The 1,153,433-nt window shown below is 39.7% G+C and overlaps 11 protein-coding genes, 3 long non-coding RNA genes, 1 other non-coding gene and 2 pseudogenes across 41 annotated transcripts; 8 read left to right on the top strand and 9 right to left on the bottom strand.

The window, feature by feature from the left end:
* Positions 1 to 63,125: 63,125 nt before the first annotated feature.
* ZBED5 (zinc finger BED-type containing 5) lies at positions 63,126 to 69,158 on the top strand. Of its 2 annotated transcripts, none has more exons than XM_042905968.1 (3): positions 63,126 to 64,078; positions 65,651 to 65,765; positions 66,866 to 69,158. In XM_042905968.1, exon 3 carries the CDS (start codon positions 67,007 to 67,009, stop codon positions 69,089 to 69,091), a length of 2,085 nt encoding a protein of 694 aa, XP_042761902.1. In that variant the 5' UTR covers positions 63,126 to 64,078; positions 65,651 to 65,765; positions 66,866 to 67,006; the 3' UTR covers positions 69,092 to 69,158. The 2 variants fall into 2 exon arrangements, with proteins under 2 accessions (XP_042761902.1, XP_042761903.1); XM_042905969.1 differs by having other exon boundaries at positions 66,835 to 69,158.
* Positions 69,159 to 100,333: 31,175 nt separating this feature from the next.
* EIF4G2 (eukaryotic translation initiation factor 4 gamma 2) lies at positions 100,334 to 111,134 on the top strand (the record flags this gene model as incomplete). The annotated part of the gene is made up of 22 exons (XM_042907162.1): positions 100,334 to 100,618; positions 101,554 to 101,618; positions 101,964 to 102,029; positions 102,679 to 102,819; positions 103,357 to 103,459; positions 104,201 to 104,332; positions 104,421 to 104,487; positions 104,575 to 104,726; positions 104,978 to 105,088; positions 105,269 to 105,352; positions 105,443 to 105,541; positions 105,800 to 105,941; positions 106,044 to 106,204; positions 106,558 to 106,671; positions 107,229 to 107,354; positions 107,504 to 107,608; positions 107,697 to 107,912; positions 108,001 to 108,259; positions 108,580 to 108,784; positions 108,920 to 109,131; positions 109,226 to 109,347; positions 110,308 to 111,134. Coding segments are annotated over 22 exons (3,033 nt in total), but the record flags the coding sequence as incomplete, so codon positions are not given.
* LOC122201558 lies at positions 106,724 to 106,862 on the top strand. Its single transcript, XR_006194254.1, has one exon. It is a non-coding gene; the product is annotated as a small nucleolar RNA SNORD97 (small nucleolar RNA).
* An 18,114-nt stretch (positions 111,135 to 129,248) lies between the features above and the next one.
* CTR9 (CTR9 homolog, Paf1/RNA polymerase II complex component) lies at positions 129,249 to 157,281 on the bottom strand. The gene is made up of 25 exons (XM_042905161.1): positions 157,038 to 157,281; positions 155,655 to 155,753; positions 153,390 to 153,629; positions 152,510 to 152,627; positions 151,617 to 151,706; positions 149,149 to 149,297; positions 146,901 to 147,008; positions 143,336 to 143,443; positions 142,956 to 143,192; positions 142,634 to 142,723; positions 142,391 to 142,519; positions 142,099 to 142,282; positions 140,850 to 140,938; positions 140,171 to 140,356; positions 139,975 to 140,062; positions 139,204 to 139,352; positions 137,339 to 137,455; positions 137,038 to 137,183; positions 135,779 to 135,850; positions 135,175 to 135,310; positions 134,878 to 135,024; positions 134,374 to 134,531; positions 133,245 to 133,341; positions 132,901 to 133,013; positions 129,249 to 130,335 (listed from the first exon to the last, which is right to left on the bottom strand). The coding sequence occupies exons 1-25, from the start codon at positions 157,080 to 157,082 to the stop codon at positions 129,909 to 129,911; spliced, it is 3,522 nt and encodes a 1,173-aa protein (XP_042761095.1). The 5' UTR covers positions 157,083 to 157,281; the 3' UTR covers positions 129,249 to 129,908.
* Positions 157,282 to 163,121: 5,840 nt separating this feature from the next.
* On the bottom strand, positions 163,122 to 165,625 carry LOC122201121. The gene is made up of 3 exons (XR_006194089.1): positions 165,587 to 165,625; positions 164,076 to 164,104; positions 163,122 to 163,264 (listed from the first exon to the last, which is right to left on the bottom strand). It is a non-coding gene; the product is annotated as an uncharacterized LOC122201121 (long non-coding RNA).
* Positions 165,626 to 188,428: 22,803 nt separating this feature from the next.
* Positions 188,429 to 363,382, bottom strand: LOC122201037. 3 transcript variants are annotated; one of them, XR_006194048.1, is made up of 5 exons: positions 363,238 to 363,382; positions 347,591 to 347,795; positions 303,539 to 303,669; positions 257,917 to 258,062; positions 188,429 to 188,586 (listed from the first exon to the last, which is right to left on the bottom strand). It is a non-coding gene; the product is annotated as an uncharacterized LOC122201037 (long non-coding RNA). The 3 variants fall into 3 exon arrangements; XR_006194049.1 differs by lacking the exon at positions 303,539 to 303,669; XR_006194050.1 differs by lacking the exons at positions 188,429 to 188,586; positions 257,917 to 258,062 and adding an exon at positions 289,931 to 290,032.
* Positions 200,359 to 320,268, top strand: IRAG1 (inositol 1,4,5-triphosphate receptor associated 1). 12 transcript variants are annotated; one of them, XM_042906910.1, is made up of 21 exons: positions 200,359 to 200,440; positions 244,580 to 244,737; positions 261,943 to 262,043; positions 263,130 to 263,200; positions 265,360 to 265,533; positions 266,098 to 266,175; positions 266,944 to 266,996; positions 267,200 to 267,247; positions 268,424 to 269,044; positions 270,851 to 270,929; positions 281,032 to 281,155; positions 286,808 to 286,838; positions 289,221 to 289,361; positions 289,848 to 289,979; positions 292,156 to 292,297; positions 298,078 to 298,127; positions 298,658 to 298,765; positions 301,155 to 301,219; positions 309,989 to 310,105; positions 311,513 to 311,647; positions 316,848 to 320,268. In XM_042906910.1, exons 1-21 carry the CDS (start codon positions 200,374 to 200,376, stop codon positions 317,089 to 317,091), a joined length of 2,739 nt encoding a protein of 912 aa, XP_042762844.1. In that variant the 5' UTR covers positions 200,359 to 200,373; the 3' UTR covers positions 317,092 to 320,268. The 12 variants fall into 12 exon arrangements, with proteins under 12 accessions (XP_042762844.1, XP_042762838.1, XP_042762840.1 ...); XM_042906904.1 differs by having other exon boundaries at positions 200,430 to 200,513; XM_042906906.1 differs by lacking the exon at positions 266,098 to 266,175 and having other exon boundaries at positions 200,430 to 200,513; positions 267,203 to 267,247.
* LOC122201036 (60S ribosomal protein L30-like) lies at positions 207,135 to 207,496 on the bottom strand. The gene has a single exon (XM_042906920.1). The coding sequence runs from the start codon at positions 207,480 to 207,482 to the stop codon at positions 207,135 to 207,137; it is 348 nt and encodes a 115-aa protein (XP_042762854.1). The 5' UTR covers positions 207,483 to 207,496.
* LOC122201583 lies at positions 235,052 to 235,205 on the bottom strand (annotated as a pseudogene).
* On the top strand, positions 329,559 to 343,675 carry LYVE1 (lymphatic vessel endothelial hyaluronan receptor 1). The gene is made up of 6 exons (XM_042906914.1): positions 329,559 to 329,829; positions 333,746 to 333,917; positions 334,026 to 334,165; positions 341,041 to 341,349; positions 342,002 to 342,080; positions 342,620 to 343,675. The coding sequence occupies exons 1-6, from the start codon at positions 329,745 to 329,747 to the stop codon at positions 342,804 to 342,806; spliced, it is 972 nt and encodes a 323-aa protein (XP_042762848.1). The 5' UTR covers positions 329,559 to 329,744; the 3' UTR covers positions 342,807 to 343,675.
* A 108-nt stretch (positions 363,383 to 363,490) lies between the features above and the next one.
* Positions 363,491 to 396,048, top strand: RNF141 (ring finger protein 141). 5 transcript variants are annotated; one of them, XM_042906917.1, is made up of 7 exons: positions 363,661 to 363,744; positions 365,529 to 365,570; positions 374,853 to 375,047; positions 377,937 to 378,045; positions 380,000 to 380,181; positions 381,846 to 381,953; positions 387,136 to 387,496. In XM_042906917.1, exons 3-7 carry the CDS (start codon positions 374,905 to 374,907, stop codon positions 387,284 to 387,286), a joined length of 693 nt encoding a protein of 230 aa, XP_042762851.1. In that variant the 5' UTR covers positions 363,661 to 363,744; positions 365,529 to 365,570; positions 374,853 to 374,904; the 3' UTR covers positions 387,287 to 387,496. The 5 variants fall into 5 exon arrangements, with proteins under 5 accessions (XP_042762850.1, XP_042762852.1, XP_042762853.1 ...); XM_042906916.1 differs by lacking the exons at positions 363,661 to 363,744; positions 365,529 to 365,570 and adding an exon at positions 363,491 to 363,579; XM_042906918.1 differs by lacking the exons at positions 365,529 to 365,570; positions 387,136 to 387,496 and adding an exon at positions 395,848 to 396,048 and having other exon boundaries at positions 363,638 to 363,744.
* AMPD3 (adenosine monophosphate deaminase 3) lies at positions 391,620 to 438,535 on the bottom strand. 3 transcript variants are annotated; one of them, XM_042906913.1, is made up of 15 exons: positions 433,756 to 433,825; positions 429,644 to 429,869; positions 418,419 to 418,623; positions 414,638 to 414,800; positions 412,310 to 412,529; positions 410,210 to 410,339; positions 405,873 to 406,067; positions 404,439 to 404,570; positions 403,743 to 403,906; positions 402,860 to 402,986; positions 399,994 to 400,157; positions 398,741 to 398,861; positions 397,385 to 397,558; positions 395,538 to 395,648; positions 391,620 to 391,910 (listed from the first exon to the last, which is right to left on the bottom strand). In XM_042906913.1, the coding sequence occupies exons 1-15, from the start codon at positions 433,778 to 433,780 to the stop codon at positions 391,884 to 391,886; spliced, it is 2,184 nt and encodes a 727-aa protein (XP_042762847.1). In that variant the 5' UTR covers positions 433,781 to 433,825; the 3' UTR covers positions 391,620 to 391,883. The 3 variants fall into 3 exon arrangements, with proteins under 3 accessions (XP_042762847.1, XP_042762846.1, XP_042762845.1); XM_042906912.1 differs by lacking the exons at positions 391,620 to 391,910; positions 433,756 to 433,825 and adding exons at positions 392,742 to 394,502; positions 438,471 to 438,535; XM_042906911.1 differs by lacking the exon at positions 391,620 to 391,910 and adding an exon at positions 392,742 to 394,502.
* A 52,726-nt stretch (positions 438,536 to 491,261) lies between these two features.
* Positions 491,262 to 492,575, top strand: LOC122201072. The gene is made up of 2 exons (XR_006194067.1): positions 491,262 to 491,531; positions 492,257 to 492,575. It is a non-coding gene; the product is annotated as an uncharacterized LOC122201072 (long non-coding RNA).
* A 71,944-nt stretch (positions 492,576 to 564,519) lies between these two features.
* On the bottom strand, positions 564,520 to 566,412 carry ADM (adrenomedullin). 2 transcript variants are annotated; one of them, XM_042905167.1, is made up of 4 exons: positions 566,255 to 566,412; positions 565,671 to 565,789; positions 565,370 to 565,519; positions 564,520 to 565,161 (listed from the first exon to the last, which is right to left on the bottom strand). In XM_042905167.1, the coding sequence occupies exons 2-4, from the start codon at positions 565,766 to 565,768 to the stop codon at positions 564,843 to 564,845; spliced, it is 567 nt and encodes a 188-aa protein (XP_042761101.1). In that variant the 5' UTR covers positions 565,769 to 565,789; positions 566,255 to 566,412; the 3' UTR covers positions 564,520 to 564,842. The 2 variants fall into 2 exon arrangements, with proteins under 2 accessions (XP_042761101.1, XP_042761102.1); XM_042905168.1 differs by having other exon boundaries at positions 564,520 to 565,158.
* A 9,103-nt stretch (positions 566,413 to 575,515) lies between these two features.
* SBF2 (SET binding factor 2) lies at positions 575,516 to 1,050,502 on the top strand. Of its 5 annotated transcripts, none has more exons than XM_042906591.1 (41): positions 575,516 to 575,763; positions 674,281 to 674,366; positions 786,733 to 786,870; positions 803,249 to 803,371; positions 805,121 to 805,231; positions 807,511 to 807,616; positions 839,609 to 839,741; positions 841,006 to 841,114; positions 843,247 to 843,360; positions 845,257 to 845,334; positions 846,455 to 846,568; positions 847,028 to 847,156; positions 850,497 to 850,595; positions 862,066 to 862,270; positions 869,453 to 869,562; positions 871,236 to 871,385; positions 924,536 to 924,604; positions 966,604 to 966,774; positions 974,718 to 974,980; positions 977,387 to 977,559; positions 978,386 to 978,459; positions 979,923 to 980,118; positions 989,751 to 989,878; positions 991,559 to 991,734; positions 993,695 to 993,840; positions 996,372 to 996,570; positions 1,004,191 to 1,004,387; positions 1,006,710 to 1,006,850; positions 1,007,734 to 1,007,829; positions 1,016,223 to 1,016,407; positions 1,019,974 to 1,020,150; positions 1,022,192 to 1,022,293; positions 1,022,991 to 1,023,176; positions 1,037,788 to 1,037,914; positions 1,040,611 to 1,040,738; positions 1,042,010 to 1,042,243; positions 1,043,312 to 1,043,416; positions 1,045,582 to 1,045,775; positions 1,046,470 to 1,046,557; positions 1,049,208 to 1,049,339; positions 1,050,328 to 1,050,502. In XM_042906591.1, the coding sequence occupies exons 1-41, from the start codon at positions 575,709 to 575,711 to the stop codon at positions 1,050,424 to 1,050,426; spliced, it is 5,646 nt and encodes a 1,881-aa protein (XP_042762525.1). In that variant the 5' UTR covers positions 575,516 to 575,708; the 3' UTR covers positions 1,050,427 to 1,050,502. The 5 variants fall into 5 exon arrangements, with proteins under 5 accessions (XP_042762525.1, XP_042762526.1, XP_042762527.1 ...); XM_042906589.1 differs by lacking the exon at positions 575,516 to 575,763 and adding an exon at positions 617,962 to 618,156; XM_042906592.1 differs by lacking the exon at positions 1,007,734 to 1,007,829.
* Positions 1,050,503 to 1,058,112: 7,610 nt separating this feature from the next.
* Positions 1,058,113 to 1,058,449, bottom strand: LOC122199280 (annotated as a pseudogene).
* Positions 1,058,450 to 1,072,130: 13,681 nt separating this feature from the next.
* Positions 1,072,131 to 1,149,738, bottom strand: SWAP70 (switching B cell complex subunit SWAP70). 2 transcript variants are annotated; one of them, XM_042904178.1, is made up of 12 exons: positions 1,149,556 to 1,149,738; positions 1,123,813 to 1,123,953; positions 1,109,238 to 1,109,411; positions 1,094,220 to 1,094,447; positions 1,091,901 to 1,092,047; positions 1,090,663 to 1,090,771; positions 1,088,318 to 1,088,499; positions 1,081,886 to 1,081,993; positions 1,080,120 to 1,080,286; positions 1,074,075 to 1,074,273; positions 1,073,000 to 1,073,096; positions 1,072,131 to 1,072,674 (listed from the first exon to the last, which is right to left on the bottom strand). In XM_042904178.1, the coding sequence occupies exons 1-12, from the start codon at positions 1,149,652 to 1,149,654 to the stop codon at positions 1,072,568 to 1,072,570; spliced, it is 1,758 nt and encodes a 585-aa protein (XP_042760112.1). In that variant the 5' UTR covers positions 1,149,655 to 1,149,738; the 3' UTR covers positions 1,072,131 to 1,072,567. The 2 variants fall into 2 exon arrangements, with proteins under 2 accessions (XP_042760112.1, XP_042760113.1); XM_042904179.1 differs by lacking the exons at positions 1,072,131 to 1,072,674; positions 1,073,000 to 1,073,096 and adding an exon at positions 1,073,106 to 1,073,818.
* Positions 1,149,739 to 1,153,433: the final 3,695 nt, after the last annotated feature.

The following is a 1,153,433-nucleotide window of genomic DNA, read 5'->3' as shown; positions in this document are numbered from 1 at the left end:
AGAAAATCAGGACACAGACATGTGGGGTCAGGGCTCCCAGCCCAGCCTGGAAGTCCACACCCAGCAAAGAATTTAATGGGATGAATGTTGATTGAATGAGGGTTGTGGGGGAAGAATTCAATGCAAGTCCTGTGTCAGGGGGAAGAGAACCTTTGACTTGGTGGCTCTGGAGACTCAGAACTCCCCCAACCATGTGAAATACCAGGTCCCTGAGTAGTGATTCCAAACCCACCCACTGGGCCTCTGGGCCAAGTAGGCTGGGTCCAGACAGGGCTGGAGGGCAGAGACAGGCACTGCACCCATTCGACCTGTTCTTCTGGGACCCAGAGACAGGGCATTCCTGCTCCACCACCTCCAACCAATCTTCATTACACCCCATCTGTTGCTAAAAAGCAGTGTAGACAGAGAATAAGAACTGGAATCAGACGACAGGACTTGAATCCCGACCCTGCCATTCATCGGCTTTGAAATGCTGGGCAAATTATGGAACCAAACTAAGTCATTACATCTTCATCTGTGAAAGGGAAAATAATAGTACCTGCTTCCCAGGATTGTTGTGAGGAATCTGCGAGATAATACACGTAAGTAGTGTAAGCGGTTACCATAGTGCCCGACACACAATATGCACTAAATATGTATATATTCCCTCTCTCTTATGTAAAAATGTGTAGGGCTTGTGGGTAAGGTGAGGATTGTCTGCAGGACAGAATCCAGAGACAGGCTAAAAATCCCTTGATTTGATAGTTAAAATTCTATGCAGCCAATGGCACTTGGATTCCCCGAGACAGTTTCGTGTCTAGAAATAAGAAAACCAGAAAACAGGAGGCCTCTTTTCCCAGGTCAAAAGAAGTTTTGCTCGTCCTGGTAACAGTAGTTCCAGGGAAAGTTGCCCTCTCCATAGCTCACCTGCTAATTAACGACTAATTAACAACTGATCTCACTGCTGCCCCAAGAGACTGACTAGGGTCCCTCCTCCACCCTGAGAGATGGGAGGGGAGCATGCCTCAGGGAGGCTGTTTGTATCCCCTTACCACCCATCCCTCCTGCTGAAAACAGAAGATGCCAAAGGATGTGCATTCCCCTTGTGGACCCCCCACAGCTCCAAAAACATGCTGCTCGAAGACATGGCCTGGCATTATGGGGAGCCCAACAGTGTAAATGAGTATTATGGTAGACTCCCCGAAGATGTCCATGTCCTAATCCCCAGAACCTATAAATACATTACCTTACAGGATAAAGGGAACTTTGCAGATGTAATTAAGGATCCAGGTGAGGAGAGTAGCCTGGGTTATGCAGGTGGTCCCAATATAATCACAAGAGTCTTTATAAAAGACTCATGAGGGTCAGAGTCAGGTAGGTGAGGTGTGACGATGGAAGCAGAAATCAGGGTGATGTCCCAGGAGCCAAGGAATGCACTCAGTCTCTAAAAGCTGAAAAAGGCAAAGAGTGAATTCTTCCGTAGAACTTAGAAGGAATGCAGCCTTTGATTTTTTTTTTTTAATATTCATTTATTTATTTTGAGAGAAAGAGAGAGCATGAGCAGGGGAGGGGCAGGGAGAGATGGAGAGACAAAGTCCCAAACAGACTTCATGCTTTCAGTGTAGAGACCGACGATGATGATGGACTACGTGGGGCTCGGTCTCACCATGAGATCATGACCTGAGCCATAATCAAGAATTGAATGCTTAACCGACTGAGCCACCCAGGTGCCCCTCACAGCCTTTGATTTTAGCACGCTAAGACTCGTTGTGGAGCTCTGACCTCCAAAACGGTAAGATAATAAGCTTGCATTGTTTTAAGCAATGGAGTTTGTAGTGTTTTGTTAAGGAATAATTGGAAACTGCTGAAAGACCCAGAGAGGTAAAACCCAAAGTCACACAGCTGATACTGGAGGGGCTGTGACCAGAGCTCATTCTCCTCCCAACAGCCCTGCCCAAAGAAAGAAGGGACAGCTCCTCTTTGTGTGTGCACCCCTCCAGGGCTGTGGGCTGGTTATACTGCTGCCAGTCCTTGCTATCGAACTACCTCCTTTCCCTCCACAGCCCCCTTCCTAGGGATGGCAGGGTGGCAGACTGGGATGAGTAGAGGGACCAACAGGAATCAAAGAGCATTTTCCTTTGGGATCCTCTGCCCTCCCGCCACCTGTATCTTTATAGCAGATCACTGTCCACAGCAACAAGGTCTGATATCCTAAAACAGTAAAATGTTCACAAACAATATCTAAAGTGTGAGTTCTACCATCTTTAAACCTGTCTACAAGGGCTTAAAGGGCTGAATCTTGTTGTTGTTTTTAAGAGAAACATAACTCATGCAAGGATAGCATTCTAGTACTGTGGACTTTGAGTACCTACTGCTTGCCTATATTTATATTTGGATGTCCTACCATATTTCAGGAAGACTTAGTACACATATACTGCAAATGCCTTTCTGAGCAGGGCTGTGTATGTGGAGGGAAGAGCCCACTGCCCAGGAGACAGGAACTCAGAAGTCCAGTTCTTGGCTCTGTGAACTTGAGTGTGATCTGAGTTCACACTCTTCCCTCCATGCTGCTGCAGTGGGAGACAGCACAAAGGACAGGCTGAGTCAGAGATGTTGGCTGTAAACAACAGAAGGGACTCTGGTTACCTTAAGTAAGAAGGAAGTTTGCTGTAAGGGTATGGAAGGATCAGAATCAAGGGAGGCTGGAATACCTGGCTTGGTCTGGACCCAGTAGAACCCAAAGTAACCCAGTCACTGGAGATCCAGGCAACCCACCGATAGCTATGGCCCAATCAGTTGGAAGCTGCTATTGCCCCGAAAAACCTCCCACCAGTCCAACTTAGCCTTGAAACATGTGCTCCAGACTCTCTGAAAAACTCTGCTCCATTGACCAAGCTCAGGTCACAGCCCATCCCTGCCTATACCTGGGCACCCAGTGGAAAGATTTGGAGTCTTCGGCTTTTGTCTTTAAAAATGGAGGGTACAAGGGCACCTGGGTGGCTCAGTCCGTTAAGCATCCGACTCTTGATTTTGGTCACGTCACGATCTCGTGGTTTGTGAGATCAAGCCCCGTATTGGGCTCTCTGCTGACAGTGTGGAGCCTGCTTGGGATTCTCTCTCTCTCTCTCTCTCTCTCTCTCTCTCTCTGCCTCTCTCTCTGCCTCTCTCTCTGCCTCTCCTCTCTGCCCCTCCCCCACTTGTGTGCTCTGTTTCTCTCTCAAAATCAATAAATAAACCTATAAATAAATAAAATGGAGGGTACAATGGCAGACCATGTGAGGAAAGTAATTCCTTTATAGTGGTGGTTCTCAAACTGTGGTCTCAGACCAGCAGCATCAGTATCTGAGAACTTTTTAGAAATGCACCTTCTTAGGCCCCCCCAGACCTACTGAATCAGAAATGGGGTGGGGCCCAGCAATCTGTTGCAACAAGCACTGCCGGTGATAGTGATCCACACCAGTTTGAGAACCACTGCCCTCCAGGAATGCCAAATGCATGTGCAGCGTTGGTGGTATAGTGGTAAGCATAGTTGCTTTCCAAATGCTACTAAAAAGGTTGGATTTTGGCCATCAAATCAAAACTTAACAACTGCCCAGTATGTAGGTTAAATGTCAGAGCTTGAAGCCAGACTGGCAAGAAAACTAAATAAAATGTTGGGAGAAAGGGCACCTATATTTTCCTTAGTGATGTGTGATACACTATGCTTGCTGTGAGCTCTCCTACAAACACTCTGTCCTTTCCTGTTTCTCAGCCCCCACTTCAGCCTCCTTCTGCTCCCCCTCAAATTGTTCAACCCTCAGGAAGTGGCCCTCCTACTCTGTAAATCTAAAACCTTCCGTTGCCTTCCTTCAGACAATCCCAGAGTCGTCTTCAGAGTGAAACTTTGTTATCAGAACTGTCCATGGAGAGCCTTGCAAGCAAACAAATCATTAGCCTCCAGCCTGAGAAATAGTCCTCGGTCCCCTCTGGCCATAGTGCCCTTCGGGCCTCAGCAGTTAGAAGTTGATTCAATGGCTTAGGGTCCTCTCCACTCTAACTAGCCCTTGCCACTCAGCCAGGCAAAGACTGCTGGAAGTAGAGTCTGGAAGTCTTAGACTGAGCTGGGAGGACACCATGTGGCCATTCCCAGTATGACACATCAAACCAGGGTTCGTTCTTTATGTGGTGGTATTTTGTTAAAGACTACGAAGCAATAATGATAAAGATATTTTTGAGACTTAAAGTTCACCCACAATTATGCCAACAGGATTATTTTTATTCCTACTGTTAAATATTTTCTTACCAGGGGTACCTGGGTGGCTCAGTTGGGTAAGCATCCGACTTTGACTCAGGTCAAGATCTCACAGCTAATGAGTTCAAGCCCCACATTGGGTTCTGTGCTTTGGATTTGGAACCTGCTTTGGATTCTGTGTCTCCCTCTCTCTGCCCCTCCCGCACTCACACTCTGTCTCTCTCTCTCTCTAAAAAATAAACATTTTTAAAAATTTTTTGATAAATATTTTCTGACCAATGCAGTGAGCCTTCCTTTCTTTGCTATGGAAATTGGATCATCAACATTTTCTATGCTCATTCAAGGTTCCTGCAATCATTCTTTTCAATGATTATCAATAACAGACCCTCTAATGTTCATGCAATGAAATGGAATGAAAAGGCAATGAATTTGGGAGAGCCATGTGGTTAAGAGCTCCATTTCTGGAGTGACCCAGGCAGGGGTTCAAAATCCAGCTCTGCTACTTACTGGCTGTGTGATCTTGGGTATGTTTCTTACCCCTTCTGTATCAAGAAGAAGAATATTACCTACTGTATAGGGTTGTTATGAGAACAGTGTGTGAGAAGACAGTTAACCCAGAGCCTGGCCACAGCCCTAGCATGAGCACCTTACTATCAGTTTAAATGCATCCCCATTGGAACCATCACCACTGATGCCAGCTGAAGACCTTTCTCAGATGGGACCCCTGAATCTGTAAACCTATGAGTTGACTCATAGCTGGGGAAAAAAAAAACAGAAAATCGGCAGCCTAGACTTTAGCAACTAGGACCTTTGGAACAGACAAACAGGATTCCAGGTCACGTGCCCCTTGTCCCACTCCTTAGTGTCACTACCAAGCTATATGTCCCTGATCCAGGTTCCTCATCTATAAAGAAGGGAAGAGAATAACTATTATTACCTTCATCTAAAATACAGAAAAGTGGAAAGAAGCATAGGATTCTCTCCAGGACACATTACCCTACAAGGTACTTAAGATTCGTTCCAGGGCAACTTGACATATCTGCCTGAGATCTGCTGTGTACTCTGCCCAGAAATTTATTTCTACAGGAATTATCTTGCTACTAATTAAGGCACCCCAAAACGAAAGAAAACAGAGGGAAGAAAAACCCAGAGACCCCTAGAACAGCATGTAAGGGGATTCTCGCTCCCTGGCATCTTCCAGAGAGCTAGACAGCCACTTGGTGAACAGGTCTTCATGACATGACCCACAGGTGTCAGACCAGGGGATAAAAGATCCATCAGGCCCTGCCTCCGTCCTCAAGATTTCATCTTTTTGTAGAGGACAGGCATAAGAGAGACATAGTCATGTATACCAACAACTCTGATCATTTCATGAGTACTGGAATACAGAGATGTTCAAAGTGCAACAGGAATGGAGACGTGGGCCATTAATTCCCCCCTGAACAGTCAGGAGAGGCTTCACAGAGGAGATATCCTTTGAAAGATGGTCAGATTACAGGTGGAGAGGCTAAAGCAGGGCTGGATCCACCACAAAGCTGTTTAGTCAACTGAACACCATAAGGCCTGAACCAGGACAGGGCCCTGGTCTAGAGTGAAGGGAAGGGGTGCAGCAGAAATGTCTGGGAGTGCAAGTTAAAATTCAGATTCCAAGGCCCTGCCCAGCAACCCAGATCTAGTAGGTCTGAGGGGCCCAAGAACCTGAAGTTTGCAAGTCCCTCCCTCTGGGTGATGTTACTACAGGGAATCCACGTACCTACTGTGCTCATTAATCCTACAGGCATCCTAGCCATCCCTCCTATGGTCTCTGCCTGAAAGGTTCTTCCCATTCCGCTCTCACTTGGCAAATGCCTTCTCCTTCAAGACCCAGCAGCTCAAGCACTGATAGACCCTTTTAGAGTATATCATTTTGTGCCAGGCACCAAATTACTACTTTCTATGGATCATTTCATTTAATCCTCAAAACAATCCTATAGGGTAGGTCTCCTAATAAGCCCCATTTTACAGATGAGGAAACTGAGGCACAGCACAGTTCAGTAACTTAGTCACCCCGCTGGGATATGCGTTTTGTCTCATAATATGAGGCTGAAGTTCTGTTTCTGTGGCCCCAGAGCCTGGGGTCATGCCCAGCACACTGTAGTCGTTTAGTAAATACCTGTCAACAAACACTACCTCCTTCCATATGTGCCCCTCAGCCAGTGATCAGGCAACAATTCTGCCTTCTCCTTCTGTTCTCCTTCCTATCCTCCCCACTGCCTTCTCTTCTTGTTTTGTTTTTGGTTTTTTTTTTTGGGGGGGGGGAGGTGGGGGAGGGCAGGGGGGAGCACAACAGAGACTGGGACACCCTCTCCTCCAGTCCTGGCACCTCCAGGAAGCATTCAGCAGCCTCTGAGCACAGCTCCGCCTTGTTGACTAAGTGACTGAGGAAGGTGCTTTCCCTGTTGAACCCTTCTATTTGGTAATACCAGAGCAGGAGCTCTCTCTCAGCTGCCAGACTGGCTCCTCAAAGTCTCCTCCCCCTGGGGGCTTCTGGCCAAGCCTCTCCCAGGCAGCTGCTCCTGCTCTCTTAGGGCCTCTCTTCTGCTCCCCTCCCAGTATTCTTTCTATCTTCGCTTCCTTTTCTCCTTCCCACTTCTCTCTAGGTTTTTCTTTCTCTTTCCTTCTCTCCCTCCTTTCTCTGCCTGCCCCCACCCCAACTCCTTCCTTCTGTCTTTCCTCCGCACCTTCCTCCCTTTTCTCTTGTTCTCTCTCTCTCTCTCTCCCCTCCCCCTCTCTGCTGACCTCTGTGTGTGTCTGTCTTTGTCTCTCTCCACTTCTCTGGCTCTTTCTGTTGATCTGTGTGGTTTGGGGGTGTCTCTGTCTCTTTCTGCCGATCTGTGTGTGTCTCTCTCACTGTCTCTTTCTCTCTGCTCCTCTCTCCTCCCCTTACTTCCCTTCCTCTTCCATCTCCCCTCCTCCTTCTCCCCTTCCCTTCAGCAACCTCCCCCCCAAATTCGGCACTATGTCCTTCCTGGCCTCTCCCACACTCCCTAGAGGTCGGTTGGCCACCCTGGCTCCTGCCTCTCTGCGTCAGAGCCTCCAGGTCCACGGGGACTCTGGGCCCTTCCCTCCAGCATTCTGGACCTGTGTCCCCTTGGCCCCTTTCTCCTGTGAGTCCTCATTACTGCCTTCACACCTCAAACTCTACCCCACCCCGCTCCCCAGGGCTGCCTCCTCTGCCCTGCTGGGGACCTTCTCCCCACAACTCTGCCTCCCCAGCTCCCTCCAGTTGGCCAAAAAAAAAAAAAAAAAAAAAAAGGTATTATTACTGCGCCAGGCCAGGGGCTCCCACCCACCCCTTCTGCTGTCCTCAGACAAACTGCACAAGTCCTGGAGGGGAGCCGAAGGGGCCAGGTGGCATCTGGAAGGCACCCAAGTGAGAGGCAGAGGGGCCTCCTGTTCCCACCCCGCCAGCTGCAGAACAGTTCCTAAACACCCTCATCTTTTCCCTGCGGCCTCACCCAGTCCTCGGGGGTCTAACTGGCTTGCAGAGGTGGGGGGATTTCCTGCTGCCCCTGGCCAGGCCCCTCTCTGACGGTTGGAGGCTGGAGGGGTGCACCCAGCTCCTGACTCAGACCTGGAGTCCCCCCCACCCCCACCCGGGAGCACTGCAGATGCTCACTGAAAGGCTCAGAAGTTCATTGAATTCATGACTGTTCCTGCCCTGGCCTCCTCCCTGCCTGCAGCCAGCTGCCTTGGAATCTTTGCTCCAGAGGCAGAAGCTGTCAGGGGGATTCCAAACTGGCTTAGGGTGATGGTGGGGCCCAGGGCTGGGCTAGGGAGTGATCCAGCTGTGGGGGAAGAGGAGAGCCCTTAGAGCAGGTACCCCAAAACCTTCAAGCAGTTCACCTGGTTCCTTTCTTCAATAAAAACTTAACTGAGAGCCTGAGATCTGCCACCTCCTGGGTATCAGAGATAAGAAAACATTGCCTCTGCCCTTTAGGGCTGGTGGGAGAGAAAAACAAGTAAGCAGCAAATAAATTGCAATCATTGAAACGGATAATTATGGAAGGAGCCATTTATTGAGCACATATTAAATGTTGTAAACTGGTCTAAGCATCTTATTTTATTTCAATCCTCATCTGTTCAAAAGCTATTATTATCCTCATTTTATGGAGGAGGAATCAGGATCAGTTAACTACACAGCTAAGGAGTAGTTCAGCTAGGAGAAGTAAACTGCCAAATTGACTCCAAATTACTGCCTCCTACTGAAAAAGTTAACACGGGTAAACAGTCACCTTTGGGTAAACTCATTGTGGGTGGGGCACAAGTGGGCAAAACAGAACGGAAGGCTTCAAAGAGAAGATGAAGCCTGCTTGGTGTTTGAAGGATGATTAGGATCCCCCCTGATAACCAGAAACAAAGGCAGTCCAAGCCAAGGAATGGTATATGCAATCTCCTTTGACTTGTGTAAATTTTTTCTTTGATGAAATTTTTAAAATGTGAAATAATTTCTGGTCACTCACTACAAATTGTAAATAACTTACTTAATATTTAATTCAGAAATTCTCTTAGGATCCCAACATGGTTGAGATCCTTAAAAAAATGCCAATTAGTATTTAACAGTAATATTAAAGTCAACTTAAAATTTTTTTAACGTTTGTTTATTTTTGAGAGAGAGAGACAGACAGACAGACAGACAGTGAGAGTAGGGGAGGGGCAGAGAGAGAAGAAGACACAGAATCTGAAGCAGGCTCCAGGCTCTGAGCTGTCAGCACAGAGCCCAACGAGGGGCTTGAACTCATGAACTGAGATCGTGGCCTGAGTCAAAGTCAAATGCTTAACCAACTGAGCCACCCAGGCATCTATTTTTATTTTTTTAATTTTTTTAATGTTCATTTATTTTTGAGAGAGACAGTAAAGTCAACTCTAAAGAGGAAAAAACAAAACATCCATCCTAACGTGGCTTTTTAGTTGCTTTTGTTTCCTGCCAATTCTTATCAGTAAATACATGAACACTTTGCAGTATGGACGCTCTATTAGTTTGCTCCATTCGTGTGGCCAACCCAGTGTTAGAGTCCTTGAGGAGATTTATAAATGTTCTCTAAGTGGCAGTTTTAGCATTGGTAAAACTTCTCTAGTCACTTTTTTAATGTAAGAGTATCTAATATCTCTATGGAAGTCATTCATTTCTTGCTTTACAAAGAAGACCCGTGCAGCATATGTGTATCTGCTTCGGGGAACTGTCCTCACAGTGGATGCTGAGTCCTTAGCTGGTGACCAAGGCCCAGGCCTCCTTCCCAAATGAATCTTTCTGTGTGTGTGTGTGTGTGTGTGTGTGTGTGTGTGTGTGTGTGTGTGAAAGTTTATTTATTTATTGGGGGGGGGGGGGCAGGGAGAGAGGGAGAAAGAATACCCCAAGCAGGCTCTGCACCATCAGCACAGAGCCCAATGCGGGGTTAGAACCCACAAACTGTGAGATCATGACCCAAGTGGAAACCAAAAGTTGGATGCTCAACTGACTGAGACCCCCAAGTGCCCCCCAAATGAATCTTTTGCTCCCCAAACTTCTAGTGTCAAGCGGCCACGCCAACCCAACATTCTTAAAACGTGCCAAGTACACGGTCATCTCCAGGTCTTTGCTCTTCCCCTTCCCCTTGCTTCCAGCATCTCTCTTCTTCTTTCTGCTTTCCTCAGATTCTGTAGGATCCAAATGAAGTCCCATGTTGTCAATAAAGCTTTTTCTGAATCCTCGGAGATTTTTCCTGCCTCTGAACTCCTCCAGTTCTAACAATCAATACCACTCCTTGCTTTATACTGCTGTATCACATACAGACATGCTCCATCTCCTAGATTTGAGGATCTCAAAGTCAAGGACTACATCCTATTTCTCCTCCTCAGCCTTCTGCTCACAGCTGACACTTAGCCAGTGTGTGTGGATTATAATGACACTAGTCACATGTGATACAAAACACTAGCATTTCTGGCCATAAGAGAAGAGCATGGACTCAGAAGTCAGACTGAGCCAGATTTGAATCCTAGTGCTTCCATTGACAAATGATGTGACCTTGGAAAAATCCTCTGAATCTCTCTGAGCCTTAGTTTCCTCATCTGTAAAATGGGAGCAATAAAAGAGTTATTGGGAGAGTCTAATAAGGTAAGGCTTAATGCAACATAAAAAGTGCTTACTGCATGGGAATGCAAGCTGGTGCAGCCACTCTGGAAAACAGTATGGAGGTTCCTCAAAAGCTAAAAATAGAACTACCCTACGACCCGGTAATTGCACTACTAGGCATTTATCCATGGGATACAGGTGTGCTATTTCGAAGGGACGCATGCACCCCCATGTTTATAGCAGCACTATCAACAATAGCTAAAGTACGGAAAGAGCCTAAATGTCCATGGATGTCCAATGGATAAAGAAGATGTGGTATATTTATATACAATGAAGTATAACTAGGCAATCAAAAAGAATGAAATCTTGCCATTTGCAACTACATGGATGGAACTAGAGGGTATTATGCTAAGTGAAATTAGTCAGAGAAAGACAAAAACCATGACTTCACTTATATGAGGACTTTAAGAGACAAAACAGGTGAACATAAGGGAAGGGAATATATATATTCCCAAAAATAATATAAAAACAGGGAGGGGGACAAAACAGAAGAAACTCTTAAATATGGAGGACAAACTGAGGGTTACGGGAGGGGTCGTGGGAGGGGGGATGGGCTAAATGGGTAAAGGGGCACTAAGGAATCTACTCCTGAAATCATTGTTGCACTATATGCTAACTAATTTGGATGTAAATTTTAAAAAATAAAAAATAAAACAAGTTAAAAAAAGTGCTTACTGCATAATAAGAACTGAATACATAGTTGATGCTATTATCTTTTCGGTATTACTAACAAGGAAAAATAACAGGAGATTTCAGTTTGCCATAGATCTAAAAGAGCATTAGTTTAATAAAAGTGATAATCTACCAACATAATAAAGTTACCCATGAAAGAATTTCACATTCAAAACGAGTGACCGCTGAATGGCTCTGGGGACTTTGCTGCTGAGTGGAATTCCATAGCTCTGGGACGTCACTACCCAGGGCCTGATGTCTGTGACCCCTGCTCAGAGTTACCGAGGACATACTAATTTTTTTTATTCTGTTTAGTTTTGAGAGAAGGAGAGAGCCAGGGAGGGGCAGAGAAAGGGAGATACAGAATCCGAAGCAGGCTCTAGGCTCTGAGCTGTCCACACAGAGCCCGATGCAGGGCTCGAACCCACGAACCGTGAGACCATGACCCAAGCCGAAGTCAGACTCTTTCCCAACTGAGCCACACAGGCGCCCCAAGGATATACTAATTGTAACAGTCATGACATTGTTTCCAGATTTCTGAATGACCTGCCAGGCTAGCTCATTCTCCTAGAATGTTGGAAGGCAGAGCAATTCTGTGGCTGGCCCACCTGCCCTCCTTCTATGCACAAGGAAGCAGCAGCCCTCAGGGAGTCACCTGGCAGATGAGCGGCAGAGCCAGAATTCTGAACCCCAATATCCCAACCTCCAGCTGAGAGTCCAGGGTTCTCCACATCATGCTGATGCCTTGGAGAAAGAGCCACTCTGGGATCACCAGGGGCACGGGGATTTGATCTCAAAGTGTGTTGACTCCCATGAGCTCCCCTGAGTGGCTGTGATTATAGACTACAGGTAAGAGTGTGACTTGTTCAGAAGCTTTTAAATGTAAAACAATTCTGTTGCTCAAAGTTTTGATCTCCTCCAGTGAGTGCTACCTAAATTCCCATTTTCTGATAGTGAGATTAATTCATGCACAAAGATGCTAAACAGCAATTGTAACATACATCTTCTCAAGTGCTCGTGCTGTTGGAATCCAGCCTCTGTGCTGTAACCCCACTGCCTTAAAAGGCAGCTCTGGGGAATATCTGAGTCCCCAAACTTCCTGGGGTTATATGTGGAGACACTTCTGTGTGTGGAAGCAAAGAGCAGGAGAGAGCCTGTATAGAAGGACGAGCTGCCAGCACACTGTGGGTCCAGATACATGACCTCTCATTACTGCGGATTCTCCTAGGAGGAAAGCAAAGAAGAAAAATGAATGTTTGTTGAGTGAATGACTGATTACCAAAGATGGAATTCAGTAATTACCCACAGCCCCATCAGTCATTTCTGAGCAAGTAAAATTTCACAGGTGGAGTCTTCACCCACCTGGCTTCTAGGGCAGCGCTTGGCTCCTGTGTCAATGTTCTGGGGCTTTCTCAGATGACAGACTGTAGGAGTTCCTGGCATGTAGAACTTGTAATAAAATTTGCCCAGTGGTGCATCTTGCCTGAATCAAATTTAACGGTCACAAAGTTTCCATAAAGGCACTTGGCAGGGAGGGTCTAACCCTGCTGAGCAGAAACATGCCTTGATTGATGAAGAAGCCCCGTCAAATTTGAGACCCAGACTAGACCCAGCTGAAGCTCCCTTCTGTCTCTCATCGTCTATGAAATCAGCCATCACTCATTCTGAGAATCAAGCAGATCTGCCTCCAGCTCTCTGTCACTTTACCACAAGCTCAGCCCTGACCTCATCCCCACACATGTGACCTCACAGCCTCTCTCTCATGATTCATGGCCCCCATACGTGACAGAATAATCCTGAATGCTATCCCCAGCTGACACAGCAGCGTTCAGAATCCACAATGCCACCTCCTTTAGAAACAGTGATCTGTACTGTTCCTCCCAAGCTAACTCTCTGAGTCTATTGCTTTACATCTATAGATGCATAGAATCCCAGCTGGGTCCATTTGTTGAACACTTACTATGTGCCAAGGGTTTAGCTAAACATTTTACAGGCATTATCTTATTTTCCTGATAGCCAAATGAGGGAGATTTTATTATACCTCTTTTATATGTGTGGAAACGGAAGCTCCAAGATCATATAACTGGTCTGAGGTCATGCAACTAACAGGTGGCAGAGCTAGGATGAGTGCCCTGATGTGTCTGGCTCCAAATCCCAAGCTTGAACCCTCTGTGCTCTACAGTGGCCTCTGTCACATCGTCTTTCATTGCTCAAGTACAGCATTGTGCACCCATGCATGAAGACTAGGCAGGCAGAACTGGAGGCAGCTGGAACTGGTCCTAGCCTAGCCTCATCCATCCATCTGTTCATCTATCCAGCAGATGTTGGTAACCACTGTGTGTGTGGGGGGGGGGGGGGGCAGGTGCTGCAGCAAAAATAAATAGCACAGAGGTCTTGCCCTTAGATGAGGACTTCAAAGACAAACAAGGACTTCTTTTGGACATTGCTCAGCCTGTGGCCCATGTGTGTTCACTTTTATCTCCAGAGGTCATCTTTACCAGGAGCTATAGGGTTGGGTCAAGTTGGCTCTTGAGATCTTGATCACGTGAAGTACAGAGCACAGGGCCAAGTGTCACTGTTGTTGATCCCATGCTAGATCTTTATCTCAGGGGAACTCAAATAGTGGAGTCATCCAAAACCTCTCCTTTCCACCTGTCTGGAATTGCTTTTTGGCTACACCCTTGAATGACTCACTAGTAGCAATATTTCTGGAGCCCTTACAACTCAAGTGAAAGTATTTGGTGTTTCCTCAGTTACTGGCTTTACCTGACACAGAAGGACTGGAAAGCCCTGGAGAAGTTCTGCTCAATGCACCCTAACAGACCCTAACACTCACATACTGTTTTTTTTTTTTTTTCTTCAAGTTTATTTATTTATTTTGAGAGGGGGTAGGGACAGAGAGAGAGGGAGAGAGAGAATCCAAGCAGGCTCCATGCTGTCAGCACAGAGCCTGATGCAGGCTTGATCTCACAAACTGCGAGATAATGACCTGAGCCAAGACCAAGAATTGGTTAACCTAGTTAGCCACCCAAGTGCCCCAACATTCCCGTACTGTTGATATTTCCTTCCTTCTCATGGCAAACCAATAAGATTAGACAATTGTGATTCATTCTTACGCTTAAGTCACATCAAGTCTGTGTGCACCCTTCCAGAAGACTGTACTTCTTACAACAAATGGAACATGAAATGGGTTTAAGTTTTCTGTAATAATTTCTCTGTGTCCAGAAATTATATTCACTTGTACTTTAGTTACTCTTGCTAAGGATAGAGAAAGCTTGCACATTGGGACTGTCTTCCTCAAACAGAGGAACACTCCAGTTTCTTCCCCGGGGGAGGTAACCCAAGAAGCTTGATGGAACTCTCAGGATTTGGCCAAGAGCTGCAGACAAATGACTTCTGTCTTCACCCACTCAGACCAAGTGGGCCATTCCAACTACAGGGTGCAAAACCATTGTGTTCTTGTGCAAAGTAGCAATATACTACTGATATTTCCTTCACTCATCTAGCAGCTATGAAAAGAAAATTGCATGTGGTAATACCATCTTTTTGGCGAACAAATCTAAAAGTTATCCTAAGGAATTAACTGAAGCTATATACAGAGATGTCCATCACTATATTTATACAAAAGGGGAAAAAAAAGTAGGGAATGTGTATAAGTAAATCATGGTACATCCATTGGAGGAATACCAAGCAGTCATTAAAAACCATGTAAAATGATATGTAGGGGCACCTGTCTGGCTCAAAAGATCATTAGATTCTTGATCTTGGGGTTGTGAGTTCAAGCCCCATGTGGGGTGTAGAGATTACTTAAATAAATTAAAACTTAAGAAAATATGTATAATTATATCTATGGTAAAATGTTTATTATATATTGTTAAATGTAAAAGGTTCCATAGTATGCATGGCATTATCCCAATTTTGCACATGAGGGAGGTTTGTGGCATATATACGAGGGAAAAAAAGATGACAAGATTATTTCTGGGTTTTTCTTTATTCTCCAATTTTTCTGCCAGAATATGTATTTTTTTCTTGTCATTTTAAGTAAAAAAAAAAAGTTCCTATTTTAAAAAAAGATAAATAGTAAGAACTTGGGAAGACAGAGTCTTTATAATTGAATACTAATAGAGCTTTAGGCTTGCTAATGGTTAAGAAATGGAAAGTTTTCATGTTTCATGGTAATTATTAGATAAATGTTTATCTTCTAAAGAACACTTTTCTTTATACTTGCAGGGACCTTGTCAGTTGAGCCTCTATAGCACGAAGAAAATATTTTTATACTGTAAACCATTCTAAGGGGTAAAAAGAGGGAGGATGATTTGGAAGTACTGTTTGTACTGAGTTCCAGTTGTTTTCACTACACAGGGTACATTTAACTTCTGGCAACTACACCCTGATTTTCCTCTCTGGAACCATCCCCACCCTCACTCTCATGAGGTCCATGTACAAAGGGCATGGTGACATATCTCTAATTCCAGAGATGGGCATTAACTCAGGCTCCATCAGTTACAGCATCACAGTCCCCAGACCATAGTGATTGCTAAGGGACAGACTTTAACCTAATCACACCCTATGAAATGCAATTAGATTTTTGTGGGGCTGCTAAGAGAGAAAAACACATGATCTTTTCCACTGTATTTAAATCTGGGAGGACAAAAAGCCGACACTGCCAGAGCCTTCTTTTTACCACTTAGAGCCTGAAGATGAAGCCAATATAGGAAAAATGAGTAACAAGAAATATAGTAAAATTTAGAACTGACATTGAACTCCTGGATCAAACTATACCTGAAGTTCTGTCTATCTTTATACTTTTTAGTTGTGTAAATCAGTAAATCCGCCCCCTCGCTTCTTTTCACTTAAGCCAGGTTGGGTTTAGTTTTCTATTAATTGCATCCAAAAGAGTCCTAAATGATATGCCCTCAAGTTCTAAATCTCACAGGGATGCAGGATGGTCAAACACACCTTGGAGAAATTACAAATCTCCTACAGAGGCTGAAAAACACCCCATGAGAGTAATTAAGGGAAGCCATGATAAAGAAAGTCTTATTACCCTTATACATAAATCTCAAACCAGAAATCTTCTCTTTTTTTTACTTTAATCATCCTCTTTGACTGGATAATTACACTACCAAATAATAACTCCTCCCTCAGAGTGTCATTATGAAAAATAAATGAGGATAAAAATATATTAAAATGCTTAGCACCATGTCTGACAGCCAGAGGGGTCCCAACAAATTTTAGTTTCCTTCCAATATTATTGTCAAGAAACAAAATGCATGCAGACAAGATGCCTATAAATTATCAAGACCTCCTCAGCTGTCCAAAATAATGTTCTTTGGGCCTCCTTTGAATTGAAAGATAGATATATTTGCAAGAAAACCTTCCCAGAGCAATGATACTGCTGTATTTACAAACGATGGATCAAAGTGTATGCCTTATGAGAAGCACCTCATGGTGGGTACTTTTGGGGGACGGTTGTGGCAATAGGAGAACTGACTCTGGACAGTCTGTCACATGGAAAGCAGGAAGGGCCTACTAAGGACTACGCACAGTGATGTGTTTGATATGCTGACTGAGAACACAAGGAGCATGAAAATAGGAGTTTTTTCCCTCCAAGTCTTCCAGTCATTAGGGAAGCTCACAGTCCTGTTCTCATGCCAGGTTTATGGTAAGGCTGCCCTCCCATATCCCCTTGAAAGCAGGGTGTGTTCTTCTGATTTGCTTTGAAAAATGAAATATGAACAGAAGTGGCTTGTATCTGTTGAGATGGAAGCTTAAGAACCACGGTTTGCTAGGTCCCCTTCTACCTGATGAGATGATTCTAAAAGCAAGTTTTGAGATTGTACCTCTGTCAGCCTGAGTCACCTTGTGTCTATAATGAACAAAACTCCCCTGCTGACCTGCACTGGATATGGATCATGAGTTAGAAATAGATTTTTAGGGGGGGACCTGGGTGGCTCAGTCAGTTAAGCATCTGACTTCGGCTCAGGTCACGATCTCACAGTTTGTGGGTTTGAGCCCTGTGTCGGGCTCTCTGCTGTCAGTGTAGAGCCTGCTTTAGATTCTCTGTCTCCCTCTCTCTCTCTGCCCCTCCTCTGCTCACACGCTCTCTCTCTCTCTCTTTCTCAAAAATAAACATTTTTTTTTTTTAAAGGGATGTTCGTTGATGTACTATTTACTCCAGGGGTAAAAAATTGGAAATGATATAAATGCCCTACAATAGGAAGCTAGTTATATAAAACATGGTAAATGCATATATGGACTGCTGTGCAGCCATGAAGAACAATGAAGTCAATCCACATTTTTTAATACAAATATATCCATGATGCATTATTTGTAAAAAGCAGGGTAAAATAGCATATAGTGTATTTCTGTTTTCATAAATATATATATTTGCAATACTGAACAAGCTGCTAAGTGTGACTAATGACTATCATTCTATAATAGGCTACAGTTGATTTTCACTTTCTTTTTTTCCGAGTGCCTGATTCTTTTCTTTTTTTTTTTTTCACAATAAACATACGCTATTACTTTTGTAATCAGAAAAGGTAATGAAGCCGTTTATTCTAAAACTGGAGGGAGATAAGTGAGAAGTAAGAGGTAGAGGCAGAAAGAGTCTGAGAGACAGAGGGACCAAGAGACTCATCAGGCATCCACAGTGGAGGTTGTAAATCATGGCCGAGGAGCCTGGGAAACACCCCAAGTTCTGCCGAGGAGAGTTATGTTTAAAATGATTGTAACCAAGCAATGCCAAAAGCTGATCAACTGTATTAGGCCCCGAGAAAAGACATTTTGTAAAGGTTGTTCAGCATGGAGTGCAGAAAAATAAAAGTCAAGCAGCCAAAATGTGTCACTGTGTCTAGAACTGCTCTATCCAATAGGACAGGCTATCCTATAGCCACATGTAGCTATTGAGTATCTGGAGTGAAGTTAATCCAAACTGAGATGCACTGTAGGTATAATATAAACACTGGACTTCAAAGACTCAGTATGAAAAAAAGAATGTAAACTCTCTCAATAATTTTAACATAGGTTTTGTGTTGAAATAATATTTCAGACATATTGGGTTAAACAAAACAGATTATTGGATTAGCCTCACCTGTTGCTTTTTATTTTTTTAACGTAGCTACTAGAAAACTTAAAAGTCTGTATGTGGCTCACATTTCATTTTCATTGGACTGTGCTAGTCTAATTTATTGTCCAGAGGAAACATTGTCAGCTCTTGTTTATTTCACCCAGACCAATTCATCTACAATTCATATTTATCAAATGTACAATGTTGGACATCTGACAGAGTGGTTTTCAAAACTTTTTTAAAAGCTGGACTTTTTTTTTTTTTCTATTTGCCCAATTTGGAGCACCTTCAGTGTATTTGAGCAAATTTATGTAAGGCTACTTCTGTCTCAATTTTAAGCTAAAATACTAATGAGAAGGTGAGACTATTTGGAGAAAGTTAGCTATATTCAGAAAAAGGGAAACTTATTCCCTGTGATTAGGGAAACAACATAGCATTTCACAGCTTTCTGTCACCTCTTTTATTTTTTTTCAGTGAAGAGGGAAAAAAAGGCAGGTGGTTCAGTGCAGAGAATTCAGAAGTGCAAATCAGGCCCTTCCTCTGGGTAAAATTTAAACAGGTAGTCAGAGCCTATCCATAGATTTCATACCAACATAAATTCCAGATGGATTAAAGAGATACTCTTTAAACTATAAGAAAAACTAGAAGGATATTAAATGTACTATGTAGTTAACCATTGAGACGAGAGGATTTTTTAAAAAGCAAAGAAGGAAAAAAGGAATGTATAGATTAGACCATGTACAAATTTAAAACCTCTGGACATAAAGTATAGAAATAAGAGACAAGAGAAAATATTTAGAACAAATATCACAAACATTAAATAAATGTTTTAAATGTATAAATATTAGACAAATGGGTTAAAAATACTTTGAACCCCAAAAGTAAAAGGCCTGAATCAATAATTCATCCATCAACAAAGAATTATAACCAGTAACTAAGCCCATGAAAAATTATTCACTCTCTCTTCTAAACAAATGAATGAAAATTAAAACAAAAGTAAGTTATCTATTCCACCTATCTGACTGGCAAAGATATTATCGTGGTTGTTGTTTTGTTTGGTGTGGTGAGAATGTAGTGAAATGGCTACTCACATTGATCTGATGGTTCTGAAAATTTGTGTAAACCTTTGAAAAATATTTGCTGTAAGAAGACTGATAAAGTAATTCCACATCTGGGAATCTATTCCAAGGAAGAACAAAAATACTTGTCATAGAGTTGTTTGTAATATTTAAATAAATTTTTTAAAAAAGCTTAGTTTCCAAAAAACAAGGAAAGGCTTAAGTAAAATGAGATATTTGCTCAATAAAATATTATATAGTCAATAAAAATATTTGCTCAGACTATGCACTAACATGGAAAATAGGCTATGATACAATGTTTAGTGAAAAACAGAATTTCAAATTATATACACAGTAGGGCTAGAACTGTAAAAACTGTTCATTTTAATTTTTTTTATTTTTATTTTTAATTTTTAAAAGTTCTATTTATTTTTGAGACAGAGAGAGACAGAGCACGAGCAGGGGAGGGGCAGAGAGAGAGGAGACACAGAATCCGAAGCAGGCTCCAGGCTCCGAGCCGTTAGCAGAGACCCCGATGCGGGGCTCGAACTCACGAACGGTGAGATCATGACCTGAGCTGAAGTCGGCCACTTAACCGACTGAGCCACCCAGGCGCCCCGAAACTGTTCATTTTTAAAAAGATAGAAGGAAATGTTCATTGTGTTTACCTTCCAGCAGGCAAACCATGAGTTGTATTTTTCTCTGTTCTGTTTTCCTGTATTTATTAATGCCTTATGAATGGGTATTATTAGGCTGAATAGTGTGAGTATTGTAGACTCTCCAAAGATGTCCATGTCCTAATCCCTAGAACCTGCGAATATGTATCTTGCATGATAAAAGGGACTTTGCAGATGTGATTAAAGATCTCAAGACATGGGGAGTATGCTGGATGATCTGGCCCAATGTACCCACAAGGGTCCCTCTAAGAGGAAGGCAGGAGGGTCAGAGGAAGGAGGCAATGTGATGACAGAAGCAGTAGCGGGCACAGAGAGAGATTTGAAGAGTCTGCATTCAAAGATGGAGGAAGCGGCCATGAGTCAGAGACAGCAGGCAGCCTCTAGATCCTGGAAAAGGCAAGGAAACTGATTTTCCCCTGGAGTCTCCAGAAGAAACACAGAGGGGCTAACACCTTGATTTTAGGACTTCTGATCTCCAGAACTGTAAGATAATAAATTTGTGTTGTCTTGAGTTGCAGCAGTTAGTTACAGCAGCAACGGGAAATGAACACAAATATATACTTCTTTTTAATGCTTATTTATTTTTGAGAAAGAGAGACAGACAGAGCGTGAGTAGGGGAGAGGCAGAGAGAGACTGAAACAGAATGGGAAGCAGGCTCTAGGCTCTGAGCTGTCAGCACAGAGCCCGATGCAGGGCTCAAACCCATGACCTGAGCCGAAGTCAGATGTTTAACGAACTGAGCCACCCAGGTGCCCCATACCATTTTTACAGTGGAAACAAACTTCTTTGGCTACAAGAAGCTTTAAAAATAATGTGTGGGTTAATATTTGTAGTGCAGTATGAGTTCATCATTTAGATGTCACAAAATCTAAAAGCAATCAAGCTTAATATGTTTCTGATGAATGTGTCTCCTCTCTTCATTCTCCCTGTCAACACAGAAATGCCTCACTACAGAGCAATAAACAGTGGATTTGGGGTAATTTGCTCAATAACGAAACCTAGTATACAAATATCTGAGAGGCAGACAACCAGCAGCAGGAAAGAGGAGCTTTAAAAAAAAAGGATAAAGCCGATGAATCATAAAGAAAACACCCCCTGAGTTGAGCAACTCCAGACTTATGCAAATTCAAGATTGCACAAAATTTTCCAAAAGGCACATACTACAGTTTTAAAGAAATAGCAAAGTATAAGATAGCCACAGGGCAATGGAAATATAGTGCAACTATTACTATATCATCACTTGCTTTCAGCCCATTCAGTCCAGTCTCTCATCCCATTCTGGGCTCCTGGTCTGATTTCAGCCCTGCTCCTGCTGCTTTGGTCTTAGTGTTTTAATCACCTGGACCCTTCTGGCTCCTGGCCGTCAGCTCTCCCTCCAACATCCCTTCTCTCTGTCACTCTATATTTACTCTACCCATTTTCTCCATTGGGCACTATTTCTGGTCTTAACTAGCTCACGTCTGAAGACCCAGCCTCCAGTCTTGGGCTCTAGGAGATGAAGGTGTGAGGAGGTAGACAACCTTAGACCAGTGGGCAAAATATCTTTGAAATGAAGGTAGAAGAGAAAGAAGGAAGGAGAGGAGGAGGGAGGGTGGGGAGCGTGGGAGGGAGAGAGAAGAAAGAGAAAAGAGAGGGGACAGAATTGTACAACACAAAACAGTCTCTGGTCACCTTAGGGAAAAAATATTCAGAAAGCTGCGAAAACCATTCCATCGTACATGAGATGGTTTGACAAATATTAATTTTAGGTAAATGGCCCCTTAGCTGACTCGGCTTATGGGTGAACTGGTTTTAGTGAGTTGGCCTATTTTCCAAGCATACCCGAGCCCACGCTCATGTGTATACCACATGGAAGGTGTAGCATATCCTGAAAGTGGAGAAAAGTGCCTCTGGCCATCGTAGTGTGGAGACAGTCTGCTCAGATCCCCTAATTATCTGGTTCTGTCTGCACTCATCAGGCAGCCTTCTCATTATAATTTGGCTTCCCATGTAGATTTTCCTACTGGGAGAGAACAGGCTGACCTGTAAGCGGGAGTATTCCGGTCCCACTGGCAGTTACTCTGCATGGAAATTTAATCAATCAGCATTATCTTGGGACTTTGATTTGCATGTGCATTCTCCAGAGTCTAAAAAATCTTACTGCACTTAAAGTTATGTTAGTGTCTTAGTTAAGGCCTTTTGGGTTGCAATTCAGTGAAACCCACTCTACCTAGCATTAACACAATGTGGGGATTTGTTATAAGCTGGTAGCGATGTGTCCCAGAACTCAAGGACAGAAAGGGCAGTTAGGACTAGGACCAGAGAGCAATCAGGACAGATGCTTCTGCCCTCGCCCTGGGCGTACATCTCACACTCCCACGATTGTTCCCCTTCCTTCTCACACTCTGTGGTGGCACGGACACTCATTTCTATTTCTCTCTTCACACCTGCCTCATTTTCCTCTCTCTGCATATAGATCAGCTATCTCTGCTTCTCAGCCATGCAGCTGAAGTAGGCTACTTCTCACCTGCTTCAGTGCCAGCAGCCAAGAGAGACACACATCTGTGAACCCCAATTCTAAATTCCCACAAGGAGAATATGGTTTGCCCAGTTTGGGTCAGGTATCCACCCTGATCAAATTCACTCTCGTTGTGGATTGGGAGACTGCTGGGAGCGGGAAGCCAGGATCATGCCCAACTCCATGAAATTGAGAACCATTTTCTGAAGGAGAAGGAAGATTAGGGAGGGGGCAAGCATCCCCCAAATTGCCACCGGTCTGCATACTCTGAGAGAGTCAGAAGTGTTTCAGGATTCGGAGTTTTTTATATTCTAGAATATGCTTCTGTACGTCACATACCACATCCCCTGCAGAGTCAAAAGCAGCTTCCTATAATCAAGTACATCAATATTTTTATAATGAAAACATGAATATTCATACAAAATAAGAAATAAGGATTGGGGCGCCTGGGTGGCTCAGTCGATCGAGTGTCCGACTCTCGGTTTTGGCTCAGGTTGTGATCTCATAGCGAGGGATCGAGGCCTGAGCCGGGAACTGTGCTGACAGCGAGGAGCCTGTTTGGGATTCTCTCTCACTCCCTCTCTACTCCTCCCCTGCCACCACGTGCACTCTCTCTCTCTCTCTCGATAAATAAAAATATATTTCTTAAAAAAAAGAAATAAGGATTATAAATAGCCTCTCATGAGTTCAAACCAGGTTTTGCCTCAAAAGGAACTATAAAAATGCTTTTGGTTTTCAGAGCTTCTGGATTTCAAAATTGCAGATGATAGATTTAGATTGCACTACTTTGGGCTTAACAAGCTGAGAAGCAGACTGTGAGGTATCCAGGCACTTCCTCCAAGAGGTTCCCTAGGTCACTGCTCCTCCAACCTGGGACCTTTTGGAAATGCTCTTTCTTAGGCCCCATCTCAGATATACAGAATCAGCATTTGCATTTTAAAGAGATGCGCAGGGTCTTAATCTGTTCAGGCTGCTATCACAAAATATTATAGACTAGGCAACTTAAAAACAACAGAAATTTATTTCTCACCATTCCGGAGGCTTGGGAATCCAGGATGAAGGCACCAGCAGATCAGGTGTTTGGTAAGGGCCCGCTTCCTGGCTCCTAGTCTTTTCAGTGTCCTCACTGCCAAAAAAGAGTTAATGGAGTTCTGCGAGGTCTTTTGGATAAGGTCATCACTCTCATTCATGAGGACTCCATCCTCATGGCCTATGCACCTCCCACAGGCCCCACTTCCTAATACCATCATGTTGGAGGTTAGAATTTCAACATATGGATTGGGGGGGGGGTGCTCAACATTCAGTCTATATATAGCACCCAGGTACTTTGTGTGCATAGTGAAGTTTGAGAAGCTTTGCTCTACTTGGCAGTCAGCCTCCCCAAATCCCCAGTCTGCATTTGTGCACGTGAACTGCAACACACATTTGTATAATCATCCCTTCTTATGTGTGTGTGTGTGTTTCTGACAAGAGCTCCATAGACAAATGTGGATTCATTTTCACAGTTAACAAACCATAACTTTTATAATAACAAAGAGCTCCAAGTCTGTGCCATACCACTCACCACTCTGCTCGACAGATGCACGGTCTCTCTTGCATCACTTAATGAACACTTCTTCCTGAACTCATATTTAAGCTTGTGCACCTGGGTAGAGGCTTCTTTTTATGAAACTATATCAGAGAATATTTGTATAATCCTTCATGAAAGTGGATCCAATATGCTAGAAAGCAGCTAGAGCTATAATTAAGAAATTATTCAATAAAGAACACAAGCAAGTGAAACACAGAGCAGTAGCCACAGTATTAGTTCTTTTTCCCTCTTGCATAAAGAATAGAATTTTCTAGATGGACATACAATACACAGCCCACACCCAGAATGCTCTTGCAATATGGCAATGGCCTTTTGACTTAACACATTTTACCGTGCACCCTGTTGTTTTGGAATTCATAAGGACAGTAAGAAAGGAGTAAATAGAGTTTTCTTAAACAATAAGACGTATTCATTGAATTCACTTTTAGGTTCTTTGGGAGTAGAAGAAACCTCCAAATTCCAAAGAAAATATAAAAGTTATGAGCACAGAAGAACCTCTCAGGCTATAACTGCTTCCTGACTGCCAGAAACACCAAGAAGAAAATCATTCAAAGAACCAACTTGTGATATTGGGAGCTTTTAGGAAAACTCAATCGTAGTAGAGAACACTCTGAGAATCTGCTAAAAGTAAGTGATCCTTTAGCAAACTACTATCAATAAGGGGTAACTGACTGGGCAACAAAAGCAGAAGTATTCCACAGGATGCTTGTCTACCCTGAGTCTCCCACTGTACAGTGTGTTTTTGCCCACCACATGTCTGTCACGGCTTCCATTAGTTTTTTCAAGGGAGTCTGTGACCCCATAAAGGGTAAGCATTAGTCTTCTGGTAATTCTGAACTATTTATATTCCCCACACCTTTTTTGTGCTTATACCACTTCCTCTGCTGAGCTTGCTGTCTCTCTCTCTCTCTCTCTCTCTCTCTCTCTCTCTTTTAAAGTAATCTCTATACCCAACACGGGGCTCAAACTCACAACCCTGAGATCAGGAGTCACGTGCTCTACCAACTGAGCCAGCCAGGTGCCCCGAGATTTCTTTGATAAATTCACATCTCCCATGTGCCAGATGGTGGGAAAACCACACTGCACAAGCTGAGAGGGCTCCCTCCTCTCACTGTTTGGCATCCGGCTTTTGCTCACCCTTCAAGTCTTTGCTCAGGCCTCAGCTCCTCCTGGAAAACTAAGATATGCCCTTCATTTTTGACCTCTTGACACCTACTTCTTATCTCTGCAATTTTATAGTGAAAGTATCTGTTTATGTGTCTTCTTTCCCACTGTAAGCAACACGTGGGCTCAAGCTAACTTTGTGCTCTCTGATGCACAGCTCCTGGTGCACAATATGGGTTCAATAAGCATTTGTTGAACTGAAAAAAGAAAGAAAGAAAGAAAGAAAGAAAGAAAGAAAGAAAGAAAGAAAGAAAGAAGGTTTAAGATTGATTTTCTTTCCATGAAATGGAAACAAATGGTCCATTCCCTACTGATTTCCTGAGACTACTAGAGAAGACGCCATAGGATAGAGATTATTATGAGACTTTGTTCAGAATCAAAATGAATTTCATAGATAATTTATCCTTCTAATCTCTAAGACCTGAGTCAACAGGAAAAATGCTAAGGATGATGGCACTGCTAAATAAATATGAGCAGCTGCAAAATAAGTCTTATTCTTGGGACCTGGTTTTGGAAAAGGACCCAAATTGCATATTTTCACATGATACAGATCAGGAGTGGAGGCTTGGATTCTGCAGAATGTGTCCCTCCAGCTCTGTGGAGCAAGACTTTTGGGGGCATGACCTCTACTTCCCTTTACTTCTAACCTCCAGAACATGATCCTTCACAGCAGATGGCAATGTTCTTTGAAGGCATGATGCGGTAAGCCTTCAAACATAATCAAGGTGCTTTTCCGTTTTGCATTGTCTTGTACTCCATTTCTTCCCAGTGACAATTGTGCATCGCCACAGGAAGATTAGGGATGTCACAGCTTAAATACAAAGAGAAGACTCCAAAATGGGTTGATAAAATACTTCCGTAGCAATAGCTATGAAAAAAAGTACTGTGCCAAAGCTAAGCCTTTTGACAGAAAAAGGGAGAAAGAGAAATGGCTGAAATTCAAAGGACAAACCTATAAGAGAATAGGGCACAATGCCTGTCCGTTAAAAAAAAAAAAAAAAAAAAAATTGGCCACCCTACCAAAATTGTTAACCAAATACAATGAAGCCTTTAAAATTAATTTCCAGTTTACGAAAAATGTAAGAGCTCTGTTAAAAGAAATTAAATGACACCACAAGAAAGTGATCAGGTAAGTCAGAAGGTGAGACATACTACATGACAACTGGCCTGGCTCCCCAAGTGTCAATGTGATTTTTAAAAAATGGGGAGGATTATTTTAGAATAAGAGATTAAAACCCATAACAACTAAATGCAATGCACAAACTCTGATTGGATCCTGGATCTAAAGTATCAATTCAAAAATTCATAATGGAGGGGTGTCTAGGTGGCTCAGTCGGTTAAGTGTCTAACTCAACTTCAGCTCAGGTCATGATCTCATGGTTCATGAGTTCAAGCCCTGCATTGGGCTCTGTGCTGACAGCATGGAGCCTGCTTGGGATTCTCTCTTTCCCAATCTCTCTCTCTCTCTCTGCCCCACCTCTGCTCACACTTTCACTCTTTCTCAAAATAAATAAGTAAACACTTTTTTTAAAATCCATATTGGGGACAATGGGGAAAATTAAATATGTAATTCAAATTAGATTATATTAGCAAATTATTAATTTCTTAGATGTGATCATGGTATTTTATGTAGAAGAATATCCTTATTCTTAGGAGATGCAAACTAAATACTGAAGTGTTAGGAGGGAAAAGTCTACAATTTACTTTGAAGTATTTCATATATAAGATGTTCTATATAAGTAAATATGACAAATGTTACAATTGCTTTAATTCAAGATAGAGTGCATGCAAGTGTCACAGTTCTGTTCTTTCAACTCTTCTGTATGTTTGAAGATTTATGTAATAAGCAGTTCTTAAAAATAACTTGAAAAGAGGACAGATGAAGATCACCAGATTCCCTTAACATTGTACTTGCCATGGGTGGGAGGGCAGGGGCCTGAGAAGGGAAGTCAGTAAAGCTTCCAGAACTGAAGGGGCCACTGGAAGATGAGAGTCAGCCTCAAGAGACTGCCTCACCTGGGCCCGAGAGAGCACTGTCAGTGGGAGCTCAGCCAATGCCCAGAATTTAGCCAATATTTGTCTATGCTGATGAGCCCCTTCTGCTGCCGACATTGTCCCCAAGTGAAGGCATCCCATCACCAGTTACCTCCATGTAGCCATGCATGGTCCAACAGCAACAATGCCCACCCATGTCTCAACGTTTTTCTTAGCACAAGAGACCTACCTAATGAGAAAAATCCTATTTACAATGGTTCGGGACACCCATAAGCCCTACCAAAGGGAAGATGGGGATCTGAATAGGTCCTAGCCTCCAGTGCCTGTACTTGAATAGGATTGAATGGAACCATTTCAACAAGAATAGTTAATGTTGGCAAGGATGCAGAGAAGGAGGAACCCTTTTACATTGCTAGTGGAAATGCTAACTGGTACAGCCACTCTGAAAAACAGTATGGAAGTTCCTCAAAAAATTAAAAATAGAACTATTCTGCGATCCAGCAATTGCACCAGTAGGTATTTATCCAAAGGATACAGGTGAGCTGTTTCAAAGGGGCACGCGCACCCCAATGTTTATAGCAGCACTATTAACAACAGCCAAAGTATGGAAAGAGCCCAAATGTCCATTGACAGATGAATGAATAAAGAAGATATGGTATATAAATGCAGTGGAGGATTACTCAGCAATCAAAAAGACTGAAATCTTGCCATTTGCAACAATATGGATGGAACTAGAGTGTATTCTAAGTGAAATTAGTCAGAGAAAGACAAATATCATATGACTTCACTCATATGAGGAATTTAGGATACAGAACAGAAGGGAAGGGAAGGGAAGCAAAACTAATATGAAAACAGGGAGGGGGACAAAACCTAACAGACTCTTAAATATGGAGAACAAACTGAGGGTTGCTGGAGAGGTTGTTGGGGTGGAGGGATGGACTAAATGGGCAAGGGGCATTAAGGAGGACACTTGTTGGGATGAGCATTGGGTGTTATATGCAGAGGATGAATCGCTAGAATCTACTCTTGATATCATTATTGCAGTATATGCTAACTAACTCGGATGTAAATTTAAAAAAATAAATATTAAAAAAAAAGAGTAGTTAATACCCACCTGCATGACATGTAGAAATACCCAAACATGTTCCTGCAGGAAACTAACAGAGAATGGCTCAAAACAAAACAAAAACTTGTCATTTCTGAGCAAACACCCCTTCAGATCCTAGCATTCCAGAACAATGATAAATGACGCATTGGAAGAAATAGAAATTGCTGATAGGGCAGCCACTCAGAAACAGAGATTGGTTTAGCAAACTTCGTCGCAGAAAAGTTGTATCCCATAGGCTTCACGGCTCGCTTGCCTCCTGTTTTCTCAATGTGTTCTTGTGTTCTGAAAATGTGACTAAATCCAAAAAACAGACTATAATAGTGATGATTTCATCTATTCTCAAAGTCCCTGAGTTTCATAAACAAGCCAAAAGCAAGAGGTGTACCTTCCCTATGTATTGGCAATTTGTAAGTTCTGCTTGAAACATTTTAAATGAAATGACATTAACAAATTAGTAATCAGAATAAACCACATTATAGTTGTGTCATTAAATCAAAACATATAGGGCCACCTGGGTGGCTCAGTCGGTTAAGCATCCAACTTCAGCTCAGGTCATGATCCCACAGTTTGTGAGTTTGACCCCTGCATTGGACTCTGTGCTGACAGCTCGAGGTCTGGAGCCTGCGTCAGATTCTTTGTCTCCTTCTCTCTCTGCCCCTCCCCTGCTCACACTCTGTCTGTCTCTCACACAAAAATAAATAGATATTTAAAAAATAATAATAAATAAGTAAATCAAAACATATATAACCCGCAGGTTGCTGACGCACACCAGCTAATAGGTATGACTACCATCACGATCAGATTAATAGCTGAATCTCATTGGCCTGGCCTCTAATCCAGCGTGTCAAGAATTACAGCCTCTTACAAAATTCTCCTCCAGGACTTTACAGGAGTCTCCAAGGGACTTGACATCTGAACGTGAATCAGCTCAGGCTTCCCCATGCTGCTGGCCTCTATCCATACAAACCAAGCTGTTGATGTGCCCTCTACATCAACAAGCCTGAGATGTGGGATTCCTGCTTGCTTCACATCATCTCAGTGACTAAAAAGCCCACCACTGTCACTGCGCTGACTCTGCTGAGCTGGATGGAGACCCTCTCCCCGACACCAGATTCCTGAGCCACTGATGCTCATGACGGTGCTACTCTAGTCACCAGTCACTGTCATACGGAAGAGGAGAATGGCCCCCCGTCATCCTGCTATAACTTTCTTGGCAGGTTTGCATTGGACCCCAAAGTATTACAGAGTTTAATGGTTTTCTAATTTGTATATGTGGCCTTTCCTCCTGGGGTGCTCAGAGGTCTCAATGCTTCTCCCCTCAGGTGCTAGGTGTGGCTCACCATGCCAGCCTACCTGTTCCCTTTCAGTGAATTTTCCCCAAAGGGTCCAAATCCCTTTCCTAAAAACTGGCTTTGGTCAGAACCCTCAGACCATCAGCTGTGACACTGATGTTTGACCCCCATTTGTGGACAGGGTTTAAGTCTTCTTCCTCAGGACTCCTCCAGTTCCCAGGTAAGTCATCAGTTACAAATAAACACTCGGGGAAGAAGAGTGTTGCCCAACAACACATACCAAATATTGCACACTCGCTCAGCTGCTGGCCAACTGAGATTGATACAGATACACAAAGTATTTTATTTCTTATTTACAAACATGACTTTCCAGTTATAAACAGCATCTACAAACTTTGTACAGTTACAACAGCACAAACAAAGAAGTGGATATATCCATTCAGACTCCCTCCCCCCAATTTATAATAAGTTCTGGCAAAATTGTTGGGTTTAAAAAAAAAAAAAACCCGATTGCTTAAAACTTTCTGGGAATTGTATCTCTGAAAAGAAGCAGACGTGGATGATCCTTGAAAGAGATGCTAAGTGAAACAAGCCAAACACAAGCTTGGAACGCTGAAAAAAGTTCTGGAGATGGATGGTAGCAGCAGCTGACAAGGACTTAATGCCACTACACTGTACCCCTAAAGCACTTATGGAGCACTTTAGAAAAAAAAAGGCAGGAGGTGGGTGGGGGGGCACTACAAAGGTGTTGTGAATGGTGTTAAGGAGTTGGTCCAGCTTGGGGAAGCCAGAGAGAAAAGGTTTGCCTGGGATCCTAAACGAGCACCACCTGCTGACAAGACTAGGTTGAGTGTGAAGAAAACTGGAGAGAAGAGACACTTCATGGAGGGGTGGGAGGGACATGGTATACAGGAATAATGACCTCTCTCAGAAATGTAGCACTTTAGTTTTCAAAGCATTTCCACACATGATCTAACTTAATGTCATAACAGGCCTGGGAAGTGGAGGGTTGGGGTTCAGATGCCAGGGCTCCCGAGGGGGAAGCCAGCCTGCCCCATGGACGCTCCCAGCTTCCTCAGGGAACTGGCACCCCATTTGCCAACGAAGAAACTGAAGCTCAGAGAGGTGAACTGACTTGCCCCAAATCCATTCCTTGGGAGCAGAGCAGAGACTTGACCCTCAGTCTCTTGACTCCCTACTTAGTGTTCTTCCCACAAGTATGAATTAAAACAGAATGAAACTGGAAAAGTAAAAAATAATTCCTGACTGTGTCAAAGAATGAAAGAATTCCTAGTCTACATTAAAACTCAGGAGAAAAAAAAAGATATAATTTAGGGATATATTTTCAGCTTTATAAAATCCTCCCACCCCTGCCTCTGAGTAGGAAAGTGGGTAAAAACAGAATCTGGGGTGAGAAGTCATCTGATTCATCCATGATGTGGTGGAGAAGAATCTGTAAGCAAACACCCTGCATTTATTTCAAGTACTGTGTCTCATTCTGCCAGCCTTGGCAGCCAGCCCACTGCGTTTGCTTCAGGGGCCCTTCTTTGCAGACATGGTCAGAGCGCTATTTTGGGATGATAAAAGTGGCCTAAAACACGTGGCCGTTAAGCTGGAATTTAAAAGGACAGACACGTTCAAAGGACAGATGAAGCCATCTGGCTGCCATTGTATGCTGGGGTTTAAGCATCCAGATGTGCGTCTGGGCCTCGCCTGGCACAGCACAGCCTTATCCGTGGAACATCATCCCTGTGTCCTGGCCCGTTCCAGGAAGCAGCTGAAGTCGCCTGCAAGAGAAAGCACGTGGTCTCAGAGGTGAACCAGGGACAGCCTCTGAGGTGCCAGGGATTTCTCCGAGCAGCCAAATGTACACTGACAGACAGGTCTGTGTGTGCTAGAGAAGCTGGTTCCACAGCTCAGATGAACGACTCATTGCAGAATTCCCCCACCAGGGGAAGTGAGTTAATGACTGGGGCGTTTCACCTTCTGCCTAGATGCGTCATAAAATCAGCTTGTAAAGCCTGGCTCTGAGAACACATTTGCTCACCCAATGTGGTTCTGTGGGACTACAAAACACTTCCAAGAGGGAAAGCTCACAGAGAAGAAAGTTCTTAGGATTTCTCTGTGCTAGGAACAGGGCCAGTGGCCTGAGCCTGACAGCTGGCCCAGGCGTGGTCAAATCTGCTGACAAGAAGCCCAAAGCTGCCTACAGCATCTGCTCCACATCTGGGACTTGTGACTCATCAGCCACTCTCTCCCGCAGCCCTACATTCTCACACAGGCCTGAGCAGGCAGGCCTCCCCGCCCCCCCCCCCCGCCCCCCACCAGTGGTGCCGTGCTGAGGCCCCAGTGCTCAGACTTGTTCCTCCACCTGAGGGCCCATCAGGCTTTGTTTGTCCTTATCTCCAACGATGCCTTCCCCTGTGATTTGGCCTGGTCGACTAGCCCCAGGTCCAGGGCAAACTGTGCCCAGACTGTCTCAGACTCAGCCCTGGCTGTCATAACAGGCTCCCAGGCTGAGTCCTGGCCCTTTAAATTTAGCAGACCCATACCCCACCATACCCAGCTGGCCCACCAGAGTGAGCCACAAGCTGCACCTGTTCCAGGCCAATCCTGTTTACCCTGGACCTACTATTTTTGCTCTCACCTCCCCAGTTCTCAGATTCCTGGCTCCATATCCCAGCTGCCATAGCTGCTTCTGGCCCCTTCACTTTGGTGACCCTTTGGACTTCCCTTTTTAGACCACAGCTTCTCACTTGTTTCTGACTCTGCAGTGCTGTCTTCCTTCCTAGTCTCAGGTGAAGACTCCATGATTCAGCCCCAGCCCCTGGGTACTCTTTCAGCCGGGATCATTCCTAGGACAGGCAGAGGGTGAGGATTTGTCCCTATGGTCCCTGTCTGCTTCTGACCCTCAGCCTGACTTTGCTCTCTAATTCCAGCAGCTGGGGGTTCCCTGATCAAGCCCCTGGGCCCCAATTCCTGGAATCCCTCCATCACTTAGGACAGCTCTGCCCCAGGCTCAGTTTCTGATTTCATGCTGGCCTTGCCCTGGTTATACCAGGCCCACTCCCACCCCCCACTGTCTCATTGCAGTCAGAGTGGGAAGGTTCTCAGGCCTTTCAGAGAGTGGAGGTCTGAGAGAAGAGGGCAACACTGCTTCAGGCAGAGCCCTGACAGGGCACAGAGACTGGAGAGAGTCTCACACCTGTCTGTGAACATTTCTGTCTACAGGTTTGGGGTTACTTATGAGGAGAAACATAATGAGGCACAAGAAGGCAAGGCACTTGCCATCTCAAGGCTTGCTTCCTACTCTGTAAGTTGTGTGGGGGAGCGTGTTGTTTCAGATATCTCAAACAAGCATCCAGTTCTAAGTCCCTGGAAGTTAAGAGTGGCCCCATAGGTTCAGACCCTTTTATTTGTCCGACTCCAGGTCTGAATTGAGCAACATGTCTGTCATGGACGTTCTCCACCAACGAATGTGTGAATCCTGGGTCGCCCTACTCCCAACCTCTCCATTCCCTCCACTCCAGAAGATGCAGAGACAAGAGCCAGAGCCAGCCCCTGTTCCTTTTTCCCCCCTCTCCAGACCCTCATCATTCCCTTCCCTAGAGGCCTAGCGACCCAAAGACCAAATTCCCCTAAAAGCTCAGCCGGCCATTTCGTTTTCTATAAGCCAGCTTTCCTTCATGAGCATGTACTGTGATGGAACAGTGAGGAGCAAGATTCTGCCCCTTACTGGTGATGTGACCCTAAACAAGCAATTTAACTTCTCTATGCCTGTTTCCCCATCTTTAAAACTGGGATACTGACAGCCTCTCCCTCACTGCATTGTCATGAGGATTATTGGAGTCCATTCATGGAAGAGTAATACCTCTTATGTAATAAATGGTGATGCTACAAGCTCTTATTTATTGTTCACTCTATGTCCGATCTTATTCTAAATGCTTAATATCCAATAATTCATTTTCCCTAAGCACCGTAAAACAGGAATGGGAGGATTATTCCATAATTCTAATGTACATTATTGTTAATTAAACATTATTAATAGTAATAAAATACATTTCATTTAATATTAATTTAAAATATTGTTAATTAAACATTGTGTCCATCAGCAGGAATTAAAATGCATTATCAAACTCACCACAATTCCTGTTACCCCAAAGAATCAAATTGTTTCTGTTTTTTAGTCTCTCTTTACTGGCCTTGGTAAGTTTTATGGATAAAAAATATTCACACCTGATCAAAAAATAAACAAAGTTTTAAAAAAAGAGAATTTAGTGGGGGTGCCTGGGTGTCTCAGTCTGTTAAGCCTCCAACTTTGACCCAGGTCATGATTCCGTGGTCCATGAGTTCAAGCTCTGCATCAGTGCTGAAGGCTTGGAGCCTGCTTTAGATTCTGTGTCTCCCTCTCTCTCCACCCCTCCCCTGCTCATGCTCTGTCTCTCTCACTCTTAGAAATGAACGAATGTTAAAAATTTTTCTTTTTAATAAAAAAAATAAAAATAAAAAGAGACTTTAGAGAATCTCCCCATCTGAATACAAACCCGGTGTGGAAAGACGAAGAAAACGAACACTTAGAGAACAGAGACTCCAGTAGGGCCCTGATATAGACACAAGCCCGTGTCGTAGTATAAACACAATTCTGTGTGTATCTTTGATTTACCTGGATTATAATTTAATAAATTATATTAAATAATATATTAATGTTACTGTATAGTCTTTGAAGTTATCATTTCATTGACTGCAGAATAACCCATTTAGTTAATTACCATAATTGAACTGACCTCATTATTGCATATTGACAAGTTTTTTTACTATTAAAAATAATCCTGTAGTAGGGATACTTGGGTGGCTCAGTCAGTTGAGCGACCGACCTGGGCTCAGGTCACGATCTCACGGTTCATGGGTTCAAGCCTGGCGTGGGGCTCCCTACTGTCAGCACAGAGCAGGCTTCAGATCTTCTGTCTCCCTCTCGCTGCCCCTCCCCCACTTGTGCTCTCTCTCAAAACTAAATTAAAACCCGTTTAAATAAATAATTCTGTAGTAAACATCTTGGCACAAGGTACATTTTCTTCCTTTTAGATTGTTTCTTAGGCTAATTCTCAGAATTATTATGGGGTTATGGGGGGTTGTGGGGCCAAAGAGGCAGACTGAGGCTATTTAAAACTAGAATTGCTTCCATCATCTCATGCGTGCCCACTCAGTTAGTGGAGGATTGCATGGGAGGGATGGAACACTCCTGGGGAAAGCAGGAAGAAGGAGATAGGAATTAGCGTCTGCTGTTAAACGCCAGGCATCATGCTGGCTTCAAACTGAATCTTTGATGTGCTGCAATCCGACCTGCCCAGACTTTCCTCACTGATGTTGTTTTGGCTGCTTATGAAGACAACTGCCAAGCAGTACATTAGAAGTTTTGTTCATTCAATCTCATTTAATCCTTGCAACCATGCTCTGAGGAAGATCTTATTATTGCCATTTTACAGAAGGGGAAACGGGAACTCAGGGAGATTAAGCCAAGTTTGCACAGCTAACGAATGGAAGAATCTGGGTCCAAGTTTATGCTCTTTCTGCTCTGCCACTCTGTGCTCCAGCCTTCCTCCGCCCACCCCACCCCTCAGCCCTGTATTTACAGATGAGATTTTTCACTCTGCACTGTATGGATGGAGAGAATGCTGGAGATGGAGGCAGGAGGACTGCAAGCTGCCAGACTGCTCTGAAGAGGACTGTATCCTCCTGGCACTCTGCCCACAAACTATTTCCCTTTCTTTTCTTGCTGGTGAAAAGTATAATATTAAAGGACACACCCATTGTTCCAAAGAGAGGGTTTCCTGTAAACAGACCACCTATCAAAGATGCAGACTTATCAAATATCTTTTGAGACTATCTCTCAGAACAGGTGTTTCTGAACCCTGAGCACACGAAGCAGGCCTATCCTTATGTTAAAATCATTCTCCCATGGAATTATTTGATCTGGCCCAGCATTTATAAACATTGCACACATTTTAATATCTCAGTTAAATCATCTAACCTCAGGGGTGCCTGGCTGGCTCAGATGGTAGAGCATACAACTCTTAATCTTGAGGTTGTAAGTTCAAGCCCCATGTTGGATGTGAAGATTGCTTAAACATAAAATCTTTAAAAAATTAAAAATAAAAAAATCATCTAACCCCAGTCTATATTCATTCTAACCTTTTTTTCCCTACTAAGGAAGACTTGCATTATTTTTCCTTCATATTTTGAAATACTGTCTCTCACATACTGAATACTGTCATGAACACATGGGGATTTGTAAAATTCCAGATGTTGTTCCATGTTGCATCTGGGTCAGGGATACCCTGGCTATCTCAGGGCTACCGAGGAACAAGCTACAGCTAGCAAGGGTTATGGAAAGACAGGGGCTGGCACCTGCACAGTCAAGAAGACCAGATTTAGTGAAATGAATAGGTTAGAAGCCACTGCTGGGTGTGGCGAGAGAGATCATCTCAATAGTTCCAGGAGCTAAGTTTTGCAGTACACTGAGCATGACCGTGTATTCATCAGGCCTCCTTCAGATGCAAGTGTGGAAATCTGACTGGCTCAAGCAGAGGGAAAATGTATTGGCCCCTAGCTGAAAATGCTAAGGGTAGTCATCAAGTGTAACTGGATCCAAGTGTGTCATCACATTTTTAAAAAGTGATGCATCACTTAATGGTGTCATAGGGAATTTGTCCCCATCTCTCTGCTCTGCTTTCCTCTCTCCAGAGTGATGACAAGAGGACCACCAGTAGCTCCAAGCTTCTTTTCCACAGAAATTCCAGTGGAAATAGAGTACCTATTTCCTAATCGTTCCATCAAAAAGTCCCAGGACTGACTGTCAATTGGCCTGAGTTGGCTCATGTGCTGAGCATTTCATCTTGCCCTTCAAATCTACTCTCCACCTTTCTCCCTGTTCTGTAGCTGAGAGGCTGTCCTGTGTGGATGCATCAATAGCTTCTTTCCCCTCCTCTTTCCTTTGGGGATTGTCAGTAGGAAGACAGCAGGAGACTGGGGGAAGAGGAAAGAATGAGATGAGATATTCATTACCCCCAGTTCCCTTGGCAAGAGTCTGCGTCGATTAGCTATGTCTCATGGTCAATAGTCATGGGTCCTGCCTCAATTCTCTCTACTCATCTCTCTCTCTCTTTGAGTTTGAGTAATGGCTCTCAGTCTTGCCTCTACAACCCATGTGTGGTAACAATGCCCCGCTATGAGTAACCCCAGGAACTGCACTTTCACTTAGGGTTTTCTTTACTCTGCCCACATCTCTGTGGGAAGCTTATTTGATAACCCAATTTGAGAGTTTCATCTGTTTCCAGAACTCTAATACAGCTAACATGCCCAGCCCTATATCAAATCCATGTTTCTCGTTGGACAGGCCTGAGTCACATGCCTACCTGTGAACCAAAGATCTGAAATCAGCTGCATTCACACCACAGGGACTGAGGAGGGGTAGTCCCCCAAAGGGACAGGCAAGAACAACCTGTGATCACTTTTAGCAAAGTGGATAAAAAGGAATTCTACTCATTAGCAAGTGTTAAGGCTACCCCAGTTTCTTCAGAAGCAGAACCCACATATAAATAAGGATGAGTTTCAGAGAGTAAATGCGTGCTGAAATAGCAATAAGCATGCCTTTCTTCCACATATACTCAAACCAATGCCTCCAAAAGACCTGGCCACTCATTTTCTGAGCTCTGGGCCTGTTGACAACTCTCTTCTGAAACAAATTGAAATTTCTATCATTGATTCATTTTGAAATGTCATAAAACAGCATAGGCCTTGGCTGGCTGAGCAATAAAGCAGGTCCTCTTGGCAGCTTAAATGAGCTGCCCCTGACAGCAGGACAGGGGACAAGGCATTAAACATTGCCAAGAATGGGCAATTTGGAAGCTGCCTAGTGACAGAAATGACAAGGCCAAAATCATAACCACTTTGAAAAAAATGGTATCTGTTGAAGGACAAGCATAAAGCGAGCATAAAGCAACCTCATCACAGAGCTGTAAATGCTTACATGAACATGTAGCCAGACAACCCATGAAACCCCTATATCATAGCAGGGAATTATTTTTATATTGGTTAACCCCCATTATAAAGACTGGCTCTGCCATAGATGAGTTGCCTTACAGGTAAAACCATGGACCACTACCCCAGTGAAACTCAGTCCTTAACCACAACCCAGAAAACTACTAGTACAGATGTTAGTTACCTCATTCCCCAACTCCATGTTTTGATGGAGACTCCACTGTGCTTTTTCAATGGGCAAGTTGACATTTATTGAAATGTGAAGGATATTTGGCTTTCCTGGTCAGTTTTCTCAATAAAACCCCAGATGCTGCTTTGGTTGGAGTTCAAGAAGATGCATTTTCCAGGAAGACAGACCTCCTGAGCCAGTTGTGTGCCTCTCCTAGTCCCACTAATAATTCCTTTGTGATACTATTCTGTCACAGTTCTCTACATCTATAAGGACACTTGGATATCAGCTCTCTGGGGGAAAGGGGATCTAAAGAATCAATTTGTTTTGGGGCACCTGGGTGGCTCAGTCGGTTAAGCGGCCGACTTCAGCTCAGGTCATGATCTCGCGGTCCGTGAGTTCGAGCCCCACGTCGGGCTCTGTGCTGACAGCTCAGAGCCCGGAGCCTGTTTCAGATTCTGTGTTTCCCTCTCTCTGACCCTCCCCCATTCATGCTCTGTCTCTCCCTGTCTCAAAAATAAATAAACGTTTAAAAAAAATTTTAAAAAAAAAAGAATCAATTTGTTTCAATGCCTCTGGAGTCCAGTAAATGAAGAGTTTGGGGCCCAGAGAGAGAAGAAATCAAAAGACTCTAGCCAGTGGAATCCCTTAGCCACACTTGGGCCCTATGGGTATTATGGGAAGATCATGGCATTAGAAGAAAACAGACCGGGGGCACCTGGGTGGCTCAGTCAGTTAAGCATCTGACTTCAGCTCAGATCATGATCTCATGGTTTAGGAGTTGGAGCTCTGTGTTGGGCTCTGTACTGACAGCTTGGAGCCTAGAGCCTGCCTCAGATTCTGTGTCTCCCTCTCTCTCTGCCCCTCTCCTGCTCTCTCTCTCTCTCTCTTTCTCTCTCTCTCTCTCTGTCTCTCAATTGAACACTAAAAAAAATTGAGAAGTTGTAAAATGCTAAAATATCTTATGAATATTGGGATTCCCTTAGGAGGGAGCAAGCTGATACCTGGAAAGAGGAAGGCACCTATGCTGATGGAAGTAGGAGGAGGGGAAAATATGCACAACACTGGGAGCTCTTCAGAGAATATGTGAGTTTAAAGGAGGAGATAGCAAGGGAACTAAGTACATGACAACTAGATCCATAAGGGAAGTGCTAGAAAGCCAATAACAGTAAGTTGATAAGCAAGTGGAGTGGTGTCCACTGGGATAAGCAGATTAACTCAAAACCTGCCGAAGGCACAGAGTTCTCAGAAAATGGAAGTAATTACTTCCATTGAATTACTTCCATTGAAGTAATGAATGAATGTTAATGATGTCTGGAAGACAAGGACTATAGAATACTGGTTAAAAAAAAAATACAGGGGCGCCTGGGTGGCTCAGTCAGTTAAGCGGCCGACTTCGGCTCAGGTCATGATCTCGCGGTCCGTGAGTTCGAGCCCCGTGTCGGGCTCTGTGCTGACAGCTCAGAGCCTGGAGCCTGTTTCGGATTCTGTGTCTCCCTCTCTCTCTGACCCTCCCCCGTTCATGCTCTGTCTCTCTCTGTCTCAAAAATAAATAAACGTTAAAAAATATCAAAAAAAAAAAAAATACAGGTGTTGGGCGTGCCTGGGTGGCTCAGCCTGCTCTTGATTTCAGCTCAGGTCGTTATCTCACGGTTTGTGAGATCAAGCCCCATGTTGGGCTCCATGTTGGACTGCTGGACATGAGCCTCTTGGGATTTTCTCTTTCCCTGTCTCTCTGCCCCTCCCCCACTCGTTCTCTCTCTCTCTCTCTCTCTCTCTCTCTCTCTCTCTCTCTCTCAAAATAAATAAAATAGGGGCGCCTGGGTGGCGCAGTCGGTTAAGCGTCCGACTTCAGCCAGGTCACGATCTCGCGGTCTGTGAGTTCGAGCCCCGCGTCAGGCTCTGAGCTGATGGCTCGGAGCCTGGAGCCTGCTTCCGATTCTGTGTCTCCCTCTCTCTCTGCCCCTCCCCCGTTCATGCTCTGTCTCTCTCTGTCCCAAAAATAAATAAAAATCGTTGAAAAATAAATAAATAAAATAACTATTTAAAAAAAACACCTCCTTTAAACCTCACAACCTCCACCAACTATTACCAACTACTTCTCAAATCCTCGACAGAAAAACTTCCTGATAGAGTTATCTCTGTATGCTGTCTCCACTCCTTCATCTCACAATCTCTGGCCATCCACTCCAATCACATTTCTGGCCCCACCGCTTTCCAGAGACTGTGCTTTTTCAGAATTATCAATGATTCCCACATTGCCAATCCAGTGATCACTTCTTGGTCCTCATCTTGTTTGATGTCACACAGCATTTGACCCACCTTACTACCTAAAATGGGTATCTCTAGCAAGAGCAAACAGAACACTCTTGATTTATTCTTCACCCTAAGCAAATAACCAGCCAACAAAACAAACAAAAAAAGACCTGCTACTACTCTTTCTTTTGTCTCAGGAAAGACTATCCAGATATTCAAGCCCCCCCCAAAAAAATGTAAGCTATTTTTGGGTCCTCTCTACTATTCCCTACCTAAATCCATCAGCAAGCCCTATCCATTCTGTGTCTAAGATACACCTCCAAAGTCTATTCTTCTCTCCATCACTATTGCCCCACTAGTCCAAGCCATTGACATCTCATCTGGACTTTAGAGAAAGCCTCACCACTTTCCCTGTCTTCTACTTGTGCCTGTCTATGATCCATTCTTCATCAGCTGCCAAAGTGAACTTTTAAAATGTAACTCCCATGCTTGAAACCCTCCACTAAAATTTCATTTCATTAAGAAAGTTCTATACTCCTTCTCTATTTACAAAGCCCTATGTGATCTGACCCTTGTCCACCTTTCTGATTCCACTTGATACTAATATGTCAGCCACACTGACCTTATTTCCATCCTTGAAATATCCATCTCATTCATACCTTTTTGTGCAGCAAATGTTAAGGATTTATTGCATAATGCAACTATGCTTAGAGCAGATGTTAGTGGGCAGTGATGTAGGTTGTATATCCAGTTTACCACTCTAGATCAGAAAATGCCTCTGATCATAAAGAAAGAATGATATTACATATTGATAAAGGAGTCAATTCATCAAGAAGATATAACAGATATAAACCCATACATACCCAACAGAATCCTAAAATATTATGAAGCAAAACCAAAAGAATTAAAGGGAGAAGTAGACAGTTCTACAATAATAGTTGGAGACTTCACACCCCACTTTCAATAATGGATAGAACAGGCGCACCTGTGTGGCTCAGTTGGTTAAGCGTCCGACTTGGGCTCAGGTCACGATCTCACAGTTTGTGAGTTCAAGCCCCACATTGGGCTCTGTGCTGACAGCTCAGAGCCTGGAACCTGCTTTGGATTCTGTGTCTCCCTCTCTTTCGCCCCCTTCCCTGTTTGCTCTCTGTCTCTGTCTGTCTCTTTCTCTCTCAAAAATAAATAATAAAAAAAATTTTTTTAAATAATGGATAGAACAATTAGAATACCAACAAGGAAATAGAGGACTTGAACACCATAAACCCACTAGACCTAACAGACATATGTAGAACACTTCACCCAATAACAGTAGAAAACACATGTTCTCAAATACACATGGAACATTTTCCAGGATACACCATTTTCCAGGATACACCATTTGTGCTAGGCCACAAAACAAGCTTCAATAAATTTAAAAGAATTTAAATCATAAAATATCTTCTTCAACCACCATGAAGTGAAACTAGAAGTAAATAACAGAAGCTAGTCTGGAGAATTCACAAATACATGGAAATGAAATATGCTTTAAGAATCAATGGGTCAGGGGCGCCTGGGTGGCGCAGTCGGTTAAGCGTCCGACTTCAGCCAGGTCACATCTCGCGGTCCGTGAGTTCGAGCCCCGCGTCAGGCTCTGGGCTGATGGCTCGGAGCCTGGAGCCTGTTTCCGATTCTGTGTCTCCCTCTCTCTCTGCCCCTCCCCCGTTCATGCTCTGTCTCTCTCTGTCCCAAAAATAAATAAAAAACGTTGAAAAAAAAAAAAAAAGAATCAATGGGTCAAAGAAGAAGTTCCTGGCAAAATTTAGAAAATTCTGTCTCACCTAGTAACCCAGTAATTATAGTATCTACTTACTACCTTAATATCCTAGAGGAAGCAGTTGTATGATGTTGAGGCAATGCTATGAATCCCTCTGTAAATCAGCTTTTGCTGCATGACAAACCACCACAAGACTGTCATGCAACAACAAGCATTTATTCTCATGTTCACAGGCCTTCAGATTGGCTGAGACAGGCTACATTAGGCTGTATATTTGCAGGATAACCAGGATAGTCTGGCTAAAGGAGCAACAGCTACCAGGGGGCATTTTCTTCTCATGGCAAAGGACAAAAGTTCCCAGAGCAATGTAAGGATGCACACAATTCCTCTTAAGACCTAGGCTCACATGTTGTATGTTATCACTTCTGCCCATATACCTTTTGCTTTAGCCCAAGCAAACCATACAGCCAAGTCTGACATCAATGAGAAATAGAATACTTGCCCCTACCGTAAGGGTTGGGAGGGAGGTAATGAAAATTCACTGAATAACAATCTACTCTTCCACAGCCCCCTCTGGAGAAGAGCTTTAAAAAACGGTGCTGTTAAAATAATACAAAAACAGGGAGGGGGGACAACACACAAGAGACTCTTAAATATAGAGATCAAACAGAGGGTTGCTGGAGAGTTTGTGGGAGGGGAGATGGGCCAAATGGGTAAGGGGCATTTAGGAATCTACTCCTGAAATCATTGTTGCACTATATGCAAACTAACTTGGATGTAAATTAAAAATTAATTAATTAATTAATTTAAAACTATGTTGTTATTACTACTTATGGGTAATGAGCAATAATGTCTTCTTACTAACCACATTGGATGTATTATGAATGAATAATACTCATATTCTTGCTATATGTGTTACTGCTAAAAGCCATATAGAAATATTAACTTCTTCAAAGCAATTTTACCCAGATTCAGTCAACAAGCGTTGACTTACTACTTTATTCTTAGCTGAGCGGTGTTATCACCTCAAGAAGAACTTTTACTTCCACACAATTTCTTTTCTAGTACTGAATGAGAACTTTTTAAGATGCCCATGTGATATATCAAAGCACTAAAAGTGAATCTGACACTATCAATAAGAACAGAATTAATATACCTTTTTTGAAAATCTTCCTAAAAGAAAAATCCTTTTGACATCTGAATTCTTGACTTGTGGAAAACTTCAAGTTTCTGAAGGAATCTTAATGAACGCTATCTCTGCTCAAGTAAAAAAATATCCGGTGTACATACAATATAGAGCCTAACCTTCCTTGGCCTTGAAGACCTTGAAGACCTTGATATGCTGCTAATATTTTCACATGTGAAATAAGTCAATGGTGAATGATGACATTATGCTGGATTCTGCATTGTTCAATTGAGGATACATAGCCTCCATTTATGCTATAACCTCCCTTCTAATAAACAACTCTCCCACAAGATTTTCATCCTATTTGTTTGATCTAGATCTTGGTGGAAAGACATGTTTATCTTAATTTCATGCCAGAAAATATGAAGTCATGAAAACATACTGAAAAGGATAGACATTTTTTAAACGGGATCTTAAGAGCCAGGCCCAAAGACTGTTGCCAAATTCAATGAAGAATTGTTTGGAGTAAGAACAGAACATTGCTCTGAGATTGAGCCAACTAGAAAGGCTGATACACTATGATATCTCTGGCATGTATAACCTCCCTGCCCTTGAAATGAACTCTGGAGGGAGGCAGCACAGCGAAAGTCAACAATGAGGTGACAAGTGCACCTCCGAGGCACAAAGTATCCAAAACCTCGTTCTGCAAGCCAATCTAATTGGGGGAAAGATCCATCTAAATTGGTGAAAAGTCAGAATTCCCATTATCTCCAAACACAAGGAAAACTTCTGGGTTTAAGATATTGACAAATGTAATCAAAGTTCTTTCCACTCCTTCCAAAATACCATTGAAATAACAAAGACATAAAAAGAAAAACAAATAGCAGTACTAGAAAAATTGAGAGGAATGCAATCACCACCAAAGAAATCTTGATGAATTTCTGAAAGATATGAAGCAGATAGGGTACAAGAACTCGGTGTATATTTTTGTAATGTTTGTTTATTTTGAGAGAGAGAGAGACAGAGACAGTGGGAGAGGGAGAGAGAGAATCCAAGCAGGCCCCACACTGTCAGCACAGAGCCCTACGCAGGGCTCGAAACCACAAATTGCAAGATCACGCCCTGAGCCAAAACCAAGAGTCGAATTCTTATGCAGCTGAGCCATCCAGGCACCCCAACTTGGTATATGTTTTTTAAATTATGTCTATGTATAAATATTTGACTTACTGATCAAACTGATAAAAAGGCAATTAATGTCTGAGTTGAGCACCCAACAGAGGCAGAAGACAGGAATGAAGATTTCCCCCAAAAGTATCATGGGGAAAAAGTCAACATAGCAAGGACATGAAGAAGAGTAGGCTGGGGAAACCTCAAGATATTAACACTAAAAGACTTAAATTTTAGAATTTTGTCGGTGTCTCATATGCTGGTCATATAGACCCACTGTTCTCATTGTGTGAGGACTGTGAGATTAAAACACTAGGATGGTGTTTGCCTTTCTCACTGTGTTGACATTTGTACTGATGGAACAAAAATAATTGTGGGTAAGCTGCTGATTCCTTAAGCACCTAACTGGTACTAGTAGCCATTTTGTTCTTCATTACCAGACACTCACAGGAAATAAAAATAAATAAATAAATAAAGCCCATCTCATACAATGCCTTTGATGAAGCAGTAAAAAAGTATTAATATTATGGAAATGTCAACCCTTGGGTCTAATATTCTGTGTGACAAAAATGGGAGGTATATATAAAACACCTCTGTTGAATACCAAAATATAATGGCTGCCTCCAGAAAAAGTACTTGTACAATCATTGGAGTCACAAGCTGACTTAGCTGCTTTTTTTGTGGAACTCCATTATTTCTTGAAACAACAGACAAGCTATAGTAAATCAGACTTAGATGTCTGGCAGAAATTTTCTCAAAAATGAACGAAATGAGTCTGTCAATACAAGGAAAACAGCTGGCAGTATTTGTTGCCAGTGATAACATTCTAGCTTTCAAGAGAACATTAGAATTTTGGAAACCTTGTATACAATGCCATAAGCTTGACATCATCCCCATATAACTTAAGACTTTTTGATGAGATCAGTGGTAATACTATTGAATTATTTTTTGATGTTTTATAATTAAATGCATCAACATGTGAAAGATCTGCGTAATTCAGCAAGTCAATATTTTCCAAGTGACCAATGTATAATGTTACAAAATTATGCATGGGTAATTAAAAAGTTCAAGGTACAAAACAGACCTCTGGATTGTAATGTAATAGAATACAAAACATTCACTGCTACAGTTCCAGATTCCACATTTGATTCCACCATTCTTTTAAGAAACTTGCACTTGTCGAGTTCTGGGGTAATTTCAAATAAGATTGTCCACATTTATCTAAAAATATCTTTTTAAATTTTTTTTAACATTTATTTATTTTTGAGAGACAAAGCATGAGCAGGGAAGGGGCAGAGAAAGGGAGACACAGAATCTGAAGCAGGCTGCAGGCTCTGAGTGGTCAGCACAGAGCCCGACTCAGGGCTCGAACTCACAAATCGCAAGATCATGACCTAGGCCGAAGTCAGATGCTCAACCAACTGAGCCACCGAGGCACCCCTTATCTAAAAATATCTTAAAATACTCCTCCCTTTTCCAATTACACATATGTGTGATTTATACAGGATTTTCTTTATATACTTCAACTAAAACAACATATTTTAATAGATTGACTGTAAAAGCCGATGTGGAAATCCAACTATCTTCTATTAAGTAGCTGTTAAAGAAATTTGTTAAAATGTAAAACAATGCTACTATTCTAAAAATTTTATTTTGGAAAACAGAATCATTTTTCATAAAATGTTATTTACATTCACGTGTAATGAGCTTAGAGACATCTGGCTGGCTCAGTCAGTAGAGTGTATGACTCTTGATCACAGGGTTGTGCATTCAAACCCAACGTTGGGTGTAGAGATTACTTAAAATAAAATCTTAAAAATATATATATAATAAACTTATTATTGTTACTTAAAAATAAATATTTCAAAAATGTCTCTAATTTTAATTTCTAACATAGGAGCTATCAATAGATAGATCCCAAACACTCTTTGGGATCCTCAGTAATTTTTAAAGGTGTAAAGTGGTCCCAACACCAAACTTGGAGAATCAGTGCTGTGTTCTCTCTCATGCCTGCCGTCGATTTCTACCTTCTGGGTTAAAAAAAAGATGGAGGGGTGGAAAACTGAACATTGATAATGTCCTAGCTGCCAAGAAAGTGAGAAGGAGGATGACACATCATAGCAGTGATGTTCCTTAACTGTATCTCCTCATATCTTTCATGAGTCTAGAGTCCTGAGGAACACAGAGACTCAATGATCCATCAGTAGATTCTGGAAAAGTTACAGTTTGAAAGTAGGCCTGGGGAAACGGAAAGGTTTCCATACAATCTATTCATATGTGGAACTGCTGGCCTGGCTCCATACAAATTTGAGAAAAAGTGGTGGAGGGAGGGGCATTAAATAAATAACCTATAAAGAAAAGGAAAAAAAAATCACCTGAATATCAGTTTATGACTCTCCATCCTTAAGCAAACATCCTAGGAGTTTGTATAGTGTGGCAGTCACTTCCTTCCTTTAGGAATTGTAAGGTCAGGCCTGGCTATAAAGATGAGGTATGGTGATACGCAGGGTTTGGAGGCACAGGCAGGGGTGCCTGGGTCACTCAGTTAGTTAAGCATCAGACTCCAGCTCAGGTCATGGTTTCACAGCTCATGGGTTTGAGCCCCGCATCCAGCTGTCTGCCTTCCAGCTTCAGATCCTCTGTCCCCCTCTCTCTCTGCCCCTCGTTTGCTCGCTTTCTCTCTCAACAATAAATAAACACTTGAAGGCATAGGCAAACTCTCAGTACAAGCACTCAGATTCTCACAGACGATTATGGTTAAGCATTTTGTCATCTATTTATTCAGCAAAAATTAAATGTATTAACCAAGACTTCATGCATTTTGGACCAGGAAAAGGTTGGTATGGATTTTTTAAAAGTTTAGGTATATATGGATCTGCTACAAGATACACTGTCCTTCACCTACTGCAAATTTTCTTTTCCTTTTAGAAGTGACTTGTTATTCTCAGTCTAGTGAACAAATTATTACTAGGTCGGTGATAAGGTAAAGCATTTCAATAAGTCAATAATGCTCAATAATTCCAAAAACACATAAATCACTCTACTAAAATTTTCAGTGAAATGACTTCACTTACTGAATATCCAACGTAGTTCCTTTGATGAGTGATAAAATTAACTATTTTCTCCATTTCAATTCTGGTGACTGAACTCGAAATTTTAAAAAGCACATTATTGATAGAGGCTCCTGAGTGGCTCAGTTGATTAAGCGTTCGACTTCAGATCGGGTCATGATCTCACGGTTGTGAGGTCAAGCCCCCACATCTGGCTCTCTGCTATCAGTTGGAGCCCGCTTGGCATCCTCTGTCTCCCTCTCTCTGCCCCTTCCCCCACCCTAAAATAAGTAAACATTAAAAAATAACTTTTCTGTTTTTTTAACGTTTATTTATTATTGAGAGACAGAGCATGAGCATGGGAGGGGCAGAGAGACAGGGAGACACAGAATCTGAAGCAGGCTCCAGGCTCTGAGCTATCAGCACAGAGCCCAATGGGCGCTCAAACTCACAAACTGCAAGATCATGACCTGAGCCAAAGTCCAACGCTCAATCGACTGAGCCACCCAGGCGCCCCAACATTAAAAAATTTTTAAAGCACATTATTGATAGAGTTGTTAAGTCCTAGGAAAACTAGAAAAATGGCTAATGGCCCTCACTGATAACACACTATCTTAGTTTCTTACACAATTTCCCCCCATTTCTCATTTTTATATTTGGTAACTAGGAGTTAGGGTTTGAGAACACCTGGCCCTGGTCTGCAATCTTTGAAATTCCCACCTCCCTAAAGTGATTCATCAGTTATACAGCAGCCAGGGATAAAAAATATTAGAGATATGAAATGCAAATGCTTCTCACTTCCTATGGTAATCCCAGCAAAGTAAGACTCCATATGTGTTTATGAGAGAAAAAGAAGCAGAGGGACATGATGAGAAGGTGAATGAAGGGCAGTATTATGTCCATCTCAGTGCTGATACCTGCCACTATCATTTTGGGGCTGATACCTGCCACTATCATTTTGGGGACACACCACACAGCATGTCACAGATCCTAATGTATTTCTTTCTTTTTCTTCTTTTGTTTTTTTTAGGATTTTATTTTTAAGTAATCTCTACACCCAACATGAGACTCGAACTCATGACCCTGAGATCAAGAGTCACATGCTTTACCAACTGATCCAGGCTTGCACCTGCTAATGTATTTCTTAATACTTCCGGGGAGGAAATCCCAACTGGGACTACTTCAGGAGATATAAGAGGAAGATGCCACAAACTGAGTAGGAAAAACTCACTTTTCTGTGTCTCCTTCTCTCTTACACCACTACCACCCTCACAACACTTCTGATGCCAGATGTGAGGGGTTATTCCCACAACAAGCAAGTCTGTGACAGTAGCTGGGTGTCCTACACTTTAACTCAATTCTAATACTATCTACTTAACTCAATTCTGATATTATCTACTTGGATATAGTATCAGATCCCACAGGTTAAGGGCTCAGTCCCACATGACTGTCCCCCACTTCAGATGACAATCATAAGTAGTAGGTCCCCCAAGTTACCCACAACTTCTGTCTACTTGACTAGAAATCATACATTCCCATGGTTTCCTCCCCCTTACATTTAATTATTTACTAGAACAGCTTACAGAACTCAGGGAAACATGTTTACCACTTTATCATAAAGGATACAGATGGACAGTCAGATGAAGAGGCACATAGGGCAGGGTCTGAGAGGGTCCAGGGCACAGGAGCTTCGGTCCTTGTAGATCACCTTCACAGTACATAGATGTGTTTGCCAACCTAGAAGCTCTCTGAACCGTTCCTTTTGCATTTTTATGGAGGCTTTATTACATAGGCATGGCTGATTAAATCATTGGCAGTTGGTGACTGAGCTCATTCTCCAGCCCTTCTCCCTTCCCTGGAAGTAGAGGGGTGGGACCAAGCGTCCCAACCCTCTAATCACACCATTGATTCCCTTGGCAACCAGTCCCCTTCCTTAGGTGCTTTCCAAAAGTCACCTCATTAACATAAATTCAGGTGTGGTTGAAAGGGATTTGTTACAGATATCAAGACACCTTTATCACTCTTTGGGGCACTTGGAGTCCTTCCATATATTATGTTAAGGAAGATGTGGTGCCAAATTTCAATGAATGTGCACCATCATAGAGTCTAAAATTTAATTATCCAAGCAAACTATTAGAGCCATTTCCAGCTTTAGCTAACCCACATTAAACCTAGAATATCGGGCAAATGTACCTATATCAATATATTAATCCTGATACAAAACTATATTCTGTTCCTTTTGGCTTAACATCCTTAGAATCTATTCTCACACATATCTCTTGGGTTTCTACCAATATGAATTATCAAACTCCTGCATTTATTTTGTACTCTAAGCAATTTCCTCCCAAATCAGAATCTTCATTTGTTCTGCTTGAGCATTCTGAGATCTAACTCTAGTCTAGGTCTAGAATAGGAATAATGGACAGTTGAGGATGGGCCTTGAGGAGAATAAGCATCTCCTTGCAAGGCAACTGCCTCAAATAAGGTGATTTTAGAGTCCAAGAAGGAAAGGGCAGTGTTCTCAGTCATAAGAAGAGGGACTGCGGCTGCTTGCTCAGAAAGACCTGGGCATTTAACTTCATCCAAGTGCAATCCAAGCCTGAGAATCCCACTTGTTCCCAAAGCTCTGATTGTCACATAAACAATTTGATGGCTCAGTGAACTCAATTTCCTTTAAAATTCTGCAACCACCTGATCACATTTTTAATATAGTTGGTCTTACAGTTATAAGAAATAGGCTTTTTTAGGATTGCCATAAAAGTTCTCTGTGTGAATGCAACCTTAAAGCCTTGATTTTGTCTTTTTCTGTCATTTTTCTAGTGCAGCCATAAGGTATCATCCCACCCCATAGTCCTCAGTGTCATCATTACTACCATAATGGTTAAGTGCAACAATCTGCTTGATCTGGAAGGCAACTACTTCAAGAGGTACTTCTTCCCAAATAACTGTAGGTGATACTTTAATTAATCATGATCCTACTGCATGTTACAAACGATCAGTATCCTGTTTTCCATTGACAAGTAACTGAACATCTCATTCAAGGCCAAGGACATCCACATACATTCCAAGACCCCTAGTAGATGCCATGGTACCCAACCGTACATATACTGTTTTTCCCTATACAGCATACCTATGATAAAGTTTAAGTTATAAATGAGGCACGGAGAGACACAACAATAACTAATAATAAAATAGGACAATTATAACAACACACTGTAACGAGAGTAATATGAATGTGGTTTCTTTCTGTATCTCTCTCCCTCTAAATATCTTATTGTTCTGTTACTCACCCTTCTTTGTATGATGACGTGAGGTGATAAAATGCCTACATGGTGAGATGAAGCTAGGTGAAGGATGTAGGCATTATGACTTAACGATAGGCTACTATTGACCTTCTGACAACATCAGAAGGCAGATCTTCTGCCTAAATAATGGTTCTAAATAAATGGAAAACACAAAATGCTCCAGAATGTGAAGACCCAATAATATAAAGATGCTAACTCTCCTACATTTAACCTATAAATTAAGTCTAATCCCAACCGAATCCTAACATTGTTATTTATCGAATCTGAAAAGCTTATTCTAATGTTATTATTGAAAAAAAAATGCATGGGGTGCCTGGGTGGCTCCATCAGTTAAGCCTCCAACTCTTGATTTTGGCTTAAGTCGTGATCTCATGGTTCATGAGATTAAGCCCCGAACTGGGCTCTGTGCTGGACTGCTGGACGTGGAGCCTGCTTGGGATTCTCTCTTTCCCTCCTTCTCTCTCTGCCCCTCCCCTGTGCACACACATGCTCTCTCCCTCTCTCAAAACAAATAAATAAACATTTTAAAAAAGAAAAAAGAAAAAATGCACAAGATATAGCTCTATGATGTGGGAGTGGGGGAAATAATGAGGGGAAACTTTCTATACCAGATATTAAGATAGATTATAAAGCTGTGTAAATAATAAAAATAAAATAATACAATATTGATATAGAAATAGACAAATAGCTGTATCTAGAAAGAGAGTCAAGAACTGTAAATGTTTGATAGTTCTAGAATGGCATCTCAGTCCATTGGGATGAAAATGAAATAGCTAGCTTATGACTTGAAACAATTGGCTAAATATTTGGAAAAACATTGAAGTAAATCCCTTTCTCACAGCTATTCAGAATACACTCCACAGGAATTAAACAACACGTGGTGCTTTAAAAAAATAATAGAATTTTTTTTCATTTTTTTTATAATCTTGGGTCAAAGTGGTGGAAGAATTTCCTTTTTAAGCAAGACCACAGAAGTCATCAATGAAAACCCTGATTTCATAAAAATTCAAAACTTCTCTTCAGCAAAAAACATTAACAATGTCTTAAAAGATAATCAGTAAGCTGGGGAAAACCTACTTAATACAGATTCATAATCATAATATTTCAACAGATTTTACATATCAGTAAGAAAGAGAAAACCACCCGATAGGGAAAATGGGAAAGCTTCTGAACAGCAGTTCACAGAAGAGTAAATATGGTGGATAAACTTATGAAAAGATGCTTAACCTCATTAAGTAAAAGTGAACTAAAAATCAAGGTTTTTAATCTATAAAATGGCAACGTTTAGAAAGATTGATAATATATAAAACAGAGTTGGCATAGGGATGGAGATAGGTACTCTCATGTGCTACTTATGGAAGTGTAAATTGGTACAGACTTTTGGTGGCACAATTTAACACGTAGCTTTCAGGCTTAAAGTTTAAGCCAATGATTCCACGTTAGGAATCTAACCCACAGAAGTACACACATAGATGCACAAAGATGTATAAACAAGGAAATTTATTGTAGCATTGTTTCTAATGCTGAAGGATTGGAAAGAATTTAAAAATCTTCCCATAAGGGAACAATTAAATAGATTAAGTAGAACACTCTGCAGCTGTTAAAAGTAAAGAAATAAAGGGGTGCCTGGGTGGTTCAGTTAGTTGAGCGTCCAACTCTTAGAGGTTTCCTCCGGGGTCATGATCTCACGGTTTCATGGGTTTGGGCCCTGCATCAGGCTCTGCGCAGAACCTGCTTGGGATTCCCTTTCTCTCTTTGTCCGTCCCCTGCTCGTGCTCTCTCTTTCAAAATAAATAAACAAACGAACCTTAAAAAAAAAAAAAGAAAGAAATAGAGTTATATATGCTGACATGAAAATGTCTTCAAGGCATATTGACAAGACCAAAACATGTTGCAGAGTAATTTGTAAAATAATGTATATCAAACAGTCATATGCATCTGTATGTATACACATATATCTGTGTAGACAACGAACTGTTAATTGTGATTACCTGTGGTGAGTGAGGGGACTAAAGGGAGGGCTGGGAGCAGATAAAATAAGATCATACTTGTATTTTTCTTTATTAATTCTGCACTTAAAAATTATAATAATTTTGGGGTGCCTGACTGGCTCAGTCCGTGGAGCAGGTGACTCTTGATCTCGGGATCGAAAGTGTGAGTCCCACGTTGGATGTAGAGATCACTTAAAAATCTTTAAAAAAAAAAAAGGTGTAATTTCTTGTGAAGTATTTGTAATCACAGTTTTTTAAGAAATACATGCTGATGGGAAGCACTCAAAGCTTTTCAGAACATTGGTATTGCATAAATTCAAGACACTGATATCATCGTTATTATCAATGTCCTTACCCTTCACAACTATCAACATTGATATGCCTTTTGTCAGAGAAATTTAAACGAGACTTACAAATAGAGGCTCATTTATTCACAGAGCACACCTTTGAAGCAAGGCTATAATTCCAAAATACAGACATAATAAATGACTTGCCTAGATTTTCAAACAAGTCAGGAAATGATCCAGAGCCAGGATTCCACTCTGGTACGAGTAAATATATATACTGGCTCTTAGCACAGCACCATAAATAACCCTATCCCCTGGCATTTCAGTCTCTCCCCAAGTAATTGAGTGTTTAAATGACTTGCAAACCTTCACTTTGGCTTTAAAAATTGCCCATGTCTGGCATCCTTTTTAAAGGGATGGCTTTTAACAATTTAACATCAACCTTCCAGAGAAAGTAAGATTAGTTTTCACCTTCTATAAGAGGACAATCCTAGAAGAACATGGTGTTTTTCCAAATGACAGCTCTGATCATACTATTTAGCCTAAGATCAATAACTTAGCAAGAGTATTCTATAACTGCATTATCCTAATTCTGAAAACTTTCTAAAGAAAAGGAAGCCTGAAATACACCGATCTGAGTCAGGAAAACTGATCCAGGCACTGCCTCGGCCAACAACCATAGGTACGACCAAGTGCAACTCCATCCACTTCTCTAAACCTCAGATTCCTCATTTGTAAAATGGTAATAAGAGTATCTTCCTGCTTAACTAAATGGGTTGTCCTGATGCTCAAAGAAGAAAGATTGTAAAGGTGCTCTGTCAGGTATGAAGTTCCAGGTAAATTATTAATGTATGAAACCTGAGATCTCAATATATTTCCTGCCTCACTCCCTTCAACTCCAGAACATGAGAAGACGTTGGATTTGCCATATTCCATCCTCTCCATTCGGGGCTGAATAATCTGTTCTTTCTAGACCAACAGGTCTCCACTGCAGTTATCTAGAAAAGGAGAGTGTTACATTTATTTGTAAGGTATGTCACAATTTAAAATGACAAAGTGACTTAAGCCTTTTAAAGTAAATTAAATTGGATTATACTAGAGATGTTGTTCACTGCAATATCTGCCACATTCCTTTTCTGAGTGAACTGCCTCCCTCTTCAGCTTCTGCCGCTCACACAATCCTTCCTCAAAACACAGCCAGAGTTGGACTAAAAGGTGGACGGTTGGGCCCAAGTCATTATTCTATAAGGGGCACTGAAAAATCACAAGAATAATTGGTAACTACTGATACAACAAGGTTTCCACAGGCGAATTCTTGCACAAGTAAAGGAATAGAAATTTGCCCCTGCTTGAAATACAGTACAGGGTAGCAGAAACTAAAAACAGTAGTATTATCTAACGTTTATTGAATGCTTATTACATACCAGGCATATTATCAAGTGCTTTACATGTATGATTCCACTTCAACCCAAATATTTGTTGTTGGTATGTTATTGTTTTTAAACTTATTTCTCAGGGTGCCTGGGTGGCTCAGTCGGTTGAGTGTCTCACTGTCTCAGGTCATGATCTCACAGTTCGTGAGTTCAAGCCCCACATGGGGCTTGCTGCTGTTAGCACAGAGTCTGCTTCAGATGCTCTGTACCCACCCCCCTCTCTCTGCCCCTCCCCCACTCACGCTCTCTCTCACAAAAATAAAAATAAACATTTAAAAAATATATGGGGGCATCTGGGTGGTTCAGTCGATTAAACGTCCGACTTTGGCTCAGGTCATGATCTCACAGTTCATGAGTTCCAGCCCGGCGTTGGGCTCTGTGCTGACGGCTTGGAGCCGGGAGCCTGCTTCAGATTCTCTCTCTGCCCCTCCTCTACTCGCTGTCTCTCTCTCTCTCACATATAAAAAATAAACAAAATTATTTTTTAATATGTAAACCTATTTCTCAGATGAGGAAATTGAGATGTGCCCAAGACTGTGCAGGTAGCAGACAGACACCAGTCTTCCTCTAGGACCTATACTCACTATGCGTCGACAAGTCTAGCCAAGTCTGTCATATGCTTTTGTGTCTTGCATTTATGAAGGAACAATTAAATTAAATTTATCAGGCAGACTAAATCTGAAACCAAATAGTTCATGGATAGTGCTGTTGTCCAGGAACCAGTGATCAATTTTAGAATACAAATTTCAAACCTTTTAATATGTCTTCAGAGATGTGTCTGGTTCGGAAAAATTGCAAAAGTGAAAAGAGAATAAAAACTATTAAAAAACATGAAATATATTGCCAGATTGCTTCAAAATACTGACACTGCTTAGGGACGTGTTTATCATTTTAATTGAAAATGAAGTTTCTGGTTGCCTCGTCGAACTGAACAAATATTTAAAGAATACTTTTGAAAGGTGCATCACTTAGAATTCAATTGTAAATCACAGATATCACTACAGCTAATTTAAACAGAAAGTTATTTTCCAAGAGAAATTAGAGATTTATGAAATCACTGGAAGGGCTAGCAGAACAGACTTGAAACTCTGCTTTCAGGAACAACTTCCAGAACACGATTACAAAACTGGCCCAACACAGTGCCATGCTTCTGACACACTTAAAGAGTTGGGAAATTAGGAAGCCATCTCCACAGCTGTTGACTCTGACATAATCTGAATCAGCAAAGTGGACACCCTGCTCCCTGTCTCTCATCACCTATGAAATTTAGGGGCTGGACATTGGGGCCTCTGCTAAAGCTGGCTCAGAAAAACCAACATCTGCCCATGGAAATAACAGAAGTGGCAGAAATAAAGCCTCCACCTCAGAATGTTCACTTTTAACTTGCATATCTCACTAAAGTATATCTGTTTTATGGAAACTAGGTTTCATGGTCTAGGAAAAACTAGATTTCAGTCCAAGCTGTAAGGACTTCTGGAAAATACAGTTTCTAGGTTTCCAGTCTCAAGCATTAAGACTTGTGTCATAATTGGGAGTCATAATTGAGTTTAGGGCATCAATGTGTGATGTCTGCTACAATCAAATGCCAAATTATTAGAGCCAGCCCAGAGCACCCACCCATCTTGTTCCACCCCTGGCAACAGTAGGGACTCAACTTAAAGGCAGCTCACCCAAAGGCTGGCCAGTGGCAGGTGGCTTGATAAAAAAACACTAACTTGGGACCAGATTCCACTCTCAGGATTTTGGGACTGGGACACTGAAGGATTGAGCCAATGAACTGAGGGCTTTAATGATTTTAGATAAGTAGATTCAGAATCAGAATAATGATGGATCATATGTGAGCAATGCACATATTCATTAAGAAATATAGAGGTAGGGGTGCCTGGGTGGCTTAGTCAGTTGAGCATCTGAATCTTGATTTCGGCTCAGCTCATGATCTCATGGTTCGTGAACTTGAGCCCTGCGCGGGCTCCATGCTGACAGTATAGAGCCTGCTTGGGATTCTCTCTCTCCCTCTCTCTGACCCTCCCTTGCTCATGCTCTCCCTGTCAAAATAAATAAATAAAACTGTAAAAAAAAAAAAAAAAAGAAAGAAATATGGAGGTAAATATGAAAAGGTATGGCATAAAATGTTACAAGTGGTTGCATCAGAAAAAATAGCCAAGGAATAATTGTTGTTGTTGTTGTTTATAATCCTTTCAGTGCTATTTGAATTTTTAAACTTTATGCTTGGGATAAAACTTAAAATTAAAAATAAAACAGGGACACCTGGGTGACTCAGTCAGCTAAGTGTCCGACTTTGGCTCAGGTCATGATCTCATGGTCCATGAGTTCGAGACCTGTGTTGGGGCTCTGTGATGACAGCTCAGAGCCTGGAGACTGCTTCGGATTCTGTGCCTCCCTCTCTTTCTGCCCCTCCCCTGCTCACGCTTTGTCTCTCTGTCTCTCTCTCTCTCTCTCTCTCTCTCTCTCGCTCTCTCTCTAAAAAATAAAACATTAAAAAAAACTTTTAATAATAAAAAAAATTAAAAATAAAACAACAAAACGAATAACTCAAACTTGGGCCTTTAAGCCAGAACAACTGACCTACATATTATATGATCACTGACTGAAGAGAGGGAGCCCCAGACAATCCAGTCCTTACTTGCCTCACTTCCTACCTAGCAGTAAAATTTCTTAAAAGTTGAAAAATTGAAATCAGTTTTGTGAGAACCTTGAATGCCAAGCCAAGGAGTTTATTGCCCCAGTAATGGGGATAGCTTTGAGTAAGGGAATGATTTTAATGTGTGTAAAGTGCTTACCTGCATGCAAGATAAATTTGATAAGAGATTGATGATAACCAGGAGATTAGTTAGGAGATTAATAATATGATCCTGGACTAAACTGATGGCAGTAGAATTAGAGAGAAAAGGTTGGACCAAGATATATAACAGTGGAGGACTTCTTGGCAGCTGATCAGATATGAGGGGCAAAGAGAGTAAATTTAGTAAGTATCTACTTTTCCAGAATCTTTTCCTTCAAGAGACTGCCTGTCAATCATTTCTTGAGATTCTGGTGGTGAATCAGAGTAAACTTATGTTCTCAAAATTCAAGGAGATATGTGTCCCAAGTTGACCACTTAAGTACTCCTTCCCTTGAAGGGAAGGGCATAACACAAACAGAAGGAAAGATCTTTCTGGAAACCTTTCTCCCTGTGCTATTAGGGAAGATGCTCTCTTTCATCATAAGTTTAGGGATGCCAAAGGCAATTAATTACACTACCATTCAGAGAGGGCCTATAAAGACAGACTCAAACAGAGCTCTAACAACATCATTTGGGCCATTGAACTCATCCATACCTGTACCAATGGGCTTTTTAGTAATGTAAGCCAAAAAATTAACTTTTTTGCTTATGGGTTAGATATCTATCATTGCAAGAGAAAGATAATTTTTAACAGAGAATAAAAATGGCTAAATTTACATATCAACCAATATTTAACAGTGTATCTGCCAAATGAACAGTTTATGTCTAATACAATGGAAGATAAAAAGGAATTCTAAGACATGCCCCATACCAGTGGGGCATGTGACATCAAAATCATGTGATAGGTCTGGGATTGATTCTTCTCTTTTATAAAACTAAGGGAAAGGGGGGTTGATTGCATTGTAATATTTTCTAAAGATTTTCTTTAGCTCTAAAGTTTTATGATTCTATAACATAAAAGAATTAGTGAGTCACTGAGATATTAAAATATGGAAGATTGGTTTACAAAGCCAATTAAATGGAAAGAGACTGGAAGCCAGCAAGACTGTAGCAATAATTTAGAAGAAACATTTCTTGAGGCTGGTCTAGGGAACATGCAAGAGCCATAGAGGTAAGGGAATGAACCTAAGCAACATTTGAAAAAAGTAACAACTTGATGCCTTTATATATGGAATATAAAGTTTAGTCAAGACTGACTACTGACTCCAAGTTTGCTTGGAATATTAAAAGAATAATAAAATCTTTAACATAAATGAGGTTATGTATTGGAATATTAAAAGAATAATAAAATCTTTAACATAAATGAGTACAAGTATTATTAGAGAGAATTTGTAAAGTTTTAAATATGCTTAATCTGAGCTGTTGGTATATATTCAAAGAGAAAGTCTACAGACTTGAAAATCTGGAACTGAGGTTCAAGTGGGAAGTCAGTTATGTAAGTGTTATATTTTGAGAATCATTGAACATGGAGTGGATAGAGAAAGTCCTAGGAGTGAATAAAAGCAATAACCAATAAATTGATAATTGGCATGATGAGTTTATCAATAGGCACAATATGTTAAAATTGCAAACTCGTATTTCTTAAGCCTTTAAACTCAATTTATAAATGTTGTTAGTCTATTTATAATCTCCTAATCTTAGCATAAAAATATGGGCAATCACTTTCACTTATGCTCTATGATTTAATTAATTCACAAGCTTAACAGACTCCATGCCTCCTAAACATGTAACATAATTTGCATATTCAAATAGTCAGCTTTTCTTAGCTATTTTCTGGGGGCTCCTGGGTGGCTCAGTCAGTTGAGCTTCCGACTCTTGGCTTCAGCTCAGGTCGTGATCTCATGGTTCGTGGGTTCAAGCCTGCATGGGACTCCACCCTTACAGTGCAGAGCCCGCTTGGGATTCTCTCTCTCTCCCTCTCTCTGTCCTTCCCTAACTTGCACATGCTCGCTCTCTCTCTCTCTCTCTCTCTCTCTCTCAAAATAAAGTAAATAAACTTTTTTTAAAAAACCCAAATTTAAAAAATTTAAAAAAGAAATATATCCAACATTCAGCCAATGAAATCTTTATAAGCACTTATGTAACTCTTGTAAATCTAATACCAATAATTCAATCTCATACACGTGGTCACAAAACACTTAAGTATTTCATACATCTCAAAAGTTGACAAAATATAGGGGTGCCTGGGTAGCTCAGTCGGTTGAGCGTCCAACTTCAGCTCAGGTCATGATCTCATGGCTCGTGAGTTCAAGTCCTGCATCGGGCTCTGTGCTTACAGCTCGGAGCCTGGAGCCTGCTTCAGATTCTGTGCCTCCATCTCTCTTTGCCCCAACCCACTCGCATTCTGCCTCTCTCTCTCTCTCTCAAAAATAAATAAACATTAAAAAAAAATTTTTTTAAGTTGACAAAATACACAACACCACGATGATGTGAACTTTCACAAAAGTAATGAAAACTATACTGATTTATCATATTTATGTTAAAGGTTACATGCTGTGTATAACCTCTGCTCTTCAAGACATGGAGATGAGCCACTCAGATCCTTTTTCAAGAAAGGACTTGCTGTCCTGCTCAAGGGCAGGTGCAAGATCAGCAAATGGCCCCCCAGCTGTCAGCTCACTCAGGGCCTGCCTCAGCTGTAGTCTTCCCAGGCCAGCCCACGTATACTGAAAAACAGAGGTGCCAGAGTCCAGCTCCAGCAGGTCCAGGGGTTCCTGAAGGATGAACGGCATCGGCAAAAATAACAAATGGACACAGACAACAGTGTGTTAGACTGGCCGCTTTATTGGGGCAAACGTGGCATTATATTTGTTAGCAATTTCCTTGTAGCTTGTGTCATCTATGTTTCTCAGCATTACCTAATTCTAAAAATGTTCCTTTGTGTAATCACCCATTAAGGAACATCTTGGTTATTTCTTTGTAATGTTCCCTCCTGCCCTTTGCTTATTGATTAATTTCTTCATACTACTTTCATTATGTATCTATGCTTACTTATAGTTTATAAAGTATTTGTGTTGCTATTTTCATGAAAGGTCATCTGGCTCTCAACACCTCAAGTGGAACATTCACAGGGACATGACTTCTTAATTGTTCCTTTGAACCATTTGCGGTACAAGGAACAAAAGTATTCGCTTTGGTCTGGGGTGCCGGGAGGGAGCCAAGAGGGCCCTGGGAACCCATGCCTTATGCGCTCCCAGAGAGACGATGTATACCTAGGAACTAATGAACCATTCTACACCTTAACCCACCAGGTCCAATTATCATCTGGAATGCCTCCTGGGGGCCAAGTGGGCCTAGGGGCTGGAGTAACTTGTATCCATGGATACATTCCTTTGTTGCCAGAGAGGGGATTTTGAACCCATTTGTCCCCCTCCTTGGCTGGGAAATATATGGGGCTATCCTTCCTTTAGGTAGAGGACAGGCAGGCGGGGGTGGCACCTGCTGGATATAAGGTTTCTTTTTTGTCCTGGGGGTCATCCCCAGAAAATATCCCCGAGTTTGCCCCCATGGGTTTATCTTGAATCATCAGTGCCAATTGGACCATAGGGATGGCCATGATGAGTAACAGAAGGGACACCAGTAGCTTCCCATTCGGAGGGTCGCTGTGTGTTGCCCTTCCACCAACCACCCGGGCTGTGCCATCAGGAAGCCTGGATGGATCAGCTCCCGGCACAGAGGAGTATAAAGGGTTGGGATGCGGGGGACACTCTGAACTACAATACTGGCTCCAGAGCTCCCTGTCTCATCACATGCTTCTGGCCAACCTAACTGCAATGCAAATTAACTCATGCAACCAACGTGAACAGAATTGCTATCTTAGACCTCTTACAGCAACTGAGGCTGCAAATTTGGGTGATCAGTTGAAATTCTTGTCACTGCTTCCAGTGATGATTTTACTTAAGCCCCCGTAACACACAGAGTTCCTTTTTTAATGATAAGTCTCTACCTACATACCCCATGTATTAATATAATCTTATTTACAATAGTTATCTGTCTAATACGAGTTTGCAAGTGCATGTGCACACACATACACATACACCATCTAGACCCACCTGGCTTGTAATTCCCACAACCAGAACCTAACCTAAGCTCTGCCACCAATTAGCTTTGGGAACTTAGGCAGTTATTACCAAACTGCTCAATTTCTTTATCTTTAAAATAGGAACAATCATCTGATAGGGTTGTTGTGAAGAATAAATGAGTTAACACCTTAAAAAGTGTGTAGAATAGCCCCTGGATTCTACTACATACTCAATAAATGTTAGCTATTGTCATTATTGGTCTGAATTCTACATTGTCTATATATTTTCTAATCTGTCTCATCAGCCAACATTACCTAATAATTTATTGACTAAGCAATTACAGTATAAGTTCTTATGTTTCAAGTCCTTGATTATCAGACTCTTCAGATGTTTAAGATGTAGGTGAAGTCCTAGACTTCAGCTGAACTTGTTTAAACACTATTTCTCCCATTAACCAAATGTTTCAGATTTTCTCAATTCATAAAGATGCAAACCAGATGTGTGAAGAGTAAATTGGGAGCTTATATGTAACAGTTTATTGTGAAATATAAAATCTATGAAAATATGGGATATCATTCCAATGTTATTATCAAGCTAGACAACTCTTGCAATGAAGAAAGGAAATTCTTTGCTCTTCAAGTAAAACTGCATCGGCCCCTTCCCAAAAATGATTCCCACCTTTGTGGTCAAGTTCAAATGAAACCTAAAATTTTGATGATTTGATTTCACAGGGAAAATTTGTTTTAAATAATTAAGACATATGGATAGCCTACTTACTATAGGGCAAAGATCTGAAGATGTTGAATTAGCTTAAAAATATTTAGGACCAAATGTTGTCTTCTATGAACATTCCAAGGAAATCATTTATGCAGGCCTCCTGAAAATTGTGTCAAGGGGTAGTGCCAAGGTCCAGCCCCAGCAGGTCTAGGGGTTCCCGAAGGATGAATGGCGTCAGCGAAAAATAACAACAACAAAATGGACACAGACAACAGCAGTGTGTTAGACTGGCCGCTTTATTGTGGCAAGTTAGACTGGCCGCTTTATTGTGGCAAGTGTGGCATTACATTCGTTAGCAATTTTCTTGTAGCGTGTGTTATCTACGTTTCTCGGCATTACCTAATTCTAAAAATGTTTCTTTGTATAATCACCCATTAAGGAACAACATAGTTATTTTCTTGTAACATTCCCTCCTGCCCTTTCAAGGTCATCTAGCTCTCAACACCTCAAGTGGAATGTTTATAAGAACATGACTTCTTAATTGTTCCTTTGAACCATTTGCGGTACAAGGAACAAAAGTATTCGCTTTGGTCTGGGGTGCCGGGAGGGAGCCAAGAGGGCCCTGGGAACCCACGCCTTATGCGCTCCCAGAGACATGTATACCTAGGAATTAATGAACCATTCTGTACCTTAACCCACCAGGTCCAGTTATCATCTGGAATGCCTCCTGGGGGCCAAGTGGGCCTAGGGGTTAGAGTAACTTGTATCCATAGATAAATTCCTTTGTTGCTGAGTTGGGACTTTGAACCCATTTGTCTCCCTCCTTGGGTGGGAAATATATGGAGCTATCCTTCCTTTAGGTAGAGGAGAGTGGCAAGGGCTGGACGTAGGGCCGCATAATTTCCCTGCGGAATCTTCTTTCTTTCCCCAATGGTTCTTTTCCTGGGGGGGTCTGTCATGGGCAATTCCCCAACCGACAAATCCCCAGGTACTTTCATTGGTAGGGGAGCTGCCCTGACCAACGCTAAGGCCACGTTACATAAAAGCAGGAGTACAAGAACCTTCACTGTCAGTGGGCCGCCATGCAGTCCCGATCCGTCCACCACCCGGGCCCTGCCCCATCAGGCTGGTTGGATATCTTGGCTACCGGCAGGGTAGGCTTCTTTCTACGCCTAAGAGATCTGTTCACATATGTAGGAAGCATTTTTAAGAAAAACAGAAGCTGCCCTTGTTTTTGACCACAAGATGGGAATTTTGTCATTGGTGCAGTGCCTGAAAACACGATCCAGCGTCCATTTAGCTATTTCCACGGGACCTCGAAAGGCTGAAATATTACAAACAATGGGACCTACTGTTTAGTTCTACTGGTACTTTAACAAACTATCCCTAGACGTGTATATATTTTAAGGAAACAGTTTGGAAAAACCGACTCCTGGTCTCCGCGACGGACCGCCAAAGGGGAAATACCCAGCCGGTACCCTCTGCTGGGCTGTTTTTAATAGGCGGGAGGGGCGTGGGAGAGGACCACGCTTAAAGCACCCGAATGCGGCAGCTAGCCAACGGAGTATTCCAGAGGGCCGGCCAGCCGGTGCAGGCGGCCGGGTGTTCCCCTCGGGGAGGGTGCCACTTGTGAGAGGTGCCAAGACGGAGCGAGCGGACTCTTCCTGTGACACAGCGGAGAGGCCGCTATCCCTACACGGCGGCCCGCACTGCGTCTGGGGTCACTCGAGACCTCTAGCGGGAGGCTCAGCTCCCGACCGAGCCCCCACGAGCCCCTGGCACAGCAGCGTCGGGAGGGGCGAGGAAAGGAAGGGGTGTTGTGCCCCCACTCCTTTGGGAAAACAAGAGAAAGAGGAGGCGGTTGCGTAACCTGAGCCTGGGGTGCGGCTCGGGGAACAAAGAGGTCGTGAAAGCAGCCGCAGCCAGGCTCTGAGCGCTCCTTAGGGTAACTGCGAACCACACAAATCACCGCCGCCTGGGCACCACGCCAGAGCTTGGGAGCATGCAGATTCCAAGAGTCATGTGCAGCCCCACAGGACCACCGACTTTGTCAGGCAGCACCCAGGAACCTGCATTCTAAACAAGCCCCCGGACTATCTGGAGCCCAGGGAAGTTTGAAAACAATCGCTTCACGTCTAGCACCAGCCGAAGCTTCCCATCGCCCCGGTCCAACGCGGCGGCGGCAGCAGCTGGGTCGCGCCTCAACCGAGCTTGGTCCTTTGCTTTGGTCCCGCCCTGCTGCTCAGCGCGGATTGGTGGCGGGGAGCAGCTCTGGAGCTGATTGGGCGGCGGCGGAGCCGCTCGTGGAGACTGTAAGTTCGGGTGCTCCAGAGTGCTAAATTTATCTTCAGAGGAGCGACCGCGCCAGCCGCGAACTGGATCTCTATGGAGGTGGCATAGGCGATATCCCTGAGCTGAGAGCATCTCCCTGTCCCCGAATCCTTCCCTCTGTTTTGTTTTTCATTCCTTCCTCCCTTCCTCCCCCTTCCAGTCCGCGACGACTGGCTCTTGACCCCGTTCAGGCCTCGGTGAAGGTGAGGACCAGAGCCGCCACGGCGGCTGAGCGGTGCGCTCTGAAATGGCCGCTGCCTTGAGCTGTGTAAAATGGCGGCCGCAGGCTCAGCTGGGGACCGCGGCGCTGCTCTGCAGCCCAGCCGCAGCGAAGACCGGTCTCCATCACTGATGGAGGTGACGTAGAGAGACAGTGTTGGGTGCTGAGGAGACTTCCCGGGAACGCGAGAGAAGAGTTCTGGAGGCGAGGGTGGGCGAGTCCCCAGATGTGGCGGTCTGCTGGCAGCCTGCACCTGTGACAAGGAGGGATAGCTGGCCTGGGCAGCACATCGAGGTGGCCGCTTAAAAGGTGCAGGAAGGGGTGACCGCACCCACCTTTGCTCAGGCTTTCTGAGTGGACTGCGCTCTTAACCTGGCCCTCCTGCGCCTGAGGGTATTGTTCACAGCTGGAACCGCCTGAGGCGGGGGAGGGGGGGTTGGTTGGTGAATGGATGGTATTACCTGTCAGTTAACTCAGAAGAGACAAAAGAACCGGGTTTCTCACCCGCCCCCGCCCTGCCAGCCTTTTCGGGGAATGGAATAGAAACTTTACTCTCTAGGGAGTCCAGACTCTTTGTCCTCGAGAGATTCGGGAAGCACCTCTAAAAGAGGTGGGGTTGAGGCCTTACTTAGGAAAACAAAGCTTCCTACTCCGTTGTGTCCTCTGGTACCAATGGTGAGGGATCCTAATCCTAACCAGCAGCTCCACGAAGTTCTCTGTTGCTAACTTCAAATCGGGATTGTAGAAACGAGAATCTATTGCTCTTTTGCTCCCAATGATAAGAGTAGGGTTTTCTGTTGCTGCACTTTGAGACCCTCGACTTTCTGGCAGTCGTAATCCATTGTAATCCATTTCCCTCTGTTGCCCGTTAAGTGCTTGGGAAATTAGAATACAAGGTACACACAAGGAATGGTTAGCCTCATGAGCTCTGCAGTCCCAACCTTTTGGGTTCTGCTCTTAGTTCTTCATTTGCAAGATGTGTTAAATTAGCAGATGACTTAACTTCTCTGTGTCTGTTACTTCATCTCTAAAGTGGGGTTGTTGATAGTCCCTGACTCAAGTTTGTTTTGAGGATTAAATAATCTGTATGAGGGATCTAGCAGTTTCAAGCATAATAAAAAATGATCACTCACTAAACGTTAATAACCTAAGTTAGGAGCTTGGTTAGGGGACAAAAGTGGTTGTAGCAAAAATGCATGTTTCAAATAACACTTCCCTGTATGATTCTATTTTAGATAACTTTTAATGTTTAGACATTAAAATGTGGCTGTACTTTTAAAAGTTAGGTTTCGTTTTTGAAAGTTTTTTACATGTGTTTCTATGAAGTCAGTGGTTGGGAGACTGTCTCAAAACGATGAAATAACGAGGGTATTAAATGAAACAAAGATACTAGCATTTTTACTATGCTAGCCATCTTCTATTTCAGTTCACTGCATTGCAGTGAAGAATCTCTTGCACTGCCTGGGTCTAAAATAAATTGTAATGAAAGGTCTTCTTAGAGGTTTGTAGTTAGTTCTGCTTTTGCAGTGTCTAATTTTAATTTTTCTCATTCTAGGCTTTTGGTTACTCCCTTTCCACCCCATCCCTTAATTTTATTCTTTTGAAGAGTCTGCATTTCAAGCTGCCAAGGTGGAGAGTGTGATTGCAGAAGGGAGTACTACTCATTTCAGGTATCTTACCATCTATTAAAAATGGTTAATAGGAGAACCATTTTTGCTTTAGGATGTAACATAAGAATTCAAAGCTTACTCTGTAGCCAAATCATGAAGTTTAAATCAAAAGCAGATATATTTGGATAGACACTGAATATGTTTTCCTTAACTTGCAAAGTTAGTAGTCTTCTTCAGAGGTCTTAAAGTTTGCATTACTCTCCCTTCTAATTATGCTTTTAAAAATTATATGAGGAATAAACCTATTAAAATTATATGAGGAATAAACCTATTAAAATCAGAGTTTATGTTTTCTTTAGATCCTGGTTAAATCTTCACCTATAGCATAATGGAATGCAGAGTACTCAGTAAAATGTACATTACTTTGAATGGGTTTTAATTTGGATAATATAAATATTTATGTGATTTTGATTCCAGAGAAATAGTAGGTAACTTTTGGTCATCAGTTTATTTTTCATTGTTAGCACAGTATTTAGGATACAGAATTCTGTGTTTTGCAAAACTTTGAACTGTGTGTATTTTTAATACAGCTCATCACAATTGTTGCTAGCCCTGGTAGGAGGCTTCATATGTATAATAGTATCAACAGTGAAAATATGTAATGGCAGTAGGCATCAGAAAGTTAAAAGGGATTCCAAGACACTATTTGCCATGAGAAAGGGTTGGTAAATTATGGCCCAAGCTGTTTTTGTAATAGAGGTTTATTGGAACGCAGCCATATCCGTTCTGTTAGTATTGTCTGTGTCTGCTGCCATGCTGCAACTATAGAGTTGAGTAGTTGAAACAGAGACTATATGGCCTGTAAAGTCAAAAATATTTACTAGATTGCTCTTTACAGAAAAAGTTTGCCAACCCCTGCCATGGGACATATTCTTCAAGGTCCCTTCCTTAAAAACACACTTATCAGCTCTTCATTATTTCTCAGCCCACTGGTTCCCACATTATATTTTATAGAACATTAATATTCTCTAAGTTAATAAGTGTTCTGAGAAAAAGATCAATGCTAACAATTTTTCTTTATAGTTTATTTTAAAATATAAGTTTAAGAATACTAAACTCATTTCTATAGCTTTATTTTTATGTGATAATCTACCTTTAAGAAAAGGTGTGCCAAACCTGAGAGCAGCAGGAAGTCGCATGAGAGATCACCTGATACACGAACGTGTGATGTTCCATCTGCGCATTGATGCATAGGCAGCATTTACAAATTAACTGATGTATTGCTCTGTATCATCTCTTTGATGATTGCTCATCTTCTATGTATCCTGTCATATAATTTCAACATATTTGTGATACTCAATGTTTATTCTAAACTAACCATGTTTTGTGCCACAAACACGTTACCTATGGATCTCTTGCTGAAACAAGGAAGTCTTAAACAAGAAGTAGAATCTTTTTGTTATCAAATTGTGTCTGAATCAAATGATCAAAAGGTTGGAATATTACAAAGTGAGGATGAACAATTGCAGCCTTCAGTTTCTAAAAAATCAGAAGGTGAGCTTTCCAGGGTCAAATTTATGTCCAATTCCAACAAAATAACAACATTTAGTAAGAAACCAAAAAGAAGAAAATATGATGAAAGTTACTTGTCTTTTGGATTTACTTACTTTGGAAATAGAGATGCACCTCATGCTCAGTGTGTGTTATGTAAGAAAATTTTATCAAATAGTTCTTTGGCCCCTAGTAAGCTTCGAAGACATTTGGAAACTAAACATGCTGCATATAAAGACAAAGACATAAGCTTTTTCAAGCAACATCTTGATTCACCTGAAAATAATAAACCCCCAACACCTAAAATTGTCAATACAGATAATGAAAGTGCTACAGAGGCATCATACAATGTAAGTTACCATATAGCCCTGAGTGGAGAGGCTCATACTATTGGAGAATTACTCATCAAGCCTTGTGCTAAAGATGTCGTGATGCGGATGTTTGATGAACAATATAGTAAAAAAATAGATGCAGTACAACTATCAAATAGTACTGTTGCACGTCGAATTAAAGATCTTGCTGCTGACATTGAAGAAGAGCTTGTTTGTAGACTGAAAATTTGTGATGGGTTTTCACTGCAACTAGATGAATCAGCTGATGTTTCAGGACTTGCTGTGCTGCTTGTTTTTGTTCGTTACAGGTTTAATAAATCTATTGAGGAAGACCTACTCTTATGTGAATCTTTGCAAAGTAATGCTACTGGTGAAGAAATTTTCAACTGCATCAACAGTTTTATGCAGAAACATGAAATTGAATGGGAAAAATGTGTTGATGTTTGTAGTGATGCTTCTAGGGCAATGGACGGGAAAATTGCTGAGGCTGTCACCTTGATAAAATATGTGGCTCCCGAAAGCACCAGTAGTCACTGCCTATTATATAGACATGCACTAGCAGTTAAAATAATGCCTACATCTCTGAAAAATGTGCTAGATCAGGCAGTACAGATCATCAATTACATTAAAGCTCGACCACATCAATCTAGGCTACTAAAAATTTTATGTGAGGAAATGGGTGCCCAGCACACAGCACTTCTTCTGAATACAGAGGTGAGGTGGCTTTCCCGAGGTAAAGTTCTTGTAAGACTTTTTGAGCTCCGTCGTGAACTATTGGTTTTCATGGATTCTGCTTTTCGACTGTCTGATTGTTTAACAAATTCATCTTGGCTGCTAAGACTTGCATATCTTGCAGATATTTTTACTAAATTAAATGAGGTAAATCTATCAATGCAAGGAAAAAATGTGACAGTTTTTACAGTATTTGATAAAATGTCATCATTGCTAAGAAAATTGGAATTTTGGGCTTCATCCGTAGAAGAAGAAAACTTTGATTGTTTTCCTACTCTCAGTGACTTTTTGACCGAAATTAATTCTACAGTTGATAAAGATATTTGTAGTGCCATTGTGCAGCACCTAAGGGGTTTGCGCTCTACTCTGTTAAAATATTTTCCTGTAACAAATGACAATAACACTTGGGTTAGAAATCCATTTACAGTAACTGTTAAACCAGCTTCATTAGTAGCACGGGACTATGAGAGCCTGATTGATTTAACATCTGATTCTCAAGTGAAACAAAATTTCAGCGAACTTTCACTAAATGATTTTTGGAGTAGCCTAATTCAAGAGTACCCAAGCATTGCAAGGCGTGCAGTTCGTGTACTTCTTCCTTTTGCTACAATGCACCTGTGTGAAACAGGATTTTCATATTATGCTGCAACAAAAACAAAATACAGGAAAAGACTTGATGCCGCACCTCATATGCGGATTCGACTTAGCAACATTACACCTAATATTAAGCGGATATGTGATAAAAAGACACAAAAACACTGTTCTCATTAAAATTAGAGGGTTTTGCATGTCTCTTGATAACCAAGTATAAGATGAAAATAAAAGATGATTTACTTCATCTCTGGTATTTTGGGGTTTTAAATAAAATGTTTCATATTTTTTATACTTTAGATTTTAGGAAAGCTAAAGAATCAGAAGCTTTCAGTGTGTATTTATTGTTGGTATTTCTTCTTCACATTGTAATTTCAAGAGTTTCATGGTCCTAACTGTGGAAGATGTTGATCCACAAGGTAAAATCCCAGTTTCTTAGCATAATTTATCTCTTTAGGATCTAATCACTACGAATCTTTCTGGTCCTGCCTACCATGCAGCCCTCCAGTCACATGGAACTTCTTGCCGTTCCCTAAACACATCACACTGTCTCATGCTTTCAGGTCTCAATATTCCTTCCCCTTGCTTCCTGACAAACTCTTACTTGCTTTCAATACTTTGACTTAACTTATCTTTGGTACTTTGATTCTCTGTTATCTTTCTCTTTTGGTCCTGGTTTTTGTGTCTGTCTCTACTGGGAACTACTTGGTGGCCTCGTGATTCCCATTGTTACTGGACTGAGCTCCTGTAAGGTCTTATTCAGCACTGTCTCCGTTACCCAGCAAAAGGCCTTACTAAAGTAAAATTCTCAGTAAAGGAAAATGTTGGTGAATCAACAAAAAACGGAATAGGGTATGGTGGCTCATATTTGTATATCTGCGTGTGTACTGAATGTTAGTTACCCTTTGTGTTTTTGGCTTAATTATTCTGTTACCCAGAATTCATGAGGCAGAAGTCACTAAATGATGTCACAGCTTTTATCCAAGCTGAAATATTGGAGAGGGGAGGAAGAATGAGGAATGCTTTCAGATATTTTTATTGTTTCTCGGTTCCTATATAGAGTATTGTAAATTACATATACTGTAGACTAATGAGGTTTTACTAATCACTTACTAATGATTAGACTTGAAACCCCTATCAATTTATTTTTAGAATTCTTTGAAAGAGTTCTGACTTTCCATAGGCTCTCTTCCCGTATCACCTCACATGTACAGGTCACTAGCTCAGTGTTAAATATTTTGTGTTCCTGTTATATGGGTAGCCATTATTTTATTTAATCTCACTTACTCAAACTGAGTTCACATTTTGGGGAGTAGAAGTACCTCCCCTCACTAAGGCAGAATGTGGCAGCATGACTAGGTTGGAGGACTTGCTCCACTGCTTAATTAGCTATTTAATATTGGGCACTTTGAGCCTTCCCACACCACAGTTTTCTCATGTGTAAAAGTACACCTTATTTGAGGGTTGTTAATACAATCAAATGAGTATGTATCTAAAATTCCTAACAGTAGATGATAGGAATAGGTGTACAGCATATATTAGTTCTCTGTCATATCCAACCATGTCCCATTTAAACTTCACTTCCACCCTCACTTGTATTTATTTTTTTAAATGTTTATTTATTTTTGAGAGAGAGAGGGAGACAGAGAATCCCAAGTAGGCTCTTTGCTGTCAGCACAGATCATGAAGCGGGGCTCAAACTCATGAATTGTGAGATCATGACCTGAGCTGAAATTAAGAGTCAGACACTTAACCACCTAAGCCACTCAGGCGCCCCGCCACACTCACTTCTAGTCTAGGTTTTTATTCTCTGACAACTCAATAGCCTTCTAGTCCGTAGGACCTTACCTAACCTAAGGCAGCAAGATTAAGTATGTCTAGCCCAGGTTTTGTCAGATAATATTAAGCACCTATTTTATCTTACTAGATGCTTGTATGTTAACAATCTTTACAGCAATCTTATGGGATTAAGTGAGTTTTTAATTTGTCCAAGGTTACACAATAAAGATGTAATTTAAACAGATGGTTGGGGTGCCTGGCTGGGTAAGTCAGTAGAGCATGAGACTCTCAATCTCGAAGTCATAAGTTCAAGCCCCACATTGGGTGTAGAGCTTACTTTAAAAAACATAAATAAAATATAGCAGGTCTTTTCCATAGATGGTACTTTTTGTGGTCCACTGCCTTTCAGACTTTTCTTAAGAGCATCAAACAGTGACTTGGGAGTATAGCTAAAATTCCCTACTAAAATGTGGACATTCTTTAAAATCCTGTGTTTTCTTCTCTAGATTAATCAAAAATTAGCTTTCTACTTCAAAGTATGACTGCTTAATATAAAACTATGTAAAAATAGGGAGTAAATTGCCATCAGGGAAAATTAATTCTCCAAAAAGATACATCATAATTTCTCATATATGCAGGTTTTTTGTCAACTAATCCTAGAATTAAATCTACCCTAATTTGAGAAGTGTATACAATGCCATAATGTCCATGTCTGGCTGATACCTCAAGTCTGTAACTGGACTCTTGTGATCACTGAACCTGAGCCCTTGATTCAGTTCTTTGTTCAGAGTATCATTCTCTTGTGATAGTCCTTTTTTTTTTTTTTTTCTTTTTTTTTTTTTTAAGTCTTTATTTTAAGAGAGAGAGGGAGAGAGAGAGTATCCCAAGCAGGCTCAGCAGTGTCCATGCAGAGCCTGTTGTGGGGCTCAAACTCATGATCCCATGAAATCATGATCTGAACCAAAATCAAGAGTTGGATGCTTAACCAACTGAGCCACCCAGGCACCCTTTGAGATATCTTTCTTTACCTGTAACTTACTCCTCTGAGAGTCTAGATTCTGGCATTAAACCCAGGTCCTTTGACTGGGACCCTGCTGTCTCGTAATAGACCACTTTAATGCTACCACTATCCCAACATGATTCTTGATGCCAACTTCTCATCTGTTCTGTAACATATCAGGACTAACCTAGGGATAGTGTGTGTGGCTAGTGAGAGTAGACTTTTAGCACCTGAAGGTGGGCCTGGGACCTGCTGGATGATAGGCAAATCTAGTTCCAGACAGCAACTTCTGTGTTACCCTAACCTACTGTAGGTACCATGGCTGAATCCTAAGACAGAAGATGTTTTTTTCCTTGGATGTTTAAACCCTACATACTCTTCAGACTTTGCCTTTCTTAAATTAAAGCAAAGCAAACAAAGTTTTGAACACGGCCATACTCCAAACCCTTTCACACAAAAGAGAAAACAACTCTTAAAGGAAGAAATGGGTGGCATGCTTCATACTGGAAGAGATATTTGGGAACTAAAAAATATCCTTATGGCATCCTCAAATGATAGTTACCTTTCCTGTGCATTAAACAAAATTTGATGTATCTAACCCAAAAGGCCTTTTTCACTGTGAATCTCTATATTTAAAGTAATTAAAATTGCGAGGTGCCTGGCTGGCTTAGTGGGTAGAGCATGCAACTCTTCATCTCTGAGCCATGAGTTTGAGCTCCATGTTGGGCACAGAGTTTACTTAAGAAATAATGGTAGGCACCTGGGTGGCTCAGTCCGTTAAACATCTGACTTTGGCTCAGGTCATGATCTCACGGTTCATGGGTTTGTGCCCCATATCAGGCTCTGTGCTGACAGCTCAGATCCTGGAGCCTGCTTTGGATTCTGTGTCCCCCTCTGTGCCCCACCCCTGCTTGTGCTCTGTCTCTCTCTGTCTTTCAAAAATGAATAAACATTAAAAAATAACATTAAAAAAAAAGAAATGGTAATAAAAAATAAGTAATTGAAACTGCTTTTATTTCTTAATGAGGATTATTTCCTAGTACCACACATACATAAATACTCATTGTAATTTCTAGTATCTGGGACTTCTTTAGGATCATTCATAGATCTTAGTAAATTTCTAATCATACAAAGGGGCACCTGGGTGGCTCAGTTGGTCAAGCATCCGGCTTCAGCTCAGGTCATGATCTCATGGTTCGTGAGTTTGAGCCCTGCATAGGGCTCTCTGCTGTCAGCACAGACCCCGCTTTGGATCCTCTGTCCCCCTCTCTTTGCCCCTCCCCTGTGCACACACTTGCATGCTCTCTACTATCTCAAAAATAAATACACATTAAAAAAATCTCAGTGAATTGAATTCCCTGCCTTAAAAGGTAAAGTATTAAGATGAAATACAATTTATACTGTAACATTATAAAAATTAGCTTTAAAATTCTTAGCCTTAAAAGTATAAAGTAGTGACTTTTTTGCCTCTCAAAGACTTCAAAGGTGGCATTTTGTAAATAAGCTCCCATGTTGCCTTAAAAAATGCAGTTTTTCTCCCCCAAATATAATTTACCTACACCTCTTAAAAGAATCCATCAGCAGTGTAAAACTAGGTGCGTCTGGAATTTACTCATGTTCATTACTTTCATTTTTTTAAAGTTGGTGTAACTGTACTGTTAATTAGTACAGTGGAAAGAATTCTGAAGCAGGTGTCAAGAGACTTGTGTTCTACAACTAATTAACTGCCTTAGATAAGTTCATCCTCCTCTGTAGGCCTTAGTTTCTTGACTTAGTTAAACTAAAATCAGCTCTAAAGTTATTGTCAAATAAGATCCACATTTAAACCTAAAGATTAGGATGATGATAAAGATGTGCTCAGTTATTTGAAATATGGGTTTTTTCCCTAGAAGCCAAGCTTTTCAATGAGTCTTTTACCATAATACTTTCCACCAACCAAATGATGAAATTTATAAATTGCCCCATCATGGATACTTACTGGATGGAAGGAAAGAAATGCTTTGGAAGAGAGGTATACTTTGAGAAAACATTGCAAAAATGTAAAAATGCTTGGTTATGACTGTATTGGAATCCAGTATAGATTAAATAGTAAAGTGTCCAGCAAGCTGCAGTAGGAATTGTTGACTATCCCAGCATCTATTTTCTTCTCCCAAATTGTATCTATTTTCTTTCAGGGATCCATTTTTCCCTTACATAATCCATGTACTTAAGCAACAACTGACCCCACTCCAGTTTGGGGAGTGAACCTGCTTTGCATACGATAGTAGTTTTCAAACTCTTTTTGACCTCAGTTTACAATAAGAAACAGATTTTATACTATAATCCAGGTGTGTGTATGCATAAGCACCAAAGTTTCATAAAATACTACTAACTTCATATATGCAACACAATCTCAAATCTGTTTAATTTTTTAAATGAAGACTAGGTCCTGAAGATTAATTTCATGATGCATTCTTGGGTCGTGATCCACCATTTGAAAAATACTGGTGAGTGCAATGCCATTGCACTTACAACAATTGTTCAGGAACCTGGATCCAAGTTTATTAAGGCATGGTATTACTCTGACCACAAGAATTTGTCCAGAGTAGCATGTGACCCAGTGTAGGCTAGAGAAAAGCAAGGGTGGATTATTATAGGGGCTTTGAGAAAAGATGTTTCCTCACTTTAAAGAAATCAAGGTCCTGGGGCATCTGGGTGGCTCAGTCGGTCAAGTGTCCAACTCCGTCTCAGGTCATGATCTCGTGGTTTAGGAGTTTGAGCCCCCTGTCAGGCTCTGTGCTGACAGCTCAGAGCCTGGAGTCTGCTTCAGATTCTGTCTGTCTGTCTGTCTGTCTCTCTTTCTGCCTGTCTCCTGCTAGAACTCTGTCTCTCTCAAAAATAAACCTTAATTTTTTTTTTTTTTTTTAAAGAAGAAATCAAGGTCCTGTGTACTTGGGAGAACTGGAATTACTTCATCTCTCTAGCCTGGGGATAAAGCCAACACATAGAGGAGGGCAGAGCCAGAAACTTAGTGAGAAATTAAATCAGAGCCCTAACTGAATCAGAGCACTTGATTACTATCCTGCCTGTAATTTGTTACCTAGACCAATAAATGCCTTTATTAAGATGGTTTACATTGGAGGGGTGCCTGGGTGGTTCAGTTGGTTAAGTGTCCGACTTCGGCTCAGGTCATGATCTTGCAGTTCGTGGGTTCTAGCCCCATGTCCGGCTCTGTGCTGACAGCCCAGAGCCTGGAGCCTGCTTCGGATCCTGTATTCTCCCTCTTTATCTGCCCCTCCCCTGCTCACACTCTGTCTCTCTCTCTCTCTCAAAAAAAAAATGAATAAACATTAAAAAAAAAATTTTAAATAAAAAGATAGTTTACATTGGCAAAATCCTCATAACATAGTCCAAAGGGAAAACAATATAAAGCTAGAATTTATTGGTAAACTTAGTTTCAATGTTGAGATGAGTGCCATCCCAAACTAAGATAGCCTGATCTCTTTACTTAGTCATCTACCATAGTTTTATCATTCAAAATTATGCCACTGGTAATATTTTATAGACCAGAAACTAAATCAGTGCATGTTGATATTATTAGGTATCATCAAGTGCCATTTATTTCTCCTGGGAGGACAACTTGATAAATGTATTTTATTTATTAGCTTAGGCTTTTATTTATTAGCTTAGGCTACATTAATAAGATAAATGTATTTTATTTATTAGCTTAGCTGTGAATCAGGTGTATAAAATTCAAATTAGAAATTAACCTTGAAAACAAACTTGTTTATTTTTCCTTTAATTTGTTGAAGACCTAGATAAATACAGTGTGATATATATATTTTTTAATTTAATAACTCATATGCCTTGTTGGGACAGTAATCAGCCAGAAGTAGTTTGAGTAGTCCTCTTTCTTAAAAGTTGCTTTCTGTCGAAATTGTAAACAAGTTCCCTAAAGGATTGTTTTAACTTCTCAGAAGAATTAGATATTGACAGGGTAAAATCCCATCACATAACGGTTAGCATGGCTTTCTTAACAAATCCCTTTGAGCAAAATAAACCTTTCCCCAAACAAGTGAGACTTCAGGCTTAAGGTGGTGACCTAAGTGCCTACCTTTGACTCTACCTTCCTAAAATTCCATAGACCTGCTGAAAGAAATATCAAACTCAGACTAAATGAGTAGTAACACAAAAGGGCATAAACATGTCACTTACTCTCAAAGAATTTACATTCTAGTGGGAAAGACAAGTTCTGTGAAGAAAATAAAACAGTAATGAAGCAGAGTGTTAACAGATAATCTGAGAAGGTCTTCAAGAAAGTGACATTTGAGCTGAAGCCTGAGTGATAAGGAGCCACTCAAATGAGATTGGGAAAAGAATATTCCAGATGGAGAGAAGGCAAATGCAAGCATCCTGATACAGAAAGAGCTTGGTGTGTTTAAAGAATAGAAAGATGAGTATATATGGAATAAACTAATATGAGCATGATAGAAGTTGCCAAAGGTACAGGAATGAACCAGATTTTGGATTTTTTTTCAAGTACAATGAGAAGCCATTGTGGTTCTCAAACAGGAAAAGGGGTTTGGGGTTAGGTTACCATCTCCAGGGGTATCTTATTTGTAAAAATGTGTGAAGGCACGGAGGAAAGAGCTATTGTTAACTGTAGCTATTCTAACCATTAGTACAGACATAATATCTACCATATAGAATCCTTTCTTTTGAAGAGCTCAAAATTAGGATGATACTGGGCTCTTGATATACTTCTGAGGAGACCCAGAACTGTGGAGACCCCTTTAGAAAATGTACACATTAGTTGAAAGATTCTCCATCTCCATTCTTAAGAGCAGGGAACGTATGTTATACTTCTTTTCATCCCATATAGCTTGATGCTAGACTTTTTGTGGCACAAATTTGACAACTATCTAAATTTGGGAGCATTCAAAATTTAATGGTGATTGTCGTTATCATAAGTAAATGCAGTATATTAATCAAAGGTCCATGATGTATAAAAGATTTGGCCTTCATTATGTTTTTATTGAGTGAAAAGATGATGTTGGGTTTCCAAGCCTCATCTAGTAACTGTTGAAGTACCTATACTCTTCTAGTAACTCTACATGCTACCACCATGTCCTTTTTGCTGTCACCTTTCCCCTGTCCCTCAAGGAAGAGAATTCCAGAATTTTTGGTAGAGGAGCAAAAGGGGCTCACCCATAGGAATTTCACTGTTGGAATTATTTTTTAACTTAGTTTTAAATTCCTTCTACTAGATGATTTCAAGGTTTCTTATAAAGAAGCAGCCCCTACTTCCCTGCCCAAAATATGTAAGGTAAATTCTGGTCTGAATATAAGAGTGCTGGTTTGGCTTATTCTGGGATGACAGAATAAGATTTTTTGTTCCAAGATTTTGTTTCACCATGCTACAAAAACAATAGATTTTTAAAAAAATTTTTACATTTTATTTATTTATGTAATTTCTGCACCCAACGTGGGGCTCAAACTCACGACCCCAAGGTCAAGAGTCACATGCTCTTTGACTGAGCCAGCCAGACACCCCCAAAAACAGTATTTTAAAAATCACTCAATGTCAATTTCCAGAGCACTTCACAGGTGTTAGGCAATTCTGTGGTAGGTTATATAACCATGATATGGAAGAATTAATTGCCTAACGTGAAGTACTTTTGGTTTAAACAAGGGCATTTAAAATGCAAAATGTTATTTTTAATTATTCTTTATGTATAAATGAAAAGGCTAGACATGTCTTATAAGAAGTAGGAGGTCATGACATATTGTCAACGCCTCAAATACTTTCGGAAGCTCCCAGATTCACTCAGCAACATTCATTCACCATCTTTTCCCTCTACCAAGCACCTATTTCAGGAGGCAGCAGTGAAAATCACTCTAGAATACATCTACCTTAATAACAATTCGCTTTTCAAATACCCATACCAGCTTTTAAATATAAATATGGTCCATCAAAGCACCATAGATTGACCAGACACTTGGCATCAGGAACTAAGCCAACATCCCTTTTCAGGAAGGCTTGGGAAAGTTTTCTTCTGACAAACTGTGTACTTATTCTAGGAAACAAGGTACTCTCAAGGCTTCATTGTCAAGTCAGACACAATATAGATAATCTCTAGTCTTGTGAGCTTGAAGTGAGTCTTACTAATTTCACAATAAATTGACTATCAGTAAGTTCTCAGTGTTCCTGCAAACATCATCAAATAAGTCTAGCACTCCTTAAATAGTGCAACACCAATAAACTATCTGTGTATCTATTCTACTTAATTTTGTACTCAAAGCATACCTTCATCAACTAAACTCTGTGCCACAATATGAGAGATGAGTAAAACTTAGGAAACAAAGGCCTGAAGTTCAAAATTTATTTTTATAAACGCTATTATGAAAATCACTGAAGGAGGTTCCTGCATGGCTCAGTTAAGTGTCTGACTCTTGATCTCAGCTCAGGTCTTGATCCCAGGGTTGTGAGTTCAAGCCCTGTGTTGAGCTCTACATAGGCATCAAGACTACCTTAAAAAAAAAAATCACTGAAGAAATTGTTTGATGTATGTATGGAGCATTTATCTAGTATTTAGCCAAATACAGAAACACCACCGTGGTTCTGCTTTGTATTACATCATTCCTAGTGAAATTTACTCACATTAGGACAAAGTTGATGGTAAAGTAAATGTTGCATTTCCAAGTCATAAAATATTGAAAATCAATCCAAAATAAACAGAAAAGATTTAATGAATGAAAAGTTAATTATTTTTTTTCCAATTTTATAGTATAAAAAGAAATAGAAGCTCCTTGAGGACATAGGCATTGATTTTCTTATCTGCTTCTGTATTCTCAGGGCCTAGAATAATGATTGACACCTAATAATTGTTCACTGAGTAAGTGTTGAATGTTAACATGGTAATGAAGAGAAAAGACTAGGTGTGAATCTCAGCTCTGACACTTTCTACTTGTGAAAACTTGGACAAATCACTTAAGTTCTCTGACCTTCAGTTTCTTCATCTGTAAAATAGGAATAATATTTTATTCTCTTTTTCCAATACGTGGTTTTTTCAACAACACCAAGCAACTCTTCAATTTTCAGCAGACACTGACCAGTATCCTGCAATTTTTTGTGTAAGATTTTATTTTTAAGTTATCTATACACCTAGTGAGTGTCTCAAACTCATGACCTGAGATCAGGAGTCACATGTTCTACTGACTGAGCCAGCCAGGCGCTCCAGATTTCCCATAATTTAATTCAGTTTTGACACTACATAGAGATAGTGTCAGATCCCACAGTTAAGAGTTCAGTACTATAAGACTGCACTGCCCCCCCCCCCACCCCACTTCAGACACCAGTAGCAAGTCCAGGTTGTCACCCTAGCAGCTGGCTAAAGATTCAAGGTTCCCATGACCCTCTCCTCCTGTTTAATTAATTTGCTAGAGCTACTCATAGAACTCAGAGAAACATTGACATACCTTTACCAGTTTATTATAAAAAGATATAACTAAGGAACAGCTCGATGGAAGAGATGCATAGGGCAAGGTATATAGGAGGGGGTGAGGAGCTTCCACACTCTCTTGGGCTAGCCATTCTCCTCACATCTCCACTAGTTTACCAATCCAGAAGCTCATCAACTCTTGTTGTTCAGTAGTTTTTATATAATCTAGCCTTTCCCTATTTTTTCCTTCCCAGAGGTCAGTGGGTGGGTCTGAAAGTTCCAAGCCTCTGACCACTAGATCTTTCTGGTAACTAGCCCCATCCCAAGGCTATCTAGGCGCCCTACCTAAGTCACCTCATTAGCATAAACTCAGATGTGCTCAAAAGGGACCCCTAATGAGGGACAAAAGACATTCCTATCAGGAAATTCCAAGAGTTGGGAACTCTGTGGCAGAACCCCAGGATTAAAACCATGTATATTATTATGCCACATGTTCTTGCTCTGAGAATCAAACAAGATAATGTATGTAAAATCACTGTAAAATGCTACAGCACTATTTAGGAGTGCCTGGGTGGCTCAGTCAGTTAAGCGTCTGACTCTTGATTTCTGCTCGGGTCATGATCTCACAGTTTGTGAGTTCGAGCCCCACATAGGGCTCTGCACTGTCTGCGCAGAGCCTGCTTGGGATTCTGTCTTTCCTATCTCTGCCCTTCCCCCGCTTGTGCATACACGTGCTCTCTCTCTCAAAATAAATAAACTTATAAAAATAAAAAATGGTATAGCATTAAAAATCATTTTTTTATTAAACATTTTTTTTTTTAATTTTGAAAGAGAGAGACAGTGTGAGCAGGGGAGGGGCAGAGAGGGAGACACAGAATCTGAAGCAGGCTCCAGGCTCTGAGCCGTCAGCACAGAGCCTGACACAGGGCTTGAACCCACAAGCGAGATCATGTCCTGAGCCAAAGTCATCCAGATGCTCAACCGACTGAGCCACCCAGGTGCCCCCAAAATCATTATTTTAATGTCATAAGTGTTTTGATAAAACATACCTGGTAGAGGTCTTTTATGGACTTGAGTTAATAGGTACCTTTCAAAAAATGTATATATTGAATGGCAAATGCTTTATATACATTATTTCATTTAATTATTGTAACTGTGAAGCTATCAACCCCAGTTTTAGAGAGGAGAAAGCTAAGGCTTTGCATTATCTGCTGCATAACAAATTAACTTAGTGGATTAAAACATTACCTCACAGTTTCTATTAAGTCATGAATCCAGGTACAGCTTAGGTTCAGACTCTGCTTCAGAGTCTCCTATAGGCCGCAGTGAAGGTATTGGCCAGGGCTATAGTCATGTCAAGTTTCCTTTTGGGAAGGATCCACTTCCAAACTCCCTTATGTTGGCAGGGTTCAGTTTCTCACAGAGTGTTGGACTGAGTGGGAGGCTGCCTTCAGCTCTTTAACACATAGACCTTTCTATAGGGCTGCTTACAATATGCCAGCTGGCTTTATCAAAGTGAGCAAGTGAGAGAGTGCCAGCCAGTAAGACAGAAGTCATAAACTTCTACATTTTAACGTTTTTAAATTTTGGAAGTGTTTGCTTTGTCTTCTTTTCATTAAAAGCAAGCCACTACATGACCAAAAATGCAGGCTCTCACCAGACACCAAACCCGTTAGCACCTTGATCTTGGATTTCCCGGCTTCCAGAAGAACTGTAAGAAATAAATTTCTATGGGCACCCGGGTGGCTTAGTTGATTGAGCATCCTACTCTTGATTTCAGCTCAGGTCATGATCCCAAGGTCGCGGGATTGATCTCCAGGTTGGGCTCTGTGCTGAGTGTGGAGCCTGCTTAAGATTCTCTCTCTCCCTCTGCCCCTCTCTCCCGCGCGCTCTCTCTCTCTGTCTCTAAAATCAAAAAAAAAAAATTTTAATTTCTATTGATTATTTAAAAACAAAACAAAAACAAGTTACTAGATCCAGCCCACATTCAAGAGGAGAGAGTATTACAATAGAAATGGACTCATAAATACAGAGAACAAACTGGTGGTTGCCCAAGAAGAGGGGCTTGGGGGGGGGGGAGGGATGGGAAAAACAGGTGAAGGGGATTAAGATATACAAACTTCCAATTATGAAATATTATGTCACAGGGATGAAAAGAGAGCATAGGGAATATAGCCCCCTGTCCCCTCAAAAAACAGGAGAGAATATTACACAAAGGCATGAATATCAGGAGGCAGAGAGCACTGTGAGCCACTTTAGAAGATTGCCCTCCCGCAGGCTTAGAGTGTTCCAGTTGCTTGATAAAGTAGCAAACCTGAGATTCCGAATTACGTCTGCCTGACAAAGCCACGGTGTTCCCTCTATTACTCTTCTCCCATTGAATGCATAGTAATAACGTAAGGTTAGCATAAACTTGTCTAGAAATGAATCATTCTAAAGTGTTAAAAATCTGTTCTCTAAGAGTAAGCCATTTCCATCCTAATTGTTTTTCCTAGTATTGTTCATCCTAATCATTTTCTTCATAGATAGGGCAAGTTCAACTTTTTTCATTCTCAGTCCATGGTACCATAAATTTCAAATTTTAGTAATATCAGAAGGTTCATTTTCTAAGAAGCACATAAAATGTAAGTTACTTCTCAACAAGACCACATAAAAGAAGCTGGTGGACACACAGTGTCACCCATAGACCTTTAGAGAACGTATCTTTCATTTGTTGATTATTCACAGTTTTAGTGGGAAAGGATACAGACATTTGTAAATAGCAATAAAGGTGTATACAAGGAGCTATGTAAGTTCACTGAAGAAATATGATTAAAGAATTATGAATTGAAGAAGAAAAATTACTTTGAGTCTTAAAGCATGAATCTGATTCTGCCAGGTGACAAAGGCACAGAATTGTAAAAACAAACCAAAAAACCTGATCAAGATTTTTAAAGATTTTTGGAGTCCAGGATTGCCAGCAGATTTGGAATTTTGAGGACTCCCTGAAAGTCAGAGGGCATATGAAATCAGATTTGCAGAGCAAAAATCAGGCTTCAAGCTCAAAGGCAATGGATAACTGGGAGTTGAGGGGTAATGGGAAGGGTACATTGTCCTAGAGCAACCATAAAAGAATGGAATTTGAAACCTCTGGTTGAGTTGGTTTTTCCCTTCATTCATTCTTTAAAGCTTAGGGTACTCTGGAATGGTATTTGCCCCTAGGCTAGCTCAATGACTCTGGAAACTTGTGGCAGATAAGCCAGACAATACCCCAGGAGGCTATATCCAGGAAAGGAAGCCTCATTTCACACCCAGAATATTAGCTACTATACCCTCCCTCACAATCATCAAAGCAAACTATGGTAAACAGAAACAGCATCATGCACAGAGAATAAGGAATACCAAGATGAAGAACCGCCTAATACCCAAGGAAAATGAATACAAAATCAAGAACCACCAAATACCAAGGAAAACCAACACTATGAAAGGTTGACACCAATCAACAAAAGAACTAACACCCAAGCAAATAGTGATTAAACAGAGGAGGGTCTTGGAAATGACAATTAATTATTTACTGTATAATAGGTGTGGTGTCAGGCATTGTTCTAAGCACCTTACATGTATTTTAAGATTTTAATCCTTATACAGAATATCCCCAGAGGAATATGAGAGACTGAGAGAATATTGCATCTAAATTTGTGAAAAAGAACTGATTAAAGATTGTTAAAAATTAGGGGTGCCTGCATGGGTCAGTTGGTCAGTTAAGCATCTAAATCTTGGTTTTGGCTCAGGTCATGATCTCACAGTACATAAGATGGAGCCCTGCGTTGACAGTGCAGAGCCTACTTGGGTGTCTCTCACTCTCTTTCTCTCTCTCCCTCTCTCTCTCCTTCCCTCCCTCCCTCCCTCCCTCTCTGTCTCTCTCAAAATAAATAATTATTTTTTTAAAAATAATTGTTAAAATTTTATTTTTATTTATTTATTTTTAAATTTTATTTTAAATGTTTATTTTTGAGAAAGAGAGAGCACAAGTAGGGGAGGGGCAGAGAGAGAGGGAGACACAGAATCTGAAGCAGGCTTCAGGCTCTGAGCTGTCAGCACAGAGCCCCACGTGGGGCTCAAACTCACGCACTGAGAGATCATGACCTGAGCTGAAGTCAGATGCTTAACCGACTAAGTCACCCAGACACCCCTAAAAATTTTTAAATTAAAGCATGGTCTAAGCAGCAAATGGACTTTGATGATGAACAAATAAACAAAACTGGAAGACTAAGGTGAAAAATTATTCCAAAATAACAAAGATACTGGAGAAGAGGTGGTTTAAGATGTAAGAAAAATCCAGAGATTTCAACATCTCTCTCATAGTTCCAAGAAAGAGATGAGAGAGAATTTTAAGGCAGCATTAACTGAAGAAATAATAGAAGAAAAACTATTGTGTGACTAGTGTAATTTAGAAGAAATATTTAATGCCATTTGTATTTTTACAAAGATCAAACTTTATATAAGTGCATTTTTTATTGCCAGCTTGCATCTAAAATTTCATCACCTTATTATATGTATTTCTAAATTATAATATATTTTGTTTTTATAATTGTGCTTTTAACTTTTTATTTTGAAATAAATTTAGATTTACAGAAAAATTGCATAGTACAAATGCCCTTCACCTAGCTTCTTACAATGTTAACATCTTATATCACCATATCATAATCACACAAATTAAAAAATTAATATTAGTATAATACCATTAATTAAACTACAAATATACCTTATATCAAGTAGGAAGAAAACAAGTCAATGGGTAGGATTAACATACATAGATGTATATAAAACAGAACACAGGAGATGGATAGCTACTACATCCTCATTTTATAACTGGTCTGAGGTTTTTTTCATCCATCATGTATTTTATATCCATTTTGCCAGCATCTACATCTGGTTAGGTTTTCACATGATGTGGTAATCTTCATTCTTCAGGAATGAAGCACCTTAATGCTTCTGCTTGAATTCAATTGCTATAGTTTTCTATTTTCCACTGTACATAGCAATACTAGGAGGTAACCCAGAGTACCTCCTGAGTTTCAAGACATTCTCATCCTTTCTCCTATTATGTAACAGCAATCGGATTTTCACTTGATATCAAAGATAAATTATCCCAGCCTATGCTGTAACTTGTTTTCCCCCCCTATTGTTCCAGTCTCATGAAGAGCCCAAAATAGTCAACTATCAGTTTAAACTTCCAGTTAAGTGGAACCATTGTTGACTTTTTCACGGAGCATATTCCTCCCTTGGATACTAAGATCTTTAAATGGCAAACCTCAAAGTTATGGGAATAGAAAGCAAAACATTTTATGGGTAGATCAACAGGTATGATAGTGGGAGGTGTCTATCTCACTCCTGGATCCCCAGCTTATGTACTGTAGATAAGGGAAAAACAGCACTCTATGTTAGTTGCTAGTTCACAACACATAATACTATAGAACAGGAGTTAGCAAACTTTTTCCTATAAAGGACCATGAAGGATAGTAAATATTCTAAGATTTAAGGACCATATATGCTGTCTGTCACATATTTGCTTTTGTTTACAACCCTTAAAAAGTGTAAAAGCCATTCTTAAAGAGTGTACAAAAACAGGATGTGGGCCAGGTTTAGCCCTCAGACTCTATAATTTGCTAATCCCTGCGATAGGACAACCCCTAACTTTGCAAATTGTTCCCTCCCTGCCGACACTGGAACTGAGTCTTCAGAAGGCCACTCAAGAGTTCTAAAGGCTCGCTGCTACTGGGTGGTGAGGATATACAATAAGACCAGTGAGTCTTGTGTGCATAATATTCTGGGTCACCAGGGATTAACACCATTGTCCATATCTTCTCCCTTCCCCCCCACCTGTGTACAGTTTTATCCTAGGATATAGCTGTATGTCCCTTTAGGGAAAGGCTGAGAGAAAGATTTACACATGATACATTTGATATTATCACAAGATCCTTTTTCACAGGTACCTAGCACACTCTGTACTCAAGTAGTTCTGAGTCTGTGAACTTTCCAGAACTAGGAAATGGGTAAAAGGTATTACATTACTCTTGGTGGTATCTCTAGTCAGGCCTCTGTTTTCCCAACCTAGGGTTTGTTCAATTACACAAATATTTAAGACCTTAGCTATTTTAGTACTGGAAACTCTGAAGAGTTAACCAGCACCAAAGGTCTCTGTAGATCAAACCTTTCAATTACTACTATAATACTACTTTATATCGGTAATTGTGCCCACTGTGTCTACAGCAGTTACGTTCTGCTACCTGACCTCTGCCACCTCAGGATCTCTCACCATCATTAAAATTAGAAAACCCATTTGAATGGCAACACATGGCAACCTTTATCCCCAGAGGACAGCTATTACAGTAGTGTTCCAGGATGCTTGTGCTGTCCTCATCAATCTATTTGTTCATGTTTAGGCAAACTTTTTAAATGAAAAATTGAGTGCTTATAAAATCTTCGAAAGTACCAAAGGAGAAACTTTTAGGCCCAACTCTTCAGAATAACCTTCAGTGCTTACCACCATCCATTTCTACCATGGTTAGAAATATTCCCACTATCATTGCTGTAGGAAGCCGCTGCCATTGTTGTTCACCACAGAACTGCATTACTTTTGCTGCTGCTGCTGCTGCTGCTGCTGCTGCTGCTGCTGCTGCTGCTATGTTATAGGAAACTGCTAGCTCCAGAATCACATATATTACCTCTGCCAAATCCACACAAGCGAATTAGATTCCATGTATCTTTCCATGGCTCAGTTCTGAATTCATTTCTTGCAAGATCCATTGAACTGAATCACATTTAGAATCCTAATGAAAAGGAGTCTGGGAAATGTCACTACTTTTCCAGCTTTTTTGGATTAGAAAGAGGTTGAGCATCAACCCACAGCTTCCATGGAATTTTGTTCACATAAAGTATTATTGTTATTATACTGTAGAATTGTTAGTTGTATGTGTTATATTAGATTGAGGATTCTTTAAGAACAAGCATAAAATTATATTTTAGATATCCAGCATTCATCAGTGCCTCCCTTAAACATAATCCCTTAATTAAACATGATACTATTTTACAAACTGTCTTTAAATATTTTCTAAGAACCTCTGTATGTATGAGTAAACACTCATCCTTACACAATTCCTCTTTCAGCCAGAGCCTATTCATTTCCCATACACCTACCCCTTACTGAAACCGAAATTTCCTTCACATCACTTTCTTATTACACCTTGGAGGACAGCATGGTGCTTGGAAAGATCAAAGTTTTGGGGGTCAGACAAATCTGGGTTTGAATTTTGGCTTATCTACATACTAGCTGTTAATAAACTAGCAAGTTATTAACTCCTCTAAACCTTGGCTAAACTATGAGGATAGTAATACTTCACTAAGTTGTTTTAAGGACTAAGTGAGATACTGTTTTTAAAGTATTGGCACATAGTAGACACTTAATGAGTAATATATAATATTATTAAAATGTCTTCCCTTTGTTGAAAGAGTATCTAGTTCAGCTCCCATGAGTAAGCCCAAACCTAAAGGAAGTGGTTTCACATCTGTTTCCACCTGTTCCAGCTCTTCATGGCTCAACCTGCTCATCTCCTATATGTTGACATAATTGTACTGTAGATCCCTAATAGATACTTGTTTGAGTAGATTTTTATCTTCCCTTTGAGTGAGACAGTATGGAATTATCTTCCCTGTTCATTTGGCCCAGAAATAGCTGTCTAGTCCTGATCATTGGATAGTCTCAATAACAATTGAACCCATAATGTCTCATACTGAAAGGGAAGTTTTTGCCTGGCATTCCGGAGTCCAAGACCCCCCTCCTAGATACCAGAATGTGTAATCTTGATGTCAAGTATTTATCTCATCATAACTACAGACCAACCCATCTTTGGCTACTCCCCTGTAATGCTGAACCTCCTTCCGTATGCCATTTTGAGCAACGCTCAATATGGTATCAGGGTCTAATGCAATGGTTCTCAACTGGTGGGTGATTTACCTCCCAGGGGACATTTGATAATGCTAGGAGACATTTTTCGTTGTCACAACTGAGGGGAATGTTGCTACTGATGTGATGGGTAGAGGCCAGGATTGCTGCTAAAAATCCTCCAATACACTGGACAGCCTCCGATAAGAATTATCTGCCTCAAAATATCAATAGTTATAGAGATTGATAAATCCTGGTCAATTTTAAAACCCAGGTTTGTACGCTAAGCCCTGTCTTGGGGTATCATAACTCACCAGTAAGTTCTAAAATAGGACATCTCCATCATGACATCATGTCTTATCATTCCTGCCCGTAGCGATTTCTTCCTCTGCCTTTTATAAGGCTTTATTCATTTATACCTCCTGACAAACTGCTTCTATTTCTTTCATTTTTATACATCGTCTCTCCAGGCTATCAGCTCTTCTGGACAATAGCCCTATCTCCCACATTCTGTAGCTCTGTTGTGTATAACAGTTTTAATTAATCCATAAAAATAATGAAAGAGCCTGGATTCAGACCAGATCTTTCAGAGTGCTCCCACTCTCTGGACAAAGGCCCAAAAAGAAAAAGAAAAAAAAAATAGCGGGGGGGGGGGGGGGGGGGGCGGTCCTTACCTAATTGAAATATTCAACCCATTTGATGTCAAATGAATAAAATCTTAACTTCATGGATGTCCACCTATTCCCACTTATTCTTGAGAGTTCTTGGTTTTTATCTTGGCTTTTCTTTCCACTGAGAATTTCTCTTCTGCTTATGTCTGATTGCTCTCTCCGCTAATGCCCTTAGCAACTTGTACTTCCTCTTTCATAACAACACATCACATTTGAATTTCTTTTTCAGTGTCTTTCTTCCCCCAAAAGACTTTTAGCTACATGAAGGCTAAGACTTTTAGCTGCATGAAGGTAAAGCCTTCTTCATTATCATATCCCTAGCACCCTTAGCACAATGCCTGGCATATAGTAGGTAATTTCCTTATTAGTGCATTTAAGGTTGTTTTTTTTTTTTTTCCAAAATGAGTTTTATTAAAACATAATGGATTCCAAAAGGAAGTTCAGCAAAGAGACTACAAAAAGGAAAATTCCAATTTAGAAAGCATAGCCTTTTGTTCTAACACAGGTTAATTGATGACCAGGCTCATGAGATCTTTTCAATAGCCTACTTGAGGGTGCCCCTCATGTCCTTTGTCCCCTTCTTTCCTTGAGGTCTCAGACATGTAGGCCCTGGGGAAAATTGCATATGAATTGGATTTCAGGCCATTTTTTAATAAACTGTTGTCCTTATTCTTCACCTGGTGCCTATCAGCAGTTTATCTGTGCATCTACCTGTATATTCTGTGGATTTACATGTAGCACTTGGACCAAAGATGATTGCAGGCCTCTTCAGTCAGTGAGGGGAAAAAAATCACATGCTATTCTTGTCTACCCAGGACCATTTCTGACAGTGTCCTTTAGATGTTATGCCACAGAAAATTAAAAACTCCAAGCTAAATTTTATATACCCCTTCCCCTTCTAGTCTTTCTCTTGTAAGATTGATTTTTTAAAAACCATGTTCATTATTACTTGTTGGTATTTATATTGTTCCTCTGATCAAAAGGAACAAGACCTTTTAGCAGAATTTGAGGGGTGGAGGTAAGAGGAAACTTTTGAAACTCAATTCAATCATACTACCACCATAATGGATTTATCAACTTCTGAGTCTTGGCTGTCTGACTCCATCTCCCCATTTCCCCATGCCAGTTTTTGTTCTTGGCTTTTAATCCCTATTTCTCTCTCCCTCTTGACCCCCTAACCTCTCTCCTTTTCCAATTTCTGTACAACATAAAGGTGACCAGAAAAGTGGTCTAAAAGACCTGCTGAAGAATTGAAATCTGTTTCACTTTCCACTAACCAAACTGTGGGTATGAGTGAGTGTGTTTGCCCCACTCCATAAACTAGCAGAGGCCCTTCCTGATTCCCAGGGCTTACTATCAGCCAACACCTCATATCTATGCTAATTCCCCAGCCTAGTGGCACACTTCCTCTTCTTGGTTCTTAGGTCAGGCAGGTATCCAGCTTTGCTTAAATTTAGCATGGAGTTACTGTGGGGCTCTCTTGACTGACCCAAGGCAGTGTAAGTGGGGTATAGCTTTTGGAATCTAGAACCCATGCTACCTAGTCTCAAATTCTGGTTCTGTCACATACTCATTTCTCTGCGCCTCAGCTTCCTTGTCTTTGAAAGAAGAGTATCAACTACCTACTAGGGTTGGTGTACACATATAAAATATTTAGAACTATATTTGCAACATAGTACGCACAGTGTTTGTTAATTATTATTATGAGTTGACCCATGATGTTACTGGTGAAAGATCTATGTTACTTCAGTCACACTAACAATTCAGCAAATGTTTATTGAATGACCACAATGTGCCAGACACTGTGCTAGGCAGAACATAGAGATGAAGCAGAAGCTAATACTGCATTTGTTTTTCAATGAGCTGCATTTGGTCTATAGGCAAACAAGTAGCTGTTTATTTAGGTAGATTCTCAAGATTTTCCCCATTGACTCTTAAATGCAAGAAAGAATGTTTACCCTTGGGGGCACCTGGGTTTCTCAGTCTGTTCAGCATCCAATTTCGGCTCAGATCATGATCTTGTGGTACACGAGTTAAAGCCCCACGTCAGGTTCTGTGCTGACAGCTCAGAGCCTGGAGTCTGCTTCCGATTCTGTGTCTCCATCTCTCTCTGCCCCTCCCCTGCTCACACTCTGTCTCTGTCTCTGTCTCTCTCTCAAAAATAAATACACATTTAAAAAAAAGAATGTTTACCCTTTGACTTCTAACATTATATTATGTTTTGTTTGAGAGCTTAGAAGTGCATCTTGTAATCATAAATCTTGATCTCCCTTGTTTCTTTCTTAAACTTACCAGGGATTGTCAAAATTACATTTTTTCCTGACTTTCCTTTAAATTCCTTTAATTAAAAATAAACAATACTTTCTCTTTCCCAAGTCATCAGCTCTCCAAGTTCTCAAAAGTCATTACTTTGGACTTTGAAATGTCTCCGGTCCTTTTTTTACCCCTCTGACTTTGATTTGGTGGTTTGTCAGTATATGTGTGTTTGCTCTTTGGCTCCAGTCAGATATGGAAAGGTGAGCTGAATCAGAAAGGTGTGAGTGAATTTACCATTGAATAAATGTATTTAAGTGTCTTTCTCACCAGTTGTTTCCCCGAACAGCTGGATTTTGTCTCTGCCTTGTAATCACAGTGAATGAATGCAGAAAGCAGGCAAACGTGTAAAATGTTCTGTCCAGAAGAGAATAAAAATCCTTTCTAAAACAAATATAAAGTTCTAAGTTAAATGATAGTTGAGAGGGGGAAAAGAGGATCTGAAACAGGATACAGTGAATTAACTAAAAATAAGGACAATCCTTTGTTCTGGTTTGTCATTCTGCATCCCAAGCCAAGATTTTTGTTGATTTGTGTACCCCAAGAGGTACTGTCTCTTTTAAGGGAGGGGAGGAGTCATGGACAGGCTCTGAGTTGAGCTGCAGGACATAAAAATGAAGATGTGCAGTGCTGTGGGAGAAAAAGTAAAGTCTTTAAGACAGACTTTTATAACTATGGATCAGTATCGGTTCACTATGATACTTTGCTTTCTGTTTTTAGTTCCTTGATTCACAAATGTTCTCTCTCTCCACTTATTATTTAATCAACCACAACAAAATGTAACTGTCAATCGGAGAACAGTGTATTTATAGCCAAGGAAAGGTAGGTATTTGGTGCACTAGCAACCAGAATTCACTTTGTTACACATAGGTCTGCCACACTATTTTCAAATTTCTTTCCCTTTTATAATTGGCTCTCTATTCTTTTTCTATAGAGCAAACATTATTCAATCATTGTATGTTATTTTTAGTAAGTTATTTAGGTATTATAAGTAATATAAGTTATTATTTTTAGGAGCACAAAAATTATCCTACCAAAATTATTGATAGAATGACTACTACACTTGGAGCAATATTTACATGAACCAGAGCAATCACATTTAATGAATTTATAATTTTATGGGTAAAAATGAACATTCTTCTACATTTGAGTTTCATTGCCAAAATTTAAGATTCAAAAAAGCACATAGCTGGTTATGCTGTAAAAACTCCTTCACCTGGGGTGCCTGGGTGGCTCAGTCAGTTGAACATCTGACTCTTGATTTTGGCTCAGGTCATGATCTCACAGTTCGTGAGTTTGAACCCCACATAGGGCTCCTTGCTGAGAGTGGGGAGCCTGCCTGGGATTCTCTCCCTTTTCTCCCTGCCCCTCCTGTGCTTGCGCTCTCTCTCTCTCTCTCTCTCTCTCTCTCTCAATGGATGAATAAACCTAGGAAAAAGAAATTCCTTTAATTGGTATCACAAAACTTTCCCATTTCTCATTTTCTCATATCTTTCCCATGTTCACTAATATTTTTAGTCTAAAATTGCAAGCCATGATGAATACTAGAGTACTCAAGTCCAAATGTGCTGGAATTCCCAACAGTATTCACAAATCCTTGAAATTCTCCATCATTGTAGTGGTCCTTCAGGGTTATACCACAGTCTGTGGCAAAATTACTAGAAATACAGGATATCTAAACACACAACAAACACAGCTCTAGTTTACCTCCTAAATCTGAAGAAGGATCAGGGATCCTGAATTCCCAGCCCAGGAAACAAATGAGGCAAACAACTTTAAAAGAAGGAAGAATATTTGGCACAGAACTGGGTATCCTGGTTTCTAGACCCTGTCTTGGGCAACTTCAGGAGCAAGACCCTAGATATAGATCGTAGAGTACCTCAGTTGCATCATCTGTAGAATTATAGAACTGTAATACTACCTACGTCTTACCATCCACCCTAAAAGATAGCATGATGTGACATGAGAAAATGCTTTGGACTACTTAGAAAAATACTGCTGCACAGCTTTGAAGTATTATTATTATGATTATTGTCATCATCCTTAAGCTCAGTACTTATCATGATTGGTCTTCTTTCATTAGAGAAACTTAAAAATTTATAAAGAGAAACATGTATTCATATAGCATATCTCTAATTCTCATTATACAAATTAAGTTTTCAAACAAGTTAGTAGATGAATTCCACTCCAGCACATATATATACTAGTTCCTAAAGCAACAGCATAAATAACCCATCTTCTGGCATTTAAAACTCACCCCGTAGTAATTGCATGTTTGAATGTCTTGCATATCTGTACTTGCACTTTAAAAACTACCTAAGACCAGGTCTTTTTAAATGACCTGCTTTTTAAGTTAACCATCAACCTTCCAGAGAAAGTAAGAAAATGAGATTAATTTCAACTTCTCCAAAAAGACAACTCTACCTGGCCACAGTAGTTTTCCAAGTAGCTGCTATATTAGTCAGGGTTCTCCAGACAAACAGAACCAGCAGGATTTGTATTTATATATAGAGAGAGATTTATTTTAAGGAATTGGCTCATGTGATTGTTGAGGCTTGGTGAGTCCAAAATCTAATGGGGCAGGCTGGCAGGCTGGAAACTCAGGAAAGAGTTACGGTTTGAGTCCAAAGACCATCTTTTGGCAGAATTCCTTGTTTGAAAGAGGTTATTCCTTTTTCTATTAAGGCTTTCAACTGATTGGATGAGGCCCACCCACATCATGTATGGTGATCTGCTTTACTCAAAATCTACCAATTGAAATGTCAATTTCATCCAAAAAACACCTTGACAGAAATATCCAGAATGTTTGATCAAGTATTTGGGCACTGAGGCTTTGGCAAGTTGACACATAAATTAACTATCATAGTTAAATAGAATTCTAAGAAGTTAGTTATGGATAAAATGCTATGAGCAATTTAATGGACTGAATAGTGACACCTCCCCACCAAGACATATGTCCATATCCTAAACTGGAACTTGTGAATATTACCTTAAGTGGCAAAAAGATAAGATTAAGTTGAGGATCTTGAGAAGAGTTTATTCTCAATTATCTGAGTGCAATCATATGTATCATGAGAGAACATCAGAGAAAGTTTTTGTGACACAGGAAAAGACAATGTGAAGACAGGGGAGAGAGAGAGATGCAACCTGAAGCCAACAGCCACCAGAAGCTGGAAAAGGCAAGAGATGGGTTCTCTAGAGCCTCTATAGGGAGTACAGCCCTACCAACACCTTGATTTTGGACTTTAGGCCTCCAGAAGTGTGAGAAAATTAATTTATGTTGTCTTAAACCACCCACGTTGGGACAAATTGTTATAGCAGCCACAGGAAACTAAGCACCTTACACATCACATGCAAAAGTGACCAAAAAGAAAAAAAAAAAGGAATATCCCCATTGTAGTTAGTCATGTTGCTGTAGAAAATAGCTTGGTGCGCTTGGAAAAGTATGAGATTCTGCTATAGTCTAACTGAATTACATTAGAAAAGCCACCTTTCAATTTCCCTATCTCTAAAATGGGGGAAATGACCCTTCCCTACTTATCCACATGATTTGTACTGACACTCAAATGAGAGAATGTATATTCTTATACTTAATAAATATTCACTGATATTTTCTATATGCCAGAAACTCTTCTAAAAGCACTGTATCTAGGGATATAACAGTGAAAATGACAAAGTCCATGCTGTCATTGAGCTTACATACTAATGCAGTAAGCAGACAATATACAAGAAAGAATGCAAAATCATTTCATATAGTGATAAGGACTATGAAAAAAAATTAAGTCAACTAATAAGATAGAGTGGTTGGAAGGGAGATATTACATAGGGTGATCGACTTTTCTAAAAAGGTGACCATAAGTTGATAAAGCTGAGTCCTAAATTATGAAAAAGAGCCAGCCACATAAAAAAACAACAACAGGAATAAGAGCTTTTTGGACAGTAGCACTTGAAAAAGCAGCAGCCTCAGCCTTTGCATGTTTGAGGAATAGAAAGCTGTGCATGAACTTAAAATGTTTGAAGAAAAGAAAAAGACCAGTGTGACTGAACTATCAAGGACAAGGAGGAACATGGTAGGAGATGAAGCCAGAGTGATATTCAAGGGCTGGATCATGGAAAGCTACGTAGGCCACAATGAGAAGCTTGAATTTTACTATGGATATAACGTATATCCATGATCAAAAGGGTTTTAAACATGGAAGTGGTGTTATCTGATTTTCGTTTTAAAAAGATGACTGGCTTCTGGGTAGAGAATGTATTAGAGAGCAAGAGATGAAGTTGAGAGACCAGTTAGGAGGCTATTGCAGTAATCCAGGCTAGAGATAATGGTGGTTAGATTAAAGTGACAGTGATGTAGATCAAGAGAAATGGACTGATTTAAGATATACTTTGGAGATAGAGCCAGCAGAACTTTGATGCATTGGATATGGGAGAAGAAAGACAGGAATTAAGAGTGATTCATAGGGTTTTGGCTTTAGCAACCAGCATATAATGAACAATGGGGGAAAAAACTATTCTGAACATGTTAAATTTGAAATGCCTATTAGACACCCAAGGGGGAATTTCAGTAGGCAATTTGACATATATCTATAGTTTGCATGGGGGAAGGGATGAATCAGATGGAGTTATGAATTTAGAAATCATCATCATATAAATGGTATTTAAAATCATAGGATAGGTGAATTACCTAGGGGGAAAGTAGTCAGAGGGAAGAGAAGAAGGTCCAAAATAAATCCTTGGGTACTTTAATATTTAGAGGTCAAGCAGAGGAGGAGAAGCCAGCAAAGACAGCTGAATTGGTAATGGAGACAATGAGGTAGGAGGAAATCCTGGAAACTGTAAAGTCATGGAAGCCAAGAGAAAAATGAACGAATAAATGTCAACAAGATAATATGCATAAATATTTTCTCAGCTCCTGCTGTGTACAAAGAACTCTACTGGAAATGCAAAAGAAATGTTCTCCATCTCAAGGACCTTATGATTTTGAAAGGGAAATAAAAATAAGCCCCATAAAAATAATACAGTACATAGCCTTCTAACTGATTTCCCTATCTTCAGGTTTGCCTTTCAATCCATTCTAGTCCAAGCACAAGGTTAATTTCCCTAAAACAGCACTCTAATCAATTAAAACTGATTAGCTTTAAACTAAAAGTCATCCGCGTTCTGATCAACTCAAAAACTTTCTTTGCCCATTTAGACCATCCCAAATCATCATTTTGGTACTCAAGGAAGGATGGCTACAGCTTCATGAAACCTTATAGCACTTTTGCTTGGCAGCGCAGTTTAGCATTGATTCTACCCTTCCCTGCCCTTGTATGTAATTGGCTAGATTACATATCTTTTGTCTAGATTGTGAGCTCCTTAAAAACAGAGATTAAGCCGAAATTCCATGTCTAGCCATTAGTATATTAACTCACTGGCTTTATTTTTTTCTGCCAAGTAGACAAAGACCTCCAAATTTTAGCCATATGGTATAGAACACTGGAATAATAATGAAGCAGAATTTGAGTACTATAGAAAGAGAATATGGATAATTAGGAATAGAAGAGGGATGTGCCTAGGAACAGGGAAGTAGTCTAAAACAAGATTGCAAAGTGCCTTTTATGCCAAACTAAGGAGATCAGATGTTATTCCGCTGTGGTAGACCTTACTGAGGTTTTTGAGCAAGGCAATTATACACTCATATCTGTGCTTCAGGAATGAATTGGAGGCAATAAATGAGGATGGCCTCAAAATTCGAAGTGATGGAGAATCACTGGGAGTGAATTTTTTTTTTTTAACGTTTATTTATTTTTGAGACAGAGAGAGACAGAGCATGAACGGGGGAGGGTCAGAGAGAGGGAGACATAGAATCTGAAACAGGCTCCAGGCTCTGAGCTGTCAGCACAGAGCCCGATGCGGGGCTCGAACTCACGGACCGTGAGATCATGACCTGAGCCGAAGTCGGCCGCTTAACCGACTGAGCCACCCAGGCGCCCCTGGGAGTGAATTTTTTTGAGGCAGCAATACCAGCTTAACTGGCTCTATGACAGAAGATTGGGTGTCTGGGAGTGGTGAAAAATAAGGCCAACAGAAGAGGTATGGTAGGGCCAGAACATGAAGGGCTTGAAAGCCAGACAAAAGCGTTAAGAACTGGAATTCCTGACTTCTAACGCCTGTTTCCCTACTTGGGGAAAGTTCTTTGTCTTTTCTAGAACGCAGTTTCCTTTTCCTAGGGTTTTCTCCAACTGTAAAATGTATCATTTTCTGTAATACTCTGACCTGCTACAGTAGTTCTCAAACCTTAACTGTACATTGGAATCACACGGAGAGCTTTGAAAGTGGTTGATGCCTGGATCCCACTCTGAGAGATCCAAATTTATCTAGAACTGGATCCAGCCCGGACATTGTTTTAAAGTCCTGATCCTCAGCGGGGTGCCTCACTAGAGTGTGTGACTCTTGATCTCAGGTTCATGAGTTCGTACCCCACGTTGGGTATTGAGATTACTTAAAAATAAAATCTTAAAATAAATAAAAGGTCCTCAGGTGATTCTACTGTGCAGCCAAGGTTGAGATCACCTGATGTAGAAAACAATGAAGCACTAATATTCTTGAGCATGGATAATATGTTGTGGGGGAAAAAAGTGTTTTAAGGAGGACTAATGTGTATACAGAGTAGAGGGAAAAGACTAGGAGACCAACTGGAATTTTTCAATAATTTAGGAGAAAAAGATACTAAGGCCTAGATTAGCATGTATGCAATGACACTGTAGGGAAAAAGATGATTTAGAGGGAAGTAACACTAGGACTTAGTAACTGACTGAATATTAAACCTGATCAAAAGGAAGGAGAAAATGTAGAGTCAAATTTCTAGTATAAATTCTAGTAGAATCCTTAGCAAAACTAGAGCAGTTGTCAAACAGTTGATCAACATTATTGATACTATGGTAACAGAAATTAATTGTCAGGGTCTAGGCTATGTGCTTTACAAACATTATGTCATTTAATCTGTACAACTCTATAACTACTATTATTCCCGTTTTACAGATTTAAAAACTAAAAAAAAGAGAGCAGTTAAATAATTTGGCCAACATTATACAGTAAGAGAAGATAGTTGAACTAACCGGTCTGACTCCTTTTCTTTATAATAGGAAAATAATCAGTTAGTTACATACTGAATTGTTTGAGTTTGAACAAATAACTCAAAAAAGTAAAATGGCATAGAGGCCAGGCAGAAATATAAATGAGTAGATCAAATCAGATTTAACTGTAGTGAAATGAAGAGAAAACATAAATGAGGCAGTGGCTACTCAGCTATACTTAAATGTTGCCCTGTTGGAAATTCAATCCCAGTATTGCCATGTTTTAAGATTTTTCATAAAAAGATAGAAATCTAGATTTCTGTGTAAAAATCTCCAAAAATGTAAATGTCAACTAATTCAAATGTTTAAAATTACTGTGTGGCCCAAACACAATATGGCTGCAAGTTTGCATCTCTGATTAATAATAGGCTGTTGGAAATTCAGAACTGAAGTTAGAGATTTGAGCTGGAGATGTATGATTAGGGAATCTGGAAGCACAAAGAGGGTAGCAGATGCTCCAGGAGTTGTATGTGTTAGAATAATAACCAGCATTTGACATGGCTAGTTAAAAGAATGCAAAAATATATTAGTTAACAAGTCAGGACTCTGTTTTTCAATCTTACAGAAAACTGACATAAAATGGAAATGTGAAAACTAGCATATTGAAGTGGGTGTATTTAAAATTCAATTTTCTATAAACTAAAAGTTAAAATCCAGATAATGACTTGAATTTTCATACATCCATGATGTGATGGAAACATTTCAAAATTGTGAATCTATCTCTCCTACTGATTGAAAGGTAATTATGATCATGTTTTATCCATATTTTCACCTTCTTAGTTGCGTTACTTTCTCCCAGCCAAGTTTCTCACATACATTCATACCTGCAAAGTCCATAGCAGAGGAGTTCACAATTACTAAAGATTAAGTAAAACCTTTTTTTATTTTTAATTATTGAGTTTCAGTTTCCTCAAAAGACCATCCGGGTGTTAGGGCTCAGTAAATACTCTCTTTGAAATCTAAACTAGAATAGTGTTTTTGAACACTATTCCATTAGATTAATGTATTATCAGTCATGAAGAATGTAAACCAGTTATGTAAAAAAGTACCACAAATATGAAAAGCCCTTTTGCAAACCTATAAAGCCCTATAACAATATTATAAAGAAATATTGTTCTGGTGTTATTTTGAAGCTACAGGGTCCTGAAATTACAAAGTATTTGAAACATAATTTCTTGTATTTGATACACAATTTTCCTCCTTTCCCAAAATGTTTTTTTTTTTTTTCACACGTAACTAACTCCAAGAGTGAGATCTTTTCCAACTGTTAAAGATAAAGGTCAAGTGAAATTGACTTAATAACAAATAACTAGTAAAAGAATGAGGGATAATGATCAGCCTCATATATGTCAAAGATCTAAAGATGCTGGACTTGTGTTAGAAATCTTCAGAGCCACACCACACCCTTCTATTAGCAGGTTTAAACGTCCTAGGACAAACTGCAACTTTCGTGAAGACTATATTACGGACTAGGTGCTTTCAACACCAAGAGCTGTTTTGACCTGTCAAACATGTCTGGTGTGTGAAAATCCAGTCCTTTATTGGACACTTTCTTTAAAAGACATGCATGTTAAAACACAGTTTCTTGCTCTTGATATACATTGTATCGAGAACTGCATGTTCAAAATGAAGATGGGGAAATTTATTCTAAGTACATGGAAACATGACTCCATTTTTGCATAGCCAGGACTCCATTTTTTTTGTAGCTGAAATGTCGCAAACGATGGAACACTTCATTTTCCGGTAGCCCTCCTTAAAAATATTACCTGAGAAGTATAAATAGTTCATCCTGCTGCTTTGAAAAGCCTAATCCTATTTGTTATGGTGAACCTTACATAAAATGGAAATACACGGCTGACAATCTTCAACGTGCTTAAAAAACAAGTAAACAAAACCAAAAAAACAAAAATCAGGAACTAGCAATTAAAATCCTCCAAACGCCCGCGCTCCGCAAATACTTCTTCCAAAGAAGTCTGGTATAGTCTGGGTATTCCTGTGACCGCTGGCCGGACATTCCTTCGGGAAAAGCTGCTTCTCGTGTGAGGTACAAAGACAGTAAACCCCGTCTTTTTATCCCTCATTCACTCTGCAGGGGGTAGAATAAAAGAGAGGCTGAATGAAGTCTTCTTTACGCATCTGGGTGCATCCTCTTGTCTCCTGAACCCATCCTCCCGCCTCCCCGACCTAAGGAGGCCGTAGCTGAGCACCTGGAGACCAATAGTTATTCCAGGCACTGCGCCCCGGGGCGCCAGGCCTCAACCCTATAGGCCGGTCCCGGAGAAGCCGGGGCTGCGGGAGGGAAATCAAGGCTCCTTGGGGGCGCCAGTTTAGATCAGTGCTCTGACTCGCCACGGACCGGAATCGGGTAGGGTAGGGGAGAAGTGAGTTCCACCCCCATATTCCCGGTGAGAAAACGAGGTAGAGGGGAAGAGGGCTACACAACTCGAGCAAGGGTAGAGTCAGGGAACAAAGAGGAGGAAGATGAGACAGCCACACCAACGCAGACGCAGAAGGGCTCTCCGACTTTACGCAAGTGGCCCGCATCTCCACGGTACTCAGCTCCCCTTACGCCACTGGCTTGGTCTCAGAGCCTTCGCGAATATGGCTTTGCGCACTGCGGCGGGGCTGCGCCGCAACCGAGCTTGGCCCTGTGACTCCTCCCCACCGCTCTACGCGGATTGGTGGTAGACTGCAACCAGACTGCTGATTGGGTGGCGAAGGAGCCATTCGGGGCGGCTCTGGTGGGTTCGGCTGCTCCAGAGTGATAAGTTCGGCTTCAGACACGCCTCAGCGCCAGCAGCGAGTCGGAGCTCTATGGAGGTGGCGGCGAGTACCGGGTGGTGGCTGCGGCAGCGACTCCTCTGAGCTGAGAGTTTCAAGTCGTTCCCGACTCCTTCCTCCCCCTTCCCTCCCCCTTTTTTGTTTTCCGTTCCCCTTCCCCCTCCCTTCCCTGTCCCCGACGACCGGATCCTGAGGAGGCAGCTGCGGCGGCAGCTGCTGAGTTCTCGGTGAAGGTGAGTGGAGCCGCCGCCGAGTAGAGCGCTCTAAAATGGCCGCCGTCCCCTGGCCGCTTCTTCTCGAGCGGTACAAAATGGCGGCCGCAGGCGGAGCCGGGCGGGGCGGCCCTTGTTAGCGTGTTTTCCGCGCTCCGGGCACCTAGAAATTCTTCTCCTTTGTTCTCCTTTCCCGTTGCTGATGGAGTAGAAGGAAACCGGGAGCCGTGGCGTCCCCCGGCCGTCATCGTGGCTGTCGGTGGCCGGGGTCAGGGCGGGCCGAGGCGCTCGTGTGTTCGGAGGGAGAGAGCGTGGCGGGGCCGCGCGCGCCCCGGCGGGGAGCGACGTGCAGGCCGGCGGGGAGGGCCCGGCCGTTGGCGCGGGACCAGCCGAGGCGTAGGAGTCCCGGAGTCCGTCCTCCCGGCTGGGAGGCGGTATGTGAGGCCCCGGTGCCGGCGGGGAGCGGGCCCTGCCTGGGACCGGCGAGGGTAGAGAAAACTAGGATTTGCGTCCTTTTGTCAGCAGGGAAGGGAACGGAGAAGCGGCTGTCAGTCCCTCGGGGATTTATGCGGAGGGAGGGGGCCCGCTCGGAGGCGGCGGGTGGGAAGGAGGCCGCCTTCCTGCCTGGAGAACAAAGGGCCGGGCGCTGGGCCGGCGGGGGCGGCCTCCGCTCCTCCCCGCCGAGGCTTGCCCCCAGCGGCTTCGAGGGGAGGCTGTCGGAAGCACTTCCCTAACTTCAGCCTGGGTGGGAGGAATCCACTGCTCTTTTGTTCCCAGGAAGGGAAAAAATGGGGCGGAGGTTCCTGCTGCCATGTTGTTGCCGGTGTCTTCCGCCTGCTGAGTGCCAGCCACCGTACACCCATGTCCCTCTCGCATCTTCCTGGATGCCCTGTGTGCGGAGGGGTTAAAAGAACGGACAGTGAAGGAAAACTGCTGAACAGCCTTTAGTCAGGTCTTATTCGGCCCGCTGGGCTCGTCGTCGAGGCAGTGCAAACTTAGGATATTTTCCACATAATGTGCCCATGCGGATAAGTTAGGTTTTCTGTTCTTGATATCGGTGCTCAGCTTTCAAGAAAGTAGAATGTGGCTTTTTCAAAGATTCGTTGTTCACAGTTGAAATGCTGTCTCTTGTATTTGTGAAGGTTCTTTGCATCTTTGAACATAAGGGAATTTCCAGGTGGCTAAGCAAAATTATTGTCCACTTGTGTTTGAGTACTTTCTATTTTAGTCTTAGGAGATCTGCAATGCAGTCAAAGTTCAGTTAACTGCAGTGCCAGGATCTGAAATAAATTCTAATTGAAGGAAACTTCATAGATTTGTATGTTAGCAGTGTCTAATTTTGGTACTCTTTTTCATTCTAGGTTTTTCATTTCTCCCATCCTCTTCCCTCCCCACCCCATCCATTAATATTATTCTTTTGAAGATTCTTCGTTGTCAAGCCGCCAAAGTGGAGAGTGCGATCGCAGAAGGGGGTGCTTCTCGTTTCAGGTATGTGGAGATTTATTTTTGGCAATTGTTACCAAGAGACCAATCACAAAATCAAAAGAATCCCCACGCTAAGTAATTCTGACTTAATATGCTGCAAGTTCAATGTATAATGTGCCACGTACATTTTTTTATTTTTTATTTTTTATTTTTTTTAAGTTCTTCACTTCTCATTATCTTTTTGTCCTCTGAAGAGTAGTCGTCAGTGATTTGACTTTCCTTTAGGCCCAGTTTCCTCTTCGTCTGTAGTGTAATTTCTGAAATACAGAATATTTGAAGACACCCTTTAGCCCTTTTAAGTGAGACAGGTGGCATATGGATTTTTAAAGAAGTTTTTCTTTTAAATAGTGCTTCTTCGGGCGGAGGAGGAAGTAGGGGTGCACCTCAGCACTATCCCAAGACTGCTGGCAACAGGTATAGTAAGTGTGTAGAAGCCATGAGTTGCCATAGAACAGATTTAGTTTAATAGTATTTCACACATATAACAATGTAGTTCTAGATATCGAGAATCTTAATCATACTGGGCATGGTTTCTGCTACGTATCTTAGAATATCAGCTCTTAATTATCCTTTTTGCTAAATTACCTGAATTAGGGCTCTCGAACTGCTCTTTATCCTTAGCTCTTTGGATTGTTTTCATTAATATTCAGAAATCAACAATTACTATTATCAGCAGTTACCTGTACTAATTAGTGGTAGAGCTGTATGCATGCAAGGAACATGGTCACACAACATTAGAAAATGTTGGTTCTCAAGGTGTGATTCCTAGAACCACCAGCATTGGCATCACCTGGGAGTTTATTAAAAATGCAAATTATCTAGTCCTACCCCAGACCCACTAAAACAGAAACTGCGGGTGGGCCCAGCAATCTCTCTTAACGAGCCCTTCAGGTGATTCTGAATTTGAGAAGCATTGATTGTGAGTTGCTTAGTTGTAAGGGAAACTGAAAACATGTAAACTGCTTATTCTATTTAGAAAGATATCCGAGTGGGATGACGTTTGATAAGTGACCGTGCTAGGTTTTAAATCATCTTAATTAGGAATCTTATAAATTTTTACTAGCGAGTTCCTGGGGAAAACCCCAGGGCAAAACGCTCAGAAATGGATTCCTGCACGAAGCACTAGACGAGATGACAACTCCGCAGCAAACAACTCCGCAAATGAAAAAGAACGACATGATGCAATCTTCAGGAAAGTAAGAGGGTAAGTTTATAGATCTGCTTTTTTCTTTCACTAAAACGAGGGAAAAAGAATGAGTTGGCTGGGTTTGTCTCGTGTGTAGGCTGTATTACTTAGAAGGCAATGTTCACGTCCAAAGTGTGTATTTTAACGAATGCCAGTGTTGGCAGTTATCTTAAACTGAAGAGCAGCATGTTGGCTATTTTGAGGCTTAAGGGTTGCTTGTGGTCATTGAGTTAAAATACATAAGCCTTTTTGTCCTGATATTTCCCATGCCTGATGTGTAACCCACTGAAGAAGCATGGAACACATTGGTCTTAGTTCCTGGATTTTAGCCTTAAGATTCTTGCTCTCTGACTTTTGAGGTAGTGAGAAAGATTTGTCAAACAGCTGGGGACCCCAAAGCAGGTACAGATATTACCTGAATAACAGCTTTATTTTAACATACCTTTGGTTATATGGGTAAGATGGGTCTTGAAGAAAAAATTAATTTCAAAGTTGTTTTTCAACTCTAATTTTTTGTGTGTTGCCTGACACTTAGTATGATTCCTTTCTCCCCAGCATACTAAATAAGCTTACTCCTGAAAAGTTTGACAAGCTATGCCTTGAGCTCCTCAATGTGGGTGTAGAGTCTAAACTCATCCTTAAAGGGGTCATACTGCTGGTAAGTTAAAAATTGGCTTAGCTGAAAGGGAGAGTAAAATAGTTAACAGACCCAAGTTTTCTGTACATTGTTGCTTAAAACTTGGAGGCGTGAGCTACGTGTTTATTGAATTGTGATGGTGATTTTAAAAATAACCGACTTTTAATGGCATCAGATTTAAGAGGTGGGTTTTTATTTTTTGTGTTGAAATATAGTGTGACAATTTCATATTAGTTTCACATATACAACAGAGATTTGCTAATTTCATACATCACATAGTGCTTACCCCAAGTGTGGTTGTCCTTTGTCCTGAAAGGTGAATTTGTAAATTGTTCATACAATGTTTGGAGAGTTAAATGGGCTAAGCACAGGCTATTCACATTTTTTGTGTTTTTCTTTCTGTGGAAAACCTATTTTGGTCTTGGAAATGAATTGTATGATAGTCGATAATAAGATTTCAGTGTCTGTTTATAGTTTCAGTATCCAAGATATTTTTAACTCTTGGAGGGGGTGGGGGGGCTTTACTTGTATGAGATCTGTATAGTTGGACTTTTTTGGTACCGTGTTGCAGCTAGTGTTTAAGTGCTTGTATTTTTCAGGCTGTGTGCTAATAATCATTTTATATGCATAAGGTAAATGAGGCAGAGTTTGTCAGTAAAGTTAGGAGGTTTAAGATCCTTAAGGCTTATAAGGAAGTATTAAAGGAAGGGTACTTTCAGAAGGTTGTCCTATTTAAAAAAAAGAAAATGCCATTTTCTGTAGATTGTGGACAAAGCCCTAGAAGAGCCAAAGTATAGCTCACTGTATGCTCAGCTATGTCTGCGATTGGCAGAAGATGCACCAAACTTTGATGGCCCAGCAGCAGAGGGTCAACCAGGACAGAAGCAAAGCACAGTAAGTGGTAGTGTTTGCTTGCTTATTTCAAAGTTGATTTGAAAGATTTCATTTAACAAAACCTGCCAAATGTCTTTGTTTCCAATAGACATTCAGACGCCTCCTAATTTCCAAATTACAAGATGAATTTGAAAACCGAACCAGAAATGTTGATGGTGAGAGTTTATGTTTGATACCTAAGTACTATTGGGGATATTGAATTTCATTCTGAATGTTGACTTTTTTCTGTTGTGTATTTTCAGTCTATGATAAGCGTGAAAATCCCCTCCTCCCCGAGGAGGAGGAACAGAGAGCCATTGCTAAGATCAAGATGTTGGGGAACATCAAATTCATTGGAGAACTTGGAAAGCTTGATCTTATTCATGAATCTATCCTTCATAAGTGCATCAAAACAGTAAGTATGTGAATGTAGGCTTAGATTTATCACTGGTTACATGATTATTTGTGGGAGGGGGTCAATTATAATTACTTTGTACTATCTGAGAATGTTGGTAGGTTAGTTTAATATTTCAGAATGGTCAGCAAAACTGCTAGTTAAATGTTGTAAATAGTGACTTGAAGTATGCAGTGTGTTTTGTAAAATACAGGTAGAAAAGTGTTACAACTTAAATAAGATTTTGTCAACACATTGGCATTTTTTGGTAGCTTTTGGAAAAGAAGAAGAGAGTCCAACTCAAAGATATGGGAGAGGATTTGGAGTGCCTCTGTCAGATAATGAGGACAGTGGGACCTAGATTAGACCATGAACGAGCCAAGGTATGTTATTAATAAGTAGCTTGTGTTAATTTTCTTCAAATCAAAGGACTTGTTTTTGTGATATAGGGGATTATCATATTAGCCCATCAACTTTGATTATAACGTGAGAAGTCTTAAAAGCCTTAAATACTACACTTTTGTCATAACATGTTTTAGCGAAGTATTTTTCTCTTCTATTAGTCCTTAATGGATCAGTACTTTGCCCGAATGTGCTCCTTGATGCTAAGTAAGGAATTGCCAGCGAGGATTCGTTTCCTGCTGCAGGTAAAACTGGTTTAACTGTGTTGATAAGCTGATTTCTTTTCTTTGGAAATACTAAAATTAAAACTTACCAGAACTACTTTTAAATTAAAGGATACCGTAGAGTTGCGAGAACACCATTGGGTTCCTCGCAAGGCTTTTCTTGACAATGGACCAAAGACGATCAATCAAATCCGTCAAGATGCAGTAAAAGTAAGATACTGATGTTTTTTTAATCCAGTTGGTTTTAAGTTTATTGAACCACAAGGATCCTATTAACACTTGAGACTCCTCTTACTGGTGGAGCTTATTAATGTTTTTAGTTTCTTGTTTACCATTTGGGGAAGAAATTATATACAGAAATTGCATAATTAGCCCTCCAGTAGTCTGAAAGGGTTTTTTTCCCCCCAAATGAGAATTATTTATGTAAAATAGTGTCTAGAATCAGGTGTTTATTCACTATTTCTAAAGGATCTAGGAGTCTTTATTCCTGCTCCTATGGCTCAAGGGATGAGAAGTGACTTCTTTCTGGAGGGACCGTTCATGCCACCCAGGATGAAAATGGATAGGGACCCACTTGGAGGACTTGCTGATATGTTTGGACAAATGCCAGGTGATTTTGAACAAAACCGTGGTTTTGTTAAAATAAAAAATCAACTTTAAATGTTTTAACAGTAGCAGAGTTGTAAAGAGTTGTTCCTGTATGTATTTTAAGGTAGCGGAATTGGTACTGGTCCAGGAGTTATCCAGGATAGATTTTCACCCACCATGGGGCGTCATCGTTCTAATCAACTCTTCAATGGCCATGGGGGACACATCATGCCTCCCACACAATCGCAGTTTGGAGAGATGGGAGGCAAGTTTATGAAAAGCCAGGTAAGGAAATGTAAGAATGCTTAGGCAACAAATATTAAATCCTGCAATACATAGGATTTATTTTTTGCTTTCTTAAAAGTGATATTTTAGGGTCATGTTTGTTTTTCTAAACCAAAGCATCTGTGTGACCAGTTACTTAAAACTGGGTAAGATGCTTATCCTTAAAATTAGTAAAATCACAGCGTTTTTATTTGATAGGACTAGATTTTTATTCTTCCCTTGTTGCATCTTTACTTTCTCTGGGCATATTCAGTTTAGCTTTCCTTATGGCTTGGCTCATCCCTTTGGTAGTTGATTACCATAATTTGTGGACCCCTTTTTATCTAGACTTTCTTTCTCCCTTTCTAAAATAGGGGCTAAGCCAGCTCTACCATAACCAGAGTCAGGGACTCTTATCCCAGCTGCAAGGACAGTCGAAGGATATGCCACCTCGGTTTTCTAAGAAAGGACAGCTTAATGCAGATGAGGTACATTTGCCTATGTTACTTCTATACCATAGTTTGTCAATTCAGAAATCTATTGCCCGATGATTATAAATAAGACGCGTTATTAAGAGGACTTAATGCTGGAGTTCTTTAATTCTTTCTTTTCTGTACTTCTTTTTCTTTCTTTGGATGTCCAGCGTCCTATGAGCGAAGATTATGAGATATGAGGGCAAGTCTGTTAAAATCTTCAATTAAAGCAAAGAAAATGGTTGTCAGGATTGTAATTGTCTTTTTCTGTATATAGAATGACTTAACTATAAGAATAAAACAAGACATTTTCTAGTTAATATTTTAGTGATGCTTATTCTAGGAGAATCCTAGTACAAATATAAGATTTTTGTAACTGTATTATTTTCATGTGGATCAGATCTTTAGTTTTCTTGCCAGAAGTTACGTTAACACGGAGCTTACTTTTCAGCGGTCCATTCTCTAACTTCTGCCCTAGATTCTAGGATGTCTGTATATACTGAATTAATCTTAGGATGTTGGATCTAATGTTTACCAACTGCATGTTAACTTTGTTTTGTTTTCAATTCTAGATTAGCCTGAGGCCTGCTCAGTCGTTCTTAATGAATAAAAATCAAGTGCCAAAGCTTCAGCCCCAGATAACTATGATTCCTCCTAGTGCACAACCACCACGCACTCAAACACCACCTCTGGGACAGGTATGGACTGTAGTAGGATAGTATTTTCTATGGTTATGGTATTTTATGAAGATGTCTGAAGATTTTTTTTAGGGTCTTTCTTATAACTTCACACACTTTTAAAAAAATTAAATCATACTTATCATGTTGCTGTGTTTGTTTGTTTTTAGACACCTCAGCTTGGTCTCAAAACTAATCCTCCACTTATCCAGGAAAAGCCTGCCAAGACTAGTAAAAAGCCACCACCATCAAAGGAAGAACTGCTTAAACTAACAGTAAGTTTCAAATAATCCCATAGTCTGATTCATGGAGTATATTTGAGATAGGAAAACACTGAAGAGATTTGGATTGTGTTCTTTTCAGGAAACTGTTGTGACTGAATATCTGAATAGTGGGAACGCGAATGAAGCGGTCAGTGGTGTGAGAGAGATGAGGGCTCCTAAACACTTTCTTCCTGAGATGTTAAGCAAAGTAATTATCCTGTCACTAGATAGAAGTGATGAAGATAAAGAAAAAGCAAGTTCTTTGATCAGTTTGCTCAAACAGGAAGGGATAGCCACCAGTGACAACTTCATGCAGGTGAGCATGCTGCTCTGATTCTGGGAGAACTTTTTTGCATTCACGTTTGAGAACTGCTAAGTTGATGGTGTTGTGTATTCCTTCTAAGGCTTTCCTGAACGTATTGGACCAGTGCCCCAAACTGGAGGTTGACATCCCCTTGGTGAAATCATATTTAGCACAGTTTGCAGCTCGTGCCATCATTTCAGAGCTGGTGAGCATTTCAGAACTAGCTCAACCACTGGAAAGTGGCACCCATTTTCCTCTCTTCTTACTTTGTCTTCAGCAATTAGCTAAATTACAAGATCGAGAATGGTTAACAGAACTTTTTCAACAAAGCAAGGTCAATATGCAGAAAATGCTCCCAGGTAAGAGAATTTTGGGGATTTTTTTTCTTAATACAAAATCTGAAGAGTCTTTAGTATCTTGAGTGGATCTATACAAATCAGACTGGATTATCTTGTCCAGATAATAGATAATGATAAGCATTACCATAGGTTAGATTTCACCTTTATGAAAAGTGATAATGATTTAACTGCTCTCATTTGATCCAGATACTAAGTGTTTGCTTTGCTGGGTTATTATAAATCTTGTACATTTGGGAAATCATTTGTAAAGCCATTTTCTAGACAGGCCAACTGGCTAAAATCAACTACCTGCTGATGTGTAGATGGTTTTGTCTCTTCAGAAATTGATCAGAATAAGGACCGCATGTTGGAGATTTTGGAAGGAAAGGGACTGAGTTTCTTATTCCCACTCCTCAAATTGGAGAAGGAATTGTTGAAGCAAATAAAGTTGGATCCATCCCCTCAAACCATATATAAATGGATTAAAGATAACATCTCCCCCAAACTTCATGTAGATAAAGGATTTGTGAACATCTTAATGACTAGGTAAGGTAAAGTCCAGGGTTACATTAACACTTGTTTTATTTATTAGAAAAAAGTATAAGGCAAGGGACTAAGGATTGTCTTTCTTGGGCTAGAAAATTTTGCTTTGGGGTTCTGACAAGATCTCTTTCTGTGCAGCTTCTTACAGTATATTTCTAGTGAAGTAAACCCACCCAGTGATGAGACAGATTCTTCCTCTGCTCCTTCCAAAGAACAGTTAGAGCAGGAAAAACAACTGCTGCTTTCTTTCAAGCCAGTAATGCAGAAATTCCTTCATGATCACGTTGATCTGCAAGTCAGTGCCCTGTATGCTCTGCAGGTGCACTGCTACAACAGCAACTTCCCCAAAGGTGAGTGGCCGAGGACAGTAGCCGGACAGTGGCGAGCGTGGGGCAGTTTTTTCCACATCACACTAGATCATGGGGTTTGTGTGTTATCTTTTAGGCATGTTGCTCCGCTTTTTTGTTCACTTTTATGACATGGAAATTATTGAAGAAGAAGCTTTTTTGGCTTGGAAAGAAGATATAACCCAAGAATTTCCTGGGAAAGGCAAGGCTTTGTTCCAGGTAAATCTTTTGTTGGAGGCATTTAGTGTGCTTTTTTCAGTTTACTTAGTATTTAGTGAAGTACAGGAGGCAAAATAGTTGTAGTTTTATCTGTATGTGTCTTTCTGCATGTTTACAAGCTTTGGTAAAAATAGTACAGTGAGGGAAAGCTGTGAAGTGGTGAAAGGCTTCTATCCTAGTGATACATATGTAAGATGTTGGCGGCTAACATTTTTTAGAAGTAAAGCTACTCCCAAAGGTTGAATGGTTGAGTGATTGCACAAGATTGGATTTAAGCTTTTAAAAAAATGTTAGTAAAGAAGAGATTGCTTCTCATTTCTCACATCTTCATTTTCTATGAGTGGAATTCTAGTCCTAGGGGAAGACCTTTATATCTCTGGGGATTCTAAAATCACAGTACATTAATCACCTACAGAGTAGTTGAAAAACCAGTTTCAGAGAATCAGATTTAGCGGGTCTGTGGTACACAACACAGTCCAGGCGATTCTCGTGCTGATTTCATAGGGGATCAGGCTTTGAGAAGCACTGGTCTCTACAGTATTTTCTTCCTAAGGTTCACAGGTGAGCTTTGTGAGCTAATCATTCTCCCTGCCCTTGGGGAATCTGCTAGCAATTCTGGGGTAGGGCTAGAAATCTTTTTAGGGATCTTTCTCTCCTCTCTCTCCCCAGTATTGCTAACATAATTCAGGTTTGGGAGGAGCCCCTGTCCCATACTAAAATGAGCCTATGATGTGATTGGAAGCAGTGTCAAAAAGTCAACAGCTTCCCAAATATAAAGAATAAATTCTCTTTAATAGCCAAGTACTATTTACAGTATGTTCTGAGGCTTTTGTTATAAAGGGTGTACCACCTAAAACTCAGGATCAAGCTAGCAAACCCACTAAAGGAGCTAAGTCAAAACTGGATTTGAGTTTCTCTTTCAGAAGTATGGCTTAATTCTGTTAACTTACATATTTACAGGTGAATCAGTGGCTAACCTGGCTAGAAACTGCTGAAGAAGAAGAATCTGAGGAAGAAGCTGACTAAAGAACCAGCCAAAGCCTTAAATTGTGCAAAACATACTGTTGCTATGACGTAACTGCATTTGACCTAACCACTGCGAAAATTCATTCCGCTGTAATGTTTTCACAATATTTAAAGCAGAAGCACGTCAGTTAGGATTTCCTTCTGCATAAGGTTTTTTTGTAGTGTAATGTCTTAATCATAGTCTACCATCAAATATTTTAGGAGTATCTTTAATGTTTAGATAGTATATTAGCAGCATGCAATAATTACATCATAAGTTCTCAAGCAGAGGCAGTCTATTGCAAGGACCTTCTTTGCTGCCAGTTATCATAGGCTGTTTTAAGTTAGAAAACTGAATAGCAACACTGAATACTGTAGAAATGCACTTTGCTCAGTAATACTTGAGTTGTTGCAATATTTGATTATCCATTTGGTTGTTACAGAAAAATTCTTAACTGTAATTGATGGTTGTTGCCGTAATAGTATATTGCCTGTATTTCTACCTCTAGTAATGGGCTTTATGTGCTAGATTTTAATATCCTTGAGCCTGGGCAAGTGCACAAGTCTTTTTAAAAGAAACATGGTTTACTTGCACAAAACTGATCAGTTTTGAGAGATCATTAATGCCCTTGAAGTGGTTTTGTGGGTGTGAAACAAATGGTGAGAATTTGAATTGGTCCCTCTTATTATAGTATTGAAATTAAGTCTACTTAATTTATCAAGTCATGTTCATGCCCTGATTTTATATACTTGTATCTATCAATAAACATTGTGATACTTGATAAAGTTGTGTGTGACTTAAGTAGCAACTACAGGTTTAGGAATTACGGTTTAGGAGCACCTGGGTGGCTCAGTGAATTAAGCGTCCACCTCTCGATTCACTATGATCTCATGGGTCGTGATATGGAGCCCCACGTCCAGCTCTGTGCTGACAGTGCAGAGCTTGCTTGGGATTCTCTCTCTGACCCTCCCCTGCTCCTGTACACACACTGTTGCTCTCTCAAACCTTTAAAAAAAAAGATGAGAAAATTCAAGGGGAAGTCTCACAAATTTAGAGAACCCTTACTAATGCATAGCAACAAACTTGGTGACATTTCTTTTCATTGTCCTGTGAAATACATGGTAACTTGAGACGCTAACCATACATGGATGGCCGGACAACACAAAAATAACGACTGTGGTGTAGTATCAGTGGTATATCTTAATACCGTTCCATAGTATAGTGGGTTTTAAGTCAAGATAGTACTTGGGTCTGCACAACCCTACATCTGATCTAGTCTGCTGTCCTGTCCTTTTCCCAACACCCTATTTCTCTAATTTCCTGCAACTTGGCCCTCATTCATTCTCCTGCCACGCTGGCCTATTTCCTGGGACATGCCAAGCATAAGAGGCTTTTTCCCATTTCTCCCCTCACCCCCATAACTAGATGACTGGCTCCCCAAGTCGTGGCTCAAATGCTGGGTTAATTAGGACACCACTGTCTACCCTATTTAAAAAATGTAACTCAGGGCTACCTGGCTGGCTCAGTGGGAAGAGCATGTGACTATTGACTTCAGGATTTGGAGTTCGAGTGCCATGGGTGTGTAGAGCTTACTTTAATAACAAAAAACGCACATAATTTGCTCTCTTCCTTTTTAGATCGTGCCATGACCACCATTACTGCATATTTAGGTCTAACTCCCTCCAGAATGTGAGGAGATGGAGTTTTTTGTTCTGTTTGGCTGTATCTATCCCCAGCACCTAGAACAGAGCCTAGCACACAGAATATTTACTGAACCAAATCACAAATTAATAAAATTACTCTACCTGACAGGATCTGGACCTAAAAGGAAAAAGTGGAAAGAACGGACTTGAGTAACAAGATAGGGTTCATTCCTACCACTTAGTAGCAGTGTGATCTTAGGCAAGGTACTTTGTTCCTCTGAGCTGATTGGAAAATGGGAATAATGCCACGAGAACTAAAAGTAATGTGAATGTCACTAGCAAGAGAGCCTCCTACGGAAGTAGGCCTTTGATGTATGTGAATTCACATTTTACCTTCGCTGCTTCCGTCCCGAGCTTCCAATCAGCAGATCAATCCAATGGGCATTTCTCAGTTGACCTATGAAAAGCATTCAGCAATTTTTATCTCTGCCTTCAGGCTTCTCGGTGTCCTTTTAAAGCTCTTTTCTAGCCTGGCTTATAAACGTTACTGTTATGCTTTGCTCAACACTCAACTTCTATTGCTCCGATTACCATCTACATCCTGAAGGCGTCTGTGTCTTGGAAGAGCATCAAATTGCACATCCAACCAGCTCCTGGACACTTTATCTGAATGTGCCCCAAGCACTTCAAACTCCGTGTGTCCATCACTAAACTCCCTCAAACTAACATTTCCTCCTTTTCTGGCTCTAAATGATACTCCCATCTGAGCCCAAAAGGAGTCACCCTTGACTTCGCTTCCTTCCCAACCACATTCTGTCCATCTTCCTTCCATGATAGCTACTGAAGCCCTTGCCTTCTTCCCATCTCTCCACTGCACTGCCCCGCACCAGGCCCCACTGTCTCACGCCTGAATCACTGCAATTGACTTCCGAACAGTTGCCCTTCCGTTCATCTTGCTCTTCTTCCAGTCCATTCTCTGCATCACAGAGTGTTAAAACTCTGCCCTTTAGTGGCTCCAAGTTTTCTTCAGAAGAAAATCCAAATTCTTTTAACAATGGAGCGATGGAGTTACCCTGCTGATTGCCCCTTTAAGTGTTTTGGGTTTTGTTTGTTTGGTTTTTTCATCTATCTCTGGGTCTCTCACAGGCTGCTCCCTGTGCCTGGACCATTGTTCTCCTTACTATTCCCACTTTTCCATCTCCCTTCATCTAGCTTATTCTCACTCATCCTTCAGAGATAAGCATAAATGTTCCACATTTGGAAAGCTTGCCTTCCTCTGCCAAGACTAGGTGAGGAGTTTGTACCAATCAAGAGCTCTTGGATGCAAAGAAGAGAAACTTACGCTGGACAAACTGAGTAGAAAGGAACTTTATCGGAACTCCCTTCAAGGGAGCCCTGAGACCAGACTTAGAAATGAAGAGGGACTAAGGGAAGCTGGGTAGCCTGAACCACAGAAACCGCCTGACCACAGCAATGTTTCCAGCACCCCCATCACACCCCAGAGCCTCCTGTGCCGGTATCTGAATCCCCCAGTGACATCGGTCCAGGTTCAGAGCCCCAGGCAGAAGCCCACAACTGACTAGGCTTGGATACACGTGTTCTCCCCTTGCGAAGCCTGGATCTTCAGGGCCACTGCTGTGTCAAGCAGGCCCTGGTGCCTGCAAAGACTTACAGTGTGGAGGGAAAGAAGAATTTTGGAAGGGAACTTGGGTAGACAGCCAAAACATAATTGTCTGCTAGGTGGCCTCTCTATACTCCAACTCCCCTTCTAGCACTCACCACACTGCGCTCTGACCACCTGCTTGCTGCCGGGCTTTCCACTGTGCTGAGAGCTCCCAGATGGCAGGGAGTGTCGCGTTCATTGCTCTATTCCCAGGGCTTGGCACAGGGCTAGACACATATTAAGGACCAATAATGGAATGCATTCTATGGAATGCAACAATGAATCCAGGTTTTGTGGAACACGAATTTTATATAACTGGGGCATGAGGGAAAAGGTGTGTCTCTTCAAGAACACAAACTTGGGGTCAGGGTCCAGATAGAGTCCTGTGTAAGAGTCTGGCCTTGAAACAAGCTCATTGACTTCCTGGCAATCCGAGCGAGTGACTATACTTGATACCCAACGGCATGATCATTCTTGTCCTGATCTGTACCAGATCTGCTTCGAATCCAATTACAAAACACTCAGCTCCCCACGTTAATTTATTCATTCGTACATTCAAAGGTGAGCGTCTCATCACTCACTGCCAGCCTTGTGCTAGGGCTGCGACACGGTAGCAGTGAGACACCATGTCTTCCCAGGCAAGAGCCCCCTCCTCTACAGTGGGGGAGGTAGATGGGACTGCAGGTAGATGACAGCCGGTGATAGGCCATCCGAGCCAAGAGGAGGAAACACCCTGGAGAAGCTGTGACTTCAAGGAAGAATCACTCTCCTGACAAGCGTTTGATGCGGGGGGCTCTCTAGGCAGTGGTAGGGAAGCCGGCTTCACCTTTCTCCTGGCTCCACAGAGCCCCCATCTACCCGCCCACCCCCTCCACCCCAGAGGCGCTCCACCAACACTTCTGATTGAGGGGACATCTTTCATCTTCAGCCAGAGGTGGCAGTGCAGGGCAGCTTCAGGTACCAGCTCCTCAGTGGGGCCAGGAGGACAGGGACTTACAAAGCTCCTTCCTCGTACCTCACTAGATTTAGAGTCAGCCTTCCAACGGGGGTCCAAGGAAACCCCGGGCTCTGGTCAAGAAGACGCCTGAGCACACAGCAGAGCGGAGCAGACACAGGACCCTGGAGCCACATGCCACCCAGACCCACAGACTGTCCTGTCAGCCCACCTCACCCGGAGTCAGTCCCTGAGGATGGGATAGAGCCAAGCTTACTGTCTCCACCGCGCCCTCTGCTGGGCTCCGAGGAGAAGACACCCGCCCCTCTCGGGAGGAGGATACCAGGGAACTCCTCTGGTAGAGCCCAAGGGAAAGAGGACCAAACCTATTGGACATGCTCGTCAAGGGGGGGAGGGGAGAGGGAGAATTTACTTTGGTTTGGTCTGGTCCCCCTGTCAACCCTGGATGTCAACAGTGTGACTGATTATCAGTGAATCCCTGAGGGCCACTCAGGTCTGCGTGAGACCCACAGCGTCACAGACTGGAGCCTGAATCCCAGCTTCCCAAGGAATTAGTTCTAAGAGCCTGAATCCCAGTAATTACTAATTCCCAAGTAATTAGTTCCAAGAGCTTAGGCAAATTGCTTCACCTCTCTGGGCTTCATATGCCTTATCAATGGATCATGACCTGAGCTGAAGTCAGGCTCAGGTCAAGTTAACTAACTTGAGCCACCCAGGCGCCCCATCCTTATCTACGGAAATAATCCTTGGTTTGGCCACCTCCTAGGGTCATTGCAAGGAGCAGGATAGACAGGTAATGAGAAACAGTGTTTGACAGGTGTGGGGATTGCTCTACAAGTCCCTTCATCTTAGAAATACTTACTGAGTACCAGCTACATGCTGGGCCCTGTTCCAGTGCTAGGGATGAAACAGTGAATGAGGCAAAGGCTTCTTTTGGAGCGCACATTCTGGCTGACAGGAGAGAGAGAAGAAACAAGTGGCTGGTGTCTGATGGAAAGTGCTATACATAGCAAAATAAAACAGAGGAGCAGGGAGTGATGCAGGTGCTAGCTGAAATAGGGCGTTCAGGGAAGGCTTTGTGAGGAAGGGGCCCTGGAGCAAAGATCTAAATAAAGTGAGGGAGTGAATGATGCAAATGTCTGGAGGAAGAACTTTCCAGGCACAGGGGAAGCACAGCCAAAGGCCTTGAGATGGGAACACACATGGGGTGTCTGAGGAACAATGAGGCAGCCAGTGTGGCTGAGCAGAGAGCAGGGTCCTGCGGCTGGAGAGCGGCAAGGGGGCATGTGAAAGAGCAGGACATCATGAGGACTGTGGCTTTTGTTCTAAGTGGAACAGACTGCCTTTGGAGGATTACTATTATTATTTACTAATAATATTAATTATTCATTAATATTATCCAACCTTTGCTATGGCATATTAGCGTGCTTATTCTAGCTAACATTGCTTGAGCATTTCGTACATGCGGGGTTGGATTAGGCACATTAATCATCCCATTTAATCTTCCCAACCTCTTGGAGATCAGTACTTTATTATCTTTATCTTATTGATAAGGAAGCTGGCACCTTGCCCAGGGTCTTTCATTTATTCAACAAGAAGTCATGGGCACCTTTTGTGTGCGTTTTTGATGTACTAGGACACAGCGTTGTCATGGGGTCATCATTCAAACCCTGCCCTGCATTTCAGGAGCCACAACTCATCTCTGCTAGACCTGTTGGGGGAACAGAAGGAAAGGAAAGAAAGAGACTCACCCAGGGGCAGTGAGCTCCTCCTTCCTGGAAGGGTGCAATCAGAGCTGGGTGAGCACCTGATGGTGCAGGTGCCTCTCAAGGTCCGGCCAAAGGACCGAGGTGAGGAATAATCAGCCTCCACATCCCCCTGTTATGAATTGAGTTGTGTCTCACCCAAAAGATATGTGGAAGTCCTAACTTCAGGGACCTGTGAATGTAACCTTATTTGGAAATCGTCTCTTTGCAGACGTAATCAAGATGAGGTCATAAGGATGGGTCCTCATCCAATATGGATTGTGTCCGTATGAGAAAAAAGAGACACACAATCACACACAGGGAGAATGCCATATGATGAAAGAGGTGGAGACTGGAGTGAGGTTTCTTCTACAAGCCAAGGGATGCCGAGGATTGCCAGCAACGCCAGAGGCTGAGAGAACAGCATGGACCACATGCTCCCCTACGGCCTTCAGGTGTCCTGCCAATATCTCAATTTCAGACTTCCAGAATCCAGGACTAGAGAGAGTCCATTTCTGTTGTTCTGAGGCACTCAATTTCAGCCCTAGGAACCGGAAACTAGCACACCTGCCCCTGCTCTACTAGCATCCCCATTGCCACCATGACGAAGCCTTCCAGGCCACCCCTGCCTGTCCCCTCCCCAGAACCCACCTCACTACCCAGTTGGGTGCAGAAGGTGAGAGAAGAGCCTGGATGAATGAATGAATGGATGGTAGAGCTCTATTTTGTTCTGAGAAAAATCAACTCTGAAAAAAATTACCACACTAGTAATCCCTGTTAGCGCTGAAAACTTAGAAAATAAAAATAAGTGAAAAGATATAAAACTAATCATATTAAAGAGTTTCATAATTTGGGGCAAGGTGACTTTTCAGAGCATATCATTGGTGACAGCCCCAGATTTTGTGAGGCCCGAAGATGAAATCATTTGAGGAGCCATTTTAGGAAAAATAATACAAAATTACAAATACAAAATTAGGTACAGGGCCCAAGGAGGTGGGGGACCCTGAAGCATAAGCTTCTTCAACTTCACAGAAAATCCACCTCTGCGTAGAAACAAACAAACAAGATCCAGAAACCACAAAGGAACATATTGATGGATTTGTCTATTAACGTGTTTGGCTCAAAATAAACAAAGGACAAACTAAGAAAAATATTTGCCATATTTACAATTAAGAGTTGGCCACAGGGGCACCTGGGTGGCTCAGTTGGTCAAATGTTCGGCTCAGGCATGATCTCATGGTTTCGTGAGTTGGAGCCCCACGTTGGGCCCCGTGCCGACAGTATGGAACCTGCTTGGGATTCTCCCTCTCTCCCTCCCCCTCCCCCACTCATGCTGTCTCTGTCTCTCTCTAAATAAATAAATAAACTTAAAAAAAAAAGCCACAAAAAGCTCTTAGAAATCAGTAAGAAAAAGGCTGGTTTCTGGGAGCCCCAACTATGTGCCTGGCCCATGGCATACATTATTGCATTGGAATCTCAGAACAGTACTGGGGTGCAGACATTGTTATCCCAATTGAACCCATAGGAAATCAGGGCTGAGGGACATGAGGCCACCATTCAAATGAAGCCACTGTCCAAAGTCACATAGTTTGTTGTTGGAAGAACTAGGATTTACAGTATGAATAACTCTAAAGCTTATATGTTTTCCGTTAGATACAGTCAACATTGGAGCTGGTTTCCAAAGGTGGGGAATATGGCAACCCACACCATAGATACCTGCAGTTTTCCATCCCCAAATGGCCCAACATTTTAGCATTAACAGTTTGTTTCAAATGACAGGAGACCCTCTCAATTACTTTTTGTGCACAAGGATGTATTATTTGAGGATGACACACTCATGAGGGACCATAAGGCAAGCTGAGGGCCAAGCGTAAGCTAGCACAAACCCCCACCCCACCTTCCCGACCCCTCCAGCTGGGTGGGATCAGTGTGGTATTCCTCAGGCACCCTTGGCTGCCCAAGAACAAAGGACAGAAAATGGTTAAAGTGATAGAGTCTCCATCAGTTTACAAATATCTTAGTAATATTACAAGAAAAGGGCGATCTTATCAATAACCTAATCTCCAGCAACTCCCTACTATCTTAATGGTAATGCTTTGCTAGAGGGAAAAACAACCTTAGTTTGACAACAGCTAGGCCTCCAGTAATTCGTAAGTCCTCTTTAGCATATGGCAATCCCTTTAAGAAACTTCCTCTTGAGAGACTCCTGGGTGGCTGAGTCAGTTAAGCATCTGACTTCATGATCTCACGGTTTGTGAGTTTGAGCCCCACATCAGGCTCTGTGCTGACAGCTCAGAACCTGGAGCCTGCTTTGAATTCTATGTCTCCCTCTCTCTCTCCACTCCTCCCCTGCTCACGCTCTGTCTCTGTCTCTCAAAGATGAATAAACATTAAAAAAAAAAAAACTTCTTCTTGACTTAACTCCCCCAACTCCACAGTATGTAAGCAGTCACTCTTCACAACCCCAGGGCAGTGGGTCCAGTCCTGATGCTTTAATAAAATCACCTTTTTTTTGCACCAAAGACGTTTCTAGAATTCTTTCTTGGCTGTCAGCTCTGAACCCCCACCACCACTCCAAAACCCCATCAACATGAACCTGAAATGGCCTAATCAATGCTAGTTTTCAATGTGTATGGAGATATCCCCCCGACAGGCTTGGTGTAAAAAACCAAACCAGACCAAAAAAGCACAGAGAAATTTAACACAGATTTAATCGTTATTCCTGGGGATGTAATCACACAATCTAAAGAGTTAGCAAAAATTACAAATAAGCATTTTAAGGATCAACTTAAAAATCAGTATGCTCCATGGAGGTGCACAAGACGCACTTACTAGACAAAAGGAAAGGCCCAAAGTCTTACTGTGATGCGAATGAGCACATGTAGCTCAGGATGTGTCTCCAGCCAATCATAGACAGATTGTCAGGCCTGGATCACAAACAATGCCCGGGGAGGGAAGGATACCTCCTCTCAAAAGCCACATAGTTTGGAACGTGGCTGGAGACCAAGGCCCTGGTCAAAGATTTTATGATGAATTTGAGTAAAATTATTTTATGAAATGTGGAGAAAAACACTAGTTCTTAACCAATGTTTTGTTTTATATGTGGTTTTAAGTGTATGTTTGTAAATTAATTAATACCTGTGATTAACAGACATTGAACTATTTCACCTGCATCCCAAAGTCTATAAACTTCAGTTAAATCAAGCACCTTTTGAGCAGCGAGAGACGCTTTACCGCGGGAAAAGGATCACACTGTAATTCCAGGCCACCTTCCATTTGGGCATATATGGTACATGGGACGCAAAACACAATTTCTGTTTTATCTTTGGAAATGCTGAGCAGGGAGTCCTGTCACCAGAGCAATGTGGACGCTGCACTGCCTAACCACACTGCTTTAACAAAACCCACGTCAGTAACAACGTGCCACGGAAAGACAAGGTCACAACCACATCCCTCCCTACTCCAGTGCCACAACGCAACAGGCCCTGGGGAAGAGGTACCCAGCCTGCGGGGCCAGGAGTGACACCGTTCTGTTGTTCTTATGCCCCTGCCCTCCCCTCCGCCCCCTCCCTCAGTAGGGACCCCTGCGTTACTGGAGTCGTAGGAGACTGTACCCCCACTCTAAGCACCTTTCTTCCCATCATGCCTCACTCCCTCCCCACCCCACCAGAAGCCCGAGGGCCCCTGGTCCTCCACCCTAGACCCTCACCCCGAACTTTTCTGTATATATGCTACTCTGTCCCAATTCCCCACCCCTGCTCTCTCAAACCCTTTCTTCATGTCCCCTAGGTCCCCCAGTCTGTCACCAGCAAATGTTCCCATATATGCAATCTTGCTCTGAACATCACTGTCATCTTCTTTCTCTGAAGGAAATCTGGCTGTTGCCTGAGCCCGTGACTTCCCCTGCTCTCTTTCCTCTCGTGCCAGTGGCCTTGGATGGGCCCCTGACCACCTTGCTTCCCATCAGCACTTTCCAACCACTTCTGTCCTCTTTTCTTCCAAGGACTCAGACCCTTTGAAGTTTACACCATCTGACTTTACTGCCTCTCAGGTATGCCCACTTTCCTGCTCTTCAAAATAACGGTTTCATATCTTCTCCTGTTTCCCTAAGCCTTCTCTGACCCTTTCCTCCCCCTTCCTGTCTCTCCACACCAAGCCCCTTCTAGCCCCAATGAAAAAAAACTGTGGGTGTTCCCACAGTTCCCAGTTTGTTTTTTCTTAAATGTTTATTTGAGAGAGAGACAGAGAGCAGGGGAGGAGCAGAGAGAGAGGGGAGAGAGAGAATACCAAGCAGGCCCTGTACTGTCAGCATAGAGCCCAACATGGGGCTTGATCTCATGAACTGAGAGAGCATGACCTGAGCCAAAATCAAGAGTCAAATGCTTAACAGACTGAGTCACCCACGTGCCCCAGGGGTACACTTGTCATGAGGTACAACCTCACTACTCAAATTGTAGTCTTTGGATTCGTATCATCTGGGAGTTTGTTAGAATTGTAAAATATTTGGACTCACTCCGGACCTACTGGATCAGAATCTTTAGGTGATTTCTGAGCCCATTAAAGTTTGACAACCCTGATGCACAACATAATACAGGCTCCCCTGCTGACCACCAAGGATTATACTACATCTCCAGGAGCGGGGGCCTGGGAGTCAGCTTCTACTGCATGGAGAAGCAAGTCTGTGCCCCCAGGTCTTCTTACGATCCAAACAACTGATTTTCCAACTTTTTCTATGGGTGGAGTCCCAGCTCTTTTCAAAGGGGCCAAAGCCTCTCCCCATTCTCGGACCCTGTTCCCTTGGGCCAAATAACTGTAAAGCACTTGCCATCCTCATGATAGGGCATAGGGGCCAGTGGCCACAGCACAAATGTCACTGGGAGTCAATGCCAGCTCATATGACAACTGAGAGCCTCGAATCTGCCTTGAATAGAGGTTTCTGACGAAGCCAACTGTTTGCAGTGTGAGATTCCAGCAGGAAGAGTCCCTGAGTCTTCTTGGAGGATCAGAGGGGTGGAAACCTGAGTTCTGTGATTTCTGTGAACCATGGACAGGAAGGAGGTGTATGATTCTGAGGCCAGAGTGTTCAGGGTGGACTGATAAGACAGCTGCAGGTGCTGAAGCAAGGTTTGAACGTTCTTTAAACCAACACCAAGGGTGCCTGGGTGGCTCAGTCAGTTAAGCATCCAGCTTTGGCTCAGGTCATGACCTCACGGCTCATGGGTTTGAGCCCCACGTTGAGCTCTGTGTTTATAGCTCGCAGCCTGGAGCCTGCTTTGGATTCTGTCTGTCTCTGTCACTCTCTCTCTCTGCTCATCCCTTGCTTGTGCTCACTCTCTCTCTCTCAAAAATAAACATTAAAAAAATAATAAAAAATAAACCCCAGCATTCATCCCTCACTTAATAGGTCAGGGAATATGGTGATGCTCCCTTCTCACCCCTCCTTGGCCCAAGAGGGCTCCTTCACATCGCTTCTGCTGCCACTTTGAGTTGGAAGTAGCAGGAGGAGAGAGACGGAAGAACGCGTCTACACACAAGCTGGGGCCAGGACAGTCCAGCAGCGGGCTGAGGCAGGAAATGAAGTCTCCACTTCTTTCCCTGCTAAGGAACTTGGAGCACCAGCTCCCAAAAGAGAATCAAAACAGTATTGTTCCAAAGAACAAAACAGTCCAGGAGAGAACAAAGGATTTGGCTTTGATCCCTCTCAGGGAGAAGATGCTATCATAGACACTCCACCCTGCTTAGATGAACTAGCCCGTCTGGGTCTATAGATCAACTTCCGGGTTTGTTTATTAGGATCAGGCTCAGGAGTAATGATCTTTCAGTAGTTTGCCCAATACGCAGTACCTTCACAATTATAAAAATGAGAACAAAATCTGCTGAGCAATCAGAATGGTTTCTAACAAACAACCACCTAACCCTTTACAGCCACGTGGAGAGTGTGGCAGTGCACTTGTGGGTGGTCACCTTGTCTGTCTGTGATGGGGCACTTGGACTCTGACCAAATGTTTGCCACTCACAGGTCAAATGTAAACACGACTCCGGCAAAATGAATTTGCTAAAACTCTTGTAGGAGAGAAGAATGGAGTTACCAGAGACCTCCGAGTCCGATTCTTTCTGGCAGCATCCATTTTTAGATTAGAGATTCAGTTGTGAGAACAAAATATAAATTAGTACCTACGTCTTGCCAAGTCCTATGCTCGGCTCTTAGCAAATAGATGAAAAGGACAGAATCCCTGTCCTCGAGTTCGCTCACTGGTGGGGACATAGGAATAGATTATTTCAATCAAGAGTCTGAGGTCGTTCAGGTCAGAGGTGGGGAGCCTGACATACCTCACTTTCTGTAGGAGCACACAACAATAACCACTGTTTGAATTATGACCCTGGATCATCAAAAGAGGGTTAAATACTTCACTGAGGAGAATCATATGTGGGAATGGAGAGGGGTGCCGTTGAGAACAGGTATACAAGCAATCTCTGGTAGGGGCAGAGGTATTGAATTATGTTCGTACTTACTACATTATACCATCTTCTGCATATGCATGATAAACAGAATGACTGAACTGTCCTTTCCTCCCCCCTCACCCCAGATGTCCAGCACAGGACAAAATAATCTTTATTTTTTCTTTAAGTTTATTTATTTATTTGAGGGGGGCGGGGAGGAATGGAGAGAGAGAATCCCAAGCAGGCTCCGTGCTGTCCGTGTGGAGCCCGATGCCGGGCTCAATCTCATGAAACGTGAGATCATGACCTGAGCCAAAATCAACAGTTGGACACTTAACCAACTGAGCCACCCAAGTGCCCCAATAATTTATTTTTAAATCAGTTTGAAACAGCATTTTCTGTGGTTTATCACCAAAAGCATCTTACCTGCAAAGGACTCTAGAATTCAACGTTTTTCTAGCTTATCTGGTTATGGAATTCTTTTTTAAGGAGTATCTTTTGGGACTAGTGTTTCAGGGAAAACGTGCGGCAAACAGACTGGATTAGAGATTTAGGGGACAGAACGGACAAGAAGGTGAATTCACTAATTTACTGACTTCTGGATAAGACACTTCAAAATCTAGCCCCGATGTCTTGCACCAGGTAAGTGTTCTCTTCACTACTGAGCTGTGGACCACATGACCAAGTACAGATTTGCCCCTGGAGTGCTGCAACAGTGGCAATCTAGAATAGATCAACCACGTCAAGGAAAATGCAGAAAAAAGTTGAGATATTTAAAACTCAGTATTTTCAGAATGACAAATGTTACAAAAACATTTTGGCTCTAGTAAATGGAATAAACAAAAAAATCAAGAGCTAATATACATATTTTGTATGCAAAACATATCATTTATCTGAATCTGTGGAAAAATTAAGCTTGAAATAGCAGACATGATTTCCAATTGCTTGGAACAGAAAGACCTCAGGTTACTCAGGCTGTTGAAGTAGACTAGATGGTCTGTTCAAAATTCTCTGCAATGACCCTGGAATGTTTAACTTGAAAGGCTGTCAAACCACCTTATTTGATAGATAGGGATACAGAGGCTGAAAAGTAAAGTGCTTTGTCACATCAATGTGAGTGTCAGAGTCGGGCTAGAAGCCAGGGCCTGATGCCAAGTGAGGCCCTGATGACAGGCTACAGTCTGTTGATTTGAGCCTCCCAAATCAGTGGGCACACTGAGGTCTAGATGAACTTGATTTGCCTGTAGCATATACCCTTTTCTGTGTTCCTGATGCTACATGATAAGCATTATATGCAGTGCTAACACTCCCCAAATACCAAAGCATCAGGAACTATCTTTAGGAAAAAACTGTACTGGCCCATGCTCCAAATTCTGGTTTTGGGAGCTGATACGAGGTCTATCTTTATTTTAATGCTTATTTATTTTTGAGAGAGTGCAGGCAGGGCGGGGGAAGAGAGAGGGGGGAAGAGAGAGGGGGGAAGAGAGAGGGGGGAAGAGAGAGGGGGGAAGAGAGAGGATCCAAAGTGGGCTCTGCTCTGATGGCAGAGAGCCCAACCTGGGGCTTGAACAGACGAACCCTGTTCGTCTAGATCACGACCTGAGCCGAAGCTGGATGCTCAACTGACTGAGCCACCCAGGTGCCCCTTTAAGATGTCTATCTTGATTCTATTGGCTACTTAATCTCCCAGGGAAGAAATTGTTTGTTAGTAGAATCAAAACAAGGGATACTTAGAAAGCTCCAGGAAGGCCACATTTCCTGGAGATTAAAAATATTTTTCTCCAGAGGAACTAGGCAGAAGCAAGAGTTTTTTAAAAGGAAAGAGTAATGCCCTGGTCCCCACTCAGTCTAAACAAGGATTGCTGAGTTTGGTCAATAGTGCCAGACATTCAGAGCCGATTCAGTCGCAGGGAGGACTTTACTGGGAGTTCATCACAGGCTCACCATCGAACCTGCCTTCATAATCTTCACAACAATCCTATGAATTAAGTATAGTCTTCCACTATAATGGAAGAGTCGCCTGCTTAAGAAAACTCATGCTATGAAATAGTAATTTCAGCAGAGGAAGTGATTTTCAGTCAGATTAACAACGTGGGTTTTCTTGCCTAAATTTAAGCAAAATTTATTTTAAAGTTTAATAGCTCCAATAGTTGTGATACTTGGACTAGTTTGGAATTAACGTGAAAGCCAACGTAAATCACATTCTCTAATTGTGACAGACCCATGCGAGTCTCTCAAAACTTACAGTGTAGGAGAAATGGCTCCTAGTTAGGAGAGGGGCTCAACTAGGGAAGTACCTTGCTCAAGGTCACATGGCTTGTCAGCATCACAAAGCAAGATTCGATTCCAGGACACCTAGATTCCAGTATCTCTGCTCATAACCAACTATTTCCTGCTGCCTTCTGCTGACGTTGACCTCACTAAGAAAGGGAAGCTGAGGTTCGTGTTCAAGATGGCGACATGGAGGATCCTGAACTCACCTCCTCCCATGGACACACTGAATCTACAGTTACCCATGGAAAAATTTGCTCTGAAAAAAAACCCAAAACTAGCAGAATGACCCCTTCACATCCAGCAAATGAGAGGGAAAAAATCACATCAAAGCAGGTAGGAAAAGCTGAAAAACAACCTCACCATTAACCCAACTCCCCACCCTCTTACCCCCTACCCATTCACCTCCCTACCCCTCACCCTCTCAACCCTTTACCCCCTCACTTCCTTGCCCCCTACCGCTGCACCCTTAACCCCCCACCCCCCAGCAGCAACCCACAATTGGGAGGGGACTCAAAACCCAGAGCTTCTCCCCTGAGGAGTTGGTACCCATATTAGTCACCCCAGCTTTTGAGACCTGCTCCTGAAAGACAAGCCCCCAAAACAGCTAGCTTTGAAAAACAAGCAGGCCCAAGCCCAAAAGACCCGTGGGGCTGCGGCAAACTGAGAAACAGCTCTGAAAGAACTCACACGTGGACTTACTCACCGTGTAACTCACGGGCTTCTGGCCCGATGCAGAAGCAGCCTTTGAAAAGTGCTCAGACTTTATGTGACAGAAGGTCATTTGCTAATTTTAAAGCGTTGGACTCGAGGGCAGGGGCCTGCTGGGATACTCTCTGGACAAAAACCGATGGACGCCATCTTTCTGCTCCCTCCTGGCGGGTGCCATCTTTGAGCCCCCTCTCTGCCGTGCTTCTCAGCTCCAGTTTCTCCCAGAGAGGAGCTTCTATATGCAGCTGATGCCCTGGTTTTGCCATGACCCAGTTTTTGTGGCTGTAGCCCAGGGGATGCCCCTTGATCACCTGGCTCTGAGCGCCTGGAGGCTTGTATTCCCGGGTCCCATGGGACAGTAATCATCAGAGATGTTCTGGCCACTGTATAGAGAGCACACTGAAATACAGCCCTAGTCTTTCTGGGAAGGAGGCCTATTTGCTTGTTGAGGAGCTTTGGCCTGCCCACTATTTGGGGCCTACACAGCTGCAATCAAGGAATGGAGGCCTGTGGAAGCAATCTCTGTGCTTTCTGCCTTGCTCCAGCTGTCCCATATATTAAATAGCCACCACCCTCAGGGCACAGCAACAGGAACTCAGTCTTCCTGTGAAAGGGACCTATTGGGCCTGAGGGTCTGGTTTCCAATCAGCCTGGATCTAGGCGTTGTCTGAGGTCCTTTACGACACTGACAGGTCCTGGCATACCCTCAACTACTGGGAGCTATGAAAAATAAAATAGGCTGCTTGGACAATCATAAAGGTTTGAGAGACCACGAAGAACTAGAGCAGAGGGTTGAATGATAGGTTTCACTGTACATAGTTACATTTTTTTTCTTGTGATTATAACTTTTAAGATGTACTCTCTTAGGGGTGCCTGGGTGCCTCAGTCTGTTAAGCGTCTTTTTTTTTTAATAGTTTTTTCTTTTTTTAATGTTTATCTTTGAGAGAGAGCACAAGCAGGGGAGGGGCAGAAAGAGGGGGACAGAGGATCCGAAGTGGGCTCTGTGCTGACAATGGCAAGCTCAATATGGGGCTTGAACTGCGAGATCATGACCTGAGCTGAAGTCAGATGCTCAACCACTGAGGCACCATGCATCTGACTCTTGATCTCAGCTCAGGTCTTGATCTCAGGGTCATGAGTTCAAGTCCCACCCTGGGCTCCATGCCCTGCATGGTGTCTACTTAAAAAAAAAAAAAAGATGTACTCTTAGCAGCTTTTAAATATGCATTACAGTATGATTAACTATAGTTGCCAAGCTGTACATTGCATTCCCGTGATTTCATGATTTGTAACTGCAAGTCTGTACCTTTTGACCCCCCTTAGCCCATTCCCCACAAACCTCTAACCTCTAGCAACCACCAATCTGTTCTCTTTATTTATGAGCCTCATTTCATTTTTTAGATTCCACAGATAGGTGAGATCATACAATATTTATCTTTTTTTCTCTGGCTTATTTCACTTAGCAATAATGCACTCAAGGTCCATCCATGTTGTCACCAATGGCAAGATTCCATTCTTTTTTATGGCCGAATAATATTCCATTGTGTGTATGGAATGGAAAATATCCCACATTTTCTTCATCCATTCATCTATCCAGGGACACTTAGATGATCTGTTTCTACATCTTGGCTAGTATAAATAATGCTGCAGTGAACATGGGGGTACATATACCTTTCTAAGTGTTTCCATTTTCTTCTGATAAATAAACAGAACTGGGATTGCTGGATCATATGGTAGTTCCATTTTTCTTTTTTTTTTTCATTGTTTTTACATTTATTTATTTTTGAGAGACAGAGTGAGACAGAGCACAAGTGGGGGAGGGGTAGAGAGAGAAGGGGACAAAGAATCTGAAGCAGGCTCCAGGCTCTGAGCAAGCATTCAGCACAGAGCCCGATGCGGGGCTCGAACCCACGAACTGCGAGATCACGACCTGAGTCGAAGTTCGTCACCCAACCGACTGAGCCACCCAGGCGCTCCCATTTTTCATTTTTTGAGGAACTTCCATACTGTTTTCCATTTTTGTCACTATGTGTGGTGATGGATGTTAACTAGATTACATTAATGTAATTATTTTGCAATACATACAAATGCCAGACCATTATGTTGTGTATCTGAAAGTCATAAAATGTTGTCAATCATGCCTGGGGGAAAAAAGAAAAAAAAAAAAAAAAAAAAAAGGAAAGAAATGGAAGGCTGATCCTGACATGCAGGCCCCAGGACAGGCAGTGGCCACAGAGCAAAGGCTTCCTTTGTCAGGAAGACCTTCCCCTTCCTCAGTGGGGGCAGTCCCCACTTCTTGGTCATTTCAGTCACCTCCAGGCTCCGAATTATGGCCAGAGGGGAGTTCTGCCAGAAGAAACCTCACAGTGGCTTCTGGTGTGGGCACCATGGTCAGGGGGGCATGTCACTGCCCTAATCTGAGGGCACACCTGGAAGAAATACCCATATTGAGGTGGAATGCATTCCAAGATTACAAATCAGGGCATATACTAAAAAGCACCTTTGTAGCCAAAACCTCAAACAGCGAGATAGCATTGTGTTAAATCCCTCCAAAAATTGCTTTCCACAGGATTTTCTACCAACATACGTTTGTTTAGTTACTCCTTGATGTCGAGTTATCAGTCGGGAAATGCTTTTTTAACTTAGATGGATTTTTGTCACTTGGGGATTGGCTAGTTCACTTATATGTGACATATTGGAAAAAGGAGAAAGTGAAGACCTGGATTCTAGTTCGAATCTCACCTTTACCAGCTGCATGAACTTTTGAATCTCAGGCTCCTCACCTTTCAAAGGCAGAAATTCATTGCCTCTCTTACATTCGAATTCCCGGAGCTGCACACACGCCCCCCACAGCCTAGAACACACTCCAATACTTCACTTGGCCGGTCACTTGAGTCATCACAGGTCTCCTATCCTTCAGGAAACCTTGTCTTGACTTCATCCTCCATTCTGCACCCGCAACCTGTGCAAACATTCCCCTTTTCACACCATAGGGACAATGAACTGATCTCCATTAGACTTTTGGCAGGAAAGACAGTTTATCTCTGCATTCTCAATGCCTAATACTTACTAAGTTAATTACAGCTTTTCTACAAACTATACAGTGCAACATAAAAAATGTTAGTCAAACTGTTAATCACTGAATTATTGAAAATACAAATACATATGAGTACCTTAGTTTGCTTGCATCTTAAAAAAAAGTCCACAATCTATAAAGAATTATAAAAGTTTCGGGGCACCTGGGTGGCTCAGTCGGTAGACCATGAGACTCTTGATCTTGTGAGTTTGAGCCCCAAGTTGGGTCGAGAGATTACTTAAAAATAAAATCTTTTAAAAAAAATTTGTAAAGTTTTGAGTAAACAACCTTCAGCCTAGTTCAGGTTCTTCCAAATATTTGCATAGTTTATTTACTGCTAAATTTTCATACACAAACATACTGAGCAAATAAAAATGACACGATGTCCCATAAAAGTTGGTAAGAGAATTTTATTGTGTGACGTATGTAGGTCTTTGCATTCTACTAACAGAAAAGCATTTGTCCACATCTTAGTCAACCTAACAAATTACGTATCTGTGGTTTTTATCTACACGGCTGCAGTGTTACACTATTGGAGAAAACCTTCCTTTCACTTGTACTTTGGTGCCATTATACAGTAGATACTTCCTCCTCCAGAAAATAAAAATATTCTCAATCTAAACTTAAAATGGAACAAAGACATGAACACCAAGTTGCCTGCACCACTTGGTCAAAGACTGCAATAAAAACCAAAACAGTATGCTGCTTAACGTACGAAGATGAGGAGACGTCTCTGCCAGTTTCAGCCAAACCTCTGTAGGAATGATTTAGCATCTGGGTTTATTCTTCCTGTGGTTTTCACACATGACAGGTAGAACTGTACCGCAACGAGGAACAGTCACATTCTTCACTTGCTCAAGAGACTCAGATACTGGACTTTAGCGCAGGAAATACCTCTTGGGGCTTAGTAATATACAAATGGGTAGAAAAAAAAACTGCCTTAGGAAAAATTTCACAATTGTTTGACTAAACATCTGAAGCGTTTCTGTCACAGCTTTCATATATTAAAAAAGTTTCCTCCAGAGATGAAGCTTATTTATGAAATAAAACCTAGTCGCTATCATCTGATCCATGTTCTGAGCCCCGATCCGAGGCCTCATTGTTGGATCCCTCTGGTTCTGATTCATTTCCAGAGCCTTGGCCAGAGCCCTCGTTATCAGATCCTCTCTCGGAATCGTGGTCTGACTCGGCACTTGGAGAAGCCGGGCGAGAGTCCATCTCAGAACCTCCAGAGCGGCTTCTCCCAGACTGCACAGATTCGTTGTCAGACTGTTCAGAACCCGAGCGCCTTCTCTTTCTGGCTGGCTGGTCACTGTCTGAATCCTCATCTGACTGCTGTCTTCGGGGCCTCCGGGGACTGCCGGCCTCGCTGCCAGACTTGTTCTGGTTCTCATCAGAATCGCTGTCCGAAGAGGCACGTTTCTTCCGCCGTTCACCCTCGTCGGAGTCGCTGTTGCTGTTGCTGTTGCGGTGATGTCTGGCAAAGACAAGCACTGGTTAGACACCAGGATTTGGGCTAACGGGAGCCTTGACAAGTGGAGAATGTTTTCTAAACAAATAAGGGCATTTAATATTCTATCTCTTGATGTGGAGGGTGTTAACTCCGGTGTTCACTTTGTGATATTTGTTTTGTGTTCTGTTTTGTAAATTTGATAGATTTCACAATCAAAAAGGATTAAAAAGAAAAAATAAGGCACTTTAGTTATGACACAGCATTTAAATAGTAAAGGAGGACTCTCACTGGGTTCTATCAGGCACCTTTCATCAGAATGAAGCACTTCTCAAGTTCATACATAAAATTATGAAAAGGAAGGGCTACATTTATCTTTATAAGCAAATTCATAGCAGAAGTGAAACCTAGGATTTTGCTTGGCTGTAGGGACTCTGAAGAATTAACCATCTCCCAAGGCTGGATGACTGGGACTCTTCCCTGTCCTATCAGATACCTGAAGAGCAAAGGCACCATTTCTATCCAGGATTTGCTGCTGCACTCGTGCCCTCCACCAGGCTGAGTCTTACTCAAGATAAGAAGCCAGGGCTGAAAGGCTTCTGTAGCTCACTTACTTTTGCCCTGAGTTCCCCTCTACTTATCAGTTGATGGGTTAAAGGGAATGGGACTTGTACCTATGCTTGATATGGTGGTGGCACCCAGGAAATCTTGGCTTCCTGGAGGCTCTGGAGGAAAGAACATTCCCATAACTGTGGTGACAGCTGCTCACCCCCCAGAGCTCTGGACAGGAGAACATACTTCCCCTGTGGCATATTCCTCAGTTTTGGATTCCATGGAAAGGAATATGAAATGGCACAGGGTTCAGTCTAAAAAGGGCGAAGGAGACATAATACATTCTTCTGTTCAGAAATGAAATCATCTTCACATGACTGAAGGAAGGCTCTTGGTGCTTAAATCTGAGAATGTAACATATTGTAACAAATCTGAGAATCTGTAACATATTGTTACACATACAATATGTAACTCCGGTCACCCTGAGTGGGTATGAAGAGTAAGAGGAAGACACTACATTCATTCCCTATATATACTAAAGGCCAGTGGGCCTCCTGGGTCCAATTCCCACCATTCCACCTGGCCAAATAAGCAAACACTTCGTGACACTCAGGATCAAGTTTAACTGATGCAAATGGCTCAAATCAACTTGGCCTTGACCTCATAGTTTGACAGCAGCTCAGCCTCTCACATGGACCTTTCTGCCTACACATTTTAACAATGCTCATTCTAAAACCATACATTTCACTGCTCTGCTCATGCTGGCCTTTTACCACTGACCAGGGTAACACTGTGGGCAAGGGCAAAGCAACCCCAATGTGTGTCAGCCAGTGTCTTCAGAGAAAAAAGGAACTGCAAGTCTTTACAGATGCCTCCCTAGAGATCGTTACCTATGGGGCCAGCAGCCCCACTGTCACCCTTAGTTCTCTCAACTTGCTAACTGCTCACCTCTAACCAACCAGCACTCCATTCTTCTTCCAAGATTCAACTCAAACAGCCTTTCTTTTACAAAACAAGTCTCTTACAACCCTCCCCTCAACTCCAGATTAGGTATGGACCCTGGAGAGCAATATACAAAACCATAAGTGACAGTACCTATCCCACTATAATGTGGCTTTTTGTTTATGTTACACTTCACTGCTTCTAAAGCACACATTCTCTGAAGCCAGAGTCTAGGACTTTTTCCTCTGCATCCCCAAGCACTCAGCACACTATCTCATGGAATTCTTAATGGACATTCAAATGACTGTTGAACAAATGAATGAAATGATAGCCATCAGGAGAAATACATGGGATGGGATAGCATTATCCCAAGCTGGGGAACCTCCAGCTTGAGGAACAAGTTTAGGACAAGTAAAATCAATACTGCTTCTCCAGGTGTGCCATAAGCTAAAGGAGAGTAGTGGCCAAGCAGTCTAGGAGAAGTCCCTCATGGAGCAGGCACAGCTGAGTCAGCACTGCCCTACAAGGGAGGAAATGGTCAAGAAAGTCCCATTTCCACATGACCAGGATCAGGCTACTCATAACAGTTTTAGCCAGTTTGGTAAGTGTAGGAAAGTGAGACAATTCATTTAGAAGGATACCATCCAGGAAATTTTACCTAATATCCATGGAGAAATGAGATTTCAAAATAGGTTTTCTTCTCTGAGGGAAAAACATGTGACAGGACAAAACGACAGGGTTAGATTAAGAGGTGTGCTAAGGTTTCTTCCACCTCAGAGATTCTAAGAAGCTGGAGGGAAGACATTTTGGCACAGTGACCATTCTTATCTTTCATTAAAAGAACGCACTAAGGGAGGGGTGCCTGGGTGGTTCAGTCAGTTAAGCGTCCGACTCTTGGTTTTGGCTTGGGTCATGATCTCACAGTTTGGTTCAGGAGTTCAAGCCGTGCGTCTGGCTCTGTGCTGATAGTGCTGAACCTGCCTGGGATTCTCTCTCTCTCACCCTCTCCCGCTTGCATCCTCTCTCTCTCTCTCAAAATAAATAAATAAACATAAAAAAAAAAAAAAAAAAAGAATGCGCTAAGGGAAAAATTCATACCCTTCATCAGCAATTTTAAGTTTATCTTCATCTGAAGAATCATCGCTTGATGATATTATAGCTTTGGATTTTATTTTTCCCTTCATTGAAGGAGGCAGACGCTCTGGCTTGGGCTACAGAAAGAAGATCAGACATAGCAGATTAATCACGATTCCTAGGTTGCATTACGTTAGGACATCTTGTTAAACTTAGTCTGCAGTGTGATGATAACAAATAGCAACCAACACACTTCAAAAAGAAGCATTTGTGTTTGAAGAAACTGCAGGGGAAGAATACATGCTTGTGTAGGGCAAGCCTTTGTGCCTACAGCAGTACATAAAAACCACACAGTATTATAAACTTACAGCCTTCTTCTTCTCTGCTTTTGGCGGACGTCGCTTTTTTGGTTTGGGGCCATTTTCTGTTTCCTCGTCATCAGATCCTTCTTCTCCCTTTGGAGGTCTTCAAGAGTGAACAACAAGAGAAAGTCTGTCAAGATTCACTCATGCCTAGAAGGTCTAAGACTACTTTGTCATCAAAATATTATTCATTCTGAATGCTATTCTCTATTGGGCTATCCTCAACCATACTGAACATTCGTCAAGGGCAGAGGCCATAATTTACAACTGCTGCACACAGCTCAGGAGTCTGCAAGAACCATGTATTTATGCAATGTCCACCAAATAATTTAGTCTCTGTTGAGTCCTCTTATTCATCTAAGATAAGCCTGAATCTTGTACTTGGTGGAGGGACAGAGGATGGGAGAAAAGACCCAGGCTCCTGATCTCACATCTTTCCTCTCTTCTTCCTTCCTTGCCAGCTACTCATTCCAGGCCTGCTGATGTCCAATCATAGCTTCCATTTAACAGGTCCATGTCAGAACGAATTCATTAGGTTCTTCCCCAAGTAGAGTCAGCCAGGGGTGGGAAGAACAGGCCTTGCTAACAGAGCCAACTGGAGGTTCCCGGACAGGGAAGCACCACAAGTGAGGAACGGGACAGCTCAGGGGCACCTCCGGTGAGAGATGGGCGGGGCACCATTTATCTTAATAGCAAATGGCACCAAGAAGATTAGAAGGTCCTTCTCTCAGGGGCGCCTGGGTGGCTTAGTTGGTTGAATGTCTGACTTCCAATTTTGGCTCAGATCATGATCCTGTGGTTTGTGAGTTCGAGCCCCAAGTTGGGCTCTGTACAGACAGCACAGAGCCTGCTCGGGATTCTTTCCTCTCTCTCAGCACCTTCCCTGTTTGCACGTGCAGGCAAACAAACAAACTTAAAACAAAAATAAAATAAAAAAATAAAAGGCCATTCTTTCACATTAATTCACACATCTAGCAAAACTTGAGGTGGGCATCACTATTACATTTTACACAAAGGAAACTGAGGCTTGGTGACTTTTCTAAGATTGCACATGGATAGCATGGGCACCGCAGGTTTTCTCATTCTGAATTGCACACATTTTCCAATAAATATATTCACAACACATTGATAATACCTTCTCCTCTTTTTCTTCTTTCTTTCACCACCTTCCTCATCTTCCCCTTCTTGTTCACTACCACTGCCCTTTCTTCTCTTCTTCTTCTTGGATATAGGCAGGTCATCGTCAGTATCGTCGTTGACAAATTCATCAAACTCTCCTCCCTTTTTAGAACGCTGCAATCCAAACAAGACTATAATCAGTTCTCGCCTGGCTGGTGGAATGAGGTCAGATCCTATCAGCCATTTGACAAACGAAGGATCTTTTATCAAGTTGCATGGGAGGGGTGGTGGGTGAGACCCATATTTTGAAGACTTCTAATTAGGGTGAATGGCTCAAGTGGCTTAGGTCACCACCAGGTCCAAGTACGGAGCTAACACTGGAATGCATTTCCAAATAATACCATATAAAGCACTGTGTTGGAAGACTGCCTCTTAGCAAAGGAGGAGGTCAAAGCTAAGGACTAAGCACTGAGTAACCAGAGCCAATTATATTCACTTCTGAAATATAGTCACATCTTACCCGTCCACCACCACCTCCTCTTTTCTTTTCTTTTGTTGCTTCGGTCTCTCCAGTAAACATAAGAATATTTTTGGTCTTCTCAACATACTGGGCCCGCTGTTCTAAAAGTTTCTTTTGCTCTTCTTTTTCTCTGAGACGTTTCTCTTCCTATGAGGAAAAAAAGAGTAGGAAGAAACTGCATCAAAATGTTGAAAAAATATCACGAATACCAGCAGAAGGACTTCTTTAACATGCAAGGCGTATGTGTGTGTGCACACCATTCTTGAATTCTAGTATAACTGAAAACACAATAAATACCTGTTCTTTAAGAAGTTTCTGCCTTAACAGTTCCTTTTCTTGCTCTTGTTTGGCCCGTAACTCCCTTTCTTCTTCATCTTGTTTACGTGCCCGGGCGACATGGTACTGGGCCTGGCTCAGTAAGTCAGAGCACTGCCTACAACATTCCAGATTTAGAGAAACATGAATGTAGCTAGTACATTTTTTGCTTAAAAACTCAGAGGATCTGTTTTCCTTACACAAGCTAGAGAGCCAGATAATTAGCAGATATTTATGGGATATTTTAATTAGCAAAATTAACTTAGTTTCTCATAAGTCAATACTGTCAACTTTGGTAATTTTCCAAATTATAAGTGTCCTCTCCAATCACAGATACATTTTCAACATTATCTTCAGATGTGAATCAAAGAGTGAAAACAGATAGAAAGTATTTTCCCCACACAATTTTAGTACTTGTACTAAATTGATTTTGTCATATTTCCTGAAAGGACCCTTGGAAAAAAGACTTTGTCCAGGCTGGGGAGTCTCACAGACAAGTGGGAAAGACCGACCCCTGGAAGGCCACCCAGTGTACATCAACATCACTGCTTTACCTGAAGTCACCTTCCATAAGTAGTAACATTACCTGGCTTCTGTAGCAGCAAGGGCCAAATCGAATCTCATTTTATCTCCCACTTTACTCAAGTAACTGAAGTATCTAAATGGAATGAGAAAATAAAATACTTCACTGAGAAAATAAAATACTTCACTGAAAAAAAATTATAATGAAACAGGCCCTTTAGATTTTTATTTTGTTACTTTTTAAATGTTTATTTATTTTGAGAGAGGGGGAGAGAGAATGCATGAGCAAGGGAGGGACAGAGAGAGAGAGAGGGAGACGGAAAATGCCAAGCAGCCTCTGCACTCTCAGCACAGAGCCTGACGTGGGACTCAGTCCCACAAACCACAAGGACCATGACCTGAGCCGAGATCACTTTGGATGTTCAACCGACTGAGCCACCCAGGTGCCCTGGCTCTTTAGATTTTTAATCTGCTCTACAAAAATAGTCTGAGAAAAGGTTTATGTATTGATTGGCTTACATGAACCTATTTGATACATGAAAGGCTATCTCAATAAGAAAATTATATATGAGACCTACTTAAAAAGACTCTCATCAAAGTAGCACTCAATATGTTTAATAAAAAACAAGTTCATGAAGATAAGTAGTCATATTTAATATCATCAGTAAATTCACAAATAACCCAAAATCAGTTCATGCAGCCAATATGTAACTAAACACTGTATTTACTAAATACGTCCACATGTGGGTTAGGAGGTGTATGCCATAAAGGCACTTAGTCTACCAGGTGAGGCAAGAAATGCTTTTATAAGAATTTAAATAAGGTTAGACAAAACCTGAAGAGATATCAAGTTTTGATTTTACCACGCACAGAATTACAAATAAATCCCGTAAAAAGTACATAAATTTTGAGCTCAGTGCAGAAACCCATTCAATATTTAAGAGGACAGGCCTTAATCTTAGCTCAATGAAAATTAATATTCCATGAAAAGACACAGCAGTATAAGTAGTAAAACCAACATAAGTGGAGTCTAAAAGTTTCAAGTGTGCAAAATTCTGGGTAATATTACTGTCAGATTAATGAAAATTTAGGGCAAGCTTGCAAAACTAGCCAGCCAGTTCTAGGGGACACTACACCACCCAAGTCTGGCAGGGTCCTGGTCACAGTTTGGCGCCACCTGGTGGCAGCCACCTGCTTTGGCTTAAAAACCACTGGACTGCTTCTAGTAGAGATGGCTTCAGGGAAGTGATTTTCAGTACTGTATGAGACAAACGAATTTAAAGAAACAAAGCATTTCAAAAGTTGTTTCTACAAAATCTTTACCTATGTGCAAGCTCCAGTTCTTTCACAGCATTAAGTACTTCCTTCAGATTACTCTTTTCATCTTTCAGAACAGAGGTAGCTAGTCTCTGCAGGACCAAGGCCACATTAAACATAAGTACTGTATCACTGGGCGCCACATGTCTAGCCTGTAGGTAAAAAACAGCAAATATTTCATATAATCTAATGACAAGAAAAGAAGTTTATTCAAATATAATGTTAGGTATACAAACATGCATAAAATAGAATAAAAGTATGTAACGCAGCATAGAATTAAGTGAGAATAAGGAGTTCTCCTTTTCACCTTTAGCAAAGTCTGTTTGCATTCCTGTAACTTGCCACACTTGAAGAGTGCCCGAGCCAAATACAGTACAACTTCAGTGTTCTGGTGCTTATAGAACTTTCTGAGGCAGTTTTCATACTATAACAAAAGAAAAAGTTAATTAAAATACAACAAGGATTAAATGATATTGTCATTGTGTAACAAGATTTCAAGCAATTTTAAAGCTACGTGAAAAGGTGTTTTAACCCTTTGAATGGTTAATTTCAAAGAATAATTTGAGAATGATTTTAGACATTCACCAGGATAGGTTTTCACAACACAAAAAGCTGATAAAAACAACAACAACAACAACTAGATACTCAAAATAGTTTTTCCATTTGAAACTTGGACCAATACTGAAAGGATAGATTGGATGGCTTTTTTCATATCTCTGGCAATAAAAGCTATGGACAAGCTTACTGACAACTTATTAAAAGTTACATACCCTGTTCCTTTGGGCTATACTCTCTACCACCTTTCTTTAGGATTGATGGGACCTACTGGCAATGAGCATGAGAAGTTTCACAGTTCTGGCTGTTAAAATTTTCTTATAAAACCAATATATGGCAATACTGGTGTCAATTTTGTCATGAACACTTCACTTTTTGACCATGGATCATATCTTGTCATAAGTAAGCTCTTTTTCACGGAAGATGGTTAAAGACTTTCCCCCTGAATATCCCTAGTAATTAACTTGCATTTTTAAAAGGCAACTTTATCATTCTGCAGAACAGGAAGGCCCACCTCCAAAACCACAACCTCTGAGACTACCATATGCAGTCTGGGTCCTATAAATCCTTGTGGCTAGTACCTTTCAAATATTCTGAATTTGATAATAATATCCACTCTCCTTAGAAAAAAGGTTAACCACTGCAAGGAGCCTGGCCTGCCCTTGTCATCTACCTCTGATAAGAACCTTTTTGTTTTTTTATCATAGTATTTCCCATAGATCCTAAGGACGTTTTTACTTTTGAATATGCTATAGATGCTAAGTATTTGTTTTAAGATTTTATTTTTAAGTAACCTCCACATCCAACATAGGGCTTGAACTCATTACCTCGAGATCAAGGGTCATATGCTTTACCGACTGAGCCAGCCAGGCACCGCTAGATGCTAAATATGACTCTTTAAGTTCAAGCACTCCATAAATATGAAAGGCCTAACAAAATTCTATAGTGATAAAAACTAATCCCCATGGAGTTTTTTTCTTTTTAAAATGTCATTTAACTTTTCTGAAACTCAGTTTTCCCAACTGAGAAAGAAGAATGTAAAACAAGCAAATATTAAATCCTACTTTTTGGGTATTTACTGATATACTAGTACGTTAGTGCCAAGTATGGTGTCTAGTACTTTTCGTACTGGATGTTTACACAATTCTGTGAATTTAAGGTACCTGATCTCCACTTCATAAATGGGAAACTGGCTCAGAGAGAATGTCCTTTGCCCAAGGCATGAAATTAGGGGTGGAACCAGGACTCGTATCTCTGTCTAGACACCAAAGACTGGCCTTAACATTATATGATGATAAGCCTGTGAATAGACACAGTATCACAAGAAATAGCATGCAGCTCCATGAGAGGGCCAGAAAGGTTAAGAAAACATCTGCTCAATAATGAACACAATAGGGGCGCCTGGGTGGCTCAGTCAGTTGAATGTCTGACTCCAGATTTTAGCTCAGGTCATGATCTCACGGTTCATGAGTTCGAGGCCTACAATGGGCTCTGCACTGGCAGTGTGGAGACTGCCTGGGATTCTCTCTCTCTCTCTGCCCCTCCCCAGCTTGTTCTAAGTAAATAAACTTAAACAATGAACACAATACAAAAATATCTTGAACGATAAGACATTACCATCTGAACGGCACTAATATATTGCTTCTGTTCCACATAGATGTGTGCTAGGTTCAACCACACATCACTGATATCTGCTGTTGCTTCTCTTACTTGGGCAAATACATCACGAGCTTCGCGAAAATATCCTTTGTGGGCCAAAACAGCTCCTAAAATTATAAAAAGGTTCACATTTAAGAATTTTCTAACTGTAAGGGCGCTTGCATGGCTCAGTTAAGCATCCAACTTCGGCTCAGGTCATGAACTCATGGTTCATGGGTTTAAGCCCCATGTTGGGCTCTGTGCCGACAGCTTAGACCTGGAGCCTGCTTCGAGTTCTGTGTCTCCGTCTATCTCTGTCCCTCCCCAACTCACACTCTGTTTCTCTCTCCAAAATAAATAAACATTAAAAAAAAATTAAGGGGCGCCTGGGAGGCTCAGTCAATTAAGCATCCAACTTTGGCTTGGGTCATGATCTCATGGTTCATGGGTTCCAGCCCTGTGTCGGGCTCTGTGCTGACACCTCAGAGCCTGGAGCCTGCTTTGGATTCTGTGTCTCCCTCTCTCTGTTCCTCTCCCATTCATACTCTCTCAAAAATAAATAAAAAACAAAATTTTTTTTAAATTAAAAAAAAAAAAAAGAATTTTCTAGTTGTAGCCAGAAAAGCCACTAAAAGCCCTATTTTAATACAACTTCATTTATTACATTTAGGGAGAAATTATGATCTACAAACATTCCTCTGAAAGCATTCATTTCACAAATCACTACAGATGCCCGTGTCTTATAATCACCTATGCCATTAGCAGCATACAGATTCTTCGCGTCATTTCTGAGCACTTGTTTGTAGATGGCCAGGGCACGATCTTGGTGACGCTTTTCCTATAAAAAGAAACATACATTATAAAACAAAATTCAAACAGGAATCAAGTGTCAGTTTTGTTTTAAAGATACAAAGAGAAAAAAAAATAAGGGACAAAAACAAATTACCTTTTCTCGATCTCGGGTGGGCTGATGCAAAGTCTGGAGCCAGACGTTGCCAAGGGCCAGCATAGAGTAAGTGTCACTCTGTGTAGATGGTTGTTTTAATATTCTCTCAAATTTCTTCTGTCCCGGACCCCATTCTTGTTTTGCTAAATGAAGATTGCCAATCAAAGACCAAGCATCTGGATGGTCCTGAAACACACATATAAAAAGAAACAAAATCTGTAATTTGGATTCAGAGACATTAATCACCTTTCCACAATAGCTGATTACCAAAGAGGTTTACAAGCCACATTTACAAATTGAGAGTGGGGATGGATTAATGAATTGTAAAATCACTTTAGCGTGTAGTTATCAGCATAAGAAATGCAACAGAATGGAATATAGATGGAATGGAATATAGAATAATGCCAGTGTACTGCACATGGCAACGGTACATAAAGATTTGCAAAACCTTCATTTTAGTTGTTGCATACACACGTGTGTATACTCAACTATGATGTAAAAACTATTTCTGTGGCTAACAATCAAAAAGTTTACATAACTTCTACACTATAGTATCTTCAACAAGTAAATAAAATAGGGTGATGTCAAGATATTAGAGAAATGATAGCCATTAAAATGAAAATCTAGGAAGAAAAGGTGAAATAATTGTTTTTCAAACCTAAGAGTTAATATGACCAACCTGATTAATCTGAAGAGCTTCCTTAAACCAATCTGAAGCCTCATAAAAATTTCCTTTATCTCTAGCCATGGCTCCAAGGCGCAGATAGCCTAAAAATATACATTTAAAAGTTTTTACGTTTAAAATATTATCTATAAAAGACCATAATTTTAAAGCCATACTTTTGAAATGATTGATTTTTGTTAATACATTCACACAATGAACAGAAAAATCCCACAGGTAAAGAAAATTGAGCACCAATAAAACTAATTAATAATCTCACAAGTTAAAGAGCAATTCTGTTCCCATCAAGTCACTGTTTGAAATCTCGGATTTATTTCTTCCACTCTATTCATGTTCACATCCTGGTCTAAGCCCTTATCTCCAGCGAAGTTATTTCAAAACTCAGGGCTGTTCTGTTTCCAGTTTCTCTCTGATGCACAGTACTGTCACTTTTTCTTAAAAAGCTGCTTGTCATAAGGCAAAGTAGTGAAAGCATGGACTACTAGGGATTACTAGTTAGAAAACCTGGGCTCTAATTGTGGGCTTCCACTTAAAGAACAGTAAAAAGGTGCCGCACAAATGTAAGTTGTTATTTTCTCCAGAAACTAATAATGGTTTACTACTACCCATCAAACCAAATTCAGCCTGGAATTGAACTAAATCTGATTTATTTTAAATCACTTTTGTATCCATAGCAGCATGACAGGGGCCAAGTTAATAGCTCCTGATTTAACCAGAGTCAAAATATCATAGCTTTAGGTACTTTTAAGGGAAATACAGTATTGCAAATCATTTTCAATTAAAAACTGTCTGAATTTTACAACGTCTAGGATGTAAGAACTCAAAGTAGGACATTTTAGTAATAATTATTTTGAGGCAAAACAGTGCTTTTTCTCACTATTATAAACATTGCAAAAATGCGAATATGAAATTAGAGCAGGAACATCAGAAAAGTATATCTAGCACCAAATATGCCAAGGAATTGTTCAAAGTCTAATAAAGGTAGCTGGCACACTGAAGATCGCCCACTTTATGAAATATGGTTCAACTCATTTTTAGTTGTTTCTTTTAGTTTCTAGCATAAATTTAAGTGAAGCTGCATCTTTTTTATTTTTTTAAGGCCACAAATTTGCCTTGACGAAAAGGGGACATGATAACCTTCATATTTTTTTACTATTGGTTCTAAGAAAGATTTTTTTTTTTCAGGTTAAATTTTTGCTGCTGTTGTGGGAATTTTAATTCATAAAAAAAAGTTTACAATTCTTACAGTCAACATAATTAGGATGTTCCCGTAAGATGTTTTTATATAGTTTTTCAGCTTCGTGGAATTCACACATTGCCTCATACAGCCTGGCTAAATTGTACGATGTTGTAACAGAAATGGCATTATAATAATGTTCATCATGCTCAGCTTCTGCCTTTGCACGATCCAATGATGCCAAAAAATATTTCTATGAAAAAAAAAAGAAAATTACATTGTTAAGACTTAGTTGGTACATCTAAAAAGGTGTGCATTCCACCTGACAGTATGTAAGAAGTGAATATTTCTATTTTCCTACCTTTGCCTCCCCTAGATTTCCAAGTCTAAAATGGAGGGCACCCACATTATTCAGAATCTCTGGTGGGACATCGGCCTGCACTTTCTCCTGAAGGATCCGTGTAGCTGTTCCATAGGCTGAAAGGGCACCCTGTTATTTTCAAGGTGGAGAGAATTCGGTGTAAGTGAAAACGAAAGGGAGAAACACTATACCATGCTTTCAAAAAACACGTTATGTAGGAGACAAAAAGCACTGCTAAAATACCTGTATATCAGTCTGTTCTAAGATTTGCGCCAATTCAATCCAAGCTTCAACGTCATCAGGATACTGTTCTGTGACCTTCTTCAAATGGCCCTGGGATAAAAGAGATCATTAAGCTAAAGCAGGCTTAATTAAGCAACTACAGGCCGTCAAAGTAAAAAGTGGTAGCTACTCTACCTTGTTTAATACGTCAACTGTTCGTTATTTCAACTGGAACAAGCTCGGCTAACAAAACTGCTTCCATCATATCTCTACTAGCAATAACAAGAATGAGGAATGACAGTCTAGTGATAATGGAGAATAGCTAAGATTTTTTAAAATGTACCTTAGCGATATCTCGTTTTTCTTGATCTTCTGAGGCAGCATATAGAGAGCCAAGAATTTTCATAGTTTCATAATTATTAGGATAAGCTTTCAAAACTTTCTCAAAGCACTGAGATGCATTTTCTTTGTCACCTCGATATATATACATTTGTCCCAAGCCAAAAAATGGCAGCACAAAAGAGGATGAGGCAAATTGTGTGGCTTGATAGTAGTACTGGAAAGCTTGGTCATAATCTTCCTAAAAAATGAAAATAAAACAAGACCAACGGTATGTACGAAAGATTCTCTGCCTTCTTTTTAATGTACAAAAATTTTGGAAAGACTTGAAAAACTATAAAACAAAAGAATTAGCTATTTGGAGAAGGTTGGAAATGACCTTACCTGAACGTGGAATGATCTAGCCAGCTGATAGCAACTTTCTGCTTGCATAGCCTCCACTTCTGTATTATGGAATGCATGGAGAGCCAAGTGCTGGACTTTACTATAATCCTGAACAAGGAGATCCAGAAACCAAATGAGTAAATTCAAACAACTCAAACAGTCTCAATCATAAGGCTTCCTCAAATTTCATTTTTAAAATGTGTTCACTGAATGAACAATAACAGCACAATACGTAGAATTACAAATCATTTTTCTCATTCCCCTTGCTGATAACTTCAGGGAAGATGGGAACTAACATTATTTACCCAGAACTTAGTATCTACCCATGATATCTCTTACTTCATTTAATCCTGCAACAATCCTTTGAGGTATCCGCTGTATTTTTGTGATGAGAAACCCTAAGAGAGGTTAAGTCCCTTATTACTAGTAAAGGGAACAATTACAATTTATTGAGAACTATTATATACCAAGCACTGTGGTAGGTATGATATTTACATTAGTTCTAGGCTCAGTCAAAAATCTTGCAAAGACTGTCATTATTATCATTTTATTGATGGGGAAATGGAGGCTTAAAGAAATAAAGTGTATTGTCTAAGGTGGAAAAGCTAGAATCTGAATACAATTTTTTTTTCCCGACACCAAAGAAATGTTCTAACACATGAGGGTAGCAAGCTTAAGTGACCAGATGTGAATTCAGCTCTATTTGAATACATGGGTCATGACTTTCCCATGGGTCATGACTTAATTTGGATTACCGAGCTAATCTCCTGAGAATCTCAAAGTCAGAGTTTATACATCAGGGATAGGAAACAACTTTCTGGTTTTAATAAGGATATGTTTTACCCATTTGGCTATAAATCTGGTCTGGAGAGCCTCTGTTTGGTCAATGGACAGTTTCAACTTTGTTTTTTTTAATATTAGGAATAATAATGTAATTGTAGTTTTAACAGTAACTCTTTCCCATTAGATTAAGTATTTAATATGCACATTACATTTAATTCTAAATGCCACTCCTCAAATCCTATAAAGTAGGTAGTTATTACTGTTTTACAAGTAAGGAAATTAAAGTTTAGGGAAATTATCTGCCCAAAGCAACATAACTATATAGTGGTGATACCTGAATTTGAACTAAATAATTCAAACTCTACACTCTGAATTATTTTGCACAGCCTTTTAGCTAAATTTATGTATTGGTCCCTGGGATGAGGGTAAAGGTCAAATGTTGGGTTTGGAATATACTTTAATTTTTCTATTTTTGTTACTCCTTGACTCATGACATATCTCTTAGGGAATAAAATGATTCTACTTTGAAATTCAACATAAAAAGTATTGAAGATTACATTCCATCTTAAAGTCCTCATTCACATCTCTTTGATTTCCCCTCACGCCCCAATTTTTGTCCTTAATCCACTCTGCATTCTAGCTACTTCTCTTTCCAATCAAACAACCAAGCTCAGTTCTCAGTTCTTTCTGGAGGTCTGTGGTAATTGCTCCAGGAGTCATCATGGCTCCTCCCATTTCTAAACCTACTTTACTAGTTAATTACTGAGTGTCTGGGATATTAATTAATAATACCTTTCCCCCATCTGGTTAAATGATTCCTCTACAGGGGAGGCAATGCAGTGTAGTGGGCAGAGAATTGAAATACTACATCTCAACTGTACTATTTGCTAGATGAGTGAATTTTGGCAAGTGGTGTTACTTAACTTTCTTTTTAAAAAAATTTCTTTTAACGTTTATTCATTTTTGAGAGACAGAGAGAGACAGAGTGCGAGCGGGGGAGGGCAGAGAGAGAGAGAAGGAGACACAGAATCCAAAGCAGGCTCCAGGCTGAGCTGTCAGCACAGAGCCCGACAGAGGGAGCTTGAACTCACGAACTGCTAGATCATGACTTGAGCTGAAGTCAGACACTTAACCGAATGAACCACCCAGGTGTCCCCCAAATTTAAAATAGAATACTTTTCATTCGGTTCAAGAATGCTGTCCTAACAGCTGTGAGCAATGACTATTAAATATATATTCAAATATTTAGAATTATCAGTCCTTTGTTTTTTTCAGTAAAAACCAAAGTTACTGTAACTGTTTTATCTGAAACAGTAACACTTTAAGTACTTATAAGATACATTTCCATCTTCTCCCTAAATAATTGCCTTTTCATACTATAAAAGTTACAGCATAAAGCTTAAATAATTAATTCATTATGAACAGCAAGTATGCTTTCCATAGCCAGAGGAAGTACAGCATTATGGTTAATAGCTGTATGACCTTAGGCTATAACCTCTGCCTCAATTATTCATCCACAAAATGGGGATAATATTAACTATCTCATAGGAATGTTGTGACTATTATACAAATTCATGGAATGCATTTTTTGAAAAATCTTATTTAAGTAATCTATACACCCCACGTGGGGCTCACAGTCACAACCCTGAGATCAAGAGTCACACGTTCTTCTGACTGAGCCAGCCAGGTACTCCCACAGAATGCATATTTAATAGTACTTGGGGGGTACCTGCATGGCTCAGTTGGCTAAGTGTCTAATTCTTGATTTTGGCTCAGGTCATTATCTCACAGTTCATAACACTGAGCCCCATATTGGGCTCTGTGCTGACAGGGTAGACACTACTTGGGATTCATTCTCTCTCTCAAAATAAATAAACATTTTAAAAAGATAACAGTACTTGCATATTAGTGGCAATAATCACGGTGATATAGTATCTATTATTAATAAGGATTAATACAGTTTAGTGAACTTTTACCTAACTTGCTATTTAAAGTTCTTAGTAAGTTTAGTACCTGGTTTCCATATGGCAGATAAAACTTTCATACTTACTGTATAATAACTTTGCCAATGAAATACCGAATTTTAACATTCAAAAAAATCTAAAATACCATTGCTTCTACAGAATTAGTGGCAACTTTAAAAAATACATCTTGATCAATATGCAAAAACAAACAAAAACTTCAATGACTCATTGGCTGCCTAGAGAAGTATGTCCAAACACCTTATATCACACCAGTGTCCCACCATCTGGATCCAATGCATTGTCTATCATGAGCCCACCATATGCCATGCTTTTACTAAACTACTGAGAATATTTCATACATCTGTACCTTTCCCTTTTCAACTACCTAAAGATTTCCTCCTAAAAACCTAGTTCAAGGGCTTCTCTTTCTTGGTGAAAACCTCCTTAACCACTTGATCACTTCCTCTTTCGTTTTTCTACCACAGCAGGGTAGAGACCTTTATTTCTATATTTACATTTGTTTACATGTCTGCATTTTCTATGAAACTGAACTCCTGAGTACAGAAACTCTATCTTATTGGTCTCCACATCCCTATCACAGTGTTAGGTATAGTATAAAGGGTCAATAAATATAAAATGAGTGAATGAATGAACAAACATACCCACCCCCAATTAACTAATACAAACTCTAATTTGAAAAAACCTCCTGAGATTTTTAATTTTTTTTTTCCAAGTTAAAAAGTAGAGTATCAACTGCAGAACAGAAAAACAAATCAGGATTTAAAAGCAAACAACTTTAATAAATTGAGTTCTCTTACCTTTTTGAAGAAAAAGTGATTTGCCAAATGGTTCAATACCATGGGGTTGCTAGGATCAATAGTATAGGCTCTGGAAAGAAGCTGGACACCATTTTTGATGGAATCAGCCTAAAAGAAAAATGATGACAACAGGGCCATTATTTAATCAGCATTTTTTTTTGAAATTTAAATTTTTTTTTTTTTACTTTTTTTTTTTTTTAACGTTTTCATTTTTGAGACAGAGAGAGACAGAGCATGAACGGGGGAGGGGCAGAGAAAGAGGGAGACACAGAATCGGAAGCAGGCTCCAGGCTCCGAGCCACCAGCCCAGAGCCCGACGCGGGGCTCGAACTCACGGACCGCGAGATCGTGACCTGAGCCGAAGTCGGACGCCCAACTGACTGCGCCACCCAGGCGCCCCGAAATTTAAATTTTTTTAATGTTTATTTATTTTTGACAGAGAGAGAGATAGAGCATGAGTTGGGGAGAGGCAGATAAAGAGGGAGACACAGAATCTGAAGCAGGCTCCAGGCTCTGAGCTGTCAGCACAGAGCCCAACGCAGTGCTCGAACTCAAGGACCTTGAGATCATGACCTGAGCCAAAGTCAGACGCTCAACTGACTGAGCCACCCAGGCACTCCTAGCATCTCTGGAATTTAAGAGAGCAAGCTGAGGACGAGGTGTTTTGGAGGTGGATTCCTTCATTTAAACCAGAGGGATCAGGGCGCCTGGCTGGCTCAGTTGTTAAGTATCTGACTCTGCCTCAGGTCAGGACCTCATGGTTCGTTTAATCAGCATTTTTTGAAAATTTTCTTTATAGTCTGAAAAATAGGTTACATAAATCTAAGTTCAGACACCAAACATAGCTCTTATTTAGTTAACATTCAGCAGGGATAAAAAAAAATTTCAAATACTGAGTTAAATTGTTAGAACCTCCCTCACAAAAAGCCCCCTTCTAGTTTTATAGATTTTAGCTATCTTCTTGGTGTGGCAGATGTTTGTGGATTACCCAACAGCTTGTACACCCTTCTTACCCTGTTAACAGAGGCCAGACTTTACAGCCTGTGGAGATTTTTTAATTTCAGGAAGGAAAGTTCCCTTTTCCTCTTTGCAAACCTCAGGGGATGAATGATGACTAATCCAAAACAGTTAAGATAATCTATTTCCCTTCTCTGGGGATTGGCCCAGGCACTTCTAAACCGGGGGTAATGTCATTTTTTTCATTATCACAACAGGACGGATGTGCTGGCATGTAGTGGGCAGAAGCCAGGGATTCTGCTGATCAGCCTACCAACGGGTAGGATAATTTCCCACGACAAAAAACTATCTAGCCCCATATGTCAATAGTGCTGAGAAACCCTGATAATCCTGTCTAGACAATTATACACAAGGGGAAGCATGATGGAGACAGAACTGCTCTAACAGAAAGCCGTTTATCCTTTCCCTTTCCTCCCTCCATATCAGGCTGATGAAATGATGAGATGCCTGGAGATGCAGCAGCTATCTTGCAACTATGAGGTGACAGACATGAGAAGAAAAATCCACATACTAAGGACAGAAAGATGTAAAACTTTGGGTTTAATGATACTGAGGTGCCAAATCCAAGACCTTAGATAGCTGGTTTAGTGGATGATAAAACCCCTCATGTTTAAGTCACTGTAGTATGCTTTTTGTTACTTGCAACTGAAAGCATGCCAAACTGATATACAACCTACCAACTCCTCACCTGAAATTCTGAAATCCAAAAACTTCTTAAAACACAAGCTATTTTGTAATCTTGGAGTAAGCTCACTTGGTGGCAAAACTTTACCTGAATTGTGAGGTTACCCTATTAGTATGAACAGTCACTCACTCTGACACAGAAATACATGTTTGCATTTGGGGTGGTGTCCTAATACCTGGGTATTATATATTATGCAGTCCAGGCATCATATTATAGTTCTATTACATGAAATCTTATTAAATGCTTATTTACTTAATTTGAGAGAGAAAGGGGGGATGGAAGAACAGAAAGAGGAGACAGAGAATCCCAAGCAGGCTCCACACCGTCAGCACAAAGCCTAATAATGCAGAGCTTGAACTCACAAACTGTGAGATCATGACTTGAGCCAAAACCAAGCATCAGATGCTTAACCAACTGAACCACCCAGGCATCCCAATAACCTATTACCTGCAGTCTTGACCTCTAAAACACTTTGGCCTCAAGAATTTTAGATAAGTAACAGTAAGTCTGACAAATCAGTCAGGAAATTTTTTTTCACTCACATACCTCTTTATTGTTGAGTTCTAGTACAGCCAGTCCAACCAATGCTCCCACACATTTGGAGTTGAGTTCCAGGGCTCTGCTGAATGCCAGACGAGCTTTTTCCAGTTTGTTAAGTTTCACAAAGCAATGGCCCATTCCTAAACGAACTTCCGCTAAAAAAAACAGTCATTCAGTCTGTGAAACTAGGACATTTTTAGGGTTCAAATTAAACAAAATACTTAAACATTGAGTCTCAAAATCTTGAAATTAACCTCAGTATATTTACACTACAAAATCTTTTGGTAGACCACAAACTTGCTTTCAGTGGATAGTATACCATACTGCTCTCCTTTCTCATCATAAACAGAACACCTTCAATTCTGGTACTTCTCTTGTCTTCCAACACTCCTGGTTACACTCTACCTTCAGTGTCTTAATTTTTGAAGAGAAATTTTTAAACAGAGAGCAAAAAGCTTCAGTAAGGTCTTCAATATCGTGCCTGACTACATGCACATACTGTCATTCTCTTCAGAGCTATGCTTATACATGCTCCCCAATTTTAAGGCCATGCCAAAACTCTACCATGTTCCCATGAAGGGTCAGCCTCTCCACTGGTTGGTCATGAGATCTCACCCCTTCTCATTTATTTAAGGACATTGCTTCAGCAACCCTCTCCTCTTTTTCCTGCATTATCAAATTTTCTGTATCAGATCATTCTCATCCATATACATTCTCCCATCTTAAAAAGATCTTCTCTTGATTCCATTTTCCTTTCCATTTGTCAACCCACTCCTATTCTTCCCCTGAGAACAAAACTCCTTGACATATCTATCTACAGGTGGGTGCTGCCTCTAATAACTTTCCTTTTCCATTATCTTCTTAAATGCATTCCAACAAGGATCTCACCCCCACCATTCCAGTAAAACTGCTTTTATCAAGGTCACTAATGCTTAGTATGCTGCTGAATTCAATGATTGATTCTCGGTCCCTACTTTACTTGACCTAACAATAGAATGTGATACTGTCTGATGTCTTGTCCTGGAAACATTTTACATTGGATTTCAAGGACATTGCACTTACTCTCTTTTCCTCCTACATCTGGCTGCTCCTTCTCAGGCTCCTTGGCTGCATCTTCCTCATTTCCCTAACCTCTACAATGCCAGAATGCCCTAGAACTCCATCTTTGGGCCTCTTTTCTACCTACACTCACTCCCCTGGCGACCTCATAGTTTCATGGCTTTATACACCATCTATATGTTGATGACTTCCAAATTAATTACTTCAGCTCAGACCTCTTTCCTGAACTACAGCCCTCCTGACCTCTCCAGTTGTACACCTAAAAGGTATTTTAAAATTTTCATGTTGAAAAATAATTCTTCTTGAACTATTTTCCAGATATACTAAAATGTAACTCTACTCTTACAGTCGCTTATGCAAAGGAGTTACCTTTGATCCCTCCTTTGGCCCATACATCACACCTACTCTGTCAGTTGCTCATATATCACATCTACTCTGTCAGTTCGTCCTTCAAAGTATACATAGAATCTGATCACTTATACCTCCACTACTGCCACCCTAGTGCAAGCCACAATCATCTCTGACCCACATGACCGCAACAGCTTTCTGCCTGGTCTCCCTACTTCTATCTTTGCCCCCCTGCCCCACTCTAGTCTCAGCCCAGAAGCTCAAAATGATCCTTTCAATATGAGTCAGATCATGTTACTTACTCCTTTGCCCAAAGCCCTCCAATGGCTTCCTATGTCTGTCAGAGTAAAAGCTAAAGTCCTTATACTAATCTATTATGCCTTACATGACTGGTCCTTGGTTATATCTTTGACTCAGTTCTTACTACTTTTCCTCCTCATTTTCCCTCTTGATTCCAGACACACTAGCTTCCTCACTGTTCTTGAAACCTGCTAGGCCCACTCTTTCTTCAGAGCCTTTGTACCTCCTATTCCCCCTCTCTGAGAATAATCTTCTCCCATTTAATCTACATGCTTATTATTTTAAGGTTTTTACTCAAATGTTACTGTTTCACTGACATATTTTCCTGATTTTTTCTAAGCAAACCCCCAGTTCTTCTCATATACCTTTTCTGCTTTACTTTCCTTTTACCACTATCTTGCATAGTTTATATTTTACTCATTTTATCTTCTCCACTGGAAAATGGATTCCATGGGAGCAAAGATTTTTGTCTCTTTGGTTCATTGCTGCATTCCTTGGGTCTAGAACAATGCCTGGCACATAGTTGATACTCAATAAGATTTGCTAAATCACTAGAGTGATTTTCAATAGAAAAATAGTATAAGAACAAAAAGAGTATAAGATGATCTGCTATTCAGCTTTCGGATCAAACATAACATTTTTAAAAAATTTCAATTCTTTCAACAACCCTATATCATCTTTTCACAACTAACTTCATAGGCAACTGTCAAATCCTCAATATTTTCACTTGGATCATACACAGCTTAGACTTAAAGTTTTTCTCTTACCTGGACATCCTGGGTTAGTACGCAATGCTTTCTTATAGTAAGCAAGAGCTCCTCTGTAATCCTTCTTGTTGAATGAAATGCAAGCTTTCCCTAAATGATTTTTAAAGATAAACATGAGTTGTTTAAAAAACACAAGTCTCATACACTCTACATGAACTCACCTATATCAAATACATCTCTGAATAAGAAATACTTGAATACGGTAAAAATGATTTCATATCAAAACCCGTTTTCCATAAGAATATATTAATGTATGCTTATAAATAAAAGTCATATTAAATATTATACAACAATAAGTAAAAGAGCTGACCGTTGTCCAAATAGAAATTGCTTATTGACTCTTTAGAAGTGGATTACAGATTATTCTTAACTGGTATAGCTTCTATTTATGTAGCTTAAAAAGAAACAATGATCATAGATCACTGTAGATCTTATTTATTTATGTATTTATTTATTTACGTGACAAGGAGGGCACAAATGAACAAGGTATGGGGGGGAGAGGGGGAGAGGGGGAGAGGGAGGGAGGGAGGAGGGGGGGAGGGAGGGAGGGAGAGAGGGAGACAGAGGGAGACAGAGAGACAGAGAGAGAGAGAGAGAAGTGGGGCTTGCCAACGTGGGGACTGCTTTTTTTTTTTTTAACCCAAAGCAGGGCTCGTGTTCACCGGAAGTGGGGCTTGAGCTTACTGGATGCGGAACTCAAACTCAGTAACCCACTAACCGTGAGGTCATGACCTGAGCCGTAGTCAGATGCTTAACCGACTGAGCCACCTAGGTGCCCTGCAGATCATTTTTATAAGGTAAAGCTCTTCTATGCTGCTGTCTAGGCCAAAGAAATATATTCCAGGCATATGATGAAAAACAGTTTCCTAAAATGGCTGCCAAAAATGACTTACCAAGAAGGGCTGGAATATTATTTGGAGACTGGTTGAGTACAAAATGAAACTGTGCATCAGCCTGATCCATTTTGTCACCTTCCAGTAGGCAGAAGCAGGCTCTTCCTAACAAGTGGTTCTGAAAAAGTAATACATCATCTTAGACTTGACTTTACCAAAGACTAACCATAATTTACCATGAATATACAACAATAAAATGAAAACTATATAGGAAGGAGGTGGAATATCACACAAATTCTTCTATTGACTATAATGTGTTTGAACTACCAATAGGTAATTCTTAATTACAAATCAAGAAATTATCCAGAAATGCAAGTCGTCTGTGCCAGGAACAATGACGAAAAGAAAAGTTAGACTCCTTAAAATATGCCTGAAATTCACCTGGAGATGAAAGAATTATTGACTCAATATGTGGATAAGTTTTATGTATGCTAAATTTGCCCACATTACTTCAACAGTACAATAACCAAAGAAATTTCCATTTTAACAAGGAATTCCTTCTTTTGACTATTTATTATCAACCACATTATTTTAAGAAAAATTCTTTTAAAAAAAAAATCTGTTGCCTATCACACACATTTTATTTTATTTTATTTTTTATTTATTTTTTTTAACGTTTATTTATTTTTGAGACAGAGAGAGACAGAGCGTGAACAGGGGAGGGGCAGAGAGGGAGACACAGAATCCGAAACAGGCTCCAGGCTCCGAGCAGTCAGCACAGAGCCTGACGCAGGGCTCGAACTCACAGACCGTGAGATCATGACCTGAGCCGAAGTCGGACGCCTAACTGACCGAGCCACCCAGGCGCCCCTATCACACACATTTTATTTCATGTGGTATTTTTTTTCCCTTTCATAAATTCAAAGAATTCTTATTTTACCTGATCATACATAATAATTTTATCGGCCATGGTATACAACAGGGTTGCCTGTGTAATAAGATCTTTCTTATTATCCTTATTCTTTTCCTTCCGAGCCTGTTGTACATAATAGGCTGCCAATGTATCCAAGCAGGTCATCTGGTCTTTCTCATGGTCTCTATAGTCCAAATTGCCATCTATACGTGCTGCTTCCAACAACTTTACAAACTCTTCTGTTTTTCCTTGCTTGTAATATTCCAGCTAAAAGGTAAAGAATCAGATTAGGATTATTAAAGCATATGTCCATACAAAAAGATGCATACAAACATTTACAGCAGCTCTGTCTGTAATAGCCAAAAACTGGAAACAACTCGATTGTTGATCAACAGGTGAATGGATAAACAAGCAGTGGTAATCTGCTTGTGGTATAATAGCTGCTGCTCAGTAGAAAAAAGTAAAGAACTACTCATACATACTACAATGTGGATAAATCTCAAGATGATTACGCTGAGAGAAGACAGACCAAAAAGAGTACATATTGAAATGATTCCACTTGTATAAAACTCTAGAATATGCAATCTTTAGCAACAAAAGCAGATCAGGTGTAGGCTAAGTACCATGGGGGGGTGGGAAAGAGTCTGGAAGAAGGTTTTAGGGAGTGATGGATATATTAATCTTGATTGTGGTGGTGATTTCACAGGGGTGAAATATGGTAAAACATCTCAAATGGTACATGTCAAATATGTGCAGTTTATTATAGGTGAATTATGCCTTAATAAAGCTGTTAAAAAAGTGATAATCACTATCAATGTTTCCAAATTACTACTTAGCTAGCAATAGTTGATTTCAAACTAAATCAGAGCCCAAGAGAAAAAGCAATAAGGAGAGGGATAGGGATACAGAATTCTAAACAGAAAACTTAGGCTCTGGTTCTAGATCTATCGAAATTATCCATGACTTTGGGCCTGCTGAATAACTTCTTTGGGCATTTGTTTCATTTATTAATACTAAAAAGAATATTCATCATTTATTAACTACTATGAGCCACAGACTGCACCAGGAGATTTACATACTTATCTTTAATCTACACAATCTACTACAATCTAATCTACTACAATCACTCTTAAAGTGAATACTAACATCACATTGTAGATGAGAAAACAGGCTCAGAAGGTAGATCATTTGTCTAAGGTCACACAGCTAGTTAGCAGCCAAGTAGGAATTTGAACAAAGGTCTCTCTGATCCCAAAGCCTACACTCTTTTCTTTGTAACATACTACAGCCCACAATGTTTCATCAATTTTACCGCAGGTACCATGCTAATACTTCAATATTCCATTTTTTCTGTAAGTGCTGTTAAAGAAGGCATTACACTACAGAAAATCTAAATTCCCTCTGGCTTTAAAAACTATGTGACAAGCATCAATGGCTTGTTCTCCACAGACTAGGAAAACAACACTTCAGAAAGGCACTATTGTCACTACAAGTATTTCTCTGTAAATCTATATCTAAGAAATTCTTTACAGTTAAGTTTGAGCACTGGATATAAGTTCAATTTTAGATCTACTTCTACCTTTCAAGATAATATAAGGTACCTCCTATGTATCTTTACATGAAAGTGACCTGTGGCACACTTGCTTTGCAAAAATGATTGCAGTATATGTTGTATTATATTACCAGAATAATCTACTAGGATGTTCTCACAAAAAGGAAACATTAGGCAGTCAGTTCTGGGGAGAGTGAAGGATGTTAGAATTTTAGGCTCTCTGAAGTGATTCTCCTGAGAATCTCCAGGAGGGTTTATGTTGTGGAAGGGATCAAAGAGGACAAAAAACAAGACTGAGATAAACCTCACCCCAAAGAGCTTTTATGAGCGAGCCTGGAATGTAATCACTTTCTAGAGTATTTTATGGGAAATGTTTTATTGTTACGGACAACAACACTAAGTAATGTTTACATGGTGGTATCTTGTTTTTTCTCAGATTATCTACAAACCATAAGCCAGTCTTTACTGAGTAATTAATAAATAATCAAATACTCAGCATGGAATACTGTTTAATGTAAATGAATTTTGCCTTTACCAACCCATACTAATTTACCAGTGGACTAGCACATCACTTGGGAAACTGGTCTTCTTGTTCTATAAATGGTAATACAATTAACTTCCATACACATGGTACAATTTACTTATCATGCTCCCAAGCTGGCTATGACTGTATCTGGAAATAGAAATCATAGGTTTTTCCCAGTCAACATATAAAAAATATTTGTTACATGAACACTGACCGCCAAAGCAATCCATATGTGCAGTTGTGTGTGTTCCTGTTTCAGAATACTGATCACTTCGTCTCCCTCCGGTAACTGATCGAAGTCAAGTTCAATGACCTAAAACACAAAATGTAGGTTTTAACTTTTATTTCTTCCTTAAATTCACATTTCTTCTTTGCTGCTTTTCAGAATATACATCAATATGGATACACAGAGGGTTTGTGTTCACTTTCAATAGGGATGAGCAAATACATGTTAAGAAATGTTTAAGGCACACATGTCAAATAGGTCATATGGTAATATTAAGATAAAAGCACACAGAAGCCAACAAATATCGCTAGTTGTCTTCAAATCACTAGAACTATAAAATGTTCCAAAAGCTTTGCTTGCTCAAAAATAACAAAACCAAACCCTGCTTAACACATAATGCAGGTAGAGTGCAGAAAAGCACCCCAGACACTCTGAGACTATAGGTCTGACAACTTGAGAGGCATAATCCAGAGGCAATGCAAAGTTGAATGCCCCTGTACACATTAATCAGGGAGACAGCATTTGCGCGTCACCGACACTCCTGAAAGTGGGCACAAAAATTAACAGTAGGTGAATGTTCTGGAATTAGATAGTGGTTATGGTTACACAACTTTGCAAATACTACTGAAAACCAGTGGATTTGACGCTAAGTGAATTATATCTCAGTATCTTATCTCAACCCAACAAAAGTACAAGTATGAGATATATATATTATATATATATATATATATATATATATATATATATATATATATATATATATATATATATTGGATATAAACATCACTGCTGAGAGCTTTACTCAGACAAGCCCCAGACTACCCATGATGAGGCGTGGGAAGGGAGAGAGGGTTAAATTCTATCTGTGCACAGTGGAGGCTATATCTCTGGGTCTCTATTTCGCTGATGGAGCCGTGTGTGGAGGACACAGTGCACCATGACAGACGCGAGTTTCTAAGGGATAAAGGGCGACTCCTATGTACTCTCTGGGAAAGATAGTTTGAGCAGCAGAGAGACCACGGTGACATCAGCGCCCACCTCTTTTATCTGAGGTGCCTTACAATTTATCGGCACTCTCACATCCTGCGCCCGTGAATTAGGAAGAGAGCAGAGTACTGTAACAGACGAACAGGTAGGAAAGGAACTTTCAAGTACTCCTCGGGGTGGCTCCGAGGCTGCGGGGACGTGATGTTCCCAGCCTGGGAAGGTGCAGGAGCTGGGGAAGGAGGTGACTGGGATTTCGGCGGGGGATTTCGACCTGGGCTCCTGGGGGAGAAGGTGCTCTCGCTTAGGAGACGAAGTCGAGAGAAGGGGAGAGGAAGAGATCGTCCAAGTTCACGGCCCCCACCCTCCCCCATACGCGACACTTACCTCGTCAGTGTCCCGGAGGGGAATCTCGATGGAGCCCCGCGACATGATGAGATCAGAAGGCGAGCGGGCGTCTCGCCCCTCCGCTCCGCAGCCGGTACTCCTGGCTTCTGGCTCGTCCAGAGGCTAGCGGCCGCCCGGGATCAGGTCGTGACTGCCGCCCCGCGGCGCCGCCGGGGCTTCGGCTTCTCCTTCCCGTCAGCCGCTTAAACAACGAACAGCAGACGGCGTCCGGCCACTTCCGGCAGCCCCGCCCCCTGCCCCGGAAGCATTCCTCGCGGGAGGGCCTGTCGGAAGGCAGGCTCAGCCTGTGTCTCTGATGTTTCCTTGACGATGTTTCCTTGACTCTGAAATGACGGCGCCGAGGTTTTCGTTAGCGTGCCAGCTCCTCGGTGGGTCTGCGGCTTCCGAATCAGAGCCGCACTGGCGCGGCGTGAATAAAAGCGCCGAAGGCGTAGCCGTCCCGCCCCGTGGTGGGCGGACGACGAATGAGGCTCGAGTTCGGGGCCTGGCCACTGACTGACGTGGCACCTCCGGCCAATTCTGGCAATAGTGTCCGAGCCGGACTCCGCCTCTGTGCCCCGATCTTTTCTTCTGTTGGAGTTGGCCGATCTTTTCTTCTGTAGATTGCCGTGAATAATTCAATCATGCATTCCTCAGCCCTGTCAGGGGCTCCTCCTTTAGCAGATATTAGGTGCAAGTCATACCTGTGCTACCTTTGTGATCAGTTTAAATGTAAATGTTCCAGTGAATTCTGTAATCATTATGACAGTTCTGTATTTTATGTGTGCGCGTGTGTTGTGTGTGTGTGTGTGTGTGTGTGTGTGCGCGCGCGCGCGCGTTTTCGGTTCTTGGAAGCATATGAGAATCTGCTGGATTTGTGATTTTAATAAAGTTGTTGAAGAATGTGATTAAACCTGTAATCTGTTTTGATTACATTATAGACTTCGATTAAATACGTTTTAATTACTGTTTTCAGTGTAGAATATGATTAATAGTCTGTAATCAATGTTTTCATTCAATCAGATAAGAATCTAAGTTTTTAAACCACGTCAGTTTTACCTCCTAAATGCCTCTCAGGTGTATCTTCTCTTCATCTCACCGCCTCCATTCTAGCCGGGAACCAATATCATCATTTTGATGCCTGGATTACTGCAGTGGCCTCCCGGTTTACCTAATACTCCATCCACTCCCCCTAAAAGCCCTAAATTCCAATCCAGCATCAGCATGTTATACACTTACCTTTTAAAAGCACCAACTCGACATTTGTATTTCCTCCTAACTCCCTCAAAAACTTTAAGTGGAAACTTTGTAAGCCTTTTTATGTGGAAACTTTGTTAAATTTGTTTTGGTTAGTTGAGTAAACTATTTCAACATTAAGGGCTGTGCTGTCCTAACATAATGCTAACTCTGTAATTAGTCATGTAATTTTAAATAAGCTAGGTGATTTACAGTTTTCTAGTAGCCACACTTAAAAAGCAAAAGCAAGTAGATGAAATTGATTTTAGTGACATATTTTATTTAACCCAATATATCCAAAATATAATTTCAACAGGTAATCAATATAAAAACTGAGATAATTTACATTTTTATACAAATCTTAGAAATCCATTATGTACTTTACACTTACATGCTTTATTCTTAATTGCTTAATTTCAATTGGAAATTGATTTCATAAAATATAGATTTCTTAAAATTTGCAGTTGCAAAAATAGATTCACATATCTGAGTTCTTCCAAGCATGCTTAAGTTTTCCAAAAACTGAAGCAATTATCAGTTTTAAATGTTAATTAAAAATAAATGAAATTAAAAATTCAATTCCTCAGTTGCATTAGCCATATTTCCAGCGCTCAATAGCCACATATGCTTAGTAAATACTGTTTGGGACAAAACAAGACAACATTTCCAGGAAATACTGCTTACTACATATTAATGTTTATAAGGTGAGCTTTGTACAAAAGTACACATATTGGTGAATGTTCTTCTCCATGCTCAAAACCTCCCTGGCCTTGAAGACCCTAGCAATATGTTTGAATTTGTCGTTGAGTTACTGACAACCAAAGGCATCCTAACTGATAATGCAGACATTATGACTGATTGAATAATAGGAGAATAGATTTAGATTGGGATTTGGAGGAAGTGATACTTAAGTTGTAACTGGGAAGATGAGTAAGATTTGGCTCCATAAAGGCTACAAGAGAGTGTGTACCAGACAGGGAACAGTGTGCTGGGGGAAGAGTTGGTGAACCTGAAAGAAGGCCATGTGGCTGGAACATAGATATGGGGAGCATAACATAAGTTGAGGGCAAAGACATAAGAAGCAGCCACATCATGCCCAGATTTATCCACATAAAGCAAAATTAGCACCTTTCCCTGCTTCCAATATGAGAAAGTATGTATGTCACATACCACAGTTAGGAAAAACAAAATACTTTGTGCTCTGAGGTAAGCCAAAAAAGGACAGTGTCATACTATCTATAGTCTCCAAAGTGAATAAAACCTTTAGCCTTTCTCGCATGTTACTGATTCCCTAACAAAAATAATTTAATTGCTGACTTTTGTAATGCTGATTTTTCTAAGTCTGATGATATGCAATAATTTGGGGGAGTATGGCAAACATGTGAGAAAGTTGCTTTTTCCGTTATGAACCATATAACCTTGGTGACCGTGTTTTGTGAACCAGTCCTTCTAAAGTTGAACTCACTTGTAAACTTTTGCAAGTGTTTTTCTAAGAAATCTTTTTTTTTTTTTTCTAAATGCTTTTGTCTCTGAGACTTCTTTTGGCAAAGGATATGTTATGGAGTTGGGATTTTACCTTAGGTGCAATGTAACTGGAAGTTTTAAGTGATGTGTATATGTTTCAATCAGCATGTGCCTGTGATAAAGAATTGGTTTTGTCATTTTAAAAGATTGTTCTGGTTACATTGTGTAGAATAGATTAGAGTGTTTGCGAGGATGTGGGCAGACCACTTAGGAAACTAGTCCTGGTGACTGGCCAGGTAACACATGATAAACAGCTAGGAATAGGTTTAAGGTAGTGGACATAGTATATCTCCATTTCTCTCTACCTCCACAATAATCAATCAATCAATCAATCAATCTTAATCACTAGGTCTTGGTAATGCATTATATATACAGGTCATTGAAAAAGTAGTGTCAGGAAGAACTTCCAGAGTTCTGCCATCAATTACTGGGTGATTGAAGTGTCATTTTCCAAGATAGAAATGATTATAGAGGAGTACATTAGGGCAAGACTACATCACTACTTGGGTATCAGAGATATGTCTGGGACAGATATCGGACAGGTTGGATATATGGATTTGGAGCTCAAAAGATGGTTTCTGGGCTAGAGAAAGAAGTCTGTGAGCTGCTGACATATAAATGAAATTTAAAACTATGGAATTGTGTAAGATAATCTAGGGAGAGGATGTAGAATGACAAGAGAAGGCCCGGACCAAGCTCGAGGCATTCTAGCATATAGCGGGCACGGAGGGGTAGAGGGTCTGCAGGGATCAGAATACTGGATAGAGAGAAAAATCACCTGACAACAATTGGGACCAAAATTGCGACTCTTTACTCTGGTACTTACAGGCAGCTTCTTATTTTTCCCTAAGCATAGCAGATATGGACGATATAGGCATTTTAAACTATATAGATCTAGTTTTGGAATGAGTACAGAGATTTTATTTCAACTGGCGTGATTGTGCGGTGTTGCTTCACGAAATGCCATTCACCACGTTGGGCCTGAGTGCACCAGATGAAGGTAAAGCAATTAGTGTATTTGGTCAGTGTGGACTTTGTTGAGTACATACTCAAGAGAGACAGCTAAGAGTCTTTAGTTTTCTGTTGTTGGTACTGTGGTTGGTTGCAGTGTTGGTAAATACATATGTTTACGCAATCCAAAGAGTGAGCTATTTTATAGGCTGATACAATATGCTAATTATTAAAAAGAGATAAAGAATAGTTGATCTTAAAGAATGTTTGACATCTTAAATCAGATCTCTTGTATTTATTATTTATAACGTTCTTAAGCTTTTTTTTTTAATGTTTATTTATTTTCTAGAGAGACACAGAGTGCAAGCATGGGAGGGGCAGAGTGGGAGACACAGAATCTGAAGCAGACTCCAGGCTCTGAGATAACAGCACAGAGCCTGACGGGGGGCTCAAACTCACGAACCGTGAGATCATGACCTGAGCCAAAGTCGGACACAACCTACTGAGCCACCCAGGTGCCCCTGGGCAGTTGTTTTATAATCTACACCATAATTTCCTCTGGGTTTTCAATAAACATTCATCTCTAAAACATGAGCTTATTTTTAGGAATTTAAAACTACATGAAATGCTCCCTTAGGTAAGCGCTGAGAACATAAAGGTAAACAGCTCTAATTTGATTGTCAGTGAAAAACTGTGATGGGAATCTTAGTTCTGGAAAATTAGAATAACCAGAAAATCCTCCAGTCGTAAAACACCTAGATATGCTGGATTAAAAACCCAACAAGAACAACATAGTAAATGTCCTTGTAAATGCATAGCTGAGAGATCTAATGATCTGAATAACAGGAATTTAAGCCTATAAGGGTGCCTGGGTGGCTCAGTCGGTTAAGTGTTGGACTCTTGATTTGGGCTCAGGTCATGATCTCATGGTTTGTGAGATGAAGCCCCCAGTTCATCTCTGTGCTGACAGAGCAGAGCCTGCTTAGGATTCTCTCTTTCCCTCCCTCTCTCAAAATAAATAAACATTAAAAAAATATTTTGAAAAGCAAAGGAATTTGAGCCTATACTAAGACTGCCCAGATAGCGGTGGATGCAAGAAGGATGTTGTTTTCCATTACTTCCAGGATTTGAGTTTTAATGCTCACAGAGACAGAATTAGAGGCTTTGGGCCCATGCTGCAAGCCCTTAAAACTACACCCTCAGCACAAGGGGCAGTGGGTAGGGTGGAACTAAAGAAAAAAATCCTACCAAGACAGATGACAGTCTGGTATCTGGATTTACAAGTTGCAAATGGTGGTGGTAGTGTGACAGAGGTGGTTGGGAGAGGGGTGTGAGAGTTTCACGTGAGAATTTGCAACCATGGATCTGTATGCCAGGTAGGTTTGATGTTTGATATTACATACTTGATCTGGGAATTCCCAAGGCAAGAAATTAATATAGGAAATATCCCTAAGTGTGTGGTATCTCTGGGATGCCTGAGCAACTTAATTAATCTTTTTGATTGATATGAATTAAGTCATAGTAATAAACAGGCATTGAATGTTTACTGTGTCAGCACTCTGCATGCTGAAACTCATTTAATCCTCGGAACAACCCTATGGCATGCGTACAGTAATCTGTCAACGGTGCGGAGCAATGAGGAGTGGCATCTGTCTCCTAGGATTCATGTGGAAATAAGATGAGGTGTAATGGGATGTCAATGCTGATGTGACTCTTCTTTGGAAACTGTGACCATATGCTTTATCCCTTAGGTTTTCTCACTTCAAGTAGGACACAGACTCTCAAACTCTTCTCTTCCCCTCTTTCTGGTCGTCCCTAAAGATAAGGAGCACAAGACCCCTTCTTGTTGTAAGGATTTTATTATTGATTCTTGTTGAAGGAAGGAAAGAATTTGAGGTGGCCTTAAAAATGGGAAGAATTTGAATAGGCTGAATGTGGGAAGAATGTTTCAAGCAGAAAGGATATTGAGCAAAATCTTAACAGCAGGAATAATACTTTTTAGAAAAAAATTTAATGTTTTTTTAAAAATTCATTTTTGAGAGAGAGAGAGCATGAGCAGCGAGGGGTAGAGAGAGAGGGGGACAGAGGATCTTAAGTAGGCTCTGTGCTGACAGCAGAGAGCCCAATGCAGGGCTCGAACTCACAAATCACGAGATCATGACCTGAGCTGCAGTTGGATGCTCAGCCAACTGAGCCACCCCGGCATCCCAGGATTAATACACTTTAAAGGCCAGTGACAAGTAAACACATCACGACATTAAAAGTTGATAATTCCTAAAAATAAAAAACAAAAACAAAACAAAAGAAACCAAAAGCCAAAAACCAAAACCAAACCAAACCAAACCAAACCAAACCAAAAAACAACCCACAAAAAACAAAACCGTTGATAATTCCTTGATATCCGTCATGTATCCCATCTCCTCCAGGAAGCCTTCCTCATTAACATCCTTCAAGATACTGTCCTCCTCTGCTTCCTATTGTCTCCAGAAACAGCTTGGTATTGAACTACATTCAGTCTGGAAGAAAGGTATATGCCATGTGTCTATCACAGTTTATTTAAATACAGTTTTTGAATGTAGTCTTTTCTCCCCTCTGACTTTGCCCTTCCTGAAGGTTGGAAGACTTTTGGAATGCTCCCTTTTCCTAGTGTAAGGAACCTAGAAGGTGCTCAGAACATAAATAGATTTGGAACTGCTTTATAAAAGTCTCAGAAGCACAGCAAGGGATATTGTTTCCCAAAGCAAACGTACTCATGGAATTTGCATGTTACTGCTTTGTGTAGACAAAGCTTTCTGCTTAAGTGTTTAAATAAATATTTTGAAGATATTTTCAGAACCTCGAAAAGCGAAGGTTGCTCTTCACATTCATTCCTAAAAGTTGCGAGAAGCATTACAAATTCGAGAAAAGATGGATTACTTTGACTGAATTATCTTAGGTTTTGTATATTAAACGGTCTTTATTTATAAAATGAGTTTAGAACTGTTTAAAAATACTTTTACCTGATTCTTTGTCTATCTTTATGCATGTTATAAACACATCACTGTGCTCTGGGACTTGTTAGGGCAAAGAAAAAATTAATGTGCTCTGGAGTGCAAATTCTTTTTATTTAACCCTGTGTGACTTTCTGCCTCAACAAGTATGTTACAACTTAAGAAATTCTTTCCCAACTATCCTACCCACTTAACTCATTCTATGAGTGTGTAAAATCAACTTGACTGTGTAGTTTATGATGATCAAGTAGTGGCTTAAACAGTATAACCAAACTTAGACAATCTATCAGTGCTTTTGGCTGATGACATGAAGGGCAGGTCATACTGACATATTTACCCACAGTAGATAACTCCTGCTTGTGAGGCCTGTTTACAAAGACAGTTGTAAAAAAAAAAAAAAGCACATTAGGATCAACATTTCAGTACTATTTTCGTTTTAAAATAACTTCATTTTGTGGGGGAATAAAGGGAGAGTGTTTCAAGTTTGGGAGAGATTTTCCATTTTCATATTTTGGAGACAGGACTGTCCCTGGGATCAGTGCTTTTTAAACTTCTGAGTGTTAACGAGCATCACCTAGAGAGTTAATTGAAACTTAGATTTCTGGACTCCACCCGTTTCTGATTTAGTGGGGGTGGGGTGGGGTGGGGTGGAACATTTACTTCTCCAATGAGTTCTCAGGTGGTACTGATGCCCTTGGTCCAGGGGCCGCACTTTGAGAACCACAGTTTGGGGAGCCGTGGATTAGAGAGTCCTAGATTCAGAACTCCACAAGCAAAGTTTTGCTTTCTTGAATGCTCACATTGTGGGAGGCACTGTGCAAGTCACTTTGCATATGGTCTGTCTGACTCACACAGCAGCCTTACAAGCTGGGAATGATTGTCCCTATTTTACAGATCAAGGAGTTGAAGCTCAGGACATTAATTAAGTAATCCACGATCACACAGCTAGTAAGTGGCAGAGCCAGAGTTTGAACCTGGGCTTCTGCTAAAGTCTGCTTTTTCATCTGGACCAAAGTGCTTCTATTTCCAGCTCCTTCCTCATGCAGGAATGACTTCTCTAACATCCCTGAACCATGGTTCTTTGGCTTCTGCTCAAAACCGTCACAGAGACGCACTCACTACTTCGGGAAGCAGGCCTTGTTGGGGGATAGAGACCAATTGTCTGGTTTGCCTGGGACATAGCCGTTTCCCTGGGTGGGACTTTCAGTTTTGAAACCCAGACAGCATGGGAATAATGGGTCTCTCCGGGATGGCTCAAACCATTTCAAACACATGATAATGAGCCCACCCTTCTTTCCTATAATTTTGCACTTCTGTTGTGGTTTTGTCTAACAGGGTCTTATCCATCACAGTCCTTCAGATATTTGAAGATGATGATCTTTCCACCAGTCTTCAGACTGTCTTTATTCCCCCTGATCTTTCCTCACATAACATAGTTTACATGGCATATACTGTGTGTCTGGAATCATTCCTAGGGCTTTACGCATATTAACTAATTAAATCCTCACAAAAGTCCTATGAGGTAGGAATGATTATTACCCCATTTTATAGATGGGGAAACTGAGGCACAGGTAAGTACCCTGGCCAAGGTCACATAGTTATCAAGAGGCTAAGTCGGGATTTCAGCCTACAGAGTATGGCTCCAGAATCTGAATTCTTAGTCACTATACTTTACTGCTTTCCACTCAGTCAATAAGGCTTTACTGAGCACCTATTATGCTCAGTGAAAAGATGCAGAAGAGAGATGTGGTCCTACAGTTTTTCAGGAAACACATTGGCAAAAAGTAAACAAAAGAATAAAGTAATTACAAATGAGAATACGAGTTATGAAAGAAAAAGGTGTGGCACCTGGGTGGCTCAGTTGGTTGAGCATCCGATTCCTGATTTTGGCTCAGGTTGTGATCTCCTGGTTGATGAATTCAAGGCCCAAGTTGGGCTCTGCGCTGACAGTATGGAGCCTGCTTGGGATTCTCTCTCTTCCCCTCTCTCTCTGCTCCTCCCTCGCTTGCATTCTCTCTCTCAAAATAAAGAAACTTAAAAACAAAACAAAACAAAAAAGGAAAAAAGGTTAATGATAGAAAATACTGGGGAAGGAGTTTGAGTCCAGTCAGGAGATAGAAAATACACAGCAGCTTTAATGGGGGCAGTTTAATATAAAGAATTATTAACTGTGATAAAAGAGTAACTATAAACTGTAAGAAAACTATTACAGGGACCTTAGAGCTGAAGGAGTGTACTTAAAAAAGGGAAAACTTGGAAGGGATTCAGCTTCATTAGAGAAGGTGAGGGTATTAGCTCAGGCCGCCATAACAGAATACCATAGACTTGATGGCTTGAACAAAAGGCATTTATTTCTCACAATTCTGGAGGCTGGAAGTCCAAGATCCAAGTGCCAGTCAATTAGGTTTCCTAGTGAGGGCTTCCTTCCTGGTTTGCAGATAATGACTTTTGGCTACATCCTCACAGAGAGGGAAAAGAGGGAGAAAGGGAGAGAGATAGTGTTCTCTAGAGTTTCTTCTTCTAAGGCAATAATTCCATCATGAGAGCCCCACCCTCATGACCTCATCTAAATGTAATTATCTTCCAAATGCCCCACCTCCAGATATCATCCCATGGGGGTTAGGGTTTAATTTATAAATCTTGGGGGACACAATTCAGTCCATAGCAATGTGGGTCAGCCATTTGATAGCAGAGAAGTTGGGTGATTTGGCCAAGCTGGAGCTGGTCTGGAGTCACTGGATAAACAGTAGGCCACCTTCTGGATTGCAGGAGGGGATGCAGGCTATCAACCTAGGTGGTGTGGGTGGTGTGGGTGGTGTGGGTAGTGTGGGTGATGTGTGGCCCTGGCACGTGCAGGAGGCCTTTAGGACATATGGAGCATATGGGGGCTTGAGTGCTTGTGGAGAGGGCTGTGGAAAGGTTGTCTGTCCGCTGAGACTGCAGAGTTACAGACGGATGGTGCTCTGGGCCCACGGCTGGGGTAAGCTTCAGCAGGCATCCTCATATCCACCCCTCTGCCCCGGAAAAGGGAAGGCCAGCCTCTTCCTCCAGAAATGTCCCTCCATTGCCTTCAACTGAGAAAGTTTGCATCTTACTCACTCTAAAGGAGAAATGCTTGAAGAATCCCATTGTTAAGGGGCGACTGGGTGGCTCAGTCGGTTAAGCATCTGACTTCACTGCAAGCCATGATCTCAGGGTTCATGAGTTCGAGCCCCACATTGAGCTCTGCACTGACAGTGCAGAGTCTGCTTGAGATTCTCTCTTCCTTCCTATCTCTCTGCTCCTCCCCTGCACTCTCTCTCAAAATAAATACATAAAATTAAAAAAAACTCCTGTTGTTTAGCACAGAACATATTTTGAAAGGTGCAATCAGAGCTGAGAGGCCATAATTTGATAATGAACAATTTAGTGCCAAATTTTTAAAAACTGTTAATAATATAGATCCAAAGTAAAACTTTCCAAGGTCTTCAACTTTACTCCAGAAAGATACAAAATGAAAAGAGAGAATCTCACTCCTTCCCTTTATGTATGTATGTATGTATGTATGTATGTATGTATGTATGTATGTATTTGTGAGAGAGAGTGAGAGAGAGCAAGCTCAAGCAGGGGAGGGGCAAAGAGAAAGGGAGAAAGAGAATCCTAAGTAGGCTCCACTCTGTCAGCACAGAGCCTGACGTGGGACTCGATCCCATGAACCATTAGATCATGACCTGAGCTGAAATCAAGAGTTAGACGCTCAACGTACTGAGCTACCCATGTGCCCCTCAGTCTTTCCCTTTATATCCCATTTTATCTCCTCAAAAGTAAAAAGCATAGTTTCCCAGGTTTCTTCTAGAAAAAAACAATGCATTTACTCACATATGTGTCAATGTTATAATTTATACAAAAGGGATCATTTTCTTCTACACTATGCTTTTTTCTTTTAATATGTCTTAAAAATCTCCCCCCATTAGTGAACCTGGCTTTGTTCTTATCTCCGTAGATATTGACTATCATGACATCATCATCTATTTACTCATCTTTCTTTTCCCCAGTGATTTGAAATCTCACCTTTACACCTTTATAGTATACTAAATTCCCTTGTGCATTACGGTCTCATTTTGATTTTTCTTTGGTTACATTAATTTCTTAGCACATTAACATATCCAGATCTCCTTTTTCTTTTTAATCACAGCAAAGTATTGTGTCATATGGATGACATATAATTTATTTACTTTTAATAGACGCTTTGGGCTTTACTTTTTTAAAAAAAATGTTTGTTTATTTTGAGAGAGAGAGAGGGAGAGAGAGAATCCCAAGCAGGCTCCTCACTGTCAGTGCAGAGCCTGACACAGGGCTTGAGCTTACAAACCGTGAGACCATGACGTGAGCCAAAATCAAGAGTTAGATGCTCAACTGATTGAGGCACCCAGGTGCCCCTGGGTTTTACTTTTCTAAAAAGTCCACCAAAAAGATTCCTGTACCTATATATGGTTGCATTTTTGTACATACAACCATATGTAAATTCTTTGCTATGTGAAAGGACATGCACCTGTAAAATTTTGGAATTTATCACATTAACCTGCAGTAAGACCTCATCGGTTTATAACCTCCTCCCATCACAGGTGGATGAGGGTACTGATTCCCACAGTCCTGGCAGCAGCAGAGAAGCCTTGCACCAGCCTGACGAGTGAAGAAAAAATGTTTTCTTACTCTTTAGATTTGCGTTTTTAAATTTATACGTGAAGTAGAGCACCCTTCCACATGTTTATCATCTTTTGAACCTTTTTTTCTACAAACTATTTCTATCCTTTGCATAATTTTCTATTGAGCTGTTCTTTTTTTTTTAAATTTTTTAATGTTTATTTCTTTTTAAGAGAGAGAGAGAGAGCACAAGTGAGGGAGGAGCAGAGAGAGAGGGAGACACAGAATCAGAAACAGGCTCCAGGCTCCGACTGTCAGCACAGAGCCTGATGTGGGGCTCGAACTCACAAACTGCAGGATCATGACCCGAGCCGAAGTTGGACGCTCAACCGATTAAGCCGCCCGGGCGCCCCGTTTTTGTTTTTGTTTTTTTTAAATATTCATTTATATCAATTCCATTTAAGCTAAGGAAAAGAGGTCTTTGACAAATATGTTATAAATATACTTTCCCTATTTTGGAACTTAGTCTTTTGATTTAAGTTTTTGGTGGTTTTTTTTTTTTCCATTCTTTTTTCATACCAAAGTTAGATTGCTACTTAGATGAATTCATCAACTATTCCCTTTATAGCTCCTAGATTTTATAGCCTTCTTAGAAAACCCTTTTCTTAGATTAGCACTTCTAAGGTAATCTACATTTTTAGATGTTTATTTTGATATTAAATATTTGATCCATCTGAAATTGATTTGGGCAGGAGTGGGATAGGTACCCGGCTTTGTTCTTATCTCAGTAAATATTGACTATCATGACATCATCATTTGTTTACTCATCTTTCTTTTCCCCAGTGATTTGAAATCTCACCTTTACACCTTTATAGTACACTAAATTCCCTTGTGCATTACAGTCTCATTTTGATTTTTCTTTGGTTACATTAATTTCTTCTCTTGTATCAAACTGTTTTATTGATTGATGTTTTGCTATTGGGGAGACCTATAAGTGGACATGCTTTGAACAGAGTGGACAGATAGGATTTTGTTAAGAGGTGATATTTAGGCTGAATTTTTTTTAATGTTTATTTATTTTTGAAGGAGAGAGAGAGAGAGACAGAGCATGAGTGGGGGAAGGGCAGAGAGAGAGGGATACACAGAATCTGAGGAGGCTCCAGGTTCTGAGCTGTCAGTACAGAGCCTGACGTGGGGCTCGAACTCACGAACAAGGAGATAATGACCTGAGCCGAAGTTGGACACTTAACTGACTGAGCCACCCAGGTGCCCCTTCAGGCTGACATTTGAAGAATAAATAATCAGCTCATGGAGATGGAGGCAGGAACGTTCCAGGTAAAGGCTATGTATCCAATGGTTGATGGGCAGAAATCAGCTTGGTGGTTTTGAAAGGCACTAAAAAAAGACTAGTGTGGTGAGCACAGTAAACACAGGAGAGAAAGAGGGGAGACGGGGTTGGAAGATAGGCCAGATTTTGTGGGGAAAGCTTGGTTTTGTCCTGAACCCAAAGGGAAGACATAAATGGATTTGGAGGAGGAAGGTGCCATGCTCCAACTTCCCAGAGTATAACATCATCACTCTGGCTGTTATGCGGAGATGGGAAGAGGGGGAGAGAACAAAAACTGCAGTGAGGAGGTCAGTTAGAGGGTCACTGCAGTGTTCTTGGCCAGAGATGGTGGTGCTCAGGCTACAGAGAGACAGTGCAGATGGGGACAAATGGGCAACTCTGAGACACATTCAGGAAGTAGAATCAACAAGTTTGTTGATAGCTTGGGTGTAGACAAGTCACAGGGAGGAATCATAGCTGATTCCCAGGGGCCTTCTTTTCATTTTGTACTTTTCTGGACCAAAGGGGAACTCTGAAAAGGGCCCTTGGGGAAGGGGACGAGGGCCTTTGTCCCCGTGTCTGGACTCCAGGGCTGTGACAGAAAAGCGCCAGCAGAGGGGAGCAGAGGGCTGTGGTTCTGCTTCTTGGGGAGTGTGGGGGTGGTGAGGGGAGGGTCTGGGTAGCAGGCCAGGCAGCTAAAACTGATCCTTCAAATTTACCCACCTTATGCATGTTGTCATTTTAAAATGGAAAAATAGCAATGACTGGGAAGAAGGTGAGGGACCTGTAAAATATATCCAGGCTTGTTTACATTATAGAGTCCCAGCGAGTGGTGCCATTTGCTGAGATGGGGAATATGTAGAGGGGAAATGGGTTTGGGAGCAAAGGTGATTGGGCTGGAGTTATATCAAGAGTGCAAGGCTAAGATGTTCGGTGGCAGATGTCTGAGGAATCTAAAGCAGACAGCAAGGAGGCTATTCAATAGGTGGATCTGGAGCCAGAAGGAGAGGTCGAGGTGGAGACACCAACCTGTGTATGAATGTTGTTGAGAATTGTAAAAGAGGGCGACGTGATGGAGGGAGAAGAGAGTGTGGAAAGAGACAAGAGAGGTAGGACCAACTTGACGAACACTAGCATTTAGAGGTGGGAGGATGAGAGGGGGCCAGAGAGAGACTGCAGAGCAGCTGGGGTATGGCTGGATGAGTGGGGGGACTCCAAAGCCACTTCCCAACTCTTAGATGACTTCCACTGCGTTGAGAATGATGTCCAGACTTTTTCCTGGCCTGTGTCCTGTACCCGCACTACAGCTCTGGCTACTTCCAACCTCAGTCACCTTCTTTGGGCTTCTCAATGGTCTTCTTGCCTCTCTGCTGGGGACACTCTGGCCCAGACCATGTATCCTGTCCTTGGTGTGCTGCTTCTTCCTCATCCAAGTAGCTTCCCCTTGTTATATTCTCTTCCAGCACCTTTTTATTTCCTTTAAGGGATAGTTTCATTTTTTATTTCTTTTTGTATCTTTAGTGACAGCACAGTGTCTAGCAAATAGTTGGTGTGTAATAAACATTTGACTCACGAGTCAATGAATAAGTCACTGTGGCCCTTGAGGCCCTTGAGGCCTTTGAGGTGAGAGTTTTAAATCCCTTCCACCTCTTTTTTTATTCTTATATTTTATAATTGAGCATCTGGCTAGCGATGGGTGGGTTAAAATATTACTAGCTGTGTTCCAGTGATTGGAGTCTGAAGTCTGAAGGGAAGTCTGTTAAGACTTGGGGAAAAGACCCCTGGTTCCTGTTGCAGAACCCCAGGGCTGTGTAAGCAAGGTTCCACCAGAGGGCAGCAGAGGCCTGTGGTTCTGCTTAATTGTGCGGTGGGTGTGGTGGGGTGGTGGTGAGGGGAGGGGCTGTGCAGCAGGCCACACAGCCAGAACCCGAATTGGACTAGGGTTTGGGGAGAAGGGACCGTCTAGGCCTTTGTAGGAATCTAAAATGCACTGATGGAGAGTGTGAGGCAACCTTTCTATTTGTGTTTATTATTTATTTATTTGTTGTTATTATTATTATTATTTTATTTTATTTTTTTATTTTAGAGAGAGAGTCTGAGCAGGGGAGAGGGGCAGAAGGAGAGAGAGAATCTCACGTAGGCTCCATGCTGAGGCTCAGACCAGGACTAGGTCCCATGACCCTAGGATCATGACGGGCCAAAATCAAGAGTCGATGGTTCAACCAACAGAGCCACCCAGTCTCTCCACCTCCCGCCCCATTTGTGTTTAGATGGTGCTGATTCTTACTATATAAAGTGTAATGAAGCTGTTATACTGTGGGCCCCTTGCTGTTGGGAAGGCCAAAGGGTGTCCTGGAACAGTGATGGGGGAGGAGGAAGGGCCCTGAATGAAATGGTGAGTACAGATGGGATTTTTGGCCTTGGCTACAAGGGGACAGGTCTCCAGGAGACTGTTCTGCAAAGCAGGGAATAACGTTGTGCTGGTCAGTTAGAGCGAGGCAGGAACTGGGAAGGCTCAAAGGCAGATAGCACTTTGGGGAAAGAAAGAGGTAGTTATTGGCTCAGCAATGTACATTGTCAGAAATAACTGTATGTTTCTTATGCTCTTTGAACTGATTTCCTTTCTGTTCTCCTTTTTTGGTAGTGAAGATATTTTTAAAGTTTTTAACCTATCATTTGTGCTTAGGCAAAAAGGGATTTTGCACAAACTTTGACCATGGGGTCAAAAGGCAAGCACAGTGCCCCCTAGGGACCAGCAAGGTGGTAGCAGTAGAGGTCAGAGTGAAAGGCCCCAAATGGAAGGGATGCTTATTCTGGGCACATGGATTTCTGACACAAACACACAATCACACACACACTTGTAGACACACATTTCACACACATGCTCACACAGACACATTACATACACAGAACACACCCTCATACACACAAATACGCATCTCACACACACTGACACCTCACTCATACACTGACACACACAACACAACACACCCATACCCATACTGATAAATGGTAGCCATCCCATTGTGTGTAGCAACAATGTAGTTTAAGTCTAGGATCAAATCAGCTCTTGATTTCAGATATAGGTTCTAATTAGCCTAATCATCAACATAATCCCTACCGCCTTGGGATGCTCTTGATTTTTGGAGTTGTTTTAAGAGTAGACATACAGCCACATCGATCCATTAGATGTGAATGAATTAGCATGTAGTCCTGGAAGCTGCCAGCAGCCCCTCCAGAAAAGGCCGGTTTAGAAAAAAATTGACAGGGGGTGGGTGGACGTGAGAAACTCACAGGCAGAGTTGTAGCCCCCAAAACATTGGGATTCTCTGAACAACCTATGCCAGAAGCCCACACTACCTCTGAACTTAAGATTTCTTGAATCAGTAAGTTGCATTGGTTGTTTAAGACCTGTAGGTTGGGTTTCTGATATCAGAACACCTCAGAATGGATCAACTCCTCACAAAACTCTTCTGTAGGAAGACTGGGAGGGGTCAAGCCTCTGCTTTAATAAGGAAGACTGTTCCTTGCTAGCCCTCCATTGGCCTCTTGGTCCTCAAAGTGACCACAATGGAGCTGGCACAGTTCTTGGAGCTTTCCACATATAATAGAGAAGAAGAAAATAATATATTTTTTAAAAGTTTATTTTGAGAGAGAGAGAGAGAGAGAGAGAGAGAGGAGAGAGATGTGGGAAGGGCAGTGAAAGAGAGAGAGAGGGAGGGAGAGAGAGAGAATTCTAAGCAGGCTCCACATTGTCAGCATGGAGCCCAACTTGGGTCTTGAACCCATGAACCATGAGATCGTGACCTGAGCTGAAACCAAGAGTTGGATGCTTAACCAACTGAGCTACCAACCAGGTGCCCCAAGAAGGAAATAATATTTAAAACCAGTCGTAGCCACTTTGCCTTCTAAGGAAAATGACACAATTCTAATCTATGGAGGAAGAAGTCTCTAAATGGATCTTGTCCCTTGCAGAGGCTAAGATGAGATTCAAGTCAATGGATTTGAATTTCAAAGTGTATATATATATATGTTATATATATATACACTTTGAAGTTCAAAGTATATATTGAATATATATATATATATATATATATATATATATATATATATATATATAACCTCCCCAAGAGGGGAGCATTCCTTACCCATTTTATAGATGATGAAGGATGCTCAGAGAGAGTGTCACATGCTCAGTGTCAAACATCTACAAAGGGGTGGATTGGGCTTCCAACCCAGAGCTCTTTGGCTCTAAAGTTCATGGTCTCCCTTCTGGGGTAGCACACCACCTACCACACTCATGACTGCGTCCTGTGTATGGGCCTAGGTGAGCCTTTTGGGGAAGAGGGTGAGGAAGAGGTATGAAGTTATCCTTGTACATTTCTTAACATTTCTTGGGGATAGGGTTGGTGGGAATGGAGAAGACAGAAAACGCCCTTACCAGAATTCTAATCATGGTAGGAAGGAGAAGCAAAGTGGATGTTGCAAAGTCAACTTGTGCTGAGGAGGCAGTGGATAATGGGTGGGCATGAAGCCTCAGAGCCCACTAGTCCTGAGTTCAGGCCCCAGGGCCATACTGTATTAGCTCTGTGACCTCAAGCAAGTTACTTACTCTGGTGAAGCCTGAGTTTCATCTCTAATAATGAGACCTAATTCCTAGGGTTTTCATGTGGGTTAAATAAGAGATCACAAGTAAAGCACTTCTCACAGTTACAGGCACCCCTGCCCCCTAAATGGTAGCTGTTATCACACTACATTAAAGTACACAGTGCTCTGCAGACTCAGGGGAGACATTCTATAGGCCCCTTCTGGTCCAAATTGCAAAGCTCAAACACTGTATGGAAGGCAGTTCACATACAATGCTTTTCTTTTTGTAAATTTTTTAAAAATTTATTTTCAAGTTAGTTAATATACCATGTAGTCTTGGCTTCAGGTCTTTTTTGTAAAATTTTTAATTGTGGTAACATACATATAACGTCAACATCTATCATCTTCACTACAGTAGAGTTAAGTACATTTGCATTGTTGTGCAACCAACCTTTAGAATTCTTTTCATCTTGCAAAACTAAAACTCTACACTCATTACAATCACCACTCTTTCCTACCCCAGCTCCTGGCAACCACCATTCTACTTTCTGTCTCTATGAATTTGACTACTCTAAGTAAGTGGAACCAAACAGTATTTGTCTTTTGTTGACTGGTTTATTTCACTTAGCATGATGTCCTCAGGGTTCATCCATGTTGTGGTATGTGTCTGAATTTCCTTCCTTTTTGAGGCTGAATAATATTTCATTGTACATATATGCTACATTTTGTTTACCCATTCATCTATCAATAGACATTTGGATTGCTTCCATTTTTTGGCTATTGTGAGTAATGTTGCTATGAACATGGGTGTACAAATATCTCTTTGAAACCTTGCTCTCAGTTCTTTTGGGTATATACCCAGAAGTGCAATTGTTGGATCTTATGGGAATTATTTTTTTAATTTTTGGAGAAACCATCATATTGTTTTCCACAGTAGCTGCACCATTGTACAAAAGTTCTAATTTCTCCACATCCTCATCAACACTTCCTTTCTCCCTCCCTTCCTTCCTTCCTTCCTTCCTTCCTTCCTTCCTTCCTTCCGGACCCCCCTTTTTTATTGCTGTTCAAAAAAAAGTCATCTTTCAGACATCAAATTCATCTCATCCTCATGTTTGTCTTCCATCGAGGGTGTGCCCCCATGGAGATCCAAAGCTCGTGGGCTACGCAGGAAATCTAGAATAGGTTTCTGGTTTCAAGATGGTGTCCATTAGGGGCTCAGCCAAGCAATATGTGTTTATAGCCACTTCCCCAGGACGCCTTGCCCTTCACTCAGAGAGGTTTACAAGCCAGACTGACCAGGCAAGTCTTACTGAGGGTGGGATCCATGGTTGTTGTGTGCTTTTCAGCCTGTTGTTCCTTAAGCTATAAATATTTACCTAGTGAGTGTGGAGATGTCAGTTTCCAAAGAGTGTCTGGGTTGATATGTATGTAGGGGGTGGTGCTGGGCTAGCGAGGGACCATAGAGGCTGCCATGTGATGTTGATGCATTAAAGACTGAAGATAAGCAGTTAAAGCCCTGCCCAAGTCAGTGTCTCTGGGCTGAAGGCAGATGATTCTGCACAACCTGCACATCTCAGCCCCGAAACTACAGGCAAACATTGGTGAAACAAAGCTGGCTTCCCAGTACTGCTGAGTTTATAAATGTTCTCAAATTCCCATATTTATCTCTTAAAAATGAATCCAGTGACACCTCCATATGGCTGACAGCTTTGCCTGTGGGTATGTGGATGCTTTCAGTAAGGGAAACAGTAAAAGTCTGGAGAGGGCCATATTAATTTTTGTTGTTGTTGGCATTTTATGGATTTGAAACTGGAGTAATTGGCTATTAAAATGAAATAGCTTCCCTCTCGGCTTCAGTGAAGGCTTCAAGATCCTGGCCCTTTCCGAAGTAAGATCATTTCCGAGCACTTGCAAAGGGGTGGCTCCTCACTTGTCTAAGGACAGAAAAGAGTTGAAATTGAGGCGGCCAGGAGGAGGAGGCGCTGGAAGGTAAGTCTGAGGAAGCTCTCCGTGTGCTCTGAGTCCTTGTATCCCAGCTCTAGAAGAGGCTCTGGGAGGCCTGAGCATTTTCTACCCTCAGGAAGCCACCCACCAACTGACATAGCCACTACCCCAGAATCTCGCCACACCAGCCACAATCTCACTGGCACAAGGATGTCCCACTTTTTCTCTGGGCATCCATGAGCCAGTGTCTGAATGCTGGGGCCATGGCCATGGGTGTCTCAGAAAAGGCAAACATGTCCATGGTAAATGTGTCAGCAGAAATGACAGAAGCAATGGGAGCTTGGTCCATGCCTGACTTCTGTCCTTCAAATCTTGCTTTTGTGTATCTTGCTGGGAAATGTAGTTTTATCTTTTCAGCTTCTGAAATACAGGAAGGAGTCTGGAATGGGGGGTTCACATTATCTAACACATTCTTACTCACAATCCAAGGCCCACATCAAATGCTATTCCTCTCAGAGGCTCCTCTCCCACTGGCTCCCTTCCCCCAGTAGAAAGATTCCTCCTCTGTGTTCCCACAGCTTACATAACAGGTCAGTCTCCTTTGATAAGCTGAAAAGCTTCTTGAGGGCAGGGATTTTGTATGTCTCATTTCTATGTCTTTCACACCTACACAAGGCTTGATAGGTAATAGCTGTGGTGGTTTTAAAATGTACCCATAACTTGTTTGATAGCTTTCTCTTCAAAAAGTGGAGCCCAATTCCCTTCCTTTTGAGTCTGGACTTAACTGACTTGCTCCTAATGAATAGAATGTGGCAGAAGCAATGTGTGACTTCTAACACCAGGTCATAAAAGATGCAGCTTGATCGTGTTAGGATCCCTGGCCCCTAGGAAAGCTGGCTGCCATGACATAAGGACATTCAAGCAGCCCTAAGGAGAGGTACACATGGCAGGGATCAGAGGCCTCCTGCCTCTGATCAACCAGCACTAACTTGCCAGGTGTTTTCTTCTCTCATGAGGGAAACTCCTGTCTGACCTGGGAAGACATTCAAGGTCATGCCTCCCTGGTCCATTGAAGTGGTTAACAACCACAGTTTGTTGATTCATCCTCTGTTTCCTGTGAGTTGAGGCATGGTGGACAGAAGAAGGCGCTGATGGAGACAGGATACAAGTGAGGCTGGGAGGTCCCTGTTTTCACTCAGGGCTACTGGTTGGTTGGCTTTGGCTAAGACTGACCGATCCTGCCGAGAAAGGTAAGGAAAGGCACCAGCAACTCAGGGCCCCCTCACCACTCCTCATCAAAGAGGAACGTGTGGTTCTGGTGAACCCCAGGTTTCTAGCACAGTTCTTGCCAAAGGAAGGAGAACCATCCAAGGAGGGGTCTTCCAGGCCCTCCAGACTACCTTGGTGCCCTGCATGCAGGTGAGTGGTCTGGAGTGTCTGCTCTGCACAATGGAGAGAGAAGGACTGTTAACCAGCAGTAATAGAAGAGCATTAAGCCAGCTCTACAGGCAATGCTTCCAGCAGGGGGGTCCACGTCTCAGCTTCTTGAAGCAGTTGGAGATAAGTGAGCAGCTGGTCTCAAGCAAACCCGCTGAGGGTAAAAATTGGCTTCTCCAAGAAGGTAGGCCCTTGGCAATGCTTGGTGTGGTTTTCCCATACTGGAATCCTACATCTTTTTTTCTTTTTACTTACATAATTAATACATTTCGTTGTAAAGTTCAAACAACTCCAGTTATGTGGAGTAACAAAGAGAATGCTCTCTTTTTCCACCCCCCAACCCTCCGCCACATCCCGTTTCCTCCCCACAGGTTACTGCTACCAGCTAGACATGTAGCCTGCTAAACCTCATGTGGATGTCATACTTTATATATATTGCCCTGCAACTGGTTTGTTTTTTGCATTTGCTGATAAATCACCAACATCTTGGATCATATCAGGATGTACAGATCAAACTCACTGTTTTTCTAGCTGTCTAATATTCTGTGGTATATGAGAGGGGAATAATGAAAGTAGGCTAAGAATGACCATTTTGTACTGCCTCCCATGGAGCAAGGAGTGAGGGTGTTGGGGGAGCACCTGGCAGGTTGGGGGGTGGGGTTGGGAGGGAGTTGTGGAGAGCTGAACTTCTCCTTATCATAGTAAGGGAAGCATGTGGAGCCTGAGGGCACCTCAGGTGGAGAGGTGGGAAGGGGAGAGGGAGGGTGGGGAAGTAAGGAGATGCCAACCGGGTGGAATATGAGGGCCTGCAGAGTGACCCCCCTCTATGCAGCCCTCCCATCTTTAGCCCATTTATGAAGTTCATGAATGGAGATGTTCTCCATCTCTTTAAGTGTTTCTGTAGCACAACTTCACAAGGATGCTATTACTGGGTCAAAGGGTAGGAATTTCTTTGTGGCTCTTGTGACATTGTTAAATTGTTATCACAAAGGGCTATAAGAACTATGTTGTTACTTATAGTGTTTGCCTGTGTGTGGAGGAGGTTGAAAGGAACCCCAGCTTAGGATGCACATTTCTAGAATCTGCCAGTTGAGAAGCTCTTCACAAAGCCTGACAGATCAACACGTAAGTATGCCTGCTATGTGCCAGTCCCTGTGCTGCATTCTGATGCTAAGGAGGCTGAACTGGCTCAGGTATCTACCTCGGCTCCCAGCTCCATGGTGCTGACAAGCGTGGGGATGAGGGCATGCGTACAGAGGGTAGCCACAAACACTAGGGAACCCACAGGCCAGAACTAGCAAATGTGTGGCATCCATATCTTTGTCCAGTGATTGATCATGGAACTCTTTCTTGCTGGTGCCAGCTGCTTCTTCAGAATCCTCAACACAGAATCCAGGCAGCCACTAATCAATCAGAAGTGGACTAAATAGAACATATGTTCCCTGCCTTCCATAGGCTCAACCTAAAATGAGATTCTGAAGTTTTGTTCTTGCAAAGTATGTATTTGATTAGAATATATAACCAATGACATTTAAAATGCTTATCCATGTCCCATCAAAGGTAGGTATACACACTTAAAATCCTAGAATGGTATAAAGATGGGTGAGCAGAGGAGCAGCAAGTGCCCTGCCACCACCTTCCTGAAGGCCAGCCTTGGTCCCATCTGGTGAGCCCATAAGCTCGTATCTGAGACCCCAGACACTTGGGGAGGCAATTGTGGCTGGCTGATAGTGGCTAGGAAGTACTCAGGAAGTGGCTGGGCTGGTTGGTACACTATCTGGTAGGAAGTCAGGGCCTGGAATCAGAAGAGAAATGAGGAGGGTATGTTCTGTCCAGAGCTGTTAAAGGCCTTTCATGACCCTTGAAGAATGAGACACAATAGGGGCAGAAAAAGCCCCAAATGAAATCCAGGATGGCTCTAAGTTTACAACTGGGTGAGCTGCCTTGCACGAGATGCTTCCCATTCGTTTAATTTGCACGAAGGTAGTTATTTTCCTGGTGGTTGGGCAAGAAGCCTCTTCTCTTCTCTACCTTGTTCCCACCAAAGTCAGACCCACGAGAATCAGCCTCAGAGACCAGTTACTTCTGATCTTGGGAAGAATCTTCCCTGAGGGGCTCCTGTGGCCTCTCCCCAGCCCACCTTCTGGCCAGCCCTGGGGTCCCTTTGACCTTGAATTGCAGCCTTCTTGGTCTTTATGGGTTTTAGATCCTGCATTTCTATCCCTGTCTTGTCCTTATTCCTCTCCAGGCTCAGTTTCACATAACTGCCCATCTGTTTCCTGCCTACCCTGGATCCTCATGGGCTTCTCTTAGTGTCCTGTGCCACTCACTCTGTAGAACTGTGACAGAGCCTGTCAGGTCTATGAATATTGCCCTCACCCTCTGGTCTCCTCCTGCCAACTAGGCTTCAACTGTCAGCCCTTACTGGCCTGTTGGCCACCCTTGCTCCTCAGTGGTCACCTGGGAGCTGCCAGGTGTTGTCTATCCTGAGTAACATGTCAGAAAGCCCACTGTGTTGGCAATAGTAAGTTGAGCGTGTCCACACAGTAAAATTACCAGACATAAGTTCACACAAGCCTGGCACATACGGTAGCATTATTCATAAGGACATCCCCTCTGTCTGAGGCAGTGATGGATGGTGTCGAAAGGAACAGGGGTTTCAGTCAGGCAGCAGAGGTCAAATTTTGGCTCTGCAACTTAATAATCTGAGCAAGTTTTTTAACCTTTTATAGCCTGAGAGTCCTCATTTGAAAAATGAAGACAAATGAAAGTAACTTTGGGTTGTTTTAAGGAATAACTGAAGTTAGTGACCATGATTTATAGTGAGAATTTTTAGATGATAAATGTATTCATTTATTAGGGTTACCATAATGAAGTGTCACAGAGTGAGCAGCTTAACCAACAGAAATATTTTGTCTTATAGTTCTGGAGGCTAGAAGTCCAAAATCAAGGTATCTGTGGGATTAGTTCTTTCTGTGGTCTGGGAGGGAAGGATATGTCCAGATCTCTCTCTTTGGCTTGTAGATGGCCGTCTTCTCCCTGTGTCTCTACATGTTGCTCTCCCTGTGTGTGTCTCTGTATCCAAATTTCCTTATTTTATAAGGATACCAGTCATTGGATGAGGGCCCACCCTAATGACCTCATCTTAACTAATTGCATCTGTAACAACCCTATTTCCAAATATGGTCACATTCTGCAGTACTTGGGGGTTAGGACTTCAACCTTTTGGGATGGTGCAATTCAACCCATAATAGTAAGCTATAATTATTTGTGGGAAGCTCTTATAAAGCTTTGATTATTGACGGGATTTTAGTGGAATTAAATGGTAACTATTCAACCTTATGCAGTGAATGGCATTTTCCTTGAGATACCGTTGTATCAGTCACTGATAATGGTAGGTCTGAGGGTTACCGCACAAGCCTCCAAGTTCATGCGTAGGAGCTGACTGTTGAAAGATTTTTGTTTTTCCTTTTCCCTAACCAGTGTTAGCAGTGGTCATGGGGGTAGTGATGGTGGTGGTGATGGTAAACTCCCAAGTGTCAGACAGGGTATACTTGAGCCTGGTGTCCATGTTGGATCCCTATTGCCAGGAACTGGGGACAAATCCCGACTCTTTTCACTTCCTCTCATCTTACTTCCAACCCAAGTCAATATGAAGAAGCTTCATGCCTCACAGCAAATTCCAACATTGCTGAGAATTCATTCCCTACGAAATGGAGGGGAGGGCAGCCCACCACCCTCCCTGTTCTCTAGAAAAGCTGGGTTCCTGTGGAGGCAGGAGTACAAGAAGTACCCAGCAGCTGACAACTGGGCCTTCTTTATGCTGCACTAATAGCAGTAGGGAAGCTGAAAGCCAAAGGGATGTTGGGTATGTTCAGAGTGGGATGGAAGATCATGACCTCTACAACTTCCGCATACCCAAATCCATTTTGGTGTTGGTCACTGGATCCCAGTGTCGTGGCTGATTCTTCCTATCCCCCTCCAAGGAGAGCCATCTCAGGAAGGCTCTGCCCTGAGCATGAGGCATGAGAATGGGGAGTTGAGTTGATGCCCGTTTCTCACATTAACACCTCAGTCTCTCAACACCCAGTGACCTGTAGTTTGGACAGTTGTTATGTCTGCTTCTCATCAGGTCAAGGCTATGCCTCTGAATATTATGGCTAGAGATAGTAGTGAGCCCTTGGGGTGTGACCAAGCCTGGGGACATTGTAACTTCCTTTTTGGCATTATCTTTGAGGGAAGACTGGCTTTGCAGGGAACACAAAGACAGTCTCCTTATTCTTTCTCTCTTCTATTAACTACCCCAGAATTCCATTTATTTTTCTTTTAATTTTTTAATTTTGAGAGAGAGAGAGAGAGAAAATTCAAATAGGGGAGGGGCACAGAGAGAAGGAGAGAGAGGATCCCAAGCAGGCTCCACGCTATTAGTGCAGAGCACAATGCAGGGCTTAAACTCATGAACCATGAGATCATGATCTGAGCTGAAACCAAGAGTTGGTCCCTTAACCCACTGAGCTACCCAGGCACCCTCAGAATTCCATTTCTAATTTCATCTTCTAGTTCAGCTCAGATTCAGAAAATATTTATTAAATATACACACCATGCTAGCAATTTAATACCTAGTACTGCCCTCAAGGAGTTTACATTCAAATAAGATTAAAAAGACAAGGAAAAATTCACTGGAACATAGGCAGAGAGAGACAGGGATGGCTATTTATATTATAACAAGTGCTAAGAGGCAGAAAGAAATTAGAATTTACTTCCAGCTAGAAAGACTTCATGGAGGAAATGGTATTTCTCTTGAGCTTTGAAGAATGGCTAGAATTTTGACGGGTGCAGAGAGGAAGGAGGGCTTCAGAGTAGAAAGAACAGACTGAGAAAAGATAGGAAATTCAGGACATGCAGAGCATCATGAGAGAATAAGTATTTAGGTGTGGCTTAACAATGGGTGGTGGGTTTATATGGGAATAGAACAGGAAATGAAACTAGAAAGTGCCCAGACTGTAGGATTCTGGATATCCCACTGAGGGACTTAGCTTTTATTCTATAAGTGCTGAGGATGGCATTGAAGATGTTCAGACCAAGTCAACAACTTGATCCAAATTGTGTCTTAAGAAAATTGATCATGATCAAGTAGCTTTCTGTAGCTATGGATTTGTGTGGCAGAGGTTGGGGGCAGGGAATGGGGGACAAACTGGAGGCTGCTGCAGTGGTCCAGGAGAGAGATGGCTGGGTGGGTTTCATAGGTTAGGAGTCAGAGTGTATGAATGGCTACTTAGAGCAGGATGATCAGGAGAGGCTGGGGACCAAGACTGTCCCTCCTACCCCCAGCCTGGGCAGGTGCTGGAGGAAGTGACATACAGAGGATTCTGACCGGCATATGTATTGACCAAGGAGTAAGTAAGCAGCAATTGTTTCATGTCCTTCAACAGCATGGGTCTAAAGTAAGTCGGTGGTGAGCATGAAGACAGGGAAGCCCAAGTCTGCAACAGCTGGAATTCTAGGTAAGTGCCCTGGAGCCAAGAGTTCTGTTATGGATTCTGCCTTGTGCATTTTGACTGGGCACTTTCTCCATTCTGTTCTATATTCAGATAATTCAGTCAGATAAGCAAGTATCTGGGTAGGATTGTCTTCCATGTTTGGTCTTATTTAGGTACTAGAGTCTAAGAATTGCAAATTCCACCCTGGCCTGATCCCTGTAGCCAGAGCTTCTTCCCTGAAGTCTCTTGTGTTTTCCAAGACCTGGCCTTCAGTTGTAAGGAAGATATGAAAGTACTCGTCCTGAGCCCTTGGTGGTCTTCGGGCATCCCCAGAGATGCTTCTTGGGTCTCTTCTAATTATTCCACTGTTCTTCCCATGAGATAGCAAGAATAGGGAGTGGGGGGCAGGTTTAGACAGCCTCAGCAGACCCCTTATTACATCCCAGATGCAACGTCTAGGCAAATGGCCCAGGCCAGGGCACAGCAAGAGGACAACAACGTTTTCTCCCAGAGCCAGTGGCAGCTGGGCCCACACTCCCACACTTACTAGTCAAATCATTGCTGGTTCTGCAGGAATGACCCCATACTTTTTAGTAGCTTCAGCAACTCCACCTTGCAGAGATACTCCACTCCTTTGATGCTGGACATTGGATCAGGTTTTACTCTTGTTTCCCTTTCTATGCTGTCTAGGATTTTTGCACCTCTACTGTCAAGCTGCAATATAGAGAAGTCTTGATTGAGCCTTTGGCCTTCTCCTGAAACAGGATTTCCTGAGTCCTTGTAACCCAGTTGTCAGCTGGGGCCTCCTTCATCTTTGAACTCTGGAAGAGATTGGTCCCAATCCCCATTTCCACAGTCCAGGGAAGTCCAAAGCAAGTCTGCTGTGAATTTTCCTGGTGCTTCTGCTTCTGGGCTCTTGCAACTGTGTAAGCCATCATGATTCAAAGGCCCCATGTCAACCTCCATATACAATTCAGCCCTTCACTGGTGTCCACAAGAGATCCACTCAAGTGAATATCTGTGAACATAGCAGAGGGAGAAGGGTCATATCACACATTCTGAAGCCTTCTTGTTGGCTTCTTTTATTTCTGTCACATCTTCCTCCAGAGTTTCTGAAAGTCTCCATTCTCCTTCACTGTGCAGAGCTGTCCCCATCTGACTCCTTTTCCCGCCAACACTCAAATCTTTGACACTCCTCATCCTACCCCGACAATTTTCTACATGTTTTTTCCCTTGCAGTTCTCACCCTTGAAGGAATTGTAGTGCCACCTCTTAACAACCATAAAAAATTTTCTGTCTGATTTCACACGTATCACACTCAGAGTTGGGGTTTTAAAAAGTTCCCTCTAGCAATTAGGATGCTGTCGGTGCAATTTAATAGGAACTGAATTGAAAGTGTCCTAAATGATAAAGACAATTATTATCTCACAAAATTGGAAGCCCAGAGACAGGCTGGCTCTAAGTTCCAGGACCCCAGCTCTACCTCTTGGTTCTGCTCCAAGCTTGGCCTGGTAGCAAGAAGGCTGCTACAGTCTCAGACATCGCAGCGGGACCCTGTAATGTGAAGAACAAGTAGGGGTGGACTCCTCCCACATCTCTTCCTGTGTAGGGAGGACACCTTTCCAGAAGCCCCTCAGCAGAAGTTGCCTTCCCATCTCATTGGCTGGGTTTGGTCACATGCCTAAACCCAAAGGTAAAAACGGGAATGGGGTCTGTGACTGGCTTAAATTAAGTAGAACTGTCCCCTGATGATGCAGTGTGGTGAGCCTCCACTGATGTATGAAGCTGTGTGGAGGAGGATGAATACCGGAACAAAAGTGGGGTGCCTCCCACACAGAGCACTCCTGTGGCTCTGCTTCCAGGCCCAGAATCCTGGCTAGTTACTGGCTCCTCCCCCAGCTTCAGTCTGCTCCTATTGCTGCTGGCTAGAGAGGGCACCCGGTAAAACTGAACGTCTCTGCCTCAAAGCTCTTTCCGCACTTCTGCACAAGGACAACCCATTTCCTAAGATCTTGGAATAGATTGTTCTTATGTTTCGGGGAATTATTCTCATCTTTGTTTCCCTGTTTAGAACATACTAGCAATCTTTTGCAAGTAATTGCATGGACTGTTTTTTAAGAGAAGTTATAGGCATTTGGGGGATTCTAAAACTTCCATTTCACATGAGCTTGTTAGAATTGCTTGGTTTTTGTATTTCCATGTTGGGGGGTTTGGTTTTTTTTTATTTTATTGGGTTTTTTTCCTTTTACTAGGAAAGGACAGTGGTTAGGACAGTGGTTCTCAAATTTCAGTGGGAATTTCTTAGAAAGCTCGTTAGAAATGACAGAATTCTGCATTCTACTGCCTCCAATCTGGAGCAGAATCCAGGAACCTATATTTAAAGTATGCACAATAGGTGATCACATGCTGAGATTCACTCCTTTAGAAGCAGGTACCCAGATCTAAGCCTACTTTGACGAGGTAGTTGGAGGGAAGCACAATTTCAATTTCATGTAATTCTATTTTTATTTATAGAAGAGATTTTATTGAATGAAAACCAAATGTAGTATAAATTACAGACCCTTGGGAGACTTTTCCTTTAAGTGCATTCACAAATCAGAAAAGAACCTCTCTCTTGGCCAAGTGTCTTCCCAGTTTTTAGTTCAGAGAATATGATCACTCTTCTAAGGCTGAACTTCAGGATGCCATTTGTTCAGATGAAATGGTAATTGCTGGTTCCAATGCCACGTGTGGAGCTGCTTAAGGCCTTGAGTAGTCTGGGCATGGCACTTGGAGTATTTTCAGGGTTTAAAAAACTCCTGAGTTGTGTTCCTCACTGACCAGGTTTGCTGCTTCTAAAACTGGAGACCTCTCCTTGTGAGTTAGGATGAGGTAGCCTTGTTTTGAGCAGTTGCTTCAGGGTCGCCCACTCCATTTCTAGCAGAGCTGGAAGCTCCCGTGGGAGATGGACTTGAGGTAGGGAGGTGGTCTCTCTTGGCAGATGAGGGAGGGACACAGAATCCAAGACACTCCAGAGAAACCTTGACCTTTAGATCTGGGCCTGTGCAGATTTATGTTTCAACTTTTGGGATATGGAGATAGGGAATGGGGGTCCTTCACTGGGAAGGCTCCTAGCACTGCAGTAACAGAAGGAGTGTCTTAAGAGAAAAACAGGCAAACTTACAAAACAGAAAATGGAGTTAAATTAGAAGAAAAAAAAGAGATTGAAGAGGTGGGTATCAGATCTAAGGCCCCAGAGGGAGGCAAGAGAGAATTCTGGAGTTACACAGGTTTGGGTTTGAGTCAGAACTCTGCCACCTGCTAGCCGTGTATCCTTAGAGGAGATACTTCAGATTTTTTTAAATGTTTGTTTATTTTTGAGAGAGACAGACAGAGTGCAAATGGGGGAGGCACAGAGAGAGAGGGAGACACAAAATCTCAAGCAGGATCCAGGCTCTGAGCTCTCAGTACAGAGCCTGACACAGGGCTTGAACTTGTGAATGGCAACATCATGACCTGAGCTGAAATTGAACGCTTAACCAACTGAACCACCCAGGCGCCCCAAGGATACTTCATCTGTTGAACTCTTAGTTTCTGTAGTAAGAGGGGTAATAATACTAACTACTTAAAAATTCTTGTGTGGATTAAAGGAATTCATATGAGGGCTTACCAGTGCCTGTCTGACATAGTTGCCATTGATTGACTGCATACTGTTATAATCATAGGCTACTTTCTTGATTTAGTTTATAATTGGTATGAACTTTCTCCCCAACTTGGAATACAACTACAATTATCTCCCTTAAATTTTCCAAGCATCTACATGCTTGTCTGTTAGCAGGAAGTCCAGTATTTTCCACTTGAGGTATCTTCTCCCTTGAATTTTCTAATAACCCCAGTGGGTCATTCAGTCCAAAGGGATGGTATTAACAGCCAAATGCTAGGCAGAGAGAACTCTAGAATCTTACTGGTCCAATGATGATGTTATCACTGTTTCTGTTGCCATCTTATGGTGTCATAGTTGAAAACAGGTCCCATGTAGTTGTGGATCATTGCTATGGTGATGCCCTCATTGGTCTAGAACTCTCTGTAATAGATTGTCCCTACTGGGCCTTTTTCATGTATGGACTGTATTTTTTACTCCACTGCTGTCCAGTGAGGCTCTATGACTTGTTTGGCCAATGAGGTGGAAGTAACATGTACTACTTCCAATCAGAAGCTTTAAACTCCATCATAATCTATCTTTTCCTCTATCACAAAAATGGCACTGTTCCATGCAGGAATTGCTCTTTCAGTTTGAGGCCTGGAGTGAAGAGTTCACGGAGCAGAGCTATGGCCAAACCATAGCCAGCATGTAACATGACTAAGACATAAAACTTTACTGTTGTAAGCCGCTGAGATTTTGGAGCTGTTTGTTACTGTAGTATAACCTTCTCTACCTGACAGATATACATACTTGGGTCACAGGAGAGACTCATATTTAGGTTACAGTTATAGCTGTTTTAGTTCATACATTCAACTTAGGCATTACACCCAAAGCATACCACCATGCCAAAGTAGCTTAGTAGAGAGGGACTTACAGCCTCACTTCATGCTCTACCATAAATGTACTCTTTCATTAGTACTTAAGCTGTTATTAACAGCTGGATCACAAGACTGGACTCTTATGGTATATTCCCCACTGGGGCATTTGCTGTCCCTTCCTGCTTGTAGATCCCAATCAGGACCCTCCCGATACATCAGTGAGGTTCTAACAATTATGTTTCTGCAAAAGGAATGGATCAGGGGTTCAAGGCCTTGGTCTCCTGTGGAGATTTACCCCACTAGACAATTTTGCATATCACAGACATTTGGGAGAGGTGGTTTTTGTCAGGCTACAGGAATTTCTGTTTTATCTCTTTCGTGTATAAGTGCCTATTTGCCTTATATTTGTTAGGGGAAGTCACTCAGTTGATTTTTTTTCTCATAGTAAGTGCAATCTACCCCAATGAGATTTGCAACTCCCACCTCTAGCCATAGCAAAGATTGTAATTTATTTTTGAAGTTTATAATAGCAGTCCCTCTGTTACATGTAGATGTTATATGGAGGCATCATTGAGAAGGTCTGGGGGAAAAAAGAAATGGTAGTTGGGGACCCCAGTGAGTATCATTGATTCTACCCCACTCTCCTTTTTCTTCTCTAAAAACACAAAGAATAAGATTGAACCCCAAGAGCTAAAAGAATTATTCCAATACAAAATGAAAGGTGGCATTGCTCAGGCTTTTGTGATGGGATTTTATATTAACACAAGTAGAGAAGGTATGTGAGGGCCCAAGGTCAGCAGTGGATCATGTAAGCAGGAAGGAGGAGGGAAGGCTTGGGAGGGCTCAGGGAGGTCTCTTGATGCAGGGAGTAGAATGCTTTCAGTCACTGGCATCTGGTCTTCTTCTGATGTAAACAACAGAGCAATACTTTAGAAGTATCTTTCTGGCTGCTATGGGGGGATTAGAGACAGAGGAGTAGAGACAAGGAGATTAGTTAGGGGGAAGTAGAAAAGATACATGTTTATTGAATGAATGAACATACAAATGAATATTAAGCTGTGGATATTAAGCCGTGGCTTTGGGTCCCTGCTCTGCCACATGTGCCAACTTCCTTAAGGCTCTGGTGGGTCTTCAGACTTATGGAAGAATAAAACATTTTCCTTCCTGCTCTCCTCCACTGACCCTACAGATCCCCCTTCTCTCCCTTCATGGTAGGTCCCTTTGACTGTATCCACTGAGATCCTATCCTGTTTTTCTCTGAGTTTTTTTGGATTTTAAAGGTTGGTCACAATCTGGTATTAAGTCTGGTCTTGTGCTTTGGTGCCTTCCACTTCTTCACCTCTTGTTGTGCAAGCTGTGTCTTGTTTAATATCAGATACTGTCTTTTCTCAGGGCCAATATGGTTCACATCACATTTGTATTTCACCATAATCCCCAACGTCCTACATCCACACTCAAAGCACAAGCAGGTTCCTTGTGGGCCATGGGATGACAGCTTGGCTGCCAAAGGTGTTGCACGTTTTAGAGGTTACCCATTCCACTTAAGCCCTTGCTATTCTTGGGGAACCCATCACCCACCCCCAGGGTCTATACACCCACAACCATGGGTCTGCCTTGCAGTTTTCCATTCTCAGAATGTTTCAACATTTAGAAAATAAAATCAGGCAACATTCCTACCCAAGAAAGATGAGGGAAGTCCCTAACATCCCTAAAAAGTAGCTTTTGGAGAATCCAAAACAGGGCTATATGCTTTAAGAAGATGTCTTTGGCTTTTAATCTAGAAAAAGGAAGGAAGAATACAAAGGAAGGCTGAGATCCAAAGTGAATTCTTTTGTCTAGTACATGGTTTATTTTAAATGTGAAAGTTCAAGTTTACAAAAACAAATGGGTTGGATGGGGCATTTGTGAGCTCTGAAGCATAGACATTTCTCCATGTTTGGAGGATGTTTTCAGATATTTGTGCAATTTTTGTCATTGTTGAAATAAAAGAGGTACTGAGGCTGTGCAACACTGTACCCAGAATGAGGTACAAAATAAATAAATGATAGTAAAGGGCCCAGAATCCCAAGAAAGGGAAGGAGAGAAAATATGGCCTTGGTTGTTATTATCCTCATGTGGCCCCAGACACTTGGTTGAAAAACCTCTTTTATTTTTATTTTTTGAGAGAGAGAGAAAGAGAGAGAGAGCAAGAGAGCATGAGCAAGGGAGAAGTAAAAGGAGAGGGAAGGAGAGAATCTTTTTTTAAAAATTTTTTTAACGTTTTTTAAAATTTATTTTTGAGACAGAGAGAGACAGAGCATGAACGGGGCAGGGGCAGAGAGAGAGGGAGACACAGAATCTGAGGCAGGTTCCAGGCTCTGAGCCATCAGCCCAGAGCCTGATGTGGGGCTCAAACTCATGGACTGCGAGATCATGACCTGAGTTGAAGTCGGACGCTTAACTGACTGAGCCACCCAGGTGCCCCAAGAATCTTAAGCAGGTTCCACACTGAGTGGAGCCTGACATGGGGCTCAATCTCATGACTGTGAGATCATGACCTGAGCCGAAATCAAGAGTAGGATGTTAACTGACTAGGCCACCCAGGCATCCCCAAAACTTCTGTATGACATATCGGCCCATAAATTGGATTGATTCACTGATGGAATTCCATCATTGGATGGAATAAATTGAGCAAGTAAACTGCTATCAAGAAGACTGACGTCTTCCACAGAAGTGTTATTCCTGCATTTCTCCCATCCTTACCTACTTGCTTTTGTTAAAATATTTTTTATGAACTCAACTTGATCAGGCCGCTTTGAGAAAGGGATTTTCCTAGAGGTGGGGGAGAATGGAATTCTTCAGCAATTGGATTCAAGGAAAAAGCATGGTCTTAGGACACCAGGTCTAGCTCATTCATGGAGCAGCTGTGTGATCATGGATGAAATACTTTGTCTCTCTAGGCTTTGTTGTCTTACTGGAAAATACAGACTGGACATTTTTGGAGAGTACGTTTTGAGAATGAGTGATGTAGAGAAATTGCTCTGTATGGTATGTGATACAAATTAAGTCTTGTTAGACATGATCTAATTCATAATTGGAAAGAATCACTCTGCCTGATCTGTGGGGGGCAGGAGAGCTGTTAGGAGTCAACAGCATTGACATCATGGTGAGAAGTCATGACCACATAGACCAGGGTGGTAGTGATAAAAGTAGTAAGAAATGGTTAGATTCTGGATGTATTTTTTTAATGTTTATTTCTGAGAGAGAGTGAGAGTTCAAGCAGCGGAGGGACAGAGAGAGGGGGACAGAGGTTGCAAAGCAGGCTCTGTGCTGACAGCAGAGAGTCTGATGTGGGGCTTGAACTTACAAACCATGAGATTATAACATGAGCCAAAGTCAGATGCTTAACTGACTGAGCCACCCAGGTGTCCTTGGTTGCATTTTGAAGGTAGAGCTGAGATAATTTTCTGATGGATTCCCTATGGGATGTGTGGGGAGCTGCAAGTGGGGGGCCGTGAATGATTCACATTTTGAGCTTGAGCAACTTGAAGGATGGACTTGCCATTTACCAAGATGGAAAATGCTGAGGGGAGAGCAGGTATTGGGGGCTGCATGGAGTAAACTGGAGAAGTGTATCAGACGCCCAAGAAGAGGTGCTCAGCCAGCAGTTGGATACATGACTTTGGGGTTTGGAGGAGAGGTCTAGACTAGACCCAAACATTTGAGAGTCTTCAGACAGCATTTAAAATCATGAGCTCGGAGAAGATCCTCTTGGGAGTGAGTGCAGGGAGAAGAGAATTGAGGTCTGAGAAGTAAGCCCTGGAGCAGTCCAGCATATTAAGCATCAGGGAGATGAGGGGGAACAAATGCATCCCCCCACCTTTCTTTCTTCTTCTTTTATGGTTATGAAAGGGAACTGTTCTATTTAATTCAGTTAGCCTTCATTTGAACAAAGCTGCTTACAAAACTTATTTTGGGTTTGCTCTTAAAAAGCGATATATGCTCTCTGCAACTTCAAAGTCCTTTAAAAAGGAAAAACACCCGGCTCTGAGCTGTGGAAGAAGGTCTCACTCATGGTGTAGTCATCGAACCAGCGAGTCCAATGCATCTGGAGATCAAGTTCCTCTCAGGATTAGTGAAATCAAGCTTTTGTTAGCATTAATTTAATGGTGGAATGTCAACTTGAAAACCTCAAAAATCTTTTTCTGCTTCACATCTCTTCCCCTTTTTCATCCAAAAGAGAAACTATGTAAGGCCAGAAGGGATAATATAAGAAAGGTTTGACCCTTCCTTTGGTGAGATAAACAATCTGTTGTGTCATGGCACCAGCACAGAAGTCCTGAGACTACAGACTGAGACTACAGTGTAACTCAGGGTTGTTTAGGGGAGGGCAAGGTAAGGATAGATCAATTTTGTGATATAGATCTGGGGTCTCAGTGGACCATGCGTTTTTTATGAGTCAAGTAATGACATCATTGTTACAGGAGCCAATACAATTGTAGGTTGAATTCAAAGCAATCTGGTGTTCTGGCCATATGAAAATAGAATCCCCTGAATAAAGAGACTAGTGGCTGGATGACAACTAGCAGTCCCCTACACTGTTCTGGACTTTATAATGTGAGACAGACTTTGGCAAAGTTTGTGTTGTTTAGTGATGAGAGGGACCAGCATGGGACAAGAGTTTAAACAAATGACAAGCTTGTGGCCTCAGCTGTCACTGTCTTCAGATATTGAAGGACTGCCAGGGTATGAGAGAGATTGGCTCTGCATTTCACCATTGGGCACAAGAGAAGTAAAGGAGAAAAAGTTACAGAGACCTTTCTATTGTTGGCATGGGTTGCCACATAGGGCTATAAACTCTCTCTCCTTTGAGGAATTCAAGTAGGGGGTGAATAATCAATAGTCAGGGATGTTTTAGAGAAAAGGCTCTTAGGTGGAGGCCTATGGATGAGCCTTAGGAGGTATGTAAATCCCATGAAAGTACATGTCAAATTGTATGGGCATGTTCCATTGCTTTTATTAGGCCCTCAGACCTAATAAAGGGACCCTAAAATGTTAAGAAGGTCTGCCATAGCAAATATCTTTAAGCAGGGTGGCCTATAAGACTGGTTGACCTCTGTGGTGTTCTTAGAGTAAGTTCAATGGTTCTAACTAGCTCCCCATTCCCTGGCAGAGTGATCCTATGGAAAGAGTATTGATTTCAGAGTTGGATAGAACTTGGTTTAACTCCTGGCTTAGTTACCCTGTACCTTTATGACCATAGGCCTGTTGCTTAATTTTTCTTAACCTCAGTTTCTTCGTTTGAAAAATAAGAATAATGAAAGCTATCTTACAGGACCATTGAATAAGGTAATACAGGTCACCTAGCACGACTCTGGCTCATAATGGGAGCTTGGTAAATGTGTGGTCTTTTCCTCACTCTTTGTCCATGACATCTTTTATCACCTGTCCCACCACAGTCTCTGAACAAGGACACCATATTTATCACATGGCCTCAGCTATGACTACTAGATTAGAGCAGGATACCTGCCCCTAGGGTAGTTAATGACTTATGATACTTGGCTTAAACAGACAAGCGAGGCCAATCAGATGCTTTTGAGAATCTGAAACAAGACAGTTGTCAGGTGGTTGTGGGGAGAACAGGGCTGGAGTTGAGAGGCCAATATGAGCCATAGCAAGGAGAGTGTGCACAAAAAGGAGAGAGGAGAAGGAGGAGGAAGCAGATGTGTAGAGAAAGGGAGGAAGAGGGAGAGAGGGAATCACATGGTTTGTGGGAGACAAGGATACAGACATTAAGATAGGGTAGAGGCCTCAAGTTCTGATGGCTCTCTCCTCCCTTGAGGTCTGGGTGTACTTCCTTTCCTGTCCTCATGTTCTGTGGGGCTCAGTTATCATTGGCATGAGCCCCCTTTACGTTTGAGCCAGCCAGAGTGGGTTTCTGTTCTTTGCAACTTTAAGAATCCTGCATTTTACCCATCTGTCCTGCCATTAGGTCTGCTTGCACGTCAGCCTAGCTTGGAATTCTTTCTTTCTCCTTGACTTTCCCTGCTCTACTCAGCACTTGATGCCCCGCTGAATTTCCTCCTTCTCCCACAAAGCCCTTCCTGAGCAGCCCAGCACCACAGGCCTCTCTTCCCCCTAAGCTGCTTCTTTTTTTTTTTTTTTTTGCTTTTTAAAACTTTATTTCAACATAACTATGCTTACAGAAATACACTCATATTGGTTAATAGAATGCAATTTAAGTTTAACTTATCCTACACAATTTGGAGCAAAAACTTGGTACATGGTTTAAGTGTAAAAAAAAAGATTTGCAATCTGGTTTATTTTTCATCTATCATAACTGTATATAAAAGATCCTCCCATCAAATGATGCTAAAGCAGGCAGCAAGAACCTTGAGAAATTAACCTTTGGTTTGTCTCGGAAAAATAACATGTATTGCACTGTAAAAGTTTATAAAATTGGTGCAACAAAACATTGTTGTAATGTTTCAATGTAAGCTACTTCTTTGATGGATATGTGTGAACTTGGGATGCAGGGGAACTCAGAGGAGGGGACAGACTCATCTAGACTTCTCCAAAGAGCAGTACTGCCTTCTCTGAAATCCTTTCCTGACCATCTCCCCTTTATGGGACTTCTAAGGTCACCCTGGTATCTCAGTCCATCCTTACCCACATCCTCCCTCCCTCTTCCCACACACTCATGTTATCACATGGTTGCTGAATGAAGAACTGAGCATTACCTTCACATCAAAACCCTGTCAGCAACCCCTGCAAATTGGCTTCTGATCCCATCAGTCTGTAGACATGACTCTTTCAAAGTCCAAAATCTTGTTTACAATCTTCATCTGTGACTTCAGGCTCTCTAGAGACCCCTATTTTTAAGATTTATGCCATCAGTTGAGATCTCTCTCAAGCAACAATCTGGCAAGCCTGCGTTTCTACCATCTTCGGGGCGTCTCCACCTGCACATCCCAACGGTATCTCAAACTGAACTCATGTCTGGGGTGCGTTGGTGGCTCAGTCAGTCAAGCATTGATTTCAGCTCAGGTTATGATCTCACGGTTTATGAGTTCAAGCCCCATGCCAGGCTCTGTGCTGATAGCATGGAGACTGCTTGGGATTCTCTCTCCCTCTCTCTCTGACCCTCCCCTGCTTGCACTCTGCCTTTCTCAAAAATAAGTAACAAACAAACAAATAAAAAAAACTGAACTCATGTCTTCTTTAAGCAGTGTGCTCCTGCTCCTGGCTTCCCTGTGGCATTAACATTCTCCCTACCCATCGCAGGATCAAAACATTTGAGGACACTATCCCTGCTTAGAACCCCCGTGGGGCTCCCGGCTATCATGCAGGTAGACCCAAACTCTGAAGCCAAGGCTCCTTCACAGTATGACCTACTCAGCCAGCCCCGTGACAGAACCCCTGCCGCCACATTCCCGAGTGCTTTTCCACTGCCATACTTAGGCTCACCCTACTTCTTCCTTTAGGAACAGTTTCCCTAACCCGCTTGCCTCTTGAAACTTTGATCTCTTGAAACCTTGACCTTGCCTCAAATGCCAACTCCTCTAGAAAGCAAACCTTCCTAAAGTCCCACTTCTTCCTTGGAATTCCTGCAACACTTGGTTCAAGTTCAATGACCCCATCCTAGCCCACCCGTGTTCTTCCTTATAGAAGAGTTTTACTAGTGACATCTCATGTAAGCACACCGACAGATAGTTTGCAAATCACTTTCACATGCCTTAGATCACAAGTGTTCCTTCCTTTCTTGAGCCTCATACCATAAGCCCCTGGAGGGCAGGAGTCATGTTTTGTTTATCTCTGTAACCTCACTGCCTAGCAGAGGCCAGGAACAGGATATGTGCGCAGTGTGCTTCCTTGAGACAAACGGGTAAGTCATGCTCTTGAGGAAGAGTGGGGAAAGCAGATGATGAATTTTCCAGCATCATTCCCTCTAGAACTGGCCCAAAGCAAAGTCAGGGTACCAGGACGCTTTTTCTCCCCAGCCCATTCCAGGACCACTTGATTCATGGGTTATCATTTTACTGTCATTAGTTACCTGATGCTCATATTGTTTTAGGTTTGGCCAGTAAGAGCCCCTTCCTCTGTTCTTTGATGTCACCATCATTTCTGAGGCAGTTCCTTACTATTTGGCACAGTCAGATGTTCCAGGCTCTTCTCATACCTTCCCTATCCCAGCCCTCGAGGTACTCGTTTCTCCAAGGAATCCTAGATCCTTTCGTTGGAGAATGGTATTTACAAATCCAAATCTGTGTACAAAGTGTGTTCATTGTAACTGGAGCATGCTATTTCCAGACCTTCTCAGTGGGCAGAGCTAGGAAACAGATGTATGTTTCTGCACACACACATCTGTCTGTATGTATATAAATATGTTTATATACACATTCCCACCTGTTTATCTCTCTATCCCTTCCTTCTCTCTCCCCTTCTATCTACCTACCTGCCAATCTAGTCCATGCCAGTACCTACAGTTCCAACCCAGCACTGCATGGCTTATTCAATTTTCCCTCCTTTCTGTGTTTGTATCTCCCTCTTCTTATAATGAGAAACTTGATTCTCCTTATTAACATGTTTACTAATTTACTCAGCCCAGGGATGCACAGAAAGTACTTTCAAAATCGCTAATCCATATGGAAAAGAAATCTACTCAATATTTGTTTATAGTTCTTGTCTTCAATTCGCCTGAAGGCATTTGGTCTAAACGCTGTGTACAAAAGTTAGCCGAGGTAGTTCCTTTCCAGCCCCTTCTCTCCATAGACTGAATCATCTGCTTGGCTGTGTATCTCATTTCTGCCCTTGTCACAGCTGGCTTTTCAGGTGCAGAACAGCAGAGCCCCTTCTCCATGGGTCACAGCCCCCTCCTGCCTCTATTAGGCATCCTTCCTGCATCCTCCCTCCTGTTGCCAGTTCCAGAAACGTCCTCACTAATGCCCCCTCCTATTCTCTTTGTGGCGTTTATTTCTTTTTAAGGAGTCCTTTGCTATTATTTCAATGGAATCCTGGGAGAGAGAGGAGACACCTTATGTTCCCATTCTGTTGTCTTGAACCCAACACCTGGGGACTCTAGAGTCAGGAAGATCTGGCTTTACAAACCAAGAGACATGGGCATGCTTGTTGACCTCTCTGTGTCTTGCATTCCTCATCTAGGACATGGGTGTGAGAAGCCCTACATCACATGGATTTGGTGAGGACTGAACTAGACCTCACATGTATAGTAGCTAACACAGTGCCTGGCACCATGTGCGGTAAATGACACCTGTCATTGTCATCTGATTGACACCTAGGTGTCATTCCCACTGACTTGGCCACTTATTTATTTGCTTACTCATCCCAGGCCTACTAAGTGCTAGGCATAGCACAGAGTCTCTGAGCATACAAGGGGCAGGGAAATCTCAGTGTGGTCATCCCAGCTGTCAGTCCCTGAGCTGGCAGTGTTTTTGGCAAGATGCTGCTTCTCCAAGCTGGCTTCCTTCAGTCCCAGGATGAGCTTTTGGCCTGGGACTTTCAGACTTCTTCCCTGGCTCTGAGTCAAATGGTCTGTTGGGAGAACTTCCCCCAGCTGTGTGCCAGTGTATCTCTGCTGGGCCACTGCTTTAATGCTGAGGACACATGATTGTCTCTGATGGGAATGAGTGATGAGCTGAAGACTTTGGTAGAGTGAGGCCAAATCCCTGTGTGGCTCCAGGAACAAGGATAAAAATAGCCAAGTAATTGCTCATGCTCTTTTAAGGATTAAAAGTCAGCTTTCAGGCAAGCTGTGAAGCTCCATGACCAGGACAGCAAGGGACACGGTTCCTTTTTTAGAGCTTTGGTCAGCACTCCCTGTGCACTGCTGGCTTCTGGGCTTCTGCGATGCTATTCCCACTTGATTAAGGGGGTCACCTTCACTAGTCTATACCCCACACGGGCAGAGATGGGTCTAAGTTGTCCCTACCACATCTCGTCATCCAACACCAGGTCTGGCACTCTAAAGGTGCTCAATAAACATTTTTAAATGAATATATGAGCTGTGAGAGGCTATACTGTATTTTAAAAATAACCTTTAGAATACGATCTATAGTCTAGTAAAAGTAATGCACCAATGCTAACTTCCAGGTTTTCATATTGTACAACAGCCAAGAAAGATGTTACCACTGGGGGGAAGCTGGGGGAAGCATACATGAGACTCTTTGTACTGTTTTTGCAACTTCCTGTGTGTCTGTAATTATTCCAAAATAGAAAACAAAAGCAATGAAAATTATTTTTGGTTAGGTTCGTGTCAATACGCTTTGACACTTGGGGGAGGCAGTGCTGGAAGATGATTTGATTAAATCCCTATTCACTGCAATGCATTTGTTTCATTATTATTTTTGAATATAAACATATGATTTATTCATATGATTCAAAACTTTGAATACATACATAAGGTATATAGTGGATACTTTCTGCCCCAGCCACTCAGTTTCTCTCCCCATTGGCCACTATTGTTAATGTTATTTGTTTCGTATGCTGTTTTAGTGAGATTGTGTGCACACATACACACATGAACTTGTGACTTGTGTATGTGTGAACATAAGTATATTTGTGCATGTTTGTGTGTCTATCTATCTATCTATCTATCTATCTATCTATCTATCTATCCATATACTGTTCTGTTATCTTACTTTTCCCACTTAATCATATCTTGGAGGCTTTTCATATCACTACACAGAGTTTCCTTATCCTTTGTTATGGCTGGACCCCATCATCTTTTTATGGCCCCCAGTTGATACACATTTGTGTCGTTTCCAATCCTTTTGCTTTTATAGACAAAGCTGCAGTGAATAATCTTGTTCATTTGTCATCTCCCAAGTGTGGGAGTGTGTTTGTAGAAAAAAATTCCTAGAAGTGAAACTGGGCCAAAGGAGATGAACCTTATAATCTTGATAAGGCTAAATTGTCTTCTATAGAACTTGTTCCATATTACATGCCCACTAGTAATGTGTTTTATGAAATTCTTGTACTAATTCAGTGATTTTAGAAGTTATTTGATGATTCCTTGTGAGTCTGGTGAAAGCTATGGGCCTGGACCCAAGAGAAACACAAATCACACAGTGTTTCACATACAATTTCAGTGGGCTCAGAAGCTCCCGAAGGCTATCTATGAACTCTAGTTTAAGACACTCTGGCTGAAGGGGAAAGGGCTTTTTAAGTTTATTTATTTGAGAGAGAGAGAGACAGACAGAGAGAGAGAGAAAAAGCATATGGGCAGGGCAGGGGCAGAGAGAGAGGAAGACTGAGAATCCCAAGCAGGCTCTGTACCTGTCAGCACAGAGCCTGACGTGGGGCTTGAACTCATGAACCCGTGAGATCATGACCTGGGCCGAAATCAAGAGTTGGACGCTTAACTGACTGAGCCACCCAGGTGCCCCAAGGGGAAAGAGCTTTAAGGCCAATCCACCTAAGTTCACCTCTTAGCTCTACCATTTCCCATCTGTGGAATGTCAGGAGAATGGTTTCACTTCTTCATGTCTCAATTTCCTTTTGGAAGGGAAGGTACAATAACTCCATTTTGTAGGGCACTACATGCTTTTACGTAGAGCATCTATTATAGAGGTTGGAATACAGCAGGTGTTCAATATATGGTTTGTATACACACCCACACTTTGCACCCTCATCACACACCCTCGCATGCACACAAGTATATATATATATATATATATATATATATATATATATATATATATATAGGACATACTTAAAACTACACTGTATAATGTTGTTTTGGATATACTTATACTACAAAAGTTATGTGTTGTTTATCTGAAATTCAGAGTTAAGTGGGTGTTTTGTATTTTATCTGGCAACTCTATCCAGGGCTTCTCTGAGCTGCCTCTGGCCTCAGAAGAAGGCTGGAGTCCCCATGTGACTTGCACAGAGTCTGGAGCTCCATGACTTTGGCCCTACGTGGGCACTGCATCCAAGGTGGGTGAGGAGCAAGTAAGGTCAGCATGTGGGCTCCGGGAGAGAGACAACCCGTCCTTGCCTGCATCTGGGCAGGGGAAGGAAACAAATTTGTGCTTGTCAGCACTGTGACATGCTGACACTGTGCTAAGCCTTCCCTATGGTCTCCTTTATCCCTCCTGCAACTCTGTGAGTGAGGTGTTATCACTGTTATCCCTGTCTTAGAGATGAGGAGACTGGGGCTCCACAATGCAAAGTCCATGGGTCCGCTTAATGCAGGAACAGGGATTGAAGCCCCTGGGGCTGCTGCCAGGTCTGGAATTAGCTGAACCTACTAGGCCTTTCTCTCTGATAATCCCAAGGGTTTAAGGTGGGAGCAGCACCCCCCCCCCCCTATGAATCTTTGGGACAGGAAGTGTTCCCAGTTTCTCCTGGCCCTGAGCCAGGGTCTTGTCCAGCTTCACATGCTTGCTGGGGATTCCAGGCTAGGAGGCAGATCTGCAGAGTTCTTTTGGTCCCTGTCTGGCCAGGACAGTGCCCAGCAGCACGAGCCGCCCATGGGCACTGCCCTCTGCTGTGTGGGTGCCCATGCGAGGCACTCAGGGCAAGCAGCTGCCTTGCAGGCCCAGTCTGCCCTGAGCCCTGGGGCTGGCTTGGTCAGCTTCCCCTGCCATTAGCCCCCTCAGTGGGGACACAGGGGGCTCCCTGAGGAGCTCCAGGCTCCAAGTCCCAGCCCCTCTAGGAGGAGGCGGTGGCCAAGGCTCAGCAGCCAGAGGCTTCTCAGCTCGGAGCTCCAGAGCCAGATGTAACATTGACCTTAAATGGTAAAAGCTCCCCAGAGTGAAGAGAGGCTGGCCAGAAGAGGAAAGGGGAATAACTCAGTTTTAGGTAAGTCATTGCTATATCCAAGAATAACCTGCTCTTCAGCTGGGACGCGAGGGAACCCTTCTCCTCCTTAAAGGTACAAGGTGCTGGGATGGGGGCGCTTGACTTTAACTTTCAGGGGAGTTGGCTTTTTTGGGTGCCATTTCAGCTGAGTATTTTTATTGTTGCTGTCATGATTTTTAAATAAGAAGTGAATCTTGCCAGTCCTCTAACTTAACTAAACCATGCTCCGTCTGCTGCTGTTGGAAAGGGTACACAGGCTGGGGTAAAAATGTGGGTTCTGAGTGGAGAGCCCACCCCCAGATTTCCTGTGGGCCCCTCTGGGGAAATAGCGGGTCCCCAGGTTATGCAAGTCTTCTGGGCAGGGCTTTCCCCCCACTGCCTGCTATCCCTTTCCCAGCTCAGCTCTGTGCTTACTCCCTCTGTCCTCCACCTCGACCTTGTGCTGCACCCCCGTCCACGTAGGACCCTGTGCTGGCCCAGCCCTGTCTCCATCCTTGACCCTGCCCCTGTTTCTGTGCCTGCCCCTCCTGTCCTGTGTTCTGGTTGCAGCTTCTGTTTTTATCTCTGTCTCCATGTTTCCTTCTGTGCCCAGCTTTGCCCCCTGTGCCCTTTCCCTCCTCTCTGGAGTGGGTACATGTGCCCAACCTGTTTCCCTAGCCTGGCTCACCTCCAAGAGCTTGGTGTCAAAGCTATCGTATAGCACTCAGGCTGACTTCCCCCAAAGGAAAGGCCAGTGGACAGAGGGCAGAGAGGGGCCTAGCTGTCTTGTTTCCTCCTGCCCAGGAAACGGCTGTGAAAGCCTGGAGATTCTCTGCAGTTTGAGTCAACAGAGTGCAGGGTCTGGGGCCCCTGGCTAGTACTCCTGCCTCCCAGAGCTCGGCAGCTGGTGTTCTCTTAACACTCTTCAGGCTGCCTTTTGGGGGCCTCTCAGGGGGAAGTAAAGAAGCCACGGGCTTGTCGGGGCTGGGTCTCCTGCAGGGAGAAGGAGGAAGCTTCCCAGGACTGTTAGGCTGGAAGCACTAGGGAGTCAGAGTCTGCTAAGGATTCTGTCATCCCCACCAGGGGGCGAGGACACCCTCGTGGGACAGGTGGGGTTAATTCCCCTACAGCCTCCTGGGGCACTTTTCTGGGGAGGAAAGCCAGGTTAAGTGACTTGCCTAAGGTCAGACTGCTAAGGAAGAGCAGTGCTAGGACTTGAACCCAAGTCTGAGTCTAACAGCAGACAAGGCGTGAGTGACAGGGTACTCCCACCTTCAATAGTTTCTTGTGATTTCTGACCAAGTGAACGATACAGTTGTCACCGTCATGTTTGGTCATCCTTGATACAGTGGTGTGTGTGTGTGTGTGTGTGTGTGTGTGTGTGTGTGTGTGTGTATGTGTGTGTTGAGGGTGACTATATTCACAGCTGATGTACCTTTCTCTATGCTTGGTGGTAAAGTGGGACATTCCTGCATACCCTCAAAGGTTGCCTGGGATGTATAATCATGTACTAATTGCTACAACATAATCACTGCTCCCATAAACAATGTTTTTTGGAAGAAGAAGCGGAAAAAAAGCAAACACACTATTTTTAATACATCTAACACTGTTCTAAGCACATCCCATATAGTAATTTAGCTTCCACAGCCCTACGGGGCAGGGATTATTGTTACTACCCTCATCTTGTAGGTGGGGACATTTTAGCATAGAGAGGTCACACAGCTGGTGAGAGGTGGAACTGGCATTTGACCCCAGTCAGCCTGTCTCCGGAGGCTCTGCTGTTAACCACCATGCTCTATTCATCTCCACTTGGTACCGCTTCTGAGAGGGCAGTGGGGAAGCCCCGACTGTCTCCTGATGCTCTGCCTCAGGCTTTCTGCACATGATTTCTTGTGCTCTCCTCAGTAACGCTATGAGGGATGTTATCTTTGCCCAACTTTACAGGGAGGACACTATGAGTAGGGGATGTTAAATGACTTGTCCAAAGTCACCCAGCCACCCAGTGCCAGAGCAGGCAATTTAGTATCTTGAATGAGGGTAGTCAGTGCCATGTAATACCTTCTTCTTGGCACTGATTCTCAGGTGGACCAGTGGGCTCATGGCTTCAGGGTGAGGGTTCTAAGTCTCCATGTGAGGAAGCTGGATGATGCCTGATGGGCTGAACCATAAGTACAGTTCCCAACTTCTCCAATGGCCCTGCCTCTTTCCTTCACGTCTTGGTAATGAAGGTGGGTGGATGTAGCCCACACCTCCAGCAGAAGAGACAGCCCTGTGAGGGCTGAGACCTTGTCTCATCTCCACTGTGTGCCTGCACCCAGAATGATGCTGGGAAGGACTGAATGTTCAAGGATCAATTTGTTTTCCTTATGAAGAAATGGACATAATGCTCACAAATTGTGTTCCAGTTAAACAGGGCCCTGGTTTATTGTGTATGCATACCTGATGATCAGATTATTTTAGCCTGGTAAGGTGGGGGTCTCAAGTTAGCCACCTCCTCCCACCCTGGCCACCTCTCCACGGAGCCACCGGCCTGCCACTCAGACATCAGCTGAGGGGTTGTGACCCAGGAGGAGCAGAGTCCTGGATGGGTGGGAAGGAGAAATTTTGGAGGTCAGATGTTGCCCCTGCCACTTGGGAAGCTCTCTGAATCGATGGGAGGGGGATAGAGAACTGAGTTCTTGTGTGGTAAATGTAAAAGGAAGGAGAGAGAAAATTGATATAAATGAAGCCCCTCATGAGATGCTTGTGCCAGGATCTGTGCTAGAACGTTATTTCATTTAATCCTCACAATAGACACGAGGCCGCTGTGGTAGAAAGAGATGGAGTAATGTGCCCAAGGCTACACAGCCCGTAGTGGTGAGCAGGGATGTCAGCTCAGGCCACTTGGGTCTAAAGTGCAGACTTCCTGTGTTAGATCCACCCTGCTTCTAGTTAGTAACACGCGACTTGGGGAAGTTATCAAGTGCCACAGTCCACACGATGCCAAAATCAAGAAAAGAGGGAAAGAGATATTGTGTTTGCCCTATAGACCCTGGAGGCTGGAGCCTGAGGTTCAGGGGACAGCTCAGGGCAGCCTCACTGGATGGAATGCAGAGGCAACATGAGCCCATGACCTTGTACAAGCCCTGCCTTCTCTGCAAGGGCTTTCTCCAGAGAAGAAGGAAAGCAGATGATGGTCAGCGAGGAAACCTCCTTCCCAGTGGGCCACAGCTGTAAAAAACAGTTTTCAAAGTCTGGGCTTAATCGGTTCTGGTTACTTTCCTCCTAGTACTATTTTATGTATAATTCTTATTCATTTTTTCCCTTATAATAAAAGAAATATATGTTCCATGCTAAAATTTCTTGGGAAATATACAAATAAGTATAAACAAGAAATACAGGGGCATCTGGGTGGCTCAGTCGGTTAAGCGTTGACTCCTGATTTTGGCTTAGGTCGTGATCTTATGGTTCATGAGTTCAAGCCCCACAGTGGGCTCTGTGATGATGGCGCAGAGCTTGCTTGGGATTCTGTTGGTCCCTCTCTCTGCCCCTTCCCTGTGCGTGCACTCTCTCTCAAAATAAATAAATTAAAAAAAAGAAATACAGAAGTAAATATGAAGAAATAAAAAATCCCCCAGAATCCTGTCACTCAGATATAAATATTGTTAATACGACGGTGTGTTTCTTTGCAATTTATAAAACTAAGGTCTTACTATATGTGGTTTTAAAATTAATATGTGCTTTAAAATTTTTTTTAAAGATTTAAGTTTTCTAGAGCAGTTTCGGTTCACAGCAAAATTGAGAGGAAGGTACAGAGATTTCCCATATACCTACGGCCTCACACATGCACAGCCTCCCCCATTATCAACAACCCCCACCAGAGTGGTTCATTTGTTACAATTCATGAGCCTACACTGACATATCATCATTACCCAAAGTCCATAGTTTACCTTAGGGTTCACTCTTGGTGTTATTCATTCTGTGGGTTTAGGCAAATGTATAAGGGCATGTATCCACCATTATAATATCATGCAGAGTAGTGTCACTGCCCTGAAGATCCCCTGTGCTCCACCTACTTACCCTTCTTCCCAACTCCAACCCCTAGCAATCACTGACGTTTTTACTGTCTCCATATTTTCACTTTTTCCAGAATGTCATCTAGTTGGAAGCATATAGTATGTAGGCTTTTTAGACTGGCTTCTGTCATTTAGTAATATGCATTTAAGTTTCCTCCATATCTTTTCTTTTTTTTTTTTTTAAGTTTTTAAAAAAACTTATTTTGAGGGGTGCCTGGGTGGTTCAGTTGGTTAAGTGTCCGACTTTGGTTCAGGTCATGATCTCGCCATTCACGAGTTTGGAGCCTACTTCAGATTCTGTATCTCCCACTCTTTCTGCCCCTCCCCTGCTTGCACTCTATCTCTCTCTCTCTCTCAAAGATAAATAAACATTATAAATAAAATAAAATAAAATTCATTTTGAGATAGAGAGAGTGACTAGAGGAGGGGCGCAGAGAGAGGGAGAAAGAGAGAATCCCAAGCAGGCTCCACACTGTCAGTGCAGAGCCTGATGTGGGGCTCAAACTCATGAACCATGAGATCATGACCTGAGCCGAAGTCAGATGCTTAACTGACTTAGCCACCCAGGTGCCCCGCTCCGTGTCTTTTCATGGCTTGATAGCTCATTCTTTTTAGCACCAGATAATATTCTACTGTCTTGATGTACCACAGTTTATTTATCCACTCACTGAAGGACATCTTAATCTGCTTTTTAAAAATTGAACATTCTATTGTCATCATTTTAAAAATATAATTTATTGTCAAATTGGCTTACATACAACACCCAGTGCTCATCCCCACAGGTGCCCTCCTCAATGCCCATCACCCATTTTCCCCTCTCTCCCAACCCCCCATCCACCCTCAGTTTGTTCTCTGTATTTAAGAGTCTCTTGTGGTTTCCTTCCCTCCCCCTCTGTTTGTAACTATTTTTCCCCCTTCCCCTTCCTGATGGTCTTCTGTTAAGTTTCTCAAGATCCACATATGAATGAAAACATATGATATCTGTCTTTCTCTGACTGACTTATTTCACTTAGCATAACACCCTCCAGTTCCACCCACGTTGCTGCAAATGGCGTGATTCCATTCTTTCTCATTGCCAAGTAGTATTTCATTGTATATATAAACCACATCTTCTTTATCCATTCACCAGTTGATAGACATTTAGACTCTTTCCATGATTTGGCTATTGTTGAAAGTGCTGCTATAAACATTGGGGTACATGTGCCCCTATGCATCATTTTCCATGCCATTAAAGATACTTCAAAACATGATTTTTCAATGGTTGTATAATATAGAGTAATTTTAGCTGTGCCATGGTTTGATCACTGTTCCTTTTCTTGGGCCCTTATGAATGTGATTTTTCTTTGGGGACTGCTTCAGTGGTACACACATGATGGCTTTTCTGTACATGTATGATATTTGAAAACCCAGCTCTCAGAGGTAGGCTTGTGTGGTGTGGCCCAAGGTGTGACTTATTCTGCAAGATAATAAGTGAGATACTGACTCAGCCCTAAACACACGAACTCACATCACAAGAATGTTATTCCCTTGTGAGTTATTTTTAGTCCTGCTGTGAAGAAGAAAGCCTCCATCTGATGTAGCCTGGGAATGAGAGGGGCTACAGGACTTTCAGCACTAAAATCAGAAGTCCCAGGCAATTCAGGACAAGTTGTTCACCTTGGCTTGAACTGTCTGTGCCTTCAACATCTTTCAGACCCTGGCTTGTCTCCCTTCTTGGCCAAAATGAGAGCGAGCCTTGAGCCTGGAGCCTTTGTCAGGCAATAGCTAGTATTTAATAAGTGTTTTCATTTATTTGTATAACTCCTCTCACCTTGAGGTATAAGCCGTACTGCTTTTTCCATTTATGGTAGAGTTATAAAGTTTGCTTATTGGATAGAAGTAATAACAAGGGTAGCTAACACTTATTGAGTACTTACTGTGTGCTAGGTGCTGTTCTAAGGTTTTATTGGCAGTACCTCATTTAGTCCACACAGCAACCCCCTGAAGTAGTTACTGTGATTATCTCTGTTATGTAGATCAGGAAACTGAGGCACAGAGAGGGCCAGGAACTTGTCCAACAACACAAAGCCAGTAAATGGCATCCTCACCAACACTTGTTGTTTCTTGTGCTTTTTTTTTTCTTTCAGGTTTTAAAACAAGCTCTAGCCAATTTTATTAAAGAAAACTTTTATTTGTTTAAAAAATTTTTTTTTACGTTTATTTATTTATTTTTTTTTTTAATTTTTTTTTTTTCAGCGTTTTTTATTTATTTTTGGGACAGAGAGAGACAGACAGAGCATGAACGGGGGAGGGGCAGAGAGAGGGAGACACAGAATCGGAAACAGGCTCCAGGCTCTGAGCCATCAGCCCAGAGCCCGATGCGGGGCTCGAACTCACGGACCGCGAGATCGTGACCTGGCTGAAGTCGGACGCTTAACCGACTGCGCCACCCAGGCGCCCCACGTTTATTTATTTTTGAGACAGAGAGAGACAGAGCATGAATGGGGGTAGGGTCAGAGAGAGGGAGACACAGAATCTGAAACAGGCTCCAGGCTCTGAGCAGTCAGCACAGAGCCCGACGCGGGGCTCAAACTCACGGACCGCGAGATCATGACCTGAGCCGAAGTCGGCCGCTTAACCGACTGAGCCACCCAGGCGCCCCAAGAAAACTTTTATTTGATTTACTTTTCACCAGTCTGTTCTGGCATGCTTCGAATGATATCAGAATCACCTGGATCAATAATAGTCAGTGTGCACACTCTGTAGTATTTCCCACATGCTGTGCCCAATTCAATATTATTGCCACTGTAGTGATGGCCACCAGTTTTGGCCAACATGGCATAGTATTCTATTTCAGATTTCCTCAAGGCTGGGCAGTTGTTGGCGAGGATGACCAGTTTCACTTTGCCATGTCTGATCATTTCCAGAGTCTGCTTGTACCCCAACACATACTTCCCACTTTTCATAATGAGTTGGAGCCTAGAGCTGTTGGGCTCCAGTGACTTTTTCATCTTCTTTGCGGCCACCATCTTCCTGCCTTAGGTGCGGGACGGACCCAACCAAAAGCAACCTCCAAGATGGCCGGGAGAGAGAAAGGCTCTTGTGCTTTTGATTGTAGCCATTCTGACAGGTGTGAGATGATATCTCATTGTGGTTTTGATTTGCATTTCCCTCTTGATAAGTGATGTTGAGCATCTTTTCATGTCTGTTCCTCATCTGTATGTCCTCTTTGGAGAATGTCTGTTCATGTCTTCTGCTAACTTTTTAATTGGATTATTTGGGGGTTTTTTGGTGTTGAGTTGTATAATTTCTTTATATATTTTGGATACTAACTCTTTATTGGATATGTCATTTGCAAATATCTTCTCCCATTTGGTAGTTGTCTTGTAGTTTTGTTGATTGTTTCCTTCAGTGTTCACAAGCTTTTTATTTTGATATAGTCCCAATAGTTTATTTTTGCTTTCATTTCCCTTGCCTCAGGAGACATATCTAGAAAAAATACTGCTACAGCCAATGTCAGAGAAATTATTGCCTGTACTCTCTTCAGGTTTCACGTTTTGGTCTTTAATCCATTTTGAGTTTATCTTTGTGTATGGTGTTAGAAAGTGGTCCAGTTTCATTCTTTTGCATCTGAGTGTCCAGTTTTCCCAACACCATTTGTTGAAGACACTGCCTTTTTCCCATTGCATAGTCTTGCTTCCTTTGTTGGAAATTAATTGACAAGCAGGCTTTCTAAAGCCTACTTACCCCAGCCCTCTGGAGTGCCCTCTAGTGGAGGCAGGTCCCCTTAAATCATAAAGCAAGGAAATGCAGAGCAGAATGAGTGTCCCCTACAGGGAGAACATTCCCAAGAGAAAGGGAAGAGGAAAGGGCTAAGCCAGTCAGGTTGACCATTGTCAGAACCCACCATCTGACAGCGATTCCCCTGGAGAGTGAGGCAAACTATAAGAGACTTTTTTTTTTCAGAGTTTTTCCGCCATATATTTCAAGGCTATATATATTTTTTTTCACTCACACACCCTCTGAGATTTTATTTTTTAATTATTTTTTAAAATATGAAATTTATTGGCAAATTTGTTTCCATACAACATCCAGTGCTCATCCTAACAGGTGCCCTCCTCAATGCCCATCACCCACTTTCCCCGCCCTCCCACCCCCCATCAACCCTCAGTTTATTCTCAGTTTTTAAGAGTCTCATGGTTTGCCGCCTTCCCTCTCTGTAACTTTTTCCCCCTTCCCCTCCCCCATGGTCTTCTGTTAAGTTTCTCAGGATCCACATAAGAGTGAAAACATATGGTATCTGTCTTTCTCTGTATGACTTACTTCACTTAGCGTAACATTCTCCAGTTCCATCCACATTGCTACAAAAGGCCATATTTCATTCTTTCTCATTGCCAAGTAGTATTCCATTGTATATATAAACCACAACTTCTTTATCCATTTATCAGTTGATGGACATTTAGGCTCTTTCCATAATTTGGCTATTGTTGAAAGTGCTGCTGTAAACATTGGGGTACAAGTGTCCCTATGCATCAGCACTCCTGTATCCCTTGGGTAAATTCCTAGTAGTGCTATTGCTGGGTCATAGGGTAGATCTATTTTTAATTTTTTGAGGAACCTACACACTGTTTTCCAGAGCGGCTGCACCAGTTTGCATTCCCACCAACAGTGCAAGAGGGTTCCCGTTTCTCCACATCCTCTCCAGCATCTAAAGTCTCCTGATTTGTTCATTTTAGCCACTCTGACTGGCATGAGGTGGTATCTGAGTGTGGTTTTGATTTGTATTTCCCTGATGAGGAGTGATGTTGAGCATCTTTTCATGTGCCTGTTGGCTATCTGGATGTCTTCTTTAGAAAAGTGTCTATTCATGTCTTCTTCCCATTTCTTCACTGGATTATTTGTTTTTCGGGTGTGGAGTTTGGTGAGTTCTTTACAGATTTTGGATACTAGCCCTTTGTCCGATATGTCATTTACAAATATATTTTCCCATTCCATCGGTTGCCTTTTAGTTTTGTTGATTGTTTCCTTTGCAGTGCAGAAGCTTTTTATTTTGATGAGGTCCCAATAATTCATTTTTGCTTTTAATTCCCTTGCCTTTGGAGATGTGTCAAGTAAGAAACTGCTGCGGCTGAGGTCAGAGAGGTTTTTTTCCTGCTTTCTCCTGTAGGGTTTTGATGGTTTCCTGTCTCACATTCAGGTCCTTCATCCATTTTGAGTTTATTTTTGTGAATGGTGTAAGAAAGTGGTCTAGTTTCATTCTTCTGCATGTTGCTCTCCAGTTCTCCCAGCACCATTTGTTAAAGAGACTGTCTTTTTTCCATTGGATATTCTTTCCTGCTTTGTCAAAGATTAGTTTGCCATACATTTTGGGGTCCAATTCTGGAGTCTCTATTCTATTCCATTGGTCTATGTGTCTGTTTTTGTGCCAATACCATGCTGTCTTGAAGATTACAGCTTTGTAGTAGAGGCTAAAGTCTGGGATTGTGATGCCTCCCGCTTTGGTTTTCTCCTTCAACTGAGGGTTGATGGGAAGGGGATGGGGGAGAGGGGAAAATGGATGATGGGCATTGAGGAGGGCACTTGTTGGGACGAGCACTGGGTGTTGTATGTAAGCAATGAACCATGGGAATCTGCTCCCAAAGCCAAGAGCACACTGTATACACTGTATGTTAGCTAATGTGACAATAAGTTATATTAAAAAAAAGAAAGATAGCCATTCCCCTGGGGGGCGGGGGGGGAGTCGGGAGTCTTTCATTCTGTGGCTCCTCCCACACCAATGAAACAATCATGTAGGAGAAGAAGCATGATGCCCCTAATGGTGCCTCAGTGAGGGCTGACCCAAGCCCTGTTGCAAAGCTGGCCTCTGAGGTGATGTACACCAGCAGATGTGCCACACCCTAGTGACAGGTAGGGAGCATTCAGGCTGCAGAGGCTGCCATGTAGTACGAGGAGGTGAGCACCCCCAGCTCCTCTCTCTCCTGCCTGATGGAACTTCACCCTTTCTCTTCCTGACATGCCTAGTGGGCACCTGTTTGAGGAGCAGTCCTTCTGTGGACAAGACAAGCATCCAACTAGAAGTATCTGGTGTGGATTTTTTTTCATGCAAGTTCCATTTAGGCAGCTCCAGTCAAGGAGCAAATGGCCTCCTAACTACCTCTTCCTCTGGGATCCTTCATGTAGATGGACAATGAAAGGAGGGGATGGGAACTACCATTGTTTGAGCATGCTGTTTGTGCCAGGTGTTTTATATATATAATATGTTGTTAAAATCAGACCATAGCCATCTAAGGGAGATATTTGTGAGCAACTGACACAGTCCACTTACTCAAAACAACTAATATTAACTAGTAAGTAAAGAAAGGGGACTCAAATAAAAAACCATCAGACGCCTAATCTGTGGCAACTTCCATCTGTCTGTGGCACATACACCCAGGCCATAGAGGAGAGTGAGAATGTCCATCCTCTGTGTCTGCTCCTGTAGTTTGAGCCTAGGGGGTCCTGGCACTGCTTCTCAGAACAAAAATGCCCTGAGCTTTGGGGCAGGATGCTGGACAACTCTACTCTGTATCTCTCTTTGTCTTCTTTCAATATGTGACAATCTTTATCATGTTTCATAACCTTGTCTATGAACAAGCCCCTTCCTCTGGTAGGAAAATACAGTACAAGTCTAGAATCTCTATCATAAGAAATGCCATGTTGTACACTTTGAGTCTTGAGACACTCTCTGTCTCACCAAGTCTTGTGCCCTAAAAGGTCATAGACCCTGCCATAGTCACCCAGTCTGCCTCAGAGGCAGCATGGAGTAGTGGTTGAGACCCCAGCTTCTCAAGTCAAATGACCTGAACCAAGTCTCAGCCTTGCAACATATTGCGTGACCTTGGGCAAAATGATCTAACCTCTGCTGCCTTACTTTCCTGACATATAAAATAGGCTGGTCATGATGTGTCTTGTTCAAAGAATTGTTATGAAGATGAAATGGATTAGTGTATTTAAAGAACTTATTTGTGTATAAGTATTCAACAAATAATAACTATTATTCAAGCCCAGGTTAACATCGAGCACATGGGACTCCTCTATTTTGTGGCTCCAAATTGTCAGGTTTTTCAAAGGGCTGTCTCATCGTGATATTTTCAACCTGGGCTTGATTCACTGGTAGAAAGAATATAATGTCTTTCTGGGCTTCTCACCTAAGACGTCTTTCCTGTTTCCCAGCTGTGGTCCAACTAGTCCCTAATGTAGGTTGGAAGGTAGTGGTGATGAGGTTAAGTGTTGTTAGGAGGAACCTAGATGGCTGAATGCCAAGAGAACTCCCTAAAAAGCATCATCTTGGGGGATGTTCCAAGGTCCTAGCCCTATTCCTAAGCCTGGTCAGTGGCCTGGAGTTGATTGTTCACATGGAGACTGACTCATGATAATCAAACTCATAAGAGACTGAAGTATATAATTCTGAATGTCTGTGTGCTAATGTATGGTGGGAGATAATCCTTTCCAGTGACCAAAATGCCTGGAAGATGAAAATTTTTCTCAGAAGGTAGAACGTTCTGAGGGGATGTTTCACCTAGGCTAGAGCCTGATAGTAATTTCTGCCTACAACAGAGAGACTTCCCCAGAGCACAAGAGGGGTCTCTCCCCTGGAAGCCTTAAATCAGCCTTTGTCTTTGGAGTCCCGTTTTATTCTGGAGAAAGATGGGGTTTGCTGGAAGGTAGTTCAGAGAATCAAAGGAAAAAGTAGACAGGCAGGTATTGGGAAGGCAATCCCCAGGGCAGTGCTGGGTGCTGGGGACATGACAGCAGGAACTTACCTTTTTTTTTTTTTTTTTTCTTCTAGAGCAGAGGTCTTCTCTAGGGCAAAGGTTTTTTGATGGTTCATCTCATCAGTTAAAAAAATTGTTTTAGTATGCACCTCCAATTTATGTGCATTTCTTTAAGTCATATTCATGAGCTACATTAATAAGCCAGTTATTTTATAAAACACATAAAAATAGAAATTTTGAAGGGTTGAGAAAGATGAAATAATATATGAAAATCATGCTTTATTTTTTTTAAACAGTGCCACCGGCTTTTTTTTTTCTTTCCTTAAGAGTATTCCTTACTGAGAGAGCTCATTATGTTTTAAAATCTCAGCTCTTTGGATAACCCCTCAGTTTAATGACTGTCATGGTAAATGAGATACTGTAACAATCAGTCTTCTGGCAAGGAACCAAATCCAACTCAACTGGCTCAAGAGACTTTAACAGAAGGACTACTTACAAAAGATGGTGCCCAGGCACCCCAGAATGAGCAGCAGCAGGAGGCTGTTACTAGCCCTAGCTGGAAGGGGCAGGAGAAAGAAATAGTGAGGCCATAATCCAGTGACATGGGGATCCAGGGAAGAAGGTCCCTCCAGAATGAGCTGTAGTTAAGAAGGGATACATTCATGCCAGAGATGTAGTGCTGCAGCAAGTGGGAACAGAGAAGAAAATCCCCCAACCTCTCTCTCCTCCCACCTCCTCCTGGACCATTGGCCAATCTCAGGAAACAAGCATGGGAGCCCAAGTGATACATCTGGTAGATGTCATCTGGAAACATGGGCACAGAATAGATCAGGGGGAAGGCAGGGAGAGAGGGAGAGCAGGAAGAGGATAACGAGCTCAAATAGCTGATGTAGAAGAAGGGCATCTTTACTTACTGAATTGTAAGTAAAATTTTCAGTTTGATTCACCAGTTTGCAAAAAATGTTTGAGAGTTGTTGTGGTGTTTGTAGTATCTTAGTAGTATCTTCATTCCACATTTTTTTTTTTTTTTGCAGGAGACTTTTGTTTTATTTTATTTTATTTTATTTTATTTTATTTTATTTTATTTTATTTTTAGGAGACTTTTAAGCCCATTTTATGATGGTTGGTTTGGTTAAACCTAGATAAATATATTTCACTAATCCACTTACTTGGGCACATACAAACTGTGTCATTCATACTTCACTAAAGCAAATGAATACATGAGGGTGCTGTTATGTCAATCCCTTAGCATTGTAGAATTTCCCCTGTTCCTTCAGGACATCTCACAAACTGGATGTGACAGTGGCCTTTCAACATAGAGACTGAATGAAGGCCCCATTGTCAATCTGCTTATATAATACAAAGAAAGTAGAACTTAATAACAGTTTCCAGTTGTCTTCCCATGTTCCCCTGGATCATCTTGCGTATTCCATGAGCACTCATTCCTCACTCTGAAGACCACTACTCTAGGGCAGAGCCCTGGCTCAACCAGGGTCCAGGGACTCTTAGTCTCTGTCCAAGGTCTTGGGAGAGAGAACATGATGGGCCCATCGTGGGTCAGTATTAATCAGCTGAGGACAGGCAATAGGATCACGGGGAACCATTCCTTATATACAGGGGTCCTTCCTAAAGAAGGGCAAATTGCTGAAAGCAGAAGTCTTTCCAAAGGATGTTGTTCTCTGTAAACTCATAATCATCCTCCTGTTCTGTCATCTGGAGATCCCTCCTCACCCTTCAGCCACATTTACAGACAATTTCTTGAGTCACTTCCTTAGATAACTAATCATATCCCTTGCATGTGGGTTTTCCACGTGGTTGTATTGGAAGGTAGCTTTATTTCTTTGTTGTTGTCACCATGTACAGACAATTTCAACAGGTCTGAGGATCACAGGGCCTTACACTGATAGAAGCAGATGGTTTTTCAGCTCAGCAGAGAAAGAGTGGTGTGGGGATGGACCTCAAGGATCTGGCAAATTAGACCCAGAAACACTTGGCAAGTTGTCCCTGTCTCATGACTCCTACAGTCTATAAGAAGTTTCTCAGACACAAAAAGAAAGTAAGCCTGCCTTTTTAGAGTCCTGGAGGGGAAGATTCCACTTGCTGAACTCTTCAGGAGCCTTCTTGTTTTGCTTGACAATAACAGGAGTGATAATAGTGTACTTCTTATCATTACTACAACAGCTATCATTTGTTGAACACCAGCTATATACCATGTTAAGTGCTTTACATATATTATCATATTTTTGATAGGTGAGATAGGTAAAAATATTATCTTTCTTTTGCTGATTATCTTTCTTTTGCTTGAAGCTCAAGGCTTTCTGAGGTTCATTAGTTAACTCAGGAAAGAGGCAAGGTCAAGGCTTGATTGCCCTTGGTTCAAAGTGCATGCAGCCTATCAGCAGACAGAATCTCACACTTGAAGCTCTCAGGCTAGGAGGAGGTAGTGGCTGGGCTGGTAAGACTTTTTTTATTTTAAGTTGATTTATTTATTTTAGAGAGAGATTGTGAGCAGGGTTGGGGCAGAGAGAGAGAGTCAGGGGAGAGAGAGAATCCCAAGCAGGCTCCACACCACCAGCACAGAGCCTGATGCAGGGCTTGAACTTATGAATTGTGAGATCATGACCTAAGCCGAAATCAAGATTCAGATGCTTACCCAACTGAGCCACCCAGGTGCCCCAAGGCAGGTAAGACTGTTAAAAAGGTTAGGTCTTCATGGATTTATAGAGAGGTATTAAGGTAAGCTAGAACCATGGCAAGTTTGTAGCAGGTTATTGGTGGATATTGAGTGAGTCAATGAATGAACAGACACTCCTAGGTTTGAAGATAGAGTGTATCTTCCAGTATTCATCCCTGGTGCTGAAATGAAGACAACATTATAAGTAGGGGTCCCAGGTTCTAGGCTTGGCTCTGCTTCCAAATCATTCTGTGACCTTAAGCAAATCACTTCTGCCTTCTGAGGCCTTAGTTTCCTCATCTGTGCACTATTCATGCCCAAGGCCCAGTGATTCACCCCAATGGTCATATGACTGAGGTCCTCCTGGAGTATTGACATTGTCAGTTGCTGCATATGTGATAAGGAGGATTGCAGGTGGGTTAGAAGAATCAGCTATTATCCATTGTCTAAAAGCCCACACAGTGCCTTTCTGGGCAGTCAGAACTGGCACTGGGTCCAGAGTAAAGTGGAAGGGTGTGTATATGAGAAAACATTTACTGCTGAAGGGAATGCCTATTCTTTCTCTTTCCTGTTAACAAGGCATTTGACTCATGCTTTGGACATTTGTTGTTCAGATCAGAGATGTGTTGTGTTTGTCACTAACAAAAGCAGCCTCTGGAGCCTGGTTCCTCTTCCCTCACACTACAGGGTCAGCTGCTTTAAGTCCTTGGGCTCTGGGAGCAGATGGATGTGAACAATGGAATGGGGTCCTAGGCAAAAAAGACTGGAAGTCCCTTGGAAGAAATTTGGGACACCAGAATTTGGGGACCTCCATGAGGCCCTGCATACCTCTTCAGAGCTTCCTAAGTGGGAGAGATCTGGAGAACCTGAGGAGACCCCCTAAAATGATTTGAGCAGCTAGCTACCCTCTGCAAAGCATGTTCTCTGATTGTATCTCATGTGATCCTCCCAGACAACCACACAGCCATATACTCTGTATAACCTCGCATGGATTCTCTGGATTTCATGGTTTTATGCATTATATGTAGCCTAACACCACCTCCTGTGCCCCTGCCCTGTCCCAAAGCCACATTGGATTTTTGTGGGCCTTAGGCACTTTTGTCTCCATGGGTCCCTTCTTCCTTAAGAAATTTATTTTATAACTGTTGATATAAATACATTAATGTTATCTATCAGGACATTTTTTTGGCCTGAAAGTTTACTTTTTTCCCCTTCTGATTTTAAAAGAAACTAAGACATTTTCATGGGCACTATGCATGGTTCCCACCATAGTTAGTGAATAAGTCAGCCCTGCCCCATCACCTTGCTTTTCAGAGCACAGTCTAGGACCAACAACGTCAGTATCACCTGGGAGCTTGTTGGAAATGCAGACTCCTGAGTGTGGCCTCAAACCTACTGAGTCAGCATCTGCACCTTAATGAGACCTCTAGGTGATTTGTGTGCACATTATAGTCTGAGACATGCCACCTGGCACACTGTTCATGGTAGTATTGGGAGTATCTGAATCACAGGTCATGATACTTCAAATTACAGAAAGAAGTTTAATAACAGAAAACCCCATATGGAAGCTGTATCTAGCATTAAATGGCTGTATAAATGCCAAGAATTCCTGGATGGTCCTGTCTGCCAACCACAACTGGAGAAATGACACTTAGGGTGAGGGGGCACATATGTTGCTGAATTGGTTCTTTCAGCCTTCCTATGAAACACAGAGCCATCTCAATGGAGGAAGAGAGGGATGCAGGAGGCATGGCTCTCAGTGCCTCAACCCAGAGGTGACATACAATCTTTTGGCCAGAATTAGTGGCTGGGCCCCAACCAACAGCAAGAGAGGCTGGGAATGAAGAGGAACACAGGAATACTCAGAGAATGCTAACCATCTCTGCCAGAGGCTGGGGACTGGTGAGGCCTGATGCTCCCAGAGGTGAGAAATTAAAACACTATAATGCAGTCAACCAGGCAACCAGAGACTCCTGAGCTTGTAGAGCCCTAGAGAAGCTGGGAGAATTAACTCAGCGGGCAAATACGTCTTGCTTCTCCAAAAAGGGGAGGGGAACACAACTGGGCAACAGAGGAGCACAGTTTTGGTAGCCAGGGTCATCCAGGAATGCTTGGCATCCACACACCCACTTATATATTCCACATGGGATTTTCTGTTATAGAACTTCTTGCCAGAAGATAGAGGTGGGTATCCCAACTTGCATTAGACTTAGCTCAGCAAGGTGTACATTCAAAGGCACTGAGATTTGGGGCCTGTTGCAGAAGCTACTGTCAATTATCCTAATTCACTACCCAAGCACCTTTGTCATAGGTACCCTCTCCCATTTCCTCAAAAGGAGAATATACTTACCACCTGTCACTGGTGCTGTCCTGCTATCCAGCCCCTCTGCCTGCTTAGTGCTCTAACTCCACCCTTCTCTGTGGAGAAGGCCCTGGATTAGAGCCTTGTTATGTTCTATGTTATAGGGGAGGAAACTCAAGATCCCACTGGAAAATGAGGAAGTTGGGTGTAAAATCTGGGTCTTCTGAATCTTATGTGCCTGTCTGTAACGGGCTGGCCTTCCCAGACATCAAGTTTAAGAAGGGCTACTCCTACGGAACCTTGGCTGGCTTTTATGGGGCTTCCTGCCGTCTTGGTTAAGAGGTTTTATAAACTGAGAGGATGCTGTTGGCCTATGGGCAGAGAGTGCCATGTGCAGACTGCTAGTTCTGAGGAAATATGTGAGGAATCCCTTTTTGCAAGGCTTGTGAAGGACTGAAAATGCCAACTAACAGTGAGCACTGACTATGTGCCAAATACTGTTCTAAGAAGTTTACCTGTATTATATAATCTACATAGTTATCACCATCTGTGTTTCACATATGGGGAAACTGAGGCAGGGACAGATGGAGTAATTTGCCCAAGGTCACCCAGCTACTGTGCAGCAGGGCTGGGCAATGATCCCAGGCAGCCTGGCCCCAGAGTCCATGTGCACAACCGCTCTGCTTCTCACCTCTGGCTCCCCACCAGCCTGAGAGGGCCTGGGGCATCTGTGATTAGGCTTTGAGGAAAACACATTGAGATACTCCTTGAGAAAACATTCATGGTCAAATAAGTTTGGGAAACATTCTATACTTTCTTTCTTTCTTTTTTTAATTTTTAAGTTTATTTATTTATTTTGAGAGAGAGTACAAGCAGGAGAGGGTCAGAGAGAAGGAAAGACAGAATCCCAAGTCAGCTCCATATCATCAGCACAGAGCCCAATGTGGGGCTTGAACTCATGAACCATGAGATCATGACCCAAACTGAGATCAAGAGTCGGATGCCCAACCAATGGCACTGCCCAAGTGCCCCTGTACTTCCCTCTTGAAGATTTATCCTGCATATTGGCTTCCTAAAGGCTGAGAAGCCCTACAGTACAGAAATCTGTCCAATGCTGATGTTCCCAAATGTACTTAAACACAGAAACCTTTATTTTCACAGCTACTAACAAAATCACCCAGAAAAAGGGTTGCAGAGAATACTCTTTGGAAACAGCTAGCAAGAGACATTCTTGCTTGAGTGCACACAAGGTGGGTCATGTGGCATCTAGAAAGCCCTTGCTGCTTGTAGAACTGCCAGGGCAGGCTCTAAGTGGGCCAAGTCAGCCCAAAAAGCTTCTCCTTGGGAGGCAGACAGTGTCTAGAGTGGGTACAGGATGGGCTCTGCTAGTTTCTAGTCCTGCTTGGCCACCCTTAGATCTCCCTATGGACAAGTCACAGCACCACACTGAGCTTCACTTTCCTTATCTGCAAAATAACATTTGCCTCCTTCTGCAGTCAGGGGATTGAGTGAGCAAATATACCTAAAGTATCAGACACATGGTATGCCTTTGATGAATGGTGATTGTTCCATTCTTGCCTTGTTCCTTATAGTCTTCTAGTCCTGTTTGGACATAGGACACTAGGATGGGAAGTTCCAAGGAGCAGGCTGGAGGTCATTGTGCCTTTGTTTTATGCTCCAAAGAGGTCAGGTGACTCTAGTCCAAGAGACAGCTTCATCCTGAGTAGGGGAGGAGATACTCTCGGGTGGAACAACTTTTTGAGAACTGAGGTTGAGCTTATGGGACATGCTCAGAGTTAGTGTCATATCAACATCAAAAGGGAGCATTAACTCAGGATTCCAGAAGACTCTTGAAGACCCAGAAAAGGCAAAAGTTCATCTCCTTGGTATAGGCAAAAATGTTTAAATATAATTATAAATGAAGTGCCAACTGGCAGAGTGTAGCAGAAATCTGTGCCAGCATTGATTGGTCACCTAGCAAGGGGCATTTCTAAACAAAGGTGGATCTGAGAATAAATTTAGAAGGTAATTATTTTTTAAAAAGACCTTGGACAGAGAGGCTGATAGAGAGAGAGCCACTGTGGTGGTACACAAAGGGCACTGGAGTGGGAGTCAGTTTTATCTGGGACCCTAATGGCTGTGACCTTGTCAAGTCCCTTCACCCCACTGAATCTCAGCCTTCTCATCTGAAAAACAGATATAATAGAATCTACTCTGTAGTGATGTTGTGAGGAACAAACTAAACAGTGGATTTGAAATAGTTAGACAATAGGAAACTCTAAATAGTAAGAGGTTGATATTAAAGACTAGGAATGCCCTGTAAGGATTGCCATCAGGAGACAACAATCAAGATGAAATAGCTCCCTTATAAAAAGCTGATGGACTCTTCCAAGATGAAGTCAGCCAAGCAGATCCAGGATGTAGATGAGGGCTGGAGATGGGAAGTGTAGGAGGCTTCCTGGTAAACATAGAGTTCCCATATGACCCAGCCATTGCACTCCTAGGTATATACCCCAGAAAACTGAAAACAGGTGTTCAAATAAAACTTGTACAAAAATGTTCATAGCAGCACTATTCACAATGGTCAAAAAGTGGCAATGACCCAAATGTCCATCAACTGATGAATATGCATGAACAACATGAGAGATATCCTTGCCATGGGATATTATTCAGTCATAAGAAGGAATGAAGTACTGATATGTTCTACAACATAAATGAATCTTGTAAACATTATGCTACGTGAAAGACTCAAAAGACCACATATTGTATGATTCCATTTATATGAAATGTCCAGAACAAGCAAATCCATGGAGACAAAAGGCAAACTAGTGATTTCCAGGGCCTGGGTGGGTGCAGAGCAGGGGTGGGGGGCGGTGTGGGGAGGAGGCATGGGAAGCAGCTGCTTGATGGATATGATGTTTCCTTTTGGGGTGAAGAAAACATTCTGGAGCTAGATAGTGGTAATAGGTGTACAACAATGTGAATGTATTTAATGCCACTGAATTGTACACTTTAAGATGCTTAAAATTATAAATTTTATGTTATGTATATTTTACCACAATTAAAAAAGTTTCCTGGTGAAGAGTAAATGTGATTCAAACATTAGGATCCTTTCTCCTAGAGTAGAGTGAAGGAGAGGGTGGAGGATTCAGAGTTTGTGAGGCGGGAGCTGGGGTCTTGTGTCAATAGATTCACCAAGGGCCTATGCTAGGCAAACCTTGTGTGAGGGCCCCAGGGAGATCCAGAATCAACTACAACATGCCCCCTGCTCTCAAGATGTATATACATTATTCTTAAGTAAGGATAGGCTGACAGGTAGTATATATAACAAGGGAGTAAATTCAGGGGAGTGAGACATTAATTCTGCCTTGGCCATATGTGAAGACTTCTTGGAAAAGAAGATAATTGAGTAGGTGGGATTTTGGCAGGTAGGTAAGAAGTGGAAGGTTTTCTGGGGAAAGGCACAGGGTCAGAGAGTAGGGAAGCATTGCAGAGTAGGGGATGGGGTTGATGTAAATCAGGCACAGTATGCACAGAGCCATTGGAGATGGTTGTGAGAGGTAAGCTCGAAAGGAATTAGGGTTGCTAAGAAAGTAGATCTTAAAAGTTCTCATTGCAAGAAAAAAAAATTTGTAACTACATATGGTGACAGATATTAACTAGAACTATAGTAGAGACCTTTTTGGCAATATATACAAATATTGAATCATTATGTTGCACACCTGAAACTAATTTAATGTTATATGTCAATTACACCTCAGTTAAAAAAGAAACACAAGAGGAATTGGGGTCAGGTTGTGGAGGGTTTTGAAGGTAGAGCTGAGGAAGCCAGGACTTGCTCTCCAGACACTGGCGAGTCAAGGAGTCCTGTAAACTGAGGGGTAACATGACTAAGCCTGTGCAGAGAATGATCAGTGTGATGGAAGAAGGACTGAAGGGAAAGAGACTGAGGATGGGGATATGAGCCCTGGCAAAGTCTCTACGAATCAAGAAAGGCCCCTCCAGACCAATGGCAGTGGGAAAGGGGAAGGGTAAGCCAAATCCAGTGAGTTTTGCATTAGCCAAGATTCTTGTCTGCATGGAACAGAAACTTATTCAGATTAGATTAGGCAATAGCCAGGATTTTCTGGGGTACATAACTGACAGGTCTAGGGCAGGTTCAGATGCAGTTGGATGCATGGGGCTCATCCCCTCTACTTCTCAATTGTCCTTGGTATTGGATCTCTTCTCAGGTGGCCTCTGCCTCATGATGGCAACCTGGCACTTACAGTTCCCAGCTTATATCCTATCCTCTCAGAAACCCCAGCGGCAAGAAGTCTCCCAATTGTTCCAATGAAAGTCACCGAGATGACTTTACTGCTCAGTCAGGGTCATGTGTCCATCCCTTGATCACCAGGGCTAGGGTCATGGGGTGTTCTGATTGGCCAGGCCTGTGTTACAGCCCCACTCCCATAGTGGAGTCAGCTATCCCCACCCCAAGCACAGGCGTGATGAAGATGCTGCTGCTGTTACCAGAAGAAGGGGGACTGGGCCACCAAATGGGCCCAAACTGCGGATGTCTCTCCAAGGCACTGACTCTGCGCCAAGGCATTTACACATCTCATTTCATCCTGTCAACAATCCCGAGATAGAAGTGATTATGTCCATTTTACAGGGGAGGAAACTGTGGCATAGCCCACCTTGTCCCCCCTTCCCCCCTATAAACACTTTTTCTGTTCTGTGCTGCATGGGCATCTCTTAGAGAGGTAAAGTGGGACCACTCGAGAGTCAGCACAAGGGTCACAGCCAAGAACATGAGAGCAAAAGTGCATGATCTATAAGTGGAGAGACACTCAAACTGCATTTCAATCTCAAAGTGCAGTGGTTATAGATCTTAACCTTTTAATTGTTAGGAGACTGGAGGTCAGTCTCCATGATGTGGGAGAGATGCTTATGCCCTGTGTTGCTCTTGTTCCATGGTCAAGGATCAGGGAATCAGGGTTGATCGGGAGTGGGGGGCTGGTGTGTGTTTGTGTGTGACTCTCCAGACATGGATATAACCTGGTGGTCACTTATTGCAGACACTGTACAAGGAACAGAATTACTTTCCCTGTTGAGCTGAGATTCCCTCTCATGCTGTCAGCATGTCATACCGTCAGCAGTAGAGGAGCCACAAGACAGGGGAAATAGGCAACACATGATGTCTTTATTGGGTCAGGTCTGGATGGGATGGAAGCAGAATAGAACAGAATGTGTTTTGGAACTTTCCAGCTGAAAGCCCAGAGGAGTAGGGCTGGTGTGCTTGTAATAGTCACATTCCTCTCTGTTTCCAAAGCCAGTCCTTCCTGATAAAGGAGAAAGGGTAGGGGGAATCTCCAAACTGAGGGATGAATCCTTTCCTTGAGCCTCATTTCAGAGAGACTTCAGAGTGAGAATAAAAGATGTCATTCCCATTTGTGCCCATCCTTGTAAAAACACAACATGTATTTGAATTTGAAATGCCTCAGGTGAGACATGGTGCACCCTGCAAAACTGATTTGACTTTTGGGAATGTTGCGTGTGTTGAGTGTGGTGCAGTGTGAATGTGTGTATGCATGTGTGCACACGTGCATGCATGCAGCCTGTGTACTTCCAGAGCACCTTGAACTACAGCATCCCAGCTCTCACTACCCATGTTTATCGTTGCCTGATTACTGCTGTGCTTCTAATTGCTGAGCTCAGTGGCTCAGTCTGCCTGGTTTACTACTGAATACAGAGTTTGGCTTCCTAGGTCCTCAGTAAATTTTGCTAAATGGAAGAATGGATGACTGATCTGCACATGCATTTGGTGAATTTCTCCTTCTTTTTGAGTATAGTTTTGCCTCTGTGTCTCTTATGTGTCTGTCTCTCTGAGCTCACATCCCTTGTCCCTGCATCTCTATCTCTTTTAGTCTTTTTGTTGTCCCCCTCCTTCTTCATTTCTCTCCAAATGACCCCATCCTAGACACATACACCCAGATACCATCTCTTTTCCTCAACCCATTTTCTTAAATTACATACATTTGGGAATTTTAGATATGGAAGAAAACTTGGAAATCGTGTGGCTTAATTTCCACCTTTTTTGTTTCAGGAAACTGGATCCAGAAAGATTGCTATGTAGTAAGGGCCAAAGGTAGTTTCCTTATTGTTTTTTTTTTTTGCAGAAAGTTTTATTTTTAAACAGCCTTATTAAGATATAGTTCACATACAATATCATACAATTAACCTACTTAAAATGTATAATTCAATGATTGTTAGCACATTCAGAGAACTGTGCTGCCATCCAGAAAATTTTAATTATGTAAAAAGAAACCCTATACCTATTAATCATCATTCCCCATTTCTCCCATCCTTCCAGCCCTAAGCAACCATTAATCTACTTTCTGTCTCTACAGATTTCTCTATCTATTCTTGACATTTCATATAAAGGCAATCATGCAATCAAACAATATATTGTGTTTTGTGACTGGCTTCTTTCACTTAGCATAAAGTTTTCAAGTTTTATCCATATTTTAGCATGTGTCAGTACTTCATTCCTTTTATGGCTGAATAATATTCCACTGCATTAATATACCACATTTTATTCATCTGTTAATTAGTTGGACATTTCATTTGTTTTCACTTTTTGACTATGGATCTATGTTTAACATTATGAGAACTGCCAGTGTATTTTACAAAGTGGCTGTATGATTTTACATTTCCACCAGCAATGCATAAGGATCCCAAGTTTTCCACATCCTTACCAATATTTGTTCTTATCTGTCTTTTTTATTGTATCCATTTTAATGGGTGTGAAGTGGTATCTCATTGTTGTTTTTAATTTATACTTCCCTTATGGCTAATGATATTGGGCATCTTTTCATATATTTATTGGGCATTTGTATATCTTTTTTGGAGAAATGTCTATTTGATTCTTTTGGCCATTTAAAAAGTATCTGTCTTTTTATTATTGATTTGTAAGAGTTCTTTATATATTCTGGATTCAAGTCTCTTATTAGATATATCATTTGTAAATATTTTATTATATTCTATGGGTTGTATTTTAACTTCTCAATGGTATTTTTCACCGTGCAAAAGTTTTTAATTTTGGTGAAGTTCAATTTATTTCTTTTTTCTTTTGTTCCCTGTGCTTTTGGTATTGTATCTAAGAAGGTATTGCCTAACTCAAGAACACAAAGATTTACTCCTATGTTTTCATCTAAGAGCTTTACAGTTTTACCTTTTCCATTTAGGCATTTGATCCATTTTGAGCTAATTTTTGTGTATGGTATAAGGGAGGTGTCCAATTTTATTCTTTTGAATGTGGATATCCAGTTGTTCCAGAACTATTTGTTGAGGACTATTCTTTACCCATTGAATTATCATGGTACCCTTGTTAAAATCAACTGACTATAAATGTAAGGATTTACTTATGAACTCTCAATTTTCTTCCATTAATCTGTATGTTTATCCTTGTATAGTATCCAGTGTCACACTGTCCTACTGTAATTTTATATATTAGCTTTTGAAATTGAGAGATATGAATTATTCTTTTTTTCCTTCTTTTTTCAAGATTGTTTTGGTTATTCTTAGTCCATTGCATTTCCATATGAAATTGAGGATCTGTTTGTCAATTTTTGAAAAAAAAAAAAAAGGCAGCTAGGATTTTAAAGGGTATTGTGTTGAATCTGTACATCAATTTGGAGAATATTTCTGCCTTAGCAATATTAAGTCTTCTGACCCATGAACATGGGATGGTGTTCCATCTATTGAGGTCTTCTTTAATTTCCTTCAACAATGTTTTGTCGTTTTCAGAGTATATGTTTTTAATTTCTTTTGTTGAATGCGTCCCTAAGTATATTAAGCTTTTTGATGTTATTATTATGTTTCTTTAATTTCATTTTCAAATTGTTCATTGCTAGTGTATAGAAATATAGTTGGTTTTTATATACCAATCTTGTATTCTGCAACTTTGTTGCATGCATTTATTAGTTTAAATATATTCTTAGTGGATTCCTTAGGATTTTATATATACAATATTATTCCATTTGCAAGTAATGGTAGTTTTACTTCTTTGAAACTAGAATTCTTGGGTCCTTGTCCAGGGCATGTTTATTTCATTAGAGGGTCCTAAAAGGAGCTTTGTGTTTGACTTGAGAAATACTAAAGCTGTTATTCCTCCAAATTCATTGACCCCAATTCCTAAGGTTAGGTGTTTGAAAGAGATTTGAATTTAAACCTGATACAGCCAAGAAATTAATAGCTGCATTAGGGGCAACTGGGTGGCTCAGTCAGTAAAATGTCCTACTTTGGCTAAGGCACGATCTCACGGCCTGTGAGTTTGAGCCCTGCATCAAGCCTGCTTCAGATTCTGTGTCTCCATCTCTCTCTGCCCCTTCCCCTGCTCATTCTCTCTCTCTCTCTCTCTCTCTCTCTCTCTCTTAAAAATAAACAAACATTAAAAGTTTAAAAATAGCTGCATTAGTTTGTTAGGGATTCCATAAAAAATACTATAGACTGGGTGGCTTAACCAACAGAAATCAATTTTCTCAGAGTTCTGGAGATGTCCAAGATCAAGGTGTTGGTAGATTTGGTCTCCCTCTTCAGCTTGCAAATGGCCACCTTCTTTCTGTGTCATTACAGGGCCTTTCCTCTGTGTGTGTACATCCCTGGTGTCTTTCTGTGTGTCCAAATTTTCTCTTCTTATAAGAGTACCAGTAAGATTGGATCAGGGCTCACCTTAACAGCCTCATTTTAACTTAATCACCCCTTTTAAGACCAATATCCAGATACAGTCACATTCTGAGGTTCTGGGGATTAGGGCTTCAATATATGAATTTTAGGCACAGTTCAGCCCCAGTCAATAGTCTTATGGATTTTCTTCTGAGAGAGCTGATCTCTGGTTAGTTGCAACTAGTGAAGCCAGAATTTGTTTAAATAACACATTCATATGACCACTAAATGATACTGGCCTGCAGTCTGAATTAAAAGGCACTGCCTATATAGTCCCTGAGATAAAGGATCCTTATGTGTGGTTTTGCGTGTTCCTTGAGTTCAATTAGTCAATCTTCTCCACAGCCACATCAGGGAAGGTCAGTAACCAGCCATAGACATGCATGTAACATCTAGAACCTCTATAGTGACTGCTTTTTAAAAAAAAGCAGAAGCAATTCCAAATCCTGATGTGTAAACAGGAGGGTAATGAACTTGCATGAGGTGTCCTTCCGTGAAGTGAAATTTCAAGTTCTTAAATGGAAAGACTCCTGTGAAGTGAACTTTAAACTTCTTAAAAAGCTTACTCTAATTTTGTTCTCTTTTGAGTGAAGAATCAGTTTGGAAGCTCAAGATGTAACAATTCTTTGCTCTGTACTTCTTATAGTAGCCAAAGTCCAATCTCGCTTATATCAGTGGGAACTCAAAATCAAGATTTTCCTCCAGGTCATCTGAGCTGAGGCATCATCCCACGTTGGCTAGTGGACTTATCTCCCTCTTTGCACAGTTTCTGCTCCCCTTTTCAGCATTATTTTTAACTCTCTTGCCTTTTGAGTGTTTTTATTGACATCTGGCCACAAACCCTTTTAGGAAGAACGCAGTTATAAATCACCCACAGAGAAATCAATAAAAAACAGTTCAATCCACAGTGACACTGATTTGTCCCCAGATAACCAGCGTCCTGCAGGCTCAACAGTAATACCCATGGGGGTATCTACAAGAAGGGTGAAGGGCAAGGGGGCACTACATTCTGAGAGAGGGGGTGAGCTGCCAGCTCCCAGAAGCTCAAGGAAAGGATGGACTTGGCTTCCATCCACACACTTCTCATCCAGCCTCAGGGGAGAGCTCTGTGTTTCCATTTCATCCAGCTCAGATTTTTCCAACCACATCAGTGGCATTTTCTTATCTTCTGAGAATCTGCTTCAGAGCTAAAGTATCTTCTTCAAACCTCAAGAAAGGGCAGTAGGAATGAATTGTTGTATTTGTGGGGGATGGGGGAAGGCAGGAGAGTATGTTACTGTGGCACAGAGGCATGGAAGAAGAAACTCTATCAAGCTGTCTGTTGTCAGGCCACTGCTCTTGGTCACCATGAGTTGGGAGAGACCATCCCTCTGGCCAGAACTCCAGGGAGTCAAAAGTCTGAAAGTCATTGTACAGAAGCTAAAAGCTAGGCCCAGAGAGAGACGCCACTGGCCCAAGCTCACAGAATGGTTTCATAACCAGCTCATGAAGAAATGGCCCCATTGCTTTGAAATCCTAGTTCTATTCCAAGAGGAGCTTTGCTCAGAAAATGCAAATTCATGAGGAGTCAAAGCTAAAAAAAAAAAGGAAATCTACAGAGAAAAAATATCAGTTAGTTCACTTTTTAAAAATGAGTACATCAAATTGCCCATTGTAAGGACTGTGAGTGTCATAAGACCATTTGCACCAATCATTCATGCCCTCTTGGAAAATGGGACTATACTAACCTTTGGAAGAGAATTTCCTAGAAGGGGCTTTTCCTGTTTTTTCCATTAGTGAAAATATTCCAACTGCAAGGCCCAGGGTGCTGGGGTCAGGTGGTAGGAGGTAGAGAGGCTGTGTGTGGCACACTGAGGGCAGGGCCTCCCTGAACCAGGAACTCAGAATCAGGGCTGCAGTGAAAACCTCAGATCCCATCAATGCCTGATTTTACTTCTCAGTTGTCCCTAGTTTCTCCAAGTTGTGTATCTCTATTAGCTCAGCCCTTGTCCTATAAGAAGTCTTACCCCTTTTCCCCTTAAGGGCTTTTCTGGAGATATGTGCATTTAAACTGCGTTAAGGAATTATTTGGTTCAGTTCAACATTTGTCAAAAACTAATTATGTACCAAGTGCTGGGGATACAAAGATGAGAAAGGCTGGGTTTAAAAAAAATTTTTTTTTAAATTTTTATTTATTTTTGAGAGAGACAGAGACAGAATGTGAGTGGGTTAGGGGCAGAGAGAGAGGGAGACACAGAAGCAGAAGTAGGCTCCAGGCTCTGAGCTGTCAGCACAGACCCTGATGCAGGGCTCAAACTTATGAGCTGTGAGATTATGACCTGAGCCGAAGTCGGATGCTCAACCAACTGAGCCACCCAGGCTCAGGGCCCCTGAGGGTTTTGAAGGATAAATAAGAGTCTGCCGTGAAAACCACTGAACTACTGTCAACCAAGTGGGAAAGATCAACTTGCAAACAAATAACTCCAATTATGTTAGGGCAGGGGATTGGCAAACCTTTTCTTTAAAAAGCCAAATAGTAAATATTTTAGGCTTTTTAAGTCAGATAGAGTCTGTCTCAGCTACTCAACTCTGCCTTTGCAGTGCAAAAACACAAAAATATACACTATACATAAATAAATGATTGTGGCTATGTTCCAATAAAACTTTATTTATATAAAAACAGTCAGTTGGTCAGATTTGGTTCACAGGTCATTGTTTGCTGAACCTTATGTTAGAGGAATGTCATAATAATATGCAAAACAAACAATAATGACAGTAATAATAAAAGCTACCACTCTGATAGCTTACTCTGCTACAGACCCTATACCAGGCACTGTCTATACAATTCACATATATTTGCATACTTCTTTTTCACAACAATTTGTGAGGACACTGAGATTCAACAGCCAAAGTCATAGAGTTAGGAAGTGACAAATGCAAGGTAAAACCCAACCCTGTTTGGTTCTACAGTCTATGTTCCCCAAAAAGCGACTTAAAACTCTGAAAAGAAATGGGCAGAAGGAGTTAATCTGGTGGGGATTGTAAGGTGGTTCCTAAAGGATGAGTAGAGTCTTCCATGGAGGTAGATGGGAGAGACAGGCCTTTGAGGCAAAGAGTAGCACAGAGGTTTGAAAGCACATGGAAGATTGTGGAAACAGTGGTTATTAGGTGATGCTGGGGTGTGGGATACCTTGGAGGTAGTGGCTAGAGAAGAAACAAGAGAAGTTGATAGCTGAGAAGAGGAAGTCTGGCATGCATGCCAAAAACCCTGTACTTTATCTATGAACCATGCCTTTTCCAGCTCTAGTCTTCTGGATCTTCTGGATATGCTGCATCAGACTCTCTTGAGACTGTTTGCCATACAGATTCCTGGGCTCTGTCCCCAGATATTTTGATTCAGTAGATCTAGGATGGAACCAGGAGTATGCATTTTATCAAACACCTCAGATGATTCTAGTGAGCATTCTTAGATTTGGGAATCCATGCATGGAGAGCCACTGAAATGTTTTAATCAAGGGAGAAATGTAACCAAAATTGCTTTCGAAAGGCCACTTCCATTTAGAAGATGGATTATTTATCAGGAGAATAAACTTTCCCAGAGGTCCATTTCTGGTTAGTTATCAGCTTCTCTCATCTGGAAATGCAGATGAGAAATTCCAGAAGTTTCTACATTTCCACAGGCTATTAAAGAGTGACTCAGCTTAAACCCCAGATTGAACTCTATGATGTTGACCAAACAGTTAATTTAAGGAGAGGTAGTATACAAATAACAAATTGCAATTTAACAAACCTTTTTGAATCTGATGTTGAGGACAGTATCTTCTCCATGATGAATCAGCTGGTGAATCGTTAGCCAGAAAAACGTCTTCTGGTCTTCTGGTCCTGTGTCAGTGTTTCCTTTGTGGTGGTGGTGGTGGTTGACAACACTGATGCTGGGTTCTGTATTGCCTTAGAAGCCTCATCATGGTGTAATGAACAGACCCCTGGGTTTGCAGTCCAACTACCCTGAGTTCAAATCCTGTTTACAGTGCTTAGTAATTGTGATGCCTGGAGCAAATCACTTGTCCTTTCTGAGTTTCAGTTTTCTCACCTGTAGAATGGGAATAATAATTCCCAGTCCTCATTGTAAGGACTGAATAAGATGAAGGATATAAAGAGTCAGATAAAGCACCTGGTGCAATAAATATTGGTTCTCTTCTGTGGATGCCTCAGAATTGTTTTTATGCACTTCCCATCTTTCCATTGTGGATAACAACTCCCTGGAGAGAAATCCTCTATGGTTACTTCCTGTTTCATATTATTATGCAGCCACTGTTGCACAAGCCTGTTTAAAGAGGAACGCTTAAATTCACGTGCCTCGAGCCACCAGAGTTTGCTGTTGAGAGAGCCATTCCCAGGCTCCTGCCTTTGCCTTCCTCACCACCATTTCACATCACTGTTTACCATAGTTTGTTCTCAAGTGGTGTCTAAAGACTCAAATCCTATGGTTATTGGCATAGATTTGGATGCCAAGAGAACTGCTCCCTTTACATTACTTTAGCACATGGCTTCTTGTGGCCACAGTCTCTGTCCAAGTTCTGAGTTGACCAAACTGCAAATGCATTTCAGTTCAGATGCCCTTAATGACAAAAAGACCCTGTCCCAGATCCACAACTGTCTCCCACCTCCTATACTCATCTCAGTGGGCAAGGTGTGAGCTTCTTCCTCGTCTTACAAACTGGAGTTCTCACCCCAAAATGTGGGGCTGAGGTTCAGGGTGGCAAGCCTGTGCACATGGCCTCACATTGCAGGTCTTGGGGCCTGCTTTCCTGGGGACAGTCAGCAGCGAGATCCCACCCAACTCTGAACTGAGGAATAGGTGGAGTGAGTTCCTGATGATCTGGAAGGAAGCAACAATGCTTGAAAATCATTTGAAGGTTGAAATTTGACTCAATAAACATGTTTATATTTATTAGGTTATCTTTTAGGCAGGAACAAGGAGGTTGGCCAAACCCAGTTTCTCCTCTGAAGCCTGAGTATATATTTAAAATGTACAGGTGTATAGTGGAAGGAAGGGTAGGAGCAGGCATTGTGGGGGTAGGGATTCAGAAGTTTGGGCTGGGATTTCTTGGAGAATGCCGATTCCATCAATATGGGCAGGGAATGCGAAAGGAGAAGCAGGTTCTGAGTAAAGGGGCATGGTGATACATTTAGTTAGGGAATAACTTAGGGCAAGCTCATTTGCTCTAGAACTGAGTATTTCAACTCAGACTCTCATGTAGGCAGCAGAGCAGTGAGGTGAGAGAAGCTTTGGTGTCCAGAAACACCCTGTACAGCCCAATTTACAAAGGCTTAGCTGTTTGTACCAAAAGGAGTTCTTTGTTGCAAGTGCCAAAAAAGCCAGCACAAGGCAGACTAAGCAAAAAGAGGTATTCATTGGTTCTTGAAACATAAAAGGCCAGGGATATCAGGCATAGCTTGATCAGGCCCTTAGATAACAGCCTCAGGACCTACTTTCTAGCTCCTTGCTATCCTCTCACATTGATTCCATTTTTAGACAATAAGGATTCTGTTTTCACCATCTTACATTTAAGATCTGCAGTTTACAATCTCTTTCCCAGCAACATCTTATTGGTCTCATTGGCTCTGGGTAGGTCACATGCTCACCCTTAAGCCAATCACTGTAACTGAGGGGATGTGATGCAAAGATGCCCAAAGGCAGCCTCTGGCCCTGGGGTTGTCAATTAGACCCCTTACCTCTGATTGATGACTTCTCTGCATAGGCAACATAGACTCCAAACTCATGGGGTAGAAACTGGGGCTCAGGCTGGCAAATTAGCCTAATCCTCTACCAGAGAGATGGGAAGACTGAAGCCTGAGTGGTAAAGGAATCCACTGTCACACAGGTGGATGGCATCACTGTCTGCCCTTCCCTTCCCCAGAAAGCCCCTGTCACTGAGCCTCTGCAATCCTTTCTTTGGCCTCCTGAAGCACATATTAGGCCAGACTGTGCCCTAAAGCCCAGCACCAGAGCAGGAGTCAGAGCAGGAGTTGAGCCAGGTTTGGCTTCAGAGACTATGGCCACTTTGCAAATCTTCATGGCTCAATTCTCTTGGTGGGGGTGGGGGAGATGGTTCCAGGAGTGCAGACACTAGGGTGATGGCACATTTGAGCATGTGCCACCACTGGCCATTTGGGGAATGCTTTGGCTAGTTTTCAAAGTGGAGTTGGAAGGGCCAGTGGGGATGCTCTGTGGCTCCCTGATGGATTCAAGTTAAAGCTGTAAGTCCCATTGATAAGACACTTTGCAAAGTATTCATGGATGGTCAAACAGAGACATGTAGGTGGCAGAGGAGGAGGCTTTTTGTGAGGTTTTAGTTGATAGAATCCTATGGGGAAAATCTGCACACCTGTGTGTCAGAGAAGACAGGAAACCCACTTACATCACTGAGAGAAAAACTCTGCTGTTAACCTGGGCAAGCTCAGTAGGGTGGGGCAGGTGAAGCCATCCACCTTATGCAGCAGCCCAGATGACATGTGCTAATGTCATTTAAAAGGAAAACAGGGCCTTGTCTTCCCCACTTCTCACAAGAGGAACTCCGAGGCCATGATAGGACCACAAGTGAAGTCAGTCCTGGAGGGGTCACTTGGCTTCCCAAGGCTCTCTCAAAAACCAGGGATCAAACTCTTCACCTCCCTGTTTCATAGAGTCTGTGACATATTTTCATCTACTCTCTCACTTACTCGCTCATTCATTTCTTCATCTATTCAAGAAATCCTGAGAGATGAATTATACACTGGCCCTGTCATCAAGGAGCCCACCGTTTAGGACATGATTCTTAATGCAGTGTGGCTGAGAAAGGGGGAGAAAGGGGTTGGAGGGGAACAGTGTGCCCAATAGGTGGGCCTCATTAGAGTTCACTGGAGGACAATTCATGATTCTACCATCCTGAACATTTGTGCTCTATTAGTTAATAGAAATTTGTCATATGTCTTAGGGGGGATGGGTAGCAAAAAGGCTGAGAATTACTGGTGCAGTAAACAAATGATTACAAGGCAAAGCAATGAGCCACAAGGCAAGGGAGAACACAGGACTGTCAGAGCCCAGAGGGAGTCAGGGCAGGCTTCCTAGTGGAAGTGATATTTGAACTTAGTATTAAAGGATGAACAGGAGTTAGCCAGGGAATTCTAGACAGGAAAGTCCACAGGAAGGCTCAGAGCCTCAACTAGCACATGCTGTAATGAGGACCAATAATGCCTAAGTAGTCCATGATCCTTAGCCATAAACTGTCCTTTCTAAGTAATTTTTCAGGACACCAAAAAGACTCTTCCTTTAACAATTCCATCATTTATGATGCAAGTAAGTCTCATGCTCATTGTGGGAAAATATACAGATATAAATATTTTAAAAGTGTTCAATTAATTTTATTCATAATTCCATTTTAAAATAACCACTTTTAACATTTGAGTTTTTAACTTCTGGACTTCCCTCCCTAAAGGATGACCATAATCAATCAACTTCTATTTCACATAAAAATATATATAATTTAAAAATGAAAGTAGAATCAAACCACTTGTTTTTCCCCTCAATCAATATATTGTGAACAAAAATGATTATGTCTAAAGTGTCAGACTGTATGCATTATAACCATTGTGGATAGAAGTGTTCTGAAACAGCATTTGCTCTCCTGTCTTTTCCAGGGAGCCAACACAGAGCTTTGCTTCTTTCATGCCCACCAGCTTTGGGCTGGGCTGTCAACCAAGGCTGAATTCAGTTGACTAGGAAGGTGTCTAGGAAAACATGCCTGGGCTGACGAGCTCCAGGTTCTGTGCCAAGCTGAGGGCTTATATCCACTTTTTGAATGTGGCTGCTTCCTTCCTGCAGTGTGTTGTCCATTCTCGCTGCTTTTGATCTATTGTGGGCTGGCAAAGCAGAAAACCAAGCCCATGAAGTAGATGGGAAGGAGCATACCTAGGTTGTAAGTGAAGGCCTGTGTTGCATGAAAGCACAAGTGACTTGTGTTAATCAATACTCTCTCTCAGAGGTGAGTAAAGGAATACTTCCTAAGTATCTACGGTGTGCTGGATACATGCCTTACTTTATTTAAATCTCATAACACCCCTTTGAGAGAAGTATCTTAGCCCCATCTTCCAAACGACAGCCTGATCCCAGAGAACAGTCATTGCTTTGTCAAGGGTCACTGAGCTGTAAGGGCCAGAGCTACATTGGAACCTGGTCTATTTCACTTCCAAATCCCTGCTGTTTTCACTGTACTACATCTTGTGCTTGCCACCAAATCTCATGCTGGGTTTGGATTGATGACTTTGTCAAAGGCATGTCCACTGGACTGGTGAGATGCTTCTGTGTGGAGCAGGGCTAGGTCTCCTACATAATTTTTCATGACCTCAGAACTGAATAGGAACTGCCCTCATTAGATGGTGCCTGTACTCTCTGGCCTGCCACAATCTGTCTTCCATAAGAAGAGGCAGAATAATCCAACCTGTGTGTTAGAGAGATTTCTCTGGCACGTTGCACAGGGTGGTCAGAAGGGGCCAGAGTGGAGGTAAAAAGAACAATGAGGTTGTTGTAGTGATGCCGGTCACACAGATCCATGGCAGGGGTGGTGGCCAGAAGAAGGAGGGAAGCAATCAAAGACATGTCTGAACTAGGACTGACAGGACTCAGAGTCTAATTGATTGTGGGATTGATGGAGAGGGAGGAATCAGGATGACTTCTGGGTTTTTAGTCTGAGTGCCATTCACTAGGGCACAGAAGGAGTGGGCTTGGGAGAAGGCAGGGCTGGGGATGGGAAGAAATAATGGATCTTGTTTGCAACATGATACACCTAAGAAGCATTGTGCAAAGGTAACTGGTAATTGAATCTCCATAACTCTGCTACCATGGGGTGATATTAAAGTCATCTGCATTCCTTCTGCACCCTGGTAGGGGTAAGGAGTGGAGCCCAGGACTGAGAGGCTCAGTGGTGACCTTGCAAATGTTTAACAGCCAGATCTCTCAGAAAAAAAAGGCCTTGATATGTAGCATTTGCTGATTTGCTGATTTATGTGCCATCATGACCGATTTCAGGCTACTAACTGGACATCAGTGAATGTGAAGTTGTAAAGAGATGAACAGTAAGTAGCACATCATTATATAATGTTCCCCCACAGTAGAACTAAATCATCTCAACAGTATAGATAACAATAAAATGTAGTAAAATAATTAGGATGTGATTATTGTGGGTGTTGATTTCCTGTGTTTTTAGTGTAATTTAATTGTAACTTAATTCTGTCCTAGCAATAATCACGCCTTGGATAAACCTCATTGGCTATGATACTGCCACTGCAAAAAGCTATTATTCAATTTTTAATGATGTCTGTGTTTAACAACCAGCTCACAAAATTCTTGACAATTAGCATACCACTGGAGAAACTCCAAGAAAGTACAAGCTGGAAGAGCTACAAATTTACCTCCTTGTCAGACAGGCTGAGGGACTCCCCAAGGTCACACATCTGGGAAGGCAGAGCCAGGCCCAGTACCTAGGAGAAGGCTCTTGTCCTCCATTCTTCCTGATGGCCCCTCAGTACCCCAGCCAGCCACATGGACCTGGGGAAAACCGTGTGGTCCTTAACCCCAGGATGATGATTCATGTCACCCTAGAGTGAGTGACTCAGGGAAGAGGCTGCTGGGCGGCCCGGAACAAAGAGAACAGGGCAATATTTATTTCTGCTAGGAGCTAAATGGGAGGCTCAGATACTTTTCTGCTGTTCCCATTGCCTTTGAACTGCCTCTGATTGAGCAATTGTACATATTTCCAAGAAGAGAGAATTTTTTTCAAGTGGACTTATTTTTAAAAAAGAATTGCTGAAGTGAACAAGCTGGAGAGGAAACCTGGGGAGATGTTTTGGCTTACTTCCTGTCATAACTGGGGGATGGGGTGGGATGGAGGGAGTTCTGGCCCTGGCTTAACTATTTTTCCAGGGACCTAAAATTTGGATCCCAGGCATTTCAGGGTTTCTCCAACCCTCTTCTTCCAAAGTGGCATCCAAGGTCCAAGAAGCTTCCCGAGTGTCAGGGAGTTAGGGTGAGGAGGGTGCCCTGGTGCCTGATATCATCCGTCCTGGACCATTTGACAAGAGGTCTACGGTACTTTCTGCAAGTCCTTGGTTAGTAGGTGACCTCTGAATCAGCCTTCTCAAGGCACCTTCAAGTCTGGCAACTTTTTGCTGCTGGCTGCACAGAAATGATTATGCCATGTGCTCCCTACCTCACCTACGCACCCCCTGGGATGATAGAAGTCTTGGGAGGATGTCTGAAGTTCTTGTCTATTAAGTCATTCCAGATAGCCATTTCCTCTCTTTGGGATCTTTTCCCCAGGGTTCTGTCTGGGAAATGGGGCCTAAGACCTTTCTGCTCTTAGAGTTCAGGACTTTTCCCCCAGACCTCTCCAAGGAAGCAGGGCACAGGTTCTTTTCTAGTGACTCACCAGAATCTATACTCTCATTGCTTCTACTTGGTCTCTCCTGTCTCTCCCTTGCTCCATAACCTTTTACTAGTCCTGGGTGTGTGTGTGTGTGTGTGTGTGTGTGTGTGTGTGTGTGTGTGTGTGTGGTGGGGGCGGGGGGTGGTGGTGACTTACCCTTATTTAGGATGCTTTTCCCAAATCTCTTTTCTATACCCTAAGCCCTCTCTGTTTCCCCAACGGCTAGCCCTTCCCCACAATAAGGCAGAGACAGACTCCCTTTTCTCTACCCCCTGATGCTACACCTCTCTCTAAGGCAATGAGCACCTAATGGCCTCCATGGTTGTATGAAGGGAAGGGTAATGGGGAAAAAGGAGCTGTGAGGGGATGTGAGGGGTTAGTTACTATTTGTAGCTATCTTGTGTGTCCCCCCACTGGAGCCCCTGGCTGAGCACAGTGAGTGCTGACTCTTGCTCTCTTCTTATTGGGACTGAGCCAGCCTCTTCTCCTAGATGTGGCCCCTGGCACTGGTCTGAGCAGAAGCTGGCTCATTCTCAGGGCTGGAATGGGGTCTGAATCAGGGGAAGAAGGCAGCCCCAGACAATAGAACCTGTAAGAGATCCTCAAGCCTGGAGAGCATGGCCAGAGAGTATAGATCCCAGGGGGTGTGGGAAGTGCTCAGGACCAGCCTCCCCAAAGCACCACCAGGCTACAGCCTCTGTGGTCCCAGCCTCTGGGCCAGAGGAATTGTGTTGGGGGCAAGAAGTCATTTGGAAGTCCCTTCCAGTCTCTCATCTTTCCCTCGCTGTTGCTTCTTCCTTCTGCCCTTCTATATTCCACCCTTGCTCCCCTGGGACTGACCACAACACCGATCTAGGGTTGACCACAGCACAGACATGGGATGGACACAGAACAGATTAGGTATGACCACAGCACAGATCAATGGATGACCATAATGTAGACCTGGGAATGACTATAGCATAGACCTGCAACTGACCACGGCACAGACCTGGGTGGCCACAGTACTGTACCCTCTCTCTCTAACCCTACTGTCTGCAGCCACTGGCTGCCCAACAGCAGAGTAAATGTCAGCAAGAGTAAATGTCAGAGTGCATAGCCCCTGATGGGTTTAATTCCAATTATGTCAGATGATCTTTTATCTACTTGTTTGTACAGAGAAACCCTGGCCAGGCCAGGCCAGGCCAAGAATATGTCTCCTTTACCCACAAGAGACAAAGCTGGAACTCAGATATCCAGGTTGAACAGCAGACTATCTGGGCCTGGTTGGATTTTGATGATGCCATGGCCAGAGAACTCAGCTGCCCTATTCAGGGAAAGGAACCTATGAGTACATACTATGTGCCTCATCTTGCTTGTATTTCCTAATTTAATCCTTACAAAACCCTAAAAGGGTCTCCATTTTACAGATGAAGAAACAGAGGTCAGAGGAGACTAATCCAGCAAGGAAGAGGCAGAAGGGAATTAGAACCCAATCTGCCAAGTTCCAAAGCCCTCTTGCAACATCCCAAGGTTGGGAAGCAGGATGGTGTTCTCCTGAATTGAGCCTCACTCAGGCTTGCCTGTGGGATCCAGGACACAGCTCTGCAGTTGGCCAGGCCCAGGGACCCACAGAAGTGCCTCTCAGCAGTTTGAGCTGATCTCTGATGCCCCAGATTTCCCAAGTATGTCTAGGACTGCCCTGGGGTGAGAGCAGGGACCAGGGAACACCCTTTCTCTCCCATGAGAGTGACCACAACAAGGATACATTTTCTTATCATTTACCAAAAGCAAGCCCTTCAAAATTAGAGGCAGAAAGCTGATGTCTGTAGCAGAATCTGAGGAATAGGGGTTCTGGGACCTTCTCTGACTATCTCTCACCCATAAGTATGGCTTTGATTAAGTCCTTGCCCCTATCTGGGCCTGTAAGATGGGATCAGGAGACAGGACTGGCTGATCTCCAGTGGCCCTCCCTGTCATCCTCTGAATTTGCAGAGGGACTGAGAGACATGCATGTGCAGTCACCCCAAACAATTCACTTCATCAAATTCTTCATCTAGAGATAGACCAGTGGTATTAATAGCAACCTAATCTCTTTCAAATTCTTTGTGTTGCTAAAATGAAAGCAAAAATTCAAAGCTGGAAGAACAAAAAACTCCCTTCTGAGAATTCTGAGTCACTCCAGAAAGGTCAGTGGAGTTTGGGTTAACCCGTTTTTTCCCAGAAGGGCCTCTGGCTCTTCCCTGGACACCCAAAGATTAACAGAGAAAATGTGAGAGCCGCTCAGCTTGTAGATTTGTGCTCCTGGGACACTGTGATTAAGAGAGAGGCTTGGTTTCTTCTGGGCTGGTCGCAAAGCTTTGGGAGAGGCATCCATGGAGCCATAGTAAGAGGCCACAGCTTGCCAAGACCACCACCCATGAGCCAGTGGGCTTGACAAGCTGGGGACTGGGGAGTCAGACAGACCAGTGGCTGGCTTCTGGCACTGCTGTTCATGGGTTTACTGACTTTGGGTAAGTCTTCAGGGCCCCGTTTTCCTCATTTGTAAAATGGGACTAATCATAATGTTAATAGTAATGGAACTTCTGTGGTTTCTGTAAAGGCTCTTGCTAAATCATGATTCCTGATGATGCTTGCAGGGACATGGGCAGCCCCTCCCACTGGCTGGGGGGTACAGGATGGAGGTATTCTGCCAGCTGTGGATGGGCATGCTATGTTTGTATGGCCACTCTGTCAGAGCAGTGCTCTCCTGCCATCTCCCCATAACCCATGGGGTCCTACAGTGGCTTTTCTAGGGGCAGAGGCTGTGCAGTTAATGTAACAAGGGTGAGACTTCCTGGGGTGAAAAGTTAAAAGGACAAACTAATGGACAGGTGTATGAATGGAAAAGTCAGAAGGAGTGTGGGTGAATGGATGGCCTGACAGACAGATGGATGGGGGGAATGGGTGGATTTGTCATCCTACAGTGGGGGTCTGCAACCTCTAACTGTGAGCCCACACTTTTGCCCTCATAAGACCTCTGGTCTGATGAGCAGCTGCTTGCCCTGCCCTGCCCCACCACTGGTGGCCCTGCTGGGAACGCACACTCCAATTCTCTGTAGGGCAGCTTCCTATGCTGGGTTCTGCTGCACTTCAGCAGAACTCCCAGCTAAGGAGGAGAGAGATGATGGGCTTTGGGGTCAGACTAGTTGCATTACAATCCTCGGCCTGACGCTTATTAGCTGTGGGATCTCGAACAAGTTACTGAACCCCTCTAATCCTTTGTTCCTTAATATGTAAAATGGAAATAATAAAACCCATCTCACAGGGTTTAGGCAAGATAGCACTTGAAATGCACCTAGCATGGTAATCAACACTCAGTAGGCAAACTAGAAATATCTAATGAATGAGAGAATGAAGGAAAGTATGCCAGTTTGCTTTCTTTCATGAGCATGGCCAGGGGCAGATAAAAATATTTAAATATGGATTAGACACTTCTGGCCTTTTCAATTCCACAAATGATTAGATAGTTATCCCAGCAGAGGCTTAGATAATTGGCACCAGGTACAAAGGTTACTGGACCCAATTAAGTTGTTTCCCTTCTTTGTACCTAAGTTTCCCTTCCTGTAAAATGGGCCAAGCTATATACTTAAGCACTGGCTGGGAACAGAATGAGTAGAATCCAAAGAATTGACTGGCTCTTGACAATGACCTACCTAACCCTTTACAGACTAGGCTAAAGAAGTAGTTAGAAGGGCCCTGAAAATGGGTTAAAGAAGGAGCAGCTCAGAGACTAAACATAACTAAATGTTTTTTCCTTTTATGGGTCGGTGCTCTAGATCACCATTTCCTGCAGATTATATCCTTAACTTTGCTGTGATGGATGTAAGGTCTGTGTGCCCACAAGCTCCAGCAGAACCCAGATGTCACCCTGGGGGAGGGACTCTGCTTTTACCTTGCTATTTTAAGCAGTAAGTTTATAATAATGGATGGGAGAGAAAGCGAACAGGGCAGGAGCAGCGTGGGAATGGCCTCAGCAGGCAGGGTTGCTGGGGCTCCCCCTGAGGACCTCGGGGTTCTGTCTTGTCAAGTGTGGGGCCACAGCCAGCCTCCACTCTGCTTTGTCCTGCTGCAGCTGACATCTCTTAGTGCTTGTCTGACTTAATTTGTTTTTGTTTTGCTTTGTTGTCTGATCCAGAGACTGACTTAAGGTCTTTCTTGAGGAGAAGAGGGAGGAAAGAAAATGGAGGGTCAGAAAATGAGATATTTTTTTATGTGACTTTGGGATACCATGATCTCATAATCCTATGGGATGGGACTCCCAGGATTTCAGGGACTCCTAGAGTTGAAAATGGCCCCTGAAGTGGGAATCATGTGACCATTGGCCCAGGCTTTGCTGGAACTCTCCCAGGAATGGGGAGTTCATTACCTTAAAGAGTAGCCTGTTTCATCTTAGGTGGTTCCAACCACTAGAAAGGTTTCCCTTGCCTTGATTTGACCTTTATTTCATTCACTGGCCATGCATTTATCCTATGGGGACAAAAAGAACTACAGGAATGATTTTCAAAAATCTGAGAAGCAATTTTATTTTTCCCTGCATTGTCTCTTCTCCAGGCTAAAGGTCTTTAGTTCTTTAAAGACAAACTCTTGTTTCCTGCATACTGCTTCCTGTTTTCTGAACATGCCCCGATTTGTCTGAATCCTTCTTACTTACAGAGTGCAATACACTTTGTGTAGATTAAGGCAAAGAGGAAAGTAGAACTGTCACCTCACATGGTTTGGGAACTACATTACTATTAAGACAGGCTGGACTTACACATAAATAATACATCACTTAAGGGGGTTCTTGGGAAGTGCAGCCAACTTACTTGGTAGAATTGGGTTTGTGGATATCTTTTGCTACTGTCAACACCTGTTACCATATACTTTGCCCAGCACCACTGATGTCACTGCTGTTGAAGTCCAAGTAAAAGTGATAGAAATTAATCATGGAGCAGACCTTTGGGTAAATCTGATGCTCATTTGATCCATAAACTGACTATTTAGAATGGGAGACACAGCATGCTCTGGTCCTATAGCTCTCATTCTCAAGAGCCAGGTTTAGTATGTCTAGTAGGGTTTCTCCCTTCTTGTCTCACCTTTCCCTCTACCTATTCTATTCAGAGAAATTCCCCTCACCATTTCAGTATTCATGACTCAGTTCAAATACCATTTCTAACATGGAATCTAGGTTAAAACTATATCTCACCTGTCCCAATTTCCATAGTTTAGGGATCCTTTCCTGGGATCCTAAACTTGTCATTTTCGAAGTCCTAACAGTTATACTGTTTTCCTACAGCCTCCCACTACTGTACTCCTTGAGGGCCAAGACCACATCTTTATTATCTTTAAGTCACCAGCACATAGTACAGGACCTGGCAGAGTCTGCATAAAGTCAGTGTGGTGAATGAATGAATAATTCAGTTCATGGATCCCCTACTTGAGATGAAACTGCTTGAGTTGACCAGCAGAAGTCACCCCAACTGTTTCAGAGCTGAATGGGATTACCTTTCCACCATACAGACTGACAAAAGTCAAGATGGTGGTCACATTGACCAACCCTGTGGCTAAAGTTCTCTAGTTCTTTAAATAAAAACCAATAAGCATTTTTTGATAAAAAAAAAAATTCTAGTTAGCAGTGATGAGTCAGACTCCTTGCCTTCCTTGGGGAGCTCATTCAAAGGCATGTGTGTTGGGGTGGGGGGAATCTGTCAGAGTTGTGGCTGAGGTCAGATCTGACCCTGCCTGCAGCCCTCTGGCTTCAGGCCCTCAGGAGAGTCTTTCCTATGGGACCTGATGAATATCTAGTATCATGGGAGGTGGTGGGGCTTTCTGACTTCCTCCTGCAGCCTCCTTCAGTCAGCACCTTGGGCCCAGGACATAGTAGGTACTCAGTAAATGACAATATCCTTTGTTTCTCCTTTGTGTGTTCTAGTAACCCCTGAGCTGTGGCTGAGGGCAAGGTCTGCATCTGGTGGTTTTCATTTGTGCATCAGCAAAGCAGCAACTTCAGGGAAACTCTGAAGTTATTGAACCAGGCTGGTTTCTGGTTCTGAAGTTCCCTGAAGGCTTCTCCCACCCCATTAAGAGAAGGGGACCTGGAGGAGCTGAGGAAGAGGCCAGGTCGAGGCCTTTGGACTCTGGCTGAGCTTCCTGGACTTCAGACTTCTATGCAGATGGCTTCTGTGAGCACCTACTCTGTGCTGAGTGCTCTATCTCATTTCAGACTTAGAACATTCCTGCATGGGAGACATTCTTATCTCTGTTCCTCTGACAAGGAAAGTGAGGCTCAGAAGTGAAGCCAACATAGGGGCATCTGGATGGCTCAGTCATTTGAATATCCTACCCTTGATTTTGGCTCATGTCATGATCCCAGGGTTGTGGGGTCGAGCCCTGTGTCTAGCTCCATGCTGAGTGTGGAGTCTGTTTAAGATTCTCTCTCTCTCTCTCTCTCTCTCTCTGTCTTTCTTTCAGGGCATCTGGGTGGCTCAGTAGGTTAAGTGTCCAACTCATGGTTTCAGGTCATGATCTCACAGTTTCGTGAGTTTGAGCCCCACATCGGGCTCTGCACTGGCAGCATGGAGCCTGCTTGGGATTCTCTCTCTCCTCCTCTCTCCCTGCCCCTCTCCCCCCAAAGTAAATTTTGAAAAAAAAAAAAAAAGATTCTCTCTTTCTCTCTGCCTCTGCTCCTCTCCCCTGTTTGTGCTCTCTCTCTCTTTAAAAATTAAAAAAAAAAAAAAAAAGTGAAGCCAACACTTAAGGCCACACAGCCAGTGAGTGGCAGAGTGGGGACTCAAATCCAGGTATCAGGTTCCAAGGCTTGTGTTCTTTCTACCTTACTATCCTGCCTCTCCATATTGAGACCTGACATTACTGACCTTTTCTAAGAGGAAGCAGAGGAGCCAGGCCCATTGGCTCCAGTCTATTGGAGAGATCATTCATGGTCCTAGGCCTCTTGAATGGTGAGAAACACAAAAGAATAATTAGTAGTTATAAGTACCAGTAGTTAGTAGTTATAAGTTAGTACAGTGGTTACAAATTCATAGTTATAAGTAAACCCAAGTCAAACTGAGTAAAACACTAAGAAATTTAATTGTTTGTGCAGCTGGCTAGTCCAGAAAGAGTTCAGTTTTCAGGTGAATTTGATCAGGGATCCAGCTTCTTTTTTATGCAAGAATCTTAGCTCTACCACCTCCTGAGTGTCTGTCAGTTTTATCCTCAGTCTGGACTTCCAAATAGAAACAAAATGGCATCAATAGCACCAGGTCTTACATCTGCACACTCTACCACCCAGAGCAAGTTCAAGCACCTGGATCCCAGAACACTGTAATGTGCTCATTGGCTTACACCAGATCTATTTTCTATCCCTAAGCCAATCACTGTGGTGGGATAAATAAGATTACGCTGACTGGGCCAATCCTAGCTGGGTCTCAAGGTTGCTAGACCATGAGATGGGATAAGTCTGGCTTGTGGCAAAACAATTAAAGGTTGCTCAGGATTGGCGCTGCACAAAGTACACAAGATGCACCCTGGCTGAGCCTCCAGAATTGCAGGCCTGGTGAGGGCTGTCCTCAAGTGAGACAGCCCCATACTGAGGATCAGAAAAGCTGTTGAAGGAAATGAAGTCAGCCATGGGGTAGAAAGTCAGGGAACATCATCTCCTCCTCTTCCTCAACCCAGACAAGGAAGGTTGTGTGGTATAGTAAAAAGAGTCCTGGCTTAAAATCAGGAAGATCTGGATTCAAATTGTTGGTTCTTTGTGTGATTCTGGCAAATGGCTGACATTCCATGATGCTGTTCTCTCTTCTATAAAATGTGAATATTAATGCCTGCATCAGAGGTCATCATGAGGATTAAATTAGGTGATGTTGTAAATGTTTCTAGGATAGTGCCTGGCACTTAGTAGGTGCTCAATAAATGGTACATAAGTACAGGTCTGGTCCCAGTGGAGCGTCCTCCATTAGCTATGGTTTTGAGGAGTTTGAAGCACTTTTTTCCCTTCTGGGATAGCTGTGTTTACTGTAAGGACCAAATTAGTTGCAAAATCTCTAAGGTCATCTCTAGCTTTGTAAACAGAGCAAATGAACAGGAGGAAATGCAATTCCAAATGCCCTCTCCTGGCCTAGTCCAACCTTTGCTGTTGATACAAACCCAACCAAGCTTTTTCTGCGGCTCATGGCTCCTAGAAATGGAACCCAACTTGGGTCAGGGATGGGAGTGGATTTGACTTGTCCTTTTGGCGTCTCCTCAGCCTGCGGAGCCCAGGCCTCTTGGAGCATCTTTGGGGCTGACGCCGCGGAGGTTCCGGGCACACGGGGCCACTCCTGCCAGGAGGCTGCCATGCCCCACATTCCCGAGGACGAGGAGCCCCCTGGAGAGCCACAGGCAGCCCAGAGCCCCGCCGGCCAAGTAAGTGCCCCCTCCTTGCCTGCAGCTAGCCTGGCCGGGGCCAAGTCAAGGGTCCTGAGCTGGGGCCACATTGCCTGGCCTGGCCTGGCCAGAGGGTCTGCTTACAGCCTGTGCAGGCTGCAGTGGGCACCTGGGGAAGGTGTGTGGCTGCAACACTGAGGAATAAATACCCAGAGTTCGTTTGAATTGGCTGAGGCCCCCATAGATGAACCTAGATGTTCATCTCCTAGATGAACCTCCTAGGCTGTGTCTGACTGAGGTTTCCTGGGAGGTCCAGCCACCCTAACTCTGCAGGCACCCTCCTAGAATGGAGAAAGACTTGGAGGAGAACCGTCAGCACAGGGGGCCTCATCATGTCACGGGTGTGATCACCAGAAAAAGACCACCTAAACTGAGTCCACTTAAAATGAAGACCAAAACTTCATAGTAAATAGTGAAAATGATTTTCAGTAAAATTGTATGGTAAGAAAGAGAAATGATGACAATAAATTAAAGGGTCTCATTGAGATTGTTTCGTACAAACAAAATTATGAAAATAAATTATTTTTAGTTATACATATAACAAAGTATAGATTATATGCTACTTTTTTAGAAGGAACAAAGAATTGGGGTGCCTGGGTAGCTCAGTCGGTTGAACCACTCTCGTGGTTCATGAGTTCGAGCTCTACGTCAGGCTCTGTGCTGACAGTTCAGAGCTCAGAGCCTAAAGTCTGCTTTGGATTCTGTGTCTCCCTCTCTCTCTGCCCCTCCCCAACTCACGCTCTCCATCTTTCTCTCTGTCTCTCAAAAATGAATACACGTTAAAAAGAAGTATAAAACAGAAGGAATAAAGAATTAATTGTGTCGATTTTGGCATTGGTGTATTTATTCTTTATAGCAACAGGATGAACCACATCCTTCACATTTTACTTTACAACACCTCTGTTAAGAGATTGTTTAAAATTTAAGGGCTTCATTCATTTTCCCAAGGACTTCTATCAATCCTTCAATATGCAAATCATTTTCTCATAAAGAACCTATCTTGCTTCATCATGATTTTTTCTTTGTTAACTGCTCTAGCTCCATCTGCTCTCTGCTGGTCCAAGACGTTGCATGTGAAGTGTTCCAACACTGTCTTCTTTGATTTCATGAACTTTGCACTTGGTTTGCCCTTGTACCACCCACATTATATCTGACGGTTGCCTGAACTGACCTCAGCCAGAAGGGACAGACATTTGTTAAGTGAGGGAAGAGAATGGATGAGTGAGCATTAATTTGGTAAGCGGGCAGACTCCGTGAACATTTTCATGTCAGGATGACATTTGTTTTTTTGCACATGATAACTGTGGGAACTCAGATAATAAATACTTAGAAAAGAATGGCTTCTTGTATCTCGCTATCCCAAACTCATGGGATTGAGATGTTGCAGAACTTGGCAGACTTGGGGAGCCCTTGAATTTCTAAATGGCAGTGAGCCAAGCCCCCATGCATTTGACCACAGGCAGCTGGCTCAGGGTTTTATTGAACCTCCCTCCCAGGAATGTCGTGGGCTTGGTGAGTGCTGCTGGTCAGTTACTTTCCATGGCTCCAGATTGCTCCTCTGCTCCTTTATGGGTGATGTCTGGTCTTCCCCAAACTGAGTGCTCTGCTGCTGTACCTTTCCAACTGCTACTCCTAACCAAGTGTGGAAAATTCCCTTAAAACACTGGTAATAGTGGGCTATAAGGTTTAGCCACCAAAAAAATTTGTTAATCTCCTAAAGTCTGAAGATTAAAGAAGGGAATGACAGCATAAAGGAAAACATCTACAACTGGAATCAAATGTGACTATTCCCTTTTCTCAGTCATGACTTTCCCAAGTTCTGTCCCCTTAGCGTCCCTTCTCCCTAGTCCTGGGCTCCTTCTTGCCATGGCCATTCTTGACCCCTTCCACTATACTAACATTGATCATGTGCTTAAGCCAGATTCTGATGCAATCTGGCTCCCAGATCCCAGCCAGCTCCTCCAAACAGCTGTCATGCCATGCTCCCCAAGAATATCAGTGTTCCTTAAAAAATTAAAACATTGTCAGGGTGCCTGGATGGCTCAGTTGGTTAAGTGTCTGACTTTGGCTCAGGTCATGATCTCACCGTTCATGAGTTTGAGCCCCGAGTCAGGCTCTGTGCTGATGGCTCAGAGCCTGGAGCCTGCCTCGGATTCTGTGCCTCCCTCTCTCTCTGCTCCTCCCCTGCTCATGCTCCATCTCTCTGTGTCTCTCAAAAATAAATAAACACTGAAATTTTTTTTTTTAAATTAAAAGATTGCCAAAGCTGCAACTCCACCATTAGTGAAGAGATCCTTTCACAGTGAGTTTAGTTTATCTTTAGCTCATTGTCTCACCTCTCTAAATAAAAGAACCTTTAAGCCTTCTCCTCAGGAGATGTAAGACAAGACAGCACAAAAGTCTGCTGGCCCTTCTGACCATCATGACTTCAAACCACACATAGGTGCAGCTCCATTGGGTTAGAGGTGAGTGTGAGTTTCTAGTCGCAGCCAAGCAGGGGGAGGGTTCCATGAACTAACCACACAGTTGAGGGGCAGAGAGGACTAGCTGAATAGCAGGAGCTCCAAATTCCAGGTCTCTACAAGTTCACTCTCCTTGTGACCTTGTACCAGAACCAGACTTCTATAACATGAGGTGGTGGGCCCCCATGGTCTCTGAAGGTGTATCAAATGCTGTGTTTCTATCTCTGTACTTGTGGGAAGTCTGTTTGTGGTACCAATAGCCTCTGCATTGCTGGAGCCAGCAGGAGAAGGACCCATGAGGACTTCAGGTGAGCTGGACTCAGGATGCCCAGGTCCTGTAATGGAGGATTATTAGCACATAGTTTAAGAATATGGACTCTGGTGTCAGACCAAGCTGGGCTCCTACACATCACAGTCAGAAGACCTTGTATGAATCTGTTAACTTTCCTGTGCCTCTGGTTCCTCATCTCTTCCCCAGGGCAAGTATCAGTGGCTGCCTCCTAGACTCTGGTCAGCCCAGTCCTTGAGTACCTTCTTTGGCCTGAGGGACCATGTGGCTGGGGCAGATTAGACCCCAGACTGAGGCTACATCAGATTTAGTATTCTTTTATTCTCTGCCCTTACTGAGAAGCACTAGGCCTCCCTGATTCTCCAGAGGCCCATGGGCATCGTCAGTGCAGAGCACCTCCCTCTTTGCACCCATCAGACAACCTACATTGGGCTTCTCAGGCAGCCACAGCCTCAAGGGAGGATCAGGCCTTATGAGCAGGGCTAGAGCCTCCAGGGGCTAGAGCCCAAGTCCCTGGGAGCAGCGGAAGCCAGGCAGCCAGGAAAGCAGGGTTGGCCAGGAGTATTTGGCTGAAATTCCCAGTACCGTGTGAATTCCCACTCTGTGAAGCAGGCAAAGAATCAGAGCATCCTTCTGAGTTTACAGTTCCCCCGGGTCCAGCCCTACTTCTGGTTCCTCAAGCCCCAGCCCCCATTTCCCATCACTGACACGAGCACTAGCTGAGGCCTTCTCACACAAAAACACAAAAGCTGTAGGCCTAGATCCTGTTTTTCTTTCTGCGCGCGCACGCGCGCGCGCACACACACACACACACACACACATTTTCTCTCTCTCTCTCACACACACACATAGACACACACACATTTACTCTCTCTCTCTCTCTCTCTCACACACACATGGACACACACACACACTCACACATCTTTGAGGTCCCTAATCAGAAACTGTAATCAAAACCTGCAAAGAAATAAAGCTTCTGGACAATGCACTCTATGAGATTGTGTCCTGAATGTGTTTTCTGGGTTAGCCCTTGAACAGGGAGGGGCTCAAAGGAATGAGCTTGTAGCCAAGAGGTTCTGGCGGGAATAAAAGCTGTCAGGACACAAGCCTGGAAACTTGAGGGACCACAGAATGACAGATCATCAGAGCTAAGAGCTAGACGTGACACTAGATCTTATCTAAGACCCTCCCAGGCAAGCAAAGTTCTGCATAGCGTGAACCCCCAGTTACCTGGAAGCTTGTTAAACCCGGATTCCTTTGCCAACCTAGGCCTGTTGAACCAGAGTCTTCTGGGGTGGGTCTGGGGAGTTTGCAGGAGTAGTTCCATAGTGGAGCTCCCCACCTCACAAGGAAGTCTGCTGTGGTTGGCCAGCTCTACTTGCTGGTCAAGCTGGAACTTGCCTCCCTGTGACTATACCTCAGTCCTGTCCTCCACACCTGCCTATAGTGGTGTGAAAACCTACAGATGCAGGAAGGCAGTTTCTGCATCTTCCCAGAGTTGCCTTTCCTCTATTTCTCCAGGCTTTGCTCTCAGAGCCTACCCAGACCCCTCCTCTGGGCACATACCAACCTGTCTCCCCCTAATCAGGGGCACCAGACCTGGCCCCAGGTCCCAGAGGCAGCAAGACCAGGACATTAATCATTTCCTGGCCTGTGACCAGCAGCCACATTAAAAACCTCACTCATTAGAACAGCATGGCTTCCTCAGAAGTGCCTTGCAAAGATGAGGGTGCAAAGAGGCTCATGTTAGCTCTAACAGCCCAATTTTCACTGGCTCTACTTTCCACCTGGACAACGCTTATCCTCTTCCAGGGGCTTCTGGAAGCCCCCAGGCATAGGCCAACGTGAGCTCATAAGCTCATAAGACCTCACATCTTTCACATCACCTGTTCCAGTATCCCCCTCCCACCACCCCCGATTCTCACCCCCATCTCCATTGTCCACAAAACCACTTAATAATAATACCAGGCACTATTTTACTGTATTAACTTATTTAACTTTCAGTCAACCTTATGAGGTAGATATTATCATCTCTATTTTACTGCTGAGGAAACTGAGGCACAGAGAAGTTAAGTATCTTCTTCCAAGATCATATAGCTCATAAGTAGCAGTCCCAAGATTTGAACCCAGGCAGCCTGGCCCCAGAGTGCATGCTCTTAGTCTTTCTCCTGCACTAAATACTAATGGCTTTGCCTCGAGGGCCCTCTGTGAGAACTCTTGGTGCCTGGTTAAAGGGAACATTGTCCTGCATTTCCAAAGCCCTTGTCTGGGACAACCAACCAGGGCCTCTGCAAATACGCTGCCATGCACACTCCAATGCACCACAGCTTGTGGTGCTTGGACTTAATTCTGCTTGCCATCTTCTCAGATGCCTGAGCCCGTGGGGCCAGGAAATACAGTTCCATGTCACACATCCTGCTGAGACACTATGCTGCCTATGCTTCTTCATTCTTTTTCAGCCATCAGACAATAAAACAGCCCACCTTGATGCACACTGACTCCTAGAAACACAGACCACCATGCTATTCCTGGCTCATGCAACACATGGAGTCACTCTACACCTCCCAGTGTGCCTACTTTGTACTGCACTTTCTGATCCTCTAGACAAACTGATGCTTAACTCTGTTATACGGCAGCATCCCGTTGACTTAAGATCACCTCAGCACTCAAGTACCCAGTGGCATCCCTGCTCCCACTTCCAATTTTTTATGAACTGAAAATTAGGTTGGAATGTGCTCTGGCCCTCACAGCAAAGGATCTGCTTGTGGAGCTCCTAAAACCTCTGACCATGAAGCTGCTGGGCCTCCTCTTTTGGCTCACAATTGGAGATCATGGTGGCTGCTGCCATGACAAATCTGGACTTCCTGTTTGTGTCAGCATAGTGAGAGACCCATCCTGGCTTTTCAGTGGGCTGGCCCAGAGTGGAGCCTGTTCAGCTGCCCTTTCAGAAAAGTACCATGCAGGCTTTCCCAAGCAGCCAGGGAGTTCTGGAAGGCACAGGAAATGCTTCCATTTCATTGGGACACAACGTGTAAGTAGTGTGGCAATGTGGAAAGAGCTGGGCTGCACAACCCTGAGCGGGACCCTGGGTGAGTTACTCATTTTGCCTCAATTTCCTTATCTGTAAGCCAAGCCTTACAGTAATAGCTGCTAACAACAACAAACCTTTAAGGAACCTTTACTATGTTCCAGGTACTGTGCTAGGTTTGTTGTATACTTTATCTCATTTAATTTTCAAAATATCTCTGTGGGGTAGGTACTATTGTTATTCCCATTTAGAGATAAAGACTTCAAGCATAGAAAAGTAATGTGTTCTTGCTAATACAGTCATTGAGCCTGAGGTCAAACCCCAGGCAGCTTGACTTTAATTACCAGAATAATCTATATAAAGTGCCATGCAAGGTTCTCAGCTCATAACAGGTGCTCAGTCCCTAATGCAGCACAAAACAGTTTTTGAAAAGTTTTTACATATATTACTGCAATTGATGCCCTAACCTCACTGTGAGGACAGTGATCAACATCCCCAGGGAACTGAAAGTTCAGAGCAGTTAGGTATTATATCCAAATGCAGGAAAAGAAACTAAACATGGGGCTCAGTTCTAGGCTAAACTCTTTACATTCATTATCTCAGATAGCCTTCATAATGCTCTATAAGTTAGCAATGACTATACCTAGTTTATAGATTAGGAAACTAAGGCTTGGAAGGTTAAGTCATTTGTCCAAAGGACATAACAAGGAAGCAGCAAGACCTGGATTCCACTGCCTCATGGCTGTAAGCGGAGGAAATGGGGCTAGAATTATTTTTTTCTTCTTCCTAGTCCAGAAAACACCCCACTTTAACTGCAACAGAGTTTGAGCACACAGGAAAGGGTAACTCTTCTCTTACACATGATAGATACCCAATAAATATGGAATCATGTTGAATTTACTCAATATAGTTGACCCTTGAACAGTGCAGGAGTTAGAGGCACCAACCCCATGCACAGCTGAAAATACATGTATAACTTTGGCTCTCCAAAAACTTAACTACTGATAGACTGCTGTGGACTGGAAGCCTTCCTGATAACATAATCAGTCATTAAGACATATTTTGTATGTTATATGTATTATATACTGTATTCTTACAATAAAGTTAGCTAGAAAAACGGAAGTGTTATTAAGAAAATCATAAGGAAGAGAGAATACTTTTACAGTATGATACTATTAAAAAAAATCCACCACTGCTGTTCTGACCCATGTTGTTCAAGAGTTAACTGTAAATGTTTATTGAATTCATTCAACAAATGTTTATTGAGCACCAAATAACCAAGACCCCACTCTCAGAGACTTCACCTCCTAGTGGAATTACAATTGAATGACAATTCCTTTCTGATCTGATTTGCTTTGTGTTCCCTTACAAGCTTCTCTGGTCAGGAATTGGGGGATCCTTGGTCTATGCTGTCCTTGGGAATATCTAGAGCTTAACAACATCCTTTACCATGTAAGGTAGATTGCCAGCTTTTCTCTTCATTTTACCCTCCCTTGGCTGTTCAGGACCTGTCTTCACTAGCCAGGAGACTGGGGTTCTCTCTACCTCCCTGGAGACCCTTCAGGAAATGTGTGCCTAAGAAAAAGCAGGCAGTGTTCTGGAAGTATTGATTGTTATAGGAGGTCAGAAGTGTATATTAAAATTATTTTGCTTTAGTTCCTACAGTGAGCAAAGAAGTAGCCTATCATTTTTTGTTTCTCTAATTCCTGTCAGACTGCATATAAATTACTTAGGATAGGGGCTGTGTCTTTTGTATGTGTATCTCCAACTCTCAGCATAGGCTCTAATATGTGGTGGGAACTCAAGGTGGGATTGATGGATGGACAGATGAGCAGGTGAATGAGCAGGTGGATGGATGGATGGATGGATGGATGGATAGGTGGATGGATAGGTGGGTGAATGGATGGATGGATGTTTTTGTGAAAGGTTGGGTGGATAATTGGCTGGCTGAATGATTAAATGCCTGAATTGAAGGGAGGAAGAAACGAAGGGAGAAACAGGAGGAAAATGAGGGAGGAGGAAAGGATAGAAGATGATAATGAATGAATGCCTGGCTGGGTGATAGATACACTCTCCACTGAGTATGACTAATAGACATTGCATGTACTTCCACACTCCTGATGTTTTTTGGCATGAGAGTGAAAACAGTGATGAAGAAGGTAGGATAATCTAGTGGTTGTTGATCCTTGGGTTCTAGGAATAGAGTGGACAATGGTAGGAAAGAGTATCCAGGGGTGCCTGGGTGGCTCAGTTGGTTAAGCGGCTGACTTCGGCTCAGGTCATGATTTCACAGTCCGTGAGTTCGAGCCCCGCGTCGGGCTCTGTGCTGACAGCTCAGAGCCTGGAGCCTGTTTCAGATTCTGTGTCTCCCTCTCTCTGACCCTCCCCCGTTCATGCTCTGTCTCTTTCTGTCTCAAAAATAAATAAACGTTAAAAAAAAAACATTAAAAAAAAAAGAGTATCCACCAAAGGCAAGCAGGCCCTGGGCACACAGTGGGATCCACAGGGTGGGCACTGAGGAGCTTTAGGGGAGCCAGGATCTGGTACTCAGTTCTTGGCAGGGAGAGCCCAATATCCAGCAGACTTCAGCAGAGGCATTTCTGCTCTCTCCCATGCTCTTAGGACTTGCTGCTAGAATAATAATTTTCTCCCAAGTCCCCAGAGTCCTTTTATCCTATCACAAGAGCACCAATTCCTCTTTGTGGCCAGGGCCCCTCTCTACAGAGACAGTCCGTGTTTGCCCTCCATGTGATGAGAAAGGGACCTAAGGATACAGCCACCACAAGGCCCAACCTCTACTACCATTCTCACCAATATCATCACTATTAATATTGCTTTATCTTGTCTAATCCTTCAAACAAGGCTGGAAAATGGGGATTATTAGCCCACATAATGTTTGAGAATATGAAACTCAGAAAAGTTAAGTAAAGTGCCCAAGGTCATCCAGGTGGGATTTCCACTAGGGCTCCCCAACTGCATTACCCTACACTGGCTTCCAGTTGGGTCCTTCTCTCCCAGGCAACCTGCCCAGGGCCCAAGTGCAGGAGCTGAACTCCCCACTCCCACCAGGGCTGGGACTGGGGCTGTTTCTTAGAGCTGCCTACCCAGGCCTAGTCATGTGATGTTGGGGAAGGGAAGATAATATTCCCGTCTATGACACAGGCCTATATTTATCTCTGCATACAAGCAGTTAGGAAACTGTTGCGCATTCCTGGGAATTTATGAGTGAAATAAACATTTAAATGTTTCTATAAGGTTTATTTAAGGAGAACAAAATGTGACCTGCTGGCTTATTATAGGGTGAGCTTGTGGGGAGACAGCCTGGGCCTCCATGCTTGGCTGATTTCAGGGAAGGGAAATGGACCCTTGGTGAGACTGGGCCTGTGGAAAGGTAAGGGGGTGCCCCTGCCATCTTTCCTCCAACTACGTGTTCAAATTTGTGCTGGCTGGAGGGCCTCCTGAAGGAAAGTGTTTGTGAAGGCGGGAGCAGCCTGGAAGAATAACAGGAGTGTCAGAGTATCATGCACACACCGGGAACCACGAGAGGTGAGACCAAAGACCAGGAGAAAAAACTATAAGAGTAGCATGGTGAAGTGGGAAGGCCAACAGGCCTAATATTTAGTCCTTTCCACTATTTGCCAGCTGCACAGCCCTGGACAAGTCCTTTCTTTCACTGGTAAAGTGGGGGCTGATGGGGAAAAAGCAGGGAGAAAGGAAATGCATCCATTGTCTATTCCATGCTCAGGGCCTTCACTTTCCTCTTTATGATTCTATGGCATTAGGAGGCATTACCATCCGCAATTTGTAGATGGATATCCTGAGATTCAGTGGCAGAATTGCTGGGAGGATGAAGTGAGGAAACACACCAGAAGTGTCTGGGATCGGGCCTCGCACTTAGAAGTCCAAGAAAGTGTCACCCCCTTCTACCCACATTTGTTCCTTTGTTGTTCATGTCTGTAACCTTGCAAAGGACATCTCTACATGGTCTCAGAGGCAGATGTTAAGAGAGGGAGTGGAGCCAAGTGAAGGTGGTCTTGGAGGTGGGCTTCTCTGGGAGTCACTGATTACTAGACCACTTGGGCTTTTGTGGTCAGATAGATGCCCAGGGAAGATGCTCTATGGCTCCATGACCAGAAGAGTGAGGCCCTCCTAATTTAACTCCAAATGATTGATCAGACTCAAAACTAAGAACAACAATCTCTTCAAAACCAAACTCCAAAGTAATTGATTCAGCCCCAAAGTTAACAATAACAGAATATAACATCTGACACTTACTGAGCATTTGCTAAGTGCCAGGTGCTTTCCATCTGGAGCTGCAGATTTAGCAAATGAAAATACAGCTATATCCATACAATTTTGGAACACACTTATACTAAAAAATTATTTGTTGTTTATTCGAAGTTCAAATATAACTGGACATCCTGTATTTTAGCTGGCAATCTTATTTCCATATCAATCTGTTTAATTTTTGTAACTACCCTGTGGGATAGTTATTTGACAGATGAGGTAACCAAGGAACAGAGAGGCGAGGTAACTTGCTCAAGGTCACACAGCTAGTAAGTGAGAACCTGTACTATGGATGAATTACTGTGGTTCCCAAGCTCAAGGCCCTTGAAGTCCTGAAGCCAGTAACTTCACTGGCAAGCTCCATATTTGGACATGCTGCACCACAAGTTTTCTTGAGGGCCTGTCTTATGTTTAGCAGCTCAGGTTGGGAGCAGGGTTGAGTATTCACACTCATCACACACACTACAACCTGGCAGAATTCACTCCAGAGGGTCTCTGGAATCTTCCCACACTTTCCTGGATTCCTGTCTCTTCAGTGACTACTGAACTGAAACAGCCCACAGGAGACTGAATGTTCCCCCACAAAAACAGTTTTTCACAGAGCTTGTTCATCCATTCTATGTACTGATTAGGGAAAGAACACTTTGATTTTATTATTGTATATTTTGCACGCACTGAAAAGAGAGAGTGAGGAGCATTCCAGGACATTCCATCAGGGGATTAGAGGATTTCTCCCTGATTGCTTTGTGCCTCCTGGTTTTTAAGCTGCTTTGAATTGCATGTGTTTGTGGTTACATGCTTGGCACTTGCCACCTATGGCTTGTTTCTGCCTTTCTATGAGCATGTCTGCCCCTACCCTCCTCTGACTGAGGGTGCATACAACCCCGTGCATGACAGCCACCTTAGGAGAGCTTTGCTGCAAGTTGTCTTCAGCCAGGAGGCAGAGAAAACTTCCACCAGAAGGCAGCTCCTTAGTGCGTTGCAGACATTTACCTCGCAGGTCAACAGTAAGGGCACCAGGCCCTGGGCACTACCTGGGGTGGGGGTGAGGGGTGCTTTCACCCACTCCTCATCCCATTGTGCTAACTGAGAAGCACTTCAGAGGTCTGCCTATTTCAATTTTCTCTTCCTGTGCTCTAGCATAGACTGTAGCACATGATAGGCATTCGGTAAGTTTGCTGGAGAGAATAAAGCATAACAATGTGTGGATGTTTATACACTGACTTCTTAGACTAGAAGGCTTTTGAAAACTTCAGTGAGCCAACCATAAAAAGAAAGGCTAGACAATCTGTACAGTAAGTAATTGGATGAAGCTGGAGGAGTAAGTTGAGGAGGGAGGGAAAGGAAGAGAGGCTTTTCATGCGGAGTGAAAAGTCAAAGGGCAGAGGAGAGGTGAGGATGGTTAAGCATTATCTCCTTCCATGTCCTTTGAGAGCTGAGAGTGAAGAATGAGGCTCTTTTTGTATTATTTTTGTCTGCTGAATAATTCTTTAAAGCAATCTTTCTCAGAGCCTGGGCCAAATGGATCACAGATTCATTTGGTTTCAGGTCAAATAGTTTAACTTCAGAGTCAAACCATGGATGGTTAGGAGAAGCATGCATTTCTCCTTATCTGCTAGGGATGTTTGTATTTATCAAATTGTCTCCCCATTTTTATAGCCTCATGTTTTTATATCTTAGATTTTATTGCTGGTTATTTCAAATTGCTTTGGGAAATAGGTAGTGTGTCAATAAAATAAAATAAATAAATGAATTGTATTCTACTTACTTAGCAGAGTGAAGGTATTAGACTCTTGGAAATGGGTATATATTATAATCCCCGCAGCACTACACAAGGTTTTTTTCAGGATGTAACATGAAGAAAGTAATGTTTGGCTCTCCCACCCCTTTTATGTAGACTTACCTCATCCTCATTAATGTCTGCTGGGAATTCATAAAAGCCCATCCCAAGAGATGGCAGAAACCATATGATATAATGAGCATGAAAATAATATTTTAGCCAAAGTGCATTTCTTCCTGTTCACCAGAGGATTCTTACAAGAAAGAAATTCTCTATATATGAAAATCATGAAAAAGGTAATTTTTAGAGCACAAACTGTTGCAGTTGAAATAAACTCCACCCAGGGAAAGAATTTCAAACATACCATAAGAAAAATCAGCGTTTCAATTGGAATTCCCATGGTAGCAGTCACCCATTGGACTGTATGGAAAGAAATCCCACCAAGGCGATGTGGGAGTTACACAAAATGAAATATATTGTACAGCTTAGTGCTTAGACTTAACCATATTGTGTTGTATACCTAAAAGTTTTCTAACGGGGTAGATCTTATAAGCATTCTTATCACAACAGCAACAACAATAACAATAATAAATAAATAAGAAGGCAAAAGGAAGAAATGTTGAGAAGTGATAGATAGACTTATGGCATAAATTGTGATAAGAGTTTCATAAGTGTATACTTATCTCTAAACTCATCAAGGTATATACATAAAATATGGATAGATTTTCATATGTCAATCATACCTTAATAAAGTGGTTTAAAAAAAAAGGTGTCATGAGTCAAGGAGGCTTTAAGCACAAACCTCCTGTGTTTCAGAAAACACAGGTTTTCAGGCTAAGAATCATGTGCCACAGGGGCAGTAACTCGGATGCTTTCAGGGCCAGTCAGGGAGTACAAATGATTGAAGCAAGCTACAGAAGCAGACCAACAGTTACTCTCTCTGCAGAAATGCAGACCCAAGATGGCTTGGTCTCTTGGTTTTTCAGGAAAAGCAGGAAATCCAGACCTTTATGGGAATTCTTCCAATTATAAATGTTGACAACTAATATAAAAATTTATAAACATTATTTAGCAAATGGCCCTCCAGGTCTCTAATTTGTACCTCAGAGAATAGCTAATTCTTTCATTGAGATCCAAGAAACCACAACAAGAAACCCTGGTAATGACATGAAGAAAAGCCTCTGGAAAAACTTCAGCCCTTCTTTCTGCTCACTGGAGGATCCATCCCCTTTCCGCCCTTTTTACTGGCTCTCCCATTTAGCTTGGCAACTGCCCCTGGTCCTGTCTGCTCCAGTTTCAGCCCATGACCTACCATTTTGATTCCCCTTTTTGACCTCAGCAGCTCTTCTGGATGCTGTTCCACTGTGTGTCATCAGGTCCCACATCATGACCCAAGATCCTCCTGCTTCCTTTCTGGCCCCTTGGAAGGCCCCAGCTTCTCTGCCTCTTGCTGGCCTCCTACCAGGGGACAAAAGGTGGGGAGAACTGAATACAGCCATTGTTCATTTTATGATAATCATGATCAATAGATATTTGTAGACCATATGACACTTATCAAAGTGCATACACATTCATCATTTCATTTTATTCACATAAACTTCTGAGACAGAGCAGGCCTTTAACCATTTTATAGTTATGGGAATTGACAGGGTAACAAGAGGACAAAGCAAGTAACCAGCTCATCACTAGCCCATCAAGCTTATACTATCTATAGAAGGAGCTATTGTTTTTTTTGGGAAACTTCTTGAGCATGTCTTACAAGAGTCTTTGACAGAATTATGGATACCTGTGTTCTCGGAGGGACTGGAGTTCTGGAGTTGTGAGGATTGGTTGGCCAGTCTTGGTTCCAGTAACAAGCATCATACTAACTCCCTGTCACTGTACATTGGCCAAATGGAGAGTAACACGGCTCCAATTTACTGGAAGCTTCTCAAAATTCCTAAGCGGTAGATGGATACTATAATAACAGGGCTTCTTCCATCATCTCAACCAATGTGCATCATGATGATCCATTCATGGATCTGCTGTCAACATTTCTATGTTTTCTCTTTGGGTGGTCAAGTGATTCCCAAACCTGACCTTCAGTGTTCTCCATGTGTGAAACCACAAAAATCAAATTCACTGGAATAACACCCAATGTCCTTCAGAAGCTGGCTCATCCTTTTATTCTATTTCCATTATTTGCCTCTAAATTAGGTTCCTGCATCCAAGTCCAGTGTGTGTGTTTGTGTTGTAGTCTTCCCCCTACAAATAAGCAATTATTTGACACCAGCAGGGTGTCAAGGAATTCAACTAAATTCTGACACTACCTACCTGGAGACAGAATCAGAACCACAGGTAAAGAACTCAGTCCTACAAGACTACCCTCACTTCAGACACCAATCACAAGTTCAGGTTGTCACCTGTGCTTCTGATAGACTGGTTAGAAATCAGAGGTTCCCATGATCCTCTCCTCAGGTTTGATAATTTGCTAGAGTGACTCACAGAACTCAGGAAAACCCATTTACTCACTAGATTAATGATTTATTACAAAGTATATTAAAGGATACAAATCAACAGTCAGATGAAGAGATACACAAGGTGAGATTCTGAATAAAGGAGCTTCTGTCCTCATGGAGCTTGGGATGTAGCATAGTGGCATGTGGAAATGTTCTGGTTTCCCAACATGGAAACTGTCTGAACCTCCTCCTTTTAGAGGCTTCATTATGTAGGCATGATTGATTAACTCATTGGCCATCAGGGATTGATTCAACCTCTAGCCCCTCTCCCATCCCCAGAAATCAGGGGGCGGGACTGAAAGTTCCCACCCTCTATTCATAGTTGTTTCCCTGGCAACCAACTTCCATGCATAGATGTCTTGCAAAAGTCACCTTCATTAACATAAACTCAGCTGTGGTGAAAAGGGCTTGTTATAAATAAAAGACACCCATTTCACCTTTATGGCTCTGAAGGGAGTTCAGAACTGAGGACAAATATTATAAGATACCAAATATTATAAGAAGAGATTTTTCCATTGCTCTTATTGCTCAGGAAATTCCAAGGGTCTTGGGAGCCATGAGCTAGAAACTGTGGATGAAGACCAAATATATATGAGAAATATACTTTGGTCATCTGAATGACTATATATATATATATTTTTCTTATAAACCACAATATTGCAGTTCCATTCTTGACTTTTCTATCTTACATACCCCATAATCCACACTCCAGTTACACTGATAAATCCCTAATGCCCAGTTATGTCTTTTACTAATGCTGTTCCCTTTGCCCAAAACCTCTTCCCTACTATCTTTGCCTTACAAGCTCCCATCCATCCCTCAAAACCTAGCTCAAATGTCCTCTCTTCTGGAGAGTCGTCAACTCCCCTGATGAGTTTTCCTTCTTTTCCTTTGAACTTTCACAGAATGTGGTCCATTTTTTTTCAGCTTAAATTTATTATGAGTATTCATTACTTCTCTGTATCCCTTGCTTGTGAGGTCTTGAGGGTCTTTGTTTTTCAAGCTGTTCCTGGCACATGATGGATAACTAAAGTGTCTTTGTTGAAGGAGAGAGAAAAGTTATATGACAGTAATAAAACTATTTATTGAAAATGCCAGTCATGTGCTAGGTGCTTTTTCAGCATTATTTTTAAAACTTACATCAACCTTGTGAGTTAGATTTTATGATCATGGGGTATAGAGAGGTTAAATAACTTGCTCAAGGACACACAGCTAGTGGATGGTGAGCATAAATTTGAGCACAGGTCTGTATGATTCTTCCAATAGGCAATACTGTTTTCTACTCCTCCTATCTAGCCAAAGTCCCTGCCCAAACTTTCCTTCCATGTGCTCAGAGATTCTGAGTGCTTCCACCTCCTCCAATCCCTGCACCTCTCTCCAGCTGAAGAGGTCTTGGAACACAGGGATCTGGCATTCCCTGGCCTGACTCTGAGACAACTCTCTATCTCGTCCAGTCTTTATGTTTGAAGCCAAGGGAGGGGAGGAGATACAAATGAAAATGGGAAGTGCTGGTTTCACTAAAAATTGTGGGATTTAAGAAGTACAGATAGCACCATATGGAACCCACTTAACAACAAGTAATAATGAGAAAAGGAGAGAAGGCCTCCCCACCAACCTTGCAAAGAGTCAATACGTATACACTAAGGGCTCAAGAACACAGCTCAGCCCTGGGTCTGTGAGGGCAGCCCCCAGGCAATGGATTCAGGAGGACCATTAGCTCCAGAAGGACACAGTCCTCAAAGTGGCAATGGCGACCCACTGCTCTGAAGCTCCAGGAAGCCACACCAACAGTGGGAGGTGGTGTAATGTGACATGCTTAAGAGTGTTGGGAGACAGGTCTTGGCAGGGACTGTGTGGTGTTCACAGAGAGCCCTGGCAGCACACATCAGTAAGGGGGTTGGGGATCAGGGAAGAAGAGAAGGAAAACGATAAGGGTACATATGAGAGGACCCCTAGAGAGATGCCCAGACATAACTGGGAATGATTCTGAGATGGAAATACAGCAACAGTAGGTGGCAAAAGAACCAGAGAGACACTGTGTGTTACTGTTATCTAGTCCTATTTTTATCCCCAGTACACTTAGGTGTGGGAAAGTGCAAGTTGACATGCATCTTTATGGACCTTATTGTATACCCTATAGTGCTTTATTCGATTCACTTATTCACTCACTCAACCAATATTTATTATAGTCCAGATATGGTATTACCATTCACACAACCATCACAGTGTAACCGTATACTGATTTCACTACAGCCTCACCAACCCAGAATGGAATATCTCTCATGTTTACTGTTAGTAGTTTTATTTAATGGTTTTGAAATACCTAAAAAATCTAAGTACTGGCTAATAACTTTTGTCCTAATTTCAGAAATGTGTAATTAGATAAACATTTTTCAAGGTTATACAAATTAAATGTCACAAATTAAATTATCAAAATGTCACAACTATCCCAATATGGGCTCTCAGTGAATATCGGGAATGTGTGGATGCATCCTTCCCCAGTCTGGCTGGCTGCAGCCTAAGGCCTCTGCACCATTCTTTTTCTAGATTCTTAGTGAGGACTAACCAGGGGTGGCTTAGAGGTTCCCAAAACTTGGTGCATGAAAAGTAGAACATGTTAAAGCTCAGTGAATTCTTGCTGGGGAATGAAGGAGAAATGGCGTTTTTACTTTCTTGCTTTCCTTTTTTCCCCCCTTGAATAATCCAAATAAACTGCATTCAACCTTTATCAAGATGGTTCTGAGTGTCATAATACTGGAATAAATGCTCTAGCTCCACCTCCTGGGAGCTTCCATCATCCTAAGTCTAACTCCATCTGTGTTTTTGTTCTGAACCACCAGGGCCCTCACACTGCAGAAATATCCTGCAGTCCACCTACCATCATCCTGACTGGGGAGGCCAGTTCACCAGAAGGAGAAACTGATAAAAACCTAGTCAACAGGTACATTCCATGTGCCTAATCTTTGTGCTGTATAGAACAATATTCCCTACAATATGAGGATTAAACAGATAAATAGATAGATAGATAGATCTTCTTCATTGATCATTTTATTGATGAAATACAATCAAGCACTTTTTCCAAATGTGAGAAAGAGCTTGGGATTTTTTCCATTATCTTCCCCACCCCCAAATTATTTTTCTTCTCCTGGATCTGGCTCTTTGCACTTTAAGAAAAGCACAAATCATGCAGGCAGTTTTGTATAATAACTGCCCAGATATTTACAAACAGACCTGAGAGATATGAGTCTTTGACTGGAGAATGCTGCCCCTGGCCAAAGTGTGTCCTGTGTGGAAGATGAGCCAAGGACATTGGCTCATATGCACAGGGATGTCACTGCCTCAGTTTGGCACAGCACTAGTACATGCATTGGTTTAACTGGAATAAGATTGTGTAAGTATAGTTTCCAAAAAGCTACAAGGATCATTCTCATACAGATATATAATGAGCATGTGTCAAAGATTTCTTGAACTCATTGACAAGGGAACCATGAGGATAACAAAGCCAGTTCAAAAGAGGATATAAGAGATGGAAATATGTATATAATCAGTGAGGAGGAAAAGAATGCTGGAATAAGATCGCTAAGTTAGACATAAAATAGGTTAATATTCCACAAGACAATGAAACCTTGTTTTTTATCTTTCTTCTCCAGAAATCATCTACATCTCTTCCAGACAATTATTCACATTTTATGAGTTTTCTACAGTTAGATGTTCACTCAGTCTGGGCCCTAATGAACAGTAAATAGTCAAAGTTACATTTCCTTAGGGAAGTGTTTCAAAAACCTTAGCAAGCATCAGAATCACCTAGGGGGCATGTTCAATCAAGATGTCTGGGTCCCACCCCCAGAATTTCTGATCCATTTGGTCTGGGGTGGAACCTGAGAATTTGCATTTCTAACAAGTTCTCAAGCTTAGACAAGCTTGAAGGATGATGCTGTAGGACGACTTTGAAAGAATATACAGGTATCTGTGTGTTTACCAGTTGTGGACAAATTGCTTAACAAGATGACTCTGTTCTGTCTTTCAGAGCTCACAGTCCCCATAGGAGGCTTTCTCACCGAAACTTGAAGGTTTCCACTGTTTCACTGACTTCTGTGGGTAAGGGCTAGTCCAATTTATCTTATTTCTGTAGAGACAAGGGTCCGGCTGAAGTTGTGTTTGAGCAGGAAGGCTAAGATCTGGCAGCTTAGCCAGGCTCAGCCCCTTCCCCTCTCTTAATTCTCAGGCAGGTCCATAACTATGAGCCCAAGAGGGCAAAGTCAGTCTGCCCCTCTGTGTTTGTGCCCAGAAGAAGTATGATATCTAATTATAATTTATTTGGTAAAAAGACAAGGCCAGGGGGTAAAGAAAAAGATGAGGAAGTCAAAGAGAATACAGCTGGGTGAGGCTCAATTCTGGGGTTCAGGGGGCAGAGGCCTCCACCTCCTGCTAGAAAGGCCCACATCCAGGTAGGTACGTGCCTGAATGCAAGCATGGCTGCCCCAACCACCAGTTAATTCTCCAAGTGGTTTCTCAGGGTCTGTTCTGGACCATTGGAACAGAGATGTCATACAGATTTGGTCTCTGCTTTCATGTTGCTCATAGTCTATGAGCAGACTAAGACGTGAACAGATATAATCAAGACACTGTATTTTAAGGCCCTTCACAGAAGTGTTAGGGAAACTAAGGCAAGAAGGGGACCAATTCTGTCTGGGGAGGGGGAAGGCTGGATAGGGATTCCAGATGAAAGAGTATTTGAGTTGTACCTCAGAGAGTTGGACAGACAGACAAGAGGAAGAAAAAGCATTCAAGGTGGAAGAAACAACATGGTGGAGATGCAGGAACCATAACAGAGTAACAGAGTGACTGAATGTTCTGATGTGTGTATTAGGGTCAGGGCTCTTTCAAATGCTGGAAACCTAACTTAAACTCTTACACCAAAAATACATACATACATACATACATACATACATTCATACATAAAAATAAATAAAAGCCAGGTTTTGTGGTTTCAAAGAGTGCTGAATCCAGGTGCTCAAGTTGGGTCATTAGTAATTGGTTTATCCCATCTCTACAGTTTCATGTGTTTGCTTCTTTTTTGTTTGTTCATTTGTTTTTTTGTTTGTTTGTTTGTTTGTTTGCAAATGGCTACCAGCAACTCCAGGCTTATGTTGCATCAGTGGAAATAGAGTGCCTCTTCCTGTACACTCAACACAATTCTAAGACTTGCCTCTTCCTGGCCTCCCATGGGCATCCCTGAGTCAATCACTATGGCCAGGGAGATTGAACTCATTGACTGGCCAAGGCTGGGGTGAGGTGGGGGATAGGATTTATCTTCTTCCTAACTAACATAATTGAGACTCAGAGGGGTTTCATACAAAGCAAAATGGGGAACTACAACCAGAAGAAGGGGAAAGGGAGGCTGTAGAGGCACAATGAGAGCTATTCATCACCAAGGGGGATGGGAGGGAGCTTAGGAGAAATATATGGGATGGGCAAAAGTGCTGGGCCAAGTTTGGCTTTTGCACATGACTAGGGACCATGAGGAATCCTGACGAGGTAAGGCAGGAGGATTGCAAGGTCAGATATGGCTCTTAGGAAAATCACTCTGATAGGCAGTGGAAGATGGGATGAAGGGGAGAGCCTGAAGGTAAAGGACCTAGGAAGTGACTGTTGTAATTGTGCAGGTGAGATCTAAGAAACAAGAATGGAGAGGAGGCACAATTTCCAGAGATATTTATGAGGTAAATGATGATCAGGACTTGATGATCAGTAGATGGGACGTGAAGAGACTGAGGAAAGAGTGTGGAGTGACTTCCATGTTTCTGAGCAGCTGGGGAAAGTGGTGTCATTCACCCAGAGAAGACCTGCTGGAGAAGAGGCAGTTTTGGAGAAGGATGGGGGTAGACAATGTGAGTAGAGGAAAGAAGGGAGGGAAGGTGGCCATGATCTTTGGAGTGTTCCCTTTATCCACACATCTTAAACTCACTAGCTTGTTGAAGAAACAGAGACCTGAAGGATGAACACACTAGGGAAACAGCACAGAGGTGGAGCTCCTGATGGCTTTCCCTAATGGCAGAGTTTAGGACAGTACTGGGAACCTGTTGCAGAGGACTTGCCACAGCCACAGACTACAGGCAGCCCTATCTGTCTCCCTAGGCCAGCATTAGGGCCAATGTTTGGCTGGCTGAGTCCACTCTGGACAGCTTCCCTGGGCTGGGGTGTTGGGGGACCAAGGATCCTATGGCTCTTGCCCCATGTTCACCCTCCCACTGCAGACCCTGCAGGGCACATTATTGACCTAGTACATGACCAGCTGCCAGATATCAGCATCTCAGAGGAGGACAAAAAGAAAAACCTGGCGCTGCTGGAAGAAGCCAAGTTGGTGAGTGAACGATTCCTGACTCGCCGCGGGAGGAAGTCCAAGAGCTGCCCCGGAGACTCCCAGTCAGGTAGGATACACAGGTGGCTGCCCTGAGCACGTCCAAGGTGGGGTGGGGGATAGGGAGGTCCAGGCTCCAGTTGTGGGAGCTCTGCTTCCAAGAGGTGGCCTTTGACTTGCCTGCCCCCAGGCCTCTAGACCCTAGGAGGACTGAGTCCTGTGGAAGGAATCTTGTGAGAAGAAGACATCTTACTCTGTTTCAGAAGCTCTAAAAATACTGATCCCACTTTAGTTCAGAAAACTCTGCTTTTCATTTTTTAGGCCTATTGTGTTTTTGTTTCACCAAGAAATGTTAGCCCATATGATACCCATGAATTTAGCATGGGTTTCCCCTCCCTGAATCCTGCATAGAGAGAAATCCCTGTGTGATGCCCGTGTGCACAGGCTCCTGGACCACTCTGCATGGATGGAGTCATCCTGCGGTAGGAGCCTTATCTGGCAGTCCAGAATCAGTCCCTGTCCCTGACGAAACGATCCTAGTTCCCAGGGATCAGATATACCTGAAAGGATGTCTTTGTTTAGCTGAAGTTGTAAACCTTCACAAATGCTGGCCAGTTTGTGTCTGTTTCCACAGCTGTTGCCTTGAACCTCAGCCCCGGAGCTTCTCCCGCATCCTCTCAAAGCAACTCGCTTACTGTTCCCACGCCGCCTGGTGAGGTCCAGTGTCCCTGGCTTCTCCCTTTGGGTGGCAGCTGAGCCCCTCCCATGGCCTGAGCAGGAGGCCTCCTATCTTGCAGGCTTTCTAGTCAGGACCCCTGTTTGGTCTTCTCCTCAGAGGGCTCCCAGCTAGGCCTAGCTGGGCTGGCTCTGAGGAGGTGGATGTACTTTCTATTGGGGTTCTGAGCTCATGTGGGGAGACAGGCCTAGCCCAGGATGAGGCCAGGTAGGAGAGGATGGAGGCAAGGTTGTGGGAAGGAGGCTAAAACCGGTGCTTTCTCTGCTAAGAGAGGACTTGCAGAGAGATCACCTCAGAGCTTATTTAGAAAGGCTTCTATTTGGACCACTCTTTTATTTTTTGGTTTCTTCCCTTTCATTAGGCTGTGTATGGGGCCACACCCTCAAACCAGCTCAGAAAGGGGCATGGTGCCAGGAAGAGCAGCATGCCCTTGTCAGAGTTGTGGGGCAAGCTCAGGCTCCAGCCAGGCAGCCTAGGTTCAATTCCCAGTGCTGATACTTCCTGGATACATGGCCTTGATTTCCCTCTGCCTCAGTTTCCTCATGTGGTTTTTATGTTGATTAAATGAGGGCTCACCACAGAACCTGACATGTGGGAGACACTCAACAAATGGTGATGTTACTGGCAACCAGGCCTGAGGGAACTGGGGGAGGACATTCTGGGGAAGTAGATGTGTTTTTGCTAAAGAATCAGCTGACAGTCTGGAGTGCTGGACATCACTCACCAGTGTCTGGACCATTCCAGGTTTGGATGCATGCAGTGGCCCAGAGTCTTCTTTGCTTGGAGCACCACCACAGGTAACAGGGGCCCAGTTTGGGGTTTCTATGCCACCTGGTCTCTCTTCTTATCACTTAACCCCTGTAAGACCCTCCATGGTGTATTGAGATGAGGGTTCTGGGAGGGGGAGACATCTATTACCTCTAGAGGCCTCTTTGAGGGTATTTCAAGAGGAGATATGATTTCTTCACATTGCTATCTGACTTGTGTTTACTTTCTCCAGCAGAAGGGGGATGAGGCCGAAGTCTCTTCACCTCATCTTGGCGAGCCTGTGAGTGTGAACTCTGCCCAATCTGCATGATTCGGGTGGGGGATACACTGTTCCAAAAGCCTAGGCTGGCCCTGGGCAGCCTGCAAGTGGGTGTACATGAGTGGAGGGTCAAGACTGGGGAGCTGGAAGGTTCCTCTGCCTATCATGATGGGAATTCTGAAGTGGAGGGGGGTAAGGAGGCAGGATTCAGTGGGGATCACCTCCATGGTGGCCCTGCTTATATCCCTGCACCCTCACTCAGTCCACTAGCCAGAAACCAGGGGGATTACTAGGCCCAGCAGCAGTCAGGCAAGACTGCTGCTTTTTCAGCTCTAGTGAAAATTGCAGTAAAGTTCCAGCCCAGGTAGGATTCTTCCTGGGGGCAGCCTGGAAAATCTCACCTTTGCTGATGAGCACTAGAAGGATCCCACCCCTACTCAGAGCAAAGTGCTCAAGGTGGTGTTGAGGGCAGCATAAAATATAATATCATCTAGAACTGGGGCTGGAATAGAGTTCTCTTGGAGAGTTTCAGTACTCACACAAGATAGCCACACAAATACCCCAACATAGACCTCTAGGCTCCTCACAAAGCAGGTTTCCTTCAGGAAATAAAATAAGAATGCAGAAAGATATCACTTTTGCAAGAATCACCTGATTCAATGGTCTTTAACCTCTTTTGGATCATGAAACTTTCTGAGGAAGTATTGAAAGCTGTGGATTCTCTTCCCAGAAAAACATAACACGTACACATAAACACACATATACATTTTCCATAATTCCAGAGGTTACCAAATCTGATGAGAAATTGAGTCCCTAAGAGTTAAAGTCCTTGCCGAGAAGAGTCAGGACTAGAAACCAGAGCCACTGAGTCAAGGCCAAAACTTGTGGCTGCCCCCAAGCTGCCCTCTATTCACTGTCCTCCACAGATCCTAGCCCTTGGGAAGTTCCTGGCAAATTGTGTATGGCAGGTCCCCTTGTCCTGTCTATTTTATAGACCTCAGGCTTGTCTGTGGATCCCTTTTACTGGTTCAGACTTGACTGAGAAGCCCTCCCCTAGCACTTAGTGCACACACAGGCACACATACACACAGGCACCTTAGCAGGTCTGTGGGGGCAGAGGCCTCACAGTGGAAGCGGCCACACCTCTTTCCTCTCTAGCCTGCCTCTATAGTCCTAGCTCTACCTTGTCTCTTTCAGAAGAATGTCTCCAAAGGGCTAGCTGACCGGAAGCAGAATGACCAGAGGAAAGTGTCTCAGGGCAGGCTGACTCCTCGTTCTCCCACAACTGAGAAGTCCAAAGAAATTGCAATTGAACAAAAGGAAAACTGTGATCCCCTCCAGTGCTCTGAGGCCACACACAAGGGCTCAGCTTCCAGCATAGGCAGTGGTGGGAAAATGGCCTTGAATAGCCCTCAGCCTGGTCCTGCTGAAAATGACCTGGGAAAGGTGCTTCTGAAGACAGCCAGGGAGGGCAACCCTCTGCCTAGAGGTCCAACCCAGGGTTCTGGAGGGGCAGCTCCCCTGGCCCCCCAGGAAAAAGGTACAGCTGGAGAGCCGACAGGGTCAAAGTTTGGCTCCAAAGCTGAGCTGCGGTCTCCTGCTTCTCGGCCACCCCTATTGAGGGGGGTCTCCTGGGACAGTGGTCCTGAAGAACCTGGCCCCCGGCTGCAGAAAGTGCTTGCCAAGCTGCCTCTGGCAGAGGAAGAGAAGCGTTTTTCGGGCAAAGCTGGCAGCAAGCTGGCCAAGGCACCTGGACTCAAAGACTTTCAGATACAAGTGCAGCCAGTGAGGATGCAGAAACTGACTAAGCTCCGAGAGGTGGGTTCCTGAGGGCCAGCTGGGCAGGGTGTACACTCCAGGTCCTTCCTGAGGTTCAGATCTCTGGGCCAAGCTGGACTTGGGGCAAGGTAGCTCTGGCCTGGACTTGGGCCTTATAGGGCCCTAAACTTCCCTACCCTGATAAATCAGACCCACTCTATAGCCTCTTCTTCCTAAATGCCAGTTTCAGGTGAGTGAGTGTGGGATATAGTTGCCACACAAAGCCACATTTTAAGCCACATTTTAAGGCAGTTATATGGAGGGGCACATGGGCCCTCAGGACTGGGCTGTGTTTTCCTCTCCAGCCAGAGCTGGAAGCTCATAAACAGGAAGCCCTTGATGGAGCACCTTGTCATGCCTAGGCCTGGGATAGGCAAGGACGGAATAGCTTTTCCCTTTGCCAGGCCCCCCAGCTTTCCTTCCTGATGCCTGTTAACAAAGGGCCTCAAATCCATCTTCAAGGATAATGATGGCCATGAGGGACTGCTCCCCCTGTGGTGAATTTCTTCCAATGTCTGTGACGTCCCCAACTTTCACTGGCCACCAAACTAGGCACAGTAGTCTCTCATGGGGCTGTCACCCTGTGCAGGGGGATATTGGGAGTGTCCAGCGATGTAGGGGACAGAAACAGGGTGTGGGGGCAAGAAGAGGTTAAGGGCCAACCCGGGCCTCAGGTCAAGGCAACTGGGATTCCACGGGGTGGGACCTGGCACCCTCATGGCCGGAACTGGACAAGGCTCTCCTGGCTCCCCTGCAGAATGGGTGTGAGATGGGGAAGGAAAAGAGGTATCTGATAGTGGTCAAGCACAAGAGAGGAGGTTTCTGTGCTAGCAGGGACACATTGCAACATGTCCTATTCAGAAATCTTCATTGCTATTCAGAAACTTTCCACAAGGCTCTGAATTGAATGTTCTGGGGAGCTGCTAAGGAAACAGGTAAAGGGCCCTGGCCAATTACTTTCATTTGGGCTATGAGCACCCTCTGCTGGCCCCTTCCCTTCCTTCTTTACGCAGGGGCTAAACCACTCAAGTGGCCCCTGCTATACGTGAGACTGAAGATCCCTTTGTAAGCACAATAAGGGGCGAGGAAATCTGTCAGACATTGGAAGTGCTGGTCTGGTGCTGATTGACTTGGAGCAGGTGTGAGCCTACCTGTGCCATATACATGTGGTTGGCATCCCCATCTCTCCTGGACTTTGACTGCTGTGGCCCCAGGCAGTATAGTGGGGTGGCAATTCTCAGGCCTCATTTGTCTGGAGAGTTTAACAACTCAAGGGATGGCATAACAGGCCACTGGGGAACTGGGAGAGAAGTTGTAATTCCTGGGAGTGGGCATTCACTGCCCTAAACAGCAGGGCTAGAGGCTCTAGCCAGCTCAAAGCACAGTCATGAGCTCAAGAAAGATCATTTCCAGCGGGAGCTTCATACACATCTAGGGGACAATCCTGTCCCCAGAGTCCTGGGATCTGCTTCTGTTTGTTGTATAGCTCTCAGCCACAGTGTGGCTGGAGCATTTGCCCAGAGGCCCACAGGCTTATTTAAAAGTCAGACCATGTCAAGGACAATTCTTAACTCAAGGAATGTGGTGCTAATGGTGGGTTTTCAGGCACCTTTATAGGCTGGGAGAGGAGCAGTCTTCCAGGTGCCTTTCATATGTCACCACTTTATGACTGTCCAACCACCTTTGAGGCTGCCCTTACTACCTCCCACATGAAGCTGAGTGAACACAGGCCCAAAGACAGAACCGAGAGATGAGTTCAGCCTGATGTTATCATCCAAAATGTTGTTTTCTTCTTTTCTTAAAAAGGAGCACATCCTGATGAGAAATCAGAACTTAGTGGGGCTCAAGCTTCCAGACCTTAGCGAAGCAGCTGAGCAGGAAAAAGGTAGGTGTGGTCGGGGCAGATGCTCTTCTCAGGCCAGTGCTGGATTCATTTTCACCAGATCAAAGAAGGTGAATGTGTAAATACTAGACTTCCTGTCAGGGCCTTTGTCCCATTGGCAAGTGTGGGCCAAACAGAGAGCAGGCCCTCAGTAAATACTTGCAGATAAATGAATGAATCAGATTATGTTTCCTGCCTACTCAGGAAACTTCTAAACTTGTCTCCTTCCAACCAACCCCCTGCTTCCGGACCCCGCCAGTCCTCTCTGAGCCTTGTTAGCACTTAGTGGGCCTGGAAGGGTGACCCAGGCCTGAACTTTTGACACTTCCTTTTCCTCTCACACCCAGGAAGCTACCCAAATAGAACGGTTCCTCTTTTCAATACATCAGAGTCATCTCTTGCTTTCTAATTTACTGTCACCATAAAGTACAGACCCCAACCCTTTCCTCCCTGGCCCTTCAAGTCCCCACCTACCTACTCTGCCAGACTCATTTTCAGAAAATAAGACTTTGGGTCTCTTGCCTCCCTCCCATCCCCCTTTCTCCTGGCTCACCTCTTCTATGGGTTTTGCTACCTGTGGTTAGTCTCAGCACAGAAGCTTTCTGCCTAAGGATTGTTGTGTGAGCATGTCCAGGGTGCCACAACCATGTTGGAGGCCCTGATCTGAAATATAGTTAACTAACACCAACCTATTCAACATTAACAAGATTCTCAGAAGTAAAATTTCCAACAATTTTTTAAAGTACTATATTCAAAAAATTAACCATCTGTAGAGGAAATCTCTGGAAAAGTATACTTTTCTACTTTTAGTTTTTAATTTGCTTATTAAAGAAGATTCAAAACACTAGGAAAAGATTCAAAACCCCATAAATTCTGAAAAAAGCAATTTTTATTCTTTCCAGTATTTACAATTTTTTCACAATTGGTTTGATTGTGTAGATATAATTGCCTATTTCTACTTTTAAAACTTATTTCATAACCAATTCCATATATTTTGGCTTGTCCTTTTATTTATCATTTGATGGGTGTATTATTGGGTATTTTAGATGTTTATAGTTCTTGTAACTATGATTAACCACCCTACTTTAAACAACTTGGTACCTGTAGTTTTTTCTTTCTTCCTTCAAGTTACTCTCTTGGGATAAATTCTCAGGCTTGAGATTCATTGGGTCAAAGCATAGAAACATTTGCATTTACTAAATTGCTTCCAATGTGGAATGCTACCTGCAAAGACTGAGTGAGGACTCTTCCTCCTAAGAACTACCAGCAATTGACTTTGCTTTGCTTTTATTCCTTATGCGCCAGAATATAGTAAGAACCAGATACTCAATAAATGCCACTTTGCTATCACTTCAATTAATTTGCCAGCAAGCAAGTTCAAATTTAAACATTTTAAATATTTATTTACTCTGTTTTTTCTTATTGGGTAGGTTAGCTTTTCATCTCTTTATCCAAGTGTCCATTTGGGCCTTAGGTTTTTTGTTGGTTTGTTTCTTTTTTGTTGGTAATATATGTAAACTTTATAGATATTAACCTTTCATTGACTATATTTTTTTTCTTGTAATTGATTTCTAGTTTCATACCATTATTATTGGAAAATATGCTTGATATAATTTCAGTCTTCTTAAATTTGAGACTCGTTTTGTGCCCTAACATATGATCTATCCTGGAGAATGCTCTATGTGCACACGAGGAGAATATATATTCTATTGCTTTTGAGTGGAATGTTCTGTGTATATCTGTTAGGTCCAACTGGTCTAACGTGTCATGTAAGGCCAATGTTTCCTTATTGATTTTCAGAAAATAAGACTTTTTTAGATTGATCATCTAACCATTGATGAAAGCGAGGGTATTAAAGTCCCTTACTATTATTGAAGTGCTGAAAATTTCTCCCTTTAGGTCTGCTAATATTTGTCTTATGTTGGGTGCATAAATATTTACAAATCTTATATCTTCTTGTCGGATTTGTATTTTTCTCAATACTTTTTCATTCTAACATTTTTCATTTAACGAGTTTTGTTATTGCAGAGAAATTATAAAGTTCTCATAATCATCTTTGCCTGTCTTTTCCTTTGAGAAGTCTTCCATTATTAAAATCATTATAAAAAATTATTTCTCCTTGGGGCGCCTGGGTGGCTCAGTCGGTTGAGCGTCTGACTTCGGCTCAGGTCATGATCTTGTGGTCTGTGAGTTCAAGCCCCGTGTCGGGCTCTGTGCTGACAGCTCAGAGCCTGGAGCCCGTTTCAGATTCTGTGTCTCCCTCTCTCTCTGCCCCTCCCCCGCTCATACTCTGTCTCTCTCTCTCTGTTGAAAATAAATAAACATAAAAATTTTTTTAAATTATTTCTTCTTAATTGGGATAGCAAATCCATTTTCTAATAGTTTACAGTTTGATCTATTTTTTGCTAATACCTGTGAAACTTATTTTAAGATATTAGGTATTTGGAGATTTAAGATCCTATTACCTCAATAATATTTTGATAGTATGTATATTTCTTGTTGTTTTGTGGCTTAGACCATCATATACTATATTCTTTGTGTATATATATACCAAATACTAGTGCTGGGCCCTTGATTCTGTTTTATTCTGATCAGTACTGTACCATTTTACTTACTGCTGCCATATAATATGTTCTAGTATGTAGTGAGGTTACTTTTCTCTCATTGATCTTCTTTCTCAGAATATTCATTATATTCTAGATATAAAGATTCAGTGTGAAATAATGGAAAGAACAACCGGACAAAAAGTCAGGAGATCTGAGTTAATGTCCCACTCCAGGAACCAGCTGATGGGTCTTTAAATATGTTCTTCTGGGGCGCCTGAGTGGCTCAGTCGGTTAAGTGTCCAACTTCAGCTCAGGTCATGATCTCACAGTCCATAGTTCGAACCCTGCATCAGGTTCTATGCTGACAGCTCAGAGCCTGGAGCCTGCTTTGGATTCTGTGTCTCCCTCTCTCTGCCCCTCCCCTGCTCATGCTCTGTCTCTGTCTCAAAAATAAATAAAAATATTTAAAAAATTTTTAAAAAAACAAATATGTTCTTCAACCTCTGTTCCCTCTTGGACTAGAGAGGACCTCAGAAGGCTCTTAACTTTAATCTAAGATTCAAGGATTACAAGTCTTTTCTAGTTTTGCCTATACCTATTTCTTACCTACCTTACCTCTTCTTACCTACCTATTTCTCTAAGTGAAATTTATACCATTTTATACCTACCTACCTATTTCTTTAAGTGAAATTTATGCCATTTTATACAAGATTTTAATTGTGATTGCTCTAATGCTACACATTGGATTCAGAAGAACTGTCCTAGTTTTGTTTGTTTTTACAGTTTATAGACTTTTAAATTACTTACTTTGAAAACATTTACTTCTCACTCAAATATATGGTTTGTCCCTCTATTGAGTATTCCTTTATTTTTCCTCTAAAAGATTTGATGTTCTTGTACAGGTCTCCCATTTCTCTTATTGGGACACATTCTATGTGATTTATAATTTTGCTTGTTTATGAAGAAGACTCTTTTCTTCATGATATTTTCCTAGCTGATAATTAGTGGCATAAATGAATGCTGCTTGCTACTATACATGTTCCTTGTATATTAACAAATGGTAGAGGGATTACTACAGTGACTAACTGGCACAATTACTATAACTAGGGTAATTATTACATCTCAGGTACTAGGCTAGGCATTTGATAATATTGTCCTGATCACTTGCAGGTCATTTCAAGCCAAAGATGTGAGGCTGACTGTTGGCTAGTTCCCAGGCTGCATGCTGGGAATGCAGAGGTGAAAAAGGCTCAGGCCCTGCTGTCCACAAGAGGGCCTTTTCCTGGCTGTCATTATTAATCCCCTCAGCTACCTCAACAACCTCCTATCCCTTCGACATTCCTGACCTCCTCACCCAGCTCAATCCACTGTCCACACTCAGCCAGAGGAATCTCTAAAATGCAAATCCAGTCTAGCATCTTCAGAGGCCTTCATTATGCTCTTAGAATGAGCACTGGAATCCTTAGTAGGATCTACAAGGACCATTGTCATTAACCCTGTTCCCCTCCCCCACATCTTTGAGGGCCACTCTCCTTTTCACTCTCAACGTCTTGGACTTTCTTCAGCAACTCATTCCCCCTTCTTCTTAGGCTTGGCACAGGCTGTCCCCTCTACCTGGAATGTTCTTCCTCTCACCTTCTTTGCCTAATAAACTCCCATTCTTTAGATTTAGACTCTTAGATTTCTGCTCAAATGTCACTTTTCTAGAGAAGACTTTTCCAGCACCCCCAGATCCTTCTCTCTTATAAAACCTACCATAGTATGAAATGTAGTGTTTTAGTATTTCTCTAATTAATCTCTGTCCCACTAGGTAACAAGCTCCCAGAGAACAGTGACCTGTCTGTTTTGCTCAGCATTATATCCCTAGCTACAAGCCCATTGCCTGGAACACAGTAAGCACTCAATAAATGTTGAAAAAATGAATGAGCCTACTCTCACCTTCCAGGAGAGGAAATGCAAAGATAGACAATGTAACTATAATACATTGTGTTAAGATTTCAACAACACAAAGTATCTAGGAACACAGAGGAAGAAGCAGCCAACTTAGTAGGGGTAAGTGAGTCAGGGTTGGATTCCAGGAGGAGCAGCTTTGAGCTGAGGAAAAGAGGGGCCTCCCAGGCAGAGGGAACAGCAGGAGCAAAGGCACACAGGCATTTTCTAGTGCTTGGTATGTTCTGGGAACAGAAGGAATCGCATGTGAACCAAATGTGGGTCATGTGTCCTAGTGAGATGGGCAGCAAGGGTGGAGGGTGAGGGCTTTAAGGGACAATTAATGAGTTTAAACTTTATTCAGGACCCCAGAGAAACCTGCAGATAAGGAAGCATCAGGATCAAAGTTGAGCTTGAGAATAATTCTTCTAGACAGATTGTGAAAGCTGGCTTGAAATGGGAGAGACTGAAGGCAGGGAGACTGGTAAGAGGGTATGGAAACAGTGTGGTGAGAGGTGACAAGACTGTAGACTGAGATGGACAGGAGGGAACATGGGAGGGACAGGTTTGAGAGCTATTTGGAGGTCAGTGTGGCAGGACTGGTGAGGATGGGCAAAGGGGGAGACCAGAAAGACCACCAGGTATGTGTCTGCATGGCCAAGGGGGTGATGATGTCATTAATCAGGATGGGAGCGCAGGAGGAAGAGCTCACTTGAGGAGGAAGACAGCAAGTTTGGATTCGGATGTCCCCATGAAGAGCAATTTGGATGCCACAGTCTGACAGACCTAGTTTTGCATCCCAGTTCTACCACTAATTAGCTGGAACACTAGGGAATCTACTTAACTTAGTTGAGCCTGAGTTTCCTAGGTTGCAGTTTCCCCAGAAAATTAGCTTAGCAATATTTATTTTGCAAGGCTGTTATAAGGAATGAATGAGAAAGTACATCTAATGCAAGCTGATGTTTGATTAATTGTGGCTGTTGAAATCATTTTCATTATCCTGATCCAAGTGGCAACGTCTAGGAGGTGGTTGGATCTCTGGACCTGGAGGTTGAGAGAGATGTGGGAAGTCGCTCTAAGACCTCCCCTCCCCCCAGTCTGAGCTCAGAGCTGTCAGATCTCAGTCAGAGAAAAGGCCAACCTGAGAAGATCAATCTGAGGAAAGTTTATCCCCAACCAGTAGCTTTGGCCCTTTGGGAATCTTCCTGGGTCTCAGAGCATCTTTAATCAGAAGCCTTTTCTAAGGCCTGGAGATTGCCAGAAACAAATGCTTTCACTGGAATGAACTAATATAGGCAGATATTTTAAAAATAATTTTACTGCTAAAATACCCCATGTCCATTATCAAAATATTCAACTAATAGTGAAAAATATAAAGAGAATAAAAATAGTTTTTACTAAGTGCCCTCTTCCCCCAAAATGAGGAAGGAAGAAAGATGGAAGATTATGCTAGATTGCTAGATGTACTTATTTTAGATAAAAAGTTTGAAAATTTAATTGAACTTGAATTAAAGTGGAGTGAAACCATAGGACTTGCTGAATTTTGGTAATTTCTTCCTCCAGAAAATAGAGATTAGTTTTTAAAAGTTTAAAATACACGTTATGAAATGCATCAAGAGCTTGGAGTCATTGAGGTACTTCTCTCACATTACGTGTTTCAAAATGGGATTATTGATTTCCTGCAGGGAAAGAAGAAAATGACAGCACTACTTCCCACCTTCATATTTCTTCCTATCTTTCCATCTCCACGTGATAAATTATTATTTTTATACTGTCAAGGTTGTAACAATTACTTGCATTCTGTAACCATAATTTCCATAGTTGTTTAGTCCTAAACTTACATGTAAAAGGATTTAATGCTTACCATCAATCCCTTTACTATGGCTCGCCATTCCCAAGCTTATGATTTTGTTTTATGTCTTGTTTAGCTGGATTTTATTGTCAATATTTTTCCTAGCAGGGCTCAGAGATGCTGTTTTCTGAATTCTAGCATGTTTGAAACTGTTGTCTTTATTCTTGAAGGACAGCTTGGATGGTTTTAAATTCTGGGTCATTCTTTCCTTCAGAACTTTGTAGATGCTACACTGTGTTTAATGTTGTTGAGAAGTCTGAGGTCAGCTAATTTCTAGTACCCCTCAACCTCCACCTATCTCTGTAGATGGCTTACTCTTTCTGTGAGGGTAGCTGGAGAAGCACTTCTTCATCCGTATATATATTTTTCCCCCTTACATGGCATGTTCTTTCAATCTGCAAGTTCAGCTTTTCCTTCAATTGAGGAAATTTTTTCTTATATCTTTGAATATGTCCTTTGTTCCTTTTGTTTTGTTCACTAGTTCAGAGACATCTCTGTAAATTTCTCAACAATATCTCAACTACAGGTCCACTATTTCATCTCTAAATACTTCATTCTTTCTTTCTTTGTGTTCCTTGTATTCATCTCAATCTCCCCCACCCTCCTTACTAATTCAGTTTGAGGCCATATCTGTTTAATTCCTTCATATTTCCAGCATATTGATTAGTTCTATATTTTTATAATTTTCCTTAGTTCTGTTATTTTAGTCTTTGATTTATTTCTTCAAATTGTAATCTTCCGTCTTTGGGTGATCCTCTTATCTCACTTTTGATTTCCTATTTTCATTTTTCTTCAGGTTCTAACTTCTCCTGAGTCAAAGAATTTTTCACAAAAATGCATTTTTGATGTGTTTCTTAACTCTATGCTTCCACAGGAGACATCTGTCTCCTTCCTACGTGTTTTCTGTCTTCTTTCCTTTATACCTTCCTCTCTTCTTTCCTTCCTCTTTTGACTATAGTATTTGTGGATGTGTGCCATGCCATTTGTTTTCATTTTATTTCTTTTTGAAATTAATATTTTCACCTGGATTTTCTCTTTACCTAGAGAAATATTGTGTAGGTCAATTTTCATGGACTCCTTCCTACCTTATTTAAGATCTCTGTTCTCCCGCAGTGTTTAGCTGAGGACTGGGTATTTTGTGTCTGCTTTGTTACTACTTAGGTGGTAGGGTAAAGGGGAAGTTCAGATGGAGTTGTGGGTAGTGGTGTTCGTGGGATTGGTTTCTGCTCTTTTATTATAACTTTGTTCATAGTTCAACGTGTGAGTTTATTATACCACTCTATCAGTATATCTTATTCTTTTGGGTGGGTAGTGGTAGATATTTCCCCAATTCAGGGTAGAACTGTAGAGACAATCTGCCCAGGTGTTTATTTTCCAGACTTGATGCAACTATTCCCAGCAGCCACTCTAACTCCCTTGCCAGAGGAAGGAAAAAACAGACAAAATCCAAGGAGTGTGGCCACTATGCTATTTCTCAGAAGTGGTGATCAGGGATGGAGGGCAGCTTCAACTGGGGCTTTCCATATGTCTCCTGCCCTCACTTTAGTGAATGGGCTTGTTTTATTTATTTTTTCTTTTGTCTTACTTTCTGGTAAATCCCTCCACATTGTTTGAGATAATCAGCTCTGGTAGAATGCTGTGCAATCATTCTGCCTTTCCTCTCCCTTCCTACTCAGTAAGAAAAGCAAACAGCAGCACAGGCAGATTTTTCTCTTGTTGGAGTATTGTTGTAGTGGTATTGAGATCCTTCCACTCTGAAGAAACTTTCTGACTCTCCTATGGAGGCTGCCTGCTCAGCCCCCTCAGTCCACTTCCCTTCTCATTCTGTGGTATTACACTGTCAGAATTTTCCTTCATACATCTTCCTCTCAGTAATGGTTCTTTGAGGGAAGAAAAAAGGGCTATCAAGGGTGGGAGTTCTACATTTACTCCTAGTAAGTTTTGTTTGCTCAAACCATTATTTTAAAAGATTATTAACTTTTCTTATATTTGAGAGTTGCTGGTATATTTATGGTTGGTTTTAAAATTTTTTGTTATTGTCACTTTTGTTGAGTTCAGGAGGAGGGTGGCTGGTTCTAGGACCTACCAGTTCTGGGATCACCCTTCAGACAGCCATCTTAGCAGGGCTAGAAGGCCGTAGCTAGTTACTTTTTTTGGTAGGGGAGGAGAGGCTCAACATAGGAGACTTCTCTAGTCACAATCATATAGATTTCTCAGGAGTCCAGTGCTTAAATATTGCTCTGCTGGGTACAGTGTGGATACATCAAGGTACAGTGAGGCCAGAGGTACCACAGGGTTTACCGTCTGTTACATGAAAATGTCAGAAAGCAGTAAGTGCCGGGACATAACCCAAGAGATGACAGGTAACTAAAATAACATCTAGTCCAATCTTTTATCCAAAGAAGAATCACTAACTACCCCATTTCTGACAGATGGCCCTTCAGACAGTGCTGGGATATCTGAAGTGTCAGAAAACTCCTGAACACTGTTCTGTTATCGGAAAGCTCAAAATACTTAAATATTCTTTACTTTGAGCCAAACTATAACTCCTCTTCTCTCTGCATGGTCTCCTTTGGAGAAGCTTCTAATTCACATGACTCCTAATCTAAGCTCCATTTAGATGGCTACCACAAGTATGCCTATAGTCCTGATCTCTAGCCTGGCCTACAATTCTGGAAAATTACTGAGCAGGTTGAAAACTTATTGCATCAAAACCCATGAGAGATGGTAGAACATGGATAACTATAAAGTCCTGCATGCGAATAAAAAGTAACTATTGTGTGGGATGAAGATACCTGATTTGGCTCTAGTAAAAGAGATTTGAGGCTTGTAATCCTAAATGTACTGTGAGCCCATAATAAGGCACAGCGAGTCTATGCTGCCTGAATAACAAATGTCAATACCAGGGACATTTGCCAATATCTTTCTGAGCTAAGAGCTTGTTAGGACACATCTGGGCCTCTGGTACAGCAACAACCAGAATGTGTGCAGGCAGGGGATGATATCTAGGAACCGTGGTCCATAGTCCATGAGCAGTTGGGAAATAAGGCTACAGCCTGGAGAAGGGAAGTTTTAGAGAGGTACAAAAGCTGTCTTCAAACAGGAGAAAGATTTATGGGAAAGAGAATACTTGGTTTCTTCTTTCTGCTTTCAGAGCACAGCCCCAGGATAGTTTTATGAGATAACAAAAGGCTGTTCATTGGTTCTGTTGACTACGAGGCATCAATTTCTGAGGTCTGCAAAAGATCTAACTAACTTACCCTGGAAAAACCCTGTTTCTATTTCTGTCTATGGGGATATGGAACCAGATTTCTAGGTGGGACACAGATGAGTGAACCATTGAATTCACTTGAGGAAGAATAGTTGGGCAACAAACCTCCTGAGAAGCCTGCCAAAGAGAGGGGATTTTTCCAAACATTATAGCCAAAGAGCAACCAGCTTCCAGTTGTCAGAAACCAACCTTGAAACCCAGACATGAGAGCCTGCTTGGTACTGTGGATAGCAATGGGAAGAACTAGAATTTAAAGCAGATGAAATTGGTTTAAAATCTGACTACACCATTTACTAGTTTTGTGACATTAATTACTAAACTTGCTGAGTCTTGGCTTACCTACCTATAAAATGAAATGATTAAGTTCTAGCTCATTGGATCATTGTGCAAATAAAATAACAATTACAAAGCCCCTGCCATATAACTAGTTCTTATAAACTGAAGCAAGTTGCCAACAGTGCTACTGTGATTTCAGACATTTTATAAGTTAAACACTTTTTTTTTCAGGGCTCCCTTCTGAACACTCCTCAGGTATTGAGGAAGATGAGTCAAAGAGTGGCTTGGATGTCATGCCCAATATTTCTGACATGCTGCTGCGCAAACTGCGGGTCCACAGATCTCTTCCTGGAAGGTAAAATCAGGGCATAAGTTGCATAAGACCCTGTATTGAGTGGGCCCTGTGTTAGTCTCTGGATGGGACATAGTGGAGCACCAGCCTTGATTTTTGACTCGAGAAAGGTCAAAGTCTCATGGTCTAGACAGGGCTAATTCATCCAAAATAAAAAGAATAATAAAAAGCTATGTAAGGTGGTTCTAACTCAAAGAGCAGGTGGGTTTCATAGGTGGGGGCATGAGGTATCACCAGAGGCTAATGGCAGCAGTGGGTGGTGGACTTTGGGCCAGGAGACATAGTTTCAATTCGAGATCTACCATTTACCCATAACTGAAAGATTCTAGGTCTGATATCTGCATAGATAGAGATGTAGAACATTTGGAACCACACAAGGGTTGCTTGGGGAACCTACCAGGTTCTTCCACATGTGGGGAGAAAGTGACTTCACTTGCCAAGCCTCAACCTTCTCACCTATACAACAGAGGTCATAAGTGCTCTGTCATTGGTAGGGTGCTGCACTAGCTAAAGGAGAAAGTGTTCAAGCTGGGACCTAAAACCATGTCAGCACATGACAGACTCTTGATAACTAGATTGAAAAGCAAATAGTTTGGAGCATGAAGGAGAAAAGAGAGGGTACCACTAAGCAGTAAGAATTGGGTGGGTGTCTGCAATTGAGGCATCCTGCCAAGCCCAAGCAACCTGGAGACTAAACTGTTGTGGGAGTGCACTGGGGGGAAAGCCTATTAGGAGGACCATTCAGACATAACAGAACCCCCTGATTTGGGGGTAAATATGAAAGGAAAACAAGTTTTACCCAGGGAGTGTGATGTGTTCAAACTGCAAACCATCATCACCTAAAACACAGAGTCATCAGGGCAATACTCAGAGGACCTAGCGACTAAGCCAGCATCAGGAAAAGTGCCAGAAACAAGTCAGAAGCAGGCTGCATCCACAGCTGGAGGAGGGCGTGGCTTGGGCCAGTTCATCTCATAGAAGGCAGAGAGGGGCTGTCCAGAGGAAGGAAACTAAAGGAGAAGCACTCTGAGCGCACTGCAGGTTACAGAGCATGTTTATATGCTGGGTGTCTTTTGGTGTTTATGACAACCCAGTGAAGCAGAAAAGGAAGATTTTATTCATCTTCAGTGAGGAAAAAGAGGCAAAGAAACATGCTAGCAAGTGACAGAGTCAGGAATTGAACTCAGCATGGGCTGACTGCAGACTCAATGCCTTTCCATCTATACCAGGGGCCTGTCACAATTACCAAAACAACCATTGATACTCTTGTCTGTAGTGAACAAGGCTGGTCAGTGGTGTGATTGGCTTCCTTTTCCTCAGGAAAGTTGAAAATAATTAGTATCATTAGAACACACCTCCAGCTAATTAAATTCCCTCAGCTTCCCCAGGAGAAGAAGACTGAGCACTTCTATTTTCCTTGAGTAAGTCAACAGCTACTAGCTACCAACAATGAGGCCAGACAGAGCCTGCATGGGCCTGCACAGTCAGTGAATAAGATCAGCTTCTGAGCATGTGGTCCAGACTCTCAGATTGAGGTCAGTGGCTCTCATGCATTGTGCCAATAGCCATATTGCCCATCCCCAAACTTCCTGCTCCAACCACCAAATCAGGCTCCCTGCTCCTGGCCTTCATAGAGGCTGTGCAACTTAGTCCACTGGCTGGGCCCAGAACTCTCTATCCCTGGTTTGGAGGATGGAATAGATGGGCAAATAGTCATGTGAGACATTGACCAACAGGGGGAAGACAGAGGTTTAAGAATCCTTCCTCCAGAAGAAATATGGGGAAATTACACTTGAGTTTTAATATGAAAGAGTTAGTTTCATGATCTATGTGGGCTATGTGAGTTGGGACTGGACCATACAAAGAAGGAGCTCATGGAGTCAGCAAGTTGAATGAATTCAGTAGAAAAACCAGGGACCGAACACAAACTAGGGACACAGTCAATGGTTGATTAACAAGAGTGTGAAGAGAACATGTTACTGGGTCAAAAACCAATAGGAGCAATAAATAGGAATTTAATCAATAAATATTCATTGCCTATTTTATTCCAGACATTATAATGGAGAACAAGCAGACACAGTCCCTGTTCTCATGGCACTTACATCCTAGGTGGGGAGACAAATAATATTTAAGTAACTAAATGAATGAGTTCAGATAGCAAAGCTGCTAAGAAGACCATGATATAGGCACATACAGAGATGACAAAGGAATGGAACATTCAAGGGTCAAGGACGGCCCCAGTGATACAGTAACCATTAACCTAAGACATGCAGATGACAAAATGAAGCCATCCATGCAAAGATTTCCAGACAAAAAGCACAGTGATTTTAACAAATGATGCTGGGATGACAGGATAGCCACATGCAAAAAAGTAAAGTTAGAATAACTTTACCTCACACAATACACAAAAATGAGCTCAAAATGAACCATAGGCCAAAATTTAAAAGCTAATGCTATCAAACAATTAGAAGAAAACATATGAAGAAATCTTCAATACGTTGGTTAGTCCATCGTTTCTTAGATATGACACAAAAACACAAGCAACAAGAGAAAAAATAGATGAATAGTATTTCATAAAATTAAAAACTTTTATGATGAAAATAATATCATTAAGAAAATGAAAAGACAACCCACAGAATGTAAAAAAATATTTGCAAATCATGTATTTGATGAGGGATTTGTTTCCAGAATATATAAAGAATGCTCATAACTCAATAAAAAAGATAACTATTTTTTTATGTTTATTTATTTTTGAGAGAGAGACAGAGAGACAGAGAGTGAGCAGGGGAGGGACAAGAGAGGGGGAGACACAGAATCTGAAGCAGGCTCCAGGCTCTGAGCTGTCAGCACACAGCCTGATGTGGGGTTAAACTCATGAACTGTGAAATGATGACTTGAGCTGAAATTGCATGCTTAACTGATTGAGCCACCCAGGTGCCCCGAAAAGATACTATTTTTTTTTAAATGCAAAGGATTTAAGTAGACACTTCTTCAAAAAATAAGCACATGGAAAGATGCTCAGTGTCATTAATCTTTAGGGAAGATTAGGGAAATGCAAATCAAAATATTAATGAGATACCATTTCACATCTACTAGAATGGCTATAATAAAAAAGATGGACAATAACAAGTGTTGGTGAGGACATGAAGAAATTAGAGTCCTTAGTAAAATGATGCAGCCCCTTTGGAATAACAGTTTGTCAGTTCTTCAAAAAGTTAAAAATGTATTTCCATGTGGCCTAGCAATTCCACTCCTGGGTATATAAGAAAAATAAATAAATAAAAATATGCCTCTACACAAAAACTTATAAATGTTCAATAACAGCATTTTCGTATTGGCCTGAGAGTGGAAATAACCCAAATATCCAGTAACTGATGAATGAATAAATAAAATGTGATATACCCATTCAATGAGATATTATTCAGCCACAAAAATGAAGTACTGATATATACTACCACGAGAATAAACCTTGAAAATATTAAGCTAAGTGAAAGAAGCCAATCACAAAAATCCACATGTTGTATGATTCCATTTATATGAAATTTCCAGAATAGGGAAATCCATAGAGTAAGGAAATAGATTAGTAATTGCCTAGGGGTGGGAATGGGGGTTGGAGAAGATAGAGATTTGATTGCAAATGGATACAGGGTTTCTTTTTGGAATGATGAAGTTCCAAAATTGACTATAGTGATTGATGGTTGTACAATTCTGGGAATATATTAAAAATTACTGAATTTTAAATTTTAAAGGGTAAATTTTATGATACATGGATTATATTTCAATAAAGCTATTACGAAAGAGAGTGGGGAGAAAAAGGAAAGAATAGTAAATGCTAAGTCCTGGGGCCACAGTGAGTGTGTCTGAGGAACAGAATGGCCAATGGGTCTGGAAAATGGGAAGATGAAAGTTTGGTAGGGACTGGTTCACAGAAAACCTTGATTTTATTTTAAGGTCTATTAAGGGAGTTTGAATTCTGAGGCAGACAATGTCACCCCAGTCTCCTTGTATGTCATCTGCTGGGCTTCCGTCTTTTTTGGAAACCCATGGCTCTGTCCCCTAGCTGTCTATACCAGTTCATAAGACATAGCTCTCTGCAGCAGGAGCTGGCCATGTCTTGTGGCTTTTTAAATTTGAATCACACTTCCCTGAGTCCTCAGGGCTTTATACATTTTAAACAATTGTGTTCTATAGCAAAAAAAAGCAGAAAGTAAATTATCAAAATAGATGAGTTTGGTTAATAACGAAAATATGTATATTTTATATACTATCCAAATAAAGCCAGGAGTCAAAGGCAAGCTCAGTGAGTTTTGATAAATTTGTGTAAGCAATATGTGCTCTATATGACAATCAAGATTATGTTGGCTGGCCCTCAGAGGAAAGGGCTTGATGGGTGGGGTTGTGACAAGCATTGTAAGCATCAAACATCTTTGCAGTTGTTTGTCCCATGTTCTGTACTCTGCTGACTTGATGGCGATGGGGTCTTGTTGCCTCATCCTCACAGGAAGGCTCTCATAGTCCTTTGTCAGGGGTGAGAACCAGCCCCTTGCAGAGATAACTGACCCCTACCTTTGCTCTTGGGGTCCCTCCACACCCGTCAAAAGGAGGAAGCTGTGTTTCCTGAGAATCTTATCGATGGCATGCTCTGTTGCCAAGTTCTGTGACGCTGGTAGGACCCCTCCCAGTGCTCCCACCCCAGCACAGGAAAGGGCCTGTGCATTATTTACGTTGTCTGGGTTTCAGAACAGGACTAGCTTTAGTCACCAGCAAGAGAAGCAGCAGCAGAGTGAGTGTGCAGACAAAAGGATGGCTAACTGTGGGAACCACACACGAAGAGGAACCTCACAGAAAGACACCTCTGTGCTGGCTGGGACTTTCTTGCCTCGTCTCTAATTCCACCCAGTAGAGACGGTTCTCACTGTAGAGAGGAACTCTGGCCACTCTTTCCTACCTTGTATTCTCTGGCCCACCTGCACTCTTGTCACAACCCTCAGAGACAGGAGGAGGGCCTGGCTTTGCAGACCTGAGTAGCCCCCCCACAAAACTATAAAGGCTATTCAGATGTGTGCAGTTTATAAAGTACATAGCATATGCATTTTCTTACTGAGTCTTTACAACAAGCCTGTGAGTTAGTCATAATAATAGCTAAATCTTCTGAGTGACTACTCAGTGTGGATGTCATGTATATACAAACATGTATACATGCACACATATACACATTTATACATATACATGTGTGGATGTCATATATATGTGAATATATACACACATACATTTATACACACATACATACATACATACATATGTATGTATATACATTTATTCCTTAGAATACTCCTGCAAGGTAGATATTATTCCCATTTTACAAACGAGCAAACTTAAGTAACTTGTCCAAAGTCCCAGACAGTTGAGGCGCTGATGGAGGACTGACCCCAGGATCTAATATTTTCCACCACACTTCCTCTGTAGGAGTCAATGTCTGGGCAAATATCTCATCACTACAGAGCTCACACAAAGGGTACCCTGCATCTTTTCCATCTCACCAATTCTTCTTACTACATTTCTGGGCATACATAGTCTGCTGGTTGTTCAAAGTCACTTTCTGGTTTATTTCATAGGTTGGACACAGTTCATTTGCATGTCTTTTCTTTTTCACAGTGCCCCTCCGCTCACTGAAAAGGAAGTTGAGGTAAGTGATTCCAGTGCTTTATGAAATTTAGTGCTGGAGCTTTATGGAGTTTATAGAAAACATTCCCTTCTCTAGCCCCTGTCCCTGACAATTGTATACAAAAATGAGAATACATGACTGTTAGGTAATATGGACATTGAGATCAGCCCTACTGAACTGCTGAGACTCCCACCCCAGGTAAAGGAAGATTTTGGCAAATTTGGTCAGAGATAAGAATGTGCCCGGAAATTCCACATTTCTTCAAGGATGGTTTATGCTTTTTAAAAGGATGACTTAGATACACAAAGTTAGCTGGGAGGCAGCAGAACTCAATCAAATTTATTTCAAAATTATTAACAGCTGGTCAGATTTCAAGTTTTAAACTTTGGTCCAAAGGAAAAAGTTATTTCCCTTTTGAGGATTCCAGGCGTAAGGAAACTTGCTCAGCCAAGGTGAGAGGCTGTGCTGTCAGCTCTCCAGCCTTCCCTGATTCCTCCAATACTCCCCTTAGGGCCTCCTTGTCTCTGTAGAGATGCTATCCCTATGGGTTGGTGAGTGAGCTGAGAGGAACTTGTCTTCATTTCATTGTGGTGAAGGGGTAAATGGACAAAGAGAACACGTCCCAGGTGAGGTGGTGAGGACCTATGATGCCAGCACTAGTTTCCAAGACAATTATATTGGAATAGATAGAAGGAAGGGAAGAAGAACATGGATGAGTTCAGAATGTCTTTACACACAGGTTAGGAGGATAGAAGGTTTTATAGTCTTTATAGAATGGTTTGCCACTGATAATAAGAAAATTAAAATACCCCTCCTGAGACCCAGTGGGCTGGATAAGTAGAGGAAGACAGACAATGTGAAATATCTGCCACAGATAGTAATATCTCTCACAGATAGTAACAATTACCTTGCACACAGACATTGTTCATCACACATTCCTATCCATCCTTTCAGCTGATCCTCCAGTCAGCTCAGAGTAACAGATAGAGCAGGAATTAGAACAAAGGAGGAAACCAAGTGATGAAATAACTTACCCAAGGCCCCAGACCCAGCACTTAGCAGAACCAACCCTGGGACCCAAATATTCTGTCTGAATTCAGGACTCTTTATATCACACTTCCATGAAGGTGATAACCCAGGTATAGAAAACTAAACGGTAAGCATTATTGATAAACTGACTGGACTGAGGTTTGGGTAGCACAGAGACCACTAAACCAGTGACATTGGTGAAGACGGTCTGTGGGTGGTTTGTTTAATGGCTGGCTTCTGTCCTCATATGTATGCTGACACAATCAGTGCTCAGCATGATGAAAGTAGCACAGGTGTTGAATAGTCTAAGGTGTCAAATAGTCTAAGGTTCAATCCTGGCTCTGTTACTTGCGTCACCTTAAACAAGTTAATGACCTCTCTGGTCTCAGTCTCTTTACCCATAGGGTGGACATAACAGTTCCTATTGCAGAGGCTTTTTGTGGGGTTAAATGAGCCAAGGTGTGCAAAACTCACAGCACTGCTAGAATATAGTAGATGCTCAATGAGGAGTAGCTTCCTATAGTGCCATCATTGTTGTTATTGGGTCAGTTCAAGGCCTTAAATTCTCTGTCTGGAGATGTCTACCTACCATGGGCCATATCACATGAATTTCAGAAGCTCAGACAGAGTTAGCTTACCCCAAGGGTGTAAATCTGCTATCTCTTGACTCAGGGCAAATGAAGGCCATGGTTTCCTGCGTAGAGACCATCTGCCTATTTCTCCTCCTCAGTAGTTTCCTATTATACCAGGAATTTCATGTTTGCTCAAACCACCTTGCAAAGTTTCATTCATGCATCCTGCATTTTTGGCATGAAATATTTGTTCCAGGACACTTTTCCTAACAGAATCATACCTGGCCTTATTTAATCTCCTGACACCTTATTAAAGCTGCTTTCCACATAGGATTTGTAATACTCAGGTAAGATGCTGGTTGAAGTTTGCTTTAAGACAACACGTCTTACATTTTAAATGGAGTTTCTTTAAATACAGTGGTTCTATGCAAAACCTCCAAAACATACATCCAATGAATCCTAGCATGAATCTAAACTGCTTACACAATGAGCTGAGTTTACCTAAACCTAAATACAGGATATTTTCTTAAAATTCAGGTAAAAGTAAAGTGTTATTCTCTTATTATTTTCAGTAAAATGCATTTGGTCTTCTGGTCCTGAAAAGAACCTAGCACGAACCTTAGGTTATTATTTCACCATCTTTTGTGCAGTTTACTATGAAGGAGAGTTTCACTTGTACATGGCTGCTTTGGTGACTGGTTCCAGGAGCTGCTGTAAAATGCTCGTGCAAGAAACATACCTGCGACCTTATTCCCTGTAATAACTCCTCCTAGCACCTCTCCCACACTCTTGTTCCCAACAGAACGTGTTTGTACAACTGTCCTTGGCCTTTAGAAATGACAGCTACACTCTGGAATCTAGAATTAACCAGGCTGAAAGGGAACGTAACCTGACAGAAGAGAACACAGAGAAGGAACTGGAAAACTTCAAAGCTTCCATTACGGTAATTGTAGAGCCTGATTGGAGAATCCCTAGAGGAGGGAGTGTCTCCTAGGGCTATGCCAGGGGTCCTGCTTTCTCAGTCACCAACTAGAGTATTCTGACATGAGAAATCAGGTGAAGGTCCTGAACCAGACAGAGTCTTCCTCAGAGAGCTGAGAGGAAATGAGGCAGAGGCCTAAAGGCCTGGTTACCTCAGGGCTGTGGGTAAGGCCTCCAAACCCTCAGCAGCTTCTCAGGCGGAGTCTAGGTGACCTGGGATGACAAAGGGAGCACCTTGGGGACCAAAGACCTGGATGTGATTCCCTTCTTTCAGGCCAGCCATGTATAGAGTGTCCACGTTGGGATTCTCCAATCCCCAGAGGAAGGTGTAGCCCAGGCCTTGCAGAGGCCGCTCCTTTCAGCCAGGATGGGGCAGGGCTCATTGTGACAGCCCAAGTCATGTCTTGGTATGTGAGGACCCCAAGTGACGTTCCTTGTCACTTCCCAGTCCTCAGCTTCACTATGGCACCACTGTGAGCACCGGGAGACTTACCAGAAACTGCTGGAGGACATTGCTGTCCTGCACCGCTTGGCTGCCCGCCTCTCCAGCCGAGCTGAGATGGTAGGGGCCGTCCGCCAGGTAAGCCTCTCCAGCTTCCAGCCCTCTGACCAGCTCTGCTCTGTCCACAGTAACTAGAGCAATAATGTAAGCAGTGACAACTATAGACACCAGTTATCGATGGCTTCCTTTGTGCCAGACATCTGTATATTATTGTGTTTTATTTACTAAGAGTATTTTTGGTGGACCACTAAACCTTTGAGGTGTTCCTTGGATAAAGCTTTCTGTGGACATGCAAGTTTGGGAACTGCTGCATACTATCATCCTTTCTTGGGTATTTCTAATACATATTGGCACCATCAAGGCTTTGAGAAATCCTATACTGAAAAAGCCTGTTTAATTTTTACCTGTGTGTTTCCCTAATGTATTTGACTGAAGAACCATAAAATACCTATTTTCTCATAAAATACCTATTTAACTCCCATGGAACTAGTATTTGGCAAACATGCTTTAGGAAAAACTGCTTTGTTTCATTTAAGCCTCCCAGCAATCCTGTAAATATCCTTTCCCCCTGATGAAGACATGAAGCTTCAGAAAGGTAACAGCAAAAGTAGTGGCAGAGCTGGGGTGCAGGCCCAGATCTGGCTCCCTTTCAGCCACTTTGAAGTCCTAAAGCTCATAGGGCACTGCCCTGGTCCAGGATGGTGTCATGGGATCAGACTGCCTGAGGCCTTATCTTGGCTCCACTAGGATTCACTGTGTGACCTCAGGCCAGATACTGAACTCTCCATGTTCCAACTTCTCCAACCAATGAAGATGATGTAGTATCTGCCATAGAGGGTTACTATAATACTTGCAAAGCACCTAGATGTTATTATCACTGTTGCTAGTACCGTGCTCACCTATCCTGCCGCACTGGTTGCATTAGTAGGGTGTTCCTAGAGTAGAGCCTAGAGCAGTCCTTGTAGAATGAAGGAAGGACAAGCCAGTGGGCTGCCCCACCCCTGTGTTCTTCCGGGGAAAGGGCACCTGACTCAGCAGCTCGCCCAGGAAGTCACTCTGGCTGGGGGAAGCAACAAAGGGACAGCTCAAGGGAAGTGTCTGGTCCCAGCTCCTGGCTGCAGGGAACTTTTCTAGGGAATACTCATTGAGTATGTCCCGCTGTGGCCAGCAGGCCCTGGGCTAGGCTCACCGAGGGATCCAATGAGGATAAGCAAGGGAAACTCTTCCTCATTCTGTATGGCCCTCCCAAATGTGTTTCTTGGCCCATGCACTGTTCATAGAAGTCTTCAGCCTTCTCCACATGGCTTTCCCACCCCTAACTTCCATGTCTTCCATGTTGGTCCTCATCTTTCTCTCTGGTCCCACCAGACTGGTCCTGGCACTTGTCTTCTCTTTCCTAGTTGCACTCACTGCCACCAGTCTCACCCCTTCAGTCTAGTCTCCACTGGTGGCCTATGTCACTTCCTTACCTTAAGATATTTGATGGCTCTTTTCCTTCAGAAAAAGTCCAACTTCCTTAGTGTTCCACTCAAGGTCCTTTACAACTCAGCCCTAACTACCCTTTCTTGTTGGAAACAAACCCAACTGCTTACAGATTTCTACGTAAGTAGGATGACCTGTACTCTACTGGTTTTCCAGGCAATCCTGACATGTGCCTACTGTCCCAGCATAATTCTTTAAATTTTTTTAAAAGTAGGCTCCATGCCTAACATGGAACTTGAACTCACAATCTCGAGATCGAGAATTGCATACTCTACTGACTGAGCCCAGCATAATTCTTAATAGCACCCCTTTAACTCTTCAAAGACTCCTGTCTGAAGGATAGATCCTCACCTAGGTACAAGCCCTGTGATGTTCTGCTTCTGGACGCTTATTCTTGGAGTCCACTGGCCTGAATCTTTTTGTCTCTCCTACCTATATCTTCATGCCCAGATGCTGCCCATACCCCACATCCACTTCACTCTACCTCCAGGAAGCCTCCCTGACCCACTCTCTCTGCAGAGAGGACTTTTCCACCTCTCATCTCCTCAGGCATTGTGGCTGTGCTTGTTCTTGTCCTCCCTGAGTGCAAGTGCCTAAATCCCCCTCTCAGCTCACATCACAGACAGCAAAATCTTAGAGGGCAGAGTTACACCTAAGATTGGTCCCTGTATCCTTTTGATTGTCCCATCCCAGAGCCTAGCTCAGAGCAAGCAAGTGCCAACAAGCCTTTCCTCCAACTTCCCTGTGTGCTCAATGCTCTCCTTTCCTTCAGGAAAAGCGTATGTCAAAGGCAACAGAGGTAATGATGCAGTATGTGGAGAATCTGAAGAGGACGTATGAGAAGGACCATGCAGAGCTCATGGAGTTTAAAAAACTTGCAAATCAGAATTCAAGCCGCAGCTGCGGCCCCTCTGGTAAGGAACTGGGCTCCTGCCCTCATCTTGACCTTGCAATGTGGGTCTCTGATAGCTCTAGGCCAGGATCACATCTATTAGTACAGCCCAAGGACATGCTTTTAGTTGAGCAAGGCTCACTGCCCCTGCCCAGTGCTGCCTATGGGGGCCTCACAGCAGCTGCTTCAGTGAGCCTAGAGGCCTGGAACCAGAAAATATGAACAGTCCCAAAGCAACTCCTGACACAATTAACCACAGCGGTTGACCACTGATGTGAAGCCCACAGGCTGCAAGAGCTCACTCTACTTGATGAGAATGACAGACCTCAGACTTTGTAGTCTTTGTGCTTTGGGACCAACACATACTAAGGAATTTGAGCTTTATCCTAGAAAGCAATAGATTTTAGTCAGGGAAATGACATGATCATTTATGGAATTCAGAACATTCCTTCTGATTACAGTGTGGCAGTTACATTACTGGGGTAGAGCCAAATACAGGGAAACCCACAAAACTGCTATTACAACAGTCCAGGTAAGGGATGAGTCTGGGCAGTGGGGGTGGCATGAGGGCCTGGCTAAAGGAGATACTGCTGAGATAAATAGCAGATTCATGGGAAAGACACATGTTTCAAAGAAATAATCTTTTAAAAAAATGTTCTATACAATTGCTATAGGAGCACAGAGGTGATTCTGCTTGAAGGAATCAAGGGAAGTTTTACACAGGGACAGCATCTGGGCAGTGTTTCAAAGTAAAAATAGTAGTTCTCTAGGCAAGAAGGGGAGGTATCTCCTGGGTAGAGGAAACAGCGTATACAAAGATGTAGGGTTTGGATGGGAAGACCATGAAACAAAAGAGATGTGGTTGAAGTGTGATGATGACAGGTTGAAGGTAAGACTTGGTAGGCCAGGGCCACATGCCAGGCCATGCTAATAATTTGGGCCTTTGTCCTTAAGGCAATGAGGAGGCACTGGTGAGTTTACACCACATAACATGGTCAGATTCTATTTTTAGAAGATTTCTCCCACTTCAGAGTGGGCAACACATTAGGAGCGTGTAGACACTGATGTCTAGAAAGACAAGTTAGGAGGCACTTGCAGCAGTCCAGGACGAAGAGGACAGTGACCTGGATGAGGATCTCTGCTTGGGAGCTGTCAGGGTCTGGGCTCTGGCTGATGAGGATAGGACTAGCAGAAGAAAACAAACCTTTTAGTGACAGGAATCCCTGTGGAATGCAAACATCCGGGTTACCAAGAGCAGGAGGAGGGAAAGTATAACAGATGGAGAAACCTTTATAAACAGGAGGTTTCACAAGTTTCCTGGGGAATATCAGTGACACTTCCCAGAGTCAAAAGGCAGTGTACACATGCTCCAGACTGTCTGCTTTCGATCTTGACAGCAAACTCCTGATCCACAAGCATCTGGGCTTCTAGCAAACTGCTCTCTGTCAGTGTTAGGAGTTGGGGAAGTTGCCACCAAAGAAATCCTAATACATGGGTTCTTGCATTATTGTCCTGGAAGGTACAAGGTCTCCTATAAACTGCCTTATCCAAGATTTATGGAATGAGCAGTTACCCATTCATTCATTCTAAAGACATTTACTGAGCACCTTTGATGTGCCCCCACATGATACTGAAATATAGAAATAAAGGACACACAGTCACTGAGATCCAAAGGAACTTCCAGCCTGTGGGGAAAGGCAGAGCAGTAGAACCATCCCCGTGACAGCAGTAAGCAAGTTCCTATGGGGAGCACATTGCAGAGTCCCACATTCAGCCTGGGGATATGAAAATGTGCTTACAGTAAGAAGGGAGATGGTAGCTGAATCTCAAATGGTGAATAAGTGTTTTTCAGATATTTGTTCCCACTGCATTGTTTTTCAGCCTGGGCTGGTGTAGAGGAGCCAGCATCCACCTAACAGGTGTGTCCGTTGGATACTCTAAGACCATTCCCTAATAATGTTTGTTTTTAAGCCTTTACATGACTACTGGCAATCTTTGTCTATGCCTGAGACTCTGAAGACTACAGTGAAGTAAAAATATCTCTTATTTAAGGAAAGGTGCTACATATTTAAAAAATAACATCAGTTATTTTTTTCTGAATATGAAACATACTAATTACCTACATTTTGGATTATTTCCTTAAGATGGATTTCTGGAAGTGTAAATACTAGCCTGGGGGAAAGCAAATTTTATAAGGCTCTTCAAGAAAACTCTTTTCAAATAACGCATTGATATTTCCATGTAATGGGTAACAATAATGCTCAGTTCATTGTGCTATTGATATTCTTGTCCTTTCCTTTAAAAATATTTTTGACTTTGATGGGTCAAGATTATATCTCATCTCATAGTTTGAATTTGTATTTTTGGCCTTTTCAAATGTTTTTTGGACATTTGTATTTCTACTTTTGTAAATTCTCTAATTATATCTTTTGCCTACTTGTAAGATTAGTATTTGGTTAATTTGTATGAATGCTTCAATATATAAAAAATATTTTCTGGTTCTGCTATTTTGGCTGACTGAAAAACTTGAAACTCCTTGACCACAAGTGCTTAGATGTTTCTGCTAGATAAAATAAAGCAAACATTAGTTTAAAAGAATAGCTGAATCCACAGGAAAAGAAATTGAAATACTCAGATACAAGAAAAGAAAAGAGAACTGAAACCTGCAGCTTCCTTGGGTACAAGAGTCAGCTTCAATCATCTCAGTGCTGGGCTTTTGCACTTGCATGCAATCTGAGATGAGGTCTTGGACACCCATGACTGAGAGTTGACTATGAGACTCCTACAGAAAGTTAAGATTTTGCAAGACTGCATCTTTAGACAGAACTTGAACAAGAAAAAAACACTCCTCAAACAGCAGAGACACAAATCAAGGAAGTCTGTTTCACCCTGTAGTAGGAAAAAATACTTTCTCCTTTCTCGTAGGAAAAGTGTATGCCATGACAGAAGTTGTGATGCAATATGCAGAGAATCTGAAAAGAACATCACAATGATGCCTGTAGGGACTCTGTCAGAAACAAACATAAAGCCACCCTGGAGAGGCACACCCTTCACTCAGGACACACAAGATTCTGCTCACTGAAACCTCACTGAAGATTATTTTACAGTATAGAATTATAAAATACATAAGAAAACAATCCACCTTGAACAAGAATCATCCACTAAACAATAGGATTATATCCTAAGGATTGCAGAAAATGAAAAAACCTGATAATTTTTAAAAGATGTTTAAAATTATTAGAGGCATCAAAGAATGAATAAAAAACATGAGAATAAACTAAAATTATCAAAAAAGAATAAAATAATAAAAATAAAAAAGGAAAGAACTCCTAGAAATGAGGATATGAGGAATGGAAATTAAAAACTCAGTATATTAGGTATAGTAGGTACTATAGTGGAGGTAGTTACTATAGTGGAGATTCTAGATCTTCTCCTTTCGGGCACACTTCTCCCAAGTTAGGTGATGCCATGTTAGGTGAATGCTGTGTGATTTGGCAAATAAAATGTGAGCAGAAGGATATATGTCACCTTTGAGCTGAGGTCTTTAAGAAACTAGTGTGTAATTTGCCTTATATTTCTTCTTCCTCACATGACAACCATCACTGCTCCAGAATAGTAGAAGCTCCGTTAGTCTGAGGAAATGCAGAGTGAGGAAATGCAGAGCAGAGCCTTCTGCCAACTCAGAAGCAAATGAACATAAACAAATAAATTTTTATTGTTATAAGCCACTAAGACTTTGGGGTTGTTTATTATGGTAGCATAACCTAGTTTATTGGTACAACATTTAAATCAGACTGGGCACAGTTGAGGACAAAGATTAGTTAACTGAAGATAGATTTGAAGAAGTTACCCAAGTGCAGTTCAGAGGGATAAATTAATCAAAAATATAAAAGAAGGCAGACAGCCTCTCCTCTGTTGTCCTGTCCACAACTCCTTTGTGGTATATTCAATAAACTTACATTTCCTTTTAAAAATACTAAAGAAATGTTATAAGATATTATAAAATATGGGATACAGAGTATAAAATGAGAAAGTTCCAAATACGTTTATTAGCAGATCCACAAGAGGAGAATGGGAGAGAGAAAGTATGCAAAAAGGTTTTCCAGAATCTGAGAGTTTTTTGGAACTAAAGAAAGACATGAACCATTGGATTAAGAAAGCACAGTGAATTCCAAGCAGAAGAGATAAAAACACATAGAAGATGAAGTAAAAATTTTAAAAGTAACCAGAGAGAGAAGACAGAGGATTTACAAAAGACAGATAATTCTGAATAGCAATGGTGGTACCAAAAGACAATGAAGTAAAAGTCTTCAAGGAGCTGAGAGAAACAACTGTCCACCTAGAGAAAACAGGGCCAGCTAAACTGTGATGCAAGCCTACAGTCCTGGTGAAGATATTTTGAGACAACAACTCAGAAAGTTTACCTATTACAGACCCTTGTCAAAAGAATAACTAAAGGGTGTGCTTAGGAAAGAATAAAATCGAGATCAAAAGAAAGGAGGAGGATGCAAGAGGTAATGGTGATCAGACATTTGTAAATGGGGGTAAATCTAAACAAGCATTCAGTATTTAAAACAATAATCATAATAATATGGGATTACAAAAACAAAGTAAACAAAACTACTGAAAAGCAACATAATTTGAAATTTGAGGGAGTTATTGTTTTAAGGTCTAATTAGGAAAAGAATAGAAATCATGATTAATTTAAAAATTTAAAGTCATGTAATATGAGGGCGCCTGGGTGGCTCAGTCAGTGATGCATCTGAGTCTTGATTTTGGCTCAGGTCATGAGCTCAGGGTCATGGGATTGAGCCCCTCATCAGGCTCTGTGCTATGCATCGAGTCTGCTTAAGATTCTCTTTCTCTCTCCCTCTGCCCCTCTCCCCTGCTTGTACTCGCTCATAAATAAATAAATAAATAAATAAATAAATAAATAAATAAATAAAAGTCACATAATATGTTACAAATTTAAGTGGGTACATTAAAGATTAGAACTAAAATGCATAACTTCTACACCAATGTGCAGGCTGGAAGGGGTGGTAAGTAAAAAAAAAAATTAATGAAGTGAGGTAAATAGAAAAACAAGGGGGGGAAATGTGCTTTTTAAGAGACATACCTAAAATACATGGATATGAGGGACAAACAGATATACAAGCTAGATAATATTGGTCAAACTGACACTGAATTGAGCTTTCAAAAACATTTCTCTGCACATATTAGTGTTTTCTGGTGGCAGTATTATCCAGATGTGGTAGAAAACATTTTATATAAAATACATCATTTAATATATGTACTAAGGAGATGAAAATACAGGGTGCCGGTTTCCTTTGTTCCAAATTGTTTATAGATGACTTATTAAAACCACTTTGTCAACAATTTTCCATTATTTACTGATACCACACCTTCCCTGCTCATAATTTCACTGACTGCATGTCCCTTAAATGAGCAAGAAATAACCCAAAAGCCTTGGTATCACTATGAGGAGTTTTTCACATACTCATCAGGGCATTACCAGAGACTGTGCAGCGGTGTCAGGTGGATATCAGGGGTCCAAGATGGGCTTCTCATAGTGCCCAGAGGAGTTAGGATAAAAATTCTGTCCAGAAAAGTCCCACTCTACAGATAATTGTCTCAGGGGGTAGTGTCAAACTCAGTGTTCCCATCACTTAGGCTCTTAAACTATTCCTTGAGGGACAGTTCTGACAAACTGATATCTCAGCTTAGTTTCTGGCTACCCATTTTCTGCTGGAGCCTACTCTGAAGACTTACCTGACTTCTCTTCTCTGTTCCCTCTTGCTGCAGAAGATGGGGTCCCTCGAACAGCGCGGTCCATGTCCCTCACACTGGGAAAGGTATGCATGTTCAAGGAATACCAGGGCTCCCAAGGGGATTACAAGAGACGTTGCCACAGTCACCCAGAAAGTCATTCATGCTTGGATCTACAGGTGCCAGAGAACCTCTGGACAGGGTCTCTAATTCAGCTTACCACACTTGCTAGTTCATCCTTCAACTTCTCTTGCTCATGGTTTCTCTGACTGTACCATCCCCCAAATGAATACGAAATGATGCATAAACCTTGGTATTCCTAGACTTTTCATACACTATCCGGGATGTTATCCAGACTGGGGGTCATTTCTTTTCCATTTCTTAGGATATAATGTAAAATAAGAACATGTTGAGAAATCAATCACCACTAACAGAAAACTTGGGTCAACTTTGGCCACTCTTTCCACACCAAGCCCCAACACCATCACCACCCCAAAGCCAAATGTCCAGTGAATGTAATTACAGCATTAGGAACTAGTAGGAATTTTCCAGGCCTTTTGAACTGTGGATGCTGTTCCCTCCATGACAGTGGGCCTGGTCACTTCTCTTCCCACAGAACATGCCCCGTCGGAGGGTCAGTGTTGCAGTGGTTCCCAAGTTTAATGCCCTGAACATGCCTGGCCAATCTTCCAGCTCATCACCCATCCCCTCCTTACCAGCCCTGGTGAGTATAATGATGCCCGCCTCCCAACCCTCTTTAACCTCTCCCTCAGGGTCACTACTATGGGGAGTGGCCTACGTGGCAGCAGGATCAAAAAGGAGAGGAAATTCCCAGCACAGATTCTAGAGTATGGGCTAAAAAGCTCAATATAGACCACGTCCCATGTCTTCCACTGCCCTGAGTAGAAGACTCGGTATCCTTGAGCAAGATGCTGGCAGCTCAAAGAGTATTCTTTGTAAATCATATTTCTTTCCATGTTTAAGCCACAATCCTCTAAAGTGGGCATGATGTTTTTCTTCCATTCTGCAATGGGTTTAAATACCTGAAGGTTTCATTGTGTAATAAGTGTTAGAGCTGAGCTTTTAACCCTAGGCTTTCTAATTCCAGGGTCTGAGTTCTTAAACCCAATGTTATCCTACATCAATTCTTTGCAGCATTAAGAAATGAAACTACTGAGGGGAAGGGGCAAAAAAAAAAAAAAAAAGTTACAGAGAGGGAGGGAAGGAGGCAAACCATAAAAGACTCTTAAATACTGAGAACAAACTGAGGGTTGAAGGGGGGTGGGGGAGAGGAGAAAGTGGGTGACGGGCATTGAGGCATCTGTTGGGGTGAGCACTGGGTGTTGCATGGAAACCAATTTGACAATAAATTATATTTAATATAAAAAAAAGAAATGAAACTACTGGAATGCCCATTTAATAAGAGATTGATTAAATATACTTGGCCCTAAAAGGGGTTCCTATGCAGTCAAAAATGACATGAAAAATGTCCATAATTTATTATTAATAAAAAGGAATTTAAAAACAGTATATACAGTACAATTCTGTTTTGTAGGGGTTTTTTAAAGAAGTATATTTTCTATGTGTAGAGATAGTGAATTCTGTAAGACTATTAATACTTGTTATCTCTGGGCAATGATAAAACCACAAGTGATTTTTATTTTCTTCTCAATGCCTTTTTATACCTCTATAATAAGAATATATTGCTACTAATCAGGAAAAAATTCATTTCAGTTGTTTTAAACATACACAGTTCCTATATAAAAAATTATTTTCTACATCCCAGGCTTTTGTGGATCTGGCTAATATTATGTCAAACTCTTCTAATTCTTTCTTCAGTTGCTTCTCTATTCTGTGTCCATGCCTAGCACTACTCTATAAGGAAACAATCTGATTGTGTAAGCAATAGATAAAATAGATTCGAGCTCTTTTGAGCCAATAGGTAGCAGTAGCTTCTTTCACCTCTTTTTCAATCATCTGTGAAACTAACCTAAACTCCCAAATCATCCATTAAAACAAAGCAACCTAAAAAAAAATTTTTTTAAAGGAGCTTAGGGAGGGCCAGTTAGTGTGTTTAATAGACCTATTTCTGGTACTATACTAAATGTAAGAATATGTTTTCTAAATATACAGTTGACCCTTGAAAAATGCAGGGGTTAGGGACACCCACCCCCATGTATATAACTTTTATATGCATATAAAACCCGCATATAACTTTTGATCCCCACAAAACTACTGATGATCCGAAGCCATAATTACCAATAACATAAAAGTCAATTAACACATATTTTGCACGTTATATGTATTATATACTGTATTCTTATAACAAAGTGAGCTAGAGAAAAGAAAATGTTAAGAAAATCATAAGGAAGAGCAAACACATTTATAGTACTGTACTGTATCTGTAGAAAAAAAAAATCTGTGTAAGTGGGCCTGAGTAGTTCAAACCCGTGTTTTTTTAAAGGTCAACTGTGTATTCCTTTAGGCTAAAAGTTGGCAACCAGGGATGTGTGTTAAAATCACAGAAGGTACTTCTAAAACATTGCCCAGGCCTCACCCCAAGATTCTGAATTGGATCAGTACTTTAAAAAAAATCTCCCCAGGTGATTCTAAGGTGCAGCCATATTTGAAAACCATTTCTTAACCCAAATCCATTACAAGAAAACAATGTGGTAGTCCTATGGAATTTATTATAAAGACATTTCTGATGGCTTGGGGTTTTAGGAATGACAGGGATCTCCTGAGGGTTGTGCTTGGAGCTACATCTCCAGGGCAGTGATGGGCCTGTGTTTGGTAGGAGACCTGCTGATATTCAGTCCAAGTCAGTAAACAACCGTCTAAGAACTGGATGGCTCCCCTCCAGAAGGGAGCCTCAAGATGTAAATTCTTCACTCATGAAAACTTGGAAGAGGGGAAGTAAAAGGTGCATATTGCATGGGCCTCAAGGGGCACTAAGGAATGGAGCCCCCAATGGTTGGGCTTGATGCAGATTAGAAAGCAGGGGAAGAGGTGGGACGGCAGCAACCCCTTCCCAGCATTATCAGAGACCTAGCAGCTCTGGCTTCTTCCTTCCTAGCTGATCTTCAATTGCCTGTCTCCTATTTTTCATTCAGTCAGAATCACCCAATGGAAAAGGCAACCTACCTGCCACCTCAGCACTGCCTGCACTTTTGGAAAAGTAAGTTTGTTGATTTTCCTGTTAACTTTGGGGATCTCTGAGGAAATTTTCCCTAACTCACCTTTCCTCCCATACTTTACTCTTAAAAAGTGATGGAAAGCAAATTAAGTTCTAAGGGAACCGAGTGGGACTCTGAGACTCACAAAGATTTCAGAGTCAGTTTGCAATCTGGACCAGGAACATGCTATAGCTGAGTCCAAGTGTATCTCGATCTCAGAAGAGCCCAGAGGAGATGGAAACCTTCTCTGTTGGTTAGAATTCTTTGGGCTACGGATACAAGAAAGTCCCAACTCAAAGAGGCTTAAAAAGTTAAGTCCAGAGGTAGATCATTTCCAGGTGTAGTACAGCAGGACCCCAGCTCGGCCTCTACAATTTCCTTGCTTCTGCTCACTTTGTATGTTGACTTCATCAGCAGGCTTGTGGCAAATGGCTACTATTTTCAGGTATTCCATCCAGACATGAAAAGAATAACAGGACTATCTCTTCTCATGCTTCTTTTTTATGGACAAACCCAGAAACATTTTTAAAGTCTTCCTTAGTAAATTTGGAACATGGTTCCTTCCTAAACCAAACACAGGCTTTGGGAATGGGATTGTCATCATGGGCTTAAATGGTGCCCTGGAGATGGGGACAGAGGGTCAGTTTCCCAAGAAGCAAGATGGCTCTGTGAAGAACAGTAAATTCCTGAGCAAAATCACATGGCTGTTAGGAAGCAGATAGGAGAGTGAGTTCTGGATTGGCAATGAATAGTGTCTGCTCTGCTTAATTTTTCTAGGCATCTATGCAATTTTCAGGTCTTTTCATCCTCAGCCAGAGCAAGGCAGGCTGTTTCTACACACTCAGAAGAGTTTATAACTTGCTTTTCAAATTCTTTCATTTGCTTGCTAGAAAACATCTGGATCACAGCTGTCACCTCTCAGAATTTTCCCTCGTGTCTTTTCTCACTTGGTAGAACATACACCTTTATTCTTCCTTCTTCTTTGCCTTAAGACAGGTTTAGTCCTTCATTTTTCATTGCTGTTAGAATAGTTTTGCTTGACTTGGCAAGGAAAGTCTATGTTGGGCCCTTTTTCATTATAGATAACCTCCCAAGCTCCCCACTCCCAGAATCAGTGTATTCTGCTCACCTCTCAGTATATGCAACCACCAACCTATCACTCCATAATGACTCATCCCACTTTAGTCTTGAAGTTTGTCTAGGAACTCCTCACTTTGATACCTCACCCTGTATAAGCTCACCGTTCCTTCATGTTGCATAGGGTACTTTTGTTTCTTTCTTTGTTTCCTTGGCTTCTTGATAATTACAAAGAAATTAAAAAGGGGTGACAAACTAACAACCATGTGGAAGTAACCAAGGTTACAGAAACTTATCAAGTCCGTAGAGTCATAATGTCTACTCCATGATCTCTGAATCTCTCCCAAAATGGTCACTTGATTCCCTGAGTGAAAAGCACACTAAAATTCTCCCTTCCAATCCTGCCTTTGGATACACAAACCCCTTCTCCAGAAGAGCCACCAATAAGGCTCTCCATTCTTAGCCTACAGAATCAACCAAGGCAAAAGATCTATGTCCTAACTCTTTGAAACAGACTTTAATCATGATGGATCAGGACCTGGACTCTGTAGAACTATTGCTCAGGCCAGCTGAGAGCTTTGGTCTGAGGCAGTGGGGATCATCAAGAATCTGAGCTATCCTTGGTAGGAGAAAGTGAGATGGAAATTAAGGACAGCAAAGCATCAGCCCCAAATCAGAAATGACAACAGGATGGGGATCAGTAGTGGCATCATCATTCCAAGGGTGAGGATAGAGACAAGTCAAGCAATAAGCTCAGGAAGGTATCTACAGTTCACCCTTTTCTATCCAAAGAGACCACCATGATATATTACCCATGCTGTGGCTATTGGGGATATACCCAGCCTATAAGGATGGCTGCAAAAAGGGGAGGACATATTCAAAGAGGAGGGATTCAAGACTAACAATAGCTTTTCTGCTCTAGATTTATAAAAGGTGCTAAGTGGTTTCCATCTGAATTCATGAAACTAGAAACATTAATAGATTGCCAACAGGCTAACAATGAGGCAATCTGTGACTGAAAATAAGTTCATATCTTCTATTCTAACACAAGTACAGTCAATTCTAGCTACCTTCTCCATAGTGTTAAAGAGAAAAAAAATACATTATAAGTTAATATACATTGTTTTCTAGATTGTTACAATGAGCTTGATTTAAAGTGATTTCACATTTCCCTAAGTATATAGTAACTAACTAAGCAGGAAGGGAAGTGACTAAGCATGTGAAAAATGGTAAGATGAAATTACCTGTGGCTGCTTCTCAAGCAAATATCTGAGAGCTGATTGCACTGACCAATGTGATTTGAGAGAATTCTGAGTGTTGTTTTTGTAGGTCACCTCATAGTAAATTGTTCTTCACTCAACAAAAGTCTAGAGACCTGTGGAATTAGAGGAAGATATAGAGAGCAATATTTAAAGTTAATCTTAAAGATTAAAACAGAAAACAGAATAAAGCTCACAATGAGTTCCCCAAGTAGGAAGAGCTATTTATTCATAGACTTTTATTCTGTCATCCTCAACAATTAATCACCAAGGTCTAAGCATCTAGAATGCACTCAGAAGCTCACAGTCTAACGGGAAAGGCATATGGGAAACAGCCCAGTATAATACAATGTGATACCATAAGGAAGTACAGGTTGATAAGGCAACAACACACAATGAGTGCCTTAACCCAGATTTCCTATAGGTGGGGGGAGGTGAGCCTCAGAAAATGTTTCCTCTAGGAATGTACTTTTAAAGTGAAGGCCTTTTGTTTCAAAGGGGCACATGCACCCCAATGTTTATAGCAGCACTATCAATAATAGCCAAAGTATGGAAAAAGCCCAAATGTCCATTAATGGATGAATGGATAAAGAAGATGTGGTATATATATACAATGGAGTGTTACTCGGCAATCAAAAAGAATGAAATCTTGCTATTCACAACTATGTGGATGGAACTAGAGGGTATTATGCTAAGCAAAATTGGTCAGTCAGAGAAAGACAAATATCATATGACTTCACTCATATGAGGACTCTGAGACACAGATCGGATGAACACAAGGGAAGGGAAGCAAAAATAACATAAAAACAGCGAGGGGGACAAAACAGAAGAGACTCATAAATATGGAGAACAAACAGAGAGTTACAGGAGGGGGTGTGGGAGGGGGGGTGGGCTAAATGAGTAAGGAGCACTAAGGAATCTGCTCCTGAAATCATTGTTGCACTATATGCTAACTAACTTGGATGTAAATTAAAAAACAAATTTAATTAAAAATTTAAAAATAAATAAATTAATTAATTAATTAAAAAAATAAAGTAAAAGCCTTTAAACCTGAAGGCTATGTAGTTTAACCAAGTGAACTAGAGTTTAACAATGTTCCAGGCTCTGAGGCAAGAAATGGAGTAGTCAAGGAATTATAATAATGATGGTGGTGATAATTACTATTATTATTTACAGCATGCTTACTTTATGCCAAGTCCTATTCTAGTTGCTTTACATTAATGATCTCATTTAATCTTTACAATACACCCCTGAGGTAGATATACTATCAATATTCCTATTTTACAGATGTGGCAACTGAAACAGAGAAATCACTTGCCTGAGTAGATAGCAGAACTCATGCTTTTAACCTCTTAATAGACCCTCCAACTAGAAGAATGGAAAGAAGTTCAGTATGACTGGAGACAACAGGATGCATTTAAAGGCTATTTTTATAAGAAGCCTTGTGAGCTACTGTGAATGACCTGATGACTGGCTGGCCATGGAGTAGTGTGGGGTGAGAACAGAGAGTGTACACAGAGCAGTTCACTGAGGGATTAGAAAAATCATGGATGTGAATGATATATGGCATTAGTTTCATAAAAAGAGTCATTATAATGATATATTACAGAGAAATATTCACTATAATCTCTAAAATAAATACTTTTCTACATTTTTGAAGCAGCCAGGGTAAATTGCTTAAAGGCTCTATATGACATCAAATATGTATAGTAAACAACTCCCCTTTGCTGACAGTATTCTGGAATGAACTGGCCCTCCATCAACTAGTATTGTACCCCAGGAATCCGGGACTGAGTAACAGGAATAAGGAAGGTCTTCTAGCTTAGTTCCCCTGGCTGAGCTTGTCTGAGAGGGTCATGGCAATGGGAGTGGCTTAGAGACATCACTGAACCCAAAAAGGTAAGATCTGTCCACTGGAAAGAATTGCAGTCACTTTCAAATATTGTTTACCACATACCTCCCAGTTAAACAATACATTTTGACTAAAGAGGCCCTCGCATTACTGAGAACTGAGCACAATGACAAACATTTTTGACCCAGTGGACATGAGAAAACAATGAGCCTCATTTTAATGAATCATCCCAGAGAGAAAGCATGCAAGAATTCAGGCTGGGAATAGATGCCAAGATCCATGAGTGTTTGGCCCAGAAATCTCTAGGGTGGGCACAGGCTGTGCTCAGCTCCAAGTTGACAGCCATGAATAGAGATTCCTTCGGCTCAATCCAAACACTGGGTTCTCAGGAAATAGCCATTTACAGAAAGTACCTGCCCATTTTACAAGATTAATAGGCAGATTGGATAAGCCACAGTGAAGCCAGTGTAACTCAACAAACACTTAAAGGCACTTACTGTATGCTAAGCACCATTATAATTCAAGTGCAGTCTCTCTCCCTGTGATCCCAGTCATATGGAGGACGGACATGTATATAAAACATAAAAATGCCCTCTTTCTGAGTTATGCTGTAACAGAAGTACCATGAGGACATAGAGGAAAGGAGAGATCACCTTTAAACAGAAGATACAGGAGGGGTGAAAACACTGGCAAAGCTTCCACAGAGGAGACGGTATTTGATCTGAGTCTTAAAGATACACAGCAAGAAACCTCCAGGTAGTTAGAGAAGATATGTAAGGAATGATTAGCTCAGTCTAAGAGTCTAGAGATAATAACAAACATTTTACATATTGTGTGTTTCCCCTACTTCCCACTCAATGTCCATTATTAAAACAAAGGCTCTCCCAACCCATCTCACATTCTAAACAAGCACCCTTTAAAAGAAGGGCAGTGTCTTAAGCCATGGCCCAGTGTAAGGGCAAGAATAGCTTCACTCAGCAGGGACCGTGGAACCTCACACACCACTCAGAGCCCCAGAAAAATACTTCTATTGAAAGGGAGAGCTCAAGAAGTTGTGGAAAATGCAGCTTGACATGAATTTAGAAGACCAAAGTGAGATTCCCAGCCAGGCCCACTAACCACCAATAATGTGAACTTACACAAGTCATTTGCCAGGTGTCAGGCTGCACAGGGTCAAATTCAAGCTTTACCACACACTGGTTGTGTAATCTTGGGCTGGTGATTTAACCTCTCTGAGCCTTGGTTTCCTCACCTGTCAAACTGAGAACCATAGTATTACCTATCTCATGGGTCATTCATGAATCTTAAGTGAAATCTTACCACAGAGCCTGATACATAAGATAAATGTTAGCTCTTATCATTGAGAGGGTCAAGTGAGAGGATGTATGTAAAAGCATGTTAAGAACTAAAGCCCCAGAGGTGAGCTGAGTCAGACAGGGTGATCAACTCAACCTGGGTCAGTTGAACTCTGGACAGAAGACCCATATGTTTAAAGGGTCACTGAAATGGGTTTCCTGGATCTACCAGGGAAAAGATTTAGTCTCCAGAGAGCAGTGACCTGAGGACAGTGAAAGTTTGAATTCCTTTGATTCTGAAATGTCAGAGTAATATAAATCAAGCTCTCCATTAAAGATGTAAATAATCACCTGGTTATTTATCAGCTTGGATATTTTTATGGATCAGGTTTGAAAGAACCTCAGATCGCTCCCAAAATTTACCAATAAATTTGTTACATAACTAATTGTGATGATGATGATGATGATGATGATGATAATAAATATCAGTTGAGTAACATATTCCAAAAAATTTACTTATATTTCTTTTTTTTTAATGTTTATTTATTTTTGAGACAGAGAGACAGAGTGAGTGGGGGAAGGGCAGAGAGAGAGGGAGAGGGAATCCCAAGCAGGCTCCACAGTGTCAGTGTAGAGTCCAATGCAGGGCCTGAACTCGTGAGTGGTGAGATCATGACCTGAGCCAAAACCAAGAGTCAGACACTTAATTCACTAAGCCAGGTGCCCCCTTTCATTTCTTCACTAATTCCTATCCTACTATCATCAGGTACATATAATATTATCCTCATTTTACAGTTGAAGAATCTAAAGTTCAGTAAGAGTTAAGAATTTGCATATATTGGAGCTGGAATTTGAACCCATGTTTGCCTCATGTAGGTTCTTTTCCTCTACACTCCACTATCCTCCTTCATGCATGTTTGTCACTAACCTCTTAGGTTGTCAGCAGCAGGTAAAAGAAATTAAAAGCCTGATATCGCTATTTCATTTCTAACATATAAATATATTTCATAAAAGAATTGCTTTCCCTGCCCTTGGCTGTAACTATGTTTTTCTTCTCTGTTCCAATCATTTGCACAAATAGGAAACTGCACATTAGGCAAAGGTCACATGGAAGGGAGTGGATAATGTAATTTGCAAAAGGAGAAATGTTATGAATAGCTGATATTTTTAGAGTGTTATCTTTCTTGTTCACAATGGGTTTTGGTTTCCATCCTGATGAAATGTAAATTTTACAAGGTCTGAGGAAAACTATGAGGCGGGAAACTGATGCCAAGAATGAGAAAATATTAAGGCTCACTCGTAAAGCCTATCTGAGAGGTGCGGGCAGATAGCAGCTGCGGTCTTTCAGAGTCCTGGCTGAAAAGCTCAGCTCACTGTTTTGTCTTGTTTGAGGGCTCCTCCAAGACATGACTCCCATTGGGATTTCAGACATGTAGGTGGGCTGCAGGATTTATAGGGGAGGCATGGCCATCAGGATACTTCCTTTAAACTCATGCTCCCATACTTCAAATGGACTCCTAGCACTGCCAGCCATCCTACTATGATTTTCTAGCATATTTGTTTTCCTCCTTCTCACATGACTCATTCATACCTTCTCCTCTCTTCTCAAACGTTCTTAGGCCTCTCTGCCACTCACTCTCAGCATATGACCTTGTCTTACTTACATTTTATAGAGAAAATTTAAGCTATTAGATAGGAGCCCTCTCCTCTTCCTTCACCAGATCCCCAGCCCAGCATCTTCATCTCTTTCCTCCCTTTGGAGGAGAGTTTATCTACCTTTCTAAGGTAGGTCTTTCCTACCTCTTTTTTCAAATAATTTGTTCCTTTGGTCATCCCCTTTCTCTCATCCCTTCGACTGGAACATTTATATCCAAATTCAAATGTGCTTTCATCCCTTGACCCACTTCTTCAGCTATGTATCGTCACAACACACTCTTTTACTCTCCTTTCCAATCAAATTATTGTGTCTAGATCTTCCTCTTTCTCATCATTTCAATCTGTCTTTGGCTCCTATCATTTCACTAAAGCTCCTCTTGACCTCCATATTATCAAATCTAATAATCACTTTTTCTGGACTCATCTGACGTGGACTCTCAGAAGTGAATGTGTGACACACTTAACTCTTCCTCCTTGACATGCTCTCCTCTCTTGGTTCCCAGGACTTCACAACTCTTCTGGTTTCCTCTTACCTCTCTGGCTGCTACTCCTCAGTCTCCTCTGTAGGTTCTTTCTCCACCTGAGCTAACAGCAGAGCTGCTCAGAGCTTGGTTCTGGGTCCTCTTCTCATGTTTCCTCATACTGTCTCCCTAGACAATCTTATCCATTCCCCTGGCTTTAAATGTCATCTATATTCTGATGACACCAAACGGTATCTCTAGCCTCTAGAGCTCTTCTCCAACTCACTTTGGTATATCCAACTACCTACTTGACATCTCCACCTGGATACTTCACTGGCATGGAAAATTTATCTTGTCCAAAAGGTAACTCCTGCCTCATTGCCTCTTTTTAGTTCTTCAAATATCTTTGCATCTATTGTGTCTCAGGGTCTGCACATATCCTGCAACCTCCCCCGAGGATGATCTCCCCTCTGCTACAGATATGGCTGACTTTTCACCTTTCAGGTCTGTGTTTCAGTTACTCCACCTCAGAGAGGTCTTTTATGAGCACTCAATCTAAGAATATCCTCCCCTTATTGCTTTCTGCACCAAAGAGTTTGTTTCTTTCATAAAAGTTATCACAATCTATAATTAACTACATATTTTTTTCCTTCCTCTTTTGGGGCATTCTCTCCCGCTAACCTCATGTTGAAAAATGCTTTTTTTTTTTTTAATCATCTGATGTATCCCTAGCACATTGCAAGGTGCCTGTGACTTAGTCAGTACTCAGTAGATATTTAAATGAATGAAGCAAAAGATGGACTACAGGAATGGAATAACTCTGAACATTTTGGTCCACCTCCACATTCCTAATCTAAGTTCTGTGGAGCTCCCAAAAACCATCTGTCCACTTATAGCATCTCCTGGAGTAAGAATAAAGGTGGATTTCGGAGCATGAAGAAAAAGGGACCTGGGATAATACCCAAACATTATTTGATGTTTGGATGTCTAGGGAGGGTTCTTGGGCGAGGACCTTTATAAAATCTTGTCTCAAAGTAGAAGGATTGAAATGAACTCAATCAAGAATGAGTTTCCTCACTTCTGATCAGGAATCAGGCCAAAGACATGGTTTGGTTTTCAGACACTGAGTCTTTCCCTGAAAGGACACCCTGTACTTCCCTCTTCTCACTAGTGGAAAGACAAATGCAGACCCAGATTGTGAAGCCTCTGCTCCCATGCCAACTTTGAGCTGCGTGGAGATTAGCCAGGAGACCACGGCCAGGATGGAGGAAGAAGCTTACAACAAGGGGTGAGTCAGACTTTGTCCACCCAGAGGTCACCTGGTAGGTCTCAGAAGATACCTTCCCATGTGCTTTTCCTGTTTCTTAGAGGATTTAGGGAAGCAACCAGTGGCCCTAGGACCTCCTTGCTTCAGTAAGGAACTACTGAAAAGAGCAGTACTGTTCCACAGGAAGGACAGGAGGAAGCAGGGTGAGAGGGTGTGGTTAGGCAATAATTAGACTGCCCTCTTTTTAGGCAGAAAGCCACCAGGATGCCACTGCTCAGAATGGTCTGGAACTAAGGCCCCTGGGTGGGTTCCTCTTGGTGGTGCCTGAGGCTTCCTGACACGTGCTCAGAGGAGTCATATTGCTACCAACAATCTCAGGAGCAGCTGTAACTCTACTTCTTAGAACTTCCCCTGCCATCTCTTCTTCCTGTAAACTGGAGTCCCCTCAACTTCCAACTGTCCCCTATTGAGCTTCAATAACACTGTGGCCCATTGTCAGTCACTGAGGGGACGGAGTACTGAGGAGGGCCCAAGTCCAGCCAGGTAGAGAATTATCTCTAACATAATTCTGGCATAGCATCCTTTTCTTCACATCCATTTCTACACATCCATTTCTTCACATTTCTGTGAAGAAAGTCTTCACAGCTTCTGAGAGAGACATAGCTTCCCACTTACATGGAACTTGTGGGCATCTATATGGCAGTCATATACAATGTGGTGGGGTTTCCCTAGCCAAACTGAGCTTGCCTTAAACATTCAGCTGTAGGACAATCAAAAAGAATATGTTCAGGGTAATACTGATCCTAGAAGAATAACATCAGAAGGATGTCTCTTGGGAAGCCATCTTTTTACCCACAACTATCCTCTATACTAAGCATGTATGGGGGTAAATACCTCCTTTGACTTTGTAAACATTTACTGAGTACCTCCCTAGGCCTAGTATGTGCTTATCACTTCCATAAAACTTCCCAACAAGCTATTGTGATGGGTGTCACCTTCCCTAGGTCAAGCTATATGCCTGGCACTGCCTCAAAACATTCCCATAGCCATGAAATGGGGGCCACCCTGTCCATTTTATAGGTGAAAAGCTGAAGCACCCAGGTTACACAGAAAGCAAACACACTGTTCTCCCTGCTGAATATTTTGTAGGATAAGAACCCAATCAGGAGACTCTGCACCTCCATTTTTCCCTGTCAATTTTGCCACATATTCACATATAAACAGGAAAGATGAGTGAGGAATGAGGGGAAATTGCACTGACATGAGCCACCTTGGGATTCAGTGGAGCTTCCCAGCTTTTTCCTGTTGTGTAGAACTACAGGAAGTGTATAATTATTGGAGGTGTTCAAGTTCCCACCTCTAGGAACTCAGGAAAGGATGCTCTGTGCCTCGCCTTTCCAGACTCCATTATTCCTTTTCACCCTGCAGATACCAGGAAGGTCTAAAGAAGACCAAAGAGCTTCAAGACCTGAAGGAAGAGGAAGAAGAACAGAAAGGTGAGAGTCTTGAGGAAGCTGAAGAGGCAGAAGAAACTGAGGAAGAGGAAAAGAACCAAAGAAGCAGGTTGGAGCCCTTGCCATTGCTGAAATGGGTCACAATTTATTTAACTGCACAGCATCCTGAGAGGTGCTACTCTAGGGCAACAGTGGGTCTAGGGCCCAAGTGAGCAGCCAATAGAAACCAAGAAGGGCACTTATTTTGGGAAAGAAGCAGAGGAAGGAGCCAAAATAGTTAAAAAAGAAATGTTTTCAAGAGCTGAGGGGTCAGAGGTGGTCAAGAGTGAGGCCAACAGCAATCAAGAACTTAGGACTAAGAAACTGACTGGAGTCCCCCCTAGCCCAACCACAGTTAGCTCATTTCTCAGATATTCCCATGAAAGAGCCAAGGTTAAGGGAGCTGTCATGAAGCCTTAGAGGTGGTTTCTTACAGGAACAGAAGCAGAGAGAACACATAGGGGTAGGAGACCCACTCAACTTGGCAAAGGTGAGTGTCCAACAGGTTCCACTTGGATTGGAAATACTTGGGCTTTCTTTTTTGATATACTTTATACTTCGAGTGTCTGTTTCCCTAAATCAGGGGAAAACATTAAACATGTAAACAAATATAGTATAGATCCTGCATCTTGTCCTAATTGTGCCCTCCTGAGGGTCCTGGGTTTTAAGCATAGCCCCAATTTCATACATTCTGCCTTACTGTTTCTATTAGTCTTCAGTTTTGATTTTTAGAAATGTGGTTATAGAAAACCTGGAACACTTCATTAAAATCTTTGTTTTTAGACGCCCCCCCCCCCCAGGCTATCTTGGAGTCCAGGGTGGCTCCTGCCAAAATGATAATTATCTATTCAGCTGCTAAAATTCAAACAGGGTATGTGTCTGTGCCTCATTGCTTGACCAGTTAGTTTGAAATCACATGTGTGCAGTGAGTAAGTTAATAGAATGAAGATTAGAAGTGAGACAGATATGCTTCAAAGCACATAGGAACAGTCAATAGAGCCCATTTGGTGGAAGATTCAGCCAGAGTGAGAGGTCTCAGCCTGCATGGGTCAAGCCTAGTGTTCAAGGGAAGAGCAGTCTAGGAGAGCTGGAGAAAATCCTTCCCTGTTGAAAGCAAACCTATGCTAGGATGCACCATCTCCCCTAATGAAAGAACCCCCAAGTTTTGACAGTGAAAGCACAGTCCCTACTCCAAGCAACTAGATTCTAGTCTCCTTAAATCTCTCCCTCTTGGGGGTCCCCTGCTCTTATTTATTTTATTTTATTTTTTTAAATTTACATCCAAATTGGTTAGCATATAGTGCAACAATGATTTCAGGAGTAGATTCCTTAAGGAATCTACCTCTGCTCTTATTTTTTAGAGATCACTACATTTTTTTAGAGGTCACTTTAATGTAGTCAAGCCCAGGCCTGGACAACAGCCCTTTCTTTGGCTTCTTTGAATATAGCTAAGACAGGTTAGAACTTCTAACACTTCCACATACCAAGAAAGAACAAAAGAAAATTAAATAGGGTACATAGGATATAAACAGTTTGGTTTACAAAGCACAGGACTGGAATCCTTATCTAGCTAATTTGATCTCAGCCAATGAGTAGCTCTGTCCCATTTTGTGAAACCGCAGGGGAAGTAAGTCTGGGCCTGAGTCCCTCTCTGTCTATCTCCTGGTCAGCAGCACATGGCAATGGCTGTCTTTCACATCCATCATCCAAAAGTGTCCTTTTGGTCCTGCCAATCCTGAGAGGACTTGTTCTCTCTCCTAACCTTTTCTCCCTCCTCGATTTACTTTTTGATCTTGAGAACATGCTTGTATCTTAAATGATGAATACCAGACATCAGCACAGCCTTCAAAAGTGTCCTTGTCCTTCATTACAGGGGTGTAGCTTCCCCTTTTCAGGCCCAGGGTGTGGCATCATCTTCTCTGTAACAACTAACACTGCTAGCATATGAACTGCCTGCTCATAGTTATATAGAGCTCCTTCCTCACCTGTCACCAAAGGAGACTGGCTCTGAGAGCCTGTTGTCTTCAATGCCAGGCAATCATTCCTGAGTCCTGTAGACATATGGTTGCCTGCAGGCACCTGCACTCAAACATGATTTTCCCCATGAAATTTTGGCATTGCATTAATAAGGAAGGTCTAAAGTTATTAAAAGTTCCACATCCTACTTAATGTATTTTAAAAATACTGGGCTAACCCCAGCAGTGAACCTTGTTTAAGAGATTCCACATCAAACACTAGAGTCTTTTTTGTCTGAATTTCTCCTCTGTTATAATAATATACAGTTGACCCTTGAACAATGTGAGGGTTAGGGGTATCCATCCTCCACACAGTAAAAAACCCAAGTATAACATTTGATTCCTCAAAAACTTACTACTAATTGCATACTGTTGACCTAAAGCCTTACCAATAATAGTTAACACATATTTTGTATGTTATACATATTGTACAGTGTATTTTTACAATAAAGTAAGCTTGAGAAAGGAAAATGTTATTAAGAAAATTGTAAGGAAGAGAAAATACATTTACAGTACTATATTGTATTTATTTTTTTAAATGTTGCATAAAAGTGGGCCCATACAGTTAAAATTTGTTCAAGCATTAATTGTATAATAATGTAATCTGTTATAAATAGTATTTTCTGGAGTATCAGCTTAAATGAACATAGGGTGAATCAACCCAATATCTTAACTATATTAAAATAGAGAATACAGTCTTCTGACATATTTATAATACATTAAACAAGAGAAACAAAGTGCAATAGAAAATGTTAGCCTTTTCTGCCTATTCAAATCTGCTCCATGGGGTTAAGATAATGTTAGGCAGATTCCTTTACTTTTCCAGTAACTCTCAGAAAGCAGAACTCCTCTTGTCAAGTTTAAGTTCCAAGAATAATCTCATTTCATTAATTAAAATAGCCAGTTCCCTAAAATAGTCAAAAGCCTGAACTTAAAAAATTGAACCTCTTTTCTCCCCCAACTTGTCTGCTTCAAGAGGGAAGCCTATATAGCAGGCAGGGGAGCATGATTTCTTTGTCTCTACCCTCCCCCCTGCCTAAGCTTCACCAAATGCAGCACCTGACTCTCTAGAATCAATGCTTGGAAAGGGAATTGAGATGAAGGGGTAGGAAAGGTATTACTTGAATGGTACTGTGAGCAGGCTCCAGGGCTTGGCAGGGGTTTAAAGCTGACTTGCTGACTTTGATTAGTGCATTGCTTTATGGGACCTCTAGAGAAAACTACTCCTCCCACCTCCCAGCATACACACACATTCACACCGTGGCTGAGATCCGCTCAGCTGCTGGTCCCTCTATGAGGTTGAATGCATGTCTTTTAGCTAGCTGGCCACTTAAAATCCCTCTCAGTCCTCAGGCAGCTGGAAGTATATCTTCACTGTTCAGCTTTTAGGTAGAAATTTTGGGCAGGATCTGTGATGCCCCAAGCCATCTCTCCTTATCCTGACTATATCCAGTCAAGGTGAAACATGTACCTTTGGCCCATTATGGGTAGGATAGTTTTCTCTATCATGGCCCACTATTCTGATGCCATCAAGCACATCAGAAAGATTTTTGCTCTTCTAATTGCTCATGTGTGAGGCACACACCATTCCACTGTGTCCCCCAGACCTCAACATGTTGAATTCTCCAGCAGTGTCTCTGAAGCCCCTCTCCCTAGGCCCAGGTGAAGGGAAAGCCACCCCTCCCTAGAGGAGATAAAAAAAAAATTGATTTCCACAGGGATTCCATTTCTAATCTAATTCTATTTCTTATTCTTTTATAAGCTAGAAATTGGGGACCAGCTAAGGGTCACAAAGCTAGATCTTGGCATTCTCCTCTGAAGTCCCACTTAAGAGTAGGGTTACAGTGGGATTCTCCCAACCCTAGATGCTTGTTTTGGAGCATGGAATATGGCCCAAAAGAAGGACTGCATTTTAGCATCCAATTATATCTAAGTAGAAACTAAGGAATCTAAATAGGGATGAAAGAAAAAAATCTTCCATTTCCAAGCTATCCCTTCCCAACAGTTGTGAAAATGGCCAGTGAGTTTCACCTCAGCTAATGTGCGCTGTTTGGCTTTGCTTAACTCTTCCTGAAACAATCATTGAATAGTTTCCACGTGGAAGAGAAACCAATCAGTACCTTAGCATCCAAGGCAGGCACTCAGAGCCTCTGGTGTCTTTCCAAGGAAGGTATTTGTTGAGTTTTTTCCATGGGTCATTAGGCATATTTTTTCTACAAACTATATTAGAGCTGTCTACTTCTCAGCAAATGGCCCACATATTTCGGTATCTATGTGAGCCTTCAGAAAGCCTTCTTGTCACCTTTCTCACCTCCTCCATTTGGTGATCCTCAGTAATCTTATTTTTTACATTATTATAAAACATAGATCAGGGATTGGAAACAGGAAAAAATTCTAGCCTAATGAATGTGTGCAGGATTCTGTAAAGCAGGCCATATGACCAAGTGTCTTTTCACTAGGCTACAAAGAGAGAGGGGAAGTTGAAAGGCAATTGGGAAGAGAGGAAGAAGGAAAGGGGGAATGAGGCAGCCAGAAAATGGAGAGGGAGACAGATGAAAGGGAAGGGGGAAAGAGAAAAAAGAGAGTGGAGAAGGGAGAAGGAGAAGGAGAAGGAGAAGGAGAAGGAGAAGGAGAAGGAGAAGGAGAAGAAGAAGAAGAAGAAGAAGAAGAAGAAGAGATTAATGAAGAGAATGAAGACTAATGGTGCTGAGAAAACATCTGGAATAAGCCACTGAGAGGTTGCTGGAGGCTACTAGTCTTCTGGTTGCCCCTGGGATGATTTGAAGTGAACTCTTGAGGTTGATCTGGTTCCTTGTCATTTATCATTGAACATGGAGGGTCTTCTAAGGGTTTAGCACAGTTCTTCTATTCTGAACACAGTCAGATGTGGAACAAAATATGCACTGGAGCACGGAGGCAGGGGACAGAGTAGAACTTGAAACTGATCACTAAATAACACTAAGTGCAGAAAAGATGCTGGTCCCATCTGCATGCAAGGGAGTGTGGGTCAGCTAACCTTGTATCCTGGGGGTTGGGAGAGTTCAGACATTAATGATCATCTCATGAATAGATCAGGGTATGTATGTATGTATGTATGTATGTATGTATGTATGTATGATCAAACAAGTAAATGGAGTATTCTAGCCCAGGAGCTCCCAACATCAAGGCTATGGACTGGTGGCATCAGAATCACCTGGGGAAAATTTTTAATGTGCCCAATATACTAAGCCCTTCTCCTATTTTTTCATTTGACAGCAAACTTGAAGAATTGGTTCATTTCTTACAAGTCATGTATCCCAAACTGTGTCAGCACTGGCAAGTCATCTGGATGATGGCCACAGTGATGCTGGTCTTGACTGTTGTGTTGGGACTCTACAGTTCCTATAACTCTTGTGTGGAGCAGGCTGATGGGCCCCATGGGAGATCAACTTGCTCGGCAGCCCAGAGGGACTCGTGGTGGAGCTCAGGACTCCAGCATGAGCAACCTGCAGAGCAGTAGGAAACCTGACACCCAGTCAGTGCCCTGCTCCAGCACATAGCTGACTGCTCTTTTCCCAAGCATATGTTTTAGGCCAGTTGTGGGCATGCTGGCACCAGCCTATCAGGAAATAAGCAGGGTTCTTTCATACTCAGCAACCGTGTGGGAGCTATGCATACACAGTAACTGATGTTTTTGGAGGATCAACAAAACTGCCCTGGGAACACTTCTGGCGGATGAAGTCACCTTCACCAAGGAACTCTAACAGAAGGGAAAGTCATCTGCCCCTAGCTCAGATGGCAGGGGGAAATAAAACACCTTCACTGCAGAAAACAGTAAGAAGTTCACTCTCCCTCCCCTTTTTCCTCTCTGTAGTCAGAAATCAAGAAGAATTATGCCCAAAGGCTAACTCTGACCTTGAGGATCAGACCTAGAATTTGGAGTCAACATGAATATCATCCCATTTCCCATCTCATTCTCACTGACTCTTCTTCAGCCTCCCTGCCTCCCCTTTGGAACCAGAGTTTCTCTTTACAGAAGTAGGGAGGGTTTCTCAGAAAAATATTTAGGCTGAATTTAGATCAGTGCTTGAAATGAAATGGGAAGATGTGAGTTAACATATATGCATCTGTATGCACACACAGCACACACATACACACAGCATGCATGTGCATGAAGCCAACAACCCTCCAAACGTGTGCTCTAGGTGTGTGTTCTGGATAAAACAACCCACAGATTTTTCACTAGGTGTGGGGCAGTCACCAGGCACCTGTTCAATGAGTTCTCCACATTGATTTAAGATGTTTGAAGACACTGAAAACTCATGGCTGCAACAGTGAACTTGCTGGTCGCCATTTCAAGTGCTAATTCTAAGCTGTTGTACAACAGTCTATTCCCTATTTGTCCTCTACCATTGAGAACCCACCTCTCATGTGTGATTTCAGCCCTCGTGTGCCCACAACCACATGTGCAGTTGCACCTTAGGGGTTCAGTTCAAATGGGTTTTCCAACCCAAGTACACATTTCAGAGCATTCCAATTGTTCAGCATACAACTGAGGGAGCACATCCCATTTCTAATTTGACTTCTTGCTCCACCTTTACAGCCACTGCCTTCATTCATCCCTTATCAGTTTTGAGGGGTGTTGGTTTCTTGTGGGTTTTATTGTTCTGCTCTTGTTTTTGTTTTGTTGTTGATGTTGTTTGTTTTTTTGCTAACACTCATATAGAACTTACTATGAGCCAAACACTGTTCTATATATTATATAGGTATTAATTCATTTAATCCTCAAAAAAAAAAAAAAAAAAGAAAGAAGAAAAGAAAAGAAAAAACAATGAGGTGGGTACCACCCTCCCCATTTTCAGATAAGGAAACTGAAGCACAAAAAAACACAACTAACTTGCCAAGGACATCCAGTTAGTAAATTATGGGCCTGGAACTCATATCCAGGCAGACTGGCCCCTGCACAAAATTACCTTTTCCAATGGTCTCCTAACTGCATGCCTTATGTTTCACTCCCACTTCCCCAAGTAGCCCTCCAACCACTCCAAACTATTTCTGGTTCCCAGACTAAACTGTTTTCTCATAGTTCTGTTCCTCCACTCACTAGTTTTTCTTTTGCCATTCTCCTCTTTTCTGCTGGTCACCCTTCAGGACCAAGTGCAAAAATTATCCCTGACGCACAGGCTTTGATGACTTCCCTCCAACTTCCTACCATACCCCACATAATAGGTCACATCCTCCTCTGCTGACACCTTTTAAACATCTTCATTATTTACTGTTGTGACAGTATATCACAATGACTTATTTAAGTGTCTGTCTCCCTATTTTTCCTCAAAGACAAGAACCATATCTTACCCATTCTCTGGGGTAAGTACCTAGCATGATGGCTGCTGATGCATGGGAGGGTGTTATTAAATGTTGATCAAAAGAACAAGTGAGCATTCAAGGTTGTGGAGAGTAGCCTGGGGAAGCTGACATTTTGCATACCTCCCAGTTCTAGCACCATCATTGCCACTATCTCAGTGAGAAAAATAACATCTTTATTAGCTTCAATTTATTCTAATATTTTTCAGTCTACTCTGTGAGAGAGCAGAAATGAGACCTAACTAGCAACACAATTTCCAAGCTCAAGGACTGGGCTTGATGCAACCACTCCTTTCAGAAAGACCCACCTAGATCAGCCCTACTATAAAACAGCATGCTGTTGTTGCGGAGGTGGGGGGGGTGGGGAGCAGGGGCAGGGAGTGTAATGGCATCCTTTACAGTGACTAAAAAACCACTGTGAGAGAAGCCCAAGCCAGGGTTGACCAAGAAAGTGCCATTAAGGTAAAGAGGTGTAGATCAAAGCAGAGGGACTTTGGGGATTTGGATGGATGGTTTTCCTTGCCTATTCCAGGGGGACTGGACACACTGAAAAATCTTTTAGGCCCTCAGAGCCACAGACACGATGCAAATGGAGCTCCAGAGACAGTAGCTGTGGGGCAGGACTCTATACTGGCAATGTCCAGTCTTAGCCTCCCTTAAAGAAGGACCAGGCTGAACTGGCCCATTGTCCACTTGGCCACAGGATTCCAACCTTTGTTACCAATTAAAACAAAGGTCAGGAGAACAGCTACAGTGAGCTCTTGAACCTCCAGCTGCTCCACAGAAAAACCTTCAAGAGTACTTCCAGACATAGGCCCTCACCCAAAGTGCTCTATGAGTAAGAGAGGTTGAAGAAAAGAACTGTAAGAGTAACCACATTTCCAAGGGCATTCCTGAAAAAGTACTCACTGGCATTTCTTTTTTGAAAAGCAAAGATCGATCTGAAGCAGTTGGAATGTTTCCAAAGCAGCAATGAAATGGAGAGAAATGGCCCCTGTATTTCCAATGGTGATATTGATCTAAAATAAAAGTTCCCCTCAAAATGTCTCTGAAGTCTGACATTTCTGCTTAGCCCTAGGACTCTGGGTGCCTACCTTGAGTTTCAGAGTGATGTGTTGTTTATGTCATTTTTGTTATCACTTCTTAAAAGGGCCTTCACTTTCTGGCTACCACAAAATCCTGTGTACAGCCTGGAAGAGTAAATGGAGAGGGAGATGCTGGATTTATGTATAACTGACTGTCAGTTCCTAATGTTAAACCTCACACAGGTGTGCTAGCATTAAACTACAGAGTGTCACATACCTGAGTTTGAAAATAAAAGCACCTTTCCAAACCTTTTGCAGTAGCCAAATGCCTCCTCATTTTCTGGAGCTAAGCCACAGTCTTACCCCAACCCTGAGTCAGATCCTCTTGGATATTAGTGCCTCCCAGAACCAAGCCAAAAGTCCCCAGCCCTTGGGTCACTATACTATAGGTTACCTCTTAGGGGCTGAATTGGTTCTTTTCTCTCTCCACTTCCTCATTCCTGATACTAGTTTCCTATACCTTCCTGGTTCATGATTTCTTTTCCGGGTATACAATACAATGATTCAACAATTCCATAGATTTCTCAGTGCTCATTGAAATAGTGTACTCTTAATCCCCTTTATTTCACCCATCCCCCTTCCACCTCCCCTTTGGCCACAACTAGTTTGTCCTCTGTACTTAAGAATCTGTTTTGTGTGTATGTCTCTTTTAATTTTTTAAATTAATACATTTTGCTGTGCTAGAGACTGCTAAATTTTCACCAACATGATTTCCACAGCTAGACTACATTTTTCAGTTTTTCTTGCAGCCAGATGTAAGGGAATATAGACCCTCCAGATATAATTTCCTAAAAACAGACTCTCCTACCCAATATTTCACATTGCCTTTATTCCCCCTCTGCCTACTAAATTCAGAGGATTTAGTTGGGGACCTGAGGTCTAAGAAGATGTCAGGACCACTAGATGGAAGCTGGATCTTTGAATGGGCACTCACAGAATTCAACTGTGACATAAGCAAAAAATCAAATAGTGTATTAAGCCACTGAAATTCAGGAATATTTGTTCTAGTAGTTAGCCTACTCTGACTAATGTATAGATTTGAGCCAGAAATGGGGTGCTTCAATGGCAAATTTGCAAAATATGAGGCATTGGTTTAGCAGTCAAGTAGCAAAAAAACAAGAAAACTAATATCAGGAGCTAGAATTATGGTGACGCATGTAGTGAATAAAACAAAAATACTTGGCAAGTGGTTACCCATGATAACTTGAAAGACAGTCCATGGGCAGTCTATAGCCCTAGGAGAAATGGTCAGAATAAGCCCAAGTATTGAAGTATGTGATCCTTTATTGGCTGCCTTTGGCAAGGTATTGTAAAAAAAAAAAAAAATGCACTCAGGAAAAAATTGGCTATTTGGAAGTGGAAAAGAAAAAAGAATACATATTTTTAGATTGAAGGGTTAGAAAGCCTGTTTCTAAACTCCAAACAGTAAGGATAAAAATAGCTTCCAGTGGGAAAGAACCAATAAAATTTTTCAGTTGAACTCAAATCAACTCAGCCTATGGCAAAGGCCAGATTAAAGATGTGTCCCTTCCACCTGTAATTTCAAATGAACTCAGTGTAGGAACCATTAAATTAAAGAAAGAGTGGGATGGAGCTGAGAAAATAAGGAAATACATCTTGAGAATTATGACTGAGAAAGGATTTGGGGTATGATTATTAGCACATGGAATCAAATGAAAGCAAAAGATCAGAAATCTAGGTTTGTGAGGGAATTGTACTTTCAAAGAAACACAAGCCAAGATGGAAAAGTTCAATTGTTCAAATTAGAAAACAACTTTTGCCATCTTCAGCTTACAACAACAGAAGGTAGACTACTACCTCCCACCCCCGCTACAGGAGGGCATACTGCTTGATCTAGCTCAAATGTGGCCAAGGATGATTATATACAATGAAGGGCTATAGAGGTCAGTGGACATGGGACGTAGGAGTTTCTCCCAGAGAGCAGAATCAAGATCTAATCAAAGGTTAAGTAATTGTAGTAGAAAGAATTTGTAGAACTTCCCCCTCCCCAAAATGTCCCATCCTAATCCCTGAAACCTTTGCATATGAAATATCACTCCTGTAATGTAATATGGTAAAGTTGACCTTAAAATAGGGAAATCACCTCAGGGGGCTCAATGTAATCACATCAGCCCTTAAAAGCAGAGAGCTTTCTTTGGCTAATGGTAGAAATGAAGGTCAGAGAGATTAAAGGTATGGGAAAAACCCAAAGAGTCATTGCTGCTTTGAAAATGGAATAAGTCAGATGAGAAGAAAAGCAGGCAGCTTCTTGAGCAAAGAATGGACCCCAGTTGACAGCAAGCAAGCAAATAGGGACCTCATTTCTATATCATCAAGGAAATGAATTCTGCCACCAACCTGAATGAGCATGAAAGTGGATTCTTCTCCAAGGCCTCCAGGTAAGAGCACACCACAACCTACACCTTGATTTTAATCTTGTGAGACCCAGCGCAGAGAACCCAATTGAGCCCACCCAAACTTCTGACCTGTGGAACTCTAAGATAGTATAAAAGTGTTGTTTTAAGTTGCTAAGTGTATAGTAATTTCTTACATGACAATAGAAAATTAATATAGTGGCTTTTATACTGACTCTTCATTAGTATTCCAGGGTGAAGTCATGTATCTCCCATTCTTTTCCTTTACACATGAGATTTTTTTTTGGTATTATCTATTTAATAGTTACTACATTCCACTAACAAAAGTTCTGGAAAATTGAATTGAAATCCTTGGGGTGCTTAAGGCCAGAAAAAAAAAGAGCTTCACATTATTCTGGTTTTTATATTACAGAAGATATTGAAATCTTTGGAAAGACCTTAAAATTTAAAGATAGAATAGTTTAATGCAGTTAAGTGTCCAACTCTGGATCTCAGCTCAGGTCTTGACCTCAGGGTTGTGAGTTCAAGTTCCATGTTGGGCTCCACACTGGGTGTAAAACTTACTAAAAAAAAATGTTTCAGGTAAGCTTTTTTTCTATATTATTTTTTGCAAATTTTACTTCCAATGTAGTTAACATACTTTATATTAGTTTCAGGTGTACAATACAGTGGTTATTCAGTTCCATATATTACTCAGGTGTTCATCAAGATAGTCCCCTTCACCTGTTTCATCCATCCCCCCCACTTATGTCCCCTCTGGTAACCATCTGTTTAATCTCTATAGTTAAAAGTCTTTTTTTTTTGGTTTGTCTCTTTTGTGGGATCTACACCCTTGGTACAGGCTCCTTTTTACTCTCTGCAGATCCTGGGTTGATCTTTCTTTAATATATATCATTTTTTTTTCTTTTCCTACAGTCTGGTAAAATAGTAGGAAAGTTTTATTACTGTTCAATCCTCTCATATTTTTTATAATGTTTTTTTCCCAATTCACAAACACATGGGATATTTTTTATTGAGGTCATCCAGATCCTGCTTGATCATTACATTTAGGGGGAAGAATCTAACATTTTTTAGCTCATAGGTCACCAAACCCCAAGTGCCACAGGTGAACCTGATAGGGAAGACTGGGCATAATTCAGAAATCAAAGACTTTGAGCTAGATGGAATTCTGCATTGGTTCCCTTGAGAACAGTGATTATATTCTATGTGTGGGAGGCATAGCAAACCCTATATTAGGTAGATAAGAAGGGTAACTGCTATGTGTTCACCAGATCACTTTTCCATTTTTCCCTTGGCACACAGATAGATTACATTTTCCAGACTCCCTTGCACTTAGATGGGAAGATGGGACAGAGTTCTGGCCAATGGGAAGTGATACAGCTACTTCCAGGCCTGGTCCCTAAAGTAATTTCCAGCACAATTCTCCACACTTTCTTTCTTTATTGCTGGCTCAACCAAGAAGATCTTGGGGGAGGGCTCTAAGGTAGTAAGTAGGTAATGGTAGAGCTACAACATCTCTGAATAACTGTGTGTACAAAGTCTCCTCAACACAGTCTCCACCACTACCACCACCACCACTGTCAGCCATTGGATTATGACATAAGACAAATGAACTTTTAATTTCTAAGGCACAGAGATTTGGGGTTAGTTATAGCAGTTAGACTACACTGACTAATTTATTTGCTTATCTACATATTTTAGAAAACAACTAATCCATATAATATCAGGTACCATAGAATTATATTGTTATGTAACTTTTAAGTTCAGATAATTCAACTCTCTTATTTGACAGATGATAAAACTGAGGCCCAGAGAAGTTTAAGTCACTTGCTCAAACTCACACAGAAAATCAGTGTAAGAACTTAAAGCAAAATTTAGATATTACCCCTCAGTCTAGTACTCTGGGTTGTACTGTATTTCCATCTTTCATGCAATATTTCAAAATTTCTACTCTATTTAAACTTTTATTTGCATGTATCAGATTAAATATAACTTGCACTCTTATGTGCCATATCTAGGGAATAAGAAAATGGGTTGGTTTTAATGCCACATTGGCCCAAATGGATCTAACAGATATATTCAGAATATTCCATTCTAAAAGAGCAGAATACACATTATTTTCAGGTGTACATAGAACATTCTCCAGAATAGACTACATGTTAGGCCACAAAATGAGTCTCAACAAATTCAAAATGATTGAAGTCATACCATGCATCTTTTCCAACCACAATGATATCAAACTAGAAATCAACCACAAGAAAAAATCTGGAAAGAACACAAATACATGGAGGTTAAATAACATACTATTAAATAATGGTCAACTAAAAAATCAAAGAGGAAATAAAAAAATACATGGAGACAAATGAAAATGGTCTAAAATCTTTGGGATGCAGCAAGTGTGGTTCTAAGAGGGAAGTTTATAGCAATACAGACCTACTTCAAGAAGCAAGAAAAATCTCAAACGGCCTAACCTTACACCTAAGGAGCTAGAAAAAAGAAGAACAAACAAAACCAAAACCAGTATAAGGAAGGAAATAATAAAGATTAGAGAAGAAATAAATGAAATAGGGACTAAAAAACAACAACAACAACAACAACAACAAAATAGAACAGATCAATGAAACCAGGATGTGGTTCTCTGAAAAGATCAACAAAATTAATCAGTAGCCAGAGTCATCAAAAGAGAAAGAGAACTCAAAAAAAAAAAAAAAAAGCAGAAATTAGAGAAATAACAATCAACACCTCGGAAATACAGAGGATTATAAGAGAATATTATGAAAAATTATATGCCAATTAATTGGACAAACTAGAAGAAATGGATAAATTCCTAGAAACATATAACCTACCAAAACTGAGGCAGGAAGACATAGAAAATTTGAACATATCAAATACCAGCAATGAAATTGAATTAGTAATAAAAAAACTCCCAACAAACAGAAGTCCAAGACTAGATGGCTTTAAGGGAAAATTCTACCAAACATTTTAAGTGGAGTTATTATCTATTCTTCTCCAACTACTCAAAAATATAGGAGAGGAAGAAAACCTTCCAAATTCATTCCATGAGGCCAGCATTACCCTGATACCAAAACCACACACACAAAAAAGAGAACTGCAGGCCAATATCTCTGATGAACATAAATGCAAAAATCCTCAACAAAATATTAGCAAACCAAATCCAACAATACAGTAACAAAACCATTCACCACCATCAGGTAGGATTTATTCCCAGGATGCAAGGTGGCTCAACATTTGCAAATGAATCAATGTGATACATCACATCAACAAAAGAAAGGATACAAGCCATATAATGATTTCAGTAGATGCAAAAAAAAGCATTTGACAAAGTACAACATCCATCCCTGATAAAAACCCTCAACAAAGTAGGTTTAGAGGGAATGTACCTCAACATAATAAAGGCCATTAATGAAAACCCACAGCTAACATCATACTCAATGGTGAAAAACTGAAAGCTTTCCCCCCAAGATCAGGAACAAGATGAGGATGTCCTCTCTCACCACTTTTATTCAACACAGTACTGGAAATCCTAACCACAGCAATCAGAAAACAAGAAATAAAAGTCATCCAAATCAGGAAGGAAAAAGTAAACCTTTCACTATTTGCAGATGACATACTATATATAGAAAACCCTAAAGACTCCACCAAAAAACTACCAGAACTAATAAATGAATTAACTAAAGTTGCAGGATACAACAGATAGAAATTTGTTGCATTTCCATACACTAATAATGAAGCAGCAGAAAGAGAAATTAAGAAAACAGTACCATTTACAATTGCACCAAAAATAATAAAACACCTAGGAATAAGAATAACCAAGGAGGTGAAAGACTTGTAGTTTGAAAATCATAAAATATTGATGAAGGAAATTGAGGATAACACAAAGAAATAGAAAGACATTCCATGTTCATGGACTGACAGAACAAATATTGTTAAAATGTCCATACTACCTAAAGCAATCTACAGATTTAATGTAACCCCTATCAAAACACCAACAGCATTTCTCATAGAACTAAAACAAATAATCCTAAAACTTGTATAGAACCCCAAAAGACGCCCAATAGCCAAAGCAATCTTGAAAAAGAAGAACAAAACTGGAAGTATCACAATCCATATCCTACAAAGCTGTAGTAATCAAAACAGTATAGTACTGGCACAAAAAGAGACACTTAGATCAGTAGAACAGAACAGAGAATCCAGAAATAAACCCACAATTATATGGTCAATTAATCTATGACAAAGGAGGCAAGAATGTGCAAAGGGGAAAAAGACAGTCTTCAATAAATGGTGTTGGGAAAGTAGACAGCTACATGCTAAAGAATGAAAATGGACCACTCTCTTACATGCTAAAGAATGAAAATGGACCACTTTCTTACACTATATGCAAAAATAAACTCAAAATGGATTAAAGACCTAAATATGAGACTGAAATGACAAAAATCCTGGAAAAGAACACAGGTAATAATTTCTTTGACATTGGCAGTAGACATTTTTCTAGATATGTCTCCTGAGGCAAAAGCAAAAATAAACTATCAGGACTACATCAAAATGAAAAGCTTCTACACACCAAAGGAAACAATTAACAAAACTAAAAAGGCAACCTACCAAATGGAAGAAGATATTTACAAATGACAGATCTAATAAAGGATTAGTATCCAAAATATATAAAGAACTGATACAACTTAACACCAAAAGAACTGATACAACTTAACACCAAAAAAACCCAAATAATCCAATTTAAAAATAGACAGAAGACATGAACAGAAATTTGTCCAAAGAAGACATGCAGATGGCCAATAAACACATGAAAAGATGCTAAACATCACTCATCATCAGGGAAATGCAAATCAAAACTACAATGAGATATCACTACACAACTGTCAGAATGGCTAAACTCAAAAACACAAGAAACAAGTGTTGGTGAAGATGGGGAGAAAAACAAATCCTCACATACTGTTAGGGGGAACGCAAAGTGGTACAGCCACTATGGAAGACAGTATGGAGGTTCTTCAAAAAATTAAAAATTTTAGAACTACCCTAAAATCCAATAATTGCACTACTGACTATTTACCCAAAGACTACAAAAACACTAATTCAAAAGGATATATGCATCCCTATGTTTATTGCAGCATTATTTACAATAGCCAAATTATGGAAGCAGCCTGTGTCCATCAATAGATGAATGGATAAAGAGGAGGTGGGTGAAACAGGTGATGGAGATTAAGAGTACACTTATCATTATGAGCACTGAGTAATGTATGGAAGTGTTGAATCAGTATATTGTACACCTGAAACTAATATAATATTGTACATTATACTGGAATTTAAAAAACAAATTAAAAAAAAGAAAATGGGTCTGGATATTGTTTCCTACTCTCCTTTGCAATTTGATTGCTATTCTCTTCATTTTCATTTAGCTTTTCAAATTTCCCTTCTAATTCTACAAGTTTTTCTTTGTTGATTCTCCTTGATTATAGCATGAGCTGTTATTTTAGAAGAGGACAGTACTGCTGGTTCTTTTTCCATATCCTAAACACTGTTCCTCAAAACAATAAAGAGAAATTAACTGGCAATATTTTCTTTATAGCTCTCCAGTTTAGCTTTTCACTCCTGTCAACTAACTTTTCAGAAACCTGCCTTGAGTGAGAAGCCTAGAACTGAAGACTGAGCATACTCACATTTAGCGAGAGAGGCAACAAGTTCCCATCAATCATTCTCAATCACATTCCAATAGTGGCTTAACTTCTCTCAATATAGATATCCAAAAAATTAAGATTGTTTCCTGTTTCAGAAACTCATTCTTAAGCACCAGCACCATCATGCAGACTCCCTTTATCTAATAACTCCCCTTCTAGAAGTTTGTTCCCAAAATTTAGGTCATTCTTTTCTTTTCTCATAAGTTATTTCTCCCATCCAAATCCTTGCCTTCTACAGTTTGTTTTTCCCTTCCTGTCTTCTTTCCTTCTTTCTTTTTGAAATACTTTAGAAAAATGCTTGAAGGCTACCTCTCCTTTGGGCATGGTGCTAGGTTTTAAGGATAATGATGAAAAAGACCTGATTCCTTCCTCCTTGTCTACCTAGTTCCGTGGTGATAGAGTCACATATGTTTCCAAGTTAACTATACCTTGGGACTTGTGCTCACCCAAGTAATGAGGTGTACAGATATTTAAATATTAGAGACATTTAAGGGCTATCCCCTGGTCTCTTACAAGTCACCTATGTGCAGAACAGATTCTCCTTTCATTGCTGGTATTTTCTGTATGGATATCTAATTTTATGACCAATACCATTTGTAAGAAAATAAATCATTATCCAAAAACTCCTGTAAATGACATTCATTTTGAAGAAAACTCATAAACCATTGCTCAAGGCATTATTCACAAGTCAGAATTCCATAATTCCCATGGAAGACAAACCATTGAATATCCATCTGGGAAAACAGAGAGTGCAGTCTACTTATACACAGTACATATAAACCTCACATTTATCAAGCAAGAAAGGGGAACTCTAAATTGAATTTTGGTCTACCAGAATAAAAGAGAAGTTATTAAAGAGAGAGTTATTATATAAAGGATGCTTGTGGTAATTACTATTATAACCTCAAAAATCCTTTTGTAAAGTGAAAAATGACTAAAATTTTGTGAATTGTCCCCCAGTTGTGTTTTCTAAATATGAATTGTGTGTGTCTTGTTTCTTTGAAGAAAGAATCACTTGCCATGGTGTATGAGAAAAGATAGGCATATACACCCTGTTCTCAGTATGTAAGTGTGCATTTGCTTTCATGAGCTTCTGCATCATCCCCTGCCCCACAACCGCCGCCTTCACAAAGATAAGCAGCTGGAGAAAAAAAAAATCACTGACTGTGGGAGGAAAAGAAGCACAATCCATGCTCAATCTCCTTTAGAGACAGACATTCCTAAGAGTATATAAATGAATGGGCTCCACAGGTAATAACAATGAACCATGTCAGAACTGGGCTGGTTGGGGAGGTAGGGGATGGCAGGGAATATGGGAATTGGGGAAACCTCTAGCAGTTTATGCTGTGCTATCTGTCTTCCTCATTTGTGTGTTTTCTGAGTCAGCATTAGCTAAATTTTCCAGAAAGCAATCCACAAAGTACAGCCTGGGCATTTAAGGGACGTCACTCATTTCCCCCAGTGACCTTGACAAGTCAGAAGCTTGAAAGCAGGGAAATCCGGATGTCTCAGTTATGAAATGAAGCAGTGGGGCTCCAATATATTTCCAGAAGACTCCATCTAGACTGGTGATTGCCTGCTTCTATTACTACCAGTGACCACCCAGGGTGCTTCTCTGGCTCATAAGGGATTTGCATAATGGCCAAGTGCTTCAGCCTGATGTTGCTTCTTGCCTCCATCTGGACCACAAAGCTCCTGGTCCATGGCTCTCTCCGTGTAGAAGGTAGGTTTCTTACCAGATTTCCAACCTGAGGCAAAGCAAGATCTTGCAAACTGTCCTAAGCCTACCAAATTCTTAACTATGGATTGCTGGGAGTAGGGGTGACCCTCAATATCCACAGATCTAGTTCATAGTGTTGCTCTGCCAGAAATGTTTTTACCATATTGTTGACTTCACCAGAATGATTCACATTTACCTTTATGTTATTTTCACTTTTATTTTTGGTTATCGAATCTTTTTAATGAGAATATTTTGAAACAAAATATTGAGGAGAGATCATTTGTTTTTAAAAGTATTTCATTGAAGAAATAAACCATGATTGTAATGAATTTTAAGCAAGCACTATAAGCTGGGAAAAATGGCCAACTTTCACTAAATATTGACCTGTTTTATATTTTTGGAAGTGTCAATATAATTATTTTAATTTCAATTTTGCTGTATTACAATTGAATGCATATGTTTTTAATATGAAATAAATAGCAAATTAACTGAAAAAATGTGAAAATATAGGTTTGATAATTAGTCATTATCTCCCTACCAAAAAGGAATGGCTTTAAGGGATTTCCAGGCTTTTGAGATGCCTAAGTGGTAACCTCACTCTGCAATGTAGGCAAAAAAATTGTAACCACAAATCACTTATTATAGCTCCAGGCAAATGAAAATTTGAGCACTTTAAAAACAAAATTGTGTGTTCCTATGCTGGAATAGGCTCTGTGATATAAAGTATGTAGGAATCAGATATCCTGAGTTGATTCATATATTGTTATATTTATTATGAGAGCCTAGAGTAATATTTTTTTTTCAAAATTCCAGAATTGTTATTCTCAAATAAGTTTGGTCCTCTTTGAAATTCCCCTGGGAGACTTTTCCCCACAATGCTGCCATGACTCAAATATTTTGGAAATTGTTCTTTAACAATAATTCCATTGCACTCTGGACTATCTTTAATGATGGCAAAAATTTCCTAAGGAAATTAAATTATATATATCATATTTTATATTATATATAACCTGTATGTATGTAATATATGAAATTTCATTTAATCTTCTCAAGAAGGGGCACCTAGGTGGCTCAGTTGGTTAAGCGTCTGACTTTTGATTTTGGCTCAGGTCATGATCTTACATTTTTTGAGATCTTCATGGACAGTAGGGAACTTGCTTGGGATTCTCTCTCTCTCTCCCTCTCCCTCTCTCTCTCTCTCTCTCTCTCTCTGCCCCTCCCCACTCTTGTGCTCTCACTTTATCTCTCAAAATTAATAAATCAACTTAAAAAAATCTTCTCAAGTAGACATTTTATAGATGAAACAGCAGGCTCAAATGAAGCCAAGTGACTTCCTAATGCCGTATAGATGGTAAAAAAAAGCTTGGGTTTTAATTCAACTCTATCTGATCCAAACATACAGTATTTCTACTATGCCTGCTGTTTCCTAAAAATTCTTAAGGAAGAGGTTAGTGGAGTAGCGCTTGGATTCCAACTCCCTACTTTTGTCTTTAAAAAAACTAGGAAAGCGGGGCGCCTGGGTGGCGCAGTCGGTTAAGCGTCCGACTTCAGCCAGGTCACGATCTCGCGGTCCGTGAGTTCGAGCCCCGCGTCAGGCTCTGGGCTGATGGCTCGGAGCCTGGAGCCTGTTTCCGATTCTGTGTCTCCCTCTCTCTCTGCCCCTCCCCTGTTCATGCTCTGTCTCTCTCTGTCCCAAAAATAAATTAAAAACGTTGAAAAAAAAATTAAAAAAAAAAAAAAACTAGGAAAGCATAAAAATGACTAATATTTGTTGACTATCTCTTATGGACCCAGTCCCTGCTAGGCACAAGTTATCTAACTTAATTCTGACAAAAATTTTGTGAAGAAGATAGAACCAACCATTTTCATCTTACAAATGAGAACAATAACTTGCCAGAGTCCCAGAGCCTATTAATAACAGGTGAATAATCAAAGCTAGGTCCATTGTCCAGAATAGGTCCTTCATTACTCTAAATAATAACTTTTAAGGTAAAAATGAGTTATGATGGAAGAGTAGCAATACCACTTTATAGTGTAATTAATAAACCTTCTCTGTAGGTATTCCTAAAGAAACAGCCATGAGATTTGAGCAATAGCAAGCTCATGGGCTAAGCCAAATTCCAGGACAAATGGTGTGTTTGGAGAGTTTAGCTCTAATTGTAGAGTGTGTGTGTGTGTTCATTTTCTCCTCCACAACACAGTGGGAAGCAAAATAGTGGGGTTTTAGAGTTTGTGGGGTTTGTGCACCCAATCTGTCCTATATCCATGCTTTATATCCTTGGGTTTGGGAAAGTTACTTAATCTCCCTGAGCCTCAACTTTCTATTAAAGGAGACAGGGTTTGGCACAGAGTAGCATAAACAGATGATAGATGTTAGAATTAGTATTAGTATTTTTTAAAGTTTATTTATTTATTTTGAAAGAGAGAGAGCAGGGGAGGGGCAGAGAGAGAGGGAGAGAAAGAGAATCCCAAGCAGGCTCCACACTGTCAGTGCCATCCAGGTATCCCTAGTATTAGTATTAATATCAGTATTGCTATAGGTATTAGTATTAGTACATATAGTCATAAGAGGCTGTTTTGTCATTAACCCTCAGGTTGGGGTGTTGACTCTCTGGTTTCTCATCGTGAGGGCAATGTCTGGAAGCAAATAAGGCCATCCACAAATATTGTGTATCATATACATATTACCTCTTCTAGCTTCTTGCTCCAGAGCATAGCAAGGCCACATGGAGGACTTAGAAATGCTCCTTCTATGTTTGCAAGAAACTTATTTTAAATACCAACCTAGAAAGTGATCAAAGCATTTGACTGGGTATCCAACACACAGATCTGTGTACAAGCAACCTCTTGGAAGATTGTAATGCCCTCTTATGGATTTTTGTGGACAAAGCCCAATAGGAATAATGCACCTGAATGCAGTACAATTTTGCAATTTTATACAGGTCTATAAATCCCAGATCCAAGAAAGTGATCTAAAGAACTTTTGGATTCATGAATTTTTGAGTAAAATATATTCACGACATATCTATTCAACTGCCTCACCTTCCCTTGAGAGATCAGTCATTAGAGAACTAAAACCAAAAAGCTTTGAAGATAACATAATGATGTTACTTATGATTTACTGAGCACCTACTTTGTGACAGGCACTATGCTAAGCATTTTTATTTTAACTAATTCATTCAACTGTCACTACCCTACACAATAGATACTGTTACTCTCTCAATTTTATGAATAAGGAAACTGAGGCTCAAAAAGATTAAATAGCCTAAGATCTCAGAACTAGCAAGTGACATAGGCCAGACTCTAAAACTCAACTTTATTTAGTTTCTCTGTCATGCCAGGTTTACTGCCTGATTTCTTTAGGAACTTCTGAGTAAGCCTGCCCCCCAATGGTCAGAGAACACCTGGGAATGAGAAAGCTCACATTGTGTTATACCAAGTGCAACATTTTTCAGCCCATCTTAGAAATACTGGTGTTCCCAAGCCATATTGGTTTGGTGTATTGTTAGCTATTCTATTAACCAGAGCCCTGAATTCTATTTTTCTCAAAATCTCAGACCTTTCATTTTATAGACTCTAAAAAGGTTTGCAGCAACTGTATCACCTAGACTCAACCCAAGGAACTGGTGGCAAAAGTCTCTATGTAAAGAACAAGTCTCTATGTAAAAAACCCCTTAATGTAGTGGTGTAGGATAGGCTCAAATCTGATGAGAGGTACAGCTGGGACAAGAGCAAAGACCCACCCTAACCCAGCAGGATTTCCTTGTGGGAAATGTCTGGCCTGTTATAGCTAACCATTAATCCCAGCCACAAGGACCTCACTGCTCTAACAAGACAATAATACTTTGCTAGGAAGAATAGCTTACAGGCTGGGAACAAGGACAGCGGCAAATTGAGGACCTCTGTGATTCCTTTGCAGAACTTTCCATCTCAGCACCATGCAGAATTGTAGGGGTCACCCTTGTGAACAAAAAGACAACCCAGCAGCTGAATTTCACAGAAGCCCAGGAGGCCTGTAGGCTGATGGGACTAACTTTGGCCAGCAAAGACCAGATTGAAGCAGCGTGGAGGTCTGGCTTTGAGACTTGCAGGTGAGAAACAACTGTATTCACAATACTGCTGGACCTCTTCCAGCTCTGTGTTCTTGTTCAGCAGTAGAGATAAATGTATCCATTCAACTAATGTGTATTCTGTTATAGCTATGGATGGGTTGCAGATAAGTTTCTGGTCATCCCTCGGATTCTCCCGAACCCCAAGTGTGGGAAGAATGGGATGGGTGTCCTGGTTTGGAGAAATTCACTCAGCAAAAAGTTCTTGGCCTACTGTTACAACTCATCTGGTGAGTCATATCTGTAGCCTCTCCATGTTTTCTCTAGCTCTATGACCTGTCTGAATAGCCCTGAGTAGCAGCAGAAGGAATCTTGGTGATGGTCATTTAATACTCCCAATACTGCCTCTATGTAGGACCAGGCCAGAGTTGGTCATGTGCCCCTCAGAGGAAAAAGTTAGGGAAAATATGACTAAATGGCAACATAGGAAGAGGGCAACCCAGGAGGTTCCATTACCCACATTCCTCCATCTTATAAGATAAATAAGAAGAAGGTAAGGAAATATTCACTATAGACAAAGCAATGTATCGAGTTATCATACTGAACCTTGACAATCTCTTTATAAGGTATACTTTGCCACTCCCATTTAGCAGAGGAGAAAATTTAACCCAAAGGACATAAGTATATTTGTCTAAGTTCTCACTTACAACAAAGATTTTAACATAGGTCTAACTCTGAAAGCATGCTCTTTACCTTACCCTACATTCCTTTAAAGGAGAGGAAATTCAGATGCTACATTTTTTCTTTTTTTTAAGTAGGCTTCACACCCAGCATGGATCCCAGTGCAGGGCTTGAACTCATGACCCTGAGATCAAGACCTGAGCTGGATCAAGAGTCAAATGCTTAACTAACTGAGTCACCCAGGGGCCTCACTACACTTGACATTTTTAAGAATAAGATCATTTTATGAAGGAAGGAGTTGAAGTTAGGAAATAGAATTGGTTTGCTCATGGTCACACAGTCCTATCCTATCCTATTAACTTTGCTTGGAGACCACATCCACCTATCCCAAGTGCTCTACCTAAGGAACTTCCCAGAAAGTTTTTCTTTCACTAAATACTTATTCTCTGCTGATTTATTACACTTCACACATACTCATAAATCTGACCTTCTAAAGGTCAGACAGCTGAGTGGTCATATAAAAGGGCAGATTCCAAAGTCATTCTCTAAGATCCAAGAGATAAGTATGCACCAGCAACATTATGTTGCCCAAAGGCAACATAGGATCCAAGCGGTTCTCTGAATCAGGAGGCTTTGACCTAGAAAGAGCCCTGAAAGACGCTTTGTCCTCTTCCCTCATTTCATGGATGAAACGATAGCTCAGAATGAAGGTTTGACTTGTTCTGTTGGTGGCAGAGTCAAAAGTGGAATAAAGCTTTTTTTGTTTGTTTCACCATCCTCCTTCTCTCTTCTGCCTCTTATGCCTACCACTTTTGGTTGGGGAATTGGTGGTTCACAAACCTGTTTATCTCATAGCCAGCCCATGCCTGTCAAGTGACCTGGCCTTTCAACTTCCTGGCCTTCCTCCTAGCTGTCAGTGTGATGATATGATACCCAGCCCTCTGGACTTCACAAAATGGAGTCAGAGGAAGAGGACTTGGATTTGTGTATTTCCTCATGGTTTCATTTAACTCATACTTCCAACCCCTATATTTCCTGTATGCTTAAAGTTAGATCTAAAGGCTTGATTAGACTCTTGTTCAACATTTTGAGAATAATATTTCATAGATGATATTGTGCACTTTAAATCACATCCCAACTTAATGTCAGTATGTCCCACTATTAATATGCTAACTTTGATCATTTGAATAATATGGTGACTGCCAGACCTCTCTAAAGGAACTCATAAAGATATGCTTTTCCCCTTGCAATGAGTAAGTAATCCATAATGTGATATTTTGGCACCATGCATATATTCTGACCCCAACTATCTAGTACCTAGAGTTTAAGCAGCCATTGGTTATTCTTACTGGAATCAGTTATTATATGTGGGGTTACAAAATGGTGATGTTTCTAAATCTTCCTTTTACATTTATTAAATTTTACATTATTAGCTGGAATTCTTTGATGCAGAAGAATCTCTCTCTTCTCCAATCCCGCCCACCACACACATTTCTTCCCCCCCCCCCTTATACTACTATGAATACATTATATTTTACTTATTCTGTGTGTTCAATATGTTGTAATCAATTTTACAATTATTATTCTTTTATTCTTTTTGATGCTCAAATTGTCCCAAATTTGGTGAGTAGGAGCCCCTTCTAGTTGACTTTTGTGTTCTTTATTCCATTAATATTTGAGTAATTCCTTGCTTTCTGACATAATAGCATGTCCCACACTTACGTTGTACTTTCTCTGCCCCTGATATGGAACCAGCCATTTATTTCTCCAAGAAGCCATGTTCTTTTTAATGGAGAATGTTAATTTGAAACCAAGATCTGGATGCAAGTAGTTTTCATTACTACTGGAGTTTTCACTGCTTCTTCAGTATTTTTAGTGGATAGCTCTATACATATATAGCTCTCTCTCTGTCTCTCTCTCTCTCTCTCTATATATATATATATACATGTATATATATATACATGTATATATATGTATACATATACATGTATATATATATACATGTATATATATATATATATATATATATATATATATATATATATATATATACGCACACACACACACACAGAGCTATCCACTAAAAATACAGACTTATATCTAAACATTATGAATTTGGGGGCACCTGGGTGGCTCAGTCAGTTAAGTATCTGACTTCAGCTCAGGTCATGATCCGGTGGTTCATGAGTTAGAGCCCTGAGTCAGGCTCTGTGCTGACAGCCCAGAGCCTGGAGCCTGCTTCCGATTCTGTGTCTCCCTTTCTCTCTGCCCCTCCCCCACTCATGCTCTGTCTCTCTTTGTCTCTCAAAAATGAATAAATTTTAAAAAATTTTAATAAAAAATAAAAATTATGAATTTGTATTGATATTTCCAGCTCAAATATAACAGGTCAAGCTTTTTCTTAGTTTACTTTGTTTTACACTTATATTTTTCTCTTACACAGAAAATCACAGTTCCCAATAAATAATATTACTATACTTTCTCATCCTATGATAGTTTCAAAATTATAAAATCAACATTATTAGGAATAATGAACCCATTGAGTGAAATTTGAGATTTCTTTGCATTTCTTTTAGTCCCCACAATATAGCCCTCTAAGGGTGTACTGTCAATGAAGTATGTGCAAAAGGGACTTGAAAAATTCACAACTCTGTGTAGTTATACTATCAGTTTGAAATAAATTAGGTTCATCTGCTTTTGTTTGCCATCTTTGTGAGGATCAGAGATAATCTAACCTTTATCCAAATGCTAATCCTAAACATATGCCATTTGTTTTTATAACTTTCTTTTTTATGGTTATCTTGTGAAGTCTATCAGAGTAACTTAAACCTGACCCTACACTTTATCCTAATTGTCTTTTTTATTGCTATCTTTGTGAGCTTTGGGGGACCAGATCAAGGTGCTTTGAATGCTCTGCATGCACCATCTGTTTCATGCTGTTCCCTCCATCACAATGCCCATCTTCCTATTTAGTTAACTGCTACTCTTTATTCAATTCTCGAGTGCCATCATCTTCAAGAAGCCTTCCCATACCCTTTACTCCTATCTTTCCTCTTGGACTCCAACTACACTCTGTGTTTAATATCAGTACACTTGGCACATTCTAAAGAAATCATATTCATAGTTTGAGGTATGCCCTCAACCCAGTAGGAATTATGGGACCAGACTGCTGTTGCTCCCTCACACTGTGGCCCTGTTGGCTATATTTAATGAACAGAGAGGCAAAGGAAAGTAATTGTTAGGTAGATCCTGTCTATCATGCTCATACATTATGATAGGCCCTACACATTTATTATCTCATTAACCCTCAGTAAAATGACAGAAGGGTATCATTTCTATTTTCCAGGAGAAATAACTGATGTTTAGAGTATATTTTGCTATGATCCTAGTCAATAAGGGAAAGAGCCAGGATTTAAATCTTGAGCCACTACTCCCATGTAGCACCTTCCATGGTGATGACTACACATCAATAATATACCAGGCCCCGGTTGGGTTCTGGGCATCAATATTTTTTAAAAGCTCCCCAGATGATTCTAACCTATAGCCAGCGTTCAAAAAATCACTTTTCCCTAGGAGATCTCTAAAATATAACTTTTAGGATTCCAGATACTTCTGGATTCCCCTATTTCTTTGCAATTGCAATAATCTCCTTCCTTATTCCTGGATTGTACTCTCTCCCCATTGCATTTCATCCTCCACACACCTCCACTGATAATTATGTTACTCCTCTGCTCCGTAGCCCTTGGTGACTTCCTATTAGAGAATATGATGTAAACTATGAAGCCTTTTACGCATTGAAGTGAGCATGTCTGAGAACTCCTGTATATCAGTTGGGAGGTTTGTGGACCCAGTTGAAAATTCCACTTCCTACAAAATACATTCCAAATGCTTTAACAAGGCAATTACGAATCTCAATACTCTGGCTCTAGTCAATCTACCCAGTTTCATCTCCTGCTTGCAGTCTTTCATGCTACCAATCATATATACACTCTACTCTCCAGCCACCCTGCACTCCTTATCATTTTTCTGTAACTACATTTTCAAACTTCTGGTTTCTTGGATCATGCTATTCCTATTGACTGGAATATTCTATTCCTTCCTGCATACTAGATGAGCTTCTGCTGTGTTCCAAACATACTGGCCTTTTATTCATCAAACATACTGAGTTCATTCAGCTTTGGGCTCTTGAACTTCCTGTTCTCTTTTCTTGGAATGATTTTGCCCTAGATTTTCAATGACTGGCTACTTTTTATCATTTAGGCCTCAGCTTAAGTATCACCTCACTTTCTCCTATCATCCTATTCAAAGTATCTTCTTGGGATGCCTGGTGGCTCAGTCGATTAAGAATCTGACTTTGGCTCAGGTCATCATCTCATGGTTTGTGAGTTCAATCCCCATGTCAGGATCTGTGCTGACAGCTCAGAGCCTAGAGCTTGCTTTGGATTCTGTGTCTCCTGCTCTCACTGCCCCTCCTCCTCCCCAGCTCATGCTCTGTCTCTCTCTCTCTCTCTCTCAAAAATAAACATTAAAAAAGATTTTTTTAATAGTTAAAAGCAGAGAAGGAGGGAGGCAAACCATAAAAGACTCTTAAATACAGAGAACAAACTGAGGGTTAATTGGGGGGAACAGGGGGAGAGGGAAAAATGGGTGACGGGCATTGAGGAGGGCACTTGTTGGGATGAGCAATGGGTATTATATGTAAGTGATGAATCATGGGAATCTGCCCCCAAAACCAAGAGCACACTGTACACACTGTATGTTAGCCAATTTGACAATAAATTATATTAAAATTAAAGAAAAATTTTTTTAATTCTAAGTATCTATCTCCCATCCCCCACCGCTACCAGTTTAATCCTTATTCTCTTTAATTTTCTTCTTAACATTTATCATACTCTGAAATTTCTGGCTTTAAAAAAAATCGTATCCTTCCATTAGCATATAAGGCCCTTAAAAGTAAGGACTCTGTTTTCTTTGTATCATGACCTTAACACCTAGAACAGTGTTTTGCACAGAGTTGGAACTCAATAAATATTTGTTGAACAAACACATACCTTGCTCAAATGCCATCTCCTCTGTGAATCTCTTTATCAAAATACTTCTGTCCTGGAAACTGGAACTAGACCTAATTGTATCTGTATTTTCAGTTCCCAACATATAATGTGCTCATATGTTTTTTCCCTGATATTGAAAATTTTTCATTTTTTGAAGAAAAACTTAGCATGTGCTCAAGAATGAGAAATCTAACTAAAAGTTCAAGGCAGAGGTCAAGGATGATGTGTGTTTCAATAGAGATATTTTATAAGTATAATAAATAGTATAAAATTCTGACTGAATGTGTGTGTAGTCAAAATGTTTTATCAATAGTATCAATGACCTTGATTGGTAATTTATGGTATTTTTCAAAAATGAATAAAATAACTTTTTCTTCCTAGCTAACATTCCAGCTGATGGTACCCACTGCCAGAAATAAGTAGGAATTTGAAATAGATGCAAACTCATATTATATCTATTATATTATACTATATATTATAATATGTCCTATTATAATATATCATATGGCTCTGCCATTTATTAGCTATGTGACTTTGGGCAAGTTATTTAATTTCACTGAACTTCAGTTTCCCCCTATAAAATGAGAGTTTAATAAAATTGCTAAATAAAGTGTCATGATTGACTCAGAGTTAGCTGCTCAAAGATGTTGAGTTTCTTCTCCACCAGAGCTAACAGATAGGAAACAGATAAACCTATATCCAGCCCCTGCTCCCCTCCTTAAAATTTTTTTTATTTTGAAGAGCACAGAGAAAGCTGGTTTTAGATCTTTGTCCTGAAGTGGTGTCATCTGTATATATGTCTCCCCAGCTACTCCTTCCATCCTGTCACTTTTCTTTCCTTTCTTTATTCATCAAATATTTATTGAGCATGTATTATGTGCTAGGCACAGGGAATGATAAGACAGGGGTCCTGCTTCCAAGGAGCTCAGTCTAGTGTAGAGCAGTGCAATGAGAACCTCGACAAGGGAAGTATAAGGAGGTACAAAAACATATGCCTCGGAACCCAATCTAGTCATCAAGTCTGCCTAATAAAGAGATGTTCAATCTGAGACTTGAAGAGTAAGTAATAGCTAAGTAAAGAGGGGACAAAGAGTCTTACAGGTGAAGAAAGCATCATGGTCAAGGCTTGGATATGAGAGAAAGCACATCAAAGAAACTGAAGAAATCTGAGTAGGCAAGAGGAAGGAGAGACACACTGGTCAGATAAGGCTAGCCATGTCAGCAGGAGACAGATCACAAAGGGCCTTATGGGCCACTGAGTAGAGGCAGTCACTGAAAGATTCTAAGGAAGTGATATGATTAGATTTGCATTTTTCTAAGACCATTCTGGCTGCAGTATAAGGGGACTGGAAAGGAGTAAGACTAGAGGCAGGAAGAACATTAGGAGGTGTTACAATACTTACTTGTTACTTTATTTTTCCCTCCCCCAACAGATACTCGGATTAACTCATGCTCTCCAGAAATTATCACCACCAAAGATCCCATATTCAACACTCATGAGGCAACATACACAACAGAAATGATCACCAGTGACAGTGCATACTCGGCTTCATCTACTGTTGCACCTTACCCTACTACACCTACTCTTGCTCCTACTTCTGCTTTGGCTTCCACTTCTCGACGGAAAAGAAAGTTGATTTGTGTAACAGAAGCTTTTGTGGAAACTAGCACCATATCTACAGAAACAGAATCTTACACTGAAAATAAAGCAGCATTCAAGAATGAAGTTGTTGGGTTTGGAGGTAAAAGCTTTCTGTGTTTGCAGTATATTTGTGTGTGTTTGTGTGTTTATGCATAACAGAAAATACATAAAAAACTAGGCTGTCTCCAGATTGGCCATACAAGTAAAACCTTAATGCAAACTCAACTTTCATAAAGTCAGAGAACTTGAGGGCTCTAAAGAACCTTAATGATTAAACTAAAAATCATAGTATATGAGTATAAAATAGCTTCACTTTTAAAACTCAAAGACTTTAAAAATAAGACACTATTAATATATCAGAGTTTAATATATATATATATATATATATATATATATATATATATATATACCTTTAAATGCCTATGATTAGAAAGTTTGTCTTCCTATTTAAAAGGAAGGGTTTACACCTAACTAGCTCCAAACCTATCATCCCACAGCCACAGAGAGGAAATGGACTCCATGATATTGCAATTTATAGAATAGAGCTTGAGAAGCAAGGCCTGGGATTCTATAGGAAAAGAAGCAAAGAAGCAGATGTGGGCCCAACATTCTAAATAGCCCCATTGTGGTCACAGAGAAGGCTTTTCTCCTGCATTATCTGTTGTCTTCATGCGTGTAAAGAATCATTAGAAGAGCAGCACACAACACTGTATAAGCAAAGGACCCACAGACGATGTCTCTGTTTCCTCCAGGTGTCCCCACGGCTCTGCTAGTGCTTGCGCTCCTCTTCTTTGCTGCTGCAGCTGGTCTCGCAGTTTGCTACATCAAAAGGTGGGGTTGTTGGCACATTGTTAGTCTTGTAATGTTTGTCACATTCCTATCTTGTGTTTTTTCCAGGGTTGTTGTTAGCATTGCCTCAGTCAAAACAGAGACAGTAGACTTCTCACATCGTAAATTTTCTCCCTCTTCTCACCTCTCCTCCCTAACACCCAATCTTTCCTACTATTTCAGCACATGCATGTCACCCAGCCTTTAGAAACAGGTCAATGGGTGTCCCTTTGAAAATCAAGAGATAAAAAGAAAAGACTGAAATCTAGGGGGGAAGTATATGCTTTATTTTGATTCGGAATTCTCTGTTGTTGGTGGGAGGGTTGTGAGGTCAGCCTTAAGTGTGGCCTGCAAATTTACTGTCTCATCTAAATGAATCCACTAAGGTAGGGATGCAATGTCTTTGAGAATGCACATGTTAGCATCTGACATAAAGGTACCTGCATACTGTGCTAATATGTGCCAACACAGACAAAGTGTTATCTATTGTCATATGTGTTACATAGAAGTGTCTCACTTTGATTTTATGTTTATGCCTATAGGTATGTGAAGACCTTCCCTTTTACAAACAAGAATCAGCAGAAGGAAATGATTGAAACCAAAGTAGTAAAGGAAGAGAAAGTTGATGATAGCAATCCTAATGGGGAATCAAAGAAAGCTGATAAAAATTCAGAAGAGCCCAAGAGTCTGCCCAAAACTACAGTGCGATGCCTGGAGGCTGAAGTTTAGAAGAGAAAGAAATGAGAGGACACACCTGAGGCTAATTTCTTTCCTGATTCATATCCTGGCCCTAGATGGGGAAACTTAAAGGGCCAAAGAACCAAACAAGAAAGTTCACCCTTGGTTCCTAAATGGAATCAACTCAGGGCCACTTTTGGATTATGGAGTTCACCAAACGGAATTCCCTTCTTCTTACTGCAATCCTTTCTGGATCCTCCTACCTCCAAAGCTTCCCACAGCCTTTCTAGCCTGGCTATGTCCTAATAATATCTCTGTGGGAGAAAGGAGATTTACAAACCACAAGAACCTAAAACAGCTAATCAGAACGCATTTATAAAGAGGCTTCTCAGCTGGCTGACAAGAGGTGCGTTGAGAACCAAGAGATTATTGAGACCAAGCTTTTCTCTATTGATTCCACAGGCCAGATCCTTTCTTCAGCGCTGAGAAAGTAACATGCATCACCTGGCATGCCCTTCTGAGCCAGGCAAGAACAAAAGAAGGAAGGAAAAGTTCAGCAACTGAAGGTCATGGACATTCCCATGACTTGAGACCTGATCTCTGTAAAGCCAAAATAAGTAGAGAAAAAGAATGAGGCCAAGGATGTTGCCAGCATATTGTCAGCAGGGACTATAAGTACAAACAGGGTCAAAGTAGTCATCTCTGAATAATCTGAGTTGGAATCACTTTTTAGAACACCCTTCCTTTCTCTCTCTCTCTCTTGCTGCTGCCATTTTTTCTAGAAGTACATAATTTTATAAAGGAACCCCCCCAATCTCTTACAAATTTTTATTTTTATCGGAGCTGTATCTGGGAAATTAGTACTGAAGAAAATTACTGTATTAAAAGGCAGTAGAATTTAACAAACATTTATTGAATTCCTACTATATGTCAGGTGCTGGGTAAGGTATTATATTCTATAATAGAATATTATTTATCAAAAACTTACAAACAATAAAATGTATGAAGCTAATTTTTTCAGTTTTGATATCCTTAGCTTATCTACTTGCAAAACTAATTTTTTGCTAAGACTAATCCATTCACTATTTTCTCTAATATGGCAGCCACTATAACCTTAATTTATTATTAACATACCTAAAAAGTACATTATTACCTCTATACACCAAAGCACATTTTGAAAGTGTCATTAACAAATGTATTGCCAGTTCTTTTATCAGCAAGAAGGGCTCAAGAGGTGCAGAAATATTTGTGTCAAAAAAAAAAAAATAAAAGCATTTAGAAAATTTTGTTGCTCCCTTATTTACATAGATGTGTTATAACTTTCATGGAAAACTGAAGTAATCTGTTTTTGCAAAAGTAAGAGGGACAACTTTGGTTGTTGAAAAACAAATATTTGTAAACCCAGCGGTACATACATCACCATGTGGGGTTATGCTTGCTTCAGGGGGTCTTATTTTAAGTTGGTCAAGTACTCACCTATAAAACAGTCCTTTACTTAGGATACATTACAATCCATTTCAGAATTCACAGAGAGCTGAAGATTCAGGATTGTTCCCCTGTCCTGTTTTTCTAGCTTTCTCTCTCCCTCTCTCTGGTCTTCCCTTTTGGACTAGTATCTTCTTTCCCTTACCAGTGACTGCACAGCTAGCTAGCACCATGGTCCTTTCAGCTCAGAGACCATAAACTGCTGGCACAGTCTTTGGTAGTTGGCCCAGAGTATTATCTTAAATTTTGGGTTAATTGCCAGGAATTAAAACTTGAGGGGTGCCTGGCTAGCTCAATCAGTAGAGTATGTGACTCTTGATCCAGGAGTTGTGAGTTTGAGCCCCATGCTGGGTGTAGAGATTACTTAAAAATAAAATCCTTAAAGAAATCAAGAGTTTTCACATATTTATATTTCTGGGTTCCCTTGAAAAGGGAAGATCTGGGGGCACCTGGGTGGCTCAGTTGGTTAAACGTCTGACTTCGGCTCAGGTCATGATCTCGCGGTCTGGTCCCTGAGTTTGAGCCCCACGTTAGGCTCTGTGCTGACAGCTCAGAGCCCGGAGCCTGCTTCAGATTTTGTGTCTCCCTCTCTCTCTGCTCCTCCCCAACTCACGCTCTGTCTCTCTCTCTCTCTCAAAAATGAATACACGTTTTAAAAAACTTTTTTAAAAATAAAAATGGGAAGATCTGGAAATCAAGAACCCATATTCCTACACAACAATAACTATCTCAGACTGAGTAGTGGCTGTTCCCTTTAAAAGGTCGCTGCTTAACAGAAGAGGGAGAGGGGAGAATGGGGAAGGGGAAGGGAAAAAAAAAAGAGAGGGAGGGAGCCAAACCATAAGAGACTCTTAAAAAATGAGAATAAACTGAGGGTTGATGGGGGTGGGAGGGAGGGGAAAGTAGGTGATGGGCATTGAGGAGGGTACCTGTTGGGACGAGCACTGGGTGTTGTATAGAAACCAATCTGACAATAAATTTCATATTAAAATTCATTCATTCATTCATTCATTTAAAAAAAAGGTCTCTTCTTGCTTCATGCCACCACAGTGTTCACTCTCTATTGCATTTTCATGCCAAAATAAAGGTGCCATGTCCTATGGATCTTGTAATACTATTGCCTTTTCTTTCACACTCAGCTCATTTCACTCATTTACAATCTTCCAGGTGCTGAGGTCTATGAGTTTGAAATTCTGGTTTGTCAGTCCTTAAGTTTTATTAGCCTCATCTAGTTCTCAAGTAGTGAAGAAGAAACAGCAAAAAAGAGCCTAAGTAATGGTCTTCCTTTTGTGTGTTAGCTGAAAAATAATCAGATCTTCCACACTAGATCTCTCATCTTGAAGACATCTACTATATATTAAGACACTATCATCTATTAATTTAGACAGGTGTGTGTCCTCCTCAGGAGGAAGGGGGAAGGAGAAAAACCCCACCCATCCACATATAATCACTAGATAGCCCAGATGCCAACTGCAAACATATTGATGAAATAGGTAACGTTCATTGTTAAGGAAGAAAGGAAAGGAAGGAAGGGAGGGAGAGAGGAAAGGAGTAACACTGAGTACCTACTAAGTGGCAGTCATTTTCACATGTCCTATTTAATCACTATGTTTTCTCTGAGAAGAATTATTACTGTCATTTTTTATTATTAGAAAATTTGATTTTTAGAGGAGTTAAATCACTTTTCTATGGTCACACGTCTACTTATGTGCTAAAGGTAGGATTCAATCCCATGTCAGAATGACTGCAGAGCCCATATTCTTTTCCCTACACCACCAGACTCCTTTTGCAAATGACAAGAGAGTGATATAAACTATTCCAGTATGTAAGCTTGAAATCAGGCACTTGCCAAAAAACAATAGTGGGGAGATAAGAAAAACAACTTAGGATTCCTGTCCCAACTTCAGGGAATTTTTCCTAAGTCCACTTGCAATAACAAAGAAAAAAGAGAACCACTAAAAACCTTTGAGAACTGTTCCCTCATTCATGCAGACACCAACCTCTGCAAAGACTTACCTGGTCCAGCTCATGTGGTCAGAAAATGCAAGGCTCACAAGGATCCAAGATAAGCTCCTCTAAATTCTTCCTTCACAAAGTTAAAAAAATGAAGCCAAATGTCGCTGATAGCTAGAAGTGAAGTAGAGCCAGGTCTACAAGTCTCCTTCTTCCTAGCCAAATTCTCTTTATTCTCCGTTGAGCAAAGAGAAATTAGAAGAATGCAAGATATGACCCCAATTCACACCTACAATCTGGCCCTTGTGGAACTAACTGCTTTTTATAAAAACTAGGCCAACTATCAAGTATAAACATGCTAATGTGCGTCCAATAAAAACAAGCAGATTTCTAAGGGTGGAAAGCTGGAGTAAAGCAGAGGACTTGACGCCCAGCACATGTATGCACAAAGTGGGAATTCATAAATGCCCACTGGCTTGAACAAGATTGAATCATGTTGATTTCCAGAGCAAAGAATCCTGCATGTTACTGCCCTTCTGTAGACTTTTAGCTGGTTACCAAAGCAAAATCAAACTAGGGAAGAGCAGGTTTCTAAGGACAATAATAATAACACTCAAGTAAATAAATTCTTACCAAGGAATGAGAGAGTTACTCACACTCACACACACACACACACACACACACACACACACACACACACACAGGTTTAAGTTTCCAAACAGGAAGAAAAGCAATTATTTGTCAATTCAATCTCCTAGTTAAATGTAAATAAGACTTAGTTGTTTATCATAATAGTCTATATGTAAGGTCAGGTTTGACCTAAGAGCATTTTTAATAATATTAAAACCAGCTCAGAGCACTCTCCTCTCTGTTTGTTCTCCAGGAAATGCCCAAATTTCCAGACAGTGCTGATGTGAGTTAGGATGTCCTCCTTTAGTATCTAGGCCATTTACTTTTTATTTAAAAAAATTTTTAATGTTTATTTATTTTTGAGAGAGAGAGAAAGAGAAAGAGAGAGTGTGAGCAGAGAAAGAAAGACACAGAACGTGAAGCAGGCTCCAGGTTCTGTGCTGGCAGCCCAGAGTCCAATGTGGGGCTCAAACTCACAAACTGTGAGATCAAGACCTGAGCCAAAGCCGGATGCTTAACCGACTAAGCCACCCAGGCGCCCCAAGTCCATTTACTTTTTAAAAAATATATTTTTTTAGAATAGTTTTAAATTTACTTAGAAAAAAAGTGAAGATAGTAACAAAGAGTTCTCATATACCCCACAGCCAGTTTCCCCTATTATTAACATCTTATATTAGTATGGTACATTTGCCAGGCTTAATGAACCAATATTGATACATTATTATCAACTAAAATGTATACTTTATTCTGACTTCCTTAGTTTTTACCTAATATCTTTTCTTCTTTTCCAGGATCCCATCCAAGATATCATATTACAGTTAGTTGTAATGTCTCCATAGGCTTCTCTTGGCTTGACAGTTTCTAAGACTTTCCTTGTTCTTGATAACCACAATCAATTTTGAGGAGTACTGGTCAGGTACTGTGCATAATATCCTTCAACTGGGGTTTCTCTGATGTTTTCTTATGATTACACTGGAGAAGGGGAGAAAGAACACAAAGGTAAAGTGCTATTTTTATCACAGCATATCAAAGATACATACTATCAACATGACCTATCACTGTTGATATTAACCTTGCCTACCTGGCTGAGGTAGTGTTCATCAGGTTTCTCCAATGTAAAGTTACTCTTTTTCCCTCTTTCCATACTGTAGTCTTTGGAAAGAAGTCACTATGCATAGCCCATACATAAATCGAGGGCAGTTATGCTCTGCCTCCTTGGAAGCAGAATATCTACATAAATTATTTGGAATTCTCCTGTGAGGAGATTCATCTATTTTCCCTCATTAATTTATTCAATCCTTTATTTACATCAGTGTGGATGAATATTTATTTTCTACTTTATGTTATAATCCAATGCTATTTAATTTATTTTTTGCTCAAATTGTTCCTGCTTTGATCATTGGGAATCTTTTCAGTTTGCTCTTGTGTCCCTTTGACTTAAGTTTGCTCCAGTGTCCCTTTGACCTACCCCCATCATGGTGTTTTTATTGTGTACTTCCTTACTTTCTGGCACTGTATGATAACCCAGGCTCATCTTATATATTTCCTGCCCCACTCCTAAAATCAGCCATTTCTCCAAGGATCCCTTGGGGTTTTTTTGTTTGATTGGTTGGATGTTTTTGAGAATGGTCATGGAAATAAAGATCTAGGTGCACTCAGTGCGCCTGGGTGGTTCAGTTGGTTAAGCATCCAACTCTTGGTTTCAGCTCAGGTCATGATCTCACACTTTTGTGGATTTGAGCCCTGCATCAGGCTCTGCACTAGCAGTGTGGAGCCTGCTTGGGATTATCTCTCTCTCCGTCTCTCTCTGACCCTCTCCAACCTGTGCTGTCCCTATCTCTCTCAAAATAAACTTAAAAAAAAAATCTAGATGTGCTCATTGCTGTTGGAATGTCATTTCTTCCAGGCCCTTTCCCAGATATCCAGGCAATAGGAGCCCCAGTAGTCCTAATTTCATAGACCAATGATTCTTTTTTAAATTTGGGGGTCAAAATAGGGCTTTTAACTTTTTCATATTTTCAGACAAAAACATCTAAAATTTATACTTCTAACATTGCTATCATTTTACAAAAGATAGCAAAGGAGAAAGTTATAAAAATCAGAATAAAGAAGAGTCACTAAATAAGTCTAGTTTTATGAAAAACTGACTACATGGACCTTATTTTCCTCATTTTACCAGTGACAACTAACTCACTGATAAGTACCAATCAAAGGATTGGCCTTTACCAATCAACTAGAAGAAATAATTTTCTGAACTGTACTTAAGATAACCCTTTAGGATAATGCGGACATGCTGAGAGCAAGTAAACAAGTCCTATGATTGGGATCTAACTCCTTCTACCTTCCCAGTGGTCTCTCCTTCCACATTCCTTCCCCTACCACAGCCTGGGCCACTACATACACATACCATTACCATTAAGCAAAAAGAGAGCTCAGTATGTGGAAGGAGAGACAATTTACAATTCACAGTACTTTGAACCTAACTGTACTAAATGCTATAATTTCAGCACAGACTATGGGAACTCAGAGGAGAAACAACTTCTGATTTATCTGGAAAGGCTTCATGAAAGTTATGTTATTTAGGTTAGGCTCTTAAGGATCCATAAGATTTTTTATAAGAAATGATGGAAAAAAGTGACAACCTGAGCTTTACAGTCTTGCAAAGGCCCAGAGATATGAAAAAGGGAGCAATGTTCCCTAGGTAACCAGTTGTATATCGTGGCTACAGCATATGGTATCATGCCAATAGGGAAGAGATGGAAAAAAATGAAACTGGAGGGGGGTTATGCAAGGAGCCAATTCTGTGGTGTCTTAATTCCTAGGCTAAATACTCTCTGATTGGCACAGGAAAGCATCATTGGGTTATGATCATCACAGGGATATAATAAGATTTTGAGAACTCTAAAAAATGATGCTAGTGGTGGTGATGTAAAATATGGACTTAAGAAATTGTTAAACCAACTCTAGCTGATCACTGGACCCATCAAAGGAGATTTATAAAAGCTCAAAATCATGGGCCCCTAACCCAGCCCAAAAGAATCAAAATGTTTTTTCATGTTTAGGACCTAGAGAGATGTATTGAAGCAAACACATAAACAAAAGCAAAATAAATCCCAGAGAATCTGATCCAACTGATCCCAGGATCAGTGAATGGGAATTGCTGAACTACAGAAAAGAGGGATTAGAGACAGTAAGACAAAGAGTACCAGTACAAAATGATAAGGGCTTGGACTCTGGCAGTGCAGATAGGACAGAAAATGGATTCCAGAGAGATTTCTGAGACTAAAATCAGAAATAGTGGCTAAGTGATGAGATATGAAAGTAACTCAACAAGGACAGTGAAATTTTCAACTTGGGCAACTACATGAATGGTTCTTTCACTAGCCAAGTTAGGGTACAAAGAAAAATTAAGCATATTTGAGATAGAAGATAATGAGTTTGGCTTGAGTATGTGGTGTTTCTGGTATGGAAACAATATGTGAGTGGAAGTATCTATAAAGCAGGTAAATTTTTTGCTATGGGGGAAAGGTAGGACTAAAGATCAGGATTTTTAAGCCATTAACATGCAAGTGTCTTGGGAGGGAATAAGGAGAAATTAGTTTGGAAATAAAATCAAAGAAATATACCTAATAGTTGACAGTGAAAACTGTGGCAGGACAAACATTACTATGCAAACTTTACTTCTCTAATTGCCAGTCTAATTTTCCTCAAAATAAACCCCAAACCAGAAGGGTTTACTTTGCTGGAGAGAGTCTAAGTCAACCTATACAATCAAGGAATGAGAAGGAGGCAGGGATGGAAGAGGAATGAGGAAAAGAAAAAATTGCAGGGGGTTAGGTGTCAAGAGAGAGTTAGGGGTTTTATGGGAGGAGATGCCCCAGAGTACTTGGAGGCTGTGATGGAAGTCAATAGGATTGGAAGGAAATGTTTTACCAACTTTGCTGTGGCATATGTATGGTCATAGTTTTTGAGAAATGTAAAAATAAATAAAACAGTATTATTTTGAAGTGAATTTTGGTTGTTGTGCTGTGTTTCTTTCACTTCAGCACCACTCTAAGCCTGAATCATACAGACCTAAGCTTAATAAAGAATAAAGAATTCTTAGATTTGATAATACAGTAAGAAAGTACAGTTCCTGGAGTACTATTGTTACATTCAGAAAATACAGCCCCCAGAGAAGTGTCATTCAGGGTACATGAATTAAGGGACACAGAGTTTGAATGGTGGCATTAAATATTAACTGAATTGGAATGAACTCAATTTACTTTGTCTTACACATCCTCTGACCTCTCCTTGGTATTTCCTAGACCCTTGTTCAAGCTCTTTATCATTTTTCTTCTATACCACTGCACTGTTTCCAATCTCAGCAAACTCTGTCACACCTACAGTCCCTCCTTTTCTCCTACATAAATGTATTTTCTCTGATACAGAGCTTATTATGTCATTCCTCCACACTTTGAGGACTCACCATTTTTTTTTAATTTTTTTTTAATGTTTATTTATTTTTGAGACAGAGAGAGACAGAGCATGAATGGGGGAGGGTCAGAGAGAGGGAGACACAGAATCTGAAACAGGCTCCAGGCTCTGAGCTGTCAGCACAGAGCCTGACGCGGGGCTCGAACTCACGGGGCCGTGAGATCATGACCTGAGCCGAAGTCGGCCGCTCAACCGACTGAGCCACCCAGGCGCCCCAAGGACTCACCATTTTTTTTCAGAAGGAAGCCCAAACACGTTACTATACTAAGTGGATATGGTGAGTTGGCGCCAATTCAGCATCCATTTTGAGTGTGTGCTTTCTTAAACTGTAGAGGATGAAAAATGAAAACTACTTTTCCCAGACTGTCTACAGCTGGACCTCTGGAATCCAACAAGTTCTACCAATTAATGCATATCCACATGAGTTAGAAGGCAGTAAGGAGAGACGAACTTTATGTTACTTCAGCTACTGCTACAGGCAAGCATGATCATGGAAATACTGGTTTTTTTCTGCAGCAAAGTTCCAGAATCTAGCCTAGCTTCTTGGGTGTTGAGAGGCAATTATAGTCATAGCAATGATCAGACTTTGTTTTAAGCACTTCTAATGGTTTCATAAGCAACTAATTCCCCATATTAAACTTTTTCTGTTTAAAATATTTGGAGAGGTTTCTGCTTCTCTTGAGGGAGCCCTGATTGATACAAATGCCATTAAACACATTTTACTATTTGGCCTCCAATCCTCATCTCAAATCTTATGTTAAGTCATTCTTACAAGGATATTTCACAGTATAACCACACAAGATCATTTGCCATTCCAGAATTTAATCTATCCTATACACTCTCATCTCTACAAATGCTATTCCTTCTATTCTCATTACCCTTGATTTTCTTCCTAATTGTATTAGTTATTTGTTGCTGTATAACAAATTACCCCAAAACTTACTAGGTTGTAACAATATTTATTATCTTGTGTTGCTGTGGGTCAGGAATGGGGTCCTCTGCTTCAGGGCTTTCACAGAGTTGCAATCAAAGTGTTGGCCAGGGTTGTATTCATCTCAAGGCTCTATTGGAAAGGTATCAATTCCAGGTTCATTCATACTATTGTTGGCAAGATTTAGTTCCTTGTTTGCTATTGGCCAAAGTTTGCCCTCAGTACCTTCCCATGTGAAACTATCCATTGGGGCAGCTCATAAAATGGCAATTTACTTCATTAGAGCAAGCAAGAGAAAAAGCCAAAGACAGAGGGTAATAGCAAGATGGAAATAATAATCTTTTAGACCAAATCTTGGATGTGACATCCCATTACTTTTGCTATTATTCTATCCATTATAAGCATCACTATGTCCAGACCACACTTAAGGGGAGGGAATTATGCAAGAGCATAAATACCAGAAGGCAGGGAGCCATTTTAGAAGGCTACCTCCTACATTAATGAATCCTTCTCATTCCTTCTATTTGCAATTTGTTTATATATCACTACCTTGTACTATTGTTAGTTGTATACAATATTTTATTTTTCCTTTTATCTTTAGCACTTATGTAGTACATGCTAACCTAGCACATACTTAGTTGACTTTCAGTAAATGTTGTTGAATGAATGAATGCATATATTCTTTGGGATTTCACAAGTTCCAAGTCTTACCTTTATCCAGCTGTCTATACTAAGTGTTAAGATCATTCACTATAGGACCAAGTGTTCCTGTCCACCTAAATATTGTTCATTTTGATGTCCTACTTTTAGTATAGAATGCAGTTGTTAACAAACCAGAAGAATGAATAGAGACTATTGTGTTTGAACTTTACTCTCTGAGTTGGCTATTGACTCACCGCTATTGTGAGCAATCTCACAGTAATATTTATTTTAACAAGGAAACTGCAGTGTGTTTTGAACTGTGGTCAAGTCAAAGAAAGTTGAGGGCCCCTAGGAAACCACATAGCCAATAAATATTGACAAAAATTTGGTTCCTTGGTCTCTAGATTTTTACTTTAGTCTTTGAAGTCTAGGATGCTTTCTTGGCAATCTGGAATTCTGCCTAACAAATACTATCATTTTCTAGAAATTAGATTCCTTTTGAAACATTTCCAGAGTTTTAATTTTACTACTCCAACTGTGTTGTTGTTATTTTCTTTGGGTTTAGTCTTCAGCTAAGTTGAAGACATTCTTTGTGATCAAAAAAAAATAAAAATCAATTAAAAGTAAAATATCTATGAATAAAAAAAAGATCTGATAGAATACTCCATGTACAGATTCTTTTATCTATGAAGATAATAATTTCAGCAAAAGTCAATATTATAAATATTAATTGTAATAGCAAAGACTTAGATGCTACAAAACTGCATAAACTGCTGTATCATAGAGGTGCCTGGGTGGCTCAGTTGGTTAAGCATCCAAGTTCAGCTCAGGTCATGATCTCACAGTTCATGGGTTTGAGCTCCACATTGGGCTCCCTGCTGTCAGCGTGGAGCCCACTTTAGATCCTCTGTCTCCCTCTCTCTCTGCCCCTCCTGCACACATGTGGTCTCTCTTTCTCTCTCAAAAATAAATAAACATGAAAAAAAGTGCTGTATCATAGCAAAATATCTTAAAATCATATTATGTTTTCTCCATTAGTAGGTTTTTGAAAATAATCTATTAAAAAGCAGCAAGAGAAAAGAAGACAGTTACGTGCAAGGGGAAACCCCTATAAGGCTATCAGCAGATTTTTCAGCAGAAACTTTGAAGGTCAGAAGGGAGTGGCATGATATATTCCAAGTGCTGAAAGGGGGAAATGTGCAGCCAAGAATACTCTATCCAGCAAAGCTATCATTCAAAATAGAAGGACAAATAAAGAGTTTCCTAGATAAACAAAAGCTAAAGGAGTTCATGACCACTAAGCCAGCCCTATAAGAAATTAATTAAAGAGGACTCTGAGTGCAAAGGAAAGACCATAAGTGAGAGTATGAAAAGTAAAAAACACAAAAGCAGTAAAAATAAGTATTTCTGTAAAAATCAGTCAAGGGATTTGTAAAATAAAAAGATGCAAAATATGACACCATATACCTAAAATGTGGGAAAAATGGACAAAAGATAAGAATGGACCATTCACAACAAAATTGAAAATGGCTCTTAAATATAAGAAATAAGCTGACTACTACTCAAAATAAGAAACAATGAAAATTATCCTTGCTACACCACTTCTATCAGGTTGGCACAAATTCAAAAATGTGACAGAATATTCTTCTGATCCAGGTGCAGAGTAATGAGCACCCTCATATGTTCCTGCTGAGAATTCTTCCCATAGAGAGAACTTAGGTAATACCTGGTTAAAACAAACAAAAAAAAAAAGTGAAATTACTTACATAAAAGATCATTGACTGTTGAATTCTGTGGATAACAACAACCCAAATGTCCATCAAAAGGGGTCTGGTTAAAGAAATTATGATAAATCCATATGTTTGAATTCTATGTAGTTATCCAAAAATGAAGTAAATCTCTATTTTTTCATTACTCTAATATGAAATGATCTTCAGGATATATTATTAAGTGAAAAAAAAGGAGTTACAGAACACTATACATTGTGTAATAATGGGGTGGAAAACACAAACACGTTTCTACTTTTATTTATGTTTGTGTATGTATTTGCTTACATTTGCAAAAATCCTGGAAAAAACACAAAAATGCTTAAAAGTAGGAGTAAAGAGGTAACAGGGTAGAGGACTGGGAATGGGCATGACACTTCTCCAAATATGCCTTGTTATATAGTTCCAACTTGGGAAATGTAGAAAAATTTTACATTTCAAAAGTAAAATTAAAAATAAATTTCTAAAAGTAAGAAAACAAACTGAGGAACTACTAGAAAAAGGAGAATTATTTCAAGGGACTAGAACACAGCTATTTTGACTCTGCGTCACTAGTGATACATAGTCTAAGGACAAATAGAACAGTAAGAACATGTAAAGTCATTCAGTAACCAGTCAGTATATTGGGATTTTTATTTTGTATCTATTTTCTATATTTTATAATATAAATAATTACTTAATTAGGTAATATGATTTTCAATGTAAGATTAAAGAGAGACAACTATTAAAATAGTGTTATATTTAAAGTCTTGTAATATTAAATTTAAATTAGGAATATCAGTACAAACTCTAAATTGTTATTTTCTTTTCAAACATATATATTCCCTAGCTCTGTCCTCCAAAAAGGACTAGAAATAATCATAATCCAATAGCTATGAATACATCTAGCAACCAGATTGTCGTCTCTAAAATACCATTCCCCATTGAAAGGATCCAGAACTCCTTGGAGGGATAGCTGGTTCCAGATCTGAAGCCGGAATTAAAGAAGATAAGCCAGGGAGAGACCAGGATGCAAGAAAGTTGTCTTGTCAAAAAGACAATATGAGGTGCTTACCATTGGCCAAAGATGGGACTAAACAACAAAAGAAATACTAAATGCAACTGATCAAGTATATAAAACCCATAAATTTGTAGTTATACTAAAAATGTTATATTCTACACGTTGGACATGATTGCAAGTAACTAGGTACCAACTCCTTAAAAGGAAAGAATTTGACATTTTTCTTGCCTTTCCTGTATGAACAGTATTTCAAGGTAGCCCCAGTTCATAAGAAAAAGGTTTTTTTTACAGAAACATACTAATAAATAATCATCATTTTTTAATCCGTAATAAAATGGATTCAGACTACCATCCTAATAGATAAAATCATTAGATAAACTATTGATGAAAACCCCAATGATCAGTCTAAAAGTGGACAAGCAGATATTGTGGACTTCCTGATGTAACATGAAGCACACAGCACCAACTATTTTCTTGCCAGAACAGTCTGATGGAGCCTGAATCTCTCTAAAGCCAAACTGTCTTTATAGGAAATATGGAAAGAAAACAAAATAAATGACACTACAAGGAAGAAAACAGATAAATCCAGAATGTAGGAATAATCTACACAATTGACCCAACGTGGTAGTCTTTGTATGTCAATATAGCTAGACTTTTAGTCACTATTCAATCAAACACTAAACTAAGTGTTGCTGTGAAGGTATTTTGTATAGTAATTAAGTCCATAATCAATTGACTTTAAGTAAAAGAGATTATCCTAGATAATCTTGAAGAGTCTGATTCAATCAGTTGAAACAATTTAAGAGCAGGAACTGAGGATGCCCAGAAGAAATTCTACCTGGGCCTAGCAGTTTCAGCTCATGCCCATAAGTTCCACTCTGCCCATCCTGACAGTTTACCTTATGCATTTCTAACTTGTCTTATCAGCTCTCCCAACTGAGTAAGCCAATTCTTTGCAATAAATCTCTTAGTATATATCTCCTACTTGTTCTGTTTCTCTGGTTGAACCCCAATACACCCAGTTTCTGATATAATTTAATAGTACGAAGAAAGGAGGGGAGGAGTACTGCTCTCAATTAAAAGAAATTTCAAATATAACAATCAAAATGTAATGAGATGATCTTGTTTGGATCCCAATTCAAAACAAATTAGTACAAATTTACCATCTGTAAAGGACATATTTTAGATAATCTGGGAAATATAATTATGAACTGGCTGTTTCTAGTCCTTGTTTTCCATGTAGCAGAGTGATAAACTGACCTGGGATTGCTCTCTGGGAGTAAACTGTGTCATCTCACATTGGTCTGTCTTTGGTAACAAGGACCCAAAGGACCAAGTTGGATAGCTCCCAGGACTGGAGCAAGTATTCTCTATATTGTTCTTGAACTTTCTGACTTCATTTCCCCTGGCTTGATCATTCCTTGCATTGTACATGATAACGGAAAGATTTTAGTTTTGCATTTGCATAAGAAGAAACATGATTTCTTTGATCTGCAGTTATTAGGCCTAGTTAGCTTAGAAAACAACAACAACAACAACAACAACAACAACAACAACAACAAACAGACTTCCAGATGGAAAAGTTTAAAGAAGAGAGATGGCTGGTTGATAGTATTAAAACACTGATGTGAAAGGATGTGACAGCTAGGGAAGAGAATGTTAACTGTCTCCCAGCCAAAAAGGTTGTCATGGAAGCAGATTCCTTTGATTTCAGTAAGGTAGAAATTGTTTGAAGGAAAGGCAGATAATGGCAGAGGAGTTGTTGGCAGGAGAATGGAAATTCCTGAGGTCAAACTGACATAGCTAAGGCAGAGAGGAAGCTAGCATGAGGTGAGTGAAGAGGTATGCCAAAGGAAAGTGGGTCGTAAAGAACTGCAAAGATCAGTGATCATAGAACATAGCAATGAAGGATTGTGGGGAGAGTGTTGGGAGGTGGTTTGGAATGACATAACAATGGGGGTAGGTAGTATATTAGACTTTTCCCAAGATCCAGATAGATCTCTGGGGCAATGGGATTGTAAAATCATCCATTTAAAATGAGTTCTCAAACACTGGGGTCCATTTTGTTGATATGTTCTGACCTAATACTGAGCACCAGCACCTTTATGGCATAGACTTAATAATGTTTTAAGTTGGTTGGTCTGGCAGCAAGATACAAGATGGATTGAATAAATATGTTTCAGGATAAGTTGATTGGCTAGGATGTTGTTATACAAATTCATCTGTGAGACAAGGGACTTGTATTGAGATGATAGTATGGAATGGACAAGAATGGGTTAAGCCCAATAGTAGAAATATAACTCAGTAGCTAAAACTTGAGGTTCTAAAATCAGACAGTGGATTTGAATCCCTGCTCTACCATTTATGAATTATGTAACCTTGGGCAATTTATTTAACCTCTCCAGGACTGTTTACCCTTCTGTAAAATTGAGATGATATTGATATCTATCTTTAGGACTGTTGTGAGGCTTACATGAGATAATACATATAGAATACTTTTGGTACTTGGCAAACACTAAGAACTCAAAAAAAAAAAAAAGAATAAAAAAATAAAGCAAAGAGAAATTTTAAAGAAAATATAGGATACCATGACAGAATGCTTTAGGAGACAGAAAGAAATCTCTTCATATGATTTAACCTGGGAGACCAGAAGGAATACTGAAGCTACTTTGATAAGGAAATTGTTGAATTCAGGAGCCCATCACTGTAGTACATTCATCCCTCTGGGAGATAGTCTATGTAAATACGGAAATACAGGATTGGAACACTAATGAAAGATAACAATTGGCAATGTTGATTTGGAAATCATCTGAATATGGATGATAATTGAAGCTACAAGTGCCTGAGCTCCCCAAATGTTCAAAAATAAAAGCAGAAAACTGAGGGCAGAGCTTGAGAAGAAACAGCCAGAAAGGAGGGATCAATAAGACATAAAAACCTCAAAATGCATCATTCTAGAAGATGATGAAGCTTTAATCTTAATTATAGGTGGCCAGTTGTTCCTCTGTATTCTACACTAATATAATTAAAAGCAGTAATGTACTGTGAGGAAAAGCACTAGACTGGTAGTCAGCATATCTGGATTCTAACACAGTTTAGTTAACTTGCTCTGTGGTCCTTAGGTGAAGGACCTCGTCATCTTTGGATCTCAGTTTCCTCACCTATAAATGAAGAATGTTGGGCCAAATGATTTATTAGTTCTTTTAACTTCATAATTTTATGGATTAATATAGGAAGTTAAAAGTTTTTACAATCCAAAACCACTCAGAGCCTTCCTCATATATTCCCACAGTCCTATCACAGATGTTTAGTGACCTAACAAAAAGCAGGAGGCATTGGACATATTTTCTTACAAAAAAGTTTTAAAAGTCTCTCAAATTTTCCTGGTCTTCACTACAGGACTGTGTTTACTACAATTTCATTGAAGCCTCTGTATTTGGATGGGCAAATACCTACCTAAACTATGAAAATCTGAATACGCATTACAAATTATAAGATTCATTACAAAAGGATCAATTCTTCTCCTCCTCCTTTCCCTCCTCCTCCCCCTCCCCCTTTAGAGAGAGAGCATGAGAGCTGGAAGAGGGGCAGAAGGAGAGACAGAATCCTAAGCTGAGCGCAGCTTAGGTCCATGCTGAGCGCAGAGCCTCACACAGGATTTGATCACCATGACCCTGGGATCATGACCTGAGCGGAAATTAAGAGTTGGTTGCTCAACTGACTGAGCCACCCAGGCACACCCCACTCTTCTTCTTATAAAAGGGTTAACTTAGTAGTTTCTCTTTCCTTAACTCTTGCTATTTATACTTGTGGTTTCCTACAAACATTTTCCTGCACCTTTTTTTATATAAGAAAAATAAAGGTTTCCTTTGCCTGCTACAAAATAACTTCATAACTCCTATTTCAGAATTTCTAATCTCTTCTATTACAGCTTTTAAGATAATCTTTATTAATGTCTTATGGTTTTATATTTTAATCATTACACTTGTGGAAAGTTAAGAAAAACACTGTAGTGCTTAAAAGAAATTATCTAGAGATGTCAATATTAATTTTAAAATATTTTAATCTTGTAGTCTCTCCTATAGTTGCAATCTTCACTACACTCTCTCTGAAGTATAAAAAAGGACTACTTCAATTTTATAAATTGAAAGCAATTTGCACTGATTTTCTGACTCCCAGGCTCAGATTAGGCTGTAATATAAAGCCTTCTAAAATTTAAATAGATATGTTTTCCATCCCAACTTTATTGAGGCAAAATTTGCATATAGTAAACTGCACATGATAAAAGTAGACAATTTGAGAACTTCTGACCAAGTATACTTCTGTGAAACCATCACTACAATCAAGAAAAATAACATGTCTATCACTACAAAAAGTTTTCTCCTTTGTGATACCACCTTCCCACCAATCTCCAGTCCCCATTTTTCATCCTCTTCATCCCACTGATCGCAACCACTGATCTTTTTATCACTATAGTTTGGATTTTCTAGAATTCTATATCAAAGGAATCATACAGTATGTGTTCCTTTTTTGGTCTGGCTTCTTTCACTCAGAATAATTATTCTGAGATTCATTCATGTTGTTGAGTCTATCAATTGTCCATTCCTTCTCATTGTCAAGCAGTATTCCATTGTGTGAATATACCACAATGTGTTTTCCTTTCACCTGCTGGTGGTCATTTGGGTTGTTTCTAGTTTGGGCCTATCACAAATAATGCTGCAATGAATATTCATAGTCTTAGTGGGTAAATACCTAGGAATGCAATGGGAATCATATGGTAGGTATATGTTTAGCTTTTTAAGAAATGGCCAAATTGTTTTCCAAATTAGTTATATCATTTTATATTCCCAAAATGCACTATATGAAAATTCCAATTGTTCCATATCCTTGCCAATAATTTGTATGATCAGTCTTTTTAATTTTAGCCATTCTGTGACTAGGGTATGCAGTGATACCTCATTGTACTTCTAATTTGCATTTCCCTAATGTCTAATGATGTTAAGCATCTTCTCATATATTTATTTTGTCATCAATATAACTTCTTTGGTGAAGTGTCTATCTAAATTTGTTGCCCAGGGGCGCCTGGGTGGCTCAGTTGGTTAAGCATCCGACTTTGGCTCAGGTCATGGTCTTGCAGTTTGTGGGTTCAGGCCCCACGTGAGGCTCTGTGCTGACAGCTCAGGGCATGGAGCCTGCTTCAGATTCTGTCTCCCTCTCTCTCTGCTCCTCCCATGCTCATGCTCTATCTCTCACTGTCTCTCAATAAAAAATAAACGTTTAAAAAAATTTTTAAAAATTTGTTGCCCAGTTTTAAAAATTAGGTTGTCTTCTGAGTTGTAAGAGTTCTTTATATATTGTAGTTAGAAGTCCTTTATTAAATATATGCTTTCCAAACAGTTTCTCCCAGTCTATGGCTTATCTTTTTACTTTCTTAAGTATGTTTTGAAAAAATGTTTTAATTTTGAGAAGGTAAAATTTATCAATTCTTTTCCCTTTTAAGATGCTTTTTGTGCCATGTTTAAAAAATTTTTGCCAAATCCAAGGTAACGTATTTTTTTTCCTTATATTCTCATCTATGAGTTTTATACTTTTAGCTCTTACATTTAGATTTATGATCCATTTTTTAATTTTTTTATATGGTATGAGGAAAGGATTGAGATTCTTTTCATTTTTTTGGCATAACTATTCAATTGTTCTAGCACCATTTCTTGAAAAGATTATCCTTTCCCCATTGAATTGCCTTGGCATATTTGTTGAAAATCAATTGACTCTGTGTGTGTAGGTCTATCCCTGGGCTCTCAATTCTGTTACATTGCTCTATTTATATCTATCTTCACATCAATACCACACTGTGTTGATTACTGTAACTCTTATAATGTCTTTTTTTTTTTTTTTTTTTTTGAGAGAGAGAGAGAGAGGATCTTAAGGATGTGGGGCTCAATCTCACGACCCTGGGATCAAGACCTGAGCTGAATCAAGAGTCAGAAGCTCAATGAACTCGGACACCCAGGCGCCCTTCTTATAATGTCTTGAAATCAAGTATTGTAAGTCCCTCAACTTTGTTTTTCTTGGTCAAAGTTTTGGCTACTCTAGTTCCTTTGCATTTCCATATAAAATTATAAAATTTAGAATCAGGTTGATAATTTCTATAAAAAGAATCTGCTATGATTTTTATTGGGCTTGCCTTAAATCTGTAGATCCATTCAGACAGAAATGACATCTTAAAAACATTGAATCTTCTGATCCATGAACATGATATATCTCTGTATTTAGATCATTAATTTCTCTTGCAATGTTTTACAGTTTTCATTTTATGTCTTTCACATCTTTGGTCACATTTATCTCTAGGTTTTTGTGTTTTTGTTTTTGCTGCTAAATGATATTTTAAAAATTTCAACATCCAATTGTTAATTGCTAGTATACAGAAATACAGCTGATTTTTTGTATATTAACTTTGTATCCTGCAGCTTTGCTAAACTAATTAGTTCCAGTAGCTTTTTTTTTTGGTACTATTCCATGGTATTTTTATCTGCAAATACAGTGTTATTCTTCCTTTCCAATCTCTATGCCTTTTATTTCTTTGCCTGGTTTTATTGCACTAAGTAGAACCTCCAATACTATTTTAATTGAAGGAAAATTTTACAGAGAAATATTCCAGACTCCCAGGCCCAGATAAGGCTAAACTACAGAATCTTGCTGAATTTAATTAGATTTTTTTTTTTATTTAATAAATCATTACTTATAGGCTTAGTTTAGGCTTATCATTATTAGGCTTAGTTTTTCCAAGGTTCATATATTCATCACATGTTCAAATACTGAACAACTATTGCAGGCCAGGTTGTGTGCTAGTTGTCAGGCAGAGAATGCTCGGCACATTCTCCGTAATGTATAAAAGGGGAGTACACGGACAACATGAGCCTGGCCCTGATGAAGTCTTAGTGAGGCAGTTTACAAGAGTTAAAAGCGCAAGCTCATGGTTCAGTCAGTTAGGGTTTGAATACAGCTCTGTTCCTTACTGGTTGGTTGACCCTTGGAAAATTTAACATACTTTCCTGTTTCTTCAACTGTAAAATGAAGGTATTAATAATACCTACCTAACAGGATTGCTGTGAGGATTAAATTAATACCTTTAAAGTACTTGGAACAGGGCTTCTTCTATGGTCAATAGCTATTATTAGAGGGCAGGATTAATTCTTCACAGTTTAAATCTACAAATAACTGATACACAAGTGTCCAAACATTAAGAATCGTAAGTAGTTTAATTTACCTGCTAAGTAGTTTAATTTAGTTTAATCTATCGTAAGTAATTTAAACCTGGGTTTAAGTCCTTGCTCTGCTGTTCACTGGCTGTGTGACTTTGAACAAACCACTTAAACAAGAGCAATGCCTGTAAGGTGACTTGTATAGTATTTTGCACACAACAGATGCTTAATGGGCAGCAATAATATCACAGCATGTGTTCATAAGAATTGCTGCCATTTATTAGGGCTTACCATGTGGGACCCAGGGCTAATTACTTTCCATATAGTTTCTTTTTGCTTCTCAACCTAGCTAGGTGAGTATAATTGGCCCCATCGCATGGTAAAGTAACAAGATTACCTTTGTGTAGCTATGACCAGTGGGAGGCCTAACAAGTGGTGGCTTGGAATCCAACCCTTCACCAAACCCGGGTTCTACAGTGCGGCCTTTGTCAACAGCTGGGCGGGCCCCCGACAGCCGCTCAGGAGGTGGCGTCAGGAGGCGGCAGTCGGCCAGGCGGGAGCAAAGGCCACCTCACCTCACCGAGCCTCTAGGAGCCCGCCAGGCGAGGCTTCTCCTGCCTCCTCTCCGGCTCGGCCCCCTCCTGGGGCGTCACCCTCTCAGATGGCCTCCGGGGCTCGAACGTCAAAGATCCTCAAGCTGAGCGGCACGCCGCAGCCGGAACAGGAGCGGAGGGCTGGGGTCAGTGACTGCGCACTGTTTCCAAAAACACTCTGGGGGCGGGGCTTCTGCGTCACTGAGGTGCGACCCGGTCGCAGGCCCGGCCCGCGTCGCTGCCGCTGTGGGTCTGAGCTGCGGGCTGAGGTGGAGCTGCTGCCGCCGGTAGCGCGTTGCCTTGAGCCAGGGGTGAGCTGCATCGTGCTGTCCTTTCTCCGTTTCCCTTCCTTGTTGCCCCAAGACCCCGGGGCTGGGAGAAGAAACACCGGCCGGTCCTCCACTGTCAAGCCGGGCTTCAGTGGGGCGACAGGCCCGGCCCCGCCATCCTTCTAGGCCTCGGTTTAGGGCGCAGGGCTGGTTTGGGAGGCCCTTCTGCGGACGCTGCGTACCCAACCCGGCAGTTTCCATTGGCCAGAGGTGCAGATGGTTGTCCAGTGGGAGGGGTGGTTCTGGACAACTAGGAGAGGGTTTGTCCTTCTCGAGCCGGCCGGAAACTGCTTTTGAATATTGCCGCCGGCGCAGTCAAGTGGGCCAGCGGAAATAGCTGTTGGTTAAACGTGCAGGTGCGCTTGAGGAGGGGCCGAGGCAGCTAGGATGGCCAGAGGGTGGTGGGTGCGTTTAGTAAACACACCGGTGCTGCAGAAACCTTGTGTGCCCCTGCCGCATTGGGCACCTCAGGTTAGAAACCCTTGCCTGGGGCGATAGTTCAGAAAAGGCCAAGTCGATCTGCTTAGCCGGCCTTCTATTGCTAAATTAGCTTACACTGTCCATCTTCCCAAAAGGCTTGCCTTGTCGAACCAGCTACCTTGACCCCGTCTGAGACAAAAAGTTTCCTTTCTAATAACTGTAATAACTACTCCTGGAAAGAAAGCCTTCTGTGTTAGCTTTTGCAGTGACTTCTGTTATTTGTATCGTGGTTACAAATGTGGATTTACTGCTATTATTCAAATTTATCCCTAGCCCCTTTATTAAATATCAGTGTACATTCATATTCCGACCCTGTCCTAGTTCATGCTGCCAAATGATTTATTTAGTTCTTTCCTCTGGCGTATTTATAAAGCTGCCTTAACACTTCCTATGGTTTGTAAGTCTTAGATCTTCTGCATAAAGTTATTTTTCACCTCTCTTCCGCCCATTTTTTGCTATAAGATGAGCTCCATCCATTCAGAATTTCATGCGGGGTATGGGGTTCCATGGATCAACGATCCTAAATCAGTAACCTGTGTATTGAAGTCACTCCTAAGAAGTGATGCTTTCTGAATTCAGAACTCAAAAGAAGTATGGGTTTTTCTCCTTTCCTTTGATTCTGACTGCAGTTTCTTTATTTTTCTTGTTTTTTATTTTTTATTTTTATTTTTTAACTTGTATTTATTTTTTGAGACACAAAGAGCATGAGCGGAGGAAGGGCAGAGAGAGAGGGAGACACAGAATCCGAAACAGGCTCCAGGCTCTGAGCGGGAGCACAGAGCCCAATGCGGGGCTAAAACTCAGGAACTGTGAGATCATGACCTGGGCCGAAGTCAGACTTTAACTGATTGAGCTACCCCTGCCTGACTGCAGTTTCTAAATAGTTTCCTCTAGAATATGATTGTATGTCTCCAAAATGTGCTGTCATTTGGTGTAAGTGAACTTTATATTTAATGTGTGTAGCCTGATCCTTCTTAGTTCATGTCTAAACGCTTCACAGACTTCCCTTCCCTTCTCCCAAAAAGGCAGGGAAAGCCCAGAGAGAATGCTTACAAGTCTAGTTAGTGTATTTTTCCAAATATGAAATGTATTTAGTAAACACAACAGTGCTATCAAAAATCCAGTCTTAATCTCAAGTACTCTCTTTTTGTAGTTTTTCTTTCTATATATATTTTTTTCTAATTAAGATCTTTGAGCCCAGAACAAGCATTCCAGCTTCTATAGTAACTAGTATAATTGTTTCCTTATGTATCCATCATAGCTACTGTTAATTTCTTATCTTGCAGAACAGCTGATATCTGCTTATAGATGTAGAGTTTGAGTAAGCGGTGAGTAACAAAGTAAATAGTGTCTTTAGGGATCTAGTTTTTAGAACTTAGTTTTTATCACTGATCTTAAAGCTGACTTAATGAAAGTAGTTGATGATTATTATTTTTGTAAGTAAGGAAGTTGATACAAAAATTCATGGAGAATAGGCTTCAGAGAGGTTTTCTAAATACTACAGTACTTGTCAACTAGTCATTTTACTGTACTTTCAGGCTTTTAAACTTTGCTTTAATCCTTTTATTAATGGATATAGTTTAAATGTTCATGGAGGTTTTCCTTTGTTTTGGTTTTTGTTTTGCCAGGTGCACATGATGTGATTTTTATATCTTTGTAATGCATATTTGAACTACAACAATTCGTTTGTTAGAAAAAGAAGTGATCAAGTGTATGTTACCACCCACTAGAGAATGTGGCATTTTTGGAATCCTTGATATTCTTATGAGTTTCAAAATAACATTTGTTCTTTATTTAGAAAATCCTTGAATGTTTTTTTGAAAGCACATTACAGGCATACCTTGGAGATATTGCAGGTTCAGTAACAGACCACCATAGTAAAGCAAATATTGCAGTAAAGTGAGTCAAGTGAATGTTTTGGTTTCCCAGTGCATATAAAAGTTATGTTTACACTATACTGTAGTCTATTAAGTGTGAAACAGTATTATGCCTAAAAAAACAATATACATACCTTAATTTTAAAAAATACTTTATTTTGGGAGTGAAGTTTGCTTCATCAATTTACTCTTTCATGAGTGATTTCTTTCTGGCATGTAGTGTTATTTGGTAGCATTTTACGCACAGTGGAACTTCTTTCAAAATTGGAGTCAATTTTCAAATTTACTTTCAAATTGACTTCTCAAATCCTTCCTGCTTTACCAACTAAATTTATATAATATTCTAAATCCTTTGTTTTCATTTAAGCAATCTTCACAACATCTTCACCAGAGATGGATTTTATCTCAAGAAACCAATGTCTTTGCTCATCCATAAGAAGCAACTCCTCATCCTTTAAAGTTTTATCATGAGATTGCAGTGATTCAGTCATATCTTCAGGCTCCACTTCTAATTTTCATTCTCTTGCTCTTTCTACCACATCTGCAGTTCTTTCCTCCACTGAAGTCTTGAACCCCTCAAAGTCATCCGTGAGAGTTGGAATCAACTTCTTAAAAATTTCTGTTCATATTGATATTTTCATCTCTTGTCATGAATCATGAATGTTCTTAATGGCATCTAGAATGGTGAATCATTTCCAGAAGATTTTCAGTTGGCTTTGCCCAAATCCATCAGAGGAATCACTCTGTGATAGCTATAGCCTTACAAAATGTTAACTAATTAGACTTGAAATTACCCCTTGATCCATGGGCTGCAGAATGGATGTTGTGTTAGCAGACATGAAAACAACATTAATCTCATTGTACATCTCTAACAGTGCTCTTGGGTGACCAGGTGCATTGTCAGTGAGCAGTAATAATTTGAAAGTAATCTTTTTTTTCTGAGCAGTATGTCTCAACTGTGGGCTTAAAATATTCGGTAAGCCATGTTGTAAACAGATGTGCTATTATCCAGGCTTGAGCACACGCAGAGTAGATTTAGCATAATTCTTAGGGGCCCTGGGTTAATCCGAACGGTAAATGAGCATTGGCTTCAGTGTAAAGTCACCAGCTGCATTAGCCCCTAAAAAGAGAGTCAGCCTGTCCTTTGAAGCTTTGAAGCCAGGTTTTGACTTCTCCTTTCTATCCATGAAAAAATCCTAATGATGTCTTCTCCCAATAGAAGACTGTTTCATCTACATTGAAGATCTGTTGTTTAGGGGCACCTGGGTGGCTCAGTCAGTTGAGCATCCAACTCTTGATTTCAGCTCAGGTCATGATCCCAGGGTCATGGGATTGAGCCCTGCATCGGGCTCCATGCTGAGTATGGAGCCTGCTTAGGATTCTCCCCACCCCCCTCCTCAATCTCCCTCTCTTCATCTCTCCCTCTCTCCCCCTCTACCCCCTCCCTCCCTCTTCCCCCCCACTCCCTCCCCTCCTCTCCCCAGCTGATGTTCGCTCTTTCTAAAATAAAACAATTAAAGAAAAAAAAAAGAAAAAATCTGTTGTTTAGTGTAGCCACCTTCATTATTAATCTTAGCTAGATCTTCTGGACAACTCACTGCAACTTCTATATAAGCATTTGCTGCTTTACCTTGCACTTTTATGTTACAGAGATGGCTTCTTTCCTTAAACCTCATGAACCAACCTCTGCTAGCTTCAAACTTTCTTCTGCAGCTTCCTCACCACATTCAGCCTTCACAGAATTGAAGTGAGTTAGATCCGTGCTCTGGATTAGGTTTTGGCTTAAGAGAACGGTGTGCCTGGTTTGGTCCTCTATCCAGACCACTAAAACTTTCTCTATATCTGCAATATGGCTTTAAAAAAAATTTTTTTTTTTAATGTTTATTTATTTTTGAGACAGAGACAGAGCATGAGCAGGGGAGGAGCAGAGAGAGAGGGAGACACAGAGTCCGAGGCAGGCTCCAGGCTCTGAGCTGTCAGCACAGAACCCGATGCGGGGCTTGAACTTATAAGCTGTGAGATCATGACCTGAGCCGAAGTTGGATGCTTAACCGACTGAGCCACCCAGGTGCCCCTCTGCAATATGGCTTTTTAATTTTCTTATTGTTTGTGTTTTCACTGGAATAGCACTTTTTAACTTCTTTCAAGAACTTTTCTTTTGCATTCACAATTTGGCTAACTGGTGCAAGCAGCCTAGCTTTTGGACCATTTCAGCTTTCAACATGCCTTCCTTACTAAGCTAATCAGTTCAAACTTTTGACTTAAAGTGAGAGATGTGTGACTCTTCCTTTCACTTAAACACTTTGAGGCCATTGTAGGGTTAGTAATTGGCCTAATTTCAATATTGTTGTGTCTCAGGGACTAGGGAAGCTTTTGGAGAAGGAAAGAGATAGGAACTGCTTGTCAATGGAGCAGTCTGAATATACACAACATTTATCAGTTAAGTTTGCTATCTCATATGGGTGCAGTTCATAGCACCCCAAAACAATTACAATAGTAACATCAAAGATCACTGATCACAGATTACCATAACAAATATAATAAGAAGAAAGTTTGAAAAATTGCAAGAATTACTAAAATGTTACATGAAAAAATGAAGTCAGCAAATGCTATTGGAAACATGGCACCCATAGACTTGCTCCATGCAGGGTTACCACAAACCTTCAACTTGGGAAAGAAAAAAAAGAGGCAATATTTGTGAAGCACAATAAAGGTGTATACAATAAAAATAAAACAAGGTGTGCCTTTATTATCCTGCTAGAAAGGCAGGTGGCATTAAATTATAGATGGCATAATAGTATGAGAACTGATAGTTCCTTAAGAACTTAAAAAAAAATATTTTTTTAATGTTTATTTTTGAGAGAAAGACAGAGAATGAGCGGGGGAAGGGCAGAGAGATAGAGGGAAACAGAATTTGAAGCAGGCTCCAGGCTCTGAGTGGTCAGAACAGAGCCCGAAGCAGGGCTTGAACTCATGAACCATGAGATCATGACCTGAGCCAAAATCAGACACTCAACCGACTGAGCCACCCAGGCGCCCCTCTTTAAGAACATTTGATGGGAGATTTATCTTGTACTGAGTTCTATGCCAGTGGTTTGTACAAATTATGTTCCTATGCTATACTACTGTGCCCTGTCTAGAGGGAATTATTTGCTACTATCAAATAATGAATATTTTTCAATTCATGTACACATTAAATTAGTGATGAATTTTTATAATTTTTTTTTCATGTATTTTAAAAATTTCAACTTCTTTCCAAGTTATTACTAGATGAATGAACAAGTTAGGAGTCAAAAGAATACTAAGTGAACAATAATTTTTAAAAGATCTGTCAACAATATTTACTGTATCTGTTCATAAACATTTATTGTATGCTTATGTATCTACCAGAAGAGAGAACACAGCCTCTATCCTCAGGAAGCTCACAGAGGGGGATGGTCAAGTGACCTAACTGATGATGTGTGCTATTTTATAAAAGAATGTGCAGAGTCACCGAAGAGGGACACTGAAAAACCTATGGCGGGTGACTCGAGGATGGCCACAACAGACTGTTTTTGTGAATATCTGTCCTTGGTTTTGGTTTTATAATGCATATAGATCACAGAATCATATTTATGTTAGTGATGGACATTAATATTTATCATTATTATCCTTATTTTATGGTATTCAAAATGAACTGTAAATTCTAGGCCCTATCCACTGAACCAGGGTGAGAATCACTGCCCAGACTCTCTTAGTATCTAGTGTTGCCTTTTAATCAGAGGAGTTAGTGAGGCACCTGGATGGCTCAGTTGGTTAAGCATCCAACTTCAGCTCAGATCATGATCTCACAGCTCATGAGTTTGAGCCCCAAGTGGAGCTCAGTGCTGACAGCTCAGAGCCTGGAGCCTGCTTCAGATTCTGTGTCTCCCTCTCTCTCTGGCCCTCCCCCGCTGGTTAGTTTTCTCTCTCTCTCTCATTCTCTCTCTCTCTCTCTCAGAAATAAACATTAAAAAAATTAATCAGAGGAGTTAGTGATTAGGTTTTCCAGATACCAAGTGCAATTACAGGATAACAAGTTAATATGCTGCATCAAATTAAAAACCTTATTCAGAGTTAGGGCATCAGATCAAAACTATTCAGAAACAAAAGGGACCATTTTCTAACTCAATAAATAAGTGACTAAAGCTTCTTTTTAAATATCTGGTTGGTGGGCACATTGGTTAAATTATCATTAAATGTTTTATACTAAATATTAAGATCGTGTATTTCAAAAGTTTAATTTTTTCTTTGTTAAGTAATATAGGTGTAATTTAAAGTTTTCAGTCCAGTTGGTTAGAATTTTTTATTGCATTTTGATTGGATTGGTACAGGAAAGCTAGAGGGAATTTAAGCTTCACTTTAGGAATGAAATATTAGGTTAGGAGTCACCTACTCTATTTCTCACCCAAGCAAACATCTTCTCTAAAACACTCATTAGATGAACTTCTAATCTTTATTTAAACACTTCCACACTTCCAATGAAAACAAGCTCGCATACATTACAAGACAGCCCTTAATACTTCTGGATAATTGTGGATGATAGAAATTTCTTATTTGACCTGAAGTTTGCCTAATTCACACTTATAGGCCAGTATTTTCACTGTAATTATATAAAATAAATCTTACTCTTGTACATGAAATCTCTTTAAATGTTTGAACAAACCTATTGGTTGTTACTGAATTATGCTTATCTAGAATAAATCACTTTGTTTCCTTTGCTAGATCCATAACATCTTGTATACTGTCTCAGGTATGTTCAAATGATTAATGCCCTTTAAAAATGTGTGCTTAGAGCTGATTACAGAACTACAATGTGGTGGACCCATTACAGAGAACAATAGGACTAGGGTCTTGCTTTGGACATCTGCTTCTAGCAAGAGTTTGGGATTATCTTAATATCCTTTTTGTCCTTATTTACTGTTGGCTTATTTTGACTGAAACCCTCAGACTTTTTATATTTTTTTAACTGCTTTTAAGCACATCTTAGCTTTGTGTTTTTGTGCAATTGGATTTTCAAAAAATATTAAGGATTTAACTTTGTCATATTTGACATAATTTATTCCATTTCAGAAAATCATTATCTATTTCAGTCTTAATCCTAGTCTTCAGTGGACATTATTCATTCATACCAATTTTAGCCATCCGCAGGTTGGACAGGCATGCAGGCTTGTCTTCAGGTCGTCTCTTGATACCAGTCTCCCTTGTGATACCAGCCCAGCTCTTGATACCAGTCTCCCTCTCCCTCTGCCTCTGCTTTAGTCACTCTAGCCTTTTTTTTATTGACTCAAACGTACAATGTTCCTTCCTCCATTACACACTTTCTATAACTTCTGCCTGGAATGGCCTTTCCTTTCCATTGCTCTATCCCTCTTCTCAAATCAAATGTTGTTTGTGCATGACTTCCCTGACACAATACTACATCAAGCCTCCCTTTTATAGGCTTTTGTAGCACCCTGTACTTGTTTGGCTTAGTTCTTCTCATTTTATAATTATGTATTTATTGGTGTGATTGTTGTCTCTTCCCCACTGTATCAAATGCTCCATCATGGCAAGAAACATGTTTCTTTCACTCACTGTTGTATCTCCATGGCCTTAAAAAGACCGTGGTAACACAGTGGCTTCCTAACACCTGTTTACAACCATTGGCTCCTAATGATATTTCACATGTTTGAATTAGAACAGGAAAAATAAGGACAGTAGTGCACATGTATATATGTAGTGTACATCAGTGTGAAGTTACTGCCTTCTTGGGAAGGACTTTTATTTACTTAGTTATTTAAATTTTTTTTAACGTTTTTATTTATTATTGAGAAACAGAGGATGAGCATGGGAGGGGCAGAGAGAGGAGGAGACACAGAATCCGAAGCAGGCTCCAGGCTCTGAGCTGTCAGCACAGAGCCCGACGCGGGCCTCAAATTCGTAAATGGCGAGATCATGACCTGAGCCAAAGTCGACGCTTAACCAACTGAGCCACCTAGGCGCCCCTGTTCTTCTAACTTTATATTACAAAACAAACAAACAAACAAAACAACCCTGTAAGCTATGTGACTTTGTTACTTTAACCTCTCTTTATTTGTTTCCATAACTATTCTATTTCTTCATCTATAAAATGGTTATTATGGGAATTTGAATGACTGAAGTCCTTTTTTTTCTTTTTAAGTTTATTTATTTTGAGAGAGAGAGAAGGGGAACCAGCGGGGGAGGGGCACAGGGAGAGGGGGACAGAGGATCTGAAGCAGGCTCTTTGCTGTGAGCAAGCAAAGAGCCAGATGTGGGGCTTAAACTCACAAACTGTGAGATCATGACCCGAGTCGAAGTCAGGAGCCACCCAGGTCCCCCTGACTGAATTCCTGAATATATGTAGAGTGCTCAGAAGATTGTGTTACACAATGCAAGTGATCAAAAGTATTAGCTGCTTTTACTATTAGTAGTAGTAGTATTTGTGTTGAATAGGGATTTTCATATTAAGTGACAGAGTAAGTCAGCATAGACAGAAATACTAAAACTTTATTTTCTGTTTCAACCATATTCTCAATACTTGATATTCTGATTAATCATTATTTACCAAAGAAAAAAACTTTGCAGAATAAACACATTCAACTCTTCTTTAGCCACAATTCACAGAATTACATATTTCAAGACTTTAGAGTAATTATTAAATGTTTTGTGATTACAGGGGTGCCTGGGTGGCCCAGTCGGTTGGGTGTCCAACTTCGGCTCAGGTCATGATCTCACGGTTTATGGGTTCGAGCCCCGCGTCAGGCTCTGTGCTGACAGCTCAGAGCCTGAGGCCTGCTTCGGATTCTGCGTCTCCCTCTCTCTCGGACCCTCCCTCGCTTGCATTTGGTCTCTGTCTATCTCTCTCAAAAATAAATAAACATTAAAAAAAATGTTATAAATGTTTTGTGATTACATTTTTAAGTCATTTCAATAACTTATTGATATATACTGCTAGTAGATTATTAAAGGAGTGATCCAGCCTTTCAACTAAAATATCACCTTCATACTTAGAAAACAAGTTATATAAACTTTAAGTTTAAAACACCTGGTAGGCACCTGCATGGCTCAGTTGGTTGAGCATCTGACTTGAGCTCAGGTTATGATCTCATGGTTCTTGAGTTCGAGCCCCATGTTGGGCTCTGTGCAGACAGCTCATAGCCTGGAGCCTGCTTTGGATTCTGTGTCTTCCTCTCTCTGCCCATCCCCTGCTCGTGCTCTCTCTCTCTCAAAAATAAATTTAAAAAAAAAATTTTTTTTAAACATTAAAACACCTGGAGAAGTTAGATAGCAAAAGTGCTATCTTTTCTAAGCAGAAAATGTGAGGTGGTTAAATTATCTAATATTTGAATTTTCTTAGGCTTTCAAACCAAAAAAAGTGTTTAATTTGCATATATTTTATAATTAAAAATTAAGTTGCACGTTTACAAATAAAGTATTTCAACAAACGTTATTTGGCTGATATAATTGTATCATGATTATGTATCTTGGTATATCAGTGATTAAAAATATGAGTACTAGAAAGTGAAATAAGAGAAGGATAAATATATGATTTCACTCACATGTGGAATTTAAGAAACAAAACAGATGAACATTGGGGAAGGGAAGGAAAAATAAGATAAAAACAGAGAGGGAAGCAAACTATAAGAAATTCTTAAATACAGAGAACTGAAGGTTGCTGGAGGGGAGCTGGGTAGGGGGATGAGCTAAATATGTGATGGGCATTGAGGAGGGCAGTTATTGGGATGAGCATTGGTTGTTATACGTAAGTGATGAATCACTAAATTCTACTCCTGAAACTGTTATTACACTATATGTTAACCTGGATTTAAATAAAATTTAAAAAAATAACTATGTTAGTATTTTACACTTATGTGCTGAGCACTGGTGATGTATGGAAGTGTTGAATCACTATTTTGTACACCTGAAACTAATATTACACTGTATGTTAACTAGAATTTACATAAAAACTTAAAAAAATATATGAGCACTAGAATCTGAAAAACATGAGTTCAAAGTTCACTTTGGTCACTTACCATTTAATTTTAGATAAGTTACTTAGCTCTACTTCCTTATCTGTAAAAATAAGAATATAATAATGCCTCGCCCTTAAGGTTGTTGTAAGAAATAAATGAGGTAATATATGGGAAGCTCTTAGGTAAGAGTCTGACATGTGGTAAGTAGTCAGTAAATGTCCTTTGAAAATTATGCGTATAAACAAGCTTCCTATTATATACAAGCACTTAAATGCCTCTGTGTGTGTGTGTGTGTGTAATGTTTTTTTTTTTTTAATTTTATTGTTTATTTACTTATTTTGAGAGAGAGAGAGCACAGTCATGCACTCCCATCAGTCAGGGCTCAATCTCACAAATCATGAGATCATGACCTGAGCCAAAATCAAGAGTTGGAAACTTAACCAACTGAGCCACTCAGTTGTGATGGTTTTTGAGTTGCCAAAATTATAGGAATTAGAAGTTCACCACCCTACCAGTAACATAAGTGAATCCTGTTTTTTCATTTAGTTATATGATCTTAAAAATAAAAACATAAATCTTTACTTTAAAAATATTATTGTTTAAATAAATTCCACCTTAGACTTAAGTTTACTGAACCCTCACTTAAAGGTATTCCTAGTTTTTCTTATTTTCTTGAAGGGATGGGTATATTGCTGTTTTTATAGTATATATGAAAGTAACTTTTATATATATTTGACAGATAACTATGTGAAGCAACACTGTTTCTGGATTTCAAAAGACATCATTTCATCATGGGACAGCAAATTTCGGATCAGACACAGTTGGTTCTTAGCAAGTTACCAGAAAAAGTAGCAAAACATGTCATATTGGTTCGAGAAAGTGGCTCCTTAACTTATGAAGAATTTCTTGGGAGAGTAGCTGAACTTAATGATATGTAAGGCTTGTTCTTTTTCATTTTATTTTTCCTCCCTGATGTATGCCCCATATGCCATGACTGAGAAGTAACCAGAAATATTGATTGGTAAGACTGAATGTTTTCAGCTGCAGCAGTTAGCAAATATTTATTGAGTGCCTACTACAAGATTTTCTATGTGGCTATTTTAAAATATGTAACAGGAACAAAAGAGACCAAAGGAACTTAAAACTGGATTTTGAACATAGGCTTATAAATCAATTCTTGTTTGAAAGACCTAAAGGTTTACATAAACAGAAGAGAGTAAGAATAAGCCAATTAGTCACTCTAGAGAAAGGTTCCTAGGATAGTCAAAGGGCAGTCAGGTTTCTATACATCAGCCAATTCATCTGGTTAATAAATAAATAAATCTGTGTTCACTGAGCATTATTTTTGCCATAGAAATACATAATAGTAATAATTCATTTGTCACCACTGAAGGACAAGGTATTTCGTTTGTTAATATTTTCTAATTAGCTAACATTTTTAAATCTCTTTAACTCTTGAATAGATTTCTGAGATGGAATTTAAATTTCTCTGCCTTTTTAAAGAGCACATCTAATAGAACTTTGCCTTTTTTGTGTGAATTTATTCTTTAAAAAAATTTTTTTTAATGTTTTTTTATTTTTGAGAGAAAGCGAGAGAGACAGTGCAAGCAGGGGAGGAGCAGAGAGAGAGTGAGACACAGAATCCCAAGCAGACTCCAGGCTCTGAACTGCCAACACGGAGCCCAATGCAGGGCTAGAACTCACGAACTGTGAGATCATGACCTGAGCCAAAGTCAGATGCTTAACCAACAAGCCACCCAGGCGCCCAGAGTTTATTCTTTATTGTATCAATTTTTATACTGATCTGTGTAGAAGCTATTAAAATACAGAGTCTACTGTTACCCAGTCATGAAGAATAAAGAATGTCTTAAACATTAAAGTTATCTTAGAAGATAACATCTTTTTGAAACATTGGATTTCATTCATTTAATAAAAAAAAAATTCTGTATAGATATATGGATGGATCCTATATGAATATACATATAAATGCATAGAAAATGAACTGTAAGTATGTATACAATGTTTCTGGGGAATTGCTGGAAAAGGGGGGCAGTGAAGGGAGATTGTACATTTTACTGGGTATATTTACATATTGTCTGATCTTTTATAATAAAAATATAGTCATAAAATTTTAGCCTTTTTCTTTTTTCCTTTTTCCTTTTTTAGATTATACAGATGGTAGTATTTGAGGCATTACTTCTGGGACTGTATTTTTAAGGAGTAAAAATAGATTAAATTTAATAGAATAATGAATGGAATGCTTTTTTTTTTTTTTTTTTTAACTTTTTGACAGCAAGAGCATCGGGGAGGGGGGGGGAAGGAAGGGAGGGAGAGAGGGAGAATTCCAAGCGGGCTCCACGCCCAGTACAGAGCCCAACGTGAGGCTCAATCTCACAACCATGAGATCATGACCTGAGCTGAAACCAAGAGTCGAATGCTTAATTGACTGAGTCATCGAGGTGCCTGAGTGGAATGCTTTTTGGTGTTTATTGTTTTGACTCTTATGAAGAGTAATCATTGACATCTGCCATCCCTTTAGAGTCTCGGAATTTATATACATAAGCCATCTGTTCTATAAAATTTTACTTTTTGGTCTAAAGATACCAGATAAAATATGTCTTGTGAAAGCATCCACAGCTAAGCTTATTGTGTAATATAGAGGTGATAGTAAAGAATATCTTCCTTTTATTTACTTAGCACAGGATGTTCTGACTGGATTTGGTTCCTAAAACTAATTTATATGGGTCAGAGTTGGGCATTTCACAAGTGCAATGCTGTGTGAGAATTATAAAGTTAAACCTATACAAAAAGCGTGGCTTAATAGCTAGAAAACAGCTGAGAACTGGCACAGATGAATTTCACTAGCAGACTTTGTTACCTAGAGCTAGTTGCTTTATTTTTGGTGGCTTCTATTTACCTCTACATCCTTTGGTTCTGAGTATGATATCCCCACTGGTGCTCAGAGAGAAATGTGACTAATGATAATACTTAGTGTATCTTTGATCTGATATAATTTGGCATTAATGGGAAGATACTGAATTATCCTCTAAAGGTGTTATATTTTTATGTTAGAATCCTGTGGCCCTCAAAATTACTCTGCTAAAGGAAGATAGCAAAGCTGTATTTAAGGTGTCTCAAATCGTTTGCTTGATCCAGTCCCAAATTTTAAAAAAAAATTTTTTTTTTTTTCAAAGAGCTGTGTGTTGCTTAAATTAGGGCTCAACCAAGAGCAAGATTTTTTTCTCACACTTTATACATCTGAGGCAGTAGTCAAAATGCAGGTGGCTCATTCAGTTAAGCATCCAACTCTTGGTTTTGGCTCAGGTCATGACCTCACAGTTCATGAGATAGAGCCCTGCATTCTGCTCCACGCTGACAGCATAGAGCCTGCTTGGGATTCATATTCTCTCTCTCTCTCTCTCTCTCTCTCTCTCTCTCCCAAAATACATAAATAAACATAAGGAAAAATAATGTGGCTAAATGAAACCAGCTAAACTTTTTCTTTAAGTACCTGATTTCTTAGATGTGTTTTTTTCTAGACATCTTTGTTAGACATTAAAAAACCATTGAGATATGACATAAAAAGATCTATTATTCTGTCAGCGATGCTGTTGACGTTAAAAACTTAGTTGTATGTTTATAATCAAAACATTCTCTGTCCCTGTGTTTTAAGAATCTAATTATTACAATCATTATTGTTACTTGTCTCTGTATTTTCTTCAGATTTTCTTCTGTTTTAAAGGGTTTCTTGAATCTGGTTTCATAGCTCCATTATTTTATAAGACTTTTCATAAAATTAACAAATGTGTTTGTCTCTTTTCAGAACTGCTAAAATGGTTTCTGGCCAGGGAAAACATCTTGTTTTTGAGGTACTCCCTCGGTCTGATTCCTCTGCCTTATGGAAAATGGTTGTACGGGTGATCTGTACCAAGGTGAGGACAACAGAGACTTCAAGCTCTGAACTTAAATTCTTTTGGTGGTTAGAGCCACGCTTAATCATGTAATACAGTATAGTAGAATTACATATTAATAACTTGCTAATTTTTTTTGGTTAAAATTACAAGGTTTTATTTTAAGGCAACTCATTTTCATCAAAGCAGTTTGCAATTTTTTTATTTTTTTTTTAATTTTCTAGTTCTCTTTGCTGAGGCATAATAGAAACCTTGCCATTTTTTTAACTTTTTTTTAAATTTAAATTTTATTAACATACAGTGCAGTATTGGTTTCAGGAATAGAGTTTAGTGATTCATGACTTACATACGACCCCCAGTGCTCATCACAACAAGTGCCCTCCTTAAACTTTTTTTTTTTTTAAGATTTATTTATTTTTGAGAGGGAAGGAGAGAGAGAGAGAGAGAAAAGAGAGAGGAGGGGCAGAGAGAGAGGGAGACACAGAATCTGAATTAGACTCCAGGCTCTGGGTTGTCAGCAGAGTCTAACGCGGGGCTTGAACTCACAAACCATGAGATCATGGCCTGAGCCGAAGCCGGATGCTCAACCGACTGAGCCACCCAGGCACTCCTCATATTTCTTAATCTTAAGCGACTGAAACACAATTGTGCTATAACCTTTGTATTTACAAAAAGACCTTGTCTTGACTGTTACTACCATGATTATCCTCAAATAACATTTAATTCATTATAAAAGCTAATCTAAATGATGTTTAAATGAAATATTTTATGGAAATAATATTAGAAAAATTAATGGGTTAATTAAAATTATGGACTACAATGGCTATTAAGAAACTTCATGAGGGGCACCTGGGGGCTCAGTCAGTTAAGTATCTGACTATTGGTTTTGGCTCAGGTCATGATCTCACAGTTTGTAAGTTCTGGCCCTGCCTCAGGCTCTGTGCTGTCAGTACAGAGCCGTCTTGGGATTCTCTTTCTCTCCCTCTCTCTCTCTGGCCCTCCCCTGCTTGTACTCTCGGTCTTTCTCTGTCTCTTTCAAAATAAATAAATAAACTTTAAAAAAGGAACTTCATGAATTGTATTGTTTTTATCCATCCGAGCCTGCTTGGGATTCTCTTTCTTTTCATCTGCCCCCCTCTGTCTCTCTCAAAATAAATAAATAAACTTTAAAATAATAATAATAAAAGAATGTAAGCGAGGGTGGGGAGAGGTACAATCTGTAGGCCACTGGTTCCACTTTATACTAAATGAGTTTTTTTGCCAAAACAAAATAGCCTTCTGGGAAGAATTCAACCACTTTTTCTTAGGATTTACTTTAGTGTAATTTTCTTTCTTTAGTTTGGAAGTTTTAGTGTAAAATAGAACTTAAGATATTCAAGAAAGCAGTTGGTTGTTTCAGTTATAGTAGAATGGCATGTGGTTGTTGGATTCAAATAAATCTTTTAGTTAAGAAATTCGTTAAGAAGTTAAAAAGAATTGTCAATACTGGTCTCTGAAATTCATTTTTTAGGTCTGGGAAAGTCATCTGACATCATCAACTCTAAACAGGGTGATGCCTACAGGGTTATTTTGAGTATCAAATGAGATACATGTGTGCAAGTACTTTGACTTCCATAAATGTAGGAGACATGACATTTATTATTCATTTGCTCAGACATTCTTTTTCTCTCTTGTTAGGTAGTTTCCAAACCTTGAAAAATTTTACTTCCTAGGATTTTTGACTAAATATCTGTTCCCCCCTCTTTTGGGAAAAATGATTAGAGAAGGGGGATGGATTGAATAGGTGATGAGGATTAAGGAGGGCACTTGCTGTGATGAGTACCAGGTGTTGTATGTAAGTGATGAATCACTAAATTCTACACCTGAAACTAATATTACACTGCATGTTAACTAACTGGAATTTAAATAAAAACTTGAAAAAAAAATTGGTCAAAGAAATTATGAACTTTTTTTTTCATTTTCTTTGTATTTGTAGATTAACAAAAGCACTGGCATTGTGGAAGCATCACGGATCATGAATTTGTACCAGTTTATTCAGCTTTATAAAGACATCACAAGTCAAGCATCAGGAGTATTGGCAATGAGCTCCACCTCTGAAGACCCTGATGAAAACTCATCATCTGTAACATCGTGTCAGGCTAGTCTTTGGATGGGAAGGTATACAGTGCATAAGTACCATGTTTCTCTTCTTTTCCAATATGCAAGCTGCTGAAATCTCAGTAATATTTGCTGGTGCTCTTTGTGATATCTTAAATCACATTACTTCTTATCTCAGCTGATCAGTTTTTGGATGTCTGTGCTTCAGGACATTGTTAAGTGCCAAATTATAGAAAAATTAAAGTGACTCACACCAGGTAATGCTTCTATCAACCCAGTTTCCATGAATGCACTCTCCACTCTATATGCTTGCATTTAATGACAAAGGATATTAATATCTCTCTTATAACAGGAAGAAATGAAGTCAGCCAGAGTTTTCTTTGATGGAATTTGTTTACTCAGGCCTAATATATTATTGTTCTATTTAAACTTTCTTTTCCTTCTCTATAATGCTTTTTGCATGTGAACACTCCCACCTGTTGCCATTTGACAACCATGACCATAATTTAAATTTGTAAATGCCTCATTGGAAAAAGTCTTTGGTGGATCCAGACATGTTGACATCCTGTCTTATTGTCATACTGAATAGACAGTGAAAATCTGTATTGACAGTGTCTTTTACCTTAAATTAAGAGTATGTTTAGCAAGAATTTCTCTTTTATTGGTTCTTTTACAGTTGCATTTTCTGGTCTATTCTTAACCAACTGGTTTCCAAATACTATATTGTAGTAAAATTGTTATTTCCTTTTATCATTTGTTGTTTATAGGATTGTTTGGTTTTCTAGATTTGGGCTGTACAAATATTACTGAAATGCCAAGTGAATTTTAGAGCATGACTGGCAATGTTTAGGCTTTTCTTTTCTGTATTTTGTTGTTGCTGTTGTTTTAATGTTTATTCATTTTGGGAGAGACAGACACAAAATGAGTGAGCAGGGAAGAGGCAAAGACAAGGGGAGAGAGAGAATCCCAAGCAGGTTCTGAGCTGGCAGGAGCCTGACACGGGGCTCAATCCCATGAACTGTGAGATCATGACCTGAGCTGAAATAGTCAGATACTTAACTGACTGAGCCACCCAGGCATCCCAACAAGGTCCATAATTTAAAGAGCTTTGTATCCTACATGGCAAATAAATCTTCTATCGGTCGAATTCATTTATGTAAATGTGATATAATTGAAAGGACCTAATATGGGGGCCCCTGTATGGCCCAGTCCAACCTTGACTCAGGTCACGATCTTCCGGTTCATGAGTTTGAGCCCTACCCCCACATAGGGCTCTGAGCTGACAGCGTGGAACCTGGAGACTGCTTCAGATTCTGTGTCTCCCTCTCTCTATGCCCCTCCCCCCCTCGTGCACAAGCGCGCGCACGCTCGCTCTCTCTCTCTCAAAAATAAACATTAAAAAAAAATTTAAAAACAAAAGGGCCTATTATTTTCAGAAAGACCTGAGTATTTCCAGTTTTAGTTTATGTATTCTTTTTGATCATCACAGTGTTCATCTATTATCCAGTCTTTCTTTATGAAATTTGTCCCTCTTAGTACTTCTTCCCTAATGTTTGCTGTCCCTAAAAGTGATGTTAATTTAGTCTTATTTTGCCTGAGTCATGTTTTGCTTCATGCTGAGGGCACACAGATGCTGATAATGCGTTCTAAGGCACTGGAGACAAAGTTTAAAGCACAATGACAGCAGAGAATATTGTTGCTCTAGCTCCGTTTTCACACTGCAGGGTGAAGCAGCTGACTGACGAGGAGGAGTGTTGTATCTGTATGGATGGTCGAGCTGACCTCATCCTGCCTTGTGCTCACAGCTTTTGTCAGAAGTGCATTGATAAATGGTAAGTTATCTGCTGCCTTCAAGGGATGGGCACAGATAAATGGAAAAGTACATGAATAAACTTCAAAGGATACAATAATAGTGTAGTTAAGTGTAAAAGATTTTGTTCTTTAGTACTTTGGATTGTATAACATGCTTCCTCTTCTGGTTAAAAACATTTTTATACTTTAACTTTATGAAATGTGGCAGTGTATCTTAATTTTGGCATTTTACTTTTGCTGTAAGATTTGTGCCTGACTTGAGTCTAGAATCACAAGCTTCCCTTTTTCTTCATTTTTGTCCTCATTTCTGTATTTTGCCTCTATATATGATTAAAAGGAATAATATGAATCCTTGAATATTAGATTATTGGACCTGGAGAGAACTTTAGAGATCAGCTAGTCAAGCACGTTATTTTACAAAATAAAAATCAAGCATTTAGGTGACTTTATAACTGACATACAATAAACTACATATATTTAAAGTACAGTTTGGTGTTTTGACATATATACACCCATAAAAAATGTCATCACAATGAACAAATTTATCCTCCCCAAATCACCCCAAAAGTTATTTTGTGCCCCACTGTAAAGTCTCTTTCCCAACACTTCCAGTCCCCAGACAACCACTAATCTGCTTTTAGTCATTATAAAATAATTTGGATTTTCTAGAATCTTTTTAAATGAAATTATATAACATGCACTCTTTTTTTCTTCATTCAATAGAATTATTTTCAGATTTATCCATGTTATAGCATGCTATCAGTAGTCCCCCCCCCCAACTTTTTTTCTGAGTAGTGTTCATTGTATGGTATACCACAGTTTACTTATCTCTTCACCCATTATGGACATTGGATTGCTTCCAATTTTTAGGTATTGCAAATGAAGCTGCTATATGTATTTGTAGACAAGTCTTTTTATGGACATGTATTTTGGGTGTCTCTTGGTTAAATACCTAGAAGTAGAATAGCTAGATCATATGGTGGGTATATGTTTAACCTTTTAAAGAAACTGCCTCCTGTTTCCCAAAAGTGGTTGTACCATTTTGCACTGCCACCAGCAGTGTATGACAATTCTAGTTGCTCCACAACATTGCCAGTACTTAGTATGGTCAGTTTTGTTTTTGTTTTTGTTTTTCGTTTTTTTGTTTTTTTAATTCCAGTGTTGTTAACATCAGTGTTATGTTAGTTTCAGCTGTATAATATAGTGATTCAGCAGTTCCATATATTAGTGCTCATCAAAAGAAGTGTATTTTTAATCCCCTTCACCTGTTTTACCCATCCCCCTACTCTCCTCCCCTCTGGTAAGTATGGTCAGTCCTTTTATTTTAGCCATTCTAACAGATGTGTAGTGGTATCTCATTGCAGTTTTAGTTTGCGTTTCCCTACTGATTGATGATGTTGAGCATCTTTTTATATGTTAATTTACCACCTGTCTGTCTTTGGTGAAGTGCCCACACACATCTTTTGCCTATTTCTTTATTGGGTTGTTTTGGTATTAAGTTTTAGAGTTCTTTCTATATTATGAATACATATCAGATATTTGACTTGAAAATATTTTCTCCCACTTTGTGATTTGCCTTTTCATTCTCTTAAGAATGTCTTTGATAGAGTAGAAGTTTTTAATTTTGATGAGGTCCAATTATCAGTTTGTTATTTAAGCATAGTGATTTTAGTGTCATATCTAAGAAATCTGTCTAACCTAAAGTGACAAGGATTTTCCTCTGTTCTTTTGGAAGCTCTATAATTTTAGGTTTTACATTTATATCTATGATCCGTTTTGAGTTAATTTTTTGTATATGATGTGAGGTATTGATCAAAATTCTTTTCTTGCCTATGGCTATCTAGTTGCTTCAGCACATTTTACTGAAAAGACTATCTTTCCTTCACTAATTGCCCCTTCACCTTTATTGTAAATCATTTGTTTAAATACACATGGGTCTATTTCTGGATTCTCTTCTGTTCCATTGATCTGTTTATTTCATAACAATACCACACTACCTTGATTAATGTAGCTTTGAGTCTTAAAATCAGGGAATGTTAGTCCTCCAACTTTGTTCTTCTTTGTCAAAGTTGTTTTGCCTATTCTAGTTCTTTTGCATTTCAAAATGAGTTTTAGAGTCAACTGTCAATTTCTTCAAAACAGCTATAAGGATTTTGGTTAAAATTGCATTAAATAAATAGACTGATTTGGCAAGTGTTGACTTCTTAACAACATTAAGTCTTCTAGTCCACAATCACAGTGTATTTCTCCATTTATTCAGCTCTTTCACTTGTCTCATCAATTTTTGTAGTTTTCAGTATTATAAATCTTTGATAGATTTATCTCTAATTATTTTGTATTTTAGGCTATTTTAAGAGTATTTTTTATTTCAATTTCTGATCATTTGTTGCTAGTATATAAAACTGCAATAGATTTTTGTGTATTAATCCTTTATCCTACAACCTTACTAAACCCATTTATTAGTTCTGATAGCTTTTTTGTAGATTCCATAGAACGTTCTTGAGTGTCTGAACATCGTTTTTCAAAGATATTTTTTCTGGGTATAGAATTCTAGACTAATACTATTTTTTCTTTCAGGACTTTAATGATGTTGCTCTCGCTCCACCCTCATTTTTCTTGCATTGTTTCCTATGAGAAATATGCTATCATTCTTATCTTTTTTTCCTCTGTAGATAATATGCCTTTTTTTCCTCTGGCTGCTTTTAAGTGTTTTTTTTTTTTTATCATTGATTTGAGAAGTTTGATTATGATATGCCTTCTAGTAGTTTTCTTCACGTTCCTTGTGCTTAGTGTTCACTGAATTCCTTGGATTTGTAGGTTTATTGCATCATCAATTTTGGAAAATTTTCAGCCATTATTTTCTTAAATATATTTTTGTTCTCACTCTTCTCCTAGGACTCAAGTTACACATATATTAGACCACTTAAAGTTGTCCCACAGCTCACTGTTGCTCTTTTCCTTTTAAAAATCATTTTCTCTATGTTTTCATTTTGGAGAGTTAACATTGCTAGATCTTTTCAAATTTGTCAATCTTTTTTTTTGGCAATGTCTAATTTGTCAGTAATCCCATCCAGTGTATTTTTTATTGCAGACATTATAGTTTTCATGTCAAGAAGTTTGAGTTTTTAAAATATCTTCCATATCTTGGGGCGCCTGGGTGGCACAGTCAGTTGAGCGTCCAACTTCGGCTCAGGTCATGATCTCACTCTCCGTGATGTCGGGCCCCACATCGGGTTCTGTGCTGACAGCTCAGAATTCTGGGTCTCCCTCTCTCTTTCCACACCACCCCCCCCCCCCCACCTTGCTCATGCTCTGTCTCTCTCTCTCTGTCAAAAATAAATAAACATTAAAAAAATGTTTTTAATATCTTCTATATCTCTACTTCAAATGTTTGGTCTTTCCTCTAGTGTTTTTAATACATAGAATATGATTGTTATAACCATTAATTTTCTTTCCCTGCTAATTCTAACATCTGTGTCTGCTCTGGATTGGTTTTGATTGATTTTTCCTCTTCATTTGGGCTTGTATTTTTCTGCTTCTTTTTATGCCTGGTAGTTCTTGACTGGGTGCCAGACACTGTGATTTTTACCTTTTTGGGTACTGGATATTTTTGTATTCCTATAAATATCCTTGAGCTTTGTTCTGGAATATAGTTACTTAGAACAGTTTGATCCTTTTGGGTCTTGCTTTTATGATTTGTTAGGCAGGACCAGAGCAGTGTTTAGTTGAGAGCTAATTATGTCCCACTAATGAGGCCTTCAGGGGACCCTTCAGAGTACTCTGCTCAATGCTCCATGAGTTACGAGGTTTTCCAGTCTGTCTGGTGAAAGCAGGCAATATCCCAGGCCCTGTGTGAGTTTTGGGTAGTGTTCCTTCACATTCTTTTGGGTGATTCCTGAGCCTCACATGCACACACTGATCATAACTCTGCTGAATATATCCTAAGGAGACCTTCAGTAGATTCCAGAATTCTCCCTTTGTGTAACTTTCTGCAGTTAAGTACTTCAGTACTCTGCCCTGTGAACTCTAGCTGCCTTGGCCTCCCAAGAGTCTCAGCTGTGTCTCTTCAACTCAGAGAGTCTGCCAGGCTCCATCTGGGTTTCTCCTGCTTGCTCTACAGCCTGAAGGCTCTCAAGACAATAAGCTGGGGCAATTATAGGGCTCACCTTCTTTGCTTCTCATCCCCAGGGATTATTGTCCTGTGTTATCTGATGATGTCCAGTGTTGAAAGCCTTGTTTCATGTATTTTTCCAGTGTTTTCATTGTTTTAAGTGGGAAGATAAATCTGGTCCCTATTGGCCAGAAACAGAAGTTGACTCTTAAAATTGAGACTTTTGTGCACAGAAGAGAACACATTATTATCTTATAAAATATCTCTGAGGAACCAGAAATGAATTTGAATAATATATGCCAGCTCTAGCTTTCACATAGTTTTTGGAACAGATTTCTAAATTTTTGCACAAAAGCCAAAGAGCAATTGATATAATTTAATTACTTTGGTCTCAGATTTCACTGAGAAATGAGGAGAAAAACATTTTCCCTGCATGACATGTTTCTGGCTCAAATGTGGTATTTTTGAAATTTCCAAAATAATATTTGTCAAGGCAGAAAAATCCCTGTGGAAAACATAATCTCATTTAAGTGATCATATATGTTTTTTCCCTGTCAGAAAAATTATTCTACATGTAAGTTTCATCTTGTGTTTTAAACCTTGAATGCTTCCATCCCCCTAACTGTATCTTTTACAGTTTGTAGCTGTAAAAGATAGGGGAAAACTTAAATGTCCTTCTGTGGGAGATGAGTTAAGTGAATTATGGCCTGTCCACACAGTGTATGTTTAAAAAGAACAGACAGCTCTAACATGTACTAACACATAATGGCCTATAAGATATATTGACAAGTAAAAAAAAAAAAAAAAAAAAGATATATTGACAAGTAAAAAAAGCAGTAATGTATATATACACACAAGCTTAATCATGTGTAGTCTATCTCTAGAAGAATATATAAGAAACTGGTAACAGTAGTTGCCCCTGAGGATAAGAATTAAAGATTGGAGTGGGAAGGAGAGATTTATTTTTTACTGTATACTTTTATGCTGTTTACTTTTTTTTTAAACCATGTACATGGATTACTTTTCAAACACACCTATTTTTTTTTTAAAGAATTAAAAACAAACTGTTCTTTATTTGACTTCTCTGATAGGAGTGATCGACACAGGAATTGCCCTATTTGTCGCCTACAGATGACTGGAGCAAATGAATCTTGGGTGGTGTCAGATGCACCCACTGAAGATGATATGGCTAACTATATTCTTAACATGGCTGATGAGGCAGGCCAGCCCCTTATACCATGACCTTGGGGTGAAGGTCTTCTGTTGCTATTACAAGCTGCAAACACTTTGGTCATGGGGGAAGAATGCAGGGATATTGTGGCACAGACGCAGAGATATCAATTTTCCCTACCCTCTTATTTTCGCTGTTCTGACAGTTTGTCCCATTTCTTTTGATAAACTTGCTATGTCTTCCATTTATAGTAAACTAAAATTTGCTACTGTTTTAGACCATATTTTTCTATTATTTATCTGTTCTAATATATATTAGAACTAATTGCTCTTGAATCCTTTGCTGAAGTAACAGCAACATTTCCAGAGACTTCTGAAACACTATTTTTCAGGGCAGGAGTATTCTGGGATCTATTTAGTTAGGTTTAAAATAAACTTTGAATGTTAAAAAGTGTAGCCATCTGAGAGAAAATTTGAAGTGACTGAAAATGTAGAGTATATCAAAGTGCAGGTTACTACTTTAGTCTTTCTGCTGGAATCTAAGGAGTGTGTATGCCCCCTTGTGGTTAATTATTGCTCCTTTAATAATTTTTACTTGAAACGATCCACAATTATTTCATAACTGTAGCAATGTGTTTTGGAACTACATGTTTTTTACTTAAAAGTCTTTTTTTTTTTCCATGCTGTGTAATTTGGGTGAGGACTATAAAGCTGGGCGTGACTTCGCCTTGTAAATGGATTTCTGCTGGGGAATCTTCTTGGCTGATCTGGAAATGCTTTCCCATAGTTGGAAAACTGTTCTAAATAGCTTTTGATAATGCTCTTGCATCTTGGAGTTTCAGAAGGAAATTTTTCTTCTTCACAGATCCTGAATTTTGTATTTCCAAATTATGGTAAATCATTCAATATTGGTTCATGGTGCCTTTATTTTCTTAACTTGAAGGCATCTTTCTGAAGTCTCAAAGTCTTTAAATTTCTTATGTCATTAAGTGAGAAGAACATAGGGTACAGCCTTTTAAACGTGTACCATGAACACCTCTGAAAATCAGGAGATAATTTGGCTTTCTACTGTTTCACTGTACTTCCTTTGAAATACTCAGAGAGTATAGTCATAATGGAATTATGATTTTTAGTGACACTTCATTTTTCAAAAATTTTGCTTATAAAGTAAACTTTTTGTTTTATGTTAAGCATTAACATATTAGCATATAATAAAACTAGAACCTGATGTCTCCTTTAAAAGATACATTAACATTCCATGTAACTTTTTTGACTTATTATGCATAATTGCAAATATTACTATTTTCCAAAATACCAAAGTACACAATTTAAGTTGCTGCTTAATGATGGCAGAATTTTTGGATTTTGGGATTTTTTAAACTATTTTTTAAAGTTTATTTATTTACTTTGAGAGAGAGAGCAAGCAGGGGAGGGGCAGAGAGACAGAGAGAGAGAGAAAATCCCAAACAGGCTCTGTGCTGTCAGTACAGAGCCTGACACAGGCCCAAACCCACAAACTGCGAGATCATGACCTGAGCCAAGATCAAGAGTCAGACACTTAACCAACTGAACCACCTGGGTGCCCCTGGATATCAGGATTTTAATAGGCATGCAAATTAAATAATTCATTTCCCTCCCAAAAATGTCTGACCAAAGATAGCTTGATTTTACCCCCAAAATATTGATAACTAATTGGTTGACATTCATGATGGAGACAGCCCAGGACCAAATAGCTAAACACCACTGTGGAGCACGAGGGGCTCTATCATATCCACCTGGCAATGTGCTTGATGGTTTGTGTGACCTTGAGAAAGTCCCTGCTGCTGGTTTGTAGGTTCCTACGTTAGAAACGGAGATGTTATCTGTGCTTTTTACACTTTATTTTAGCAGTAGAACTTTTTTTTCCCCCCAGGTAAAATCTTACTCAGAACCCCTACACATACATGCTATATACCCACACACACTACCCCTCTATATAAAAGTCATATTTTATTAATACAAATTTCCTTATATAACTATATACCACAATAAATATTATAAAGTCAACCAATAAAAACATGTATTAATGCATTGGTGGTATCCAGGATATTCGAATTTATTTAGTAATGTAGTTGTATGATGGGAGTTATTTTTTAAATGAATTTTTTTTAATGTTTGTTTATTTTTGAGGGAGAGAGAGACAATGCGAGCAGGGGAGGGGCAGAGAGAGAGGGAGACACAGAATCTGAAGCAGGCTCCAGGCTTTGAGCTGTCAGCACAGAACCTGACGTGGGGCTCAAACTCACAAACCACGAGATCATGACCTGAGCCAAAATCAGACACTTAACCGACTGAGCCACCCAGGACCCCCCCGCCCCCACCAAAAATTTTTTAATTCAAGTCAGATTTGTAGAACCCTGAATCTCCTCCCCAAAGTCTTAGTATCCCATGGGACAGATTTTGAAAACCTTGGGATAGATGATCTCTGAGATCTTTTCCAGCTCTGAGATTTTAAATTGTCCTTTTGGATTAGACTTGCTGAGTCTAACTCAGATTGCCTAATTGAAGAATGTTTCTGAAAATGAACAAAGTTGCTTTACATGTTTTTGGAACTTTCCAGGTATAGCCAATGATCTTATCCCCCAGAATCCTTCACCTTTCAAGGAATTATTTAACAGTAAGCCCAACGACCTGATATTGCCCAAACCTTTTTACTTTCCAATATGAGCTCCAAGACACTAACTGATCTACTGTGAAGTAGAAAGTTCTTAGTTTTTGTTAGTCTTATTAAATCAATGAGCACAGGTTTTTGCCTACTGCATTAACTGGGTGATAATTCTTTAGATGTGAATGTTAGGTAGGTTCTACTATTATAACTAATCATAAAAGTTGTAAATTTGTTTCATGGATAAAATGTACACTTTTTGTATTCTGTACAGCTTTGTCTTTTTTAAATATGAAGTACTTAAATGCACTTACTATGATAGGAAATAAATGTGTGCCTTCTAGGATTTGTGAAATGTTTTCATGAACTCTAAGGAATTTGTTTTAGAAGTTAAAATGTTTTCCCTATCCTAACTCAGTAACAAAGAGTTTACTCATATTGTGATGCTGTAGAACTTTAGTTTGAGAAAATGTATTTGACTACGTACTGAATTTAGAAGTTGAGAATAATAGTATCTGCTTTATTCTTAGGACAAACTGATATATTGTGCAATAAATAATCTTTAGCAAGTAAATTTTAGTTAAGTGAAGAGACTCTTTTCTTACGTAGTTTCACATTCTTCTATACTAAATGTTTATATTCCTTAGAGGACTATTTTGTATTGTGCTCTGGGGAGTTGTGATGTTTGCGTCCTATGTTTTAAAATTCATTTCAAATTGAACTCAACTTCCTTATACCTAATCTATATCTGGGTAATAAGGCTGCTTGAAATTATCTTTTGTTTCTGTGATTAACAGTGGAAAGTTGGATTCATTAAAAGGCAGTCCAAAGAATTTGCATTTTTAACTGTTTTTTTTTTTTTTTTTTCTTTCTTAAGTCAAGCTTACTTTGTCTATTGAGGAATAAGAAAACTGCTTGGAGGGCGCCTGGGTGGCTCAGTCGGTTAAGCGTCCGACTTCGGCTCAGGTCACGATCTCACGGTATGTGAGTTCGAGCCCCGCGTCGGGCTCTGTGCTGACTGCTCAGAGCCTGGAGCCTGTTTCAGATTCTGTGTCTCCCTCTCTCTCTGACCCTCCCCCGTTCATGCTCTGTCTCTCTCTGTCTCAAAAATAAATAAATGTTAAAAAAAAAAAAATTAAAAAAAAAAAAAAAAAAAGAAAACTGCTTGGAGATTAGGGAAGTCAGCTGATCACTCCCATTTATGATGGGCAGCACGATGACAATATAATATACATATCAGACAACAGATTTTCATTTGTTCTCATGTCTTATTTACCCTGTTGGACAGGAAAAAGATAAAATACTCCACCCTACAGTGGTTTTTTGTGGTTCTTGTAAAATCATTTCCAAAGTTAAAGAGTATAATTAGAAAAGCATGTTAGAATCTTAGTGCTGAGAAGAGGAAAGCCATTTATAAGAAGGAATGGCAGTTTATATTTCAATTTACTGATGTACAACATCCTGGAGAAGTACACATTTTGGTACCAAAAGACATAAGCCTCCTCAGAGATACATTTTGATAATCTTGCAACTGTTTATAGTCTTACTCTCTGGCATCCTCGATCTTTCTGATAAAATACTTATTTAAAGGTTGAGGATTTTTAAATTTCCAAGCAACTATGTTTTTCTGATTAGTATTCCTTTCATTGTAGTTAGTTACCCTTGTTCTTTATAACAGTCATAGTTCAGGTATTGTGTGCTTAGGTGTATTACCAATCTATCTCCTTCAATCGTGTGTATAAATCCAAAAAAAGATGAATATTCCAGTGGAGGACTCAGAAACAAGTAAAGAGAAAGCCAGAGAGATGTGCTTTCAACTCTGCTTTAATTCAAGATAAAAGGAAGTAAAGGCCCAGGACTCACCTTGGTACATACCAACCCAGGAGCTGTGATTGGTTTTCATGTGGCAAAGAGCAATGTTATTGATCATCTCAACAATGCAGTTTGGAGTGACACATACATGAACTTGAGGCTTTTATAGCAAGGGATAACCTGCTTCGAAATTTGTTCTTTTACAAACATGGGCTAGTATACAATAGCCTTTGATTCCACCTGTGAACACAAAAGAAAGTAGGGATTCATCCCCCACCCACCCCACGCCCCTGCAAAAGGCCAAAGCCAATTAGGTACAGTGATGAGATAAAAGAGCAAAGCGCTACCGAAAAAGGTGTCTGAAAAGTTTGCAGGACAGGTAAAATCGAATACATGGTGGCTGAACAGATTAAAGTAATATCCAGGGAAAGGGAACACGTGTGGTTTTACTCAGGAACTGTAACAGGCCAGAAATTAGAGAAAAAAGGTAGCAAAGGTCCACCTTCTGGGTCTAGTGAGCTTCAGTTTAAAATTTTTGAGTATTCATTATAAACGTCATCTATGTCTGAGTCTTAGTAAAAGATAAATTGGTAGTTGTTACTTATAACTTTTCATGATGCCCAATCTTTTTTAAAAATTGTTTTTATTTCAGTATAGTTGACACACAAGGCTACATTAGTTTTGGGTGTACAACATCGTGATTCAACTTCTCTGTATGTTATGCTATGCTCACCACACGTGTAGCTACCATCTGTTACCATACAGTGCTATTACAATATCATTGACTAATTTCCGATGTTGTGCATTTTATTCCTGTGACTTATTCCATAACTGGAAGCTTGTGTCTACCACTCCCCTTCCTGTGTTACCCATGCTCCCACCCCATTCCCTCTGGCAACCATCAGTTCTCTATTTATAGGTCTGATTCTGCTTTTTGTTTCTTCATTTGTTTTGCTTTAAATAGTATTAACTTGAAATAGTTTTAAATTATTGAGACATTTATTTAATAATTAAAAACAAATACTTGGTACAGATAAAATGACAATTAAAAACTGTACAATAATTGCTGAGTTAGGACAAATGTATACAAATGGGGCCTTTTCAAAAATAATGAATGTGTAAGATAAATACTGGGTTTTCAGTTAGTTTCATCATTAGCTGGAAGATAGCATACATGTCTGCCTAATAAAAAGACTACATTTATTGTTCCATATGCTGAGTTAATCGGTAGAGGGGATAAGCATTATAAAGTCACAGGACAAGACCATCTAAAGTCAAATAAGCATCTTCACAGGCAAAAATAGAGTTCTTCTAAGTCTATAATAATTTAGAAAGGCTTGTCATAATCTGCATTTGCCCACAGAAATAGAAAGGTCCTTGAGCAGCTTGTTGCATACTTGGAGCACATATCCTTAAAAAAATTGCCAAAAGAGAAATTCATTCAGTTATTCAATGTACATTTATTGAGCACCTACTATGTACCAGGCACTAGTAACACAGATGAAGAGTACATTGGTAAAGCTTAAATTCAGTTTGGTCTTAAAAATAATTTCTACCTGGCCCCTGGGACCACTTATATCTTCTAAAGAAGTCTGCATGTTAGGTAAGGGAGAAATTTCACCTTAAAAAAATGCACAGGTTACACTGGTAAAATTTAACATCTGTGAGGCCTAATGGAACAGTGGGGAAAAGGACTGGATTAGGAGGAGTAGGGAAAGTAGTTCTGGTCCTATTACTTATTAGCTATGTGACCTTAAGCAAATTTCACCTCTCTGGCCCTAACTTTTCATAAGTAAAATGGTAATTGGGCTATAGTCAAAATATTAGAACCAAAAGGAACAGGGATCATCTAATCCTATGTTTTCCAAAGTCCGTAGTTCAAATGAAAATATGTAGAAGCCCCAGTGTAAAAGTGATGAAAGAGTTGCTTTGAAGAAAGTGGCATCCAGAACCTCACTCCCCCTGCCCTCCCCCTCCTCCTGAAGTGGTCCAGGATGGGGGGCATTCACAGAACATTTGAGAACTACTCATCTAGTCCAAACCCGTACTTTTCAGATGAGAAAACCAAGACACAGAACAGAAGCGATAGGTTCAATGTGCGTATGTGGCTTCCTAAATAGGAGGGCTAAGTAAAACATTTTAAGAAATACATAAAAAATGCAAATTGTCAAGAAGGAAATTTTCTATTTTAATTCTCTCAAAGTAGTTCCTTTATGAAAGGGAGCTTTGAAATTGATTTTGTTTAAGGCAGCCAGCCAGAGGCTGAAATGAACAACTACCAACTAGCCTGCAGGGTCTATAGAGGATTTTGGCAGAAAACCACACAGACCTCATGTCAGTAGGCACTGGACCTTGCAAGATCCTGGCCCCAACAATGCAAGCACTAGCTGTTTCAAGAGACATATTTGGAAAATTAGGAATGAGTACAGACAAGTGTCCAGCTCCCAGATCCCCAAGGAGGAGTCACCATCTACTACTCAGAAATACTAACAGAAGTGGGCATGTTAGATCTTAAAGTGAACAGTACAACCGAAATCACTAGTCAGAGGCATCCTCTACATGGAGGACAGTCCTAGTTTGGTATCTTGACCACTGTTAATCGCAGCAAACTTGAAATTAAACCAGAAAGTTAAAATGCATTGTCCACTGCTGGACCTATTTGGTCAGAGCTGTGATCTCTTCTGATTTCATGGCATCAGACAGGAAGCTGAGCTCATTGCATAAGGTCTCGTATCGGAACGCCATCCGAATCTGAGCAACATTTGTCTTTCGGATATCATTTCCTTCAGGTCCTTCTTTATAATAATTTTGTCCCAGAAACTTTTGCTTCTCCTGTGGAACCAGAGAAGTACAAATGAAACCATATACCTTAGGTTTATTTTCTATATCCCTACGGCAGCTTTGACATTAGCCACACCAAATCAAACCAGTCCCCTGAAGCTGGTCCTTCACCAGGACATCGTTCCCCACAGGGTTCTTAAAAATTCCTGCTGGCCCATGTGCTCGAGCATGTCACCCTGATGCCCACACTCATTCCCTTCATTTCTGACTATGCTTTCCTTGACCACAAGAAAAAGATAAGACCTCCAGGAGCTGCTGGCAATGAAGAAGGCAAGATGAAGGCAAGAAGACTCTCAGTCCCTCCTGAGAGCTGACAGGGACAGTCTTAGGAAGCGGGTCTGTACAATTGAATCATGAACGTTTAGCTCTTCTCTGCATCAGCATCCAATAAGAGCAGCACCGATGCGGCTTCTTACTGTACCAGTGACACCACCCCAGGGAGGTACCCAGGAGCCTAAGACACCACGTAGAGAAATGGTTCTCAACCCTGGCTCCACATCAGAATCACCTAGGGAACTATAAAAAAAATTACCGATGTCCAGGTCCCATCCCTACAATGTTTTACTCAGTGTAGGTACTATTCACTATCGAAAAAATACCGAGTGCCTACTATGTGCCAGGGACTATTCTATGCCCTAGGGGTATAATGCTGAACAAAACCGTCTAATGGAACTTACATTCTGGAAGGAAAGACGGGAAAACACATAACTACATATTACAATGTCAGTTGTAATAAATGTTATGAAGAAAAACAGATTAAAGGGCTGGAGAATGATGGCAAGTGTGTGGCTGTGGTAGAATGGTGATCAGGGAGGGTCTCTCGGAGGAGGTCATGTTTGAGGTGTGAAAGGGTGAAAGAGCAGCCTTGAAAATTCAGGGGTCTCCCCTAGAGAGTTTCAGCGTTCACCCTGCTTGTCATCCTCACGGATCTCAGAGCCTAGAAAGTGCCTAACATGCAGCAGGCACCCATTGTATGTGTGTTGAAGGGACAAGAGGGACAGAAGGCAGTGCCATCACACACCATACCTGATGGGAGAGGCCACTCTGCAGCACGCTGTTCCTGGCGATTTCACACAGGTCACACGTGCTCAGCTTCCACACTTGAGCGGCAATTGCATATTCTTCCATAAGTGCTTCCTAGATCCACCCCCCCAAAAAGCAAATATATGAGATGGTAGGATATCCATTTCAATCCTTCACATATTCCCAAAGCTAGAAACATCAGACAGACATTGCAGATCTAATTTTTCTTTAATGTCTGCCACCTGGAAAACCAAACAACATTCCCACCCCCTTAAATTATGAACTCGTAAGATCATCTTTGGTGAATTCTCAGGTTTCCAAAGAGATATGTCAAAGAACCCCTACACGTTGATTTGTTGGCCAGCACATGTTTGAAGCCCTGTGAAGTCATGCGGATGCCAGCCTCTGTTCCACTGCGACAATCACCCTGGGCGTGTACATGTTTAGTACCTGCTTTGTAGCTTTTCTTTTTATTTAACATCACTTTCTTAAGATTGCCCCAAAATAAAAGTGAATCTGAATAAAGTATTAAGAGCAAAGCTGGAACGTTAAATAAGAATGAGAAATTACCAAGTAGTGAGACAGTAATCCCAAAAGGATTTGGGTTTGAGCTGTGCTTTCTGCCTTACCTCCTAGGATGTGAAATGTCTACCATCGATCATAAGCTCTCCCATTACTGCTCGGACACCCCCACTGCCTCTGTAACCTAGAGCAGCAGTTCTCAAAATGTGATCCAAGGTCCTGAAGGCCTTTTGAAAGGTCATCCCTCTTCCAACTATGTACCTTTGTGAGGCAAGATTTTCTTCATATACTTTGATAAAAAACAAGGCATCACAACCGATTGCTTTTGGACAATATGACTAGTTTCCATAAAAATTGCTATTTATGTTAACATTTGGTAGGTTTGTTAATGTTACTTTTTAAGTTTATGTATTTATTTTGGGAGACGGAGAATGAGCAGGGGAGGGGCAGAGAGAGAGAGAGAGAGAGAGAGAGAGAATCCCAAGCAGGCTCTACACTGTCTGTGCAGAGCCCAATGCAGGGCTCAATCCCACGAATGGTGAGACCATGGTCTGAGCTGAAATCAAGAGTTAGATGCTTAACCAATTGAGCCACCCCCAGACACACACAACCTTGTTAATGTTAGTTTTAAATGAGTTAATATTTTTCAATTTCAAATTAGTTTCTAACACACTTAAATATCACTAGATATAGCTTATGTAATCAACAGCTTTCCGAGGGCCTTTAATTCTTAAAGCTTATAAAGGGGTCCTGTGACCAAAAGCTTGGAGAGCCTGTCCTAGACGACTCGGGCACTTCTGTTTTTACTAATCAATGGCTGGTCCCCATGCATGATATTGCCTTTCCCTTCCTCTTTCCTGGCCCTACAGATCCAGAGTAGAATAATAATAATTAATAATAATAATAATAGTATTAAAATGTTAACTAACATTTTGAATACATGCTATATTCAGACACTCTGTTAGACTCTGGTTCATTATCTTAATGGATCCTCACAATAAAGCAGAGGTAGACATAGAGACAATTTCATCCCTATTTTACAGATGAAGAGGAATAAGATAGAGATCAAGTAACTTTACCAACATCATGGAGATAGTAAATGCCAAAGAAAGGGAAAATGGAGAAGGCAAAAAAATAAAATTGTGCCTTCATGGGTTCAAGGACTCCAAAGACAGGGCTCCTGGAAGAAACACTTTTTGCTCCCCAGGAGCTTATCTCTTGCCTTCACTGGGCACCAACCCCACCCCAAAAGCAGAACTGAGTGTGTGCTCCAGTGTGTGCAGTTGGGAGGGCAGACCAGGGCTGGCTGGGGCACCTAACATCCTCACCTTTGTATAGTGGAACTGCATGGGGTCGTCAGTGGAGAGAGAAACATGGAGTCCCTTGTGCAGGAATTCCCTCAGAGGGTTTTTGGAATATTCAAGGAACAGACTGTTGTTGCTAAGAGGAGACATGGCAATGGGGATCTGAGCAAGGTAGTAGAGATACTGCAACACCGGACTCTGCAAAAGAACCACCAAACTCAGGTGACAAGCGCCAGAGAAGGGAGGGAAGGAGCATTCATCAGTGGAAACCAGGTCCGGCTAGTGTCTGTGTAACAGAGCTCCCTGAAGCCAACAGACCCAGATCCCCACCTCCCCGTCCCCACCTCTATGTTCATCTGATACATCACATGCCCCTCTCCTCCTGGGCTGCCCTCCACCTACTGTTGGGAGCTCGCCCTCTTGGCTCCAGACAAGGCACAGCTCAGGGCAAGAAGGCAGCTGCAAGGCTCCAAACTGACCCCAGGCTACATACTCTGCTCCCCTCCTCCAGGTACTGCCCCCAGTGGGTCAGCCCAGGAGATGCTGGGCTTTTGTTATGTTGCTTTGACCACAAACACCCAGGATGAGTCTGTAAACACTCTGGCTCCTCGGAGATGGGAAGGGGCAGACCTGACTGGGCTAGAGTGGTTTTCTGATGTAACACCCTCCGCCCACGGAATTGTGACACACAATTAGACCTCCCCAGGACACAAGAGGCACCAGAGGAGCTTGAGCAAACATCTTTCTTATGGAAGTGATCCAAAATATGGAGAAGACCAAATGGGCAGAGTTCGTGGTTGTATTATTTACACAAGCAAAAATTTGATAGACTCTGTCGAATAATCAGAGACTAGCTGAATCAATTATAGACCATCCAAGTGGTGGGCCATCCTTCCAACAGCCTTTAGGATGAGGAGCATAAATGTTGCAGCACAGAAAAATGCTTGTTATATAAAGTTAAAGGACAAAGTAGAACCAAAACAAAACAAAATCTGTGCTCATAATAAGCACATTCGAAATCTGCTCTGGTAAAAAAAAAAAAAAAAAAAAAAAAAGATGAGAATTAGAAATCCCAAAAAGCTAATAATGGCTATTTCTTTTAAAGTAATTGCAATAATGTTTGTTTTTTCCATTTCTCCATCTTTTGGAAGATCCAAATTGCAATATGTTTGATTATATTCTTTTCATAATTAAATATGATAAATATGAAACCAAGATGACTACAGACAGCCCAACCCAGAAAAAGGCGCCAGCCTTTTAACGTCACTGGCCAGAGCCTCCCAGAGGGCAGACAGGAGCCCAATCGATCCCACTCCTCCCCAGGGGAGCCCATGGCAGGACCATCATTGCAGGGCAGGTTTCCGTGAGTGGTCTGGTTACCTTCTTGAGGAGTAGCCCATGGGAAATGTTGTCAGCAGTCAGGAACGCAGACACCAGGTGGGTGATGGAGCCAGACTCTCCACAGTGAGGCCGGAACAAGAAAGTGCTCAGGCCTCGTTCCCTGCAGAAGTGAGGCCCTTAGTCAGTAAGGACCCCTGGTCCACTGTACGTAGGGCCGCACAGGCCTGGGGCATGTACTCCTAGCTCAGGACCTACTCCAGGGAAGACAGTCACCCGTGGGAGAGTCAACACAGCTGACACAGGGCACTCTGGAAACTACCACCCCACCCTCCAAAATACAGAGAGCCAGGTCCAGTGATCTTCAGAACCAAAAGATGCCATCTCTGGGGAACAGAAAGGGGACCTAGTGGTAGAAAGAGAACTTGCTGTGTCCCCGTCCACTACTGACCTTCCCCTCTTTACCAGGTCTTGTAGCCTAGATTCACAGACCTTCAAAGCAGCAAAGGCCATGTGAAACCATGGAGTCCAACCACTTTGTCATAAAAATGGGCAAACCCAGAGGGCGGAGTCAGGCATTCAAAACCCCTGGGCAGGTCAGCTAGAGCTAGAACTTAAGCCCCTCCCTCCAGCAGCTCAGCCTGGACTGCCCCACCCCAACACCAGGCCATCTCCTCTCAATCATGGTCCATCCGAAACCTCCACAGGCTGCACTGGCTTAGGCTGAGCTAGAGAGGCCCCATGGCCCAGCAGGGGCAGGAGGGAGGCTAGACTTGCAAGGGGGTGGGGATGAACAGCTCAGTGTCTGCTGCTCTGGGCACCCAACTCCCGCCTTACGTGCCCTGGGTGTGTGAGCACTGGTGGGAGCCTGTGCAGATAGGATAGTGATGTGAGCTCCACGAGGGCGTGGATTTAGTCTACTTTGTTCTCTGTTAGATGTCTAGTGCCTGGGACAGTGCCTGTCACATACAATAATTGGTTGCATGGATAGATGCATGTGTGCACACTATTGGTGCGGTGGAAAGAACATGCGTGTGTGTTGGCATGTCCCATGTCTGTATCATATCAGGGATGAACAGATACACGCATAGCTCTTGGTGGGTATATGTATGCACACGTGTGTGTACGGGCATAAAGTCTGGCTGTGTTGTACGATCATGTCTGCGGCATAGCAGCATGCCTGCATGTGTGCACGGCTCTGTGAATACTGTGACCTGTGTTGTGTGCTGGGGCATGGCCCCGGGTGTGAGGTGTGAGGGCACACAGACGTGTGTGCAGGGGCTGGGCTCACCCACCTGCGGAGGTTGTTGAGCACCATGATGTTGGCATACATGTAGTACAGGTAGTAGCTGTAGGGCGGGTTCTGCTCACTGGTCCAGATGTCTGGGTTGGGGCTCTTGTCTGAGAACATGTGGTCGCTGTGCTTGGATTCATCATCCACGCTGTCAAACCCTGTCACCTGGGCAGGAGGAGGGGTCCTGCATCAAGCTGAGGCAGATGAGCTGCCAAAGGCCTTGGGGGCCAAGCCTCCCAGGTTCATCCATCAGCTGGGGACCCCATAGCCTAACTGAGGCCACATTCCTCCCAGGGATCGGAAGTGGGGACGATGCCATAACCTGTCCCTCTGTGGCTTCTAAAAGTAGCCAGAAGGCCAGACTGGAGAGTGCGAAGCCCTAGTGTGGTAGTGGTGATGGTAAGAGGGGAAGCTCAGACTGGACCAGCCACACCCACCACCCATCCCTCTGCTGTGCCAAGGAGAAGGCCAACACTGCAGGGTAGCTAGCAGAAATTGCCATCAGCAGCAGTGACAACAGCTGTGAGGGGGAATGGGACAGGCCAACTATACAGCAGACCCTATGCACTTACCACACATCAGCTAATATAACACTCAGATCCACCCTGTGAGGGAAGGCTTGACTATGAACAAACCAGACCCAAAATGCTTAGGGAGCTTGCCTACGCAAGACAACCAGTCTCTGAACCTAAATGGACTCTGGGTCTGGTCTCTGGGGCTGTGAGTGGAGGATGCCCCTGGGATGTACCAGGTGAGGCCACAGGAAACCAGTCTCAGTGCCTCACAAACAGGTCAAGGTGGGCCCCATCCAGGAGGGCCCCTTGGAGGGTGAGCTGTGGTTCCCAGGAGGGAGGTGCTCTGTCCCCCAACTCCTCCCTGGGAACTTCCCTCTGAGCTTCCTGTCTTTCCACAGTAGCTGCACCTCAGCTGAGACCCAAATTTTGCCCCTGGGGGCACCACCCTGGTCACTGGCTGCCTGGTCACCTGCTCCCAGCCCCTAACCAAACATGTACCTACAGAAGATACAGCCTCTCGGCCAGCACAAAGGAGCAGTTCTGCTAACGCATCTCCCCCACTTTTACTCAGCCGCAACAGCACTTTGGAAGGAGCCTCTGAATGACTCCACCTTGCTCCACAACTGACCCAAACTGGGGAGTCCTGGCCAGGTCTGCCAGCCTCTGCCATTCCTATATGGGCAGTAGGTGCCCAGAGGAGCAAGGGACCATGAGGGTCTTTGCGGAATCTTCCCTGTCATAGAAACACGTGTCAAAAGCAATGACATGGCTGCCACCACAGCTCCCAGCATGGTCTGGATGGGTCTGGGGGCCAGGGAGGCCCTTGAGCCCTGCTCTGTACTCACTAGCCCTGTGCCTTACCTGAACTCTCCAGGGCCTGACATGGAGGTAACAACAGTCCCTCTTCTCAGCTTTGTATTCAACAGATGGAGGGCCTCAAGCACAAAATATGTCCAATCCCCAACTTCTCCTCCTCCCCAAGCGTGCTTTTCCCCCACTTCTAGTGACCTCTGAAGGCACAGGGTCCACTCTCCCACAAAGCCGGGCACTGGGGAGGCACCCTAGATTCTTCCCTCGGGCTCACCTTCAGGCTTTGCCCAGGTCCTGTCGATGCTGTAACCATGCCCACTGCATATGGGCCTGGCCTGCCATCTGCATATGCCTCACTTTTCCTACTTGGGAGGCACTACAGCATGAGGGTAATAACACCTGCTGGGGAATCAGACACCTGGATATGAATTCCAGTTCTACCACTTTTGAGCCTCATGTGATTTCCTCATATGTAGATTGGAGCAAGTAGCTTCACTGGGCTGAATTAAATGAGACAGTCCGTGGAAGCATTAACAGTGCTTCATACAGCAAGCATGTAATAATTCTGCCCAGCATGAACACCAACAAAATGACATGGAGTCAGGTAATCATGAAGCTGAAGCAAAACCATGTCATGGTGTGGATCACTGGGCAGGCAGCAAACACTCAATAACTGTGAGCTGTTCTGCTAGTGCAAGTCCCCGGCATCTGTCTCTACTGCTGGAGCAGGCCCCCTGGCTCTCATCTTGTCCCTTTCCCCCCACCTTTAGCTACCGTCTGTTCCCGGCCTTTCTCCATACAACAGTCAGCATGGTGTTTGTCTAAAACATAAATTCAATGACGTCCTTCAGCCTGCCCAAACATTTCCTAGCAGCCCCCTACACACACACACACACAGAGACTCCATCACCCCTTCCCATGCCCCCAGCTCTCCAGAACCTTCCCTGCCTCCCTCCCTGTCAGACCCCCAGAACCTCCATGGGGTACTGAACTTGCTTCTCACTGTCTACAGCCATCTCCATTCTGGGAACCCAGAGGGAGGGATCAGGTCCTGCCCCACTTATACCCTTTCTGGTTAACTTCTCCTCTATCCCTTCTTCCCCTCTCCCATAACTAGCCAGATAAATGCATGTTGTCGGGCTTGTGTACTCAACCAGACAAGACGTGAGGACCATTGTTATGAGGTAAAAGCAAGAGCACTGATTGTCTGCATTTCTAAAGACCTGGGGGTGCTGCTGGGCACTTCTGGGGACAGAATCCAGTCTTTCCAGAACCACCCAGCCAGGAACCGACTCTTCAGTCTTTCCCCACTGCTGTCTTCCTGGCACCCTATCCACATCCCAGGGCTGCCCCTGAGGAGAAGGGGACTTCCGCTACCTGGAGCAAACTCATTATTTTGGAAATTCAGTTTCTTGGGATCGGCCACCCCTGCCTGGGGCACAGAGTGACAGGATCTGAGAAGGGAAGCCTGACCCAACCCACTTGGAATTTTCTCTTCCCTTTACCACTGGGCACATCACCTGAAGCACCACCCACACTTACATATTTGAGGAAAAGATGAAGCTCTCGGTGATCCTGGGGGTTGATTGTGGCCTCAAAAAGGGGCAGGAAGATATTCTCCAGCATCTTCCCAAAGCTTGGCAGCAGATTCTTTGACCTAAATATGTCACTGGGGGGAAGCAGAGACTTGCTGATTAAAGTGAACCTACCAGCCCTGTTGGTCTGTGGGAGAGCAACCCCATCGCTTCCTCAGGCCACTTGTGTTTCCATCTAAACACCCGGAGTAGAGTCAGAGATGTGGCTTGAACACAGGTCCTTCCCCTCCTCTCCAACTCCCAGCAAGTTCTGCAATGCTAGGCATTGGTCAACGCCCACCCATGCCCATCAGAGAGCTTTTCCAAGCTAGAGGCCATGCTGGAGTGGGGTGCTGGGACTCAGGCTGACCAAAGGTCTGAGAGATGAGTTCTCAAATTTCTTGGTTCTCAAATTTCTCCTCCACTGAGTTGAGTTCCCTTAAACCATATATCCCGGCCCACGCAGGGACCATGAGCCCCACATTGGCCAGATGGAAGAGGACAGTGGTCATCTGAGTCCTAGCCATGGAAATCCAGTGCCAGCAACGCCACCATCAAGTTACTCATACCCAGGGGCTCATGCAAAAGGATAATCCACCCCCAAACCCCATTGAGAAGATGGGTAGTAGTTCCTGCTAGGTTTTGCATGGGCTTGTTCTTCAAAGAATGAGTTTAAGTGTCACAAGGACAACTTTGCCAACCACCCCCGCACTATGGGAAAATCCCTAGGGAGGAGAGGCCCAAGCTGGCACCAGAACCGGCCCCACCAGCAATAGTACAGACTCAGCAGCCCATGAGGGATAGGCTGTGTCCCCAGAGGGCATGGGCAGACAGCAGGCCACCTCACTTACTAGATCCGGGGCACCTGGATGATCCAGCGCATGTTGGGTGAGTAGACCTTGTGCTGGATGAACCAGCGGGCCAGTTTGGGCCACTCCTTGGGATTGCGGCCATAGATGGACAGCCGTGGCTCTGAGTACTGGTACTTGCTCTCCTCCAGCTCCCTGGCCACCTCCTAGCACCAAGAAGAGCTCAGGTCAGCCCAAGAGCACCCCAGCTGCCGGATCCTGCAGCTCCCTCACCACCTGCTCCCAGGCTGGGAAGGCCTGATCTACATCCTCTTGCTGCCATGTAACTACTCCTCCACCTCAGTAGAGGCTCCTGCCTGGGGGAGGGGAAGGCTGTGGTCTACACAGTCACATGTCTAACCAGGCCAGGCAGCAGAAGCCCCTCCAAATGGAGCTACGCTGCCCCAAATCCAGACTGCAGACAGGGCAGTGAGCCTGGCTGCTGTGAGCACTGGTGGATACCCTCCCTTCCTCTGGCGTGCATTCAGCACCTGCAGCACCAGTGTGCCCATGCTCGGGAGCTGGCAGCCTGGGCCACCGCACAGGGCTCCTGCATGCCTGTGCCTTGCCTGAGCTGGATGGTGGACTGATGGGGATTCGGGGAGGGGAAAACAGGAGGCTATGCAGCGCCCCCACCCTCTGCAGGTAGATGCTGTCAGGTATCGGAAGAGGGCTTGGAGAGGCCTAGGGCTCACTCGCCTTGACCATCCGAGCAAAGTACTCTCCTCCCAGGTAGTTTTCAGTTTTCAAATATAGGTCGCGCAGCTCACTGGCCCCCACAGGGTTGTATTTGGAGTTGAACTTGTCAAAGCGATGGAATGTCTGCCGGCCCTGGAGAGAGGAGACCACCAGACAGATCACCACATTGTTCTGTAGCCACCATACACATTTCTCTCTCCAGGCCTTTACAAGGGGGTCTTATGTGCAGCCATGCTGATGGCTATCTTCTATGTCAGCTCTTGCATGAAATCTTGGAAAGTCCTGGGGCCATGATGTGTCTCCTCACTCAGTCAGCCCCAGGGTCCTGTACTGAGGCCCTCTGTGAAGGATCAAGGCATCTTGTGCTCCAAGAAACCACAGCTAGGAGCAACACTGGCTGAGTGAGCAGAAAACACCAGACTACTAACCAATCAGTAATAAAGGGTGTCTATTACTGCCTTGACTTCATCAGGCACTTTCTCCACATTACTTTATTCAGTGTTTTATTTGTTTTACTAAGATTTTTTTATTGTGGTAAAATATATATAACACAAAACTTATCATCTTAACCGTTTTTTAAGTGTGCAGTTAAACACTCTATCTTGTAAAACTAAAACTTTATACCCATTAAACAATAACTCCCCATGACCCCTTCCTCCTGGTTGCCCCTGGTAACCACCCCTCTCTCTCTATGAATTTGCCTATTCCACGTACCTCATATGAATAAATCATATACCCACTGTCCTTTTGTGTCTGGCTTTTCTGACTTAGCATGTTTTCGAGGTTCACCCATGTTGTAGCAGGTATCAGTACTTCATTCCTTTTTAGGACTGCAGAATATTCCATTGTGTGTATCTACCACATCTTGTTTATCCATTCATCTACTGATGGACACTTGGGTCATTTCCACCTACTGGTTGTTGTGAATAGTGCTGCTATATAAGCTCTGGTGTGCAAGTATCTGTTTTAGTCCCTGCTTTCAATTCTTCTGGGTATATTCCTGGAAGTGGAATTGCTGGAATATAATAGTAATTCTGCATTTAACTTTTTGAGGAAACTCCACACTGTCTTCTATAGCAGCTGCACCATCATTTAGAATTTTAATAACTTCGTAATATCAACAAGGCACATGGCATTCACCATTTCATAAACAAGGAAATGAAAGCTTAAGTGACCTGCTTAAGGGCACCCAACTCCTAACTGGCAGAAGGAGAATTAGAAGGGGGACCTGTCTGACTCCAAGTCACACTCTTTTTTCCGACCGCATGGCCCTGCTATTCCCTGAGGCCAAACTACCTCTTATATCTCCTATGGCTAGAAGAGAAAGAGCTGCTTACACCGCCAGCCTCTCTCCAGGCACAACCATGGCTTCCTTCCAGCAGGTTGAGTCCCCAACCAGGATGGCTTGAGGCACTAGGGCAGAACCTCACTCACCGCATGGACATCCAGTGAATCGACAGTGAGATCATATGGGTCCATGTGCAGGCTGTCGAACACCTGCCGCAGGGTGATCTTCCGGCCCCGCTTCTCGGCCACAGTCCTGTCAGGCTCTGTCTTGTACGTGTGCTTGATAAAGCGCAGCAAGTGCTTCTGGTTCATGCAGGCAGCTGCGTGGATGTGTGTGTCCACCTGCAACATGGTGCCCACAAGCCATGAGCCAGGCTACCTCCCCCGGCCACAAGAATTGGGGTGTCCAACCCTCAAAGTGGATGGCAAAACCTCAGTATCCATGGCCCTACCAATGCCTGAATCTACACCCCTCCCCCCAGTTTCTCCTCTAGGCTTTGAAACTGGTCCTCCCTCTAGTTTTGCTGCTCAATTCACCTCATTATAGCATCCAGAGATCTTTTTAAAATGTGTCTGGCCATTCCCCAGCTAACAAAACCATCAATGGCCCCCAAGTCTCCAAGATAAAGCTCAAACTCCTTAGCCTGGGATTCAAGGCTTACTTCCACCCTTAATTCCCACCTTACCACTGCCTGCTCTATGCTCCAGCCATGACATACCACTTACAGGTACCCGAGGCATTGTGCTATTCTGCACCACATCACTTTGCCCATGTGTCTCCTCTGCCTGGCATGTCTTCCTTCCTCCTCACCAATCTCATCCACCTACAGGGAATTTCTAACAACCTCCTCCTCCTGGAAGCCAATCCTGATCCCCTCAGCACACTGACCAGTTTTTCCCTTGCCCGACCAGGAAAGCTAGCATGGACACTCCCATTAGTGTACATGTCTCTGCTGTTCACTCTACAAATTCCCCATCTACTCTGTCACTAGACTGGAAGCACAGTCCTCAAGGACAGACACCTCATCTTATGCATCTAAGTCTCCAGTGCCCACCCAGAGCCTAATATGATGCATTTGTTGAGTCAATGGATGGATGGATGAACAAATGATGATATCCACATCCTCAAATAACCCTAAGGGCCCGTCAAATGCCCCACAAGGTACCATTCTTCCCACTGACTTCTCTTGGAATATTCCCATCAGCCACCAGCCCTGAGGAAACAGAGACCTGGCTAATCCAGGGGATGGCTGAAGTCACAGTGGGCATCCTAATGCCCCTTGCACGAGCCCAAGGGGCCTCAGGGAGGTCCCCAGGGAGAGAGGCAGCAGTCTCATGGGCTCTGCAGTTACTGCTGTAGCCGGCTGGGTACTCTGCCAGGGCCAGGATGAGGAGGCGGCTGACCTCTGGCCAGGGAATGCTGTCCACAGCTGGCCAGGCATCTCCAAGTCAGGCCAAACCAGACATTTGATCTGTTGAATCTCTGTGAATATTGTCTGAGCCAGCCCATGTCACTGACAGCATCACTGACTCATCCGGGCCCTTCTTGCCATTAATCTTGCCACTTCCAACCAGAAAGACCACTAGACATCAAAGAAATAAAACAATTCAAAGCACCAAAAGCTAAAACATCGCCCAAAGCACACTGTAAAGGCTCAGTCACCTCAGGGATAGGCTGGGCTCATGTGGGATGCACAAGAGGTCAGCCTGGCTTAGCTCAGCAGGACGCAGCTAGACTCCACTACCTCAGCATGACAGAGCACATTCTGGGCTTTCTGCTTGTGTCCTCTAGCATACCAATGACACACTGCAGGGGGTGCAGTCTGTCCTTATCCCCACGAGTCACAAGATGAAGGAAGAAAACAACTGGACAATCCAGGAAGCATCCAATCCAAACTTTGGAATGTCCAAGGTGATTATTTTAGAAACAAGTAAAAGAGCCTGTCATTGGATGTCAGTGTTTTCAATTCACGAGGAGACACCAGCATGTTCCTTGTTTTCACCTAAGATCCAGGTGTAAGCAAACAGTACAGTTTACACACAGGGCTGGCCAACACTGGCCATTTCCACATGCATATCAGACATCACTAATTGATTGCAGCATTGAGGACTAATCTTACCCAACTCCTAAGCAGTAAACACACTCGGCCCTGGTTCTTAACTCTGAGCAAACAACAAATGTCTCAGTTACACAGTCTTGCTGGTTGGGCCCCGTGGTGTCATGACACATGACCTGTTGTGATGTTGCAGATACTTTCACAAACACCACCCACACAGACCCAATGGCCACGCACAGCTTCTGCCTCAGAGCACAGCCCTGGTTTGCCCTCACAACACTGATAGCTACCCTAGAAATATGGAGGCCACCCTCCCAGGCCACCCTGGGTTTCAGAAAGCCGGTTCTCTCACAGAAGAGGTTTCCAAGGTAAGATAGAGCAGTCAGCACCCAGGAGGCAGGGAGGGGCAAGCAGAGGCCTGACTTGGAGCAGATCTGGGCCCATGTTTATGGACTGCTGTGGTGCCAGAAAACAGGCCACTGCATTACGGCACAGGGGTTAAGGCCATCTCTATCCAGAGAGCACGTTTAGCCTCAGACTGAGAGGGGGACCCCTAGGGTTAGGTAACCACGGCCCCCTCCAGGACCTCTTCCACATCACAGCCAGAGAGCAGCTGGTTGGCTCAGGAGCACCCATTGGGGCCCTACCTCAGAAGCAGTGTCCCAGCCAGTAAAATCACCAAGGACACCTTAGCCCCAGGCAGCAGGAAGTAGGCCCAGAGCACTCATGTGGAGGGTAGAACTGCACTGGGCTGGGCAAGAAGCTTCCTCAGACACCCATCTGGGTACGTGTAGTGCATTTAGGCAGGGCTGAGAGGGGCTGGCATGGTGCCTGAGCATCTACCTGTCTGAGCACCTGAGGCTCTTAGAGAAGGAGCAAATAGTGCTCAAAGGTAAGGGTACCAGGTAGGTGATTTCTCACATATGCTGTCACCTCTACCTGGAACCCCCTGAGACACTTCCATAAGCCTCACAGCTCATGAGCTGAAGTCACCTCTCATTCTCAAGGCTCTTCCTTGAGAAGAGCCTTGGATGGATGGTCCCATCCAAGGGGAGTCCATGCCAGACCACAAGAAGTGACCTTAGAACCCCCTAGAGGAGGCCCCCAGGGATGGGAACTCACTTAACAGAAGTGACCTTGGGACCTCTCTGGAGGCCTTCCAACCATCACAGCTGAGTGTTCCCAATCAGGTCAGGGAGGCCTGAGCTCCACAGAGGAGCCACATCCTCCCTGTACCCCCAGTCAAGGTTCCCTTATCAAAGCTTGCCCCAGAGAGGGGCAGTCCTCAGGGGTCACATCTAGGACAGAGGCCCCTATGGAGACGAGGACCCCACTGTGACTCAGCTCAGGTTTGGCCATGAGGCAAAGCCTAATCCCCACCCTTCCCCTATGAGCTCCTGTCCCAGAATACTACCATGCCCCCTCCCCCTTCCCAGCTTCCTCTGTGAACCCCAGGGGCCCTGCATGGTCCAGAACCTCATACACCTCTGCCAACACACTCTCCCCACAGCCCAGCACCACGCTCTCCCCCAGCACCTGAGCGCCTGTCACACCACACCACCTGCTGTTGTGGCATACACTGGTCGTAGTCTCTTCTCTCATAGCACCCTCTCCCTCTTGGTCTTTGCATATGCTGTGCCCTCTGCCTAGAACGCCATCCCTTTCATTCCTTTGCCCCCCACCCCACCCCCCTCCAGGCTGACTCCTACTCACTCTTTAAGTCAGCTCAGTTCTGGCCTCTTCCTGAAAGCCACCCCTGCCACAACACCACACTGAGAGGACTAGGCTAGGAACTTCTTGGGGATGGGCAGCGACTGCTGCTCAACATCAAACACCCCGTGCTTAGCACTGATATTCATGAATGGAAGAAAGTGGAAAAGCTGGAATCCATGATCATTTAACATACACACCTGCCCCAGCTGCAGCCCCTGCAGGCCACAGGAACCTGAGCCCAGGCTAAGCCTCCCCCTCCACCCTAGGGGAGTGGCAGAGACAGGAGCACATCAGATCTTTTCCATAAATACACCTGATCCAGAAGGAAGCAAAACCACAAACTCCCAAGCCCAAAGAGTTCATAACAGCCTTTTCTCTCTGTGATGAATGTAATACATCCTCTACCTTAAAAGTAGCCTGACCTCAAGTCTTATGACAATTAACAGACCATACCCCATTTTCTAAGGAAGAGGGCACATTCCAAGAGATACATGATATGGACAGATTTCCACCTAGAATCATACCCAGCATGATCTGAGGCATGGCCTGAGAGAAGGAAGGCAACTCACCAGTCTTCCTTCTGCATGTACACATCACACTCCTCTGGCCAAGGAAGACCACACAGGGGTCCAGCCCCAGACTCACCCAGGGTATCCCAGTGGTTTGGAAAGGGGACTGGGAGGGGTGGCTCTCAACAGTGGCCCACTGACGCACCTTTCTCACATTATAGAAGTCTCGGTGAGGGTTACTCTTCAACTCTTTGAACTCAGACATTTCATTTAACATCTCATGAAGACTGAACTTGGATTCCAGAAAGTTTAGTCGCCGGTGACAGTATGTTTTCCTGCAAGTGGGGAGAAACCACAGTTGAGGAGAAGTGGCATCGAGCTCTCCAGTTTGGAGACCTCCAGTGGCTGTGGGGACCAACCCTCAGGTGCAAGGTCAGGATGCAGCAGGGAGGGATGTGGTGGTCCCAGCTTTCTGCAGACCCAGCTGACCTGTGTAACCACCTCCACATATTCCACGAAATGAGCAGAGAGTCAGTTCAGGGCAGTGGAAAGCTGACTTTGCAAACTCACACAGGTGCTCTGACTTCTAGCTTTATGTGCTTAAGTAATTCATCCCAAGCCTCTGTTTCCCATGAGCAACTACAGAGATGGCAATGCCCAGGACTGAACTGGCGGTTAAATTGGCTCATGTGTGTGAAGGGCCTAACTCTGAGCCGAGCGGATGCTCAATAAAAGTCTCCCTCCTCACCCCTTCCTTCCTTCCTTATGTCTTCCCATTGATCCTCAGCCACCTTTACTTCTTTAAAGAGTTTCACTTCTCCCCAGAAGATCAGGAGTACAGTCAAACTATAAGGCAAGACCTGCCTACCTTTGGCATAGAGAGGAAGCATCCTGTAATCTAATGACATTCCCCAAACCCCAAGACCTGAAGACCCTTCAACTCTAAGGTCTCAAGACAAGCAGAGGATGTTTTGTATCATGGGCAGATTAGGAATGTAGGGATGTTTAGTAGCACAGAAATTTCTGCATGGACTGATGCTCCCACCAGCCAGCAAAGGCCCCCAGGGGTGGGAACTCACTGCTCCTGGCCAACCACCAGCCCACAACCAACCCAGGGGTTTGGCCATGTGCCTGTGCTCAAGCCACACGGAAACTTCAACCACAAGTCACGCCACCCTACTTCCTTGTGGCCCCCAAATAAACAGCAGCTCTCATGGCATGCAATCACTCGGACGTTCTTAAGGACCAGCTGTCGACCCTGGAACGTCACCATGTCAGCCGAGGCAAGCCCCAGAGCGGCACAGAGGATGCATGAAGAGTCTGAGTCACGAGGGATTTCAAAAGCCATCTCCACCCAATCCTTTCCCCAGCAGGTCTCACCTGGATAGCCTCCTGGACAGGACAGCTACTGTTTACATACCTCCCGGAACAGCCAGGGTCCTCCCCCTCCCCCCCTCCCAAGGCTCCCCCTCAAAGTTCCTCCTCACAAGGCAGAGGCAAGCCTGCTGGGAACTGCCTTTCCCCCCTCCCAGATCTGTCCTCAGATCAGTGAGGACAGAGAACTACTCTGCCCACCCCCCAGGGGCCCACTCCCTCTCTTGGGAACTGGCATCACACCATTCCCAGAAAAAACCTAAAGGCAGTGCAAGAGAGGTCCCTCGGCAATGACCAGCACCCTTTCCCTCCCCCAGCTTTCCAGTCCTGGCTGGACAGTCACAGCACAGGGGTCCAGCCACTTGAGGGTTCAGGGACCGGCCCTCCTCTGCTGATGAGCTGCAGTGCTCACCAAGGAGGGAGGGGCCCAATGCAGGGAGATAGATGACTGACCGCCTGACAGGTTAGCTCAGCCAAGCCCATGAGCATCCTGGAGGTCATGGCACAAAGTCCCCAGGCTCCCTGCACTCTCCCCTCCAGAAACATGGGAAACCCAATGCCTGTGGCAACAGCCTTCACCTCTCCCCTACCACCTGTGGTAATGCCCTGGGCACTATCTCCACAAGGCCACTGCCCTGCCTGGGGAGAGAGAGCAGCTGCTCTCAGGTACACAGGTGGCCACCAGCAAACAGAAGCTCCACATCTAGGATGCAGAAGGGACAGGTAGTACCACTCTAAGAACATGCCAGCCTATGATGGAAAATCATTGCAGGAACCCACAAAGCACTGGGGAAGGGGACAAGTACTCTCTTTCTGGTATGACTGAAGTGCAGGCAAGCCCAGAGTTAAAGGGTGAGCTGACCTTTCTCAGCCCCTTCCTACAGAACAACCCCCATGCAAAGAGAGGCAGACCCGGGGAAAGCTGGCTTACGTGGGACCATCCGTGATAAGAGCCAAGATGTGGCTCATGTCCACTGTGTAGGTCTCCAGGTCGGGGTAGGGTAGGCTGTGGGGCTCCTGGCGCTCCAGCATCTTCTTATTATCATACACGAAGAGGATGCCCCCCTGCATGCAGACCAGGTAGCCCAGGTTTGGGGGAGCATCATCCAGACAGTAAGGGTCTTCCTGGGGTGGAGGGGGAGGGTGGAAGTCTGCAAAACAGGATTGAGTGATGGTAAAGTGCCCTTGACCTCTTGAGCTCACAGGAGCTCAAAAGTCACATTCCTTAGCCCTCTAATAAGGGATATCCCCATCATCTTATCTAAAACCTAACCACCCCACCCACCCCCACCTACCCTGACATCATATATCTCCTTCTCTGCTTTATTTTGTTTCCTTAGCATTTGCCACTATGTAAAATAATATCACTTACTTATCCTAGGTAGTATATGTTTGGTTTGTTTACTACTGTATCCCCATTTCCTAGAACAGACCCTGGCACATGGCTAGCACTTCATTAAATATTTTTAATTTAACTGAAATGAACCCCAGCCTCCTGGGCATGACAGGGATGCCAGGCACATTAAAAAGGGCAGCTGTGTCCTCTCCTAATAAAAGAACAGGCAGCACTTGGGACTGCCCAATGGGAATAATTGTCCCTGTCCTCCCACATCTTCCTGAGCCGAGGGCAGCCAAGAAGCTGCATGGAAAAGCCTCCTCCTCCCCAAAGTGAGCACAGAATAGGCAGCTTATCTCCCACAGAGCAGGGAATGGCAACGACAGAGCTATCTGTCCCCACAGCTGTTAGCCCACAGGAGGCAGAAAACACCTCTTGGCTATTTCCCAGCTATGGGACCGAACAAACCACTTCAGCTCTCTGATCCTGTCTGCTCATCTGAGAATAACACAACCTGCCTTAACAGGCTGTGGTGAAGGCTGCAAAAGTGGGCATAAGAAATGCTTTGTAACAGTAACGCCTAACCCATAAATTAGAGGACATTATTCTCATTACTCTTATAATGAGTATTCCTAACTCTTGATAAGCTCTGTCTCTGGCCAGGGAACGGGTTCTACTAAATAGCAGTAAAACTGGGGGCTTCAACTCTGCACATCAACCAACCCACATAGAGCCCACCTTCTCAGATGCCAGCGAGAGCTAGAGACACTCCCTGGAATCTTCATCAAAGAAAGCAACCAAGGCAGTGTCCCCCACTCAGTGCTCAGAACAGACTGTCCCAGAGCAGGAGTGAGACATCACAGGGGCTGAAGCAGCACAGCCCCAGGCTAGCTCAGGAATCCCTAAAGTGTGCCAGGGGCCTGTGAGATGCAGGCAGGACCAAGGCCTGCAAGAAGCCACAGCCTCTGTCTCACCATGCTCATTTCCAGCCCCCGGGGTACTCTGCTTTGTATACAGTACATATTTGACAGTCATTCCTGTCTGCCCTTGCCCAAACTGGGGCAGATGGCATCAAATTGCCTCAGACAGATAGGGAAATGGGCCCCGAAGTGTTGAGATACACCCAGGGTCCCAGGTAGCAACAGATGTCCAAAGCCCAGGTCTCAGAGCTTCAAGGAAAACCCAGACAGGAGAAGACCTGTCGACAGCAGTTACACCCAGCAGGCAGCCAGGTCCTTGGGCACTGGCAGACCACCAGGCCCTCATCTGATCCCCCACCACCACCTTCACAGATAGTGGTTTCTTGTTGTATTCATTCACGTTACCTAACTTACTGCTCCTATGTCCTTCACAGGCCAGTCTCCACCAGAAACCATCCTCCCATCTCTGACCTCCTCTTCCCCAAACGCTGCAGAACAGGCCCAAGGCATAGGTATTATTCCCATTTTACAGATTGAGAAACTGAGGTCTGGCGAAACACCTTGCCCAAGAACGTGGTGGAGCTGAGACTAGAATGCAGGTGTGTTTGACGTCAAAGCCTACTTTCCCTACCCCCAGAACATGCACTCTGCATCTATCCCCACACTACCCCACCCCACCAGCAATTCAACATTTACTGTCTGATGGTGTTGTGTTAAACACCCAGAATGAGATTGCCTATGTCTCTGGAGGATTCTCTAGCTCAGGGACTATCTTTTGCCTCTCTCTTAACTTCTATAGCTCAGCTCTGCCCAGAGTCGGGTACACAGTGCACACAGAATCAGACATTGGGGAAACCAGCAAACGTGGGTGCAGGAAGCCAATACCAGAGCCTTGCCCTTAAAACACCATGTGGGAGAAATACATCCAGCCAGAACAAAGAGAATACATCTAGCCAGTACCAATTCTTGGGCCGTGCCCCACTTGGGACCCACATGCACCCACCTGGGAGGCCCTCCTCTGGAGGTACACTGTCTACCCTCTGGTCACCCAGGTACCGGGCCGTGGTCCGTGGGAAGCGATGGTAGGCAAGTCTGGCATACTTCTCCCGTATCATCAGGGCCTTGGCTAGGCTTTTGGCAGCCTGCTCATAGTCCTCCACGGTGATCTGCAGAAGGAGGTGTGCAGAGAAGAGTCCGCATCACAGGCCTGAGACCACTGTCCTTAACAAGATCTACTGTAAAGTTGGCTTTCGGCTGGTGGCTGGGAACTTGGGCTTCAGGGGGCATTCCTACCACTGACTCACACGAGCAGCTCACCCAGCCTAAACTGTACAGTTTATGCTCGGTTTATGTCGAACACCTGATTTCCTCAGGGAGTCTGGGAGACAACGTTTTTATTAACCTTAGGTGCTGAGTCTCTAATGAGCTTCCATGATAGACGACACTTCAAACTTGTCATAAATCAATGCTGATGGAATTAAGTACGTTCTGGTGACTCCATGGGGAGAGGAGTCTGGCCTCTCCATACTCCACCCCCTGTACCTTTTCCTGGTGCTGACTTCGCTCTGCATCCATTTGCTGTAATAAATCCTAGTCCTGAGTAAACTGTGTGCTCGGTCCTAGACGTCCTCTTAGTGAATCACTGAGCCCAGGGGTGGTCTTGGGGACCCTTGGCACAGGAGGAGAGTTATGGCTGCCAGAGACTAGGGAAGAGGCAGGTACTCTAGCCTGCACCCCCAAGGCCAGCCCCAAGTCCTGCTGATTAAACCACAAGCCTGCTGTTGCATCCTGAACATGAAGAGGCAAGGCCAGAACATATGTCTGATCAGAGGGTATCATCGCTTTCACGTGAGGGACTCACCTGAGTCCCTCAGAGGGAAAAATAAAAACTCTGCACGCTCTGTCTGCTGCTTTGCTTTGGCTTCTGATTCGTCTGTTAATCATTCAATTCACCCAGGCAACAAGCACTTGTTGACAAGTGTTAGATTTCATTTTGGTCCTTACGGCAACCCATTTTACAAATGGGGAAACCACGGCCCAGAGATGCCCAGAAATTACAAAGTCAAACTTCGGATTCTGATCTGACTGGGTCCCAAAGCCTAAGCATGTTCTGCTTTCCCAGAGCTGTCTCGTACTCAAAGACAGACAAGATAAATTCCCACCTTCCATTGGGCTCATTTACCTCTGTGCGTTTGGCAAGGATGTGTGTGGCAGAAACATGCATGTGTCTGGGGAGACAAGCCACTAACCAGACAGTCGTAACAGGAGGTAAGTGACACAGCAGAGGGAGGTACAAGATGCTGGTGGAGCATGGGGCGCCAGGGTGGGGAGGGTGGCAGGGGTGTTCCCGGAAGTTTTCCTCTCTGCTTTAATTAAAAATCATTTTTAGTTTTGGTGCACCTGGGTGGCTCAGTCGGTTAAGCGTCTGACTCTTGATTTCGGCTCAGGTCATGATCTCATGGTTCATGAGTTCAAGCCCTGCATCAGGCTCTGTGCTGACAGTGTAGAGCCTGCTTGGGATTCTCTCTCTCCCTTTCTCTCTGCCCCCCCACCCCCGACTCACTCTCCTTCACTCTCTCTCAAAATAAATAAACATTAAAATTTTTTTAAATCATTTTTAGTTTTAAAATACTTTAAACATAAAGACAGCACTGAAGATAATATGACAGACACTCATGTGTTTACCTTCCAGAGCTAAACTTTTAATGTTTTTCATTACTGTTCCAGATCTCTTATATACATGAATAAATAAATCACCATAGATATAGCTAAAACTCTACCCTCCTTGTTCCTTCACCCTACTCCAGCCTCAGAGGAAGGAAGTTGGTATATACCTTTTCCATGCATGTTTTTATACTTTCACTAAATGTTGCTCCTCACTTTGGTTAAGAAAGTAACTTCTCCTTTCCTGATTCCAAATGTCCCCATAAGAGTGTGTTAATTCCATTTTACACCTTCCAGTGGATGGCTTCTGAGAGTAGCAGGAATAGGTGAGAAGACACAAACACCTTAGAACCTTAGACAAAAATACGTCCCTGCCAATGACAAAGCCAAACACCTTGCAGAGCCAATGGACTCAGCCTGGCAAGGGGCTCAGGCCATGGCTAGAGAGGGTACTTGGGATTCCAGGGAACGACCAGCCATCGGCCCACTTATAGATACTGCAGGCCCCATGCCGACAGTGGGCCTACTGGGGGCCAAGGTGATCTGCAAGGTCAGCCTGTTTCTCATGGACTCATAGTTCTCTGGGGACCAACCGCCCAGCTCAGGGGCTCTGTGCCAAGAAATCAATGGAAAGAAGCTAGCTACTGAACCAGGCCAACATCCTCCCATTCAGCTGGCTTTCAATCTACTTCAACTCCCCCTTTTCCTGTTCTGCCCACATGTCAGAGGCCAGGTAGACACCAAGGACTCCTAGTCAGGATACTGCTTCTTTGGGGAAGGACTGCATTGTTTCCAATCCAACAAAATTCCCATCTATAAGAACTTAAAGTGTGGTACATCCACACAGTGGAATATTATGCACTTATATATATTTAAAAAAAAAAAGAACAAGGAAGTTCTTTATCTATTGAGATGGCATTATCTCTAAGATGTACCGTAAAGTGAAAAAAGCTAGACTCAGTATAATGTGTAAACTACCATTTGTGTAAAAATAAACAAATTATATGTGCCTAGTTAATTGTAGGTACATAGGTTATTTGTGTGAAAACACACAAGGGTTGCCTCAAACAAATAACATATTTTTTAAAACTACAGGGTAATGTATAAGAAGAGTAGTAGCTACTTTGCTTTCTCAGATATATCATATATTCTAAAACCACTGTTAAAAAGAAGAGAGAACAACAAGGTCAATTGAGGTCAACAGGTAGCTGGTTGAGGGCCAGGGAGATAGAACCAAACTTAACCCTGGCACTAACTGATATTTCTCTTCAAGAAGTAGGGGCATCTGGGTGGCTCAGTCGGTTGAGCATCCTACTTCAGCTCAGGTCATGATCTCTCAGTCCGTGGGTTTGAGCCCCACGTCAGGCTCTGTGCTGACAGCTCAGAGCCTGGAGCCTGCTTCAGATTCTGTCTCCTTCTCTCTGTCCCTCACCTGCTTGTGCTCTGTCTCTCTCTGTCTCTCAAAAATAAATAAACATTAAAAAATTGGAAAAAAAAAAAAAAGAAAGAAGTAAGCAATAAAAATGCATCATCCAACCAGGAAAATCAGCACATTTTTGGTGACTGTGTTAACCGACTTGGTGTAAACCAAGCTTGTTCATTTTCTCCTCAAACCCCCTCTTCCTGGTTGGGAGAGGTTCGCCTGTATTTAAGGATACTGAGCCTAATCACATAGGAGAAGCTGAACAAGCAATAACTGATTTCACGCAAACCTGGACTTCAAGTCCACTCAACACTTGGAAACACTGAGGGGTCTGAGCTAGCATCTTCCTTAGTGGGCTGCAGGGACAGAGAGAAGCATTCTGGACCCAGGGAATGCATGGAACTTGCAGGCCACAGCCACAGCCCACTGTGCTAGCCTGCAACCCTAGGACTCCCTCACAGGGATGAGCAGCACCCTAGACATACCCATACCCCACAACCTCTACTAAGACCCTCCTTCTCTTCAGACTTCTGTGCCTCCTGCCGGCCACCTCCTAGATACCCACAGACGAGACCAGGCTTCAGGGCTGGGCATAGTCCCCAGTGGCCCAGGGGACCCTGGCCTCTGCACAAGGCCATCAGCCTTCATACAACCCCCAGGGGAGTGGGTAGAGAATGGGGAGTGGGAGACACCTTACCCCGGCACAGTAATCTCCACTGATGATGACCCGCTGGAACTCGGGAATGGCATAGGGCCCTGGCGTGGGCTGGAAAGTGGCTCCAGGGAACACAGGGGTAGTGGGAGACAGGACCGGACTGGCTGTCGGGGCGCCCTTCCAATCTTGCTGCGTAGGCATTTGCAGAGACAGGGACTGGGACCGAATCATCTTGAAACTTTTCTTTCTAAAAGCCAAGGACAAGGAAAAGTGGGAAGCATCAGTCACTAATTGGGGCAAGTGATAAAGAGTCTTTGTTATGTACATGGCAGGAGAATTTCCCTCTGATTAATCACTGGTACTGGCCCTACCATTAAGAAGTAGCCAATTATTCGCGCCTGGGTGGCTCAGTCAGTTAAGCTTCTGACCGCAGCTCAGGTCATGATATCGTGGTCCATAAGTTTGAGCCCCGCACTGGGCTCTGTGCTGACAGCTCAGAGCCTGGAGCCTGCTTCAGATTCTGTGTCTCCGTCTATCTCTGCCCCTCCCCGCCCCCTCCCCCCCCCCCCCCCCCCCCCCCCCCCCCCCCGGTCTCTGTCTCTCTCTTTCTCTCTCAAAAATAAACATTTAAAAAATTAAAAAAAAAAGAAGTTGCCAATTATGCCTTCCTCTTGCACACATCTCTCTGCCTGAGGTACAGAACAGCCCTCAGATACCCCTCCCTGTGGTCACTAAGAATGGTTGTGGCCTGTGCAGGGCACACAGAACATTAGAGAAGGCAACTGTCTTGGGAGACAGAGAGCAGACCATACTGCAGGGGTCTAACACCAAGGGCAGGAGTGAGGACCATATTAAGTCACCCAAACTCCGAGTCCCAGCATCTGAGCAGCCTCAGGAAGGACAATGAACAGAGTCACACACACATAACCACCTTGTATTTCAAAGCATCCAAAATTTGGGGCACTGGAGCCAGAAGAGCTCATGATGACTAACTAGTCCCACCTCTTTTTTTCATGAAGGAGTCAGGGGCCCAGAGATGGAAGAGGGCTTGTACAAAGTCACAGGGCAGGGTGGCAGTTAGCCCATAGCCTACCGCCTCTCTGGGAACTTATCCACCCCGTCACCCCCTCTGCTCCTTCCTGTGCCTAATCTGTGCCATCCTGGCTGCTGCTACTGCTGGGCAGGTGCAGATCTGTATCTCTGTTACGAGAAAGAGATCAGTCAGCATCAATCTCAGGTCCCTTTGGTCACTTAGCACCAAAAGATGATTTTACAAACTCTCGGGGAAGTGGGCATAGGTTGGTTTTAAAATGCCACAAGCTCATGCTTATTTACAGTGATTTGTGAACACTCACCACCCCAAGTCCTAGGATCTCCAGGAAGGGAGTTAACCAGTAATGAGGTAAAGCCATGAGCACTCCCCTCTCCTGGGAGGAGTTCTGACTTTAATGACCCCAGGCCCCCAGCATAGCCACCCAGCAGTGCCCAATGCCAGAAACCAGCTGAGGACTCAGCAGGATATCCAAGGCCTACAGTCACCAGTAAAGGCCTCAGTGGCCCACAGACCCACAGAACCCCTCTCTCCTCTAGGTGCCATGATACCTAGAAGGGGTGGAAAAATTGGTTGATCTCCAAACAGGCCTTATGTGTCACCTGGAAGAGGTTACCTTCCTCCTGACACTTGACCCGGTCTCCTTACAGGCCCGTTGCTAATTTTTCAGGAACCACATTTACCTCTTCTGTCTATACACCCAACGCTTGCCATGGCTCTCAGGTCTTTATCTGCCCACTTGTGTTATCACCTCTTTGGGGCAAGGCTGTTTACACCTGGAAAGTAGAGGCAGCCCCTTTTCAAGAGTTTGACTTTGCCCTGACCTTGGGCCTTGCATAACAGATGCACTGAGTTGTTCAGGAAAGGCAGCCTGAACTCCAGGAGCCTACAACCCAGGCTCTCTCCAGCCTGCCATCCATCCTTTCCACAGAGCTAAGCTAAGCAACATGCCCCCAAGGAAGATGTCAACTCATGCCAGTCAATCATTCCTCAAAGGCAGATTTACCTTGACCAATACAGTTCTCACTTTGGCATCTTTTGGTTATTCACACCTACAGGAAGAGCTATTACTTTGGGCTCCCTCTAACATTTTGACCGGTTCAGCTGGGTCCCATAAGACTCTGGCATTTGTGTCATTCACATGCCTGCCAGCTCACTGTTTTGTCTCTTTGCCAACTTCACCCCCATGCTTCAGCCAATGCTGCCTGAGGGCCAGTCTCACCAGGGAGAAGCAAGGTAACATCTAAGGTGAGCAACAGGTAAGAAAGGTAACGGAGCCCAGCATAATCAGGAAACTGGAAGGCTGCCTAAGCCAAGAACCCACCAGGCTTGTCCTAGGAATGTCCATATTCCTCTGCCTCAGTGAGGAAGCCAGTACCCATCAGCAGGTGCCCAAAGAGTTCTTCTTGAAGACATTATGGCTCCTGTCTTGGTCTTCAAGTGAGCGCCAGACTGTCACATGTGAACATCTGTGGGCTAGGAGCTCAGATTTTGCAGGCACAGGGATAGGTTAAACAACAGATGGGGCAACTCCTCAGGGCTTGCTCGCCTTGGGCCAGGGCTTGGAGTAACAAGAGCTAACCATTAAGCTTATATCTCAGAACATTGGAAAAGCTAACTAGAGCCCAAGGAGAGGGCCCTGTATTGTTTCTATTGGGGCACAAAACATATTGCCACAAGCTTGGTGGCTTAAAAACCACACCCATTTATTGGCTCACAGTTCTGTAGGTGAGAAGTCTGGGTAGGCTTGGCTGGGCTCTATGCTCCAGGTATCAAAAGGCCAAAATCAAGATGCTGGCTTCACTGAGCTCTTATCTGGAGACTCTGGGAAAAAATCCATTTCCATGCTCATCCAGGCTGTTGGCGGAATCCAGTTCCACATGGCCATAAGACTAAGGTTCCTGTTCCTGGTTGGCTACTGGGCAGGGGTTGCTCTCTGATTCTTGCACACAGCCCCCTCCATCTTCAAAGCCAGGCATAGCTGCCTCTGTGCTCCAAACCTCTCTGACTTCCCTTCTCCTACCAGCCAGAGAGAGCCCCCTACTCTTTATATGTATGTCATTAGATCAAGTCCACCTCTGTAGCCTCCTTATCTTCAAGTCTGCTACTGTGCTACATATGACAGTATAATCGCTGAGTGATGTCTCATCATATCAGAAAGTCTGGAGATTAGGGAGGGCCATCTTTGGGGAGGGCATTTTAGAAATTCTGTCTACTGTAGGCGCATATCTAGTATCCATTCTATTCAACCAAGGCTCAGCCAACAAAGGTGGAAAGCAGCAACTGAGTGACTGAATATGTGCATGTGTCCACACACCTGTCTTTCTTTCCCTCTCAAGGCTGTCTGAAGCCCCGCATGTGTAACAGCAATAAAAGAAGTTGTCTTTTAATAAGCTTAAAGTAAGCTTTATCTGGATTATAGAACAAGGGAGTGTCCTAGCTGGAAAGGATTTTAAACACTACACACACCAGTCCTCTCATTAACACTGCCTCTGCTTGAATACCTCTACTGATAGACAGCTCATTACATTTCTGGATAAGACATCAGCAATCAATCATTTGTTCAAGAAACACTTACCAAGCACTTACTCTGGGCCAGGCCAGTGCTAAGCACACAAACAAGGTGAACAAAACATGATCTGTTGCCACTGTTAGAAAGCATTTCCTTATGATGGGCCAAGATCTGTCTGTCCACAGTCCCACCTGTTCTACCTCGTGCTAGCCCTTGGGCCATCAGAGTAAGCCAGCTCTCTCTGCCACAGCTGGCACGCCCCCTCTTTCCCCCACCCACACATCCACCTGGCAGAAACTCACTCCTACCAAAGAGCTGGCAGGGTGTGGGGCTGTGAGGACACCAGCTCCAGGCCAAGCCTAAGGGCCCAAGGGGCCAGGAGCATCTTTGACCTCTCTGAAATGGATGGCACTTCTGGGTCACAAGAACCTTCTTGCCCAAACAGGTCCTCTATACAAGGACACAAACTGGTCACATGGGCTGTTATTGTGGTATCTCTTAGCACCTGTCTGGTGCCCCTCCCCCCAGCTCTATGGCCCTCAGCTGCCCCTGCCATTCACTGTGTCCCCATCATTACCCTGCTCCATTTCCCAACCCTCCTCAACATCTGGGCACCCCAAAGCCTTCCTGTAATAACATTTGATTCATGTGTTAAACCCAAGTTAAGAACCCCAAGACCCTCTTCAATCTTCTAGAGAATAGCCAGCATCTTCCCAGGGACCTTCACAAGCCCATTGCCCCTATGTAGTCTGTCCAGAGGACTTGAAGGCTGGGAAAGTCACCAGACCAAACCTTTCACCAGATGCTCTCAACTGTGTACAACAAGTCACTTTATTCAATAAAGTACCAAGTGCCAGCCCCCAGGGCTAGACAGATAGAAAATATACCTTGGACTCCAGGGACTGACTGACCGATGATGGCATAGATGGCCACACAACTCAGCAGAATGTCACCACAATGTCGTTGGTGTGTGAGAGGCTCTGGATATTTTGGGATCCCAGAGGAGACACCTAATCACACTGAGGGTGGGAGCAGTGAAGCAGCGGGATCAGAGATGTCTCCCTGCATCATTCTCAAAGGGAGAGGAGAACACTTCAGAATGAGCAGGCTTGTTTGAAAACCTCCCTCTCACATACTCAGATCATTCTGGTAGCCTCTACCCTTCCAGATGAGAACTACCACTTTAAAGGTTTGGGGCAAGAGGGGCGGCTGTGTGGCTCAGTCAGTTAAGCATCTGACTTCGGCTCAGGTCATGATCTCACAGCTTGTGGGTTCAAGCTTTGTGGGTTCAAGCCCCGCATCAGGCTGTCTGCTGTCAGTGCAGAGCCCGCTTCTGTCAGATCTGTCCCCTCTCTCTCTCTTCCCCTCTCCCTCACTCTCTCTCTCTCTCAAAGATAAATAAATAAACATTAAAAAAAAATTTTTTTTAAATAAAGGTTTGGGGCAAGAGCCACAAACCAGCATAGAGATTTATTCACAGTTTTAATTGGAATGCCATTAGGTGGGGCAGGCATTCCCCACCTCCAGAGGCTCAGCTGTTGCTCTTGCTTCCACTGTCACTGCAGTGATTCATGTGAGAGTAGGGAGCAGTGACTGAAACCAAAGGTCCCAGCCGATCCAGAAGGGAGAAAGCAGATACAGCTGACTCTGGTGCACTTCCGTGATGGGCAGACACTAGGAGAAGGAATGCCAGGCACTTGGGCCCCATGGAGAGCACTTACTCCATGTGCCCACCAAGTGACCATGGCCTGCTCGGGGGGTGTGGCTTTGAATTGCACACTTGAAGCCTATCAGGTGTAAAAATTCACAATCTCAACCCCTGTTTCTTCCTTCACTTCCCTCTGATAACCTACCCTCCCTTGTCACTATCCCCCTCTGCTCTCTCTTGACCAAGCGTAGGACTCCATTGCCCACCAACTCCCTTCCCATTGCCCTTCCTCCCCAAAGGCCCCAGCTTTTTGTTCTTAACTTTAAAAGCAGATGAATCAAACAGGTTTAAATGAAGCTGCTTTGTTAATGGCCCTGAATTTTAAAAGTTGCATAGCCCTAATTTAAGAAATTTTATTAAACAGGGGTATCTGGATGGCTCAGTTGGTTGAGTGTCCAACTTTGGCTCAGGTCATGATCTCACAGTTCCTGAGTTCCAGTCCCACATCGGGCTCATGGCTGTCAGCCTTGTCAGCCTGTCAGCTTCTCAGTGCAGAGCCCGCTTCAGATCCTCTGTCCCCCTGTCTCTGCCCTTCCCCCACTTGTGCTCTCCCAAAAAATACTTAAAAAAAAAAAGAAATTTCATTAAACAAAATGATTTAATAACATTGTAGCTGTACTATGCTCAACTCATAACAACTATCTATTTATCTGTTTTACTTGGGAAAGCAGCTATTCTAGAAAGCTACATTTTTCAAAGTCTGTCCCCTTTATACCCTAATTTAAAAAACAACAACAACAACTATGACGTGGCTTTTTAAAATGAAATTCATAATTCCTATATCTTAATCAGAGCGTGCTGAACATAATTGCAAGTTCTCTCGATGACTCAGAGTCATCACCGTGTTACCCAGTCATGAGCTTAAAGGCATTTTGTCCCAAGACTTCAAATTCTTGTGTCTGCTTTTCATAGTTTCCTCCCTCACTGGTGACTGTCAAATAATAATGACAGAAACAAGAACACTAATGATGTTCCAAGTGTTGTCCTAAGTAGTCATGCATATTAGCTCACTTAGTTCTCCCAAGGTAGGTGTTTTATTACCCTCATTGTGCAGATCAGGAAATAGGCTCCTGCAGTGAAGACCTCGCCCAAGTGCACTCAGTACTAACACATGGGTGTCATTTGAACCCAGTGGCCTTGACTCCCACGCCTGAGCTTACAGTCACCACAATGACCCTGCCTGTAGAAATTCCTCTCCCCACTTCTAGTCTCCTTCCTTAAATCTGTCACAGGATAAGAAACAAGATCACCAAGCTTATTACATGAAGTAAGAATAAATAGGAGATGGGACGAGAGTACTGGGGACACGACAGCTGAAAGCTACTAGGGTTTCTTTGGGGAATGATAAAAATGTTCTAAAACTGATTGTGGTGATGGTTGCATAACTTTGCAAGTATAATAAAAACCACTGACTTGTACAGGTTAAATGGGTGGGCTGTATGGTATGCAGATTGTATCTCAATAAAGCTGCTCAAAAAGAAGAAATGGGAGAGCTGGGGAGCACTAATGTACATTTTGGTTGCACAGACATTTTTCATGTCACCATCAGTGTTGGCTAAGTTCCAACTTTGTACTTTAGTAGGGTAGATGCGCTCTGGCTAGGTAGGATGATAAATTCAAAGTGAGCAAAGGCAAAAAAAAGGAGGAGTGAACAAAAGAGAGCTTCTGGGTACTTCTCAGGTTTTCCTGTCTTCTTTTCTCTGCCCCCTAACTTTGATTCCATAGATCGTCCACCCCTCTTGGACCCACCCCCTGACTCACCCCCACGTCCCAACAGAGTCTTAGCTAATGCCATCTTCCTAAGGAAGTAGAGCCCAGTAGCAAGCTGTCCCTGCTGGCCTCCTCACCCAGCCTGGGGGAGCAGTGATGGAGACCAGAGGTCCCAGCCTCTGCAAAACAAGTGCTTCTCTGAGCAGGCTGAATCACTGGCTCCCTGGAAAGAGCCCCCAATCCTAGAAGGGCTGTGTCTGAACCCAGCTCAGCTCTTACAGCTGCTGGCTTCCTGGAGCCAGCCTCCATGTTTTAGGTGCTCATCTTTCTTATTCACAATCTAGTTTTTCTTCTTTTTGGAAGAAACTGTTTTATTTCCTGATTTTAGTTTGTGCCTTTACATTAGACCTCCAATAGTCTTTGCTTGCTTGCTTGCTTGCTTGCTTCATAAAAGAGAAAAAGGCAATGGTTGTAAAGAAAGGCTTTCTCCAAGTGCCAGGAATATTCAGGCTTCTCAGAAGAGCCAGGGTGAGAAAGGGCTTTTTCCAAACGATGTCCCTTCTCATGTCACAGTTTGAAACACAAACCCACAGACTCTGGGTATCTGGAGATGTGCTGCAGGCTCTAGGCCTGGGGGCTCCTTGCAGGATGTCTCCACATCACCACTTACATTCCAGAGTGTCAAGGAGGAGCCAGAGACAAAGAGGAAGCTGGGGAGAGGGTTCCTCCAGGGACTGTCCACGTCTGAATGTTTGCATAATGGTGCCTCTACTGAGCAGTGAGGCTGAAAGAAAATTAGGGATGTACCCCTCTGGAGAACACTGGGACTTCTGATAGGTAGTCTGGGGATCAGTCCATCCTTTGGCAGAAAAGCAGCTTTTCTTTTGGGGAGCTCTGGCCCAGCTTCCTTCATTTCTTTCAAAAGCCGGCAATAATACCCTGGGGAGCAGCACCCAGTGTCATTCCAGCATCTACGGGTGGAACCAAAGACTCCACCCCTGGCTGGAGATGGAATAGCCTCATGATCAAGGTGTGGGGTTCTAGATTCAAAAGACATGGGTTCTTTGGGGCACCTGAGTGGCTCAGTCAAACGTCCGACTTGGTTAAGTGTCTGACTTCTGCTTAGGTCATGATCTCACAGTCTGTGGGTTCAGGCCCCACATGGGACTCTGTGCTGTTAACACAGAGCTTGCTTCGGATACTCCATCCCCATCTCTGTCTGCCCCTCCCCACACACGTGTTCTCTCTCTCTCTCAAAAATGAACATTAAAAAAAAAAAAAGTCGTGGATTCTACTCCCTGCTCTGTCACTTACTCACTCTGCATTCTCATGCAAGTTAATTTAACCTCTCTGTGCCTTAGTTTCCTCATCTGCAAAATGAAGTCCATAAGAATATCCAATTAATAAGCTTGATGTGGGGATTAAAGAATGAAAGCAAACCACACAGCCCAGCACTGAGCCCACAGTAAGCAGTAGCTGATGCTGTCTCCCCAGGAGGAAGTTGGGCAAACAGTGAACATTTAACAGAGGGCTTATTGTGACACTGTTCTAGGCCCTTTCCATGTCAATTCCCTCATTCCTCACAACACCCCACAAAAGTAGCTACTGTTACCATCCCCCCTTTATAGATGAGGAAGAAACTAGGGCACAGAGACGTTTCCTAATTTTCTAAGGTCATAGAACATACTAGAGAGTGACAGAACACAATGGTCCAGAGAGCTGTAGCCACCCTGAAGTGCTATCTGTGAAGATACTACAGCTTTTCTCTGTCACACATCCACTGCTCACCAACATGGCCTAAGTCCTAGGCTAGACCCTGGGGATCCAGATACAGAACTCAGGAAGCTTCCAGTGTTAGGGAGCAGATAGATGCGAACCAAGACCACCACATCCTAACGAGCAGGGACAGAACATAATTCCTGGAGAGGAGCCAGCCTATGGAAGAATTTCTGGAAATCATGAGGCACCATTTGGACTTAGAGTAAGAAAGTTTCCATTTTGCTGTTAGCCTGGGCATTGATAAGAAGAGTACACTCTCTTTTTGCAGATGTGAGGCCCGGTGTCACCCTGTAATGAAACTGGCCTCAGAACCCCACTATTCCCGATAATAAAAAATACCAGGACTTCTTCTCTTCCAATTATTAAGGGTCGAAAATGCTCAATTCATAAGACACAGCGGGTTCTGCACACCATTCAGTCCACAAAGCCAGCCCTCTGTTAAGCCAGTGCAGTGTGGATGAGGGGCCTCTACAGTCATGCTCTTCTTTTTTTTTTAAATTTTTTTTAACATTTATTTATTTTTGAGACAGAGAGAGACAGAGCACGAACGGGGGAGGGGCAGAGAGAGAGGGAGACACAGAATCGGAAGCAGGCTCCAGGCTCTGAGCCATCAGCCCAGAGCCCGACGCAGGGCTCGAACTCACAGACCGCGAGATTGTGACTTGAGCTGAAGTCGGACGCTTAACCAACTGAACTACCCAGGCGCCCCTCTTCTTGACCCTCCAGGGGTGAACACACTGTTGGACCTCCAGCCACCCCACCTCACCTAACACAGGCTGGCACTCACAGCCGGCTAACGGCACTCACTAGCCCTTCCCTCCATGGGCCCAGAGCCCCTCACTTATTTTATGGATGGCGAAGCCTTTATACCAGTACTTGCCTTTTTACTTCTTTCCCAAAAAGTGAAGGAAATACTGAAATTCTATACTACCAAGAAAGCAGAGGGCGTGCCTTTAAAAATAAGGAGATATCTTAGGAAGGACCTGATTGCTGACCAGGTCACAGTTAGGGCTCACGTTCCACCATGTTAGCTCTGAGGTCTGCAGTATGCTGGTGGTCCAAGCACCCAGCTAAAGCCCCACTAGACTTTTTCTCAAAGTTCTTTTATTCTTTAATTCCGCTCTCCTGGGTGAGATCAACTGAAAGGAGGAGGGCTTCACATTGTACTTGGACTTAAGATCCAAACTTCTCATCAGGGAGCACAAGACCAGTCTGACCTGAGCCCTGACTATCCCTCCAGCCTGAGGTCTCTCTCTCTCTCTCTCCTTCAACCCTTTATTCATCTACTTCATAGCACCCATGCTAGGCCTGCTTGTCCTCAGATCCACTTCTCAACCTCCCCCCTGCCCCCCTGTGTTTCCTGCTTTGTGTTAGCTGGCTTCTGGCTAGGTTTGGCCAATGGCAACCACTGGGAGAAACTGGAAGGTGCCAGAAGGATTGCAGCTAGGTATCTCCTGCTTCCAACTCTGCCTTGGAAGCATCTCTGCAGCTGCTGCCTCTCCTCCTTGGCTCCTTTTCCATCGAAAAGGCCACCACAGTTCCAACTTCTTCCCCCTGGGCTCCAGCAGCACCGTCTCCTTCCATCATCCCTGCGGCCTCAAGTGGTAGCTGCTTCCTACTGCTTTGAGTCTCCGGCCTGCCTCCCTGCCCTCTGCTTGTCTTCTCAGGTCTCCGCCACCTCAGCAACCATTCCCTGCATTAAAATCCTCCTTCCAGGGCTGCCTGGGTGGCTCAGTCAGTTAAGCGTCCGACTGCAGCTCAGGTCATGATCTCATGGCTCATGGGTTCAGCCCCATGTCAGGCTCTGCGCTGACAGCTCAGAGCCTGGAACCTGCTTTGCATTCTGTGTCTCCCTCTCTCTGCCCCTCCCTCCCCTGCCACACTCACGCTCTGTCTCTCTCTCAAAAATAAATAAGCTTTAAAAAAAGAAGAATTTTAAATCCTCCTTCCAGTATTTAAGTGATTTCTGTTTTTTCTGGTTAGACCCTCACTGATACAGCACTTATCATTACTTGTCATTTTTTAAATTTAATTTGTCCCATTACTTAATTGTTGTCTAGACCAACTACCTGTAAGCTCAACAGGGCAGGGACTAGAAATATCTTGTTCATTAGTGCATCCTCTGTGCCCAGTATAGCACCTGGCACATAGTGAACTGACTTATTTAATAATGCAAAGTAATTGCCAAGTGATGAAAAGAAGTAAAATTGATGTTTCCCAAGAAATCTTCAAATTTCCAAAAGGATCATAGAACTGTCATTTGCAAATGGCGTGTATTTATGCACATGATTTGTTGTTCAAACAGCAGCAGAGAAAAAGTGTTTTTTTACCTTTTCTGCCAAACACAGGCCTGGAAACGGCCTTCAAGAAAGAAGTGGTGAATTAAGGGGTCTTGGTTAAGGAATGAACTCAGCTCCCAGGGACAGGCCCCCTATCTCAGACACATGCCCACAGCCTGCCTGGGTCTGCACCACTGTGCACATGTGCTCTGGCTTGTGGGGACAAACCTTTTTGCCGTCTCCACGGACTTCTGCTCCGCCAGCTCCTTCTGCAGCTCCCTCTCCTTGGCCTCCTTCTGCCCAATGGGGCAGTCCTCAGGGACAGTGAAGAGGGACAGGGCATCTTTGCTGTCTTCTTCTCGGAGCACTTTAGCAAACACTTTCTCTGCCAGGAGCCGGACTTGCTCGTCCACCTCGGAGATGTTCAGCTTGGGAAACTGGCGCGGCATCTCGGCTAGCAGAAAAAGAGCAAGCGTTAGCCTCTGGAATTCCCAGATGGCCCGAGTCAGTGGGGTGGGGGAGGAGAAGCTACTAAAACAAGGGTCCTTGGGGTCAGCTGTCTTACTCCGGAATTCCCCAGACCAAACCCAGTGCACCAGCTTCAGAAACTAGCTCCATAAGTCATTGGATGTGAAGGGTATAGCACCACTCACCTTTCATGAGAAAGCAAATGTTCAGAAGTCAAAGAATGACCTAACTACGTGTGTTTCTATTGTCCCGAACACAGGGGACCCACAGCGTGCTGGCAGTCCTACCTCTCCTGGCTTTGTTTCCATGACGGGGGAGGGATAGGAGAGTTCAGACCCCTCTCCTGCAGACTATCAGGGGGCCATCTGGGTACAGCAATGACCAAACCTCACTCCCCACTGCATACAGGGAAGATGAGAGCCCAAAGGTCTTAATGATTAGCCTAAGGTCCCATGAGATGGCCGCAGTGCTCTGGGCGATCCAAAGCCACATTCTTCATCACACAAAACACGCTCTTTTGCTGAAAAGAAAGAATCTACCATGATGGTTCTACCATCTCCCAAGTTTTCTGGAACTCTGAACAAGACACAGCAAATAAAATAAAGGTTTAGAGACAGGGATACTCTACCTTTCACAGCCTGCTGAAAACTTACTTCCTCAAAGCTTGGCCTATCTCTCTTCACACTGGCTCCTTATTATCCCTAGCTGGCCTAAATTACCTGGTTTGTTCCTTTCTTTTCTTTCTTTCTGCCTGTCTGTCTTTCTTTTAACATTTATATAGGACTTATTAATAGGTACACTCTGCCAAGCCCTTTCTACTTATTAACTCAGTGAATCCTATTATTCACATTTTACAGATGAGAAAATGAAGGCACAGAGAGCTAACTTGCCCGGGGTCACACTTTTACTAAATGAGCAGAGACTTGCGCTATTCTCAGCCTTTGGCCCTCTGCCCCTTTCCTCTCTGAGCCTCTGTTCAGAGGTTTGAACCCAGGCACCTGGTCCCCATGCCTGTCTTCTTAACCACTACATTGTAGTGCTTCTCTTTGTCCAGCTAGGTGTCAGGGTAGGTTCCCTGGCTGTGCCCAGCATCACTCCTACCGAATGGATGAATACTGCATCCTATCAACAAGCTACCTTCACTAGAGCAGCTCTGGAAGAAGGGTGTCCTGTCTACCTATTACCACAGTTTCTTTGAGCAAGGTTTAAAGAGAGAGGTGGTTTAGTCAGCCGGGAGACGAGGATGAAGGTAAGACAGGAGCCCCGTTTCCGTGTGGCCAGGAAAGGAAACAATTACAGGGGAGGAGAGGTTCACTGAGCAGCCTTGGGACAGTCACTCTCTGTGCCTCACAGTTTTCTCCTCTGTGAGATAAAGGGATGAGACTAGGCAGTCTCCAAGGTGCTCTCAGTTCTAAGTGCTGTAATTTCTAGATACCAGAGAGCTTTCCAGTGCCCAGGGAGGCTTGCTGCTCTGGTGTTCTCATGGGCCTAATTCATGACACAGACAGGAAGGAAGAAAGCAGGTCAAACACCAGTCAAAGTACATCTGTGAGCCCCCTGACTGTGAATCCAATTTCCTCCTTCCCTCCACACCCAGGACGATAGCTTTCCTGGGCCTCTCCCCTCCAAGTGATTGAGTGGGAGGGAGCTGCTGTGGAGGGAGGAAGCTGGCACGTAACTGTGCTGATCTGTAGCAGCAGAGAGCAAGACAGTGAAGGCCAGACCTGCAAAGAGGAAGAGACAGAGCTGTCTGTGGAGATGTCCACATCCTGATAGCACACAGAAGGGAAAGCTGGAAATCATCAGAATGGGATTTGGGGAAAAAGGTGACAGAGAGAGAAATGGAGAGGAAGACACAGAACTAGAGCCAGGGGGAGCTGTTAGGTGAAAAGGAAGCTGGACCCCATCAACCCCTCTCCCCACTCTAAGGCTGCGGGTCAAGTGCAGCATTCTACAACCTCACAGGGCATCTCAGAAGTAGACATCAAACAGGGCCCAGGCAAGGGGCAGCAAATGCCATAAAGCATCCATACCATTTGACAGAATAAACCCAGTTCCAGAAATTGCTTCTAAGAAAAGAATCTGAAGGAAAAAGCACAAAGATGTTTACCTGCACTATTTATATAAAAAGCTTCAAAGTGTCCAAATGAGAGCACATTCACTTGAAGAAAAAGTCAAGCAACCAAAATTATAATTATGAGGACAGTGCAATCACATAAAAAATATTGTGAAATAACAGTGAATGAAAAATTAATACATAAAACTGTACCCATGCTTTTGTTGCAGTGAGATGAAAATGCATTCCCTTAAAGACAAGGGCTGGAAGAGAGACACATACTCGGATGACCAGATAACAGGACTGCATGTGTGAAGCAGTATCTGACTTTGATCACTGATGCTGTTATAATGTCATTTTAACAAACACAAAGAAGATAGAAAGAACATAAATATTTTTTAATGTTTATTCATCTTTGAGAGAGAGAGAGAGAGACAAAGTGTGAGCAGGCGAAGGGCAGAGAGAGGGAGACACAGAATCCGAAGCAGGCTCTAGGCTCTGAGCTGTTAAGCACAGAGCCCAATGTGGGGCTCGAACCCACCAAACGCGAGATCATGACCTGAACCGAAGTTGGACACTCAACCAACTGAGCCACCTAAGTGCCCCAGAAAATAAATAGACTGAAGAGGTTTTTTTAATGAAAGGAAACTAGGAAGAAAATCAAACTTCTACATCCCAGGTTTTGGTAATTAGGGTCGTCTCCCACCTAATCCACATCAGACACTGGCCAGCTAAGGGAATTAACACCATTGAGATCCATCTCTGCATTAGCTCTTGCCCTGGACAGAAACTGCCCCCCACCACCTTCCTACCCCATAGCCCTTTCCCCTACAAACACACCCAGGCCTGACACAGCCCACCAGGCCTCCTCAGAAGTGGGCATGGGATAGAGGGTCCTTTGTGCCCGAGGGCTCTTATGACAGACTGCCGTGTCTTTCCATGAAGCATTTTCACCTCGCTGAAGTCAACTAAACATACATTTTGGGATGCATCTTTCTACAAAAGATCTTCTTTTCTCTTTAAATAGTTTAAACCAGCCTTTTCCCACCATGGTTCCATGAAAGGTCAACACTTGTTGCTGGTGAAACAGGTCCTGTGGTCAGTTATCAGGAAGATGCTATATCCCACAGTTCCTCACCCCAGATTCCCAAGGCACATCAATGACCCGAGGATAGGATCATATAGCAACATTTCCCCATAGAGATAGATTCCTTTCATTGCAGAAGCCATATCAATCTCTTGCAGAATTATTACCAGTGTCTTCAATAAGTGGTGAAGACTTCACTCCATACCTTAGTATAGATCAAGTAACCCAGCTGGGGTGCTGGGCTAAGTCAGTGAGCCTTAGGAGCCCATTATACATCTGTCTTCCGGACAGCTCCCTCCTGCCAACCCTCCCTCCACAGCCCGGCTCTCTTCTGAGACCTAGAGACACCTGGCAGGGCAGGCTTATGCAAGGAAAGTCTGCTCTGTAGATGCCAAGCAGTTTCAGCTCCAGCTGCTTCTTCAAGCCTGGCTTTTACCCGTTTGTCAACCGTTTGTCAGCTGAAGCCGGCAGGCTTGGGAGGCTTAACCATAAATTCAATCAGCTAGGGATACAGCTTATCTCACTGTTACAAACGACACCCTGTGATGAGCTTAAAGAAGTGTCACAAAGTTAGAAAGCTATAAAATGCCACCATTTCAACAGTTACTTTTCATGGCACCATAGCCCCTCCAGAAAAGAAGCACAGTACCACTCAAACCCCCTCCTTACATAAATGAAGCTGTTTCTTGCTCTTGCCAGGCTCCCACTGTCAGAACCCATGACACAGACCTGAGCCTGGGGCTGGAGTCTCCATGGCTGATCCTGAGCATGCCACACAGGCGAGGCCCTCAGGCCATGGACCGTGTATGCCCGGGAGGCTGAGCTGAGTCCGTGTGAGTGCAGCTGGCTGGGTCCTGTCTGCTGCTGCTGAGGTGGGAGGTCTCTGTTTTGCATATCTGTGAGCTGCCGTGAGCAAGAGCAGGAAGTGTCTGGGCTGGAAATTCTTCCATGAATATGAAATGTAAGTGGAAAATTTCCAAGACTCCTAAAGGGCCCAGGTAATGCCAGCTATCCATAGCTGCTGCGTGCTGAACGCGGTGTCCTGGCCCTGTTCTCAGCCCTCTCCAGAGCAAGACACAAAGCCGATGCCCCAACACAACAGTTCATTCAGCCTTCCTGACCTGACAGAGCACAGAAGACAAGCCACGGCCTCCCTCTAATGCCCAGACCTCTGAAAGCCAAGCAGGAACGTGCCACACCGTCACCCTTGCTGCTTCCTCGGGCCTGGCCTGGTGACCAGGTTCATTCTACCAAGGGGATTGTCTACGGCACAACCTGGCCTGCCTTCCCTCACAAGGCCCCCCAGAGCAACCTCCCTGAAGGCACCCCAGCACTGACAGGAGAGGCGCTGAGCCCAGTTATCAATAGAGCTCCTCCTCTCCCTCCTCCTCTAAAAGAGCAAGGGCTTTGAACAGCTCCCTCCTTTCCCAGGAAAGGGACAGTGACTCTAGGAGAGGAGACTCCTTAGTACAGGAGCAGGCTAGGATGAAAAGCTGCCATGCCTTGTCCCACTCCTTCCTTTCTTCCCTGAAGGAATCTGACATCACAGGTGACTGGGCAGCCTGGACAGGCTCTACCAGATCCTGAGTACATGAGCACATGCATGCGCATGCACACACACACACACACACACACACGGAAAAGAAGCATGTCCCTCTTGACCCCCCTGAGCCCACCTGCCCTGTCCTCCCCTCTTACTGCCGCTGTCTGCTCCCACGAGGGCCTCCAGCTCTGACTAGCCTCCTGGGCACTGGCTGCACTCGGCCACCCTGCCACCAGCAGCTGCTGCTCTCCCTGGGGATGGTGGAGCTGCCTCAAGTGACCCACAGGATCAGTTCTCTAAAAGCAAGCCTCAGAACCCACACAGTGACTTAGACAAATGGTACGGGTCTGGGAAATAACCGTGAGCAAAATGGCTATTTCTGTGGTGCTGTTGAAATCCTGGGGACAAGAGCCCAGAAAGGATGGGTCAGTTGTTTACCAGGAGGCTAGCTCCAGCCCTGACTTGGGCCTGAGTCACCTCCTCATGTCCAATTGTGAGATTGTGCCTTCCTAAGCCCACATAATGATTCCTGTGTGTGCAGAGCAGGATTACAGGGTTGACACATGATCCTCGGGCTATTGCTGGGCTTTAGCTACCCAGAGATTATGACCCACCTGTCCTCACAGCTGTTTCATAAACAGTGCGATCAGCAAGCTACAAGCAACCTAGGGGGAGGGGGATATTTATTCATTAAATAATTGAATGAACTTAAAGTATAGGGGGAAAAGGTCCAAGCCTTTAGTACTGTTCTGTCAGAGGGGAGGTGGGGCAAGTGATTCCTTCCTTTTGGGGGAGGAGGAGGTTCAATTGGGGCTGTAGTGGGAGCATCCTAGCCCATGCATCTGAGAACCTACCTGGATCCAGTTCAGGGAATTCTATTCTGCACCTGTAACCAGACCATAGATAGCTTCAGTCTAAACAAGCATTTTCCAAAGTGTAGTCTATAGAACATAAAAGGACAGAAGATGGGGTGCCTGGGTGGCTGAGTCGTTTAAGCATCTGCCTTCAGCTCAGGTCATGATCTCATGGTTTGTGGGTTTGAGTCCCACGTCCGGCTCTGTGCTGATAGCTCAGAGCCTGGAGCCTGCTTCAGATTCTGTGTCTCTTCTCTCTCTCTCTCTTTCTTGATGCCCCTCCCCCACTCATGCTCTGTCTCTCTCTCTCAAAAACAAATAAACATTAAAAACAATTAAAAAAAAAAAAGGACAGGAGGCTTGGAAAATGCTGCACACAATAATCCCTTACGGGCATTCATGCACAATCTCTATTAGCAGAAAGTCCCATAGTAAAGAAAGCTGTTTGACTTTGTTTAGCCCAACACGTTTATTTGACCCTCTGACCATAACCACCATAGGAAAAAACACCTATTAATATCCGTGGCATAGGCTTTGGAAAATGCCTTCCACTTTGAGCCTTCATTTTCCAACATAGAGAAAACTGCCTTCCTGAGGCCCAGGTAGGGGTGTGAGACTCACTCCATTAGGTCTGGACAGAGATGGGCAGCAGCCCAGCGAAGGTAACGTACGTGGGGACAATGGCCAAGGGTCCTGCTAGTGCCAAAGAGATAGAGGACCCTCCAGAACAGTGGCAGTTTACGAGGAAAATGTGGCTTGTCTTGGGAGGGCAAACTTTGCTCATGACCTCACAAATCCATCTTGAGCTTAATATGTCACTGCTCCTTGTGGCCCAGAAGTCTCCCTGGACTAAGGAGTACTGGTCTCAAGCTCAAAGACTTATTTCCTTTTTGAATAAAAATTAAGACAATCTATGACAACCAGGCCCAGGGCCTGTATCTCCTTCCCAGGAGACCTGACTGCATCACTTTTATCACTTAAGTGCCCCTCACAAACTCCAAGACAGGAAAGGCTAGAATCAAATTATGTCTCACCAAGGAATATATTACTCTCCCTTTTTCTGAAATGATGCTTTGAGCTTTCTGATAGGAGTTGATTTTCCTTCTTTGTCTTCCTGAGGTGTGCATGACTCACACAGCAGTTGGACAAAAGGGTTCCACCTGCTAAAAATCAGCTCCATGACAGATCTTGCCCATCTCATTCACTATTGTATCCCCATGCCTAGAATATAGTGGGTATCAATAAATATTCCTTGAATGAATGCATGCATGCATAAAATAATGAATGAGTGAATAAGCTAAGTGATTAATCCATCTATGGCGATGTCAAGAGTCAGTACAGTATATGGTTAAGTATATGGACTCAAGCCAGACTACCTAGGGTTTGAATCCTGTTCCACAACTTAATTGCATGACCTTGAGCAAGTTACTCAATTTCTCTGGCTTAGTTTTATTCCCTATGAGCACCAACCTCATAGGTTGTCATGGCAATTAACTTAGTTAGCATATGTAAATACGCTAGAATAGGCTTAGAATAGTGCCTGGCACATAGTATGTGCTTTGTATCATAAAGTTATTTATCAACATCATCGTCATCATGGTATCCGGTACAAGACAGAGTCCAACTGGTGAAACAAAACATGAAATTTCATCCAGACACTGAGTCCTTTTATTCAACATTATTTATTGAGCACTGTTGTGTGCCAGGCACTCTCTCAAGCTCCTATATGGGAGCAATGAGAAGGAAACCACGTTTAAATGTGAAACCAGATCAGGAGAAATAGCTTCCTCCTCTAGGATTGATACTTCTTGCTGACTTTGTATGGCTAGTGCTCCAGCCATGAGCCCATCTTCCTATGCCTTAGCCCCTTGTATATCAAAGCCCAAAGATATGGTCTGCTCTCCTTGATACACAGCCAGCACTCAGAAGATCTAAGAGATTAATATATTCAAGGAAAGAACCAGGACGGCCATGAGTAGCTTTAGGAGAGTATAGGTGTCTCCTTGCTTAATCCTAAGGCTATATTTTATCTGCCCATGATATTTTCAATATCTGGGATTGGTTTTGAGGCCATTTGAAGAGTGATTCGCCTAGTGTAAGGACAAGTAAAATAGGCCTCATCTCTAAAAGAACTTTTTGACCTAGCTGAAAGCTACTCATCTTTTATCTAGGATCTCAGAAGGATTGAGGGTATGCTGAGGAAGGGGCTAAGAGGTCCAAGAGTCTCCTAGCAACCCATTGATGCAAACTCCATGATTCTTAGGGCAGCGGGGTACCATCAACTTCACAGAAAGCCAGACCCTCAGAGTTTCACCCAGAATTATAACCAGCCCAAGCTCATTACTCCAAACCTGCTGTCAACACTTGGAGAGGTGAGAGCTGATAGGGGCTCTGTCTGACTGGCTCAGTAGCTCAACTACCACTCAGCATTGATGCTTCACAGCCAGGGGAGGAATTTCTCCCATGAGAGCTCCAGCTGCTGACAGCTCTTCCCCGAAGCTGGCCAATTGTTAGCCACCACGTCAAGGGGGATAGCCAACATGGGCTCAGGACCACGCTAAAATTCCTTCCTCGCAGCTTTCACCTGGCTTCTTTGCTAATTTGTCACCCCTAAGCTTCCAGATACACACAGAGACCTAAAAATTTGGGGAAATGACACTGTAGTTAGCAAGCCTCTTCTATTCCACAGTCCCTCGAAACTCACCCCAGAGGCCTCTGCCAGCCAAGAAGAGCGTGGGAGCTCCACTGGCAAAGCAGCTACCAGGAAGTGCAAGGGCAGAAAGCAGACTTTCAGAGGCCAGTGCATGTCCCATGGTGGGAGAGAGCCAAAAGAGGTAAGGATGAAGGCCTCAACTGAACCCATCACCCTGCCATTCTGTCCATTCCCCTGCCTTTAGGTGGAAGTCCACCCCAGCAGTGGGCATCTGGCCAGTCCTCAAGCACCTAGAAACTTGTCCGGGAGCTTAAGTGGCGGCATGTCCCTTAATGTCTCTAAACCTTGCGAATCGAATGTAGGCCGCCAGGCAGCTGAGATGAGGCTGGCTCACCTGAGGTCTCTGGAGCCCAGGCCACTGCAGAGACAGAGGCAGGAATACAGGCAAGAACCCAGGCAGGGCTGAGTCCGGGGTCAGCGCCGTCGCCAGAGTAGGCTGGGAAGCCCAGAGCCGAGATTCCGACCTCGGGGCACTCCGACTCGCGTCCTGGGCAGCAGGGGCCTTGGGCCCAAGGTCAGCAGCGCAGCATCGCGCGCACTCATCCGGTTCGGGTGTCAGGGCCCTGCCGTGGGCCCGCAGGGGGGCGGCCCGCAGGGCTGGAGCGCAGGTGGCGGCACTGAGCAGGGCATACGGCGAGCGCCGCGGAGGGGCTGCCCGGCACCGCAGCGGGCTGGGGCCGGGCCGGGGCCAGGCCGCGCCCCCCGCCTGCTCACCGGGAGCCCGCGGTGCAGCCCCGCGGCAGGGGTGTGGACCGAGCGTTCTGCGGCCGCGGCGCCGCGGAGCTCAAGCGCCCGCGCTCCCGTACCTCCGAGCCCCCGCGCCGGCCGGGCGGGAGAAGGAGAGCCGCCTCCTCGCGGAAGAAGCCCGCCAGCCGCGCGCCGCCCCAGTCGGTGCCCTACCTGGGCGCGGAGCGGAGAGGCGACGAGCGGGCAGCAGAGGGGCAAGGGGCGAGCCGCCGCCGCCGCGCAGGTCCGCCTGCCCGCCGCCTGCCAACCAGGCCTGCCCCCCGCTACCTGAGGCGCCGGGTTGGCGCTGCCAACAGGAAACTTGAGAGCGCCAGGGGCGCAGCGGCCGCCCTGTCCGCCGGCCGGAAACGCGCCCGCCGCAGCCCGGGGTCAGGCTCCAGCCGGGCTCCTCCGACCTCGCCTCCCCTGCCACCCGCCGGGCCCCGAGAGCGCTCCCCGCAGTGTTCGGACTCGCCCGAACCTCCTTCCCGGCCAGGACGTTTCTCAAGGTAAGAGTCTGGGGCCACGGCCCCCAGACAGGTGACTTACTCCCTGTAGCTGAGCGGACCTGAAAGCATCGGCTTTCCGTCTGGTCCCTTGATCACCTTCCTGCCCCTCCCAGCACGCGCACACACACACGCGCGCACACACACACACACACACACACACACACACACACGTACGCACACACACACTCACATACTCCTCCAACACTTTCCAGCTTACACACCCGCCCTTCCAAGTCCCGACCGACCTCCTAGTTGCTAAATCCAATGAGTGCCGTGTAGCCCCTTCTTCCCCCCTCCCCTGCATTTGAACCTGCTGACCACACCTTCCTCCCTGGAGCGCTAGGCGTACAAAAGTTTCCAGAGTTGGCGCTTGCCGCTTTCTCTCCAAATTTTCTACTTAGCTTGGTGACTGCAGCTTCTTGGCCTCCAAGGCTTGGCTTTTCCTTGTGGTGTCCCCCCCCCCCCCACCCCCCGGTCCCACAGCTGCCTGTCTCCTCTGTCCTTCTGCGGGCCCATCCAGTCCTCCGGTTTTAACAACCTCCCGACTGCTAACGACTTTTGAACCTCATCTCCAGCCCAGGAAGTCCTAGAGCTGCGGATGGCACATCAGCTTCCTGGGGTCCATCTCCGCTAGAGGTTTGTAGGCCCAAACTCAAACTCCTAATTTCCTCCCAAGAACATGGCAGAACCTGCCTCTGCTCCCGTGTTTCCTGTCTTAGTGAATGATAGCACCACCTCCCACTCCCCAGGCTGTACTGCGGGGGCCATCCTTGACTCTCCTTTTCATCTCGCACATCAAATTTGTCACCAAAGGAGGAAATGGAACTAGTCATTAGTGAGCACCCACTGTGTCCTCACTGTGCCAACTGTTGTCACATGGTTGCCTCATTTAAGTACCAGGTTTTATTCCTTCTAACTGGCAGCCTGATATTTACAATTTACTTATTTATAAATGATACAAACATGCAACTGTATTAATATATTATGTGTTATAAAGCACACCTAAAACTGCCAAAGGATGTGGTAAAGATGAAGATACTTCATTTTTTAAACATAAAGTTTATTTTTTTTTGAGACAGAAAGGGAGAAAGTATGAGTGGGGAAGGGGCACAGAAAGAGGGAGACAGAAGATCCCAAGCATTCAATGCTGTCAGCACAGAGACCTATGGTGAGGGTTGGGGGGAGGGGTGGGGCTTCAACTCAGGAACTATGAGATCACGACCTGAGCCCAAGTGGGATGCTTAACGGACTGTGCCCCCCAGGTGCCCCAAAGATACTTAATTTTTAATGAATGGTGAAATATATCTTTTTCCTTTCACTTTAAAGTTATTTGTGGGGTGCCTGGGTGGCTCAGTTGATTAAATGTCTGACTCTTGATATCAGCTCAGGTCATGGTCTCACGATTGGTGAGTTAAAGCACGAGTGGAGTTCTGCACCAGCACTGTGGAGTCTGCTTTGGATATTCTCTCTCTCTCTCTCTCTCTCTCTCTCTCTCTCTCTCTGTCCGTCTGTCTCTCTGTCTCTCTCCCCCCCTCCCCCTGCTTGCACAATCTCTCAATATAAATAAGCGTTAAAAAATTTTAAATAAAGTTATTTGCAAAAACCTGTTTAGGGAGAGTAACAGGATTAAAAATGGTTTTAATAAATCTTAGTTTAGTATTTTATGAGACTACAAAGTATGCTTTTTAAGTTCAGTTAGTGTCAATACTTAGTCCTAATGGTTGTTGTTGCCCCCTGCCAAAAAGATATCTCACAAAGATAAATAGACCCAAATAGAAAAATTCTTTGACTACACTTACTAAATCACAATTCTCTGTTTAAATCCATCTACCAATTTCGCAAATGTGAAATTCCACCAGAAGATTCTTCTTTCTCCATGAAGCCCACATTCTCTATGATGTTGTCATCAGTTATTTGTGTGAATATTTTTAACAACTCTTCATCTGGAAGATTGTAAAATGTATTTAAAAGTGTATTTCTTAATTTTGAAGACTATGGTTAGCACAGTCCATATACATGACAATGACATTTCATTTTGGCATTGAAATCACATGAAAATGGAAACAGTTCCAAACATCAGTTTTCAAAAGTCTTTCCCTTTAACGTGGTTCTTTTAAAACACAATTATATTCATTGGAAAATATCACCTTTATCTGAAGGGATACATTGTATGTGTGTGTGTGTGTGTGTGTGTGTGTGTGTGTGTGCACGTGCACGTATGTATGCAGGCATCTGTGACAATCACAAGCCAGCACATCAGAGGTCAGCAAATTTGGAATATTTGTCCTTTTGTTAAACTCATCTTTAAATTCCACAGCTTTTAAATTCTCTGCCTTGAGATAATCAGTAAACAAAGATTTCACAGTCTCATTCCACATTTCATTACAAAGTATTGTAAAGATTCTACTGTATTTTAAGACTTTTTTTCAAGTCATACTATGGGCATCATATAGTGTTTTGTGCTCTTCTAACTTCAATTACAATAAAGAAATTGTAATTTGTAAATGAATGATACAATTGATGAGTTTCACCCCTCCCTGCTCCCAACTCCCAGTTTTGTATTCCAGTCAGGGCAGCCATTCCATCAGTGGTTACTTTTACACATAAAAACTGCAGCATGTTATAAGCCATTCACATTGTAAACAATGTCTCTCCTTTAGTAGGTCACAAGAAGCATTTCTTTATGAATGCCATCGTTGAAAATTATGGCAAAGATGTAAAGGAAAACATGTCTGCAACTTGCATCCAACCATATAGCCAACCTCCAAACACCCCCAGCAGCATCAACCAGCCTCTTCTCCATGCTTTTGCCACCAGTGGCAGACATCCTGAATCCTCTCCTCTCATCTGCCCCATGCTCCAGTCATTCAGACTTGAACATCCTGGAGAGCACTGGGATCAGAGCTGTGGGTTACCTCCAGCAGTGCTCTGACTCCTAATACCACTGGGTGTGGGTGTTATTTGAACATTTCTGGCAGCCCAGAAGTGTTTGGGATCTTTACTCCACCCTCCACCCCCACTAATGCTCTCCTCTGGGTGACATTGTACACATACATCAAAGATGGGTATGGCAGCCTCCAAATACCCAACTTCTCTTTCTCCTTTTACAGTCTCCGGGGCTATAGAAGCCAAAATCTTCCTCCCAGGAGACAATAAGAAAGGGGCTCTGCTTCTGAGTGCTTTAGCAGAACCTTATCAAATACATCTAGTTTTCAAACCAAAGTGCCCTAGAGCCTTCTACTAATTGAGTGGACTGAAATCATGGCATATGGTCTGACAACAGGCAGAAATACGTCTCTCAGAAGAGTACATGGTGGCTGGAAGAAGATTGCCCAGGGCAGTGCTCCTGGCTCTGGACACGGAAGGGCATTGTGGCCCCTGCCGATGCTGTGGCATAATGGGAGGACACCTTCCCCCCCCACCTGCCTCTCACTCCAATTTGAGGTTCAAATCCTTCCCCCAGGAATTTATGTCTCAGGTCATCAATCAGCCCTCAGCAAGCTGGAGATGGGCAGTGGGCAGAAAAGTACCCTTACAGTTAATAGCTGTTTCCTTCTTTCTGAAATGGGTTTCTAAAAAGGAGGGAGACGACCCTGAGCAATTTGCAAATTAGTGTGAATTAGAGCTGGGACCTAGACCCACAGCATATGCACTTGGGGCCAGAAATCACGCTGTTGTGACAGGAAGCAGAGGGAGAGGGGAGAGCTGAGGAGTAGGACTGCATTGAGTGTTGGGGTGGCTAGAGACCTTGGGCTCAAAGCCCCTCAGTCATTCCTGTCTGCATAGTGCAGGAGGGTCAGTGAGTGAGTATTTGAACCTTGGGCCAGCAGCATATGAGCACAGAACACTCTCTCTTTCAGTAGGCAGGAGGGTGACATTCCCCGGGACATGCCCGTGTGCTCATAGGCACATGGTCTCTGTAGTTAACTTGAAGTTTAGCAATTAGCAGTCCCCTTCCCCATCTAAGAATGGCCTGTTGTCTCTGCCTTTCCTCTAGGACTCTGCACAAGATTATTCTAGGCTATTTCTCTAGTTTACCACTAGCTCATTCCCATGTCTGTGTGTCTTTCATACTCTCCAAAACTCCACCATCAGCCATTACACCATTCTTGCGAGACTGTGCAGCTGGACTTGTACAATGGAAGTCACAGCCTCAGACAGCCTTGCTCATTCAACCCATTGTCTGAACTCCCCAAATCATCTGCCTTCAACTCCCTTCATATTTTACGTTATAACTTGAAATTCAGATGTCAAATTCTAGCATGACTATGGCCCTCTAGAATTGGGAGGGGGGAGAAAGTGGTGGGCAGAGTAGAGCTCACAGATGAGGCTGTGATTTCCATCTCCCAGATATGCAACCCCATTGCATAGCACACACATACACACACACACACACACGTTCCCCTTAGGTCATACTCATTCCCAAGATCCCTCCTGGCTGAAGCTTCTAGCATTCCTCCAACCCAGGTTGTCCTCTTCCTGATCCCTGTTAGTTCAGAACTGCCTGCCCAACCATTCAGTGAGTGATAGGGTTAAAGACTGAGCCAGGAGCAAGAGTATATAGCTGTCCTATCCCTCAGTATCTGCTTCCCAGTTGAGTATTAGACTCCCGACTGTACCATCAACACCCAATCCATCCTCAGCTCAGTGGGTTCTACCAGGGACATCTGGAGAAATGGGAACAGCTTAAATTGTATCAGAGGGAAGTATAGGGATTTTTCTAGTTCCTGAATTCCTGTTATTTGAATGAGCCTAACTCTGATCTCACTAAGGATAATAACACCTCTGGCTGAGGGAGGATGACTCTGCATAAGAATTTGATTTGGAAAATCAATATTTTAAAAATTGTGATGGCTGCACAACATTGTGAACATAATTAATGCCACTGAATTGTACATGTAAAATGTGCATGTAAAATTGTACACATTAAAATGGCAAGTATTATGTTCTATATGTTTTACTACAATAAAAAAATTGTTGAAAAAACAAAAAATATCAAAAATTGAATTTTTAAAAACCTGTTACTTCACAGCTCCACTGTTTCTTTGCATCATTAAGTGCAAACAGGGAAAATGGCTCTTTATCAGCTATCCAAGTATCCATAAACCTTCAGGAAAAGTGGTTTAAAAGATGGTCTGAAGGACCAAAGAAAGAAGAGTCATGTTCCATGCTGAAAGGACCCAGGAAAAAAAAGGAAGGGCAGTTCCCAAAAAAAAAAAGAGGAAAGAGTACCCAAAGGTTACTATGACACAGAAGTTCCTCCCAGGAATCTTCAGAAATCTTGGAGAGAAGGCTGGATAAGCCCCAAACAGCTCAAGGTGGACAGAAGTTCCCATCGCTCACGATTTTTCTAAAGACTGAGCCTTTGAGAAAGAGAAGTAAACCGCTTGCATGTCACTAGTATCTATTATCTGTCAACTGTTCCCAAAAGGTAAGCCCCAGTCACTGGTCCATCTGCATATTTCATGTCTACATCACATTCCAGATAATCCCCATTTGAGCCAATCAATTCCCATGACCTATGGCAAAGCTCAAATCCTTTCTAAATAAACATAGCCAAAGCTTGTGGCTTACCAATAATTTAGTATTCTCAAATTAATTGGAATTAGGTTCAGCTGAGGGTAAGGGTAACAGATTCCTAAACTAGAAATGAGATAAATAAAAGTTTCTTTCTTTCACTAAATAGCTCAGAGTTGGGAATTATGGACACTTCACGAATCCTTGGACTTCTTCCAGCCACCACCCTACCATCCCTCAAGTGTGGCCCTCATCCTTGTGGGAATTAACCATCCCCCTTCCTTTGCTAAGAGCCTATAGCTATATCTTCAGCCGTTACATACATGTTTCATGGAGCAATAAATGAGGAAGGATCATATGGTAATTCTATTTTTAGTTTTTGATCAACCTTCATACTGTTTTCCATAGTGGTGCATCATTTTGCGTTCCCACAACAGTGCGCAAGGGTTTTAACTTCTCCACATCCCCACCAACCCTTGTTGTCTTTTGTTTTCTTGAGACTAGCCATCCTGACATGTGTAAGTTGATATTGTGATTTTGATTTGTATTTCCCTGATGATTAGTGATGTTGAACATCTTCATACACCTGTTGACCTTTGACAACAATGCTACAATTAACTTGATTACAAGAGACCTAAACATTCTCTTCTTTGGAGAAATGTCTATTCAAGTCTTTAGCCCTTTTTAAAATCAGGTTATTAGGGTTTTGTGGGTTTTTGGGTTTGTTTTTGTTTTTTTTTTTTTTTTGCTATTGAGTTGTATTGCCATATGGTCCAACAATCTCACTTCTGCATATTTATCCAAAATAATTGAAATCAGGATCTCAAGAGATATTGGCACTCCCATGTTCATTGCAGCAGTATTCACAATAGCCAACATGTGGGTAAAACCTAAATGCCCATTGATGAATGAATGGATAAAGAAGATGTGAAATATATATAGCATGGAATGTTATTCAGCCTTTAAAATGAAGGAAATTCTGCAATATGTGGCAAAATGAATGAATCTTAGGGAATTATGCTAAGTAAAATAAGCCAGTCACAGAAGGACAAATGCTTCATAATTCCACTTATAAGAGTTATCTAAAATAGTCAAACTCATAGAAGCAAAGAATATAATGGTGGTTGCCAGGGGCTGGGGGAGGAGGAAATGGGAAGTTGCTAATCAACATGTATAAAATTTCAGTTATGCATGATAGAAGAACTCTAGAGATCTTGCTGTTCAACATGATGCCTATAGATAACAATACTGTGGTGTAGACTTAAAAATCTGTTAAGACAGTAGATCTCATGTTGAATGTTCTGAATGGAAGGAAGGAAGAAGGAAGGAAGGAAGGAAGGAAGGAAGGGAAGAAGGAAATGGAAGGAATGAAAACTAAAAGTCAGAGGGTATGTAGCAAATATCTTTTAATGAAGCCACCATATCACACTTCCACTTATCCCCCATTGACCACACTGAGCAACCCTGTAGCATCACTGACCAATGACATTGGTATTTCTTTTCTCATATATAACTCTGCCAAGGCATAGCCTTCCTTTCCAAATACAACTGCCATTGATTTTCATGCTTAACTTGATTATAACAGGCTTAAAGCCTCACATCAAAGAAAGCAGAGAAAAATATCAACACAGCGCAGTTAGATATCCTCACCACCTCAGAACTTCTCCAGATCAATCTCCGTGCACCATGACATTTGCATAGTTGTAGGAGTCACTCCAAGATCCAAGACCTCTGAGTTAAGTGAGATCCTTTTGGCAATTTTGGGGGAATCAAAGGAGTTATTTTTCTCTCATGCTATGAGGGCAGGATTCTACCTGATTAAAGTCTTCACTACCCTTCCTTATCAAGAATTGATGTCAGCAGTTACCATGCTGGTGTTTCATGCTCCCACTCCATTAGTGTGGTGTCAGAAGAATGTCTTTACACAGAGAAATGCAGGAAATATAGGCCCAAGGTTACCAGAATTATGTTATGCTTCACTTCCTCTTCCTTGGGAAGCGAGTCTTAACATGGCGTGCTTTAAAAGTTCTTCAGGCAGTCACCTATGAAATACCTGTTGAGCATCTGGCAGGTGTCAGGCACTGGGTTTTAGAGAAACAATGGTGATCAGAACACAGCCCTTGCCTTCATGGAGGTTATCAGCTAAGAAGCAAGACAGGACATTGATCAAATGACCACATGAAAGCACGACTTACATGCTTATACTATCTGTGAAGGAACAGTACAAGAGTTATATCAGAGCATAACAAGAAAACCTGACCTTCTTCCAGGTATGAGGAAGGAGAAGAAGTTTCCAGACATTGGAAACAGCATGTGCAAAGGCCCTAGAGAATTTAGGGGAACAATACCTAAGCCATTTCCCCTCCACTTTATTTCTGTCCTGTATTCATGATTGCACATTCTAAATTTACACAGTAAAAACTCAATTTCCAATGTCCATAAATTCCTTAGTTTACTAAGGGAAGTACCACATGACCTGGGTAAATAAAACCAGATTTAGTGTTCTAGGGTGGTGTTTTGTTTAATCAACTTTCCTAACCCCTGTCACTTTTCCAGTATTTATTAAATTTATAACAAACCTGTTATAAAATTCCTCATGCTCACCCTCCCCAACTCTTTGTGTTTTCTGAATAATTCCAGTACTGCCTCTCTCAAACATTCCTTCCATGTGAGTATATTCTGAAAGTCAGTGGAGAAGAATGTCCTCCCTATGCTGTTTTGTAAGCATATTCATTTCTTCCACCAAATTTGTAGAGGGGCTCACTGGTGTTAGACCCTGTGCAGGCACTCCAGCCAGGTACGCACCCTACTCCTTCCTCATGGGCTCAAAACTTAATACTCATCCTCCCTGAGTCTGCCCTCCTGATTCTGCTCCACAGAGCAAGTGGAATTAGATCTGGGTGATTCATGGTCCTGGGCTATGGTCTTTATTTACCCTTTCTGCCTCCTAGTAGAGCCACCCCACCCTGCATGGAATCAGATCTATCTAATCTCTATCCATCCCAACATTTCAGGCCTAAATGCATGGCCAGATTCCATTCCCACCAGGGACCTCTGAAGTAGGACAATGAAATCACAGTCTCTGTCCTTACCTGTTGTGCCTTCCTCACACACCTCCCTTCAGGGGTCCACCATTTAAACCTCATCCTCATGCTCTATCTCCAGAGCTGGTTGCTGAGAGCCAGGGTCCCAGGGGGCTTCCCCAGAGCCATCAACAGAATAGCACTGTGTTGGTAATGTCCTAGCAGCAAACGGATGGTATATTCATATCGAGATAATTGATATAACAGATAATTTGAAGAAGGGCAATTTATGAAGATATGAGGTGTATGTAGATATGAGGATTTGTACAACATTCAAGTACTCATAACATCAAGGTGTTATCTTCCTGGGCCTGAAAGGGCAAGTTGAAAGAGCAGCAGCACTATTTACATGGCAGGCTTCCAATAAAGCCAGACTCTTGGTGATCTTAATTGTCTCATTACAAGGTCAACTTCTTTAGTCCTGCCAGTCCTCTTCCTCACAGCCTTATCTATGTATGCAGACCCCTCACTAAGCCCCTATGTAGGGGTTACTCTTCAGCATAGGGTTTCCTGTCTCTAACCTGGCCTGAAGGCCTTCCTATGAACCTGATGGCTGCAGACACCTGGCTGAGCCCACCTGCCCGAGCCCACCTGCCCCTGTAGGCTCTGCTCTGAAACCACGGATCTGGAAACAGTGCTGAGTTACCACTTTGGCCCTCTGACCTCTCTTGCATTTTGGTTAGCTGGTGACTGGTACTTGATCAGGCTAACACTGAAGTCATGGCCAGTTCTTATGGCAACTCTTTAGACCCTCCTTTTCCAGACAAACATAGTTTGGTTCAGCTGCCCGGTTCAGTTACTCAGGCAACTGTGTCCAATCTGTTTCCAGGGTTATCCACCATTGGGAGGAGGGAGGGAAGATCTTTCCACCATCCCTTCCCTGTCCTCTGTGGGCCACTGTTGCAGAGAACACAAAGGAAGATGGCTTGATACTCCCACAGAAATTTCAGTGAACTTGCCATGCTTTTACCCCCTTTCCATTATAGCCCATCCCTCTGAGGTGGGGCCAGGATGATGTGAGCCACATTCATAGGCTGGACCCTTTCCCATAAGTTCCTACATCCTTCTGCCAACAGACTGCTGCCTGCCCCCCTCCCTACAACTGCTCCAGACATACCCAGATGCATCTGAATCTGGCAGTCCTGGTTCTCAGGACACCAGGCTGTCCCACCAGAACCATGGCTCTGTTACAGTTTGGTTAAGTGACAGGTTTGTCCAAGCAGTGACTCCGCAGATTTTCTGAATATCCTCCTTTCTGTTCAGCTGTCAGTGCTGAAGTCATGCAGCCCGATTTGTTCAATGTTTTCTGTCTGGTGCTTGGGATTTCAGGAATTTGCGTGTCCTTCTTATACCCCTTAGGACTGATCATTGAGTTTTTAAAGAGAAAAAAAATGTGAATGTACAATAATGTTTACCAAGATCATATATGAATATAGTAAATACTCATGATAGAAAATTAAGTCATAAAAGGAGGGTGCAGAGCAGGATTTCAACTATGTGAAAAATAAAACAAATGAAATAAAAGAAGCAAAAATGTGGACATATAAAGAAAGTAGTAAGAAGACTTTTTTAAAATACAACTCTAGGTCCTGGGGGGAAAATCTTCTCCACTCAGAGTCCCTACTCTGACCATCCATCAGGCTGCACACAGCCACCTCTCTGCCACAGACTTCTGGATGTGCTCTGATCAGTAGAAAAGACACTATGACCAGGAATTTTGTTTTATCCAAAGTAAGGAAAAGCTGTATGTAGAAGTTGGAGAGTTTGGGGTGCTCTGGAATAAAAGGTATGTGAAGAAGAGAGAATGTGAACCAGGAGAGAAGAGTCTAAACAGAGAAGAGAACCCCAAATCTTGGCAACAGGGCAACGCCAGACTGCAAAGACAATGAAAAATTCCCTATGGGAGGGAGGGGAAGGCATATTACATTTAATGTTGTTTCTGATTGTCTTCTGTGCTGTAATACCCCTTCACAATCTCCCCACATCTTCAGTGAAAATGTTTTATAACAATAATCTCATAATATTGATATTTGGGAGTATAAAAGAATAGAGATCATAGCAAACTGTCATGCAAACCAACACAGGAGCTGATATAAGACAAGTCCTCCTGTATCAGACAAGATAGGCTAGGCTATAGCAAACATATATAAAACAAACAAATAAACAAACCATATAGAAAACCCAGTAGCTAAACACATCAAAGCTAGGCTTCTTGCTTATATCACAAGCCAGTGCAGGCCAGGTAGCTCTCCTGCATGGCTTTCCTCCAAACAATGACTCAGAGATTCAGGTAGGTTCAATCCTACATTTCCGCCATTAGGAGTCTCTCACTACTTGATGTGTGGGAGAAGGGAGGTGGTGTGGCCAGAAACATTACTAAAGCAGTACCTAGAAGAAAAGATATACCTTTACATTTTTATATTAAAAAATAAGAAAGGTTGAAAACCAATGATCTAAGATTCCAACTCAAAAGCTAGAAAAAGAACAGCAAATTAAACCCCTGCAAAAAGGAGAACAGAGGCAAAAAGATAGGAGCAGAAATCATTTTTTTTTAAAACACACAACAGTAAATCAACAGTCAAAATCTTAATCTTTAACAGATTAATATAATTAATAACCCCCTAGCAAAAAAAAAAAATCTAGGTGGGGGAAAAAGAGGCAAAGAGAGAATACAGATACCAAAATCAAATATTTAAAATGGGATATCATGGGGCATCTGTGTGGCTCAGTTGGTTGAGCATCCAACTTTGGATCAGGTCATGATCTCACTGTTTCGTGGGTTCAAGCCCCGCATCAGGCTCTCTACTGTCAGCACAGAGCCTGCTTCAGATCCTCTGCCCCTACTCTGTCCCCCCCCCACTCACACTCCTTTGCTCACTCTCTCTCTCAAAAATAAATAAACATTAAAAACATTTAAAAAATTAGCAGTAAAATGGGATATCACTATGGATCTTATATACATTAATAGGATAATGAGAGGATATAATAAACAACTTACGTAAACAAATTGGCACTCTATGTGCCCACATTTATGCCAATAAATTGGTAGATTAAAGTGAAATATACAGGTTCCCTAGAATACAATTTACCAAAAGAAGAAATTTTAAAATACCAATACCAATATCAAAGAAAGTGAATCTGAAATTAAAACTCTTCCCACAGAGAAAACTACAGCCCAAAATAGCTTCACAAAAATTTAAAGTACAAATAATGCTGATCTAAATAAGTGCATCCAGAGAATAGAGGAAGAGAAACAACCAAACTCATTTTTATAAAGTTTGCAAAACTTGATACCTTGATATTGGAAAGACATTAAGAAGAGAAAATTACTGACCAACACTGCAAGCTGGGAAATTTAGAGGAGTCCATGGTGGGGCGCCTGGGTGACTCAGTCAGCTAAGCATCCGACTTCAGCTCAGGTCATGATCTCATGGTTTGTGAGTCTGAGCCCCAAGTTGGGCTCTGTGCTGACAGCTCGGAGCCTGGAGCCTGCTTCAGATTCTGTCTCTCTCTCTCTCTCTCTCTCTCTCTCTCTCTCTGCCCTTCTCCTGCTCCCACTCTACCCCCCCCTCTCAAAAAAATAAACAAACATTAAAAAAATTTTTTAGAGGAGTCCCTGGTGAGCCCATATGGTGAGCAGTAACAATCTCCGCCAAAGTATACTCTTCTGGTCATTAAACACTTGTTTGTTCCCTCTTCCCACAAGAAAACGCCTTCAACTGATCCTCAAGGAAGACAATGCAAAGTCCAATCTACCATTGCATTGGTGAAATCCCTGAAATCCCAACCACCGGACAGAAAACATTTAACAAATCGGGCTGCATGACTTCGGCACTGACAGCTGAACAGAAAGGAGGATATTCAGAAAATCTGCGGAGTCACTGCTTGGACAAACCTGTCACTTAACCAAACTGTAACAGAGCCATGGTTCTGGTGGGACAGCCTGGTGTCCTGAGAACCAGGACTGCCAGATTCAGATGCATCTGGGTATGTCTGGAGCAGTTGTAGGGAGGGGGGCAGGCAGCAGTCTGTTGGCAGAAGGATGTAGGAACTTATGGGAAAGGGTCCAGCCTGTGAATGTGGTTCAATCTATCATTGTATTGCATAGTCCTCTCCATCAAGAACAGATAAAACTTCTCTTAGACTTGAAGACCTGTGAACTAAAAAAGCAAGTTGTCCATCTCATGCCCATGCCAACCTACAAATGTGCAAAGTGGATCAGGCAAAAGATAACTTCAGTAAACAAATAAGCACACCCTTTCAGAAAGCCAAGACTGAGAGACCCCCCCATAGTCACCATTCCACAGATACACTGGTATTACAATGCTGAAATACCAATGCTTCGACATCAGGGTTGCCTAGCCTGGAGCAGCGACTCTCTCACCATTATTATCCTTTGTGATCCTCTGCATCATCCTCTGGAGGGCTTCTTTCTGGACCCTTATTCTCCTTGGCTACATATAAAGAGGGAGCTGGGGAGACTGCTCTTCCTAGGGTCAATGCAACTTCCTGCCAGAGGTTGTTTTATGGCTTAACTAACGAACTTAGGCTTTTTACACAAGCTTCTGGTTTCTTTGACAATAGTTTCCTCAAAACATTGGTAAACTCTAATCTATTGGCACCCAGACTGTTTCATTTGCCAGTATTCCTACTCAGTGTTCTTTTGTAAGACAGTCTTCGAATTTTCTTGTAAGATACAGTCTTACAATTGCTTTTGTAAGACATAATCTTCTGCCTCCTTGCCCCCATGCTCTCTCTTTCAATGTGATAGTGGTTTCCTTGAAGCTGACTGGAACAAAGGAACACACATTTAATCAGATATTTTCCATGATTCACTATAATCAACTGAAACATCTTGAGTGTTTGTCACGCAGTGTTTTAAATTTCCATCTCTTACTGTTTAGGAGCTAAAAGCAGTCAGCTTTTCTAAGTCTGCTGGCCTCAGTATTCCAGGCTTTTGTCTATACCATTTAATTTCTACTGACAAAACAACCAAATATATTCTTTTTTAAATTTTATTCTTTTAATCTATTTTCAAGTTAGTTAACATATAGTGCACTCTTGGCTTCAGTAGAACCCAGTGATTCATCTCTTACATATGATACGCAGTGCTCATCCCTCCTTAATGCCCATCATCCATTTAACCTACCCTCCCCCCAAGCACCCCCTTCCAAAAACCCTCAGTTTGTTCTCTGTATTTAAGAGTCTTTTATGGTTTGTCTCCCTCTCTGTTTTTATCTTATTTTTCCTCCTCTTCCCCTATGTTCATCTGTTGGGTTTCTCAAACTCCACATACAAGTGAAATCATATGGTGTCTGTCTTTCTCTGATTGGCTCATTTCAGCTAGCATAATACCCTCCAGTTCATCCACGTTGTTGCAAATGGCAAGATTTCATTCTTTTTCATCACCAAGTAGTATTCCATTGTATGTTATACCACATCTTCTTAATCCATTCATCAGTTGGTGGATATTTGAGCTCTCTGTATAATTTGGCTATTGTTTATAGCACTGCTATAAACATTGGGGTTCATGTGCCCCTTTGAATCAGCATTTTTTGGATACTTTGGATAAATTCCTAGTAGTGCAATTGCTGGGTTGTAGGGTAGCTCTATTTTTAATTTTTTGAAGAACCTCCACCATACTGTTTTCCAGAGTGGCTGCACCAGTTTGCATTCCTACCAACAGTGCAAAAGGGTTCCCCTTTCTCCACATCCTCGCCAACATCTGTTGTTTGCTGAGTTGTTAATATTAGCCATTCTGACAGGTGTGAGGTGGTATCTCATTGTCGTTTTGATTTGTATTTCCCTGATGATGAGTGATGTTGAGCATCTTTTCATGTGTTTGTTTGTTTGTCATCTGGATGTCTTCTTTGGAAAAGTGTCTATTCATGTCTTCTGCCCATTTCTTCACTGGATTATTTGGTTTTTGGGTGTTGAGTTTGGTAAGTTCTCTATAGCTTTTGGATACTAACCCTTTATCCGATGTCATTTGCAAATGTCTTCTCCCATTCCATCAGTTGCCTTTTAGTTTTGTTCATTGTTTCCTTTGCTGTACAGAAGCTTTTTATCTTTATGAGGTCCCAGTAGTTCATTTTTGTTTTTATTTCCCTTGCCTCCACTTGACGTGGAGACACGTCAAGTAAGAAGTTGCTGCAGCTGAGGTCAAAGAGGTTGCTGCCTGTTTTCTCCTCTAGGATTTTGATGGTTTCCTGTCCCACACTTAAGTCTTTCATCCATTTTGAATTCATTTTTGTGTATGGTATAAGAAAGTGGTCCAGTTTATTTCTGCTGCATGTTGCTGTCCAGTTCTCCCAGCACCATTTGCTAAAGAGACTGTCTTTTTTCCATTGAATACTCCTTCCTGCTTTGTCAAAGCTTATTTGGCCATACACTTGTGGTTCCATTTCTGGGTTCTCTATTCTATTACATTGATCTATGTGTCTGCTTTTGTGCCAATACCATACTGTCTTGATGATTACAGTTTTGTAATACAGGTTAAAGTCCAGAATTGTGATGCCTCCAGCTTTGATTTTCTTTTTCAACATTACTTTGGCTATTCAGGGTCTTTTGTGGTTCCATACAAATTTTAGGATTGTTTGTTCTAGTTCTGTGAAGAATGCTGGTGTTATTTTGATAAGGATTTCATTGAATGTGTAGACTGTTTTGGGTAGTATTGACATTTTAACAATATTTCTTCTTCCAATCCATGAGAATGGAATGTTGTTTTTCCATTTCTTTGTGTCTTCGATTTCTTTCACAAGCTTTCTATAGTTTTCAGTGTACAGATCTTTTACCTCTTTGGGTAGGTTATTCCTAGGTATTTTATGGGTTTTGGTGCAATTGTAAATGAATAGATTACTTGATATCTCTTTCTGTTGCTTCATTATTGGTGTATAGAAATGCAACCGATTTCTGTACATTGATTTTATATCCTGTGATTTTGCTGAATTCATGTATGAGTTCTAGAAGGTTTTTGGTGGAGTCTTTCAGGTTTTCCATGTAGAGTATCATGTCATCTGAGAAAAGTAAGAGTTTGTCTTCTTTGCCAATTTGGATGTCTTTTATTTCATTTTGTCCATTTCATTTTGTTTATTTCATTTTGCTGAAGCTAGGACTTCCAATACTATGGCGAACAACAGTGGTGAGAGTGAATATCTCTTTTGTGTTCCTGATCTTAAGGGAAAAGTTCTCAGTTTTTCCCCATTGAGAATGATATTAGCTGTGGGCCTTTCATATATGGCTTTTATGATGCTAAGGTATGTTTCTTCTATCCCGACTTCTTTGAGGGTTTTTATTAAGAAAGGATGTTGTATTATGTCAAATGTTTTTTCTGCATCAATTGACAGGAACATATGGTTCTTTTCCTTTCTTCTATTAATGTGGTATACCACATTGATTGATTTGCAAATATTGACCAGCTCTGCAGCCCAGGAATGAATCCCACTTGATCATGGTGAATAATTTTTTAATGACTGTTGAATTCGATTTGCTAGTATCTTGTTGAGAATTTTTGCATCATGTTCATCAGGAATATTGGCCTGTAATTCTCCTTTTTCGTGGGATCTTTGTCTGGTTTTGGAATCAAGGTAATTCTGCCTTAATATAATTGATTTGGAATCTTTCCTTCCATTTCTCTTTTTGGAACAGTTTGAGAAGAATAGGTATTAACTCTGCTTTAAATGTCTGGTAGACATTCCATTTCTTTGCTGGTTATGGGTCTGTTCAAATTTTCTATTTTTTCCCATTTGAGTTTTGGTAGTGTGTGAGTGTCTAGGAATTTGTCCATTTCTTCCAGATTGTCCAGTTTGTTGGCATATGATATTTTCATAGTATTCTCTAATAATTATTTGTATTTCTGTGGTGTTGGTTGTGATCTCTCCTCTTTCATTTGTGATTTTATCTATTTGGGTCCTCTCTCTTTTCTCTTTGAGAAGTCTGGCTAGAGGGTTATCAATTTTGTAAGCCAGCTCTTAGATTCACTGATTTGTTCTACTGTTGTTGTTGTGGGTTTTTTTCTTTTTTTGGATTCTATATTGTTTATTTCTGCTCTAATCTTTATTATTTCTATTCTTCTGTTGGCTTTGGGTTTTCTTCACTGCTGCCTTTCTATTTCCTTTAAGTGTGAGGTTAGGTTGTATATTTGGGACCTTTCTTGCTTCTTAAGATAGGCCTGAATTGCAATGTATTTTCCTGTTAGTACTGCCTTTGCTGCATCCCAAAGGGTTTGGACTATCATGGTTTCATTTTCATTTGCTTCCATATATTTTTAAATATCTTCTTTAATTTCCTGGTTAACCCATTCATTCTTTAGTAGGATGTTCTTTAGCCTCCATGTATTTGGGAGCTTTCCAAATTTTTTCTTGTATTTGATTTCAAGTTTCATAGTGTTGTGATTCTGAAAATATGCATGGTATGATCTCAATCCTTTTATATTTGTTATTCTAAAAGAAAAAAAAAAGGAGAGAGTGGTGAGACACAGAGAAGAGAAGAACAAATAGGAAAAACTGGCAGACAGATAGACAAACAGACTAACAGACAAAAACAACAGTGCCTGAGACCCGTGGCTGTGCTGGTTTGGAGGAGAGGCCATCTGGTTCGTTCACTGTCAATCTCACTCCTGTAGATAAGCAGTTGCCAGGGGCACAGGGCAGGGTTTGTTGTAAGCGGGTTCCGCCTCCACTAGGGACCACAGTTCTGTTCCCTGAAACCCCACCTTGTTCATGTTGGAGGGGGAAAATCGCAACACCTCAATCTCTCCTCCCCCAACCAGTGTCTCAAACCACTGTTAGGCAGCCCTCACAGAGTAGCACGGGCAGGCTGGCTTGGACTGCTCCACAGTCTCTGGCGCCTCCTAGGCACTGGGCTGAGATTCAAAACCCAATATCTTAAAGGATCCCACACCCTGGGGACCTGGTTCTGGAAAAGGGACACTCCGCCCAGGTGATAAAAGGCCTTGAGCTGGCACCCTTGGGGTGGGGCAATACACCTTCTTCCTACAGTACTCAAGGGAGGAGACTGTTCTCTCCCAGTGCATCCCTGAGATTGCTACATCCACCCTAAGGCTGGCTCCCCTACCCACCAGGTGCTGCGTACCCAGAAGCAGCTCTGGTCAGAGAAAGTCGCGCACTTTTGAAAACCTGGAGTTTCAGCACCTAAGGCTGTTTGCAAGATAGAAACTGGCACTCTCCATATTTCTCATTCCCCAGTCCATTGTCAGGAGAGGTTTTCCTCTTATGCTAACTCAATACCGCAATCTCACAGCCCCTCTTTCTCTCCCTTTTGTCTCTCCACAGAAGGGGTTCCTTCCCTCTATGCCTACACCTTTTTATCTCCCCCAACTGGCATACACACACCTTGATCCTACCAAGCTGTCTCCCTCCACCCGTGGAGATCCTTGTGCCACTCCGCACATTGATTTCCTGAGTGTTCCAAGTGATCTGACCTCAATATAGCTGTGTTTGAGGGACACGAGAAATCCCAGGCCCCCTATTTCTCTGCCATCTTAACTCCCCCTAGCCTCCTATCATATTTTTTGGAAGTATTTGTGAAGTATTGAGGTTAACTCTTCTTTAAACATTTGGTAGAATTTAACATTGAAGCCACCTGTTCTGTTTTTCTTTGAGGAAAGTTTTTGATTACTAATCCAATCTATTTGTTTGAGGTCTGTTATAGTTTTCTATTTCTTCTTGAGTCAGTTTCCATGTTTTATGTCTTTCTAGAAATCTGTTCATTTCATCTAGGCTATTTAATTTTTTGGCATATCAGTGTTCATAGCATTCCCTTATATTCCTTTTTATTTTGGTAAGATCAGTAGTTATGTCTTCTCTTTTATTCCTGACTTTAGTAATTTGAGTCTTCTCTTTTTTTTTTCTTGGTCATTCCAGGTAAAGGTTTGTCAGTGTAATTGATCTTTAAAAACAACAACAGCAACAACAACAACAACAAATACAGAGAACAAGCTGAGGGCTGCTGAAGGGGAAGTGGGTAGGGGATGGATTAAGTGGATGGTGGGCATTAAGGAGGGCACCTTTTTTAAAAAATATATAATTTATTGTCAAGTTGGCTAATGTACAGTGTATACAGTGTGCGCTTGGTTTTGGGGGTAGATTCCCATGATTCATCACTTACATATAACAAACACCCAGTGCTGATAGGAGGGCGCTTTTTGGTATGAGCACTGGGTGTGATATGCCAAGTGATGAATCACTGGGTTCTACTCCCGAAACAAGGCTACACTGCATGTTAACTAACTTGAATTTAAATGAAAAAATAAAAATAAAAATAAGAAAAAAACCTTCTAGTTCTGTTGATTTTCTCTATTGTTTTTCTATTTGTATTTTATTTATTTCTGACCCAATCTTTATTATTTCCTTCCTTCTGCTTGCTTTGGGTTTAGCTTGCTCTTCTTTTTCTAGTTCCTAAAGATGAAAGTTTAGGTTATTGATTTGACATCTTTTTTTCTCTTTCAATACAGGTGTTTACAGCTATAAATTTCCCTTGCACTGCTTTATTATATCCCATAAGCTTTAGTATATTATGTTTTCATTTTGATTCACCTCAAAGTATTTTCTAATTTCCCTTGTGAATTCTTCTTTGGCCCATTCAGAAGAAATATGTTTCATTTCCACATGTTTGTGAATTTCCTTCTGTTACTTATTTCTAATCTCATTCTATTGTGGTCACAGAACTACATTATTTTAAACCTTTTAAATTTATTGAAACTTGTTTTGGGTTTGACATATGGTCCATTATAGAGAATGTTCCATGAACACTTGAAAAGAAAATATATTCTGTTGTTGAGTGGAAGGTTTTATTGGTATCTATCAGGTCTAGTTTGTTTATATTGTTGTTTAAGTCTCTATATTCTTCTTGATCTTGTAAGTCCACCTAGTTATTCTATCCATTATTGAAAGTGGGGTATTGAAGTCTTCAACTCTTATTGTAGAACTGTCTCTTTATCTCTCAATTCTGTTAGTTTTTGTTTTGTATATTTTGGGGCTCTGTTTTTAGATGCACATATGTTTAAAATTTTTACATCTTCTTGATGGATTGATTCTTTTGTAATTAAAAAAAGACAAGCTATTCTTCTTTGTCTCTAGCAACAATTTTTGTCTTACAGGTTTTTGTTTTTTTCTGGTATTAGTATAGTCATTCCAATTTTTTTTTTCTTAGCTACTATATGCATGGTATATATTTTTCCATCCTTTTGCTTTCAACCTATTTCTGTCTTTAAATCTAATATACATGTCTCATAGATGGTATATAGTGTATCATGGGCATTTATTTGTTTGCTTGCTTGCTTGCTTTTTACCCATTCTGTCAGTCTCTGGCCAATTTTATTCTGAGCTCATCTTTTTCTTGTGACACCTTGTCAGTTGCAACCAATAGTAGCCAATGTGCACTACTAATGTTCTGTTATTCCACTTCTCCTCCTACAGATGTCATATAAGTAAACATCAGTTCTGCCCGCAAAGTTAGATCAATTGATAAAGTCTCAGCACCACAGAACATGCATTGAGACATTTCCAGTCTCCAACATTAGTTTTCCTCTCAGCATGCCACCAGACCATTAAGCTGTTAGAGCAGTGCCCTACTTCAAGATAGCAATTTGCATATTTGTACAGATCTTCCTCAACTTATAATGGGACTATGTACCAATAAACCCATTATAGGTTGAAAACATCAACAGTCAAAAATGCTTGCACTACACCTAACCTACTGAACATCATAGCTTAGCCTATCCTACCTTCAGTGTGCTCAGAACACTTACATTAGCATACAGTTGGACAAAATCATCTAATGCAAAGCCTATTTTATAATTAAGTATTGCATATCTCATATAGTTTATTCAGCACTATACTGAAAGTGAAAAACAGAATGGTTGTATAGGTGCAGAATGGTTATAAGTGTATCAGTTGTTTACCCTTCTGATTTCATGGCTGACTGGGAGCTACAGTTCATTGCCACTGCCCAGCATCACAAGAGAGTACTATACAATGTATTGCTACACTGGGAAAAGATCAAAATTCAAAGCATGGTATCACTTTTGCACCATCATAAAGTCAAAAAATTGTAAGTCGAACCATTGTAAGACAGGAATCCCTGGTATAATATTTATATCAGTCAAGAGTATGAAAATGATATAGTATGATAATAAATAAACTCAAAAATCTAACTGGTCTAACCTAACAAGGTTTATTTCTCACTCATGTTACCATCCAATGCAGGTCAGGTAACTATCCACATGGCTGTCTCTAAGCAGCAGCATACCACTTACGTGTAGCTATTTTGCCATCTCTGAGTTCTTCACTTTCTGAAATCATAGACAGGAGAGACAGAGAGTGGCTGATAGCGCACGGGGGTTATTGCCAGGCTCGAAAATAGCACATATCACTTTGGCTCACACCTAATGGGCCAGATATACTCACATTTAACTGCATGTGACTCAACTGCAACAGAGATGAAAATCTTCAGAAACACATTAATATTTGATGATCACTAGTAGTCTCCACCATACCCCTATTCCCTAAATATATCAGAATTTCACCTTTGAAAGAGGAGAAGGGTGGTCAGAGTCCACTAGTTTATAAATACAAGCCATCCAGAACTGGAAGAGGTATCATGGTTAAGTGGTATGGGCTCCAGAGTCAGGCTGTCTGTGTTCAAATCTTAAGTCTACTATTTAATAATTATGTCAACTAAGACACCAAATTAACCTCTATAGGCTTTAGTTTGCTTGTCTGTAAAGTGGGGATTAAATCGTACCTACCTTTTAGATGCGTTGTCAAGGTGAAATGAGCCAATCTCTGTAAAACAGAGAAAATACCTTGCACATAGTAAGTATGTAATAGATGTTACCTATTATTAGTTAAAAAGCTGGAAAATAGTGAGACAGGAAATAAAACCATACAGTGAATGTTATTGCTGTAAATATTTTCCTCTGCGTGCCTGATTGGAAATGTGTTTGTCTGGGGGCTCCAAGCAGTGGCAGGAAAGTAAGTGGCCAGACAGATGAGGCGCTAATGGGCTTATTTATATGAGATGAACAGGCGTCTGATAATGGCATTAGCTCTTACAAGTGCAGTGGTCCAACCTTAAGAATGCTCCCTGAGAACTTAAAGAGGAGAGGCTTAATTGGAGTGCAGTTTAAATCTCATCACAACCCTACACAAAGAACAAAGTCGCCGGCACAGTGGCAAGAAGCTTGGACTTGACTTTGACTGCTTCTGATATTCCAAACAATATGGCTCTGCCAAGCTCAGGATGAAGGATCAAGAGGAGCCCAGCAAGTGTGAATCTATCAGCTTTCACTCTGAGGGGGCTGAGCAGGCTCTTGTTCCTGCTACAGTTAAGAGATGAATTTGCAAGGAGCCCAGAGAAATAAAGTACTCATCTGAGCTGAGTGTGGTCAATCCAGTTTTTGAATTCAGGGTCTTTATCTGAGAGGTGATAGGGCACAGTGGCTAAAAGCACAGATTCTGGAGTCAAACTGTGTTCAAACCCCAACTCTGACCCTGAATTAACTGTGTGAATCTAAGCTAGTCATTAACTCCTCCAAACCTACCAGTTTTTATCCATTAGCTGGGATTTATATTACTGTGTTTGTTGTCCTCTATTTGCCCTTCCATATCCACTTTTCCTCTCTCCGTGCACACCCTGATTTATGTCCCAGGATACTGGCCTATAAGAACGGAATCAAGGGACTCCATTGCTCTCTGGCATCTGGTTGTGTCCAAGAATTTAGCACATGGGACGAGAGTGAAATCTTGGTATTTATTTCCCTAGATCCCACTCTGCTGGGTTGCTGCAGTTTGGTTGTGACCCTCTCCCAAAGACCACAGCTACTTTTCATTATAGCTTTTTTCCACAGGTTCCTAAAACCACTACCTCCTCTTTCCTTTTCAGGCCTGGCATAGTAACGGTTCCCCACTATCACTAGCTCCAACATACTCTAACATCCCTTGTTTCTTTCCCTAAACTCTTCCCACTTAATCCCCTCATTAAGTGCTCTTCAATTACCCACTTTTGAGTGCCAGGACCTTGACTAATACAACTACATGCTTACAGTAGATACACCTTTGGGTGGCTAACTGGTTCACAGTGACTCCTTTTCTCTGAGAACCATCCTTATACAAAGGTGGCCATCCCTGTACTACATGTCCCTTCAACCTGATTGGTTCAAGGATAGATACCTGACCCAAGGTAGGCCAATCAGATTCTCCCTCATAGAAATGTGATATTTGGAACAAAGAGAAGCCAGTAGGACTGCACCAGGTTTATCTCCAAATCCACCTTGTAAACAGTCTACAAAAGCAGGCAAGAGTGGGTTCCTATATTTCCAAGTTTTGATTATTCAACCCTTCCTCCTGTTCCATGAGATACCCTATTATCCTTTCAATACATTTCTTCTTCTTTAACTAGCCAGAGTTGGTTTCTGCTGCTTACATTCCAAAGAATGTCAATGAATACAGTACCTCATAGAATTTTATGAGATAATATATACAGGGTAGTTAGCACAATGTTTGATGTATGGTAAGCTCCCAATAATTTGTAGCATTTATTGTTTATAACAGTGGAACTAATAAGAGAATGAGAAGACAAGCCACAAACTGGGAGAAAATATTCACAAAGACACATCTGAGAAGAACTGTTATCCAAATTATACAAAGAACTCTTAAAATTCAACAATAAGAAAATTAACCCAATTAAAGGATTAAAAGTCCAATACAACAGGAGACTTAACTTCAAAATGGAAGGGTCCATATGGGGTCATATTATGTACTCCCACTGCAGTAAATTTAGAAGGGCACTCTTCATGGGCTCCTATATATAAAATAAAATCTACTCCCTTCACAGGAAACCAAAGGGCCTTCTCATTCCTGTGAACCTGTAGAAGACCTCAAACTTCTTATGATGGTTGTACATTTTTCATTCTCCTTTCCCCAATTTATACTAACAATTCCTCCTTACAGTGGGCCATTCAAGAGGATCACCACAGACATTTTAAATACAAAGCAGAAAACCCATCTATTCCTGCTGTCTGTTCCCATTCCCATCTGAGGATGCTTCAAGCCTGATATCTAAAAATCTTCTCACTGGCAGCACTGGCAGACACTGGGTTTGTAATTTGCTCTAACCATTAACCTGTATTTTTCTTGTGTCTATAAAAGTACCTCTTATTAATTACCTAATTGCTTACTAAGCAGAACAGAGTCTATATGATGGCTAAACACCACCTGTTACACAGTTATGGCCTCAATAACTCTCAAAATAAGATTATATTATTAAATACTAAAATAACTCAAATGCATAAAGCAGTTCTACAAAATAGAATGGCATTAAATGTTTTAACTGTTGCACAAGGTGGAACTTGTGCTCTCAAAAACAGTGCTGTGTGTGCATTCCAGATTACCACAAAAATATTTTTGGATTTCTAGCTGACATGAATATTCAAATTGGCGCTTTTAAACAATCCCTCTCTTTCCTTTAATGATTAGTTAAACATCTAGACTGGAGGATTTCAATCACCTATTAAGGGTCTCTCTGTTGGACTTCTCATAGTTCTAGCCATGCTAATCCTAATATGTTGCCTTTTTCAATGTCTCTCTGCTTGGTGCTGAGACTCCATCACCATGGCAGATGATCCTTACCCACAGAGGTACCACCTTACCATCCATATTGGATTCAGCTGCTTCTGCCTTTTGTAATTCCCTTGTATGTTCCCTGACTGACCAATGTTGACCATTAGGTAGGTACATCACACCCCTACTCAGCGGGAAGAAGCTACAGAGATGAGATCTAACACCTTCAACAACCTTAAAGATTTAAGGGTCAACATTGTTCAGGGAGGATATGATGAGGGACCTTATGACAAGCTGATGGTCAAGCACAAGCTAGCACACTGCCCCTCCCCCCCCCCAGGTGGGATATGTGTGGTATTCCTCAGGCACTCCTAGCTGTTCACAGACAAAGGAAAGGGAAAGAAAACCAAAGGTTAAACTGATAGAGTCTTCATCAGTTTACAAATATTTCATCAATAGCCTAATCTCCAGAAACTCCCTACTATCTTAATGATAGTTTTGCTAAAGAGGAAAACATCCTTAGCTTCACAATAGCTAGGTCTCCAGTAATCAGTGAGTCTTCTTTAGCATATGGAAATCCCTTTAAGAAATTTGACTTTCTCTCCCCCAACTCTACTGTATATAACCACTCTTCACAACCCCAGTGCAGCTCTTTCTGCCTATGGGTCCTGTCCCATTGTTTAATAAAATCACCTTTTTGCACCTAAATGAATAAATAAATAAATAGTAAAAGACAATAACAAATACCTCACCAAATACAGATGGCAAAAAGCATATAAAAAATGTTCAACATCACATTTCATTAGGGAATTATAAATTAAAACAATGAGATACCACTACACATCTATTAGAATGGCCAAAACCCAAACACTGACAACAGTAAATGCTGACAACGATGTGGAGCAACTGGAACTCTCATTCATTGCTGGTGAGAATGCAAAATGGTACCGCCACTTTGGAAGACAGTTTGCAGTTTTTTACAAAATTAAACATGCTTGTATTATACAATCCAGTAGTTGTGGGTATTTTCCCACATGAGTTGAAAACATATGTTTACACAAAAACCTACACAAAAACCTGAACATTTATAGCAGCTTTGTTCATAATTGCCAAAACTAGAAAGCAACGAAGGTCTCCTTCAGAAGGTGGACATAGAAATAAACTGTGGCAAACCCAGAGAATGGAATATTATTCAACTCTAAAAAGAAATGAGCTATTGAGCCGTAAAAAGCCATGAAGGAAAAAAATGCATATTTTTTCAAATGCATATTATTAAATGAAGATGCCAGTCTAAAAAAGCTATATATATACTATATGATTCCAACTACCTGACATTCTGGAAAAGACAAAAATGTGGGGACAAAAAGATTAGTGGTTGCCAAGGGGTGGGAAGAGGGAGGTATGGACAGTCAGAACATAGAGGAATTTTAGGGCAGTGAAGCTACTCTGCATGATACTATAATGCTGAATACATGTCATTTATACATTTGTCAAAACCCATAGAAAGAACAACACCAAGAGTGAACCCTAAACTATGGACTTTGGGTGATGAGGATGTGTCAGTGTAGGTTCATCAATTGTAACAAATGAACCACTCTGCTGGTGGTGGGGGTGGGTGGGGTTGATAGGGGAAGAAATGGGGGTGGGGGTAGGAGGTATAAGAATTCTCTATGGTTTCCACTCATTTTGCTGTGAACCTAAAACTTCTCTAAAAAATGAAGTTTACTAATTTTTTTTTAAGCGGAAAAAAGGTGGAGCTAATAATTACCTCACATATTTTGTGAAAATTAATGAATCCATGTGGTCTCTACTAAACTCTGATGAGCTCCCATAGGACTCAGTTCTGGAGAGTTAATCTAGGCAAATCTCAATTAGTTCTAATGTCCTACAAGAGAGATAATATTAACAATGCCACAAGATGTCCACTGACTGATGAATGGATAAAGAAGATGTGGTGTGTGTGTACACACACACACACACACACACACACACACACACACCAGAATACTACTCGGCAATCAAAAAGAATGAAATCTTGCCATTTGCAACAACGTGAATGCAGCTAGAGTGTATTATGCTAAGCAAAATAAGGCAGGCAGAGATAGACAAGTATCAAATTATTTCACTCATCTGTGGAATTTAAGAAACACAACAGATGAACATAGGGGAAGAGAAGGAAAAATAAAATAAAAACAGAAAGGAAAGCAAACTCTAAGAGACTCTTAAATACAGAGAACAAACTGAGGGTTGCTAGGGGGTAGGTGGATGGGGGGATGGGCTACATGGGTGATGGGCATTAAGGAGGGCACTTGTTGGGATGAGCACTGGGTGCTATATGTAAGTGATGAGCCACAGGGTTGCACTCCTAAAACCAATACTACACTGTATGTTAACTAACTTGAATTTTAAAAAATAAATACAAAAAAAAAAAACAATGCCACAGACTGACACAGTCCAGCAGTGGACATGTTATTTGGTCTGTTTGAGTTTCCTCATTTGTAAACTGTTCTCTCCCTCTCCCAAAGGAGTCTTGTGAGATGGTCAATCAATCAAGTCCTGGGGAGGCAAATGATTAAGTGGGCCAAAGAGAACACTCCAGCTCCTACACACAGGGAAACTGAGACACCTAAACAACGACCAATTAGAGTTTTTCTGTGAAATTAGTTGAATTACTAGGAGTTGTCTCTCTTCTTTTAAGATCACAAACTTAAGGATAATTAAATCCTGAAGTCTCTGAGATTGTTTCAACATATGGGAACAGTGTGCTAGAAAAGAACTCCAACATAGAAGGAAGCCATCCCAAAAGATAGAGGAAAATAGAGAAATGGATTCCTGGCAAATTTGGGGGTTCCTTGATCCGGCTATGCCTGAAGCTAAAACCTGGAGTTTTCCTTTATGAAAACCAATACATTCTCTTTTTGCCTATGCTGATTAGAGATGGATACCTGTTATTTGCAGCTGAGACAGTCCTATCATTATATAAACCTTTCTTCTAAAAATGTTAGATACTTTCAGAATTATTTCCTTTGTCTTAAAAAATTAAAAATATGGGGTGCCTGGGTGGCTCAGTCAGTTGAGCGTCTGACTTCGGCTCAGGTCATGATTTCATGGTTCATGAGTTTGAGCTCTACATCGGGCTCTTTGCTATCGGCACAGAGCCCACTTCAAATCTCAATCTCCTTCTCTCTCTGCCCCTCCCCTGCTTGCACTCTATCTCTCTCAAAATAAATAAATAAACTTTAAATAAATAAATAATAAAAACACAATTATTTCCTTTGTCTTAATAAAAGTCCTGGGAAATAATGGGTACAGAAATTTTTCTTTTCATTTTTCTGGGGGGAAAAAACTAATATGTTAAGAAATATTTTCAAATTTACATAGCAAATATTTACAAATCTACATGGTTCCAAGTGTAGAATACCAGTCCCACTAGGGCCACATTATGACCTTTCATGAGTTCCAGACACTTTTGTCTTCATGAGCAACTTCTTCCATAAAATGATATTTGAAATTGCATTTTATGAATGCACTGGTATAACACAATCCAGACTGGCTTCATTTTTATATATTATTTTTATTTTTTTGTTCTTTTTTTTTTAAGATTTTATTTTTAAGTAATCTCTACACCAATGTGGGGCTCAAACTCACAACCCTGAGAGCAAGAGTCCCATGCTCCACCAACTGAGCCAGCCAGGCACGCTTTTTTTGTTCTTTTTAAAAGAAACCAAAACATTTGGCCCTAATGAGCCAAATGGGTAAGACGACCCTAAGCCTTGTTTGCAAAAGAAAATAAAAAGAAGTATGAGATAATATATGTGAATATACTAGGTACTCTGTTGACCATAAGTCACTGAACAAATGTAAGAACTATTAATTATAAAAGGGTGCTCTCAGGAGGGTAATGCAAATGTGTAGCCCACATATATGATCATGAAATGGTTAAACACCAAAACCCCAAGTGGCTACAAATAGGAGAGGCTTAATGGTAAGAGACCGAAGGATGGGGAATCAATGGCTTTTGACAGTAAGGAGCCTTTTGCAAGTCACTGGGCTCTGTCACTGGGCCCTGTGTTCATGGCATGGACCAGCATGAGGCACTGCCAAGGAGAAGCAATCTTGGGCACAGAGGAAAGCTGACATACACTCAGTTGAGTCTAGTCCTGCTCTTCAACTGGACAAGGCTGGCAGAACTCATGAAGAGACATGTGGGCCAGGGAGTAGTTTTGGGACAAGGCTGAAAGAGAGTTTTTACCCAGGTGGCCATAGGCAGGGTGGACCCAAAAGCATAGATCAAATGTCAAGTGCAAAAAGGTAAAGTGAGGTCAAAGACAAAGAAATGACAGGTCAGGAACAGGAGGGATCAGGAACACTATGTGGTGGGGCGCCTGGGTGGCTCAGTTGGTTAACCACCTGACTTCAGCTCAAGTCAAGCTCCGTGTAGGGCTCTGTGCTGACAGCTTGGAGTCTGGAGCCTGCTTTGGATTCTGTGTCTCCTCCTTTCTCTGCCCCTCCACAATTTACAATCTGTCTCTCTCTCTCTCTCTCAAAATAAATAAACATTAAAAAAAAAAAAAAAAAAAGAACACACTGTGTGGAGCTGTCAGAAGAGGATCACACAAAAAGCCATGAACTAGAAGCCATGTTTTAGGGGCCTGTTATAATGTGCTGACCCCATGGCCCAAAGGCAGTCCCTGGTATCTGTAAGATTTTGTGCAGAGTCAGACATACTGGATGAAATTAAACCCTCTCAAAAACGTAGTCACTGAAGATTTACTCCTTTACTGTAAACTTTGAACAACTGTTGTTGGAGAGACTGGGAATTCTCCACTGTTGATATTAAGACCCCACTTTAAGGAAGTAAATCGGTTCAATGTAGAAATGTAGTATTCAGACAGCTTGAGGTACAGAAGAGGATTAAGAAATAAAACCAGGCTAGGGGCACCTGGGTGGCTAAGTCTTTTAAGCGTCTGACTTTTGATCCCAGCTCAGGTCATGATCTCATGGTTCATGAGTTTGAGCCCCCAAGTCAGGCTCTGCACTGTCAGCATGGTGCCTGCTTGGCTCTCTCCCTCTCTCTCTGCCCCTCTCCTGCTCTCTCTCTCTCTCTCAAAAATAAATAAACAGAAAGAAAGAAAGAAAGAAAGAAAGAAAGAAAGAAAGAAAGCCAGACTAAGATAAGACAACAATGAAGAGGATGCCAACCAAAGCAGGACACAGATGATGTCCTCTGCCACACCTGGCTGGAGTTGTCACAGTCCCCTAGCAAAAAGTGAATTGCATCAAGAAACAAACAACATTTTATCTTCATTTGTGGTTACTTGTATAAGTGCATTTGATTCAGTCTGCTTGTATAGTTTTCATCCCCCACTGTGAGCTCAGCCATTCTAGACTAGACTTTGAGTTCTCATTGCCTTTATAGAGTTCTGAGAGCAAGATGTCTCTTATGGTAATAGGAGACACCTGTCTTTATGGAAAGACACCTTGGAGAAGTAGGTTCCAACAGTCACTGCTTAGATCCTAGTGCCCAAATTGAGAAGATGAGGTAACCACTCTCCCCCTCACCTCCTTTGAAACTACAGAACACGCCAGAACATTAGAGAACAAGGCGTCAACAGGCCTAGTACTATGCGGGTGTGCCACATATTACATAAGCACATGGATTAATTAAGAAGCAAGGTCTGAACTGGGTCAGACATGAAGGGGTCCAAGAAACAACAAGTACTCAGATAACTGAGAACATGACACAAGAACTTGCCAGGCAGCTGTGCTGTTAAGTCAATAAGAACGTGTTGCTGGGAGATGCCCGGTCTCTGCAATATGACTGAGACTTTTGTCATGCTGCCTCTTGCTGCTTTTTGCTGCATTGCTGAAGGAATGACCTTCACAGCACAGGCCTGCGGGCACGGTGAGAGGGGAGGTGGAAGTCCTCACACGGGGCGGAGATTGGGAAGCCATGATGGGCAGTGCCCTCCGAGGTAGCCAAGGCTCCTTCAATTCACCTTCACGGACAGCCTGGCCTGGGTTGAGAGCAGTGGGGGAGGATGTCAAAGTTTCAAAAACGTGGCCCACTCCAGCCTTCCCTGGTTCTGTAAAAATTCTGTAGGAGCGCTGGGTCCCTTCTAGAGCTTCAATAACTCATAAAGTCAATGCGCTCAGGTGCCCGGTTTCTCTCTTTGCCTCCTTCAAACAAGTAAAATTTTATCTCTCCCTCTCTCCCTCGCTCTCTCCCTCTCTCTTTTTTAAATAAGTGTGTTTCTATTTTTATTCTTGTTTTTCTTCAAACCAAAAACTTCAATAACCACTAGAAACACAAAGAAGAGGAAATTGTGATATATAGTCACTTCCTAGACTACAGCTCAAACTCCTGGAAAGAGTCTGTGTTTTAGCATCTGCCCTGAGCTGCAGACCACAGATCTCAGTTTTAAATTGGAGGCAGGGACGCCTGGTGGCTCAGTTGGTTAAGCACCCAACTCGTGTTCTCTGCTCAGGTCATGATCTCACAGGTCCTGAGTTCCAGCTCCGTAACAGGCTCTGTGCTGATGGCAGGGATCCTGCTTGGGATTCTGTCTCTCCTTCTCTCTGCCCCTCCCCCACTTGTGCAAGTGCACGTGTGTGGGTGTGTGCGCTCTGTCTCTCTCTCTCTCTCAAAATAAATAAACTTTAAAAATAAAAACAAATAAATTGGAAGCAGAATGGGCTTCTTTTAACCATTCTGTTTAAAAAGAGCTACAGAGGAGCATCCTGCATGCAACACTCCAGGACTCTTCTACAGAAAAGAGAGCTAGGAATCCGTACCAGGTGCAAACAACACATCTTCTGCTACCTCTGACAGACTCAGAGCCTTCCAGTCATTCTCAACGCCACTCCTCGCCATTGCACTTGATGGAGCTGACTGACCACGTGGAAAATTACCCCAAAAAAATCTGTGAAAGAAACTTGCAAGGAAAGTTACAGAACATCACAGTGGAAAACTCCTGTTTAGCAGGGCAGAGGGCCAGAGCAAAATCTTTGCAGAGCCATGCCACTGAGCTTCCCCCACCTCCATCTTCACCTTTACTCTTCCATCTTGGCTCACTGACCCTTTATAATTGCTGGCATCATGTAATACACTGGCCTACAATGAGGAAGGGAAACAAAATTTCAAGAGACACAGTTAGAGGTACCTGTTCTGCCTACCTCCCTGTCTCTTGGAACTGTCCCTGCTCCTAGTCCCTTCAGTCTAGCTGGTCATTCATTCATTTATTGCATAGATATTTATTGACCACTTACTATATCCCAAGAGTGTGGTAAGTGGAGATACAAAAAATGAGCAAAACAGACAGGCCCAACCTTACAGAGTTAACTTTTTAGTAGGGAGAGTTAGGTGATATGCAAGTAAATAAATAAATGAAGAACATAATTTGGGGTAAAAATGCTTGCTATGAATTTTTAAAACACAAAATGATGTGATGTTCTAGAGAGTGATTTGGAGAAGGGCTGCCTACTCTAGATAAAATAGACTAGGAAAACCTCTCTGAAGAGTTAAATATGAGCTTACACATGAGTCAGGAAGAGTTTTGGCCACAGTGAAAATTGTGGACAAAAGAAAGAACAGGTGTAAAGGTCCTGGGGTAGAAATGGGAGAGCAACAGAAAAGCCAATGTGGCTGAAGCCTATATAAGAAAGGAGGGTGGTAAAGAGAGTTTGCAGAAGAACAGAGGCTTTGGTAAGAAGACTGAGTTTTACTTTATTTTTTTAATTTATTTTTTTAATTTACATCCAAGTTAGTTAGCATATAGTGCAACAATGATTTCAGGAGTAGATTCCTTAATGCTCCTTACCCATTTAGCTCATTCCCCCTCCACAACCCCTCCAGTAACCTTATGTTTGCTCTCCATATTTAAGAGTCTGTAATGTTTTGTCCCCTTCCTTGTTTTTATATTATTTTTGCTTCCCTTCCCTTATGTTCATCTTTTCTGTGTCTTAAAGTCCTCATATGCGTGAAGTCATATGATATTTGTCTTTCTCTGACTAACTAATTTCGCTTAGCATAATACCCTCTAGTTCTATCCACGTAGTTGCAAATGGCAAAATTTCGTTCTTTTTGATTGCTGAGTAATACTCCATTGTGTGTGTGTGTGTGTGTGTGTGTGTGTGTGTGTGTATCACATCTTCTTTATCCATTCATCCATCAGTGGACATTTGGGCTCTTTCCATACTTTGGCTATTGTTGGGGTGCATCTGTCCCTTCAAAACAGCATACCTGTATCCCTTGGATAAATACCTAGTAGTAAAATTGCTGGGTCATAGGGTAGTTCTATTTTTAATTTTTTGGGGAACATCCATACTATTTTCCAAAGTGGCTACACCAGCTTGCATTCCCACCAACAATGCAAAAGAGATCCTCTCTCTCTGCATCCTTGCCAACATCTGTTGTTGCCTGAGTTGTTAACGTTAGCCATTCTGACAGGTGTAAGGTGGTATCTCATTGTGGTTTTGATTTGTATTTCCCTGATGATGAGTGATGTTGAGCATTTTTCATGTGTTGGTTGGCCATCTGGATGTCTTCTTTGGAGAAGTATCTATTCATGTCTTTTGCCCATTTCATCACTGGATTATTTGTTTTCTGGGTGTTGAGTTTGATAAGTTCTTTATAGATTTTGGATACTAACTCTTTATCTGATATGTCGTTTGCAAATATCTTCTCCCATTCCGTCAGTTGTCTTTTAGTTTTGCTGATTGTTTCCTTCACCGTGCAGAAGTTTTTTATCTTGATGAGGTCCCAATAGTTCATTTTTGCTTTTGTTTCCCTTGCCTCTGGAGATGTGTAGAGTAAGAAGTTGCTGTGGCCAAGATCAAAGAGATTTTTGCCTGCTTTCTCCTCAAGAATTTTGACGGCTTCCTGTCTTACCTTTAGGTCTTTCATCCATTTTGAGTTTATTTTTGTGTACGGCGTAAGAAAGTGGTCCAGGTTCATTCTTCTGCATGTTGCTGTCCAGTTTTCCCAGCACCACTTGCTGAAGAGACTCTCTTTATCCCATTGGATATTCTTTCCTGCTTCATCTAAGACTATTTGTGAGTCCATTTCTGGGTTCTCTATTCTGTTCCATTGATCTGAGTGTCTGTTTTTGTGCCAGTACCATACTGTCTTGATGATTACAGCTTTGTAGTATAGCTTGAAGTCCAGGATTGTGATGCCTCCTGCTTTGGTTTTCTTTTTCAAGATTGCTTTTGCTACTTGGGGTCTTTTCTGGTTCCATACAAATTTTAAGATTATTTGTTCTAGCTCTATGAAGAATGTTGGTGTTATTTTGATAGGGATTGCATTAAATATGTATCTTGCTTTGGGTAATATCGGCATTATAACAATATTTGTTCTTCCTATCCAGGAGCATGGAATCTTTTTCCATTTTTTTGTGTCTTCTTCAATTTCTTTCATAAGCTTTCTATATTTTTCAGTGTATAGATTTTTCACCTCTTTGGTTAGATTTATTCCTAGGTATTTTATGGGGTTTTGTGCAACTGTAAATGGGATTGATTCTTTGATTTCTCTTTCTGTTGCTTCATTGTTGGTGTATAGGAATGCAACCAATTTCTGTGCATTGATTTTATATCCTGCAACTTTGCTGAATTCATGAATCAATTCTAGAAGTTTTTTGGTAGAATCTTTTGGGTTTTCCATATAGAGTATCATGTCATCTGCGAAGAGTGAGAATTTGACTTCCTCCTGGACAATCTGGATGCCTTTTATTTCTTCGTGCTGTCTGATTGCAGAAGCTAAGACTTCCAATACTATGTTGAATAACAGTGGTGAGAGTGGACATCCCTGTCTTGTTCCTGACCTTAGGGGGAAAGCTCTCAGTTTTTCCCCATTGAGGATGATATTAGCGTTGGGTGTTTCATACATGGCTTTTATGATCTCGAGGTATGATCCTTATGTCCCTACTTTCTTAGGGGTTTTTATCAAGAAAGGATGCTGTATTTTGTCAAATGCTTTCTCTGTATCTATTGAGAGGATCATATGGTTCTTGTCCTTTCTTTTATTGATGTGATGAATCACATTGATTATTTTGCGGATATTGAACCAGCCCTGCGTCCCAGGTATAAATCCCACTTGGTTGTGGTGAATAATTTTTTTAATGTATTATTGGATCCGGTTGGCCAATATATTGTTGAGGATTTTTGCATCCATGTCCATCAGGGAAATTGGTCTATAGTTCTCCTTTTTAGTGTGGTCTCTGTCTGGTTTTGGAATCAAGGTAATGCTGGCTTCATAGAAAGAGTTTGGAAGTTTTCCTTCCATTTCTATTTTTTGGAACAGTTTCAAGAGAATAGGTGTTAACTCTTACTTAAATGTTGGGTAGAATTCCCCTGGAAAGCGATTTGGCCCTGGACTCTTGCTTTTTAGGAGATTTTTTATTACTAATTTGATTTTTTACTGGTTATGGGCCTGTTCAAATTTTCTATTTCTTCCTGTTTCAGTTTTGGTAGTGTATATGTTTCTAGGAATTTGTCCATTTCTTCCAGATTGCCCATTTTATTGGTCATAATATTGGTCAAATATTGCTTATAATATTCTCTTATTATTGTTTTTATTTCTGCTGTGTTGGTTGTGATCTCTCCTCTTTCATTCCTGATTTTATTTATTTGGGTCCTTTCCTTTTTCTTTATGATCAAACTGGCTTGTGGTTTATCAATTTTGTTAATTCTTTCAAAGAACCAGCTTCTGGTTTCATTGATCTGTTCTACTGGTTTTTTGGGGGAAGGTTTCAATAGCATTAATTTCTGCTCTAATCTTTATTATTTCCTGTCTTCTGCTAGTTTGGGGTTTTATTTGTTATTCTTTTTCCAGCTCTTTAAGGTGTAAGGTTAGGTTGTGTATCTGAGATCTTTTTTCCTTCTTTATGAAGGCCTGGATTGCTATATACTTTCCTCTTATGACCGCCTTTCCTGCATCCCAGAGATTTGGGGTTGTGGTGTTATCATTTTCATTGGCTTCCATGAACTTTTTAATTTCCTCTTTAACTTCTTGGTTAGCCCATTCATTCTTGAGTAGGATGTTCTTTAGTCTCCAAGTATTTGTTACCTTTCCGCATTTTTTCTTGTGGTTGATTTTGAGTTTTATAGCATTGTGGTCTGAAAATATGCACAGTGTAATCTCAATCTTTTTGTACTTGTTGAGGGCTGATTTGTGTCCCAGTATATGGCCTATTCTGGAGAATGTTCCATTTGCACTGGAGAAGAATGTATATTCTGCTGCTTTAGGATGAAATGTTCTGAATATATCTGCTAAGTCCATCTGGTCCAGTGTGTCATTCAAAGCCATTGCTTTCTTGTTGATTTTTTGATTAGATGATCTATCCATTGTTGTAAGTGGGGTGTTGAAGTCCCCTACTGTTATGGTATTACTATCAATGAGTTTCTTTATGTTTGTGATTAATTGATTTATATATTTGGGTGCTTTCACATTTGGCGCATAAATGTTTACAATTGTTAGGTCTTCTTGGTGGATAGACCCCTTAATTATGATATAATGCCCTTCTGCATCTCTTGATACAGTCTTTATTTTAAAGTCTAGATTTTCTGATATAAGTATGGCTACTCTGGCTTTCTTTTGTTGACCATTAGCATGATAGATGGTTCTCCACCCGCTTACTTTCAATCTGAAGCTGTCTTTAGGTCTAAAGTGGATCTCTCGTAAACAGCATATAGATGGATCTTATTTTCTTATCCATTCTGTTACCCAATGTCTTTTGATTGGAGCATTAAGTCCATTGACCTTTAGAGTGAGTACTGAAAGATATGAATTTATTGCCATTATGTTGCTTGTAGAGTTGGAGTTTCCAGTGGTGTTCTCTGGTCCTTTCTAGTCTTTGTTGCTTTTGGTCTTTATTTATTTGTTTATTTTTTCCATCTTTTCTCCCCTCAGTGAGTTCCCCTTAAAATTTCTTGCAGCTCTGGTTTAGTGGTCACAAACTCCTTTAATTTTTGTTTGTCTGGGAAACTTTTTATCTCTCCTTCTATTTTGAATGACCGCCTGCTGGATAAAGAATTCTTGGCTACATATTTTTCTGATTCAGCACATTGAGTATATCCTGCCACTCTTTTCTGGCCTGCCAAGTTTCTGTGGATAGGTCTGTCTTCTCTTGTAGGTTAAGGGCTTTTTTTTCCCTTGCTGCTTTCATGATTCTCTCCTTGCCTGAATATTTTGTGAATTTGACTATGATATGCCTTGTTGATGGTCAGGTTTTGTTGAATCTAATGGGAGTCCTCTGTGCTTCCTGAATTTTGATGTCTGTGTCTTTCCCCAGGTTAGGAAATTTTTCCACTATGATTTGCTCACATAACCCTGTAGCCCTATTTCTCTCTCTTCTTCTTCTGGGACCCCTATGATTCTGATGTTGTTCCTTTTTAATGAGTCACTGATTTCTCTAATTCTTAAATCATGCTCTTTGCCTTAATCTCCCTCTTTTTTTCTGCTTCATTATTCTCCATAAGTTTGTCCTCTATATCACTGATTCTCTGTTCTGCCTCATCCATCCTTGCCGCCATGGCCTCCATTTGAGATTGCAGCTCAGCTATAACATTTTTTCATTTCATCCTGGCTAGCTTTTACATCTTTTATCTCTGCAGAAAGGATTCTAATCTATTTTTGACTCCAGCTAGTATTCTTATTATCATGATTCTAAATTCTGGTTCAGACATCTTGCTTGTATCTGTGTTGCTTAAGTCCCTGGCTGTCGTTTCTTCCTGCTCTTTCTTTTGGGGTGTATTCCTTTGTTTTGTCATTTTGAAGGGAGAAAAGGAATTAATGAGGTAAAAAAATAAAATTAAAAAATATTAAAATCAAAAAATTAAAAACAAACACACAAACACAAAAATGAATAAATGATGCTAGATCCTAGGTGTGTTTTTGTCTGGGTGTTGAATGGGGCTTGATAGATTAGAGAAAAAAAGGGAAAGAAAAAATAAGGAAATTGTTTGAAAATTTGAAAAAATGAATACACCAAAGTAGACTAAAATGAAATAATGGAAGTAAAATAGAATTTGAAAAAATTTACACAAAAGTAAAAAATACGGTAGAAAAAATTAAAGAAAAATGTTTTTAATAAAAATTGAAAACAAAAATGATTTTTTTCTCTTTCTGTATTCAAGAAAAAGAAATTAAAAATAGAAAAAAGAAAAAAAGAGAGAGAGAAAATTGAATAGATGGGCCAATGAACAGACTGTAATACGACTGAAATTACTTCGTTTTCCCCTAGAAGTCAAACTATGAAGTACTTTATAGTCCATAAACTAAGTAGGCTGTGAGACTTGTGTTCCTGAAGAGCAAGGTTGGCCCAGGTGGGCGGGGCTCAGAGTAACGGCTCCATTCTCCACTAGATGGCACTGCTTAGCTTACTGGGGTGGATTGTTGTGGTGCTTGTAGGTGCATATGCACATGCACAGGAGTGGTGAAAATGGCGTCAGCCAGCTACTCAGTGTCTAGTATCTGGACTCTGTTTTCCCCAATCAGCAATTGTGCACCTGTCCTTTGTCTTCGGCTTCTGTCCACTCCCCACTTTTACACAGCCCATGACCAAGTCCCATGCAGCACCTCCCTCCTGAGTTTCATCTCAGATGTGGCTGTTTTCCCCAGCCCCTTACTTCTGAGGGACTGTGGCTTTGACCTGTTCTGCCCCTCTGCAGGAGGGTCTCACTGAGCAATGGCCAGGTGCCAGCCATACCTAGTAACATTTGCGGGACCGTGCTGCTGCTGATGCCCAGAGACTGTGGCCAGGTGCCAGCCCACCCTAGAAAAAGTTTGCGAGATAGTGTAGCAGCAGGGTTTCAGGGATTTTGGAAAATCACAACACAATCTGGCACCAGGCTTCACCTCCAGCGCCCTTGTTCCAGCATCAGTGAATATGGTTGTTCTCTTGGGTCCACTGGGGTCTTTGCCTTTGGGGAGCCCTCACAGCTTCTACCACATGTCCTCCCAGCAGGGGAACTGCCTCTCTCCATGTGACCTGAAGACCCTGGACTTCACACTGCTCCTGGAGATTTGCCCTTCCCACCAGAGCACTGTCAGGTATCAAGCTGCAGAGTTTCAGACTCTATGCTCCTGTTTATAGTCTTAATGGAATTTAAACCCTCTCCTTTCTCCTTTCTCCCTTTTTAGTTCAGTCCCTGCAGCTGTTTCCACTTTTCCACTTTCTCTCCAGCTGCTTTTTGGGGGGGTGCTCTTCCCATATTCGCCACCCACCCCTCCCCCCCCACCCCAACTCCATCCTCTCTGCACACAAAAGCGCTCCCTGCCCTCCACGGCTTCTCTCTCCCCCAGTTCACCTCTCCATGCCATGTACCTGCTGAATTCTATGGTTCAGGTTGTGCAGATTGCCGTGTTAACCCTCATATCAGTTTTCTAGGTGTGCAGGATGGTTTAGTGTTGGTCTGGCTGTATTTCATGGATGTGAGACACACAAAAAACTTCCATGAAGTTCCGCCATCTTGGCTCCTAAAAGCGATTGAGTTTTAACTTTAAAGGCAACAGGAAATCACTGGAGAATTTTAAAAAAGGGAATGGCATAACCCAATATACATTTTTAATACAAATTCTCATATTTTATTTGCTAATCTACACATATTTCTAAATTAAGAAGATGCTCACAAGAAAGGTTAGGGTTACTCACTCTAATCCATTAGTAAGTCTGGGTTTGACTGAACTTTTAAATTACTTTTGATAATTCATGCATCCTGGCTCTTAGACTTCACTGAGATAAAAGAACCTGTTTTCTTTTTTTATTTAGAACGATGGTAGACTTAGCCCCAGTCTAGAGTTTCTCCCAGTGAGACAAACATTTTGGAGGATTCCTTAATTCTCATAAGGAAAATACATGCTAACCATATACTCCTGTCACCAAACTTTAAATAATCATAGTGTTGAGCAATATTTGTGATTAGGTCAGGGGTCAATAAAGATCTAGATAGTAAATATTTCAGACTTTGAGGCTATATGCTCTCTGTCAACCTCTTAACTCTGCCATTGTAGTGTGAAAGCAGCCATAAGCAATACATAAACAATTGCTTATACTTGTATTTTGATACAACTTTATTTATAAACACTGAAATTTGAATTTAATATGATTTTCATGTGACAAGAAATATTCTTCTTCTTTTATTTTTTTTTCCAAAATGTAAACACCATTCTTGGCTTATGGTTAATATAACAACAGGTAGCAGGCCAGATTTAGCCAGGGGGCTGTGGTTTCCTGACTTCTGTTTTAAGTGAATTGGTAGATGCCTGGTGAATTGGTAGGTTGGTAAATGCCTGCTAGACATTTTTAATGGGATTATTTTGGTTATAGTGTGGAAAGTGGATCATGGGATATGTGGAGTAATGGTGGAAGCGGGGAAGTCAATCAGGAGGTGACTGGCATAGTCTAAGCAAGACCTGATGGTAGCCTGATATGGTAAATGGGAACAGAGAAGGACAGAATAGAGAGAAGCATGATTTTGGGTTTGGTCTTGAACAACTGCATATATAGGCATGTCATTTATTTTGATGTCAAAAACTAGGAAGGAAGAGGTTCAGGGGAAAATCAAGAGTTCTGGTTTATCTGTGTTAAGTTTGAGATGTTTTTCAGGTATCCAAATGGAGATACCCAGTAAGTGGGAATTCAGGGAAAATATCAGGGCTGGATATGTGGGGGTCATAGGCATTTAGGAGGTAGTTAAAGCCCCAGCACTAATTCAGATCAACTGTGGTGTATAGATAGAGAAGATAAGAGGCCCAAGAAAGGAGCCCACAGGAATTTCCACGATTAGCAAAAGAGGGTGAAGAAAGGAGCCTACAGGAACTTCCAGAATTAGCCAACAGATGAAGTAGACAAATCAGAAGAATGGGTTACCATAAAGGTCAAAGAAGCAAGTTGCTGAAGAAGGCCATGATCGAGTATGAAAAGAGACAGTATTGTGAGGAGTGATATAATCTTTAGATTTGGTGACATGAAAATAATGTATGTCCTTGACAAGAAGAGCTTCAAAGAACTGATGGAGAGGAAATTAGAATGGTGACTGGGACTTCCAATTAAGCATGGAGGTTTAAGCACAGGTGTACCTCCATTCCCTCCCAGCACTCATTAAAGTCAAGGTGATGAAATACAAAAGAATGAGACCACAAGAACAATGAGAATGACATAAAGGTGACAGAGGTCAAGAGAAGTTAATAAATGCTTGGAAGAGGTGAGAAGCTGGATAATGGTAACTAACTTAGCAAAGCAGAGAACGCTGGAAACAAAGATCCTGCAAAAGGAAGGAAGGTGCCAATAAGAGGCAAGCTGGTTCCAATCACTGAAGTCCAGAAAGGCTCGTGGCTTTGAGCCAAGGTAAAAAATGGGGTTGAAAACAGGAGGATAGATAGAAAGTATTTATAAGGAAGTGTTGACTCCTCCAGAGCTCCTCTCTATTCTTGCACTGCCAGGGAACTATCCTGGTGGGAAATAAATGGAAATAGTCTCTGCAGAAATTAATCCAGAGAGACTTCAAAATAAGACATACCTGGGCGCCTGGGTGGCTCAGTCAGTTAAGTGTTCAGCTCTCAATTTCAGCTCAGTTCATGATCTCATGGTTTCATGAGTTGGAGCCCCACATTGGGCTCTGTGCTGGCAGTGCAGAATCTGCTTGGGATTCTCTCTCTCTCCCTCTCTCTCCCTCTCTCTTCGTGCCCTTCCCCCACTCGTGCTCTCACTCATTTTCTCTCTCTTTCTCTCTGTCTCTCAAAATACATCAATAAACTTAAAAAAAAAAAAGAATAAGAGATACCTAGCACAGGGGATGTAGGGGTGAGGCACTATACTGAAAGCACGGAAAGTAAGTAAAATTTACATACTAAGTGGTGAGACTCCTATCACCCTCCCCAGCTCACCAGCCAGCCGAGCTCATAGCTCTCTCTCTCTCTCTCTCTCTCTCTGTAGCCAGCTAAGCAGCTGTGGGCTACACCCACTCCAGGCTGGTAGTCAGGTTGGCTGTGTGCAAGCAGAAGAAGCTGGTCAAGATGAGAGAAGAAATCAGCAGAGATGAAAGATGTCCCTGGGAAATGCAGACAGTTTTGAGTTTCAGCCTCAGGCCGGGACCAGGCAGTTCTTACTATCCCAGGCTGTGAGATCCCCCAGTGTATCCTCCCAACAAACACCTTTACTGGAACAACTTGAGTGGCTCTGTCCTCCACCTTGTAGCCAGATGATCCCCAACCAGGGCAAGAGGCAACCTATGAAAGGCTGATCTTCCCCACCCTGTGCAAGCCCCATTTGCAGTCTTCCTATAATAGTCTAACTATTATGCAGAGATGGCACACTAAGCTCCAGGTGCCCTTCGCTCAGGGACTTATGGCCAGGAGCCGCCCAACGCAGGTCTAGAGATTCTGGGAGGGCAAGCAGTGTTTCCACTTCATAAAAGGCCAAGTTTGTAAACAATATTTGTGTAATCACCACATTTTATAGACAACGAAGGTAAAGCACGGGGGAGTTAAACAATTTGCCTGAAGTCCTAGAGTTTAATTATTGAAAGAAGTGCTTGGGGACAAAACGTAGTCTCCTGACCTTCAGGCCCTGACTCTTTGTACTGCCCCACTTCTTTCCCTCTCATCATGCTCAAAGACTACTTTGACAGGTGGATTTTCCTTACTTCCATGACACTCCTAAAACCAAATCCCTAAAACATGAAACTTCAGGTTCACCGTTGTGTAGTAGACAACATGCTGCATGCGGAGTCCAGTGATGTGGGTTCTAGTCTCACCCCTGCCTCTTATTCTGTGCTATCACTTAGGCAGGTCTCTGAACATATTTCTTCATGTGTAAAATGTGGAGAGAGTGGCAGTCCTAGGAGCAGAGGAAAGAATGCAAATCCGAAGGGCCTGAGAGGATAGCCTGAATATGCCTCTGACACTCGAGATTTCTGTCAGGGTTCCCAATTCACTTAAACATTGATGCGAATTTTGGATTCTGTTTCTATACGTCTTTTTTTAAAACATAAATATGGGTGGGAGTGGTGTTCCCCATAAATAATTCACATCAAATTGATGCTTCAGGAAGATAGTCCATATCTTCATGGCATAGCATTACTTATTCCAATTTGAAAAGTCCAGGATAAGAATGCTAAGAGAATCGTCAGCTCTTAAAGTTCTTTAAAATGTTGTGAACTTCAACAAGTGCAATCTCCATTCTGCCACCGTGGGAGCCAACATCCTCAAGCCATCCATTCCTAGAACAGAAGTCAAGCCTTGATGCTATTAAGCTCCTTCAACACCGGAGCTGTGGCCAGGAAGCTGTACTGCCTTCTTAGAAGCTGTGAGACCAGAGCAGACACAGGTGTTAAATGGAAGCTGGCCCCATATTCCTTCAGACTGATCTGTACCCAAGCGACGACCACAATCTAATATTGGTGACAGCCATTACCATGACTGTCATACCCAGGAGCCTTGTTTTGAGCTTCTCGTACTTCAAGGCTTTGTCCAGGGTGTGCAGCCGGGGTGGAGGAGTTGTAGAGGTGGGGGAAGGGAATGCAGAGTCCCCCTGGACTGCAATGCCCAGGGCATGACAGACAGCCAACAATCTCCTTTCCTGGAGGCTCCAGCAGAAGTCATAGTATTTAACATTTTCAGACTCCCCAACAATGCTGACCCTACCCCACATGGTGGGCCCCTTGGGAATTCTTAAACAGAGGTATGCATATGTCCGTGTGTGTGCGCATGCGCGCGCGCGTGTCTGTTGGGAGGGAGTTCAGCCTGGGTTACTTTCCCAAACACTGGTGTCAAAGCTTCCTGACTGCCCAAAGGGATGGACCAGAACTCTCTCTCACCTCCATGCCTTTACAAATGCGGTTTCCTTTACTCGAAATTACCATCTTCCTGCCTCCCCATGCTGCATCTGCAAAAGTGCTGTTTGCTCTGGGGTAGTGTCCTCAAGAGCCTCACCTCCAGGCAGAATTGGACACTCCCTCCCAAGCCCCTCCCTGTTGAAGCATAAGTCACCTAACAAGTCATCTGCTTTCTTGCCCATCCCCTCCACTCTCTCTAGACTGAGCTTTCTATATGTGCCTGACACAGTTCTGATTCTAGAAGATCTCCCCTGCATGGCCCTTGTGAAGGAAGGAACACACATGTCAAAGAGGGAAGCAGCAGCAATGACTCAGGCCAGAGACACGGAAGGCCAAGCTGTATGGTTCCACCACCAATTTTCCAAGGCCTCACAGGTGCTTCCCTCAAGCCACAGAATACTAGGCCTTAGAGAAACCCCCTTCTTGCCACCCAAAATTGCCCTTTCCCACTGCAGTTATCCTCTGGAGCCCCAGCAGGAAACCCCTGGGAGCTGAACTGTCTTCTCTCTTCTCAGGCCCCAGGGGAGGGAGAGCCTGGGTTTCTGGGCCTCTGTAATTAGGCCCCAGGGATGCTGAAGGAGCTCGCACATTCCTGCTGGCTAAGCATGTTGTCCTAGGAGAGGCAGCTAGCTTCTCTCCCTGACAGGGCAGGTCTCTGGCAGGAAGCCCAGGGCCAAAGCTGGGAAGCCCAGGGCCAAAGCTGGGGCACAGATCTCATTCCCCCTTCACTCTGCTTCCTGCTCTTTCTGTCCCTATCCTATGTCAGTGTTTCTGCCAAAGTCCCTTTCTGTAACCCTAACTGTCCTTGTCTCTGCCTCCATCCTTCTCTTCCCCGGGCTGTTACAGGGCTCGCTCCTTGATCCCCATGCCTCCCCACCCCTGAATGTCCTGTTAGTAAGCACCATAGAGTGTTGTAGAGTACAGTGACCTGCAGGCATCCTCAGTGGCCAAGGGCCCTTGAGGATGTAGCAGCAGGGGCTGGCTAGAACTCCCAGTTTCCAGCCAGGCTGCACGTCCCACTAGTGAACTGTTAACTTGATTCCAGCCAACAGACATTATCAAGGCCCACTCAGGGCCCAGCCCTGTTCTAGGTCCTGGAGGGACACACATAGCCCAGCCCAGCCCCTGAGGAGAGACAGGCCTAAGAAACCCCAGTTACAATCTGTTGACTAGACAGAGAAGACACCTAATGAGTGGGAAGGGCATAGGAAGCAAGGGAAGGGAGCAAGGAAGAAATCAGGGTTGACACCCCATCCCAGGATCAGGACTCTAAAGGCTGGTTGCCAACAGGGGGGCAAATGAAGGGAGCCAGGGAGATTATGCAGGTTCACTATTCCCATGCGAAACTGCCATTTTCCTGGCTCAGTTTGCAAATGGTAGGCCCAGGAGAGTCCCCCAAGTCCCAGGGAGGAGGGGGGAGGGCAAAAAGCTATGCAACAGTTCCATCCTGAAGCACCAATTCCTGATTTCAGCCAACCCCCTGGGAGCAAAACCAAAAGACTATGCATTGTGACAAGGAGGAGGAAAAAGAGAACAGGGAAAGGATGCAGGGTTGCAGAGGGTGAGAGATGGGCAGGAAGCAAAAGGCAGAGTTGGCTGTGGGTTTCTGTGAACGCAGTCTCAGCTACAGGTATGCAGGTGCTAAGCATCACACAGGCCCAGAAAGAGGCTTGCTCAGCCCTGCCCATGGGGATGCTGCTTACCTGGCCAGCCTGCTCTGTGTACCATGGGAATGGCTGCAATGGACTTCCGATCTGGAGTCAAATTAGCTCCCTACAATGGCATCCAAAGGGGCTCCCACCCTGGACTTTCCTCAGGCAGTCACTTCACACACACCTTTTTATAGACCTTAAAAACATAGAATTTGGTTACTCATAACCTCTGGCTCTTATTACCACATTTTTTAAATCAACGTGTGACCTTCATTCATTATTTTATTTGATGTCATGCTGAATGATGGCTGAAACCTTATTTTAAAGTCAAATTCAAGTGACGGAAAGTCAAATAATACATTTGTATATTATGGATGAGGGTTGTACTCAGAAAGTTAAAATATATTAGCTCCTTCAGGGACTGGGGGTACTTCTGGTTGCATGTAAAACAAACAGAAACTAAGAACATCTCAGTAAAGCTAAAGGTCATGGCTTCTTTAATTATGTGGGAACTCAGAAACCCACAGGGCATCCCTTTCCAGAAGTCGTGCATCCTCAGGATCCCTCATACTAAACACCCATCTCTAGAACAGCAGCCAAGCTATGCCCAGCCAGCCAAATCCAGCCCTGTTTTGTAAGGCCTGTGAGCTAAGAGTGGTTTTTACATTTTAAGTTGTTAGGAAAAAAGCAAAAACAAAAGAACTATATTTTCTGACACTTACAAATTACATGAGTTCAAATTCCAGCATCTATGAATAAAATTGTATCAGAATACAACCACATTCATTCATTTGTGTTTTCCATGGCCCTTGTCACACTACAGTGCAGAGTTAAGTAGTTGCAATAGAGAGAGACAACCTGAAAGCCTAAAATGTTTCTTCTCTGGCCCTTTACAGAAAGATGTGCCAATACTCCTGCAGACCGAAGTCCAGGAAAGAAATTTACGACCCCTGTGTCTGAATGTTCTCACTTCTCTCCCCCTCTCCTCCCTCCCCTCCTCATTTCCCCTCTCCCTCTCCCTCTCCTTCCTCCTACAACTGGGTGGGCCCAGAGAAGTGGATGCTATCCATTTCCTTTATGTAAGATCTTCTGCCTTTCTGACTCCAGCCTCATGAGTAAGCTCTGGGGACAGGCATAGGAACCTTCCCAAGGCCAGAGCTTTCTTGTGGGTATGCCTCCAATGGGCCACACCTATGCAGCAATGTGGGCTGGTCACTCCTGTGGAAGAACCTCACCTACATCTCCTTGGAAGGTGGCCCTCTCAAGCGGGCCCCCTCAGGCAGCAAGGACAATAATCTTCCCCCAGCAGCCAGCTGTGCTGCTTCCCATTGTGGACAAAGGCGTGTGTGTCCTGTGTGCCCAGGGAGCGCAGAGCACGGGCCACGAGGGGTTAAGCAGGGCAAGGAGAGCAGGAGGGAGCTCCTGGTGGACACAGCATCAGATGGCAGACCTGAATCGCTCCCTTCGTGCACATGGACAGAACCATTTAATCTATTGTCCAAATCAGTACATTTTCTTCTTTTCAGATCAACTTTAATAGAGTAAAATGTACCCATTTTAAATGTATGGTACTATGAGTGACTGATCTACCAGTGTAGCTACTGCTACAACCAAGACAGAAAGCCTTGCCATTACCCCCCAAAGTTACTATGTACCCTTTTGTAGTCACCCCCCACCCTTACTCCCACTTCTGTCCCAGACAACTACTCATCTGCTTTCCATAACTACAAATTAGTTGTGTCTGTTCTAGAATTTCAAATAAATGAAATCAATCACACAGCATGTACTCTTTGTGTCTGGCTTCTTTCACTCAGGATAATGTTTTTCAGATTCATCCATGTTATATGTCAACACCAAACTGATGTCCTTTTTTTTTTCTTTTTTTTTTTTTTTTTTTTGAGTGAAAGATGCTATGAATAGTTATGTCAGGTCATAAGTGGGTGTAAGTCAGAACCTTCAGGACAAATCAGGACAATGGTCGCTCTATGCATGTGGGCAGTTTGTATCTTTTGGAGAAGCTGGGCTTTTTTAGTCAAGTTAAGCTGACTGCAGGGCGACTGTTCTAAAAATCCATGTGTATTCCGCAGATTAAAGCTTCATCATTATTTCAGTATAGTCAAATCAAAAAGGTCTAATGGATGTTAAATCCAGTGCCTTATCACAAGAGACTTCAGCACTGCTGGTGTCGATGGAAAAAAAGACAAAGCTTATATTCTTTACATATATGATCTTCAACTACTATAAATGTTTGAGTGGTCATAAAGTTTTCTTTTTTAATTTTCATCACCAACTTGTACAAACAAAATTTCTTGTCAATGATGATTATCAAGAATTTGAAGAAATCATTAAAAATCTTGACCAAAAGTTTATTGTTGCCACTTCAGCATGAAATTGGATATAAAAACGTACATTAATGAAATCAAGTTCATGTTTAACAATAAAATGTTTGAAATGATATTATTTAGACTTTTATACAAATTTAATATTAATATTTTCCTTTACTTTGTATCTTAGTATAATTATATAACATGAAGAAATGTTATAACTTCACTAAGCCCCACATACGTGTCCCCAAGTCCCCTTAAGTTTACCCCAGTATGCCATACACATACTCTTATTTTCTATGTGTGCTGTGACAGGGAAAGATTTGACAGCACAACCAACCCCTGACTAGGGGAGAAGCAGTGGCCTGGGCCGGAAGCCTGTTGTTTTGCTAAAGAAGTCTCTCCTGCCCTCTAGTGATGATCTTTGTGGCTGGGTCTCCACAGGAAAACAGTGATGTAAGGGGTTATTAAATATATCAGTTTTACATTTGCAAAAATATCTTCCCTATTATGTAGGCGTTATGCCTGCTCTGGGTCCTGGCAGGTGAAAGCCTTCGTGGGCGTTCCCCTGTTGCTCCATGGGGCCTGGAGAAGTCAAGACTGTGGCTCATATGCCATGATTCCGCCACTCCCTTCTGCCTTCATCTTCTCCACTACCATAGCATGGGGAAAATCTCTACCACCCCTGGCCAGAAGACCCCACTTACCATCACCTAAAACCACCCGCATCTGAACCCCTTCCCCAACCCCCAGATGCAAAGACCACAGGAAAAGAGAGAGACGAAAGCACCTGTTCTGTCCAGCCATCGCACATCAACGAGCAAGCTCCAGGCCTCAGGTATCCAGGGGATTCGCAGCCCGCCCCACCCTGCCTGGCACATTGAGGGAAAAGGGGCCAGTTCCACTATAAACACTTCCTGTACACCCACCCGATCACCTAGGTGGAGACCTAGCCTTTTATCAACTAGCAGCAGCGGGTACCAAGAGACCACCAAGAGAAAACACAAAATCATCATCCGTCAACTGATAAAGTACCAGTTTTAAAATATCAATGTATAGTTACATAAAAGTTATATGAAATTAGAACATATAAAAGTTGAGGCTAACTTATGCGGGCAGCAAAAACTTTGGTGGGGGTTTTTTTGCATGTTTTTATTTTATTTTTGAGAGAAAGAGAGAGCATCCATGCAGGGGAGGGGCAGAGAGAGAAGGAGACAGAGGATCTGAAGCGGCTCTGTGCTGACAGCAAAAAGCCCGGATGTGGGGCTCGCACTCACGAACTGGGAACTCACAAATCCCGAAATCATGCTCAACAGACTGAGCCACCCAGGCGCTCCTAGCAGAAACTTTGTTGAGGACAATGGAGTTCATCCGAAATGAGAACTACCATTTACTCCTGAGGTAATTTCAGTTATGTTCTGAGTACAAATCCAGCAAAGTACAAATTCTATATAACACATACTGGTTGGTATTCAGTTCTATCCCATCTTCATCTTTGGAGCTATCTCTAGCCTCTCATCCATTTAGAGACCTCTGAAGGCCAGAGGCCCTGACCCCTTGTCTGGACCCCATTTTACCAGGCTGAGACCCAGGAGTCCGTTTTGGGAAGAATTGTCAGAAGGTTGTCATAATGGCGAAGTGATAATTTCGTGACTGCTGTGAAGGGTATCAGAAGGACATAGGATTTCTCTCCCAGCCTTTGCTTCTAAGTGGGACCTTGAGAAGCACACACCTCCTACCCGAGTGCACCTGCCATGAGATTAAGTCCAAATTTAGGTGTCTAATAATTCCCTTTGCCCTAGACTTTGTGACAGGACTTACCTTGGGCTGCAGAAGTTGATGGTAATCAACCCAACCTCTTCCTAGTCACAGAGACAGATGGCACAAGGCAGGTACAGTGGTGTCCAGGTGGGCAGGCTCTGGGCATGCCTCACTTGAAGCCATAAAGCAGCTCTCCGGAGCCCCCCAGGCAGCCAGTATCTGATCAGCCAGGGCCCCACTAGACCTTGCACAGGATGGCAGTGATCAGCAGATGGGTCCCACTGAGTCACCTTGGGACTGAATTCTGATGATCTCTTGAGGAATCTTCCCATCACATTGTTCTTTCTGAACACAAATTTTATCACAGGCTCTATATTGGATAGGACTTTTTTGCCAATGATTAAACACACAAACACACACACACACACACACACACACACACACACACCTTTCTGAAAAGTCTCAGGGATGGCTAACTTCAGGCAAAGCATTTTATGGGGCTCAAATGATGACATTTTCCAGTCTACCTCTGCCTCTACTCTGTTCTCCTCCTTGCTGACTTCAATCTCAGATTTCACATCTAAGGGAGAATGACTACAAGCAACTTCAGGCCTTCATCTTCCTGGGTAAAAGGCCGGTGAGAAAAGAAGCGTCTTCTCCAAAATTCCTGCTCCATTCCTGGAATTCACTCTGCTAGACAGCTCTTGAGCCATGCACCAATCCCTGAACTGAGTTCTGTAGTCGAATGATTGAACAGAGCACATGCTCAGTATGTCCAGACTGTGTCCCCCTCCCCCTAAAGTCTGGCTCCCAAGGCAGCAGCAAACTCAAGTCCTCATTCCTGAGTCAAGACAACCTGCCCATGACCACTTCCATGGGTCAAAACCTCATTTCTACAGAATTCTTTGTCCTCCTATCTTTCCTTCTCTTCCCCGGGCTATCCACTGAGAGGCCTACCCCACTGAGCCTCTCCAGGTCAGCTGGTTCTCATAACCTACTTCTCTGTGCCCCCTCCACCACCCCCAAGTTTAGGCCTGAACTTAGGGACTGGGAGTTCCAAAACACTTGGGTCTTTTAGCAGCAGGCATCCAGAATTCCCAGGAAATTTGGGGGAAAACAGAGCTTCTCCATACTCAGGTGCCCTGAGTATGCCCCTGCCAGCCTGCCTGGCACAGAAGACCAGCCGCAGCTCCAGGTGTGGTACGTGAAGGACTGGGAAGTCAGAACAAAGTAAGACCAGTTCAGGAAGCATCCAGCTCCCTCCTGGATGGCTCAGACTGTGAAGGGTTTCAAACGCCATGCTGAGGAGCTGAGACTTTATCCAACAGTCCTAGCAGATGGAGAATAGTCAAAAGGCTTATTGAATGGATAAATGGATAGATGGACAAACAAGTAACCTGGACCCAGAGATGTAAAGTGACTTGCCCTACATCACACAGCAAACAAGTAGGAGCAGCAAGACCAAACTCCAGGCCTCCCTTTGCCTGTCCTAGGGCCCACACTGCCTCCACCCCAACTGGACTTTTGGGGAACCTGAAGATTATCAGCCATTAGTTTTATTTCTGGACTTGGGATCCTGAGCTTTGAGAGAAAGCAAGTGTCTAGGGATTAGAAACCTAAACACAGTTGGTGAGAACCAGCAACCAGGAAGCTTCAGGAAGATCCAAGCTGGCACCTGATGCTGAGGCTAGAGAATCTGAGTGAGTGAATTCTCTGGGAGTGAAGTAGAGGAAGGATGGAGAACTGGCCCAAAGCCCAGCTGCATTTTGTTCTGGGTGAGTCCAGCCAGACTCTGAGAATAGTGCATGCTGAGGAAACCCAGACTTCACCACCCCTTATGGAGGTGCAACTTCTGAGGAAGCTTCAGGAGACATGGGGGCAGGCACTTCTCCTGCTGAGCCTGGCCTTTTGCACCAGGCACAGAGCTCTGCCCAAGCTGTTGTTCACAGAGGCCAGGGACAGGAATTGAAGATGGAGGGGAAGAGCCTTCTGCCCCTGGTTTACCAGAGCCTGAAACTAAGGCAAGATAAATCAGGATTCCAAAGGTGAAAAAAGGTCCAGAATTTCCATATGTGCAAGAACTTTGCATCTGGCTCACCATGGTATTCCCCAGTGCCTGGAATAGAGCCTGGAACACATAATAGATGCTCAATAAATATTTGGTGACTAAATCATGGACTCAGTAAGGTTTGGGGGAAGCAAATTTGCACTCTGCTTATGTCCACAATCCCCTCTCTACTGTGCCCCCACCAGGTAATAAAAATTCCGGCAGGAATCAAGTCTACAGCATTTACAGTGGTTAAGTGAGAACTTACCCTCCTCAGAGTGGTAGCCCACCCCAAGTAGAACACATCACCTTAGCTCTGCCAAACATGTTTGATGGATACAAAAGGTACTAGACTGGAAATCAGGAAATTTAAGTCCCAGGGACAGCACAGACTCTATCAGTGACAGATGTGAAAAACCACTTTCAGAACATTTTCACATTCAATCACCCTATTATTATCCCCATTTTATAGATGTGACCGCACAGCCAAGAAGTGGCAGCGCAAGGCCGCGGGGGGTTCTTCTCAGCCCGTGTACTGGCTTCGCGACCACAGGCAGCTTTGTTTGCCTTCTGGGGTCTGTTTCCCATCTGCGGTGCTGCGGTCTCTAAACACAGTCCCGGACCTCCTGGGGTGGAGGCGCCCCCTGCTGTCCCTTGGGCCACGGTGCCCAGTGCCGCAGTGCCCGCTCTCCACCGCCTCCTCCCGAGCTCCGCGCGCCTCCTGGAGGAGGCTCTGTGCCCTCGCTACGGGCCGGTCCAGCTTGAACGTGCCACAGTGCTGGGTGTCGGGGACTGCTCGGGCCCTGGCAAGGCTGAGGCCACCATCTGGTCTGGATGTTTCTGTCAACTTCCCCTAGAACGGAGAGTGGAAGAGCCAGACCAGGAAGGCAGGAAGGAAAGAAAAGGGAGAACAGACGGCAAGGAAGAGACACCCAACCCTCACATGTCCCCTCCCCTCAGCCTCAGTCGGTCAGGGAGCCCTAGGCCTTGACAGGGCCCCTTTGAATATCGACTGTCACAAAGCCCCATTTCTGGGCATAGTTACTTAGCATCCACAATGGGCTGTGTGGGACCAGCTGTGCAGGCTCAGGAGCCCCACAGATGAGCAAGACCCAAGCCTGTCCCCCAAGAACTCACAATCTCATGGATTGAAGGCATGAGGAATAGGAGGAGTAGACAGACAGGGTCACCTTCCATCCAGCCTGAAACGTGCCCTGAAGAGGCAAGTCCATTCGACTGGAGGCACAGAGGAGATGATGTCTCCACTTGAGAGTTTAGGGAAGAAGGGGAGCCTGGCGTTGCCACTGCCAGGATATGCCAGAGGCAGGGCTGTTTTAACCCCAGGAAAGAGCACATACAAGGTATGGGGACACAGTTACCATGAGGAAACCTGCCATCTCCTTTAGCTCTGAGGTCCCCCTTTAAGAGCACAGCCTCCAGCCTTACTTCCCTGTCTCTACCTAGCTTCCTCTCGAGTCTCCGGATTGACTTCTCACAGTTCTCCAGGTGCAGGTCATCCATGCATACTCTGGCCTCCTGACTTCTGGTCCCCTCTTCCCTAATCCCCAGACCCTTTGCCAGTGAGGAGTGAGGACCACAAGAGGGTCACTTACAAAGGTTTGGCCCCACTACAGAGTCATGATCTCCATCTACCAGGGAACCTTCCTGAAGACCCTCATTCAACCCAGGGGTCTCTCCACTTTTCTAGCCAATAAGTTGCCCTTCTCTTCTCCCCTCAAAACCCCAAAGCAACCTTTGCCAACCTCAGTATTTTCAGAATAGCCTCTCCATCTACTCTACTGACCCAGTCATCATTCCGCTGACACTCCCTCAATTTCTCTTCCTCCAAATCTGTACCTCTCTCATCTCCCATTCTTTCCTCCTGACTCCCCCTCTCCAGTCTTACCTATGTCCTGTCCACACTTCACCCAGCTTTCTGATATAGATGGACAGATGATAGATAGATAGATAGATAGACTCATAAGGATGTGTGTGTGTGTGTGTGTGTGTGTGTGTATCCTATTGGTTCTATTTTCTCTCTAGAACCTATTCTATTCTATTTCCCTAATAGAACCCTTCTCTCCAGTTCATCCACAGAGACATAGCCCAGGCTTCTTTCTGGGGGAATTCAAATAAGTTTGAGATCATTGTGGAAGTCCTGACAATGCCGTGGCCCTCTTCTCAGGAATCAAGGATCCAACTTGAGCATCACCCGGCTGGACTGTCCTGTTCTTGCAATCCTTCCAGGAATAGATTGGCTCATGACCCAACACTGAGGAGGTCCCTTGTACTGATGAGACAAGATTATGAGAAAATGGGTTTAATTTAAAGAAAATGTTGATAAGCGTAACAAACATTCACTCTGCAGATTACATATCAATGTTAAAGAGTCACCAAAACCTCTATTCTCATCAGATTTAGTCACTCATTCACTCACTCAACAAATATTTATTAAATCTCTACACATTCCAGACACTATTTTAGGCTTTGGGAATGCAGTAGTGAGCAAAAAAAAAAAAAAAAAAAAAAAAAAAAAAAAAAAAGATTCAAGCATAGAAACAGACAAGAAACAGATATAATATTTTATAGAATGGTAAAGAACTAAGAAGAAAAATTAAGCGTGGCAAGGGGATGGATAGTGGAGAAGCAAAGAAGTGAGGTGTCTTATTTATGTAGAATGCCTGGAGAAAGTCTTTTTGTTAGGGTAGCATTTGAACAGATGGCTGAAGGAAGTGAGAGAGTGAGCCACTCAGGTCTTTGAGAGAAGAGGTTTCAAGCAGAGGGAGCAGCAAATGAGAAGACCTTGAGGCCTGATGTGCCAGCATGTTTGAACAGTAAGAAGGCCAGTATGGCTGCAGTAAAGTGAACAATAGAGAGTATAGGAGAAATAGTGAGAGACCAAATCAGAAGCCTTTTACTATTTTACTGTGAGAAAGATGAAGCAGCCTGGACTCTGTCCAGGGTTGATGTATCGGCTCCATAAAACTCATAAGAGGTGGAGAATAAAGGAAAGGGGGTGGGTGGTTTTACCATCCAGAACTTCTGTGCCAGCATCTCCTGGACATCTTTGTGACTGAATTCTCAACAGCCATTGCTTTACCTCCGGTTACATTGTCTTACCTCAGAGATGGGACAGGGTTTAACCACAGGGAAAATCACCTGCCAATTGGAGAAGTGTAGTGAGGGAGAAGGACCACCAGGTGGCCACACTTTGACTACCATCTTTACAAGTTTATGTTTATGCTTTCAACATTGCTTCCACTAACTTTCTTCATTATCATCTTAGCTTTTGTGTCAACATTCCACCTTGAAGACTGCCTTCTAGCAAATGTGCTCATGGATACAGCTGCTCCCCTTCTCCTTACCCACTAGAGTGTTCATCCCCACCCTGCACTTCCTCCTTGATTACTGAGTATCACAGACTTGTGGCTTGAAGAAGTACCTTCTGGGGTCAGGGAACACAGAAACTTCTCTGTTCCTTCCTCACTTTCTGTTCCCACCATCAGTATTCTACAGCTGTGGCCAACCCTATCACCCCCTACACGCTACTTCATTCCATTATGAAGTGGAGAGTCAGAAAATAAAGATATGAGAAGGGACAAGAAACAGAGAGAAGGGGAGAAATAAATCAAAGAAATTAGGAGCAAGAGCATCAGGGTAGAGTTAAGGCACTTCACTCCTGAAGAGGTAGCTCAGGAACCTCTGCATGTGGGGAGTAGGGAAAAGACTTTGCTTTCCCAAATGTGCTCTCTATTCTTTTTTAAACTTATTTATTTTGAGAGAAAGAGTGAGCATGAGTGGGTAAGGAGAAGGGAGAGGAATAGACAGAATCCTAAGCAGGCTCTGCACTGTCAGCATGGAGCCCAACATGGGGCTCGATCTCACAAACCATGAGAACATGACCTGAGCTGAAATCAGGAGTTGGAAGCTTAACCGACTGAGCCATCCAGGTGCCCCACAAATGTGTCCTCTAAAGTTAAGAATGATGGCATCAGGCACTTCTACTGGAGAGTCTCTGAGGTCCAGGCATAGTCTTCTAACCCAGAGGGCTCAGCCATAGGGATAGACCAGAGCCCCAGGCAATAAACATTCCTCCTGGAAGCCAGAGTAGAACACCATGTCCTTCTGTCTCACAGAAATGACATTCTCTCCTCCCTTTCCAATTCTTTCCTTTCTGACTTCAATATCAGACATGTCCAAGGCCCCCCTTCCCCACCCCCCATCCACGTTGTGTGAATCTATGCATGGGTTTATCAGGGGTGAAGAATTGCAGTGACTCAGCCTGACCACCTGCATCCATTTCCCAGCTCTTTTGCCTGTGGTGCATCCTCGGGATGTCCTCCACACCACAAAGCAAGATGTGCAATCTCTGCCTTTGCTGAATCCAAATTCAAGAGAATGTTTCCATGATTTGTTATGTTCTGGGAGGGCTTACATAAAAAGTAGTTGTTTCCAGGGCAAAGCAAAAAATAGTCAATGGAATTTAGAACAATCCTAGGAAAGCCTGGTCCCAGTGGAGAAGAGAAAATTCTCCTGCCACAATTGAATCCTTATTCTTGCATAGTCCTGGCCCTGCAGGAACCCAAGATCTCTCACTTCTATTAGAAGGGTGTTTTGGGACCCCCACCCCTGACCTCTTTCCTCAAGACAGCATGAAAGATATTAGCTCTGATGCAAAGCTTCCAGGGCAACAGATGATGTCTTGTCTATTTTCTGTGTGCTGACATGTCCGATCTATTTAACTCCTGCCCAAACCTCTTCTCTGAGTGAAGTCTCATTTATCCAACTACCTACTTGACCCACTTGGATGTCTAATGGAGATCTTAACATGCCCAAGTCTGAACTCTGGATTTCCTCCCCCAAACTCTGAAGCTTCTCTCCTTGCTGTCTCCATCTCTCCCAGTTAATGGCACCACTATTCACCCAGTTTCTGAAACCAGATACATGGGAGCCATATGTGGAGTCTCCCTCACCTAACACATATGATCTTCTTGTTCTACATCTGAAATGTTTCTTCCATGCCATGACATCGGATCAAGCAACCATCACCTCTCAGCTCAAAGACTGCAGTTGTTTGTACTTAGTCTCTTGCATCCATGTGGCCCCTTTCCAATCATTTTCCACGTAGCAGTTAGAATAATTTATATTAAAATTTTATATTTTAGTGTATATAATTTATATTTTATATTCATATTTTGTAATTTTATATATAAAATTTTATATAAAAATATAAACCAGATCACACCAATCCTTGTTTAAGCCATTCCCTTTCCACCTTGCTCATCGTGGCCAAAAAGTTGTGCATGAATATGTCTCCTGCCTGCCTCCCTGATCTCATTTCATGCCACTTTCTCATTTGCTGCACTACTTAAGCCACACTGCCTTTCCATTCCTGAAACACATTTTCTTTCCCACCTCAGGGCCCTAACATTTTTTATTTCCCGCTGCCTGTGCATTTTTATCCCTCTACTGTATCCTTCAGATCTCAGCTTAAAGGTCACTTCCTCAGAAAGCCTGTCCCCAACATCCTTTCTAAATAGGTCTTCCCTCTAGTTCCTTGGTATTCTCTTTGGCTGTCCCATTTATTTCCTATATAACATTTCACCAATTAGCAGTTAATTATATGTTTACGTGCTTATCATCAGTCTCCCCCACTTTTGTCTATCATCCCCACAATAATGAGCCCAGGCCTAAAGGAAGACACACCAGCGTCTCAAGCTGAGAAGTGGTGGGGAGACAGAGGCGGACACGAAGATTCTTGAGAGAAGAAACCATGGATTGTTTATTGCTGTGTTCTCATTGCCTAGCACAGAATCTGGCAGAAGCACTTATTGAACGACTGGATGAATGGATTGTTGGGCGGGTAGGTAGGTAGGTGAATGAGGGAATTTCAGCCTTGGGCAAAAGCTATAGAAACCATGTTTAAGGAAGGGGAGGTGATTAAACAGAACAGACTCTGCACCTACAGGAAACTTAAATAGACCCAATTTCAAAGATGTAAACAATGTCATTTCAGTACATGGATTAAGAAAAAGGCTAGGAAAGTACACACAACCTTGCGTGTACTCAGGTGATACCTGCATGAATCAAGGCAAAAAGAATTAAAATCAAAAGAATAAAGAATATAGTCTGCTTTTCTCCTTCACCTTGGGCAGAGCTGCTTGTATTAAGGTTAATCCTATTGGTTGTAGGATGATCCATGATACTCTGGGACATTTACATGACAGTCTTGATTCTTGGTGCACTAGGAGATCTGTCTCTTAGGGGAAGACCTGTTGTCCATTGACTCCCAACAACCACTGCAACCAACAGAAGAGACACAAATGGAAAGGAGAGAAGACTCCAGTGCAGGATCCAGAGGGAGAGGAAGCATACCAAGTGTCACTAGAATGGGCACACAGGAGAAGTATGCAGGGCCGGTGGGAGGAACAAGAGAAAAGAGAGAGAACCTCCTCATTAACACTGAGCTAGGGATTCCAACCCAGCTGCAAAATGGGCAGGTGTAAAGTTCAGAGGGCATTTCTGCTTTGCATTATTATTAAAGAAAGCCTGTCCAGTAGGCAGAAATGTCAGAGATGGGAGGCAATGTAGAACCAGGTACAGCTGCATCATGGTGTGCAGAGTTCCATTCATCAGTGGTTGGAGGAATGGACAGCAAGTTCAAAGTTTGTAACTGGGTATAGAGCCCCAGACATTTTTGGCTCAGGAAAGTATAACCAAAGAAGGGACCAAGGTGGGAGCCCAGTCTATGGATATACCAACACAGTAAGGCTGGAAGAGCCCAACCAGGGGCCAAGCCTGGTGTTTTCCGGACCAAGTCTACTGATAGGAAAATGATTTCAAGCTCCAGAGAATGAGGACTGAGGCAATCATCGATATTGGCTTAGGCTCTGGGATGAACTCAGGCCTGGAAATGGTAATATCAATCGTTGCAACCATGATGTAGTAGAGAGACCGAAGCAGGAACAGCAAAGTGTATGCAAAACTGACAGCATCCTTGAGAACCTTAGCATTGCTTCTCACACCAAGAGGTAGAATGAAAGAAAGATGTCATTGCCAGGAAGTTTGAAGGATGACCAGGAGACACCAAATTTCCTTCCCCTTGGAGTCCTTTAGGAGGAGCTAGCTTTCTGGCTTGACATGAGGACTCTCCTCTGAAGCCTCAGGAAAAGGCTTCTCCACCAAAGGCCATTTTGTAACTCTCTGATTCTCTAGTTTGAGCCAGGACTCAGGAGGAAGAGGCATCTCATTCTTGCCTTGCCCTGGCCTTTCCTACATTCTGTCTTAAGAAGTAGTCTCCAGGTAAAGAAGATAAGAGTAAGGAACCATCCTTCCCCCAGGATCCTCATACCCCTGTGTGAGGTCACCCTATCAGGAACCTATGACACACACCTTCTGGGTCACAACAAGCCACACCACTGGTATTTGGCTCCCAGCTCCCTCCAAAGCCCGCCAACAAAATTCTCTCTAATCAACACTGTTCACTCTGCTGTTGTTCCCGAGGGGAAACTGCATAGGGAGAGTGTATTTCACAATTGCTGGCTTCACGTCAGGACCAAAGGAACAGTGTGTAGTGGAAAGAGCACTGGGCTGGGAGTTAGGAGCTCTGGGTCCACCCCTGTTTCTGAAACTAACAGGCAAGCTTTGATTTCCCTGCCCTGTCTCCCTCACAGAGGTAGAGTTGGGGTCAAAGGAGAAACTATTTGTGATTTGCATCTTACTGTAAATACTTTGACATGAAAAAGAGCCTTGGGCATGGGATCTCAGGGTAGACTCCCCTTAGCAACATTTACAAATGTAACTCTGATCCCTAGCCATAGCTGATTTTACCAAGAATGAGCCTGTCACCACCAGGGCCAATTAAAACTTTTTCCCAAGGAATTTGAAACTGGGGAAGGAAGAGAGATCAAGAGAGCAAGAGGCTCATGGGAACTCAGAAACTATGGGGAAATCGTGTTTTCTTGCCATACAGTCTGGAGAGCAGAGAAACCCAGTCTACAATGAAAGAGGAGAATGAAACAAATATGCAAGATGGCAGACATGAGGTAAAAGGAGGGCCCGTGGACGTTTTGTTGTGGATTCCAGGTGTCTCTGAAACCTGGCTGTATCTTTTCTTAAACTGGCTTTTAAAAATGGGTTCCTCTCTGATCCCAAGCCTCCTGACAGCTTCAAAGAGGTGAGTGCTGATGGAGGCTGTTATCAGATCTGCTCATCAGTCAGCTTGTTTGGTCAGGGATCTCCACCACTGGTCTGTGCTCCAGCAGACTAGAGACAGGCTCGGGCTCACATCTGCATCTCACCCCCACCGCACCACCCAGCCCATTTCATTGGCCACAGTAGGTGCTCGGTCAACTTTTGTCGGGTTGAGACAGATAGAATCCAAAAACACCCATTCCTGCACGAGGCGTGTTCCTCAGGACTGGTCCAGGCAGCTCTCCCTCCCTGTGCAAGATTGTCTTTGGTGCCGGCCTCATGGCCAGCCCACAATGAATCCATGACCTGCCCAAGCCCTTCCGGCCCTGCAATCTGTGACCCTGCGTGAGCCCAGGACTCAACCCCTGATGTATCCAGCCCACAACTTCCCAAGTTTTATTTTCATTAACCCAACTGGAAAATTGGACTTCATTCAGGATTGTGCTGAAAACCAGATGCTGGAGCTGGGCTCTGGTTTCCTAGATAAACACATTGCAATAATATGCATCTACCCGTGAAATGCTCTCTGTGGCGGCACGTGGCAGCTCTCCAGAAGAAAGAAAAACAGTGTCAAAGCTACATTTGAAGCTTCTCACTCCCCTTCATGGCCTAGCCAAGTTTTTTGCTGGCCCCATTGCAGGCCAGCTCCCTCTCTGCTGGCTCCCCTCGCCCTCTCCCCATCTCTGGCCAGGATCTTAGCTTCTAGAAAGAATTTCAAGCCTTCCCCAATTCCCCCATCTGGAAGGATGCCCTTCCTCTGAGCTCCCACCATGTCTCTCATGTCAACCCCAGTCCTAGTAATAAAAAGATAGTGCTATGATTGTTTGGCTTGCCTGGTTCCTCCAGAATAGCTTGGAAGTTCCTTGAGGTGAGGAATGGAGCCTTTTTCTCTCTGCCCAAGAGCTGGCAAAGATAGTTGTTAATGTCGCTGAATGGATGTGGAGGCGGTGTGGGTTTCTGGAATGCTGTTGGGGTCTGCTTCTCTTAGCCTGGTGTTTTCAGTCATCCAATGTTCATTGACCTTTTTACTTTGAAGAAGACTCTGTGCTTAGCGCAGAGTAGGAGGGATTGTGGCACACCCCTGCCTTCAAGGAGCCCACCAGGTGGTAAGGAGACGAACCCAGGAGATATAGTAACAGCATGAGGTTTTCTTTCCCCATCATCCGCTTCTTACCTACACATAACCCCACCATCTTCTGTAGGGAAGTTTTGTGTCTAGGTAGTCATAGTAAAGTGACAGAAACTGTTAGCATAAAAACCCCAGGCTATGGAAGACAATCAATATTAGAAAGAGGATTACTTGTCTTATGGATGCTCTATCTGATGATTTTGAAAGACATTAAAACCTGAAGATCCCAGGGTATGATTCCAAAAGTTCTAGAATGGAGGGTGGACCCTGGGAGGAGGCTAAGAAGTGGAATATCTAAGGCTATTTCTGTATGGACCCATGAATTATTTGAAGAAAAAATTAATAAATCTTTTGCTATGTCCTCTGGACTTTACAGGTGTGCATGAACCCCTGACAGTAAGAAGTATGTCTGATGGTAGATTGTAACCACCTCATATCTACCCATGTGTTATAGGATAGTCCAAAAGTTACGAGATACTTTCAATCTGAAATAACTGGGAATGTACAAGGGCCTTTGGGAGGAAGGGAGGACTTTTTAGGGGAGCCATGCCCTCGTTTAGGAATATGTGTAGTCTGACATTTGGGTTCAAGCCCCCCCGTTGTCCTCTTTGCTGATACTCTTGGCCTTCTGGAACTCAACTGCTCAAGGTGGGCTGTAAACATCCTATCACATTGCAATTTGGGGAAGGCCGTGTGGGAGGATGAGCACATGAATTCGAAGAGCTGCCAGAGGAATCACAATTACAACCCCAGCTGTTGTTGTTGTCAGGGACACTTCCCTTTGACCAACTCACATAACTGCAGTTCCGCTCCAGACTACATGGTGCTTCTGTGTTCTGAGGACAGTCAGATCCCAGAGAAGCATTCAGCCGCTGCCCCCTCTCCTGACCCTCAGGTACAGATGGGTATGACAGCAGGGTGACCAGGACAGAGGTCAGATCTTCCAAGAGAATAGGGAAGGCAGGGCAGATTTCCCAGTAACCTCACAGACTGAAATAAAAGCAAGAAAATACCAAAACAGGCTAGATTTAGACAATAAAATGTAATCCACATAAAGTCAAATTAGGTCCTTCACATTTTTCTATTGGAAGAGAATTAAATCCTTAAATTAAAAAGGCTGAAGTTACGTTTAGGAAATCAATAATTATGGTGGCAGTTGTGAAGGCCACTTTTATTTATAAATGACAGGCAACGACACCATTTTTAGTGTATGTCAGACTTTTGTGTGACTGCTTTCTTAGGAACCACAGAATTTCTTTTTGTTCTAAACAAATAACAATTCCTGTAGAGGACCTCAGTTCATGAGGCGCTGAGACTCCTGGAAGTGGGGAGCTGGGTGACCCACTCTGAAGGAGGGGATCAGTAGTGCATCAGAGCATCCACTAAGCCACTTAAATTTTAACATCTTTGAGTTGTGTGTGTAGATCCTTTATTTTTTAATATATTTTTTAAAGTTTATTTATTTATTTTGAGAGAGAGAGAGAGAGAGAGAGAGCATACACAAGCAGGGGAGGGGTAGAGAGAGAAGGAGCAAGAGAAAATCCCAAGCAGGCTCTGCTGTCAGAACAGAGTCCAGTGTGGGGCTTGAACCCACGAACTGTGGGATCATGACCTGAGCCAGAATCAAGAGTCAGACACTCAACAGACTGAGCCACCCAGGTACGCCAAGAAATACTTTCTTTTTTTAAAGTAGGCTCCGTGCCCAGCGTGGAACCCAACATGGGACTTGAACCCATAACCCCGAGATCAAGACCTACGCTGAGACCAGGAGTCGGATGCTTAACCAACTGAGCCACCCAGGTGCCCCAATCCTTTATTTTATATGTGAATTTTCTAATAACAACTTAGCCTTTTTAATAGACTTATTGTTACCATATATACCTTGTGAATCTTAATATTTTGTTATATATATTTGTTACATATTTACTGCAAATCTTTCCTCTCACCCTATTTTTTTTCTTATTGCTTCCTCGGTCTGTGCTTTACTGTTTGTCTGTCTGGCACCTGTTGGTTTTTCTCTCAAGGAGACAGACTGTAAGACAAACTCAGAGACCAGAGGGGGGAAATCCAAAGAAAAAGAATCAGAGACTCGGACAGGGAGAGCGAGGGGCTTAGAAGTGGCTAGGGACTGGGAAGAGTAGAAAGACAAGAACTAGAGAGAGGGAGACAGAATTTCAGAGAGCTTCTTTTGTGTTTGTAACTCACTGATGATGCTTTAGTTTGCACAAAAGTATTGGGTAGTCAAATCTGCCTCTTCCAGACTTCTAGATTTTTGTCTTACTTAAAATGCCCTTTCCCCTACAAGATTAAAAAATACTCTCATATATTTTATTCTAAAATGTTTTTAGTTTGTTGTTTACTATTATATCCATTTGAGCTTTATTTTTGTATATGTGTGGAATAAGAATCTGGCTTAATTCTTTTCCAAATGGATATCGAATAATGCCATTTTATAATGCATGCTTATTCCCTTCTCTTTACCCTCTCATGTGAAATACCATATTCATCATATACTAAACTCCCACATAGAGATGACTCTGTTTCTGGACTCTGTTCTGTTCCACTGAATTGTATATTCCTGTGCCCAAACCACAATGTTTTGTTGGTGGTGGTGGTGGTCTTTTTTCATAAACTTTTTTTTAACATTTATTTATTGAGACAGAGAGACAGAGTATGAGTGGGGGAGGAGCAGAGAGAGGGAAACACGGAATCTGAAGCAAGCTTCAGACTCTGAGCTGTCAGCATCAAGCCCAGTGCAGGGCTTGAACCCACAAACCATGAGATCATGATCTGAGCTGAAGTTGGATGCTTAACTGACTGAGCCACCTAGGCACCTCCAAACCACAATGTTTTAATCGCTGTAGCTTTATAGTATATTTTGATATTTGATAGAGCAAATTTTTGACCACTGTTCTTTTTCAAAATGTTCTTGGCTAGGTTTATGTCCTTTCTCTTCCAGATGAACTCAAGAATCAGCGGTCAAGTTCCATAAAAAGTTCAAAACACATCAAATAATGTGTTTCTAAGTGTTCCTCTCTGTCTGATTACTGATGTGTTTCTCCTCAACCCCACCTCCACCTCCTGGAAGCAGTTCATATGGTCATCAGCAAGACACAAAATTTTAATTAAATTGTTAAAACTCCTACATTCTAAATAAAAGTAGAAACTTGTAAAAATCAATTATCCTAGACTATTCCTGGGGTCAGAAGTAGGAAGACCAGAATCCACTTTATTAGATTTAACAACCTTATTTTAAAAATAGAAAGAATGAGGGGCGCCTGGGTGGCTCAGTCGGTTAGGTGTCCAACTTTGGGTCAGGTCATGATCTCATAATTGGTAGGTTCAAGCCCCACCATAGGGCTCTCTGCTGTAAGTGCAGAGACCACTTCAGATCTTCTGCCCCCCACCCCCATCCCTCCTCTGCTTATGCACCCGTGTGTTCTCTCTCTCTCTCTCTCTCTCTCTCTCAAAAATAAACATTTTTTAAAAATAAAAATAATGACACAATCCTAAAGGGTATTGGTCAGTACAGTCAAAAAGTGTGAACATGAAAGGAAGCAGAGACAGTATCTACGATATGAGGATGGACAAAAGATGTAACATATGCTACCTGTGCCTCCAATTCTACCCCCTCAGCCCTATTAATTTTGGTGCCCACCAGACTTCTTTTAACTGGCATACCTGTGTCTCTTGACTTGAAGACTTTTTCTGGCTGCTAGAGTTCATTCTGTCTACATATGCAGTGGGATGGATATGTTGGCAAATTAACTATTCAACCCAACCCTGTGGTCAGGATCGTCACTCAACCAATGACTTATGAAAGTTGGTGGGTAAAGAGCCCAGATCTCTTACCCTAGGGTAAGTTAATACTGAGGTGCATATTGTATGCTGTCTCTCTGCATCCCCAGTGAAGGTTAAATTCCAGTTTCCCATCATTGTAACTTGTTTGGTAACACACCTGTATTGACTTCCTTCTCTTCTCTGTTTCATCTCCCTATTCTGCTACCAGAATTGTTTCTTGGAACCACCTCCCAAATAAACTACTAGCACTCAAATCCTCTTTCAGGGTCTGCTTTTGGAGGCACCCAAAGGAGAGTCAGCTCCATAACCTATCCAGCTTCAGTGGCAAGTCTTCCTCCATCCTGGACAGGAGAGGATCAGATCTGTTGCCATCAAACCCCACCATCATAAATCAGCTTCCCCTTATCCTGACTCCAAGCTCACCAAGAAACCTTCTGATTATAACCTGGCTGATGGTTTTTCTACAGAAAAAGAGGGACTACTGACTAGAAGCGAATGTTCAGTCCCCAAGAAGTTCTATATTCTCATTGCCAATGAACACCTGGCAAATAGTTTACAAAGTGAGCTGTTGCAAGCTTAGACAGTGAAACCTTATTTTGAGTGTAATAGAGCCACTCTCAGTATTGACAAAATGGCATTTTCAAGCCTGTAGGCTGGGAACCAGACTCTGGGCCAAGGTGACTTTCCCAGGTAAATGCAGCTTTATGAGGAGCCTAATGAAAGCCAACCAGCCTCTCCTGCCATCACCTAACCTGGCCACATACTTTCCTACAGGCTTCAGTGGCAATGTTCTACTTCTACTAAGTGAAGCAATAGATGAAATCAAACTTTTTCAAAGCTTACTGTTCACTCTTAGCAGAGAAATCTCCGTACATCATCAATTTTTTTCCCCCAGGGTGTTTGTAATTCTAAGACCTCCATTTCCAGTTAGACTTCTCTCTTCTACATGAGTCATTCTAGATTTCTGATTATGGGCATGATAATCATAATTCTGGGTTTTCTGAGACAGCCCAGGTTTCAAATATTTAAGCGCTAGCCTTAAGATATTTAAAAATCCTTGAAATTCTAAGGTTTCAGTGTCTAACTAACCTCTCCCATATTGCATTAACACTGGGAACTAATCCAAAACAATTTTTGTAAGATGATGTGTTCTTGGTGTTGATTTGGATCTGAAAGTCCTGTTACAAAAGATTCCTAAGCGATGACACACAAACACATGCCTGAGCTGTTTCTAGCTCAATCACTCAGACTGTTATATTTAGCCAAAGGAATCCTTTATTCAGGATAACTTGATATTCCTTTTTATACATTGTCTTGTGTATTTTAAATAATAAAACCACTTGATTGAAGTCCCCTTACAACGAAGTAAATTTTCTTAAGAAAGAAAGGAGAAAAATAACAAGAAAAAGACAAGTCAGTATTCAGAGAACACCAGTGGCCCAGTGGCCCCATTGAGATGAGATTCTGGTGGTTGTTGTGGAGCTGTCCACCAGGGAGGTGCTGACAATATCCTAGTATTGGACAGGGGCTGGCTGCCCTCCTCAAGAGTTGTGAAAAAAAAAACCCTCCACACCCCTACCACCATCCCATCCCCAAAGAAATATAAAGGACTATGAGAAGGTAGGTAAACAGGCCAATGTCTCCTGGTTGGAGTAGGGAAGACAATAATCAGTTGCCAGAGTCTTCTGAATCTTCTCCACATGAATCCACACATACCTGCGTAAGACACCTTTCCTTTGATTGTAAACATTCGGTGCAGTAGCTGCTATGGATGTCTCCAGGGGATCTTTCAGTCTCTACAGATGCTAACTATGGTAGACTTAATACAAAAACAGGACTAGCTGCTACAGGGAGGCTACACCCTAAAATTCCCCTTCTTTCTCCATTGTCCACTCCAAGAATAAGGACCTGAAGCCCTACCACTTCTCCTTACTTGTATAGCTTGGAGAAAAGGATTGATTGCCATTGAAGAGACAATTAATTGTCTTGTATGTATGTGTGTGACAGGCTGGCTGACTCTGAACAAGTCACTCTTCTTCTCTAGGCTTGGTCTCATCATGTGGAAGAGGAAGAAATGCCAGGGAATCAGAGCCCTTCTCCTGTCTCCCTGTCCTTGGCCATCTTCCCTCAGTTATATGTCTTCCTACCAGGCTATTCACAGCCTTTTTGCAAAAGGTTTCTGCCACTCAGGTTCTCCAGCACCAAGGACCCTGATGTTAACTCTGGGAATAAGAGCCTGGGGTGTGACCACTGTGGGTACTGTCTGAAACAATATTGTGGGTAAAGACTGAAACCCTTTGTTTTGGAGTATAAAGTGGGGGTGGGAGGGAGTGGCAAGAGCAAGGAAACTCCAAATGTTGGGGAAAGCTTAAATCATTGTCTTCTTCTCTTTTTTTAAAGATAAGACTTTATTTTTATAAAAATGATACATATTATAAAGAATTTGCACAATGCTGAAGAGCACAAAAAGATATTTAAAAATCTTTAAAATCCCACCACTTCAAAATAGTCATGCCCAGCACAAGTGAACATCATTGCAGATAGTTCTCTCTTTCTATATACAGAGAGGATAGGTAGTCAGGTAACTAATAAGGGAGAGTGGATGAAAGGATGGGTGGATGGACAGATGGACTGATGGATGAATATAAAGAAATAGTTGATTAAAAAGGGATCACACTTCATATACTATTTAATAAAAGGAGGGACACCTGACTGGCTCAGCCAGTAGAGCACGTGACTGTTGATCTCAGGTCATGAGTTAGAATCACATGTTGGATGTAGTGATTACTTAAAAAATAAAAATTAGGGGCACCTGGGTGACTAAGTCGGTTGAGCGGTTGACTTCGGCTCAGGTCATGATCTCGCCGTCCGTGAGTTCAAGCCCTGCGTTGGGCTCTGTGCTGACAGCTCAAAGCCTGGAGCCTGTTTCGGATTCTGTGTCTCCCTCTCTCTGACCCTCCCCCGTTCATGCTCTATCTCTCTCTGTCTCAAAAATAAATAAACGTTAACAAAAATTTAAAAATAAAAATTAATGAGGTGCCTGGGTGGCTCAGTCGGTTAAGGGTCCAACTCTCGGTTTTGGCTCAGGCCATGATCTCGAGGTTCGTGATCGAGGTTCCTGGGATACAGCCCCACATAGGGCTCTGTGCTGACAGTGTGGAGTCTGCTTGGGATTTTCTCGCTCCCTCTCTCTCTGCTCCTCTCTCTTTCTCTCTTTCTCAAAATAAATAAGTAAACACTTTTAAAAAGGTATAAAATTTAGTTTTCCTTGAATGTAACAAAAGACAATGAACCAAAGAAAAGCTAATGGATTTCCTTGATTTCCTTTATTCTCCACAAGAGATGTTATTTCTGAAAGATACCTCTAAGGTTAAGAAAATATATTATAAAAAAATATTAAGAGACTGGAATCACTATGGTTTTTTTAAAACATTCTTCAACTTAAGTATCTATCAATTGACTGGCTGCTATGAAAGATAAGGAAATTAACACCCTTACACTTCCTCCCATTTCCCCTCCCCCACTTCCCGAATATTATGAGTAATATTTTTTTTCTATTTTTGTCTCTTAACATGAGTCATTGTCAGTGCATATAATCAGTATTAACTAGTGCATGTAAAGGAGAAATGTGATGACCTGGACATCTATTACAGACACCAAAGAATAACAAAAAAAGAGAAAAACTTAAAATTTTGTTTGGCTACAGAAACATAATAATTTCAACCATTTGTGTGAACCACTAATCTTGTATGCCTAATTACTATACATCACAAGAGTAATTTTATGTGATTATCTTCAAATGTCAGGTTTTTAAAATAATAATAATATTAAGTCAATGAACAAAGCAGATTATCTCTAAGGCTTTTGCAGCACTGTGACTTTTTCCCAGAGCTCAGAGAACGCTTGTCCTGTCTCTAAGCAGAGTCAGACTTGACAGTAACAATAATTTCTAACATTGCTCAGCACTTACCACCAGGCAGGGCATAAGTACTTTATATATATTGGTTCATTTAATCCCCCAATATATCAGTGAGAGACATGCTATCTCCTTTATTTAAAAAGTGAGGAAACTGAGGCAGAGTGGTTAAGTAATGCTCAGGATTCCACAACTAGTGAGCAGGGAGCCTAGATTCAAATGATTTTTTTTTTTTTTGTAAACAGTGGAGCTGGAATTTGAGCATTACACATTTCCCCAAATGGTAGCTCACTGGCTGTGTGGCCTTCGGCTAATCACTCCTCCTCTCTGGGCCAGAATGCCTTCTATAAACTAAAGACTAATAAGGATTTCCCTGCCTGTTACCCAGGGATTCACTGGGGATCAAGTGAACAGTGCCTGGAAAAGAGCTTTATTAAGCAGCAATACCGCCTTCTTCTCCTCCTGAACTCAGTATGGCATGCAGCCGGTGGCCTTGGTCAGGACTCAGGCAGGAATCAGCCTCTGCTGATGAGAAAAACATTATCACGAGGCCACAAAAACAAAACAGTCCTCCTGCCAGAGGGAAGTTAGATGGGATAGGCAGGGAGTTCCGATGGCCATGAACACTTTACTAAGTTCATGCTCATGATGAATTTGAGCAAGACGCTACTTGTTCTTTGGGTTCATTGTCAGACTACTATTTGACAGAAGTCATTGCATGGAGAGAATGACAAGAGTGCCACTGGTTACTATCTCTACTCCCTCAGGCCAGCTCTTTTCTCTCGGGCTATGGAGTAGACATTCTTGACCTGGCCAAGCTATCAATCTGCCTCTCCAGCTGTGATGCCTGAAAGGTGAGGGTCAGAGAAAGGCCCTTTCAAAACATCAGGTAGCATGAAGTAGGAGGCCACCAGGCCAGCATTCTGAGCCATGGAACTCCTAGGACAGGAAAGCTGACTTCTGGCCCAGACTCAAAACTGTGATATTGGGCAAGTCCCTTTTCCCCTCAGGGGTTTTGTTTTCTCATCTTTAATGTAAGGCTTCCTGGATGTTCTCCCAAGGCTCTTCTAACTCTGCCCTTGTGCTGGCTATTTTGGGGAGAGGTGCAGTACGGATATGACTGTGATTTATCTGGGAGATTTCCAGAGAGAGGAATCAAGCAAGAATCTAGAGACCGCAAACTAAGATAAAGTGCAGTTTAAAAACTCTGGCTTTCTGTGTAAAGTTATAAAACCACAGCATTTGGTTTGTAGGGCAAAGAGGAAAAGAGAGTACAGCCAAGAGAGCATCTGGGGACAGGGGTTTTTAACCAATGGTCACTGTGATCTTCTATTTTATGTTATAGGCAAGGCACAAGAGACACAGAGGGAAAGAGAAGCTCCAGAAGCTCCTAAGATGAATAAGATATGGTGTCTGCCCTCATAGGAATTGTAATCTAGGGTAAGAAACAGCTGTAGACTGAGCCAAGAGAGGAAGGAAGGGGGTTTGGAGCCACCCTTAAATCCTGTGCTAGGTATGGCATGGTCAAAGGCAGAGGTCCTCCCTGGTCAGAGGAGGTGGGGAGGGTAGCAAAGCTGGCTAGGTACAAGGGATACTCTTGAAAACCATCCCAGAGTCTTGGCAAAGAGGAGAGAACTCCGAAGCTCTGGGAATCAGATGTCACTGACATCAGTGTCAGTGAGGTGTCTCAGTTTCACACCTCAGTGAAGCCCTGTTTCTCTAAAGGAGGGCCATTTCTTAAGGAGCCAAAAAGGAGCCACACTTCCCCTCCCAACTGCCCACCTCTGGCATCAAGGCCTCATAACCTCTCAGAAGAAGCCAAGATTCCCAAACCTGTTCCCAGACTTGTCACTTACCTCATTTCCCACAGGGGTTCTCTCTGAGAGCCAGATCTGGGTCCCACCTCTCAGGGAGCCTGCAGGATTAGGAAAGAGGCTGGATTTTCCCACTAGATTATCAGGAACAAGGTTGTTTCTGTCTTGCTGGCTTTCCGTGCTCTGCTGTGGGTCTAACATGTAGCCCAGACAGATAGGAATGGAGAACAGTTCATCTGGGACTTGCCCCCAGTCCTGGAATGTTGACTACAGTGCTGTGGGTCCACTCATGCAGACCCCCCTCTGGGGCAAACCTGAAAGGGCTCTGTGATCCAGGACTTTGTAAAGGTTACAAAAGGATCATTTGAAAGACCTGTACCCATCCTATGTTATCAACCATGTATTACTGTTTATTTTATATATTTAAAATACATGTATACATATTACACATATATATTAGACAACTTACATTTACATAATGTAATACATATTACACTATATCTAATGTGTGTGTGTGTGTGTGTGTGTGTGTGTGTGTGTACGTGTGTGTGTGTTTATACTGAAGTACAGCAGTCACCCCCATTGGAGGTTCAAGATTAACTATAGATCCCTCCTCACCAGTACTGGATCCAGGTGGAATTTCTGTCCTGGTCTTCTTGCCATGACCTGACAAAATGTTACCTCTCACTCACCTGTCCACCTGCTGATCCACATCCCACACAGACTCACACTAAACCTCACTAGATTAGACACTTCCTTCTATCAGAGTCCACTTACTGATTATGATTCCCATATTTCTTTTTTTATTTTCATTTTTAGTTGTGGTAAAAAAAAACCCCACATAACATAAAATTTACCATCTTAACCATTTTCAGGGTAATTTCATTGGTATAAAGCATATTTCACATTGCTGTTCCCATATCTCCTTTTGTCATTACCTGGAATTCAGTCTTGAAGTGACAGGCCTCACTCATTGTAATGGCATTGCTTCCAGGGATTGACACCTATTTGTAGAGACTGCAGTGTGTGTAGAGCTGAAATGTAGGAAGCACATACTTCACCTTAAATGCACTCTGCCAACAGCTGTTATAAGTTATCTGCACATTTTGCTGATTCCATGGACAAAAGCAGGTCAGTCCCTGCAGCCTTAGGCCAGGCTGTGGCATGAGCTTTCTTCCAGAGAACCCAGTCTCACAAAGGGACCAGATCTACAGCTGGAATTGAGTCTTCCAGTCAGATAGGGGGACAAGAGGACTCTGTCTTTAAGAATGGAAGGTGCCGGGGTGCCTGGGTGGCTCAGTCGGTTAAGCGTCCGACTTCGGCTCAGGTCACGATCTCACGGTATGTGAGTTCGAGCCCCGCGTCGGGCTCTGTGCTGACTGCTCAGAGCCTGGAGCCTGTTTCAGATTCTGTGTCTCCCTCTCTCTCTGACCCTCCCCCGTTCATGCTCTGTCTCTCTCTGTCTCAAAAATAAATAAACGTTAAAAAAAAAAATTTTTTGGGGGCGCCTGGGTGGCGCAGTCGGTTAAGCGTCCGACTTCAGCCAGGTCACGATCTCGCGGTCCGTGAGTTCGAGCCCTGCGTCAGGCTCTGGGCTGATGGCTCTGAGCCTGGAGCCTGTTTCCGATTCTGTGTCTCCCTCTCTCTCTGCCCCTCCCCCGTTCATGCTCTGTCTCTCTCTGTCCCAAAAATAAATAAAAAACGTTGAAAAAAAAAAATTAAAAAAAAAAATTTTCTTTTTAAAAAAGAATGGAAGGTGCCTGCCTATGCGGTCCCTGCTTTGATTTTTGGAGAAAGCACCTGGAGGAAGCAAGTTATGTAATGTGAGTTTCTTATTCTGTAAAATGGGAATAACATCCATTTTATAGATTATTGCAGTGCTTCAAAATTATGATGTACATGAACTATTTACTGTGAAATTAGACATAACAAGTGCTTAATAAGAGGAAGAACAGTATTTGTTATTATTATTGAACCCCAAATTCCCTCAAGCCCTAGAAGGCTAAAAGCCTAAGTGAAGATGCTTTAACAGCAATAGCTCTTTTTTTTTTTAATTCAAGTTAGTTAACATACTATATATTATTGGTTTCGGGAGTAAAACCTAATGATTTATCACTTATATATAACACCCAGTATTCATCCCAACAAGTGCCCTCCTTAATGCCCATCATCCATTTAGCACATCCCCCCACCCACATCCCCACCAGCAACGCTCAGTTTGTTCTCTGTATTTAAGAGGCTCTTAGGGTTTGCCTCCCTCTCTGCCTTTTATTTTCCCTCCCTTCCCCTAGGTTCATCTGTTGTGTTTCTTAAATTCCACATATGAGTGAAACCACATGATATTTGTCTTTCCCTGCTTGACTTATTTTACTTATTTCATAATACACTCTAGTTCTATCCACTTTGTTGCAAATGGCAAGATTTCATTCTTTTTTATCTCCAAGTAGTATTCCAGTGTGTGTGTGTGTGTGTGTGTGTGTGTGTGTATACCACATCTTTATCCATTCATCAGTTGATGGACATTTGGGCTCTTTCCATACTTTGGCTATTGTTGATAATGCTGCTATAGAAATTGAGGTGCATGTGCCCCTTCAAATCAGCATTTTTGTGTCCTTTGGATAAATACCTAGTAGTGCAATTATTGGGTCGTAGTTTTATTTTTTTATTTTTTTTTTTTAATTTTTTTTTCAACGTTTTTTATTTATTTTTGGGATAGAGAGAGACAGAGCATGAACGGGGGAGGGGCAGAGAGAGAGGGAGACACAGAATCGGAAACAGGCTCCAGGCTCCGAGCCATCAGCCCAGAGCCTGACGCGGGGCTCGAACTCACGGACCGCGAGATCGTGACCTGGCTGAAGTCGGAAGCTTAACCGACTGCGCCACCCAGGCGCCCCCGTAGTTTTATTTTTAATTTTTTGAGGAACCTCCATACTGCTTTCCAGAGTGGCTGCACCAGTTTGCATTCCCACCAACAGTGCAAGAGAGTTCCTCTTTCTCCACATCCTGCCAATATCCATTGTTTCTTGAGTTATTCATTTTAGCCATTCTGACTGGTGTGAGGTGGTATCTCATTGTGGTTTTGATTTGTATTTCCCTGATGATGAGTGATGTTGAGCATCTTTCCATGTGTCTGTTAGCCATCTGGATGTCTTCTTTTAACAGCAATGGTTCTTATTTCACCAGTTCACTGCTCCCCCTGGATAACTTAGGCCCTCGCACTTATGGAATGTGCCCCAGGGGGTATCTTTGCTCACCTATCTCTGACACCCCTTATTCCACAGGGCTCTAGTTTCTTATGCTACTCCTCACACCCAGCACCACGACAGGTGTATTGGGCTCCTTACAGTGTCACACCAGCTCTCTACATGGTAAGCAAAGGTGTTCTAAAGGAATGTGGGTGGTACGCCAATTTTACATCTTACATTCTTTGTAAAATGGCTTCAGTGTTTATGTAGAACTCCCTGTTAATCACAAGACAGGCCTGAGTGAGCCTCTTAGGACTGGGTCTAGGTGATAAACACCAAATTGTGTTCATATTTCCTGCCCCCTCCTCCCCTGGGTTGAGTGCTGTCCTGAGAGCACTCATGCACAAGAGCCAAATCTGTCCCAGAGCAAGGGACACAACCAGGCCAAGCACAGATCTATCATCATTATCATACTGTGCTTTGATATCCAAAACACAACGTCCCTAGCACCTGCCCTGTATTAGTTATTTATTGTTGCATAATGAGTTATTCCAAACTTACTAGTTTAAAACAATAAACTCTTATTATGGAATCAGGAATTTGGGAGAGGCTTAGCAAGGTGGTCCTAGCTCAGGGTCTTTTGTGAGATTGCAGTCAAGGTGTCAGCCAGGGCTGTAGTCATTGAGGCTTGATCAGGACTAGAGCATCAAGCTTACTCACAGGGCTATCAGCAGGAGGCTTTTGTTCCTTGTCACATGGATGTCTCCAGAGATTTCATGACAGGCCTTCCATGGAGTGAATTACCAAAAGAGAAAGTAACCAAGACTGATACCGCAATTGTTTATAACCCAATCTTGGAAGTGACATACTGCTATTTCTGCCACATTCTATTGATCATACAGATCTGCACTGGTAGCAGGTGGAAGAAGACTACTCAAGGGTATGAATACCAGGAGATGGGTATCACCGGGACCATCCTGGAAGCTGGTTACCACACACCCTCTGCCTGCTCCTGCTCCAGCTCTACAATCTTGCCTGAGGATAGCCTCTCTTTCTTCATGGTCAAAGAGGGTAGTTTAGGGACCCCAAGCATGAGCTAAGCAGTAACAAGGTAGCACTGGGATCCAGGGATATATTTGCAAAGAATAGGAACTAGAAAAAGAGAGAGCAGGATGGAGGAGGACAGAAGTAAATCAAGGAGTACAGAGTCTTGAGGGAAAAAAAGGAAAGGAGGTCTTGCAATATTGTGGGACAGGACAACTGGGAATAGACAGGACAACTGGATCTTCAAAGAGGTAAGATTGATAGAAATGAGTGGTTTAAAACAACAGAGGTTTATTTCCCCCTTTGCTATCTGTCCATGACTGGAGGCTGTGCTCCACATCTCCTTACTTGGGAACTCAGGCCAATAGATCAGCCATCTTCTTGAACATTGCCTAAACCACTGGCAGAAAGAGAGCTCTGAAGGGTCTTGTATTGGCAAGGAGATGCTCTGAACCAGAAGTGATGCATGTCCCTTCTATTTGCAGCCCATTGGCCATAAATGGTCACTTCAGCTCCAGCCAGCTACAATGATGCCTGGAAGTACAACCTCACCATGTGCTTAGAATAGAGAAGAACTGGAAATAGTTGGTAAATGGCACTCATTCCTCAGGGTCTAAGGGCAGAGCAAACTTTTCAAAGAGAAAGTCAGGGAACGCCTGAGAGTAGATCCTAGGGCCTAACCTGGAATATGGTAAAATGAGTCTTTTCCAAAGCTGTGTTCCAACAGACTCTCTGCCAGTTACTCCATCACCCCTGGGCTCAGCTCATCCTTTGCTGCCTCACACAGCAATCCAGAGGGGCAAGTGTCTCTTGAGTCCTCTGTGTTAGGCCCAGGTAATTCCCTGGCCTTCCCTTTACACTGCACTCAGCCCTTTGATCCAGGGGGAAGATGCCTACACACCAGGTTACACACCCACCAAATTTCATGCTCCAAAGCATGGTCACACCCCTGGGATCTCTGGAGACAGCACCCCATGCGCTTCCTAGAGATGAGTATACCTAGCCCTAGCCTCACTACCTAACAATGGCTTCTGGCAGACAGATCTAGAACAAGCTCCCATCAGACCTGAGAGGTCCCTGGAGAAGTGAGATCCTTTCCTGCCTAGGCCTCACTTCTCTGCCTTTTGACTAGAAGCTCAAGTTCTCACCCACACTAGCCAGCCCTGCCCACCCAACACAGGCAAAAGTCCCACCTCTCCAGCAGGCCTTTCACAAAGGGACCTGGGGGTGGCCATAGCTTACTACCCTGACAGACTCCATATGACTTCCTCATGCTTGTTTGTTTGTTTGTTTTTACATTCTCACTTCCAAAAACATCTTAGGTTAGAGCTGATTTAGTCATTGGCCAGGCTTAAGGACTCCATTCATTCACTGACAGGTTAGGAAACATCCATGGCACTCTACTCCAGCCTCTTACTCTCTCCCTTAAGCCATTCCTAATCAGCATATCAGAATAGAGGTTCCTGTTTGGCTTAGTCGGTAGAGCATGTGAGCTTGTGACCCTTGATCTCCGGGTCATGGGTTTAAGCCCCACATTGGGTGTAGAGATTTTAAATAGGTAAACTTTTTTTGAAAAATTGAAAAGAAAAAAGAATAAAGAAGCAGCTTAAGTAACATATACAGAATATTTACTAGGTTAAGCGTTAGGCCAAATGCTTCGTATACATTATTATCTCACAATAACCTAACAAGTATATCTGTTATTTTCCCATTTTAAAGATGAGGAACGCTGGCTCAGAGAAGTCACATTACTTGCCCAAGATCACACAGCTAGTAAGTGACATACCCAGGATTCAAACCAAATCTGCCAGACAATAGATGCAATACTCTTAATCACTAGGTGAGGTTAAATAGTGACAAACAACATACTTACAAAAGTGCCTCCCCATGGCTTTGGCCTTGGATGGCATCAGGGGCGATTGGCAAGAAAAGTGTCAGTCTGAGCCAGACAATTCACTGCATAGCTCAGGTCTCACCATCTGTTGTCATTCACAGCTGACAGCTGAACAGAAAGGCTGGACATACAAATTGTCTCAGGTGACAGGAAAGGACAGGGAAACAGCATAGAGAACAAGGGGGTGTAGAGATGTAAGTCATAGACACCTCCTGAGCCACATCTGTCTCTAGGGACAGTGAACACTGAACCTGTGGAAGTGAGTCCCTTTCTCCACGCCTCTGGCTGCAGGAAAACATGACAAAGGCAGACATGGTGGCCAGAGGGCAGGCGAGGGCAGCAGAGAGCTGGCAGCAGGAGCTCAGGAGAGAGCTATGAGTGCAGCTGGGAGAGACCTCCTGGAGGAAGTGGGAGGGGCCCATGGAGAACCACCATCTGCCAAGGAAATCCCCTCCTCTAGGTTCACACAGAGGGCAGCTCAGGTTGAAACTCAGATGTTAGGGGAGCGCACTGGGAAGTCAGCCTGAAGGAGAAGGGGAAGCAGAAAGATGCCAGAGACAACAGCAATGAGAGTCAAGAAAGAGGGCCCAGAACATGCTAGAGGTCGCCAGAGTCCTAGAGTAGCTCTAAATGTGAGCCAGCCCTGTTCTCACCAGCCAGGAGAGCAGAGAGGAATTTAGACAAAACAGCAAAGAAGAAAGGCTGCCTGGTTCATTTTATGAGGTCATTATAACCCTGATAACAAAACCTGTCGAAAACAGCATATACCCAAAAAGAAACAACAGTGCCTCACTTTTATTTTCTTTTAAGTTTTTTTTTTGTTTATGTAATTGGAGAGAGAGAGAGACCATGTGCAAGCAAGCAGGGGAAGAGAAGAAGAGAGAGGGAGAGAGAGAACCCCAAGCAGGCTATCCCTGTCAGCACAGAGCCCAACTCAGGGCTCAAACTCGCAAACTGAGAGATCATGACCTGAGCCGAAACCAAGAGTCTGACACTTAACTGACTGAGCCACCCAGGAGCCCCTTTATTGTTATTATGTAAGAAAATGGAAACAACTATGTATCAATAGGAAATTGTTCAATAAATTGTGGTATCTCCTCAATGGCATATTATGCACTTGTAAAAAATGGTGAGGAAGATTTTTATGTACTGAGTGGAATGAATTCCAAGGTATGATGTTAAGTGAAAATGCAAGTACATAAGACTACACATAGTTTACAGCCAAGTGTGTGTATATATTTTTTTAACAGGAAAAATTATACTTATGTATTTACCAATCTATGTGTAAAATATCTATGAATAAATGCACAACAAACTGGCAACATTTATTGTATCTGTACACCCTTTTCTGTGATTTGAGTTTTAAGCCAAGTAAATATATTACCTGTTTATAAATACGTTTAATCTTAAGAAAGAAGAGTTGAGGGGGGAGGGGGCAGTGTGGAGACAAAAAAAAAAAAGGAAGAGCTGGAAAAAATGTTTGCAAGAAGAGTTTTGAAGGTTCTTTGTTTTGCTAGAGAGAATATATACTTATTTTTTTAATCTCTATTTACTTTGAGAGAGACAGAGACATAGCAGGAGCGAGGGGGTGGGGGGGGACAGAAAGAGAGGGAGACACAGAATCAGAAGCAGGTTCCAGGCTCCGAACTGCCAGCACAGAGCCCCAGGCAAGGCTTGAACTCACTACCCATGAGGTCATGACCTGAGCCCAAGTCAGAGGCTTAACCTACTGAGCCACCCAGGCACCCTAGAAAATATATTTAAACTACTATTGTTTAACATCACAAAACTATGGTAATGGCAAAAGTGCTGACAAACATGCAAATTAGTAACTTAAGACATGATAAAGGAAACATCAGAAATTAATGGGGAGCATTTCTGCCCTCTTCCCCCACCCCACCGAATGCCGCTCCAGCAGCAAGGCGCTGGTTCAGAGCTCCTGGCTCCTGCTAAGGTAGCGCCGCTGTCGTCTCTCCAGCCTCTGTCACAATCATCTACTTGGACCTCATCAGCCATGATGAGATGTTCTCCAACATCTACAAGATCCAGGAGATCACTGACGGGCAGTGCCTGGGGGTGTAGGACAGAGAGTAACTTTGATGAATCACTCATTGGTGGAAATGCCTCCACCAAAGGCCCCCAGGGCGAAGGTACTCAAAGCACAGTAATAATTGGTTTCAGTATCAACCATGAATATTATCACTTGCAGGAATTGGCTTCACAAAAGAAGCCTGCAAGAAGTACATCAAATAATCTTTGTCTAAAATGAGTCAGGTAGTTTTCCTCCTCTTTTTAAAATGATCTTATAAAAATAATTAGTATTATTTCATTCTAAATATATGATAGGATTCACTCAATTAAGCATTAAGTTGTTTATAAGATTCTTATTTTTTTTTAATCTATAGGATCTATAATGATACCTCCTCTTTCATTCCTAATGCTGTCAATTTGTATCTGTCTCATTAATCTGGTTAGAAGTTTATCAATTTCACTGATCTTTTCAAATAACAAGCTTTCAATTTTATTTACTATTATTTTTCTGTGCTCTATTTCATTAGTTTCTGCAATGAATAATTCTCAGTTATTTCCTTCTACTTGTTTTGTGAGCAATTTGCTCTTTTTCTAGTTTTTTTTTTATGATGGAAGCTTAGATCATTGATTTTTAAACCTTTATCCTCTAATATCAACATTTAAAGCTAAAGTGTGTTTGAAAGCACTGCTTCAGTTACATATACCAATTTTAATTTGTTTTGTTTTCATTATCATTCAATTCAAAATATCTTATATTTTATATATATCTTATATTTATATATAAATATTTTATATTTCCTTTCTTTGACCTGTGGATTATTTAGAAGAGTGTCATTTAATTTCCAAATATTTGTGGATTTCCAGCTACCTTTTTGTTATTGATTTTTAATTTAATTCATTTTTAGAGAATGTACTGTCTGTGATTTCAGGTCTTTTAAATTTATTGAGGCTCATTTTATGACCCATGATGTGTTCTAACTTTGGAATTATATATATGATATACAATTCCACATGCACTTGCAAAGAATGTGTGTCTGTCATTGAGGGATATTAATGTTTTGTAAATGTCCAGTAAGACAAATATGTAGATAGTATTCAAGTTTTATCTTTTTTTTGTTTGTTTGTTTACTTATTTATTTTGAGAAAGAGAGAGAGAGAGAGAGTGGGGTTAGGGCAGAGAGAGAGGGAGAGAGACAGAATCCCATGCAGACTCCACGCTAGCAATGCAGAGCTCGGACCCTCGAACCATGAGCTCATGACCTGAACCAACACCAAGACTCAGAAGCTTAACCCACTGAGCCACCCAGGTGTCCCTCGAGTTTTCTTTATTCTTAGTAATTATCTATTATATGAACTACTGGGAATGGAGCGTTGATATCTCCAACTGTAATTACGTATTTGCCCATTTCTCCTTTCATTTTGTCAGTTTTTATGTCATATATTTTGAAGCTCTCTTATTGGGTATATACATATTTAGAGTTACATGTTCTTGATAAAATGACAATTTCATCACTAGGAAATGTCCCTTGTTATCCATAGTAATAGTTCTTGGCCTGAAGGCTACTTTGATATTTATATAGCCACTCCAGTTTTCTTATGATAAGTGTTTGCAAGGTATATCTTCTTCTATTTTTGACTGGAGTATCTGAACCATCAGTGATTAATTCTATGTGGATGGATTTAAGTTTATCATCTTGTTATTTGTTCTCTACTTGTCCCATTTGTTCTTTTTTTGTCCCCTTTTTTGTTTCTTTTCCTGACATTTTTTTGATTACTTGATAGCTTTTTCAGTATTCCATTTTATCTCTACTTACTTAGAGTTTCTAAGCTACACTTATTTGGGGGGGTTGTTTGGTTTTTGCCTTTTTATTTCTCTGGTTTTAAGTGGTTGCTTAACATTTTATGTATATATATTTATCCTGTCATGGTCTACCTTCAAATAATATACTGCTTCATGGATAACATCTGTCTTACAATAATAGTATGCTTCTATTTCCCCATCCCATCACTTGTGTAATTGTGGTGACATATTTTATTTCTACATACGTTATAAGCACCATGAAACATGATTATCATTTTTAAGTGGTGAATTATCTTTTAATAAAATGTTAAAATGAGGTAAAATTATTTTATAAATATTCATATATTTGCCATTTTCTCTGCTTTCTTTTGTGTAGTGAAGCATCCAACTCTTGATATTGGCTCAGGTCATGAGTTGTGAGATCAAGCCCCATCAGGTTCTGTGCTGGGTGTGGAACCTGCTTGAGATTATCTCTCTCCCTCTTCCTCTGCCCCTCCCCCACACATGTGTACTCTCGCTGTCTCAAAAAAAAAAGTTTATTTTTTAAAATAGCTTTCTTTCTGAGACTTCCTGATTCTTTTTGCCTTTCCCACTTTTAGCTGCATGTTCTCTTTTTAGTTTTTGTGGGGTTTTTTTTTTTACTCTACCTTATCAATTTTTATTTCTCTGCTTGAAATTTTCCAAAGTGCAGGGCCCTGTCTTTAAGTGGCACACAGGTTACTCAGTTTCAAGCATTCATGTTCAAATAGGCTAAAGTGCCCTGTCCCATCAGGCCTTACCCTAAAGCCCTTTGTTCCCATCATTCTTTGGAGTAGGAAAATTCCTTTCAGTTTTAGCAGCTGCTCTCAAAATGACCTTTTGTGCCTTGTATCATGTCTGATGCTCTCTCATAATTGTTCGAGTCCATCAGATGCCCTGTTGCTTCCCTCTGCTCTCTCTTACACAGACGCCCAAACACATTGTTGGTGGTGGTGCTTGTATTCTGTCACGTAGTTTTGTTGTAAATGTTGTCCTTAGGTCTTTAATTTTGTTAGCTAGTTGCTCTGTCTGTTTTCATATGATAATTCAAGATTCAAATCTATGCTGCCCCACTCCTGCCATCTTCCTAGAATTCCAACATGAATCATTCTTTAAATCAGAGGAAAGGTGGGAAACATTAGATATTCTGAAGTACCTTTTACATTCCTTTTGGAATTTAACCACACCAATAGGAACTTGGACAAAATAAATTGATTGACACAGGAAGTACACTATGTAGCATTTTGTATACTTCTTTTTTATAAAGTTATTTATTATGTGTTTCATACATAATCTTCACAGTGATCTTTTTAATGGTTTCAGAATATTCCATTGAGTAGAGGTACCAAAATTTACTCAGCCTGTCCTTTATCATTGGTCATGTGAATTGTTTCCATTTTTCTGCTGTCTCAGATGATGTTGTCATAAATACCTTTGTGCACTTAGTTTTCTGTTTTTGTTGAATTATTTCCTTATGATGGAATCCCAAGAGTAGGATTACGGGGTCAAGGGTAGGAACATCTCCCTGGGTCTGGCAATCTATAATCTGAAAATGTGTTTTGAGAATTATTTTTCTTATAATAGGGGAAAGGTTAAGACTCGGTTGTTGATAGTAAGGATCACATGAGGGAAATAGGAATATTTACTAAGGATCATTGCTATTTTAGCTTTTCTCCCAGCTATCAGTCTTTCCTGTTCATTTTTCTCAACTTCTATTTTTCATTCATTTAACCAACATACGTTGATGGCCTACCATGTGTCAGACACTGTGATTTCCCTCCCCCACACGAGGGTGAACCCCACAAGTATGTGTGGTGTTCTGCTCAAGGACTGATCCAATACATATGATACAAAAGGGCCCAATCTAAATGTGCACTGCCCTAGATTCTCTGTGAGCATAAAGAATGCTTTGGGCTGTCCTCATTTGACCCCTCCAGACATATCTGAGACTGTTCGAAGGACCCTAGAATATTGGGCCTGGAGAGATCTGCTATCAGCAATCCGCAGGCAGGCTTAGCCCTATTCTAGGGTGGACTTGAATAGAAAAGGGAGGACCTAAGCAATCTCAATGCACTGGTATAGCTGCCCAGAAATAATCTTATTTTTATCCCCCCAAAACTGGTAAGCTAGAAATAACACCCATGGTCTCCTAATTTCAACCTGTCAGCTATGTTGATTCTTCCATATACCTAACTTTCAACCTCAGTCCCCCTGTCTTTCCATGGCTTCCTGAAAACTAAGCGCTGCCCTGAGTCCAAGTCCTCTTGCCTTGGGTTCTTGTTATGGTTACAAGTCCTTGTCTGCCCTGTCCAGCACACTCCTACAATGGGACCAGACCTTTTCTACAATTCTCAGTCACTGGCTGAGTTTATGTGTTCAATGGCCTGCATATTGAAAACCAAGATTCTGTCTCTGCTTCATGGTCTACAGCTGCACCCTAACACTGAATGGAGCCCTGCAATCACAAGCCTTGCCCCAACCTGACTAGAATTCACCACATCTTTATAGCCCCTGCCAGGACCATTTAACTCCTGGGGCCCATCCCATCTAGTCCATGTTGCTGAGGAGCTTGCATAACTCGTGTTCAAGCTTGCTGAGTTAATAATCATCTTTCCAACCACAATGTTTTACAGGTGAGGAATCAAGTGCCGGAGAGTAAAAGTGACTTTGCAAACCGAAATAGCAAGTTTGTGTCAGATGTAGCCCTAAAGCTCAAAGTTTCTCATTCCTAAAAGGAAACCAGTGGGTGGAATACCAGAGAAGAAATTTAGGAGTAGATTCGAAAACAGGAGTCCAATTATAAGTCCTGAGTCCCCCTGGAGTGGGGAAAAAGAGAAGGCCCCAGGATTTGAGAATAAGATAGGTTCCAGTTTTCAAGACAGGAGCATAAAGTCAGGAGGTATGAGCAGCAGAGTTACATTATGTGGAGAACGAGACCATCAGGTTGGATCTATTAAATGCCTCTTGCATCTCCAGATTGTCCCAGGGACCTGGAACACGGCTGGGCCTATGCATGCAGGCTAGGGGGTCACATATATAGGTCAAGGGAAAAGAAAGAGTAGAAAACTGAGGAAGGACATAGAGGCCAGAAACCAGGTTGGGCCTGACACATGTAGATGCTCAGGTAGCTCACATGTCAGCTGGGACCTCTCTGCATCATGAGGGTAAGGCAACATTTGCTCCAAATGCACATCACCATGCCCTATGGAAATTCTAAGCTTTCTCTAAGATTTTTGTTTTTGTTTTTGTTTTTTTGTTTGTTTGTTTTTTTAATTTACATCCAAATTCGTTAGCATATAGTGCAACAATGATTTCAGGAATAGATTCCTTAATGCCCCTTAACCACTTAGCCCCTCCCCACTCCCACAACCCCTCCAGTAACCCTCAGTTTGTTCTTCATATTTATGAGTCTCTTCTGTTTTGTCCCTCTCCCTGTTTTTTTATTATTTTTGTTTCCCTTCCCTTATGTTCATCTGTTTTGTCTCTTAAAGTCCTCACATGAGTGAAGTCATATGATTTTTGTCTTTCTCTGACTAATTTCACTTAGCACATCACCCTCCAGTTCCATCCACGTAGTTGCAAATGGCAAGATTTCATTCTTTTCGATTGCCAAGTGATACTCCATATATATATATATATATATATATATATATATATATATATACACACACACACACACACACACACACACACCACATATTCTTTATCCATTCATCCATCGATGGACATTTGGGCTCTTTCCATACTTTGGCTATTGTTGATAGTGTTGCTATAAACATGGGAGTGCATGTGTCCCTTCGAAACAGCACACTTCTATCCTGTGGATAAATGCCTAGTAGTACAATTGCTGGGTTGTAGGGTAGTTCTATTTTTAGTTTTTTGAGGGATCGGATTTTTGTAAATGCACATGACACAGATATTCTTACATCCTGGTCTCTCAGAGGTAATGTTCTTTGAAGACAATCTTTGTTCAGCTCCATATCAATTCAACCCCAAAATTTAGCCTTTTCATGGAAAAAGATTTTTAAACACACCATGTAAGAGATTACTAAACTTTGCTGAAAATGTTGGGGGTGTCACAGGGAAGGAGTCCCAGCACTCACTATACAACAGACAGCCTAGAAATCCTCATAATACATTCCTGCTATTGTCAGTCTTTGTTAGCCAGCCCCTTATGATGGTTTCCTCTATTGGCCCAACACTACACTTTACTGTACCCATCCTCACCTACTCTTCTGGTTCCTCTGTTTTCCTTCTCCCTTCTCTATCTTCTGTTCTTTCCTCTCCCCTACCATGTCTCCAAAGTCAGAAACAAATTCCTTTCCTCATCTCAACACAGAAAGCCTGGAGCAGGAGGTGAGGTGGGGGCACATTCTTATACCCCTACTGCTTCTTTACCAAACTCTTTTTTCAAACAAACATACTTCGCTCCTATAGAGGAATTCTAGTACCAGATATTAAAGTAATTCAAAACGTTTTCCACCTGAATAGCCATGTGTAAACAAAAGTATGCAGAATTATTCTGATGCATAGTTCATGCCAGACCAAGCACTATAATTGTCCTATTCAAAATGGACTGAAAAGAAGGTTTAGAACATCCTGTCTGATTCAGAAGGGTGCCCTTGGCCATGAAGGCTCAGTTGAATCTGAAAAGTCCTGGGAAAACTGAGTTTATCTATGCCTCTTGAAGGTATTTTATAAACTGCTGCTACAGAAAAGATGTTCAATTTAGTTGCAAAAATTGTGCAGTGGATGTTTCATATGGTCAAACCAGGTGACCAGGTGATCAATGAAGCTTCAACATATGTGACTTGTTCTAGTTACTACCTAGGAGGTATAAAACAACAACCAATTTATTATTCTCAAGGATTATATGGGTCAGGAATTCAGAAACAGCATAGTAAGCACAGTTTGTATCTGTCCCACAATGTCCGGAACCTCAGCTGAGAAGTCTGAAAGACTGAGGGTTACTCAATGGCTGAGTACTGGAAATATCTTAAGTCCCTTCCACTCATGTATTTAATGCTGGAACATCTACATGTGGTCTCCCCACCACCTGGGCTTTCTCATAGTATGGTGGTTAGGTTCTGTGGTAAGAGGCCTCTAAGATGTCCCTGATCCCTACCTCTTGGTATTCACAGTCTTATGTAATCTTATCCCCTTGAGTAACTAGGTTTTAACCAATAAAACATGGTAACATTGAGTGGATATTTCTTCTTTTTTTTAGTTTATTTATTTATTTTGAGAGAGAGAGAGAATCAGTGGGGAAGGGGCAGAGAGAGCGGGGTGAGATAAGGATCCAGAAGCAGGCTCTGGGCTGACATCAGAGAGTCCAATGAGGGACTCGAACTCATGAACCGTGAGATCATGACCTGAGCTGAAGTCAGACACTTAACTGAGCCACCCAGGTGCCCCTGAGGGGATATTTCTTTCATGATTAGCTTATGAATATTGTGACTTCCGTCTTATTAACAGACTTTCTCTCTTTTGCTGGCTTTGACGAAGCAAGCTGCTGTGTTGGAGAGACCCCCATGACAAGAAATTGAAGGTTACCCTGGCCAACAGCCAGGAAGGAAGAGATCCCAGCTCTGGTCAAAACCTTGATTGTAGCCTATGAGAGATCCTGCAGCAGAGGAGCAAACCAAGCCATGGTCAAATTCCTAACTCAGAGAAACTGAGATAGCATATGTGTGTTGTTGTATATTGGTAAGTTTTGGGGTGATTTGTTATATAGCAATAGGTATCTACTATAGGTTCCAAAAGCATGCATTCCATAAGAACCATGCAGAAAATGTGTCATTTTTTATGACCTACGTTCTGTTATATAGCATTACTTACCCCAAACTCACAAACCTGCCCAGACTCAGGGAGATGGAGCATAGATCCCATCTCTCCAAAGAAGGTATGTCAAAGTATCATCATAGAACAACATGTGGGAGGACAGATGGTGGTGTGGCCATCTTTGGAAAATACAGTCTGCCACATGGCTTTTTGGCCTTGTGCCATAGCATGGCCTGATCTGATCATGTGTAAATTTTAAGAAAGATTTATATTGTTTTGCTATTTTGAAATTAAGGTTTTTTTTTATGCTCCTCCTGAAATGTCTCTTCTGCTTTTAAGAAATGCTCAAATAATATCTCAGTATGTCACAAGATAAATAGGAATTGGCCTTCCTACAACCAGGGAGACTTCAGAACCATAATTTCCAAGAATGTGACTGACTATCTGAAGCACAAGATTCCTCCACTTAAGAATGACTCCTCATGAATTACAACATTGCCCCGGCTACATGTTCTGAAACATTCCAGCATTGCCCACACTCCATGCAGGTTGAACAGAAACAGAACAATGAGCGAGGAGGATGTGGTGGGAAGAACAGATGGACACTCAAGCCAGGCTGGGCTCCAGTGATGATTCCAGCATGCCTTAGACTCTTAGAATTTCTGAGAGAGAAGACATCTCAGAGACTGATCAATTCAACTTATACTAGCAATGACAGTAGCTACATTTAGTAAAACCCAGCTACAGCAGCAAGCCCTTTACAGATGAATGAAGTAGACGTCAGTATCCTGATGTAACTCAATACTACGTCAGACCGCCAGTTTGTAAACTCAGGTTTCTACTTTAATGCCCCAATTATTTTAGCTTGAGTCTTCAAAAAAATCTAGGTTTTTACCAAGTTCCCCTGGGGCATACCTACACAGCCCACCTGTTTCTTATGTACTTTTTTTTTTTTTTAATATTTATTTATTTGGGGGAAAGCACAAGTGGCAGAGGGGCAGAGAGCGGAGGACAGACGATCTGAAGCAGGGTCTGCGCTGACAGGCTGACAGCAGCAAGCCAGATGTGGGGCTTGACCTCACAAACCGCAAGATCATGACCTGAGTAGAAGTCGGATGCTCAACAGACTGAGTCACCCAGATGCTCCATTTCTTCTGTACTTTCTACCTTAGCCAGGTGCCTGGTTCTACATGCAGGACTTGTAGGTCTGAAATCTGCTTCCCTTAGGGCATGACATTCCTAAGGCTACTGCTCAGCCCCAGCATGAACTGTGCAGACTCTTTCCCCATTTTCCCATTGTGATACCACAGATTGGGAGAGATGAGAAAAGGATTACAACAGAGAGAAACTTAAAACCCAGTATTACTGTTCCAATTTCCCAGGCCCTGGGTTTGACTTTTACACTCCCTTCTGCTGCTGCCGTGGGGCAAGGGCCAGCCTGCCTCCCACAGTGGGAATACTCTTGATTTCCCAAATAGGTCCAGATAAAGGAGGTTGTTATTTCCCCACACTTCAATCTAAGGCCCATCTCCTTTGTCCTTATTTCCTGCTTTAGGATTGATCTTTTTCCAAGACACCAGACAACTGAAGGGTCCATTTCAGAGAAGACTCCAACTCTGAAACAATATCAGAGCAAGCATTCTGGCCATAGAACACCATGCATATGATACTGCACCCCAGCCAAGCCTGAGCCCCATAAAGCCCAGCTAAGATCCCTTTCACATTCTCTCTTCTGACATGAGTTTATGACCAGGTAATAGTCTTCCAGGCATCTTCAGTGTCTCAGGTCTGTGACTGACTGGTTGAAAAATGGCTCATCCATTTTCTAAAAGCAATAATAAATAGACAGGTGGCAGTCTAAATCCATACTTAGGAAATAAACACTGCTCAAAAAGAAACCATGTGGAGAGATTAAGTCTGCCTAATATAATGACATTTAAAAATTTTTTATTTTATTTTATTTATTTGAGAGAGAGTGGGCACGAGACAGGGAGAGGGGCAGAAGGAGAGAGAGAGAGAGAGAAAGAGAGAGAGAGAAATACCAAGCAGGCTCCATGCTCAGCATGAAGCCCAATGCAGGGCTCGATCAGTGACCCTGGGATTATGACCTGAGCCAAAATGAAGAGTCATATGCTCAGCAGACTGAGCTACACAGGGGTCCCAATAATGACAAAATTTTATACAATTTTGCCAGCCATTTTAGTTTCTTGGAGCCACAGAATATCAAATCCACCCATTTCAGAGTAAGAATCTTGATCCACATTTGCGAAAGACCCATAGGAAGCTTTTTCCTAGATAGTTCGTTTTAGAGGCATGACCCTCCTTGTGAATTGTAAATGACAGTTCTTTTGCACTCCCTACGTATCAAGAAATCAAAAAATCTTCAGGTTCGATCTCAGCTAAGTTCACCTTCTTGTGCCCACTTTATGGGCAGAGGAAACTGAGGTTCCATGAAATCCAATAATTTGTCTGAATTGCACAATTAGAAAGTGGGAAAGCTGAAATTTGGAACACTAACAGCACCAAGTACTCTGGTTCTTGCCACTATACCAGGCCACACTTGGTCTCAAAGGAAATGTTACGTATCACAAAAACATGCTGTGTGAAGACCAGCCAAGCGTGCAACAAATTGGTCCCATTCAGTTTGGGATTACAAGCAGTACAAACAATAGAGCAGCCTTCAAAATGAACTTCCGTTTCCAGGATGAAAAGGAAACATGGGGACACAAGCTCTTAGGAGACACCTGCAGTGAGCAAGGACCCATGCCAAAGAAAGGGCATAAAGAAGAGCCTGAAAATAGAGGACTCCAAGGAGGACACTATATCCAACTTTTCATCCCACAAATTTTTGTCAAATGTGTCCTTTGTGCCTGGCTTTATATAAGCTAAGCAACAGGCATAGAACAAGGAAAAGTCAGAGTTCCTGCCCATTTTTAGGCATCCTGATCTGGCAGAAAAGGCAAGCAAGTAAATACTGAGCTTGTATTCCTCTGATTCAGATGAAAGCTTCATCCCGATTAAAATATCCATGGCAACCCTGAGAGCATTTGCACCCAAGGACAGCTGGGGTCTGAACTTGTCATTTCATTTTCTTTCCCTACCTGGAGTAGAATCCCTGGGCCAGCCCTGGCTGGGCACCCAACAGGATCCTTCCAGACCTCTGGAGCAGCTCATCACCCTCGTAATCATTTTACCCTGGAGTGTTTTGGCCTTTTGAGGTACAATGTGTGACTACGACTATTGTCAACAGGCAATGACACAAAGCAACTGTCATTTTTGGCAAAGGCCAGCTGAGCAAAAGCTTAACTCAGAAGCCTGTTATGGTTTTTGTGAAAACAGATTACATCAGTGCTTACCCAGGGGTCTCCCAGCCAGGCTAACGAGTGTTTTCTTTCGTGAGTGTGTGTGTGTCAGCCGTGCTCCTGCCTCGTGGGCATGCAGGAACTCCACATAGAGTGAAATGGCACAAAAGTCTCCATATCTCAGAGCTTTGTCATGTTGTCCAGCAGAGCCCTTGGAAAACCTGCTTGGCAGGGAAGCAGACATTCTGAGAAGTCTCTGCATGCCAAGTCCTGTGCTGCGTTCAGGGAGATAGATGCAGGAGGTTAGCCAAGGTCATGGGCTCCCAGGGAAAGAAACATCCACTGAGTGACTGACTGCCATGAGCCAGATGCTGGGCCAGAGATTTCACTTACTTTACTCATTGAATGGGAACCTGTGTGCCCTCAGCCCCATGTCATTACCCCACCTTGAGGCCACCACTTGGCAAATCCACTCACTACAGCAGTGGTGAGTAGTACAGATTTTACCCCAGATTCCAATGGGGACAGAAAAGGAACATTTACATTGCGGACCACTAATAAATCTGAGTCTGACACTTCCGTCATCTTCTCCCTCCTCTCCCTCCTCCATCTCTCTGACTCTCCTGAGGCAGAGTTCCTCTCCCCTTTCTCTCCTTCTCTCTCCCTCTCCATACACAGCTTCTTAATCCCCTCCACACCTTTCCCTGTCACTTGCCTAACCCCACACAAAAAGCCTAATAGACAGACACAAAAGACAAGAATGTCCTAATATTCCTCAAACAGGACCCTTGTGGGTCTCACTTTGTCTCATTCATTCATTTAACAAATAGTTACCAAGTGCCCAGCACTGTTTTCACTGCTAACAGTGAACATAATAGACAAAAATGTTTGCCTTCATGTAGCTTCCATAATCCTATCAGGACCCATTTTTACATCTAAGAAAACTGAGGTTCAAGGTCAAATGATCCCACAGAGTCAGACACATGGAGTCCAACGCCAAAATTTAGGCCATAAAAAGTAACTAGCAAGATCTATGCAGCGTTTCAAAGGTCCAGCCAGCACCCTAAGGTTTGTAGTGAGACTGGGTGCCTAGAACTTGGAGAACTAGCTGTGGAAGTCGTGCCTCAAAATGAGCCCTTGGAAACAAGTGGGTCTGGGTTCAAGCACCAGCTCAGCTATTTACTGACACTAGTTACTTAACTCTTTAAGTCTCCTTTTTCTCATTTGTAAAATGGGGATAAAATTTGAACTTACCTTATAGACTGTGATATAAATATAAAGATATGTAGATAGACATATAGATATATAGGAATATAGGTAAGAGATATACACACTCATGAAACCTTCACAACAACCCTATGTTGTGCTAGATAACATATATATTTGGTGTCTAGCACATAATAATCCCTATAAATATCAATTATTATTTATTTATTCATTTTTTTGCTATTATTATTAGGCAGAAAAATTGGACTACTTGGTAGTAGAAACTCATAACTTATCAGCCTAGTATCCCTCTTTTTCTTCTGGGAACAGACTTTCTCACAATCAGCTCCTCACCCATTATCAACCTCCTAACCAACCAACTCTATCCATGACATCTTCATGGAAGCCACCGTGTTAGTACAATATGACCCTCGTCTCCCAAACATTGAACCCAGCTGCACTAATCAGAATTTTTCTCCCAGGAAGTTTGCATCTGAAACAGGAAAGAGATATCAATCTCCAGGTAGCTAAAGCTGCTAATGCTAGCGGCCATGTTTTCAGCCACATGAACTGAGGAGCAGAGAAGACCAGTCTACAATAAGAACAAAGAATGAAATTGATGTGCAGAGAGAAGCAGAAATGGGATATGGAAAGCTAAGCCATCATTTGAGTGCCTGGTTCTACTTCATTCATCAGGGCCAACTGCAGTTTTGTCTTTGACTTCCAGGAGGAAACTCTATAAGTAAATTCCTTGTTTTTCCCCACACTGCTCTGATTTGGGATTTTATTCCTTGCAATTAGTAAGAGTCCTAACTACATACAGGTCTAATCCAGCAAACTTGGCCTTGATACATGGGGTACACAGGCCTCTAAGGGCTCCTCTCTAAGGACATCCCTTAATAGTCAGGATTAATTATTCCCAGTCAGTTTAATAACCCTCTTCTTTTCCTGTTGATTTATTGGCATGAGGAGGTCAGCATGTGGTAGTCTTTACTTCCAGATTAATGGTACCATTGAGGTGTTCCATGGCAGAAACAGTCCTCCCTTGTGAAATAAGACTTCTAGACTACCAGAGCCTAAAATAGTAGAGATGGGAAACAAAAATTTTGCTAGTGGACAACTAAAAGGAACTGTAAGAGGAACCACTCCCATCTCCACCCCTTGATGCCTAGATCCATTAAAAACTATTAGCAAAATAGCAACATATATTGGTCACTGATTTAAAGCACATATTATATCCTGGAAGACTTTGCCCCAGATCTACAAAGTGTTTCCACCCAGCTGGTACCATAACTAAGTCTAAAAGGTTTTTACTATTACTAAAGGTCATACCACCACTTTCTCAGGTGAGTTGCTTCAAGGTGATGGGCAACATTACAAGACCAGCAAATTTCATGAGTATGAGCCCATTACCACACTTCAGTTTCAGTGCATTCCCTGATCAGAAGCAATGTTCTGTGAAATACCATGTGAATAAAACATTCTGTAAGTCTCAGGATGGTGGTTCTGGTAGAAACATGGTGAATAGGGAAGGTAAATTTGTATTCAGAATAAGTGTTTATTTCATTGAGAAAAAGTTCTGTCCCTTCCATGATGGACATGATCCTTTGTAATCAACCTTCCACCAGGTGGCTTTCTAGTGCTCCCAGAGAATGGTGCCATATTGAATGCTCAGTGTTGGTCTCTGCTGTTGGCAGGCTGGACATTCAGCAGTGATGATTGGAAGTACATGTTGCTAAGCCCATTAATAAATAACCTCCATGGAGCATTTCATTTGGTTTCCACTGGACTAAGATAGGGCTGGCTGAGAAAAGAGATTAAAAGATGTCCACAGACAGGTCACCTCATCCATCTGCGTATTTATACCCTCTTCTGATGAGATTTCTGTTTGGTGAGCGTTCACATGGGACACAATATCTTAACACTCTGATCATATTAGAGATTTCTACTCACAGACCTTCTTATCCCAATTTTTCAGCCATGACCCTTCTCAGTCTTGACTACCCAGCAAAACTATTAGCCACTACCCACGTGTCAAAACAGATCCAGACTTCTGCCAACTGGGAGGATTTTTCTCCTCTCTTACCCTTCAAAGCCACCCATGTTGGCAGGCCTGCAGTTCTATAACCATCTACTTTGGGGTAGCACCAGCATACTATACAGACCCATCTTTAAGCCAGGCCTGGAATTTTTCCTCCTCAGCCAACTTGTTATAGGGAACTCCCCAGGAGAACACAGATTCAGGTTAAGAGGGAAAAGGCAATGTGGTGGGAGCATGGACTGTGGGAACATGTGCCATTTACTTCTGTAACTTATTTGCACCTTCTGGACTTGCTTGAGCCTGATCTCATATATACCACTTCCATTTAATGATGAAACAACATATTTCATTCCAGCAAATGACCAATTTTATGGCTTGGAGGATTAGACAACATCCAGTTCATGATGGGCAACTTATGTTGCATAGTAACTTGGTGACTCATGGTCAATCATTCAGTTTCTACTAAGGCCCAACCTTAGGAGAAAACCTTAGTAAACCTTCTACTAAAGTTTCTACAACTTAGAAACTGTTTCTTCAAAGAGTACTTGTCTACAGAGGAGAGTAAAGCTTTGCCTCCAAATCCTAAGTGTCTGGGCTGTGATTCACCTACAGGAGCCTGCTAAAGTTGCCACACAGAGTCCCTATCTGTCAGAGGCACTTCAAGTATCATTGACTATGCTTCATTATACAGACCAAGTGGTAGAGCTCTTTGTATGGCATCCTGGACCAGATGCAGAGCCTTCTCTTGTTTGGTGTCTCATTCAAAACTGGCAGTCTCTTAGGTTTCTCAACAAGTTAGTGAGAGTTACATGCCCAAATGAGTTGTATGTTGCCTCAAAAACCTAAAGAAGCCCAATCAGTATGGTATCTCTCGCTCAGTGGTGGGAAGGGCCAGATGCAACAAATTTTTCTTCACTTTGGAAGAGATCTCTCACTAGGCCCCAGACCACTGGGCCTCTAGAAATTTTACAAAGGTGGCAAGCCCCTGAATTCTTGTAGAATCTATTTCCCAACCTCTGTATGCATCTATCTTTCTAATGTATCTAGCATAGCTGTTGCTTCCTGCTTATCAGGAAGCATGATATCATCAGCATGATATCATCAATCTACTAAACCAGGGTGATTCAAAATGGAAGGGCAATTAAGGTCCCTTGGAACAAGATAATGTCATAGGCCTGAAGAGTTGATACACACCTGAGGTAGGATAGTGAAGGTATATTGCTGCCCCTACCAATTGAAAGCAATCTGCTTCTGGCAGTTTTACGAACAAATACGGTGGGAGCAGGGGAAGATTCAGATCAACAGCTGCATGCCAGGTGTGTTGAACTGTTCCAACAATAAAATTACATCTGTAACCACCACCTGATTCGATTTACAATAATTCATGCTTCAAGATGAATCTATCACAAGGTAGGTATTATTTTACAATTTACAGATGAAAAGGCAAACCACAAAAAAAGTTCACACACTATGAAGGGTAAGACTCTGGATTTGAATCCAGCATCCATTATGCTTTATCATTGTCCTACCACAGCCTTTATACCATGATTTTTCCCATTTGGACCTTTGATCTAAGTCATGTAAAGATTTATCAAACCCTCCAGAAACAAGAGAATGAGTTATCAGAAAAGATATACTGTTCCCAGAAGATACAAAGGAAGTGTCTAATAAATATTGATTATATAAACCTTGTCCTTATCAAGCTTTATTTGTATCTCCCTGTAGTAGGTAATACAGATAAATAAATGGGAGCTTACAACATAGTGTGAATAAGTGCAATGATAAGAACGGGTCTTGTAAGAACACATAGGAAGTACCTTAACCCAAGTATGGGAGTCAAGGAAATTTTTCTCAGAGGAAGTGATACTTGAACTGAGATGTATAGGATCAGTAGGAGTTAGGCAGACGAAGTAGGGCAGGGCAAAGGGTGGGGGCAAGGAATAGAAACTAGTACAGGAAACAGCAAGTGCCAAAGCCTTGAAATGACAAACAGCACAGTGGATTCATTCAGCAAGTCTGGACCGCAGAGTGTGAGGAAGGTAAGGACAAGAGATGAGGCTGGAAGACTACACATGGGCCAGATCACGAATGAACTTAAGGAGTTTGTATTTTACCTTGAAGATAATAGAGTCATTGAAGAGATTTAAGCAGGGGATACCATGACAGTTACGCACTTTAGAAATATTACTAAAGCTACAGAGTGAAGGCTGGAGAATGGAAAGCTACTGCAGTAGTTGAGATTAAAGACAATGGCCCAAACTCGGGTTGTGACAAAGGGAATGCCAGAAGTGGATAGGCTGGAGACACAACTGATCGGCTGTTTGACAGATGTGAAAGGCCACTGGATATGGAGCGTTATGTCAAAAAAAATTTCAACTGAGTTTCAGCTGTGGTAACCATACAGCATATGGTGATAACTAGAGCTGAGGAAGAATGTAGAGTTAGAAGAGGAAGACAGGATATTAACGGTGAAATCCTGACAAGGAATTCAATAGAAAATGGGGGGGGGGGCGGTGGGAGAATAAGAAATCCACGTCCACTGAAAGTCTGTGTCAACTCTTCTGTGTCTCATAGTTAAATAATTAATCGTAGACAACAAGTTGTATGCAACTTTTAGAATATCTGAAGGAGAAGATTAGACTGTATCAATGAAAGACTTTTTTCTGCTATTTCAGATTGCAAAAGGCCGACTGGGAGAGGTAGTTTAGATGCTGAAAGATTGACATTTCTCAGTAGTCTAGTAGTCAATGAAGATAGGAAATGTGAAATCAGCAGCATTGTCTTGACTTTTCCAGGCTATGTGGAGATGTCACTCCTCATGCCCCACTTGAACAGGCTCTGGAAGGATTTTTGTGATAGAAAACTAACATATATTTGTATATGAACCTTCATGGACTGGAGAGGAAATTTTGAAAGAGTGGCACAGCACTCTGAGAATTGTGATTCTTCTGGAGGGTAGCAGAGATGGAGCAGATTGGAGATGGGTGACGTTATAGGCTTCTATTATTTAAATACAGTTTTGACACATGTAACAATAGTGTCGACCCTGGGAATAACAACAACAATGACAAAACAAAAACAAAAAGCTGTGATTTCCACCTTCAATAGCCAAGCAATCTTGAAAAAGAAAAGCAAACCTAGAGGTATCACAACTCCAGATTGCAAGTTATATTACAAAGTGGTGGTAATTAAAACAGTATGGTAGTGGCATAAAAATAGACAGATCAATGGAATAGAACACAAAACCTAGATATAAACCCACAATTATATCGTCAGTTAATCTTCAACAAAGGAGGAATGATTATACAATGGGAAAAAGACAGACTCTTCAACAAATGGTTTTGGGGAAAACTGTACAACTACATGCATAAAGAATGAAATTGGACCAGGACATCTGGGTGGCTCAGTTGGTTAAGTGTCTGACGTCAGCTCAGGTCATGATCTCCACGGCTCACATGTTCAAGCCCTGCATCGGGCTCTGTGTTGACAGCTCAGAGCCTGCAGCCTGCTTTGGATTCTGTATCTGCCTTTCCCCTGCTCTCTCTCTCTCTCTCTCTCAAAAATAAACATTAAAAAAAATTTTTTTAAAGAATGAAATTGGACCACTTTCTAACACACAAAAATAAACTCAAAATGGATTAAAAACCTAAATGTAAGACCTAAAACCATAAAAATCCTTGAAGAGAGCACAGGCAGTAATTTCTCTGACATTTCTAGATACGTCTCCTGAGGCAAGGGAAATAAAAGCAAAAATAAACTACTAGGACTTCATCAAAATAAAAAGTCTCTCACAGTGAAAGAAACAACAAAACTAAAAGGCAACCTGTAGAATCGGAGAAGATATTTACAAATGTTATATCTGGTAAAGGGTTAGTACCCAAAATATATAAAGAATTTATACAGCTTAACACCAAAAAAGTCCCAAATAGTCCAATTAAGAAATGGACAGAACTGGGGCGCCTGGGTGGCTCAGTCGGTTGGGCGTCCAACTTCAGCTCAGGTCATGATCTCGCGGTCCATGAGTTCGAGCCCCGCATCGGGCTCTGGGCTGATGGTTCAGAGCCTGGAGCCTGCTTCCAACTCTGTGTCTCCCTCTCTCTCTGCCCCTCCCCTGTTCATGCTCTGTCTCTCTCTGTCTCAAAAATAAACGTTAAAAAAATTAAAAAAAAAAAAGAAATGGACAGAAGACATGAATAGACATATTTCCAAAGAAGACATACAAATGGCCAACATACACATGAAAAAATGCTCGACATCACTTATCAGGGAAATACAAATCAAAATCACAATGGGCTATCACCTCACACCTATCAGAATGACTAATGTGTTATCAAGGATGTGAGAAAAAAGGAACCTTCATGGACTGTTGATGGGAATGCAAACTGGTGCAACCACTGTGAAAAACAGTACGGAGTTTCCTCAAAAAGTTAAAAATAGAACTATTCTGGGGCACCTGGGTGGCTCCGTTGGTTAAGCGTCGGACTTCGGGTCAGGTCATGATCTCATGGTCCCTTAGTTCGAGCCCCGCGTCAGGCTCTGTGCTGACTACTCAGAGCCTGAAGCCTGTTTGAGATTCTGTGTCTCCCTCTCTCTCTGACCCTCCCCCGTTCATGCTCTGTCTCTCTCTGTCTCAAAAATAAATAAACGTTAAAAAAAATTTTTAAAAAAAATAGAACTATTCTACTATTCAGTATTTGCACTACTGGGTATTTACCCAAAAAATACAAAAACACTAATTCAAAAGGATACATGTACCCCTTTGTTTATTGCAGCATTAACAATAGCCAAACTATGGAAGCAGCCCAAGTGTCCATTAATAGATGAATGGATAAAGAAGATGTGATATATAGATACAGATATAGATATAGATGATATAGATATAGATATAGATATAGATATAGATATAGATATAGATATAGATATATAGATGTATGAAGAATGCTATTCAGCCCTTAAAAGGAATGAAATCTTGCCATTTACACGGACATGGATGGAGCTAGAGAGTATAATGCTGAGTAAAATAAGTCAGTCAGAGAAAGACAAATACCATATGATTTCACTCATGTGGAATTTAAGAAACAAAACAAATGAGCAAAGGGAAAAAGAGAGAGAGAGAAACCAAGAAACAGACTCTTAATTATAGAGAACAAACTGATGGTCACCAGAGGAGAGGTTGTGGGGGGATGGGTGAAAGAGGTGATTAAAGAGTACACTTATCATGATGAAATTAATTAATTAAACAATTAATTTTTAACAAACAGTGATTTTAACCATTGGTTTTCAAATTTAGCTACACATTGGAATCACCCAGGGAGTTTAAAAAATTACTGAAACAGGGGCACCTGGGTGGCTCAGTCGGCTGAGTGTCTGACTTCGGTTCAGGTCATGATCTCATGGTTCATGAATTTGAGCTCTGCATCAGGCTCTGTGCTGACAGCTCAGAGCCTGAGGCCTGATTTGGATTCTGGGTCTCCCTCTCTTTCTGCCCCTCCTCTGCTCATGCTCTGTTTCTCTCTGTCTCTCAAAAAATGAATAAAAATGTTTAAAAAATAGAATAAAAAAAGAAATGAAAGTCTACCTTAGGGACTTCTGGGAACTTCGCATTAACCCACACTGTATTTCAAGGCCATCTCAGGTTGTAATGAGGTCTTGGAATTTGTGTTCATTGCTTTCAAGATTCTATGGTAGAAGACAAGGGAGAAGGTAGTTAAGATTGTTATTGGGTGAGCCAACCTACAATGTCTACAAAACATGAATGTACTACTTTTGTATTTTTTAATGTAAATATAGTAGTATAAAGACTGTAAGGAAATAACATACCTGGGAGAAATTTCATCATAACCTGACCCGTCTACCACACTATTTTACACTCATAGAAGTCCATCCAAACCCCAAACCTCTCTGCTGCTTTTTCTGAGGCTATGTTAATTAGTTAATACAGCAACCGTTTCAAACCCAAAGTTCTATTCCAGTAGAAAAGAAGCAATCATTAGGCTAAGCCTGGTGAGTGGAATGACCACAAAATTCTCCCCAAAGTCCTGGCCTTCTTTTGCTTGATAGTCTCCAAAATAAAGTTAATTTCTCTGCTGACCTGATGTTCACATTAAACTATTTGTTGCCAAGGGTTTGAATTACTGCAAATATGTCCCTTGGGTTTATCCCAGTTGAATTAATAATCAGAGCCCCCACCACGATCTCTTGTTTGGCAGTTACTCTCATTCCAACCTCCCTCCTGAATTTAAAACTCATGATTTCCAACTGCCTGCTGGATAAGAACATCTCAATGTCCCACGAGCAAATCAACCTTGGTATGTCACCATGATCTCATGATGTTCCCCCCAAACTGCTGCATTCCCCATCTCAGTGATTAGTCAAGTCCAGTGATCAAGTTGTTCAAACTACAGATCTCAGAACTATGCTCATATCTTCTCTTTTCTTTATCTCTTATTTCCATACATGCTTTCCAATCTTTCTCTTCTCTAATTCACACCCAACTCACCTTCTATCTGGATTATAAACCAAATGTCATTCAAATCATTCCAATGTCCTGAGGGTAGCAAATATTGTGACTTGGAAACAAAATGGAAACAAATATTGTGACTTGGAAAAAATGGAAACAAAAGCCAGTGGGGTTGAAGAATAAACGCAAGGAGAGTGTCAGATGAGGTCAGAAAGGCAGGCTGGGTCCGAATCCTGTATAAGTTATATTCAAGAGTAAGACATGCTAATATATATAATTGTGATGGAAAGCCGTTGTAGGGCTTGCTAATGAAAGTGTACCAACTCAATACACTCTATGTCATTCGCTCTTCACACTGGCCTCAAACCACTTTGGTAAAACGTACATCAAATTACACTGAAAACCCATTGTACCCATAATCCCAGTCTGATCATGAGAAAAACATCAGGCAAATTCCAATAGGGGGCATCCTACAGTTTTCTTGACCGTACTCCTCAAAACTGTTGAGGTTATTAAGAAGAGGAAAATCTGAGAAATTGTCGTAGCCTCTAGAGAAACCTAAGGAAACGTTGATTGAATGTAATGTGAGATCCTGGAACAGAAGACGGGCACTAAGCAAAAACTAAAGAAATTTGATAAACTAGGAACTTTAATTAATAATAAGGTATCAGTATGGGGTGCCTGGGTGGCTCAGTTCGTTGAGCATCCGACTTCAGCTCAGGTCATGATCTCATGGCTCAAGAGTTCGAGTCCTGTGTCAAGCTCTGTGCTGACAGCTCAGAGCCTGGAGCCTGCTCCAGATTCTGTGTCTCCCTCTCTCTCTGCCCCTCCCCTGCTCACACTCTGTCTCTCTCAAAAAAAAAATAAACATAAGAAATTTTTTTAAATTTTTTAAAAATAATAATAATGTATCAGTATAGATTAGTTCATTGTAATAAATATATCATGCTAGGGAGCCTGGCTGGCTCAGTAATTAGAGCATGCAATTTTTGATCTCAGGGTTTTGAGTTCTAGTTTCAGGCTGGGTTATAGACTACTTAAAAAAATAAATTAGGGGCGCCTGGGTGGCTCAGTCTGTTAAGTGTCTGACTCTTGATTTCAGCTGAGGTCATGATCACACGGTTCGTGAGATCAAGCGCCATGTCAGGCTCTGCACTCACAGCACAGAGCCTGCTTAGAATTCTCTCTCCCTCTCTCTCTGTCTCTCTTCTGCTGGCGCCTTCTCTCTCCCTCTCTCTCAAAATAAATAAATAAACATTTAAAAAATATTTAAAAATAAATTTTTAAAAAATATGCATACACACATATTATGCTAAGTGTAAGATGTTAATAATAAGGGAAACTATGTGGATCTATGCAGGAACTCTCTGTAGTATCTGCTCAGTTTTTCTGTGCACCTAAAATGTTCTAAGAAATAAAGTATGTTAATTTAAAAGGAAAAAACTCTATAGTAATTCCTTAGTTCCTAAAGGACAAAGGCTAAACCCAGAAGCACAACACATGCTTAGGGCATTTTTCCAAGCCAATTTTTCGTATTCCTTCGCACACACACCCAAATTACACCATAGCTACAATGAACATTTAACTTTTCCACTGACATCCCAGGCCCTTCTGTGCCTCTGAGTCTTTGCATATGCTGTTCACTCTGCCTGGAATGCCATACTCTGCCGATCTCAGCTTAGCTAACTCTTCAGTGATTCGACTCAAGTGTTTCCCTTAATTCTTCCAATTCATTTGTCCTGTGACGTTCCATAGCTCTTGAAACATGACACATTCTCTGCCACAACAAACTCTAGAAGAACAAGCTGTCCAGATCAACTATCTCTCCTTTACCATCATGGTCTAAGCAGCTCCCCAGGCCATCTCCACCGTTTACATTTTCCAAGGCCGACCAAAGCACAGTATGAACCCTCCCATGCCCACAACCGCAGGAGATCCATATCAAGCTCTCAGGGTGGTCCTGTTGACTTCCTTTCCTTCCATGCGAAGTGACTGGAGAAGCATTCAGTTCTGTTACACAGATTAGGTGGAAATCAAACTGCATAGCTTTTCCAAAGAAATCCTCTTTACAAACATCCTCTCTTTTCCATGCATTTTATACCTTTGACGTAGGTGAGCAACCCAATGAATTCTGTTATCAGTTTCAGGTATTCTTCTTCAGATATTCTTCTTTGAATATCTATAGGTTGATTTGTCTTGGGACTTGCTTTGCTCTTCTGACCTCTAGCATATAGTGCTGGATATGCCTACAGGCTTCAACATTCCTTCCCACATCCTTCTTTCTGCCTTCCCATGCTCAGAGGCTAGAAAGTTAAAACAACAGTTCCCCTGCAGCCAGGATACTAAGTTCAATTAAGAGTCCTCCAATGAGACTAAGAAGACATAAATAGGATGGAGAGCATCACCCCACTGCCATTTTGTCTTGGCAATCAAGGTCATGAGCACCTGAGTATAGAAAGCTAGAGGGGCAGCTGATCTCAGCTTTTCAGTGGCTGCTTGCCACTTTCCTGGGTATTAAGAGGCAGCTGTGATGCTCATGGCAGAGTTGACAGAAGAGGCATCAGCTCTGTGATCCCAGCTCACAGCCACAGCCGTCCATTCTTGAACACATTAGTTCTGATGGTAGTCCCTAACTCTAGCTACACCAGCTCTTCCAATGATTTGGAAAGCACCTAACTCCCTACGCTAAATCCTTGCATGCTTAAAATATCTAGACTAGTGTCTGTATCTATATTAGTCTGCTCAGGCTACTGTAACAAAATACCACAAATGGGTGGCTTAAAAACAGAAACATTTGCTCACAATTCTGGATGCTGGAAGTCCAAAATCAAGGTGTTGGCAGGGTTAGTGTCTCCTGAAACCTCTCTCCTTGGCCTGCAGGTGGCCAATATCTTGCTGCCCCTTCACATGCTCACCCCTGTCTGCATATACACCCGTGATGTCTCTCTTTGTCCCCTAATTTCCTCTTATTATAAGGAAACCAGTCAGATTTTATTGGGGCTCACCCTATCATCCTCATTTTAACTTAACTGTCTCTTTAAAGACCCTCTCTCCAAACAGTCTCATTCTGAGGTAGTGACTGTGTCGAGAGTTTTGATATGTGAATTTGGGGGGAGACACAATTTAGTCTATAACACTATCCTTCCCTGAAACCTGACTAATATAGATAGATAGATAGATAGATAGATATAGATATAGATATAGGTATCTCAATGTGTCTGTCTATACTTCCAATTTAACATCCTTTAACAAACAAATCAACAAATAAACATGGCAGGGCTTCACAGTAAAAGTTCATCATTAAGTCACTTTCTTCTCTTTGTAAATATTACTAAATTCCCTTTCCAACCTCTCTACCTTCTGGCCATTTTTTATTCTGCAGTTCTTAAAGAAGGCAGAAGAGACCTTCTTTATTAGCTACCTGTTGCTACTTACCAATATTACCACAAATTTAACTGCTTAATACAATACATACTTATTATCTCATAGTTTCTATGGTTCAAAAAACCAGACATGACAACTGGACCCTCTGCTCAGGGCTTCAAAAAGCTGCAATTAAGCATCAGCCAGGGCTCTGTTCTCATCTGAGGCTAGCCTAGAGAACAATCTACTCCAAACTCACTCAGAATTCAGTTGGCAGAATTCTGTTCCTTGTGGCTGTAGGATTCCAGGCTTCAGTTTCACGCTGCCTGTCAGCCAGTGGCCACCTTAGCTCTTAAAGGCTGCTCACAGGTTCTTGGCACACGGAGTGTGGCCAACATGGCCATTTGCTTCCTCAAAGCCAAGAGAGCAGTTAGCAAGATGGTACGAAAACCATATGCAACATAATCAATAGTCACGTACATTCCACGATTTTTGCTGTATTCTCTTGGTTAGAAAGAAGTCACAGGCTACACCCACGCTCAGAGAAAGGGGATTACACAAAGGTGGGAATGCCAGAAGCAAAGTTCATAGAGGTCACCTTAAGAGCCTGCCACAATTCATTTCTGCTTTCTTCCCTCTGTTAGGGTATCTGTGATTAGGAACCTGAGCCTATCCAACAACCACAAATATAGGGAAGGGGCATGGGGCCCTCAATCAGAGCAAGTACCTCTGTTAGCATACACTCCTGCACAGGAGCTGTCTGAAGGCAGAGAGCCCATCTGTCTTGGCTGTCCTAGGTCTAAGAGTGGCAGAAGAATTCAGGCTGTGATGAGACCCTGAGCTGCCTGAACGTCTCCTCGTTGCTATTCCAATCTCAAAGGAACCCCCACACAGACAGTTACAGTTCTTTGCATTTCAACAAGGCCCCAAAGGACCCAGCATGCTCCTCTGAAGCAGCCCTTAATACCTTAATACATAGGACCTCGTTCCTCTGAAGGGCCAGGACCTTGCCCATTTTTCTTTTTAAGTCTTCACAGTTCTGACCCAAGGTCAGGCATATGGTAGGTGCTCAATATACTTTAGGAAGAATGGATTAACTCCACAATTTAAAAACAAATGACTGTGAAATCAGAACCTAAAGAACTTGGAGAATTTGTTAAACTACTAAGAAAATGGAGTGAGAGCCATATAACAGAGTACTATTACTCAGATATAGAAAGGTGGCCAGAATAGATTAATGAAAATGAAGTTTCATGTGATTATGTTTTTTAAAGAAAAAAAAATAATATGTATTAATAATGATAATAACTGGCACAATGATTATTGTCCATGATAGTCTACATTTTATTTTTCTAACGTGTGTGACATTTTTCTATTTTGATTTAAGACAATTAAAAGGATTATATAGGACCCTAGGAAGCCAAATGTCTCCTCAATTAATCATGCCTCTTTTCTCTGTTTTTTTTTCCCCTGTTTTTATATGGTTATTATGCTGATAATTCAGGGAATTCCATTTAATTCAACAAACATTTGTGGAGGGCCTACCACGCGCAAGGTATTAGACATTAGACAGAGTGTCTCACGATCCAGTGATGGATAAGAGCGGGAAGGTGAGTGGTGTAACAGTGTTGTGACATGGCTTTGCAGCTGCTTGAATAGCCATATACACAGCAGGTTGATAAATAACTGGTTGTCCACCAGCAGGAAGTTTCCCATGCAAAGTCACAGTTACTCTTCATATACCCTGCCCTCGTCAACATTTTTATCTATGACTTCAGTGAAGAAGATAAGCACAAAACTCAGAGTAATAGCTAAGAGCTAAAAGAAGCATGATGCAAAATAATCTGAACAGCGTGAAGTTCAACAAGAATCATTGCTAAGTTTTGTATTTAGTTTCAAAACACCAACAGTACAAATTCATGGGGATTCTTGTCTTGGCGGTAATTCATGTAAAAAAAAAAAAAACCAACTGGGTTTTTTATTGACCACGGATTCATTATGAGGCATTAATGGAATGTGGCTGATAAAAACAGAGGCCAGGGCAATTCTTGACCACAGTCATAAATCTAGTGTGCAGATAAGAGGCTGACAGGTCAATCCTGTTCTAGTCAGATCACACTGGAGTCTATTTTCACTTGTAGGCACTCATTTCACTGTTGGAACAAGGCATCCTTAACCCATTTTTGTGAAGAAGTATTTTCTCACATTCTTGTTCCATCCTGGGTTCTCACACCCCCCAAAAGCAGTGTGCTAAAATGGGATAATGAGGTCTACTCTTGTGACGTAGCAAGGTTACAAAGCACTGATGTCACATGAACCAGGTTTCTTACACAGATTTCAGTCATGCCAGCTTTGTGTTGACTTATTCGTTTATTGCAGCCTCCTCTCCGTAGGGACTCAGGCCTAAATCTGGGGATGATGAAATGACCAGAAATCTGACTTACAACCACAATGTGTGCTCCAAATGACTCCTCCCTCCTACTACAGTCACAACACAACCTTTGTCCTTGAACCAGCTGCCCTGCCTAGATTCTTATTCTTCCTGTAAAGACCCTAAGGCACGAACCTTGCCAAACTCCTATAGGAGTCTACATCCACCATTTAGTTTGAAAACTGAGATCCCTGCTACTCTCTATAAATGTCTCCCCTCCCTTACCAGCAATCCCTCCCAACTCTGGCTTCCCATGTTCTCCAGGCCTGAGAATTGGGAGTGTGCAAAAGTGTAAGGAGGTAAGTAGGAAAACGAGGAGAGAAAGAAGTAAAGAGATTAACCCTGACCCCAAAGATGGGTCTTTTTTGCTATTGCTCCAACAAATCATGGTTCTTTCTTTTCTTTTCTCTTCGTCCCAAAACCCCCTTCAGTGCACATACCTGCCCAGGGGCTGAGGGAATCCCAGGCTTACAGAACCTACTCCCTCCAAAAGAGTTGATCCTATAACTAGAACCAGTCCAGCAGGGCCACCTCCCAGTCCAGGCAAGATGCCAAGGATCTGCTGAGCCAGAACTTCTTCTTCCTTATCCTCAACAAAGGCCTGAGAAACTATGGTCTGTCCAACTAATGCCCTTGGGCTAGAGGTGTGCGTATCACATCTATAAGTCAGACTTTGTGTTCAACACTGTGAATGCTTTATCTCATTTAATATCTGTGGTAAAAAAAAAAAAAACTATGCTGTGATGTCTTGGTTAACATATCTTCCAACTGCAAGAACAGAAAGCTCTACTCAAAATGGCATCAAGTGATGGGGATTATTGGTTTACACACTAGAAACAAGAGAAGTGGAACAGGCTTCAGGGTGGGTTGATTTAGGAGTTCAGCAACTTCTTCCAGTAGTCCTGTTTAGCATGTCTCCACTCCAGGAGCTTCTTGGTGGCTCAGTCGGTTAAATGTCTGACTCTTGGTTGGCTCAAGTCATGATTTCACAGTTCCTGGGTTCCAGCCCCACATCAGGCTCTGTGCTGACAGTGTAGAGCCTGCTTGGGATTCTCTCTCTTTGCCCCTCCCCTGCTCTCTCTCTCTCTCTCTCAAAATAAATAAATAAATTTAAAACAACAATAACAAAAATATCTTTCCACTCTACCAGCCGCAATAAGAGCTTCCATTTAGGGCTGGCCCCTGTTGCAGTCTCAGAGTGGCTTTCTGTTGCTACTGGAACCACATATATCCCCCATTCTTATCTAGCAGGAGACAGGGAACGTTATTTCTTTTTCTCCTGGAAGTAACCAGTAAACTTTGGCAAGCTCATTGGCCTGAATTAGGCCACACTCACCATTACAGCTGCAAAATGGAAGTGTACTAGGCCTGAGCCTTCAATAATGGAGTAGTCTGTTGGGCAGAGATGTGAATACCCTAACAAAAGTCATGGTAGTTACCAAGAGAAGCAGAACAGATACTGGAGAAGTAACCCCAAGGCTCTCATAGGTACACACTACATCAGTTTTGCTAAGAAGAAACTGAACCTCAGAGAACCTATGGAACTTTGTAAGTAAGGGAGCCAAGATTCTCACCCATCCCTGTCTGGCCCAACACCAGGATACCTTGAGGGATGAAACTAATGAAAAACTGGAATAGTCATCCTTCACCTTCAGCCTTAAGCATATAGGTGGGAAAGGGGAGCAGGGGCTTCATGAGACTGTAAGGATCTCAGCCACTGTGTTGGCATCCAGGAGTCACTGAATCAACCTACCCCACAAATCTGAGGCAGCTTTGAATGTGGGGACATCAGCTGGTACTATGCCTATCTTATCAAACGTCTATAAACTGAAGACAGATTGCAAATCTATTGCCCATGATGAAAAGTTCTAGAGCACTGCCTTCCAAGTCCATTCTGGGTTAAATCCATTTAACCTGGTTAAACGAGGCTGTGGTCTAGCCTGGAAACCCTGCCACAATGCATAACATTGCTCCTCCTGCAAATATCTTCCAAGTTCCAAAGGACAGATTTGCAAATAGACTTCTGGAGCACAGCCCCAACCACTGCTGGGAACTGCCTTTCTTTGACTTGTTTATTCGGGAAAGCTGTTCTGGACTTTCACCCAGCAGCTGCCTGGCAGGAGGTGACCTGGATTTGGCCAACAGAGGGTGGGGCCAGCAGGAGGGTAAAGCTGATAGCTACTGCTCAGTGCTAACTGGACACCAACCTGTACCCTGGGAAGGGAGAAGGGCAGAGCATTCATAGGCCATAGTACAGCTGGTCTCTGACAGGGACTTTATGTAAGGAGTGCAAGTCTCCCCTTCCAACCCCACTTCCACTTGGTGGAAGAAGGAAAGACAAGGTTGCATGCACTCATGTGGCTTGAAAGCCTTTTACAAGTTTTGAGGGTCAGCGAGCATAAATTTTCCTTTAAGCAGCTGATGTTTCTCCTTCCTGTTGAAGTCTCTCACAAGGCAGCATCAGGTTTGAGGATCGTGGCCTGCGACGGCTGTACTAACCTTAAAGAGTTCTGTGGTCTCTTTTGAGTGATTTTTCTGTTCCTGGTCCTGGCAAACTTATCCATTTTCTGACAATATTTAGAGTCTGATGTAAGTGTGAACTAGATAATGACCTTTAAAGTCATAGCATGTTGTTCTCTTTAAAGCTTTACTTTCTTCCTCAGAGCATCTGCAAAGTCCTCTGACCCCTCTGCATGGTCTCTTGGTGATTTCCCCAAGTTTCTGTCCACTTGTTGGGGTGGGGACTAGTGGATGATGGGCAGAACCTTCATGTGTCTTGGGCCATGAGGAGTTTCTGAGCCAGTTGAAACCATTCCGTATGCTTCAGAAGCTCTTGCAGCCCATTCTGAGATGCATAATACTGACTGGCTCATCTCAGGCCTATCTTTGTCTCTGGATATTTTTGGATCTTTCCCCAAAACACATACAAGAGCATACAACGAGCTCCCCCCATGAGTAGTTACTAGAACTTGGCTAACATTTCAAGCTTGACATGACTAAAGCAATACCATATCTGCAGCTTAACTTTAGGTGACTCACCAGAAGAACTATTTTAAACAAAATGTGTAGAGACTGAGATTACATTTGTTCTAGGAAAAACAGACTGAAGGGACAAAGAGCTAATATAGTGTTTTGAAATGCTCTTTTTAAGTTCATAGAAGCCCTGCTGTATTTTCTTGACAGCATGCTAGTCACCAAACACAACAGGAGGGGCAAAGATGGTATCTAAAACACTCAAACTGGGGCACCTGGGTGGCTCAGTCGGTTGGGTGTCTGACTTCAGTTCAGGTCATGATCTCACAGCTGGTGAGTTCGAGCCCCGTGTCAGGCTCTGTGCTGACAGCTTGGAGCCTGGAGCCTGCTTCGGATTCTGTGTGTGTGTCTCTCTCTCTGCCCTCCTCCACTCATGCTCTGTCTCTCTCTGTCTCAAAAATAAATAAACATTAAAAAAAATTATAAAACACTCAAACCACCACGTCCTGACACCATCCAGCAGGAGTGTATGTTCATCAGAGAACAGGTTTGCTGAAATAGCAATGGTCTTATTCATCTGGTCATGAGGGAGCCTCATAAACACCCTTGCAAAATAACATCTGTCAGGATAAGGGTCCAGTAGCCTCATGAAGGAAAGAGTTCACCAGGCATCTGTCCTACCTTATGGTTGTCTTCAGTTCTCCTGGCAATTACTATACCCTCTTCCCCACTCCAAAGTGTAGAACCAGACTAGGGTTTCTAGCCCTGACACTTGGGCTGGACCAGGTTTCTAGGGGAAGCAAGGGTTCAATAGGTACACAGGACAAAAGGCTCCTATGCTACTCAAATCAAGCACACAGGTAAGCACCAAACTCATTATTCTTCTGAGAAGTTGATTCCTTCCTGAAAAAACATCTGTGCCCTGAACACTATCAAGATAATCTCCAGGGGCACTACTGGCTCAGTTGGTTAAGCATCCCATTCTTGATTTTGGCTCAGGTCATGATCTCAGGGTTCCTGAGATCAAGCCCTGCATCAGGCTCTGTGCTGGTAGTGAGGAGCCTGCTTGGGATACTCTCTCTCCCTCTCTCTCTCTGCCCCTTCCCACATGTGTGTGTGCTCTCTCTCAAAATAAATAAAATAAACATTTTTTTAAAAAGATAATCTCCAGAAGACAAATACTGTATACTACCATATGATCTTACGCATATGTGAATCCTAAAAAAAGAAAAAGAAAAAATTGAACTCGTAGAAACAGAGAGTAGAATGGTAGTAGCCAGGGGCTGTGGGGAGGCTGAGAAAATGATAGGTGTTAGTCAAAGGGTATAAACTTCCAGTTATAAGATGAATAACTCTGGAGATTGAATGTACAGCCATGAGGACTATAGTCACCAATACTGTGTTATATACTTGAAACTTGCCCAAACAGTAAACCTGAAGAACACTCACCACACATGCAGACCCGAGAGGTAACTAGGTGAGGTGATGGATGTGTTCATTAACTTAACTGTGGTTATCATGTCACAATATAACACATGTTCAATCATCACACTGTATACTTTAAATATATATAATTTTATTTGTCAATTATGCCTCAATAAATAAATAAAGCTGGGGGGAAGGAAGAAAAAAAAAAAAGAACACCTAAAAAAGAGAGAATCTCCAGGAGGGGAGGAGAAGTTGAAATCACTACTTTGACCTGGTCCTCTGGAGTTTTCCTTTCTGCTTTGGGTCTCCACTTCACGTTCCATTACCATCAGTACATGAGCCCCCTCAGGGAGATTCTACTATCTCTTTAGTAGTACGCAAGTCCCTTCCCTGAACTCTGATTTATACAGCTGAGACAGACCAGAACTTTTCCAAAGGCTTTACCAGATTCTAAGAGAGAACAACAGGGACATAAACAAGAAAATATGTGAAGCATAAACACTCAGGCTTGTGCAAAACATTAACAGTGGTAATGCTTTAGGAAATGAGACACGGAAGGAGGAATTTTGTACATTCTAACCTTCTTGTTTGATTTTTTCCACAAGAATTTTATTTAATTTGTGAGTAATACACATACATTTTGAAGCTTATATGGTATTAGTTTGGGTCCTACCATAGCATCCTAGTTGCTATGGGTAGTTGCTCTACCCACTGACTTTTCACCTTATTAACTCTGAGACTCTTTCTTCTGTTCCTTTCTACCCCCACCCATTCCTTCTCAACAGGACTCACAGACCTACTGGAAAGAACAATGGATGATAAGTTTGATCATTTATTCAATGAACGTGCTACCACATGCCAACTATCATTCCAGACACTGAGCAATAGGCAATCACATACTTTCCATGCCTATTAGTAACACTCAGATGTCTTTTCTCTTTGATAGGCGAAAGATCAAGCGTCATTTCCTTCCATCTACGAAGTCCCGGATCTTACTTTTTTTTTTTTTTTTAAGAGGAAGAATAGGCACTTAGAATTATACAAAAACACACTTAATAGATTCATTAATCTCTGCCAATAAAAAGCTCTTGGTCAAACGAATTCTTAGAAGACAATGGAAAGGAACTCATTTACATACAAATGGATCTTCCTGGAGAATGCAGAGGAAAATCCCACTTTCTGATTTGGAGCAGCAACAACTACTAATATAGTCAAGACATCTCTGTGCTCTGGGTGCCTCTACTAAGATGACTAAGGACCCTTATCAGGCCCATCTAAGCATATGACTACTAACTCTTCCCATGCTCTTCACTGTGCTTTTCCCTCTGTTGATCTAACCTGAGCTCAAGAAGTCTCACCTGGACGTGAATCAAATCGGGCTACCTTCATTTTCGTAGGGGGCCCTCTTCCTTAACCTGCTTCTGTTTCCTCAAGAAAACATTTGGAGACATTACAAAGGAACCTCACCCCAAGGTTTACAGCCACCTCTGCTGAGGAAACTACTTCCCAACAGGTATTTCTGAGGAATACTACTCACTGGCACACCCCTGGGAGAACAGCCTGTGCTTGAGGAATTTGCCTTCAGTCTTGACTTCTAGGACTTCATGAGCCTGTGAAGAAAGGATTTCCAAACCTAAATGTCATTGGCCAAGAGCCCTGTATGAACTCCCTTGGAAGGTTGTCTGGGGTCAGTCAGGGAATCTGCCCTTCCCTCCTGCCCCCTACCTAGCTTATACCAAAGGATAGGCAGACAGGAATTAATGGCCAAAAAGAAGGAAGCCATGTGTGTGGCCCAACAATCCATCCTAGGAAGTGACAGACCAGATGGTATCCAACTACATAAACATATATTCTGAAATCCCCCAAATTCTTCAAGGCTTTTTGCTAAAATAAACCAATGCATAACCATCCTAGAATCATTTCAAGAATTTATTTCTAAGGAAGCAGCAGGTGGCAGCAAAGTTTCACATTTTTTACCCTTTGGGCTGGAATGAAAACAAAGTGTCATGGAATAGTCTCCTCATCTCTGAGTCAGCCAGCTGGCCCAGAAACTGGCACACTGCCATCTTGTAATGTGGAGAATATAGAGTCTTCTCGAGTGGACTCTGTGCATTTTGACAAAAGAACCCAAAAAAAGTCCCCCGCCCCCCACCCTCAAGCCAGATGCCTGCTTGGTTCTGTAGGTCAGATAGGACAGTGACTGCCACAGAGTGGCCAGATCACAGAGGCAGAAGCTGTGGCTGTGAGTCTCATGTTCTCTTGCCCAATGTCAAGGAGTTGCTCACAGTTGATGGGGAGGCCGCAGAGAAACCCAAGTATGATTAAGTGGAAATAGCCCTAAGAATTGTCTATTCACCTCACAGCATTTTCACCATCTCTTACAATATAAAACATGGGGTGAAACATGTGGGTAGAGAAAGATAGGAGATTCAAGGAGTTTTCAAATCTGGTCTCTGGTGCACCTAGAGATTTAAGGACCTTACCACCTCACAGCCACTGTAGCTCTGGGCTCAGGAGCAGGCAGTGCCAAGATCACTGTCTGGTTTGGCCTCAAATGTCTTCCTTGCCTCAGTTTTGTGCTTGGCTCCTAACTTCAAATTGTGGCTGGAAAGTTTCCATTGCCACAGCACAGCACTAGAGTTTGGAACCCAAATTTTTGCTGAACTGTTTTGCAGAGTAAATCCAGCTTTGTCTTTAAGAAGTAACAGGCCAGTTTATTTCATCCCCCAATGGTGCTTTGTGCTCTCTCAGCCCCACTTTAGATTGAGCTGCTTAAATTCCATCCAGGGGGAAACTTTTTTTATCATTTAAAGGAGAGATGGAGGAGGGTGGAAATGTGGCTGAAGGATTTTGTGGAGTCACTATTTTTAAAGTTACAAAACTTGTTACAGAAAAAAAAAGACAAAATTCAAGACCTTGTTCCAAGATCCTAAACAGACTTTTTTAAAAAAAATTATTTTGTTTATTTTGAGGGGGGGGGGGGCAGTGGGAGAGGCAGAGAGAGAATCCCAAGCAGGCTCCACGCTGTCAGCACAGAACCCAATGCAGGGCTTGAACACACGAACTGTGAGATCATGATCTGAGCCGAAATCAAGAGTCGGACACTCAGCCGACTGAGCAACCCAGGCGCCCCTCCTAGACAGATTTTACAAACAGATATATTTATGGGTTTTCTTTTTGGAAGTGCAATTGACAGAAAAGTGAGTAGCTTTGGCTTTTTGTAAGTTACATAATTACATCTGCAGCATTAGCAGCTCCTGGTGATCAAAGAGAACATTCTTGAAAGGTGTAGTAGAGGTAGGACAAGTTCATTTATTTACATAACATGGGGCTTCAGCCCCAAGCACGTAATTTTCTTCTTTCCTGCAGAAAATGTTATCTTGTTCTGAGGATTTAAGGACATACTTCACAGCTCTCTGCACTGAAAGGGTCCTTCAAAATTATCTACCAAGGAAAACATTCTATAATTCCTTTGAATGTAATAAACAATATCTTTTGGGGCAACTTGCAGCAAATGTTCCAGAATTCCTATCAACATTTAATTCCCTCTCTGCATGTATGTTCTACACTCCCCAAATATGATGTTAAATCATTTAATGCAGAGAATTGACAGCACCAGGAAAATATTTGGATAACTGTCTGGAGTTGCCATTATTGGCTTTAATTATGACCTACTGGCTCTTGGGTCCTGCAGCAGCCAGAAAATGAGATCTGTATGCCAAAATATTCATTAGAATTCCCTTTTCAGTCATTGTTCAGAAAGAAAAGTTTCCTTCTGGCTCCCATCTTCATGCTTTTAAGTAAAGTCATTAATATGCCAGATTTTTTAAAGGATTGGTCAGAAAACAAGATTATGTGCATACCTTGTATTTTGCATTAAAAAACATCTTGAAAAGGTCAAACATCCCTTTGCTCTCATTCTATTACCCTGAAGAAAGAATTGTTTTTGCAGCCTTGAAGTTAGCTGGTACTCTCCACCCAGGCCTCCTCCTCCAAGCTCTCTTGAAAAGACATAATCCTATAAGCTTTGTAACCGGATGTACTAGTGAAGCAAAGCTTGACCCTCCAGAGCAACTGATCAGAGAAGATAGTTTAATTCCTTCTGCTCTTCACTGCTCCTTTCTCACTGAGTATAAGATCTTAGAATGTTGTGTAAGGGAGGAAACTGAGATGTCATTGATTTCATCTCCTCATTTTAAAGATGATTATTAATCCAAGGTGAAGTGGTACAACCATTGTTTCAGCTTTGGGTTGTAGCATGGGGAAAGAGCAGGTGTTTTTTTTTTTTTTTTTTTTTTTTAATCAGAGCATCCTTGGTTGTTACTATTAAAAACAGCTGCCATTTAATGAGCATTTACTACACTGCCAGGCACAGAGCTGAAGCTGTCATATACGTTGTCCTCACAACAAGCCTATAAGGTAAGTAAATATTATTATCCCCACTTTATAGCTAATGAAATGGAGACTCAGGTTAAGGGATTTGCCCAAAATTACAGGGCTAGGTGGAGGAAGAATCCATGTACAAACTCAAGGCTGCCTGACTTCAAAGCCTATGTCCTTTATTCTTCCCCCATGCTGCCTGCTGAATGAAACAAGGCCAGAGTACAAATCAGTTTGGGCTCTCACATCACTTTAATTTTTCAAATAATGGGGTGAGGAAAGAGTCCTCCACAGTGATAAAGTAGAGAAGAATGCCTATATTCAGGCGGTCCCCAGTTACCAGAATTTGCAAAGATATCAACAAGAACCATATAGATGCAACTATTTCCCATTATCTACTTGTCATGTTTAACAGAACAGTTTACTCTGAAAGCCTTGAAAGACTTCCCAGCTTTTAATAAAAGTTGGATGATTCAGTGTTGACAATTTTTCTCTCATTTAATAGAAAATTGGTGGGGGAAATTCGGAATGAATGCTTATTTTGGGAAAAAAAAATATTTGGAGGATTGTTTTTTATGCTCCAGGTCATACAGAGCTGGGAGAGCAGATGTGGTATGAATTACGGAAGTTTATCTGATGATTGTCTACAGTGGCACAGATGATGGAGTTATTGCCTGGAAACGCTTGAGTTTTCCACTGAAACATGGGCTGGGAAAGAAACTTTGATGTTTTAGGAAAACTAATAAAGTTAAGATAAAGTTGGAAACTCATGTGTTAGACTAAGGAACATGAGATGGAGACATTCAGGGGAAACGTCCACATTTGTTAACCTAGGTGCCAGTGAAAACTTCATGTAAACTGAAACTTTACTTTCTCCCAATGAGACAAATCATTTACCTGGATTAGTTATAAGTAACCTGCCTCTTCCCTGCTCCCACAGCTCCTTCTCTCTGAAAATGAAGTCATTTAAAACCCTCTGTAGGTAGGTACATGCCTGCTCAGGAAGTCTTAAAGGAGCATCACTTCCATGTTGGGATTGTTTCAGTGTCCAATTTGCTCATTCACTGCTACCCTCCTAATCCAAGTCAACATCATGTCTCATCTGGACCACTGCGACAGCAGTATATCCAGTGCCTGGAACAGGGCCCACAACAGAGTAGGAGCTTAAAAAAAGATTGCTGATTGACTGATTGATTGATTGAATGACATCCTGCTTGCCTTTAATCAGTGACCCAGTGCTGGTTCCTTGACCCTTGTTGTATGCCTGGTATCAGACATGATATCCTATCTCCAGGACTAAAGCCCTGCCCTGTTCTTGCTGATCCCTCTGACAATAGTTAGAGCTGCCGTAACAAAAATGCCATAAATTGGGTGGCTTAAACAATTGACGTTTTCTCTCGCAGTCCTGGAGGCTATAAGTCCAAGATCAAGGTGTAAACTAGTTTGGTTTCTTCTGAGGCCTTCCTCTTGGCTTGCAGATGGCTGCCTTCTCACTGTGCCCTCACATGGTCATCCTTCAGTCTACTTGTTGTCTGTGTCCTAATCTCCTTTTTGTATAAGGACACCAGTCATACTCGATTAAGGCCCACACACAAGACCTCATTTTTCTTTAATTATCTCTTTAAAGGCCTTATCTCCAAATTACAGTCACATCCTAAGGTTCTGAAGGGTAAGACTACAACATATGCATTTGGGGAGGGGAAACACAATCCAGCCCATGACAAGCTGTCACAAGCATTGTCCTCTCTCTGTCTTCTATAGTTGGACATCCCTGAGGCCTGCCTATCTTCTGCTCCTATAATGCCTATTGCTGTGTTCTCTGCCATTCATGATGCCTCGTTACTTCCTACTGTTCCTCCTTGATGCCAGATAGCAAAACCATCTGTTGTCTGTTACCTCGTCCTGGGCTGGCCTTCTTCCCGTCACCTGCGGCTGGTGTTCTTGCCAAACACCTGTCCCTGCTGGCTGCAGTTAACCCTTCTATTTCTGGCTGTGTTACTGGATACAACCCTAAATCTAAAACTAACAACTAAAAAACTAAATAAGCAAACTAACTATTGGTATCAGTCTGTTATAATCACTGGGATACATTTTTGAAATAGCTTAAGAGCGATAACATCTGGACTGAATAAAGTTAAGTGGTCTCACAAAGATAAAATTTTACTCAAAATCACACAATGGCATTATGCCCCACAGAGAACCTAGTTCAACTGGTTTGGGATGGGGCCTGATGAAGTTTCGGGGTGATGGTGGGGTTTGGAGCCAATGGCCAAGAAAGAATTATTGAAGTCATCTTTGGTGCAAAAAGGTGATTTTATTAAAGCACGGGGGGATGGGACCCATGGCAAGAAAGAGCTGCACTGGGGTTGTGAAGAGTGACTGGTTACATACTAAGGAGTTGGGGGAGGTAAAGTCAAGATGTTTCTTAAAGGAATTTCCATATGCTAAAGAGAATTTACAGATTACTGGAGGTCTAGCTATTGTTAAACTAAGGTTGCTTTTCCCTCTAGCAGAGCATTAACATTAAGACAGTAGGGATGGGGCACCTGGGTGGCTCAGTTGGTTAAGCATCAGACTTTGGCTCAGGTCACGATATCACAGTTTGTGGGTTTGAACCCTGCATAGCACTCTGTGCTGACAGCACAGAGCTGGAGACTGCTTCGGATTCTGTCTCTCCCTCTCTCTCTGCCCACCCCCCTGCTCATGCTTTGTCTCTCTCACTCTCAAAAATAAATAATAAACAAACAAACAAACAAACAAACAGAAAAGACAGTAGAGAGTTCCTGGACTTTAGGCTATCGATAAGATTGCCCTTTTTTTTGTAATCGTATCAGTTTAACCATTTGTTTTCTGTCCTTTCCTTTGTTCTTGGGCAGCCAGGAGCCCCTGAGAATATTATACATATCCTACCTTGGTGGTGGGGGTGGGCAAGGTGGGGGGTTGCTAGCTTGTGCTTGGCCCTCAGCTTGCCTTCTAGTCCCTCATCAGGGCTTGGGGTCAGTATTTTTTTTTTTTTAACCTCTTCCAAGTGATTTTATTTTATTTTATTTCAATTTATTTTTAAATATTTTATTTTTAAGTAATTTCTACACCCAACATGGGGCTCAAACTCACAACCCTGAGACCAAGAGTCACCTACTCTCCACCAACTGAGCCAGCCAGGCACCCCTCCTCCAGGTGATTTTAACGGGCAGAAGAGGTTAAAGATCACTGCTTTAACAGGAGAAACAAACCCATCCAATTCAGACAAAAACTAGAGCACAAGAGTGAAAGTAGGCTGGGAGATCCTGTCCCACGTGTGACTTGAGAATATAATGCACTGAGTCTTTCAGTGTCCGGTCCCACCCAAATACAGAGGTGGGTGACTCACCCTATATCTCCGGCACCCATTTGGTGTAAAGTGCCCACCCTTTGGTCTAAGAAGCTGGGGGTGACTTCATAATGTCTTCTACCACACAGAGCAACCAAGATGGAGCTCAACAATGACCGTGGGCACAGGCAAGCATCACTTCTGCTGGGCCACCTGAGTGTGGCTGCTGATGAAAGATACTTCTCCCCCCACACCCCCACCTGCACCTGCCCTGCAGTGGTAAAAAAAAAAAACAAAACAAAAAACAAAAAACAAAACACAAAAAAACCCAACCAACCAAACAAAAACACAGCTAATGAGGCTCTTCAGCGCAGCAACAGTGGGACTCACTCAAAAGGCGGATGAGCTCCAGGCATTGATCAGCCTCCACAGGCTTCCTGTGGCTGACTGGCGGCAGTCTCTGGAGGGTGCTGTCCTCTTCATGGTGGGGCTTTTCCCCAGGCCTCCCTCCAGCCTCCTAGGTACCAGCCCTCCCCCAGGCCAGAGGATGCTTGGGTGAAAGGGCTTAGTCTGGCACTCTCTCTAGACTGTTTCCAATATGTCCTTAGGGCAAAACCCAATCCCTCAGGCTTCCGGGCCTTCCTTTTGATTCTCAAGGGCTTTTTCTTCTCTCAACAAAACCTGGTTCTCTGCAAATTAAAGGCTTTGGCTTTCAAAACTATTGTTCATGATGTGGGCTTCAAGAGGCTATTTTAAAAGTCAGAAAACTGAACATTGACTGTTTTATTCTGACTGTTTCTTTCTCTTTGCATTCCGGTTGTACCAATCCTAATTCTCTTCCAGGCAATGCCTCTGATTTACTAGGGAAAAGGTCAAGTGGAAAAAGTGTAGCAAAGAAAAGCACAAAGATTAACAGTTCAAGATACTCTGTCTCTGTAAGAAATACTACAACATTGACCACTCCGGGGCCCCACCCGACCCTGACAAGTGAGCAGGCCAGGATGTTCTGGCTGAGTTTACACAAGCACAGGGAAATGGAGAATCAAGATTTATCTTGATAATAAAAGTTCTTTTTTTTTTTAAATTTTTAAATGTGTATTTACTTTTGAGAGAGAGACAGAGCGTGAGTGGGGGAGGGGAAGAGAGAGGGAGACAAAGAATCTGAAGCAGGCTCCAGGCTCTGAGATGTCAGCACAGAGACCAACCCAGGGCTTGAACTCACAAGCCATGAGATCATCTGAGCCAAAGTCAGATGCTTAACCGACTGAACCACCCAGGCACCCCTTAATAATAAAAGTTCTAAATGTGAATTATGAAAACATTGTTTTCTTCAACAAGTCGATGGCATGAAAACAAAAGGGAGAGGGGTTGCTCAAGATTAAAAGAAACTTTAGAGATACGACATTCTTATTTGGAGTCTGTTTTGAAATAACCACTGTCAAAAGACATTTTTGAGGCAGTAAGGCAAATTTGATTATGGAATGGGTATGAGATGATACCACAAAATTACTGTTAATGTTAAGTGCGACAATAGCATTTGGTTATGTAAGAAAGATTTTTTTTTTAAACAGATGTATATAGAAGTGTGTGTGGGGGTGAAATGATATAGTGTCTGGACAGTAGACAGGAGAGTAAAGAAGGAAGGATGGAAGGAAGGAAAAGAAAACCAGGTTCTTTGGCAAGAAACAAAAAACAAAACAAAATTGGGATAGATGAATTAAGCATGGCAAATTCTTGATAAGTGTTAGTTTATATGTTTATTTTATTTTAAAGAGATAGAAAAAGAGAGAGAGAGTGTGTGCAATCTGGAGAGAGTGGCAGAGGGAGACAGAAAGAATCTTAAGCAGGTTTCATGCTCAGTGCAAAGCCTGATGCACAGCTTGATCCCACGAACCTGGGATCACGACCCAAGTCAAAATCAAGAGTCAGACGTTCAACCGACGAGCACTTAGGAGCCCCAATTTTTATTTTATTTTTAAGTAAACTCTACACCCAGTGTGGGGTTTGAACTCACCACCGCAAGATCAAGAGTTGTATGCTCCACTAACCCAACCATCCAGGTGCCCCTGATAAGTATTAGATTTTGACAATAGGCATATGGAAGTTCATGTTATTATCTCTATTTTTTGTGTATGCTTTAAAAATTGCATAATAATTTTTTTAATTGTAAAACTAACACAGGGAGAGATGGACTGAGCAATAGAAGAGAATAAAAGGACCAGAAGCAAATTCAAGTATTTAGTGTTTAAGAATTTAGGGAGTGGGGGGATTGGTTAAATAGGTGATGGGGATTAAGAAGTGCACTTGTGATGAGCACAGGATGATGTGTGGAATTGTTGAACCACTATATTATACACCTGAAACTAATAGAACACTGTGTTAACTAACTGGAATTAAAATGAAAACTAAAAAAAAAAAAAAAAAAAAAAAAAAAGAATTTATTATATTACTGATTTGCAGGCAGATGAACTCTCTTCAAATAAAATCTGACATAGAGCCCCAACATATAAAACAAAAAAAGAATAGGACTGCTCCATCTGAAGCTGCAGTAGGAATCTGGCTCTTTTGCTTCCTCTTTGTCTCCCCAGGAATCTACAGAAATAACTCAGGAAAATCCTGTGGCTCTATAGAACACAGCTTGAAAACCTCTGTAGTATATGCAAAAGGAAACCTCTCAAATCCTGCAGAAAATGCGTACTACTTAGTATATGTACTAGGCAACTGGCCAACGATTTGGGAGAAAAGAAATCGAGTTAAATCCCTACCTCACATCATACACCAAAATAAATTCCAGTTGCATAAAAATATTAAAAATACAAAATGAAATTACAAAAGTGTTAGAAGAGAGGCATATGGGTGGCTCAGTCGGTTGGGCACCCTACTCTTGATTTCGGTTCAGGTCCATGATCCCAGTGTCACGGGCGGGATCAAGCCCTGTGTTAAGGTCTACACTCAGCATGCTTAAGCCTGCTTAAGATTCTTTCTCTCTCCCTCTGCCCCTTTCCCTGATTTGCGCCACATGCTCTATCTAAAATAAAATAGGTGTGACTGGGTGGTTCTGTCAGTTAAGTGACCAGCTTCAGCTCAGGTCATGATCCTGTAGTCCCTGGGTTCGAGCCCCACATCGGGCTCTGTACTGACAGTTTAGAGCCTGGAGCCTGCTTTAGATTCTGTGTCTCCCTCTCTCTCTGCCCCTCCCCCATTCACACTCTGTCTCTCTCAAAAATAAATAAACATTTAAAAAATTTTTTTTAATTAAATTAAATTAAAATAATTAAAAATAAAAGAAAGCTCATGCTCTCTCTAAAAAAATAAAAATAAATACATTTTTAAAAAGTGTTAAAAGAAAAATAGGCAAATATTCTAAAATACACAGAAAGACCCTAAGGAAACCAAGAAAAACAGAAATTATAGGGGTGTCTTGGTATCTCAGTCACTTAAGCATCTGACTTCTGTTTAGGTCATGATTTCATGGATTTGAGCCCCATGTTGCTGACAGCTCAGAGCCTGGAGCCTGCTTGAGATTCTTTGTCTCCCTCTCTCTCTGCCCCTTCCCCACTTGTGCTCTCTCTCTCTCTCTCTCAAAAGTAAATAAACATTTTTTAAAAGACAGAAATTATAAAGGGAAAGATTGGTAACTTTGATTACATAAATATCTATAAGTTTTGTATGGCAAAAAAAGCACACTCCACAAAAAGGAAAAAAAGGAATGTGCGAACATGATGGACTTTAATATTCTTAATCATTAGGTAGTATTTCAAGTCAACAGGAAAAAACAAACACTCCAACAGAATAAAAGGATCAAGAATATATATATATATATATATATATATATATATATATATATATATATATACAGGGGTGCCTGGATGGCTCAGTCGGTCAAGCGTCCGACTTCAGCTCAGGTCATGGTCTCGCAGTTCGTGAGTTCTAGTCCCGTGTCAAGCTCTGTGCTAACAGCTCAGAGCCTAGAGCCTGCTTCGGATTCTACATCTCCCTCTCTCTATCTCTCTCTCCCCCTCCCCTGCTCATGCTCTGTCTCTCTCTGTCTCTCAAAAATAAATAAATGTTAAAAAAAATTTTTTAAAGTATATATACATATATATATGGAGAAAGAGAGAGGGAATATAAATCATCATAAAGATATGTTAAAGAGGGTTCCTATGAAGGAAATGGAAAGGGGTATGGATATTAAAGGAGAAAAAATTAAATAATTAAAATAAAACAAGAGAGAAGCCCAGAATAGACTGGTAATGACAGTTTGCTTAAAATTGAGGAATATGTTTAATTCAGCTTCCTGCACTTGAGTTCAATTTGTATATAAATGTATATGTATTATATATATAAATGTCCAAAAGGGTATATACTAAGATATTAATAGTAGCTATCTCTAGGAGTGGTATGAAAGGTGAATCTTTTTTCTTCACTGAATAAATATCGTATAATAAGGAAAAGGCATTTTTTTTTTTTATGTTTCAAAAACTCATCTTAATACTCAGAAGTACTTTCCTGCTATTGGATAAATGCACAATAATCTACTAAATTCAGCCACCTGTGTGATCACAGTCATTTTATTGTTTTTCCAGAATGTTCCAAAATAGCTCTGGAATAAGATCAGTGGGACCACCAGATAGCTATCTAGCCTCACCCTTCATCCCATGCAAATGGAGATCAAGCCTCCAACCCAGCTTTGGCAGAAACCTCCATAGGACCCAGGATAACAAGGCCTTCTCCTTGGCTGAGGAAAGGAGGGGCAGCCTTCAACTTACAGCAGTCAGCTTACAACAGTCTCTGAAAAGCTGCCTTGGGCAACAATTGCCAAAGACAAAAGGTTCCACCTCAAGAGTGGAAACTCTATTTGTAGCTTTGTAGACACAGGTGTTCTTACAGGCGACTAAAGACCTACAGAGTGGGACTGTGTTTGGCCAGGAATAGCTCAGAAGGCCTTCCCCTCAGAAGCCAGCTCTTGAGGCCTTCAGGGTATGTTCTAACTATATTTGGCAATTAAAACCAAAGAGGTCAGTGGCTTAGCTCAGGGGGGGGGGAAAGCTATTCCTGATTTATAACCCCTGCTTCAAACTAGGACCAAGAATTTTAAAACTCACTTCATTTATTTATTTTGCACTCACTGAGCATACCACTAAAGACGTTTTCCCTTCCAGTCCTACCAGCCTCATGTAAATCTTCCAGAACCACAGGTGTAAATCACCTACCCAAGCCATCTTCATATTAGAGGACATTTGGGGACACCTGGCCCGAAAATCCAAATGTTAAAATTATCCCACTTACTCTCCATGTATTTGTAGCATTAAAATAGACTATAGCACTTGGGTGCAAATTCAGACTCTAGCACTTACTACTCACTGTGTGACCGTGGCTAAATTCCTTTGTGTCTCTGAGGTTTAATTCTCTTATCTACAAGTAGAGATAATAACATCTATTTTAGAAAGCTGCTCTAAGAATTAAATGAGATAGGGGTGCCTGGGTAGCTCAGTCGGTTAAGCATCCAACTTTGGCTCAGGTCACAATCTCATGGTTTGTGAGTTTGAGCTCTGCATCGGGCTGTCTGCAGTCAGCAAAGAGCCCACTTTGGATCCTCTGTACCCCTCTTTCTCTGTCCCTTCACTGCTCGTGCTCTCTCTCTCTCTCTAAAATAAATAAACCTTTAAAAAAATCTTTAAAAAAAAGACTTAAATGAGATCAGGTGTACAAAGTGGCTAGGAGAATATATGATACAAAGCGGGTGCTAAGAAAAGAATCCGTTTCTATCCTCCCCCGTAACTCCCTTCCACTCCTGTTCAGCCAAGGTGTTTGGCTTCTCAAGAAATTGCCCAGTATCCTTCGTCTGATTACAAGTGGATGGTACCATTCCCACAGCCAGCAACAGTAGCTAAAGATAAAAGTTGTGACTACTCAGCTGAGGACATGTCGAATCAGCTCACAAATGACTCATCACTGTTGATAAATGATGTGTTCTTGGCATTAGGAGGCCTTATCCTGACAAGCTTCAACACCTTATGAAAAAAATCCAGAAGGTAGGTTGAATGGCTCACAGAGAAGGTCCCAGGGGTTGATGGTGACCTTCAGTCAATTCTGAACTTGTACCACACTGGTCATAGGAGGGTCTTCTGTCTGTTCAGACACATCTCCAGTCACAAAGTTTTCAGTAGTGAAGGACTCCAGCCGAGCAGCTGCCTTGTTCGTCTCTGAGCTGAACCATCTCCTTCATTGCCTTGGATTCCCTTAAGGGAGTCATAAGACTCCTTGGGCTAAAGGCTAGATGCTCATTCCCTGCTCAGAACAGCCCTAAGCTAGTGTCCAACCTGCCTTTGGCAGCTTTGTCTCCTGCCTGAAGTCCTGCCAGGGTGAGGTTTGGCTGGAGGGTTCTGTGGCTGTAGGACAAACCTTGGTTCAAGGAAAAGGGTATTTAATCCTGAGCCACTGTCTGCGAGGCCGAAGTGTTTGCTACTCTCTGCAGCTTCTATAGCCCCTTCAGACCACCCAGAACCACTCACTGACACAGAAATTCCATGGCTGGAATTTTTAGTCACTCCTTCATTCATACATGCCCTGTACCTTTTACAATGACTGGCACAGAGTTCTCTCTGAATTTTTATTAAAAGAACCTTGATGACAAGGATGGTCAGTTGCTGCATTTGTAACCTTCTCAATTTTGACGAACCTCACAAAATTAAGATAAAATAGGACAATGAACTGTATGAATACTGACACTATTAATATGGACCCCAGACCTAGGACTGATCTCTTTTGCTACTGTATATACAGGTTTTTTTCTGAAAGTAACTATCCCTGGCCCCCAGGGTAGCAGGTGTGGGGGATGGGCTAAATGGGTGATGGGCATTAAGGCAGGCACTTGCTGTGATGAGCACTGGGTGTTATATGTAAGTGATGAAACACTAAATTCTACTCCTGAAACCAACATTACACTGTATGTTAACTAACTGGAATTTAAATAAAAAATTGAAACAACAAACCAAAAAAAGAAAAAAAAAAAAAACAGGAAGAAGAAAAAGGCAAAAAAAAAAGAAGAAGAAAAAAAGAAAAGGGTGTAAAAGGTCCAGGAAAAGGCAGGCTGCTGGAAACATTTCCATTCTCCAAACTCAGATTTTTCTCCACCAGTAAGGTTTCTGAGATCACCTACAAACATCAACATTTCAGCCATGCTTTGAAGTGGAAAGGCTAGGGACACTTGCTGAAAAGGACAAGCAGTTGATCTCCATCCTGGGTTCCCAGCACGTCGGATGAGACAAATGGGGCAGGGAACTCAAAATCAGGGGTGCTTCCTCTTATCCTCCCCTTCTGTCCTGTTCCCAGGTCCTCTGACCTTCTAGTCACTCACTGAGGCTTAGTGTCCACCTTCTATCACCGGAACGCGGGTCAACCTTCTAAGATGATAAAGCTAGGCGGAGGAAGGAAGGAGGGAGCAAAAGGCAGCCTGGAGAGAAGTGGAGAAAAAAATGAAAAAACCTGGGGAGGAGGAAGGAAGAGGAGAGCGGCAAGAGAAGGCGGAACAATGAAGGTCTCAGGCCGTCAGAGGCGCACGATTCCGGCGGCACGTCCGTCCCGCCCGCCTCCGGCCAGCAGCTGCACGCTGCGCAGCGTGTGGGCGCTGAGTCACGGTCCCAGAACAGGGAGCCGCCGTGCAGGTCTGGGGGGGGCCGGCCCTGGTTGGCATCTGCAAACTGTTTTTTTCTTTCCTCTCTCATTAGGGCTGTGTGCTGACTCCCACGTAGGAGGACTTATTAAACCGCACGTACCGCCTGACGGCCCTCGGGTCGTACTCCGGCTGCCGGCTGGGGGCGCCACAGCCTCGCTGATGAGCCCGCCGGCTGGCTGGGGCACCAGGCCGGCAGAAGATTGGGGTTACTGGCGTGGCTGCCGGATTCCCGGAGCAGTGCGAACATTTTGCTGGAGTAGCTTCTAACTTTTACACCGCGGCAGCCCGGGACAACTCCTCACTTAGAAGACCTCGGAGACCACCCTAACTCTCCGAGGTGCGTTTTCTTTTTCGCACGGGGTTCCGCGAGAAACTCCATAAAATCTGGGACTCTGTTGCGCAACGCAGAGAGTCGAGTCTCCCCTCTGCGCTAGGGCTCATCCTACCCAACCCGGCCCGGCCGCCACGCGAGGCTGCGACTTGAGGAGCCTTCGCGAAGCCGGGACCCGCTCGCAGGACAGGCGCTCTGCGCGCAGCACAAGGAAAGCAGCGCACGGGACAGCTCCGCCCGCGCGCGGACACGGCCGGCTCGCGCTGGAGCAGCCGTGCCACCTTCCCACTCTAGGCGGCTCCCGGACGCGCCAGGACCAGGGGAAACGTCTCTCCCAAGACTCGTCAGCCGAGAATTAATCAGCATCGAGATAGTTTATTGATTTGCTATTTCGCATATCACCCATTTTATGTAATAGATATACAGAGACACGGTGCTTCCTTCTTCCACAAGAGGTAATCAGTCTTGCACGCACACGCTCTCACACATTCCACGCAGCAATGTTCCATCTCGCTCAGACATTCACGTATTAAAATAAGTGGGGAGGGGGGCAATGCAATTGCTTTAAAATGCCCTTAATACAATATATAACGTACAAAAATATCTCTATATTTGAAGTTACAAAAAAAATCTTGACAGCAACGAACTTAAATATTGATAGTTACCTCTATATATATAACACGCATTGCACTTTTCCTCGCTAGGTTTTGGAAAGTTCAAGTAATAGTGAGGCTTGCGCCCCGGTGGGGTGACAGTCCCCCGTGAGAAATCAGTTTGTGGGTAGGCACGGCAGGGACTCAGACCCCTGCCCCTGGCCTGGGTGGAGCGGGGGGGGGGGGGGGGGGGGGGGGGGGGGAGGTCTCAAGCATCTGTATCTCAATTTTTCTCCTCTCCGTAAGTCTGGCAGACACTCCCTCGCATTCTTCTGCCCCCACGGGGCACCTGGGCCCGATTGGGAGGAAGGGAACGGTGCCTCCGAGGAGAAGGGGCTCTTGCAGAGCCAGGGCTCGCCGCTGGACGGTGCCTACCGGACTCCTGGTCTCTGCAGGGCTGTCTCAGCCCGGTCTCCGTCGGCTGAGGAGCTCGGTTCTGGGAAACCCTCAGCCCCCAGGGGAAGCCAGCGGGATGCATACGCGCGCCTGTTCGCTGCTGCCACAGGCGCCTAAATCTTAAGGAGGGTGTCGAGCACCTGATGCACCCGGGAGGAGGCTGGAACCGCGCGTGCCTGTGGCTCCAGGGACAGAGTCCAGTTGGGGCCAGTCTCGGGCAGGGAGCGCCGGCGCCGGCGGCCGTAGCCCTGGGGGCTAATCTTGCTCCTGGGGGCGACGCCGTCCTTGTCCTTGTCCGTGAACTGGTAGATTTGGTGCGCCAGTTTCTGCACCGTGCACGTTCCGAAGCGGCAGCCGAAGCTCCGCAGGCCCTGGAAGTTGTTCATGCTCTGGCGGTAGCGCTTGACTCGGACGCGGGCGGCGTCCGGACTGCTGGGGAAGGGAAGGAAGGTAACATGAGACCCCCATCAAGCAGGGCTTTGGCCTCAGCCACCAGGAATCCGAGCCATTCAAGGACCAGAGGGAACGGGAAACTGCTACCGCGGTCTGAACTGCCAGACAGCCCTGAAGATCCCCAGGGCCAGGGTAGTGGAGGAGAGTTCCCCCTTGCCCACCCCGCTTCGGCGCAGGGCATAGTTACCTGGCCTGGGGGTTGTGAGTGGCGACCTTCACGTCCTGGGGCCGAATGAGAGTCTGGGTTGGCCCGGCCTTCACGTAAGTGAGCCCTGTGGGGTAGCTGCTGGACACCCGAAGTTCCCTCTTGCCACGACTTAGAGCCCACTTATTCCATCTAGAAAACACAAATAGACTCGATTCGCGTGCGTCCAGGCGAGGTCCCGGTCCAGACGGGCTCCCGTTCACTTCTAACCCCTCGGGACCGACAGCCAGTTTCCCTTGTCTCCCAGGTACAAGGACTGAGGAGGGAGCTGCTTGCGACTCACTTCTTTCGGAACTCTGACGCCACGTCGAGCCGAGCAGTGTCCGCGCCCAAGAAGGCCAGGGAGCCCAGGTACATGAGGGCGACGGGAACCAGCTTCATGCCGGCGGCGATGTGCAAACCCTGGAAGGAGAGAGGGGCCGAGCGTGAGCACTCCGCCTGTAGCACGGCCCGGGCGGGGCACGGAGGACGTGTGGGGGCCCCCCGCTCGGGCAGGCTCAGCCCGCGCTCTGCCTGGCTCAGACGCTTATCTCGCCCGGGCGCAGAGAGGCGCCAGCTGCATTTGCACCCGCCGGGCGGGTGACGGGCCCCTCAGAGGAGGCCTTTACCTAGCGCCAGGCTCCCAGAGGTTCCCTGCCCAACTTCTCGTTATTTGGCTGGCGGAGTAGAAGGGAGTGGGTCTCTGCAGTTCCAGCTGTGTGCACGGCTGGACCCAGGATATAGGACGCAACCCGCGAAGGACCTTCCAAAATGGGTTGTACCCCTCACCCAGCACTCCCAGTTTCCAGCACTCTAAAGTCCCTCCCCCCACTACCCGCCCTCCCACCCCCCCCACCCCCGCTAACCCGCCCCGCCTGTGGCGCCTACCTGCTGAGGGGGTGATCTGCCAAGGTCTGGGAGGTGAAAGTCTGAGACGTCGCTCTGGCACTGGCAAAACCCCACCGTCCAAGCCGCGGTGAGAAACCAGAGGTGGCAAGGCTCGAGCTGTTCCGGCTAGTGTCACCAAGAAACCACTGAGTGTCCGGCTCCGGTGCCTCAGCTTTATAAGAGCAGAGGGGGCGGGGCTTGGGCTGCCCTCGCGCCCTCCCATTCTTCCCTCGGGCGCGCGCGGGCCTCTGCATTCGGGCACGCGCATTGCAGCCCGAGGATGTGGGATTGCGGTGAGGGTCCCTCATGCCCAGAGGGCTCAGAGATGAGCTCCAGAGATTGGTTCAGGAACTACCACAAGCCTAAATCTTCAGAACATAAACCAGGGAGAAGTAGGGCCGGTACAACCTCTTGGGGTCCTTACTCAGGACCTATGCAACCCAGACTGTGAGGCCTACTGGCACGGAACTGCAGCAGTCAGCGGGAGGTACCACGCGTATGGCCCGAACCCCGGACCTCGGGAGCGGTGGCCTCGAGTGGACCGCGCCCCCTGCCGGCTCGGCGCCTGACCTGACCGCGACCCCAGACTCCTGCAGAGCCGCAGGGGCAGGACACAGAGCAGAGACTGGAGGAGTGGGGCTCGCCAGCACCCCCCGAGAGGATGAGACTCCAAGGTTCTGGAATGGGCTAGAAAGATTTCGCAATAAGGGCAAGGCTCGGGAAGGCTGATTTGAGAATTGGGATTTGGAGGAGGGGAATTATCTGAAGCTTCAGAATTTAGTTGCCTATTTGGAAATATGGGAATAACTAAAATTAGGACGGACGACACCGTTTCGTTTCCTTCCCCTTGTAATCCAATTATTCCTTACAAGGGTACAACCTGAGAGTTTGTCTGGCTACCTTCGGAGACTTCATTCACCCATTGTAAACGTGTGGATTTACAGCCTGGAAGCACACTAATGCTTCACCTATGTTAATCGCTTTAGAGTTTACAAAACAGTCACATCCTGATCTTTGATCCAGACACCCACCCTTGAGTTAAGCGAGTTAAGTTAACATTACTGTTCTCATTTCCCAAGGAGAAAATTGAAGTTCAGAGAGAGGAGGTATTTGACCAAAGTCACACCAAAGGTAGGGAGCAATAAAGTCCTAACTCGGCCAGGGAAGCAAACACCGCAGACTGGGGCGCGGCATGGATATTTCTAGGCTGGGGTCATCATGCCGTCAGGGGGGAGAGAAGAATCCTAGCCCCCGCCCAAGGATTTATGCCTGTTCATGATGAGTCACCCCCAAGCACGTTTGTCACCCGTTTGTGTTCTTCCCTCACCTCTTCTTGACTTCATTTTCTTCTTTTCTGAGGGCCAAACTGGAAGGGAACTCAGCCCCGTGGGGCTCCCTAGTTCTTGGATTCCGGCTTCTGGTATCCTATCACCACCCACTGCCCCACTCGCAAGTCCTGAAGCCGGGTGCCTAGACCAAGAGGCTGTGATCCCGGGACCATTGGGACTCTGCCGACCAGCTTCCAGTCCCCACCCCGTGGCTGTGTAAACGTGGGCAAATTAAGTTTCTCCATCTATGACATGTCTTCTGCAGATTTCTTCGCTTCCTACCTGCTCTGCCAAATTGGTCCTGAGACCCAATGCAAAGAAGACTGGGTGCTAGGTGGCAGAGAATGGCCTGGTCTGGACCACATACTGCTGGTTCAGCGGCCTTTTCATTCTCAGGACTGAACCATGGACATTTTACCCCGGGAAGGAATGGCTGTCGCCGATGTTATTTATTCTGAGGACTCTTCCCCCAAGGGAATCACCTGAATGGACCTGAGTTCTAGCTGAGGGTTGGGGGGCAGATTCCTGACTCTGGCTGTGGCACTGACTCTCGCAAGGGCTGGGGTCAGAGGGGTGCAGCGCAGCATAATGGCTGGGTTCCAGCCGCCTGGAGGGCTGCAGGGCTGTCACTGCAGCAGGCGGCTCTTCCGTTGGTACCTCAGACAGTGGATATTACTGCGCGCCTGCTGTTTCCAGGAGCCTCCCCCAGCCAAACTATTCTGCTTCTCTCCCACTTCCCATCTCTTCCTCAGGCTCTCCGCACCAACCTTGTCCAAGACAGGCTGGCTGTCAGTTTTGTCTGAGGATGCGAGTTACTTGTAGCCAGCTTCCAGTTGGGTCCGCGCCAATACAGGTTTTACTTTCATTTCCCTGGCGCGCGAGTCTCGACTTCTGTAAAGGTCAAGGACAGCTGGGCGCCGGCCCACAGCCAGGGTAGGTCCCGTGGTCTGGACTCGTTCCTTCCAGTTCCCACCAGCCCTGGGCGGTCGGTCTGCAGAGGACTCTGTGCTGTCCCTCGTTGCCTCCTCTCTGTGTCTTTTTGGAGAGCCTATGATTCCGTGGGAGTGGGTGGAGAGTGGGGGGGCGGGGGGTGGGAATTGGCTTTAGTTCCTCTGCAGGATCGCGAAGCGTGCTCTAGATGCAAACTTCGCTTTGAGCTACGGGCTGCTTCAACAAGCAAAGCAAACCCTGGAGGGGAGACTGGGCTCCGCTCCGCCTGGCTCCAGTGGCTACACCAGCGACTTAGCAGCGATACCAGGAATTCCCACCTGAGAGAGCCTTGGCACAATTCTTATCAGCCCAGGTGACCCTTGGCGCTCTAGCGCTTAGAGATCTGACGCTTGAAAACCCCCGCCAATCATTTCCCCACCCCCCAATTTTTTAAGTACTGAATTGGCAGCTCGGGATCTTGCTAGAACACCGTATCTTCGAAAGTGTGTGCGTGTCTGCGCGCGCGCGCGCGTTTGCGTAAGCGAGCGACAAGAGCCCGAGCGTTCCGTTGGGGGGTGATAGGGTATACGTTGTAAAAATATATAAAATTATACAAAATTTGCCAAATGTTGGCATCTTTTTCTCCCATGCTACTTTGGTTCGCTTAGTTAATCATCTCTGAAGAAACACACATACACACACACGCACACACGAATGTGTTTTCAGTTACACGGTGGGATCCAGAAGAAAACCTCACAGGAGTTCTGCTTCTGGTAATTTGTTAACGTGAAGTTTCAAACAAGCTGCAGTGATTGGATTCATATTGAGTAGAAGGAAGGAAGGGAAGGAAGAAACATCTTTAAAATCTCACTGTCAAGAAAAGAGAAAGACAAAAAAAGAAAGAAATTCTAGTAAATGATGGCCCACTTTTTTTGTGCCCAAGAATTCTTAAAGGGTCAGATTGTAAATAAACCCCAAAGCAGGGTAATTAATGTATGCATCCTGAAATCATACGTAAAGACACACAAATATGCTGAATATTTGTTATACTGGTGTCTCAATTGGTGTCTTCTTTACATTCCAACTGAATTATTTTTAGGCCCTCAATCCAAGCCTTATTGTTAGTGATGTTTGGAGTTTAAAAAAACTGTGGTGGTTTCTCAGCTAATATATGGACACATTCCCTAAAGCCAGTTTGACCACACTCAGCTCATGCAGAAAAACAATGAGAAGCAATATATTATATTAATGATAGTAAGAAGAATAAAACTGAGGAGCTCAGTGCATTGCATAATTATCTCAGATGCCTCTTTTTTTCAAACAGGAAAGTTCATAATGCATGTATTATTCATGTTTCAACACCATGCTGCTAAGCTAAGGGCTTGTTTACAAAGCCCACTTGAAAACAAGGTTTAAGAAACTTCCTGGAAGTTTCTAAACACAAAGTGGTTTAGAGAAAGGACACAATCAGTTTTACAGATTTGATCACTCACAGGGAAAAGTAAAGCAGGATTCAAAACTTGGCACTTCTTTGGAATCTCTGACCTGTCCGAGGAGCTAATAAAATATAGATCCTTTCCAGAAAAATGCACATGTAAATAAACCAATTTAAGTATAAAATAGGCATACAATTTGCTGCCTCATTTTTGTGCAGAAACAATCAGTCCTGGGGCACCTGGTTGGCTTAGTTGGTAGAGCATACAACTCTTGATCTCAGAGTGGGGAGTTTGAGCCCCATATTGGGTTGTAGAGTTTACTAAACCAATTGTATATATATAAATCAGTCCTTGGGGCACCTGGGTGGCTTAGCCGGTTAGATGTCCAACTCTTGGTTTCAGCTCAGGTCATGGTCCCATTGTTAGACTGAGCCCTGCGTTGGGCTCTGTGCTGGCAGTGAGGAGCCTCCTTGAGATTCTGTTTTTCCCCCTCTCTCTGCCCCTCTCCCTTGCTCATGTGGGTGTTTTCTCTCTCTCTCAAAATAAATAAACAAACTTTAAAAATATAGTAAAAAATCAGTCCTTTATGTGACAAGCCTCCTTGAAGCTTAAAGAATATAAGTTGCTATAGACAGATGAAAGAGAATACAGAAAAGATGGTAAACATATAGAAGCTTGTTATACTAACAGCTATAACAGAATAAGATGAAATGACTTCAAGAGAAATTTATTACTGATGACCCAATGATTGGTATTAATAAATGGATTATAAAAGAGATGATTAGACCATTTGGGTGTCATCTGTAGCCAAAAGTGTTAACAGGAGCAACCATTATGCTGCCTGCCTCCAGGTGGGGATCCTATGCTATCAGATTAGAACCACTTTAATGAAGCAATTCTTATGCATGGGGCTATGTGATTTGAAAGTGCATTTATTCCTTTAACAACTATTTACTGAACACATATTACATGCATAGCTCTGTGCTGAATGTTGGGCATACAGTAATGATTAATGCAAACATCTTGTCCTCAATGAGTTTACAGGATGGTGGGTAGCCAGATGTAAATACATCTTCAAAAGAATAAATACATGATTATAAACTATGGTAAGTGTTCTGAAGGAAATGCAAAACTAGGGGGATAACGTTCCAAATGGAGGAAACAGCATATACAAAGCCTTAGAGGTGAGAAACCACTTGGTATATTAGAGAGAGGCTGGTATGGTTGAAACATGTTGAGTGAGGAAGAAGAGTGGCATGAAATAAGATCAAAGAGGTCATCAGGATTAGAGTAAGTAGGACCCTTTGGGACATGATGAAGATTTTGTACTTTATTCATGATGATGTGGGAATCTATCGACAGGTGTAAAGTTGAGAGAGACATGATCTGATATACATTTATTTAAAAGATCATTTTGGCTATTTAATGTGGCCTGGATGAAGGAAGAGCAAGAAGGGAAACAGTGGCAGTGATGGTACTCTGGAGAGACTGGTGAGGGCGTAGTCCACCCATAATCTCTATTAATTTACCCCTACACAGACATACACACACATGCACACATTCCACTCTAAGCTTCACGAATAGGGCTGGCTTTGTGGACATGCACCATGTTCTGTCACACAGGGTCCCACAGTTGGTTTAATGCTCTGTCACTGTTTTGAGATTCTTAATAATTTTTTAACAGAGGATCCTACGTTTTCATTTTATATTGGGCTCTACAAATGATGTAGCCAGTCCTACTCATCAAAAAAACATGCAAGCTAAGTAAAAGCAGCTTGCAAACTCTCACAGCACCTACTTACACTATAGCTGCTAATGTCAGGGGTACTTAATATGTGTCAGGATTCAACTATTCATATAATCAACATGTGTGAAAGCAACTACTGGACAATTTCCATCAGCCATCAGTGAAGCCTCCTTCCTGTACCCCAAACATACACCCAAGGCAGAAACAGTGTGTTTGCTATACAATTTAATTTGAAGATAAGGTTCATTGCCTGCTTACCGTCCTTAAGTTTTTTTTATCTACGTGGAAGATCTAGAACCACCAATGAAGCAGGGACATCAGTTAGGAAGTCATAGCAATAGTTAAGGTGGAAGGTGGTAGTGGCTCAGATAGTGGGGTGACAATGGGGGTCAGGAGGAGTATACATATTTGGGAAGTGGGATCAATAGGACTGAGTGATGAATGCTGAGAGAGGGGCATGTGTCGAAGGTAACAATCATTAAGATTTTTACCTAGGCATCTGAAAGGATGGAGATATGGCAATGGATCAGGCAATTTTCTAAATCGTGTCCTTTGCTACTGTAAAGACCATTTTAAGAAGTCCCAGCCCTGCTTGTGGACATTTGGTTAAGTCTAACTCTCATATTGCCTCTCTGAACTGTAGCGGCTAACCACAGGAAGCACTTGAAATGACTGTACAGATCAACCACTCACTCCGCAACAGCCAACTGTAGGAGCAGAGGGCTGATAATTCTTGCTCACTAGTAACTGGCTGCATTTTTGTCTTCTAAAACATAGATGAAAGGCATATGCTATGTTGCATATTCTTCTTCCCCTCCTGCTCCTGCCTGCCTTCAGTAAAACAAATCTGGGTTTTACTCCCTCACTCTTTGGTGAAAGGTGATGGTGGTTATCTCAAGGGGATGGTCTGGCCTTCAGCCAACCTCAGTAATCAGGTGCCTTGTTAGGGCTTATCAGTTTCAGCAGATTGGCAGTTGTTGGCTGAGAAGCAAAGCACAGCTCCAGTGTATGCTAAATATGTTCACATGTGTATATAAACACATGGTGCCTTTATACATATACCTGGGATATGTCAAAATCCCTATGCTACAAAACACCCATTTGCAAATGGAATGGCAGCCCCCCTATGACTCAGCAGATGGAATATGCCTAACAGCACACAATGTTTAATTCTAGGCTGTGAAAACAACTAAGCTTCAATTAAAAAAAAAAAAAAAAGTAAGTTAAAATTATTCATTTATTTAAACAAATTTTTTAATGTTTATTTATTTTTGAGAGAGACAGAGTGTGAGCAGGGGAGGGGCAGAGAGAGAGAGAGAGAGGGAGACAGAATCTGAAGCAGGCTCCAGGCTCTGAGCTGGCAGCAAAGAGCCCTACGTGAGGCTTGAACTCCCAAACTGTGAGATCATGATCTGAGCCAAAGTCAGCCACTTAACCAACTGAATCACCCAGGAGCCCCTAAAAAGTTAAAATAATTTAAACCCACACTTGTTAATAAAATAAAGCTCAACATATTTAAAAAGTAAAATGGGACTCCTATGTCATGCTATATACAAAAATTAATACAAAATGGCCTAAATACAAGAGCTAAAACTATGAAACTCTTAGAAGAAAACAGGAGCAAATTTTTATGACCTTGGATTTGGCAATGGATTTTTAGATATGACACCAAAAGCCCAGAAAACAAAAGAAAAAATAGATACATTATATTTTATATAGTATATACATACAATGGAATACTATTCAGCCATAACGAAATGAAGTACTGATACATGCTATGGAATGGATGAAGCTTGAAAACATTATACTAAATGAAAGAACCCACAAAAGATCACATATTGTATGATTCCATTTACATCAAATATCCATAATAGGTAAATCCATAGAGAGCAAGCAAATGGTGGTTACCAGGGGCTGGGGGAGGAGAAATGGGAGTGGCTGCTTACTGAGTATGATAGAAATTATTTTGGAACTAGATAGAAGTGGTAGTTATACAACATTGTGAATCTACTGAATACCACTGAATTGTACTTTGAAAGGGTTAATTTTATGTTATATGAATTTCACATTATTATTTAAAGTTTTATTTAAGTAATCTTTATACCCAACATGGGGCTGGAACTCAACACTGTAAGATCAAGAGTTGTATGCTTTTCTGAGCCAGCCAGGCACCCCTTTGCCTTAATTTAAAGACACATAAAATGGGGAAGGAACGTGACAGTTGCCTTAAAAATCTGAAAGTCTAACTAAAAGATAGATTTTTATTTCTGGGTAGTTCCAGAGAGAATAGGGGAAGTTACAGAACAACTGTAACATAATGAGTAAGACCTTTCTAATAGGGCTTTTAAACAGTGGAATGCGCGGCCTCCCAAGGAAGTAAGGTTACTTCTTACTGAAAGTGATCAAGTTGGATGATGAGCTCTTCAGGGAAGTTATAGAGAGGATTCTTACATGAGGTGTGACTGAGGCTTTTTTGGTTTAATTATTTTCAAGTTCAATCTGTTATCTTCTTTCCACCCCTGTAACTAGACCGATTAAGTTTGACCACAAGCAATTTGCATACAAATTCCTAGAGTTAAGGTATTCCTTCCTGGGAATTTTAGTTTTAGTGTCACCCAACCCTCTCAATTTTTGGATGAAGAAAGTATGGCACAGAAAGAGGAAATGATCAATTATACTTTCAGAAATTGAAACTCCAACTCTCTGGACTCTGAGTTCAGAGTTCAAGCTATAGCAACTTCCTGTTGGTAGTTGAGGGGAAATTGTACATTCACTCTTTAAATATATTTGTTAAGCACCAACTGTATACCAGACAGATGTAAATGGTATGGGTCAAGTCCTCAATTAGTAAAGAGTAGCGATAAGCAACCACGAAGATGATCACATTTGCAAACCATGGAGATTCCCAAAACTTCAGCCTACCCCCTGTAACTTATCCGACTACTAAAACTTCCTCAGATACTAACAAATGACAACACAAACTCATCTGGGTGTTTCACCAGCCAAATTTGAAATGATCAATACTAGCAGCCAAAAAGAAAGCGACCTAGAGAATCTCTAGTGAGACCCACTAATTCTTTGTATTGCGTGCTTGAGTGGGTTATGTTGGAAGCCACCACCTGCTCCTGCTACAAGAGCCCTGGGACCGCGGCAAGGGCAGAAAACCTAGGCGGGAGGGGCTCCCTTGGGAGAGACAAAGCCTCCTCCCTCACACTCTATTGGACCCGGCCAGTTCAGGAGGATCCCGGGGATGCCGCGTTCTTTGGTGGAATCCAGCCACCCCCACCGGGCACTCCGGGGGAAGCCCAGGCCAACCGCCCCCAGCCCACCCAGCACTGAAGCACGAGGCGCCTCAAGATTGCGCAAAAGCCTCTCCCTCCCCCGCCTGCTCGGTGGCATGTTCCTAAAATTCCCATCTGCACAACATAAACAGGAAACGTGCAGCAAAAGCCCTGGCAGTGCAAATTCCGTGCTGCAGTCGAGGGCGGGAGAATCTCGTCTTTGGTAGGGGAGTAGTGGGGGGAGGGGAAGAGCCAAACTTTTCAGGAGACCCCTCAACGATCCTTGTCTCTTCTTCCCAGATCCAGAAAGAAAGAATAGAGAAGGCGGAAGGAAAGGCCTCCCCGCTTAGGAAAAAAAGGGGAGGGGGCGGGGGGTGGTGGGCCACGAAAGGGCAACCAGGCTTCCAAGTGAACCACCAGGAGCGGCTGCGGTGGCGGGAATACGTCCAGCAGCCCACTCTACTAAGCCAGCAGTCCGAGCGACCCGGGGAGCTGCGGGGTGGGCTCACCCTTGGCCACGGGTCCTGGAGTCTGCGCGGGTGGGGGCGGGGGAGGAGCAGGCGCTCGCCTTAGCGCAGGCGCACAGCGCGCCTTGGTTGTCAAACATGGCTGAAGTGCCGCCGCTGCCGCTACTGCTGCTGCAGGGAAAATGCTGAGCCCTCCCGGGCCCGGTGGGCGGCGGCGGCAAGGGCGGCGACGGGCACCTGCTTCCCGGGCGCTGCGGCGGCGGCCATGGCCCGGCTGGCCGACTACTTCATCGTAGTAGGCTACGACCACGAGAAGCCAGGTAAGGGTGTGGGGCGGGCGCCGCCCCCGGGCCTCCCCGCCCCCGTCCCCCCCCCCCCCCCCCCGCCCCCACTCCCCGGCTGCTGTCCAGTGGGCTCTGCGGGGCTGGGCGTCGCAGCAGGGAGGCGGGGAGGGCCGGGCCGGCCGCGGCGGAGCGGGAGGTCGGTGTCCGGCCTTCGTGGCTGGGCTGAGCCTCACGGTGGGCGTGAGGGACCGGCACGAGGGGAGGGGGAGGGGAGAAGAAGGGGAAGAGGCCGCGTCCGCGGGGGCCCAGGGAGGCCCAGCTGGGCCAGCTGGGGGCGAGTCCGGGTGTTGCGACCCTCGCTCCGGAGGAGGCCGGGTACCAGGGGCAGCGCCCTGGTGCCCGCCGGATTGGGCCAGGATCTTAGGGCTAGGAGGGCAGGAGCCAACTGTGTTAAGTTCCTCGGGGATAAACTTCTGCCCTGCATCCTGAGTGAGTAACGAGTGACGCAGGGGGCTGTCCTCTCCAAAAGGAAATGCTGAGAGAGTCCAGTGCTACCTCACCCCTTCCTTGTCGGAGGCCTGTCTAGTCACCGCCCCAGTGAACCCATGGTACTGGGGAAGGGGGTCCTTGCAGTTTTAAACGTTTCTAGGAAATGCTCCCTGTTCTTTCAGGACAAGATATGGTAGTCATTTCAGAGTGTCTGAGCACTATCTTTTAAGTAAGGACAGTCATCCAACCGCTGAAGGTCTTAATGTTAATGTGTGACTAAAAAACCTTTTTTTGGATTAAAAAAGTTTTTTTGAGTATAATTGACACACAGTGTTTAATGCATGTTCTAATCTTCTAATTCATCGCAAAATTTTCTTCATAAGGAACAGTTTGGCAAATGCATTGTATTTTAATTTCATCATTGGACTTCTGCAACTTAAGAAAATTCAGGGTTCATGCACATTTATTTTTGTATTTGCATTTCTTTGTATTCTGTAGCTAAGCATAATGTAATAAATTGAACTAGAGCTTTCTAGTTCATGTATTTCAGGTTAATTCCACTTGCACATTTGCAAGGAATTTTATACAGCAGCTGGTAGTCCCTACATCTTTCAGAGGAGATGCTGAGATTGTGTTTTGCTGATGGTTACAGTCATCTGTAGCGTCAGAATGTCATTGTGCTACCCATTCTCTGTCAACTCCTCCTTTCACTATTACTCTTCTAATTTCCTTCAGTGGGAAATTTTTATTTAAAAACATTTTTTTTTTTTTAATGTTTACTCGTATTTGAGAGAGAGAAAGAGCGTGAGCAGGGGCGGGGCAGAGAGAGAGGGAGACACAGAATCCAAAGCAGGCTCCAGGCTCTGAGCTTTCAACACAGACCCCAATGCAGGGTTCAAACTCACAAGCCTCAAGAGCATGACCTGAGCAGAAGTTGTCGCTTAACCGACTGAGCCACCCAGGTGCCCTAGTGGGAAACTTACATTTTTTAATCTGTCACTACTCATGACCTAATGGAGTTCAATTGTTAAGAGAAGGGGTTGGGCTGTATTTAAAGTATCTTCTGGCTCCAACATTTTCTTATTTCCTAGTAATTTTGCATTCTGCAGTCTCTTACCAACAATATGGAGAATCACAGTTTATTTTTTTTAATATTTATTTTTGAGAGAGAGCACGCAAGTCGGTAGGGACAAAGAGAGGGGGACAGAGGATCCGAAGCAAGCTCCACACTAACAGTAGAGAGTCCGATGTGGGACTCAAAGTTACAAACCCTGAGATCATGACCTGAGCCAAAGTGGGTGGCTTCTCGGCTGAGCCACCCAGGTGCCCCAAAATCAGTTTATTTTTAACATTATTTCATTTTTAGCAACATTGTTTTTTCTCACTTAAGAAAATTGAAACAATCACAAACTTGCAGAAACTTGCAAATAAGGTAGGAAGAACTTTTTTCCCTGAACCATTTGAGAGGAAGCTGCTGACCTGATGCCCTGTCATTCCAGAATGCTTTAGTGTGCATGTTTTTACAAAAAAGGATATTCTCCTTTAATCACAATACAATTATCAAAATCAGGAAATTTATGTTGATATAGTACTCCATCTAGTTTTAAGCGTTGTTGATAGTGCTATTAATCTTTCTACTGGCAAAAGGATCCCATTCAGAATTATTTGTTGCTTTTATTAGTCATGTCTCTTTATTCTTCAGTCTGGAACAATTCCTTCATCTTCTCTTGCTTTTCATAACCTTGACACTTAGGAAGATTACAGGGCAGTTATTTTGTAGAATGCCCCTCAGTTTGGGGTTATCTGTTCTCCAGTGATTAGATACATACAGATTATGTACTTTGTGTAGAAATATCACAAAAAATGATGCTCATTGCAGCCTATCAGGTGGTACACAATTTCAGTTTATCCCATTATTGATGATTTTCACTTTGATTACTTGATATAAGCAATCCCTGCCAGGCTTCTTCGATATAAAGTTAATATGTAATTGTTAATAAATCATTTTGTGAGGAGTACTTTGAAGCTCTGTAAATATCTTGTTCCTCATCAAGCTTTTCTTTTTATTTTTTTTTAATTTTTTTTTTTCAACGTTTTTTATTTTATTCTTGGGACAGAGAGAGACAGAGCATGAACGGGGGAGGGGCAGAGAGAGAGGGATACACAGAATCGGAAACAGGCTCCAGGCTCAGAGCCATCAGCCCAGAGCCTGACGCGGGGCTCGAACTCACGGACCGCGAGATCGTGACCTGGCTGAAGTCGGACGCTTAACCGACTGCGCCACCCAGGCGCCCCAAGCTTTTCTTTTTAAATGTTTATTTATTTTTGAGAGACAGAGAGAGAGAGCTGGGGAGGGGCAGAGAGAGGGGGAGATACAGAATCCAAAGCAGGCTGCAGGCTCTGAGCTGTTAGCACAGAGCCCCACATGGGGCTTAAACTGCAAGATCATGACCTGAGCTGAAGTCAGATGTCAGACTCTTAAACTGACTGAGCCACCCAGGAACCCCTGTATGATTTTTTTTTTTTTTTTTTTTTTTTAGTGGATTATATTCTGTTACTATTTATTTTGATGTTTAGATTGTTTCTTATTTGGCCAATGAGAGCCCATTCAATCTGGCTTCTGTGTCTTTATGACATATCCCCCTCATTCTTTGAGCATGTCTTTACTTTTTGGCATGAGAAAGTTTATCCTATACTATATCTGCCTTAGTCCTGCAATTGGCCATTTCTCTAGGGTCCCTGAATCCTTTTAGTGGAGAATGATTTTTTTTTTTAAGTTTGTTTATTTTTGAGGGAGAGAGAGAGTGGGGGAGGGGCAGAGAGAGAGAGAGGAAAAGAAAGAATCCCAAGCAAGCTCCACACTGTCAGTGCAGAGCTGGATGCCAGGCTCGATCTTATGACTATGCGACCATGACCTGAGCCTAAGAGTCAGACACTCAACCGACTGAGCAACCCAGGAGCCCTAAGAATGATGTTTTGAATTGTTTTCAATGTTTATTTATTTTTGAGAGAGAGAGAGAGAGAGAGAAAGAAACAGACAGACAGACAAAGCATGAGTTGGGAAGGGTCAGAGAGAGAGGGAGACACAGAATCTGAAGCAGGCTCCAGGCTCCAGGCTCTGAGCTGTCAGTGCAGAGCCTGACGTGGGGCTTGAACTCACAAACTGTGAGATCATGACCTGAGCTGAAGTTGGATGCTTAACTGACTGAGCCACCCAGGGGCCCCTGAGAATGACATTTTGAAGCTAAGATCTCAGTGCTAGTATTTTTATTGCTGTTCGGTTGTTAGTGCTCTCAGACCCTCTTAATGGATGAAGTTGGGGAATACATAGATGTATGTACGCAAACACATTTACATATATTTTTATTTATCTGTATATAGTGAAAATGATGAGTTTACACTAATCCCTCCAATTTCAGTATGACACTCCAGGGTCCATTCTAGTTTTGTTTTGTTTTTTTTTTTTTCTTTTTCATATTTGTAATACTCTTCTTTGATAGTGAGAAATCTGGTTTCCATTATCCTTAATATATTTATTCAATCCTCCTGTATTTGACCAATCTTTCATATTTGCTACCTCCTCCTCCTCTCCTGGATGCCTTTCTTTCTCTGCTGATCCTTCCTTCTATCCCTCCCACTCCACTACCCTTCTCAGGATCTAACAGCCTATACCAGGATATTCTGATAAAGGGACACTTTCCTCAACCTACTCTGACTCCCCATATCAGCTTCCCCATTGTTTGTGGATAGATTTCTCACTCCACTTAGGCTCTGATACCCCACACTGGGCTACTTTCATGTGAATACATCCTCTTCACTCTGTACACCCTAGTGCCCCATGCCAGGTTGCCCTTCTGCATTGACACCCTTCTTCCAATACTTGAGCTGAGAACATTTTTGAACGACCCTTCCCACATGGACTCCTTCCTTGGTTCACTTGGGCTCTGACAACCCGCACCCCACCCAGGGCTGTCATGACTACTCACCATCCCACAGCAGAGAGAAGGAAGATTATTTTTTATTTTTTGTTTTTTTTTTAAGTAAACTCTCCGCCACATGTGGGGCTGGAACTCACAACCTCGAGGTCAAGAGTCTCATGCTTTATAGGCTGAACCAGCCAGGCACCCTAGGGAAGATTATTTTTTTAATTAACAGAATCCAGAAGCTTTTATAAACTATAGAATTTGGATAGTAAAATGTATGACTTTATTATAATTTCTTTACTTGGGATAATTTTTCTTTAGTCATGTTTATCAAAGTGTAATTTACATATAATAAAATCACTTTTTTAACTGAACAGTTTAAAGAGTTTTGACAGGTGTATACATAAATGTAGCCACTACCACAATCACGGTACAGATATCGAACATTTCTGTCCCTACAGAAAATTCTCTCTGCCCCTGTGCTGTCAGTTCCCTCCCTAGCCTCTGGCAATCATTGGGTTTGTTTTCTGTCCTTTTTTGTCTTTTCTTAGAATAACATCTAAATGGAATTATATAGTGTTTAAAAAAAATTTTTTTTAAGGTTTATTTTTGAGAGAGAGAGAGAGCGCTATCATGAGTGGGGAAGGGGCAGAGAGAGAGGGAGACACAGAATCTGAAGCAGGCTCCAGGCTCTGAGCCCATTGTGGGACTTGAACTTGTTGAACCCTGAGATCATGACCTGAGCCGAAGTTGGGTGTTTAACTTACTGAGCCACCCAGGAGCCCCTGGAATTATATAGTGTTTTTAATGTCTGACTTTTTTTCACTTAAAAAAAACAAGTTTGAGATTTATCCATTTTGTATGTATTGTCAGTTGCTCCTTTTTATTGCTGAATATGATAGAATTTATTCATTCACCATTTGGCGGACATTTGAGTTTCCAGTTTTTGGCTATTATGAACAAAGTTATTCTGAATGTTTGCATACAGATCTTTGAGTGTTCATATGGTTTCATTTCTTTTGGATAAATACATGGGAGAAGAATTGCTGGGTCATATAGTAAGTGTCTGTTTAACTTTGTGTGAAACTGCCAAACTATTTTCCAAATTGGCTGTGCCATTTTGCATTCTTTCCAGAAATGTATAGAAGTTCCAGCTGATCTTTTATTTATTTTTACTTTCTAAAATTGAAACTTTTTTTAGCGATTCTAGTGGATATGTAATCATATTTCATTGTGGTTTCAATTTGCATTTTCCTGGTGACTAATGATGTTAATCACCTTTTCATGTGCTTACTGTATTTGAATATTTTTTTGTAAAGTTTCAGATCAAATTTTTGTTCTTTTCTATTGAATTGTTTGGCTTATTTTAAAGGTTTTTTGTCTGTTTGTTTTTCACTTTCCAATACAAGTCCTTATCAGGTGTTTTGTAAATAGTTTCTTTCAATCTGTGGTTTGCCTTTTCATTTTTTTACAGTGTCTTTTGAAGAGCAGATGTTTTAGTTTGGGATCACTTTGAAGACATTTGAACACTCTTATGTCTTGAGTGGTATCCTTTGAATAGTCCTTTTTATGTGAAGCCCTCTGTTGAAACTTATTGGAAGAAAATCCACTAAATCTGTGTACTTGTTTGAATTGTAAGTGAAAAACAAACCTAGTTCATTCTGTAAATCTTTATTATGAAGTTTTCTTTGGGAATTACTATGATTTTATTACCTGTCTCTAAAAGCTAATCAAATTATGATAATATGATACTGAAATATTGTATACTTAATACCACAGTTTTCCTGCATTTAATCCGTGCCCTCTATATATGTTCCTAAAGTTACTTTTCATTTAGTAACACTTTTTTTTTAGTAATACTTCTTAGTTAAATTTTTTCATATATCTGCATTAAAATTGGGTTGGAAGACAACCTTGTCTTTTGAAAAATTGCTTTTACAAACTGTTAAAAATAATTAATGCAATTTGAATTGTATCCAAAACAATGGTAGCAGACACATAGTAGATGTTTGGTAATGATGTACTGAATGAACACACAATTGCTGAAAATATGGAAAATACAAAAAGCTATAAAGAAAGAGTGTGGTTATAAAAGAGTAACAGGAAGGGAGTGCTTGGGTGGCGCAGTTGGGTAAGTATCTGATTCTTGACTTTGGCTCAGGGCATGATCTCACAGTTGTGACATTCCAGGCCTGCATCAGGTTCCGAGTTGAGCATGGAGTCTGCTTAAGATTCTATCTCTCTGCCCCCCTGCCCCTCTCTCTCCCCACCCACATGCTCTCTCTCAAAATAATAAAAAATAAATGAATTTTTAAAAGGGTAACAAGAGGAATTTTTATGTTGGTAGAACTATTTTGTTTCTTGGGGTTTTTTTCTTTCCTTTTTTTTTTTTTTAAATTTAAATTATAGTTAGCATACAGTGCAATATTAGTTTTAGGAGTAGAATTCCATGGTTTTTATCACTTATATATAGTACCCAATGCTCATCACAAGTGCCCTCCTTAGTACCCATCATTCATCTAGCCCATCTCCTACCCACCTCCCTCTGTCAACCTATGGTTTGTTCTCTATCATTGAGAGTCTCTTATGGTTTGTTTCCCTTTCTTTTCCCTACCCCATATGTTCATCTGTTTTGTTTCTTATATTCCATATATGAGTGAAGTCATACAGTATATTTCTTTCTCTGAATGACTTATATCACTTAACATAATACATTCTAGCTCCATCCACGTCATTGTAAGTGGCAAGATTTCATTCTTCTTGGTTGCTGAGTAATGTTCCATTATATATATGTATATGTATATATATGTACATATACATCACATCTTTATCCATTCATCAATTGATGGACATTTGGGCTCTCTCCATAGTTTGGCTATTGTCCATGCAATAGAACTATTTTGTATCTTGACTAGGTGGTGGATACATGAACCTACATATATGATAAATCATATGGAAGTGAAACACACACACACACCAATGTGAATAAATATAGTAAAACTGGGGACTCTGAATAAGAAATTGGATTGTATTAGTGTCAGTTTGCTGGTGTTGATATTGTTCTATGATTTTATAGGGTGTTACCATTGGGAGAAACTGGGTAAGGAGAAATGGGGTTTCTGTGTTATTTATTATTACAACTATCTCAAAATTAAAAAAAAAATAATTCAAAAAAGTTATAAAATAAAGCTATTTTATTTAATAAAATAAAGTTATAAAATAAAGTAGATACAAATATACTCATAGTATTCTTACTTTTTCCTTAATGTTGATGACATAAGGAAAGATTATTCTATAAAATTCCAGGAAAACATCTTCAGTAGATGTTGTTATTATATCTTATGGGTATATCAATTTGACTTCATCATTTCACTTTATTATTGGATATTTAATATGTTTCCAGTTTTGTGCTCTTATAATATACTGTCACGCTAAGGAGAATATAACTTGAAAACCACTGATTTTTATGACAGATTGATTTTGATAATTTGAAATTAAGACTTTATTTTCCTGACTTTGCATATGACTCTGGCACAATATTTAGGAAATTAGGAAATACCATGTTTCTAATAGGTGAGCTTATTTAACCAAGACTGTTTATTTTTCTTATTGTTTCTTCTACTTTACTGAAATTTGTCCAAGAAAAATTGATAATGACCACATGGGTTAAATCCCTTAATGACTTTTTTTGTTGTTTACTTTTCTTTTTAAGTTAATTTTTTTTTTTTTTTTTAAGTAGGCTTCATACCCAACATGGAACTTGAACTCATGACCCTGAGATTAAGAGTTGCTTGCTATACTGACTGAACCAGCTGGGCACTCCTCTTTTTGTTTGCTTTTGCTGTCCATTAATACATTTAGAATTTAACCGATTTATCTAGATATATTTAACCTGGAGTCAAGTATCATAATTATTTGAGGTTCTTGTATTCTTTCATATCAACTCACCTAAGTATATTAGCAAAAGATTTGAAATACTTCTTAGGTGTTTCATCAGTTTTATTTAGGCAGTATAAGTGAGATAAGCTAAGAGGTAAACTTATGCACAATACCTGTCCATATAGGTTGAGACACTTTAAAAACTGATTATTGGTTATTATGGAACCATTGTAATTCATAGTCAGCCTGGGTTCCTTCCCCCATTCCCCATTCTTTCTTTCATCCTTTCTTTCTTTTCTTTCACAAGCTGGGGAGAGGGGAAAGAGAGAATTCCATGCTCAGTGCAGGGCCTGATCCCACGACCCTGGGATCATGACCTGAGCCAAAATCAAGAGACAAGTTATGTAAGATGAATAAGCATTGCCATGGGGATAAGAGGGTAAAGGAGATTATAGCCAGGGAGAAAAAAATGTAAATATGTGACTGTCTTGTTCCAGGAGTGGAGAAAAGTATAGTGTAGATGGGAATTGACGTGAGCTTTGCTGGAGTGGGTTCAGATAAAATTATGAAAAGTTCTGTATAGGCTATGGAATTTAGCCTTGACTCTGTAGACAGTGGGGTCTGTTGAAAATGGGGGTCTTGAAAAACAAGAAACAACATAGAAATATGACTCAAATGGCAATGGACTAGAGGAAGAAAGACCAGTGTGAGAAAACTCAGGAACTTTTACAGGGAACGAAAAGGAAGGTATGGAGTCCAGAGAAATTTGAAAGCTCAAATTAGCGAAATTTAGTAGTGAAATGGATGTGAGGGGTAAAGGAGAAAGAGTAGTTGATGGTAACAAAGTCTCTAGCTAGTTAATTGGGCAGGTAATGATGCTATGAATGCAAATAGGGAATTCAGGAGAAGAAATAAATTTGGATGCAGGAAAGAAATACTGAGCTTAGTTTTGGATATGTTAAATTAAAGGTGCTTGCCTATAATCAAGGTAGAGATGTCATTTAGGTGTTGTTAGATATATGGATCAGGATGTAAGAAGATAAGTGAAAATTAATTTGGCAATTACCAATAACCAACTGATTGTCAGATATAACAAAAAAAAAATGAGATTGTTGAGGAAATGTGTATAGGGTGAAAAAATAAGTAGCCTAAGAAATGAACCCAGAGAAAATTCAATATTTAAGAAGTAGATGGAGCAGTAATAATTAGGAGTGGTCAGAGGTATTGCAAGAGAACCAAGATTGTGTGATATCATGGAAACCTTGGGTGTAGAGAATTTTGAGGAGGAGGAAATGATGAATAAATATCAAAAGCTCTGAAGATGTAATGTATAATGAGGACTATCAGTAGTGTCTTAGTCCATTTGAGCTGCTGTTACAACTGTAACACTCATTGCTGTCTCATTGACTGAGTGGCTTAAACAACAAACATTTATTTCTCACAGTTCTGGAGGCTGTGAATTCCAAAATCAAAGCCCAAGCTGATTCAGGGTCTTGTGAGGCCTGGCTTCCTGGTTCATGGGTAGTGGTCTTCTCATCATGTCTTTGCATGGTGGAAGGGACAAGAGAAGTCTCTGGAGCCTCTTTTATAAGGGCACTCATCTCATTCATGAGGACAGAGCCCTCATGGCCTAGTCACCTCCAAATATCATCACTTTGGCACCACCTTCAAATGCTATCACATTGGGAGTTAGGTCTCAACATATGAGTTTTGGGGTGACACAAATAGTCTTACTATAGGCTCATGGACTTGATAATAAGGACAAATAGGCTCATGGACTTGGTAATATGGATAGTGACTTTAGAACATTACAGTAGAGTTGTGGGGGGCCAAAGCCAATTTGATAAATGCACGTCCTAAGTCGTGTGCTGTATAAGCCTCACCGAATCCAACTTATTTTCTCTTTAGAGCTCATGATGGTGTGAACTTCCCATAGCTGTGGGAAGTGAAAGAGGAGTCAGAAGTGATGTAAAATTCCAAACATGAAACTCTGGGATACTTGTGATGTCATGACTTAAATAGGTGGTTGAAAATATTTTTCTGTTAAAATTTGTCTTTGTGGACTTGGAAGATGGTGGGTTTTACTTCATAGCCATCCAAATCGAGACTTCAGAAAAGGGGACAAGTAGAGGCTGGACACAGAGACTTGACCGTCATTAGGATAGAGCTATGGCCATGTAGATAAGGACTTAAACCCTAGAAAGAACCTGGGTCCTAATGATTTATAGTGAGATTGTCATAACTGCCCTCTGAATTTTTATTTTTTACATGAAAGATTATAACCTCATATGGTTAAACCATTATAAATTAGAGTTTTCTGTGTAGGAAATCAAGAGTCATGAAAAGTGAGTCATAGAAAGTGAGGGAATATTTCTCAGTGTCAGGTATGGCAGAACGATCAGTGACACGTGGAGTTAATCAAGATCTTTCCATTTCATAAAATGTTAGAGTTATAAGTTAACTGTACAGATTGTTTAATTCAGTCCACTTTGTGGATATGAAACCAATGCACTGGGGTGCCTGGGTGGCTCAGTCTGTTAAGCATCCAACTCTTGATCTCAGTTCAGGTCTAGATATTGGGGTTGTAAGTTTAAGCCCCGTGTTGGGTTCCATGTTGGGTTCCATGTTGGGTTTCATGCTGGATGTGGAGTCTACTTTCTTCTTTTCAGAAAGAAACTGATGCACCTGGTTGCACCACCCACCCACCTCCTCTTGTGAATGGTTACACCACTGTTGGGTGGCAAATACTGGGCTAGAAGTTACCTAAGCCTGTACTCCTGTATACCATGCTCTGATTTGAGAATTTATTCAAGGATAGTCTTACCCCAGAATTGTTACAGCTGGAATCTTGTGTTGTAAACCAAATTGCAAAACTTAAAGCAGGAGAAAGGATAGTAAGTTGAAACAGCAGATTAAGACCATTTGTTGGAGTCATCTGATTTTGAGAGGTAAGAATATCTGGTTGGAGGGCTGCCTGGATGGTTCAGTCAGAGGAGCATATTAATATCTCTTGATATTGGTGTTGTGAGTTTGAGCCCCACATTGGGTGTAGAGATTACTTAAAAAAAAAAAAAAAGAGTATCTGGTTGGAAAACTTTGAACACTTTATCTTAAGGATAAAGGCTTTATTATTGTTACTGTTTTTAAGGATGTCATTTTTTTTATCTGAGTTGTCTGGTTGATTAGTGCTTAGTTAGATATGTTTGAATTAAATTGCAGAAATAGGTCCAGTGAGAGTTTAAAAAAATGTATAGGACAGATTTGAACGTAAATGAAGGCAGAACAATGAGTAGAAACGGATGGAGTTAGAGCAATTGATGCTGGAGAGGGTGGGTGGATAAGTATGGGAAGAAAGTTCCTTAGGACTTGGGGTCTCAAACACATTCTGTGTACAGAATACAAGTGTATCAGTGGGCTCTGACTCCTCCCTTCTAAAGAGTGTGTATTTTGGAAAATAAAATTGCCATTTGATTAGTCTTGGAGATATTTTATAATGGTGTACATAAAAACATGTCACTGATCACCTGTGGGGATTTTGTGGGAGGTGACAAGTACCATAGGCATTTGATAGAACCAGAAATATACAGGTAAACTTAGCATTAGTGGATAGGGAAATACAGTTTTGGGTATTGGGAAAAGATAGTGGTACAGTGTGTTGAGAAAGGTTTCAGGGTAAGCTTTTAAATTTTAGATACAACTATCAAAATAATGAATTCCTAAGAAACCTAACCTCTCAAAATAATTTTTTGAGCAGCAATTTTATTTTCCAGTTGTAGGTTAATTTATGTTATATATTATGTGCCTGACATGATGATCATCTTCATTAAAAACTGTTATAAAAATGAAGACACTGACTAAGTCACTGTGTTGGTAGTAGACTAGTGTTTATTTATTTTAAATATTTATTTATTTTGAGAGAAAGAGAGTGGGAACTGGGGAGGGCAGAGAGACAAGGAGAGAGAGAATCCCAAGTAGGCTCCTTGCTGTCAGCGCAGAGCCCAGTGTGGAGCTCGATGCCATGAACTGTGAGATCATGACCTGAACTGAAATCAAGAATCGGATGCTTAACTGACTGAACCACCCAGGCGCCCCTAGTATTTCTTAATTTTAAAACATTGGTATTGTCAAAACTGAGATCATTAGGTATTACAAGATTTAATGCCCAGTTACTTAATTATTGCTGAACTTGAGTAATGACTTGGGTTATGAAATTATTTACAAAGTAAAGGCTGTTCATTTAAAATTCTCATTTCTATAATCTACCTTTTAAAGGAAAGGATAACTTATAGTTTCATAATTATTTAACTTTTTCTTATACTTATGTCTTCATTTTAGAATTTTTCATTAGAGCTTTTATTTATTTTTATTTTTTAGTTATATCTGTGTTTCATTGTTTACTGAAAAAATGAATGAAAGTTTTGCCTATGGAAATATTTCATACAACTGCTGCTTAAGTTTAAATGAATTTGAGACAGGCTAGGTTTAAAACAAAATTTATGTACAGTTTTACAGATATCGATTATTCTAGAGTATAGGAACAAAAAGAAAAAAAAAAAAAGCTTTTATTTTAAGGGGACCTTCACATTATTATAGGAAAATGCCAGAGAAATAATCTTTACTTTTCAAGATGTTTTAACAATACTACAGTGTATTGTATGATAGCTGCAGTTTAGCTCTCTAGCACTTATGAGCTCTCCAGCACTGCCATAACACATCTTGCAAATTTGGTGGCTTATAAAAACACTTATTTTCTCACAGTTCTGGAGACTGTAAGTCTGAAATCAAGGTGCTGGGAGGGCACTGCTCCCTCTGAATACTCTAAGGAAGGATCCTTCCTTCTTTTAGTTTCTGGTGGTTCTAGGCTTCCTTGGTTTGTGACAGCAATCACTCTGATCTCTGCCTCATTTTTACATGGCTTTCTTTTGTGTCTGTGTCCAAATCTCCTCCTTTCTCTTATGAAGACAATAATCATTGGATTTAGGGGACACCCTAAATCTAGGATGATTTCATCTTGAGATCCTTAGCTAATTACGTCAACAAAGACCCTATTTCCAAATAAGGTCACATTCTGGAGTTCTGGTGGAATTTTGGGGGTGACACTATTCAACTTACTATAAACATAGTGGCTCATGAAGTTTTTATAATGCTTGCTGTTTGTACGTATTAGGAAATTTATCTGGACAGGATAGTACAAAATACAAGACTTAATTAAAAAATAATTTTGTAATAATTTTGTAATAGGTTGTACTTTCAAAAAGCAAATATATTAAAAAAAAAAACCATTCTCATAACATTACAAGTTAAAACAACACTCAGTGTAAATATTTGGGTGAATAATATACTATGGAAAAGTCAGAATTCCTTGGAATACACACACACACACACACACACACAGAGTTTTGCACATAGTTTTTAAAAAGGTTTAGATCTATGTGTGTTCTTTTTTAAAAGTTTTTTAAAAGTTTATTTATTTATTTTGAGAGAGACAGCGTGAGTGGGGGAGGGGGAGAGAGAGAGAATCCCAAGCAGGCTCCACACTGCCAGCGCAAATCCCAATGCAGGGCTTGAAATGATGAAGCTGTGACATCATGACCTGAGCTGAAACCAAGAGTCAGATGCTTCACTGACTGAGCCACCCAGGTGCTCCTAGATCTATGTATGTTCTTTGTTGTAAATTTTACTTGTGCTGGGGTGTCTGGCGGGCTCAGTTGGTAGAGCATGTGACTCTTGATCTCAGGGTACTTAGTTCAAGCCTCACGGTGGGCATGGAGGCTACTTTAAATTTTTTTTTTTTTTTTTTTTTACTTGTGCCACCGGTTCTCTCCATATTGTTGTGTTGGGAAAGCCAATCGATATTTTCTTTAGATGTGTCACACAGCTTACATTTATTTAGGCATTTTCTTTATAGGAGAGACTATCAGATTGGATCTTCAGTTCATTTAAAAATACTGAGCATTTTCATGTATATTATCTCACGGACTCTTGATAGAAATACAGTGAGTTACCCTGTGGGGTCTATCAAAGTTAAATAATTTGCCCACTTTCATACTGATTTTAAATTGAATTAAGTGGGATTAAATGGTACTCAGATGATTTTCTAACTTTAAATCAAAACTTTTCTTAATAAATACATTGTAGGGACTGGGGAGCGGAGAAGATTGAGGGAGAGGAATAGGGAGGGTTTTTTAGGTTAGGGGACAGTAGTAGTAGCAGATGTACTGAAGTGATAAACAATGAGTAGATTCTCAATTTGGCTGAAATATTAGGACTGGAAGAGAACTGATAAGTTATAATATTGGGACTTGAACAGAGAACTTGTAAGTAATAAATGAAGATTATATTAGAGTAGTAGGACTTTTTCCCCCCAACTGTTTTCATAGGCCAGTTACTTTTCATTGCATTTTTTTCTCATTCTTCTGCACTTTATCTCTTGAGTTGAAATTCTTGATACTTTGGAAAACAAAATTTAAAAACCTGTTACATAAGAATGTTCAAAAGTATTTCTATAGGAGAACTTGCTTTCATAAGAAGCAGAGTAATTGCCTTTGATTTTAAACTGGTGGTCTGCTCTCCTTTCTTTACAATCTGTGCATCTTGTTTTACTCCTCTTGACTTTTCCTACTTGGGAGATCTAGTTTCTGACTGATCTTTTTCTGCTTGGCTCTTAAATTCTTTTTTTGTCCAGATGATTAGAAATTCTGCTCATCTATTTTTCTACCCAGTTTTGACTTATACTGTCATGGTTCTAGTATATCAGCACCTTCCTGCTTTCACTTACCTGTCTATTGCTAAAATTGTTTTATATTTTATTTATTGTAGTAATACATTCTCGTTATAAACATTTCAAACATTACAGAGGTTGCTGAATCTTGGCTGTAGTACCCATCTCATCAGATCTTGTCACAGTTAGATTCTAGGTACTTTTACAGAAATTTTCTAGTTCTTTTTTATTTACTATTATTTTTTTTAATTGAAGTATAGTTAAAATACAGTGTTATGTTAGTTTCAGTTGTACAATATAATGATTCAACAATTCTCTACATTAGTGCTCATCACGATAAGTATACTCTTAATCCTTTTTGTCTAGTTCACCAGTCTGGCCCCCTCACCTCCCCTCTGGCAACCACCACTTTGTTAACCTGCATTTAAGAGTCCATTCTTTGTCTCTTTTTTTCCTTTGTTCATTTGTTTTATTTCTTAAATTATATATATGAGTGAAATCATATGGTATTCATCTTTCTCTGAGTAACTTGCTTATCATTATACTCTCTAATTCCATCTATATTTTTGTAAATGACAGATCTCATTCTTTTTTATGGCTAAGTAATATTCCATTATATATATATATATATATATATATACACACACACACACATATATATACATATTTTTTTTTTTTAATAGAACCCCAGTCTTCCAATGTTGGCAATGGAAGGAAAGCCACCACATGGGACAGGTTGACTTGACCTCAGAGCTCCCCACCTCTTCTGTTTCTCTAGTGTTTTTATAGAATGCTGCTTTTTTCTTAACATTCTGGCCTAAATAACTCTCTCCCCGCCCAGTCATTTCCCTTTTATTTGTTGAGATACAGCTGAAATAAGACTTTTTTTTTTTTTTAAGATTTTTTTTTTTTTGAGGAGGTGTGACTGGCTGGCTCAGTTGGTAAAATGTGCCACTCTAGTGGCACTCTTATGGCCACTCTGGTGGCACACTCTACCGAGTGAGTCAACCAGACAACCCTGAAATAAGACTTTTCTAAAGGCTGAAAACAAAACAAGGATAATGAAGCTAGAGAGTAACTTTCAAGTCAGTCATCTGGTTTGCAAGGTATAGTTTAGGCCTGTTTGATCTGTGGTCTCTGAAAGAGATACTGTCCTAGCTAGCTTATGGCCTCCTGTCATATGATGGAGGTCATTTTTCCTGTCAACATGTTTCCTTAAGTCTAGGCCTTCGATGGGGGTCAAACAGTCCATTCCTGTTAGATCTATCTAAGGTACACTTTCCTGGTTCTAGTTTCCTGTCCAGGGATCTGTCTCTTCTGGATGATTATACCAAGACTGTGCTTCAGGAGATATTTCATTCCTTAACCATGGTCCTTAAACTATGGGATAAGCTGGACTGCTATATTAGAATTCAGATAGGAAAAGAAGAATGTACCACATACAGAAATGTGGGAAGAGGACATCTTTTTGTACCTGTTTTCCACCCATGGTCTCAGCATTGACAAAACTTTGATGTTACCTGGAAACACGGTCATAATATTCATGTACAAATCAAAGTGCAGCTAAACAAGCATCACATTCTCAGTTACTTTTAAAAGAAAAATAAATTCTGTAGAACTATGTGTTCATATTTGTTTTTAATTAATGCTTTGTAATCTTTCCTGTTTGATTTTAATCTGAACAAATAATGATACCATTTTCATTACTCAGTAAGCATGAATGTTAGTTGAAGCAGTTTTTAAAAAACAATAGTTTGAGTCTCCAAACATCTAAATCCTGGGCTGATTTAATTTGTACATTCAAATTGAAATAATGTTTTCTGAAAGCTGTCCTACCACTTTTGTTTTTGACCAAAAAAAATTTTTTTTGTACATTTACCTACCACTGGATTTGACTTAGATCCTATAGAGAGTGCTATCTACCTTCTTGATTTATTTTCAGCCCTTCAAGGCATCATTGTAGATTAACGCGAAGGCCCTCAGGAAGGTGACATATTCCTGGGAATTGACCACATAGTCCTCATCCTGGTCCAGGTCCTCCATCACCTTTGCAGTGTTGGCATCCTACAGCTTTGGGCCAGTGGTGAGCTCTTTCTGGATTGGCTCCTTTGGCTCTTTCTTGGTCAGGGTGTTCTTGTCACCTTCCCTCCCTGAGTACTTATGGAAGATGGCCACGAGGAGACCAAAGCCCTGATCAGGTGACATGCCATGGCTGGGCGCTGGGCTCAGAACAGGTGGTTAGGAGAGCATTGAGGGACTGTTGAGGGACCTCTTACCACTTTTTTTTTACTCTTTTGTAGAATGAGTCTAGTTTTTCTACTAATGATTAAACAATAACTAGTTACCAAAGCATCCGATTAAAATATCAAACTAAAACAGCATAACTGGTGTTTTATGCACATGTTATGGCTCACTAGAGATTATGTATTTTTAATGGACAATTTTGGAGAAATGGTATGGTGAAATCACCATTTTGCCAAGATGCCATCCTACTGGGTGTGAAGTGATGTACTGCTGACATTTTAACATGTTTTTCTGGAAGTTTTTGTGTGCATTTATAGGTATCATTTTTTTTTCCAGTGTGATTTCTTTTGTTTTTTTTTAATGTTTGTTTATTTATTTTGAGAAAGAGAGAGAGGGAGAGGTAGAATTCCAAGCAGGCTCCATGCTGTCATCATAGAGCCTGACATAGGGCTCGATGTCATGAACTGTGAGATCATGACCTGAGCTGAAATCAAGAGTTGGATGTTTAACCAACTGAGCCACCCAGGTACTCCATCTTTTTTTCCTTTAATTGAAGTATAATTGACATACAGTATCTTACTAGTTTCAGATATAGTGATTTGATATTTTTATACATTATGAAATGATCCCCACTGTAAGTCTAGATATAGACACTGCTCACTCTCTCTGTCAAAATAAATGAACAAACATTACAGTATTATTGACTATGTTCCCTATGGTATATGTTATCATTTTTATTTTACTTGTTACAAAAGAAGTTTGTAGCATCTATTTTCTTATGCAATCCGTATTTTTAAAACTTAACTGCTTATTACTGGCAGCTTTCCATATTCTAAATATGTATTATATGATAGCACTAATTTTTATTAGCTAAAAATTCTGTTTATTATTTTAACATGTAATTTATTGTCCATATAGTCATTTTACCAATTAATCTCTTATGATTAGACATTTTGGTTATTTGTAAATTTTTGCTGTTAAAAATAGTTGCCTGTGAAGAATCCTCCTAGCTAAATCTTTGCATTCATCTTTAATTTCTTGGGATAAAAAAGAGGCCAGTAAAGTTTAGTAGTTAAAAGCAAGGGATTGAGCCAGATGATCTGAGTTTGATTCCTGGTTGATTCCTCTTAGTAGTTCTGGCCTTAGACAAGCTATGTAATTTTTCTGTGTGTGAGTTTCTGTATCTATAAAATGGTATAATAATAAATAGTATCACCTCATAGAGTTGTTTTGAAGATTAAATGAGTCAGGTGCCTGGGTGGCTCAGTCAGCTAAGCATCTGACTTCGGCTCAGGTCATGATCTAACAGTTCATGAGTTTGAGCCCCATGTTGGTCTCTGTGCTGACAGCTCAGAGCCTGGAGTCTGCTTCAGATTCTGTCTGTGTCTCCCTCTCTCTCTGCCCTTCCCCTGCTCATGCTCTGTCTCTCTCAAAAATAAATAAAAATTAAAAAAAAAGATTTTATGAGTTAATTTCTACAAATTATTTAAACAGTGTCTGGCACACAGTGTTAAGTTTTAATTTCTAACAGTAGAATTGCTAGGTCAAAGGATAGGTATATTTATGTTTATACTTATAAGTATATTTATGTGTTAATTTTCTCCTCAGCATCCTTTCCTGTGGGAAGCTGTTGTCTGTTTCCTGTAGTCCCAGAGAAAATGCTAGTCCTAGTTACTCCCACCCCCTATCTTAAACTGGGCTAAATAGAGCCATCTCTGGGTCTTTTCTTCTGGAAGAAACAAGGAAATCTCTTTCTACAAGGATAACTAAGGTTGGAGACCATGACCAAGTTGGGGGTGCCAATGTGTTTTTTCCCTCCTGTGTTTGGAGAGTCTGGCTGAATATTGAACAGAGTCAAAGATAGCCAAAACATGAGGGAGAGAGTGCGAGCTTTGAAAAGATCATTTAAACTTCTGGTTCCAGCCATTCTTGAAAGCCAAAAGAACATTAAAAAAATAGTTTTGAGGTGTATTGTTCAATTCTCTTCCAGAAGGATTGTGTTAATTTTTACTCTCATTTCCTTCAGGTGGATTTTAATTAGAAAAAAATCACTTAATAAGATTCATTGCTTAAGCAACAACAGAGGAAACTGCAAAGTCTCATGAAGGTGAGAAAGCTAAGGAACTGGAGCAGGGATATGAGACCTTATACCTAATTCAAATTATGTCTCTGCAGTGTTACAAGTTGTTACTTGTCTTTGGCCTTTATCATGTCCTAAACATATTTAAAACCAGTGATCTGAGTTCTGAAAATTACAAGGTCTTCCCTTGAGGGCAATATCCTATGAACAGAAAAATCTTTAAAACTGGAAAAAAGTCCTTTCAGCGGAGATACTTCTATTATTTTAGCAGACTACTATCTAATGGATGGTGAATAATTATTTACTTAGTATTTATCAAGTAGACAGAGTTGTAGAACTTTCTTTTTTGGTGATTTCCCTAATAGACTGAGTTTGGAGAAAGAATTTTTATCTTCCTTGGAAAGGCTCATTTTCCATTGGTGAGACCCTTCTGTAGATAACTTCTTTTCCCTTGAGCCTTTGTTTGTAGCTCTTTTATATATTTTATTAATTTATAAGGTCAGTACCATGATTTGAAGAAAACAGCTTGTTTGGGAACTTGACATCTCAAGGTATTTTCTCCTTTAAGCAAATATTCTGTCATTATATTTTATGTAAAATATAAGACATGAAAACTTGAAATTGAAGATTTTTTTTATGTTTTGAGAGACTGAGTGTGCACATTCTTACAGCAGGGGTATGTACCCAACAAGTGGCTCAATCTCACCGTGAGATCATGACCTGAGCTGAAATCAGGAGTGGGATGTTTAACAGACTGAATCACCCAGGCGCCTCAAAGATTCTTGTTTAAAGAAAATGACTAGTTTTGGGACAAGTTTTTAAGTGAAAAATATCTGTTTATAGTTAAGGACATCTGCTTGTAGGTAAAAATACGTGCTTTGTTTTTTCCAGATTAAGCTAAGTCTAGTTACATTTAGAGAAAGAAATCAAGTATCAGAACAAGCTTGGCAAATAATAGTATGAAAATTAATTTGCAATGGAAAGTGGCAGTTGGGACTGGAGTGAATTTTACAAATGCTTTATATAATTGTCCCACGCGGTTGTATGGAATTTGAAAAGAATGTTACTTGTTTTTCTTTTGAGACAGATGTTTTACCAAATAATTTTAGCCTGAGTAAACCAAGATCCACACAGGATTAGATTAATAATATCATTTTTTAAAAATTTTTTTTTTTAACGTTAATTTATTTTTGAGACAGAGAGAGACAGAGCATGAATGGGGGAGGGGCAGAGAGAGAGGGAGATACAGAATCGGAAGCAGGCTCCAGGCTCTGAGCCATCAGCCCAGAGCCCGACGCGGGGCTCGAACTCACGGACCGCGAGATCGTGACCTGAGCCGAAGTCGGACACTTAACCGACTGCGCCACCCAGGCGCCCCAATATCATTTTTTTTAAAGGAGGAAAGAAATGAGAGGGAACAACAATAAAGATTGATTTAGGATGGTGAAAAACTGAAGGTTTTTGAAAATACAAGTTAACTATATTACCCTTCTACCTCCCCCAAATTTTCTTTTACTGCTGTTGTTAAGATTGTGTGTTTGAAGAATGTGATTGTAGAAGAATGAAGGATATTTGAAAACACTATAGCATTTGATAAAGTCACCACAATGTGTTTCAGGAGATTATAGGATAATATTCTCTGGCCTTTTTAAATTTTTTGAAAGATGGGATGTGCAGTTTCTATTAATATGACTGCCACTTATCAAATATCATATGTCAAACTTTATCTGGTTTCGTTAATTTCTCTTAAATATATAAGGTAGATGAAGTTACCGAGATTTGGAGACATTAAGTAATTTGCTCAGGGTTACATAGCTGGAACTTGAGGCATCAGTATCTGAATCCTGGTGTGTGTGTTTGTTTGAGTTCAAGGCTCTTGTTCATACACAGTGAACAAATCCTCTGTTGAAATTGGGGTATCCCCAGGTAAATACATTATTTAGTTATTTGTTTATTTGAAAAGTCTTTATTGGCTATTATGTGCCAGGCATCACGCTGCAACAAAAAACAAGCCAGATACTGAAGGTTCCCTTTTACAGGTTCTATTAATAGGAGTAGAGAATTTAGGAAAAAGCTAGACTCTTCTTTAGAAAAAGATTAGCAGCCTTTCATAAGTGAAGTGCCAAATGGATTTAAGCCATTCAGTCAAGTGTCAATAATTGAGTGATTGGTTGGTATTCGGGGAGGGGGATATTGACTTTGTTCTTAAGGAATTTATAATTTTGTTAAGCTTGATCAGTCTCATTAGCAAAGAAATGGAAAATTCTTCCTTTAAAAGACTTATATCCTTATCAGTATGAAAACTAAATTTGTAATCATTGGGTAGTTTTGGACAGCCACAAGGCATCAAGAGGATACTAGCAAGGGTGTATAGATGGGGACTAGGAGGTGGAACTGCCTACAGAAAAAAAAAATCCACCTAAATGTCTTCTAGGACTTGGAAATTCAGTATTGTCAAATGAACATACCTGGCTCTTCCAAACTTTTTCACCTTGGTCATTCATCCAAGTCAGAAACTTGCTACACTTTTTCTTTTCTCCCTCATTTTCACTTGAAAGTGTTTAATTTTTCTTCTTAAATTTTTCTTACATTCTTCTTTCTGTCTGTTCCTATAGTCAATGCCTTTCTTTTCCTGGAAGGGAAAATGGAAGGGTCTTTTTCCATTAGTATAAAGAGCACTCTGTTTGGACATAGATTTGGCTGCCTATAGTAGAGACCTAACATAAATGTCTTCAACAATATAGAAATTTATTTCTCTTTCACATAAAGGTCTGGGTCTAGACAGTTTTGGGTTTGTATAGGCTGCTTCCAGCTTTATTTATTTATTTTTTTTACTTTTTATGCTGATTATTTTGCTGACTTGTCTATCTCTCTATGAGCTCTTTTAAGATAGGAATTGTATCCTACTCATTTTTTAAAAATTCCTAGTCCCTAGTAAAGTACCTGGCACCTAAAAGATCCCTAGTAAATATGTGTGAAATGAATTTTGAATGAACAATTTACTTATGTGGGATGGCAACCTAAATGCTATCCTTTTCTGCTCCCTCCATGTCTTTAAATAGGTACTTTACCTAAAAAGAGAATTTTTAGTATAAATAGATCAGGTCTTTATACAACCGCTAAATCATTTATGCTCAGCTTTTTTTTCTGATAGGCTAAGTTTAATTTTTCTGAAGTACTTTGATTATTAGAGTTAGAGATAAGGGAGACTGAGTCACTGTACAAATTATCGATGGGGGGAAGGGTAAATTATGGCTGCTGGCCATCCCTTCCTCATTATAAGGACTACTCTGGAGCCACGAAGAGAGGAGTGTGGCAACAGAACTGTTTTGGAATCTATTGACTGTTATGATCTTCAAGCTGTCTGCTATTTACAAATGTCCCTTAGTAGGCTTTACCTAAGATGGAAGCACAGTTATATAAGCACCTTGAATTATCTTGTAGTTATTATTTTTTATATTAATTTCATAAATTAATATAAAGACTTATTTGGGCATCTTTTCTCACATAGTGCTTGAGTTATATTTTTATTTATTTTTTAATGTTTATTTGTGTTAGAGAGAGGGAGATAGAGTGTGAGTGCGGGAGGGGCAGAGGGAGAGGAAGACACGGAATCTGAAGCAGGCTCCAGACTCTGAGCTGTCTGCACAGAGTCTGATGTAGGCTCAAGCTTACGAACCACGAGATCATGACCTGAGCCGAAGTCTGACACTTAACCGACTTAGCCACCCAGGTGCCTCAGAGTTATATTATTTTTTAATGTTAACTACGTTTTTGCTTTTTAGGGATAACAGAGTGTTCAAGTATTCCCTTACATATCCTATAAGAATTTTTGAATATGTTGAATGTGTTCCAGATACTTTAATTTCAGCCAGGATAAGTTTTCCATTTGATATGGCATATTCCTCTTTTTTACGTAGTTAAGGTAGTTTAACAAAATGAAAGAGAAAAATAGTATCAACTCAATAGGTGCAGAAAAACAGATTTGACAAAACTCAACATCCATTTATGATAAAAACTCTCAACAAAGTGTGTATAGAGAAGTGTACCTCAACATACTAAAGCCCACGTATGACAAACTCAGAGCTAACATCATACTCAGTGGTGACAAACTGAAGGCTTGGGGTGCCTGACTGGCTCAGTTGGTAAAGCATGTGACTGTTGATCTTGGGTTGGGAGTGTAAGCCCCATTTTGGGAACAGAGCTTATATTTTGAAAGGAACCCTGAGGAGAGCTTGGCTGTCTCAGTCAGTAGAACATGCAACTCTTGATCTTGAGATTGCAAGTTTGAGCCCCACATTGGGTGTAGAGATTACTTAAAAATAAAATCTTAAAAAACAAACAAACCCTGAAAGCTTTTTCTCTAAGATCAGGAACAAGATGGGAATGCCAGTTTTATTCAGCACATTATTGGAAGTCCTAGCCATAGCAATAAAGCAAGAAAAAGAAATAAAAGGCATTGACATTAGAAAGTAAGAAGTAAACCTGTCAGTATTTGCAGATGACATGATACCCATTTATAAAAAATCCTAAACTCTCCACCAAAAAAAGTGTTAGAACTAATAAACGAATTCAGTAAAGTTGCAAGGTACAAAATCAGTATACAGAAGTCTATTGCTTTTCTCTATACTAATAACAAACTATCAAAAAGAAATAAGAAAGCAATCCCATTTACAATTGCATCAAAAAGAATAAAATACCTAGGAGTAAATTTAACCAAGGAGGTAAAACATCTGTATACTGAAAACTATGACACTGATGAAAGAAAATGGAAAAGACACAAATAAATGGAAAGACATTTTGTGCCCATGGTTTGGAAGAGTTAGTATTGTTAAAACTGTCCATACTATCCAAAGCAATCTATAGATTCAATGCAATCTTTATCAAAATTTCCTTGGCATTTTTCACAGAACTAGAACAAATAATTCTAAAATTTGTTCAGAACCATAAAAGATCCCAAATAGCCAAAGCTGTCTTGAGAAGGAAGAACAAAGCTGGAGGTATCACACTTCTTGATTTCAAACTCTACTACAAAGCTATAGTAATCAAACAGTATGATATTGGCTTTACAGTAATGTCACACAGGGGCGCCTGGGTGGCTCAGTCGGTTAAGTGTCCAACTTTGGCTCAGGTTATGATCTTGTGGTTCATGAGTTCAAACCCTGCATTGGGCTCTGTGCTGACAGCTCAGAGCGTGGAGCCTACTTCAGATTCTGTGTCTCCCTCTGTGTCTGCACCCCCACCTTCAAAAATAAATAAAAATTGAAAAAATTTTTAAAAATAGACACAGATCAGTGGAACAGAATTGAGAACCCAGAAATAAGCCCACACATATATGGACAATTAATTATGACAAGGGAGAGATGCTTGGGTACCTCAGTCAGTTGAGCATCTGACTCCTGATCTTGGCTCAGGTTGTGATCTCATGGTTTGTGAGTTTGAGCCCCATGTGACGTTCCGCTTTGGGCTCTGCACTGACAGTGTGGGATTCTCTCTCTCGCCCTCTTTCTCTCTGCCCTTCCCCTGCTCTCGCACATGCACTCTCAAAATAAACAAACTTAAAAAAAATTTATGACAAGGGAGCCAAAAACATACAATGGAAGGAGGACAGTTTCTTCAATAAAATGTGTTGGAAAACTAGTCAACTGAATGCAAAAGAATGAAACTAAACCATTATCTTACACCATACATAAAAATTAACTCAGAATGGATTAAAGACTTGAATGTAAGACCTGAAATCATAAAATTCCTTGAAGAAAACATAGGCGGCAGTCTCGACATAAGTTTTAGTGATATGTTGTGGATCTGATGCCAAAGGCAAGGGTAAGGAAAGCAAAAATAAACAAATGGTACTACATCAAACCAAAAAGCTTCTGCGTATTAAAGGAAACCATCAAAATGAGAGGACATCCCAATGAATGGGAGAAGTTATTTGCAAATCATATATCTGCAAAGAGCTTAGTATCCAAAATATGTAAAGAACTCCTACAAGTCCCTGGTTGGCTCAGTCAGTGGAGCATATGACTCTTGATCTCAGGGTCATAAATTTTAGCTCCACATTGGGTGCAGAGATTGCTTTAAAAAAAAAAAGAACTCATACAACTCAACAATAAAAAACAAATCTGATTAGAGAAGGTCAGTGGAAGAATGCCTGGGTGGCTCAGTTGGTTAAGTGTCCGACTCTTGATCTTGGCTCAGGTCTTGGTCTTGGAGTCATGGGTTCAGGCCTCGTGTTGGGCTCTGTGCTGGGCATGAAGCCTATTTAAAAAAAAAAAAAATGGGGGCAGAGGATCTGAATTGATGTGTTTCCAAAGAAGACATATAGATAGCCAGTAGGCACATGAAAAGATGTTTAATGTCACTAATTACTAGGGAAATGCAAATCAAAGCCACAATGAGATATCACCTCTCACCTGTTAGAATGGCTATTGTGAAAAAGCTAAGAGATAAGTGATAGAGAGGATATGGAAAAAGAGAGCCTGTGTACACTGTTGGGAAACAGTGTGGAAGTTCCTCAAAAAGTTAATTATAAATACATCAGGGGCACCTGGGTGGCTTAGTTGGTTGAGCATCCAACTCTTGATTTTGGTTCAGGTCATGATCCTGGGGTCATGGTATCGAGCCCTGTGTCATGCTCTGTGCTAAGCATGAAGCCTGCTTGAGATTCTCTCTCTTTCTTCCTCTGCCCTCTCCCTCACTCATGTGCTTTATCTCTAAAAAAATAATAAAAAATAAAATTTATAAAAATAACCAACTTGTTTGAGTACTAGCTTCATATCTTTTGGGGATAAAAATGTGGAATCATTAAAATTACTATAAAATATGAATGATATATGTGCTTATTACCTTTTGTCCATACCTAAATGTTGATTTCTTATGGTGGTATTTTTTGTTTACAGGAGGATTACAGAAGAGTCTTATATGTTTTATTATTGGCCTTTAACAGATGTAGACAGAAGGTATCTATAAAGTGATAGGAGATTTTAAGATCCTAAATGTTTATTGTGTATAATTTTTGCAGCAGGAAAGTAGTAATCCTTCTTTAGGATTAATTAAATGTTGTATTGAACAATGAGAAGATGTTGATCAATTTTAAAGAATGTCATCACTTTTTATGTGATTTTTCTGACTTACATGGTCATAAAATTAGTTTACACATAACTTCCCAGGGAAACCTTTGTCCTAAGATAAAGATCTGAGACCTCTGGTGTCAGAGGTCTTCACAGAATATTTTGAGAAAGCATCAACAGTTCATTTTGCACTGGTGAATTCAGTAGCCAAGAACTCAGAACAAAACAACAAAACCAAGGGCAACTTGGTTAAAAGTTATCATGGTTTTTACTTTAGTTTTCAGTATGTGTGTGTGTTGTGTATGCTGATAAATATATGTATTTATATTTTAGTTGAGTGACAGGTTAGCTGTCTTTTGGAAATTATGTCTCATAAAAGAATTTATACTTACATAGAAAGTATGATCAACATCACTACTGTCTTTTCTGTTCTATCAAGAGGCAGCTCCCAAGAGGCTTACACTCTGTTTTATAAATACAAGGCAGTATGTGAAAAGATAACTAACATAAAATTGCCAGGTGAGTGCTACAGCAGGAAGACTGAGGGTTCAGAAGGCTGAGGGTGACAAGAAAGGGTAGTGGAAATAATTGATTTTAAATTGAACATTGAGGGTGGGGCGCCTGGCTGGCTCAGGTGTTGGAGCATGCAACTCTTGATCTTGGGGTGGTATGTTTGAGCCCCACGTTAGGTGCAGAGATTACTTAAATAAAGAAACTTAATTTTAAGTAATCTCTGCACCCAATGTGGGGCTTGAACTCATGACCCCCTGAGATCAAGAGTCTCATGCTCTTCTGACTGAGCCAGCCAGGGGCCCCCAAAATAAAATCTTAAATAAAAACTTGAAACTTGAGGGATTAAATATATATTTTTTCTCTACATATGATTATGAAAAATTTCAAAGCTGTGAAGTTGAAGGAAGTTTACAGTGAACACTGCATGCATACTATTTTGTACAATTTACATTTTACTATATTTTATTACATATTAATCCATCTGTTTAATTCCTCTGTCATCCATTTATTCATCTGCTTTTGGATGCATTTCAAAGTAAATTGTTGATATCATTATGCTTAATTATTAAACTTAGCATGCATATTATCAACATTCTAAAATGAAATATTCTTTTTTTTTTTCTTTTGATGTAAAATTTACATATAATGAGATACACAAATCTTAAGTTTACGTTTCTGGGAATTTTATGCACTGCATAACCCAGCCTCTTATCAAGATATAGTAGGGGCATAGTCAGTAAGCGTCTGACTTCAGCTCAGGTCATGATCTCATGATTCAAGGGTTTGAGCCCTGTATTGGGCTCTGCACTGACAGCTTGGAGCCTGGAGCCTTGTTCAGATTCTGTGTCTCCCTCTCTCTCTGCCTCTCCCCAACTCACGTTCTCTTTCTCTCTCTCTCTCAAAAATAAATAAACATTAAGAAAAAGATACAGTATAGTACCATTACCTCAAAATGTTCCTTTATGCCTGTTCCCAGTCCATTCTTGCCCCTAACCTCCTAGAGGCAATCACTGTCACTGTTCTTTTTTTTCACCATAGATTAATTTTTCCATTCTAGAACTTTATGTAAATGGAATCATACAACATGTATACTCTTTTATGTAAGTCTTCTTTCACTCAGCATGGTTTTTAAAATTTATTTTTATTTTTAAAGTTTATTTTTGAAAGAAAGAGAGAGCGTGAGACCATAAGCGGGGGAGGGGCATAGAGAGAGGGAGACACAGAATCCGAAGCAGGCTCCAGGCTCTGAGCTGTCAGCACAGAGCCCAGTGCAGGGCTTTGACTCTTGGACTGCGAGATCATGATCTGAGCCAGTCAGAGGCTTAACTGACTGAGCCACCCAGGCGCCCCTCACTCAGCATGTTTTTGAGATGCATCCACATTGTTATATCTATCAAAAGTTTCTTCCTTTTTTTTTTTTTTTTTTAAGTTTATTTATTTTTGAGAAAGAGCACATGCTTGTGAGCACGCAAGCAGGGGAGGGGCAGAGAAAGAAGCAGGTGCCCCTCTTCTGTTTTTTTTTTTTTTTTAAATTTTTTTTTTTTTTTTAACGTTTATTTATTTTTGAGACAGAGAGACAGAGCATGAACGGGGGAGGGGCAGAGAGAGAGGGAGACACAGAACTGGAGCAGGCTCCAGGCTCTGAGCCATCAGCCCAGAGCCTGACGCGGGGCTCGAACTCACGGTCCGTGAGATCGTGACCTGAGCTGAAGTCGGACGCTCAACCGACTGAGCCACCCAGGTGCCCCTTTTTTTTTTTTTTTTTTTTATTTATTTTTTTTTTTTTTTAACATTTATTTATTTTTGAGACAGAGAGACAGAGCATGAATGGGGGAGGGGCAGAGAGAGAGGGTGTTTTTTTTTTTAACTGTTAGTAATACATAGCAGTATATCCCTTCTTTTGATGGATACCTGGACTATTTAGTTTTTGGCCATAATGAATAAAACTGCTATGAATACTCTTATGAGTCTTTTTGTGAAAATATATGTTCATTTCTCTTGGGTAAATATTTAGCAGTTGAATTTTTGGGTCATAGGTGGGCATGTGTTTCATTTTATAAGAAAGTGCCCCAACCTGGTTGGCTCAGTTGATTAAGCGTCTGACTCTTGATTTTGGCTCAGGTTATGATCTCACATTTCATGAGATTGAGCCCCATGCAGGGCTCTGCACTGACTATGCAAAGCCTGCTTGGGATTTTCTCTCTCCCTCTCTTTCTGCCCCTCCCCTGCTTGCTCTCTCGCTCTCTCTCTCAAAAAATAAAAAATAAACTAAACTAAAAAATAAAATAAAATTTTGATATAATTTTTAAGGTTGATCTAACCAATTTCCTTGCTATCAAACAGAACCCAACTATCCAAATCAGAGGAGAATGATAAATACTTATTAAAATAACTATGAGTTATTCCTAGAAAGTATATAACTATTTTAATATATGAAGTTTATCTAATATGATCCAGGCATTAGTATGGTTAAAAACACAGTAAATGGTAATGAGATCACTTGTCTTTGGATTTGGCATTTTTGTTATTAAAAGTCCTGAATAGGAGCTACTGTGTATTTGTTCTCTTTGTGTTTCTTGTTATTTTAGTAAGTCTGCAAATTGATTCCAGATATGATAACCTTAGAATAAAAGAAATAATTTATTATTTTATAAAATGGGTTTCTTTTGTTGTCAACTTTAAAAGTTGTTATGTTTTGGAATATTTTTTAAAATGTTGATCCTTTAGATAAGGCATATCTCATATTGATGTAACATTTTTACCCTGTTATGGAAAAATCATTTCATTAAGATCAAAGGTATTTTCAGAGTATTTGGTATTATATGCAAATTGTACGAAGGGTGAGAGATTCCCTAGAGTTAAGGCATTTTGTGGCTACAGTGGTCTAGTAAATTAAAAAAAACACTGTTTACCAGATTTTTACATCCAGTAATAAGATTTATTTCTTCCTTCTTAGTTATGGTCTAAGGACAAGATTTTTATGTTGAGTGAAAGAAAAGAAGTGCATGCAGATTAATAGTATTAGCTAACATTTATTTAGCGCTTGCTATATACACAAAACACGTTACAAACATCTCATTTAATCCTCATAGCCTTACTCTATTTCCATTTTACAGATGGGAATTGGAGGCTGTAGGTAACCAGTCTAGAGTTATGCATCTTAGAGTAGAGGACCTGGGATTCAGTCCCAAGCATTCTTTCTATAGTCCATCCTCTTTTAACACCTGAAATGTACAGTTTCATTTCAGTAAAATAAATTAAAATTTCCTCATTTGAATTTAAATAAGATTGGTTGCAAGGAAAAGAGTTACTCAAGCTAGTTTAGTCAAAAGAGAGGTTATTATAAAGGGTACAGAAACGATCTAGAAATCCAAAGGCTCAGTTCATAAGAGCTAGCAATAACTCTCAAATGCAGGCATGTAGCTTGTCTGTTGCTCATCTCTACAGGACTTCTCTGTTCAACTCCCCTTTTTTTTCCCTGTTGGTCAGTTCCTTTGCTCCCTAGGGTTTCCTGTTCCTTTTCTAATTTCCTCTAGCTGTCCTACTGCCCCTCTATGACTCTGCCGGCCTGTCTGCTTTGTTTATCCCATTTCTTGGGATAAATCATATTGGCCTTTCTCACCTTTTTGAGGCAGACCACATAAGTGAATGGGCTGTCCTCTGGGTACCTATTCTATCCAGTCATTTCTGAATAGAGGTAAAGTCACATGATCCCAAACCTGGTCATTGACCCTCAACATGGCCATGACATTTTCACTGAGAAGTGGAGTATGAGTCAGCAGGTATCTTAAGATTTACCGATTAGACCTAGTTTAGGTGATTTATCAAAGAAAAGGATGGTCATGTGAAATTTTTTACTTGAAAATTTTCTTTTTTCATTTTAGTTTTATTAAGTATTTATTTTTGTAATAGAGAGAGAGAGAGAGAGAGAGAAAGAAAAAACGTGAATGGGGGAGGGACAGAGAGACAGGGAGACACAGAATCCGAAGCAGGCTCCAGGCTCTGAGCTGTCAGCACAGAGTCTGATGTGGGGGCTTGAACCAACAGACTACGAGGTCAGAACCTGAGCCGAAGTCGGATGCCCAATCAACTGAGCCACCCAGGTGTCCCTAAATAAATATTTTCTAAGGTGCATTCCACAAAACAGTTCTAGGCAGTGGCCTATGAAGAATGGTAACTTTGGCTAAATATATATGGAAAATTCTGCTTAATGTATTTACTTGTTGGAGATTCACAGTGTGGATTAGCATATTAAAAATTCTTAGAATACCTGCAATATGGAAATTTGATGATGTCTTTTTAATATAACATTTCCCACACATATTTGGTCACAGAACTGTTAATGTATGATAGTTACCTCACTGAGCAGTGCTTTGGGAAGCTCTGCATTAGAGTAACGTAAGAGTTTTTGTTTATTTTGTTTTGTGTGTGTGTGTGTGTGTGTGTGTTTAAGGATTAGTGTTATAGAATACTATTGGTAATTCTACTTGGCAGTCATTGACAGTAGAGGATGGTTGCTAAAAACATGGGCTTTGGCTTACATAGACAGGATTTTAATTTCAGCACTATCATTATATGTGATTTTGTATAAGAACTTAATCTTTTTGGGCCTCAGTTTGTTAATCTGTGGTATTTCCTGTTGGGTGCTTAGTGCAGTGTCTGACATGGTAAATACTTTATAAGTTGTGACATGTAAAACTACCTGTGTTTCTACTAGAAAATGTTTGGGTGCACCAGTTAGGGCAATCATTCTTCTATAGTAGGAAATTATCTTATATCCGAATAGTTTTATCTAGCGTAATTCATGTGTTAGACTTCATTTTAGATAAATATGGAATATATGTGGGTTCAAAAGAGAATCTCAATTCAGAGAAAAGATATTGTTGGGAGAGAGGCTATTAAATCTTCCACACCTGGGAGTAGAAAATATTGGGGTGGGTTAAGGGGGGAGGGTTACTGTTTAATATCAGCTCTATAGAAGTGTGAAGGTGTAGGGGGTGACAGTATGGTAGGAGATCATGGCCTACATATATACCACTGATACCAATCTGTTGTCCAATTAATTGTGGCAAAATGGAGGGGACTCATGACACAAAGTTTCATGGCTTCACACAAAGATCATGGCTTATAAACTAGCCTGATCCAAGAGCTGTACAGTAGTTCTTTCTTACAAAGTGGTGAATTAACTCAATGTAATCCTCTTCCTTACAGAATTTGACTATGAGGTAGCAAAGAAAACAGTAAGCAGAAGCTTAGGACATTAGAAACACTGTAGTAGAGAAAGTAGTTATAGTGGAGAGTAAAACATAACCACTGTCATAGTAGAGGCAGAATCAGAATGACAACGTTTAGAGTTCTTATTGGATACTAGTCTTACTTTATGCTGACTAGTGTTTCAGTTTTCAGTGAAGCCTAATTGTGGAGACTTTTCTTGTGCTTCCGTACTACGTCACATATTCTTGCACTAAACTTGCATTTGTGAAGTAACTTAAGTGAACTTGCATATAGTTTTGGCAATTGGAAAGAGCCCATCTTGCTTACTACTACCAGCTACATCCTTTAAAGCACAATAATTCACTTAGTTGATGTAAATGGGATTAATTGATTAGCTGGGTGGGAGTAACAGGGACTTTGCCTGTGGCATTACTGACCAGGGAAGGTAATAGAGGTTGTGCTTCCCTTTTTTGACATAGTTGCCCCAGTATTAGAGTGAAGAAACCTGGGTTAATGGCTCTGCCACCTATTAGCTCTGTATGATCTTTTTTTTTTTTAATGTTTATTTATTTTTGAGAGAGAGTGAGTGAGAGCACACAAGCTGGAGAGGGGCAGAGAGAGAGGGAGACTGAGGATCTGAAGCAGGCTCCATGCTGTCAGCACCTGATGTGGCCCATCACAGCCTGATGTGGGGCTTGAGCTCACAAACCGCAAGATCATGACCTGAGCCGAAATTGGATGCTTAACTGACTAAGCCATCCAGGGGCCCCTAACTATGTATGATCTTACATAACACTCTTAATTTCATGGGCCAGAGTTTTCTTTCTACAATTTGAATTAGTCAAATTGTTTTTCCCCCCAGAAAAGAAGCTTTTTAGCAAAAAGCATTGTTCACAGCATTTAGAAATGGTTAGAGATAGCAATAGATATGAAAAATGAGAGGAAATAGTATCCATCTGAACATTAAAATATTGGTGCAGCTTAACTAGTAAAGTCTAATAGTACTCAACATTATTCTACTCTTTTATTTGTGAAAAAGGAACGATGGGGGGGTAATATATCTTCATAAGTGCGACATTAACTTGTCTACTTTTGTTACAGTGTGTTTGTTTTTGCTTTTTATTATATTTCAAATATTTATAACCATTTCCTCTAAGAATTTGACAAACAGATTTGCTTTTAATGCAGTGCTTTCCTAAGCTTTTTATCCAGAATCAACCTGATAAGTGGGGCAAAAGACCAAATGCTTTTTTTTTGTTTGAGAATCTTGATTTTAAAGTTTGCCAAACTAAATTATACTATGATTCACCATTAGTAATATTAGGTCAGGAGTCTTTCTTACCTCTTATGAGAAAAAGTGCCCTTTAGCAAAAACAATTGAAGACTACCCCCAAAGTAGTCATTGTACTCTTAATATTGATAGATTAATATTTAAGTATTGGTAGATGCTGTAATTTAGAGATTCTTTGTTATAATTTTCTGTTTCTCCATAGAATTGGGAACATAGCCAGGAACAAAAAGAAGCTTTGTAAAAAGAAGTATATATTTTTTGACAGTTTGCCTTCTTTATGCTTCTATGTATAATTTATAGAATCAGAAAACATTTGTTGCAAAGGTGTATAATCCAGTCTCTTATGGCAGGCCTCTATTCCTAAACATAGAGGTGTAGTCTGGATTTGTGTTAAGAAATGGGAAATTCTAGGGGTGCCTGGGTGGCTCAGTAAGTTAAGCGTCCCAGTCTTTTGTGTGGTGTTCAATTTTGCCTCCCACAGAACTTTTGGGATCTTACATATATATTCCTATTTTTTGAAGCTTCACTTCTTTAAATTGTTTTAATGATCATTTATTTTTGAAAGAGCATGAGTGAGGGAGAGAGGTAGAGAGAAAGGGAGACACAGAATCCGAAGTAGGGTCCAGACTCTGAGCTGTTAGCACAGAGTCCAACACGGGGCTCGAACTCATAAGCCATGAGATCATGACCTGAGCTGAGGTTGGACGCTTAACTGACTGAGCCACCCACATGCCCAAAAACTTCATGTCTTGTAGTGGGTCTTTTTGTATTCATTATTATAGATGTTCAGTAGCTCTTCCAAATTGGTAACTTGTGAATTTAAGTCCTTCCATTCTCCACTGTTTCTGTTCTCTTTTTGGAGCCCCAATTTTCATCTCTGGTTTTTGTTTTCTTTTTTGCTGTTCTGTTTCTTCCCTTTTTCTTCCATCTCCTTTTCATTTATACTGTCATTAAAAATATTTCAACAGCTTTTTTTGTTGCTGAATACTCCTTTTCATAACATTTTCTTCTTGTTTTTTTTTAATGGTTGCAATATCTTCTCTTATGTCTCTAAAGGTATTACTGACTTTATTTATTTATTTATTTAAATGTTTATTTTATTTTTGAGAGAGAGAGAGAGCATGAGCAGGGTAGGGGCAGAGAGAGAGGGAGACAGAGACTCTATCAGTGCAGAGCCTGATGTGGGGGCTCCATGCCATGATCTGTGATAGCATGATCTGAACTGAAATCAAGAGGCAGATTCTTAACTGACTGAGCCGCCCAGGCACCCCAAGATAGTACTGATTTGAAAAAATGTTTTTGTTTTCTTGAATATGTCTTTTTCTTCTAAGCCTCTGTGCCCTCCCTCCCCCTCCCCTTGCTTTGATCTTCCATGTTAGAGGCTTTCCTTAGCTTTCTCCTAATCTTGTACTCATTGTGAGGTTTTGGACTATTGGCTTCACTATTGGGTGATCATGCTGGGATTGGGTTTGATAACCTCCCCAGTTTTTTTTTTTAATTTTTAAAAAATATTTTATTTATTTTTGATAGAGAGAGACAGAGCACAAGTTGGGGAGGGGCAGAGGGAGAAGGAGACACAGAATCCAAAGCAGCCTCCAGGCTCCGAGCTGTCAGCACAGAGCCTGACGCGGGGCTCGAACTCACAAATTGCGAGCGAGATCATGACCTGAACCGAAGTTGGATGTTCAACGGACTGAGCTACCCAGCGCCCTGTGTTGTTTTTTTTTTTTTTTTAAACTTTTTATTTGTCAGATTTTCCAGAGTAGGATCTTTCCATTTCCTGCCTGGGAAGTATAGATTTGGTTGCCAGAATTCGGTGAGCCAGGTAGGGGAATATTTGAGATTGCAGAATTCACTATGTAAACTTTTATAAAATAAATATTCCCATAGGTGAGTTTCTGTCTTTTAAATCTTTTCCTGATGGTAAATCTCCACTCTTCTGCTGGGATGGAACAAGGACAGTCACCCATGTACATAGAGACTATTTGGGGATCTACCAGTTTCTTAACTATGCTTTTAAATAGTTCTACTCACATTTCACTTCTAGAAGTATTTGGTACTGCCAACTACAGAGCTTGTTGGGGGTTTTGAAGTATAAATCAGGTAGCTTCTTGTCATCCCTTGTGATGGCATAAGATTTAATGTTCTGAGGTGAGCTAATTCAGCTAAATTTATCTGGCTGCTTTTTAACTTTTATTTATTTTTTAGTAGGCTCCATCCCCAAGATGCTTGAACTCAGGCCCCTGAGATTGAGAGTTGCATGCTCTACAGATAAGCCAGCCAGGTGCCCCCTGCTTTTCAACTTTTCAGCTTGCATTTTATCCTCTCTTGTTTTTTCCTTTTTCTTTGTGGTTGCATTGCTAATTATTGTTTCTTTGCTAGCACTCTCCTTTATTTTAAAACCTCTGAAACACCAGAAAAAAACTTCTAGTAATTTTATTTGCTTATTGACTAATACCCAGTCAGGTTTCTGCAAAATCATTTTAAATTTTCAGAATTTCCTGGATGTTAATTATTTTGCAAGATTTTGTTTGTGTTTTTACAATGAGATGTCAACTCTTAAAAAAGTGTTTTCAGATTAAGATAACATTTCTGACAAAAAGAATACAACTGAAAAATATGTACATGTGTCTGCTTTATTGGCTAGGGCTTATTCTGTTTTTCTTCCTTTTCCATTATAGTCATAAAAAATGATATGCTGTGAATCTTTCCTCTGTAAGCTCTCAGCTCTACTTGTTGGCTAAGACAGATATTAAACCAGAAGAGAAGGGGGTTCTGGTAAAAATAGTAAGAGAAAATGTAGCAATAATCATAAATGTGAGACTTTTTTTTTTCATGTGGCAAATATTTATTGAATACCTATTATGTGCCAGTAATGCATAAAATGAATGTGGTCCCTGCTCTTACGGAGTTGATAGTCAGTTGGAGAGACATTAAAAAAAAGTCTTAAATGACTGTTATCCACAATGTCAAACTATGTTAATGTTTACAAATACTCCAAAACAGTGTGCATCTCAATTTTAATGTGCATATGAATCTACTGGAGATTTGTTACAAATGTAGATTGTGATTCAGTAAGTCTGAGTTGAGGCCTGAGATACTGCATTTCTTTCTTAAAAAAATATCCTTTTTAAGGTTTGAGTTACATGTGATAAAATTCACACATTTTAGGTATATATGATAACAACTTTTGACATCTCTATCTCTATCTCTATCTCTATCTCTGTCTCTGTCTCTGTCTCTATCTATCCTATTGTTACAACCACCCTAAAGACAGCAGTTTTAACAAGTTCCAGGTAATGCAAATACTGCTGGTTTGAGGGACCACACTTTTGAGTGTCAAGGTTATAATCATCAATTCAGACTTTAATCACTGAAACTGAGATAGCTCAATATCAACAAGAAGTTTTGGGTTGATTTTTATTTTAAAACTGGTCATGACTATATATGTACATTTTTAAATTGTTTTGAATTGAAAACGAAGTGTCATGAATTAAAAAGATACCAAAAACTGACCTGTTCTTGCCTCCTGGCTACAGTTTCCCTTTGGACAACCATTTCTTGCATATCCCTCCTTAGATATTCTGTACATATAGAAGTAATTATATATTTAAATTCTCCACTTACCTCCTCCTTTTTTACACACATGGCTGCTGTTCTAAAGACCTGTTTCTCTGATGCTTTTATTTCATTTCATTTCATTTCATTTCATTTCATTTCATTTCATTTGGGGGTGGGTGGGTGGAGAAAGAGTGAAAGAGAGGATTCCAAACAGGCTCTGTACTGTTAGCATGGAGCCCGATGCGGTGCTCTATCTCACTACTGTGAGATCATGACATGAGCCCAAATCAAAAGTTGGATGCTTAACTGTCTGAGCCACCAAAGTGCCCCTGATGCTTTTTATTTTTAAAATTAGATTTTATCTTTTATTTTGTAATTAAAAAAAAATTGAAGTGAAATTTATATAGCATAAAATGCATAGATCATCAGCATGCAATTTGAGCTTTAACAAATGAATACACTCTTGTAATGTAAATCCTAATCAAGACCTGATGCTTAACTTGGACAGGCTTCTGTCATGCTTATTTTGATGTTTCTAATTCTGTGATCATGATAGGATTTAATAAAGCATTAATGAACCACTGCTTTATTGGATATAGGACTCATAGGTGCTTTGAGATATCAACTACTTTAAAAGAAACTTTATTTTTTAGAGACGTTTTAGGTTCATAGCAAAATTAAAGGGAAAGTACAGAGTTCCCATACACCCTCTACTCCCACATGCATAGCCTCCCCCACTATCAACATCTTGCACCAGAGCAGGACATTTGTTACAGTTGATGAACCTAAATTCACACATCATAATCACTCAAAGTCCATACAAAATATAGAATAGTTTCACTGTCCTAAAAATCCTCTGTGTTCTATGTATTCATCTCTCCCTTTTTTCCTAACCCCTGGCAAACAATGATCTTTTTACGGTCTCCATAGTTCTACCTTTTCCAGAATGTCATATAGTTGATATCATGCCATATGTGGCCTTTTTCAAATCAGTGTCTTTCACTTAGTAATATGTATTTAGGGTCCCTGTATGTCTCTCCATGGCTTGATAGCTCATTTCTTTTTAGCTATGAATAATATTTCATTGTCTGCATGTTTATTAATCAAGTCACCTACAAGGACATCTTGGTTGCTTCCAAATTTTGGCAATTATGAATCAAGCCACTCTAAACATCCATGTGCAGGTTTTTGTGTGGACATACGTTTTCAACTCCTTTGAGTAAATTCCATGGAGCACAATTGCTGGATTGTATAGGAAGATTGTGTTTAGTTTTGTGAGAAACTACCGAAGTGTCTTCCAAAGTGGCTGTACCATTTTGCATTCCCTCCATCAATGAGTGAGAGTTCTTGTTTCATATTCTTAGCTACATTTGATGTTGTCAGTGTTTTGGATTTTGGCCATTCTAATAGATGTATAGTAGTATCTTATTGATTTAATTTGCACTTTTCTAATGAAATATGGTGTTGAACATGCTTATTGCTGCATCTGCATATCATCTTTGGTGAGGTATCTCTTCAAGTCTTTTGCCCATTTAAAAATTATTGGGTTGTCCATTTTCTTATTGTTGAGTTTTAAGAGTTCTTTGTGTATCTATCTATATCTATATATATGTATACACACACACACACATATATATATATATATATATATATATATATATATATATATATATTTAAGTTTATTTATTTTGGAGGGGGAGAGCACAAGCAGGGGAGGGGCAGGAAGAGAGGGAGAGAGAGGATCCCAAGCAGGCTCCACGCTGTCAGCTCAGAGCCTGATGCTGGGGCTCGATTCCATGAACTGAGCTCGATTCCAGAGCCTGAGGCTGGGGCTCCATCTTCCATGTGAGATCATGACCTGAGCTGAAACCAAGAATTGGACACTTAGCCAACTCAGCCATCCAGGCTGCCTTTGCATATTTTGGGTAACAGTCATTTATCAGATATATTGCTTATGGATATTTATTTCCCAGTCTGTGGCTTGTCTTCTCATTCTCTTGAATTAACTCACTTTTTAGAAGGGGATTCTGAAAAAGATTGAAGGGTAACGAAAGTTCTGATACAGAGAATGGTTTATAATTTTGTGATTAAAATTTTTTTAAATGTTTATTTTTTGAGAGAGAGAGAGAGAGACAGAGCATGAGCAGGGGAAGGGCAGAGAGAGTGAGGGAGACCCAGAATCCAAAGCAGGCTCCAGGCTCCGAGCTGTCAGCACAGAGCCTGACACAGTGCTCCAACCCACAAACTGTGAGATCATGTCCTGAGCCAAAATCAGATGCTTAGCCAACTGAGCCACCCAGGCAGCCCTATAATTTTATGATTTAAGATAGATCTCTAGGGACACCTGGCTGATTCAGTTGGTTTAGCATCTGACTCAATTTCCCCGTAGGTCATGATCCCAGGTCTTGGGATTGAGCCCCATGTTGGGCTCCACACTGGGCTTGGAGCCTGCTTGGAATTCTCTCTTTCTCCTTTTGTTCCTCTCCTCCGCTCTCTCTCTCTCTCTCGCTCTCTCTCTCTCGCTCTCTCTCTCTCGCTCTCTCTCTCTCTAAAACAAAACCAAAAACAAAAACAAAAGAGAGTCTTCAGATAAAAAATTTGGAAGTACTACTTACACATTCAGAATCACTTAAGATTTTTATTAATTTTGTGAAATACATGTCAGTTGCATTAACCTGTATATTATTTTAAAAAGAAAAACACTTTAGTTACTCTCCATTGTCAACTTTTTTTTTTTTTTTTTTTTTTTAAGATTTTAATCTCTGTATTCAACATGGGGCTCAAACTCACAACCTTAAGATCAAGAGTAGCATGCTTTATTGGCTGAGCCAGCCAGGCATCCCCCACTCTGTTGTCTACTTAATAAAATTCTTTCATTATCTTTCTTGAACACATTTCCTATTTTTATTGTTATTGTTTTCCTTTATAGATGATATATAATACATCAGCCAAACTGAACCATTCTGTATTTCCCACAGGGCCTTTGTTCTGTCTTTCTCCTCTCTATTCAAAAATCTTCTATCCTTTAATTCAAGTACTACCTTTTCATGATACCTTAAGGAAGACTTTGAATCTAACCTAAGAGTATGGTACAAAATATGCAAAACTTAGTATCTAATGATGTTTGTTGTAGCATTATTTATAGTAGCCAAGTAGTGGAGACCACCATGATGTTTAGCAACAGTGGAACAATTATAATGAAAAATGATGTATAGTAGGGCCATATAGAAACATGGAGAGATGATTATGGTATAGTTGGGGGTAAAAAGCCAAATACCAAAATCATGCATGCAAAGTAATTACAGTTCTGAAACAAAAAACAAATGAAAATAGATGAAATGAGGAAGTACACCAAAATAAGTTTTATTAGAGTGGTAGAATGACATGTGCATTTTTTTCTCATTTTATAAATTTTATGTAATACATGTAAAATTAAATAATAATGAATTTTTATGGTAAATATTTGTGCATTTTATTTTACTGTTTAAACGTTTGGTCAAAGCACTGTTAGGAAAACCCCAAAATGAAGCACATAAAGTGTTGAATATTGGGTAACTGCATTGTAAGAGTTTGCAGTGTTTTATAGTTAGCTATAAAAGTTATATCTTTTAGTGATCAGGAGAGCTAGGAGACATCTGAATGTGATGTTTGGATATGGCAGAATTGGTGAAATTTTAATCTTCTAGTTTCTGGCTCTTTGAAGAAAAAAACATTCTTAAAAAATCATGGGGTATTGCCTGTGAGAAGAAAAGAAGGTAAAATAAGATGAGAGTGCATCTTTTTTTTTTTCCTTTTTCTTTTTTTAAGTAGGCTCCATGTCCAATGTGGGGCCCAAAGTCACGACCCTGAGATCAAGAGTTGCAGGCTACCAAATGAGCCAGTCAGGTGCCCCAAGATGCGAGGGCTGATGAATGAAGATATTGAAAGGACATAGGAAAGGGAAGGGCAGCCATATAAATAGAGATGACTATAAAAGAGAGACACCAGAGTGTAAAAATAGTGTGGAGAAGGCCAAAGCTTGGAATGAAGCTTGTGACAAATGCTTAAGTCCATAAAAAGCTTTTAAAATTATTTTAATAGCAATAACAACAAAGACAGAAAGAATAGTCCTGCTGTTTGGACTGTAGTGTTATGTTAGTAAATTGTCAGAGAAAGCAGAGCATTTCTGTTCCCATTTGGCTTTGATCTTTTATTTAAAGGAGAATTATCTCTATTTTTATTTTTATTTGAATATAGTTGACATACAATGTTACATTAGTTTCAGATGTACAATGTAGTGATTCAACACGTTTATAGTTATGCTGTGCCCACCACAAGTGTAGCTACCATCTGTCACCATACAATGCTATTACAGTCCAAGTGAGTATATTCCCTAAACCGTACCTTTTATTTTCATGACCTGTTAATTCCATTACTGGAAGCCTCTGCCTCTTTCTCCTCTTCACTCATTTTCCCCATAACCCCACCTGCTTTTCCTCTGGCAATCATCGGTTTGAAGGAGAATTATTTTTATTTTATTTTTTTGTAATTTTTAAAATGTATTTATTTTGAGAGCGGGAGTGAGAGCAGAGAGGGGCAGAGAGAGAGGGAGAGAGAGAGAATTCCAAGCAGACTCTGTACTGTCAGCACAAAGCCCAATTCAGGGCTTGAACCTACAAACCACAAGATCATGACCTGAGCTGAAATCAAGAGTCAGACGCTTAACTGACTGAGCCACCCTGGCACCCTGAAGGAGAATTATTTTTATAATAAAGAGGATAAAAGGGCTATTGTTCTTTTATAGTTACTTATCAAATATATTTATTATGTAAGATTTCCATGTTTATTGTAAATTTATTAAAATTTTTTGGGGATACCATTAGTTTATTATAAAAGAGAGACATGAGAATTATTTACATGATGAAAGATTTCACAACTTCACTGGAATGGTCAGCTTCACTTCATGCCATTTCAATAATGATTTATTTCAGTCTACATACCTTCCAAGAATGTCACCATCTCTAAATAAGAAATAATCCTTGTCATCTAGAACTACTTTGGTGCCTCCGTATTCTGGGAGAAGAACTTTATCTCCAGCTTTCACACTGACTGGTTGATCTCTCCACCCTTTCCTTTAGAGCCTGATCCAACAGCTACTACTGTTGCTTGCAAAACTTTTCCTTGAGATTTTTCTGGAAGCATAATGCCTCCTTTGGTTACAGTTTCAGCTGCACTCCTTTCAACTAAAACTCTGTCAAAGAGGGGAAGAAACTTCATAAACGCTTGTCCTGCCATGACTCTGGCCGCTGCAGTTCCTACTCTGCTCTGGAGTTGCCGCGGCTGCAGTGAGACCCGTAGTCCGACCCCCGGGCCACGTGAACGTGGGAAAAGCTCCATGTTTATTGTAAATTTAAAAGACAGACTTGTATGGGAAGAAACACACCACCCATATTTATGCCACTCAGGTATAACTATTACTGATATTTTCTTGTGCACCCTCCCAGAATTCTTTTGAGCATAATGTATATATGTATGCAGCATATTTTTTATAAAAAAGGGATGAAACTGCTATTCAGTAGTTTCTTCTTTTTCTCAGAAGTTAATTTCCTCAGAATATGTTCCAAAGTTTTCCATGTTGGTAAATGGAGACTGCACCATCTTTTAAAAAGCATTTATTAAATTACAGCATGTATGCACGAGAGTATGCAAACTGCACAGCTCAGTAAATAATCTTCAAAATAAATATACTCATATAAACACCACTCAATTTAAGAATTAGACCATTATTAGTACCCTAGAAGCCCTAATTATGCTCTTTTCCAATCATTAACCCTTCCTCCTCTCCAGAGATACACTGTTCTGATTTCTAATTCCATAGATTACTCTAGCCTGTGTTTGTACTTCATATGAATATGAATATAGTAAATATGAATATGGTAAATATTCTTTTGTTTCTTCTGTCACTCAACATTATATTTTGAGGTTCATCTATGTTGTATGCAGTTGTGGTTTTTTATTGTTGTGTAGTATTCCAGTTTATGAACAAACCACAATGCATTTATCCATTCTACTATTGATAGACTTTGAGTTATTTGTAGTTTATTCTGTTTACCACTATACATACATAGTGCACATAGTTTTGTGCCTGGGAGATAACAGGCATTCAATAAGTGTTTATTGATTTAAGAATGAAATGTCTCACATTTCTTTATGATTACTACTGAATGTTCTCCAAGTTATAAAATGTTAGTAATATACTTTTATCTTCTTCCTGCTAGTGCAAAGACCTTGGAATACTTTAACACCATTTATCCCTCCTGACTTGTATGCTGCTACTATAGTTTAGTTTTGTTTAAAATTTAAATCCTGTAGGGGTGCCTGGGTGGCTCAGTCGGTTGAGTATCTGACTCTTGATTTTGGCTCAGGTCACAGTCCCAGGGTTGTGGGATTGAGCCCTGCATCAGGCTCTGCTCTGAGCTTGGGGAATGCTTTAGATTCTTTCTCTCTCTCCCTCTACCCCCTTCCCTCCCCACTCCAAAATAAAATAAAATTTTAAAAGATTAAAAAAAGATTTAAGCCATATAGAACAGTCAGTATTCATTTAGGTTTACTTACAATTTATTCTTTCTGTTACTCCTTTTTTTCCCCCCCTTCCTGCTTCTCCAAAGACTTCATCTGGCATAAATTTTCTTCTGCTTGAAGCAAACTTTACTTGTAATAGTGCCAAAGTAGGAGCAAGCCAAATGTCTTTAATCAGATGAATGTATAAACAAATTGAGGTATATCCATGTATACAGTCGAATACTACTCAGCAATAAAAAGGAACAAACTATTTTTATTATTTTTATTAAAATTTTTTTTCAAAACTTTACTTTCGGGGGGGGGAGGGGGAGAGAACGAGTGGGGGAGGAGCAGAGAGAGAGAGAGAGCGAGAGAGAGAATCCCAAACAGGCTCTGCACTGTCAGCACAGAGCCCAGTGTCGGGCTTGATCTCATGAAACATGAGATCATGACCTAGTGATGAGCCGAAATTAAAAGTCAGACACTTAACCAACTGAGCCACCCAGGTGCCCCACAAACATTTTATTTTATTTTATTTTATTTTATTTTATTTTATTTTATTTTATTTTATTTTTTAACTTCTATTTGTTTTTAATGTTTATTATTATTTTTTTAAAAATTTTTTTTTTAACGTTTATTTATTTTTGAGATAGAGAGCATGAACGGGGGAGGGTCAGAGAGAGAGAGGGAGACACAGAATCCGAAACAGGCTCCAGGCTCTGAGCTGTCAGCACAGAGCCCGACGCGGGGCTTGAACTCACGAACCGCGAGATCATGACCTGAGCCGAAGTCGGACGCTTAACCGACTGAGCCACCCAGGTGCCCCTTAATGTTTATTATTGAGAGAGAGAGAGAGAGAATGCATGCATGCATGAGTAGGGGAGGGGGAGAAAGAGAGGGAGACTGAGGATCTGAAGTGGGCTCTGTGCTGACAGTAGAGAGCCTGAAGCAGCACTCAAACCCAAGAACCATGAGATCATGACCTGAGCTGAAGTTGGATGCTTAAGCAACTGAGCCTCTTAGTTGCCCCCAAAAGGAACAAACTATTGTTATACACAATCACATAAAAGAGTCTCAAAATAATTATACTGAGTTTTCTTTGTGGGAATTTTTTTTTTTTTTATGTTTTTATTTATTTTTGAGACAGAGACAGAGCATGAGCAGCGGAGGGGCAGAGAGAGAGGGAGACACAGAATCTGAAGCAGGCTCCAGGCTCCTAGTGGTCCGCACAGAGCCCGACACGGGGCTCGAACTCACGGAGTGTGAGATCATGACCTGAACTGAAGTTGGATGCTTAACCAACTGAGCCACCCAGGCGCCCCTCTTTGTGGGAATTCTAAGAATGCTCTGTTCTTGTTTGAAAGTGTTTATTTCACATTATGCTTGAAAGATATTTTTTCAGGGAATAGAATTCTATTAGTTATTATCATTCAGCAGTTTGAGGATGTGTTTCTGTTGTGTTTTGGTTTCTATTATTTTTATTGAAGGTAGCAGACAGTCTAATTTTTTTTCCATGAAGGTAATCTGTTTCCTTCCTCTAGTTGCTTTAAGCATTTTTTCCCTTTGTTTTTGTCTTTGAACGTAGTATGATTTTCTTTGTACTTATTTGCTTGAATTTCATTGGGCTTCTTGTATCTCTATCATGATGATTAAAATCATTTTTTAAGAATTTTAAGCCATTATCACTTTGCATGTTCTTCTGTCCCATTTTCTTCCTCCTTTTGGAATTTTTTATTTTCCCACTATACCCTCCTCTGTCTCTTGCACCCTTCCTTTTGTTATTGTTATATTTTATCCTTTTGTCTCTTTGTGTTTTATTCTGCATATTTTCTTTTGATCTATATTCTGAGCTGCTGTTAATCCCACCCATGGAATTCTTAATTTTGGTTAATTGTATGCTCCAATATTAGATTATTTATTTGGTTCTTTGATGATTTTGTCACTTATGCCTTTTATTTCCTTGAACACATTTAGCATGTTTTTTTTCAGGTTTATTGAGATACAATTGATGTAAAATAAACTGCACATCTTTAAAATGTGCAGTGTGATGAGTTTTGATATGTATGATCATCACCACAATCAACATAATCATAATCATTACTCCTGTAAGTTTCTTCATGTGTCTTTATAATTCTTGCCTCCTATTGCTTTCACCCCTGCTATTCCCTGTCCCTAAGTAACCACTGATCTGCTTTCTGTTGCTACAAATTACTTGTATTTTTGGAAATGTACAGTATGTACTTTTTGGGGAACTTCTTTCACTTTGAATAATTATTTTGAGATTCATCCATGTGGCTGTGTGTATTAAATAGTTTCTTTTTATTGCTGAGTAGTATCCTGTTGTATGTATATATCTAAGTTTGTTGATCCATTTATCTATTGAAGGACATTTCGGTTGTTTCTGGTTTTTGGCTATTACAATAAATAAAGGTGCTAAGGAACATTCTTATATAGGTCTATGCATGGACATAAGGCATGGATATTTTTTAGTCTGTTTCTGATAACTGTATTTTCTGGATCCCTGTCAGGGAATCTATTGTTGCTTTAAAAAAAGATCTTTCTGGATCTTTCTCAGATCTTTCTGAGCCTGGGTGGCTCAATTGGTTAAGCATCTGACTTCGGCTTAGGTCATAATCTCACGGTTTGTGAGTCTGAGCCCCACATCGGTCTCTGTTTTGACAGTTCAGAGCCTAGAGTCTGCTTCGGATTCTGTCTCCTTGTCTCTTTGCCCTTTCCCCGCTCCCTGCTCGCACTGTCTCTCTCTCTCTCTCTCAAAAATAAAAAATAAACATCAAAAAAACAACTAAAAACTCTTTCCTTTTATGCCTAGTCATATTTGATTTATATTGGATGTTATGAATAGAAGAGTTATAGAGATAACTTGAGGTTTAAGTGTAAACATTTATGGTTGCTTCTAGCAGGCGACTAGAGACACTAGTGATTCTGTATCACCTTAATTCAATTTTAAGTACTGAGATGATTACAGGATGATACAAGAGAAACTGCATAAGTCTGCCAGTTGATTTTTCAGCAGAAACTTTTCAGGCCAGAAGGGAGTGGCATGATATATTCAGAGTGCTGAAAGGGAAAAAACCTACAAGCAAGAACACTCTGCTCAGCAAGATTATCCTTCAGAATAGAAGGAGAGATAAAGAATTTCCCAAACAAAAGTTAAAGAAATTTATCATCACTAAATCAGCCTTTCAGGAAATGTTAAAGGGAATTCTTTAAGTGTAAAGAAAAGGCCATAAGAAGGAAGAAAATTACAAAAGGAAAAAATGTCACAGGTAAAAGCAATTGTATTAAAGGTAGTAAATTAATTACTTATAAAGCCAGTATGATGGTTAAAACACAAAAGTAGTAAAATCAGTTATGTCCACAAAAATTACCCAAGGGATACACAAAATAAAAAGATGTAAAATATGACATCATCTACATAAAACATTGGAGAAGAGAGTAATAATTTAGTGCTTTTAGGATGTGTTCAAATGTAAGTGACAGTCAACTAAATAGAGACCACTGTGCACTTAAGATGTTATATACTAATCAAGTGGTAACCAAAATCAAAAACTTGTAATGCATACACAAAAAATAAAGAGAATGGAAGGGCGCTTGGCTGGCTTAGTTAGTGGAGCATGACTCTTGATCTCAGGGTTGTGAGTTTGGAGTCACAAGTTCAAGCCCTACTTTGGGGAGAGTTTAATTAAAAAAAAAGAGAGAGAGAGAGAGAGAGAAAATGGAATCCAAGCATAACACTAGAGAAAGCCATAAAACCACAAGGTGAGAGAGCAAGAGAAGAAGAAAGGAATACGGAAGAACTACAAAAACAACCAAAGAACAACTAATAAAATGGTAGTAAGTACATACCTATAAATAATTACTTTAAATGTAAATGGATTAGTGTTACACTCAAAAGACATAGGGTGACAAAATGGATAAAAAAACAAGACCCATCTAGATGTTGCCTACAAGAGACTAATTTCAGACTGAAAGATACATACAGAATGAAAGTAAAGGGATGGAAAAACATATACCATGCAAATGGAAGTGGGGGGGGGAAAAAGGCCAGGGTAGCAGTGCTTATCAGACAAAATAGGCTTCCTGCCTTCCTGCCTTCCTGCCTTCCTGCCTTCCTGCCTTCCTTCCTTCCTTTTAAATGTTTGTTTTTGAGAGGGGAGAGCTTGAGTGGGAGAGGTGCAGAGAGAGGGACAGAGGATCTGAAGCAGACTCCATGCTGACAGCAGATAGCCTGATGCAGAGCTTGAACTCATGAACTGTCAGATGCTGAACCCACTGAACCCCCTTATTTATTTGGTTTTAATTTAAATCCCAGTTAGTTAATGTATAGTGTAGTAATTGTTTCAGGAGTGGAATTTAGTGATTTATCACTTACATAAAACACCCAGTGCTCATCCCAACTTAATTCCTGTCACTCACTTAGCCCATCCCCCCCCCCCCAACTCCCCTCCAGCAACTTTCAGTTTGTTCTGATTTAAGAGCCTCTTATGGTTTGCCTCCCTCTCTGTTTTTATCTTATTTTTCCTTCCCTCCCTCTATGCTCATCTGTTTTGTTTCTTAAATTCCACATATGAGTGAAACCATATTATTTGTGTTTCTTTCACTGACTTACTTTGTTTAGTATAATACACTCTAGTTTCATCTACATTGTTGCAAATGGCAGGATTTCTTTTTTTGATTGCCAGGTAATATTCAGTGTGTGTGTGTGTGTGTGTGTGTGTGTGTGTGTGTGTGTATACACACCCCACATCTTCTTTATCCATTCATCAGTCAGTGGACATTTGGGCTCTTTCCATACTTTGGCTGTTGTCAATAGTGCTGCTATAAACATTGGGGTGCACGTTCCCCTTCGAATCAGCATTTTTGTATCATTTGGATAAATACCTAAAAGTGCAATGGCTGGGTCGTAGGGCCATTCTGCTTTTAATTTTTTGAGGAACCTTCATATTTTCCAGAGTGGCTGCACCAGTTTGCATTCCTACCAACAGTGCAAAAGTGTTCCCTTTTCTCTGTATCCTCACCAACATCTGTTGTTTCCTGAGTTGTTAATTTTAGTCATTCTGACAGGTGTGAGGTGATATCTCATTGTGGTTTTGATTTATATTTCCCTGATGATGGGTAGTCAGACAAAATAGACTTTAAAACAAAGACTGTAGCAAGAGACAAAGACACTACATAATGATAAAAGGACCAATCAAACAAGAGGATATAGTAATTGTAAATATCTATGCACTCAACATAGGAGCACCTGAATTCATAAAGCAGTATTAAATAGGCATAAGGGAAGAAATTGACAGTAATACAGTGATAGAAGGGGAGCTTAACACCTCACTTACATCAATGGATAGATCATCCAGACAGAAAATTAATGAAAACAGTGGCTTTGAATGACACATTTGACCAATAGACCTAACATATCTATATATACAGAACATTCTATGTCCAAACAGCAAAATACACATTCTTTTCAAGTGCATGTGCAACATTCTTCAGGATAGATCACATGTTAGGCCACAAAACAAATCTCAGTAAATTTAAGAAGATTGAAATTATGTCAGGCATCTTTTTGACAACAATAGCATGAAATTAGAAATCAATTAAAAGAAAATCATAAAAAAACATGTATAGGTCAAATAATATGCTGCTAAACAGCAAATGGGTCAACAAAGAAGTCAAAGAGGAAATTAAAAATACATGGAGACAAATGAAAATGAAAACAAATGGTTCAAAATCTTTGGGATGCAGCAAAAGCAGTTCTAAAATGTGTTTATAGTGATATAGGCCTACCTCAAGAAAAAGAAAAAAATCTCTAACAACCTAAAGGAGCTAGAAAAAAGAACAAACAGAGCTCAAAAATAGTAGAGGGAAGGAAATAATAAAGATTAGAGTGGAAATAAATAAATAAATAGATAGATAGATAAATAAATAAAAAGAAAAGCTCAATGACACCAATCTTGTCTTTGAGACAAGTTGGTAAACCTTTGGTCAGACTCATGAAGAAAAAAAGATAAATAAAATCAGAATTGAAGGTGGAGAAATGACAATTGACACCACAGAAATACAAAGAATTATGAGAGTATTATGAAAAGTTATGTGTCAACAAATTGGACAACCTAGAATAAATGGATAAATTCCTAGCATACAATCTTCTAAAACGGAATCAGGAAGAGGGAGAAAATCTGAACAGATTGATTACTAGTAATGAAATTGAATCAGTAATAAAAGAACTTCCAACAGAGGAAAGTCCAGGATCAGATTGCTTTACAGGCAAACTCTACCAAACATTTAAAGATGACTTAATACCTGTTCTCCTCAACGTGTTCCAAAAAATAGAAGAGAAAGGAAAACTTCCCAATTCATTCTATGAGGCCAGCATTACCCTAATAGCAAAACTGGTCAAAGACACTACAAAAAAAGAGAGGCCAATATTTCTGATGAACACAGATGCAAAAATCCTCAAAAAATTATTAACAAACCAAATTCATGGATACATTTAAAAATTCATTCATGATCAAGTAGAATTTATTCCAGAGGTACAGTGGGTGGTTCAGTATTCACAAATTAATCCAATATTTCACATTAACAAGAGGAAAAACCATACGCTTATTTCAATAGATGCAGAAAAAGCATTTGACAAAATACAGTATTTGTTCATGATAACAGCTTACAACAAAGTGGGTTTTAGAGGGAACATCTCAAGGGTGAAAAACTGAAAGCTTCTAGTCTAAGATCAGGGACAAGACAAGGATGACCTCTCACCACTTTTATTCAGCCTAGTACTGGAAGTCGTGACTGCAGCAATTAGACAAGAAAAAGAAAGAAAACACATCCAGACTGGTAAGGAAGAAGTAAAACTCATTATTTGCAGATGACATGATACTTAATGTAGAAAACCCTAAAGACTTCATGAAAAAACTATTAGAACTGATAAATGAATTAAGTAAAGTTGTGGATACAAGATTAATACAAGATATTTGTTGCATCTCTATACACTAATAAATAATGAAAGAGAAATTAAAACACTCCCACTTACAGTTGCACCATAAATAGTAAAATACATAAGAATATATTTAATTAAGGAGGTGAAAGACCTATACTCTGAAACCTGTAAGACATTGATGAACAAAATTGAAGATAACACAAAGTAATAGAAAGATATACCATCTTCTTGGGTTCAGATAATATTCTTAAAATACTTATACTACCCAAAGCAACCTACAGATTCAGTGCAATCCCTATCAAAATGCCAATAGCATTTTTCACATAATGAGAACAAATAATACTAAAATTTGCATGGAACTATGAAAGACATCAAATATACAAAACAGTCTTGAGAATGAAGAACAAAACCGGAGGTATCATTCCAGATTTCAAGTTATACTACAAAGCTATAGTAATTAAAACAGTATGGTACTGGTGCAAAAATAGAAACATAGATCATTGGAACAGGATAGAGAGCTCAGAAGTAAACCCATACATGTATGGTAAATTAATCTATGATAAATGAGGTAAGACTATACAATGGGGAAAAGATAGTCTCTTCGATAAATGGCATTGGGAAAACTGGACAGCTACACGCAAAAGAATCAAACTGGACCACTTTCTTACACCTTACATAAAAATAAACTCAAAATGGATTAAAGACCTAAATGTGAGACCTGAAACTATAAAACTCCAAAAAGAAAACATAAGCAATATTCTTTTGGACATTGGCCTTAGCAACATATTTATGGATCTGTCTCCTCAGGCAAGACAAACAAGTGACAATACACTATTGGATTACACCAAAATAAAAAGCTTTTGTATAGCAAAGGAAACTATCAACAAAACAAAAAGGCAAGGTAGTGAATGGAGGGAGATATTTGCAAATAATATATCCAATAAAGTTTAGTATCAAAAAAATACACAAAAATTTATACAACTCAACACCAAAAAAACAAAAAATCCAATTAAAAAATGGGCAGAGGACCTCAATAGACATTTTTTTAAAAAGAAGACATACAGATTATCAACAGACACATGAAAAGATGCTCAATATCATTAATCATCAGGGAAATGCAAATCAAAACCACAATGAAATATCACCTCATACCAGTCAGAATGGCTGGTATCAAAAGGACAAGAAATAACAGATGTTGAAGATATGGAGAAAAGGGAATCGTTGTGCACTGTTGGTGGGTGCTAACATTTGAGAAAAAGTATGGAGGTCTTTCAAAAAGTTAGAAATACACACAACAAGGATGTCCACTGTCACCACTGTTAATTCATCATAGCACTGGAAGTCCTAGCCTCAGCAGTCAGACAACACAAAGAAATAAAAAGCATCCACATTGGCCAGGAGGAAGTCAAACTTTCACTCTTCACAGATGACATGATACTCTGTGTGGAAACCCCAAAAGATTCTACCAGAAAACTGCTAGAACTGATCCATGAATTCAGCAAAGTTGCAGTATAAAATCAATGCACAGAAATCGGTTGCATTTTTATACACCAATAATGAAGCAGCAAAAAGAGAAATCAAGGAGTTGATCCTATTTACAATTGCATCAAAACCAATAAAATACCTAGGAATAAACCTAACCAAAGAGGTGTAAAATCTGTACACTGAAAACTATAGAAAGTTTATGAAAGAAATTGAAGATACAAAAAAATAGAAATATAATCCATGCTCATGGATTGGAAGAACAAATATCGTTAAAATGTTGATACTACCCAAAGCAATCATACATATTCAATGCAATTCCAATCAAAATAACAACAGCATTCTTCACAGAGGTAGAACAAACAATCCTAAAATTTGTATGGAACCACAAAAGACCTCAAATAGTCAAAGCAATCCTGAAAAAGAAAACCAAAGCTGGAGGCATCAAAATTCCAGACTTCAAAATGTGTTATAAAGCTATAATCATCAAGACAGTATGGTATTGGCACAAAAACAGACACTCAGATCAGTGGAACAGAATAGAGAACCCCGAAATGGACCCACAAACATATGGCCAACTAGTCTTTGACAAAGCAGGAAAGAATATCCAATGGAATAGACAGTCTCTTCAGCAAATGGTGTTAGGAAAACTGGACAGCAACATGCAGAAGAATGAACCTGGGCCAGTTTCTTACACCATACACAAAAATAAACTCAAAATGGATGAAATATTTAAGCATAAGATAGGAAGCCATCAAAATCGTCAAGGAGAAAGCAGGCAAAAACCTCTTTGACCTTGGTCGCAGCAACTTCCTACTCAACATGTCTCTGGAGTCAAGGGAAACAAAGGCAAAAATGAACTCTTGGGACCTCATCAAGATAAAAAACTTCTGCATGGTGAAGGAAACAATCAGCAAAACTAAAAAGCAACCAATGGAATGGGAGAAGATCATAATCCAGTGAAGAAATGGGCAAAAGACATGAATAGGCACTTTTCTAAAGAAGACATCCAGATAGCCAACAGACACATGAAAAAATTCTCAACATCACTCATCATCAGGGAAATACAAGTCAAAACCACAATGAGATGGCACCTCACAGCAGTCAAATGGCTAAAATTAACAACTCAGGTAATGACAGATGTTGGCGAGGATGTGGAGAAAGAGGAACCCTCTTGCACTGCTGGTGGGAATGCAAACTGGTACAGCCACTCTGGAAAACAGTATGGAGGTTCCTCAAAAACTTAAAAATGGAACTACTCTACAACCCAGCAATTGTACTACTAAGTATTTATCCAGGGGAAACAGGTATGCTGTTTTGAAGGGGCACATGCACCCCAATGTTTATAGCAATGCTGTCAACAATAGCCAAAGTACAGAAAGATCCCAAATGTCCATCGATGGATGAATGGATAAAGAAGATGTGATATATATAGAATGGAGTATTACTTGACAATGAAAAATAATGAAACCATACCATTTACAACAATGTGGATGGAACTAGAGTATATAATGCTAAGTGAAATTAGTCTGTCAGAGAAAGACAAATATGATATGACTTAACTCATGTGGAATTTAAGATACAAAACAGGTGAACATAAGGGAGGGGAAGCAAAAATAATATAAAAACAGGGAGGAGGTCAAAACACAAGAGACTCTTAAATACAGAGAACAAACTAAGGGTTGCTGGAGGGATTGTGGGTAGGGAGATGGGCTAAATGGGTAAGGGGCATTAAGGAAGATACTTGTGGGATGAGTGCTGGGTGTTAATATGTAGGATGAATCACTGGATTTTACTCCTGAAATCATTACTGCACTATGTGCTAACTAACTTGGATGTAAATTTAAAAAAATAATAATAATAAAAAAATAGAAATACCATAGTGGGGTGCCTAGCTGGCCCAGTAGGTGGAGAGTGTGACTCTTGATCTTGGGGTTTTGATTTCGAGCTCTGCATTGGGTATAGAGGTTACTTTAAAATAAAATCTTAGGGGCGCCTGGGTGGCGCAGTCGGTTAAGCGTCCGACTTCAGCCAGGTCACGATCTCGCGGTCTGTGAGTTCGAGCCCCGCGTCAGGCTCTGGGCTGACGGCTCAGAGCCTGGAGCCTGTTTCCGATTCTGTGTCTCCCTCTCTCTCTGCCCCTCCCCCATTCATGCTCTGTCTCTCTCTGTCCCAAAAATAAATAAAAAACGTTGAAAAAAAAAATAAATAAATAAAATCTTAAAAAATATACCATATGGGGGCGTCTGGGTGGCTTAGTTAAGCATCCAACTTCAAGTCAGGTCATGATCTCACAGTTTGTGGGTTTGAACCCTGTGGTGAGCTCTGTGCTGACAGCTTAGAGCCTGGAGCCTGCTTTGGATTCTGTGTCTCCCTCTCTCTCTCCCCGTCCCCCATGCTCTGTCTGTCTGTCTCTCTCTCAAAAATAAACATTAAAAAAATTTTTTTTAAATAACAGATCTTCTTGGGGGGGGCCTGGGTGACTCAGTCCATTGAGCATCTGACTCTTGATTTTGGGTCAGGCCATTATCTCAACATTTCTGAGTTTGAGCCCCACATTGGGCTCTGCACTAACAGTGCAGATTCTGCTTAGAATTCTCTCTCTCCTTTCTCTCTGTGCCTCCCCTCCTCGAGAAAGTCAAGATAGAAGGAACATACTTAAATATGCCAACAAACATATGCCAACAAAGAGGACAACCTGGAAGAAGTGGACAAATTCCTAAGCACCCACACACTTCCAAAACTTGAACAGGAAGAAATAGAAAACTTGAACAGACCCATAACCAGCGAAGAAATTGAATCAGTTATCAAAAATCTCCCAACAAATAAGAGTCCAGGACCAGATACCTTCCCAGGGGAATTCTACCAGACGTTTAAAGCAGAGATAATACCTATCCTTCTTAGGCTGTTCCAAAAAATAGAAAGGGAAGGAAAACTTCCAGACTCATTCTATGAAGCCAGCATTACTTTGATTCCCAAACCAGACAGAGACCCAGCAAAAAAACAGAACTACAGGCCAATATCCCTGATGAATATGGATGCAGAAATTCTCAGTAAGATACTAGCAAATCAAATTCAACAGCATATAAAAAGAATTATTCACCATGATCAAGTGGGATTCATTCCTGGGCTGCAAGGCTGGTTCAACATTTGCAAATCAATCGATGTGATACATCACATTAATGAAAGAAAAGATAAGAACCATATGATCCTGCCAATCGATGCAGAAAAAGCATTTGACAAAATTCAGCATTCTTTCTTAATAAAAACCCTCGAGAAAGTTGGGATAGAAGGAACATACTTAAACATCATAAAGGCCATTTATGAGAAGCCCACAGCTAATATCATCCTCAATGGGGAAAAATTGAGAGCTTTCTCCCTGAGATCAGGAAGACGACAGGGATGTCCACTCACAGCTGTTGTTTAACATAGTGTTGGAAGTACTGGCACCAGCAATCAAACAACAAAAGGAAATCAAAGGCATCACGATTGGCAAAGATGAAGTCAAGCTTTCACTTTTTCCAGATGCCATGATATTATACATGGAAAATCTGATAGATTCCACCAAAAGTCTGCTAGAACTGATACATGAATTCAGCAAAGTTGCAGGATACAAAATTAATGTACAGAAATCAGTTGCATTCTAATACACTAATAATGAAGCAACAGAAAGGCAAATAAAGAAACTGATCCCATTCACAATTGCACCAAGAAGCATAAAATACCTAGGAATAAACGTAACCAAAGATGTAAAAGATCTGTATGCTGATTACTATAGAAAGCTTATGAAGGAAATTGAAGAAGATATAAAGAAATGGAAAAACATTCCGTGCTCATGGATTGTAAGAATAAATATTGTTAAAATATCAATACTACCCAAAGCAATCTACACGTTCAATGCATTCCCAATGAAAATTGCACCAGCATTCTTCTTGAAGCTAGAACAAGCAATCCTAAAATTTGTATGGAACCACAAAAGACCCTGAATAGCCAAAGTAATTTTGAAGAAGAAGACCAAAGCCAGAGGCATCACAATCCCAGACTTTAGCCTCTACTTCAAAGTTGTAATCATCAAGACAGCATGGTATTGGCACAAAAACAGACACATAGACCAATGCAATAGAATAGAAACCCCAGAATTAGATCCACAAAAGTATGGCCAACTAATCTTTGACAAAGCAGGAAAGAATATCCAATGGAAAAAAGTGTCTTTAACAAATGGTACTGGGAGGACTGGACAGCAACATGCAGAAGAATGAAACTAGACCACTTTCTTACATCATTCACAAATATAAACTCAAAATGGATAAAGGACCTGAATGTGAGACAGGAAACCATCAAAACCCTAGAGGAGAAAGCAGGAAAAAACCACTCTGACCTCAGCCGCAGCAATTTCTTACTCAACACATCCCCAAAGGCACGGGAATTAAAAGCAAAAATGAATTATTGGGACCTCATGAAGATAAAAAGTTTCTGCACTGCCAAGGAAACAATCAACAAAACTAAAAGGCAACCAACGGAGTGGGAAAAGATATTTGCAAATGACATACCAGACAAAGGGCTAGTATCCAGAATCTATAAAGAACTCACCAAACTCCACACCCGAAAAACAAATAATCCAGTGAAGAAATGGGCAGAAAACACGAATAGACACTTCTCTAAAGAAGACATCCAGATGGCCAACAGGCACATGAAAAGATGCTGAACGTCACTCCTCATCAGGGAAATACAAATCAAAACCACACTCAGATACCACCTCACGTTAATTAGAGTGGCCAAAATGAACGAATCAGGAGACTATAGCTGCTGGTGAGGATGTGAAGAAACGGAACCCTCTTGCACTGTTTGTGGGAATGCAAACTGGTGCAGCCGCTCTGGAAAACAGTGTGGAGATTCCTCAAAAAATTAAAAATAGATCTACCCTACGACCCAGCAATAGCACTGCTAGGAATTTACCCAAGGGATACAGGAGTGCTGATACATAGGGGCACTTGTACCCCAATGTTTATAGCAGCACTTTCAACAATAGCCAAAGTATGGAAAGAGCCTAAGTGTCCATCAACTGACGAATGGATAAAGAAACTGTGGTTTATATACACAATGGAATACTACTTGGCAATGAGAAAGAATGAAATATGGCCTTTTGTAGCAATGTGGATGGAACTGGAGAGTGTTATGCTAAGTGAAATAAGTTATACAGAGAAAGACAGATGCCATATGTTTTCATTCCTATGTGGATCCTGAGAAACTTAACAGAAGACCATGGTGGGGAAGGGAAGGGGAAGGGGGAAAAAAAAAGGTTAGAGAGAGGGAGCCAAAACATAAGAGACTTTTAAAAGCTGAGAACAAACTGAGGGTTGATGGGGGGGATGGGAGGGAAGGGAGGGTGGGTGAGTGGTATTGAGGAGGGCACCTGTTGGGATGAGCACTGGGTGTTGTATGGAAACCAATTTGACAATAAATTTCATATTTAAAAAAAACAGACAAAATAAAAAGTTGTGATTTTGTTAATAGTTTGGTTTATGTACTGCTTAAAAATGCGTGTGAACTGTACACACAAAATATGTTTCGTTTCTTAAATATTGGCTCATACTATCATGCTGTTTTGTAAGTTTTACCCCCATTTACTATGTTCTGGATATCTTTCTGTACTAATAAATAAAGGTATATGTTATTTTGAATAGTTATATACTGTTACTTGAAAAAATGGATTGTGCTTATTATGACTGGACTGTGATATGTGACTGTATTATAATTCACTTAACCCATTACCCATTTCAGATATCCAAACGATACAGAAGTCATTTAAATTTTTTCAGTATTACCCAGCAGTGTTGTAGTAAATAGGCTTATGTATCTCACCTGACTACTTATTTCTGTTGAATAAAATTTTTGGAATGAAAATCTTGTTTTAAAAACATGCACATTTAAAAAATTTCTGAAACATATTACTAATTGACCTCTAAATTTGATCAATTTACTCTTCTACCAGTAAGGTATATGAGTGCTGTTTTTTGTTTTTGTTTTAAATCCCATTATCAGCTCTTGGTATTATCAGTTTAACTTTTGCCTATCTGATAGATAATAAATGGCATCATATTTTAATTTACTACAACTGCTACAAATGTTTGAGACTAGAATGATGCAATGTTCCTGGGTACTAGTAAAAATAGTTTCCCTTGGGATAGTTTGAAGAAAACTGCACAGAATGTTATTTTAAGAACTTCCATGCCAGAATGGATGAATTGAAGATTGCTGTTAATAGAATTAAAGAAATGAAAGCAAACAAAAAGAAAAGCAAAAAACAGCTCCCTCTCACTTTTTAAAAAAACTGATGTCATCATTATCATCTTGTTCTCCTGTAGAGATAATAAAGGAAATAAATATAGAACAATTATTAGGAAATAAACTTCTATTTTTAATAGCACAAATACAGCCTCCACAACTAGTTTTTAGAGACAGAGAGTACTCTTTGTCTAGGATTTAGATGTTTACTATTTTTTAAAGAACATTCTTATACCACTTAGACAACTGCTTTCTTGATAGGAAATTGAGTTTTCAAAATGCTGTGTCTGTTTAAAAGATCCTTTTCATGTTTCTGGTAGAATTTAATGTTCCATTCAAGTCTTTTTTTAATGAAAGTAGGAATGTTTTTATTTCTGTTAATTGAAATAGTTAAATATTTTCGATAATATTCTCAAGTTGTATTTTAAGACATACTTCTGATGTGGGTCAGATTAGAAGATTGCCAGTGATTTGTTTTTGTTTTTGTTTTTTATTTATATAACTTAAGTAATTCTGAGTAACACAGATTCTCAGGGACAGTAAAAGAAATATTTTATGTTCTCTTTATTTTTAATAAAATTTTTGCATGAACATTTATTTGTCAAGTCAGTCTCCTCACACCTTCCTACTCCCGGTATGGTAAACTGAGATGTCAAATAAACCATTAAAAACGAAACAGTATTTGAGGTGTGTGACTATTTAAGACTATTTTTGGTTTTTACTTAATAAGATTAATAAAAATTATTAAGCACTCTCAGTATTTTTGTTGCATTGGCTACTGGGCATCCTGGTAAATCGTGCAGACATAGTCTTTATTTTCATAGATTTATAGTCTTATAGGGGTCTCAGAGAATAAAAAAGCAAAAGAAAACAAAAACACCATACTTAGAATTCATGACAGGTGTTATAAAGGGGAAAATAGTGGAACATTAGAGAATAATGAGGAGACCAACTTTTGACAAGATGGTCAGGGTAAGCACTCTGAAGCAGTGACATAGAAACAAACATGTAAAGGATTAGAAGGAGTCAGCTGTGAGAATAGCTAGGTGTCTTAGTTCAGGCCACTTTAATAAAGTTCCACAGGCTGGATGGCTTATAAACAACAGAAATTTATGTCTCACTGTTTTGGGGGCAGTAAGTCTGAGATTAGGAAGTCAGCATTGTTGGGTTCTGGTGTGAGGCCTTCTTCTAAGTTGCAGATTGCCATCTTCTTGTTGTATCCTTACATGGTGCAAATAGGGCAAGAGAGCTTTCTGGCAACTTCTTTATAAGGACATTAATCCCATTTGTGAGTACTCTACCTTCATGACCTTCTGAAAACCCTGGCTCCTATCTATCCCTGCCTCCAATGCTATCACATTGTGGGTTAGGATTTCAACGTATGAATTTGTGGGGGAATCATTCAGTCCACTGTACTAGGGGATGGACAGGGTAGGAGAATTAAGGCAGTTTGAGGAAACAGTCTATAAAAAGAACTTTAGGTATAAAACATCTTGGCATGTTCAAGGAATTGAAAAGAGGGACTCTATAGTTGAAATATAATGGGTGAAGTTGAGACTAGACTGGGTTTTATGAGGTTGTAGAAGTAGGGGCCTGATCACACACATCTTGTAAGCTTAGTAAGTAATTTATTTTTTATTCATAGTGCAAGGGATTTTTATTCAAAGTGCAATGAGTAGGCAGTTAGGAACAGTGACATGATCCAATTTTTTAAAATGTTTATTCATTTATTTTGAGAGAGAGCATGTGCACATGCGTTAGTGGGGGAGGGACAGGGAGAGAGTGGGAGAGAGAATCCCAAGCAGCCTCTGCACTGTCAGTGCAGAGCCCGATGTGGAGCTGGATCCCATGAACTGTGAGATCATGACCTGAGCATAAACCAAGAGTCAGACTGTTAACCCACTGGGCCACCCAGGCACCCTGAGATCCAATTTTTGTCTGTTGTGTGAAGAATGTATGGGGAGAGGGGAAATAGTAATCTGGGTAAGAAATGATGATGTCTTGAGTAGAGGCAATAAAGATTGGATGGATTCAAGATATATTTAGGAGACAGAGATGACAGGACATATTGAGGAACTGAACATGGGACAGAGAGGAAACATAATTGATGTCCATATTTCTAACTTGTTAGGTTTTACAGTCAGCAAGTAAAGCAGTGTGTGCCTACCATGTTACTTTTTATTTGTATTCTTGGTTTCATAAAATGAATAAGACTTTCAAATACACAATTTAGGAGAGGTGTTTTAGTCCATTTGGTTTCCTATAACAAAAATACCATAGACTGGGAAGCTTATAAATGGCAGTCATTTGTTTCTTATCATTATGAAGGCTAGAAAGTTCAAAATCAAGGTGCTGGCAGATTCAATGTCTGATGAGGACTTGTTTCCTTGTTTATAGACAGCCATCTTCTTGCTGTGTGCTCACAAGTCAGAAGGGCCAAAGGAGCTCTCTGTGGTCTCTTTTATAAGGGCAGTAACTCTTCATGAGTACTCCATCCCCATGACCTAATCACCTCTCAAAGGTTCACCTCCTAATACCAATCACATTGGGGGTTAGGATTTGAACCTATAAATTTTGTGAAGTACGAACATTCAGTCTGTAGGAAAATGTATAGAGACTTATGGCTGGAATGTAGAGAACTAATAAAACATCCCTGAAAATATGGCATAAATTAATAAAAATGCTTTATTCTAAAGTTTATTTTGAGAGAGCACATGCACACACGCAAGTTGGGGAGGGTCAGAGAGAGAGGGGGACAGAAGATCCAAAGTGGGCTCCACACTGACAGTAGAGAGCCCAGTGTGGGGTTCGAACTCACGAACCCATGAAATCATGACCTGAGCCAAAGTCAGATGCTTAACTGACAGAGCCATCCAGGCACCCTCAAAATGATCTACTTACAAGGTTAATGAAACACATTTGTTGCTTAAAAGACATTGTTTATCCTAGGTACTTATTAAGTATTTGTTGAATTAATGAATATATTTCCAGACATTCCCAATGCTCTTTATTCTTTCTGAAAATCTGAGTTTCCCTTTAGTATCATTTTTCGTCAGCCCAAAGAAATTCTTTTAGCATTTTGTGTGCAGGTCTGCTGGCCCTAAGGCTTTGTTCCTTTTGTTGTTTTTGTTGTTACCCTTCCCCCCCCCCCCGAATCTTTTTTTTTTTTTCCTTTCGTCCAGATTCCATAATTTTATTGGTCTATTTTCAAGGGCACTGAATTTTTTTACTCATTCATCTTCATTTGCTGTTAAGCCCATCCATTGAATTTTAAATTTTAGATATTTTATTTTTCAGGCTAAGATTTCTATTTGGTTATTTTTAAAGTTTCCATTGCTCTATTAAGGTTTCTTTTTATCTGTTATGTTTTTATATTTTTCTGTATCATTGAGCAGAGTCCTAATACTTGCTTGAAAGTCTTTATCTACTAATTTTAACATATGAGCAATATGTACTTAGTCCTCCTTTCTGGATTTTTTTTTGTCTGTTAAAGAATTTTGGATTGCATCCTGGACATTGTGAATATGAAGTTGTGGGGTCTCTGAATTCTGTTATATTCCTTCAAAAAGTATTGATACATGTGTTTAGCAGGCAATTAATTAACCTGATTGGACTCAAATTCTAAGCTCTGTCTCTTGGGTGGTAGTCTTAATTCAGTTCTTTTATCCTTAGTTAGGCTTCTTACAGTTTACTCCTTGCATATGTGCTTCAGAAGTGAGCCAGAAAATTGTAGAGTTTGTACCTGGATTTTATGTTTTTCCTTCTCTAGCTGTCTTCTTTCTGAGATTCCTCTTTTCAACATCTGTGGTCTCCCTGAACTCTGTGTTCCAGTTCTTGAAGACAATGAGGTTGTGAGGTTTTTATATGAAGTTTTAGGTACCCCCTATGGTGCTAACTGGACCTGCCCTTAGGAAAAAGCTCTAAATGAGAAATTCACCCAATACTACTCTCTTCCAGCTATTGACTTGCCTCCAGTATTTGCCTTCTTTTGGTCACTCTTCAGTGTCTTTAGGTAGTTGACTTTTGTATTTTGTTTACAATTTATGGTTATTTGTGTGAGGATTGATCTGGTAGGTGCTTACCTAGCTGTACCAGAAGCTGAACTTTGCCTTGTTCCTTTTTGTATTGGGAAAGTCCTTTCAGTATTAAGTTCCCTACTGTAGATATCAGGTTTTGGACATATCATGTGCTAATTAATTAGTTAAGTCATTGCCATTTTGAATATTGTTTTTATAAATTTCCTGATTCAAAGAGAAAAGTCACACTTCCTGATCTTAAAATGGAAATCTTAAAATTCTAATGGAGAAGATAATCAGGTAAACAGAAAATAAGTGAAAGGAGACATGATAGAGGCATAAACAAGATACTAGGAAGAGCACAGAGAAAGGGAACCCTAACCTGATCCGGTAGTGAGGAGAGGAGACACAGAAGACTTTTTAGAGGATAGGATTTCTGTGTTGTATCTATAAGAAATCAGGGTGTTCTAGTTGAAAAATGGAATAAGTGACTTCCTAGGAAGAAGAAAGAGCATAGGTAAATATGTGGGGGCCTAAAATGAATAACTTTTAGAAGAATTGCAGGTGGTTTTGGTATGGCCTCAGTTATGGAGTAATATAAGGATGTGGGAAAATACAAAGCCAGTGAGATTGGGCTGGAGCCAGATCTTGAAGGGCCTTGAATGTCATGCCAAGGACTTTGGACTTTATAGGTAGTGGGAGGCCATTGACATGTTTTAAATGTGGATGTGACATCATCAAATTTACATGTTTTATAATGATTATTTTGGCATTTGTGCACAGAAGGGGGAAAATTGGGGGTACGGATACAACTTAAGGCAAGAAATTATGAAAGCTAAGAGAGTGGTAGTAAAGAGGAGGGAATGAATTCAAGTGAGAACTTAGGAGAAGAAACAGTGGGTTTTGGTAACAGATGTGTTGTGTGTGTTGTGTTAAAGGATAAGGAGAAGTCTGGAATGATTACCAGTTATCTTTACTCTTAGAGAATATTATAAAATACGGTAACATCTCTCTTGGCTCAGTTTTTTCCCCTTATAAATATTATCAGGAAGCAGTGATATATGTTGGCCTCTGGTAGAGGCATCACTGTTTCTGACTTGTAGCAGTGAGCATTTTGTTGTTTTACAGTGATGTTACTTTCAGAGTTATAAATAGAAGAAACCATATAAACTTGTCAGTAGTTGTTTCATTTGCTTGTTATTTTAAGTATATAATCACGAATTTTACTAATTTTTTCTCATATGTATTAATAACTTATTGTTAGTTGTTTTTTTAATTAAAAGGTTTTTAAAATATTTATTTTGAGAGAGAAAGTGCTGAGCAGGGTAAAGGCAGAGAGAGAGAGAGTGAGAAAGAGAGAGAGTGAGAAAGAGAGAATCCCAAGCAGGCTCCGTGCTGTCAGCACAGAGCCTGATGTGGGGCTCGATCTTACGAACTGTGAGATCATGACTTGAGCTGATATCAAGAGTCTGACGCTCAACCGATTGAGCCATGTAGTGCCCCTTGTTTTTTTTTTGTAAAGAAAACATTTAGGAAATAGAAGAATATAAAGCGGAAAGTCTCTTTTACCATGCCCACTCTCATTCCTGTTTTCTTAAACTGAAATGTCTTTTAGTTTTGTTTTGTTTTTGTTTTGTTGGTGGACACATAATGGAGGAATGAATATATTGAATAAATTTAGATAGCATCGATTGGTTCTCCAATATGGAAAATGGGCAATTTAGCAAACTTAATAACTAACTTCTTCCTTTACTTCCTGATATGTTTGCTATGTTAATATTCTTAATCTAATTTATTTACATAATGTTATTAAACTTCAGTTTTTTGAATTATCAAAAGTATAGTGTCTGCTGATTACTTACTATGGAAGAATCTAAGAAATTAGAGTAAGTTGTACCTATCTTTAACTCCTGAACTATCTGTTGTGACTTTTAGACTACTCATTTAGACATTAGTTTGCTTACAAATTTAAATGTTAGCTTTTTCCTAAGATAAATTTTATTTCTTATCTCTTAGCTTTCTACTTTTTAATCCTTTAAAAAGTTCTTATTTTGGGGTGCCTGGGTGGTTCAGTCAGTTAAGTGGCCAACTTTGGCTCAGGTCATGATCTCATGGTTCATGGGTTCAAGTCCTGCTCTCGGGCTCTGTGTTGACAGCTCAGAGCTTGGAGCCTGCTTTGGATTCTGTGTCTCCCTCTCTCTCTGCTCCTCCCCCACTTGCTTTCTGTTTCTGTCTCTCAAAAATAAATAAACATTAAAAAAATTTTTTTAAGTTCTTATTTTGAGCCTATTTTTCCACATTCCTTAAGTTGTATAACTCTAATCAGACACTATGTAATAAGGATTAGAACAATCTATAATGGGAAGATTTCTCAGTTCCATTAGAAGAAATAGGAGGGGAGGATGGGAGAATCATGATTATGGTCTTCATACAGCTTTTTATATATTAAGGAAGGAATAGACTTATTCTTTGTAATTAGAGGTGACATCAACTGGTGAGAATACTTGGAGAAGATTTTGACTCATTGTAATGAAAAACAAAGTTTTAAGATAATTTGGATATTTTCAACAATAGAATGAAATCTCTCAACCCCTTTTAACATCTTTTTTCCCTTTTCTAGTTAGAATTCCATAGCTATTTATTGTAACTTTTGTTCTTATCTACCCTCAGGTGCCTTATTCTCCTTATTGTCTCAATCGAATACTCCCAGCATTGAATGAACCTAACAATTCTTTGGTTCTCTTATGTTTTAAAACAGCCAAATACTGCTGGAGATTACACCAACTGTTGGACTTTTCTCCCTTAAAAATTTGGAATAAGATATTATGGAAGTACAGAAAAGGAACACTTAGTCTTGGGACACAAGTGTCAGGAAACATTTCTAAAGAGATGACACTTGAAGTTAATCTTGTAAAATATGTAAGAACTAGGGGCACCTGGGTGGCTCAGTTGGTTGAGTGTCCAACTTCGGCGCAGGTCATGATCTCGCAGTTTGTGAGTTCAAGTCCTGCATTGGGCTCTGTGCTGACAGGTCGGAGCCTGGAGCCTGCTTTGGATTCTGTGTCTCCCTCTCTCTGCCCCTCCCCTGCTCATGCTCTGTCTCTCCCTGTCTCTCAAAGATGAATAAATGTTAAAAAAAAAATAAAAAAAAGAATTAACTTGATGATGTGAGAAAAGGAGATAGAATTGAAGAGGCATTTCTGGCAGAAGGGATAATATATTCAAAGGCAGATAGATGAATTTGAATGGACCTACTCATTTGGGGTGCTATACATAGGTTGTTGAAACTAGAGTGCTCGTAAGGAAGGGTATGGATGAGAGTTAAGTGAGATTCAGATCATTAGGAATTTGATCGTTATCCTGACTGTGATGAGAAGTCAGTTAACTGGACAAATTCTGGCAGGATTGAGGAAAATAATTTGGAATGAAGTCAGGGAGAACAGCTAAGAAGTTATTACAGTAGTCCATGCAAGAAACAAGGAGGACCCAAAACAAAACCATTGTAGTAGGCATGGGAGAATATTGAATTTCAAAATCCTAAGAGGTACATGGTTTTGTTACTGATGCAGTTAACAATGATGCCTTCTTTTTTATTGCAGGCCAGATGATACATAAAGAGATTCCTACAAGACGGTATTTACCTTAGTTTGGAATCTACTTTTCAGTAAGGCAGGTGCAGGAAACTGCATTATTAATAGGTCAAAACTCAGTATGTCTCTTGGAAAATATATTTTTAAAATGATAGTGAGAAATGTGACTTTCAGAGTGAGAGTATTTAATAGTCTTCCTGACCAGTATAGTCTTTGTCTATTGGCTACTTTGTTTCTAGACATGATTTAGGTTCTACCCTTCAGATACATTTTGATTTGGAACTGAACCAAGCTGAGATAGAGGTAGGAGTGGGTTTGAATTTTGTTGGCATGGATTGTGAGATAGAATGGTTCCGAGCTAACAGTTTGTGTAGTAGCTTTATAATTAAGTGGGTGGCTTTCTATTTCTGCAGCAGCTTCCTTGTTTGCCAGCTTCCTTCTCCAGTGATGGTGACAGCTTTCCTGATTGTGGCTGAGGTAGAATAGTTCTGTAGGCTAGGAGTTGTTTCTGGGAGCTCATTCATTCTAGATAGAACCTGCCTTTCCATTTTTCCAGTGATTTTGTTCTCCATATGATTCATGTATTAAATCCCTTTTTGCTTAAACTACTTAGAATGGGATTCTGGTCCTTGACCAATACAGTAATTGGTACCAAAAATGTTACAGGCAACAGATCCTCAAGAAATATGGGGTGACGGGGGAGGATCATTTGTAATTACTCCTTGGTGCGTAGTGGTAAAAATTACTTGTTTTCACCAGCAGTCACCTGAATGAAGGCAGAGCTTTGGTGGACTGAGTGGTGATGTATTCTAGGAGACAAAGAAATATAAAGATTTTGGGAGGATTGGCTATTTTTAACTCCTCTACAGACTTTAAAGCAGTGGTTCTCAACCTATGGTGATTTTGCCCTCCAGGGACTATTTAGCAATGTGTGGAGACATTTTGGATTATTACAACTGGGGGAGGAGGGTGCTGTTGGTATTTAGTGGGTGGAGACTAGGGATGCTGCTGTCCAGGACTTCCTCCTCTCCACCAAAGCAACAAAGTTATCTGGCCCACAATGTCAATAGTGCTGAGCTCAAGAAACTCTGATTTAAGGCAAATGGCATGGGTGGCAGAGTTTTAAAGTCTTGGCTGAAGTTATGGTTAGAGAACAAAAGAGTTTTGTGATTGGCTTAAAAGAACCTTTTACATCTTATGACTCCAGGGCTGTCAGAGCCAAAATCAGGTGGAGGGTCTGATCCAACAGGCTGTTGAACTTACAGTATAGGTTGAATCCACAGCTTAATCAGGCTTCTTAGGTGTAAATTGGGGGCATTGTTTGGGATAGAGTGAGATTCCAAGAATTGGAATGGTGACACTTTGAGTATTTGGATTGACTTCAGGTTTTTTGTTTTGTTTTGTTTAGGTATTCTTAATCTGTAATATTTACTGAGCCTCCCTTGCCAGCAGAAGCAACCTCTCTTTCCTTGACTATACCTTGTAGAGCCAAGGCTGTTCTCATTCCTATCCCAACCATCTCACAGTCTCTGGACCTATTGCTAGAGTCAGATCCCAGAAAGTCCAAGGGGCCAATTTCAAACTTAAAGACAAATTTTATGCATCAAAAGAATTGCCAATATTTTACTCATTTATATTAGCAAAAACCTAGGAAATAGATGTAAATTTGGATTTTGAGGGTGCTAGACGAGGAAAGGAGGAATGTAATTTTAGTTTGAGTTGAATTTATTAATGTAGGTTCACTTAATGAGAGATTTCAGATTTGGTGATTGCTCAGGCAGCGAGGACTGATTCTAATTGCTTGTTTGGCTGACTAAAACCTTGATTCAGTAGCAACCTACACTGAATAGAGTTGAGATGCCAGAGTTGGGGAATCAGGAATGTGGGGTGAATTTATTATGTTTAGCTGTCTTCCTTAATCTCTAATTTTGTCCCCCAAGGTGGATATTGTCTACTATCTTTAAGAAATTAAAGTGATGAAGGGAATGTCACATCCTTAGAAAGTGCTATAGTGGCTATTTTGTCTAGCCTTGGTATGAACATGAGAGATGCTGTTATAAGATGGGCCCTCTGAATTCAGTGGGATCCTGGAATGGCAGAGGCAAGTGACAACTTAACCATCATAGGCAAGGTGGGCATGGTTATCATTGTAGACAAATTGATCAAGGAGTCCCTAAGACTGCCATGTAGAGGTGGCTCACTGAAGTACCTTCCATTGAGGCAGAACTTTTCTTTTTTTGGGGTGGGGGGAGTGATATCACAAGTAGGTATAGTTAATTTTCTTCATAGCTTTCCCTAAAAAAAGAGACTTTTGGCCATTTATGAGTATAACTGTGGACCAGGAAGGGGAAAATACTCAAACCTTTCAGGGGTTATTGGAACCTGAGCTAAAGCTAATTCCTAGTGATTCAGGATACCACCCTGTCTCACCAGGCAGAGTGGGAGCTTTATGGAAATCAGAAATGGAATGAAGCTTTGGTGTGAAACTATTTCATAGTAGGCCTGGTGAGTCTTATGAATTCATCCTGTGGTTATATCTTGTTTCTTAGTACATATCTGGAATAAATGTGTTTGACAGCTGGGAGGATTCCCAAATTGGCTTCCATGTCTACGGGTTAAGAGCCTACCCATTGTAGGAAGAGCCAACTTTAACCCCCTGGAGCTCTCTCTTTCTACCAAGATAATAAGCCAAAAGCAGTCTCACATCCCGAATTACAGAGATTGTGCCACATTAAAGACTTGAAAGATTCAGGAGTGGAAAGGTTCAGGCTGCATTTAATACTTGTTTTGCCTGTGTGGAAGACAGATCCTGGAGAATGATGGTGTGTGATCATAAGCTGCTTCCACCACTCTAGTGGTATTTGGTTCTCCATATGTGATCTGTTTATTAGAAACAGACCCTGACACCTGGTGATTAAGTATTGCTCTGTCAAAGGCCTTTCATCATATACACACGCACACACACACTGTCTTTTTCTCTCTCATAACAGAAAATATTAGAAATAGCCAACAATGTAGTACAGTGTCACCATATTACCTCCATGGTTACATCAGCTTTTTAGCTCTGTGCCATAGTTTAGTGTATAGGGATTTTGTTCATCTCACAATCTCAGAGTACGTTCCACTGGTACTATACAGTGATAATATCATGCTATTTGACAATACTCTGTGATAGAAAACCAGCAGACACCCTAGATCCTTTGTAAAGGACCCAGATGATGGGTATATGAAATACATAGAAATTTTTAGGATCTGACACCTTCATGAAGTTTCTGAGATTATAGTGTTTTGGGATATGTTGAGATGTCCCTTCTGAAATAGAAGAAAAGCTACTACATCTTATATTCCCTGATACCAAAAGGATTGCAGTAACTGGTGGGTCTCTTTGGATTTGGAGTCAGAATGTACTACATATAAGTATACTGTTATAACCCCTTTATTGAGTAATTTGTAAAGCTGTCGTTTGGTTTCTATATGGAGCTTGTTGTAAGCTCTGAAAGGAGAATCACAGTAAGGGCCCTTTGATTTTGGAGCTAAGCTACATCTCCTTTGGCAAGCAAATATTCTACTTTGGAAAAAAACTTGCTGTTATTTCTGACAGGGAATGAATATCCAAATACTGGTTATCAGTGACATGAACTACATATACGCAGGGCATGTCTAGCAAGCAGCATTCCATCATCAAAAGAAGTGGTATATCTAGGATTGGGCAAGATGCGGGTACTGAAAGCACATGTATGTCACACAAGCAAAAGGCTCTTTATGTACTGCAACCTCTCATAACCCTACACCCATAGTTTCATCCCTGGGGAGTTCCCCATATGCCTGGTTGACAGATGGTTCTGTATAATGTGTTGGCACTTTGTCTGACTGACTCATGGGCAGACTGGTAGAAACTACCAGTTGCTTCCTATTTTTTTCTCTTTCTTCAGAAACAAAACTGTGTTTTTTCATTTTCATTTTTATTTTTTTTTTAGCAGTATAATTACTTAACTAAGTATAATAACTAAGACTCCCTTTTGGTTGGGCATGACTATGCGGCTAGGGTTTAGCCAGTGATAATATAAGTGATATTATTCTTCTAGGAATTCTCCTTAATCTGTGCCTTTCTTTCTTCTCAATTTCTACTTGAAGCATGGATGTGTTATTTGGAGCTCTAACAGACATACTAAACTATGGCAGTGAAGGGCAAACCCTGTAGACGGTAGAGTGGTGAACCAAAAGAAGCTGGATTCCTGAGATCATAGATCTGTCAGTCCTGGATTCCTACTTCTAGAGTTTTTTTTTTTTTTTTTTTTTTAATGTTTATTTATTTATTTTGAGGGAGAGAGTGCGAGTAGAGGAGGGGCAGAGAGAGAGGGAGAGAGAGAATCTGAAGCAGGCTCTGAGCTGTCAGCACAGAGCCCAATGCAGGGCTTGATCTCACAACCACAAGATCGTGACCTGAGCTGAAATCAAGTGTCGGATGCTTAACTGACTGAGCCACCCAGTTGCCCCTTTTAGAGTTCTTTTATATGAAATGAAGGAGGCCTCTATCTTATTTAAATCGCTGATATTGTATTTTTTCTGTCATGTGCTAGTGAACCTAATTGTAACTGAGACACTGAATGCCTGGATGGATAAGGTGCCGCTCTTTGAGACAGGGAATGGAGGAGAAGATACAGGTTTTACAGAAAAGATAGAAAATCCCATTTGGGTCTTAATTAATTCGCTCTGCCTGTAGAAGTGCTCAGTAAGGAGTATAGATGGATGACACTGGGAGCTTGAGAAAGGTGCTCTTTCATTGTAGGAGAAGGCAGTGTTTGTTTTCAGGAGAGTCTCAAGCAAAACAACCTGCAGTAAAGTATATTGTATCCAGTCTTAGAATTTGGTTTTTGTTTTGCAGGATGGGAAGTCTGATTTTTAAGAAGAGTTGAGCAGAAAATATAAGGCTTGAATTATCTATGCTGTAGTTCTGCTCAAAGGTGAGCTTTGAGTTGGAAGTTAAGAGATGCAAAAGAATATGGATTTGTGAAGGGGAGACCATTGTAGGTGAGGGACATATTTAATATATTTGGGAAGAAGATATCTGGTATCTGTATTTGTTGAAAGGCCTGGTTGATTTGTAAGGCACAGGTGGCTAGAGATAATTTAAAACATGGAGATTTTTCTGCCTTCTCTTTTGTTGACTTAGGGTCAGGGAAGCCATTGATAGGGACATGTTGAAAGAGTTGTAATCAGAAAGGTGTATCATGCTTGGTTGCATTGTGCAACAAATAGGAATATCTATTTTGAGAATGATGAACACGGTGACCTTTGCTGTTGTTCGATCAGTAACTTTTCTCCCTAGTTTAAAAATGTTCTATTTAAAAATTCTTATACTAAAACTAAGTACCTGTCATATAGTAATCTTGTTTTCAATAGGAGGGAAATTTAAAAAGCACAAAGTGATACAGCAAGTCATAGTAGAGAAGAATTGTGTTAAATTTGCTATTCTCTTTTCATTCTAAAAGGGTTAATATGTTTTAGATTCTGCTAACTAATATGTGTTGTTAAGCTGTTTCTAAGAAATTTGGAATTCTCATGTGGGAGTATTTTTTTCTGCTGTACTATGAACAGAGGCTAAATATTCTGTATATAATGGTAATACATTTCTAAAATACTTTGAAAGGCACAGATATACAATTATACTGCAGAATTTTTTTTAAAAGTTGCTTCTTTTTCTCTTCCCCCTATTTCCCTCTACAGAAGAAAGAAGTTCTTTCTACAGAAGAAAGAAGTTCTTTCTTCTTCTACCTCTCTTTCATTTGCCAGGTTGCTATTTTTTCAGTATTACGAAATAAGCATGTCTTTGTAATCTTGAGTTTGGTTTAAGATAACTTTAACCAGTGCAGAAAGGTCTTTTATTCTATATCATACAAAATAACAATAGGCAGTAGCCTGGAGTTCTTTGCCAGAAGACAAATTATTGAGGTTTAGTTTAAATTCATATAGTTGAAATGAGTATAGTTTTCCTAGGAAGGTAATCTATCTGGAAGAGACTTTTTTGTCTACAAGCATGGTTTTATGCCCTCTAGTGGTAACATGTGTATATTTCACATTTTCTGATATTTGTTCATCATGTATAGAATTTTAGAGCCAGAAGAGACCTAAGATCATTTTTTGGTGGTAGACCAAGGTTCAGAGAAATTAGAGAGTTTGCTTAAGGTTGCTAGTTAGAGATAAAGCTAAGACAGGCCTGAGATCTCTTGATAATCTTTTTTTTTTTTTTTTTTTAACAAAACTTAATGGTGTAATCTGTGAGGACTTTCTAAGATTATTTATTGGAAGATATTTATATTTTGGGTTTTTTCCTGTTTATTCATATTACTGTTGATATCTTTAATGTACTAGTGTTTTGAGATAAGAGTGTTTTGGACTTAAAAGAGTGACTGACACAGAAAGGAAATGGAAAACATATTTACCTTTGAGAAGACACAGTAGTTGAAGGATTACTTGTGGGAGATGGTTGAACTTATATTTATCTTGTTACATTTACTACAGAAAATATTAATGATTGTGTCTCTGGGCTAACCCTGGGATAGGCTAGTTCTTTCAGTAGGGAACAGGAGAGAGCCAGTGCCCTAGAACTGCATAGATTTACTAGGGTCATATACTAGGCTCAACATCTATGTTCTATGTTGAAAGAAGAGTTGGTTCTGGCAGTTCCCATTCATCCACCCTGTCAGGCAAGCAGTAAGCTTCAAGGACAGAGAAATTTTAAGTGATCCCAACGTTTGTTAGAAGAAGGCTACAGAGTGGATGATAGTGCCCTGAGAAGAGGTTTGGAGCCAGTTGATATCAGGACACCAGCCATTGATTGAGAAGCATTTGAGTATTAGATTTAGGATGACTGGGATTCACATTTGTAGTCTGCCACTCATTTATACAGTGTGACTTTGGAAATACTACCTGAAATGTAAGTTTATTTTGTTATGTGTAAAGTGGAGATTAGTATTTTGATTTCATAGGTAGTTAGGATTAAACGCCTCATGTGTAGTAACTGCACTTAAATGTTAGTTGGATCTGGATCTGAGGGTGACTGACCTGAGCAAAAACAAAACCACTGTTCTAGGGAGACTGGGATTTTGAACAACTATTTCCACATAAGAAAGAACTTTCTAATAATGTGGGAAGTAGTGATTTTGTTTTCACTTAGAGATGTTTAAGGCAGAGGATTAACAACTATTCGGGATTATTATAGAAAGTATTCAAACATTGAATTGTTATAATTTAATCATATGATTTATGAAACTCATAAGGAGAATGACAGTTTACTAGGGGCACTTGGGTGGCTCAGTCGGTTAAGGGTCCAACTTCGGCTCAGGTCACAATCTCATGGTTCATGGGTTCGAGCCCTGCATGGGGCTCTGTGCTGACAGCTCAGAGCCTGGAGCCTACTTCAGATTCTGTGTCTCCCTCTCTCTCTGCCCCTCCCCTGCTCTCTGTCTCTCAAAAATGAATAAAATGTTAAAAAAATTTAAAAAAAAGAAAATGACAGTTTACTGCAGGTACTTATATTTTTACTCTATTATTCTTTCAGCCTGATGCCTCAGTATTGCTTCTTTTAGCCCTTCCTTTCTCTTTGAATAACTTCCTTTTGCTGGTATTTAAGGTTAAGTCTGCTAGTGCCAAACTGTTTTAGTTTTTTTTTATGTGAAAACATCAGGATTTTCCCTTCATTCCTGAAGGATAGTTTTGCTGGAAATTGAATTCATAGTTGACAGTTTTTTCTTTCAGCTCTTGAAAAGTATTATGCCACTTCCTTCTGACCTCCATGATTTCTGGTGAAAAATTTGCTGTCATTCTTTTATTGTTATTGGTGTTATTCTAGTGGCAATGTAGTCTTTCTCTCCTGGCTTCTTTTAATAACTTTTTCTTTTTAGTTTCCAGAAGTTTAATTATGAGGTGTCTTGGTGCAAATTTCTTTTGAGTTTATCCTGTTTGAGTTTCACTCATCTCCTTGAATTTTTTGTTGGCTTTGCCAGATTTGGGCATGTTTCAGCCATTATTATCTCTGAATACACTTTGTTCCACCCTCTCTTCTCCTTCCAACACTCCAGTGTTGTGAACACTAAATATTTTGTTATGGTCCCATGGGTCCTCTGAGACTCTGTTCTTTATGTTTTAGTTTATTTTCTCTGGTTCAGATTGGGTAAAGTCTACTGATTTATCCTAAATTTCAATAATTCTAACCTGTACAGTATCTAGTGTACTATTGACCCCATCCCCATCCATTGAGATTTTTATTTTGGTTATTTAGGTTTTTTTTTTTTTTTTGAAGATTATTTATTTATTTTGGTGGGGTATTTTATTTTTTGGTTTTAGAATTTCCTTTTGATTTATGACTTCTCTTTCTTTGCTGATATTTTCTAATTTTTCATATTCCAAGAGAATTTGTGATTGATTGTTGATGAATTTTTTGACAGTGCTTTAAAATCCTTGTTAGATATTCTAGTGTCTGATTCATGTCTGTGTTGACATCAGTTGATTGTCTTTTGTCATTCAGGTTTTGATTTTCCTGGTTCCTTATATGATGGGTGATTTTTTAAAATTATATCCTGGACATTTTGGCCGTTTAATTAGTCATTCTATTTGGATTTAGCACATGGAACATAGTCTAATTTTGTGAGTTGTTATTCTAGTGGCAGTTTAATTTTCAGAGCTTTTGCAGTGTTATTTTGGGATTTTTGGTTTATGTGGTTCTCCATACTGGTTCATACTGGTGCTGCCTGCCATGGCAAAAGTGTTTCACAGGCTAGGATGTTTGATGTTTCTTGGTTGGGGAGATTAATCTCCCCACAGGGCCTAAAATGTTGAGTTGATTTTTTTTTCTTCTTTCAGTATCTTAAAGATGTGATTCTACTGTCTTCTGGCTTGCATTGTTTATAAGAAGTCTGCTGTCATTCTTATTTTTGTTACTCTGTATAGAATGTGTCTTTTTTATTTGGTTTTTAAGATTTTTGCTTTATATCTTTTTAAAGTAATTTAACTTTAAAGTAATTTGACATGCCTTGGTATAATTTTATTTATTATTATTATTATTATTATTATTATTGTATTTGGAGTTTGTTGAGCTTTGGTCACTGGATTTATAGTTTTCATCAAATTTAGAAAAATAAAATTTCATCAAATTAGGCTGTTATTACCTCAAATCTTTTTCATTTCCTTTCCCCTTTGGGGACTCCTGTTACATGCATATTAGGCCAATGAAAATTATTCCACAGCTCATTGATGCTCTGTTCATATTTTTTTTTCAGTCTGTCTCTGTGTTTCATTTTGGAGAGTTTCTATTGCTGTAACTTGTTCACTGATCTTTTTTTTCTGTAGTGTCTAATTTATTAATTTTATCCAGGGTATTCTTCATATCTATTCCTAAAAATATGCATCATAGTCATAATAACTTTGAATGTCCTTTTCTACTAATTTCATCTGTGTTGATTTGAAGTTTGTTTTGGTTGATTTTTCTTTTCATTATGGCTCATATTTTTCTGCTTCTTTTCATGCCTGGTGGTCTTTGGCTAGATGTTAGACATTGTGAATTTTACTCTGTTGAGTGGTGAATATTTTTATGTTCTTGTACATAATCTTGAATTTTTCTGAGATGTAATTAAATTACTTGGAAATGGCTGATCGTTTTAAGTCTTGTTTTTCATTTTTTTTAAATTTTTTTTTTTAACATTTATTTATTTTTGAGACAGAGAGAGACAGAGCATGAACGGGGGAGGGGCAGAGAGAGAGGGAGACACAGAATCGGAAGCAGGCTCCAGGCTCTGAGCCATCAGCCCAGAGCCCGACGCAGGGCTCAAACTCACGGACCGACTCCCTTCCCCCCCCCCCCCCCCCAACCCTTGGCTGTTGAGAACACACATTGTTCCTGCCTTTTGTGAGCTCTGGAGAATCACTCTCTCTGTTCCTTTTATGTGGGTTGTTCCCTGGCCTCAGGTGGTACTAATCAAGTATTTAGGGGAAGACTCAGGGAGGTCCTCTGTGGATCTCTGGACTTCTCTCTTCCTAGTAGTCTCTCTTCTCCTTGGTACTGTGCCCTGTGAACTCCAACCTTCTTGTCTTTTCTTGGCTTTCAACTCTCTATTGCTTCAGCTCAGGGAGACCACTGGACTCTGCTTGGATTCCTCCTTCCTGCAGTCTGGAAATGCTCACTAAGGAATAAGGTATAGCAATTGTCGGGTCCACTTAATTTGTTTACTTTCTCTCAGGGTTCAGTGTCCTTTACTGCCTGATGTCAGTGTCTAAAAACCATTGTTTCACATATTTTTGTCTGGTTTTTAGTTGTTGCAGGTTGGTGGGTTAATTCAGTCTTTGTTATTCACATTTTGGATGATGTGGAAATCCCTAAATCAGTGATTTAGACAATTTTATTATGTAGCCAGTGGGAGAATCATTTAATGATTTTGATCAAGAGGGTTAGCATGATGACCTTTGACTTTGCAGAGCCTATTTCCATACTGCCAGATGCTTGAACATGTTGGAGTGAAGAGAAACAGGAATCAGGGAGGTGATGAGGCTGCTGCTGTCATCCAGATGAAAGATGGTGAGAGTGTGAACTCCTAGGGTGATTGTGAGTGATGCTGGTGAGAGGGCACATTTGGTAGGTATTTGGAGATACAGACTTGAGAAGACTTTCTTTTAAAAATAGTGCTTTGCACCCATATAGTTTGTACAGTATTTCAGACTGCCTGTAGTTCTTTATTCATTGCTATTAGAGAAGACATTTTATTCAGTAAGAAGATGCAATCTCAAGAGCTTTACAAAATGCAAATCATATGTTTAGTTTTGATTTCAGTTTGTACTCTTCTATCTTTGATTTTTATTTTTTAAAAATTTACACCCAAGTTAGTTGGCATATAGTGCAATAATGATTTCAGGAATAGAATCCAGTGATTCATCTCCTACATATAACACCCAATGCTCATCCCAACAAGTGTCCTCCCTAATGCCCCTTGCCCATTTAGCCCACCGCCACTCACAACCCCTCCAGCAGTCCTCAGTTTGTTCTCTATATTTAAGAATCTCTTATGTTTTGTCCCCCCTCCCTGTTTTTATTTATTTAAAAAAAATTTTTTTAATGTTTATTTCTGAGACAGAGAGAGACAGAGCATGAGTGGGGAGGAGCAGAGAGAGAGAGGGAGACACAGAATGCGAAGCAGGCTCCAGGCTCTGAGCTGTCAGCACAGCGCCCGATGCGGGGCTCGAACTCACAAACTGTGAGATCATGACCTGAGCCAAAGTCGGTTGCTCAACTGACTGAGCCACCCGGGCGCCCTGCCCTCCCTGTTTTTATATTATTTTTGCTTCCCTTCCCTTATGTTCATTTGTTTTGTGTCTTAAATTCCACATATGAGTGAAATCATATGATATTTGTCTTTCTCTGACTAAATCTATTTTTCTTAATCTTGACATTTATTCTCTAAATCATTGAATTTATACACTATCAATGAATTTTGAGTTTAATGGAGACTGAGTTTGTGTGGCTATTGTCGATTTATTATTTTTAATGGTATACTTTGTTCTCTATGTATTCTGTTCAGTTTTAAATGCATTCTTTTTCACTTCTGTAAAAGCCCCAGGGCTCTTGGCTAAGTTTAACTCTGGAAAAAAAATAGTTTGTGTGTTCTAAATAAACCTATTGAATAATAGGAGATTATTCTGGAAAAATCAGAAAATCACATTACATTCCTACCTAAATTTTTGAATAACCACAAAAGGCTTGTTTCAGTTGAAATAAACAGACTTCTTTGATTAAATACTAAATGGATCAAATATGAAAGCTTTTTGTGGAATGATTTCCTGCATGCTTTCATTTCAGTTAATGAACAGTATTCCTTTTCCTTATCCTTTGAAAATTGGTCTTTACTGACACAACTAGATCTACTTATTTTGATGAGTTTCAATTTTCTAGTTGATTATTTTAGCATTATAACACAAGTCTTCTGGTGAATAAGTAAATAATATTTAACAATTTTCATTTGCTAAAAAGCATATTTTGTAATTCAGGGATGGGAAGTTTGAGACCTACAAGTTGAATATGACCCTCATATTAATTTTACCTATTAACAGGTAAATTAAGTTTCTGTTGGTTAGCTTCTACCCTATTAAAGATGAATAAGTCAATTATATATACTTGGAAGGTCAGAATTTCTGATTTTCTGGCATTGTGCTTATGCTTTTGTCATTTACCCTGAGATGATATTCTCAGTGAAGGAGAGAATAGGTGGTGGCACAGTGCTGAAGTTCCAGGCAGATTGTTTTGGGATAGAATGCATTACAACTGTTACCAATGTCAGTAATGTGTATATAGTATGTTTTGACTGAGATGTTTTCCAAGTAGAAATTTTGACTCCAGTTGGTAGATTAAAACCTACTCCATAGGTAGATTAATCAGACCTATGCCAATATTAATGAAGTTTTTTGGAAAATATTTTCTGAAGAAACTTCTTGAACAATTTTTTAGTATAACACAAATAATTTCCATTTTTCAATTTTTGGTGTTTTTTTACTGAGATTGTTTTTATTGAGAATTTGTTAATACCCATTAAATTAAGATAGTCACATTTTATGATATGTATATATATGATTTGATAGTTATATTTTATGATATGACATAATATATCCTAACTAAAATACAAAAACAAAAAAAGTGATATACAGTGGGTAATAGAGGTAGGATGTAGAAAGTGAATGTGCTGTGCTGACTAAAGAAATTTCACAGAGATGAAGCTTGAGTCTGAAATACCTTTGTACAGATACGTGCTAGTATCAAACATTGTTTTAAAAAAAAGATTTATGTATTTTGGGGCACCTGGATGGCTCAGTATCTGACTTTTGATTTTGGCTCAGGTCATGATCTCGTGGTTTGTGAGTCTGAGCCCCACATCGGGCTCTGCACTGATGGTGCAGAACCTGCTTGGGATTCTCTTTCCCTCTCTTTCTCACCCTCCCCCCTCTCCCACAAATAAATAAATAAGCTTAAAAAATTTAAAAAAAAGATTTACATGTTTTATTCAAAAGTAACTTCAATAAATCAAGAGTCCTGCGGTCACCAGAAGACCAATACGAAGCTTCACTGTTAGTGGTCCAGTTATCAAGAGCAGCCATTCTCTACAATGTATCAGTTAGATAAGCCCAATCTCAAATATTATATTCAGCTTGGAGTACTACTCAGACAAACTGGCACATACTCATTTTGTTATAATCATCATGGTTATCATCATCATCAACAACATTTACATATAGCGTTTACCATCTGCCAAACACTTGTTGACATACATTACATATTTATTAATTTCTTTTTTTTTTTTTCCACAAGAACTCTAAGACATAGGTAATAGTATCACTTTTTAATGATGGGGAAAAAATGAAGCACGGAGAGGTAATGTGATTTTCCCAGGGCCACATAGCAAGTAAATATGGAACTAGATTAGGATGCAGGTAGTGTAGATCCTGAGTCCGTGTTCTTTTCTTTTTTTTTTTTTAAGTTTATTTATTTTGAGAGGGAGAGAGAGAGAGAGAATATGAGCATGTGTGAGACAGGGAGGGGCAGAGGGAGAGGGAGATAGAGAATCTTAAGCAGGCTCCATGTCCAGCATGGAACCCAACGTGGGGTTTGATCGCATGACCCTGGGATCATGACCTGAGCTGAAATCAAGAGTTAGATGCTTAACTGACTAAGCCATCCAGGTGCCCCCTGAATCCATGTTCTTAACCATGTAAAATAATATCAAATTGGGATCCATGGGATAAATTGGAAATATTTAGAGTTGATAAGATTGGGCCAATGGAGAGAGGCATAGAGAAGGAGGCAGGGGACAAGATTTTTGTTAGCTCTATTCAAAGATTTGAAAGACTGTCAAGTAGAAATGGGACTGAATTTATCCTGTATCCCAAGAATGTTGACTGTGACCAACAGGTAGCTATTCTAGCAAAACAGATTTTTTCTCAAGTTTTCTTTCATGTCAGCAAATCAAGTACCTGTTAATATAATGAAGTATTTATTACCAAATGTTTCAGTTTTCTAGGGGTGCTATAACAAAGTATTACAAATTAGAGGTACCTTAAAACAACAGAAATTTATTCTCTTACTGTTCTTGAGACGAGAAGACTGAAATGAAGGTGTAGGCAAGGTTGGTGGTTGCCTGCAATCCTTGGCATTCTTTGACTAACACCTGCAACTCTATAGTCTCTGCTTGTGTCTTCACATGGTGTTTTCCCTGTGTGTTTATCTATGTCTCCGTTTATTATTACCAGGACACTTGTCATTGGATTAGGGCCTACCCTAATCCAGTATGACCTCATCTTAACTAATTATATCGTCTAAGACTGTATTTCCAAATAAGGTTTCATCCTCAGGTTTCAGGTAGACATGAATCTTTGGGATACAGTATTTAACCTAGTAAACCTAAAAACTCAATACATTTCCTATCTTCTGGGGGTTTAGAAGAGTTTTATTTTATTTTATTTATTTATTTTTTTTGGCATTTCAAAATATTATTTATTTATTTATTTATTTAATTTTTTTTAATATGTGAAATTTATTGTCAAATTGGTTTCCATATAATACCCAGTGCTCATCCCAAAAGATGCCCTCTTTTTTTTTTTTTTTTTTTTTTTTTTTTAACGTTTATTTATTTTTGAGACAGAGAGAGACAGAGCATGAACGGGGGAGGGGCAGAGAGAGAGGGAGACACAGAATCAGAAGCAGGTTCCAGGCTCTGAGCCATCAGCCCAGAGCCCGACGTGGGGCTCGAACTCACGGACCGCAAGATCGTGACCTGAGTTGAAGTCGGACACTTAACCGACTGAGCCACCCAGGCGCCCCAAAGATGCCCTCTTTAATGCCCATCACCTACCCTCCCTTCTCTCCCACCCCCCATCAACCCTCAGTTTGTTCTCAGTTTTTAAGAGTCTCTTATGCTTTGGCTCTCTCCCACTCTAACCTCTTTTTTTTTTTTTTTCCTTCCCCTCCCCCATGGGTTTCTGTTAAGTTTCTCAGGATCCACATAAGAGTGAAAACATATGGTATCTGTCTTTCTCTGTATGGCTTATTTCACTTAGCATCACACTCTCCAGTTCCATCCACATTGCTACAAAGGACCATATTTCATTCTTAGAAAGAGTTTTAAATTATTCAAATTCATCTAAAGATATATATTTTGTGTTGAAAAACCAAAAGTTACATATAGAGAGAACCAGAAAAGAGAGAGAAAAATAACTATTCTTAGATTTAAACAGACACAATTATCTTCTCAGTTTTAATTCACGTATTATATTTAGTGTCATTTTTGAAATAAAAGAATGTGATAGATTGATTATGATAATATAAATAGCATAATTAAATATTTTATATCTCAGTTTCTCAGAAAGATCTTCTGCTATGATAATCATCCAAAGATAAGATAGGCTGCCTTGAGATATTGCATATTTGTGTCACAATACCTATACAAACACAGACTAGAAGGGCAAATAGAGAAATATAGTGGAAATATAGAGAAAACTATTACAGGAGAAATGTATACACTATAGAAGAGTTATGCTAGGACTCTTTCATCCTTCCATAGATTATGATAGATTCCATTCAGTATAAGCAAAAAAATTTTTTTTAATTGTCAAGTTAGCTAACATACAGTGTAGTCTTGGCTTCAGGAGTAGATTCTGGTGATTCATCACTTACATACAACATCCAGTGCTCATCCCAACAAGTGCCCTCCTCAGTGCTCATTACCCATTTTCCCCATTCCCTAAACTCCCACCACCATCACTGCTCAACTGAATCTCTTATGATTTACCTCCCTCTCTGATTGTATCTTATTTTTCCTTCCCTTCTCCTATGGTCTTCCATTAAGTTTCTCAAATTCCACATATGAGTGGAATCATATGATATCTGTCTTTCTCTGACTGACTTATTTCACTTAGTGTAATACCCTCCAATTCCATCATCCACGTTGCTGGAAATGGCAAGATTTCATTCTTTTTCATTGCAGAGTAGTATTCCATTGTGTGTGTTTGTGTGTGTGTGTGTGTGTGTGTGTGTGTGTTTGTGTACATATATATGTACATGTCTGCCTTTGGAGACAGGTCAAGAAGAAGTTGCTGTGGCTGAGGTCGAAGAGGTTGCTGCCTGTTTCTCCTTTAGGATTTTGATGGTTTCCTGTCTCACATTTAGGTCTTTTATCCCTTTTGAATTTATTTTTATGTATGGTATAAGACAGTGGTCCAGTTTCATTCTCCTGCATGTTGCTGTCCAGTTCTCCCAGCACCATTTGCTAAAGAGACCCTTTTTTTCCGTTGGATACTCTTTCTTGCTTTGTTGAAGATTATTTGGCAGTATTTTTGTGGGTCCATTTTTGGGTTCTCTATTCAATTCCATTGGTCTATGTGTCTGTTTTTGTGCCAATACCATACTGTCTTCGTGATTACAGCCTTGTAATACAGGCTAAAGTCTGGGATGGTATGCCTCCAGCTTTGGTTTTCTTTTTCAAGATAACTTTGGCTATTTGGAGTCTTTTGTGGTTCCATACAAATTTTAGGATTGTCCTAGCCCTATGAAGAATGTTGGTGCTAGTTTGATTGGGATTTCATTGAATGTGTAGACTGCTTTGGGTGTATTGACATTTTAACAATATTTGTTCTTCCAGTCCATGAATATGGGATGTGTTTCCATTTCTTTGTGTCTTCTTCAAATTTCTTTCATAAGCTTTCTATAGTTTTCAGTGTCTAGATTTTTCACCTCTTTGGTTAGATTTATTCCTAGGTATTTTATGGTTCTTGGTACAGTTGTAAATGGGATCGATTCCTTGATATCTCTTTCTGTTGTTTCATTATTGGTGTATAGGAACACAACCGATTTTTGTACATTGATTTTATATCCTGCGACTTTGCTGAATTCATGTGTCAATTCTAGCAGGTTTTTGGTGGAGTCTGTCAGGTTTTCCATGTAGAGTATCATGTCATCTGCAAAGAGTAAGGGTTTGACTTCTTTGCCAGTTTGGGTGTCTTTTATTTCATTTTGTTGTCTGATTGCTGAGGCTAGGGCTTCCAACACTATGCCAAACAACAGTGGTGAGAGGGGACGTCTCTGTTGTGTTCCTGATCTCAGGTGGAAAGCTCTCAGTTTTTCCCCATTAAGGATGATATTAACTGTGATCCTTTCACGGGTGGCTTTTATGATGTTAAGGTATGTTCCTTCTATGCAGACTTTCTTGAGGGTTTTTATTAAGAAATGTACTGTATTTTGTCAAATGCTTTTTCTGCATCTATTGACAGGAGCATATAGTTCTTCTCCTTTCTTCAATTAATGCAGTGTATCACATTGATTGATTGTGAATATTAAACCAGCTCGGTAGCCCAGGAATGATCATGGTGAATAATTCTTTTAATATACTGTTGAATTCGATTTGCTAGTATCTTGTTGAGAATTTTTGCATCCATGTTCGTCAGGGATATTGGCCTGTAATTCTTTTTAGTGGGGCTTTTGTCTGGTTTGGGAATCAAGGTAATGCTGGCTTCATAGAATGATTCTGGAAGCTTTTCTTCTGTTTCTACTTTTTGGAACAGCTTGAGAAGAATAGGTATTAACTTTGCTTTAAATGTCTGGTAGAATTCCCCTAGGAAGCCATCTAGCCCAGGACTCCTATTTGTTGGGAGATTTTTGATAACTGATTCAGTTTCTTCTCTGGTTATGGATTTGTTCAAATTTTCTGTTTCTTCTCTTTCAAATTTTGGTAGTGTGTGATGTCTCTAGGAATTTGTCCATTTCTTCTAGGTTGTCCATTTTGTTGGCATATAATTTTTCATAGTATTCTCTAATAATTGTTTGTATTTCCATGGTATTGGTTGTGATCTCTTCTTTTTTCATTTGTGATTTTATCAATTGGGTCCTCTCTCTTTCCTTTTTGAGAAGTCTGGCTAGGGGTTTATCAATTTGTTTATTCTTTCAAAAAACCAGCTCTTACATTCATTGATCTGTTCTACTGTTTGTTTTGGATTCTATATTGTTTAATTCTGCTGTAATCTTTATTTTTTCTCTTCTTCTACTGGCTTTGGGCTTTCTTTGCTACTGCCTTTATAATTCTTTTAGGTGTGAGGTTAAGTTGTGTATTTGGGACCTTTCTTGCTTCTTGTGATAGGCCTGAATTGCAATGTATTTTCCTCTTAGGACTGCTTTTGCTGTATCCCAAAGGGTTTGGACTGTCGTGGTTTCATTTTCATTTGCTTCCGTATATTTTTTAAATTTTTTTAAATTTCCTGGTTGACCCATTCATTCTTTAGCAGGATGTTCTTTAACCTCCATGTATTTGGGGGCTTTCCAAATGTTTTCTTGTGTTTGATTTCAAGTTTAATAGCGTTGTGATCTGAAAATATGCATGGTATGATCTCAATCCTTTTATATTTGTTGAGGGCTGTTTTGTGACCCAGTATATAATCTGTTTTGGAGAATGTTCCATGTGTACTCCAGAAGAATGTATATTTTGCTTTAGGATGAAAAGTTCTGAATATAGCTGTTAGGTCCATCTGGTCCAAAGTGTCATTCAGAACTGTTGTTTCCTTGTTGATTTTCTGACTGTGCTGGTGAGGAGGAGAGGCCATCTGGTTCACTCAGTGTCAGTCCTCCTCTAATAGATAAGCAGTTGCCAGGCACAGTGGGGTGGGGTTTGGTGTAAGTGGGTCCCACCTTCACTGGGGGCCGCTGTCCTGTTCTCTGAAGCCCTACCATGTTGGTGATGGGCAGAAAAAAGGCCACACCCCAATATCTCCTCCCCTGACCAGTGTCTCAAACCATGGTGTTCAAGCAGCCCTCACAGAGTAGCGGGTATGGTAGGCTTGTCCTGCCCCATAGTCTCCCGTGCATCCCAGGCACTTGGCTGGGATTCAAACCCCAATGCCTTAAAGTATCCTGCTCCAGGCGACCCAGTTCAGGGGTAGCTCCACTCTGCCCAGCTGACAACGGGCCTCTGGCTGGCACCTGCAAGGTCTTTTGTCCTTGAGGTGGGGGGCAATAAGCTCTCTTCCCATAGTACTCAGGGAAGGGACTGTTGTCTCTCAGTGTGCCCTGAGATGCCTACCATCTCCCTCCCCCCAAGTAGGCACACATGGCAGTGGCTCCATTCTGGAGAAAGTCACGCACTTTTGAAATCTCTGAGCTTTAGCTCTAAGGCTGTTTGCAAAATAGCAACTGGCACTCTCTGTATTTCTCGTTCCCCAGTTTGTGGTCCAGAGATGTTTTCCTCTTGTGCTAACTCAATAGTGCAATTTCACAGCTCCTCTTTCTCTCCCTTTTGTCTCTCCCTTCCAAAGGGAAGGTTCCCTCCCTTCCCTGCCTTGCAGTTTTATCTGCCCCACTTCACATACACACACCTTGATCCTGCCAAGCTGTCTCCATCTATCTGTGGAGATTTTTCTGTCACTCTGCAGACTAATTTCCTGGGTGTTCTAAGTCCCCAACTCAATATAGCGATGTTTGAGGGATGAGGGAAATCCCGGTCTTCCTGCTTCTCCACCGTCTTAACTCCTCCCTCTAGGCAGAATTTAAAGAAGATATAGTTCTCCCGATTGTCTTAACTCTGATAACAGAAGGATATAAACACCATGGCGATAAAAATAAAATTTTCATCACTCTAAAAAGGTCTCTAGCATGCTTTTCATTCAAATCAACCCTTGATACCCATTCCTAGCCCTGCACAAGCACTGATCTCCTTTCTATCACTATAGATTAGTCTTCTGCAATTTCATAGGAATGGAATCCTATGATATATAGTTATTTGTGTTTGCTTATTTTTTAATTTTTCATGGTTATTTATTTATTTTGAGAGTGAGTGTGCAAGCAGGGAGGGACAGAGAGTGACAGGGACAGAGAATCCTAAGCAGGCTCTGCTCTGTCAGCACAGAGCCCAGTGTGGGGCTCCAACTCATGAATTGTGAGTTCATGACCTGAGCTGAAATGAAGAGTCAGATGCTTAACTGACTGAGCCACCCAGGTACTTCTGTGTTTGCTTCTTTTGCTCAAAATAATAGAGATTTGTCCATGCTCTTGCATATATCAGCAATTTTTTTCCCATTTAGTGCTGAATAATATTCCATTGTCTGGATATACTGTAGTTTATTATTCATTTACCTGTTAATGACCCTAAATATTCACGGTTTTTGATGCTATGGCATATGGTATTTTTATTTTAATTTTTATTCCTGCATATAGAAATATAATCAATATTTTATACTACTACTTTTTGACATCTTGCTAAACTCATTTATTCTAGTGCCTTTTTAAAAAATTTCTGAGGATTCTTTATGAGTTGTTTACAAATAAAGATAGTATTCTACTTTCATTGCACTACTTAGAACTTCAGTACAATATTGAATAGCAGCCATGGTAATGGACATCCTTTTTTTGAATTTTAGTAGGTAAACATCGAGGCTTTAATCATTAAGTATGATGTTAGCCATAGGCTTTTTATAAATATTATTTATCATAGAAGAAGTTGTATTTGTGCTTCACTGAGTTTTTTTTTAATCATGAATGCATATTCTATCTTATCCAGTCCTTTTCTGCATTTATTGAGACAGTTATAAAGCTTTCCTTTTATTATCTGTTAATATGATTTGTTTATTTATTTTAATGATAGTACCACATTTTCTTGATGTCTATAGCTTTTTTATGTCTTTGAGCCAGGAAGTATAAGTCCTCTTCTGCTCAATTTGATTCCACTCCCTGCAGCTTCTTCAGTGTGGGGCCTAGATTACTCCAGCAATTTTAGTCTTTGTTGCAGAAGTATTGTCCTTGCTCTTCCATCTTCAGCTGCTCTTTTCAAATTGGCCATTCAGCTTGTGAGCTATGTTGGGTTTCTCTTGTTTTCGTGTCTGCTGTTCTTAAACCGTTATTGTTGCTTCCTTCTGACTTCTGCACAGATGCTGATACTTTGCAGACTTTGCGGATGTTAGTAGTTTTCCTCCAAATGCACTATTTTTGGAGACACCTTTTCACCTAGTTTTGTTATAAATGTTGTCCATGAGATTGGGTTGTGCTATCTTTTTTTTTTTTTAATTGTGATTAAAAACATAACATAAAATTTACCAACCAAAATATTTTTAAGTGTATGGTACGGTAGTGTTAACTACTATATGTATACTATAGCACATTATTTTGCAACATATCCCTATAACTTTTTCATCTTGCCAAACTGAATCTCTTTACCAACTGAACAACAACTCTCCTTATCACGCCTGCCCCCAGCCCCTGGCCACTACCTTTTACTTTCTGTTTCTAAGAGCTTGACTACTATACATACGGCATTATAAATGGTATCATGCAGTATTTGTGGTTTTGTAACTGACTTATATTACTTAGACTAATGTCCTCAAAGCTCATCCATGTTGTAGCATATGACAAGATTTCCTTCTTTTTTAAGGCTGAATAATATTCCATTGCATGTATATACCACATTTTCTGTATCCATTCATCTATTAATGGTTATTTTGGTTGCTTCCACCTCTTGGCAATTGTGAATAATGCTGCAGTGAACATGGATGTGCAAATATCTCTTTGAGATCCTGTATTCAATTCTTTTGAATGCATACCTGGGTGTAGGATTTCTGAATCATATGGTAGTTGTATTTTGTTTGTTTGTTTGTTTTTGTGGAACTTCCATAAGGGCTGTACAATTTTACGTTCTAGCCAACAATGCCCAAGGGTTCCATTTTCTCTGCATCCTCACTAACGCTTTTTATGTTCTGGAATTTTGATAGTGGCCGTCCTAATTTGTGTGAAGTGATATCTCATTGTGGTTTGGTTTTGCATTTTTCCAATGATTAGTGATGTTGAGCATCTTTTTGTATGGTGTTGGCCATTTGTATCTCTTTTTTGCAGAAATGTCTTTTTTTTTATTGGGTTATTTGGTTTTTGTTATTGTTGTTAAGCTGTAAGAATTCTTTATCTATTTCAGACATTAACCCTTTAACGTGTGCAGATATTTTCTCCCATTCTGCAGGATGCATTTCCTTGTGTTGATTGCTTCCCTTGTTGCACAGGAGTTTTTAGTTTTGATGACTGTTTTTGCTTTTGTTGTCTGTGCTTTTGATGTCATATCTGAGATATCATTGCCAAATTCAATGTCATGAAGCTTTTCCTCTATGCTTTCTTCTTAGGAGTTTTATAGTTTCAGGTCGTAAAGTAGGTCTTTAATCCATTTTGAGTTAAGTTTTGTATATAGCATAAAATAAGGGTCCATCTTCATTCTATCACAGGTGGATATTTCAGTTTTCCCAGTAGCATTTGCTGAAGAGCCTATTCTTTCCACCTTAGCAGCTTTGTTAAAGATCTTTAAAAAAATTTTTTTTTTAACGTTTATCTTTATTTTTGAGACAGAGACAGAGCATGAGCGGGGAAGAGGCAGAGAGAGAGGGAGACACAGACTCTGAAGCAGGCTACAGGCTCTGAGCTGTCAGCACAGAGCCTGACGCGGGTGTCGAACTCATCAACAGCGAGATCATGGCCTGAGTTGAAGTTGGACGCCCAACCGACTGAGCCAGCCAGGCGCCCCAGAGATCATTTGATTTATACATGAGGGCTCTCTATTCTGTTTCATTGGTCTTTATATCTGTTTTCATGCCAGTTCAGTTGTACTATTTTTATGCTGCCTGTTATAATTAATTAATCATTGAGGAATAATTGATATATAACATTATATTAGTTTTAGATGTACAACATAATGATTCAATATTTATATTCATTATTTTTTGAAGAGAATCTTTTTTTTAAGTTTATTTATTTATTTTGAGAGAGACAGAGACAGTGTGAGTTGGGGAGGGACAGAGAGGGAGGGAAACAGAGAATCCCAATGCACACTGACAGTGCAGAGCCTGATGCAGAGCTCAAACTCACGAAACTGTGAGATTATGACGTGAGCCAAAACCAAGAGTCAGATGCTTAATCGACTGAGCCACCCAGATGCCCCAGTATTTACATTCATTGTGACATGATCACCACAATAAGTCTATTTCTTGTGAGAATTTTTAAGATTAACTGTCTAAGCAACTTTCAAATATTTAATATAGTATTATTAACTGTAGTCACCATGCTGTACATTACATCTTCATGACTTATTTATTTTATAACTGGAAGTTTGTATTTTTTGACCCCCTTTACCCATTCCTCCCTTTCACCCCCCAGCCTCTGGCAAATAATCCAATCTGTGTATCTATGAGCTTGGTTTATTTTTTAAAATTCTAAACATAATTAAGGTCACATGGTACTTGTTTTTCTCTGACTTATTTTACTTATAATACCCTCAAGGTCTATCCATCTTATTGCAAATGGCAAGATTTCTTTATTTTTATGGCTGAGTAATATTCCATCACACACACACACACACACACACACACACACACACACACCATTTTCTTTATCCATTTATTTGCTGGTGGACACTCAGGTTGTTTCCTTGTCTTGTCCATTGTAAATAATGTTGCAGTGAACTTGGGGGTGCATATATCTTTTTGAGTTAGTGTTTTTATGTTTTTCAGATAAATGCCCTGAAATGGGATTGCTGGGTCATAGGGTAGTTCTATTTTTAATTTTTTGAGGAAACTCCATACTGTTTTCTATAGTGGCTGCACCAGTTTACATTTCCACCAACAGTACACAACATTTCTCTTTTCTCTGTATCCTTGCCGTTTCTTGTTATTTTTGTCTTTTTGATGATAGCCATTCTGACAAGTGTGATGTGATTCTTGTTATAGTTTTGGTTTGCATTTTCCTGATGATTAGTGATGTTGAGCACCTTTTCATGTACCTGTTGGCCATCTGTATGTCTTTGCAAAAATGTCTGTTCCAATCCTCTGCCCATTTTTAAATCAGATTGTTTTATTTTCTTTTGAGTTGCATGATTTTTTATATATTTTAGATATTAACCCCTCACCAAACATATGATTTGGAAATATTTTCTCCCTTTTTCATTTTCTTGATGGTTTCCTTTGCTGTGCAGAAGCTTTTTAGCTTGATGTAGTCCCAGTTGTTTATTTTTGTTGCCTTTGATTTTGGTGTCAAATCTAAAACAAGTCATTACCAAGACTGATGTCAAGGAGCTTTCTGTCTGTATTTTCTTCCAGCGGTTTTATGTTTTTTAGGTAATATGTTTAAAGCTTCAATCCATTTTGAGTGGATTTTTACGTATAGTGTAAGATGTGGCCCAGTTTCGTTGTTTTTTGCATGTAGCTGTCCAATTTTCCCAGCATGATTTATTGAAGAGAGTGCCCTTTTCCCTTGGTATATTCTTGGCTCCTTTGTTGGAAATTAATTGACCATGTATGCATAGGTTTATTTTGGGGTTCTTTATTCTGTTCTGTTTCATTGATCTATATGTCTGTTTTTATGCCAATACCATTTTGTTTTGATTACTATAGCTTTGTAATATAGTTTGAAATCAGGGAGTGTGATGCCTCCAGCTTTGTTCTTTATAATGATTACTTTGCCTATTTGAGGTCTTTTGTGGTTTCATACAAATTTTAGGATTGTTCTATTTCTGTGGAAAATGCCATTGGAATTTTGATAGGGATTGCATTGAATCTGTGGATTACTTTGGGTAGTATGCACATTACAACAGTATTAATTCTTCCAATTAGTATGGACTGTATTTCTATTTATTTGTGTCTTCTTTAACTTCTTTCATCAATGTCTTGTACTTTTCAGTATACAGGTCTTTTATCCCCCTGATTAAATTTATCCTTAGATGTTTTATTCTTTTTGATGTAATTATAAATGGCATTATTTCCCTCATTTCTCTTTCCAGTGTTTTTTTTTAATTAGTGTATAGAAATGCAGTTTATTTTTATGTATTATTTTTGCATCCTGTAACTTTACTGAATTTGATTAGTTCTTTATTTTGAGAGAAAGAGAGAGCGAGCATGTGTGCAGGAGTGAGTGGGGAAGGGGAAGAGGGAAAGGGAGAGAATCTTAAGCAGGCTTCATGCCCAGCACTGATCCTGGCGCGGGGATCAATCTTACGACAGTGAGTTCATGACCTGAGCCAAAAATCAAGAGTTGGAAGCATAACCTACTGAGCCATTCAAGTGTCCCTGAATTTGTTGATTAGTTCTAACATTTTTTGGTGGACTCTTTAGAATTTTCTATATATAACATCATGTCATTTGCAAATAGTTAGTTTTACTTCTTCTTTACCAATTTTGATGCTCGCTCTTTTTTTTTTTTTTTGCCTAATTTCTCTGGCTAGGACTTCCAATACTATGTTGAGTGAAAGTGGCAAGAGTGGGCATCTTTGTCTTGTTTGTGATCTTGGAAGAAAGCTTTCAGCTTTTCACTGTTGAGTATGCTGTTAGCTGTGGGATTGTCATATATGGCCTTTGTTATGTTGAGGTACATTCCCTCTATACCCACGTTGTTGATTTTTATCAACATTTTTATCATAAATGGTTGTTGAAAGGACCTTATTCAATGTGTACTATAAAGTTTGTACCCTTTTACCAATATCTCCCTATTTTCCCCTACCCCCCAGTATAATGCTAAGTGAAAAAGCCAGACAGAGAAAGACAAATACCCTTCATTATTAGTAGATATAAAGAAACTTTTGTCTTTGAATGTAAATAATAATAAATTTACTTTGCAATGTATTAGCCAGTCAGAGAGTCCATACTTAAATTACCATAGTTTTTCATGAATATCTTTGCAGTATTAAGTGGACTAATTATAAAGTTTGCTAGGTGTATAAATCATCAAAAAAAAAAAGTTATTGTGAGAAGTCTTTATGCATGCATCCTGCACTTTTAGACAATTTTGAATTGCTTTTTAAGTCATGAAGGAATGTCCACTTTTAAGATTGTTCTTTTGGATACTCCCTTACTTATTTTTTAAATTTGGATTCTTGAAAGCTTGTATTTCTCATCTTTGGACTTGAGCTGCTAGTATATCAAAAAAGAAGTAAGAAATATCTCTGTTCCAAAATTTGGAATTTTTCAGGTTGGAACTTTTTAGTCTGTCTCTGATTTCATTAGACTCATGACCTGATTTCTAAACAATACCATTTTCTTTCCTAATCTTTACTCAAATGTCATTATACTGTGCCTATGTCTGCCCTTTTATTTGCATTTCAGAAACCTCAAGTCCTAAATATTCTCACAGCAAGTTTTATCCTTTTCTCCTTAGCACCTAACACAAGGCCTGGCATAGTGTTATTGTTGAATAAATGAATTTCTGTAATAGTCTACTTGCCAGCTTTTCTGGATTTGGCCTCTCACCATTCTGTGTGGTTTTCCAGACCAGAAAAATTGGTAGCTTGTCCACAGGTATTATCACTACTTTCTGTGCAAATTACTCTGTTGTTTTTTTTTTTTTAAATAGGTGTCATTCTTAGAAGATTCTTCCTTTATGTTGACTCAAAGATAAGTCCTTTGAATTATATCTTTGGCTCTATTCTATTCTATTCCATTCTATTCTATTCTATTTTCTTTCATGTAATAGCTCTTCAGATATTTGGAGCACAATATTCTCATATGTGCACCTACTTTTCTTTTTAAGTTTTCTTACTAACTCCTTTAATGTAATTGTTTCTAGACCTTTTACCAGTTTGAAAGAAGTTGATCTATCATGGTGTTTCTTACAGTGTATTCTAGTTTGGATTCTTTGTGACAAGTAATGCAGGTGTATTCTAGCCTAAGAGGGAAGGAGATTGTAAAAATACCTCAGAAGTTTGGTGACAGTCATTACAGTGCTGCCATAATTTACTACAGGTAGAACTTAGCTGTACAGCCTTTCTCTGTGGCATCTCTGCTTCTTTCTACATTTGTGTATACTCAATTTGTTTCTTCTACTGGCAAGTCTGACTAGAGTTTCTGTTTTTCTGTAACTTTAGTCTTTTTTTAATTTATTTAAAAATTTTTTAAATTTTTCTCTTGAGAAAGAGAGAGAGAGAAAGAGACACAGAGTACGAGCGGGGGGAGGGGCAGAGAAAGAGAGGGAGACACAGAATCCAAAGCAGGCTGCAGGCTGTGGAGCTCAAACTCACAAGCTGTGAGATCATGATCTGAGCCGAAGTCGGATGCTTAAGTGACTAAGCCATCCAGGGGCCCCTGTAACTTTAGTTTTACACATGACCCCTGTGGTTTCCTGACCTTTCTCTAGATCATAGTAAGTCTTGGTACTTTTTTTTTTTTGACTGCTTTAGTCTCTCATTTTTTTCTATTCAAAATTCCCTAGCAGAAGAATTTGATTTGTCTGGTATACTTTTTATGGCCAGGTTATTCTGGTCATAAGTTGCTTGCCAGTTTATAGATGCCCTTGCCCACTTACTAGTCCTATTCATTTATTCAACAAGTATTTTATTAATTCTCTAACAGATACCAGGAATTATCCTAAGTACTTAGGATACATCGGTAAACAGAGCAAGCCAAAAACCATTGTTTTCATTTTAGAGAGATGATACAGACAAGTAACAGTAGGTAAAAACAAATAAAGAATTTAGTAATTTTCTGGCTGGTGAGAGGAGTGGCAGGATTGTATGCTCTTGAATGTGACTGCTGCCCTTCCTTGAACAGTGAGTGATTCCATTTTTTATAGAAAAGGATGTGAGCAGATGGATATCATAAAACAAGTGTAGTGTAGATAATCTCTGATCAGTTTTGATAAACATATCATAGGAAATGATTTAGTGAATTATATATTAGAGTAGCATCTCTCAAAGTTCAAAGCCTGTATTAAACCAAGTAATATATACTTTGTACATCTATAAGCACACACAGAAGGCACTCAACTAATTTTTGTCAATTGTTACAATGAATATCAAACATCCTGTTTTGTCTAGAGCAGTGTATTACATTTTTCCGCTTAATTGATCCCTACTGAAACGATAGTTTGGCAGATTTGGTTCTTCCTTATAGCTACTGGCAATGTCACACCTAGAGTATTCTAGTTAGCAATCCCAGAGAATACTGGTGGGCCCCTCTGGAGTCATGGCCAAAGCTAGGAGAGTCGCTTTGTTAGGGGGGTGATGGATGGTTGGATTATCCTGGGTCATTTGCAAATCCTGTGGCTGAGCTGGGTAGCCTGAAAGCTCTACCAGGACCCAGGGGAAAGTGGGTTACCAAATATAAGGAGGAGAAAAGTATTCCTGACCACACCAGTATTTCCTCACACTTCCTAAATTTGTTTTGGGCAGTTTGTGTAGCATATATACTTTTTTCAAAGAAACACATTTCCAAATGTGCTGGTGTCCCCTTTTTAATATAGTAACTACATTTATCATCATCATCATCATAATAATAATTCTTCTTCTTCTTCTTCTTCTTCTTCTTCTTCTTCTTCTTCTTCTTCTTCTTCTTCTTCTTCTTCTTCTTCTTCTTCTTTTGAGAGAGAGAGCAAGAGAGAGAGAGGTTATGCATGTGAGCAGGGGAAGGGCAGAGGGAGAGAGAATCCTAAGCAGGCTCCACACCTAGCGTGAACCTGATGTGGGGCTCGATCTCACGACTGTGGGGTCATGACCTGAGCTGAAATAAAGAATTGGACACTTACCTGGCTGAGCCATCCAGGTGCCCCTAGTCATCATAATTCTTAATTTTATGATAGAGTAGGACAGTAGGGACTGGGAAGAAAACTTGAAGGCACTGATTAATAACTTCCCCCTCCTTTGCCAGTTTAGCAGTGGACAATGCAGTGGACAGTCACAATTTTGTCTGCCATTTAATACGTGGTGCAAATAAGAGCTGCTTCCACAACGACTCTGATTGATACGGCATACTTCACTTCTGGACATAAGGATCAATCCACAGTGGACATCTACTCTAGAACACTCTTCCCTCACTATGGCTTATTCCTCAGTGTAAAATGCCATCTTCTCAGCATTCTTAAATATAATTAGTATTGCCTAAAAGAATAAGTGTCAGATAAAATACATAAATTAGAAAAGGAGTCTAAATATTCAGACTAAATGCTTAAAAATCAAGAAGCAAGATTCAGAAAATGTTTATTTACTTTTGGTATGGTACTTTCATAAGTTCCTCAAAAGCTGGTCGTTGCAGCAATTTATATATGTGATATTTGGAAACCAAATTATCGTAGCTCTTTCCACATTTTATTTATAGTGAAATCTTATTTTACCATTTTCTTTTAAAATTTTTAAAAATGTTTATTCATTTTTGAGAGAGAGAGCGTGTGCATGCACATGCACGGGGGAGGGGCAGAGAGAAAGAAAGAGTGAGAGAGAGAGAGAGATAGAGGGACACACAGAATCCGAAGCAGGCTCCAAGCTCTGAGCTGTCAGCACAGAGCCCAGTCCACAAACCTTGAGATCATGACCTGAGCCGAAGTCAGACGCTTAACCGACTGAGCCACCCAGGGGCCCCTATTTTACCATTTTTATTGTCATTTTCTAACCTAATTTCCAGTTCAAATAACATTACCATATAACTGAAAGTCATTGCACTCACAAGTCGTATTTCTGTGTGCATTTAGAAATGTTATATCAGTATTTCAAACTGAGCTTTCATGTTATATCATGCATATAATTTTAAAATCAGTAAATAGGGGCCCCTGGGTGGCTCAGTTGGTTGCGCATCTGACTTGGGATCAGGTCACGATCTTTCGGCCTGTGAGTTTGAGCCCCCGCATCGGGCTCTGTGCTGACAGCTCAGAGCCTGGAGCCTGCTTCGCATTCTGTGTCTCCCTCTCTCTCTCTGCCCCTCCCCCACTCACTCTCTGTCTCTTTCCCTCAAAAATAAACATTAAAAAAAAATAAAATCAGTAAATAATGTTGCTTTTGGAGAACTTTTGAAAGTTATGCTGCTGCCAAAGAAGAACTTTTTATTTGTTTATTTTTTATTAAAAATTTTTTTTAATGTTTATTTTTGAGAGACAGAGAGATGAAGCATGAGTGGGGGAGGGGCAGAGAGAGAGGGAGACACAGAATCCGAAGCAGGCTCCGGGCTCTAAGCTGTCAGCACAGAGCCTGATGTGGGGCTTGAATTCATAAGCCATGAGATCATGACCTGAGCTGAAGTTGGATGCTTAACTGACTGAGCCACCCAGGTATCCCCAAAGAAGAACTTTTAATCTCTCAAATTGGCAGTAATTAAAACAAATTTTTAAAATAACAATTGTTGCTAAGAATGTAGTGAAAATGCCAGTCTTATTCCTAAAGAATTTACAGAATGGAGGCACCTGAGAGGCTTAGTTGGTTGGGCATCCAACTCTTGATTTCGGCTCAGGTCGTGATCCCAGGGTTGTGGGACTGAGCCCTGTGTTGGGCTCTGTGCTGAGTGTAGAGCCTGCTTAAGATTCTCTCCCTCTCTGCCTGTGCCCCTTTCCCCTATTTGTGCTCTCTCACTCTCTCTTAAATAAAAAAAATAAAATTAAGTTAAAAAAAAAAAAGAATTTACTGAGCGTAAAAAGACTGTTGAATATCTTTCTGGTGGGCCCTATGGCTTTGTGTTAGTTTGAAAATTTTTCATTCTCTTTGACCCAGCAGTTGTATATCTAAGAATTTTTCTGGGGAAAAGGGAGATGAAGGTAAAGTTTTATATAGAAAACTGCTTTTTATAGCATTATTTATAATAACAGGGAAGTAGAAAATATGTTTAACATCAAAGGCTCATTGTAAAATATCAAGTAATAAATGAATAGATAAAGCTAGGTTTTAGTAAGATCCCAATTCTGTAGAAAAATATACATGTGTCTAAAATAATCTGAGATAAAATAGTCTAAAATATTAACAGTAATTGTTTCCACCTGTGGGATTATGGGTACTTTCTCTATATTTTTATGTATTTAAAAATTTTTCTGCAGTTACCATTTTTTATTTCTATAATTAGTAAAAATTAGAATGATAAAATATTTCTTGAGCCTAATGTACATTAGCTATCACTCTCAGAACTGAATAAACAGTGTATGGACACCTTGTTAAATATGATTAGATATATAACATGCATTTATTTCTCTTTGAAAAGACAGGGAGATATGAGCTTAAAACAGTTGTCAATATTGACAAATTTATTAAAATAAACATTTAGCTCAGTATGAACTGAGTGCCAGGCATTCAATGTACTCTGTGCTTGGGGATACAAAGATGGTGCTGAAAGAAAGAAAAAGCTTGCTCTCCTTTCTTCTAGAAAGTTTTCCATAGTGGTCTCTGCTACAGTGAGTTAGGTTCCCTTCTGCCCTCGTACTTACCACACTATACTCATTATCAGTTTATTTGCCTGTTTCTCCTATTAATTATGAGTGTCTTGAGGATAGGGACCATGTCTTTTTCATATGTGTATCTCCAGGACTTAACAATTTGGTGAATTAGGTCTGCTTGCGATGTCAGAAGTGGTCATGTTTGAGGTGGATTTTGAAAAAATGAGTGCTTGTGATAAACCACTTTTAATTTAGTTTACCTTTCATGAAATCCTTCATTCCCCTATAATGATGGATATATGAGGAGTTACTGTACTGCAGCAGTTGTTTATTTAATTGAGAATGTTTTCATTTTGCCTTTTTCAAATGTGACCTCATTTTTAGAACACAGTACTAAGCTGTTCAGTTAAATGAATTTAACTTTTATTTATCTCTTAAAGATAAAAAATTTGGCCATGGAGCTATTGAACTCTCTGGGTGAGGGCCAAGGGGAAACTTGAGTTCACTGGGAGAGGGTGAGAGATGATAGTAGATAATTGTTTTAAAAAATAACAAATTGAATCAGGTATTAAAGGCTCCCTTAAGTTAGGTGTATAAATAATCAGAATGTTGCTTTTACTTCAAAGTGAACTGGGACAACATGTAAAATATGCAAGCACCTGAAGATCTTTAAAAAGTAGAGCAAAAAGCAACTTAGATCTAATGTGTACTTTCTATCCCTAAGTTACTCACAGATTATATCTCCAGTGTTGAATTATAAGTTGATCCATTATTTAGAATCATAGGATAATTGTGTAACAACAATGATCTTATAGGCGGGTGGTTTTCAACATAATTTTGCCTCCTCCCCCCAAGACATTTGGCAATGTCTCGAGATGTTTTTGGTTGTAATGACTTGGTGGTGATGGTGGTGATAGTGATTTGAGACTAAGGATGCTGGTAAACTAAATATCCTACAGTACACAGGACAGGCCTTCCCTGCCCCCAACACACAACAAAGGATTATCCGGCCCAAAATGTCAATAGTGCTGATGTTGAGAAACCCTGCTTAGACATTTGCAAGTTCTCAGCCCACTCAAAAAATCTATATTTTACCTGTAATAGTGTTTATATTTATATATCCCATAACTGAAACTTAGTGCTAACAGTACCATTTCATTTGTTACTTAAGATTACTTGGTCTCCCTAGAGGAGTTTTTTTGTGTTTTTGTTTTTGTTTTTGTTTTAGAGATACTATTAAGATTGCTTTCCTTACTGGGAACAGGGATAGTTCTCCCATAATATAGTAGAGGCTCTACTAGATTCCAATATCTCTGTTTATTTTTCTTAGCTTTTCATATATGTCACTCTTTTGAGAATCTATAGGATAGGGATTGCTTGTTATTTCAGTATTATGTTTAGAAGGTAAATACTTTTATACCCTGTAAAACTTGAGAACATTTAATATATCGATTTATTCAACAAATATTCATTTAGAAATAAGGATTAATATAATGAGTATTAAGATTTTTTGGTACCATATAGCTAATTCACTTTGATTTTATTAATAGGGTCAGGAGCAGGTCTGGGGAAAATAATCCAAAGATTTCCACAGAAGGACTGGGATGATACTCCTTTTCCACAGGGAATTGAATTGGTAAGTTGGTGTTGCTTTATTGTACTTTTATGATACTTTTCTTTTTATGTTACATTTATGGTATATTTATGTTATAGTTACTGTTAAATAATTTGGTGATTTAACTGTAACATATTACTAGAAATAATCCCCTTGTCCTCAAGTCCAGTAACTTTTGAATATATTGATTCTGAAATACCTGTTTTGCTCTTCTTTTCCCATGTAAGCTTCTCTCTAATATTAAAGATGAAATTAATGATCTTTATGTACATGGAAGCTGAGAAATTACTCTGCTTCTTTAGTCAAAATTTTAGCCTAGTAGCTTCAGTGATAGTGTGGCATTAAACAAATACTTATTATATTTTTGTCTGAAAAATTTCAGGTTATTGTTTTGGTGAAAACTAAACAAAAACAGAACTCCCCACACCCCCCCACCCCAAAGATTGGTTTAATGATCACCAGTCATGTTTAGTTTGCTCTTGAAATCACAAATCTGAATTCTTTTTAGCTACACAGTCTGCAGATTGCTTTATAGTAGTGCAATTCAACATCTTTATTTTTGTCAGCTATTTTAAAGGGATTTAATAATTGAGCATAATTTTGATGGCCAGGACATTCTATCTGATGATGTATCTATGGTGGTAAATGAGGGACTAGAAAGATGACCACTAAAGTATTTGGCAATATGGCTATAAAGTTTTGTTGTCAGACATAGTGGAGTGTGGGTGTATGTGCAGGTGTGTGTATGTATATATCTATATTGTGTGATTGAATACATATACATACACACATATGAGAAGTGTTCTTTTTTTAAAAATGTTTTATTTATTTATTTTTATTTATTTTTGAGAGAGAGAGAGAGAGAGAGAGAGAGAGAGAGAGAACATGAGCAGGGGAGGAGCAGAAAGCAAGGGAGACACAGAATGTGAAGCAGGCTCCGGGCGCTGAACTGTTAGCACAGAGCCCGACACAGGGCTCGAACCCACGTGTCATCAGATCATGTCGTGAGCCAAAGTTGGATGCTTAACTGACTGAGCCACCCAGGTGCCCCAAGAAGTATTCTTTAAAGTAGTTCTTGTTGAGAGAACATTTGGTATGATTTGATAGTGAAGAGTGAAGGCTCTGGAGGAGACTACCTAGGTTGAAATCCCCAGGTGTATGGTGTGACTTTAGACGAGTTACTTCATTTCTTTGAGCAGCAGCATCTTCATCTATAAAATGAGGATAATGCAATACTAATCTCCTAGGGTGTTGTAAAGATAAAATGGGAAAAATATACAAAATGCTGAGAACAATGGCTTCCATAAAGTAAGTGGAAGTAGCTTACTTAGTAAATGAAGTAGCTTATTGATAATGACGGTGATGATTGTTGTTGTCGTCATTGTTAATGTTTGTTTGCCATCTTACAGCATCTCCTCTTCCTCCCCCAACTCCCTCAGCAGAATTGTTCATTCTCTTACTATCATGGGTCAGAAATATCCATTAGGAATAAAACTGATGTTGAAAATTGTGCATTTTCTCATTCTAGCTAATGGCTGTCCATTTCTGTTTATAGAGGATAAAAGATACATTGCTGAGTGTTTAATTTTGATTTTTACAGCTATACAAAGAGGGCTGTAGGTTCTGTAGACACACAGAAAGGGCAAGTCTTGAAGTTTTGTATTGAAAAAATGGGTAAAGAATGTGAGGATCTAAGGAAAAGTAACTTTTTGGGGAGGCCCTTGTATTCCTTTCTCTTCTCCTCCACATGCCTACAAATACTTGTAACTGGCCTTATGGTGTGAATAACCAGGTATTTGCACTATTAAAACCTTTAAGCTCTGCTTCAGCATTCCTTTTAGTGGTGACTGAAACTGGAAAATTTTAGTGCTAGGGACCATCGAGAACTCTTTTGGGAGTTCTTACCATTCCTCACATCAAAGTGTGGACGGATATAAACTATATCAGTTATATCAGTTTGACAGTGTGAACAGTAAACCACCATCATAAGTTTCAAGAACAACAGACATTATTGGAGCTATTAGCTATGACTGGGACGGGATTGTTTTTGTGTTCTGAAAGCCAGGGAAATGGATACTGTGATGTTTCTGATGTTTTTCCAGTAGTGAGGGAGAGACACATACTGAGTTCATTACCTAGTAAATGGTATTTTTCCTTTGTGTGACAGACACTCCCATGTTCAAGTGCTACCAGTGTATCTCTAATAATAAGTAGAATCATGCGCTGCTGACTGGTGAAGTAGAGGTGCTAAGAGTTAGATCTTTTCCTTACCTAACAGTTTCCCAGATGACGTCTTGGCTGATTCTTAGCAAAGCATTTCAAGATTTTTTTTTGATGGGTTAATAGTTAAAGAATATTTGATCTGTTGAATTACACTGGAAATTTTTTTTCCTTTTTAATTTTTTCATCATTGATAGCAATTCCAATACTCTAATGTCTATTGTGCTTTGTCAGGTACAAAATAAATTTGTTTACCTAACATCTATTAAAGCCCATTTTAAAAACAGAATTGTTAACTTAAATTTTTCTTGTCCTTTTATTATTTATTGCTTTTTGCTATGCTTGATGTATTAGAGACATTCTGCATCTAAATAGCAATAACTTGAATAACTGTGAAGTACTGTGTAATCTAATGTAACTCCTGTAGCATCAAGACCACATATAGGCCTGATAAAATTTTTTCCAATTGAAAATGATCTGGCTCAGTCCCTAAGTGGTTAGTTGATTTCAGGGTGATAGTGACCCTTTTCCAAAAATGTTAGCCCTTCCAAAGTAATGGAACAACTTTTAGCATGTAACATTAATGTTAATATCTACAGTTGTATAGGATTGATAGACTATGATTAACTCACATAAATTGGATGATTGATGGTAGTATATCTAATTTAAATATAAGTAAACTGAGGATTAGGAAGTTTAAACAGTTTCCCTAGGCTCTAACAGCTAAAATGCAGCAGAGCTAGGCTTTAAGTCCATTACCACATGAAATACTGACTCAGTCTCGGCCAAAATCTGAGAATATTCTGAGAGTGACGCTTTAGACTGTGGTTAGCATTTGTATTTTAGTGTAAATGCAGGATCTGAAAACAGGGTTCTATAATTTTGAAGAACTGAGGTTCAGAAATGTTAAAAGAATGCTGTGTTGGATAGAAACCAACTTTACATATTTATTTTGCTGGAGGACAAGTCTGGGTTCAGAGCACAACATTATACTGAAATTATTTTCTATCGCTACCTCTCCTCTCCAGACAGCATATATTTGTTGTATATAAATCTAAATGACAAATTATTGTGTTTACCTGAAGACTAAACTTTTTGACTGTGGGAAAGGATTTTAGATATCCATTCACTAATAAGTCAAAACCTAAATTTAATTTAGAGGATGCTGAATTTGTTCTTTCTGTTTTTATGTAAAGAATTTGCCCTTTTTCCCCCCTTTTCTTCTATTGAGAAATGCTGGACTCTAATTTGAATGGATTTTAAAAATAAAAATATGAAAATAAGCTAAACCAAACATAATGACTGCTTTTCCAATTCTGGGATATTTTTATCTTTTTCTTGTGCTTTTTAGGCATACATGGAAACCACAGACAGTCATATAAATAAAATTTCAGTTAATTTTAGTGACAGTGTTTCAAAGAAAATTTAAGAATTGTTTTGCAGAGGCATTCTATGGCCAACGATCTATTTCTGATTATGGGAACAAATGTTTTTATTGGCTAGGGTTTGGACATCAGCAAAATAGTATTGTTTTGGCACTACATCTTTTTAAAGATGCCCTGTCTCAGAAGTGAATCCTTTTGTACTATTATTCACAAAATTTGTCATATTCTTTACTAGGGAATGCCTGCACCAAGGCATTTGTAGAGCTATCTAATTAAAAAAAAATTTTTTTAATGTTTATTTATTTTTGAGAGTGAGACAGAGAGACAAAGCCCGAGCTGGGAAGAGGCAGAGAGAGAGGGAGACACAGAATCTGAAGTAGGCTCCAGGCTCCAAGCTGTCAGCACAGAGCCTGACATGGGGCTCAAACCCATGAACTGTGAGATCATGACCCAAGCCGAAGTTGGATGCTTAACCAACTGAGCCACCCAGGCACCTGAGCTATCTAATTTTTTTAGAAGAATAAAGTACTGTGATAGAAAAATGTGGCTTGAGTAAAAGAGTAATAGATATTTAGTTAGAATTTTAAGTTTCATATTGGTAAAAAAAATTAGTTCAGTTATTAAAATATAGACTAGTGATTTGACTACCTTCAATATGAATCTAGTTTTCTGTAATTGTAAGTATAGATTGGAGAGAAGAGGATTGTTGTGTATGCAACAATCTGCAGTTTTAACATAGGAGAATTAACCTTAGTATAGGATGCTATTTGTGGTCAGAGAAGTAGATATAAGTACTATGTAATGCTTTAATTCTTTAAGCTGTTTAGAATGCACTGAACACAACATACAGGATAGTAGTTGTCCATTTGACCTAGATATAAATACTGTATAGTCAGGGAACTGAGTGTAGAAAGGATAGAAGAGAGTATTCTCCCTCCTTTGTAGAGGAGTATGCATGAAAGGAGAATGAGAAAGGTAGTGTACATGTTGGATGATGGAATCAGGGCTCACAAATATTTTATTTTATTTAGTCCTTTTTAAGTAATCTCTGCACCCAACATGGGGTTTGAACTGATGACCCTGAGATCAAGAGTCGCATGCTCCACTGACTGAGCTAGACAGGTACTCCAGGGCTCATGAAGATTTTAAAGCGCTGGAATTATAGGCTATTAGCTAAGAAGATGAAATCTGGGACAATAGGAAAAAAATGTAGGTTTCTGCATGTAAGTATAAAAAGCCAGCTGTATAATTATTTAGAATAAAGAAGGGCAGGATGATTTTCCAGCCAGAGAGATTTGAGAAATACACAAAGGCAGCTAAAAAAAAAAAAAAAAAAAAAAAAAAAAAAAAAAAAAAAAAAAAAAAAAAAATATATATATATATATATATATATATATATATATATATATATATATATATAATTGTAAACGATACTTATGAAAGATACTGTGGGTAGTGTCCCAAGCCACTGTGCTGACATAGAGCGCTTGGTGATGAATTCAGTTGAAAGGTGGTATCCAGAATATGTGGAAGCATTTTTGATTTTGTGTAGAGTTGATGCTGAAAACATAAAAATACTGCTGTGAAGTATAAAGACATGGCTTTTTAAAAAGTTTTATTTATTTTGAGAGATAGTGTGGGTTCGGCTTTTGGCTTTGTCTAGCAAAACTGAGGACAGCAGAAAGGATTACTCAAGACTTCATGCAAGTCAAGAGAGGTGAGAAGGAGGCTAAGGGAAGTCTCCCAAGCTGCTCTCAAACTTCGGTATTTATTAAGTATACATTCAGGGAAACATTGCACAATACATCAGTGGGCTACATGCCAGTAAGAACATATAGTAAGTGTGCAGAAAAGGCATTGCCAAGACTACAAAAGAGCAGTGCAGAAAGCAGGGTGGAGAACAAGATAAGATATTCCATAGATAACATAACATGGTCTAAGGGATTCATGAGCACAGGCAGGACCCAACCTGTGTATACACATTAACTAGATACTGCCTCGCTGTTTTCAGCAAAGCCAGAAAGGAGAGTTCTGCTTTCAATGCGTTCCATATAACCTTCTAACCCAGGACATAGCTATTTGATTTCCCACAAGAGAGAGCAAGTGCAAGTTGGGGAGGGGCAGAGAGGGAGAGAGAGAATCCCAAGTGGGCTCTGCGCAGCCAGCGCATCTGCTGACGCGGGGCTCGTCCCACCAATTGCAATATCATGACCCAGGCTGAAATCAAGAGGCACATGCTTAACCAACTGAGCCAGCCAGGCACCTCTGAAGATATATATGGCTTTTAAAACATGCTGAGGACTACAAACAGGACTTTTAAAGTTAGTTCATGACAAAGCAAGTAGATATAAATGGAAGTTAAGCTGGTAAGTGGTGGTTTGAACTCACATTTTGTTTCCTATTCCCAGACAGTTGTCTCTTTGAAGTAATAAAACCATATTTCAGGTTGGAACATGATGTAGTGTAGAGCATGCATCTGCTGTTAGATTCTCTCAACATCTCTGAAACAGAGGATATTCAGTCTTAATGTTATTCTCACATTCCTCCATGCTCACTTAAGTGGTTTGTTATCCCATAATAGTACTAGACTTTCATTTACTTATAATTCTCTTTATTTTACTAATGTATTGGTAATCTCAGTTATGGTAAAGAATCTTTCACTGACCCAGTCTGTATGGTCTGCTATTAGAGTACTACTCTCAGAACCACCATAGGACAAGGTTTTCTTGCCATGCTCAGGTTCTCCCATACTTGATGCTTTGAGGCCATAGAGAACTTTCTGAGGAAGATGTGGATCTACACAGGCCTAACCTACTACAAATTCACATTGTTTGCAAATAGCCTGGACCTCATTACTACAAGGAATACTGCTACTCATCTGTCATGTATTGTTGTATCACCCTGTGGGTTACTCTACTCTTCTTAACTTCCAGTTCCTTTTTCTACTCTTCTGTTTCCATTGATCTCAAGTATGGTTAGTACTAACAAAAAAAAACTTTACTTCATCTCTTTTGGCTTTTATCCTGTTTCTTCTTCATCATAAAATGTTTGAAATGATTCTCCTTCATTTGCTGTCTCCATTTTTCTAAGAGACGTGTGGTGCAGTGGAAATAATATAGTATCAAGAATTTTAAAACCTTGAGCAAAGTGAATTTACCCTTTCTGATAATAATATTTTTCCTACAGGGATGTTATCAGGTGGTTGTCTATTAATACTTCAATAAACTATAATATGACATATTATAATTATTATAATATTATGATTTCTTACCATCCACTCTCAACTCATATACCAGTCTTACCCACATCTCAAGGATTTATTCTGAAGTATAGTGTATGTCTTCTCCATTCTGAAATCACAATTGAAGTTTTTAACATTTTCTTAATTCACGAATATATTTCTTAATTCATGAATATATTCCTTAATCCATACTAGTTGTTATGATAGATAAACCTTGAGATTTTAGTGGATAGCATGGTAGAATTTTTTTCTCTTCTTACTTGCATAAAGTCTAATTAATGGCAGTGGAATAGATGGGAGTATGGGATATCTTCAGAGTGTGGTTCTCAGGGTCATCTTGGGTATCACCATTCAGTTGACAGAGTAGTAAGAGAAAGCATGGAAGATAGTAAGGCTGGATTTTATGGGATAGGCCTGGGAGGCAGTATATATCGCTTCATTTTACTTAACGGAAGTCAGTTATATGGCCCCAGTTAACTATAATGGGAGTTTGGCAAATAAAGCCTAGATGTATGCCAAGGGGAAAAGTGAAACAGATTTAGTGAACAACTAGCTTTTCTCTGCCATAGCATTCTTGCTGAATTCGAACATCTTTTCCCTTATCTGAATTCTCTGTGACCATTTTATTTTGGACATCACTAATTCAGTGTTTGTGGTATAATAAAAAGTAAATATTTAGTCTTTGTCTCAGTTCCTGGCACAGAGCTCCTGAAATCCTTGGAATTTATTGCCTTTGTATGCTAATGAGATAGCTGATTGGTTTAGTGGACCCTGGATTGCTTCAGGAAGGGGCTGGTCTATGAGAGGAACCAACCTTGTAATTAGAGGGTTGGAAATTTCAGCCCCACTGGGGAGAGGAGAGAGGCTGGAGACTGAGTTCAATAACCAACAGCCAATGATTTAATTAATCAGTCACGCCTACCTAATGAAAGTTACTATAAAAACACCTAAACCAAAGGGTTCAGAGATCTTCTGAATTGGTGAACACATTGATGTGGTGGGAAGGTAGTGTGTTTAGAGAAGGTATGGAGGCTTTGTTGGTCCCCCTTCTCCATACTTTGCCTTGTATTCTTCTTCTGTTTGGTTGTTCCTGAGTTGTATCCTTTATAATAAACTGGTAAACATAAGTAAAATGATTTTCCTGAGTTCTGTTTTTCTAGCAAATTCTCGAACCTCAGGCGGGTGGTAGTGTAAGCCCCTGCATTCAGAAGTGTGGATAAGATTAGACACCAGTTTACAACTAGTGTCTGAAGTGAGGACAGTCTTCTGAAGCTGAGCCCTGAGCCCTTGACTGACCTGTGGGGTCTGTACTAACTCTGGGTAGTGTCAGAATTGAATTGAATTGTTGGACACCTAGTTGGTGTTGGAAAAATAAAAACATACCTTTGGTGTCAGAGAAGATGCAACATAGTCTTCGTCGTGCTAGTTTGATGAACAAACCCGTAGGTTTGAGATAAATATACCTCACATTTACATATGTATAATATCATGTATATATATCTCATGTATATATATTTATATATCACATTTTCTTTATTCATCCGTTGATCATTGATGGATACTTAGGCTGCTTCCATATTTTGGCTACTGTAAATAATAATGCAGTGAACACAGGGGTACATATAACTTTTTGAATTGGTGTTTTTGTTTTCTTTGGATAAAACCCAGAAGTAGAATTTCTAGATTATATGATAGTTCTAGTTTTAATATTTTGAGGAACCTCCATACTGTTTTCCACAAATGCTACACCAGTTTACGTTCCCACCACAGTGCACAAGGGTTCCCATTTCTCCACACCCTCCCCAAGGTTATTTTTTTTTTTTTGTCTTTTTCATAATAGCTAATCTGATAGGTGTGGGGTGATATTTCATTGTGGTTTTGCATTTCCCTGATGATCAGTGATGTTGACCATCTTTTCATGGGTCTGTTGCCAATCTGTATATCTCCTTTGAAAAAATGTTCAAGTACTCTGTCATTTTTTGGTATTAAGTTGTGTAAGTTCTTTAAGTATTTTGGATATTAACTTCTAATCAGATATATGATTTGCAAATATTCTCCCATTCAGTAGGTTCCCTCTTAGTTTTGTTGATGGTTTTCTTCACTGTGCAAAGCTTTTTAGTTTGATGTAATCCTATTTGTTTATTTCAGCATTGTTGCTCTTGCCTGAGAAGACAGGTCCCTCCAAAACATTGCTAGGACTGATGTCAAAGAGTTTACCACCTATGTTTTCTTCAAGGAGTTTTATGGTTTCAGATCCTACGTTCAAATCTAATTCATTTTGTACATAGTACAAGTACATAGTATATGAAAGTGGTCATATTGTACATAGTATAAGTAAAGAAAGTGGTCCAGTTTCATTCTTGTGCTGTCCAGTTTTCCCAACTTCATTTGTTGAAGAGACTGTCTTTTCTCCATTGTGTATTTTTGCCTCCTTTGTCATAGATTAATTGACCATATAAGCATGGGTTTATTTATTTCTGGGCTCTCTATTCTGTTCCATTGGTCTATGAGTCTCTTTTCTTGCTAGTACCATACTGCTTTGATTACTGTTTCCCCTTCCTTCCTTCCTTCCTTCCTTCCTTCCTTCCTTCCTTCCTTCCTTCCTTCTGTGTTTTATTTTCTCTGGGAAGTGGTGGTATTACTATTCTGTCAGTCTTCTGTACTTGAATCCTAGTCATACCTCACGCCAAACAAAAATATTAACCTGAAATGGATTATAGACTAAATATAAGCTGAAACTGTAAAAGTTTTTTTGTTTGTTTGTTTTTATTTGTTTTTTACTTTGAAAGAGAGAGAGGGCAAGCTGGGGAGGGGCAGAGAGAGAGAAACCCAAACAGGCTCCACACTGCCAGTGTGGGGCCTGATGCAGGGCTTGAACTCACAAACTGTGAGATCATGACCTGAGATCATGACCAGATCTAGAGTTGGATGCTTAACCTACTGAGCCACCCAGGCACCCTGAAACTATAAAGGTTTTAAAAAGAAAATTTAAGAGAACATCTTTGCAACTTTTAGTTTAAGGAAAGACTTTAGATAGAACACCAAAAGCATGACTGGAGTACCTGAAAACCTTTGAAAAAGAATGTATCAGTATGCAAAAAAGGTAGATTTTCAAATAGCAAGAATTCCAATTTTGTTTCATAAATTTTATTTGGAACTACAGAACCTGGTTGCTACTTGAGCCTTCTATTTTTTCTATTTACCTGTAGTGAACAGGAGGACCCTGAAAGAAATAAGGGGACATGCAACAATTCACCTAGAAACTCAGAGTTTTCCCAGGTGTTATCTATGCTTCTAAGCCAGGTTTTCTTCTTCAAGTCAGAATTTTGGTTATATTCAAATATGTGGGGTGACTTTGACAATAGAACTTCTTTATTAAAGTTTTAATTGCTATGGATGGTAGCCAAATTTAGATATAAAACTTCAGATATACAAACATTATTATATGTGAAAGATTTTATGGTATGGAAGAAAGAGTACAGAACTCTGGGGATTTATTTATCTGTGTTAGTATTATATACCTATATACATGTATATATATATATGTGACATATATATATGTATGTATATATATATACATATATATATGTATATATATATACATACATACATATATGTGACAATAGCTATTTAGAGAGAGCATCCATTTCCTAGGTCATATAATCTATTTTCAAAGGTATTTAAGGAATGGTAATTTGGTATTATCCATCTCCCCAACCCTCAGCTCTGGGTCTAATTAAGTTCTTCTATGATCCAGACATCTTACTTATCATATGAAATATGTTCAGATATTTTTTGCTTGAGTTTCTCTTGTGCTTTGAGTATTCCTGTGGAACTTTCGGTTATGGATATTACTGTGCATGGTCATCTCTTTATAATTATAGTTACAAATGTGCCACTTTTAAAAAGTGAAGTATTTGGTGGCCTCTAGTGGTACTCATGTGTCTATAAAAAATCACTAATACCACCAATATACAAAATTTTAGGGAGAAAGAATTAATAGGGTGACAAAACACATATAAGTAGATTTATCTAGGAAAAGTTTTTGATCTTTGAGAACTAAAATCGTATTAATCACTTATAAATCTATCAGTGATGTGACTGTCTCTACTAATTTATAGCAAATTTTATCATTACTAGACTTGCTTTACTTTTCACATATGCCTTGAAATTATATACATGTATCTTATTTGGAAGTATTTCTATGTAGCTTGTACTTTGGTCAGCAATAACGTACTATTTAGATTGTACTGAGATGTGTCCATGAAGGGGGATGGTAAGAATGATTCTGACATCTTCTTAAATAATAGGATCATTATTTCATAAATTAATCATAAAGATGATCAGTCCTTAAAGTCTATTTCTTTAAATAGCAAATTCTGGCTGACTTAAAAATATTTCAAGTTCAGCCCAGAATTATCCAGATATCCAGAATCTGAAATATATGTAGGAATTTAGACAGATCATTTCAGAATATGGGAAAATTTATATAAATTCAAGATTTGGAAAGGTAAAGAGAAAACTGACAGTTTTAGGTAGGTTAACTTTTTTAAGTGCTGAAATTAATCTGTATTCATGCTAAAAATAAGATGATGAAATCCAGAGATTTAATAACTTGCCCAAGGTCATAAAGCTCCTAACTGTTGGTTGAGATAATACTAAAATCCTGGTTCTTTGACTCTCTACTAAAACTTTTTGAAAACTGAAATAAAATATTCTTTGTGTTGGTTGGAAGAAACTGATTTTTTTGTTTTTGTTTTTGTTTTGTTTTTTTAATGAAGAAGTTAACAGGATAAGCCTTATTCTAATTAGGAAGGATTACCTGGCATTAGAAAGACATGAAAAGTGTTTTAACATTGAAATCAGAATAGTCTAATGTTACAACAAATCTGTGTTAAGGAGTTAGCAGTTTTTATTTCCTCCAAAGATAGACTCATATTTTTAAGAAATGCCTATAGTACATGTGAATTTGGAAATAACTTTGATTATGTGAAATCTAATGAAAAAGTTGGATTCCACTACTGGGCGCATAACTGACTGAAAGATTTCATTAGGGTATAGTAATATTTTCAGTACTTTCCTCAAATTCAGTGGTATGTACTTTGGAAAGAGAAACAAATGGATATAAAACTTGTATGAGATGTGCTATCAATTTGTGAATTGTAATTTCTTAATGAATTAATTTTTTAATGTTTTTATTTATTTTTGAGACAGAGAGAGACAGAGCATGAACAGGGGAGGGTCAGAGAGAGAGGGAGACACAGAATCCGAAGCAGGCTCCAGGCTCTGAGCTGGCAGCACAGAGCCCGACGCGGGGCTTGAACTCACAGACTGTGAGATCATGACCTGAGCTGATGTCAGACGCCTAACCGACTGAGCCACCCAGGCGCCCCTGAATTAATTGTAATTTCTATTGTTTGAGGCACACTGGGCTCTTTCCTGGGCAGAGACAGCTTTTCCTGAGACTTCTCAGTACTGATACATAAGATAAAGTAGAGTCCTAGATTCTGGTTTTAAATGTTTTACTTCCTTACAGGCCAGAGGAGTAGAGGATGAGACATGTTCTGAATTGAAAAGAGGCACAGGAAGGTCCCTGTTCATAAGTAATATTTTGCACTCATTCCATCAACCAGAGATTCTTTTAGGCTAAATATGGCCTCTTTAAAATTTCTGGAAGATGCTTTTTAATTTTACATTGTATATTTGCTTATATTAATATCATTCTGCCAAGGTAGAATGTGTAATTTTATTTCACAGAACAACTTGTTGCCTAATGGTGACAGTGACTACTTTAAATAGAATGATGTGATGCTGCTAGTCCTAAAAGTGAAGAACCATTTTCTAAACATGAAAAAAGAATAAAAGGTGGAGTCCAGAAACTAATACCTTAAATATAGGTTCTAGGTGATTTTTTCCTCAAGTTTTTACTTACATTCTCGTTGTTAGCATACAGTGTAACATTAGTTTCAAGTGTAGAATCAAGTGATGTATCACTTAAATTTAACACCCAGTGTTCCTCACAACAAATGCCTGCCATAGTACCTGTCACCCATTTAACCCATCCCCCTGCCCAACTCCCCTCCAGCAACCCTCAGTTTGTTCTCTATAGTTAAGAGTCTGGGTTTTGATTTGCCTTTCCACCTCCCATGTTCATTTGTTTTGTTTCTTAAATTCCACATGAGTGAAATCATGTGGTATTTGTTTTTCTCTGACTTATTTTGCTTAGCATAATACTCTTTAGCTCCATCCACATAAGTGTAAATGGCAAGATTTCATTCTTTTTGATGGCTGAGTAATATTCCATTGTCTATATATACCACATCTTCCTTAGCCATTCATCAATCAGTGGACATTTGGGCTCTTTCCATAATTTGGATATTGTTGATAGTGCTGCTATAAACATTGGGATGCATGTATCCAATGTACTGATCCCTTTGAATCAGTATTTTTGTATCCTTTGGGTAAATACCTAGTAGTGCAATTGCTGGATTGTAAAGTAGTTCTATTTTTAACTTTTTGAGGAACCTCCATACTATTTTCCAGAGCAACTGTACTAGTTTGCATTCCCACCAACAGTGTAAGAGTGTTCCCCTTTATCCACATCCTGGCCAACACCTGTTGTTTCCTATATTTGTTTGTTTGTTTGTTTGTTTGTTTTTTAAGATTTTATTTTTAAGTAATCTCCACACCCAGCATGAGGCTCGAACTTACAACTCCGAGATCAAGAGTCATGTGTTCCACTGACTGAGCCAGCTCGACAACCCAATCTGTATTGTCAATTTTAATCATTCTGACAGGTTCAAGGTGATATCTCATTGTATTTTTGATTTGTATTTCCTTGATGATGAGTAATGTTGAGCATCTTTTCATGTGTCTGTTGGCCATCTGTATGTCTTCTTTGGAAAAATGTCTATTCATGTCTTCTGCCCATTTTTTAACTGTATTATTTTTGGGGGGAGGTGTTGAGTTTTAGAAGTTCTTTATAGACTTTGGATACTAACCCTTTCTTTATCAGATATGTCATTTGCAAACATCTTTTCCCATTCTGAAGGTTGCCTTTTAGTTTTGTTGATTGTTTCCTTGGCTGTGCAGAAGCTTTTTATCTTGATAAAGTCCCAATAATTTATTTTTGCTTTTGGTTCCCTTGCCTCGGGAGACGTGACTAGTAAGAAGTTGCTCTAGATAAGGTTAGAGAGGTTGCTGCCTTTATTCTCCTCTAGAATTTTGATGGTTTCCTGTTTCACACTTAGGTCTTTCATCCATTTTGAATTTATTCTTGTGTATGGTATAAGAAAGTGGTCCAATTTTATTCTTCTGCATGTTGCTGTCCAATTTTCCCAGTACCATTTGTTGAAAAGTCTTTTTTCTATTGGATACTCTTCCTGGCTTGTCGAAGATTAGTGACCTTGTAGTTGTGGGTCCATTTCTGGGATTTCTATTCTGTTCAATTGGTTTATGTGTCCATTGTGCCAGTACCATACTGTCTTGATGACTACAGCTTTGTAGTAAAGCTTGAAGTTCAGAATCATGATGCCTCCAGCTTTGCTTTTCTTTTTCAGGATTGCTTTGGCTATTCAGGGTCTTTTGTGGCTCAGTACAAATTTTAGGAATGTTTGTTAATAGTTCTGTGAATAATGCTGGTGTTATTTTGATAGGGATTGCATTAAGTCTGTAGATTATTTGGGGTAGTATAGACATTTTAACAATGTTTGCTCTTCCAATCCATAAGCATGGAATGTTTTTCCATTTCTTTTTGTCATCTTCACTATCCTTCATAAGTTTTCTATAGTTTTCAGAATATAAATCTTTTACCTCTTTACTTAAGTTTATTCCTAGGTATCTTATGGTTTTTGGTGCAATTGTAAGTGGGATAGATTCCTTGTTTTTCTTTCTGCTGCTTCATTATTGGTGTATAGAAATGCAACAGACTTCTGTACATTAATTCTGTAACTTCACTGAATTTGTGTATCAGTTCTAGTAACACTGGTGATTTTTTTAAAAAAAAGATCATTAAAGAGCAGTCTTATGAATTCTTAGGAAAAACATTTTTGAGTAGTTTGCACATTTCTCTAGAATTCTGCTTTAAAATGTATAGATATTTTGAAAATTTGGTTACAATTGGATTCCATTTCACTCATTTATTTATTGAGCACTTACTAGGTGTCACGCCTTGAGATGAGTGTTGAAAATACAGCAGTGAACCAGATAAAATCCTTGTCTTTTTATAAATTAAGTCTCTAGTGGAGAGAAACTGGCATTAACCATAATGAATAGGTAAATCATAAAATATGTGAGAGGTGATAAGCACTATTAAAAAATAAAAAGGCAGTGACAGGAAGAGTGATAGCTCCTTAGTTTGTAAATAATCAAGGCAACCTGTTGCTGAAATAGTCTAGCAAAAGCAAACAAGCCAGGTTAAATGCTTTTAGAATTTAGATATTACCAAGGAAATTTTAACTGTATACTTTTAACCTTACCAAATTATTAAAGAAAATATCTTTAATATGAAATAGTGATGGACTTTAGTTTGTTGGCTTTAAGTAGCCAAGAATTATTCAGACATGTGAATTGTACATGATCATGATTATAATTTTCTGTGATCAAATAGGTTATACACTTAATGTGCAACCTATTTGTTTTGTTTTTAAATTATTTTTTTCAAGTTTATTCATTTATTATTTCTAAGAGAGAGAGAGCACAAGTGGGGTAGGGATAGAGAGAGAGAGAGACAGACAGACAGACAGAATCCGAAGCAGGCTTCAGGCTCTGAGCTGTCAGCACAGAGCCCGACATGGGGCTCGAACTCACGAACTGTGAGATCATGACCTGAGCTGAAGTGGGACGCCTAACCAACTGAGCCACCCAGGTGCCCCAATGTACAACCTATTTGTATATGATACAAAATTTTCTAAAATATTTGTATTTACTACAAGTGCAAAGAAAAGGGTAAAGAGATAATCACACATTTACAATTTATTAAAGCAAGGTAAGTACAAATATAAAAATTCTGTTTTTCTGAATTAACTGAGCAGTTGTTTAACTGATATGGGACTTTTCATTTTGGGACTTGTAAGGAAGAAAAATGATTCTATGTACTTTTGATACCATACCAGGAAATTTACCGCTACTTATTATTTGTTAATATACATAATACAGCACATAAGTATTTATTCTTTTAATACAATTCATAGACTTGGTCATTTTTTTAGATTAATATATTTGTGTGTGTGTGTATGTGTGTATATATATATAGATAGATAGATGGTTAATTTGTCCTTTGATACCACTAATGTTTAGTGATTCCCTTTCCCTTCTTTCTTTTTTTCCTGGTTGGTAAACATTTGCAGAAAGAGACTGACTGGTAGGTTATGAGGCTGCCTCTGGTTATTGGTAGACATTTCTCTACAAGTTCTTCCTATTAGAGTGTGACCTCATTTAAAATCTGGGATAATGATGAAAATATTATGGAATCCTTAAAGTTTTCCTCATCAAATTCCAGTTTTTGTTTTCCTCATCAAATTCCAATTCCAAACTCCATTTTGATGGTTAAATCAGTTTGTATATAGAACTCTTGCCAGGTGGTCATTTGGCTTTAGCTTATATTGAATACTTCCGGTGATTTATTTGTAAGTAATTTCTTAGTGCCTGTTTTGTGCTGAATAATTTGTTAGGTGCTGGGAATACAATGGTAAATAAGACAGATGTGGCCTGTGCCTTCATGTTCAGACTAGTAGCATTTTTATAGTGATGGTGAACTTCCTCTTGTATATATATTCAGCTTAATCATCTTATACGTATCTTCTTAAAGGGTCTTGTTCTTTTCCATAAATTTATAGCATTAACCTGACCTATTCAGGTTAATATTCCAGTTTTTGTCACTGTACTTGGAAATACTGTGTTTTTTCTTTCTCAAAAGTCTGTTCATTAAATTTGTGTTAAATACATATTCACATTTCTTTTTTGAAAATTGGAGGTTCTAAAATGTTTGGATGTGTTATAAAATTACAAATACTGTAGGACTCAGGACACCTGGCTGGCTCAGTTGGTGGAACATGTGACTCTTGATCTTGGGGTTATAGGTTCAAGCTGCAAGTTGGGTGTAGAGATTATTTAAAGACAAACAAGAAAAGAACAAATACTATAGGATTTTTATTCTAATAAATTGGATTTTCTTACACTCATACGGGCAGAATGTTGAATCTTATCATCCTATTTATTACATTATACTGTGAGTGAGACTTCAGACACATAATCTAGTTGACATGACTAAAATGGGAATCTTGTTCCATGTAATCCTGAATGTTATATTGTGTCAGTGTAAGTTTAGGATCTTAAGTTGCCTTCTGCTTTTCAAAAAAAAAAAAAAAAAAAAATTCCAATTCTGGTATATCTTTGGACAATATTTTTTACTAGCTTTGCAATAGATCATATTGAGATTTCAGAATGGAAATGGAGTGGTATTTAATTGACAGGGTTTAGTTGGATGACCAATTGAATATGGAATGCACTAAGTGCCAAAACTCATCTCACAGATTCAAATTTGGGTGATTGGGAGAACAGAAGTACCTTGACAAGATAGTGCAAAAGAAGAAATAATTTCAGGTCTGTCCAGTTTGACTGCAAATGAATTTAGGTGTTGTAACACCTAGAGACAATGTGATAGAGTGATTAAGAGCGTGGACTCTAGAATTTGACTGCTTGAGTTTTAATTCTGGCTTCACATAGTAATTCTGTGACCTTAAGCAAATTACTTGAAGACTGTGCCTTTTTCCCATCATTCTAATTGGAATAAAAATAGTATTTACCTCATAGGATCATTATGAGGTTCAAATGAATTAATATACATAAAGTGCTTATAACAGTGTGTGGTTCATAGTAATCATTATGTGTTAAGCTGTTACTACTGTTGTCATTATTAGGGTATGTTTTCCAAAATAATACTGTGATTTTGGGATAAAAGTTAGTGATATAAAAAGGATTTATTTCTCTTGGAGCAATCCCAGGAGACTTAATTCTCCTTCCTTTCCTTTTCTCTCACATTTGTAGAACCAAGGTATAGAAAATTAATTGTGCAGTTTTAATTATTAAATCATGTTAGTCTTATTATGTACTTTAGGGAAGTGGGAGTTGGAAAAAGTGTTTGAAAATGTTTTGTCACTGTAATTACAATTCCTTTTGATTCTCTTAAAAGGCCATATTGAAGATGTTTATTTCCTGCTTTTTCACTTTCATCTGGACACTATGTATTAGCTCAGTTAAATCCAAAGCTTGGATATCAGATTTCATTTTTTCTGCTAGACCCTACTCCGTGACATTAGCTTTGTCCTTCAATGAACTTATCTGCTTTTTTAGACTATCCTGCACTGTTTTTGCTAACCTCTGTTTTCATACACTTCCTAGTATTTTCAGGGAACCTACAGGAAGCAATTTGCTTTCTCAGAGGAACTTAAACTAGCCTAAAGACTTATCTGGAAAAGCTGTTTTTCAGAAATTACAGATGAAAGGGACAGTCTAAGGAAAGTTATCAGATTGGAGGAAGACTGGCAAGTAAACAGGACTGTCCCTGGTTATTCTTGGATCTGTGGAATTCATATAGTTTGGATTTCCTTCTCTCTGATTTCCCTCTACCCATCACCTTAAAAATTTTTTTTTTAACGTTTATTTATTTTTGAGACAGAGAGAGACAGAGCATGAACGGCGGAGGGTCAGAGAGAGAGGGAGACACAGAATCTGAAACAGGCTCCAGGCTCTGAGCGGTCAGCACAGAGCCCGACGCTGGGCTCGAACTCACGGACCACGAGATCGTGACCTGAGCCGAAATCGGATGCTTAACTGACTGAGCCACCCAGGCGCCCCTACCCATCACCTTTAAATAAGCTATGCCTACCCATTTCTGATAAATGTTTAATGAGCCTGTCTGTTTAATTGCATGCCAGATAAATGTGTACAAATATGGAATGTGCCTAGCAATTTGATACTGATAATTCATGTATCAAAACTTGTGACTGATTTATTTATTTAATTCTTAAAGAGTTTATTTAAGGACATTCAAAAAATAATATTGTTCTTAGCTGCATTCTAGTATCCTTGACCAGAAGAGAAAGCAATGCCATTTTAGTTAATGCTCTGTCTAGTTGCAAGGAAGAAATTTGCTCAGATAGCTTAAACCCTAAGTTCTTATTTCAGGCAACTATGCTTTGAGTGTTCAGCATTTGGGTGTGTCTTTTCACTCTTGGCTGTATGTGTCTTTTTGAATTATATTCTTCCACTGCTCCCAAGGACAGAAGTTTAATTTAGTTCCATTAGTTATCATCAGCATTTATTAGACTTAGATTCAATCTCAAATAACAGAAAACCCAAACAGTAGTGGCTTAAATGAGGTGGAGATGTATTTTTCTACCCTATAAAATAAAATAAGTTTAGAGGAAGATGGTTTGGTGCTAGTATAGCAATTTTGTGATTTTATTAAAGACCCAGGCTTTAATTTTTTATTTCTCCCTTTATGGGATGTTACCCTTATCTTCATGTTCTTACTCTAAGCAGAAAGAAGGGAAAAGGGGGAAAAGGATTAAAAATGTGGCTGAGTCTTCCTCCTCCTAAGAGGAGCTTTCCCAGAAGTGTGCTCAGTGATTTCTACTTACATCTCCTTGGCCAGAACTAGTATGTAACCATACCTAACTACAAGAGAGGCAGAAAATTTTGGTGGGTTCACTTATTTGTTTGTTTGTTTGTTTTTAAGCTGAGCATATTGCCATTCCCAATAAAATTTTCTAATAGGGGAGAAAGAAAAAATAGATATTGAGTGGGCAGCTAGTCATCTCTGCCGTATCCTCCAATATAGAGTCCTTATAGGGCATCCTTCAGCAGACACCCCTGGACTAATTATTTGTGCCCAGGAAATTAAAATTGGTTTCTCTTGAAGTTCTTGGCTTTGCAAGTCATAAAGAAATGCTTTGGGTTTTGTTTTTTTGTTTTTTAAGTAAATTCTCTCCCCAACGTGGGGCTCAAACTCAGGACCCCAACATCAAGAGTTGTATGCTCTACAATTGAGCCAGCCAGGTGCCCTGGCTTTAGTTTGTTTTTTAAAGAAGGGGTGATATAACTGGCAAGCACTATGAGGCTTCATTAGGAATAGAGTTATTTAGTTTGTTGAAAGAATGCATAACTCTAGATATATCCATGTATGTGGCAGTCAGAAAAAAAGATTTCAAACTGTTGTTTTAAAGTAACCTGATCTCATTTCTAATTAAGAATCTTTGATCTTTCCAAATATGCTGATGTCTTTCATCATATGTTCTATTAGAAATGTATTTCTTAATTTCAAGGCCAGTTCACTAGTGTTTATTTTTAGTAGCTTTGCATATTTAGCCATTATTTGCTCTCTCCTCTCCCCACCTCAAAGTATTTTAAGAGAAGCCCATTGTTTTTGCTCATCCTTATGTCCCCACTGCCAAGTATATATGAGGTGGTAAATAAATATTTGGTGAATAAATAACTGACTGAAGGAACAAGAATGGTGGCATTCTGTTTCACACTTTGAATACTCCCAGACTGGGAATCTGGTATTTTAGGAATTCACCTTTTCAACTTTTATATTGCTCTAGAGAGGCAACATAATAGACTAGAAGTAGTATGACTTTGGAGTAATTAGCACAACAAACTTTTTGATCCACTAATTGTGTGTCAGGTACTGTTTTAAATACTGGAGTAGGAAAACAAATAAGTGTGTTCCCTTATCTCTAGGAAAGAGGGAGACAAGCTTATAAATAGTTTAATTATTGAACTACTGTGATATATGCTGTATGTATACACTAGGTTCTAAAGGTAGATCCTAGTGGGTTAACCTAGGTTGGAACAGTGAGTTTGAAGAGAGCAGGATTTGATCCAAGAAAACTTTGCAGAGAAGATGGTAGCTATGTTGGCAAGAATTAGCCAGAGGAAGGTGAATGGGGATTGTGTTCTGGATAGAGAATAGCTGCTTGTGCAGGGGAACAGATATGAGAGGATACAAGGCACGTAGGGAGTGGCAGGAGGTATAGGAACCAACTAATAGATAACTTAGATTTTATCCAGAATAACACTAAAGATGTTTTCAAAATGGCTTTTTTTTCTCTCTAACAAAAAGGGAAGTATATTCTTATCTTTTAGAAGATCTCAGAAATACAGAAAGGTATACAAAGAATATGATTACTTGTATTCTCTTCAACTAGAGATATAACTACTCTTAAAATTTTGGTATATATACTGCCATAATTCCTCAGTGTCTCTCCCTTCTGTCTTCCCTCCTTTTCCCTTTTCCTTCTTTTCTGTTTCTTCTTTTCTCTTTTCCCCTTCTCTGGCCAGATCTTATTGACCCATATGGCAAGTAAGTGAAGGACTCACTGAAAAAATAGGTTAAGGTATAGAAAGAAGCACAGTTTTGTCTTGGAGTCATTTTCTGAAATAAATGTTATAAATGAGGCATAGATTTGGGGATGGAGAGTTTGAATTTGGTTATTAGGTATGTTTTTACAAAAATTTCATACACACCTATAGCACTTAGTATGTGTCCAGTTCTGTTTTAAGAACTTTCAAACATTACATATTTAAATCTCATGACAACCTTACAAAGTAAGTATTACTATTTCCATTTTATAGATGAGGAAGTTGAGGCATACAGAGGTCACACAATTTGTTCAAGGTTTACATTAGCTGTAACTGTAAATTTAAATTATGGTGGTCTGGCTCCGGCATTCATGCTTTTTCCACTGTACTTTCAGGTTGAGGCTGAAATGTGTATGAAACAGTCAAGTAAGTATATTCAGCAGACATGTGGTTATGCAGTTGAAGTCCAGGGATGGGTCAGGACTGGGGATATAATTTGGGGAATGTCACATAGGAGGATATTAAAGTCATGAGAGTTAATTTTTCCAATGTCTTCAGTCATATATTCTGTGATGGTAGTGAGTGTGCCTTATTTTCTGGTTGCTTTTCTCTGGGCATCTCTATTTTGGCACTATTCCTTTTAAAATTGTGCCTTACATAACTGGATGTTGAGGTTGTAATGCAGAGCTATGACTGTGTTTCCCCCTTTTGGGATACATGCTACTTCTATTAATGCTTTGGTTGCCTTATTGCCTTTTTTTTCCTTTTCCTTATACCAACTATTCTACCTTGCCCCAACATGCATATTGACTTTGTGATCACAATCCCACACCTTCTGCTCCCCTTGGGTTTTATTTACAGAAAAGCTTACCAAGATAACCTTCCCCATAATATACTTAAAAAACTGATTTTTTTTTTAAACCAAAATGAGAACCTTATATGGTACCTAAATTTCATAATTCTATTCTACCCAGCCATTTTACTTTTCCTTGTCATTAGGGAAGGAGTCAAAGAGCAAAGGAAATTTCTAGAAAAAGCAAAAATACGTATAATCTTTCCCCAGTGTTCCTACTTCTGAATGTTCTTGGACGGTGGATGTGTATCACAGAATTAACTTATGTATATCTAAGAGTGCCATGTATTAAAAAGGGAAAGTCAAAACAGAGGATGTGAGGTCATTTAAATCAGTTTTGCTTATAAGCAGCAGTTAATTAGATCAGACAAAAAAATTTGGGGGGGCTTTAAAAAAGTTGTTTATATTTAGAATAGGAGTGTAGGAGTTTGCTTATGTATGGTTGGTGGTTTGCAGTTACCTCAAGAACCTGCATTTATATGTTAATAAAATTTAGATAGGCTATATCTAAAAATATTTAGATGAATATAAGGAAATACTGTTGTTTTGCAAGAAGGAATTTTTTAACGTTAAAAAAGCCTACTTTCCAATCACCAAAAGGTTTGGCTTTTTTTTTTTTTTTTTTTTTTTTTTTTTAAGCTTTGATGATTTGAAAGGTCAACTCAATATAGAAATAGATATTATCTAGCCAACTCTGGTATTCAGTTACTTTCCGTAAAGTAAATGATCTGATAGCATGACAAGTTGGGTCTTATTAAAGATATAAACAGTTTAAAGTGCTTGGCAATTTTCCCTATTTGTAACTGTTGCTGTAATGTGAAAACACTGGCAGGACTAGAAAAATAAAATTATGAAGACATTTAAAAAGTTACTCTATTTTAAGATAAGATGGAGTTGAAAATTGTCAGAAATACAAAGGGTATTTGACCTTTTAAAATCTCTATCACAATTCTAATGAAGTAGAAATAAAATGAAATTTTAACAAAAGGACATACAGAATTTCTAGATTATAGAGATACATATAATTTTTGGCTTTGCCCCAAAGTTTCATTTTATATCTTCCTTTGAAAAATTCAAATGTATGGGGACAATATATCTTTTAGCATGATATTGCAGCTTATGTTGAACCAAGAACACTTTATACACTTTCAAACTCTGTAAGTTTATTTCAACTTTGTTTAATGTATCTGTCATCAGAACATGGCAATGGTGTTACAAAACTTCATGATTCTAGAAATGACTTTTACATTTTTGAACAGTTGAATATTCCATTTTGAGAGAAAATAAATTGTGGATTAAGTGTGACCAATGTATAAAACAATTCTCTTAGTGATAGTGAAACAATTACTGAGTTATAACTATTAGCAAAAATAAAGTTGACTGGCATTTATTTTCCATGTGACCAACATTGTAGCTATCTGTAAGTCTGGAGGGGCACCTGGGTGGTTTAGTCGGTTGAGCATCTGACTTCATCTCAGGTCATGATCTCCCAGTTTGTGAGTTTGAGCCCCGCGTCCGGCTCTGTGCTGACAGCTCAGAGCCTGGAGCCTGCTTCAGATTCTGTGTCTACCTCTCTCTCTGCCCGCCCTCCCTCAAAAATAAACGTTAAAAAAAATTTTTTTTAAAGTAAGTCTGGATAAAGTTTAACACCAAATGTAGCTCTATAGAGAAAGAACATTCAGTTATTCACAGAGCTTTCAATAATAAAATAGAATTTAGAATTTTGTGATTTTGTTGGAGTCAGAACCTGGATAACTTCCATTCTTTTTGACTTAAATCAGCTTCTGGGTTTATTACTAAATGTTATAATAGGCTACATTGTAGACATATGGGTGAATTAGAAATAGATTGTTCAGTTTGGGACTGAAACCAAGCCTTGAATTATTTTAACTGTTGATTAGATTAAGGTTATCTGCTATTTCTAGGGCTGTTAGACTAGCTGCCTGCTAAAAGGAAACATAAATTCACTTTGGAGGAAGATAACACCATGCAGAGTCTCAAATTATTTCAACCTTTTTTTTTAACATACGATATCGAGCATTAAGTTGAAAGTAATCAGACATTCAAGGGGACAAGACAGTGTGACAAAAAACTAAGATACAATAGACAACAGAGACAGACTTACATACAAGGGATTCAAATAATGCTGTCAGTCAAAACTGTGCTTAATGTTTAAAGAAAATAAAAGATTTAGCATTTTGTCAGAGTGTTTGAAACTAATAAAAGAACTAAATCAAATTCAAGAACTGAAAAAATACAATAGCTGAAATAAGCAATGAGAAGATTGACTTAATAGCAAGCTAAGCATTGCTGAAGAGAGAATTAATAAACTGGAAGATAGGTCAGCAACTGTCTTTCAAACTATTGCATGGTCAGGAAAAAAAGATGAAAAGTACAGAAATGAGTAGATAAAATGAACCAATGTATAAAATATCTTAAGGAATCTCCAAACACTAGCACAACTAATAACTGAATTCTGGGAAGTTATAAAATATAAGATCAATATACAAAAATTGTTTTTGTGTTTATTAGCAATGGACTATTGGAATTCAAATTCATATGGAAATGTGAAGGAATAGAATAGGAAAACAACTTTGACAAGTATGAGCAAAGTTGGAAGACAAACTAATTGACTTGAAGGCATGTTATTAAGCTACTGTGATCAAAATGGTTTTTAAAAAATGCTTATTTATTTTGAGGGAGGGCAAGCGGGGAGGGGCAGAGAGAGAAGGAGAGAGAGAATACTAAGCAGGCTCTGTGCTGACAATGTGGGGCTCAGTCTCATGAACCATGAGATCATGACCTGAGCTGAAATCAAGAGTTGCCAAAATAGTTTAATATTGGAGTCATGATAGATACTGGAACAATATTAATTCCGTCAGTAGAACAGAAGAGAGAATCCAAACATAGATATGCATACACATATACACACATACATATACACAACTGATTTTTTAGCAGAATTAAATAATTCAGTGGAAAAAAGGATAATCTTTTCAACAAATGATGCTGAAACAATTACATAACTGTATTAACAAATTAACTTCTTTTCACATCTCCAGAACTCCAAATGCATCATTTACATAAAATATAAAACTAAAACTTTTATTTTGCTGATCAGTCTGTTAATTTTATTAATTTTATTGGTCTTTTCAATGAGTTTGTTCTTCTGCTTTGATTTCTTATTGGTGGAAGCTGAAGTCACTGACTTGAGACTTTTATTCTCTTCTAATAAAAGATGTTTAGTACTACAAATGAATCCCCAAGTATTGCCTTCACTGCATCCCACAAACTTTAATAAATTATGTTTCATTTTTATTTAGTTCAAATTATTTTTTAACTTCCTTTTTAAATTATTCTTTGACCCATGGGTTATTTAGAATGTGTTTCTTACTATTTTGGGACTTAGTTGATAATCTCTCTTTTATTGGTTTTTAATTTAATTCCATTGTGGTCAGAGAATGTGGTTTGTGTGACTCAAATAATTTTCAATTTAGTGAATGCCTTTTTCATGGCCCAGAATATGGTCTGTCTTGGCTTCTACTATTTATGTTTGAGGTTCTTAAATCTTTATTCTCGGTAATTGCAAAAATTTCCCATCCAGTCTTACTTCTATTATCATTGCTTACATTTCACTGTTGTTAGAGTTATCATTTTTTTTTTTAAATGGGAAGCTTTTTTTTTTTAAATGTTTGTTTATTTTTGAGAGAGAGAGATAGAGCATGAGTGGGGGAGGGGCAGAGAGAGGGAGACACAATCTGAAGCAGGCTCCAGGCTCCAGGCTCTGAGCTTTTAGCACAGAGCCTGATGTAACATTTGAACTCACAAACCATGAGATCACCACCTGAGGTGAAGTCAGACACATAACCGACTGAGCCACCTAGGCGCCCCTAGAGTTATAATTCTTAAACACCAATCTGTTTGTTTTTCCAAAAGCTCTGGTGATATCCCATTATCTACAGAATGAAATTTGTTCTCTTTATTGGGGGGAGACAAGGTCTTTCATTATCAGACCACAAGTTATTCTAAGAAAGCCTTATCTAGTACTGTCATCTTTTTCTGCCCCTTTTCAAACATTCTGTATTCCAATTCATGTTAAACCGATTTTCTTTTCCAATAATGTTTTATGGAGGGCATTTCCTGCATCTATACGTTTAATCAAGCTATTCCTTTCCCCTGTAATTCCCTTACTCTTCCCTTCTTAATTTATATTTAACGTTCATGCTAATTCTGCTCACCTATGGTATTTTCTCTGCTTTTTTCAGCCAGAATCTACTATGTCTTTGGTTCATTGTTTATGTATATCTTAATGGGTGCCATATTTATGTATTTACTCAGTGTTTCTTCGGATCTCAATAGTGAGGAAATTAAGACAGTATTTAAAGGTTTTAAAAAAATTAATAAAATAATATCCTTAATTCTGCACATCTATAAAATGATATGTTCCTATGGTTTAGTAAAGGTGATATGTAGTAGTTAATGTTGATGATTAGTTGGAAAATAAAATTATGAATGATGTAGATATCATACCCATAGTGACAGAAATAGGTGGATCTAAATATGAAGAGGAGGAGGAGTTGAGGTTACCTCCAAAGTTAGGAATTCCTTCTGTGGTAGCCAAAGCTGTTTCAATCTATAATTTCATATTATTTTCAAAACTTAGTTTAAGTTATCATAAAGCAATAGAATGAACATCCTTCAAATAATATTTCTTCTAAACAACCTAAAAATTTCTCCTTGCAATAAAATGATGTACATTTATGTTTCAAGTTAAAATAAAAATGCAGAGGTATTTATCATTTATTATGATTCCTTTCTTTCACTAATTTGTTTGATGAGCTAATTACCTGCTGTATACTTTGTGATCTATAAAGAATTGTGTGAATGGGAGTTGTTCTTATAGCCAAGAAAATAAGCTCTGTGCAGTAATAACATTTGAATAGGCTTTACTCTTTTCAAAGCTCTTTCAGGTGTGCTGTTTCTTGGGAGGAAAGGAATCCTAGTGAAAGGAATCAGTGGGTATATAGAATCTTGTCGTCTTTCTTTCTAGTCAGTGGAAGGATGCAGAGGAGACAGCTAGGTGAGCAAAGGTGTGCCAGGGTTCTTTTTGTCACCATTACAGTACCTCTTTAGAACTGGATTATTTGGACTAGATTGTAGACATTTTAGGAGGTATTAAGTATGTGGTGTGTATGCACAGCTGAATATAGACATTTTCAAATATTATTGAATCTTTTGAAGGTGAGATCAAGTATAATTTGATGATAATGTATAAATGTGTTCTCCTCCAAGGGAGATAGATGCATGTCAACCTTTAACATAGAAAGTTGGGAGGAACACTTTAGTTATCTAGGAGTCTTACAAGAAATGCTGACTAGTATTTCTATAATGATTTCACTCCAATTCCAGAAGGTATAAGTCATATGTGATTATGAATTTAATACATTAGGTAATTACTCCAGTTCTGTCTTTATCCTTATTTGGTTATTTAACCTCCCAGTCATGCCTGTTCTTGTTTTTACTTAGTAGTTGACCTTTTTGCACAAACTTGGGGGCGGGGGAGAAACATCAAGAACGAAATCCCTCCATTTCATACCTGCAATATTTATAAATGTTTTTTTGAAGTGTTTGTTAAGTCTGATCTGTTTTACTCAGGTGCAAAATGTGGGACATTTGTGTTAAAGTAGAATTAAAAGAGATGATCAGTTATTTTTAAGGTGAAGCATTTGCAGTTACACTGCTTAGAAAACAGGTTTTTTAGTCTGGATAGTTTCATTCAATAAAATATATTTACTATTTAAATTTTTTTCATGTTTATTTATTTTTGAGAGAGAGACAGAGTGTGAGCAGGGGAGGAGCAGAGAGAGGGATACACAGAATCGGAAGCAGGCTCCAGGCTCTGAGCTGAGCTGTCAGCACAGAGCCCAACAGTGGGCTCAAACTCACGGAGTGTGAGATCATGACCTGAGCTGGAGTCAGATGCTTAAACTGACGGAGCCACCCCAATATATTTGCTATTTAAACGAAACAAATCACTGTAGCTAAAACTTAAATTTATTTTTTGAAACATTTTAAGCCATGTCAGTCAACTTAAAATAAATGTAAATATTGTTATTAAATTTACATTAAAATATCCCCTCTTCCATCACTAATGTTCTTCTCGAGAAGTAACTAATTTTTGTCTGTTGATCTTAATATTATATGCTGATATTTCTTTAGAGCATGAGAATAGTGTTGTGCCCTGCACTGTCTGAATTCTGTTTCATGGACTCCATGAACATAATAAAATGGTGCTTAATTTAGACAACTATGTTTTGGGATAGTTTATTATACAGCAAGAGTAACTGAAAGATAAGTGGAACTTGAATATGCTAAAGAAAAAGGCACTTGTAGTAATGCCATTGCTGGGTCATAGGGTAGATCTGTTTTTAATTTTTTGAGGAACCTCCATACTGTTTTCCAGAGTGGCTGTACCAGTTTGCATTCCCACCAACAGTGCAAGAGGGTTCCTGTTTCTCCACATCCTCTCCAGCATCTATAGTCCCCTGATTTGTTCATTTTAGCCACTCTGACTGGCGTGAGGTGGTATCTCAGTCTGGTTTTGATTTGTATTTCCCTGATGAAGGGTGACGTTGAGCATCTTTTCATGTGCCTGTTGGCCATCAAGGCATTTGTACTGTGTTTGCAAAAGTCTTGAGATAGGATGTTAAATTGTCTGAAGCTTAGTATTTATTTTGGATTTGGAGGGATGTTCATAACAGAAGAGAAAGCTGCAAAGATAGTAGGAGCCAATTGTTTGTGGCTTTTAACACTTCATTAATGGGTTTAAACTTTTTTGTATGTGCAATGGGAACATAAAGATTTTTTGAGTATAGAAGATCATAGAAAATGACCATGGAACTTTCTTTCTTACGTTGTTCCAAAATCTTGGAATGTGTCTTGAGTTCATTTATGCTTATATGTTTACTCAGCAAACATTTGTCACACTTCTACTTTTGGCCAGGATCATAGTTTCAATTTTTTTAATATTAAGGCTTATTTATTTGTTTTTATGAAATTATATAGAGTCAGAACAAGGATCTAGTAAGAAAGCTAGCCATAATGTTTTTTATATCTATAAGTAGGGCACTAAAAATTTTCATGGCTATGTGTATACAATAAGTAGTTACAGTGATAATTCAGGACATGATTATGGTGGAAAAGACTTGAAGGTTAAATCAAGATCAGAAAATATTTAGTGGGGATACACATTTCTATGGATTTGTTAAAACTCACTTGTTGATATCTAGGAAAAAGCCTGCTGGAATTTGATGGGGATTGCACTGAATCTGTAGATCAATTTAGGAAGAATTGATATGTATATTTTTTAATTTAATGTTTGTTTATTTTTGAGAGAGAGAGACAGATAGAGACAGAGACAGAGCATGAGCAGGAGAGGGGCAGAGAGAAAGGGAGACACAGAATTGAAGCAGGCTCCAGGCTCTGAGCTGTCAGCACAGAGTCTGATGTGGGGCTCGAACTCATGAACCACGAGATCATGACCTCAGCTGAAGTCAGATGCTTAACCGACTGAGCCACCCAGGCGCCCCTTAGGGAGAATTGATATCTTAACAATATTGATCAACCAATCTATGAACCCATAATTTCTCTCCATTTATTTAGCTGTTCTGTAGTTTCCTTCATCAGTGATTTGTAGTTATCCTGCAACCTTGCTAAAGTCATCTATGAGTTTATGTTCAGTTTTTGAGTACTTTTATTTTTGATTATATTTATTTAGAAAATATTCTTAAACTTTCACATCATAATAACACATTTGCAGTTGTGCTATCTCAGTCAATATGGCCTTAAAATTTTTTTTTATCAAAATATTTTGTGCACAAACTAAGAAAATGTTTTGCTTCTTCTTTGTTTTTATTTATCTTATATTTGTTTATTACTTATCATTTTCTGTAAGTTTGGATTCCAAAAGATTTTGTCAGTATCTTTTATTGCAGATTGTTTCACATGGGATTCCATCATGAGGGTCAGCAAATTTCCAACTGTTATGCCTTTCTTTGATCTCTTTTTACAGGCAAAAATTCATATACAGTTGACCCTTTAACTGGGTGCCCACATATTTCCTTTCCTATGTAGTCAAAAATCTGTGTATGACTTGGTTCCCCCAAAACTTAACTACTAATAGCCTGCTGTTGACTGGAAGACTTGCCAATAACATAAACAGCCGATTAACACATATTTTCTATGTTATATGTATTAGAAACTATATTCTTACAATAAAGTAAGCTAGAGAAAAAATGTTATTAAGAAATTCACAAGGAAGAGAAAATACACTTAAAGTGCTGTACTGTGTTTCTCAAATACAAAAATCCACATATAAGCAGACTTGTGCAGTTCAAACCCTTGTTGTTCAAGGGTCAGCTGTTAATTTCTTCGTTTTCTCAATACTTAAGCACAGTCCGTGGCTCTCTGTTTAATAAATAGCTATTGATTCCTTTGAGAAGAGAGAAATTGCTTGTAGATAACACAAAACCATTTTCTCAAGGCTTATTACCACCAAGGAAATAATAGCAAAGGAGCAAGAAATAGTTGTACATGGGAAACACAACTCTGAGCTTGTGGTCAGCTTGTTTGGATATTATCTGCATTGGTCCAGGTGGAGGGAAATTCCTGTGTTGATAGCTGAATTAAACTAGATAAGAAAACAATAAAAAATAAACTTATTAATATAAAATAATTAGAAAATATAGTTTGAAAGAAAACACAGCTATTTCCCCTATCTGTTTAAAACTGATGAAAGGTTTACAACTCTATAAATTTACTACCTTTTATTTTGTTGAGCATTTTTTCCTATAAATTGTGTTTAAAACAGACAAAATATATTATTTCTCATTTTCAATCCAAACAACAGTAGGGTTTTTTTTTTTTTTTTTTTTTTAATTTGAAGCTCAGTAACTATACTTTCATCTAATCCCACAGTCCTCAAAGTCTTTAACCAATGATATACCACTATAGATTCTTTATCTGGCTCTCTGTTTTTGGTATTAGAACATGTTGTAAGATGGGTTGGGATTCAGATAGGTTGATATTTTTGTGGTGATCCTTTCCCAAATGTAACTTTTCCTTTTAATTTTCAGGAGGTTTGAATCAGTTTTTTGAATGGAAGAGGGGTTGTGGTTAGTGATACAAGTATCTGTGTAAACTCTTTGGACTTTATAAAATATTAGTTCTCTCATTAATTTATTCAGGAATTATTTGATTGCCAAATTTGTGTGCAGTATTGCTTCTTCCATATTCTGATAGATGCTTTAATCAAATAGTAAATTAGAGGGGCACCTGGGTGGCTTAACCAGTTGAGCATCTGACTTTTGGTTTCGGCTCAGGTGATGACTTCACAGTTTGTGGGATCGAACCCCGCATTGGCCTATGCACTGTGCACTGACAGCATTGAGCTTGCTTGGAATTCTCCCTCTCTTCTCTCTCTCTCTCTCTCTTTTTGCCTCTCCCCTGATGCGTGCCCACTCTCTCAAAAATTTGTTAAATTTTTAATGTTTATTTATTTATTTTTTTTTTTTTAAATTTTTTTTTTTCAACGTTTTTTTTTTTATTTTTTTTATTTTTGGGACAGAGAGAGACAGAGCATGAATGGGGGAGGGGCAGAGAGAGAGGGAGACACAGAATCGGAAACAGGCTCCAGGCTCCGAGCCATCAGCCCAGAGCCTGACGCGGGGCTCGAACTCACGGACCGCGAGATCGTGACCTGGCTGAAGTCGGACGCTTAACCGACTGCGCCACCCAGGCGCCCCTTTTTTTTTTTTTTTTAAATTTTTTTTTTTTTTTTTTTAATGTTTATTTATTTTAAGAAAGAGAGAGATACATAGTGGGGAGGGAGGGAGGGTCAGAGAGAGAGGGAGACACAATTTGAAGCAGGCTTCAGGCTCTGAGCTGTCAGCACACAGCCTGACCGGGGGCTTGAACTCAGGAACTGCGAGATTATGACCCAAGCCAAAGTTGGATGCTTAACCTACTGAGCCACCTAGGCGCCCCCATAAGTAAATAAACATTAAAAAAATTTTTTTAAAGTAAATTAGAAAGTCCATTACAGGTATATTCTCAAAAGTTTAAATAATCCTTTGGTGGGCTTATTAAAACTGTGCTCCAGTATGACAATGAAAAGATGTGCTATATTCTTTTTTCATTTCCAAGTTTTAGATAAAATTTCTTAGCACTGCATACTGTGGTACACGTTGTAAACCAAATTAAAAGACAAAAATGTTGGTATCCTTAACCAATGAGCACCTAGAAATGAATAATAAAACCCAACAACAGAAAAATAGAATACAAACTGTCTTTTTGCTGAAAAAGAAATTTACTTTGCCAGCAACCATGAGAAGCTACCTCTAATCTCAGTCATTATTTTATTTTATTTTTTTAATTTTTTTTATTTTTTATTTTTTTAATTTTTTTTTCAATATATGAAATTTATTGTCAAATTGGTTTCCATACAACACCCAGTGCTCATCCCAAAAGGTGCCCTCCTCAATACCCATCACCCACCCTCCCCTCCCTCCCACCCCCCATCAACCCTCAGTTTGTTCTCAGTTTTTAAGAGTCTCTTATGCTTTGGCTCTCTCCCACTCTAACCTCTTTTTTTTTTTTTTCCTTCCCCTCCCCCCATGGGTTTCTGTTAAGTTTCTCAGGATCCACGTAAGAGTGAAAACATATGGTATCTGTCTTTCTCTCTATGACTTATTTCACTTAGCATCACACTCTCCAGTTCCATCCACATTGCTACAAAGGGCCATATTTCGTTCTTTCTCATTGCCATGTAGTACTCCATTGTATATATAAACCACAATTTCTTTATCCATTCGTCAGTTGAGGGACATTTAGGCTCTTTCCATAATTTGGCTATTGTTGAGAGTGCTGCTATAAACATTGGGGTACAAGTGCCCCTATGCATCAGTACTCCTGTATCCCTTGGGTAAATTCCTAGCAGTGCTATTGCTAGGTCATAGGGTAGGTCTATTTCTAATTTTTTGAGGAACCTCCACACTGTTTTCCAGAGTGGCTGCACCAATTTGCATTCCCACCAACAGTGCAAGAGGGTTCCCATTTCTCCACATCCTCTCCAGCATCTATAGTCTCCTGATTTGTTCATTTTGGCCACTCTGACTCTCAGTCATAATTTTAAAAGGCAAATTAAAATAACAGTGAATGAAGAGTTTGGCAGTCAGATTGGCCAAATTATAAAAGGTCTGTAAGTTGGTAACTGTGTAGGCATATTACACATTAATGATCAGGTTTTAATTTGTTCCAACAAGCATGTTCTTTGTATTTCTTAAAAGAGCACAATACAGAAAACCTTCTCAGTAGGTGTGTGGTTAGGTATATAGACCAAGTTTCAGATTTATGGAAAAGAATTAGGTAGATTTGTCTGGAAAGCTGTTCATGATACCATTAAGTGAGAAAAAGGATATGTGGATAGATAACAAATTTTTATTTGAAAACTGTTACATGTATATCTTTATAGCTACGTCTGAAGAAATGTAGGAATATTTGTTTATTCTAGTGGCATAAAATATTTTACTTGTTTTTCAAGTAGGAGTAGGTGATTTTGATTGTATTTTTTAAAGAATGTTCTTCACATAAGTACACAAATTGAAATAATCACATTCTTCGGGAGATACCCTGTTGTGGCATTTTATAAAACTACCCAGTTAATAGGGAAAGCCTTCAGTTTTTCCTATTGATATTAAAGAGGGAGAAAGAGAACAAGTATTAGTAATATGTAATACTCCAAAGTGTCTGTCATAAATGAACTACTAAGAGTGGGGGAATGAATATTTTTATTCAAATAAATTACAACTATTTGTGACCTGGGCCTCATGTCTTCTTCTCTTTTCGTGTGTGTGTGTGTGTGTGTGTGTGTGTGTGTGTGTGTGTGTGTGTGTGTGTGTTTTGGTTGGTGTCTATGGTACCCATGACAATAACCTGTCAAGCCCTTTGAGAACTCCTGTGATACATCTCTGACTCCCCAGAGTGACCAGCACAGGTTGCATACGTGGTAGACACACAAGAACAGATGGATCGAAAACAATCCTCTTGCAGACTTTAAAAAAATAAGAAAATCTCAAAAGTCAAACCAGGAAAAAACCCATCATGTCTTACTTCTTATTCCTATTTCTTTTCCTCAGTACTCTTCCTCCCTGCCTTTCTCTTTCAGAGGTGAGCATTCTTGGATTCCATTTTATAGTATTTTGTGACACTCTAATCCCAATGAATTCTTTGCTTTCAGTAGGGAAACTGACGGGGAGGGGAGGGTTTCCTCCAGTTGAGTCAGGTTTTTGGAATGGTGAGACTAGGGAGGGAGGGATAAAGCCAAAGTCATGAGCTACTTACGTGGTGACTCATGAAGGAATCAAGGTTTGAGGAGCTGCTGGCAAAGGAGAAGAAAGGTGTAGACAAGGTGTGTGTGTGTGTGTGTGTGTGTGTGTGTGTGTGCGTGCGTGCACGTGCACCACAGCTGCAAAGGTATATACCTTACCAGCTATGCACCCAAGGTTACATATTAATGTAATTTAATATGTGACACATAAGGCTACTCAGTTCTCGTAATATGCTGCTCTAAGAGATACTTGCAAGTAGAATGCAGTATGTAGGTGGAAGGGTCAACCTATATGAGTGTCCTTGTTCAGATTTCCATGTCTCCATCTTCACTTCCAATGTAAATGTACTTGTTACTGTTTGGAAAATAATATAATTAAATTTGCTAAAATTATGTGTAAACTGATAGTATCCAATAACTCTGTGAGAGTTATGAGGAAAACCAAGTGCCTTCTAACAAAGATTTTTGATCTAATTTCACTCCTTAACTCTTTGGTTGTTTGGCCTATTTTTAGGATCTTGTTTGTATTCTGAATGATTGAGGGTGTTGAACAAATGAGATGTTGGAAAATTCTTATGATTCAGCTTTGAAGCAGATTTTCAGGACCTGCTTTAAGTTCTTGCTGTACACTCTAAAATACATAAGAAATATACAGTTTATTCTACAGTGTTCAAGTAAATGCATGGTGTGTACCAGCGTAAATTCTTATATATCGATGTTGGTTGGTTTTGTTTCTAAAAAACATCAGGGTTTTTTGACTGGCTCAGTCAGTAGAGCATGTGACTCTTGATCTCGGGGTCATGAGTTCAAGCCCCGCATTGGACATAGAGAATACTTAAAAAAAAGTACTATTGGGGCACCTGGCTGGTTCAGTCAGTGGAGCATGTGACTCTTCATCTTGGAGAGATGTGGGTGATCAACTACTGGATAGTCATCTTTAAAACTGGCTTGTGAGAATACCAGCCCTGAGTATCTCTGCTTTGAAGTTGTGGCTTAAAGCTCCTTTTTACCATGTGAAAAAAATCTTTCCCTATCTAAATAATGTTAAGACTTTATATGTAAATGTCTCGGGGAGAAATTAGGAACATTCCCAAATTCATATTAAATTCTTTCTTAGCAACAGAATTGGATTGAAAGACAGAATATTCTGTTGGAAAAGGAGAGATGGGAGAGGTTCAAGGAAGGAAGCAGGCTAGATGGGATGAATGAAGCAAACCAGTCTTACTTGAAAGTTTTGTCTATTATCTAAGTGTATTTTAACCATTACCTCTCTGTGCATATTTTCTCTTCTGAATGTCAATTCCATTTCTTTGGAGAATAATCTCCAGTTATTGAATGTTGGTGATGTGGAAATGTTGGGATTTGGAGCAAATGGTCAAGAAAGAATTCTTGAGATGTCTTCAGTGCAAAAGGGTGGTTTTATTAAAGCTTGGGGACAGGACTCAAGGGCTGAAAGAGCTGCATTGGGTTGTGAGGGTTGGCCGAATTTATACTTTCAAGTAGAGATGGGGTTAGGGATAGCCTAAGTCTCTAAGGAATTTTGGAGGCAAGGTTTCCAGGACCGTGAGGGGGCTAGCTATTGTTCGGAAAACGTCATTTATTACTGTTTAATGAAATCTTAGTTATGAGATCCTTCAGATGTATATCAGTGGGCCATATACTCAGAGAATGATTGCTAACATATATCTTGGGAGGTAGAGATAATGGAAGTTTCCAAAGAAATTTGTATGTATTAAAAGAAACTGACAGTGTCCTAGAGGTCGGGGTAATGTTAAGCTAAGATTGCCTTCACCCTTAGCAAATTATTAACATCAAGGCAGTTGAGTTCCTAGAGGAAGATCACTCTGCCTATCTCAAGGACTTGTCAGTGGACTCCAAGTTCTAAGGAAATTTAAGTTTTCTCTTTTGCCTTTGTTTTCCACATCAGTTGGCAATCATCACTAATAGGCAAATGCAAATTGAAACCACAGTGAGACCATGTCACACTGACTAGGGTGAGTACTGTTAAAAAAAAAACCCTGTAAAATAACAAGTGATAGCAAGATGTAGAGAATTTGGAACCCTTGTGCACTGTTGATGGGAATGTAAAATGGTGCAGCTGCTGTATAGTGGTTCCTGAAAAAATTAAAAATAGAAATATCATATGACCGAGCAGATCCACTTCTGGATATGTATTCAGAAGAATTGAAAGCAGAGTCTCAAAGAGATATTTGTACATCTGTGTTCAAAGCAGCATTATTCATAATAGCTAAAATGTGGAAGCAACCCAAGTGTTCATTCCCTGATGAATGGATAAAGAAAATGTGGCACATGTATACAATGGAATATTGGCCTTAAGAGAGAAGGAAATCCTGTCCCATGATATAACATGGATGAACCTTGAGGTTCACATACATGAAATCTTTGAAGTAGTCAAACTTTTAGAAACAAAAAGTAGAATGGTGTTTGCCAAGAGCTGTAGGGGAGGGTAATGGTGAGAAGTTGTTCAGTGGGTATAGAGTTTCATCCATGCAGGATAATACAGTTCTAGAGAACTGTTGCACATCAATGTGAATGTAGTTAACATTATTGAACTGTACATTTAAAAATAATTACAATAGTAAACTTTATGTGTTTTTACCATGGTCAAAAATAAAAAACTATTGATACTGAGGCCTAACTGCTGAGATACTCCAATGTATATGGTTTACAATGCGTGCCTGGCACAGAAAAGTTTTAGAAGCCTCCTGGATGATTCCACCACTTAGTCAGGTTTAGAACCACTGAAATAAGGATAAAAACATAAGGGATTGTAAGACAAACTACTAGGTAGTTAATATCTACTAGGTAGATAATATCATATGTTATAAATAATTTTATTCTAGGACATTAAATATTCTTTGGTTCACATACTATAAATTCTGATTTACTAAGCAATCATTTATTATTTCAGTCGTTGGAGTTGAAATCAGAGAACCCTTTTAATAGTATATTGAAGAGATTTGTGAAAACAAATGAATCAAATTGTCTTATGAATGGTTTTCACCAATGTCTATAAGATACTAGCACATCACTTGGTTAACAATTTTTAAATCTACTTTTATCTTTGCAATGGCATACATACAGTTAAATATTTATTTAACCTAAACTTTTGCTTTATTTGAAGGATTAAGTGCAGTTTAACTAGAATTGTGGTTATTATTTATACCTCCCAACATTGTTTTTCCTGTACATATATACAAATTTTCATTTTCTGGGTTTTGAAAAAGTTAATTTTGTCTTCAGTTTGTTACTGATACTTGTTAGTATGTACACATGAATCATAAATGGTAGATGTATTTGATGCAAAAGGCAAAGAGGAACAGAGAATACTGAGACCATCTTTTTTTCTACAGGGTTTCAGAAAACGGGAGACTCAGACAACGATGGCAGATTTATTTAGTAAAATATAATAATAAGACAACTAACATTTTAATTTTCTAAGTCTAGAATTTCTGCCTTAAGTAAATGAGAATACTTAAAAATAAAATTATTTCTTTGAAAACATTTTCCAGTCCTGAGCATTGCAAAATATCTACTGGCAGGATATTAACTTGGAACAGCAGACTGTTCTTTTTTTAGTATCCTTTTTCCTGCAGATGTGACTTTAACAGAGGAAGATGTGTTGTTTTTGTTTTCTGTTTTTTTTGGGGGGAGGGGTTTGTGGTGCTCTAGCAGGTAATCAGAAGTAGAAGTGAAGGCAGTAGTCATTTGTTAAATGAACTCTAGTCAATTTAGGTATACTGTGTGTACAACTGTTTAAAGATTGGTGATTTCTGGTGTTCTTATAAAATTGTTTTTTGAAACTCCTTGGGGTAAATTTTAGAAATAAATTTTAACTAATTTGATACTATGATCTTTGATTTTGGAGGTGGGGGAAGGGCAGATATGTTTAGTTTCTGTTCTAAAATGGGAGGTGAAAAATTGGTGACAACATTTCTTATATTCGATTATCACATGACATTAGAAAAATCGGATGTATGGTGCAATCAAATACTTATTACAGAATTTAAAAAATATTTTGTTAATACTTTCCCCTTACCCATTTTAGAATATATATACTTTCTGGTCACATTTTAAATTTTATACTTAGGCATAATTTTCTTTAGGCTAAATTAGGTAATATTTCTTTAAAATATTTTATAAAGATTAATATCCTACTGAACAGGAATTTGACCTCGACTTACCTACATATGTGTATATGCTTCCAACTCTGATCCTGACACTTGACTTTTTGCATTTTTCCTTTGTTGTACTTCAGTCCCTGTCGTAATCTGGAATGCAAAAAGAACTTCCGGGAAGGACATAGTATTACTTAAAAAATGTACAAATAGGAATAGAGTCATTAGTCAGTGACTAAGGATAGCTGAATTCTATTTCGCTGATGTTTAAAGTGTCTAATGTCCTGTCTTTCAGTGAGACCAACATTTGGCATTCAATATCAGGGATTGTGGGTGAGGTAAAAGGAAAGGTGAATTCTAATAATGAATCAAGGCAGGAACTGAAGGAGGCTTTGTTTGTTTCTTTAACTTGTTTTGTAATAAGATCAGTTGTTTCAGTGCATAACCAAGTTTTAGTGACATGAGGAATTGCACGTTGCTTGTGAGATGTAGAATGACATAGGAACTGCCAAAATTCTTTTCATTTATCATGAATTCCAGAAACAGAACTTTTGACCAGAAGTATCACATTCCTTTTTTTTTTCAACTAAACATTTTTCATTCTTTAGGGAATAAAGCATTCCAGCTTTACTCGAAATCCCAAATGGAATCATATTGCATGATTGTAATCAGAAAAAAAAATTTTGTAAATAGCACCCAAGAGAGACTCTCAAAGCTGCTTTACCAACTTTAAGTACAACTTTGTGTCTCTAAACAGTCTATACCTAATCTTTTCTCTTTTCTCTCCTCCCAATAATCACACCTAATTTGTATTGGAACTTTAATGAAAGTTCACAAACTTTCAGTCTAATTGGGAAAGAGAATGTCAGTGGGTTAACATGGAAGAAGCTGAAGTATAGTACGGGCTTTGCTTGTGATTTTATTTTATTTTTTAATATTAAGCTGAAAAGCCAAATAGGACCTGGCTTTAATACATACCTTTTGTTTTGCTACTTACTTCATGTATGTCAATACTGTGTTGAAGAGAAAAATCACTAAACTGGGTTTTTGACAAGGTTGAACTATTTAACTCTGTTCTGGGCACTTTACTTAATTTCTCTGAGATTTAGTTTCCTATCTCTTAATTTCCTTCGTGTCTTCCTTCCTGCCTTCCTCCCTTCCTTCCCTTCTTTTTCCTTTTCTTTCTTGATTCAACAACTCTGTATGTTATGAGCCCTCCTTTTCTTTCTAATAGAATTTCTCTCCTCTAATGGAAAAGAGAAAGGCTGGATGATGTTTTCTATATTCCCAAGCCTCTTAAGATCTAAGTTAGGAAAAAGGAACAGTTAAGAAACAAATAAATAGATAAGTGCCATTGGTAACTTATAATGTCTCTAGCTACAACAGGAGCTCAGATTTAAGTAGATTAAAACTTGAAATGTGATGAAAGGGTGAGTAGTGTTTTATCCGCTAGGAAGAAAAGGATGGGGGGAGGGTGTTAGTGAACAGATCAAGGCAGAGTTTGAAGAAAGGTGGAGACATCCTATAAGAGACTGACCCCCCCTGATGCAAAGACTCAGGTAGGTAGAGGTGGGGGAAAAATGAAAATGAAAATTTCATAGATTTATGAAGCCAAATAATGGATGAAGGCTGCATAGAAATGTGTATTTGAATTAGAAGAGGCACTAAGAAGCCATTGCAGAATCTTGAACAGGAAAGTAACATGATAAAAAGCAGTGTTTTAAAAAATTACTCTATCAGCAGTGCTTCATTGGAATGTTTAGAAGAGAATAGCACAGTTTTTTCCCTGATGCATAAATTCTGTCCTGGCATTGGAATTTGGCCATCAATTCTTAAACAGTTAACATTTTTCTACTGTATTTAATTATTTTACCTGGTATGTGAAAATCAACTATATATGTATTTTTACTTTCTGTTTCAGAGCAGCATCTCAGTATTATCTTAAAAAACAAACAAACAAACAAACAAACAAACTTAACAGAGGGGCACCGGGCTGGCTCAGTTGGTAGATAATGAGACTCTTGATCTCAGGGTCGTGAGTTTGAGCCCATGTTAGGTATAGCAATTACTACAAACAACAGTAATAACAATAAGAAAAAAAAAAAAACCTTAATGGACAAAAAAACCTTAATTCAAATTTGAATTAAAATTCAATGACATTTGGTGCTATAAATCTAAATACCTCAACCAAAGTGATGTTCAGATGAGCAGATAGATATTTTATGTGCACAGTTGTGTCATAACTGGATTTTCTTCATGATCACCAGCAGGTTTCTTTTGACATTTGGAAAATTGGAAGATCCATCCTGACTGTAAAAACATTTAAATGTGAAAGATATATCTTAGAATTGAGACTATATGATGTTTTCATAATATGTCTCTAGGAGATTTGGAGGCTCAATTAGTATTATATACTAATAATTGAAGCAATAAAATAGGTAGGGAGTATTGTAGGATTTAATTATCCAGAATTAGCAGGAGACAAAAAGAATAGTTACCGATAATAGAAAATCAGATATGTGTACTATGAATGAATAGTAAGTTAGAATTTAGTATACTTCTATGTGTATATATGAACGGCTTTGGACCTCAGATTTTAATTTCTAAAGTGGGGGGGTGGGGGTTGGTAAATCCTCCTATCTTGTGGGGTTGGTTGTGAGGAACAAACTGAAAGACACTGTGTTTTAAATTTGCTTAAAGAATTATATAAACTCTTAACATGCTGCCCAAATGTATTTATTATCATTATTACCACTATTATTTCTAAAAATACACAGCAGTATATTACAGTTCTTTATTAAAAAGGTGATTTTATAAAAAGATTAGAACTTGCGGTACTTGGGATAGGAATATTCATTTCTGGTATGATTTGAATGTATTAGTATTTCAGAAAAAAAAATCTAAAAGAATGTTATATTTATTTGCTCACTGAAGCCAGGAATTTCTGTAACAATGGTGAAGTCATCTATATCATAATTAAAAGAATAATATAAAACACACACAAAGATATGTATATGTAACTAGTTTATACAAACTCAAGTGTGCAGATGAACTTCTTTCCCATCTCTCTAGTCAGGGACCAGTGAAATTCCTTGGGGCCTGGTAAAACAAATGAACAAAATGTACCTGTCCTTTAGGTGTCTTTTTATATATATAGCTCAGGGCAAACACTCGTTCCACAGAATAAAGCAACCTCTGCTGAAGGTTGTAGACATTGTTTCTATAGGAGGAAACAAACTTCCATGTAGAGAACAAGTAGACATAACAAACAAGAGAGTAAATACAACAAGAACTGTAGGTAATAGAAAAACCTCAAAAAGACTATAAAACAAGTTTGTTTAAAATGATTAGAAGTGAAAAGAGGAATAGGAACCATAATGGAAAACTTGTGCATTATGAAAGAGGAACAGGAAGGTTTGAAACAGAACAAATAATGCTTAGAAATGAAAAAAAAACAAAATAAAACAGCAGTGCTTGATTAAATACTTATTATTTACCAAGCATGTTCTAAGTACTTTACATGCATTATTTTACTTAATTTTTTCAACAATCCTTTGGGAAAATTGCTATTTTTATTTGTATTTAAAATTTGAAGAAACTGAGCTCAGGGAAGTTAAAAGTCACATAGCTTGTAAATGTGGGTGCCAGAATTTGAACTGGTTGAATTCCCTTGACAACATTGATGAAGAAAGAATAGAAGTAGACACTAATAATGTTAGTAATATAAAGGGTACATGTTGAGATTTAAAAATTATAATAGCAATTTTTAGCAGGTTTATTCTAAAAATATGAAAAATTTTAATAAAATTTATAATTTCTAGTTTTCTAGAAAAATGTAAATTACCAAAGTTGACTAAAGCAAATAGAAAACCTAAAAAGAAATCTAGCCATTAAAAATTGATTCCATTTTTTAAAAGTGCACATAAGAGAAACACCAGTCTCAGTTATTTCATTTGTGAATTTTACCAGAATTTGTATTAGTAGGCTACCTGTGTCTTATATGAGATGTTCCAGAAATGAAAAGTTGAATAATTTTCCTGAGTAGCACTCATCACATCTCTAACATGTCTCACTGGCCCACTAGAAAGTAACCTTTATGAGGGCAAGGATCATGCCTTGCTTGTGTGTCTGCTGCATCTTTAGCATTCAGTAAACTACCTGTCATTTGGTAGGTCTCAGTAAATGCATGACTGAAAAGTAATATATTAAATATTGTTTTAACAATATTTATAAATCTTTAATTGTATTCTCTTTATTTGAACTATCATAATTCCTATAGAAAAGTTGTATATGAAACAAGTTTATGTTTTTATATTTTATGATTTATTCTTTATAAAATTTATCTTATGAGGTTTTAACAAAAATACGTAAGAGTTTTAAAGTATATCATTTTAGATTCATTAAATAACTTAATGGGGGGAATCTTTTCATGATGTATGCATATATCAAATCATCATCTTGTATACTTCAGTATCTTACAATTTTATTAGTCAAATATATCTCAATAAAGCTGGTGAAAATGCCAGCCAAAAATTTTAAAAAAGCATATCGTTAAAATGTGTTTATTATTAGAGAATGATGTTTGTGAGATATAACAATTCTTCAATACTTTAAAAAATGATTTAATGAAAGAAATCCCCTTTTTTGTTCTCCGTCATAAGTATAAAATTTTATTTTTGATATATTTTTCCCTATTTGTCCTTCATCCTGTTTTCAGCATACTTAGTAAGGTTTTGTCTTAACAGGAATATTTTCATATATTCTTTTCTTTCATGCATTTTATTATTTAAAGAGGTATGTCAGATTTAAATGATTTGATTTCCCTCCTCTTACCTCTTCTTTTTATTCCTTTTGCTTGTATATTCTACTTCTTGCACCCTATTTTCTCCAAAGATATGTTTGCCAAATGACTTATTAAAGATGAATAAATCTTTAAAAATTTTCTTAAATATTTATTTATTTTTGAGAGAGACAGAGCGTGAGAAGGGGAGGGGCAGAGAGAGAGGGAGACACAGAATCTGAAGCAGGTTCCAGTCTCTGAGCTGTCAGCACAGAGCCCGACGTGGTGCTTGAATTCACAAACTGTGAGATCATGACCTGAGCTGAAGTCGGATGCTCAACTGACTGAGCCACCCAGGCGCCCCAATAAATCTTATTAAAGATTTATCTGATGATAAATACCAGATTTACTCTCAGGTTTTTTGCTTTTCTTTCATGAGTTTAAATAAAGGAAAAGCCAGATATACTTTAGAAATCAAGGATTCAATCTTGCCATGTATGGAATGTGACATTTTTGTTCTGGCTAGTGTCATTCTTCTTTTGTTCTTTGAAATCAGAGATTTTTCATCTTTCTGCGATTCAGAGTAACTTTTGATGTCATTTAAATTCAAATGTGAGAATTAAATAAAACTTATAACTGGTTTCTTAAGCAAATAGGAGTTTTTGCGTTTGATAGATTTTTTTTAATAGTGAAAAGAAAACATCTGTAACAGCACTTAAGTTAAATTTTTGTTCTTAATTTATTTGTATTTAAAATGTAACCACAGTTAGTTACTTCCAAGGGGAAATCTTAGTGAAGCTAAGAGTTACTGGCACAACACCAAAATTGCGTGTTAAATAAATATGTGTGGGTGGTTCGTTTCTGGTACTTTATAGTTTTAGAAAAGAAATACTTTCTCAGATTTGAGTTATTGCACAGTTTTACTGAAGCCCATATCATATATTTTTGTTGTTGTTGTTAAATAGATTTAAAATATTTATTTTCTTTTTATATTCTCCAAAATTCACTGAAAAGTGGTTTATTCTGAAAAAGGTCTGAAAAATATGCTTTCTTTACTCTTATTTTTTTGTTTTGTTTTGAATTAATTTTTTAATTTGAGTATAGTTGACATACAATGTTACATTAGTTTCAGGTATACAACATAGTAAATCAGTTTTTCTGTACCTTACCACAGCGTGTATTCTTGTCTGTTACTTCACATTTGTTTCTAACACATATAGGAAATCATCTCCACCCTTTAGATTAAAAACTAATTATTAAGTAATGTTTCCTACTTGGAAAAGTATCTTCTTTTATCTTAGAATTTAAGTTCTTGGGATAACCATAAAGTGTTTCCGTGAAATCTTCTGAAATTGTATTATAGTATATTAAAATGAGTTATGAAGTTTAATTCATTTTATGCCAGGATAACATAACTTTAAAACTTTCTTATTAGATCATTGAAAACATAAGGTGATGGGGGCATCTGGGTAGCTCAGTTGGTTAAGTGTCTGACTTTAGCTCAGGTCATGATCTCGAGTTGTTGAGTTCGAGCCCCACATCAGGGTCCGTGCTGACAGTGCAGAGCCTGCTTGGGATTTTCTCTCTCTGTCTCTCTCTCTCTCTCTCTCCCCCTCCTTTCCCCACTCTCTCTTTCTCTTTCTCTCAAAATAAACAAACAAACAAAAAAAACCCATAAAGTGGACAGTAATTAAGTTGGTTTCATGTGCTTGTGTATGTATTTATACTTATAAAATGTGGATTTCACATGGTTAGCTGCTATTTAGTATTAAGCTGCTATTTAGTGTATTGCTTAATTTGTATTTATATTTATATTTCATATAAAGTAAGTGTTAAAGTTACACCCACTCACAACTATCATAACAAATTATTATGTGTACACATATTTTCCTGGATGGAATTAAACATTTCAACAAGATCATTAATTTTCCCAATTAGACTTTTTTTGTTGTTGTTAAGTACTTAATTAGAAGCTGTTAAGTTTTTAAAGGATCTCTAATGGAGGTCAAAGGAAATGTATGTGTTAGAGGATCCATTTTTGTTTCTAGTTAGTTGAGATCTTAATATGATGGAGGTTGGTTTTTGTGATATTAGATTTTTTGATTTTTGGACTTGTGTCCATTGGTATTATAAAATGGTTTAAAACTTTGAGACCATGCAATTAGATTGTGTGTATTACTAATTTTATTAGTAATTAAATAATTAGTAATTAGATTGGTATATTACTAATTTTATTAAATTTTGCTGTGTTTCATTTTTTTGTGTGTAGAAATTTATCTCAGATGTTGAAGTCATGACATTTTAGTTAAAGCCAAAGGTATATTTTTTCTCTGTAACTTCCATGTAATGTCAAAACAAGAGTCGCAAAGAACAGTTTATATATTGTAATTAGTATGGCTTCTAAACACAGAAAAATTGGTGGATTGTAAGTGTTAAATTGATTCTGAATTACTAGTTAATAACCCTTGATTAGTATTAACTGTCCCTGTACTTTGGTAATTTATTAATAATGAAAGACTGCTTTAGAGTAGTAGAAAACTCAAGAGTTACAGAATTTTCTTTTTGCTGTCTCTACGTTCATGTATTTTTGTAGCCTCAGAAAAGGCAGTGAGAAATGTTTTATTTTTCCTCAAACATATAAAATACATCTGGAAGAATAAATTCACATCTGGTTCATGGATTTCCTCCATGGAGATGATCCAAATTCAGTGTCAAGATTAGAGTTTGTACTCATGGGTTTGCAGAATCTTGTACGGAATTTGAAATATTTTGTTTGGAAGTATTTGGGGAAACAATTGATTCAGATGTTTGTGTTAAGCTCTAATTTTAGATATATTTCTCCCTTATTAAAAGTACAAATGTTTTGTGATTCGTAATATCAAGGCACTTGTAAACACTTTACATTTAACAAGATTATTTTGTAGGACCATTCTCAAACATTGTTTTGTGAAAGAGAGATCAATTAATTTGTTAAAATTATCAGGTCATGATCACTGGTGACCCTAACTGTTATTAGAAACGTACTTCTTGTACATAGCATAGTGTAGCCTCAATTATACTGTCACACTTCATTGACTCTATTTAAAATAGAAGCAGTAACAACCATTTTTAAATTACTCTAAATGTCTGCCTAAATGCAATCTATACATTTGAAATATAATGGTGTATGTACTCAGTTCTTCCTTCAGTCTTCCCTCAATGGCTAACGAATGTATTTGTGTCTGAATGGAGTCCCTGGAGTAGCATAAAGTAGAAGCATTTGTGGGCTCAATCCAAGAAGCATGTGAACTAAAAATAATATTGTCAAACATTTATGAATTATTTGTCTTATGCATTGAGGCTGCCAAACCAGGCTGCTAGTCATGTGAATTGAACTTGATAACACTAGAACAAATGGATGTTACTCATTAAAGAGGATGTTTGATTTTTTCAAGGATTCTTTTTCACCCTTTAACATGTGATATATTTTCCATATAATAACATAATAAAATGTAGATAAATCTATACCTGTTTGCTTTTCTATATGTTTTTTAACTTCGGACTTTCTGTGGAAGAGAAAAATGTGTTTTGCATATGTGTCTAATTTAGTGATTTCTAAACAATATGGGAAGAATTTTTGTGTTTCAGCACATTTTCCAGTGCATCATCAAATTGTAGGTATTATTAGAGTCTTGTAAGGAGCCGGTCCTTGAGAGCTTCTACTTTCCTCTTTTACTTCTATTTTCAATTTTTCTCCCACTTTAGTCATTGGCACATAAAATTTTGCTCTTGGCAAATGAGAATTAAGATGGAAACATTAATTTTTTTATCATATTTATACAATTTTTACTGTTAGAAAATCTGTTTGCTGTATTGGTACATACAGTCACCTTAAAAAGTGATCTAATACCATTTCCTTTTGCAACCTTCTGTTCTGTAGTCCCTATTTTTTGTTTTGTGGGTCTATGAATATTATCTTACAGTTACCACAGAGAACTCTGAATGAATACTTCTTTGGTACATTGGCTCTTTTTCTATGTGTATGCATGTACGTGTGTGTGTGTGTATACATATATATGTATGCATGTGTATATCTATGTGTGCGTATATATATGTGTGTGTATATATATGTGTGTGTGTATGTGTATTTGTATATCTGTGTGTGTGTGTGTGTGTGTATACACACACACACACACACACACACACACACATACTTTTAAAGTATTTTAAAAGTATTTTAAAAGTTATTTCTTGAGGGTCTATATAGCAGGCAGTGTTCAGGGCACTAATTTTAAGCTGTCTGATTTACCTTTCTTCCCTTTCAGGAAGTGGAACTCCTTCTTAGCCTCTGTCATTTGTAATTTACAGCTCAGTTTATTCTATTCTTTCTCAATTCCATATCCTTTCTAATAATCTTCTCTTTATTTTACTTTGAATTTTATGGTTTTATTTTGTACCATTGATGGTTGTATTTTGAACTCAGACATCAGAAATAATGGTGTTATTGTAAAGGATGTACTTTAATAACTTTTAACATCTACATACATCCGTGAAGCCATTACCACAGTCAAGATTATGAACATATCTATCACCTTTAAAAGCTTTTTCATGCCCCTTGGTAATTATTCCTTCTCATCTCCAGACAACCACTAATTTGCTTTCTGTCACTGTACATTTGTAGTGGTTGAATGGTGGCTTCCCACCACCACTTGGAACTTGTGAATATGACCTTATTTGGAAGATGTAATTAAGGGTCTGGAGATGACCTCATCCTGGTTTAGGGTGGGCCCCAAATCCAATGACAAATGTCCTTGTAAGAGAAAGAAGACAGGGAGGAGAAGGTGATTAATGGAAGTTGAAATTGTAGTGATGCACAGGCCAAGGACTGTCAAGTGTTGCTGGCAGCCACCAAAAGCTAGGGAAGAGACATAAAATAGATTCTTCCTCAGAAGCTACTGAAGGAACCAACCCTACCAACACCTTGATTTTGGACTTCTGGCCTTCAGAACCCAGACAGAATAAATTTCTATTGTCTTAAGCCACCAAGTTTATGATAATTTGTTTTTAATTTCTAGAATTTTATAGAGAGTTTATGGCATGTAGTCTTTCTTATCTGGATTCTTCGACTCTGTATATTTATTTTGAGATCCATCTTTGTTATTGCATGTATTAAAATTTAACTTTTTATTGCTGAGTAATATTCCAATGTATATATCACAGTTTGTTTATCTATTCACTTGTTGATGAACATTTGGTTATTTCCAGTTTCTTGCTATTATAAATAAAGTTGCTATGAACAGTTGTGTCAAGTCTTTGTGTGGACATATGATTTCATTTTTCTTGGATAAATTCCTAGAAGTTGAATGATTGAGTACATTTAACTTTTTAAATAAACTGCCAAGGTTTTTTTGAAAGCATTGTACATTCCTTCAAGTAGCATATAAAGGTTCCAGTTCCCCTATATGTTGGCCAACTCTTGGTAGAGTCAGTCTTTTTAATTTTAGCTATTGGACTATTATACGGTGGCATTTCATTATGGTTTTAATTTTCATTTCCCTAATGAAGTGTAATATTGAGCAATTTTTCATGTGGTCATTTTCCATCTGCTTATGTTATTTGTGAAGCTATGTGGTCAAATCTTTATCCCATTAAAAAAGATTTTTTTCTTATTGAACTTAAAGATTAAAAAAAGCCATCTGGATAAAAATTCCTTTAAGCAGGTATATGACATGTCTTTTAATTCCTTTATAAGTATCTTTTCAAAGAGCATAAATTTTTAATTTTTTTTTCAACGTTTTTTTATTTATTTTTGGGACAGAGAGAGACAGAGCATGAACGGGGGAGGGGCAGAGAGAGAGGGAGACACAGAATCGGAAACAGGCTCCAAGCCATCAGCCCAGAGCCTGACGTGGGGCTCGAACTCACGGACCGCGAGATCGTGACCTGGCTGAAGTCGGACGCTTAACCCACTGCGCCACCCAGGCGCCCCAAAGAGCATAAATTTTTAAATCTAATTTATCAATTTTTATTAACTATTTTTTTGCATGTTGTATCTCAGAGATTGTTGTCTAATCAATGTAAAAAAAATGTTTTCTTATTTTTTTAATTTCAACAGGTTTACTGAGGTGTTTTTTATGTAGAATAAACTATACATATTAAAAAAAAAAAACATTTGAAAACCACCATGAAATCACCACAGCGAAGATAACAAATGTATTCATCATCCATGATAATTTCCTATTGCTCATTTGTAATCTCTCTGTCGAATTTTTCCCTATCCATCCCCTTCTGCCAGGCATTCACTTTGCTTTCTGTCACTGTGGATTAGATTGCAATTACTAGAGTTTTATGTAAATTAGAATTCTATTATGTACTCTCTTCTGTCTGGCTTATTTCAGTCGGCACAATTATTTTGAAGTTCATCTGTGTTTTATCATGTATCAGTAATCCATTCCCCCTCTTTTTTCCTTCTGAATAACATTCCATTGTATAGATATACTACTATATGTTTAGTTAGTTACCTGTTGGTAGATCTTTGGGTTATTTCCAGTTTTGAGCTATTACAAATAAAGCTGCTATGGACATTTATGATATGTATTCTTTGGACATATGCTTTCTTTACTCTTGAATAAAAATTCAGTAATGGAATGGCTGGATTGGATGGTAGGTGTATGTTTAATTTTCTAAACAAATGTCTAAACCTTTTTTCCAAAGTGGTTATATCATTTTACATTTTCACCATCAGTGTATGTGAAATTTAGTTCCTTTGCATTCTCATCAATAGTTAGCATGGTCCATCTTTTTAATTTTAGCCATCCTAACAGATAAGTAGTGGGATCAAATGATTTTAATTGCATTTGTTTAATGACTAATGATGTTGAACATATTTTCATGTTGTTATTTGCCGTCTGGATGTCTTCTTTGGTGAAGTGTATATTCACAAATTTTGAAATACTGTAATTGAGTTGTTTTCCTGTTTTTGAGTTTTAAGTGGTCTTTTATATAATGAATACAAATCCTTTATCATATGATTTGCAAAAAAAATTTAATGCTGTGTGTTTTCATTTTCCTAATGATAGGCATTCTATTTTTGAAGAGTAGAGTTTTTAAGTTTTAATAATGTCCATTTCATGAAAACTTATTCTTTTATGGATTCTTTTTTGTTTTATCTAAGAATCATTGCCTAATCCAAAGTAGTGACCAAGATTTTTCTCTTATTTCTTCCAAGAATTTTTTATAGTTAGATTTTTTTAAATGAAGTCTATGACCCATTTTTAGTTGATGTTTGCATTTAGTGAAAGGTACAGAGCGAAGTTCACTTTTTTGCCTATGGAAATCCAGTTGTTCCAGACTCTTGAAAAGACTATTTTTTTTTGCTCCAGTGAATTTGCCTTTGCACTTCTGTTAGAAAAATCAATTGTCTATATATTTGTGGATCTGTGTCTGCACTCTCTATTCTGTTCCATGATCTATTTCTCTGTCTTGATGTCAGTAGTACCCTATTTTGAATATTGTTTTTTATAATGGATCTTGAAATCTGGACTTTGGCCCCCCCCCCCCCCCATTTTTTTTCAGAGTCGTTTTGGCTATTCTAAGTCCTTTGCATTTCCACATAAATTTTCTAATCTGCTTTTCAGTTTTTAAAAATAAAACCTGCTGGAATTATTTTTTATGTTATTTTTTTAATTGAAGTATAATTAAAATACAATGTTACATAAGTTTCAGGTGTATAATATAATGATTCAACAGTTCTATACATTCTGTACATTACTGATCACTATAGCTATACTCTTTTTTTTTAATGTTCTAATGTTTACTTATTTTTGAGAGAGAGAGAAAGAAACAAAGTATGAACAGGGGAGGGGCAGAGAGAGAGGGAGACACAGAATCTGAAGCAGGCTCCAGCACAGAGCCTGACATGGGGCCATGAGATCATGACGTTAGCCCAAGTGTGAAGCTTAACTACTGAGCCACCCAGGTGCCCCTTTATAGGTATACCCTTACTCCCTTTATTTCGCTCATCTCCTCACCTACCTCCTCGGGCAGTCACCGGTTTGTTTTTTGTATTTAAGAGTCTGGTTTTTGTTGTAGTTTGTCTTTTTACTTTGTTCACTTGTATTGTTTCTTAAATTTCACATAGGAGTGAAATCATGGTATTTTTAATTTAATTTTTTTATTTTTTAAAACTTATATCCAAATTAGTTAGCATATAGTGCAACAATGATTTCAGGAGTAGATTCCTTAATGCCTCTTACCCATTTAGCCCATCCCCCCTCCCACACCCCCTCCAATAACCCTCAGTTTGTTTTCCATACTTATGAGTCTCTTCTGTTTTGTCCTTCTCCCCGTTTTTATATTATTTTTGTTTTCCTTCCCTTATGTTCATCTCTTTTGTCTCTTAAAGTTCTCATATGAGTGAAGTCATATGATTTTTGTCTTTCTCTGACTAATTTCACTTAGCATAACACCCTCCAATTCCATCCACGTAGTTGCAAATGGCAAGATTTCATTCTTTTTGATTGCTGAGTAATACTCCATTGTATATTGTGAGTAATACTCCATTGTGCATTGCTGAGTAATACTCCATGTGTCCATTGTGTGACACATCTTTATCCATTCATCCATCGATGGACATTTGGGCTCTTTCCATACTTTGGCTATTGTTGAAAGTGCTGCTATAAACATGGGGGTGCATGTATCCCTTCGAAACAGCACACCTGTATCCTGTGGATAAATGCCTAGTAGTGCAGTTGGTGGGTTGTAGGGTAGTTTTATTTTCAGTTTTTTGAGGAACCTCCATACTGTTTTCCAGAGTGGCTGCACCAGCTTGCATTGCCACCAACAATGCAAAAGAGATCCTCTTTCTCCACATCCTCGCCAACATCTGTTGTTGCCTGAGTTGTTAATGTTAGCCATTTTGACAGGTGTAAGGTGGTATCTCATTGTGGTTTTGATTTGTATTTCCCTGATGATGAGTGATGTTGAGCATTGTTTCATGTGTTGGTTGGCCATCTGGGTGTCTTCCTTGGAGAAGCTCTTCCAACCTTTTTTTTTTTTTTTTTTAATTTTTTTTAACGTTTTATTTATTTTTGAGACAGGGAGAGACAGAGCGTGAACAGGGGAGGGTCAGAGAGAGGGAGACACAGAATCCGAAACAGGCTCCAGGCTCTGAGCTGTCAGCACAGAGCCCGACGCGGGGCTCGAACTCACGGACCGCGAGATCATGACCTGAGCCGAAGTCGGCCGCTTAACCCAACTAGGCCACCCAGGCGCCCCTCTTCCAACCTTTTAAAGGTCACTTTCTGTTAGGTTAATTTGGTAGATTTCATCATATTTTGTTTTTTATCCTTCTTTTTTCATGTTTTCATCATATTTTCAAGCTAGACTGCTTTTCCTCAAAGCTAGGCCCATGTATCAGGCACTTTTTTTTTTTTTTTTTTTTTGTAAATAAGGTTTTTTCGAAACTCATGCCCATTTGTTATTGTATAGTCTATGGCTGCTTTTAGTATACAAAGGAAAAGTTGTGATAGAGATTATATGGCCCACAAATCTAAAATATTTGTCATCTGTTCCTTTAAAGAGAAAATGTGCTGACCTGTGACCTAGATGATCATGTAGTCCACTAGTAAAGATCATTTTCTTTCTAACCTGGCATCTTTTATTTCCTTTTCTTGCCTGATTGCACTGGTTAGATCTTCTAGTATAATAATGAATAGAAGTGGTGACAACAGATGTCCTGTCTTGTTGCTGATTTTAAGGTGACAATATTCAATCTTTCATAATTATGTATGATATTAGTTATAGAATATGCTCCTGAAAACTGGATGTATATGTTGTTTTCCAGTCACCCATTCTTGATTTTTTGTATTACTGGGTGATGACTGGTTAGTAGAGGTTGGGTCATGTGCCTTCCCGTGGCTGCAGTGGAGACTGAGAGAAAATATTTGGCATTTTCAGCTTGTGTTAGTGGTCTGGCCTCATAAGTTGGTTATTCCCTTAAATATAAGAAGGAAGTTCAGATTTTTTGCAGGCTAAAAGAATATCAAATGCCTACTGCTTCCATCATTCAGAAGGTATTTATCATGTAGTGATACCATGTTCGTGTTGTACAAAGACTAGCACAACCCATTTTCTTCATAAGATTGTAGCAGTGTGATGATTCTTCATGAAGGAACTGAAAGTTGGAGATATAAATTCCTTGTATAAAATGTTTCTTTCTGTCATCATGTTTTAGTGGCTCGTTATCAAGATGCCAAAAGTTGCTGAGTTCTAGTAAAGGGGCTACTTATTCCCTAAGTTTGTTTTGAAATTTTCCAAATTTGTGGCTTTAATTATGCCATTTTTTTCACTTCTCTCTCCTAAGACCATCTTTCATAGGCCAATCTCAAATTCTCCACCCATATCAATCCTGGGACACAGTGTTTTCTTTGTTCTTTTGAATGCCAACAGCATTTACTTATTTCCAATCATCCACAAAATCCTCCAGTAAATAGAGGCAGAGGAAATACTTATCATGAGGCCAGCATTATCCTGATCTTAAAACTAGGCCAAGATGTTACAGGAAAAGAAAACAACAGCCAATATCTATAGAAAAGATAGATAATAAATATCCTTAACAAAATATTAGCAATTTGAATCTAGTAATACATAAAATGGATCATGTACTATGACTAAATGGGCTTTATCCCAGGAATGCAATGATTGTTTAACACTCAACAAAAGAAAAACTGGTCAGAGATGACTTCTGAAATGGTGGCATGAGATGTTCCACAGATCCTCTTCCTAGCAAAACTAGTGTAATTGGTAACAGTTAAAACAAATAAATAAAATTCAGCCAGCCATTTAAAGTCTCTGGAAATGGTCCTAAGGACATATGGCAAATGAAGACACATTTAAGAAAATCTACTAGTTGGGATGAACATGGGTGTTATATGGAAACCAATGTGACAATAAATTTCATATTAAAAAAATAAAATTAAATTAAAAAGGTGAATAGAAAATGAAAAAAAAAAAATAAAGAAAATCTACTAAATCTTAGTTAAGAAACTTGCAAGTCCGTGACATTTGAGTCATGACCTGCCCTTTTCACTTTCCCAACAGCCTTGCCCCAGAGGGTTCAGACAAGCATATGGGGCTCCTTCCCCCAGTATACCCCCTTAGCTCCCAGTCTAGGACAATGTTTTTTTCCCCAGATGGGGCAAGCTACTAGCATTTCTTGTCCCCTTTCCTTTGTACATCCATGTTGGAGAAGCTCTATTCCAGGCAAGACCAAGTAAGAGGGCTAGGAGTCTCTTCCTCTACCCAGACCCTCTGCTTCCTCCCCCCAACAGGAGGAAGGAAGCACTTTTCCAGGGACAGTTGGGTGAGAATTCTAGGTCTTCAGTCGCCCTTAGCTGAGCTCATTAGTTGAAGGGAGGTTTCCCACTGGGAGGGGCAAGATGAGAGGACTAGGAGTGACTGTACCTAACCAGCACCCTACTCAAAGCCAAGGGTGTCACCCTGAGAGACGCTGGATTCTGTTTAGACCTCTAGCTCTAGAGTAGTGATACAAAGTTTTGCTTGAGGGTGGGGAGGAGGCAGGCCATAAGAGCAGAGAGCTCTGAAGCTCTCCTCAAAGGAACTTCCTTATTGAAACCAAGTGTGGGAGAGTTCAGACCTAAAGGTATGCTTACAGACTGTGATAGGTAGTTAAGAGAAGGTTGATGGTTCCTTGAGCACAACAAGATAAGTTTTAGACCAGCTAGAAGTTTACCAGATAAAACCAGGGAAAGAGACAGTTAAGACTAGCCCTCTTGGGCTTGGAACAAAACTCAAAATACTGGCTTGAAAGACCACCCTCTACAAAGAGGACAGGATTTAACTGAATAAGACTGTAGAGCAATTTATGCCCAGCAGCACTGTTGAAAACCACAGTGCAATGAGCTGGCAGTTAGGGGAAGCTAACAGTTGGGTGTGATACCAACAGAAGCAGACAACACAGAAATGGGGGGAAAAAGACAAGGAAAGAGCCCTGTCCAAACTACTGTCATCCCAGAGTATCTTTGTGCATGCCCCAGGCTGTGCCCTCTAAGGAATATCATCAGAGGCTTCACACTGTGAGGGAGACAGACTTCACTAAAATGGTCCAGCTAAGCCATTAAAGAAATTAAAAAAAGCAAACTACAATAATCCACAGATGGATGAGAGAGCACTATCCAGAGTTAATAAAGATATTATCTAAAATGTACAGTTTTAAACCAAAAATTATGGGACAGGCAAATAAGCAGGAAAGTATGACCTGTACACAGGGAGGAAAAAAGCAGGCAATGGAAACTGCCTGTGTAGGTGTTCAGATGACAGACTTAAGTGACAAATATGTCAAAGCAACTATTATAAATAAGTTCAAAGGGCAAAGGGAAATCATGCTTTAAGAAGTAAATGAAGATAACCATGTCTCATCAAATAGAAATTATCTATAAAGAAACATATTTGGAAAATAAAATAATTGCTGAGAGAAGTTTTAAAGGTCTTAAAAAAATGAAGATGGGCTTTTTTCTTCCAAGTTTTAATTTAAATTCTAGTTAGTTAATAACATACAGTATAGTATTGATTTCAGGAGTAGAATTTAATGATTCATCACTTACATATAATACCCAGTGCTCATTATAACAAATGCCCTCCTTCATACCTATCACCCATTTAGCCCATCCCCCACCTACTGCCTTCTGTCAACCCTCAGTTCTCTATTAAGAGTCTTCTATGATTTACTTCTGTGTCTCTCTTTTTTTCTTTTTCCCTTCCTATATGTTTATGTTTTTTTGTTTCCTAAATTCCACATATGAGTGAAATCATATGATATTTGTCTTTCTGTGACTTATTTTGCTTAGCATAATACACTGTAGTTCCTTCTATGTCATTGCAAATGGCAAGATTTCATTCTTTTTAATGGCTGAGTAATATTCCATTGTATATATATCCCACATCTTCTGTATCCATTCATCAGTCATTGGACACTTGAGCTCTTTCCATAGTTTGGCTATTGTTAATAATACTGCTATAAACATTGGAGTACATGTACCCCTTCAAATCAGTATTTTTCTATCCTTTGGATAAACCCAGTAGTGCAATTGCTGGGTTGTAGGATAGTTCTATTTTTAACTTTTTGAGGAACCTCTGTACTGTTTTCTAGAGTAGCTGCACCAGTTTGCATTCCCACTGACAGTACAAGAGGGCTCCATTTCTCCACATCCTCACCAACATCTGTTGCTTCCAGTATTGTTGATTTTAGCCATTCTGGCAGGTATGAAGTGGGCTATATATCATGTTTATGCATTTGGTATTTTTAAGGTGAGCATTCTCCCCAAATTGATTTGAATATTCAACCCAGTCTTACTTAAATATTTAAATGATAGCAGGTGGTGTGTGTGTGTTTGTGTGTGTGTGTGCGTGTGCGCATGTGTGTTTTGTAAAGGACCTTACAAGCTAAAGGCTAATTCTAAAATTCATTTGGAAATGCAGTGGATACTAGATTAGCCAATCCATTTGTAAAAAAGAAGAAGAAGAAGAAGAAGAAGAAGAAGAAGAAGAAGAAGAAGAAGAAGAAGAAGAAGAAGAAAAAGTTGTAGAACCTACCCAACTTAACTTTAATAAAAAGGTACATTAATCAAGAAATGTGATATCAGCACGAAGATTGACATCAATAGAACCAGAAAAGAGAATCAGAAAGTATATCTCCAAAGAGTCCACTGACTTTTGATAAAGCTACTTAGGCAATTCTTTGGGGGGAAAAGATAATCTTTTTGACAAATTGTGCTGGAACAGCCAGAAATTCATAGGACAAAAAGGAATCACAACCAGTATCTCATATGTAAAAATTAAGTTGAAAAGGATCATTTGAGCTAAAGATATAAAACTTCTAGAGGATGGCATAGGATAAATTCTTTGAGATTATGGTTTAGGCAAAGATGTCTTAGAGTACAAGAAGCAGAAACCATAAGAGAAAAAGTTGATAAATAATACTTCATTACAGTTAAACACTTCTGCTCCTCAAGATGCTAATAATATGAAACCACAAGGCACAGTTTAGCAGAAGATATTTGCAAATACATACATGATTAAGGAACTTTTATCCAGAATATAAAGAATTCTTACAACTCAGAAATACCAATCTAACTAGAAAATGGGCAATGACTTGTACCAACACTTTAGGAAATAAGGTGTACGAATGATCAGTGTGTTCAAAGTACTTGGTCATTAGAGATTTACATATTAAGACTATAGTGAGATATCTTTCCACATACAATAGAATGTCTAAAATTGAAAATACACGTAAGTACAAATGTCCCTGGACATGTGGAGTAGCTGAAACTCTCATACATTCTTATTGGTAGTGTAAAATGGTACAATCACTTTGAATAATTGTCAGTATTTTAAGCGTGTATTTTTGTCAACAGGTTATGGGTAAAAAAAATATGGTACATTTATACAACAGAGTTAATACATTTTAGAATAATGATGAATCTCAAAAATCTTATACTCAGTGGAAGAACACAAAGCTACAAGCCAAAGACTGTATGATTCTGTCTACACGAAATTCTTTAAAAGGCAAAGTTGTGGAGACAGAAATCATATCAGTGGTTTCTAGGGCTATGGGCAAGAGAGACATTCAACTGCAAAGAGTACAAAGAAACATCTTACATGACTCTTTACTTAGCAATATTCATATAACTATATACCTGAAATTATTATGTTTTAATGCATGTACATTATACCTAAATAACGCTGTTTTTAAAAGAGAAGTGTAATTGATACCCAAAACAACATGAGTGAATCTCAAGGTCATTATTCAGAATGATAGTAATGAGATGTAAAGGACTATATTCTGTATGGTTTTATATGAAATTCTCAATAAAATGGAAACTATAGTGACACTAAGTAGATTAGTGGTTGTCAGGGGCCAGGGATGGGTAGAAGAACTGACTGCAACAAGGCAGGAGGGAATTTTTTGAAGTGATTGGCATGTCTGATATTAATTGAGGAGATTGCTTCATGGGTATATAAAAATTTCAGAACTCATCAGTATATATGTATACTTCAAATGAGTACATTTTGTTTATGGAATTATATTTCATTAAAACCAACTTTTAAAAAACTTGGGATTCAGTGAAAGCTGTGCTTAGAGGAAAATTTGAGCAAAAATTTTACCTTTAATTATGTAATAAGCTGAAAGACTTAAAATTAAGGATTCAGATTTTTTACCTGAAAACATAAAATGACAATCAAATTAAATCAAAGGTGTATATATAGAAGGAAGTAATTAATAAAGATAAGAATAGAAGTCAATAAAATAGAAAATTGACAAAGGTAAGAAAAAATAACCACAAAAAATTGAAGTTGTTTCCAAGACTAATAGAACACACACATACACAAAAATTGTTGGTATTAGGAATGAAAGAGCGTATATCACCATATATTTTGATATTCAGGAGAAAACAAAGGAATGTTATGAACAACTTTCTGCCCATAAATTTGACAAGTGACATGTAATAAACAAATTTTAAAAATACAGCTTACAAAAATATAAACTGAAAGAGAAATCTGATTAGTCCAGTATCTATTATAGACATTGAATTCATTATCAAAACCCTTCCCACAGGGAAATCTTCACATCCAGATGATGTCAGTGATGAATTCTTTCATACACATAGAAGAAGTAATACTAATTTTACACAAACTGTTTCAGAAAATGGGGGAGGAGGATGAGGTAAAAATTCCCAACTTACTCTTTTAGGTTAGCATAACTCTCACACCTAAACTAGATGAGGATCGGGGCACCTGGATGGCTCAGTCAGTTAAGCGTCCAATTCTTGATTTCAGCTCAGGTCATGATCTCACAGTTCATGAGTTCATGCGCTGCATTGCTGTGTCAGCTCGAAGCTGTTTGGGATTCTGTCTCCCTTTCTCCGCAACTACTCCACTCATGCTCGCATGCTCTCTTTCTCTTTCTCTCTCTCAAAATAAATCATAAAAAAAAAAAAAAAACTAGATGAGGATGATAAAAGAAAACTAGGCGTGCCTGGCTGGGTCAGTTGGAGGGACATGTGACTCTTGATCTCAGGGTTGTGAGCCTGAGCCACATGTTGGGTATAGTGATTACTTAAAAAAAAAAATTAAAATTAAAATTAAAAAAAACATGGACCACTATGTTATGAATGCAGATATACAAATCCTTACCCAAATAGTTGCACATGAAATCTGTAGCAATATATGAAAAGTTTAATACATCATGATTCATCATAATCAAGTGGAGATTTAGCTATGAATGCAAGATTCAAATGCACGATTGGTTTAAATTTTATTGTGTTTTATATAAACACAATAAAAGACAAAGCAACTACATAGATGGTTGTTTCAATAAAGGCAGGAAAAAAATTGAAATAATTGAACACCCATTTATAATAAAAAATTTTTATTATAAAAAAAAATTGGGTAAACTTTCCCCAATCTGATAAAAATGGTCTTGAAAAAACCTAGAGCTAACATTCCACTTAATGGAATAATACTGAAACAATTTTCCCCTAAGACTGGGAACGTAACAAATATACCCACTCTCACCATTTACGTTCAGCATTGCTGTGTTGTTCAATAAGGTGAGGCAGATAAAGACACAATGGTTAGAAAGGGAGAAGTAAACCATCTTTATTTGCAAATGATGTGTTTATGTAGAAACTTGTAAGTAATCTACAAAACAACTACTAGAACTAGTAGAATTAGTAAGGTCTCAGTATACATGACTAGTATTATAAATTTTCTTTCTGTAGTCTGGTGGCCTTACGTGGAGATGGCATTAAGTAAGTCTCAAATTTAATAGTTTGAAAACACACGAAATGCTTTTTGGGTTAATTTAAGAAAAAAACACACAAGACCTCTAATTGGAAACTCCAAAACATTGTTGCAATAAATTAAAGAAGATAAAATAAAGGAATAGGTAAGTCATATTCATGGATTGGATTCATAGAATTGTCACTGTTTTTCCTATAATAATCTATTGTTTGAATATGATCCTAAACATAATGCCTACAGAATTTTTTGGTAATAGTTATCAAAATGATTCTATAATTTATATAGAAATTCAAAGGACTTAGAACAACCGAAAAGTCTCGAAGGAGAAAAACGATGACACACTTACATTCTGCAATTTCAGGATTTATTATAAAGCTGTAGTACTCAAGACAGCGTTGCATTAGCATAAAATTTGCAAATACTGTAGGTTAGTGGAACAGAGTAAAACTCCAGAAAAAAAGCCCACACTTGAAAGATCAGTTGATTTTGAGGTGACAAAGCAATGCAGATAGGGAAAGGAATATCTTTTTTAACAAATGAGGCTAGATTGCCAGAAACAATAATTAATTTTAGATGGATTCTAGATTTAAATTTGAAAGTTAGAATTATAAAGGTTTTTGTAAGATGTTTAGAAGAATATCTTCACCACCTTGGAGTAGGCAAATAAGTAGGATAGAGCAAGCAATACTTACAAAAGAGCAAACTGATAAATTAGACTTCTTTAAAGTTAAACGATTTTCCTCATCAACAGCCACTGTTAAGAAAATAAAAAGGCAAATGACAGATTAGGCCAAAATTATTTACAATATATTTACAAAATGTATATCTGACAAAGGATGTGTACCTGAAATGTCAAAACAATGGTCTACATCTCTTTTATAAAAAGAATGTCACTTCTGAGTTTAGGTTTTAAAAAGACTGCAGCTTCCATCTTGGGTGTGCTTTTTCATTCTACCTCTCTTTTACATAACTGGGTCTGGGGGAAGCCAACTGCCATATCATGAGGACCATCAGACAACCTATGGGGAGGCCCTTCTGGGAAGAAACCGAGGCCTGTCATAAGCTATGTGAGTGAACTTGGAAGCAGATCAACCTGGCTGACAGATTAACTACAGGGTTGGGAGAGACTGAGCCAGAGCTACCCAGCTGCTAAGCCCTTGGATTTCGGACCCAAAGAAACTGTGATATAATAAATGTTTGTTGTTTGAAGCTGGACTTTGGGGTCAAAAGTTACACAAATAATGCATCCGGCAAAAATGAAGCAAATGGAATAGTTGTACCTGCTAATGGGAACAACCCATAAACCGCTTTAAAAACCAGCAGGGACTACTAAGGGTAAATGTATGCATACTCTATGACCCAACAATTTTACTCCTTCATATATACGCAACCAAAATGTGTGCACTTTACATCAAAAGACATATACTATAAAAATATTTTGCCAGCAGTTATAGATGCTGAGATGAGTTTAGTCTTTTATTTTACGAAAATAGAACCAATAACACTTGCCTGCTGTAGTTGATGTCACATTTGAGAGAAACAGGACTCTGGTGACTCCTAGGTTTTTGGACCTGGGTACATGGTTGAAGGGAAAAATCAGTCATTTTGTTTGGGCCACACTGAAATTGCCTAGTAGACTTGCAAGTGCAGATGTTAAATAGATAATTGAATTTATGAGTGTGGTAGTAGATATATGTATTTCAGAATCTTCACTGTATATATAAGTATAATCTTCAAGTCTTGGAGCTAGATGATTTCATCTTGGGAGTATTCCTACAGATGATTAGAGGGCTTTGAACTTATCCAGTTCTAGTGAACTTTAACATTTAGAGTTTTGGTAGAAAAGGCCGAGATGGAACTGACAGTGAGATATGCAGAAGCCCAGGTAGTGTGGTATTAAGCAAAACTGGAGAAGTGGTAAATCCTGTTAAATATTGCTGAGAGAGAAATTAAAGATGGGAGAGTCAGATATATTGGACTTTGCATGCTGTTCATATTTGGGCAAGTTACATTCTGTAATTCTTAATTTCTTTACCAGAAAAATTTGTAAGGATTTCTTTTTTTTTTTAAGTTTTTATTTATTTAAGTAATCTTTGCACACCATGTGGTGCTTGAACTTACAACCTTGAGGCCAAGAGTTGCATGTGCTGCTGACTGAGCTAGCCAGGTGCCCCGTGAGGATTTCTTTTTCACTAATTTCTTCTTTCATGGGTTTAGGAGATTTTTTAGTTTCTTTATTTTGTTTTGTGGTCTCAGCCTTAATGAACAGGCACTTGCCTGGAAAGTAATACCATTTCACAGCCTGATGTTTAATCATTTAATGTAGAACAAAATTGGATTAGAATAGTGGTTCCTAGAGGGAGCTAGAGGGACCTAGGGTCCTAGAGGGTGACTGAATGCTGTAAATGTGTTGGTTTATTTCTTTTTTCTTTATTCTATAGTCTTCTTTTATTTAGATGTCCCATTTTGCCCCAGTTTCTATTGCTGCTGCCTATAATATAGTCCAGAAAAAAATAGTCATAAATTCTGCATTTTGGAAAGCAAGTTGCTTTGCACTTTATAAATTAATTTTTTCTCTGAAGCATTGATCCACATTGACAGGTGATGAAGTAGTTTAGCATGACTGTCAGCAATGCACAACTGAGCTGCCTTTCAACTCTAGTGCAAAGGCAATACTTTGAAAGGACTTATGTCCCAGACCACCCACAGTTCCATTATTTGTATTTGGATAATGACTTTCCCTTATGTATCATAAAGCTTGTGAGAAATACTATTTTATTATTATTTTGAAATGCCTTGTGGAGAAGAGGGCAAGTAATTTAGGTATAAATAACTAATTGCTGATGACATTTCCAAGATTACCCTCTTGATAAAGGATATAATTAAGACATTTTGCTAATTCCATTGCTGTTTTTTTTTTTGTTTTTTTTTTTAAATTTTTTTTAACGTTTATTTATTTTTTAGACAGAGAGAGACAGAGCATGAACAGGGGAGGGGCAGAGAGAGAGGGAGACACAGAATCTGAAACAGGCTCCAGGCTCTGAGCTGTCAGCACAGAGCCCGACGCGGGGCTCGAACTCACAGACCGCGAGATCATGACCTGAGTTGAAGTCGGCCGCTTAACCGACTGAGCCACCCAGGCGCCCCAATTGCTGTTTTTTTTTTAATGTTTATATTTTATTTATTTTGAGAGAGCATGTGCAAGCACTTAAACATGGGGGTGGGGCAGAGGGAGAGGAAGAGAGAGAATCCCAAGCAGGCTCCACATTGCAGCACGGAGACCCATCTGGGGCTAGATCCCACCAACCATGAGATCATGACCTGAGCTGAAATCAAGAGCCGGGTGCTTAACCAAATGAGCCCCCCAGGTGCCACTCCATTGTTCTCTTAACAGAACCTTGACTTATAAGGTTATTCAAAATAAATAGTTGAAAATATGTATTTCCAGGGGAAAATATTTATTATATACTAAATCTTACATATTAAAAGGCAAAATTTTACTCACTTGGTATTTTTTATTACTATGTAAGTAATTTTGGTTTTAAACCTTTGGTTACAGACTTATCTTACACAGTGATAAATTAGCTGGCATATTTAGAAGATATAATTTTCTGGTTTTTAAAACCTATGGCGTCTATTTAGCCAAATTCTTAAAAATAGAGACAGATTGGTCTATGAAAGTCCCCCTTGTTGTTCAATCAGTATGACATAGTTTATATGTAAATATTAGATGGTAGGGCATTCTGTGGTTCCTGGTTCAGTTTACTTTTGAAATAGTTCACTATTAATGTAGTTTGGACTTCCAGGTTTTGGTCTGGCATTTAAAGAACTTGGAAGTCACCAATCCATCCTAACAGGTAAAAAGCTGAACACATTGAAAAATCAACGACTCTTATTTGGTCCGTAGTTCTTCACAGGGCAAACTGCTGCCCCCCAAATTGCAGAGACTGAAAGGTCCATCCAGTACAGAAAGTCACAACTTACCAGAGCAGCAACTTCCACAGGAATGGTGTCAGGGAAGGAAATGTGAGCTGTTCATTGGTGAATTGCCAGAGGCTCAATACAGGTAATTCCGAGAGATAAAAAGTCTAGCAGGACATCCTTCACATTTTTGTGAGTTTTACCTCTTGCATCTCTACTAAGTTCTTACAATGAATATTAGAGAAAAATCCTCTGTGATTCTCACAAGGGAAAGGAAAAAGGAACCATTTTGGAATATGCCAGGGCATTCTGTTCTTAACAAGGTCTGCTCTCAGGAGAATCTGTTTAAGAACCTAAATGACTGGGGTTTTATCAGAGCCTAATTGACCTGAGGGAAGGATATTACCCAACCCCAATTGACACTAGCTTTTCACATGGAAGAGGGAAATACCCAACTGTGCAGCCCACTCTAGCCGTCTTGTGCCACAGGGGGTGGGGAGCTGAGAAATACTTGTGAAGTTCACAGTCTGGGGCATGGGCTTAGTAGACTGAGACCTATTCATAGGGCTATACAATGCTTCTCCTCCCTTCCTCCCACCTCACCAACACATTACTAAAGCCTGTCTACAGCAGTTCTTTTTATCTAGTACACTGTGCCTGCCTATAACAAAAAATTACAAGACATACTAAAGTGCGAAAAAACACAGAAGAGATGAAACAAACAACAGAATCAGATTCACATATTGTAGGGATGTTGGAATTATCAGACCTGAAATTTAAAACCATATTCTAGGGGCTCTAGTAGGTAAAGTAGCATGTAAGAACAGATGGGCAATGTAAACAGAGAGAAATTTTAAGAAAGAATAAAAAAGTGCTACAGATAAAAAGTGCTAACAAAAATGAAGAATGCCTTTGGTGAGCTTATTAGCAGACTGGACAAGGCTCAGGAAATCTCTTGAGCTTGAGAATATCTCAGTAGAAAACTCTAAAACTGAAAAGCAAAGAGAAAAAAAAATACTGGAAAACAAAAACAGAACAGAATATCCAAGGACTGTGAGGCAACTACAAAAGGTATAATGTACATGTAAGAAATGCCAGAAGAAGAAATAGAGAAAGGAACAAAAATATTTGAAACAACAGTGACAGAGAATATCTCTAAATTAATGTCAGACACCACAGATCCAGGAAGCTCAGAGAACACAAAAGCAGAATAAATGACAAAAACTCTACCTAGGCATATCATTTTCAAACTGCAAAAACTTAAAAAATCCTGAAAGAAACCAGAGGGGAAAAAAGCCTTACCTATAGAGGAGCAAAGATAAGAATTAACGTCTGACTTCTCCTCAGAAACCGTGCAAGCAAGAAGAGAGCTCAATGAAATATTCAAAGTATTAAGAGAAAAAAGCCCACAAGCATAGAATCCTGTGAAATTATCCTTCAAAAGTGAAGTAGAAACAGCCTTTCTTAGGCAAAGAAAAATTGAGGGAATTTGTTGCCAGTAGACCTGCCTTGCAAGAAACATTAGAAGAAGTTCTTTAGAGAGAAGGAAAATTATAAAGGTCGGAAACTCAAATCTACATAAAGAAAAGAGCATTGGGGGAGGAATAAGTGAAAGCAAAATAAAAACGTTTATTTTTCTTATTCTTTTTTTTTTTTAAGTTTATTTTGAGAGAGAGAGTGCGTGCACGAGCAAGGAAGGGGCAGAGAGAGGGAGAAAGAGAATTCCAAGCAGGCTCCATGCCATCAGTGCAGAGTCGGATATGGGGCTAGATCCTACCAACCATGAGATCATGACCTGAGCCGAAATCGAGTCAGATGTTTAACCGATTGAGCCACTCAGCTGCTCCTATTTTTCTTTTTCTCAGTTGATCTAACTAATAACCGTTTATTCAGAGTAATAATAGCAACACTGTATTTAACTATGTATGCTGTGTGTGTGTGCTTATATGTGCTTATGCAGAATCTGAATGCCAGCAATAATACAAGTGATGGAAGGAAGAATTAGGATTATTTTGTAGTCGTAAAATACTTGCAGTACCTGTGATGCAATAGAGTGTTGTTTGAAAGTAAACTGGATTAAGGGTGCCTGTCTGGCTCAGTCAATAGTGCATGCACCTATTGATCTTGGGGTTGTGAGTTTAAGCCCCACATTGGGTGTGGAGATTACATTAAAAAAGTAAAATCTTAAAAACAAAACCAAAAAAGAAAATAGACTGGATTAGTTGTAAGTGCATATTGCAAACTCTAGGGGAACCACTAAAATTTTTATTTTTTTATTTTGAGAGAGAGAGAGAGAGAGAGAGAGAGAGAGAGGTGTGCACAAGCAGGGGAGGGGTAGAGAGAGAGGGAGAGAAAGAGAATCCCAAGCAGGCTCTGCGCTGACAATGCAAAATCAAGATTTGGATGGATGCTTAACTGACTGAGCCACCCAGAAGCCCCTAAATTTTTTTTTTTAAGCATAACTGGTAATTTCTTACTAGATATGTCTTCTGAGGCAAGGGAAACAAAACAAAAGTAAACTATTGGGACTACATCAAAATAAAAAAATCTTTGCACAGTGAAGGAAACAATCAACAAAACTAGAAGGCAACTACAGAATGGGAGAAGATATTTGCAAATGACATATCAGATAAAGGGTTAGTATCCAGAATATATAACAAACTTCCATAACTCAACACCTAAAAACAAATAATCCAATTAAAAAATGGACAGAAAACATAAATAGACATTTTTCCAAAGAAGACATCCAGATGGCCAACAGACACATGAAAAGATGCTCAACATCACTCATAATCAGGGAAATGCAAATCAAAAGTACAATGAGCTATCACCTCATACCAGTCAGAATAGCTAAAATTAACAACACAAAAAAACAAGTATTGGCAAGGATGGAGAGAAAGGGGAACCCTCTTGCACTGATGTTGATAAAGCCAACTGGTGCAGCCACTATGGAAAACAGTATGGGGGTTTCTCGAAAAGTTAAAAATAGAACAACCCTACCATTCAGCAATTGTACTACTAGGTATTTATCCAAAGGATACAAAAATAATCTGATATTTGTATGAGCATTATCAACACTAGCCAGCTATGCAAAGAGGCCAAATGTCCATCAACAGATTAATGGATAAAGATGTATATATATAATGGATTATTATCAGCCATAAAAAAGAATGAAATTTTTCCATTTACACTGATGTCGATGGAGCTAGAGAGTATTATGCTAAGCGAAATAAGTCAGAGAAAGACAAATACCATATGATTTCACTTGTGTAATTTAAGAAACAAAACAAATGAACATATTGGGGAGAAAAGAGAGAAAACCAAGAAACAGACTCTCAACTATAGAGAACAAACTGATGGTTACCAGAGGGGAGGTAGATGGGGGAGATGGGTTAAATAGGTGATGAGTATTAAGGAAGGCATTTGTTGTGATGAGCACTGGGTGTTGTATGTAAGTGTTGAATCACTAAATTCTACACCTAAAACTAATATTACACTACATGTTAACTGGAATTTAAATAAAAACTTGGAAAGAATTTTAAAAAGTGTAACTAATAGGCTAAGAAAGAGAAAATAGAATCATATAACATGCTCAGTTTAAAACCACTAAAAGCAGAAAAAAGAGTGGAAGATAAAAATAGAAACAAAGAAAAAGGGCAACAAATAGAAAACTGTAATATATGGTAGATAGTAATCCAACTATACCAATAATTAAACAGCAGCGGTCTAAATGCACCAATTAGAAGACACATATTGTCAGAGTGGATCAAAAAGCAATACCCAATGATATGTTGTCTACAAGAAGCTCACTTTAAATATAAAGATATAGAGATTAAAAACAAATTGATGGAGAAAGATATACTATGCTAATACTAATCAAGAGAAAGTAGAAATAGTTGTATTAATTTCAGGCAGGTAAGACTTCAGAGTAAGGAAAGTCATACAGGATAAGAAGGGGCATTATGTAGTGATAAAGGTGTCAGTTTTCCAAAAAGGCATAGTGACCCCTAATGTGTATGCATCTAAAGAGATAGTGTTAAAATATGTGAGGCAAAAATGGATAGATCTATAAGGAGAAATAGATGAATCCACTATTATGTTTGGAGACTTCAACATCCCTGTATCAGAAATGTTCATTCAGATCCAGTAGGCAGAAAACTAATAAGGACATAGGTTAGTTAACACTGTTAGTCAACTCGGTGTAATGGACATCTATACACTACTTCATCTGGCAACAGCAGAATGCATGTTCTTTTCAAGATATGCTCACCAAGATAGACCACATTCTAGGCCTCATAGCATACCTTAACAAACTTAGAAGTATGGAGATCACACAGTCTGTTCTCAGGCCACAATGGAATTAAGCTAGAAATCAGTAATAGTTTGAAAATCCCAATGTACTTGGGAGATTCAACAGCAGTTCTAAATAACACATGATTTAAAAAGAAATCTCAAGAAAATTTTAAAATATTTTGAACTATTTAAAGTAACTTAAGAAATGACAAGTTGACATGATAACATTTTCTTTTTTTTCAGACATGTACTTCTTACCGTAGCACATACTGTTTTCCCTCTCTCTGAGATTCTACCTGGCTCTGTTCAAAATATCACAAGTTAGCATTTATTGACTACTCACAAGTATTTGGGGTGATTTTTTGTTTAGAAAAAAATACTCAAAAATTGTTTTTCAAATGATTAAACAGTTCTAATTTGTTAAGAGAATAGAAGTTATACATCCATTATTTATTGGTCTTAAAAATAACACTAGAAGAATATAGCATGTTAATTATATGTAGTACGACTACATATGTGAAAGTTAGATTCTAAAGTTAGTATAAAAGACAAAAATCTTGTGTTGCCAAAATGATCTTTTAAAATTTGATAAATATGTACAGTTCAGAGGTAATATAAAACTAAGTCTTGCATCTAAAGCACCTGGTTCTTTCAGTGTGGGAAGAAATTGATTTTTTTCCAGCTGAGCACTGGATGAAGTCCTTAGTGTATTTTTGGTTTGTGTTGATTGACAGTTATGAATTGTGACTTAATTACTTGAATCATACACAATACAAATTTTTTTTCCCCTAAAAGGCCTTCCTGAATTGAATTCAGCTATGTGGAAAACAGGTTTTGTTTCTCATTTTATGCATATTCTAGGGTATAATATCACTGAGTGGAATATTAGGTAGAATTTTCCACACTGCATTCATGCTATATTTTCTCTTTCTCTCTCTGTATCTCTGTCTGTCTCTGTCTCTTTTACACACACACACACACACACACACACACACACACACACACAGACACACACACACACGTTGGCTAAGCTCATTTCGTTTAGCTTTTTTTTTTTAAGCTCCTTTAATTCTTGAATTTAAATGCATGTGTATGTGCCATCCACTTATTCTAATCTTAAATTGTTACTTGCTTCTAACTCATACCCTCTTTCATACCTGTTGCAGAAATTATGACTTTGGTACAGATAGAAAGTTAAATTGACAGAATTAATTTTCTAGTCCTAGTACATTAGAGAAAGCAGATCTGTGATAAATAATAGAGTTATATGATTACATGGTAGCACTGCTGATGAGTTATAATATACCTCTTTCTTATGTTTGTGTGAGAAAGTTAGGTTCTGTTTTAGGGTAGGCCACACTTTTTCACTTATAGTGTACTTCAGCTAATCACAACTGTACATAGGTTACAAAAATGGCAACTTAGGCCCTGTACTCATGAATATCTACTTTTTAGAATAAGACATTTTGGGGCACCTGGGTGGCTCAGTCGGTTAAGCGGCCGACTTCGGCTCAGGTCACGATCTCGCGGTCCGTGAGTTCGAGCCCCGCGTCGGGCTCTGTGCTAACAGCTCAGAGCCTGGAGCCTGTTTCAGATTCTGTGTGTCTCCCTCTCTCTCTGCCCCTCCCCTGTTCATGCTCTGTCTCTCTGTCTCAAAAATAAATAAACGTTAAAAAAAAATTTTTTTAGAATAAGACATTTTAAAACTAAATATAGCAATAAAAATTATCTCTTTTCTAGGAGTAAATAAAATCACTTAGTATACATTATCTCTGAGGGAAAAAGTAGGATATTGGCTATAATTTTGTTATAAAAAATTATGGGTAGTTATAGGCTCCTAGACTCTTATGGTTCTCTTGAGACTTATTATTTTAATTTTTTTGTTTCTTGAAATTACTAACTTTGTTGCTTTACTTTCCTTAGATATTTTCTTCAGATCATGTTTGTTGTAATTTTTCCACTATAGTTGAGTGTGTATTTGGTAGTCTTAAAGTTTTTTATTTTAAATTTCTTTCAAATAGTTAAGGGTGATTACATTTTACAGTACACATACATTGAATTAAACTTTTTAAAGAGAAGTTTATTTATTTTGAGAGAGGAGAGAGAAAGAGAGAGAGGGAGGGAGGGAGAGAGAGAGGGAGGGCATGTGCATGCATTCATATGAGGAGGGGAGGATCAGAGAGAGAGGGAGAGAAAATCCCAAGCAGGCTCTGCGCTGTCAGTGCAGAGCTTGACACGGGTCTTGATCCCACAAACTATGAGATCATCACCTGAGCTGAAATCATGAGTCGGATGCTTAACCAACTGAGCCACCCAGGTACCCCTAAATTGAATTAAACTTTTACTTTAGCGTTTCAAATTAGGCTAATACCCTCTGGACTTCTTCCAAGAGAAACATGGAAGCAAAACCCAAAAACTCCCTAGAAATCTATTGGGAACTGAAACTTCAACAAAATTGACATTTTTCTTGTTTTTTAGATCATTTCATGCTTCATTAAATGTATCTCCTTCTGCAACAAACCACAAAAATATGCACTGGATCACCTATAAAGTATAGAATTATCCTGAAATGAAAGCAACTGTTGAAGGTTTTACGTTTCCATAGTGCTAATACTTTCTGGAGGGAGAAATTGTGAGATAAAGGCCCTCTACCTTCCGCATCCCCAAGGTTATCTGTGTTGCAAACATAAAATAATAATTTTTTGCTTTTTTTGTATACTGGGCATTATTCCTATGTGCTTAACTTATTCGGAAACATTCATTTCAGTTCAAGTCTTTATGGAGCATTATCTCTATGTATAGATTATGCTAAGCAATATGGATATTTTCTGTTGACATATAACTGTTGGGGTGACAATCATGCTTATAAGAAATTGAGTACAGAATATGACATGTAGTATAGTAAATGATACAGAGAAGCTAAAATAATTAGGGAAGACTTCATCTATCCACAGGAGGGTAGTAACCAAGTAGAGAACTGGCACTTCTTGAAAGCCCTGGACATGTTTATAGATAAGTGTTATGTCTGATCTGGAAATTTCTTCCTTTCTTAGCTCCTTAAGGATCTATTGTTTGTGCCACTCATTTGGCACCACGTGCATGTTACTTTTCATTGTGTTTACCTTTTAACACTTACCTGTCTAGTTCCACACTAGATTATATTCACTTCCTGGAAAGTGAAGATAGTGCTATACTTCATTATACTTAATTGTAGCATATCTTGCATATAGTAGGTACTCAGTGATATTTCATAGTTATATCATCTCTAGAAGGGATGTTGATGAATTTCCAGGACTTATTTCTCAGATACAACATTCTTGCATTTTCCTGCAGGAGAACAGCGATACCATAAAAGTTAGGTTTCTTCATAGAAGCTCCTTTTTCATAGCTTCCAGAGCTGGAAATTCAAGAAGGGGGGAGAAAAAAAGCAGGTGAATGGTTTAGCATATCTGCCTAATATTTGAGACTTAGGAAACAGGAAGTTGTCTGTGGGTTATAACTATATCAAGTTCTGATAGTTTGTTTATTTTTATTTGTGTGTGTGTGTGTGTGTGTGTGTGTGTGTGTGTGTGTTTATTCTTCATAGAAATTTGTATCTATTAGGTGGACGTGGTCCCTTCTACTTGAATCAGTGTTTGAATGAGACCTGTCACTTCTTCTTTCACCAATTTATATATCTAATTGTGGCAAAATATATATAACATAAAACTTATAATTTTATCCATTTTTAAGTATACTGTTCAGTGGCATTTAAATATATTCACACTGCTGTGCAGTCACTGTTACCATCCATTTCTACAAGTTTGTCATCATCTTTTACAGAAACTCTGTACTCATTAAATAATAACTCCTCATTCCTCTGCTTCCCCCAGCCCTTGGTAACCACTATCCTACTTTTTGTCTCTATGAATTTTATTTTTCTAGATATTGCATGTAAGTGAAATCATATAATATTTGTCCTTTGTGTCTGGCTTATTTCACTTAACATAGTGTCTTCAAACTTCATCCATGTTATAGCATGTATCAGATTTTCATTCTTTTTGAGGGCTAAGCAATATTCCATTATATGTATATACTACATTTTATTTATCCGTTCATGCATTGATAGACATTTTGGTTGGCTTTATTTTTAGATTGTGAATAATACTGCCATGAACATTGGTGTACTAAGTTTTTATTTGAGTGTTCATGTATTTCACATTTCTCCCTACCTCTTTTCTAGTTAATACAATTCTTTTGAGATGATGTCTTTAAATAACTCAAAATGCCATTAGTTGGATCTTGATCTGGCCTGTGGACCTGGATCTCTTTAAAAGGTGACTTTATTCTATTAAAATGTATTGATTCTTTAAATTTTAACTTAGAAAACAGTCTTATTTCTCTTACTTCCAGGTTTTTTGGGTGTCTGACTGCCCTCTGTATACATAATACTTGCTTCCAAGACATAAAGTACTCTGGGCACCCATGGAGACAATAGAATTAATTTAATTAAAGTAAATCAGAAATACATTTATAGAGGACGTGAGATTGAACTAAGGCTCGAAAGATTTGTAGTACCTTGATGAACAGTTGGAGGATGAGACCAGGCATTTAAAGAAGGAACGTTTTGAAAGATACAGAATCAGGGAAGTCCCAGATATGTTTGGAAGCAGTGGGAGTTTTATTAGCACACGGGTTGTTTAGAAATAAAGAAGGAATAAGGAGCAATGAAGGAATGAGGAATAAGAAAGTCTGAGTATTGAACAACAGAATTTGGTTTCTTTTATTCAGAAATAAATCTAGGATCTAGGGACCTAGAGATCCCTTTGGGATCTAGGATGAGTAGTTAGATCTGTGAGATAAAGAGTGACTAAAGACTAGCAGATACTATGAAGTGGCTTTTATAGTTTTGGGGAAAGTAATAGATTGTGAGAAGATGAGAATGTGGGGGCTGGGAAGAGGAAAAGGTCAGAATTTGATATTTTAGCAGTGGAATAATTACATTTTATAATGAGTCTTAGCATTAGACCTTGCCAGTTGAGTAATTGAGAAAGAGAAGGGGCAGAAAGTGATTTGAGCATATTAATTCATTAATTGAATAAGCATTTAATTTACTCTGTCTCAGGTAGTGTTCTAGGCTCTGATGATTAATAGATTAGTAAATTACAATTTTACTTTTAAGGGCCTTAATCTTATAAGTAGAGGTTTTTTTCCTGTAAATTTTCTGTAGCTTAATTTCTTAAAAGATTTGTGGGTAAAATTTTCAGATGAACAGGAAATAGACCAGTTAGTTCATTATTTTTTAAGAGAAGCTATTATAATGATTTTGATGGAGTGTGGATTAAAATTTAACTGGGGGAAAGACATTAAAAATTGGTTAAGTTGGTGTGCCTGGGTAGCTCAGTTGGTTAAGTGTTTGACTCTTGATTTCGGCTTAGATCATGATCTCATGGTTTGTGAGATTGAGCCCTGCTTTGAGCTCTGTGCTGACAGTGTGGAACCTGCTTGGGATTCTCTCTCTTCCTCTCTCTATGCCATTCTACTACTCATGCTTTCTCTCTCTCTCAAAATAAATAAACATTCAAAAAAATACAAAAATTTGTTAGGTACTTAACATATACAAAATCATGGGGCCATTTAATTTCACTGTTTATTTTATTATAAATATTTTTTAATGTTTATTTTTGAGAGAGAGAGAGACAACATGAGTGGGGGAGGGGCAAAGAGAGAGGTGGACACAGAATCTGAAGCAGGCTTTAGGCTCTGAGCTGTCAAGCACAGAACCCGACACGGGGTTCAAGCTTACAACCTATGAGATCAGGACCTGAGTCGAAGTCAGACACTTAACTGACTGAGCCACCCAGGCACCTCTTTACTTTCACTCTTTAAGAAAATCAAATATTTCAAGTTCTCAGAGTTCTGGAATTATTTATTTACATATGTTTTTTCAATGAAGTATAATAAATCATACATATTTAAGATACAGTTTGAGTGATATATGTGTACTCCCATAAAATCTTTAACACAATCAAGAAAATGAATGTATATGTATCATTTACCAAGTTACCTTTCTCTTTCCCTCTTTTACATTCCTAGACCTTCTGTCACTATAGATCATTTTGCATTTTCCAGAATATTTAATATAAATAGAATCATGCAACATTTTTGATTTAGCTTCTTTCACTCAACATTATTGAGTGAAATTCATATTCGTTGTTGCATATATCAATAAATTGTGTCTTTTTATTGCTGAGTAATAGTATTTCATTGTATGTGTGTACCACAGTTTTATCCATTCGCCTGTTAATGGACATTTGGTTGTTTCCAGTTGTTGGCTGTTATGAATAAAGCTGTGAAAGAGAATTCATGTAAAGTCTTTATGTTTACACATGATTTCATTTCTCTTGGGTAAATTCTTAAAAGCTAAATGACTGAATCATATGTTAGGTATATGTTTACGTTTTTAAGAAAACTGCTAAACTGTTTTCCAAACACATTTTATCAATTTGCATTCTTACAAGCAGTGCATAAGACTTCCTAGTTCTTCTTGGTAGATTTCAATCTTTTTAATTTTAGCCATTCTGTAAGTGTGTATTGGTATTTATTGTGGTTATTTGTCATCTGAAATTTGTTCTTTGGTAAAATGTCTATTCAAATGTTTACCTGTGTTTAAAATTGAGTTGTTTCCTTATTGAATTATAAGAGAAGTTTTTTATATGCTCTCTATACGTGTATATGTTTTGCAAATGTTTTCCCAATCTGTAGTTTATGTTTTCATTTTTAGGACAATGTCTTTTGAAGTGCAGAAGTTTTTTGTTTTGGTGAAATCCGCTTTATAAATTTTCTCTCTTTTTTTGGCATCGTATCTAAGCTTTGCCTAACCTGAGATCGACGAAGATTTTCTTTTATGTTTTCTTCTAGTAGTTATTATATTGTATTGTATTGTATTGTATTGTATTGTATTGTATTGTATTGTATTGTATTTTAGAGAGAGAGCATGAGCTGGGAAGAGGGGCAGAGGGAGGGAAAAGATCTTAAGCAGTCTCTATGCTCAGTGCAGAGCCTGATAGAGGACTTAATCCCATGATGCTGGGATCATGACCTGAGCTGAAATCAAGAGTCTGATGCTAAACCCACTGAGCCACCCAGGCACCCCTCTTCTAGTAGTTTTATATAGTATCCTTTCCATTTAGTTCTACAACTCATTTTAAGTTAATTTTTATATTTTGTACAAGTTATGGTTCAAAGATTATTTTTGTGGGCAGGGATGTCTAATTGTTCCAGTGCCATTTTGGAGAAAATATTCTTTTTTCTGTAGAATTGCCTTTGTAAAAATCAAGTTTTTATATATGTATGCACCTATTTTAGGACATTGTCCATTCTGTTCCATTGATATTTATCATCCTTTCTTAATTACTGTAGCTTCCTTTATATTAGGTCATGAAACCTAGTACTATGAGGTTTTTAGCTTTTTTCTTCTTTTCAGAATTATTTTGGCTATTCTACTTCCTTTGCATTTCCACATAAACTTTAGAGTCAGGTTGTAGATTTGTATAAAAAACAATCCTACACTTGATCTTAGCCAAAAGGCCGAGAAACAATTGTATAAAAAAACAATCCTACTACAATTGACTGGGCTTGTGTTCAATTTATATATCAATTTGGAGAGAAGTAACATATTAACTAAATTAAATTTCCCGATCTGTTAGCATGGTAGCTCTTAATTTTTTTTTATTTTATTAAAAAAAATTTTTTTAATCTTTATTTTTGAGAGAGCGAGAGAGAGGAACAGAGCATGAACAGGGGAGGAACAGAGAGAGAAGGAGACACAGAATCCGAAGCAGGCTCCAGGCTCTGAGCTGCCAGCGCAGAGCCCAACGCGGGGCCCAAACCCATGAACTGTGAGATCATGACCTGAGCTGAAGTCGGACGCTTAACTGACTCAGCCCCCCAGGCGCCCCGTTGTTTTTTTTTTTTTTAATTTTAATTCCAATGTAGTTGTATTAATTTCAGATGTACAATATAGTGATGGAACAATTCCAATGTGTTACTCTGTGCTCATCAGGATAAGTATACTTTTAGGGGCATATGGGTGGCTCAGTTGGTTTAGCATCTGACTTTGTCTCAGGTCATGATCTCATGGTTTGTGGATTCAAGCCCTGCATCTGGCTCTCTGCTGTCAGCACAGAACTCACTTCAGATCCTCTGTCCCCCTCTCTTTCTGCCCCTCCCCCTCTCATGCACATGCTCTCTCTCTCTCTCTTTTAAAAATCAAGATTAAAAAAAAAGGTAAGTGTACTTTTAATCCCTTTCAACTATTTTACTTATGCCCCCCCCCCCACCTCCCCTCTGGTAACCATCTGTTTTCTATAGTAAGTGTTTGTTTTCTTGTTTGTTTCTTTTTTTCCCCTTTGTTCATTTGTTTTGTTTCTTAAATCATACAAGTTGTGTGAAGTCATGTGGTATTTTTCTTTCTCTGACTAGCTTATTTCTTTCTCTGACTGGTTTAGCATTATACTCTCTAGATCCATCCATGTTGTTGCAAATGGCAAGATTTCATTTTTGGGGGCTGGATAATACTCTGTTGTGTACATATGTGTGTGTGTGTGTGTGTACATAGATATATATGTGTGTGTGTGTGTGTGTGTGTGTGTGTGTGTACACGTCCTCTTTGTCTTATTCATTCATTATCGAAAAACACTTGGGCTGCTTCCATAATTTGGCTCTGGTAAATAATACTGCAGTAAACATAGGAGTACATATATCTCTTGGAATTAGAGTTTGTCGAGAGATTTTTTTATTTCTTTCATTATTGTTTTGTAGTTTTTTACATATAGATCCTGTATATATTTTGTTGAATTTATTTCTAAGTAGTTCATGTTTTCTGATGCACTTGTAAATGGTACTTAAAAATAGTCGCTCTTGTGTTTTATTCCCTTGCTAAACTCACTTACTAGTTCTAGTAGCTTTTGTAGATTATTTTAGACTTGTTCATAGATAGTTATGTCACAAGCAGAGAAGAAAATTTTGTTTTTTCCCTTCTAATCTGTGTGCCTCTCTCCTTATCTTGTTGCACTTGTTGCACATCCACTACAGTGTTAAGTAGTAGTGGTGATGACAAGTATCCTTATCTGCTCCATATATGAGGGCAAAAACCAGTGTTTCACCATTATATATGATATTAGCTTTAAGTTTGGGCCTGATAACCTTTTTCAGGCTGGGCAATTTTCTTCTATTCCTAGTTTGCTGCAAGTTTTAAATCATAAATGGATGTCACAATTTGTCAAGTGCTTTTTCCTCTATCAAGTCGATCATATGGAGATTTTTTTCAGTCTCTTGATACGGTGAATTGCACCGATCAATTTGCAAATATTGAATTAGCCTTAAATTACCAGGATCAACTTCACTTAGATGTTTTCTTTTTGCATATCACTGGATACAATTTGCTAACATTTTGGGGGGATTTTTCATTTGTATTCACGAGGGATATTCGTCCAAGGGATATTTGTAGTTTTCCTGTTATGACTTTGTCTGGTTTTGGTCTCACTGTAGCACTTGTCTCAAAAAGTAGGTTTGGAAATCTTTCTTTTCTATTTTCAAGAAATTTTTATGGAGAATTAATATTGTATCTTATTGAAATGTTTAACTGGATTGCCAGTGAACCAATAAGGCCCAGGCCTTTTTTTGGTTGTTGGAAGATTAGAAGTTCAGAGACATAGGACTATTCAAGAAACCTATTTCTTTTGTGTCTTTTTAAGATTTTACCTTTTTCATGTGAGTTGTTGAGTTTATGAGCATGAAGTTTTTTTGAAGTACTCCTTTATTATAATATTAATGTTGGATCTGTGGTAATTTTTTTTTAATTCCTGTTATAATTTGTGTCTTCTCTTTTTTTCTTTGGTCAGTTTGGCTAGAGTTTTATAAATTTTTTTGAGCTTTTCAGAGAACCAGCTTTCGGTTTCATGGATTTTTCTCCATTGTCTTTCTATATCCTGTTTTAAAAAAATCCCTCTGATCTTTATTATTTGTCTTCTTCTGCTTATGATCTATACTCTTGGATATTTGAGGGCAATTCTCTGCAAATCTCTGGAGTTTTATCTCAGAACATTTCTCTCTTCTGTGATACTCTGCTCTGCAAACTCTAGCTTCTTAGTCTTTCTGGATATCTGCCGTGTCTTTTCAGTTTAGACACTACAGCCTGGAAGCTCAGTGTGGGTAACTGGGGCAAGCATAGGGGTCCGCTCATCTCTCATAGATCATTGTACTTTATTAACTTATGTCTAGTGTTTTGAAAACTGTTAAGTCATATATTTTGTCCAGTTTTTTTTTTAAATTGGTTTTGGCAGCAGATTAAGTCTAGTTCCCTGTTACTGCATCTTGGCCCATCATTTACTTTTCAATTTTTATCTTATCTAAATGGGAAAGTCTTGAAGAGAAGACAGCTTTTGTACCCTACATAGTATGTAGTACAGGACCTTGTACTCCATAAGTGCTTTTTGCAAATTTGACTTATTACTTGAGTTTACTTGAACTGGATGGAAGAGGGAGATAAAGCAGAAGAGTAAAGGCACCATCTGACTGCATTTTCCCTGCTTGTCAAGTGAACTCACTCTGGAGCCCTGATAGTAGAATTTCTATATTCCACTCCCATCTGTTAACTCTAGTGCTTATAGTTGGGTTACTAGAACTACCCCTAAAACCTCGTCAGACATCATCTGATCCAACTGGCCCCCTTAACCTTAGTTTTCACAAGAATTGTAATTTGATAGACTAGTAGGATGTTGAGAAGGGGAGAAATCTATAGGAAAATCATAGACTAAAAAATAATCTCAAGGAGTCTTTTCTGGATGCTGACTCCAAATATTCAGTTTCACTATTAATCTGAAGATTGATTTTTCTCATGTTCTCAATTTTTCAGCAGTTATTGTTTCTTCAACCATTCTTTCAGTCCCTTTGCAGCCTCTCAATCCACCTTATATGTCTTTTAACTCTAGTTTCAGGGGCACCTGGGTGGCTCAGTTGGTTAAACGTCCAACTCTTGATCTCAGCTCAAGTCATGATCTGATGGTTTGGGGGTTTAAGCATCACATCGGGCTCTATGCTGACAGTGTGGAGCCTGCTTGGGATTCTCTCTCTCTCTCTCTCTCTCTCTCTCTCTCTCTCTCTGCCTCTCTGCCTCTACCCCACTTGCTTAAATAAATAAACTTAAAAAATTTTAGCTGTAGTTTCAATTAAAATTTTTTTCTGACTCTGCTGAGTTCTCAGTGAATGCATCAGGACTATCTTCTAATTCAAGACGTCTGCCTTCAGTCTATCTAGAGAAAAGTCTGTTTCATCTATTGATTTTTTATATCAATGACCGAATTTTTTATTTTCACATTTTCTTTTTTCTAATGTTTATTTTTATTTTTGAGGGAGAGAGAGAAAGTGAGAGAGGGAGATTGAGGATCAGAAGCAAGATCATGACCTAAGCTAAAGTTGGACACTTAACCAACTGAGCCATCCAGGCACCCATATTTTTACATTTTCTAATTGGGTTCTTTTCATACCTACATTTTCCCCCTTTATTTTGTTTTCATTATTTCTTGTTCATTTTAACCTGAAGTTTTGCCCTCATGTATCCCTGTGAAAATTCTGTATGAATTTACTTGTAATGTTTTAAATATTTATTTCCTTAAAATTATTTTCATATTGAATAAATTCATGTAGTGATTATTGATTTTTCTGACTGTAATTTTTAGCATTAGATTTCTCCATATGATTCTGAATATTGGTGTGCCGGCTCATTTTGGGTGGGAGTTATTTTTCTGCTGTTGTTTTTCTCTCCCCTTCTTTCCAGTGTGCTCATACCTGTTTCTAGGTATTCAGTTAATTTTCAGTTAAACCCTCCTTGTCCTCAATCTAGAACTAAGTCTTATTCCAGAATTTCATTTATTTTGTTATAAGTTATATTGGAGATAAGATAGAAACATTTGGTACTTTGCTTCAGTTTCTGGTAACATGTTAATAGATTATGCCAGCACCCTCTCCCTTAGACATTTTCCTAAAAGGCCTAGGTGGCTTCGGTTAAGTGTCCAACTTCGGCTCAGATATGATCTTACGGTTCGTGGGTTCGAGCCCTGTGTTGGGCTCTGTGCTGACAGCTCAGAGCCTGGAGCCTGCTTTGGATTCTGTGTCTCCCTTTGTCTCTGCCCTTCCCTATTCGTACTCTGTCTCTCTCTCAAAAATAAATAAACATTGACAAAAAAATTTTTTAATGAAGTAAAATAAAAGCCCTCACTGGAGGTTGGTGTGTGTGTGTGTGTGTGTGTGTGTGTGTGTGTGTGTGTGTTTGTGTTTCCTAGCCTTCTTTCTTGAACTAGCTCGGTTCTGGAGGGCAAGGGCTGGTATGGTACTGAACACTGCCACTCCTTTTTAAGGTCTGTAATCAAAGGCCTGAGCTTTTAGCCAGCTTTACTTTTTATTAACCATTTCTGTTTTATTACTGGCTGCTAGAATTTTTTTAAAATTATTTTTTAATGTTTATTTACTTTTGAGAGAGAGAGAGAGAGAGGCAGAGGGAGAGGGAGACACAGAATCCAAAGCAGGCTCCTCCAGGCTCTGAGCTGTCAGTACAGAGCCCAAGGTGGGGCTCGAACTCACAAACCGCGAGATCATGACCTGAGCCAAAGTTGGAAGCTTAACTGACTTAACCACCCAGGCACCCCAGGCTGCTAGAAATTTTTTTAAGTTTATGTATTTATTTTGAGAAAGAGAGAGCATACGTGGGAGGGGTGGCGAGAGAGGGAGAGAGAGAAAATCCCAAGGATTCTGCACTGTCAGCATGGAGCCTGACACAGGGCTCGAACTCATGAACCATGAAATCATGATCTGACCCAAAATCAAGAGTCAAACGCTCAACCTACTGAGCCACCCAGGCGCCCTGGCTGCTAGAAATTTTTATCTTGTTTTTGAACCTATGTGTTTTGTGTTATCTTTTCATATATTTTATGTATCCTGGCCATGTTTTTGGTGTGCAATTAGTGATCAAAGTTTACCATTATGCTATTCTGATTTGAAGTCACATTTCCCGGTTAGGAGATTTCAGAATAAATATACCTGGCTTAACTCTTCTAGATTCTCAGTGAATAAGAAAAGACAAGAAAAACTCAGGGTTATAAATCAAATGTTATTCTTCTTTTGGTCCTCTGCAATAGATAATACAGAAGTGGTTTCTTTATAGAGTATTGGTTACTTGTATTACTTAGTTTCATTGTAAATTCTGTGAGTTACTTCTCCACGAATTTCTGCTGCCCAAGTCTTCTAAACACTGTCATACAAAGAGACATCGTTAGCTTAGAAGCTTGAGATCCTGGAACTTATCTGGATTAATTTGGGAACATTATTTAACCTTTCCATATTTGCTTCTTCCCTTATGAAACAAGTATAATTAATATCTTCTTCCCCTATCTCATGGGATAGTTGTGAACATTATAAAAGATGATAGAGTTCAATTCAACAAGGTTTTACTTAGCACCTGTTTGGAGAAAGACATATAGTTAGGTTCTAAGGAAATTGAATAAAACACAGTCCTATGGCTATTTATAATACAGTGGGACATACAGCTTGTTTTATAACCAGTTATAATACAGCATAGTCTGTGATAAATGCTTAAATACAGATATTAAACAACAATTTAAGAGGACCTAAAGAAAGATGCAACTTAGGCTTCAGGAAGTGAGCAAAAACTTTACTGAGGACTGATCTTTGATTTAAAGCCATCGGGCTTTAAAAATGCCAAGGTGCGGGGCGCCTGGGTGGCGCAGTCGGTTAAGCGTCCGACTTCAGCCAGGTCACGATCTCGCGGTCTGTGAGTTCGAGCCCCGCGTCAGGCTCTGAGCTGATGGCTCGGAGCCTGGAGCCTGTTTCCAATTCTGTGTCTCCATCTCTCTCTGCCCCTCCCCCGTTCATGCTCTGTCTCTCTCTGTCCCAAAAAAAATAAAAATAAAAAATAAAAAATGTTGAAAAAAAAAAATTTAAAAATGCCAAGGTGCTATGTAAACATGACAATGCTATTATTTTATATGCCAAATATTTTTCCATGAGCTAATCTGATTGGAGACCACTAAGCCATTTCTTCTTTATCTTTTTTGTTCGTTATGTAGGTTTGCCCTTGCTATTAAATCTTCATTCTTATTTGTCATGATGGTTGGGATGAGGCATACTCTTGTGGTATTACAGCCAATCTTTCTCTCTTCTGTGAATACTGATTTAGATGATGATTTTTCACAAGAACAATTTTCTCTTTATAGGTTTTATTTTTTGATAATGTAATAATTGAAAAGAAAATTTTCCCTCCAGGCTGCTTTTTCAGAGATTGTTACCTCTGAAGTTCCAAGGAAACACTATTTGCTATTATCCAGATACATTTAGACTCCGCTTTTGCAGTAGAACATTTTGTTCTATTTGCTATAATTTTTTAAGGGACAAAGATAAACAGCTTAAATAGATAACCATCTCTGGTTGCTGCTTCTAACAATAATATTTAGCAGCTAGTGAATATTCTGTAAGTGCCTTTCTCAGAAAGGCTGCATTAAGTAAACAAGCAGTAAATATTGTTGGTGACTGATAGATGATAGAATTCAAAGCTAGCCAACCACTCATATCAGGCTAAAACATTGTTTTTCTGTTTTGGTAAATAGTACTCATCTTGTTTAGACAGGTCTTATCAAAAACAGTGTTAGCATTTCATACCAAACATATTTTTATAAAGCTCATGAGAACTAAAACTAACAAATTTTGAATTGCTTCAATCATATTTCATTAGCTTCTTTAGATGTATGTTTTGGTTTATTTCCAAATCACAAGTTATACTGTATCCTGTGTTTTGAAGAATGATAGCTCTTGTGCAGTGTTCCAGTCAGTCACCATTTACAGTAAAGTTTGGCTTGTTTTTGTCATGGAAATCTCAGCCATGGATTGAATTGATACTTGGGAACATACTTTTATTTGGTCCTTGGCTGCCAAAAGATTTCATTACAGGTGTTTTGTGAGGTTTATGTAACTAATATTTGGTGGCTTCTGTATTAGATACCGCTGTAATTTGAAGTGTCATTCCTTTGCAAAGCTTTTAAGAGATGTAACTATTTCTAGCCCTCTTGACTCAGTCCTCTTGACTAAGGAGACAGTTATTATATACATATTTTGGTTTAGGTGTTGTCTTGAATTACTTTATGTTTAAGTAGCAGTGCATCATCAGAATCACCAGAAACACTAGCAAGTAAACTCCCACATGGATTTTATCTTTTTTATTATATTTTCATTGCTTGGCACAAAGTTGTTGTTCAGTAAACTAGTTGAATTAATTACCATCCTTTTCAGAGTCACCATCACTCCTCCTATTGCTTATAGTAATTACTGATATATAGGACTTGAATCCTATCCCCCAACAATGGTTTTTTCTTCCCTCTTTTATCCTACTTTTTAGGTCTCAGGTAAAAGGTTTACTCTCTTCCAGTCATCAGTGACCTTCCCCTTTTACAATGATAGCAATAACAGTAATCATGAAAATGATATTTATTGCTAGTATGTCTGAGTACCAGCTTGTGACGGGCCAGTGGTTCTATAATAGGGTTTATTAATCATTTTCTATCTCCAGGTACTATGCTGAATAATCCACATGCATTATATCACTTAATCTTGTCAGCAAAATAATAAGTTATTTTATGCTCAAGAAAAACTGAGGTTCAGAGAAATTCACCAAAACCATAACCTAAATTAGGGCCAGACTCAGGATTCAGTTCCTTTCTATCTGGTGCCAAAGGCCATGAGATTATCAAGTTCAGCTTTCTTTATGAATCTATTTTTCACTATGTCTGATAAATTGCCATCTAGCTTCTGGTTTAATACGTCTAGTAAGTGTTTCTTATTCTCTAGGAGATAATTAATTTCATTGTTTGACAGCTGTAATTATTAAAATGTTTTTCATAATATTAAAGAAATATGATGTTTGTAATTTAAACTTATTATGTCAGTAAACTTTTCTAGAGACATCTAAGATAGAATGAGTCTATTCTTACTAACATTGGCTATATTTAGCAAATTGTATTTAAAACGTGTAGAAGGGTGCCTGACTGGCGCATTCAGAAAAGCATGTGACTCTTGATCTTGGAGTGGTAAATTCAAGCCCCACATTGGGTATAGAGATTACCTAAATAAATACAAATTTAAATATATATATATGTGTGTGTGTGTGTGTGTGTGTGTGTGTGTGTGTATGTATAAATATAGGTAAGCAGGAAATCTCTTTTAGTGTGTGTATGTGATAAAAGATTCTAGAGAGCTTTTAGACATATTTAAAACTTTCTGTGTCCTTCATCTAGTTTATACTTACATCCATATCTAAGAAACAGAGATAGGTAATGGAATTCAGAGCAAATGTTTTTTAATTAGCCTAAATGAAATCATTAAAACACTAATTAAAAGTAGGTAAAAGGGATTGTAATGTAAGGAATGTATAGCTGTCATAACTTTTAAGTGATAGTAAAATGCAGAAAGAAGTGTTGCAAAATAAGTCACATGAGAGTTTGACAAAATTTGAAGAACGTTTTCTTTCTAATTTTTGTTTTTCTATTTGTCTTCCTTGGTTAGTCTAACCAGTTTGTTTCTACTGTTTTTAGTCCCTCTCTAGTTTGTCAGTTACACAGGTAGCTGTGTTTTTGTTAGCCCTTCATTTCTTACACATGGGCCTTTCTAAGAAGACTAGCAATCTAGACATCATTTCAACATCCATGTTTTTTATATTTACTATGTGTCATATAGAGTGCTAATAAGCATTGGGCAAGGCATAGTTTAAAGCGGGGTTTTGTCCTCAGTTTTTTTTTTTCATTCAAAACAGAAAAAATTAAAACATCAAAATAGAGAATAGTGAACTGTTCATTCATTCAGCTACAACCACCATTACCACTAGGCCATTCTTTTTTCTGCTATAAGCCTTATCCACTCACCAGCCTCACACTTTTCCAGCTAGATTATTTTGAAAAAACCACAGATAATTATATTAATTGGACCATATGAAATTGTATATATCCATCCAATTTCAACCTACAAAATGATTGCATATGGTTCAACTTAGTTATCATTTCATTCATAAATATTTCAGTGTGTATTTCTAAAAAATAAGACCTCTTTTTGTTTATTAACACAACTTCAGTATCATTCTCATACCCAAAAAAATAACAATAAATCCTTAATATCACCAAATATCCGGGGCACCTGGGTGGCTCAGTTGGTTAAGCGTCCGACCTCGGCTCAGGTCATGATCTCGCGGTCCGTGAGTTCAAGCCCCGTGGCAGGCTCTGTGCTGATGGCTCAGAGCCTGAAGCCTGTTTCAGATTCTGTGTCTCCCTCTCTCTCTGACCCTCCCCTGTTCATGCTGTCTCTCCCTGTCTCAAAAATAAATAAACATTAAAAAAAATTTAAAAAAGATATCACCAAATATCCAACAATCTTCATGTTTCTTCGTTTGTTTACGTATGGGTATTGCTCTTTCATTGTCTTTTGGTTTGCTTGAATTTGCATCCAGACAGGGTCCACATGTTGCTTTTAATTGTTGGTTTCTTCTTCCTTGCAAGTCATTTGTTAAAGACAGTGCTGTCTCTTAATTTCAACTTAGTAAGGAATTTAATAATTTTAATTAAAAATTAAAATAATTAAAAATTAAAATAATCTTAATGATCTTGTTTCAGTTTCATTAGGAATATAGGAAACCTATAAATATAACTCAGTGTATGTAAAAGCCTACTTTTTTTTAATGTAACTTTTATTGGGCAGTACTGAGCATGGTAGACACTGTTCAAACCCACTTTCATATTCACAACAGCCCTATGACAATGGGACTATTGTTGACCTCACTTTACAATACCTGCAATTGCTCAGACCCCAAACCTAAATCTCATTTTAGGTTCTCATCTTTCCCTCACATAAAACATTCATCCTATTAACTGCACCTTTAAAATAATTCATTAATTTTTCACCATCCCCAACACCATGAGCACAATCCTAGCTGCCATCATCTTTCTCTTAAATAATTACAGTAGCCTGGAAAAGGTAATATTTATGTTCATGGTGGAAAATTCAAAAAGGATGAAAAGTGAAATGTCTTTTCTACTCTGACCCTCCAGAGACAGTTTCTTGGGTTTTATTTCAGAGATAATTCTATTAATGTCCAACTATACATGTTTACCCATTGGAGCAAATGCTTTCAGCACCCTGCCCATTTTTCCTCAGCACCTTGCAATTCTTTGTACATTGTCTCAACATCTGATTGCCAGCACCTATGATTTTTAGCTTGAGGGCTTTGTCCCTTGGAGCCGGCTCTGCCCCTGAACATGGGCAGGCTAGAAGTTATGGGATATTCGTGCCTGCTACTTCAGGAGTATCCTTCAACTGATGACTTACAGAAATTGAGAGAAAAGCCTCTGGCTCCCTTACCCTTTGAGTGAGCTAACTCTGATGCATGCACTGCACTGACTGTCTCTCAGAATTCCTAGGCATGGCTGAGCTCCACTTGCCCACAGCTGTAGCCTTCTCATTAATGTACACCATGGCTGCCTTCTCTCCCCTACTCCTCTACCACAGTTTCTTAGGATTATCTCCCAAATAAACTACTTGCACTGAAATTCTTATTCAGGGTCTGCTTTTAGGGAAACTATAACATAAATTATGAAACGCTCAACAACCGCCTTTTTTTAATTCTAAGTAATCAGAGACCTTCAGAAAAAAAAAATCCTATTTACTTGGCCCTAAACACTCCAATTTGGCCAAGTTTATTTTTTTACTTCTCATAGGAAGCTTCTGGGATTAGTAGAATTTTGTCTGTTATTCTTTGAAAAAATTTTATTGTTTAAGTTATTGTACGATTAAATTGACCTTTTTGTTTGTTTAGTGTAGAGCTTTATATATTTTAACACATGTTTAGATCCGAGTAACCACCACCACCATCAGGATACAGGGCAGTTTTATCACTCCAACAAACTTCCTCATGCTGTCTCTTTGTTGTCACACTCCTACCACTTATAACCCTTGACAACCACTGTTATGTTTTCCATTATTATGGCTTTATCTTTTTGAGAATGACTTATAAATGGAATCATACGGTTTATAACCTTTGGGTCCTCAGTTCTTTCAATTAGCATAAAATATTTGAGACTCATCTAAGTTGTTGCCTTATCAGCAGCTTGTTCCTTTTTATTACTTAGTATTACATTATTTGGATATACTGTATTTTGTTTATTCACCTGTAGAAGGGCAGGTTTGGGGCTGTTTCTGGTTTGGGGCTGTTATGAACAATGTGCTATGAACATTCATGTACAGGTTTTTGTGTGGACACGTTTCCATTTCGCTTGCGTATATACTGGTAGTGGAATTCCTGGGTCATATGGTAGCTCTATGTTTCATCTTGTACTGAACTGCCAGACTGTTTTTCAAAAGATAACTGCATCATTTTACATTCCCACCAGCAAATGTATGAGGGTTCCAATTTCTCCATATCCAGATCAACAGTTTTATCAGTCTTTTTGATTATACCCATCCCTAATGGGTATGAAGTGTTATCTTGTGTATTTTATTTGCATTTCCCTAATGACTAATGATGTTGCGCATCTCCTCATGTGTTCTGGCCATTCTTGGAAGAAATATCTACTAAAATGTTTGCCCATTGCCTAATGAGATTGTTTTTTACTTTTGTGTTTTCAGAGTTCTTTATATATTCTTGAGACTTGGCTTTTTGGTTTTTTTAAACTGAATTTTCTTAGATTCAAAGTTTTAAAGTTTGATGTAGTCTGATTTACTAATTTTTTAAATGGATTTTGCTTTTGGAACTCTTCATCTAACCCTAGGTCATAAAGATTTTCTCTTACATTTTCTTCTATAAGTTTCATGGTTTTGTGTTTCATATTTAGATCTATGATCCGTTTGGAGTTAATCTTTGTGTAAGATAAAGAGTTTAGTTTGAGGTTAATTTTTCTTTTTTGCATGCATATAGATGACCTCTTGTTCCAACATCACTTGTTGAAAAAAGTCTAGTCTTAGTTGAATTGCTTTTGCACCTTAGGCCATATTTGTATGAGTCTAATTTTGGACTGTCTATTCTGTTTCATTGCCTTCACTAGTATTTTTATTTATATTTCTTAGCCGGTATGATACTGTCTTTATTACAGTAGCATTACAGTAAGTCATAAAATTTAGTAGTGTGATTCCTTCAACTTAATTTTCTTTTGTAAAAATTCTTTTAGCTATTCTGGTACTTTTGTCCTACCATATAATGTTTAAGAATGAATTTACCTATATCTCAAAAAAAGAAAAAAAAAGCCTTGCATGGATTTTGATATTGCATTAAATCTATACATCATTTTAGTGAAAATTGACATCTTTAATATGTTGAATCTTCTGACACTGTGTGTCCCTCTATGTATTTAAGTACTCTTTGGTTTTTTTCATCCTTGCTATGATTTGTTAGATTTATACCTAACTATTTCCATTTTGTAGGAGCTATTATAAGTGAAACTTAACTTTTTTTATTTCATATTACGTGTTTCTAGTATATAGAAATTTAAGTGATTTTTGTTTGTTGACCTTGTAACCTGAAATTTTATTCATATTAGTTCTATAAGTGTTTTTTTGTAGATTCCCTGGGATTTTCTACATAGACGTTCTTGCATCTGCAAATTGGTACAGTTTTACTCCTTCTTTTCTAGTTTATATATATTTTTAAAAAAATTTTTTTAACATTTATTTATTTTTGAGAGAGCATGAGCGGAGGAGGGGCAGAGAGAGAGGAAGACACAGAACCCAAAGCAGGCTCCAGGCTCTGAGCTGTCAGCACAGAGCCCAACGTAAGGCTCGAACCCACGAACTGTGAGATCATGACCTGAACCAAAGTCAGATGCTTAACTGACTGAGCCACGCAGGCACCTCTCTAGTCTATATATCTTTTCTTGTCAGAACAGTGAATGTAGATATCATTGTGTTGTTCCTATTCATAGGTGGAAAGTATTCCATCTTTCACCATTTACTATGATAGGTACAGGTTAATTACACATACCCTTTATCAGGTTAAAGAAGTACGCTTCTATTACTAGGTTGCTGAGAATTTTCATCCTGATGGGTGTTGAAATTTTGATAAATACTTTTTCTGTTCTATTGATGTTATGTTGTGATTTTTCTTATATGATAGATAATATTGATTTTTTTTGAATATTGAATCAGCCTTAAGTTGCCTAGATAAACTACACTTGTTTACGTTTATTATTCTTACACTTGTTTGCATTTATTATTCTTTTTAATATACTGCAGGATTCCATTTGCTAATATTTTGTTGAGCTTTTTTGTGTGTACTTTATTTTGAAGCCAGTTTTTTAGTATAGTCAGCTTAATATACACTATGCAATTTTATTTTATGAAAGATTTCACCTTGGGCAATTTTTCCCTGTTCAGACCTGCTAATAAGTAAGTCATTTTTCCTTGGAGGCAGGTGATATCTGCTTTTTCCTTTTGTTTTGTTAAACTTTTCCCTTAAAAATAATATGTCTGGCACCTTGCATTTCTTTTTGTTCTTTAGATGAGGTTGTGTTAGAGGCAGGCCCTTGAATTCTGTTTTCTTTAAGTAGAAAACTGGTAATTCTCAAGTTTATCTTCTTCCTTGGACTGTTATGAATCACATAACACATTGTCTTGTCACAAGGACAAGAATGCAAATGAATATTTCACACATGGTGTAATTTCTGAAGTTTAAATTTCATGTAATATCAACCACATTACGTGTAAGCCTTTTGAAGGAGTCCGTTGAAATCAAGATTCCACCGGGTCTTTGTTTTTGAGATCATGATGATGGAATTATAAGTGGAAAAGCCCCAAATGAGAGCATTACTTCCATTTGTTATCCAGGAAATTAGTAAAATTCCAATGTTTATAAACAATGTTTATAAACTGGAAGGAAGAGGAATTGAAACAGAACTCACCTTATTTCCTCTATTTAAACACTAGATTTTGAATTTTTTCTTTTCTTTTTTTTTAATGTTTTTTTTTTTAATTTATTTTTGAGATAGAGACAAAGCATGAGCAGGGGAGGGGCAGAGAGAGAGGGAGACACAGAATCCGAAGCAGGTTCCAGGCCCTGAGCTGTCAGCACAGAGCCTGACATGGGGCTCGAACTCACAAACTGCAAGACCATGACCTGAGCCAAAGTCGGACGCTTAACTGACTGAGCCACCCAGGCACCTCGAGTTTGAATTTTTTCTAAAAAAAACCCAAGGAATTCTTACTTGTTAATTTTCTTTTTCAGTGAAAGGTGTATCTATTACTGTTTTCATGGGGCATTATACCTGAGTGTTTCTGACTCTTAAAGGCAGTGAGTTACCAGAAGTAAGCAGATTTGTTGAGCCTAAAAGGTTTTGAGATATCAACTTTCAGTACTGACAAGAATATTATTTCCCATAAAATATATATGAAACAAAAAATATATATGAATGATCTTTTCTTAGAAGTATTGATAAAATTTCAACTTTAGTAACTATAGTCTTAATAAGTCCTACTTTAGAGGTTAGATAAATGCTTATGTTAAAAAGCAAAAGTAAATATTTGTATGTGGTGAAATATTAGCAGTGAATCTGGGTAAGGATGGATGGGTTTGATTGCACTATTTGAATTAAACCTGAATATTTATATATACACATACATGTGTATATAAATGGTGCAACAATATTAGGAAGGAAGCATATAGAACTATAGTAGTCTCTCCAGCAACGTGCTCCCCCTCCAACCCCCCTGCCCTTCAATGGGATTCTGTCCTGCAATTTCAGTTACCTGTGGTCCTTTGTAGTCTGGAAGCAGATGATCCTCCTTCTGACAGATCATTAGTCAATAGTAGCCTAATTCTACATCACAGTGCCTTCATCATTCACCTCACTTCATTTGATCACATAGGCATTTTATCATATCACATCATCACAAGAAGAGTGACTACAGTATAATAAGATGTTTTGAGAGACACTACATTCATATAACACTTATTACAGTATATTGTTATAATTGTTTTACTGTTAATTATTGTTAATCTCTTACTGTGCCTAATTTATAAATTACACTTTATCATAGGCATGTACTATAGGAAAAAACATAGTATACCTAGGGTTTGGTAATATCTGTGGTTTCAGGCATCACCTGAGTCTTGGAAAATGTGCCCTGTGGATAAGGGGATACTTCTGTATTAATAATGAGTAACGGCTGGAGGTGAAGGGTAGACTGTCCATCTCACTGGGTAGGCAGCAAGAATTTGAACTTTTTTTCTCCAAACATTTGTATTCTTTGGATTTTTAACAGCAAAAACAAATTCATTAAGTATTTATTTTAAAAATTTAAAAGTAGGTGCCTGGGTGGCTCAGTCAGTTAAGCGTCCGACTTTGGCTCAGGTCATGATCTCATGGTTCATGGGTTTGAGCCCTGTGTCAGGCTCTGTGCTGACGTGTCAGAGCCTGAAGCCTGCTTCAGATTCTGTGTCTCCCTCTCTCTTTGCCCCTCCCACATGTGTGCTCTGTCTCTCTCTCAAAAATAAACATTTAAAAAAAAAGATCATATCATTTTTCTTTTTTAGTTTGTTTTATTTTCTTATGTAAAGGTGTTAAAATGATGAAATACATCAGTTGCTTTTCAAATGTAAACAAATCTCGTATTCCTGGGATAAATTCCTCTTGGTCATGATATATTATTAGCCTTTTACTACACTGTTGAATTCAGTTTGCTAAAAAACATTTTAAAAAGAATTTTTGAGGGGCGCCCGGGTGGCTCAGTTGGTTGAACGTCCAACTTCAGCTCAGGTCATGATCTCCTTATTCAGGAATTTGAGATCCACATCAGGCTCTGTGCTGATGGCTCAGAGCCTGGAGCCTGCTTCAGAGCCTGTGTCTCCTCTCTCTCTGTCCCTCCCCCACTCATTCTCTGTTTCGCTCTCTCAAAAATAAACATGAAAAAAAATTTAAGAAAGAATTTTTGCAACTGTGTTTATGTGTTCAATATCCTTGCCAGGTTTTGGTATTGGTAATACTAGCTTCACAGAATGAAGTTGGGAAGTATTCAGTCCTTTTTAATTTTTGGAAGATTTTGTGTAGAATTCTTATTATTGATTCCTTAAATGTTTAGTAGAATTCAGCAGTAAAATCATTTTGGACTGTAGTTTTCTTCAGGGAAAGATTTTTACCTATAATTTTAATTTCTTTGTTAAATTATAGAGCTATTTATTTGTTTCTTCATGAGTGAGCTCAGGTAGTTTGTATTATTTGGAGGACTTGTCTATTTCATGTCATGGTCAAGTTTATTTGCAAAAAGTTATTCATAATATTTCCTTATAATCCTTTTGATATCTATAATCTCTAGTGACATTATCTCTCTCATTCCCGATATTGGCAATTTGTGCCTTCTCTTTTTTCATGATAAATCTGACTAGAAGTTTATCAAGTTTTTTGATCATTATCTTTTTCTATTATGTTTATTGTCTATTTCATTGATTTTTGTTTTGATCCCTATTATTTCCTTTTTTCTGTTTACTTTGAATTCAGTTTTCTCTTTTTTATCTAGTTAAGTAGATGCTAAGGTCATTGAGACCTCTTTTATTTTCCATTTTAAGTGTTTACTGCTAGAACTTTCCCCTTAAGTCCTGCTTTAGTAGCATCCTACAAATTCTGAAAGGTTGTCTTTTCATTCTCATTTAGTTCCAAATACCTTCTGATTTCCCTTTTGATTCTTCTTCAACCCATGAGTTGTTTAGAAATGTGTCATTTAGTTTCCATGTATTGTAGATTTTCCAGAGGTCTGTTTTTGATTTCTAATTTAATTCCTGTGTGCTATGAGAAGATACTTTTTATGATTTGAATCCTTTTAAATTTATTGCAACTTCTTTTATGGCCCAGGATATGCTCTATTTTGGCAAATGTTCCAAGTATGCTTGAAAAGAATGTGTATTCTGCTGCTGTTGTATGGAGTGTTCTATAAACATCAGTTAGGTCAAGTTGGCTGATGGTATTATTCAATTCTCCTACATTATTAATATTTTTTTGTCAATTATTGAGAGGGATATTTTGAAATCTTTGACTAGAGGAAATTTATCTTATTTATTTGCTTGTTTACTTAGTTTTTGCAGTTCTGCTAGATTTGTTTCATGTATTTTGAAGATTTTTATCAGGGGTACGAACATTTAGGAATTTATGTCCCTATGTAAAAGGCCTTTTTTGTTTGTGTTAATATTCTTTGCAATCTACATTGACATTAATGTAGCTACTCCAGCTTTCTTTTGGTTAATGTTGACGTAAAATATGTTTTCTCAATCCTTTTTCTTTTAACTTCTTTGGAACATTGTAATTAAAGTGTTTTTTTATAGGTAGCTTGCAGTTGAGTATTGCTTTTTTATCCACACTTGATATCTCTGCCATTTAATGTAATTATTAAATATTTTGGCTTGAGTATATTATTACTTGTTTTCTATTTCATTGATCTTCCATCTTTATTTTCAGCTTTGTTTTAGTTTGATTATTTTTATTGGTCATTGCATTTTATTTATTTTGTTGGATTATTAGTTTTAACTCTTTGTTTTGTCATTTTTGGGGGCTTATATATCTTTAGCTTATGGTGTGTTTAACTTAACACACTCTACCTTCAAGTGTCACTATGCCACTTTTCCTGTAATGTGTGAACCATACTGTACTACTGTACTCTTCCATTTTCCTCTCCTGACTTGAGCAATTGTTGACATCCATGTTACTTTTTAAAAAAAAATATTTCATTTATTTATTTACTTTTTAAAAGTTTATTTATTTTAAGAGAGAGAGTGTGTGCGAGCAGGGGAGGTGCAGAGAGAGAGAGAGAGAGAGAGAGAGAGAGAGAGAGAAAGAGACTCCCAAGCAGGCTCCATGTTGTCAGTGCAGAGCCTGACACGGCACTCACAAAGCTGCAAGATCATGACCCAAGCTGAAATCAAGAGTTGGACAACCACCCAACTGAACCACCCAAGCACCCCTCCTTTTTAAAACAATGTTTGTTTATTTATTTATTTTGAGAGAGAGAGAGAGAGAGCGCGCGCACACAGGAGAGTGCACAAGGAGGGGAAGGGCAGAGAAAGAGGGAGAGAGAGAATCCCAAGCAGGCTGTCTGCAGTCAGCTTAGAGCCCTACATGGGGCTCGATCACATGAACCACAAGATCATGACCTGAGCCCAAATCAAGAGTTGTATGTATAACTGGCTGAGCTATCCAGTGCTCACCACCCGCCCCCCCATTTTACTTTCATGTATGCTTTAAACTCCATGCTGCAGTGTTATTTTGTTATATAGTCAATTATCTTTAAAAGAGATTTAAATAATACAAAAAATCTTTTGTATTTACCCATATACTTACTACTTCTGGTGTTGTTCATTGTTTTGTACAGATCCATATTTTCATCTGGTATTATTTTTGGCCATTATTTCTTCAGATGATTTTTTTCTGTTCCCCCCTTTCACTTCCTTGATTCTTATTACTCATATGGTAGGCTGCTTCAGGTTGTCCTAGAGCTCACTGTTGCTCATTTCATTTTGGAGGGTTCTTCTCTCTCTCTGTATTTCTTTTCTTTACCTTTTTCTTTCTCTTTTTTCTTAGTAATCTCCATACCCAACATGGGGCTTGAACTCATGACCCTGAGATCATAAGTTGCATGCTCTTACAACTGAGACAGCCAGGCACCCCCTCTATTTCATTTTAGAGAATTTTTATTGGTATGAATTCAAGTTTACTAATCTTTTTTCTGTAACATTTAATATGTTGTAAATCCCATCCAGTGTATTTTTTATCTCATACATTGTAGTTTTCCTTTTAGATGTTTGACTTGAGTGTTTTAGATTTTCCATGCCTCCATTTAATTTTTTCAACATATGAGAATCAGTTATAACAACTCTCTCTGTGTCTTTTCTGCTCATTCTAATATCTCTGTCAGTTCCAGATCAGTATTGTTTGATTATTCTCATTAGGGTTTGTGTTTCCCTATCTCTTTGGTTACCTGTTAATGGTTTTTTTTTCTTAAGTTTATTTATTTATTTTGAGAGAGAGAGAGAGAGCAAGCAGGGGAGGGGCAGAGAGAGAGAAAGAAACCCAAGTAGGCTGTGTACTGTCAGCACAGTGCCTGATGCAAGGCTTGAACTCACCAACAGTGAGATCATGACCTAAGCCGAAAATAAGAGTAAGACACTTAACCAACTGAGCCCCCCAGGTGCCTCTTACCTGTTAATGTTTAGTAGGATGCCTGACATCATGAATTTTATCTTGTTGGGTGGTAGATATTTTGTATTCCTATAAATCTTCTTGAGGTTCTGAGATGCAGTTACTTGTAAACAGTTTGATCTTTTTGGGTCTTGCTTTTATGATTTGTTATGTGGGTTCTGAGCAGATCAAGTTTAGGACTAATTACATCCACTGCTGAGGCAAGACCTTTCTGTGTACTGTATCCAAGCTTTGGAGAACTATGAATTTTTCCAGTCTGGATAATGGGAGTGGGTATTTCTCCCAGCCATGCCTAAGCAATGGGCACTGTTTTTTTCTAAACTTTGCAGATGGCTCTTCTGCCAGCCTCAGGTGGTTTCTTCACACACATGCACTGATCACTACCTTGCTGAATTCTTGAGAGGAACCCTCTGCAGATCTCCCACATTGTTTCTCTGTGTAGCTCCGTCCTCTCTGGTTTTCTTCGAGGAGTTTCTGCTCTGCCTCCTCATATGCAGAGTCCTCTCAACTCTGCATTCATTTCCTCCTCCCTACACCATAGCCTATAAACTCTCTCAAGGCAGAGAACAGGGCCAGTAGTGGAGCTCACATTGTTTCCTCCTTTCAGGGATCTTTGTCCTTCATTGCCTTATATCTAGTATCTTGCAAACCATTATTTCATACATTTTGTGCAGCTTTTTATGGTATTTTTAGGGTAAATCTTGGCACAAAGTGAAAGTCATCTCTCTGTATCAATTTTATATTGAATTACCTTACTGTATTCTCTTATTGTTACAGTAGTTTTTTTAGTTGATCCTCTTCAATTTTCCAGGTTATACAATCATGTCATTGGGAGATAATAATTTTTCCTCCCAATTTTTTTATCTTTAATTTCTGTCTTCGGTGTGAGTGTTTCAGCTAATGTGTCCAGTAAATGATATCAATGATAATGGAACTCAGTAAATAATTTATTTAAAAAAATTTTTTTAACATTTATTTATTTTTGAGAGAAAGAAACAGAGTGGGAGTGGGAGAGGGGCAGAGAGAGAGGGAGACACAGAATTGGAAGCAGGCTTCAGGCTCTGAGCTGTCAGCACAGAGCCCGATGTTGGGCTCGAACTCATGAGCAGTGAGATCATGACCTGACCTGAAGTTGGATGCTTAATTGACTGAACCACCCAGGCGACCCTCAATATATAATTTATTTAAGAATGCGTGTTATGGGGGTTCTTGGGTAGCTCAGTCGGTTAGGCATCAACTCTTGCTTTCGGCTCAGGTCATGGTATGAAGGTTCCTGAGATCGAGCCCCATGTCAGGCTCCATGCTAACAGTGCTGGGCCTGCTTGGGATTCTTTCCTCCTCCCTCTCTCTCTGCCCATCCTCCACCCATGTGCTTATGCACTCCCTCTCTCTCTCTTTCAAAATAAATAAACTTTTTTTAAATTAATTAATTTTTTAATTTTTTATGTTTATTTTTTTATTTTTGAGAGAGAGAGAGACAGAGCCTGAGCAGGGGAGGAGCAGAGAGGGAGACGCAGAATCCGAAGCAGGCTTCATGTTCTGAGTTATCAGCACAGAGCCCGACATGGGGCTCACCAACCGTGAGGTCATGACCTGAGCTGAAGTCAGGCGCTAAACTGACTGAGCCACCTAGGTGCCCCAAAATAAATAAACTTAAAAAGAATGGATGTTATATTGAATTATGTCTTAGTTTTTATTTGTTTATGTTTTTTAATGACAGCTCAGAGCCTGATATAGGGCTTGATCTCATGAACCATGAGATCATGACCTGAGCTGAAATCAAGAGTCTGACACTTAACTGAATGAACTGTCCAGGTGCCCCTGTCCTATTTTTTAAATTATGCAGTTGATTTTATTACTTTTCTGATTATATCTATTGATGTGATTAATTATATTAATAGATTCTGTTACTATTTTGATTTTTAACCTATTGTACAATAGAATACATAAACCTGTTTTTTTTTAAATCTTTCTCATTGTTTTTCCTTTAGGATCTTTTATCTTTCATTTACTTAAATTTTGTAATCATGTGCTAAAGTTAATGGATTTTAAGAAACATTAACTAATTATGCTAGGCATATGGAAATGTAATTCTCTCCTAAGGTTCTGGGCCTTTTTGTGGGGGAGAGGGCTGTAATGGCTTTTTGGTTTGGGGTTTGTTTTTTTTTTAATGTTTATTTATTTTGAGAGAGAGAGGGAGAGGAAGAATCCCAAGCAGGGTCCATGCTGTCAGCACAGAGTCCAATGAGGGGCTTGATCCCACTAACCAACAGGAGACCATGACCTGAGCTGAAAGCTTAACTGACTGAGCCACCCAGGCTCCCCTTGGGTTTTATTGTAAATTTTTCCTTTGGATGTAATCTTTTTTATTTTCCTATTACCTAAAAATTAGAACTCCTCCAGTGATCTAATTTCCTTTTCTTTCCTTTTCCATTTGTTTGTCCCTTTTGGATGCCTCCTGGGACAACGTTCTAGTTTCTTTATTTTAAAATTTTATTATATTCCTCTAGCTTTGTAAATGTTCTCTGATATAAATATTTTTATCTCTTCTTCATTCTCCTCTGTTTGAAATTTTCTGCATCTCTTTGCACTGTCTTTATGGCCACTGAGTTCCCTTTGTTTGTTTTTGTCTTCCATATTTGGTGACATTCATACATACCTGATACCTCCCATTCGTTATCTTTTCCAGGAAATTGTAAACCAGTTTACTAGCTTCCAAATTCTTGTCAACATTTTAAACGTGTTGTCTCCTTTCACCTTACTTTGCTGTTTTTTTTTTTTAATTACAATTTTAGAGGATTTTCAGGAAGTGTTAGAAGTAAACACATTTATTTAATCTGCCATGCTTAACCAGAAGTCATTAATAACATTTCTTTTGTGCTCTTCATCTTGGAATTGTTTTAAATTGGTAAATCATACAGTTGTAGTTTTTCAAAACTTGAAAGTTAGAAGCTATTCCAAGTGTTCATTTTCTCTTTGGTGTTTGCTTCTTGAAATTTTTGTATATAAAGACTTATGTGTAGGTATTTTTATGAGACTGACATGACAAAATATTTAAAACTTGAGAGGTTAGGTTAGCTCATCGTGTGGCTTCGACAACACATTAAGACTATAAATAGGATCTTTTTTCTAATTACTTATTGCTGGTATCAAAGAAGACTATTGATTTTTATGTGTTCTTATATCTCCCTATGTAACTAAACTCTTGTTAATTCCAACAATGTGTAGTCAATTTTCTTGGATTCTCCAAGAAGACAATCATATTTTTTTACACATAGTAAGAAATTTTATTATACTGGTGAGGACAGTGTAATGTTGTGTAGTAGTAATAAAATATCTGAATGTAAATTTCTACTAAAAACTATTTAAGTGACCTATTTTAAATTAAGCTTCATTTAAAGCAAAGCAAATTGTTTTGGATTGTCTTTTTTTTAATTAATTATTTTTTTAATTTACATCCAAGTTAGTTACATATGGTACAATAGTGATTTTAGGAGTAGATTACTTAATGTCCCTTACCCATTTACCCCATCCCCCCTCCCATAACCCCTCCAGCAACCCTCAGTTTGTTCTCTTGTATTTAAGAGTCTCTTATGTTTTGTTCCCCCCCCTGTTTTTATATTATTTTTGCTTCCCTTCCCTTATGTTCATCTGTTTTGTCTCTTGTATGTTGTAAAATTTGTATGAGCATGATCTGTGTGAAATGATGAGGGTCAGGTGTTTATAGTCAAAACATATAGTCAAAAACAAGCTGTTGCAAATACAGTCATATATGTATGAAAATATTATTTGTGAACTTACATAGTGTGTTCATTGATAGTATCACCCTAAATAGATGTGTTTCCTTAGTGACTTGATAAAGGAGGGCAAAATATAGGCCAGTTGGTTATGACAGTCAATTCTAAACAGTTTAGATTTTGCACCTGTGATAGCATTTTTTTTTTTCTGTTTGCCAATAAAGACACTGGGGAGAGAAAAATCCTGATTTTATCCTGTTTGTTCAATGCTTATCATTTTGCTTACTGTCTTTTAGTGACTGTTCTGTTTCCAGCTGTCTAAACATTTTCTCACATTCCTGTCAGAAATGTGACTTGAGCTCAGGTTCAAGAATTGTAGTGTCCACTCCCTCATTGCTTATTACTTCCTCAGCATACTTTTAGTAAGATTTGAAGTAGGTGAACCAGCTAGTATTATTATATTTTAATTCAAATCCTATGAGGAATACTTCTCATTAAATAACAGGATCATCTCTTATACCCCAAATTCTGTTATTGCTTAATCTTATGATACAGTGGAATTTGGAAAGTAGACATTTTTTTTTAAAGTTTATTCATTTTTGAGAGACAGAGAGAGACAGTGCAAACAGGAATGGGGCAGAGAGAGAGGGAGACACAGAATCCAAAGCAGGCTGCAGGCTCTGAGCTGTCAGCACAGAGCCCAACACGGGGCTGGATCTCACGAACCGTGAGATCATGACCTGAGCAGAAGTCGTTTAACTAACTGAGCCACCCAGGTGCCCCAGAAAGTAGACATTTTAACTGGAGGTTAAATTTCCTTTGAATTTAAAATCCTTTGAAAATTGAAACCTCCAAAAACCTTTAACATTCTTGAAATTTTAAATCCTTTGAAAAAACATTTCTATAAACTCAGTTGTGTGAGCTCTTGCTTATTTTCTGAATATTTGTATATTCATTTTGTTCAAGAATACAGCATCAAAATTTCCTATCAAGTATTATTCTACTCATATTTTTAAATGCATAACATAAAATAATTCCTTTATTGCTGTAATTATATATGTGAAATAGGAGATCTCAGATATAACCAGTGTCTATCTTGACAGCATCTTTGTGCAAAATTTAGTAAAAAATATCTGACCAGGCCTGCCATGACTTACCATTACTATCTTAATTGTGGTCACATTAAGTTAGTTTTGAAGAAGTACTTATTGAATCTGAAAACTGATCCTTGAAATTGCCCAGAAGTTTTATCATTAATACCTTTTTTCTTATCAGAATTTAACAGAATGCCCTTTATAATGTAAACAATGAGGCCATTTAAGCAACTAAGGAGGTCTTACTACCCAAGCTTTCATATGCTCCTTCTGGATGTTTTATATTTATTACTTCTGTTAGAAGAAGAAATTTTCTTACAGATTTTATGTTTTAAAGGGACACCAGTTAAGTTTTTAAATTAAAGTTTACACAGAAAACTGTGTCTCAGTGAGCTATAAATTTTAGATTTGGATGAAGGTCTTGCAAAATGTTAAGGGTAACTTTTCTCCAAAGAACCTTCTATAATATTTCACCTTCGAGAGATCAGATTAATCAAAATAGTACTATGGACATTTTGGGTTATTCTATAGTATTTTCATTATATTCTGTGTTTATATAAAGTACTTGAGAAAAGTGGGTATGTTAAGAGTTGCTTCTAGTTTTAAGCAGCAAATATTTGTTCATTTAAGTAATAGACCTGCTTGCTTATGAAAGTTATTTGTGAACTGTGCTCTATGACTGGTACCTTTGAATTGAAAAGTCAGTATATTTGATAGAGTTAGAAATAACATAAAGAGATTATGCTTAATCCTCACTGGAAACCTATAATTTCATTTAAGTTTTGTGAAAATATGTAGTCATTCTGTAGTGAATAGCTTTTAATGTCATTTACCAAGCCTAATGAGCAGCTAATGATAATGAATTACAGACCTCTAAGATAATGGTTCTATTTGTTATTAATTCACAGAACATATTCACTTTGTGTCAGAAGAGTTGTTTGTTGAGCAAATGGAATTGATAATTCAGGCAGTATCCTGATATTATTTTATCACCCAGGCTCAGACATTTCTTTCTTGACTGTGAAACTCACTTTAGAAAATGATGTACCTAGGGGCACCTGGGTGGCTCAGCTGATTAAGTGTCCAACTTGGGCTCAGGTCATGATCTCACAGATCATGGGTTCAAGCCCCACATCGGGCTGTCTGCAGTCAGTGCAGAGCCTGCTTTGGATCCTCTGCCTCCCTCTCTCTCTGCCCCTCCCAGCTTGCTCTCTCTCTCTCTCTCAAAAATGAACATTTAAAAAAAAAAGAGAACATGATGTACCTAATTCTGAAAAGAAGTTTGATGAGAAAGAAGAAGATTTTGAAAGACACCTCTGAGTTTTGTTGTAACCTGAGAAAACTCCCTAGTTCCACCAAGGAGTATACTTTTCTGCTATCCAAATAGCTTCAGCCAAGGTTAGTTACATGTTAATACCCATTTCACTATAATAGGAGGTTTCACACTTTTGGGCCTCACACTTTATACTCTTACAGATTATTGAGTATCCCCAAAGAGTTTTATTTATGTAGTTTTTATCTATTCATTTATGTATTAGAAATTATAACTAGAGGAGCGCCGGGGTGGCACAGTTGATTAAGCATCCAACTCTTTGTCTCAGCTTAGGTCATGGTCTCACCATTGTGAGATCTCAAGCCCAGCATCAGGTTCTGTGCTAACATTTTGGAGCCTGCTTGGGATTCTCTCTCTCTGTTCCTCCCCAGGTCTCTCTCTCTCTCTCTCTCTTTCAAAATAAAGAAACATTAGTTTCTGGGCACCTGGGTGTCTCAGTTGGTTAAGCGTCCAACCTTGGCTCAGGTCATGATTTCACAGTTCATGAGTTCAAGCCCCACATCAGGCTCTGACAGCTCAGAGCCTGGAACCTGCTTCAGATTCTGTGTCTCCCTCTGTCTCTGCCCCTCCCCTGATCATGCTCTGTCTTTCTCTGTCTCTCAATAATAAATAACACTTAAAAAATTAAAAAAAAACATTTTTTTCTCCCTCTCTAAAATAAAAAATAAAATAATTCAAAACAATAAAATAAAATGTACAAAGAAATCTTAAAAATTCAACAATAAGAAAATGAACAACTCAAAAAATAGGCAAAAGATCTGAACAGATACCTCACTAAAGATACACAGGAGGGGCGCCTGGGTGGCGCAGTCGGTTAAGCGTCCGACTTCAGCCAGGTCACGATCTCGCGGTCCGTGAGTTCGAGCCCCGCGTCAGGCTCTGGGCTGATGGCTCGGAGCCTGGAGCCTGTTTCCGATTCTGTGTCTCCCTCTCTCTCTGCCCCTCCCCCATTCATGCTCTGTCTCTCTCTGTCCCAAAAATAAATAAAAAAAAAAAAAAAAAAAAAGATACACAGGAAAAAAAAAACATATGAAAAGAAATTCAACGTCCTGTGTCACTAAAGAATTGCAAATTAAAAAACAATGAGATATTACTACCAATCTATCATAATGGTTAAAATCCAAAATACTAATAATGCCAAATGCTAACAAGGATGTAGAGCAACAGAACTCTCATTCATTGCTGGTAGGAATGCCAAATGGACAACCACTCTGGAAGATGGTATGATACTTTCTTACAAAACTAAGCATATTCTTAGCATAAAATCCAGCAATTGTGCTCCTTGGTATTTACCCAAAGGAGTTAAAAGTATATGTTCACACAAAAACTTACACATGAATGTTTATTGCAGCTTTATTCATAACTGCCAAAATTTGAAAGCAACCAAGATGTCCTTCAGTAGGTGAATGGATAAATAAACTGTGGGATATCCAAGACAATAGAATATTCTTTAGTGCTAAAAAGAAATGAACAATTAAACCTTGAAAAGGCATGTGGGAACCTTAAATGTGTATTACTAAGTGAAAGACCACTTTCCAAAAGGGCTACAATATGGTATGATTCCAACTACATGGCATTCCGATAAATGCAAAACTATGGAGGCAGCAAAAAAGATTAATGTTTACCTGAAACTGAAGGCATTGTAGACATGAATAGGCAGAATACAGAGGATTTTAAGGACACTGAACCTGTATAATACTGCATGAAAATGTATGTATAATTCTATAATACTATATAATACTATATACATATGATACTGTATAATACTATATTGGTGGATACATGCTATTATACTTTTGTCAAAACCTACAGAATGTATAACACCAAGAGTGAATGCTAATGTACATTGTGGACTTTGGGTGATAATGATGTGTCAATCAATAAAGGTTCATCAATTTAACAAATGCACCACAGTGGTTGGGGATATTGATAGTGTGAGAGGCTGGTTTTGGGAACAGGGAATATATAGGAATTCTTAGTACCTTCTGCTCAATTTTGCTGTGAATCTAAAACTGCTTTAAAAATTAAAGTCCATTTTCAAAAATCTGAAAAAGTATATACGTTGATTAGCAGTATTATTCAAGAGATGGAACAAAAACAGAAATGAGCTCACCAATATAGCAGCTTTCTGTGCCAGATTACCTTCTGTTATTCTGCTTAATAAGTGTAATCTTGAGCAATTTATTTAACCTCTCAGTGCCTCAGTTTCCTCATCTGTAAAAGGTAGACTATTAGTACCTACCTGCTAGTTTTCTTGAGAAGTCTACATGAGTTAACACATGCAATGTGCTCAGAATAGCCCTTGCCATATAATTCAGTGAAGTAAACATTACTTCTTGTGAATTTAACCCACTTGGATCTAACCTGTTTCTGTCATCATATCTACAACAGTTTCTTTCTCCTCTGTATCAATTTCTTCCAAAACCTGCCCCTCCTTTCTTTTTTTTTTTTTTTTTTTTTTAATGTTTAGGTATTTTTCTGACAGAGAGGAGAGAGAGAGAGAGACAGAGTGTGAGCAGGGAGGGGCAGAAAAAGGGGGAGACACAGAATTGAAGCAGGCTCCAGGCTCCAAGCCCCAAGCTGTCAGCAGAGCCTGATGTGGGGCTCGAACTCAGACTGCAAGATCATGACCTGAGCTGAAGTCAGAGTCTCAACCGAATGAGCCACCCAGGCTCCCCCCACCCCTTTTTTTAATGTTGCCTCTCCTTACATTGCCCCATTGCCTCCCTGACTGAGTCTAAAGAGACATCAAAAAAAGAGATCTGGATAGTTTCTTACATTTGGACAGAGACAGTCATCGTGTTCAGAGCTTCTCTACCAAAGGAAAAATTCTACCAGACTCATTTCCATAAGCAGATGTCATAGGAATAGCATGACAGACTTAAAAACACACTAATAAGCAAATAAGTGAAAACATTTTTCTTTACATTTTTATTTCAAAATAGTAATTAATCCAACAAATATTTACTGAGTACTTGAATAGCATTTATTCTATGAAGACTTCTCTTTAACTTCCCAGGATATCCAGAACCCTCCAGACCCAAGAATCATGAAGTTCCTCTACTGTGTTCCAAAGCCATTTTATACATTTTAAAAATAATAATTAATAAATTAATTATCTCTTCTTATCTATTTCCCTAGAACTTATCATCTACTCTACCAATTTGGTACAGAAAAGTTGGCTTGTAATTTTCTTTATGTGTATATTTCTCTTCATCAATCCATCTATCCAAATTCCATGACCATATGTCTTAAGCTTTCTTGTGGCCATCAAAAGGATTTCATATTCCAGAACAGCAGCCCTCAAAGTGTGTTACACAGAATCATAGAGTTCCAGAGGTCAAAACTGTTTTCATAATAATAATACTAATAATTAGTGGTTTCTTTCACTTTGTTGACATTTACATTGATGGTGCAAAAGTAATGGTGGGTAAAACTGCTGGCACCTTAATAGAAATGAATCCAGCAAGCCCCAAACTATACTTGTAGTCATTGTATTCTTCATAGCTGCACATTTGCAGTTTTTTCTAAAAAAAAAAAAAGCCAGTTTCAGTTTAAAATGCCCTTGATGAACAATAAATATTTTAATTATTTATTATTATTATTTTTTTAATATATGAAATTTATTGTCAAATTGGTTTCCATACAACACCCAGTGCTCATCCCAAAAGGTGCCCTCCTCAATACCCATCACCCACCCTCCGCTCCCTCCCACCCCCCATCAACCCTCAGTTTGTTCTCAGTTTTTAAGAGTCTCTTATGCTTTGGCTCTCTCCCAATCTAACCTCTCTTTCTTTTTTTTTTTTTCCCTTCCCCTCCCCCATGGGTTTCTATTAAGTTTCTCAGGATCCACATACGAGTGAAAACATATGGTATCTGTCTTTCTCTGTATGACTTATTTCCCTTAGCATAACACTCTCCAGTTCCATCCACGTTGCTACAAAGGGCCATATTTCATTCTTTCTCATTGCCATGTAGTACTCCATTGTGTATATAAACCACAATTTTTTTATCCATTCATCAGTTGAGGGACATTTAGGCTCTTTCCATAATTTGGCTATTGTTGAGAGTGCTGCTGTAAACATTGGGGTACAAGTGCCCCTATGTATCAGCACTCCTGAATCCCTTGGGTAAATTCCTAGCAGTGCTATTGCTGGGTCATAGGGTAGGTCTATTTTCAACTTTTTGAGGAACCTGCACACTGTTTTCCAGAGCGGCTGCACCAGTTTGCATTCCCACCAATAGTGCAAGAGGGTTCCCGTTTCTCCACATCCTCTCCAGCATCTATAGTCTCCTGATTTGTTCATTTTAGCCACTCTGACCGGCGTGAGGTGATATCTGAGTGTGGTTCTGATTTGTATTTCCCTGAAGAGGAGCAACGTTGAGCATCTTTTTGTGTGCCTATTGGCCATCCGGATGTCTTCTTTAGAGAAGTGTCTATTCATGTTTTCTGCCCATTTCTTCACTGGATTATTTGTTTTTCCGATGTGGAGTCTGGTGAGCTCTTTATAGATTTTGGATACTAGCCCTTTGTTAGATATGTCATTTGCAAATATCGTTTCCCATTCCGTTGGTTGCCTTTTAGTTTTGTTGATTGTTTTCTTTGCTGTGCAGAAGCTTTTTATCTTCATGAGGTCCCAATAGTTCATTTTTGCTTTTAATTCCCTTGCCTTTGGGGATGTGTCAAGGAAGAAATTGCTGCAGCTGAGGTCAGAGAGGTTTTTTTTCCTGCTTTCTCCTCTAGGGTTTTGATGGTTTCCTGTCTCACATTCAGGTCCTTTATACATTTTGAGTTTGTTTTTGTGAATGGTGTGAGAAAGTGGTTTAGTTTCAACCTTCTGCATGTTGCTGTCCAGTTCTCCCAGCACCATTTGTTAAAGAGACTGTCTTTTTTCCATTGGATATTCTTTCCTGCTTTGTCAAAGATTAGTTGGCCATATTTTTGTGGGTCTAGTTCTGGGGTTTCTGTTCTATTCCATTGGTCTGTTTGTCTGTTTTTGTGCCAATACCATGCTGTCTTGATGATTACAGCTTTGTAGTAGAGGCTAAAGTGTGGGATTGTGATGCCTCCGGCTTTGGTCTTCTTCTTCAAAATTACTTTGGCTATTCGGGGCCTTTTGTGGTTCCATATGAATTTTAGGACTGCCTGTTCTAGCTTCGAGAAGAATGCTGGTGCAATTTTGATTGGGATTGCATTGAATGTGTAGATAGCTTTGGGTAGTATTGACATTTTGACAATATTTATTCTTCCAACCCATGAGCATGGAATCTTTTTCCATTTCTTTATATCTTCTTCAATTTCCTTCATAAGTTTTCTATAGTTTTCAGCAGACAGATCTTTTACATCTTTGGTTACGTTTATTCCTAGGTATTTTACGCTTCTTGGTGCAATTGTGAATGGGATCAGTTTCTTTATTTGCCTTTCTGTTGCTTCATTATTGGTGTATAAAAATGCAACTGATTTCTGTACATTAATTTTGTATCCTGCAATTTTGCTGAATTCATGTATTAGTTCTAGCAGACTTTTGGTGGAGTCTATCGGATTTTCCATGTATAATATCATGTCATCTGGAAAAAGTGAAAGCTTGACTTCATCTGTGCCAATTTTGATGCCTTTGATTGCCTTTTGTTGTCTGATTGCTGATGCTAGAACTTCCAACACTATGCTAAACAACAGCGGTGAGAGTGGACATCCCTGTTGTCTTCCTGATCTCAGGGAAAAAGCTCTCAGTTTTTCTCCATTGAGGATGATGTTAGCTGTGGGCTTTTCATAAATGGCTTTTATGATGTTTAAGTATATTCCTTTTATCCCGACTTTCTCGAGGGTTTTTATTAAGAAAGGATGCTGAATTTTGTCAAATGCTTTTTCTGCATCGATTGACAGGATCATATGATTCTTATCTTTTCTTTTATTAATGTGATGTATCACATTGATTGATTTGCGAATGTTGAACCAGCCCTGCATCCCAGGAATGAATCCCACTTGATCATGGTGAATAATTCTTTTTATATGCTGTTGAATTTGATTTGCTAGTATCTTATTGAGAATTTCTGCATCCATCTTCATCAGGGGTATTGGCCTGTAGTTCTCTTTTTATACTGGGTCTCTGTCTGGTTTAGGAATCAAAGTAATGCTGGCTTCATAGAATGAGTCTGGAAGTTTTCCTTCCCTTTCTATTTTTTGGAACAGCTTGAGAAGGATAGGTATTATTTCTGCTTTAAATGTCTGGTAGAATTCCCCTGCAAGCCATCTGGCCCTGGACTCTTATTTGTTGGGAGATTTTTGATAACTGATTCAATTTCTTCGCTGGTTATGGGTCTGTTTAAGTTTTCTGTTTCTTCCTGTTTGAGTTTTGGAAGTGTGTGGGTGTTTAGGAATTTGTCCATTTCTTCCAGGTTGTCCAGTTTGTTGGCATATAATGTTTCATAGTATTCCCTGATAATTGCTTGTATTTCTGAGGGATTGGTTGTAATAATTCCATTTTCATTCATGATTTTATCTGTTTGGGTCATCTCCCTTTTCTTTTTGAGAAGCCTGGCTAGAGGTTTATCAATTTTGTTTATTTTTTTCAAAAAACCAACTCTTGGTTTCAGTGATCTGCTCTACACTTTTTTTAGATTCTATATTGTTTATTTCTGCTCTGATCTTTATTATTTCTCATCTTCTGCTGGGTTTGGGCTGTCTTTGCTGTTCTGCTTCTGTTTCCTTTAGGTGTGCTGTTAGATTTTGTATTTGGGATTTTTCTTGTTTCTTGAGATAGGCCTGGATTGCAATGTATTTTCCTCTCAGGACTGCCTTTGCTGCATCCCAAAGCGTTTGGATTGTTGTATTTTCATTTTCGTTTGTTTCCATATATTTTTAAATTTCTTCTCTAATTGCCTGGTTGACCCATTCATTCTTTAGTAGGGTGTTCTTTAACCTCCTTGCTTTTGGAGGTTTTCCAGACTTTTTCCTGTGGTTGATTTCAAGCTTCATAGCATTGTGGTCTGAGTATGCATGGTGTGATCTCAATTCTTGTATACTTATGAAGGGCTGTTTTGTGACCCAGTATGTGATCTGTCTTGAAGAATGTTCCATGTGCACTCGAGAAGAAAGTATATTCTGTTGCTTTGGGATGCAGAGTTCTAAATATATCTGTCAAGTCCATCTGATCCAATGTATCATTCAGGGCCCTTGTTTCTTTATTGACCGTGTGTCTAGATGATCTATCCATTGTTGTAAGTGGAGTATTAAAGTCCCCTGCTTTACCACATTCTTATCAATAAGGTTGCTTATGTTTGTGAGTAATTGTTTTATGTATTTGGGGGCTCCTGTATTTGGTGCATAGACATTTTTATAATTGTTAGCTCTTCCTGATGGAAAGACCCTGTGATTATTATATAATGCCCTTCTTCATCTCTTGTTACAGCCTTTAATTTAAAGTCTAGTTTGTCTGATATAAGTATGGCTACTCCAGCTCTCTTTTGACTTCCAGTAGCATGATAGATAGTTCTCCATCCCCTCACTTTCAATCTAAAGGTGTCCTCAGGTCTAAAATGAGTCTCTTGTAGACAGCAAATAGATGGGTCTTGTTTTTTTATCCATTCTGATACCCTATGTCTTTTGGTTGGCGCATTTAGTTCATTTACATTCAGTGTTATTATAGAAAGATATGGGTTTAGAGTCACTGTGATGTCTGTAGGTTTCATGCTTGTAGCGATGTCTCTGGTACTTTGTCTCACAGGATCCCCCTTAGGATCTCTTGTAGGGCTGGTTTAGTGGTGACGAATTCCTTCAGTTTTTGTTTGTTTGGGATGACCTTTATCTCTCCTTCTATTCTAAATGACAGACTTGCTGGATAAAGGATTCTCGGCTGCATATTTTTTCTGTTCATCACATTGAAGATCTCCTGTCATTCCTTTCTGGCTAGCCAAGTTTCAGTAGAGAGATCCGTCACGAGGGTTATCAGTCTCCCTTTATATGTTAGAGCATGTTTATCCCTAGCTGCTTTCAGAATTTTCTCTTTATCCTTTTATTTTGCCAGTTTTGCTATGATGTGTCATGCAGAAGATCGATTCAAGTTACGTCTGAGGGGAGTTCTCTGTGCCTCTTGGATTTCAATGCCTTTTTCCTTCCCCAGATCAGGGAAGTTCTCAGCTATGATTTCTTTTCGTACACCTTCAACCCCTTTCCCTCTTTCTTCCTCCCCTGGAATTCCAATTATGCATATATTATTGCATTTCATCACATCACTTAGTTTTCTAATTCTCCCCTCATACTCCTGGATTTTTTTATCTCTCTTTTTCTCAGCTTCTTCTTTTTCCATAATTTTATCTTCTAATTCACCTATTCTCTCCTCTGCATCTTCAATCCTAGCAGTGGTCGCCTCCATTTTATTTTGTAGCTCATTTATAGCATTTTTTAGCTCCTCCTGGCTGTTTCTTAGTCCCTTGATCTCTGTAGTAATAGATTCTCTGCTGTCCTCTATACTTTTTTCAAGCCCAGCGATTAATTTTATGACTATTATTTTAAATTCATTTTCTGTTATATTGCTTAAATCATTTTTGATTAGTTGGTTAGCTGTTGCTACTTCCTGGAGTTTCTTTTGAGGAGAATTCTTCCGTTTCGTCATTTTGGATAGTCCCTGGAGTGGCGTGGAACTGCATGGCTCTTCCCCTGTGCTGTATAGAGTAACATGCGTTGGTGGGCGGAGCCACAGTCAGACCTGATGTCTGCCCCCAGCCCACCACTGGGGCCACAGTCATACTGGTGTGTACCTTCTCTTCACCTCTCCCAGGGGCAGGACTCACTGTGGAGTGGTGTGGCCCCTGTCCGGGCTGCTTGCACACTGCCAGGCTTGTGGTGCTGCTTTGATGGGAACCTGCGTATTAGCCGGGGTGGATCAGCAAGGTGCACAGGGGTGTGAGGGGCAGACTCAGGTCGCTTTGCCTTTGGTGGCCTGCTTCGGGAGGGGCCCTGTGGCACCGGGCGGGAGGTCAGAGGGATGGATCCACAGAAGCACAGCATTGGGTGTTTGCCGTGCAAGCACGTTCCATGAGGGGAAGTGGTTCCCTTTGGGATTTTGGCTGCGGGATGGGTGAGGGAGATGACGCTGGCCAGTGCCTTTGTTCCCTGCCAAGCTGAGCTCTGTCCTCCGGGTCTCAACCCCTCTCCCTCCCATTGTCTTCTAGCCCTCCCACTCTCCGAGCAGAGCTGTTGACTTATAACATTCCAGATGTTAAGTCCCTCTGGCTGTCAGAACACACTCCACAGGCTGCTCCACTTTTGCAAACCAGAATCGGGGGCTCTGCCTTGCCGGGTGGGCTGCCCCATTCACTGCCCCAGCTCCCTCCCGCCAGTCCGTGTAGCACGCACGGCCTCTCTGCCCTTCCTGCCCTCTTCCATGGGCTTCTTGTCTACTCTTGGCTCCAGAGAATCCATTCTGCTAGTCTTCTGGTGGTTTTCTAGGTTATTTAGGCAGATATGAGTGGAATCTAAGTGATCAGCAGGACACGGTAAGACCAGCGTCGTCCTACACCGCCATCTTCCCCCAGACCTTTCTTTATTATCTTTTAATGTCCATGGGATCTGTAGTACTGTTGCCTCTTTAATTTCCGATGTTAGTAATTTGTAACTTTTTTTTTCTTAGTTAGCTGGCTAGAGGGTTGTTGATTTTAATGATTTTTTTTTTTCAAAAAACCAGCTATGTTTTCTTGATTTTCTCTATTGAATTTTGTTTTCAATTTAATTGATTTCTACTCTAATCTATTATTTCTTTTCACCTGCTTACTTTGAATTTAATTTGCTCTTCTTTTTATAGTTTCCTAAGATAGAAGCTTAGATTATTGATTTTAGATCTTTCTTCTTTTGTAATATATACATACAATGCTATAAATTTTCCTCTAAGCACTGCTTTTGCTGAATCTCGAAAAATGTTGATAAGATGTATTTTCATTTTCATTGATTTAAAAATATTTTTTAATTTCTTTTGAGATTTTGTCTTTGACCCGTGTGTTATTTAGAAGTGTGTTGTTTAATCTTCAAATTTTGGGGGAATTTTTCAGCTATCTTTCTGTTACGAGTTCAGTTCTGTTGTGGTCTAAGAGCATACATTGTATGATTTCTATTCTTTTAAATACATGTAAATATATTATATAGCCTATAATGTGGCTTATCTTGATGAATAAGATATCTTTTTCATTGAATTGAATTGAAGACTCTTAGATTGATGAAGGAATTTTGAAATAATTCTGTTTCCTACCAGCAATAGATACTTAGCTCTTTATCTTCAACTCATTTCATGATTTGTTCTGAAGTGGGAAAGTTTTTCATTTATGTGATTTGTTCCTACATATGCTAATCTATGTCTCAGAATGAGGGGCATCTGTGGAAAATCTAGGCTGTCTTCATAAAATGTATATGTACATTAGATAAAGTGTTCTACGTTATAAATCTACTTTTAAAAATATAGTGGCTGAGATAACATATCACATTAGCTGGAAATTTTTTTACAATGGGGTGATATGTAACATTTCAGAAAGATTTATAAATAATAAATTTTCATTATGCTTTTAAAATGTGACAATTTTTTTCTATTCCCTTTAGTTTTGTCAACCTGGTGGGTGGCAGCTGTCCAGAGAGAGGAAGCAGCCAACATTTTTTGTGGTGGTCCTGACAGATATTGACTCAGATCGACATTACTGCTCATGCCTAACCTTCTATGAGGCAGAAATCAATCTACAGGTACAACCACTCTTCTAGGCAAACTACAAAGGAACAACATTTAAGAATCTTTTTTTTAATGCCATATTTGTTTTTGTTAAACTGTAAGTTTAAGTTCTTTGGGCTACTTTAAAAAGACTGAGGTACTAAACTGTTGGAGAAGAGAGAAAGAAAGTATACTTTGTTTTCTTTTATTTTTTTAATCATTTTTTTAAATGTTTATTTTTGAAAGACAGAGACACAGAGTGTGAGCATGGGAGGGGCAAAGAGAGGGAGACACAGGATCTGAAGCAGGCTCTAGGCTCTAAGCTGTCAGCACAGAGCCCTATGCAGGGCTTGAACTCACGAACTGTGAGATCATGACCTGAGCTGACGTCAGATGCTTAACTGACTGAGCCACCCAGGCTCCCCTTAATTGTTTTCTTTTAAAATATTAATCAGAATCTGAATATTTCTAATAATAGCATATTCATGAATTGGTATATTAAGAAGATTTATATCCCCTCATGTAGAAGGTGTGATTTTTTTCTCTCCTTTTCCTGAGCAATCTTTCACAGAATGTAAAGCATTTAATCATAATGTTCATAGATCACCTATCACAATGCTTGATATTATTTTTTAAACACCCAAGTGTCAACTCATTATTGTTAATGGCGGGAGTATCAACATGACTGAAATTCATAGGCTAGACCATTGAAACAAGAAATACTAGGTTTCTCAAAGAGTATTTGTTGGGGTTCTTAGTTTCAGACAACTGGACCTACTTTCTCTATGCATAAAAGGATTTATGACAATGAATTGCAGAGGTTATGTAATTTCACGGGTGAGGAATAAACAGGGAACCAACTTTGGATACTAGGAATTGCCTGGTTTGAGTCTATTTTAGTAGATACTTTTTCTCCCATTGACCACTTGTCACTTACAATGTTGGGTACTAGACAATATAACCTTTATATGTTACCCTAAAAATCTAATGTCATGTACAGCTTGTTTCACGATCTTACACCGGTGACTTCTGCTTTAATTCTCATATGTGTTGTTTCCTTGTGGACGTCAAGTTGCATACAGATCCCACCCCCCTGCAAAGGAATCAGAAAAACTCTTTGTTGTTGTTATGTGTTTGTTTATTTTGATTTCAAAGCTCTATAGTACAAGAAGGAAACTATAAAAGGGTTCAGAGGATATTGACTGAGCCAGTCAGCATTATCTGCAGTACTTTCTGCTACATGCAGGTGAATGAGTATCACTGCCATGGAAAAGGACTGGCTTTTCTAAAATGGCCTCACAAAAGAGCATTTGTCGTTTGGGTTACTTTAATTAAACCCTAATATCTGACTTTTCTAGATGCAGAAATCTGATTTTGCAGTACAAGAGGAGATAAATCACCTTTCCTGACACAGAGTCACATTATCCACATTCATTAGACTGATGTATTAAAACCAGCTTGCAAGTTTATTAAGTTACAGTGATAAATTAAAAGATTACATAGAACAAAATATGCACCACATATTATCAATACATTCTTTCTTTGTTGTCAGATCATTGTGGGAAGCCATATCAAAATCTGAAGCATTTTGGCGTGGAATCAAACTAAGGAATACTTTATGCTAAATATTTTTAAAAAAATTTTTTTAATGTTTATTTATTTTTGAGAGAGAGACAGAGTGTGAGCAGGGAAGGAGCAGAAAAAGAGGGAGACACAGAATCTGAAGCAGGCTCCAGACTCTGAGCTGTCAGCACAGAGCCCGATGCGGGGCTCGAACTCACAAACCGTGAGATCATATCCTGAGCTGAAGTAGGACGCTTATCGACTGAGCCACCTGGGCACCCCATGTCAAATATTTAATGCTTGCTAGACTAACATAACCCATTGTTTCTATTTGAAATTAGCCCATTGTTTCTATGTTGTCAATGGGGACAGAAATCTTAGAAGTTGATGACAATAGCCATTTCTGTTTTGGGTAGTGTTTGAGTGGATGTTGCCGACAGATAACTAATCAAATTCCCATTTTTGATCATTTCAGTTTAAAAGTATTCTCCAGCCAAGAGCCTACCTATGTCTTTTAGGTGACCTTTCATTTTTATGTTTATCTTTGGAATTTAAGTTGGTTCTGAGAATGCAGTAGCAGTATTTTCTTTTATTTCCGTATTCTTGACAGTACCTCTTTACAACTCCCTAGAATTGTCCAATGAAACTGATTATTTAAGTCTTCCTCCTTGCTCCTTCATTACGAACCCTTCTTGCCCCAAAATAACTGACAGAAAAGTAATACATTAAGACAGTGTAGGGGGGTCCTGCACTGTCTATGGTGACATAGCAAGCTCCTGAAATCAGTTCCTCCCGCAGACACACCAAATCTACAGCTACATGGAGTGATTCCCTCTGAAAGAAATCTAGAAATGAGTTTAGCAACTCACATTTTACAAACAAGAAAATACCCACACTGAAATAAGTAGGAAAATCTGAGACAAACTCTCACCATAAACCCTACCCCTGGCATAGCAACATGAGATTGGGAAGGAATTTACAACTACTAGCATTTTCCTGAGTCATAAAGGATTTGGACCCAATATCTAGCCTCAACTTTAAAGACTTGCACTGAAGGATGGACACCCAAAACACCTAACTTTGAAAAATAATGGGTCTTATGTCCCTGAGACCCATCAACTATAGCAAACAAAGAAAGAGTTCTTAACAGGTTCATAAGAATTCACTGTGTCTGTGCCCCTATGACTCAGCATGGAAAGAACAGGGAGAAATGCCCACCTCTCGGTCTTTCCTTGAAAGAGTCCTGTTTGCATACTTTAAAAGCTGCCTTAGGGTCAGGTCTCTAATTTAGCATATTTCTGGGGGCCGTACTGGAGACCAAGGAAGCTAGCAGGTACCATCTCTGTGTTGTCTCTCTGGCCCACTTTACTTTACCAGTTTCTCTCTGGAAAGAACTTACGCACATATCTGGCACTTCAGATTTGCAATTGCTGCCCAAGGAATGCACCCTTTTAATCTCCTGGCTCTGGTGGTCAGCAGAGCTTAAAGCTGTCAACTCCTACAGGACTGTAGCAAAGAAAGAAAGTTCTTAACTGGCCATCTCCACCCAGGAGTCAGTGAGAAGGAGCAGAGAGAAACACCCATCTCCAAGTCTTTCAGTGAAAGAGGTATATTTGCATACATTAAGGTTGCTTCCTGAGAGTCTGGCCTTCAGTCAGTCTGAATCTAGTTGCTGAGGTCCTTCTCTTTGGGACAATGAAAGGTCTTGGCACACCCTCAACTACAGGAAGCACTAAGAATAAGGTAGGCTGTTTGTGGACAATTACAAAGATTTGAGAGACAGCCAAGAACTACAGCAAGATTAAATGATAAGATTCATCCTCCTACAAGAGGCCACTTCTTCAAGACTAGGAGAGGTGGCTGTTTAATTGAATACCTAGAAACTAACAAAGAGAGTCAAGAAAGTGGAGAGACAGAAGAATATGTTCCAAACTAAAGAACAAGATAAAACTCAGAAAAAGGAGAAATGGAGATAAGAGATTTATCTGATCAAGAGTTCAAAATAATGATCATAAAAGATGCTCACTTAGCTCAGGAGAAGAATGAATGAACAAGGGTAGAATTTTAAACAAAACTTAAGAAAGAACCAATAAAAGTCAGAGCTGAAGCATATAATAACTGCATTGAAATGTACCATAATAGGATTTAACAGCAGACTAGATGAAGGAGAAAAAGGGATCAGTGAACTTGAGGACAGGGCAGTGGAAATCACCCAATCAAAAAAGCAAAAATGAAAAAAGAATGAAAAAGAGTAAACATAGCTTTAAGGATTTAAATGACACATTAAGTAGGCCGATGTTCGTGATTTAGGTATTCCAGAAGGAGAAGAGAGAGAGAAAGAGGATGAAAACTTATTTGAAGAAGTAATGGCTAAAACCTTTCCTAACATGGGGAAGGAAACAGACACACAGATCCTTAAAGCCCATAGAGTTCTAATAAAGATGAACTCAAAGAGACTAGCACCAAGATACATTATAATTGAAGTGTCAAGAGGTGAGGACAAGAGAAAAGCAACTTGTTCATAAAAGGGAACCCCCATACTTATGAGCAGATTTCTCAGCAGAAACTTTGTGGGATACTAGGGAGTGTCAAGATACAGTCAATCTAACATATTCCACCTGACAAAAATGTCCTTCAGAATTGAAAGAGAAATAAACAGTTTTCCATACAAGCAAAAGCTAAAGGAGTTCATCACCACTAGACTGGCTTTATAAGAAATGTTAAAAAGAGTTCTTTAAGCCTAAATGAAAGGGTACTAATTAGTAACAGGAAAACATATTAAAGTATAAATCTTACTTGTAAAAAATATCTAATGTTGTAAAAGATGGTGGGTTAATCACTTATAAAGCTTAGTATGAAGGGACCAAAAGACAAAAGTAGTAAAAATAACTGTAACTACAAAAATTTGTTAATGGATACACACGATCAAAAAGATATAAATTATGACATCAAAAACCTAGATTAGGTGAGGGAGATGTAAAATGTAGAGCATAGAATATATTCTAATGTAAACTGTTATCAACTTAAAATAGACTGTTATAAATTGTTTTATGTAAACCTCATGGTAACCACAAGCAAAAACCTATAGTAGATACACTAAAAATGAAGATAAAGGAATCTAAGCATACCACTACAGAAAACATCAAATCACAAAGGAAGAGAGTAAGAGAGGAAGGAGGAAACAGATTACAAAATATCCATAAAACAAGGAACAAAATGGCATTAGTAAATATAAACTGATCACTAATTACTTTAAATGTAGACAGATTAAATTCTCCAATCCAGAGACTTAGAGTGGCTAAAAGGATTTAAAAAATAAGACCCAACTAAATGCTACCCACCAGAGACTTTAGCTTTAAGGATAGACACAGACTGAAAGTGAAGGGGTAGAAGAAAATATCTCCTGCAAATGGAAACCAAAGGAAAGCTACAGTAGCTATACTTGTCAGACAAAATAGACTTTAATCTAAAAACTCTCATAATAGACAAAGAAGGTCATTATATAATGATAAAGTAGTCAACTCATCAAGAGGATATAACAATTGTAAATATTTATATACCCAACATCAGAGCAGCTAAGTAAATATAATATTTGCTTATGTTCTTTACGGATCTACCTTTTTTGCCCTCCAGTATAGGATGCAGTTCACAATCACATACAGCTTTTAATTATCATTTCTCTTTGTTTCTTTTTATCTGGAATAGTTGATCACCCTTTCTTTGCCTTATGACATTGACATTTTTGAATAATGCAGGTCCCATGGCCTCTTTTAATAGGCTGTCCATTATTGTGTGTTTTTTCTGATGTCTCTCATCTTTAGATTCAGGTTATACATCAGCAGTTGGATTACTGCCAACAATTGAAATACTGTGTGTTCCTTATATTGGTTTCTATTGGTGTCCATGTTAATTTTGGTAACTTGGTCAGGTGATTGTCAGATATTTCCATTGTCTAGTTGTTGTCTTTTGTCTTGCAACTAAAATGCCATCTGTGGGAAGATACTTTGAGACTATGCAAATATTCTATTACTCATTAATCATGCCCACCCCTAGATTTAGCATTAGTGATAATTCTTGCCTGTTCCAATTTTTATTTTGATGGCTGCAAAATGATTATTTCTCACCCCACACACCCTCTACCTTTACCAGTTGGTAGTTGACATTTTGCACTAAGCAAGAGCTTTTCTGTCTTGTCTATCTGAGCTAGAGACTCACTTACTCCACTTTCTTTTTCCTTCAATACTATTTAATTAATGGTTTTCATTGTCTTATTGCACAAATTTTCATAGATTTGTACCCTTCAGGTTGGTTCCTGTATTCTTTTGATAAGGCCCCAGCATTTTTTAAGGCATTTTTTTTTAACTTTTTATCATAACAAGCTGATCCAGGCTCATCATATTCTTCCCTGCCCTTGGCCTTGAAATCAGCCATTTTCCCAAGGATCCCTGGCTAATTTGAGTAGAGAATAACATTAGAAATCAAGATGTAGGTTCTTATGTATTTGGAATCAGTGTTTAAAAAGTTTTTTTTCTTTTTAAGTTCAGATATTTTTTCATTTTCCATTTTAAGTGAACGAAATATTATAATTTATTTAGTTTTATAATCAACTTACAGAAGGTTAGATTCTGCTTCTTACGAGTTTTCCCAAGATTCTGAAAATGAAAATAAGTTGTAAGAGTTCTGGCTCCTATAGAATTATACTTAGGTAGTTAGGTATTAGCCAGAATTGTATGACAGCTTTTCTGTGCTCACCAAAGAAAGTTAATGTTTTTTGGAATTGGTCTAAAAAAACGGCATGGACAATGAGGTAGGATTTTTAAAAATAATATTAAAACTCAGATGATGTTCCTTTTAGGTCATCATTAATGTTTTTCCCATTTTTGGTGTGAAGTTAACTATGTTCTTTTTTAAAAATGTGTTTTTCTTCTGTTACTGGATCATATCATCAATTCAAAAATAGATCTTTTTAATTCTCATTTGGTCTGAATTACTTCAGACCAAATATACTATGACACATTATTTGGAAACCTGAAGAGGAGGAACTTAGGGACACATCATCCAAAGTATAATTGTGCAACTTTAAAAATGTTGGCTCTTATCTTTCCAAGATACAGTAATACTATCAGTAATCACAAGCAAAACCTTTTCATTAAACTTTTGAAAATGGGTTCCCAAAATTATTTGACTAAATATAATTGTAGATTTTTTTCAGGGATTAGTAAAATACAACAGATGTAAGGTTGCTTTATATTACTTCTCTAAAAAATGATAGACCTGTCTAAATTTTTTATTTAGTTGTATCATTTTAAAGTATTTTTAGTGTGTTGAAAAATGTGTTTATGAACCAATAATAATGATGCAGTTTACAGTAAAGACATTTGGTATGTCAGCAAATAAATTGTCATCAAAGAAAGGGAGGGGGAATGATTGAGGGTACACTGGAGAAGTAAGATGAGGAATAAAGAAGGAGTACATAGAAGGAATAGGATTTGTTTCTTCATCTCAATTGGCTTAACAATCTAGTGTGAGGCAAAACCAAAATTTAAATATAAAGATACTCCAAAGTACCTATGTTAAGCACTGATTCAATGATAGACTTAATAATTAAAGACAGGGCAGTGGAAATAAGTCTTACCGAGTTTCAAGGATTCAGTGGCCTTTCAGAAAACAAGAGCTAAGGAAGGCTTAGAGTAAAGGAAATGGAGCAGTCCAGGCAAAAAGCTTGGATATGAAAATGGATAGGAAAAAAGATTATAGTGTTTATGATACATTGAAGGGCTTATCATGTTCCAGGAACTATGCTAAAAGTTTTATAGCACTTTTATTCCATTTTATTTAATTCACATGTAGTTTATTTTATTCTTACAAGAACAGCACTTGGTAAGTTTTAACGTTCCAATTTTATGGATGAGGCTAAAAGACTTACCCAGGGACATTAAAGTACTAAGTCAAAAAGCTTGAATCTGTCTGTCTCCAAAGACCAAATACCAATATCAAATACTAAAGCATCTATTACAAGGCTGCAAAAATTACATCAGTGTGTTATTGGTTCAAGAAGAATTGTCAAGAATAAGACCAGAACTGGTCTTATTATTTATTATCAATATATGACTATGGAAACATTCATTACAAATGAATGGAGTTTGTACATTTTAACAAGTGTTATTTAAATAGTTATTGAACTTTGTGAGAAAAAAATAAATTGAAATGCTCGTAGTAAAATACAATTCCAAATGATTGAGTAATTTATTTTTAAAAATGAAGTAATGAAAATGGATTTCTAAACTGATCTCTTGTTGGCAAAACTTGGAGCAGTGGGGGAAATCACATAAAACGTTCAATAGATTTATCTGAAGTATAGACTAGTCATTTTTTTCTTTTTTTCTCTTTTCCCTTTCCTGGTTATCAAGCTACTAAATTGTGCTTATTGTAGAAAATTTAGAACATATTGGGAGAAAAGTAAGACAACAGAAAAAAAATTATAGTTTGATATATTTTGTTTCAATATTAAGGGTTTTTTAAAACTAAAACTCTATGTAGATCTAATTAATGTCTACACATTAATTGACCATATGGATGTAGTATACTTGATCCATCTCCTAATAGGCATTTAGTTCCCCTTTTGTCAATATCATGAATAACACTGTGATGAATATCTCTTTGGAATAATCTTGATTCCGCCAAGGAGGGTTTTGTCCGTGATTATCTATCTCACTGAATTAGAAATTACAAATAGAGAAAAGTGAGAAGTGGGTTTGCTAGTAATACAGTCAACATTATATTTGATAGTATTCTAGAGACTAATCCTCAGACCTCATTCAACAAAGAGAGTCTAGTGAAAAGTAGCATAAGTAACAATTCAGACAATGATCAAAATTGAGGGACATACATCCTGAGTTTCTAATGTTTGTTTGATAATTTGCAACATATGCAATTATCCACATAGGATTCTTGATATAGTAGGAATGGTGGAGATTATGCCTTTTGTGAAAGGGTCCTATCTCCATCCTCTCCCCCTTTTAAAATGAGAACTGCTTAATGGACAGAATGCTGAATCTTAACAGTCTCCTTGACATCCATCACAGATACATTCTGTAGGGAAAACATTTCACTTAATTAGGTATGATTGATTGGTATTATATGCTTAAAATAGTATGAGACATTAAAACAACAGGAGAAGCTTTTGAGAACAGGCTCCTAAAGTCCTTCAACATTAAATCCCTTTTCTTAAATTTTGACAGTTTTACACTAGGAAAGGCTGCAGCAAGAACTGTTATTGCTATTTCAGTTTAACATAAGGATTATTACATGCAAATATACTTAATGGAAAATAGTGTGAACGTCTTTCCAGATTTACAGTTTAACTTTTTGTATGTCATCTGTTCTAAACAGTTTCTTTAAACTAGCACCTATTTCTTTTAAAAGTTGTATATGAGTACAAGACATTGGAAAGAGAAAACTAGCCCAAGAATTATAAGACTTGACTTATTAATTCTCATTATACCTTTAATGAGCTGTATGATCCTGGCAAGTAATTTCATGTCTCTGGGCGTGAGATTGCTTGTTTGTAAAATAAAGTAGATACCTTCTAGTACTATAGTGTTTTTATTATTCTATCATATTAATAACTACATCTGATTTTATTTTATTTTTTATATTAAATTTTTTTTAATGTTTATTTATTTTTGAGAGACAGAGTGCAAGTGGGGGAGAGGCAGAAAGAGAGGGAGACACAGAATCTGAAGCAGGCTTCAGGCTATGAGCTGTCAGCACAGAGCCTGATGCAGGGCTTGAACCGATGAACTGTGAGATCATGACCTGAGCCGAAGTCAGATGCTTAACTGACTAAGCCACCCAAGCGCTCCAGGCACATCTGATTTTAAAGATACATTTTAATTTTTCTCATAGTAGATACAAAGTTTCTACCCAAATTATGATCCACAGGATACTATTCTTAGTCATCTGAATAAGGCATACTTTTTAGACCACTATGTTGAATATAACCATATGTCCTATATCTTTATGGAATGTTTCAGTATGCCATGTTACATGATCATTAAGGTTTCAACATGTGTTCTTTGAGAAAATAAAGCTGAAATCTTGAGTCTTTGTGCTCAGCATATAAACTTCTAAATTAGGGATTCCAGGGAAGTACATTTTATTTAACCTATGAAATTGTAAGCTTAATTTCTATGATCATATAACTCACCAAATAATATTAATATAATTTTTCATTTAAAAATGATATTTTATCATTTCTAATCTTTTTCGTCCATTTTCACATAGTGGGAAAGGACTTTGAAAGGAACCATTGACTTTGGTGGTTCACAAAATAATTTTCTTGAGTTTATGAGAACGTAATTTTGAGTTGGTTAACCTATTAGAAAGGAAACAAACAAGAAGCTTATCTGTAGTTTCCCCACTTCATACAGAAGTTTGTACTCATTATTTCATTTTCTTCAGAGATAAGGTTTACCGTAATAGTATTTCTCATAATGTTGATATTTTAAGTCAGTCCTAGATGTTCTTAGTCATTTTATAAGATACACCAGAGAATTCTTGAGTACTCTCTAACAGTTGATTTGAGTTAATTATGTCTTGGGGATAAAAGATGAACATATTTCAGTGCCAGTGACCATATTCTTCAGTTTATGATGATTAATTTATTAACTGTGATTTATTCACTGTATATTAACTGGAGGGTAAAAGGTGTTTTAAAGAAGATATGCAATAAGAATTACTGAAATAAAAGATGCCAAAAAGTAAAACTTCAATAAATTATCATTCTCATGTTTCTTATATTAAAAAGTATATTATAAATTATGTTACCAACTAATAGTGTGAACATAGGAAATGAATTTTAGTTAAGTATGCCTAGCTTAAAAATTTAGTGGTTAGCTCATATTTTTAAAGGTTATATAAGAACTAAAATTAGGAAAATGAAATAGGCAGGATAGATAAATACTACAATTCAAGCTGGTATGTACATAGTATACTGCCTTTTTTTTTTTTAACATTTATTTATTATTGAGAGAGAGAAAGCATGAGCATGGGAGGGGCAGACACAGAATCTGAAGCAAGCTCCAGGCTCTGAGCTGTCAGCACAGAGCCCGGCACGGAGCTTGAACTCACAAACTAAGAGATCATGACCTGAGCCGAAGTCAGACGCTTAATCGACTGAGCTGCCCAGGCACCCCAGTATACTGCCTTTTTCTAAGGCGTTTTCTTTGGATGCTTTGACTTGTCTCTTTGTTGGATTTCTTCTTTTCCCTTTCCCTTTCCCTCTGACTGTCCTATTTATTAAGTTCCGGCTCACTATTGTGGACCTCACTGATTTCCCTTCTCAGAGTTTCTCAACACTGTAAATATGAACTTCAAAATGTTACAATATTGTTTTGCACTTATTACTGTTATTTCACCTGTGTTGGTTTTAGCACTTAAGCTAGATTATAAATTTCCTGACACAAAGAACTGCACCTTATCCTTCTGTGACACATGCTATGTGTCCAGCCACTTAGTAAGTGTTTAATAAATAAACACATACAGATACATTACTATTTACTTTTTAAAACTTTAAACTTTTTGTTATAAAGATAATGCAAGAGTAAACATTTTAGCAAATTATTTTTCTCTGGATATGCACATATTTTTATATGGAATGTGAAAACCGTAATCCCATGACCCAGAGACAAATGCTAAGACAAATGCTAGTCTTTTGGTATATAACCTTCCAGGCCTTTTCTCCTCCCTATTAAAAATATAAACGTATTTAACACAAAATACGCACACACACACAAACACACTGTATACTACTTTTTTAAAGTTTATTTATTTTGAGAGAGAGAGGGTGAGAGTGAGCAGGGGAGAGAAAGAGAGAGAGGGAGGGAGAGAGCGAGAGTGAGAGAGAGAGAGAGAGAATGAGTGAGAGAATCCCAAGTAGGCTCTGCACTGTCATTGCAGAACCAGTTGTTGGTCTTGATCTAATGAACTGTAAGATCATGACCAGCACCAAAATCAAGAGTTGGATGCTTAACTGACTGAGCCACTTGGTGCTCCTCCTTTTATCCTTTTTTAAACAGAATATTTAAAGAAATACTGTAGGAAGAGTTTTAGTGTGAAATACTATTGTTGAAAATGAGCTTTGCACATTTTGGATATTGGATACAAGTCTTTTCAAGGTAGAAGAGACAGGAATCAAGCATCAAGAGTGCACAAAGATGAGGCTGACATATTCAACCTGAGTGAAAAGATGAACTTCCTAAATATTTTGCGTATGGAGTCATCCCATAAAATCAGTAATCTAATAATTTTTAGCATTTTTGTCTCAGGATACATTTAAAAAGCAATAGTGCTTTTGGGGAAGATTGATATGGTAAGTACTAATTTATCCCATGTTATTGAAGCACAGAGACTGTGACCTACATAGAATGTAAATTACATAGAAGCTGGGAATCCCACTGGTACATGTAGTCCATGGTAAAAATAAGTAGGAAAAAAATCTATAAGTGGGCAAGTTGTAGCATGTGCTTATGGTGTGTATAAGAGATAAGGTGACCCTGCAAGTCATTGTGAGACAATTCAGTAAACTTAGTGTTTAAGATAAATTTGTATCTTTAATGGCATCTACTAGAATTAGGAATAATCTTAGGTTAGAAAAAGGCTTGCAAGTACTGTTCAGTGAGATAAAATATGTGAAAATGTTTTCTACTATAAAATATAAAATTTCAAAGCATTATTATAACATCTGTTACATTCATAGCCTATGTTTTAAATTTCCTGCTTATTTTTAGGTTTCTCACATCTTTTCAGCATGTGAAATACGTAATTGTTACACAAAAGATATTCTAGCTGCCGTAATGAATAAACAGTATTCCCTTAAATGATAAATTATTTATAGAAAAATTTTACCAAAACCACCACATTACTGTCTCTTGGAACAAACCTTATTTTAACCAGCAGTGTTAGGGTTTAAATTTTTTTAGTACTACATTTTTAGTACTACATTTTGCTTTGAAAAGAGGAGTATGAATTTTGTCTAAACTTGTGACATTATATTCTCTTTTTTTGTAGAAACATTGTTTATTAATTATAATGAAGTATTTTAATAAGAATTTTGATATTTAATTCATAATTTGACTTAATAAAACAATTAAGCAATAAATATTAAAAATAATTCCAGTCTTCCAAGAGAGATTTGGAGAATTCAGTATTTTAAAAGGATGATGAAAGCTAAATTTAAGGAACACACACACACACACACACACACACACAAAACAGTCTTTGAAATTAAGCATGAAAACCTGGTGTATTATTATAGTATAAAATCACTAAGAGGGATAGTATATCAGTGTATTATAGTAAACTCAAAATTATGATCATAAGTAGTAGAGCTTCATCATATTTTATTTCCTTGGGATTCATCTTTTATTAAAAAATATTATAAGGAGTAAAGTTTGTATATAATTTCACTTTTGGGTTTTGGGTTTTTGTTGTTTTTATTCTAAAGTATATCTTGATGACATAAGATATACTAGATATATATTCTCAGGTAAATATTGCCAGGTAATCTATAAGCAAAAAGTATAACCAAACTAAAATTAGAATTTGGTGCTTATTTACTTCAACCAGAAATCAGAAAGTCTTAATATATTGCAAAATCTCTGATTAAAAAGATAAAATTATTACATAATATGGATGTTAATTGCCCTTAGTATTTTGCATTACTTTTTTTTTGACATTTCTTTTTTTTAATTTTATTTTTCAATATATGAAGTTTATTGTCAAATTGATTTCCATACAACACCCAGTGCTCATCCCAAAAGGTGCCCTCCTCAATACCCTGCATTACTTTTTGAGTTGAGATCTAATTACCATGCCATAAAATCCATCCTTTTAAAGTGTGCAATTTAGTCTTTTCAGTATATTAAAAAAATTTTTTTTTAACCATAGTACTGCATTTTGCTTTGAAAAGTGGAATATGAATTTTTTCTAAACTTGTGACATTGTATGCTTATAGGAGAGCTGTTAGAATTAAGAATAACAACATCTTATGATTTATAATACAGTTATGAAGTAAAAGCCAACCTCTGTAATAAAAAGTGATATAAATAAAAATGGAATTGTTTTTACTTAATACAGATTTACACTATACTGGCGCTTTTTTTCTTTTTTGTTAATAACTATTCCATTTAGTGAATGTTTAAAGAATAGCTTTAAGAAAAGACCAATGCATTCTATTTTGTGTTATGGTCAAAGTAGGTTAATGGTTATTTATTTGAAATGGTTATCTACTTAGTCAAGCTGACTTCTAATGGTACTCTAGGGCATTTATCACAATCTCATAAAATGGATAGCTTTATCTTTTTGAGGAATTTTAGTCGTTCTTTTGTCATTTCAAATTTGTTAGTAATCCATGAAGAATATGATTCATTATGTGTGGAAATATTTGGTAAATTCATATTCATCACATTTTTATTATTTCTAAGGATTTTAGAAACCAGCCAACCTTTTAGCTTTTGCTTTATAACAGATGAAAATCTTTCAAGAGCATAGGGACCTTATGACACATATAAAAAGTAAACAGATAGTTCCCTTTGGATACGTGCATTCCATAGACATCTAATACTTGATTATATTTCACTGTACTAGAAAATATACGAGCTCCAATGGAGATAGAAAATATAGTTTTTGGCCTCTGTAAGTGAGGGGGGCGGGGGAGAGACTTTCCTTGGTGAACTAGCCAGAAAGTTATTCCAAGAAAATTCATTCCTGCATGTATGCAGTGAACAAAAATTAATAAAGTATCAACCATGTGCCCAGCTCTTGTTTTAGGAACTGGAAAATTACTAGTGAACAAGACAGAAATCCTGGGCTTCATTAAGCATATTTTAGTGGAGGAGACAGACAAACAAAAAACAAGATAAGCGTGGGGCACCTGAGTGGCTCAGTCGGTTAAACATCCAACTTTGGCTCAGGTCATGATCTCACAGTTTGTGAGTTCAAGCCCCACTTGAGATCCAGGCTCAGAGCCTGGAGCCTACTTCGGATTCTGTGTCTCCCTCTCTCTCTGCCCGTTCCCCACTCGCACTCGCACTCTCTCTCAAAAATAAACATTAAAAAAATTAAAAAAAAAAAAAACAAGATAAGTGAAATAGGTTAATATGTTGGATGGTAACAAGTGCCAAGGAGAAAAATAAAGCAAGGAAAGAAAATAGAGAATGTTAGTGAATTGGGATTTTAATTAGGGTGCCAACAAAGGCTTAACAGATGAGAAGTCACTTGAACGAAGACCTAATGGAGATGAGGGAATTCATCATTAGAGTATCTGTGGGAAGAGTATTTCAGGAAAAGGAATAACAGACAGTGCTTAAGAGCCTTAGTTGGGAGCATGCCCAGCATGTTTGAAGAGCAACAAGGAAGCATACTGGGGCTAAGGAGGAATAGGAGAGACTGAAGGAGATTATTAAAATAATCCAGACAAGCAATGATGGTGGCTCATAATACTGTGGTAGGAGTGGAGGTGGTGAGCATTCAGGATTTGCTGACAGTTTGGATATGGGGCATGAAGGGAGAGGAATCCAGAGTTTTGATCTGCCAAATGGACAGGTAGGATTTCCATTAACTGAGACTCAATACTGTAGGAGGAATGGAGTTTGAGGAGAAAGATTGGAACTATGGTTTGGACATGTTTAAGATACCTGTTAGTCATCTAAGTGGACAGGTCAAGCAGGCAATTGGATTTGGCATTTTGGGGAGAGGTTGGTGGGAGAAATGAGTTGGAGGATGTGTGATATATTGGTGAACTGTGCTGAGAATTAAAAGAAAAATAAGTAAAGGAAAGGCTTCAGGAAGGAAGACAGATTTTTGAGCTGCAAATTTGATTAATGGAAAAGAAAGAACATTCTAGTTAGGGAAAATGTCCTGGCATCTTAGAATATCATCTAGAAATCAATCTGAATGCTTTACTACCTTGTCTTTTTTTTAAATTTTATTTATAAGTTTTATAGTGCATCATATAGTATAATGGAACAGTAGGTGCACAGGAAATACTTGTTGACACATAATGGGAACAAAAGTTTTCAAAGTTTATTTCATTAACCAGTATTTTTAGTCATTGTAATGTAGGGTATTTTTTTATTATAGATGTTTTTATTGTGCTAAAATGTACATGAGATAGATTTGCCATTTTAACCATTATTAAGTGTACATTTCCATGGCAGTAAGTACATTCTGAAACTTAGTTTTGTGTAGAAAGATATTTTCTCTTCTCAAAAAAATCAACATTGTTGCTTATGAGCAGAAGGAATTTAGAGCTGATTGGGTTTCACTTCTAAGAGCACTGAGCATTCTGTAAGCCTTAGAATCCTAAATGAGCATCACTTTTGTTTGAAAGATTGGTACAAGTAGAAAAACAAGAATGAAAATTAGTGCCTTCTAAAATAGATCTTTTCTTAAAAACTGATTCTCCATTTAAGTGAGTATCATTTTTAGTTGTTTGGGTCACTATCTAAAATAATGTTAATGTGTCTTCTTTACCTTTGATTCCCGATCTCACATAGAAACCAAATGCTCACATAAAGTTGTGGTATATATCTGGAGCATAAGGAGCTTTTCAAAATTGAAATAAGCATGGCTTTCTTTATAATTTCTTTGTCTACTTACTTGCTTCTTAGATTCCTGTCAAAGTATGTATCTTTATTTTTAGTTTGAGTTTTGTAAATTATATTATAAATTATATTTTATAAATAATTTTAGATTTTGTAAATTACATGAAAATGTGTGATATGTCTATCTTTTGTGAATTATAAATCTAGAAATTCTGTCTGTTCATTTCAGTGCATCTTTTTCTAGGGAACAAAGAAGGAAGAGATTGAAGGTGAAGTGGAAGGGTCTGGTTTAATTCAGCCTGCAGAAGTATTTGCTCCCAAAAGCCTGGTGTTGGTATCCAGATTAGATTATCCAGAAATTTTTAGGGTAAAGAACTCATAGTTGTCATTATTGATTTATATTATTGTGTGAATCTGCTTTGAGTGAATCATGGTAACAAGATTTTGTATTTAAAATATCTTTGAATTGATTTAGAGGTTCATCAATAAAATAAATGTAGTGTTAATAGAAAAAAATGTATTCATGTTGGATGAAATACATACCTAGATTAATGTAACTATTTAAACTTATAAGGATGTAGTGTTTGTTTTTAAATAGATCCCATGGCTACTGACTCCAAAATTTATGAATCTAAAAGAAATCATTTGATTGCCTGTAGCAAATTTAAAATGTACTAGCAGTATAACAACTTTGTGTTTTTATTTACCTTCTTTTGAGGAGACCAGGCTCAGTAAATAGATTGAATATCTAAATCTCAAATAGTTTTGGTCTCCAACATAGCTTTAAAATATTGTTTACTTCCAGATATTGTCTCTTTGACACACTCAGAATTTTTAAATGCAAAAAATTTTTTTTATACATTTAAGCTTTGAAAGAAGAGGGCTTACTTTTCTTATTTCAGTTGCTACCTTTAGTAATAGTAATGTTGATTATTGTCCGAAATCACAGATGTCTTTGGAAAATATAAAAAATATACCTTAAAATTTCTGCGGCATCTGGGTGGCTCAGTTAAGTGTCCGACTTTGGCTCAGGTATGATTTCACGGTTCGTGAGTTCGAGCCCCACGCCGGGTACTGTGCTGACAGCTCAGGGCCTCAAGCCTGCTTTGGATTCTGTGTGTGTCTCTCTCTGTTTCTCCCCTACTCTCACGGTCTCTCTCAGAAATAAATAAAGGTTTTTAAAAATTTTAAAATATACCTTAAAATTTCTGAAGGACTTGGGAAATTAATACATAATTTCTGGAAAACTTTTCCATATTCTTGAGATTATGTATATTCTAGAAGAATTAACTTAGTGTCAAGATTCCAATGACAATGGGTAACTTCTAACAAATACTAATTTTTCTTTTTTTTTTTTAATGTTTATTTTTGGGAAAGAGAGAGACAAATACAGAGTACAAGTAGGGGAGGGGCAGAGAGAGAGTCACAGATTCTGAAGCAGGCTCCAGGCTCTGAGCTGTCAGCACAGAGTTCGATGCGGGGCTCAAACTCATGGACCACAATAATGACCTGAGCTGAAGTTGGACGCTTAACCGACCAAAACCACCCAGGCATCCCTACTAATTTTTCATAGTCACAAATTTTAATAAACTGAAAGATTCATAAAGATTGCATTTTATCTTCCATTTTACCACCTACCTTCTTCTGAGCTTACAGTGTTAATTATATCTTGTCTCTATTTTGCTAACCTCTGATAATTTACAAAATTTTTTTCTGTAGAACAAATATTCTGAATTTATAAGAATCACAAAGCAATAACATTTTGAAATTTTTATCTTGAAGTTTGACTTTTTGCAAAGTAGGCTGAGACCACAACAGTTTTAAGCCCTACAAATTTGCTAGAGTGTTTATCTCAGCACAAACACCTGTTTTACAAATTATGGTTCTGCTTTTTATAAACTCATCGCAAAAGCTCATTTAGAGCTTCTGGTCAAGGAGGAAAATTTAATAAACTTAATAACATTTGCTGCTTAAAACTTATTCCATGGTCACTGTGGAATATACTTTACTGGCTTCAAAAAGAAATTTCCTTAAGAGCAGATGTCACAGCAATTTATTTTTTAATGCTTATTTTTTCCATGAAAAAGTAATCTCTTCTTTCATCTTCTCTTTGTAGGCTTGCCTAGGTTTGATCTACACTGTATATGTGGATAGTTTGAATGTCTCCTTGGAAAGTCTCATTGCAAACCTGTGTGCGTGCCTTGTCCCAGCGGCTGGAGGGTCTCAGGTAAATAGAATAAAAAGGGAGATGAAGAGGGCCTGTTCCTCTTCTCCTCTGCTCCAGTTAATTTAATTTTTGAAGAAAAGAAAAAAATGGAATTCCTTAAATATTTTCATTTTAAAGAAGATCTTAGTTAAGCATTGTCCCTATGGTCTGCCTTCTAGAGACCCAAGATTCCATTCTCTTCTTAGGTCATAAGGTTAGTTTTAACACAGGGCTCACCTTTCACATAGCATAATTAGAAGTCATATTTTGTGTAACTTGAACTCTAGTTTACGTTTTCTTGGAAATATTCGTTTTTAAGCTGAACATTTAAAATGTCTCCTTTCTACCTTTATTACTCCTCTATACAGCTATGGCTCATTTCATTAACTTATATCAAAATGTTTTTTAGTGATAAAAATTAGAAAAACTCTAAACTACCTTTAGAAATATTAATGTTGATGACCATCCAAAATCACAGATCTTTTCCAGAAAGTATAAGCTATCCCTTAACATTTCCCAAGGTTTTTGTCATATTTGAGCCTCATATGAGGACATTAAATTCTTTTACTGACATAAAACTTTCTCAGAGTAGTCATCTTGTTTGTCTTAAGATTTTAATTTTCATCTCTGCAGTCGAAAAATAAGAACCTGAGCTTTTATGTCTCAATGTTTCCAGGGCACCATAGTTAAAAAAAAAAAAAAAAAAAAAAAAAGACTTCCTTCACTTATTTTGCTTATTCTTGTGTAATGTTGTGGAAGGGGACAGCCCTCTAAAAATTACATTGTTTATCCTCCTCAGTCTGACAGAGATGATACTTGCTATGAAACTGACATTTTTTTTCCTTGCCCTTTGTCTTTTTTCTAATACGAAATTTATTATCAAATTTGTTTCCATACAACACCCAGTGCTCATCCCAACAGGTGCCCTCCTCGATGCTCATCACCCACTTTCCTCTCTCTCCCACCCCCCCATCAACCCTCAGTTCTTTCTCTTTTAACTCTTTTGTCTTACCTGGTGTCCTGTTACTCTTAAGTTTTTATCCTCTTGTCTTCCTCCTATTCCCTCCTCCCTCATTCTTCTTCCCTTACTACAAAGGCAGAATACAAGATGTAAGTTTGGTTACAAATGAACCTAAACTTTAAAGCTGTGGAATTATTTTATGGAACTTTCTCATGTGGGATTTATTTTGACTTTATTATGTTAATTTATTTTTTAACTTTAAAAACTTTTTATTGTGGCTGCTAGAAGTTTTAAAATATTACGTATGTGGTTCATGTTACATATTTTTTGTTTTCCAAGTTTTATTGACATATAATTGGCATAAAAATGTTGACTTTAATATTTTCTTATTTTTTAGTTAAGTATGATTGTCACTAATTTTTGTTTCTCCATTGTTATTAAATTTTCAGCTTTCTAATTATTGAATTTTCTCATACCATATTCATTTGGGCACAATGTAATTTGAATATTTTTGGTTTCATCATTACTCTTGCATCTATTAATTGGATCTTATAGGCTCATCATTACTCTAAATTTGGACTTCAAAAAAAAGTTGGTTTTTTTACATTATTTATTTATTTATTTTATTAAAAAATTTTTTTAATGTTTATTCATTTTTGAGAGACAGAGAGAGACAGAGCACAAGTCGGGGAGGGGCAGAGTGTCAGCACAGAGCCCGATGAGGGGCTCGAACTCAGGAACTGTGAGATCATGACCTGAGCCGAAGTCAGGCACTCAACCAACTGAGCCACCCAGGTGCCCCATATTTTTTTATTTTTGAGAGAGATAGAGAGAGACAGACAGAGCACAAGTGGGGGAGGGGCAGAGAGAGAGTGAGACACAGAATCCGAAGCAGGCTCCAGGCCCTGAGCTGTCAGCACAGAGCCCGATGCGTGGCCTGAACCCATGGCCCCATGAGATCATGACCTGAGCCAAAGTTGGATGCTTAACCGACTGAGCCACCCAGGCACCCCCCCAAAAAGTTTTTTTTTTAAATTTTATTTTGAGAGAGAGATAGAGAGCAAGTGGAGAAGGGACAGAGAGAGAGGGAGATAGAATCCCAAGCAGGCTCTGCACTGCTAGCACAGAGCCCCATATGGGCCTCAAACTCACAAACCTCGAGATCATGACCTGAGCCGAAGTTGAGAGTCAGATGCTTAACAAAACTGAGCCACCCAGGCTTCCCCCCAAAAAACATTTTTTTAAACAAATTTGAACTTTCAAAGGATTTTTTTTTGTTTTAAGAAAATGAGAGAAATCATTTATGTTTGTGTATGTGTGTTTTTCACCCATTCTGCAGAAGCTGTTCTCCTTGGGTGCAGGAGACAGACAGCTGATCCAGACTCCTTTGCATGACAGTCTTCCTGTCACAGGCACTAGTGTGGCTCTCCTGTTCCAGCAGTTGGGTATGTCTTTTCTCCCATTGTCAGTGTCCTCTTGTAGAAGCCTATGAAAAAAAGATTTATCTGAAACTCATGTCACCTGACATAAATCAAGAGAATAAAAGCTAATGATTAAATACCTGATGTATAAAATATATAATTATATGTGTCCTAATCTTAAATGGTATTCATTCTTTACTTTCTTTTTTTTTTTTTTTTAAGTTTTAACCCTGGCCTCTTTTGCTCTGGAGTCAATTCGACTTTTAGAAAATAGGCAGATTTTCTTTATGCTTTCAAAAATGAATAGATAGTATAGTTTGCTTTTCCTTAGATGAATTAGTTTCGTAGAATCCTTGTCAGATGGAACTAAAAGTCCCATTATTCTAATCTATCACCTGGATCAGGACTTTATCTTCAATTTTCTAGCAATGGCAAGGCTGAAGAATTGTGGGGAGGACATCAGAAAAAGTACCCTCTATCCATTGGATACCTTTTACTTCATTTAGGGAGTAGTATAAAAATTTTTTTCAAAATTTTTTTCTTTTTTTTTTTTAATGTTCATTATTTATTTTTGAGAGAGAGAGAGAGAGAGACAGACAGACAGACAGAGCATGAGCAGGGGAGGGGCAGAAAGAGAGGGAGTCACAGAATCCGAAGCAGGCTCCAGGCTCCAAGCTGTCAGCATAGAGCCTGATGGGGGCTTGAACTCATGAACTGCAAGATCATGACCTGAGCAGAAGTCAGACATTTAACCAACTGAGCCACTCAGATGTCCTAATTTTTTTTTCCAAAAATTCGTTTAAATTCTAGTTAGTTGACATATAGTGTAGTATTGTTTTCAGGAGTAGAATTTAGTGATTCATCACTTACATACAACGCCCAGTGCTCAACACAAGTGCCTACCTTAATGCCTATCACTCATCTAGCCCATCCCCCACCCCCCTCCCTCCATCAACCCTCAGTTTGTTCTCTATCATTAAGTCTCTTAATGATAGAGTCTCTTATGATTTGGGATGCCTGGGTGGCTCAGTTGATTGGGCGTCCAACTCAGGTCATGATCTCAGCTCGTGAGTTTGAGCCCTGCGTTTGGCTCTGTGCGGACAGCTTGGAGCCTGGAGCCTGCTTCAGATTCTTTCTCCCTCTCTCTCTGCCCCTTACCTGCTTATGCTCTGTCTCTTTCTCAAAAATAAATAAACATTAAATTTTTTTTTTTAAATAGAGTCTCTTATGGTTTGTTTCCCTCTCTTTTTTCCCCCCTTTCCATATATTCGTTTCTTAAATTGCACTCATGAGAGAAATCTCATGGCATTTGTCTTTCTCTGACTTATTTTGCTTAGCATAATACTCTCTAGCTCTAGCCATGTCATTGCAAAAGGCAAGATTTCATTCCTTTAGATGACTGAGTAGTAGTCCATTGTGTATATATATCACCTCTTCTTTATCCATTCATTAGTCATTGGATACTTGGGCTCTTTCCATAGTTTGGATATTATTAATAATGCTGCTATAAACATTGGGATACATGTACCCCTTCATATCTGTATTTTTGTGTCCTTTGGGTAAATACCTAGTAATGCAATTACTGGATTGTAGGGTAGTTCTATTTTTCACTTTTGAGGAATCTGCATACTATTTTCCAGCTGCACCAGTTTGCATTCCCACCAACAGTGCAAGAGGGTTCCCCTTTCTCTGCATTCTTGCTAACACTATTTATATTGTTAATTTTAGCCATTCTGACAGGTGTGAGATGGTATCTCATTGTGATTTTGATTTGTATTTCCCTGATGATGAGTGATGTTGAGTATCTTCTCATATGTCTGTTAGTCATCTGGATGTCTTCTTTGGAAAAATGTGCCTTCATGTCTTCTGCCCATTTTTTAAGTGCATTATTTGGGGTTTTTTTGGATGTTGAGTTTGATAAGTTCCTTATAGATTTTGGATACTAACACTTTATCAGATATGCCATTTGCAAGTATCTTATCCTGTTCCATAGGCTGCATTTTGGTTTTGTTGATTGGTTCCCTCCCTGTGCAGAAGCTTTTTGTCTTGATGAAGTCCCAATAGTTCATTTTTGCTTTTGTTTCCCTTACCTCCGGCGACATATCTAGCAACAAGTTGCTCTGGACCAGGCCAAAGAGGTTGTTACTGTTTTCTTCTCTAGGATTTTGATAGTTTCCTGTCTCACATTTAGGTCTTTGATCCATTTTGAATTTATTTTTGTGTATGGTGTAAGAAAGTGGTCCAGTTTCATTTTTCTCTTGCTGTCCAGTTTTCCCAGCATGATTTGTTGAAGAGACTGTCTTTTTCCTACTGGATATTCTTTTTTTATTATTATTCTCAAGTTAGTTAACATACAGTTCAGTCTTGTCTTCAGGAGTAGAACCCAGTGATTCATCTCTTACACATGACACCCAGTGCTCATCCCAAAAAGTACCCCCTTTAGTGTCTGTCACCCATTTAACCCCCGCCCCCACCATCAACCCTCAGTTTGTTCTCCGTATTTAAGAGTCTCTTCTTTCCTGCTTCACTGAAGATTAGTTGACCATATAGTTGTAGATAGAAATAGTATAACTTTAAAGTGACTATGTTTCTGATCACGGCTGCCTGAGATTCCTGTTTACCTCTTACTTGTCCTTTATATGTGCCTACATATGAGTGTCCCATTCTCCTTGATTCAGTCTTTGTCAGTGTTCTCCATCTGTCTTTGGGTCTTTTTTTAGTTACACTGGAACCTTCCCTTCCTTAGGGCTCATATTCTGCATCCCCATGGAATTATTCCTTATACAAAACTCCTGCCCTCTTGTTTCCTTTCTATATCATGCTGAATTTTGCTGCTTGCTCAGCTCTATAATTTATCCCTTCTTTTTCATTAATGGCCCCATCCTTATTCTTCTGTTGTGACTTCAATTGTCAAATTTAGAAAGCCTCAGAAGAAATTAATGTAAATATATGCGGAGTTTTATAGTATCCTAATAAAGATGAATGGTGATACCAATCCCCAAGTAGTAGTTTTTACCCCTTTACACCTATTTCCTTTCAGAAGTTCAAACACTAAAAAATTACCTATCCCTTTTTCTCTCCCCTCTGAAAGATTCTACTCAGTCATTTCAGTGAAGTCCTAATTTAATTAAACTTTTTTTTTTTTTTTAAGTGTATGAAATAGATAATCTCTCACTGGTGGCACTTACTTCTCTAAAGATTATCTTATTTATTAAATCCTCCTGCCATATACTTTTAGAAAATATTTTAGGGGCTTCATGGACTACCTGCAGCCTGTCCATGGTCCCTCCTAACCATTGACTTAGTTGATTTTAGCCAAACACTATTCCTGTGACTTTTTTACTTTTAGAAGAGGCTGTATACCTCTAACGGGTCAATCAAAGCAAAGATTTACCATGAAAAGGAATAGAAAAATAATGACACAAATATAATAATATCACATTCCCAAATGCTGCCTTTTATCTTAATGAGTGCCTTACAAGCCTCGCATGTTTTTGAGTTTTTACAATGATTTGATGAGGGGAGGAGAAGGATGTTACTGACATTCAGTGCCCATGACCAGGGATATTAAACATCCCTCATGCATGATGTATGTGCACCAGAAGAGTTTTTACTTCAAAAACACTGGTAGCACTCCCACTGAGAAAAACTACAATAAAGTATAAATTTATAAAACCTGTATCTCTCTTCAGGTAACGGTGGTCTGTGTAACTTAGACTAACCCTCTTAGCAATAACTACTAGAAAAGCTATGTAAATATAAGCATCATCTTCTTGAAAGTATCAGAAGCAGTAAAGGTGACTAAACCATGGTCCGAGAAAAGAAGGAAACCTAGAGAAGTGAGCCAGACATTTGGGACCAGTTTTTCCCAGAGCATCAGTTGATTTTGGAAGAAGTAACTGAAAAGCTGTCCACACGCTATCGATATCCGTAGGGATGGGGGAAATTGAGTTCAGGTTTACCAAGGGACATTTCTTTAAAAGCTGTCATCCTTTGAGTTGAGACTACAAAGGACCACAGCTGAGGAATGAGTCAAGGTCTACATAAGGTCCCTTGAGGAACTGAAGTGGAACTTGAGATCATTTTAGTTCCTTAAAATGGATTCTAGTGATCCTTGATGCTACTGTAGTATATAGCTATATACTACCAGTAAAAGAAAATCCTCTCTGGAACAAGATAACTGCATTCTAGGCCTTAAGTATACCTGTAAAATTTTATATATAAATATTCCCAACACTCAACCAAAACTAGCCAGAAACACAGAGGACTAATCCTATATGAAAGAAATACAGAAGAAACCATAGACAGGGGCACCTAGAAAATAGTTACCAGATTCACATATTAAAATAACTATGCTTAAATATTGAAGGAGATAAAAAGTCCAGAGTGAGAATTTGGGGAGTGGCATCAGCAAGATGTTAGAACAAGAAGTCCTAGTCCTTCTTCCACAGAAACATTGCTTTAACAATGATGTACCTTTCAAAATGCAATCCAGCTAAGAATTTGCAGTGAGCACACAGCTGAGTACAAACAGACACGTTAAAATGGGTAAGGAGAGCAACTTCACTTTTTCTTGTCAGCCTCTCCCCCAAGCTTGCACAGCTCAGCACAGGGAGAGGACGCCCCAGCTTGCAGCTCCTTGGGGGAGAGGGAAGGAGAAGAGTAGAGTATGTATTCAATTTTCCAGCTTTTTGGAGGGCTGCCTGAGGGTGAGACTGGTTCCTGTCTCACCTCTTTTGGAGCACTGACAGGATTGGCATGGTTTCGATGCCACTGAGAACAAAGAAGAGTAAAGGGTAGCTTCCTGTACCATCATTGCTTGTCACAGGTGGAGAAGATGCACAACTTGGGGTATATCCCATGGGAAGGAGGAAGAGGAAAAACAGCAGTCTAACTTTTCAGAGAGCTGCCTGAATATTGACAAAGTTGTAGAGGAACTTTAATTCACTGCTGATGAGAATGTGAATTGGAGCACAGTTTGATTTACTAAAAAGTTAAATAAACCAAATAATCTAGCCATTCTACTCTTAAACCTTCTACTCCATTTACCTAAGCAAAATGGTAACATTGTCCATAAAATATTTGTACATGAATGTTCATTTCCATATTTTTATGGATATTTTAAAAACTAGGAACAAGCTCAGTCTGGATCAGTGGCAGTGGTTAATGGTGATAATACATAAATAATCTGGTATATCCATACAATGCAGTACTACTAAGCTATATAATGAATTATTGAGACATGGTATAGCATAGATTAATCTGAAAATAATTATGCTGAATTTAAAAAGTCATACAAAAAAGAATTTATACTGTATGATTTGGTTTCTATAAAGTTCTAGAAAATGCAGTCTCTGTGGTAATAGAATAGTTGCTTTGGGGGTGAGAAAAGAAGGATTACAAAGAGATATAAGGAAACTTTTTTTTCAATGTTTATTTATTTTTGAGAGAGAGATAGAGACAGAGCGCAAGCAGGGGAGGAGCAGAGAGAGAGGGAAACACAGAATCTGAAGCACGCTCCAGGCTCTGAGCTGTCAGCACAGAGCCTGATGTGGGGCTTGAACTCACAAACCATGAGATCGTGACCTGAGCCGAAGTTGGATGCTTAACCAACAGAGCCACCAAGGTACCCCAAGTATGAGGAAACTTTGGAATGTTGTGTTCATTATCTTGATTGTGGTGATGGTTTTACAGGTATGCATATATATGTCAAAGTATATCAAATTCTACAAGTGAATTAAAAATATATATTCATACAAGAGCTTATACATGAATTTTCATAGCAGCATTATTCATAATAGCCAAAAAAATGGAAACAACCCAAAGGTCCATCAACTCATAAATGGATAAACAAATTTTGGTATATTTATATAAATGGATTATTATTGAGCCATACTAAGGAATGAATTTTTGATATGTGCTACAAATGGACAAATCTTGAAAACATTATGTGAAGTGAAAGAAGCAAGACTCAAAAGGTCTTATATTGTATGGTCCCATTTATATGAAATGTGTACAACAGGCAAATCCATAGAGACAGGAAGTAGATTAAAGGTTGCCAAGAACTAGTGGGGGAGGAGACAGTGGAGTGACTGGTAAGGAGAATGGGGTTTCTCTTCAGGTCATGAAGTTGAGTTAGAGACTGGTGATGGTTTTACAACCTAAGCCTATACTAAAAACCACTGAATTGTATTCTTTATAAGGGCAAGTTTATGGTATATGAATTATATCTCAATAAAGAAAAAACTTCTTGTCAGAAGAATTCAGAAGCCATCTTGAAGAGGCTTGCAACTGATCTGATGGTATAATTTGAGCTTCATAAATGATGGTAATTGCAATTGATTGAAACCCAGCAAATATTTTTAAATCCATGAATTCATAATAATATTAAATGAAAAATTATTACCTTAGAACATAATGGAACCAATTTGTTATCTTGAAAACTTATCAGTAAAGGAAAAGAGGGGCGCCTGGGTGGCTCAGTCGGTTAAGCATCCGACTTCGGCTCAGGTCATGATCTCACGGCTTGTGAGTTCGAGCCCTGTGTCCGGCTCTGCGCTGACAGCTCAGATCCTGGAGCCTCTTCGGATTCTGTGTCTTTCTCTCTCTCTCTGCCCCTCCCCCGCTCACGCTCTGTCTCTCAAAAATAAACATTAAAAAAAATAGTTTTTTAAATAAAGGAAAAGAATCTAGCATTTATTCTGCCTTGTTTATATGACTATATAATACAGGACAACCCATTAGTAGATGAGGAGAATTGTGTCTTTTTAAAAGTATTCTATCAAGGTGCACCTGGGGGCTCAGTCGGTTAAGCATCCTGCTCTTGGTTTCGGCTCACAACATGATCTCATGGTTTGTGAGTTTGAGCCCTGCATCGGGCTCTGTGCTGACAGTGCAGAGCCTGCTTGGGATTCTCTCTCTCTCTGCCCCTCCCCTGCTCTCTCTCTGTCTCTCTCTCTCTCTTTCAAAATTATAAGTAAACTTAAAAAAATAAAAATAATAAAAGTATTCTATCAATAAATGAAAAAATTATAGTAACAGAACATCATCATTTTACAGTCTTTAGTAAATGAAGATCTGATAATCAACAAGTGTTATTATAAGAAGGAAAAAAGCAGGTATTATATATCTAGCCTTGCCACACACACTACCTGTAGTTTGGTCAGAGGGATTAATCTGAGTCTGATTTCAGGAAATACAGAAGACAGGGGAACACATTGAAATGCACCAAAAGATGGCAGTTGTCAAAATCTAGGCTCTCAGAGATGTGGTGTGTGTATATATATGTATGTATGTATATAATGTGTGTGTGTGTGTGTGTGTGTGTGTGTGTGTGTGTGTGTGTGTACACACATATAATGGAATATTATTCAGCCATAAAAAAGAATGGAATCTTACCATTTATAATAACATGGATGGAGCTAGAGAGTGTAATGCTAAGCAAAATAAGTCAGATAAAGACAAATACCATACTATTTCCCTTATATGTGAAATTTAAGAAATGAAACAAATGAGCACAAGAAAAAAAGAGAGTAACCAAGAAACAGACTCTTAACTATAGAGCACAAACTAATGGTTACCAGAGGGGTGGTAGGTGGGGGGATGGGTGAAATAGGTGAAGGGAATTAAGAGTACACTTATAATGAGCACTGAGTAATATATAGTATTGTTGAATCACTGTATTGTACAACTGAAACTGATATAACACTGTATGTTAACTATACTGGAATTAAAGTAAACTATTAAAAAGTCTGGGTTCACAGAAAATCGTTGGTCAAATGTCCCAGGTTCTTTATTGTTTATTTTTAATGTTTATTTATTTTTGAGAGAGACAGAGCACAAACAGGGGAGGAGCAGAGAGAGAGGAAGACACAGAATCCAAAGCAGGCTCCAGGCGCCATGCTGTCAGCACGGAGCCCAACACAGGGATTGAACTTACAGACTGTGAGATCATGACCTGAGCCGAAGTCAGACGCTTAACTGACCAAGCCACCCATGTGCCCCTGTCCCAGGTTCTTTAACAAATAAATTTTAATGAAAGGAAAGGAATGGAGGAATAACTTCAAGATTAAAAGAGATTTATAACATACCCTATTTTTAATAGAGTGAGATTGAACTATAGTGTCTAGGAATGCACATTTTGGCAATGAAACTATAGAAAAAAAGGAAAATGGTTGATAGAATAAAGTCAAGATAATGGTTACTTATGGCAGTAGAGAGAGAATTCTGATTGGAGGCACAGGGAAGGGGCCTTTAGGGTTGCTGGCAAAGTTCTCTTTCTCAGCCTAGGTAGTGTTCATTAATTCTTTAGGATAATTCACTAAGCCACCCATTTTACTTGTATGGTTTTCTATATTTGTGTTTAATCTTTCAATACAAATATTTTTTAAAAACTTATAAAACTAACTCTTTACATGTATATATTTTATTTAAAAATATATAGTACTTCAACACATTAGAGATTTTATTCTCAGATAAGAAAGTCTAGAGGTAGGCAGTACAGAGCTGATGTGTTAACTCACGGTTGTCTTCAGGGATGGTATGGAAATTCTACTCCATAGTTTTTCCTTACTGATTAATAAGGGGTTTTTCCCTTACAAGACTGTGAGCTTTAAGAACTTCTTATTCTGTGTGTCCTCTGTATTTGGCATAGTACCTTAGACTCAAAAAACATTAATATTTGTTGAATACATGAATGAATACATTAGCCATGAAGAAAACGGCAATCATTATTTTATTAGATGATGTTCTATGTATGGATGAAGTGTGTCGGAATGTATGACTATTAGTCATTTGAAGATCAGATTTCATTATTTTACTCTCTAGTATTTTCAGCTGAATTATCTTTTGCTTACATATTCAAAATTTAATTTTTCAGGGAAAAAATAAGGAAAAGATAAGAAAGGGAAGGAGAGAGAAGGATGCTTCTAAGCGCTGTGTGCAGAGTTGTAGTTTCCAGAGCATGCGGCACTGATAATTCTGTCTAAAGGCATGTTCTTATCACCAGTCATTTTGGTTGGACTGTTGTTGAAGGCCATTATCAGAGTTCACTACCTGGGTTGGGGGTGAGATGGTGGTGGTGGATTTTATAAAGCATAGACAGGAAGCAGATAAGACTGTAAGATTCTTTTGTAGCCTTGACCAGTTTTCCTGTGGAAGGTCTAAATGTAATGATAGCATTTCCTTGGTTCTTCTCTCCACGGATTGTTATGATAATGAATTTGTTTTTCACAGTTTGAAAGGTCTCTGCCATTGCCTGAAATAATTATGTGGACTTCCACCATCACCCACCTCATTCCCCATAATTTCCTGTTAATCACCTTCGTCTCTTACTTCCTGTATTATTTATTTGTTCCTTGTAGCCTATCTGAACTATTTTTGTTTACCTGAAGAGTTGTGGAAAACTGTAGATGTTTTGTTTTTTTAATGTTAGTAAGATTATATTCACAGGACTGGTTTTTATAGCCCATCTGATTTTTTGTTTGTTTGTTTAATCCATAGCTGTTTAACTCACATGTCCCTCTTTAACCCAAATAATTTTGTGAAATTTTCATGACATGTTTTGCCATATCTGTTTAGTTATAATTTGGATTTTAACTGCAAATATGCTAATTTTAGAATACTTATTCCCCAGTTTTTACAGTATCCTATTTTAAAGTATACTTAAAAATGTATACTACATTTTTTAAGTTGCATACTAAAATGAACTTGGACCCTCATCTATCGTCAATTTCCATAGTTAAACTACAATAGTCTTATATCATCCGTGCTTATACTTCTATCACAGCTTTACCAATGTATTATTGACGCATAGCTTATGTAAGTTCAAGATTTACAATGTGATGACTTGATGCAGATATATATTGTGAAATGATTACTACAGTAAGATTAGCTAATACCTCTGTCCCTTCACATAATTCTAAATTTTTATGTGTGTGCTGATAATATTTAAGATCTACTGTCTTAAGAACTTTCAAGTATATAATACAGTATTATTATTATAATCATCACGCTGTACATTAGATCCCCTGAATTTATTCATCTTATACTTAGAATTTGTGCCCTTTGACCAGTGTCTCCCCATTTCTCACATCCGTTAGCCCCTGGCAACCACCATTCTACTCTCTATTTCTATGAATTCAGCTTTTTTTGATTCCACATGTAAGTGAGAACATAGAGTGTCTTTCTCTTTCTAATTTGTTTAACTTAATATAATGCCTTAAAGGTCTATCTATGTTGCTACAAAAGCCAGGATTTCTTTCTTTTTTATGGATGAAAAATATTCCATTGTATTACAATTATTTTCTTTATTCATTCATCTATCGAAGGACACTTAGGTTGTTTCCATGTCTTGGCTGTTGTGAATAATGTCATGAACATAGGAGAGTAGATAACTCTTCAAGATAGGGATTTCATTTCTTTTGGATATATAATCAGAGGTGGAATTGCTGGATCATATGGTAGTTCTATTTTTAATTTTCTGAAATGCGTCCACATTGTTTTCCAAAATGGCTGCGCCAATCTACATTTCCACCAAGAGTGCACAATGGATACCATTTCTCCATAACCTTGCCAATACTTGTTATCTCTTATCTTTTAGATAAACATTCTAACAAATGTAAGATGATAACTTACTATGGCTTTGATTTGCATTTCCCTGATGGTTAGTGATGTTAAGCATCTTTTCATATACTCTACATGGCATTTGTATGTTTTTGGAAAAATGTCTATTCAAGTCCTTTGTCCAATTTTTAATCAGATAGGTCTTTTTTCTTGGCTATGAAGTTGTATGTGTTCCTTATATATTTTAGATATTAATCCCTTATCAGATAGATGGTTTGCATATATTTTCTCCTCTTTTGTAGGTTGCCTTTTCATTTTGCTGACTTATTTCTTTTGCTAGGCAGAAACTTTTTAGTTTGATATTGTCCCATTTGTTTATTTTTTCTTTTGGTGTCACATTCAAAAAATCATTGCAAAACCAATGTCAAGGAGCTTTCCCCTATGTTTTCCTCTAGTAGTTTTATAGTTTGGGTTCTTATGTTTACATATTTAATCCATTTTGAGTTTGTTTTTTTTTTAAGTGATGTGACTTAGGGGTCCAATTTCATTCTTTTGCATGTGAGTATCCAGTTTTCCTAGCACTGTTTATTGAAGAGATTATCTTTTCCTCATTGAATATTCCTGGCTCCTTTATGAAATATTTGTTGACCTTATGAGTTTATTTCTGTGATCTCAATTATCTTCCCTTGATTTGTGTGTTTTTTATGCTAGTACCACACTATTTTTATTACTATAGCTTTGTAATATAGATTTAAATCAAGAATTATGATGCTTCTAGCTTTGTTTTTTGTCAGGATTGCTTTGACTGTTTGGGATCTTTTATGGTTCCATATAAATTTTAGGATTTTTTTCTGTTTCTGTGAAAAATTTCATTAGAATTTTGATAGAGATAGCATTGAATCCATAGATGGTTTGGGGTAGTAACATTTTAACAATATTAATTCTTCTGATTCATGAACACAGGATATCGTTCCATTTATTTGTGTCTTCTTTAGTTCCTTTCATCAGTCTTGTGGGTTTTAACATATAGATCTTTCATGTCTTGGTTAAATTTATCCCTAAGTTTGAAATTATTTTTGAATGCTGTTGTAAGTGGGATTGTTTTCTTTATTTCTTTTTTATTTTTATTTTTTTAAATTTTTTTTAACATTTATTTATTTTTGAGACAGAGAGAGACAGAGCATGAACAGGGGAGGGTCAGAGAGAGAGGGAGACACAGAATCTGAAACAGGCTCCAGGCTCTGAGCGGTCAGCACAGAGCCCGACGCGGGGCTCGAACTCACAGACCGCGAGATCATGACCTGAGCCGAAGTCAGACGCTTAACTGACGAGCCACCCAGGCGCCCCCTTTATTTCTTTTTTAGATAGTTTCTTGTTAGTATATAGAAATGCAGCTGATTTTTGATTACTGTTGACTTTGTATCTGCGTCTTTACTGAATTAGTTTATTCTAATAGCTTTGTGGTAGGGTCTTTAGGATTCTCTCTATATAAGATCATATCATCTGCCAAAAGATTCAGTTTTACTTCTTTTCTTATGTGGGTGCCTTTTATGTCTTCTTGCCTAATTGCTCTGACGAGGGTTTCTAGTACTCTGTTGAATAGAGTGGTGAGAATGGGTACCTTTTTCTTATTCCCGATCTTACTAGGAAAGTTTTCAACCTTTTACCATCGAGTAAGATGTTAGCTGTGGGATTGTCATATGTGGTGTTTATTATGTTGAGGTACATTCCATCTATACCCAATTTGTTGAGAATTTTTATCATGAAATAATATTGAATTTTCTCAAATGCTTTTTTCTGCTTCTATTGAGATGATCATAGGATTTTTATTTATTTTTATTTTTTAAATTTTCATTTATTTTAGAAAGAGAGAGAGACAGAGCATGAGTGGGGGAGAGGGAGAGAGAGAGGGAGACACAGAATCCAAAGCAAGCTCCAGGCTCTGAGCTGTCAGCACAGAGCCCAATGTGGGGCCCAAACCCATGAACCATGAGATCATGACCTGAACCGAAATTGGACGCCCAACTGACCAAGCCACCCAGCTGCCCCAGTCATGATTTTTAAATCTTTCATTCTATTAATGTGGTGTATCACATTGATTTGTGTATGTTGAACCATCCTTACATGCAGGATTAAATCCCACTTGATGATTGTGTGTGGTCCTTTTAGTGTGATGCTGAATTCGGTTTGCAGATGTTTTATTGAGAGTTTTTGCATCCATTCATCAGGGATATTGGCCTGTAGTTTTCTTTTCAAATAGTGTCCTTATCTGACTTTGTTATCAGGATAATGCTAGCCTTGTAAAATTAGTTTGGGAGTGTTCCTTCCTCTTTAATTTTTTAGAAATTTGAGAGGAATTAGTATTCTTATTTAAATGTTTGGTAGAATTTACTGGTGAAACCATGTAGTCCTAGACTTTTCTTTGTTGGGAAGTTTTGATTACTGTTTCCATCTCCTTACATATTATTGGTCTGTTTGAAATTTCTATTTCCTCCTGAGTCAGCCTTGGTGTAAGCTTTTTTATATGCATAGTTTCTTTTTGCTTACCCAAATTAACCTCAGCCAGTTTTTCATTAACTATTATTAGGTCAGTTTTTTTATGTTGATTGTCTCTAATACTAAATATCGACATTATTAAAAAATTATTAAAATAGCCAGAGTTTTTTCTTCAGTTTATCTTATAAACATTATTTTTACTTTGTATATACACATCCTTAAAATTTTGATTATAGCTGTAACTTTTGGTTCAGAAAGTTACTTCTATTTTTAAATTTTTTTTTTAACATTTATTTATTTTTGAGACAGAGAGAGACAGAGCATGAGCAGGGGAGGGTCAGAGAGAGAGGGAGACACAGAATCTGAAACAGGCTCCAGGCTCCGAGCTGTCAGCACAGAGCCCGACGCGGGGCTTGAACTCACGGACCGTGAGATCATGACCTGAGCCAAAGTCGGACGCTTAACCGACTGAGCCACCCAGGCACCCCTATTTTTAAATATTTTAATGGGAAAATTTTGGTATTCTCTTTTGTCTTCCCCTGGAAAATCTTCTGTCTATAATGCTATATGATTATTCCTGAAGTGACATTAACTTTTACAAGAATATCAAAAATAATTTATGTTCCTGAAATAGAAAGATGAAATGCCAAAGGATATAATGAAAGTTTAGGTTGTACAAAATATTATTTTTACATTAATACCTTTAAGAATATGTTGAGGGGCACCTGGGTGGCTCAGTCAGTTAAGCATCCAACTTCAGCTCAGGTCATGATCTCGTGGTTTGTGAGTTCAAGCCCTGCATTGAGCTCTGTGCAGACAGCTCAGAGCCTGGAGCCTGTTCAGATCCTGTGTCTCCCTCTTTCTCTGCCCCTCCCCTGCCTGTACTCTGTTTCTCTCAAAAGTAAATAAACATTTTAAGAATTTTAAATAAAAAGAATATGTTGATTGGTTAATTTACAAACCATATATTTTATGCATCAACTGTGGAATGATTTTTGTCTTTTTACCTTAAGTGATTGAAATCTAGTACCTTGGATTATGTTTCTGTTTTCACTCATTTTTTTCAGTTTATTCATGTAACATTATTACTTGTTTTTTGTCTTCTTAATTATAATGGGAAGAAGTTAAGTAGTCATTTTCTTTCTCAATATATGTAGTTAAAAAGAATAGTTGGAGAATTTGAACACACAAGAGTTTAGACCATTACTGTGAATGGCATATTGTGCTCTATATATGGAAAAGGAGGAAATAGGAAATTTAATGTTTTATTAGATCTATGACTAATCATTTTTTGACAGTTTGAATATCAACTCCTTTCCATGGGGATTTGAAACAAATTAAATCTTCTCACTGATCTGTTCTGGAGCAGTTTTTTGAAGGAACTACTTACCATGTGTACTCTATTCCAGAGGCCTTAGGATCTCTTGGGAAAACCTTTCAAATTTAATTTTTTGTAATAAATAGCACAAAGAATAAAGTCCCTATAATGCTTACCTGCAGGAGTATTTGTTTTTAATTTTTTTAATGTTTATTTACTTTTGAGAGAGGGAGACAAAGTGCGAGCAGGGGAGGGGCAGAGAGGGAGAAAGAGAATCTGAAGCAGGTTACAGGCTCTGAGCTGTCAGCACAGAGCCCATCAGGGGGCTTGAACTCACAAACTGCGAGATCATGACCAGAACTGAAGTTGGATGCTTAACTGACTGAGCCACCCAGGTGCCCCAGGAGTATTTTTTTTTAATTAAATATTTACAAAGTCAGTAACATATGCCAGGTTCTGTGCTAGTCACAAGTGATATAAAGATGAAAAAAGCCATAGCCCTTACCTAGATATACTTTTAACCTAATGGAGAAACATACATATTTTAAAAACTGTATTACAGTATAATTAATGCAATAATAGGAATACCAAGAACTAAGAGAGATACCAAGAGAGATACCTTACTAGCTAGACAAGAGGATGAAGGACATTCCAGGTAGAAGGAAGAACATAAGCAATGGTATAGAGCCATAAAATGTCTTCATGAAATAGTAAGAGGTTTGATGAAGTTTGAGTATAGGGTTGTAGGAAATAGACTCTAATCAGGAACTTGATTGCTTTTGTTTTGAAAGTTAAAGATTAAATTTATGCTAGTTTTGTAAAGGAAGCCATTTTTAGATTACCAAAGACTGATAGTCAGTGATCTATGGAGTGCTTGTTGACTAGTGTACTACCCTTGCTGGAATTACACATAAATAAAGCATGTGGTGGCTACATGATATAATTTGAGGACAGTTCAGAAGAATCTTGGTTCAAAACTGTCTTCTCCATTTTCCTTTTATGGTGTTTAAATGCTATATTAAATAGTAATCTCTATCTTTGTATTTAGTTACCCTTTAATGAGTGTAAATGTTTTGAGGCAAGATAGCCACTAAGAGTTATCCTTCATTGTCATGAAGTTCTCTTGTCTAAAATTTCATTTTACTCTTTTAGCACTCAGAGATTTAATATTCTTTGGCTACTCCAGCATTTAAGTATGCAACTTACAAATGATGGCAGGATAAATAACCCTCTCTTTTGTGCTCTGTAGCACTTTGTACATATCTATATTCTGTTACTTTTAATTATTTACTTACCATCTTCACTGAACTGTGAACCCCTGTTTCAGCCTGCCTCAAATTTCTTTATCCATCCCTAGAGTTTGCAATTTCTTATATATCTCAGCAGCTTGATAAAGGCTTAATAGTGGAGGAAAGAAGGAAAAAGGAGAAGAAAGGAAGAAGTTTTAATTAAAAGTTATTTCTGCCAAGGCAATTCCTTCCTGCTTGATCCTTGCTTTATTTAGTTAGCAATTACTCAATATATTATCCTTCCCCTTTGTTTGTTATTCTATTCCCAAGACACCTTTTGCTTCCTGCTTCTTAAATTTAGACATTAAAAAGATTTTAAAACTTGGTCTATCAGAACAGGCACAGACTGGGAATCTGGGCCATTTGGGATTGGAGTAATCTGACGTGATTACCCCAGTCTCAGAATCAATTATAGGGTTATAAAGAAAAGAAATGTGCTGTACCTTTTTACAGTTTTGGTTGAAATGGTCATTTATGGATTGTTACTTGGGATATTCACAGTTTTAGAATTGAATTATTTGTGGTCATATGTATTTATTAATTCACTTCTTATATTTAAAGATTACCACATTGCTAAGCTCTATTTATAAGCCTGTAAAGTATATTTAATTCATGTCACACTTAAGAGAGTAATCCTATGTTCATAACCACTAAAAATATACCCATGTCCCATGTATGGTTGCCCAATTCAGTTACATTTTTAAACCATTTTTTACATAGAAGATTTTCATTTCTAACATATTTGGAAATAATGTACTATTTGTAATGTATTAAACATTGCCTCTCAGTGATAGTTATAAACTAACATATATAAACCTATATAAAACTTTAGTTAATTTGTGAAGGTAGCAGTTTTGTTTTTCTTTACTGCTATATTCCCAGTGCCTGGAACATGGTAGATTCTTGACAAATATTGATCAAATAAATGAGAAATATCCTTTTCCTTGACTTTTATTAAGTCAGGATCATTATTATATTGTCTTCTCCATTGTGGATTTATGTAAAAGAACTGTAATAAATTGTTTAAGGTGTCCTGAAATATATTCTGCCTTAAACCACAACCTTCAGTTCCTCAATATGCCATTTGAAAGCTGAGACATAGTGTTCTACCTACGCAACATATTATTATTCAGAGAAGGGGACAATTTCTGGAGAAAATTTTTTGGTGTTTTCTTCAAAACAGGAAACAAATAGATTTGTTAATGTTTGATGCTATGAATTCTAGAACTTCAACCCCTAAAGAAAAGTTAAGAACAGGAAGTAATTTTTCAGAATGTTTTACTATTTGAATAATCAACAGGATGTATGTGAACCATTGTACTGAAGTCAGTAGTAATTATCACTAGAATATTTGTTTGTCTTCTCTACTGTTATTGTGCAGCTTTAGATGGACATTAACTACTAAAGACGAGGAATCAATTCAAGACTATGTAGCAAACTGGTTATGACTTGTAGTTCAAAGAAATTTGAATTTCTAAATAATTACACAGCTATAAACACAGCAACAAACATTGCTAGTTAGGATTAAAAACAATTTCTTAAAATATTTGAGATTGTTAATTATCTGAATTTAAGAAAGCATGTGATATTCAAGAATACAAAAAAAAAATTTTAATGTTTTATTTCTTGAGAGAGAGAGAATGAGAAAGCGCATGAGCTGGGGAGGGCAGAGAGAGTAATTAATCCGAAGCAGGCTCCATGCTGAGAGGAGTAAGCCCGATGCATGGCTCAAACCCACCAACTGGGAGATCATGACCTAGGTCATAGTTGGCCGCTTGACCAGCTGAGCCACTCAGATGCCCCAAGAATACAAAATTTAAGTAATACTTCAGTTAGGGATGGGTAAATTATTTGTACATATACACAATATTATTTTCTGGATAGTGGAAAACTTCCCCTTTAAGTACTAGAATATTGTCCCTAACTCATTTCTAATGTAAATCCTAATATAAATCTTGTGTTAGTAAGTATAGTGTAATATTTCCTCCTTGGTATCATAAACTGGTTGTTTTTACTGATATAAGTGGTTAAAGTCCCTTAAAAACTGAATACCTGCTTTCTCCACGATTTATCTAGTACTAAATGATGCTGACTATGAATTTTATTTTCTGGTGGATGATCAGAACGGATTCTTTTTGTGGGAGATGGGGGGAACATTGCAGAGAGTTCAGATAGGAGTGGAGAGGCAAAAGTTCTTCCCCAGAGTCTTTAGGAAAGAAAGCCGGATTCCTTCTCATGGTATTCAGATTCTTTTTGAACATGCCCTTGACAGAACTACTTATAGGTCTTACTGCCTTTTCCTCCTCAGCCCTGTTTATTTGCACATGGTTTTCTGTCAGCTTTGAAAGCCTTGTTTCTCCTGTCTCCCTAACTAACTTCTGCTTATTCTTCAAAATCCAGCTCAAGGATCGGTTCCTTTGGTGGGCCCAGTATAAATCACAGAGATCTGTGAAAGATGAAAGAGGGAGATAAAAGAGCCAGTGTTAGAGTGGTACATTCTGACATCACATAAATGAGAAACGCTTGTCTGGCTTTTGTCAGCTTTAAAGATGGAAGGGGGCCATGAGCCAAGGAATGTGGGCATTTGCTAGAAACTGAAAAACCCCAAAATAGGACTTCTGAACATTAAGACTTGCTGAACTTCATAGTAATATGTTTGTGTTTTTTAAGCAAATGCATACTTTAATCATAATTCTAAATTACTTATTTTTGCATTTATATAAATGTTTCCATAAACCAAGAAAAACTGAGCTAATAAGTATTATACATTTAATGGTTAATATGCTTCAAAGAGTTTTTCTTGAAAAGTGAACAGGAGTTGGTTGAAATTGTTCCCACAGATATAAAGTATCTGTTAGTATTTTTATTCATAACAAATTCAGATCTAAGCTTTCTGAAAAGCTGTAGTACCTAATACCATAAGAAGGATGACTAAGTACTTGACAGCCCCCCTCTTAAGCACTGGCTTAACATAAAGAAATTATTTTAAGAAACAGCCTCCCCTGCACTATCCTCACCCCTGTTTTATTTACAGTACAGAGACTAATATTTTTGCAAAGCATTCATTTAATCATGAAATGTAGACAGATGCAATGGTATCAAGGAAAAGAGCGTTTAGTACCTTTTCACTTTATTAAAGGTTTTGACAATGAGAGCCTTATAAAATGTCATGAAATTCAGTTTGCTATACAATAAACATCTGTTAAGTAGGAGACATATGCCATATTATAAAACCATTTTAATGATTAAAATAATTCTGAATTCTTACTATAAAAATATTTGGCTAAAATATGAAACATCTTTGTAATAAAACTGACAATGTGCTTAAGTAAGATTTCAGAAATGTCTCCTGAAAAAAATGGGAATGTTTCCTTTTGCCAGATAAACTCTGAAAAGTTTAGGTGCCATAAACAAGACAAAACTAGTAAGGAATATCCTGTTACTAGAAAAGAACAGCATGTAATGTGGACTTCCTCCATGTCAAAGTGACAACCACTTAATGACAGTGACTTATTATACATAAAAAAATAGAATATAAAAGATAATATGTGTTGTTCTAAGCCATTAAGTTTGTGGTAATTTGTTACAGCAACCATTGAAAACTGATACGACCACAGAGTTTTTTTAACAAAAATTTTTGTTTGTATTTATGTGTGTTTGTATGTATGTTTATTTTTGAGAGAGAGGAGAGCATGAGCAGGGAAGGTGTAGAGAGAGGGAGACACAGAATCCAAAGCAGGCTCTAGGCTCTGAGATGTCAGCACAGAGCCCATTGCAGGGCTTGAACTCACAAACTGTGAGATCATGACCTGAACCAAAGTTGGACACGTGACCAACTGAGCCACCCAGGCACTCCGATTTTTTGTTTTTAAATACTTTGACTCAGAACAGTTGCAGTAAACTGGTGCAGAAAAGCCTCATGTATACATCATTCATATTTCCCCCAAATAATATTTTATGTAATTATAGTACATTATAACAACCAGGAAATTGATTTGGGCACAATACTATTAATTCAGGGAAGGAGTGACACTTCTCTGAGTAGACTTTTTATATAGGTTCCACTTTTGGAAGTATATGTAGGTCTTACATATTCAGAACATAATACTACATCAGTCATGATGGAAGAAACAACAAAAAATATATTAAAATTGAAAGCGTACGGAAACAAACTCCATTGTCTTTCAAATGAAGAACCTAGCCACACTGAAAAGAAAAACTAATTAAAGTAACTTGCATACGCAGTATTTGATTAACTTCAGTTTTGGACAGGTTTGAGGAGAGAATTACATACAAATCATGAGCTCCTTTTTATTTTTTTTTTTATTTTTTTTTTTTATTTTTTAATATATGAAATTTACTGTCAAATTGGTTTCCATACAACACCCAGTGCTCATCCCAAAAGGTGCCCTCCTCAATACCTATCACCCACCCTGCCCTCCCTCCCACCCCCCATCAACCCTCAGTTTGTTCTCAGTTTTTAACAGTCTCTAATGCTTTGCATGAGCTCCTTTTTAGTTGGTGTGGTGTTTTGAGTTAGAATGGCTGAGGAAATTTTGCAACTACTTTATATGTAATATAAGATTTAGCAAATGGATAAATATGTGTATGTTATTACTCTCCAGGGTTCTCACTGGTGGAAGGCACACACAAATATGTGTTGGAGTCAGTGGGGAGACCCTGTAGGAATGGATTGGAATTAAAAGTAATGGTGTGGGCCCAGGATTTCTCGTGTATATGTGTCTGTCTATATGCATGTATATATGTTTATATATTTGTGCATATATATGTGTGTACATGGATATATTTCTTATGTTTGTCTACTGAAGTGACTCAGGAACAAAAACTCCCAGTAAAAATGATCTAACATTACCCTAATACTCAGAATCTTGGTCCTTCTTTTTTTTTTAATGTTCCTGTTTAAATTCCAGTTAGTTAACATACAGTGTAATATTAATTTCAGATGTACAGTATAGTGATTCAACTCTTCTATACAATACCCGGTGCTCATCACAAGTACACTCCTTAATCCCCATCACATATTTCACCCAGCTCTCTACCCACTTGCCCTCTGGTAACCACCAGTTTGTTCTCTGTAGTTAAGAGTGTTTCTTGGTTTGCTTCCCTCTATCTTTTTTTCCCTTTGTGCATTTGTTCGTAAATTCTACATATGAATGAAATTATATCTTTCTGTCCTTCTCTGACTTATTTCATTTAGCATAATACTCTCTAGCTCCATCCATGTTGTTGCAAACAGCAAGATTTCATTATTTTTTATGACTGAGTAATATTCGTGTGTGTATGTGTGTGTGTGTGTGTGTGTGTGTGATATGCACACCACATCTTCTTTATCCATTTATCAGTGTATATTTGGGCTTTCCCCATAATTGGGCTATTATAGATAATGCTACTATCAACATCAGGGTGCATATATCCCTTGAATTAGTATTTTTGTATCCTTTGGGTAAATACCTAGTAATATAATTGCTGATAGTTCTATTTTTAACTTTTTAAGGAACCTCCATACTGTTTTTCCAGAGTTACTGCACCAGTTTGCACCCTAGTGCAAGAGGGTTCCCGTTTCTCCACATCCTTGCCAACACCTGTTGTTTCTTATGTTAATTTTAGCCATTCTGACTGGTGTGGGGTGATACCTCATTGTAGTTTTGATTTGTGTTTTCCTGATGATGAGTGATGTTGAGCATCTTTTCATGTGTCTGTTGGCCATCTGGATGTCTTCTTTCAAAAAATATCTGTGTGTCTTCTTTTTTTTTAACCTTATTTTTTAAAATTTACATCCAAATTAGTTAGCATATAGTGAAACAATGATTTCAGGAGTAGATTCCTTAATGCCCTTTACCCATTGAGCCTATCCCCTCCCCAAAACCCCTCCAGTAACCCTCAGTTTGTTCTCCATATTTATGAGTCTCTTCTGTTTTGTCCCCCTTACTGTTTTTATGTTATTTTTGTTTCCCTTCCCTTATGTTCATCTGTTTTGTCTCTTAAAGTCCTCATATGACTGGGGCGCCTGGGTGGCTCAGTCGGTTGGGCGTCTGACTTCAGCTCAGGTCACGATCTCGCGGTCCGTGAGTTCGAGCCCCGCATCAGGCTCTGGACTGATGGCTCAGAGCCTGGAGCCTGCTTCCGATTCTGTGTCTCCCTCTCTCTCTGCCCCTCCCCCGTTCATGCTCTGTCTCTCTCTGTCTCAAAAATAAATAAAACGTTAAAAAAAAAATTTAAAAAAAAAAGTCCTCATATGACTGAAGTCATATGATTTTTGTCTTTCTCTGACTGACTAATTTCACTTATCTATGCGTGTCTTCTGCCCATGTTTTAGGTGAATTATTAATTTTTGAGTGTTGAGTTTTGTAAGTTCTTTATATATTTTAGATACTAACCTTTTATCAAATATATCATTTCCAAATATCATCCCCCATTCTGCAGGTTGCCTATTACTTTTGTTGCTTGTTTACTTTGCTGTGCAGAAGCTTTTTATTTTGATGAAGTCCCTATAGTTTATTTTTGCTTTTTTGTTTCCATTGCTTCAGGAGATATATCTAGTAAGAAGTTGCTCCAGCTGGATGTCAAAGAGTTTACTGCCTCTGTTCTCCTCTAGGATTTTTATGGTTTCAAGTCTCACATTTAGGTCTCTAATCCATTTTGAATTTACTTTTGTGTATGGTGTAATTAAGTGGTCCAATCTCATTCTGTTGCATACTATGGTTCAGTTTTCCCAACACCATTTTTTGAAGAGACTGGCTTTCTCTTGGATAATTGGATATTCTTTCCTGCTTTGTCGAAGATTACTTGATCATACAGTTCTGACTTCACTTCTGGGTTTTCTGTTCTGTTCAATTGATCTATGTGTCTATTTTTGTGCCAGTACCATACTCTTTTGATTACTACAGCTTTGTAATATAACCTGAAGTCTGGAATTGTGATGCCTCCAGCTTTGCTTTTCTTCTTCAAGGTTGCTTTGGCTATTCGAGGTCTTTTGTCGTTCCATACATATTTTAGGACTGCTCTGTGGAAAATGGTGTGAAAAATTCCCATTTTGATAGGGATTGCATTAAATGTATAAATTCCTTTGGGCAGTATAAACATTTTGACAATATTTGATCTTCCAACCCATGAGCAGCATGGTATGTTTTTCCATTTCTTTGTGTCACCTGCAGTTTCTTTCATCAGTGTTTTATAGTTTTCAGAATACAGCTCTTTCAATGCTTTGGTTAAGTTTATTCCTAGCTATCCTATTGGTTTTGGTGCAATTGTAAATGAGATTGATTCCTTAATTTCTCTGCTGCTTTACTGGTGTATAGAAATGCAACAGATTTCTGTATGCTGATTTTGTATCCTGGGACTTTACTGAATTTGTGTTTCAGTTCTAGCAGATTTTTTTTTAATGTTTATTTACTTTTGAGAGAAAGAGAGAGACAGAGGTGTGAGCCAGGGAAGGACAGAGAGGGAGACACAGACTCTGAAGCTGGCTCCAGGCTCTGAGCTGTCAGCACAGCTGACATCTCTTCATCTCTTGTTACAGCCTTTAATTTAAAGTCTAGTTTTTCTGATTTAAGTATGGCTACTCCAGCTTTCTTTTGACCTACAATAGCATGATAGATAGTTCTCCATCCCCTCACTTTGAATCTGAAGGTGTCCTCAGGTCTCAAATGAGTCTCTGGTAGACAGCAAATAGATGGGTCTTGTTTTTTTATCCATTTTGATACCCTATGTCTTTTGGTTGGTGTATTTAGTCCATTTACATTCAGTGTTATTTTGAAAGATATGGGTAGAGTCATTGTGATATCTGTAGGTTTCATGCTTGTAGTGGTGTCTCTGGTATTTTGTGGTCTTTGCAACATTTCACTCAGAGTCCCCCATTAGGATGTCTTGTAGGGCTGGTTTAGTGGTGATGAATTCCTTCAGTTTTTGTTTGGGAAAACCTTTATCTCTCCTTCTATTCTGAATGACAGACTTGCTGGGTAAAGGATTTTTGGCTGCATATTTTTTTCTGTTCGTCACATTGAAGATTTCCTGCCATTCCTTTCTGGCCTGCCAAGTTTCAATAGATAGGTCTGCTACTACCCTTATGTGTCTACCTTTGTGTGTTAAGACCGTTTATCCCTACCTGCTTTCAGAATTCTCTCTTTATCCTTGTATTTTGCCAGTTTGACTATGATAAATCGTGCAGAAGCACAATTCAAGTTACGTCTGAAGGGAGTTCTCTCTGCCTCTTGGATTTCAATGCCTGTTTCCTTCCCCAGATCGGGGAATTTCTCAGCTATGATTTGTTCAAGTATGCCTTCAGCCCCTTTCTCTCTTCCTCTGAATTCCTATGATATGGATATTGTTCTGTTTGATTGCATCACTTAGTTCCCTAATCCTCCCCTTGTACTCATGGATTTTTTAATCTCTCTTTTTCTCAGCTTCCTCTTTTTCCATAATTTTATCTTCTAATTCACCTATTCTCCCCTCTGCCTCTTCAGTCCATGCTGTGTCTGCCTCCATTTTATTTTGCACCTCATTTATAGCATTTTTTAATTCATCATGACTATTTCTTAGTCCCTTGATTTCTGTAGCAATAGATTCTCTGCTGTCCTCTATGCTTTTTTCAAGCCCAGCAATTAATTTTATGACTATTATTCTAAATTCTTGTTCAGTTATATTGCTTAAATCGGTTTTGATCAATTCGTTAGTTGTCGCTACTTCCTGGAATTTCTTTTGAGGAAAATTCTTCCGTTTCATCACTTTGGCAAGTTTTCTGTCCCTTATGCGTTTTAAAAGCTTGTGTGCTCTGCACCTGTGAGCACTGTTATATTCAAGGAGGGTCATACACTGTCTAGAGCCTGGCCCTCAGGAGGTGTTTTTTTGGGGATTGTTACTTGCTCTCTGTTGTGACTTTGGTTATTTTATTACCTTACTCACAATAATATTTTGTACCCTCCACCAGGTGTGCTTTGATTTGTTCCTTGGAGTAGCCCTGTAAAGGAAAACAGACAAACAGGAGACAAAAATATGCAAACACACAAACAAATAACACAAACAAATAAACAAAAACAAAAACCTAAAGACTAAAAACAAAAAAACCCAAATTATTTCCTTGTTTATGTTTTGTTTAGATGATCTATCCATTGATGTAAGTGGGTGTTAAAGTCCCCTACTATTATTGTATTATTATCAGAATTCAGAATAGAAGGAGCAATAAAAAGTTTCCCAAACAAAAACTAACAGTTTGTAACCACTAAACCAGCCCTGCAAAAAAATATGAAAGAGGACTCTTTAAGGGCAAAGTAGAGACCACAAGTGACAAAGGTAAGGAATGATTAGCAAAAATCTCCAGAAAGAATGACAAAATCAGTAAAATAATAATTTAAAAAAGGCTATATATATATGTGTGTGTGTGTGTGTGTGTGTGTGTGTGTGTGTGTGTGTATGTGTGTATTGCTTTGAATGTAAATGGATTAAATGCTCCAGCCAAAAGACATAGGGTGACAGAATGGGTAAAACAATAAGATTTATCTATATGCTACCTACAAGCGACTCTTTGTAGACCTAAAGACACTTGCAGATTGAAAGTGAGGGGGTGTAGAATCATTTATCACACAAATGGATGTCAAGAAAAAAAAAGCCAAAGTAGCAATACTTATAGCAAACAAAATACTTTAAAACAAAGACTTTTCATAAAAGACAAAGAAGGGTATTATATAATCATAAAGGGGACAATCCAACAAGAAGATATAACAATTGTAAATATTAATGCATCCAGCATGGGGGCACCCAAGTATATAACACAATTAATAGCAAACATGAAGGAACTAATTCAGGATCTTGGTCTTTAATACCATACCTCACAAAACAGTGCCAGGACTTCTTAGAGAAATTGCTGACCTTAGGGCAGGGACAAGGTAGTTCTAATATGAGCCTGGATTGTTTTGTTAAGCCAGAAAGTAAGAAAAAACTAGGAAAAAAAAAGTGGGTTCATGTCACAGGGCACAAGAACTAGGTTAAAGTCATGCCCACTGTCTAAATCTAGGACTTGTTTAGCACAAAAAATAGTTAAGTTAGTAATGACTTTATAGAATATTGGGATTAAAAATAGGAATTCATGAGTTCATACTGATAGGGGATACACAAATAAGCGTGTTAGGGAGGGATAAATGAGGAGTCTACTAATTGCAGAATGTTGAGTGCTAACTGGTGGATGTGGAAGAAGTGCTGGATTTGGAAAATCATTTTATAATCATCATAGCAAAGTCTGATTTTTGCAGTAATTATCAGTAGATGTGAAATCTAGGCAGAAATTTGGGGCATCTGGGTGGCTCAGTTGGATAAGTGTCCCATTTCGGCTCAGGTCGTGATCTCCCAGTTCATGAGTTTCAGCCCTGCATTGGCTTCTCTGCTGTCAGCACAGAGCCCACTTCAGATCCTCTGTCTCCCTCCCTTTCTGCCCCTCCCCTGCTGTGTCTCTCAATCTAAAAACTAAATAAACATTTTAAAAAATAATAAAAAATAAATCCAGGCAGAAATTTTGGTGAGGAGCAAGATACTTGCATGGCCTAAAGTGTCAGACCACAGATTGCTTGTTAGTTGCAAGGAAAAATGTGAAATATCCATTAGAAAAATTGGACAACATTAAGTAAAAATTTAGGTAAGCAAAACTGACATCACCAAGGACCACATGTCTGCTTATAGCAGTATAAAGAGATGAGCAAATCTCTTCCCCAAAGAACCAGTATGAAACTAGACAATAATTGTTGAATACAACTATTTCAGAGCTCTAAAACTTGACTAGAAGCAAACAAATTTAGAAGCAGTTATTCATGCTTGTATTTTGGGTAAGAACAGTAAAAATCTGCAGCATTCTTAGCTGAAGTTGCTACCATCTCCCTCACGTTTCAGCTCTGTCAGTAAGAATGATAGTTTCTTCCAGGGCAGAGCTGGCCATATAACCAGCAGCTTTGCTGCCAAATAGGACGGAAAGCTTAAATCCACATCATTGTCAGTAACAGTAGTATTGAACCCAGTAGGAAATGAAAGGCAAAAAAACCCCTCTAATTCTGCTTGTCTAAGTTACAATCCTATTTGGGACTAGTGGCACACCTGCCAGAAATTTAACAGAGAAATCCTGAAAATAAGTCATAGAAGGCCTACCTGGAGACTCTGGACCAAGAAGGCAACAGAGGAGGCTCCTAAATTCATTCCTTTCACAGATACATCAAATGCACAGCTACACACAGAGCAATTCTCTCTGAGAGAAATCCAGAAACCGGTTGAGTAACTCCTATACATTGGGCCCTTGACAAATACACACATTGAAATGGGTGGGAAAGATTAAGATACATTTTTGCCATAAACAGCACTCCTTGCAGAATGCTATATATCGGAGAGAGAAATCTCAACTCCCAACTACAACTTGAAGAGTGAGGAGTTTGGATCACACATCTCGTACCCCAACTTTTAAGGCTCCTGCCCAAGGGATGGGTCTTCCAAATTCCTAACTCTGTAAGTCAGCAGAGCTTTTGTTCATGAGTCTCACAGGACTATAGTAAACACACAGGCAGTTTTTAATGGAGTTCTGGGCACTCACAGCGACTATCCCTCCAGAACTCATTGCAGAGGGAGCTGGCAAAAATGCCCATCTCCCACTGTTTCTCCCAGCTACTTTACCGGTACCTGTCTGAAGGTTCAGCTTCTAATTAGCACATTTTCAGGTGCCCGCTGCTGTCTTTACCAGAGCCCAAAACAAAAAGACTCACTTCAGCATTTAGGACACACATTGACTGAAGATGAAAGTATCTAAAAATATATTCCATGCAAATAGAAATAAAAGTAAAGCATGGGTAGCTATACTGATATATTAGACATAATAGACTTTAAGCCAAAAACTGTAATAAGAGATAAAGAGGTCATTGTATAATGACAAAGTGGTCAACTCATCAAGTGGATATAACAATTATGTTTATGTATGCAACATTGGAGTGTCTGAATATATAAAGCAAATGTTAGCAGATTTGAAGGGAAAAATAGACAACAAAACAATAATAGTAAAGGACTTCAGTACTCCACATTCAACAATGGGTTTATAAGCAAACAAAATCAATTAAGAAAAATAAGACCGAGATGACACGTTAGACCAGATGGACCTCATAGGTGTATACAGAACCTTTCATCCAACAACAGAACACACATTCTTCTCAAGTGCACATGGATCATTCTCCAGGATAGATCATGTGTTTGGTCACAAAACAAGTCTTAATAAATTTAAGAAGATCAAAATCATGTAAAGCATACTTTCCAACCAACCATAATGGTATAAAACTTAGAAATTAATAAGAAAATTTGAAAATTCAAAGATATATAGAGATTAAACAATGTGCTCCTTAACAACCAATGGGTCAATGAAGAAGTCAAAAAGGAAATCAAAAACATCATAAGACAAATGAAAGTGGAAATACAACATACTAAAATTTATGGGATGCAGCAAAAACATATCTAAGATGTAAGTTTATAGCAATAAATACCTACATTAAGAAAAAGCAAATATCTCAAATATATGCAGGCTAACTTTACATTCCAAAGAACTAGAAAAAGAGCAAACTAAGCCTAAAGTTAGAAAGAAATAACAAAGATCAGAGCAGAATTAAATGAAATAGAGTTAAAAAGGCAATAAAAAAGGCCAATGATACTAAGATCTGGTTTGTTTGATTTTTTTTGAAAAGAAAAACAAAATGACAAATCTTTAACAAGACTAAGAAAAAAAGAGAGAAGCTGCAAATAAAATCAGGTATGAAAGAAAAGACATTACAGTTGATACCACAGAAATGCTAAGGACCATAAGAGAGTACTATGAATAATTACATGCCAACAGTTAGATAACCTGGAAGAACACATAAATTCCTAGAAACATACAACCTACCAAGACTGAATCATAAAGAAATAGAAAATCTGAACAAATAATTACTAGTAAGAAGAGTGAAGCTGTAATCAAAAACATCCCAGAAAGAAAACTTCAGGACCACCTGGCTTCACTACTGAATTCTACCAAACATTTAAAGAAAAATAAATACCTATTCATTTCAAATTCTTCCAAAAAAAGTAGAAGCAGAGGAAACATTTCCAAGCCCATTTTATGAGGCCACAATCACCCTGATATCAAAGCCAGATGTAGACATGGAAGGAAGGAAGGAAGGAAAGAAGGAAGGGAGGGAGGGAGAGAGGAAGAAAAGGAAAGAGAGAAGGAAAGAGAAAGAAAGAAAGAGGAAGAAAGAAAGAAAAAGGGAGAGGAGGAGAGAAAGGAAAAGAGAAAGAAGGAAGGAAAGAAGGAAGCAAAGAAAGACAGAGGGAAGGAAGTAAAGAGAAAAAGAGAAATGAAGGAAGGAAGGAAACTACAAGCCAAATCTCAATGAATATAGAGGCAAAAATGCTCAACAAATATTAGTAAATCAAATTTAACAACATGTTAAGAGGATCATATACTGTGGTCAAAGGGGACTTATTCCTGGAATGCAGTAATGTTTCAACATAAGCAAATCAATAAATTGTTCTCTTTAAAATGGTTATTTTATGGTGTGAATTCTACCTCAGTAAAAAAAAAAAAAAACAACTTGTTAATATTGTGATAATGTTCCATATTGAATGAGACTAAAGAAACGCAACAACTAATTGGAATATCTGATTCCAGATCAAATTATGAGTGTAGAGAAAACAGTTCTAAAGAACATTATTGGGGGCAAAGCAGTATTGAGAAAGAACAAAACTGGAGGTATCACACTTTCTGATTTCAAACTATACTACAAAGCTATAGCAATCAAAATAGTATGGTATTGACACAGAAACATGTAGATCAATGTAATAGACTCGAGTCCAGAAATAAACGCATGCTTATATGGTCAGTTAATCTACAAAAAAGGAGGCAAGAATATACAATGGGGAAAAGACAGTCTTTTCAATAAATTATATTGGTAAAACTGGACAACTGCATGCCAAAAAAATGAAACTGAACCACTTTCTTATACCACATACAAAGAGAAAGCTCAAATAGTTTAAAGACTTAAACATAAAACTAGAAACCATAAAATTCCTAGAAGAAAAATTAGGCAGTAAGTTCTTTGAAATTGGTCTTAGCTGTATTTTTGGATTTGTTTCCTCCAGCAAGGGCAACATATTTTTTGGCAACATTTTTTCACATTTATATACTTCCTATGTAATTTTTCTCCATCTGAGACTTGTCCTCATTTTTTGTTATTTTTTGACAGAAATTTTCAATTTAAAATTATTGAATTTATCAATCGTTTAATTTATGACGTGTATTTTACACTTTCCCTATCTGAATTTATAAAGATATTCTCTGATATCTTCTAATGAAAGTTTTAACATCTTTTTATAGTGACTCCTGTCACCATTCAGAGAGCTTGTCAGTTCAGTGAAACATTTTTGAGTGCCTGCTATATAGTCAGTTCTTGGCAGGAGGGGTATAGCAATGTATAAGGCCCAGTATTATCTTTGAGGGACTCGCATTTTAATGAAGGGGCAAAAAGAGCGTGAACAGGGGCGCCGGGGTGGCTCAGTGGGTTAAGCGTCCAACGTCAGCTCAGGTTATGATCTCATGGTTTGTGAGCTTGAGCCCTCACAGAGCCTGCTTCAGATCCTCTATCTCCCTTTCTCTATGCCCCTCCCCTGTGTACTCTCTCTCTCTCTCTTTCTCTCAAGAATAAATAAACATAAAAAAAAGAACATGAATATAAGAAGCAGAGATATCAAACTGAAAGAAGTGTTCTGAGAGCTAGGTTAGTTTAATATTGATCACACAAGGGTGGGAGGCAGCAGCTGGGTTGGAAATCTGGAAGTAAGACCATAAAGACAATTTGGCATGGAGCTCAGACCTAGTCTGGTACGTCAGGTGTCTTCAAACAGTTTTAGCATCGGAATCCTAACTTCAAAGGAAATTAATGGTAACAACTATAATAATTACAATAATAATTGCAACAATAATCATAATTTCAGCTAATATATCTATATATATTATTTACCATGGTGCCATGCTGAGAACTCTATGTATTATCTCATTTCTTCTTCATAGCAACCCTATAAGATAGGTTTTGAAATTATCCTCATTTTACCAACTGAGGTTCACAGAGATTAATATATAAAACTGAAGCAAAGCTTCTCTTAATAAATTGCTTCTGTGGAACAGAGTATACTTGAAAATCACTACCCAAAAGGATGGGAAGATACCAAAGAGATTGAGGCATGAAAGTGACATAATCAGATTTGTATTTTATGTCCATCATGCTGGAGAATAGATCTGAAATGAATAAGGACTGGATTAGAGAAACTAGTTATGAAACTTTTACATTAGTCAAAATGAGATATAATTAAAAATGGAACTATAAGTTCAGGTGTATCATATGGGATAAGCTGGGAGTGATAAAAGAGGATAATGGGCAGTTAATAATGGGCTAAGAAGATATATGCATGCCTCATGTGAAGGGACAAGCTGTAGTAAAGGGAGATAGAGGAAGTATTTTACCTTAGAAAACTAATGGTAACTCTTGATTTAGTGGGTCCATGTAATTAAGGTTCAACTGATAATTTAAGGATGATTTGCTAATAAAAAAGAAAATAAGAAATGATGTAGTTTTTTAACTTCAATTTGGTATGTTTGAAGCTGTATTTTCTAGCATTGTCACTAGAAAAAATAGGGCTTATAAATTCTGGGGACTTATAAGGGGATAAAAGAAGGTCCATTTCTATTAATCATTTAGAAATGGTAAAAAAGGTAGAACAAATAAAAAGTATTGAATAAGATATTATATGTATATATAGAAATAATTGCAGTAAATATAAGTCAATTAAATGATCTCTTTAAAAGACACAAGTTGTCAGAATGGATTTTTTTTTAATGCCAACTATATTTACAAGAAGTAGAGAAAGGTTGAAATGAAGAGATGGAAAAAGACATACCAGGAAAATTTCAACAACAAAGCTGGTGTGGTTATATTAACATCAGACAAATTGACTTTAAAGGGGAAAAAAGTTATTTAACATTGCCAGAATCTAAAACAGGGATTTAAGTACAGTCCTTGGAGATGAAGTTGAAAAGAAGGTAATAGTGTATTTCCAAACAACTGATATGTTCACTGAGTGTTACACTGATTTGAAGAATAAAGACAAAATGAAAGTTTGGGAAAACAAATACCCATAGATTGTATGGAGTTTATAGTTTAACCAAATAGTTTTCTTTAGAGCTTTAAAAAATATTGGCTTTTTCATTCCATGTCATTCTTAGTCTGTTTGTTGGCATCACATATAAAATTAAATGCATTTGGTAAGCATTTGCTCTTGTGTTTTCAGGAATTCAAAATGTCCTCAGCCTCTTCTGTGCAGTTCTCACAGAAAATAAGGTTCTCTTCCATTCTGCAAGTTTCCAGAGACTTAGTGATGCTTGCAGAGCCCTGGAATCTTTAATGTTTCCTCTTAAATATAGGTGAGGTTTTCTACTTGGTACTTTAATTTATTCCTGAATTCTGCATTACTTATTGATGATTAGTTGAAATGTCATAGCACAATCAATAGTTTTGAACCACAAGGGCATATTTTACAAAGTTACACTGTACACATGATTCTGATGGAAATCTAACCTAGAATTTGGAAAATGGAAAGTTGTTCATTACTGAGTGTTGATTAATTTAGTGGAAAAAATAACTTGCATAGTATTGTCAGCAACATTTAATTCTCTCTAAATACAATTGGTGATAAAAGTCTTAAGTTAGTTCTGGTTATTTGATATTAAAGACTTATTAATTTTTAGGAGTTATAATGGTATTATGTATATTTAAAAAGATACCTTACCTTTTTTTAGATATCTACTAAAGTATTTATGTATAAATGATATGATGTCTGGGAGTTGCTTCAAATAATACAGTAGGGGAGAGAATGAAAATGGGTAGAAACATACATGTAACCATGCATTGGTAATTGTCAAATCTGGATTGGATACATGGGGTTTCATTGTCCTTTTTTCCTCTTTATTTTCTGGGGGACATGTTAAAACTTTCCATAGTAAAAAGTAAAAACCAAAACAATCTAAACAGTGATGCTTGATAGTGTTATGAATAAAATATTTTATTCTAATATACTCTTTATCAATTTGATACTCATAACACTTAGGATCTTAAGTCATACAAACTAGAAAAAAATTTAGACTGCCTCCATATTTTATTTAAAAAAATTTTCTTTCTTTCTTTTTTTTTTTATTATGTGCCTTTCTTAACCTCTAGATAAGAGAGCATTCTATGCCTTAATTTTTGCACTTTGCCATTCTGATTGAATTCAAACATCAAATACAAAAAATGGAATTTGAATGATTGTTTTGTTTAGACAAATCATCATCATTATTGAGGGGGAGAGCCCATAAGGGAGTCACTGTTACCTCCTGATGTCAGATTTTTATGTAAGGAAAAATGTTTTCAAGCAAGATGAATAAACCTAAAAAGACTGCTTACCTCAGAGGGATAAGGGATAAGGAAGCTGTCCTGGGTTCTGTTTACTTTATATCTTGTTATACCTGATCATCTCTTTTACATGAAAATTTTTTTAAATCTTTCTTTTTAAAAATTTAATGTTAATAACCATGAGAATATTAATGATAATGTAGGTAATCTAAAACTCATACTGCATAAAGATAAAAGAAAAAACGTTCATATTACAGAAAAACAAATATATCTCACATATTCTTTTATTATTTCCAGTTATCCTTATATTCCCATTCTCCCGGCTCAGCTACTAGAAGTTCTAAGTTCCCCAACACCTTTCATTATTGGAGTACATTCTATCTTTAAAACTGATATCCATGAACTTGTAAGTATTCATCTTTAAATTGCCAGTTAATGAGACTAAAAGCTTATCATATTTATTTGAATCCTATAACATTTCACCTGATTACTATTTTCAGATCTCTTACATTCCCAATAGAAAAGATTGGCTGGAAGAAAAAGCATCACTGAAAAATATAAATATTAGTTTTTTTTCATAGCAAGTATGGAAGATCTACAAAATGAATTTATTCATATTTAAAATGCCCCTTTTTTGGCATACTAATTTTATCTTCTGTATTCTTCATCCTATATATGAGAAAGGGAGATAAAATAATCCATTAATTAGTATTTTACTTATACTTTGTCATGAGTGCTTTAATATATTCATATTTTGAAATGAGGTCTGGGTTAATGCTGAATGGCTAGTAGCTAAAAAGCAAAAAGTATTTGCAAAAGAGTGAAGGCTTTTAGTGGAATACAAGTTGTGTATGAGCTCCACCAAATTATTCTATTCTTAATGCCATATGAAAAGAAATAGCAAAGAAGAAAAGGAATACTGTATATTTAAGCCAGTGCTGGAATATTGTGTTTACTTCTTTGTACTGAACTTATTTAAGAGGGATTATAAGAAAATAATGTGCTTCGGAGAGGAACATCCAGGATTGTCAGAGTATAGAAACCATATCCTATGAGACCCTTAAATTTTCTCAGGTAATATCCTGGTTCTGTTTGATAGCTAAATATAAATATTTAAATGGCTGTTGTAGGAAGGTTCACTTTTTGTAGCTCTAAAAGGCTGAAGTAGAATCAATGGGTATAGTGGATATAAAAAGAAATTTCTCCTTAGTATAAAAGTTTTCAACTATGAGAGCTGACCAATGATGAAAAATGGGGTGCCTTACGTGAGGAATGTATGCTCAAGCACAGTAAGTGGAGTGCAAAGAACAAATTCCATGACACTTCAGGGAGTTTAAGAAAAATATCTTTACTGAAAGGTTGGGCTATATGATATCTATGATCCATAGCTTCTTAAGATTTTGTAATCCTACTTTTGTTTTAGTTTTAAATGCCAACAAAGATGCAAACTCTGTTGGTACTTACATATAGTTACAATTGTAGTCAAAGTATAGGTGTCATTAAAACTGACAAAGTACTAGTCAACACTGTAATTATAAACGGGACCCTCATTCATATATTAATTACTTTTCCTTTCTTTATATGTTGGTATCTAGTTCCTATTTTGCTGTGATATCAGCATATGAAAATATGTGTAAATCAATAAACATAATCAGTAAAACCTACTTAGTACTAACTAGAAGCATACTGATCTGGTTGAGGTCATTTTTTCCCACTAAATATAAACAGTTTCTGGAGGTAGGACAAGCCAAGTATTTCCAAAAATAAATTTATTAACTTTTAATGTATAAATTAGGATGAATTTTAAGCCTCTTGTCAGCATAAGAACTTCAACAGTATTGGCTGGTTTCTCTATTACATTTTTATGTAAGTTATTTTAAAATAGACTGTTGTAAAATGTAAAAATCAGTTTCTTTCTGAAGCACCCAAATGGTACCATTTTGGTGTATACCAATTGTTTTGTTTGTTAACTCTTGTAATGAGTACTGTATTATTTAGGATATGGCTAAACTACTATACCAAAGCATCCAAAATACAGTGGTTAAAACAAAATGGAATTTTACTTAACACTTATGCAGCAGTCCCTAGTGGTATTCCATTATGCCAGACCAGCTTATTCCATGAACTCATTCACATTCTAAGCTTCTTTCCCTCTTGTTTGTACACCAAAAATCCCCTCAGCATTGTCATAATCTGAATATTCAAGGTTGGGTTGTTAACCAGTTCATAGTTTCAGCCATAGGAAGGAAAAGAAGAGCATAGGAGAGCCTTACACCCCCTCTTTTGAATGCCTGAAGTGTACACATCACTTCTCACATTCCATCATCAGAAACTTAGTCACATGCCACACCTAATTTCAAAGGAAGCTAAGAAATACATGGTAGCTGGGAAGTCATGAACCCAACATTCTGTTCCTATGGACAACGAAGAGTCTCTTCTACACCTGGTTCTTCTTATTTTGAATTAATGAAGGCCAAATTAATTTCCTTAACAACAAATACATTTTATTAATTATTGACTAATTTTTATCTCCTTTAGCTAGATGTAATCATAGCAGATTTGGATGGAGGCACTATTAAAATTCCTGAATGTATTCATCTCTCTTCCCTCCCGGAACCACTTCTACATCAGACTCAAGCAGCTCTTTCTTTGGTATGACATTTTTAACAGTAATTTTCTTTTGATGTAAATGTAAACTCAGATCATTGGAATTAGATATCATTAGCAGTGTAATTACTTTAAAAAGAGTTGTGTGTTCTTAAAACATGAATATATCCTCAGAATATTTAGAATAGAATTCTTTACTGGATATTTTTTGAAGAATATACTTTAAATCCTGACTATTTATTTGTTTTACATTTACTGTTTCACTCGGCATATTTATTTAGTAGTTAGTATATACTGAATACTGTGTTAGGTATTGGAAACACACCAACACACCTGTGAAAATAAGACCAGACTCTGCCTCAGAATCCCTGATTTCCCTAATGCCCCTAATTGGAAGATAGCACTTCTTCTTTTTCCTTCAGCCTCCTTATTGACATCCCATTCCTTTGATAGATGTGCTACTTGCAAAACAATGTGATATTGTCCTGCCAATATTTTCAAGTTACTACAGAAAAATGTAACTTATTGATAGATTAAATATCCAGCATTCTTTGGAATCAAGTTTTAATAAGTCTTGTAGCTTTGGTGTTTCTCACCGACACATTTATGTTTTTGTAATTATTTTACTTTAGTTGATTTTGTTTTCAACTTTTTTAAAGTAAACTCCATGCTGCACAGGGGGCCTGAACCAATGATCCTGAGCTCAAGAGTCGTGTGCTCTACGGATTAAACTAGCCAGGCACCCCTTAGTTGATTTTTAAAAGCATGGCATTTTATTTTACCAACAAAATTTTAGGTGCCAATTTACTCGTCATCAGAAAATTGTAACTTAGAAATTCTTCATTACTTTCAAGCCATTACTAGAACTAAGGCCTTCATATTCTTGAATAATATTCCAATCTGAGCTGTTTAAAATAAAATTTCCCTTAAATAGGAACTCAGAAGTCTAGGATTACCAGGAAGTATTTTATTCTTAGAATGTTTTCAAATTTGTATTACTCCTTATATTGTTAAGTGGTATGTGTGAGATGTGAACATTTAGAGAAGACTGACATTTCCTAGTGTAATCTAGAATACAAGATGTGATAGAGTAATAAGAGTACTAGTGCAAGACTCTGGAGACTTAGAGTCCAGTCTGCATCTTACCACTTGATACTATTGAGCAAATCACGTTCCGTCTCTAGGCCTGTTTCCTGGTCTGTCTCTGCAGGAGAATGTTGTATGCACAGGATGCCTAAATGACTGTTTACCAAAGTCAAGGATGGATATGATTTGGGATCATATGTGGCAACCTTTGTTATTTTAATAGTTATGTATTTATGATAATGTGTATTAAAAATAGCATATAAAACCTATGTTTTCATAGATGATATCATCCAATAAAATACTAGATTTCAATAGGTGAGTTGATTTAAAGACAATTGAAAGAAAAGTACTAAGTACATTGGTGGTATATGTATATGGATAGAGCAGATGATGAGAAGGTAGTATTTGAGTGATTGAAAAGAAGTTTAATGTTTCTAGAAATCATAATTAAGTTTCTAAATCTTATATATGATTACTTAATAATAATATTAATAGTTATTCAGGGATGAAGTACCAAAATGAACAAATATTAACATTTTAGTTCTTAAGTCAATGGCTCCTGATAGAAATTCTGCTGCACACTGATATACCTTAACCTGCAACACCTGTGCCACCAAATTTGATCAGTGAGTAAAACTTGTTTTTGATAAAGCTGTGTATACCTGTTTTTGTGGTTGTCAAGCACAGTGGTGGATTGGGTGGTACACTGTAGTACCATAGATAAGACATGAGAACACAGTGTACTGTCAAGCTAGAACCAAAAAAATCACATTTGATTAACTGAGTGGGAGCTTTGACACACAAGAATATGAGCTTCATTTGGATTTTGTATATAATCAAATTTCTTTGCTTTAGATTCTACACCCAGATTTGGAAGTAGCAGATCATGCTTTTCCCCCTCCACGAACAGCTTTATCCCATTCAAAAATGCTGGTAAGAAATTTAATATTTAAATTTGATCCTTTTAAACAGAGCTGTACTTTTATTTGTATGGCTGTTAAAGAAGCTGAATATAGTGAGAGTCAGATGGACAGCCTTGTAAAAAGTGTACTGAATTAGAACTGTCACTGACTGATCTTGTGACTTGCTCTCTGAGGAGCCACAGGGTGGCACATTGACCTGGAAGGAGTAGAGTTGAGACTGTTGCCCTGAGGAGGCAAGAGTAAGTGTGGGATAAAAAATCAGAACATAGGTTATGACTTGGAAAACTATGCCAAGTATCAAATCCAAAGGGTCAGGCAAAGATAAAAGGGGGAAGCTTATATAAAATGGATACACATATTGTTGACAATGAGAGAATCAAGTTTGAAGAGTGAGTGGATGAAAATAGTTTCGATTAGAAGCCATGGAAAAGTTAGTATATAATACAGTGTCCTTTTAAATTTTGCCCATTGCATTTCTTAGAGTTGAGCTTTATGGCCAAGAAGAAGCCTTATAGAACTAGACACCTTTGATAAGTTACTTAAGCATTCTTTAGCATTTCCTCATCCATTAAATAAAGGGTTGACCAAATAAATCTGTAAGTTTCATTATAGTTCTAAAACTATGATTTTATTAAAACCTGAATTATCAAAACATATTTTTAAGTCATACCTTATTAATATAGGAATAGATTTTTATAAATTGGATAGACTTTGGAAGAATTTCATAAGCTTTTAAAATATAGTCTTTTGAGATTATTTTCTTTTATATTTGTGACTGTAATTCTTTTGATGGATGTAAAAATCAAATGACTTGGGAAATATGTCCTTCTCTAACATGGTGAAAGGGTTGGACTTTGTGACTTTTTTCCAAGAGGAAAATTGGATACACTAGGAGGCAAGCTTTGTTTGGTTCACTTGTAAAAAGAACTATTTAATAGCCTACTCTGTTCAACAATGGAATGGGCTAGGTGCCCACCACTCAGGGCTGCCACAAATAAGACTTATGTGTAGGAAGCACAGACAGATTTATTAAATAACCTCTCAGATTCTTTTCAACTTTTTGTCTTTGTGATTTTGCATTTTTTTAAAGAAAGTTCAGTTACCTAACTTGTTTCTTCTTATATTTTCAGGATAAAGAAGTACGTGCAGTTTTTCTTAGATTATTTGCACAACTTTTCCAAGGATATAGATCATGCCTACAACTTATAAGAATTCATGCAGAACCGGTAATACATTTTCACAAGGTAAGATGATACAGTACCAAAATGCTGTATCTGTCTGAAATGTAGCCTCTCATTTAATGAAACAACTTGGTTGTCTTTTTCTAGCCTTGTATTTTGACCTTAGTTTGTTAAACAAAGGTCATTCTTCAATCTCTGCTTTGTGTGATTTTATGGTAATTTTTAATAACGCTATGGAACTGACATGTGTGTCTTTAGAGTTTGTTAATTTTAAATTGGTTTTTCTTTTAAAATTGAGTGTTAATTTTTTGTTTCTCCTCCTGCTTTATAGACAGACCCATTTTTATTTTTTCCAATACATGTAGTATTTCTAGTATCAAAAGCCCTTTTTGAGAGAATGTATCTTATAACACATTTATACATAAAGATACTTATTCAGGTGTTGATCTTTCTATTTTTGTTTTGACAATTCATCTATTACTAAGTGATAAGATAGTCATTTCAATTTTTCTTTCTTTACAGACAGCTTTCTTGGGGCAGCGTGGTTTGGTTGAGAATGATTTCCTCACTAAAGTGCTCAATGGAATGGCATTTGCAGGTTTTGTTTCAGAAAGAGGTCCACCCTATAGATCCTGTGATCTCTTTGATGAGGTATAGTTCTTATCAAATGAATGCATATTTACAGACAAAATTGGACCAGTAGTTAAAAGTGGACAAGTGTTTTAATCAAAATCCTAAATATATTATAAATTAAATACCAAATAATCCAAATGTTATTTATTATTATGCTTATTAAATCTTGGTGTTTATAATGTGGACTGGAGAATTAGAAAAATATAGGATGTTACAGAAGTACATAAACATCTTGAACACATGAATGTAAATAGTTCATTAAAGTATTTTTGAAAAAGTAACAGTGGTTATATAAATAGAACTCTTATTTTATAAGTTTGTGTATTTATTTTGAGAGAGAAATTAAAAACACAAGCGGGGGAAGGGCAGATGGCTTGAGCCTGGATCAAGAGTCAGATGCTTAAATGACTGAGCCACCCCGGCACCCCAAAAACTTATTTTTAAAGGCAATAATACAGTGATTCCTTTATCAGTTTCATAGAGATAAAAGTCTAAGTTTAATACATAGATATGTGATTTCAAACTACAGTTACATTTAGTCTATTAGTGTCATAGAACTATAGCTTGGCTTAATGGCATTCTTATTAATCAATAATCAACATTTGTCTGTCTCCTGTAGGAGATCTTAAATGTATGGAAGACAGATTTTGTCTCTGTCTTCAAGGAATTGGCCTTGTAAAGGGAAAACTAAGACAAATGTGACCCAAAATAAGGATGCTATTTTGTGTTAGTTTGATTTATTTTAGTACATTTTCCATTTATCATTTAGCTACATTTATAGCAGCTCATTCTGGTGGATAGAACAATGAATATTATTCCCATTTCATTTTCTAAAAGAACACTGTATTGGAACCAGTAAATCTAGAGGTTCCTTGAAGTCTATAAAAGGAAAACACTCCTGGCACCCAAGATAGTGGAGAATAGTAATAGTGATTATATTTTGCCACAGGTCATTTTATTGTGTATAGAGAAGATAGGACTCAAGTTGTTAAAGATTCTCAGTTCAGAGAGCGATCTTTTATTTTCTGTAAAGATAGTTAAGTAATCACAGATAAGAATGAAAGAAGAGGCACATGTTATAGTTCTGAGTATGGAGACCTTCACCAAATACTTCAGTTAATAACACAAAGCATATGAAGACTTAGGAGAGATTGCCCTGTGGTGAGCAATTCTTTCTAATCAGTTACTAATCACTGATTCCCTAATACCAACATTTAATATGATGGATCATTGACTATCTAATACTAATGTATATCAGCTGTCAGATCCTGAATTAAGTAATCTATACATAATGTTTTATGGAGTTAAATTAGATGCTCTCTAAGATCCTTTCTAGTCCCCATATTTTATTAATCTCTGAAGCATTTTGAATAGTTACATCAGTTTATATATTCCCTTTTTTTTTTTCTATCTAATTCTCTTAGTAACTCCTTCTGGCAGCATTATCACAGCTAGTAAGTCAGATTGATTACTTGCAGAAAACTTGCTTGCCACAGCCTCTCACTGTTTTTGTAAATCCTTCCCTTGCCTAGAGTATCCTCCCTCTACTTTTCAATCTAATCATGACCTCCCATTTCTCATACTCTGCTCTTATCTCACCACCTCCTCCAAACTTTCCTAGAATAAGTGACTTTGAGAGCCACTTAGTCTGCATTAAGCTTTATTTTAGGTCTCTAACTTTATATGGCAACTTACCTTTTATTATACACCTTTATATACATTGGAAATAATGGTAAGGCAAGGACTGATTCCTACTGAATCTCCCCTGAGTGGTCATCCAGTTCTGTGTTCTGCCTACAGTTACAATTTTTAGTGTCTAATTGATGTTGTTACTTGAAAACCAGTTGTTCTTATGTATATTTCAGTCAAAGGCCTAGAAGGAATGAGATACCAGATCTAAGTAATTTCTCCTTACCCCTGTTTTGTTGTTGTTTGTTTATTTGTTTGTTTGTTTGTTTTTAGAGAGAGCTGTGTAAGCAGGGGAAAGAGGCAGGGGGAGAGAGAAAAAGAGAGAGAGAGAGAGAATGAGAGAGAGAGACTCTAAACAGGCTCCATGCTCAGCATGAAGCCCAACGTGGGACTTGAGCCCACAATCCTGGGATCATGACCAGAGCAGAAATCAAGAGTCGGACACTCAACTGACTGAGCCACCCAAGCATCCCCCTCCTTCCACCCTTCTTGGGCCATTTCATTTGCTTGAATGTGCTTTCAAAGGAAAATAGCATTTGCTCCTAGGAAAGGGATCCTTGTTTTCATTGAACCCAGGGTAGCCTACCATACCCAAGACTTAATGAGTCTTTGAGAGACAGCCTGCATTGTGTGTTGTCTGGTCCCCACACTCCAATCAAATAGGCCTGTTAGAAGGAAAGGAATGTTTGCCTTTGTTTGACAATCTTTCTGAATCCCGGCCTAGAACAGAGTTTTATATGTTGTCTGTTCCAGTGAATCTGTTAGTTTCTAGAAGGAAAAATCTTATACCCTTTTTAAAAAAATCATTCATCTATTTATCATTCTTCCCATTTTTTTCCTTTTTGTACTCTTTTCTCCACTCGCAAGTAGATATATTCACACAGTTCTCTTAGGGCACCTGGGTGGCTCAGTCGGTTGAGCTTCTGACTTCGGCTCAGGTCATGATCTCATGGTCTGTGAGTTCGAGGCCTGCGTTGGGCTCTGTGCTGACAGCTTAGAGCCTGGAGCCTGCTTCAGATTCTGTGTCTCCCTCTCTCTCTGACCCTCCCCCATCCATGCTGTGTCTCCCTCTGTCTCAAAAATAAAATAAACATTAAAAAAAATTTTTTTAAAACACAGTTCTCCCAGTAAATTAGTTTCATGGGGAAGTGGATTAGAGTTCTATATTGTAAGAACTAGAAGGAGTCCACAGATCATTTTGTTTTTTCATCTGATTTTAGAGATGAAGAGACTGAAGCTCAGGGAGTTTTAGTGACTTGTTCCAAATCACTGTCAGCCGAGCTAGAACTAAAGTCTGAGTGACCTGACTTGAACATTTGGTTCATGTTTTGTAAGCTAGGGAAATGTTGGAGACTTCCTGACTGTCTGAAATTCTCTGAGAGCATTTTATGAATGAGGCCTGGAGAATGAGTGGGTCTCTCTCAGTTTCTTCCCCAAGAAGAAATAAGGCCCTGCATAATCAGGGAGAGACCACCAGACCATCCAAGGACTCAATCAACTCTGTAACTTTAGAATAGAGGTGAAATGCTGTAAAATGTAAAATATTTTGTTTTAATAGTGGTGTATGTTTTAGATGCTTTTTGGTTTGCAAATTGTATGAAATTATCATACTGTTTTCTAATTTAGCATTTTTGGAGTTGATGTTTTGCCATTTGATTCTTTTTCCAAGTTGGTAGCTTTTGAAGTAGAGCGAATTAAGGTTGAAGAAAATAACCCAGTGAAGATAATAAAGCATGTCAGAGAACTTGCCGAGCAACTGTTCAAAAATGTAAGTAAGTATATTTATTTAGACAGTCATTAATTTTAAAAGTATGTAATTATTTTGTTTAAAGAAACTACATCTTTCTAGTAATAATCTTTTTGCTCTGACTTAAAACCTTTAGGATTATAAGTTATAAGATATGTGCATCAAAACAGACCTCATTTTTCAAAGTGATTTTCCTGTTAATCAACTATATTATGAAAACACCTTAGTCACAGTTTCCCAATTTGTTATGTGCCCTCATTGGATTTTCATTTAGGTCCCTGTCTTCTTAAGAGCATATTGTGCATTTTTAAGACATAAAGATTAAACTCATTGGAGACCAGAACTAGAATTGACCAATGTTCTCTGCTTAGTGTGGTCCAGTGATTGTCATCTGGATCAGGAAAATTGAGTAGTATTGTTTTGAGCAGACAGGGAGTGAAAAGCTGAAAGGAAGAAACCAAATTGTCAAGTGAGCACAGAAACTCAAGGGTGGAAATATTCCCTGTGTATAGAAGAAATGCAATAAATTCTAAAGAGTGGGATGTGATAAAGTGTGAAGTAATCGCCTGGATACCAAAACAAAAGAGATCCTAAGATGACAGTGTCATTACATGCATGCAGAAAAATGGATTTTGGCTAATGATTGCTAGTCATTCTTCCTACCTGTGAAGCCTTGCAGAGTTGAATCCTTTTACTAAGAAAAGGAAAGTAAACGGGAAGTATGGTCTTCCAGGGGAGAGTTGAGGGAAGATAATATTTTTCAGGAAATACAGTGAAGAAGGATTTGTGATCGGTATCCTAGTATTGTTTAACTTAATTACTTGAATAGATGGGTGTTTTTGGACAGTGGGTCATTAGTCAGTGCTTTGTCACACCCATTTGAAATCTGAGACCCAATTGGATAAAAACAAGAATGCTAAATTGTGTTTCTTTGTTTCATGTTATTCAATTATTTATTAATTTTGTTTCTGAAGTTATTTTAAAATTTATCCCTTTGACTAATACCCTAAACTCCACATATAACTGTGTCCAGTATACTAAATCTATTTCTTGGTTAGTATGCTAAAATTAAAAAAAAAAAAAGAATTCTGTCAGAAGAAAAATGTGTGTTCTGTGCTGGTGTTCACCATTTATGATGGCTGTGTAGAACTAATATAGAGCATAACCACATGAGAAATTTCTATTGATTGACTGTAATAATAATAAATATTGAATGCTTAACACAATGTACCAGACATGGGATTAAGCACTTTACATACATCATCTCTAATCTTCATAACAACAATATTAAGATAGGTGTCATTATCCCCATTTTAGTGAGGATCATTGGCTCAGGATCATATGGCTATTAAGTGATTGAATCCAGATTTTAAATTCGGAAACTTTCAATTATCCAATCCCTAAGCCTATTTTCTTTCCCTCCATTAGACTGGCTTATCTCCAACTTGAAAAATAGTAATATTTTCAATGACTGACTTTATACTTTGTCATTTTAAAGCACTTTAACATACTTTCTCATTTGATCTTGGAAATGACCCTGTGAGATAAATAGGGCAGTTGTTGATATGTGGGAAACCAAAGGTAGAAAGTCTTTTTTCTTGGCTACTAGGAGTGATTTATTGATGGATTTCAAAAAATAGCAAAACATCAAATGGAAATCAGTGTTTGAGATTTTGGAACTGATCCCTTGAATAATTGAATGTTTATTTCTTAGATCTTTACAAGACTATTCCAGAACTGCAGAATTTTGTAGCCTGTAAGTGACCAGAGCTGGGGTTCTGACACAGGTTTGTCTCTATTACATGACTGAGTACACAGTGTATATGTAAGGGAGTGTGCCAAGTCACTTTGATGCAAAAACAAAGTAATTTCCCTTCTTGCCATCCTAGAACTTAAATTTTATGATATATAGCTTGTACTAAGCTGACATAAGACTGAAAACTGCAATAAAATAAGTAATAATTATACATTCTTTTTTTTCTCTTAAAATAGACACTTTATTATATCCACAGGCAATAAAATCCCAGAGCTACTATTAGGTAAATCCAGACCCTGCTAAATATTTAATGTTACCAAGCTTCTGTGATGTCCAGCATGGTTTTGAGGCTGGTGACCTCAGTGTCTATCTTCCTGCCTGTCTTGGTGACAGCTCTATCTTGCTGGGCATGCAGTGTCACCATCTCTGTCCTCATTTCCAGCAGCTTCCTTTCATTTCAGCGAACACATTTCTTTCACTCTGCTCTTTTCTGGAACGAAGCCTAATTTGGTTATCTGTTCAGACTTTGATCACTTCATCTGTTACTTGGTTGTTTTAACCAATGTAGTTCAAGGTTTATTTTCTCATATTCTGCTCTGAGGGCTGAAAACTCACTGTTCTCCAAAATAATCATATCTTTTTTCACATTAGAAGTCTGGGACATTATTTTGCTGAACAGTGATCTGCTGCATCTAGGTGACCATATCCTTGTAGACAATATCCATGTTGGCATCCATGTTCTTGACCAATGCAGAGATGGTGATTTCTGCTTGCTGGGTGATGAAACCATCTTTTTTTTTTTTTTTTTTTTTTTTTTTTGAGTAAACACACTGAGGCATGGGTGTCCAGTAGAGCGTCTTATTCCCGCAAGAGAGGAAATCTGTCCTTTTGTGCTCCAAATCTTTCCCAGTGCTCCAGCTGCAGGCTCCTGCCCACTGCCGCCCTGGGGGTAAGGCCCCAGCACCAGTACTCCCCATCCTGGAGCACTCCCAGTCTGCGAGGGACCAGTGCAGGGTGGGCACAAGTAGCTAATTTTTATACATTATTAAAGGTAAATGGAAAACACAGACAACGGCTGATGTGGTTTGGGTGGTGGGGTGCAGAGCCAAGGGCCAAGAAAGAATTCTTGAAACGTCTTTGGTGCAAAAAGGTGTTTTTATTAAAGCACGGGAACAATAGGACCCATGGACAGAAAGAGCTGCACTGAGGTTGTGACAGGTGACTGATTATATACTTTTAGGTTGGGAGGGGGTTAGGGATAGCACAAGCCTCCAAGGAATTTTGAAAACAAGGTTTCCAGGACCCTGTTGGGGGCTAGCTATTGTTAAGAAAATGTCATGTATTACTGTTTAGTAAAAACTCAGTCATGAGACCTTTCAGATGTGTATCAGTAGGCCTTATGCTTCGAGTATGATTCCCAATATACATCTTGGTGGATAGAGATAAAGGAAGCTTCCAAAGGAATTTCTATATGTTTGAGGCAGACTCACAGGATCCTGAGGGGTCAGGCTAAGATTGCCTTTTGCCCTTAGCAAAGTGTCAGCATTAGGCAGCTGAGTTCCTAGAGGAAGGTCACTCTGCCTGTTTCAAGAACTTGTCAATGGGCTGTTAGTAGTAAGGAAATTTAATTGTTTTCTTTTTGCTTTTGTTCCCCCACATCAACACCTATCCTTTAAAAACAGTACTTTTAAAGTGATCATGAGGGACTTGTATGACTAGGTCAGAGATGGAAATCACCCTTCAAATGTACTCTGCATTTCTTGAGCCCTTATTGAGCTTTTCTCCCCCAAACTAATCCTATTCCATTTAATTTGATCCATTCCATTCTTTCAGTATGTATTTATTAAGCGTCTGCTAGCACCAGGCATTTTCTAGGTACATGATTCCCATAGTATCCTTCGAAAGAGGATATATCTACGTGATGAGTGAGAATTTCAGAATATCCCCATGGATTGTCCTCAGACTTTCTGAGATTCTGTCTAGTTGTAAGATTCTAAACTCCACATGGTCCCAACATTCCTGAAGTAAATATGTTACAAAGTTAAAAGGCAGAGTATGATGGTAAAGTTACTTTCTTGGGTCATGCAGGAAGTTGAGGGGAGGGAGGAAGGATGGTCTCAATGCAAGGAAAATAATCCAGATGGTTCTATTTTTAACTAGTCAGTTTTTTTTTTTTTTTTTTTATCACATTCTAAATTCCCTTTTGGTCAGCAAGAACCAACCATATAATTTGACTGTTTCCTTATTATTGGGTTAGAATTGAGACCTGGTGATTCCACTTAGATGTTTGTAAATACTTTGTTGCAGTGAAGTCTGGTATGTGTGCCTACTCTCTCTGCTTCATTTCCCTTTGAAGTACCTCAAAAACGAACCTCAATTTCTGTTTCTTCTCACTACTCCCTTGTATTGCTTTTTGGTGTGTGAGAATATGAGGAGACGTGAGTAGGATGGATTGTAACAGTGTTTGGGTGCTCTTTTAACTTTCTGGAGCTTCTTAATTAAGGAAATAATTTGGTGACTTAGGTAGAGGACAGGAATGGGAAGGAGACATGAAGGAGAAGGAAGGGAATAACTCCATTAGAGACAAATTGTGTAAGCATTGGCAAGGTTTATACCATGAAGATTATTGGCCATTCACTATACAGCTTTTCTTTCCATTCCCAATTGATAATACTGGATCTGGGTCTGCTCACTTTGGCTTTCAGAATCTTCCATGTCTATATGACAGCACATTTATCTACTTACTGGCTCTATCTCTGTGATTCTCATATATACTAACAAAGGACCACTGACTGTACACAAAATGAGAATATTAAGATAGGCCAAGACAAGAAATTTAGAAAACCTCCATTCCAAGGCACCAAGGAATCAGTTGGATATGTATTTTACTGTTTTACATAGTGCAGTTTTTCTAATTTGTTTTGCATCTGCAATGGTATATAAATATTTGCTAGACTGTGTAATTTGTTTGATAGTTTTCTTAAAAGTTAAAGGAAAAATGAGAAGACTTGGACCTTCTTATAGAATAATATGAGATTTCTATTTGTGCCTCATGGATGTTTCATTGCCTAGCATTGCAGTGAATAGGTTTTAAAATCCTAATGGGAGAACAAAGTCCAAATACAGGAATATCCATTATAAATCACATAAAGTCTATACCCTTTACATTTCCACATAAAGTTAATTTCACTACCATGCAAATTTAATCTACACTGATGTTATTATCTCTTTGCCAACTGTGAATAAAAGGATTTTGTTGTTGTTATAGGAAGGATGTAAAATACTGTGATCATCTTTAGTCTTAAAAAGTCAAAACATAAACAGCTTACTTAGATTATTGTGATGAAATGAGATCCCCAAAGCATAAAAATCAGACTTCTCCCTTATCTTATCTGATCTATTTGTTCATTTTTAAGTCACGTTTACTGTGAGATAATTTACATGTAGTAATATGTACCTTTTTTAAAATGTACTCTAGGGGCCCCTGGGTGGCTCAGTCGGTTAAGCATCCAACTTCGGCTCAGGCCATGATCTCACAGTCCGTGAGTTCAAGCTCTGCATTGGGCTCTGTGCTGACAGCTCAGAGCCTGGAGCCTGCTTCAGATTCTGTGTCTCCCTCTCTCTCTGCCCCTCCCCTGCTCATGCTCTGTCTCAAAAATAAATATTAAAAAAAAAAAAACATCAAAATGTACTGTAGATATTAACAAATGAATGAAGCTGTATAATCCATCACCACTACAATAAGGACATAGAACATTTTTGACAACCCCCCTAAATTCCTTTCCTTGTTATAATCACTTCCTTGTACCACCTCAAACTCTTAATAACTGATCTGTTTTCTGTCTCTTTAGTTTTTGCCTTTTCTGTAATGTCAGTATGTAGCTTTTTGAATTTGGTTTCTTTCACTTAGCATACTGCATTTCAGATTCCTTTATGCTGCATAGATCAGTTGTTTATTCCTTTTCATTGTTGAGTAGTATTCCATTGCATGGATACCTCACACTTCTGTTTATCTATTAACCAACTGAAGGGCAATTGTGGCAATTATGAACAAAACCACTAGAACATTTGCACAGGTTTTGTGTGAACATAAATTTTCACTTCTCTTGGGTAAATATTTAGAAGTAGGATGCTGGGATATATGGTAATAAAATGTAAACTTTATAATAAACTGCCAGACTATTTTCCCAAAAGTCTATACCATTTTGCATTCCCACCAGATATATATGAGTTACATTTGTTCTGCATCTTTACCAACATTTGTATCCTCAGGTTTATTTGTTTGTTTGGTCTTATTTTGTTTTTAGCCATTCTCATAGGTTTGTGGTGGTATCTTATAGTTTTAATTTGCATGTCAGCAGGTGAGCGAAAGTATGGGTCTCTTACCTAGTTGATGCGTCCTCTCTTGGCACTTGTGAAAAGAGTACTTGTCTTAGAATATGAAACTTCCATCTAGAATTATGAATTAGAGCAGTGGTTCTCAGCAGGGGTAACCCCTCCCTTCCAGAAATTTGGCAACATCTGGAGGCATTTCTGTTTGTCACAGCTGAGGAGGGTGTCCTAGTGGCATCTGGTAGGCAGATGCTAGGGATGCTTCTAAACATCTTACAATTTACAAATTTACAAGACACCCACTACTTCCCCATCCAAACAAAGAAATATCTAGCTCAAAATGTTAAAATTGCCATGGTACAGAAACCCTGGATTAGGGGAATCAGCATATTAGGTATTAAAGTCATACACCAAACTTATTTGTGTTAAGGATGCAGCTTTAATTCATCTGGGTGATCATTGAAAGTCCTGTAAGGATGGAAAGTTGAGAATGTTTCCTTTCATCAATATTGTATGCACAACTAGGCAACCCTAAAAAGTCCAGTTATATTTTGTCAGTGTTTAATGACTTAGTCCAGTGATAGTATTGATTTCAGCTGTGTTCGGAAGGTTTTGTGTAACTTGCTCTCCCACGTGGCTCTATAATAATTGGTGCACATTAAATAATTATTAAATACCTAAATTAATATGGGAAACTTGGTAGCCACCAACAAGGTCACGTAGATTTGTCATTCACTGCTGAGACCAATGTGTAGGAAGAAATTGTTTTCCTCAATGTTGCCTACTTTGTATTTCCAGTAGGGTTTGGGCTTTTTGTTTTATTTTGCTTGCTTTGCTTTTATTCGAAGTGCATTCTTAGCCTTGTTTTCCATAAGCCCTAGGCATATTCTCATTTTGCTTGCCAAAAAAAAAAAAAAAGAAAAATCCATGTTTCCAGACCAGATGGTATGTGTGTCATTTTTTCAAGTCTGAGAAAATCATTGTACCTCCCATTACTATCATACATTCTCAAAGCAGGATTACAGAGCCCATTTCTTGAAAACCATTATCTAATTTTAAAATTCCCTCTAAACAATAGTGCATTTTGCTGGCTTTTGTGGGCAGTTCATCTTGGCTGCCTTGAACAAAATTGTTACCATGTTCACCATAGTGTTTAGTGGCCTGAATTCTTGGTTATTAATTTATATTTGCATTTCTCTGCAATCAAAGATGAAAATTTGGCAGCTTCTTTCTTCTATTGAAAATAATGAATTTCCTTGTTTCCACAAGGATATTCAACAACAAAATTAGGCTGCGGTTTTTAATGAGCTCAGTAATCTTCAAGGGAACAGTCCAAATGCAGCTGAAGTTCCAAGTAAGAGCAGATGTTTCTAAGAATATGCAGAGTTCAGTGAGCCTGAAATTTCCTCTCATTTCTTCTGTCTTCTTGAAAGCCATTATGTGACCAAATTGGGTGTAAAGTAGCAAATGTATTTCTTTATATTTACCACAGTGCCCGTTAGAGGGCAGCAGTATACAGACACAACATCCAGAAAAAACAAGCACTTTGATTCACAGGCATTAGCCTTTTTTGCATCTTCTGAACACAATTGAATATGTTATAATTTTGTAACTTTATCCCATAATATGAATTTTATGTATAATGTCTATACAACTGCAGGATAGCCTCATCTTTGAACTTTGTTTTAAAATGACTAAAAATGCTTTTTAATCTTAATTCTATAGATTTGGTTTATAATATTTTATATTGCTTATGAGAAGAATAACACTACTGATGACTAATAGCAATATCTTTTCTTTAATAAGTTATTTCTGTTTTAACTCTTATTGACTATGATTTTTGTTGTTGTTGTTAAAATGTAAGTAGCTGGTGATATGATGGGATTCGTGGAAGAAAGACATGGTTTGAGTTTTAGAGGTATGGTGTCATGCTATAGAATATGCAGTGAATAAATATTTTTTACATGAATGTACTCTAAATTTTTAGAAAACAGCTTTCATATTTTCTGGGAAAATGTGTATGTGTGTGTACACGTGAGTGCACACAGGCACTAAAAGTTTTCCTATAACAACTCCTTTTGTCCTCTCAAGAACCTTATGAAGTAGGTACTGTACTATTATCTAGATTACAGGTGAGGAAACTAAAACACAAGTGGTGAGTGAATTGACACCGTACCAGGTCACACTACCAATAAGTGGCTAAGCTGGAATTTAACCCAGAAGGTCTGACATCAGAGACCAGGCACTAAAAATACTTTGTTGTACTACCTGTCTCATTGAATTGTCCAACCATTCCCTGTGAATCGTAGTGTCACCTGTCTCTATCACGTTTTTACACATAGTCCTGTTTCTGGGCCTTTATTCCATTAGCCTTTTTAACCCTTCACTAATACCAGTTGCCATACTAGATTTATTATTATAGGTTTAGGTAAGTTTTGAGATCTTGGAACTTTGACTTCTCCACTTAATCTTCTTCAGAATTGCCTTGACTATTTTTGTATCTTTATTCTTCCATATAAGGTTTAGGATGAACTTATACATTGCAGGATTTTAAGTAGAAATAATATGTGTATCTTTATTTTTCTAAATGACCTTAAGTCATTTTTGGAACAAGATAAAAGAATATATAGTAAGAGAGAGATAAAATATAGTTAGGAAAGATAACTAAGAAGATGTATTTTTTAATTCTATTTTTCCATGTTTTAAAATTTGTTACAATGAATATTATTTATATCATGGAAAATATATTTTAAGTTTTTATTTTATTATAAAGAAAATAAGTATAAATAGAAACAGAAGTAATGAAGACTGTACTTAAATGATTCTGATTCTGACCTCAAAATCCATATGAATTACCTTTCCAGCCTGAAAAAAAAAATCTGCCAGTGAGTTTTAGAAAATTGATATTTGTAACTTCGAGAAGATATCTTAGACATTGTGACTAAAGAACAGAAGCATTTAGTCATTGTGACTAAAGAAAAACAAGCATACTACTTTTGAAAAGGACAGTTGCAGAAACAATAGACCAGTGATGTTGGTGTTAATCCAAGCATAATTTTAGAACAATTTTTTCAGCATATAGTTTAGAAAGTGGTGGTCATGAAGACTTGGCATAGGAATTTATTTATATATTTTCCCCTGCCTTTGCTAACAATGCAAAGGGAAAACACAAAGTGCATATAAGGGTTACTTTGGCAAGAACAAATTTTATAACTAATTTCACCTTCTCAGGAACCTTGTAAGATGTCCCTCAGGCAAAGTTATTTTCCAAGCGTCACACATGAGTCGAACAAAAACTAGAACTCGGGCTTTTTTACACTTAAAAGAGTATTAATTATTATGGTGTTTCTGAGATATGCTACCTATGTCATCTGCCATGGCTGAACCTTTTCTTTATCTGGGTCTGGACCATATAACCATAAAGAATTGTGGGGAGTAGCTCTAGTAGATGATGACTGATATCCATTTTAACTGTCTGGAGAAAGTATAGGGTAGTATTGAGCTTAATCTACAACACAAATAACAGGTTCAAGAAGAAAAGGGAATTTTCTGGTTGCAAAGGATAATAAATGCTAGAATTGGTCTAAGAATGGCAGTAAAACATCTTTCCCTAGAGAACGTTATTAAAAGATGAATTCCATTCTACCTGTGGTGTTTGAAATATAATCCTCCTTAACTGGGTGGCTAGATAAAAATTTATGCCAGCCCTAAGGATCTATGAAAATATTAGCTGATGTATTTACTTCAATTATTGCAATCCTAGTATGTGTTCAACATTGTGTCCCACTTATTATGAAATAGTGGGAAGTAGTTTAGGGTGCCCGCTATGTGCCAGGCAGTTTCTAGATGCAACAGGTATACAGCAGAGGGCAAAGAATATTTTTCTGATTGGCTGAAATGTTGGCCCTCATGGAGCTTCATTTTAGTAAGAGAAGGGTAGACAATAAGCAAGTTAAATAAAATTTATAATATGTGAGAAGATGGTAAGTGCTAAAGAGGAAAATATAATAAGAGGGATAAGGAGTGTATTGGTATAACTTTAGATAAGGTGGGCAAGAAAGGTAGCATTTGAGCAAAGAAATGCAGGAAGGAATAAAGGATGCTGTTGAAATTGTAGGGGGATAGGCAGAAGTAACAGTTAACTGCAAAGGCCTTGAGGCTGGAACAAGAAGGCCTGGGTAGCTAGAGCAGAATGAAGGAAAACAGTAGCAGGACACAGTCCTATAGGAAAGCCAGATCTTGTGGGGCCTTGTAAATTATTTTAGGAACTTTGGATTTTACTCTGAATAAGATAAAGAGCTACTTGAATGAACAGAGTATTGAGGTGATAGTTTGACATACTTTTAACTAGATCACTCTGTCTGCAGTATTAAGAATAGAGGGAGGGAGGGAATGAGGATGGAAGCAGAGAGACCAGTCAGGAGACTGTTGTTCTGTGGTAATATAGAGATGTTGCCTTGAACCATAGGGTTGTTGAAAAATGGTCAGATTAGGAACATATTTGAAAGGCAAATTCCAAAAAGTTTGCAGAGGAATGGATGATTGAGTGTTGGAGAAAGGGATTACAGATAGCTAAGCATTTCACCTGAGAGGAAAAATAAATATGCCATTTACTGAAGTGGAGAAGACTATAGAAAGCAGATTTGGAGGAGGGGAAGAGTAATTGTGCCATTTGGACGTCTATTTAAGAAGTTATTTTTTTTTAATTTTTTAAGTTTATTCACTCAGAGAGAGAGGGAGAGAGCACAAGTAGGGGAAGGGCAGAGAGAGAGGGAGAGAGAATCCCAAGCAGGCTCTGCACTGTCATTGCAAAGCCCCATGTGGGGCTTGAACTCACGAACCATGAGATCATGACCTGAGCCGAAGGCAGATGCTTAACCGACTGAGCCACCCAGGTGACTCAAGAAGTTATTTTAAATCCAAATGGAAATACTCTGCGCAGGCAGTTGAATATATGTGTATGGCGTTCAGGAGAAAGCTCAGTTGGAGGAAAGAATTTATGGATCGTTGGTGTTTTTATGGTTGAAATATTGAGAATGGAAGTTGTCCCCAAGGAAATAAGTGTAGATAGAAAAGAGGCCCGAAGTCTGAGCCCTGGTGTTTTTACATAGTTAAGAGATTAGGCAGATAAAAAAATAGACAAAGATGTAGCAAGAAGACCTAGAAACCACATGGAGAAAGTATTCATAGAAAAGGAGTTTGAGTGATCAGCTATATTATCAGATGCTGCTGATAGATCCCCTAAGAAGATTCTGGTACTCTTTTATGGCATGTATCTGAATGTATATATAATCACTCATCTGTCTGATTTCAGTTTTTGTCCCTTTGAGCTCCCACTCTCTGCCTGGCAATCTGCCATTGGTATTTCAACTTCTGACTAATTTTACCTGTTTGATATTGCAGGAGAATCCTAACCCTCATATGGCATTCCAGAAAGTTCCACGCCCAACAGAAGGATCCCACTTGCGAGTTCATATTCTGCCTTTCCCAAAAATTAATGAAACTCGGGTACAGGAATTAATACAGGAAAATCTTGCTAAGAACCAGAATGCGCCTCCTGCTTCACGAGTGGAAAAGAAATGTGTTGTGCCAGCAGGTCCACCTGTTGGTATGTATCTGTCTCTTTGTTTGTTTTAAAAGTAAACCTTTGGGCGCCTGGGTGGCTCAGTCAGTTGGGCGTCCGACTTCAGCTCAGGTCACGATCTCGCGGTCTGTGAGTTCGAGCCCAGCGTTGGGCTCTGGGCTGATGGCTCGGAGCCTGGAGCCTGCTTCCGATTCTGTGTCTCCCTCTCTCTCTGCCCCTCCCCCGTTCATGCTCTGTCTCTCTCTGTCTCAAAAATAAATAAAACATTAAAAAAATTTTTTAAAAATAAATAAATAAAAGTAAACCTTTTATCAAGATAGAAGACACAAAAATGAAAGTGATGAATTTTTGTAAAATTTTGTAAAAATGTTGACAAATTTTTACAAAGTAAACAAACTTGTATAACCAGAATTAGAGCATTGTTAACACCCAGAAACACTGTTCCATTCACTGTCTCTCACAAACAGTAACCATTAATGTAACTGCTATACTATAGAATCTTCTCTTTTTAAAAAACAGCTATATTGAGTTATATTTCACACACCATAAAACTCAATAAGTGCACCATTCAGTGGTTTTTAGCATATCCACAGAGTTGTGCAACCATTTTCACTACATAATATCAGATTGTTTTCATTATGCCAAATAGAAATACCCATACCCATTAGTAGTCACTCCCCATTTTCCACCAAAACCACTCCTCTCTACCGTTAGGCAATAATCTTTCTATCTTTATAGATTTACCTATTCTGGACATTTTATATAAATGGAATTATACAGTATATGATCTTTTGTAACTGACTTCATTTAGCATAATATTTTCAAGGTTCATCCATGTAGCATGTAACAATACTTCATTGCTTTTTATACCTGAATAATATTCCATCGTATGAAGATATACATATATGTATACATGTATGTGTGTGTATATGTGTGTGTATATGTATATGTATATGTAAGTATATATATTTACGTTTTGTTGTCCACTCACCAACAGGTGGGTGGTTGGGTTGTTTCTACTTTTGCCTACTTTTGACTACTTTTTGACTACTGTTTTCAGAATGCTGCTGTGAGCATTCATGTGTAAGTTTTTGTATGGATATATGTTTTCAGTTCTTTCAGGTATATCACTAGGTGTGGAATTTCTGGGTCATATGGTAAGTCTATGTTTAATAGTTTTAGAAACTGCCAGACTGTTTTCCAAAACAGCTGCACCATTTTACATTCCCATTAGCAATGTATGGGGCATTCTGATTTCTTTATATACACTGATGTTATAGAGCATCTTTTCATCTACTTATTTACCATTCTTTATATCTTCTTTGGAGAAATGTGTATTTAGATCCTTTGTCCATTTTTAAATGGGCTACTGGTCTCTTTGTTATTGATTCATAAGAGTTCTGTATATATTTTGTATGCAAGTCCCTTATCAGATATGTAATTTGCAAATATTTTTTCCCATTCTGTGGGTTGTCTTTCTTTACTGATTTTTATCTCTTCTTCTTCAGCTGTTGAGGGAAATGTGTTATAGTCTCCTGTGATAATAGTAGAATTTACCTATTTCTCATTTTAATTCTATCCATAATTTCCTTCATATATTTTGGAGATGATTTGTTGGATCCACATATATTTGATATATCATAGCAACCTGGTGATTGATCCCTTTATCATTATGAAATGTTCCTCTTTGTGTCTAGTAATACTTCTTTCCTTAAAGTATACTTTGATATTTATATAGCTATGCCAGCTTTCCTTTGCTTAGTGTTTGTATGGTTTATCTTTTTTTATCCTTTTATTTTCAAATTTTCTAGGGCTTTATGTTTAATATATGCCTCTGGTAGGGGCACCTGGGTGGCTCAGTCAGTTGAGTGTCTGACTTCAGCTCGGGTCACTTCAGCTTGTGGGTTTGAGCTCCACGTTGGGTTCTGTGCTGGCAGCTCAGAGCCTGGAGCCTGCTTCGGATTTTGTGTCTCCCTCTCTCTCTCTGCCCCTCCCCTGCTCACCCTCTCTCTCTCTCTCTCAAAACAAATAAACATAAAAAAATGTATACCTCGGGGCGCCTGGGTGGCTCAGTCGGTTGGGCATCCGACTTCGGCTCAGGTCGTGATCTTGCAGTCCGTGGGTTCGAGCCCTGCGTCGGGCTCTGTGCTGACTGCTCAGAGCCTGGAGCCTGTTTCAGATTCTGTGTCTCCCTCTCTCTCTCTGACCCTCCCCCATTCATGATCTGTCTCTCTCTGTCTCAAAAAAAAAAAAAAATTTAAAAAAAAAATTAAAAAAAAATACTGATAAAAAAAAATGTATACCTCTTGTAAACAGCATGTGGTGGGTTTTTTTTTTTTAGCCAGTCTATCTTAGTATATTACTTATATTACTTAATATACTATTTATCTTTATGTAAATATAATTACTGATATAGTAATGGCCTTAATGTAGTTTATTGGTTGTTTTTTTTCTGTTTAATCTTCCTGTTTTATGTTTCCCTTGCTTTCTTGCTTTCTTTTGGATTAATAAACTATTTTTCTTATTCCATAATTTATCTCTGTTAACTTTTTATTTATACATTTGCTTACTGATCTTTTAGAGGCTTACCTACAGACCATGGCACACATCTACTTTTGTCAGTTCAGCTTTCACCAGAAACTTTTGGTCAGCCTAGCCATATGCCAGATTCAAGCCTGGATTCTCAGTAGTCTTCTATCTGTACCCAAAATTGGTAGATCGCCTAGGGAAAATTTGGATGTGTGTGTTAACTCACCTCTCCAACTTTTTTCTCCTTCTCTGGAATTTTAGGTCCTCTAGTCCTCGTGCTTCTTTAGCAATCTGATACATTTAAATAGATCGTTTTGCATTTTATCTGACTTTTATAATTGTTCCTGTAGGAATTTTAGTTTGCTACAGACTGTTCTATCATACCTGGAAGTAAGTGTGGTTTTATTATCAATGAATAACCGTATAGTCATTGTATATTTGCATAGTAAGCTTAATAATTACACATTGTTAACATTAATGTTATATTACATATGTAGTAATATTAATGCTACTTTTATTATTTATTTATTTAGTAATGTTAATTTGCCATTATTTTCCTAAGAATACCTTTTACTCAAGTGTTGATTGAACTTTCACATAGAGAAGAAGAGGGAGAAGGTAGACACATTAGGGTGAATAATTATCTTTTGAAGGGATTAGTCAGGTTATTTTAATAATCATAAGCTAGTTGAGTTCTTTCTTTAATGTTTATTTGTTTTTGAGAGAGAGGGAAAGAAAAAGCACAAGTGGGGTAGGGACAGAGAGAGAGGGAGACAGAGGATTGGAAGTGGGCTCCGAGCTGAGAGCGGAAAGCCTGATGCAGGGCTCTAACTCACACACTGTGAGACCATGACCTGAGCCAAAGTCAGACACTTTACTGACTGAGCCACCCAGGCACACCAAGTTCTTTCTTTAAATACCCACATGAAGTTTGATAAAGTTTAATTTGCTTTAATTGTAGCCTTAACTGTCTCAATATTATCCTCATTTGATCTCTTTACTTTCTTCATTTTTAATCCACATCAAATTCATTCTTTAGATGCATGTGGAGTATATCACTGTAATCAGTGAGAGAGGTACACATGACTCAGTATTTGGCCCTGCATGTAAAATCTGAATGAACAAACGAATGAATGAATGCAGGGGCCTCTGTCCAACTTTCTGGTTCATTTGGGTTGATAAGAGTCGGGATTTCCCTTGTACTAAAATTAAACAGTATGAAAGTTTCATTTTACATGATACTCACTTCATGAGTGTAAAATTGCTGTCACCTTAGGAGGCATTCACATTGTGAGAGGTTAATTAGTTTCGAGCTATTCCTCAGGGGCGCCAGAACTAGCATTGGTAAGCCAAAGCCTTAGAAAGGAAGCCCTGGGAATCAAGTGCCCACAAACCAGAGTTGTCATCAGACGTTAGAAAGCTAGTATTAGAACGCCACAACTGGGGGTTTGGCCAGTCTGAAGTATCAGTAACTCCAAGTGAAGAGCTTTCTTCTCTGAGTGAACTAACTCATGGTCTCAAAGGAAGACAATAATTCCCACATGGTAACAGACTTATTATCAGAAAATGTGGGATGTTTTAATGGCTTGTCCTAAAGAAAATTTAAAGTGTTGCTGAAGAGATTTTAGAATTAAAAGTTTATAAACACAGCTTAAAGATGTTGCTCAATAAAGTATGTGGTATTATTTGGAGACTCTAAGAAGTTTCCTACTTAACAATTTCTATTTCAGTCTATTCCACTGACCTACATGTGTGGGAAGCACCAGAGCACACAACTAAGAACGAGCATTTCATAGAAGAGTCATGTGTAATAATCTATTTAACCATCATGGTCATGAAGAATATCAGTGTCATATGATTAAAAATGAATTGAAAAAAAAAAACTAGTAAAATTTGAGTTTTATTGTCTATTATATGGTGCCAATTGATTTCCTGATTCTGATAATACACTCTAGTTAGGCAAGATGTCACCGATGGGAAAAGCTGAGTGAGGAGTGCATGAATCTTCTCCGTACTATTTTGTAACTTTTGGTGAGCTTAAAATTATTGCAAAAAAAAGTTTAAAAAATGATTTGAAAGATAAAAGATTTTGTATTGATGAAATGAAAGGGATGCTAATAAGTAAGATATGATAGTCTTTCTTCTTAAGTATGTGGGGAAGTAAAGGGATTATGCCTTTAGATTCCAAGAGCAACCATAAAATATAAGGGCTCTTAAACAAAAAGCCGTATCAGACCTATAAATGTAGAGAACAAACTGATGGTTGCCAGGGAAGTGGGGAGAGTTGGGAAAAATAGGTGAATGGGAACAGGAGATACAGGCTTCCAGTTTTGGAATGAATAAGTCACAGGAATAAGAGGCACAGCATAAGGAATGCAGTCTTTGGTATTGTAATAGCAGTATAATGGGACAGATGGTAGCTACACTTGGAAACAAAGCATTATGTATAAACTTGTCAAATCACTAAATTGTACACCGGAAACTACACTCAAATAAATAAAAAGAAAAAAATATATAAGGGGTCTTTCTTTTTGGCTTAAGAATGATTGATACTACATCATTTGTACCAATGATACAGTACTTTGTGAAATTAACACTCTTAACTAATACTACTTTGGTTTATATCCTTCTAATATTCTTTTCATAAGGTAAATTTATTTTAAGTAATTTTAGCCTATGTATTAGACTAGATTTTTTTAAAATATAATTTATTGTCAAAATGGTTAACATACAGTGTGTAAAGCGTGCTCTTGGTTTTTGGGGTAGATTCCCATGGTTCATCGCTTATATACAACACCCAGTGCTCATCCCAACAAATGCCCTCCTCAATGTCCATAACCCTTTTCCCCTCTCCCCAACCCCCCAATCCACCCTTAGTTTGTTCTCTGTATTTAAGAGTCTCTTATGGTTTGCCTCCCTCCCTCTCTGTAATTATTTTTCTCCCTTCCCTTCCCCCATGGTCTTCTGTTAAGTTTCTCAAGTTCCACATGAGTGAAAACATGGTATCTGCCCTTCTCTGACTTATTTCACTCAGCATAATACCTTCCAGTTCCATCCACATTGCTGCAAATGGCATGATTTCATTCTTTCTCATTGCCAAGTGGTATTCCATTGTATATATAAACCACATCTTCTTTATCCATTCATCAGTTGATGGACATTTAGGCTCTTTCCATAATTTGGCTATTGTTGATAGTGCTGCTATAAACATTGGGGTACAGGTACCCCTATGCATCAGCACTCCTGTATCCCTCGGATAAATTCCTAGTAGTGCTATTGCTGGGTCATAGGGTAGTTCTATTTTTAACGTTTTGAGGAACCTCCGCACTGTTTTCCAGAGTGGCTACACCAGTTTGTGTTCCCACCAACATTACAAGAGAGCTCCCATTTCTCCACATCCTCGCCAGAATCTGTAGTTTCCTGAGTTGTTCATTTTAGCCACTCTGACTGGCGTGAGGTAGTATCTCAGTGTGGTTTTGATTTGTATTTCCCTGATGATGAGTGACATTGAGCATCTTTTCATGTGTCTGTTGGCCATCTGGATGTCTTCTTTGGAAAAGTGTCTATTCATATCTTCTGCCCTTTTCTTCACTGGATTATTTGTTTTTTAGGTGTTGAGTTTGGTAAGTTCTTTATACATTTTGGATACTAACCCTTTATCCAATATGTTATTTGCAAATATCTTTTCCCATTCTGTCAGTTGTCTTTTGGTTTTGTCAATTGTTCCCTTTGCAGTGCAGAAGATTTTTATCTTGAGGTCCCAGTAGTTCATTTTTGCTTTTAATTTCCTTGCATTTGGAGATGTGTCAAGCAAGAAATTGCTGCAGCTGAGATCAAAGAGGTTGTTGTTCCCTGCTTTCTCCTCTGGGGTTTTGATGGTTTCCAGTGTATTAGACTAGAATTATTCAATCTTACGGTAAAGGTGACTGGTACGTAGTTCATAGGAGTAAAAAGTTACTCCCAAGTTCATATAGTAATTCTTGGGCCATAATCATTTCTCTTTTTGTATGGTGTCTTTTCAATTCCCCTCTACTCAGAATTGTAGAATCTGATTTTTTTGTCATATGTGGTTTTCCTTTGGTAATATCTTAGAAATATCAGCTTCTTTTTTTGTTAGTAGTCCTCTCATATATAAATGTTAGCTACTTTTTTCATGATACTGTGCCCCAAACTTTATCAGTTTGTTTACAATTCAAGTTAAAAATTGGGGCATTTGGTGTGGGTTCAGTTGCTGCGTCAGGCTCTGTGCACTGTGCACAGGCATGGAGCCTGCCTAGGATTCTCTTTCTCCCTCCCTCTCTGCCCCTCCCCCATTGGCATGCTCTCAAAATAAATAAAGAAACTTAAAAAAAAATAGATATTTACTTTTGCTTATACAATTGTACTGTGCAGTATCAATTAATTTGCATAATAGTTCAATTTATCTTTGGAAGCTATCCTGTGATATTATCCTCTATAAGCCTTTGACTAGCCTGACACTTCAAAACCTAAATATGTAATCAGAGTAATAAAATGGAATACCTCCAGTGCCATGCAACCAGGGAAAAGAATAAATTCTAAATGTTGGTCATGTAAATAGTTATAGTCATATAAAGTGTAAATACTAATATTCCTCTTGCTTTTGTAGTTGCCAAAGAGGTTTAATTTGTTTGTGTTGTCTTTATATTCCTCTATTAGTCTCCATAATGGATAAGGTGACAACAGTTTTCAACAGTGCACAGAGATTGGAAGTTGTTAGAAATTGCATCTCTTTCATATTTGAAAATAAAACGTTGGAGACTGAAAAGGTAATAAAATTCCATCTTTCCCAAGTAAGCATTCATCATTTCCCTTTCAGATTTACATGTGTAGCTTGCCAAATAACCTCTCCTCTAATTCCATCTCTTGTCTTTATTGAGTGTCCTTTGATCGTTTTGATCATTTTAAGTGAATCAAGTCTAAGATTTAAAATCTTAGCCAAGCCTAGTTATGTGGCTACCAGAGAAATACTAATAGGCATTTTTTTCCTCAAACTTTTAAACATTGTTCACTAAATCCTATTTTACTTAGAAATTTAACATTTTAAGTATAATTTTATTTATTGCAAAGAATCTAGTCAGAATAAGTAATGAATTATACAAACAGTGGTATTCAATTTAAATGGGTCTTATTAAAGCACATTTTCTTGAAGCTCATGGGTCGCTCAGTCAGTTAAGCATCTGACTTCAGCTCAGGTCATGATATTATGGTTTGTGAGCTCAAGCCCTATGTCATGTTCCATGCTGACAGCTCAGAACCTGGAGCCTGCTTCAGATTCTGTGTCTCCCTGGCTCTCTGCCTCCGTGTCTTTCTCTCTCTCTCTCTCTCTCTCTTTCAAAAATAAACTTAAAAAAATCAGAGTGTTTACAGTGTTCCCAGTATAATGTTATTGGAATAAACATAAGAGACGCTATTGAAAACAGTGTTTTAAAAAAACACATTTTCTTGACTTTTTAAATAAAACATGCTGAATGTAACGTAATCTTTTCTTAGTGACTCATTATAGCTCTGAGCATCTATTACAGGAGGCTAAAGCATGAAAAGAGTAACATTTTTACCCTTATAGTAAATGACCCCAAGCCTTTCTAGGTTTTGACTTTTTTTGGTTTCCATTTTCTCTTATGCTTGAAGTATCACAGACTTCCTTTTGCTTCTCTTGCTTTAGGTTTCCATCCTATTTCTTGTGCCTGCCTATAGTAATACTGTGCCCTCTTTCTCTCAGACTTCTTCCCTTCCTTCTTAGTTGCTCCTTTGTTCTGTATTTTTTAGGTTTTCAAAGTTAAATAAGCTTATTACTATTTTATATAAAATACATTAACTAGGCTCTCAATGGTAAACTGGAAGAGACATTCTTCTGGGTGATGAAATGAAAGAGTTTTAATACATAAATCTGGACATTTCTATTTGTTGATCTGAGTCCTTTATTATATTGAAATGAGGAAGGGAGATTTAGAATTTTCTAGTCATAAATTAAAACTGACTTGTGATTAAAGAACTGATTAAATAACCAGTTTAAAGGTATAAAATCACCTGTGTTTATTTGCATTTAAATTTTTCCTTGTATTCTTGCCATGAAGATGTGGCCAGTTATTAAAAGAGACGTCTAAGTGTCATGGGTATTTTGGTAACCAAAGTTTTGTTGAGTTTTTTTTTTTTTTTTTTTTAGGTGAAGTTAATGTTTTTTTGTTTTTGTTTTTTAACTTATCACATGAATCAGTTCTATTTTTTTTTCATGCTGGCTTACAAATAAAATTAACTGTTAACCCGTATATTTATGTATAGTTGTTCTTAATAACAAATCAACTCTTCTAGAAGCTAGAAGTTTAATTCTAATAACTTTGTTAAATGGTTTATAGATAAGGTGCACTTGAATTTTTAGTGTGATTGAAAGTACTTTTTTGCATTGATTCCTTTTGTTCACTTCTGCCTCTCTTGTCCTCAGACCCTTCCAGCTGCATTGAGAGCCCTTAAAGGAAAGGCAGCAAGACAGTGTCTCACTGATGAGCTGGGTTTGCATGTCCAGCAAAACAGGGCTATATTAGACCACCAACAGTTTGACTACATAATAAGGATGATGAACTGTACTCTACAGGTAATTTTTAGTTCTTTTAGATTATTCCTAATATTTAAGACTACTTTTTATTTTCCCAGGAGATTCTGTAATTACTGATATGTCCAGTTCTTGAGCCTTCCACAGTGAATAAGATGAAGAACCAATATCCATACCATTTTGGACAGAAACGCTTATTACTTGGCATAAACATTTTTATTTTCTCTTGAAAAATACTAGGTTATATTACTTGTTCTCTAAGGAAGCTTTCTGAAAATGAAAAGTCATCTTTAAAACATTCATTTTTATATTACTTAATGTCAGATTACTTAATAATTACTACTTAATTATTCATGCCATTGTCAGGTTTTGGTTGTGCTATTAAGGTAGAGGGTAATGAATGATGGATAATCCAAATTATAAATGAATTACTCAATAAAGTATTTGCTAAACACTACGCATATAAAGCCAAAACATACTTCCATTTGTTTTCAAAAAATATATATATTATATTACAGAAATAAACTTCCCACAAAATAGTGATACCAATTTAAGAGAAGCAAATAATCTGCTTACCCCATCCTGTCTCACTTGTTAGATAATTTATTACATTGGCATTATATTCTTTACAGGTGACACAAAAATTATTTCTCAAACTTTCTTTTTTCAAACTTTTTGAACAAGGAAAAAAATGTTATTAAATATTAAAAATTCAAAGACTATCTGTGGGAGTCTAGAGAAACTAAACAAAATGCATATTAAATTCTGTTACACTGGAAGATGAGAATTGCCAGATATAATTAATAATAAAATTTATGGATGAAAGAAGGCCTAATTAAATGGAAGATATACCATGTCCATGGATTAGAAGATAAAGATAGCAGTTCTCCCCAAAATAATCAATAGAGGCAATGCAATTTCTATCAGAATCCAAACTAGAAGATTAAAAACCTAAGAATTACCAACACATCCCTGGGGCACCTGGGTGGCTTGGTCAGTTGAGCATTCTCTTGATTTTGGCTCAGGTCATAATCCCAGAGTCGAGGGATCAAGCCCTGTGTGGGACTTCCTGCTGAGCATGGAGTCTGCTCTGTATTTTTCTCTCTCTCTCCTATCTCTCTCTTTCTCTTTCTCTTTCTCTTTCTCTTCCTCTCCCTCTCCTCCCTCTCTCTCTCTCTCTCTCTCTCTCTCTCTTTCTCTCTCTTTCTCTCCCTCTGCCCCTCTCTCCTGCTTGTGTGCTTTCTCTCTCTAAAAATTAAATAAATAAACTACAGTTACCAACACATTCCTAAAAACAACAGCAACTTGGGAATTGGTCCTGTCAGATCAAAAATTAGTTTAAAAGAAGACATACCAAAATAAATAAATAATTAAAATAAGACATACAAATGTACAGAAGGCACCTGAAAATGTGTTCAGCATCACTAATCATCAGGGAAATAGGAATCAAAATCACCATGAGATATCACCTCACATTTGTTAGAATGGCTATTATCAAAAAAGGTAAAAGATAACAAGTGTTGAGAGGATGTGGAGAAAAGGGAACCCTTGTGTCCTGTTGGTAAGAATGTAAATTGATACAGCTACTATTAAAAACATAAAATTAAAACTAAAACATATGATCCAACAGTCCCATTTCTGAGTATATCCAAAGGAAAACAGGATATTGAAGAAGTGTCTGTACCCACATGTTCAATGAAGCATTTTTAACAATAGCCAAGATATGAAAACAATCTAAGTGTCTATCAACAGATGAATAGAAAAAGATGTGTTATATATAAACAATGGAATTATTCACCCATGAGAAAAAAGGAAATCCTGCCATTTGTGATAACATGGATAGACATTGAAGGCATCATGATACGTGAAATAAGCCAGACAGACAAAAACAAATACTGCATGTTATCTCTGATAGGTAGAATCTTAAAAAAAAAAAAAAAAAAAAAAAAAAAAGTCTAACTCTTAGAGTGGTTGCCAGGGCCTGAGGGGTAGGGAAAATAGAAGTTGGTAAGAGGTGCAAACTTTTAGCTATTATAAGGCCAAGGCCTCAGGATCTAATGTAAAATGTGGTGACTGTAATTGATAAAACTGTATTATATACTCAAAATTTGCTGAGAAAGTGGAACTTAAATATTTGCGCCAAACAAAAACAATAAAACAGGTAAATATGGGAGTCCTTCAATGATGTGTGTATATATCAAGTCATCATGATGTACACTTTAAATATTTTATGATTTTATTTATCAATTATACTTCAATAAAACTTAAAATAATGTTTGACTAGTTTAAGATTGTAGTAATTAAGACACTATATAGTAGTTAGATTGACCCCTAGAACAGAATGTTCATAACAGATGATAACAGATAATAAACAGAACTACACATATATGGAAATGTGACTTATGACAAAACTGGTATTTCAAGGGAGCCATTGTGGCTCAGTGGGTTAAGCATCTGACTCTTGATTTCGGCTCAAGTCATGATCTCAGGGTTGCGAGATTGAGCCCCATGTCAGGCTCTGCACTTGGCTTGGAGCCTGCTTAAGATTCTCTCTCCCTCTCCCACTGCTCCACCCCTGCTCACAAATACACTTTTACTCTCTCAAAAAAAAAAAAAAAAAAAGGGGGGGCATTTCAGATCAGTGACAAAATGATGAAAAATTCAATAATAGTGCCGGGACAATTAGGTGAAAATGTACACAACTTCACTAATGTATGTGTACCACACTATGCACTAAAAACACTTTCACGTGGATTAAAGACTTAAATATGAAAAGCCAGGCTATCTAATTTTCCGAACAATCCTTAAAAGAGATATCCTTATGACTCTGGGGTAGGGACAGATTTGTTAAACCAGTTACAAATCATCCTGATCTTAAAATAAAAGATTGATGAATTTGACTACATTCAACTTAAGAACTTTTCTTCATCAAAAAATACCATAGAGTGAATGCATACCTCAGGGTGAGAGATGTTTGCAAAGAATATAACTGCCAACAGATTAGTGCTCAGATTATAAAAACTTCTACAAGTGGGGCACCTTGGTGGCTCAGTTGGTTGAGCATCCAACTTGATTTTGGCTCACGTCATGATCCCAGGGTCATGGGATCAAGCTCCATGTTGGGCTCCATGCAGAGCATGGAGCCTGCTTAAGATTCTCTCCCTCTCTCTGCCCCTCTCCCCTGCTCATGCTCACTCTCTCTCTAAAATAAAATAAATAAAATAAAAACTCCTACAAATCAATAAGAAAAAGACAAATTTTTAATGGACAAGAGACTTAAAAAAAGTATCTCAGAAAAAAGGAAACCCACTTGGTCAGTAGGTGTATAGAAAGATTATCTAGAAATAAAGGACATATGTCAATAATTGGAGAGTGTCAATTTAAACCATAATGCTATAGCCTTTTACATTCACGATTTTGGAATAATTAAAAAATCATATTATCAAATATTGGTGAAATTATGGAACAAATGGAAGTTTTAAACTTTGCTGGTTAGAATGTAAAATAGTATATAACTCCTTTAGAAAATTTAGTAAGATATAAGATACTAAGAAATAAGATAATTTGTCATTTATATATAAAGCTGAATATGAACATATTCTCTGACCCAGTGATTCCACTCTCAGATGAGCTCTTACCCATATACACCAAGAGGCATGCACAAAAATGTTCATAGAAGCATTGTTTGAAATAGCAGAAAACAAAGGCACTAATATGCCAACCAGCAGTAGAATGAATAAATAAATTATGGGGTTTTAAAAAAAATTTTTTTAACATTTATTTTTGAAAGACAGAGACAGAATGCAAACAGGGGTGGGGCAGGGAGGGAGGAAGACACAGAATCCAAAGCAGGCCCCAGGCTCTAAGCTGTTAGCACAGAGCCTGACACAGGACTTGAACCCATGAGCTGTGAGATCATGAGCTGAGCCAAAGTCGGACACTTAACTGACGCTTGCCAGGCGCCCCTTTTTATGTTAGAATATTTTTTAGTAGAGAAAATGAATGGTAGCTACAAGGAACAATGTGGACGAATCTTAAGATAATTTTGCACAAAAATAAAAAGGCAATTCAATTACAATATGATTCCATTAGTATAAAAGTCAAAGCATGTAATGTATTATTTAGAAATATGCAATTTAGGGATACAACATGTATATGGTAAAACTATAAAGAAAAGCAAGGCTATATATATATATATATATATATATATATATATATATATATATATATATTAAATCATTACATTGTATACTACAATTTTATTTGTCCATTATACCTCGATAAAACTGGGAAAAAAGGAAATCAAGGGAATAATAAACAAAATATTGAAGAAAGTTACCTCAAAGGTTAGAGAGGAAGGGCAGATGAACATAGAGATCTTTGATGGTAAAGGTAATATTCTATTTCTTAAACCAGTTGTATGAGTGTTCATTGTGTCATTATTCTTTATAACCTTATAACTTATACACATTAATATCTTAGGGTACTGCTATTGGGCTTTTCTACAGGGCATATTTTTCTCTTCAAATCCATTTCAAAGGGTATCTTTCTCAGAAATTCTAATTTAAGGGGTGCCTGGGTGGCTCAGTCAGGTAAGCGTCCAACTTGAGCTCGAGTCATGATCTCACAGCTCGTGAGTTCGAGCCCTGCGTTGGGCTCTGTGCTGACAGCTCAGATCCTGGAGCCTGCTTTGAATTCTGTGTCTCCCTCTCTCTATGTCCCTCCCCCGCTCATGTTCTCTCTCTCCCTCTCTCTCTCTCTCTCTCTCTCTCTCTCTCTCTCTCCTTCAAAAATAAAAATTTAAAAAGAGAAATTCTAATTTAAAATTTACCATCAAAATGTAATCTTATAACAAGCACTTTGTAACTTATTTAAGCAAATTGATGAGATCAGAGAGAATTTATCTTTACTGGAATACATTCTTACTTTAAAGTATAATAGACTAGCTATAATGGTTTATAATGGCAACAATTAAAAGCAACCTAGGGGTGCCTGGGTGACTCAGTCAGTTAAGCATCCGACTTCAGCTCAGGTCATGATCTCATGGTTCATGAGTTTGAGCCCCACATCAGGCTCTGTGTTAATAGCTCAGAGGCTGGAGCCTGCTTCAGATTCTGTGTCTCCCTTTCTCTGTCCCTCCCCTGCTCAAGCTCTGCCTCTCTCTGTCTCAAAACTAAATAAACATTTTTTACAAAAGCAACCTAAATGTTTACCATTCAGATATTGATTAATTATGTACAACTATTTAGAATAGTGATCAGCTACTAAATAAAAAGAGGTAGATCTATAACATGTGCTCATATGGAAAACCTTCCATTATATATATGTTGGTAGGTGGGAAATTACATAAAGTTAATATAATTCTATTTTTGACCTAAAAGTACACACACACACACACACACACACACATATATATATATAAAGATATTTGTAGTAAGTCCTAAACAATAGTTATTTCTGGTTTATGGATTAGACAAACACAGAGACAGGCACAGTTAAATTATGTAAAACATGGCAAGCATGTATTTTATAATTTTAAAAAAGATTCTCATTTTGGTAGGAAGGAAATCATTGAACACCTTTATGAAAAGAATAAAACACAATAAAGTTGACCTAAAAAAGGCCATATCTTTTGTTACTTTGCTGCAGTTACTTTGATACTATCATTGTAGAGAACAAAGGAATTTGATTAATAGGTGAAGGTCTCTAGAAGCCCTAAAGTTAGGTAATCTTTTGATACCCTATGATTGCTGATAAAAGTACAAAAACTATTTTATAGAGCTTTTTCCCCATTTCTGTGCTGCTTATTAACTGAGGAACTAAGTTTTAAGGCTTTCTTCAACTTAATTTTAGCATATACCAATTAGGCATTTATAGAATAGCCAGGTACCCTCAGGCTATGAATATTTCCCTTTTTCATTTGAATAATCACATTTCTGGGGAGAAAAAGGCATGGGCAATTTTTTTTCCTGCTTTCAAATACACCGGGACTATGGCACTTACTATTTTATAATTCAGTATTTCATGACTACATAAAAATAGATCCTGTCCTTATTCCAGCACACGCTGTTGTTTAACATTATATAGAGGCTCTTCTCAGATATAAATGAGCTCACATGTGACAGTCTTATTTTAATGGGTTATTTATTACTAACTTGGGATTTATTAGTATTTATATTCTTGTTACAACAATGTTACTTGTGGGGATTTAACATGACATTCTGAACATTTTTGACAAAAGCATAGAATTTCAAGGCAGAGGGGCCAGACATCTGTGTCGGTATTTTAAGAAAGAATCCTTAACTAAATGAACTAATTTTTAGCTAGCAATGCAAAAACTTTAAATTTTTGCTTTTCGTGATTTTGAAGTTATTCTGTCTTTCCCCTTCCTCAAGGGAAAATTAAGTGGAACATGAGTACTGCAGGGGATTATTTTATTTATTAGGTTCATTCAATGCCAAGGAAATTTTTTAAAGGAAAAGTTCATAAAGGTTATAGATTATTTCTATTTATCATCTCATTTCAAATAACTAATTGTATTTTGGGTTTTTTTAATAACTAAGATTACTATAAATCTCTCCAAAACTGTCATGACCTTAACTCTTCATTTTAGCAGATACATGATTAAAACTTTATATGTGTCAAGATCATAGCTAAAATTTTTTAACAATAAGTTATAATTTAAAAGCCCAGTGAGGAGAGTACCTAGGTGGCTCAGTTGGTTGAGCGTCCAACTTCAGCTTAGGTCATGATCTCACAGTTCATGAGTTCAAGCCCCACGTCAGGCTCTGTCCTGATGGCTCAGAGCCTGGAGCCTGCTTTGGATTCTGTGTCTCCCTCTCTCACTGCCCCTCCCTCGCTCATATTCTGTCTCTCTCTCTCAAAAATAAATAAGCATTAAAAAAAAATTTTTTTAAATAAAAGCCCAGTGAGGTCCTCCATTTTCAATATCAAACAGCTGCATGCTACGAGGAGCCCTCCCACTAATATAGTAGAAATAGATCTTAGAAAATTGTAAAAAAAAAAAATTTTAAATACCCATGTGATTTTGGTACATTGTTTTTTCTAAGAAGAAAAGGAAAATTTCAATAGGCCCTTCTTCTGTTTTCAAAAAAAGGACAAATAGGGAAAACTAAATTTGTGAGCACAATTAAGCATTGGCCTCCATAAGGAGGGTTGTTTGAACCTGAGAGTTTTGCATTAGGCTAGGACACTAAAAGAGGAATAATCCCTATTCAGTAACATGCCCCTCACCCTCACCTCAGGAAGAATCCATTGTAAATCCTTTCTGGAATAATGCAGCCCCAGTTTAGGCAATCAGGATATCCATAGGTTAAATTCAATAAAATATGAACTCACCATTTAAAAATGACCAAATACCAAGGAAATGAGCCAGTACGAATTAGTGTCAACAAAACAACCAACAGCAGATTTATATGCTCAAATACTATATTTTGAATTAACCAGTTCGAATATATAAGTAAAATATTTAAAGAAAAGACTGAGTACAAATAAGCCAATAATTAGAGAAACAAAAATGGCCAGGTGAATTTATATAATTACCAAAAGTAAAAATTCAGAGGATGTGGAATATTCAATATTGTTAAGATGTCTGTTCTCAGCAAATCCATCTACAGGTTGAATGCCATCCCAATAAAAATTGCAACACTTTTCTCTAGAGAATCACAGTGGACTCTAAAATTTATATGGAAATGCAGAGAACTTAGAATGGCCAAAGCAATCTTGAAAAAGAGCAGCATTGGATGACTTATACTACCTGATCTCAAGACATATTATCAACGCACCATAATCAAGACAGTATGGTACTGACCTAAGCATCAACAAATAGATCAGTGGAAAAGAGTACCCAGAAACAGACTTACATTTATGGGATTTTTAATGAAAACACCAAAGTGATCCAATAGGGGGAAGAAATTTTTTCCCACAAATAGTATTGGAATAACTGCATATTCATATGGAAAAAAACTGAATCTTAACTTCTACCTCACATCAAACACAAGGATAACTTTGAGGTAGAGCATAGACCCAAACATCAACTAAGAAACCATAAAGCTTTTAGGGGGAAAACATGGAACAGTTTCCTAACTTGGGAGTGGGCAACAGTTTCTTATCACAGAAAATGATAACCAAAAAGGAAAAAAAAGTATCATTATACTTTATTAAAATTAAAACTTATGCTCATCAAAACACACCATTGTGAAAATGAATAGGAAAAATTGGAAAAAAAATATTCCCAAAATATATATGTGGTAAAGAACTGGTATCATGTTTATATAAAGAACTCCTACAACTTAAGAAGAAGCCAAACCAACCAATTTTTAAAAATGAGCAATTTGAACAGATACTTTACAAAATGATATGTGTGTGAATGGTCAATAACCACATGAAGGTCTCAATATCTTTAGTCATTAGAGAAATGCAAATTAAAACCACTATGAGATAGTACTATATAACCCACCTATATGCTAAAATTAGAAAGACTAATGATGCCAAATGTTGACAATGTTGTAAAATAACGAGAATTATACTTTATTGTTGAGAATGTAAACTAGTCTAATCAATTCAGAAAAAAAGTCCAAGAGATTCTTATGAAACTAAACATATACCTATCCTATGACCCAACAATTTCATAATAATTAATGTCTGCTGTTTACTTTGAAAAGCACTAAAACTAATATGGATTAATGGATAGTTAGATGGATAAATAATAAAGCAAGCCTAGTAAAATGTTCATGATACAATCTGGGGGGAAATATGTAGGTATTCAGTATAAAATTATTTCAACTTTGATATTTTTTGGTATAGAAGAGTAAAGAAATAAGTACATATGCACAAAAACTCAATGGATAGGTCAAACATCAGACTAGACACAGTGAAAGAATTATAATGAACTGGAATACACATGTGAAGCAATTGCACATAGTAGAGCAGAGAGAAATAGGAAATGGAAAAAGTGCAGAAGAAAATACAGGCAGGAGATAGTAAGGTCGTCTCATACAATACTGTTCAAAGTGGTAGTCTGTGACAAGATAAGAAACTTGTGCCAAAATGCAAATCAGTGATCTTCATTGACAAAGTCTTACTATGAAAAAAGTAAGCTACTAAACATTGGGCTTAGTGTGACTTCATCGGGCAGTGGTCAGTATCCCCTAAAGTAACCAAGAATCCTGCCTTATTAAAGAGGAGAGGCTTCAAAGTCTAAGTCTCAGATTTTGTTAACACTGAGAATTCCAGACACCAAGAAAATGTTTTCATAAAATTTCTTTGGTTGCTGAGTAGATTCTTATATTGGGTTTCTTTGACTGAGGACTCAGAATAATAATAGGAAACCACATACAGGTTTTAAAGTATGAGAAACTTTCACATCAGATTGATTTAATCTAGATTTTTTTTTAAGGTAGTTGACATCTATATTGGTTTGGAGGCAGGGGAGAGGGGGTGGGGCGGGTGCTCAGGAGCTCGTGGAGAAGTGTGCCCGTGTCCTCTTCACCATCACAGGCTTCTGGCTGTGCAGGATGGCACTGGCTCTGCGAATGGCATCCATGCGGAGATCTGGGTAGTACTTGTTCTTGTGGATCATGTGCCTGATGCTGCTTAGGATGGCCAGAGCATTCTTGTTGATGGTAATCCGTACACAGGAGGTGGCGGGTTTTCACTGGCCTGATCTCCACTTTATGACCACCACTATACCTTTGCCTTTGGCCACCAACTCCGTGCCCACACTCTTGTAGCGAATCAGTCAATTTTAGCAGAAGGAGTTGTAAGCCTTCAGGTTACTGGGCTCTGTGCTGTATGTCTGCTTGTTCCTTTTGATCAGGAAGCTGGAGCAGTTCCCCACCACCATCCATTGTAGGTGACAGACATGGCAGCAGCTCCTCTCATTACTGCAGCCAGAGGAGGAAAGGGCTATCTAGAAATTTTTAAGGACACTCATATACTGCTCCTATGTATGAATATCAAATTTGGACATTTTGTTAAGTGCTGTAGTCTGAATGTGTTCTCCCAGATTCCTATGGTGGAAACTTAACCTCTGAGGTGATAGTGTTAGGGGATGGGGTTTTGGGGAGGTGGTTAATCTCATGAGTGAGATTAATACCCTTATTAAAAAAGAGCCAACAGGGCTCCCTTAGCCCTTTTCACCAAATAAGGATATAGGAATTCTACAACCCCAAAGAAAGCCCTCAGCTGATCGTGCTGGCACCCTGATCTTGGACTTCCAACCTCCTGAACTGGGAGAACTGAATTTCTGTTGTTTATAACCTCTTAGTCTGTGGTATTTTGTTGCAACACCCAGAACAGACTAACATATGAAGAATTTATTAATCAGTAGAATCCCTCTTCCTTAATCAGGGTGTATTTTTTACTTTTTTCCTCTCCTCTTCCATTTACTGATTTCTACTCTATAGTAGTCTCTGTACTAGATACTGAGGTACACTTCATATGGAGGTGATTAAGATAAAGTCCTGGTTCTTAAGGAGTTCACAATCTAGAAGGAAAACCTCACAGGTAAATATATAATACAATGGGATATGCGCTGATGAAAAAGTGAAAAAGTACTATGAACGCTATTATGAGATTACTGGATTTTGAGTGGGAAGAATGTGGTCACAGAAGGCATTTTTCAGACAAGGATTGAAAGGGAGAATATTCCAGATAGAGGAAGTTGCTAGTAGAAAAAAAAGTATAGAAGGACCTATGTTTTTGAAAATTGAAAAATATTTCTACGCTGCCAAATGTAGGGTAGAAAGATGGTAGATGAGAAAAGTAGATAGGGTAACATTTGGTTAAAGTGAACTGATTGAATACGTACATTTAGCCTCAGCTACTACCCAAAACCCCAGTAAAACAAAAGTAAAGGATTTTTTTTTTAATGCAGAAACCCACAGGCAAAACAGGAGAGGAGACAAGAACAACAGCACTTTGGAAATTGGAAAATTGATGGGTTAATGACTTTATTTAGCAGACTCAAGACAGCCTTTTCCTAACTGACAGTTGTAAAAGCCTTGAAGCAGCCGAATTTGCAGAACTGCAAAAGGCTCGGGGATTGGGGACATCTAGTAATCTCTGGACACAGGAAGCTAAGGTGGGACTGAAACATTAAAAAGAGAATTGATTGAAAGTCTTCTTAAGGAGTGCCTGGGTGGCTCAGTTGGTAGAGCATCCTACTCTTGTGATTTTGGCTCAGGTCATTATCTCAGAGTCATAGGTTAGAGCCCTGTGGCAGGCCCTGAACTGAGCGTGGAGCTTGCCTGGGATTCTCTCTCTCCCTCTCGCTGCCCCTCCCCTCCTTGTGCACACACACTCTCTCAAAATAAATAAACATTTCAAAAGAAACTCCTTAAGTTACAGTTGGATTGCCACAATCCCTATCAAAATAACACCAGCATTCTTCACAGAGCTAGAACAAACAATCCCAAAATTTGTATGGAACCAGAAAAGACCTCAAATAGCCAAAGCAATCCTGAAAAAGAAGACCAAAGCTGTAGGCATCATAATTCCAGACCTTCAAGCTGCATTACAAAGCTGTCATCATCAAGACAGTATGGTACTGGCACAAAAACAGACACATAGATCAATGGAACAGAATAGAGAACCCAGAAATGGACCCACAAACGTATGGCCAACTAATCTTTGACAAAGCAAGAAAGAATATCCAATGGAAAAAAAGACAGTCTCTTCAGCAAATGGTATTGAGAAAACTGGACAGTGACATGCAGAAGAATGAACCTGGACCACTTTCTTACACCATACACAAAAATAAACTCAAAATGGATGAAAGACCTAAACATAAGACAGGAAGCCATCAGTGGCATCTGGGTGGCTCTGTTGGTTGAGCGTCGGACTTCAGCTCTGGTCATGATCTCACAGTTTGTGACCCGCGTTGGGCTCTGTGCTGACAGCTGAGAGCCTGGAGCCTGCTTCAGATTCTGTGTCTCCCTCTCTCTCTGCTCCTCCCCTGCTCATACTCTCTCTTTCAAAAATAAATAAAGATTAAAATTTTTTTTAAAAAAAAAGAGAGGAAGCCATCAAAATCCTAAAGGAGAAAACAGGCAACAACCTCTTTGACCTCAGCCGCAGCAACTTCTTACTTGACATGTCTCTGGAGGCAAGGGAAACAAAAGCAAAAATTAACTATTGGGACCTCATCAAGGTAAAAAAAAAAAAAAAAAAAAACCTTCTCTACAGCAAAGGAAGCAATCAGCAAAACTAAAAGGCAACTGATGGAATAAGAGAAGATATTTGCAAATGACATATCAGATAAAGGATTAGTATCCAAAATCTATAAAGAACTTACCAAACTCAACACCCAAAAAACAATCCAGTGAAGAAATGGGCAAAAGACATAAATAGACACTTTTCCAAAGAAGACATCCAGATGGCTAGCAGACACATGAAAACATGCTCAATATCACTCATCATCAGAGAAATACAAATCAAAACCACAATGAGCTACCACCTCATACCTGTCAGAATGGCTAAAATTAACAACTCAGGCAACAACAGATCTTGGCAAGGATGCGGAGAGAGAGGAATCATTTTGCACTGCTGGTGGGAATGCAAACTGGTCCAGCCACTCTGGAAAACTGTATGGAGGTTCCTCAAAAAATTGAAAATAGAACTACCCTATAACCCAGCAATTACACTCGTAGGTATTTATCCAAAGGATACAGGAGTACTGATTCAGAGGGACCCATGTACCCCAATGTTTATAGCAGCACCATCAACAAGAGCCAAAGTATGGAAAGAGCCCAAATGTCCATCGACAGAAGAATGGATAAAGAAGATGTGATATAGGGGCGCCTGGGTGGCTCAGTCGGTTAAGTGTCTGACTTCAGCTCAGGTCATGATCTCACAGTTTGTGAGTTCGAGCCCCACATCGGGCTCTGTGCTGACAGCTCAAAGCCTGGAGCCTGCTAGGGATTCTGTGTCTCCCTCTCTCTCTGCCCCTACCTCCCTTGTGCTCTGTCTCTGTCTCTCTCTCTCTCAATAATAAATAAACATTAAAGAAATTTTTTTAAAAAGATGTGGTGTATATATATTTGATGGAGTATTAGTTGGCAATTAAAAAGAATGAAATCTTGCCATTTGCAACAATGTAGATGGAACCAGAGTGTATTATGCTAAGTGAAATAAGTCAGTCAGAGAAAGACAAATACCATATGATTTCACTCATCTGTGGAATTTAAGATACAAAACAGATGAACATAAGGGAAGGGAAGCAAAAATAATATAAAAATGGAGAGGGAGACAAACCATAAGAAACTTAAAGACACAGAACAAATGGTTGCTGGAGGGGTGTTGATTTGGGGGGATGGGTTAAATGGGCAAGGGGCATTAAGGAGGACACTCGTTGGGATGAGCACTGGGTGTTATAAGTAAGTGATGAGTCACTGAATTCTATTCCTGAAATCATTATTAAACTGTATGTTAAGTAACTTGGATTAAAAAAAAAGAAGATACAGTTGGATTCCCCTCCCAGATCATGTTTCAGTTCTGTGTAAACAGCCAGCTGCCTCTCCTTTACCCTGGTAGAAGATTACGGGTTTGTTTGTTTGTTTGTGTATTTGTTTTTAAGAGAAAGGACATCACTAGCCTGGGAGACATAGGTCTAGCTGAGGGAAATTCTGTTTTGCTGCAAACAAGGGAGTTAAGTGAATGACAGATATTGAGAATACCAGTTTAGCTCCCAGAACTCTGGCAATCTGCCCTCAAGTCAGGAAATTGGAAAACAGTTCTTTGAGAAATGTGACCAGCCAGAGAGAAAAAGATTTTACTAAAGATACTAAGATTAGAAGTTTCTCAACCAAAGAGCTTAACCGGGTCATGCTATAATGAAGCTTTCGGTCAACAAGCTTCACCATGTACACATTCTTTTTATTTTGTCATTCTTTACTTTGTGTGCAGCATGACCTAAGCAAGAGGGACCATTAAACAAAGTCAGTTCCTACTCCCCACCATTGTTTCCCAACTCTGCTTTCACTGCCCGCTCCTCCTTGTGAGAGAACCATCTAGTCAGCATTCCTAATTGCCCTGTCCTTTTCCTTCTTGGGGATGGGTATCACTGATGGCCTCAGACAACCTCAGCTTTCTTTTGGCTCTGAAACTGAGTTAGCCACAGTCACTACCACTCTCTGGAAATAGGCCCAAAGAAATTAAACAGTTTTCCCAAATCACAGAGCTCATAAATTGAGGAGGTGAGTTCTGAATCTAAATTTTGTTTTTTGTTTTTTATTTTTATTCATGCTGTGCCTTTAACTTACTGATGCTGTGTTCTTCAAAACACATTAAGTGGCAATAGGTGCTCTACAGCTAAATTTAAGTTTAGATCAGAAGCCTGTATTCTGGAAACTTGTGGATCTTTATTTTCATTTTTTTAAGTAACAACTACTATTGAAAAACTTCAACCTCAACTGAATAAAAACAGACCTTGTTTATGTTGTTCATTATTGTACAGCCAATATCCAGAACATCACCTGGTGCATAGAAAGTATTTATATGTGTTTGAATATGTAAATGATTATATAATTGTGTTTTTCCAAGTACAATTTTTTAATAAAGATAATTACAAAAGATGGAAAAATCAGCTCAGAAAGTGCAATTACTTCTTTAATCAGTTTTTTTGACATAACTTACATCAGTTTTAAATACTATCACATAAAGTATGGTGAAGAAAAGAAATTTTGCTTCACAATTAGAAACAATAAAACTTGCCAAGAGAAACAAAAGCCATTTTGAAAATAAATACAGTCCATGCCAAAGTAGCATAAAATGAAGCCAGAAGTCTTCAAAAGGAATAAATTTTTCTTCCCAATATTTTCTCACACTTTTATGGTTTCTGAGATTGGTGAAAGTTCAAGGGTTGAGATTCAAGGGTTGCTGAGCTATTCTGATTTAGCACCTTTGGTATCTGTTCTTTTCACTATTGTCCTTGGATTGAAATAAGATTCCATTTTTCCAAGTTACTAAGGAAGTAACTTGGTTGTTAACAATTTTGAGTTTCAGATTTAGGAGACAATTCATTGAGAATTTATTCTTTTTTTTTTTTTTAAGTTTATTTTATCTATTTTGAGAGAGAAGCAGTGAGCATGAGCAGGACAGAGAGAGAGGGAGAGAGACAATCCCAAGCAGGCTCCACACTGTCAGCCTGATATGGGCTCCATCTCACAAACCATGAGATCATGACCTGAGCTGAAATCGGGAGTCAGATGCTTAACTGACTGAGCCACTCATGCACCCAAGAAGTTAATTATTCTAACAGTTGTAAGGTTTAGGCCAAATCTTTGGCTACCACTACTCAACCAAGATCATTGATGAGAACTTATTGATAAATATAGTGGAAACTTTTCAGTTCTTACTTCACACTTGGTAGCATTTCATGATGCTCTTGGTAGCATTTCATGATGCTCTTTACAAAACCTTCCTCCCTTATCTTTGATGACAATATTTCCCCTGGCTTTCTACTTCTTTTGAATTTTTCAGTCATTTTGATACAGCTTTTCTTCCTTCAACCTTGCAAATGATGATGTTTATTTGCATCTTTAGGTTCATTTCTAGGTTTTCTACTAGTCTGAGATTCTCAGAGCCAATCTTACTCCTCCCTGTTACCATCTTTTACTTATGCCATCCAAATTTGTATCTCAAGTCCAAATCTGCCTCTTCAGTTTCAAAGCTGAATATCCTGCTAGTTACTGTCCATCTGTGCTTGAATGTCCCAAAGCTATTTATAGATGTTGTGTTCCAAACTGGAATAATAATCTTTTATCCCCATTTTGAGACCCCAAAAACTCTTCTGTTGAGTTTCCTACCTCAACAAATGACACCAATAAACCAAAAACGTGGAATTAGTCTTTCTCTTAGCCTTATCTTCCTATCTGATCAGCCACTGAGTCCTAGAAATTTACTTCCTAAATCTCTCTCAACTCCATTCACTTTTCTCTCTCCTTAAATTCCAATATTCTGACTTAAGTCACCAACATTTTTTACCTCTGTTACTGCACTGACCTAACTGGTCTCCCTCCCTCCATTCTGTCCCACCCCCCTACCATATCTATTTCCTTGCTTTACCAATGTGATATTTCTATAATACAAGTTGGATCTTATCACTTCCTAACTTAAAATCCTTCCCCTTTGCCTTCAGAGTAAAGTCTAATCATATCTTGGCCCCTGCCTGCCTCTGTAGCTGTATCTTTCACTGCTGTCAGTCTTGTGGCCTTTGCACATCTTATTGCCTTAGTTCAGAACACTGTTTCTTTCTAATCACTACTCCCTCATTCATCCCTTTCACCTACTAAACTCCTGCTCATCCTTTAATCTCAGTGTAGATGTCACTTCCTACTGGAAGCCTTCCTCAACCCATTAATTATGGATTGGTAGCTACTTTTGTGTGCTTCCACTATATGTCATACTGACCACATCCTGTCCAACATGACCCTGCAATAGTGCTTATTACAAATAATGAAACTACCTGTTTTGACTTATCTGTATTTTCTGTTATGTCTGACATGAAGTAGTTTCTCAATAAAAATCTGATAAATGACTAAATGAATAATTAAATGTAATGTAAGTAGCTACTTATGTCAGCTAGTGTGAGTTTGAGTTTTATACAGTTTCCATCCCTACACAGGTTTGTAGCTTTTACCCTTTTTTGGTTATACAGTAGGTTTCCCCTTACCTGCAGTTTCACTTTCCCATTTCAGTTACCAGTGGTCAGCCATCATTAGAAAGAGATGATCCTCCTTTTGACTATTCGTAGATAGGTCAGTAGGTTAACAGTAGCCTAACACTGTGTCACAATACCTGTGTCATTCACCCCAATTTGTCTCCTCACATAGGCATTTTATTATCTTATATCATCACAAGAAGAAGAATGAGTACAATACAATATTTTGAGAAAGGGAGAGACCACATTAACATAATTTTTATTACAGTATATTGTTATAGTTATTTTAAATTATTAGTTATTGTTGTTAATCTCTAACAGTGCCTAACTTATAAATTAAACTATTCATCAATATGTATGTATAAGGAAAAAAACATAGCATATATAAGGTTCGGTATTATCTACAGTTTCAGGCATTCATTGGGGGCCTTGGAACATATTCCCTGTGGATAAGAGGGGGACCACTGGTAATCTAATCCCCAAACGAAACCAGCCTCTGTTCAATTTTATGTCTCATGTACAGGAATATCTTGGTAAGGGAATATAGATGGATAGTTCAATACTTCATGACCTCTGCTTGAAAGTAAAACTTAAAGTTCACATACAGGTGGTCAGTACTGTTCCAGTAGACAGTACTGTGACTGACATATTTATAGCTCACATGTTCATACCTGGTACATTAGAATCAGGATGAAATTTAAAATTTGTATTTTTTAAAGTTCCACAGGTAAATTTGATGGGTAGCTAGAGTTGAAAAATTAATGTCCTATTATTTAGTGTAGTCATTTCTAAAACTTTTTTTAAAGTTGTTTAAATGTACATTTCTGGGTTCCATCATCAGAGATTCTGATCTGGTAAGTCTGAAAAGGGGTAGAGGTATCATTTAAAACTTAACAGTGAAATAGATTGCTTTATAGATATATATTCCCCATTGCTAGAGTATTTCACCAAATACTCTTTAGTCATTTTCAGGAAAGTTGACAGAAGGATTCCTACATTGTCAGAAGGGTTGGACTAGATTCCCCCAAGGTTCCTCTGACCACTGAATTCCATGATCTTAGGATCCTTTGCTTGCTTGCTTGCTTTCTAACTATATTTATTTATTTTGAGAGAGAGAGAGAGAGACAGAGAGAGAGAGAGACAGAGAGAGAGAGAATCCCAAGCAGGCTTCACACCATCAGGTGGAGCCTGATGAGGGGCTCAAAGCCATGAACCATGAGAACGTGATCTGAACCAAAATCAAGAGTTGGTCACTTAACCAACTGTGCCACCCAGACACCCCTAGTTTATTTATTTTTATCACCATTATGCTCCTAGATTAAAGGAGAAAAATTATGATTAATCAGTGCAGAAAAGACATTTGGTAAATCCAATGTGTGTTTGTTTAAAAGTTCTTAGGAAACCGTTATACACAATGGAGTACTATGTGGCAATGAGAAAGAATGAAATATGGCCTTTCTTAGCAATGTGGATGGAACTGGAGAGTGTTATGCTAAGTGAAACAAGACATACAGAGAAAGACAGATAACCATATGTTTTCACTCTTATGTGGATCCTGAGAAACTTAACAGAAGTCCATGGGGGAGGGGGAGAAAAAAAAAAGGTTAGAGAGGGAGGGAGTCAAAGCATAAGAGACTCTTAAAAACTGAGAACAAACTGAGGGTTGATGGGGGGGGTGATGGGTATTGAGGAGGGCACCTTTTGGGATGAGCACTGGGTGTTGTGTGGAAACCAATTTGACAATAAATTTCATATTTAAAAAAAAAGAAAAAAAAAGAGAAAAGCTTTCATACTTGGCAAAACTACATAACAAAGACCTACAACAAACCGGATACTTAATGAAGAAACTTCATATGTGTTCCTCTAAGATTGGAGCAAGATAAAGACACTGTCAACAATGTTGTCAAATCATTATGTTGTATACCTTACACTAAGACAATGTTATATGTCACTTACATCTCAATTAAAAAATATAAGCAGGGGAGGACAGAAAATGAGATCATAGAGTTAGAAAAGAAAGAGAAAGCTGTCATTTTCAGATGATATGATCCTCTGCCTAGAAAAGGTGCCACATTGAACAATTATTTTAACTAATGAAATGATTTAGTGAGGTTGCTGAATGTAAGATCAATCTAAAAAAATCAATAGCATTTCTTTTGACCAGTAAAAACCAACTAAAAAGTTAAAAATGTTTTAAATACTCCCTCCATTTCCCCTTCCTTCCTCCAGTGTCCACCATTAGGCAGTCTCATACAAGGCAGTAATGGCAGCTAGGCAGAAGCTGAGTCCCATACTTACAAACATGGGATCTCAGTGAAATGGTGTTGGTGGCCCAGTGGATTCAGAATACTGTTCACATTTAGAAGACTGAGCAGTAAGTAACTATATTGAAGATAATGGTAGCCAGGTTTTTCACTGGTAGAGAAGGTGCAAATAAAAGAAAGCTAGAATGAATGTTATGGTTTTGAATAAACTAGAGCTAATAATAAGAACTCATGATTTTCAACATACATTTGATACTGAAATAAATATAAGTGCAAATGTATGTATATGTCTGTGTATATATGTGGGGCAGGGGGGAATGGGAGTGGTTCATAGCTTTGTTCATTGAGAGGGCCTGGCATAGAGACACTCCAGTAACAGTGAGTACACCTAATATACAGATCTTGGTTTCTAAATACCAATCTCCACTGAAAGAAAGAAACGACTCCTTGAAGAAATGGCTAGGGCCAGGAATAGGGCAAAGAAAACATAAGAAAGGCTTTGGAGTTATCTTCACATTCCACAAGATACAGAAGTACTCGAAGAATGAATGAACTCTAATTGGATTTTTGTTTGATTGTGGTAAAATATACATAATATAAAATTTACCATTTTGAGCATTCTTAAATGTACAGGTCAATGGCCTTAAATATATTCACATTGTTATGCAGACATTTCCACCATTCATCTGAAGAACTTTTTCCATCTCTCAGACTAAGACTATACCAATTAAATATTAACTCTCATTTCTCCTCTCCAGCTCCAGGCAACCTCCATTCTATTTTTTGTCTTGATGAATTTGACTACTCTAAGTGGAATCATGCTGTATTTGTCCTTCTGAGATGGGCTTATTTCATTTAGTATAATGTTCTCAGTGTTTTATCTGCTGTTGTATCAGCAGAATTTTCTTCCTCTTTAAGGCTTAATAATATTCTATTGTATGTATACACCACGTTTTGCTTATCCATTCATCCATCAGTGAACACCTTAAAAGGTTGTTTCTACCTTTTAGTGTTATTAATAATCCTGCAGTGAACAAAGGTATACAAATATGTCTTCAAGTCTCTGCTTTCAGTTCTTTTGAGTGTGTACCCAGAAGTGGAATTGGTGGGTCATGTGGTAATTCTATTTTTAATTTGGGGGGAACTGCCATACTGTTTTCAGCAGCAACTGTACCATTTTACATTCCCACCAGCAATACAAAAGGGTTCCAGTCTCTCCACATCCTCTCCAGTACTTGTTATTTTTTATCCTTTTGGCAATAGCCATCCTAAGGGTGTGAGGTGGTACCTCACTGTGGTTTTGATTTCCATTTACCTAATGATGGTGGTGGTGTTGAGCATCTTTTCATGTGTTTATTGGCCATGTGTATATCTTTTTTGAGGAGATGTCTCTGTAAGTCCTTCGGCCATTTTTAAATCAGTCTAGTTGGAATTTTTGAGGAACTTGACAATACTCTAAAATTTATTTGGAAGAACACGAAGAGCAAAGAAGAGGGAAATTCCCTATCAGATACCAATACAAACTTTGAAATCATGATAATAAAACTAGTGGCATCAAGTAGACTAATAAACCAGTAAAATAGAGTGCATAGAGACATACTAGTCTTAATGGGAACTTAATAGGTGTCACAAATCAGTGGAGAAAGAACTTATTTAGTAAATGCTGTTGGGAGGAGTGGATCACTGTATGAGGAGATATAAAGCATTCCTAGAGAGCAACAATTACAAAGATGTTCTTCAGATGTTTACATCTCTGTGTAATGAAAGAACTCCAAAGTTAGTAGAAAAAATGAAGATGAATATCTTTGTGAACTAAAGAGCAGGGAAGAAATTCTTAAAATGTAAAACATGAATGCAATGATATAAAGTAAACATAAATATAAACAATACAAAACCAGATTGATTTCTTAAGTTATTAAAACTTTTTAATCCATAAAGGACAACATGAGTGAAGTTAATATACAGATGTTAATTAACAGGCCAGAAATCATATTTGTTTCACCATCTAAAATCCACAAGGAAATAATATTTGGAATATAAAAAAGACTTCCTTATATCATTGAGTTAAACAGCACCCCCAATGAAAATTGAAAAAAGATATGAACAAGCTCTTTATAAAAGAACTTGAAACAAAGCTATAATGTTATGTAAATTAAAATAATAACTCTTTATATTCTTAAGACTTAGAAAAATTAGAAGAATAATGCAAAGTGTTGGTAAGGATGTGGCAATACAGGAATCTTCATGCACAGCTGGTGAAGAACACAGGTAGGTAGAGTTATTTTGGAGAGCAATCAGGTGGTACTTAGTTAAAGGGAGACTATGTATATACCCTCCAACCCAGCAATAGTCCTTGATAGATGATTGATGGAGAGGGAGAAGAAGGAAGAGGGATATTAAAGGAATTATTAGTAATCCTATGTGATAAAGTACAATGTTTAGATTTGTCCTTTCCTAATACATGAATTAAAATATAGGTTTTATTATATATCTGTAATTAATTGATGATTATAGATTATTTAGTCCATATATTTACCTGTTTTTGAAAAGGGGAAGAGTAAGGACAAATTGGAGCTCCTATATATCCCTCACTGCCTTTAAACCTTCAACGTTGATGATGCACTTGACTTGCAGAAAAAGTTAATTCCCTTTACTACAGAGCTGCACATACACTAGCTCAAAATACAAAGAAGCTGAAAGGAAATCCAGCAAGAGCTGTAGGAGCTGCAGACCTGAATGACAAAATAAGTCAGAAGATTAGTGACACAACACTGACCTCTGAACATAAACATGGGTGCTGCTCCACTTCCTCCTTCCAAGTCTCTGGCAACTCTTAGCTCAGAACCATCTGGAGAAGGGAATTCTGGTGAACTTAGTTCCAGCTTATTTAAATTGACATAGTACCGTCATTACCGTCTTCTTCCTAGTCAGTACCCTAATTTAACATGAGACTCTTTGAGGCTGTGAACTCAAATTCAGTTGTTGTAATTCAGTCACCTACAGGATTAGACTTCATTATGAGTTTTAGACATCTCAACCCTGCAGCTACAGGATCTTATTTATTTTTTAGAGCAATCATAGAAACTAGCCCCTTGTCTGAACCTTGTGATAGAAATTCAATGCCCTGAGCTTATTACGATCTTTCTCCAAATTCTCTAGTTCATTTGGAAACAATGGACTAGCTTCATTGTTTCCCTTATTTGAACTAAAATATGTATGGCAACAATTAGTTGGTTATCTATAGGCACTCGATTATAGTTGTTTATTAGTGATAATTTAATTGTTTTCCAGTGAGTGCCATGAACTACCAGTTTTTCATTAACTACTGGCAAAAGACTAATAATGCTTTTCGGTTTTAGTAACTATTTTTATTAATACTTTTGTTTTAGAACAGTTTTAGTTTCACAGCAAAATTGAGGGGAAAGTATAGAGACTTCTCATATATCCCCTGCCTCACACATGCATAGCCTCCCCCATTATCAGCATTCCTCACCTGAGTGGTACATTTGTTACAATTAATGAACATACATTGACACCTCATAATCACCTGGAGCCCGTAGTTTACATTATGTTTCACTCCTGGTGTTGTCCATTCATTGGGTTTAGACAAATGTATAATGAGATGTATCCATCACTTTGGTATTATATGGAGTATTTTTACTATGCTGAAAATCCTCTGTGTTCTGCTTATTAATCCCCCCTTCCAATTATTAACGCTTTTGAATATCATCAGATTAAAAACCCAATTCCAGATTTCCATCCTTAAGTTTCTTTTCTTCTGAAACAGCTATTGGTACCAGTCCCGAAAATCCTTAAGTAGCACCCTTCATTTTCTGTAAGTTTGTTGTGTCATACTCATCTCCATTACATCTCTCTAAATGTGTAGAAAAGACCAACAATAATTTCCAAATATTCTGGGCAATAACATAATTGCTTTTACAAATAAAATTTAAATTACTGTCTTACCTAGTTATATCAGATTTCATTGAATGTCTACTGTAATATCTAAGGGATATTTAATGGAAATTTAACAGACTGCTGACAGTCACGGATTTGACATTCTGTGTATTGACCATTTAAGAACAATTCATGATAAATAGTAATTTGTATTTTTACTAGGCAGAAATTTGAGCTGTGCGTGTAATGCTATTATGTGCTAGTCAAACACTTAGCTAGTATGTAAACTTTGCTAATCATGATCCATTCTGCATCTCAACTTGACCTTGTTTTCAAGTAGTCATTGTGTGACTCATGAAATTCTATTTGTAAAATATATAGCATTTATGACATATGTGTTGCTTTAAGAATGGTAATAAAATAGGGGTGCCTGGGTGGCTCAGTGGGTTAAGCGTCTGACTCTTGGTTTCAGCTCAGGTCATGATCTTAGTTTATGAGTTCGAGCCCCACATCAGGCTTCGCACTGACAGTGAAGAGCCTGCTTGGGATTCTCTCTCTCCTCTCTCTTCCCCTCTTCTGCTCCTGCTCTCTCTGTCTCTCTCTCTCAAAATAAATAAACTTAGAAAAAAGAATAGTAATAAAATAAATACACACGTACCCAACACCCAGTTCAAGAAATACGACATTAACACTGAAGTCCTTGGGATTTCATGTGTGTACTCTTAAAATATAATTCAGTTTTGTTTTTCCTGTTTGACCTTCATATAATTGGAATCATCCTTTTATATTAGATGCTTTGTCTTTTATATTAGATGTTTTGTTCATTTGTCTGGTAATCTTTGGTTGTCTGCTTGTTTGGGAACCCTCAATATCAAAGTCTTTAATTCGTTGTTTTTTTGGGGGTGGGGGTTGTTTGTTTTTTCTTTTTGGAGGTGAGGGCAAGGAGCTGTTCAGATTTCCCAAAAAATAATCTAGTCACCTACCTGGAATGTAAATACCTGGCTGTCAGAGTTCTAGCCCAGTAGAGTAAGAGGGCTAGGTATCTTTAACATTCATTTTGTAATATTTTACTTAATTTTGCTCATTTTTAGTATGGTACACCAACTTTCAATGGACTCTGGTGTCCTTCAATTCAGGGCTCCTCTGTTGTACTTTCCCCAAGCATCTGAGCAGAAACAAATGAAATAAAGACAAAAGACAAAAAACAAAAAACAAAAAAACATGAACCAATAGAACAGAACAATGAAACCAGGAGCTGGTTCTTTAAAAAGAGCAACAAAATTGATAAACCTTTGGTCAAACTCATCAAAAAAAGAAGACTCAAATAAATAAAATCAGAAATGAATGAGGAGAAATAACAACCAATACCACAGAAATACGAAATATTCTAAAAGAATATTATAAAAAATTATATGCCAACAAATTGGACAACCTAGACAAAATGGATAAATTCCTAGAAACTTAACAACCTTCAAAAACTGAACCAGGAAGAAATAGAAAATTTGAACAGACCAATAACCAGCAAAGAAATTGAGTCAGTAATAATAATAAAAACTCCCAATGAGCAAAGTCCATGACCAGACAGCTTCACAAGTGAATTCTACCAAACATTTAAAGAAGAGTGAATATCTATTCTTCTCAAACTATTCCAAAAAATAGAAAAGGAAGAAAAACTTCCACATTCATTCTATGAGGCCAGCATTACCCTGAAAACAAAACCAGATAAAGACACTACAAAAAAAGAGAACTACAGGCTAATACCCCTGATAAACACAGATGTGAAAATCCTCAACAAAATATTAGCAAATCAACCCAACAATGTATTTTTAAAAAATCATTCACCATAATCAAGTGGGATTTATTCCTGGGTTGCAAGAGTGATTCAGTATTCACTAGTTAATCAAAATGCTACATCACATAAATAACAGAAAAGATAAGAACCATATTATCATTTCAGTAGATGCAGAAAAAGCATTTAACAGAGTACATCATCCATTCATGATAAAAACCCTCAACAAAGTAGGTTTAGAGGGAGCATACCTCAACATAATAAAGGCCATATCTGGAAATCCCATAGCTAACATGCTCAATGTGAAAAACAACTTTTCCTCTACAGTCAGGAATATTTGTCTCTACAGTCAGGATATTTGTCCTCTCTCACCACTTTTATTCAACATAGTACTGGAAATTTTAGCGACAGCAGTCAGACAAGGAAAAGGAGTAAAAGGCATCCAAATTGGCAAGGAAGAAGTAAAAGTTTCACTATTGGCAGATGACATGATATCTATATAGAAAACCTGAAAGACTTCACCAAAAAATTACTAGAAACGTATAAACTAATTCAGTAAAGTCTCAGGATACAAAATCAATGTACATTAATCCATTGCATTTATATACACTAATAATGAGGCAGTGGAAAGAGAAATTAAGAAAGCAATCCCATTTACAATTGTACCATACCAAAGATAATAAAATGCCTCGGAATACCTAACCAAACAGATGAAAGAGCTGTCTTCTGAAAACTGTAAGACACTGATGAAAGAAATTGAAGACAATACAAAGAATTCGAAAGATATTTCATGTTTATAGTTTGGAAGAACAAATATTGTTAAAATGTCTGTACTACCCAGGACACCTGGGTGGCTCAGTCGGTTAAGTGCCCTACTCTTGATTTCTTCTCCAGTCATGATTTCATGGCTCCTGAGACTGATCCCCACATTGAGCTCTCTGCTGACAGTGCAAAGCCTGTTTGTGATTCTCTCTCTCCCTTTCTCTCTCTGCCCCTCCCCTGCTCACACTCTCTCTCAAAATAAACTTCAAAAAAAAAAAAAAAAAAAAAAAAAATATATATATATATATATATATATATATTATACATACACACTAGCCAAAGCAATCTACACATTTACTGCAATCCCTGTCAAAATGTAAACAGCATTTTTCACAGGACTAACAAAAACAAACTTAAAATTTGTATAGAAGCACAAAAGACTTTGAATAACCAAAGTAATCTTCAAAAAGAAAAACAAAGCTGGAAGTATCATAATTCCAGGCTTCAAGTTATACTATAAAACTGTAGTAATCAAAACAATATGGTACCAGCACAAGAGCAGACACATAGATCAATGGAACAGAATATAAAGCCCAGAAATAAACCCACAATTATATGGTCATTTAATCTATGAAAAAGGGGCAAGAATGTGCAATGGGAAAAAGACATTATCTCCAACAAATGGTATTGGGAAAACTGGACAGCTACATGCAAAAGAATGAAACTGGACCACTTTATTATACCATACACAAAATTAAAAATGGATTAAGGACCTAAATGTGAGACCTAAAACCATAAAAATCCTAGAAGAGAGCACAGGCAGTAATTTCTCTGACATCAGATGTAACAACATTTTTCTGGATATATCTCCTGAGGCAAGGGAAACAAAAGCAAAAATAAAGTACTGGGAGTACACCAAAATGAAAAGCTTCTGCACAGCAAAGGAAACAATCCACAAAACTAAAAGACAACCTACAGAATGGGGGAAGATATTTGCAAATGACATCTGAAAAAGACTAGTATCCAAAATATGTAAAGAACTTACACAACTCAACACCAAAAACCAAATCAATTAAAAAATGGGCAGAAGACATGAATGGACATTTCTCCAGAGAAGACATACAGATGGCCAACAGACACATGAAACAGTGCTCAACATCATTCATCATCAGGGGAAATGCAAATCAAAACTACTATAAGATATCACCTCACACCTGTCAGAATGGCTAAAATAAAATACAGAGGAAACAAGTGTTGATATAGTGGAAAAGGAACCTTCATGCATTATTGGTTGGAATTCAAACTGCTACAAGCACTGTAGAAAATAGCATGGAAGTTCCTCAAAAAATTAAAAATAGAACTATATGATCCAGTAATCACACTACTGGGTATTTACCCAAACAATATGAAAACCCTAATTCAGAAGGTTATATGCACCCTATGTTTATCACATCATTATTTACAATAGTCAAGTTATGGAAGCAGCCTATGTGTCAATCAATAGTGACTGGATAAAGAAGAGGTAGTATATATATAATAGAATATTATTCAGCCATAAAAAGGAGTGAAATCTTGCCATTTGCAACAACATGGTTGGAGGTAGAGGGTATAATGCTAAGCAAATAAGCCAGTCAGGGAAAGACAAATACCATATGATTTCATTCATACATGGAATGAAAGGAAACAACAAAGGGGAAAAAAAGAAATCAAAAAGCAGACTCTAACTATAGAGAACAAACAGTTGGGTTATCAGAGGAGAGGTGGGTAGGGGGATAGATTAAATAGGTGGAGATTAAGGGTGCACTTATCTTGATGAGCACTGAGCAATACATAGAATTGTTGAATCACTCTATTGTATGCCTGAAACTAATTTAACACTATGTTAACTATACTGGAATTTGAATGTATGTAAATAAATAAATAAATAAATAAATAAATAAATAAATAAATATTAATACCTGTTCTTCTCAAACTATTCTAAAAAAAATAGAAGAGGAAGGAAAGCTTCCAAATTCATTCTGCAAGCCCAACATTATCCTGATACGAAAACCAAACAAAGATACTGCAAAACAAAAACAGAAGTTTTCCAAGAGCCAGTTTTGGGTTTCATTGATTTCTCTATTGCTTTTGTTTTCTATAATGAATTCTGATCTGATATTTAATACTTCCTTTCTTCTACTGATTTTATGTTTAATTGACTTTTCAGTTTTTTTAAGGTTGAAGCTGAGGTGATTGATTCAATACCTTTCTTCTTTTCTAATGTAGGCATCTGATGCTATAAATTTCCCACTAAGTACTATCTTAGCAGCAGCCAGCAGTTTCAATATATTTTCATTTTCATTCAATTTAAAATACTTTCTCTGGGCTCCTGTCTGGCTCAGTTGGTAGAGCATGTGACTCTTGGTCTTGGGGTTGTGAGTTCGAACCTCTACACATTGGGTGTAGAGATTACTTAAAAAAGAAAAAGAAAAAATCATAGTAAAAATTTTTTAAAAATAGTTTCTTTTTCCCTTTTGATTTCTTTTGAACTCTTGGATTATTTAGAATTGTGTTATGTAGTTACCCTATCTTTGTGGATTTTTCAGAAGTTTTTATGTTAATGCTTTCTCGTTTAATTTCATGATCAAAGGACGTTCATTCTATTATTTGAATCCTTTTAAAATTATTGAGACATGTATTATGGTCTAGTATATTGTCTATATTGGTAAATATTCCTTGTACACTTGAAAAGAATATATATTCTAATATAACAATCTCAGTAGATATAGCACTGTGAAATTTTAAGTTGGGCTATCCTTTTCTTCCCCCCTATGTAAGATCTTTGCAGTAGTAGTTTGCTTTTTTAAAAAAAGGGAAAACTTTCCTGATGCTCAAGGCTACACTCTAATTCTGAAAGTTCACCAATGTCAAAGAGGTTTACAGGTTCCTAATAGCTACAAGAGAATCAAACAGAATTTGCCTAAAAATATTTTTCTACTTATTCAGCACAGAAATGATGAAGCTTCACTGTGAACAGAGGGAAAAAAAGAATATTAAATACTTTTTTATAAGTACAACATAAGCCAGAGATAGCAGGATTATAGTTTGCCTCACAATCAGTTCAGTAACAAGGTCAAAGGGAAAAGATCACGTCTCATTCTTTGAATCTGCTTGACTTTCACACCCTTTGAGTTTCAGACTGATCTCTTGACTGTTTTATCTATGACTGATTTTATGAAAAACGGTTCCAAACCCCCTGTTCTTTAGCCTTTAGACACTGACATTTTTTAGTTTCTCTAGAAGGAGTTTAGTGCACTGGCTTAATATTCCCTCTCATAAGTTTTCATAGTTCAAAAATTGCAATCAAAACCTAAGAGTGGAGCAGTTGTGGGAAGAAAATGGAAAAATCAGTTTCCATAACTTTGGGTCTATAAGACCCAGATATTAAAGGTATTATATATAGTCTAATGCAGCATTAAGATGGCACTTAGAACTAGATACCAAGTACATGAAATGTAGCGAGTCCAAATTGAGATGAGCTATACATGTGAAATACACACAGATTTTGAAAAAGGAGTGTAAGATGCCTCATTCATGGTTTCTATAGTGATTATAAGTTGAAATGATTGTACTTTAGAGATATCAGATTAGATAAAATATATTATTTCATTTAGTTTTACCTGTTCCTTTTTACTTTTTAAAATCAGACTACTAAACAATTTTAAATTACATAGTTCACATTGTATTTCTGTCAGACATTTGCTGTAGAATCTCACACTCAGCCCTTAGCCCAAGACATTGGTCCTGTTTCACTCTACTCACATTCATTTTCCTTTGACCTTGGCAATAGAAGACTGGTTTGTTTTTAATTTTTTTTTTACATTTATTTATTTATGAGAGACAGAGAGAGACAGAGCATAAGCAAGGGAGGGGCAGAGAGAGAGGGAGACACAGAATCAGAAGCAGGCTTCAGGCTCCGAGCTGCCAGCACAGAGCCCGACGTGGGGCTCGAACCCACCAACCGTGAGATCATGACCTGAGCCGAAGTTGGATGCCCAACTCACTGAGCCACCCAGGCACCCCAGAAAACTGGTTTTAAAAAAGAATAATTGAGGGGCACCTGGGTGCCTCAGTCAGTTGGGCATCCAAATTTCGCTCAGGTCATCACCTGAGTTTGTGAGTTCAAGCCCCACATCGGGCTCTGTGCTGACAGCTCAGAGCCTGGAGCCTGCTTCAGAATCTGTGTCTCCCTCTCTCTCTGCCCCACCCCCTGATCATGCTGTGTCTCTCTCTCTCTCCTTCAAAAATAAACATTAGGGGCACCTGGGTGGTTCACTCGGTTAAGTGTCCGACTTCGGCTCGGGTCATGATCTCACAGTTTGTGAGTTCGAGCCCCACATTGGGCTCTGTGCTGACAGCTCAGAGCCTGGAGCCTGCTTCTGATTCTGTGTCTCCCACTCTCTCTGCCCCTCCCCCACTCATGCTCTGTCTCTCTCACTCTCAAAAATGAATTAAGTGTTAAAAAAATTAAATATAAAAAAAATAAACATTAAAAAAAATTTTAAAGAATAATTGAGAACAAAAGTCTTCCAGAGATTTCTCAGTGATGTTTTTAAATAATGGTACTAGCACAAAACTCATCCCAAGCTACCAGACTTTCTGGTATGTAGCTCTGTATCTGCCTCATACTTCACACTTTAGTAAAATCCACATGGCTTGGATCTTACTGCAATATTTGGCTGAACTTGAGGCAGGCATTTGGGGCCAGGAGTTAGAGATGCAGTCTTGAAAGGGTAAGAAAAATCATTTAGGTACAGACACTTGGCCAGTAAGTAAGGTGGTATATTCTAAAAGGTCACTGCTAAATTCCACCTTCTGCAGTTCACAGCATGACCTCCTTGTGCCAGGAGCCAGACCAAAAAATGGTAAAGATTTACAGCCTATTTTGTAGTCAGGAAGATGTATCCCTTTTTATACTAATTTTTCATTCTTCAAAGTTACTTAGCTTTTGACAGGTTCAAAATTTCACAACCATAGTAAACAGTTGTCATTATAATCCTGTGCATTAAGAATTAGATTTGGACTGAAATATTCTAGCCATGTTTTCAGAGAGTCTCATTTCCCCTTAAAATCTATCTCACAGTTGCAAAACTTCTTCCACTTGATTTAAATTTCCCAGGCTCTCCATTGTGGAATGCAACTCTGGCCTTATCTGTGTTGTTGTTGTTGTTGTTGTTGCTGCTGCTGTTATTTTCAAGTAAGGTATGTTTCAGAGAAAGTTTTGCAGTTTGAGGAATGACGTTTCTGTCAGTAATGCATCAGAAAGATGTTCAGCCAAGGTTTGACCACTGCCATGGCCTCATGAGGCATTTCTTGTTAGAGATGAAGTAATGTAATTTTAAGGATACTCTTTCCTAATGTGGTCTGTCATGAGCACGTTTTGAGCCTAACATTGTGTTCTGTAAACTTCTGGAATCTACCCTTGTAGGCAAAGAATTTGCAGAGGATATTTGTCTAGGTAGCCACAAAAAGAAGCATTCCTTTTCCTGGTGAATATTTTAATAATTGAACCAGTTTAAATCATAAATGGCAAAAAATGAAATAAAAATAAAAGTCATTAGAAATCATTAAGTCCAAACTCTTTTCTAGGTGAAGAAACTAATGTCCACAGTGGTAATATGATTCACTTAAGATCCCGGAAAAGATTGTGACATACTATAGATAAAGATATGGTTTTTTTTCCAGTATATTACCCATGATATTTAAACAATAAAATAGTATTTGATCTATAACCATAATAACATGTATTCAAATTTATTTAAGGACATTTTTTAATTCATTTAAATAAACATAAACTAGCTCAATTTGAAAACTTCTCTTGAGGCAAAACATGACGCTTTTGATAAAATCCAATCAGTGGACCTCATTTTCAATGCAGAAAAAAAAAAAAATATATATATATATATATATTGGTTGTTATGTTTAACTTTATATTTAAAACACTGCCACTAATGCCATGTGCAAACTAACAGCCATTAACTAATGCCATAGAGGAGCAAAAAATTAGAGAGAGGTGTAAAAGAAGAGAAATGAATCCAAAGAGTCTGTTCATCATCCAATTCAGCTTAAATGCCCTTCTCTGATGGCTATGGCAGAATCACTCCCTTTTGTATGCTCCCATAACACCTTTTTCTACTTCTAGTATGGCATGTTAAATGCACTGATTTGCATTAGCTTGCGCTGGGCCTGCCTGTTAGTTCCATTAGTTTGTAAGCCTCTTGAAGAAAGGCTAACTCTAATGATAGGTCCCATATGTAAGTTTTCATTTTGTAGGCCATATTTATTGGTTGAAAAAAACGAAGACATAAGTATAAACTAAGTAAGATAAACTTTTTGGGTTTTTTTTGAAACACTTAGAGTTTAGTCTAAAGAATTTTGTGCCAGTTACTTTAAGCAAATGTAGAGCAATTTGAATAACACAGTATATTTCACACAGTCACATGAGTCTAAAATCGAGTCAGATATAGCCCAATTTTCCTAGAGTGATTCAAGGTCATATCAGAAAGGACATTATTGGTACACTATAGGCCAGTGATTCTCAAGGTTTTGCATGCATTAGAATAACTGGAGTTCTTGTTAAAACAGATTGCTGGTCCCCACACCTAGATTTCTTATTCAGTAGATCTGGAGTAGAGGCTGAAAATTTTCATATTTAACAGGTTTTAGGATCATACTGGTGCTGCTGTTCCAGGGACAACATTTTGTGAACTACTGTAGGCAAATAGATTAAAAAAAGAAGAGAGGCAAACTGAAGCAGAGAAAGAGGGAAGTCAGAACAATGTACACATCAAGGCAGAAGATTAAGGATAAGAGCAGTTGTGAAACCCCAACCCAACAAAAAAGCATTAGGAAGACATGGTCTCTCTCCATTTCCTACTTCCTGACTAGGATACTACTGTCCTGACAACTGAACATTCTTAAATAAAAGTGCTGAGCACCACAACCAGATTTATTCTTTACCAGCCAATCAGTTTTGTTTCATAAAATTGGCCTCTTTCTGCAACTTGTCTTTTAAAACCAGTACTTTGAGGGACTACTTTTCCACACAGCACTAAAATCTTAAGGAAGAAAAGATAAAATCATAAAGAACTTTTAGATGTCTCTTTTCACATGTAAAAGAAATATAAACTTTATTACTCAAGGAGAGGAGAATATAATTCTTCATTCTGATTTACAAAATCCCTTTAGGTTTATGTTGTGAAAGATAGATTAGGGCTTTTTTGTTTGTTTTTATTTTTTATTGAGATATAATTGATACAATGTTATATTAGTTTCAGATGTATAACATAACAATTCAATATTTGTATATATTGCAAAATAATCACCACGAGAAGTCTAATTAACATCCATCACCATACCTTGTTACAAATTCTTTTTAAGGTAAAATATCTAACATCTATTCTTTTGGAAACTTTCAACTTTAACTGTAATCACCATGCTCTATATATAATTAGATCCCATGACTTACTTACTTATTTATTTTAATGTTTTTTATTTTTGAGAAAGAAAGACAGAGAGAGATAGCATCAGCAGGGGAGAAGCAGAGAGACAGGGAGACACAGAACTTGAAGCAGGCTCCAGGCTCTGAGCCATCAGCACATGACTTATTTTATAACAAGAAATCTGTATCTTTTGACCCCTTTCATCCATACTGAACTCTCCCATACCCAACTCTGGCAGCCACCAGTCTGTTCTCTGTATCTGAGTTTGTTTTTTGTTTTTGTTTAATTCTGCATATAAGTGAGATCATACAGCATTTATCTTTCTCTAACTTATTTCACTTAACATAATACTAGAAGTTCCATTCATGTTGTTACAAATGGCAAAACTTTCTTCTTTTTTGTGGCTGAATAATATTCCATTGTGTATATACACCACATTTTCTTTATCCATTCATCCATTGATGGATACTTAGGTTTCTTTCCTATTTTAGCTATTGTAAATAATAATGCAATGGAAATGGGATGCATAGATCTTTTCAAGTTAGTGTTTTCATTTCCTTTGAGTAAGTACCCAGAAGTGAATTGCTGCATCATAGGGTACTTCTATTTTTAATGTTTTGGGGAATCTCCATACTGTTTTCCATAGTGGCTATGCCAATTTACATTCCTAACTAAGGATTCCCTTTTCTCCATATCCTCACCAACACGTGATATTTCTTGTCTTTTTGGTAACAGGCATTCTAACAGGTGTGAGATTATATGTCATTGTGGTTTGGATTTGCATTTCTCTGATGATTAGTGATGTTGAGCATGTTTTCAAGTAGCTCTTGGCCATCTGTCTGTTACTGGCAAAAATGTCTATTCCAGTCCTCTGATTGGAATTTTTTAATTAGATTTTTTGTGGGTTTTTTTGTTTTTGTTTTTGTTTTTGTTTTTTTTTTTTTTGCTATTGAGTTGTATGAGTTCTTTTTATGTTTTGGATATTAACCCCTGACTGGATATATGATCTGTAAATACCTTCTCCCATTCAGTGGGTAGCCTTTCATTTTGTTGATAGTTTTCTTCCTTCCCTGTACAAAAGCTTTTTAATATGATGTAGTCTCATTTGTTTACTTTGCTTCTGTCGCCTTTGCCTTTTTGTTTTGTTTTGGTTATTTTTTAATGTTTTTATTTAAATTCCAGTTAGCTGACATACAGTATAATATTAGTTTCAGGTGTACAATATAGTGATTTCAACACTTCCATACATTACTCAATGCTCATCACAGCATGTGCATTCCTTAATCCCCATCACCTATTTTTTTAATATATATTTTTTATTTTTTTAGAGACAGAGAGAGAGAGAGAGAGAGAGCATGAGCAGGGGAGAGAGACAGAGGGAGAAAGAGAGAATCTTTTTTTTTAAGTTTATTTATTTTGAGAGAGAGAGAAAGAGACAGCACAAGTTGGGGAGGGGCAGAGAGAGAAGGAGAGAGAGAGAGAGAGAGAGAGAGAGAGAGAGAATCCCAAGTAGGCTCTACACTGTCAGCACAGAGCCTGGTGTGGGTCTCAAACCCATGAACCGTGAGATCATGACTTGAGCCAAAATCAAGAGTAAGACACTTAACCAACTGAGTTAGCCAGGTGCCTCTCCCCATCACCTATTTAACCCATCCCCGCCACCCAGCTTCCTTCTGGTGACCATCAGTTCTCTATAATTAAGAGTGTGTTTCTTGGTTTGCCTCCCTCTCTTTTTTTCCCCCCTTGCTCCTTTGTTTTGTTTCTTAAATTCCATATATGAGTATTTGTCTTTATCTGACTTATTTCGGTTAACATGATACTCTCTTCTTCCATCTATGTCATTGCAAATAGCAAGATTTCATTTTTGATGGTTGAGTAATATTCCATTGTGTACATAAACCACATTTTCTTTATTTATTCATCAGTTGATGGACACAGTTGCCCTTATCTTTGGATTCAGGCCCTAAAAGTTATCACTTAGACCAGTGTCAAAGAATATACCACCTATGTTTTCTCCTAGGCATTTTATGGTTTCAGGTCTTACATTAAAGTCTTTTACCCATTTTGAGTTGATCTTGGTATATGATGTAAGGTAGTGGTCCAGTTTCATTCTCCTGCATGAGGATGTCCAGTTTTCCCAGCATCATTTATTGAAGAAACTACCCTTTCCCCATTGTATATTCTTGGCTCCTTTGTCATAAATTAATTGACCATGTATGTGTAGCTTTATTTCTGGGCTTTCTAATCTGTTCCACTGATCTATGTTTCTGTTTTTATGCCAATACCATAGTGTTTTGATTAGTATAGTGTTGTAATATACTTTGAAATCAGGAAGTATAATGAGTCAACATTATTCTTCTTTATCAAGATTACTTTGGCTATTTGGGGTCTCTTTTGGTTCCATACAAATTTTAAGATTGTTCTGTTTCTATTAAAAGCATCAATGGAATTTTGATAGGGATTGCATTGAATCTAGATTATTTTGGGATAATATGGACATATTAACAATACTAATTCTTTCAATCAGTGAGCACAGAATATCTTTCCATTTATTTGTGTCTTCAATTTTTTCATTGATATTTTATAGTTTGTGATGTACAGGTCTTTAACCTCCTTCATTAAGTTTATTTTTAGGTATTCTTTTTCATGCACTTGTAAATGGCATTGTTTTATTTTTTTCCTAGTAGTTTGTTATCAGTGTATAGAAACACAACAAATTTTTGTATATCGATCTTATATCCTTCAATTTTACTGAATTTGTTAATTAGTTTTAACAGTTTTTGGTGGAGTCTTTAGGATTTGCCAAAATGTAATATGTCATCTACAAATAGTCACAGTTTTGCTCCTTCCTCTCTGATTCTGATGTCTTTTACTTCTTTTTCTTGCCTAATTGCTCTGGCTAGGACTTGCAGTACTATGTTAAATAAGCATGGCAAGAGTAGGCATCCTTGTCTTGTTCCTGATCTTAGGGGAAAAGCTTTCAGCTTTTCACCTTTGAGTTTGATGTTAACTGTGGTATTGTCATACGTGGACATTATTATATCGAGGTATGTTCTCTACCCACTTTGTTGAGGGTTTTTATCATGAAACGAATGTTAAATTTTGTCAGATGTATTTTTGCATCAATTGGGATGATAATATGATTTTTATCATTTATTTTGTTACTGTGGAGTATCATACTGATTTGCAAATGTTGAACCATCCTTGCATTTCTGGAATAAATCCGACTTGATCATGGTGTATGATTGTTTTAATGTATTGTCAAATACAGTTTGCTTATACTTTGTTGAGGACTTTTCGTCTGTGTTTATCAGGGATAGTAGCCTGTAATTTTCTTTTATTGTTCTGTCCTTGTCCAGTTTTGGTATCAGGATAATGCTGGCCTTATAAAATGACTTTAGAAGTGTTCCTATCCCTTCTATTTTTTTTGGAAGATTTTGAGAAAGATTAGTATTAATTTTTCTTTAAATGTTTGGTGGAATTCATCAGTGAAACCATCTTGTCTTGAACTTTTGTTTGTTGGGAGATTTTGATTACTCATTCAGTTTCTTAGTAGTCTGTTCAGATTTCTATTTGTCGTCATTCATTCTTGGTAGAGATTATGTTTCTAGGAAGTTATCCATTTCTTCTAGGTTGTAAATGACAGACTAGGTTTTATACACTATTTACTAAGGCATATATGTGCTAATTAACCATATGTTTTCTTAAGCTGGTTCTTATAGTGTTCATAGTATGTCTTATAAACACTCAAAACGGATATCTTCTCTCTCTATAGGAGCTGGGCCTGGCTCTTGCCTTTCCGTCCTATACCCTCAACCCCTTACTCCTATCCAAAGCTTAGTCACCTAACTTAGAATAAACTCTTTTTCCTTCCCAATTCTTTTTTTTTTTTTTTTTTTTTGAGAGAGCTCAAGTTGAGGAGGGGCAGAGAGAGGGGACAGAGGATCCAAAGCAGGCTCTGCACTGACAGCAGCAAGCCCAAGCTCAATGTGAGATTTGAACTCATGAATCGTGAGATTGTGACCTAAGCTGAAATCAGACACTCAACTGACTGAGCCACCCAGGTGCCCCCTTTCCTTCCCAATTCTGCCTGTCTTTTCATGGAAAAAAAATTCCTGATCTCCCTTATCAACAAGGATTCCTCTCTTTTTTCTAGTAACTTTGCTCCTTCTTTTCTCATGTCCAATACCTTTGCAGTCCCTACAGGCCTTTTGCCTTTTCTGGAGCAGTTACAATGTAGCGAAAAACCTTCTATTTTGTGTTTCTGTGTTGTTGTTGTTTTTTTTCCCAGAGCGCAAGGTGTTTATTGTGGGGAAGAGTGGGGGTAGGGGAAGGCCTATGAAAGATGAAGGGGAAGGAAAAAGGACTGGGCTGGGGGAGCCACAGACTACGTGGCAGATCTCCCAAAGTCATGGACGTCTGGGGCAAAGAACGTTCATTAGAGGCTGTCAGCTAACTGCACTCCTTGCGGGTGAACAGTGAGTTCTTTCTTGAGGGAAGAAACCTGGAGCTCAGTGACATACAGAGGACAGTAAGAAGCATGCCCTCTTGCCCTCTAGGTGCTTAGAGCGAAAGACAAACACTCATGAAACTCATTCCAGGAGCCCAGCTTCCGGAGGGCCTTTTAACTTTGGGGCGTTACACAGCTTGTGCGTAGCCTGGCTCGGCACAGGACAGAGGGCTGGGGGCCATTCGGGTTCAGCAGAGGTTAAAGGACAAGGGAAGAAGTGGGGGGTGGGGAGAAATGCATGGTTAGGTTGTGTTTCTGTGTTATTTAGGAAAATTATACCCAGAAAGAAAAGAGTTTGATTTTTTAAAAGAATTCCAGCCAATAGTGTAATTTTTTAAACCTAAGATAGCAGTAAGAATTAAGTATTTTGATGATTGTTAGTTTCAAAGTTAATTCTTACATCCTTTCAAAAATACCATGTCCGTGTGTGTGTGTGTGTGTGTGTGTGTTCATTCCAGAAGTTTTGTGGAAAAAACATACGTAGTTCACTAAAATGTTAATTAAAATTGGAAAGAGAATTTGATAGGTTGTCATGCCAATCATTTGACAAACTTTAGTGTTCCAAAATAAAAAATTAAACATAGTTCCTACCTGAGATTTAAGGCCCAAGGTATGTGTCACTAATATTTACACAATGTTGAGCCTAAAGAGCTATACATGATTGCTACACTCACCTAATACACCTGCCTACTTACTGAATTTTATTTCCTATTTCGTCAGTGACTACAGGACTATATAAGACACTAATTAGTTTTTTTTTTTTTTAATTTTTTTTTTTTAACGTTTATTTATTTTTGAGACAGAGAGAGACAGAGCATGAACGGGGGAGGGTCAGAGAGAGAGGGAGACACAGAATCTGAAACAGGCTCCAGGCTCTGAGCAGTCAGCACAGAGCCCGACGCGGGGCTCGAACTCACATACCGCTAGATCGTGACCTGAGCCGAAGTCGGACGCTTAACCGACTGAGCCACCCAGGCGCCCCGACACTAATTAGTTTTTTAAAAGAAATGAAAGCGAAGTTGTTTCGAATCTTGCTAGAAAATCATGTAGCTAGCAAATGTGAAGGAAGAGGTATTAAAATATTCAAACAATGATGGCCTAGAGGAAATTCCAGAAATTGTAAGCTCTAGAATGTCCCGATTATGAGTCCTAGTCATTTGCCTCCACACATTTACTTCCACTCCCCTCCTAAAATACAACTAAAAATGATAGTAGAGGGATTTTTTTAAAGATTAACAAAAATCCACGCGAACAAATAAAACAAATGTTAGTGAAAGAAGGAAGGAAGGAAGGAAGGAAGGAAGGAAGGAAGGAAGGAAGGAAGGGGAAAGAAAGAAAGAAAGAAAAGAAAGAAAGAAGAAAGAAAAGAGGAAAGAAAGATGAGCAACAAAATTTTGGAAGACAAAGCAAATGGACAGTGGTTAAGTGACTTAATAAGCATGAGAAAGCTGAAATTAGGAACATGAGGAAAAAGCAGAAAAGCATTCTGGTTTATACAGAACTCCCCCCAAAACTCAGAAATTGGTAGGAGTAAAGAAATTATGGCCATGGTGGAATTCCAAATAAAGGTAGTAAGTATGAAGATGAGGCGACAGATGACAAACGTGATGAGGACAGAATTAACAGTATTTGATGAAGCTTCAAGAGGGCAATGATTATATAACTGTTTAATTGACAACCCCTCAGCACAATGCACCTAGTTCAACTAAAGATATTTGTTGGATGGATAGATGAAAGGAAGTTCGCATTGGAAGCATCAACTTGATATCTGATTGAATGTCAGAGTATGACATGATAGATTTCTGGTTAGGTGACTAAATAGATGGTGGTCCTTTTTACCAAGTCAGTATAGAATGATATCAGGCCTGAAGGTGAGGGTGACGGGTAGAGATAATTCAGTTTAAGATACATTGAGTTTGAGGTATTTGCATGACATCAAATTGAAGGTGTCTTGTCAGCTAGAGATGAGGAGGGTTATCTAGGCTGAAAATATAAATTTCGGTGGCACCTTACACCACAGAAGTGGCTATGCCAGCCTAAGGAAAGTAGGTACTATACAAGAGGAGATACAAGGATGAAAAAAGAGTTGAGGGGGTACCTAGGTGGCTCAGTCAATTAAGCGTCCAACTCTGGATTTTGGCTCAGGTCATGATCTCATCGTTCGTAAGTTCAAGCCCCTTATCGAGCCACATGCTGACAGTGCAGAGCCTGCTTGATATTCTCCCCCCCCCCCAACCCCTCCCTGACACGCACTCACTGTCTCTCAAAATAAATAAATTAATTTAAAAAAAATAAAAAGCGGGGTGCCTGGGTGACTCAGTCAGTTAAGTGTCTGACTTCAGGTCATGATCTCACAGCTGACAGCTCAGAGCCTGGAGCCTGCTTCAGATTCTGTCTCCCTCTCTGTCTCTGCCCCTTCCCTGCTTGTGCTCACGCTCTCTCTCTCTCTCTCTCTCTTTAAAAAAAATAAATAAACATTTAAAATAAATAGTTTAAAAATAAAAAGAAAAAAGAATTGAGAAATACATTTAGAGGGTTGGAAGAATAATAAAAATCTATAAATGATATTGAGACAAAAGTATGATGGGTGTCAGAGGACAGAAGTTGTAAAAGGAAAAGTAGAATCATGGAGGCCAAGGAAGGAAATTAGTTTAAGAATAAAGTGACTTTTTAAAAAAAATTTAAATGGTATGAATAAACATATAATTTGTGATTAAGAAAAATATGAAGTATGGACACCAAATGTTACATTGGTTGTTTAAAGGTTGTGGGATTTGTCACAAGATGTTTTTCTTTCTTTTCACTTACCTATATTTTCTGTCTTTTATAATGAAATGGAAGTTTGTGTGTTTTTGTTTTTTCTTAAGGAAAGCAGTTTCAAAAAAAGAAGAAGCATGTGTTTAGTCTTAGCAAATGGTATGGAGGTTAAATTAAATGTCTAAATGTAATCCATTTGGTTAGCAAGTAAGAGATTAGCAGTAAAAGTGGGGGTGGGGCCTTCAGAAAGCCAAAGCCAATGTAAAGGGGGATGATCTTCTGGCAAGGGTCTAGTTTTATTTGTTATTAAGACAAAAGTGCAGAATTTGTACATTGTTTTCTTAAGCTTCCCAGGGCTGCTTTCATGTTACTATCCTAACCTTCTGTAACACTTCACATTTTACTGAGTGTCTTTCTTATCAGTGCTTTAGAAAAAAAAAAATTTAATCACAGAGTTGATCATTCCTTGCCAAGTTATCTTTAAGAATGGTTAGATGTAGTTAATAGAGTCTCACTTTCATGTATTTCATTCAATGTATGGAATCTGCTTTTGACGTTCAAAAAGATTTTCATAAATAGTGCTGATGAGTAATTATAGTCTTACACATTCCAGAATATTTTTCTTGAAACCAAAAGCTAGGTAAGGTTTTTCTAATCTTATGTTATTATTATTTTTACAATGTAGATCATGTAGAAAATTATCGCTAGTTATTAATGATAATTGGTTGCATAAGTATTTTGTCTTTTGCTAATATTATAAAGGCAGCATAATGGTAACTTTAAAATACTAAAAAGAACTGTTGATTTTTCTTTATAACCTCACTTACATACATGAAGCCTTTTCTAATGTGGAAGGCTTTTCTTAGGTTGTATTTATTTATTAGCCGTTCTAAATGTGGCAGATTTATAATTTCTTTTTTCCTCACAGGAACTTACTTAAAATATGCTCTTTTGGGGGAGAGGTGGGGCAAAGGAAAGCAAACAAAAAATACAGTCTAAAAGGTACCTTGAAACTATGTAAACTGTATAAATTATTAATGTTATCTCTTCATGATTAAATCCACTAGCTTTGCCTTGCTTTGAAGATAGAGGAAGCATTTTATCAATTAGAATTTCTTTTTGAAGCACTCTTTTGCCTTGGCTTCCATGATTAAATATTTCCTACATGTCCTCCTCCTTCTGTGGCCATTCCTTTTCCATCTTGGAAAGCTTATCCTTCTCCACGTGGCTTTTAATTTGTAAAGCCTCTTATTCCCTTTTTTGTCTCATTCTCTATCCTCTTCAAGGATGATCTCTTCCACAGCCACAACTTAACTCGCAAATTTGTTTCTCTTTTGTCTCATTCTCTATCCTCTTCAAGGATGATCTCTTCTACACCCACAATTTAACTCGCAAATTTGTTTCTCTACTCCAGACCTTTTCTCTGAGCTCTACACCCAAATATCCAGCTGACTACCTGATATCTCATTTTCATGTCTCAAGGACACTTCAACTTCAGTTACAAACTGAACTTATGATATCCATTTTCTCTACCCTTCAACCCTCAAACCTTATCCCTTTTTTATTATTCCCAGTGTTGGCACACGTACCACCACTGATCCAATTACACAAGCCAAAACCTGCATTATCCTTGACACCTTCTCCCTCATCCCCAACATCAAGTTATATTGATAACTCAATCTGCTTCTCTCTCCCAAGACGATGACTCTTTTCTTGTCTGCTGGTCCCTGGGCATTAGGAGTCAAAGTACCTTGGTGACAGCTCCAATTTATAGATTAATGAGATTCTTGTTTTATCCCCTGGTAGAACTGTTCCTCCTTTGGGGACTGGAAGCTCCAACCTTGCAGAGCTCAGAGTTACATCAATGGAAGTAAAAATTCTCCAAGTGGGTCACTATGTGTGATGAGAAGCAGGCAGGGCTTTTGATTCCTGGATCTCCTACAGAGCCTTTTATTGCTCTAGACACCGCTTAAATCTACTGTCACCTGGTATGAACTAGAGCAGTAGTCCCAGATGTGGAATATGCTGCGTCCATAACCCAAAGAGGCCTACCAGAAATTGTGCTTCCTTCCTCATGGTGGGAGATATAAGATGCAACAAATTGTCCTTTACTTTCAGTGAATGTCCCAGCATGCCAGAACCTTCATAGTGCTTATCTCCCATCCTCTGGGTACATATGCCTTACCAAGGTTTCCAGTATGGTAGCCACTTCTTGTTCATCCAGCCTGATTAGCATGATGTCATTAACATAGTGGATCAAATATAATGTTCTATGTGACATTTGAATGGTCCACATTTCTTCACAACTGAATTTGTATGGAAGGGGTTTTAGTTAACACAACCCTGTTTACCATTGTCCATTTCATATAAGTTCAGACTGTTTCAGATTGTCCTCTCTGATAGGGATAGAAAAGAACATGTTTACCAAATCAGATGTTGCATGCAACATACCTGAGGCCATGATAATCTACTGTAGCAAAGGCAACACATCTTTGTTACATAACTACATCTGGTTTCTGCAGACACCAGACTGGAGAATTAAATAGAGATAAGACAGAGACCATTACTCCTGAATCCTTTAGCTCATAAGAAGGGAACTAATTTTCATTATCAACACCAATAAATCCATTTAAAATAGGGACTAAAATTTCATACAAATAGTGGGGACAAGGGTTTGTTTGGTACATTGTATTTTCTAAAAAGTCATAAAATTTTATTTAAAAAATATAGGTTACAATTTTCATCATGTGCTGATTGTTGTAGAACTAAAGTATAAATCTGACTTTTGTTTGGGTGAGGGAAAAGTGTTTAAAATATTTTTTCTAGCAAAGTCACGTGGTGGTTTACTTTGTGTTTGGCTTTTATAGCACTTTCCTAAGGACGATTTTTGTAAAAATTTTTAAAGCCTTCATTATTTTTCCCCAGGGACACCCTTAATCCTTTGACATCAAATTGTTTTCTTTTAAAGCATATGTAAAATCATCCTAACTTATTATCTTTTTTTTTTACTTGATCTGACTTTGTTGGATTTTCCTTTGTTATTATGATTTTTGATTTAAGCACTTCTTTGGCATCACTATGGTAGGTTTCGTAACATCCTATCTTGTATTGGCACATGTTTACCCTGATGTGATTTAATTGGATAAGTAGAGATAGATGCCAGCATTAACCAAGAAGGTATGTTTCAGTAGAGACTAATTTGATGATGGTAATGATGGTGGTGGTGGTGATGTATTCTTTTTGTCTTGATCAAAAGAATATGTTTGGTAGAGTCATTGTGATGTTGGATATACCTATAATTCATTCATTTTCACTTTCATGTAGTATTCCTTTGTATATTATACCACATTTTATTCATTTTTCCAAATACCTTTTTTTCCTTATATTTGGCACTCACCAGGCTCTTTACAGATGAAGAATAACTTCATTATTTATTTTACTTTCTCCTAACTACTTTCTCTGTTTTCTATTTATAGCACCCTGTTAGGCATATTTTAGAAACTTTGACATGATTCCCTATATTTCTTAATTGTTTTAAATTCCTGAAGATAGAAATGCAATAGAAGGATACCATGACAAAAAATTATCTTCCATCCCTTCTTTTGTATCTTAATTTTAGCAAGCATATTTTCAATTTTCAGTTGCTTTTTTATAGATGTAATATAGTTTCAAACTCTGAGGATATTATTTATAATTACTAGAAAATTTCTTAGTCTGAATTATATGTTTCCACAGATGCCATTTTTAGATTCCATCTCATACTTTTTTGCCTTTGAGAGGCAAGAGAACGTAAAGGTTTAAAGCACAAATCCTAGAGTGAGACTACCTGGGTTTGAATTCTGGTTCTGCCATTTGTAGCCCTGTAACCTCTTGAGAGGCTCAGTTCCTTCATCAACAAAATGGATAAAATTATAGTATCTACCTTCTAGAGATGTGAAAATTAAGTGAAATAATTTGTATAAATTCAGATTTAAAGCATGTCTGGTACTTTGTAAGCACTCAGTAAACGTTAGCTATTATTACTATATGCCAGGTGCAGTGTTCTAGTTTCCAGGCATATAAAATTAAAGCAGACATGGGCCATTCACTCAAAAACTTATAACAAAGATTGATATTATTTGTCAAGCCTAGCATTCATGTTCCATCCCAGTGGGAGTCATGGTACATATTAAATAACCATAGTGGTTCAAAATTATGATATATTCTTTGTTGTTATGTAAATTAATTTAGCATTAAAATATAACCTGAAACTATAATGGGAGTTCTTGTACTTATTTTGTGCTTAGCACTGTACTTGGAAAGAGTAAGAACATATAGGGGTAGGTATATGGAAGTTCCAAGGGGCAAGAGTGTAAATGACAAAGCAAGGCATGGATGGTATTCCTAGGGATATTACATGCTGTAAGAATTACAATGATGTGGAATAGGTGGTAAATAAAGCAGACTGCCTATAGCTGCAGCTTGTGGTAGGAGGGCCATTTGGTTAGTTGGGTTTGGAAATGGATCCACACCATGGAGGGCTTAACAAGCCTGGCTCATGAGTTTGGTCATTATCCTGTAATGGTCAGAGATTTTTGAACAGGAGAGTAATATGATATAAAAAGGTATTTTGTCTGTGGTAGTTTAATTCTTGTCCCTATGTAGAAGATATAAATAAGTGTTCTCAGTGTTTTGGACAATTCAAAAACCTTCTGAGTTCTATCTAATCTCAACTCTAAAAAAAAGTCAATTCTGTAAGACATTATGCCTCTCAATCTCATTTTTTCCTTTAATATTTAAATATTTTATTTTTGAGAAATTCCCAAGTTTTGTGAAATAGGAATGCTGGGCCATGACAGTTCAAAGGTACACAGATTAAAAGTATGAAATAGTTGAAGGTAATGGGAAATTAAGATTGCAGGGCTCACTCTTCAGTTGTAGCAGGAAAATTAAAGGTAAACTACATAGCAAACTTCAGAATAAAACATATATAAGTATTCAAGTCCTTGCAAGTTTATAAATTGCCTGTTAGGTCTGCAACTACATTGCTATTATGTGGCCAAAGCACATGGGACTTCAGGATGTGTATTTATGGACTGATTGCCCAACAGATAACTGCACTATTCCGGAATGCTATTGCTAGCTATGTCAATAGTTTTAGACTTATTGTTTTAAAATTTTTCCATTTTTCAGCCTAATTAACTTAGAATGTCTCTAACATGATTTGCAAAGAATTTTATATTTATATTTTGCAATCAGCATTTGACTGGCGCTCAGGTTTGAGACATGCACTACAATGTGTAAACATTTTGTACGATAATAAAGAGTTCCTAAATGTTTTATGATTGCCTGTTCCCTGCTAATTGGTCATGGATTGAAAATCCCTATTGTTTAATTTTTTTTAATTTGTGGGAAATTTTTATAAATGAGTGTGTGGGGCTTCATATCACAGCTGTTGTCATTTAAAGTTTGGACAGCATCATTACAAATGAAGCCCTGCTGTGAAATCAAAGTCAAAAGGCATCTTGGCATCCCAACCATTTCCTTAGGAGAAGATTACAGCTCAAGTCTGTTGAATTTTATTGCTTTGGGCCCCATGACAGTCTTCAGAAACATGCAAGGCATTTCTGTTAAAGAAACTCAGATGTGCTAGGACACAGGGGATGACATTCTTGTGCATAGCAGTGTCTTAAGCAAGGGGGTAAGGAATAAGGAAGAAAAAGATGATTCACACTTTTTGTTGTGTTCTGGGATTATTTTATAAAGTCCATGGAAGTGATAGAGAACATAGTGTGAGTGATACCATATAGGAAAAAGGTGTGATATTTTCCTACATGGCCTGACTGTATATTTTTTTTCAGCTTTATTGAGGTATAGTTGACAAAATTGTAATATATTTAAAACGTACAACACAACAGTTTATATGGTACACGGTGTGAAAGGATTGCCACAATTGAGTTAATTAACATATCTATCACTTCACATATTCATATATTTACCTTTTTGGGGGGCAAGAATACTTAAGTTGTGTTTTCTCAGCAAATTTCATTTATACAACTATACTCACTATCAACTATACTCACCATGTTTTACATTAGATTCTCAGATCTTATCATCTTACAGTTTAAAGTTTCTACCCTTTTAGTAACCTTTGTCCATTTCCCCCACATCCCAGCCCCCAACAAACAACCCATTCTACTCTGTTACTGAGTTCAACTTTTTTTTAAGTTCCATCTATAGGTAGTGTCATGCAGTATTTGTCTTTCTTTGTCCGGCTTATTTCACTTACCATAACACCCTCTACATTCATCCACATTGTTGCAAATGGCAGGATTTCCTTCTTTTTTAAGGCTTAGTAATATTCCATTGTATATGTATACCCCATTTTCTTTATCTAGTCATCCATTGATGGACACTTAGGTTGTTTGCATACCATGGTTATTGTGAGTAATGCTGCAGTGAACATGGGAATACAGATAATCTTTTCAAGGTAAGGATTTCATTTCTTTCAAATATATACCCAGAAGTGGGATTGCTGAATCATATGGTACTTATATTTTTAATTTCTTGAGGAACCTCCTTACTGTTTTCCATAGTAGCTGTCCTAATTTATATTCCCACCAATATATTCCACATACTCACCAGCACCCATAATTACTTGTCTTTTTTTTAGCATTATTTTTTAAATGTTTGTTTATTTAGAGAAAGAGTGTGTGAGTGGTGAAGGGGCAGAAAGAGAGGGAAAGAGAGATTCCCAAGCAGACTCCATGCTCACTGCAGAGCCCAACGTGGGCCCCCATCCCACAGCCATGAGGTCATGACCTGAGCCTAAATCAAGAGTTGGACATTTTAACTGACTGAGCCATCTAGGTGTCCAACTTGTCTTTTTGATAATAGCCATTCTAACAGGGATAAAGTGATATTTAATTGTGGTTTTGATATGCATTTCCCTGATGATTAACCATGTTGAATACCTTTTTATGTGCCCATTGGCCATTTGGATGTCTTCTTTAGAAATATGTCTATTCTGTTCCTTTGCAAATTTTTAATTGGGTTGCGGGGCTTTTTTAGTGTTTTTTGGGGTTTTTTGTTTGTTTGTTTTGCTATTGAGTTGTATGAGTTCCTTGTTTTCTCCCTAGCACTTTTATAGTTTCAGGGCTTATGTTCAAGTCTTTAATCCATTTTGAGTTGATTTTTGTGTATAATATAAGGTAGGGGTCCGGTTTCATTCTTCTGCCTGTAGATATTTAGTTTTCCCAACCTGACTATATCTTAAAATAAAAACCTAAATGTGCCTCCAAGGTAATGACTGCCTTCAAAATCATCTCTCAGTTGATTATATGATATTTTTGAAATGAGTTCTGATTGATTGGTATTCCTCATTCTTCCCCTCTTCCCTCCTTCCCTTACTCCTTCCTTATCTCTCTCTCCCTCTCCTCCTTACTCCTCTCTTCTCTTCCTTTTCTTCCTCTCTCCTTTCTAGCACATACTCTTTTCTACTAGTATACCTGAGAGATGTTACTTAAATAGCTCTATTAGTCACTCTTTTTATATCTAAATTTCATGTTCCAGAATTTAAAACCAAAGATCACTTGATCTAAGTTAAGATCTATCCAACCAGTAACCTAACTCCAGCAATCATTTCCAAAGACACATCATGTGTGAATATGGTTGTCCCTCATATTTTAAGGATGTGTTCCATTCAACCATGGATTCATCTCATCCCTATAAAATGTGTTATTTGTCATCTGTTTTCCCTTTTGGAGTAGTTTCCTGAGTTCATTGACTATGAAGTGCCTTCCATATAGTAGATAATATTTGTTGAATGAATGCAAATTGTTATCCCAAGGAATATCCTGCTAACAACTCTAAACACTCATTCTGGAAATCTAAGACTTAGCAAGATAATTTGTTTCTACTGATCTTTCTGCTTTGTGAGTGTCTGAAAAAGATATAAATCATTCATCAGCTTTCCATAGACATTGATATTGCTTCTTATTCACTGCTATAACAATACTGCTATAGAGCTAATAGTTTAGTAAGGAGACAGAAAAGTAAATAGATAATTACAGTATAGTATGCTATGCTAAGTATATCCTAACCTCAGTGATAATAAAAAATGTGTGTGTGTGTGTGTGTGTGTGTGTGTGTGTGTAATATTTGCTATGTGCCAGGTACAATGTTAAGTATTTTACTTATATTACTGGTTTTTAACTTAAATACATTGTGGTCTGACAACCATATCTATATGTTATTAATCTTTTGAAATTTACTGAGAGTTCTTTTATGGCCAAGTATAAAGTCAAGTTTTCTAAACCCATCTGAACAGGGTTAGAGTATAAACAGATCAAGTAGTGTTCTATAGTGTTCTATCCATTAGCTCTAACTTTTTAAAAATCTTCCATATTGATTTTTCTACCTGCTTGAGGTATTAAATACTGAAGTGGTATATTAAAATCTTTCAATGCAATTGTGAATTTATCTGTAATTTTTATATGTCTGTCAGTTTTTGCTTTAATGTTTTCAGTTGAAGGCTAAGTTAATTAAGTTTAAACACATTTAAAATTGTTATATATTTGTGATAAATTGAGCTATTTTATATAATGCTTCTTTTTATTTCTTGTAATGCATTTTTCCTTAAGATTATTTTATATGATTGTTAATATAGGTATTTCACCTTCTGTTGGTATTTGCTTGGTAAATCCTTTCCCATTCTTTTAACCTTTGTGTATTCTTGAGTTACAGATATATCCTTTTTAAACAAAAAATATATGGAATCTAATTTTTTATTCAGTGATAATCTTTGCCTTTTAGCCAGAATATTTGGTTCATTTCTGCTCTTATACTTTTATTTATTTATACCATCTTATTATTTTCTCATTGTTTCTCCTTGGGGGGGGTTCTTTTCCTCTTTCTTGCTTTCCTTTGAGTTATAAATTTTTGTTTGTTTTCCTCTCCATTTTTTTCTCCATTAGATTGGAAGTGGTAACCCATTCTACATTCCCTGGCAATAATATTTTTTCTTTTCAAATTTTTATTTAAATTCCAGTTAGTTCACATATATTAATTCCTCACTTATATATAACACCCAGTATCCATCATAACAAGAGCCCTCCTAATACCCATCAACCACCTAACCCATCCCCCACCCACCTCCCTACATCAACCCTCAGTTTTTTCTCTGTCTATAAGAGTCTCTTATGGTTTGTTTCCCTCTCTCTTTTTTTCTTTTCTTCCCTTTCCTGTATATTCATCTGTTTTGTTTCTTAAATTCCACAAATGAGTGCAAACATATGGCATTATGGTAACATATCGTTTGTGAGTTCGAGCCCCACATCAGGCTTGCTACTGTCAGCACAGAGCCTGCTTCTGATCCTCTGTCCTTCTCTCTCTGCCCCTCCCCAGCTTGTTCTCTCTCTGTCTCTCAAAATAAATAAACTTATAAAAAATAAAAAATAAAAAAGAAGAGTTAATACTTATTCTTCTCAAACTATTCCAAAAAATAGAAGAGGAAGGAAAACTTCTACATTCATTCTATGAGACCAGCATTACTAAAACCAGACAAAGACTTCACTAAAAAAGAGAACTACAGGCCAATATCCCTGATGAATATGGATGCAGAAATTCTCAGTAAAATACTAGCAAACCGAATCTAACAATACATTAAAAAAATAATTCACCACAATCAAGTGGGATTTATTCCTGGGCTGCAAGGGTGAGTCAATATTTGCATATAAATGTGATATTAATATTAATCATAGAAAGGATAAGAACCATTTGATCATTTCAATAGATGAAAAAAACATTTGACAAATTACAACATCCATTCATGATAAAAACTCAAAAAGGTAGGTTTAGAGGGAACATACCTCAACATAATGAAGGGTATATATGAAAAATCCACAGTTAATGTCATCCTCAATGGGGAAAAACTGGGAGCTTTTCCGGTATGGTCAGGAACAAGACAGGGATGTCCACTCTCATCACTTTTATTTAACATAGTACTAGAAGTCCAAGCCATAGCAGTCAGACAACAAAAAGAAATAAAAGGCATCCAAACTGGCAAGGAAGAAGTAAAAAACTTTCACTACTTGCAGACAACATGATACTCTATATAAAATACCTGAAAATTTCCACCAAAAAACTGCTAGAACTGATACACAAATTCAATAAAGTCCCAGGATGCAAAATCAACATAGAAATCTGTTGCATTTCTATACACCAGTAATGAAGCAGCAGAAAAAGAAATCAAGGAATCAATCCCATTTGCAATTGTACCAAAAACAATAAGATACCTCAGAAGAAATCTAACCAAAGAGGTAAGACCTGTACTCTGAAAAGTATTAAACACTGATGAAAGAAGTTGAACATGACACGAAGAAATGGAAAAACATTGCATGTTCATGGATTGGAAGAACAAAGATTGTTAAAATGTCTATACCACTTGGGGTGCTTGGGTGGCTCAGTCAGTTGGGCACCTGACTTGGGCTCAGGTCATGGTCTCACGGTCCGTGAGTTCAAGCCCCGCTTCGGACTCTGTGCTGACAGCTCAGAGCCTGGAGCCTGTTTTGGATTCTGTGTCTCCCTCTCTCTCTGACCCTGCCCCATTCATGCTCTGTCTCAAAAATAAATAAACGTTAAAAAAAAAAAAAGTCTATACTACTTAAAGCAGTCTACACATTTAATGCAACCCCTATCAAAATACCAACAGCATTTTTCACAGAGCTAGAACAAATAATCCTAAAATTTGTATGGAACCACAAAGCAACCTTAAAGAAGAGCAAAGCTGGAGGCATCAGAATTCTGGACTTCAAGCTATAGTACAAAGTTGTAGTGATTAAAACAATATGGTACTGGAACAAAAATAGACACATAGATAAATAGAACAGAACAGAAAACCCGGAAGTTGACCCACAACTATACAGTCAATTAACATTTGACAAAACGTGAAAGAACATCCAATGGAAAAAAAAGTCTCTTCAACAAATAGTGTTGGGAAAACTGTTCAGTTGGGAAAACGAAACAATAACATGCAAAAGAACGAAATTAGACCACTTTCTCACATCATACACAAAAATATATTCAAAACAGATTAAAAACCTAAATGTCAGATTTGAAACCAAAAACTCCCTAGAGAAGAAGAGAGGCAGTAACCTCTTTGACATCAAGTGTAGCAACTTCTCACTAGATATGTCTCGAGGCAAGGGAAACAAAAAGCAAAAATAAACTATTGGGACTTCATCAAAATAAAATGCTTCTGCACAGCAAAGGAAACAGTCAACAAAACTAAAAGGCAGCTACAGAATGAGAGAAGATATTTGCAAATGACATATCGGATCAAGGGTTAGTATCCAAAATATACCAAAGTCTTATAAAAATCAACACCGAGAAAATGAATAACCCAGCTAAAAAATGGTCAGAAGACATGAACGGACATTTCTCCAAAAGACATACAGATGACCAACAAACATGTGAAAAGATGCTCAATATCACTCATCATCAGGGAAATGTAAATCAAAACCACAAGAAACAACAGGTGCTGGCAAGAATGTGGAGAAAGGGGAGCCCCCTTGCACTGTTGGTGTGAATGCAAACTGGTGCCTCCACTCTGGAAAACAGTATGGAGTTTCCTCAAAAAGTTAAAAATATGACTTACACTAGGATCCAGCAATTGCACTAATAGCTATTTACCCCAAAAATACAAAAATACTAATTCAAAGAGATACATTCACCCTGATGTTTATACCATTATCTACAATAGCCAAACTATGGAAAGATCCCAGAGGTCTAATCTACTGATGAATGGATAAAGAGAAAGTGATGTGTATATATGTACATATATACATTGGAATATTAGCCATCAGAAAGAATGAAATCTTGCCATTTGCAAGGATATGAATGGAACTAAAGAGTATTCTGCTAAGTGAAATAAGTCAGAGAAAGATACCATATCATATCACTTATATGTAGAATTTAAGAAACAAAACAAAGAGAAAAAAAAGAGAGAGGAAGGCAAACCAAGAAACAGACTCTTAGAAAAACAGAAACTACAGAGAACAAACTAATGGTCACCAGAGGGGAGGGGGGGTGGGGGGGAATGGGTGAAATAGGTGATGGGGATTAAGGACTGCACTTGTGATGAGCACTGGGTGTTGTATATAAGTGATGAATCACTAAATTCTACACCTGAAACTAATATTATGCTGTGTATTAACTAAATGGAATTTAAATAAAAACTTAAAAATTTTTTCCCAAATTTTTTTTGTCTTGTTTCTAAAATAATGTGCTTCGGATACAGGAGTACTGATGCATAGGGGCACTTGTACCCCAATGTTTATAGCAGCACTCTCAACAATAGCCAAATTGTGGAAAAAGCCTAAATGTCCATCAACTGATGAATGGATAAAGAAATTGTGGTTTATATACACAATGGAGTACTACGTGCCAATGAGAAAGAATGAAATATAGCCCTTTGTAGCAACGTGGATGGAACTGGAGAGTGTGATGCTAAGTGAAATAAGCCATACAGAGAAAGACAGATACCATATGTTTTCACTCTTATGTGGATCCTGAGAAACTTAACAGAAACCCATGGGGGAGGAGAAGGAAAAAAAAAAAAGAGGTTAGAGTGGGAGAGAGCCAAAGCATAAGAGACTCTTAAAAACTGAGAACAAACTGAGGGTTGATGGGGGGGCGGGAGGGAGGGAAGGGTAGGTGATGGGCATTGAAGAAGGCATCTTTTGGGATGAGCACTGGGTGTTGTATGGAAACCAATTTGACAATAAATTTCATATATTAAAAATAAAATAATAAAATAAAATAAAATAAAATAAAATAAAATAAAATAAAATAAAATAAAATAAAATAAAATAACATAATGTGCTTCAAGGACAGTTTTGTTTTGTTTTGTTTTGTTTTTTCAAATTTACCTAAGTAAGACTTAGTGACAATTTGGAACAAAAGTAAAAACCCCTTAAGACAGCAAACAATGTGTCCTAGATTTTTGTTTCCATATATTTGTGATTTCTGGTAAATGTCCTAATAATGCTCATTTCTCTTTGTTTTGTTTAAGGATTGTTCAAGTTTAGAAGAATATAACATTGCTGCAGCATTACTCCCTTTGACCAGTGCTTTCTACAGGGTAAGTTTCATTGGTCTATACGTAAGCTCATTATGATTCACATAAATGTATGTAGTTTGATTTATCATAAAACTATATGAATCTTGTCCCCCGGTATGTCTAACATATATCTGTAGCAATATTTATTATAACATTTATTGCATACAGTTGACCCTTGAACAACACAGATTTGAACTACACGGGTCCACTTATTTGTGGATTCTTTCCAGTACAGTACTGCAAATGTATTTTCCCATCCTTATGATTTTCTAAATAGTATTTTCTCTAGTTTACCGTAAGCATACAGTATCTAATACATATAACATACAAAATATGTGTTAATCAACTTTGTGTTGTAATGCTTCCAGTCAACACTAGGCTATTAGTAGCTAAGTTTTGGGGGAGTAACAGTTATGTGTGGATTTTTGACTGCACAGGGGTCAATGCCCCAACCCCCACATTGCTCAAGGACCAACTGTACTATGTGTAGAAAATTTAATATATAATAATAAATCATCTCCTAAGATAGATCCCGCCATTCCAGCCCTGCTTTATTTTTCTTTATAGCTGAATTTGTACCTGAAATACCTGAAATTATATTATGCATTCATTTGTTTACATATGAGTATTTTCCCCTACTGCAGAAAGTAAATTCCATGAGGCTAGGATATTGTCTTATAAATATTTATTGATAAGGCCAGGTTGTTTTTTTTTTTAATTTCAGTCTGTCCACAGTCTCTGAGTTAAAGGTCTTAACCTTTAAAGGTTCTCCATAATCAGGAACTCTTTCTCTGCTGCTGTGTCACTGCATATACCTCTTTCTTCCTACTTATTGTCCCTTCTTCTTTTAAAACAAAAAGTGGAATTTATGATGTTCACACTTCTGAGAACTGGCAGGTCATACTGAACATGCTCAGGAAACAAAGACAAATCTCAAAAATACCAAACAAATGAATTTTAGGTTTAGAAACTAATGGCTGGAGCTTGAGCATCATCTTTTGGTCTTCCCTCCCCAGCTTAACCCTACCTCCAGGCCCATTCCAGTTTTCCTTCAATGAATACATACCAGCCTTCTCTGAACTCCCTCACCCTTCATCTCATTCCGCTGCTAGCATGGAGAACACTGTTACAAAAATAGGCCAGGCTGTCCTGGATCCTAAGCTACCTAGGAAAGGTGTGTCTATATCTCAGAGCAGCCAGAAAACTCAGTCCTCTGTCTAACTAGCCATCATATAGGGCCTCACATGGCATTTGTTAAAGAAAATGGCATTTTTAGGGGCACCTGGCTGGTTCAGTTGGTTGAGCTTCTGACTTCAGCTCAGATCATGATCTTGCACTTTGTGAGTTCAAGCCCTGCATCAGGTTCTGTGCTGACAGCTCAGAGCCTGGAGCCTCCTTTGGATTCTGTGTCTCCTTCTCTCTCTGCGTCCCACCCCGCCCCCCACTCCCACATTTGCTCACTCTCTCTCTCAGAAAAACAAACATTAAAAAAATTTTTTAAAGAAAATGGCACTTTAAATCTTTCCTACCTTCAACATTTAAGGTATTTTTAAACTTAAATATTAGAGAAAATAAGAATTGACAAATGAAACTCAATTCCTCAAATGACCCATTGCTTATGATTTTTTAAGCAGAATTATTTAACCATTTTGCAGTATTAGGGTTTGATCATGATAGCAGAAGCACCAAGAATGATATAATTAAGGAATTTATAAGGGACCAACCCTTATATTGTTATAGAAACAAAGGGAAAGTTTGTGGAAGACTTTGAATTAGGCTTTGCCCATAGGCCTGAAGTTTCTGTAGGTCACAACACAGGGAAGAACAAGGACAAATTGGAATCTGTGTATACCTCTCACTTCTTCAAACCTCAGCGATACAGATGACCTGCAAAAGAAACAGCACTGTTGGCCATAGAGCTACACATGCACCTGGCCCCAGGCTAGGAGAAGCTGAAGGAGATGTGGCAGGAAACGGAGGAACTGTGAGCTCAGTCCCTTCCCCATATCAACATGAGTCAGCAGATCAGGGACAAAGTATATGAGCTGTAGCAGGATATAGCATCCTATATTGCCTTCAGAGTATAATGACTGCTGCTTCATTTTTGTCCAAATGTTAGAGAAATTTCTCTTGTGGCCAATCCTAACCCTGGAACAGGAAGACATTTCTGAGAAATGTCTTAGCTTAGCTTATTTTACACAGTGCAAAACCATCACACTGGTTTTAGTTTTGTGAGAGTTTTTAATTAGCTAATAAGTTGGGCTAAATGTCATACTATTTATCAAGTTTGTGTTATCAAACTTAGTAATTCAAATTTATGTTTTAGGGGTGGGTTTATGGGTTTAATTCTTTGTTGTTGGCTTGGTTTGATTTGCTTTAGTTTGGGCATGGATTAGGAGCCAGTGACCACACCAATAATATGAGCAGGAAAAGTTTATTAAGTTAAGGAAAAGTTATTAAGTTATTAAGTAGTAACAGGGGATTAACTGCCAAGAAGTAAAGAGAATTTTAAACAACACAGGAATATCAGATATAGGGAGCAGCTACTATCTCTTGGGCTCAGGCAGAGTACCCAAAAAAAGAGAAAACTTGGAAGAGGGCTCCTCCCCAACAAGACTTGTGATTCAGACCTTGTTGGAGAGGTGTTGACTTGGCCACTGGATAGCATAGAAATTCACTGAGGTGCCACAGACCAGAGCTGGTAAGCAGGAAACTACCTGCTAGGGTTCTGGCAAGACTTTCTGGGAATCCCTCTCACTATGGTGCCAGTGAAACTTGACAGGAAGTGAAGCCGCCATCTGGAGTACCACTGAAACATCACACACGGTAAGCGCTTCAGGGTGTCCCACACACCATAGCAGGTACATGCCATAGGAACTAAAGGACAAAGCACACCAGAACCAGGAAAAGAAACTACTTTCTACTGCAGTATCCCTTCAGCACAGACAAAACTTAATTTTGTGCCAGATGGTAAAGGAGAAATGTTTACAAGTCCAGCGCCAATGCCCCACAACAGGGCAAAGAAAGGTAGATTTGGAGGAAAGAGATAATGCATTGATAACTGACACAGAGGGTGGATCATACCAGTTCTTAGATACTTTATAAATTTTTGACTTATGGGAAATTATTTCTGGTGCATAATTCAGGAAAATTCTATAGATATAAATTGCATTATCCTGGCCACAGATTGCAAATGAGCCATGCTCAAACTGTTCAACCAATATAAACTCCTGAGCCTTGTTCATCATGCTTCAGAGAATGGACTCAGCTGTTTGTCTTACTTAAACTTACTTTGAAAATATTTTTAATGATATTTATTAGTCTTTTTTTTTCAATGCAACAGAAGTTTATTGAACATGTCAATATACAAAGTTACTATGCCAGGCAACAACATGGGCAGCCACATGAGTGAACCATTGACATGCCACCAGGAGTTTATATTAGTCTTTCTAATACAATAAATAATAAGCAAGAAATCAAACTGGTCCACAGTTCCATCAACTGGATGGACATTTCCTTAAATAAAATATATAGCTGTGGTTAGAAAATTCAGATACTATAGAAACATATAAAATGCAAAACAAAAGCTGCCTTTCCCATCTCTACCCCATATCCTCTAACAGTTGACTTCTTGGTTAAAAAAAGTCATGCATTATTGCCAGCAGATAGAATACAGATAAAATTACCTCTTTGAAGCTAATCAAACTATTCAGTGTTTTCTCACCTTGCCTTTTTCACTTAGTAACATATCTTGGAGATCTTTCCATGTACTTAATTATAATTAGGTATATAACACTACTACCTAATTATTTTGGGATGACTACATATATTTTTTCTTCTTAATGAAAAGATTGTGTTTGTGTGTGTGTGTATTTACCTTAAGCATAAGAGCAGAATATTTCATTGACTCAGATGAAATGTGATGTTTATCTTTTAGAGCTTTACTTTGTGTAAAAATATCCCATGATGTTTTACTTGTAACATTATCTTAGATCCTTGGGAATTTTTTATGCTACAATCACCACAAATTTAGGGGTTTTTTCCCCCTTACAGTTCTCTCACTTTTCTCTACCTTTAATGAGTTGTATGTAACTCATGCTTCTTTAACTTATGAAGCCTTTCTTCAAGGTGGTACTTTAACAGCTAGGTTTAAATTGTTAAGGATCACTTTAATGGTGAAAAATAATGTAATCATTTACATTTGTACTATGTTTGGCATTTATGTGATGCTTTCATTCTCAGTTCAGCAGACAGTAGGTGTGGCAAGCCCTGTGCTTGCATTTATTGCAGAATTGCAGGTGAATAGCACATGGTCCTCACCCTGAAGAAGCATATTGTCTAAAGGCCTTTCATATTCATTAATCAGCTATGAACACAGGAACATTTCACAGTTACTGAATAACATTGGGCTCTACTTGGTTTACTTATTTGGTCCTTTTTATTAAAAAAATCATGATTGTTAAAGTAAGAACCAGAAGCAGGGGTTCCTGTCTAAATGTCATTTTTTTTTTTTTTTGGAATAAAAAGAATTAAAGAGTAAGCTAAAACCCAACAGAGCAGAAGTAGAACTAAAATAGGATACCCTTGTATCACTCTTTCCCAATTGATAGTGAGCAGTAGTGAAAGCCTTTTATCATGAGCCACTGTGTAATGCCCTCTCCTCCATGATCCATGTATCTTAGAGTTACCCTATTGTAGTTCTTAATCACCCAGGTAAACTAGAGACTGCCCTAGAATCTATCAAACCATGACAAATCCCTTCTTTTTACTTCTTTGAGGCGTATCGGTTGGTTACTGATGCTCAAAATGACTCCCAGAAGAACTGACGCTTTCTTCCTTCCCTGGTACTCATTGTAGTTTGTGTTTACCCTGGGGAGGAATAGAAATACCCTGTTTATCTTAAATTCAAGCCCCCTGAAGTGATGCCTTATCAAATTCCAGAGATCTCCCATATACAGATGGCACTTTGAGTATGATTTATTGATCAAGATAGGTCTTACTTTATAAGAGCATTATTCGGTCTCTCATTCCCAATAGAAGTAGATTTATGCCCTCTTTAAAATTCTTATTTCATTCAACATGTAAAGAATATCTTCCCTAGCAACCAGCCACATGGAAGGTTCATATTTACTAACAGGTTTGTTGAGGTATAATTTATATACCGTAAAATTCACTCATTTTAAGTGTATATTTTAACAATTTTTAGTATATTTACAGATTTGTACAACTATCACACCATATAATTTTAGAATATTTCCATCATTTCAAAAGAAACCTCCTGCCCATTTGCAGCCACTTCTCATTCCCAGGCAGCCACTAACATACCTTCTGTTCTATAAATTTGTCTTTTTTGGACATTTCATATAAACGTAATCATATATGTTCCTTTATGTCTGGCTTCTCTTACTGAGTATAACGTATTTGAAGTTTGCCCATGTTGTTAGAAGATTTCTTTAGGACTGTTAATTATTAATTAAGAATTCTCCATACCCAGAGTACTTAGGTCACCTTCTGTATCGTTTCAAATTGTATCTAATTCAAAATGTAAGGTATGATTAAATTAATTCTCTTTTAATAAATACATCAGAAAAAAATGTGAGATGTAAAACATAATTTTACAGCTGTTTAGGTTTTTTGTTGCTAGATTGTAACTTTTCCTTATATATTCTAAATGAACATCCACTTAACTTAACTGATTGTATATAAATTTGAGATCTAGGTATTATTTCTACTTCAAAATATAAAAGCTGAAGGCAGGGAGGTAAATTCAGGGTGATGTGATAGGAAAACCTGTTGAGCACTACCTAAAAAAAGTTACTTGTGTAAACCTAGCTTACCTAATCAGTCAGAGAAACTGTGAACGTTGAAGCACAGAGAAGCACAGAATTGCCGGAGCCATCTCCTGAGTGATGACGTTTCTGCCACCAAACTAGAAGTATTTCTTCTCCCAACCTCTGCCCCCAAAATGAGTTAACTAAAATCTGAGTCATTCATGTCAAAACCTGATATTTCATTTTTTTTTAAGTTTCTTTACTCTGAGAGAGAGCAAGAGAAAGAGAGAGAGCACTCATGATGGGAGGGGAGAGGCAGAGAGAGAGAGGGAGAGAGAATCCCAAGCAGGCTCTGCAATGGTCAGCATAGAGCCTGACATGGGGCTCTATCTCAGGAACCATGACCTAAGCCGAAATCAAGAGTTAGGATGCACTGAGCCACCCAGGCATCCAAAACCTAATATTTCTTCTTTTTCTTTTTTTAAATATAATTTATTGTCAAGTTTGCTAACATACAGTGTATATAGTGTGCTCTTGGCTTTGGGAGTAGATTCCCGTGATTCATCGCTTACATACAATGCCCAGTGCTCATCCCAGCAAGTGCCCTCAATGCCCATGACCCATTTCCCCCTTTCCCCTCCCCCAATAAACCCTCAGTTTGTTCTTTGTGTAAGAGTTTCTTATGGTTTTCTCCCTCTCTGTTTGAAACTATTTTTTCCTCTTCCCTTTCCCCATGGTCTTCTGTTAAGTTTCTCGAATTCTACATATGAATGAAAACATATGATATCTGTCTTTCTCTGACTTATTTCATTTAGCATAATACCTGATATTTCTTGTGTAAGCCTATGCATTGAATAGAACATGGCAAAGAACATAAATCCAGAGGAAGGTGACAGCAATAATAATAACAGCTAATTCTGACTACCTAGTATAAGATGCTACATTTGACATGCAGTACCTAATCCAGATCAATGAATACTATTCCCATTTCAAGATGAAGGAATCTATACCACTTAGCTTGTAAGTAGAGGAGCCAGGACTCAAACTCAGTTCTATCTGACTCCAGAGTTCATATTCTTTAACTACAATAAGATTCCCCAAGTGAGTTCCAATTTATAAAGCATAATTCTAGGAACTTTTCATCTTTTTGCTTAGAGGTACTGAATTGACATCACTCCTGTCCCCTCATTTCTCCAATCAGGGTCATCCATATATCTGGCAAGGATACTTCATTAAGCTTGGGCTTAGAGGGGGCAAAGTCAGGAAATGTTGATTAATTGTATGCTATGGTTAGTAAATAACTGTCATGTGTCATTATATGTAAATCTCTAATTTCCACATATTTCTAATAGAAAACATACTAAGTACTCAAAATCATACCAGAATCACTTCTGTACTTCTCTGATGATTTAGAAGTTACTTGAATAACTAATCATTAATAGGGACCCTACTTATCCCACTATAGATATGACAGCTTATACATCATTCTAACTGATAGAATCCAGATGAACCCACATTCATGGTATTAAGATTATTGCTAGAAAAAATCTTATAATAGTATAAAAAATAGATATTTCATCAGTCCTTTTTTTCCCCTCTGTTGGTAAATACTTGACAAGAGAGGTTCTTAAATATCTACAAAACAGGAAAAGAATTTTTTTTTTCTTAAACTTCATGGTCTGGATACATTGAATTTCCTACAACAGGTCTCAAAGGATTACATTTTTGGCAAAAAAATGGGAGAGGGGGTGACAAAGGGTCTTTTTTCATCTTTTTTTTTTTTTTTTTTTTGCTGTAAAATAAAATACTTAGCTTAAAAATAAATTAGCAGAGAGAGTGAAGACAGGCATCAACACTGGGCTGAATCCAGATTTGGCCTGGAAAAGATATGAATGTGCTTATTACAGCAGATGCCTCCAGCACAGCAGAATTTTAGAATGGCCAGAGCGATAGTGTCTTGCTTTTATTTCCTCCCTTCATATTCTTATTCTTTCAGACAATTTAGCATTCCTTCCTCCTCCCCTCTCAGCACATCCTCTTCTTGCTTCTCCCACTGTTTCTTTCCAGTTTTAGATGGCTGCTCCTTTTTTCCTAGTCCTGGAAAACCCCTACTTCTGAGAAACTGTGAATTATTATAATACTTTGGAATTACTATTCTTTGTTAATATTAGTTTGTCTTCACTGTTTAAACTAGTGATATAAGACAACTGTGGAGTTTGGAGATTTGAAGAAACATTGTTACTTATAAATGTAAAGTTACATTAACCACCTGGTAGAAAATTGTATTTCACCTGCTTCCTTTGTGTAAAACCCTGTACTAGGCATTGTATGAGTTGTGGTGATGCATAAGACATGGTTTCTGCTGTCTAGTACTTGATTATCATGTAGGGTAGGCAGGCATGAAAATCGCTAGTAGTAAGCAAATAGGAAACAAAGTGAAATGTTCTACTAAAGAATGCCAACAATGAAGGTACTCTCCCTGAACATAATGACGCTGTGATTCATCATAATTGTTTCCCCTTTTGCCCTTTCTCTCTGGGTTCAGGCCTTGATAAGTGTAAGTTTTGTTCTCTTCCTCATATGGGGGGGCTTCTTGATCAGGTTTTCTAATCAACTTTCCATGATTTCCTGGGCTTATTCCTCATTTTCTCCTCTTTTCCTTCTTTTCAGAAGCCTCTTTCTGTTATTGACTCTGCCAGTCTTAGAGCATCCTTCAACATTAGTGTACGTGAAAGCCACACTAATCAAGACTCTTTTATTAATATTATAGAGAAACTTATTCACAAAGGATAATTTAGTACAAATAATTAAACTTCAACCTCAACAACTGTTATGTCTTCTTGTTGGATTGTCCCCTTTATTATGATATAGTGCCCTTCTTTGTCTCTTGTTACAGTCTTTGTTTTAAAGTCTAGTTCGTCCAATATAAGTATTGCTACTCTGGCTTTCATTTGACATCCCTTGGCATGATAAATGTTTCTCCATCCCCTCCCTTTCAATCTGCAGATGTCTTTAGGTTTAAGATTAGTCTCTTGTAGGCAGCATATAGATGGATCTTGTTTTTTTATCCATTCTGTCACCCTTTGTCTTTTGATTGGATCATTTAGTCCATTTATATGCAAAATAATTATTGATAGTTATGTATTGCCATTTTATTTATTGTTTTGTGATTGTTCCTGAAGATTTCTCTGATCCTTTCTTGTCTTTCTCTTTCATGATTTGCTGATTTTCTTTAGTGATATATTTTGATTTCTTTCTCTTTATTCTTTGAATATTTATTAGCGGTTTTTGATTTGTGGTCACCATTACGTTTGTGTATAACTTCTTTTGCATAACAGTCTATATTAAGTTGATGGCCATTTAAGGTTGAACCCACTGTTTACTCCTGTCTTCCCCACATTTTAGGTATACAGAATCGTATTTTACATCCTTTTATTTTGTAAGTTCTTTGAATTTTTTATAGAAATACTTATTTTAACTGCTTTTGTGATTCCTACTTTTGTACTGTCACTTTTGGTCTTTCCCACTCACAGAATCCCTTTTAGTATTTCTTTAGAGCTAGTTTAGTGGTCATGAACAACTTTAATTATAGTTTGTCTGTGAATCTCTTTATTTCTCCTTGTATTTTGAATGTTAGCCTTGCTGGATAGAGTATTCTTGGCTGCAGATCTTTCCCACCCAGCACTTTGAATATATCATGCCAGACCCTTCTGGCTTGCCAGGTTTCTGCTGAAAAATATGCTGATAGCCTTATGGGTTTTCCCTTTTAAGTAACTGTTTTCTTTTTTGTTGCTGATTTTAAGATTTTTTTTCCTTCTCATTATATTTTGCCAGTTTAATTACAATATGTCTTGGTGTGGATCCGCTTTTGTTAGGGGTTCTCTGTGCCTTCTGGATCTGGATATCAGTTTCCTTCCCCAGATTAAAGAAGTTTTAAGCCATTATTTCTTCAAATAAATTTTCTGCCCTCTTTTCTCTCTTCTTCTTCTGGGACTCCTATAATACAAATGTTATTATAATTGATGGAGTCACTGAGTTCCCTAAGTCTATTCTTGTTTCTATAATTTTTCTTTCTTTCTTTTGTTCAGCTTCATTGCTTTCCAATAGTTTGTCTTCTAGGTCACTGATTTGTTCCCCTGCTTTTTCCTGCTGTTCATTCCATCAATGGAATTTCATTTCTGTCATTTCATTTATTGAGCCCTTTATCTCTGCTGTGTTATTCCTTATCTCTATCTTAATGGTCTCACTGGCATCTTTCACACTTCTCTGAAGTCCAGTGAGTATCCTTATGATCATTGATTTAAATTCTCCATCAGGCATGTTACTTATATCTGTTTCACTTAGATCTCTGGCCATGGCCTTATCTTATTCTTTCATTGGGGATAAATTCCTCTGTTTTCTCATTTTGTCTAAGTCTCTGCCTGCTTCTGTGTGTTAGAAAAACCAGTTATGTCTCATGCTCCTGAAAGTAAAGGCCTTATGAAGAAGCGGTCATGTAGTGCCCAGGGCCTGATGCTTCAGGGAGTATCTCTGGTGTGTGTTATGTGTGCTCTGCTCTTGTGTTCTGGGCACTCTATCCTTCAGGCTAGTCATCTGCAGAGGCTCTCCTTGCATATTGTGGACAGTGTTTGATCCCTGGCCTGAATGTGGCAAGTTTTAATAAGGTGTGCTCCAGTCTACTTGTGAAATGAGACCTGACACCAATTTCTCCAGAACTGAGTCCCAGCAGAACTCCCTCGTTAGGAGACGTGGTGTGGGCTGGGGTTTGTGCTGGTCTTCTGATGAAAGTGCCTGCCACACTGGGACTAAAGTAAGCATGACTGAGAAGGGCAGTCCCACCAGATCACAGACAGTCCCAACCAGGATCTTAGTGTATAAGTGAGTTAGGCAGCCACTATGTGCACTGTACTAGTTCCCATAGGTGGCCCATGCTTATGCTGAGGGGCAGAAATGAAAAATTTGTGCTGGCTGGCTCCTTTGTTGCCATAGTGGTCTCTCTGTGAGTGCTGGATGGAACACACTCCGTGAAGAGCAAATAATCTCCCCACTGTGTGCCCTTCACTCTTCAAATTACTACTTCCGCACCATCTGTCCTGAGGTTCTTTGCCTGCTTTCTCTCCAAGAGCATCCCTGATGCCGCCAGACTTTCCCAGAACCCAGCCTGCTGATACTAAAAACTTCAGGTGTTAAACCTCTCTGGTTGCAAGAACTCATGAAATTCAGCCCCTCTCACCTTCCAAGCCAGTGGCCATAGGGAAATGTTCTCCTTGTATGTTTCTCTCTCTCTCTGTCTCTCTCACCCTTCTCCATGACCACAGCTTTCTCCCTCCCCTCTGTAGCAGCCAGGATCCATTTCTCCCCTAAACCATGTCCCCACACTTACTACCTTCTTTGATATGGCTTCTTCCCTACCTTACGTTGTGGAGTTTGTGCTACCAGTCTTCATGTCAATTTTTGGGGTACTTAGGATAATTTGATAGTTATCTAGTTGTATCTATAAGATGAGGCAAGTTTAAGATCCTCCTATTCTGACATCATCTTCCCCTAAGAATCTAGGAGGAATTACTTTGCGTCTGACCACCTCGTTGGATTCCATTAATCTGCTTGAGCAGCTGACAGAACTCTGAAACATGTTACTTACTAGATCACCAGTTTACTATGAAAGGATATAACTTAGGAACGGCCAGATGGAAAAGATGGAAAGGGCCAGGTATGGGGAAAGGGTGCATAGCTCCCATGCTCTCTCCAGGTGCACCTCTCTCCCCAAATCTCCATGTGTACACCAACCCAGAAGAAGCTCTCCAAACCCCCAATATTCCATGTTTTAGATATAATTATGCTACTTTTAAATTCTTCCTTAAGACATCGTCTGGCTTCCTCTTATCTAAAATCTGGGCTTATCTAAAACTCAGTTATCTGAGTTTTAGAAAACAGAGTGTAAGCTCATGAAATAATTTTTCCCTCATGGATTTTCTTTTTTCTTTTTTTTAATGTTTATATGTGAGAGAGAGAGAGACAGACAGACAGACAGACGGAGCATGAGTGGGAGAGGGGCATAGAGAGAGGGAGACACAGAATCCAAAGCAGGCTCCAGGCTCTGAGCTGTCAGCAGAGAGCCCCACAGAACTTGAACTCACAGACTGTGAGATCCTCACCTGAGCTGAAGAAGGATGCTCAACCAACTGAGCTACCCAGGCTCAGTTCCTCATGGATTTTCTAATACTTGAAGTTCTGATTTGTATACAGAATTCACTATGAAATAAAAAATATATACCCACAAAGATATTATCAGAGTAAAAAAATAAGCCATACTAAAAGCCACTTTAACTTCTTAAACCTTGGGAAAATATTTTTATTATTTTAATAATATATTAACATTATATGATATATGTAATATATATGATATAATATTTAATAATATATTATGAACATGTGCTGAGCTGTTCTTTGTAGGGAATGGTGGGATGATAGATGGTACCCAGCTACCATAAATACCACAAGGACTGAGAGCTGATTTCAGGAGAAGAATTGAGTTAGCTCTGAGCCATCTGTTGTTTTATGCTAGATTCCCTTCATGACTAGTTCAGGTTATAAAATAAAATTTTGCTTTTAGTGGAAAGCCAACTGCTCTTCGTGAGACCAAATTTTTACCCACTTTTCTAGAATTACTTACATTAATCAGCCCAGATTGTGTGTGACTTGCAATTCAAATAATGTATATTTTATGGAAAAAAACTTAATTATCCTCACTTTAAGGTAGAGAACACTTAAATTTTTGTCTGATAATATCTCATTTAAATAGCTAATGAATGGAATAGTTTCGTAGAAAGAGGAAGCCCTGAGCCTCCTCCAGGGAACCTAATGAACAGCTTACCCACTGCCACCAGTCAGCTGCAGCCATCCTGAAAAAACACTGCCTGGAAGGAAAAAAGACCTAGCATCTCAGTGGGACCCACAAGTTACAGAGGAGAGATCCTACATTCTTTCCCTCTGTTTGCATAAACTGACTATTCTTGGAGGCATGAGATTGTTAGGTCTGATGTTTGGCTTGTTACCTCCCCTTCCACTTCTGGTCCTGGAGTAGTGGGAGGTGGCAATAAACACAGCATGGGTATTTTACTGAAGACATTTAATGAAGCACAGCTGTATGAGTACAACCCCTATCCATTTTCTTAAAGGAGTAGGTGGCAAGAGTTCTTGTAACATTTTTATGTAGTTGGCTGTGGTCATGATATACATTTAGAGACAAACCAGTGGGAAAGGCAAACCTCTTTCCCACTAAGCACACTGCAGTTTGTAACTCATTTTCAATAGATCACTTCAGCAGTTGTTTATTGAGTACCTGCTATGCATGAGATGCTGCAAGGGTGGTGATGAGGAGGATTATAGGAAAGTAAAAATGTGTTTAGTATTTCCTGTGTGCCATGCATTGTGGCTAAGTACGTTATGTTAATTGTGTCATAATCTTCATAATAACCCCCATGGTCTAACTATTATTGTCTCAATTTCATATCTGAGGAAACTGGGTCTAGATAAATTTAAAAACCTTGCAATGGTCGTACAACTAATAAATAGGAAAAGGTGGAATTCTAAGGACTTTTCAGTCTGGCAATATAGCATACCAGATATTCTGAAACACCCCTCCCCCCACACCAGCAGCAGCAGCAGCAGCAGCAGCAGCAGCAATAGAACACTAAAAATCTAGGATAAATACAAATATCTTATTAAGTGCATAACTAAGCACAAGAAAGTAAGAGAAATATTACAGAGTGAAAGATGGAAAAGAAGCAGGAATTTGACGTGATCTGCTGCCATGGCTTAAGCTGCAACTAACTTGAAGACATTTAGCAATACCTGGAACCTAGAGCCTTCAGTATTGGGTGGAGAGACTGAAATTTGTAGACATATTTATAATTTAAGGAAACAGTTTCTAAGCCATGGTCATCTCTTCCCTGAATTATTATCCTCTTACTGATTTCCCTGCTTTCACCTTTGCCCCTTACATTCCATTGTCAACATAGCTGGCAGAGTTACCTTTTTAAAATGTAAGTCAAATCAGGTCATTCTTCTGCTCAAAACCCTCCAGTGGCCTCTTATCCTACTCAGAACTACTTCCCCAAATTAACTTCATGATTTTGTCCCTTAGTTTTCTCATGTCTGTGCCTAAATATCACTTTCAGTAAGACCTGTCCTGATAGCCCTATTTAAAATTCTACCCATCCCTCTCCAGCACTGCTACTCTCCTTTCCCTGTGTGTGTGCATCACATATGTTTATTACATTTATTTTCTGTGTCTTGCCACTTGAATGTAGACTCCAGCAAAGCAAAAAGCTTCATTTGTTCACTGGTATATCCTCATCTCCTAGATTGTATCTGGTACATAATTCGTCCTTAATAATGGCTGAAGGAAATTAATAAAATGTGAAAACAAATATGGTACAAAAGATCAACAAAGGCCAAAGTTGTTTTTTGAAGATTAAAACTAGACTTCATACTCCATTTTGGCTAACTCCAGAGTCTATCACTTTAACCACTACAGAGTACACAGCTTCCAAAATACAGTTCCCTTCCAACTTCACAAATTTTGCCATCTAGTAATTGGACATCAGAGTCACACTGACAGGACTTTAATGGCTCCTGGACATGTTACTTTACTTCTCTGTGCCCCAATGTCATTAATTACAAATAAGGATGATAATAGTATCTACCTTGCTGGATTATTATGAGCATTAAATGCAATAGCACGTGTAAAATGCTTACTGCACTTGAAGGTAAACCTTCAATAAATGTTAATGACTGCTACTGATTTTTTTTGTTATTGTACCTTTTGCTCCTCTTTCTCCTCTTCCCTTCCTCTTGTCAAGTTAACTCAGTTCTCCCAGGAAGTGTTACGAATGTGATGAAAGCCAATCAAAAATGCTATAGGTGGGGTACCTGGATGGCTCAGTCAGTTAAGTGTCTGACAGTGTTAGTTAAGTGTCAGGTCATGATCTCACAGTTAGCGAGTTTGAGCCCCGCATTGGGTTCGCTGCTGTCAGCACAAAGCCTGCCTTGGATCTTCTGTCTCCATCTCTTTCTGCTTCTCCCTGTCCTGTGCGGTCTCATGCATGCACTCTCTATCTCTCTCTTTCAAAAATAAATAAACATTTTTAAAAAGTCCTATGTGGGGCACCTGGGTGGCTCAGTTGGTTGAGCATCTGACTGCAGCTCAGGTCATGATCTCACAGTTCATGAGTTCAAGCTCCGCGTCAGGCTCTATGCTGACAGCTCAGAGCCTGGAGCCTGTATCAGATTCTGTCTCCTCTCTCTGCCCCTCCCCCATGCTTACTCTGTCTCTCCCTCTCTCTCTTTCAAAAATAAATAAAACATTAAAGTCCTACAGGTGTACACACTAATTGTCTAATACAAGAATCAACCCTCAAACCAACTGTGCAATTAATTCTTATTGGCTCTGTGTTGAGTTTTGATGGCTAGAACAGATCAGTAATGTGGGGAAGGGGTGGGGTTGAAGAATGAAGGATGTGGTTTATGTATTGCTCTTAGATCAAGAGAACTTTGGGACAACCGTCCAAGGGCTCCATAACAACAGCCTTCTCTCCATACACACACACACACACACATACCCCACTCTACCTATCAGCCTATACACTCCCTATTAAAAGGTCATATGCTGATTACTTGAATGGAAAACAAACAAGATATTTGACTAATTCCCCAATGGTATCATATCACGTATTTAGAAGCATGTTTAGTGTTTAGTGTTTAGAAACAGTCTGTCACTAAACATTTGACACTTGAGTAGAAGGATTCTAAAAGTTCTATTCAAGCCTGCTATCTATTCTTCCTATCCTCTTTTATAAGATTGCAAATTCAAATGCTTAAAGAAACCAGGCGAGTAATATAAATGATTGAAGGGAAAATTGTACAGAACTGGAGAATGCTTGTTTCATGTATTTAGTTCCAGTCATTTCTTGTCAGGCAAAAATGAGGGCATAGTGTTACCAGGTCCCACACTTTTCAAAGAAGACATCTGCTTTTAAATTTCTTTTCCACAGGGCGCCTGGGTGGCTCGGTTGGTTAAGCATCCGACTTTGGCTCAGGTCTGATCTCACCATTTGTGAGTTCAAGCCCTGCATTGGGCTCTGTGCTAATAGCTCAGAGCCTGGAGCCTGCTTCAGATTCTGCGTCTCCCTCTCTCTCTCTCTCTGACCCTCTCCCACTCACATTCTGTCTGTCTCTCTCTCTCTCAAAAATAAGTAATAAAAAAATTTTTTAATTTTTTTCCTAATTATTAATAATAAAATTCAAAACAAAAGAAATTCAAACTGCCAGTCTGTAGCCGCTGCTATAAAACTGTGTTGAGCTGTGCAGGAAACAATGAGAATTGCAGAGTTTTAACCTGAAAGATAGGTCTAGCTAAAGATATGAATTTGAGAGTCTTGTAAAGAGAGAGGAGTACCAAGCCCAGTTGGGAGGAGAAAGAAAAGAAAATAATAAAGGTCAGAAACTTGGAAAAAATCTGAGGAATGAGAAAAGGAAAAAAAGCCAAAGAATGAGACAGCTTAAGAGACTCACATGTAGGAGATTAGGAGAAAATACTAAATCCCTACTTTTGGAATAGAAGTTAAAAGAAAGTTGCTAATTTGAGCAGTCTTTTAGTAGGTTATGTAGTGCCATTAACTAATGGCACTTATAAATGATTAAACTAATCATTTATTTCACAGGAAAGCAATGAGAAAGGAAATATAATTATGACTAAAGCTAGGCTCTAATTTATTCCACAGTAGCATGGAATTTGATGTATTCTGTTGGCTTCTCCAAGTACATATTCTTTAGAGAAAATATACTGAAAATGCACTGAAGGGAGGCAGCATCCATCTGCTGAAAAGTCAGACAGGGCTGCAGAGTTGGGTCCTCTGTAAGTATGTTTCTGATTCTTCCTCAGACTTAGTGTACTTAATATCCTGGATCCTGTGGCAGGATTCCAGGGCAGTCAAATAATTCCTGACATACTAATTTAAAAATAAAATTTTACAACAGAATAACTTAATCAAAACATGAAAATTTGTTTGAATATTTTCAACTTCTAGAGAAAATGGACTTCTCTCAAAAGTGTACTTCTTCTGAGGCACCTGGGTGGCTCGGTCGGTTAAGTGTCTGACTTCAGCTCAGGTCATAATCTTGAGGTCTGTGAGTTTGAGCCCCACGTCAGGCTCTGTGCTGACAGCTCAGAGCCTGGAGCCTGCTTCAGATTCTGTGTCTCCCTCTCTCTCTTTCCCCCACCTCCACTCATGGTCTGTCTCTGTCTTCCAAAAATAAATAAATGTAAAAAAAACCAAAATTTTAAAAAGTATATCTCTTCTTACTTTGCTGTCATCATATATAGAATACAGTATAAACTGTCCCCCAAATTGAGAAAGGAACTAGCCAGCCTTAATGTCCACTCTGATTTTGCTTAGAACCAGTAAGATCTCTGCTATTCCCACCCACTGTCCCACCTATTATAAAACTTGGGGGAGAGGGTGGAGGGGAGATGATTATGAATTATACAGGCCTAGACTAGACAGGATTTTATTTATAGGCAACATGAGGGTTGGAAGAAAATATTAGACTATAGATTTTTAAGTTATTTAGAGAATATTTCAAATTTTTTAAATAATGCAATTAAAAGTACATGAGCCACTTGGGAGCATTGACATGATGTGTAGTAATGGGAAAATGTTATACTGTTTGAATATCTAGGTCCCAAAAAGCTTTGGCTTTTATATTTACTGCCTTAAAGTATTTCCATGAAAAGTTGAGAATGTGTTTATATGATTGAATACATAATGTATTTGTTAGGTTTTCTTTTAATATTACTGAGAACAACTGGAGAAAAGTAGCTATTCCTAATTTGGCTCAGAACATACATGTGACCGTCTTAGGTGAGAAGTCAGAAACTGGGCATATAGTATAGTGCCTCCGACAGGGCTTAAGCAGATAGAGACCCTCCTGGGCCAGGATTCTTGTGCAACCCACAGCTCTGTGACAATTGCTTGTCCTCATTTCAGTTGTGCCCCAAGAAAAGTAAAATCTGCAACATGATGTAAGAAACAAGTGTGTTACCAAAACTATGGGAGGAAAATGCAGGGTTAGAGAGTCAGCTTCCTACATAGAAGAACACTGGGAAGTTTAATGTCATATAGACAAAATCCTAACTCCAACTCACTTCCTTTGTGTGTCTCTTATATACATTGAATTTACAAATAAAATTTCATTTGAAGAAAAGCTTAAACTCCACTTTCAAAAAAGGTCATAAACCCACTCCCATCTTTAAATGGCCCAGAACATGTCACCAAAAACTTTGTTGAATTGAATTGAATTGAATTGATTATCCAATGTTCAGTACAAGAACCCAAGTCCTCTGATTCCAGATTAACTCATTGCTCTATATGAGCTTTAATCCTTTGGCCTGGATCCGTGATTGCACATTACTCATCCTTGCTGCGCATTATTCACCTGGAGTGATTTTATTTTATTTATTTATTTATTTATTTATTTATTTATTTATTTATTTATATTTTTTTAATATATGAGATTATTGTCAAATTGGTTTCCATACAACACCCAGTGCTCATCCCAAAAGATGCCTTCTTCAATGCCCATCACCTACCCTCCCCTCCCTCCCACCCCCCATCAACCCTCAGTTTGTTCTGTTTTTAAGAGTCTTTTATGCTTTGGCTCTCTCCCACTCTAACCTCGTTTTTTTTTTTTCCCTTCCCCTCCCCCATGGGTTTCTGTTAAGTTTCTCAGGATCCACATAAGAGTGAAAACATATGGTATCTGTCTTTCTCTGTATGGTTTATTTCACTTAGCATCACACTCTCCAGTTCCATCCACGTTGCTACAAAGGGCCATATTTCATTCTTTCTCATTGCCATGTAGTACTCCATTGTGTATATAAACCACAATTTCTTTATCCATTCATCAGTTGATGGACATTTAGGCTTTTTCCACAATTTGGCTATTGTTGAGACTGCTGCTATAAACATTGGGGTACAAGTGCCCCTATGCATCAGTACTCCTGTATCCCTTGGGTAAATTCCTAGCAGTGCTACTGCTGGGTCATAGGGTAGGTCTATTTTTAATTTTTTGAGGAACCTCCACACTGTTTTCCAGAGTGGCTGCACCAGTTTGCATTCCCACCAACAGTGCAAGACACCTGGAGTGATTTTAAAGACAACTGATACAAAACTCCCATCAAAAACCAATTAAAACCAAGATCTTTGGGACTGAGGCCTGGACATCAGTGTCTTAAAAGTTGCGCAGTTGGAATCTTTAAGGGTCCTAAACCCAGAGAGTCTGCCATTACCTTTGTGAAAATGCTGAAGGTATCTCATATAGCTTAATAACATACTTTACCAGTAGACATTATTATAAAGATAGTACTCTCTAGACTTTGTGAGGAAGGGGAATGGTGCTTTTAGGGACCAAAAAATAACTTTGTGCCTTTCTTCAGGTCTTTAAATTTAAAATTCTGCAAGATAGATTAATGAAAAATGAAGGCTACCTGTTTGAATTCATTGCACCTATTGATTTAAATCAAAAAGTATATATTCAAATCTTTATGTTCAGAACCCTTTGGTAAGCTAAGTGAGGAGCCTTACCATAGAAGATGTAGCTTCTATCTTTGAGGAACTTGTGATTTATTATAATTGATTTGGGGAAAAAGAACTTACAAAATGCAATAATAATAATAATAATAATAATAATAATAATACCTAGCATTGATTGAACACTTCCTGGGTACCAGACACTGTATGAAGCAACTTATATGTACCATGCCATTTAATCCTCACAATCATAACCTTGAGAAGTATGGGATTAAAAACCCTTTTATCTTTATTTAACAAATGAGGAAAATAAAGCACAAAAAATTAAGTAACTTACCCAAAGTTATGTAAACACAAGTAGTCTGAGTCCAGAACCCATTCTCCTTAACCATCAGTCAACCTATAAAGTAGTAAGAGATAATGAAATTTTTTTTATGTTTATTTATTTTTGAGAGAGAGAGAGAGAGAGAGAGTAGGGGAGGGGCAGAAAGAGAGGGAGGCACAGAATCTGAAGCAGGCTCCAGGCTCTGAGCTGTCAGAGCCTGACACGAGGCTTGAACTCATGAACTGTGAGATCATGATCTGAACTGAAGTCAGAGGTTTAACCAACTGAGCCACTGAATCACACAGGTGCCCCTGAAATGGTTGTTTTTAAGCCACTAACTTTTGTGCTGTTGTTTTTACACAGCAATAGATAAGAGAAATTCTGGTTCATAGCAAGTGCTATGTAACTATTAGCTAATATCAATGTTATTATTTTTTTTAAGTTTATTTATTTAGGGAGAGAGAGAGCATGCATGAGCCAGGAAGGGTCAGAGAGGGAAAGAGAATCTCAAGCAGGCTCTGCACTGTCAGTGCAGAGCCCTGCACAAGACTTGATCTCACCAACCATGAGGTCATGACCTGAGCCGAAACCCAAGAGTCAAACATTTAACCAACTTGAGCCACAGAGGTACCCCCTTGATGTTATTATTATGTAGCTCTTTGATACCAAGTTTTGACATCCAGATATGATCAGTGAAGGGTTGTTATACGTGCTTGGATGAGGGGAACAACATTAATTAAACAATATTTTATTAACTTTGCAGTAGAATATGGCTTAAAAGAAATATTGATTAGTGCAAGAGAAGTTTTTTTCAATATTAATTTATTATCAAATTGGCTAACACACGTTGTGTAAAGTGTGCTCTTGGTTTGGGGGGTAGATTCCTGTGGTTCATCGCTTACACACAACACTCAGTGCTCATCCCAACTAGTGCCGTCCTCAATGCCCATCACCCATTGTCCCCTCTCCCTCATCCCCTCATCAACCTTCAGTTTGTTCTCTGTATTTAAGAGTCTCTTATGGCTTGCCTCCCTCTCTCCCTGTAACTATATTTTTACCCTTCCCTTCCCCCATGGTCTTCTGTTAAGAGAAGATATTTTTAAGAACTGTTTTGGAAGTTTCACAAAAATAAAACACAATACATTGACATGCCAATCAGTGGTCTCATCATGCTAAATTACTTTATATTGCAAATACCTGCTGAAGTATGCAATTGTATACTTTCTGCGATTCAGGATATTAGGTCGCCATTAATAACTCTTGGTCTTCCTTGTGGTTAAGTCGAAATTTTACTGGCTTCATCCCAATACCTGTGAAATTTGATAGCAGATTTTCTCTGGAATAACAATGAAAGCACTAATTCGTAATTCTCAAAGTTTAACAAAGAACGAAGAGGTTTGTTTTTGCTCAGACAAGCCCTAGAATGCTGTTTCCGTAGGCTCTCTGTCTGCTGTTTGCATTTTTGCTATCTCTCTCAAGTTAAGAAGGCATTTGTATTAGACCAGAATTTTTATCTATTTACTAAATAACTGATTTCACAATTGCATGTTTGATGGCTTGACTCATTATGTTATAAAGATCTGTGGTTTTATAAGGAAATCAGTAGAAAGACAACACATTTTGCTTTACTGTTTTTCTTACAAAATAAATTCATTTATTTAATTGGGGTTGGGGGGGATTGCAGGGACTATACTTGGCCAACACTAAAGTCTGTTATCATCTCCATCCAAGAAAGTTAACTGAAGCTGACTTGACTTCTGGGAAGTGCGTTGTAGCTGACATCTGGGTGTGCCCCATACCAAAGTGTTATCATGAGAGATTGATTGGTCCATCAGGAATGGAATTTGAATCCCCTCAAAGGACTGAATAAAACAAAATTATCTGGACTATATTACCTTTTTTGGAGTTAATAAACTTTACTTTTTTACAACATAACTCTCTCTGTTAGTGGGATGCTGTGTCACAATTGTCAGTTACTTATTCTTCCTACCGTAACTATATACTATTCCAGTAACTTCATCCCAATGTTTTAAACCTTGTACATGACAGTACATTATAGAATTACCATCATAGCCCCCCACCCTAGCAGCATGCTAAACACATCTTTGATGCTCTGAAAAATGTTCTTAGTTATAGCATAATATATCCTTAGGTACCTATGCTGTGCAAACCCTTCTATCCAAATGCAAATCTATTTTTTTTTTAATCATTGCTTACTTCTTTTATCTGTCACCCTGCTTTTCTTTTGGGTCTTGAGAAAAATGAGATTCTAATCCAAAAATGCTTTAAGAATGCTTACTGTGCTATAAAAGGCAAAGAAGCACTAGTATCTTTATATTTATGATTGACATGTATATAATCTTAAAACACCATTGACTCCAGATCTTTTTATTTTTCATGGTGAACACTTGCCAAAGGTAGGAAAAAGATTAAGGCATGCATCTCATAGAATGAATGTAAATAATTGCAAATATTTCCTATTCCTTCTCCTACTTAAATTTGAAAATCAAAGTTCTTGTAATCTAGTCATTGATAAAAATGTTGAAAAGGGCAGAACTTCATAGCAGGCTACTTGACACTTCCTTTTAGGATAGTGTCACTGTATTTAGTCATTAGATGTTGAAGATGTAACGGTAAGATAATTTGGAATCAAACGCCTAGAATTGTTGTATAGGAGCCAAAATATAACATGTGCTCTGGAGTCGAAATATAACATGAAGACAGAGTTTAGAGATAAAGAGGAATGATAGTTTTATTATTTTGCCAGGCAGAGGAAGTTGCAGCAGGCTAATGCCTTCAAAACTGTAGACTTGCTCTGGGTAAAAGACTTGAGGGGTTTTGTAGGAAAATACAGGATCTGGGAGGTTTGGATAGGAATCAGGTTCGTGCTGCCAACCCTGTTCGTTATGTCTTCAAGGTGGTCCCATGACTAGAGCCATCTGAATCTCGTTATTAAGTATGCATTGAAATCAGTGAGAAGTCAATATGGAAATGGAGTTCATGGAGCAAAGGATTCTAGAGAAAAACAAGTGAAAGGGAGGGAGAGGTTTCAAGAATGAGGAAGAGAAAATTTTGTTCAGTTTGGTTCGGGCAAGACTTGCTAAAGCATTAATGTGTCCATTTTAATTTCCATCCATCTTTACATTTCTGTAGCAGTTTCAGAATGTCATATTAAGGAGTTTAGACTAATATTATTTTCTAGTCACAAAGAAGTATACAATAGCATACTCTTGAATAAGGCAGTGATGTGATTGTGTTTCAGAAACTTACAATGGTGTGGAAGAGGTTCAGGAGGATTTAGAGGTTGGAGGAACAGAGGCCACATAGTAGGCTAGTATGACAGACAAATGTTGATTACAGTACTTAGGGAGAGATCCACATGGAAAGTTATCTATAGCATGTTTCGCTTAAGCAGGGGTTACAAACTAATTGCCTACAGAGGCCAACAAATAATGCAAATAGTTAAACAGGTCAAAGGAAGAACAAGTCTAATGAGGGCAGCCCCCACTCTGCCCCATCAGTTGTCACCTGGCAGGAATGCAGGAACATTGTTACCACATCTTTCAGTTTTTCAAGAGAAGCTGGAAGTTTAGCCTTTAAATAGAATCTCTTCATTTGTAAATGTTGGCTTAATTTAAAAAAAAATTCTAGATGGCTAAAAAAAAAAGCAAACAAAAACATCTACAGCCAGAAGCAGCTAGTAGTAGGATGCCAGCTTTTACAGCCTGTAGCTTTTAGTTTCTTCTGGCTGTGATTCTTGTTGTGTAGTATGGTAAGGAAAAGACCTAAGGATAGGAATTAGAAAATTTCTGGTGAAGTACAGTCTGATAACATAACTGAGAAAAGAATGGCAAATGCAAAACTCATGACTCTCTTTGTGGGTAGCAAAAGCCAAGATTTTATTAACAACTTGTCCCTAAAGAGCACTTTATAAATAGATTGCTCTGTTTAGGTTAATTTTGCTTAGGTAGCATTGTTTCCTTCCTATTAGTCAGCATTGTTAGCATTTTTGAGAAATCATGGATTTGATGGAGACTTGTGGAGGAGCTGCTGAATTACAGAAGTTATTACAGCAAAATAAATTATGTGGTGCTATAAATACTTGACTCAGTGACTCAGCAAATTCCCTTTATGTCCAAAAGGAAACATGTTGTACCTAACTCATGAGGTCTGTTTTTAATTTCTTCAGCTTCGCAGTTGTTCCTGTTTGTCACTGATAGATTTTTACATGATGTGAGACACATAAAGATAAAGACATACCACTTTCTGAGGGAGACTTAAGTATTGGGGAAATGAAAGCAGTGGTGGGAGGGACCTTTAGTCATTGGAGTGCTTTTGTATTGATGGCAGGGGATTACCAGGAAGAAGTCAGAGAACCATCTGGGATGGCTGTGAGAAACTAGATAGTTTTATTATACTCTTGGTAACATTTCCAACTAATAAAATTAGAATAAAAATTTTAATGTTAGAAGCAAAACCCTAGAAAATATGTAATTAACTTCTTTAGAATTCAACAATCATTCTATTTAACTCTAACACTCACATTTAAAATACTTTAACCAGACATTTGAGTTGATGCCAAGATGTGCCAGAGATGGTTTCTGCCTTCAAAGACTATTAGGAGAGAGACTATATGTACACAAAATTTGTAAATTATTTATGTTTATTTAATAATTGTTCGATACTTTGTTTATAAAACCTAGTAAATTGTTGGTCTTTTAGTAAATATTTATTATCATCTGTTAATGAGCAGGCAAAAATAGTACTGTGTAGGAACTGATTTCATATATTTTCTTATAAAACAGTAGAGAATTATTTTTAAAACTCTTTGCATCTTGATTATTTTTTGTAATAAAAATACTAACACTCCTTATTGCTATTAAATAAAGCACAGTGGCAACTAAAATCTGTCAAAAACTCTTCCATCCTATATAATTCTGAAAGGTTCTAACCTTTCATTTCAGCATATTCTTGAACAAAAATAGCTAAATGTAAAAATAGAATGAAATAATTATTAAAGAAGTATAAACAAAATTCCATGTAAGACAGTAGCTTAGTCTGCTTGGACTGCCATAACAAAATACTATAGACCGTGGTTGAAACACAGACATTTATTTTCTCATGGTTCTGGAGGCTAGATATCCAAGATCAAGGTTCCGGCCAATTCAGTTTCTAATTAAGGACTTTCTTTCTGGCTTGCAGCTGCCTTCGTGCTGTCTTTACATGATGTTTCCTCAGTGCATGGATACAGTGAAAAAGAACAGGAGGGAGGGAAAGGGGAAGAGAGAGCACTTTCTGGTATCTGTTCTTAGAATGACTCTAATCCTATCATGTCAGGACACCCACCCCCACTTAGGACCCCGTTTAATTTTAATTACTTCTTTCAAATACACCGCACGGGAAGCTAGGGCTGCAACATACGAATTTTAGGGGGACACAAACAGTCCATTCATAACAGATAAGAAATAGAGAGGAAGCAACCAGGAAGGCATTTTTGAAAAGGTAGCATTTGAATAGGTCCTTGGAGAATGGGTAGGCTTTTAACCATTAGCGATTGGAAGGAGAGATTCCAAGTGGAAGAAATAGTTTAACCAGTATCATGGCAATGAGGAAGCAAAGAGTATATTCAGCACACAGGAGTCAGCTCTTTCACTTGCAGGATGACATCTACACAAGTGAACAGTACTCAGGAAGTAAAGAGGATGTGGCCAAATTATTTTGTACCTTATAAAACATCATTTTCTGGTTTCAGCACAGCTCTAACTAGTTGTGTGACTTTGGCTATTCCCCTCTACTTATGTGTGTCTCAGCATGCCATTTGTCAATGGAAAAATTATCTCTGGGCTTTCTTTTAATTTAATAAATCTGTACTTCAGAACAAGTAAGCGTTTTTTTTTTTTTTAAGGTAACCATTGAGACTTTATTATAGGCTGTGAGATCTAACTTTGAAATGTTATAGCTGCCTTATGACATTAATATGCAAACATGCTAGGATACACAGAAGTGTGTTAAATTATTTCATCATTGAGCAATGGAACACACAGAGTGGAAATTTCAAATTTTGCTTAATACAAAGACAAATGAAATTTTGGTGTGAAATAAAGGATTAGATTTTCTCATTTGAGGGAGGTGTTCTGTGATCTTATGAAATTACTGAGCCTCAATTGTGTACAATTAAGATAAAATCCTCTGGATTTTAAGTAAGCAGTTTAACAAGTATTGTGTGTTTGCGTGTGCCCATATGCTTTCATATTTGTGCTCTTACACCAGCAGATGTGCACACTTCTGCAAGTGTTTTGATGAGAGGCAGAAAAATCTGCAGCCACTTACCAATGTTGAATTGGACTCCTCCCACCTCTGCATGAATTGGGAACCTTTTTCTGCATATTCCAGGGAGAGAATATGGATCTCCCAGGGAGAGTTGACCAGGCAAATTAAGCAAATACTTGGTTTCTCCAACCTTGTTCCATGCCCTTTTTCAATTTCATTGGCTCTTTTATTTTCCCCTGCCTTGGACTTCTGATTCTTTCATGACTGCCTTTTCTGCCTTCTTTCAATTCATTTGTAGGCACCTGGGTAAGGAAGCCATAGACTCATAGGGTTATTTCCTTTTGAGTAGGAACTAGACCTTAAGCTATAGGAATGAAACATGAACAGTAAAATTCTATACAATAAATGGACATAGAGCCTGGGGATAGGGATAGGGAGATGATTTTGTGGTGTTCCTTAAAGCCTTAGGAATGGAAAATGATCCCTTGGGGCTTAAAGAACATCTTCAGTCCTAGAACAGTTTAATCTAGCTTTACAACTATTTATTCTTAACCCTGGACCTGTCTTGGTTATTTTTAGCCAAATAATTACTACTATTTACTTATTTTCTAGAATTCTAGGTTAGTTGTGAGCAAACTTGGATAACTTTGACCCAATCTGTATGATTCAGTAGATAATTCTCCTTTCTGTGAAACAGCTCCTAGGTCAACAGCTTGTTCCTCATTGCAGAGGCTTAGTTTTAATGAGTCTTTACAACCTAAATAAGAAGCAGGAGAACTAAAGTTGAAGAAGAATTGTTTTCCTCAACAACAGCATATTTCTTTTCAAGAAATACATTTTCTTTCCCCACTATATATAGTCAGCTTATAATACTAAGTTTTGCTTCTCAAAAATAGGTTGGTCTACCTTTTTCACATACACATCCAAGTCAAGAAGGTGTTATCTTCATAATGAACTTAAGCTAGAGCTTAGGTGACTCACCTGAGAATATTCTATCAGTCAGAAACTATTCAAGGTCCAACCCCGGTATTTACTGCTCTGTGGCCTCCACTTTGCGGAGGCACCACCTTAATGAATCACACTGGCTGTCTGTCACTCATTCTCTCACGACCACAGTTTCAAAATAAAACCTTGGAAAATGGAGGCACTGAAGTAACAGTTGCAGTTACTTCACCCACTGTTGACTGTTCTATGGATGCAACCTACAATTTGAGTCTTTATTTGGTCGTTGACAAAGGCCTTAAATTTTTGAGTCAAAACTTCAGTAAAATTAAGAAATTTAGGCCCTAAGATGTTGATTCTGTTGTTTATAGGAAATGCTTTCAAGACTTACTTTGCTTTTCATAGTTCTAACAAAATAATTTAATGTGTGTGTGTTTTTGGGGGGTGGGGTTTTTTGGGTGGTTTTTTGTTTGAGGTTTTTGTTTTGTTTTTTTCTTTTTTTTTTTTTTTTCTCTCTGGAAAAGTTGAGTAGATGGAAACTATGAAAGGAAAAGATGTACTACAAAATTGTAAGTCAATAGTTCTGTGGTTTCTGCTTTCATCTAGTAAAAAGAAGAAAATAGTATAAGGAAGAAGTTCATTTTTCTTAGATTATTGGTAGTAAAATTCAAGTTAAAAATCAGAGTTTGCTAATTGTGTTTTTCCTCTAGATTCTCTTTCTCATCAGAATAATCTCTCAAATAAAGATAATATCTAAATTTAATCAGAAGTTTTAACTGTTAAGTTTAATCATGCAAGGAAAGAAATGTGCACTTTCAGGGGATTCACCTTTGTAGTTTTATCCTGATACAGTAGTGACCTGTTACATGTATGTTAGAGCTGGATGGCCATAGTAGCTTCTTAGGTGCCTAGCCTGCCTTGCTGCCTCTGCAGGCCACTAAAACTGCTTACTGTTTTACCCAAGCAGGTGCTTAATTTTTCCAGCATATCCATGACTTCCCACATAGGCTTTTAGCTAGTGTACTGTTACCTTGTACAACTATGCTACTGCCTGCACTATGTCTTTGAACCCCTGGCTGCTGCTTTTTATTAAATAGATATTAAGTGTCAGGTTGCTCTGCTAAGTGTTTTACATATTGAATCTTGCCACCCCCATGGGGCAGAGCTACCCTTAAATGAAGTTAGCACAGTATACCATAATCTTAGCTTTGCTTCCGTAATGTATCTTCTGAATTATCAGACAGTGGTAATGACTACAGCTACCATTCATAACTAAGCTTATTTTTTTTTCTTTTTTACTGTGGTAAAACATACATAACATAAAATTTACCATCCTGACCATTTTTAAGTGTACAGTCCAGTGGTATTAAAGACATCCACATTGATGTGCAACCACTGTCACCATACATCCCCATAACTCTTCTCAAGTCGTAAAACTGAATTTCTGTACCTATTAAACAATAATTCCCCATTCTTCTTCCCCCAGCCCCTGGCAACTACCATTATACTTTTTGTCTTTACGATTTTGACTACTCTAAGTACCTCATGTCAGTGGAATCATACAGTATTTGTCTTTCTGTAACTGGCTTATTTCACTAATCATAGTGTCCTTAAGGTTTATACATGTTACAGCATATTGCAGAATTTCCTTCCATTTTAAGGCTGAGTAATATTCCATTAGTATGTGTATATCACATTTTGCTTATCCATGTATCCAGTCGATGGACACTTATGTTTCTTCCACAGTTTAGCTATTGTGAATAATGCCACTATGAACGTGGGTATACAAATATCTTTTTGAGACTCTGCTTTCAATTCTTTTGAAGTAGAAGTGTTAGATCGTATGGTAATTCTTTTTCTAAGTTTTTGAGAAACCACAATATTGTTTTCCACAGTAGCTATACCATTTTACATTCCCACCAGCGATACACAAGACTTCCTATTCTTTATTTCCTCACCAGCACTTGTTATTTTCTGGTGTTTTTTTCTAGTTTTATTGAGAAATAATTGACATATTTCACTGTACCAGTTTAAGATATATAACATGATTTTTTATTTATGCATTTTTAAAATTTTTGTAATGGAAGGATGGTTGAATAAATGTTACATTAGTGTCAGATGTACACACAGTGATTCAGCATGTCTGCACATTATGCTGTGCACACCACAAGCATAGCCACCATCTGTCAGCATATAACACTATTACAATACCATTGACTATATTCCTTATGCTGTGTCTATTATCCCCATGACTTTCATTCCATAACTGGAATTCTCTATCTCCCATTCCCCTTCACCCATTTTACCCATCCCTCCCACCCTATTTTCTGGCTTTTTTTTTTTAATAGTACCTATCCTAATGGGTGTGAGGTGGTATTTCATTGTAGTTTTGATTTGCATTTGCCTTATGATTAGTGATGTTCAGCATCTTTTCATATGCTTATTGGCCATTTGTTTATCTTCTGTGAAGAAATGTCCACTCAAGTCCTTTGTCCATTTTTGAATCAGGGTGGGGTTTGTTATTTTTAGTCTTAGAAGTTCTCTGTATATTCTGAATATTAATCAGAACGTGATTTATAATATTTATCAGAATATGGTTATCATGTATATGATTTGCAAATACTTTCTCCCATTCTGTGGGTTGCCTTTTTACTCTGCAAGTAGTGTGTTTGGGTGCACAAAATCTTTATTATTTCTTTTTTTCTTTTTAAGTGTACTTAGAGAGAGAGAGAGCACAAGGAGGGGAGAGGCAGAGAGAGAGCACAAGCAGGGAGAGGCAGAGAGAGAGGGAGAGAGAGAGAATCTCAAGCAAGCTCTGCATTGTCAGCGTGGAGCCCAACACGGGGCTCAAACACATGAACCATGAGATCATGACCTGAGCCAAAACCAGGAGTCAGACACTTAACTGACGGAGCCACCAGGCACCCCTTTGGATGCCAAAAATTTTTAATTTTCATGAAGTACTATTTGTCTGTTTTTCCTTTTGTTGTTATGCCTTTAGTGTCCTATCCAAGAAATCATTGCCAAATACTATGTCCTAATATTTTTATACTGTACTAATCCCCCCACTTTAGACCTTAGTGGCACACTATAAAAATTGCTTTATAGTGATTGCTTCAGATCACTGAAAATACACCCCAAGTCCTAGAAAGGTAGTTTTCCCTTAATCTCTGATAAAGTGGAATCCAAGAAGTATGAGCTATTTTCAGAGTGGCTACCCTATTATTTTTATCTAGGAACAATATTCATTTTCATCAATGGATAAATAAAGGTTACTTTAGAACATGTGCTATTTGGAGGCGCCTGGGTGGCTCAGTCAGTTAAGCAGCTGACTTCGGCTCAGGTCATGATCTCATGGTCCGTGAGTTCGAGCCCTGCGTCGGGCTCTGTGCTGACAGCTCAGAGCCTGGAGCCTGTTTCAGATTCTGTGTCTCCCTCTCTCTGACCCTCCGCCGTTCATGCTCTGTCTCTCTCTGTCTCAAAAATAAATAAACGTTAAAAAAATTAAAAAAAAAAAAAAAAGAACATGTGCTATTTGGAGTAAATATATAGCCTCTGTATTTGTCACTTCATCTCTGGAATCTGCCAAGCCAAAAGGGCCTGGGCATTGGAACCATTAATTCATGCCTCTTCCACCCTCACTCATTACACCATTGCCTTGTTTTGAATTTGCAACTGTCCCACTTGCTGGTTATAATGTATTATCCTTTTAATATATGCTAGATTTGATTTGCTAAAATTGTGTTTAGAATTTTTGCATCTATATTCATGCAGCATATTGATATAATTTTGTAATGTCTTCTGGTTTTTTAATCAGAGATAACACACTCATAGAATGAGTTGAAAGGTATACAGTCTTCTTTAATTATTTGGAAGAGTTTGTGTTGAATTGGTGCAAGTTCCTTCTTAAATGTTTGAGAGAGTTTTTAGTGGAGCCATTTGTGTTGGGGGCTTTCTTTGTGAGAAGACTTTTTACTACAATTTCAATGTCTCTAATAGATAGGAGCCTATTCAAGTTATGTTTCCTCTTGAGTGAGGTTTGGTAGTTTATTTCTTAAGGAGTTTGTCCATTTCATCTAAGTAGTCAATATTGTTGACATAAAGTTGTTCATATTTCTTTATGATTTGTTTTAAATATCTGTAGAATCTTTAGTAATGTTACTTGTGACATTGGTAATTTTGTCTTTATTTCTAATCAGTCTGGCTAAAGGTTTATTAATTTTATGAATCTCAAAGAACCAGCTTTTGGTTTTATTGGTATTTTTTACTTTTCTATTTTCTGTTTCACTGATGATTGCTGTAACCTTAATTCCCTTCTTTTGCTTGCTTTGACTTTAATTTGCTTTTTTTTTTCTTCTAATTTTTCTAAGTATAAGCTGAGGGCATTGATTTGAGACAATTCTTCTTTTCTCTCACAGGCATTTAGTGCTGTAAATCTTCCCCAAAGAAATGGTTAGTGCCATCCCACAAATTCTGATATGTTTCACTTTCATTTAGTGCAAAGTATTTCCTAATTTCCCCTTTTATTTCTTCTTTGATCCATGAATTATTTAGTTTCTATATTTGGAGATTTTTCTAGCTAACTTTCTATTATTGATTTCTTTTTTTTTTTTTATTTAAATTCAAGTTAGTTAACATACAGTGTACTATTGGTTTTGGGAGTAGAATCCAGTGATTCATCACGTACATATGACACCCAGTGCTCATCCCAACAGGTGCCCTCCTTAATGCCCATCACCCAGTTAGCCCATCTCCCTATTCACCTCCCCTCTAGCAACACCCAGTTTGTTCTCTGTATTTAAGAGTTTCTTATGATTTGCCTCCCTCTGATTTTATCTTATTTTTCCTTCCCTTCCCCTATGTTCATCTATTATGTTTCTTAAATTCCACATATGAGTGAAATCATATGATATTTGTCTTTCTCTGCCTGGTTTATTTCGTTTAGCATAATACACTTCTAATTTAATTCCATTTTGGTCAGAGAATATATTTTGTGTGATTTGAATCCCTTTAAAAAATACATATGTATATTTTAATTTTTTAATTTTATTTAAATCCAAGTTAGTTAACATGTACTGTAATAATTATTTCAGGAGTAGAATTTAGTGATTCATCACTTGCATATAGTACCCAGTGCTCATCCCAACAAGTGCCCTCCTTAAGATTTATTTTATCACCCACAATGCAGGTTTTCTTAGTAAATGTTTTGTATGCATTTGAAAAGCATGGATATTTTGCTATTGTGCTATTAAAAAATCAAATCAGATTAAGTTAGTTGATAGTATATCCTTCCTGATTATTTTTTTCTTACATTTCTAGTATTTAGAGAGATTAAAATCTCCAACTATAGTTGTGTATTTATTTCTCCTTGCCTTTCTATCAGATTTCATTCATGTATTCTAAAGCTTTCTTACTTAATACATAAGTACTTTGGGTTTTATGTCTTCTTGATTAATTCTTTACCATTAGAAAATTATCTTTATTTGCACTAATATTCTTTACTTTGAAATCTAAATCTTCTATTAACATAGCCACTCCAGTTTTCTTTTGAATAGTGTCAGCATACTATATCATTTTTGTCTTTTTTTTTTAAGTAAACTTGTATTTTAGAGTATTTAAGTAAACTTGTATTTTAGAGTATTTGCACATTTACCAAAAGTTGCAAAGGTAACAGGTAGTTTCCACACATCCTCACCCAGCTCTTCTTGTCAGCAACCTTTTTCTAATGTTTTATTAAGATGTAATTCACATGCCATATACAATTCATCCATTTAAACTATACAATTCAGTGGTTTTTAGATACTTTCTTCCATCACAATCAATTAAAAAATTTTTTTATTTGAGTATAGTTGACACACAGTGTTATTAGTTTCAGGTGTACACCAGAATCAATTTTAAAGCATTTTCATTACCACAAAAAGAAACACCATAGCCATTAGTTGTCACTATCCATTCCACCATTCCCCGAGCCTTGTGCTATCACTAATCTACTTTCTGCCTCTGTGGATTTGCCTGTTCTGGACATTTCATTTGTATGAATGAAATTTTACAACATGTGATCTTTCATGACCAGCTTCTTTCACTTAGCATAATGTTATCAAGTTTCCTCCATGGTATATAGCATGTATCAGTATCTCATATGTTTTATCGCCACATAATATTACATTGCAAGTCTGTACCATATTTATTCATTAACTGATGAATATTTGAGTTGTTTCCATTTTTTAATTAAGATATCATTCATGTACCATAAAATTCACTTTTTTGAAGTGTGAAGGGGGCTTTTCCTTCTCTAAGTAGTGTGGCGTTTCAGCTTATCGGTTCTTCAGAATTTGCTACTGCTTATAAATCCACTTCATGACTTCTAAAATTTTATTAATCTCCCTGATCTCTTGTCTTTTTTCTCATTCTCTTTGCTCTTGTATGTTTTGCCATTTTTTTCTTTTGTGGTCATTTCAGTGGGGTTTGAGGAACAAAAGACTATTCAGTCTGCCACACTTACTATTTTTTTTAATTTTTGAGAGAGAGACAGAGACAGAGAGACAGGGCATGAGTCCGGGGGTGAGCGACAGGGAAGAGAGGGAGACACAGAATACAAAGCAGGTTCCAGGTGCCGAGCTGTCAAAACAGAAGCCAACGTCGGGCTCAAACCCATGAACCGTGAGATCATGACCTGAGCTAAAGTCGGACATTTAACTGACTGAGCCACCCAGGCGCCCCTAATCTGCCATATTTAATAAAAAGAGCCCTTAAAATTATTTTTGAAGAAGGAAAATAAATTGTCAAAATTCTACTACTTTTACTTCATTTTCATTTTGCCTTTTTCCTCCCACTCTTTGTATACTTATGGATACAATCATAGCATATTTGGCTGATTTTCTTAAATGTAGCATAAGTACTTCTTTCATATAAGCATCACCATATAACTACTTTAATGGCAGAATAATATTCTTTGGTGTTAATAATGTTCTGTCATTTACCTAACCTTCCTTCTCCATTGTTAGGCATTAAAACTGCTAACTTTGGAGGGGGTATAGCTATTAAAGATAATGCCATAATAAACATTTTTGTTGAGCTTTTAGGGCATTTGCAAGTACACATAGTGAGATCTGTGACTCACCAAATTTCTCAATTTCCTGTGCTGGGACCCACAGATGCTTTTCTTCTTCCATTCCTTTTGTAGTCACACCTCAGAAAAAACACCTTGATGTGTATCTACTCACTTCTTTGCTGACTATGTTCTCCCAATCAGGCCCTTAATCTTCCTGATTTACGGTGCTGTTATAAACAACATTATGAGGTGCATCAGTCTTCACATGTGGAGTTCTTATCTCTCTATATAGATTATAAGCACTTTGTAGACAGAGGTCCCATAGTGCTTGGTATTGAGTTAATGAAAAGCACGAGTTTACAGTAAACACTTATGGATAGATTATTTTGCTTTGTTCCTAAACAGGTTTAAGAATAGTTAAATGTGTTTTAAAATCCATGAGTTCAGGGGTGTCTGGATGGCTCAGTCGGTTAAGTGTCTGACTCTTGATTTTAGCTCAGGTCATGATCTCATAGTACATTGGTTCAAACCTGACATCAGGCTCCATGCTGACAGTGTGGAACCTGCGTGAGATTCTCTCTCTCCGTCTCTCTCTCTGTCCTTCCCATGTTCTCTCTCTCTCTCAAAATAAATAAACTTTAAAAATCCATGAGTTCAGAAAAATATGAATAAAAAAAGAAAAACTGGTCAACTGTGATGGATGCTAGAAAATAATGCATTGTTTTTAAAACTGATAAATGAAGGGATAAAATCTTGTATTTATCCGGTACAAATTACATGTTCAGGTCACCAAACAGTTGATGAATAGGAAATTTCTCTTTACAGAAATACTCTAATAAATGAGGAAATGATGCTAGAATGAGAATATCACTATTTGATTATTCCTAATGAGTAATGAATCTAAGCATTGACCATAAACAACCTTTAACATCACAAAAAAGAGACAACCATATATAGAAATACAATCCATGAAGTATTCTTGCCAAACAATCAAGCCTGAATCCCATCAAGCCTCTAGATCCAACTGCCACTTTTCAGGAAATACAGAGGACAAAAGAATATGTCATATGACACCACTGGGATGTAGTCAACAACCACCAGACTAATGGAAACTATTGGATAAATGATCCAGTTTCTTCAACAAATAGATTGCAAGTGAGAGGGAAAATAAGAGAGAGAGGGGCACCTGGGTGGCTCATCAGTAAACCATCCAACTTTTGATTTCACCTCAAGTGAGGATCTCACAGTCATGGGATCGAGCCCTGCATCAGGCTCTGCACTGAGCATGGAGCCTGCTTAATATTTTCTTCTCTCCCCCTCAGTCCCTCTCCCCTGTTTTCATTCTCTCTCTCTCTCTCTCTCTCTCTCTCTCAAAAAAAAAAAAAAAAAGAGAGAGAGAAAGAGATAGGTGGTAAAGGAACCTATAGATTAAAACTTAACTCAGAGATATAACTAATAGTAATATATGGACCATATTTGGGTCCTTCCTGAATCAAACTAATTGTGAAAAAAAAAAAAAAACTTTTAACATTTATAAGGTAGTAAAAAATTCAAAACCTGACTAGCTATCTGATGTTAAAGAATTATTTTTTTAGTAGTGTATTTGTAAAAGACTTGCATGAAATAATTTCTCACTGGAAGAATAGCCAATGTGTCAATAACCCCAAAATTTATTTGTACAGAAAACAGTGGGAATTAATTATCATATTTCTTAGGCCCCTCTCAAGTATTTCCAGGCACTATTAAATGGTACTGAAACCAATAATCAAAGTTGACAGTTGACATGTGTGATAATGTTTATACACTATTATTTAACATAGCAAAAAGTTGAAAACAATACAAATGTCCATTAACAGGAGCAAGGAAATGCTACATATTCGTGTAATGGAATTCCATACCATAGTTAAATTGTGCAGTAATTACGAAAACAGATTCTGGGTTTGAAACTGTTAAGAAACTGTCTAGGTTTGAATCCAACTCTAGTTCCACCACTTCCTGGCAGTTTTCTTTTGGGTAAGTTACTTGACTCTCTGTGCCTCAGTTCTTTCACCTCTAAAACAGGGGTAAAAATCTCAGTGAATCATACGGTTGCATAAAGACTAAGTAAGTTGATAAGTGTACATAGTGAAAGATCAGTGTAGATTAGTTTTAATAATAATTATTATATACTATTATTACCTGAATAAGTCTAGCATCATAATATGTGAAAAAACAAACTGCAGAAGAAAACATAATATGGTAATATTTATATATATTTATAAAAACCTGTGTGTGCCTGGGTGGCTCAGTTGGTTAAGCATCTGACTTTGGCTCAGGTCATGATCTCACGGCTTGTGAGTTTGAGCCCCACTTTGGGCTCTGTGCTGACAGACAGCTTAGAGCCTGGAGCCTACTACAGATTCAGTGTTTCTCTCTCTCTCTCTCTCTCTCTCTGCCCCTCCCCCACTTGTGCTCGCTCTTACTCTCTCAAAAATAAATAAACTTTAAAATAAAAATAGAAATAAAGTTTTAAAACCTGTAAAAAAAAAAGGGGGGGGGGTAGGAGATTTGGATCCTATCTTGTATTTTTAAGAATACCAAACCCAGGCAAAGGACTTGACAACAAGCTTGTATTTTGTTCCTACAAATGTCAAAGTCAAAATTGATTTGACATCTGATCTCTTAATATTTTCTCTTAGTATTTACTAAGCAACCTAATACAGAGAATCTTTGGAAGGATAAGTGGTTAGGGGCACCTGGGTAGCCCCTTGATTTTGACTCAGGTCATGATCTCGCGATTCGTGGGTTGAGCTCTACACTGGGCTCTGCACTGATACCACAGAGCCTGCTTGGTATTCTCTCTCTGCTCCTCCCCCGTTTGTGTGTACATGCTCACACGCACACTCTCTCTCTTTCGAAATAGATAAATAGGGACACCTGGGCTCAATCAGTTAAGCGTCCAACTTCAGCTCAGGTCATGATCTCATGGCTCGTGAGTTCGAGCCCCACATATCAGCTCGGAGCCTGGAGCCTGCTTGGGATTCTCTCTCTCTGCCCTTCCCCAGCTTGTGTGTGCATGCTCACACGCATACTCCCTGTCTTTCAAAATAAATGAATAGGGACGCCTGGGTGACTCAGTCGGTTAAACGTCTGACTTCGGCTCAGGTCATGATCTCACAGCTCATGAGTTCAAGCCCCACATGTCAGCTCGGAGCCTGGAGCCTGCTTCAGATTCTGTCTCCCTCTCTTTTTTTCCCCTTCCCCACTCATACTCACTCTCTCTCTCAAAAATAAACATTAAAAAGTAAGTAAGTAAGTAAGTAAATAAATAAATAAATAAATAAATAAACTAAAAAAAAAAAGAAAGATAAACGGTTAAGGACTTCAACCCTGTTGTTCCAACTACTGAAATTGGCACATCAGATGAATGTACTGGTGAATGAATGTACTTCTTGTGCAGAAATTGTGTGCCTGAATCTTCTAAGTAATCTGGGAGAGGTTTAGACCATTATGGAATTGAGGTTACTTGCACTAGTCAATCTTAGAGTATAAGATAGCAGAACAGAAAAAATTATAGTAGATTCTCACAATCACCCTTTTTTTAACTATTTGGATTTACCATTCTGTAAATTGCAATGACTAATGCACACAGTATCCTATATACTATAAGCCACTCTGTTTCTGCCCCTTCTGAGTTATATGTTTACAAAGAGTTTGTTGTGTTTCTTCTCAATTATGTAGTTTAATTAAATATTGCATAAGTCAATGAAATATAAATTGTATACTTTGAGAAGCATCAATAAGGGGTAAAATGAAACCTACAATATAATCCTTGTCAGGCCAGTGTAAAATCATAAAAGTACTGGTTGGCACCATCCCCAAACTGTGCAATGAAGTATACTTGTATTCCAGCATCAGAGGTAGATTCGAAATACCCAGCAACTTAAACAATAAATATTTGTATTCTGCATTATTCTTTAAGACCATTACATATTTGTGGAATCAATCCTACCAGCTAGCTTTTTTCCTGAAATCTGGTTTCCCTCTACGCCCCCTAACTGGGTCCTTGGGCCTGGAGAACAAGCATGTCTAGCCAGACAGACCTTAGACCGACCCCTCATACTGACATCTTAACCTTCCCCTTGACCAACTCGTCTCTGAAATGATTTGTGTCCATTTATTTAGATTTGAATCTGGCCTGCTGGTTGGTAAGCCTGGTGATTTTATTCTCCATACCCTATCCCATGCTGAATTTCCTTTGAATGCTTTGTGGAAAACGAATGGCATTGTTTATTTAATCTAGTACCTTCAGGGCTATTGTTTTTTTCTAGATAAGGAAGGAAGTCAACATATTCTTAAACATCTCATAAAATTGCATGGCAAAATATCACTTGTTTTTTTAGGACAGAACCATAAAAAAATATTAGGAAATATAAAATAAATATTGTTGCCAAAATTGAAGGGAAAGAGAGCTGTCATTTGACAACAGCATTCCCTACCATGACCACCACCACCACCATTGCACTCTCAGTGTGGATTGGGTCTCATGTTTGTACAAAACAAAAGGTCATGAAGTTGGTATATGGGCCAATTTGAGAAACTATCATAGGAAAGTTTTCTCTTCAAAGAAGTTATTAGCGGGAGATAGTTTCATAGATAGGTGCTTATTTTCTTTGTTTACAAATACTACTGTTACAGAAATAGTGAATTGGAGACTCTAAACAATCTCATTGTATCCTTCTCCAGATAATTATAATATAGTTTTGTGGAATATCTCAATTTTTATATCTTACAGAAATGATACTGAACAGCAGAAAACCTTATTTCTCATCCCTTCTACTCAGCTTGCTGTATGACCTCGGGGAAATCCATTTTTTTTTCGTAGGGTCTCGCAAATACACAGTGAAGACATGCAGCATTCACCTTACCACCCAAGACCAGCTAGACTACAAAGCTCCATTTTTGCAGTTCCTATCTAAAGCCCTGATAGAATGTGAGCAGAATAAGGTGCTACTGCCCTCTGCTGGTCCTAAGAACACACCTGCCCATCAGTGTGTGGGCTCTCCCATCCTAACAGTGAGGGACACAGTGGCCCTTGCCTGTGGTTGGAAAGACATTGCAGGAAACCACAAGGAAGGAGGAAGGTTTCCTATTTGGAAAAATAATAATAGTTGAAGTATTGGGGAATTAATGATTTATTATGCATATATCAGATGCCATAGCCATGTGTGACTGCCTTGCCACCAAAAAGTATCCTATAATCACTTCCCCCCCCACTACAGTGTCTCACCTGGAAACAGTTGTGGGTGCTGATACTTGGAGCCACTGTCACTCTATCTTGGAATATATACAGGCCACTTTTTTTTTGGAAGATTTAGGAGAGTTTTTGCATATTCATTTTTAGTTTATGAATAAATAGGAAGATAGTAATTCATATGTGCCAAGGAAAGTGAATATGCAGCATCAGTAAGAAAAATGCTGAAAAGGAAAGGCAGGGCTTCATTATGCTCTCAGATCCCTAAGGAACTCTGTCAAGTTGTAATAAGAGATCTAAAGTTAATAATAGCTTTTTTGGTGTGTTGATGATCCTAAAAGTACTTTATGTGAGAAACTGATAAGGATTTGCTAAGAGCTCTGTTTTTCTGAGCTCATCTATATTAATTTTGGAACTCTAAAATTTAAAAATTTTAAGAGCTGCTGTTTATTATCTTGCATTTGTAAGAAATGGTGCTGCTTCTGACTATACTTACAGGAAAGGGAACTGAGAATTATGCTTTTATCTTGTTTGAATTTCATGCCTTTAAAATCTTTCTTTTTTTTTTAGTGTTTATTTATTTTTGAGAGAGAGGCAGAGCGTGAGCGGGGGAGGGGCAGAGAGAGAGGGAGACACAGAATCCGAAGCAGGCTCCAGGTTCTGAGCTGTCAGCACAGAGCCTGACAAGGGGCTTGAACTCACAAACCATGAGATCATGACCTGAGCTGAAGTCAGACCCTTAACTGACTGAGCCACCCAGGCACCCCTAAAATCCCTTTCAAAATAGGTCTGTGCACTGCTACTGAGATCATTATTAGTCCTTAGAGTGCTGCAGAGCAAAAAAAAAAAAAAAAAAAAAAAAAAAAAGTGCAACCTACATCCCAAGTATCTACAAGCAGAGTATAGGAGGAACGTGGGATTCACATTGTCTGTGACTTCTGCTTACGTACTCCCAGAACCACACACATTTTGCCCAAGATTTCCCAATGGTAGATGGTAACTATGTTTTAAAGGAGTATATAGGCATTATGAAGATCAACAGTGATCCTCTTGCAGCTTCCCTTTGGAGAACTCTTGATTTTTGTTTTACAGCCAATCTCAACTTATAGTCACCTGATTGGGAGTTATAGTCAATCATCTCAGCAGCAGTACATAGTCCTAGCTTGAAAGGGACTTACACATGTGATACAGAAATACATAGACTCTCATAGGCAAAATCACAGCCATCCCGCTTCCAACTAAATAGGTGCTACATTTCGTGGTATGCATGGTGCCTATTCCAGTTCTAGGTTTAGTCTGCTCTAGACCAAGAAGGAAATTAGCATGTATTAGAATATCATTTTTACCAGGTATCTTATTCATCTGTTATACATCCCTAAGAAATGAACCAACTTTTGCTACATAACTCTTATATATATAACCTTAATAGTAATCTTCAGTGTCCAACATTCCAAAAGAAGAGAAGTAATCTTATTAAATTGCTTTAAAAACCTTATCAGAAACCTTAGTCCTAATCATTGAAAACAGATGAACTCAATTCCAAAAAATAAAATGAACAAAAATTGTCTATTGAGAACATTACCTGCTGTTTGCTGAGAAATTATCGATTAAAAAATTTTTGAAATATCTTTAACCTTTAGAGATGAAAGCCAGTAGCTATGGAAAGATTATTTAAATCATTAACTGGAACTGACAATATGAATCACATGTGAAAGTAAAAATACAATGTTAATTAAAATCATACCAGATCCTTCAAGGCAGAATATTACTTTGGGAAACAAAACCCTGAAGTGCAGGAAAAAAACAGCAGTGCTAATTAGTACTTAACTTCTTTTATGATGTTTTTTGCAAGACAGTTTGGTATACAAAAAAGAGCAGGGGCTTTGGAACCAAACAAACTTTGGGCTTGAAAATCGTTTTTACTACTTATGTAATTTGTTATTTGGCTTTAGGCAATCACTTAAACCTCCCTGAACTTCTGTTTCCTCTTCCTTAAATTGGCAATAATAAGGTGCATCTTATATTTAGTATTAAGTGAGATATGTAAATATTTATGAAGTGCCTCAAGTGCCTGCAGAGTTAGTTTTCCTTCCTTCTATTGTAAATCACAGAGTAAGGTTTACTCTTACTTTGAAGCCCAGCAGGAAGTCCTGGAAAGGAAGGTTTGGTTTGAGATTACCTTCCCTTGACCAGTCTTGGTTACCAGAAAATGCCATTGAAGTGCAGGACATTCTGCTAGGGAGTATGTGAGGCAGGCAGCAGTCTTGGTGGGGAGGTAATGGGCTAGAGTGACCAGTAGGGAGGGTGTAATTCTTCTTGAGTCCCAAATGCATGACACGCCCTCATTCTGTGTGTAAGGCCACACTGCAGGTTCACTCACATTTTAATTAGTGCCTCCCCCCCAGCAAAATGTACTCTAAAACCAAGTAGAAAAAAATTTAAATTATCTGAAGCTTTATGTTTAGGTTACGATGGATTTCATTTACATATCCTAATTGTAATAAGAGCTACCAACTCCAAAGTGCCAGGTACTTTTCATACATTCTCTAATTCATATAATAACTTCGATTTCTAGCTGATGCTAAAATGTCTGTGAAGTGACTGAGACCCTAAAGGATTTCATAGGAAGCCCAAAGTTGCCAGCTATAAAATTAATATGTTTAAAAAAAGAAAGGAGAAAAATGAATAGGTTGCTGATTGCTAAGCTTGTACTGCCATAAGGTATTGTTTAGGTAAACCCTTTGATAACATCTATGATCAACCATGACCCCTGTAATTTTCTGAACCTTCATGACTTGGTCAGCCCTGTGATGATATGTATTGTGTGTTCTCACAGAAACTGGCCCCTGGAGTCAGCCAGTTTGCTTACACCTGTGTGCAGGACCACCCCATTTGGACGAATCAGCAATTTTGGGAGACAACCTTCTACAGTGCAGTGCAGGAACAGGTTCGCTCTCTGTATCTCTCAGCCAGGGAAGACAATCATGCCCCATATCTGAAGCAAAAGGTAAGAGAAGAAAGGTGCTGGTGTGGGACTGGGATCTGGCTTCAAGGAAAGCTTATTCAGATATTCCCAGGGCAAAAAGAAACCCAAGCACTTTCTACCAGTGCATTTAAGTTTCATTTTAGGGAATCCTGTCGTGACCGTCTTTACTGTGTTGATTTCTGATATTACATTTTTCCATAATAACTTCTTAATATAGTTCTTTAGCATTAGAATTGTTTTATTATATTTTAATAAATAAGAATCCTTTTGAAACAATTATAGGAAGTTGAACAGAAAAAAGAAAATGAAAATACCTGGGCAGATGTCTTTGTGCAATTAACTTTTTGAAGAAATGTCAAATTAAAGTTAAATGACTCTAAAATAAATGTAAAATTCAATAGTTCTTCTCAAAAGTATGTCAGCAATAAGTCTAGTTCTCCTTTTAGGAATATTCTATATGTTTCTACATATTTTATCAGCATCAATTATACTTCAGAAAAATATCAGAATATTTTAAAACAAGAAAATTGTTTTTAATTTGAAAAAGGAGTTTAAATTTTCTGAAATTTTAAAGTGTCATTCACTAAGTGTCTGGTCTTAGGCAATCACTTTACTTCTCTGTGCCTTATTTCCACATTGGTAAAATGAGTAGATAGAATTTTTGTAAGACTTTGATGTATAATACAAGTAAAGGGCACTCAAAAGTGCCTGACACATAGTAAATAATAAATGTTAGAAATTACCAACCTTATTAATTGAACTTAAACCAGGATTAAAGGCTGATTGTCAATGTTGATTCACTTTAAGAGTAATTTTTTAATTTTTTTTTTATTAAGAGTAATTTTTAATTCTACATGCTGGGCTAATACATTACTGATGATCCTTCCCATCACCCTCCATTTTACTTCATTTTTTTAAATTTCAGTGTAATTAACATACATTGTTATATTATTTTCAGGTGTATAATATAGTGATTCAGTAATTCTATATATTCATTACTCAGTGTTCATCACATTAAGTGTACTCTTAATTTCCTTCACCTATTTCACCCATTCCCCCACTCACCTTTCCTCTGGAACCACCACATTGTTCTCTATAGTTAAAGCCTATTTTTTTTGTCTCTTTTTTTCTTTGTTCATTTGTTTTGTTTCTTAAATTACACATATAAGTGAAATCATATGGTGTTTGTCTTTCTCTGACTGACTCATTTCACTTAGCATTTATACCCTCTAGATACATCCATGTTGTTGCAAATGGCAAGATTTCATTCTTTTTTATGGTTGAATAATATATATATATATATACACATATACATACATATATATATGTATGTATGTTTGTGTATACACACACACACACACACACACACACACACCCCATATCTTTATTCATCTGTCTGTGGACACTTGGGTTGCTTCCTAATTTGGCATTATAAATAATGCCAACATATCAATGCGTGTATCTTTTCAAATTAGTGTTTTCCTATTCTTTAGGTGAATACCCAGTAGTGGAATTACTGGATCATTACCACCTGTATACCTGTGTCCTAATAATATTTGACTCCCACATTTACAAGGAAATTATCTCTATTTTAAATTTTTTGAAGAACCTTCATTCTGTTTTCCACAGTGGCTGCACTAGTTTCCATTCCCACCAATAGTGCACAAGGGTTGCTTTTTCCCTGCGTCCTCGCCAACACTTGTTGTTTCTTACATCACCCCATGTTTTAAACTGACCTTGTATTATGTGAGATAAATGAATTTAGATACCTAACAGGAATTACGTAGTAGTATTCAAGTATTTCTATATCTCATGTAATTTTAAACATTATTTGTCTATTCTTGAGTATGATAAGAACAGAATCATTAATAAAAAATAGCTGACATCTCATATTCCAAACTATTATTCTACACTGCTAGTGTGAATTGTTTACTTAATTTAATGTAAAACTCAGATTTTTCTTTCAAAACACCAAATGTACTTGGGTAAGGGGTAACTATAGCAGATGCAAATTAGTTTGAGGTCATGGTCCAGAAATATTTGGGCTGGCATGGTGCTTTTGATAGTTTTTAAAAGCAGATGTAGTGTAACATTGGTATATCTCAAAAGTATTTGTGGAGCAAACACATGTCACTACTTCTCTGTCCTCTTTTCTAAAGAAGTCTCTCTATGATACACAGATTATATACAAGTGAGACTAGGGACACCTGAGTGGCTCAGTCGTTAAAGCATCCGACTTCGGCTCCAGTCACGGTTTCACGGTTTGTGGGTTTGAGCCCCACATCAGGCTCTGTGCTGATAGCTTGGAGCCTGGAGCCTGCTTTGGATTCTCTCTCTCTCTCTCTCTCTCTCTCTCTCTCTCTCCCTCTCTCCCTCTCCCTCTCCCTCTCCCTCTCCCTCTCTCCCCCTCCCCTGCTCACTCTCTGTCTTTCAAAAATAAATAAATGTTAAAAAAAAATTTTTTAAAACAAGTGAGACTAGATATACTAGCTCTACTTAACTTTTCAGCCTACTAGGAAACTCCTCTTTAAAATCCCATTGTCAGACATACCAAAAAGAAAAAAGAAAGAGGATTTTAAGAAGATGGTGGGAGAGAACCATAGACTCACATTGTCCCACAAATACAACTAGATAACTATCAAATCATCTAAAAACCTCAGAAATCAATCTGAAAATGGCAAAACAAACTCCACAACTAAAGATAGAGAAGAAGGCACATTGAAGAAGGTAGGAAGTGCAAGATGTGGCTTGGAAGAGAAACAGATCATGGCCAGTGAGGTAGAGGGAGCTACAGTTGCACAGAAGAGTAAGAGACAAACTTGCGTACCAGGCGTGCATGGGGAAAACAAATCCCCATAGAACTGGCTTAGAAAGTGAGAGGGACCAAATTTCTTGAATTCTTGCAACCAGAAGAGCTTTAAAACATGAAGTTTTAAGGCCAGTGGACTTGGCTCAGTGAGAGCCCAGAGGACACTGGGGCTGCTCTTGGAGAAAAAGCAGGCCAAACAGCCCAAGGACATACTGCATAGAAACAGTAATCTGAAGAAAACCTGGGACACACAGTGGGGAGGTTAGTTGTTCATCTTTGAGTATGTCACAGAGGCAGCATTCACAGAGACCCCTCCAGGAACAAAGGAGCTGGCAGGTGCCATTTCCCTTCCCTGGCCCTCAGCATAAACACAGAGCCACCTGTGGGAACCAGTGCAGCTACCTAATTTTCTTACTCCAAGCCCCACCCCCTGTACTCAGTGGAACCGCCTTCTTAGCCCCAACCTGGTAGGTCTCCTCCCCTAGAGGACCAGCTCAAACCCCTGCCATTACCATCCCCATCTGTAAGTTTTGTGAGGACTCGGTTGCGGTGGCAGCAGCAAGAGGCGTCATTTCACAAGCAGACCAGAGCATACCTAGTTACAATGCACTGCAGCCAGGACACAACAGCAGACCACACACAGCACACACTGGAGGTATCTGGAAGCACCGGGGCTGGGAAAATAGGGGACACTACATTGCAGGATACTACAGAACTTCATAAAGCCATTATCCTAAAAAAACAGGAGACAACTAACTTTTCTAACACCCAGAAACAGGCACAGAGACTTAGACAAAATGAAAAGACAGAGGAATTTGTCCCAAATGAAAAACCAGGACAAGGCCACAGCTGGAGATCTAAGTGACACAGATTTAAGTAACATACCTAGTGGAGAATTTAAAGCACTGATCATAAGGATACTCACTAGATTTGAGAAAAGAGTGGAGGACATCAGTGAGATGATTAACACAGAGATAGGGAATAATATAGCAAAGATAAAAGTCTCAGTAAAGGAAATGAGAAATATGCTTGATGGAATGAACAGCAAGATGGAGGAAACAAAGGAATGAATTAATGACCTAGAAGACAGAGTAATGGAAAGTAATCAAGAACAACAAAAGAGAGAAAAAGAATCATGAAAATTAGAATAGAATAAGGAACTCAGTGACTCCATCAAACATAATAAAATCCATATTATAGGAGTCCCAAAAGAAGAAGAGAGAGAAAAGGGTCACAGAGTTTACCTGAAGAAATGATACCTGAAAACTTCCTAATCTGGGGAAGGAAACATCCAGATCCAGGAGGAATAGAGAACCCTGAAAAAAAATTAACAGAAGCATATCCACACCAAGACATCTTGTAATTAAAATGGAAAATATAGATATAAAGCAAAAATATTAAAAGACACAAGACAAAAGAGGACAGTTACATACAAAGGAAACTTCATAAAGCCATCACCAGGTTTTTTTAGCAGAAACTTCCCAAGCCAGAAAGGAGTGGCATAACATATTCAAAGTGCTGAGTGGGAAAAATTTGCATCCACAAATACTCTATCCAGCAAAGCTAACATTCAAAGTAGGAGGAGAAATAAAGAGATTGATAGACAAACAGTAATTAAAGGAGTTCATCACTACTAAACCAGCCCTGCAAGAAATACTAAATTCCTCTCCATGAGAGGAAAAGAAGGACCAAAAGTGATAGTAGGAAAGTAGGAATCACAAAAGCAGTTAAAATGAATATTTCTATAAAAAACCACTCAAGGAAATCACAAAATAAAAGGATGTAAAATATGACACCATATACCTAAAACATGGGGAGGCCAGGAGTAAAGAATGAGTTCAACCTTAAATGACCATCAACTTAATATAGACTGTTGTATGCAGAAGAGGTTATATGCAAAGCTAATGGTAACCACAAATCAAAACCGCTAATAAATATTCAAAGAATACAGAGAAACAAATCCAAATATATCAGTAAAGAAAACCAGCAAACCACAAAAGAGAGAAAGACAAGAAAGGATCAGAATCTTCAGAAACAACCAAACAAGTAAGTAATAAAATGACAGTAAACACATATTTATCAATAATTACTTTGATTGTAAATAGACTAAATGCTATGCATTTTTCACAGAACCAGAATAAACAATCCTATAATTTAAATGGAACCACAAAACACCCCAAATAGCCAAAGCAATCTTGAAAAAGAAAAGCAAAGCTGGAGGCATCACAGTTCCAGACTTCAAGTCATATTACAAAGCCATAGTAATCAAAACAGTATGGCCCTGGCACAAAAATAGATACATAGGTCAATAGAACAGATCAAAAACCCACAAAGAAACCAACAGTTATATGGTCAATTAATCTTCAACAGAAGAAAAAAGAATATCCAATAGGAAAAAATAGTCTCTTCAACAAATGGTGCTGAGAAAACTGGACAGCAACGCAAAAGAGTGAAACTGGACCCGCTATCTTTCACCATACACAAAAGTAAACTCAAAATTGAGTAAAACCCTAAATGTGAGACCTGAAACTATAAAAATCCTAGAAGAAAGCACAGGCAGTAATTTCTCAGACATCAGCCATAGCAATTTTTTTCTAGAAAGGTTCCCGGAGGCAAGGGAAACAAAAGCAAAAATAAACTATCAAGACTACATCAAAATAAAAAGCTTTTGCACAGTGAAGAAAACAGTCAACAAAACTAAGAAGCAATCTACAGAATGAGAGAAGACATTTTCAAAAGACAGGTCTATAAAAGGTTACTATCCAAAACATATAATGAACTTCTAAACCTCAATACCCCAAAAGCAAATTATTAGTAAATGGGCAGAAGATATGAACAGACATTTCTCCAAAGAAGACATACAAATGCCAAAAGACACATGAAAAGATGTTCATCATCACTTACCATCAGGGAAATATAAATCAAAACTGCAATGAGATATTACCTCATACCTGCCAAAATGGCTAAAATCAAAAACATAAGAAACAGCAAGTGTTGGCAAGGATGTGGGGAAACACTCGTGCGCTGTTGGTTAGAATGCACACTGGTGCAAAACAGTATGGAAGTTCCTCAAAAAATTAAAAATAGAACTACCCTACGATCCAGCAATCACACTGTCACAATACTGGGTACTTACCCAAAGAATACAAAAACGCTAATTCAAAGGGATACATGCACCCTGATGTTTATAGCGGATTATCAACAATAGCCAAATTATGAAAGCAGCCCAAGTGTCCATTGATTGAAGAATAGGTAAAGGAGATGTGGTTTATGTATACAGTGAAATATTATTCAGTCATAGAGGAATAAAATCTTACCATTTGCAACTACATGGATAAAGCTAAAGAATGTAATGCTAGGGGTGACTCAGTCAAGTGTCCAACTTTGGCTCAGGTCACGATCTCGTGGTTTGTGGGTTCGAGCCCCACATCGGGCTCTGTGCTGACAGCTCAAAGCCTGGGGCCTGCTTCAGATTCTGTGTTTCCCTCTGTCTCTCTGCCCCTCACCTGCTTGTGCTCCCTCTCGCTCTTTCTTGCTCTCTCTCTCAAAAATAAATAAACATTAAAAAAGAGTGTAATGCTAAAAAAAAATAAGTCAGCCAGTTAAAGACAAATACCATAAGATTTCACTAATATGTGGAATTTAAGAAACAAATGATCATGGGGAAAAGAAGAGAGAAACTGAGAAACAGACTCTTTATGAAGAACAACCTGGTGGTTACCAGAGGGGAGGTGTGTGGGGGAATGGGTGAAATAGGTGATGGGGTTAAAGAGCATACTTATCATGATGAGTACTGAGTGCTTGTTGTATTATGTACTTGTTGAATCACCACATTGTACACCTGAAACTACTATAACACTGTATGTTAATCAAACTGAAATTAAAATTAAAAACTTAATAAAAAATAAAATGTCTCATTACCACCTGTATACCTGTGTCCTAATAATATTTGACTCCCACATTTACAAGGAAATTAGCTCTATTTTTTGTGATTTTGGCCATTCTGTCTCCTCCCAAACAACAGAAGAGAAGAAACACATCAGAGTACAGTAAAACCTTGGTTTGAGAGCATAATTCATTCTGGAAGCATGCTTATACTCCAAAGCACTTGTATATCAAAGCAAATTTCCCCCAAAGAAATAATGGAAAAACAGATGATTTGTTCTACAACCCAAAAATATTCATATAAAAGTTATTATAATACTGTAATATAATATAAAATAATAAAATACAAAATATAAAGAAAAATAAATTAACCTGCACTTACCTTTGAAAACCTTTGTGGCTGGTGTGAGGGAGATAAGAAGGGAAGGGTTATTGTGCGGGATGACTTTCACTATCACTAACAGAATCACTGCTATCTATTGGCTCCATGGAATTTTTTCTTTTCATGCAACTTTAACAAGGAATCTATCCAATGACCTAGAATGAAGCAAAGCATTCCTAAGCTTGTATGGAAAAGCAAAGGACTGTCCATAGGTGCTTTGAAGTGACAAAAAGTACGCTAGTGCTAGTTGTAGGCACTTCCAACATTCTGAAAAATCACTGATTTCTTCCAAGCATCTGAGCTTGGGACCTGAGACCAAGCATCTGAGCTTGGGAGACGATCACCCACAATCCCGTAGCAAGAGAGAGACAGAAGAACCATTGGCTCAGTTGTGATCATGTGACATTCAGCATCATGTACTACTCATATTGCAAGACATTGCTTTTATCAAGTTAAAATTTATTAGAAATGTTTGCTTGCCTTGTGGAACACTTGCAGAACAAGTTACGGGCAATCCAAGGTTTTACTGTATTAGTAAGTGCTGCTGGAGTGCATTCATTCATTTATAGGTATTTTGCATTAGCAATTTGTTATAATTAGCAGCTTGGAAGAGGTGGAGCCATAAAGATAAATAAATGCAATGAAATGTTAGCAGTGCAAAATGTATCCATCCATGCTTTGCTGCTGCTTCCCTGAATTCATCACATGGTTCCACTCAAGATTGGCTGGAACTGGAAGAAAAAGGCTAGAATTTGTTTTGTTGTTACATTTTGTTTATATGTTTTATTTTTTTGGAGACATAGATATTTATTTAATAGATGGATTATTGAAACATGTTCAATGCTTTCTGAGCTTGTGTGATGTCACAGATTTGCATTGTTTTTTTAGGATAAGCTTCCAGATGACCAGTATCAGGAAAAGACAGCAATGGACCTGGCAGCCGAGCAGCTACGCCTTTGGCCTTCTCTGAGCAAATCAACTCAGCAGGAGCTGGTGCAACGTGAGGAAAGCACTGTCTTCAGTCAGGCCATTCATTTTGCAAACCTCATGGTGAACCTGCTGGTTCCATTGGATACAAGTAAGAATAAGCTCCTAAGAACATCAGCACCAGGCGACTGGGAGAGTGGAAGCAACAGCATTGTCACAAACAGGTACCAAAATGTGCACACACGAGACCTTTCTATTCTTGTCTTAGCAGACAATATAAACCATTTTGAGCAAATAGTGCTGTACATATTTCAAAAATTTAAGCATTTTCCTTACCTTCAGACTTGCTCAACTCTTTTTTTTTCAACCCTTCTATATTAAAAGATCTTCACTTCATCTAATTCTTCTTTTTTTTTTTTAATTTGAGAGAGAGAGCAGGGGAAAGGGGGTAGGAATGAGAGAGAGAGAGAAAGAGAGAGAGAATCTTAAGCAGGTTCCACATGGAGTGCAGAGCCCCACGTGGGGCTAGATTCTATGACCTAAGCTGAAATCAAGAGTCAGACGTTCAACCAAGCCACCCAGACACCCCTTATCTGACTGTTCTTAACCATCTCCCACATTCTCTTCTCTTTTGTGACCTGGTATTTCAAATGTCTCACCCACTACAGATCAAGCCTTTCAGTTACTTTCTGCCATAGCAATTTACAGAAAGCAGCCCGGAAAATTACTAATCAACTTCTTGCCAAAGTGATTATTTGTTTCTCGGCCCTCCTTTTTTCAGTGTATGCATTGCATTTGTTTATAATCGTGTCCTCAACCATGCCTTGCTCCCAGCCTTGCTACAATGACTTCCAGTATCACGGAGAATAAATCCATGGGCTACAAGGCCTAACCGGATTTGGCCCCTGACAACTTCTCTGACTTTATTTCCTATCACTCTTCTGCCAGTAAAACTGTCTCCCTGCTAATGCTAATCCTCAGACACTCTAAGCATAATACTGCCTAAGGATCTTTGTACTTGTTCCTACAGTCTGAAATACTCTCCCTGAAATAATCACAACAATCACTCCCTCACTTCATTTAATTCTCTGGTCATATGTCATCTACTTAGAGAGGCCTTCCTGACTTCCTTATCTTAGTAGCATATCCATCACTCTTTCTCCTACCTTGCATTTTTTTCTTTCATGACACTTTCTACAACCTGATTTATTTTCATATATTTGCTTATTGTATGATTCATTCATTGCTGTACCCCCAGCTCTTTGCATATAGTAGACACTCACTAAATATTTGGTTGAACATGTGATTAAATGAATGAATAAATGAACTGCATACCGAACAGTAGTGAAACTCTAACCTTTTAGGTCTTCAGTGATGCTCTAACATCCTGGTAGTTCTTCTCTCATAAATCCTTCTCAGACTCTTTCAGGCAGCTTCTCTTCTCTTTCCATTTTCAATCCCTCTTCCAGGCTCTTCATACTCTCTTAGAAACTCATCCACAAGCCCACATCTGTGACCCCAATTTCTCAATCCCCCTATCCCAGATACTTAATTTTTGTCAAGAATACTTGAGAGCTTCTGGTCTTCCAGGCTAGTCTACTTTTTGTTGTTTTGAAGTCAGTCTTTTGCACCATGCAGTCAGCTGCACAGATCTCTTATTTCTTCCCGCAGAGAGTTATTTTATGTGAACAATGTAACCTGGGCCTTCATCACTTCAAACTATAGATAACCATGCTCCTTGAAAGTCTGCCTAGTGAGTGGCTAAGGCACTCAGGTTCTTTAATGTTTTGGTATGATGTGAGGCCATATTCCCTGTTTAGCTTTTCTTTAAAGCTGATTCAGCTAATGTGGTTGAATTTGGAGGAAAAAGAACTGAGTAGGTTAGAACAGGCAAATGAGTCTTTCCCATGGTTAGCAGTCTAAAAGAAGGCATGGAGGCAGGAGTAACTATTGAATAGTGGGAACTGAATAAGCAGCCAGGACAGGGATGGAGCTTTTACATCTACTCCATTTCAAATTTATTCCCTTCTGTTGCATGATTTTATCACCTGCAGAAGATCGATGGCTTCACAGTGACTAAAAGGGTTGTGGTTCACTCAAAGAGATAAATATTGTCAAGAGAATGGTTCATAGGTCAGTTTGGTTCTTCCATTTGGAAAAATATGCTATATTCTGGGAAAAATTCCTTTACTTTGTCCACCAGAGAACATGTCCCCTAGTTATCAGAGGCCAAAGATAGCCATATTACTTTGTCTGGCTCCATGTAGTAATTAAGAGAGAACAGGGTTTTTATTTTGTTTTGTTTTGTTTTGTTTTTCTGTTTTTTTGTTGTTGTTTTTATGGGTTTTCTTTTAGAAGGTTCAAGTATCAGAAGGTTCAATAAATGAAAGAGTCTATTTTTGTTTTAGTTTCTGTGGTTCCTGAGTTCCCTTTTAGGAGAATGACAGAAGGTATTTGTTATAAAAACAAATCTGGGTCCAAAAGACAATGCCTGACAGTAGCTTTCGAATGCAGGCAAGTAGAATATCATAATGAAAGCAAATTTAAATTGCTATGGAAATTGACTGTGATAGATTAGTCATTTGTTACATTTGAGTACTGACCATGATTTCTTTCCTTGACTTTCTCAGTATTGCAGGAAGTGTAGCTGAGAGCTATGATACAGAAAGTGGGTTTGAAGATTCAGAGAATAATGACATCGCCAATTCTGTTGTGCGATTCATTACCCGATTTATTGACAAGGTTTGCACAGAAAGTGGAGTTACTCAGGATCACATCAAGAGCCTTCATTGCATGATACCAGGTAATCAGTTTGCAGATTAAATTAGAGAACCAGAATATTGGAGATAATTGGGTGAGAATTGTTTTTAGGGGTTTACTTTTTTTTAGCATAATACCTACAATATTTGTCTTCAATGTAGTTTAGCAATAATATTTATTTATGTTCTAATTAAATTTTTTAACATTTCTAAATTGTGGTAAAATATGTGTAGCATAAAATATGGCACTTTAAACTATTTTAAGTATAAAATTCAGTGATATTAATTACTTTCACAGTGTTGTGCAGTCATCATCACTGTTACCAAAACTTTTTAACCACCCAAATCATATCACACTCTGTGCCCATTAGTCAGTAACTCCCTATTCTCCATCCCCATAGCCCCTGGTAACCTCTATATCTCTGTGAATTTGCCTTTTCTAAATATTGCATATAAGTTAAACCATATAATATTAGTCCTTTTTTGTCTGACTTCTTTCACTTAGCATAATATTTTCAAGGTTCATGCATGTTGTAGCAGGTATCACAATGTCATTCCTTTTTATGGCTGAGTAATACTCCACCATGTGGATATACCACATTTTGTTTATCCATTCATCTGTTGACGGACATTTGGGTTTTTTTGCCTTCTGGCTACTATGAATATTCACATACAAGTATCTGTTTGAGTCCTTATTTTTTATCTTTTCGGTATATACCTAGGAGTGGAATTGCTGCATCATATGGTAAATCTGTGTTTAAATTTTTGAGGAACCACCAAACTGTGATTAGTTTTTAATTGTAAAATATTCAGGATTTGTATTCTGCTTATTTTGTGCTCTTTCATTTTGAATACTCTGACTTATTCTAGGAATTGTAGCTATGCACATTGAGACCCTAGAAGCAGTACATCGAGAGAGTAGAAGACTCCCACCGATACAGAAGGTAATTATTTTAGACTACATGTTTTCAGGGTATAACATCTCTTCTTAAAAACAGCAACAATAGGCTGGTGTGCCCCAGAAAATACTTTCCCCTAACCTTTTACAAGATTAACTCCAGTTTTATCATGTAGATCCTCATAAAACAGATACTGAAGTAGAATAGGAGATTCAGCAAAGAAGCAATAATAGCCTCTTGTTGAGTCAGTTTTTATAGGCAGGGCATAAATTATGAACATTTGAACTTCTAAGCCCAAGCCAAGATTTTATGCCCTGCCTACTTCCAGAAAAAAGGACTTAAGGGAGTTACCATAAAAATACCAGGTTCCTGAATCTGTATACATTACAAGCATACGTCACAAGCATCTGGGAAGTCTATTAAAAATTAAAAATTGAGAGCCCAGAATCCCACCTCAGCCTCCTAAACTGGAGTTCCCTGAGACTTGGCCTGGGAATATATACTTTAATAAGCCTCCCAGATGATTATTTTGCAGCTAGTCTGGCACCAGTCTGTAAACCAGTCAGGACCCTCTTACCTATATAACAGAACTATTAAAAATAAATTCAAAGGAAAAGTCAGAAGCCGGATGGACAAGAAAGGTAATTCTATCAGAAATCTGAGACACAGTGATTATTATAACTTTGGCTTTACATTTAGCTCAGAGTTTCCTAGAGCCAACAAAAAGAATAGTACTGATTTATATAGTTTTTATTGCTTAGTAAAAAATAAGCATATTAGATCTTCAGGAGAGATGAATTTTTTTTCTAGCACTGGTATCTTCAGAGGAGTGTATCATGTGATTGTGTATTTCCCAAGATGTGTAAATGTTCATTATTTGGCCATTTATTGTGTTAATCTTCAGTAAAGGTCTAGAAGGGCAGTTCCTTTTTAAGATGCATCTATTTTTCTAAGTATTTGTTTTTTAAATTTATGGAAGTAACAATGTTCTTTGTATAAAATTGAAGCATTAGAGAAATACACATTCTACAAAGTGAAAGTCCTTCATGGTTTTTCCAACTCCACCTCACCTCCGCCCTTAACCATGATAGTACCACCTTTAACAGTTTGGTTCATTTTCTCACAACTTTTTCTTTTTCCAGAAAAGGGAATTAAAATATACATACTGGTTTGCAACTTGCTTTAATTTAATAATGTATCCTTGATATCTTTCCATGCCAGTATGTATAGATCTATGTTATTTTTTTTAATGCTTGCAAAACTTTCCATTGAATAGATATTTTAAACATTTTAGTGATTTCCAATTATTTTAGTGTTAATTAGCAAAAAATCTTTTCGCATTTGGATGCAAAAACATCAATTCTGCCTCTTCCCAAATCTATTTTCTCTTTTTGGCTACCTAAGCAGTCTGTCTCAGGTTTTTTAGATCTGTGACTGAAAAGATAACTTTGGTCTAAGTGTTGGAAACCCCCCAAGATTTGTGTTTAAAATACCTTCTCTGTTGTTAGCCCAAGATTCTTAGACCTGCTCTACTGCCAGGAGAAGAAATCGTCTGTGAAGGTCTTCGAGTCCTGCTAGACCCTGACGGAAGAGAAGAAGCCACTGGAGGCCTTCTTGGAGGCCCTCAGCTACTGCCAGCAGAAGGAGCCTTATTCCTCACCACATACAGAATTCTGTTCAGAGGGACTCCCCATGATCAGCTGGGTATGACTCATATTAATGCCATCAGTACATGGATATACATGTGCTACTTGAGTTTTGATTCCATTTGTGTGCAGTAATTTGCAGATCATTTCAGGTTCAAAGTAAGCCTTTTGTCACCAAGTATTTTTAGAATACTTTTGTTTGTCAAAGCTAATGATAATTTGGATTATAGAGTCTAATTTAAAGAACCAAGGGTATCTTCTAAACAGTACATCAATGGTTCAGTGACTGAAACAATCATAATTTCATGGGGAAGCATATTGTGACTTAAGGAGAGTCATAGTATGTAGCTGCTCACAGTGTCTCCTGCTGATTTGTGCCACTTTTCTGAGTCCTACAGTTAACTGTGTCTTCCAGACACATGATCCCTTTTGTGGAAGGATATGGTAAGCATCACAGGGATGTATAACAAACGAACAAACTACATTTCCCTCTTGGCAAACAACTTCTGTCACTAAACTCCCTCAACCTCTACTTCTCTTTTCCACTACTGTGTGCAGTCTTTCTTATTAGAAAGGAATAGCATGCCCTATCAAGTCAGAATTATCTTTTTTAAATCACTGTAATCTCTATGTAAACTACTGTGGTTGATGGGAAAGCATGTAAGATTTGGGGCAAAACTGTTGGTCTCCAAATAAGAAGCTCAGATTTAGATTGCTGTTGACCAATCTTGATATCTTAAGTCTTAAGTTATAAAGTTATAAAAGTCCCCTTTTATAAAAGTAGGGAACTGGGCTTGATTGGTGATAGTTCGGTGGTTCTCCCTCCACCTTGACCACATATTTGAATTATCTGGGAAGTTCTTAAAAAAAACTATCAAATTGTGCCCAACCCTTACACAGTTGAATTAATACCCAAAATAGGATTTTAGGAATGGGGAGACCCAGGCATCTGTGCATTTTTAAACCCCAGAAGTGATTATGATGCATAGTAAGGATTGAGAACCAGGGATAAATGGTCACTTACAGTTCCTTCTTCATCTGAAATTATTCATTCAGTAACATTTAATGAATATGTACTATATGTGCTGTGCATTTTGTTAGTGGAATTTGGATGTATAAAATGTGGTTTCTTTGAAATCTCACAATTGTGTAATTCCTTGCTTAGATAGAATCACGATGGTTTATTATCTTGTTCATAAAAGAGTGTTTATCATATAATAAGCAAAAAACTCATAAAATCCAGTAAACAAAATGGACCCTTAGGTATAGTTATATTCATTTTGAAAAAGCGAAAATGAGCAACTTTTTTCAGCCCTCTCCTGTCATATTACTATACATAAATTATATTTGTATTTGAAAGCAAATGTAATTTTAAAAGACACTAAATATCCAGTACTTATGTATTTTTTTGTACTACAAGTTGTGAGCTCAATGGTCACAAACATACATTTGGAACATATAAATATGAGATACTTGGTCACTTAAGTTATTCTAATTTATTTCTTTTAAAGAAAGAAAATATGAAAACATATTTAGTGTGAAAGTTTGTATTGTTCTCTTGTTTTTTCCTGTCAATTTTTGGGTTAATGTTGTAATTTAGGGAAATTATTTTTATCAGAGAAACCTTCTTATTTGCCTCTTTTGTTTCTCTTTTTAGACTTCTAATTTAAAATATCTCCTTTAATGACACACAGAAATCTGATAATTTTAAATATGTTATATAAGCATAGGTAAACAACCTATGTATTAAACAACTTACATATTAAACAACTACATTCTAGAACTTAAATTCTTTTTCTTTACACACTTATAGAGTTTATTATGAATAATCTTACATTTTAGGAAAAGCTCCAAAGTTATCAGAAATGAAATTATCCCTTAATGGAAATACATCACTTTGTGATCCTACTGACCTAGAATTTTTTTTTTTTAATAATTTATTGTCAAGTTAGCTAACATACAGAGTAGTCTTCGCTTCAGGAGTAGATTCCCATGATTCATCACTAACATACCACACCCAATGCTATCACAACAAATGCCCTCCTCAATGCCCATCACCCATTTTCCCTGTCCCCCTAACCCCCATTAACCCTCAGTTCTCTGTATTTGAGAGTCTTGTTATGGTTTGCCTCCCTCTCTGTTTGTAGTTTACCTTTCCTTCCTTTCCCCTATGGTCTTCTGTTAAGTTTCTCAGATTCCACATATGAGTGAAAACATGGTATCTGTCTTTCTCTGACTGACTTACTTCACTCGTAATACTCTCCAGTTCCATCCACGTTGTTACAAATGGCAAGATTTCATTCTTTTTCATTTATGCTAAATATTATTCCATTGTATGTATATACCACATCTTATTTATCCATTCATCAGTCAATGGACATTTGGGCTCTTTTTTTTTTTTTTTTTTTTTTTTTAATTTTTTTAACGTTTATTTATTTTTGAGACAGAGCATGAATGGGGGAGGGTCAGAGAGAGGGAGACACAGAATCTGAAACAGGCTCCAGGCTCTGAGCTGTCAGCACAGAGCCCAACGCGGGGCTTGAACTCACGGACCGCGAGATCATGACCTGAGCCGAAGTCTCAGTCACGGCCGCTTAACCGACTGAGCCACCCAGGCGCCCCTGGGCTCTTTCCATACTTTGTCTATTGTTGATAGCACTGCTATAAACATTGGAGTGATGTGCCCCTTAGAATCAGCACTCCTGTATCCTTTGGGTAAATTCTTAGTATTGCTATTGCTGGGTTGCAGAGTAATTCTATTTTTAATTTTCTGAGGGACCTCCACACTGTTTTCCAGAGCAGCTGTGCCAGTTTGCATTCCCACCAACAGTGCAGGAAGGTTCCCATTTCTCCACATCTTCACCAATATCTGTTGTTTCCTGGGTTATTAATTTTAGCCATTCTAATCATGTGAAGTAGTATCTCGATGTGGTTTTGATTTGTATTTCCTGATGATGACCGATGTTGAGCATCTTTTCATCTGTCTGTTGCCATCTGGATGCCTTCTTTGGAAAAGTGTCTATTCATGTCTTCTGCCCATTTCTTCACTGGATTATTTGTTTTTGGGTGTTGAGTTTGGTAAGTTATTTATAGATTTTTGATACTAACCCTTTATCAGATATGTCATTTGCAAATATCTTCTCCCATTCTGTTGGCTGCCTTTTAGTTTTGTTGATTCTTTCCTTTGCTGTGCAGAAGCTTTTTATCTTGATGAAGTCCCAATAGTTAATTTTTGCTTTTGTTTCCCTTGCCTCAAGTAAGAAGTTGCTGCAGCCAAGGTGAAAGAGGTTGTTCCCTGTTTTCTCCTCTAGGATTTTGATGGTTTCCTGTCTTACATTTAGGTCTTTCATCAATTTTGAATTTATTTTTGTGTATAGTGTAAGAAAGTGGTCCAGTTTCATTCTTCTGCATGTTGCTGTCCAGTTCTCCCAGCACCATTTGCTAAAGAGACTGTCTTTTTTCCATGGGATACTCTTTCCTGCTTTGTCGAGGATTAGTTGGCCATACATTTGTGGGTCCACTTCTGGGTTCTCTATTCTATTCCATTGGTCTATGTATCTGTTTTTGTACCAATACCATACTGTCTTGATGATTACAGCTTTGTAGTACAGGCTAAAGTCCAGGATTGTGAGCCTCCAGCTTTGGTTTTCCTTTTCGGGATTGCTTTGGCTATTCAGGGTCTTTTCTGGTTCCATGCCAATTTTAGAGTTGTTTGTTCTAGCTCTGTGAAGAATGTTGGTGTTACTTTGATTGGGATTGCATTGAATGTGTAGATTGCTTTGAGTAGTATTGACATTTTCACAATATTTGTTCTTCCAGTCCATGAGGATGTAATGTTTTTCCGTTTCCTTGTGTCCTTTTCAATTTCTTTCCTAAGATTTCTATAGTTCTGAGCATACAGATCTTTTACCTCTTTGGTTAGGCTTATTCCTAGGTATTTTATGGTTCTTGGTGCAATTGTAAATGGGACCAATTCCTTGATATCTCTTTCTGTTGCTTCATTATTGGTGTATAAAAATGCGACCAATTTCTGTACACTGATTTTATATCCTGTGACTTTGCTGAATTCATGTATCAGCTCTAGCAGGGTTTTGGTGGAGTCTTTTAGGTTTTCCATGTAGAGCATCCTGTCATCTGCAAAGAGTGAGAGGTTGACTTCTTCTTTGCCAGTTTGGATGTATTTTATTTCATTTTGTTGTCTGATTGCTGAGGCTAGGGCTTCCAACACTATGTTAAACAACAGTGGTGAGAATGAACATCCCTGTCATGTTCCTGATCTCAGGTAGAAAGCTCTCAGTTTTTCCCCATTGAGAATGATATTAGCCTTTCTTTCTTCTTGAGATAGGCCTGGATGGCAATGTATTTTCCTGTTAGGACTGCCTTTGCTGTATCCCAAAGGATTTGGACTGTTGTGTTTTCATTTTCATTTGCTTCCATATATTTTTTAATATATTCTTTACTTTCCTGGTTAATATCCTATTCATTATTTAGTGGGATATTCTTTAACCTCCATGTATTTGGGGGCTTTGTAAATTTTTTCTTGTGGTTGGTTTAAAATTTCATTGCATTGTGGTCTGAAAACATGCATGGTTTGATTTCAATCCTTTTATATTTGTTGAGGGCTGTTTTGTAACCCAGTATGTGATCTATTTTGGAGAATGTTCCATGTGCACTTGAGAAGAATGTGTATTCTGCTGCTTTTAGATGAAAAGTTCTGAATATCTCTGTTAAGTTCACCTGGTCCAATGTGTCATTCAGAGCCATTGTTTCCTTATTGCTTTTTGCCTAGATGATATGTCCATTGTTGTGAATGGAGTATTAAAGTCCCCTACAATCACAGTATTTTTATCTGTACATTTATTTATGTTTGTGATTAATTGATTTATATATTTGGGTGCTTTCATGTTGGGGGAATAAACATTTATAATTTTTAGCTCTTCTTGATGGATAGGCCCCCAATTATGATATAATACCCTTCTTCATCTCTGATTACAGTCTTTGTTTTAAAGTCTAGTTTGTCTGATATAAGTATGGCTACTTCAGCTCTCTTTTGACATCCAGTAGCATGATAGATGGTTCTCCATCCTTCACTTTCAGTCTGAAGGTGTCTAAAATGAGTCTCTTCTAGGCAGCATATAGATGGATTTTGTTTTTTTATACATTCTGATACCCTTTGTCTTTTGATTGGGGCATTTAGTCCATTTACATTCAGAGTGATTATTGAAAGATACAGATTTAGTGTCATTGTGTTATCTGTAGATTTCATGCTTGTGGTGATGTCTCTGGTCCTTTGTAGTCTTTACTGCTTTCTACTCACAGAGTCCCCCTTAGGATCTCCTGCAGGACTGGTTTAGTGGTCATGAACTTTAGTTTTTGTCTGGGAAAGCCTTTATCTCTCCTTCTATTCTGAATGACAGTGTTGCTGGATAAAGGATTCTTGGCTGAATATTTTTCCTATTCAGCACATTGAATATTTCCTGCCACTCCTTTCTGGCCTGCCAAGTTTCAATGGACAGGTCTGCTACTACCCTTATGTATCTACCCTTTTGGTTAAGGCCCGTTTGTCCCTAGTTGCTTTCAGAATTCTCTCTTTATCTTTGTATTTTGCCAGTTTCACTATATGTTGTGGTGTTTACCTGTTTTTGTTGATTTCGAAGGGACTTGGATGTCTGTTTCCTTCCCAAGATTAGGGAAGTTCTCAGCTATAATTTGTTCAAATAAACCTTCTGCCTCTTTCTCTCTTCTTCTTCTGGAACTCCTATGGTACAGATATTATTTTGTTTCGTTGAATCACTTAGGTCTCTAATTCTCCCCTCGAGATCTAGTAATTTTCTTTCCCTCTTTTTCTCAGCTTCATCATTTTCCATAATTTTATCTTCTATTTCACCTATTCTCTCCTCTGTTTCTTCCATCCTTGCTGTCACTGCATCTCGTTTATTTTGCATCTCATTTACAGCATCGTGACTATTTCTTACGTCCTTGATCTCTGTAGCAATAGATTCTCTGCTGTCTTCCATGCTTTTTTCAAGCCCAGCCACTAGTCTTATGACTATTATTCTAAATTATTGTTCAGATATATTGTTTATATCTGTTTTGAGCAATTCTCTGGCTGTCATTTCTTCCTGGAATTTCTTTTGAGGAGAATTCTTCCATTTTGTCATTTTGGCTGAGTTTCTGTCTTTTATGTGTTTTAAAAGCTTGTTATATGTCCTGTACCTGTGAGTACTACTGTATTAGATAGGGATCATACACTATGCAGGGCCTGGCACTTTAGGAAGTGTTTATGGAGTGTGTTGCATGCACTCTGTTGCGCTTTGGCTGCTCTATCCCACTGCTCATAGTGGTGGATTGTTTGGACCTTCCACCAGATTTGCTTTGATTTGTTTGTTGAAGTAACTCTGGAGAAAAGGGGTGGGGGGAGCCCTTATCCCACACAAAGAAAGAAGTGAAAGGGGCAAAAAAAGAAAAAAAAATATCAGGCAGAGAATCAAAGAAACTACAAGGCTTAATCCAGAGAGAGAGGAAAATAAAGAAGAAGGAGATACAGAAAAGGTGTAAAAAGAATAGAGTAAAAATGCCTGATTAAACAAACAACCAGAACAGAGAAATAAAGAAAAAGGATATATTTATATATAATAGGAATTGACCAAAAATCAAATCAGAAACTATGAGACTGATTCCACAAGAAAGAGAAAAGGAAAAGAAAAGAGAAAGAGAGAGAGAGGAGGAGCAGGATAAAAAGAAAAAGAAAGGAAAAATGAAAAGAAGGAAAGAAAAGTGGAGGGGGTGGGAGAAGAGTAACATACAAGACCACAGGACTGTTGTCTGTTGGCACCTGGGACTGGTGGCTGGTCTGGAGGAGAGGCCGTCTGGTTCACTCAGTGACAGTTCCACTTCAGTAGATAAGCAGTTACCTAGCACTGAGGAGCCAGGTTTGGTATAAGTGGATCCCGCCTCCACTGGGGGCTGCTATTCTGTTCCCTGAAACCCCACCATGTTAGTGATGGGCAAAAAAATGGCAATACTCCAGTCTCTCCTCCCCAGACAGGGTGTCTCAAGCCATGCTATTCAGGCAGCCCTCACAGAATAGTGTGGGCAGTCAGCTTGCCCTGCTTCATGGTCTCTCACGCCTCCTAGGCACTCAGCTGGGATTCAAAACCTGATGTCTCACAGGATCCCACCCCAGGTGAACCTGGTTCTGGAGTAGTGCCAGTCCACCCAGCCAACAAAGGACCTCTGGCTGGTGCCCGCAGGGTCTTTTATCCTTGGGGGGAGCAATAAACCCTCTTCCCACAGTACTCAAGGGAAGGGACTCTTATCTCCCAGTGCACCCCTGAGATCCCTACTGTGCTCTGGGGCTGGCTCCCTCCCACCAGGCACATGCACACAGGAGCAGCTCAGGTCTGGAGAAAGTTGCACACCCCTGAAAACTCTGATCTTTGACTTGTAAGCCTGTTTGCAAAGTAGAAACTGGCTCTCTCCATATTTTTTTTCCCCAATCTGGCCCAGAGAGGTTTTTCTCTTATCTAAATACAATCCCACACTTCCACTCTTTCTCTTTCTCTTCCTTTTGTCCCTCCACAGAAGGACATCCCCCTCTCCGTGCCTACGCCACCCATTTTATCTCTCCCAATTTGCATACACGCACCTCTGTCCCGCCAAGCTGTCTCTTTCCACCTGTGGAGATTTTTCTGTCACTCTGCAGCATGTATTCCTGGGTGTTCCAAGTGTTCCAACCTCAATACAGCTGTGTTTGAAGGACAAGGGAAATTCCAGTCCTCCTACTTCTCTGCCATCTTAACTCCTCCCTAGAACTTAAATTCTGTATACATCCTAATTTTGTTTAGCCTCTGGATATGAGCTTAACATTAAAGAATAATCAGAATTTTCCAGGTTAAGAGTTGACAGATCCAGGGAATGAGAAATTCTGATGATGAATCAGGGAAATACAAATTAAAACCACAATGAGATACCACCTCACACCAGTCAGAATGGCTAAAATTAACAACTCAGGCAGCAACAGATGTTGGCAAGGATGTGGAGGAAGAGGATCTCTTGCACAGCTGGAGGGAATGCAAACTGGTGCAGCCCCTCTGGAAAACAGTATGGAGGTTTCAAAAGATTAAAAATAGAACTACCTTATGACCCAGCAATTGCGCTACTAGGTATTTATACAAGAGATACAGGTATGCTGTTTCGAAGGGGCACATGCACCCCAATGTTTATCGTAGTGCTATCGACAATAGCCAAAGCATGGAAAGAGCCCAAATGTCCATTGACAGATGAATGGATAAAGAAGATGTGGTGTACACACACACACACACACAATTGAGTATTACTTGGCAACACCAAAAAGAATGAAGTCTTGCCATTTGCAACTACGTGGATGGAACTAGAGGGTATTATGCTAAGTGAAATTAGTCAGAGAGAGACAAATATCATATGACTTCACTCATGTGTGGAATTTAAGATATAAAACAGATGGACATAAGGGAAGGGAAGCAAAAATAATATAAAAACAAGGAAGGGGACAAAACATAAGAGACTTTTAAATACAGAGAACAAACTAAGGGTTGCTGGAGGGACTGTGGGTAGGGGGTAGGCTAAATGGGTAAGGGACATTAAGGAAGACACTTATTTGGATAAACAATGGATGTTATACATAGGGGATGAATCACTGGAATCTACTCCTGAAATCATTATTGAATTATATGCTAACAAACTTGGATGTAAATTAAAAAATAAATAAGTAAATAAAAAAAATTCTGATGATGATAAGTGGATGTATGTATGAACTCAGATAAACCCAGTTCACTTCTCACCTCCTCTGGCTTACTAGACAAGGTGCTTTGCCCATCGCTGCTCCTGTTCTGTTACTTGTACCACTGCCTGACATCCCCTCCTCTTTCCCTCTGCCAGTCCAAACCTATACTCTCTTCAAAGCTCACCTTCCCTCTCACTTCTTCCAGGAATCATTTTCTAGTCATCTAGCATTCAGAAATCTTCTCCCTTTCTGAAATACTTAAAGCCTTGTATCCTCAAATCTGGGAGCTAATTACATGTTGTTGTATTCTGCATGTGAATCTCCTCTCCCATGGGGAACTTTGGACTCTCCAAGAGAGACTTCGTGTGTCCTACTTATTTTCTAGACTCACATCTTTGCAACCTTGGGTAGTTGATAAATAATTATTTATATTTTCCCTTCCTTGCTTTAATATTTAAATTCCTAAAACTCTTCAGCCTAAGCTTAGTCCTGTATCTTCTGAAGGTACAAATACATGGTAAAACACTTTTTACCACATATGGAAACACATCTTAAAAACCTTTTCTTTTTTGCTTTGTACTTACATTAAATATCATGGATGTCTTTAAGATTAAGAATCTTGAAAATTGCCTTAAGCTGGGTGATCTTGTGTAGTACACGGCAGGTTGGGGAAATAGAAAGAATGAAGACAGACAGACTGTGACAGTTACTTCACTCCAGGAAAGAATCATGTTTCAAGAGTGAATTGCCATGCAATAAAATTAATGAATATGATTCTAGAATCATTGCATTTTGTCTCACTGCATTCCTAGGTATTGTCCTTTCCAAATACATTTCTTTAGCAGAGGCTGATAAAATGAGGAGCAGAGACTCTGTAAATAAGCTGTAAAGTGCTATTGCTGAGCCTGTGTCTTCCTTTCCTGTAGTTGGGGAGCAGACAGTTGTGCGGAGTTTTCCCATTGCCTCCATCACCAAGGAGAAGAAGATTACAATGCAGAACCAGCTCCAGCAGAACATGCAAGAGGGACTACAAATTACATCAGCATCCTTTCAGGTATTAAGAAAGGGAACCATTCTTCTGTTCAAAAGTTCTCTGGCACCTGGGTGACTCAGTCAGTTAAACATCTGGCTTCAGCTCAAGTCATGGTCTCATGGCTCGTGAGTTTGAGCCCTATATTCAGCCCTATATTTGTGCTGATAGCTCAGAGCCTGGAGCCTACTTCAGATTCTGTGTCTCCCTGTCTGTCTGCCCCTCCCTAACTCACACTCGCTCACGCTATCTCCCTCTCTGTCTCTCCAAAAATAAATAAATGTTAAAAATATAAAATAAAGATAGAAGTTTTCTACAAATGATGTGGCCACTTTCTGTGATCATGGAGTCCAAAGTTAGAAGATAAGGAGGATTAGAGGGTCTGAGAGGGTAATCTTCAACTGAGTAAACCCATGAATCATCTTGTACTTAATCCCTCACTTCCTGAATCCTTTGGCCAACTGAGTACCAAAAGATTATCTGTCAATATTTAGATCTCAGAAATTCTGACACACACAATTGACTATTGTTCTCTGCAAACTCATACCTTTGTGTTTGATAAAAGCTTTAGATAGAAAGCAATTCTCTTGGCATCTCTTTCAGAAGGAAGTGCCCTATGGCCCTTCTGTGGAAGAGATAAAACTCTAAGAATTACACTCAGGGGTAAAGTACTATTGGTACTAACTAAATAACCTCTAATTAAGCAGAGAATTTTCTAGGGGTTTTTGAACATATCATAACTTACGGAATTATTGATGGAAAACAGACACTGGGGGCACCTGGGTGGCTCAGTCAGCTAACTGTCCAACTCTTGATTTCGGCTCAAATTATGATCTCACAGTTTATGAGATCCAGCCCCACGTCAGGATCTGCACTGCTTGGGATTCTCTCTTTTCCTCTCTCTCTGCCCTTCCCCTGCTCACTTGCTCACTCTCTCTCTCTCTCAAAATAAGAATAAGAATAAATTTTTAAACTCTGACACTGGAAGAGTGATCTTTTCTTAGTTTTTCCTTTTTACAATTCTGAGTCTGTGATATTTTGCTCTTCCTATTTTTATGCCTTGTCTCTGACTTGTCAGATTTTTAAGTGCTCCAATTCTTGCATCATTCCCTCTAGCCAGGAAGCCACCCCTTGAACTTCCATGTGCTTATTGTGTGAAATGTGAGGCTGCTGACCTCTAAACTCCAGACCTTCTCCCATCACCTGGGGAGAGAAGCCTCCCAGGGATTTCTTCACTGTTCCAACTGCCAAAGGACTTTAAACTAGAATATTGCTTGACTATACTGGTTAGGATTCTAATCAAACAGACTTTTTTCTTACTAGACTTATGGTATCTTGGGGTAAGAGGAGACTTCCTGTGGCCAAATTCCCTGTCTAGAACCAACAGTTGAGGAAAAAAAAGAAGGACATGTTACCTGCTTCATCCACTATAAGTTAATTTCCCTATCCCATCATAGAAAAGATGGTCTTAAAGAAACCCAACTTTAAGATACATGATTTTCCTTACCAACAAACCATCTATGACAAGTAAACCTTTCTGAGCTATTTTTAAAAAATAAAACATTATATTCGATGATATCCAAGGTCCCCTCAACCTCTGGACTTCTGCCATTTAGTATTATTTTCTTTTATTTCAGTAACTTGAGGAGAAGTTATCTGGAAATCCTTAATGCCTGTAATGTATTTTATCTCTTTTGTCTCTAGTTGATTAAAGTAGCGTTTGATGAAGAAGTGAGTCCAGAAGTAGTAGAGATCTTTAAGAAACAGCTGATGAAGTTCCGTTATCCTCAGTCCATTTTCACCACCTTTGCTTTTGCTGCTGGACAAACTACCCCACAAATAATTTTACCCAAACAGAAGGAAAAGAACACCTCCTTCCGGTAAGAAGACAGTCAAGTTTCTTCATTTCAGCGTTTTCATAGCTGACTGTCAGGGGAAGTGACCTATCCTGTGGGTCAGTGTATGCATAATTGCTCGTTTTGTTTGCCATTCTGTCAAGCCCATTGGACCAAGCTCAGAAAGTTATAGAACAGCAGCACTGATGTATGTAACAAGTTTCAGAAACTAAAAGCTACAAGAAGTTTTGACCAATATGTCCATTGCTTATGATATATTTTTAGAGAGTGAAATTCTGTTTTCCCTTTTCCCCATATTAATCACTTTCTAACTGCCTTTGAGCAATCCCTTCAGTTTTCTTTGATATCCAGGCCTACTGGACAGTTTTTCTTTGACCTAGAGATGGGAGCCTTTATTTTTTCTTTTTTTATAACTTTTTCTTTTGATACAATTTCAAATTTACAGAAAAGTTACAACATAATACAAAGAATTCCTGTATACCATTTACCAAGATTCACCAATTGTTTGTTTTGTTCCATTTTCTGTATCATTCTCTCTCATATATATTGTTTTCTAAACCACTTGAGTTATACATATAATACCTTTTTAGCCTTAAATATATCAATATATATTTTCTAAGAACAGACCACAGTATATAACCAGGAAACTTAGTTGGTATAAAACTTTCATCTAACCCAGAGTCCTTATTCAAATTTTGCTGATGATCCTTTATAGCTACATTTTTTTTTCTGCCTAGTACAGAATCAGGCATTGCATTTACTTGTCATATTTCTTTAAAGGAACCCTTATTTTCTGATGAAATTTTTAGTAATTTATGTTGAAACTTTTACATTTCAGTTATTACAGAATAACAATTGCATAAAAATTATCTTCAATTAGTGATAAAATATAGGAGCCAAAAGTTGAGTTCATTCACCATTAATCACCTAGAATTTGGGCATCTGCCAGTACAAATTACATATTAGGGAGGAGCATGAAGACTTTGGAGAAAAGCCCTTCCCTTTGCCTGAAAGTAAGATAAGCTAGAGATTATAGAAGAGTTGAGGTCCCAGAGAGTGTGTCATTACTAAATGGCATAGCTGACTACCTGTGCCACTGTTACCTGCTAAGTGAAGGAGACCATGCAGATCCAGAAATGATACATTGAAACATGAACAGCTTCCTAGGTATTTACAGTGGTGAGGCCAGCAACTTGTCTTAGCACTGTGGAATCACAGAGGAGCCTGTGATATCTATTATCCCAGCCCTCTATGGAAGAAACAAAAGTTTGTGTGGCATTTTATGTTTAGAACCTATGGACTAGGAGAGGAAATATATGCACACACACACACACACACACACACACACACACACACACGTATACCCACATACAAAATCAACCTTACTATATCAAGCTTATGCTATTCACCTGCAACAGAGACATAGCAATTTTAAAATTTAAAACATCTTAGAATTGTCTTGAGTATGTAAGCATTTACAGGGTCAGAAGGCAGGACACTATGCATACACACTTAAACATGGTGCTAACTATAATTATCATATGATCTCAAAGAGAAGCCTATGAGTTAGTAGAAAGAGTTTGAATCAGTAGAGAAGGGGGCAGACTGGCTTCCATGCAGGAGGACTGCTACCGGCATAGTTTGTAGGAGCTCGTGGGAGCAGTGGCATGGATAACCAGAGTGCATTGAGGGGCATGTTTGACCAAAAAGCCAAACTGAGTTTAGATTTGGGAAAGTAGCTTATGTCCCACTCTAGGTTCTTGCACTTGTTGCCTACAGCCCTCCTGATGACAACAGTGTTTTATAGGAAATTAGTCTGCTGCCATATAAAAAATGATTTAAGAAGAACAGACTTGCTGAAGGTCTGGACAATACTAGTAGCTGTGGGAATGGAGAAGAAATAAGTTGAGCTGTGTAGGTATCAAAAAGTGTAAATGGTGTCTTCCTATTAAATTGATGTTGTCTTTGGTTTTATGACTTACAGTATCTTCTCAAAAACAATTGTGAAAGGTGCCAAAAGGGCAGGAAAAATGACAATTGGGCGGCAGTATTTATTGAAGAGGAGGACAGGGACAATTGTGGAAGAGAGAGTGAATCGTCCTGGATGGAATGAAGAAGATGACATATCAGGTATGTGAGAAGTCCTTTTTCCTTCATGACTCAGTTTTATTCTTTCTTCTTATATGAGTAAGAATAAGAGACTCATGTCGTTTCCCTTAAACCTTGACTCACAAGAACCTAGATCTCATAAGAAGATTGGAGGCACTTACTAGCTTCTCAGAATTGGAAAAAAATATTTTATTTTCCCAATATTCCATTGTTCAGCTAAGATTCTGTTAAATTATGTTTCTCTGTTACTAACTCCACAGAGGTGGTTGGCCATTGTTACATGGGTCTCATCAAAGGGAGAAAGAAAGAAACCCCAGTGCATAGAGAATTTAGGTATAAAGTAATCCCCAGTACCTTGTCATTATGCAATAAGAATAAGGAAACAAGGACATTGGGTATTCAAAATTAAAGATTTGTGTTTGGAATGAGAACATTGTGGATACTCTTAATCAAAATGAGGGACCAAAGATGAAGGGATCCTTAGATGGTAAGAAAAAAAATGCCTACTACATATTCAAAAGAACAGAATCTGAGAAGCTAAGATTCTTCTCGGTTGGGAAAATAGAGGCAGAAAAACAGTCACAAAATGTTTGTTTTCTATTTCTTAACCCACTACAGAGTATGCTTATGGAATTAACACTAGGGATAATCTGATCTAGTAGGAGGCAGGATGCCTTTGCACCCTTTTTCTTTTCAAGATCTTAGAATCAATCACCAGTAACTATACCACTACTACTAATAATAATAGCAAAGAACCTTTTGAAGAAAGAAACCTCATGTTTTAAGAGATCACTGGCTAAAGGTCTCCATTTCAGTATGGGTAGCTACATACTCTGAGAGCAATGAACAGACCCACTATGTATTACTGAAACAACCATTTTTTGGAATTCTGGCCTCTTTACAGTCACATGGAAAGCCATAAAAAATTATCCATCACTACTGACTCTTCTAATTTGAAGTTTTAATGATTACACAAAAGAAAAACTATTATTCTATGATAATAATGCCACCAAAACACCAAATTATATAATGTTCTGTGCTTCTCTGAAAATAAGAGGCCAACACAAAGCTGATACCTGATGATATGTTTGCATTGTGAAGTTTACGAACTAAAATACAAAGTCTTATATTTGTAGGGATAAGCTGTTAGGGTTTTTTTTTCTTTTTAAATGGAAGAGAGCCTTATTATTTCCCTTGAGGTTACATATCTTTGAGTACATATCCAAAAATTCTGAAACTTTAATTTGGCTTCTCTCACTGTAGAAATAAATAAAAAAGTAAATTAGGACAGTTCTTAACATGGACTTTTTTTTTCAGTTAGAACATAATGGTACCAATTAGGAATGTTGGGTTTTTTTTAAATCCTCCCTAAAATGCTTGATTATTGGGTAAATCCTTCCACATCTAAAATCTTAAGAGATTCTGTAACCTGTGATTGCAACATTGTGAGGGAGTTTCCATGTGTACCACATCCTCTGACAAAATACTTTCCACAAAAAAAGTATAGTGTCTTGATACCCCTCTAAGAAAGGTCTTTTCCCACCAGTGAATTTCTGCTTAATCTAGAAATTTCTAATAAAAGTTTATGTTCTGAAAAGTTAACTGAAATGTGGATGATGAAGTTTGTGTAGAGATTATATTAAAGATAAATTTTACTGATGAGTTAGCTTCTGACAGAGTTTGAGTTTTTATTTTATAGAGTCCTAAATAGAAATCACTATACTTTGGCATTAGTAAACAAGCTAGATTGAAACAGAAAAATATGGCTAATGAATTCAAAATTATATTGTTTTTAGAAACTTTGAGTTAATTTCCCTGGCATTTTTTTTAAAGTTTATTTATTTATTTATTTAAGTCAATTCTACACCTGGGGCACCTGCATGGCTCAGTCAGTTGAGCATCCGACTTTGGCTCAGGTCATAATCTTGCAGTTTGTGAATTCAAGCCCCACATCGGGCTCTCTGCTGTCAGTGCAGAGCCTGCTTAAGATCCTTTGTCTCACTCTCTCTCTGCCCCTCCACTGCTCATGCTCACCATCTCTCTCTAAACTAAATAAAACATTTAAAAAAAAAGAACCATGGGAATCTATCCCTGAAACCAAGAACACGCTGTACACACTGTATGTTAGCCGATTTGACAATAAATTATTGTCATAATTAAAATTGTTTTAATTAAAAGTTTTTTAATTAAAAACAAAAAGAAAGAAAGAAGGCTCTGCACCCAACGCAGGGCTTAAGCTCACAACCCCAACACCGAGAGTTGCATGCCCTTCCAACTGGGCCAGCTAGGTGGCCCTTCCCTGGCATTTTGAGTTAATTTCCCTCACATTTTGAGCTTCTGATATTTTATTTCTTGACTATCCATTACTGTTTTAATTTATGTTTGGACATAATGATTCTTCAAAGAATTAATATGATTTAAACTGTGACATACATAGTGCCTGTAGCCCTAACATAAAACTCTCTTGGTTTAAGAATCCTCTTCAAAGGGAAGCTTTTAATCCTCTACTTTGAGCTATATCATTTTTTCAAAATCTGTTTCTGCATTCACAGTTTCAGATGATAGTGAACTCCCCACAAATACCACTCTGAAGGCCTCAGAGAAGTCTACAATGGAACAGTTAGTGGAAAAAGCTTGTTTCAGAGACTATCAGCGTTTAGGTTTGGGAACCATAAGTGGCAGCTCTTCTCGCTCAAAACCAGAGTATTTTCGAATCACTGCCTCCAACAGGATGTATTCACTCTGCCGGAGGTAAGTCTGTTAGTGGCCTCTAAAAAGACACCTTTCCTTTCTTCCATTTGAGTCTTGAATGGGTTATTTGTCTCCATAGCCCAGAGGGAGAAAAATGCCAGAAAACTAGGAGCAAGCTCTCCAGGGAAATGTGTGTTTAAGGGGTACTTTTTATGCAGCATGAGTAAGCATCTCCTTGGCATTCTCAGAAGTATAATTATATTACTGAACAGTGCCTAGATTAGATCAAAGAGTGAAAGGTAAAAGTTTTTGTCTCCTATATGATTTTTTCTTGTCTTTCTCTTCCCATTTGCATCTTTTCTAACATCTATGTCTGAAGATAAGTTGAAATAAAAATAGAATTTGCCCAGGCAGATAGGAGAGATGAAGGTCTACTGTAGGCTAGGGGTCCACAAACTTTTTCTTTAAAGGGCCAGATACTATATATTTTCAGTTTTGCAGGCCATATGGTCTCATTGCAGCTACTCAACTCTGCCAAAAAGCAGCCATAGATGGTAAGTAAATGAATGGGCAGGGCGTGTTTTGGCCCACGGGCTGTAATTTGTTGACCCAAGTGTAGGCAGGGTTTTCTTGTGCTGTCTAATTAGAATATTTCCAAGGGAAAGTACTTAAAGAATGTAAATGAACATGTTTTCTTGTTTCTATTCTTGTCATCTCTCACTATTTCCTATATCAGTAAGGCCCTATTTCATGCTTTATATTTTTTAAAACTACATTCTGCCATGTACAAGTTTAATCATTTTCATCTCTGGGTAAGCTGTTTCCTTTGCATTTGTAAATTCTTGCTTTGATTAAACAGAATAATGCTGTGAAAGCACTTTGTACATGTTTTAGAAAGTTGTCTTAATGTTACTATTAGTTTCAACCCCACTGTTCTTAAAGAACTATAGATATCTCATTTTAAATGACAGTTTAAATTTATAAATACTTGGCCAACAGATGAAAAGGTACTCAACATCCCTCATCATCAGAGAAATGCAAATCAAAACCACAATGCAAACTGGTGCAGCCACTCTGGAAGACAGTATAGAGGTTTCTCAAAAAGTTAAAAATAGAACTACCATATGATCTAGTAATCGCACTATTGGATACTTAACCAAAGAATATGAAAACACTAATTCAAAAGGATATATGCACCCCTATGTTTATAACAGCACTATTTACAATAACCAAATTATGAAAGCAGCCCAACTGACGAATGGATCAAGAAGTACACACATACACACACACACATATGCACACAATGGAATATTAGCCACAAAATGGAATATCAGCCACAAAAAGGAATGAAATCTTGCCATTTGCAGCATAGATCTAGACAGTATAACATGTATGGATATAGAGAGTATAATGCTAAGTAAAATAAGTCAGTCAGAGAAAGACAAATACCATATGATTTCACTTATGTGTAGAATATGTATTTTACTTATATGTAGAATTTAATAAACAAAACAAATGAACATAGGGAAAATAAAAGAGAGAGAGAGACAAACTAACAGACTCTTAACTATAAAGGGCAGATGGTTACCAGAGAGAAGGTGGGTGGGGGTAACGGGTGAAATAGGTGAAAGAGATCAAGAGTACATTTACCTCGATGAGCACTGTGTGGTGTATACAATTGTTGAATCACTATATTGTAACCTGAAACTAATTGAACATTATTTCAACTATACTGGAATTAAAATTAAGAAAAAGAAAAAGACCAAAGACATGCAGGATTGAGTGAGAGGTTTAATGTGATTGGTGCTTCTGTTGGAGATAATAGAGGAAATGCCAATATTAAAGAACTAACTGCAGGGAATTTTTCAGAATTGCTGAGAGAAACCAGTCCTCAGGTCCAGGAAGCCAAAATGAATCCAAAGCAAATAAGTCCTCATCTAGAGGTATTGAACTGAACCCGCAGAACATCTAAGAAGAGGACACCAAGCAGTCAGAGAAAAGAGAAAGTTCACCAAAACAGGAATAGCAATGATGAATGACATTTCAGTATCAACAAAGTAAGAAGGCAATGGAATCAAATCTTCAGTAAGCTAAAGAAAATAATCATCAACCTAGGTTGTACACACAACAAAAGTATTTTTCAAAAATAAGGCAATTAAAAGTATTTTCAGAAAAACAAAAACATATATAATAAAAAATACCATTATGAAACTTGAGAAACAAGTGGGAAATACAGTTTGAGATTTGGGCCAAATAAAAATTTTTCATTAAGTACTGAAAGATTGTGATTCTGTTGAGTATGCAATAATTTTCCTGGATACTCTATCCTTCTAATTAAATTCTTTTTGTAGATAGTGTAAGTCGTGGTATCAAGGTGTAATGTCCTGCTGTTTGGGAAGCATGCGATCAAAATCCTGCCTGCCAGTGAGAAAACAGACCTCATTGCTCATTTTGATCTGTCAGAAACAAAATAAAATAACAGACCACTTATTAGAGCCCTTGTAATAAAATGTTTATAGTGATATAAAATAATATATATCCCTCAAATAGTATATTAGGAAGAAAGGAATGGAATAATAAAAAATAATCCAAAAGAAGACAGAAAGGAGAAAAAAGGGAACACAGAACAGATGGAACAAATAGAAAGCAAATGGTAAGATGGTAAATTTAAATTCAAATATATCAGTAATTACATTACTTATCAATTGACTAAATGTTCCAATTAAAAGAAAAATATTACCAGAATTTTGTTAAAGCTTTATGCTGCTTTAAAGGGAGATATCTAATATACAAGAATTCAGAAAAGTCGAAAGTAAGAGTACAGAACGAATACACCGTGCAAAACTGCCTTTTACAAAATCACACATGACAATTCATTATGACCAAGTGGAGTTTATTGTAAGAATACAAAACTGGCTTGAAAATTGAAAAACAATCAGTATAATTCACCATCTTAAAAGAATTAAAAAGAAAAAATATGTTGCATTCCAGGAGGGGAATCAAAGCAGAAATGGCTACTGTGAGCCTGGTCCAAAGCATGCAGTGATGGAAGGTCCTGGAGACAGTACGTGGTGGGACAGCCAGACAGAAGATTCCCCTAGGCCAGAGAGGCAAGGGAAACTGTAGGGGCGTGTGATCCTCAAGCCCACCCCTCCCTCCTCCTATGGAAATTCGTGCACAAAGCTTGAATATTTGCCTCTGGGGGATCTCAAACTCAAGTGCAGAACTTGCAGAACAAGTGAACTGTGAAAATGGGGCAAAAACATTTCCAAATTGATAATTTTTTTTATTCCAAGAAAAAAAAGAAAAAAGAAAAATATAAATTCACTATATACAGAAAAGCACTTTATAAAATATAATGTACATTTATGATTTTTAAAAGAAGAATTTTTATCAATTTAGAAATATAAGGGAAGCTCCTTATCTAGTGTCTAAAAAATCCTACAGCAAAAATTACTTTTTGAAAGTAATTGTAATTGAAAACTTTTACTCTGAGATCAGGACAAGGTAAGGATGCCCACTATCACGACTTCTACTCAGTGTCATACTAGAGGTCCTAAAAGGTGCCAAAAGACTAGAAAAAGAAACAATAAAAGGCATAAAGATTGAAAAGAAGGAAAACTATCATTACTCACAGATGACTTGCTTGTATACTTAGAAAATCTGAAGGAATCTACAAATAAACCTTTAAAATTAATACATGAATTTAGTTAGGTCCCTGGTACAAAATTATTATACAAGAATTAGTATATACATAGCAAAGGTAAATAATAAAAAAATGTAATTTTAAGTGATGTTATTTTGGTACTGACACTACTTAGAGTAGCTCTAAAAAGCATTACTTAGGAATAACTCTAATGAAAGATATACAAGACCTCCATGTGGAACAGTCAGAACAATATTGAGGACCATTAAGGATATAAATAAATAGATATTTCATGTCCTTGGGTTTGAATACTCAGTACTTTGAAACTGTAATTTTTCAGGGCACCTGGGGTGGCTCAGTCAGCAAAGCATCCAACTTGGGCTCAGGTCATGATCTCACAGTTCGTGAGTTTGAGGCCCACATTGGGCTCCCTGCTGGCAGCATGGAGCCTACTTTGGTTCCTGTTTCCCTCTCTTTCTGCCTGTCCCCAACTCATGCTTTCTCCCTGTTTCAAAAAATAAATAAAAACATTAAAAAAAAAAACCCTTTAAAACTATAATTTTTCCAGAAATTGGTCTATAGATTCAGTGCAGTCCCAATCAAAATTCCAGCAAAATGTTTATGGAAATTAAAAAGATGATTCTTTTAATATATAAAGAGTATATAAACTTTAATATATAAAGTTATATAAAACTTCAGAAGGTCAGGAATAGTCAAGATAGTCTTATAGAATAATACTGTAGGATACCTAGACTTTTCATAAAGCTACAGTAATTAAAATAGTATGGGATTGACACAAGGATAGTCAAACAGACCATTGGGGCAAAATAGGGAATATAAAACAGCTCAACATATATGGACACTTGATTTAAGGTAAAGATAGCACTTAACAGCAGTCAATAAAAGATGTTTTTTCAATATGCTGGATATCCATATGAAAAAAAATTAATCTTGACTCCTGCCTTATATCATACACAAAAATCAATTCCCACTGGTCTATGGGTCTACATGTAAAAGGTGAAAATAATAAAGCTTCTAGAAGATAGAAGAATATCTTCATAACCTTGAAGTAGGAAAAGATTGCTTAGGACAGGAAAAGCACTATCCATAAAATAAAAGACTGATAAATTAAGACCTTCTGTAGATATCAGAAGAACATCAGGAAACATTAAAAGAGTAAAAAGGCAATAAAAAAATGGCAGGGGGCTTAAACAGGAACTTCACAAAAGAAGACATCCTGGTGGCCAATAAATATCTGAAAAGATGTTCAACCTATTAGTCTTTAGACAAATATAAAGTAAAGTCCCGATGAGACTACTTTATACCTGCAAAAATGGCTAAAACTTAAAAGATTAACAATACAAAGTACTAGTAAAAATGTCAAGCAAGTGGAACTCTCATTTATTGCTTGTGGGACTGTAAATTGGTTAAACAACTTTGGAAAGCTGTCTCGCAGTATCTGCTAAACATCTATGGACCATATGCGTAACCTGTTATTTGCCCAGAATTTCCAATAGAAATGTATATGTGCTCCCAAAAGACATCTACAGGAATGTTCATGGCAACATTTTTCTCACATAGTCAAAAACAATAAACTACTCAAAATCAACAATAGAAGAAGAGATAGTGTAATCACATAGTGGGATACTATACACAATGAAAATAAACTACAGCTATATGCAGTAGCATGGATGGATCTCACAAACATAATGTTGACTAAAAGAACCCAGATACAAAAGAATAAATTTTATTTGTTCCTTTTATCTAAAATTCAGAAACAGAGAAAACTCATCCAGTTTTTTAGCAGTCAAGGAGAGTGGTAAATTTTGAGGAGGAGAGAGAAATAGTGATTGGAAAGAGATACAGGGGATCTTCTTGGATTCTGGTAATGGTCAATTTATTGACCCAGGTAGTAATGATATGGATTTTTTTGTGTTAATTCATTTGTGTTTCAAGCTCCATATTTAAAATACATGTCTTGGGGCACCTGAGTGGCTCAGTCAGTTAAGCATCCAACTCTTGATTTTGGCTCAGGTCACGATGTCAAGGTCTCATGAGTTTGAGCCCCACGTGGACTCTGTACTGACAGTGTGGCGTCTGCTTGAGATTCTCCCTCTGTCTCTGCCCCTCCCCCACTTGCCTCTCCCTGTCTCTCTCAAAATAAACTTTAAAAATAAATAAATAATTTTTGTAATTTAAAAAAATAAAAGAAAATAAATGTCTTACCCCTCAACAAGTATGTTTCTGAGTCTTAGAAAATATCACAGTAATAACCTCCTCTTGGGAGGTTATTAATATGAAATCTCTTTAGTGTAATATTTCTAAATAAACTAAAGGAAATGACTCTGAAACCTGCCTATCTTCTTGTGCTTCCTATTCTAAAAAACAAAGTACTTTGTTTTGTATTTTCCCAGTGTCATATCCTGTAACTTTATGAGCTAATCTTTTCTTAAAAATTATCAACATGTAGTGTCAATAAAATATTTAAACTTATTTTGACCTTTGAACATACTGTTCTCATAACCAAAAATCATTTGGTTTTGATTTTTAGTTCTTTCACCATCTCAGGCAGACTAATGTTAGTGTGCTCTATTCTCAGCTGTTACTGCAGCAGACTAATGAGTTGACAATTTGACTTGTCATCCTCATAAAGTTGCTATTAATCCACTAATCTTACAATCTATATTTCAAGTTGACAAAAAGTAGTGTGTAAGACAAAGGAAATCATCAGTTTAACAGAGGCCTTTTTAGTAATTCTATATAGCATTTTTTTTTTACTTTAATTTTCTTTAAGTTTATGTATTGTGAGAGGGAGAGAGAGAGCAGAGAAGGAGCAGAGAGAGAAGGAGACAGAAAATCCAAAGCAGGCTCTGTGCTGTCAGTGCAGAGCCTGACTCAGGCCTTGATCTCACCAACCATGAGATAATGACCTGAGCAGAAATCAAGAGTCAGATGCTTAACTGACTGAGCCACCCAGGCGCCCAACACAAGATTTTTATTTTTTTTTTTTAATTTATTTTGTTTTTGAGAGAGAGAACACATGAACGGGGTAGGGGTAGAGAGAAAAGGAGACAAAGGATCCGAAGCAGGCTTTGTGCTGAGAGCAGAGAGCCGGACGCAGGGCTCCAACTCATGAACCGTGACATCACGACCTGAGCCAAAGTCAACACTTACCCGACTGAGCCAACCAGGAGCCCCAGAATTCTTATTTTCTAGGCTTAGGTTATTCCACCTGCAGTATCATTGAAGGGGGCTTATTTCAAAAAAGACTACGGATTAGTGGATAAATTAGCTATTTTCACTATCTAGGGCTTTTTTTCTCAAACCCTGAAGAACTGAGTTAAAACTAAGTTCCATGTTTAAAATACATGTCTTGGGGCACCTGAGTGGCTCAGTCAGTTAAGCATCCAACTCTTGATTTTGGCTCAGGTCACGATGTCATGGTCTCGTGAGTTTGAGCCCCACATGGACTCTGTACTGACAGTGTGGAGTCTGCTTGAGATTCTCCCTCTGTCTCTGCCCCTCCCCCACTTGCACTCTCCCTGTCTCTCTCAAAATAAATAAACTTTAAAAACAGTAGGGGCACCTGGGTGGCTCAATTGGTTAAGTGTCGACTTTGGCGCAGGTCATGATCTCGCAGAGCCCCACATCAGGCTCTGTGCTGACAGCTCAGAGTCTGGAGCCTGCTTCAGATTCTGTGTCCCCCTCTCTCTCTGCCCCACCCCTGCTTGTGCTGTGTCTCTCTCTGTCTTTCAAAAATGAATAAACATTAAGTAAGTAAGTAAGTAAGTAAATAAATAAATAAATAAATAAATAAATAAATAAATAAATAATTTTTAAAAAATAAATAAAAGAAAATAAACGTCTTACCCCTCAACCAGTATGTTTCTGAGTCTTAGAAAATTACTGTGCTACTATGATACTCATGTTCTTATATTCTCTCTCTCCCTCTCTCCCCATTTCTTTCCCTTTCTCTCTCCCATTCCCACTCTCTCACCCCATTCATTCTTTTTCTCCTTTCCATGTCCCTGAAGCTATCCTGGCCTTTTGGTTGTACCTCAAGCTGTACAAGACAGTAGTTTACCAAGAGTCGCCCGCTGCTATCGACACAATCGCCTGCCTGTTGTATGTTGGAAGAATTCAAAAAGCAGTACCCTGCTTCTCCGATCTGGAGGATTCCATGGGAAGGGAGTGGTTGGTCTTTTCAAATCTCAGAACTCCCCTCAGGCAGGTAAGCATCTCTGTACAGCACAGTTGTGATCCTTTCACTTTAGAGAATTCCTAAAAATAAAGGAAGTGATATCTGGGAGTGTCAATTGTGCCCTTATATCAGGCCTTCTCTCGCACACAGACTTCTCCACGGTGCAATATGAAACATTTACTATTTGACAATGTGAGTTTCCACCTTGAATTTGGCATCTTGCTAAATATGTCTGTCTATATTTGTATTTTAATATAAATTATCATAATAGCCTTTTGTTCTAGGCTATTTTTATTTCAGCAAACCAAACTATCCACAGATGGAAACTAGAGTATACTAATCTTTCTCTTTCCTTCTGGGGAGTATCCAAATATATTTAACAGCTTCAGAGGCAAGTAGGGATTCTCTGGCCCATGTAATATGAGATATTTTATCTCATTCCTACAAGTAACATGCACACACACAAACAAGTCCACAAACCAATGACCAAAATGCTGCCTTAAAAGAAACTCTCAAGAAAAGAATATTTTAGGAAGCTAGAAGAAGGCCAACTTAAGAAAGCAGATAGTACTACTGTCTCTTTTTCTGAGGATTTTTAAGTACTATGTCTGAGGTCTTGAAGTCAGTCAGAAGCTATATTCTGCAGACCTTTCCCATAATTTCTAGCTTATAGTAAATGTTCAGTAAAATTAAACAATAGACCACCAACATATCAGATCCAATTTAGGGATGGCTGTGTTCTTAACTCTTTGGAAATGAGGTAAGTCAAGTTCTGTGGTTCAGCGGGTAGAACCATGTACTTTTGATATCTCTTCTTTATTCTCGTCCATTTCCCTCCTGAAAGTTAAAGGTTGGCTAGCATATCTTTGATCATTTAGCTGAGGGCAGCACACACACAACATCATCATCATCATCATCATCATTATCCTGCCTGTCTTGGAGTCTCAACACTAGTATAATTAAAGGCAATTTGTTTTTAACTATTTCGACACTGAGGAATCCTCCCAAGCCACATAGTGGATATAACAGAACACAGCATATGTAAGTTACATAAAGTGAGGGAATCATTTTGGGAGCATTGATGGATATATCACTGATCATTGATGACTATGTTAATTTTTCATTGGAAAAAGTTGAAACTATTTTATTCACTGGTTTCTGATTTTTTAATCTAATATAAATTTGCTGTATTTCATATTTTTGAGCTCACACATATGCTCACATTTTAATGTCTTTGAAATTGGGATACATCTTAAAATTGATGTGATCAGAGAGTTGTCATAGTTTAAATGGAAGAGTTGTTTTTGTTTTTAAGTTTATTTATTTTTGAGAGACAGAGAGCACAAGCAGGGGAGGGGTAGAGAGAGAGAGAGAGAGAGAGAGAGGGAGACACAGAATCTAAAGCAGACTCCAGGCTCTCTAGTCGTCAGCACAGAGCCCAATGCAGGGCTCAAACTCATGAACTGTGAGATCATGACCTGAGCTGAAGTCAGACACTTCACCAACAGAGCCACCCAGGCACCCTTAAATGGAAGAGTTTTTAATTCTTAGTACATAAAATAATGGTGCATCTTATAATTTATGACATCTTAGAGTTCATAAAATATAATAATGGCACCTTAAAGTTTATAAAATATAATTATGCTAATTTTTTGTTCAGGATGTAAAAAAAAGTTGTTTATATCTGTTGTCTTTCTAATGAGTCCCCATGATGCCTCTTTAAAGTGCCTGGGCCAGTTTTAGTGATTCTTTGTTCCACACAAACCAGCTCAGACTCCCTCCAACCCAGAATTGTTCTCACATTTGTTTCCCTCCGTGCATACACAGAGGCATTCCCTCTCTGCCCTTCTCTTAGAAGGACTAGGGAATCTGGCAGTGGCTGTTGCTACCTTCTCCCCATCTTCCTTCACTCTTCCTGCAACAGACTCCTACAAGTTCATGTGCCCTGTTAGGCCTTTGTGGCAGAATTAGAAGAAAACTACTGGTATGGGTGCCATTCTGGGATACCTAGGGAACCCATTCCATCCTCTGCTCTCAAACAGTGGTATGGACAGGATAACTACACCAATTCTTGGAAGGACAGCCCTGTGCTGGTTTTCCAGACCTAGGCTCTTTCTGGGAGGATGGCAGAGCCATCTCTGATGATGATGCAAGCAAGAAGTAGGTGTGGTGAAACCAGTATCATAGGAGGATAGCCATTTAATAGTTTACAGCTGTAAATGGGACTGGTTTCTATATTTGGGTGTGGTAATTTGAAGATACACAGAAAGAATAAGATAGGTAGGTAGGTAGGTAGGTAGATGTCTTAACATAGAGACAGTTTGTTTTATTCACTATCTTTTTCTTTTATAGCTCCTACCTCCTCTTTAGAATCTTCCAGTAGCATAGAACAAGAAAAATACTTGCAAGCCTTACTGAATGCAGTTTCTGTCCAACAGAAACTCAGTGGCAATAACACCCTTACTGTCAGACCAGCACTTGCTCTGTCTCCAGGTAAGATTTGATAATACTTTTCTTCTTGACAACTATGAAAGCTTCATTCCTTGGGTTAGTCTCTTCAGTTATTTATACTGTTCCTTCAGTATGACCCCTTGAAGTTTTACCCTATGGGACTATAACTTTAGCTCCTTTTACCTAAAAATCAGCATACCACTGTTAATGTCTAGTAACAGTAACCAAATGTGGAGATTCAATTATTTTCTTTTTAAAAGAATAATAGGAGCTGGGAACATAAATAAAGTTATCTCTTTTTTCTTAGAATCTATTTTACATAGACTTTAAAATATTATTACAAAGTGGAATGTATAAGTTGAACACCTGATTATTAAATGCTTATGTAGTAAATCATCATGTATAAGTTTGAAATTCCTGAAATTTCTGCAACCTTTTATGATTTGTAGTACAGTTTGTTTTCATTAGATGTGGATGAAGCCATTAAGACTTGTACTAATATTCTGTTTCAGTTATCATGTGATGGAACCCCAAAGGGTTCATGTAGAGGTAACCCTAATGTGTTAGACACAGGAGCATGTGACTTGAAAAGTTGGTCTCCTTGGCTTAATCAGCTATTTGAATTAGCTCAACATAAGCAGAAAGTGGCTTTTCTTGTAAAGTAACACCATGCATGCCTTGCTTCATTTATCATTAAATTCTCTGATTGCACTTGCCAAACCTAACTCTCTATAATCTTGCAAACGTGTGTATCTCTGAGGAAATAGTAACAGTGCCTTGTTATCTCTATTAAAGCTTTGGGTACTTAAAAAGTACAATGTTTGGCAGCAATTAGACATGCTACACATGAAGATAACTTTTTGTCATTTGAGTAATGTTAACCTGAACGACATGGTTTTTGTTCTTCTTTTTGGCTGACTTTCAGGGACTGAAAGGAGGACTTCAAGAATGTCCACTGTGCTTAAGCAGGTAGTGCCAGGACATTTGGATGTAAACCCATCCAATAGCTTTGCTCGAGGAGGTTAGTAAGATTGATTTTATAACTGAGCACTGATACAACCTTAAAATCAGAAAACTTTACTCTAGATAGTGATACTCTAAATCAACTAATTATGGTTCAAATTGTTCTTAATTACCCTTTTCGAAATAAATGGTCTAATTTGTTACTGGTGTTGTGGCAGATGAGTTTAGCTGCATGGGACAAAATGTATAATAATTGCTGAAATCTTAGCTATTGATGATTTTGGAAGCAGTGGGAGGTGAGGGGAGCGTGTCTAAGTGGTCAGCCCCATGAATACTCCACAATGCTTCAGGTTTGCAGGGTAGAAAGGCTGATCACCGAAGCATAAGCAGCTAGAGAGAAGTAATCCCAGACTCCAAGAGTTGTGCTTCCCCAATGCCTGTAATTTTTACTCCTGTTCTCTGAAATGCTAGTTTAGGGAACAGAAGAGAATGATATCCAGGTTACTCTTTTTTTCCCTCTGGGCTTTTTAGCTTTTGGCATAAGGAAATAGAGAAAGGCTTGTATTTGCTCTTCTAGCCCCAAAGGAGGTCCACTTTGGTATCTGGAGATTATGTGAGATTCTTTTACTTTTCAGAGGTAATTACAGAGCAAGTATCTTGATTGTAAAACTTCCTATTTTACAATGGATTTATATAATCTTGGGTTTTTTCTCTCACGTCTGTGTGATGCTGAATCCCCTTGAAAATTTACCAAGTGAATGATCCAAGTTCTGCTTGATCATCATCAGTAATGGGAAACTCATTTCTTCCTAAAAGTAGTCCCTTGCATTTGTAAGCAACTCTATATTTGTTAGAAAATTCTTTCTCATATTGATCTAAAAATCTGCCCCTATGTAACTTTGCATAATCTGCCCTCTACAGTCAGAAAATTCTAAATCTTAATCTCCCACATGCCAGCCCTTCGGATTTAAAAACTGATCTGATCTTTTCTCTCTGAGAGCTTCCATTAACTCCAAATATCCCTAATTGGAACAGTTGCATTCCACTCACCATCTTTGTCACTCAGTGAACTCTCCACGGATTTGAACTCATGCAGCCTAAGATTACATCAGATATGAGGATGGCCCCATCATTAGGTTGACCCACACTGTGATTAAGATCACTTGAAATCTCTTCCCATGTGCTATTGTTCTTAACAATATACAGTACTAGCCTTGAGGGTTGGTTTTTGAACCTAAATTTACTATGTACTATACCTACAAAATTCCATCTTGTTTTACACGGACTATTGTTTTAGACTTTGGATCCTAATTCTGTCTGCCTCTGTATTAGACATTTTCCCAAGCCTCTTCTCATGCATCAGTTTGATCTCTGCTGTCATGTAATTTGTTGTTTAAAAATATTAAACAGCCAGAGCTAAGGGCAAAAGTCTTCATCAAACTAATATAGAAGCTTCCCTGAAGAAAGAGATTGATCTATTAATACATACCAGTTCAACCTCACCTGACCCATATTTCTAAATCTCTGCCAATCTCTTTAATTTGGTATTTTCCAGTCTTTCTAAGTATTAATTATATCACAAAAGATTATATGGTTAGTTTACCATGACTCATTATAAGAATTAGTGCTTTTTCCTAAATAATCACAAATTATCCACTAGCATCCATTCTAGAATTTAGTTCAGAATCAACATACAGGAAGGCTTTATTTTACAAAATTCACTTTTTTCCCTTTTGAAAAACCAGATTACTATGCACATCTCCTAGCAGTCATATTGGTTCTTTAGATACTTTTTTCCCACCTCATTAGAATGTTCTATAATTACAGGATTTCCTAATATCTTTCAGCCTTTTTCACTCATCTTGTGAATTAGTGAAATAAAGGTCACTGTATTAGTTTTCTAGGGCTACCTTAACAAAGTGCCACAAACTGGTTGTCTTCAACGACATTTGTCTCATCATTTTCTGGAAGCTAGAAGTTCAAAATCAAGATGTTGTCAGGGTTGGTTCCTTCTAAGGACAATGAGGCAGAATCTGTCCCATGCCTCCCCTCTAGTTTTTGGTAGCTCACTAGCCATCTGTGGCTTTCCTTAGTTTGTAGAAGCATCACCCAGGTATCAGCCTTCATCTTTTCATGATGTTCTCCCTCTGTGTCTGTCTCCAAATTTTCCCTTCATATAAGGACACTGATCATATAGAATTAGGGTTCCATCGCCCTCCAGTATGACTTCATCTTAATGAATTACATCTGCAATAACCCTATTTCTAAATGAGGCAACATTCTTAGGTGCTGGGCATTAAGACTTCAACATATGAATTGGGGTGGAGGCACACAGTCATATATAGCTTTATAGCTATATAACCCATTATAGTCCTATATAGCTTTCTTTGGAATTTTTTAAATACCATTGTTTTAAAGTTTAAGATATAGGCCTCGTTCTTCTCATTTCTTTCTTGGTGAATTTGAACTAAAAGATAGTACAGTGACTTTCTCCTAAGATTCCTGCCTAGTATTTCTGTTGCCCAGAGCTCCTATCCAAATTTGGCCCAATATTGCAGTTCCCCTTATTGCTTTGTTTAGCATCTGCAAGTTTGTATGGTCAGCAAGGCATGTCAACAGTTTTCCATGCTCTGCTCTTGAGTTTTGCCTTTGTCAACTTCATCAAGGACACATTATTTATTCCTCCATTTGGCCAGATGACTTGTAATATATATTTCAGATGCAAAATGGTCTCATCTTCTATGTTAGCACCTAAGGCTCATGGACATTCACCAATGTGTTTCACCTACATTATCTTCTCTTTTTTAATACTGGCCTCAGACTCAGCCTTTTTTATACAAGGGGATCCCCACTTGTGGTTACATTCTAATCATGAGTTTATTCTTTGCTATTCTCAAAAGTACCTAAAAAGCTGTATTTACCTCTTAGGGTCAAAATCTCCCATTTAATTTCTGATCCATTCTGGGCATAATGAGGTCATAATTATTATTTCTGACACCCTTCCCAAATATTTTCTTCTGAAAATTATTGTGAACTTACTGTGTTTCCTCATGATAGTTTTTTGCTCCTAACCAGATACTCATCATTCTGGTATCTTAAACTAGGATCCAGAAACATATATCTTACTCTTTTATTCCATCTCCTAATTCCTCAATGCCAAAGCCTCCCAGATCTTCCAAGGTCCCAGTGGTTAACTGGAAGATGAGATACTGCTGTTTCCTGGTGTCTTCAACTTCTCTGATCCCTAGAGCTGCTTCCTTTGTCTCTTCCAACAGGGTCATTCCTCCTCACATTGAATACCAAGAATGGACTGGGCAAGCAATTTGGGAAGTCTTAGAAGATTCCCTGTTAACATGACCATGACAGGCAGACACACACTCACATAGGCCAGGGCCAGACTAGGTGTGGATGTTTCCACACCCTGCAAATAGTTCATTTCCTCTTTCCTACCCTCAAGGAGAGTCTCTTCATTTTTCCAGATAGTGAGGCACCACTTCTCCAGAAATTCCTCATCCTTCCTGTATGGAAAGATCCTCCTAGTTCTAAATTTTCCTCCTAACCTTCTCCTTTTTCTCTTCTATGTATCTTTACTACCTTTTCATTCCTTTCATCATGATAGAGTCTTAGGTACTGGTTTTTTCCTTAGGTTATTTTCACTGTGTGCCTTTCTCACTCTGCTGATAAGCCAGAGTTCAGACTGACTTCCACCTTCTCCTTTACCCTTTTCTCAGTCAGGGTGACCACTTTGCATTCTGTGTGCATGTTGATGAGTTCCTAAGTCAGGGGAAGCAACCTTTTTTACACAAGAACCAGTGAAGGAAAAGTGAGGATGTGAATAGAACACATTGCTTTTCATTTAGAATTAAAATCATTTTTGAGGCCCATGGGGAAAAATACATATACTTACAACTTGGATAAATTATTTTGTTGACTACAAAAATGTCATGAGGAAATCAATACTACTACCTCTTAAAAACAAAAGTATAGCAGCTCAGTATATTTGATAAGTAGCCACATGGAGGCAGCCTTTTAATTTTCCATCCTTTACATTTCTGTGGCTTTTCAGTTTCTCTACATGTAATATTTTATCCTTGTAATAATCTCTAGGATATGTGTTTTAAGAGGCTCTGAGAAATGAAGTGACTTGGCCAAGATCACATAGCAAATAACAGCATAACTGGTACTGGGATTGGTTCAGTCCATTTCAATACAGCATTCACTGAATATAGCTTGTACCTCATACACATGGATAGATTCAGTACCCATCCCCACATCCCACCCAAGCATCTTTCCTCCCCTCCTTGGCCTGAACAGAGTAGAAGGAACAATACCAGTGCTCAGGAAACACTCGTGCTTTGAACACCAGTGCATTCCCATCAGTGGAGTGAACTGCACCACTTCTTCCCTGAAGCAATCCCCTCAGCCAGCCCCTGCTGGACAGCCCCAGAGCCACTTGGTTCCTTACATGACAAAACACTTACATTCAAATTCAAACTATAGCACTACCACTTAATGTGTGGTATTAAGCAATTTAGGAAACCTCTTAATGCTCAGGGTCCTCATCTGTAAAGTGCAGATAATAAATAGTATTAGCTTTAGAGTATGAGGAATAAGTGAAATATCTGTAAAGCACTTAGCTTTTGTAACTGGTTCATAATAGGAACTCAGTAAACGTTAGTTCCATGATTATTGTTGTTGTTATTAGTTATACTTGCCTAATACTCTACTGAAGTAGGAGAAAAGTCTACATTTGCATTTAAATTGCTTAAGCCAGGTTGCTCTACATAGGCCTAGGGCAAGAAGATAGAAGGTAAATATGCTCTAGGTCTAGGCCAATAACTAACAAACTTTTTTGATCATGATCATAGTTAAAAATACATTTTATATTATATTACAGTATATAAGTATTATATCAGGTAATACTGTCACGGGGCAAAATGTATATATACTAAAACAAAAGTTTCATGAAACAGTATCTATACCACATGCAGTGCACATAGTATTTTCAAATTCTAATCTCACTTTTTTGAAAATACCAACTTGATCTAGTAAAGTGATTACTAAAACCATTAAGGGGGACCCTACAGCTTGGGAAAAAACCTGACTCCAAGTCAGTAGTACATGGTCAGAACAAGTATTTGACACCTAGGAAACACTCAAGAAGCTAAGTAGACCTTACCACCAAAGCACTAGCGTAATGCCCCATTGGATTACAGTTCTCAAAGCCCTCTGCTGGCCCCATGTCCATACAGCCCATTTTCTTATTGCTGATTTTCTGCTATGTGATAAATACTTGGCAGTTTTTCATTAATGAGCCTCTATAATAATAATTATATTATTAATCAGAGCAAATAATCAGGGCAGATAATCAGAGTTGAAGATATACTAGCAGGACCACAACAGCTCATAATGTATCAATTTTCAAAAAGAAAATAATCAACAAATGTGTTTAATACCTATAAATTAGGCTTTCAGCATGGATACAAGAATAAATATGATTAGGGCCCTACCCTTTGGATCGCAAAATCTAGTAGAATAAAATGTGCTAATAATCACAATGCAATGTAATCACAGTTCAAGTAGAGCTCTCTACAAGTCTGGGGACAGTGAAGAATGCACTTCCTAGGAATTCACATTGTTCCTGGATCTTAAGGGATAAGGAATTTGTCAGGTAAAGAAATGTGAAAAGTAGTTCCAGGTAGAGAGACTAACATGCAAAAGTGGTATATGTTCAGGGAACAGTATCTCAGAATCAGGAACCAACCACTAAAACTTCACTATAAGTATTTAGTGTCCCATATTCCAATCGGGAAGCTCAAAACCTTAGCAGAAAGGAGAGCAGGTGGGCAGCACACAGGAAGCCTTGTGCTTTTACCATGTTGTCCCATGGTCTTTGTTCTGTCTTGCAATAGAATTCCCTGTGTGCAGTCAGCCAGCACCTTCACAACCCTTAGCTTTCTGAATTCCTTTGGCCACTAAAGCCATTATTGCCCTTCATTTTCTGCTTCCAGAGAAGTGAGACAGAAATGAAATAACGCTGCTAATGATTTTTCTATTATCAAATTATGTCATATGCAGCTTTGCAATATATAGCTTAATAATACTGTTGTTAAAGTTTTCAATCCTGAATAAATACAGAGTCATTTTCCTTAATTGACTTGAGCAGTTCCTTTGCTCAGGAAATAATGTCATTAACTGTAACCCACTGTTCATCGCTTTTGTTACTACCAGGCTAAGTTTGCTGTACTCACGAAGCACTTTTTTTCTGTCGGGAAAAAACAATATTACTCAAATTACAAAAGTGTTATCTCTAATACTGCCTATCATTTTGGTGCAAGTAGGGATTTTAGGAGGAGTCGTGACTTCAATCATCACAAGCTGTATTTTTTAGTGGCATTGGGTATTGTCACAGGATCATGAATTTTTGTTTCTCATAACTGTATTAAAAATAAATGTAATTTCAAAATGACAAGAAAAAAAGAAGATAGTGTGGCAATGCTTGATGCTTTACTGCAAAAATATGCCCTTAGTTATTCCAAATGGTTACTGGAGCTTCATTCCTGATGTGATAACCTTGCTCAAAGAACAAACGTGTTGTACAACACATAGCATTTGCCAATAAATCAGCCTCCTTAAATACTAGGGCCAATGCATTCCTAACATTTACCCCCTTCTAAATTCCTTAATTTTATTATATAAATTTGTTTCTTGCCAAATGACAATCTTCAAAAGCGTGTTCCATTTGGTATAATTTGTTAGTGGCGCTCTGCTGTGCTGTCCATTTCATTGTGCTTATAATACTTATAATCAGGTGCTGAAATTTCATTTAACAGGCGCTCAGTTCATCTATTTTGTGTGACTGTGCAGCTTTTTATTTGTTAATTGCAGTTTCTACTTTTATTATATTTACATTTTCCCCCTATGTTAACTCAAGTTCAAAAATTAAATAACCTATTCTTCTCTTACTCAATTTGCTCTGATGTTTGCTGCTATCTACATTTCATTCCTCCTTCTGTCTTTAATCTTACTTACCAGTGCATGGGTACAGAGATAAATGTTTTATTCAGTCAAACCCCAAATCTTCAACTAAGGGAAGAATCCATAATCAAGGTACTGTATTATCTGTCCTAATGTGTCACTCCTTTGAACCATCTTCATCTGGAAGCATATTTGTTACAAGTAACCTTTTTCACATTTGTTTGTCAAATTATGTCCTTTATTTTTATCCACATTCTGAATTTGCTCTGTGATTCCATTTATAAACACTTGCCATAATATCTAAGACAAGCTTGTAAGTTATATAGAAAGATTCATTCATGTTAAGCAAAAATCTGAAAAACAAATCCATTAAACAAAACCTTTTCTTGGGAACTGGTCTCCTGCCCCTATAAATGCTTATAAAGAAAGAAGCAGATGAGACAGGCATTATTATGGTGACTTTCAGTCTCCTAGAAACATGACTTGATTTGGCAAATATTAAAGCTTCTCAAAGAGTCTTTCTAGGTCTAGAGAAGGAACCCCACTATAGACAAGCAGTGATAGTGTCCTATACGCCAATGACCCTATCACCAGCATGAGCGCCGTAGTCTATGGGCATTTATAAGGGGCTCTGTTATTTTGAAGGTACTACAGTGCTGGTCAAGTTTGAGGCTTAATATTTGCCTTTGTGTTTGAATATTGGATATTTAGTAGAAATGCAATTTTTCTAATTAATATAATGAAGGTCCATTTATAACATGAGATTCTTCTAGTAACTTAGCTTTGGCCTTTCCCTTAGAAGACATCTGCTTTTGACTGTAAATTTTAAATAAAGCCTCCTACATATCAGTGAAATGTGCATTACTAAATTTATAACTTCTATTTTTCACGGATACTGGGACAAAAAGACTAGAATCTATCTTTACTAATTTAAAATTATGTCATTTGGGCATGACACACAAATATTCTAGATCCAGCCTCAGATTTTAGTAGGTATAGTAAAGTTCTAATTTATTACTTAATCTAGATTCCTTATTGCATTGACTGACTAAAGCAGAAGAGTGTTCCCTACTTCTTTCATGAAACCCTGAGAAACTGAGTCACTCCATGTTTTCACATTGTTGCCTTCTGCCCGCATTTTTTGTTTCCCAGTGTCCGTGCACTCTTTCTATTTGTGATCTCAGCGTTTACTTATAAATACTGACTTTACATCAAAATACAAAAAATGGGATTGACTTGGGTGACTTGTTAGCTCCCTCCAACCCTAAGATTGTGTGATTTGGAAGTGCTGTATTGAATAATGCTTATATTTGCAAAAGTAAACAACAAATGACCGATATGATCCATGATTACTTAGGTGAATTAACTTGCTATTACCTCTAAAATTGTCCCTACAGAGCATACATCTTTTTCCCTATTCAGTGGCATTCCCACATCAGGTTATCTCACTCCATTATTTTGGCTTTTGTGAAGGTGTTTGGGCAAGTCTTCGCTCTAGCACTCGCCTCATCAGCTCTCCAACATCTTTCATTGATGTTGGCGCCCGGCTGGCAGGCAGGGACCACTCGGCCTCCTTTAGTAACAGCACCTACCTGCAAAACCAGCTCTTGAAACGCCAAACGGCCCTTTATATATTTGGTGAAAAGTCGCAACTAAGGGTAAGATTTCTTTTTCTCACTTAGAAACTTTATGGATACACAAAGGCAGTCTATAAAACTTACCTCAAACAGCTTTCCTAGAAATTTCATTTTACAGCATAGATTCTTAATCTGGAGTTAATAATCAATCTCAAAAAAAATTTTAGCTCATACATATGTATGTATATCTGCATATACTTATATCGAGATACATATGCATATCTGCATATTTATTAGCAACGAAAATATACTTAACACATAATCATGAAAAAATCAGCATAAACATCAGGAATCTTAGGAAGTGTACATACAAAAAAGAAATAAGGCTTATTCGGGCTGTGTTTTTCCATTGTCTTGTTTAGCTTCCATAGAAATCTGTGCCCCTGGCAAAATAGATCCCTATTGATAAAGAAAGCTACAGAAAGGTAGAAAAGTGAACAAAAGAAAGCTGTGGCCCCGCATATGGAGACAAGGGAAGGCCAAGATTGTTTTCTAAGTTAATTTTTTTTTTAACTTTGCAAGGTTAGACACACATGTCCTAAGGCATATCAGAAATTTCAAAATATTAGAAGCCCTAATCACCTTTATTCTTACTTTGGTTTTTTAAATGTTTATTTATTTTGAGAGAGAGAGAGAGAGAGAGAGAGCAGGGGAGGGGCAGAGAGAGAGAGAGAGAGAGAGAGAGAGAATCCCAAGCAGGCTCTGCACTGTCAGCCTAGAGTCCAACCTCACGAACCATGAAATAATGACCTGAGCCAAAATGAAGACTCAGACACTTAACTGACTGAGCCGCCCAGGCGCCCCTTTTCTTACTTTTTTTTTTTTTAATTTTTTTTTTTTAACGTTTATTCATTTTTGAGACAGAGAGAGACAGAGCATGAACGGGGGAGGGGCAGAGAGAGAGGGAGACACAGAATCGGAAGCAGGCTCCAGGCTCTGAGCCATCAGCCCAGAGCCCGATGCAGGGCTCGAACTCCCGGATCGTGAGATCGTGACCTGAGCTGAAGTCGGACACTCAACCGACTGAGCCACCCAGGCACCCCTATCTTACTTTTACGTGATTGTGCTACAGAGCTTCACTATGCTCAGGTCCTATAAATTGTAAAGATAGTCTCTACCTCTAAAAGCAGCACTTCCTTGGGTTTGTTTTTGCAATTCACACATTACAAAATAGATTTCATTACTACTGATAGGTTTGTGGGAAATAAAAGTATTTGTTAATTCAGAAATCCCCTCAAAGTTTAGCCCAGTGCTTCAGTCAGCACTGGGCAATAGAGACAGACCTTCAGTTGAACTGTGGAGCAGAGGCTGTGAGCAGGATCCCACATGCTCGGTTTTCAAGATGCCAATGACTGCGTCATCTCTTCTATGGCAAGCTGGCTTTGCTAGCTCCCCTCCCACTGCCAAGACTGCTGCAATCACTTAGTCACAACCTTTAGGGGAGAGGGCATGAAACTGCTGGGTATAGTGCTCAATTGTTAAGTATGCACATGTGTCTTCTGATACAGCAGATAACTTTATATCCAGAAAATAGTTGGAACACTTTTCAACAGTAATCCAGGGTTGCCTGTACAGCCTCTTTGGCACCAGTGTCTTTCCCAGAGCACAGACTTTCCACACTTCAGCACAGCACTTATTCATGACCTGAATCACTTTCCAAGGTTTGTCTCCTCAGTTCTCACCTCTGCCATTGCCTTTGCACATCAGTCCTCAGTTTAACTGGATGATCATGTATGTATGAGTAAGAAAGACTGAGTCCTTGGGACTCATGTTCCTTTTTCTCCCTTCCTCCCTTCCCTCCCCCTACACGCCACCCATCTTCCTCCTTCCTTCTTTCTTTTTCTTTCTTTCTGCCTTCATGCCTTTATTTACTTTCTTTCTCTCTTTCTTTCTTGCTATCATTCTATTTGTCTCTCTCCTTTTCTCTCTTATCAGTAAAGTATTATATTTTAAAAACGATTCCACTGGGGCACCTGGGTGGCTTAGTTGGTTAAGCATCATGATCTTATAGTTTGTGAGTTCGAGCCCCACTTCAGGCTCTCTGCTGTCAGCATGGAGCCTGATTCAGATCCTCTATTTCCCTCTGTCCCTCCTCCACTTGCTCACTCTCTCTCTCTCTCTCTCTCTCAAAATAAATAAGCTTTAATATATATATGCATACATACATATATACATAATTCCACCATCCTGGCACAGTAGTAATTAGGATTTTTGTATATTCCATTCAAGTTTTTCTTTTTATTTATTGAATTGTATCTATAGAGTGTAGTCCTTACCTGTCTGACATGTGTCACATTCTGGATAGCCTAGTGCCGTCTAGTTGCAACCTGATACTTTCTTCTCCCCACAAAGGAGACATATAGAAACGCAAGGAAGTAGAGAGTGGCTTATTCTAAATAAACTTGAATTGCCCTTATTTACCTTTTTCAGTTTATATACTTTAATACCTTATACTTAGTAACAAGTTCATTATGACCTAATGTGTGTCAACACTATGGTTGATAGTTTCTGGTTTATAAGATAAGCATACCTACCTCATGTATAGTTGAGAAATTGAAAGGAACCTGGTTCTCCTGGAAAGTGAACTATCTATTATAAGTTTTTAAAAAAACTAATAGAAAAACACACTCTCTCTCTAAGATAAATAAACATTAAAAAATAAGAAAAATAATATAATAGAGTTATTTGGGCAGAATGTGAAGAAAGTGCAAAGAGTCTGAGAAAACTAACTCATTTTTTGGCATGAGAAGGTTGAGAGTTTTTAAATCCTCAGAACTAAGCAACAAGATTACCAAAACAAAATAGATCAAAGGGCCATCAATTTAGCATTTATAAATTACAAATGCAACCACACATGGAATAAATTCCATATGGATTAAAGATATAAATGATTAAAGTATTCAAATAAATATATATTGATAAATGTGTCATATTGTGTGAAAAAAAATATTGTCCCAAAGCTAAAAGTCAGAAAGCCTTTCAGATTTTACTACATATAAAATTTTGTATATTCACTTTAAAAGAGTACTACAATGTTAATAGTGTTAGGGCAGTGAGATGATGATTTTTATTGCCTTCTCAATGTTTATCTCTACTTTTTTTCACTTTTACAATGACTATGTTTTACTTACATAATAAGAAACAAATATGTGTATGTCCACAAACTTCAATTTGTAGAGTTCTGAAACCAACAGTATATTACCTTTTCATTACAGTGTATATCTTGGAAGACTTAGTTTTGGATTAATCATGCTGTCCACGTGTCATTGGTTCTTCTTTAGACTCCAGGTTCATGGCCTTATAATTGGCTTATATTTGGTGTTATAAGTTCCAGCAGGTTCCAGCCTACCAGTAGTCTCTCCAAATTCTCAGAATGACAGCAAGCCAAGTCAAACCACAAGACCTTACTGAATGGCTCTTTCCAGTAACACTGACACATTAGCCACAGGATTGACTTTCTTGACCTCTGCAACCTCTATAGCAACTTGGCCTCAACTAACTGTACATCATCAAGTATTGACATTAAAAACAGTGCTCTTTTACCTATAGCACTTCATATGCCTAATTCTATGCATCTTCACCCACAGAACTTCAAGTTAGAATTTGCTTTAAATTGTGAGTTTGTTCCTGTTGAATTTCATGACATCCGACAAGTAAAAGCCAGTTTTAAAAAATTGATGAGGGCTTGTGTTCCAAGCACCATCCCTACTGACTCAGAAGTGACCTTCCTGAAAGCCCTGGGAGATTCTGAGTGGTTCCCGCAGGTAATGTCTAGAGCAGTGTGTCTTATAACTCAAGGAAAGAGGTTCAAGTGGATATACAGAATTGATATTTGAGAAAAAAGTATTGTGTTTCCCTATTACCTGACATTCTCTCCTTATTGTACACGCTCCATAAAGGTTTTTCAGTTCCAGGAAACATGTGATATAGAAGATGAGGGGATAGAATTCTTCATCCCTGGGTTTTCAATCTCTTCTAATTGAAAACTTAATCTTCACAGGATGCTAAGGAGGAGATCTTTATTGTTAGATGGAAACTTTTTGATATGCAGCAAATTTAATCAACAAATATTTATAGGACTTCTGCTCTTTTGTCAGCAGAGTAAGGATCCAGGGACACAATTTGATTTCTAGATGATTCCAAGAGCCTTTCCCTCTTACTTTCTCACCTTCCATGTGTCTCTGCCTTTTCCTTGTCTGTAGATTTTAGATTCACCCTCAAACCATCCACCAGAGTCATATTGGATGCCCCAAAGCCTACCTAAAGTTTAGGAAAAAAACACATATCCCTTCTTCAGCTAAGTCAAACTTGGGATGTTTTTAATTAAACTCTTATTGAGAAATTAAGGAGAAATAGGTATCCCAGCACACATAACCCACATTTCTTCCAAACCACATAAGAAAGGTATTTATGACATGCATGTTTTAGACACTGACGCAGACATTTGGCCAAAGCATCTCTGCAATATACCCTTCAGCCTTGTTTTTAAACCATTGATGCTATACCCATTATTCCTTTGCCCCCTGTAGGAGTTCCCAGCCCCTCTGATCTCTGTTCCCATCTGCCTCCAAGCCTCTTGCCTCTCTTAGGGAGGAAAAAGAGTTGTTTTCCATAAGCCAAGAAATGATGGGAGTACCCAGGGCAGTGACTATTCTCAAGATACTTAAACTATTAAAAAAAAAAAAAAAGCCATATATACAATTAGCTATAAATCTAGATACTTTGAGTACTCATGGAAGGAGCTGATCAAAACTCCCTTCTGTCCCTAAGCTATGAGCACCAGCCCCAAACTTCCCACCACTCAACCTATCTATCTGTGCTTCTGGTACATTCTTTGTTATGCTTCTTACTCCAAAGTAGATTCATACCAGAAGTTCATGACTAAAAACAGTGGAAAATACTGCCCCACTTGGGATATTGGCATTTTAAAAGTTAACTTAGAGCAAATGCTAAGCCCAAGAGAATTCAGGCTATGTTAAAGGAACAGTGAGGAGCTTCCCATTGCTGGAGAGGACATATGCCTTGTTCCTGGGTTTAAAATAGCCTAGCTCTGTTTAAAATATGGGGGAGTTAATTTTGTTTTGTGTTAGTTGAAAGTTGGATTCATCTACAAATTACATCAAGTGATACTTAAAATATAGTTTTAAACTACAATATACATTTGGTTTTGAATCTCTATGTTCTATTCACAGCTTAATTGTTCATTAGGGACTTTGAGTCAGTTGGCTTGGCTTAAAAAGCTGAGCACAAATCTGAGTCTTCTTCCCATTTAATACACAGTACAAACAAGAGTGTCTTTCTTAAAATACAAAATTCGTTTATCATAAAAATTCAACCCTGTAAAGTGTACAGTTCAGTGCTTTTTAGTATATTCACAGAGTTGTGCAACCATCCTCACTATCTAATTACAGAAAAACTAAGAGTATCTGAAATAGAACTGACTACATCATAGAAAAGCAAATTTTACATCCAGTAACTGTTTTGGTAAGGCCACTTATAGAATCTCTCTTTTCCACTCTATGGAATTATATAACTCTTCTACTTTGAGGAGATCATGTAAGGTCAGTTTATTTCATGATATATCATTTGAACACATTATTTTTAAATGTGACTGCTTTTAAATTATGTCATTGTTTCATCTTGATTTTGACAAAGAACTTAAAGCATTTAAAACTTACATGGTTCTTTTGTCCAAATACTTTATCCCTAACTTGTTTTTGTTATCTAAGGTTGATAATGAGTCTGTGTGTTCTTGGTGCTCAGAAAGTGCCTGGTCTAATTGTGGCCTCCTTTCTTATCTCTTAGCTTCACAGGATAATGCAGCTGGCTGTGGTTATATCAGAAGTACTTGAGAATGGTTCCTCAGTTTTGGTCTGTTTGGAGGAAGGCTGGGACATCACTGCACAAGTAAACTCTTAAAACATATTTTCAGATACTTAGTTTTATATTTGTATTCAAATTCAGTTGTTTTTAAGTTCTGCAGATGAATCTTTTGTATAATGACTAATGTAATTATGGACAGAGAAAGTCCTGTGTTAAAAACACCTAGTATCCATGAGAAAGCTCTGAGTCCTGAGCTTCCCAGCACAATATAGCCTGGAGCTTCAGCTCAGGGCATCAGGCTCCCACATGAGAGATACACCATGTGAGCATACAAATGGAGCACTTGATCAGAGGGTAGAACATGGATCATCCTTCCTGGGTTTTATCAGCCCTTTCCCTGGCTTTCAATAAGCTCCTCCTTTACCCACTCCACATGAAAAGGGAAAGTATAAATATAAACTACAGTAAGACATTAATCTATACCTGTCAAAAAGTAGATGTCGGTTTGAACTGATACTCTGGCCTTATTAATTAACCTAGGAGAGGGCTGCAGTCAGCAAACTGGCCAGCTAAAGATTAAAATCATAATTTCTGAAAGAAAACATGTAGCCAAAATGAATCTGAGTTTTAGTTTTTGCTGGAAAGTTTGCAGAATTAATTTGATTGGCTGTCGTGGAGCAGTTAGTGAACAAATTTGCTGTTGAGGTGACTTTGCTTGTCTTACTAACAAAATTTTTTCAGGACTGAAAGTAATGAAGTATCCATCCTGCTTGTGCCCTAGGTGACATCCTTGGTTCAGTTACTCAGTGATCCCTTTTATAGGACACTTGAAGGCTTCCGGATGTTGGTCGAAAAAGAGTGGCTCTCTTTTGGTCATAAATTTAGTCAGCGGAGCAGCTTGACTCTCAACTGTCAGGGTAGTGGTTTTACTCCCATATTCCTGCAGTTCTTAGACTGTGTACACCAGGTAAGTAGAGCAAGCTTAAATTGACTTGATATGAAGGAAAGAAAAGAACTAGCATTTATCGAGCCATTGCAGTGCTGTGCCAGGTATCCTCATGTCATGACTCTGATGGACCTGCTGAAATCTTAGCAGTGGATTGCTGGTAATAGAAAAGAAGAGAACTAGTTGGTTTCTGAAATTAGGATAACTGAGTTGGCTATTAGGCTGGCCCCCATGTGAAGTGGCCAGCACTCTAAATTATCATCTCCCAAGAAGAGGAGCAAACTTGGGTTTGTTGTCCAGAAAGGTTTGACCTATGGTAAACAGCAAAAATCTCTAGGTAATGGCAGAGCCTGAAATGCAACAGATGGTCTTCCCAGTTTGAGAGGACTTTAGCTTGTGCCTAGGAATATAGAAGGTAGAGCCAGCCCCTAGAGAAAGAATCCGGGCCCAATCAGGCAAGCCTATGAGGTTGAGAACCCTGGCTCGGTTCTACTCAGTGACCTACTCAGGGCTAATCAAAGGACCAGACAGAAACACAGGTATATAATCCAGTCCAACCCAGCAGGAGCAGGGGAGTGGGGGAGGTGTGAATGCTTTAGGCTCCCTCCTGCCTTCATCTCATGCACATAAGATATAAACTCCCTAATGGGGCCTTAATCAGGATTGGGCTTGAGAATTGCCTGGCACTGGCTTTGCTAAATTGGCCTAGGAAAAGCAGGACTGACATTTCCAGCTTTGTTTCATCTGCACCACAAAATGAATGGGTTCTGGCATATCAAACATATGTGTCAGAACAGTGAGCTTCCTTGGAATGATTGGCCTCAGGTACCTATTGGAAGGAAAGGTGGAAATGTTTTTAGGAACCAAAACTGGAACTAAGTCTTCTTTTTTTTTTTTTTTTTTTTTTAGTTTGTATTCATTTATTATTTTTTCTTAATTTGAAATTTATTGTCAAATTGGTTTCCATACAACACCCAGTGCTCATCCCAACAGGTGCCCTCCTCAATGCCCATCACCCACCCTCCCCTTCCTCCCACCCCCACCCCATCAACTGTCAGTTTATTCTCAGTTTTTAAGAGGCCAAGTTGGTATATGGGTTTTGTTTTGGTTTGGTTTTTTAGTCTATTAATAATTTGATCAGCTCTTTTAATTCACTACATAATTTTTCATTTATTTAAAATGTATAGTTCAATAGTTTTTAGTATATTCACAGATTTGTGTAATTGCCACAATCAATTCTAGAACATTTTATCACTCCAAAAAAAACTCCATACCCATTAGCTGCAACTTTCCATCCCCCTGATCCTACCCCCCACATACACACTCTGGTGGTTGTTTTTGATTGCTCTAATTGGCTTCTTAAAGAAAAGATCTATTGAATAATTTCAATTAATTCTGTCCAAGCAGCATCTGGAGAAGCTGGTGACCAGGTTGAGCTTACATTTTAAATCTTTGCAGCAAATGATATATTTGTTTACTATTTTACTATTAGTCTTTTTATTTCATACTCCTTTTGGCAGATAGATGAGGAAGACATTTAGAGCCCCATTGTCTCTGAAACAGAAAGCTTAACTGAGACCAAGGGAGGGAGCAAGCATCTTTTTTCTCACATCTAGATAGGTGAAAGCATATGAGTTCTTCATGACAGCACTTCTTATTATCTTGCTCATTGCCTTCTTATATCACTTAGCAAATGCACTAGGCTGTATACCTTCAGCTTATGCAGTGATGTATGTCAGTTATTTCTCAGTATAACTGACAGAGGTATGGGGAGGCAGGTAAGAGCAACTACACATTATATGATTTAATTTATAGAAAATTCTACAAAAGGCAAAACTGCAGTGACAGAAAACAGATCAATGGTTTCTTGGGACCAGTGGTCAAGAACGATGGAAGGGCATAAGCAAACTTTTTAGGATGAGGGAACTATTCTGTCTTAATTGTGGTGGTGACTACACAGATGTGTACAGTGACCAAAATTAATCGATCAGCCTATATGCTGAAAATATGGAAATTTTGTTATATGTAAATTATACTTCAGTGAACCTAAGAAACAAAATTTTAATTAGGAAGTCCAACATCTCAGTTAACTGGAGTTCCAGAAAAAGAAAACAGCAGCTATGTGGTTTCTCCAGAGAAAAATTTGTCTGTCTGGTACCCAGAGAATACTTATAAGCCTGACTGCCTGATTCTTAGAAATAGGCAAGAAATGGGTCCAGGGAGATCCCTTTTGAGTGTGCGGATTTTTTCTTTTTCCATGTTATTTTCAACTTCAAGCCTTGTCACCAACCCAGTCGTGCCTGCTGTTCCCAAGCCCAGAGCTCATCAAGTTTGGTTTTTCCAGAGGACAAACCTCTAATCTCTTGCTTTCAAGGAGACAATCACATGACTGCCTGGGGTTGGAAAGGACCCTGGAGATCTCACCACCTCCTCTATAAACTTACATCTAGTCCTCATTTTGGGCTCTCATCTCACCCCTATATATGTTACTCAGCACTTGGGGGCCTCTGAGCCCTGGGCCTTTCTGGATTTACAGGGCAAGCTGTTGCCTTCTCAAATCATTGTCATCCTACAGGCATCCCAGTGTAGCTTCTCATCTTCTGTCATTTACTGCTGTCCTTCCTTCTGTTTTCATCATTCACAAATGTGCTGAATTTTCTTGACCTGCTACTGTCTCCCCTCTCATTCTCCCTACCTCCTTTTAGTTTTTTACCTTTTAAAACTTCCTTTCCTTTAATTAAGGGAGAGTTGCAGGGGGCTGAGTTTGTATGGCTGTATTTGCTTAAGTTAAATGCACTATTACATATGTTAAATATCCATGTTCAACTTGCAGAACTCTGCATACCTAAACATTAGAGTCAGCTAAAGAATCCACTCACAATCAGTAAGAAATGAGAGGTTCTCATGGAAGACATACTGTCCTTGAAAATGAAAACATTATTGTATCCCAAGTATAGTAATAATTACTTGAAATGTAATGCTTATATTTTATTGTTGGTGGTGTGTAGGAGTGTGAATAGTCTAGAATGTTTGAAAGTAACCTGTATTTTGTGAGTACCTCTTAAGTGATGTAAACAAAGTAACTTAACATAAACTAAAATGAAGTAGGAATTATATTCCCGTTGTCTTCAGAATACATTATAATAGATGCTAAAACTGTGTAATGTTAAGTTATATAAAACAACTTGAGGTGTATTTCTAGCAACTTTTCATTTTAAATAATGAGTCAAAATTCAAATGTTCTATATAAATTGAACTTTGATGAAAGTTCACTTATTTGTAGGTGAATGCTTCACAAACTGTAGAAAATAATATTGCTCAGGGTCTAAAGACCTCTTTAGTAGTCATTCAAATCTGGTTGTATCACGTTAAGATGTTTTTAATTAAAATATGAATTTTTAAAAATTTTCCTGAACTGTCATTTGCCTTAGTACCCTCACACATAATATCCTGAGTGCAGGCAAGTCATGGCAAAGCGAGCATATGACCTTAATTGCAGTATTTAAAGGATGCTTGACTATGATAGGTATCAGCTTTGGTGAAGCAAATTACTTTGTGCTGAAAAGGGATTGTTTATTCATTCAAAAACAGAAGACTAAGAAGACTATAGTTAACAAATAGTGCTCTGACTCTTGCTGACTTAATTATAAGGTAGTGTTTCATCATCTCCTACATACTAGTTTTAGGCATTAGAAAACGCCTTCTTTGAATACCTTTCAAGTGAACACTAGTGCTTTACATGACTCTGGCTTTTGCCAGACAATTCGAATTACTGCTGTCCTCAGTCTCTCGGGGACACAAAACAGAGCCAGGCCCAACAACATTTAAAAGAAAAAAAAAGTGCAAAATTGCGCAGCAGCAAGCGAAACTCCCAGGTGGAATGTGTTCACTGCTTATTAACCATTTCTAACATGCTGAATGCCAAAAGGCAGTCTATGGAAATTTGCCTAGACTTGTCCATTAGTACTAATAGAGTTACAAAGAAAACAGATGAAGCACTGATCTTAAATTAGAACTGCCTCATCATATAAAAAGCCATTGTTTATGCCAGTATATCCAGGTGTCAGATGAATTAAAATGCTAGATCACTGTTTCATAATAGCAACATCTGGCAAATTTTTTGTTGCTTCTAAAAGAAATTGGCTTAGTTCAAATGATATCATTACAGGATGCTTCCTTTTCTTAAAATAGTTGAACCAAATTCAAAAGAAATACATCCAAAATATAAAAATGAAATTTTTACCTAAAATTTATTTTTAAAATACAATACCAAAGGAACAAACCTGTATGATATAAACGAAAACATGGAGTATAGGAAAGCATCTTCTCTACTTCAACATTAGAGTAAATCTTTGAGAACTTAGAACTTATTGTTTGAGGACCTGTTGTTTGAGAAAAACAAATACTAGTTACACCTTTGCTTTTGAAGTTTATTCAAATCGTAAATTGACTCACTCTGGTCTGGCTGTAAGAGATGGTTGTCTTCACAGTTAAAATGCCAGCACTATGCCAAGTCCTGTTCCAAAGAGAAAAACTATTTGCCTTTTAAAGATATGAACTTTCCTTGTGAGCACATGTGTAAGGAGCTAGGCTGCCCCCAAACAGTTTCATGACTATAAAATTTATCCATTAGTATTGACAAATGACTGCAGTTAGTGGATTAATGGCATATTCAAAGTTTCTGGTGTCTGCCTGCTCCTCATTCATCTGAAAACTGGCAGAAACTGACACAATCCAAGCTGTTTTATAACAAGCCAATTTTGTATTAAAGTTGTTAATATTTTGAGCCCATAAACTGAGTTTATGTATCAGTCTTACTAATTTTTGATCTTTAACAAATTTTTCAACCTCTCTGTGCTTTGGTTTCTAGATAGATACATGGATAGGCATAGCTATCAGATGGATTACAAATCATTTTTTTTTAATGTTTATTTATTTTTGAGAGAGAGAGACAGAGAGAGACAGAGCATAAGTGGGGGAGGGGCAGAGAGAGAGGGAGACAAAGAATCTGAAGCAGGCTCCAGTCTCTGAATTATCAACACAGAGCCCAATGCAGGACTTGAACCCACAAACTGTGAGATCATGACCTGAGCCGGTCAGACGTTTAACTGACTGAGCCACCAGGCACCCCAGAAGGATTATAAATCTTACATAAAATCATTTGTACAGTAGAAACTGCACAGTTAATGTTTGTTAAATCTTAATCTTGAAATAACAAAAACTAACATTAGTTGCTTGTTTTTCTAGGGTGTATCTACCATACCCACAGTTTTTCCAATGTTGACACCATCCTATATAGGGTCTCTTGTAGCTTAACATTTCTAAATCTTGAAAGTAAAATCCAGTGTTGACCTACTATATTTTATTCCCAAAATGTTGATCTTTCCTGGGATTTGAGTCATAGCTTATTTTATGGGCCTTTAAATTTTATAAAGTACTTAATGGCACATGGGCAAAATATAAGACCCTATAAATTCATGTTTCTCCAAATTCCATTTCATATTCTCTTCTTATAAATAAGTGAAATTGGCAAGTTTCACTCCGTAATGGAAAACAAAACTAAAATACCTCACATAGCTTTGTCTTTTAAATCTGTATATTTTTGTCTTTCATCAAGATAAATACAAAATTATTTTGGACAACAGAATCCAGATGATGCCTGACAAAGGCCTAAACTCTACTCATCAGCATATTTGGGGAAATGCTCATATAGAATTAATTTATAGACTGAAATGCTTATCATTTCCAATTCTGCATATTATAATAAGGCTAAATTCATTTGAAGCAGATTTGCCTTTAGGCTCCAAAAATCTTGTGGCCAACAGGAAAGAATAAAATACTGAATCCAAATGCTGTTCTTTGAAAAGATCAATAGAATTGATAAACTTCTAGCGAGACTGATCAAAGAAAGACACAAAATATCAATATTAGAAATGAGAGGGGCACCTGGGTGGCTCAGTTGGTTGAGCGTCCAACTTTGGCTCAGGTCATGATCCCACAGTCCATGATTTCAAGCCCTGTGTTGGGCTCTGTGCTGACAGCTCAGAGCCTGGAGCCTGCTTTGGATTCTGTGTACCCTGCCCCTGCTCCTCCCCCCACTCATGCTCTCACTCTCTAAAAAATAAATAAATGTTAAAAAAAATTTTTAAAAAGAAATGAGAAAGATGACATCACTACAGAGTCTACAGATATGAAAAGCACGGTAAAGGAATATTATGAACATTTTTACACCAATAAAATAAACAGTTTAGATTAAATGGACAGATTCCTTGAAAGACACAAACTCCCACACTCACTCAAGGAGGAATACATAATTTGAATAAGTCTATGTCTGTTAAGAAAATTGAAATTGTAGTTAAAAATCTTTCCACACTGCAAACTTCAGACCCAGGTGGATTCCCTGGTCAATTCTACCAAGCATTTAAGGAAGAAATAATAGAAATTCTACAAAAACTCTTCCAGAAAATTGAAACAAAGGTAATACTTCTCAACTCAGTCTATGAAACCAGCATTACCCTGGCCTGACAAAGCCAACAAAAGAAAACTATAGACCAGTATCTGTGATGATCACACATTTGATGATCACACATGCAAATTTTCTAAACAAAATTTTAGCACATCTAATCCAACAAAATATTTAAACATAATAGGGGCAACTGGGTGGCTCAGTTGGTTAAGTGTCAGACTTCGGCTTAGGTCACGATCTCACTGCAAGTTTCCAGCCTCACATCAGGCTCCGTGCTGACAGCTTGGAGCATGGAGCCTGCTTCAGATTCTGTCTCCATCTCTCTGACCCTCCCCTGCTCGTTCTCTGTCTCTGTCTCTCTTTCTCAAATATAAAAAAATAAAACATAAAAAAAAATTTTAATAAATAAAAGATAATATACCATGGCCAGGTGGCACTTACCCCAGGAATGCACAGTTGGTTTCACATTTGAAATCAATCGCTATAATTCACCATATTAAGAAACTAAAAAAGAAAAACCATATGGTCAAAACCAATAGACTCAAACAACCGTTTGACAAAATATAACCCATTTCTGTAAAAATGTTCAGGAAACCAGGAATAGAAGAGAACTTTCTCAAACTATAAATAGTATTTTTTTGAAACCTACAGCTAACATCATATTTACTAGTGAAAGACTAAATGTTTTTCCCCTAAGATCAGTAATAAGATGTGGATGTCTGCTTTACCACTTCTATTCAACATTGTACTAAATAAAGATCCTAGCCATGCAATAAGGCAAGAAAATAATAATAATAATAATAATAATAATAATAATAAAGACATCCACATTAGAAAAGTGAAATTATCTTTTTTCACAAACAACAGTTGTCTATGGAATCTACAAAAAAAAAAAGAAAAAGCTAGTAGAATAAGTGAATCTGGCAAGGCTACAGAACACATGATCAATATACAAAACTCACTACTATTTCCACAGACTAACAATGAATCATTGGAAAATTGAAATGTAAAAATTATTACCTTTACAATAGTATCAAAGAACGCAAAAGAAATCTAACAAAATAAGTTAAAGACCTAGACACTGAAAACTACAAAACCTTACTGAGAGAAATTAAAGGCCTAACCAAAGCAAGAGATACCTCTTGCTCAGAAGACTCAATATTGTTGAAATGTCAATCTCCACAAATTGATCTAAAGATTCAGTGCAATCACAATCAAACTCCCAGAAGGCTATTTTGTAGAAATTGGCAAGCTCATTCTAAAATCCATATGGAAATGCAAAGAATCTAGAATAGCCAAAACAAATTTGAAAAAGAACAAAATTGGAAGACTTGCACTATCTGATTTTATTATAAAGCTACTGTAGTCAAGACTGTGTGATAATTGATGTAAAGATAGATAGGTCAATGGAAAGGAAGAGAGTCCAGAAATAGTCCCACACATATATGATATGCAGACAACTGATTTTCAACGAAGGTGCAAAACAATCGGTAGAGAAAGGATAGTTTTTTTCAGCCAACAGTGCCAGACAATTGGATTCCCATATGCAAAAAAAAAAAAAAAAATTTAACTTTGATCCAAACCTAGTAACAGTATAAAAATTAATTCAAAAGGGGTCATAGACCTAAATGTAAGACCTAATATTATACAATTTCTAAAAGAAAATATAGGAAGAATTTTTGTGACCTTGGGTTAAGGCAAGGTATCTTAACATTCAACACCAAAAGCATGATTTATAAAAGAACAAATTGAAAGGTTAGACCTAGTTAAAATTTAAAATTTTGTTCTTCAAAAATTACTGTTAATAAAATGAAAAGACAAATCAGAGAGAGAGAAAATATTTGCACATTATGTATCTGCTTAAAGGACTTATGTCCAGAATAATTCAAAAATTCTTCAAACTCAGTAATAAGAAAACAACCAACTTATTTTTTTGTGGGCAAAATATTTGTAATGACTTTACCAAGAGGTACAGATGGCAGATAAGCACATGAGAATATACCTGACATCATTTGTCATTAGGAAATGCAAATTAAAATCACAGCCAAATACCTCTACATACCTATTTTAATGGATAAAAAATTTTAAACTGACTACCTCAGGCATAGATGAAGATGTGAAGGAACCAGAACTCTAACACTGCTGGAGGGAATACAGAATTGTACCACCATTTGGGAAAATAGTTTGGACATTTTTTAAAAAGTTAAACATACCTGTACCTACCATGTGATTCGGCATTCCATCCCTAGGCAGTTATGCAAGAGAATGAGAGTTTTTGCCCATACAAAGGCTTATACATAACTATTCATAGCAGCTTTATAGATAACAACCAGAAATCCAGAAGCAACTTAATGCCCATCCACAGCTATGAATGAACAAATGGTGGTATATCCATACAATGGAATACTATTTAACTATAGAAAGAAATTAACTACTGATAACCCAACATGTCTGCATCTCAAAGAATTATGCTTAGTGAAAGAAGGCAGACAAAAAAAGAGTTCATACTTATGATTCCATTTATATAAAGCTCTAGTAAATGTAGATTAATCTATAGTGACAAAAAGCAAATCAATGTTTGCTTGAAGAAAGTGTCCAGGAAGAGGCAAAGGGAGCCCAAGGCACTTTTAGGAGTTACGAATGATATATTCATTATCTTAATTGTGCCAATGATTTCAGGGTGTATAGATACGTCAAAACTTACCAAATTGTACACTTTAAATATGTGCAGCTTATTGTACATCAATTATGCCTCATTAAAGCTGTTAAAAAAAGTCTCCTGGCTAACAAACCTCTAATCTCTCACTTATTCCCCATATCTTAAGTCCTTAGATGAGATCTCTTTGGCCTAACCCTATTGCTTCTACTAAAACAATACTTAACAGAGAGAAGGAAGCACATGGATTGTGCTTTTTGGAGACTACTGTAGAATTTTACAGTGGGAGAGTCTAGATGTCACACTGACAAGGAGGGGAAAAAAAGCCAGTGAACTGGGCAAACTGAGTCTCTGGAAGATAGGACTAAATAGAGAAAGTATAATTTTTCTTTTTTACTGGAAATCTAAGCACCAGATTTTGCCATGTGAATATAATCAAGTCTTCATTTCTTATTATGGTAAAAAGACATTTTAGAAGAGAGAATTGAGAGCCCAGAAATAAACCCACACATATATGGACAATTAATTTACAACAAAGCAGCCAAGAACATAAAGTGGAGAGAGGACAGTTTTCAACAAATGGAAAAACTGAACAACTACATGCAAAAGAATGACACCAGACCACTGTCTTACACCATACACAAAAATTAACTCAAAATGGATTAAAGACTTGAATGTAAGGACTGAAACTATAAAATTCCTAGAAGAAAACATGGGCAGTACGCTCCTTGACATCAGTCTTAGCGATGTATTTATGGATCTGACACCAAAGGCAAGGGAAGCAAAAGCAAAAATAAACACATGGGACTACACTGAACCAAAAAGCTTCCACACAATGAAGCAAACCATCAAAATGAAACGACAGACTACTGAATGGGAGATGATATTTGCAAATTATATATCTGATAAGGGGTTAATACCCACAATATATAAAGAACTCCTATAACTCAATGATTAAAAAACAAAACAAAACAAAACATGGACAGAGGATCTAAATAGACATTTTTCCTGTGTTTCTTAATGTCAGATTCCAGATGTGGTTATCTAAGTATTAATCAATCCAGCATTCAGGTCAATCTGAATCTTTTTTTCCATTGAAGAAATCCTCACATGCTTATTTCTTAAACTGTTGCTAAAGAGGAAAAGAAAAAGAGAAAGAAAAAAAGTTGTTCTACCTCTTCTTTTCTACTTCCAGTAAACCTGATAATTAACCTCAGTTTGGGGGCAGATTGTTTTTCAACCCCAAGCAGTTAGCAACTGCAGGTGCCCTTGTGGCACATACAGGCACAAGCATAGTGCCCCAAGCACCATCACGATGATGCTATCTAAGCACCAATTCCAGTTCAAGCAGGGTGAGTGCCAGGGTCCTTGAGAAGTGTCTAACCTTTCTAACATAATTGTAGGGTCTGGGATTTGTGGTGAGGCCAGTCACTCAGTACAGTGGGCTGTGAAAGTATTTTTCCACTTGTAGAGTTTTGCTTCTTAGTCCTAGCATATGATCTCCCTGAAATGCCTGTAAGTTCAATGTAAGGTCATATTCATTATCATTTCCATCCTACTTTACCTCATAAGTGGGTCTTCAAAATTACATACTTAAGCATATTAAGTATCAGAATAATCAAGGAAAGATACAGACATGTATGAGGCAAGTGGTTTCTATGGAAAATAGTTATTGAGAGAAATGTTTTGTTATTTGGCGCTTTGTTTAATAAAAAGATTTTTTAAAGTTTTTAGAATCTATTATGGACTGGGTCTGTAGAAATAGCCCTGAACTCTTCTTCCCCTGTGAGTAACAAAGTGTATTCCAATGTCTGTTGGGGCAAAGTTGTTCTTGGAGCTCACTCTCCCTGAGCACGTTGAATATTTCTCCTCCCTGAGACTCAAATGGAAGGGAACCAAGTTCTATCTCGGGCTTGTCCCCTGCTTCTGTCCTACCATCCACAACCTGAGTCACCCCCTCTCTGTCATGTGCACAATGGCTATTGGGGTGGTGCTATTGGTTCTGAACCAGAAGCTCAGACTAAAGAGCTTGCAGTTCTAAAACCTTAGAATAGGGCACATTACCTAGCTATTCAGAGCCATGTTCCATGGAAAGCTCTCCTGTCTTATGGAGACCTGATGCAACAGGAAGTGGCTCAGATAAGGGAAGCAACTCCACAGTATATAAGCCCATTGTATGAGAGTCACACTCCCTTTTAAAACATTTTCTTAAAATCCATTTTACTTCATATTATGAGGTAAATTTTTAGTTCATTTAAAAAACCAATAAGAGGGGCGCCTGGGTGGCCCAGTCGGTTAAGCATCCGACTTCAGCCAGGTCACGATCTTGCGGTCCATGAGTTCGAGCCCCGAGTCAGGCTCTGGGCTGATGGCTCGGAGCCTGGAGCCTGTTTCCGATTCTGTGTCTCCCTCTCTCTCTGCCCCTCCCCCGTTCATGCTCTGTCTCTCTCTGTCCCAAAAATAAATAAAAAACGTTGAAAAAAAAATTAAAAAAAAAAATAAATAAAAAACCAATAAGAAAATGTCAAGGGGAAAAAACACCTTTAATCACAGAAAACTAGGTTTCTAACCAAATGATAAACTTTAATAAATCAGTGATATCCAGATCGTGACTTTAAATTTTCACTGATCTGGGGTAGCTACCTGGGTAGCTCAGCCAGTTAAGCGTCTGACTTTGGCTTGGGTCATGATCTCACAGTTTGTGGGCTCAAGCCCTGCCTTGGGCCCTGTGCTGACAGCTCAGAGCCTGGAGCCTGCTTCGGATTCTGTCTCCCTTTCTCTCTGCCCCTCCCCCTCCTTGCTCTCTCTCTCTCTCTCTCTCTCTCTCTCTCAAAAATAAATAAACATAAAAATTTTTTTAAAAACAGATTCTCAGGGGCGCCTGGGTGGCTCAGTCGGTTAAGCATCCGACTTCAGCTCAGGTCATGATCTCACACTCCATGAGTTCAAGCCCCGCGTCGGGCTCTGTGCTGACAGCTCAGAGCTTGGAGCCTGCTTCGGATTCTGTGTCTCCCTCTCTCTCTGCCGCTCCCCTCTCTGTGTCTCTCTGTCAGACTCTGTGTCTGTCTCTCTGTGTCTCAAAAATAAATAAAAACATTAAAAAAAAATAGATTCTCACTGATCTTTTAGTCTGTAATATCAACATACATGCCTGCTCACTTTGGCTGACCAAGTGTGGGTCTACATTGCCAAATTAAACATGGAGAGAAAAGCTGGCTTCTAGACAGCCTGCCTAAAGTGTTCATTTGAAACAGCTTTTAAGCAAGTATAATTATGATTGGAACTTCTCTCAACCAAACAAAATTCTCTAACGGGCCATGAGAGATTGAGTCATAGAGAGGTGAAACTGCTAGGTTGATTGGAGTATCACGAGGTCATCAGCCTACCTTCTGCCACCATAAGATGGCTCCACAGAGTCTGCATGCAGCTTGTCTAAAGTACACTATAGCTCAGTGACCGTTCCAAGTTCTGCCTTGCTCCCTCCCTCCCATATCATGCTTTCATCCTTATTCCTATGTCCAAGGACCTCACAGTCTAATTTCATGATGACCAATCAGGTTAAATGGCATAAGCCCTTCCCCCTTCCCTTGGCACTTGAACGTATCTTTCTTCTACTCATCTGTCCGTCCTCATTTCCAAAGCTGTTCCCTATATCTGGGCCTGTAGTCTCATTCATTCTTGCTTTCCTGGAGCCTTACTCTCTTAGTTTCCAGCTCTTTTGCCACAACTTGTTCTCTCTCTACTGGCTTCTCTTGCATTGTCCTCAGACAGGCACGTCGTATTTCTTTTGTCCAGAAAAGATCTCTTGCTGTCCCCTAAACCACCACCTCCTCTCTCATTCCTTTCACTGCCAAATTGCTTGTTTTATTACCCACTATTACACCACAAACACTTGAAGGGAAAATTATGACTTGTGATAATTTATGTCTATCAAGTATTAGCACAGTATAAAGCAGTGAATAAGGCACAGACTATTGGAGTCTAACAAGCCGGATTCAAATTTGGTCTCACTGGTTACTGTCTAATGACCTTGGGAAGTTACTTAATCTTACTCATCCTCAGCGTCTTTGTTTCTAAATGGGGGAAGAGGTGGTGGGAATGATAATGCTTATCTTCAGAGGATAAGATAGAATAGATATTTTTCCAAAGACATGCAAGTGGCCAATAGGCATATGAAAAGGTGGTCAGCATCACTAATATCAGGAAAATGCAAATCCAAACCACAATGAGATATCACCTCACACCTATTAAGATGTAGAGAAAAGGGAGCCCTTGTGCATAGTTGGTGGGAATGTAGATTGGTGCAACCACTGTGAAAAAGTGGTTCCTCAAAAAACTAAAAATAGAATGACCTTATGATCTGGCAGTCCCACTTCTGGGTATTTATCCAAGGGAGTGAAATCAGTATCTCAAAGAGATAGCTCTAATCCTGTATTCACTGAAGCGTTATTCACTAAATAGCCAACATATGGAAATAGCCTAAGTGTCCATCTACAGATGAATGGATAAAGAAAATGTTATATATATAAACAATGGAATATTATTCAGCCATGAGAAAAAAATAAAAAAGGAAATCTTGCCATTTGCAACAACGTGGCTGGACCTTGAGGACATTATGCTAAGTGAAATAAGTCAGAGAAAAATTAATTCAGTATAATCTCATTTATATGTGGAATCTAAAAAAGCCAAACTCATAGAAACAGTAGAATGCTGGTTGCCAGAGGCTGGGGTTTGGGGAAAATGGGGAAATACCAGTTAAAGGGTACAAACTTCCAGTTATAAGAGAAATAAGTTCTGGAAATCCAATGTACAGCATGATGACTATAGTTAACAATGCTGTATTATATACTTGAAAGTTGCGAAGAGACTAGATCTTAAATGTTCTCACCAAGGAAGAAGGTAATTTTGTGAGGTGATAAAGGTATAACTAATCGTATTGTGGTAATCATTTCATAATAAATATGTGTATCAAATCATCACATTTTATACCTTAAATTTAAACATTATGGGGCGCTTGGGTGGCTCAGCCGGTTAGGCGTCCAACTTCAGCTCAGGTCATGATCTCACGGTTTATGAGTTCGAGCCCCGCGTCAGGCTTAGAGCCTGGAGCCTGCCTTGGATTCTGTGTCTCCCCTCTCTCTGCCTCTCCCATGCTTATGCTCTGTCTCTCTCTGTCTCTCAATAATAAATAAATGTTAAAAATTTTTTTTTTAATTTACACATTATATGTCAATCATATCTCAATAAAACCAGATAAGAATGATGCCTATCATATAGTGTTGTTATGGAGAGTAAATGAAATTATGATTCTGAAAACCCCTTGCATGGTGTCTGGCACATAGTAGTTGCTCAGAAAGGCTGGTTTCCTTCCCACCTCCACTTACGGTAGGGATTCAGTTGATTGAGTGACCACATGGTCTCCTGCATATATCAGGACATCATTCAGTGGCGTGGCATCCAGTTTTTGTTAAGTTTGGGTCTTACTCTTTTCTTTGCCTTGTGTGTTTCAGGTTCACAACCAGTATCCAACTGAGTTTGAATTCAATCTCTATTACTTGAAGTTCTTGGCTTTCCACTATGTGTCTAATCGCTTTAAAACATTTCTCCTGGATTCAGACTATGAAAGATTAGAGCATGGTATGTATTTGCATGCCCTTGTTTCATCTTTTTTGATAGTTTTTGTGTGTTTTTTAAAACAAATTTAATGTTTATTTTTGAAGGAGAGAGAGAGAGAGAGAGAATGAGCAGGGGAGAGGTAGAGAGAGAGGGAGACACAGAATCTGAAGCAGGCTCCAGCTCTGAGCTGTCAGCACAGAGCCTGACATGGGGCTTGAACTCATGAGCCATGCAATCATGACCTGAGCCGAAGTCAGAAGCTTAACCAACGGAGCCACCCAGATGCCCCATTTTTTTGTGTTTTTAATTGAAAACTCCAATAACATAACTACCCCCAAGTGTGGCAAGGCCATTTTAGGATTTATAAAAGTAGAATAGGTAGGAACGAGTGCCCAGATTCTGAGATTATGTGCTGTACTAGCTCTTAGGGACTGCAAGTGGTCTTCCCTGTAGCACCTTTGAAAGGTGAAATCTGCTTACTATTTTAATATCTCAAAGTGGTATCACCGTTTGAAGAGAAACATTTGACCTAGTTTTTCCATCCCAGGTACACTCTGGTAGGAAAGGTGCCTGCCCTTGGAGGCACTTTGCATAGCAGTAAAGGCTCTGGAGGAAATAGAACAGGATTAAATTCTAGTATTCCCAGTACCAACTGAGTACTTTGGACATGTTAGGTGCCTCTCTGAGTTTCTTCAGTTTCCTCATCTTTAAAATGAGTACAATAATAGCACCTACGCCTTTGGGTCATGATGATCACATTACGAAATATTTGTAAACTTCTTAGCACAGTTTATAGTGTATAATAATAACTCATTAAATTTTAGACATCTCCATCAATATTATAATTTTTAAGAGCAGTAATACTTGTAAAGAGTAGATTTTAAAAGTCAGGCGCCCCCTGTGAAAACATTCCCACAGGGATTTTACATTCTGTTGTTATAGGGAGAAGAGAAGGGAGGATGTACAGGATCTTGTTAAGAAGACAACAAAGAAAAACATCAGCTATTTTCAGTATATGTACCTGGATATTCATAAAAAAGACTCTTCTAGTAGCTGAAAATATTTACTGATGTTCTCAGTTTACAGTTTACAGTATGTCTTGGGACATACTGCTTTCCAGTGCATGCTGTTAAAATTGTCTAGTGTGATATTTTATACTGTTGGGAAGGGAGACAGCACTGGTTCTTATTTATACTTCTAGACCTTTGTTGACTCAGAATTGTCGTTCCACACGTCATAATCAGAAACTTTATAATTTCTTAAGCACCCATGTTTTGGGAAGATATGAAGGAAAGCTGGTTACAAGAGACATTGGAGTCACTTGGAGAACTTTTAAAATATCTGCTTGGACTCATCCTCAGAGATTCTGATTTAATTGGTCTGAGGCAAGACCTAAGCATTGGGGGTTTTTAAAGCCCTTGATTTTTCCAATGTGTGGCCAGGGTTGAAAACTACCACACTGGACTCTGCAGTTAAAAGGTAGACTAGAAACACTAATTAGTCTTGGGGGCCTCTTACAGGATTTTGTGCAGAGTTGGGCTTGAGACCATCTTTTCTGATAAACTGATAAGTTGCTTCTTGACTTTTGACTGAGTCATTTCATTCAAAGCAAGACAGCACTGCTAAGGAAGCACCCTTCCTGGCCTTTTAAAGAAATAACCTCCTGGGGCTACTGGGTGGCTCAGTCAGTTGAGCATCTGAATCTTGATCTCAGGGTCATGAGTTTAAGCCCAGCATTAGGCTCTGCACTGGATGTGAAGCCTACTTAAAAAAAAAAGAAGAAGGAGAGGGAGGGGGAGGGGGGGGAGGAGGAGGAGAAGGAGAAGAAGGAGAAGAAGAAGGAGTGCCTGGGTGGCTCAGTCTGTTAAACATCTGACTCTTGATTTTGGCTTGGGTTATGATCTCACAGTTTGTGAGATCGAGCCCTGCATTGGGTGTTGCATTGACAGCACGGAGTCTGCTTGGGATTCTTCTCTCTCTCTCTCTCTCTCCCTCTCTATCTGCCCCTCCCTTGCTCACACAGTCTCTCTCTCAAAATAAATAATAAAACTTTTGTTTTTAAAGCTTATTTAAAAAAAAAAGTGAGCTCATGTGAGTGACACATTGACTGTTTGATGGGTGCAAAGATAGGATCAGAAACTCCCTGAAGCACCTCCCCCACCCACTACATTTGGCTTTTGTTAAGTCACTCAAGGATACAGACCACACCCTTCTATCATCCAAAGTCTTCATGACCATGATTTGCAGTATATAAATTACTAAATAAGAAAACACTTTAAATGGCTTCATAATGAACAGCCAACGACTGAAAAAAGAAACATAAAATTATGTTTTTAACTGAACTTCATCACATAACTCTAAGTCCTTCCCATTTCTCCTGAAAAATATGTAGAATGACTCCTGGCATGGAGCTCTGTGAATCTAGATATAGATGTAGGATATAGATTAGAAGAGAGTCGCTATGTGCTGCTAAATACTTGGGAAAACCTTACCAGATGTTTTCCTTCCATTTGGGTTTGTTTCCATATAGCTGTGAAGTTCATTCCTATCCTTAGCTTTGCGGTCACCACCTAAGGTTTCTGCACATACATTGCTGTTCTGAGAGCTGTAAGATATATTTTGCTTTTCATCTGGTACATGCATCATAGTTTTAGGCAAACTGTTGATTTATTTGACTTTTGTTGATTTTTTTTGGGGGGGGGGGGATTGATTTACAGGAACATTGTTTGACGATAAAGGAGACAAGCATGCCAAAAAAGGAATTTGTATTTGGGAATGTATTGATAGAATGCACAAGAGGAGTCCCATTTTCTTTAATTATTTATATTCACCAATGGAAATAGAGGTACAGTAAGAAAGCATTTATGTTTCACTTTCTGAGTATCTAGTGTTAAAGTTTTCCTTACTTTTAAGTATATATAAGCTATTTAAGCTTTTTATAAACATTGGATTAGGAAGCTATTTAAAATACCAGAAGCTATTTAAAAATTTGATATACACTATGGGTTTGGGTTATGATGGAATAGAGACTGTTCATCATATTCTTGACCACAAAAATTAGGAGCTGGCCCCCAAAATCTAGGAGGGATAACTTCAAGAAAGTCAAAGTGAGGCAACTTTCTCCAGGAAGAAAGACCAAACAAAACTTGAAACCTCAACTGGTTATCTAAGCTGAAAAAATCTAAAATACTTTAGAAAAGATTTCCCTAAGTCCATTTACACCAAAGCTGCGGAAGAACCCCTATGGAACGCTGGATGTTTGAAGCCCAGGTCAAAAGAATGACGTCTCAGGGGCAACCATGCTCTGTGATGCACATCTATGTGAAGTAAGCTCTGAGATGGAACAGACTGGTTTGATGACAAGTGAGAAGTATCACCTTACTCAGGGGCAGGAATGCCCCTGCCCTGGGTCCCATGCATTAGGACCCCATTCTGGCCTTTCTCCAACTATCCCCTCCTCATAAAATGAAGACCACAAGAAACAAGGGTATGTGCTTAGATACCCTTTCTTCATCTAAACCATGTACCCAAAATTTCTTGCCTAAATCCAAGTTGCTCACAAAGCTACTTCTTCCGGTCTGTCTCCCAAGCCAGTGCATGTTCCCTTCAGCCTCAAGGGTGCCTAAGAAGTAGCTGTTTGGCAGGTAGTAGACCAAGTTTAGTTTTGTGGACTAGAGTGTGTGTATATATATATATATATATATATATATATATATATATATATATATACATACATACATTCATAAAAGACCTCAGAAGATAGGACAGAGCCAAGGTGAGAGGAGCAGGGGATTAGGCCAAGGACTGGGAGCTGGGACCAGCTTTCCCAGTGCCACCTTGGGCCTTGGTATAGAATTCCAAGGAGTCCAAGAATTCTCAGTTTGAGCCTGGTCTTCCAGATCATTAGGAAGTTATATCTACCAAGGTAGGAGGAGAGATATATTTTATTTAATAGTTTATCTTGATGTATAATATCTAAATATTTACATATATGGTATTTGAATCTCCATTCATGCTCTTGCCCTGGACCCTGCAAATGTTAAGGGCTGACCTGCCAGTAAGCTGGGGTACTTTGAGGTCAAGATGAAACTATATTTCAGAATTTTCTTTGAACAGGCCCTGAAGCCCAGTGTAAATGTCTCCAGCCTCAAGAAGTGGGATTACTACACAGAGGAGACCCTTTCCACAGGCCCTTCATATGACTGGATGATGCTAACCCCCAAGCACTTCCCCTCCGAGGACTCTGAAGTGGCTGGAGGAGCTGGCCCCCAGAGCCGGAGGAGAACAGTGTGGCCCTGCTATGATGATATCAGCTGTGCTCAGCCCGATGCTCTCACCAGCCTTTTCAGTGTAAGTCAGGCCTGTGTAGACATGCACAGAGGGCAACAGGGGCCCTGGTAGTACCCGAGGCCTCAGAAACCAGGCTAAATTAAAAGTGGTTCGCACACTTCCGGACATGGCTGTCCTCACTCTGAGCCAGTGTGATACGTAGCATTCCAGGAGAATGAGGAAAACCAAATTTGCTCCCCAACAACAGTAGGGGACCAGGCTCAACTACTGGAAAAGGGTCTCAAAAAAGTAAGTTTTCTGGCATTATGAGGAAGCAATCAAGCAAATGGAGCAATTTGCAGCTTCCCAGCTGTTTTAGCTGCCCAACAGCCTGAGTCAGGCCTGGGTTATGGCTTTTGTGGGTGCTCTACTTCCTCTGGTCAGAAGTGTGGGTAGTTGATGGCCTGATGGGAATACTGCCAGCGTCTCTACAGAGAATATTCTGAACTGAAACAATCCCAGCAGTAGCCACCCTGCTGAGAGCAGCAGCCCTGAGGAAAGGGTTTGAGCCCTGATATGGGCCAAGCAGTTCCTGAAGAGTCTTCGTGCAGTCTTGTGACTGGGAGGAGTGTGCTGCAGTGAAGGCGTCACAGAGGCAGCTGCTCTGATCCCCAGCTTCCTTGTCCCAAGGAAATTCCATTCTTTGTGCATTTCTTGGTTCATTCTTTCCACATCTGGTTTTAAATCAGCAGAGTTAGGGGTTCCTCTGTCAAGGACAGACTCCTACCTCAGCTACTAGGGTTTGGATGCCAGCCCAGTGCTTGGCCTTTTGCAGTGGCCATCAGATTCCCTCTGGGCTAGCCAAAGGTGAAGGTGTTTGGGATACATATTTTATGTCTTTATTTAAGCTATTCTGTACAAAAAGGCCTGATTACAGATCCTAATAAATCATCTTTGCCATAGTGCATCATACCAGCTAGAGTTCACACCACTGCTCCTGGCTTGGGAGACCTCTGAGGCCATTGACTTCAGCTGCCCTTTGACCATGATGTCCACTGGGGCCCAGTACAGAGGAGATGTGGCTCTGGGACACGTCCTGATTTCTATGAAATACTTACTATCAGAAAACTCCTTTTTATTACTTTGCAGGAAATTGAAAGATTGGAGCATAAATTGAACCAAACCTCTGAGAAGTGGCAGCAGCTGTGGGAAAGAGTAACTGTGGACCTTAAAGAAGAACCCAGAACAGACCGTGTGAGTTGGTAAAATCCTTTGAGGAGCTACTTCTGAGCTTTTTGAGGGTGCTAGGTCAGGTAGGGCCCGCTGCCACAGGTAACCCAGGTGAGTTTATGGCCAAAGAGAAGGGTAGAAAGGGAGGGGTCATGCCCTGGAGGTCCAGGGCAGAAAGTTCCAAATGACTGAATAGTTCCTGAGTGTCTCACTTCACCGCAGTGACATAATACTTGTGTTTCAGGGCCCCGCATCCACGGAAAATTACTGGGTTCTTTTCTATCTGTGCCTCTGTGGTTTCAGCTGATTTTCTACCATGAGTGGGGAGGGGAACACCCGGACCATATTTGCTTCAGAGAAATAACCAGAGAAAAGAAAATATTTTTAAAAGACAAATTATGCTACTTTCTGTTGCTCACACCCCCTTTTCTGTTTCTGAATTGAGAAACATTTATCATAAAAATATTTTAAAAACAGAGGCACCTGGGTTGCTCAGTTAGTTAAGCATCCCACTCTTGGTTTCAGCTCAGGTCATGATCTTACAGTTCTCGAGTTCGAGCCCAGTGTTGGGCTCTGTGCTGACAGTGCGGAGCCTACTTGGGATTCTCTCTGTCTCCCTCTCTCTCTGGCCCTCCCCTGCTTGTACTCTCTCTCTCAAAATAAATAAATCAACATTAAAATTTTTTAATATTTTAAAAACACTCTGTTTTCTGTTTTTCACACCCCCCCTCTCTGTTCAGATTTAAACTTTTATCAGGCATGTAATATGTGCAAAAGACTGTGCTGAGCACCCTGTACACTTTAGCCTCCCACTTACCCCACAGTGAGGGAGTGGTGTCCCTTCTGATGTGTGAGGGGACAGGCACCATCAAATCCACATCATACTAGCTCCAGATGCAACAGAAGGACAGATGTGAATGTTCAAAAGAGCATTTCAGAAAGAAGGAGAGGTCAGCAGGGTCCGATGTCACAGCGGGGCAGGGAGAATCGGGTATAGAAGAAAGCCTCTGGCATGGTAAGAAGGGATCCTCTGGGCACTAGCTGTTGCCTTCCAGTGGCAGTTCTGGAGGTGCTATCAGGCCACAGGTGGGTGCTGTATTACTGCTTTAATTCTCAGAAAAATAAAATACTTTCTTGATATTTTTTCTGATTATGAAAGTGAGATATACTTATTCTTTTAAATAAGACAATACACAAATAGTTATAAGCAGAGGACAAAAATCACCCACAATTTAAAACCTAGAAATAAACCACTAAGCTTATTGTATCATTCAAAACATACATATAAAAGGGATTTGCCATACATACTATTTATTTATTTATTTATTTATTTATTTATTTATTTATTTTATTTATTTTGAGAGAGAGAGAGAGCAAGCAGGGGAAGGGCAGGGAGAGAGGGGAGAGAGAATCCCAAGCAGGCCCTTCACTGTCAGCGCAGAGCCTGACTCGGGGCTGGATCCCACAAACTGTAAGATCATGACCTGAGCTGAAACCAGGAATCAGACACTTAACCTACTGAGCCACCCAGGTCCCCCCTATACATACTATTTTTTTTTTAATTTTTTTTTAACGTTTTATTTATTTTTGAGACAGGGAGAGACAGAGCATGAACAGGGAGGGTCAGAGACAGGGAGACACAGAATCTGAAACAGGCTCCAGGCTCTGAGCTGTCAGCACAGAGCCCGACGCGGGGCTCAAACTCACGGACCGCAAGATCATGACCTGAGCTGAGGTCGGCCGCTTAACCGACTGAGCCACCCACGCGCCCCTATACATACTATTTTAAAACCTGCTTTCTTTTTTACTTACTATGAGGTATACATGGCCTCCCATTGGTCACTGTATATAAACCAGCATGGTAGTTTCAATGGCTTCTAGAATTCCATTGATGGAAATATCATTTTTTTAGCCAGTCCCCTAATGATAGACATGTAGGTTGTTTCTGAATTTTTACTTTTATAAACAACTGCAGGATAAACCTCTTTGTACATATACTTTGTGTATTTTGCTCCAGTTTTCTCTTTGACATAAATTTTCAGAAATGAAATTATTGGATTAGTTGCTCAATAAAATCTTTGTAAAACTTTCCTAGCTCTTTTTTTTTTTCACTTAAAATGCAAATGTATTACCTTCTATTTTGGGGGGTGGAGGGATGTGTTTTTTCCTGAAGTATAGTTCTTTTTCAGCCCCAGAGACACCCTTCAGGCTCCCCAGGAATTGTGTCTACCAACCTACCTTCCTATCAGAAGAGGTCTCTGCTGCACCTGCCAGACAGCAGCACGGGGGAGGAGCAGAGTGCCAGCATCTCCCCATCCAATGGAGTGGACCGGAGAGCGGCCACGCTGTACAGCCAGTACACAACCAAGAATGACGAGAACAGGTGGGCGCGCTGAGCCCTGCCTGCGGCTGCACCACAGGCCCTTCAATCAGCCAGGCCTGTGCGGTACTGCCTCCTATAAACTTAAATGGGTTTGCCATGTAAATGGGTTTGCCTTGATTCTTTCTTTGTTCCTATTTTAAATGTGTCAAAGGGGTCTTTAAAGAGGAAAAATCAAAATTACAACTAAAATAATGCCAAGAGGTTATAGCTATTTGTGGTTGAGTCCTGATTATCGTTATCTCATGTCTGTCAGATCTCTTGAGGGAACGTATGTTAGTCAGCACTTTTGTAGTGGCACACGTCAGAAGGCCAGCTCGCGCTAGCTAGCTCAAGCAAAAAGGAATTTACTCACGTAGACTGGGAGGGCCAAGGATGTGCCAGTTTCTCACATAGTATCTTCAAGCTTCTGTTCATTTGCTGGCTCTGCTTTCCTCTGTGGGTTGCATCATTCCCAACATGGCACAAAAGATGGCTACCATGAGCTCCAAACCTCACAAATTTGGTAATTCCAGCAGAAAGAGGCAGTCTTTCCCCCATAAGTCTAGTAGAAAAATTCTGGAGAGAATTCTGATTGCCTTTTTGGGGGACTATCTGAGAGAAAGAGAGATTTGACAGACAAAAACAACAGACATCCTCTTCACAGTACTTTTTAAATGAAAACCAAAGTTAACTGACCTGTCATCATTTCTTCTAGGTCCTTCGAAGGAACACTTTACAAAAGAGGGGCTCTGCTGAAAGGTTGGAAGCCCCGTTGGTTCGTGTTGGATGTAACAAAACATCAGGTAATACTGTCAAAACCTACAGAAATCACTTTTCTCTAAGCTAGGCTCAGTCCCTGGCTGTTGTACAACTCTAAACAGACAGACACATCCCTCATGTTCAGACAAGGCCTCACATATGCTCCCTGTGGGCTTCTTCAAGGACCCAGCATGTCCCTGAGTTAGGGCAATAACCTTCTGAGGGAAGTTCCAAAGTAGCTCTGCCTGATGTATACAGGCAGAGGCAGTGACACTGGGGCCCAGAGCATTAAGAGCACTAGAACTCTGCTTTTCATGCTCAAATATCTTCTGCTGCCTGCTCTTAAAACCCAGGCCAGGAGAGGACCTGAGCTTTTCAGTGGGTTGCATTCCACATGCATATATAGAGCCTGTGCTTGGGAGCAGTCCTCAGAATACAGATTACCTTCATTTTTGCAGCATAAAGCATCCATTCAAAACTGAGGGCATTAATTTATTTGACAAACATTTATTGCTCATCATGTACTGGTTACTAAAGAAAGCATCATTTTCCCTCAAAATGAGAGCAACAGTGGAGAGAGGTGGCCCTGAAATAGGCAGAAGGGGCTATACCCACTCAAAGAGGGAATTCTCACTGAGCAAGTACTAGCCTGGACCTCACTGGCCATGTTGGGAAGTCCTTTGTCCATTGTTAGGTTCTTAGCTATTGCTACAGCAACCCCTGCAATTCTTAGTATCATGATCTTTGCTCCAGTAATCTCAGGGGTGAGGGATCCCTACCCAAACCTCCAGCCTCTCCACACCCTTCCATGGTGAGATTCTCATGGCCTCCAAATATTCTGACTGTGGGCCTCACTCTACCTTGGAACTGACTGCTCAGCCTGAGGCAGAGGGGTACACATCTTGATTCTCAGTGCATTCATCTCTAAAATGGACTCTGCTGAGAAAGATACAAACTGGTACCCCTATACAGTGCTCTGGTCATACGTGCACCTAGGAAACTCTTTCCAGATACAGATTTGAAATGGGGATCACATTTCCCTCTACTCAGGGAATTTCATAAAAGTTACACAGTCTCTGTGGAAGAATATAGAGAATTTATTTACAAATATGCAATGGAAGCCCTTGGTTGGGGGGGGGGGGGCGGTTGTACTTTAAAATAACAATGTGTCTGAAATCATAGAGCCTACACTGTGGAGAAAAGTTCCATTAAACCACTAAATATAACATAGGACAATGTCATAATTTTTCTGTAATTTACAGTTACACCAAATTATACTTGCATTCTTACCGATCTTTTGGATTTAACACGAAAGGTATATAGTTTTTCCATTTAGACCTACTTATACCATGCCTGACTGGAGAGACAGAAAAATCTGAGGCCAGAACCACAGTGACAGAGGCATCAGACCCTTTCCTACTGTGTAAGTTAGAGAGTGAAATCCAGACTCATTTAGTTAGAGAATGATATCCAGTCCTGGCACATGATAACCACTCAGTCAAATGTTGAGCTATTTATTGTTTTTCAAAAATCAATTTAAATGTTTGTTTATTTATTTATTTTGAGAGAAAGATTGAGAGAGTGTGTGTGTGTGAGTGCAAGCAGGGAAGACGGACAGAGAGAGAGAGAGACAATCTCAAGCAGGCTCCATACAGTCAGCACAGAGCCCGATGTGTGGCTTGACCCCATGACACCATGAGATCATGACCTGAGCTGAAATCAAGAGTCAGACATGTAACTGAGTGAGCCACCCAGGTGGTGCCCCTCAAAAATCACTTTAGATTTACATGTGGTTTGGCAACTTGTATTTTTTATATGGTATATCTTGAACATATTTTCCAACCAGTTCATATAGATCTTCCTTATAATTTTTGAAAAGCTATATATAGTAGTCTGTATCATTGATATAATTAACTAACCATCATTTAATTAACCAACACCCCAATGAAAGACAGATACATCTTTTCAGCTTTTACCTGATCAAAACAGTGCTGAAGGAAACCTCTTTATGTGTATCTCTGCATGCTTGTGGGATTGTTTCTGTAGGATACATTTCTAGAGGTGAGAAGGTATATCAATAGGCATAAACATTTTAAATTTTAGATGATATTGCCAAATTGTCCAAAAAGTTTCTAACAAATTATATTTCCACTAGCAATGTTTGAGAATACCTTAGTGCCTTGCCCTCACCGTGAATATTTCTTAATCTAAGTGAAAAGTGAAATCTTACTGATTACATCCCTTTTCTTTCATCAGTGAAGTTGCCCATCTTTTTAAATGTTTATAGGTCTTTTGCATTTCCTCTGTGACTTACCTGTTGAGATTTTTTTGACCATTTTTCTACTAAATTGTTTATCTTTTTCTTATCAATTTCTAGGAATCCTGAATATTTTTCTAAACAACCTCTTTTATATGTTACATATATTTTTTACAATTGTTAGCTGACATTTAGTTTTAGTTTTTAACATGTAATACTTTTATTCATTCGAATTTCAGAAAAATATGTCTTTTTCCTCCTTTCTGTCAGCCACCTAGTCCTCCTTCCGAAAAGCAACAGTGTTTTTATTTTCTTGCTTATTATTTCAGACACAGTTTAGCAAGGTACAGAGGCAAGTATTCAAATACATTTTGAAAAGTCATACCATTTTCCTTTTCTGTGTCTCTTATTTCCCATCTGTATCCTTTTGGTTCCAGCTGCGATACTATGACTCAGGTGAGGACACAAGCTGTAAAGGCCACATTGATCTGGCTGAAGTAGAAATGGTCATCCCTGCTGGCCCTAGCATGGGAGCCCCAAAGCACACGAGTGACAAGGCTTTCTTTGATGTAAGTTGATCTCACTACATCTCACTAGAAAACCTGGCTCTGTCTGTACATGATTCCTTACAATCCATCCACCTCCAAGAATTATGGGGCCTCAGAGCAATTGGTGGTGACAGATGATAACCCCTTGGCTATGGAAGTTGCTCCAGAACTTGAACTTAGCACTCAATCCCCAAACCTGACATCTCCAAGCTGTCCATCTCCAAGCTGTGGTGCGCTGCTTTGCACAAAGGACTCCTTTACTGGGTGTCCAGACATGGAAGCAGATGAATTCCTTGATAAAAACATTGTTAGTTATTTTATTCACCACCTGTTCAAGAACAGACACTACTTCCCTTTGGACCCAGTGGTCTTCATGTTTGACCATCCATAAAAATTGTCCTTAGTCATATATGATGACTGTTGGTGCTAACATCTTCAACAGCCCTTAGGTGAGCCTCAGGGAGTTTGATGGGCCACATGATAGGGTTCTCATCCAGTTCCCATAGCCAAGCAGGGTTTCATAAAGAGCACAGCCACACTCAAGGGCTCTGCTCTGGCTATGAGGCCATTTACCTGATTCCAGGCTTCCAGTATGTCCCCAACTTAAGCCTTTAGAGAAGAGGATGGAAAGAGGACAAGAAAGACAACTTCTTGGTGGGGGTGAATCTCCGGCTTCCCTGAGGAGCCCAGGGAGCTGCACTGCACTGCTCCCGGTGCAGTGCATGGGAGAGGCCAGAGGCTCCTGACCCTCCTCCTTAGGAGTAAGGCTCTCCTAGTATGTCTCCTTTTTCTGCCAGTGTCATTCTATTAACATCTACTGTGACTCTGGGGACCAAAGAAACAAAGTGACTATAATGGCAGTGACAGTATGGTAGTGGAGGGAAGAGAAAACACAGAGGTTTTGAAGGAGTACGGAGAGGGAAGTTCACTGAGATTGATTCACACACTTGCCCAAATCCATAAAACAGGCCTGCCCTTCATCTCTGCTTCTGTTCATTTGGTTTTGTAGCTCAAGACCAGCAAACGTGTGTATAACTTCTGTGCCCAGGATGGACAGAGTGCCCAGCAGTGGATGGACAGGATCCAGAGCTGTATCTCTGACGCCTGATGCCCATGGTCAACCCAAGCAAAAAAGAGGGAGGAAAGCCTCGTGCTGTCAGATAGAATAAAGTGCATGAATCCTTGAGGAGCTGACAGCTTCCTCTTTGGTTCTGAGGAGTCATCCCAGGCCTGAGGTTCTTCTGCCCAGTCTTACCCAGTGCCCTCTTTGAACAATTGCTATGTCTGCTTAGCCTGAATGAATATGTCACAGAGGTCTGGTCAAGAACCCCAGGCACTCCCTGTATCTTGCACTAGGTTGTTCTAACAGGGTCTTAGTGGTTAGGGATCAGAAGAATGCTTCCTGAGCCAACTGTCACCCATCCCCTAGATAAATGGTTTCTATTTACTTGAGTCCTTCTTGATGAAACTAGATCCTTTTTGTTCCCCAAGGTCATAATTTCCTTGGAGAGCTTTCTGACAAGCAAAAATCAAAACCCCGCCAACACTATCTCATGTTCTGCACAGAACAGATTTCCCAGCAGAATAGCTCCTACTCCTACTGCCTGACCTTAGAGATGCTCAGCTATCTGGTGCTGCCAAAAGGTGCTTCCATAACCCCTGCTCGGCCATGGGGGATCACAGCAAGAACATGAGTGCTCAGTGGCAGACGGGGAACACGCAGGATTCTCCTGAAGGAGAAAGATGGTCCAGGGAATGATGCAACAATGACAAGGCCAATGCAGGAAAATACTACTTTCAAAACACTGAATTTTCTAGGCCACAGGTGCCCTGAGGATCCAGGACTTTGTGTTCCTGTGTATTCTTCTGTTCCCTGACAGCTCCTTACACAGAATAACATGCAAAAAGCTGAATGCACTAACTCACAAAATAAACACTTGCACTGAACTCCTAATGAAGTGAAGGTGTTGGAAAGACAGAAGCCAGCTGTCTACAAGCACATTACACCTGTGCCAGGGGCTGTGTCTGTGGCACAATCAGATACCCAAACAGCACTTGTGCACGTGAACAGTAAGAACTGTTTGTAGATTTTCTCTACTTTTGATAACCTTGTGTTTGTTCAGCTAAAGATCCGAGGAATGCTGTTTGTTCCCTGTGAGGAGCAGCAGCATCTCTGCTACAGGCATTGAAGCCCAACTGGAGTCAGAGGTAGCTAGATCGCCGTTTTGAAATGTTAATATGTTAAATACCAAACTAATATTTCAAAAATATGTACATACGATTTCTATATCCTTGTTTTTCAGATAGCCTACTTATAATTTAATATAAAAGTAACTGATTCATGCATAAGATTTCAGTAATGAAAATAGTTCCCTTTTTAAAAAATTAAAAAAAAACCACTTTGTCTTTGTAGATGAAAAATAAATCAGATTTTCAAATTTAAAATTACCTACACTCTAGGAAATAGACCTGTGTTAATATATAAGAAATTGGGGATAATAAGAATGAAGGATTTTTCTACCATTTTCATTTTATAAATTGCCACCTGTGAAAATGATTTTTGCACATTATTTGTATTTTTTCTTTGTATATGAAATAATTTTTTGTACTTTGTAAAATACGGAGCCCATTGTACCTTCAGCGATTTGAGACTGTATACAGTGCTTCTTTTATAACTGGATTCTTTTAACTTTCATAAAGGTTACATGCCTTACATGCACTAACCACCCCGAATTAAATTTATTTCTTAAGAAAGAGCATCCCTCATTTACTGTGAAATAAAACTCATCGTGTAGTGCGTAGCACTAAGCAGGCAACACTCAGGATTTATATATGAGACTAAAAGCTCAAGAGTAAAACAGCCCATGTGGTGCCCTGGTTCTATTAATGCCATCACTGCCCTTTGCATAGAAGGTTACCAGAGACATTGGACAAACTGGCATGAGCTTCTGGGTTCTGGACGTGCTGCTGCAGAGTTTAGGTAAGAGACCTGAAGCCACTGTTTGTGCTCTAGTGAGCTGTGTGAAATTGGTGAGGTCCTTTACATCATCTGGGTCACAATTTTACCACCTATGGTATGTGACAATTTGTGAGAATTTTAAGCAGGATGAAGTGAACTCTGGTTGGGTGGCTGGTTTTTCTGCTTCAGGAAATTGTTAAATATCACATGGGGATCAGTGATTTCAGTTCTGGACAACACTTCTTCTACCTAAACCCTTGGAGTTTACCTTGGGGACCTTAGCTACATCTCAACATGTAGCCAACAGAATGCACATTCTCATCTCGGGGCTGAACCTCTAAGTCTCTTGATATCCAGGAGCCCTCTATGAGCCAGGCAAAAAGGGCCCATTGAGCCTTCAGATCTTCTCAGTCTAGAGGGCTCATGTGATCCAGGCAAGGGTTGGTCCCAGGCCTCTCTTCTTAATGGCTGGTCCTGGGACCTGCCATTCTGCCCCTGCTGTGTCCCTGAGTTTCAGTCACAGGGGAAACAACTGAGATTAGGGGTTGAGCACAAGAATATCCAGATGCCCTTCATGCCTCAGATCTTAGCTGTGAAGGGGAGAAAAGCACTGGACTCCAAGGAAGAAGGACTAGGGCTCGGCACTGTGTCAGAGGCTTGACCGCCACCAGCCCCCCACCTTGGCGCCTGTGACAGACCCTGTCCGTGGCTGGGCTCTTGAAAGATGCAGATCTCAAAAGGAGCACATTCATACAGGTCTCATTCCCCAAACCCTTTGGCCCGAGTTCTTTATTCTCACTTCCCAGTGGCTCTCCTCCAGAGCTAGAGCTTATACTGTGAATGGTATGGCAGGTTTGCTTCTCAACAGAAATGGACATTTCTAGATATTTCATTGGAAGTTCTTTTAAGAGTTGTTAAGTAACCCCATCATCCTATAAAGAATTTCTGAACAGTCTCAAGCTGATAGCCGGGAAATGCCTTCAGCAGCAGCAACAGAAGCTATGAATTAAGCAAAAAATAAGACAGTATTGCTGAAGAGATAGAGCTTAGAGCAGCACTGTAAAATAGGTACATATTGGGAGCCATATAATGTATGTTTCTTAATATTATTTCATTTTTGAGAGAGGAGGGGCAGAGAAAGGGGGAGACGGAGGATCTGAAGCAGGCTCTGCACCAACAGCACAGAGCATCACTCAGGGCTCAAACCCTTGAGCCAAGGGATCCTGACCTGAGCTGAAGTTGGATGTTTAACCAGCCAAGCCACCCAGGCACCCCTATAATGTATCTTTTTTAAAGTAAAAAGAAATAGATGGAATTAATTTTAATAATATTTCATCTTATTTTCAAGATATTTTATTTAACCCAGTGTATCAAAAATATTTCAACATGTAATCAGTACAAAAAATTATCAACACTCTGTCTTCATGCAGTTTACCCATTGGGCTTGGCCTCACTCAGGCTCAGTCCCAGAAGTAGTATTTCCATCTTATAGATGCTGTCAGGCCCATCCGTTTTTATGACCTGATGTATCCAACAGAACCCAAGTCATCATGGGCAGTTTCAGATGTCCCTCTTGGTGTAACTTGGTCGAATGTTCTGTCTCTACCAGAGCCTAGTAACATGCCATAAACTGCTTCTCAAAATGTACGTAATCCACAGTCACTGATAACGTGGCCCTGCTGTGGCATCCCAGAGGCCTATTTTGGGATTCTCCCACTGGGCTTGCCATAAGCTCCATGCTATTACATCTTTCCTCTTCCCACTGCTGACATTTCCAACACCTCCAGCTTCCAGGCTACCATGCCCAGACCTTTTTCAGAGCATTTTCCTGTCATGGGACCCCACTCCCCATAGCTGGCAGCTTTACACGTCACCCAGAATAAAATGTTGCCTCTAACCCAAAGACGGTTGCCAGGCACTGTCCTCTCTTCACCATGTCAAGAGATACAATATGCAACAATTTATCTTATTCTTTACTTTTGCTTCCTTTTACTGACCACTGAACCACTTAAAAAGTTCACTAAAGTGGCAGGTCCTTAGGTCTTCATAGGTTTTATATGCTGTACTTGGAAGTGCATGTGACTTAACCATGGCCTCCAGCTTAGGGACACCTCTTACTCATCCTGCCTAATCAGCACCGGGTCAGGATCGGTGTGACATTCTATGGGATGTCCACATGGTCCTGGCCTCTTAGGATTAAGACAGAGGGAAAGGCAGTTTACACAACCCTGAGGCAAAACTGTAAATGAATATTGTTGCCCATCCCATGTGAATAGGAACTGTTTCTGATCTTTTCTAATTGGAATGGAAAAGAACACATTGACCAAGTGACTGCAAACCACATACCTATGGCTTTATTAATCTGCTCTAGCTATCATTCCATGTCTGACACACAGCAGGGCTCCTACTTGGTTATACCTGAGGCAGTCTGTCTAGTCTTGCTCCAAGATCCAGCCGATTCATGCAGAGGTCAGATGGGCAAATTAAATGGAGAAATGGTAAGGGACCACGACCCCTTCATCCTTTAAATTGTTAATGGTGGCATTAACTTCTGTCACATCCCCTGGTATAAGGTGAGTTTTTTTATTTTCTATCTTGGGCAAGGCAAAGGAGCAGGGAAATGGCAATTTCAGAAATTTGTACTTGGCCTTCTCTACTGAGATGTCTCCCACCCAGTAAGCCAGTGACCTGAGGTGGGGATCCCTTCAGGCCAGAGCATGTAAGTTCTAACTAAGCAGTCGGGTACAAGGGCCTTCTGGGCAGCTTCGTGGACCCAGCAAGCCACACCTTAGCCACAACTCCACTTTCTACCTGACCTCCACAGGCCTCCTTCTAAAAAAGGGCCCACGATGACACTTTGAGTCTCCAGATGTTAATGTCAACTAAACCTCTGTGTCTGCTAGTCCCGTTTCTTTTGTGAACAGTCACCCAAATACATTTCCCACCTTTGGGGAAAAACTCCAGGAACCATCACTATACATACTTGTTGCTGTTTTGCGGAGTCCTTCTTACTAGACTAGACACTGGCCTCCTCTTCAGTCAGTGGGTCCCATATCTGCAAATTGGTTCAGGTCTGGGGACTGAGCAAGAGACCAAGAATTTCCCTTGCGCCTGCCTCCTGCACCTCCATTCCTGTCTGCTTTTTAAATTGCAGGTATTGGGGTGCCTGGGTGGCTCAGTCAGTCGAGCGGCTGACTTCGGCTCGGGTCATGATCTCGCGGTCCATGAGTTCGAGCCCCGCGTCGGGCTCTGTGCTGACAGCTCAGAGCCTGGAGCCTGTTTCAGATTCTGTGTCTCCCTCTCTCTGACCCTCCCCCATTCATGCTCTGTCTCTCTCTGTCTCAAAAATAAATAAACGTTAAAAAAAATTTTTTTTAAATATTTAAATTGCAGGTATTAAGCAGAGCCTTATTGGCTGCCTGGTTTGCCCCTAGGGACACCATGCTCTGTTAGCTTTCTCCACAACTTTCTATGGGTTGAGCCCCCTTTCCTGCCCCTCTGTCATTACTGGCCTTACACAATGTATCCATTCCAGCACATCCACTTTTGCCAGCTTCTTTAATTTCTTCTTTACCATCTGCCAGGAAAACTCGGGTATTTCCATTTCACTGAGTGTTGGCCACTGCTTTTTCCAGGCTTCTAAGAGCCACCCCAGCAGAATCTTCCCCATCCTCTAGTGGCCCATCTAGGGTATTAAATCTGTGTCTCAGTAGAGTGCCCCCAAATCCCTGAATGCTTGCTTTTCCAGTCTCACACCCAGCCCCCTTAAGCATTCCCAAAATGCAATCCCAGGAGCATTCCCCTGGCTCCTGCCAGTGTCCGTGATAGTTACCATTCTTTCATGTAGTGTCTCTTTCCTCCATTATCAGGCCCAGTGTGTCCCCAGCTGGATTAGTCTGGAATTCAACCCTAATTACTGTCCTAGGCTACCAGGAGAGGAAGTGGGGGCAGCACCTGAGAGGGTACCTGTTGCCCAGCAAGGGTGAAGCCTCTGTGGCATCTTTCAGCACAGCAGAGATGGGAGCTCTTAGGAGGAGGGATGGCCGTCTCTGCAAGCATCAAGGGTCAGGAAGGCTGCAACACCAACATCTTCAGGGGCATCCATCCTGATGTCTTTAGCTCATGTTTCAGGGCTCCAGTTTTTCCCCACCAGGGCCTGACCTTCACATAACTACCTTGGCTGAGCAATCAGACTTATCTGTGTAACTCTTATCTCCAGCCTGCCTCTCAGCTATATCTGTTCTCCACTGCCAGAGATAAGGACTTCTTTGTAAGCTACCGTGGAGGCCCGCCGGCTCTCACACCTCCCTGTTAACTGCTTGTCAGTGGCCCATAGTACCTCTTCATCCCTCTGCAGAACATCAGCATGAGTTCACAGTAACCAGCCAACTTTTTGAGGGCATTGTTCCCAACCCCCTTATTTTTCGAATGCCTGGATTATCACACCTACCTCAACATTCTTCTCCAGGAAACTGGAAAATTCCCAATGAAATATTCCCAGTGAAATATTTGAGCTGCTACCTTGCTTTAGGGACTATCTGGGGCCCCCATCAACCAGGACAGCATCCTCCTCCCCATCCGCTGTGACAGTCCCAGATCCCCATCTTGCCACTGTTTCCTCAGACTGCTTATGTTAGTTCTGGTCCTTCCACTAAGACAGGACTCTGCATGCAAAAGACTGACAGGGGGAACAGGTATGAGGGTTAGGTGAGCAGGACACTGGTCAGGGAGCGGGGTGGGGTGGGGGCGATGAGAGGGACATCAGTGATGTAGGTTTGACCCCTGTGAACAAGAGACAAGAGGATGGAAGGTGGGGTGGAAGAGTCTTGGGCTGCAGTTCAGATCTAAAAATAGCAAGGCCAGTGGGGAGCCCTGTGTGCCAAAACTGCCCACCAGGGAAATCTTGTATCTCCCTAGAAGAAACCCACCTTAGTCACTGGCTGACAGCAGCCTGTGGGCCTCAGCATAAAAACTGTGACAGCTATCGGAGCACAGTCGCGGGGGCTAGTCTGAAATCTGAGAGGTGCATTTTCATGGCCACCACCCAAGGTCTAGGTACTTCTCTTTTGGATCTCTAGACCCAAAGGAACAAAGGTGTCAGCGTTTTCTACCTGAAGGCAGTATATACTGAAGCTTCTGGCTCTGTCACATACTAGCTTTTTTGGCCTAACTTCTCTGAGCCTTATTTTCCTCACCTATAAAATGGGGATGAAAGCTGTGTACCTGGATAAAAGTACCCAGGACAAATGGATTCTCAACATAGCATTGATTGAATCAGATTTACTCAAATATGTAATAAACACCTAGTACAGCCTAGGCATGGGCACTCTTTCAGTCTCAAGAAGTCTCTGGATGAGTAAGATACAGCACAGGCCCAAAGAGCTCACAACCAAAAGAGACAGACCATCTGTGGTGTGCAGAATAAAGCCCCCCATGCCCGAAGACGTGTGCATCCAAATCCCCAGGATTTGTGAACATGCTACATGACATGGCAAAGGACAATTAAGGTTGCAGATGAAATTAAGGCTGCTCATCAGCTGACCTCAAGGTCATCTTGGATGGGTCCAGTGTTATCACAAGGGTGCTTATAAGTTGAAGGAGGAGGCAGAAGTGAGTGGCAGAGAGATGCAACATGAGAAACACGGCCAATCATTGCAGGCTTTGAAGATGGAAGGGGCCATGGGCCAAGGAATGTGGGCAGCCTTTGGAGGAAGCTGGAGGAGGCAAGGAAACATTCTCCCCTGAAGCCTCCAGAAGGAATGCAGGCCTGCTGACACCTTGAGACCCATTTGGACTTCAGACCTTCAGAACTGTAATATATCTGTTTATTTGTTTTGTTACAGAAATTAACCCATTTATTATAGGCTAGCTATGTTTCAAATGGTAGAGCTTCTACTGGCCTGCCAACTCCTTCAGTCTTCTGATGGCTGACTTTACTGTAACAGGAGAAGTGGTGTTGTAGGGCCGGGCACCACTGGCTACCATTTTCATGCAGGAACCACAAGGCCAGATCCCCACAGCTCACCTCTTCATCTTGGTTTTGCCACAGAAGGAGCAAGTGTCCTTGGTATGCTGACTTATTTCTTATTTTCTTCACCATTTTCCTGAGGGAGGCACCATAACAGGTCCCATATTTACCAATGATTCCAACCTTCTTGGTGCATTTAACCATGTTGCCACAAACTAGATCCGAGCCCAGAGAGCAATAAATCTGTTGTTTTAAGCCACTAAATCTGTAGTAATGTGTTAGAACAGCAACAGGAAACTAATACGGCATGACACAAATGCCCCACAGTGATGTGTGCAGCGACAGAAGTGTGTGCAGGGCACAGGAGCCTAGGACAGGGACACTGGATGCGGGATGGCCCAAGGAGAGGCAAGAGGGAGGCAGAGGGCTGAAGTGCCATGGGAGATGTGGGCTTCAGGGGCTGTGCTTGCAGGGGGTTACTGCAAGACCCTGGGGGGCTGGGGGCACTCACACACATACATGCAAACACATCCTGACACACAGACAACAGACAAGGGCATGCATGTTCACCATGTACACTTGCACATGTACCCACCCTAGTGTCACAGGCACTTTATGTGCACACTGACACAAGCCCACGTGTCACCTAGAGTCCACCAGTGTTTGGCATCCTCTCTCAACATCCACATTTCCTAGGGGCAGCTGAGTTTAGCAGGTGGGGCTGGGGGTCCCTGCTGTGACCCTATCACTTGAGACGTCACCAGTGGGAGGCAGCTGGGAGTTATTTCTCTGCTGGGGCTTCAGTATGTGAGATGCCACGGCAAGCCTGACCATGCACATGTTCCCCTCAAACCTCCTACTGTAGGATGGAGCCTACTATGAATGAGCTAGTCACCCCAAATCAGACTGTCCATCTTCCTGTGCATTTGTCTGCCCATGATTCATTCAGTCAACATGCTTTTATTAGTAGTTGCTATGTGCTGGTGCCCGTTCTGGCTACTTTGGACCCCAAGTAAAATAAGCCATTATCCGTACCTGCAAGGTATGATATCTAGCATAATCAGAGCTGTGACCTGGTGGGATAGCTAGGGTCCTGCAGAAACCTAGCTAGGAAACCTGCAGGGTCCTAGCTAGGGTCCTGCTAGTCCAGCCCTGGGTGGGCATCCAGAGAAGACTTTCCAGCATGAAAAACTGATGTGACTGCAGTCATTTCAAAATAGAATCAGGGAGGCCACTACGGAGAAACGGCCTTACCTGCCCTTGTTTGAACTGGGCAAAACAGCAGTTGTTTTAAGCAATTGTCCACAGAGTCAACAGGACAGCAGGCATCCTGGCCAAAAACTGTTGGTTGTGGACTTTCTGAAGACAGGGCAGTTAACTAAAGCGTACCAGGAATAGTTCTCTGTGTTAACAGAATAGTCAGTGCACACAGCAGTGCAGCCTGTTTGTACCAAGTCATGGAATTACCAGCCTTCCTCCTTCCCATAAAACCCCTTGCTTTCACCTAAAGGCAAGACGCTTCGCTGGTTACTGCCAGAATCTGTGCTCCCCAAACTGCAATTCTCTGATCCCAAATACACACTCGTTTGCCTCTTGTCGTGACTATTTTCAGGTTGACACCTGAATAAATGACATTTATGCTAAGTCTTAGGCCAGGAAGGAGGTAGCTGGGCGAAGAAGGCTCCATGGTTTGGAGAGGTCAGATGACCTGCCCCGGTCAGACGATAGCATCTGATGGAGATGGGTTCAGACCCAGGCTTGAGCGACTATCTCCTGGTCTCACCCTCCCCAGCCATCTTACTTCAACCAGGCCCATCTTGGGGCCAGAGAATGGACAGTACAGGGGACCTGAAACCTCTACCTCCCACCCAGCCAGGCCGGGCCACTTAGAAGGTCATTTAAGGCCAAGAGCACACTTCTATGACCTCACCCTCCTGGGGACTGGACCAGGACATAAAGTTTCCTCTGCTGGTGGAATGAGCTAAGGCCTCCAAGGAGAGGACAGAGGGGCCCACAGCCGACTCAGCACCCTTACACCCTCTCCGCACAAGCTGTCCACCCCACAGACCACCTGAGAAGCATATATCTCTATCCGAAAGCAAGGGTTCCTGCCAAGAGGAGCACAGGCCTGGCCCAGCTTGCCCCCCACTGTCACACAGCTCAGCAAAGCAGGGCCTTCCAGGAAATGCAGGCCTGGCCAGAAGAAACAGAGTTCAGGGCTTAGAACAGGGATGCTCATGTGATCCTGATGAGAGCTGGTCCTGTCTGAGCCTATTTCCTCATCTGAAAGTGAGGTTGGGCTCGTTTCTCTTAAAGCTTCAGCAGCTGTGATGCTCTTTTTTGTGTCTGCTCTACAGTCTCTGGCCCCATTCCAGCCTAAGGGTTGCACACCAGATGCCTGGTCCCTGCAGAGAGTCCCCGACTCTGGCCTCAGAGATCCACCTCCTCACTCCCCACAGGTCCCCCGAGGTTCGAGGTTCAGTGCAGCCCCAGCCAGAGGAATGTGAGCCATTCCCGGCATCTCCTCCCCTGTGGCCAGCCCAGAGAGGGGCTGGGGCCTCTGGGCCATTCTGACAGGAAATTAGCTGGGCCTGGCCTTCCCCACTACCAGCTGCTCTGCTGACCCTGACCCCATGTTTTCTGAAACCTGATACTGCAAATTTCAGAGCCTCTTCTCCATTCCCTAGGAGGCCTGGCTGAGCTCTGTGTCTAACCTCCAGCCTGCATGCGGGTTAGCCTTCCTGCCCTGGAAACTGCAGCCCTGCTATGACCCTAAGGAGGCCCTACTCTCTCTAGGAGAGTAGTATCCTCATGTCTGAGGCTCAAGGCAGAACCCATTGTGCAGAGTGGCTACAACATGGCTTGGAGGGAGGCAAGTGAGAGGGGATGTGGAAAGACCACTTAAGTGGCTGTTGTGGTCCAGGAAACAGTGACAGTGGTTTGGACTAGGAAGGGACAGCAAAGATGTAAAGAACTGTACAGAGTCCTAAGTTATCGAGGACGTAGGATGAAACAGGTGGTGGTCTGGCCATGGAGGCTGCAGGGAGAGGTGTCTGAGGCCCCCTGGGTTCCTAAGTTGCACAAGGGGATGCCTGGTGGTGCCTCTTGGGGGGCGGGGGGAGGGGGCAGTGATTACCAGGGGCTGAGCAGGGCTGTGGGAGAAGAGAATTGACCCCAAGTTTGGCCTTGCACCATGGAGGCTGAGATGACTTTCAGATGTCCTAGCGAGCATCTGTATACAGAGAGGAATAAGCTGGAGATGAACCCTAGGGAGGCAGAAAAATAGATGGTAACCCAAGCAGAGACACGGTGCCACCAGTGAGAGTTCAGAGAAGAGGAGAGAGCCAGCCCGCGCCCAAGGACAGGAATGCTGGCTGGCCGGTGACGGGTGGACCTGGAGGGAGCGGCAAGGAGCAGCCTGTGATGTAGGAAGAAACCAAGAATGCTGTGCCTGCAAGGACCGCAGAAGGGCGGTTCAAGAGTCCGCTGCTGGAAGCTGCTGGACGACTACGAAGAGGAAGACTGAAGTGTCCCTGGGTCACAGGCGACCTAAGGGCGCGCGTTCTAGGGGAGTGAGGTGCCCAGAAGGCAGGCTGCAGTGGGCAGGGAGGCCATGAGAGGTGAGCAGCAGAGAGGCAAGGGGAGGAATTGCCCTGTGCACGGGCGGGAGCTGGGGCAGCGGATGGAGGGCTGTGGAGTCAAAGGCTCTGGCTTGTTCGCTTTTAGGGCGAGGGAGATGCGAGCGTGTTTAAATGCAGCCGAGGAGGGCCCTGTCACCGAGCGGGCTCATAATAGCCGCGGAAGCAGGGATGACCACCAGAAAGGTGGCTTGGAGCCAGCGCGGGGCTTGTGAGCCTCACTGCGCCCCAAGGCTGAGCTAGAACGCCACGCGAGCGCGGTATCCGGCGCGCCGTTGTCCTCCCTGCCCCACGCTCCACGCTCCACGCCTCTGGCCGGAGGGGCAAGGACGCGCCGCTTACGCGCGCGCGCGCGCGCACACACACACACACACACACGCACGCACGCGTACGACGGGAGGCTTGGGTAGCGCGGCGTGAAACTCTGCCCCAAAGCGGTCGTCTGTATTGGAGATGACGGTCTTAGACAGTCACGCACTCTGTCATCGTCGGAGAGCACGAATGTGAAGTATTCCTGAGAAGTCAGGTAGCATCCAGCGCCAGCTTCCATTCTGAATGACGGCAAGCTACTCTTGTACTACGTTTTCCACTCACAGGTTTTCCGTGAAGCCTGCCGTTCGCCTCCGCCTGGAAGGCGCCGGAGCCAGAGCCGCTGCGGCCCCGCGGCCCTGCGCTAAGCCCCGCTCCGCGAGACACACGCCGGCGCCTGGGCTGCAGGGCGGAGCCTGATGGCCACGTCGCCGCAGTGGTCCTCCCTGTGCGCGGCGCGTCTGAGCGGGCACCTCACCCGAGGCGGGCGCGGGAACACCGGTCGTGAGCGGGGAAGAGGGGTCGCCCGCCTCGCCTTTCCCGAGCTCTCAGCAGCTCCTGCCAGTCCCCCTCTGGCTTCATTTTCTCACCCCGTGTCTCGTGCTTTCCCTCCAGCCTGCCGGCCACTCCGCCCAGGGCGCCCGTGCTGCCTGTTGTCTGGAGCCGACAGCACTGGCCGGCCGCCCCGGACCCGGTCTCTTCCCTGCCCCCTCCCTGGATGGCTGGGGCACAGTCCCGTATGGTCGTCGCAAGTCCGGCCTAAAACTCTTGCCGAGCCCCAGCTGTGCCTGCTGACGCCTCCACGAGCACCCGAGCGTGGGGCAGGTGCACCTCCTCTCCCTGCACTCACTGCCGGCCCAGAAAGAAACTTTGCTTCTGTTCCTCAGAAAGAGAAACCCCGTCCTTACGCTTGTCCTGGCCACGGGCTGAGTTGTCTTTGACGGAATGTTCCCTACTCAGCCACAGCTGACCCTGCCTTCAAAGTACACCCTAAACCGGACCTCTTGTCACCTTCGCTACTGCCGGCCTGGCCCGTCTCTCACCTGGGTTTGTGCAGGAGCCTCCTAAGGGGTCTCCCTGCTTTACAGCGCCCAGGGGGCGCCCTTATAAATGTAAGCTCACGGCATCGTCTGGCCAGCATCTTCCAGGGCTGCTGCCTCTTCCTTGGACCGGAAGTCTCCACGTCCTTACAACGGCTTACAAAACCCGGGGTGATCCCTCGCTCTGCTGCCCTTCGATCTCATCTCCTGCCGTGGGCCGCTTGCTCACCTTCATCAGCCACCCACCACAGTTGTCCTGCACTCTTCCTAGGACACTCCTCCCCTGGACTTGGCAGAACTCACCCCTCACTTGCCTCCATTCTCCCCCAGAGATGCTCCTTGCACATCCCATGCCTGACAGCACCCAGCCCTGGCCTTGCACCCTGCACCCCTCTCCTGCTCTGCTGTGTCAGCAGCATCACCCCCTGGCACACAGCTGCCTCCCTGGCTTCCTGAAGGCAGTAACTTCCTGTTTGCAGCCTGCCTGTCAGCACATAGAAGCATGGTGGAGGCACAGACACGCAGGTAAATAAGCACTTGGTAAAAACTTGTGGGAGGAAGGAGCCAGAGTAGCTGAGAGAATGGCCACTGGTCCCGGAGGAGGAAGCCCAAGCCTAACGGGAAGACAGACTGAGAGATCCACCAAAGATGGAGAGAAGAGCCACCCTTCCTGACCTGCCAGTTCCAATATGCATGGGGCCTGAATGTCGGTGAGGTCTACAAGGTTGCCTGCTTTATCCTTAACTGCCTCCCACCTCTTTTCTGATGATACGGGTTTCTCTTCCTTGCAACCAAAATAGCCTTGGCTCAAGCACTGCCCTTCCACCTACCTTCCACATCTCCACCCTACAGCTAGCCTCCCAACCATCTAGACATCTAATCATCTGTCTGCAAGTCAAACAGCCCACTGGGCCCTTCATGCCCAAGAGTGCCTACCTGCCCAGAGTCCACCCATCCACCCAATAGATAGAACCAACAACTGTCCCTCCACACATCAGCCCCTCAGAACACACATGGTAGGATGGGACCAGACTGTGAAGGGTCTTGAACACCAGGCTAAGGCAATCTGACTCTGTCGATAAATAGTGGGGAACTATGGAAGAATTTTGAGCGGAAAAGTTACGTGATCAAATCTGCATTTTAGGAATATAACACTGGCAGCTGTGAACAAGATGGATTAGAGGGGGGAATCTAAAGGCAGGAAGATCAGTTGTGGTAAGATTACAATATTGCAGATGATGAAACAGGGCAGAAGCAGAGTGGCTAGGGAAAGGAAGCTTTGAGGAGCAGCCGTGGGCGCAGCCTGCCCAGATGGGGAACCATCTAATAGGCCTTGGCTTGGCAACCCCCAGGTGAGCCCAGGCACTGTGCTTGCCCCAGCTCTCACTCAGCTGGGGCCTTGCCTCCTGCATGTTTGGCCCCGGAAGTTCAGGACAGGCAGTTCCTAGGGGCCTAGCCCAGGAGCAGTTCTTTCTGGGACCATCTACAGAGTACTCTATCCTATAGCTCAAGCCCCTGAGCAAGTGATATTTCCAGAGTACGCTGTCACCCACCAACTCCAGTGTCAGAGCTCACCCCTGGCTGCAGAAAGCTGGGGCCTCTTCTCTGTTAATTTTCTCCAACTCCTCAGAGGCTGGGCTTTAGGCCCAGTGAAGTCACAGTTTGGGAGGCAGCCCTGGCTCCCTGCCGCCCACGGAGGCTATATTTGGAGCAAGACAACTCCCTACAGACATAGACTAGGGACCCACCCTACAGCACTGCCCCAACCAATTTTACCAAGTAGCCAAACAGTGTGGGTGTCACTTGCATTTTTACTTGTTTGCTTATTCATTCATTCGTTCACTCATTTATTCATTCCACCTGTGGTTACTGATCCCCTAATATGGTGTGACAGGCACAATGGATGTATGGTGGGCATGTACATGTGTGTGAGTATATATGGGTATCGTGTTGAAATGGGAATGGCAGAACATACTTTCAGTACCCTTTCTCAGGGTTCAACAGTGTCAGTGACTCAGGATCAGGTGTAAATGGCATCTGTGGGCACCTGCGTGCATGTGCATGCAGGCACGTGCTCTGAGAGGCAGCTATGACTCAGCTGCACATGGCGTCTGTATGTACCTGTGCAGATAGGGCTGTGCATGGAGGCACGAGCTCTTGCCCCCAGGAGTGGGGGAAGTGGTTGAGACTGACTCAGCTGCATATGGTGACTGGATGCCCACAGCCCGGCTGTGACTTTACACCTTGCTCACTTGCCAAGCCAAACAGCCAGTGTTGGGTGCAAATATTCTGCACAGAGTGTGCAGGGATGAAGTCCCAAGTCAGGAGCCTCTGGTAAGCAATCTGGGTCCAGCTGCATCTGTCCCTCCACTGGTGTAGGGCCCCCATCTTAACCTCTCTGGCCTGACCTCCTGGAGGCTCAGAGACTATGCTGCACGTGGACTCCTCCATCACCCTCGCCCACCAGTCCCAGGTTTTATGCACATTGAAACCAGGCCCACAGGTACAGAGCTGCCAGCCATCCCGTCCATGTTTCTACCACACCTAAAACTCCTCCTGTTTCAGCCATGATTGCATCTTTCTCCATCTGCACCCAGTTGCAACCTTAGCAAGCACAACCCCGGAAGCATTTCCAGGCTCTGGGGCTCCAGACCCACTGCCTCAGCTATGGCCCTGCCTGGTCCCTCCCTGTCTTCTTCCTCTGTGCTCCTTGCCCTGTCTATCCCTGCCGTCTCTCTCCTTATCTGGCCAACGGTCTATCTTTGTCTCTTTCCGAGGCCGACTGTCTGCAGCGGAGGCTTCACAGGAGTGGAGGTGCTGACAGAGTGGGGGTGTGGGGCTGCCTCTCGGTGTCCCTTCTTGAGCCTTATCAGGAAAACTGAAGTTACTGCTCAGGGCTCAGACTGGAATTTCGCCCTGGATGACCTTGCTCCGTGTGCTGGGGCCTCCCCGGGGACAGCCAGGGTCAGACCAGTCAGGAAACAGGCCCCTGCTTGTTGGCTGCTCCCCCTCCCTCCTAACCCACTCTCATCCCAGCCGTGGCCCCCTGCCAAGCCTGTCCACAGAGGACACAGAGGGGAGAGGGCTGCCCCTTCCTAGGCTCTTACAGGAACAGGCCCCAGGCTGTGTGTGTGCCTGCGGCAGTGAGGAGGGGTGAATCATGACCAAAATGCCTCAAGCTACCAGTAGGGCACTCCTTAGACCCCCAAAAGGAAACCTCTGGGCCTGAGGAAGAAGGGGGCTCCCCCACCTTCTCCCCTCAATGGGCTTCCAGGCAGTCTGCCCTGTAGGCAGGTGGTACATGCCCAATGGCTAGGAGAAGCTCTGGAGTCAGGACCCCTGGTTTTTGTTCCCCATCCCTCTGCGCCTGCCATCTCCTTGGGCAACTGCCTAACGTCTGAGTCTTGTTTTCCCCATCTGTAAAGTAGGAAAAAAGCCCACTTTCTGGGCTTTGGAAGACATAATGAGATCGCCCACGGTTGGCTCCGCTATGCTTAGCTTCCATGGGTTTCCTCAATTCTTGTAGGGACTCGGCTGTGACCGCTGGCACTCCCTGCCACCCTGCTGAGACCGACGGAGGCGCGAGTGGGACACCTGGCGGGCGGGGTGGCCGGGAGCGCGACCGTGGCACACGCCTGCCACCTGGTGGCCCCCAGCGGAGTCGCCCAGGCCAGCGCCAAGGTCCTGGCTCAGCCTCAGTTTCGAGTGCCTGGGCAGGGGCTCATTTCCACAAAGGCGTGAACAGCTCACTGCCCCTGGGTCTGGGCCAATTCACGACCTGCCATGGAAGCGGTGGATGGTGGGGGGGCGGGTGTGTCCCTCCTTCAAGCCAAAACCTAGGCCTGGAGGATTGCACCACAACCCTGATCGATTGTCTCTGGAGGGTGGGATCGTAGCGAGGTATTTTATTCTCTCTGCATACCTGCTTTGTCTCCATTTTCCACATTGGGTGTGTATTACTTTGTGAAATACTGCAAACGTTATTTAAAAAAAAAAAATCACACAAAGAGGGAGAGAGGGTCCTAATTGGCCTGTCCATCAGAGAATTCTGGAAGTTTTGACTTTCTAGTATCTTTATTTTCATGAAGTCTCCCATGGTTCACTGAGAGAAATGGACACTAGGACTTGAGGTCCTGGGATTGATGATCCATCCTTCACATATGCTAGCATTAACTCTCTTAAGCGTATCCTCAGCCCCAGGACAGGGTTGGGGTAAATGCTCTAAAGAGAGCAGAAATTCTGTAGAAAAGAGTTGTTTGCAGGTCAGTCACTGTTGTCTCCTCTGAGCCCAGGGGACTACATCCAGGACATATTTGAGGACAAGGATGTCTTCCCAAAAGTAGTCATTAAAAAGCCAGCCTTTACTAAGGAGCTACTAGGTGCCATGTGCTGGCAATACAGCCATGAGGGGGGCGTCCTGCCCTGAAGGGGCTTTGGGCTTATCTCTGAGAAAGAGCAGGAGTGCAGTGGGAAGCCTCACCCCACAGGCATTGAGACAGAATCAGCAAAAACATCAGAAGTAGTGTAAGGGGTAGCTCCTGGGTGAGGCCCTGGGAGGAGTGTGGAGAACAGCTCTGGCTTCCACAAGATCCCAGAGGGGAAAGCAGAGGCTGGGGGTCCTGGGAGGTGGCAGTCCCAGGACCTTTAGATCCACTTCCAAGCCTAGCTGCAGCCCTCCAGAGGGCTGGTACATCTGGGAAGTGGGGGGATCTTCACGGACAGGAGCCCTTGCCTAGGACCTCAGCCATTCAAACATCTGCCAAGCACCTGCCTTTGCAGGACACTTCAGAAGTGACACCTGACCATGGAAAATGCAGAGCACTCAAGAGGTCCCCAGACTCTCCAGTAGCTCTGCAAGATCACCTACCTCAGTCACCTGCAGAATTTTCTCAGAACTTGCCAGTTCTCCAGCAAAATCCCCATTATGTGTCCTGGCCCAGCCAAGATGGAAAGCCCCTCATCACATGACTTTGGAAACTGCACTAGGATGAATAATGGCAGGCGGGGAGTGGGGGTCAGGAGAATAGTACATCTCTGTGATGTGAAGAAATCTGAGCAGGTCCTTATTCTCTCACCAGTTAAGGACAGATGAATATCATGTGCCTCCAGATATGACACCCTCAGAAGGACATATTACCTGTGCGGGACTCCCTCTGAGAATACAGAATCTAACTCAAAAGTGACACAGTAAGGTAGAACCATGAGTAGAACCCAGGTCTGTTGTCACTCTGAAATCCAGCCTCTTTCCAGTACTTTTGGAGGCCAAGCCCTGACTACTTGTAATCTCAGACCGAGGGCAGCCACTCTAGAAAGAACTCATCCACCCTGTCCCTTTAGCCGTCTTACAGCTAACTGCTTTGGGGAGTACGGGGCCTTGGGACTCAGGGATGAAAGCTTCCGCTTCTACACACTTTTTTGGATTCCCTGTGTGTTCCTGGCAAACAAATATTTCAGACACAAATGGGAACAGAGAGCCCAGTTTGGCAGCACTGGACAGTGGTGCTGCTTCCCCCTCTTCTCAAACAGGAGGAGAGGGCTGGGCCTGGCTTATGAGGGTAGCAAAGCTACAGATGAGTGTGGAGGTGACAGCAGTCCCAGCACCCTCAAAACTAGCCTGTGGGTTCACAGTGCATCTTCCCAGGGAGCTGGCCCAGGATGGCCCATCAAGAGAGCAGAGCACCTGAGATCAGAGTGGGGAAAAACACGCGAAGTGTGGTCCAGGGAGGCCTGCTCTCAGAGACCTAGTGTGGGTGGCTGTTCCAAGCAGTGTCGGCCGAGGGGAAGAGGCAGGGTGACATGGGACAGGAAATGAGGGGTTCAGATGGGAAGGAAGGGTCAGCTGCTAGCCTCAGGGACTGCTAGACAAGCTTGCCTCTCCCTACTCTTCACACCTTGCTGGCTCTCAGCCGGGTTCTGTGGACTGCTCTTGAGGAGGTGGACATAAACAGGGAGGGAGGCCTGCATTCCTGTGGGCAGATGACCCTAAGAAACAGTGTGCAGCATCTGAGTGGTGGGGATGGAAGAGGAATCTGAGGCTAGCCCTGGTTGGAACTCAGCGTCCACCACAGCTTAGCCTCTGCACAGGGCCAAAGACTCAGCGACCTCAGGCCAACAGCTGACCATAGGACAAGAGTGGTCAGGGCCCTCCCTCCATAGAAAGGTGAAGCCCGGACATGCAGTTTGGCCGGGCGATGGATGACAGAAGCACATTGAGAAAAACATGTTTGATGTACAAATGTAAAGAGGAGGCAGGGGGTATAAAGAACCGCATCCTAGAAGAGAGGCATTCCAGTGTGGATTTGACTCCTTCCAGGTCCTTCTCTGCAAAGTGAGGGGTTTAGACCCACTGACCTCTGGGGACCAGCCAATTCTAGCGTTCTAGAGGCACTACAGTTACTATCTGTACAAGTTGATACATTTAACTTATATAACAGCTTCCCATTTCCAGCATCCCTTATGATGGTCTTTTGCAATCAACAACCACCCCTACCTAGATCACTATAATTCTGGCTTGGAAATCCACAGATTACCTTTGCCAGTTCTGGAAATTAATATAATTACACAGACCGTTCTCTGGTTTCTTTGTTCAACATGATGTCTGTGAGATTCATTCATGTTGTTGCATCTCTCAGTGATGTGTTCTAATTAAAATGTAATATCCTTTGTATCACAGTTCATCAATCTACTCCCTGCTTATGAGCATTTGGGTTGTTTCTCGTTTGGGGCCATCCTAAGCAAAGCTGCTGTGAACGAACCTCCTTGTAGGGTCTTGGTGGACAACGTGCCTCTTTTCTCCTGGGGGTGGAACTGCTGTGCACACATTGTCTTTAGCTTAATAGATCTCACCAAACAGCTTCCCAAAGTTGAGACGTGACTTTTAACAGGTCTCAAAATGACTATACAAATAAGGAAATACAAGAGAAGAAAAAAGAAACCTATTCCTTAAACTATTCCCAAGACTGACCCTTTCAATAAATTTTGAGCACCTACTATGAACTGGTGAAAGCTGGGCAGTGCCTCTTCCTCACGTCCACGTGGCCTCATGTTAACCTGATCCTCGCTCCATGAGGCAGCTGTGCTTTGCTGACACTCCTCTGAAGGTACAAGAGGCTCTGCCAAGTGGAACAGGCACCAGTACAAGATGTGACACCAGCTGGGCAGATCTGAATGCTCATTTCTTAGCAGCCGCTGAATGGTTCTGATGGACCCTCCCTCTTGTGAAAAGAAAATCAAGGTTGTGACAATCTTCCTATTTCACACTTCAGCAACCTGCCTCACAAAGACTTTAAAACACATTCAAAGCAATTCCCTTTAGATCTGTGTTTAAAAATGCAAATTTGTAGTTTCTGAAGCACAGCGCCCCCACACAGGCTGTGCCAAAGCTCCTGCCCTCCGCTCTCCACCAGTTCACAGAGCAAGCGGCCTCTTTCCCTCCCATTTCTACCAAAGAGGTCAACTCCTGAGACTCCGTAAGGGGAAACCCTGACCCCTACTATTGTGTTCTGGACAACAGAATTTGCCTTTCCTGAGCAGGTTTTCTCAACCTTGACACTACAGACATCTCTGTCCAGATGACTCTTGGTTACAGGGAACTGTCCCATGAATTGTAGGATGTTCGGCAGCATCTCTGGCCTCTACCCACTAGATGCCAATAGCACTCCCAGTTTTAACAACCAAAAATGTGATCAGATATTGCCAAATGTCCCCTGGTGGGCAAAATCATCCCCTGTTGAGAACCACTACAGTACAGAAAGATGTTTAAAAACACCAGCCAGTGTGCTGTCTCCCTCTAGAAGGGAAAGAGCATGGGCCGCCTTAGTCCACCCTAGGTATTTTAATCTTGGCAACCATGTGAGACCAAAACAAAAAACCACACTGTTTACTCTGGTAAAACTGAAACAAAAACTAAAAGGCATAAAAAGAAAATTCGGGAAAGCAGAGTTAACAGGATTCAGAGGTTAACAGCAACAATGAGGGAGAAATCATCATCGTAAATTCCCGTCTGTGAATGCACACATCTGCCATGGTTTCCCACACGAGTGACTCAAGCACCAAACACAAAGCCATAGCTAACGTCATCACAGCACTGGTTCGGGGGTCCAAGCTCCAAACTGTGTTTGCAGGAAGCATCCCTAAACTCAAGTCCATCTCGTTATATGAAAATACACAAATGTACCCTACTGTCCTATTAAATCAGAGAGTTTAAAATGCATGCTGTTCTGGTGTTTTTATTTTCTTAGTCCATTTTACTAGAAAAAAAACAAACATACAAAACATTTTTAATATATCTTAGAAAATTAGCAAAAAAAATTAAAGTTCAGCATATTACATTGTACAACATTTAGGTAAGAATGTTTGAAAATTATAAATATTTGTTCCCTCTCAACATAGGACATCATAAAAATACATTCTTAAAACTTTTTTCATGTATAATTCCTATAAATGATCATATCCATATTTATCAAGGAAAAGGCCTAATCATGACAAACATCCATATACTCCTGAAGTTTTCTGTACAGTAACTACAAAAGAAAAAGCAAGGGGTCTGGCAGCACGTTGACCCTTAAAACCTTTTTAAACATTAGGAAGAATTCAGTTAGTATCAAATTATCATTCCAAATGGGATTTACTGAGTTCATCTCTGTGCTGATTCCTAAGTATCTATCTTAGCCAAAGCCTGTTTAATAAGGTGTTTGCCTCCTTGAGATTAGTGCCACTAAAGCCAGGAAGTAACTCAGCAGCACTGCATTCAGCAGAAACTTCTGCACAACTGCATCCATGGACTGCGTCCTCTTAGCGGAGGCAAGATCCACATGTGGCCAGGGACCGCTCTGTGGGAGCAGCTGGTCAAAAGTATCCATGGCAACCAGCATGCCAAGGCAAGCAGACTGGCCACGCACTCAAAGAAGGAAACATGCTGCCACAGGAAAGGAATGACCCCAGTCACTCAGGTTCTGATTATCCAGTAATCCTGACCCCACACCCCCATGCACCTCAACATCGGCAGCTGATGGCGGCCACGGCGCGGTTTGCATGCTGCCTCAATCCCACAAGGACCTGAGAGAGCTAAAGGGAATTTTCAGAAGCTAAAGTTTTCAAAGAGTAAATAAAAAGCTTGATAGTGTCGACTTTTTTTTTTTTCAGGTAAGCCCTTATTTTCAGGAAGATAAATAAGAAGGCTTCCTTAGTATATTGGCCTGATAGAAGGCACTGAAGAAAGAATGGTTAGAAGCAGCAAAGCCAGTTCCTTTGTCTTTAGCATCAAGCTTTCCGGCTACACCCGGAATCTGCACAATGGACGGGACTCCTGCCAGCTCGTCACTCGGGTCACTTGGTCACTCCGTGTTCTTCTTTCCTTTCCAGTTCTTCTCTCTCTCTTCCAGTTCTGCCTGGGTGAAAGCTGCGGGGCCCCAGTTAGTGATCAGGTGAGGGTTTTTTGAACCTAAGGAACAAACACACATTAAATATTCTTCACATTCTTCAATGAACATTACCATTTTTCCAGATAAAATAGTAACTTTCTACTTGATTTCTTCTCTGAGAAATATCCATAAATGTCACACCAGCCAAAACAACTAGAAGATGTATGCAAGGGAATCAACTGAGCCTTCTTATCTAGTACAGAGCAAGTTATTCAAGAGAAATGGACCCTAAACAGTGTGATTTCTGTATATTTGGGCTCAAGAAGATTTTTAGCACAATTTAAACACACAAATAAAACAAGAATAAATTGGATAAATATCTTACTACTTCAAAGAGCGTGTTACCTGGCTCTATCAATCGAATTAATCCTTCATGCTGGGCCACTTTGTCCTTCCAGCTCTTGGTCTTACTAGTTGCCATCTCCAGCTTCTTCTTAACTCCCTGAAACAAAAGTAGATGTTAAACTATGCAAACACACAGGCAGTTTAAGACCAAATAAAAATGCTTGGGCACTTACTCTATTCTTGTGGATTATCCCATTAAATCCAGCCACTCAAAGAGGCAAGAACTATTAATCACCCCCATTTTACAGATGTGGAAACCAGGATGCAGAGAGCTTGGGTAACCTGCCCAAGGTCACCCAAAGGACCTAATGACACAGCTACACATGAATGTGTAAGATCCTTGTGTACGCATTACAGCTCACCACCCTCGGCCCCAAATCCAGCCTTCTCTGTCCTGCACATGACACCAGGGTGACTCTCCTCACCAGCTGGCACGACTTCAGCTTTGTCAGTAAAGGGCACTGAAGGGTCACTGGAAGAAGGGGCTCTGCTCCCAGGTCCCACTGTGCTCTTCTCAGCAGCTCCTGTGACATGTGGGGCATCCACAGTGCTCACGCCAGTGGATTTTAGTGTCATTGCCCTGTGGGCTGCTTTCCCCAGTCCCCAGAGGACAGCTTCCCAGTCACGGCTTTTCTGCTGTCTGTGGGGCCAAGGCCATGCCCTCTCCAAGGTCTAGATCACAGCAATGCGCAGAAGGGGCGAAGAGCAGATGTGTTCCCTTCCTGGGTGCTCTGCCTCAGTCTCAGAGGCAGGGGCTGCTTCGTGTACGTGCCATTCCTGTATTCGTAGAGTCTTCTTTACTGCTTCGTAGGTAATCCCCTGTTATAGTTAATAATTGTTTATATTAAACTTTCCCTGTTCAAATTACTGTGTGCCTCTTGACTGGACTTTACCTGATACACCTCACCACCTGTAAAAACTACTTCTTACAGCTAAGCAAATACTGTTATTTCTAAATGTTTTTTTAAGTTTTGATTTTAATTCCAGTTAGTTAACAATGTTACGTTAGTTTCAGGTGCTTAAATGTTTGTTTTTAAAATTTTAAATGGGCGTTTGCAGGGACCAGTTGGATTACCTCATACTGCTCAAGCGCTTGTTTCCGCTCTAGCTCAAGTTGCTCCAGCTGTTCCATGGCTTCCTGAAGGGCCCGCTCTTTCAGGACGCGCTGATTCTCCAGCTCCTGTTTCTCCGCTTCAGTTGTCTGAATGGCCTGCTGCTGCTCCAGGTGCCACTTTTCCAGTTCAGCCCTCTTGGAAGACTCTTCCTCCAGCAACCTGCAAGGTGGGGAGCTCAGGACCAAACCTGCCCAGGCTTCCATGCCCGACCCAGCGGATGACGGAGCCACCGAGAGCAGCAGACAAGACCTGATGTCATCTAATCCACCCCCCTCATTTTGCAAGTTGGAAACTAGGGGCCACAGAGGCCCTTATTCACAGCGCTGGCAAGGTGCCCCATGTGTCCTGCCCTGCTCCTCTCTGTTTCACCCTTTTTTGAAAAAATAAAATAAAATAAAATAAAATAAAATAAAATAAAATGACATTTATGAAAGGTTTAATGTGCCACAACTGGGCCAAGAGCTAAGTGTATTTTCCCAATCAATCCTCACAGTAAACTTAAGTGCTATCAACATTCACACTTCAAAGATGAAGAAAGTGAGACACAAAAGTTAAATGACCTGTACCACATAATTTGACTGGCAGGTGGTAGGGCCAAGTTTTGAAATTTGCCTGGTTGCTACAACATTAAAATATTTCTCATCTGGGGGTGCCTGGGTGGCTCAGTCGGTTGAGCATCTGACTTCGGCTCAGGTCATGATCTCACGGTACGTGGGTTCGAGCCCCGCGTCGGGCTCTGTGCTGACCACTTGCTCAGAGCCCAGAGGCTGCTTCAGATTCTGTGTCTGCTTCTCTCTGCCCTTCCCCTGCTCGCACTCTGTCTCACTCTGTCTCTTCAAAAATAAATAAATGAAAAAAAAATTAAAATTAAAAACATTTCTCATCTAGTACAAACATATTACCAAGGAAAAAGGTAACAAACTAATGATAATGAAAATGAGGGGGAAAGGAACCAACAAAAGGCAGAATAAAACAGATACCACTTACTGAACAATTACTACATGTCAGATACCTGACTTCATTATTGCTAACCCCCCATCAATTCTGCAAGGTATTTATCATCCCTCCAGATGAAGCAATAAAAATTCAGGATGTTTAAAAGTATGTCGCACAGGTAGTGGTGAATTTTTTTTTTAATTTTTTTTTAACATTTATTTATTGTTGAGAGACAGAGAGACAGAGCATGAGCAGGGAGAGGCAGAGAGAGAGGAGACACAGAATCTGAAGCAGGCTCCAGGCTCCCAGCTGACAGCACAGAGCCCGATGCAGGGCTCAAACCCACAAACCATGAGAGCATGACCTGAGCCGAAGTCAGATGCTTAACCAAATGAACCACCCAGGCACCCCGGTAGTAGTGAATTTTAACCAAGGTTTGTGTGACTCTAAAATGTTATCTTGAATAACAGGCTACCTATCTAAGAATATCCAGCTACACAGGCATTTAAATAAAACTAACATACAGCCCAAACCTATACCCAAAGTATAGACAATGTACTTAGATGCCAGCCCAGGACAGGACACATCTCTAGTGGCTTGACCATCAGTATGCTCTTCTAAAACCAATGACTGAAGCCATAAAGTAACAGAATAGACACCCCTTATATCACCACTCCCAACTCCTCCACCCCCGGCCCCCACCACTGAAGAATTCCCTCTACAACATCCTGCAACGTGGTTATCCTACTGTGCTCAAATACTCTGTGGGATGGGCCACTCACTGCTTCAGGAATCAGGCGAGTTCACAATGGGTTCACAAACGGGCACCCTCAATCCTTCGAAAGTTCCACCTCAACTAGGAAGAGCTTTCCCACCCACTATCCCTAGTTCTACACAGGACCATCCACTCCCTCCTTAGATGTCTCCTGGAGCATGATGCCCACAACTGAACACAACACTGCAAATGTGGCCTGGCCAGTGTTTTTTCACTCACTCAGTGTGCGTATATTGTGCACCTTTGTGTGCTTTTCTAGACACTGGGGATACAACAGTGAACAAGACTGGAAAGGCCTATTTCTTCATCCTAGGGGTGAGAGTATGAAGGGGGAATGGACATTTGCAGGTGTTCAGGCTGCCCAGTCGGAATCCCCTCCATGTGTCCAAGGAATCTGCCACAGGAGGCATCTTGATGGGAAGCAGGGCCCACCTCCCACTACATAAGCCACAGGCCCAACCCCTGCCCTCCTGCCCTGTGGCAGCCAGGGCACAGTGGAAGCCCGAGCTGGGCTTGGCTAAGCAGATGCCCTTCCTGCAGCTCCGACCCTGAAGCAACTGATGCAAAGCAGAGATAGTGAAGAATTTATCTTGCCGGTGGCAGCAACAGCCAGGGCTGCATGACAGCAGAAGCAATGGTGACTCCCAACACACAGTGCCAATGCTGACATCAGCGGCATCCTGGGTGGACTCTCCCCTTGGCCTGGTTTGGGCTGTGGTTTGGGCTGCTCAGCTTCCCTTGGTCCATGCCTGTGTTCAGGCCTGGCCACCTGCCTTTCTTTGGAATTGGTGAACTATTCAAGAACCTTTTAATTAACTATTTTATTGCTCTAGGAAATCCCAGTTCATTTCTGTGGTTTCCAAATAAGACCCCTGAACAAAGACTAACTACTCTGTCCCTCCGTTTCCTCATTTATAAAAAAGGGATAGAAACTACATCCACCATCAAAGGTTTGTGGATGCATCAATTGTGATAGTGCATGTAAGGTACCTAGAACTGTGCCGACCACATCTAGGTGCTGGATAAATACCAGCTTGTGTTATTATAGTAGGACTGATACCTCATTTGCTCCGAATACTTCGTATTCACTAACACTACCTGAGAGTGTATGGGGTTTCTGGCAATCGTATCCCAAGAAAGTAATACCATGAATCTTCTCAAAGTCTCCTGGATCCAAGACTCCTGTTGTTACTTTAAAGCTATCTCCTGGGGCACCTGGGTGGCTCAGTTGGTTAAGCATCTGACTTCGGCTCAGGTCATTATCTCCCAGTTCATGAGTTCAAGCCCCGTGTCGGGCTCTGTGCTGACAGCTCAGAGCCTGGAGCCTGCTTTGGATTCTGTGTCTCCCTCTCTCTCTGCCCCTCCCCTGCTCATGCTCTGTCTCACTCTCAAAAATAAAATAAACATTAAAAAAATTTTTTTGAACTATCCTTAGTCTAAAACCATCAGTCTAGCCTGTCAATAGATCTTTTTGAATGCTTATTTTGACATTCTATACATTATACATCTTCCTCATCTGCAAAGGAAATAAAGGAACAGAAACCAACACACTGAGTAACTACCAAATACCAGACATTACACTAAATACTGTGCATGCAGTTCCTCCTCTAATCTTCACAACAACCCTGCAAGGTAGGCAACTATCCATAACTCTATAGATAAGGAACTGAAGGCTCAAAGTGCTGAAGTGACTTTTCAAAAATTACAGCTAGAAAGTACCAGAACTAAGAATCAAACTCAGATCTCACTCCACAGCTTGGTCCCTAATTGCTTTCAAATATATGAAAAAGTAGTATCACATAGAAGAGTGGCCTCTATTAGTAGAACTTGGATCCATTCATTCACAAAATATCCCTTGGTCTCTCACTATGTGCCAGGCACTGCATTAGTTGCTGGGAATACAGACATAACTTAACAGATCTAAAAATGTAGTGGGTAAAAGTTATAATGGGGCAGATTATGGCTAAGCCTCAAGAACTTTCCAATAATTGAGTTCTCCAAATATTAAACAGTTTTCTTCCGAGGTCCCATTTAGAAGACTCTAGACAACCTTCAATATTACACATCAAAATAACAACAACAACTACAATTCAATTAAAATATATATATACAGGGTGGCCTGGATGGCTCAGTCTAGTTAAGCGTCTAACTCTTGATCTCAGCTTAGGTCATGTTCTCACAGTTTGTGGGATAGAGCCCCACATCGGGCTCTGCACAGACAGCACAGAGCCTGCTTGGGATTCTCTCTCTTCCTCTCTCTCTCTGCCTGTCTCTCAAAATAAATAATAAACTTAAAAAAAAAAAAAAAATCATATACCCTAGATGGCTTAAGTCAAAGTTCTTGTATTTAAACAATTTACTACAAAAAATATCTCTGAGGAAACTTCAAACACTGACAGAGAAACGACTAACTTCTAGAAGAATAATGAGATACCAAATATTCTGAGAATGACTTGCTATTGCTTAAAGAAAGGTCAGGAAAGTTAACTAAAAAGCCCTCTACAAACGCCCTCAACCTAAGATTATGATTCAGTTCAGCAGTGCTAGACATAAATGTATTCACTCGGCTCCATGATGCTTTCCTTTGATTTTCAACCCAGGAAGGCCTACCCAGAGGAGTGGGAGCAAGAAGAAAAGCCCCCTCTGACAATCTGACAAAATGTCCCACTGAATCAGGTCCAGCTTCTGTGACTTCAGGAAAGAGGCAAATCCACCTCACCTAATAATGACCAAATTTTATTCATCTCAAGTTCCAAAAACTAAGATGAAAAACAAATTCAGAATTCAGTAAATTTAGTAAAATTCACAAAATGGTCTTTGCACACCAAGTTCTCTAATTTCAACTTACTGGAGCAGAGAAGCATGTATTGGTTATATTTGTATTCCAAAGGTTGAAACCATTTTGCAATTTACTTAAATCAGGTTATACAAAATAATTAGCCCAAGCTTTTTAAATAACAATACTCACGCCTGGCTCCTATCCAAAGATAATTTGATTCAACAAATCCAAGACACTGATTAAAAACTACTATACTAGCTTCAATGACCCAAAATTGTCTCTCACTCAAAACATCACTCATTCTACAAACTCAAAATAATACTTTAATAAATTTCTAGAACAGGGGCGCCTGGATGGCTCAGTTGGTTAAGCATCCGACTCTTGATTTCTGCTCAGGTAGTGACCTCACGGTTCATGAGTTCAAGCCCCGCATTGGATTCTGCACTGACAGTACAGAGCTTTCTCTCCCTCTCGCTCCACCCCTCCCTCACTCGCTTTCTCGCTTTCTCTCTCTCTCTCAAAATAAACAAAAAAAAAGACTTGAGGAGTCTGGGTGGCTCAGTGGGTTGAGCATCCAACTTCAGCTCAGATCATGATCTCACAGTTTGTGGGTTCGAGACCCACTCAGAATTGAGATGAATTCTCAGACACCATGCTAATGTTGTGGGGGTTGGGAGTGGGGGGGACCCTCCATCCCATCACATTAAAATTAAGAACCATAAGAGACATCCCCTGACAAGACATCTCAAAGAAAGCAAATGGGGAAACAAGTTAGAAACTGGAAGAGGGTAGCTCAAAATTTCCCTTTGGGGTCTTTATTCTACTTTGTCCTCCCTGCTGCCATGAAGACCACAAATTGAGAGTTCTCACCTGAGATCATGACTATCATAGATAATAAACCTGACTTTTAAAGCTCTGAGGAAAAGAAGAATCTAGCTTTCAAGAACTTCTAAAACTGAGGTGCCTGGCTGGTTCAGTCAGTAGAGTGTGGGATTCTTGATCTCAGGGTCATGAGTTCAAGCTCTGTATTGGGCACAGAGCTTACCAAAATAAGAAACTTCTAAAACTAAGATTTCAAGTAATAATTATTTAAGGAATGTCACCAATCCTGAATGACCAGATGGAAACTGCTTAATTCCTCATTATCCCTCGAAAGTAGCTGTAACTCTGGCCTGAAACAGACCTCCACACAGTGGCCCTCTCTGGTCTGGAACATGTTGAGGAAGGTTCTCACCAGAGCTGCTCCTGGGTCCATGGACATTCTCATTCTAGACATGGACATTCTCACCAAACAGATCCACCAGACTGCTCTAAAATAGATAGAAGGCCTGTCGATAGCCCCAGAAGCAAGGGCCTTCCAGTGCCATAGATGGAGAATAAACAACTCAACCCGCCCAGCCTCCAAGGTCTCTCCAATCTAGCAGAGACACTCCTCCCTCTTCACCAGAATGTTAGTCATTCCTAGAAATTCCTAGAAAAGTACAAAAAGGCACAGTATACAAACTGATCTGGCACCTGGCCTGAAGCTTCCGCACAGTCTCTTCATCTTGCCGGGCCTGTCTCTCATCCTCGAGAGCCTCCTGCAGCTTTAGGTACATGTCTTCCAGCTCCTGTACTCGCTGCAAATACTGTTCCAGTTCAGAGGACTTCTGAGCAACCTGTTCTTCCATCTGTTGTCTGATCTGATGATATAAAAGGGTCATGTTTAAACTCAGGTTAACTTCACCCTCAGGGAAACTCTCCCACTCCTAACACCACAGCCTACCTTGCAGCTCAGCAGGGTGGGCAGGGCCTTGTCCTTCGCTCCTGGAACTGAAGATGGAGGAAGGAGGGCACCACACCCAGTACCAACACTAAGACCCAAGTCCAGGACACAAAGACACCCCAAGTCCAGGATGCAAAGTACACCCCAGATGCTGTGTTCCTGCCCTCTCTGAGTTTCTATCCCTTCCACTCTACACGTTAAGATTCAAGAGTCAAGAAAAAAATCATTCCCCTGTATAATTTCTCCTTAAATTCCTTTTTGTTATAAAGTCACAACCTCTTTACCCACAATCTTCTCTAAAAGGAATGAACCTCTGTCCAGTCAGAAGAGCCCAAGGGTTACAATAAAGGGGAAAGGAAAAGACAGACCTGCAGAGTCCTTGGTGCTTCCCTGGCTGCCTTGAGGCCCCTCCACTCCTGCCCTAGGGCACCTCCAGTCCTGGGGGGCCTCACGCAACTATGTTAGTGCCCTAACAACTCAATGGTTTCTCCCTTCTGTATTAAAATTTTGAATCTCTGCCTTAAAAATTGAAAGACAAGGACATCCAAATGTAATAGCACACACATTAGTGTATGTGTCTGCGGTTTATAAAATATTCACACTTGCTCACATCATCCTAAGAGTCATGAAAGATCACATGACAATGCCTCCAATTTAAAGAAGAGAAAACTAATGCTCAGAAGAAGGAACAGAGAGGAAAGAAACCCAGATGTTCTGGCTGTGAACACGGCAACTCCTTCGTATCACATCTGCCCCGCTTGTGCACTTTCTCTCATAAAACAAACATGTCTGTTTCAACTCTAAGCAACAAAAAGTTACTTAAAAAAACATCATGAGCAGCTACTTAATGGGCACTGGACTCAGTACCCTCCCACAAATTACAACTCTGTGGAAGAAGACCTGTGTTCTAATTAACTATCTAACCACCTAGGGCAACCTGACTCTTGGATGTCTTGGGGGATGGGAACCTCTAAGATGAATCAGAGCTGCCAAGAACAGCAGACCAGAATTCCTATATTCTCATGATTTCAGAACCACCCCCCCCCCCCACTTTGCTCATTACAGAAGAGAAAGGTCATGAAACCCATGCTTACTTTTCCCCCTAGCTATTTATTTTCCAAGCCAGGCCTTTCTGAGAAGGAAAATAGGATGCTGTTAATAAATATATCAGGATGGCAAGGACTGTCCCAGGCAAACCAAGAGATACAGTCACCCTAATCACAGTAGTTATCACCCTATTCCATGAATTTCTATTCTGGGGTCCTAAAAGCAAGATTTATGTCTTTTACCTTTATATCCTGCCATGATGCCTAGCACATAGAAGGTGCTCAATAAAACCATAATGAACAAACACAGAACTTCCCCCAATAGCCCACTGCATGTCTATATAGCATAGTCCCACTGACAAGATGGCCTCACTCCAGTCTCCCAGGCCTTGACCCCTCCCCCTTCACCCAGAAAGAACCATTGTGAGCTAATGCAGCAGTGTTCCCAGGTTCCCAGCTGTAGCACTCACAAGCTTCTCTCGCTCCAGCTCTGTGCTGAACCTCGCCTGTAGTTCCACTTGAGTCTGAAGGCGTTTCTTTTCTTCTTCTGCTGCACGAGACGCTGCTTCTTCCAGTTTCTATCCAATCAAAACCCACCCACAGAAAAGCAGTAAGTAGGGGCCTCTGGGTGGCTCAGTCAGTTGAGCGTCCAGCTTCGGCTCAGGTCATGATCTCACGGTTCATGAGTTCAAGCCCCGTGTCAGGCTCTGCGCTGACAGCTCAGAGCCTGGAGCCTGTTTCAGATTCTGTCTCCCTCTCGCTCTGCCCTGACCCTGCTTGTGCTCTGTCTCTCTGTCTCTAAAATAAATAAACATTAAAAAAAAAAAAAATTAAAAAAAAAAAAAGAAAAGCAGTATTAGAGTGGAGGTGTATTAGGAAAGAGAAATGGCCACACCTAAGTACATGGGAAAAGCAAAACATTCTTAATGTTCAATCAAGCTAGAATAAAAACCTTTAGATCCACTGGAATTCCATTCCAACAATTTTCCCAGTGAACATACAGAATGAATTAGGTAAATGAATGACTTGTTAAGTCTGAACAACATTTTGCAAAGAAAATTTTGTATAGTCATGGAGTTAAATTCACTTACAAATGCATTCGTGAGGTTCAACATCTATTTCTTCAGCTCCTTCTATAGTTTTGTCATCTCCCACATTACTCCTTTAAAACTTTTTACCAGAGCTTGACTTCCAGAGGGTGGCAGTGAGGAGCTCCATGGACCCATTTCCCAGCAAAACACCCATAACTGGTGAAAATAATTTCAAAAAACCCCCGAAAACAACCATTTAAAGTCTCCAGAAATTAAACCAATTGCATATAGCAAATGGAGAAGATTTATCCAAAAAAATGAGGCAAGCCTAGAAGACCAAAGGGTACCACCTCTACCTGGTGATGGGCTCAGGAAGCAGGGGTATCACACCCAGAAAAGCAGACCACTAGTTTCTGCCACCAGCTCCAGAGCATTGGCACAGAGGTTTGCCTAGGCAGAGATCTGGAGCTCTCCCCAAAAGAAATGACATTATTTAAAACAAACGTGTGGAAGTTCAAACTTAAAGATGCTCTTGAAAACAATGGAGATTTTAAGGAATTAAGAGGAGGCTCATAGCTCCAAAAGACCAACAAACTATAAACCACACACCAGGTGGAAGTTTAACAGAGAGAACCAGTTACAGAAAGTAAAGAGCCCTCATGTAATAGGAGTAAGTCTCAAAGACTACATATGGGCTTGAATTTAAATAATATCAGACTGTGGAGCAAGTTAGGCCCCAAGCCCTTGTTGAAAACAATAGAGCTCTAACAGCTAGATAGGATAGCAACAGAGGCATACAGCTTACCAGAGAGATTAGAGAAAGAAACACACAAAGAGAACCTTAACATCATGGTCACCTCAGGGTATCTAGTACATGCCCAAGGCTGTGCCTCTGATGAAGAAGACCGTCAGAGGCTTCACAGTGTGAAGAAACAGACCTCATTGAAACAGCCTAGCCAAGTCAGGAGACAAATGAATAAGCAACAACAGGCCCCAGGGGGAGGGGAGAAATCTACATCCAGAGTTGCTACAATATATTGTCTAAAATGTCCAGTTTTCCAAATGGAAAGATATTCCATGCTCGTGGGTTGGAAGAAACATTGTTTAAAATGTCCATACCACCCAAAACAATCTACAAATTTAATGTAATCCCTATCAAAATTCCAACAGCATTTTTCACAATACTACAAGAATAATGCTAAAATTTGTATGAAATCACAAAAGAAGTGGTTTGAAAAAGAACAAAACTGAAGGTATCACAATCCCAGATTTCAGGATATACCACACAAAGCTGTAGTAATCAAAACAGTATGGTATTGGCATTAAAAACAGACACAAAGATCAACAAAACAGAACAGGAAACCCAGAAATAAATCCACAATTATATGGTCAATTAATCTAAAACAAAGGAGGCAAGAATATGCAATGGGAAAAAGTCTCTTCAACAAATGGTGTTGGGAAAACTGGACAGCAATATGCCAAAGAATGAAACTGGACCACTTTCTTACACCAAACACAATAATAAACACACAATAGATTAAAGACCTAAATGTGAGACCTGAGACCATAAAAATCGTGGAAGAGAAGGCACAGACAGTAATTTCTCTGACACTGGTCATAGCAACATTTTTCTAGATACGTCTCCTGAAGCAAGGGAAACAAAAGCAAAAATAAACTATTGGGACCACATCAAAATAGAAAGCTTCGGCACAGCACAGGAAACAATCCACAAAACTAAAAGAGAGCCTATTGAATGGGAGAAGATAGTTGCAAATGATATATCTGATAAGTGGCTCATATCCAAAATATATAAAGAACTGACACAACATCCAAAAAAAAAAAAAAGCAAATAATTAATTAAAAATGGGCAGAAGACATGAACAGACATTTCTCCAATGAAAACATACAGATGGTTAACAGACACATGAAAAGATGCTCGACATCACTCATCATCGGGGAAATGAAATCAAAACCAAAATGAAACATCACCTCACACCTGTCAGAATGGTTAAAATAAAAAACACAAGAAACAAGTATTGGCAAGGATGTGGAGGAAAAGGAACCCTTGTGCACTGTTGGTGGGAATGCAAACTGGTGCAGCCACTTTGGAAAAGAGTATGCAGCTTCCTCAGAAACTAAGCACAGAATTACCATGTGATCCAGTAATCACACTACTGGGTATTTACCCAAAGAATACAAAAACACTAAGTCAGAAATATATATGCACATCTCTGTTTATTGCAGCATTATTTACAATAGCAAGATATGGAAACAACCCAAATGCCCATCAACAGATGAATAGATAAAGAAGTGGTATGTGTGTATGCACACATACACACACAATGGAATAGTACTCAGCCATGAAAAAGAATAAATCTTGCCATTTGCAATGTGGATGGATCTAGAGGATCTAGTACAATGGTGGGTAAAATAGAGAAAGACTAATAACATGATTTCAGTTATATGTAAAAATTTAAGAAACAAAACAATGGAAATAAGAGAGAAAAAAAGACTCTTAAATATAGAGAACAAACTGATGGTTACCAGAGAGGAGGTGGGTGGGGGAATGGGTGAAATAGGTGGAAGGGATTAAGAGTACACTCATTGTGATGAGCACTGAGTAATGTGTGGAATTGTTGTTGAATCACTAAACACTTGAAACTAATATGACACTATATGTTAATTATACTGGAACTTAAAAAATAAATTTTTAAAAATAAATATTAAAAGGGGCGCCTGGGTGGCGCAGTCGGTTAAGCGTCCGACTTCAGCCAGGTCACGATCTCGCGGTCCGTGAGTTCGAGCCCCGCGTCGGGCTCTGGGCTGATGGCTCGGAGCCTGGAGCCTGTTTCCGATTCTATGTCTCCCTCTCTCTCTGCCCCTCCCCCGTTCATGCTCTGTCTCTCTCTGTACCAAAAATAAATAAATAAAAAAAAAAAAAAAAAGTTGAAAAAAAATAAATATTAAAAATAATAATAAAATAAAATGTCCAGGGAAAAAAGCGGGCAATAGACTGCCTCTGAAGGGGCCCTGGTGGTGGATTTAGCAAATATTTTATAAAAGTTTTATGTTCAAAGAACTCAAGGAAACCAAGCTTAAGGAAGTAATAGAAGGTATAACAATACCCTATCAAATAGAGATTATCAATAAAAAGATATAAAAATAACCAACTGGAAATTCTGGAGTTGAAAAGCATGATAACTAAAATGAAAACTTCACTAGATGTTTTCACCTTACATATTTGGGCTGCAAGAAGAATCAAAGATCAATTGATAGAAATGCAATTTGAAGAACAGAGAGAAAAAGGAATGAAGAAAAATGAACAGAGCCTCAGAGAAATGTGGGACACTATTAAGCGTACCAACATTCACATAATGAGAGTTTCCAAAGAAGAGGGAAGAGAGAAAGGAACAGGAAAAAATGTTTAAAGAAATAATCGCTGAAAACTTTCCCAATTTGATGGAAAACATTAACTGACACATCCAAGAATTCAACAGATTCTAGGATAAACACAAAGAGATATACACCACACCCATCATAATAAACCTGTAGAAAGACAAAGTAAAAAAGAAAATCCTGAAAGCAACAGGAAAAAAATGATTCATCACACGCAAGAAAACATCAATAAAATTGACAGATGACTTCTCGTCAAAAACACGTAACTAGTTCTGGGCAAAGTACTGTAAACAGAAGTGACACTTCTGAGCTGGAGTAGTTAACTGCCAAACCCTTGAACACTTTTTCCTCTGTTACAGTGATTAGTAAGATTTGAAATAGTAGCTGTTGCATCAGCCTGGATTTCATAATTGTAAGTGTGTATACTCTGCTCCAGCAATCCCATCTCTGAGAATTTATTCTAAACACATACAGTAAAACCTTGGATTGTGAGTAACTTGTTCTGCAGTGTTCCGCAACACAAGCAAACATTTCTAATAAATTTATTGACAAATGAGCAATGTCTTGCAATACAAGTAGTACGTGATGCCAAACATCACATGATCATGAATGAGTCAATGGTTCTTGAAATTCACTTTGAGAAACAAGTGTTCTGTATTACAAGCATGTTTCTGGATCAAATTATGCTCACAAACCAAGGTTTTACTGAATTATTAGAACGTGTATAAAATGATACAGGTACAAAATAATTCCCTGTAGCATTGCCTATTTAATCAAAAGAGTAAAAATAACCCAAATGTTCATCAACAGGGGACTGGCATTGTTTTCTTCTCTTTCTGATAGTCCATTATTAATGTGTATAGATGTTACAGAATTTTGCATATTTTTTATTCTACAACTTTACTGAATTTATTAGTTCTAACAGTTTTTTGATGGAGTTAATAGTTTTTTCTATATATAATATCATGTCATCTGCAAATAGTGACAATTTTACTTCTTACTTTCCAATTTGCAGATCTTTTCTTCTTTTTCTTATCTAATTGCTCTGGCTAGGCCTTCAAATACTATGCTGAATAAAAGTGGTGAGAGTAGGTGTCCTTCTCTTATTCCTGAGCTTAGAGGAAAAGCTTATGATGTTAGGTATGGGCTTTGTATGCATTTATTATTTGAGATACATTCTCCCCACACCTGCTTTGTTGAGAGTCTTTAACATAAGTCAATGTTGAATTTGTCAAATGCTTTTCTGCAAATATTGAGATGATCATATGATTTTTATCTTTCATTTTTATAATGTAGTGTATCATACTTATTAGCAAACAAGATTAAAAAATGTGAAATGAGACATAAAAAAATAAAATACTGGGGGGGGGAAAATAAAAATGTTGAGCTTGAGAATGGGATCAAACTTAAGTTATCAACTTAAAACAGTGTTACAAATATAAGTTGTTATATGTAAGCTTCATGGTAATCACAAGTCTAAAACCTATTTTAAATATGCAAAAGATAAAGAGAAGGGATATAAACATAGCACTAAAAGAAGTCATCAAACCATAAAAGAGGAGAGCAAGAGAAAAAAGGAACAGAGAAGAACTACAAAAACAGCCACAGAACATTTAACAAAATGGCAGCAAGTACCTATCAATAATTAATGTAAATACACTAAACTCTCCAATCAAAAGACAGAGTGACTGAATAGGGTTTAAAAAAAATTTTTTTTAATGTTTGTTTATTTTTGAGAGAGAGACAGAGTGTGAGCAGGGGAGGGGCAGAGAGAGAGACAACACAGAATCCGAATACAAAGCAGGCTCCAAGCTCTGAGCTGTCAGCACAGAGCCTGACATAGGGCTTGAACTCATGAACCACAACAACATGAGTTCAGACACTTAACAGACTGTTAACAGTCAGACACTTAACAGACTGAGCCACCCAGGAGTCCCCAAAAGTATTAAAAAATTCTTTGTGAGTCTATTCAGAGGATATCAGCACAAAGTGTGGCATTTCCATGGACTGCAAAGGGAGAACCCCAACAGAAATGAGGGGGCTTATACTGTGAGCATCTCCCATACTCCAGGGCATAGGTGCTACATAGGAGGACACAAAAGGGTCTCTAATCTTGTCGTTAGCAGGTGTTCACTGATGGAAGGCAGACAGGCTCAAGTGCCCATACACTGGGGACCCACTACCACCCCAGAACCATGATATAACTGAGCAACAAGGTTTCCCAATGAACATCAATTATTCTTGTTGTTTTCTGGTCAATGAAATGTCTTGCCGACCTGAGATCCTCATACTTCCAAGGCTGGAAAAACCAGATTATCTCACTTAGTAACCTAGACACACTTCCTAAGAAAACAATTTACAAAAAAAATCTCTCTAAAATTGCATGAACCTGGTCTTGGTAGAACCAAAGCTTGTAAGTAAGGAAGCTGTGGCTCCTGCAATGAAACAGAGCGCCCTCCCTCAGCCCATTCCCACCTTCCTCACGGTCTCCAGCTCCTGCTGCTTATTTTCGTTGGCAGTCTGGAGCTCCTTCATCTGTCGCTCCAGCTCCTCCTGTTCAGCCAGCAGCTTCTTCCGGAGTTCTTTCCGACGTTGGCGGGCTTCTTTATGTGGTGGGGAGCTGCCCAACTTCAACAGATGGATAGTAGAGTGAATGGCTATAAAAAGTGTAAGATAAAAAACGGAATATACTGTTTATTCTTTGTAAGCCTAACATAAACATGGCACATTGGGAAGAAAACCAGAGACCCAGTGTAGATTCTGATTCTGCCACTGAGAAATGGTGTGACCTTGAGCAAGCCACATAACCTTCCACAGAATCAGTTTCCTCATCTCTAAAATTAAAGAGATGATTTCTAGAGTCCCTTCCAGCTCTAAAATTCCGTAACTGTACATCTGTGCTTAAATAGATACTTGATTCGGGAATATGACACACATTTGAAGAACTTCAAATACTTTCAATTAATTCCCTTCTCTCTATTTCCTCAAAAGGCCAAATAAGAACAAGACATAGTTAGGGTTGAGATTATTAGTTCCTGATATCTGACTTGCTACCTGCTGGGTTTAGTCTGCCCCTTATCTATGCCTTATGAAACCATCTCCTTATACACTCCCTTCCTGAGATGGTAATAATAGCTACCAGTTATTTAATAGTTGCTATATGTATACCTTTTATACGCATTATCTAATTTTTACATATTTTCCTGATTGTTTGAATTATTTAAATTTAATTTTTTGAACAGCTAATACTCTCACATTGTTCAAATTCAAAAGCATAAAAAGATCTACAGGAAAAGTCTCCCTCCTATTCTTATCCCCAAGTACTGGGTTCCCCTCTCCACTTACCAACTAATGTTAACAATTTCTTCTGCATCTTTCCAGAGATATTTTAAGCATATGCAAATAAGGAGGTATATACACCTTCCACCTTCCTTTGACATAATACACCCTTCTGAGCTTTGGTTTTTTTCACTTAATTTATCTTGGAGAGATTTCCATTATCAGTACATCAAACATTAAACATAATGTACCTAACTCCACTGTGTTACTGTACCATAATTTATTCAACCATTTCACAATTAATGGATACTTAGGCTGTTTGCAATCTATCACAAACATTTCTGCAATGATGTGTCTTTTTTAAAATGTGCAAGTATAGGGGCACGTGGGTGGCTCAGTCGGTTAAGCATCCAACTTTAGCTCAGGTCATAATCTCACAGTTTGTGAGTTTGAGCCCCACGTCGGGCTCTGTGCTGAGAGCTCAGAGGCTGGAGCCTGCTTCAGATTCTGTGTCTCCCTCTCTCTCTCTCTCTGCCCCTCCTCCGCTAGCATTCTCTCTCTCTCAAAAATAAGTAAGTATTCTAAAAACATTTTTAATGTGCAAGTATATCTTCATTATCTAATTATTAGCCCTCACAAAAACCTTGAGAGGTAGGTACTATTATCCCTATTCTACAGAAGAGGAAAAACAGCTACAAAATTCCTAACTCAACTCAAGTGACCCAGGAAAGAGGACTTAAACCTAGGTGCACTTGCCTCAAACTCTTTAACCACATCGAAATGACCACAACTTTCAGTATAACAGTATTTTACTTATGTCCAAGAATACCATATTCGGAATCCCTTTTCAAGATTAAAAAAAAAAAAATCTCATTGGAAGGGCTGGGGGGCTCAGTCAGTTAAGCATCCAACTCTTGGTTTCAGCTCAGGTCATAATCTCACAGTTTGTGAGTTAGAGCCCCACGTCCGGCTCTACACTGACAGCGTGGAGCCTGCTTGGGATTCTCCCTCTCCCTCCCTCTCTCTCTCTCTCTCTCTGTCCATCTCCCACTTGTGCTCTCTCTCTCTCTGAAAATAAATAAATAAGCTTTTAAAAAAGTTATTAAATCAAAAGTTTGTGTTCTTGAGATAATTATTTGAAAGTAGTGATTTCTTGTGAAAATAACAAATCTTGAAAATTATTGAAATATTCAAAAGCAACTGTATTATTCCTGTTTTCTGTATTATTAAAAATTCATGATGATCACTTTAAAATTCTTCATAGTCCTTAAAATGGGAAATTCCATTATCTTTAAATAATAAAAGTAAAAAAAAGAAACCCTAAAATGTATAGTTTATAATTTTCCCACAAGTTCATTATACAAATGAAATTGATGAAAAATTTGGGACTTCCTTTCACTTTATTTTTCTTTCAGTTACTATGCTGCATGTAGAAATAACTACAATGAGGGAACAATGCCTCATGAGATTAAAATGAGATTTAAAAATACAAAGTCAGAGCTCTCAAGTTATATCATGACAAATAATAAAAATTGCCTTACCCTGAATCCACTCCTGTTTCTTCTTCTTATCTGAGGCACTGATTTCAAAGGTTTTATCAAAACATTTTATGAGAAAAAGGCATTTCTTCCCATCTTTGTCAGGTAAGGACTAACAAGGAAAGCAAAATTAGTTATTTTTAATTTTATTTCTAAGCATTGAAATTAAGTTCAATCTTAACTATTTACACAAATCTTGCTGAAATTCAACATCAATAAAAAAAGTCCATAAGAGCATATTTCTAATTTACAAAATACTGTCCTCTAGGCAACATTACCTATGGTAATAAATAACCCTGATTAGCATACTTCATCTGGACTAGGAGAACCACCAACACCTGATAGGGACACTATGCTTTGGCACAATGACTCTTGTACGTGAGCACATCCTTTATAGGAACCCTGGAAGGTATACCCACGTATTGACTCCAATGGGCTATGAGACTTCTAAGCCAGGGTGATTCCCACATCTGCCTAATGCAGATCCACTCTCTTTGACCTGGGATGTTAGTGCTAGCAAGCTGTAGCTCCTCTCCTATATCCTTATAAGTAGACTGGTATGGCCTATGATAATCTCGTGAGTATCCATGTGTAGTTGAATCTAAGAAGACCACTTAGTGGGCAGTGCAAACCCAGAGGCATTAATATATCTATACTATTTCATCCATCAAAATACACTGTCATTTATGAGTGAGATGTTAGGTATTTTAAATGTTCTTCAAGAAATACAAATATGGTGATAGTTTAGATATAAATTAAAAACTCAAAATTACTGTTCTTGAAGACTTCACTTCTTTACCGAATTAATATCTGGGAATAAAGTGTACTGAAAGTCACCCAAAATACTCAAAGGTAATGCTCCCATTTTCATTAGTTTTATTTACTATACTCAAAATGGCCCAGATGTCATGGTATATTCATGATTTCAAACACTGTCTTACTGAATAATTTTGTGCTTTCTTTTTTATGACTCCATTTTATTCAATAAGTGATTCCTTAAATGTACAAACAAATCTGATTTAATCCCTATACTTTTTCCATGAGATAGAAGATAAATTCACATTATAAAAAACTTTTGTCAGGTATCTCTGGTTTTTGGTTCAGAAACTATGGCAACTGTATGCCTATGTTATTTTAGAAATGTAAATTTTAAGATTCTTTCAAGACTCTGAAGTCTAGAAGGAATATAAAACACTTGGGCAGCAGGGGGCAGCAACAGAAAGAAGTAACAGTAGACTGACCTCCACACAGCAGTTTTCATCCAAGAGAATGTCTCCTTTCTTATCTTTCAGATCTTCACCCACATAATAAGAAATTATGTTGGGTTTTAGTACAAACCAGCGTTCAGTCCAGTTTTTCCGTCTATGGCCTTTTTTCATCATGTAACCCTATGAAAGATTAAATTTTATATAAATACCTGTTCTTTTTCTTATAAGAGCTGATATATCTTCCTGAATACATGAATATCAGTGGTTCTTGACCTCTGGAGATCATGAACCCACTGAGGATCTATGAAGGCCAGGGGCACTATACCCAGTCAAATTCATGCTAATACATGCACACAAAAGTTTACACAGAATTCTGGGCATGCAGAGACAACCCCTCTAACTCCACCCCATGCTACATACAGAGAGTAGCCTTAGGACTCCTGGTGCTAAAAACATTGTGATTTTTTAAAATTCCTTATCTTTTAGGGATACCTATTGAAATATTTATAGATAAAATGAAATATCTGGGATTTGTTTCAAGATACAGGAGAGGCAAAAGTAGGAGGGTAGGATTAACTATGTGTTGGTAGTTACTGGGGCTGGGTGAATGGTATATGAGGGTTCATTATACTATTCTGTCCATTCTGATTAACACACACACACACACACACACACACACAAAAACCCTAACAGTGATTCTCAGCAAACTAAAACCTCAATCAATGAAAATATTAAAGTTGGCCGAATATATCTTTCAACCAATCACCTTCTGGCACCAACCTACCCTTCCTACCTGACTTCTCACTATTCTGGAGGATGAACTCCTCCAGATGAGCAGAAAGAAAAAGAACTGGACCAAGTAGTTAGGATTCTGGCTTCTACACTTTCACTTCTATACTTTCTTCCCACAAATCAGTCACAAAGGTATATAACTCATATTTTTACTTCAGCAAAATTATAATTATAGGCCAAAGCCCTTCAGGGTTGTCTGAGAATAGATGAATTTTAAATAGTAAATGTACAAGTGCTGATACCCTATAGCAGACTATTCATTATCATTATATAATATTAGCTTGACTGTATCATTTGGTTATTATACCAAGTTCTAATCATATTACTTGTTCAGCTTCCTCATCCTTGGACATTTAAGCAAAAGCTATCTCATATTGAAATTCATCTGTAGTCCAATTATCCTGCCATCCTGGTGGGCCTAGAAGTCCTCTTTGGACACAGACCATGTCTCACATCTCTTTGTAGCACCAAAAACCTATACAAATGAAACCTCAATTAATGTTTCTTGATGGGTTCAATTAGGGAAAAAGAGCAAAGACACAACTTCACCTACTGAGCAAATAAAGGACCAAAGTAAGGAAATCCCAAATTGGAATTATTATTCAGTATAATAATGTAAAAAATATGAAAGAGCCGCTAAAAAGAAAAACATGTAAATTCTATTTAACAATCATTAAGCATTCCATATTTATATCAGATGCTATGTAGGTCATAATCTAACAAGATAAATGCAACTTTGCTATATAAAGGTATTTACTCTAAAAATAAGGATATTTCTCTAATTTTATAAAAATATATAGGGGTGTCAGGGTGGGTCAGTCGGCTAAGCGTCTGACTTCAGCTCGGGTCACGATCCCACAGTTTGTGAGTTCGAGCCCTGCATCAGGCTCTCTGCTGTCAGTACAGAGCCCACTTCAGATCCTCCGTCCCCCTCTCTCTCTGCCCCTACCCAGCTGGTTCTCTCTCTCTCTCAAAATAAAGAAATAAACTTAAAAAAATAATTAAAAAATTAAAATATGTAATCATATGCATACATTCATGTATAGAATCTAGTAGTAAATCCAATCAACAAGAAAGGAATAAAGAATAAAATAAAATTTACAGGAATCCCACAATCCAGGAGTAATCACTTTTAACATTTTGGTGAGCATCCTTCCAGATAGCCCTACACATATATATCACATTACATGAAAGGGATTACAATATACTTCCTGTTCAACAACCTGTTTTTTTTTTTTCTCTGAACAACATGCCATGAGGATCTCTCAGATCAACAAGTATGGATGTACACGTGACATGAAAGTACTTTAAAGACAGTTTGGAAATGTGGTCATTTAAACAATTCTTTCAAAATAGCAACTTCCCAATGCTTAAGTATACTTCAAAATTGTATCAGTAATTTTTCTTTAAGCCTAATACAAGACTGGGAAAATAAGAAACTTTATTCTTGTTCTAAATCAGTATAAAGGTATAAATGACTTATACTCAAATGAAAATGTCTTATTTCAAACATGTCAAAGTCTAAAGGTAAGGAGAAACACAGTGTTCCAGGACTCTTACCTGTTTCAACACATCTAATATAAGCTCATTAAAGACTTCATTAATTGCCATGGACACCGTCTGCCGATCCATGCCTTTGCTAAACTGTCCATTTCCAATAAGTTCAATCAGTTCCCACACAGAAAGACCATCTTTACTGTCATCAAAGTTGATTTTATAATGTTCAAATTGTTCCTGTTGCCAACCTCCTCCCATAGCTTCTGTAAGTTTCTTAAGCAGGTATTCAATCTATAAAAAGAAAAATTTTTAATTATTAATTCCTAGTAAAAAAAATAATAACTTTTAAACTTAGGTATGTATCTATGTTATTTACACTGATAAGGTCAACTTAGGAAATGTTCCTTTTTAGTTTCAAAATTGTATCTTTAAAAAATCATGATATTATCAGAGGAAAGGTATAGATAAAATGCCACTAGTCCTGTATTAACCTTATAGAATAAGGACCAAAAACTGAGGGGCACCTGGGTGGCTTAGTTGGTTAAGCATCCAACTTTGGCTCAAGTCATGATCTCACAGTTCATGAGTTTGAACCCCCAAGTCGAGCTCTGTGCTGACAGCTCAGAGCCTGGAGCCTACTTCAGATTCTGTGTCTCCCTCTCTCGCTGCCCCTCCCCCACTCGTGCTCTGTCTCTCTTGCTCTCTCAAAAATAAAATAAACATTACAAAAAATTTTTTTGAAGGAATCAAAAACTTACAACCCTCTAATAGTATAGTATATTTGTATACTATAGCAGAACTAAAGCAAACTGTACACATACACTTAATTGATGTGGTTTGACTACTCTCTGTTGGATAAATAACTTAAATATATCAGAATATCGATCTTACTGAATTAATATGCAAGTACTAATTAAATAAGCATCTCAAATTAGTATTTACAACTTAGTCTCCAATTTATAAATTTCCCACGTAAGCCAATTATTTGAAATTTATGATGCTTCCTCCCATTATAACATTGACAATGTTGGAAACAATGGCCAAATTCCTACCCTGGGCTGAAAAAGCTTATTAAATCCTGAAAAACATACCTTTGTGTAGAACAGTAGAAAATATTGCTATTCAAATAACAGCAGGTAAACAAAACAGGCAATAATACTCACTGAATGAGAAACTGCTATCTTCTGGAAAGCCTGGGTTTCCTACAATGCTATCAAATTCAACACATCCAAAAATGAATGCGTCACCTCTACCTTCCAAATGGCTTTCCCTTCTATTATTGATTTCAGCTGGGAACAACACCATTCACCCATGTCAATCCTTGTTCCCTATTCCTTTATTCCAAATCAGTGATAAAATCCTACTGTTTCACTTCCCCAGATCAGTGCTTTTCAAACTGCAGGTTATAACCCAATATAAAATCAACTTATTACATAGTCACCAGCATCTTCTTTAATTGAATGAAAGTATTTGAGTTTACTCACAATAAAGACAAATGTTTTGTGGTTAGTTTGGTGTTGTGGGTATGCCTATGTGTGCTGGTCATGAAGTAATATCTTCCTATGGGTTATAGTCAAGAGAGAATGAAAAACTTTTTCCCAGACAATTCTCAAACCCATCCCCTCCTACTCCATCTACCTTGTTCAGGCCTCCCAGTTGGTATCCTTGCCTCCAGCATTGCTCCCTTGTATCTATATTCTGCCAGAGAAATTTTTTCAAAACATAACCTGAGCCTATCACCTCTCTCTCTATTTTTTTTAATGTTTATTTATTTATTTTTGAGAAAGAGAGATAGAGAGTGAGCAGGGGAGGAGCAGAGAGAGAGAGAGACAGAGAGAGAGAGAGAGAGAGAGAGAGAGAGAGAATCCCAAGCAGGCTCCGTGCTGTCAGCAAGAACCCAATGCAGGGCTCAAACTCATGAACCGTGAGATCACGACATGAGCTGAAACCAAGCGCTGGATGCTTAACCAACTGAGCCACCCAGGCACCCCTCACCTCCCTCTTTAAATCCTGTCCTGGTTCTCAAAGATAAAGGCCACGTTTTCCTGTGTCCCTTGGTGACCACCATTCCTCCCTCCCATTTACTATCTCTAACATGTCCACTATGCCCACTGCAGATTTTACACACTTCACTAATACCACAGATGAGGGGTCTCAAGCTTCTTCTGTAAAGGGTTAGGTAGTAAATATTTGAGGCTTTGTGCATTTCTATTATAAGTTACTCTTTGTCTGGGTTTGTTTGTTTTTTACAATGCTTTAAAAATGTAAAAACTCTTCTTAGCACATGGGCTAAACAAAAACAGGCTACGGGCTACATTCAGCAGTGAGCCATAGCCATAGTTTGCCAATACCTGTCATAGATTATAAATTTACCCATTTAACATACTTTTTTATGCTTCTATGCCTTTCCCCACCCTGTCCTCTCTGTCTTGAATATCTCTCCTCATTTCTGCATCAAGCTAAATGGTATTCGTTCAAATTCTGTATTGTCTAGGATATTCCTATTCAAAGTGAGGTGTGAACAGCAGCATCAGCATCACCTAGGTTGTTAGAAATGAAGAACCTTGGACCCCACCAAAGACCCAAAAATCAAAATCTGCATTTTAACAAGAACCCAGGTACTTCCATATGCACATTAAAGTTTGAGAAAGCACTACTCTAGTAAAACTGCTCTGACCAACCCTAATCCAGGTTAGGTGTTCTTTTTTTTTTTTTTTTTTTTTTTCCCAAAATTATTTTGAGAGAGAGAGACAGAGGATGAGCACAAGCAGGGGAGGGGAAAAGAGAGAGGAAAAGAGAGAATCCCAGGTAGGCTCCATCCTGTCAGTGCAGAACCCAATATGGGGCTTGAACCCACAAACAGTGAGATCATGACCTGAGCTGAAATGAAGAGTCAGATGCTTACCCAACCTAGCCACCCAGGCGCCCCCAGGTCAGTTGTTCTTCTATGTCACTCCACTTAGCATATTGTACTGAAATTATCTCTTAATCATTTGGATTCCCACCATTTTCTGAATTCCTTATAGACGGGACCATGTCCCACCTATCTTTGAATATCCAGAACTCAGCAGCATACCTAGAATGTGGTAAAGCTCAATTACTATTTACTAAACTGAAATAAACTAAGCTAAGCCTCAATTTTCTCATCTATGAAACGGGCATAATAACACTTATCATATAGAACTACTATGGGGATAAAATGAGACAAATACTGATTATTTTGCACAGTGTCTGACATGGTAGGTAGTCCATCAATGTTATTTCCTTTTGTACTGAGTGGTGCATTATTCAAACATTTAAAATGACATTTAATTTTTTTATTATTTTTTTAAATTTAAATCCAAGTTAGTTAACATGTAGTGTAATAATAATTTCAGGAATAGAATTCAGTGATTCATCACTTACATTTAACACCCAGTGCTCATCCCAACAAGCATCCTCCTTAATGCCCCTCACCCATTTAGCTCTCCCCCCACCAGCCAACACCCCACCAGCAACCCTCAATTTGTTCTCTGTATTCAAGAGTCTCTTATGGTTTGTCTCCCCCTCTGTTTTTATGTTATTTTTGCTTCCCTTCCCTTATGTTCATCTGTTTTGTATCTTAAATTCCACATATGAATGAAATCATATGGTATTTGTCTTTCTCTGACTTACACATTCTAGTTCCATCCACATTGTTGCAAATGGCAAGATTCCATTCTTTTTGATCACCAAGTAATCATCCATTGTGTATATATACCACGTCTTCTTTATCCATTCATCAGTCGATGGACATTTGGGCTCTTTCCATACTTTGGCTATTGTTGATAGTGCTGCTATAAACATTGGGGTACATGTGCCCCTTCAAATCAGCACTCCTGTGTCGTTTGGTTAAATACCTAGTAGTGCAATTGCTGGATTGTAGGGTAGTTCTATTTTTAATTTTTTGAGCAATCTCCAAATTGTTTTCCAGAGCGGCTGCACCAGTTTGCATTCCCACCAGCGCTGCAAAAGGGTTCCTCTTTCTCCGCATCCTTGCCAACATCTGTCATTGCCTGAGTTGCTAATTTTAGCCATTCTGACAGGTGTGAGGTGGAATCTCACTGTGGTTTTGATTTGTATTTCCCTGATGATACGTGATGTTGAGCATTTTTTCATGTGTCTGTTAGCCATCCGGATGTCGACTTTAGATAAGTGTCTATTCATGTCTTCTGCCCATTTCTTCACTGGATTATTGGTTTTTTGGGTGTTGAGTTCGATAAGTTCTTTATAAATTTTGGATACTAACCCTTTCTCCAATGTCATTTGCAAATATCTTCTCCCATTCTGTCAGCTGCCTTTTAGTTTTGCTGATTGTTTCCTTTGCTATGCAGAAGATTTTTACCTTAATGAAGTCCCAATAGTTAGTTTTTGCTTTTGTTTCTCTTGCCTTTGGAGACATGTCAAGTAAGAAGTTGCTGCAGCCAAAGTCAAAGAAGTTGTGCCTGTTTTCTCCTCTAGGATTTTGATGGCTTCCTGTGTTATGTTTAGGTCTTTCATACATTTTGAGTTTATTTTTGTGTATGGTGTAAGAAAGCAGTCATGTTCATTCTTCTGCATGTTGCTGTCCAGTTTTCCCAGCACCATGTGTTGATGAGACTGTCTTTTTCCCTTTGGATATTCTTTCCTGCTTTGTCAAAGATTAGTTGGCCATATGTTTGTGGGTCCATTTCTGGGTTCTCTGTTTTATTCCTTTGATCTATGTGTTTGTTCTTGTGCCAGTACTATACTGTCTTGATGATTACAGTTTTGTCATACAGCTTGAAGTATAGAACTATGATGCCTCCAGCTTTGGTTTTCTTTTTCAAGATTGCTTTGGCTATTTGGGGTCTTTGCTGGTTCTATACAAATTTTAGGATTGTTTGTTCTACCTCTGTGAAGAATGCTGATGTTATTTTGACAGGGATTGCTAAAATTACATTTGAGAGAGGCACCTGGGTGGCTCAGTCAGTTAAGCATCCAACTCTTGGCTTTGGCTCGAGTCATAATCCCAGGGTCTTGGGATTAAGCCCCACATCGGGCTCTGACTGAGCATGGAGACTGCTTAAGATTCATTCATTCATTCATTCATTCTCTACCCCCCCCCCCCCCCGACCCTCTCTCAGGATTCCTGGGTGGCTCAGCCAGTTAAGTGTCCAACTTCAGTTCAGGTAATGATATCATGGTTTGTGAATTCGACTCCTGAAATCAGGCTCTATGCTGTCAACACCAAACCTGCTTTGAATCCTCTGTCCCCCTCTGTTTGCCCCTCCCAACCCCTCTAAAAAAAAAAAACATTAAAAAAAAAAAAAGATTCTCTCTCTAATAAAAATAATAATACCAAAAAAATAAAAATGTAAAAATAAATAAAAGAATGCTCAATTAAATTTACCTATAATTTCCACTGCATAAAGACTCTGTAAATATTTTGACAAATACTAGAGGAAAACACAGAAATAGTAAGTCTAACTTGTTACAGATAAGATTGTGAGTTAATTTTTCTTTCTCTCCTTTGCACTTCTACTAATTTGGCTATAAAGCTGTTTGTGAAATAACATATTTTAGCAGAAAAAGAATGCCAACAATAGCAAAAACATGCTTGCAAAGAAATGTACATCCACAAAATATCACAAAGTCAAAAAATATCAGGAGTTCTAGTAATTAAATTTGATGAGACACTATAAAGTCTTCTAATATGGAAATTATCTAATCTCCTAAATCAAGTATATAGTAAGTAGTCAACAAATATTTACTTGTTGGAGAAAAACACACTTAGGTCTTTCCTTTCCCTTGTTGGAGATATAACATCTACTGTTAAGTTTATCAGATATTATTATTTTCTTGGTTTTTAAATAGAAGTAACAAGGATCAGGGGTGCCTGGGTGGCTCAGTCAGTTAAGGGTTTGACTTTACCTCAGGTCATGATCTCACGGTTTGTGAGCTCAAATCCCACGTCAGGCTCTGTGCTGACAGCTTGGCGCCTGGAGCCTGCTTCGGATTCTGTGTCTCCCTCTCTCTCTGCCCCTCCCCCGCTCGCATTCTGTCTCTCTCTCAAGAATAAACAAACATTAAAAAGATTAAAAAAAAAAGAAGAAGAAGTAACAAGGATCAGGGCACCTGACTGGCTCAGCTGGTAGAGCATGTGACTCCTTATATCAGGGTTGTGAGTTCAAGCCCCATGCTGGGCATAGAGCTTACTTTAAAAAACAAAAACATAGGATGCCTGCATGTCTCCACTGGATGAATGTGTCTCAGTTGGTTGAACATCAGATGCTTAACTTTGGCTCAGGTCATGATCTCACAGATTGTGAGATTGAGCCCCGAGGAGGGCTCAGCACTGATAGCACAGAGCCTGCTTGGGATTCTCTCTCCCCTTTCTCTCTCTCTCTCTCTGTTCCTCCTCTGCTCTTGTGCATGCTCTCACGTGCTTGCTCACTCTCTCTCTCAAAATAAATAAATAAACTTTAAATAAAAATGAAAAAAAAAAAAAAAAAAAAACAATTTCATTTGGGCCTAGCTGGCTCAGTAATTACAGCATGTAACTTTTAATCTTGAAGTTGTAAATTCAAGCCCCAACTTGGGTATAGAGATTACTTAAAAATAAAATCTTTAAAGAAAAAAAGAAAAAGACGTAGTAACAGGGATAGTCAGTGGAGGAGAGAGAAAGAAAATGGTAAAGATGAGAGAGAAAGAAGAAAAAAGGACAGAATGTATCAAAAAAGAAAAGGAAAAAAGATTAAAGACAAGAAGAGACTAAAGAGAGACAAGAGAGAAAAAGAAAGTTAAAAAAGACATTAAGATGAATAATTGCCCAAAGTAAAATAACTTAGAGGCATTAACATGTACAGAAGTTCAATCTCCCTAATGCAGTAAAAAGAAGGGCCCATGCTGTCTGATCACAAGGTGGGATAAAGGCAGTACAAGCACAAGTAGAAGTGTTAGTAGTAAGGCCAACAGAAGCATATGCATATGGTCACATGGATAGGCATGACAAAATGGTGCACTGGACTGACCATTCATACTATAAATCGGGAAACAGCCTTAGCTTTTCTTCATCTACTGTGAATATACATCCACTGTGAATATACCCAAGTCCCTCCCATTCCAAGCTTCAGTTTCTCTTGTATATCCAATGGTCTTTAATAATGTTAGTAACTGAGAGTACCTGTTAGTAGCAAACTCAGCTCTAGAGGCAGCTTCCTTGGTTCATCCTAAACCTTTATGAAGGTGCGCACTCCCAAACCCTCCTGAGTTTGTCATCCGCACCCAGCAACTGCTCAGCATTCCCAGTGATTGTCCCAAATAATCTAGACTTATTTCCTGCTGACTTTCAACACAATCATATACTTATCATTACCAAATAATTTAAGGATCTCTTAATTCATTATATTGGGCCAGGAAGAGACAAACATTCCCACTCTCAACTATTCAATTACACTAAATAATAAATCACGTGCTGCCTTGTTAGTCTCGAGTGGCCTGCATCAATTCTAAAAGCTCATTCAGTTTCAGGAAGCAGCTTACTTCCTCCTTCCAAGCAAGTTTCACCAAAAATAACAAAAGAATAAACTTTCAAGCTGCATGTGATTTTCAAGGCCTCTGGCTCCAAAAATCATGTTGTTAAAAGTTCTTTCCCTGTCATTAAAAAAGGGCCTTTACTGGTTTAACAACAATTTAGGTTTTATTTCATTCACTAAGGATCTCTTAAAACTATTTCAGTTTTGATATTTAATTGCATCAAAGCAATTCTTCCAAATAAGTCCACAACAGACACATCCTGTTTTGTTCTTGGCTCTGCGGAAAATGAATGCTAATGAAAAAAACTATACAGACACACATTTCCAGGAATATCGTTTGACAAAAATTAAGGAACCATCTTAAATGGGAACATACTATTTCTTGAATTATGCATGGTGTAAGTCACTTAAACATTTATTTAATATTTTTGACACTACTTTCTGGGTCATGGGAAACTGAATCAAAATCAAACATTTATACCACTTATGTTACTCTTATAACTACCACTGTTACTTATATCTTATATAGCATTAATCAAAACTAGAGAATAAAATCTCAGTTAAAAACATTCTGGACTCAAACAAAATACAAATAATCATTATGGTAGATGGATGACTGGAAACATAAAAATTACCTTAAACTTATAAAACCTAAAAACTGTTGGTAAAATTACAAATTAAACTCATATATGCACTCATGACAAATTAAGACATTACACTTCAAAATTTATTTTTAAAATTTATCTATCTTTACATTAAATTTTACTAAAACCTCTAAGTCTAAAACTAGTTCAAAATATGGGGCTTTTCTAATGTTATTAAAGTATTTAGGAAGGAAACAAAATGTAACAGAGAATGACCACCTTAAGAAATATTATGACTCTAGTATTTTCCATAAAATAGTGTGATCTTGAGTTTACAGTGCTTCATCCAAGGACAGGAGATGTGCTAAGAGCTTAATAAATACATAGCCATATTTTAACAGGAGGCTGGTTCAGCAGCCAGACAAAGCAATTCCACATAAATCTGTCCTGATGATTCTTTCTCCACATAAGTACTTCTGGCCACAGGGAAAGGATCTATAAAACTAACTCTAATTCTAAATCTAAGCAGAAGAAATGCTGAGAGAGTTAAAGATGTCAAAACAGAGTAATAAGTCCAAACAATAACATGACAAGGTATGCTGCCTGGCTATTCTAAACAGAGGCTATTCCCTTCTGGAATGAGATTAATTTGTTTAGAAACACAACCAAAGACATTCCTAACAGCCCGCAGAGCCTTGGCGGGGCTCTAGAGTACAGAAGTGGATACAGTCATGGTACACCTCAAGGCTCATGTGGGTCCCAGTTCTTCAGGCCACCTGGAGCAGTTTCTTAGGCAGAGCAATCAGGAAGCTAGTGCTGACGGGCTCCCTTCATAGCCCATGGCTCAACAATGATTTAAAGCCAATGACAAGTCCTCCATATCAAGCAAGTGCCCCCTTGAGGAATAAGGTAAGTTTCCTTAGTTACTAAGGAAATTTCTAACGCTGAAATCAGGACAAGATCAATTTCAAGTCTACCATGAATATTTTAGTGATGGTAAGAGCCCAAACATCACAGGTAAGAGACCCCCTCCACCTCCAATTCCAAAGAAAACACAAATAAACTTAGAACACTAAGCGTAACCACAAAATGTTTTAAAAGACAACACTGGAGAGGGGCGCCTGGGTGGCTCAGTTGGTTAGGCGACCGACTTCGGCTCAGGTCATGATCTCGCAATTTGTGGGTTTGAGCCCCGTGTCGGGCTCTGTGCTGACGGCTCAGAGCCTAGAGCCTGCTGCAGGTTCTGTGTCTCCCCCTCTCTCTGCCCCTCCCTTGCTCACGCTCTGTCTCTCTCTCTCTCTCAATAATAAATGTTAAAAAAAAAATTAAAAAAAAAAATAAACAAAAAAAACAAAAAACAAACAAACAAAAAAAAGACAACACTGGAGATTTTATTAGCATAATTCTTCCAAGCAACAGCTAGGTTTTTAAAATACCACCAGAGGGTACCTGGGTGGCCCAGTTGGTTAAGCATCCAACTTCGGCTCAGGTCACGATTTCACAGTTCATGAGTTCGAGGCCCGTGTAGGGCTTTGTGATGACAGCTCAGAGACTGAAGCCTGCTTCAGATGCTGTGTCTCCCTCTCTCAGTCCCTCCCCCCACTCACATTCTGTCTCTTTCTCTCTCAAAAATAAACATCAAAAACATATTTTAGGGGCTTCTGGGTGGCTCAGTCTGCTAAGCGTCTGACTTCAGTTCAGGTCACGATCTCACAGTTCGTGGGTTCGAGCCCCGCATCGGGCTTGTGCTGACAGCTCAGAGCCTGGAGCCTGCTTCAGATTCTGTGTCTCCCTCTCTCTGCCCCTCCCCTGCTCACGCTCTGTCTCTCTCTGTCTCTCAAAAATAAAAAATAAATGTTAAAAAAATTTATTTTTATTTTTTTTAGGGTGCCTGCGCGCCTGGGTCAGTTGAGCATCCAACTTCAGTTCAGGTCATGACCTCACAGTTTGTGAGTTCAGGTCCCGCGTTGGGCTCTGCTGACAGCTCAGAACCTAGAGACTTCTTCGGATTCTGTGTCCCCCTCTCTCTCTGCCCCTCTCCTATTCATGATCTGTCTCTCTCTGTCTCTCAAAAATAAACATTAAAAAAAAATTTTTTTTTTACTTTTAAATACCATCAATACATCTTTTTCAACACCTATCAATATTCCATTCCTTCTATATGTCTCTGTATTAAGCTAGACAATTTTCATGGACAAGACTCCATAACACATTTTATTCTTCATATTCCCCCCCCCTTTTTTTTTTAACGTTTATTTATTTTTGAGACAGAGAAAGAAAGAGCATGAACGGGGGAGGGACAGAGAGAGAAGGGAGACACAGAATCGGAAGTAGGCTCCAGGCTCTGAGCCATCAGCCCAGAGCCTGATGCGGGGCTCAAACTCACGGGCCGCAAGATTGTGACCTGAGCTGAAGTCGGACGCTTAACCGACTGAGCCACCCAGGCGCCCCACTTCATATCCCCTTTAACATTGACGCACTATCATATCATTATTGTTACTAAGCGCTAAAAAACTGTTCCCACCATTACATAAAACTGTGTTCTACTTGATTTCCAATGACCACCTAATTGGTAAATCCAAGGGCAACTTCTCACGTATCACCCTTTAATTTTTCTGTAGCATCTAATGCTAGTAACTACTTTTCTGCTTCTTAGAACTTTTTCTTTCTATGGCACTCATGACTCAATACTCTCCCAGTTCTCCTCCTACCTTATAGACTATTCAATTCAGCTTCCTGTACCAAAAATACTTCCTCTTCCTGTTACAGAAACAGTCCCAAGGTTCCGTCCTAAGCCCTCACTTCTCCCACAGTGGTTTCTTCCTCCTTGATCTAACCTACTCCCATAGCTTCCCCATCTCTGTCTCCAGCCCTAACTTCTCACAAATTCTAGAAGTGTAATTCCAGTTGAATACAGGACAGCTCCACAAGTATGTCCCACTTAAAATACCAATGTACCCAACCCATCATCAGACACCATATCTCCAACTTATTCATCATCCTGTCATTCACACATAGGCACTATTTAGTGAGCACTCATCATGGGGCCAGACATTATGTTAAATGCTTCACATATATCAACTATTTTAGTCCTCACAAGAGTCCAATGAATGAAGTAGCTGTCCCCATTTTACAGATGGGGAAACCCAAACAAAGAGATGAATTAATCTCTTCAAAGTCACATAGTTAAAATGTGGTACAGTCAGGATTTAAAGCAGGCAGTCTGATTTCAAAGATCATGCTTTAAACAACTATACTCTATTACCTCCCAATTGCCCAGGCCTGAAACCTGTCTATAGACCTACACCAGGCACTATGAACTTTTAGTCCTGTCACCTCTAGGTCCTTCCCATCTGATCTTCTTTTCCATTCTCACTAACATCACTATACTTCGGTCCCCATATGCCACTTACCTTCTCTCAACTTCCCATCTCACATCTCTCCATATTTCATCTATTTATTTGACACTCTCTTGCTTAAAAATCATCAGTGGCTCAGGGTGCCTGGGTGACTCTGTCAGTTAAACATCTAACTCATGATTTAGGCTCAGGTCATGATCTTACCACGGTTGTAGGATCAAGCTCCATATCAGGCTCTGTGCTGACTATAGAGCCCACTTGGGGTTCTCTCTCTCCCTCTCTCTCTGTCCTTGCCCCACTCTCTCTCTCTCTCAAAATAAATAAATAAATATTTTAAAAAATCATCAGTGGCTCACAGCTCCCCATTGCCTGCAGGATAAAGTCAAAACTCCTTCTAGCCTCATCTACCACCATTCTTCTTTCTTCTAGCATATTCCAGTTAGACAGGGCATGTGTCATTCTTTTTGACTGCCTAGCATCGAACCCCCTTCTTACATCTTGGCAATTCCCTACCTCCAAATACAGACAATAAAAATGCAAATGGACCCTTTCCAGGACTCCTTTGCAACTATCTCATGGTACCTGACATAGGCCATACCAATTACATGTGTTATCCTCTGACTATGAACTAAAAAGTGGGCACAGAGAATTCTCTCTGGTAGCAAAAACAGTTGCAAGAAGATCAGAGTTCCCGGGCTGCACCAAATGTGCAGGGCCAGAGGTTTTCCATGGCACAAGTACAATACCCACCCCCTGGTGGCAGCAGCATTTTCCTTGTGGTTCCTCACTGGAGTGACCAGGATAGTTCCAGAATGATAGCATTCAAACCTGGTCTCAGCCATCATGACAATTCTGTGAGCTACCCAATATCCTTTTTAAAAATTCCTTTTTGGGGGCGCCTGGGTGGCTCAGTCAGTTAAGCAACTGACTTCGGCTCAGGTCGTGATCTCACGGTTTGTGACTCCAAGCCCCGCACTGGGCTCTGTGCTTGACAGCTCAGAGCCTGGAGCATGCTTTGGATTCTGTGTCTCCCTCTCTCTGCCCCTGCCCCACTCACACTCTGTCTCTCTCTCTCTCTCAAAAATAAACATTTAAAAAATTTAAAAAAAAAAGAATATGCCCTTTGCTTTTATAATTTTGTTCACTCATATAATTTTGCCCACTGTTTCTTCCACCCAGAATTCTTCTCCATTAATCAAAATTCTTCCCATCTTTTAAGGCCCAGCACAAGTGCTAATTTCCCCATAAACTTAAGAGCTAATACTAAATGAGCACTTTCAGGGCCAGGCATTCTCCTCATCTGATCTTCACAAGAAGAGTAAGAGGTAGATACTAGCATTAGTCTTATTTTATAGTTGAGGAAACTGAAGCAAAAACAAATGAAGTATATTGCCCAAAGTCATAGAGCTAGTGAACAGTGATAGAGCTAGAAGTCAAATCCAGGAAATCTGACTCCAGACCCCTGCCCTTAACCAGGGAACAGCAAAAGCCAGTCCACAAGTCAACTCTAGCCCAGCAGCCAAATCTGGCTCATGGCATGTTTGTATATATCCATGATCTAAGAACATTTCCTGCATTTTTAAGTAGTTGGGAGGAAAAAAAAAAAATTTCATGATCCATGAACATCATACAAAATTCACATTTCAAAGTCCAGCAATATTTGAAGTACAGCAACAAACATAGTGTCTGTGGCTGCTATCACGCCATAACAGCAGATTTAAGCAGCTGCAACAGAGACAGGATGGCCTAAAGGGCCACAAAGCCTCAAATATTTATTGTTTGGCCCTTTATGGAAAAAATTTAAGACCTTACTTTTAACTACTACATTGCCTGTTAAAAAGCTTTCCTTGATCCCTTACTTCCCCCAAGCTAGAATAAATCTGTCCCTTCTCTGTATTTGTATGCCCTTTGCATCTCTCTTGTAACAGGTAGTCTATTTTGCTTTAAATTACATTTGACTTATTTTTTTCCTTGAGCAGACTACAAACTCCTTGAAGGCAGGAAGTAATCTTTTGCACTTTGCATTACTCTTGGTGCCTTTCCTATTGTTGGCAGTCAATAAATGCTTGCTGGCTTTAAATAAAATTTTGTAGTGTGCACTTTTAAACAGATTTTCCTAACATGAATATGAATCACAGAAATCACAGACTAGACTCTGTATTGGCAGGATGGGTAACAATAGGCCTCAATCACTGCTGATAGCTATCTAAATTGGTACAACCTTTCCAAAGGGTAATTCTACCTGTTCATCAAATACCTTGAAAGTGTGTTTTGGGGGTGCCTGGGTGGTTCAGTTGGGTAAGCATCCAACTTTGGCTCAGGTCATGATCGCGCAGTTCATGAGTTCGAGTCTCACACCAGGCTCTGTGCTGACAGCTCAGAGCCTAGAGCCTGCTTCGGATTCTGTGTCTCCCTCTCTCAAAAATAGACATTAAAAAAAATTTTTTTTAAGTGTGTTTTTTAGGACTCAGAGTTCCACTGTTGGAAATCTGTCCTAAGGAAATAAACAGACTTACATGCAAAAATGCAATAATAGTGGTCATAGGAGTTAACACATTTACTGAGTACATATTACATACCAGATATTGAGCTAAGTCCTTTAAATGCAGAACCTCTATTTAGCCCTATTTTATTTTTTAAAGATTTTTAATTTTTGTTTTGTTTTGTTTTTGAGAGAAAGCAGGGGATGGGCAGAGAGAGAGAGGGAAAGAATACCAAGCAGGCTCTGTGCCGTCAGCACAGAACCCCATGCAGGGTTCAATCTCATGAATTGTGAGATCATGACCTGAGACGAAATCAAGAGTCAGACGCTTAACCAAACCGAGCCACCCAGGTGCCCCAGTGCTATTTTATAGATAGGAAATTAAATCTCAAGAGGTTAAATAATTTGTCAGAAGTTAAGGAATGACAGGTTATTGTTTTGTTTTTGTTTTTTTTTAGGGGAGAACTATAGCTAATTGTAATTCTTCATTAGTCTTTTTATATTTATTACTGTAATAAGCATGTATTACATATATAATTTTTTAAGGCAGTAAGATAGCACAGAAACCTTACTCCTGTATTTTTTTTTTTTTACCTTTGGAAGCTAGGGAAAATAAGTCAGAACAGAACAAGCAAAATATTCTTTTTCATTTACTTTGGAAAGAACAATAAAAAGTCACCGTCCTGGACTTTGAAACAAGAACAGTATTTCCTCACATAAAAACAGCCTTGAGAACAACATTGTGGATCATATGTGTTTCCCAGATAACATCACTCAGCCAATTTTGCCCTGCTTTCCTAAAATGCCATACTAGTTTTGCCAATATGTAAGGAAACAAAAAATTATGTTGTGACTTGTACTGAATAAAAATTCTTTGGATATGAGGATGGATTCATCCATAACTATAGCAATTTGGAGAGGAAAAGTCCCACCCTATCTACAAATCTCCAGGGGTTATTACATGACCCCAAATCACTAAGTCTTGGACTTTCTTGAATTCAAGCTGTTTTGCCTCTGGTCCAAAAACACTAGTCCAAGATCTCCCTCTGTATCTACACAATTTGAATTAAAACAATACTTCCAAGCTAGATCTATTAAATGCTATGATGGCCATGTAAGAACTTCCCAGAGCCACACCTTACCTCTTCTGGCACAATAATTAATGGATACTTGTCCTCAGATAAAAAGTTGAAAATAACCCATACTTTAAATGCATCTTCTTCTGTAATGAGCAAGGGGCTCTTGGTGAGGTTTTTTTTGACACAGAGGGTCCAACACATCCTATTGAACTCAATCTTGTCAAAGTTGTCTTGGACCTAAAAAAGAATGAGTTAAAATTTCAATGAAAAATATCCAATGAAGGAGGAAAAATTCCAAAATAAGCAGAATATAAGCCAAGTAAAACAGATACAGGCTTCCATTCTAATCGATCCAATTAACTAATAATGCAATTAATGAATAGACATTTTCTTTTTTTTTTTTTAACGTTTATTTATTTTTGAGACAGGGAGAGGCACAGCATGAACAGGGGAGGGTCAGAGAGAGGGAGACACAGAATCTGAAACAGGCTCCGGGCTCTGAGCTGTCAGCACAGAGCCCGACGCAGGGCTAGAACTCATGGACTGCGTGATCATGACCTGAGCCGAAGTCGGCCGCTTAACCGACTGAGCCACCCAGGCGCCCCAACATTTTCTAATTTCATTTGCTTGTGTACCACACTTTCAAAGGCCCAATTAAGAACGTTATAGTTAGCCTGACACTAAAGCAATATCTATCTGCCCATATCACTCACTTGGCACATAAAATACTAGCTTGTTGAATAGTTATTTTTTCACATGTACACACTATCTTCTAAATAAAACTACCAACCCTGGTACAGAGGAGTGGAGAGTGTCAATTACTCAGTATGAGCCACATACTGATATCTCATCTTTACCCATAAAATCAAAGAAGATATTTTTTTTTTGGAAAAAACTTAAACTGAAATTCTAAAAAGACAGCCTGCCCTTCAGTCATTCAATCATGCAATCAACATTCCCTCAGGATCTACTATAAGCCAAGTACTATGTTACAAATTAAGGATATAAAGATGAAGAAGAACTTGGTCTCTGCTCACAAAACATTCACATTTATTAGGGAAAACAGATATGCAAATAGACAAATTCTAATATAACACCATGTGTAATTCAATAGTTTTTCACTCATTCAAAAGATAAAATTTAGATAGTAATTACGATCTGCCAGAGACAATGCAAAGATACTTAATGTAGTAGTAGCCCATGTCTCCAAGGAATGCCAAGACAATTACAATACAGTGTGATAAGTACTATAATAGAAATAAGCAGAGGGTTCAGTGGGAACACTGAAGAGCTAACCCATCTTAAGAACTAGGGGAAGATTTGCAGAAAAAGTAACATGACAACAGAGTGCAATTCAAAGGATCATTAAAAGTCAGTGTATAGTCACTATGGAAAACCGTATGCAGGATCCTCAAAAAATTAAAAATAGGACTGCCATACAATCCAGCAATTCCACTTCTGGAAATATAATAATATATATATTATAATATACATAATAATAATCCAACGGTAACAAAAACACTAACTCAGGTAAATATCTGTACTCCCATGTTCACAGCAACATTATTTTCAATAGCCCAGACATGGGCTATTTTCCAGATATGGAATTTTTCAATATTTCATATTTTCCAGATATGGAATTTATCAATATTTTCCAGACATGGAAACAACCTAAGTATCCATTGATAGATGAATGGATAAAGAAATTGTAATACACACACACACACACACACACACACACACACACACATATATATAATGGAATATTATTTAGCCATAAAAAATAAGGAAATCCTACAATTTGCAACAACACGGATGGAACTTGAAGGCACTACGCTAAGTGAAATAAGTCAGAGAAAGACAAATATTGTATGATCTCACTTGTATGTGGAATCTAAAAAAAAAAAAAAAACAACTCATAGAAAAAGAGATCAGACTTGTGGTTACCAGAAGCAGGTGGTGGGGGGAGGGAGAACTGGAATAAGGTGGTCTAAAGATACAAACTTCCAGTTATAAAATAAACAAGTACAAGGGAGGTAATATACAACATAATGACTATAGCTAACACTGCTGTATGACATAGAAAAGTTGTTAAGGATATAATACATCCTAAGAGTTCTCACCATAAGGAGAAAATGTTTCCCCTTTATTTTTTTCTTCCTTCTTTTCTTTTTATTGTATGTGTATGAAATGATGGATGTTAGCTGAACCTATTATGGTAATTATTTCACAATATATGTAAATCAAACCATCCTGTGAGGCTTAAAGTTATTCTGTGATGCAAGTTAATTATTTCTCAATAAAAGAAAACAAAATGCAAACAGTTCAAGAATGGGGTAAGGAGAGTTCTAGGTAGAACAATGTGAGAAAGCCCAGAGGTGGAGACAACCATGGTCAGTTCAGAAGTATTGTATAAGTTTAATGTGAATGGAGCACTTGGTGCTAAAGAGTGGTATGATTCAAGGCTATTTCGTAAGTGCAAATAACAGAAAACACCCTGGGTTCCTTTAAACAGAAAAAGAATTCATCGAAAAAACAATGGGTAACCTCAAAGATCCAACACAAGGGATGGAAAATCTAGGCTCTGAAACTAAGTCATTACCGATGTAGGCTAGTCAGTCCAAACCACAGCTGAAACTATGCATGGTAAGAGTATAGTACAGACACCGCTGCCAATGTAACAAGAGGCCATCACTGCTGCCACTGACCCAGTCTTTGATCCTCTGTGTCACTCACGAGTGTCTGAACTTTTCAATATCTGAGATGTGAGACAGGTCCTTCCCCCACCAAGGCACTGTGCAATTTCCCAAACATAAGAGTTCAGATACTGGGCAGACAAAAAATGATAAGTGACCACTGCATGGGGCACAGCTAAAGATGAGGCGAGAGAGAGAGGTGAAGGCCAGATCATAAAGAGCCTTATAATCCATATTAAGGAGTTAGGATTTATCTGTACTGAAAGAGTGGATAGGAGCACCATATACAGCCTGCATTTTAAAAGCCATATTCTGGGACAAGAAGTAAGATGTACTAAAGAAGGCAGAGTGGCTGGCAGGACAATATGTGCAAAGCATTTCTGTTTGGAGAGATAGAAACAAAGCGTTATGTGTACCAGAAGGAAGAAGTCACTAGCTGACTACACGGAGAAATTTCTCTGGATCCCTAACTAGGACATGTGGTTGGCACACCAGTTCCCCAGGAGTAGGACGATATCCTTTGTGCTCTGCCTGCAGTACCCTGTCTCAGTCTGACACCATTTCTCACACCACAATCATACACAATTGATCCCTTGAAGGGAAAGCAGTAGTTGCTGCTGCAGCATCTTTTTTTTTTTTCCTTTTTCTTTTTTAACACCATTTATGAGGACTTAGCATATGCTTGGCATTTTATATGCAGTTGCTTACTTAAACTTGCTATTAGCCTTGTAAGGCTAAATATTGCCCCTATTTTACAGATCAGGAAATAGAGGTTCAGAAATATTGAGTACTTTTACCAAGTTCACATGGCTTATAAATATCAGGAAACAGAAGTTCAGAAAAATTGAATACCAAGTTCATGTAGCTGGTAAATATCAAAAACTAGCATTTAAATCAAGGTTCAAATGCTGTCTCTTTCCACTATGCTAAACTGCTTATAGAACTCAATAGATGGAGGACATCTATATAATGTAAGACACCTCTATAGGACTAGTTTCACAGGCCACCACCATCAACTCTATCCACCTGCACCCCTAAAAAACACTAAGGGGAAATGACATGTACACAAAAGCATACAGGCTTACCTGAGGAACAAGAAGTGATTCTATGTGGATTATGTGACGAATTATAGGATTCCTGAGGGGGAGTGCCTAGATTTATGGCTAGAAAAGCAAACATAGACCAAATCACAAACAGCTTCATAATTTTAAGAAATAATCCATAAGAAACTCCCAATTGAAGGGTTTTAGAGCAGAGAATGAGTAGGTCATCTACTGCTCAGATTAGTACTTTACAGAAAAGATGGTATTTGAAGCGGATCTTGAAGTATATTGAAGAGTATGAGGATAAGTAACACAAAAGACAGGAGAAGAAATGGCATGAGCAAAGGTATGGCAGAAACATCACACCAACCAAGTCTGGGGAACAGATACAGGATGAAGGAGACAAAAGCAAGACAGAAGGAAAGATAAAGTTTTCAATTATGAGCATCTTCAACCTGAAGGTCTAGTAAGACATTCAGATGGAGGTGTCCAAAGACAAAGAAGTGGAACTGTAGCGAATGAGGAGAGGCAGACTTGTCAGTCAACTGCCTGCTGATGATGACTGAAGCCATGATGGTCAAATGAGATCACTGACAGAAAACATAAATCAAGAAAAGAGATGGGATAAAAAAACAGAACATCAGGGGATACAGACATTACAAAACTAGAGGAGGAAGAGGAATTATGATGACCGAAAGAACAAAGTGGCAGGAGAACCACAAAGATATGAAAATTGAGTGAGGAAACAGTTAAGGAAGTTTGATCAACAGTGCCATGCTACAGAGATTAAAAAGGAGTTAAGAACAGACCACTGGTTTTCCAATTTAGGGGTTACTAGTTACCTTCAAGAGAGTCAAGAAGTTTGGGTAAAAATCAGATTGCAATGGCATTAGAAACCAAACAAATTTTCTGGGGCGCCTGGGTGGCTCAGTCGGTTAAGCAGCCAACTTCGGCACAGGTCATGATCTCGCGGTCCATGAGTTCGAGCCCCGCGTCAGGCTCTGTGCTGATGGCTCAGAGCCTGGAGCCTGCTTCCGATTCTGTGTCTCCCTCTCTCTCTGACCCTCCCCCGTTCATGCTCTGTCTCTCTCTGTCTCAAAAATAAATAAACGTTAAAAAAAAATTAAAAAAAAAAAAAAAAAAAGAAACCAAACAAATTTTCCATAAATTTTCCCAGGAAATAAGTAGTGGCTTTTTTTTTAAACCAAATTCACTGTATATTACTTAATTTTAATAAGTTGTCTGTTGGCTTATTCCTTCTCTAAAATATAATGGCACTATTCTTTAGTTTAGTCATGCTCAATGGTAAAAGCATACTAAATGATGGCATTTACATCTTTTTAAAAAAATACAAAATGAGATCATGTATGAAAAGCTCACAGCTAACATCATACTCAACAGTGAAAAACAGTTTTTCCTCTAAGATCAGAACAAGGCAAGGATGCCCACTCTCACCACTTCTATTCAACACAATACTGGAAGTCTTAGCCAGAGCAATTAAACAAAAAAAGGAAAAAAGAAATATAAAGCATCCAAATTAGAACCGAAAAAGTAAAATTATCTGCCAATAACGTGCTCTTTCTTTTATGTAGAAAACTCTAAAGATTCCACAAAGAAAACCTTTTAGAACTAATAAATTTGGCAAAGTTGCAGAACACTCAGAAATCAGTTGGCAAAGTTGCAGGATACTCAAAAATCAGTTGTGTTTCAATACACTAACAATAAACAATCTAAAAAAGAAAATTTTAAAGTCCCATTTAGTAGAGCATCAAAAAGAATTAAATACTTAGGAATAAACTTAACCAAGAAGGCAAAAGACTTGTACATTGCAAACTACAAAATGTTACTGAAAAAAATTAAAAATGATATAAATAAATGGAAAGACCTCCAGTGTTGATGGGCTGGAAGACTTAATATTGTTAAAACGTCCATACTACCCAAAGCAATGTACAGATTCGGTTCAATCCCCATCAAAATCCCTGTGGCATTTTTTTTTTTTTTTTTTTTTTTTGCAGGAACAGAAAACATCATCCTGAAATTCATATGGAATCTCAAAGGACCATGAATAGCCAAAATAATCTTAAGAAGAACAAAACTGGAGGCTTTATACTTCCTAATTTCAAAACATATTACAAAGCTACAGTAATTGAAACAGTATGTATGGTACTTAGCATAAAGAGAGACATATAGACCAACAAAACAGAGAGCCCAGAAATAAACCCTTATATATGTGGTCAAATGATCTTTAACAAGGATGCCAAGACTACACATTGAGGAAAAGATAGTCTCTTCAACAAATGGTGCTAGGAAAACTGAATATCCATACGCAGAAGAAAATGGACCCTTACCTTACACCATATATAAAAATTAATGCAAAAGGGAGTAAAAATCTAAATGTAAGACCTAAAACTATAAAACTAGAAGAAAACTAGGGGAAGAGCTTCATGACATTGGAATACACAATGTTCTCTTAGATAGGACATTAAAAGCCACAGGCAACAAAGCAAAAATAGAGAATCAACTACATCAAACTTAAAAACTTCTGCATACAATGACAACAATCAACAGAGTTGTACGATGGTGAACCAGTCCTTGCTACCCCAGAAGTTACACTCTAAGAGGCATATCAGGTATCAAAAAATAGAGCAACAAAACAACCATCTATATGATGAAAATGTGCTAAATGCTACAATGGGAGAACACATTACAGAGCAGCAGGTTAGCTCTGGGAAGGGCAGGGTGCAACCTGGAGAACCCTCCCTGAGGAAGTGACGATCAAGCTGAGACCTAAAAGATGAACAGGAGTTAGATGCATGTTCTGGGTAGAGGAAGCCTTACAGCAGAGGAGGCAACATGTCTGAAGGCTCTGTGGCAGGAACGGTCTTGGTAATATGAGGAACAGAGAGAAGGCCAACATAACTGCAGAGAAGGGGACAATAAGGGGAGAGGAAGAAAAGGAGGGCAGAGAGGTTGGCAGAGGCCAAATCAAACATGGCCCTGTACACCATGATAAGGATGTTGCACTTTACCTAAAAACAACAGCAAACTATTGAAGGGTATAGGTTCAATATCAAGTGCTTGCTAAATTAAAATAGATCTATAAATTGAGAGCATCACAAGGTCTGTTCTACCTACAAAAGATTTAGGAATCTATGATTCCATACTCTACCCCATCTAAGATTGCAAACTGTGCTCCAAAATCCCAGTTTATATCATACATAATAAATTGCCTCACACCTTTTGGAAAACTAATAATGGCTGCCAATGGTTTCAGGGTGTCCAAATGGAAGATAATATCTTAGAAAGAAATATGTAGAGTTGTTCTTATTTTCTTTTTTTTTTTTTTTTAATTTTTTTAACGTTTATTTATTTTTGAGACAGAGAGAGACAGAGCATGAACAGGGGAGGGTCAGAGAGAGGGAGACACAGAATCTGAAACAGGCTTCAGGCTCTGAGCTGTCAGCACAGAGCCCGACGCGGGGCTCGAACTCATGGACCGCGAGATCATGACCTGAGCCGAAGTCGGCCGCCCAACCGACTGAGCCACCCAGGCGCCCCTTTATTTTCAACATATATATTTCTTTTCACTAAAATCCATACAAGATAGCAATACTATTTATAGATCTTAATTCTGACTCAAAGTTCTGAAAGTATTTACAAAACTAAAATCACGTGTTCTCTAAACTAGAATTTTCATCCAAACCAGCTAAAGACTAAAGTTCCTATGGCACAGAGTCAGTTCTCAGAAGACAGGGAAATTGGCCAATTTGATGCTTTAGACATTGGTTGGAGAATATGTTTTCTCAGAAAGCATTCATACTCTTCAATCAATAATTCTACTTCAAATAATCTACCCCAAAAAGGGAATCAGAGTCAGATAAAGATTTACGTAGGATAGCACTATTATTTATAAAAGTGGAAAAAAAAATAAAAATAAAATATAAGCCCACCAAAAAGGGAATCGTTATAAAGTCATGGTACAAAACGATTATACAGTCACTTAGTAGCTGGGTAACCTTAGACAAGCAACTTAACCCAAAGCCCAGTCCTTCTTTAAAATGGTATTAATGATGGTACTTAACCCATGGAGTTAATATAAAGAATTAATTAGAACATTTGTTTAAAATATTTAGCATAGTTTCTGATACATAGTAAACTCTAAATAAATGTTACCACTTTATCTTTATATTCATGTTTTCAAAAAATTTAATGGCATGGAAAAGGCAATATTTATGTCTTCAATATGATCCAAATTTGAAAAACAATATATACAAAGACAGCTAAAAAAAACAGACTTAAAGCAAACAGATCAAAATGATAGTGACTGCCTTTAGATGGTAAGGTTATGGATGATATATGTTTTCTTAATAAATTCCTCTTTTTTCTTAATTTCTAACAATAACCTGTGTTTCCTTTACAATTAAAGAAACTGCTTTTATTATAATATTTCACGTTAATCATCAGGAAGATTCAAATCAAAACACAGTAAGATACCATACTTCATACTTACTAGGATGGCTAAAATCAAAATGATAGGAAATAACAAGCACTGTGAGGATATGAAGAAATTGGAACCCTCATACATTGCTGGTAGGAAAGTAAAATGTGCGTCTGCTTTGGAAAACAGTTTTACAGTTCCCCAAAACGTTAAACATAGAGTTGCCGGAGGGCCTGGCTGGCTCAGTTGGTGGAGCATGCAACTCTTGATCTCAGGGTTATGAGTTCAAGCCCCACAAGGGGCATCAAGCTTACTTAAAATAAATAAATAAAATAAACATAGAGTTGCCATATGACCCAAGAATTCCATTCCTAGGTAGTATACTCATGGGTTAAATACCATCATCATCCAATTTAAAGAGAATTGAAAATGTATATCCACACAAAAACCTGAACATGAACACTCCCAGCAAATTTACAATAACCAAAAAGTGGAAACAACACAAAGATCCATAACCGAATAAATGTGCAAACAAAAGGTAGTATAATTATAATGAAATATTCAGCCATCAAAAGGAATGAAATGCCATCACATGCTACAATGTAGATGAATTTGAAGACATTATGCTAAATGAAAGAAGGCAGACACTAAAGGCCTCATATTAGAGGAGTCCAGAATAGGCAAATCCATAGAGACAGAAAGTAGATTAGTGGTTTCCTAAGAGTGTGGGGAAGGAGAGAGTGAGTGCTAGTGGGTACGGTTTTCTTGAAGGAAGGTGGGGGAAATATTGTAAAATTGGCTGTGATGATGGCTGCACAAAAAATGTGACTATACCAAGAACCACTGAATTGCATACTTTAAATACTTAAATTGCATGGCATGCGAATACTCAATAAGACTGGTTATTTGAAAAAAAAAATTATTTAAATTATATCACTCTTAGACTTGTATTGCTGGCCACAGTACTCAAGGGCATAAAGTCATCCATAGTTTTTATCATTTAACCTCTTTATTCACTCAGAAGTTTTTAGTGCTGTATAACTTCACTAATATGATGAAAATGTAGAGTCCAACTTGGCCATTGTGCCAAAATAATCCTATAAACTTTCAAGCAACAATGAAAGAAGAAATAACATGGCTAAAGGACAGTTAAGAAGAATTGCCCAAAAACATAGTCTTGGGTTTTTAAGAGCAATATGACTTCCTATTAAATGATAGTTGTTAGGCACACATTTGAAGACATTTTGATTGCTGAAGGTATATTCATTCAAGTAACAGAAAACTGAAACCTCATTTTATGGAAGAACTATAACTGACATGAACAGCAAGCATCTGATGTCAGCCTAGGAAAACAATGCAGAGGCTACTAACCTCTAGAGAAGGGACATTGTATTGAACTGAAAGGTTTCTTTTTTTCTTTTATATGTACATATGTTCCCCAAAAGCCAAAGGCCAAAAAAGAAAAGGATTATGGTAGAAAAGCAGCAGATTCCCCAATAAGGACTTGGTATCTTCCCAAAGGATTACTGGTTTAAATCATAATAGCCCAGATCAACCTTTAATATGCGGAATCAGGGAAAAGAATTGACAATGATTGAACCCAAAAGCCTAACAGGCTATTAAATCTCATGCAAGAATTAGGTTGCCACATAAATATGCTAAAGCAGACTAGCTTTTGATGTAGTCTATTGGGGATCAGTAGTAAAAAGGTAACAATATACTGCTTTCTTCAATCATTCACTGTCAGATAATCCAGGTATAATGTCTCTTTGCAAAAAGAAAGTGGAGAAAGTTCACAAAAACACTCTTCCTAGATGTTTATAGAATTCCATTCTTTACTAAAGAAGGAATTTAACAAACAAGCAAAAAAATTAAAAAGCCAACACTCAGGGAAGGCAAAATATCTGATACGAGAACATAAGCATATTAATCATTCGATGTCTCAGAAAAGCTGAAAATCAATTCTATCAATGTGAAGAACAGGAATGATAATCTCTGAAGAAGTAAATACAGAAATCAAATGGAAAAATTACTTTTTAGAAAGTGAATTTCAACATAATTTATCTCTTGGTCCCAACCCCTTCAGAATAATTCTAGGCAAAGGCAGAAAACCTCTAAAACAACCTGGGGGAAAACTGAGAAGAATGAACACTAAAGAACACCAGATACTAATCAATCACAAGAAAAGAATCATCTTAAAAACACTTAAGGGGGCGCCTGGCTGCCTCAGTCGGTAGAACATGCAACTCTTGATCTCAGAGATGTGAGTTCAAGTCCCATGTTGGGTGTAGAGATTACTTAAAAAATAAAATAAAATTGGGGTGCCTGGGTGGCTCAGTTAAGAGAAATTAAATGGCTCAGGTCTAAAATCTATCTAACCCCTGGGGCTCCTGGGTGGCTCAGTCAGTTAAGCATCTGACTCTTGATCGCTGTCAGGTCATGATCTCACAGTTCATGTGTTCGAGCCCCCCACTGGGATCTGCGAGAATGGTGCGGAGCCTGCTGGGGATTCTGTCTCTCCATCTCTCTGTTCCTCCCCCACTTTTGCTAAGACTCTCTTTCTCTCAAAATAAATAAATAAACTTTAAAAAAAAATCTATCTAACCCTTATCAGTTAGGCAACATTATGCTCTGTTTCCTCCTGAGCTAATTGGAAAGAAGTCCAATTATGCATTGCAGGATTAACATGAGGATCAAATGAGATAGTATACATGTGTGTGTCATACACATATGTATATGACACAGACATATATATCACATCTTGCAAATGTTTGATCATTACTTTATATCTTCTTTGCATAACTGATGACCATCTCTACGTTTTATGTTAACATTCTCCAGTTATTATTGGCATTTTTTCAACAAACTTTCAAAACAAGGCAATAATCTTTGCTCAATTTAAACCCACACCATGGAAACCCTGGCTGCTTTACTTGGACTGAAGGTCTGCCAAAATTCCACTCCAGGTGGCTAAGCAATAATAAACAAGAACTTACTGTTTCATCACATCCTCACTCATTTTGTGAATAAGTTTTTCTCCAAATTTAGTGGCTAATTTTGAACTTTTAAAATACTGCTATATTTTCTCCCCCAGTTAAAAAACTTTAAAAAACCTAAATATGGGTGCCTGGGTGGCTCAGTTGGTTAAGCATCTGACTCTTAATTTCAGCTCAGGTCATGATCTCATGGTCCTGAGATCAAGATTAGGATTCTCACTCTCCCTCCCCATCTGCCCCTCCCCTGCTCCTGCTAGCTCAAAAGTAAGTCAATAAAATACCTAAATACCAAAACAAAAAACATTTTAAAACTTAAAATTCAAGATATTTAAAGAAAGTTACACCAACGAGAAAAAATGCAGTATTAAGAGTACAGCATTTCAAGATATGAAACCATGTTTCTCTATCCATTCACCCACCCCACACAAATTCTAGCGCTGAAAAGGCAATTTTCAGATTTCTGAGAATGTCCCAATGTTCTATTTATTTTTATTTTATTTTTTCATTTTAGAGAGCACGCACAAGCAGAGATCATGACCTGAGCCGAAATCAAGAGTTGGACACTCAACTGACTTAGCCACCCAGGCACCACTGTTCTATATTTTAATAACGGACATAATTTTTAAGATTAAACACATGCACACAGCAGGTCATCAAACATTTGCAGAATTTAAGACATATTTACTGGGGCACCTGGGTGGCTCAGTCAGCTGAGCATCCAACTTGATTGAGTTCAGGTCATGATCTCCATCTTGCAGTTTGTGAATTTGAGCCCCACATCAGGCTTGCTGCTGTCAGCCTGTCAGCACAAAGCCTGCTTCTGATTCTCTGTCCTCCTCTCTCCCCCTCTCCTGCTTGCACTCTCTCAAAAATAAATAAACATTTTTTAAAAAGACATATTTACTTATAATACAACTACAGACCATAAATGAGCCACCTGATCAATGAATAGAACAGCAGCCAGGAAAAAACTCCAGAAAATAGTACAGCATCATACTATGAAGTTTTAATCAGTTTCTGTACAATTTGATTAAAAGATTTTTTATTGAGATATAATTCACATACCATAAAATTTGTACTTTAAGGTATGCAATTTGGTAGTTTTTAATATATTCACAAAGGTTTGCAACCATCATCACTACCTAACTCTGGAACATTTTCATCATCCCAAAAAGAAACCCCAAGCCCATTCATAGTTACTCTCCATTCCCACCTCCCATCAGCATCTGTCAACCACTAATCTACATTGTATCTCCATGTGTTTGCCTGTTTTGGACACATGATATAAATGGAATCACGTAATTTGTAGCTTTTGTGAGTTTGATTAAATCTTATATTTCATTATGATGTGGTTTCTCTTTTTTCCTAATTACTAGGCATGATCAAAGCAATGTTACCATCTTTTCAGGAGAAATACTTTAAAAACGTAACACAAATACACATAAAACAAACACACAAAGAGCAGAAAATTGTATTGTGAGGCTGATATGGAATAACAGATACAGGTACAATGAACACTACATAAATGAACACACTGTAATCTTGACAACCTTTGCTATAAAATTTCTGAAAAACATATAATTTTAAAAAGAATCCTCACCAACATTTTAGCATTTTCCAAACTACTAGTTTAACTTATTACCATAAATTTTAATTACTGCACTTTACTATTATGAAAAAACACTAAACTATAAAAAATGTATACAGCAATAACAATCCAAAGAAGTCACAGAAACAAATATGCAAATAGTTGTGATATTTAGGTGATGGGAAAATACAGTTTTTAAATGTTTTTAAGTTTGTTGTTTGTTTAAGTAATCTCTATACCCAATGTGGGGCTCTAACCCCTGACCCCAAGATCAAGAGTCACATATTCCTCTCAGTCAGCCAGGCACCCCTAAACATACTTTATTTTTAGTTTAAACGTATTATCACTGTCACTTTTTGAAAGACATTTTTAAGGGCACCTGGGTGGCTCAGTCAGCTAAGCATTCGACTTTGGGTCAGGTCATGATTTAACAGTTCATGAGATCGAGCCTCATGTCAGGCTCTGTGCTAACAGCTCAGAGCCTGGAGCCTGCTTCAGATTCTGTGTCTCTCTCTGCCCCTCCTCCACTCATGCTGTCTCTCACTCTCGCTCTCTCTCTGTCTCAAAAATAAATAAACATTTAAAAATGGGCATTTTTAAAATACATCCAAAACTTTTCAGGCTTGATGTTATAAATAGGCAAAAGCAGGAATTTCTCAACTGTTCATGTGAATATATGACTACTTCCATATCTAAACTAAATATATACAATATGGAAAGATGACACTAATATACTGTTCAATTATAAAAAATAATTTGAAGAACTATATGTATAGCATCTTAGCCATATGGAAACAAAACACTATCACTTATATAGGTGTGTTTGCATGTATATATTTAAAAGATATTCACCAAACTGTTAACAGTGGTTACTCCTGGAGAATGAGTCTAAAAAGAGTAAAGGGACATTCACTTTTTATTTCACATATTTTTGTATTAACTGCCCATTTAATAATAAGAATATGCTACCTTTCATAACTTTTTAATCACTAATATTTTAATTACTTGAAGGTGCCAACAGTTTAGAGTATTTTCTTCTAAAAAGAAATCAAAGTACATTAATTCACCACCTTATGCCAATTTTCTTTTTTGAGAGAGAGAGTAAAGAGGGGCAGAGGGAGAGAGAGAGAGTGAGAATCTTAAGCAGGCTCCATGCCCACTCAGCACAAGTCCGACATGGGTCTCGATCTCACAATCAGATCTCAATCTCAGGATTGGGTCTAAATCTCACAACTGTGGCATCATAACCCGAGCCAGTATCAAGAGTCAGACATTTAATTGACTGAGCCACCCAGGCACCCCTTTTTGTGTCAGTTTTTAATTACCCAAACCAAGGGAAAAATTGAACATGGCAGCAAATGCCAATAGGTTATATTTGGCTTCCAAATATATAATAGGTTTTTGTAGATCTTCACTCATAATATACCCCACAAGAAGCACCTGAGTGGCACCCTGAAAAGTCTATGATGAAAACTTGGCTGTACAATAGCTATTTAGTAAAGATAATTAACATCACCTTTAGTATTCACAGTTTACCCTAACATACCCATTCTTTAACAATCATTGCCAATACATGTGGAACCAGAAGTTAACAGCACTCTGAGAGAAGACAGTTACACAGACTAATAGAAAATACAGGTAGCTCTTAATTTCAAAAAAATGAACCAAGCTGGAAAACATCAAACCAAGTTTTAGAAGAGAGGGGAAGAAGAAGAAATAGGAAGCAATATCTCACATTCTTTCTTTCCTTTCTGATTTATCTCATGATGGCTCAAACCTGAACTCTTCAGTGAACTCACCAAAAAGGGGTTCTAGGACCCACTTGAAATGTGCAAATCAAACAAGAAGAATCAAACAGGAAGACATTAGAAGCATACCTTTTCCAAAATGAACTTGTTTAAATACGGCATGTAGCCCTGATTGGAGACGGGCCCCTCATCATCATCCCTGAAGTGCTCTTCAAGGGCAACAGGGTCATGTGGAACCTTCAGCACCGTGCACAGGTTATGAGAAAGGACCTATGGCAGAAAGAAAGTTGTTTAAAGGCATCCACTTCCCAGCACATGGCAGCTTCACTGAACACAATGGCTCAGTGTGTGTTGGTCCTGCCCTAGGGAGAGAAAAATGGAGAATAAGCCAGCAAGTATCGGGTGAGTACTTCTTGGCTGCCAGCTCCTCACTTGTCTGTTACCTCATTCCCTCCCCAGTGTTGGTTCACTTCAAACAAGTCTCTGTTACATACCGACAATGAGCCGGCTCCAAGCAAGATCTGTGACTATACATGCGAATAAAAGGCATGGCATAGGGAATACAGTCAATGATATTGTAATAGCACTGTATGGCGACAGATGGTGGCTACACTTGTGGTGAGCATAGCTTAACATACAAAGAAGCTGAATCACTATTTTGTACACCTGAAACTAATGTACATCGTGTTTCAACTCTAGTCAAATTAAAACAAAAATTTTTATCTGTGACTATAATATTCCTTATAGTTTTTTATTAATTGGCCCACATTAGAAAGAAAAAGGAGGTTAAGAGCAAGAGGATGTTTTCAAAATTAAACTTCTCCCCAAGTAGAGCAGTGTCAGAACCGTAAGAGAAAGAACGTGGTGCTGGGCAGCTGCAGCACAGGGTTCTGGACAAAGTAACTGACCTGAGCCACTCACATTTCTCTGGGCTTCAGTGTTCTCACTTGTTCAACACAAAGGGCCAAGTTAATACACAAATGTACCAAATATTAATTAGCAATCTCTAAGTGTCCAAATGTCTCTAAAATTCTACGATACTAGGCTGTTTTCAGCATAAATATAAAAGAACATGAATATAAAAAGCGAAAAGAAATCAAGGGCCTGGTTTAGAAAGAAGAGAAAAATCAATTGCAAAATATCTCAGAAGTCACCAAAATGGTTGAAATCTTTTGCAGAAAATTTGCATTCCATATATAAAGCATTACTGGTCTTGGCATAACCTAAGTGCATACTTTAACAATCAGGTAGTTGAATTAGCAGTTTGGGCTATCTCAGTACTAACCTCATTTCATATTAAATGAAAATTTCAAAATAAAACTTAAATCCCTCCCATTTCATTTGTGCACTCTAAACAAATCAAAATACATAGCTAAGGCTATACTTCCTTCAACAGAGAATCTTATCAGATGTTAAATCAGATGTTAAAATATTCCATATTTTCTCAGCTCTACGCATTTAATCACTTGAAGAACCACATTCATCTCATTGAAGACTTTCAATGCCATTAAGCAAGTCACTTTTTTCTACATACACATATTTCAGTTAGGATTTTTTAAGATGAAAAAAATTTAACCTATAAAAAGAATATTTGCATATCTTCTCTCTATATTTGTTTTGTTTCTCAAAGCTTCATTTATGTGGAGATCCTTTTCTACATGCTCTGCTGGTTTTAAGGAAGTAAGTAAAGTAAAGGAAGTAAATTCACAAATGGTTATAAATGAAGTAATGAAGACTTTTATCAGCCCCTACAAAGCAGGCTGTGTTTCTCAAGCAAAACCTCTATTTGCCAATAGTAGAGCACATGAAAAGAACACGGTAGAGCTTTTGCTGAAGAATCTTGCACCACAGTCAGCAAAGACCCAAATAGATATTTCCTTTCACTATTTACCTAGTAAAACCTAGGGAGTAATTATCTCCTCCCAAAGAGGTTCTGTGAGGATCAACTTCAAGAATATAAAGTGTTTATACATTTTTTTAAAAACACTTTTCTTTATTTTTGAGCAACAGAGTGGGAGCAGGGGAAGGACAGGGAGAGAGACACACACACACACAGAGATCCGAAGCAGGCTCCAGGCTCTAAGCGGTCAGCACACAGCCTGATGCAGGGCTCGAACCCACGAAGAGTGAGATCATGACCTGAGCCAAAGTTGAGGCTTAACCGACTGAGCCACCCAGGTGCCAAGAATCTAAAGCGTTTAAAAACTGTAATGTACTATAGAAGTAAGAGTTTAGAGAAATAAGCAATTTTCTCAGATAAGGCTCAAAGGTCATTCAAATTTGAAATCATGGAGGACTTTAATCAAAGTAAAAATTCCCAACCACTGGTTAAATTCTGGTGTGTTCATAAAACAATAACAATAAGGAAGCTCCCTGTGGATCCAAAAAGATATCCAAAATAAAGTGAAAAAAGCAATATGCTTAAGACTATGTATAGTGTGCCATCTTATATGTAAAAGAAAGAAAAAATGAGAAACTCTAAGAGGATATGTAAGAAACTAATAACAGTAGGGGGAAGACTAGCTTGATGGTACACCAGGGGTAGAAGACTTTTCACTGTACCTCTCTTTTTCTTAAGTTTGAAAAAAATTTTACCTATTCAAAAGTGTTCTATTTAAAAATTACACAGGTATTTTTAAAAAGTGGCTGACCTAAGGTCATACAGCTAAATCTATCCTTGAAGTCTATATTTTTTCTTCTACATTAACCTACCTATTCTCTAGAGGTTAGGTATAAAAGGAAGACATATTCCACAGCAATGTACCATGATTAACAGATGAGTGAGAAGTAAGGGCAATAAATGAGTTCAGAAAGGAAAAACAATGTGTGCTAAGGTGACTTCACAGAGGACATGAAATGTAACCTAGGCCTTAAAACAAGGAGAGCTTTTTGGATAGGAAAGGGCAATTGGAGACTTTCAGATAGGGAAATAACTTGAGAAAAGTAGATGATTAATGTAAACGCTTCAGGGTACAAAAAGAAGACACCAATCTCTCCCACACCTCCCTTGCTCTACCTTTGGGTTTCACAGATCTTCCAATTAAAGTCCTGGCAGGGTCTTTGGATGCCATACTGTCATCTTTTTCATCTGACAGATGATGAGTACTGGCTCAAAGAGATAAAAATGTATTAATTTTTTTTTAAATAGGGTTATTTAGCAGAACTGAGACTAGAACTCAGGTTTTGTAATACCTGGTCCAACACTCTCTAGTAATAAGGAACATCATGGTTTTAGTTCTCTAAAATCAACAATGTTCTTTGTATGTGTGCTTGGTTCAAATCAGTGATCCCACTAAAGATTTAGATTTGAACTTTAGACTTCAGCCTTGGACAATTAAACAGCACTTTCGTGAAACAGAGGGATAGTGGAATTCAATGACAATTTTCTTAACCGCCTTTATCTTTATTTAAACAAATAGTGAGAGAGAGGGGGGTGGGAGGGAGGGGAGGGTGGGTGATGGGTATTGAGGAGGGCACCTTTTGGGATGAGCACTGGGTGTTGTATGGAAACCAATTTGACAATAAACTTCATATATTGAAAAAAAAAAAAAACAACAACAACAAATAGTGAGAGAGACAGGACTCAATAGTAACAAGGACCCTGGAGGAGACCTGAGCACCAGCCCTGCTCATGCAGTGTGTTCCTGTTCAGTGGTTTGCCACTTGCTGTTTTATAATGGTTTAATGTTTTGCTGTTTATTCGCTCAGTCAGTATCCTTACTGCAGAATAAGGTGTTAATCTTGCTTCTAACAAAAAAAATTTTTAAGTCCAATCCTTAACTGTCAACCCAAACTCATTTTATGAATTTAGCAAAAAGAGCTATAATTTGATCAGAAATTCAGCTTTTTTCAATATGGCCTAGAATAGAGAAGTCTTCAAACAAAATAGCAAACTGGATAATAGCTCAATGAAAAGGTTTTGTTACTAAAAGAGAAACAAACCATTGTGTGCTATCTTTAAACTTAAAAAAAATTTTTATGAGCAATTTTTTAAAAGCCTAGACAGTATCTCAAGTTTTTTTTAAACAAAAAATAAAATGTATAAAGAAACTAGAATCTTGAAGGCCAGAGTATAAACTATTAACAAGAAGTAAACACTCCATAAGCTTGTCCAGTAGGTTATTATGCTTTTCAGAGTAGACTCATATCATCCATCGGTTGGTTTTAGTCTTGCCCCTGAGAAAGTAGGTATTACTACTATTTCACAGATGAAGAGGCTGAGTCAGAAATTACGAGATGTGCCCAAATCACAGAGTTTTATGTGCAGTGAAACTGGGACTAGAACCTAAGTCTCCTGCTCTGATGCCCTTTTCTCATTTGCCACTTTCCTTCTCTTTCTGGAAACACAGAGAGCCCTATGACTGTGTAGCTGTGCATGCACGATGTAGCTAATTTGCAGTGATGGACTGACTGCTGCTCCCCCAGCCCTACCTAGTCAGCTCTCCAGGACCCAACAAGATGGCTCCACTACTTTGTGGAGCCGAGTTAAATCCACTGGTGAAGAATATATGTCAGAACACTGAGACCATTCTCTCTCAAGGGGCCCCCATCTCCTAGTATCTACCTTTGGGGGAATGAGTTCCAAGAGGGAGTAGCCCCCTCTGCAGATGAGGAAGCTGGAAAGCAGATCAGAACAAAAGCAATCGGGAGGAAACAAGGCTGCAAGTTCTCAGTTTGTATAAGGACTGCCCCTGAATCACTCTAATCAGAGTGTTTGCAAGTTTCTCAAAAAAGTTGAATTTATCCAACTTCAAATGCCAGCTCCTCCAAAGGCCATTCTTTTAGCGCCCACATGATTGCTAAGCAACTTTGTTCTCATTCCCCTGATTTGAAGAATAAACTATTGTCACTACAATAAAAGATCCACGTCCATGCCAAAAACCCATCTCTCCCATTCTTTCAGAGCCATCTACTATTGCCTCTGCAGGGCCTTTGCTGACAAGAGATGACTAATTAACTGCATGAGCCCTGTTCGTTGGTCTGTTCCTGTTCAGTGGTTTGCCATTTACCCTTTTTATGTGCTTTGCTCCAACTATCATGAAAACGAAATCAAGGATGATGAACAACTAAATGGTGTTTTAACACACAAGTGCATAATGTTTACCCTCCTCCCTCCCAAAGATGTAGAGATTATAAAGGTTCTCTGAAATGTGCCCCACACACACACACAAGTCACAGTTTCCCTTTACAGGATGTGCGTAATGGACAAACTTCAACACTGAAGAAAAGGGGGGTGGGGATCTCCATTCCAACAAGCTTATCTGAACTAACACAATCATAGAATTATAACTCATAGTAAGCAATCTTTTTTTAAAACATGAAAATTCCTGTCTGATTTATAAAATTTCATGCTAATGGCGAATTACCAGAAAACTCTTCCTAACAATGAACCAGAATGACCAATTTCCTACCGGTGTTATGCCCTGCCTTAAGAGCATTGTCTTAATAGAGGTCCTGCCCCTTACCACATAGAGTCATTTTCCCTTTCCTGACAATATCCTTTCATCCTGCTTATCACTGTTTTAAGTCTTGCTTGCTTTCTCTTAAATTATCTTCATTGTATTCAGTCTCAGAAATCTCAAAGTCAATGTTGACTCAGTCCCTAAATGCAATCACCATCCTAGACACTTTTACCAAATTAATTTTAAAGTAAGGCTTCCATCACATTATCCTCTCATCTAAAATTCACCAAAAGCCTACAGAAGCAAGACCCAAATAAGTTCTCAGCCCTGTATTTAAGTCACTAGACAAGTCAGGCCCTCTTTATCTTTCTAGCTTTTTTTTCCTGCTGCTATGCACCAACTGTACAAATCCCACCAAACAAGTTTACTCACTGTATCCCACCCAAACTCTGTACCACCCCCCCTTCCCTCAAGGCCTTTGCTCCAACCACCCCTATGCCTCCATTTCTACCTAAAATAAATGCCATCCTTTTCAGAAGCCTCCACCACCCAAAATCAAGATAGGCTTTCCTCACTTTGCATCTCCCAATCACTTTGTAGCTCTTATCTTATACTACCACACATGATTTTGCTCTCCCATAAGATGGTAAATTTCTGAAAGAAAGGCCCATGTCTTACCTATCCTTGCATTCCCACAGCACCTAACATGCTATTCAAAAGGCAGAAGGCTTTTGGGGCGCCTGGGTGGCACAGTCGGTTAAGCGTCCGACTTCAGCCAGGTCACGATCTCGCGGTCCGTGAGTTCGAGCCCCGCGTCAGGCTCTGGGCTGATGGCTCGGAGCCTGGAGCCTGTTTCCGGTTCTGTGTCTCCCTCTCTCTCTGCCCCTCCCCCGTTCATGCTCTGTCTCTCTCTGTCCCAAAAATAAATAATAAATTAAAAAAAAAAAAAAACAAAAAAACAAAAGGCAGAAGGCTTTCAATAAATTGAAATCAATTTCAATAAATGCTGAACAAATTCTTTCTAAAAATTCTTTCAACAGTAAAACCATATTATTTTAATAATGACAACAATCTTAGGGAATGTCCTACTCCTATCTCCTTATTTCACAGATAAGAACACTGGGGCCTGAGGCTTAGCCTAAGTCAAACACTGATTAGTAACAAAACAAGGATGAGAACCCCAGTCTATCCGCCTGTCCCACAATAACAGCATGCTAGAACATTCCCTTCTGTCTAGTTACTGGGTCATTCTCCGCAAACTCTAAGAAACCTTTACTGGCCCTCCTGTCCACTGAACTCCTACTCAGCATTTGAATGAATGACTTCATATGCTAGCAGTATCTCAAATACCTAACTGCAGCTCAGTGATGGAGGGAACCTTTCATAACACTTATATCCACATCCTTCACAGAGACTACTAGTAAGAGCATAACACTTATGAACAGACTATGGCAGCACATCTAACTCAAAACCACCTGTTGTGATGTTGTCCATAGACTATATGCCACTAAACTACCTACAGTAAATGCTACAGGATTGCATTCTAAATGAACCATCTTTAATAAGTTATTTCAGATACTTCATTAACTTATTCCTCTTCAGATATCAAACTGACAATATCAGTAAATTTGACCACATAAAAAGTGTTTTAATTTTCCTTTAAAAAGAGACACCATAGGGGTGCCTGGGTGGCTCAGTTGGTTAAGCAGCCAACTCTTGATATTAGTTCATGTCATGATCTCACCGTTCATGAGATCAAACCCTGCATCAGGTTCCGCCCTGCTTGGGATTCTCTCTGTCTCTCTCTGCCCCTCCTCTGCTCTCTCTCTCTCTCTCTCTCTCTCTCTCTCAAAATAAATAAAAATAAATAAACATTAAAAAAAGAGACACCATAAAGACACCATAAAAAGGCAGATAGCTCCAAAATTCAAATTACTCTTAGAAATTAAGTAAAAGATGAAAGCCTATTTAAAAATGGACATGGGGCGCCTGGGTGGCTCAGTTGGTTAAGCGTCCGACTTCAGCTCAGGTCATGATCTCGCGGTCCGTGAGTTCGAGCCCCCTGTCGGGCTCTGGGCTAATGGCTCAGAGCCTGGAGCCTGCTTTCGATTCTGTGTCTCCCTCTCTCTCTGCCCCTCCCCCGTTCATGCTCTGTCTCTCTGTCTCAAAAATAAATAAACATAAAAAAAAAATTAAAAATGGACAATGGACATGTATGGAAAATTCACAAAAAAAACTAATGACTAATAAAAATAGGAAAAGATGCTTATCCTTACTAGTAATCAAAACAATGCAAATTAAAAGAGCTATTACTTATTGCCTGAGTAACAATACCTGGTATTTAAACAGATATATAAGGGAGTAAGGATTGCCACCACTCAACACTGGAGAAGAAATAGAGAAGGTTTTCTCCATCACTACTGACATTTTGGACCCGATAATTCTTTATTCAGGGAGCAGGGGGAGGTGTGTCCTATGCATTATGGGATGTTTAGCATCATCCCTGGCTGAGAGCATCCAAACATCTCAAATATCTATGAACAGGAAAGTGGTTAAATAAAACATGATTCATCAAAACAGTGAAATAGTTCACAGCCGTTATTAAGAATGGTTGTCTGTATCTATGTGCAGTGATAATGGAAAGATGACCCTGGGGTGCCCAGGGTGGCTCAGTCAGTTAAATGTCAGACTCTTGATTTTGGCTCAAGCCACGATCTCACATTTTGTGAGATTGAGCCCTGCCCCACATCAGGATTCACGATGACAGCAGTCTGCTTGGGATTCCCTCTCCCTCTCTATGTGCCCCTCCCTCTCCCTCCCTCCCTCTCTCTCAATAAATAAACTTAGAAAGAAAGAAAGAAAGAAAGAAAGAAAGAAAGAAAGAAAGAAAGAAGAAAGAAGGAAAGAAAGAAAGAAAGAAAGAAAGAAAGAAAGAAAAGAAAGGATGACCCTAACACTTGTTCAAGAAAAGAGATTACAAAAGCATATGAAATATAGTCCCATATATATGAAAGGATATATATGTATGTGTATATACATGTGTGTATGCGTACAAAGCAAGGAAGGGGAGGAAAAAGGAGGGATACAGATGTTAGAAAGACATTCACTGAAAAGTTAATTGCATCTGCCTTTGGTCATGGAATTTTCAGTATTTTACCTTTACCTCTATACTTCAATATGTTGTCTGAATATTCTATGTATTATCTTTATAATCAGAAAAAGTGAAATTTGTAGGTTGTGGAAAATTTTTAAATGAAATATGTCTAGGGGTTACAGCTAGAGAATACCAATAAAATTACAAAATATGAAAAGAGAGATCATTATAGGACTATAGAGTTGATAAAATTAACTCCTTTCAGTCACCCAAAAGAACTATCCTTTGCTATGTCTCTTGAAGAAGACACTTAATGGGCAACAAAGGCTCCCAATGTAGGATAGCTTCCTTAGATTTCAGCCTCCCACCTGACTACAACATAAACAAATGTCTTTAAGAAGATCAATCACTTGGGGTGCCTGGGTGGCTCAGTCGGTTAAGCATCCGACTTCGCCTCAGGTCATGATCTCACAGCTTGTGAGTTCAAGCCCCACACCAGGCTCTGTACTGATAGCTCGGAGCGTGGAGCCTGCTTCAGATTCTGTGTTTCCCCCTCTCTCTGCCCCTCCCCTGCTCATGCTCTGTCTCTCTCCGTCTCAAAAATAAATAAAAACATTTAACAAAATTAAAAAAAAAAAAGATCAATCACTTAAAATGGGACACCTGGGTGGCTCAGTCAATTAAGTATCAGACTCTTCATTTCAACTCAGGTCATGATCTCACAGTCATGGGATTGAGCCCCGCACTGGGCTCAGTCTACTTGGGACTCCCTCTCTCTCTCTGTCTCTCTCCCCCTCTCTCTGCCCCTCCCCTGCTTGTGCTTGCTCTCTCTCTCTCTCAACATAAATAAACTACAGAAGGAAAAAAAAATTGTTTTTGAAGATTTAACTCCAATAAGTGTCTGTCTCTGTTCCACCACTCTGTAAGTTCCATAAAGGGAAGGTCTATATTTTATCCATCTATGCAATATCAAAACCTAATAAAGTACCTGATGAGAGAGTACCTGATGTTCAACAAATGTTTGCTAAATGAGCCCCATTTAAGAATTTTCTTTTCTCTCTCTCTCTTTTTTTGTTTTTGTTTTGTTTTGTTTTTGGTGTTTGTTTTTGTTTTGTTTTGTTTTTTTGGTTTAGTTTGCTTCTCCATCTTTACCTAGTTCTGGGTCTTTGAATTTATTTCACTATATTACAACTATATTCCACAAGAGAGAATTTTTGTTTTATTGTAATCTCTAATTCAGATCACTTTTAGAGTAAAAAACAATGCCCCCATTAGTTATTAACACCACCAGAACTAGCAGGCATAATTCATCTGACTGAGGTCTAGTAAAGCAATCCAGTTCCTCAAAATTTGAGTAGAGATTTTTGAGGAAATGACTCAATAAGTGTTAAGAGAGAACTCTATAACAGAAGAGAGAAAAATTAGTACAATAGTTCAATATAGTACAATCTTCTCCAAAAGAAAATCTCAAGCCACAATGTACACCCAAGGTAATGTTAAAGATCACAAATCTGAGGTTTAACTTTGCTGTCCTCTCTCCTAACCACTCTGTCTTTATGGTCTCAATAATATGGCTTCCATCCCTATCAATCTCATGAAATTTCTTTTTCAAAAGGATTCTGTGGCAGACAGAGATGTACTACTCAGATCCGTCAAGAAAGGAACTGCTACCCAGCTACAAGGACTGTGGTTAGCTAAGAGCCTCCAGCTATTAGTATTTTCAGGGTCCCCCTCAGCCAATGGACTGAGCAAGATGGTGGCATCATTTGCTCCCAGTTTTGTCAAGTCCCTATCTCTGTTTGACAGTTTCTTTTCCCAATCTTGCTTCCTCTTTTTTTTTTCCATTGGTGTTTCTCCCCAATAACCCTTTTGCACTCCCAACTCTGTCTCAGCATCTGCTTCCTGGAGAACCCAACATGGGACAGATACCTTCTGAACAAATCACTCTCCCAAGTCTCTGGCACTTGGCAATCTGGATCATCCCCCTTCTCCTAGACTTATTTTGGCTCTTCTCCTTCCTCCACAAAGGTGCCTACCTCCCTCACCCCTCATTCTCCCAATGTGGACATTTCCCAAAGCTCAATTTTCAGTCCTGCGTTCTTCTTTCTCCTTATTCCCTTCTTCAAAAGTGCTTTTATTTGGACAACGCTAAGTCATCTCTATTCTAATAATTCTCAGGTCTCCTTCCAGTTTTGCCCTATCAACTGAACTCTGATTTATATCTCTAACTAATACTAGATCTGCTTCACATCCAAAAAATCCAAAGGAGGACTCATCATCCTTCTCCCCAAAACAGGTTTCCCACCCTGATTCTGACTTCGGCACTACCATTCCTTTAACAACAAAATTATGGAATCTCCTCTTCTTGTACCTCTTTTACTTACAGTTTACCCTACTGCTAAATCTAATTCAGCACCCCCCAGTGCCAGCTCCTCTCTCCACTGAGTGAGGTGCTCTGTCAGCTTAGAGCTAACCAGAGCATGTAACGCTGGGGAAACGGGCTCCTTGCCCCCAGCAGCAGGTCCCATTCTCCCTTCTGAGACCCCAACAAAGAGCTGCTGCATAGCAAACACTCAACAGGATATGACTGTGGTAAACACATCAAACTAACATAGTTAAATTAGAAGGCTAACCTTCAAAGATCTCATCTGGTACTTCACATTTTACAAATGAGAAAACAAGCCCAGCAAGAAGTGACTTCCCATGGCCACACAAGTATCAGAGCGCAGACAGATTTCCTGACTCCCCAACTAGTGCTCTTTTTGAACTTTTTCCTGCATTTCCAAGGGATTACTTTCCAAATCTTTCATCACAGATATTCTTATGGACCAGTTTGACACATCCCTTAAGGTCAGTGACAAATGTCTCTCTTCCTCTAGAAGCATTCTCTGGCCTAACTCCTCCAATTCTCGCCGTAAGCAAGGTAGGTTCCCCTCTTCTATGCTTCCAGCACTTTTTTTTTTAGGTGAAAGTTTAAACAGAGTAGGAAAATTGGCACTTGTCATTACACAAAAATTATAGAATTGATCTTAAAAATCACTATCTTGCAGCCACCAATGAAATAATTGATTATATGCCGGTGTCATGAATAGATTCCACAAGCATTAGGGGAAATGTGTACTTTCTTTATCTCACTATATTTGAATTACCAGTTTACTGGTCTGTATCATTCATAAGACTAAAAGTTCTATAAAGGTAAGAAGCGTATCTGTTTTGATTCCTACCGCCACCATCCCAGTCTGGCATTCATCAACTTACTCATCAACTGTTACAGAGCTCCCAATTGGTTTCCCCATCTTCAGCCTCTCACCTCTAATTACCACACTCATATCATCAGAATAACCTCAAAACTCTATCACTTTTATATCTACCCAAAAGTTTTAGTAACTTCTCTGCTTTACAGGATCAGGTCTGAACTACTGATTCTAATATAGTCAGCCAACAAATGTATGTTAACCATCTATTCTGTCCAAGAACAAAAATATCTAAAATGTAGCCCAACATCCATATGGCAAGGCAGATAATGTTCCACCCTCCCAGAGCTGCTTATGCAATGAAGTAGAATACCTTCAATACTGTCCATCTAACCAGAACAACTTTTATCCTAACTAGTATCACTTCTTCTGGCTAGTACACCATGTTCACATACACCACTCTCCTGATCCAAATCAAATATAGTTGATTACCAAACAAAGCTAATTATTCCTGAAGAAGCAAAAGGTATAGAAGGCACAGAAGAATCCTAAGATGAAAAAATTCGTTTTTCCAAAATTGTAGCAATGTCTCCCTAATCACAAGATCTCATTATATATGAAATTCAACTATATGCAGATTTACTCCTAAATACGTTTCCACAATTAATTCTGAGAACTGAAGTTTCAAGTAGACACAGAGTTTAAATTAAAAAAAAAAAAAAAAAAAAAGGAACCTGAAGGTACAATGAGATGAAGGAAATAAAGCAGAAAGCAGAGCAGAAAAATAGATTTATGAAATGAATCCCTGGGGAAGGTAAAGGAAGCTGAGACAAAGGGCTACCTCAGACTTATGTTATAGGAAAGGAACCGGGATACACATAAGAGAGACTGTGTAGGCAAGTTGGAATATCTCGAGTCCCAATTGCTAATTATCCACTGAGGGGATACTATAATAAAAACCCTCCTGTTGAGAGGGAATGAGAACATAGCTACTCTGTAATGGCACAGAGTAAGTGAGAAAAGGTCATTCAAAGCCTCTTCTGTCTCTAGCTTCCAGGTACTATGTACCTCAAGATTATAGTGAGACCCCAAAGGAAATACAAAATGGTGATCAAGAAGGTTAAGAACTCTGAGTCATAAGATTAGAAATGCACACTGGCGCTTCAGATGGAGGGCCATACGCATACACACAGTGCCTCACAGTTTGTGTATTATCTTTAATAAAGTATAAGTTTACATGTTATTTCAAAAAAAAAAAAAAACCCAAATTTCCAAGTTATCCCACTGACAAGTTATTAGCAAATAAGAAATGAAGAAAGGAAATCACCCAGAATCCATTATTACCATTTTAAGATTTCTAAATGTCTCTTACATGCTCTTTATTTGGAGAGCTGTCTTTACTGCTTTGTTTTGGTAAATATAAAAAATATTTACAAAGACTTTTATAGGCTCACTCCTGATTCCAATCCCCTAACCCCATTTTTTGTAATCAGATTTTTAGTTCCTCAACAGAAATAACTTCTACCACAGTGATTAATAGAAACATAACACTAAAGATTAGGGAGAAAATATACATGCCAAGTTCACAAGAATTAACCATATTTTTACATTGTGTTTCACACAATAAAAGCCCTTTACTGCAACTTGCTTCCTTTATACAGTTGTCCTACTTAAGCACAGGAGATATTCCAAGACTCCCAGTTGATGCCTGACACCATGGATAATACTGAACCCTAGATACGTGTTTTTTCTGATACACACATACTGCTTCCAGATCACAGATGACTGCAGGTAACTGAAACCATAAAAATCGAAACTGCAGATAAGGGAGGACTACTGTATTTTTTTTTTTTTTGTAATTTTTTTTTTTTAATGTTTATTTTTATTTTTGAGACAGAGAGAGACAAAGCATGAACGGGGGAGGGTCAGAGAGAGGGAGACACAGAATCGGAAACAGGCTCCAGGCTCCGAGCTGTCAGCACAGAGGCCAACGCGGGGCTCGAACTCACGGACCGCGAGATCATGACCTGAGCCGAAGTCGGCCGCCCAACCGACTGAGCCACCCAGGCGCCCCGACTACTGTATTTTCAACTGACACATTGGCCAGGCTCAATTACTTTTGTAACTAGTAAAGTTAAACATTTTTGAGGCTAAATGCCTACATTGGAACAGAACATGTGACATTATTCATAAGATACATAAACCAACCGGAAAGCAAAGAATGAAAGATATTTTGTTGAGGGGTGCCTGATTGCTCAGGCAGTTGAGTGTTCAATGTTGGCTCAGGTCATGACCTCATGGTTTGTGGGTTTGAGCCCCACATCGGGCTTGCTGCTGTCCGTGCAGGGCCTGCTTTGGATCCTCTGTCCCCCCTCTCTCTCTGCCCCTCCCCCACTTGCATGCTCATTTAAAAATAAACATTTTTTTAAAATTATTTTTAAAAAGATATTTAGTTGGGGCGCCTGGGTGGCTCAGTCAGTTGAGCAGCTGACTTCGGCTCAGGTCATGATCTCGTAGTTCGTGGATTCAAGACCTGTGCTGACAGCTCAGAGCCTGGAGCCTGCTTCAGATTCTGTGTCTCCCTCTCTCTCTGCACCCCCCCCCCCCACTCATGCCCTGTCTCCCTTGCTCTCAAAAATAATAAACATAAAAAAATTTAAAAAATACATTTAGTTGAAAATCTATCATTGAGAAACGAATAAAGATTAAAACTACCCATGTTGTTGGGGCGCCTGGGTGGCTCAGTCAGTCAAGCATCCAACTTCAGCTCAGGTCATGATCTCACAGCTCATGAGTTCAAGCCCCACGTCCAGCTCTGTGCTGACAGCTCAGAGAGCCTGGAACCTGCTTCAGATTCTGTGTCTCCCTCTCTCTCTGACCCTCCCCCACTCACACTTGGTGTCTCTCTCTCTCAAAAATAAATAAACTTTAGGGGCGCCTGGGTGGCGCAGTCGGTTAAGCGTCCGACTTCAGCCAGGTCACGATCTCGCGGTCTGTGAGTTCGAGCCCCGCGTCGGGCTCTGGGCTGATGGCTCGGAGCCTGGAGCCTGTTTCCGATTCTGTGTCTCCCTCTCTCTCTGCCCCTCCCCTGTTCATGCTCTGTCTCTCTCTGTCCCAAAAATAAATAAAAAACGTTGAAAAAAAAAAAAAATTTTAAAAATAAATAAACTTTAAAAAATTTTTTCTTCAAACTACCCATGTTATTTCCCCAAAATTTTTTTCCACTTAGATCCTCTTTTACTTCAAAAGGGCACAATTTAAAACAAAACACTCTGTTTCTAAAAACAGGATAAAAGTGCACAGCCAATAAGCTTATTTCAAGACATTTCCAGGAATGACATGTAATTCACACTGCAACCATAATTGCAAAGTAAAGTTATAATAAAGGTTGCAGAAAATATCACTACACTTTGCTATATTTAAAAGAACAACACTGGGGCGCCTGGGTGGCTCAGTTAGTTAAGCGTCCAACTTCAGCTCAGGTCATGATCTCACAGTTCGTAAGTTCAAGCTCCGCATCGGGCTCTGTGCTAACAGCTAGGAGCCTGGAGCTTGTTTCAGATTCTGTGACTCTCTCTCTGCCCCTCCCGGCTCACGCTGTATCTCTGTCTCTCAAAAAATAAATAAACATTAAAAAAAAAAAAAGAACATTTACTATAACAATAAGAGTATTAATTTTAAGGTACATTTTGATCTCTGGAAGGAACATAACAAACTAGTAATAATGGTTACCTCCAGGGCAGGAAAATAGTGTGGGCCAGGGGTGGGAAAAAACTTAATTTTCACTTTTGTAAATGCCCTTTGAACTTTATGAATTGTATACCATATGTATATGTGAACTATTCCAAAGTTTCTCTTTAAGGTGCAAGTGTTTAAATAACAGGCTTCATCATCTTACCTTCTTGGAATTACATGTATTTTTTTTTATTTTTATGTTCTTTTAATCCCAGTAAAATTAATATACAGTGTTACATTAGTTTTAGGTGTACAATATAATGATACAATTCTGTACATTACTCAGTGCTCATCCCAATACATGTACTCTTAATCCCCCTCACTTATTTCATCCATCCCCTCCCACCTACCTCCCCTCTGGTAACCACCAGTTTGTTCTCTATTTGTAAGAGTCTGTTTTGTTTTTTTTCTTTGTTCATTTGTTGTTTCTTAAATTCCACATATGAGTGAAATCATATGGTATGTCATTCTCGGACTGACTTAGTTCACTTAGCATTATGCACTCTAGACCCACCATGTTGTTGCAAATGCATATAGATATATATTTATCTATAGATAGATAGATATATGCACATCTTTATCCTTCATCTATCAAAGGACATGGGTTGCCTTCATATCTTGGCTCTTATAAATAATGCTGCAATAAACAGAGGGGTGAATATATATTTTGAATTAGTATTTCATATTTCATAAATACCCAGTTGTGGAATTACTGGATCACATGATAATTCTATTTTTAATTTTTTGAGGAACGTCCATACCATTTTCTTTTTTTTATTTTCTTTTTTTTTATTTTTTTTTAATGTTTTTATTTATTTTTGAGACAGAGAGAGACAGAGCATGAATGGGGGAGGGGCAGAGAGAGAGGGAGACACAGAATCAGAAGCAGGCTCCAGGCTCTGAGACATCAGCCCAGAGCCCAACGCGGGGCTCGAACTCACAGACCGCGAGATCGTGACCTGAGCTGAAGTCGGACGCTTAACCGACTGAGCCACCCAGGCGCCCCATCCATACCATTTTCAAGAGTGGCTGCACCAGTTTGCATTCCCACCAACAGTACATAAGGGTTCCTTTCTCTCCACATCCTCGCCAACACTTGCTGTTTCTTGTAGGTTTTTTTGTTAAGACTTTTTTTTTAAGCTTATTTATTTATTTTGAGGAGAGAGAGTGCACACTAGCATGAGCAGGAGAAGAATAGAGAGAGAGGGAGAGAAAGAATCCCAAAAAGGCTCCATGCTGTCAGTGCAGAGCCCAGCGCAGGACTCAAACTCACGAACCGTGAGATCATGACCTGAGCCGAAATAAAGAGCTGAACACTTAACCGGCCAAGCCACCCAGGTGTCCCTTAGAGATTTTATTTTTAAGTAATCTCTACACCCAACTTAGGGCTCGAACCTACAACCCCAAGATCAAGAATTGTATGCTCCACTGACTGAGACAGCCAGGCACCCTTTGTGTTTTTAATTTCAGCCATTCTGACAGGTGTGAGGTGGTATCTCATTGTGGTTTTGATTTGCATTTCCCTGATGATGAGTGATGTTGAGCATCTTTTCATTTGGCTGTTGGTCATCTGTATGTCTTCTTTAGAGAAATGTCTGTTCATGTCTTCTGCCCACTTTGTAGTTGACTTATTTGGGGTTTTGGGTGTTGAGCTGTGTAAGTTCTTTATATATTTTGGATACTGACCCTTTATCGGATATGTCATTTGCAAGTATCTTCTCCCATTTAGTAGGCTGCCTTTTATTTTTGTTGTTTCCTTCACTATGCAAAAACCTTTTACTTTGATGTAGTCCCAATTATTTATTTTTGTGTTTGTTTCCCTTGCCTTAGGAAACATACCTTAAAAAACTATGCTATGGCCGGGGCGCCTGGGTGGCTCAGTCGGTTGAGTGTCCAACTCCAGCTCAGGTCATGATCTCGCGGTCTGTGGGTTCGAGCCCTGCGTTGAGCTCTGTGCTAACAGCTCAGAACCTGGAGCCTGCTTCTGATTCTGTGTCTCCCTCTCTCTCTGCCCCTCCCCCACTCATGCTCTGTCTCTCTCTGTCTCAGAAATAAATAAACATTAAAATTAAAAAAAAAAATGTTGCTATGGCCAATGTCAGAGAAATTACTGCCTGGGCTCTCTTCTAGGATTATTATGGTTTCAGGTCAGAATTGCATGTATGTCTAAGTAACACTGGAAATTTATTATCTTACAGCAAGACCACTGAAATTCTAAATAATCTGAAGATCATTTTAAAACATAAATAAGTAGAGAAGAAAATAATTACTGCCTCTACTTCAAATAATATGCCCTATACCTATTTCCATTGACTTCTGCAAATTTACATCATAACCTAAACGTAACAGTATCTGCTTCAGATGGCATATGCATAACATACAGAATCCACATACAAATGTCCCTCATTAAAAATATATATATTACAGGCACCTGGCTGGCTCAGTCAGTGGAATGTGTGACTCTTGATCTCTCGGTCATAAGTCCAAGCCCTACATTAGGTGTAGAAATTAATTAAAAATAAAATTTTAAATACACACACACACACACACACAAAACAAGAGCATAAACACCAAAACTAAACCAAGGACAAAATAGGTGGAAAGAAAATTGTACCATTCAACTCAATATTGACCTAGCTATCTGTATGTACCTAGTAGTACCTGCCTACAGATATAAAGGAAAATTTCCACCAATCTCAGTAGTTTTCTTTTTTTATTTTTTTAAGTTTATTTTTATTAATTTTGAGAGAGAGGGAGGACGCACGCACCAGCAGGGAAGGGGCAGAGAGAGAAGGAGACAGAATTCCAAGCAGGCCCTGGGCTGTCAGTATGCAGAGCCCAATGCAGGACTCAAATTCACAAACTATGAGATCGTGACCTGAGCCAAAGTCAAGAGTTGGACACTCAACTGACTGAGCCACCCAGGCACCCCAATCTCTCAATAGCTTTTAACCTCACATCAGTTATAGTGTATACTAAAATTGCATTCAAAACAAAAAATAGTCTTATAGTTTGTTCTAAGGAAAGACTATTCATAAATACAAGTTTAAAAGCAAGTGAGAATGTGTTTCTGAAGATTTTTTTCCCCACCGTTAGCCTATTGATATCTACTTCAGCAGCCAACAAGTAGATCAGTACACAATTAGGAAAAGCTTAATTTAAAATAATAATTCAGGGGGCGCTTGGGTGGCTCAGTCGGTTGAGCGTCCGACTTCGGCTCAGGTCATGATCTCACGACGGTTCATGAGTTTGAGCCCCGCGTTGGGCTCTGTGCTGACAGCCGAGGGCCTGGAGCCTGCTTCAGATTCTGTGTCTCCCTCTCTCTCTGCTCCTCCCCTGCTCACACTCTGTCTCTCTCTCAAAAATAATTCAGGGGCACCTGGGTGGCTCAGTCTGTTAAGCACCTGGCTCTTGATTTCAGCTCAGATCATGATCTCATGGTTCACGAGTTCAAGCCCTGCATCAGGCTCTGCACTAACAGTGCGGAGCTTGCTTGGGATTCTCTGTCTCCCTCTCTCTCTCGCTCACCCCGCTTGCGCACTCTCTCAAAAATAAATAAACATTTTAAAAAATAAAATAATTCAGTTTAATGTCCTCCTGTATCCAGCCTGAAAAATAGAGTAACACTAAATCAATACAACAACTTAAAAAATGAGTTGCCTTCTGACAATCCAATTGCAAATTAAACTAATATAGCTGATGAATTCTATGGGGGTACTCAGGCCGAGTGTTGGTGGGGTAAAGACTTGTACAGCTGCAACTCAGGTGGGGAGCCAGAAAGGCCACAAGTGGAGCCCAAGAGAAAAAGGTCTCCTGCAGAGGGTGCACAGATTCTAAGGAAAAAGCCCAAGGAGGGCACAAGGAATGCAGAAGAAGGAGAAAGAATCAAGGTTAACAAAAGTGAGGCAGAAGTGGTCCCCCCTTTTTTTGGAGGGTCCAGGGAACAGGGGGTTGGGGGAGTACATTAATGAAAATCAATAAGATACTGACCTATGCAGACCTCATACTTGGTTGTCTCAACAAGGAAGCACCAGTGTGACTAAACAACCCTAACATCTTGCCTCTATAGTAGCTTATGCAAGTCACAGATGGTTTTCAAATTCTGTGTTCCATATTTTTATCTTATTGATAAATTTAATGAAAGTCTATGTTTGCAGCAACAAAATAATAATTATATAATTATAATATATATTGTTAATTTATTCTTTGAATTTCAAGTTTCAAAATTTCTTGAAGTAGTGGGGCGCCTGGGTGGCTCAGACGGTTAAGCGTCTGACTTTGGCTCAGGTCATGATCTTGCGGTCTATGAGTTCAACCCCTGCGTTGGGCTCTACGCTGACAGCTTAGAGCCTGGAGCCTGCTTTGGATTCTGTGTCTCCCTCTCTCTCTCTGCCCCTCCCCGGCTCATGTGCTGTCTCTCTCTCAAAAACAGAAAATGAACATTAAAAAAAATTTTTTTTTTTTTAATTCTTGAGGTAGTAATTTTGGTTTTACTTAAAAATATGGTATTAATTAATAAAAATTAAGTATAAAACATATGATTTTTGTACTAAACTTGGGACCCTAAATGAAAATATTTAGTAGCTATAGCAGTGACTCAAACACACATTTATCTAAATGATTACCGTACTGCAAAGTAATCTCCTTAAAAGTAAAAACTAAGGGCACTGGGGTGGCTCAGTCAGTTAAGCGTAGGTCATGATCTCACAGTTCGTGAGTTCAAGGCCTGCTTCAGGTGAGCTCAAGCCCTGCACTGGGTGAACACTAGCCCCACTTCGGGTGAGCCCTGCCTCTCTCTCTCTCTCTCTCTCTCTCTCTCTCTGCCCTCACTCACTTGCACCCTCTCTCTCAAAATAAATAAATAAAGCAAAAATAAATTTATTCCCAAGATGATGCCAATATTCCAAACTTTTCACAACTTCTCTTTAGAGAAAAAATATGTAGTTCATAAGCTATGGCAGGAAAGAATCAATCTCATTACTTTATAATCTCCAAAATACATGTATAATAATAATAACTCTCAAAGATAATAGACCATGTATTCCTTGAAATCTCTTCTCCTTCAGCTCCAGTGTTGCCCCAAAGTGGTTCCTACTCTCATTTCTGGTCCCTTGGCTTCTATTCTTCCTCTCACCACCTACTCTAGCCATTGCCCAAGACCGTCAGTTAATCTCTCCTCTCCTTTTCCCAAGCTTCAACTACCAGATCCTGTACAGACAGCCCCACCCTTGCCAAGGACATCACCTCCAACAAGGACCTCAAAAATAAAACAAAATAAACAAAACCCTACATGTTCAAAGTTAACTTTCATTTCTTTTCTAGCAGTTCCTTTTCATAACTTTCCTGTTTCTATTAAAAACCACTACTATCCATTGGTCATCCACAGCTGAAATGTGAAACATTTCTGACTGTGTCCTTTTCATTTCTCTTCATACCCAGTCATGAGCCCAGGCAAGTAGACAGCAAAATTCCTTCACCCACCATCCCCTACTTGTCTATCCTTACCACCTCCAGTCTCTGTTACCTCTCATCTGGGCTACTGCAACAGTTTCCTAATTCTAGTATGCCCAATCCACTCCAACCTAGTACACATGCTACAGCCCAAGTGACTTCCTAAAGTGTACTGATGATCATGGCCCATCACCTTTCAGAAAACTTGCAGGCTGTATGGCACCTACCTAACTAGCCTGGTACTCAAAGTCTTCGATGCATATTAACTGCAATCTATTTCTATAGCTTTATCACCAGCAATAACTCTCTCTTATATATACGTACACACACACTATATTCTACACTGCAATCAAAATAAATTAGACAGGAACAAACGCCTGGGTGGTTCAGCCAGTTAAACATCCCACTCGATTTCAGCTCAGGTCATGATCTCACGATTGTGAGATGGAGCCCCGCATCAGGCTTTGTACAGACAGCATGCAGCCTGTTTGGCATTTCTCTCTCTCCCCTGCTCTCCGCCCCTCCCCACTCATGGATGGGTTCATGCGCTCTCTCTCTCTAAATAAATAAACTTTAATTAATTAATTAGTTATAGAGGTCCCCATAAATGCCTGATTAATTTCTGTCAGCTGCAATACTTCACAGGGATGCCTTGGGGCTAAGAGCAGTCAACAAATATTCATTGAATGAATGAATGCATGAATGAATAGAATGAACATGAATGAACAGAATCCTGCATTTCTATATAATCACATCCCACCTGTCTTCCCTAGGAGTTCATTTCAAAGGAGCTTTTTTCATAAAATAATCCCACCAGTAAGAAGTAATCACCTCCTCCTCTAAAATTTCATGGCCCCTTATCTTCTAACCCACTCAACATCCTCTATCCAATAATACTTATTTCTTATCTCTACCACCACACTTCACATTGCTTAAGGATAAGGTAACTGAGTAATATAATCAAGAAAGAAAGGAAGAAAAGAAAAAGAAAAAAGAAAAAGAAAAAGAAAAAGAAAAAGAAAAAGAAAAAGAAAGGGAGAGAGAAAGGGAATACCAACCTTCTCTAATGGTTGATTATGTTCTTAATTTACCTACAAAAATTTAAACTCTTTGAAGGCAAAGATTTGTATTTGGCTTTCCCCCCTGCCACCTTTACTATCATCCTTAGCACTGGGCACAGTATCTAACACATGAATTATCATTACATAGTGAATATCCATTCACTGTGTCAAATATTGTGAAGGTAATTCAAAAAGACAAATGTCAAAAATATTTTAAAATGCCCATACAGTTTCACAAAGTGATAAATTTTAACACTTGTTTTGGATATATAATTTTCAGTCTGTATTTAATAAAACCAATTATATGATATTTCCTCCAAGGAGATATTAACTCTTAAGAGCCTAAAAATTCTAATCTTGTTAGGAAATTAACATGGTACCTTACACAGAGTAAACACACAAAAGGTTATTGTATGAATGAATGTATTGTATTGAACAAATGAATGGATAAATTAAGGCAAAAACTCTACTCCTAGCCAATAAATCAGCGAACATCAAACTTCAAAGTCAAAACAAAAAGGAAAGACCTAAATAGAATTTTTTTTAATATTTTCCATTCCAGAAACACTGGCAAGATGGACAGAACTAAATCAATTCCAAAGTCTCTCAATTAAGTAGACAAGGGACAAACAAAATACAATTGCATAGTTGTATTATCAACATCTTATGGGTGAAAGGTATGTACTGGGATTTAATGCTTCTTGCCAAGCCTTTCAGTCAAGAATCCTCTTTTTCTATAAGCAGCCATAAGGACAAGTTTGAATGGAGTGCAACAAAAGTAACAGAAAACATCTCATTTATGTCATCAATTAAAAGAGGAAAAATGAGGGCACCTGGATGGCTCAGTCAGAGAAGCATGTGACTCTTGGTCTCAGGATCATGAGTTCAAGCCCCATGTTGGGTGTAGAGATTACTTAAATAAATAAAACTTTAGGTGTGCCTAGGTGGCTCGGTCAGCTAAGCATCTGACTTCGGCTCAGGTCATGGTCTCATGGTTCAAGAGTTCGAGCCCCACACTGGGCTCTATGCTGTCAGCTCAGAGCTCACTTCGGATCCTTGTCTCCCTTTCTCTGCCCCACCCCTGCTCACACACTCATGCACCCTCACTCTCTCAAAAATTAAAAAATTAAAAAAAAAATAAATAAATAGGGAGCCTGGATAGTTCAGTCGATTAAGCATCCGACTCTTGGTTTTGGCTCAGGTCACTATCTCATGGTTCATGGGTTCAAGCCCCAGGTGAGGCTCTGCACAGTCAGCACAGTCAGCCTGCTTGGGATCCTCTCTCTCCTCTCTCTGCCTCTCCCCTGCACATGCTTGCTCTCACTCTCTCTCTCTCTCTCAAAATAAATAAATAAACATTAAAAAATACATAAAATTAAATTAAAATTAAATTAAATAATTTATTGATGTTTCAAAGCAAAAAATTTTAATATTGTTAATATTTTCAATGTGTGTAAGTTAATAAATATGACAACTGCAACATAAAACAGGGAGAGTAAAGGGACCTAAATAGTGATATTTAGTTTCCACATTCCTCTTAAAGTTGTAAAATATTAATTTTAAGGAGACTGAAAAGTCAGGTATATATTATAATCTCTAGAGTAATCATTTTAAAAACTACAGAAAGAAATATAGTCAAAAATTCAGTATTATTAAAATGAAATATTAAAATATATTCAAGTGGGGCGCCTGAGTGGCTCAGTCAGTTAAGCGTCCGACTTCGGCTCAGGTCATGATCTCTCAGTCCGTGGGTTCGAGTCCTGCATCAGACTCTGTGCTGAGAGCTCAGAGCCTGGAAACTGTTTCAGATTCTGTGTCTCCCTCTTTCTCTGACCCTCCCCTGTTCATGCTCTCTCTCTCTCTGTCTCAAAAATAAATAAATGTTAAAAAAAAAATTAAAATATATATATATATATTCAAGTAATCTAAAAGAAAGAAGGAAAGAAGAAACAGTGAAACAAAAAATTGGAAAACAGAAACCAAATAATAAAATAATAAAAATAAAATTTAGGTTAGCCCTAAATCTAACCATATCAATAATTACATTAAATGTAAATGGTCTAAACACAATTAAAAGATAGAGACTGTCAGTATGGATTAAAACACAAGACCCAACTACATGCTATCTAGAAGAAATCCACTTTAAATATAGTGGTATAGGTAAATTAAAAGTAAAAACAATAGGGGCACCTGGGTGGCCCAGTAGGTTAAGATTCTGACTCCTGGTTTCGGCTCAGGTCATGATCTCACAGCTTGTGAGACTGAGCCCAGCATTGGGCTCTGCACTAATGCAGCATGGAGCCTGCTTGGGATTCCCCCCCTCCCTCCCTTCTCTCTCTCCCTCTCTCTCTCTTTCTCTCTCTGCTCCTCCCCTGCTCATGCCCCCCCCCCAAATAAATGAACTTAAAAAAAAAAAAAAAAAGCAAAACACAGTTCTATACATAATCACCAAAAAGCGGAAATAACACAAATGTTCAAGGGTGAATGGATTAACTTGGGTACAACAATACAATGGATTACTTAATAAAAAAGACTATTAATACACAGAATAACATGGATGAATCTCTAAGGCATTACCCTGAGTAAAAGAAGCCAGTATCAAAAGGTTACATACTGAATGACTCCATTTACATGACACTGTGGAAAAGACAAAACTTAAGCAATTAAGCATACACCTCTCACCAACTGGGGGTGAAAGGGCAACATGAAGCTTTCTGAGATGACAGATCTGATGGAAAACTGATTTTGGTAGTAGTTATAAAATTTTATACATGTGTTAAAACTCATAAAACTGTACACCGAGAAAGTCAACTTCATTGAATGTTAATTTAATTTAAAAGTAAAACAAAGATTAGGAGAATGATCTCTGTGAACCCTTCCAGACTATGATTTTATGAATGAGAAGGAGAGGAAAGGAAGATGGGGAAGGGGGAGGGAAAGCAAATGCTAAATCCTACTGGCCTAAAAACCACACTCATAAGAACCTCCTGATTACTGCACAAAATAAACAAAGCAAACCCAATCTTCATAAATTCATTCCCAGAAGAGGCTAAGAAAACCAGACATTCAGATCCAAAATGTGCATATTAGAAAATGCCTGTGAATGGGTCTTCTTGTCTGTTTCTATATTTTATACTTCCAAGAAGCTGCCAATTTCTCCTGGCTAAGTGCCACTTTCCCTGCTTGGGGTTACTCAACTTACAAGCATTCCTTTATTTATACCTTACCCTCTCAATGATGGGGTCTTTGGCAGTCCCAATAAAGATCTGCCAGAAAGATCAGTGCTCCTCACCGGGAACTAAGGTCCCTGCGGGGCACAGCACACGCGTGACTGACCTGAGGACGCTAGGCAAGGAGGTCTTCCTCACTAGTCAGAAACCGTCCCCCCCACCAAAGCTCCCAAAGTTGAAGCCGATGGAGACCGGGCTCTGGGAACTTCTCCCTCCCCCAGAACAGCCAGACTGCCTGGGGTGCAGCTGGCCGTTTCAAGGGCTGCCCTGGTATGGAGCGTGCGCTCACCGAAGGCTCAGCCCAGTGACCTTGGGTAAGTCCCTCCTCTTCCAGAGTGCAGCAGTAATCTGGGTATGTTGTCTAAGGGAGTTTACCACAGCCCTGTCCGAGTCGGAGATTTTCTGGATCGCCCCCCCGCCGACAAGAGCTCGGCTCGCCCAGACCCCATCGCTGCCTCACCCCCCTCATCCCCCCACCGTCACGAAGAGCCTTGAGGAGACTAACAACCGGCCCGAGGGCACGGCCTGAAGGCAAGAGGAAAGCAGAACAGCAAAATCCTGGTCTCTGGCCCCTCTGCCCAGAGCAGGCCGCCGGGCCGTATTCCTGCCCTCCCCTCCTTGGGGTCACCACTAGCCGGGGCAGTGGAGCGCGCACCGGGTCGGGGCCGGGTGGGGGACCGAAGCGAAAGGGGGGGTGGCGCCCACCTTGAGCTGGGACTTGGAGACCTTGCCGCTGTGGTCCAGGTCCAGCGCGGTGAAGGCATGCCAGATGGCCTTGAGCAGCTCGTCCTTCAAGCCTCCCATGGCCGCGGTGTGTCTATCCTGACTGCCAGCCTCCCTCGCCGACCCTGGGGCGAGTCTGACGCCCCTCTACCGCCACCGCCGCCGCCCGCCCTGCAGTCACCTGACCGTGGCAGGCCCCGCCCCCACCAGGCCCCGCCCACTCGCTGCTTGCCCGCAGCCTCGCGCACTAGGGTGGGAGCGTTAGGGTGGACCGGACCTCCCACTCCTGCAGGTGGGAATACAGGCCTTCTTGCAGGTTTAGACCCAGAGCACTACCCCGCATGCCTCTCGAGTTCCCCAGACCGTCTCGGGCCACCTTCGGGGCTCGCGTGCCCCTAAACAAGACCCGCATTCCGAGTTAAAATATGAGAATCGGCGAGAGCAGCCTCCCAGCTCCAGTCCGCGCTGCTCAGTGAAAAAAGGGAGCCCTGGCCCAACCAGTCCCGCGGACGCGCCACTGTCTGAGGAGAACTAACAAGAGCCGGAAAAGTCCCTGAGCTGGGGCTCCAATGCTAGCGCAGTTCCTAGCCAGAGAGGATGTAGAGGGGGAGGGGAGGCAGGGAAGGGCGTCTGAGGGAAGGCTTGTATTCATTTTTCAAACGTTTCCTGATGCCTACTATGTAGTGGGCTCTGGGGGCCCAGAGACGAGGTTTAAGGTTGGTTTAGAAGCCGCGCAGTCAGGCAACCTTTTCTTTCTAATCCTCAGTTGTTCGGGGTCAGTTTACAACTTAGAAAGAGTTTGACCCTGGTTATTCTGCTGTTCCTGGTGTTTCTGTGCTGGCACAATAGGAGTTATGAGAGAATCCCAGCAAATCACTCCACCCATTTTACTAGTCAGAATGGGTGGACCATTTAAAAGTACACATCCAAGCCTATAAGAGCGTCCTCCTCATTGTAGATGTTCAATTAATATCTGTTAACAATGATCACCTGAGCTCTGTGGGCTTCAAATTCTCCACATAAAAATGAGCATGTTGTACCAGATATTGGGGGGGGGGGGGGGGGCGAGGGGGTCTTCTAAGGGTCACATCCTAGGATAATAAGGATTGCTGGCTGACTCCAATCTGATTAAGTCACCAGGCACAGTGCCTTGCCTCTCCAATCCAAGACTGAATCTGGACGCTATGAAGAGAACAAGTGCCAAGAGTTTTCAAAGAGATAATTCTCAAATCAAGCTTGGCTTTGTTTTCCTCTTTTATGTTCCTAAATGCCCATATACGTACCTTATAAAAAAGGAAAAGTTCATATAAAGGAGGGGGATTTGGAAAAAGCAGAAAAGGAAGAAATTGCTCAATGAGCTTGAGACCAAAGGAAAGTTGGCAGGGCAGAGGAAAGGGTAGCCTAGGTGAAGGGAAGGAGCAGAAGTAAAGGGGCTGCTGGTCCTTCACTGTGAGGGCTCTTGAGGCCCTACCCTACTTCATCACCATTTGTCAGGATTTTTCTTGCTGTGTCAGTATTGTTTCTATCATTTATCTTCCCCAATTCCAATCCAAACCTGTCAGTCAGCAAAAACACATGATTCAACCTTTAATTTCTGAATGCCAACTCAGCTTTCCCTGGGTAGTGACAAAATAAATAAATAAACTCTCCTAATTCTCAGGGTTCAGCTTAACCACTAGATGGTTCTCTCAGTATCTGTTAGCACCAAATAAATATTTCAAAGCATTTTTTAATGATCACATGACTAGGACATTCTGAACTTCCACATTCCCATTTCTTCCACAATCTCAATTCTCATAATCCAAACAAATTTTAAAAGCAGAATGATGTCATAAAAAGAACTGTGCTTTGGAATCTAACAGATTATATTAGTTATCTATGGCTGTGTAACCAATTAACCCTAAATTTAGCTCAAAACAATAATAAACGTTATCTCAAAAAATAAAGAAACATTGTATCATATTCTTTCAATGACAGGGATGGGACACATAATTTGTCTCTTTAATTCATAGTTGTTCGCATGAAGAGGAGCTCTAATTAAAGACCCTCATACACCTGGACCCGACTTTGATGTGGTCCTAGACTTCAAGCCAATTCCATGAAAGGGACATGAATTGTAGTGTCTGGAATGAGGTGAGGACTATGGTGGATAATGTCCAAGATGGCAGCAATTAACTGTGTCCCTCTCTATGGATCCATACTGCTCTAAATATCAAAAGGCAAGTCTAATTCCTCTCCCCTCAGATATGAGCTGGACTAAGTGGCTTGTTTGGCCAACAAAATGTGACAGAAGTAGCAGCCTGGGATTTGTAAACCAGGTCATAAACAGCCTTTCGACCTTAACCTGGATTTCTTGGAATTCTTACTCTCGGAATGCTCCCTTTTGGAACCTTGCTGCCATGCTGTGAGAAGCTAAGGACACATGGAGAACCACAGAGAGAACAATGCTGGCCAGATCCCAGCTGTTTCAATCATACCAGCCTAGACACCAGATATATGAATGAAGGAGCCATCTTAGACATTCTAGTCCAGCAGACACTACATGGAAAAGAACCCAAACCTGAGACTTATGACCCCAGTCAAGCTGTCCCTGACATCTCCAGCCGTTTTCTAGCCAATGCAGCTTAGGTCCCAGACATTGGGAAGCAAAAACAAACCATTCCTTCTGTACCCTCCCCAAACTTCTGGCCACTGAATCATGAACATAATGAAATGGTAGTTATTTCATGCCACTAAGTTTTGAGTGGTTTGTTATGTAGCATTAGATAACTGAACAACGGTGAAAAGATATGTTCCCAAGATAATATTTCCTTCCCCTGCCCACCAAAGAAGTTTCTGCCTTGGCCTGCTCATTCCTCCCCTCCCCTGCCTTCCAAGAGAGTCCTACCTTCCCAGACTAGTTCTTGAGTTGTTTCTTGTCATGCAGAATTAGGAAGAAAGGAAGAGAGAAAGACCACAATGCAGACATTTGGTGGGGGAAGGGACAGTTGTTGATAAGAAAGAAAAAGCAGCTCTAGTGTGTGAAGGTAGTGGGTGAGAAAAAGGGGATTCTAACAGGTCTCATGGAGGACTACATAGTTCCATAGTGTTTGAAAGGTATAGATAAGGGATTTGAAACCCATTCAAATAGTTTTGACTAGATAGACTTTGTTCTCTCATTTAAGACTAGCTTAGTTATGGCTAATACTCGTGGCTTTCTAAGTGTTACAAACAAATAGCATGCCCTCCCCTTGGACTGCATTCCAGACCATCCTGTGTTTTTCTGCTAAGTGCTACGAAGGGGAAGTATGGGTTGATATGAGGGTGTACACAGGTGAATATGCTGCTCTGTCGGGAACAGGGAGGGCTGCAAATGAGGAATGACAGTGAGGCTGAGTCCTGAAGGATGAGTTGTAGCTAACTGGGCAAAAGCGAGAGAAGAAACTTCCACCAGACAAATAACAGCCTAGACAAAGCACGGTTCAGTCAAGAAACCCAAGTGAAAGAAGGTGTGGAGAACAAAGGCGAGAGGAGAGATGTAAGAAGAAATTGGAGAGGCTGGGATCTGAGGCCAAATAAGCCAGGAGCGCCAGGCCTGTCAGTTAGGTCTGTAGAGCTCTTATCTTCCCCAGGGGCCTGAAATACCCTGAAATCAGTGGCACAATCTGGCAGCAAGAAGCAGAAATGCTGAACAACTGTGCCTGAAGTTGCAGATGTGGGAGTGGTGTCCAGCCTCTGGCCACTCAGCTGCTGATAGCATCTTCATTACTGCCATTACCCCACAGCTTTCCTGAGGATGCGGGGAAACTTCTGGTTCCATGGGAAATTTCATAAACCAGTCCCAGAATTTCAGTAGCACCTCAGGGAGTCAGGCCTGCCCC

The sequence above is a fragment of the Panthera leo genome, chromosome D1 (genome assembly GCF_018350215.1).
Source record: "Panthera leo isolate Ple1 chromosome D1, P.leo_Ple1_pat1.1, whole genome shotgun sequence".
Taxonomy (NCBI): Eukaryota; Metazoa; Chordata; class Mammalia; order Carnivora; family Felidae; genus Panthera; species Panthera leo.
Note: the sequence above shows the minus strand (reverse complement) of the source record. Positions and strands in the feature narration are given on the sequence as shown.

Coding starts and splice junctions, on each gene's coding strand:
- ZBED5 (XM_042905968.1), top strand. CDS start 67,007: ATGATTGCTCATCTTCTATGTATCCTGTCATATAATTTCAACATATTT.
- CTR9 (XM_042905161.1), bottom strand. CDS start 157,082: ATGTCGCGGGGCTCCATCGAGATTCCCCTCCGGGACACTGACGAG. Junction 149,298..151,616: donor TACTAACCCAGGATGTCCAG/GTAAGAGAAAAA, acceptor TGTTTTTTTTAG/CGGAAGTTCGTTTAGGAATG. Junction 142,283..142,390: donor GAAATCTAGGGGAGGCAAAG/GTAGGAAAATAG, acceptor TTTTTTTCATAG/AAATATTTTTTGGCATCATT.
- IRAG1 (XM_042906910.1), top strand. CDS start 200,374: ATGGTAAAAGCTCCCCAGAGTGAAGAGAGGCTGGCCAGAAGAGGAAAG. Junction 281,156..286,807: donor CACAGATCTCTTCCTGGAAG/GTAAAATCAGGG, acceptor TCTTTTTCACAG/TGCCCCTCCGCTCACTGAAA. Junction 289,362..289,847: donor ACTTCAAAGCTTCCATTACG/GTAATTGTAGAG, acceptor GTCACTTCCCAG/TCCTCAGCTTCACTATGGCA.
- LOC122201036 (XM_042906920.1), bottom strand. CDS start 207,482: ATGGTGGCCGCAAAGAAGATGAAAAAGTCACTGGAGCCCAACAGCTCT.
- LYVE1 (XM_042906914.1), top strand. CDS start 329,745: ATGGCCAAGTGCTTCAGCCTGATGTTGCTTCTTGCCTCCATCTGGACC. Junction 329,830..333,745: donor TGGCTCTCTCCGTGTAGAAG/GTAGGTTTCTTA, acceptor ATTCCTTTGCAG/AACTTTCCATCTCAGCACCA. Junction 341,350..342,001: donor TGAAGTTGTTGGGTTTGGAG/GTAAAAGCTTTC, acceptor TGTTTCCTCCAG/GTGTCCCCACGGCTCTGCTA.
- RNF141 (XM_042906916.1), top strand. CDS start 374,905: ATGGGACAGCAAATTTCGGATCAGACACAGTTGGTTCTTAGCAAGTTA. Junction 380,182..381,845: donor GCTAGTCTTTGGATGGGAAG/GTATACAGTGCA, acceptor TTCACACTGCAG/GGTGAAGCAGCTGACTGACG. Junction 381,954..387,135: donor CAGAAGTGCATTGATAAATG/GTAAGTTATCTG, acceptor CTTCTCTGATAG/GAGTGATCGACACAGGAATT.
- AMPD3 (XM_042906911.1), bottom strand. CDS start 433,780: ATGGAGACTCCAGCCCCAGGCTCAG. Junction 404,571..405,872: donor ATTCACTGGATGTCCATGCG/GTGAGTGAGGTT, acceptor TCCTCTCTCCAG/GGCCGGCAGACATTCCATCG. Junction 394,503..395,537: donor AGAGTGGCCTCTCCCATCAG/GTATGGTGTGTG, acceptor CTGGTTCCACAG/GAGAAGCAAAAGTTTCTGGG.
- ADM (XM_042905167.1), bottom strand. CDS start 565,768: ATGAAGCTGGTTCCCGTCGCCCTCATGTACCTGGGCTCCCTGGCCTTC. Junction 565,520..565,670: donor GCGTCAGAGTTCCGAAAGAA/GTGAGTCGCAAG, acceptor TGTGTTTTCTAG/ATGGAATAAGTGGGCTCTAA. Junction 565,162..565,369: donor ACTCACAACCCCCAGGCCAG/GTAACTATGCCC, acceptor TCCCTTCCCCAG/CAGTCCGGACGCCGCCCGCG.
- SBF2 (XM_042906589.1), top strand. CDS start 617,985: ATGACTCTGGCCGCTGCAGTTCCTACTCTGCTCTGGAGTTGCCGCGGC. Junction 843,361..845,256: donor CTCAAGCAGCTCTTTCTTTG/GTATGACATTTT, acceptor TCTTTGCTTTAG/ATTCTACACCCAGATTTGGA. Junction 989,879..991,558: donor TTACATCAGCATCCTTTCAG/GTATTAAGAAAG, acceptor TTTTGTCTCTAG/TTGATTAAAGTAGCGTTTGA.
- SWAP70 (XM_042904178.1), bottom strand. CDS start 1,149,654: ATGGGAGGCTTGAAGGACGAGCTGCTCAAGGCCATCTGGCATGCCTTC. Junction 1,088,500..1,090,662: donor GAAACAGGAGTGGATTCAGG/GTAAGGCAATTT, acceptor CACTTTTTATAG/CCATTCACTCTACTATCCAT. Junction 1,080,287..1,081,885: donor AGCTGGAGCGAGAGAAGCTT/GTGAGTGCTACA, acceptor TTATATCATCAG/ATCAGACAACAGATGGAAGA.